Raw genomic sequence first — 1,009,099 nt, 5'->3', positions numbered from 1 at the left:
ATCCTATTCAACTTATTCATAAATGATCTGGAGAAAGGGTTAAACAGTGAGGTGGCAAAGTTTGCAGATGATACTAAACTGCTCAAGATAGTTAAGACCAAAGCAGACTGTGAAAAACTTTGAAAAGATCTCACAAAACTAAGTGATTGGGCAACAAAATGGCAAATGAAATTTAATGTGGATACATGTAAAGTAATGCACATTGGAAAAAATAACCCCAACTACACATACAATATGATGGGGGCTAATTTAGCTACAGCTAATCAGGAGAAACATGTTGGAGTCATCGTGGATAGTTCTCTGAAGACGTCCACGCAGTGTGCAGCGGCAGTCAAAAAAGCAAATGGGATGTTAGGAATCATTAAAAAAGGGATAGAGAATAAGACAGAGAATATCTTATTGCCCTTATATAAATCCATGGGATGCCCACATCTTGAATACTGCGTACAGCTGTGGTCCTCTCATCTCAAAAAAGATCTACCAGCATTAGAAAAGGTTCAGAAAAGGGCAACTAAAATGATTAGGGGTTTGGAACGGGTCCCATATGAGGAGAGATTAGAGAGACTAGGACTTTTCATCTTGGAAAAGAGGAGACTAAGGGGGGATATGATAAGAGGTATATACCATCATGAGTGGTGTGGAGAAAGTGAATAAGGAAAAGTTATTTACTTGTTCCCATAATATAAGAACTAGGGGCCACCAAATGAAATTAATGGGTAGCAGGTTTAAAACAAATAAAAGGAAGTTCTTCTTCACTCAGCGCACGGTCAACCTGTGGAACTCCTTGCCTGAGGAGGTTGTGAAAGCTAGGACTATAACAGGGTTTAAAAGAGAACTGGATAAATTCATGGAGGTTAAGTCCATCAATGGCTATTAGCCAGGATGGGTGAGGAATGGTGTCCCTAGCCTCTGTTTGTCAGAGGGTGGAGATGGATGGCAGGAGAGAGATCACTAGATCATTTTCTGTTAGGTTCACTCCCTCTGGGGCACCAGGCATTGGCCACTGTTGGTAGACAAGATACTGGACTGGATGGACCTTTGGTCTGACCCAGTATGGTCATTCTTATGGTCTTATGTTCTTAAGCATAGCACAAGTTTGAAATACAGACAGTATAGAGCCAATACTTATAACTTTAAACACAAAAATGATAAATGCATACAGATAGCATAATCATAACCAGCAAATGATAACCTTTTCATGGACACCTTACGTGACCTCCTTTGTACAAGATTTGGTGCCACTATAGAACCTTGGTTGCAACAATGGGCTATGTGGTCAAAGTTCATGTCAATAACGTCACAAGCACTTGCTAGGAAGGGAACATGGGTTCCAAAAACCCAGGACCTGGTGGTATGCGTTCTGCTTGAGGGTATCAGACATTATTTGACCCTTCCTTTCGCCACTGTGCAATAACAGCTAATTTAGATTCAATTGAGAGTCTTGTTACATGCTGCTGAAATCACTGATATCTAGGTTTAAGTATTAGACCTGCTTTGGGACAGCATCTCTGATGCAAGAGACTGCCCAGTGTGCACCCATAGCGAGGCTCTCCCACTAAAAGCTGAAATCACTGAGAACTGTGTTAAGTGGTGGGCCCTGAAGACATCTTGGTGAGTGGCCAGCAGGGTGGCTGATGGAGAGGGTCAGAGCAGAGCCCCACAAAGAGGGGCAGCAAATGACTGCCTGAGCAGTGGAGTGAGTAAGGTGCTTCCTTATCCAGGGTGGGAAGTGAACTCTACAAATGCACCTCTGAATTCTGGGTCTGTACTGTCCAAAGACAGCAACTATGAGTGGGGCACAGAGAAGGGACATGCACGTTAAAAGGACTTTGGGTTGCTGTACTTAAGAACCTGAGGGGAAAAGGACACTGCCCAACTTACTTGGGGGGTGGGTCTTTTGCTCATGGTTTATGTTTATGAACCCTGTTTGCAGTGTTCCCCCAAAATTAATGCCACAAGTTACTTCCCTCCTTTTATCAAATATTTTTGACTCCTCTCAGACTCTGTGCTTGCGAGAAGGGAAGCATTGCCTCTTAGAGGCACCCAGGGAGTGGTGTGTAATTGTCCCAGGTCACTGGATGTGGGCTCAAGCCAGTTTTGTGTTGTATTGTTGAAAAGGAACCCCTAGATACTGAACCTGGCCCTTGTTGTTGCCAACTCTGACTGGCAGAAGGGTTACATAAGCTACAATAGTCCATCTCATTGGCTGGAATTGCAGCCTATGAGAAGTTATGCTGCCACCACACAGCCCTTCCCAGTTTGAGGGGGGATCTACCACTCCATCCATTTCTTATACATTCAGAATGTGTGTGGGGACAGGGGGTTTAGCCATAGTTCATAAACCGCATTCACAGGTTAAAATATTACTGTGTTTTAGATCACAAAAGTAATCAAGTTCCACATCCTCTGCTAAAATGAGATGTCTATAAACTACAATAAGTTTTGATAATCTAAAGAAAACCTTATACAACCATTCAGTTGCCTATTAAACAAATTTCACATAGGTTTTCATGTAAATACAGCTTATTTTCTACAGTTTACTACAACTCTTATGAATCATACTGCTGATAATAGGACTGATCCTGCAGAACATTGTTAGACCATTGGTTTCAATGGGAACCAAGGACACTAACTATCTAGCAGGAGGTGCTAAGCACCTTGCAGGATCAGGGCCAAGGTTACCAAGAAGCTTGTTAATAAAGATGCTGAAGTATAAAGGTTCTGTATACAATCTACTTTGCAGAACACACTTAGCACCAGCTTGGCACATGTACAAAACTTGGCAACATGCAGTTAAGCAAAACTGCCTCTATATTCTCAGTCTGGGAGAAATTCACTTGTGTGTCTGTATGTTTTTATAAGTACTCTATGTATTATATTGCATCAGATCCATTGCTCTGAGTTTTAAATGGTCTGGGAACATTTTATTAATCAAGCCAGTACTGACAACCTATATGAAAAGGCTGCAAAACACCTCTGGACTGCACAACATGTAGAAAGCCTTATAAGCCAGTCACTGTCAAAGCCAATTTTAGAAGTACTTAATGAGGCTGTTAAGAATGGTGGAGACACAACTCAGTTTATGTGAATCCACATGGCTGTTGCATCATACTTTCTATTTAAGCAAGAGATACCACACACTACAAACTGGAGGCCAATGTTAAGTGCATTGTCATTTGTTAATCCTGAAGTTGGGCACTGGTTTCGAACAAGACTGGCAAATGCTTGCTATCTTTCTGAAAAAACTCAGCTGACTCTCTAGAAGCATGGGGTGCAACAGTGAAAGACCCAGCAGTTGAAAAAATGAAGAACTCTCTCACCATATTCAAAAAATGTGCATACATGGCTGATGAATGCACCAATGCAAACAGGCATCAAGTATTAAGTCATTGCATATGTTATCTTGATGTCCATGGTAGGCCAGTAGATCCATTCTAGATGTTCAGGTTATAGAAGACACATCAGCTGCGTCTGTGACATCTTAGAAGAGTTAAATGCTTGTAAATTGAACCCCAAATAGATGGCTGCTTGTATATTTGATGAAGCTACAAACTTCTCTGGAAGACATAGTGGAGTACAAGCTTTGCTCAGAGAAAAGTGTAACCCTAATCTCTCCTGTACACACTGCAGAGGCCATCTACTCCAGCTAGCGTTAGTGTAAGCTGCAGAATCTTCAAAAGACATTTAAAAACCATAAATGTAATGGCTTTTTCATACTTTTTTTTCAACAAAAGTCCAAAAGGACTGAACGTCTTGGAAACAAATAGCAGATATATTGGGATTGAAGTTCAAATTAGTCCAACCAGGGAAAACCTGCTGGCCTTCTCCATGAGCGATTCTTGGCTGTTGTCTTAAAATTACTGCAATCATTATTACTGGCTTTGGAAAGTATCCACTAAGATAGGAAAGATCTAAGTAGTGAGGCTGGTGGACTACTTTTATTACTGAGTTCAGAGAAGACTATCACCATTCTCTCTCTTGTAAGTCTACTGTTGAAATCACTTGGGTCATTAAACAATGTCATCCAGCCATTTGCTACAACAGTAGTGGATCTTTGTCCAGCAATAGAAGCTACCCTTGGATCAATCAGAGATATCCATTGAAAACGTACTGGAAGAAGCAAAGACTTCAGTCCAGAAGTTGACTAATGAAGGTACTTATATTGACACCTTAAGTGAAGAGGACAAGAAGTGTTTGTTAAGACCGCTGAAAAAGTACACAGACTTGATTCTTACAAATCTACAATAGTGATTTCTGGATTCTACTCAACCTCTACATAGCTTTTACAGATGCCTGTCTTATAAAACACCTACAGTTGAGGGGATTGAGGCACTACCAGCAATGGGGCTGCTATGTGATGAGGACAGAATAGAAAATTTTGAACACAGAGTGGAATATCGTACGACAAACAAATGAAGATTTAACTTCAACTTCTTTATCATCACTAGTGGTTCGACCCAATCTTTGTGCTATGTTTCTTGGGATGAAAGAAGTAGGAATTCATATCTTGATACTCCCAATCACAACAGCTACAGTTGAGCATTCTTTTTCCTCATTGAATAGAATTTTGTGTTCTGAAAGAAGTCATCTTCTGCCTGATCATGAGCATATCATGAAGGACTGGAAGTAACGGACACATAAGAAAGTACCAAAGAGGGCAAAATTACAACAAGAAATCAAGAAGGATGTAGATGTAGTGCTTCATAGTAGGCTTGAGTAGCCAATGTTAATGTTTGTGATGATTTTAAAACATGAGTTAAATCTAATAAAATGGTCATGAAACATTTTTCAGTTTTTACTATGGTGCCATACAGCTCACCTTCGCCCTCACGGTCTCAACCTTCATTGGCCCTCACCCCCCCTGAATATTCTAACACCCCCCAAATTTCAGTTCCTAGGGAAAACACTGGCTTCCTACTTTTAGCGTAGGGTGTACCTGCGTCCAGGGGTCATCCTCAGTCTCCCCAGGATATACCTCCAAGGGTAAGGGTAGCAGCTCCTCAGTGTCGGGAGTGGCAGGGCTCTCTAGAAGCTCGTACAGGCTCTCGGGGCAGCCACAGTTCTCCTCGGTGTCCTGCTCCAGCAGCAGGGAAGACGCGTCTGTCTCCCTCAGCAGCTCCTCCCAACAGAGGTGCTGGGTCAGCCTTTTATATTTCTTCTTCCTGTCCTGCCCCTCTGCTTCCGGCATATGGGGCATGGTCCTCCTGGCTCTGCCCACCAGGTGGCTTGTGGCATTCCCTCCGTGCCTGTGAGGGAGCCAAGCCTCCTGGATACATAGGATGCTCCTTAATAGCCTGTTTAATCTTGAGAGGCCTCCTTAATGGGCAATGGTGGGGGAACAATTTCTGTGCCTGGGTTCACAAGTTCAGAGCAAACGGTTTCAAAGTTTTCAAGCAAAGCTTATATAATTCCTTATAGCTAGGGCCCTACCAATTTCACAGCCATGAAAAATGCGACCCGGACCGTGAAATAAGCCCTTCCCCGTGAAATCCAATGTCCCCTTGTTCCTAGGAGTGCCCCAGCCAAGGAGGGTCCTTGCTCCAGCTGGGCTGGGGCAGGACAGGACTTCTCCATCTCCTGCACAGCTGCTCGGGGGGTGGGGGAGACCAGACCCACCTCTGGGTGCCTCCCCCTGCTGCAGGATGCCCAGAGGTTCCTGCAGCTGGAGAAGACTTATGGAGTTGTGTCTGATTTTTCCTGTGTTGCTGGGAGCACCCCAGCAGGGGGCTCCTACCTGCTAATCCAGGCGGGGCTGGGGCAGGACAGGAATTGCTCTTTCCCTGCAGGGCTACTCTTGCTTGGATTTCTTTCCCGGCTGCAAATAGCAGTGCAGCCCTTCTTCCCCACTCACTTCCTGTCCCCTTCCGTTTGCAGCTGCCTGGGGAAGGGACATTGTACAGGGAACTGCTCCTCACCCTTCCACATGCAATTATTAATTTATTTAAATTAAAAATGAAAAGAAAGGTGACACACTTGACAAAAATTTTTGATTGACACTTTACGTGGCAAATCACACTCAGGGCACTTGGTAGATATGGACATTGGGGAGGTTTTGTTGTGCTGTGATCTAAATTGACTGCCTACCAGAAGACACATGCAATTATTGTAAAATGAGTGTCCAAAGTAAATTAAAAACCTCAAAAATGGTTACAGCAGTGGATCATATGAAAGAATTTGGAAGCCAAACTTTACATGCTGATGGTGACAAAGCATTTTGTACAAACTACAATGTTTCATTGGCTCACACACGTCGGACAATGGTTCAGTGCCACTTAGACTTGGAAACCCATCAAAGCAGAGAGACGGCTGCAGATAGTGCACTGTTGGTAAATGAAAAGTTAAAAAAGCAAAAAACAATGTCTTCTCTTTTTAAGAAGACGACAGAGAGCTCTTGAGATCCGTCATTCAGCTAGAATGGAATTGTGGATGCATTTGCAAATGCTAATATGGAAAAACTTGTTCACCCAAAGCTCGATGAGTTGTGCAATGGAATGTGCAAAATGCCGGTTGCTTACCAAGTCCGAATAAGCTACGACAGGACTACCTTCCAAAGGTTTTTGCTACACATTTTGAGGTGATGAAATCTCAAATTAACCAGGGTGGATAAAAATCAATGATTTTTTCAAAAAAAAATTTAAAAATTGATTTTTTTATTTAAATCGGATGTTTTTGATTAAATGCTTTTTGAGGAAAAAACCTATCTAAAGATAGTTTTAATTAAGATACATTATAGCGCAAAGATATCTCATCATGGAATACAGATTATAAATTCTAATTCTACAGTATGAGACAATATAGTCATGTAATGTTTAAGAAAAGTTTTGTAAATGAGTTCAATAGTTCATGGATTAGGGACCCAATCTTATGGAGTTCCAGGGGCTTCTGTATAGATTATTTAGGTTAATCTTTCTATCTACCCAATGAGACTCAGTGCTCAGTCGAGAAGATACCATCAGAGATGCTTAGTTTTGCAGTTCTCAAACTGTGGATTTGTGTCTCCAGAGATGATATGCTTGTTAACAGCAAAAATGTTTTTAAATAAATAAATAATATAATATAGAGAGGTGAGAAATAATAGCCTCAACCCCACTGTCCCTCTGCAATTTGTATACACAGAGTCAATCCCTTACCTCTCTCTAAAAGTGCAAAGTTTCAAAAAGTTCAGAAGATTGTTGGTGGCGGAATAGATCTGGACAAGGAGAAGAAGGCTGGAGATAAATGTGAGAAGGAAGGGACAGGCAGTAGAAACAAAAGTGAAACGGTTTGAGCAGCATATTCCAGAAGTCTTGAGGTCTTTCTGAGTGTAGCCTTCATTGATTTGAGATCTACCATACCATTCTCTCACTAAAAGGGAAAATCTGTCATGGCAGCAGGGTGTAAAAGAGACCCAGTTTGGGAATATTTTAATGAAGTTCCTCAACCTGTGGGTAAGACAGGCATGCGTGCAAAATGCAAACAGTGCAACAAAGAAATGCAAGGCCTGGTTGCCTGAATGAAACAACATCATGAGAAGGAATGAAACAACATCATGAGAAGTGTTCTTCTCAGGAGGAAGCTGTGTTGAAAATGGTTAAAGGAACATGTCTGAACATGCAGGATCTTCAGGTTGGTAAACTTTTTTATTTCATACTTCTTTCTTAAGGACTGCCTGTCTTCCTTCTGGACTATTCTTGAATTCTCATGTTTGAGCAAAAAATATAGTTGTTACTCTATGGTACTATCATTTTAGATGCAGTTGTGATAAAAAATAAATAGCTGAAATAGGCAGATCTTCCTTTTACAATTTCACCTTTAAAGTAGTACTGAGTGTCTGTGAAGGCAATCAGTAATACTAAATGAGCTGTATGGTAATAATAATTAAATAACTGCATTGACTTATTTTGTTTAGGAGAATCCATCCTCAACATACAGGATTCTGAAGACTATCCACCTTCAAGATCACCATCATTTTCAATAGTTTCAGAATTATCTGCCAATGATAGTGTTTCAGTCACATCATGTACGTCACATAGTCACAATATATCACCTGTAGCAAAAAGAAAAAAAAATCTCCATCATCCAGAAACAACCATAGATAAATTTGTGATAAGAACCAGCAGATTACAAAAAAGGTAACTTATGAAAAAATTTCCCAGTTTGTTTATGCAACAAACTCTCCTTTCTGTAAGATTGAGAACCCACACTTCATTAACATGGTTTAGTCATTAAGACCAGGATACAGTCCACCCAACAGAGCAGATGTCGCAGGCAAATTGCTGGATAAAGTGTATGAAAGAGAAATTGAGCAGTGTGCAAAAGGTCTAGAGGGTGAAATTGTTAACCTGAGTCTTGATGGGGGAGCAATGTCCACAATGGTCCTGTTGTATGTGCTTGTGTGACAATAGAAGAAGGGAATGTCTTCCTTACAGAAACAACTGATACATGAGGAAATGCACACACAGCAGAATACTTGCAAGAAGTAGCAGTGAAAGTTTTAACAAACTGTGAAAAAAAATTCAAATGTCTAGTGCGCAGCTTGGTCACAGACAATGCTGCAAATGTATCCAAGATGAGAAGAAATTTAGAAGAGAGTGAAGAAAGTCCCAAGCTAACAACATACTGTTGCAGTGCTCATTTGATGCACCTCTGAGCCAAAGACTTCAGTGTTCCAGAAATAAAGGCTAATGTTGTTGAAATTACAAAATACTTCCGTAACAACCACTTTGCAGAAGCTGCTCTGAAAAAAGTGGGAGGAACCAAGCTAACTCTCCCACAAAACATGCAATGGAACTCAGTAGTGGACTGTTTTGAGCACTGTATCAAGAACTGGCCTAATCTGATGACAGTTTGTGAACAAAATCATGAAAAAATAGATGGCACTGTCACAGCCAAAATTCTCAACATTGGGCTTAAGAGAAATGTTGAACACATGCTGAGTACCCTGAAGCCTATTTCTGTAGCCTTGAACAAAATGCAGGGAAATAGCTGTTTTATTGCTGATGCTGTTGAAATTTGGAAGGAACTGAGTGAGATCTTAAAAAGAGAAATATGCAATGACAGAGTTAAATTACAAGCATTAAAAAAACAAATGGGACAAGCACTATCTCCAGCTCATTTTCTAAATACTTGGTACCAGGGTCATAGAATATCAGGCTTGGAAGGGACCTCAGGAGATTATCTAGTCCAAGCCCCTGCTCAATACAGGACTAATCCCCAATTTTGGCCCAGATGCCTAAATAGTCCCCTCAAGGATTGAGCTCACAACCATGGGTTTAGCAGGCCAATGCTCAAACCACTGAGCTATTCCTCCCTGAAGTCAAACCTTAACTGCTGAAGAGGAGGAGCTCGCTATGACATGGACATCCAGCAATCATCCTTCCATAATGCCTACTATAATAAATTTCAGAGCTAAGGGTGAACCATTCAAGAAATATATGTTTGCTGATGATGTTTTAAAGAAAGTCACACCACTGAACTGGTGGAAGTCACTTAAGCATTTGGATTCAGAGACTGTTGAAGTGATAATCTCACTTTTAACAGCAGTAGCCTCTTCTGCCGATGAAGAAAGAATATTTTCTTCCGTTGGACTAATTTATTCTAAATTGAGAAATCGTTTGGGACCTGAAAAAGCAGGAAAGCTTGTTTTTCTTTTCCAGATTATGAACAATCAGGAAAATGAAGCTGAAGACAACTGAGTTAGTTGCAGAAGCCAGTATTTTAAGTTTCTCATGTTGACTTGGTTGACATAGTAGATTTAATTTGGGTTTGTTTTTTTTAAATATTTAATTTAACTATTTTAGTTAAAAAGAATTTTAACAAAAACAAACCTGGTTTTAAAAAACTTGAATGTTTAACTAAATTCAAAAACTCATATGCTTGTTTTGTTAAAATATTATATGTTTGCTGTTGAATAAAAAAATCCAGAATACATAACGTTCTTTTAGTTAAATAAAACAATTTAAATGTCTGTCTGGTGATGTTCTCCTCCTAATACAGCATGGCAAGAAAATCCTCCAAATATTAATGATTAACCTGTTGAATTGGAGATAGTTCACCTCCCAATGACTTCATAAATATCTAGTTCAATTACCTTTGGTAAATGAAATAACCAAACAATCATTCATTTTCTGACAGAGCTGTAAAACTAATCTGAAAAGTTTTCAAAATAAATCGCTTAAAAATATATAGTGTGTACCTTCTAAAAATGAAACCTACATCTATCTCTGAGTTGTGAAGAATATATATTAAGGTTATAACAACCAACAAGAATGCACTTTTATGTAGAAATCCATGATTAAATCGAGTCTTCCCGACTAGTGATTAAAATCATGATTTAAATCAATTTGATTTAAATCAAATCCACCCTGAAATTAACTCATGTGAGTCTTTTGCAATTATTTTGGATGAGTCCACAGATGAGCAAGACAACTAGGTACTGCATGTTCTGTTTGATTTTATTTCTGGCAAGGCCGAAGATGTACAGACAGGAAAGCTAACAACAACGCTCGCTGACTGCATTTATTTGGATGCTGTTAACTATAGTACAGTTTCTCAAGGGATAATTAAAACTGTTTCAAAATACAGTGCGAACTTTGACAAAGTATCTGCTTTCTTGAGTGACAATGCAACTTACATGACGAAATCTTTCAAATTGGTTGTCTAAGGTCTAATGCCAAATGCTGTCCATATTACATGTAATGCACATATAATTTCTCTTGTCAGTGAGCTGTGGAGATGTGAGTTTGGTAAAGTTGATAAACTGGTCAGCTACATTAAAAAGATCTTTAAACACTGCCCTAGCCGCAAACTTCGAAACAGGCAGCACATTGCGAACACTACTAAAATGACTAAAATTGGGAAACAAAAAATTGCACTTTCCCCAGAGCCAGTCATTACTCATTGGAATTCCTGGTTTGGGGCTCTACAATACCATGCAGCCCAGCTGAAGTACTACTCTGAGTTTGTCTCAGAAGAGCAGACAATGACACCGAAAACGCAGGTTTTAACAGAACTGTCAACCCTTCTAAACCATGCTCAGCTGAATGAGGAAGTTCAGTTTGTTACCAAGAATGCCACAGGACTCAAGGACTTAATCACTTGGTTTGAATCTCAACATGTCACAATCCACCAAGCGTACAACGAAGTAATGGATGTACTGTTCTGGATGGAAGGACAGTCAAACAAAAATCATTCTGACAATGCTGAGTTAAATGCCAATGCTCAGCAGGTGTTTTCTTGCGTGGCAAAGAAGCTCAGACAATACTACTGCTAGGGGGAAGAGTCGAGCGATGTAGCAAAAACGGCTCAAACGTTTCAAAAACTTGCAGCAGTGTTCCTAAAAGCAGTGCATATTTTTGACCCTACACAAATGCCTGTTGATGGTGGATTTAACCTCGGTTAATGCAATTCCTGGCTTTGATAAGAATTGTAGGCTGAAGATGCCTGCTTACCAAAAGATTGCAAAAGAAGCAGATTGTAGTTTGCCTGTGCGACAGTTTTGGAACTCAGTGGAAGGCAGAATCCCGCATCTTGCAAGGCTAGCTCAACGCTGTCTGACAATGCCAACAAACTCCATGGATGCAGAGAGAGCAGTGTCTAAACAGGGACAGGTGTTTTCAGCACAGAGACAGGGAATGAAGAAATACATGGTTGCTGGATGCTCCATGCTGACATTCCAATTGAGATCATTACCCTACAAAACTCTCAGTTACCGGTATCTCCAATCGGGGAGTTGAGCCCTGAGTGTTATTTGCTGCTGTAAAGTGTCAAACAATAAATCCTCTCAAGTTCACATGACATTTATTTATTTTATTGAAACAAGCTAATAATTGCATCTGGAAGGGGGGCACACCCTGTACAGTGACCCCCTCCCCCTGCAGCTGCGGAGTAATGGGGGCAAGAAGTGAGTAGGGGGTAGGGGTGCGGAGCCTTGTGAAGCTGGGAGAGGTACCCAAGAGCAGCCGTGCAGAGGAAGAGCAAGTCTTGTCCCTCCCGAGCCGGTCAGGACTGGCAGCTAGAAGTGCCTGGCTGGGGCATTCCCAGCAGCACGGGGGAGATCAGACCCACCTCCACCTCCAGGAACCTCCTGCGGCTGCAGGAAGCCCTGCGGTTGCTGCCTTCAGAGTCTAGCTCTGAAGGCAACACAGAAGTGAGGGTGGCAATCCCATGACCCCCCTACAACAGGTTTCAACCCCACCCACCCCACAATCCCCTTTTGGGTTGGGACCCCCACAGTTATAACAGCGTGAAATTTCAGATTTAAACATCTGAAAATGTGAACTTTACCAATTTTCAAATCCTATGGCAGTGAAATTGACCATAATGGACCATGAATTTGGTAGGGCCCTATTTATAGCATGGAATACAGACATTACAAATAAGATTAATGCAGCAATGTACAAGCTGATAAAAACTAAATACACTCTGATAAGACTAATACCTATTTTTAACAAAACTAACTAACAGGTGAGCTGCCTTGGTTTCCAGCTTTGAGTTTGTTGGTTCTTAGCTTACAAACTTGTGCAGAGCTGGCATTTGGTTATGAGCATCACAATTTAAATCAAGGCTTCCTGCTTACTGATTTAAATCATGATTAAAATCTGTGATTTAAATTGCTTTAATTTACATCAATTCAGACTGTTTGAAAGTGTAGAGTTTTTCACCTTCTGCCAAAACCCTTGGCTTCCATCCAAGAACGCTTGAATTTTTAAATCCTGACCTCACCTGCTGTTCTAATGAGGTATCGCTTGTATTTTATAGACTTATTTAAAGCTTTTGGAGCTATACACACCCTTAACTTATTTGGTTTTATTAAGGTGACCACACTATTAAATCAGTCATTTTTTTGTGTGTATTTGTTCAGTAACACCTAATTTTACCAGCCTGTCAAGTTCTGCTTCTGCTTTTAAATGTAATTGTGATATGCCCCAGGATGCAAGCTGGATTGTTGAACTGCAATGTCCCCTTAACTCTCCAGCCCAGGGTGCCTCTTACACTGCTTTGGTAGTGAACAACGGACCTCCGCAGGCGTTGATTACTCAGCGCCACCAGCATGTAAAGTCACTCCCACCTGAGTACATGAATGCTACACCCAGTCATCCATGAATAGGAACAGAGTGACACCCGCATACCACTCAGTCCCAGCCTTGCCACCCAGAAATGTGTGTCTTGTACCATTCAGTAGCCCACTGGACTAGAGAAGATCATAAATTAGTTTGTCACACCAACAAAGAGTAATGGATATTCATCAGCCCTGTTGACATGAGTACAGATTTCCCAAACACTTCAATCAAACACACTGGTTTAGATAAAACAGTAAAACAAGTTTATTAACTAGAAATAAATAGAGTTGAAGTGATTTATGTTGTAGGAGCAGCAGTGATCTGTATGCTCTGTATGACTATGCTATGTGTAACCTGTATGCTCAAAAAGCCTGTTACACTTCCCCCCCGGCCTTTTGTCTCCTCTCCCTCTCCTCTCCTCTTTGAATACCTGTGAAGTGGCTTTCCCCCTCCCCCTCCCCCTCCCCCCCCCCTCCTGGAATGCTTGTGGGATGAATGGGCTGGTTGAACAGCTGGAAGATCAGAAGAGCTCCCAGGTAGACAAGGTGTCTGGGACTCTAATTAGGCAGCACTCACACACCCAATGCATGGACATTGCATGGACACTACCTGAGGTGGAGTGTGACCAACCAGATGTGGCCAAGTCATCTCTAGTCACAGGCCATGAGGAGCAGGTCCTTAAAAGGGGAAGGGGCCATGTGCTCGGGAGTGCACTCACAAGCTTGTAACTCCCCTGAAAGCCCTTCGCCCAGACCGCCTGGCCAGTGGTTCGCCGCATTGCATTCCATCGTGCCTCGGGAAGACTTACCTTCATCGAACCGTCCATCGCTGTGCTGTGGGACATTTACCTTGAAGGATCCTAACATCTCCAGAGCTGTGCCTGTCCTGGGAGCGTGAATATGCGAGTGTGAGTGTGACCTCCCCCCACTTCTTTTGAACTTAGCAATCAGTATAATAAACGTGCTGCTTTCTGCCAAACTCTGGTGCGTCATTAGTCCTCCCTAAGCTTACTAGCTGGCCCAATTCTGGGTAACAATTTACAATTGGTAAGACATAAAGATCAGAATTGGTTACAAAAGAAATAAAAGATAAACACACAATCTAATTCCTAAACTTTACCAAGCTAAGTAAGATTTGAACCACACAGTTTTCTCACCCCACCAGCTGCTGAAGGCAATTCACAGTTCTGATTTCACAGGCTGGATTTCCTTTCACTCTGGGACCACTTCCCTTAGTTCAGTGCTTCAGGTATTCACTGATGTTATGAGCAGAGAGATGTAAGGTGAAGAGTGGTAATTTGTATTGTATATTCTCCCTTCTTCTACTCCAAGCCCCTGTGCTGGAAAAGTCCTTGCTGGATCATAGTCTAAGTTCCCTCTAAGATGCATGGTCACACAGCAGGCTACCAAGAGCCACACAGGTGCGCAGCCCTAAAGGTGGTTGGGGAGCAAGTTGGGGCATGCAGGGCTGCGGTAGGGAAGGGCACCTCTCTCGCAGCCCCAGCCCCAGAGCTGCTGTGGTGGGGAGAGGCACCTTTCCCTGCCACAGCAGCTCCAGGCTGCAATGCATTTACTTCAACTAGTTTCATAGGAGGTAAGTCAGAGTAAAACTTGGCTCTTAAGACTATCCTGGGAAAGGGTGCTGGGGTTACCAATGGTTAAAAAATTAGAACCTATGTAAGATCACTAATTACAAAGGCAGACATCTCTGCTATTGACTAAAAAAGAACTGGGAGTGCAAAAGGGTGTACACAGTAAGGTTTATATGGTTTTGTACCACTAGCTGCAGTTTAATTGTAACTACTATTGCCATTTTTTACCAGCACAGAGCGTAGGTGTAATTTAAATGACAGATGCAAAGTTTTCAAATATAACAAACAATATCATCAAATAGTATGAGCACAAAAATCTGTGCTACCTTAAAATTGCTTGGGAATGCACTCTGTCTCAAAGATTTCTATTAAATAATTAAGCAAAATTCCATATACCAACACGGACCAAATGCATGCAAGCCTGGTATAAACACAAGCCAGTAAAAAACATGGGGTGGGGGAAGAAACTGAGAATTTCTGTACAATTTTATTCTTGTCAGTCAAAATTTCAAGGGGACAAGGCTTTCCAAGTTTTGAAGTGTGAACATTTTTTACCACCTGTAGTAAAATCCTATTGCCAGGTTTACACTACCCTGAAAAGTAATTTAGCTCCCTCTGCTGGTTTTACGCCAGCAATGCTCTGTCCCTGAGCACATCCTGACATCAAAAATACCAATGCCCAATCAAGCAAGCTGTTAACAGAGAACCGCTGATAAAATGTGGCTTCATTAGGAAGAGCAGGTGATAACACACAGCTGTGCTTTCAAACAGAATCATAAACGATTAAGGTTGGAAGAGACCTCAGGAGGTCATCTAGTCCAACCCCCTGCTCAAAGCACGACCAACACCAACTATATCATCCCAGCCAGGGCTTTGTCAAGCTGGGTCTTAAAAACCTCTAAGGATGGAGATTCCACCACCTCCCTAGGTAACCCATTCTAGTGCTTCACCACCCTCCTAGTGAAGTAGTGTTTCCTAATAGCCAACCTAGACCTCCCCCACTGAAACTTGAGACCATTGCTCCTTGTTCTGTCATCTGCCACCACTGAGAATAGCCGAGCTCCTTCCTCTTTTGAACCCCCCTTCAGGTAATTGAAGGCTGCTATCAAATCCCCCTCACTCTTCTCTTCTGCAGACTAAACAAGCCCAGTTCCCTCAGCCTCTCCTCATAAGTCATGTGCCCCAGCCCCCTGATCATTTTTGTTGCCCTCCGCTGGCAAGAAGAAAAATTTCGGAGGATTAGCTAGTTTAAAATAACAGCAAATATTATAAACTTCTATAAAGATATCTTTAAAGACTTAAAAGGCAAACACCAGTGTTGTTGTGTGGGTTATTATTATTTTTTAAATAATCAGCTTCAGTGTGGAAGATACGAAAAAGTTCTTTTAAAATTATAACTACTCCCATTTGTGTTAATAAACCTGCATTTGAGGAAGTAAGGATTAAAGTTTCTTGATGGGATTTCCAGAAGCACTGGTTGTTTGCTTACCCCTCCTTCACTGGAGTCAATGGGATAACTTCAGTGGGAGCAGAGTTAAGCCAATGCTGACTGCTTTTGAAAAATATCCCGCTCTACAAAACCAAGGTATGCCGACTCAGCATTTCACAAGCAAACCACTTGAATTCAAGTGGTAGGGCCCGCACCCCAACCCTCTGCCCCAGCCTGGAGCCCCTTCCCACACTCTGAACCCCTCGGCCCCACTACACATCACCTCCATATTGGTGCACATAACAAAATTAATTCCACACATGGATGTAAAAAATTAGAGGGAACATTGGTCATGGGGTTAGGCAGATCCATGGCATATGTGCTCTGCAGTCAGTCCTTCAAATGAATTATAAATTCTTTTGTTTATACCTTCCCCCCTTCCATTGAATGTCCGATTAAAAGGTAATGGCTCCAACACCTTGCTGATGAGCCAGTGTGCCTTTGTCTCTGAGAAATTGGCTAGGGGGTGTACCAAGAATTACAATACATTTCAGTAACGATCATACAGTAAAATCTTATAATTCCATGTACAATGTTGGTACACACATTATAACAGTACAACGATGTTCAGCAGATTATGAGTTTTCAAATGATATCTCAAGGCATACTTTACACAAAATACAACATAATCGAATAAAAGTGCTGAATATGGGTTACAGGGTGTTATGGGGGTACAATGTGTCACAGTAATGTCTTACATTCTTTATGTATCCCAATCCATTAACTACTCATCAAATTCTATATGAATAGCTTTTCTCTCCTGTCCAATAGATAAGGAATACACCTTTTTGATTATCTGCATTTGTAGACTGCTGTTCAACTCAAGCAGACATAGGACTTCCTGTTCCACTACTCCAAACTCTACTGAAAAGTATCTGTCTTTATAAACAAGTGGAGCTGTGCCACTTGGGCTCCTTATAATTCACTCTCTGAAACAAGAACCCTGTTTCTCATCATGAACTTGTGTAGTCCTCCAACTGAACATTCATGAATGGATTTTGCTTTTGTGCATCTTGTTTGTGTTTAGAGAATGCAATTACAAAATAGCTGTTTTATTACTTCCAAGACACTGTACCTCTTGTGCTGTTTTATTACTTTTATGACACCTTTGCATTCCCTTGCAAATAAATTTAGTCTCTGCCATTTGTTTATGCCTTGCCTGGCTCTTTAATTAGATGCTCTTCAGTTCTTTCACTGCTTGTTAACAAGCAATTTAGGAAGCACAGTGTTCACTTGCCCTGGAAATATCCATGGTTTTTTATAGCGTCAAGTCACTTTCTGGTAAGAACCTTACATGTTCTAATTATCAGTTACACCACAAATAATTCAACCTCTAATTAGTCCATCTATTAGCTGTTTAAATGCACAAGATTTAGCTTTAAGATATAGGTCTGTAACATAACAGTTGTTTCAACTGGCAGCTTGTTTAATGAGAAGAAAATGTATTCTTGAAATTTTTGAATGGCTTTGTCTAGCTGCAGTTTGCAGTCACCATCAGTCTCCTTCTGGAATGCATTGTAGTGCAGGATTTCACCTGAGTTCTCTGCCAGACAAATTGCTTCCAGAAAATACTGAAAATTCTGCAACTGTTTCCTCCAGTTCTCTGTCAAGTTACCTCCTACACTGGGGGATTTCAAAGATTAAATTTTCTTCTTATAACATACACCTCTACCCCGATATAACAGGGTCCTCGGGAGCCAAAAAATCTTACTGCATTATAGGTGAAAGCGCGTTATATCGAACATGCTTGCAGCCACGCGTCCCTGTCAGGGTCAGGGCTCACAGCCCGGCACTGGGTCAGGGCTCGCAGCCACGCGTCCCAGTCGGGATTGGGGCTCACAGGGTGGGGTAGGGCATTGGGGCTCACAGCCCGTCACTGGGGTCGGGGCTCACAGCCATGCACCGGGATCAGGGCTTGCAGCCACACGTCCCTATTGGGGTTGGGGCTCACAGCCCGGGGTCGGGGCTCGCAGCCACATGCCAGGGTAGGGGTTCATGGCCCGACGCAGGAGTTGGGGCTTACAGCCTGGCACTGGGGTCGGGGCTCACAGCTGCGCACCGGGGTCAGGGCTTGCAGCCACGTGTCCCTGTTGGAGTCGGGGCTCACAGCCCAGGGTCAGGGCTCACAGCCCAGCACCGGGGTCAGGGCTTGCAGCTACGCATCCCTGTCGGGGTCGGGGCTTACAGCCCGGGGTCGGGGCTCACAGCCCGGCACAGGGGTCGGGGCTCACAGCCCGGCACCAGGGTCACGGCTTGCAGCCACGCGTCCCTGTCAGGTTCGGGGCTCACAGCCAGGCGCAGCGTTCAGGGCTCGCAGCTGCGCACTGGGGTCGGGGCTCACAGCCACGCACCGGGGTTGGGGCTTGCAACCACACATCCCTGTCGGGGTCGGGGCTCACAGCCCAGCACAGGGATCGGGGTCTGGACTCACAGCCGTGCGCCGGGGTCGGGGCTGATAGTCTCACAGCTCCACACAGGGTCGGGGCTCGCAGCCATGCGTTGTGGTCGGGGCTCACAGCCTGGTGCAGGGGTTGGGGCTTGCAACTTGCAGCCGCGCACTGGGCTCGGGGCTCACAACCCCCCACATAACCGGGTTGCGACCCCCATTTTAAGAACCAATGTTGTAGACGAGATAGAAAACCATTTTTGCTTTACCGCATTATATCCGAATTTGTGTTATATCGGGGTAGAGGTGTATAAGAAAGAAAGGGGGAAAAAATCATAGGCAGGAGTTGTAGACCAAGCTGGATGAGCAAGCATCTCAGAGAGGTGATTAAGAAAAAGCAGAAAGCCTACAAGAAGTGGAAGATGGGAGGGATCAGCAAGGAAAGCTACCTTATTGAGGTCAGAACATGTAGGGATAAAGTGAGAAAGGCCAAAAGCCTTGTCGAGTTGGACCTCACAAAGGGAATTAAAACCAATAGTAAAAGGTTCTATAGCCATATAAATAAGAAGAAAACAAAGAAAGAAGAAGTGGGACCGCTAAATACTAAGGATGGAGTGGAGGTTAAGAATAATCTATGCATGACCCAATATCTAAATAAATACTTTGCCTCGGTCTTTAATGAGGCTAATGAGGAGCTTAGGGATAATGGTAGGATGACAAATGGGAATGAGGATATGGAGGTAGATATTACCATATCTGAGGCTGCTGCTCTGAGGTAGAAGACAAACTCGAACAGTTTAATGGGACTAAATTGGGGGGCCCAGATACTCTTCATCCAAGAATATTAAAGGAACTGGCACATGAAATTGCAAGCTCATTAGCAAGAATTTTTAATGAATCTGTAAACTCAGGGGTTGTACCGTATGCCTGGAGAATTGCTAACATAGTTCCTATTTTTAAGAAAGGAAAAAAAAGTGATCTGGGAAACTACAGGCCTGTTAGTTTGACATCTGTAGTATGCCAGGTCTTGGAAAAAATTTTGAAGGAGAAAGTAGTTAAGGACATTGAGGTCAATGGTAATTGGGACAAAATACAACATGATTTTACAAAGGGTAGATCGTGCCAAACCAACCTGATCTCCTTCTTTGAGAAGGTAACAGATTTTTTAGACAGAGGAAACGCAGTTGTTCTAATTTACGTCGATTTCAGTAAGGCATTTGATATGGTTCCACATGGGGAATTATTAGCTAAATTGGAAAAGATGGGGATCAACATGGAAATTGAAAGGTGGATAAGGAACTGGTTAAAGGGGAGACTACAACGGGTCACACTGAAAGGTGAACTGTCAGGCTGGAAGGAGGTTACTAGTGGAGTTTCTCAGGGATAGGTTTTGGGACCAATCTTATTTAATCTTTTTATTACTGACCTTGGCACAAAAAGTGGGAATGTGCTAATAAAGTTTGCGGATGACACAAAGCTGGGAGGTATTGCTAATACAGAGAAGGACTGGGATATCATACAGGAGGATCTGGATGACCTTGTAAACTGGAGTAATAGTAATAGGATGAAATTTAATTGTGAAAAGTGCAAGGTCATGCATTTAGGGATTAATAACAAGAATTTTGGTTATAAGCTGGGGACACATCACTTGGAAGTAACAGGGGAGGAGAAAGACCTCGGAGTATTGGTTGATCACAGGATGACTGTGAGCCACCAATGTGATATGGCTGTGAAAAAAGCTAATGTGGTCTTGGGATGCATCAGGTGAGGTATTTCCAGTAGAGATAAGGAGGTGCTAGTACCGGTATACAAGGCACTGGTGAGACCTCACCTGGAATACTGGGTGCAGTTCTGGTCTCCCATGTTTAAGAAGGATGAATTCAAACTGGAACAGGTACAGCAAAGGGCTACTAGGATGATCTGAGGAATGGAAAACCTGTCTTATGAAAGGAGACACAAAGAGCTTGGCTTGTATAACCTAACCAAAAGAAGGTTGAGGGGAGATATGATTGCTCTCTATAAATATATCAGAGAGATAAATACCATGGAGGGAGAGGAATTATTTAAGCTCAGTACCAATGCGGACACAAGAACAAATGGATATAAATTGGCCACCAGGAAGTTTAGACTTGATATTAGATGAAGGTTTCTAACCATCAGAGGAGTGAAGTTCTGGAACAGCCTTCCAAGGGGAGCAGTGGGGGCAAAAGACATATCTGACTTCAAGAATAAGCTTGATAAGTTTATGGAGCGGATGGTATGATGGGATAGCTTAATTTTGGCAATGAATTGATCTTTGACTATTAGCGGTACATATGCCCAATGGCCTGTGATGGGATGTTAGATGGGGTGGGTTCTGAGTTACTACAGAGAATTCTTTCCTGGGTATCTGGCTGGTGAGTCTTGCCCACATGCTCAGGGTTCAGCTGATCACCATATTTGAGGTCAGGAAGGAATTTTCCTCCATGGCAGATTGGCAGAGGCCTTGGGGGTTTTTCGCCTTCCTCTGCAGCGTGGGGCACGGGTCACTTGCTGGAGGATTCTCTGCACCTTGAAGTCTTTCAACCATGATTTGAGGACTTCAACAACTCAGACATAGTTGGTGTTTGTTACAGCAGTGGGTGGGTGGGATTCTGTGGCCTGCATTGTGCAGGAGGTCAGACTAGACCATCATAATGGTCCCTTCTGACCTTAAAATCTATGATTCTATGATAAAGTGTGACACATGAATGCTGCTAAGAGACTAACCCTTATTTCCTGGCTTCAGTCACCACTCACCAAACATGGGTGAGAGCTGCAAAAAATTAATACCCCTGCCACATGACAGGAGTATTAACCAAATCCAGCCTAGTACACCTTCCATTGAGCAGGAGGGTTAATGACAGTTGAGTAGTTCTGATTCCACCCAGAAAAACCAGTGATTCACATACTAAGTACTACACTTGATCTTAGCTTATGCTCAAATAAATTGGTTAGTCTCTAAGGTACCACAAGTCCTCCTTTTCTTTTTGCGAATACAGACTAACACGGCTGTTACTCTGAAACTCTGATCATCGGAGCCCTGGGAGCCTGGGACCCCGATAAGGAGCGAGTGTTGAGAATGCGGAATCGGTGAATGCTACGCTTGGCTGATGCAACACTTCATGGTGTCAGACACCATCAGGTGGTTGAGGGACATCTATCTAGAACACATCACTGAACATCGGCAATACCAGGGGAGATGAGCTGGAGTGCCAATGAGAAACAAAATCAGAAAGTAACAGAAATACTTCTCTGGTGGATTATATCTTCTAAGGGACAACCTATCCTAAATGCTCAATTGCTGAGGGACAATCTACATTCATTCCTATATTTGCTCACTACAACCGTCTGTATAACTTTTCCTGAGTGATGTACCTGAGTATTCAGAATCTCATATCTAAACTCTACTATTAAATGTATTCACCTAAATTTGGGTTATTGCAGATTATGTCCTAAAAGTATGTTCTGACTTTTAAACCAGATTTTGTACTTTTGGATAGTCGAAGCACTATACCCAGATGTACAAACACTCTTTCCTTAACCTATGTATTATATAATTTTAACATTATTATATACTGTTGAAAGCTACCATGTTTCACCCTAGATATGAGCAGTGATCGGTTAGTTAAGGGCTCACCTTCAGTGTCTTACCTACATCACATGGGTGCTAAAGCCTGCTGTTTGTAGAATACTTTGAGAACTTCTGACTGAAGGTGCTATAGAAATGCAAAGTATCCATCATTACATGTAACTAATGTTACATTAGTTTAGCTAATGTGATTCCGAGCTGTAATTCAAGCAAGCCTATAACAATGTGCGCACTTACAGGTGCTCAAATACTATAGGGAAAATTGTAGCTCTCATTTAGCACATACGGATTTGCATGGGACCAGGATTTCATTTTACTGTCTAGGTAGGTAAACAGATAAGACAAACATTATATGCACATGGGCAATATATCTATAATAATGAAAGACGGAGCTCTTGAGTTTTCTTCCTCACAATCCGTCCTGTTGTACATTCACTCTGAAAGCACAAAGGTCCTGCTCTAATCAGCTCTGCAATTAGGACTACCACTGAACGCATCCCATGAAGTGAGCTGTAGCTCAGAAAAGCTTATGCCCCACTAAATTGGTGAGTCTCTAAGGTGCCACAAGTCCTCCTTTTCTTTTTGCGAATACAGGCTAACAAGGCTGCTGCTCTGAAACCTGCCACTAGAGTGCACTCAAAGCACCCTGTCTGCACGCTACTGCCTTAGAGTCAACAGAGCAGGGCGGAGCCTCCCGCAGGCGCCGGGCGAAAGAGGTGGACAGATGCATGACGGGAGTCGTAGCCCGCCCTCTGTCACCCGGCCGCTAGGAGAGCAGGGTGGGCGAGGCAAGCTGAGGAGAGGTGCATCATGGGAGTTGTAGTCCTCCGCCTGCCCTCCTCCCAGAGTGCCCGAGCTGCCTTGCGGCAGAAAACTACCACTCCCAAAGGGCTCTGCTCCCCGGCCGGGCGCCCTTTAACGACGGTTTGATGCCAGGGCTTGGAGCGGCGGCGGCTGGCGGGGTAGGAAAATGGCGGCGGCGCGGCTGAGCGGTGGCTGCGGAGGCGGCGGCGAGAACCGTCTGGTGTCGCTGCCCCTCTCCCGGATCCGGGTGATCATGAAGAGCTCGCCGGAGGTCTCCAGCATCAACCAGGACGCGCTGTTCCTCACCGCCAAGGCCACGGTACCCAGCCCGGGCCTCCTGCCGTCCCTGCCCCGGCGCCTGGTGCGGGGGGGGGAGGGGGGGAAGCAGCCCAGGGCCGAGCGGCTGTCCGCACCGTGGGGCTGGGGCTGTTGCCGGGACGCCGATGGGCTGGGCCCGAGTTCGGGCGCGATTCGTGCTCTGTGTCCCTCCCTCCCCACACCCGCTCCTGCCCCCGGGGCACGAGCCACGCGCCGGGGGGGGGGGGGGAGGCTACCCTGCTTCAGACAAGGGTTTGCCAGCCCCTGGAGGGTGGGGGCAGGAGGAGGGCGTAAAGGAAGTAGTTCACACCGGTTTTCCAAAGCAAGGTGAATTGGCCTGACTCTAGATTTTTTTTTTTTTTTTTTTTTTTGGTATGTTGCAGCCTGTCATGTGGCAAAAATCCGCCTGTAGGGGGGCCTCTGCCATCCCCTCGCCTGCTCCCATTAAACACGCAAAAAGAAAAGGAGGACTTGTGGCACCTTAGAGACTAACCAATTTATCTGAGCATAAGCTTTTGTGAGCTACAGCTCACTTCATCGGATGCATACTGTGGAAAGTGTAGAAGATCTTCTTATACACACAAAGCATGAAAAATACCTTCCCCCACCCCACTGTCCTGCTGATAATAGCTTATCTAAAGTGATCACTCTCCTTACAATGTGTATGATAATCAAGTTGGGCCATTTCCAGCACAAATCCAGGGTTTAACAAGAACGTCTGGGGGGGGTTGGAAAACAAGGGGAAATAGGTTACCTTGCATAATGACTTAGCCACTCCCAGTCTCTATTCAAGCCTAAGTTAATTGTATCCAATTTGCAAAGGAATTCCCATTCAACAGTTTCTCGCTGGAGTCTGGATTTGAAGTTTTTTTGTTGTAATATCGCAACTTTCATGTCTGTAATCGCGTGACTAGAGAGATTGAAGTGTTCTCCGACTGGTTTATGAATGTTATAATTCTTGACATCTGATTTGTGTCCATTTACTCTTTTACGTAGAGACTGTCCAGTTTGACCAATGTACATGGCAGAGGGGCATTGCTGGCACATGGTGGCATATCACATTGGTAGATGTGCAGGTGAACGAGCCTCTGATAGTGTGACTGATGTGATTAGGCCCTGTGATGGTGTCCCCTGAATAGATATGTGGGCACAGTTGGCAACGGGCTTTGTTGCAAGGATAGGTTCCTGGGCTAGTGGTTCTGTTGTGTGGTATGTGGTTGTTGGTGAGTATTTGCTTCAGGTTGGGGGGGCTGTCTGTAGGCAAGGACTGGCCTGTCTCCCAAGATTTGTGAGAGTGTTGGGTCATCCTTCAGGATAGGTTGTAGATCCTTAATAATGCATTGGAGGGGTTTTAGTTGGGGGCTGAAGGTGACGGCTATTACCAGCAGGAGAGTGGGTTTGTGTGTGTGTGGGGGGGGGGGGGGGGGGGGGGGGGAGAGGGGGGGGGAGAAGGCCCAACTTGATTATCATACACATTGTAAGGAGAGTGATCGCTTTAGATAAGCTATTACCAGCAGGAGAGTGCGGTGGGGGAAGGTATTTTTCATGCTTTGTGTGTATAAAAAGATCTTCTACACTTTCCACAGTATGCATCCGATGAAGTAAGCTTTCGTGAGCTACAGCTCATGCTCAAATAAATTGGTTAGTCTCTAAGGTGCCACAAGTACTCCTTTTCTTTTTGCGAATACAGACTAACACAGCTGTAACCTGTAATTAAACACACAGTATCCTGTCGATACAGGCTTGAGGCCCGTCTGCACCCGTGGCTAGTGAGGAATCCCTGATGTGCTGAGATTAGATCACCAGCTCCTTCCCGAGTCCCTCAGATTTTGCGTCTTGCTCTGGACTTCCAGAAGCATCCCCCAGAGGGAGATTACCTGCACTTTTGGATGCTGCATGTGATGCTTTTCCAGCCCCTTCAGCAAAATAAAACTGACTAGGCACAGGAGTTTAGTTTAAAATCACTAGGCACCTGCTGTGAACACAGCCAGCGACAGCCACGTGTGTAGAAGCTGCACAAACGGAATTATCTGCTTAGTAACTGAACTGCAAGGAGCCTGCGTAACATATTAATGTCTGAATTTTGACATGGTTTCAGTTCTTGAAATTTGTTAGAAAATTGAAGCGCTCTAATACAGGAGTGGCCAACTTGAGTCTGAGAAGGAGCCAGAATTTACCACTATACAGTGCCAAAGAGCCACAGTAATATGGCAGCAGCCCCTTAGCACCTTCCCACTGCTTCTAGCACCGCCCACCCACCAGCAGCCCTGCCAATCTGTGGTTTTGTGGCATGCAGGAAGCTCTGGGGGGAGGGAAGGGGAGGAGCGAGGGCATGGCTAAGGGGAGGGGGTGAGAAGGGGTGGAGTGGGGGCAGAGCCAGGGGTTGAGCAGTGAGCACCCCCCAGGACACTAAAAGTTGGTGGCTGTAGCTCCATCCCTGGTGTTGGTACCTATACAAGGAGCCTCAAATTAACTTCTGAAGAGCTGCATGTGACTCTAGAGCCACAGATTGGCCACCCCTGCTCTAATAAAACTGGCACATGATCCGTAATGTTCCCAGCTGTAGCCATGGAATACAGCATTAAACTTTTCACTCCCACTAAGGCCTGGTCTACACTACAGTGTTAGATGGACATAAATTGCCTTACGTTGATCTAATTTATTTCAGTCTATACCGTACAGCCTTACTCTTGCCAATGGAAGTGTCCTACTACAGTGACATAACTATCTCTACAAGAGGCCTAGGGCTTATGTCCATGTAGTTAGAGTGGTGCAGTGTCCCTGTAGTGTAGGCACTGTTACTTAAATCTACTGGCTGTCATTCTTGTCAATTTCATGGCTCTGCTGGAGCCATGAAATTGACAAGAAAGCAGGCTTCCCAGCTGGGCAGCAACACCCGGCTTCCTGGGTCCCTGCTGGGAGCACAGCAGTGCACGGGGGGAAGCTCTGTCCCTCCAGAGTCTGGTTGGCGGCCCCATTCACAACAGGGAACTGCCCCGTTCACAGGGGAGGGCAGCTGGCAGGGAGCTACATGCAGAACTGAGAGCCCTGGCTCTCGGCCTCCCACACTGCCCCTCTTAGGTCGGTGGAAGTGCTCCTGGTGAGGACGCATACCACTGACAGAAGAAGGGCAGTGTGAATATGAATCATTATAGTAATTACTGTGGTGGTTCAAGTTGACTTAACATGGGTTGACTTGTTTATAGGGTAGACGTGCCCTAAGATAAAGCTCTGTGAATAGAGGTAGGGCTTTGATATTCAGTGGAAGTGGCCTCTCAGTGAATGGTGGACTTAAATTTAGCACAGATCAACCTGACTGTTTCCTTTAATGGGGGAGGAATGTTTTTATCATTATAAGTAGCAGAAAGCGGCAAGCTTTTTTTGCAATATTTAATCACATACCTGCAGAAATAATTTCTTGCTGTCTTCTGTTCCTGTAAAGCCTGCTGCAGTGATTAACTTGATAGAGTGGCACAAATTAAGGGTTCGTCTAAGACCCCAGTTTTGCAGTTGGCTACTCACAGAGGTACACATCTTCTGCTCTCACAGAGCCATATCGAAATTGGTGGGACTCTGTGTAGGTGCAGGGCAGTGGCTGCATGCAGTTAATGGCAGGATTGGGCCCTAAACAAGGGCTTGAAGAAGCATTGCAGTCAGCTGTACACACAGGAATTAATAATTTGACAGATTTCTTTTTGTTGGTTGTTTTTTATAGGAGCTCTTTGTCCAGTATTTAGCCACTTACTCCTACAAACATGGCCGTGGGAAAGAGAAGAGAGCCCTAACCTACAGTGACTTATCCCATACAGCAGAGGAATCTGAAACGTTTCAGTTCCTTGCTGGTAGGTATAGCAATTGTGGCAAATCGATATGGACAACTGGAAAATAAGATGCAGCTCTTACTGTAGCAGTCATTATTATTAAATTCTCTTTTTGGCTGTTAACCTCTGTTGCATTTAATTTACTCATGGTCCAAATAATTGACAAGCATTCTGTGTGAATGAATGAGCTGCTTTTTTCATTGATGCAAAGTACACAAAATCAAGGGACAAAATAATTGCACCTCCAATTATTATAACAGTCATACTTGACATTCCAATAACTTCAAGCTACTTTTTTCTAACACCTTTTAATAGTATCCCTGGGTGGTGGATAGTGTCCCTAATTTAAAAATGGGAAAGCTCAGGTTCAGATTGATTAAAGTGACTTTAAAGTCAGTTTTTAAGAGCTAGGAATAAAATCAGGGAGGTAAGTGACTTCCATCTTCTGCTTTAACCAATAGACAGCACTCCCTTAAATCTTTGTAGAGTTTGGGGAAGCAGAAGAAGGATTTTATGAAACATCATATGTGCCCAGAACTCTATATTGGTGAATTTTAAATTTACAAATGTCCTTTCAGACATTGGTTTATGCCACAATTCCTGTTGTCTTAAATCCTGTACATTGATTGGGCATTTAGAATAATGCTTGCCCTCTTCAAATAAATTCTTTGGTCTAAGGAGTGAGATCTCCTTGTTAATGATTTTACTAGCACATCAGCCCCACTTGTGGCACCTTTTAGCAATATTTCCTTACTGTTCTTGGGCTCATCACAATATCATTACCCTGAACAGGCAGCCTACACTGAGTATAGAGAAATAGCTTGTAAGGAGTATAAATAGAGTAGATATAATTAAGTAATACACTTGATCAGTGCAAGTAAAAAAGCAAAGCAAAAAAGCATAAGTGAGTAAGACTTAAGAAATTATTGTATCGGCATAAGAATCACTTAAACAAATTCCCTCATGGATTACTAATACCCTTAATCTGACAATCTCTCTAATATCACAATGGCTACATTCCTATTCCATGGATACCAGTTAGATTAGAATAACCTGACTATTCCATAGCCTAAAAAATTGCAGCCCATAGACTGTGAGGCTGTTAGTTGCTATGATCTTGATGGTACAGTAATAAATTATTCTAAATCTTTTTTTGTAACTGTCAAAAATGATTACAAAAGAAGGAATTGTGCCTTTCAGATATCTTACCAAAGAAGATCCTCGCTAGCAAATACCTGAAAATGCTTGAAAGAGAGAAGAGGGATGGAGAGGTGGAGGTGGAGGAGGAGGAGGAGGAGGATGATGATGATGACCAAGAGGAAGAGAGTGAGGAGGAAGATGCTGAATCTTAAGGGTGTCAAATAGCTAGTCTCTTTCCTGCAGTATAACATATTGGATTGGCTCCCTGATTTTTTCCAAGCTAACCCACACTGAGTTTTTTGCGGGGAGGGAGAAAGGGGTTGTAACTTGGGAATCCAGCTGCTGGATTCCCATCTGTTTGAGAGTTGCTGTCTTGTTTACTTTAAATTGAAACAACTGGATATTAGCCTGTTTGAAGGAAGGAATTCTGCCCTTGGAAATGGAAAGCCAGGGGAACTATACATGCAGATCTTGAGACAGAATCAGCTCAAAATATTTTAAAATAATATCTTCAGACAATCATTATCCAAATAGAAGCAGCCTTGTAGGCAACTTTCAGCATCAATTCCAAAGGCCCTGGCTCCATCTGGCTAGATGGGACTCCTCTTGTAGCTAATACTTCTGCTTAACCAGTAGGGCTGTGGCGCATACTTTATATACAGTTCTTACTCTGTGGCAGCCAATGAACCAAGCACCTGAGACAGAATCTCCACCTGTTTTCTAGCATTCTGTTGGAGTGATACCCATGGACCAACCCCACAAAAACTATATAATGTGGCTTCTGTTGTAATACAGTGTAAATAACCAAGTCTGCAAGGAATCTGGATACAGGGATAGACCTTTTGCAATCCCTGGTGTTGCTCTGCAGTTGAATTGGTGTTAAGAAGTAGAAGTGTTAGCTCATGATGTAAATATGTATATCTAGATTTTTTTTCACCCAGGGAGGATTCTACCTTTGTAGTTGATTGTCTATAGTACTCTACCTACCGACACTTGTTGTTTGAAGTTTATTAAATATAGATTGCTCTATGGCAAGAAAATGAACAGTTCTTTTACCATTTGAGTGGTAGAGCTGGCATATTTTTACTACTATAAAAATGGAAAATGTCCTGTGTATTTTTTAAAAAATACATTTTTTACAATAAATATTTTTTTAAAAATGTGGAAATTAATGCAGACCCTTGACAGCATTCTTTTTATAAAGGCTTTTAACTTATGCTTTGTACAGGGTTACCATATTGTTGGGTCAAATGTGCCCACTATATATTTATAAGTGTGGATCATCCTAGCTAGTAAATAGGGGATGAGTGGTGATCTGCCACCCACTAGAAATGTGACAGATCCCTAATCCCAATTTGCCCTGGGGGCCGACTTTAGTATGTTCAGGGGAGATTGAGCCTGTGTTAGTCACGATGTCTCTGCATGAACGTTAGCTGTAACATATATCTGAGAGACTGGAAGGCTACTTCACAACTGCTCTGAGAGCATCTTGAGAGATGTCTCTTCAGTTTACACAAGCTACTGCACAAGTAATAGATCAGATTGATTTAGATCTCTATTCAGGAAAAGAGATTAGGGTGTTAGGCCACTCATGACCCCCCATAGGCAACAAATGGAGGATCCTGATTGGTGACAGCTCCACCTGCAGAGATGAAAGGGTAACAGGAGAAAGAGAGAGAGATGGAGGAGACTGAGGGAGGGGGAACCAGCACATGTTAGAGGCCTGCCTAGCATCAGTTCAGAGGAATGAAGGAAAATGTGCAAGCAGAGGGTTAGTTCCAACCTGCTTTTTTAAAAAACTCAAAAGGGCATGTAGAAGACTGGGTGGATGAATGCTGCTTAATTCAGCACCTTTCTCTTTACTGTCATCAGTTTTTCAGTTCAGATATTTGGGTCCCCAACATTCTTGCCCTAGGTGCCCCTTTCTACTTTCCACAGTGATGCTTTAGTTTAATCTGTGATTTTCTCCTTTTACTGGAAATGTATTGCTGCATTTTAATTATAACAGCCATGAAAACTTTCTTTACTCATCTCCAAAAAGTAATTAACACCAGGTCTTATGATAAAGAAAGTATGTTTTGTAACAGATCAATAGTACAAATACACTAAGGGCATATCTACACTTCATAGTTAAGTTGACAGCTGGATGCCTCAGTAATTAAATTGGTCCAGAGTATCCACACCCCACTCATTGTGTTGGTGGAGTGCATCCTCACTAGAAGCACTTGCATGATGCATAGAGCAGTACACTGTGGGTAGCTATCACACAATGGAATTAACCCTGAGGGGTTTTTGGGACAGGCTTGCAATGCCTTGTAGGACCAGAACATTGTCATGGGGGGAATGGGAAGATAGCTTTGATCTCCCATGGTGCAGTTTCCTCCCTGCATCCTTCCCCAGATATCAAAGGCAAAGCCTGGCTTAGCAGCGTGTACACCATAGCCCAAGAAACATGGACCCCCCTCAACTGCATGCTTGTCGTGAACATTACAAACCGCTCATGCCTTATCCTGTAGTATTTCCAGACCCAAAACAGGGGCCGCCAGTGGATCATTGCAATATCATTCAAGCAGCCCTGCTGCAAGCCATAGAATGGAACAATTGCTGCTGTCTGACTGCTGGGATTGCATTGTATGGGATGACAAGCAGTGGCTGCAGACCTTTTGCATGTGGAAGGCCACTTTCCAGAACCTTTGTGCAGAGCTTCCCCCAGCCCTGAAGTGCAGCAACACTAAAATGAGACCTGCTCCGACAGGGGAGAAGCAAGTGGCGATCGCTCTGTGGAAGCTTGCACTGCCAGACTGCTACCTGTCTGGGAAATCAATTTGGAGTTGATAAAGCCACCATGGCAGCAGTTGTGAGCCAAGTGTGCAGCGCCATTAATCAATTCCTGCTTAGAAGGGTAGTGACTCTGGGCAATGTGCAGACATAGTAGATGGTTTTGCCACAATGGGGTTCCCTAACTGCAGTGGGATGATAGATGGCATGCATAATCCTATCTTGGCACCAGACCACCTTGCCAAAGAATACATAAATGTTGAGGGATACTTTTCAATGATGTTGCAAGCGCTGGTGGATCACCTGGGGTGTTTCACTGACATCAACGTGAGACAGTCAGGAAAGGTGCATGACACACGCATCTTTAAGAACACAGGTCTGTTCAGAAAGCTGCAAGCGGGGACTTTCTTTCCAGGTCGCAAAATAACCATTGATGATGTTGAAATGCCAATAGTGATTCTGTGAGACCCAGCCTACCCCTTGCTCCAATGGCTCATGAATCCATACACCAGCCACCTGGACAGCAGTAAGGCTCGGTTCAACAATAGGCTGAGCAAGTGCAACATGGTGGTGGAATGTGCCTTAGGATGGTTGCTGGTGCAGTTTGCTTATTTGGTTAGACCTCAGTGAAAGCAACATCCCCACTGTTATCGCTGTGTGCTCCATAATATCTGTGAGGCACAGGGAGAGAAGTTTCTGCAGGGTTCAGTTGCAGAGGTGAATAGGTTGCAGAGGTGAATAGGAGTTAGTTTTGCGCAGCCAGATACCAGGGCAATAAGAAGAGCCCAGTGAGGAGCTCTGCATCTCTGGGAGTCTTTGAAAACCCATTTCAGTAATGAGCCACACTAATATGCACTGCTGTCAAGGTTCCTTCCCCACTCTGAACTCTAGGGTACAGATGTGGGGACCTGCATGAAAACCTCCTAAGCTTACTTTTACCAGCTTAGGTTAAAACTTCCCCAAAGTACAAACTATTTTACCCTTTGGCCTTGGACTTCCACTGCCACCACCAAACATTTATCTGGGTTTATTTTTATTAGGAAAGCGTCGTTTGGAAATGTCTTTCCCCCCAAAATCCTCCCAACCCTTGCACCCCACTTCCTGGGGAAGGTTTGGTAAAAATCCTCACCAATTTGCATAGGTGACCACAGACCCAAACCCTTGGATCTTAAGAACAATGAAAAAGCATTCAGTTTCCTTATAAGAAGACTTTTAATAGAAGTTAAAAAAAAAGAATCACCTCTGTAAAATCAGGATGGTGAATACCTTACAGGGTAATTAGATTCAAAACATAGAGAATCCCTCTAGGCAAAACCTTAAGTTACAAAAAGACACACAGACAGGAATATTCATTCTATTCAGCACAGCTATTTTCTCAGCCATTTAAAGAAATCATAATCTAACACATACCTAGCTAGATTACTTACTAAGTTCTAAGACGCCATTCCTGTTCTGTCCCCGGCAAAAGCATCACACAGACAGACCCAGACCCTTTGTTTTTCTCCCTCCTCCTCCCAGCTTTTGAAAATAGCTTGTCACCTCATTGGTCATTTTGGTCAGGTGCCAGCGAGGTTACCTTTAGCTTCTTAACCCTTTACAGGTGAGAGAATTTTTCCTCTGGCCAGGAGGGATTTTAAAGGTGATTACCCTTCCCTTTATATTTATGACAACTGCTGATCTGCGTTGTGCCTCATATACCATCCCTGCCGTTGCATCAGTTTCCCTGTGCTGCTGCTCCTTCCCCCCCCACCACCAAATGTCCATGCTTGGAATAAATAAAGAGTATTTCATTCTTGAAACATTGACTTTTATTGCCCAAACATAAAGAAACTGAAAGAATAGGAAATAATTGAACTTTGGGCAAATGGTGTGATAAAATTGAGAGGGGGAGAAACCAGGTCAGGCTGTTTGTGAAAGCATGGAAAGATTGTCCATCAAAAGATTTTTGAATGGCTGCCTTTTGTTTTACTACCCTCCCTGGGTGTTGAGTGGATGGGATAATGCACCCCCACCCCCTGCCTCCTGGAGCCTTTGGGGTAGGGGGATTGGGAACAGTTTGATGTTTGTAGGCCATTGTGTAAGGGCTGCAGAGGGAGTCTAAGATCAAGCTGTTTTTCTTGAAGCTCAACCAGACACCTCAGGTCCTTCGTAATCTGCAGCATCTCATCCTGCATGGCACATTCATGCTCCTCAGATGCTCTCCATGTCCAATTTTTCAACTTATGAACGCCAGGCTCTGAGCTCTGTATCTGCTGTCACAGAGGCATTCATTATCTCACTGAACATGTCATCGCATGTTCTCATTTTCTGCTTTCTAATCTGCAAAAGCCTCTCCACCAGTGTGGAGGATGTGCTGGAGGCAAAGGCAAAGTGCTACAACTTGTGCTGAGGTCAATGTCCTCCTCACTGTTGCCTGAGGTGCCCCGGGACTCAGACTCCTGTGAGGTATCCCTGCTGTGTTTAGTGGTAGTGGTTGGGTTACCAATTAGAATCGCATGCAGTTGGATTGTAGAAGCAGCATATCTGTGCTGCAGAACCAGAGCAAGTGTTCGCCTCCCTTGTCTTCTGGTATGCTTGCCGAAGTTTCATGTGGCACTGCTGTGTGTCCCTGGGGTAGCCCTTGTCCCCATGCCCTAATGATCTTTTCGTAGATGTCTACGTTTCTTTGGCTGGATGAGAGCTGTGCCAGTGCAGACTCTTCTCCCCACAGACCAAGAAGATCCACCACTTCCTGTGTATTCCAGACTGGAGCCCGTTTGGGGCATTGAGGCGCCGTGATCAGCTGGTCTGGCAAACTTTCTATGCTGCTCAAACAGGAAATGAGAAGTCAAAAGTTCCCAGGACTTTAAGAGGGAAGGGGCTGTTTCCTGTATATCTCGCTGCTGTGCGGCAGAGTTGAAAACCATCTCCAGAGCAGTCGCAGCGGAGCATTGTGGGACACCTCCTGGAGGCCAATTCAGTCGACTTACACAATGCTGCGTCTACACTGCCTCTCTGTCCACCCAGCACCTTCAAATTAAGCGCGACGCCTCTCACAGAGGTGGAGTAATTAAGTCGATGTTACAGGCAAGTTTGGAAGGGACCCAGTAGTGTAGTCATAAGGCGGCTTTCATCAAACTAAGTTTGTATTGTAGACCACCCTAAATAATACAGTGGCATGTTTTATCTTTATTTTTCTGGTAACTATTTCTGACTTTTATGACTCATTACTTATACTCTCTGAAAATCTCTCTCTTTGCAGTTAATAAACTTGATTTACTGTTTTATCTAATCCAATATGTTTAAATTGAAGCGTCTTGAGAATAATCTGTCATATTATTCCTTTAATATACTTGTAATGTGCAGGAGAGGGCTAGGCAGTACCGGACATACATTTCTGGGGGAAGTTCCAGAACTAGGGATGTGTTGGTGTTACCCTAAGATTTTTAGATGCCATTTACATTACCTACATATTTGTCTGACAAAGGGTAAACAAGGCTGTAGTCGGCCCTGAAGGGTTTTCCCAGGGTTCTTGTCTCTGAGCTGCAGAGGGCTCCCTAGAGCAAGCTAGTCTTGCTGACCCCTGAAAGGACACAGATACCACCCTACGCTCAAGGATTGATGTTGGATCATATTAAAGAAGTTCTGTATTAAAATCACAAATGAGTTTGATTCCCCATAGTTTAAATTCCAGGGTATTACTAATTAAGAGGTCTCTTGGTTTTTGGTACTGTTTCTCTTCCTCTATGTGTTAAACTTGCAAGCTGCTAATTGCGTTAGTACATTCTAAGACAGAGTATGTTCTCAAAGCAATTCTTCGTAATAACAACTACTCACACAGAGAGAGACTCAATACTCTGTAACAACAGAAACAGCACCCAGAGACTCCCCGCCCTTTTGTTGTATTCATCTTGTTTTGTTAACAATTGTGATTAAAATAGAGATAGAGGATGTATGTGCATGGATGCTTGGTGTGGATTATAACTGAATGATCAGGGAGGTGCCAGCCTAAGAATCCAGTGTCCATCGGCTGAAGAAGGCATCAAGTGGAAATAACCCGAGGACCCCCAGCGGGCAGACTGGAATCCACCCAACAGCCTCAAGGATGGAACCAAAGAACAAGATAACATCTAGCAGCACGGAGCTGTCAGGAATGTGCCATCTGCTGATTGATTCAGCAACAGCATGATGAAGCAATTCCCATAGACTGGCATAGGAAGAAATTCCTATAAAAATGGACTCTAGAAAGTGAGAACTTTGGGGTCTGATGCTGCAAACCAACTTCCAGGAGCAACAGATGAGCATCTGACAAGGCCCTGCTCCCTCCTCATGTCCAGGCCAGTGGCTTGGCATGAGCAACCCTAAGGCTGGTAACTATGATAACAACCTTGCAGAACCTCGTTCGTGTGTGTGTGTGTGTGTGTGTGTGTGTGTGAATAAATATGAGATTGAATGGAATGGTATAGCTATAACTAACTGCTTACTATGATTCTTTCTGTATTCACAATAAATGTGGTATTTTGCCTTTTTCCCTTTAATAAGATCCTGCTGGTTTTTGTTTTTATTGGTATAACATTGACACACACAAGCAGCATTTCTTCGAAAACAGAAATAATCATTTATTAAAGGAGTTAAGTAGTTACAGAAACGCAAGAAGAAAAGAAGTCAAGTATGATAAAATATAATGGAGTTACAGTTTAAAATAAAACAGCACATCAAAAAAAGACACAGACTTTATAATGTACAACAATGTAATCATTCACAGAATACTAACAGTAACATTTAACATGTAACACTAACACTTATTGATCATTTAATACCTAACATTAACTGTTTACATTAATATTTGCAGCTGGCTTTCTTGACAGACACACCCATACATTCCTTAACAATAGGTGGAGATTTCCACACTTTATTTTTCTTCAGTATTTCTTGAACCCTCAAGGTCCTTCTGCTCGGTCTCACTGCTGTTCCTCTCAGCTGGTACACAACGCCAATGCTGGTTCTGGCGGGCAGCTGAGGTCCTTGGCTTGGTTGCTACAGCAACCGCCTCCAGGGCAACCTCAGGGTTCTCTTGCTGATGCTCCTTGAGGCTTCTTGCAGGCAGTGTCTTTCTGGAACCCCGAAGCAACCCCCTGCCAAAGCCTCACAAGCCTCCACCCCAAACATAGCTAGTCTTGCTTGCTGAGTCTTGTTGCCTCTTGTAGGCAGTGGCTCTTCAGAACCCCCAAAGCAACCCCCACCCAAAGCCTCACAAGACTCCACCCAAAGCTGCCTAGGAACCCTCTTCTTTCCAGGTGGGAGTCTTACAGCTTCTGTTCTTCTTGAAGGTCTTGAACCACTAGGAGTTCAACCTGCTGGCTGTCACCTTTCTATGCACTTTTCAGCCTACCCGACTCATCTCTGATTGGTCGCCTTTCAGTGGGGGGGGAGGGTGTCATGTTCTCAGTCTCTGATTGGTTTCTCTTTCAATGGGGGTGACATTCTCTCAGCCAATCAGCTGGCAGCTGATTGGCTAACTCTTGTGCACCTACATGTGACTGCCTCCCCCCCCCCCCCCCCCCATCTTGGGTTCTACGAGTTCCCAGAAAGGTCTAGGTGATCCTCCCCAATAGCCACCATTTTGGTCCACCATATTGGATTTTTAAAATTTAAACTATTATTAATTTTTACTTATTTAAGTCTCAATTTTAAAACTAATTACTGTTTTATGCACACTAAAGTGTCCTGATACTATCACCACTTTTTATGCATAATTAAAAAATATAATTTTAAAATTTGAAACCCCTTCTGAGGTTTTTCTGCAAACCTCTATTCAGAACATTCAAGGCAAAAATCCCTCACTACATAGGGGTCACCCTGCAGAATAACCAAGGTTGGTGAGAGCCAGGGTGTAGCTGGCAGGTTACAATTACACACAGACACTCAGGGTGTGGCTTGCATAGTGGAAGGCTGTTTGTGATTTTCCTAGCAGGGAGCTACTACAACAAGGCATTGTAAGGCATCCTGGGTTACAGGGCAGGGGTGACAGCCCCACCCCCACTAGTCTGGATTGTGCCCCGGTATGTCACACTCACTCAAGATACATTTAGCTGCAATTGTGACTTTTCACAATACCGATAGATGGTAAATCTATAGTCTTACATGATATTGTTAAGCGATTTCTGAAAGATTTACTAAATCGTTATCCCCCTGTGAGACAGCCTCTTCCCTCATAGAATTCAAACTTTGTATTATCACAGCATAGGTCTCCATTCTTCAACCCTTTTATCATGTTGTTCCTTATTCCATCTGTTAATTAAAACTGTATTTATTATAGCCATGTCAGCCAGGAGGATTAGTGAACTTCATGGCTTAATGGCTGCCTAGCCATTACAATTTTTAATTAAGATAAAGTAGTTCTTTGTCCTCTCAAAATTTATACCAAAAGTAATATATGATTTCCATGTCACTCAATCCATTATGCAACCAGTGTTTTTTCTCAGATCACATTCAAATAAGGCAGAGTCAAAATTACAATATTTTTTTAGCATACAGACTATATCTTTCTATTTAAATAGAACCACACAAATGTTATCTTGATGGCTCATACTATATAAAGTAGAAAGTTAGTTATAAAAATACCTTACACTCACTAGCATGATGGCTGCTTCTACAGCATGTTTAAAGCATGTTCCCCTAATTGAAATGTGTAACACAGCCACATGGAGCTCAATATATATATTTACTAAGCACTATGCATTAGCTATCACAGCTAAATTGGATGCCCAGTTTGGTAGATGGGTTCTGCAGTCCTTGTTTAATTAGAACTCATTACCTGCCCTCTATTTTTTTCATTTCATGTGGATGACTAAACTGTCCAAAGAGTGAAAATATGCAGATGACGCTCGAAGAAGAAACAGGTTATCTGCTTGTAATCAAAGTAATTTGAGATGGACTCTGTATATTCACACTCCCTGCCTTCCTTCCCCTTTTCTGCAGAGCCCTAACTACTCTGTATGCACCCAATGAAGTGAACTGTAGCTCACGAAAGCTTATGCTCAAATAAATTTGTTAGTCTCTAAGGTGCCACAAGTCCTCCTTTTCTTTGTGCAGATACAGACTACCACAGCTGCTACTCTGAAACCTAACTACTCATGGCTCTGCATTAGTGCAGAAGAAACGGGAGCAGCAACTGTTGCGATACTCCCATGTATAGACCCACCCTCATACTCCAATGTTGAGAAGAGGGGTGGGAAAGGGCATGTGAATGCTTTAATAGGCGCTACTAGCAGAAGACTGCACAGTTCAGCGGCACAAGTCAGTGCATATCCCCAGAGTGTGAATATGTAGAATCCATCCTGAAGAGCCTCAGTTAAAAATAAGTAACCTTCATTTTCATTCTTATGAAAAGATTTAAAGCACCAGCACTCAGTGCATGAGCAGGTCAGCTTTACTCTTTGAATTAAATCATGCTTCAGATTCAGGGTCTATTATAGTGCTCAAACAATAAAACATGACAGTTACAATGAATTTTCTTAATCTGACCCCAGCATGATTTAGGAACTTTCAACCATTAAATGAACCACACAGGCAGAATATTTCTTATAGGACTAATGTTAGTTTCATTCTCTAACCCTGATAATGAATAGTAGCCAATACACCCTACGACTAAAACAACAAAAGAGAGTGTGTCTATTTTTTCTGCCCTCTGCCCCCCCACAAACATCTGCATGAATATCTACAACCTGCTTGCCTCTGACACATTGGACTTGAGACTATGACTACGTGCCACAGATTTTGCTCTGTGAGCAAAATGTGCCTCAGGTGTGATAAAGCCAGGAAGCCGCCACTGTTAAACAATAAAAATAGAGTGGTTTTTCAGGTGGATATCCCTGCCAAAGCTAATGGTGCTCTTTGCAGCACTAGCTCCCTTTCAGAGACTTCTGACCGCCTCCAAGAGGCAACAAGCACCCAGTTATAGAGGATGACACAGCGGCAGCTTGGCTCCTGAGTGAACTATCTGTAGGCGGGAAGAAAGAGAGGAGAGAGACATGCTGCATAGTCTTAGACTCAACAGGATTGGCATAGTGTGTTCCACTGAATCCATGGGCTCTTAAGCTTAAAGTACACTCTCCTTTCAGGCCTCTCTGTCCACCCTACTAAGCTAACCTTGCAAATATTTCCTTCTAGTTTTCTTTTCCTTTGCCTATCTATTTCTAGTTTTCTCATCCAGCTGTTTCCCCCCGCATTTTTTTCCCTTCTTCACAGAATGTCACCCTGGCCTGCACTTCACTTTCCTTCATCCTTCAAAGGAGGTCTCTAGCCAGTTCACTCTCCTTTTTCTTCACTTTTAAAAAAACTCTCTCTCCTTTCCTTTCTTTTCTTCTTGCTCTGTTTTGCTCCCTCCCTTCCCTGGCTTACCCTCCTACCCACTTTCCCAAGTTTCCTTTCTATGCCTCTTTCCTGTTGTGACCGTACATGCCCAGAGCGGGGTACTTGGGGCCTGGTTCTCTGTCACTGGAATCAAGTAACTAAGTGTCCATTAATTGTGAATTAAATCCCAGTCCTGAGGTTTTACTAAGTTCAGACAGGGTCCCCATCTGCCCGGTTAAAGAAAAAATGTCATGCGGAAGGAGAAGCAGGTGGAGAAGAGATCCTGCTCAGTCGGCTCAAGAGGGATAGGAGGCAAGCCAACAGTTAAGAGTGTTGAGGGGGGAACAAACAGTTAATGATGGCACAATATTGTAGCACAGGCATGCGATTTTGGTATTCTTTTGGAGTGTGTTACCCTGAACAGCTGACTTCTCATACCGTACCTAGAGCTGACACTGGCTTTTAAGTTCTTTTTTCCAACAGGACCACTGCCTCATTCAGTGCATAAGATGGTCAGTGCTCATTTAATAAGCAGCTAGTCAGTATTTGATTTTATATTTTTATTATGCTTTATTTACTGCACACTATTCAGACTCTGACCATTATTAATCTCATGGGCTTTTCTATGGCATATCACTATAATATACCCCTGTGAGATGCGGGCTTATTATCCTCATTTTACAGATTGGGAACTGAGGCACAGAGCGATGAAAGTAAAAAGCATACAGTAATTTTGAGTGACCAATTTTAGGTGTCTAGGACTTGATTTTTCAGAGTACTTAGCAATATATAGTGCTTTACATGTCAAAGCACAGCTCCCATGGAATGTGTCTAACTAGAAGTACCCAAAGCCAGGGAAAAAGAGCTAAAGGCCTGACTGTGGTGGGAACAGGAGCCAGGAGGAGAAAAGGAAAACCTAGCAAATCAGCACTGGACTCCTGCCCCTGAGAGTAGCAGTTTAAGGTGATTACCTCCATCTGGACACAGTCCTCAAAACTGCTTTTTCTTCCTCCCACGAGGAGGAGACATGGAGAGATTAGGGCTATGTACACACTACAGTTTATGTCGGTATAAGTAATGTTGCTCAGGGGTGTGAATAAGCCCCCCCAGGGAACGTAAATTACACCAACCTAAGCGCCGGTGTGCACAGCGTGATGGCGGTGGGGGAGCTTCTCCTACCAACACAGCTACCGCTGCTCGCAGGAGCTGATATAATGAAGTCAAGAGGAGAGCGCTCTCCTGTCAGCCTAGAGCGTTTGCGCTAGCAGTGATGCAGCTGAGCTGCTGTGAGCTGTGTAGTGTAGCCATAGCCTGTGCTGTTCAGAAATAGCCTACAGCTCAGATCTGCGCCTGCATCTGCCAGAAGTTGCCTGGAGAGGGCACCTGGTGATTATGGGTACAGGGTCCATGACAGAAGCCAGCATAGTTTTGTTAGTGACTGGTTCCCTTCCCCAGCTTCTTTTCTATGATGCTGTACGTGAAGACAAGTCTATAATGCACTAAAGCTGACATCTCAGAGAGAGAAGGTGGCCTAATGGTAAAGCACAGGACTGGGCTGTCAATTATTCTGGGTTCTATTCTGAACTCTGACAATGAGAATAATATAGTACCTGTCCCACAAGATAAAATGGTTTAAGGTTTAATTAATTGGTATTTGTAAAGCACTTTGATTCCTTGATTGGATTTAATGACAAAGTATATTTTTGAAAGAAGGCAATCATAAGAACATAAGAACGGCCATACTGGGTCAGACCAAAGGTTCGGCTAGCCCAATATCCTGTCGTCTGACAGTGGCCAATGCCAGGTGCTTCAGGGGGAATGAACCAAACAGGTAGTCACCCATTCCCAGCTTCTGGCAAACAGAGGCTAGGGACACCATCCTTACCCATCCTGACTAATAGTCTTTGATGGACCTATCCTCCATGAATTTATCTAGTTCTTTTTTGAAACTTGTTATAGTCTTGGCCTTCATAACACCATCTGGCAAAGACTTCCACAGATTGACACTGCACTGTGTGAAGAAATACTTCCTTTTGTTTGTTTTAAACCTGCTGCCTATTAATTTTATTGGGTGAACTCCCCACTTCTTGTGTTATGAGGCGTAAACAACACTTCCATATTTACTTTCTCCACACCAGTCATGATTTTATAGACCTCAATCATATCCCTCCTTACTCGTCTCTTTTCCAAGCTGAAAAGTCCCACTGTTATTCATCTCTCATAACCTGAAACTCAAAACCCGAACCTCCTATTATGCTAATAAAGTGCAACAAATGTGTTTGTATTAAATAAGACTCTGAACAGACAATTGTAAAGATGAGGAATTTTATGTTTTTTTTTTTTTTTTTTTTTGCTGACATACTATGAGGCAAAACAAAATTGACACCATACAAAATAACTTTATAAAATATCATTCACATCATATTTTGTCAAGATTTACAGCATTTTGCGCTTGTTACAAGTCTTATGGAGGTGAAAAACACTATGCTAAGTCTTTAGTATTAGTTTATATATACACAGTAAGAAACCAAAACAGAAAATAACGGTTAGTTTTTCATGAGTTTATTGCAAAAGTAGTGCAAACTATTTTACCTAGCAAGCTACAAAACAAACTTGAGAAAGGACCCACCTAAGCTTAAAACATGACAATAAATGCTCAATTTCACAGCGTTAGAAGCTTCCTTCAACAGTTTCTTTTCTCAACAAAGATAATTCCCATCTGTGCACATTTTATATTTTAATTTACTTGGAAAAAGAACTAGAAAACTCATTAATCTGAATAATTAGACAGCCTACAATTTCAAGTCAGGATACATTTTGCTTTGAGTCACATGGGTGCAATTCCCTCTGAGATTTGCAATTGTGTGACAGAGTACAATTTGGCCCAGCCTTATTAATTAGGTAATACTGTTTATTCATTGGCCTGTATTTAAAGACCAAAAGGGCAGGGTTTTTTCCCCACTTAACAAGCTGCCCATCTTCTCATTCATGTTTGAGAAAAGAGTCAAGAAAGCAGCACGAGCAAAAAAAAAACCAAAAAATTAAAATATTAAAAAAAAGGATTAAGAACATATATTGTCTGTTTTAGAAACGTAGTATCTTTCCCCTGAAATATACTATGTAAAGCCTACTTCCCCACACCCTCTATTGTTGAATGCAGGGAAAACCTTACATCAACTACTGCATTAGACACAAGAAAGGATACTACATCCTACAAAATGAATACAGACCAACTTTCTAAACTCTATTGGGGTCCCAAAAAGCAAAACAGGTAGCTAGTAATAATACACAAAACAAATAATAAAAAGCAAACAAAATACTACATGAAAAAAGTTAAAGGAACAAAATGCAGCATATTCAGGCTTTTTTTTTTTCTTGAGGTACCTATATAAATCTTAGCTTCTGCCCAAAGTACTACTGTTTCGTTAAAAAACTGAAGTCTTTATCATGAGCCAATTGCAGGGCATACATTATTACTGAGAAAGTGCAACAATGCTGATAATTTATATGCAGCATATTAAAGGATGATTACGCTTTATAAAATATAGCTTAAGTGTAGACCTGACGGAGCAATTTTATAAAAAACATTTAACAGAGGCATTTTCTCATTGTTTGAGTCTCTCTGCAGCAAAAAGCCTTAGGAAACAGTTATGAAGTCCTGCCACTAAGGAATGTTGGTACTTTTACAACTTCCACATAGAACTTTCCCCCCCCCCCCCCCCCCCCCCCCCCAATATTAAAACTAAATACAATTTACAGTAAAGATTCCCACTCTGTATTGGTTACTGGTATTAAAGTTTAATTCTTCAAACTTCAAAAATGATAGTATCACAACTTAAAATTTCTCCAAAAAGGATTTTTCTTAAGTAAAAAAGGTTTACGTAATAGAAAAAATGTGTACATAATTGTAAACTGTTAAAATACAAAACTGCACGGAAAACTCACTTTGACATTTTAGTCCCTTACCTATCATACACACACACACACACACACACACACACACATCCCCTTTCATTTTCTATATATATATATTCACACACAGATATACACACACAGAATCTTGTGCACAGTATGTACATACATATATAGATGGAGGTGGATGCATAGAAGAGTTTGGGATGTATATATTTTGAAAAACATCAAGTTATTGGATTTTTATTTCTGTTCACATTACAAGAATTCTGCTGTGACACTGTACATTTTATGATTTGATACACTGAAAAATATATTTTCACTTTTTAAAAACTCTTTTCCATGTTTTTTTTTTTTTAATTTGCTGTTAAAATTATTTAATTTGCTATTTTTAGTTAGGAGTCTGATGTTTGATTGTTATGCATTGGGACTCAACACAAAAAGGCACAAAGAATAAAATCCAAATATTTGTTGTTTCTAAACAATAAACCACAAAGATTTGGTTTGCAGAGTATTGCCTCTTAAGAGGTTTGTCATCACTTAATGTTTGGTCACTTTTTACCCAATCTCATTGACAATTTGAGTAAATAGCACCCAACTGTTTAAATGAGGTAGATCCAAATTGTAAAGAAAGCTGGGTCCCCAACACTTTTTTTTGCCTCTAATTAAAAATGTTGTAAGGATTAAATGTCAGTCATAAGAAGTGAAAAATGATGGCATGCTCTGAAGAAACCACAGAACTTGAGAGCAGGTTTATAAACATAAATTTAAATATTGAATAATAATCCTCTTTCCGACATAAATAAATTTCAAATTGGGAAAAAAGATTATGGTCATATAAATCTTAGAAACAAAAAAGCCAAGATTTTAGGATACTTGCTTTCTGTATACTGCCATAGAAATGCACAATAACCCAGTTTCTGTAGCGCAACAGTGACAGCTAGTGCCTTGAAAGGTCAGTCACGGTATATATCAATCACTATAAGATTCCCTTTATTTCTTAGGTGAGAAACCTTTTTTCTTCTTTACCATCTCCTTTACAGAACAACCTATCCTGTTAAATTAATGTTTTTGCATACTCGGACAATCAACAAATTTAACAACTTGTTAAGGCTTAAAGTGGCATCACCACATAGCATCATGCAAGCATTTAATTAAGTATTCAAGATACATACAGTGTATTTAAACTAAACAATATCTACATGAAGCCTCAATTTATATATGAATGTGTAGAATGAAGTTTACATCAGTGTAGTAAATGGAAATTATACAATGCATCTAATGTGTATAAATACGTTTTTACAAGAAGTGCCAATTTTAACAAAACAGCACCAGATGGTTTATATATATTGCAAGCACAAGACTTCTTCACACAGATGCAATACACAGGTATAAACTGGTTAATAAACATTTAGTACCGCTTGAAACGAGGCCCTTAACTGCTCAACTTCTTAAAAAAATAGTAAACTTTAAATGGTCATAAAAACATTTTGATTCAAAATGTCATTTTTTTTTTTTTATAATCAAGAAATAAAAAGGGAGCATGTACAATCAAACTTTTGAGTTCTTTTTTGGTTCTTTTTCAGTTATTTTACAAAAATAATAAAAAAACGGTTTAAAATTAAGGGTTAAAACCCTCAGTAGGTGTCAGTTAAATCTGAAGTGTACCAAAGGTAGGAAATATCTGGATTTAAACAATACATTCTCTTTTCCATCCCACCTCCCTCATGATCAGTTAACCACTTTGTTGCACAGAAATTTGCAACTGGTCTCAGTTTGTGAACTTGACTTACTGTAAATTCTAAAGGCCAAATATTCTGCTTGTGTCAACTGATGAAACTCCACTGAAGTCAATAGAGCTGTGTCTATTTGCCCCAGCAGAAAATTTGTCCCTAAATCTCTTATATGGAGGCAGCCCCTTCTTTTAACCAAAAACAAAAACAAAAACCCCAAACAAAATAAAGTATATTTGGATCAGAATAAGATAGCAATTTGTCCAATATGAATGGTAACATTTTTCAGAACAGAACACAGGAGAAAGTTTCCAGGTATAGTGCTTCATTATAACTAGTTTACATTTTAACAATAAAGACCCTGATTTAGTAAAGGAAAAATATTTATTACAGATCCTTTTTAAAATGAGTTAAATATTTTCTTGCCTATATAAAAGTGTACACTATCTTCCCTACAACAACTAGTTTAAAACATGGAATCAGTATCTAAAAAAGCAAAAATCAAACATACATAAACTATTTGAAGTTGCCCAAGTTCTATCACACAAAAAGAAATGCAGAAGTTGGGCTAATTTAAATGAATCTGATTTTAATAGAGGCATTCCTGGGGTTAAACATTCCTGCCAAGACAATGTATGTTAGTTGGATCTATCAAAAGACTTAAGTTCGTCAAGTGGTTAGTGACATGTTATTTTACTTTATTGCAAATAAAAACAAAATAATAAAATATACCAAAAGGGCAAAAAAAAAAAAAAGAGCCCAATCTTTCAATGTACATGAGTAGTCCTAAATAGTTTAATGATTGTTTGAATGTAAATATGGGGTCTAAAAAATAGGGCCAATGTTTGCTTAAAAAAACAACAACAAAGTATTAAGGGCTTGACCCTGTGACAACTGAAGTAAATGTGAATATTATCATCAACTTCAATGGGAGCTGGACACAATTTTTAAAAATATCTTTATTGCGTGGTATGTTCTCACACTAGGGGCTTCATCCTGCCATTTTTGCACACCCCAAAACTCCCACTAAGTAAATGGGAATTTTGGGTGCACAAGAAGTGTAGGAACAGGCCCTCTGTAGTTAGACCTACTCACAAGTTATTAAGCCACTATAAGCCAGAATGAATGGAGGAGAAGACATGGCAGGCTTAAAAAAATGATAAAATAAATAAAAAAAGTCCCAAACCAATGATATTCAGACATGACCAGCATTAATGTGCAATTTTACACACAGCTGCAAGATTCAGGGACAGTGTGGGTGCCAGGCCAAAGTACAGTATAATATTTCAACTTTTAACTTTGGGAGAATAAAAGTTGTTAGGCACAGAATGAACCAAGTCCAAATAAACATTACATACACTTTTTGAGTGGCAGCATAGCCTAATGGAACAGATATGGGCCTGGGAACCAGGATCTCCTAAGTTCCTAATCTTACTCTGTGCCTCAAATCCTTCCTCTGTGTACCGAGCTGGGCTTTTGGGATGTTTAAGTAGTTAAAGCTTCAAAGCTCTCAGAAAAAATAAAGTGTGAGGTAAGTATATATTTAAAAAACAAACAAACGTAATGTCCTGATCGTCATGTTGATCAAGTGTGCAACTTACACTGATGACTTGGCCCCAAGTGTTTCAGCAGGGTTTAAGGAAAAGAAACAAGTTGGAGCCTAGTACAACAGAGTGCATGCAAGGAATGGGGAAAACTGTGGTAAGGAAAATCAAATGTTTTTAAACAAACAGACTTTCTTTTAAAACGTAAGCATACAAAGCATGCCACTTTGTTTTAATATGTCTAATTTAATTAGGCAAAACAAAAATTTAAAATACCTTTTTTTAAAAAAAAATATTAAATATAGCCATTCAATTTAAGATCCATTAATAAATACAATAAGCGGTCCAATTAAAGAGTAATCCCTCCTTTGAAGATATTAAGATGTATCCTGGGAACAGATATTAACAAAAGTCTGCATTTTGTGTCATGGATCCATTTTTTGGGGGAGGGGGATGGCAGGATTCTTGTATCCTTACAAATCTTCAAGTCCAGTTCTCCCCAAATCCCTATACTTAAGCCAGTGCCCATGCCAATGACCTTGCAATAGCAGCCATCCCAAGCCAATCAGAATAGTCTTTGGTAGTCTGGGAGGAAGCCAGATGGATAAAATTCTGACATTCTTGTGGAGTTGCCTGCCAAGCCTCCCCTTCTTGTGAAATTCATAGGGTCGATAACTTAGCAATCTGTGCCAGCAGGAGCAGTTTGAATGTTGATTTTTGCTTCCAGACTGATTTACTGCCCACCTACCCCAAGAGCTGTGCTGCTTTTGGGTTGGCACCTTGTAGCTGGTCAATAGAAGCCACAAAGAGAACCTAAAGGGAGCAACGTTAATTCTCATTTGAATAAAGGCAGGATAAGCAGTGCTCTGGAGAACAGTCTCCACAGCCAGTCTCTGCACCTATCGTCCTTGGCGAATGGGGCAGATAATGCAATAGAGGTTACATACGCTCTCTCCTACAGATCCGTCTGTAAAAGGCTCCCTCTTTCCACAGATTCCCAGGAGGATCTGGGCCTGGGTTTGGGATTGACAGCCAATTATCCAAAAGGTAACATATAATGCTATTGTTGTGTTATGAAGATGGGCTCATGGTGTGTTATGCTTAATAAATCTACACGGTGGATCACTCAGTGGCACTTCTAGAACCAGTATGGCATAGAGATGGCACAAGAATCCATAACACCAGATGTAGTGAACTGTCTTCTGAAAAGCAGCTATTGTACATGGGGCCAAATCCTGTGCTCCACACTCACTGGGCATTTTGCCTGAGTAAGGGCAGAGTAAAAACTGAGCAGTCTCAAGGATTCTGCCCTTGAATAGCTGCTACTTGGTAAGCCTTCTTTTTGGGATGTGAATCTATGAGCAGTCAGTCAATATACTAGACTATTTTTAATCTGTAGACAAATTTGTTAATTATAGGAACATCAATGAGTCTAGCTCTCCCATTCATAACACAATTTTCACTAGTGTCCATGGGTGCCATGCCCAAGCATTTCAGTGAGAAGAAACAGCAAAAAAATATAATGATTACTTCTCACTCGCCAACTTCTGTGGCTTAAAGAACCAAATGATTTTTAAACATTAAATTTAGAAAATTCCGATAATACTGAGCTAATGTACTGTGCATAAGTTGATAAAATTTCTGACAACAAAGTGGTTAAATACAAAATAAGGAAGCTTGTCTGGATTCATTGTAAACAAAATATGATGTATTAACAGAGTTTTCTACAGTTCAGTTTCAGATCATTCAAAGCACCTTTTGTGTATGTGCACTTATTTTAAGATCTGAGGTGTGGCCAAGGCCTTGCACGTTATTGAGAGAACATATTCACAATACAAACATATTCAAGACATTTTCTGTGTTTAAAATTTATATCCTTATCACTTGGAATATAGTATCTTCAAGGTTACAATCTCAAAATTACCTAAAAGGTATTTTAAAAAAATATTCTAATACATAATTTTTGTCTCAGCTTCAAAATATGTTTCAAGCACCTTCAAATGTCACCTTCAATTAAAACAGGATATATTTTTCAGCAAATCATAGAGCTAACACAAAAAAACAATTTTTGCCTGGAAACAGCAGCGTGAAAACACAACTACTACAAGAGCGGACTATTTTAAGGTGGTATCCCTATTAACAAAAGTAAACATGAATGAAAATGAACATGCCAGACATGTGAAATCAGTTGCCTCACTATTTCCAAAACTTTGACAGACAGCATTCCATTAACACCATCCCAACCTGCCCTACATAAAAATAATAAGTGGCAAGCAGATATCAAGAATCACAGTATGGCACATAAGTTCTCAAGCCAGAAGGAAACAATTCAGCTCATTTGGGAATATTTTGGCCGTTTACAACAAACGACAGTTGCATTTCAAAAGCAAATATTAATTTGTGGAAGAGTATAGGAGGTAGCTTTTAACTGCACCTGGTTGCAAACTAAAGAATGATAGGAAATCACCTTCTGTAGTGATTTGGCCAAGCCATTACATTTACTTTAACACTTCAGACAAAGAAACATGGGGGAAAAACAGCTGAAGAACTTTAAATGTTATATCATGGATTATACTTTACACCATTAAACACAAACTTTTGGATTAAAAATGACTCACTTTGAGACTTTCCAAGGTGCTATACACTACAGCCATTAAGCCTTAGAGCTGAGAGGAGAGATTTACCAACGTACTGTGTATAAAACAGTAGCAGTGCCGTAGTTTTGGTCTCTCCAGCCTCTAAGAAGCAAACAATCAATTAATGCAAATCATTAGACTGGTGGCTTTCTAATGTGGGTGACCAAGAAGGCAACTTGGTAGCCCTGTTTCCTAAGTCACAGCTCTAAAAAATACTATAGGGAACAATTCTGCATCAGCAGAGGAATAGCCTAGATGCTACATTAGGCTTTTCCATCTCTAATTTCTATGATTCTATTAACACTGCCTCACAGACTAGTCCTTTAGAATCTGATGCCAGAATCAAGTGCTGGAAGGAGCTAGGAAAAAAAAAATGCATTACAGAGCTATGGTTATTAGCACAGATATTAGCGCTATTAATTATCTACCAGTGATATTAAAGAGAGGCATTTAAATGCTTTACAATCTGAATTTTGGTAACTTCAAATGTTTTTTACATTTTGTGCAGTGTGGTGCGGAAAACATGGGTAGAAGGGAGACGGTTAGGGAAGAATTGTTATGTAAATAAAGACAAAAAAACCTGACTCCATTTTACAGAAAGCAAATGAGAAACTGTACCCTTTATGGATGTATCTACCACATGCAAAATGAGAAAGTGTAATAAAATTAAAAAAAAAAACATATACAGCTCATATCTTAATACTGTAAAGTGGGCAGTATCTCTAAAAATGCAAGTACAACAATGAATGGTATGTAGAACATTTCAATGTTTTGCTATTCATACTACTATTTACAGTATTTTCAACCAGCTACAGCAGATGCAAAAAAGTCTGTTACAGTAAAAGGGAAGTTTTCAAAAAATCAGTGCAATTATTTTCTGTTTAAATTGAAATTTTCCTTAGAAAAGATTGTAGGTATGCATTTAGAAGCAAGTTACTAAATAGAATATAAAAATCAAAAATATACTGTCCTGTGTTAGAAACTGAGAAAGTCACACTGGGTCTAACAACCACAGTGACGATTAAAGCAAAGGAGATGTTACTTTTGGAGAAATTTTCAAAATAGAAAAAACAATTAAGAAGACTATTTATAATCTGATTACAACTGGCATTGAGTGTGAAAACCTGGAGAGAGAACTTATTTACATTCCTTTTCTCATGTGTAAGAAATCTCTTACATTATAAAAAGTCTTATGGCTTATCTATGCCACCCAAAGTGTTCTCTGGATTACATCAAATGAACCAACATTTCCATCTACATCCCCCAGTAAAGGTCCCAATTCTACATTTATAATTTGTGCAGAACTGATGGACTTTAGTGTGAGCTTTGCATGAGTAAAAGCTGCAGGACTGGCCTATTGTAGTCTTAAAATGTCAGCATTCTTAGTCAGAAAGAAGGTAATCCATTAAACACGCACTGTAACCTACAGCATCTAACTGAAATTTTCAAGACAAAAAGGCAGATTCTAATGAAGGGCCTTTTCCTGCTCTCACGCTCATTGCAGTCAATGAGATGTTTGCTAATAACTTACTGTGAGAAGAATCGGGTCTCCAATAATGTGTGGTACACATTTAACTCGAGGAATTTACTGCTGCAATCCATAAGTGCAAAAGAAAATCTGAGTTATCCAGCAAAGTGCAATGCACTTGTGATTAAAATTTGATCCTGAGTCTGGCACATACAAACCAGACAATATTTGGATAAAATTTTCAAAAAAGCCGGAATGATGTCAGAGCTTAAGTTACATTTTCAGAAATGATGTAGGCACTTTGGAGCCTAACTGACTAGGGCCCTGATGTTTAAAGATATTTAGATGTTGCTGTGCTCAGCATCACAATGCCTAAATACCTTTAAAAATATGGGTTTCAGTGCCATTTTCAAAAGTGATTTAAACCTTTTTGAAAATTTCACCTTTAATCTTAATAATAAAAAAGTGATTTACTAATAAATATATCATTTTTTATCAAGCCTTGTTTGGATCGGACTACTCATTTAAATCTACACAAAGGCCACAACATTTACTGAAATAAGTTAATCAAACGTAAAAACTAAACATATGCTAGACAAATTTTGGGTTAAATAATTGTGAAAGATATGTTTGAGAGTACAAGAAAGAGGGAAATGGGGTCATGAACACCCCCCACCACACTTACACAATGGAAATTTCTTTCAGCATAATTACCTGTAAAATTTGCAAGCAGACTCTAGCAGATTATCACACAACACCTCCTTGTGACTTGGGCAATTGACAAAAGCCACCTGAAGGTTTTTCTCATGACAGTTCTAGAAATATGCAAGTCAATATGAAAAGATTTTGGAAAATAGATTACCAACTATTCCAATGATCTATGCAATAGTCAATAAAATATTTAATTACAGGCGTGAAAGTATTTTAGTCTGAATCAAGTCAAAACTATGCATACTAATGCAAACTGACAAATATGCACCTACACATGGGCTAGGGCAAAGCAGGAGGGGAAGGGAAGGTGCAAGGACTGCAAGGGCTACCTCAAACAGTTAACCCAAAGAGGGCAGAGGGGAGAACGCAGAAGCATAACTCCATCCCTCACCAGCAACTGCTAGCAGAGCACAACCTCTTAAAGGGTGATTCAACAGTTTTCCCAGGTGCTCCAGAAGGCTTTGTGACTCTGAGCAATCCCACTGGGTCAGTGTAACCCTCCATCAGCCCAAACACCAGAAGTACCTAAAAAGGCACAACAGAGCCCAATAGTAGTTTTGTATCTAGCTTTTTTAAAAAATGGCTTCCATTGAATATTTTATCTTTGCTGGTTTTGTTTTGCACCTTTGAATAGCAGCATTTCTATTAGCCTCTGAAGTCTCTCTCTATTTCAGTAGTGTTAATATTTAGTACAAATAAGGCAGGAAATTCAAAGTTATAGCTGACACTTAACTCAGAATTGTTTAACCCTTCATCTTCCAACACACACACACACACACACACACACACACACACAATGTAAAGCCTCACATACCTATTTCTAACATGTCCATCACTTATCAGCCTTTTTCATAAGGATCATTTTTATATAAATATAATGCTAATAAAAGATCTGAGATTGACAGTTGTAGAGCCTGGATCCCGTTTTTCCACAAAACGGTACACTGTGAACGCACAATTGTTCCACATTGCTCAATCCTGACCTGGTTTTGCTAACAAGAAGGCCAATTTGCACCAATCATGAGACCAAGATACAAAATACCATTGCTGCAATTGGTGCAAATGTAGCTCAGAGCAGAACCACTGTAACAGAAGAGGATCTGCTTCATGGTTCTCTAGCAACTGGAGTTAGATATCTTTTTGCACAGGCCAACGAATTGCAGATAGTAAGTACTTTTGGTTAGTGCTGACCTGAGTTGAATTTGAACCAGTGACTTAATGGTTAAAACTATCAGCCTTACGTATGAATTCAATAGCATCTGTGGGCATGTGTCACATTCCTAAACTTCGTATACACAATATTTTGCAACCACTTTTCCTTAGTTCTTAGAGAGAATATTTTGTGGGTAAATTTATACACGTTTACCCGAGATATTGCTGTCCTTGCAGGCTGGAGTAAACTGAAAAGGATAAAGGTGTATTGTTTATTTGATTGGAGCTGTTTTGGTCTATGCATGTTGTTTATATTAATCTTTATAAAAAGCAGTTATTATGCACACAGAGTGCCTACTTTTCAAAGTGCATTGCCCATTAAAAAACTTTTCCTAAAAATATTTAAATCAATTAAATTATATGATGGACTAATTCACTGTATATTTCATTAGGAAAAAATCAAAGCCATTTTAAAAATTAGAGTACTCTAGCTAATATATATATCTACAAACTGTAAACTCCCCAGTCCCACCGTACTGACAATCATTCCTCAGGGGTTTGCATCCTTCATTACATTTGAGGGAACTGCACACAATTCCCATTCGTGCTAACAGGACATAGGGGCAACAGACACTTTGGTGGAGTGTCTGCAGAGCCCCCACAGCAATCCTCTGCACCCATGCCTTTTGGATATCTTGGCTGCATGTTAGGGGTCTTTGGAGTGGGGGCTTCTGGATCTTTGCACAGAGCCAGTAGACCGGAACTCCCACATTGGAGAAGCACCTGGTATTCTAGCCCATAGACTAGAACAAAAGCCACAGGAGGAGGCACCATAGCCCTTTGATCTACCTTGAATTCAGGATGTGGGATTGAGGTGGATCCTTGCTGTATCTGGTTGCCCATATAAAGTAATTTACTCCAGGTTTGTGCAGCAGAGAAAGAGGAGAAGAAGATGAATATCATCCTGAGCACCTAACCATAACAAATAGCAAGAACCACCAATGGAATTTTAAAAATGGCTGACTAATTATTTTAACTTCTTAAAGAATAACTCACACAATTGTCTGATAATGTGCCAAAATTAAAGCCAGCAATGAATTTCTACACTGCTCAAAATACTGTAGAGAAAAGTGCAACACACTCATCATAGAAAAGCTACTGCAAATCAGCTAAATTTGTTTTAGTGGTGGCTTTTATAACCTGCTTAGTAATTACAAAGGGCTGAATTCTATTTTCAGTTACCAGTGTAATCAGGAGTAACTGTAGTTACACAACTATAACTGACAACAGATTCTGGCCCACTGATTTCAACAGCAAGACAGGAATAATAAACTAGCATGATGTACATATGACTGACTCATCCATTAACAGAATTTACTTTGTTGCTTCAGCCAAACAACACGAGCAACAACATGCTGTGCGACAAGGTGCAGACCTGAACTTGTACACAAAATTATGCACCTAAACCTTTTAGGCAGCAAAGATGGGCATTTTCTGGCTTACTCAACAGCAAACAGTTCTAGTCTATACAAAATATGGCACTGACACTAATTCTGGATGAGGCTGTTTGCCCACCTTGATGGCTAGAGGTAAATATGCTTGTCAGGGGGAAGGGAAAGAGAGAGAGAGAGCGCGCGCGCACGCGCTGAATGAAACAAAGGAAGAGAATGCAACTTTAAAAAAAATCTACATGCTTAATATGTACTTGATTTAGCATACGAGAACATTAAACAAAATCAAGTCAGCATAAACAACTTTTGCTTCCCCCCCCCATCCTCTTCTAAAATTGTTTATGGTGTCACAATTAGTGCAATGGTTTATACATGTATTATGATGTATATGAACCCAGTGTGCAAACTAACAGAAGCATATATGTCTAATAATTATCAGTTTCAATTAATGCTTCTCCTAAGAGAATGGCAAAAATCTCACTCACACTATTGACCTTATGTATAACAAAGAGTTTCACTTTCTTCCACAAGTAAACTTCAAAAGTTTCCTAAGAGTTATTTTTACTGCATAGATTCTATTAAATTTGGCTAGCTAAACTATAAAGAGTGAACCATTCTCCTCAATTTGAACTGCTGCTTCACCAATAATCAACAAATAAATAAAGTAGAATTGTTTTGTGCTTGAATGGATGGAGAATGTTGGTCTCACGGTGTGTCTCTCTGAATGCACAGGTGAAACTTGCCATGTTGTGTGCATGCTGAAAAAGTCTTTCCAGAAATTACAAGCTATACAATACACACTGTATACATCTCTGACTTCTGTCATATCCAACTCAATTGCATATTCCTGCATTTGAATAATAATGTCTCCATGATACGGTTTTAATGTCTAAAATCCAAAGCTTTCTTGATATGTTAACAGAAATATGATGAGCACTCCTTAGTAAATAAAATAAATAATAGCATCTAGTCTATCACATTAATACTGTGAAACATATAAAATTTCCAAAAATTCAAACATAACAGTGAAGGATTGTACTGTATTTATCACCACAGACCCGTATTCTTTTAGAAACTTTGGAAAGTAAGTGTCAGAGTCCTATAGGACAAATTCTATGATTAGCTGTCAGTATGATTTTAAAAAAAAAGTTTAAAAAAATTTGAATGGCACATTTTCTTTTTGCCAATCTCACTGGACTTATTAAAGGTTCAGATACAAGTTAATTTTTTTCTGAAATTATTTCATAAGTCTATGAAAAAATCTTTAAATGCAGCACAATAAAAGACATTCAAGAACAAATTTCAGAAAATACATTTGCTCTTAGACATACAGAATGATCCTGTAAGACAGTGGAGGACCAGAATTATTATCTTTTTGCACTTTGAAAATAAAACTTTTGTAAATGCATACAGAATGATCAAGGCTTCATAAATACTGAAGTAGTGCTTTTCCTTTTCTTTCTTTGTTTTAAAAGCAAGCTCACAGCATCTGAGCTCATCAAATTTGACGTGAATAAGGTATTTCCAAATTATTAACACACAAATAAATTGAATAGCAAACTACATGAAAAAGTTTTGTTTTGTTTTTAGCCCTGAGATCACAGCTTTTGATTTAACTACAAAATATGGGTTTGTTTTCTGACAAGCAGCTTAGAGATTTTGGCAAACCACATTTCCAACAACTGTGGGGTTTTGTACGGGTCTGCAGTTCATAATCAAGTCTGAAATTCCGGACGGAAGGCTTTCTTGCAAATGGAAAAACTAATAAAATAAAGATGCATCACTCATTGCTGGCTGTCACTGTAGCGTGGGCAACTGTTGGTCTAAGTGCAGCTGGTCTCACGTGAATCCAACTCTACTAAATCGCTAAACATTAAAACATGTCAAGCAAAGTACATGGTACGTAACGTGTCCTGATGAACTTGAACTGCTTTAGCAAGTGCTTGATGATCTCTGCCATTACTTTGACCAGAAGTGTGGCTTCCTTCAGCACTAAGACAGGGAAAAGAAAAGAGAAGTCCTATTTAATCTACCTCTCCTAAAATACATTATTTTATTTTCAAATAAAGCAACTCTTTTGAACATCACCTCGTCCTCTAAGCACCACAAATGGATCATCTGAGGAGCAAAATTGACTGGGAACTTGAAAAGGGGAATACAGTTTTGCTTTCCCTGATGGAGGTAAGGTGCTGCTGTTCAGAGCCACTGAATAAGAGAACCAATGTAAGGACCACTTTTGCAGCATTCCAGAGTTTAGGGTCAAAGAGAATCCACCACCAAAGGGGTACAAGATTCCTTCATTCCAGAAGTTGTTAACCCTTAAAGCATATTTTAATTTTTGAAAGACCATACAGGTAACACTATAAAAAAGGAAAAAAAAAAAGAAAAAAAGAAGCAGCATCTTCCTTCTATCTCACAGTTTTATTATAAACCTTCTTCTTCAGATGCTGTTATTCAGCAGAAACCAAGTTTACCCATGAACTGCTTAGAGAGAATGCCACAGAACCCAGATTTAAAAAGCCGCATACCTTCTTCCTGTTAAATTTTGTAGCACCTCATAACACTGTAACTCACCTATCATGTTCTTTATCCACCAGATGATACCTGGCTCTGAAGGCAACCAGGTGTGCATAGTATGCTGGTGCGGGGATTGAGACGGAACGAGTACAGCGTACATATGTATGACACAGCTGGTAGGTAAGAATTTGCAGTTCATCTGACGAGAAACGATTGTCATCCCAGAGGACATGGTAATGAGAAGGTCTGCTTGTTCCCTAAGGGCAGATCACAGAAGTCATTAAAAAGGCTTTTCAGAAGTTCTCAGTTTCCACATCTAGTAGAAAAAGAAAATGAAAACACTATATTTTAAGTATGTTACCTCTACTAAACCACATGCTATCAATCAAACTTGATTCTCTTACCCAACATCCTCCTGCTGGATGGACAGAGGACTATGCCCCACAGTCCAAGTTCTGGGGGGGCAGGTTCAAAATATAAATTAAGGACACTTAGGGGACTAAGCTATCCCTCCTGACATGTTTCATTTAGGTGTTATTCCCTTTAATGGAACATAAATCTGATGTATTTGCGTATGCATGCCCACCTGATAATGATAATGGTAATATGAAGTGCGAACTCTGTTCTGTCACACACTGAACACATGCATTTTTTGACAGGTGTAGAGAATGCGTGAAAGGTTGGCATGTGGCTGTTTGCATCTCCAACATTCACTGTGTGTTGCCACTCTCCCTTAAACGAAGGTTCTGGAGCACAGTAGTACCTATTTAATATCTTGCATTGGAAGAATCGCAAGGATAAAGAACTTGAAGGATCTTTCACATTAAGCCAGATATCCTTCCAGGTTTCTCTTGTGATAGGAAGGCTAAATTCTTTTCCCCATTTTATTTGAGACTGACATTGAGAGGGTAATGCAAAGCATTAAGCCACCTATAAATAATTCCTACCAAGTGACTTTTGTTTCCATATTTCTTAATACGTTGCTCTAGAGGTGAGAGAGTTGAAAAAGACCAATTGTCGCCTATCCTGCATGAAACCTTGAGCATAGCTGCTGAAAGAAAGAACTGTGAGACAGTGGTAGCTGATATTTGTTACACATGTAATTAAAGGAAGCCAGTCTATTATTCTGTATTATATCATTAATTTTTGTTAATCCTTTTTCTATGCAAATTGTCTTAAGCATGGAGTTAACCTGTGCCTCAGGATCAAGGCAATCTCACTGTAGCATGAGAAGACAATTAGTAAAATTGGATACTGTAATCATCTTAACGTGTTGGAGGATGCCCCATGCAGATGCAAAGACTGGATTTTTCTTAAGTGCATGGGTAACCTCTTAAGGTATATAAAAGGAAAGAGGGAACCAAATGGCATAGCTAAGCTTTTTTCAATTTCAAACCAGGCCGGTGTATATACAGAACTACTGGACAGGAACCACCTTACAATAGGATGCATTTGGAATGCTAGATAATATAGATACAAATCTGGCAACCCCCTACCTCCCATTGCCCAGGATTTTTAAAGTATCTTGTGTGACAAGCAAGGCTGTTTTTATCCCACATAAATTGCATGATAAGCCTATTTATTCAAGCAAGGAGCAACGGAGAGACCTTGAAAGGCAATAGGCTAATGATACAAGTCATTCTTCGGCAGATATTCATTCAGTCACCCACTACCTTGACTTAACTCCACCTCTGTGAGAGCTGTTGTACCTGGGCAACAGGGTTCCAGCCGTCAGTGCCCCACAATGCCTCACACAGTGAAGTCAGTGGAAGTGCTCCTGGTGAGGATGTGAACTACCGACAGAGTATAGCGTGGACATGAAACACCACTTTAATTACTGTGATGGCTGGACGTCGACTTAAGTAAACTTAATTTTGTAATGTAGACATGCCCCTAGTTTGTGTGTGCGTGCGCGTGTGTGTAAATAAAAGGATCTACAAAATTGTGGCTCTGATAAAAAAAAAAATCACTATCTGCTACATCTTGCAAGTGAATTCAACGCAAGAGAAATTTTTTCCCTTAAAATGTTTATTTGTACAGGTGTAAAAGTGAGATGCTTTTCAGACAAATAAGAGAACAAGGTACCTGCCCCCCAAAATTAACAATCTAAATAGATAACAAAACGTATGAAGCACAATAAGTGCATGACCTTTGAAATATAATATATGCCTTATTGGCCCCATTGAATTTAGGGTTGGGCATGGTTTGTTTTTTGGAGCTAATTTATTAACATTCTTCAGAGAAATGGAAAGGCATAATAGATAGCACCGACAAGAGTGAAAGGACATAATTAACACAATAAAAGCATACCTGAATACCAGCATGACTACAAAGGTAAAAGTCAAACTCTGATGGATGGGTGATTTTTGTGTCCACTGTAGTACCTGCTGGAATGTTTCCACTTTTTCCAACCTATGTAAACAAAATAAATCATAAAATACCATAAGGTATATGACAGTTTACTTAATTTTTTTCCTTCCATTGGACAATAAAAAGTATATTCAAGGAAACAAACACTAAAACTATAATATAAACAAGAATCCCAAAATATAAGTCTTTTTTTTTTAAAACAAAAAAAAAACCCCCAAAACCCCAAACACTAGGGACTAGAAAAAGTGACAATTTATTCAACCAGGAATCCTGAAGCGGGGCTGCCGCAATTCAGATACACCAGTAAAAAACATGAGTTACTCATTCCTTTCTTCGATCAGTCAAACTTCAATACTAATTGGTAAAATTTACAGAAAATTTCCTGCCATTGGCTGATCACCTCCCATTCTCATTTTAACATTCCAAGAGGGATTATTCCACTCTCTTGATGGAGCCTGAAGGAGAGAGAAAAGGAGGACTTGTGGCACCTTAGAGACTAACAAATTTATCTGAGCATAAGCTTTTGTGAGCGAAGTGAGCTGTAGCTCACAAAAGCTTATGCTCAAATAAATCTGTTAGTCTCTAAGGTGCCATAAGTCCTCCTTTTCTTTTTGCAGATACAGACTAACATGGCTGCTACTCTGAAACTTGAAGGAGAGAGGAAGATTGGAGGCAGGCCCCTTCCCTAAACTCAAGGTGTAATATTCAGATTTGTATGCAAACAACCCTTAATTTTTTGTCAATTCCCTAACTGGGATTGTGTCATCTATAAAGAAGTACACATATATATTAGTTCTGGGAGTCATTAATCTGATCCTACTACAGACTTCAAAGCAATGTAGTTCCAATAATGCATAAAAAGAGGCTGATATTAAGCCATAGAGAGGACTGATTCGGAGGCCTGAGTAGGGGTTTAGGAGCCAGGAAGTCCTAATTTCTAATACTGACTCCCTCTGTGACCTTGGGGAAATTTTGTTCTAATTTCTTCACTCTGAAAAGGACAACACAAGTTCTTACACAGAAATGAACTTCTATACGTATATAATAGGGGTGTAGACAGGGTTAGTTAAGATTTATAAAATATTTTGAAGATAAGAGATATTAACATGAACGCTGTGACGCTTTGAGTACGTGTAAATGAAATTCCATGTCTGTCATGTATAGACTTAAAAGAGGTGTCATTTCTCTGATGACAAGGGACTACGAAGGGAAATTTAGCTTCTTTATTACATGCAGACAACTACTTTGCTCTAGAAGCTCTATTTCGGCCTCCAAGCCATTTAAAGAAAAACACTAAGAAGTGATGAAAATAGCCATATTTAGGTTTTAAGCTAACACAAAGCTTGAAGGTAAGCTGCAAAGGTATTTTGAGTGTAGGGACTTTGGCTACACCTATACTACCACTTATGTCGGTATAACTTATGTCGCTCATGGGTGTGAACCCCCCCCCCCCCCGAGCTACATAAATTACACCGACAGCGCTATTTTGGCAGCAAAGCTTCTCCCGTTATGTAGCTACTGATGCTCGTTGGAGGTGGATTAATTATGTCGATGGGAGAGGTATTTCCTGTTGGCATTGAGGGGCTACACTAGAGATTTTACAGTGGCGCAGCTGCATGGGTACAGCTGCACTGCTATAAGCTGTCTAGTACAGACACAACCTTTACAAAGATGTGTAGACACATGGTTAATGGACACTTACCGCGGCAGTTTAATTTTTTTTCAAAAACCTCACACTTTTTTTTTTTTTTTTAAAATAAAAACAGAAATGAAGGTTTCTTTCTGAAGAAAAAGCCTGAGTGAGAGCCATTACCATCCCTCTGTGCCAAATCATGCACATGAACAACAGGGAGATCAGGAGAGGGAAAAGAACCATAGCCAATGCCAGCACAACTAGAAACTAGGGCTGTCGATTAATTGCAGTTAACTCAAAAATTTAACTGCGATTAAAAAAATGAATTGTGATTAACTGCACTGTTAAACAACGGAATACCAACTGAAATTTATTAACTACTTTTGGATGACAGGTTTCAGAGTAGCAGCTGTGTTAGTCTGTATTCGCGAAAAGAAAAGGAGTACTAGTGGCACCTTAGAGACTAACCAATTTATTTGAGCATAAGCTTTCGTGAGCTACAGCTCACTTCATCGGATGCATTCATTCATTCATCCGATGAAGTGAGCTGTAGCTCACGAAAGCTTATGCTCAAATAAATTGGTTAGTCTTTAAGGTGCCACTAGTACTCCTTTTCTTTTTGGATGTTTTCCTACATTTTCAAATATATTGATTTCTATTACAACACAGAATACAAAGTGTACAGTGCTTACTTTATATTATTTTTGATTGCAAATATTTGCACTGTAAAAATGATAAACAAAAGAAATAATATTTTTCAATTCACTTCATACAAGTACTGTGGTGCAATCTTTTTATTGTGAAAGTGTAACTTACAAATGTAGATTTTTTTTTGTTACATAACTGCACTCAAAAACTAAACAATGTAAAACTTTAGCGCCTACAAGTCCACTCAGTCCTACTTCTTGTTCAGCCAATTGCTAAGACAAACAAGTTTGCTTACATTTATGGGAGATACTGCTAACTGCTTCTTATTTACAATGTCACCTGAAAGTGAGAACAGGTGTTCGCATGGCACTTTTGTAGCTGGCGTTGCATGGTATTTACATGCCAGCTATGCAAAACATTCGTATGCCCCTTCATACTTCAGCCACCATTCCAGAGGACATGCTTCCATGCTGATGATGCTTGTTAAAAAAAAATGCGTTAATTAAATTTGTGCCTGAACTCCTTGGGGGAGAATTGTATGGCTCCTGTTCTGTTTTACCCACATTCTGCCATGTATTTCATATTTTAACAATCTCAGATGACGACCCAGCACATGTTCGTTTTAAGAACATTTTCACAGCAGATTTGACAAAACTCAAATAAGGTACCAATGTGAGATTTCTAAGGATAGATACAGCACTCGATCCAAGGTTTAAGAATCTGAAGTGCCTTCCAAAATCTCAGAAGGATGAGATGTGGAGAATGTCTTCAGATGTCTTAAAAGAGCAACACCGATGCGGAAACTACAGAACCTGAACCACCAAAAAAGAAAATCAACCTTCTGCTGGTGGGATCTGACTCAGATGATGAAAATGAACATGCATCGGTCCGCTCTGCTTTTGATCATTATTGAGCAGAACCTGTCAGCAGCATGGACACATCTTCTGGAATGGTGGCTGAAACATGAACAGACATATGACTCTGACACGTGCATCTGGCATGTAAATATCTTGCGATGCTGGCTACAACAGTGCCATGCAAATGCCTGTTCTCACTTTCAGGTGAGACTGTAAACAAGAAGCGGGCAGCATTAGCTCCTGCAAATTGTAACCAAACTTGTTTGTCTGAGCGATTGGCTGAAGTAGGACTGAGTGGACTTGTAGGTTCTAAAGTTTTACATTGTTTTATTTTTGAATGCAGTTATTTTTTTGTACATAATTCTACATTTGTAAGTTCAACTTTCATGATAAAGAGACTGCATTACAGTACTTGTATTAGGTTGTAATAAAAAATTAATATAAAATGAGCACTGTACTCTTTGTATTCTGCATTTTAATTGAAATCAGTATATTTGAAAATGTAGAAAACACCCAAAAATATTCAAATAAATGGTATTCTATTATTTTTTAAATATGCAATTAATCTTTTTAATCATGCAATTAATTGCTTGACAGCCCTACTAGAAACAGATAGTAAAAGACCAACACAAGCAAAGAAACAAAATATACAACTCAGTACGTTCCCAGCAACTGCAGTGTGATGGATAGGGCACGGAATTGGAACATGGGAAACCTGGGTTCTGTTCTCTGATCTGCCACTGACGTGCTGTGAGATTGTGGACAACTTACTTCTCTTGTAACCGTTTCTCCTCCCATCCTTTGTCTGTCTTCACTATTTTGATTGTAAGGTTTATGGGGAGGGACTGTCTCTTTCTAGGTGTTTATACAGTGACTTGTACAACAGGGCATCAATCTTGTTAGAGCCTCTAGGTACTACTGTAATATAAATAATAATAGGCATTTTTCTTTCCAATCTGCCTGGTTCAACAACTTATAAAATTTTCAATGGGATGCATGTCTATCCTGGTGCTGAATTTGTTGGTTTAGGGAGAAATGGTATATTCTATTGAGATGTTACGTGGGCTAATCTTGGGGTGACTGGATATTGGCGCTCCACAGTGCTTGTTATATTACATGAGCCCCACAGGCTTCTGACAATCTGAGGGAAGCTCAACCATGTCGATAGCGGACAGTGGTAAGGCAAGAGCTGGGAATGACAGTGATTGGGTTAGTTCCATGCTAAGATTTTGTTTACCTGAGCACGTCCTCAACATGTCTCATCTCCTCTCTTCACAGAATAAATGAGGAGACTCAGCAAGCTGCTGAGGGTAAAACCACTGTTTTTTCCTCTGGCACAACAGAGGCTCAGATTCCCAGCTTTAGGGTATTGGGGGGGGGGGGGGGGGGGGGCGCGTGTCTCTGTACCCTTTTCCTGAGAGCCCAAGAGAAGAGGTTGTGATCAAAAGGTGGCTCTAGCTGGGATGGTTTTCTACTTTTCTACCTTCTTTTACCCTCTAGTACCACTCCAGGAGGCAGGGAAGGAAGTTAAGGAAACTGCACTGGACAGCAGAAGCTCAGATTGCAGTTTAGGTAGGTCTATATACTAGTGATATTACTTTACCTTGCAAATGAAGGCTCCCAAGAAATTGAGAATAAAAGGCATGTCAGAAGTGTAAGTTTCAAGGGGCAGTCAAACAATTTAAAAAAAAATATCAGGAGGACAACAACACAGATGTTGCATTTGAAGGCTGTAATGAGAACTGTTTTTCTTTAAGTGACAAAGCCAAATAAAGGAAACACTGACCTCAGTCCAATTCAAGGGACAGATAAAACTTTAGCACAACAGCCTACAGACTGACATAGAAAGCTTTTCCCACCTTTACATATTTTTATGCAATTAATTGCTTGACAGCCCTACTAGAAACAGATAGTAAAAGACCAACACAAACAAAGAAACAAAATATACAACTCAGTATGTTCCCAGCAACTGTAGTGTGATGGATAGGGCACGGAACTTGAATGTGGGAAACCTGGGTTCTATTCCCTGATCTGCCATAGGGCCATTACCAATAGTGCTGTGCTACTGCCAAGCCCAGAAACGACAGCTTAGAGCACAAAGTAGCTATTTCGTCTTCCCTCCATGCTGGTAAAACAGCCTCAAGAAAGAGTTGAAAAAAAAAATTTTACTAAGGGGACTGGCCTTTTCACTGTTAAAAATTCATTGTTTGAAGAATAAAACCACCATCAGATCTCAATGGAGGAAAATGGAATAAGTAATGAGAAGTTCTTAAACACCAAAACCTATGTTTTAACACTTAAAACCTATGTTCCATGTTGGTGGCTCAGACCAGATTGTCTTTAAAAGGCTGCTGTTAGTACTTAAGAGCCCTTTTCAGTGCTCCTTATGCAGAAACAATTCCCACCAATATCAAATGGGAGTTTTGCCTCAGAAAGGAGTGCTGAATTGAGCCCAGAATAGTAAATTAGGACCAGATCTTGAAAACCCTTTCTGATATGAACAATTCTGATTAATACTGGTAATCTCACTGAAATGAATTAGGACTATTTGTGAATGGTTGCTCACTTGGGTAGGACTATGACCTTAATGCAGATCTCCCCCATTACAATGATCCCAAGTTTTACAAGAGGTAAGGTACATGTATAATCTAGGAATTTTGAGGAGCTGCACAACTAGGAATAGTGAAATTAAAGAAAAAAAAACGGAGTTGAGTATTAGGGAATCTTGACAATGATCTACTGGGCTGTAGAACAGTCTCCTAAGGAAAGGACATTGAGTGGGACATTTGAAACTCAGCTGGACAAAGCACCAAAAAAAAAAAAAAAAAAGGAACCAAAGGGAATAATTCTGCACTGATTGGGAAAGGAACTGACAGTTAACATACCTCTCTTCCATCTCTAATTCCATAATACTGAAATGTATTTATATATACAGTTGGAATAATGATTTTTCAGTATGCCACAGAAAATGTCTTTGAAATGTATTTGACAGTCCTTTCAACTGTGTTCCAATCTAAGAAAAAACTCCTTGCATTCTAATTTTTTTGTGTCAGGAATACATTGAGATGGGAATATCCACTGACATTGCGCAAAAATGAGTTTGCTGCTCTCCTCACCCCTACTATGTATCCCAAAGCAGACCAACTGTTAGACAAATGCAAATTTCTTCGAACACAAATATAATTTACTCATTAATCATAGATATTTTCAAAATTACCAATACTCAAATAGAAGGCAGTTTTAATACAGTTGTGTGGGGTATTCAGGCAATATGCCAAAACTTGAATGAATATTTAGAACATACCCGTTCATTTTTGTCTGTACAGAAGAGCCTGGTGTGATGCCTTTTCTGCACAACAATAAATGTAATTCCAGGCTGGTAGTCCTTTTCTAGTTTAATGCATGCTTCTCTGATAGCCAGCAGTTCATGGTGGAGAACCTAAGTCAGAAAGAAACACAACCGACAGAAAAATGTGATAAACAGGGTGCATTCAAAGTTAATAACATCCAGCAGATTATAAAAATAATTATACTGCTACTCATTAGCTATTTAGGGCTTGTGGAGAAAGACATGGAAGTTCATACAAAGTTGAGTATTAGAAAGAGGATTTGGCATATCCACAAAGACTGGGGAAAGAATGGGGTAAAGTCTAAGAACTGATTCAAATGAAGACAACAAGCATGGAGCTTACCAAATTTTATGAACTTTTTAATGCAATAAAGTGTGAAATTATTTTAAAAATACTCAGTAAATATTTTTAAAAAATTAAAGCAGAAAAACTATGTATATATCTGAAAAAATATACTAAAATACTTCATTAAAACATGAGGCTTCTGAGAAAGAAAAATAAATACAAAAAGATGTTTGCTAATTTTGTGTGGGGCAAGTGGAAAGACGTAATATATCAAAGTAGGATTTAGAAAAATGGGAGAAAATCAGAAATCTTATGTACTTTTTTTTTTTTTTAAAATTGTTATTAGACTGTGCACTCAAACTTCAATGTTAAACCCTTGATTTGGTCCCAGACATCAAATACACACCCAATTTTCAAAACTGAATGACATTAAAACATTTTCTTTTGTTGTGAAAGAATGTGCAATCCTTTTGTAAAAGGAGAAGTAGTAAGATCCTGAAAGCTGTGATGATACTTCTCCTACACTGCTTGGCCACTGCCTGAGACCTTTACAGAGGGGAAACCAGGTTTACTTCTTTTCATAATTCCAATTTAGCATACTGTATAATCAAAAGTCATGCAACAACTCATAAGTGTGAAGAATCTAACCTGTTGAAATTGCCCCTCAGAAACACCATCTCTGTAGAAAATAATGCGAGTTGGTTTAAATCTGGTTGATTTGTAGAACTGAATAAGCAGCTCCCTGACCATGGCAGCCAAGTCTTGGATGATTTCTTGACGATGCTGCTGGACACGCACAGTGGCGCAATATCGATTAGGGTGAGCATCCATGCTACCTACAACCTGTTTAAAAACAAACACACACACACACACACACACAACCCATGCTTAATACCAAGCCAATACAAAGGATCTTCTTTAAGGTTATTTTTTAAAAGAACACATTTAAAAACAAAGACTAATGATTCATTACCTCACTAAAAATGCTATAATCTATACAGTTCATAAAGAAAAGAGAAAATGCAGTCAAAATTATTGTGTGCATGGGAAAAGTTTTCAGTATTGAGCTTTGGGCTACCTGTGACTATATATAATGCTAAAACTGAAGAATTAATATTTTATTTGTGAAACAAATCTATGAACTTGTGTTCTGAAAAACTGAAGGAATTTTTAAAGCACAATCTTAACATAGACTTTAACTAGAAAAATATGTTTTCACAACTGGTTCAAAACATAGGTGTGCCCTGGATCCCCAACTAATCCTAGAGTCCCTGGTGGTCTTTGTGGCAAGGAATGCTGCCACCCCACCCCATCTGCACTTAGCTGGCCAATAACAATCATTCCTCTTGGATACAGACTTCACTGTTATCCACGTCTTTGTCACTTATAAACTGGATTAATCCAGTATATTAACCCTCCATAAAACCACTTGCAAGGTTCAGATAGCACTTAATGCAGCAGCTTGTCTGAATGCATCAGAATGATCATCGAGAGCTCACTACACCAACATTCTATAGACTTTATTCAGCATGGGACAACCAGTGCATTTCTGGGGGATTACTGCATAGTTTGTGTTCATTGTAAGACAATTCACCACAGCCTCGTAATGAACCACAAAAAGTACAAGGTCTCCAAAATACACTGTGTAGAGTGTCTCAGTACTATTATAATATACGTATTATATTATGTAGATATGGGGGGTTGCTACCCATGTTTTTTGACATTACAGTCAAAACTCCATTTTTGTGCAATGTTTGAGTTATTGTATAAATTAGTGTTACCTCACAAATATCTGAGTAATTATTACCACAAATAAACTCTCCAAAAGAAGTTTCATTAGACTATGTAGTAAAATACTATTTAATACCATAGTGTAGGATAACAGTATCCTTCACAACCTCTGTAAAAAACAAACAACTAAATTTAAACAGCAAAAGAAACCCCCTTTGAATGATTACCACTGTTTACTCACTGCAGCAATGGAAGGCTTTTTTCCGTCTCCAGCTGGTGGATGAGTTACATCTGCACCCAGGAATATGACAGGCTGCTGAAATACCGGAGGCCTAATGAAAAGAAAGTGAAAGTGATAGCTAGCATTTATAGAATGCTTTTCCAATATTAACTAATTAATCCTCAACACACCTGTGACATAGACAAGTACTATCCTCTTTCACACCTAATTGTTAAGTATTTGTATTGCAGCAGCAGCAAAGATCCTGATCAGAGTTCCATTGTGCTAGGTGAGGAACACACACATACTGAGAGGTTTCAGAGTACAGCCGTGTTAGTCTGTATTCGCAAAAAGAAAAAGGAGTACTTGTGGCACCTTAGAGACTAACCGATTTATTTGAGCATAAGCTTTCGTGAGCTACAGCTCACTTCACCGGATGCATACTGTGGAAAATATAGAAGATGTTTTTTATTCACACAAACCATGAAAAAATGGGTGTTTATCACTACAAAAGGTTTTCTCTCCCCCCACCCCACTCTCCTGCTGGTATAAGCTATTACCAGCAGGAGAGTGGGGTGGGGGGAGAGAAAACCTTTTGTAGTGATAAACACCCATTTTTTCATGGTTTGTGTGAATAAAAAACATCTTCTATATTTTCCACAGTATGCATCCGGTGAAGTGAGCTGTAGCTCTCGAAAGCTTATGCTCAAATAAATCGGTTAGTCTCTAAGGTGCCACAAGTACTCCTTTTCTTTTTATACATACTGAGGAAGACACAAAGAGCTTGCAATCTACTTTAATGGGGAAACACAGAAAGTTGTAAATTGTATTTCTCACAATGTATAGCATCTGAAAAAAACGTGCCCAATTCCACAATGCGTACCTTAAGTATACCAAAATATTTTTTAAAAAAAAATCTGAGTTTTCTGTCTGTTTTATAAAAAGACGACAAAGTCCCAGAGCTTTAGCTATTTCTCAGGGATGCTTCAAAGTAACTTTTATTGAAGTACCTCTCCATCAATTGTGTTGTGAGTTTTTGGCTAAATCTGGTCAGTCTGAAAGCTGACATTCTAAGAAGCGACAGAGGAAGTACACTGAAACACCAGGCTAGATGTTGTAAATTTCAACTCACCCTCTCCCAACAAGACACTTTATTTTAAAGGGAGTTTTTGTTTTTTTATCAGAAGGGTGGTGGGCGGGGGCACAGAGGAGAGTCACTGTGTAGACTTGGCAGCTAATTTTCAAAATTAAGTGTCTCAGTATTTCAAAGGCGAAGAGCACTTTGTGTCCCTCTTTCAGAAGAAATGCTTGGACAATGTCATTTTAAAACTAATAATTGAGAATAATTTTTTCTTTTACTGGCTGAAATAACAGTAAATGACAATCGATTAAAACAATTCTATGATCAACAAAAAAAAACCCACTTATTTAGAATGTCAATATCTAACACCAGACATGTTTTGGTGTGAATGTTTTTTTGTCTGTCTACTTAGTTCTATTTTCATGAGAGAACAGTTTATGGAATGAAAAGTAGGAATCGTATCTCTCTGAACGTCAATGTTTCAAGTTGGTGGGTTTGGATGCGAGGAAAGAGCATGTCACTTAGTGAAGTTAAAATGTTGCCAGTGCTAAAGCCCAACTTTTGAGGAGAAAATGGTTACTAATCCACTGTTGTACTTTGCACGTCCACTGCACTTCAGGTGTGCGTGCGCCCACTACACTAGTGTCAGAGATTTTTCTGTCAGCTGTACCCATTGGGATGGCATGCACATGTACTCTCTGCCACATGTACTGCTGCATGATGGCATAAAAGAGTGTAACCGCCCCAGTCCCCTGCAGTTCTTTCTGATCAGAGAGACTTTGATATAGAGGGGAGGGAGGGTGGGTTGTGGACTGGATATGTGCCACACATCTCAAAGAATTACCATTACAGAATGGGTTAACAACTGTTTCTTCTTTGAATGAGTGCAAATGTCCCTTCCACTTCGGGTGACTCACAGGCAGTTCAGCCCAGGGGTGGGACTGGAGGCAGGTAAATAATGGTTCAAAGACCACATGTCCAAATCTGGCATCATCTCTAGACTTCAGGAGATGGCACAGTGAAAAGCTTAAGTATGTACTCAAGACCAGCTGCAGCTCTACAAAAGTTCAGTATAGGCACCCAAACCAGAAAGGCTGCATGTGATCTTGTTGAATGTGCTGATCGGTGGAGTTTACAGGAGGAAATCCATAACGAGATTCCTTTCATCCTGTCTGCACCTGCCACGAACAGTTGGAAGGATGACCTAAATGGTTTCGTCCCATCCATTCCAGTGTCCATTGTGTGTAACCTCTCCTCATCTTTATGAGTATGAGGCTTAGGGCAGGTCTACACTACAGCTGGGATCAGTGCTCTGAGATCAATCCACCGGCAGTCGATTTAGCAGGTCTAGTGAAGACAACAAACCTCTCTCCAGTCGACCCTTGTACTCTACCCCCAATGAGAAGAGCAAGGTAAGTCAATGGGAGTTTCTCCTGTTGACCACCCGCGGTAACTCAACCTAAGATACATTGACTCCAGCTACGTTATTCAGAACTGGACATAATACTCCAGTTGAGGCCTAATCAGCATGGAGTAAAGTGGAAGAATTACTTCACATGTCTTGCTAGCAACACTCCTGCTAATACAGCCCAGAATGTTTGCTTTTTTTTTGGTGACAGTGTTACACTGTTGACTCATATTTAGCTTGTGATCCACTATGACCACCAGATCCCTTTCTCCAATACTCCTTCCTAGACAGTCATTTCCCATTTGTATGTGTGCAACCAATTGTTCCTTCCTAAGTGGAGCACATTGCATTTGTCCTTATTAAATTTCATCCTATTTTCTTCACACCATTTTTCCAGTTTGTCGAGATCATTTTGAATTTTAATCCTATCCTCCAAAGCACTTGAAACCCTCCCAGCTTGGTATTGTCTGCACACTTTATAAATGTACTCTCTATGCCACTACCTAAATCACTGATGAAGATGCTGAACAGAACCAGACCTGATTCCCGCGGGACCCCACTCGACATGCCCTTCCAGCTTGATTGTGAACCACTGAGAACTACTCTCTGGGAACAGTTTTCCAACCAGTTATGCACCCACCTTATAGTAGCTCTATCTAGCCTTACTAAAGTTAAGATATACCACATATACCACTTCCCCCCATCCACAAGGCTTGTTACTCTGTCAAAGAAAGCTATTAGGTTGGTTTGAAATGATTTGTTCTAGACAAATCCATGCTGACTGTTACTTACCACCTTATTATCTTCTAGGTGTTTGCAAATTGACTGCTTAATTATTTGCGTCATTATCTTTTTGGGTACTGAAGTTAAGCTACCTGGTCTGTAGGATGTATTTTATCAGGCCCTGGTCACTTGAAGACATCTAACTTGTCTAAGTAATTTTTAATTTGTTCTTTTCCTATTTTAGTCTCAGATCCTACCCCATTTTCACTGGCATTCACTTGTTAGATGTCCAATCGCTACTAACCTTTTTGACGAAAACTGAAACAAAAAAGTCATTTAGCACTACTGCCATTTCCACATTTTCTGCAAACCCCGATGTAGGAGGTGGACTGAGATTACAGCCCATTCCCAACTCCGGGGCTGGAGTAGCAGCCAAGAAGAAATTGCAATGTGAATTCCTCTCCCACAAATACCCCACCTGTCATTGAGTAACGGGTGTACTCTGTTCTAGCTCTTCCCTTCCCTTCTAGATTGGTCCTGGTGTCAAATCATAAAAAGAATGATAACAGTGGTACTGCAGTGGAAAGGACATCTTCGTCTTTGGGAGAGGAGAGTAAACATCCAACGACTAGAATCTTCAGGCTATGACATTTGTCATTGGTCTGCTGTGAAAAAACGTGTCGGTCCCTCAAAAGGAAGATCTTAAATGCTGTGCTGGACCTCGAGGATGCCCTGATGACTGGAACCATGAACATCTATGTATTGCAATGGATAATGCTGTGGCTCTGGCAGCATCCAGTGCAGCCTGAACCAAGGCCCTGGCTACCAACCTTCCTTTATCCAATTCTGTGAGAAACAATTGTCTCACCTCCTTTGGCAACTTGTCTGTAAATTGTAAAACACTGTCCCAGAGGGAGAAAAGAATGGTTGCTAACTTTACATAACTGTTGTTCTTCAAGATGTGTTGCACATGACCATTCTACTGTACGTGTGTCTGTGCCTCAAGCACAGTCGCCGGGAATTTTTCCCCTCAGTGGTACCTGTCAGGGTGGCTCAAGTGCTCATAACGCTGGTATAAAGCATCCAGATGATCCCACGCCCCCTCAGTTCCTTCTTTCTGGCCAGCTCCGACACAGAGAGGTAGGAGAAACAACAAGAAGTACCAGCGGCACCTTAGAGACTAACAAATTTATCTGGGCACAAGCTTTTGTGGACTAAAACCCACTTCATCAGATGCATGGAATGGAAAATACAGTAGGTATATATGCATATATATGAAAAAAAATATATATATATATATATATATATCTTCCTACTGTATTTTAGCAGTGGCATTCTCTCTCTTTCTCTCTCTCCAGAGTGTCCATTCCATGACCCGCGCGCTCTCTCTCTCTCTCGAGAGAGAGCGAGTGTGGGTCATGGAATGGACACGTGCAACACATCTCAAAAGAACAGCAGTTAAGGAAGGTCAGTAACCGTTTTCCCTTTGAGTGATTGCACATGTGCATTCCACTGTAGGTGACTCCCAAGCAGTTGCATAGGTGGTGGGATCGGAGATCATGGACACACTGACTGCAAAACAGCTTGACCAAATTTGGCATCATCCCTGGTCTGTTGCATTATGGCGTAAAGGGAAGCAAACATGTGCACCAAACATGTGCACCGAGTTGCTGCTCTGAAAATGTCCTGAATAGGGATCTGCACTAGGAATGCCACTACTAAAGGTTGTGACCTTGTGGAATGTGCAGTCAGGTTAGCTCGTGGCAGAACACCCACCTGACCATAACACGTGAATACATGATGTGATCCAGGACAAAATTCTCTGAGTAGAGATGGGGAGACCCTTCTGTGATGTTATCTGATTAAAATATGACCATGTAGATCATTGTTGCTACCACTGTTATATAATTGCAAAGAATCTTGTACAAAGTATGTCAAGTAAGGTGTCTATGGAAAGGTTAGGATTTGCTGAATCTGATTATGCTATTTGCATGCACTTACCATTTTTGTATCTGAAGTTATGAATATTAACTATGTATCTGTATTTCAAAAGTTTGCTCCTGTGGCACTTAGCCAGCACACTGTGAAGGAACTATTCTAATTAAATGGCCCATCAAATAACACTTAACTCACAGTGGAAGACTCCTATCTACACTTAATGGACTTCCCTGTGAACCTTCTAACTGGAGTATGGGTAATGGCTTCTGCTATGACTAAGTGAAATCATGCATGTAATCACATGTAGAGTCAGTGGGGGAGCAGGAAATAGAATCCAGATCCCTTGCCTCCCAAGCCTATGCCCTGAAAGAGATGTTCTAGTTCAAACAGGAATTAATTCAGGGAAGAGCTGTGGCCTACTTTATACAGGTCAGACTAGAGATAATTACAATGGATCCTTCTGGCTTTACAATCATGGTTGTTTACTCCATAGATTACAATCAGCCTGTCAATAAGGGAATATTAATTTTCAAGATGACGTCTATTTGTCATTAGATACAATAAGTAAACAGATCGGGTAAGGGTTATTTCAAGTGGAAACTCTGAAACAGTATTGCAAGCTCCAATTTTCAAATAAAGCAGCAATATTTTTTCTTTATAAACTGACAGATTCCAATGGGAATGATTTTTTTAAAAAATAAGTATTTCTTTGCAGTATCCAAATATTGCAGCAGAGTGCTAATTACATTAAAATCCAAAAGTGAAATGGACTAGAAACTGATTATAAAACCAGAGTGAAGCATCATAATTAACAAAAAGTAAATTCATTTTTAATAGTTTTAAGGTTATATTAGTAACAGGTTAAAAAAAGTAAACTATTTTAACCTGATTCATGTCTCCCTTAACATATGGAAATAAAACAAAAAAACTTCAAAATCAACTTACCTCCCTTGTGGCAGCAAAATGTTATTTACTCCTCCTAATTTGACATTGATCTTTAAACAAAGATTGGACAGAGTTTGTGGTGTTGTTCTTTGCACATTTTTCATCTGAACACACTGCGTAGCCATCCCCAGCACAGTGTCACCAACACGCTTTACTTCCGCTGCCAAGACACAAAGAAAAATAAAAACTATTCAGATATTCTTAAATAAGAAATAAGAAAAATGGCATTCATTTAGCTACGATCACTTTCTCCCAGAATGTTATTGGTTCATTTGTTTAAACTTTTATTTTCTCCTCACTGCTACTGAGTTTATACTACCATCCTTCTACTGAAAAGATACAAGTTTTATTGGAGTCTAAATGTACAATGATAATTGCAGATTTATCATTTCAATTGCTCCCCCCCCCCTTTTTTTAAATACCGTTACATACATTTTAAAACAGTTTACGGAGGCACTGGTTGCAACTCCCTGGCTAAGGCTGAGTTTTGAAATGGACTTAAGGGTATAAATTTCTATTTTGTTCCACATGTAGGTAACTCAATTTTCCAGTGAAATTTCAGAACATTAATTTATTAGACCTTTGAATTTTTTAGGCAGCCTTTTTATTTCACTCTGTCTAATAATTTACTATGAAGTGTTTGAAATTAAGCTCTGGCTGAAATCTTTCAGAGCTTTTAATATTTTATTATCAACATACCTTTAAAACAATGTTGTACATCTACACAGAAACTGATACAGGTGAATCCTGAGCAAATAAAGTACAAAAGATCGTTTAAGAGAAATTTTTAGGATCATTTTTAGGTTTTTTCCAGAGGTTGGTGGCTGGAGTAGATGGAGTTTTTTGGGGGAGTTGATTTTTGTCAGTTTTCTTTGTTACTTGTGACTTTCCGCTGATAGCAGGTGGACCCAGAGATTACGATGGTTGTACCTTTAATTAAATTTAAAAAAGTAGCGAAAACTTGGCCTTCAGAGGTGGCCATGAGCTCAAGTTTCCAGCTTATATTATGTGCCTCACTTGTAGCCCAGGAGAAAAAGGATAGGAGGAGAAGAGGGAATTAAAAATAAATAAAAAGAGCTGGTTGAGAATTAAGAAGTGGAGAAGGGGTCAGTTTCAAAGGCCTGGAGCACCCTTGAAAGAAGGAAAGAAAATGTAAGGCCCCTACTATTTTCTTTGTGGAATTTTATCTAATTGCTTTGAAATACGTTTTTGGTGATGGTATACTTCATACAACTTACATACTCGTGACTCAAACACCCTCCATCTCCCATATATGTGATCAATATGCACTGACCATAAACTGGAGTCTTCCCTGGCAGAATGACTACCACAAGCTGTAGCCCAGCATAGGTGTTCTTTAGATGTCTGAACATAGGTTCCACACTATCTGCACCCTGGGCATATTTACAGAAACATGGCTGCCCCTGGATTGGCATTCCTGCATCTCTTGATATCTTCCTCAGTTGTTCTGTGAAGGACCTAAAGAATGCAGATACATTAGATTACTATGAAGAGAGAATGAAACATTCTGTTCTCAGTTATACTGGTACAATGCTGTTGACTTTGACGAGGTTGCATTGACATAAGAACAGAATCGGACCCAGTATGTGTACATTTTTTCATATCAACCAAATATCATTCAGCTTTTAATGAAGGGACAAAGGGGAGAAGGAACAGGGAGAGAAACTCTGTCAATACTCCCTAATATCGGAAGCTTCAATATGCACCAGCACTCTCAATCACTACAACAATATACTAGGTATCAAGGTACATATATATAAATCACACCATAATGGCAGAAATTATTTCTTTTTAATTTCTTTGTAACAACAGTGTCTGGAGGGCATTTCCTATTGGACTGAGCTTAATTAATTAATTCTACACAGGTAAGCAAAGTCAATTGCAGTGTTGGTTTACTTATAGAACCCCTATTTTTAATCTTCTGACCTAAACCCAAAAGTCCTGGTGCAGTGGTCTAAGCACAAGTCTGAAAGCCTGGTTCTAATCCTAGTTCTGAAACTGGCTCCCCACTTTTGGCTTCTACCAAGTTACAACCTCTCTACTTCAATTTCCCCATCTGTAAAGTGGAAATAAGATACCCTTTGACTCCACAGTGGTTTTATGTGGACTTCAGTTATTATATGTAGTAGAATAGATAAATGCCAACTTATTTTTATTAATGCTATCATCCTCCAAAAAGCAAGTCTCCAGAACTAATGCTAAATTCCTAGCATCAAAGAGTTTCCCTTATCTTAAAGGAAAACTCTTCAATCAGATTTAGTTGAAATTAGTCAAGTTCAAGACCTTGAAGACTCCAGCCTAATGCTTGTTACACCCAAAAACTAGCTACACTTCTACCAGCCAGCCTCCCTCCTCAAAAGAAACAGTAGCACTGAGGGAACGCCATCCCTTCTCCCTGCACTCCCAACATCTGAATTCCAGAGAAAACCAACAGAGGATATTTGGGAGCGAAGAACCCCTTCCTTCTGCCCCCCAGCCCTGTGCAGGGGGTTGGGGAGTCTTAAAAAAAAATTTCACGATCATCCCTGACAACAGCTGCTCGCCAGCTCAGAACAGGGCCCCAAACAAAAGGAGATGTCTTCCTGACTCAAAAGTCAAAAACAGCAGCAGCTCTGCGGCTGCGCTGCTGGTAACTAACTTCTTACAGGATCTGCCAAAGAGCATTCCAGCAAGCTCCTCCAACAGAGCAGTACATGAGAGGGCTACACCTGCCCACCAGCTAAGGAAGGTGTATTGTCAGTTTCAGAGTTCTGTCAAAAGTACAAAGGAAGCAAAACTAAAGAGAATTTTTTTTTTAAATAATTTTTCTGGGCTAGTAATCTTAGGTAACAATTTTTCTTCCTAGTTGCTGTGCAAGACACATATATACAAAAAAGGAAACTGACTATATACATAGCACTCAAATGCACAAACTAACTAATGTTTTTCATTTGGTAACTTAAAATAGTAACATTAAAAGTTGATGTTCAAGTTTGTCATCTACTGTACAGCTTCCAGTGATGCAGAACGAATCAAGGCTGATCTCACAGAGAAGGATCTTAAGAGGGGGGCAGTTCACTGTATATTCCATTGTTTGGATGGCTTCTTCACATTCAGATATGGATTGTTCTTCATTTTCCAAGTGTGTAGGAGATAACTGCAACACCCATATGAGCTTCTGGTACAGTTCACTGTGATCCATCTTACGTGGGATACTGAAACCAGGTGGTTGGTCTGCAGGATCCATGTTCTGATTCATGACCCTTAGGTTTACTCACAGCCTTTGCCACTTGTCTTTTGATGACAGTCCCGAGGTTTTGAGAGCTTTGGCAGCTAACCAGAAGGGGTTCCTGGACTTAAGGCAGCATAGAATCATAGAATATCAGGGTTGGAAGGGACCTCAGGAGGTCATCTAGTCCAACCCCCTGCTCAAAGCAGGACCAATCCCCAACTAAATCATCTTGGGGTACACTGGAGATCTTTGTAGATGGGCAAGTCTGGATTCGTTATTGTGCAGTCATATTCACGTATTACTGCAGCTTCTCTTTGTGGGGATAGTGGTAAGATATGCATGAGGGCAGAGAGCCAGACAGCTGCTGTTGACTTCAGCACTCCTGTGACAATTCTCACAGTGTTCAACTGCACACTGACAAGTTTCATATGTACACTACCATACAGGCAGGCAATATTCAGCTGCTGAGAAGACAAGGGAAAAAGTGGCTGCCTACAAGATGCGAGCATTTGTGGATTATATTGTTCCTAGTCTTTATTTTGGCAGCATTCTCCGTCAGGTATAGTAGCCTCACACACCACGGATCCAGAACCACTCGGAAATCTTTTGGGAAATCCTCGTGCCAAAGTTTGTTTTGCAGGAGGTGACATTCAAGCTCTTCTTTGCAGTAAACTTTTCAGTAAACTAACTGAAAAAATATTTCCCTTAACCTTTCAACTACAGTAATTTTGGGTGTTGTAACAATAGTGGGTAGAAAGCTTTATGAATAAATTTGATTTGTAAGTTGACAATGTCCATTTAAATAGGTCCAATGCAGATATAGATTTCTTCAGATTAAAACAGTTTATAGAGACATAATATAGAGACACATGTACATTCGACATTTCAGTGATGAAAAGTGTTCAATAGTAGACATTTTTCTTTGCTTCGATTGCCTTCTTTCTTCCTTGCTCATCTCCATTTCTTGGAAACCCCTATCGATGGCAGGCACCTTGCCTTATCCAGTGCTGTGCACATTGCTTTTGATATTGAGGATTTTATGATACTAGCACACAGAAAAAACAAACAAGAGAGACATACTGGCTTGTACACCATTCAAAACACAGAATTCTATGTTTGTGACAGGGAAAATACAATCAATAGTTTACAGCTTCTAAAGCAGAGATATAACAAAGGGAAAAAATTATTTTTTTTAAATACAGCATTTAGAATATTACTGCAAAAAAGCACAAGGTACAGTAGTGCCACACAATCCACTTCTTTCAAAACCAGTAAGGAACCAAAAATCTTTCTAGGAAAAAAGAAAAAACATACTTACTTAAGATGAACTTCAGTGCACTGTCGCTGGGGAGCAAAGCAGGCAATTGCCCAGACCTTAATTTCAATTCCAGTGTGAAATTGTTTATTCCTCATATCCCAAACACCTTGAACTGGTGTAGCAATTGCTTTATTCTAGAAAAAGAAGGAAGTGGTAAGTGGGTAATACTTCCAAAAAAAATCCCCAAAACCCTGCTTCACTATAAGTATTGGTCTATTCTATAGTCTCAAGTCTGTGTCTAAATATTAATCCAGTTATTACACAGATCACTATCCTTCCTATCATTACAGCAACATATGTTCAAGTACGTGAATCTGATAATTTGTGAAATTTAGGAAGAGATAATACAGTTTATTCAATTTTTGAATGCTTTTTAAAAAAAATACAAATCCCTATATTTGTTACAATAAAAATCAGCAGAACATATATGGGTAGTAAATGGGAAGAGTAATGAATTAATACATACATACATACAAGCTTGCAGTTCTATAGCTACTTTCCAGGAGTTCAATACAGTTTGCAGGAATTAATTTAGCCTCACAACAGTCCAGTAAGATAGGTAAGCATCATTACCTACATTTTATAGATCAGTAAACTAAGGCACATAAAGGTCCAGGGATTCACACATGGTCACAGAGAAAAGATATGTGGAAGATCCGAGAACAGGATCCTGGTTTCTGAACTCACAGTCATATAGAACAAAGTCTTTCCCCTATCTAGTAGACACTACTGTGAGGAATTCGCTACAAGATCACGAGTTATATAGGCAACAGAAGATGAAGACTGAACTAAATCTCAGGATGGGAATTATCTTAATTGGTATGGATATCTAAAAGCGTGCAGCTTTTCCTCATATCTTTGACTGAAAATGCATTCTTCATGATGTTTTGTTTTAATTTTAAATTGTACTGCAAGGTTTCATGAAAATCCAGGATAAATTGGAAGATCAAGATATGTCCTTAAATTATGACCCTCACTAAAATTGTAGGGCAAACACTTCAACAACAAAGGTAGACACAGAGGCAGTAGCAGGAACAGTGTGAGCAAAGGAACAACCTATACATCCACTCCAGACCCCTCAAAGCCCCAAACTCTAGCTTTTACTCTGTTTTATTTAGGTTTTTATACTGCACCCACCAGCATGGTATTTGAGTATCTTCATTACCCTTTGTGACATTAGAGACCACCCTCTATAGCAGTCTTTCCCAAATTGTGGGTCCTGCCCACCAGTGGGTCGAAGGAAGGATCTAGCTTGGTCACCTGTCACTGCCCCCCCATATCACCCCTTGCCTTACACATACCCTCAAAGAATTTCACCATCAGGGCTGTCGGGCATTTAGGGGATGGGGGAAGAGTTAGGCATAAGGGGAAGTTTGCCCCAGATGCCCAAACCAAGTGATGTTGCAACATGGTACACAGAGTTGCAGTGCCACTCACTCAAATTTTGTTGTGTGGAGGGATTGCTGGGCCAAATCCAAGTGGTGCTGCGATTCAGTGTGCCAGGTTGCAATGCCCGAAATGGGGGGACAGGAGCTGCTGCTGTTGGGTGAATGTGGGGTGGGTTCGCTCTCCAACCCCTTTCTCCCCACCCCGGGCCCCTCCAGCTAGCTGCGGCTGAAGTAGTAGGGGGCAGGGCTGGAAGAACAAGATCAAAGGCCACAGATTACTGATTGGTACCTTTTTGGTGCTACTACAATATAATAAATTTCAGAGCTGTTGCACATTCACAACTCCAGATAGAGTTTTCCTCAAGTCAAATACAGCTTTGGATGTTTAGCACATCTGAAAATGGAGACCTTAGGTGTCCTAAGTTAGGTACCCAAGAACAGAGGAACCCAAAATTAGAGGCCACTTCTAAAAAAGTTGGGCCTTAACTTTCCTGTTTCAGTTTCCACATCTGTACTATGGGGATAATATTTCCACATCTACCTCACAGGAGTGTTATAAAGGATTAAATTAGTTCATGTATGTAAAGTGACTTGACAATGATAAAAGTTATGTAAGTGCTAAGTATTACGGGGGTTCCCAATGGAGTTACACCCAGGACTGAATTGAAGCACTCATATTAAAGAAGTTGTCTACTACTACAAAGGAATCATCTCAGACACTGCAGCATCTCTGTTTACATACTCTGCCTCCATACAGGATTGAGGGAGGTTGTAGGACTCTCCCAGTCACATCAGTCATTTCATCTTTGACCATTATTCCAAATTCACGAACATAAGGATCAGTATTAAAACTTGCACTTCGCATCTAAAAAGAGAAAACAAATTAATATTTCTAGTGGCAAAACAAAGTCCTTTTTGCATAAGTGACCCAAATTTTCAAAAGTATTTTCTAATTTTAGTGCCCACCTTGGTCACCTGGGACCTGAATTTTGGTGATGCCAAGAATTCACAGCTCCCATTATAACTCCACTTGTAGGTATGGTGCTCAGTACTACTTAAAATTTGGTCCTGGGTGTCTGAAACAGGGCACCTAAAATTAGATGACTCTTGAAAATTGAGGATGTTATAAACATTTTTAAGCGTCTCATTAACTGACGACATGAGAAAGTGTTTTACAGTTTATTACAAACTGTGTTTATTACCTGTAATAAGCACTAGATAGTAGTTCATTAACTTCAAGAGAAAAGCTTTGTTCCATACTGTACCTCTGTTCCCTCCAGAGGCAAACACAACACTCACCAATTTGCTAATCTCTTCTTGACGGTCAGGTGCTGATCTGGCAGTTGCCCGTATCATAGTGGAAGTTTGATTGTCAGTTAGCTTCTTTATACACCTCTGTCCTGCCACTATGTTGCACACCTAAGATAACCCCATACAAATTGAGTTAAAAATTCAGAAAATATCTGTTATACTTTTGTATATTTATTCATGCAACAATTCCCTAAGCAGTAAGATAGCTGTAAGAGAAAACCTAAACATTTTTAGCTTGTGCTTTTTTCCCCCCTTTCTTCTTTCCAAGAATACAGTATTTTGATGAGTTTACTTGCCTCAAGAGGAAGGTATGTATGTTTCTGCTCCTGTCCAACTTGTAAACATGGAAGGTGAGGATAACGTAGAACCAACTTGTGTCTGTCCTTAAAATATTGAGCTACAGTGCATTCAACTGTTTGTCCACTCTCCTGCTGAAGTGGGAATCTATAGGAAACCAAATGTGAAAACCAACCATTTTACCAACAATACTTTCCCAAACTTTCTCATAATGTATTTTAACACAATGAAAGACCCCATGAGAGAGAGAGAGAGAGAGAGAAAAATACATTATTCTCTGTAATGGAGTGGAGCGAGCCTTCCTACATTTTCACTTTTCAGGAGAGAGAAGTCTGCAGAGGGTTAAACACCTATCACAGGGGTTCTCAGACTTCATTGCACTGCGACCCTCTTCTGACAATAAAAGTTACTACACGATCCCAGGAGGGGGACTGAAGCCTGAGCCCGCCCGAATCCCACTGCCCCGGGTGTAGAGGGACCAGGGCCAAAGCCTGAGCCCCACCGCCCCGGGTGGGAAAGGGGTTGAAGCCAAAGCCCAAGGACTTCAGCCCCAGCCAGGGGGCCTGTAACCTGAGCCGCACTGCCCAGGGCTGAATCCCTCTGGCTTTGGTCCCAGGTGGTGGAGCTCGGGCTTCGGCCCTGAGCTCCAGCAAGTCTAAGCCAACTCCGGCAACCCCATTAAGTTGGGGTTGTGACCCACTTCGGATTTCGAACCCACAGTTTGAGAACCGCTGACCTATAAAAAAAAAACAGTGCATCTTAGGGAATGGTCTACATCTACAATCTTCATCCCCCTTTTCTTGGAACCAAAACAGAGTGTATTGTTTTTGCTGCCTGAATCCCTTAAGATCTAGAGCAAATATCCAGAAAATGGGCATCCAAACGGCCTGACTGACAATGACTGTAATGGTATGTATCTCCATTCCCATGCCATGGGAAATAACAGATCTGCTATAAGATGTAGTACTGGAGGAGTTAACGGCAAGTCAGTCAGAATAAACAGCTCTTCATAAACCTATATACTGTTAAACAAAATGGTGGTGTAAGTCTCTCACATCTGTTAAACGTTTCACATGTAACCTGCCCAACACCAAGAGATTGAACTACATCTCCTAAAAACAGTTTAAGTGAGGGTCTGTTAGAAGTAAAATATTACAGGCATTTTAGTGTTGAGATATAAATGTACCAAATGCAACTTAATTCTACTTCACTAATTTAAGATATTAATATAAATTAGTGGAATCCTGACAAAGCTTTAAGGCCATGTTGCTTTAAAATGAAAAAAGAAAGAAAAAAAAGTGTGTGAGTGTGTGTGTGTGTGTGTGTGTGTGTGTGTGTGTGTGTGTGTGTATATAAAAAAAAAAACTCATCACGTTTTATTACCACTGAAAAAATACAAAGAAGCCCAGCAACAGAACAGTTAACTACCAGTAGTTGCTGATATTGTTCAGGTGCCTTATAGTAAAAAAAAATATGCTGATTGCAGCCTCATTCTTTGCATTTCTTTTAATACCACTCAGCTGCAATATATATGCATATTTTGAAGTTATTCACAAGACTTTTAAATAAAGAATTCCAAAAATAAAAAAGGAGAAAATTGATAAACATTAGTGCCACGAGAAGCACCAAAGTTTAGAAGAACAGCTGGCAAAAGTTTTGGCTGTTAGAGACAATGGAGTGTAATACTCATTTTTAAGTATGTAAATCAGCTGTAATTATACCAGTGTAAATGAAAAGAGAATCGGGTCCAATGTTGCAGAGGTAACATTCAGCCTACCTAAAAGAGTATCACTGTCTTACTAGCCAATTATTAAAAAGGCCAATGTCATCAATGGGCTTTCTATTCCTGCAGCAAGTGGGGAAATCCAAAGGGGGGAAAAGAAAAAATTCAGGTGTGAACAGCTGATGGGGCCAGATTGAAGAGGGTAACTGAACTATCACAAAAGTCCATCTTATTAGTAAAAATATAATTAAAACATAGAAAAGGGAGAGATTAGTTTGATGTCTATTTTTAGTATAGTTTATTTTTAAGTGCTTGAGACGTGACAACTGAAAGTATCATTATACTGTGACAGCTTCCTATGTTGGTATACGTCAGTAAGGCAGGTTGATAGCTTTCCATGACAAGAACTGGACCGGATATCCACAAATTTGAAGATATTCACTGTACTACCATTTTAAAATACTATAGGAGCAAAAGGAAAAAAACAAACAAAAAAAAAAACAAACATATTTTACGTTTGGTGACTTGCTGGTCGTCTGGTGACATTGCACACTCGGTATTTTCTCTTCATTTGCCCACAGTGTGTTATCTCCACCTTTAGACCTAACAATATGAAAACATGTATCACTACTTCATTTCTTCAAAACCATTTTCAATCATTTAAATCTTTGGTTACTTTTGTTCTCCTATTACAGTCTTGTTATAATTTGTAAGTAATTAGGAATTCTTTATTTTTTGGACTATTCAAGTACTGTACTATGCATGCTCAATAAACACAAAAGTTAAAATCCTTCTTAAACCTTAAATAAAAAAAACAAAAAAGGTGGGTAATGCAGCAAGTTGTCCTTTTAACTTTCCTTTCCTCTTTTTACAGGTTCCCCCCACTTACGGTTACGCGCATTTGCTACTAGAGATTTGGGGGGGGGGAGGGGGGCGCGTCTTGGGTACAAAATGTACAAAACCAGTTGATATAAATGGCTTGACTGTTGCGCTGCAATTCTAGAATTAGCATCCATTCATTTTCTCTAATTTCTCACACACGGAAATAAAATTACTATAAAGGAGCAAAATATATTTTCAGTTCAACTGTTAATGAAACACTGAAGACCAGACTGGCTAAGGAAATGAGCTGTAAAATGTCAGCCACCTCAAGGATTTTAATGTCTTGTCAGTGTTCATGGAGATGTTGGAAAAAAGTGTTAGTTCTCATAGAGAAATTATTTAATATGTGCCACATGTCCAGGCTTACATACAATTTCACTCAAGTAATCAACATTTTTCCACATATAAATCAATATGTTAACCCACTCAACCAGTTACTAAACAGGATCAGTCAAACTTGCAGCAATAAAAAACTTACTAACTACTAAATAACAAAAATAACGAGTATTCCTTGTGGCACCTTAGAGACTAACAAATTTACTTGGGCACAAGAACCTACAAAAGCTTATGCCCAAATAAATTTGTTAGTCTCTAAGGTGCCACAAGGACTCCTTGTTATTTTTGCTGATACAGATTAACATGGCTACCACTCTAAAACCTGTTACTAAATAACACTGGTTAAAGATTCATAAAAGTTTTACTTGGTAAGAATCCTTTACGATATCCCAAACCAAAAAAACAGAACAAAACTTTGTTTGTCTAGAGTTAAAGAACAAGCATTACAAATCCAGGAAATTCAGAAGTAAGAAACTTAAAAGCCCAAACACTTGAATGTATGAAAATGCACAGTTAAGGCACTCAAACAACTGTAACTCTACCACCATGCAAGTGTCTAGGACACAGATGGAAGGCGGCTGAGGCAGACAACCTCATCATTCATAAAAGTTTTACGTCAACAATCACTACAAATACAAACATATGCTTTACAGGAGGTCAAACTAGATGATCACAATGGTCCCTTCTAGCCTGAGAATCTACAAATATACCCTTAATCAGACAGTGGCTGTGCAAACTCCAGCCTTTATACAGCCATACCCTGTGCACAGAAAGGAACACACATTTTTTATTTCAAATTATTTTTTAAAAATAATGTATCCCAGACTCTAGCACCCTTGGATACAAGGCAATTGGATTGTGTTTTTAATTAAGACAAAAATATCAGGAAAAAAAATAAATTCAAAAGCCTTCTACCACACGGAAGAAGACAGCTAATTAACCTGAACTTTCCCCATTTCACTACAAACTTGGGTCAATGGAAGCTGCCTTACATCGACCTAATAATGCATGCATCTACACTACTAGCTCCCTTCCACCAACCTAACTCACCTGTAATGTCAACTTAATTACTCCACCTCTGTGAGAGGTACAGTGCTTAACTCAATGCTGATGGGTCGTCAGAGAGGTAGTATAGACACACCATTGTATAAGTCAACTGAATTGGCCTCCTGGGAAATTCCCATTTTCTGTTTGACCAGTGTGGAGAGCTTCTGGTGACTCAACATCCCAAACACGCTCCAGCCTGGAGTACACAGGAGGTGGTGGATCTTATTGGTCGGTGGGGAGAAGAGTCTGTGCAGGCACAGCTCTGATCCAGCCAAAGAAACAGACATCTATGAAAAGATTGCACGGGGCAGAAGAGCTACACCAGGGACATGAAGCAGTGCCACGTGAAAATCAAAGAATGTCAGCAGGCAAACCAGAAGGGGCCCTGTTTACACACAAACTTGCATTGCATTAAACTGGTTTAGTCCAATTAGTTTAGTTGAACTGGAGTAAACCCCTGTGTTGATTCTCATTTGAATGTAGCTTTAATCTGTTCCTAATTAACTTTTGCTAAACCAAATAAGCCTGGTTTAAACCAAAAGAAGAGTGCCCATAAAGCCTTTTGCACTGGTTTAAGTAAATCAGTTTAAAAGCACACATTTTAGTTAAAAACTCATGCAATGCTGTCTGTAGACAAGTTCTCATTGACTTAACTAAAATTATATTCAGGATAAATATGGGCACACACTCCTACAGCAGGAGGAAAAACAGGATGGTTGAGGACTAAGTATAGACCTGACTGCTGCAATTCTTAAAGTCTTGTTAAATATTTTAGGTTATTGCTACACTAGAGCTTAAGTCAACATAAGTTATATCACTCAGGGTTGTGTGTGGCTAATTCACACTCCTGAGTGACAACTTATGCTGATTTAAGCGTTGGTGTGGACAGCACTGTCGGCTTCTTCTGCCGACATAGCTACCGCCGCTCGTAGGGGCTGGAGTAATTAAGCCGACGGGAGACCTCTCTCCTGTCGGTTTGGAACAGCTACAGTAGAGAGCTTGAAGTGGTGGAGCTGCACTGCTGTAAATTCTCTAGTGTAGCCATAGCTTTAGGCCTTATCTACACTACAGAATTTTATCGATGCAAGTTACGCATATAGCCACTGCTGTAATTAAACCACTGTTGCACGTCCACACTATGCTCGTGTCGGTGGAGTGCATCCACAATAGCAGTTCTTGCATTGACACAGACAGCAGAGTACTGTGGGTAGCTAGCCCACTGTGCAACTGGCCACAGAGTGCTTTGGGGAGGTTGCAATGGCTCACGGGGGCAGGTACAGCATCACAAGATGAAGGTTTCTCAATCCCATTGTTCCGTGGACATCCTACTAGATTCCCAGATGCTTTTCAACTGTCATGGTAACCTGCCACTCAAGCATCACTGTCAGCATGGATCCTGCACTGCTGTTCAGTATTGTGCTGTGCATTATGAACAGAAGGCTATAGAAGAGGAGCCCAAGGGGGGGAGAAGGGGGAGGGGACTATTCAGCTGGGGGATGCTTGAAGGAACATATTAACACTGAGCCACAGTACTGTGTGTTGCTGTAATGTGCTGAGCCTGGCATGGTTTTTTGCACCGTGCTATGAACCTTGTAATGATTGCTATGTGTGCCCGAAAAGTAACACATTTTAAATCAGCTCTCAGTAATATGACAAAACTGACACTGCTGAACACTAACACAAGAAGCCCACAGAAGTATGGGGGGGGGGGGGGGGGGGAGAGACAGACAGACAGACACACAGAGTGTTGGGGGAGAGTGAGTGTGTCAGCACGCTGTCTCTTCTCTACGTTAAGACAGCAGCCAGAAGCAACCAATCCTGAGGCAGACAGCTGGTGTCCCCTGGGCCCCCCCTCAGCTCAGTGGAGATTGGTACACCAGCAAGAGAAGGGGACACCCGAACATCAGCCTCAGCCTCCACCTCCCTCCCTGGCTCTGCACAGCACGAGTCTCTTTCCCCCCACCCTCCCGCCCCCAGCAGCATCCCACCTTGCCTGCCTGCCGCAGTGTGCCTAGTGCCGAGAAGAGCAGGATTCCATGTTAATGTTTTGATTCCATGATTCCCTCTGAGTTCTCCCACAGCCTCCTCTCCCCACAGACCAAAGAGATCTACCCCCTCCCCTGTAGTCCAGGCAGGAGTGCTTTTGCTGCTCGGAGCCAGCATGCTCAGCTGGGCAGTAGATCTCCACACTAAGGAATTTCAAAAACTTTTTGGGGATTTGAAAGGGGTGGGGTGAACGTCCGTTTAGCTGGATGCAAGGCAGCAGAGTTCAAAACATAGAGCAGAGCAGTTACAGTGGGCACTGTGGGATACCTTCGGTAGGCCAGTTACGGCAACGTAACAAACGCAGTGTCTACACTGACACTTTGTCGATCTAACTTTGCCACAAAAAGCTCTACACCTCCTGTTGAGGTGGTTTTATTTTGTCAGCAAAGCAGGAGAATTTAGTCAGTGGGAGGAGCATTGTAGTGTGTACACCTCCACTGTTTTGTTGACAAAAGCTGCCTTTTGCCAACAAAACTGTGTAGTGTAGACAAGGCCTGAGTTATAAGATGCTTCTGCTTAGAATAAGACACTTTTGTTATCCAATCTCTGTTCAAAAGCATACATATAGGATTCTATGTCTGTCAATTTCTATCCAAAATAAATCTCCCCCTGGCATCCAAACTTACCTTGGCACTTGGAAGTTCACATCACAAAGAATTAAGAAGTTTTGCTCCAATTATGTAATTCATACCTTTTATTTCTTTGGTAAACTTTACCCTTTGGGAATCTGTGAGAGGTTTCTGTTGCTCTTCAATACTCTTGAAATCCAAAACTTCACATACAAACTCAATTACTGGCTGTGCCTTATAAAATGCTGTTGCAGACACTGCAGACAAAGAGAAACACACCTGTGCAATTAATTACATTACTGGAGACTTTACAGCTCGGAAGAAATTCTTGAGAAGTCCAGCAAATGGGATTAATTTGAATCATTTCAAATGAACAGGATGGAACACAAATGGAGAAGCAGCACAGTACATACCATCAATATTAAGCATCATTTTCCAGAGTGAAGGTCTGACTGATTGATGGAACCCAAACCAAACTTCTCTGCCACCACCCAGAGGGTTTGAGCACCCTTCAGATGCAGTAAAAAAAGAACGGCCAACAGGAGTATACCTGCAATCAAGAAAATAAACCCATTAACTACTGAATCAGATCTTATAATTAAAAAAGGAAAAAAATCCTATATTAATAAAGCTGCAACAAATACAAAAATCATTTACATTCCTTTCAATGCTTCAAGTGTGTGTGTGTGTGTGTGTGTGTGTGTGTGTGTGTGTGTGTGTATACACACATCAAATAAAAACCCTATACACACACACACAATGTCAGGACTAAGTCTATGTATTTTTTAACTTTTAATGAATCATTTTAAGAGATTTGCTATTCTTCATGTTTTATATGTTATACTGATAACTGTTGACCTTACAGAAAATACAAGCCAAAGAACTTTAACATAGCTCAGTATGCCAGTGCAGCCACAATTCAGTAAGGGAAAAAACCTAAACAATTTTTATTTAAATCTTGCGGTATAACAATTGACCCCACTTAATATTTTCTAAATAATCATTATTTTTCATAGTATAAATGCATGACCACCATAAAAGAGAAACGATGGATTTATCACTTTGTTTCCTTTCTAAAATATGTATTTTTAATTTAAAGCCACAACTTTCAAACAAACTGAAAAGTATATTTGTTACTATTAATCTATTTCAAACTTACTCATATTATTTTCAAAATCTGTATATGAAAAACAAGAATATCACCAGAATATGTAGTAATGGGTCAAATCTTGAAGTCCTTGCTCAAGAAAACTTCCAGTGAAACCAATGGAAGCTTTGTCTGAGTGAGGTCCAGCTGAGATATTTTTAAGGTGTCTATCAGATTGGTATCTCAGCGCAATACGAAATCAGAGTCTAACAAAAATCAGGTTAATCTTCCCCATTATCCCATGAAAAGAGTTATGAATGTAATTATGCAAGGGAGGGAATTTTGCGTGTTGTGACAAACTAACAAAAGTGAGTTTTCCCCCTTAATGTCAGGATTTGGCAATGATACTTGTACTTTTAACATATAAAGCAACCTGTTACATTTTGGGGATCACACAGACCAGTAAGGGATTCTATCACTGCTTGCCTTGAATGGTGGAATGTCTTCATGCTGTGCTGATATGGCTGAGATCCTTGACACCAGTATCAAACCGACAAGCAGAATGTCTCACCCTGGTTCTCACCAGCCTAGTCACTCCTTGCAGGGTGACACCAACATCCCTTCCAGCCTTAAGTCTCCCCAAATCCATCCTCCCCAAGTTCTTAAGTACCAGACACTTGGATTGTTTCCCTCTGGTTCATCACCTCTTCAGGAGTGAAACCTGCTCCCACCCAGTTATCAGTTCACTTTGGCGCACACACACACTCCCCAAAGTTTGCACAACAGACACCTGCTTCATGTGAAAATAATCAAAATGTTTATTTAACAGAAAAACCACAGACACAAAGATGAAACAGTAAGGGGGAGCTAATATATAAACGTTACAGAAAGAAAGAGAAAGAGAAAGAGAAAGAAAGATGCAACCTCAGGCTTTACACTTCCATATTAGATAAAATCCCTTTTCTAATACAAAAAAAAAAAAAAAGGAGTACTTGTAGCACCTTAGAGACTAACCAATTTATTTGAGCATAAGCTTTTGCGAGCTACAGCTCACTTCATCGGACGCATCCGATGAAGCGAGCTGTAGCTCACGAAAGCTTATCCGATGAAGTGAGCTGTAGCTCACGAAAGCTTATGCTCAAATAAATTGGTTAGTCTCTAAGGTGCCACAAGTACTCCTTTTCTTTTTGCGAATACAGACTAACACGGCTGCTACTCTGAAACTTTTCTAATACAACTTACCCATTGCCTTTCAACAGTTTTCCTGCCTATCCCTAACTATAGCGGGGATTCCCCATTTCCTTAGCAGGTTTCTGCCCAGAGGCTGTTGCTCGGTTTCTGGATGCCTTTCACTTGAAAACACCTTCCACTTCAAAGGATTTGCAGTTTTTTTTCCCTTCAAATCACCATAGATTTTTAAAGTGAGACAACTGGGGATTTCCCCAAATGTGTTTCTATTAACTTTAACAGCCCATCTTTGTCTTTTCTTGGGTTGTACAATGGATTGTTACCTAAGTCTGGTTCTGTGTAAACACCTGCCTTGGGAGGTGTCTCTCCCTGTCTGATTGTTCATTGTCCTGCTGTAAGGTGGAGCTGAAGTTTATGAGCACAGTTCTCTATACACACAACTACATAATCTCATAATCATAGCTTGTATAGAAATCACACAATAATTAAGTTTGGAACATTCAAGCTTTCATAAAAGATCTTACTCAACATATTTTGATAGCACAATAACACTGTGTACGATCAGTTGATTCAACTACTTATTCTTTGGGGTTCAAACCCCCGTCCTCCCTTTGGGGTGTCTGGACCCTGATTATCACATGATTTACAGAGATTTAATTGGTTTCAGAGTAGCAGCCGTGTTAGTCTGTATTCGCAAAAAGAAAAGGAGTACTAGTGGCACCTTAGAGACTAACCAATTTATTTGAGCATAAGTTTTCGTGAGCTACAGCTCACTTCATCCGATGAAGTGAGCTGTAGCTCACGAAAGCTTATGCTCAGATGAAGTGAGCTGTAGCTCACGAAAGCTTATGCTCAAATAAATTTGTTAGTCTCTAAGGTGCCACTAGTACTCCTTTTCTTTTTTAGAGATTGAATTAATTCTCAACTTCTCAGAGATATTATTTCCATATTTACAGTTGGGGCAATTGAGGCAGAGAGATTAAATGACTTGCCCAAAGTCAAAGATAGTCCGGGCCAGAATGTAGGTTATATCTTGGGAATTCCTGATTCCAAATCCTATTTTGAAAAAATGCATGCGAGGTAAAATAATATTGTCTTAATCACTGTACACCTTTGCCTTGCTAATATTTAACTGTACACTACAGCATCCACAATTACATCCATCTTCCACTTCTTTGATGGGGCAGAGGGAGAGAAACAAGCGTTCTTAGCATCAGGAGATGGACAGTGTCAAATTCCTGTCTGCATATGTTCATGTTGTTATATTCCAATATCAAAATAGGATCTTCAGGCGGTTTTTAAATCTACATCTGATTGACTGCCAGGAGCCATTAGGGGGATGATGGCTGCATAGCTTTACAGCTCCTTTTCCTCCCTCCTAAAATCCCAACCATCAGCAATTTAACCATTCCCCCCCCCCCCAATCTAATTTTTATCAGATATTATTTTACAACTCTTGTCTTTCAATTTAATACCCTTGTGGATGCTGCTTCCTCTCCAGACTCTCCACAAAATCCCAAAAAGCAGAAGTTGTCAGACAACCCTCTTTCAGCCTGACCAGGGACAGGCTGCCCCTCTGAGACTAGATGAAGTTATGGACTGGTTAACACATATCTCAAGTGAATAGACATTCTTGAGAAAAATATCTGAAGATAACCAAGATCGAAAATACTATTAGTATATTTCAAACTATTTACAAGGTTTGGCATCTAAACTAGAGGAAACTGAGAACAGAATCGCCTCACTAGAGGACACAGTGATTATTATGAATATAACTGCAGACCAACAGGAAAGAACTATTAAAGCACTTCAGGTTTCAGAGTAGCAGCCGCATTAGTCTGTATCCATAAAAAGAAAAGGAGTACTCCTTTTCTTTTTATTAAAGCACTTCAGGAGATGGTTAATGATCTCAAGGGAAGATCAAGGAGAAACAATGTGAGAGATGTGGGACTCCCAGATACGGGCTGGAAAAAGGCAGGACTGTTGAATTTTATCCACCATGCTGACAGCACTTTTACCTCTGCCCCCTGATCAGAACTTCGATATTGAGAATCCATTACTCCCTTGCAGCAAACCCTCTCCAAACGCGAAGCCTTTGGACATAATTTTAAGATTTTAAAAATACAATATTAAGGAACTCATTCTTAGAAAAGCCCATGAACTTAAAAATCTAACACAGAAACAACACAGACTGATGATTTTCCTTGATTATACCAAGGACATTGTAGAAAAGAAGGCTAAAATCAATAGGTCAAGAGCTCTAGCCAAAGGGTAGGTGTGGACTACTTAATTTCCTTCCCTGATACTTTCAAAGTTAAAAAGGAAGGCAAGATGATTCGTTTCATGACAGCAGAAGAAGCTGAAAGGTATCCAAGCTCATAACAGCAAAAGACTTCTCAAAGATACAGACAGGATGCATTAAAACAACTCTACCAGATTTGTCACTGCAATGTGGGAATTCACTTCTCAGTCTAACAACAAACTGCACAGGGCAAATCCACCACTTCCTCTCCTCCCTTCCCTTTAGTTTTATTTCTCTGGACTTCCACAGTTTCACTAGCAGTGGGAGCAAACTGGGGAGCGAGTGGCTGGGGAGAAGGCTCTCATCTCTGACTGAATTTTGACTCGCCTGACCCTCCATCCAGACCCAGGAAGCTGCTATTGGCTCTGGCTGCTGCTGTTGGCAGGCAGTGTTACAACATGGACAGCCTGCTTTGCCGCATCTACCCCTGCCTACCTCATGATTCCAGTGCACAGGGAGCATACCCACCTTTGAAATCTTAACTCCAAGAAAATTGCTTCAGTGGACCTGGGGACTCCTTATATCTGTGGATCAGCAAGGCTCAACAGAGCAGTGTGATCGTTTTCTATATCTGCCGTGGTACCTTTTCTGACCCCTTCCCTCCTCTCTATTTTAAATCCTCTCCTTCTCCCCTGATGATTTTACTTTGTTTCATCCCCATCTCATTTCCTAGATTCTGGGTTTATAGTAAATCTGGAAATATTCAATCCATTTGCCTTAAATTTACACTTATAAGAGATACCAGATCTAAAGAATGTAATGAAGATTTCAGTTTAATGATGAATTGTTTAAATTTCCCCAACTGTCAAGAAATCTGATCTTCTAAAATCTTATCCAAGAACAATTATTTTGCTGGTTATGATTCACTTAAATTACTGAGAAAGTGTTAGTATGAGAAGGTCAGTTGTTTTTTCAGTAATATTAGTTTGTTCTTCTGTTTAGTTTTTATTTTTGTTAAATGAGCTGTAATAAGTATTGTGTTGATTTATATTGCTGATAACACTATTGGGCAATGACATTCCCCCTATATTCCAATGTAGACAAGGCTCTAGGGGGCAAAATTTAGGCAGAACTGTTCTGCTAATGAACCCTTATCTGCAGATGATCCAGTTATGTTAGAATAAGGTTATTTAAACAATTTGCATAACTTTCTAATATATTTACTATAGTCTTGTTCTTAAGTTTAGATCCTAGCCTTCTCCTCTGCGCCCCCCCAGCTTTGGATGATGATGAACAGTGCAGAAACCAGGACCTCCCTTGAGATGAGAATATTTCTTCTTTATAAGGCTAAAGGGAATCCTGTTAAACCCTAGTAGGGTGTTTTAGAGAGGCTGGGGAAGTGAGTGAAGAGGTCACCCCCTTGCAAACCTCCTGGACTTAGGCCCAATTTCTTTTGAATAAGAATTATGTATTTTTAAGTGATCCTTGGTCAACTTTGATCACTTAATTTATTTTTCTGTCTGTTTCCCATATTATACCTATCTTTTTACCTTTCCTGGTCTTCAGTTTACCCTTTTGCCTCCCCCTCATGTCCCCTTAGGGAACTCAGATATACTTTTCCTAGATATGAAACTAACAATGGCCCAAGCAATGACACTATTCAGGTGCCTGATAAAGAAATATTTGAGCTACACACTACTTATGGCTAATGTTATAAATTTTGTTTCTTGGAACATCAAAGGGATAAATCACCCAGTAAAAAGAAAAAGAATGATCATTCATCTAAAACACAAAGCAGTTATCTTCTCACAGTGAACCCACCTTAATGGCTTGGATGCAGAGAAATTTAGGAGGGACTGGGTGGGGAAGGAATGTTTAACTATTTCTCTGCAGCCCAAGGTGCAGCAATGTTGTTTCACAAAAAACTCAATTTACAAATTTTAGATGTAAGTAAATATGAGGAAGGTAGATTTTTGCTGGTGAAGGCTAAGATTTCTAACTCTCTATATATCCTAATTAATATATATGGACCTAATAAAGACGATCCAAGGTTGTATTAATTTTTGGGAAAAAAAAATCAAAAAACATAAGAAAGGCCATACTGCGTCAGACCAAAGGTCCATCTAGCCCAGTGTCCTGTCTTCCAACAGTGGCCAATGCCAGGTGCCCCAGAGGGAAGGAACAGAACAAGTAATCACCAAGTGATCCATCCTCTGTTGCCCATTCCCAGCTTTTGGAAAACATCCATGCCCATCCTGGCTAATAGCCATTGATGGACCTATCCTCCATGAACTTATCTAGTTCTTTTTTTAACTGTTACAGTCTTGGCCTTCACAACATCCTCTGGCAAAGAGTTCCACAGACTGACTGTGTGCTGTGTGAAAAAATACTTCCTTTTGTTTGTTTTAAACCTGTTGCCTATTAATTTCATTTGGTGACCCCTAGTTCTTGTGTTATGAGTAGGAGTAAATAACACTTCCTTATTTACTTTCTCCACACCAGTCATGATTTTATAGACCTCAGTCATATCCCCACTTAGCTGTTTCTTTTGCAAATTGAAAAGTCCCAGTCTTATTAATCTTTCCTCATACGGAAGCTGTTCCACACCCCTAATCATTTTTGTTGCCCTTTTCTGAAGCCTTTCCAATTCCAATATAAATTTTTTTATCCCAAAAGAATCAATCATCATTGCAGGATATTTTAAATGAGGCACTGGACCCTCTTTTAGATAAGTCAGGCTGGCCCAAGCATACACAATAACATGCTAGAAACATTATAAAAGACTTTGTGAAAGAATTGGGATTAAAAGATGTATGGCACTTGCACAGCTCTACAGTGAAGGATTTTACTTTTTTCTCCTCCCCACATATTCATGCACAGATTTCTTCCCGATTTCTACCAGTCTGGTGGAATCAGTACTTAATGAAATCGAGTCTATCATGATCTTTGATCATGGATCAGTGATACGACAATTTTTTCCTCCCGAGACAGTCTGGACTTTCAAAAGAGAGTCTCCATCTTTTATAAGATACAATTTTTCAGAACCATGTCAAAAAATAAATTTGATTTTTCTTCTATACTAATGAGACCAGAGACACCCCCATTGCACCCTGTGGGATACACTAAAAGCTATTATTAGGGGCATGATCATTTCCTACCCATCAGGTAGAAAGAGAGGTAGCCAGGCTGAACTCCTGAAATTAAGTGAATTTAAAGCTATGGATTTAGAATGCACAAATTACCCCTCCTAAGAAAATCTTTAAAAATTAATCCACCTTTGGTCTGAAGTAACTAGACTAACTTTAGCAAAAAACTGAATTTTCTCTTTTTAGACTCAAACTTACATACAGGGAGTCAGGGGAGAGAGCAGGGAAAATTACTGCATATAGATTAAAAGTGAGAGGTCCTGAATAGTATTACTCAAATCAGAACAAGGCAGGTTACTACTGATCAAAAAGAGATCAGTGATCATTTTTTGAAATGTTACCACGTTCTTTAAAATAATGATTCACCACCTGACCCAGAAGAACTGAATAATTTCATTAGAACTCTTAACCTCTCACAAATCTCAGCAGAGCAACAGGCCAGAGTAGCCTCTCCCTTGTAATCAGACGAAATAATCAAGGCCATGGAGGAAAGGAGTCCAGGAAAGACCCCCAGCCCCGATGGCCTATCGATAGAATTCAATCAAAGTTTCAAAGAAATTATGTTCCCTAAGCTATTATGCATTTACAAAGAAAGATGTCTTGAAGAAAGATAGCTTACCTCCTACTATGAGGTAAGCCCTAATTACTGTACTACTTAAACTGGGTAAGGATGTGCAAAACTCTAACAGTTATAGACCCATCTCTTTAATAAATACTGAATTAAAAATATTTTCAAAAATATTGGCTATGAGGCTTGAAAAAGTAATGAGTGATATGGTTCATCCTAATCAGGTGGGATTTTTTTTAAAAAGGCATGGTTCAGAAAACACAGCAGTTGATTAATGTTATGGCATTCCATCAACATTCTAGAAATTCCCATGGAATCATTTCACTCAATGCAGAGAAAGTCTATGACAGAGTGAACTAGCAATATTTGTTTGGTACCCTGGATAAATTTGCGTGGAGAAATCCTTTATTTCATGGATAAAGCTGTTATATTCCAATCCTAACTCTCATATCCTAACTAACAGCACAATATCCCCCTCCTTTGATCTGTTTTGAGGAATTAGACAGGGATGCCCCTCCTCCCCCCTCCTGTTCAATCTAGCATTAGAACAACTTGCAGTACTAATTAGGGAACACCAGGGTATTCAAGAGATTGAGTCAGGGACTCTGGAGACAAAAATTCTTGTATACACAGACGTCATCCTCCTATTTATTAAATCTGGATCAATCTATTCCAAATATCCTACAAACAATACATAACTTTGGTAAATCCTCTGGCTACAAAATAATTTGGGATAAACTGAAAGCAATAAAAATCTCATGGGATTTAGTAAGAAGTGGCTCTCCTATAGGGACATTTAGATGGCAACAAACTTCCAATATCTTGGCATCCTGTTCCTGAAGGAAATTAAAAACAGTCAAGGTTAACTCAGACCCATTAATCATGCTGTTAGGAAATGATTTAAATAAATGGCAAGCACTACCTTTCTTCCTCTGGGGAAAAATAAACAATTAAAATGAATGTCCTTCCCAGAATCTTTTTTATTCTGAATTTCCTCTCTGTCCAGATCCACTTTTATTTTACTAAAATTGCCAACATGTTCAGGTCATTCTTCTGACATTCTGGTAAAAAAACCCAGAATCTCCTTACAAAGATTACAGCTCCCTATCGAAACAAGTAGTTTTAGATCTCCCAACTTTAAACTTTATCAGCCAATAATTCTTAGCCAAGCAGCACTGTGGCTCATTCCCTTGTGCTTTAGAGCCCCAGATGGGCTTCAGCTGGACGCAGAATTGGTTGCCCCTTTACTAAAGCCCTGAAAATCTGCAGATATCCACTTCATATCCGCAGATCATGTTTGCAGATCACATAAGGTTTCGGATACAAATTTTAGGTTTAGAGCCCCACAAATCTGTGGATGAGGATATCCGTGGACTGTGTTCGCTGATCTTGGATTGGATTTTGTATCCACGCAGGGCTCTGCCCTTTACCCCTTTCCAATGCACTGCACTCGGATTACTACCAATTCCCTCCAGAACAACTACCAACTATTGTGGCAGCCACAAATACTTGGGACAGTAGGTCTACTAAATTTAAAAACCACCCTTTCTGCATACCAAGGCCTCTATCTGGGGTAACTCGAAACTCTGTATAGCAGGCAACTCCATCATTTAGCCAGACTGGATTAGAAAAAGGATTTTGACCATCAGTCAATTTATTGAAAACGATACTTTCCTTCCTTTTACAAAATTAAAATAAAGGTTCAATCTAGAGATTAAGAAGCAGTGGCAATAATTTTCTGCTAACCGATGGAAACAAATTTTAGCCAGTGCTCTCAACTGCTCTTTGGACCTCAATTTAAAATTAATCCAGCAGAAAATCATATGGAGGATGCAGTGGATCTCTCTCCGACTATTCAAAACAGGTGCCACTAAGTCAGTCAAATGCTGGCACTGTGATTCAGCAGGTACTAACTTAACCCATATGCTGTGGGAAGGCTCCTATACTCGTAGGTTTTGGGCAGAACTGAATTGCAGTTAATTTTTTCTTATCAAATAAAATTGTGTTACAAGCTAAATATGTAATTTAAAATCTAATGGATGTTAATGGGAAGCTCAATAAATCTGAAAAACTTGGGCTAAGCAGAGCACTAACTGAAAATCCAAAAAGCGACCAACAATTGAAGACCAGAGCATAGATATTGTAAGCTTCGCCACCATGGAAAGAATTGTATTCCATAACAGAAATACCCTTGAAAAATTCTCAGTGATATTGGATGCTTTTCTGGAAGTATCTGAAGGATCCTATTAAACACACTCCCCACCACCTCCTGCTCCTCTCAGCTCACTTCCTTCCCCTTCTGTCTCTATCCCCCTCCTCTGGATTTTGCTTCTATTACCTTATTTTAATAATTTTTCCTTAACTAGCTGATTTTTATATGCAAAATGTGTTTGTAAATTGTGTAATACAAGTAATTGATTTATATTGTAACCATTCATATTATATATAATTAAATGTTTCAACCATAGCTAAGATTAGGCAGCAAGTGGTTAATATATTATGAGAAGATTATGTTTATGTATATTTTGTTATTCTTTATATATATATATATATATATAGCTGAACTTTTCAGTTTTAAAGAGCTAAGTAATCAAATGTAGATTTTTTCTACATTTGATTACTTAGGGCTTTAAAACTGCAAAGTTCAGCCATTCTAATAAATGTTATTCCCTGCTTCCTAATCAGTTTTGGTTTCTATTCTAGTTTTGAGTAGCAGCCATAAAATATTCACACATATCAGTGTCCCAATTAGCATCTGTATTTTCGACTCTGATATTTTTACTAAATCAAGTAAATGTCATTGCTCAGAAAAATTAGTCTTTGGCATTTTAAAAAAAAGTCACATAGAATTTGGGTACAAGATTCCAATTTCCATATTTTCACTGACAGGATTATTTAGGTCCTTCTGGTTCCCTCCTGCAGGCCTATACTGAAGGGCTCAGGTCAGGAAAAACTGCTATTCTGCTGCTTTTGTAATTTAAGTATCTGTTTATTTGAGCACCTAAAGAATTCCTTCGGTCACATAAATTAAAGATAGTAGCTCACTCCTGATCTCTGTTTGCAATTTCCTTTTTGAAATCAAATAGCTTAGTCTGAATTTACACCAGTGTAACTGAGATCAGAATCTGGCCTTAGAGCTGCCACTTTATTCATTAGCAAATGTCAACACAAAGAAACAGGTTATTTAAATAAATCCTAGGTGATAAAAACATTTAAGTAAATTAGATTAATTAAAATTTGAAAAAGGCCCATGAAGATGACTAAAATAAACTGTCTGCTGATAGTCATCCATAAGTAGTCATCCTCTCTGATTTAGTCTCTTAACTCTCTTTCTCTCTTCCTGTCTTCACACTATCCCACACTCATCCTCAGTGACTTCATTTTCCAGGCTGATGACCCATCCAACCCCTTAGCTCTAGTTTCGTTGCCTTCACCTCTTCTTCAATTCTCCACTCACCAAAAGAGCCGTTCATTTCACTTGTCATGCTGTCTGAAGTGGCACATGAACATGAGTACCAGCCTCAGGGCAGACTGTTACAAACAACACCACAAACCCCAAACTGATGGTGAAATCTAAGTGTAGAATTCACAAATAAAGTATCAAGTGTGAACTCCTAAAGCACTTTAACTACCTTAACATGAAGTCATGGACAGTCCCCTAGGTCCTCTGATCTATCTTGCCACCCAAGCAAACCTGCCTTTGTGACAGATGGTCCCTTACACCAAAAAAAATCACAACAATGTTCAGGTTATCCCAAAGAACCAGTCATTTACTCCAGGTCAGTTATATCTGAGATCTCTCACCAAAAACAATGCTTGAAGCCAATCCTATAATAAATGATCTAAAGATTTATTGACTAAGAAAAGAAATGAGGAGTTATTTACAAGGTTAAAGCAGGTAAACATACAAACAAATGAGTTATCGTCTTAGGTTTCAAAAAGTAATAGCTGTTGTAATGTGCAAGTTCCATAGGTCCTTTAGAGCTAACCCAAGCTACACAGCTGGGGATCCCTCACTTATGCTTAGAAGTCTTGCCCCCTCCTTGAAGTCCACACAGCACAGGGATAACAATTTCTTCTTGATGGGGATTTTTATTCCCTTCCGCCAGAGCTCAAGCTGATGGGACAAATCTTTCTGCACATCTCCTCTACTTGGGTATGGAGGGAGCAAACAACAAATTGTCTGTCCACTGATATTCCACAATGGCTTGTCTGGTGTCTATCGGCCTTTTATTGGAAAGGAGACGACATCTCTTGGGGTAAACTAGTATTTCACACTTGGCAATGCTTCCCTCCTGACTGGGGGAGGGTCTACATTTTAGAGCAAACATTTTTATGTGGTTACAGAGCAAACAGCACCAAGGCTTAATGATTACAAGAAGTATGAACAGAGGACCAAGGTGCCACTCTACAGACATCTGCAACCGGCATATCCTTAAGTAATGCTATAGAAGTATATAGTGCTTGTGTGGAATGTGCGATCACTCAAAGGGGACTGAACATCAGATCTTAATACAACTGGAGATCCACTTAGATAAACTCTGTTTCAAATTTACTGAACCCTTCTTTCTGTCTGCAAGAGATACCAATGGTCTGGGAGATTTTCTAAATGGTTTGTTTCTATCTAGGTAAAAGGCTAATACCCTCCTGACATCTATGGAATATGGCTTCTTGACTAGCCCATTGTGGTTCTCAGGAAAAAAACCAGGAGATTAATGGTTTGATTAATATGAAATTCTGAGAGCGTTTTAGATAAAAATTTTGGACGAGCCTATAGCAAGACTTTCTCTCTGGTGAATACTGTAAAAGTGGGGGGTTTGCCATTAAAGCCCCCAATTCTCCAACCGTTTGAGCCTCTAGCTAGGTGTTCTTTATTGGCTTTATAAATGAGACAGCCTTTCTGGTAGCCATAACTTCTGCCCAAAGGGTTGGAGAATTTGGGGCTTTAATGGCAAACCCCCACTTTTATAGTATTCACCAGAAAGTGTTGCTATAGGCTAGTCCAAAATTTTTATCTAAAATGCTCTCCTTAGGGTACCTTAATTCTTGTGGTACCAATGGTATCAAAGATGGGAGCAAGTGAGAACCTGTGGAAGATGGCTTTGGTCCCAATGCAGTTAGTACCAAGCGCTTGGCATGAAAGTAAGTCGGCTCAGATTTCATCAGTACTGTAGGTAGCTGAGCAGTTTTGGTACTGTTGACTTGCATGTTACCGGTATCAAGTGTTGGTCCGCAGCAGGCTTAGAACTCTTCTCAACAGCATCTCTGCCATTCTGACAGGTTTCAGAGTAACAGCCGTGTTAGTTTGTATTCGCAAAAAGAAAAGGAGTACTTGTGGCACCTTAGAGACTAACTAATTTATTTGAGCATAAGCTTTCGTGAGCTACAGCTCACTTCATTGGATGCATACTGTGGAAAGTGGAGAAGATCTTTTTATACACACAAAGCATGAAAAAAATACCTCCTCCCCCACCCCACTCTCCTTCACTTTAGATAAGCTATTACCAGAAGGAGAGTGGGGTGGGGGGGGAGGTATTTTTTCATGCTTTGTGTGTATAAAAAGATCTTCTACACTTTCCACAGTATGCATCCAATGAAGTGAGCTGTAGCTCACAAAAGCTTATGCTCAAATAAATTGGTTAGTCTCTAAGGTGCCACAAGTACTCCTTTTCTTTTTGCGAATACAGACTAACATGGCTGTTACTCTGAAACCTGTCAGAATGGCAGAGATGCTGTTGAGAAGCATCTTTGGTAGCATAGATGTACTCGGTGCCGCAGTACCATCTACATCTCTAATGGTTTCTGGTGACAGAGATCTTGATTTTGATAGGGCACTAGTGGTACTGGGAGGTCTATGTACAGGCAGTATCGAAAGCTGGTCATAATCATTAGTTTAAACTTGATATCCCTATTTCCCACCCCCTCAGAGCTACCCTTGAAGGAAGTGCAGACCTTGCACTTACAGGGGATACGAGTAACACCCAAACAGTGGATGCACTGGGAATGTCTATCACTGATCAGAATAGTCTCATGGTAGGAGAGGCACCTTTTGAATCCCAGGGAGCCTGGCATTACCAAGTAAAATATTGAAAAGTAACTCCTAAAAGGGGAAACTATTAACTAACTAGATCTATGAAAAAAAAATTGTATTTTATGATTTTTTTAAAAGAAAAAAAACCACAAGGGAACAACCGTTTCAACAACAATAAATGCTATAAGGTAACTAAGGGTGGTTCACCCATGCAGCCCCGTATAGCCTTGGCACTGGGCATGAGGATGTGCGAGGTACATGCGCAAGCTGAATAGGCACCGCTACCAAAAATCTCCAATCAAAAGGCACAGACTTACCTCCAGTGCAGTACCCACAGGGACACTACTTGAAGAAGAAAAAAAGTTTCTCATCTGTTCTCATCCTCTAACCCATCCACTTGCCCCAATGGCTCCACCCCATCCCTGCCAGCTTCCACCCCACACTTGTTATATTTTCAAACAAGCACCTTTGTGCTTCCTTTCATACTGCTCTTCAAGCTGGGGTGGAGCACCTCGTAAATATCCACAAAGCTACCTCATTATCCTCCTTAAAACTCTCCTTTGCCATGATACCCATAAAAAAAATACTTGACAACAGTTGGGCTGCTGGTGCACTGATACCACTGCCTATCACACTGACCCCTATCATTTCACCGTACTCCCTCTGTCTGCATCCATTATCTCATCTGATACTTAGCTGTAAGCTGTTTAGGGAAGGGACCATCTTTTTGTTCTCTGTTTGTATAGCACCTAGCAGAATGGGACCCTGGTCTATGACTAGGGCTGCTAGGTGTTATGGTAATACAAAATAAATAAATAAAAAAACCCTGGCAACATACACATATAGGGAGACTGCCAAAAAAATCAGCAGTGCCATTGTGCTGGCAGACCTGGACCTCTCCTCATTCCACAATCCCTTTCCTGCCTCCTCCAGGCCAAGGACCTGTGATAGGGCAAGAACATTCACACAGTGGTGTGGTAAAAGACTTTATAGCACTGCTATGACTGCAAATGCTATGGGTTCAAAGCTTGCTGGGAGGGAAGTTTTAAATTTTGCACAAGCCAAAGCACCATATAAAAATGCAAGGAAAGCGGGGTGGATATTTCCTCAGTCCTGATATGTGCAAGGGGGGGAGGGGGAGATATAGTCTGTACAGAATATGGGGAAGCAGGCTTGTAGTCTTAGGCACTGGGGACTAGAAGATGACCAGGCCAGTCCAAAAGCAGCGCTACTGCTACTTTCACGCTTAGCTCCCTGCACATGAAGAGACCTGCTGCAACAGAAACAGAGTTGCTGCTGTCATGAAAATACACATTAAATTAGAATGACCATTTAAACAATTCAAATAATAAGATAATTTTATAAAGACCCTCACGGTGTTTCCCTCACCTCATGGAAGGCAAATGCCTCATCACTACATCCAGAGCCTGGATAGTTTCAAAAGGAACACTTGGCAGCCGACCAGAAAGAGCATCATGTAAAGCCTGCAGACTCACACAGGACATCCATTTTATAGCCACCTTAAATATTCTGTCCTTCCCTTCTCCTGGAAGCGTGACCTCCAACTCCACCTGCAACAATTGGAAAACAAAACAAGATGATTCTTTCCATTTAAAGACACAAAAAAGCAGGGGAGATAGAAGGGGCATAGAGTTGCTTTGCGTAGCAATCTAACACTTTGAAGAGAGCACAAAAAGAAAAAGATGTAAGGGGGAAGTGTGGAGAAACACCATCTATTAGTTTACATCTTCTTATTACAATTATTATTTCCATGAATGTGCTTTCCACCTCCCACCCCTTTAAGGCAATACTATAGGTTGGCAGTGCTCTTATATTAAGTGGACAGTCCCACTGGGAATATGATGGTCTGATTGCAGATATAAAGACACATATTGATGTAATACATGAAGGAGTCAGCTATTGTATAAGCAGAATTGAGCCTGGTCTGTTGTCATCGTCTGCTTAGGATTCATGACTCTCCGTTCAGACTTTCCCTTCCAACGTACTGCTTATATTGTTACTGCTAATCCATTGTAAATGATGTGAAAAAGAATTCAGAAACAGTCTTCTAGAACATTATTCTTAATAAGATTTGTAAATTAGTAAAGGATAAAGCCAACTTGAGTGCTAGGGAAATTAACATGTACAAAGAGGGGTAAAGGATATTTCTTTCACATATTATGATTAACTTTGGACTCATGAAGTGAGCTGTAGCTCACGAAAGCTTATGCTCAAATAAATGTGTTAGTCTCTAAGGTGCCACAAGTACTCCTTTTCTTTTTGCGAATACAGACTAACATGGCTGCTACTCTGAAACCTGTTTAGAGCCTGCCACTCCCAGGTCAAGTTTAAAAAAGGAATGTGAGGAAGTTTTGTAACACACAAAATTTTTTCCTAACTAAATTTAAGAGTCAGGATTGTTCTTTATTTTTCTATTCTTTATTATACATTGCAAAGACATCTGATGAGAGAGAGGTTCTTAAACTTTATAACTATAATTAGGGCTTCTTGAAAATATGCTTTTGTTTCCATTTTAGTAGCTCCCAGAAGTCCCAATTAAGTTCCCACTGTAGTGGGATGCTAAACAAAAAACACTAGAAGATGGACCCTGCCTTAAGGAGCTTACAATTTCAACATAAACAAAAGGCATCCAGTGGATGTAACAGGCAACTGGAAGGAATGGCAAAGAGAAGATAAGGTTAACAGTGATAGAACCAGATGGTTGCATAAATAAATTTGTTAGTCTCTAAGGTGCCACAAGACCTCTTTTTCTTTTTATATTAGCTGTGACGATTAGCTTGTTTCAGTCAAAAAATTGTAAGTAAAAATAAAGCAGAAAGGTCAGTAATTCTTACTGGACAGCTCCCTAGCCATTATCAGTTGGGAATGTACAACAGGCAATTTGAAACTATACTATCTACTGCCTCTGCACTCCTCCCAGAACAACATTATACATTAGATAATGTGTCTTGTGGAGCGAATTGTATTACTCAGAAGAGGACAATAGGAAATGGAGCCTTTCATCTTTAGGTCACCAGTTTGAATGAAACCCAGACTGGGAATTCTCTACTGATAAAATATGCACATAAAAATTTAAGGTTTCCAACAGCCATAGGCTGAGAGTTTTTTATGAGTTTTTTTTTTCACTTTAAACTTCCATCAGAATGTCTCCTCCTTACATGCAAAGTACAAAGGCTTAAAGGGGAAGAGAGTTAGAGTATGTCTACACTGCAAATTAAACACCTGCAGCTGGCCCACATCAGCTGACTCGAACTCACAGGACTCAGCTACAGGGTTGTTTAATTGCAGTGTAGGTGTTTGGACTTGGGCTAGACTCCAGGCTTTTGGAGCCCACAAGTGGTAAGGATCCCAGAACATGGGCTCCAGTCCAAGCCCGAACATCTACACCACACTTAAACAGCCCCACAGCCTGAGTCCCGCAAGCTCAAGTCATCTGACACTGGGCAGCTATGGGTGTTTAATTTGCAGTGTAGCATACCCCTAGTGTTGTGTAGCTGACCCTAACTATACATTTCCATACTTTTTTCACCCTTTTACTGTAACCTTGACTTAACGGATACCAGAAACAATGACAATGATAAACATAACAAATCTTCTGTTGAAAGAATAGTATAAAAATAATCCATGGTCAGATAAGTTATGTCCATTTCTTTTTATCAGGTTTCAATTTACAAAGCCCCTCATTTGTGATTGGTTCTTTTATCTTTTTACAAACTTGACTACTTGTCTGGCAGTAACTTTGCATCCTTGATGGAAATAAAAAGACACGTGATTCAAGTGTTTGTATTCCACTAACCACAAAGTGAACTTTTGCTTAACCCATTCCGTGATACTGCCTAATTTAGGTAGCTACCTTACTGCCTTTATTTCTTTAGGTCACGTATTTGATTCATTCTGTATATTATTAAAAAACATGAACCCCAAAATCCTAACGTGTACAGAAACAGCTATTTTAAAAGACTATTATAAAGGTAAGCCTTGTAAGAGAGGATGTGATGGATGAATAGAAGTTAAAGGGCCAAACTCATACCTAATATAAGTAAGCACAGGTGCAATGAGTTGCTGATTTAAACCAGATTTGGATCAAAGTTTTTACTACTGAATCCAGACCCATTTGAAAAAGATCAAAGCACAGTCATCCCTAAAATATGTAGGGTTTTAAATCCAACATTCTCAGGTTATTTTCTTCACAGATGGTCTTGTCTGAATCAGATGTTACAAAAAGTTTTATGTTTTACAGAGTTCTTTAATAAAAATGCACTTGGTCCAAAGGGTAGCCCATAATCCATGGCTGTAAGAAGCTCTTATAAACTTTTAAAGTAAGTGCTGCAAATCACAATTTAAATTTGGTAATAACCAACACGCATTATCCAAAATGATAAACATTTTTAAAGATCTTATTTACACATTCTAGTTTGATAGAATAAGCAGAATATGATGAAGTAAGAGATTTCAGTGAGACTTTTTCCATATGTTATACTAGCAGGAATAAGAGGAATACGGAGGGCCAAATTCATCCCTGGTATAACTCCACTGACTTCACTGGAATTGTACCAGGGATTAATTGGCCCAAAGAAAAAAGTTTAGTCTTGGCCAGTACCGTCTCTCTACTGATCCATCACCATAGTCTTAGCGCAATTATGCCCATTATACAGATAGTGAACTGAGGAACATAGGAATATTACGTGAGTTGCCGAAGGTTATACAGGAAGCCAATGGGAGAATTGGGAATTGAACTTTTTTCTTCTGAAACCCAGTCCAGCATATTAACCTCTATAACGTACTCCTGGGGGCATTCTGCGTGACCTCACACCCACAGAAAACGCCCCCCACAGAATTCCTGTTTCCCTGGAAAAAAAAAAAAAAAAAAAACAGCAGGGAAGCAAAGGGAAGCCGCACAGAGGGGAGGGGGAGCGGTGGGGGCAACCATGGGTGCAGTTTTTTTTTTTTTTTTTTTGGGGGGGGGGGGGGGACTGCCCTCCTCCAAACAGAGGTGAGGCATGGGGGCGCACACGGGATTACATGCCACTGCCCTCCCTCATTCTGCAAGCGCCCAGCTGAAGGAGGCTGTGTCTCGGCTCCACTGACTCTGCAGCCAAATGCCGCCTCCTGGATCCTAGTGCCACTCTTGCTCCCCCTCTGTGTGGTGGGAGCCTTCCTGTTTTCTATTCTGTGCAACAGTGAGTGCCCGCGGTGAGGCTGGGTAAGGAGAGTGTGGGGGAAATGAGGGAAGGGGGAGTGACAGGGTGGAGGGGAAGGGGGAGTGGAATAGGGTGGAGGAGGGGAATGTGGGAGTGAGGGGAAGGGTTAGAAAAGAAAAGGGAATAGGGGAATCACAGGGAGAAGCAGGAGCCCGGCATGCAGCATCTACCTGGCAGCAGCTGGGGCTCCCCCCGGTAAGCTGGCCCATCCAACTGTCAACCTGACAGACCCTACCCCCCTACACCTGGACCCCTCCAATGAGCCTCCCACATCCAGACCCCCACCCCAGTAATCCCCAACCAGCTTCACCTGCACCCCCACCCCATAAAGCCCCACTTCCCCAGCACCCAACCCCCCACTGAGCCCCCTCCCCCACCCACCTTCACCTGGATCCTCTGCAGAGTCCTATTGCCCCCGCATCTGGAACCACCCAATGAGCCTCTGTGCATCCAGATCCCCCACTGAGCTGCCCACACCCAGATTGCGCAACACAGAAACCTCTCACCCCACACCAAGCCCCTCCACACTGGGATCCTGCTGGGCTGAGCCTGCCCACTCATACCTGGTGTACCTGGTGCAGAGCCCCGGGGTGTTTCTGGGGCAGGCCCAGCCTTTGCACTGTGTCAGGGTCAGGTGCAGCCTCACTGCCGAGTCCCTGTACAGGGGGAGGAGGGGACTTCAGGGTGATCTCCCACCTCAATGCAGTCAGTGGCCTGTACTCCCCACTGCCATTGTGGAGCCACATTTATTTATTGACAAATTAAAATTTTCAGAATTTTAAAATATTGTGTGCATAATTTTTTTTTTTTTGCATAGAATTTTAAATTTTTTGGTGCAGAATTCCCTTTGGAGTAATAATGAAAGGCAGTATATCAAGTGTTAGAGAACAGTAGCTGGAGACAGGAACTCCTGACTTCTGATCCCAGCTCTACCAATGACTCAGTGTAAGATTCCAGGGAAGTTGCTTTCTCTGTGGCTCAGTTTCTCCATTTACAAAATACATATTAAATAAGAATGGAGTAATAAGAATAATTTGACCATATATAGGTCCTTTCATTCAAGAACCTAAAATGCTTCAGGTTGGATTTTCAAACAAGCCTTCGGGAGATAAGCACTCAAAGCTCAATGGAAGTAGAGCACCTAACTCCCTTAAGTTCCTTTGAAAATCACAACAGCAGGCCATGTCAACACTGTGGGGACTATAGCAGCATAGCTACAGCACCATAGCTGTGCTGGCATAATCCCTTAGTGTAGACACAGTCTGCAGCAACGAAAAGCGGTTTTTCCATCACTATACAAACACCACCTCCCTGAGCGATGGTAGCGAGGGCAACAGAAGCATTCTTCCATCTGCCTACCTATATTTCCATCAGGGGCTAGGTCAGCATACCTATGGTGCTCATGGGTGTGCACTGTTCACACCCCTGAGTGCCATAGCTATGCTGACAAATTTTAAGAGTAGGCCAGGCCTTAGACATTAATGAAATAAGCCTCATGGTGCCCCATTTTAGTCGGTATTGTTATTCTAATTTTTAGAGATGAAAAAAGTGAGGCAGAGAAAGGTTAAGTAACTTGGCATTTGTGGCATTAACAGAAGAGAAGGTTACTAACCATGTGCAGTAACTGAGGTTCTTCAAGATGTGTGTCCCTGTGGGTTTTCCACTGCGGGTGTGGTAGTGCCCCCTGCCCCTGGGATTGGAGATCTTTGGTAGCAGAGCCTATTGGACAGCGCATACGCACCTCTCCGTCTTGCGCCATGAGCAGCATCTATATATATATCGGTGTGTGGTTCAACGCCCACACAGTTCCTTCTCTGCTGAAGAGCTTATCTTTCAGCTCCAAAGCAGAGAAGATGAGGGCAGGTAGCGCACCCATAGGGGGACACATCTCAAAGAGCCTCAGTTACTGCACAGGGTGAGTAACCTCTTCTTCGAGTGAGGTGTCTATGGGTGCTTTACTGTAGGTGACTATAAAGCAGTGCCCCTAATTGGAGGGCTGTGGCTTAATTAATACAGATGATAGAACAGTGTGTCTTAGTAGGGCATCTGATGCTATGTCATGACTAATCACGCAGAGATGGCTAAAAGTGTCTGCAGACGCCCATGTGGCTGCTTTGAAAACGTTGAGAAAGGCAATCGACGTGGCAAGAGACCAAGTGGAATGTGCTTGAGTTCCAGGAGGAGGCTGTCTATTGTGTAGGTGGTGGGAGAGGTGTATACACTGCAACATCCACTTGGAAAGACATTGTTTACAAACAGCCGTGCCTTTCAATCTTTCCACCGTTGATAGGAATAAGAGTGGTGACTGTCTGAAAGGTTTAGTTCTGTCCTGATAAAATGCAATGCCACTTCCTGCTGGTTGCTGTTTGGTTTTGGAAAGAAGCAGGGAAGGTGGATTGGTTGATTTAGATGGAAAGAAGATGGTATTTTGGGTGTGGAAATAAGGTAACCTTATCTTTATTAAAAATCGTGTACAAGAGTTATGCCATGAGCACGCCAATTTCTCTTACCCATCGAGCAGAGGTAATAATGATGAGAAATGCTGTTTTCATGGATAAATGAATACCAGAGCACATTGCCATTTGAACCAATGGCAGTCTAGTAAGGGAGCGAAGTACCAGGCTGGGGTCCCAAGCTGGAGTGGGATCCTGTATGTGAGGGTAAAGATTTTAGAGGCCTTTCAGGAATCTTTTCATGAATGGGTGGGTGAAAACGGAGTGGCTGTCCATACAAGGGTGAAAGGCCATGATGGTGGCTAAGTGTACATGAAAGGAGCGGGTGGATACTCCCAATCCTTTAAGATGTAAAACAACCTAGGATGAGCGGTAAGCAGGCGTTCATTGCATTGACATGGTCGGTGGAAAATGCCCTATGAGAAGCTAAAACTAGAAAATTGTAACAAACCTCTGTCATACACGTCTTGCCATACTCCAGTAAAAGCCTCCAGTCCTTAACCTTTCTCTCTCTCTCTCACACACACAATCTAATTATCCTGAAGCAAACACTTAATATATACACCAACAGGTTTCAACTGAATTTGGATCAAATTAGCTTCATGTGATAATTTACTTCAGACTAAATCTGTTTAAGCACGATTTAAACTGGCGTACGTTTATATTAGATGTTTCTTCCAGGGTAATTAAATCAATTTATTAACCCCCGTGCAATTTTATTTTACAGACAAAATTTTACATATGTTACAAGAAACATTAAGGAAAAATGTCCCTAAACTCTGCCTTGGTCCACATCTTTGTTTTTATTGGGAAGAAGAGGAAAGTTAATTTAAGGTTTTTGTCTAATTGTGAGCCAATTATATATACATAAAATCTTTGCTCAGAACACACACACACGCTGCATGAGATTAAAACATTCTGCCATTAGCCTTTTGTAAACTATCAGTAAGGCTACGATTTGGTCACAGAGGTCGCAGAAGTCACGGAACCCGTGACTTCTGCAGACCTCCATGGACTTCAGTCCACAGCGGCTGGGAGCTTCAGGGTACCCCCATCTCCCCTGGTGGCCAGGAGCTGCAGGGTACTCCTGCCGCCAAGAGTGGCAGGGGTCCCCAGAGCTCTCCAGTCCCCATGGGTGGCAGGGGATCCCCAGCAGCTCCTCAGCTGCCACCGCTGTCCTGTAGTATCACACCCAGCCTCTAAGAGGCACTTACAAGAGGTGAGTGTCCCCCGTTATACCAGGGTTCTACCCAACAGCTAACTTATTTAAAAGTTTTGTTAGATAACACAGAGGGAGTTATTGCTGTAAATCAAACAGCTGGAGTTAGTTTAACCTCAGCAACTGATAGCTAAAGCTACGATTTTCTCATAGACATTTTTAGTAAAAGTCATGGACAGGTCACGGGCAATTATTAAAAATGTCCATGACAAAATGGGGAAGGAGGAGGGTTGAGCACCCTGCCCTACTGTGGCTGGGAGCTGTGGCTCCTGCCCCGTGGCTGGGAGGGACACCCTCCTGTGGTGGCTGGGGAGCTGCAGGGGATCCCCAGGAGCTCCTCAGCTCTTCAGTGTCTTTTCCCTCTAGCCAACTCACAGAGTCAAAATGAATGAACCCCTTCCGGTGTAGCCAAGAGTTCAACAAACTGTTGGTCCTCACCAGAGTCTTCAGCCCCATCTCTGGGCTCTTTAAATCCCACCCTTCACTCAGGCTTCTAAACAAGCTTTGTCCCCTTCTCAGGGCTTAGGTCACTTCCCCAGTGACTGGTGGAGGAACCCAGGCACACCCACTATTCCAGTTCCCAACCCTATAAACAGCAGCCATGTACAGTACTGCTTCCTTTAAGCCCATCAATTAGCTGCTGCTGCCTTCTTTGGGCCTCTTCCCATCTAGTCCCTTTAACCCTAAGGGAGGTAGAAATTTCAGGTCCTCTCTCTTTTAGGTCCAGTAAAGGCAGCCAGTCAAGCTCCTGCGGCCAGAGCAGCACACCCTTCCTCACCCTTCTTGTCCCAGCCAGGAACTGATCACCTCAGGCCCTGGAGCTCCTTTTATCTCAGCGTACTAGGCTCTGATTTTATGCTTCCGTGCAGCCTTTCTAGGTAGGCCTGGAGGACCCACCTTTGCTGCTCCTTCCTGGGGGGAAAGAGGAGGATATAGTAGGATTGATGGGCCTCCAATAGAGGACCACAAAGGGCCAGGTACACCCCTCACACCTGAATACTTCTTCCAAATTATAATTACAGTATTCACTTTGAAGCAAAACACTGGAATTACCGTTCCAAAACTATTTCCTCTATACCCCCCATTTTCATTCTCACAGCTTTTGAGGCATTTTTAATTTTTAACTAAAAACAAAGTTTTTGAGTGCAGGAATTTGAGGTCAGTTTTTGCAAACGTGTGCTCTGGGGAAAGGCAAAGCAAGAATTCTGAGGATCTGCCTGTTGTGTCTTTCCCTGCCAGCTGCAATTGAGGCTTTCCCCATTTTGAGAGGAATATCACCTCTACCCAGAATGCCAGGTCTGACCTCAACTCCATACAGTTGAACAGAAGGAAACCCATAGGAATGGCAAATCTAGATGAGAGATAAATATGTTTCCTGCTGAGAAACTGTTGCCACACTTAATTCCCTCCACATATCATTTAATACAGACAGACTTTTGAATTTAAAGCATCAAGAGTAGGGCTCCCTTTCACAAACATGTTTGATGACAGTCCCTGCCCTGAAGAGCTTACTCAAGATATAAAATGTAATTAGGACCATTTAAATGCTACCACTAAGGACAAGCAATTTCTCTAAAAAATAAATAAATAAATAAATAAAATAAAAAGCTAAATGCAACACATCTAGGTTAATTCAATACTGAGGTTACAGTAAAACAAAAAGTAAGGAATTCAGAGATTCAACACCAGCATTAGCTTATCCACCAGACATGTATATGGTATTTTCTATTTGTTTTTCTGGTTAAATGCATAGTTTAAAATATTTCTATTTGTCATAGAATGGACACTAGAAAATACACAAGCTGGGCAATACCGCTGTTGCCAATTAACTTTTGCAGTATGGGCTTCAATAGGACTTGCCAAACTCATGAAGACAGCTTTAGAAGTTAGAAGTACATTTGTTGAGAATACTTTAGATTAGAGATTCTTGCTTGAGTTAAATTCTGTAGCAACACAGAAGAAGAAATCTTCTAAGAAGTAAACAAGATATAAATTTTAAGCGAAGAATTTGATAAAGAGTCTTTTGGTCACTAAGAATCTTAAATCCTCAATTCATAGTTTTCTTAGATATTAGTTTGTGGTTAAGTAACAATTGTTCGATAAGATAGGGGCATAATCCAATCTTTTCTGTAGCACATCTATTTGATATCATAAAATAGTAGACATTTGTATAATCGTAATGACTAGAGGTCTGGTTGAGTTAGGTACTGTACAAACACATTGTAAGAGACAGTTGGAGACAGTGTGGTTTAGCGTATGGAACACTGGACTGGTGTTTAGGAAGCCCCAAGGTCTATTCCTAACTCTGCCACTGATCTGCTGTGTGACCTTGAGCAACTCACTTCATCTCTCCAAATCTCTGTTTCCCTTCTCACCCTTTGTCTATCTTGTCTATTTAAACTGTAAGCAACCTCTTCAGGGTCTCTCACTGAGAATTTGTACAGTATCTAGCACAATGAAGCCCTAATATTAGTTTGAGCCTCTGAGCACTCCCATAATGCAAGTCATTAATAATAAACTTGTTCCTACCCTGAAGAGCTTGCATTCTAAAGGGACAAGTATTATAATATGAACTCAGACCACAGACACAGTGTGAGTTATTTTATCTGGAATTTGTGTCAGAATGCCCTAATAAGACTGGTCTTTGTCTAGGGATTTACTCTAAGTATAAAATCACTTGGTACCTAAAAGGCTTGAAGTCACAATGTGAGAAGCCATTATATTAAAACCTCTGGCTAGAAATTTATTTTTAAAACTTACTTTATCCCTCCCAATAGGAAGTGGCATAGCTGTATAAAGGTTTTTTCTTCCATCAAATACTGGTTTACGATCCCCAAAGATCTGTGTTTTAAAGTGCTGGACCATATGCTCAACTATTTCTCTGAAAATATAAAGAAAATTAAGTTATCACATAATTTGAACAGAGTACCAAAAGAACCCCAATATGTTTATGTAATCAAGAGGAAACAAAAAACAATGGCTATTACATGAAGGGTTATCAACAGCTCAGCATGAAAGATCATATTCATTTTATTCATCTGAAGAGACAATGGAAGTTGATTTTATGCAAAGAAAATTTCATAGAACAAACTGTTTCTGTTTCTTGGGACTACTAAATTTGATCCTGATTTCTCATTGGAAAGTTTATAGCCCCAGTGTTTTACCTACTGTTTATTCTATGAGATAGAACACGTACGTAATATAAGCTGCTCTTCTCCATGGCTCCCATCTGCAGAACACAACTGATGGGCTAGGCAGCAGGACAGCATTGGGAAAGGAAGAATTTAGGAGAGGGAATGATTTGGGGCTGTGCACAATGCATACACCAAATTCCTCTGCATCACACTCAAATAACAATCTTGACTCTGACCTCTACTCCTGGGGGAATTCTGCACCACTGCGCATGCGGAGAATTTATGTCCTCCGCAGATTTCTTTGCTTCCCCACAGAAAAAATAACTTTCTGATGGAAAAGCAAAGGGAAGTCACAAAAGCGGTCATGCAGCCGTCCTCAGCAGTATATTTTGGGTGCCCAGGGCAGCCGGCAGAGAGGTAAATCACTGTGGGACAGAGGGCAGGACTGGGGAAGACCCAGCTGGTGGCTCCTAGCCTGTGCCGGGCTTAGCTGCTAGTCCCAGCTGGGCTGGGGACGACGGGACTTCCTCTTCCCCTGCACGGCATCTGGGGCTGTGTTAGACTCACCCCTAGATTTCTCCCCCAGCTGTAGGAAGCTCTGCAAACTCTTCCCCCTCCTTCCCTGCACCCAATCGCTCCTCAGCTCAGGGGGAGAGATCACTGTACAGGGAGCTGCTCTCCCATCCACCCAACCCCCAAGCATCCAGATTCCCTCATACCCAGACCCTCCCAATGAGCCTCCCCGCAACACCCAGACACCCCGCTCCCCCTGCTGAGCTCCAACCACCTTCACCTGGACCCCCCTGCAGAGTCCCATTACCAATGCACCCAGAACCCCTCCACCCCAACAAGCCCCTATGCATCCAGATCCCCCCCACACCTGGATCCCTCACTGAGCCACCCGCACCCAGACTGCCCCACACATAACCTTCTCAATCTACACCTGGATCCCCCCACACTAAGCCTCTCCACATTTGGATCCTGCCTTGCTGAGCCTGCCTGCCCATACCTGCTGCACTTGGCACAGAAGGGCATGGCTCTTGGGCAAGCTGGACCTTGTGTGGCGTCAGGGTTGGGTGCAGCATCACCGCTGGGTACACGTCCTGGGGGAAGCTGCACAGAGATCTCCCACCTCTGTGCAGTCAGTGGCCTGTGCTCCCCAATACCACGATGGAGCCTCCACATTTATTTGACAAATAAAATTTGCAGAATTTTAAAATATTTTGCACAGAATTTTCAATTTTTTGGCACAGAATGCCCTCAGGAGTAGGTGAGCTCGTACTTTTTCATGTAACAACAACAGCGTTTACCAGTACACATAACTATTAAGACTACAAATTAAAAAGTGTGATTGGAATTATAGGTTGTGCATTAGAGTATGATGCAGAGGAATTTGGAATGTGTATTGTAGCTGGTTATATGTCAGATATGCAAATGAGTTTGTAGTGGAATTTGTAGTCTATTGGAATTATTTTATTCCAGACATCTGGGTTTAAATCTCTTGAAGGACATCACTGAGACTATAAGTACATTTAAGTTGAAATCCATGAGGCACTTCATCTTGAAAATCTAGTTAACATGGGAGGTACACAGTAGAGTGGTATGTGCCAGTACAAAACCCTAAGACAGAAGTCTGAGTGCGTTTAAGTAGTGTGAAGAATGAATATTGCCTTAATTGGTGATTTCCTTGACACTTCATAAATTTAGATTTTTTTTAAGGCAAGAAGGGACCATTTTTATTATCAAGTCTGCCCTCCATAACATAGATAATAAAACCGCACTCAGTAATTTCAGCATCAAGCCTGTAACTTCTGATTTAGCTATGACATACTGTTTTAGAAAGATAACCACTTTGATTCCTCTTATCTCCTCCAAAGAGATCCTCTTAGATTTAAATACTTCAATAGAGAATCCACTACATTACTAGGTAAATTGTTCAGATGATTAATAACACTCACTATTACAATTTTATGCCTTATGAATTTCTCCAACTTTGTCTTCTAACCATCTTTCGTAGTGGTGTCCATGGGATTTGGGGTTGAGCAATATTAACTGTAAGCAAATTAAGTTTTCTGTTTGAGTCTGAAGCAAAAAATTCAGACTTCACTAGGTTTGTAAATAAACTCTTTTTCCCACGCTGCACTGGGAAAACAGACATAGCGTGGAATTATGAAAAGTGCAAATAGGATCTTAATTTCCAGTAAACGGTGTCTCTTCGTCCAGGTTCTTACAATGACCTTCATCACCGTATCATGATGGCTACTGATGAGTTAAGGCAGATCTGAGCAAACAGTTATATGTATTCAACATTATACTGGTAAGCAACTACCTGTTGTGAACATGATTTTCCCTGATCTGCACTGACGTGGTCACCATTACTTCAGTTGCCAAGACTCTTCATGATTTTTAAACAACCTCCACTTAGATTTTTTTCAAGTACTCTCTTACACTGATGCAACTCCACTGAAATCAATAGAGTTGCACGGGTGGAAGAAGAGAAATTGCTCCAATGGAGTTACTACAGTGTTGATCTTAGCCCATTATGTTTGTTTTTAAGTTAAATACAATTTTTAAACTGTTTTTAAAATATTACATTTAAAAATAATCCAACAGAGCAGGAAGGTGCAGTATAGAACAGCTATTTGTATTCCATGCATGTTAAATATTGTCTAATAAGAGTGCAGTTAGGTTAAAAAAAAATTCTACATTTGTAAGTTGCACTTTCATAATAAAGAGACTGCACTACAATACTTGTAACAGGTGAACTGAAAAATATATATTTTTTTTGCTTCCCTGGCCATCAGTAATTTGCAAAATTGATCCATACCTTTTTGGCCTCACTATCTGTATTCATTTGCATATCTTCCATTAATACAGAAGATGATGAAGGAGGGTAATTTCTTACCTGTTATAATTTAGTTTCTCCAAAGTCCTCTTATACCAGCACAGACAAATGGGTTTACTTCCCCCTGTCAGTAGGTGAAGACAGGAAAACAAGTTGTTGGTAATATCACCTCCCCTTTTAAGGGGCTTGCTAGCTGACTCCACTTAGTTATGAACTAAGCAGTAAACAACAATGGTCAAATTTACAGCTTGTATAAACTGGAATAACTCCACTCAAGCTAATGGAGTTGTGCCTGCCTATGCCACCAGTAATTTTGGATCAAAAGCTGAAAACTTCACTCAAAATAAGCTACAACCACCACAAAAGTCAGGTGGGATTTCTAGGTTGGTATAGGAAGACTTGGAGAAACCAAACTAACAGAAATAATGCTTGCTGATAGATATCACAAAGCAGGACGTATTCAAATGGGAAGATACTACCACATCTGATGAACAACAAGGATATCCATGTCCCCAGGTGACCTAAGTGAAAGCTTGTACAGGACCCTAGCTTCTAAAAGTTCCTCTTTTTTAAAAGTGTAAATGGAGGGAAAACATAAATAAAACTGGGGGAATGCAAAGTATAATGATATTACCGGTTAACTCTTCTTGGGCATTTCTCTGGCTTTATATCCAATTCATAATGGTAGATATCAATTTTAGGAATGTCCATTTCAAAGAAGTTGGCCTGTAGTTTGATTGTTCTTCCAGAAGTACCAAAATCTGGTCGAGGAGGAGGTTTAAAGGCATATCCCTGTATTGGTGGTGGCAATGGTGGAGGAGGTGCAAGCACTGAAAGGGGGGGGGGGGGGAGGAGGGGGAAAAAAAAAAGCACAAATTAAAATATCCATCACAAAAATTATCCACATTAGGTACATGCAGTGAGAAGAGTAAACACACACACACACGCTTCAATACCATTTTAAAAATGCATTTTTAAACCTAGTCTTCATCCCTTGCTTTTTTAAAAATATAGTGAATTAACAGATGAAAACCTGTATCCTGGGCTGGAAGCCAGCAAACCTGGACTCACCTGTTCCCCAACTGATGTTAACTACTCTGTATACTTCACAATCCTTTTTACTGAACAAGGCCACAGGAGGTAGGTTAGCTTTTACAGGTGAGTTAACGGAGCACCTGGGAAGCTAAACAAGAACTTGTTTAAGGGCTGGAACTAGGACCCAGTTGTCTAATATGGAGAACCTAAAGCTCATTACTTAGCCACAATGCTCCTCACAAAATTAGTATGCTAAATCTTTTGTGCTTGGCTTCAGTATTTGCTAAATGGAGCTACGCCCAAATACTCAAGCCAAGCACAAAGACCTCACATTCTAAACTACATTAAAAATAGTAGTTAATCTAGTCTCTGGAAACCAAAAGATTCACACCTATTAATGTCTAAAGTGCTGTAGTTTCTCTGGAAAAGGGAAGTGACAGACACTAGAATACTGTTAGCTACATGGCCCATTTAAAAAGTCATGGGAAACTTCAGATTACATTATTCCACAAAAAACTGCTATAATAAAATTGAACAGCACACAAATTACAATCAACATTTAGGAATTCTACTCTAACCCAAAAGACAGACTTTATGCAGATTTTTTTCCACCCCAATTAAAATGGAAATCCTGGTGCAACCTTAACTGTGGTGGCACTACCATTCCATCAGAATACTGTTGCACAACATTAGAGCCAGGAGTAGAGTTAGTGGAACACACTGGACTCATTTGTTGGCCAAGAGGTTCCCAGTATACAGTGCCCCATGACATGAGCTGCTTTTACATATTCAAAATGCTCTAAAATCCACATGTATACGGAGATTAGTACATCCTGACACAACAGTTTTCAGAGGTGTGAACTCATCCATTCATCTTATAAGGTGTTCTCCTCCCCATTCCAAAGTCTACCTTAGTCCCTGGTGTTGAATACTCATTTTCGAGATAATCTTGTACCTTAAATTTGTGTCTTTAAACCCAGGAAGTACAGAGTTATTTCACCTTAATTCGTTATTTCCTGGTTTCCAGATGTTTAAATACTGGTGCCTTCGAGGTTTGAGGAACTGCTGGTCAACCATAACTCTGCATTAAATGTGGTTTTTGGCAATAAATTACTCCAATTTCTGTGTTTAGACATGACCTTAGTTCAATTAGAAAGGTTCCAAACTAGTTATGCCTAAGGGCTTGTCTACACAATGAAATTTATCTGAATAGTTATTGTGTCAGATATGGCAATTTCCTCTAACATCCTGGGCAAATCTTATTGAATTAAGTTAAGCATTATTCTATTAATTATAAGTATTTTAGTTCAATATATTAAAAATGCAAATGCTGATGTATTATGGTGGAATCATATGCAACTTCTTTAAGGGGGAGGCAGGATTAATGTAAACCCTGGCAAGTGTTATGAGTTTCAGAGAACTCTCTTAAAGCAAGATCAAATTTTCAGTTGAGTAAGTTTACTAGGAAATACTTGGGAGGAAGGGAATGCAAATTACCCATCTCTGGACCCATCCTTTTGAAGCTGAAGGAAGTGCCCTGCGGAAAAACCCATTGTCTGCTAGCATCTGTTAGGTGAGAAAAGATCAAAGGCCTGATCTACATTAGGAAATTAGGTCAATATAACTATGTTGCTCAGGCATGTGAAAAATCCACACCCCTGAGCGATGCAGTTAAACCAGCCTAACCCCAGGTGTAGACAGTGCTAGGACGATGGGAGAATTCTCCTGTTGACCTAGCTGCCACCTCTTGGAGAGGTTGAGTACCTACACTGATGGGAGAAACCCTCCTGTCAACATAGATAATGTCTTCACTGTAGCGATGCGGCTGTGCTGCCGTAGCAGTTTATGTGCAGACAAGCCCCAAGACTTGAATGAGAAAAAGAAGGAAATCTCAGATTCATGGGCATACTTGTTCTGAGCCAACAGCTATTCCGAATTTGTGACAACAGAAAAACCCCTAGGTGGGGTCTGAAGGACTTTTCACCAGCCAGAGCCCTTATTGGAGTCAGGGAGTGATATCTGGTAACCTTATTAAAAGTGTGTGTAGATTCTTTTATTGTTTTTAATATGTTTTCTCTAATGCTTTTACCTTAAGAATATGTAATATAATTTGTGGAGAAGATGGTATGATGGGATAACATGATTTTGGCACTTAATTGATCTTTAACTATTCATGATAAATAGGTCCAATGGCCTGTGATGGGATGTCGGATGGGATGGGATCTGAGTTACTACAGAGAATTCTTTCCTGGGTGTCTGGCTGATGAGTCTTGCCCACATGCTCAGGGTTCAGCTGATCGCCATATTTGGGGTCAGGAAGGAATTTTCCTCCAGGGCAGATTGGAAGAGGCCCTGGGGTTTTTTTTTTTCCTTCCTCTGCAGCATGGGGCATGGGTCACTTGCTGGAGGATTCTCTGCACCTTGAAGTCTTTAAACCATGATTTGAGGACTTCAATAGCTCAGACATAGGTGAGAGGTTTATCGCAGGAGTGGGTGGGTGAGATTCTGTGGCCTGCATTGTGCAGCAAGTCAGACTAAACGATCATAATGGTCCCTTCTGACCTTCATGTCTATGAATCTATAAGAATGGCCATACTGGGTCAAAGATCCCTCTAGCCCAGTATCTAGTGCTCCAGAGAGAATGAACATAACAGGTCAATTATCAAGTGATCCATACCTTGTCATCCAGTCCCATCTTCTGGCAGTCAGAGGTTAAGGAACACCCAGAGCATAGGTGCATCGTGACCATCTTGATTGACCAGCCATTGATTGACCTATCCTCTGTGAACTTGTCTAATTAGTTTTTGAACCCACTCACACTTTTGGCCTTCACAACATACCCTGGCAACATGTTCCACAGGTTGACTCTCTGCGTTCTATTTGTTTTAAACCTGCTGCCTATTAATTTCATAGGGTGACCTCTGGTTCTTGTGTTATGTGAAGAGGCAAATAACACATCCTTATTCAGTTTCTCCACACTATTCATGATTGTATAGACCTCTATCATACCCCCTCTTAGTCATCTCTTTTCCAAGCTGAATATTCGCAGTCTTTTTAATCTCTCCTCATATGGAGGCTGTTCCACATCCCTAATCATTTTTGTTGCCATTCTCAGTACCTTTTCCAATTCTAATATATCTTTTTTAGATGGAATGACCAGAACTACATACAATATTCAGGGTGTGGACATATATAGTGGTATTATATTTTCTGTCTTATTATCTAGCCCCTTCCTAATGGTTCCTAACAGTGTTAGCTTTTTTGACTGCTGCTGCACATGGAGCAGATGTTTTTGGAAAGCCATCCATGACTCTAACCCCTCTTTCTTGAATGGTAACAGCTAATTTAGACCCCATCATTTTGTGTATATATAGTTGGGATTAAGTTTTCCAATGTGCATTACTTTGCCTTTATCAACACTAATTTTCATGTGCCATTTTTGATGCCCAGCCGCTCAGTTTTCTAAGATTCCTTTGTAACTTCGCAGGCAGCTTTGGACTAACTATCTTGGGTAATTTTGTATTGTCTGCGAACTTTGCCACTTCAATATTTATCCTTTTTCCAGATTATTCATGAATATGTTGAACAGCACTGGTCCCAGTACCAATCCTTGAGAGAGCCCACTATTTATCACTCTTCACTGTGACAACTGACCATTTTTTCCTACTCTTTTTTTCTATCTTTTAAGCAGTTACTGATCCATAAGAGGAACTTCCCTCTTATCCCAATTGCCTGCCTTCGATGAGGGACATTGTCAAAATCTTTCCTGAGTCCAGTACACTATCCACTGGATCACTCTTGTCTAAAGTTTGCTGACCTTCTTAAAGAATTCTCAGAGATTCGTAAAAGGAAGACATGCCTCAAAGCTGTGTTGACTCTTCCCCAACATATCATGTTCATCTATGAAGCTGATAATTCTTTACTATAGTTTCAGCCAATTAGCCTGGTACTGAAGGTAGGCTTAGCAGCCTGTAATTTGCCAGGTTTGCCTCTGAAGCCTTTTTTAAAAATTGGGATATTAGTTATCTGACAGTCATCTGGTAAAGACACTGATTTTAAGTGACAGGTTTCAGAGTAACAGCGGTGTTAGTCTGTATTCGCAAAAAGGAAAAAAAAAAAAAAAAAAAGAGTACTTGTGGCACCTTAGAGACTAACCAATTTATTTGAGCATAAGCTTTCGTGAGCTACAGCTCACTTCATCGGATGCATCCGATGAAGTGAGCTGTAGCTCACGAAAGCTTATGCTCAAATAAATTGATTTTAAGTGATAGGTCACATACCACACTTCTTTCAAAACTGATGGGTGAATACCATCTGGCCCTGGTGACTTATCATGGTTTAATTTATCAATTTGTTCCATCGGCTCCTCTATTGACAACTCAATCTGGGACAGTTCTTCATATTTGTCACCTAAAAAGAACGGCTCAGGTGTGGGAATCTCCCTCACATCCACTGCAGTGAAGACGCACGCAAAGAATTAATTTAGCTTCTTCACAACAGCCTTGTCTTCCTTGAGTATCTCAATTCACCAGTGACTGTTTCGCAGGTTCCTGCTTCTGATGTACTTTAAAAAAAACAAAAGCAGAAAAACAAAACAAAACAAAAAACCCACCCTGCTGGTAAATTAAGTCTTTTGCTAGCTGCTCTTCAAATTCTTTTGGGCCTGCTTAACTGCACTTTTACACTTGACTTGCCAGAATTTAAATTCCTTTCTATTTTCCCCACTAGGATTTAACTTCCAATTTTTAAAATGTCGTTTTGCCTTTAACTGCCTTTTACTTTGTTGTTTAGCCATGATGGCATTTTTTGGTTCTCATGCTGCGTTTATTTTGTTTATTGTATACATATAGCTTAAGGTTTAGCGGTATTAAAGTGGTTCCCAAACTGGAGTGAACCCCTGGGAGTTCGCGAAATGTTACAGGGGGTTCTCGGGAAAAAATTCCCTAATGGCGCACAGAGCTGTCCCTACAGGCCCCGGGCAGCATGGGGCCAGCAGCATGGAGCCCCTGGACTTCCAAGAGCTAAGCAGATCAAAGCAAGCATATCTATCACACTGAGGAGATTTAAACTTCAAGACTCCTTATAAGAAATGGAAAGGGAGGTGGATATTTTTTGCTGTTTTTAAAATTAAACAGGCAGCTAGTATTGTTTTTAAAATTATTATGAACAAGTTTAAGCTTTTTGAAATATGCGTTGTTTGCCTGGACTGCTCAAGACCTGAATGCTTGTGTAGGAGTAACTCTGAACTGGCTTCTTAAATACCTTCATGCTGTTTCACATCTGATACTCCTTGATGAAACCTAGGAGCCTTGTCTTATAACAGGCTTATTCAAAGTGAGATCTTGGAAGAGTGTTGCCGTTTTCATAATGTAATAAAAATACTATAATGATAAATAGTGTGTAATAAACCTGTCATAAAAACAAATTTTATAGTTCCAAGATCACTGTTTTTATAATTTATACTCAGGTAAAGGAGAAAATCCCTGTAAATATTCATTTTCAGGAGTGGGTTCGCGAGACTTGACATTTTAGCAAAAGGGGTTCACAGGTTGCTAAAAGTTTGGGAACCACTGCTCTATTAGGATTTTAAAAAGTTTCCATGCAACTTGCAGGCAGTTCACTCTTGTAACTGTTCCTTTTCATTTCCATTTAACTAGTCTTCTCATTTTTGTGTAGCTCCCCTTTTTTAAGTTAAATGCTCCTGAGGTGGATGTCCTTGGTGTTCCCCACACCCCAATAAGGATGTTAAATTTAATTACATTATGGTCACTATTACCGGCTCCTCCCCAGCACCTCACCCAAGTCTGTCTAGATGTCATGAGAGGTCTGCAAACTTCACACCCCGTAGCCAATTCACCATGTGGTTCTCCCGGTCATCACAAACCCAGCTATCTACATTTCTAATAATTGACTCTCACATTACTATTACTTGTCTTTTCCTAATAACAGGGGTCTCCTCCCCTGGATAGGTATCCTCAGTGTCAGAGGACACCATGACATCATCTGGAAGGAGGGTCCAACTATGTAATTGTTTCTCTCCATTGCAGCTTGATGCTCTCCTTCCTCGAGACTTCCATCCTCCTCAACAGCACAGAGGCTGTCAGACTGAGGATAGGACCGCTCTACTATGGAAAGTCTCGGTTATGTACCTCCCTGTCTCCGTTACATCCTCCAATTCAGCCACTCTCGTCTCAAGAGCCCGTACTTAGTCTCTGAGGGCCATGAGCTGCTTGCACCAAATGCACACATGCCACTGGCCCACAAGGCAGGCAATGACTCATGTGCTGGCTTAGAAAGAGTTGTGTGGTAACTTATAGCTGTGGCATTTACCCTTGAAGAGAAAGCAAAGCAGCGGAGCTGGCCTGTTTAGGCAGTCTGACTTTGCTGGGGAATTCACAGTGTAGACAGGGAACTGTGCAATCTGGGAATACCGGTCAGGAAGGAGAGAGGGTGCATGTCTCCACACAAGAGAGGTGATGGCTAGGGAGCCAGAAAATTAAGAGTGGGTGCCCTTGCCGCTGAGGGTGCCTTTCCCCTCAGGGGGAAAACACAGATGCAGTTGCCTTCAACTGTCAAAGTTTTACCAGGATAATTATGCCGGTAAATTTCCAAGTATAGACATGCCCTAACTTGTATTTAATAGTCAGATGTTTTCTCAGCGTGTAAAGGAAATTTTAGAGTTTGGTTAGCAAGATCCGGGTGAGTAGGCTGGGTTACTTAGTGACCTTGTTTTTAATATTTTAATGTCCAAATTTTCTATCAAGGGAAGAAAATTTTAGGAATCTTCAAAATAAACTTTCTTTATGCAGTGAGAGATCTTGATAGCTGGACTGTATTAATTCTCTCAGCCAATAGAGCAGAGACATCTCCTCTGGAGGAGCAGTGCAGATGTCTCCATATGCATGCAGCAATATCTGGGGTGTGGCAACTACCTTTAGTGTCATTTCAACAAAGGAGTCTTTTAAGCTGCTGCAGCTGCAAAATTTCTCTAGCAGTGTTCTTTTCATATTTAATTCTGCAGTTTAATTTTTGCTTATCTGAGATCATAAAAGTGAACTAAACAAGTTGCCTGTGTTGCTATAGGAGAACTTGCAGAAACCAAGCTAAGGGCATGTCCAGTCTAGAATAAGAAGATGTAGGTAACAAAGACAGGCCCAATTTCATTCCAGTAAGTGCATCTTTATCTCGCTAACCTTTCTAGAATATCTGAAACATAGATGTTTGCTTACTCCCAACTTGCTGCCAGATCAGACTCATAGTACATCCTCTCATTTGCTAATCAAGGCAGGATGACAGCCAACAAGAATCTTATTTTAGCACCTTCAGCCAGTGAGGTTCTCCCTTTTCTCTCTTCACAGTCTTCCTTCCTCCTTAGCTGTCTTCCCCTGCCTAGCAAAATTTCCTGTCCACTCCACTAGCGCAATCACCTCCTTCTGGACTAAAGTGGGAGGAGAGCAAGACTTAGAGGGCAAACTGTGCAAAGCAGTCAACTGGCCCATTCCAGCCACACCCTGAGCATACTATCTGGACAGAACTGCATAAGATAAGCTTTCAGATGGCAAGTGCTTAAGGGAGTTCTTTCTGTGCAGTCTTAGGTCTATTTTGTCTGAGCAGAAGGATGGAGAGAATTGTTCTACCTCTTTTATTGTTCAGATTGATCAGTTTTCTCCCCACCCATACCCACTCTCCTTCCTAACTGCCAATGCTGTCCAAACCTTATCAGCTCATTTGCTGTGTTGGGTTGGGTCACTGCTAGACGACCATTTCTGTGCAGTGGTGAGCCACACAACAAAAACAGTCCTCTTATCTATTAATTGTGCTCTGTGGTGTGATGAAACCTGGGCAGACACCCTGGATTGGTCACTACCTGCTTGAGTGACAGATGTGGACAACATACCAATGTTCTCCAGTGGTGAGAAACCAGTGATCACTTGAAGTAATATATGGAAAATGCACTCCAATTAAAACTGAACTAATTTGTCTGAAAACAGATGAGTCTAGCATAGCAGTTCTCTAGCTCTCATTCTGTGGAACGCTTCATAAGGGTCTGCGAGACTGCATGTTCATCTCTCCTCTCAGCACCTCACCGACTCGTTCTCAAAATGTTTCATTAACTAAAAGGAAAGGCTCCATGATGGACCTTTTTTAAGATTCATTGGCCAACTCAGTAACACCACCAGACATCTGACAGTGATTTTTGATATCAACACCTCCAAGACCATTAAAAAAACATAGTTGCTAAAAAGTCATCCTCCTGCTCATTTTTCTCACTGGTTTAATCTCTCCATTGGCTTCTCATTTTCCATTCATCAAGTTTAAGCTTAACCTCCCCTTTAAGACATCTTACAATTTTGGTCTTCTCTTGTTATCTGCTCTTGCGTCTTAAATTTCACCCCTTCACTGCACCAGTGATGCAAGCTACAACCATCACTTGTTCACATCTCCCACAAGAGTCTCTGTGCATTCTTCCACCTTGCCCTTCATGCATGGAACACCTTTCCCATAAAGCTACTATACTCTCCTCCTTCAAAAAACTTTCCTCATTTCTACCATGATGCCTATAGGAAATCATACAATAGACAAGGAACCAGTGGGAATTACTGACATTTATACAGAGATCGTTTAAATGTTAAATGATTCAGATCATCAAGTTATGAACATAGTGATTCTATGTAAAACAATTATTTTTAATGTGGTCTTTTTTTCTTTTACCCAGCACTTCTCTCCTATTGGTTTTCTTGCTGGATCTTGTTTCAAGCCCAATGGTAAACTCTTTTGGGACAGGGAGTGTCCCTTACTCTGCATAGTGCCTAGCCTAAAGGAGCATCAATTTTGATTGGGGCCTTTGAATGCTAATACAAAACAAAAACAAAACAAACGTGTCTGGGTAACTCCACAATCCCACAGAACGTGCATAAGTGAACACAAGATAAAGATGTATACGTTAAGACAGGTTCAAATTGATGTCTGTCTTACACAGCACTGCGAGTCTTAGTAGCTGCTGCTTAGCAGAGTTCTCCTTATCGTTAATAAAATGTTGCAGGTCTTTTTTCCTATCTTTCTCTAACAGTCCTTAACAGAAGACCAATGCTACAAAACACCAGGCTGTACTTTTTAGAGAACAGTTTTAAAATACCCAGGCTCATGAAGACTATTTCTAATAAAGAAAAGGGTTTTGTTAAATGCTATTTTCTTGTGAAAAATATTTGACTGACTTTTTATACAAGCAGTATTTGACTATCTAAGACGACTTACTATATTCCTGTTTTCAAAGTAGTTAAGAGAGAGCTTTCCACTGTTTTTCGTGTGAATTTCTCTTTCTGAAGTGAACTTTTACATTGTAAATCTTATAATTTCCCCTTAATGGAGCCAGAAAGATCAATCAACTCTTCACATCTACCTATGCTTGCATCCACCCGTGGGATAGAATTGAAAGAGGAAAATAAACCCTTTCAAGTTTCTCACTTTTGAGCTATCTTAATTTTTCCATCGCCATATGAGAAATTCATTACTTTGCAGGATTCCAGTATTTCACCCATTGCAACAGTGTTGTTTGGTAGCATATACCCAATTTTATAAACTGAAGTTAGATAAACTAAGCTCTCTTCTATCACTTGGTAAAAATTTCTCTAACATTTCATTAGCACACATCCTCATTCCTAAAAAAATGGAGTTTAGAGGAATGTTGAGAAGGCAGCTGTTGTTCTGACACCCGGAACATTCTGGGTAATTTTCAGTCTTCCTCTAGAGTCCAGAATGCATTGCACAGGGTAAAGAACATTCTGCTGTTTTTTAAATTTGCATCAGTTGGCCATTTTGGACCTCTCAGAAGTCTTTCATATAATAAACTGTAAATTGTTGCTTCATTAATCAATAGATTATTTTAATTTGGGAAACTGTTCCCTCCTGTAGTTCCAGTATATACAACAAAAGAGGTCTATAAAATCATGAAATATGGGGAGAAAGTTAATAAGGAAGTGATATTTACCCCTTCACATAACACAGGAACCAGAGGTCACCCAATGAAATTAATAGGCAGCAGGTTTAAAACAAAGTACTTCTTCACACAATACAGTCAACCTGTGGAACTCATTGCCAGGGGCTGCTGTGAAGGCCAAAAGTATAAATTGTTTTATAAAAGAATCAGATAAGTTCATGAAGGATAGTCTATTAGCCAAAATAGTCAGGGATGCAACATAGGCTATTAGCCAAAATAGTCAGGGATGCAAACCCATGCTCTGGATGTCCCTAAGCCTCTGACTTCCAGATGCTGGGACTGGACGACAGAGGATGGATCACTCAATTTAAAATTTTTATTAAAGCTAATGTTAAAAAGTATATAATACACAGGTTAAGAAAAGAGTGTCTGTACATCTGGGTGTAATGCTTAGATTATCCAAAATACAAAGTTTTAAGAAGTCATAAGATACATATAGTGCATAATCAGCAATAACCGAAATTCAGGTGAATAAATTTAACAATACAGTTTAGATATTAGAATCCGAATACTCGGGTACATCACTCATGAAAAGTTATTCAGAGAGTTGGTTGTAGAAAGCAAATATAGGAATGAGTGTAGATTGTCCCTCAGTAGACTGTCCATTTGGAAAATACAATCTATGAGAAAAGTATTTCAGTTACTTTCCAACTACCCTCTGATCATTCCAACTGAAGCATCTGGCATGGGCTACTGTCAAAAGAGAGGATACTGGGCAAGATGGACCTTGCCCCCAAAAATTATCACAGCAGGTCTCTTAAAATAATTTCCACTCTTGATGTAAAAATTGCCAGTGTGACAAAGTTCCTCCTCTACCTTGGTGGGTCTTGCGCTTATTGGCGGATCTGCTCGCCTCGCAGATTCACGGCAGCCCTCAGTTTGGCCGTTTTCATGAACCCACAGTCCAGGTCAACTCCTTCTGTGTCTGACCAGGAGTTGAGAAGTTTGGGGGGAACCCGGGCCTGCCCTCTACTCCGGGTTCCAGCCCAGGGCCCTGTGGAATGCAGCTGTCTAGAGTGCCTCCTGGAACAGCTGTGCGACAGCTACAACTCCCTGGGCTACTTCCCCATGGCCTCCTCCCAACACCTTCTTTATCCTCACCATAGGACCTTCCTCCTGGTGTCTGATAATGCTTGTACACCTCAGTCCTCCAACAGTCCGCGTTCTCACTCTCAGCTCCTAGTGCCTCTTGCTCCCAGCTCCTCACATGCATGCCACACACTGAAGTGAGGTCCTTTTTAAACTCAGATGCCCTGATTAGCCAGCCTTAATTGATTCTAGCATCTTCTTGATTGGCTTCAGGTGTTCTAATCTGCCTGTGTCTTAATTGTTTCCAGAAAGTTCTGGAACCTTCCCTGTTGCCTTACCCAGGGAAAGGGGACCTACTCAACCTGGGGCTAATATATCTGCCTTCTATCATTCTCCTGTAGCCATCTGGCCCAACCCTGTCACACCAGTGATGGAGAATCCACCCACTGGTAAATTGTTCCAATGGTTAATTATTCGCATGGTTAAAAATTATGCCTCATTTTGTTTGAATTTGTCTATTTTCAACTTCCAGCCATTCGATCACATTAATACCTTTCTCTGCTAGACTTAAGAGCCAATCATCAAATATTTGCTCCCCATGTAGTTAAGATCAAGTTACTCCTTAACCTTTTCTATGTTAAGCTAAATAGATTGAACTCCTTGATTCTATACTATATGGCAGGTTTTCTATCCTTTAATCATTCTTGTGGCTTTTCTCTGAACCATCTCCAATTTATCAACATCATTCTTGAATAGTGGACATCAGAACTGGACACAGTATTCCAGCAGAAGTCATGCCAGCGTGAAATACAGAGGTAAAATAACTTCTCTACTCCTACTCGAGATTGCCCTGTTTATAAAGCCCAATACTACATTAGCCCTTTTGGCTACAGCATCAAACTGGGAGTTCATGTTCAGCTGATTATCCAACATGACTTCCAAATCTGCTTTCCAGATGTGAGAAATGAAAGGGGGAGGGAGGCTCCCTTTTATGGGCACCCAGCCAGCCAGTTAGCTATAAAATCCTCTTAGTAGCTGTTCTCCACTTGCTTTACCTGTAAAGGGTTTAAAAAGTCCATAGGTAAAAGGAAGGGAGTGGGCACCTGACCAAAAGAGCCAATGGGAAGGCTAGAACTTTTTAAAATGGGGGGGGGGGGGGTAAAGAGAGATGACTTTCCCTTTGTCTGTTGTTGTTGTCCGGAGAGAGGGGACAGAGCAAAGTCAGGGCTGGAACTACGCTGTAAATGATTGGGCCAGGTATGAAAATCATCAGATGATACCTAGAAACTACTCATTTGAAACCCCAGATATGTAAGTAGATCAGGAAATGTCAAGGAAGACACGATTAGGTTTCTCTATTTTATTTCTTTACGGCTTGTGCCCTCCTCTGCGCTAACCCCAGGTGCTTTTGTTTTGACTGTAACCTTTAACCTGGATCTCAAGAAGCTATCTTGATACTAAATCCTTGTAATTGTTTTTTTAAAACCTAGCAAAAAGCCTGAATTCCAGATGTATTTTCTTTCTTTTTGTTCTTAATAAAATTTACCTTTTTTTAAGAACAGGACTGGATTTGTGTGTCCCTACAAGGTGTGTGCATATGTTGTTTAATTAGTTGGTGGCAACAGCTGGTTTTGTTTTCTTTCTAAGCTCTTCCCCAAAGGGGATGTGAAAGGGCTTGAGGGTACCCTACAGGAAGGGATTCCCAAGTGCGCCTTCCTGGGTTCCAAAAGTGGTTTTTGCACTTGGGTGGTGGCAGCATCTACCCATCCAAGGTCAGAGAAAAGCTGTACTCTTGGGAGTTTAATATAATCCTGAAGTGGCGAGTATTAGTTTTTAGAATCCTTGCAGGCCCCAACCTTCTGCACTCAAAGTGCCAGAGTGGGGAATCAGCCTTGAGACCAGAATAGAGTCTGCCATCTTGTATGTATAGCCTACACTCTTTATTCCTAGATGAACTCATTTATATGTAGCTGTATGACAATGCAGTTTGCTTGTGCCCAGCTTATCAAGTGATCCAGATTGTGCCGTAGTAGTGACCTGTTCTCTTCATGATTTACCACTGTCATAGTTTGTGCATCATTTCTATGGTCCCCTATTTACAATAATATTTTTAGACCTGTCAGTTTTTAATCCACGTAATGTGTACCATTTGTAACATTTTTGTTTCTTAATCAAAATGTCATGCAGTACTCAGTCAAATGCCTTCCAGAGCTGTAAATATAGAACATCAACACTACTACCTTTATCAACCAAACTTGTAGTCTCACCAAAAATGATAAAATTAGAAAAAGTTATTTTCCATAAATCCATGTTGATTGGCATTAATTACCATCCTTTAATTCCTTATTGAATAAGTCCTGTATCAGCAGTTCCATTATTTTATCCAGGATAGATTGATTGCAGGCTGACTAGCCTATAGTTATCCAGGTCATTTACTTGCCCTTCTTAAATATTAGCTTTGCAGGCAGGGAATGAAAAGCAGGATTTGATTGGCAATAGAGATCATGATGGATTGTAGCTGGAGGACATAAGGATGGCCAGAGAGGGGAACTGATGAGGAGGACGGGGCTAGGATCATAGTAGGGAGCAAGGAAGTATGATAGGCTGTAAGGAGAAGAGAAGGCCAGGCAGAGAGTCAAGGAGACAGATCAGTGTTTCAGGAGAAAGACGACGACAAATTAGCAATCCTTTGCCATTCCCAGCCTACAAATCTTTTGTAGCTTGTTAGAAGGTACGTCTACACTACAAGGGCTACAGTGGCACAGCTACAGCATTGCAGCTAAGCCGTTGTGGCATACACTCTCTACAGTGAGAGAAGGGTTTCTTCCATTGCTGTTGTAAATAAACCCCTTTGAGAGGTAGTAGCTAGGGCAAAATAAGAACTCTTCTGACAGCCTAGCTGCACGTACAATGGGGGTTAGGTTGACTTAACTACATTGCACAAAGCATGAAAATTTTCATGGGCCTGTAGCTAGATTGACCTATGTTTTAGGTGTAGACCAGACTTCAGAGCTATGGCAAGGGGAAAAATAGCAAGATACCAGTGCTTCCCCATGCCCTTCCCTCCCGAAAGTTTGATCTCTTCCTAAACACCCCACATGAACACTCTGCTCCCAGCACACTGATCCATTCACCCTGGGCAGGCATGTCACTTACGTGCTTATCTCCCTGCCAGTGCTGCTAAAGTGGGGTAGATTGGCTAAAGAATGGCACTGCGGTACAGGAAGAGGTGGTAGGGGGAAGAACTTATTTCCCTACTTTCAAAAGTTAGCTAAAGAAGGGGTTATTGTGTTAAAATATAGAGATTAATTCAATCATGGAAGTGAGAAATAAAAGGAATTTTAATCTTGTTTTAAATGCAATTCTCAATGCCACCTTAATTATGAAATTACTACATTGCTAGATTAAATTGAATCACTGATTAAAGTTCCAAACCTCACCAAAACAAGAGGTGGGTGCTTATTAGATCCCCCATACACTCTTTATTCATCTGCTACTTTGTTTGAGAAGGGGAAGAAAATGTTCTTTAGCTTATCTCTGGCCATGATACTTTTTTCTATATCTTAAAAATAATGCTTTTTGGGGGGTGAAGGCCCAGTTTTTTAAAGGTGTAAGTGTTGGTGCACTCAATGTAGCAATGCTTAGCTGACTTTGGAGCCTAAGTCACTTCTGAAAATGAGACTTAAGCACTGCAATGCTGAGTGCAGGAGTGCCCAAACACCTGAAACTAGGCCTAAAACAAGCAGCAAATTAGCCACCCATGACAGATTTGATTTTGTGGGAACCGATAAATAAATAAAATAAATAAAAATTAAAAAATCAAGATTAAAGCAGATTTTTCTACATCTAGAAGGACCAACTGTTTCCTTCTCTGTTCAGAATCTGCTACTCCACCATTCTATAAAAACAGAAGAATCAGGTATATTATGTTAGTTTTTCTAGAATAAAATCCAGATTTCTGCCTCCTCAAGACCTTTTTCCTCATCAATGGGAGGAACAGGGCCTCTGATGGGTTTGTTTTGTTTACTGAATTGCTGGCATTATGGCAGAAGAGAAAAATATTCCCACCAAAAAATCTTCACCTCTGCATTTGAGTTCTTAAAACTTCTATTCTTGGCACTGAGGACTAAACGCTCAACAACTATGGCAATAAGCACAATGTGAAAACCTAGAGAGGATTACATAGGTGTAACTTTTCTTAATCTTGTGAATCACTACTGAGAAATTCACACACGGCTGTTTACAGGATTGTTAACTTCCCCTTCAGGGCTTTTTGCTCCACTTCAGGAACATGATGAATAGTAAGGGGTTCTGGGGAGAACTATAGTCTATGTCATCATCGCTCCTAAGGAAGCCTTGGGCAAGGAGGAGGACACCCCCAATCTTGAGCTCAGTACAAAAGAGAAGGCCATTTCTGGCAATGGTCTAAGGGCATGGCTACACTGGAAACTTCAAAAAGCGCTGTCATGGGAGCACTCCCACGGCAGCACTTTGAAGTGCGAGTGTGGTCGCATGAGCACGCCGGGAGAGAGCTCTCCCAGCATTCCTGGTAATCTACCTCCACGAGGGGATTAGCTCCCAGCGCTGGGAACCTGTTTACACTAGTGCTTTAAAGTGCTCTGACTTGCTGTGCTCAGCGGGGTGACTTTTCACCCCCCTGAGCCAGCAAGTTAGAGTGCTATAAAATAAGTGTAGCCAAGCCCTAAGACTCCTCAAGGTGAGCTCTGTTTTTCTTATGCCCTCTCTATGTGAAAAGGGCCACTGACAACACTGAATTTCTATTCTGAGTTTATCATTAGTTAGTACTTATATGTCACTATAGTATCTGAGCCCTTACAGTCATTAAGAGATTTTACCCTAAACACTCCTCTGAGGTAAAAGTCTATCTTCATCTTACAGGTTATGAACCGAGACAGGATAAAGCAGTGGTTCTCAGCCAGGGGTACACGTACCCCTGGGGGTACACAGAGGCCTTCCAGGGGGAACATCAACTCATCTAGATATTTGCCTATTTTTACAACAGGCAACATAAAAAGTCAGTACAAACTAAATTTCATACAATGATTTGTTTATACTCGTCTATATACCATACACTGAAAAGTATGTACAATATTTATATATTCCAATTGATTTATTTTGTAATGATATGGCAAAATGAGAAAGTAAGCAATTTTTCAGTAATAGCATGCTGTGACACTTTTGCATTTTTATGTCTGATTTTATAAGCAAGTAGTTTTTAAAGTAAGGTGTAACATGGGGGTACGCAAGACAAATCAGACTCCTGAAAGGGGTACAGTTGTCTGGAAAGGTTGAGAACCTCTGGGATAGAGTAAGTGACTTGATCAAGGTTCTATAGGAGCGTCCCTGTATGGTGCCTTGTCCACTAGGACATCTTTCCTAACCTATAAACGCCAACCAAGATCAGAACCCTATTGTGCTAAGCACTGTACAAACACAATGATAAAGCCCCTGCCCCAAACAACAAATTATTACACCTTCCTGCAGGCTTTTCAGAGTTTTTAAGCTTAGTTTCCACTCTCTCTGTAATGCCTTTTCTACATTATAGAAGAATAGGGTCCAAAAGAATGTTGAGTTTCTAGGTCTTCCCCGCTCACATAATGTCAAACACTTAAAATTACTTTAGGTGGTGATTAAATCCACAAAAGGATCCCTTTATAAGAGATGCATCAAAAGTAATACCTGCCTTCCTAATTGAAAAAGCCTTGTGCAAGGGCAAGGTGACTTATAGCTAAAATATACTCAGTTTTTAACTCTGAATTTCCTAACTTCAAATAAAGCTCTACAATTTTAATATGTTGTATTTAATCTATTTAGATAGTGAAAGCAGATGTGGGCATGTCTTTAGTTTACAGGAAACCCACTCATGTGTAACCCTGTTTTCAAGAGATAATGTTGTGGTTTTCTACATCACTGTATAAAGGCAGTAAAAAAGAACCTTCTATAATAGAATATTTTCAGTACAGGATAAAACTGTATTCTTTATTGTGATAATTATTTTATAATAAATTTTCCCCTTTTTTCATTGTGATTTATTTTCTTGTTCTCTACCTCCTGAATTTCTCTGGGACCTAGCCAGAGCTCTAGGCACTACAATAATACTATTTGGTATCAAGTGAGCTCCAGTTCATGCATCGCCACTGATCTCAATTGTGACAATATAGCAAGAGGACTCAAGTGGCCAAATCATTTAGGGCTTTATGGGCTAAAGACCAGCACCTTGAAGTCCACCCTTAAACTTAACAGAAGTCAGCACAACTCTGAGCACTGGTAGTGTGAACTCCTTACAGGACACACTACTCAGCAAGCAAGCAGCTGCATTAGTCTGATCTTCTGAATTGTCCCAGTATGTAGCCCCCTCATACTACATATTACAGAAACCTAATCGAGATGAACACACGAAAGATTTAAATGGGCCACTCATCGAGCCAGACATAGGAGAACATGGCCAGATATGGTCACAGCTGCTATCTAATCTCCTAAAAAGTAGCCACGAGTCAAGCAAAACTCCAAGATTGTAAATCTGAGTCAAATGGTGGATGTGCTCCCTCAGCTACAGATTTTAAAAAAATTAAAGCTAATGTAAAAAAAATTATATAATACATAGGTTGAGAAAAGAGCGTCTGTACATCTGAGTATAGTGCTTAGATTATCCACAAATACAAAGTTTGTTTTTAAAAGTCATGATACACAGAGTACATAATCAGCAATAACCCAAATTTAGGTGAATAGATTTAACAATAGAGTTTATATATTAGAATCCAAATACTTGGGTACATCACTCATGAAAAGTTGTACAGCGATTTGGTTGTGGAAAGCAATGAATGGAGATTGTCTCTCAGTAATTGAGAATTAGGTTGGTTGTCCATTTGCTACACTTTCAAGCTCCTGCAGTTGGTGCCCCCGACATCACTTCAGTCTTATCTGGATTTAGCCTCAGACAGCTCACCATCATCCACACTCCAATTTCATAAAACACTGGAATACTTGTTCCTCTTTACCATCCAGGTCCGTTGTAACCCAAGTGTGGAGCTGGGTTTCATCAACATACTGAATACACCGCAGCCCAGGCGTGCAAGTCACTTCCTGTATAGCCCCAGGATACAGCACTTGAAAACTTCAGTATGCAGACATTGATGAGATTCCGCTCAAGATTCCATCACCAGTTTTACTATTACTTTTTTTTATATCAATGTAGCAACTGAAGGGCCCGATCAGGACTGGTCCCCATTATACTAGACAATGCACAGACTAAATAGGACAGTATTTTCTGCAATTTAATTTACCACAGGAAACAATGATGGCTAGAAGAAACCATAGGGAAAAGGGAAGGACAGGGTAGTAGCTTTAGGGACTAGTATGGGGAAGGCAACCCACATGTGAGTAGCAGCATGGAAGAAAGCATAAATTGCTTGCAGGAAAAGCAAGCAAACAAGAGATAAGCCCTGGCACCATCGGCAGAATAGAAGGGCAGCTGATGCAATAAGTTAAGAGAATAGATGGGTTGGGGATAGGGTGGAGAGGTTATGAATTCCCTTACCCAAAAAAAAAAAAAAAGAGAGAGAGAGAGAGACTGGACAAGGAGCTTGTATTCAGTGTAGCCAGTGGAGGGATTTCCAGGAGGGTGAAATGGTAAGAGCAATAGCCTACAAGATGATTGCTGCAGCATTCTGAATGGAAACTAGGGAAGCTAAGTGGTTGTTTACACTGCTAGAGAAGAAGTTGCAGTAATCAAAATGAGAGATCAGGGTCTGGATTACCTTTTAATTTTGTTGTCCAAGATAAAAAGGTATGATCTTAGAAGTGTTATGCCAGAGGAAGTGGCAAGACTTGAATATGGCCTGGATGTGAGTGTCTAGAAAGAGAGCAGAATCAAACAGAACACCGAGGTTGTGCATATTAACACTTTAGAAGATGGTGGTGCCATCAATGGTGAGGGAGAAGCTTGTGAAGGAAAAAGAAGAGCCCAGTCTTGACCATGTTAAGTTTAAGTTGAATGCAAACCATTTTAGCCATTCTGCCTCTCATTCAGTCACCACCCACCCGTAAACCATGGTAAACTATGAGAACAAAGCCAGCAGAGAGGCTGCTTCGAAGCCACTATAATCAGAGGAGATCAAAATAATGTTACACAATCCTCCCAAACCACTAATGGACTGTTCCAACAGCTCAACGGTCTTCCTCCGAGTTGTCTGGAAACTCACGTTTCATCAACCTCCAAGAGTTTAAACGTATATATAACAATAAGTCGTAAACATTAGCTTCTATATCCTGTCTCATGATAGAAGAACAAGCAGCAAATTCAGAATTGAGAAACAAAAATTTATTTTCACACAACACATAATGAGACTGTGGAATTCAATACCAGAGGATATCAGTGAGGCCAAAAATTTAGCAAGATTCATACAGAGACTGAGCATTTATACAGGTAATAAAAATACCCAGAGTTATAATAGGTTTCAGAGTAGCAGCCGTGTTAGTCTGTATTTGCAAAAAGAAAAGGAGTACTTGTGGCACCTTAGAGACTAACACATTTATTTGAGCATAAGCTTTCGTGAGCTACAGCTCACTTCATTGGATGCATTCAGTGGAAAATACAGGGGAGATTTATATACACAGAGAACATGAAACAATGGATGTTACCATACACACTGTAACCAGAGTGATCACTTAAGGTTATAATAGTAACTGCTAACACCAAAACAAGTTTTTGAAGGGATACAAGGACAAGTTATCCCACATCCACCTACAGCACAGTTTCAACCCTGAGTCTTCTGCTGCTGGTCATTGTTAGAGAGAGAATATTGATCCAGTATAGCAATTCCTACATTCTTAAGACCTCATTTATCTACATGATAAAGTTGCATCAGTTTAATTTAAATTGTTTTTTAAACTGATTTAGTTAAGACATCGAATCCTATGTAAACTCTTATTTCAGTTTAGCTTAATCAGATTCCTTCAAGTTTATGTTTGTTTTCTATTTGAACCCATGCTTGCTTGCGTGGCTAGAGGCACGGGTTAAAGCTCAAGCTGTGCCTTAGTTCAGGCTGCAACCCATTTGCGGCGAGGATGCAGGCAAGATCACTCAAGTGCTCATAGTATTCCAATGTCCTTTCCACAATTCGCTCTCCCTCCTCCGCTGCCCACCCCCCACAAGGGGCAGACAAGCTCTCCAGAAATTGACATAAATGACTGGGAAAAAAATCCCAGAGCATCTCAACACAAAGAACCGCACACACTGGTGAGGGTAGACAAAGTGAAGGCAAATAAATGGGGAAGGGCTTTGCTGCGGGAACACTCGTACTCAGGCTGGATGAATCCAAGTGCTCAGACCTAGGACTTAATCACCCAGTTAAGCGTAGACATACTCTTACTAATATCCTATCTGTGACATTACCAGCTATAATGGCACTTCTTGCTCTCACCTCACAACACTAAGCACTGCATCCTTATACACCAGTTTATAACACATGTGGCATTCTAGTTTGTGACTCTTGCTCTAGTCTAAGTACATGGCTTAGGCCTGGTCTACACTGGGGGGAGAAGAGGGGGGAAAAGAAATAGATTTAAGTTACGCAACTTCAGCTACGTGAATAACGTAGCTGAAGTTGATGTACTTAGATCTACTTACCCCAGTAAGTCGATGGCTGACACTCCCCCATTGACTCCGTCTGCGCCTCTCAACCCGGTGGAGTACCGGAGTCGACGGGAGAGCGCTCGGCGGTCGATTTATCGCATCTAGTCTAGATGCAATAAATCGACCCCCGCTGGATCGATCGCTGCCCATCCAGCCAGCAGGTAATTTAGACAAGCCCTCAGAGACAAATTTAAGATTCTGGCCCTGTCAAAATCAGGCAGCCAAAACAGTGTTCTACACCAATATAAAACTGTAGGAGTTTACACTGGTCTCATAGCCGTCTTCTCAAGTATAACACTTTTAAACATGGCTCTACCCGGCAACAGCAGGAACTACTAACTATTTCTGTTAAAAACAATATTGGTAGATACCACACATGTGTAGTTTCAGCTACGTGACACTGAAATTTGTAAATATAGAAGACAGGCACTTGTACTAATCCACCCCCACTGCATGAATGTACCTTTGGAATAATTTTACTTTCATTCTTCCTTCCAAACCCATCCCACCTATCACAATTTGGAGGACAGGACAAATTATCTACAAACTAAAACATTGTTTTATTCCTTTTATAGCATATCTAGCACACAAAAGCATATGTCCTTGTATCTGTTTTAGATGCATATTGAAAAGGCTCCTATTATTTCACCACTATGTTTGCAGAGATTACATGTCTGACATAAATTTAGTCAAAGAACTTCCTGCTGTACAAAGCAGATAAAAGTTATTGAAGCCAGAGACCAATCAAGTTTCTATTTACAATACTGTACTTTTGGCACAAAAATGTCCTCAGTTAATTACTAAATCAAAGCTCAATCACAAGTATTGGTCAACATCTGGCCCCCGTAGCGTTTCATGTATCACCCAGCCATTGCAGCCATGGGCTATTCGTGGGGCTGCAGGGCTCAGAGTGAACTGACCCTATAAGGGCAGCTCAGTGCTCGCAGAAATCTGGAGGGGTAGGGGCACGTGACTCCGCATTACCTCTGCTCAGGGTGTGGATTTTTCACACTCCTAAGAGAGACAACTACGCAGATGTAACTTTTCAGTGTAGACCAACCTATGTTTTGTTTTAAATCAAAGCTTAGACTCTGGAGCAAGGGGTGGATTCTATGGCAAAATTATGTACCTGCAAAAAAACCAAAAACCAAAAATCACAGGGCCTTCACAATGGTCAAAGTTAGAGGATAAAAAACAACCACCACCACCACATGTACTTATGATAAGTACATAAGTTATCATGTGTAAGAACCTGAGGAGCATATGCTTAACTGCTGTATGGAATTTGTAGGCTATTTAATAATGAGGGTCTGAACTAGGCTACACAGGTGAAAAGCTAATGTATTAAACTTACCCTCAAAAGATAAGAGGGTAAGTTTAACTAAGGGCAACCAAGTTGTTACCAGTATTACTGTCAAGAAAGTGAAACACCCGAGACCTAATTATGTACTATTCTGCATTTTGTATACTCATTTCACCTGTGAGAAGTGACGTACTCTACCATCTTTCTCATTCCCATCATCTAGGGACAGGGGCTGTTGGGCTCTTCCCCTGGAACCTGCTAACCATAGACCTCACTAGTAGGAGTCCCATCCATTTTTCATATCTGCCTCTAGCTAGGTTGAGTCATTTTAAATATTTCAAGTCATAGTTTAGTCAAGTCTACAAAAGACTGCGGAACTTCAAAAATAACTGAGCAGTGCTATGACAGATTAAATTTGATGTACCCAAGTGCAAGCGAATGCACATTAGAATCCATCATTATTTGCATACTTCAGGTTATTCTTTCTAAACTAATTATACTGACTCAGGAAAGAGACCTAGGCAGCACTGTGGACAGCTCAATGAAAAACAGCTGCTCAAAATGTAGCAGCAGTGAAAAAAGCAAAGATGTTGGACTGTATTAGGAGGACAGCACTTCTGATGTTATACTGATACTGTCTAAATCAATTGTTTACTTTCACCTTGATTACAGTGTTCAGATTTGATCACTCCATTTCAAAAGGGATACAGCAAAAATAGAAAAGAAAAATTAGAGGCATGAAACTACTTCCCTCTGAGGAAATACTAGAAAGACTGCCTGTTAGAAAGCATGTGTTTTTCTCACTGCCAAGTATATGGGGAGAAGGGAGAGGGCTGGTATTTGGGGCTGATAGGTGTTTTTTGTTTTGTTGATGTTCTGGTTAATTATTCTCTTTGGGCTATGGTGAAGAAAGGTAACTGGATAGGTTTAATACGAATGTCTAGTATTTCAGTTATGTCCAAGATGACTATTAGAAATATTGAGAGGTGACAACTAAAGAGACAAGATAGAGGTATATAAAATAATGAATGGTATAGAGAAGCTCAGTCTGATAATTTTACTGATTGAACAACTATCAAAGAGGAAAAATACAACAGATGTTAAATTCAAATGAAAAGTGTGTTTTACACAAAGAATAATCTGTGATGCTCACTAACAAAGATGTTGAGAGAAACAGACTACTGGGTTGAAAACAACAGCCATTTATATGAACATCAAAATTACACTAAGGAAGATTAAAACCACAGGCAGTATTATCCCTCTTGCTTCAGGATATAAGCCAACCATTACATGCCCTGGTTAGAGAAACTTATGGGAAATTTACATCTTCCTTTGAAGCACCAGTTAGTGGCCCCTACAGGAATCAGGATACCAGACTAGAGAGACCAGTATAGCAACTACAATATTCCTGTGATGAATCCAGAGTAAAAGCCGCAAAAAGGTTTCTAACTCCAACCCTTTTTGTTCCGAGGGGTTCATAACTTTCTAAAACTTTTCACTTTTCAGGCTGACATTTTCTAGGTCTGGCCTCTAGCCCAAGAAAATTAATTTGAAAATTTAAGCAGAAAATCTTCAGCTATTTTTGAATGAAGAGAAGAAGAAATGCTTCCTAGTATTAAAAAAGGAGAATGTGCTCAAGTTCTACAGTTTACTGGATAGAGGTTGAAACTTGGAATGCAGAGAGCTTTCATTGTCAGTTATCTTTGAGTGCTGTAGAAAACAAAAAATATTTATTTTGGACTAGTCATGAACTTTTGAAAAATCATTTACTGTACATGTTCAGGTCATCTGAACAAATTTTTCACCAAGCATAGGAAATGCACAGATAAGGAGGGCTGCATGTGTGCATGACTAATTTAAATGTACTGAACACACATATGGACTCAGTCCCTGAAAAACTTGTAAGGAGCAACAGGATTAGGAAGAGCTAGTATATACTTAAAGTGCCTGGGAGGGAGCTGTGCTCATATGCACCTGCAGAACCTGTGGAGGCAAGGGTTCCCTTCTGCAGTCCTAAGTTGTGTGGGACAAAGCTGTCTGTGATGTTCAACTAACTAGTTCTCTATAATGGAATTTATACACATTGTCAATTTTTTTGCAAGCCAGCAGAGCTTCAAAATCCTGAATAGTTACGTTTCTCTTGCTTTCCTTTTTTTCTATCCTCTTGCTCAAAAAGTCCTATGGAATTCCACATAAAAGCTGTTCTAAAAGAACATTAAGGTTGCACAGTTAAGCATTCACAAGTCAGGAAAGTTCAACCTTAACTCTTCCTTCCTTTATGTATACATTACAATAATCTGACTGTATATTAAGTGTACTGTGCGCCAGAAGCTACATGTCATTTATATGAAAAATGAAGTAGTAACATACTACCTTTGAAGTTTACAAGAATACAGTGTTTTTGCATATATAGGCCACCTTAATTTGCACTGCCGTAATTACCTCATCTCTTCAGGCTGTACAGCTGGTTGATAAGCCATACTATTAGTGCTGACAATTATGAAAATATACACCTTAAAAGTTTGAGAAATCTAAATCAAAGGTGTACTATTCATGATGGCAGTGAGCTTAGAGTATAAACAATTACAATGTGCTGTGCACGTAACTAAGACTGTAGAAAGAAATTTAAGTTGGAGAAACAACAGTGTATTCACACAAACGGACAGAGTAAAGTTAAGTTTAATGCACATTTTGTCATCTGTGCACTTAACCTTGCAATACTAAAGTTCTCAACACAGGTTTTGGGTTTTTTCTTTGTATTATTTTTGTTTTGTAGAATTAAACCAAGGAAAGCTTTGCAGTTGATATTAAAAGGACAAGACAGTTGAAGTCACTTAGTTTAAAGTACAATACTGATCCTCATAGCATGATCCAGTGCCAACTCAAGTACGTGTCCCTAATGGTCTTTCAGAACAGACAACAACCAGCATCTTCCCATAGTAGATCATCAAGACAAAAAACCCAAGTATAAAAAGTGTCACACAATGGCAAAATAGACATCCTAATCGCCTCAAATTCCAAAAACCAGGTAAAGCATTTGTACATTTCTACATACAATCTCCACCCCCCCCCCCAAAAAAAACCACTTAGTTTTAGAGGCTACAGAATCCATTAGTGGCAACTCCACCAAAACAGACACGAGCTCCTGATTTTTAAGCATATTTGGAGTCCTGTTACACTAAAACTGATAAGAAAAAAGAAAAAAAAAAAAATCAATGCATGCTATTTTCACTCAATTTCTCAACAAAATTATTTCAAACCTGTCAAGATTACATTTGCCAGCTTTTAAAATAAAACCTTCTGAATTAGAGTACAAGAATAGATTCTGACCAATGACACAAACAGACAAGCAGTTTTAAAAGCAATTTACATGAGTAGAAACCATACAAGAAAGATCTCAAAAGTTAATTTCGATGTTGACAGAGGAAAACAGAAACTTAAAGTGACACAACCCTCCGGAGTATTACTACAGCGGTGTTATTTATCAAATGAAAAGCCCCGTAACTTTGTCTTTGTTGATAGACTTAGAGAACCAATGACACATTAAAGAGAACTTAGAAAACTTGTTTCTCAAACTTTTAGAATGCATTTTCAAATATATCTGTTCTTTCTTATTCTAAATGTGAAGCAATACTCGTGTTTATGAAATCTACTCCAAACATCAGATTTAAGCAAAAGCAAGTGTCCTTTAAAAAAAAAAAAAAAAAAAAAAAGCGAGAGAGAAAATATATTTAAGATGTAAACTTTACAGAAATTGTTTCTGTACAGAATTTTCTTTGAAGTATTCTAGGAGGTATCAGGGCACCCTAAATATTGTAATTTAAAAGTTTAGAGATTAAATTTACTACTTCTTTTATTACTAGTTACTCAAAATATAAAGATTCATTAGTTTAATGAATAGTACTATATTCTCTTGACTTGCCCTGGCCTTCTAGAATGCAGAATTTAAAAATCATGCAATCAATCCCCCGCCCCCCCTCCTTTTTTTTTTTTTTTTTTTTTTTTTTTTTAATGACAGGGTTTTCCTATGGTGTTCTAGAAACTCATTTTTGAATAATGTTTTTGTGAGAAAACTAAGTAGTAAAGCACCAGGCTTTGTATCCTCAAATGAAGTGTCACAGCCAAGTTGTGAATCCAAAACAAACACTTTGGGAAAGAGGACAGAAGGAGAAGCCCCTCATCAAGACACCTTCTCTAATCCCCTTTTCAAAGAACATTTAGATGAAAGCTAGGATTGGTGCAAACAAATTTTCTCTCTCTTCCAAAATCCCTTTTAAGCACAATCCCCCTCACACAACAGCCTGTTAGAATTAAGTTGCCATATTTAGTACCAATAAAAGTAGCAGCAACACAGGAGTCAATTTTTTTTTTTTTTTAAATGCTCAGTCCAGGAGGGGACTGGAGATTTAACACCAAATGCTATGGCAAATGAATGACTTGATTGGCAAAAGGGACAAGAGACCCTAATGGCAAGATCTGAGTGGACTGTGGAGACCAGTCTGGTGATGGAATCTGAATAAAGAGATGGCTACTTGCGTGTGTATACTGCAGCAGCACTGTTTGATAACTCTGATGGCAGTGAGGTTTAAGTGCACAGTATTTAAGTGGTGACAGACATGTATACAGGCAGATCTACGGACACCTATCAACTCTGATCCAGCTATATGTGTAGTGAGTACTCAAACCATATACTAACTAACTCAAAGGGGTGAATGTAACACCAGCATACATTCATTTAAAAAAAATAGCAAGATAGCGTAGAGAACTGTGATGGAGGTGTGTCAAATAGGAAGTGGATAGCATAGTCCTGGCAGCAGTGGCAGATTCTGAGCCATGAATGAGCCTTTGAACGTTTATTGAGGGTGAATGAGATGAACCTGGCAGCAGTAGTGGGATGCACGCAGAGGCCCCAGTGTGTGTAAGTGGGAGGATGAAAATAATAGCACTAGTGTCTGCAGTAGCAGGGCACGAGCACAGGTGCATAGCAATAGCAGAATCTGAGTTTGATGCTGCTGCTACACGCAGCATAATCAGTTTCCCCAGTATGTCTAGCAGCAGGCCTGAGTTCCAGGGGTTAAAAGAAAGAAAAGCACAGCTCCCACTCCCTTGCTAAAAGAGAGCTTCTTTTCATCTCACTGATTGGGAAAGCCCTGCCCCCTAGATCTTCACTCTCCTCCTCTGCTATGAGATGAAATTTAGAGCTAGGTGCAATTTATTTTGCTAAACGTCCCCCCACCTCCCTACCACAAATGCAGATCTGAGTTGACTGAAACATTTAGTGAATTTATATCCATTCTGCCATACTGTTTGTCCAAAAAAAGGAAAAAAATGTTTCAGAAGTGTCACAACAGAACATTTTGCTTTTTTAGACGAGATTCATAAGGGAACTTAGGAGCCAGTCACAAAACCGAAGTGAAGGTGCCCCCCTTACACCCAATAGCCTAGTGCTTTGGGCATTCATCTAGGATGTGGGAGACCCAGGTTTGAATTCTCACCCTGGAACAGGGACATCAACTCAGGTCTCTCCCTTCCCAAGGGAGTGCCCCAACCACCAGGTTATTAGCTATTCTGAGGTGGATCTTTTTCAATCTCTCCTGCTGAAACTGTTCCATTCTGTATTAGTAACTAAATATTCACTGGCCCAGAGAGAGTGTGAGACTGACCTTATAGCCTGGTGGTGAGGGCACACATTTGGGAAGGAGAACACCTGGGCTCCAGTCCCTGCTCTGATCAATATTTACTCTTCATTGTTTTTATGATCCCGGTACACAAACTCACACTTTCACTTGCTAGTTACAAGCTTGTTTGGGGACATGAACTTGTTTTGGATAAATTTCTTCTCTAGTCCCTAAGTCTTCTCCTTGATGAGTTCCAGCTCCCCAGAAAGATTATTCGTCACCACATGATCTAGTATGACAACACCCACCAAAACAGGTGAATTCCTCCTCACTTTCACCACTCCAGAACAACAAACCCAACTGCCACAGCAGTGGTGGCAGGGCTTCACACTAATGTTATAAACCCAATCGGAGCTGCAAAACCCTGAATGGCAATACCAGCACGTCTAATGGTTGTGCCCTCAGTGGCGATCACAGCATGTCCAATATTGGCAGCGGTGCAGTGGTGGCAGGGCTTCACACTAATGTTATAAACCCAATCGGAGCTGCAAAACCCTGAATGGCAATACCAGCACGTCTAATGGTTGTGCCCTCAGTGGCGATCACAGCATGTCCAATATTGGCAGCGGTGCAGCCACAAGTAGTGAGTGTGTGCAGCAATGATCCTGATGGTCCACAGGACAGCCAGGGCATGCTCCTGGGCAGTGACCCCAGCACACATAGTACTGGCAGAAGCAGCAGCAGGGTATACTGGAATTAGCAGCAGGGTCCTGACTGGCGACACCAGTACACAGGGCGGGTAGCAACAGGCCATCCCAGTGCATGCAATGACGACCACGGTGGTTACAACGGCCCCGCTGCTGCCATGCACTGTGCCCCCAGCACGTCCAGTGGCCTCTCCGGCTGGCGTAAGAGGTCCTGAGCAGGGGCAGCAACGGGGCACTGCGCCAGTGTCTGCGTGCGAGGCTCTAGGGTGAAGGAGGCGAGCAGGCCCCCCGGGTTCCTGCGGCTGCTTTGCAGCCAGGCAGCCCCTCCCCGCGTCCGCAGGCTTCCCGCAGGGCCTACACCCGAAGCCTTCCCTACCTCCGGGGACAGCCCCCACCGCGGCAAAGAGAGGAAGGGACCCCTGCCCACAAAGAGGCCTCAGGATACGCACGCTCGCTCGATCCCTCCCTGAGGAGGAGGGGACAGCGGCGGCCTGACCCCTCCTTCCCCGCCCGCTTCTACAGCACACAGCCGGGCCGCGCGGCCATTCCGAGAGACTCCATAAGGCCCGGCCGGGGGTGGGGAGCCGACGCGCGCGCTGAGGCTCGCGAGTGCTTCACGCCCCCCTTCCCCCAGGGCTGGGCGGTTGGCACCTCGCGCACTCTCCCCAGACAGTCCCCCCCACCCCCAGCCCCGTCTCGCGGGGGACTCGCGCTGCGTCTCGCGCTGCCGGAGTGGCTCACGCACCAACGGTCCCACGCGTTCAAACCCAGCTCGAGCCGGGGAGCAGCGGGTGGCTGGGGACTCACCGGGTCCGGGGGAGGCGGCGGCGGCGGCAGCTCCCGGATACATGTCTCCGTGTGAGGAGGCGGCGGCGCCTCTCTCCAGGGCAGGCGGTTCCTACTTCAGCAGCGGCTCTGGGGAGCTAGCCCGAGCCCCGGCTGCACTGACGCTCAGGGAAGGGAGGAGGAGGGCCGACTCCGAGCCGGGAAACCAGGTTACTCAGCGGCACTGGGCGAGGAGGAGCCGGGTGGTCACGGGGGAGGCGGACGCTCCTCCCCCCGGCTTCCTTCTCGTCCCTCCCTCTACTGGCGGGAAGCGGGGACAGCCACCTCAGCGTCCCGGATCTGCCGCCCCCAGAGCTGAGCGACGGACCTTCCCCGCCTCCCCGAGGCGGCGGCCCACCCCATCCTTCCCTCTGTGCGGGCGGGCGGGACAGTGACACATCCCCGCTGACACTGGCATCCTCCTTCCCCACTGCCATAGCTGCCCGACCCAGGGGCGCTGGAATAATTTTGTAGTGGGGAAGCGGGATGCTGAGAGCCATTGAATCAAACTGTAAACCCTGTACAGGACTGAAACTCCTTCAGGCTAAGGGGTGCACTAGCACCAGCTGACCCAATGTCCTGCTATTTGGGGCTTTTTCTTATATAGGGGCCAATTAGCCCCACCCCCATCCCGATTTTTCACACATGCTATCTGGTCACCCTAACCCCACTCCCCTAGTTCCAGCACCCAAGCCCACCCCAACTGTTCCTACCCCAGGCATTCGCAATGCTGATCCTTCCAGTTTCCCCCCTGTCCCAAAATCCTGTTGCATCTGTTCTCACCATACCTGCAGCTCCTGTCCCACCTTTGCCCTAGCTCATGCTCTCATTTGCCCCCACTGGCTCCAGTTCTTCCCCCCCCCCCCCCTTCGTGTTTTCTAGGTGCAGACCATAGGGGCCTTTCCTGCCTTCCTAGCTACTAGTTTTGGGGGCAACAAGAAGCCCTCAGCCCATTTCATAGACTTTAACATCAAAGGGGCCCCATCAGATCATGTAGTCTGAGCCCAAAGATTTTCATTAGCGGAAAGTATTTCAGTCCTTAAGAAAATAAACCACTGTGTGCAAAAGGAAAAAGAACAGGAGAAGGGTCACAAAGGGTGGAGTATTGTCCTGCCTACTTGGCAGCTGTTCTTCAGGGGCCTCTGTCCTTACTTCTGCTAGGTCACTCTAAAATGGTTGACTGATACTCTTGCCTTTAGGGCAGGATTGGAGGAAGCTCCTTCCCCAGCTGAGTGGGAATTCCCTCTGCTGAGGTAAGCACAGTTGTAGGAAACCCATGGCCAATAGGGATAAGGCCAGGACACAGTTCACCCCCACCTATTTTGGGGATTCCTCAACAGAGGAAATCTCACCCCCTGGGGATTAGACTTCCTCAGACTCCACATATAAAGCAGGCAGACCCAATCCCCGTATTTGTTTACTGTGGAGAGGAAGAGGCGAGAAGAAGACAGAATAACAGTCTTCAAATACATAAAAAGTTATAAAAGAGGAGAGTGATACATTGTTTTTGGTAACATGAGAGAATTATAGTCATATTGCAGATTATCAGTATTAATCAATCATGTCAATCTTCCTAATGGTCACTTTCTGCAGTATATTTCTTTCTATATATAAACTTATATTATACATTTAATAAAGGAACAAAGTCCTAAAATAGAACATTAAGAAGAACAGGATACAATATATACTGCACAGAAGCAATAATTAAGTTCAAGCGGTTAACTACTCTGACATGTAATTGCATGTAGTTCTTAGCTTGGTGCATGACCTGGTTCTATGGAAGAATAGACTCACTGCTGGAGCACCTCTTTGTGACCAGCTGAGGTGTAGAACCTCCCTCCCCAACTGGCATGCCCTGCCAACAGCACTCTGGTTACCCATCTCTTCCTGTGACTCAGACCTCCATTCAGGTCACAATTTAAGTCCATCCCTTTTGGGTGTAACAGATTTCAATAAATAAGAGTCCAAATATCATCACAGAAGGTTAACTCTGGGCTCTGTCCTTATCCCCTTATATCAGGGAGGCTTCATGCCCACTTCTCTGGGTTCCAGTCCAGGGTCTCTATAGCTAGGAGGCAGTATCTGTCTGTATCAGACCCACCCCTGCTATATCCCTGGGCTTCTACATGAGCCTGTCAGCAGGGCCTCTCCATAGCCCCTCTATGATCCCCCTTCTTTCAGGATCTGGACTCATAGGATTCTGCCCTAGAATCCCACAACAAAATCCCAAACAGAAAGTACCAACTTAAGCCAACTTCTGCCCTCGCTAGGCTTGATTTTTTTAACCCCTCTTCTTCATTTTCCCTGCTTTGCTCCTTAAAAGAACACTTCCTGGAAGACCAGATCCTACTCCTTTGTCAGAGCTTCGCACCAGAGACAGCTTCACTCCAGGGGCTATTTCATGTCTCCTCTGGCCTCTTATCATAGAATATTAGAGTTGGAAGAGACCTCAGGAGATCATCTACTCCAATCCCCTCCTCAAAGCAGGACCAACCCCAACTAAATCATCCCACCAGGGCTTTGTCAAGCTGGGCCTTAAAAACCTCTAAGGATGGAGATTCCACCACCTCCCTAGGTAACGCATTCCAGTGCTTCAACACCCTCCTAGTGAAATAGTGTTTCCTAATATCCAACCTAGACTCCCGCACTCCAACTTGAGACCACTGCTTCTTGTTCTGTCATCTGCCACCCTTGAGAACAGCTGAGCTCCATCCTCTTTGAAACCCCCCACCTTCAGGTAGTTGAAGGCTGCTATCAAATCCCCCCTCACTCTTCTCTTCTGCAGACTAAATAAGCCCACTTCCCTCAGCCTCTCCTCATAAGTCATGTGCCCCAGCCCCCAATCATGTTCGTTGCCCTCCGCTGGACTCTCTCCAATTTGTCCACATCCCTTCTGTAGTGGGGGGACCAAAACTGGATGCAAAACTCCAGGTGTGGCCTCACCAGTGCTGAATAGAGGGGAATAATCACTTCCCTCGATCTGCTGGCAATGCTCCTACTAATACAGCACAATATGCCATTGGCCTTCTTGGCAACGAGGGCACACTGCTGACTCATATCCAGCCTCTCGTCCACTATAATTCCCAGGTCCTTTTCTGCAACTGCTGCTTAGCCAGTCGGTCCCCAGCCTGTAGCGATGCATGGGATTTTTCCTTCCTAAGTGCAGGACTCTGCACTTGTCCTTGTTGAACCTCATCAGATTTCTTTTGGCCCAATCCTCCAATTTGTCTAGGTCACTCTGGACCCTATCCTTACCCTCCATCATATCTACCTCTCCCCCACAGCTTAGTTTCATCTGCAAACTTGCTGAGGGTGCAGTTAATCCCATCATGCAGATCATTAATAAAGAGTTGAACAAAACCAGCCCCAGGACCGACCCCTGGGCCACTCCGCTTGATACCATACATCTCTACTCAGGAGAGGATCCCAGGGCTTCATCTTCAGGGAATTTTCCTTGACTATCTCCCCACAGGCTAATCCCAGAGAGTTATCCAGCCAGCGGACCAAATTCAGTGATGAATCCTGGTCATGTGCCACCTGAGGCATGTTGCACATACGCTAAGACAACGACTGCAAGCTTCCTCTCCTCCCTGCAGCCCCATCCATTCATTTTCCCTCTTTTTTAATAGCGAAGCAGACTTGACTGGATATTCTATAGCCACCACCAACTATAAAACTTCAGTAATTAGTGGTTTACATTACCTAAAAGATACATGACAGACCAAGACAATGTAAGAGTGTCTTTTTAATAATACTCCATTTTCCCAATGTTTTTACTAAATAACAATGTAACTTTTTTACCTTAATACATTTGAATTCCTCCAAAAAACTTTTTTTTTTTTTTTTTAAGATCAGAACCCTTACATATCTATAAAAGGTGAGTAAGTGCACATCCACCTAAGTGCACATCGTCCATCTGTGTCTAATTATTTGAAAAATATTTTTGTTTAAGCCACAGTGGCCAATTAGTACTCTAAACAAAAGCACTTCATTAATTCTATTCAGGCTCTGAAGTATGTCATAGTCCTCTACTCAAGGGCACAATTAAAAAAAACTTCCTCTTTTTCCAATTCATCCAAATCTTTTGCCATTTCTTTTATATTAATTCCTGTTTACTCAATGGTATTTCTGTGTCAATCTTTCCATTTCTTACAGCATTTTTAGCTGCTTTGTCTGCCATTTTGTTCCCTGTTTCTCCCCCCCCCCCCCCATATGTGATGGGATCCAAGGTAATGCTCCATGTATCCCCATCTGAACTAACTCAGTTAACAGAAATATAATTTCACTGATTAAGTCACTTCTACATACTGAAACACCCTTTAAAAAAAACAAAACAAAAACACACCACCATAAAGCCTGAGGTGGAATCAGAAAAAGGGACTGCTGCTGCTGGGGATACATCCCAGATCCAATTTAATATTAGCATTATTGCTACTACCTCAGCTGTCAGACATATACGCTATCTGATATTCTTTTAGGTTAGCTAATTCCAAGTTTTGGTATACAATGTGCTGCCCCTACTTTCTTGTTTTTTTCTTTTTTGGACCCATCTGTATATATATTTGAGGAAACCTACTGCACTTTTTATCTATATACTGATGCACTTCATTTTAAATATTTACTATCTTTTTTACCCTTAAGTTTATCAAATAAATCTAATACCACATTTGGACATGTGACTTGTCATCCATAACTAATTCTCCATTGACTAAAAGTTTTGACTTCATTCAGTTTTTCTTTGTTTCTCCTGCATCCACTCTTAAACTCAAACGGCATATGGAGTTCTAACATCATGTGCTATAGTTCATGTATTGAATTCTCAACAATCCTCATATGTTTGGTACTTTCATCATTGCAGATTCCATTAACTTTGGCCCAGAAAGTTAGGTCCAGTGGTTTCATTCATACTGTAACAGGCATTTCACTAGAAGCTATCTGTAGTGCTCATATAGTATTGTAATAAATCTAGAGCACACGATTCGTAGTGCCTGGGCTTGTATTAAATCTAATTTGTTAAATTCTGATGCTGACAGAAAGCCATAGTCAAAAGCTAGTCTGATTAAGACTCTGTATAGCATCAGCAGTGTTTTCTTATCCATCTCTCCCTCCCCCCCATTAGTCCCAGGCCCAGCAAGACTTTTAAGCAGATTAATCCTTCTTGTACATTTATCTTTAGCCTAGTTAATAAGATCTTTTCAACATAATTTAGTACTAATTACCCCTTAGAATTTGAACTCTTAATTATATCTATTTGTTCTCCATACAGATACAGTTTATGTTCTTTTGTAACTTTCCTTTTTGTAAAGATCAATCCTTTGGTGTTAGCAATGGAGATCTTGAAACCCCATGCATTTCCTCAGAGGTCTCTCATAATGCTTTGTTGATTCTCTTTTCTGCTACCTCAGTATTCCTGTTCCTAACCCACAGAGCACAATTATCTGCAAATATAGTGATACGTATTGCACTACTTGTTTTGGGAGATCATTTATCATATTAAATAAGGTTGGGCTGAACTTCAGTACCCAGAAAGATAATGGAGCAAATAATTAAGCAATCAATTTGCAAACACCTACAAGATAATAAGGTGATAAGTAACAGTCAGCTGGGCTTAAATTCAGCAGGAGCCCACCAGAGCAGAGCTCCAGTAAATATTTTCAAATCCGTGGGAGGTGCCAGGGCTCAAGGCTTCAGCCTCATGGGAGGGGTCCGGAGCAACAAAAATGATTAAAGGTCTCAAAATTACAGGACCTATGAGGGAAGATTGTAAAAAATTGGGTTTGTTCAGTCGGGAGAAGAGAAGACTGAGAAGGGACGTAACAGTTTAAGTACATAAAAGGTAGTTACAAAGAGGAGGGAGAAAATGGGTTCTCCTTAACCTCTGAAGATAGGACAAGAAGCAATGAGCTTAAATTGCAGCAAAGGTGGTTTAGGTTGGACATTAGGAAAAGCTTCCTAACTGTCAGGGTAGTTAAGTACTGGAATAAATTGCCTAGGGATGTTGTGGAATCTCCATCATTGGGGATTTTTAAGATTAGGTTAGACAAACAACTGCCAGGGATGGTCTAGATCAGTGGTTCTCAAACCGTGGGTTGAGACCCCAAAGTGGGTTGGGACCCCATTTGAACGGGATTGCCAGGGCTGGCTTAGACTTACTGGGGCCCAGGGCTGAAGCCTGAGCCCCACCGCCTGAGGCCAAAGGCGAAGCTTTGACCCTGGGTGGCAGGGCTCAGGTTACAGGCCCCCTGCCTGGGGCTGAAGCCCTGGAGCTTCGACCCCCCACCGAGGGTGGTGGGGCTTGGGCACCCCTGCCTGGGACGGTGGAACTTGGGCCCTACCACCTGGGATAGTGTGGCTCAGGCTTTGGTCTCCCCTCATAGGGTCGTGTAGTAATTTTTGTTGTCAGAAAAGGGTCGGGGTACAATCAAGTTTGAAAACCCCTGGTCTAGATACTTAGTCCTGCCATGAGTTCAGGTGACTAGATTAGGTGATCTCTCAAGGTTCCTTCCAGTCCTACAATTTTATGAACACTATCCTGTGGTGTACCATTTTTAATATTGTATATATTTGACATAACTTTCCCAACTTTGATCTGAATGATCCTTTTACTCAAATTCTGATCTACCCTACATTCTTCCCCTCTCTCTAGTGCACTTACTTTGTGCAATATGACTTCCCTCCACAGCATGTTATATACCTTTTCAATATCTAGAAAGACAGCTATCATGAAACCCTTGTGCCTCAAATTTTTGTATTTCAGTTTCTAATTTAGCAATGCAATCAATAGTACTTCTTCCTCTCCTAAAACCACTCTATACCTCATCTATAGTACCATTGTTTTCCAAATAGGAACCAATCTTTCAGTCACCATTCTCTCCATAGTTTTACCAAAGGCAATTGGGTTATAGGTATTGAGTTTTGGGGATAGTTTGCCTGTTTTTTGTATGGGAATTACTGCTGCATATTTCTACCTTACCAGTATCACTCCTTTTCTCCCATATAGTGTTAAATAATTTCAAGATAAATACCTCTCTGAAAGTAGTTTGAGGATTAAGCATTATGTTACATATATTATCTTTACCTGGGGATGTAATCTTGCTTATATCAACAGCTTTCTCAAGTTCTCACATACAAAGCTATTCATTCAGCATAGTATCTTCATGTTTACGCCAACTACATAATAGACTATGACTCTTTTCAATGAATTGTCTTTTAATCTGGAGGAAAACATCACTTTCATTTCCACCATTACTCACCCTTAGAAAGTTTCTGCTAAAACTTCTGTTTTCTCATTACCAGAACTTTTAACTATGTTGTCAATCCCAATAAGACCTGGCATATGGCTATTTTCAGTCTAAATTCCATTCAATCTTCTGATTTGCCTGTATATTTCTGATGTCTTGTCTTTGTTTATCGGCCCACAGTACTTCCTCCAACCCTCTTTCTTTGATTTTTTTTTTTTTATAATTCCTTGTCCTAATGACTGCTTTTATAGTTCATTAGATATTTGCTATTCATTGTATATTTAGCTTTTCTGTAGGCTTTGTTCTTTTCTTTAACTGCCATTTTGGACTCCTCATTTTACCACAGAAGTGAGTTTTTAGTTTTGGGATACTTCAATATCCTAGATATAGCTATAGTAACTGCTTCTATTAATCCCATTATTACATTATCATTGAAATTCTCTAGGTCATCAGTCACAAAATGATTATTCATAAATTCTGTACATTTACTTGTAAATGTCTCCCAGTTATCCTTCTTAAAATTCTTGGTGGATACCTTCAATCTTACCTTGCCCTTGAAAAGTAAGAAGTATAGGGAAATTATCACATCCCATTCCTTCTTCCTTATATAATTCCAAGTTGCATTTACTTGCAGTATCTGCTGTTATAATTCCCAGGTCTAAGCAGGAAAAACTACTATCTGCTGCATTAAATCTAGTTGGAGTATCATCATTTAAAACCACTGAATTGTTTTAATCAATTAACTTTTCTAAGCATGCACCATTTTTATCACTTGTTTTACTGATATCAACATCATCTGATTTTGCTTCTACTCTTTCCTCTCCCCTACTTTGTAGCCATTATCCCTCTCTAACAGACTCTTCTTCAGTTTCCTGAGTGACTTCATTTAGGATCAGAAAATCCACCATCTCCAATCAGTCTAGTTAGTCCTCTACCCTAAGTCCCCGCTCAACTTCCTCTGTTTATAGACCTCTCCCACCCACCCCGTCTCAACTAGGCTTCATCTCAGATTAAACCTCGCCCATCCTCCAGGTGCAGCCAGGTAGCCAAATGGCTTCTCAGGTCCGCATTAGCCCTTTTAGTGCCTGTGTAGGGTACACACCTCATCACAGGATTCCAAGTAAATCCAAGTCCTTTCATTTAGATTTGTAGCAGCTCTTATGGGTCAGTCCTTAGATAAGCAGTGTAATATCTAATGCCCATTACTGAGTATTTCTTTTCTTCTTTTTCTTTGTTCAGGACAATCATTGTTCCAAGTCAGAAAAATACACTTAATTGGGACCATCTGTAATACAAAAAGCACCCTGTAAGAAAACCATTTAAAAATTATTTAGAAAATGAATTACTTTGCTCCAATGTGGATAATGAGACTTATTCTCATTTGTAACTGTGATAGCCCTAAAGAACCAGGTACTTACCACCATGGAAAACAGAGACAGAATTCCACCTCTTTTCAACTAGTATAGGATTGTCTCTATGGGATATTCGTGTGTGTTTTGTCCACCAGTTCCTGGTCATAGTACAATTAAGTGGCAAACATTTCCCTTCAGCATGCCATCATTTATGCTTATTCCTCTTGGAACAGTACATTTTCTACACTGTGAGTCAAATGAGTGCTTAGAAGGATAGGTGTGTTTATCTACTCTATATCTACATCTATATAGATATACATATGTCTCCATCATAAATTGGTCCACTGGGGCAAGGAAGCAGAGATTTAATATTAACTCAGGTGTTGGGTTATGTCTATTTTGTATATTTGGCTTATGTCCCTTTTGCATGTTTTGTATAATTTCAGGATCCCATACTGATTTTCAAAATGGAGTTTGTGCCCATGTGATCCAGCTGATCACAGTTTTCCCACCTTTTATTTCTCCTCAGAAGTGGTAAACAACTTCTGGATAAAACTGGTTTTTACCACCCTTTCCACAGGGTTTCCCAGAAGGGGTTTTCTGCCCCTTCTGTGGGGTTTCCCGGGTCAGATTATATAAGTCTGCCCCAAGCACTGCTCAGCTGCTGTCCATCTGAGTGACAGTAAGGGTCTGACTTGTATTCACCTACCCATCCTAGTGGTAGAGGGGGCTAGGCTTTTCCTTCCACAACTCTGCTTCTACTTTGTCAGCACCTGCAAGGAGAAGAGAAGGACAGACAGCCACATTCCACTTACCATCAGCTGCTGTCCCCTAATGTACCTTCTACTCTTCTACAGACCCAGAGGAAAATCAAGGGACTCCCTGGAGTTCCTTTCCAATGGCTTTCAACTAGCTGGAGGATAGAGGTCCCAGGCAACAATAAACGCTTGATCTATAGAAGGAGGTTTCTATTAAGGGGTTTACTTACCTGTTTACAGGGTTCATTTTGGGAAAATCACTGTATTGCATAATTTTACTGTTTACTGCCTCCTTTTCTTTGACCCATTTGTTGAACACCAATCCCTCAATACACTTCATTTGTTTTTCACCTTATCACGACTGACTCCTCGTTATTCAAGGTGGCAGGGACCCTTTATGGGAAGATCAAACCTACCAGATGACAGATGCTGGATAGGGAGGGTCGAATCTAAGGAAACAGGAAGCGTAGGAATCTCTTGCCTCATCCCACATATATTTCTTTGCCTTCCACCCTTTCTACCCATTGGCGACCGCAGCAGGATCTCTCTTTAGGTTTTCTTTTCCCTGAGCAGTCCTGTGTTTTGTTTTAATTTGCAATACAGTGACTGATTAGCCCATTAGCTCAGGGTGGATATTGGAAAGGTCGGTCTGACCTTGGGTATGTCAGGTTCCCGCTACGAAAAAGGATTGTGTGGCCTGGACACAGTGTCCTTAATTTAGTTCTGGGTGGAGAACTGGCAGTGGGTCAGAATAACTGCTTTTCTCCAATTCCACTCGAAAGGCCTTTTAAAATCCTGCAGCAGCTATTGGGGCGACTGGACCTAACTTCTGTGGTACCCCAAACAGAGTGGTTAGTGACCAGCTGCTTGGTGGTCACAGAAAAGACACCTCCAGCCTTGTTTAAGGTTAGCTTTGGTATTTCTCCTTCATGGTTTTTTTTTTTATGGTAGGGAATGTTTTTATTGGAAGTGTGAGTCAGAAGGTTATTATTTTTACAGTAACCATAAGTGCCTGCTCTGGAACTCTAAAACACCCTTCCAGAGCCGTGCAGTGGCCATTTCATTTTTTTTTAGTGGGCTCCTGGAATGGCATAGTAGTGATCGCTTTGGTGGGACACAAAAGAAACCTTCATTTTCTAGAGGATTGGTAAGGTCCTTAGGTGTTCAAAGATGAGCAGAGTCTTCAGCCTTAAGGGATGGGAAGCTGAACATAATAAATTATCTGTGGACCATGGTATCGATTTCTTTGGAAAAGGGCACAACCCATGGAACCCAGGTTCCATTATCGGGCTGGAGGCTCTGGAAGTGTTCAACACGCTATGGGAATGTTACAATCTGAGTAAACCTGTCCCAAAGAAAAGTGAGCGACGTAGCGCCCTCATAAGAACATAAGAATGGCCATACTGGGTCAGACCAAAGGTCCATCCAGCCAAGTATCCTGTCTGCTGACAGTGGCCAATGCCAACTGCCCCAGAGGGAGTGAACCTAACAGGTAATCATAGAATCATAGAATATCAGGGTTGGAAGGGACCTCAGGAGGTCATCTAGTCCAACCCCCTGCTCAAAGCAGGACCAATCCCCAATCAAATCATCCCAGCCAAGGCTTTGTCAAGCCTGACCTTAAAAACTTCCAAGGAAGGAGATTCTACCACCTCCCTAGGTAACGCATTCCAGTGTTTCATCACCCTCTTAGTGAAAAAGTTTTTCCTAATATCCAACCTAAACCTCCCCCACTGCAACTTGAGACCATTACTCCTTGTCCTGTCCTCTTCTACCACTGAGAATAGTCTAGAACCATCCTCTCTGGAACCACCTCTCAGGTAGTTGAAAGCAGCTATCAAATCCCCCCTCATTCTTCTCTTCCGCAGACTAAACAATCCCAGTTCCCTCAGCCTCTCCTCATAAGTCATGTGTTCCAGACCCCTAATCATTTTTGTTGCCCTTCGCTGGACTCTCTCCAATTTATCCACGTCCTTCTTGTAGTGTGGGGCCCAAAACTGGACACAGTACTCCAGATGAGGCCTCACCAATGTCGAATAGAGGGGAACGATCACGTCCCTCGATCTGCTCGCTATGCCCCTACTTATACATCCCAAAATGCCATTGGCCTTCTTGGCAACAAGGGCACACTGCTGACTCATATCCAGCTTCTCGTCCACTGTAACCCCTAGGTCCTTTTCCGCAGAACTGCTGCCTAGCCATTCGGTCCCTAGTCTGTAGCTGTGCATTGGGTTCTTCCGTCCTAAGTGCAGGACCCTGCACTTATCCTTATTGAACCGCATCAGGTTTCTTTTGGCCCAATCCTCCAATTTGTCTAGGTCCCTCTGTATCCTATCCCTGCCCTCCAGTGTATCTACCACTCCTCCCAGTTTAGTATCATCCGCAAATTTGCTGAGAGTGCAATCCACACCATCCTCCAGATCATTAATGAAGATATTGAACAAAACCGGCCCCAGGACCGAGCCCTGGGGCACTCCACTTGACACCGGCTGCCAACTAGACATGGAGCCATTGATCACTACCCGTTGAGCCCGACAATCTAGCCAACTTTCTACCCACCTTATAGTGCATTCATCCAGCCCATACTTCTTTAACTTGCTGACAAGAATACTGTGGGAGACCATGTCAAAAGCTTTGCTAAAGTCAAGAAACAATACATCCACTGCTTTCCCTTCATCCACAGAACCAGTAATCTCATCATAGAAGGCTATTAGATTAGTCAGGCATGACCTACCCTTGGTGAATCCATGCTGACTGTTCCTGATCACTTTCCTCTCGTGTAAGTGCTTCAGGATTGATTCCTTGAGGACCTGCTCCATGATTTTTCCGGGGACTGAGGTGAGGCTGACTGGCCTGTAGTTCCCAGGATCCTCCTTCTTCCCTTTTTTAAAGATTGGCACTACATTAGCCTTTTTCCAGTCATCTGGGACTTCCCCCGTTCGCCACGAGTTTTCAAAGATAATGGCCAATGGCTCTGCAATCACATCCGCCAATTCCTTTAGCACTCTTGGATGCAACTCGTCCGGCCCCATAGACTTGTGCATGTCCAGCTTTTCTAAATAGTCCCTAACCACCTCTTTCTCCACAGAGGGCTGGCCATCTACTCCCCATGTTGCGATGCCCAGCGCAGCAATCTGGGAGCTGTCCTTGTTAGTGAAGACAGAGGCAAAAAAAGCATTGAGCACATTAGCTTTTTCCACATCCTCTGTCACTAGGTTGCCTCCCTCATTCAGTAAGGGGCCCACACTTTCCTTGGCTTTCTTCTTGTTGCCAACATACCTGAAGAAACCCTTCTTGTTACTCTTGACATCTCTTGCTAGCTGCAGCTCCAGGTGCGATTTGGCCCTCCTGATTTCCTTCCTACATGCCTGAGCAATATTTTTATACTCTTCCCTGGTCATATGTCCAACCTCCCACTTCTTGTAAGCTTCTTTTTTATGTTTAAGATCCGCTAGGATTTCACCGTTAAGCCAAGCTGGTCGCCTGCCATATTTACTATTCTTTCGACTCATCGGGATGGTTTGTCCCTGTAACCTCAACAGGGATTCCTTGAAATACAGCCAGCTCTCCTGGACTCCTTTCTCCTTCATGTTAGTCCCCCAGGGGATCCTACCCATCCGCTCCCTGAGGGAGTCGAAGTCTGCTTTCCTGAAGTCCAGGGTCCGTATCCTGCTGCTTACCTTTCTTCCCTGCGTCAGGATCCTGAACTCAACCAACTCATGGTCACTGCCTCCCAGATTCCCGTCCACTTTTGCTTCCCCCACTAATTCTTCCCTGTTTGTGAGCAGCAGGTCAAGAAAAGCTCCCCCCCTAGTTGGCTCGTCTAGCACTTGCACCAGGAAATTGTCCCCTACGCTTTCCAAAAGCTTCCTGGATTGTCTATGCACCGCTGTATTGCTCTCCCAGCAAATATCAGGAAAATTAAAGTCACCCATGAGAACCAGGGCGTGCGATCTAGTAGCTTCTGCGAGTTGCCGGAAGAAAGCCTCATCCACCTCATCCCCCTGGTCCGGTGGTCTATAGCAGACTCCCACCACTACATCACTCTTGTTGCTCACACTTCTAAACTTAATCCATAGACACTCAGGTTTTTCTGCAGTTTCATACCGGAGCTCTGAGCAGTCATACTGCTCCCTTACATACAGTGCTACTCCACCACCTTTTCTGCCCTGCCTGTCCTTCCTGAACAGTTTATAACCATCCATGACAGTACTCCAGTCATGTGAGTTATCCCACCAAGTCTCTGTTATTCCAATGACATCATAACTCCTTGACATCACCAGGACCTCCAGTTCTCCCTGCTTGTTTCCAAGGCTTTGTGCATTTGTATACAAGCACTTGAGATAACCTGCTGATCGCCCCTCCTTCTCAGTATGAGGCAGGAGCCCGCCCCTCACAGACGTTCCTGCCTGTGTTTCCTCCCGGTATCCCGCTTTCCCACTTACCTCAGGGCTTTGGTCTCCTTCCCCCGGTGAACCTAGTTTAGTAATGATCAACTGATCTAGTAATGATCAACTGATCTCTCTCCTGCCATCCAGCTCCACCCTCTGACAAACAGAGGCTAGGGACACCATTCCTTACCCATCCTGGCTAATACCCATTAATGGACTTAACCTCCATGAATTTATCTAGTTCTCTTTTAAACCATGTTATAGTCCTAGCCTTCACAACCTCCTCAGGCAAGGAGTTCCACAGGTTGACTGTGCGTTGTGTGAAGAACTTACTTTTATTTGTTTTAAACCTGCTGCCCATTAATTTCATTTGGTGGCCTCCTAGTTCTTATATTATGGGAACAAGTAAATAACTTTTCCTTAGTCACTTTCTCCACACCACTCCTTAGTCTCCTCTTTCCCAAGCCCTCCTATACTGCCTTGTCACTTTTAGCAAGGAATTTAACAAACAGACTCTCCTACTTAACCAGGAGATCACCCTCCTGAAAAGAAGAAGGGTGAACATTTAGAGAAGCAGCATTTAATAGACCTCAATGCTGAAAAAGCTAAAGTTGCCTCACTTACACATGAGGTCTCCCGGTCGGAACAACAAATAGGGAAAGCAAGTAGGCGAGCCTCTGCTGCTGAAAAGGCAGCAGAAGTAGGAGCAATTGAGCTCCAAGAGGCACAAGCAGCCATAAGGCAGCTTATGAGGGAGATGCAGGTTAATCAAAACTCCCATACAAGCCATGTAACCTGCCAACATAAAATTTCTAGACTGCAGAGGGAGCTACAATCATATAACGGCATAGCAGGTGCAAAGTGTAAGAATCCCCTTGCAGCATACCATCCAGGAGGGGAGAGTGACAGTGAAAATGACACAGAGGGTGAGGAAACTTCCTCCCCACCTTATACAAAAGCAGCTTTACCCACGGCCCTTGAAGGGTTGGTGGGAGAGACAAATTAGCTGTACCCTAAGCTGCCAGAGGAATATAAAACACCACCTATGGCTTGTAGCATTCATGCGGGGTTCATGCACTTGGCAACATTCAGGGCACACCCAGAGTGTTGTGTAGGAGCAGTGCACACACGGCTCCTCTCAAGGGCATGAACCTTGGAATCTCGCCCAGATGACATGAACCGTGGGAAGCCTCCCAGTACTGGGCTCAAGGCCCGAGAGCAAGGAATGCGGTAGACAGAAATTGGTAAATAAGAATATTAAACAAAGCCAGTGTATTCCTTTTATCTGTTGGAGTATGTAATGCGCAGGAGGAGGGAGAGAAATAAAAGAGAGGGTGGAAAGCTGACAGGAGACCAGCCCGTCAGCAGACCAGCCTGCTTGCTTGCTTAAAGCCTTGTTCTGTCTTGTATTTGAACCGCAACAATGGCTCCCATAGTAACTTCGGTTACACAATATGGGGGAGTAAATCCACCTCCTCCCCTAATAAAACATGAAAGTAAACCATTAACACCAGAGCAAGCCCATGCATTAAGTAAACAAGTTGGGCCTTGTGATAAAAGTAGTGTACTGGAATGGTTACCGCAAGGTTCCGTAACCCCAAACTTAATGCATGATGATTTTGTAACGCTCTTTATGTGAGTGTATGACACCAGAAGACTTTGTAAATGTACCATATGATGCTATTGCTAATACAAATAATGATCAAGCTGATGTATATAGACGTATTCTTAAGATGTTTTATCCAACACTAATATAACAGGCATGGCTTATGCTGACAAACAGAGAGTGAATGAAAAACCCGAGAGAGTGTCACCTGATGTGCTGGGATGCCATTGAGTCAGCCTATTCTGCCAGCCTGGGTCCCCTTTACCTGGCCTTGCTGGGCTAGGTTCACCAGCCTCTTTTAGTCAAGCACACAGGCAGGGCCATACCCAGCTGCACAGAGAGACAGAGATCTGCTCTGGAAAGATTCAGCCTTAGAGGCTTGCTCCAACACTCCTGTGTCCATTCCCTTTATGGGGTACAGACCCAAAGGTTTTATGACATTCGCCCCCTCCCTCAATGTGAAGGGAGAGATACACAACTTCTTGTCCCTCCAGTTAGAAATTACATAAACTGGGTTATATTATAAACAAGAAATGAGTTTATTAACTACAAAAGGTGAATTTTAAATGAATATAAGAGATAACAGACAGAACAAAGCAGATTACTGAGCAAATAAAACAAAGTACGCAAGTTAAGCTCAATATGCTTAAGAAACAGGTTACAAAACGTAATTTCTTACCCTAAATGTTATTTTAGGCAGGTTGCAAAGTTTCTGTGGTTCAGAGTTCCAGTTACATTTCTTTTCAGACTGGACCCCATCTCAGTCTGAACTCCTCCGCTGCCTTCCCTTCAGGTGGCTTTAGCAGTCTTTCTTCTTGGACAGACAGGCCATGGAGAGGAGGAGTTCCATTTGCCTTCCTCCCCTCCCTTAAATAGGATTTACATAAGGCGGGAATCCTTTGTTTCACAAACTTGACACCTCCCTCCCCTTCCAATGGAAAATTACAAGAAGTCCAAGGTAATGTCTAGTATCAGGTGACAAGACCACCTGACCTAGTAGTGTCACAGTTAGGTCCCCGGACGCCTCCCAGGAGGGAGAGAGATTAGTATCTTCATGGTCTTGTTCCTTCCTGATGGCCCATCAAGTCTGATGGCCTGTCATCTGGTGGGTGTCTTCCCAATACACATCCAGTTGTAATTCTTACATAGTCCATATTCCTCACTTTAGATACAGAAATGATACATGCATACAGATTGGATAATCACATTCAGTAAATCACAACCTTTCCAATGATACCTTACAAGACCCATCTTGCATGAAGTATATCTCAGTTATGTCATATCCATATCATAAGCATATTTTCATAAAGAATATGGAATGAAACATCACACCCCTATCCTGGAGATGTTTGACATATTAGGCTGGATTATCCACTGCCTTTCACCTTCTGGAGTCATTTGCCCTTGTGCAAAGTGAAAATAAATTGTTCTCAAATCAGATTGGTAGCATTTTATATCTATTTCCATTCGGTGTGCACAGAAGCAAATGACTATAGAAGGTGCAGGGCAGTGGAGAACTGGGCCTACCATACAGGTCTCTGGCAGAAACCTAATGTTCTGATGCTTTAACACTTTGGTGAAGGACACTCTGCTAATAAAGAAGTATAACTGAAATGAACTGATCTTTTATCTGTGTTCCAGATCTAGTATGAGGCAATACTCTTGTTTTTGAGTGTATCTCCCTAATGGTTGCAGTGAGATAACTCCAGCTGTGTGTGCATGGAAAGACCTGCTATGAAGCAGTACACTTTTGTGTGTGTACATCTAGTGGCTGGCAGGGGGTGAGTGGGGCGCAACTGAGTGTGTGTTTCTCCCTCAAAACCCGCCACATCCATGCTCCCTCATCTCTGCCACCCCCTTTCAAAAAATCCCTACTAATTCCAACTAGTTCCAGCGCTTTTTCTGTATCCTGTCTCCAGTCCCTCAATCTGTAGGCCTTGTGCAAATATCTGTCTGTTTGTGGGGAGGAGAGGTGAAGAGGGAAAACCAGGCTTTGCTGGAAAGACAGAGAAACAGGGGGAGCGAAGATGCAAGGACAATGAAGTGACTAACATTCAGCCAGTGCATGCTGTGGTAATTACTGCCAAGGAGCCAGGAGTGGAGGGGGAAAGCTGGGTTGTGATGGATGGGGGTGCTAAGAATTTTTTTAAAATTTCCCCCCAAAACAAGGAAAGTAAATGCAGCAAAATGTTAATGCAGAATTAAGATTACACAGTGATGTCTCTTGCCCTTTCACAGTGTGGAGAGTGGCTAAATTAAACCTCTGACAAGGAAATAAAGAACTAAAGTAATGCAAACGTAAACATCTGAAAACCAGGAAACACAAAGTTAAGGTACATCAGCCTCACAATGCAACCTTAACTATGCCCTCCTTGAGTGATCCCAGACATGTCAATAACACATAGATTAGTATTCTGTCCTCTCCAGTGGTACACAACATGTTGGGAACAGAGCACATGAGAACTGTAGGATAAAGTCTAACACCTTCTCCTTACCAAGACAAAACTTGAGCTGAGGTCAGGTGTAGCAAACAGGAACTACTTACACCTCCCCTACACGCACGTACTGAGCCTACCCCAAGCAAACCACCCCAGACTTGCAAAATGTTACAGCCCCTTCACCCTGGGCGTGAGGATTCCTTCTGAACATTGCCTTCACTCACTCCTCACTAAGCCCTAAAGACCACTGGCATGTATGCCACCCAGATTATGTGGAGAACTGTACTGTTCCACAGTTGGAACTGCACACCACATGGTACCAGGAGTGCAAAGAAATTAAGAAAATATCCTGAGCAGTAAAAAGCTCCACAAGGGCTGAAAATCTCTGGAAATGTGGACGATAAATGGAGGAAGTTCAAACAGTGCTTCCCTCTGTATCTGCAAACAATGGTTGCCATTAAAAAGGAAGACAGTCAGATATCTTATTTTTGACTGGTTCTGGAGCACTTGATGTGTTCAATAATTATCAGTTAATTCAGGCAGAGGAGGGTAACTAAGGGTATGTCTACACTATGAAATTAGGTCGATTTTATAGAAGTCGATTTTTAGAAATTGATTTTATACAGTCGATTGCGTATGTCCACACTAAGTGCATTAAGTCGGCGGAGTGCGTCCTCACTACCGTGGCTAGCATTGACTTACGGAGTGGTGCACTGTGGGTAGCTATCCCACAGTTCCCGCAGTCTCTGCTGCCCATTGGAATTCTGGGTTAAGCTCCCAATGCCTTATGGGGCAAAAACATTGTCACGGGTGGTTTTGGGTATGTCGTCAGTCACCCCTGCCTCCGTGAAAGCAACGGCAGACAATCATGTCGTGCCTTTTTTCCGTGCAGACGCCATACCATGGCAAGTATGGAGCCCGCTTAGCTCAGCTCAGCTCAGCGTCACTGCTGCTGTTGTGTCCTGGGTGCTGCTGTCAGCAGACGGTGCAGTACGACTGCTAACTGTCATCATCCATCTTGTCTACTGCAACTCTGCTCTCCTGCTCTTGTAAATGAGCTCAGTCTCAATAGCAAATTTCTCCATGTTGTCGTCATCCACCGCTTCTGCTGCAACTCTGCTCTCCTGGTGCCATGAATCCACTCACAGGTCCTCTCATCATTCTGTACAAATATCTAATCTTGTGGCATCCGTCATCATCCACTGCTTCTGCTGCAACTCTGCTCTCCTGCAGATGCCATACCACAGCAAGCATGGAGCCCGCTCAGCTCACTGCTGCTGTTGTGAGCACTGTAAACACCTCGCGCATTATCCTGGAGTATATGCAGAACCGGGCTAAGAGATGCCAGCACGAGGACAATTTTGATGAGGACATGGACACAGACGTTCCTGAAAGCACGGGCTGTGGCAATTGGGACATCATGGTGGCTGTGGGGCTGGTTGATATAGTGGAATGCCGATTCTGGGCCCGGCAAACAAGCACAGACTGGTGGCACCACATGTGATTCGTTGCATCCAACGAAGTGGGTATTCACCCACAAAAGCTTATGCTCCAATGGAAACGTTGGTTGCGCTGAGGTCTGACCTCGTCAGCAAACAGTGCCAGTGAGCTTTTAAACATCCAAAGGCACATTCTACCACCATTCTGCACTTGCTCAGCCTACAGTTGAACTGCTCCTTACTACTGTCCAGGATGCCAGTGTACGGCTTCATGAGCCCTGGGAGAAAGGGGTAGGCTGGATGACTATTGGCATTTCAACATCTCCAATGGTAATTTTCTGGTCTGGTAAGTAAGTCCCTTCTTGCAGCTACTCAAACAGCCCGGAGTTCCTAAAGATGCGAGCGTCGTGCACCTTTCCCGGCCATCCCACGCTGATGTCGGTGAAATGTCCCTTATGATCCACCAGTGCTTGCAGAACCATTGAGAAGCCCCAGAAGCTGCAGCCGGAGCCCCAGGGCCTTTAAATCTTTATTTAAAGGCCCCGCCTCTTCTGGTTGAGGCCACGCCCCTGCTCAGGACTTGGGTACCAGTGAGTCTTTTAAGTTACTTTCACCCCTGAGCATTACCCTTCATTTCTGTGGTGTTTAGATGCTGCTTGTAAATATTAGAACTGGAAGCACTGGCTGTTGGGAGTCTGAAAGGACAGGAAACAGGAAGGGGTGGGGCATTGAGGAAGCTGAGTGAGAGCTACCAAGGGTGCAGCAGCAGCTTGGTAAAGAGGTTTCCACTTTAAAAATAAAGTCCTGTTGAAGTTTGTTAGTACCTTGCCTGGTTGTTACAACAATTTCCTGGTTTTCAGAGGTTTAAATTTAGCTAATCTCCTCATTCTAGAAGGGTAGGAGGCACCATGGGCAATCTCAAGTCTGTGTTAACTACAGTGGCCAGGTGTCCAAAACCGAAAGGTCTGGTCGAAAAGGGAAACTGGCCGCGATTGGTCAGCACAGCTGACCAGACGCTAAAATTCCAGTTACCTGCAATAACCGGCCTCCGCCACCTGGGGTGGGAAGAGCAGCTGCTGCTGCTGGAGGGGCTTTGCTTAGCAGCTACTGCCCTTCCCGTCCCCCCAGCCTGACAGAGAGAACTGAACGCATCCGATAAAGTGAGCTGTAGCTCACAAAAGCTTATGCTCAAATAAATTTGTTAGTCCCTAAGGTGCCACAAGTCCTCCTGTTCTTTTTAGAGAGAACTGACTGGCTCCCGGCTCCAAAGTAGGTACCGGTGTAACCTGTCCGCCCCCTGTGCCCCGATTTCCCCTCCCTGGCCTCTCGCTCCGGAAAGCCCCGCTGTGCCCTGATTTCCCCACCCCAGTCCCTCGCCCCGGGAGTCCGGGGACTGACCCCTGCTGTGCCCAACTGGGCAGGTGGGAAGGCTCCACGTCAGCTCCTCCCAGCCCGGCTCTGCAGGAGGCAGGTGAGTCCTGGGGGATGGGAGAGGAAGTGATGGAGGGGAGGGGATGGCAGAGGGAAGGGCCTTGCAGGAAAAAATGGGGCGGGGCCTCAGGGAAGGGGTGGGGCCTCGGGGGGGGGGTTTGGTTTTCAGGGATTGCAAAATTGACAGCCCTTGTGCTCACACAATTTTGGGGCATTTAATAACGTAATAAATACGTGACTCACAGGAATGCTGGGAAAGAGATGACGCTATTTCCTAGCATTACGCCAGCAGCTGCTGTTTAGCACAGCGTGGCTAGAAAGAACAGGAGGACTTGTGGCACCTTAGAGACTAACCAATTTATTTTAGCGTGGATGTGATTTTTGTCCGGCGATTGTTCTCATTTGCCGGCAGGCTGCGTGTTCGCAAAGCTCGCTCCGCTGTGTTTTGACCTTTCTGTGGGGATGCGGGGATGCACTCCTCTGCCCCGGGTGCGGGGCGCGGGAAGCGGGGCGCGGGAAACGGCCCGAGGACTCCAGCGGGCCTGTGCCGCAGAGCGGGAGATCCTCTCTTGCAAGGCGCGCCGGGAAGAAATCCCTCCACTTCGCTCCTGCTCCCCCTAGCGACTGCGGCGGGGTCGCTCTGCACACACCTTTCCCTGCTCGGCTGTCCTCGGGTACTTCCGTGACTGCCCGTCACTCCCGCGAGAGGCGGGGCCGAGCACTGATTGGCTAGGACCATGCATTCTGTGATTGGGCAAGAGTATCCAGCTTTCGACTGACTGGCGGAGAGATCTGATTCTGGGCTGTGATTGGCTAAGGATGGCTATATAAACGCTTCCCCGAAGCGCCCCCATTCTCTCGTCTCTGTGGCGGCTTAAGGTGCTGTGTCCTTCAGCTGAAGCTAAGGCCGTTACATCCCGGCGACTAGCACCGCGCCCCACCGCCACCCGCCCGTTCAGCCATGGCCTCCAGCTCCGAGCTCGCCTGCATCTACGCCGCGCTCATCCTGCACGACGACGAGGTCACCGTCACGGTGAGCGAGGCCGGCCCCACGCGCCGCAAGATGGCGGCGGCGCGGGGATGGGGCAGCTCCTCTGCCTAGGTGGGGAGTCCTGCCACGTCCTCCCGGGGGGGGGGGGTCGGGGCCCCCTCAGCCTGACGGAGGGGGCGGGGCCCAGCGACGCGGCTCCTTCCTCGACCGCCCGGGGTCCGCGTTGTGCCGCGAGAGCGGGGCGGGCTTCGGTAGAAAGATGCCAGCCCGCGTGGCCGGGGGGGGCGGAGTTCCGCCGCGCGTCCCTCCCCCCATGGTCCCGATCCCGGAGGTACAGCCGGCCCCCATCGCTGTGCCAGCGCCACGGCGGGTCAGGAAGGCGGGGGTGGGGGAGAGGTCAGGGCCGCGGCCTGACCCCCGAGCCCAAACGGGCGGGGACCGGCCGGAACCGGACGTGGGTGTTCCTAAGGCTGGCGTTCGAGGCTCGAGCCGAACGGCCGTTACCTGTAGCGCCTGGCTCCTAGGTAGGGCTCTTCGGCAGCAGCCCTCAGAGGGGTGGGCAAAGGAGATCAGTGTCACAGTGCCCATTTTACAGATAGGGAAACTGCGGTGGTGTGGGTGGCTTTGGTCATGCTGGGGCAGCTTCTGTAATGCTGTCGACGCTCTTCAGTTTCTAGGCCTGAGCAGAATCTCTGCACTGGAGACTGGTCTCTGTCCACATTATTATATTCAAGGTATTTGATCATATTTGCAAAAGTTTTGAAGTGAGCTGTAGCTCACGAAAGCTCATGCTCAAATAAATTGGTTAGTCTCTAAGGTGCCACAAGTACTCCTTTTCTTTTTGCGAATACAGACTAACACCACTGCTACTCTGAAACCTGTCAAGTTTTGAGGAATTGACATTATTTGCAATCGTGAGACTCGGCTACAGTGACATGAAGTGTATGCATTGTGCATGACTCTTCAGTTTCTGTTCTAACATCATTCTTAATGAATTTTTTCAGGAGGACAAAATTAATGCGCTTATTAAAGCAGCTGGAGTAAATGTTGAACCTTTCTGGCCGGGCCTGTTTGCAAAGGTAAGAAATTACAGAAAGGTGGCTAAACAAAGTATAGCCTGATTCAAACATAGCATGTGCCACAGATGCCTGCAGCCTGGACACAGCTATAAAATGCCTTGTGAGTAGTCTGCTGATCACAAAACAAAAGCTAGGTGGTTCTGACATGGGTCACTAAGATGGATCTCAAGATAGCTTTAAAATTACTGTGAATAATTATTTAATTGGGGTCAATGTGTTGAGAATACTCTTCCTTTGATGAAATACCAAACTGGCAGCAAACAGATAACCCAATTAGCAAATTAAGCATTTATCGGCATTGAGTACTGTTGGTGGAGGCAAATATTAGCAAAATAGAGACATTGACTGCAGTGTACACCTCTAATAGAAAAAACTTCAATGTCCCTGGAGGTTAGGGTTGGTCATCTTATTTTCAGATCCAGTCTGAAAAGGAACTGACATGGAGTTTATGGAGAAACAAACTGACTTACCAATGTGTGTACTAGGCCTACAAGTGAAAGGATAACTTTTCTAAATACTACCCTGAAACTTAATCAAGGATCTGGGACTCAGGATGGTTTGTTCTTTCTCCTGCCTCTTCGCTTGTCAAAAGTACTTCAAGCCAAATTATGCATTCTGACGTGTGCAGCTTCATTCCTTTATTGTGCACTGAGTCTTTTTAGCCAAATTTTGATAAACTGATCAAGCTGGGAGAAGAAAATTGCTTAGAACAGTTAATGTTAAAGATGGCATGACAGATGTTCAGTTAACAACTTGGTTTGATCAAAATTCAGTAGCTGTCAAGTGTCTACTGAATTGTTTTGATAAACTTGTTATAGTTTTGTAAATTGACATGGAAGATAGAGCAACTGTAATTCAGTACCAGACTGATAGCATCCCATGCACATTAGTAAGTAAATGCCTGATTAAATCTAACTTGGGAACTGGTCAGGATAAGTGTTAAAGAGCTGAATTATGCCAATTTTAAATTTCCTTACAATAATGGAACAGCTGTAAATATTGTGCAACTTTTGTAAAATGTGGTACTAATGTTTAATATTCTTAGGCTCTAGCTAACATTGACATTGGAAGCCTGATCTGTAATGTAGGAGCTGGTGGTGCTCCAGCTGCTGCTGCTCCTGCAGGGGGTGCTGCTCCTGCTGGTGGTGCTGCCCCTGGTAAGTGAGCTCTTGGATTGGTGTGGAAGAAATGGGTGTATAAAATGCTGTTACTGTACAAACAGTGTCAAGTATCTCCCTGCTGTACCTTTTTTGAATACTTATAACTGCTTTGTGCTCTTAAGCATCTCGATGTGGGTGAACTTGTGAGAGGAAAGGAGTTTAACTTTAGGAAATACTGTTGATTGCAAATGGAAATTTGTGTGGCTTGCTACAGTAAACTTTTAAATTCTTTTGTCTCCAAGGTCTATGTATGGACTCAATCTGCAAAACTATACTGTTATATGACTAGGTTAAAGGGCAGAACTCTTTTTCATAATTGGAAAAGGAGAATATTTCTAGCTTGTAAACTTACAGCAATGACATCTGTTGGATTGAGGGGGGCTTGTTACTATAATGCTAATAGCAGTGCCTTAGCTCCCTTTCTTCCAGTGTTGGTGGTCAAAAGCACTGCATGGAGTAAGGGCATTGATGATGTGGATTAGATTATCTGTAGGTGGTGTACTAGCATGCTCCTGAATCACCACAATTGTAACTTTAGCTTTCCAATGTAATTTGATTCTTGTATCTCAAACTCTTTGTGGAGTTTAGTTATTTAGGTCTCCCTACATCACTTTTCAGTAATATCAAATTTTCAGGATGAGATGCTAACCATTTTCTTTTTTTTCAGCTGAGGAGAAGAAAGAGGAAGAAAAGAAAGAAGAATCTGAGGAATCTGATGATGACATGGGTTTTGGTCTCTTTGACTAAACTGACTTTTTGTACCATCTGTAATAATAAAAACACTCTTTAATCTGATCTTTAAAGAATGTGAGGAGGGGGTGTTTTTTTTGAACTCTTAAAAGTGGAGAGGGGATTAGGAAACAAGTCATCAAACTGGTTCTATATCCTCCCATGTCCCAAAAGTCGCTATTGTATTGTACACAACTATCAAAATCTTGGTTTTTCTCTGAAAACTTTTTACTCACATTTTAAGACCCACTGTAAGGACAGCATAAAACTTTTCTTGTATTAATTGCTGTAGCAGTTGAAAGACATTAGCTGAAGTTGCTACCACATTCAGGTCCAGCTTGGGTAGGAGAAGTTGTAGTGGTCACTGTCTTAGTAAAACAACACTTCAACCTGTCCAGCAGCATTACTCTTTAAAATATACATGATACTAGGGATGCTAAACTGATGGTTCTCATCTTTGCTCTAATCACCCCCTTTTTTCAGTAGAACTGCACTAGGATGTTTAATCATTCAGCCAAGGCATTTTCAAGGAGCAGGAAAAAAAATCTGGCTTTAATCTTGCTTTTTTGATAATAGTACTGCACCTGGCCTTGTGTAGAAATTTACTTTATGGTGATGAAAGGCTGCTGCCTCTTTTTTTGAAAGCGATTGAAACTAAGACTTTGGTTTTGGCCAACAGAGGGTGAATGATAAAATTGTTGCAGTTAGACAAAAAAAGTCAATCTCCTTATACCTTAATCAGGTCCTGGACAGAGCCCATGTGAACTTTCACCTTATGTATGAATGAAGAGAAGGGCTACTATATACATCACACCCACATACAAGGGCTATATTCAACTCACATCTACACCAATGTTTTTATTTTTCATCATAAATAGATGTCAAAGGCTGAAGCTTAGGACAAAACACTGAGGGCTTACTATCCCCTAAGAAGCTTCTGTTTTATTCAATGTTTTGTACAGCCTAGTTAAGTTAAACCCTAACTTTGAACTAATAAATGTGACCCACACTTCTCTGTTAAGATGAAGTTGTATTGTGCCTCCTTCCCCCTTTCATTAAAGCTGGCAAGTTGGTTAAATTCTCTGAAAAGGAATTTATCGGAGTTAGTATACAATACTTAAAGCTAAGAACATTTTTTAGACCAATTCAAATTTCTGTACAAAACTCTGCTTCCTCTTGCAGAGGGTCAGGTAGCTACAATGGTTTTCTGTATCACAGAGAGCAACTTGAACTTTTATACAAAGTTACTCTGTAATTAATGCAATTTTGTGAACATCCAAACCCCTTAAAATCTTCACCTGTTGAATGAGTGGGGAGAACCCCTGTTCAACTGACTTGAATTTCACTTTGCAACCTCAATTCTTTAAGAAATCTACAGATTAGATCAGTGGTTCTTAAACTTTTGTATTGATGACCCCTTTCACACAGAAAATTTGAGTGCAACCCCCGGTATAAATTTAAAACTTTAAAAAAATATTATAAATGCTGGAGGCAAAGCGGGGTTTGGGATGGAGAGCTCACAACCCCCCATGTAATAACCTCATAACCCCAGTTTGAGAATCCCTGGATTAGATCATCATGTAGGAAGAAAGCCAAAATCCTTCCTTAAACACCAAGCAAGTGCTCTGAATACAAGGAAAAGTTCAAATAAATGTCCACAAACTGAACCAAAACTTTGAAGTTGCAGTTCAATAATGAATCTTTGCAGGTTAACTTCCAGAAATCCTAAAGAGCTCTCTGTCATAGAGTCCCCCTTCTGTTTTTCTTCAGTATCTTTGTTTTTTTTTAAAACAAACAACTGAAAGTAGCTCAAAAAAACTGGCTCATTTTTCACAGGAGCCCATCCATAATTCCTAAATCTTTCACTCAGAAATTCAATTGTATGAAAAGCAAAAGGTATTTTTAAAATAAAGTAATTAACAAGGTAAAACAATAGTGCAACTTTTAAAATTGAGACACAGCTCATTTATCCACAGCACATCCCATGTCCTACTTGTGTAAGTAGATACATCTGTGACTACCCCCTGGGGGGTAACTTGGGCCAGGAAGTTACCTCATTTAAAAAACACTGAATTCTGAAATACCAATTTTAGGTGAGATTCTGTGTTTTTTTAATTTGTCTTATTGTCTGTGTCCAGGAGTTTCAGATGAAGTCAGAAACCACAATGTATCTCTGACTAGTCCTGAGTTGTCAGCCCATCTTTCAGTTTATGCTCTGCACTCAATCCCACCACTCTCACAGTACTGGATTTCAATTTGTCTTGGGTTAAGCGCTGAGCTGCCTGAGCATATTAGCCTGAAGCAGCAAAGAAGTTGGACAAAGATCAGAGGAGTCATGAAATGCTCCCGCACACCATCTGTCAATGAAATAAGCAGAGTAGTTAGAACAAACCTACATTTCCATGGTATTTTGGTGTTCAAAATCTGTTGCTTTTCTCAATGCAGGCTCAATTCTTTTTTTCTTGACTGAATTCATGTCTATATAGCAGGAGAATGGTAACTTCCATGGACTATGTTAAGCGACAGCCACAGTTATAAATAAGTTGACAACTGAAGAAAGTATATCCTATTTTAAAATGTATTTGAATGGAAAAGCAATCAACCCATCCCTAGTTAAGGAGGAAGCTGAAATTTTCAGAAATAGCCCAATTTTCAACTTTATCTTCCTGACATTTCAGTTCTGAGAAGTTTTGGTTACACAAAATTAGAAATGCATAGTATTTTGATAATTTACATTAAGTTCACTTGTTTTTAATGATTTTGTAGGGTTCAAGTCCTAAATGGGTTGGCCTAGAAACTCCGCATAATTTCACTTGCTGAGATGTGCCTTAGGATGGTTTTTTGTTTTTGTGGTGTTAGTGGGAAGATTTTAGCATATATAAAACAACTAGGGGTTCCTTAAAGCCAGCATATCAAAAGATGGGAATGCTGAGGAATGGGCTCTGAGGGGAGAAAATGGTTGCGCATCCATGCTACCAGGACAGGAACCTGTGAAGAACTGGGAAACTGAAGGATTATATATTGCTGGAAAACTTTATTTGCCTTAGTTTAAGCTATCTGTTGCCTTTTTTTGGGAACTAGGTTGTAGGAATGAATTTTTTCCTCCCTGAACATTAGGTTTGGGTGGAGAAATGCTCTGCAGAGTTGTGTGTACCTTAACATGGAAGGATTTATCATAAGGTCAATTTTTTGGCCTTCCTCTCAACAGTGCCCTTCTGTTTTTTTAAGTCTACATAAACTGCTGAAATTTAGGATTGATGAAAAAAGCAAGGTCAGAAAACTCCTCCAAAACGCTTTGTGCTCTGCAGCATAGGAAGAAATGTTACAGCCAGGACTTCACTGGTAACACCTTTTTAATAGGTCAAAGTAACTGTACAGTTCATTATATTCTTCCTGAGAATAATTTATAACCCCCATCAAACAAAAGGGAGCATGGTGGTTTTTATTTAACAGAACAGATGGTGTAACTGGAAAAAAAATCAAAGAAAACATTCACACTGCTCTGCTGTAACTCCTCCCAGGCAAGATAGACTCAAAGATGGGTTAGTTAACTACAGTGGGTTTAAAATATTCAACATGGCTTTAATCTTTCTGTATAAATTATATAAAAATGGGGAACACATATGGTTACAGAACTTCTCTTCTAAATGCGGCTCTGAGTTGCTCTGGTACAAAGCAGCTTTTTGCTTCCAAGGAAAATAACATTGCTACAAAAAACTGGCAAGTTATTCTGGTGAAAAGACATACAAGAGTTTTCAGTTGTGTTCTACAGCTAGTTTCCAAACAAATGTTTCACACATCCACATGAAAGTAAAAGGCAGAAAGATGAAGAGGGCTTTAGTTTCTTTTGAAATGACTGAAGTCTTGAAAATATAGCTTTTTTATTTTCTTTCTCTGTAAATCGTGATTAGCATATTGCGACGTAAGTGTTCTAATAAAAAATTCCAGTCTGGATAGCTCGCATACTGTGGGCAAGAATTCTCAGCCCTGAGGTTTCCCAGAATTCTTCACTTCACAATATTTTTCTCCAATCTGCAGCTCGGACAGTCCTGGCTCTGAGATTGTAACCCCTTGGAAATTTTAGGTAACACACATCCTATGTGATGATGTAAAATGTAATTGTCTTCCCCAGTCACAATTCCCAAGGGCTTCTGTACAAACTTCATTCTGCGATAATGCCACATTTTGAATCCCAGACCATCTTGGCTTTATGGTAAAAACTTGGTTAAACTTTTATAATGAGAGAGAGAGAAAACCAACAGCTGTCAATCAGGTCTGATGAAGCAGGAGTCACTGGAAATCCAGGACTATGCAGGTTAATCCTCACCGCTGGTGGAAGGCTAGATAACATCCTTACATGAGCAATATTCCTAAAAAGAACGACAAAAAATTCTTCCTCAGTGTTTAATGGGGTCTGGACTGACCAATCATTTTCAGTCTGGCTTGATCAATAACATCCAGCAAGTTTTTGGCATCCACAGCCAGAGCATGAGCAGCTGTGAGCATTTGCTTTTTGTATTCCTGCTGCAGGCTAGTCATGACGTATTGCTGTGCCAATTTCATCTTGTTAATCAGTTCAGCCAAGTCAGAGTTCAACAGCTTCTGTGCCATCTCAATCTGGAAAGATACAAGATTCAGTCAGGCCCTGCAGGCAGCATTTCAGAGGAGGCAAATAAATCTGGGGTATCACACTCACGATGAAGTGAGCTGTAGCTCACGAAAGCTTATGCTCAAATAAATTGGTTAGTCTCTAAGGTGCCACAAGTACTCCTTTTCTTTTTGCGAATACAGACTGACACGGCTGCTACTCTGGAACACTCAAGATGGAATTCCTAACCATGCAGCGTACTCCCCCTAAGGGAGTGCTCCTTCTTTGCTGGTGAAACCTATACTTTAGATACCATGTTGTGGCCTCCATCTCTGTAGCCAACACACTGGATGGGGCAGGGTAGTAGTAGTTGTGCGGACTCCAGCAGCTAATGGGCTTTGTCCACGACAAACTAGACCAAGAATTCGCTCTTCCAGGCCACTGGACAGCCATCTAGTGTTAATAACTAGAGGACACTATTCACCAGTGCTGAATTTGAACCTCTGTCCTAGACAGTGGTGCTGGAACAATTTTCATAGTGCTGGTGCTGAAGATGGAAACCACGTATTTGGGTCGTTATTACTACTTCAAGCCATGAGCTGCGGCAGCACCCCTAGTTCCAGCACCTATGGTCACAGACATCAGATTCCTAAATCTGTTTCCAGGTTCCTAAATCATCCTCTCAGGCCTTTTTCTTAAAATTATCTTAACACTGATTATCTAAGCAACAATAAAATACAATAAATACGAAGGTTTAAGCTACAGATATTTTAACAAACCACACAGCAGGTGAAGTAACCATTTGGAAGGGGAGAGTCACTCAGCATCTCTCATACTCTGAGAATCATATTCTTCTAGCATTCTCATTGACCCCCTGTTCATTCAGATTTTGCAGGCACAGACACAATGACCTGGGAAAAAATTTAATCCTGACTTACTTGTGCTCTTGTAGAATGAGCCCTCACTCCATGAGGGGGAGGAATGTTAGCTTATAGCAGAGTAAGATACAGCGCGAGATCTATTTAGAGATTCTCTGAGAAGATATATCTTGACTTTGAACTCTTTCCGCTACAGCTATAAACAGTCTGGGAGATTTTCTGATTGTTTTTGTCCTTTGCAGGCAAAAGGGTAAGGCTTGTCGCGTGTTGGGGGAATGACATCCACTTTCTTTTTCAGATGCATGTGGTTTTGGAAAAAAACACAGGTAAGTGAATTGACTGCTCGTGTGCAACTTTGAAACTACTTTGTGGATGAACTTAGGATGTAAATGCTATGACTTTGTTTCTATGGAATATGGTGTAAGGTGGATTGTCATCAGTACTCTGAGAGAGACACCTTCCAGGCTGAGGTGATGGCTACCAGGAACAGAACTTTCAAGGACAGAAGAGACATGGATTCTGCCTTTCTCCTGTGTCAGGAGATTGGAAAAGGACTGAATTTTGATCGGCGACTGAGAGGACATGTGTAGGGGACTCAGGAACTAGAACTGTCTGGGTAAGTTGGGGATGATGAGAATGACTCATTTAAGAAGGAGAGCATAATAGATTCATAGATATTAAGGTCAGAAGGGATCATTATGATCATCTAGTCCGATCTCCTGCACAACGCAGGCCACAGAATCTCACCCACCCACTCCTACGAAAAACCTCTCACCTATGTCTGAGCTACTGAAGTCCTCAAATCGTGGTTTAAAGACTTCAAGGAGCAGAGAATCCTCCAGCAAGTGACCCGTGCCCCATTCTACAGAGGAAGGTGAAAAACCTCCAGGGCCTCTTCCAATCTGCCCTGGAGGAAAATTCCTTCCCGACCCCAAATATGGCGATCAGCTAAACCCTGAGCATATGGGCAAGATTCACCAGCCAGATACCCAGGAAAGAATTTTCTGTAGTAACTCAGATCCCACCCCACCTAACATCCTATCATAGGCCATTGGGCCTATTTACCATGAATATTTAAAGATCAATTAATTGCCAAAATCATGTTATCCCATCATACCATCTCCTCCATAAATTTATCGAGTCTAATCTTAAAGCCAGATAGGTCTTTTGCCCCCACTGCTTCCCTTCGAAGGCTATTCCAAAACTTCACTCCTCTGATGGTTAGAAACCTTCATCTAATTTCAAGTCTAAACTTCCCGATGACCAGTTTATAGCCATTTGTTCTTGTGTCCACATTGGTACTGAGCTTAAATAATTCCTCTCCCTCCATGGTATTTATCCCTCTGATATATTTATAGAGAGCAATCATATCTTCCCTCAACCTTCTTTTGGTTAGGCTAAACAAGCCAAGCTCCTTGAGTCTCCTTTCATAAGACAGGTTTTCCATTCCTCGGATCATCCTAGTAGCCCTTCTCTGTACCTGTTCCAGTTTGAATTCATCCTTCTTAAACATGGGAGACCAGAACTGCACACAGTATTCCAGGTGAGGTCTCACCAGTGCCTTGTATAACGGAACTAACACCTCCTTATCTCTACTGGAAATACCTTGCCTGATGCATCCCAAGACTGCATTAGCTTTTTTCACAGCCATATCACATTGGCGGCTCATAGTCATCCTATGATCAACCAATACTCCAAGGTCCTCCTCCTCCTCCGTTACTTCTAATTGATGCGTCCCCAGCTTATAACTAAAATTCTTGTTATTAATCCCTAAATGCATAACCTTACACTTCTCACTATTAAATTTCATCCTATTACTATTACGCCAGTTTACAAGGTCATCCAAATCTTCCTGTATGATATTCCAGTCTCTCTCTAAATTGGCAATACTTCCCATCTTTGTATCATCCGCAAACTTTATTAGCACACTCCCACTTTTTGTGCCGAGGTCAGTAATAAAAAGATTAAATCAGATTGGTCCCAAAACTGATCCCTGAGGAATCCACTGGTAACCTCCCTCCAGCCTGACAGTTCACCTTTCAGTAGGACCCGCTGTAGTCTCCCTGTTAACCAATTCCTTATCCACCTTTCAATTTTCATATTGATCCCCATCTTTTCCAATTTAACTAATAATTCCCCATGTGGCACCGTATCAAATGCCTTACTGAAATCTAGGTAAATTAGATCCACTGCGTTTCCTTTGTCTAAAAAATCTGTTACTTTCTCAAAGAAGGAGATCAGGTTGGTTTGGCAGGATCTACCTTTTGTAAAACCATGTTGTATTTTGTCCCATTTACCATTGACCTCAATGTCCTTAACTACTTTCTCCTTCAAAATTTTTTCTAAGACCTTGCATACTACAGATGTCAAACTAACAGGCCTGTAGTTTCCCGGATCACTTTTTTTCCCTTTCTTAAAAATAGGAACTATGTTAGCAATTCTCCAATCATACGGTACAACCCCTGAGTTTACAGATTCATTAAAAATTCTTGCTAATAGGCTTGCAATTTCATGTGCCAATTCCTTTAATATTCTTGGATGAAGATTATCTGGGCCCCGCGATTTAGTCCCATTAAGCTGTTCAAGTTTCGCTTCTACCTCAGATATGGTAATATCTACCTCCATATCCTCATTCCCATTTGTCATGCTACCATTATCCCTAAGATCCTCTTTAGCCTTATTAAAGACTGAGGCAAAGTATTTGTTTAGATATTGGGCCATGCCTAGATTATCCTTGACCTCCATTCCAGCCTCAGTGTTTAGCGGTCCCACTTCTTCTTTCTTTGTTTTCTTCTTATTTTTATGGCTATAGAACCTTTTACTATTGGTTTTAATTCCCTTTGCAAGGTCCAACTCTACTTGACTTTTAGCTTTTCTCACTGTCTCCCTACATGTTCTGACCTCAATAAGGTAGCTTTCCTTGCTGTTCCCTCCCATCTTCCACTCCCTGTACGCTTTCTGGTTTTTCTTAATCACCTCTCTGAGATGCTTGCTCATCCAGCTTGGTCTACAACTCCTATGAATTTTTTCCCCTTTCTTGGGATGCAGGCTTCCGAGAGTGAAGACCTAGGGCTCTTTTGGAGCAGTATATGTTGCATTTTCTGTTTGTTTGAGAGGCGAACAGGTCCCTTGTATTAGTTCCCCTAGAGGAAAAATACTGTCTGCCATGGAGTTGTGTCACACCCACATGTGATCGATGGTGAAGTGTCTGCTGAGGGAGTCAACTAGCACATTCTGATCCCCTGGAAGGTAATTTGCAGACACAGTGATTTGATTGTTGATGCACCAATTCCATAGGGTGACACTGAGTTGATCTTTACACTAAGCCAGGGAGCTCCTCACTTGTAGAGGAACTGTCACCTGCCTGTCCAAGGTGTGTCTGACTGAAGAATAGGTTGTTCTGAGCCAACCTTGAATGCAGCGAAGGCATAGCGTTGTGTGGTCGGTCATCTAAGTGCAAGCTGCCGTGTGTCCCAGAAGCTGAAGACCATTCCTTATAGCAGTCCAAGGACTCCCCTGAATTGTCCATACCAATCTGACAAAGTTGCGAACATATCTAAGAGACGGAAGACCCTCAGTCAATGATTCTAAAGAAGCCCCTATAAACTGAATCTTCTTTAGGGGGTTAATATGGATTTCCTTATATTGAGCTGAAGACCCGACTCTTGGAAAAGAGCAAGGGCTGTCTGGGTAGAAGACAGAACTGCTTTGTAAGAATGGCCCTTGAGTAGCCAGTCGTCAAGGTACAGGAAGACTAGGATGTCCTCCTGTTGGAGGTAAGCAGCCGCTATTGCCAGGGCTTTGGAGAACAACCTTGGGGCACAGGATAAACTGAAATGAAATACTCTGTATTGGAAATGATCCTGACCTACAGTGAATTGTAGATATTTCCTGTGGGAAGGGCGCGTATTGTTATATGGAAATAGGCATCTTGTAGGTCGAGGGCCGAAAACCAATCCCCCTTCTCCAGTGAAGGAAATATAGCTGCCAGAGTCACCATACTGAACTTCTGAGGCTTTACAAACTTGTTTGGATGTCTTAGATTTAAGATCAGCTTCCACCCTCCATCCTTCTTTGGTCTGAGGAAATACTTCAAGTAAAACCTCTTGACCCTGTGAGGGGGAGGGACTGGCTCTATTGCTACTAACAGAAGAAGACAGTTCATCTCCTGTCTTAATATAAACCCCATGAGGAATTGAAGAGAGGCAGTGCTGTAAAATGGACAGTATAGCTTGATGTTATGACTTCTGTGACCCACTTATCTGTAGTAGCACATCTCCAGGAATGCTGGAAATAGGAAATGTGGTCCCTAAAGGGAGCGTGGTGGGCAAATTGGTGCAGCTGTAAAACCAGACGCATCTGAACCCTCGACTGGCCCATCAAAATTGCTGCTTCGAACTTTGTTGTGTGGTTGTGGAGGGTCAGTGGGCACCCCTCTTTCTCTGAAACTTATGTATTTTCCTGTGGAGTTTGGTGGATCTATGGAATCCAGAGAACTGAGCAGGATGCAGCCTCTGGGCAGTTCGTGACCTAAATGGTCCCATATTTGTAGGTGTATATATGCCCAAGGAACGTAAAGTGGCTCTAGCATCCTTCAGTGTATGGAAGGACTCATCTGTGGTCTCCAAGAAAAGCTTATGACCAATGAAGGGGAAGTCTTCAATGGTGTTCTGTACTTCTTCCTGAAATCCCAAAAGCTGGAGCCATGATGGCCTGTGCATAAGTACTGTTGTGGAGATGGATCTGGCAGCAGTGTCCAAAACATCCAGGTATGCTTGAACAAAGGTCCTGGCCAATAATTGGCCATCTGAAATGAAGGACTGGAATTGCTCTCTATGTGCCTATGTCAGGTGTTCAATAAAGACCATCAATCTATTCTACTCTGTGAAACTGTATTTGGCATCTGATAGTTTGCAATCCTGAATTGCAGAGTTGCTGATGAACAGGACTTCCGTCCAAATAAATCCAGTCTCTTTTGGTCCTTGTCATGTGGAGCAGACCTGGAGAAGCGTTGCCTGCCCTGCTTGTTTACTGCATCCACTACTAGAGAGTTAGGTGGAGGGTGGGAGAATAAGAAATCAGAGTCCTTAGGGGGAACATAATACTTATCTGCCCTTTTACACGTTGGTGGAATAGTAGCAGTTGTTTGCTACACAGCCTTTGCTGGATCCAAAAGAGCTTTGCTGATGGGTAATGCCGCCCTGGAGTGTGCTCCTGATTGTGGGATATCCAACAGCTTGAGTCGTGAATCCCTGACCTCTTCGAGTGGAATTTGAAGAATGTCAACTATCCTCTTTATAAGATCTTGAACTTGCTGAAAATCACCAGCCATGGAAGGTGGTGTAGGCACAACAGCTTCATCTGGAGACAAGGATGAGATCGGCATTTGATTGGTGGCCTCTTTATCCACCCTGGCCTCCTGTTCCTCAAATGTCTCCTCCTGTGTGGTTGGGGAGGAGAAGACTGAGCAACCCTAGTCTCCCTTTGAGACAGTACTGGTGGTCTGGAGAATTGTTGTTGGTAAGAAGTCCAGGGATCCCAGTATCGCCACCAGAGAGGGAGCCCATACAGGAGTGGGGGTGGCATGCAGAGTTGGTTCCATCACCTTTGATGGCAGTTGCGATCTTCCCTGTGACTGTCAAAGAATGAGTTCTTGATAGGATATGTTGGGGAACACTAGACTGAAAGAAGAGACCAACTGGAAGTCCCCTAAATGCTCCTCAACATCGTTCAGTGGAGGAGCCCACGTAGAAAGGGGTGGAGAGTCCTGCAGTTCTGAGGGATGGTATCAGTCTTGAGACTGTGGTCTTGGTACCAAAAGATGCTTGATACCCATGTGGAGTGGGGATTCTGGCACATCCATTATGGACAGGTCTCTCACATATCTACACTCTTGCAGTATTGAGTAGGGACTTGGTACTGACATGGTAGCCAAAGATGATGGTACCATGAATGGCAGGTGTACTGATGTAGGTGGCAATGGAGTTTGGCAGTGTTGCTTGCTCAGTACCGATGGTGCTGAATGGACAGGTGCCAACAGTGGGACTGAGTCTGACAGTACCAGATCACGGTGCTTATGCTTGCCCTCCTTGTCCCTGGATAGAGGGTACAGAAGCCCTTTTGGAGCCATGTCTCTCTCTCAAGCTCCAGGGCTTTCCAGCTCTGCTGGCCTCGGAGGAGGAGTTCTTCAAGTCAACAGTACCAAGCCAAGAGGTCGAAGCTTTGAAAGCTATAGATTTTACATGGGATTTGGGTTTTTTTGGAGTAGGCTCCTTCAGATGAGAGTCCATACGTCTCTTTTTGGAAGCCCTCTAAGAAGCCCCCAATGACCTCCTGTTCTTAGGAGAAGCCTGTGCCAAGGTCACTGGATCTGTGCAGAGACATATGTACATGGGGCAGGTCCCCTAACCTGATTCAGATGCTGATCAAAGTGAGTGCTCCATCAACAACAATCTGAGCTTAATCTCTCTGTTCTTCCTTGTCCTTGACTTGAGAGCTGGCAGAAATTGCACTTTTGGGAGACATGGGACTCCCCCAATCAACCATAGCTCACAGATATGGCCTCTCGGCATGAGAGGGACCGTCTGAAGCCTAGCAACCCAGTCATTCCCTGCCAAGATGACAAGGCTCTCCAAGGAAAAAAGAGAGGAGAAGAAAAACCAAAGTATCCTCTCACTACTAACACTTACTAAGTAATTATAACTACTATTAACAACCATATTAACAAAACTTAACGAACATCTATAAGAAGAATATGAAATAGCCGAGGCACGCTCAAGGTGAGCACGTTCGAGCTCTGTCTCAGGCCAAGGCAGCAGAGACAGAGCTGAGGGTGGTTTGCCCACACATCCCTATATAGCCTTGGTGTCCTGCATGAGGAGGCATAGGGCACAAGTGTAGGCCAAACAGGCACTGTTAGCAGAAAAATTTCCAATTTAGGGCTCAAGGCACATGTGCATCTGAAATGGAGCACTCATGAGAACACTACTTGAAGAAGAAATGTGTCAGTATGTGAATAAATTAAAAGGATCTAGTATTTTAATATTTATAAAAGCTCATGATACAATACATGTCCCGATAATTATCCTAGTTGAAAATGACTTGGCACTTAATATACTGAATCGTATATGAGCATATCCTTACATACCTCTCGGTGAGTGCTTGCAGGGAGCACTGGAATGGTCTCATCTACTGTTGCCAGTAAAGTTCGTAGTGCCAAACCAACTTCCTAATAAATTAAAAAAAAAAAAAAAAAAAAAAAATCAAAAAATCAAAGTGACATTATAACAGGACAGAGTGCAGCACAACAATATACCAATACTTTCCGATTCGATTATGCCCTTTCAGCACTATTTTATTTCTTTCATCTGAGGTATGTCATTTATGCCCATGGATACAATTACATCTCTTAACCAAACACCTACTACATCTTTAAAAATTATTGTGGATGTCAAAGGATTTCGGTTGAGAATTTCAAAAGCTCTCAGTATTGGCCTAACTGCTTTGACCACTGACCAAAATGAGAGCAGAGCAATGCTGCTAAGCAGTTTTGAAAATTCCACCCTGAATTTTTTGCTTTCATAAAATGGAAAAATGACTTAACCAGAGAAAACACATATACACGGCAAACTGACAGTGGCTGAAGTTTGTCAAAAGGTTGATTTAAAAAAAAATCCACATTTCTTTGTAAAAAGTAAAGAAATTGCTGCAGACCACATTCAATTCTTCATGATCATAGACAGTCTTGCGTCGACTACTGATGGTAATGATTTTTCAATATCCTTCAAAGCACCCCTGTCCTGATAATGAAAATAATACATGCACAGATTCAGACAGGTGTGTTTCTGCTCACAAGCTTTCCAGTGTTACGCAGTTGTTCTATTTTATGCACTGACAACTACGGTGCCAGTCAGGACAGAAATAAAAGAATGATTGAAGAAAATGGCATCTTCTTACCTTCACCATGGGCACATACTCCTCTGGAGGGGCAGGCTGGATTTTACTGGACATTTCTATTACAGCTTTCACCAGTCCAGTTACATTCTCATACACCTTGTCATTGGAACGATCCAAGTTGGCAGTGGGGGGAGGGCTGATTTCCTGTGGCTGAAGCTAAGAGCAAAAAAAGATGCTGTTTTTCCTCTCTTTCCCCAAGAGATGGTGCTAGATTACTTCACAAAGTCAACAGAACTCCAGGATGTAGTTTGCAGATTTAAGAAAGATTCTTCCCTCCACACCCCCTGAAAATGTACCCAAGGTTCTTTTTGATTAAGCATTGCTGTCAAATCTGAAGGTATTTAAGTCTAATTATTTTTCGACTGAGTTTGGTTAGTGAAATGAAGTTGAAGGAATTTTACACCATGAATTCTTTGAAGAGCTCCCCTTATGACTTGCTAAACAGAACAAGCAGCATTGAGAGAATCTGGGAATGAGAAGTACCGAAAAATATTTACAGCATGTTTAAAATTCCTTAGAGGTTCTCAACTGCAGAGATTGTTCCCTCTGAAATTTTGCAAGAATTCACCTTCAAGGCAGGAATGAATTTCATGGTGCAAGTTTTAGGGAGCAAATTGTTCAACCTGACCACTTGGTTTTCAGACCCCTCATTTTCTCAGCAAAAACTTAGATCATATTTATTTTGATATAGGAACTGGTAATTCACACATTTACCTGCATGGTCAAAAATACAGTTTTTCCTGAAAGATAAAGAACTTGACTCTTCACTGCCTTGCACCTCATGAAGTCATTTACACCTGTGCAAATAGATGGGGCACACTGCCAAATCATAATTCTTTGCTTTACACCCACTTTTTACTTAGTCTGCCTGGGTGCAAATAATAACACAAAGCTCAAGACAATGGAGTATCAGAGCCCAAATTTTCAGACAACTGTTTCGATCCCTATGTCAATGATAAGTTGTTAGCAACATATGCAGCAGCAAAGAGGAAGAGTACTGCAGTGTATATTACCAAACATTTTGTTAGTGGAATCCACATGGAACATTAAGGAAAATGAAAATTTATTTATTTTACATGCTCAGGATTAAAGCACTGCCAATGCAGCTAAGACTCAACCATTTTAAATATTTTCTCTCTGGTAGATCAGAGAAATACCAGGCTATATCCTGCAATCCTTAACTCAAGCAAAACTCCCATAGATCCCCAGCTAGGCTAAAGCAGAATCTAAGCAAGACTGAGGTGATCCTGATAGGAAGAAGAACAGACTTCGAAATACTTGGCTCCTCTGTAAAAACCCCCACTCTCAACAGCATCTGCCCTTAGATTGTAAAGCTACTGCACATCCTTGAAGTTTTTTTAGATACCTCAATGGTACTGGATGACCAGTGCCATTTTGTAGCAAAAAACGTCCACTTCCATCTGCAACTGAGTAGTATTCTGCTCTGTTGGACAGAGACCTGGTCACAGGGATCCAAGCATTTGAGCCTTCCAGGTTTGATTATGACAACCCACTATATCTAGGAATGAAGCCACAGACCCTGAAAAAGCTCTAACTGGTATAAAACAGAGCACTCCATCAAGTGTATCAACACAGCTCATTGTGGACACATTACCCCAGAGCTCTGCTCTCTACACAGGCTCTCCAGGGAATAGAGTCCCGTTCAATGGTTCTATCCTGCTATTCGAAGCCCTCCATGAAACTGACCCCAGCTACCTAGATTGCCACTCCTTCTGTAACCATGGCAGCTTGATTCCACAGGAAGCATGAGGCTCATGACAGTAGGAGGAGGAGGACCGTTCATAGGAGCTGGGCTCACACTAGGGACCTTAGTCCCTGAAAAGAAAAACAACTATGGCCCTCACCACTTCCAAAGTAAAATGCAAAACTCATTTCCTTGCTTAGCTTTCCCTCAATAAATTCTCATGCCCAATCACACATAAATGTAAAAAAGCAAACAAAAAGCTATTTAAGCTTAAGTCTACAGAGTGGAAAGAAAAAAAAACCAAACCCTAATTTGTATTTTTAAATACCTGGGAAGCACTCACATACTACAGTGATGAGGCCATAGAAATGCCTAGGCACTTTGCCTGAGTAAGGAATCCAGGATTTAGCACAGAGTAATCCAGTTTTGTTGCATTCCGCTACGTAGGTGCTGATAGAAAATACAAGGATAAAGCATCCATCTCTTACATTGATGGGAAAATGAATATTGTTATTGGTTATGCTGGTGGTGCAAGGTTGTGTGAATTCTAATACATTTCAGTGACACTGTAGTAGAAATTAAACACTTAAATCATCTCTATTGTCAAGTCACATGCAAAGCCATTTGTGAATAGCACGCACACGCCACGAACACATACACTCTGTGCTTACCCTCCATGGCTATTGTTGAGCAGAATATGTGGGAAGATTAAAGAAATTTACCAAAGGAAGGGAAAAAAAGAAAAACAATATTAATAAAATGCAGCAGGAAAAACCCCAACAAAACAAGTGCAGTAACTAGAGATCAGTTAAAAAAAAGCCTGCAACAAAAATGCATTCATAACAATTTTGGCTGGCTCATGTTAGCTATTGGTCCATTTGTTATGGAAGCATAATGTCTGAGCAATCTTCTTAGCACCCCAGCACAGGAAATGAAGTTATTTGCCATGCACTCATGCTTACATTTTACAAAATAAATGAGGAAGAGGACATGCAAAGCTTGACAGGAACAAACCAATCTGGCAAATAGCAAAGTGGTAAATGGAGTTAGGGGTCTTTTTCATAGTAGGAAAGCGTACCAGGTGAAGTGCTGGTATTTTTTAACATGGCTAATAATCCATTGCTTGATAGCTCAGGCAGAGGTTGCATAATTCTTGCTTGAAGATTTGTTTTTGAAGTCCTCATAGTGGGAAATATTTAGTCATCTAACTGTACTGCTCTTGTTCATGAAGATTCTTGGTTAAGACTGTGGTTACAAACTACTGAGAGACCATTTTGGACTGATTACACACAACCCATTTGATTCCTTTGGCTGGGTCTTGGAATCACAGAATAAGGGTATCTGTAATTCTTGATACTTAATTTTTTTCTCTTTGCTGTTTCTATAGCCAACACCAACACTGTTCCACCGCAAACTAAACAGCCAGGGTTATCTTCACATGGTTGGCTGACTTCCCCTGAACAAGTAACTGTATACTGTACATTTTTTTGATGCCTTTCTCTCCACAGGCTCCAAGGATTAAGAACCTCAAGTCTTGTCATTTTTACTTGTATTCTGGCATTATGGAAAAGGGAGTTAGGAATTTAAAAGTTCAACCAGCACAATTTGCAAGAGACTCACTTCTTTATCATATTTTTATGCACTAATGATCCCAGGAAAATCATCTTTTTAACTTGGAAGACTTTGACAAAGTCATGTTGTATTCAAATACAAGCCTCCCAAAAGAAGGTAAGAGAAACCAGTTTCAGGAAAAACAGACTCTCAATGCAGAAAATTAACACAAAACTATTTTTCTTTTGAAAAGAAACCAATAGCTCTAGCCACTGAGAGTCTCTGCATCTTTTATTAAATCTAACGTCGCCAATTACCTTTGCATTGTAGTTTTTGTCTGGCCCGGGTGTCAAAGGCATATTTTTTCTGCAAATGTTTTTGACGTGCATCAAGTGTTAGTATTTATAAGGGAATTTTAGACAGAAAAGCCGAATTTAGTAACACATCTGTTATTGCTTTTTACATTTTCTGAGGTTTGGCAACTTGAAAAGCACTGGCATCATTTTATAATAAACAATCTCGCTCTAAGTGGCCAGTTCTGTTCATTTATGCTGATTCTGAAGCATTCGGATAATCTCAGAACAAAAAACAGAGAGAAAGAACCTTGTGGAAATAGTCTATTTTTGCTAAGCGTACAACTTCGATGGTTTGTTTTGTATTTCCCAGCTGGGGACGAACTGGGTTTCCGTATTTTTTTTAAAACTATAAAACAGATATCACTAACCATACCAGCGATGTCTACCTCTGCAAGGGAATCCAGGTCTTCATTGCAGACTTGGGAAGGTTAGGATTGGATAACTGAGAGTTTCTCTTTTCCCTTGAGGCATGTTTGTAAAACTTCACTTCAGTTGTCCTTGCTTTATATCATCATTTATTTGTATTATGGCAGCACATAACTTATATGGCTTTGTGGGAGCTTATGTTGGACAGTGCAAGTTTAGCAGTGCTATAATATCTTCTTCACCTTTTTCCTCTCAGGATATTGCTGGAGCACAAAAAAATCACCTCTGTGGCCACTCTTGATGGCATCAGCTGAGAAAGTGGAGGCAGGGGAGGGAATGTTGTTGCCTGAGGATTCTGGGTCAGTAATATTACAACAGGAGAAATCAAATTTTCATGGTGCCATATTTTACTCCAGAGATGAAATGAAAGGATGTCAGGAATAAAACACCGCACTGCATAAAGTTTGTTTCACTGTTACAATATCACCGACCCAGAGTTCTCAGGCAGCATCATATATTGCCCCTGAAAAACTGCTCCCACTGAGAACAGCTCCAGCCTCTTCCACTTCAGGAGGCACAGAGGTCACTTGAGTTTCAACTTCCTGATCATTTTCAAGGCAAACAAATCCCCAAAAGCAGTGAACAGACATGTTTAAAGGTGACCTGTACGTTAAGAAACAAATCCCATTTACGTCAGCCCCTGGAAAAGGGGCACTTAGCACATGCAGCTTTCTTGTGCTTTAGGCCAAACTGCAGCATCCACTCCACTGGGATGCTCCAGAGCGCAGAGTTTTGCAGTGTCACAGCCACCATGGAATCCCGCTTGGGGGATGAAGGGATCAGGTGATTGTTTAGTATATGGAGCAGTTCTGTACAGTTTCATATGTTGCTATTTCATCTCTATTAGAGATGAAACAGTGAACAAGAAAATCTTTTAAAAACCACATAATATACTTAAATGCACCATTTACTGGGCCCCTCCCCACAGCCCCCTATCAGGGCTCTAGGGCAGTGGTTCTCAAAGCTGGTCTGCCGCTTTTTTCAGGGAAAGCCCCTGGCGGGCCAGGCCGGTTTGTTGACCTGCCGCGTCCGCAGGTTCGGTCGATCGCGGCTCCCACTGGTCACGGTTCGCCACCCCAGGGCAATGGGGGCTGCGGGAAGCAGTGTGGGCCGAGGGATGGGCTGTGGGAGCTGCGATCGGCCGAACCTGCGGACACGGCAGGTAAACAAACCGGCGTGGCCCACCAGGGGCTTTCCCTGAACAAGCGGCGGACCGGCTTTGAGAACCACTGCTCTAGGGCAGCTGTGACATTGCAGCAAGAAGCATGCTGGAACATCACAGCAGAGAGGGGGACAAGAAAAGAAGTTCAGTGTCCCACGCATCCTAATGAGCAGAGGCATGCACCTAAGTGCCTAGGACACCTAACCACTATGTAAATAATCATAACATTACTGAAATAAGTAGAATTGTGGTTATGCTATTTGCTTTCCACCAATTAACATCACTCTGATAAGCTGGGAGAATGGGCAGTGAGAATGGTCTCTCGTACCCCACATATCAGTTGTTCTTCAAGCTGGAAGTAACGGCCAAATGAAATTCCAACTAAGCACAATGGCAGGTGAAGGGAGATGGATGGGGGAGGGAGAGTATTATTTTCAGGAATTCTTGTTCCAAACAAGGTCCGACTGGAAAGAGATGCAAAACCACAGTAGCAAACAGCCAGTGTGAATATGTCCCATGACAACGTATTCAGTTACAAGCTTCAATTTTGTTTTCACTTTCAGCATCAGCTCACACATTAGTAACTGCTGATGGTTCTCTTTTTGGTGCATAATGAGCAATTAGCTAAAACATACTTCATTTGACACTGAGCAATGTACCTTCACTCCTTCATTGTAGCTGTCCACGGGGCTGTTGAGACTGGCAAGACTACCCAAATGGCTGGGGGCTCCAGGACGAGGTGGTTTCTTTGGCGGAGCTGCATGATCTAGTTAACAACATATTTTGCACACCTTACAAAAGGACTAAATTTATTATATTGACTTTATAACATTTTGGGAAGGTATTCAGCACATTGAATAAGCTTGTTCTATTTCCATTTATGAAAACTCCATCTGCCAAACTATGCTTCTTATCTTTATTTCAGCTAAAGGAAGTCAGAGACTAAAAGATCCCACAGTCTTTTTTCAAGCCTTGAAACAATGAAGATAACAACATGAACATTTTAATAAAGCCTCAAAAATCTCAGCCACAAATTTGAAAATTCTGTGGCCAAAAGTTTGGCATTTAAATAAAATCAGCCAGGACACCTCCCAAAACAATCAATAGATGTTGTGAGTGCTTACCACTTCTGAAAATTATGCCAAACTGTATTTAGATGCCTAACCTCAGGGTATCCAATACTGGCCTAGATTATTATTTACTACTGTGGCAACTAATGCAATTTCTGAGATTAGAAGAAATGCATCAAGGATCAGGAACTTGAGTGTTCATGCTGATTATATAGTAAATGTATGGCTTACCTGGTTTACCCACAGGCTGATATATGTGCTGGTTACCAGCCTGTAAAAGAAAATTTAAGTTTAGTATTCTAGTTATTACAATTACTGTGTTTATAACTCAGGATCCTCATCTGAAAGATTTGTTGTTGTAAGCTTAGCCATTAGAGTTATCCAATTTCTTTAAGATTTCCAGTCACAGACATTCCAAAAGTATTTCTCCTGCTCCCCCCGCATTACTTTAAGGTATCATGAGACACATATTGCTTCCAACTACAATTTCAGATAACATTACTTCGGATAAAAACGTTCATTCATCTTGTGTTCTGCTGCTCACAACCACATTGGCCTTTATCTGTATTACTAATAGTTTGTCCTTGCAAGGCTGATACTGGCATTAGTCAAATAGGATGGCACATTTACCACATATTTAGTTCTCTATCCAAAGATAATTTTTAAATAAGTTGTGGCTGTTAAGAGAAAAAATTGTAGCAGAACAATTAGAAGACTGCATGTCTAGGGTCTTTTCTATTGCTATAGTTTAAATCAGATTAAACGGACTTTTAGAAATTCACAGTAAAAACAGAATAAATAAAAGATACTCTACTTATTAATTTGGAAATTCTTTATATTGGATTGAAATGAGTTGCCTTGCTAATTATATTTACACAGCTTACTGTCAAGTCAGAGGGAAATCTGTTTAGTCAGAACAGAACAAATGCTTTATATGAGACTTGCAGTTGCCTTCTTGAAAAACAACAATCTAAATACACTCGTATGTTTTATGAAAGAGCTTCTGCAGATTGGGGTTTCTTTTGCAAATTAAAAATGTTGACATAGCTACAGTTCTCAGTTAAGCACAGCAATAAAACATCTCAACAGGACATTTATTTATTAAGTGAAAACCATTCTGAAACAGGTTGCATATCTATACGGTAAAAAGACTGGAAAGAGATTTAAAGTCTCAATTGCATTAAATCTAAGGGAGCTGCATTTTCAACACTTTAAAAAGAACTAATTCTGAGAACTGAGGGTTCACCTAAACTTGTGCAAAGACACATGAGTTCTTGCACGAACTCACCATTAGCTATGGATGAATCCAGTATAAATCACTGCATAGAGTGCTAATTAATTCACATGCCCAAATTAGCTGTTACTAGTGTAACCTCAGCAATCAAACTTGATTTTGGGGTGTGTTAGAGAACATCTGTGCTTGCAAATCTCTCTCTTAGGTACTCACATGGCCCACATTACTGTAGTAACTGAGCACCTCAGAATCTTTAAAGTATTTATACTTTCATCACCCTGGTGAGGTAGGGAACTATTACCCCCATTTTAGAGACGGGGACTGAGGAACAGAGACATTAAAGGACTTGCCTAAGGTTGCACAGGAAGTCTGTGGCAGAGCAGAGAATTGAACCTGGGATTCCCGAGTTCCAGGCTAGTGCCCCAGCGAATGGATCATCCTTCCATTAGCAAAGCTAACAGGATAAGCAGCACTAGAGACAGCAATGCAGTATTTATCCAAAAGAAGTTTTGTCAGGTCTGCCTTATACCAGCTGCCTTATAAAAGCTCGATTTAACCAAACCAGAGGTTGCAACATTCGCAGAAATGAATTTTATGGTATTAAAATTAAAGGCAGAGATGGCAGTGACAGCTATAGTTAAAGTTGTCTAACACTTTCCATTATAAGACCCTGTTTCCAGCTGCTTAAAACTTGGCCAAATTTTAACCATGTGGTCTGAAAATTTCCATGCTGGGTCTCTGCCTCATATTTGCAGAAGTACTGAACATTCATAACTGCAAGTGAAGCCCACTGGAGCTGCGTTCTAAGTATTCTGAAAAATCAAGCTCTAGCTGTCTCAAGCTGAGCACCAAAAATAAGTGGACACTTTTAGCTTTTATCATTTTGTGCTTCAGCTCCCCCTGCTGTAAAATGGGGATAATTTCCCCACCTCATCTCATCTGGGAATGCAGGGCTGAGTCGTTTGAGTTTTACATATAGTGCATTTCTCATTTAGGGCACAAGCAGACATCCTGGGATCAAGCAGCCATGGGAAGCAAAATTTATTAAAGGGGATAGGGGGAACGGAACTTCGGTGTCCACACATTGTGGGTGAGTGCTCTAACCACTAGGCTAAAAGTTACAAGGAACCATCTCTCCCACCGCCTCCCGTTGGGACTTAAGTGTGTGCTAGGTGACCTGGTGCCTAAACTGAGGCTGCTGTGCACATGGCAAGTGGCAGATCTTTAGATGCCATGGGCACTTTACCAGCAGAAATTTAGGTGCCTACAGAGATAGGCAGCAGCTGGGCAGGGGTTTTGAGGATCTAAATTTTGGATTTAGGTACCTGAAGTGGCAGTTAGGTGACTTAATCCCTTTGTGGATCTGTCTCAAAGTCCCTCTCCCCTATAATATTTAAGTGATGAATGAGCACAATAGAATCTCAGAGTTTTGAACCACACACTTCATTTGGAACTGGAATCAGGCAGCAGCAGACACACCAAAAAAAAAAAAAAAGCAAATACTGTACAGTAATTACATTACTGTGTTAAATGTAAACTAAAAAAAAATAAAGGGAAAGTTAAAATTTTTTTGACAAGGTAAGGAAACTGTTTCTGTGCTTGTTTCATTGAAATTAAAATGGTTAAAAGCAGCATTTTTTTTCCCTGCATAGTAAAGTTTCAAACCTGTATTAAGTCAATGTTCAAAAGTTATAAACTTTTGAAAGAACCACCGCAATATTTTGTTCAGTTATCAACCACCTCCATATCCAAGGTGTTCGTACCTCTGAGATTCTACTGTATTTAACAATTTGGATTTTACAAGAGCAGCTCAAACTAATGAGAAAGGCGAATTAAAAAAATATGAATTTAGAGAAACACTGATGAAGGCAATCACTAGAGAAAAGTTACGTCAACCAGTCCAATGAAACCATTACACACACACACACAGCACAACCCCCTACTTTCAATTACTGTGGTACAGAGACGACAAAGGAAGCGAAACTATTTGAGACCCTTTTTTTTTTTTTTTTTTTTAACACAACAGACATGACTTAAGTCAGTGAGTGAGAATATATCATAGCTGCAGCTGTTGTCTGGCAGTAAATGAATGAATACTGGATCTGCCCCATTTGATTTATAGTAGCTCATTTACCCCCAGAGAGATTGTTGTTCTTGCATTACTCAAGACTTATGTTACTTATGAGAAAGCTCTTCAGTTACTTAAACATCCGCATAGGTTATTTAATCTTGCTTCCTGTTGACAGAAATCTAAGCAAAACTATCCCTATTTTTAAATAAAAGCCCTGGGTAATCATCCCATGTACACTGTAAAATAATCAGAGTGTATTTGCTAAAACATTCAGGCATTTGTTTCAACAGCAGCACCAAGAAAAAGAACCCCAAACTGTTGTGTGAACAAATTTGCTGTTGCTGCCATTCCCGCAGAAGCTAAGCCTCTGGAAACTTTTAGACCCACGTAATAATAATGGAAACATTTAGCAAACTTTAACTCGCCTCCCATAATCAGGGCAATGTGCAGTGTGTTCTATAGAGACCTAGAGAAAGAGTTGATAGATGAAAAGATACCACACATACATACTTACCGGGCCCTGGAGGCTCCCGTCCTCTCGGTCTATGCTGCCTCTGGAGAGCCGCACATCAGGTTTCTAGAGGAATGAACAATGTGGTTTTGTATTTTGTTTATAAGAGCATTATAAATTCAAACAGCCTAGGATTAAATTCATCCTAAAGGCAAGAAAGTACCATCAAAAAATTTACACTTTGACTAATAGAGATGTGATTTCATTCCATTCCATTCTTCACATCCCCAGTTCCTGTAACATGCTCCTGCAAGTACAGATACTGAAACTATCAGTAGCTTCTAAAGAACTGTTTTTCAGCTACCCGTTTTCTGCTAGCACATAAAAATGCTTTATATAAATATTGATAGTACCATTTCCCCAACACAACATTGGAAAACCTGCATTTTAATTCTCTCAGAGGCAGCAAAGTCGTTTTTTATTGTATTTTCTTCCTAACAGCAAAAATTTCAACCACAGGATGAGAAATGCTGCGCATTAATTCCTGTTTCCTGCTTGAGAAAGGCTTATATGTACTTGGCTCCATCTCCAAGCCTGCAAATGGGGCCAATTACTGGAGCTCTTTAAACACTGCATTTAAGATACAGAAAGCTAATAAAGAAGACTAGTTTCGATACCCTTCTGCTGATAGAAGAAGCAATAAACAAATTTACCTTTTATTAGAGTTAAAAACAGTACATGGAGGGCTCTTTTTAAATGGTACAAATGAAAAGCTTTAGGGAAAAGTTTTTTTTTTTTAAACTTAATTTATCACTCCCTTCCTCACACACCCAGGTATTCACTGTACTTATACTTCTGAGACAAATAAACATTTAGAAAGACCAACAGATAGGCAGTCCTGAAACAATGGCTACGGTTGATCCCAAGACCACAAGGTCAGCTCCGTTAGGAAATTCCTCTGATGTCATGGATAGACCAACAAAGAATGAAAGAAGATCTGTCTTCTACCTCCCTCAGCTAGGAATGTGTATTGAGGAGTCCATTTTCCACTGCACATAATGCCTACTAACTCCAGTGAAAATTACATGGAAATACAGTGGAGGCTTTTCTTATTTAAATAAATGCAGACTACAAAACGCTGGATTTCCACAAAGTTATGTCATGAAGGGCTGTAAATTGTTTTGGGGTCAAACTTTTTGGAGGACAAAAATTCTGTGATTTTCATTTAAAACTACCCAGTCTCTATTCTCTGCTTATGAATGAAAATATTGGAGTGCTGTGCCCTGGATTACTCATGGTTAGGCATATCTTGCTAAATGTTCCAGAAAAAAATTGAAAAAATTGAAAAAAATGTGTGCTATACTACAAAAACACACCTAGTATCAGTCACCATTTGTTGGCAGCCAGTAAGAAGAGCCTGAGCTGTGGTACAGTCATACTGTCAGCATTCACTCAGGCTTTCACAGACTATTTACTATTTGTATTAAGGTTGTTAGGATATAGATATTCAGGCCTGTCTGTAAAGGCCTATACTCTAAGAATTTTGGTGTATTCTTATCACTTGGCTAGTTATAGAGGTATAAAAGAGAGAATCAAAATCACTGTCTGCTGGTGTAAGGGCCGTCTCTTACTGTGACAGTTTGAGGCCCTGTGCTTAGGCTAAGGCCTTTGGCTAAGCAGCAGAGGCAGCCATAAGCCAGGAAGCGAACAGTCACATCCTCACATTCCAAACTAGTCACATTGAAAGAAGGTGCTATTGGGCTCTTAGGAATACAATCCTGTCCTGATAATGCCTATCACCTCCAGAGAAAGGGAAGTGCCTAGAAAATGTAAAAGGAAACAGCATCCTGTCTGGCAAGAACTCACTTATCAATACTGGGATGTGAAATCCTCACTTCTGTATTGTTTTGTCATTATAGTTCCCACTTTGCTATTGTTTGTCTGTATAATCTCTGTCTGGTTCTGTGATTGTTCCTGTCTGCTGTATAATTAATTTTGCTGGGTGTAAACTAATTAAGGTGGTGGGATATAATTGGTTACATAATCATGTTACAATATGTTAGGATTGGTTAGTTAAATTTCAGGAAAATGATTGGTTAAGGTATAGCTAAGCAGAACTCAAGTTTTACTATATAATCTGTAGTCAATGAGGAAGTGAGGGGGCGTGGGTGGGAGGGAGGGGGCGTGGGTGGGAGATGGGAACAGGGAATGGGGGTAAGGAAATTGGAATCATGTTTTGCTAAAGGGGGAGATGGGAACAGGGAATGGGAGTGGGGAAACTGGAATCCTGTTTTGCTAAGGGCAGGAATGGGAACAGGGACACAGGTGTAAGGCTCTGTGGTGTCAGAGCTGGGAAGGAGGATACTAAGGAAGGAAACTGGAATCATGCTTGCTGGAAGTTCACCCCAATAAACATCGAATTGTTTGCACCTTTGGACTTCGGGTATTGTTGCTCTCTGTTCATGCGAGAAGGACCAGGGAAGTGAGTGGGTGAAGGAATAAGCCCCCTAACAAAGGTAGCGCTTAAAGGCCACAGCTGAGACCAAGACCCCTTTGTGCTAGGCACTGTATGACTACATAGAAAGAGACAGCCCCTGCCTCAGCGAGACCTTACATTTTAAATAGACAAGACAGACAAAAGGTGGGAGAAAGGCAGTATTATTATTCTTATTTTACAGATGGAAAACTGAGGCAGAGAGAGATTGTGTGACTTGCTCAAGGTCACCCTGGGAGTCTGTGGAAAAGCTTGCAACTGAACCTAGATCTCTTGAATCTCAACCCATTGCCTTAACCACAAGAGCACACATCCTTTCTGACAAAAGATTCTTTAATGCTAGCTATGTAGGTGTCCAGTATACATATAAATATGTATCTTACATAAACCATGTAATGTTTTTCATTATATTTTAAACTAAACTAAACAACACAAAAATTATCTTCTCTATCTTCGTAAATGAATGTAACCAAAGAGCTTTACATTACTATTGGATTTGGAGCTAGTGTTCAGAAATTGTCTTAGTTTCATATTTATTTATATTGCAAATGCTCTTGGGCAAAGCGAAAAAAAATCTCAGTCACTAAAACACTGGATTGGGCAAACTTTAATGATTTTTAAGTTTCAATGAATTTACTTATTCTTCCAGGAAAGTGCCTAATAGTAACATTCTCTCAGATAATGGTGAAATATTCTGTGTTTTTGAAGCAAAGGCAGAAGCATAATTACATACACTACACCTGATAGAATAAAATACAACTTTTGGTGGCATTAAATAGATACAGAGAAAGGGAAAACTGATGGAACGATAGTACTTCTATTTTCTCAGCTTCAAAATACAGGCAGGGAAAAAAATCACTCTTTTTTGATTAAAAAGAAAAGGAGGACTTGTGGCACCTTAGAGACTAACAAATTTATTTGAGCATAAGCTTTCATGAGCTATAGCTCACTTCATCGGATTCAGCTCACGAAAGCTTATGCTCAAATAAATTTGTTAGTCTCTAAGATGCCACATGTACTCCTTTTCTTTTTGCGAATACAGACTAACACGGCTGCTACTCTGAAAGCTGTCTTTTTTGATTGTGCCTTGTTTTTAATATTCTGTAACTTTGCCCTTTAAATGCCAGGATCACACAACAGTGCTGTCTGACTACTATATAAAGAACAGAAATCATTTAACACAGGTACTCTAGACAGTTAAAAAGAAACTGTAGAAAACTGCCTGAGGAAAAGAAAGTCTCCACATGTCCCAACATAAATCTAGACTTTTCACACATGCTCAATTGCTAATACTTGCTCCCTGTCTTATCTCTACAGGCTGGATTCAGTGCCCACTGAAATCAAAAGAAAGACTCCCATGACTGAATGGGCTTTGGATCAGACCCTCTAATGAGCAATTCACTTATGTTGTAAACACATTTCAATTTTAATCATCTTTAGGGATTCTCTTCCTTTTGGGCTTTGCCAAAATCCATATTGCTGCAGTTCCTTCTATATTTACTCCCTTCTCCACTTTTGCCTATCTTGGTGCATCTGTGGCCACCCCCATAACAGTAGTACCTTAGTGGCTAATGAAGACCAAAGAATTAATCCTTGCAACATCTATGTGGGATAGTGAAGTGTCACAGATCCACAAGACCAGTCCTATGGCCCCAGCTTTGGAAGAGTCTCTGGGAGGACCCCTGCAGGGTGCCAGACCCCTAGGGGGGTCTCACTCTTCCTCCAGGGAAAGCCACATGGATTCACTGGACCTCTGGGCCTTCAGCACCCCGCTTCACACTCAGAGCTCTGTTCAGCAAGCCCACCTGGCACAGACCCCCTGAGGGAGACTTGTACAATTTTAGGGAGCAATGCACCTCCTCTGTCAGGATTTGCAATGACACACAGCCAGTGTTGTAAAACAGAGGAGTTTATCAGTAGTCTGGAACACAGCATTGGAAGTCCTTGATTAGCACAGAGAAAAGCAAGTTACAGCAGAGTCCATCCTGGTCAGCACAGAATCCCAAAGCTCTGTCATGCTGACCTCTCTTTGTCCCAGCTCAGGAGTGCACCTCCACTGCTTCCTACAACCAACACTCAACTACTACCCTAGCACCTCCCCAGCTGGGCAAACTCTGCTGGGCTTTCTGCTGAGAGGTGGGCCATCCATGGTTGTTAACTGCTAGGTATCAAAGTCCTCGTGATTAGATTTGTCACTGTCTTCTCAGATGCTCCACCTAAGGTCCAGACAGCCATGAGCCATTCATACCTGTATCCCTGAGCCTCTGCAGAGAGCAAACAACCCTTTCTACCCTCTAGGGTGTGTTTGTGTGTATATATATTATATATAAACTTAAAAAAACAGGAAAATATTAAAATGCAACTCTACCCTGAAAAGTGACTATGTAAAAATAGCAACCTGCTCAACAGACTTGTCTCATGCAGCATCAACAGAATTGTTTACTAAGGTCCAGTTGGTTAGACCTATGCAAACTCATTGAAAGCAATGATGTTGCACAGGGAATCACTGAGGACATGATTTAAAGACAACGATGCCTACAGGTAACTACCAACTGATGATGGCTAGGTAGAGGGCCATTTAATATCCATTTAATTTATATGTATCTTATTAAAAATATAATGGACTTAACGCTGTGCACACAGCCAGCCTATGTACACACGTGTACTTACAATTGTTACCATTATTCTCCAATCCCTGGCTCTTTCTGGTTGTCTATTACATTCTTTTATTTTATCTGGTCTTAAATTAGCTCAAAAGTTTTTTTTTGACGCAGGGTCTGTCTTTTACTGTATGTTCTTACAATACCTACCACTATGGGATATCAGGGCCTTTAATACTTATCTATATAAAACCAACAATATGGATAGCCCTTTGCAAAGGAGCATATTTCCCAGGGGCTAGCTGGTACTGGCCTGCAGCACATGTGAGTACTTCAGAAACTTAAGTACATACATAACAATATAAACACTTTCAGCCTCAGTCTAAGAATACAGTGCTCAATGACTAATAACAGGCACCGGTATGGCTTTCTAAATCCCTTGAGATAATTCCAATTCTCAGTTATTCATGTGTATAGCTGTGGGTTATCAGTTCAGCAAAGCGAGAGTTCTAAAGGCAATCCTATTGCAGCTTTGGTCTTTCTAAGTGACAAGATTTCACCGACCCTTTTTAGCCCCTGGGTGCTAGCACTGGAACAATGATATGGTGCCAGAATTTTAACAAGGCGCAAAAAAACAAACAAAAAAAACCCCCCCACCTCAGTTAGCAACAATGCATGTGACACTCCCTGAATAAAATACTTGCCATCCATCACACACAAAAATCTACCAGTTTCATACTCTATCCATCATTCTGTACTGCCAAACCAAATCCCTCATCCTTTCCATTCCCTACCCCATTCCCAGTACCTTTTGACTCACCATGCTCCCCTTCCCTAGAACCTTATGGAGACTTCCCTACTTGACAGTGGCAGCTGACAGGCACTGTGTGGCTGGTTGGATGGGGGGCTGATCCCCTCTGATGATTAGTTGGTCTGTAAAATATGTCCCCTTTGGTTCTTGAGTGCGCAGTGGAGGGAGTTTTCCAGTGCTTATTGGGGAAGGAGTTGGGGGAGTTTCACGGCATATGGAGTTGGGAGGTAAAGGGGAGCAAAAGTTCCCAAGGAAACCAGTAGGTTGCTGAGCCCCATGAAATTAACCCATCCAGCCATGCTGGTGTGTCTTGCCGATCTGGTTAACACCACGGTAAGGGATAGAAACAATTTATAAAAAATGAATTCTGAAGATGTTGGAGAAATTCATGGTTTAGGATCCCACATTTACTGGGAAAGTTTATCACTTGCCACTGGCAAGTGGGTTTTTCAAGCCCTGATTCTCCTCATGACCCTTAATACTGACTGTAGCAATAAAACCGCCTTCAAATACATTTCATGAATTTCCATAATATGACGTCTCTCTCTTGACCTTTCAGACTGTGGGGCTGAGCAAAGGTTTATTTCAATGGCAGAATTCCTGAATGTACTAAGCAAAAATGGAAGTGTAAGGAAAATATTTTGTGCTTGCTATTTCTACAGATTTCTTTAGAGCAGGAAGAAATTATATTCTTCTGGTCATCAATTCAACAGTAAATCAAAACCCTCCAAAAGAAAGGGGATTTCTTGTCTACGTCTAATAAAGTGTGGTCTCACATATCTGAATTCTTTTGGAAATATCAACAGGAGTTTTCAGAATGGATGCATATGACGAAGAATTGGAATATAACCTACTGTACTTACATTACTGTTACTCATTAATAAAAACATATCGGTATTTTCAGGACATGCCAAGCTATAATATCTTGGTAGGATTTTCTCATGTTAAAAATTAAAACCCTATTTTAGTAGCAAGTCACATCAATTACTCTTGAGTTACTGTTCTCAGAGTCAAAGTTGGACAAGTATTAAACCATATGCATGTGGGAACTTTTATATACACAAAAACAACCAACAAGATAAGGAAACTATGCAAGTTATTTCATCCACAGCTATTGAGAGAAGGGAATATAAAGTTCTTAATGTAGCACTCTGTCTCTGATGCCACAAGTGCTGAGAAATTGCTAAACAGACTGCATATGTGCATAATGAACAATTAGGCACTATCAACACAAAACCAGAGAAGGATCCAAAGAAGGAATAGAATACAATTGGGTGAACAGATCATTAAAATGCTGTAAGAAAACATTTTACAAAAGACCAGCATTGCACATTTAGCCAACCAGAGGTTCAGAATCTTGAAAATGTGTCTGCAATTATTTGGAATTTAACTGGCAAAACTATGATGTTTAACCTGAAACACACATATCTATGCATATACAGTATATTTCCTCATCAGGGTTTTTGTATAGGGCACCCGTCACCATGATATTTACGCACTACTAAGGTAAATTATATCTACATGGTGAAGGTTTCTTTTGGACTTCATGGGGGCTTCTGTTTGTCTCCTTTCTTTAGTTGTAGAAGGCTCTCCTTTTGGGTTAAATTATACAATCACGCACACATACATTCTATAATCTAGAAATGTCAATATTCAATTTTCAAAAATCAGGAATATATTTGATAGTCAGATCCAAAATAATCAGAAATCAGCAATACAAGTCTTAAAAGAATGATTAAAAATTATTATAACAAATGAATTAACAGATTTACTTGAAAATTCATTCTGTACTCAGAGAGTAAATGATGTAAGTTTGGGTTATACACACACACACACTATGACTCTAATCCTATAATCCCATCCATGTAACAGACCTCTGCCAACATGGATTCCCTGTGAATCAACAGGGCTCCATAAGGGCACAAGTACCAACCTACACAGATCAGAGAGCAGAACTGTGGCCCACGTTCTTTTCGTCAGTGCTGTAGAGCTGAAATTGAGTGTGGCAGAAAGGGTGGTTTGGTGTGGTAAAGTATTGTGACAGTAGTGAGGTAATGCTTGGAAATTGGTATTGTGTTGATGTGAATGTTGCCTTAACTTTGGATTTCCTTGTTTTGTGCTTGTGTTGCTGAGAGAAAAATACACATGAACAAGCGTAACTAAGATTTTGTGTGTAAATAAATGCATGCAAACCAACACATGTGAAAAAGGTGAGGTAGGCTGCAGTTCAGAGTGAGATCTTAATTTATTTCTTGGACTATTTTAGGCATTGTCTTAATTTGGTTACTGAGTTAAGTTATAGCTATATAAACCAGCAGTAATCTGATTTAAGTGGGTCCACAAAGGGGTTTTAAATTAATCAAAAAACAAATTATATTTCCACTGGTGCAACTTTGATGTTTAGACATCACCATCATGATGTTCCTATTATGCCTCTGGCGTTTAGGGCAGTGACGAAGCCTCTCCACTCCTGTCTGTTTCTGGCAGGTCTTTCAATGGCTCCCCAGCTGTGCCCCACGTTTTTCAGCTCGGCTTCCGCAGCTCTTTGCTATGTTGTTTTCGGGTGGCCTTGTTTTCGCTTCCCTTCCGGTGTCCATCTTATTGCTCCTCTGGTGATGGAATCAGTTTCCATCCGAAGCACATGGCCAATCCATCTCCAATGCCTCCAAGCAATGATGGTGCTCAGATCCTCTTGGCTGCACTGTGCCAGTAGTTCTTGGTTTGAAATTGTTCTGGGCCAGAAGATATGGAGGATTTTTCTGAGGCAGGTTGTATGGAAGGAAGACAGTTTGGACATGTCATACTTTCTCATTCCCCAGCATTCTGCACTATAAAGTAGTGTTGAAAGTACACAGCTCTGATAAATCTTGAGTTTGGTTTTGGTGTTGTATTTTGATGATATCCAGACTGTATTTAAGCTCCTGAAAGTGTTCCTGGCTTTACTGATTTTGTTTCGGATGTCCTGGCTGATGGTGCTGCTACCCAAGTATGTTTAGACAAGACCTTGATAAGTAACGACTCTTCACTTTTATAATCATTTTAATTTGATGATCTCACGGGGCTTTACAAACATCAAGAAGGCCTCACAACCCCAATGAGAGTTAGGTCAATATCCTTTTATTAGAGATGGGGAAATTAAAGTTAAGTGATGTGGTAAAAATTGGGTGACCAGATAGCAATTGTGGAAAAATCGGGATGGGGGTGTTAGTGGCAGTTGTAAGTTGCCTATATAAGACAAAGCCCCTAATATTGGGACATCTGGTCACCCTAGGTAAAAATCACAATCAGTGAGAGACTAGAATCCAGAACTCCTACCTGGCAAACTCATGTTCTGTCCAATAGAACATCTGAAGGATTTAATAAGCAAATGATAGACTTCTGCTTGTTATGCATAACATGTTTAATACTATTATCCCATCTCTAGATTGTTAGCTGACAGGTTTAGAGACTCTTTTTTTACTTGTCTGTACTATACTTAATACAACAGCAAGCTGTTCCTTGATTGGCGCTCCACACAATTCTGTAATACAAAGGACTGTAGAGTAAATTTTTGTCCATTGTCTTTCAGTTCCACAGCACTGTGAGCCACTGATCTCCAAACATTTACATTTTACTCACTTTTGCCAAGACAATCTGAAAGAAAATGTCTTACTGCTAATTTAATTCCTCATAGTGCAATAAAGATGCCAGCCCAGACAGTGTGTAATATGATCTACCTACCAGCAGATGCAGACAGGAAAAAAAACCCTGATGTCAGGCCTGTACTAAGGAGGTGTCCTAGCCAAATACGTGACTTCCTAACTCACTTTCTGTCTCCCAGCAGGTAGAGTTTTCTGTGTCTCTGAGCTTGAAGTTTTTAATAGTTCTTTATCCTATCTAACCTTGCTTCTATACTGACTGAAGCAGTTTTAGCTGATGGCTTTCCTTGGGAGATTTGTTTATTATTTTCTTTTTTATAAGCAGGATTTCAGAATACTGAATTCAGTTAATACCAACCAGTTAATACTGACACACGCAAACAGAATTTCAGTCTGTCAGTATTAACTAGCTTTGCATAGTAAATCAGTTTTATGAAAGCTACTTTCACAGATAATTTCTTCTCTGCCCATGCAGTAACTTACATTTCGATGCCATTCCAATTTCATTCCTTGTTTGCACTGTTCTTGTTAACAATAATCATAGCATAATATATTCAGTGTTAACGATCTTTGTGCTGTTGTGTTTGGAGCTACAGTCTCCTGTTGCAGAAAGAACAGAAAATTCTGAGTCTATGAGCAAATCAGTGTTCTTCCTGGTAAGCAGTGGTTGCACCAGGGTCATCCTCAGTATGGCCTCTCTTCTTAATGCTCAATATATTATAATAGGCAACTGGTAAATTTCTGTTTTCCTGAGAAACTTGATTCTCTGTGGCAGAAGCAATGCATGTTTTAGGAGCCTAGGGTATGCTGACTGCCTCTGATTCTGACCTCACACCAGTGCAAATTGGGAATAACTTCATTAAAGTCAACTGAGTTACATTCGTTCAAAACCAGTCTAAGTGGAGACTGAAATCAGGCTCTGACACATCTATTCTCTACACACAGAATAATCCTCTGAAAGTTTCCTAATTTTAGGTGCATCATGCAGGAGGAGAATCATGTTTCTGTAGAGATTGTCTCCAAACTCATAGTCCTAATGTTTTCTCGATGGAAAAGTATTCTTACCAGAGCATATGTGGGACTCAGCAATAGATTTGAGAAAATAATGAACTCTGCTCTTCTCTATGAGAAGAAACAGGAGCACAGATGGGAAATGCTGGTGAAGAGACAAGTGATTTCTCACCAGACCATGAAGGATGTTCAGAACAAACCTCACATTGAATCTGATCTTGCATCCTTACACATGCAAGACTCTCACGACATCTTCAGGAAATATGCACCTGTAAGGTCTGCAGATTGGACCTATTGTGAGGACAGCTGAAGACATCATATAAGATGCACCAAAAGCAATCTTCTTGGCCAGCGAGACAGAATTCAAAGGAAAGGTGAGAGCATCTAAAAACAAATTTCTCCTGATGGATGTTAGGCAGTCTGGATTTAACAGAGAAGTTCATAAAAAAAATGTAGATACAAAGAAGATTTTAACCTTTTCATATCTATGACTATGGTCCATGAGAGACATGTGCTAGTAACCTGTCCTCCACCATAATTTCCCCAGGAATAAACCTGGAGAATGAAATCTCATTTTCAAGAAGTGCCTGGTTGTTAAGTAAACCATTTCCTTTGACAACATACTACGGATTTGAATACATTATGCTAATAAAATGTTAGCTTGTAATACCTAGCAATATATAAATCTCCATCAAATCTGTAACTGGCATCCAAAAATACCCCTTGAAGTCTCCGATCAGAATACATACAAAGAAAATATAAGCAGGAGGAGAGCCAAAGGTGAGGGAAGCATCCTTTCCCCCATCATTTGCTCAAGAAAAACAAAAATAATCATCCAAGATGAGATTTTGGAATTTTGTGTGTGACTCTCCATTTCCCCCCTTTGTATCCCTCAAAGAGTTCACATCAGGCCAATCCACCCTTCTGAGGAATGTACAACGTAGCTGCTCCCAGAGCCTGTCAACACGACTTCTAATTTTGCTGGAGTGTCACCTGAGTGCCAGTGGTGGAAAACAAAGGCTGACAAAGGCAGACTGAAAAATAACAATTTCCTCCAAGCTGATGCTGAAGCTATATTACAGGCTAAGAGAACCTTCCTATCAGTCTTCATTGATGCTGCCAAATCCCACCCCATGGAATTATCCAGAGTGGTACACTCTGAGTACCCAGTCTGAGTATCTACATCCTGTATTTGAATTGAGTATCTAGAGCTATAAAGAACTATCATCCTACTTCACTGAAAAGATCATGCACATTTGGGAAGGCTTCCCAAAAAACTCAATCTGCCCTGTCTGCAGCCCATAGTTTGCTTGAATTCCTCAAGTTCAGTACATTCACTCATCAAGAAGTTCTGAATACCCTAAAGAAGTCTTGACCCAAGACTTGTGAATCCTATCCAAACCCTTCCTGGCTTGAAAGAGAGAGTCATGAGCAACTGGTGCCACTCATGACCAAAACAGCCAACACCTCATTCAGGGAAGGACCCTTCTCTTCCTCCTTCAAACATGCAAAAGTCCAACCAACACTAAAGAAACCCACCCTGGATACATAAATTCTAGCCAAATACTTCAGTGTCAAACCTTCTTTTCCTAAGCAAGCTGGTAAGAGAAGTTAATCAAAAGCCATCTTCAAGCTTATCTAACCGAAACTAATATCCTGGGGCTGGCACAATCTGGATTCAGGCCAGGAGATGAAACTGTATTGATTTAGTGGCACTGATGGATGATCTGCTGCCAATAGACAGAAGGCAGACATCCATTCTTATTCTTCTGGACTTCTCTGCAGTATCTGATCCAGTTTACAATAAGACAGCTGTCTTGCCTGAAAGAGGTCGCAAGGGTCGAAGATAATACACTAAAATGATTTAAGTCCTTCTTGGAGAGATGAACCCAAAGAGTAGTAATGGGACACTGCACATCTACTGTGTTGCTTCACGAGGAGGCCCACAAGTTTCACTTGTCTCTCCAACCCTATTCAAAACCTGCATGCAGCCACTAGTTGAACTGGTCAGATGACATGGATTCAAGTGCCTGTAATATGAACATGACACACCGCTTTACCTGTTCTTCACCACATACAACCGTAGTGCTATCACCAGTAATTGGATGAGATCCGCTCATGGATGAAGAACAGCTGGTTGAAACTGAATCTAGGCAAGACAGAGGTGATGATGGTATGCAGAGGAAAGCATTCTGAAGTGTTTGCAGCCACTGTGCAATCTCCTTTGGTAGCGGGTCCAAACCTGCAATTGGTCCATCAGTCTGTAGCTAAATTCTCACATTCTTCCCTGATGCTAAACTCTCATATAGCAACATTGGTAAGCAATGCTTTCTACCATATCCAGTTGGCTAGGAGACTCCATGCCAGCTTGGCAAATGATGACCTGGCCTCAGTTATTCATACCTTTGTCAGTTCTGAGCTGCACTACAGCAAGGTGATACACCTGGTATGAGATGGTTGAGTTCAGGATTTCAAAAAAAGGAAGAAAGGAGAGTAGCAAAATACGGACCCTGGACTTCAGAAAAGCAGACAGACTCCCTTGAGGAACTGATGGGCAGGATCCCATGGGAGGCTAATATAAGGGGGCAAGGAGTCCAGGAGAGCTTACTGTATTTTAAAGAAGCCTTATTGAGGGTGCAGGAACAAACCATTCCGAAGTGCAGAAAGAATAGCAAACATGGCAGGCAACCAGCCTGGCTTAACAGTGAAAGCTTCGGTGAGTTTAAACTCAAAAAGGAAGCTTATAAGAAGTGGAAATTTGGACAGATGACTAGGGAGGAGTACAAAAATATTGCTAGAGCATGCAGGGGTGTAATCAAGAAGGCCAAGGGACAACTGGAGTTGCAGCTAGCAAGGGATGTGAAGGGTAACAAGAAGGGTTTCTACAGGTATGTTAGCAACAAGAAGGTGGTCAGAGAAAGTGTGGGACCCTTACTGAATCGGGGAGGCAACATAGTGACAGATGATGTGGAAAAAGATGAAGTACTCAATGCTTTTTTGCCTCGGTCTTCACAGACAAGGGCAGCTCCCAGACTGCTGCACTAGGCAACACAGCATGGGGAGTAGGTGAGCAGCCCTCAGTGGTGAAAGAACAGGTTAAGGACTATTTAGAAAAGCTGTTCATGGGTCCAGATCTAATGCATCCAAGGGTGCTGAGGGAGTTGGCTGATGTTATTGCAGAGCCATTGACCATTATCTCTGAAAATTCGTGGCGATCACGGGAGGTCCCGGATGATTGGAAAAAGGCAAATATAATGCCCATATTTAAAAAAGGGAAAAAAGAGAACCCGGGAACTACAGATCAGTCAGCTTCACTTCAGTCCCCAGCAAAATCATGGAGCAGATCCTCAAGGAATCCATTTTGAAGCACTTGGAGAGGAAGGTGATCAGGAACAGTCAACATGGATTCACCAAGGACAAGTCATGCCTGACCAACCTGATTGCCTTCTATGATGAGGTAACTGGCTCTGTGGATATGGGGAAAGCAGTGGATGTGATATATCTTGAGTTTACCAAAGCTTTTGATATGGTCTCCCACAGTATTCTTGCCAGTAAGTTAAAAAAGTATGGATTGGATGAATGGACTATAAGATGGATAGAAAACTGTCTAGATTGTTGGGCTCAACAGGTAGTGATCAATAGCTCGATGTCTACTTGGCAGCTGGTATCAAGCTGAGTGCCCCGGGGTCAGTCCTGCAGCCGGTTTTGTTCAACATCTTTATTAATGATCTGGATGATGGGATTAATTGCACCCTCAGCAAGTTCGCAGATGACACTAAGCTGGGGGGAGAGGTAGATATGATGGAGGGTAGGGATAGGGTCCAGAGTGACCTAGACAAATTGGAGGATTGGGCCAAAAGAAATCTGATGAGGTTCAACAAGGACAAGTGCAGAGTCCTGCACTTAGGAAGGAAGAATCCCATGCATCGCTACAGGCTGGGGACCGACTGGCTAAGCAGCAGTTGCAGAAAAGGACCTGGGGATTATAGTGGATGAGAGGCTGGATATGAGTCAACAGTGTGCCCTCATTGCCAAGAAGGCCAATGGCATATTGTGCTGTATTAGTAGGAGCATTGCCAGCAGATCAAGGGAAGTGATTATTCCCCTCTATTCGGCACTGGTGAGGCCACGCCTGGAGTACTGCGTCCAGTTTTTGTCCCCCCACTACAGAAGGGATGTGGACAAATTGGAAAGAGTCCAGCGGAGGGCAACGAACATGATTAGGGGGCTGGGGCACATGACTTATGAGGAGAGGCTGAGGGAACTGGGGTTATTTAGTCTGCAGAAGGGAAGAGCGAGGGGGGATTTGACAGCAGCCTTCAATTACCTGAAGGGGGGTTTCAAAGAGGATGGAGCTAGGCTGTTCTCAGTGGTGGCAGATGACAGAACAAGAAGCAGTGGTCTCAAGTTGGAGTGGGGGAGGTCTAGGTTGGAAACACTATTTCACTAGGAGGGTGTTGAAGCACTGGAATGGGTTACCTAGGGAGGTGATGGAATCTCCAGCCTTAGAGGTTTTTGAGGCCCAGCTTGACAAAGACTTGGCTGGGATGATTTAGTTGATGTTGGTCCTGCTTTGAGCAGGCAATTGGACTAGATGACCTCCTGAGGTCAAGCAAGAAAGCAAGACTCTTCCAACCCTAATATGCTATGATTCTAAATCTTCAGCAATTAGGAAACTAACTGGTACAGAATGCTGTACCATGTCTCCTCAGCAACACTGAACACATCAAACCTGTATTCCATTCCCCTATACTTGCTTCTCATAGAATACTGAGCCAAATTCAAGGTCTCAGTTGTTTTCTTCAAAGCACTCAGTGGCCTGGGCCCAGAGAACCTACAGGATCACCTAAAGCTCCACGAAGACAATTGTGGTCGATAAATTTGTCCCTTTGGCACAATGGAACTTTCTGCAATGAGGGTAAAGCTCATCTGTGCAAGGGCCAGTTTTCTTGAGGGCCAGTTCAGGACAGTAGAACAGACTCCCACAGGAACTAAGGACCATCATAAACCTCACTGCCTTCCACTCTAAGTGCAACATGCACTTCTTTGCCTTTGCCTTTTGTGACAAACATACAGCAACATGTGTACACTAAAAAAATTCTAAAACAAAACATTCCACTGTGCACACTTCTCCCCCTGGGGAAAGAATGAAAAAACACATGACTGATATTAGTCATGATGCTTAATGCACTAATGAAAGGTGATCATGGCAAGCGGTAAGCATGGCATAAAAACCTATATAGAACAGAACAGAGCACTGTTCCTCATCCTGTGGTCTGACTGTGCTGTCTTTGTAACACTCCCAGTAGCTGTTGGTCTGAAGAGTAAGCATCTGAACACAGAACTTGAACTCTGAGTCTGTGTTTTGCTGCTATATAGATGTCTGGGAAACTAGATTTTTGATTCTCCCTGAAGACCTGGGTTCCACCCCAGAAAGCAAGACTATGACCTTGGCAAGAAGAGAAAAGGGATGATTCATCTGCAGAGATTAGGAAATCAAAGAAATTACTCTCCCCAATTCCCTGCTTTTTTTTTTTTTTTAAATTACGCCCTCCCATCAATTTCTCTCACTGCTCCTCGAGCAGAAAATTGGACAATTCTTTCAAGGGACAGGGTTGCCTGATAAATGTGAGATTCTCTCTTTTCCTAGGGATTGGAAAAGATTTAGAAATCTCTCTGCTCTACCTGCTCAGAAGCAAATCTGGATGCCCACACAGTAGCATTTTGCACCAACCTTCATAATCTATAGAGGCCTGACTGTGGAAAACAAATGTGTGATGAAGATCCAGATATGGACCACAAGAAAAACAGCTGCTCAAGAAGTTTTAAAAACTGGATTTGTTTGCCTAGCAAAACTTTTCATTTCAGTTATCAGTTTAAAAAAGTCAATATTTCAGATGTCAATAACTGATGGTAATGAATCACATCATGTTTGTGTGGAACAGACAGAAGTTTGTATTTAAAAGAGACAGTTGAGAGGCATATATTGTGCTATTAATTGAGGACTAGGATGGCTCAAATAAATGCCAGTTAAGTTTCAGTAGTAACTTATCTGTTCAATTAATATTCCTGTTACACAGAAACTATTAATTTTAATAAGCTTTAATTGTTGACTGCTACTGAGATTAGTGGTACTCTGCAATGTATTACCAGGAATCTCTCCTCTTTTTCAAGCCAGCGCTGATCTTCCTCCATTTCTTGTTGCTGTCGTATCAATCTCTCCTCCATTAGATGTGTTGGTAGGACCTGTCCCATTCCTCGCATGTCCAAAGTGCCAGAATCCTAAGAGGGAAAGCTCAAGGGTTGCCATTTGCCTACCATGGCAGAATGTCATGGGACTCAATAGTTTTTATATACAGTTGTGAAAACTCTTGTATTATAAGAGAAGGGATTTAGAAAACCCAAAACCTATAGTCCGAGTCAAGCATGGTTCTCAGCTCTACTAAAGTATTAAAGTGGCACATCAAAAAGGAAACATTCCAGTTGTAAACATTTAGTTTGCCCTGCTTATTATTATTGGAACAGAATGAATTTTAGAAATCTATTTTACTTTTCAAGAATTTTGACGTGCTTTTTTTTTCTCTTTTCACTAAGCTTGGATGATGAAAACAGATTTGTCAGTATTACTGTCTGGGTCTTGGGCACTAGCACAATGTCTGGGTTGCTAGCACTGTAGGACAATGTTTCTATCCAAACAAACAAACCCTCCTCCTCATCTGTTTTTACTGACAATTTTTAAAAATATCATGGGAATATTTCTAATAGATTTTGTAAACTTCTTGTTCTACAGAATCTAAATTTTGGGCCTAACGTACCTGACGCTGTCCCCTTAAAGTGGTTCTTTAAAGCACTAACCACAAGAAACGTAGGGAGGGGTCTTCATAGGAGCCAAAGGGAGTTAGGTGCCCAACTCCAATTAAATTCAATGGGATTTGGTCACCTAACCCCCATACATTCCTGAGAAAAACTCAGCTGTAATGTATTAGTGATGAATATGCACAAAACACATCATGTTCTTATACTGCCTTCTCCTTCACCCCTACCTTAGCACATATAGGGCCAGATTCTATTGTTCTTATTGACTAGTTGGGGGATTTAGGGTATTACTCTACCTGTGTAAGAATGGAAGAAACATTTTCATCATTAACTAGCCATTCCAACCTCTTGGAGGAATCCTACAACACCAACTATCTATCGTGAAGGTAACAACCAGTACAGTATAGGCAGAACATATGATCAAGTCGACCTAGTGCTCTCTTGGGCAAAGAAAAGCACAAATATGGGTTTCTTTGCATGACACGTCTCTGCTGTCCTGCATTTAGCAGCATATCCCACTTCTCTGGTCTGCTCATGCATTACAGGTAGAGAGAGAAAAGCACCACCACAAGGAGCAAACAGACTTAGTAAGACGGGAGCTGCATGAGGATCACTACCTTGAAGAGATAGGGAAAAGAAGGAGAGATGAAGGGACTGCAGGGAGAAAAGAAGGGAAAAGGATGGAATGTTGGAAGGGGAATGAAAAAGAATTAAAAGGATGAAGGGGAGGGAAGGGTTGGGGAAAGAGTTTGCAATCTGTGTGGCACTTAGTGGCGTTGGGATGCTGAGAGGTATGCTGTGATCATGGAGAAACCTTGGATTCATAAAGTGCACTAGGTATCCCAGGCACTATATATTTTTTTAATGGATGATGAATTAATATGTATTTTATTTAGCGTGAACTTTTCTCCTTTAATAATAAGTAATAACAACTTTGCTCTTTTGCGGTGCATTTTGTCTGAGGAACTCAAAGAACTTTATAACCATTAATTTAGTCTCAACACCCCCAAAAAGGAGGGTAAGTACTAATACCCCCATTTTAACAATGGGTGAACTCAGGTATAAGTGCACCACAGCTTGTCTAAGCTCATGTAAGAAACCAGTGGTAGAACCATGAATAGACTCCAGTCACGATTCCCACTCCGCTGTTTTTATTGATAAATAACATTCCCTTCCTTCATTAATCAAACCATTTTAAAACTCCCAGGAAAATTGACTTAGTTTCCCTAGACTAAACTCCAGAGTTGTAGTTGCAATTTTTAAAAAAAGCTTTATAATGCAAGTACTGTACAATGTGCAATAAACTTTGTGAAAATTCACATTACCTCCATGGTGGGGGGCCACATTGATATTTCCTGAGGCCGATGGTTCCAGGAATCTGCTTGATCCAAAAGAGATGCCTGGCCAGGATAAATGCTGCCTGCCATGGCTGGTATCCCATGAGAACCAGGATAGCCAGAGACCTATAAAAAGAAAATGCTTGATGATCATATTAAGGCCCCCATTTAAGCTCCTCCATGTTTGATGATTCTCTCTCATGTATCCAAAACAGAGAGCATAATAAATGCCTCATGGCAGGATATTAAGTCAATGAAAAAAAAAAAAAAAAGAAAAAGAAAAAAAGAAAATGTAGAGAACCAGAAGAAAAGTCAGCAATTCAAGCTAAAATATGACGTACTCTCAAATACTGCTTTAACAAACCACGTTTATTGTGTTAGAACTACTGTCCATAACTAGTGTTAAAAGTTATGTTTTAACCCTAGTAGCAGAGGACATCAAAATCCCTTAATGAACAAAAACATATCCATCAGTACATTTTCAACATAAGGAATTACACACGCAGCTCTCATTAATGTTAACAGGAATCGTGCACATATCTCCCTATAAACTATGCTAAAAATGTACCCCCTAGTGTATGTTACAAGCTTAAATCCTGAGTGACAGCATGTAATTATCATAGCTGCAGGATGGCCTGACAAAATTCCTTCTCTATAGAAAAATCAAAGCAATTTTAATGAGATTGAAGTGTGCTCATTTTAAAAAATGCTGCTTCAGTCAGGGTGCTCTGCAGCTTTGAGCAAATCTAAAAATTCTGAAACAGCTCCATGGCAGAAGATGCTTTAAATTTACTTTGATGGTACAAGACCAAAGTTAAACAGGCAAGTATACTATGTGTTAACATTTGGAGAGGGCTATCAACTTGAGGGAACTTGAAATGCTTCTAAGAACTCACTGGAGAACACAGCATGAACAAGGCCAAGGTAATCAGACCACTTAATCCTATTTTGACACGAAGTGACTTTGTTAGCCAAGTGTAAATTGTCACATGCATGTTACATGAACACTGAACTTCCTTGATAAATATGAGAAAAAGTTTATTACTGTAGTTTTAATTGACTGGAGAGCCAGACAAACAGTTGACTTGCTTGCCATTTGGAATCAACCTACCAGACTCAATTCTGGTCTTACACTGGTGTAAATCAGAAGTGAGTCTATTGAACTCAATGAACTCAAACTGGTGCACACATGAGAAAGACACCCACTACATGCAAATGGATGATAAACTATTTTAAAACAGCAGGCACAAAGATAATATTTTACCTGGTAATGATTGGGCGGTACCATATGCTGTGGACTAGGATAAAACCCTTCACTGGATCTTGGACTGGGATAACCAGGTCTGCTGGGCTATAAATATAAAAGAGTGCACTTTTTAAAGAGAACAATCATATAAATAAAATACAACAATCAAAGTAAGTTATTTTCAGGAAAGGCAAATTTTCTCATACTGCTAAACTTACACGAGATGCTTCATGAAAACAAGCTTCAAAATGTAAGCAAAAAAGGATTGTAGGAAACATAACAGAGTTGAGTGAATAATTCATTCAATGAATTTTGCCTCTTTTTCTGTTTGCAAACAATTTAGGCTAGTCTCACATTTAATATTCAAAATTATTTGCTGAACAATTTCTATTAATAACTCTTGTTCTGTAGGTTCTTTGAGAGTAGCTGATTGTGAATATCCAATAACCCGAACGATGGGTTGAGAGGACACACTATTAAAGCATAATAATTAAAATCAGGTCTCAGGTGTGAATGCTCACGTTTCCAAGTTCATAATCGGCTTCCTGCCAGTATTTGCCAACACTTCCCATGTATTTTGGCGAATGCTCCTGACAGTTAACTCCTTTGCTAGAATAGTGGTCTAAAGTACAGGTAAAGCACAGTAAAGTCTAAACACAGGTAAAGCAAACTGAATTATTTATTGGAATGAATATTCACAGAAATTATCCTGAGAGACTCCCCGAGCTCTAATTGTTAATGTCCAATCCAGCGAAGCAGCTAGAAATGTCTCCCATTAGAACAGACAGCAGCATTAACTATAGGTGGCACCTAGCAAGTGGCCACAAAACTCCTTGGCTGGCTATTAGATAACTGATCCCTTTCCTCTTTAGGATTAGTTGCAACACTTCCTGTAACTGTACATCGTTTGGTCAATCATGAAAAAGTGAAAGATTTCAGAGGGTAATATTATACACTGTAATGTGAAAAGAAGCTTGCTATTCTGCATTGGCATCTAAGAGTGTATGATTTTGCTGGAATCTGTTTATCTGTGGCCACCAAATGGTGGAGATATTGCTAGAGCGACATATATAATGCCACATATATAAAGAGAATAACTTGAACAGGAACAAAAATGATCTAAACCCCTCAAATAGAAAATGATGCACAATACCGTGGGTATCAGATTTCAAAATCAGCATACTTGATCAGGTCCCAAAGCTCATAAAATCACTGTTCTCAAAGGCGTTAATGATGTGCTTTTCTAACAGTTGTAATTCTTCATTCATTACATTAAAAAAGCATTTAGTCCACTCAGATTAAGCCTTAGAAGGCAAAATTTAATCCCTTCATCAAACAATCTTTTAAATTATTAACCACCATTGTTATTATGGGTCATGCAATTTATTTCCTTTGCCAATGTATATATTACTGACTATTTAAGCACTAAATCATGACAGTTAGGCCAGGTCTACATTACAGACCTATGTCAGTATACCTATGTCACTCAGAGGGGTAAAAAATCCACACCCCTGACCGTAACCCCCTGTGTAGATAGCGGTACGTCAACGGCAGAGCTTCTACTGTCAACACAACTACCATCTTTTGGGGAGGTGGATTAACTATGCCGATGGGAGAGCTCTCGTAGGAACATCTTCACTTAAGAGCTGCAGCAGTGTTTTAACTGTAGACCTGCCCTCAATCTTAGTTGATTAAATAGGTCAGTGGGGTATTTTGAATTAATTTTAGAACAAAAAGTTCAAATCATTTTTCCATGGGCTATGTTTCTTGTCCTGTTGACCCTATTAAAGTGCAGAAGTGGGGCTCACAACTCTCTCAGCCAACAAGCTGAAGATGGTTTAAAAAAAAAAAAAAGACCCCATCTTTTGCTAGGACTGTTTATAGATGCATGTGGCAGAAACAGCAGCTGCTGGCTTCAGGTTTTCATGGTCAAGTAGCTGGTTAAGACACAGCCAATATTTGGCACTGGGATGATGATGAAAGTCTGAACTCAAGGAGAAGCTAGTCAAAATATTTGTGCTCAATGGCTCCAATGAGGAGACACGGACAACAGTGGACTTTGGGGCTACTCAGCACCTTGCAGGATTAGACTTCAAGACTGCACGGCAGTTGTGTCCAGATGGATAATAGACAGACAAACCAATGAAAATACAAAAAAAAAAAAAAAAATTTAAGGATCCTTTAAATTATAAAAGGGAAACCTTCAGAGAGGAATCGTAACAGTCTCTTCAGAATAAAGTAAAAATGTAATGAACTCATTTCTATCCACTCACTATTATGGTATAAACTTTACTTTATGATTGTCAGGGATCTTACTAGCTATTAATTTACAAGAAATAACACAGACAGAAAGAAAGGGGGAAAATGTTTAGCCCCAGGCAAAACAATTTAATGGCAAACCAGTCTAGTCTTTTTCAAGCTACATGACCATGAGAAAAGAGAGAAACAAGAGAAAGGTTTGTACAATATTGGCTAACAGTCTGACCCAACACCACAAAACTGCAATACAAATCAGCTGTACTAACTCAGCCTATGGAAGGCTGGGTCCTTAAAGTGAAATCCATCTGAAATAGCGTAAAATTAGTTAAAATTAGTGTCATCATTAGCAACAGATCACCAAACAGGGCATGAGAAGGGAGCCATCTGGCTTCTCTCATCATTGAACAATATTTAACAGGTTAATGGACTAAAATCATAATATTGTTGAATGTAAAGTATGTGTTAAAAAAAAGTTGGCTACCTTGGGAGGGGCTTCATCTGATCCTCCTGAATCCCAGGACACTGTGACTTGTCGCCTTGATTCCATTCTCATTCGTTCTTCTTGCTGCAGCTTCTCTTCCTCCAGTATTGTACTAAGGAGAAAATAAAAGTTACACTGAAGATAAGTAATATTCTGGTTCAGTGTCTAATAGATGCTATCTCCAAATTTCTTTCAAACCCCCAGATTAATAGATCCCAGCCCACAGACTGACAGGAATATACAAGACAAATAAGGCTGCTTTTAAATAGGGAGAGGGCTGGTTCGGTTTCATAAAACTAATACTAGGGGAAAATACCTTTGCAAAATTAGCAACTGAAACACAACAATCTTGATCTGCAAAGACATATGGTAACGAAAGACATTTTTAGAAAATTATGGGTGATCCTGTAGAAGAGTTTTTCACATGTGAACATTTCTTTTGATCTAGTGGCACAAGGCATAATTATACTGAGAAATCCCAAGAGGCAATTAATCAAGCACATACTTGCAAACATTTATTTTTCATATGGAAATATTCTATTGCATCTCTGCAAAGGTATAAAACAAACTGCAGATATAATCTTTATGGAAGCATGAAAATCTTTCAGTTCTATTAACAAATTAAAAAAAGAAAATCTTAAATACTATGACTTATTACATTTCAACGTAACTAGGAACACATTTAACAGACTAATTCAGCCAAACAGAAATGTGATGGCATTTACTCAGACTCTTACTATTCAGGCCAAAAGATACAATTTCATCAAAATACAAAACAGTTGTAAAACTAGCTTGCTACTTACCACTGTTCTGACTATCACAGACTATTTGAAGTTCAACATAATACTGCTGCCTCCACATAGCCTCCTCCCCGTTCTGCTATGTGGATTATTAATCTTGGATATTTGCCATTTTAAAAATACTTAGAATGCAGCTTTCATATAGGAGTTAAAAATTTGCTAGAGCTGCATGCTACATAGATTCTTCAGGGTTCTGAGTAGGTCTGACTGTTTTCGTATCAACCTCTCCAGAATGACAAACTAATCAATCTTGTAAAGGAGCAATTCCCCTGTGTTTACCACCATTCAGTTTTTAATAAGGAAGCTCATTCAAAGTTTTTAATCTCCTGGTTTAGTCCACTAAAAACCACTCAGAATTACACATGCAGAGGATGAGATCAGTTGCAGTAGTCCATTCTAATTTGGGAACTTTCTTGCTCATTTCAAAAATAAATTCTGCTTGACTGGACACTAAAACTCTGCCTTTTCTCTTTCAGCCAAAAACAAGAAAATACCTAATCTAGTCTAACAGCAACAGAAGTGGATTTAAAATATGCTGCTGCTATTTCAATCCATTGCTGCTGAAATAAAACACACAAATGTCAGAACAAAATATACTTTGGAAAATCTGATAAAGAACTTGTTAATAGCAATTCTGATACAACTGTTGCAGAAGGAAAACTCAAGCTAGGGTAGCCCAACAGATGGAATGTAGCCAGACAATCCTCCTATTCCCTTCTTCCTTCATGAAGCACAAGGACATCACAACGTAAAAAAAAAAAAAAAAAAAATCCTTTCCTGAAACTATCAAAAACCACCAGTAGCTTTGTGTTTAGGGCCAGGTTCATATTTCAGATGCTGGGTACACCGCTGAGCAGCTTGAGAAATCAGTCTCTATGCACCCATAACCATGAATAGCAGATGATGATTTTTCAAGACACGTGCCATGTTTCCAAGTTAAAAAAGTGAATGCTTTGTGTGTAATATACTTGGAGAGGTTTGTAACAGAGCCTTTGAGTCAGTGGGCTGATTCTCTAATACTAGCAAATGGAATGGAGACATATCAGACATTTAGACATGGATGATGTCAAAAATTTGTGCCACAGGTTTAATGTTGTGGAACACCCAGCTCCTAACCCCAAAAAGGGAATCTAACATTCTCATCTTGTCTGCCTGTCTAGCTATGTGTCACGTTCATCATCTTGCTATCTGAGTAACGGATATTTACTAAGTCCAAAAAGATGGAGTGGGAATGCCACACATAGACATAAATGACGTGTTTTTCATAACATAGGCTAAGCCTCTTGCCTCACGACCCCAACTCAGTCCAGTGAGATATTTCTTAGTCCTTGTCATAAAGAGGCGTCGACCCCCTTGCCAAAACATCCTGGGACCATTCTAGCTAAAGACTGATCACATGAAATAGAGCTCACACTTGGATGCCTGGACTCCCCACTAGAAAAAATGAATATAAAATGGAAATGCCACTGGGAAGTTTTAAATTGCTGAAAGCAGAGAGTATAAATAACTCACAAAAACGTCTTTGTTTTTACAATGGGAAGACCAACCCATAGATGGAGTAAATCAAGAGATATTTTTGACCTTCTCTCAGTACAGCTGCTTGAGTACTCTGAGCAGTTAGACAGACGTCAGAGAAGGTCAGGAAAGTCAGATCTAGGCATATTTTCCCAAACTACACATATTTTTAGCCACAGTAAGGACAGATGCATTTCATATAATTTCCCAGCCATTTCTTAAGGCAATGCCATCAAACTTAACATTTTTCTAGGAAGGTTTAGATGCTTGATTTACATTTATTAAATGGTTTACTTAGCTTGAGAAATAAATTTAACTTTACTTACAAAGAGCCCGTTTCTGGAACATCTCACTAAAAAGAAAACAGTTACCAATAGTTTCCACACAACAGTTATCTGAGATCCTGCACGGTTTTCTTTTACTTAAGAAAAAAAAGTAATTCTAGTATCTCAGATATCACTGTGTGGAAACTGATGATAAATGCTGACATTTTAATGGCAACTTCTCTCTTTCTAAGAAATTTGTCAGTGTAGCATCTAGATGACAAACTCAACAAATACAAGAAGCACTTTCTCGAATGTATGTCACCATATTCTCTACCCTGCCCTCATTTTATTCCTGTTTCCCAAGGGGATCATTCCTAATGGAGGTCTTTAAAGGAAAACACAGTTTAGCGGGGTAGATAAAAATCAATGATTTAAAAATTTTTTTTAAAACTCAGATTTGTATTTAAATCTGATTTTTGACATTTAAATTAAATACTTCAAAAACTAAACATTTCAAATTACATTTGAAATTATGAAAACCAATGCCCTAAAGTTATTATAATCTACTGAAATGATTTAAATTAAATAAAAATATTATTCAAAAAGTATATGTTTGCTGCCAAAGTTTTTAATAGAAGTCAAACCACTGACTTGCTAAGTACCTGGACCCATCGTTTTTTGAAGGGCTAATCCAGTTTTTGACAGCAGTAGCCTCCTCTGCAGGTCCAGAAAGACTATTTTCTTTAGTTTATTTAATTAGTTTGAGGATCCTGGCCACGGCGACCAGAAACAATGAATTAAATTCACTAACTACAGATAATACTTCCTTTGTTTAATAAGTCAGTTTTAAATGCAAATCATGTTTTCATAAAAAACATTTTTCTTATACATCCTTCATTTAAGGTAGTTTTAAACCATTTTAAAAAATGCTGCTCTTTGCATTCTAATTGAATTCCAATTTCTATCCAAATAGAGCATGACAGAAATCCGGAGTAACTAAATAATCCTCTCGTAAATAAGAAATACATCATTCACCAATTTCTGACATCATAAAAAATGGAAAAATTAAGAATCTGAATAAATGTATGGTAAAGTACATACTTTCTTAAATAAATGTGTACAAATATACTGTATCCTCCTGGTGTAATGAGCTCTTACCCCATATGGAGGATGTGGGGGGAGGTTCGAAAGCTGATAGAGTAGAATACAGCCAGAGAACCATTTGGAGATTCTCTGGGTGGAGATGGTGTGCCCTGACTCTTTCTGCTACGGTGACAAACAGCCTTGGGGATTTCCTGATTGGTTTTGTTCTCTGTAGGTAGAAAACCAAGGCCTGCCGAACATCGAGGGAGTGAAGTCTTGGTTCCTCTGTGGAAACGTGGGGTTTTGGGGAGAACATAGGTAAGCAATGGATTGGTTAAGGTGAAATTCTGAAACTACTTTAGGGGTGAATTTGGGGTGTAGATGTAAAGAAATCTTATCCTTACGGAATACAATGTACGGAGGATCTGCCACTATCACTCCAAGTTAACCGACCCTTCTCGCTGAGGTGATGGCTACAAGAAAAACAACCTTCATAGAAAGGAGGGACATGGAGCAAGTAGCTAAAGGCCTTGTGAGTATTGAGAGAACAAGGTTCAGGTCCCACTGGGGAGTAGGCTTCTGTGTAGGAGGGAAAGTTTGATTAGGCCTTTCCAGAATCTATCAGTCAGTGGATGTGTGAAGACTGAGTAGCCCTGAGAAGGTGGATGGTATGTGCTGATCACTGCCAAGTGGACTCTCAAGGAGCTGATGGACAAACCTGATGTCTTCAAAGATAGGATATAGTCCAAGATGAGAGGAATATCTGTAGTCTCAGGAAGAATGCCTCTTTGTTGTGCCCAAGAAGAGAAGTGCTTCCATTTAGCTAGATAACATTTTCTAATAGAGTCCTTTTTACTATTGGAGACAGTCGTGTAACATTGTCGGACATTGTAAGGACATGGTGAGAATGGATGAATTGAAGAAAGGACTCATATGCTTTCTGTACTGCTCACAACTCCATGATATTGATATGCATCCTGGCCTCTCAAGATGTCCAAACACCCTGTGCTGTGTGACTGTTCATGTGGGCTGCCCCACCTAATAGGGATGCATCCAGAATGATGGTCCTGTCCAGGGAGAAAGAGAAAGCCTATGTAATAACTGCAGATTGGAGGCCAGTCCTCACTATCAGTTTGCCCTCGTCTATCAGAGCTTCAAAATGTGCTCTGTCTTGTTGCGGAAGGCTGTCAGTAAACTCTGGAAACTTGGTATAGTTTAGGAAATGGTATTTAGACAGTAGCACCTGGTAACTGGCTATCCTGAACTGGAGGCTGGATGATGGAGAAGATCTCTCTTCCCAGTAGATCCAAGTGTTTGCCCTCTTTGTCAGCAGGAGAAGACCAGGGATGTCGTCGTCTAGCTCTTTCAGAAATGGCATGGACCACCAGTGAAGTGGGAGCGGAGTGAAAAAACAAAAATTCCATCCCCTTAGCCCGCATATAATAAAGCTTCCTCACCCCTTTGGGGGTAGGAGTGCAGGTGGCAATTGTCCTAGCTGGCTCCAGTGTGGCTTCATTAATGGGGAAAGCTATTCTGTTGGATCCGGAAGCGTGCAAGATGTCTACAAGTTTGTGCTAGGATCTCAAGCGGAATCTGAAGCTCTCCAACAACTCTGCAGAGACAGTTCTGGAACTACCTGAAGTCACTGGTAGAGCCCTGTGTGGATACCAAATTTATATCTGCAGATGTGGATATAAATTTTGTATCCATGCAGGGCTCTAGTCATTGGGAGGTTGGGGGGCGGGGGGAAGGGGATGTAGAAGTCACTGCTTCAGCTGGGGATGATGGCGGCAATCTTGCTGGTATGTACATGTTATAATTCTTGACGTCTGATTTGAGTCCATTTATTCTTTTACGTAGAGACTGTCCGGTTTGGCCAATGTACATGGCAGAGGGGCACTGCCGGCACATGATGGCATATATCACATTGGTAGATGTGCAGGTGAACAAGTCTCTGATAGTGTGGCTGATGTGATATATGCCATCATGTGCCAGCAATGCCCCTCTGCCCTGTACATTGGCCAAACCGGACAGTCTTTACGTAAAAGAATAAATGGACACAAATCAGACGTCAAGAATTATAACATTCAAAAACCAGTCGGAGAACACTTCAATCTCTCTGGTCACTAGATTACAGATCTAAAAGTCACAATATTACAACAAAAAAACTTCAAAAACAGACTCCAACGAGAGACTGCTGAATTGGAATTAATTTGCAAACTGGACACCATTAAATTAGGCTTGAATAAAGACTGGGAGTGGATGTGTCATTACACAAAGTAAAACTATTTCCCCATGTTTATTTCCCCCCCTACTGTTCCTCAAAGGTTCTTGTCAACTGCTGGAAATGGCCCATCTTGATTATCACTACAAAAGGTTTTTTTTCTCTCCTGCTGGTAATAGCTCACCTTAACTGATCACTCTCGTTATAGTGTGTATGGTAACACATATTGTTTCATGTTCTCTGTGCATATAACATCGTCCTACTGTATTTTCCACTGCATGCATCCGATGAAGTGAACTGTAGTCCACGAAAGCTTATGCTCAAATAAATCTGTTAGTCTCTAAGGTGCCACAAGTACTCCTGTTCTTTTTGCAGGAATATTATGTCCACTGGATTCCCGCTATCCAACAAATCAGCTACCCTGTCAAAGAAGGAATCAAGCTGGTTTAGTGTGATTTGGTCTTAGTAAATCCATGCTCGCTGCTAGTGATCACCCCTTCATCCTCCAGGTATTCTCCAATTGAATGTTTCATACATTGCTCTACTAGCTTCCCAGGTATTGAAGTCAGGCTGACTGGTCTATAATTCCTCGACTCCTCCTTTCCCCCCTTTTCAAAGACGGGCACTGCATTAGCCCTTCTCCAGTCTTCTAGGACCTCTCCTCTCATCCATAAGTTTGTAAATATTATTGCCAGTGGCTCTGAGATTTCTTCAGCTAATTCCTTCAGTACCGTCAGGTGAATAGCATCAGGGCCCGCTGATTTAATACATTCAAATTAGTCCAAAGATTTCTGAAGTGTTCTTTACTTATCTGCATCACTTCCCCTTTATTGTCTATGGTAACTTTGCTAGTCATCTGATCACATTATTTTTTCTGACAAGACTGAAGCAAAGTAGGTATTGAGCAGCTGTGCCTTCGTATCATCTTCGGTTACCAGCTCACCTTCTCTACTGAGCAGCGGACCCGTACCGTCCTTGATCCTTCCTTTTTGTCTGACACATTTGAAGAACCCCTTCTTGTTGTCTCTAACATTTCTTGCCAGCTGTAACTCATTCTTTGCCTTGGCCTTCCTGATTTGATCGGTACACGCTCATGCTATTCCCACGTATACTTCTTTGGTGACATGTCCCCCCTTCCACTTCCTGAATGTATCCCTTTTGGTTTTTAGATAGCTAAAAAGCAACTTGTGCAGCCACACTGGCCTCCTGTAGCTTTTCTCATCTTACCTCTGTGTCGGAATAGCTCTACTATTACATCTTTTAAGAACTGCCAGTTCCCTTTGACTCCTTTTCTTCCTCATTGGTCTTTCCATTGGACCTTGCCTACTATTTCTCTGAGTCCATTGACATCTACCTTTCTGAAGTCCAGTGTCCTGGTTTTGCTGTCCTCATGTTCTCCTTTCCAAAGGATCTTGAATTCTATCAGATCACGACCACTTCCTCCCAAGTTTCCAACCACCTTTACGTTCACAACTAATTCATCCAAAACCAGATCCAAAATGGAGGACCCGCTAGTTGTTGAAACAGAAAGCTCTCCCCTACACATGCTAAGAATTTACAGGACATATTATGTTTTGCTGCAACAGTCTTCCAGCAGATAACAGGGAAGTTAAAACCCCGCACTAATACTAGCTCACGCGTATTAACTAATCTTGTTACATGCTTGCAGAATGACTCATCCACTTCCTCTTTCTGCTTTCAGAGTAACAGCCGTGTTAGTCTGTATTCGTAAAAAGAAAAGGAGTACTTGTGGCACCATAGAGACTAACCAGTTTATTTGAGCATGAGCTTTCGTGAGCTACAGCTCACTTCATCGGATGCATAGCATATCATCGGATGCTATGCATCCGATGAAGTGAGCTGTAGCTCACGAAAGCTCATGCTCAAATAAACTGGTTAGTCTCTAAGGTGCCACAAGTACTCCTTTTCTTTCTGCTTTGGTGGTCTTTAGACCCCCCCATTGTAACATCTCTATAGTTTTTTTCCCTTGTTATTCTCCCTCAGAGACTCCCAGTAGGTCTGTCGCTCACTTCCCCTTGGACCTCGGAAAAAGTGTATACATTCTTGACGTACAGCGCAACACCTCCTCTTTTTTCCCCATACCTATCCTTTCGGAACAAGCTAGATCCTTCAATGCTGGTACGCCAATCATGGGAGTTGTCCTACCAAGTCTCTGTTATGCCAATTAAGTCATAATTTTCTTCATAATTTCACGACTGCCAGTTCATACTCCTTACAGTTGTATACAGGAATCGAAGATATTTTGCAGACTGCCCTGTTGCTTTTCTTTTTGCCTTTTTAATGCCATTGTGATTTCTAGATCCTTCTCCAGAAATTCGCTGCTTCCCCTTGTCTTCGGTACTTAAGCCTAGATACGCATTGGCTGGATTAGTTTGATTTCTCTGAAGTGGACTTTGAGGAACACTTAATCTCATGCTTATGAGAGTGCATCTTACCTTCCTGACAACACTCCACCATGAGGTTTGTGCGGGCAGATTCCCCACACCAGAGTCAGATGTTACAGCAGGAGGTACATTCCTTGCTGAATCAGGCCGACACACAGAGGGGTTCCCTGGCCTGGGTCTGACTGGGGCCTTATGGCCTTCTCCATTAAATATTTGCAGAGATGAAATTCCTGCCCTTCTTCAGTATGGCTGGGGAACGATGGGCAGATACTGCATCTTGCCACAATGTGAGATTCCCCAAGGCAGTACAGGCAGCGCTGGTGGTCATCATTGATTGAGAAGGATTGCAGGCAGGAAGCACAGAATTTGAAGCTCAAAGTCCAGGGTGTAGCTTGCTACCTAAACAGGGTATGGGGGGAAGAGAGGGTCCCCTCGGGAGAATAATCTAATGCAGTCGTTCTCAAAGCCGGTCCACCGCTTGTTCAGGGAAAGCCCCTGGCACATCAGACTGGTTTGTTTACCTGCCGCATCCGCAGGTTCGGCTGATTGCAGCTCCCACTGGCCGCGGTTGGCCGCTCCAGGCCAATGGGGGCTGCGGGAAGGGCAGCCAGTATGTCCCTTGGCCTGTGCCGCTTCCCGCAGCCCCCATTGGCCTGGAGCAGCGAACCGCGGCCAGTGGGAGCCGCAATCGGACGAACCTGCGGACACGGCAGGTAAACAAACCAGTCCGGGGTGCTGGGGCTTTCCCTGAACAAGCGGCGGATTGGCTTTGAGAACCACTGATCTAATGCTAAATGGTACAAACTATTAAAACTGTTAAATTATTTACAAACTAGATGATTCTTATTTTTTAGAATGAAGCCAAAGCTGCAGACACTGAAGGTTCCAACCCACATCATGTGGCGGTGAGAAGGAACTGGAGAGATTGTTGGTCCGCCCTGACTTTTACCTCCTTGGTTGAAGGCATGAGGTGAGCCAGGGTGCATGTGTGGACAGACAGACTACTTTCAAATTCTCTGGCTTCGGGTACGTGGTGTGCATGTGTAGCTTATAATCAGTGCTATTTCAGATGCAAGAGAAGAAAAGTATTTTCTTCACAAAGCAGTAGACTTCATCAAAATAAAGAGGAACACGGTGTCACTATAACATTGGCTCCAGAGTATAGAACTAACATGGCCCTCAGCTTCAAAAGCTAATCTGGAAGGTATCCAGAAGAGAGCAGCAACAGCACACACACAAAGAGCCAACAGGGAAATGGCTTGTTTTTGCAAGTTCATGGGAATGAGTTTTGAAACATGATCTTCTCTAATTGGCCGAGATTGTGTCACTGTAAGGAAATCAGTAACCTTAATGACTGGCATTGGCTGGCTGGCATTGTCTTTGTGGAGTGCAAAGCAGCTCTAGGGACCCTTGTGCAGCTGAAGGGCGACTCCTCAGTCAATTGCTGATCTGCCAGCAGCCAAAGGTTATCAATTCCGGAGCTGCAAGAGAGATCCTTCCCCCTACTGGCTGCTTCACATTGCTCAGCCCTGGCAGAGCAGCGGACTTCAACTCCACAACTCTCTCCTCTCAATTTAATCTCCATCATAGCTGCAGTTTATCCTCTGGCACCTTTCCTCTGCCCTGGTCCTTAATTTCTCCTCCTTTCCCCATGTTTTCATGAGCTCTACTGACTTCTCACTTCCTGTAGTTCAGTGTCACTTCCTAAATCCCCACTTTCACAGTTCCTCTTAGTCTTGGCCAGCTTCACTTCTCCCCTTACCCAAGGGATACTCTCTCAATTCTGGTCTACCAGACCATTGCCTTCTCTTTGTTCACATCATTTAAGACTCAGGTCTCATTCACATTGACAAGAAGTTGTCAACAATACAATTTAATACATATACCTAAACTGTGTAACCAGGTTATCTTCTTGTGTTATCTCCTTGCTGTAATTCTGGTTCATCAGTACTATCAGCACCACATCCCCTCCTTTCTCTACTGTGAATGCCCACTCATATAATATTATGACTGTAAGCTCCTTGGGGCAACGGCTATATTTGTCTACCACTTATATAAAACCAGTGGTGCACTTTTGTGCACTGTGGTAGTAACAACAGGAGTGCTACTGTAGTTAGTCCATTGGCTACCCCTGGGGGAATTCTGCACACAATATTTTAAAATTCTGCAAATTTTATTTGTCAAAATAACACTATATAATCACCCCAGTTTCAATTATTTTGGTAATTTATTTCCAAATATCTGTCAGCAAATATGTCTGTAACAATACAGACACACAAAATTCCCCCAGGAGTAGGGCATTAAAGAAACCCCTATGACAACCCAGTTCCTGTTTCTCCGCTGCCCCCACCCCCAGGAGCCCAGCTGGGGGGCCAGACACCCACAGCCCCTCCTCCAAGTCCAGATGCGAGGCCCCCGCAGCCAATACACTAGAAACCCCCTCCCCCCCTGAGCCCAGACGTGAGGGCCCCCTGCAGCCCAGATACCGCACCACCTCCCCCGCAGAGCCCACCGTGGCCCCCACATCCCAGACATGCTGCCACACACACCCCTCCCCGAGTAGGGTCGTGAGGTGTCTGGTTTTCGACCGGAACCCTTGGTTGAAAAGGGACCCTGGTGGCTTTAATGGTCGGGGGCCACTAAAAGTCCAGTTGGCTCCCTGTCTGCTCTACGTGTGTGTGGCTCCTGGAAGTGGCTGCCAGGTTCCTGCAACCCCTAGATGCATGGGAGGCCAGGGAGGCTGTGTGTGCTGCCCCCTTGTGCCAGCTCCGCAGCTCTCACTGACTGGGAACTGTGACCAATGGGAGCTGCGGGGGTGGCGCCTGCGGGTGTGAGGGCAGCACGTGGCTCCTCCCTTACTGCCCATGCATCTAGGGGCTGCAGGGACCTGGCAGCCACTTCCTGGGAGCCACGGTAAGTGCCACTGGGACCCCACACCTCAAACCCTCTCCCACACCACAACCTCACGTCCCCTCCCACATCCAAACTCCCTCCCGCACCCCACTCCCCAACAGCAACCCCCCTGCCTCAGGCCCCCTTCTGCACTCCAAATCTCTCATTTTCGGCCCCACCCAGAGTCCACACGCCCAGTCGAAGCCCTCACCCGCCCTGCACCCCAACCACCTGCCCCAGTCCAGAACCCCATCCTTCACCCCAAACCCCTCATCCCCAGCCCCACCCCAGAGTCCACACCCCCTCCCGCACGCCGAACCCCTCAGCCCCAGCCCAGACCCCACTCCTTCAACCCAAGCCCCTCATCACCAGCCCCACCCCAGAGCCTACCTCACCAGCTAGAGTACCCCCAGCACCCTGTCCCAGCCCGGAGCCCTCTCCCACACCCCAAACCCCTCATCGCTGGCCCCACCCCAGAGCCTGCACCCCCAGTCAGAGCCCTCAGCCACCTCCTGCACACCAACCCCCCCCCGCCAGCATGGCGAAAATGAGTGAGGGTGGGGGAGAGCAAGCAATGGAGGGAAAGGGGATGGAGCGAGCAGGGGCGGGGACTCAGAGAAGGGGCGGGGCCGAGGTGTTCGGTTTTGTGTGATTAGAAAGTTGGCAACCCTACCCCAGAGTCCAGCCGTGGCCCCCCAGAGACCAGATATCCACCTCCTCCCTCCCGGAACCCAGCCGTGGCCTCCCCCACCAGCCCAGATACCCGTCCCCCTACTGCCCAGGGATCCAGAAGGAGAAACAGCCTGCTTCTGGGTCCCAGGCTTATGTGGAGTTTCCTGCACGCCACCGTCTCCTTCCCTCAGGGCATGCAGGGAACTGCAGCTGCTAGGAACTCTTTCCTCCCCCCCGCAGTGTCTTCTGTGTGTGAGTTGGGCTCTGCCTGGTCCAGTGGCCCCCAGTGGCGGCAAGCAGCACTGCAGCCCATTTCTGTAGAGGAAAGGAAATTATGTGGAAAAAACATTAATTTCTGCAAAATTCTGCATTGCGCAGTGGCACAGAATTCCCCCAGGAGTAACTGGCAGCTGCTGGTATTTTTATTTGTCTTGATCTGCTGTAAGCAGGGTTTGACAATACAACGGTTCAAGCACTGGCAGCTAGTTTACACAGGTCTTCCACCAATGGAGCTGCACCAGCAGTAGGGCAATAGTGGGATATTTCAAGAAAAAAGTGGTTACTTAAACACAGACAATGTCTTTATACAAAAACAGAGTAGAAGAGAAACCCATACTATTCTGTGCTATTAAAATATTACAGAGATCAGGACAAAAGTTCTCCATTTAGCTAAGGGGAGGGATTCATAATTTATATTAGAATTCAGCATAGCTTATATTTTAATTGCTAATGTTTCACCCCAATCTATGCTTTCCTAACTTTTCATCCGATGAAGTGAGCTGTAGCTCACGAAAGCTTATGCTCAAATAAATTTGTTAGTCTCTAAGGTGCCACAAGTCCTCCTTTTCTTTTAACTTTTCAGTGCTTGCAAAAGCTGGATTATGAAAATAAAATACACCACAAAACAGAACTTGGAGTTGAGAAGAAAAGCAACACTAAATTATCCAGCATTGAATTATTCACCAGAAGTTCTCAGATTTGTAGAGCTAATTTGAATATATAAAGTTTTAGACAGGATGTTTTGGATCAATTTAATAGAATCTTTGCAAATATTTTGGCAAGATTTACATATATATAAGTATCACTCTGCCACATACTTATTCTTTTGCATGCAGTGGTATATTAGTGAAAGGTTTTAGAAGTAAAAATATCGTAAAGATAAATGAAATAAAGTTCTTGAAAAATCAAATTTGGTTTCCAAGCTTATCTTGACTCAGGAAAACAAAGCAGACTACACTGTAAATGGGTTCTCAGTATGTATCATAAATAGGATAATTAATTTTCTTATTATACAAATAAACACCCCTCTCATGATGCATCAGAGAATCACAAAGAGCTTTACAAACTTAAAATTTATCCTTACAAAATCCCAGTAATATACCAGAAGTATCATCCCCATTTGACAGATGGAGAAAGTGAAATACAGGGTGGTTAAGTGATTAGCCAAAGGCCAGAGACAGTTAACTTTGTAGCTGGAATTATAAGCACAGCTTGTATCTGAGGGAAAATAATTATTACGGCTTTATCAAACTCAAGAGAGTATATGTGACCCAAGCACCTGTTGGTGCCAATTGGCAGAGGGGATGCAGAGGATGTTACAGGGATCCCCTGGGTCAGATATATGCATAATAGTTCTCCAAAGGATGGCTTTAAGACTGCTACCTAAAGTCTGTCTCATGAAAGGAGGGCTACAGCCAAACGAGGCTGTAAAGTGCTGCAAGGATTTTGGGAGAGCCAAACTCTACAAGAGATGAGACTATCTAGTTAACTAAGTCTAGGCTCTAGAATACATACTATGATTTTATTTGTAACCATTTGTTTCCAATACTTCTACTTGCTGTCACTTAATTCTCTTTGCTTCATTAAATAAACGTATACTTGATTTCACTATAAACGTAACTAAGTGCTGTGCATTCAGCAGAGAGGTGATCTGAGGTGGAACTGGCAAGCTGAGGTTTAGTGTTTCTTTGGAAGCAGCGAATGTGTGAATACTGCAAGCATCCAGTGGACCAGGGGCTAGACACTCCAGGGAGGGAGGGGCTCGAGGATTGGAGTTTGCCTGTCACTAACCTCTAGAGAGACAGTGGGGCCTGCGAGGCCTAGAGGGGAGTACTTGTGTTTCCTGTGGCCAGTGGAGTTCATAAATTTAAATATTCCAAGGCCAGAAGGGACAACTGCAATCATTTAGTCCAACCTCTTGTGTAACACCGGCCAGAGAACTTCCCCAAAATAATTCCTAGAGCATATTTTAAAGAAAAACATCCATTCTTGATTTAAAAATTGTCAGTGATGGAGAATCCACTATGACCCTTCATAAATTGTTCTCATAGGCATGAAGGTCAGAAGGGACCATTATGATCATGTAGTCTGACCTCCTGCACAATGCAGGCCATAGAATCTCACCCACCCTCTCCTGCAATAAACCTCTCACCTATGTCTGAGCTATTGAAGTCCTCAAATCATGGTTTAAAGACTTCAAGGTGCAGAGAATCCTCCAGCAAGTGACCTCTGCCCCATGCTACAGAGGAAGGCAAAAAACCCCAGGGCCTCTTCCAATCTGCCCTGGAGGGAAATTCCTTCCCGACCCCAAATATGGCGATCAGCTGAACCCTGAGCATGTGGGCAAGATTCACCAGCCAGAAACGCAAGAAAGAATTCTCTGCAGTAACTCAGAACCCACCCCATCTAACATCCCATCACAGGCCATTGGGCCTATTGAACATAAATAGTTAAAGATCAATTAATTGACAAAATCATGTTATCCGATCATACCATCTCCTCCATAAACTTATCGAGCTTAATCTTGAAGCCAGACAGGTCTTTTGCCCCCACTGCTTCCCTTGGAAGGCTGTTTCAGAACTTCACTCCTCTGATCGTCAGAAACCTTCATCTAATTTCAAGTCTAAACTTCCTGATGGCCAGTTTATATCCATTTGTTCTTGTGTCCACATTGGTACTGAGCTTAAATAATTCCTCTCCCTCCATGGTATTTATCCCCTCTGATATATTTATAGAGAGCAATCATATCTCCCCTTAGCCTTCTTTTGGTTAGGCTAAACAAGCCAAGTTCTTTGAGTCTCCTTTCATAAGACAGGTTTTCCATTCCTCGGATCATCCTAGTAGCCCTTCTCTGTACCTGTTCCAGTTTGAATTCATCCTTCTTAAACATCGAGACCAGAACTGCACCCAGTATTCCAGATGAGGTCTCACCAGTGCCTTGTATAATGGTACTAACACCTCCTTATCTCTACTGGAAATACCTCACCTGATGCATCCCAAGACCGCATTAGCTTTTTTCATGGCGAGATCACATTGGTGGCTCATAGTCATCCTGTGGTCACCAATATTCCAAGGTCCTTCTCCTCCTCTGTTACTTCCAATTGATGCATCCCCAGCTTATAACTAAAATTCTTGTTATTAATCTCTAAATGCATGACCTTACATTTCTCACTATTAAATTTCATCCTATTACTATTACTCCAGATTACAAGGTCATCCAGATCCTCCTGTATGATATCCCGGTCCTTCTCTGAATTGGCAATGCCACACAGCTTCGTGTCATGTGCAAACACATCCACTTTTTGTGCCGAGGTCAGTAATAAAAAGATTAAATAAGATTGGTCCCAAAACCAATCCCTGAGGAACTCCACTGGTAATCTCCCTCCAGCCCGACAGTTCACCTTTCAGTATGACCCACTGTAGTCTCCCCTTTAACCAATTCCTTATCCACCTTTCAATTTTCATATTGATCCCCAGCTTTTCCAATTTAACCTTTCAATTTTCCAATTATTTTCCAATAATTCCCCATGTGGCACCGTATCAAACGCCTTACTGAAATCTAGGTAAATTAGATCCACTGCGTTTCCTTTGTCTAAAAAATCTGTTACTTTCTCAAAGGAGGAGATCAGGTTGGTTTGGCAGGATCTACCTTTTGTAAAACCATGTTGTATTTTGTCCCATTTACCATTGACCTCAATGTCCTTAACTACTTTCTCCTTCAAAATTTTTTCTAAGACCTTGCATACTACAGATGTCAAACTAACAGGCCTGTAGTTTCCCGGATCACTTTTTTTTCCTTTCTTAAAAATAGGAACTATGTTAGCAATTCTCCAATCATACGGTACAACCCCTGAGTTTACAGATTCATTAAAAATTCTTGCTAATAGGCTTGCAATTTCATGTGCCAATTCCTTTAATATTCTTGGATGAAGATTATCTGGGCCCCGCGATTTAGTCCCATTAAGCTGTTCGAGTTTCGCTTCTACCTCAGATATGGTAATATCTACCTCCATATCCTCATTCCCATTTGTCATGCTACCATTATCCCTAAGATCCTCTTTAGCCTTATTAAAGACTGAGGCAAAGTATTTGTTTAGATATTGGGCCATGCCTAGATTATCCTTAACCTCCACTCCATCCTCAGTGTTTAGCGGTCCCACTTCTTTTTTTTTCTTCTTCTTATTTATATGGCTATAGAACCTTTTACTATTGGTTTTAATGCCCTTTGCAAGGTCCAACTCTACTTGACTTTTATCCTTTCTCACTTTATCCCTACATGTTCTGACCTCAATAAGGTCCTTGCTTTCCTTGCTGATCCCTCCTATCTTCTACTCCTTGTAGGCTTTCTGCTTTTTCTTAACCACCTCTCTGCGATGCTTGCTCTTCCAGCTTGGTCTACAGCTCCTGCCTATGAATTTTTTCCCCTTTCTTGGGATGCAGGCTTCCGATAGCTTCTGCAGCTTTGACTTGAAGTAATCCCAGGCCTCCTCTGCCTTTAGATCCATAAATTCTTCAGTCCAATCCACTTCCCTAACTAATTTCCTTAATTTTTGAAAGTCAACCCTTTTGAAATCAGAAACCCTAGTCGCAGATTTATTTTTGTTTATCCTTCCATTCAGTTTGAACTGAATTAGCTCACGATCACTTGAACCAAGGTTGTCCCCTACAACCATTTTTTCTTTGAGGTCCTCACTATTCACCAAAACCAAAGCTAAAACGGCATCCCCTCTTGTTGGTTCAGCAACTACTTGGTGAAGGAATCCATCAGCTATCGCATCTAGGAAAATCTGAGCCCTATTATTATTACCAGCACTTGTCCCCCAGTCTGAGGGTTAATTACTCGCACCGCCAAAAATATACACCTTATTTCCAGTTTGAATTTGTCTAGCTTCAACTTCCAGCCACTGGATTGTTTTATTCCTTTCTATGCTAGATTGAAGGCCCTATTATTAAATATTTGTTCCCCATGTAGATATTTATAGACTGGAATCAAGTCACCCCTAACCTTCTCTGTTAAGCTAAATAGATTGAGCTCTTTAAGTCTATTGCTGTAAGGCATGTTTTCAAATCCTTTAATCATTCTCTTGGCGCTTCTCTGAACCTTCTCCAATTTATGAACATCGTTCTTGAACTGTGCACACCAGAATGGGACACAGTATTCCAGCAGTGGTCACACCAGCAGCAAACATAGAAGTGAAATAATTCCTCTCCTCCTACTAGAGTCTCCTATTTATACACCCCAGGATCACATTAGCTCTTTTGGCCACAGCATCACCTGGGGAGCTCATGTTCAGTTGATTATCAACCATGACCCCCAAATTTTTTTCAGAGTCATTGCTCTCCAGGACAGAGTCCTCCATTCTGTATGCATGGCCTATATTCTTTGTTCCTAGATGATACATTTACATTTAGCCATATTAACACACATACTGTTTGCCTCCCCCAATTTTTGTGTAATCTACAAAGGTTAATCAGTGATAATTTTATGTTTTCTTCCAGGTCACTGATAAAAATGTTAAGTAGTGTAAGGCCAAAAACCTGATCCCTAAGGGTTCTCACTGGAACACCTGCTTGCTGACAATTCCTTGTTTACAATTACATTTTGAGACCTACTAGTTAGCCAGTTTCTAATCCATTTAACATGGGCCATGTTAATTTTATACCATTTTAATTTTTTAAATCAAAATGTCATGTCGTATCAAATCAAACTGCATACAAAAATTTAAGTATATTACACATCCACATTATCACCTGTATCAACCCAATTAGTAATCTCATAAAAAAATATCAAGTTAGTTTGACAGGCTCTATTTTCCATAAACCCATGTTCATTTGCATTAATTGTAAATCCATACTGATTTGCAGTAATTAAGACATTGGACAGCTGACCCCCAGGAGGCACAGATCAGGCTTCCTCAGACTCAGGGCAGGTGGTAGCGAGGTGTCTCACAACTCCGGGTGCCCCCAACAAGCACCACATATACACCAAATAAAAATAAAGACAGAACTAAATGAGAATGTAAGGGATAAATGCTGGGATACAGCTGAGGATGTCTGCACAAGCCTCTTGGGAATGTCTTCCAGTCACTGCAAGACTTACATACTCAGGAAGGTATGTAATTGGCTGTTTACCCCCCTTTTCACCAGCTATTCCTTTTTGGATTCTTTTTTTTTTGGCCCCCATTTTTCATAAGGAATACCTGTTTTTCCTTGGTATTGTGCCTAATTTCTGTTTAACTCTGTGGAAGACCAAAGTGTCACCAACACTGGTGCATTCAGATCTGGATGCTTTATTGATAATAGAAGCATTAATAATGGATTGCTACCATGGTCTATCTTATGAGGAGATTCTAGGATTTCATATCAGAATTCTAGTCTACTTCTAATTTCAAGGATATTTTACTTACTGATGTTATGTAGCTGCAGATATCAATCTTTAATAAACTGGAGCCAAAATTTTCAAACTTGGGTGCCTTAAAATTAGGCATATAATTACATTTCCCCCCGGCAATTTCCTAAATAACAGATACCTATTTTCAGAGGTGTTGAGCACCAGCAGCTCCCATTGACTTCAACAGGTTGAACTGTGGGCCTTCTGTGCCTCTGACAATCAGGCCGCTTTTATTTAGGAGCCTACCTATGTATTGAGGTGGACACCTTCAAGGTCCTCAGGGTTTAGGAGCACAAATCCCAGTGACTTTCAGGGGAACTTGCGCTTCAAAATTCCTTAGGTAGTTTTGAAAATTTCCCCCCTAGATGCCAAACTCAAGGCACTCAAGTCTGAAAACTGTGAGCAGGGTAATTAAAAGAAACGTGAAATTTCTGTACTGCCTTAAGAGAGATGGATTATATGATCTAGCAAGTTCTTTCCACCTCTAACTCTGAGGACCCTTAACATACCTACCTATGCCTATAAACACACTCTTAATACAGTCTTTGGGGGGCCAGGTTTGGATCTCAATTACACTGGATTTAGTGTCAAGTGTAATTCCTCTGATTTAAGTGGAGACAGTCTAGATTTACAACATTGTAACAGCAACTCAGTCCTTTCAAGGCACTAGCCTAGCACACTACGCATTGTACTTTCCTTGGAAAGAAAACGATTGTATGAAAGACACAATCAAATCACATTTCTAATCAAAGAAATAATAATTAAAAAAAGCCACCCTACCTGAGCTGTGCTTTAAGTTCAGTAAACCTGGGTCGTCTGCTGGGGTCATATGCCCAGCACTTGGTCATAAGGCTGTAGAGAGTAGGAGGGCAGTTTGGAGGCATTGGTAACCGTTCACCATTCTCAATTCGACCAATCACATCATTGTTCTTCACTCCTTGGAAGGGCTTTACTCCATGCATTAAAATTTCCCACATACACACACCTGGAAACAAAAAGCAAGAAACTTCCTAAAGTGAGCGAACAGCCAAAATCTGTGTTCTTGAACAACAAACTCCACGTTAAAGCTTAAGACAATGGAGTTGCTACTGAAGTGCAGCGCTAGGGGGCAAAATGAACAGTCCTTTCTCCAGAATAGCCATGTACAGTAATTACCATGTATTAGAAGTTTAACGAAGTTTCCAATGCACTTTGTCCAGTACACACAACTACCAAACACAACCCACTCTTGGCTGAGAAATATAGCTGGCTAATCTATCTTTTTTATATAGGACCTATCATCACATTACCTACGTGCTGACCACAGAAAAGAATACTGAGCTATGTTAACTCTATCTCTAAGTAGGTAGTGTCTATAAAATTACATGCACTACTAATCAGGTCTAAGTATGAGGAAGTATGACTTGCATCTAGCTCATCGCAAGCAGACAACTTTGAAAGGCTTCAGATTTAACTACTTTTTATCTTTTCTAAGTCAGACTGGTTGCTCATATTCAAATCTACATTTTTTCATAATGCTTGTCCCAGTGTCTATTTTCCATTGCCTTGTTTTGACTTGTGTGTGGTATTTTTATACTTTGACAGTGTTTTATTATCGGCGTTTGTTCAACTTTTTTCTGTCGAAACTATGTATCAAAATGTAGTTTCTGCTGAAACTATGTTACATGTGTAATGAGAAAGAGATAGCCTGTGGGCCTATGAGCAGCTGGGGTACTCCACCTGCATTGCTGTTCTACGCCAGATGGAAAAGATACTTTCTTTTGCAATTAGAGATTCCTTTTTTCAACTAAACAGTCATTAATCTTGATAAATCACATACAGTTTTGCTTTATATTACTTAGAACTCTTTTGTTTTAAAGAGAACAAGCTGATTTTTCCCCCTGTAACTTTCTGCTATTCATACCCTGCTTGCCTTTTCTCTGCCTGTCACAGCTTGTCTGGTCTGCGGAGCTGAGTATTCAAGACTGGGAGATCAGACTACTGCAAAAACAGGAATGGTTTGCATAGTGAAGGGGACAGGATCATGGAAGATGGCACGCATTCCTATAATTCCTCTTTTCACTCAACCTCTTGTCTTTTCTAAGATGACAGGAGACAAAGGGATGAGGAGAGCTTATATGCACCAAAAGCGGTTGGACCCACGGTCGGAGTGAGTGAAGAGTGGGAGGGAAAGAAAGCCAGGACAGGATTTGGATCTCAGCCCAATCTTGTGAGGTGACTGGCCTTAATTCAATTTCAGGCTTTTTTTAAACATTCAAAAACACTTTAAATATCCTGCTAATTCCTCTTTCATAGTTAATGTTAAAGGGTAGAAACAGCGTAAGACAATAGAGGAAAAATACCCAGAGCAAGGGTGAACTGAACACTAGGAAAGGAAGGAGACAAAAGCAAGGACATTCACCGAGGGAGCCCACAGCACAGGAAAAAGTTGTGAAAATAGGAAAGCAGAAAGTGCAAATAACGGCTGGATAAAGGAACACCAGCACAATTATACTAGAAGACAAAAAAGAAACAAAATAAGATAAAAAAATTCCTGTTATGACTATGGGTCTCATTTTCATTTACCTTAAGAGCAGCTGTTAGGAGTGGTGAAAAGGGGCCTTACGATAAATGAGAATCAGGCGCATGGTGTACAGAATGAAAAAGCATGGAGAGATATAAAGTACCCAGTAAGAAGTCTGATTTTGGGATATGTTAAACAAACAATGGAGAGGAACTGGAAATTGTTCAGTTTCCATTAATAAAAATGGAACCATTAATTATCTTCTGCTCCAACAGTGCATCTGAGAAAACCACCATTCATATTCACTTACCAAACATCCACACATCACTAGCTGAGGTAAAACGTCGGAAGTTGATTGACTCTGGAGCCATCCATTTGATAGGTAATTTTCCTTTGGAAGCTATGGGGAGATGAGAGGAAAAGGCCATTATTTTAGCTAATAAGCTCTCAATGTAGATGTTCCTCGATAAAATAATTTAGGGCCAAGTCCTAGCTCCAGCAAACAACTCGGTCAGGCTTTGTGTAAGAAACCTCTGTGCTTGCCCTTTGGCTCCTGCACCTTCTTTCCTGTAAGAGTGAGTAGGTGAGGAAGAAATAATGGCTAGTAGACCTGCAGTGTTGTGAACAGACTCCTCCAGCACCATTTCAGAGGGTTCCTCACCCCGCCTACAGGGGTCATGGAAATCTGCAATCTCCCTTGCAACAGAACCACCGTAGTTTTACTGGAGGCAGGGCCGTCTGTTACTGAAAAGGAAGAGCAGGATTTGCTGCTAAGGCTACAGCTACACAGCGATCAACATCATAGTGCTAAAAATGGTGTAGATGTTGTGGCTTGGGCTTTGAAGCTTAGGGAGGGGTGGGCTTTAGAACCCAAGCTCCATCCCGAGCCACAATGTCTACATGGCTATTTTTAGAACTGTAGCACGAGCCTCAGAAGCCTGAGTCTGTCAACTTCGACTCAGACTCATTGCCACAGGCTACACAGATATACCCTAAATGTACATACATTGGATGAGCTTTTCCATTCCTGTTTCAAGTAATGCTTTTTATCTGAAGGTATTTAAACTCCTACAATTAGCAATTATTTGTACCAAGCTTGAAGCTGCCATACACAATCTCACATACGGAGCAACTGTTTTTTAACTGAACCAGGAAAAAGTTTGCTTGTTTGTTCAATTTAAAAGAATGCAACAAATATTTGATGGTTTCACGTAAATTTCTCCTTTCACCTTTGTAAGAAAGTAGATGAAGGTATTTTGTTCACATTATTATGGGACATCACAGACACCAGAAGCCCTACTGGAGAACGGGGGGAGGGGCCAGGTAAGGAGCTTTTAAAGTATGCTGCAAATTTAGAAACATTTAAAATATTTTTACATATTGAGAGAGAAAAAAAATTATAAACATTGTTCCTAAATGTGCACCCTATCACTAAAAATGCTACTTACTTGACCCTCTATAAACAAATTGTATTCTCCTGTCAGGGTCCCTACACATCAGCGGTTCTCAAACTGTGGATCGGGACCCCAAAGGACCCAGGGCTGGCTTAGACTTGCTGGGGCCTGGGGCTGAAGCCCGAGTCCCACTGCCCAGGGCTGAAGCCCGAGTCCGAGGGCTTCAGCCCTGGGTGGTGCGGCTCAGGTTACAGGCCCCCCGCCTGGGGCTGAAGCTCTTGAGCTTCAGCTTTAGCCCCCCTGCCCAGAGCGGTGGGGCTTGGGCTTTGGCTCCCTCCCCCACCCGGGGCAGCGTAGCTCAGGTGGGCTCAAGCTTCGGTCCCCCCTCCTGGGGTCATGAAGTAATTTTTGTTGTCATAAGTGGGTCGCGGTGCACTGAAGTTTGAAAACCCCTGCTATGTATCATGCATTGTGGGGCATCACATCAGAGTTCAAGCCAGTCATCTTCAGTCTTGGAAACCCCAAAGGGAAAAAAAATGTATGTTTCAAACCTTGTGTGTAATGAATGCCCCTATCTTAAACTCACTGAAAACAATTTGCAGGTCCCCATGAACTCACCCTCACGTACTTGGGCTGTGGCGTGAATATGGGTATTTGTTAAATGAGTTTCAAAACCATAGATAATATTTGATACTCTAAGGGCTTGTCTACATGAACATTTAGTTTGCTGCAAACTGGGGTGCGAATCTACCCTGCACTGGCTGCGCACTAACTGTCCCTGTGGACCCAACCATCTGGGTGGACTCTGCTGATGCACCCTAATAGCTCGTTAGTGGGCTTTCATCTACTCTGCTTTGAAATGGGAGCAGATTAAAGCACATTAACAAACTCTTAGTGTGCATCAGCAGGGTCCACATGGGCAGCTAGTGTTGGCAGGCTAGTGAGGGGTAGATTCACACTCCAGCTTGCTGTGAACTAAATGGTCATGCAGACAAGTCCTAAGAGTTGCAAAGAAAGCAGTATAATGCCGCCCCCAAACTGGAATTATACCCATAAATGAATTTCCTGTCTTTCACCTATTTAACTTAACCATGTGATTTTTTTTAAACAGCTCTGTGTGTGAATTTATTGGCATCTGTTAAACTGTTTTACTTTGTATTTTTATGTAATTAACCAGATTTCCTTAAACTAATTGTTTTGATCCTTTCAACTCCTTAGCACACACTCAATTCCTGTGACTGGCAAATCAGCTCACTGACCTGCCTCTGTAGTTTAGGTCCACTAAGTACAGTCTCCTTACCTTTATAGTAAGTACTGTCTTCCATATATCGGGACAAACCAAAGTCTCCTAATTTCACGCAGTCTGTGGAGGATACCAGCACATTTCTAGCAGCAATATCCCTGCCAAACAAACCAGAAATTTATCATTTGTAGTCACCTGTTTTTTAGATTCAGGTTTTCTTAAAAACACAGAACCTTTGTTACAGACCAGAGGTAGCAACTAACACGGTGGAGCGAACCAAACTAAATTTTTTATGATGGTGTTTGGGCCAAGAATATAAAGTTAGAGTTGTACACAACCAATGACACCCAACAGGATTGCCTACTGATGACAGTGGGAAGTTTACAGAAAGACTGAGGTCACAATATGGCCCTTATGAGTAATTACATTTTTATGTGATAAAGTTATTATTGCATTCACCATCACTCTGGGAAAAGGGGTGGAGACACTTTCAGGACCAGCATTATTTCTAGCTTTTGTTAACCAGCAATTTGCACAAGCAATTATCACATTACATGGGCACACTCTATTTGTTGAATAAATGCAGGTTTCAGAGTCCATGTATTTACAGTCACTGGATCAAAAATTTAGGTGGTAGGTCTTAGCAGCTAGAATAGAATTAGTTGGGGAAGCAGTGGGAAGGGAAAGTCTTTGATATCGCAGAGGTCGGGAATTGGGGTAATGTCGTTCGTGTAAAGCAGGCATCAACTCATGCTCTTTGCAGGAAGGGCTTGGATTTGCAGGGAGGCTATTGTTCTCATGGCAAGGCCTGGAGGTTTTCTCATGCAGTTACCTATATGGGACTGCAGGCCTTGGATTCAAGTGGGCTAGTTATGCCTGGGGCACGTTAGGAGCTTTGGCTTTCAGCACTGAAGCACGTGAGTGAAAACCAATGGCAGCTTGGGATAGCTGCTTTCTTCCATTAAAATCACTGCTTCCAGGACAGCTGCCTTGACATATTTTTTGCTGATAGAGATTTTAATAAAGTCACAGCCACTTGGTCAAAATTCTAGTGCCTATCTGTGTCCTCACTGGCCTCTGCCGTTTACAAGATAATATGCCACTTGAACATACACAATTTATACACTTATACAAATAAAACGCTTAAGTCCAAATTGGCATACATGGAATTTGCATGTAGAAAATTGTTGGCTGTATATAACAGTGCCAGAGATGAAGGACTTATGGCCTGTTTCTTGTCCTACACAACTAAGTTCAACTTACTTAAACTAAAATTCCCCTCTCTCGTATGTGTTTTTAAAATTCACTTGTTCGTTAAACATAGGTATTTCCATTACAGAAACATTTCTGTTTTCCCTGTTCTTTAATTCAGGATGAGCCTGTTGCTCTCTCAGATACGATTTTTCATATTTTGAAGATTACAGCTGACTTGCAGCTTTGAAAAATGTCGGCATTGCAAAGCAAAAGAGCAGCTGGTAACCCACAGTCTTCTTCCTAAAACCAGGCACTTACTTCAAGTCAATATAGCTGAGGCCCAGCAGGTGTCACCCTTGGTAGTCTATGTCAGAAATGTGGTTTTGTAGTGAATTCTCTAAAATTCATGAAGTTTAACATGAAGCTGATGTAAACACACATACAGGTGGCTTTTTAAAAGTCTCAAAATACTGTTCTACATGTGACACACTTTTCTTATTGGGGAAATCAAGAAAATAGTTGAAACCATTAGAGAACGTTGATCTGTGCTGTAAACATTTTCCTCTAGCGAACATATCTAATATCCAGCAACTCTGCCAGCCCAGATATTTGTCTAATAATCTGTGAACCCTTTTCCTTAAATTGAAAGTTTTCATATAGATATAATCTTACCTATGTACAAATCTTTTGCTCTCTAAGTAGGCAAGTGCTGTGCTAAGCTGATAAGCATATAGTATCAGAGAGGCCAGATCCAAACTGTATTTTCTTACTTGCAAAAATGATCTCAGCTTTTGGAAAAAAGAAGAAAAGAGAGAGATGTCATGACAAATTAAAAATGAATCCAAAGGAGAGAGAAATCTCTAATGAGGTTTACACATTTAACAGTAAACAATCCTCCCCTTTAAACTAGAATAGAAAAGAAAGGCAGTTGTCATACAGAACACACACCCTTTGGGCTAAATTCAGGCTGTCTTTAATGTATGACAAGAGGTAGTCAAGTGGGATACAATTTTTGCACCCCACTTCTGTCTCCTCTTGAATCCAAAGAGCTCAGACACTGCTGGGCCCACTTGGGTCAGGTGCTTCTGAACCTCTCCACATGTTCACTCCTTGGGAACTGCTCATATTGCTGGCATGAACCGTCTTAGCAGGTAACTGCATGGGGTCTGTACCCACACCTGGGGCAGCCTGAACACAGGGCAAATCAATATTTCTTGGGCAGCATTACTTTATGCCTATAATTGCACAGATTTTACTAGAGGCCTGGATTTAGCTCAGAGGAACTAAAACACGACATAAATTGTCTAGAAAAATAAGTCTAGTAAAAGGCAATTATATCACAACAGTGCAGCACTGGCTTTTGTTTAGAGGATTAAAATAAAGATTGAGAAGAAAGTTGTATGCTGAGAAGGAGGATTTGGGAACTAAAGGGAAGAAGTGGTATCTCTGAATAAAGGAATGGAAATAAATTGCGATACCCATTTTGGACAAATCTAACAAACTATAGTTTAATCTATTTTATTCAGGTATTTTCATATTGTATTATAAACCATGTAATTACTTCACCTCTGAAGTCTTTCAGAAATGTCTGATTCAGAGAAAATTAGTTAGAATTAAAAACAAAGGGACATTCAGAAAAAGAAATGTAGGTGCATCGACAATGTACTGTGAAAAGATCCCTACTCCTGAAGATGCTATCAACTGCATTACCGGAGGCGAAACAATTGCAGACAGAAACTGCTTACAGTAGGTGAAACTTCATGAAGTAGCAGAGATCACCCATAGTTGTGCTGTGTTAATGAAAATGCTGCATAGGTCTGAACCTGCTCAATGGCCTCATTTACAATAGCACCAAGCAAACCTCAACAAAGGCCATTCAGGATTAGCTAAGAAATGTGGATGATTCCACTGTGATATCTTTCTGCTATGGTTTTCCTCATGAGACACTCATATAATGCAAAAAGAAAAGGAGTACTAGTGGCACCTTAGAGACTAACCAATTTATTTGAGCTTAAGCTTTCGTGAGCTACAGCTCACTTCATCGGATTTGAGCTTATGCTCAAATAAATTGGTTAGTCTCTAAGGTGTCACTAGTACTCCTTTTCTTTTTGCGAATACAGACTAACACGGCTGCCACTCTGAAACCTGTCACATAATGCAAGCTACTCCAGCATTCTTTAGTGTCAAACAGCATGGTATACATATTTTTGCAAATGTTGTTTATAAAGCTTATTTAAAATGTCATCCTCCAGACACACTAACATATTAAGGCTTTACAGAACCTTGCTAAATAAATTCTAATATAATCACAAATTCAAAACTATGATTACTGCAATGACATTAACTGTGCACATAAGTACACATAAGGCTGCTACCAATGAGGGTCCTACCTAGGCAGTGCTAAATATTAATAAATCAGTTGAAAGGCAGGTGCCTTTAGCAATGACTATTAGTGCTGTAACTGCATGACAAGTCAAATGAACTCAGTTTTCTTGGAATAAAAAGCAAAAAGGGCATAATATGCTTTCCTGTATCTCTCAACAAAGGCGACAAAAAAGTGGATATTCTTAATCTTATTTTTTAAACTATACTCCATAATCATTTAAGGAAGTGGAGCTGTGAAACCTCTTCTACGCAATATTTTAAACTGAACCATTTGTGTCCAGATGTCACAGTCTGAAGCACATACATTTTAAATAATTCACAGTAACATTCTTTCTATTCTGTATCACCATGTGCACCTCTTACTTGACACAGACATTAGTTCTCACATTATAGAAGCAATTCAAAGTATCTCTGAGAACCATGGCCTAAATCAACCCTGATGTAAACAGGCTAATTCCCTTGACTTCAGTGGAGTTATGCCCAATTCCACCATGGCTGGATTTGATCCCGGACTTCACTTGTTTGATGAATTTGCCTTAGAGTGTAATATTTAGAACCCAATCCATTAGACTGAATAAGCAGTTCCCCAATCCCATATGAAAGTGTCTGTGGGATAAGAGGGAAGAAGAAAGAAGATACTTGGGAATTTATCATACCTCCCCTAGTGTACAGAGCTCCATGATTATCCAGACTGGGTTTTCCGTAATAACTCCAATCAACTTCACAATGTGGGGGTGATCAAACTGACGCATTGTTACTAGAAAGGAGGAAGCAGGTTTACTCATTAAATACAAAATCTGCCTGTTAAAGCAATAGCTGTTAAATGAAAAATGTTTTTGTAATAAAAGAGGATTCATTTAACTAGCTTTTACTGTAGGTCTGAACCAACTGTCATGTAAGGACATATAACCAGATTGTTTTGGGCGTGATTCTCCACTGCCTTGAATATTGTCTACTCTTTTGCACCTATGCAAAGTGAGTCTAAAACGCTATCTGATCAGAATACTCTCTTTACATTGATGTAAATAACTACAAGGTATAATGTATACCTTGACCAACTACAGAGTATTCGTTATTTTTAAATGGCGTATGATGATAGGTTACTCACCTTCTGCAGCAACTGGAGTTTTTCCAGATGTGTCTCCCTGTGGGTGCTCCACTTCAGGTGTGTATGTGCCCCTGCACCTCTGATCGGAGATTTTTGGTAGCAGTGCCCTTTCTGCCCAGGCATGAACCCTACACATCCTCGTGCCCTATACCTAGGCTGTATTGGGGTGTGCACACAAATCGTTCTCAGTTCCTTCTGTACGGCAAAGCCCACAGAGGCAGCTCTGAAGCAGAGGGGAGAAGGGTGGGTAGCGGAGCACCCACAGGGACCATATCTTGAAGAACTCCAGTGACCGCAAAGGTGAGTAATCTTTCCATCTTCTTCTTCAAGTAGTGTCCCTGGGGGTGCTCCAATTTAGGTGACTCCATAGCAGTAGCCCGTTAAGGAGATGGGAGTTTCAGAACAGAGTCCTTTACTGAATGTGCCTACTGCCCCATCTGATTTTGCAGAGTCAATTAGGATGAAATGGTCAGAAAATGCGTGCACCGAGGACCATGTTGCAGCCCTGCAGATTTCAGCAACCAGAATGTATTGAGTAGAGCTACGGATGTAGAGCGTGATCTAGTAGAGCATGCAGTCACTCTTAGGGGAGGTGTAACCTCAGCAAAATCATAATAGGCAATAATACATCCAGAGATCCATTTAAAAAGTCTCCAGGTGGAGATAGGGCTCCCTTAGATCTGCAGCAGAAACAAAGAGTCTAGGGAGGGGGTTCTCAACCTTTTTCCTTCTGAGCCCGCCCCTCCCAACATGCTATAAAAACTCCATGGCTCACCTGTGCCACAACAACTGTTTTCTATATATAAAAGCCAGGGCCGGCATTAAGGGGTAGCAACCAGGGCAGATGCCTGGGGCCCCAAGCCACAGGGACCCCCATGAAGCTAAGTTGCTCAGGCTTCTGCTTTTGCCCTGGGATTCAGTCCTGCATGGCAGGACTTAGGCTTTCTGCCCTGGGCCCCAGCAAGTCTGAAACTGCTCCTGCTCAGTGGACCCCTTGAAACTTGCTCATGGCCCCGTAGGGGGCCGTGGACCGCTGGTTGAGAACCACTGGTCTAGGGGTCTTCCGGAATGGCCTAATCCTGTCCAAGTAAAATGCTAATTTCCTCTTAACATCTAGTGTATGAAAATTAGACTCCTATGTAGGCTGATGAGGCTTAGGGTAGCGGGTGGGGGAAGGAAGGTGAATAGTTTGCTTGATATGAAATTCAAAGGACACCTCAGATAAGAACTTCGAATGAGGTCTTAAAGATACTTTGTTCTCCAAGGAGAAGGTAAAGGGAGGATCTGCCATTAGAGTTCCCATTTTCCCAAACCTTCAAGCAGAAGTGATGGGCACCAAGGTGGCTGTCTTCATAGACAGTTGTAGCAAAGAGCACATAGCTAATGGTTCAAAGGGCTGTCTCATAAGATGGTTAAGAATCAGGTTGAGATCCCAAAACAGTGTAGGGGTTTTACTCTGCAGGAAAAGATGTAGGAATCGCAATGTACTCAGATAAGCAAATACTTAGAAAACTTCTACTGGCACATGGAAAGCTGTTATTGCTGCTTAATGAACCTTGATGGAACTTACAGAAAGGCCTGAATTTTTCAATTCCAACAGGTAATCCAAGATCAAGAAAAGACAAGACTGGACAGGAGAAAGATGATGCCAGTTAAACCAAAGGCTATAGTAGATTCCTTTTTGTTATTTAATAGGGTATCTTTTGTACTTCCAATGAACATGTGGTCTCTAGTCCTGAGAACCACTGAGGAACCAAGCTTGTAGTTGCAGAACGTTCAAATTGGCATGAAGGGTCTGACCCACATCATGAGACAACAGTCAAGGTTTGATTAGGAGCCACAATGGAGGACAAGTTAAATTCCTTCTAAGCTGCGCAGCTGGGTGGCCGCCCAGCAGGCTATCAAGTGCCAGGGACTTCAGGTGTCCCTCCCTCCACTGCCGCGCTGCTCCTGCCCTTTGCCTTGGAGCCCCTGGCCAGCTGCTCCTGGGAGCCTCCTGCTTGCTGTGCAGAGCAGGGGGAGGGGGCGCTAATGTCAGTGTGTCCCCATCCTCCCTCCTCTGTACCCCATCTTCGCAGACCAGGGGGGACACACGACAGGGCTCAGGACGGAGGGAGCTTGCTGGCAGCTGTTGCTGTGTCTGAACAAGCAGGCTTCAGACTGCTAAGTGCCAATCTACTTAAAAGGGCAGCGTACTTAAAGGGGCAGTGCATGTCTCTCTCTGTCACTCACACACACACAGTTTTTCACACTCACCTCCCAACACATACTTGTATTATTATTGTTGTTGTTACCTGATACTTCTTTCAAAGTGTGTTTTAGTGTTTTGACTGGTCTATTCTTTTCATAATTTTTATTTTTCTCTTACGCTTAAATTTAATTCTTTGAGTAGTGAGTTCTAAAATGCCTAACCTGTCCTGGCTAGAGTAATTATCCCTATGACAAGTTTTAAAAAAATATATATATAGGTTTTTTGTTTCTACTATTGGCGCACATCCACACATTACCTAGATATGGTGCACATAATAAAATTCATTCTGCACATGGATGGAAAAAATTAGAGGGGACACAGAGGGCAAGAGGCGAGTTTGATCAGGTAAGGAAGCCAAACTTGTCTTGGCCAAGTTGGTGCAATGACAGTGACTTTGGCTTGGTGCAGTCTGATCTTGATAAGGACCTTCAAGAGCAATGGAGTTGAGGATACGCACAGAAAAGACCCTTTGTCCATGTAATGAGGAAAACATCTCCTAGAGATTGGGGATCGAGCCCCGACTCTGGAACAGAATTTCCTTCACTTTGTGTTGGCTGCTCTGGCAAAAAGGTTGATCTCTGGAAATCCCCAAGCTACAGATATATTTTTTGAGGACCTAAGAGTCCAACTCCCATTCGTAATTTAGGGAGAAACGTCTGCTCAGGTCATCCACCATGGGGTTTTGTAAATCTGGGAGATAAGAATCTGAGATGACTATCCAACTGGCTATGCACCAGTTCCAAAGCTTTACTGCTTCGGTGTAGAGTGAGGAGGAACATGCTCCGTCCTGACAATCAATATAATACATGCACACTGTGTTGCCTGTCATGATCTTGGTGGACTTGTTTTTGAGCTGGGGAAGAAAGTGGAGGCAAGCATTTCTGACTGCCCTTAACTTCAACAGATTGATGTGTAAGTGCTGTTCCTGTTGTGACCATCTGCCTTGGATTGTCTGAGCACCAAAATGTGCTCCTCATCCCAAAAGAGAAGCATCCGATGTTAATACAATTGTAGGGGGATTCTGGTTGAACAGGATTCCTGAACAAACTTTGGATGGATTCATCCACCAGGTGAGTGACTGTAGGACCTGTACCAATACCTGCTTGCTGTGAATGGGTTTTCTGGGTACAAAAATAGTCCTGAGCCATCCCTGGAGACACCCAACATGGCATTTTGCATCATAAAATCACAATCTGCCATATGTCCCAGCAATTGCAAACATGTCTTTGATGGATCTTGAGGGATGAGCTGCACTCTTTGGAGAAGGTTCTTCATGAGGGAGATAAGCTCTGCCCGTTATCAAATCCAGAATGTTCTGTCAGGGTGGTTCTCGAAGAGTCTTTTCTAACTTCAAGTACAGACCACACTCACTCCCGGCCACCTTCATGACCACTATGCTTTATTATACTGTTCCAGCAAGCCATTGCCTGTAGTGCTATTTATATATTTACAAGTCAAAGCCAGCTTCCCACCCTTGCTTCTGCGGGGAAAGGTATATACTCAGACAATTGAACAAGCATGTTAGACATCTGAAATTCAGGATAGCATCCCTAGCAGTTATAATTCTGTCCCTAGAATTAGGGGACTAGTTTGTAACCCTCAACTTCAGAGATGCCTACTTCCACGCAGCAATTCATCCTCGACCTCTTAGCTGCTGGTTCTGGTTGCCTATGGAAGACAGAAAATAGAGTAGGGTGGGATCTTTGTGCCAATTGAGGCCTGCTAAAATTTTTCTTTGTTTACAGGCATGTATATCCCTAAAGACCTAACTGTTGCCCTACAGTCCTTTAGGGTATGAAGCGAGTCATCCATGGAATCTGTGGAAAGCTTCTGGCCATAGAAAGGTAGATCTTCCATAGTTGATTGTACCTCCCACGGAAACCAAGATAACTGAAGCCAGGAAGTTTGCCTCTTCACTACCCCAGTGGAAACAGACCTGGCTGCAGTGCCCCCTGCACCGAGTGAAGCCTGCAGCAAAGCTTTTGCTAAAAGCTGACCCTCCTTTATTGTAGCACTGAACTGTTCTCGATGTTCCTGTGGTGAATGGTCAATAAAAGCATTAAACTTCTCATAGTTCAGGTAGTCCAATTTTGCATCAGAACCTGGGTGGTTAGCTGTCCTGAACTGAAGTTGCTGTTGAATAGTTCTACGAACAAACAGGTCCAGATATTCCTGGTCCTTGTTATAAGGGGTGATTTTTTTGGATATGCTGCTTGCCCCTTTCATAGTGGATGTGACTGCATCCACAACCAGAGAGTTTGGTGCTGGATGGGAAAATAAAAATTCAGAACCCCTGGGGGGAGGGGTGTGTGTGTGTGTGTGTGTGTGTGCGCGTGTGTGCCAACTTGCATGTAGGGCTGGGCCATTACTGGAGTTTGCTAGATGAAACTGGCAGGCTCAGCAGGGCTTCATTAATTGGGAGTGCCACCCATGCTGAGGCAGAGGTGTGTAAGATGTCCAGGAACTTGTGATGGGAATTCTGGACTCCTTCCAGGGATACTTGCAGGTTGTCAGCAATCCACTTCATCAGGTCCTGGAATTGCCAAAAGTCGTCAGCTAACGATGGCAGTGGTGGCATGACTGCCTCATCCAGTGATGACAAAGAGATGTTTGTGAGGGGGGTAATCTTTTTGTCCGCTCTTGTCCTCTTGCTCCTCAAAGGTCTTCTCAGGCTCAGAATGGGGAAGAGGGATGGATAGTAACGAGGAACAAGGTCTTCTATGTTTTCAGTGAGATTGAGTTGAGGTCCCTTGAAATTGCTGGCAATACATTGCCCATGGATCCTAGTCAGGCCGGTGAAGGAGATAAGACAAGACATGGGGAAGGAATCCAATGCTGGTCATCCCAATTGTTGGAATGTAGAGGTCTGATGCCTTGCATCTGCAACAGGGAATAACACCTCCTGGAATAAATTGGAGATCCCTGAACACAAAGTTCAGAGTCCGAGTCAGAATGCTCTTCCACATGTTGTATCAGAGGTGACAACCCATCCTCATGGATAGTTGAAGGTGGAGAAGAGGTAGGTCTCCCAGAAACATAAGCAGTCAGTGACCAAGCTGATCCCAGTATCAATAGGCATCCAGAAGTTGCAAGGAGCAGAGACTCAGGCTCATTTGGTTCATGGAGGATAGGCCCATCAATGGCTATTAGCCAGGATGGGCAGGGATGGTGTTCCTAGCCTGTTTGCCAGAAGCTGGGAATGGGTGACAGAGGATGGCTCACTTGATGATTACCTGTTCTGTTCATTCCCTCTTGGGCACCTGGCATTGGCCATTCTCAGAAGACAAGATACTGGGCTAGATGGACCTTTATTCTGACATTGTATGGCCGTTCTTATGTTCACGTCTTTTGGGTATTGGAATTCCTACAGGAGAGCGCTTGAGACCAGGATTTCGGTGCTGTCTTCCTCTTGGATGCTCTCGGTGGCCTTGATCTCGAAGACAATGGGGCACTGGCAGATGTGGAGGGTCTCTGTACATGGGGGTTCCCTGTACCCAGATCCGAAGCCAGTCTTTAGGCTTCTTTCATCCTTAATAGTCTATACTTAATTTCCTTATTTTTAAGTGGATATCCATTTAAAAGAAGAGCAGATTTTACACTTGCAGGGAATGTGAGTCTCCCAAGCAATGAATGCTGTGGGAGTGTCCATCACTAACAGAGACTGATTCTTGACAAGAAAGGCACCTTTTAAATCTCAAGGAGCCTGGCATCCCCAACAGAAGAAAAGTTGTTCAAGCCCCTCAATAGGGGAAACAGAAAAACAAAAATGTATTTCTTTTAATAAAAGGGGAACAAAGGTTCCAACTACGAAATACTAAACCTACGACTAATAAGAACTAACTATACAGTTAAACACTAATAAAATGGGGAAACAGGTACACAGCAAACAGGCACATGCTAGACTTCATCTCTGCCAAAGGTGGTTGAGAATGATGTGACGGTGGTTTGCCCATGCAGCCCTATATAGCCTTGCTATAGGGCACAAGGATGTGTAGGGCGCATGCATGGGCAGAACAGGCACTGCTATCAAAAATCTCTGATCAAAAGCGTAGGGGTGCATGTGCACCTAACATGAAGCACCGACAGGGACATTACTCATTGAAGAACATAATTTAGGAATAGTTCAATTGCACATTTTTTATTTGTTAGAAGGTAAAGGGAAAAGTAAAATGTGTAATTCAATAACCACACAAAAATGCATTTCAGTGCTATGATACCCATAGAAAATCTCATGTAATGATTTGGTTTACATCAGATTTTATTTGCTATGGGCATAATTAACTTATTTTTACTCCCAGCAGTGCAATAACGACACCTTTCATGTCATAGTTATACACCTTAGTTACTAATGCTATGGGGGAGATAATATTTGCTAGCTGAAGAAAAAACATCAGCCTTTTGATTAGGTTTGATCTCATGACACACAGCAAGTTTCCTAAAATATATCTTAAAATTATATTTCCTTTATCTTTGCAGCTCACACTGTTGTGGTGGCTCAACAGAAATGTATATTCTTCCCTCAAATTAAACGGTCTATTTTAGTTTACATAATATGTGCCAAAAATAAAAAAAACCTTCTATACTTTTGGCTGCTAAACAGCAGATTAATGCTGCAAAAATTAAGGATTTTTGTACCATAGTCTGGTTAGTCCAGGGGTGTCCTCTCAGCCTCCACACAGCTGTCACATAATCAACACATTTTACAATAATCATCCCTATTATATTAATAAGTATAGTCTAGTTAATAATTCAATATTGCACCCCTCTATGACAAAACTTATAGAACTTAGATATAACGAGGTGCCCTGTGATTATATTCCCTTTGAAGCTTTTAAAATACATTTATTAAACAATATAGGAAATTAACAGTATACATATAGCAGCATACTTCTCTCACAGAACAAAACAAAGGTGTAAGTAGAGGTAGGTTTAGTGGGGTAAGTTGAGTTGGGTGATAATGGATAACGGATTACATTACATTTGTGGCTGGATCCCGTCCCTTAACCATTCACTTCCAGGCTTTTTTGAAACAGACAATTTTTGCAAACTAAGTGTCTCTTTTGAAGGTTCAGAGGAGGGGGCAAAGCTACTTGGACTCCACTGAAATTCACTTCCAGTCTTAACTTTTTGTAAATACAACTTATTTCTTTGGGAACAGATTACACCATGATCTTGAAAGCTTCCGAGTGCTCTTGTGATAATCACACCCAAAGCAGTTTTTAAAAAAAATCAGATTTATTAATGTGGAATACATTGTACTGATTTGATTATGAAGCAGGAAAGCAGCTTAAACTGACCAGAGAGGTTTCCTTAAAACGAAGTTACTGCTAAAAATAATAATTCATTATTTTGTCTGATAGGGTCTTGGCAGTTTTCAATACTACAGCCTTTTTTTCTGGTGACAAATGTACTCTACGAATTAAATCAAATTGATTTTGCTTGCTTGAATCTCCCAGTTCCAGAGAAGCAAAGTTACTGTATCAGTGTACTACCTAGTTCTCACATTAGTATATCTTTTATCCAATTTTCTGTCCTGGGGATGATTTTCTAAAGACAAGATTCCCTCATCACTAGCATCTGAAAAGAATGAATATTTTGGAGGAAGAAGCTATTCATTATAGCAAGTGGAAGATGGAAAAAGCCCTCTGAAAAACTGGCAGCTGAAGTGGCAATATGCAATTTAATTATATACAGAGGTGTTAATGTTAACATGCAGCTTTGTGAAATAAAGAGATGAGTTTAAGACATCAACAAAAAAGCTATTGAAGACAGAGATGTAGATCTTAAAAAACATTTTCTCACTTCCAATAATTTTTCATTGGGTCATTTTTCATGTTAAAGGACCTGCACTATCACTTTTGTATCAGCATAAAAAACCCAAACAAGCCTCCCTCTCCCCTCAAAAAACAAAACCCAAACCCCCAGGTTATGAATCGAAATCACAAACATTTGAAGCAACATAAACCAGAGTCAGCTCTGTCACCTGTAAATTATTATTACTGTAAGTATTAAAATTATGGTAGTGTCCAGTGGGTCCAGTCGAGGTTGGGATCCACTGTGCTGGACACTGTAGTAATATGGAAAGGAGTCAATCCCTACCCCAGAGAGCTAACAATCTGAAGACACACACAAGTGAAAGGGCATGAATGGGGATACAAGCATACCCACAAACAAATTAGTATGGTGAGGAATTGGCCCAGCTTTGTTAGTTACATGGAGATTGTAAGTTGTTTTTTTTTTTTTTAAACTGGGGCAGAGTAGAGATAGGAAATAAGGAAACAGAAAAAGAAAGGAAGGGGAAGAGGAACAACAATAGCTTGTCACCAGCCCATCCATGATCAACAAATTGGGTTTATATGCATCACCTCACAGAAGAAGAGAGTCTTAAGAAGGGATCGGGGGAAGGATAAGGAAGAGTCTGTGTGGATATTTACCGAGAACATTTTCCTGTGCAGATGGGGTAGTATGTTTAAGGCTGGGAATGCTGGCAGAGAGACAGTGCAGGTCAACTTTGCAATGGGTTAACAGATAAGCCAGGTAAGGAGTGCCTACCCTGTGAAGGGCCTTAAAAGTAAAGATAAGAAGCTTGTATTTATGTGGAGGTGAAGGGGGAGCTGGTGAAGGGATTCAAGAGGGAGCTGATGTGGTCAGAGCAGTAAGCCAAGAAGATTATCTTGGCAGCAGTAATCTGAATAGATGTTTCAGGGCCAAGGTTGCAGAAGTCAAGGTCAGAAAGGAGGACATTACAGTAGCCAAGACATGAAACGATGAGGGCTTTGATGAGAATTTTGACTGTCTGGACAGAAAGGAAAAAGACTGGATTTTAGAGCTGTTGTGTAGGAAAAAGTGGAAAGATGTTGAAAGGGTCTGAATACGTGGGTCCAAACAGAGGACAGGGTCAAAGATGACATCCAAATTATGGTTCGTATTGTATGATTGGGAAGATATAATCAATGGTGAGGGAGAAAAGGGAAGAAGAAAAGGCTTGAGGGGAAAAAAAATCAAGAGCTCAGTTTTGGAAATGTTGAGTTTAAGATGACTGGACATCCACAATGAAAAGTCAGAAAGACAGGGTGAAATACTAGATTGAAAGGAGGGAGTAAGCTAGCTCATCAGTAGAAAGGTAGAATTATGAGTCATCAGCACAAAAACAGTAGTCAAAGCCACTGTACAGGGAGAAGAACAGAGGCAAAGAATGGAGCCTTGAAAGACACACACAGAAAAGGGGAGAGGGAAGGAGGATGACTCACCAAACAAGACACTAAAAGATGGTTCAGAGAGCTCAAAAGAGAATCATGAGAGGACAGAACTACAGAAGCCAACGGAGGACAAAATATCAAGATGTAGGAAACGACAACAATACAAAAAAGCTTCTGAAAGGTCACAGAGGATAAGGATAAAGTACAGGTCCAATATCTGACCAACAAGAAATTGTTAGAGACTTTAGGAAAAACAGTTTAGTGGGGTGCAGAAGATGGAAGCCAGATTGAAAAACGTCAAGAAGAGAATTGAAGGAAAGGAACTCCAAAGGTCTATTGTAGACAGCACGTTTAATGAATCTGGGGACAAGGCGGAGAAAGAAAGGAGATTGGGAGATAGTTTGAGCAGGAGATGGTGCCAAGGGTGTTTTTCTTTCTTTCTTTTTTTTAAATGATAGGGGAGACCCAAAGGATTCTTGTCATGGGAAAGGAAGTAACTATTAGCCAGGATGGGGAGGGATGGTGTCTCTAGCCTCTGTTTGCCAGAAGCTGGGAATGGGCTAGAGGGGATGGATCACTTGATGATTACCTGTTCTGTTCATTCCCTTGGGCACCTGGCATTGGCCACTGTCGGAAGACAGGATACTGGGATAGATGGACCTTTGGTCTGACCTAGTATGGCCATTCTTATATTATGTTCTTAACCTGATGAGAGTGAGAGGCTGAGAAGAAGGGACAGGGCAAGGAAAGTTAGAACATAAGAATAGAAAATGAAAGAAGGATGGGGTCACTGTGAAATAGTCAACTAGGGAAAGTGATGGAAAGCAAATCACTTAGAACTAGACTGTGTCAAGCATGTACTGTGGGAGCCATGCTGCATGGGCCTGGGGATGGACAAAATGACCTAACACAGGCTGATCTTCTCCTTCTTTCAGGAAAGAATCTTTTCTAGGTTTCTACTAAAAAAACAATGCTCATGTGTTTACTATTTGGCCTTTTCTGATTTGCCATGTTCAAGATGCAAACAGAAGCTCTCTCATATATAAATCATTCTTTTCTGTATTGTTAGGAAGCATCAACCTACCATGTTTCAACAACCTTCTCTTTGTTTGCTTAGTAAGTACTGTGAACAATACCTGAGTTTCCTACAGTGACTAAAAAGGAGCACACAGCTAGATACATACCATGTTTTTAATTAGAAAACCTTGCACTCAAAAAGGAATAAACCTTTAGCATTGAACATAGCAATTTTGTACAGAGAATTTTAAAAAGGTGACAGACATGGAATAGGAATGTCTTCTTACCTTTGGCCTTAATCAATATATTGATGCAATATAGTGATTTTACATGATCTCACAGGCGTACAACAGCAATGAACAAGAAGAACGTGAAATAAGACAGTTCTATGTCCTGTAATATCAATTTATTTTACAAAACAGGATGTTAAGGAAAGAAAATCTCTTAGGAATTCTTTTTGGAGGTTAACCACACCAGCCCCATCCCACCCAATTATGAATATTCAGTTGAACTTTTATGGATACATTTTCTAACACACTCACAAAGTTCTCCAAAGCTTTCCTCTGTATGCATAAATGCTGATTTTGTTAACATGGTGAGTTCAGGTTATGATGAAATCCTTGCTCCAAATATTCAAAATGTAGGCCCCTACGGTCTCCCAAACAATTTAACAAATCCCTTCTCATGGCATAAAGTCTTTGCAATCTTACTATCAAACAGGAAGACCTGTCCCTCTGGAGTTTGTTATGACGCATTGCAATAGGTTGGGTTTGTAATATCTAATGGGGAAAGGAGGATATGGGGTATTAAGTCTCACTTAACTTTCCAAGAAGGTCTCTTTCCTGAAGTCTTAAATGTGTCACGCAGCACCATTTAATTTGGAAAATCAGATAAGCAAAATGGCTGATTTTTAAGATTTAAGCAGAGCTGTATGCCACATATCAAAGGACAGGACCAAGCTCATGTGTATTAATAAAATGTTTAAAAATATATCAATAGTATGTGGCACAAAAAGCTAAACGGACCTCAAGAAAGAGAAACCTGCAAAGAAATAAAGTGTTTTAAAGGACTGTTTCCAAAAGTTAGACCAAAGGAAATGTTTTGTCACTTACAGGCTTCTTGTAAGAATTTCTCTCTCACGCTGTCTGAAGTGCAGTTTTTACATGTTTTGATTGCAACAGCCATAGCTGGATTTTCCTGCAAGAGTGAAATCTCAAATAATAAAAATGAAACCAATCACAAATACACTTCTTAAAGTACAGTATGTGTTTTAAGAGACAGTAACAGACGCTTAGCGAAGCACAATATTTAGTTAAAAAACCACTGGGAACATGAAAGTGTTCATGAATTAATAAAAATATTAAAGATGAAATATTTATAACCAACATATTTTACATTACGTTTACATCTAGAATATCAAGTTAAACTTGATCAGTCTGAAAGTATTACTCCAATTTACAATAATAGATAATTATAAAAACAGATGACCAGCTAATCTGAACCTTAGAATGCATTTTCTAACATTGCTGAAAAGGTGGCACACTATGGACACAATGTTAAGTGATGCAGAGGAAACAAATTGCTTCGAGCTTTAAAAATGTATTTGGCTTGTGCAACAAAGAAACCTATGAAAAGCCACACAAAGGATTTTCTCAGGGTTTCACACTCTTTTTAGGCTTCTGCACTGGGGAAGCTGAATGTAATTTTGACTGACTCAAGCCTTTAATAATAACCACATCATTAATAGGATGCACAGTAATTAAATGTTTCTATTTAACTCATAAGCTAAGAAAGAATGTTCAGTAAATATTTTATGAAATAGCCTGCCCACCAGTTAAAACAGGGATTTTAAAGATTTTTTTTGTACTTCATCTATATTCAAAATCAGAAATAAACAAAATATAGCAGCCAATCGTTTCTCCTCTGGGTGTAGAAAAATGAGAATATTGTTGATACAGCCTGAAGGAGGCCTCCTGGGCTAAGACATCATCTTTAATTTTCTTTTTCTATGGTATGTTTTATAAATACTTTTTTTTTTTTACAGGTTGCAGACAGCACACAGAAGCAGCATCAGTTTTTCTTTTGTAAAAAGCTTTAGGATGTTTAAGCTTCATTTCTAGCGAAAAATGTTATTTTGAAATATTCATTTAAATCCAAATTAACTGAATAGGTAATCTTCAAAACAAGATAGTAACATTCATTTACTTGTGGTTTTGCAGCATTCTCAAAACAACAGCTCTTTCAAGTCACCATAACAACTGCTCCAATGGAAGCATATCTTGATGATGATATCTGAGCCAATACAATTAATTTCGCATGTCCCAATACAAAAACCCCGGTCCTGCGAACATGCAACTCACATGAGTTGTCCCACTGAGTTCACTGACAACTGACATGCTTTAACTTTACTATATTAAGTGTGCAATGACCACTTAATGGGCCTAAATGACAGAACTATGCACTATTTGCAGAGATGAGATTAAAAATTCTTTTCTGCTCAAAAATGCTACTTAGATAGCCAGGGAACATCATCTTCTTGCTTATGGAATTGAGCTCCTTACCTCTCTCTGAGCTAAATTGAGTTGAGGACGCTGGGCACCTCACAGGATAATTAATCCTGGTGTGTGTTCATTCTGTTCCTATTATTATTTCTATTTTTACATACAAATGTTACTGGGATAAAGGAAAGATTATACTTCTTGGGTTTAAACAATTTTAATATCTATTTTCTGGGTCACTCACAGCATCTGTTTCTTAATCTTGCTCCCTTTCAATCCCAGTGATGAAACTATATCACAATTCTAAGAAGGACCCTGAGAGAGAAACAAATACATTTTAAACACAAAAATACCCCATGTCATTTTAAAGTTGATTTTGTGGATCTATTTTTCTCACACTCAAACAGTACTCTGAATAACTGAAGGCCTTATCTAAGTAACCTATAATATTTTAGGATATAATTGTAAATCTAGATGATTTTATTCTATTCTGACATAAGTATGCAGTATGGTTTCTACAGAGGGTATTTTGGAGATTTCTACTGTTGTACATTTTATAGTAATCAGTTTTATTGTTGAGTGAAATAGTTTAAGTCTTTGTAACTAGCAAGAATTTCCTGGCAATGTGCAAGATAAATGTAGAAGGGACAGTCATATGATGAAGTAAATTCAGAGAAAAAAATTAAATTGGTTAGGAAAAGATTTTGGGTGGAGTGGAGGGAGAGATAATATTAAGGATACGGATGACTGTGCTAAATCTGCCATTATAATACAAGGATAATGATCCTGAGTAATGAAAAACAAATAGCTTTTTATATATGATATGATAGGGATAGCTCAGTGGTTTGAGCAGTGGCCTGCTAAACCCAGGGTTGAGAGTTCAATCCTTGAGGGGGCCATTTAGGGATCTGGGGCAAAAATTGGGGATTGGTCCTGCTTTGAGCAGGTGGTTGGACTAGATGACCTCCTGAGGTCCCTTCCAACCCTATGATTCTATGATCTAAGTCCTTCAAGTTTGTTCTGATTGGCCTCAATTCCTACCCCTAAGATGTAAGGTCCTATACATGCATTTTCCATTCAGCCTTTAGCATCAAAGGCTGCTAGTGATTACCAACTGTTACCTATCTTATGAATGTTTAATGTAAAAGTGACATTCTGTAAGAGTGAATGGTGGGCTGGATTCTTTTATGACTTGTGCACAATTAACAGAGTTAAAGATTCTTTGAGTGCAATTTAGTAACTACTGGGAATAAATCAGCTTGTTTTTTAGATTCCAAGATACAGCACTTTAACAATATCACTTTTAACAGTAATTTTTCAGACTAATCTTTCATCGAATTTGTAGAAAACAAAACTTTCACTGACTTAAATGGGTGCAGAATCAGATCATAAGACATTTTAACCAGTTACAGGAGCTTTTCTATAAATTTTGTTATCAATCAGAAAAAAAGACTTTTTAGAAATCTCTCTCACTTACTTCCATTAAATTAATTTTTCACTTATTTTCAGATCCTCAAAAATGCGTCCTTTTAGTCTTGATGACCCTAAACTAGCAAAACACTTAAGCACATGCTTAACTTTAAGTACATTAGTCTCACTGACATCAACTGGACTACTCATATGCTTAAAAGTGCATTGCTGGATCTGGGACAAAATTACTATGTATCTTCTGAAAAGAAAGCGACAAGTAATAATTTGATTAAGGCATTCGTTTGTGCAAGTGTATGTTTAGTGCTGATCAAAGCCTGCAATTTACAATGTGTAGGCCAACTGCTTTGCCAATGCAGAGCCCCACTGACTTCAATGGAGCTCCATGTGGGCACAACAATCTGCCGATGCATTGTAAATTCCAGGATTGGGGCCTTAATCTTTAGCCTCTTTGCTGAGTTTCGGAAAGGGGTTGGGGGGAGAGGGGCAATTAAAACCAGCTATGAGAGTGGCTGCATATAGTGGATACTTGTTTACCAAGATTGAGGCAGACCACCAGCTTGTTTCACATAGGCAATTAGACAGTTAAAACTTGGGTGCGAGATCATCTAACATTATCACCAGAAAATCTCACTACGTAGTTAAGTATCTTCACTAGTAAAAGAGTAATATCACAGACTAGAGTCAGATATTTCAAGAGAGCTCAGCACCCACAACTGAAACTCCGTCTTCAAGAGAGCTCAGTTTCCATGAAGACACTGAACAAATGGCCAGACTAGATGATGAGCTCTTTTGAAAATCTGGCCCCCAGCAAGTGGGGCAAGTCACATTGTTCTGTTCCCAAGACAGATAACCTTAGCATGCTGAGATATTATCCAGATGAAGAAGAAATAGCACAAGGTGGAGTAAAAAATCATCAGTTCTAATCCTGGCTCAATCGATTTGTGTGTGGGCCTGGGCAAGTCTACTTTGCCTCAGTATTCCCCCCCATCCGTAAAATGGGAATAATAGTACCTAGAGTAGCTACTTCACAGGGGCACTATGGGGATTAATGTTTTACAGCAATTTTTTTAACATATTAAAGCACTATATAAGTGCTATACATTTTATAAATACTATTACATCAAGCCACTATCAATCAGCATTAGTTCACTCAGGTGGACCACAGATAAGACACATCAGGTTTCTAGTAGATTTTCTGAAAATATATGTTCATATTAAAAAAGATACTTACTGGACTCATGTAAACTCCTTGATGTACATCTCCAAACTGTCCTTCTCCGATACAGCGTCCCAGTTCAATTCTCTCTCTCTGAATCTCATAATCTCTGGCTGTAATAATACAATGGATTTAAACCTCAAACTACTGATGAAAAGCATTCAAATGAAATAATCCACAAGACGTCAAACTCAAAGTAACCCACTCCAATGCCTAACATATGAATAACTAAGATTTAAATTTGCTGAAAGCCAACCTAGACAAAAACTATATACACAGTGGAATCCTCTTAAACAATTGTTTGAATGAAAGCCCTGAATAAGACAGTGAAATCTGACTTACTAAATTAATTACTATGCAATATTAATTTCAATGCAATAAATATAATTAAATCCTTCTTAATTATGGCTTTTAAAGGAATAAGGAAAGGAACACAAATAGCCTAGGGTAATATGGAATTAATTAACTACAACCTAAAACCATATGGTTAAGAGGATTCCACTATATGATAGTTTAGATCTCTGAACCATCAAATGAGCCAAAAGTATTTTTAAAGAGGTGGCTGCAGGGGAAAAAAATGGAAGCAGAGGACTGTAAAAAGTAAAATGAAAAGTATAAAACTCTGACTGTATCACACTTTTCTAGTTGTGTATAACTGGTACAAAATTGACATAAAATGTTCGGTGATTTATACAGTTTTATTAGCTTTGTTCTTTAGTAGACTAGGTACACCCAAGACAAGAAATGGCTCACTAGTTCAGCAATCAGATTTATTCAGTTCCAGGTGAATTATTTAGTTGGCAATTTAATTTCTGGCAAGCACTGAAAAAAATACTATTTTGGGAACAGTGGAAACACATATAGTGTGAATTTCTACTGATGTCATCATCTCCAGGGGAAAAAAATTGATTCTGATCCAGCATAGGCCTCATGCCTGATAATTTTATGGCATTATTAGCGCTACAGAAATGACATCAGCTAGCTGGAAACTAAAGCAATAAATGCCTTTTTCATTTATTTTTAAAATATTGCATTTTCCTCTTTAAAATTCCAAAGCTAACCAAAGAATTGGTTTAACTATAGAAACACAATTAAACCAATTAACACAATGCTTATTAAATGAAAGTAAACAACTTTAAACTGAAAAACTCCACAACATTTCCAAAATTGCAAGCACACAGAGATGGTTAAAGGAGCTCCTGTTACCTTCATCTATTCCATAGCTTTCTGCAGTGCATTTAAGAGAAAAATCAAACACTCACTTAGAAATATCTTCTTAAAATTAACGAGACATTTGGACAAATATTTCATAATATTTAAAAAGATGAAAAATGTTAGCTTTGCCAAAACGATAACTTACCCAAGTGATTTTATGTTTGTACTAACACAAATCATGGGCCTGATCCTGCAATCTTTATTGAAGCAGGGCTCAAACTTGCAAGATGCATGTAAGCACATGACTTGAATTGGACTTCTCTCATGACTAGGGTTAAAGGCATGTTTTAGTGTTTTGCTTCATCAGATCAAAGTGCTTAGCACCTTGCAGGAGCCCACAGGTTAAAGTTCTCATCTAAGTAAGGACTGCATGATTATTCATATGCAATATCCATTTTTAGAATGAATAAAATATCCCATTTGTCATATTTCTCTGTGATCCTGGGTATTACTTTAAAGTAGATTAATGCAGTGATTTTCTGTACACTACTCAAAATGTATTATTCACTTTCAATAAACGTATGTTTTCTTGTTGCCAAACAAATTCCTCAGCAACAAACCGATGCTTTATTCTGAATGCTTAAGTGCTGAATGAAATGTCCCTCCGCTGTGACAAGAAACCAGGACTGCAGAAGTCTTAAGTAAATCATACCCTTGAACATTCCTGAGTTTAAAACATGGGTATGAATTTAACTATGTCACTGGGTTTTCCCCCCATCATCCCACTCCTTAGCTACAGGTATGATTGAAGTGAGAGTTTTCTGCAAATCCATGTACCTGTTACTATTCTATTACAGGTTAGCAATAAAAAATTACACAGCCAATCCCAACATAAATTGCTTCCAGAACTTTTAACACCAGATTTTCATTTTAGGGTAGTTAACACTAGCCTTCCAATTTCCGACAATGGCACAAAATAATTTCAGCAGATGGTGTATTAGCCTTTTGCCTTTGAAGACATCGATTCACAAGAGCTATGTGTTTTCCTCCATGTCATCAACACAATTGAAAATGCTGTGTTTTGGTATGAGATGGGATTTTACTGTAATACAATTGAGTACAGTAAAATATATCATAGAATTTGTTTACCTTTGCTTTAGAGACTGAGCTTGAAGGGCTGCAGAATTCCTGAGGCCTCAGAACATAATCTCACATAAAGAACATTTTCTTTGTGAGGCTTTGAAATGCAATTTAGTGCTTCCGCAATCTAAGAAGCTTTTCAGTCAAGTAAGAATATTCCAAAATTAACTAGTGTACTTACTTGAGGGCATTGTGTAAGTATCTTCTTCATCTATAATCTCCGCATAGTCATCTGTTTCTGTAAAGGAAGAATCGGAGAATTTCGGGAAAAAGACATGCTAACAATTTTAAAAAATCTTTATCCCACCTCCCACAAATAAAAGCTGCTATGTACTTAACAACCCACTTTATACCACTGCGGAAATGCATTTAAGATAGCATGACTAAAATCTGCACGTGCACAGAAATTACGATGACCTCACTGTCCACTATGTTTCAGTACACATCCTTGTTTCTGAGGGAATAAAAGGAGAATGCATTTTTTAATGTATTAACTCTATAATTCAGATCAACTAGTCTAAACTCATGACTTTTTAATAAATAATTCCTCTCAATATCATTTATAGAGATTTTCCTCAATAAAAAAACAATGTTAACAATGGACAGAGACTGCCCATATCAAGAGATTAAACTCCTTTCTCTTTGGTGAAGTGCAAATCAGATAGGCTTTTGCAGTTCTTGCTGTGTCACACAGGCAGAGCAGACTGTGTCCAAGGACAGCAAAATGCATACTGTTTACTATGTGATTGTCTGTAGGTCATGAGGTGTGTAGATTTCCCAGTTCGTATAGGGCAGAAAAATCCCTGGAGCTGGTACTCTCTCTGTGGAATGGTTATTTCCCTGTTAATCTAAGTTTACATAGTTTCCTGGAAATTCACTTCGACAACTAGCCAGATGTTATTCTCCAAGTTTGTTGGTGAGAAACAGTACCTCATGAATAAAAATTTCTAACGAAGTGTCAGTTCTTAGAAAGCTGACAGTTCAAGAAAATTGACAGTACTTTTCTTATCCTGTTTAAGCACTTGTTTATATACGGGCTTGGACGTATTAAATTTTTACAATAAATGTTGGTAAACACTGATTTCACCATACATTCTCCAACCAGGGTAAAATTATTTCCATTGATAATAACCAAAATTTACAGATAGGCAAAGTAAGAAAAATGCCACTTAAGAACTTATTAAAATTTGATTTAAGGATATTTATTTTGTATATTTTGACCTGTGAAGGCTGTGATATTGACAATTTTGTGTTTTAACATTTATAAAGCTTTAACTTTTTGAATGTCAGCATCTACTCTCATTAAATAATTATCGTCCTTCCAATTTCCTGCAACTCTGAAAATTTAAATCTATAAAAATAAAAAAATGCTTGAAACCCATAATTTTGTGCAATTGTGAAAATTTAAATCTATAAAAATAGAAAAAATATTTAAATAAACATTGATATTATCCGTTAAAATTATAAAAAATAAACATTTAATTCTGGTAAGCCTGTTTATGTAACAGTAACTCCCAAAATGTTCTAATCTAGGTGACAAAGTTATACAAGGAGATACATTCCCTGCCCCAAAGCACCTTCAGTGAAAAAGCAGCTACTCAAGTGCTCATTTCCCTAACAACCGGACACTTAATTCTCTCACGGAGCATAAATTTAACCCACAAAGGCAGGTCAAGTATGCTTGTAAGATTTCTAAAGCTCTGCCATAATGGCCCTTGCCTAAATATACACAAAAGGGTCCAGATTTTCGAAAGAAAGGAGTCTCAAGTTAGTCTCCTGAATTCTTATTTAGGCACCTAAATAAATGGCCTGATTTTCAAAGGTACTAAGCATCCAGCAACTTCTAATGATATTAATGGGAGCTGCTGCATGCTCAGCACCTTTGAAAATCAGGCCCACTTCCTTAGGTGCCCTAACCTTAGCTCAGGTATTACCAGATGAAGGCATTTGTAAGAGAGAGATTTTCTTCTTGAAATATATTGTGTTCTAGAAAAATAAAGCACATTGGCAGGGGAATTCCATTAATTTTTTTTTCTTGATGAGTCACTTCCACTCAGGACTCCACAAAACAGAATCATGTGTTGAATATTTGATGGATGGTAAAAGAGTTTGCTGAGTGTAAACTGAAAACATGCACCAGAGGAAAGAAAAATTAATTTATCCATTTTCTCTTGGCTCATTTACTTCTCTCTCGCTACCGATATGATGCTTCTCCAGGATACCAGCCTTGGTTTGAGAAATGCAAATCTAAAGAATTAGCATCCATTGGAAAAGAAACATTTAACTTCCTATAATGTTGATGTATTGAGATACGGCATTCTGTTTTCCTGCAATAACATGGCGAGATCATTTTAGCTTGTCAGGATAAATATTTCTGATTGATGACAGCTACTCTATCTGCTGTTACTTGAGGAGATACCATAGAATGGATAAGGGACAAGAAGAATGACTTGAGTTTACTGTGGTTTTAAAAATTTCTTCAAGAGGAATCAAATAAATCCTGTGTTTTGAGACCGGTGTCCCACTGATAGTTGGAAATGCATCACCGTATTAAAATACGGAGTGATACTTATAAAATGTGATAAAGCGTTCAAAAAGCAAGAATAGCTGCTTTCTTTTAATAGAATAAAAGACAACAATAGAAGTTGGGAGCAGTTGAGGATCCCAACTGTGCTCAACATCAGTTCCTTTCTTGCTACAGACTAACAATCAAGGTTCAATCAGGAAGTGTGTAATGAAGACATATTAGCCAGGATGCTGCGGAAGGTCACTTTACAGGATTCCGATACATTGTCCAAGTTGAACTGGAAATAAGAGTCTCAACGAGTCCAACGTGCACTAAATGTACGTAAATAGTTAAGCAAAATTAGTCTTCAGGAGTTTGACCAAATTTCTTGCTACACAACTGACAGAGTTTAGACGGTACAGAAAATACAGGTATAGTAAAAGGTTTGTCCAAGTCTTCAGCACTTCTTTTGGAAGTCAGTGGGAACCTCCACCATTCTTGTTAAAATCTGGTCCGGGGTATTGGTGGCCATCAGTCTTCAAATGGCTCAGACCAAGATATCACTTGCAGTCTTTAAGTCAAGACAGGACATCTTTGTAAAAGACAAGTTATAGCTCAAACAAAGCTATGGGCTTGCTGCAGAAGTTACTGGGTGGGGTTCCTTGCACTCTGTTATACAGGTGCTCAGACTATATGATTCTACTGCTCTCTTCAGCCCTTAAAATCTACGATAGTAACGTTGTCCCCATAGATAGAATTTCCTACCACACAATTTTTGATGCCCCTGACAATGTACAGAAATAAAGGATTAAACAGGGCTAGTGCCTCAAAAACAGCTCAACCTCAAAAACAGCTCTGCACTTTCTCACCTCTATAGAAGAAATACACACAGCCAACCCAGGAGTCATTCAGATTACATAATGCATACAAGTCTCTTTCAGAAAAATGTAAGGTAGTTAAAATAGGGATATCTATGTAGAGTTTTACTTGCTAATCCAGATTTTTTTTTTAAATTAGGCTCTAGAAAAACCCATCTCAGCAAACTGTGTTCATCACGGCTGTTCCATACACTAGATTCATGTTCTCTCTGAAATGTTCTGCGAGACTGTCTCCTTTCAGAGCATTTTCAAGTATTTATTATTGCCTTTAATGTATAACATGAAATGAAACATACATATAACCCACAGTAAAAGATTAGTAAGGTTAGCACATAAGGGAAGAACAGCTGTGTAACATCTGAATTTATAAGAGAAATATGACCAAATGTTGTTAGGTCAATAGCCCTCACTAAGCTAACAGATATCTAAGGGCAGACAGAAAACTTAAGTGGTGCTACCTTACTATGATTTATATCCAAAAGAACTAAGCAAAAGTTGGTTAACACTTCCTGAACATTTTAATGAGGGGACAGCGGAGCGTCATGAGGTCAGGGAGTTATTCATTTCCTAATTATGTTATAGGAACTATTGACTCAGTGATGGAAGTCTGATTTCTCAATAGTATTATGTAAGTGACCCTAGATTTTCAAAAATGAATAGTGATTTTGGATGTCCAATCCGAGACTGCTTAAAGGGGACTTATTTTCAGAGTGTGGCTGCTCAACACTTTATGGAAAATTAGGCTTCTTTAATAGTGTGTCAAAGGGGACATCCATACAGTGAGGCACCCAAAATCACTACTCATTTTTGAAAATACAGGACAAAGTGTATTTTAGGTATAAAGTTATTATTACAATTTCCACCATCTTAAGAATAACTGTAAAGATTCTGCCATTAACTTAGTGGTTTCACGCCTAAAACCTGCCCAACATTCCATATGCTGAATCTAAATTTCTCTGTGTTGCACAACTTCTCTTCACTTCAGGCATATGACCAATGGGCAGCAGAGGACTTTGATGTTACCATGCCTTTGGAGTGAAAGCATCACCTGATGGAATCATTTACCAGTTTGTGTCATGTCTATTGACGTTACTCATTGAAGAAAAGTTACTTAATTCATTTTGTCTACATTATGCCGGTTATCTTCATCAAAACGAACCAACACTCTTGAAAAGCCCACACTTCCTCTGCTCCATGCCAAAAGTCTCACTGCAAACACATGCAATTCATACTTGATAACATGATTGATAAAATGGTACAAAACCCACTGCATACAGTATTTGAGAATGTTTTCCTTATTCAGTCCCAGCCTAGCAGATAATACCAGTAGCGCTGTTTCATAAGGTGCAATATTTGACTATACCAGCTGATCTCTAATGCATGTTGGGGTTTTTTCATACTATGATCTGTATAAAAATTGATCACTGAAATGCATATTAGTTGTATGTGGATATAAAGGCCGCATATTGCATGTTAGTAAGACATAGACTAGAAAACACATATTACCGTCCCCACTAATTTCATCTGCAGATCCAGGTAGCATGCAAGGAGAGAGAAAAACAAAGGGGAGAGAGAAGGGACAGAGAGAGAAGGGGGTGGGGGGAGGATATACACTATTAAAATCATGAATAAACCAAGAATATAGCAAAACTGCAGTTATCTTATACACTTAGCTCAAGAGAAACCAGAAAGGTAGTGGAATTTAAGACATTTCCCCTAAAACTCAAGATACGGAGGAGTATTTAAACTTTTCAGTGCATACAATTAAATGTAGGCTAGTGACTGTTGCATGAAGTACAACAATCGAATTTAGGAGGGGAACCAGTTAATTCATTTTGTTACAAAGTGTCAATTTTTTATTTTATATGACGCTTCCATTACCAAGATAAAGCTCCTAGGCCAGATGAGCAAAACTGATTTACACCAGCTGAGGATCTGGCCACTAAAGCTTTGTACGTACAGTTATACCTTCAGATACTTAGAATTGGTGCTACCGCTTTCATATTGGATGTATTATTATGCTATTGCTTAGACATTGACAAGATACGGAACAACTTAATATTCATTTTATTGAACAAACTATAGTTATATGAAACTGTGTTTTAAATAATGACAAATGGAACAAGTCCATAGGGCACTTATTCAAATTAACACTGATATTCTGGATTTAGTCTATAGGCCTTATGCCATACCAAATATCCACACCAGAATGTGATGCATTTTAAGCGTTAATTACAAATAAAATTAAAAATGCACATTTCTATTGTAAAATTAATGCACATATTATTACATCCATTTTCCCTTTCCCCACACAGCCCAAACTGTCCAGACAACACTGGATGAGTACACAGCAGCCAGCATCACTGTGTTCACTCTTTAATTCAGTATGTAATCTTAAATTACATTTATTGCTGCTATCCTATTTCATTCATTTGCATGCTATATCAGGGGTCCAAGAATGCAATCCAAGTTTACCACTGAAAGAAGGAAGCTGAGGGATTTTGTGGCTGAGCAACTGTACAATTAAAATTACTAAATCATTTGCCACAGTCACATACGACAGAACAAACTCTCCTATAACAATAGTATCAAGTATATGACACATCTCACTGAAGATCCAATTATAGGGGACAGCAGAAATTTAACGTGATTATTCTTGGAACTCTGTTTACCTGAGGCTGGAGTAAAATTGTAAACAAACAGTAACAGAGTTAGTATATTCCATTTTGGGTTAATAAGGCAGCCTGTACAAAGAGCAGTGCAGTACCCTTAGGCGGTGGCTCATGGGAACAGAAGACGAAAGGGAGAAAGCGCCTAGCTTTCTTTACTTTATGCTGACAGTGACTGACTCCTTTACAAAGAGGCAAGAAAAGGAAAGAGAAAAACAGAAACAAATTATTTGGAAACAAAAGAAAACAAACTTGAGAGCACTTCTGCAAGAGTGAATGTAAAAGCAAAAGATTTATATTACAATTCTACATCTGCATGATGTATATTTGAATTTTCTAAAATGATAAACTATATTTACTATGTTACAGTGGATTCCTCACCTTAGAAATAAATTATTTTTCTTTTTGTTTCACTTTAGAAAAAGTGCTTTATGGCAGAATCTATTAAGAACTCAACATTTGCCAACCATTATCAAGCACATGAAGAACTGGTTCTCTGATATTTAATTAAATTTATTAAATCCCCTTCCTAAGCTCTGCTATTATGTGGTAACTGTTGGCAAATTCTATCTTTTTAATGGCAGCCACTCTTCTAATAAGGACACAATCAATTTCTTGGAATCTTACAAGATGATGATAAAACAAAAACAAACATTTCACACAATACAGGTAACATGAACATGAAAAACACTCACCACAAAACAACACTGGAACGTATTTTCCTGTGAAATCAGTTATTGGAGTGATCCCCCTCTATGAAGTCAGACCCAGCATATCTAGGGTCTTTGAAGAAACCCCCCTCCCTTATTGCCCCTACTCATTCTCCCATCTCCCTGGGAGGAGCAACCAATGAGACCTGCTGCATATGGCTAGAAGAGCTCTTTTCCTCTCCTCAGGAGTTGTTAGAAGTTTTGAGGGGCGGATGGGAAGAGGGAGGCGCCAATACCATTATCACAAAGGGGAACTCAAAAAAGGAGGAGGAATCCCAGCAGCTCGGGATTGCTCTGCTCCCTCTTCCCTCCTCTCTTCTTGTAATGAGTTGGTTCCTCTCATCTGCTCCCTCCACGCTTCCCCTTGCTTCTCCCTCAGCAACTCTAAGCCTGGGAAACAAGACGGGAAGATCAAGAACACGTGCTAGAGCTATATCCGCCAGACTTGGGGACGGAGGTGCAGTATCACCCCTGGAGCTGTGAGGAAAAAGAACCTAGGAGAGGTGGAGGAACATCAGAAGTGTGCCAGTCACAGGGCAGATAATGGGGGGCCAGAGGTACAAAAGTGATGTGGAGCTGAGGAGCACAGAATTAATTGATGAGGCAGATATGGGGCTAGGCTGAAATGGGAAGGCATAGAATTAATTAACTGGAGATTGTGGTTTTGTCAGCAAGCTCCCACACTATCAGAAACACTTTATGCAAATTTGTGCGATTTTATGCAAATTTTTGGTCACATGATGTTGGCAGGTATATAGGGTGCAAAATTATTTGTTGTATAATGTTCATCACTGGCATCTGGATGCCTCATGCTCGATTTTAAACCCACAAATTGAATGGGTGACTAAAAATTATACACAAACTGTTTTTTGCTGAGATGGTAATTAAAAAACGGAACAAGTGTGTAAGCCTTATACTGTACCCTGAAGAATAACAAAAATACCACTATAACAAGTCTGAAAGGGTAATTACAAACAAATGCAAATACTTTGTCATCTTCTCACATATACCTTTCAATAAAATCAGGCAAAACAATCATATTCAATATTTTTGACTCATGGAGATTCAAGGAAAGGGTAGATTATGGACTAAATTAGTATGACATCAGTATTATATATGGCATACAAGATATTAGAGATGAAGGGGAAATCACCTTTTTAAAAACATACAACACAATTTTCAGCTATTAGAAGAGTCTAGAGGAGTTTGCATCTAAGTCATCAATATGAACAATCAGAATTAACTAACATTCATTATAAAATATTAAATGTGCTAAACGAAAAGTAATCCTACTAGTATTCTTTTAAGTGAATCATAAAAAGGTAGAGGAATGCAAAGGCCTGTGGCTGAAACTGAAGAACAGATATGTAGTGGCCAGAGGCAATGCAAGATATGTAGGACGTGGAGAGAGAGTTCAATCCTTGGCCTCTCTGCTGAGATTGTAGACAATTCAGCTACTTGTGATGGTGGTTTTGTTACATGAACATCTGTTCCCTAGGACCCTGACTGAAACCATCATTCTATTTCACATAAACTATGAAACAGCAATCAGATGGAAAGGGCTTTCAATAACCACCACCCTGGTCTGGATTTAAACTGGTGATTTGGGAAGAAAAACTCAATCCATTACTTGTTGACTGTATATAAATTACTGCAATTTAAAACTTTGCTTTTATGATCAGGTATCAAATTAAAACTGGTGAAAGATTAAAGGTTTATTTTGTGGGTTTTCATTTGGTCATTTTGTTTTTTATGTTCTAACTACTTTCAGGAGCTTACACAACACCTGGAGCTATTCCAAGTATTCCACATCAACTTCCAGCCATTTAAACTGACACTCCTATGCATTCTTAGCTTTTAACTGAGTGCGCATAAAGCTTCTAAGTCTGGGTGAAAGCAGAGTTGAGTTTAGATAAGAGCAACTCACTAAAATTAAATGCCATATACTTTCAACAAATTATCATGGAATAAACCATTTTATTTATTTTTAAACTTTTTCAGCAATATGAAATCTATATAAGCAATGTATTTAATAAAGGTCTGCACCCTAAACGAAAAATCCAAACACTTCTAGGCATAAACTGCAACATTACTACAAGCAGTGCAAAAAGTGACCATTCAAATGAGTGATGTAAGCCCACTGCAACAAAGAGTGATGGAATAGGGAGAAGCAGAGGGGAGAGACAAGAGCAGGAAGAAAGGATTCCTTCAGAAGTAATTTGGATCACAAAATCTATGCAATACTATTTAAAAGTCAAATTTAGCATTAAAATGCTATAATTTCATCACAGGTTTCTGCAAATTACACAAACCACTGAAAGTTCACCACGACTTCAAGAAAATGTTATATTCCACAGCTAACTATTCCAAAGGACCCTAGAAAGAACAAGAAGGAAGAGGATATTCCTGATTTACAGGAGTATGGTACAACTTCACCTGTGATCAAGATGCTATCAGTCTTCTTGCCTATCTACTTTTCCTGTTTCTCTTCCTCTAGTTACTTCTCAGATCTCCCTGTTCTCTCTCTTGCTCGTGTCCTCCCTTCCTTCTCAATTCACCCTACTTGCCATTCTCCTCTTTGCCACTCCTACAGACAAACATGCACGCATGGTTCTTCAGGCAGTTACAATGTCTAGTGCTAACAGTGAGCCAGCTGGATTCGTATACAATGGAGAGCATTTAAAAATCAAGAATGATGCCTACTAGTAGACTTAGAGAATTCACTGCACTGCGACATAGTTTGTGTACAAGAAGGCTAATATAACCTTTTTAATATGAGGTAGTAAGATATTGCACATTAGCAGCAGACAGAAAATCTTAAAGTGTTGGTGTCTAAATCCTCTTGGCAAAAGATCCTAATGGAGACAAGCAACTGAAAATACCAGTAGTTAAGAATGTTTTTGTCTAACGTTTCCCTCTCAATTTGAGTAAGACCAGACTAAAGCTCTTAGTGTATTTTGTTCGAATTTCCTATCTGATCATTTCTCCTCTCATGTAGATGGGCAGATGTGTTTAACAATATACATGTTGAAACGCTGCTTGTGATTAAATAGTTATGCCTGTGCTAATGTTTCCGTTTGAATAGAAATCTATCATTTTTCCTTTCTAGAAAAAAAAGGATGGTGGGATATGTTTGTAAAGCTTCCAAATACAAAGTTGTTTCTTTTCAGTGTCCACCTATTATTCTTGTCTACATGAATGGTTGGAGCTAAGTTTTGGGGACAACCCATAAGGAGCTTTAGGGATTTTCTTCACTTTTTTATAAGACCCTTAGTTTTCAACATTTATATGGCATTCACTTGCAAAGACTTTTGTTATGTCTTTACTATTCAATAGTAATTACAGTTCTGTAGAGCCAGTATACTTCACATTACTTTACCTACAATTTAGTAAACATTGCCTGATATACACATACTACTAATGCATTTGTCTAGTCTATGTAACTTCTCTATTGCCATCATTCCAAAACCTTTGGATAAGCACTCTTTTTACTGTGAAATAAAGAATATTAAAAAACCTTTGTTTTCTAATAATGAAATTCCATGTAACATTAGCTGACAATGCATATGACTCCCATAGGGTTTTGGGGCAAAAGTAGTTTTAAAATTGAGTTATTTAATTTAGACGAATTACTGCTAGTTATGGGCGCCACATTAGACAGCAAAAATACATATATTCCAAAGCCAAAGGAACCACTGTGACCATCTAGTCTGACCTGTATAACAGAGGGCATAGAACTCCCCCCCCCTCCCCCCCCCCAAAATGCCTAGGGCATATAGAATCATAGAAATGTAGGGCTGGAAGGGACCTCAAGACATTAAATCCAGCCCCCTGTGCTGAGGCAAGATCAAGTAAACCTAGACCCTCCCCCCCCCCCCCCCCCAACAGGTGTGTTTGTCTAACCTGTTCTTAAAAACTTCCAACAACAGGGATTCCACATCCTCCCTTGGAAGCCTATTTCAGCGTTAGCTACCCTTATAGTGATAAAGTTTTTCCGAATATCTAACCAAAATCTCCCTTACTGAAGATTAAGCCTATTATTTCTCCTAACTCCAGTGGACATAGAGAACAAGTGATCACATGCCTCTTTGCAACAGCCCTTACCATACTTGAAGACTATCAGATTCCCTCCTCAGACTTCTTTTCTCAAGACTAAACATGCCCAGTTTTTTAACCTTTCCTCACAGGTCGGGTTTTCTAAACATTTTATTATTTTTGTTGCTCTCCTCTGGACTCCTTTCAATTTGTCTACATCTTTCCTAAAGTGTGCCACCCAGAACTCCAGCTGAGGCCTCACTGATGCCAAGTAGAGCAGCACAGTTACCTTCAACGTATAACAGGAAACTCCTGTTAATACAGTCCAGAATATTAGCCTTTTTTACAACTGCATCACATGGCTCATACTCAATTTGTGATCCACTATAACCCCTCATCCTTTTCAGCAATACTACCACCTAGCCAATTATTCCTCATTTTGTAGTTGTGCATATGATTTTTCTTTCTTAAGTGAAGTACTTCGCACCTGTGTTTATTGACTTTTATTGATTTCAAACCAATTCTCCAATTTGTGAATTCTAATCCTGTCCTCCAAAGTGCTTACAACTCCTCCCATCTTGGTGTCATCTACAAATTTTATAATCATACTCTCCATTTCACTATCTATGTCATTAATACAAATATTGACTAGTACTGGACCCACGACTGACCCTGCAAGACTCCACTAGATATGTCCTCCCAGTCTGATAGCAAACCACTGATAACTCCTCCTTGAGCACAGTATTTCTACCACTTGTGGACCTAATTTACAGTAATTTCATCTAGAGAACATTTCCCTAGTTTGCTTATGAGAATGTCATGTGGGACTGTGTCAAAAGCCTTTCTGAAATCAAGATATATCACACCTTCTCCTCTACCCACTAGGCTAATAACCGTGTCAAAGAAAGAAATTACGCTGGTGTGGTATGAATTTGTTTTGACAAATCCATGCTAGCTATTCCTTATAACCTTATTATCCTCTAGCTGCTTACAAATTGACTGAGTAATATTTTGTTCGAGTATCTTTCCAGATATCGAAGTTAGGCTGACTGATCTAATTCCCCAGGTCCTTTTTGTTCCCCTTTTAAAGATACTTACTATGTTTGCCCTTTTCCAGTCCTCTGGGACCTCACCTGTCCTCCACGAGTTGTCTAAGATAATAAATAATGTTTCCAAGATTGATTGTTGCTGATTCTTTAAGTACCTTAGGATGAATTTCATCAAGCCCTGCCAACTTGATTACATCTAACTTATCTAATTTTTTTCTTTAACTTGTTTTTTCCCCTATTTTGGCTTGCGCTCCTTCCCCCTTTTTGTTAATATTAATTATGTTAAGGATCTGGTCACAATTAATGCTTTTAGTGAAAACTGAAGCAAGAGAAGGATTAAAACACCTCATCATTCTTGCTGTAATCAGTTATTAGCTCTCCTTCCCCTCTAAGTAGAATACCTACATTTTCCTTTGTCTTTCTCTTGCTTCTACTGTATTTAAAGAATCTCTTATTATTGCCTTTTATGTCCCCTGCTAGGTGTAACTCATTTTGTGCATTAGCCTTTATAATAATTGAGCTCTTAAAGAATAGTTTGGTTAAATAACTTTCTGTTTTGGAAGGCAGACATAAATCTACAGAATCTAAAACAGTGTATAGGAAAATAACTGAGAAAAGAGGGAGGATTAACCTGTTACAAACTGGTAAGGCGGAACAAATATTTAGATATATTAAACAAAAATATTATGATACAGGCAATAAAGCTAGTAGGTTTTTAGCCAGAAAGTTACAAAAGAAAAAGGATTTGATTAGAAATAAATAGGGAGATTTAGTAACTGCCATCAAACAGATCTCTGAAATATTTGCTAACCTTTTCCTTACTTTGTATGCTTCAGAGCAACCAAATCCTGAACTTATAAATAGATTTTTAAGAAGAGTGAAACCACCTCAGTTCTCAGAGGATGATGTGGTAGCTCTTGATAGGCAAATTGCTGTAGAGGAAGTTAAAGTTATAATTAAGAATTTAAAATCTAATCAGGCTCCTGGTCCCAATGTGTTTTCTGGGAAGTATTATAGAGCTCTCAAGCAGGAGCTGGTCCCTACTTTAACTGACTTGTTTAATGGCATAAAGTAGGGAAACGAGACTCTGGATTCTTGTAAAGATTCAAAAGTTCTTTCCTAAAGAAGGAAAAGATCTTACCAATTGTACAAACCTATTTCTTTAATTACTAGTTTAGTGAATACTAAAATTTATGCCAAGGTGCTAACAAAACAGATTGAGTTTCATCTTGCCGAAATATATTCACCCTGATCAATATGGATTCGTTGGTGGCAGGCATCTAGCTGATAAATATCAGAAGAGGTGTGCATTTGTTCTAGGATATTAATTCTAGCAGTTCTTCCTGTGTGCTGCTTTGTTTGGATGCTGAGAAAGCTTTTAACAGGCTGAAGTTGGGAGTACCTCAGACAAATCTGGGTAAGGTTTGGTTTTTTAAATTAGTTTTCTATGGGCATATTGACTCTATACAATCATTTTTGAGATCTGCTTTAGTCATCAATCTCCTTCTTTTAATTTTTCTAGGGGTATGAGTTAGGGTTTGCTTTGGCAATGGTGCCATTTGCAATAAGCATGAGAAACAGCCCCTTGGTTATGGGCATCAAAACGTTTTCTGGGTTAGAACACAAAATACATTTGTACATTACATTGTTATATTTGCAGGATCAAGAGCCTCATTAAAAATTATAGAACAACTGACTTTGGAATCAGGAGAGGTATCGGGATTCAAAATAAATTACGATAAACCTGAAATTTTAAGAATTAACATTCCTGAAAGGATCAAACAGTTGTCAGCTACATACATTTAAATGGGTAAAGGAATCTTTAAAATATTTTGGAAAAAATATTGTGGAGAAAAATAAAACACTTGTTAAGGAAAATTACCCTCCACTGTGGAATAAAATAATAATACACTTTGAGGAATGGAACAAATATTAAATTTCTTGGCTAACACGTACAGCCTTTGTAAAGATGAATTTCCTCCCGAAGTTGTTTTTGTTTCAGTGTATCCCTATTGGTATCCCTGATATGACATTAAAAACATGGCAAGATGCGCTATTAAAATTCATTTGGAAACATAAAAGACAAAGGGTGAATTCTAATGTTCTGTATAAGCCTAAAAAATGGAGTGGACTAGCTTTCCATAATCTAGTTTATTATTTATTAATTATTATTACTATTATGCATCACAGTTAAAAGATGTGATCAGCTAAGTTCAGATTAGACCAAACACTGGGTAAACCTTGAACAAGAATGGAGCCAAAATACTGCTATTCATCATGATTGTTCGGTTAAAAATAAAGGTATGACACCAAAAATAAATAATAACCCATTCATCCAGATCACCAAGCAGCTTTGAAAATTCCTGTCGCCAAGGCCCTCTCTGTTAGTTACTTTCATTAATAATCAGAAATTTATCTCTAGCAAATACCAAAATGACTATTCATTGTGGGTAAGAGCTGACATTTATCAATTTGGTTGGACAGGTGTTCTTGGGTCCTGATTTTAAGTAATACCAAGAGCTATGTAACCATATAAATAATATAAACATCCCATATTTTAAACATGCATAAATAATATGTTTTATTGTGAAATCTGAGTACAAGGATGTCTATTTAGACACTAACCACATTTGAGAAGCTGATCCAGGAGCAAGTTGGAACAAAACGTTTAATTTCTAAGATACATATAATTTTAATTGAAAAAGATGATTATAAGAAAACAACCCAGATGAAAAGGTGGGAGAGGGATTTGGACAAAGAAATTGATCTGGATGAGTGGATCTCTACATGGGAAAGGGAATATATCTATATCTATATATATCTGCAATTTGCATATAAACCAGTAAAGAAAATTTTTATAAATTACTGATTTATTTTATGTCAGCTTCCAAGTGATCCCTTGACCTGCTTACTTAATGTGCCAGTATAGGATCTATATTTTAAACAGAATGACAATTTTTTTTTATTGTTAGCAGCAAAACTTTGTATTTCATATTAGGAAAATATGACTTCCTCTTATGGAATTATGGCATAGTAAAATATAGACTGTTCTTGTAACAAAAAAGCTTTCACATTCAGTATGTGCACAAGAGAATTGCCAAAAAGGATAGGTATTTAGAAAGTTGGTCACCCTTCTTAGTGTACTCAGAGGAGGAGGACTCCCCAGCCAGCATACCAGAATCTTTAACTCGGTTCTCTGAATATTAGCCTGATTCTGAATAAGTAATATACGTGTAGTATGCTGACTTTTTATTGTACCTTTGCATTAATAAAATGTTTTGAAAAACAATTACATTTTGAGAACTATCAGTTACCCAGCTTTTAATCCATTTAACGTGTGCCATGTTCATTTTATATTGTTATAGATTTTTAACTAAAATGTTGTGGGGTACCACAGCACAACAATGGTACCACAGCCTTACAGAAGTCTAGTACATCAGCACTATTATCTTCATCAACCAAACTTGTAATCTCATCAAAAAAAGATATCAATTTAGTTTGACAAAATCTATTATAAACCCATGTTGATACGCATTAATACCCTCCTTTAATTCTTTATTAACTGAATGGCACATCAGACACACTGTTATCTTGCCTGGGATCAAAGACAGACTGACAGGCCTATAATGACCCACATCATTCTGTTTACCTTTTTAAAATAAAAAATTTAAAATACCTTTTTAAATTAGCTTTCTTCCAGTCTTCTGAAAAACTTACCCAGTGTTCCAAGATTTATTGAAAAATGAACATTTAACAATCCTGCAAGCTCCGCAGACAGCCCTTTTAAAACTCTTGGATGCAAGTTATGTGCACCTGCTGTCTAACATTTAGTAGCTGCTGTTTAACATTCTACTGAGATACTAGTGGAACAGAAAGAATGTCGTCATCATCAATATGACTACATCATTGTCCGTCCCCCCAAATACAGAACAGACATATTTACTGAACTCTTCTGACTTTTCTGCATTATTATTGATAATTCTACCATTTCCATCTAGCAATGGACCAATACCACTATTATAATTCTTTCTGTTCCTAATATACTTAAATGTTCTTATTGTCCTTACCTCTGCTGACCATAGGTTTCTCTTCGTGCATCTCTACTTCTCTTATCAATTTTCTAAAATTCCTAGCTTCTGATTTATATAGATTACTATCTTCCCCTTTCTTCCAAATTGTTTTTTTTAACCAGTACAGCCTTCTTCCTTGATTGAAGGATTGTGGCTTTTTGGACATCTACTAAGTGGTTCTTAAATGATTCCCAATTATCATTCACATTTTTCTGATGAAACTCTTCTTTGCAGCCAATTTGGCTCATAATTGTTTCAGCTTTGTGATCCCTTTAAAGTTGATCCCTTTAAAGCTCCAAGTATATATATTACTGGTATGGACTTTACTCTACTTACACATTACAAATGCAATCAAGTCATGATCACTGCCTAAGTTACAATTAATTTTTAGTTCTGTGATCAATTCCTCTTTCTCTCTCAAGACTAGGTATAACACAGGATTCTCCCATGGTGCTGGATGCAGTGCTTTTTGAGTTAGGAAACCGTCATCTATAATAATAAATTCTGAGGATGTTTTAGTACTTGCAGCATGAGATATCCAACATATGTCACTCCAATTGAAGTCTCTCATAATCACAGTTTCCCCACCGTACAAATTATAGATAGGTGTGTAAGGAGCTGGTTATCCTGTTCCTTAGTGTGATTTAGTGGTCTGTAGCAGACACCAACTAATACCCCATCCTGTACTTTTTCTATTAGGGCATTGACCCATAAGCATCCAAAATCATTTTCTTCAGAGTTGTCAGTGACTTGGAAACAGGCAATGCCATTTTTGACAGAGTGCTACTCTCTCCCTCCCCTTTTGCCCATTTGGTCCTTCTTAAATAGGTTATAATAATTGATTTTAACATTCTACAAATGTGAACAGTACCACCACCTTTCAGTAAAACCAACTAGATCACATATATGTTCATAAATTCATAAAGTGTTGGTTTTTTTTTTAGTAAAACCCTCTTCCCCGCCCCCCAGCTTTGTAAACAGAGCAAGTTAACACCACAACAGATCATAATAATACAAACTGCAATCTATTGGGGCAATATACTGAATTTCAAGGTGCCTATAAATATTTATATATTTGTACTGAATGAATACCATACTTGTAAATCAACAGTAACTCCTCCGTGTGTGTGTATAAATACACCCATACACATGACATGTACACACGTACACACCCAAGTTGGACAGGTTTTTGGTAGAAAAAATATCAAAGCAGGAAAATAAAAGGACAGGCAACACAGGAAAAAGGATAGGAATCCCCAACACAATCTAATAATCAGTCTCATATACAAAAGTCCATCCTGGTCAAATCAAAGGAAATTATGTCCATGTACTTATGGGAAGAATTTGACCAACTGGAACAAACCTCTAATAATTCGCCACCACCTGGCTCCAGTTTTATGCTAGTGTAACTTCAATAGAATAACACAGTGGTAAATCAGGCCCTGGTTTTAAAATATAATATTAAGGTTATGACACAAATCAACAAAGCCAAGGAAGTTTGCTTTTCATAGTTGATGCCTATCTTTAACTCATCTCACACTTCTCAAGAGATATCAATTTCAAGCACAGAGACTAGTGACTTGTTGAAGGCCACAGAGGGAGCCAGCATCAGAACAAGGATTAGGTTCTTTTTTTAATCACAGGAGTGTTTCATTAGGTTATTAAGCATGGTATTTTCAGGTAATTCTGAAACTAAAAAAAAATAATATGAATTGTTTTACCAAATATAGCTACAAGTGCAAAGAAGAAACACTTAAGGCTTCAAAATTCTCCACTGAAATAATTCTGTTACCAAACAGCACATTCATTTTGAAGTGACCTGATAAAATGCATATATCAGAAAGTCAAGCTTTTTAAGCTGTGGGCAAAAACCACCTTTTTCCCCAATTACAGTTTAATAATTCTGTGGGAATGTAAGTTTTACACAAGAAAGTCTTTCAGACTTGAGCAGAAGACAGACTTTCATTTTGGGCACAGGGGTCACAAAACAGAGAATGCACTGTGCTTTGCCAGCAAACGTTAAATTTAAATAAAATCTTGTTTGCCCTTCACCCTGAGCTCTGAACATTGCTTGTAATTAGCCTGGTCTCCCCCTACTCCCACACTTTTGCAGACCATATCTACATCATTATTAAAAGCAGTTTTTTATTTTAGGTGCTATAATACTGAAATTAACTTAGCTTGTGACCTCTTTTCCTACACTATGTATCAAAATATGAACATTTGATTAGCTTCATTTTGATCTACAGTAAGCAACTGAAAACATCCATAGTTCGTTTCTTTTATACAAATTAAATCATATTTGTTTTAACACATGCTAAATCTTTTGAACTAAAATGATTCAACCCCCTCACATAAAGAGTGAATTTTCTTTCTACGTCCCTTCTTTCCTTAAGATGTAGAAAAGAAATTCAAAGTTCTGAATAACATTGCTGAAGTTTTAGGGGCAGATCCTCAGCTGGTGTGAACTATCATAGCTCCATGGACTTCATAATTTACACCAGCTGAGGCTCCACCCCTTAATTAGCACACTAGGACAGAACCGCAGTAACTTAGTATATACTGAGTTACTGAGAGTTCAGTCATAATGTGTACTTTAAGCGACTAAAATTATACTACTATAAATCTAACTATGACTTTACAGCAAAAATTAGTAAGTTATCTTGGGGGTCACTACAGCAGGTGATAAGCACCTTCAATTTCCATAGATCACAGTATATTTCTCAAAGAAAGCCACTCATCTCACCATTAAAGGGAAATGCCCTATGATTTCAGAAATTAAACTACTTTATACCAATATGGTTTAATCTGCTTGCGTTTTGTACTTCATTCTTGACTAAAACATAAAAACCTGGATTCGGTCACACTTCAATTCCACCTCTAAATAGGCACATACTAATACTAAAAGTTAGACTCTATGAATTATTTTGGGGAAGTTCTATGGCCTGTGTTATACAAGAGGTCAGACTAGATGATCACAATGGTTCCTTCTGGCCTTGGAATCTGTGAATCTATGAACGCTGCAAAAGCTGTATTTCATTACGGAAGAAGTTCACCACTACAGCATATGGCCAGCTGCTCAACCACTTAAATTTTACCACAGAGTCCTATTTTGAGGGTTTAAATGAGATCTTTAATTAATTTCCTCTTACAAGTCCACTTTCCAGCCAGTTACAGCTCCATGCAGCATTCCCTCCCTGCATACATATTTTTCTACCAAGGAATAGTGTGTGGGATGTGGGTGTGAGTGGCCATTCTTGATCAAGAAGTTTCCACACTAAAAAGCATGGACCATGCTCAATGGGCCCAAAGCACCAATCCGGGGATGCCATGGTCTCTAGCTCCACTTACACTGTGCCTGTGGAATAGTCCCTATGAGAGATTTGGACAACTAGGATTAGGAGAATCCCTGCCTATGGATTTCCCAGCATTAACAAGGCACAAAAAATGGCCAGAGGTTGACCACAAGGAGATAAAAGCATGGAAATTAATACTCCTAGTCATACTCATCTAAAGGGTGAATAAGATACATAAATTTAGAAGAAATATATTTAAAACAGGCATAAGTAAACTGAAGATGCATTAATTTAATTTCTGTGAAGGGAGTTATATAATAAGTATAACTGAGTGAATAAATTATTATTTTTGGAAGTAGTGTATGTCTTTTCTAAAGCTAATATTTGCTGTTCAGAAACAAATTGCTGGCCAAGACAAATTCCTGTAGACTAGACTAGACCATTTGCTAAGGAAGACTCCAAGCAGAACAGCCTGCAGTATAGTCAACAAGATTTTAGTGAACTCATGTGTTACTTCTTTTAAATTAGATGTATTTATCTTGATACCAAACATACAGTATCAGTTTGCCAGCAGCACAACATGAAACACACAAGGGGGATAAAAATTGGGATTATGATGCAGAGTCACTTCTGTGGCTCCATAATAACTAAAACCAAAACAACAACACGGTCACAACTAATCTGTAATCCGGTTGAAGAAAGTACATTAAGTAAAATATGCCTATGTATAGATAAATTTAGTGAGTTGTGACTGAAAAAGATTTAGTATTCATTATTTGTATTACAGTAATGCCTAGAGGCCCCAACTGAGCCTGGGCCCAATTGTGCTAGGCACTGTACAAACACACAGCGAGAGACAGTGCCTGCTGCAAAGAGCATTGGATCTAAACAGGCAAGACAGAGGGGAAACTGAAGCACAAAAATGTGAAGTGATGTGCCCAAGGTCACACATTTTTTGACTCCCAGCCCTGCCATCTACCAGACCATGCTGCTTCCAACTATGGGTGAGAGGTTTCTAGAACCAACCTGCTCATTCACCTTAGTATGAAAGGAACCTTGTTGCTTAAGGCTAGAAAAACATCAGGTAACTTTTCAGCTTGTTGTTTTTCATTTTCATGTACTCTATGCCTCTGAACACCTTGGAATGCCAAAATACCATGGAAAAGGTGGTGCTTGCTTTCACTTGGGCCAAACACACTTTAGGGAGTGTCAGATATTTCATGGAAAAAGCTAGAAATCTTGCAGAAACAGTTTAACATTGTATAGCCAATGGCTTAACACAGGGGTGGGCAAACTACGACCCGGGGGCCGCATCTGGCCCTACAGACATTTTAATCCAGCCCTCGAGCTCCCGCTGGGGAGCAACTTTCGGGGCTTGCCCCGCTCCAGCCGGGGAGTAGGATTGGGGCCTTGCCCCAATCCGCGCGGTTCCCAGAAGCAGCAGAAACATGTCCCCCCTCCTGCTCCTACACACGCTGCCCCCGCCTCAAGCGCTGCCCCCGCAGCTTCCATTGGCCGAGAACCACGGCCAATGGGAGCTGCAGGAGTGGTGCCTGTGGACAGGGCAGCACGCAGAGCCACCTGGCTGTGCCTTCACGTAGGACCCAGAGGGGGGACATGCCGCTGCTTGAGGTAAGTGCCCCACAGAACCTGCACCGCTGGCCCCCTCCCGTGCCCCAACCCCCTGCACCATCCCTGATCCCCCTTGGTCCCAGCCCAGAGCACTCTCTTGCACACCCAACCCCTCATCCTCACCCCAGAGCCTGCACCCCAGCCAGAGCCCTCACCCTCCCTCGCACCCCAACCCCCTGCCTGGAGCCCCCTCCTGCATCCTCAACTCCTCATTTCTGGCCCTACCCCAGAGCCCACACCCTCAGCCAGAGCCCTCACCCCTCCCACACCCCAACCCCCAATTTCGTGAGCATTCATGGCCAAGCATGAAATTTCCATATCCAGATGTGGCCCTTGGACCAAAAAGTTTGCCCACCCCTGGCTTAACATATGCATTTGAACATGTAATGCATCCCCAAACCAAATAATGGCAGTGTCTGGTCTTTAGCTATAATCAGTACCTCATTAGCTTTGTAGAGAAATCATTTTGAAACTGTTCTTCTCAGCTAAGAGTGTTAAAACTACAAATATGGCTGGTTGGCAAACTTTGATATAACTATTTTTTGTCGCATCTCCAGTTCAAATTTTGCTACTGAGGTTCTAATATTGGGGAAATACTAAACAAAGAATAGCAATGTCAATGAAAACAAGCAGCAAAGTTGTGAATTTATGCTTTCAAGCTATTAAGTGCATGAAGGAGGGTACAGCTGTCAGATAGCTATAAAGGCCTGTCTTATTTGAAACTTCTGGATGTAAGCATTAAAATGTCATCAGAGAAAAGCTCTTTTTCTGCAGCTCACTATGGCATCATCCACAGATGGTTCTGCACTGGATGCTGTCAGCTGTCAGCCTCTGCTGATCTGCAACTCTGGTGTTAACTGAGCATTATGCACATCTGTTGCTTTCATTGTTCAGTACCATATATCAGATACAGATTTCAACAAGAGTGCCACTTGTATGTGTCAACATGAAACATTACTTCATCTGAAACAAATTGATACATACAAACAAACTGAGCACAGGAGGCTCAAAGAGAACATCTCCTGAGGAAAAATATGTCCAAAATACCACATACTTACATGCTAACAATCTGTGTCTATGGTATAAATTCAGTGTTAAGATATCTGTGCCAAGCTTGACAGAGGACATGTAACATGACTTTATTTTGGGTAAACAAAGGTCAGAAAGTATTGGATAGTCTTTCATGTCACCTCACAGGAAAGAGTACCTCCCCCTCAACCTCCAAATCGGTAATAAGCAGGATTGCATGAATTATCTTTGTGCAGTGTCATTGTTTCGGGTGGTTTATAACTCAATATGAAACCCAAAGGCACAGTGTTTTAGTATGAGATGACCTGAAACACTATAAAATAAAAACAAAATAGTATAAAAATACAAAATTTGTTTGGCTTTCTTAGCGGGGTGGAGGGGAAGAGATCTGCTGGTTTAAATTGTTTTGTTTTCTACTAGTTAGGCCCACCATTGTTTCTTCAAGTTTACAGGCCAATCACTTAGAGAAGTGATTCCCAACAACAGGTCCACACACTACTTCTGTTTGTGTGTGCACAAGTGTGCAATGCTCTGCCGTTGGTCTCAGAGCACTGCTTGTCTGTCTCCCGTTCATATCTACATTTGACCTTAAACACCAGACTTATGGGGTTAGAAGACCATAACATCGTCATACCAAAACATCTGACCACATTACTACAACAACCTATTTATATAGTTCCGTAAGTGTGCATGGTGCTTTAGAGAACAAATCAAAGGCAAGTTTCTGCCCAGAGACATTCACACAAATTCAGATATAATGTAACTGGGGATGGAGAGGCATGTGAGTACAAGGGTTAGAACAACAGGTTATAAATGGGCTGGCACCTGCCTCTCACAAGCATCCCCCGGTCGAGTGTCTGCAGTCTCAGTTTGTGGAGCTGTATCAGAGTGGCACCCACCTCTTGTGAGCGCCCCCCCCTTGGTCGATGGTTTCTTTGGTGGGGCTTCAGTGACTCAGCCCTCCAACCGAGTCACACACTGTCTGCAGGTGGAACAGAATGAACTCCTTCTGGGGTATACAGTCTTTACCCTCTCCCGGCCCTGGAATGGGGCCATACACCCAGCAGTAGCACCGGAACTGGGAGAGGCCATGGGGGCTGTCTCCTTCCTCACTCCTCTTCCGCTTGAGGCCCCACCCCCTGGCCAGGCCAGTGTGGAGCCCCGTCTGTTGTGGGAGCTATGCAGACCCTCCACCTGCCCATGGTGTGGGAAGACTGACAGCAGCCCCCAACCCGAGTCCCGCCCAGCCCAGGGCAGGTGGAGGTGGAGGGTCCATGATGCTGCATCAGCTTACCACAGCTGCCCACATGGCTCTCCCTGACCCAGCTCTGTCCGGGAGGGGGTGAGGGTCCTCAGAGCCACAGCCTGGCCATGATAAGAGCCACACCCACAGCTGTGGGGAGCCTGGGTCCCTCCACCTGCCCTGCATGGGGCGCCCGGGGACATGGGCAGGGGGATGCTTTCAGCTCCCCTCTCCACAGGTGGGTGGGGATCCCTGGGCCTCCTCTGGCTTGGCCGGGCGCAGGGCCTCTGGCGGAAGAGGAGGGGCGAGGGTGGGCCCCTGGTGTGAAGGGGAGGGGTCTCCGGGGGAAGTAGGAAGGCAGGGGCCGGGCCCCCATGCCCACCACTTTTGGGAAGACTCCGAAGCCCTTCACCCCCAGGGCTTCCTCCCTGGAGACACTGTCTTCCTGGAGCCCTCCCTGGGCTCAGTCCTTGCTCAGTCTCTGCATCCAGAGGCAGGAGATCCTTCCTAGTTCCCCTGGTCCCTGCCCACACCGAGCTGTCCGTGGTCCTGCTGCTCTTCCAGCCAGCCAGGAACAGTTCTTGCTCTTCCAGCTCCAGGCAGCAACTGATTGACTCTTGTCTCTGTTGCTCCCTCTTATACGGCCCCCCTGACCCTGATTGGCTGCAGGGGAAGACAATCTAGGCCGCTTGGAGAACTTCTCTTCTGCTTCTATCTGGGATGGGGTATGGCAGGACCCTGACGTCACCCTGTCACACAGATCATGAGTAAGACTACGTTTAGTCACGGGTATTTTTAGTAAAAGTCATGGACAGGTCACGGGTTCACAATCCGTGACTTGTCCATGACTTTTAGTATATACCCCTAACTAAAACTTGGGTGGGGGGGTGCGAGTGCTCTGGGGAGGACGGTCCGTGTGGGTGGTGGGGAAGGGGGTCTGGGACCACACTGCTGCTGAGGGCAGGGGCAGCAGCACGTGGCCCAGGACCCCTGCTGGTGCTGGGGGGCGGGGTTTGACAGGGCTGGAAAGGGCTCCCTACCTGACTCCACGTGTTCCTGAAGCTCTTAGGCGGCAGAGGGGCCAGGGGGCTCTGTGCACTACTCCCAGTTCTGCCACAAGCGGCAGCTGCGCAGCTCCCATTGGCCGGGAACTGCAGCCAATGGGAGCTGCAAGAGTGAGGCCTGTGGGTGCAGGCAGCGCACAGTACCCCCTGGCCCCTCTTCCACCTATGAGCTGCAGGGCCATGCCAGTGGGAGCCAGGGAGCCCTTCACTCCAAGTTAAGTGCTCCCCCCCCGGCACTCCCCAGCCCCTAGCCCTGAGCCCCCTCCCACACACCCAAACTGCTGCAGCCCCTGAGCCAGCAATTTCCATGACCTCCATGACAGACTCGAAGGCTTCATCATGAGATATGTGCACTTGTTAATTTTATTTTTTTATATATATATATATATTGGGTTTTTCATGTGGCTGTGTTGAGGGAGTTTAGGTGGAGGAGTTACGTGGGGTGTCTCACTTTAGTTTAGAGGGTTGTTTAGTTGGTTGGGGAAGGGGCTGCAGGATACAGGCTTATATGGATCTAGTGCCACCAAACCCTGCTTAGTCGGCACTAAAGGATCAGATGCTGTTATTCAAGTGAATGGGCTGGAACAGTAGCCCTGGTGATGCTGTGTGGCAGCCTGCCATTTTGGTATGTGTATGAATTCCATCTCCTTTTCCATGCTTATTTCCCTGCACAAAAGTCTGTCTAACTGGGTTTTATGCAAAGAGGGGTGTATTTCACCTAGAAGGAGTAATATCAGGCAGAAGCAGAGTTAATATAATGTTCTTTAAAAAGGCTAAAGTCTCAAAAAAGCTTTAATCAGAGACACACTAACCTTTCTACATAGCATGATGGACCATCAACTAGAGCTACGAACTCCATAGCTTCTTCTGTGCATGCCACCAATTTGTGACAAGTTGAAAAATATTATGGCAAAGTTGTAGCCTCTCTATAATTAAGACTGCAGCTCAATGTCCATTGTAAACCCCACTTGGTCCCAAAATTGGTACCTAAGGCCTGTGGCCAACCAATATAGCTCTACAGTAGTGCAGCATAATAATCATATTCTCTTGTGTTGTAAAGCTTCTCTATACACGGGTATATAACCATTACTAGGCAATACACATCTAAATCCCTGTGCATCAAGAAGATGGTGTATCCTGCAGAGGGACTCTCAACTACTTTTACATTTTCCTCTGAGGAAATGTCCATCCCTTCAAAGAGAGCCAATGTCATCTTGAAAAGCTTTACATAAATACAGCAGCTCTATCCAACCGTGAAACTGCTACATGCTGAAGGAATTAGCAATCTATTATTTCCATACTACTATAAAATAGCGAATATGTATTTATGTTTTTCCTCATATCCTCTCATCCCCCAAAGCTCAGACTAACTTCAGTGACTTTTCAATATCTAAAATATAAATAGTGGTTTGCACAAAACAGCAGCAACAAAAAGCAAGCTAGTAATGATCTCCACTTCTCTCAGAAAACAAAAAAAAATGACTGTGGAGTTTTTATATTGCCTATTTTCCTTTCATTACAGCTATTACAAATTTCAATTATGAGTAGTAATTTGTAAATAAACACAATTAATTAAAAGCCATTACAATCTAGCACATTTCTAAGCCACTGCAAATTTTAGTACTTAAAATTAGCTTTGCTTTGAAGTTTTCTGACTTTATATTGTATACTTAAAAATAAGGATATAGTTACAACTGGTAGGTCTTATAAACAACAGTATGTAGGAAAGCTACAAAAAGTTGTTTTTCTTTAGAAACTCCACAAGGAAGGAAGCAAAGCTAAGGTCTTAGGAAAATTAGTAGCAATGCAATAAGAAGTGAGCTATATTTACACAAGTGTAAAACACCATCCAAATATCTGCTAGCTATATGAACAAATGTATACTTTTAATGGTCCTTACCTGATACAGAGACTGTATGCGACCTTACTCCTTGCTTCTCATTGTTGGCCAGCCTGTAAAATAAAGGTTTAAATCGGTGAATGCTGTACATTCTTCACGGTTGAATACACTGTGAATTCATTCTAACAGGGCACCTACTGTAATTAGTAGAGCCAGTCCATTTCCACAGAGACAAATTTTGAGGGGGAGAAAATTAAAAGAGGAATGTACCATTTTAAGTCCACCTGGGGGAGTAAGAGTGAAGGGAATGCTTTAAGAAGCCCATTTTAAAAAGCACAGAAATTCATTATGACATAAGCATAATTCAAGAAAAGCTTGTTTTTAACAAATTTGACCAAACAAATTTTAAAAATACATTTCTAAACAGCATCAGTTTATTTACCTAATTCAATAGTATGTCCACTTTTTAAATTACATATTGGAAACTTAAAATGAAAACAGGTTTCAGAGTAGCAGCCGTATTAGTCTGTATTCGCAAAAAGAAAAGGAGTACTTGTGGCACCTTAGAGACTAACAAATTTATTTGAGCATAAGCTTTCGTGAGCTACAGCTCACTTCATCGGATGCATCCGATGCATCCGATGCATCCGATGAAGTGAGCTGTAGCTCACGAAAGCTTATGCTCAAATAAATTTGTTAGTCTCTAAGGTGCCACAAGTACTCCTTTTCTTTTTGCGAATACAGACTAACACGGCTGCTACTCTGAAACCTAGGTAACTACTGGAGGCCAAAATATAATTTAAAGCAGAGTGATGGGTTACCTTGGTTTATTCTGCAATTTTTTGTGTATCCCTCTGGCAGAGTGAATTGGCTTTTTGTCTAAAATGTGATTTATTTATGTACATTGAATAAACAGTTTTCAATGATTTTCTATGTCAGGTAAATAACTGTGACTAACATTGCATTTATCAGTCTACTAAACATCAACAGTAAAAGAAACACTCTGGTTAGCTGTTTCAGTAAATTATTATATTTTCTTTTTACAACAGAAGAAAAGAATCACGCACTCTTCATTTATGAAACAGAAATCTGATCTGCCAAAGGAAAGCCTTTCCAGATGCAAGATGTGTTGCCTAAAACTTATGAATATTTGACCCAAGAACAGTCTGCTACCGTCACACGAAGAGCATATATAGTACCTGTAATTCAACAGTATGGAATGTGCAAAATTACATTTTAACTCACTGTTACCAATAGAAGCTCTTCTAGAAAACTGTTATTTCATCACAGAAAGCTTAGCAGCTGAAAAAACTTTCAGTACAAATCTAATGCATTTAAAAATTAATTATTTCCTACTTATCCCCTGTATCCATTTTATGTAAAAATATTTTTATTCTAGCATTTCATGCATTAGCCCCTCTGAATAACCACATAGTCCGATTGATTTTACCCTTGTCCTTCCTTTCCTGCAATCTTGTTGCCCCCTTTGCTGCGGCATGCCTAATATTAGGCAAGCTGCTCCTCAGAGGTGGCTCCCCTACTCTCATGTGGAGATCCAGTAAAACCAATGGGTCTTTACCATGAATAGATCATACCGATTAATTGCTGTGCTTCATTTTCATGCAGGAAGACACCTTCTTCTCTTATAGGAAAGCGATCACTTTATTTTGCCCATATGGTCAGCTTAATAAATTACAACTGAAACGTACAGACAAGAGCAATTTTTTCTGAAGGTATTACTTCATAGATACTCTGGTTCAGGAGAGCACTGAAGCATGTGCTTATGTGCTGTCATGAACAGGAATGCTTTTATAAACTGGTGCCTTAAACTGTAAATAACGTATGCAGCATTGCAGTGCTTAATTTGTAATGAAAGAGGAACCAGGGCTCAAGCAATTTTTTTTACTTTCATAACTGATGTGGCAAGCCCAGAGGTGCCGGGGCTCAGAATTGCTATGCCCAGAGGTGCCGGGGCTCAGAATTGCTAAGCCTAGAGGTACCGCGGCTCAGATTTGGCAGCTCAGGCACAAATTAAGCATTGCAGCATTGTTGTAGTTATGTTGGTCCCAGGATATTAGCAAGACAAGGTGGGTGAGATAATATCTTGTACTGGACCAACTTTGGTTGGTGAGAGAGACTCTAAAGCTTGTCTCTCTCACCAACAGAAATTAATCCAATAAAAAAAAACTGTAAATAATAGTATTTCTAGCCTACAGTCTGCTTTAAAATGTCAGGCTTGCTTTTGGAGAATCATTGATTTTCTCCTAGTGCTAGGGATCAGATATGCAACCACACACTTTATACATCTGTGGAAACTGATGTAATTTAGGTTGTGATTTTAAGTATTGTTAAAGAAAAAATGTTTTATGGAATCCAATAAGAACAGAAATGTAGCATGGGGCACGGGTCACTTGCTGGAGGATTCTCTGCTCCTTGAAGTCTTTAAACCACGATTTGAGGACTTCAATAGCGCAGACATAGGTGAGAGGTTTTTCGCAGGAGTGGATGGGTGAGATTCTGTGGCCTGCGTTGTGCAGGAGGTTAGACTAGATGATCATAATGGTCCCTTCTGACCTTAAGATCTATGAATCTAGGAACAGAATCCCTATGAAAATTATTTTTTGTTGGGATTTAAGTATTTGCTTGTGATGTTTGTACCCATATTCTGCAACACTATATTTATACCTGAGAATCAGAAACTGAAACTGACTTAAGGTATGTCTACACTTCACACTCCTTTCAGCAGTGGGTAGTGTATGGGTACTACATCCCACCTAGCACAGATATAAACAGCAATGTAGATGGTGAGGCACCGCTTACACAAGTAGCGTAAAGACATGCCTGAACCCTGTGGGTATGTACCCTACATGGCTCTCTGCTCGCCCAAGCCGTGCATCTTCCATTTGCACTGCTAAAAGGAAGCTGTTTCCCTGCTGCTGGAGGCTTTCCCCACCTCAGGGAGCTGACAGAACCTTTCCCCACTGCTTCCCCACACCAGAGCCTTTACTCACCACAGTGAAAGACTCCAGCAGCAGGAAACTGCAAGAGCCTTTCCCCTCTCCTGCCAGAGCCTTTCACTTACACATGTAGCTACATGCCTCCTACTTGCCGCCATTAGTGACGTGTAGTACCGATGTAGCCTTAGAGTAGTTTCACTCTCCAAGATGAGTGAAATGTTGACAGGATTTTTAATTATCAAAGGTAGTGTTAGAACACAGGCAAGGACAAAAATAGCTATTTTTATTCTAACGGGCTCCCTAGGTGAACAGTTATAGTTTGCTAAAAACATCATTTTTAGGTATCCTTTTTTTTTGGAAATTTCCAGATGCAAGAGCTGGTACCTGGTTCTGCCTACAATGGTCTGTGCTGTGCCTTGGCCAGAGACAACTTTCAATAGGTTCATTGGAGTGGGATGCTGACAACTGGATTTTTCCAGAATGAGCAGCCCAGCATGGTGTCCAACATCACAACATAGGGGTTGTGGAAGGTTTCCCAGTGAAGACATTAGGGCTTGATACAAAGCCTGTGAGTCTTTCTGCTGCGTTCAAAGGGCTTTGGATCAGTGCCTAAAATCCTATCTAACTGTGTCTGGGGCAGGACCAGAGTCCCTGCTCCTGCATGATGATGGATAGTTCCTTCACGTTTCAGTTTAATGCTGAAAAAAAGTGACTCTCTGGTTGTACATAACTCAATTCACTCTAAACTTGAGCTGTCCTAAAAGTGGATTTTGGTGCCTAAGCTTTTCATGCTTAAGACAGGTGACCAAACAATTCATATGTTAGAGTGGCTTAAGGATAAGGGTCAACAAGCATAAGGTTGGCAGGTGGTAATGGGGCTTTGCCCACTTTTTTCTTAATGTTTTTCCTTGTCTTGTGTAAATTGTAGCTCCCCTGCAAAGATGGGCAACCAAATTCAGGATGAGACTGCACACAGGCTTTGGGGTGGACCTTCCCCTCTCATTTTGGCACATAATTAGTGGCTTAACCTATTGCCAGCCTTGAGCCTGATGAGTGTGTGGCTAAAAATACCTCTGATCCTGGTTGCTAACCTGAGAGAGAATGACCCAGTGAATGGAGCGGGTTTGTCAGTACAGGTCAAGTGGGTCTTGAAGTTGCTATAGCAGAGTTTCCCCCATGCTATAATTGGTGTGTTATGAAATGCAGCCCCAAGGACAAAATAAGCATTCCAAGGTCAAGCGGTACTGGAAACAGGAGATGTTAAAACACTTGTCTGGCATTGGGTGGAAGTGGAAGGAAAGTGAGTCTCGACACCATTTCATTAAGAATTTCTAGGTTCTGGTGGCAGAGTGCCCCACCATGTCTTGGACACGGGATGGCTGCCTAGCATTGGTCGGAGATATTAGCATCTATTTGTCTGACACACATTGGCATTCTCTACAGCTCCACAGTCATGGCTGGAACAGTATTTAGCTACCCACTTAGGCATTTTTTTTTATTTTTTTTTGGTAATTTAACAGGCTACAAAATTAAGGTGCATTTTAATATCACTGATATTATTATTATTTGTCTTACAATAGTGCCTCAAGGACCCAGCTGAGAGTAAGCCCCATTGTGATAAGTACTGTACACACAGGAAGAGACAGTCCCAGTCCCAAAGAGCTTACAATCTAAATAGACAGGATGACCAATGGTTGGAGAATGGAAACATTACTTCCATTTCACAGATCCAGCATTGAGACAGAGAGAGATTAAGCCCCCAATTCAGCAAGGTACTCAAACACTTAACTACTCATGTGCTTAAATTTATGCACATGTTTAGAATACCTGATTTCCTGAATCCCATTCCAGTGCTTTAAACAAAGGATTGCCCTTTCTCCTAGTCAAATCTCATCCATGGTGGTTAACACTTTTTCCTCAGATCTTTTCTTGAATACCATTTGTATCCTTTACATCACCTGTCACTTATCTAAATTACGTGGTCTCATATGATTACACATTATTCTTGTATTTGCCTAAAGCAACAATAAAAATGAAATATATATTTTAAAAATCTAGGGTATTCATTTTCATATTCATTTACATGAATCTCAACAAAACTTTTTAGAACTCAAAACTGATGTTTCTTAATGACAAATTACAGGCAAAACTTACTTTGGTATTGATGGTAAAGCTCTTTCACCTTCTGCATAAAGAGAAAAAAACAAGGTTAATATTTTATTTACATGTTATTGATTAAATTCCCTGTACAATATTTACACACATAAAATCCTGTCTCATCACAATAGCCTCTCAGGGAAATCACCTATAGAATCGAAAGATCATTCTATATTCTTATTACAGCAGCATATCACACAATATTATAATCTTGTTAACAGGCTATACAGAACTTCTCATTGAATCTCATCCATATGGTTTTCAGTTTTTCCTCAGATCTTTAGCCTTTTTTCATTATTCAGAACAGAATTTAACTTAGTCAAATCACTGCAGAAAATGACAGTACTGTAATTCCTTCCTCTATTAATGAACATTTTATAAGATACACCTAATATACAACTATAGATGAAGAAGTTATTCAAAACTAATCTGAACCATCATAATCAGTACATAAGACACTGTATGAAGCATTACACTAGCTAATATAGCATTTTGTAATATGATTTATTATTTGGACTCTATAATAAAGGGACAACACCTGCTCAATAGCGAAAGATAAATTAGATTCTCATTATAAGTCCAATTTTCAAACTCTCCTCCCAACCTCTCCAAAAAGAAAATGTACTTCCTGAAAAGAATTCTGCTTCTTTTTTTTTTTTAGCTAATAATATCACTAAAATGCTTGGGCCTAGACAAACTCAATTTTTTTTTTTTTTGGCTGACTGTGATGAGAAGTGTCTTTTATCGCAGTATCTTTGTGGGAGGTTAGTAGGGAAGTTACAAAGAACAAAAACAATCTGTGATACTGCACCCTAAAGTAGGCAGGGAAGGAGATTATTAGTGGTTGTTAAAACAGAACTATAAAAAGGAGTCATTGGAATACTGAGGAAGTGGCCCTGAGGGGAAAAGGAAGAGGAAAGTGCCACAGGTTCAGGAAACAAGGAGGATGTGGGAACGGGCTATCTACTGTATATAAGAGACTCTGTAAGTTCAGGACTGTTTGTTTTTCCCTGGCTGAGCAAATGTAAGCTTTGACCAGATGAAAAAAAGCTCCAGTTTTGCCTCCAGGTACCTTAGGATGGGATGGAGAAACACTGCACACAGATATATGTGCTCTAAAATGTCAGGCTGAAATATTTTGTCTCTCCTTGGCCCTACACACAGTTATAATACCTGTAGCTATGGCTCTGGCTACACATGAAAACAGCTCTGTATTGGTGTATAAACAGGAAATTTTACATTATTTTTAATGTTTATAAACAGAAATATATCTTCTGCAACTGACTCCAGGCATAGATTAGATAGAGTAGAATATGGGAGGGAACACAAAGGGGCAGGAGTTTGGGAGGGGGCATGGTGTGGGGTCAGTGGTCTGAGAGGGCCAGAGATTGGGGCTTGAGGACTGGACGGCATGGAAGCTGTGCTGCCAGTCTTGGAATCGGGGCTGGGGAGTGGGATCTGGGAAAGGCAGTGTCTGGAGGCGCGACAGGACTTTGGCAGAGCACAATAAAAGTGCTGGGTTTTGAAGGTGGCTTGTATGAAGGTGCAAGGGAATGATGGTGAGAGACAGGGAAAGATAGAGATTCTTAGTCATGTTCAACTCAACATTTTATATATCTTTAAACTTGTAAACACTTAAAATTTTCATTGTGGATAAAAACCTGCCTATGCCCATCTTTTTCACTCCACTCTCCTCTACCCTCACATTGCACCCAAACCATAACCTTTTGCCCACTTGCCCCTCCTACATTTGCTAAAGTGTATAGGATGGATACCTTGCTTTGAGAGGCCTCATAAGATCAGTCAGAGTTGGACTCCTCTTTTGACCTCAATTCACCCCCCCTTTTTGTTTTGTTTTTTTAAACAAGGTTTCCATTTCCAAACTCTAAAGAGTAATGGTAATAAAACATAATAGTTTTAAGAACTCTCTTTAGTACCAGAGTAACACTGAACAGAACTTGTGCTCTTATCTCTGGGCTGGCTGGGGATGGAAGCGCAATGGAGACTGTATGCTCAACCTTGGGGAAAAAGAAGGAGCACACTGTACCTCTCTAAAGCAACCTCCTAATCTGTGCACAAATTAGCACTCCCTGTATGCACAGACCTTTGCTGCTGGAGGATCACCAACAAGAGGAGAGACAAACAGGGGAAAAAGAGGAGGATCTTGAATGATATGCCCCCGAATGTCTACACTGTCAAGTATCAGAGGCAACATCACTGTTTACAGTATAGAAAAGATTGAACTGCATTGCAATGCTGTTAAAATTGCATTTCTTTAAATATGAATTGATCACTTCAGGTAAGCCCAGGCAGGCTGGCCTTTACAATATGAGACAAAAGCATTCCTGTAACAACTGTAAGATCATAAGTACTTGTACAGCTCTGAGATCTGAAACATATCACTAAGACTGGTCCATTGCAGAGGCATTCATTTTTCATTTCAAGAGCTGAGATCCCCAGTCACCCATTCCCAGCTTCTGGCCAACAGACTCTAGGCTAGGGACACTTCAGAGCATGGTTTTGTATCCCTGCCCATCCTGACTAATAGACATTGAGAAGAATGAGGGGGGATTTGATAACTGCTTTCAACTCCCTGAAAGGGGGTTCCAAAGAGGATGGATCTAGACTGTTCTCAGTGGTAGCAGATGACAGAACCAGGAGTAATGGTCTCAAGTTGCAGTGGGGGAGGTTTAGATTGGATATTAGGAAAAACTTTTTCACTAGGAGGGTGGTGAAGCACTGGAATGGGTTACCTAGGAAGGTGGTGGAATCTCCTTCCTTCGAGGTTTTTAAGGTCAGGCTTGACAAAGCCCCGGCTGGGATGATTTAGTTGGTCCTGCTCTGAGCAGGGGTCTGGACTAGATGACCTCCTGAGGTCCCTTCCAACCCTGATATTCTATGATTCTATGACCTATCCTCCATGAACTTGTTTAGTTCTTTTTTTGAACCCTGTGATAGTCTTGGACTTTACAACATCCTCTGGCAAAAAGAGTTCAACAAGTTGACTATCCGTTATGTGAAGAAATATTTCCTTTTGTTTGTTTTAAACCTGCTGCCTATCAATTTCATTTGGTGACTCCTAGTTCTTGTGTTATAAGGAGTTAATAACACTTCCTTGTTTATTTCCTCCACACCAGTCATGATTTCATAGACCTCTGTCATATCTCCCCCTTAGTTTCCCTTTTCCAAACTGAAAAGTCCCAGTCTTATTAATCTCTCCTCATACAGAAGCTGTTCCATACCCCTAATAATTTTTTCTGCCCTTTTCTGTACCTTTTCCAATTCCAATATATCTTTTTTTGAGATGGGGCAACCACATCTGCACGCAGTATTCAAGATGTGGGTGTACCATGGATTTTATAGAGGCAATATGATATTTTCTGTCTTATTATCTATCCCTTTCCTAACGATTCCTAACATTCTGTTAGCTTTTTTGACCGCCACTGCACACGGAGTGGATGTTTTCAGAGAATTATCCACAATGACTCCAAGATCTCTTTCTTGAGTGGTAACGGCTTATTTAGACCCCATCACTTCATATATATAGTTGCAATTATGTTTTCCAAACAATTAGTGTGATACAATATCTAGTGAGAAGATATTTTGCTATTCTGACAGTAGGATGAAAAAATTCAATTAGTACTTGAAAATGAAACATTTCATATGACTGAATAATGAACACAATTATTTGGACAACTTTCCATCTTATTTAATTTTGATTTGAAGTATTTAAGATTGATTTTGATTTGATTATGATCTCATCAGAAAGGAGACAAAGAGGAAATAATGTTTGACTATAAAGATTGGTTTTGGTATATAGGCATAATCAGCTACATGCTTCATCTATTCATGTATTTCTCCATAGCATTTCAGAAAGAGTCTTTGAGCAGTTTGTTAATCAATGCAAAAATGCCAAACTGATATAGTAGCTCAAAAATTCAGTCACAAGATTTAGATTTCAGGAAGGGCACTGGACTGCTGTAACCATTTAGTGTACCAGATCATGAAGATGCTAACAACTTAGTTCCAGTCTTCAAGTCTTTATAAAAGTCATTTGATTAATACTCTTCTTCCATCAATTATTAGGTTAGCCTAATTTCACTTGATTTAGCAAAATATTTATGAAATAACAGGACAAATAAAAAGTAGAACTCTAAATTTTCAGGCTTTAAACAAAACTACTAATAGTGCTCTCTCAACAAATACAAATTTACAGCATCTCAATAATTTATGTATAGTGTTAATATCCCAAAGACATGACTTTCTTCAGTGATCCAGAGTGATAATTTGTAAGGACCCTTGCCATAATGAGCCAAAAGGAAAAAAATGTTCAAACAAGAGAAAAGACCTATTGAGTTTGGAGCCAGAGCTGCTATAAAGTTTTTTTTCTGGCATAGCTTATATAATCAAAGCTCATTTCAGGAGAAGGCTCTTGGAATTCTGGATCCGGGTTGGGGAAGAGCTTTCACTGTAGAAAATTTTAATTAGTATTTGATGAGGCTGAATATTGCCATGAGATTAAAAAAAAACCAACCAAACCTCAAAGAAAAAACATTGAAAAGACCCCAGTTGATCTTACATGACTAGGAAATGGTATAGGTCAGTTTGCATCAATGAAGCCAGGCCTTTTTGAAGAAACTTGCCAAATATATATTCTATTTGAGGTATTCTTCTTATGTTAGCGTATCGAGAACAAACTTACATACAGTAAGCGAAGTACAGTAAGGCATGTTGCTTTAAGAATAGACCCTTATCTGAATCATTCATTACTCATTTGTTTCAGCTAAGATATACTTACAAGTACATAAGTATACAGTACACAGATCAGTGCAAATCACTGTCACTCTTTCTAAAGTAAACTTTTATAGTTGAGTATGGTTTTAAAGCTACAGCAATTTGAGGAGGAAAACAAAGGGTCTGGAAAAAATCTTTCTTGCACAGACGGTAACAGCTAAGGTATTACATGGGGATTGCTGGCAGTTATACAGAAAAAGAGCGTATCAATAAATCCCACAAAGATTGTATCATTCTGATGGGATCAGACTAAACACAGCATTTTTTCCCTTAGAAAGTATATGGTTTTATTGCTTCCGAACTGGGGCTAAACCTAAATTAGATTATTTTGTGCTAGCATGTCATCGGGTTTAATCTCAAATGTAACCCAATGGGACTGTCAGTATTTGGATGACAAGACACCCAAGTAACACTCCAGGTGTTAGTGGTAACTTAGTAGGTAACACTCTCCCCTCTCAGCTGGTACTGACCCAGCACCGTATGGGGGTGTGAAAAGTGGTTATGTTGTTGGAGATAGTGAGTTTCATTTGAGAGGTAGAAATGAGGCCTTGGCCAGTAGCTGTCATTAAGGATCCACTGAACTTTTTGGCAAGTCTATTAATTTGTAAGGAAGCTTGCAAGAGAGGTATTATCCCCAGTTTCTTGGCCATATTTCTTTCCAGTAGCTATATTCTACCCATTGAAGTGTTCCCTGTTGTTTCAATTTAGTGAGGTTTTTTTCCTTCATTTCCTGTTCTAAGCTATTCTGTTGTGATGCCACATGTAATGTTCCACAACAGACATGGCTGCACTTGCACCACAGGTTATTATTTAACATTTCTACTGCAGTAGCACCTAGAAACCAACCACTGTAGGAAATGACAATCCTTGCCCTAAGGAGCTTACAATCTATAAGACAAGACGTAGCAAGTGACACATACAAGCAGGTTAGGATTGGGGGAGAAAAAGAAATGGGGGATATGGTGAAAAAAATACTCAGATGTGTGCAATTCTTAGCCAGCCAGGGGCAATAAATCACAACTCACCACCTGCCTAGCCACTATCAGGTTGCAGTTAACTGTCGGCATTTAGGAAGAGGTGAGTTTTGAGGACAGACCTTGAGAATACAGTGGCTGTTTTATGGACTTTGGCTGGGAGATTTTCTTCTTGTATGGGTGGCAACATGGGAGAATATACAGAGGGATTTGCGAGAGAAACAGAAAATCAGAATATCAAGGATGCATTATTGGTAGAGTCAAATCAGGAACTGATTACTTGAGAAGCCTGTAGATCAGATGAATAGGAACAAGGCTCAATGGTGAAGGGCCTTAAAGGTAATGACAAAGAGCTTATGTTTGATGTGCAGGAGAACAGGGAGTCAGAGCAATGAGCCAGAAAGATCCTGGCAGTTGTGATATGAATTGATTTAACAGGGAGCAATCTGGTTTGTGTCATGAGTTGATGGGAGCCTGAAAAAGAGCCTTGGCAGTCTGGAGAGATAGGAAAGGCCGAACCTTTGAAACAGTACTTAGGCAGATGTGGCAAAACTTGGACAGGGACTGGATGTGTGGCTCCAGAGAGAGGGCAGTGTTAAAGAGGACACCCAGATTATGGACCGCGTCATTGAGAGCATGGTGGTGATGTGGAGAAATTGGGGTTAGGTAAAAGGTTGGGTAGGGGAAAGATCAAAAGTTCAGTTTTGGCCATACTGATTTAAAGTTGACATGTGGACATCTGAAATAATGGTTGCATGGTCTGGAAAGGAAACTTTTGGGGCTGGGAAGTGGCAAAAAATCTGAAATTGTGGTGTTTGGGGGGCGGGGGGGAAGGATTGTGAATCCTGCTTGGGAAGAAGGCTGGAGGGCAGGAAAAAGAGAACCAGTCAGGGATGGCAAAAATTGGACCTTGATACGGATGGTGGGTGTGGAATTTATACTTTTGGGAATGGAGGGGTTGGGAACCTTTTCTGTGATTGGAAGAGAAGGAAGTAGAACTTGAGGGATTCAAAAGCAAGGAGCTGTTTGTCTTGAGATGAAGGCCAATTGCACAAGAAGTCAGAATATACAAAGCAGAAGCATTCACCTTTAAGAATAAAGTTATCAATGCACATGAATAAATTATATTTAATCTGCATAATAGCAATAAGTAATTGCTTAATAGTCACATCTCTCAAGATAGAACAATTAAATGCTGTTCCTTTAGGGAGTAGAAGGGAAGAGTGCATGGAGTTTTCATAACCATGTACAAGTACAATATTTCAACAAAGACCACTGAAGGACCTAGATTGTCTCAACAACCCTACATCATTGGAATAGAATTGACAGAAAAACAGTTGCAAACAAGAAGTGAAAGGGGACTCAGTCTGCAGGTTCTAGAAACACATCTTAGTAACAAAACACAGGAAAGCGTGTGGTTTCTTAAAATGTAATTTTCATCCTGACAGAATCCAAGCTGATCTGACAGACAAGATAACAAAGCTGTTTGGACAGGAGGAAGGGTTCAAGCGGGCAGATTCACTAATAAGGATGTCAACAAGTGCAAGTGTTTTTAGCATCTCAGTGCATGGTATACCTCACATTTGTAAATCTGCCTGGTATATTTACTCAGATGAAAGTAATTAAATTGAGCAAAAGTCTCCTTTATTTAATCCTTAAGAGACTTTCCCAGGATATTTGATAATAAATTCACACTTTCTGAAAAAAAATCAAGTTTCTGTCGAGGAGAAATGACTAAAATGACTAAAAGCCATACGCTTCCCTTGAATGCAGCTGTGACTGGTTACAGTCCCTCCCCACCCCCATTTTGTATTAAAACAACTGATTCAATTTGGTATCAAAATACTACAGAACAGTTGCTCTGGTTTAACTATATTTTGTGAGAAAGGACCACAATACACCAAGGCTAATAAATGAAAATGGAGCAGTTTAAGAGTATTTGGGAGGAACAGAATTTTTAGTTTCACCGTATCATAAGGAAGAAACCCATTCTAACTGGCCCGGATTGATTTTCAAGAAATAGTTCCTCATTAGATGTGCCTGTAATTACAATTTATAATTTACAATTTATAAATTACAATTTATTTTCTATCATTTGCAGCTACCTTTATAACAGCGTAAAGAAATTACTGGTGGAAACCTATCTACATTATCCATCATTAAGTGACCTTTCAGATGAAGATATCTACTAACAGTTTTTTTTAACAATAACAATCTCCCATATTTCCTGATAAAAAGAGAGCAGCCGCCCCCCGCGAGTAAGATTTTGTTGTTACCTTGCATCTACAGTTTAATTTTCAAGTAGTATATCACGAATTGGACTATCACAAAGTAAATTCTTTCCTGAATGAAACAACAACTTACCTTTCTGAGGCCTGATAATAAAAGACTGTGTGGCTCCATTCACCAGTCTGCAGTATCCGTCTATCAGGTCAGCCATATTCTCTGCAATGGTTAAGGATGGTGCTGTCACTGTCAGAGGCTAAGAAAAAAAAAAACACAAAAAAAAAACAAGGCACCAACAAGAGAGGCATTATTTTGGTCGCAAGCATTGAGCAGAACAGCTGTGCCACTGTATCAGAGATTTGTACATACTTGAAAACATTAAACAAAGATGTGGGCAAGAGTAAAATTAAATACAAAATTAAATTAAAAGATTATTAGCAGTGATTATTTGCACTCTGGTAGCACCAACAATATACTAAGTGCCATCCACATCCACAGGAGGACACGGTAATACAACATATATTAAAATATTTTTGCAGAGGAATATCAGTCCCAATTAATACCCCTAAAGAATAAGGTCTGAAAGGGCAGCAAATTAAAATTTTGTTCCTAAATGGAAAATTAACCTGGTCTTATTTAAGTGGTTTCTCAGGCTAGCCTCTAGTGGCCAATTGTCCACACCAAAAAAATCAACACTGAAGTCACAATCTTGACATATTTCAGAGTAGCAGCCGTGTTAGTCTGTATTCGCAAAAAGAAAAGGAGTACTTGTGGCACCTTAGAGGCTAACAAATTTATTTGAGCGTAAGCTTTCGTGAGCTACAGCTCACTTCATCGGATGCATTCCGATGAAGTGAGCTGCAGCTCACGAAAGCTTACGCTCAAATAAATTTGTTAGCCTCTAAGGTGCCACAAGTACTCCTTTTCCTTTAATCTTCACATAATTTTCTTCTTCTGTGGAAGCTGTTTAGTCCTCAGAACTCTTAAAGGTGATGATATCTCCACCATGCTTTCCTTTTCTACGCTCCTACAGCAACACATTCCCTGCCCTAACAGTAAGTCTCCTCCAACTTTAAAAAGTCCAAACTTAAAGACTGTTTTGGCATTAACTGTTCATTCCAACATTTTATTCTTTCTCCTCCATGTGGACACAGACAGCTTGTCCTCTCTCTTTTTCAAATCCTTAGAGGCTGCATTGTCCAGTGGATAGGACACAAGGACAGGAGATGTGATTTCTATTCCCAGCTCTGTCACTAGCTCACAATATGACCTTGGGGAAGCCACCTCTTGGTGCTTTGGTTTCCCCATCTATAAAATGGTGACAATACTACTTAATCACCATTTGGAGATCTATGAATGAAAAATGTGATGCACACTCCAATTCTTATTAATGCTAGAGCAGCAGGACACTTAGTTTATTTATTTGTGCTTCTTTAAGGCTTACATCTTTTTAATCTACACTCTTTTACAAAAATTAAAATAAACAAAACTGAAAATAAAATCACAGAGAATACGGTGAACTGCAAACACGATGTTAAAATAACTGGCAACAATAATCATAATAACCTGACCACTCTTTCTATTAACTCACCCTCTCCCCCAAAGACCCAAGAAAAAAAAGAAGAGTTTTGCAGAATGTCTGGCAAGTAATGAATGCAGCTGTTATAATTTATTTGTGTTATATAAGGCTTAGAGACTCCAACAGACACCGGGGGTCCCACTCTGCAATTAACTGTAAAAACACATTGTAAGGCAGTCCCCTGTCTCAAAGAACTTACCATCTAAATAGACAAGACAAAGGGAGGAGGAGAAGCAGAAGTACAGAAAGGTCAAATGACTTTCCCAGGTCATACAAATGGTCAATGGCATAGGCAGGAATAGACCCCACTAGACCACAGTAACCTCCAGCTCTCACAGATAAAGATCATCTTCTTCATTCATTATTCTTTAAAAAAGGGAAGGAGGAGGATCCTGGGAACTACAGGCCAGTCAGCCTCACCTCAGTCCCTGGAAAAATCATGGAGCAGGTCCTCAAGGAACCAATTCTGAAGCACTTAGAGGAGAGGAAAGTGATCAGGAACAGTCAGCATGGATTCACCAAGGGCAAGTCATGCCTGACTAATCTAATTGCCTTCTACGACGAGTAACTGGCTCTGTGGATGAGGGGAAAGCAGCGGACGTGTTGTTCCTTGACTTTAGCAAAGCTTTTGACACGGTCTCCCACAGTATTCTTGCCAGCAAGTTAAAGAAGTATGGGCTGGATGAATGGACAATAAGGTGGATAGAAAGCTGGCTAGATCGTCGGGTTCAACAGGTAGTGATCAATGGCTCCATGTCTAGTTGGCAGCCGGTATCAAGCGGAGTGCCCCAAGGGTCGGTCCTGGGGCCGGTTTTGTTCAATATCTTCATAAATGATCTGGAGGATAGTGTGGATTGCACCCTCAGCAAATTTGCGGATGATACTAAACTGGGAGGAGAGGTAGATACGCTGGAGGGTAGGGATAGGATACAGAGGGACCTAGACAAATTGGAGGATTGGACCAAAAGAAATCTGATGAGGTTCAACAAGGACAAGTGCAGAGTCCTGCACTTAGGATGGAAGAATCCAATGCACAGCTACAGACTAGGGACCGAATGGCTAGGCAGCAGTTCTGCAGAAAAGGACCTAGGGGTTACAGTGGACGAGAAGTTGGATATGAGTCAACAGTGTGCCCTTGTTGCCAAGAAGGCCAATGGCATTTTGGGATGTATATGTAGGGGCATTGCCAGCAGATCGAGGGACGTGATCGTTCCCCTCTATTCGACATTGGTGAGGCCTCATCTGGAGTACTATGTCTGGTTTTGGGCCCCACACTACAAGAAGGATGTGGAAAAATTGGAAAACATCCAGCGGAGGGAAACAAAAATGATTAGGGGACTGGAACACATGACTGATGAGGAGAGGCTGAGGGAACTGGGATTGTTTAGTCTGTGGAAGAGAAGAATGAGGGGGGATTTGATAGCTGCTTTCAACTACCTGAAAGGGGGTTCCAAATAGGATGGCTCTAGACTGTTCTCAGTGGTAGCTGATGACAGATCAAGGAGTAATGGTCTCAAGTTGCAGTGGGGGAGGTTTAGGTTGGATATTAGGAAAAACTTTTTCACTAGGACGGTGGTGAAATGCTGGAATGCGTTACCTAGGGAGGTTGTGGAATCTCCTTCCTTAGAAGTTTTTAAGGTCAGGCTTGACAAAGCCCTGGCTGGGATGATTTAGTTGGGGATTGGTCCTGGTTTGAGCAGGGGGTTGGACTAGATGACCTCCTGAGGTCCCTTCCAACCCGGATATTCTATGATTTTGACCACATTACACACACCCATCTTTAAATTCTTCCATTAGCCCCCTCTTCTCCATTACACCAAATTCAAAATTCTCTCTCTTCCATTGCTTTGCCTTACTGTACTCCAGATTATTTATCTGACCTAATCCCCTTATCACACTGCCTGCCTGTTCACCCCCCTAGTCTCCATCAATTCTGCCAGCCTCTATGCTCTGTTTGTATGTTTTTTCCACAATGGTCTCCGTGACTTTTTCCATGTTGCCGCCATGCATGGAATGTCCTCCATGACCAAGTTCACCAAGCTCTCTTTCCCCCTATTTCAAATCCTTCCTTGAGGCAAAAAAAGGTCCACCAAAACATTTTGTCTTATTTCACATATTTACTTACTTTACATATTTTTAATACAAAAAATCCCTAATAATATTTCCCCCATGCTGTGCACACATTTTTCTTGTGTAACCACAGAATTTTGTTACTGTGTCCACTGTCTCCCCTCCTTCAATACAACTGCACGGGGCCATGTCATTTAGATTGTAAGGGCTTTGGCGCAGGAAACCTGTCCTATTTATTTGTGGTAGCAAATTTTTGGCTGCTGTGAAATTATTATTCATAATAATCCTATCTACTTTATTCTCAACTTTTCATAAAATCTAGTACTGATTTCAGACAGCTCTTGCTAATCACTAACATTTGTGCTGAATAAGTGCATCATAATGTGCCTATAGAACAATATAAAACCAAGCCAAGTACTGAAATCCAAGAATTCCAGAAGGGAAAAGCCAGCGGAACAAACCCCAGGCCCTATATTTTTCTAAGTTAAAAATATACATATATTTAAAATTCAAAGTAACAAACCTATAACGTTCAATCCAGTATTATTACAAATTCTTGTAATGTATTTGGTACTCTGAACAATCAATTGTTAGGACTATTTTTCCTCCCTATAGAACATGAACTACTCTTCTCTGAGCTTTGGTTAATGTTGACATGGTGTAAAATTCTCTTTGCTCTAATTTAAATGTTCCAATCTATAATATTAACAGGTAAATAAAAATATCAGAGACTCAGCTTGGTGATAATTTAAGGGAAAAAAAGACCTCAAACAGGCAGCCACTTAAATATTTTCAGTAAACAAATTTATTTTGTTTTATTATAATTAGATTGCAAAAGAGAGACTTAAAAAGCATTACTACACACAGAATAATTTCCTCAAGCTCCATTATTGGTATTAGTATATATATAGACACACACCTGTGTAACTGTTGGAAACCATTTCAATGTAATTTTCTTATAGGGTAGAGAAACAAATTATACATAAATTTTATCAATAACTTTAAGGTTACCACAGCAGTCAATATCTTACCTCAGGTGCTCCTGCTATTTTGAGCTGTAACATCCCTTTTCTATCCTTGTCTTCACTGTTTGAATACTGAATAGTCTGCACTTGATTGAAATCTGCCAGGTGGGTAGGCTGCAGAAAAGCATATATAAAAAATGAGATATGCATAAGAATTGCATAATACCTTGACCCTCCTCTACATTCCCGGTATCTCACATATGTATAGCATTGAACTGCTACATTACATTGAGCAAGCTTGAATTCATATCTACCTGATATCAATTCCGGTCTCATCGTGTCATAACCCTCAATACTCCCTCCTCCAATTTCTATGGATTTTACACCCTCATCATGGTAATCATGTTTGTAACTGAGGAGGGGTGGACTGAAGCCAGTCAATACCACTCCTTATTTGCCTGAAGGGGTCACTGTTAAATAAGGATAGTTATCTTTTCACGCGTCAGTGCAAAACACACCACAATCAGTAGGTCAATCAGACTGTGTCCACATTCATAGCATACTCAAAGGAAAACATTCTTTGGAGTGCTCTAAGTGGAATGTTCTCAACTGAACACACCACTGATTTCCAAACCTTTCTGTAATCTCTGATTTAAATACAGTGAAAGTTAATACATAGGTTAACACAAAGCACAACAGTAAAAGCTGCCAGATGTATGGTGGTTATTCCTGTGTGTTTTCTCGAGGCAGGAGGGGATGGGTGTCTGGGTGCTATAACTTAGTCAAATGAATTTACTTCAGACAAAAGTAAAATGATGCAGTACAAAATAAATGAACTAAATATCAAAACAAAAACAGATATGCTACACTTTCTGGTATCGAGATACTACAGAAATTGTTGCACTACAACAGCTTTTAAATGATAGATAAAAGTGCTGAAGGATTTATTTAGCCAAGTAAATATTCTGCTTAAAAAAAGCGTTAAAGATGTGAAATACCTAAATTATTTATTTATTTTTTTTAAGATGTCACCACCAATATTTTACATTCCCTTAAATGTGTGCCTCAATGGGTATCAAAAGCAAGCAAATCCAGAGTTAAGGTCAGTCGTGGCTCTATTTCACACCATTGTGCTTTCTCCCCATCGCACAGCATGAGTTAATGCTCGAGTAACAGCTTTTATTTTGAATTTTCTGCCTTTTCTTAGTTTGGCTCAAAGATTAGACTTTTCATTCATCTTTGTCTAAAGTCCCATTCACAACAAGCTGTGCCTCACTCCATAGCCTTTAAGACAATAATTGAGACAGGAAAACAGAAGCAGACTTACATTAGAGCCCTTGTCTGTAAGGTAACTGATTCCTTCTTCTGGGCCAATTGCCAGCTCCACTGAAATAATCCAGCTTGACTTTTTATGTAGAAGGAGGTGGAGACGGTGACATTTAAAGGGAAAAAGAACAAAATTGTGGACAAAGGCTCTCCAGCATCATTCATTACACTCTTCAGTGAACAATCTTTACAAACTTTTAAACTCTTCAAAACAAATCAAACCAAACAGATTAATATATAACTTTATTCCTTTCAACGGCTTTCAGAAGTTAAGCACCAATGTATATTAAATACAATAAATTTTTACATCTACTGACATCTAACTACCACACTTATTCCAAACTCTCATGCGTCTGAGATACTCATTTAGAGAGATATGTATGTAATCAATATCTTTTGTGGTTAATGAAAACTTAAAAAGAGAATCCTTTTAATCAAAACGTGTACTATGCACAGGCAATTAATTGCAGATCTAAACAATGTCAATTATACCCATTATTCCATAATGGGATCTGAAGACTACTGTGCTCCCTATACTTACACCCAGAGCACATTTGAAGCATTCTTTGTCAAATCTGTATACTGGAGACAGGATCTCAAAGAATTTCAGAATACTTTCTTCTCTATTGAGGATGGCAAACTGTCGAAACGTTTGTTGAATCAGTTTTCTTAGTGTTTTGGCCTGTGTAATGAAATATTTAAAGATCACTTAGTGTCTGTGCATCTAAAGCTGTGTCAGTGATGGTGAATATTAAACACATCTATTATTCAATATCAGTTACTCAAATTACCACTGAAACATAAAAGATGTGATTCTTAATCAGAAAAGGATGTAGCCAAACATTAATAATGCACTGTTCTATCTTCCAATTTTACTGCACACAACAAAATCCCTCCATATTTACTGATAGATGCTTTCTGTGTAAAATCAAGCTAACAATTTTAATTAAAAACATAAGAATGGTATTACTGGGTCACATCAATTGTCCATCTAGCCCAGTATTCTGTTTTCCAACAGTGGCAGGTGCCAGATGCTTCAGAGGGAATGAACAGAACAGGGCAATTACTGAGTGATTCATCCTGTCATCCAGTCCCAGTTGCTGGCAGTCAGAGGTTTAGGGACACCCAGAGCATGGGGTTGCATCCCTGACCATGTTAGTTAATAGCCACTGATGGACCTCCCCTCCATGAACTTATCTAATTCTCGTTTGAATGCAGTTATACTTTTGGCCTTCACAACATCCTGTGGCAATGAGTTCCACAGGTTGACTCTGCATTGTGTCAAGAAGTACTTTCCTGTGTTTGCTTTAAACCTGGGTTGACCTCTGCTTCTTGTGTTATGCAATGGGGTAAATAACAGTTCCTTATTCACTTTCTCCACACCATTCATGGTTTTATAGATCTCTTATCATATCCCCCCCTCAGTCATCTCTTTTCTAAACAAAACAGGACAAGACAATACGATTATTATCCTCTGCATGAACTAATTTTTCTAAGTTCCTTGTTTACCGCTACTTTCTGAACCTCTTACCAGTGTAAAAAAATATCAGCAACCTATGCTTTCAATAAATTATGAAAAATTCTACTAAAACACTTCGTCTTCTAATTTGTACTTGCTCATTTATTTGTGCATATACTCTAGGCTAGGCACCTAACTGATCACCGGTGCACACAATTTGCATATAGCCCTTTTGCAGTTCACACATATCAGAAACACATGGTCAGTTTTGAAAATTTGTCCCAAAACCTCTTGCAACCTCCTACTGATAAGTAAATTTATATTTTTCAAAATAAAGTCCTCTCCACAGATCCTCTTTCATTCAGACACAATGTTAAAGTTGTTATTTTCAGCAATCTGTTGATTGCGTTCTCGTTTCTGATAAAGGAACACTGCCTGTGAGTCAAACAAACATCACAGCACCCACCTCTATTTGTGCTCTATTTCTATTTCTTGTGAGAAGAGTTTTCAGTTCAACCGTATAATTAGAGTGGGTATATCCTGAACTAATGCTCTTTCTTGTACTCTCTCCATTAGGCCACAGGATGAAGATACCACAACCACTCTTCTTGAAGGATTTAACTGACGAACTGTGAGTGTACACATCAATCTGTTTGCTTTGTAACCGATACTGTTGGATAGTCTATACGATCAAGTACTAAAAAAGCCCTGAATACAATTATTATTTTTACGGCAAAGTTTGACTAATTTGTACATAGAGAATTCTGTCCCCTTCTTATAAGTGCTGATCGAGCATGTGAGTAATCCCATTGAAATCAATGGGACTACGTGCATAAGTAAAATTAAACGTGTCCTCGTGTGGTAATTCATTGGTTCAAGGCCATATATCCTTCAACTTCGGGGTTATTAAAGTCTGAGAAGATGTACAATTTAGTGAAAATAAATGAATTTTATACCGTTTTACTAAAAGTCTCCCCTGCTAAAAATGAACAATGCACAAGTAGCAAAGGTCATCCTTCTGCCCAAACAGATAACGTCACTTCCAGTAGACACAGGAACCTGATTATGTATCCTTGAGACTTGAAATGTGTGTTTTGGTGAGTAAATGTTTAGGACTTGTGTAGGCGTCACTTTTTTATCATTAACTGTAGATATGTACTTTCATAAAAAAGTACTCATAGGATGAACTAAATATATATACCTATACTCATATATAAAGATACACACATCTGCACAAAATATTAAGCACAGTACCAATACCTGGCTGCATAGAGAGGAAATCCCTGGACTTTTTGCCTCCGTGTGTTATGATAAAGAGCAACAAACTCAGAAGCAACATCCCCAATATGCTCAACCAATCCCATAATCAGTAACCCCTTGGCAGTGGATCAAATGAAGGGACCTTATGCCATGATCTGGCCAACTGGACAGGGGAACAATTCTGAAACCAAGGACCCCCTAAAGAAAATGCTCTGCCCTCAGAATTTATCTGGACACCTTTAGTACTAGTTTCTCCCCACCTTCTGGGAGGATACATATGGAAAGATGGTTTCTCAGACAGGCAGGAAACAGACCTCACAGAGCTTTATAGAGTAATACCAAGACAATTAATTGTTTTTAGAATCTTTTAAAACAAAAGTCAATGTAGCACAAGTAGCATGGAATTTACTACTTTAGGACAGTACTTGCTACTTTAGGATATTAAGAAAAGAGAGCAGGCTTTTCAAAAGTTCAGTGTTGGCCTAATTCTTCTATCTTTGAAGTCAATAGGAGATATACCCACTCATAAGATACAGTATCCATAAATTAAGTAAGCCCTAGCCATTAGAGCAAGAAACATATACTGTGTGTGGGTGCTTTAGAGCCAGCTTGATTATTGTCTCTCTCAGTTGTTGGCATCAATGTCAAAATGTCAACAATATCTATATTTTGCTTCTATATTTTTTTCCACACAGATAGTAGATTTTAATCTAAAATAACCGTATGCTATTAGATACAACAACTACTTAATGTTAAAAAGTAGTTTCCTTTAATGCCAGCTAATTTTTATGAACTGGCAACAGGAATTGTGCAAGCGATACTACCAAATCCATTTTTCTGTTATGTCAAAGTTAAGATGAACAGGAATTACCAATGGCTCCCTCTTGGGATACCCCATTGTACTAACTACTACATCTGCCTTAAAAGCACTTCACTCTTCTACTTGACCAAGGAATAGGGCAAGACATTGCACACAAAAACAGAACTTCCTCTTTTGCTCTACTTCCTAGAAAATCTGGCTAACACTTTATGACGGGGTATGGACCCTACACAGGCTCTGAAGGGGTTAATGTGGGCCTGTGAGGCTAATTAACATAACTGGCAGCACCTGTGAGAGCAACAGGCTTCATTGATGATGGAGCCCAGCTGGGGAGGGCCTGGGTGGAGATTATAAAGTCAGGAAGTTTGTAGCTGAAAGAGGCTTAAATAGTGAGAATTAAATGAAATATAAAAAAAAAGTAAGGTAGTTGTACAAAGGGCTATAAAAAGGGCAAAAAGAGAAACCTGGAGGACAGAATGCGGGACAGTAAATAAAGATACCAAGACAGCAGATGTATATAAGCAAATTAGGAAAATGAATGGAATAAAGAGTTAGAGACATATAATAAATACCAAACCTTGAAGAGTAATAAGCTCAAACAAAGAAAAAGCAGAAATTCTGGCCAATATGTTTCAAAAAGGTCAGTAATGATGAGGATTAGAGGATATAAATTAGGGAAAGGAAAAATATTCATTAAGGATAATTATGAGATGAAGAAGAGGGGGAAGGAGGATGTGGATAGTATTTTAAATTAAAACATTAGCATGAGGGAATTCCAAAAAGCAATAAAAAGGAACAAAAGCATTGCACCAGGGAAGGACCAAATAAGCTGTGAAATGCTTAAACACCTAAGTGAAGGAAGCTTGAGGATGATACATCATAATATCATAACAAAATTATATAACAACATATGCCAAAAAAGTGAAATACCTAAGGACTGGAAATATTCAATTATTGTCCCAGTGAGAAAGCCAAGTAAGTTGCACTCAAGACCCGTGGCATCCAGACCAACTGCCCTCACAACATGTTTAGGTAAAACCATAGAAAGAATGGTAATGGAGAGATAACGAACACACCTAGAAAGAAATGGGTTCATAGATGGAACGCAAAATGGGTTCAGAAGAGGTAGGAGTGCTATTAACCATATTGTAAGGATAGACACAGAAGCACAAAAAAGCATGAGAACTAAAGAATTCATGATAGTAACCTTCCTGGACATAGACAAAACCTACGATGCATTATGGTAAGAGGGACAACTTTATGAAATGGTCTTCATGGGTAGTATAAGAAAAATGGACAGATGGGTAAGGTACTTCTTAAGCAAAAGAACTACACAAGTCCAAATAGGAAAAGCTTTTTCCAACATACATTCAACTGTGAATGGAATGCCACAGAGAAGTGTAATTAGCTCAACCCTCTTGAAAAATGACCTCTGTAAAGAGATGAGTTCAGGAACAGGGATCACATCATTTGCTTAAGACTGTGCCATATGGACCAAAAGCAGAACCCTTGAAAGCATCACCAAAAGAATCAATGATGCACTTAAGAGAAGTGCAGACTAGGTAACAAGTGGGGCTTCAAATTCTCCTTAGACAAAACTAAGGGAATGATCTTCACAGGGAAAGTCCAAAAAGATGTAAAGTTATACCTATATGACCAACAGATAAATATAGTGAAAAATTATAAATTCTTGGGCGTGATATTTGATAACAAGCTCACTTGGAGGGATCATATTGAAAATATTAAAGGTAAGTGCAAAGTTAGAATTAACTTTCTTAAAAGTATCTCTGGAACGTTCTGGGGAACAGATAAGAAAACAGTGGTAGTGCATCCGGAATGCGAATTAGACCAATTATTGAATACGGAGTCAGGCCCTTGGATCAGCACCGAACACAAATCTGAGAAAACCATACTATATCCAAACACAGGCAATGCGTACTGCATGTGGCGCCTTTATTACTATGCCTCTGTGTGTACTACAGATAGGCATTTCACCAGCTGCTATCACTCCTAGAATGAAGCTCCTGGATTTAATGTTTTGGGTCAAAACACTAGGTAATAGTGAAGATGACAACATGCAGCTAATATATAATGATTGCTGAGAATTAAGTGGAGGCTGGATAGGGCCAAAAAAAAAAAATCATCTCAATTCTCCATCTAAGTAGGGTACAGAAGTGGATAAAGGATCTCAGTGAAAAGAAAGGACTGAAAAGACCAAAATCTATAGCTATGGAAAAACCACTGAAAAACCATCCCTCCTGAGACAGACATGGAATTATGTAAATAAATAAAAAAAGAAGAAGACTGAAAAATATACAAGATATAGCAAATCAATATATTAGTGATAAGTGGGGACCCTATTGCCAAATATATACAGATGGCTCCAAACAGGAAGGAACAAGAAGAGTAGGAACAGTTTCCTGTGTGTCCTCCCTCAGATTCAAGAAAGCTGTAAGGCTAACTAACTTTGTATCCATCTTTACAGCTGAGCTAACAGAGATTATGCTAGCACTCAACTGGACTTTAGATGTGTGGCCAGCTGCCATGGCAATCCTGTCATAGAATCATAGAATATCAGGGTTGGAAGGGACGTCAGGAGGTCATCTAGTCCAACCCCCTGTTCAAACCAGGACTAATCCCTAACTAAATCATCCCAGCCAGGGCTTTGTCAAACCTGATCTTAAAAACTTCAAAGGAAGTAGATTCCACCACCTCCCTTGGTAATGCATTCCAGTGCTTCACCACCCTCCTAGTGAAAAAGTTTTTCCTAATATCCAACCTAAACCTCCCGCACTGCAACTTGAGACCATTACTCTTCCTTCTGTCATCTGCTACCACTGAGAACAGTCTAGATCCATCCTCTTTGGAACCCCCTTTCAGGTAGTTGAAAGCAGCTAACAGATCTCCCCTCATTCTTCTTTTCCGCAGACTAAACAATCCCAGTTCCCTCAGCCTCTCCTCGTAAGTTATGTGTTCCAGTCCCCTACTCATTTTTGCTGCCCTCCGCTGGACGCTTTCCAATTTTTTTTCACATCCTTCTTGTAGTGTGGGGCCCAAAACTGGATACAGTACTCCAGATGAGGCCTCACCAATGTCGAATAGAGGGGAACGATCAAGTCCCTCGATCTGCTGGCAATGCCCCTACTTATACAGCCCAAAATGCCATTGGCCTTCTTGGCAACAAGGGCACACTATTGACTCATATCCAGCTTCTCATCCACTGTAACCCCTAGGTCCTTTTCTGCAGAACCGTCTGACTCCTTAACAGGGCTGCAGGCAATTTACAGTGGTAAGTCTGAAAGCAGAAATGATATTCTATATTGAAAAGTTATGTTAACAACCAAACTGGCACTACTGGTTATAACCATAGTAAAATCTCAGCATACATGGGGATAGAAGGCAACAAACTGGCAGAAAATACTATTAATCATGAACGTGATGACCTAGGAATCCCTTTAAGCAAAATGGAATTTGAACACCTAATCAAAAATGAGCTAAGGGAGGAACAGGAAGAACTATGGGCAAACGAAACAAAAAGGGAAAAAATTCCGAGAAGTATGTCCAACAGCTGAGAACGCTGATACAATGCAAGGCCCTGAGAGGAAGAGTGAAGTGCCTCTAGTTAGAATTCTAACAGGGCAGTGTGGATTAAACAGTAATTTATTTATAATTAACAGCATAAAGATGGATTATCCATAACCTATAAATCCAGAAAATGCAAGATTATATCCTTTGTGATTGTAAAGACTGTACCAGTGAATGGAGGCGTTTATACAGAAAACTCAGGGGTCTTAAGGTAACAAAATTTTCCTTGCAACATCTATCAAGAATACAAGGAAAATGGGGCCCAATAAAAAAAAGCTATTCTACAGTTCTTTAAGAAAACCAGGAAAGGTGGAAGAATCTGAGTCATGAAAAAGATATAAAGTACAGTGCATGGCAGTCAGGAAACAAGTCTGTTAAACGCCAAAAAAACAAAGAAGAAAGGGGCTGCAGGAAGGGTGTCTGCAGTGATTCTCTGGGAACAGAGAGGTTGTGAGGAGGAAACTGGGTGGCAAGGGCGTGGAGCAGGAGGCGGCAGAATAACCCCTCGGATCCTAGCCCTGAAAGAAGACAAGTTGTGGGAAGAGAGACCACCGCAGCGACAGAGCAACCATTGGTGGGGGCAGCATACAGGGAAGACAGCCTCTATGCCATACCTGGACACAAAGAGGCAATCCTGGGGTGGGTGAACCCCTTTATATACTCCTTAGATCAATAAGTCTTTACAGAACATTTAGAATTATTCAAGATATTTAGAAAAGGGAGGATTACTCTGAGGGCAGTGAGTGACACCAGGGCATCAAGATATTAATACACAAATAAAGAGAACAATTAGTTTGGGGCACTTTGCTTCTAGCCCATTCCAACGACTACTGAGTTCTGTTTCTTTCACTGACTTTGGTTAGCAATTGAATCAAGCTTTAAGAGAGCTCGAAAGGCTCAAGCAGTGTCAAGAACTACAGTTTCTGTTGGGAAGAACTGGAGTCACATAGGAAGTGTGAATGCAGGAAGAACGGTAAGAGCAAACTGGAACAAGCAGCATCAGCTCAGCAGCCTGTCAAGATAAGTCAATGAATTGTAGTTTCAGTAATATTTTATGTTTAATGGGTTACTCGTTAAAGAGGCTTTGCCGATTTTTTATTTTGTAAACTGCTCTTTGTCTGGCTCAGTCTGATAGCACTCTTTACCAATCACCATACAGGTCATTATAACAGAGAACGGATAACCTGTTGTCTAAAGAAGAGGACTGAGGGTCAGACCTAGATATTATCCCCAGTGTTGTCATAGACTCCATGTATGACTTTGGGCCTCAGCTTCCTCACCTCTAAAATGGGGATAATTTCCTCCCTCACAGGATAAGGGGAGAAAGGGATGTTAGGCTTAACTCAACATCTATTAAAAGGTAGAAGGAGGATACTATGGAAATTTTAAAAAGTATTAAATTAAAAAAACCCTAGGTTAAATGGTCCTATGTGTCTTAAATTACCTCATTATCAGAGGATATTTTCTTGCTACTCTGTGCAAGTTGCATTCAGCAATACCAACTTGCCTCCTCTTTATACTGGAAAGCATTATTTGGCTCTTGTAGGTCCATCAATACATAGCTGATACATATTATTCAATTTCAGGTCAGCAATATAGAATCACAGTGCTGGAAGGGGCCTTAAGAGGTCATCTAGTCTAGTGCCCTGCACTCATGACAGTACTAAGTACTATCTAGACCAGGGGTGGGCAAACTTTTTGGCCCAAGGGACACATCGGGGTTGCGAAACTGTAAGGAGGGCCGGGTAGGGAACGCTGTGCCTCCCCAAACAGCCTGGCCCCTGCCCCCTATCCGCCCCTCCCACTTCCTGCACCCTCAGAGCCCCCCTCAAAACCCTTACCCATCCAACCCCCCCCGCTCCTTGTTCCCTGACCACCCCCTCCCCCTAACTGCCCCCTGGGACCCCACCCCCATCCAACCCCCCAGCTCCCTGTCCCCTGACTGCCCTGACCCCTAGCCACACCCCCACCCCGACAGGCCCCCCGGGACTCCCACGCCTATCCAACCCCCCCTTATCCCCGTCCCCTGACTGCACCCCCAAGAACCTCTGTCCCATCCAACTGCCCCCCACCCAGAACCTCCGCCTCATCCAACAGCCCCTGCTCCCTGACTGCCCCCCGGGACCTCCTGCCCCTTATCCAACGCCACCCCGCTCCCCACCCCCTTACCATTATTGGAAAAGCCTGGGAGGTAGGCAGGCGCAAGCTGCACGGTGGCGTAGCTGTGGGCGAAGGGCCAGGGGCTAGCCTCCCTGGCCTGGAGCTCAAGGGCAGGGCAGGATGGTCCCAGCCTTAGTTTGCCCACCTCTGATCTAGACCATCCCTGACAGGTGTTTGTCTAACCTGCTCTTAAAAATCTCCAATGATTGAGATTCCACAACCTTCATAGGAAATATATACCAGTACTTAACCACCCTGAATACTTAACCATCCTAATGTGCAACCTAAACTGCCCTTGCTGCAATTTAAGCCCATTGCTTCTTGTCCTATCCTCAGAGATTAAGGAGAACAATTTTTCTCCCTCCTCCTTGTAACAATCTTTTCTGTAAAGGTAAGCGTTCTCTTTAGATGCTTGCTATTCAAGACTAAATAGATCTTATTAGAGAGGATAAATATAAAATATTTCATTATTTTATTCATATATTATAATGATACACAGGAGAAGTGACACAGATATAGGTCCTTTAGTATTTTCATTATGATTCCTGATTCTGAGTTGTTCACAACAAACTGTCACGATTTGCATTCAGGTGGAATTTGGGATACACATCTACAATTTTAAATAAGTTCAATTCATTTTTGAAGTTCTTCTCTCTGTTCTACTGTATTTTTTTAGACAAACTAAAATGAGAATTAAGCCCTTTAAGCATTCTCTTCTTTTTCATAATGGGTAAGAGTTATTAACTGAAAATAGTATATTGTACACATGAAAATACACCTTTCAACACCATACGAGTTGCCCTCTATTGCCATACTACAATTTAGTCTCTAAATGTATGCATATAAACTACTGAATATGAACAGTATACATAGTCATCCCATTCATTTCAAGACTCCTATAAAACAATGTTGAGGATTGTAAATTACTTAGTGACAATTGTCTTATCCTCCCTCCAATACCAGCATTAGACCAAATCATGCAGCATTCCACTGACTTAATTGACAGTGAGGCTTAAGTAAAGACTGAGGGCTCAGTCCAGCTTCACTGAAGTCAATGGGAATCTTTTCTTTGATTGCAATGGGAGTTGGACAGGGCCTTCAGCAAGGAGTACAGAATTTGGTTTATCAGGAGTACATGCTTTTGGTGACTTCTTAATTATGTCTCTTCCTCTTTTCCTCTCTCCAAATTTCCCCTTCTGCTTCAGAAGTTACATTCTAAGCAACACCACAACAGAGAGATTACTTTGGGAGCAGTCTCTAGCACTACTATATTGGGTAAGGAAGACAGAAGTGTAACCCTATTAGCTAAATATTAAATCTCTAAGGTCATGTGAATCACCTCTGTGATGAGCTCAAACTTCATCAGTTCACATATGTGCTATTTAACTACATTGCATTACATAGGGTGACCACTTTTAAAGGGATTTAAGCCCTCCTGCAGGTGTCCCGACTTTTTCTTAAAAACAGACAAATTGTCGCATATTTTCCGTCTCCCCCCGCATCAGTACTGGCGGGTCCTGCTGCTGACTGGAACCCAGCTCACCAGCTGCCCGCCCACCAGCGGTAAGTGGAGGTTCAGTGGCCAACGATTGGGGTGGGTGTGCAAGGTTGGTGGCAGGGCGAAGATGCAGCGCATGGGGCCAGCCGCTTCCTCTGCTAGTCCGCCAGTGCAGCCCCCTCTACGTGCCGGCTTTCAGCCAGCAGGGCCCTGCCCCATTTCTGGACGGCACTGGCTGTGCGCTGCAGCAGCCAATGAATGCAGGCAGGTGCCAGGTGGCGGACGGTTACATGTTGCTTCTGCTGCCAACCATTGGCCCTTTATGTTCTCCCCTTCTCGCTGTCCTCTCCCTGCTTTGCCCCCCCGGTCCACTGGTCCTCCATATTCTCCCCCCGCCCCCAGCGGAGCGCATCCCACTCCCAGCGCTGGGCAGAGAACCAGCCCCTGGTCAGAGCTCTCAGTTCACCAACAGCCTGGCTGGCAGCCTCTTTCCTTCCCCCATTGCCTCTGACTGGGCTGGTGCCCTGGGAAAGCCCAAGACCCTCCATCCTGTGGCGCTTGCCAGGAGGAGCTGAGCCCTGCATGTGCCAAAGCCCTGCACAGCACTGGCATGGAGAATCCTCTCCTCCCAACAGCTAAGTGGCGGAGGGGGGGGGGGGGGGGGCTGTTCCATCCCCTAGGCACCCTCCCATGTGAAGTCACCCCTCTGGCTGGGTTCGCTGAAGTCCCTGCAATCAGGTTCCCTGGGCTTTGGTGCACAATGCATCCTTAGGGCTTAACTCCTTCCTGCCCACGCTGTAGCCGGAGGTGGCTGGGTTATGTCCGTGGCCTGCAACAGCCTGGAGGAGTTAGCTGCCTTTCGGCACTGTGTGGCCAGGAAAGGACAAGTAGGAGGCGGGGAGAGAGAGAAGAGATGACTGTGCAAAGACACGGGCCAGGTCATCTCTTCCACACCTCTTCCTCCCTTGTGGCTGGAAGCAGCTCCCATCCCTTCCCTCCCGCACAGTGCCAAAATGATGCTGCTGGCCACATTCTGGCATGAACCCTGGCAGAAATCGGGGGGGGGGGGGGGGCAGGTGACCCTGTGTGCCCCCCCACGAGTTGCCTCAGGGAGATGTGGTGCCAGGTACCAGAGGAGGCGGATCCATCCTGGGGAGCCAGCCAAGCATGGAGGGTGGAGAGCCCTGGGAAGGGAGGGACATGTCGGTCAGTCATCCTCCTCCTCCCCACTCCGCCGTGTGAGAGGGGTGTATGGGAGTGTCTGTGTTGGGGGGGCGGGGGGGGAGGGAGGTAGGTGTGTGTTTGTCACCCTCCCCCTGTGAACCATAAAGCCTTAAAAATAAGAGGGTAAATAAAAAGAATCCAACTAGCAGTATTTCTTTTTAACAGGGGCTCGGCCAACTTGATGTTAATTTGATGTTTGTACTGCATTGTTCTGATCGATTGCCTTTAAACTCACTTGAATACGAGTAAGTTTACTAGGTGTCCCATATTCAGTGTAGGGAAATATGGTCGCCCTAGCATTACATGCTACCAATGTGCGAGAACACCAGTGATTAATACTTTGCTCATCGAGAGAAAAATGTTTCCATAGCAGCCCAGTTACTACTCTAAAAGCAAAATCATCACCCAATTTTCAGTCTCTGAAGCAGACTAATGGAATCCAAAGCCATTTTCATTTTCTCCAATATTTGAAAAATATGCTGTTCATGGATTTGAGGCTCATGATCAAGGGAAAGTATAATTACCTTTACAGAATCCAGCAAACTCTTCGGAAAAAATCTCTTTAAGCCAACATCTTTCCTGAAATAAACAAACACACATATACTGTTGATAAGAAATCTTATGAGATACCATGGTGATGGGGGTCTTTAGAAATGCATGCAAATATACTAGAGAGACAAGGTGGTTGAGGTAATTAATATCTTTTATTGGACCAATTTCTGCTGGTGAGAAAGACAAGCATTCAAGCTTTTACACAACTCTTCTTCAGTTCACATCATCATATGGCTACAATAATACTGCATGCAAATATAATCCTCAGTAAAGTTCAATATTAGAATGCAAATTCAGTGTCATTAAAACGTTAACATTAGCCACTCCATAGCAATTGCTGTACTGTAAAATATTCTATTTTTAAATATAGAAAGATACCATCTTTATAATAGGCCCCTGGGATGGAGAGTGTATTGCGTTTAATGGTGTCCGCATGCAATCACAGAGAAGTGTTGCGAATGAATTGCTTGCAGTACATATTTTATTGTTTCAAGAAACACTAAAAACACACTTACTGCACAGTATACTGAGAAAGGACGGGCATGAATACTGGAACACCCAATCAGACTTTTGCACCTGCAACAGTCCTCTGACTTGTAGAATTTACCATAAATGAGGAGTTCGAAGGACCACTAAGTCTGTTACCAGACTGGATTTCTCCCTCTTATGGGCATCCAAATAAATTTGTATTGCTATGTTACTTCTAGCATTATAATTATTATAATTAAGTTCCTGGTATGGATTTCTACTATAATTTTTTTTCTTAAACTTAAAACTTTAGGATTAAAATATCTTCTTGGTTGAAACAAGATGTACCCAGTGTAAGCCTGACATGTTATCTATATCCCCAAAAACCTTTTTGACTTTGATTTAAGATTGCAAGACTACATATGCCACCAACACAAATTGTAAAAAAGCAATGAAATATGCACTGAATCATTCAACACTCAAGTGACAAGTTGCCCTCCTCAATCTCAACTACTTCCTTCCACCATACATAGCTACATTTCTAAGTGTCAGTGTTGGTACACAGGTGCAATTGCAAAAACATGTGATATATTTATCATGCACCCTTGACCACCTCACCTATCGTCTGCCCTCTAATTATTTTCATAGAATTTATTTTAATGTCCCAATCCCCTAGGCATCATACAGCCACTAGTTTTTTTTTTCTTAACTAGTCTACATCTCTGAAAAATGTGACCATCCCACACTAATGCTAACAAAATGTTACCATCACACCCATACACTCCATATTTCAGACACACACGCACACCCTAGAAGTACAGACAGAAAGGATTTAAAAACCCAAACATAAACGGTGGACTGTGACGGGGCAAGGCCAGATGACTACGGGAAAGTAGTGAGAAACAGGTATGTTAGCCCCAGGGTAAACAAATCCCTGTTAACATGGTAACTAAATGGCAGTTGCTCCAGGTTAATCAAGACCTGGGGCCAATTAAGATCTTTCTAGAAAGCAGTGGAGACAGCTAGGTTGACTGGGACACCTGAAGCCAATCAAGGGCTTGCTGGAACTAGTTAAAAGCCTCCCAGTTAGTGGCACATGTCAGGAGCTGTAGGAGGAAGCCGCGTTGCTGGAGAAACTGGACAGGACAAATCCTATCAGGCACAAGGAAGGAGGCCCTGAAGTAAGGGTGAAGTAGATGTTGAGGAAGTGGGGGCTGCTGTGTGGAAGTGGCCCAGGGAATTGTACTTGTCCTGTTTCAAAAAGTCAGCTACCAATAGCTGCTACTATTAGGGTCCCTGGGCTGGAGCCTGGAATAGAGTGCGGGCCCAGGCTCCCCCCCACCACACTCTTCCCAATTAATCACAGAGACTGTGTGAGGGAGGGTTGCTTCTTCCCATCTCCCTTGCTGGCTTATGATGAAAATGGCTCAGTAGGCTGTGATCCTTGCCTCTAGAGAGAGAAGGGCTACGTGGAAGGTCACAGTGAGCCTCCGAGGCTAGTGTAATCTGCCTGGAAGTGCGGGACCCACTGAGACAAGGCCGGAGATTTGTCACATGGACCCAATCTAAAAAGTTAGGATCCAGGTTCAGAATATCCCAACCTCTGTGTGTTGATCTGGAATTTTAGTTTGGCTCAATGTCTAATTTGGATGACTATATAGTATTCAAAATAGTGCTTAGCCTGGCTTATAAATATACCCTCAACTTTGAATTCTGTTGCTTTTATGGAGTAGTTGGCTGCCCCTATTTTCTCCCTAGCAGCCAATTTCTAGAGCAAGTAAGACTGAAAGGGAAGAGCTGGAGAATTTCCAGAGGTGTGTCAGAGCACGAAGATACCATCATGCTGGTGCATCTGAGCAGCATTTACCAGGCTGTGTCAAACACCACAGTCTGCACGAACATAAGAAAACAAGGTTCAAAACCGGAAAAAAAATCTGTATTGAAAAAGGATTTCTGCCCTAATCTTCTCAAGGGGTCATACAAACTATACTAAAAATAAAATAATAACAATAAAAAAAAATTAAATTTGAGTGAGTTTGTGAACTCTTCATAGAAGGGACCATTACCTCTTCAATGAACATTAAGGAAAGCCTTCCATACTGACATATTCTGAACGGGAGGAGAAGATAGTAATGTACCTCAAACATCTACATCAGGTATGGCCAAACTTACTGACCCTCTGAGCTGCATATGACAATCTTCAGATTTTCAAGAGTGGGGCCACCTGCCGGGGCTCGGGGCTTCTGCCCTGCAGAGAGGTGGGGAGCCTCGGGGCTTCTGACCTGCAAGGACAGGGTGGGCTTGGGGCTCCTGCCCCTTGGGGCACGCCTGCCAGGGCACGAGACTTCAGCCCTGCTTCTGCTGAAGTCCTCAGTCCCGGAAGGTGCCTCCCACAGGGCTGAAGCCCCAAGACCCCTCTCCCTGCTGGGCAGAAGCTCCTAGCCCCACCACCCCACCGCAGGGCAGAAGCCCCGAGCTCCCCCAAACAGTCTGGTAGGTGGAGAATGGTGGGGGCTCCGAGAGCTGTACTTTAACTATTGGCCACCCCAATCTATACATTAAGATACCAGGATTGTCACGGTGTGTGTCATCCTGAAGCCTAGAATGTCTGTTGAGTCAGAGTGAAGCAAAGGAAGCAGTTACAAACATGGATGAAAGCTTTTTTCGTTAGAATAGCACCAGGTTCAATCATCACTGGGACTGCCGGTCTGCTACAATCCCATTTTTAAATTCTAAGCCATTTTGACTTTACAAATTACACCTGTGCAGTATATGGCTACAGTAAAGCATGTATCTATGCCATAACAAGACTCCTAGACCTCAGATATCAGAGGTAACTCAATCACCACCTTACTCTGCAGCAAATTTGCATGCAAGTTTCATTTGTTGTCTGAGGGAGATTGCACAGATCTCCAGCCTACGTCAGAAAATTGCTGTTAGTCAACCTGTGAAGTATATACAACCAGCTGCCTTCCCATGGGCTAAGAGGGAAACAACATACACAGAACTGTAAGTCTTACTTATGGAATAAAAATAAAAAATGATCTTTTGAAGCACTTTCTCTGGGCACTCAGCATGTTATACAATAATTTCATAAAAGGCATTTAAAAACATTATAAATTAAAGTAGCAGAATACTCATTCACAGCAGTGAACCCTGGAGTCTGTGCAATGACACTAAGCTGGAAAAGATTATAAAATTTCATAAACATTAAGTACTTTGATGTATTTCATCTCAAATGCAAATTATGTACAGTTTTATCATTCTATGTAGAATTAGATAAACCTGACACACCATTACAGTCTAAATAATATGCAAAGACATTTTGACAAGGAATACATTAATTAACATTAAACATTTTAGCGAGCAGAAGAATTCTGCAAAAATTAAGTTCTCTAAATTAATGCAGCGTTGCCACCATCTTAACACTATTACAGCACATGGTTCCCACATTCTGCTACAATAATTTGTTTCTAAACTGAATCACATAACAGCTTTTGGTTACAGATCTGAGTTTGCTGCAAACGCCACACAAATCACCACGCAGAATTTAACAAATAGCAACTCTTAGTCACATTTGCTAATACAACATATCCTATTTTTAAAATTAGATGGTAAATCAAATTTTCTTAATTTAGCAGAATTTAACATAAAAGTATACAGAGTTCCAGCAGCGGTCTGCGACTGCAATATGCAAAGCTTTTATAAACGAGAACAAATAAGCATTATAAATTGAAATGTACCCATAGCCATAACATAAAATACCACATGCAAACTCCAGACAGCTGCATTTCATGGCTGTGGAGGGGAGAGATCAACCCACAATACCAGACTGAAACCTCACAGCCTTACTCTCATTGGCAGTTAGGAACAGTTAATAGCTGTTACTGGTTTATATTAGGGCTGTCAAGCGATTAAAAAAAATTAATTGCGATTAATCATGCAATTAAAAAAATTAATCATGACTAATAGCATGATTAATCGCATGGTTAAACAATAATAGAATACCATTTATTTTAATATTTTTTGATGTTTTCTACATTTTCAAATATATTGATTTCAATTACAACACAGAATACAAAGTGTACAGTGCTCACTATATATTAACGATCTGGAAAAAGGGGTAAACAGTGAGGTGGCAAAATTTTCAGATGATACAAAACTACTCAAGATAGTTAAGTCCCAGACAGACTGCGAAGCTTCAGTCTTAGCTACAAAAGGATCTCACAAAACTGGGTGACTGGGCAACAAAATGGCAGAAGAAATTTAATGTTGATAAATGCAAAGTAATGCCCATTGGAAAATATAATCCTAATCATATATACAATGATGGGGTCTAAATTAGCTGCTATTACTCAAGAAAGAGATCTTGGAGTCATTGTGAATAGTTCTCTGAAATCATCCACTCAATGTAAAGCGGCAGTCAAAAAAGCGAAAAGAATGTTAGGAATCATCAAGGAAGGGATAGATAATAAGACAGAAAATATATTGCCTCGATATAAATCCATGGTACAGCCACATCTTGAATACTGCGTGCAGATGTGGTTGCCCCATCTCAAAAAAAGATATATTGGAATTGGAAAAGGTACAGAAAAGGCAGAAAAAATTATTAGGGGTATAGAATGGCTTCCATATGAGGAGAGATTAATAAGACTGGGACTTTTCAGCTTGGAAAAGAGGCAACTAAGGGGGGATATGATAGAGGTCTATAAAATCATGAGTGATATAGAGAAAGTAAATAAGGAAGTGTTCTTTACTCCTTCTCATAATACAAGAACAAGGGGCCACCAAATGAAATTAATAGGTAGCAGGTTTAAAACAAACACAAATAAGTATTTTTTCAAGCAACGCACTGTCAATCTCTTGAACTCCCTGCCAGAGGGTGTTGTGAAGTCCAATACTATGATGGGATTCAAAAGGGAGCTAGTTAGATTCATGGAAGATAGGTCCATCAATGGCTATTAGCCAGGATGGGCAGGAATGGTGTCCCTAACCTCTGTTTGCCAGAAGCTGTGATTGGATGACAGGGCATGGATCACTTGATGATAACCTGTCTGTTCATTCCCTTTGGGGAACCTGCCACTGTCCACTGTCAGAGGACAGGATCTGGAGTGGATGGACCTTTGGTCTGACCCAGTATGGCCATTCTTATGATCTTATTTATTTTTGATTACAAATACTTGTGCTGTAAAAAACAAAAGAAATAGTATTTTTCAATTCACCTCATACAAGTACAGCAGTGCAATCTCTTTATCATGGAAGGTGAACTTACAAATGTAGAATAATGTATGAAAAAATAACTGCATTCAAAAATAAAACTATGTACATCTTGAGAGCCTACAAGTCCATGCAGTCCTCCTTTTTGTTCAGCCAGTCACTCAGACAAACAAGTTGTTTACATTTGCAGGAGATAATGCTGCCTGCTTCTTGTTTACAATGTCACCTGAAAGTGAGAACAGGCGTTCGCATGGCACTGTTATAGCGGGTGTCGCAAGATCATTATGTGCAAGATGCACTAAAGATTCAGATGTCCCTTCAGGCTTCAACCACCATTCCAGAGGACATGCGTCCACGCTGATGACGGGTTCTGCTTGATAATGATCCAAAGCAGTACAGACCAACGCATGTTCACTTTCATCATCTGAGTCAGATGCCACCAGCAGAAGGCTGATTTTCTTTTTTGGTGGTTCGGGTTCTGTAGTTTCCATATCAGAGCGTTGCTCTTTTAAGACTTCTAAAAGCATGCTCCACACCTCGACCCTCTCAGATTTTGGAAGGCAATTCAGTTTCTTAAACCTTGGGTTGAGTGCTATAGCTATTTTTAGAAATCTTACATTGGTACCTTCTTTGCGTTTTGTCAAAGCTGCAGTGGAAGTGTTCTTAAAACGAACAACATGTGCTGGGTCATCATCCGAGACTGCTATAATATGAAATACATGGCAGAATTCGGGTAAAACAGAGCAGGAGACACACTAGTCTCCCACAAGGAGTTCAGTCAAAATTTAATTAACGCATTATTTTTGTAACTAGCATCACCAGCACGGAAACACGTCCTCTGGAATGGTGGCCGAAGCACGAAGGGGCATACAAATGTTTAGCATATCTGACACAAAAATACCTTGCAATGCTGGCTACAAGTGTCATTGCAACGCCTGTTCTCACTTTCAGGTGACACTGTAACTAAGAAGCTGGCAGCATTATCTCCCATAAATGTAAACAAACGTGTCTGTCTTAGCGATTGGCTGAATTAGAAGTAGAACTGAATGGAACTGTAGGCTCTAAAGTTTTACATTGTTTTGTTTTGAGTGCAGTTATGTAACAAAAAAAATCTACATTTGTAAGTTGCACTTTCACGATAAAGAGATTGCATTATGGTACTTGTATGAGATGAACTGAAATATACTATTTCTTTTATTTATCATTTTTACAGTGCAAATATTTGTAATAAAAATAATAATATAAAGTGAGCACTGTACACTTTGTATTGTGTTGTAATTTAGATCAATATATTTGAAAATGTAGAAAAACATCCAAAAATATTTAATAAATTTCAACTGGTATTCTATTGTTTAACAGTGTGATTAAAACTGTGATGAATTGTGATTAATTTTTTAATCGCAATTAATTTTTTTGAGTTAATCGCGTGAGTTAACTGTGATTAATTGACACCCCTAGTTTATATGGTTATGCTAACAGCTTTATATTTACCATAATCCCACTCTACTAACCAGGGAATGATTTGGATATAAACACTGCATTTTCTTTTCAGTGTAAACTTCATTAGGATTAACCCATCCAATACCAACTGCAGCGAGCTCTCTGGGTTTGCTACCATGGTGCTTATTAGTTGTAGAAAATATATCTTTTTCTTCTGTTAGTTTTGTATTTCTATTTTTTTCCTGAACACTTCAATAAAAAAGTTGATACAAAAAAGAGAAAAGTAATATTAGGACAGCATGAAGGGGGATGTGCTTCTTAAAGTTTTTTTTAATGCAGTAGGTGCAGATGCTTCTTTCTATCTCGCAGTTTTGCGTCTGTGCAGCTTAATTCCTTCTCCTGGGTGTAGGAATGTTTATTTGTTAGGACCAAGTCTCCCTTCATTGCAGTCCCTACTACAAGTCACTCTGAAGTTTGACTCTGTCTGCCTCTTTGGTCTACCTCCCTCCAGCTTTGATTTCATTTGAAAATCTGATCAACAGCAAATTTACATTGAACACACCTGACAATGATAGGCAATAAGCAGCCATATCAGGTGCAGAGGGGTGTTTATGTTCATGTTCAGTCAGTCAAAAAAGTCTTCATGTACTACAAGTGCCTGAGTAGCAAAAAACAACTCTGCTTGAAAAGCGATGTTCACTGCTGTGATAAAAAACAGTTCCATAGTCCACCTGGAAGGGATGGTCCATGAAGCACAGCTTGAGAATAAAACAACTACTAATCTTTCCGTAACTGTTGTTGTTCAAGATATGTTTCTCATACCCATTCCACATTAGGTGTGCATGTGGTGTGTGCACAGACACCGAGATTTTACCCTCAGTGGAGGCCGTTGGGCAAGCTCTAGCTCCGTCTGGGGCCACGTACTCATGTGCCGGTATACGGGCCCCAGCTGGCCCCTCACCCTCTCAGTTCCTGCTCGCCAGCTAACTCCAACAGAGGAATGGCAGGGTGGGTTGTGGAATAGATACGAGCAACACATCTTGAACAACAACAGTTACAGGAAAGATAGTAACCGTTTTTTCTTCTTCGAGTGCTTGCTCACGTCCATTCCAAGTTAGGTGACTCACAAGCAGTACCTGAGGAGGTGGGCTCGGAGTTCATGGATATGTGGATTGTAACACTGCTCTGCCAAACTTGGCATCACCTTTTGCCTGCTAGGTGATGGCACAGTGGGAGGATAAAGTATTGTGACAGGATCGGGCCAGATGGCTACAGGAGAGTAACAGAAGGCAGATATATTAGCCCCAGGTTAAGTAGGTCCCTTTTCCCTGGGTAAGGTAACAGGGAAGGTTCCAGAACAATCAGGAACCTTTGGGAGACAATTAAGACAGACAGGCTGATTAGAACATCTGCAGCCAATCAAGAAGCTGTTAGACTCAATTAAGGCAGGCTAATCAGGGCACCTGGGTTTAAAAAGGAGCTCACTTCAGTTTGTGGTGTGCGTGTGAGGAGCTGGGAGCAAGAGGCACTAGAAGTTGAGAATGAGAACGCAGACTGTTGAAGGACTGAGGAGTACAAGCATTATCAAACACAAGGAGGAAGGTCCTATGGTGAGAATACAGGTGTTGGGAGGAGGCCATGGGGAAGTAGCCCAGGGAGTTGTAGCTGTCGCACAGCTGTTCCAGGAGGGACTCTAGACAGCTGCATTCCACAGGGCCCTGGGCTGGAACCCAGAGTAGAGGGTGGGCTCGGGTTCCCCCCAAACCTCCCAACTCCTGGTCAGACATAGGAGTCGTCGACCTGGACTGTGGGTTCAGAAAAACGGCCAAGCTGGGGGCTGCCATGAAGCTCCAAGGCGAGCAAATCCGCCAATAAGCGCAAGACCCACCAAGGTAGAGGAGGAACTTTGTCACAGTACGTACTCATGATCAGGTCGCTGCCTTGCCAATGTTCTGAATAGGGACCTGGGACAGAAATGGCGCTGATGAAGCCTGAACTCTCGTTGAATGGGCTGTCAAGATGGCAGGAGGTAGGGTGCCCGATTGCTCATAGCACATACGAATTCAGGAAGTGATTCAGGATGAAATTCTCTGGGCTAAAACCGGTAGGGCTTTCATCCTATCTGCTACTGCCACAAAGAGCTGTGTGGATTTATGGAACAGCTTGTTTTTTTCAGTGTAGAAAGCCAGGTCGCATCTAACATCCAGTGTGTGGAGACGCTGCTTCTCTGTTTTCTTGTTCAGTTTTGGGAAGAAAATGGGCAGGAAAATAGCCTGATTACTATGAAACTGCAAGATCACCTTTGGAAGGAACACTAGTTGGGGGTGGAGTCGAACCTTGTCCTTAAAGAATACCATATTATAGGAGTTCTGATGTAAAGGCCCTGATTTCTGAGACCCTCCTGGCCGAGGTAATCACTACCAGGAAGGCGACCATCCAGGAGAGATACGACATAGGGCATGATGCCAGGGGCTCAAAAGAACCCATGAGTCTCGACAGGACTAGGTTTAGGTCCAATGGAGGGACAGGTTCGCAAATTTGAGGGTAAAGCCTCTTTAGACCCAGAAGGAAGCAAATGGACATTTCATGTGAGAAGATCGACCTATCATCCACTAGAGGGTGGAAGGCTGAGATTGCTGCTAGATGCACTTTGATCAATGAAGTGGCTAGGCCGTGTTGTTTCAGATAAAGCAGGTATTCCAGCACGGACTGGAGAGGTGACTGAGTTGGTGAGAAGCCTCGTTGGGAAGACCACACCGAGAAACGCTTCTACTTGGCTAGGTAAATCGCTCTATTAAATGGTTTTCTATTAGCTAGCAGTCTTGTTCTGAACGGGCCAACTCCATTAGGTTAAACCATGGAGCTTCTACATGGTCAGCTGGAGGGCCTTGAGGTTTGGGTGGAGCAAATGGCTGTCATCTGGCGAGATCAGGTCCAGGAGAGGCAGGAGTGGCAGTGGAATTGCTATTGACAGATCTAGTAGCGTGCCAAACCAGTATTGGTTTTGCAGGGACTGTAAGAATCACCTTTGCTTTGTCTCACTTACTTTTCAGAAGGACCTTGTGTACCAGAGAAATGGGGGGGGAAATACATAGAACAGGAGCTTTGTCCATGGAAGTAGGAAGACATTTGAGAGCGAGCCTGGGTTGTTCCCACGCAGTGAACAGAACTGCTGACATTTCCTGTTCTGCTTGGTTAAAAACAAGTCTATATGGGGAAACTTCGACCTCTGTGGGATGGATCTGGTTACCGCTAGGTGAAGGGACCACTTCTGGTGAGAAGAAAAAGACCTGCCAGTGTTCCAGGCTCCCGGAAGGTGGGAAGCTTTGAGGTGAATGGAGTGTTTCAGCCAGAAGTCCCACAGGTGAATGGCCCTTGACACAGGGTAGATGAGCGTGCTTCTCCTTGTCTGTAGATTAAACCATGCCTACCATGTTGTCCATGTGCCCTTGTACAACTTTGCCTATGATCTGGGGTACGACTGGCACGCTAAGCAGATTGCTATGAGCTTGCTGATGTTTACGTGCAAAGAGAGCTCCTCCTGGGACCACAGGCACTGAGTCCTGATGTGCTTGAGGTGAGCCCCCCCCCCAACTTAGATCGGATGCGTTCAAAATTAGGGATGCTGATGGTTGAGGGGTGAGAAAGGGATCGCACGCATAAATCAAGGGAGGCGAGGACCAGGACAAGAACAGTGAGCACCGAGTTTAAGTGGTGACAGCTTGGCGAGCATACCGAGGCCAGCCAAGCTTGAAGGGGTCTGAGGTGCAGTCTTGCGTGTTGAACCACTAAGTGCAAATGGCCATGTGATCTAAAAGTGTGAGGAAAAAAATGGACTGTTGTTATGGGGTTAGCCTGGACCTTGGATATTAGAGCCAACATTGCCTGGAAGCAAGCCTCTGGCCCTGGTAGAATTGAGCACTGCACTGATAGATTCTGTCCTCTGGATGGAGATGAGAGTTGAATTTTGCTCATTTATCAATAGGCCCAGGGTACGGAAGGTAGTTTGGACCAGACTGATGCTGGCTTTGATCTGGGCTTGCACTGGCCCTTGATCAGCCAATAGTCGAGATAAAGGTAGACTTGAATGCCTCCTTGCCTTCTTAGGAAAGCTGCCACCACTACCATCCATTTACTGAAAACCCGGGGGGTTGCCAACAGGCCAAAAGGGGAGGACAGTGAATTGGTAGTGGGTCTGGTTTACGATAAATCTGAGGAATCTTCTTTGGCCCTGGAAGATGGAGATGTGGAAATAGGCATCTTTTAAGTCAAGGGCGGCATGCCAGTCCCCTGTATCCAGGGAGAGAATGGAAGCCAGGGAGAGCACGTGGAACGTCAGCTTCTTGAGATAACCGTTGAGGTGACGCAGGTCTAGGATGAGTCAAAGACCCCATTTGGCCTTCTGGATTAGGAAATAGCAGGAGTAAAATGCTTTCTCCTTCAAGTTCCGAGGCAACTCCTCTACAGCCCCTACCATCAGGAGGGTTTGCACCTTCTGGACTAGAAGTTGCTCAGAAGAAAGGATCCCTGAAGAGAGATGGGGGTGGGTGGGAGGGAGAGGTGGAAGAAAACTGAAGGATGCAACCTTCCTCCAACATGCTCAGCACCCAACAGTTGGATTTGATGAGGGACAGTGCTGGGCTGAAGTAGGACTGAAAACAAGGGGGGAGCAGGATCTGGTGGATATAATGCCCTCGGGAACCCCTTCAAAAATTCTGCTTTGGGCCTCCCGGACATTTGTGCATGCCTGGTAGCAAGGCTGAGGTGGAAGGGGGCAGTTGTCTGTGCTTATAACCCCTGCTCTGTTTTTTAAACAGGTCTTGGTGAGATGGTGGAGCAGAGAGACGGACAGGTTGCTGAGGTCTGAAATGCTTCCTTGAAGGTGCCAGGGAGTAGAGGCCCAGGGATCTGAGGGTAGCCCTGGAATCTTTCAGGCCATGGAGTTTTGTATCCGTCTGTTCAGAGACGAGTGAGATTCCCTGAAACAGAAGATCCTGAATGGACTGCTGAACCTCTGGTGGCAGCCAGGAGAGCTTTCCATGACCATAGCTGATGCCACTGTTCTGGCTGCCATGTCAGCTGTGTCTAGGGCTGCCTGGCTATGGTCTTTCCTTCCTCTATTAGAGCAGAGAACTCTTGCCTGGATTCCTGGAGCACCGAGTCTTTAAACTTTGCCATGGAGTCCCAAACATTATAGTCATACCTTCCAAATAAAGCCTAGTGGTTGGAGATGTGGAACTGTGACCCACCAGTTGGCAGGAACATAGTATTTCTTCTCTGTTCTTTTTGAAGTGGGGGGCAGAGAAGATGGGGTCTGCCAGAGGGACCTGACTGGACACATAACGGTCTCATTGAGGCGTAGGGCCACCTTTGCTGGGCCCACCACAGCCAAGATGTTGATCAGGCTGTGTGAGGACTCTAAGATTCAAAATCACCGTTTTCAATAGCTCCTGGTGAGCTCTAAAGTTGTCCTGTGGCGCCGAGCTGCTCGATCCTGACACAGCTTCGTCTGAGGAGGCAGTGGCAGCCTGCACTGGCAGGGGACCTTCCTCCTCTGCATCTGCACTGACCACATCACACAGGCCTAAGTCTTGAGTGTTGGTAGTGGGCTCGGTACCAGAGTCCAGGTTGGGTGCCGGATGGTGTGGTGGTGACGCCCTTCTCTCAGACACCATCGAGTACAAACAGCTGGAAGGCAATCCTGGTACTGGGAGAAAATCCCCTGGATTCCAAAATGGCCATTGGACCTGCACAGGCCACTGTTCTCTGGGCCAGGTGACCGGGGGGCACCTGCACTGGCATCTGGTGGAATGTATACTGGGTACTCGTAACGGCCCCTGGATTGGGTGCAGGACTCCACCTCCGACTACGAGTGTGCTTGGGGAGACCATGGGGGGGCAGTACCCCTCGCTTCTGCCAGCTGGTCCCGAGGTCCAGTGATCAGTGCCAGAGTGGGGAAGTCTTCGCCAACATCAGCAGGGCCAGTTGCCCTCTGGTTGGTACTGGAGAACCTGGTGCCAGACAGGAGCTCGGGGCTATCTGCTCCCTTCTGCTCAATGAACTCACTGGTGCTGGAAGTTGTCCTGCTGGGATCAGGAGTACCGGGAGGATTATCAGGTCTCTAGCTGCTGCAAAGGCCTCCGGGATAGATAGCACCGTGATCTCACTGGCACCAAGATGTCGCCCTGCTAGTTTTCAATCAAGGTTATTAACCTAAATACTAATGCTTATACTTTCAAGTATGTCCAATAACTGACTTTGGAACATCTTATTGATGGTCATGCTGAAATCTAAACAAACTGCACCCACTGCCTTTCCTTAGGTCTTTCTTGCTCACTTTCTCACAAATCTATCAAATTTGCCTTTCACTCTTCCTGCCGAACCCCCAGTAACTCATTTGTAGTCATTAATCTCACCATTTATCTTCCTTTTAAGAAAGTGACACTGTATCAGCCTTCCTCCAGGTCACCCATACAGTCACTTCCTTTATATTAACAACATTCTAAAATATTTTCTCTCTCTTAATATTTCCTACGGCTTCTCTCTATTCCTTCCTCTTTGTATGTATCCTAAATGGGATTTCTCCTGAGGATCACTGACCTTGAACCAACCCAACTGCCTCTTTGCTCTGCCCTGTTCTTTCCTTCACTTCCAACTTTCCACATGAAATGTTCTATTACTAGGGCTGTCAATTAATCGCAGTTAACTCACACGATTAACTCAAAACAAATTAACTCAATTAAAAACATTAATCGTGAGTAATCGCAGTTTTAATCACACTGTTAAACAATAATAGATTACCAATTTAAATTTATTATAAATATTTTTGGATATTTTTCTACATTTTCAAATATAATGATTTCAATTACAACACAGAATAAAAAGTGTACAGCGCTCATTTTATATGATTTTTCATTACAAATACTTTCACTGTAAAAAACAAACACAAACAGTATTTTTCAATTCATCTCAGACAAGTACTGTAGTGCAATCTCTTTATCATGAAAGTGCCACTTACAAATGTACTTTTTTGTTACATAACTGCACTCAAAAATAAAACAATGTAAAACTTCAGAGACTACAAGTCCACTCAGTCCCACTTCTTGTGCAGCCAAACACTAAGACAAACAAATTTGTTCACATTTACGGGAAATAATAATGCCCTTTTCTTATTTACAATGTCACCTGAAAGTGAGAACAGGCATTCACATGGCACTGTTGTAGCCAGTGTTGCAAGGTATTTACGTGCCAGATATGTTAAACATTTGTATGCCCTTCATGCTTCGACCACCACTCCAGAGGACATGCTTCCATGATGATGACACTTGTTACAAAAAATAATGCATTAATAAAATTTGTGACTGAACTCCTTGGGGGAGAATTGTATGCATCCTGCTCCATTGTTTTATCCACATTCTGCCGTGTTTTGGCAGTCTTGGGTGACGACCCAGCATATGTTTGATTTAAGAACACTTTCACTGAAGATTTGACAGACTCAAAAAGGTATGAGATGAGATGTCTAAAGATAGGCACAGCACTCGACACAAAAGAATCTGAAGTGCCTTCCAAAATCTGAGAGGGACGAGGTGAGGAACATGCTTTCAGAAGTCTTAAAGGAGCAACACTAATACAGAAACTTCAGAACCCAAACCACCAAAAAAGAAAATCCATCTTCTGCTGATGGCATCTGACAGATGATGAAAATGAACATGCATTAGTCCATACTATTTTGGATCGTTATCGAGCAGAATCTGTTATCAGCATGGAAGCATGTCCTCTGGAATCGTGGTCAAAGCATAAAGTGGCATACAAATGTTTAACATATACGGCACATAAATACCTTGCAATGCCAGCTACAACAGTGGTATGAGAACGCCTGTTCTCGCTTTCAGGTGACATTGTAAATAAGAAGCGGGAGTCATTATTTCCTGTAAATGTAAACAAACTACATTTGTAATCTGCACTTTCACGATTAAGAGATTGCACTACAGTACTTGTATGAGATAAATTGAAAAATACTGTTTCTTTTGTTTATCTTTTTTACAGTGCAAACATTTGTAATCAAAATAATAACATAAAGTGAGCACTGTATACTCTGTATTCTGTGTTGTAATTGAAATCAATATATTTGAAAATTTAAAAAACAAAAATATTTAAATAAGTGGTATTCTATTATTAACAGTGTAATTAAAACTGATTAATCACAATTTTTTTTAATCTTGCAACTTTTTAAATCTTCCAATTAATCATGTTTAATTTTTAATCATTTGACAGCCCTAGATATTACATTTAATAAGTACATACTGCACACATACTACTGTTATATATTTTTTAAAGTACGTTTGATATGTATTAGTATAACATTTTCTACACAAAAAGAACAAAGTCCTTGAAAATAATGAGACACATATTTTAATAATAAATTATCATAACATTCAGGCAGAGCTGAGATTGGAACCCAGGAATTCTTGACTCCAAACTATGTGCTCCGTACGGTTGATCTCTGCCACTGCATTATTGGAACTTGCAGTTGCTCTTGCTCACAGCATAGCCTGCTTTCCCTGGCATATGTGCTTTGAAAGAGGGTTACTTAACAGTGGAGCATCTATTCTCATATCAATTGGATATAATTGCTGGAAGTAATTTTTTAACCTGTTTAAAAACGAGCAAACAAAAAAAGTATCTTTCCTCATGAGTCCTAAACAACAATTTAATTGCCCTTAAAAGAATCTTCTACCCTACCTTCAAATGATCCAGTACCAAACCTTAATCTGAATTAGCTCACTTTCCGGTTTTTATTTTAAAATAAAAACCAGAAAGCTGAAACTTTTCTTGCTGCCCTGAGCTGTTAACCTAATTTTGTATTATGCCATACACCTTGTCTTCTCTATCCCACAAGGGTTTTAGCAGCAAAGCATAATAACTAGTTAGAACATTTGTTGATACATTATTCCACTGAAGCTAATGAAAACACGATTGACCTTTAACAGGGTTGTAACAAACATTAATTGTCTCCTTTGGAATTGAATGCAAAGCTTCTCAGGTTTCAGAGTAGCAGCCGTGTTAGTCTGTATCCGCAAAAAGAAAAGGAGTACTTGTGGCACCTTAGAGACTAACCAATTTATTAGAGCGAAAGCTTATGCTCTAATAAATTTGTTAGTCTCTAAGGTGCCACATGTACTCCTTTTCTTTTTGCAAAGCTTCTCAAGCACTCTGTTCAAATTTGGATTGAAGCCATCTCCTATACAGCATGATTAAGTCAACAAATTAGATTTGCTATCAGGATGCTTCTTGGATGTTTTCAGTTTTAGAATATGTGGAGGACACACTATATGTTTATTGACTGCAAGATCATAACAACATACTTAGCAGAAGCCAAGGGAAAATAAAACCTCAGATTTTAAATTTCAAGTAGTTGGTAAATAATTAAAGAACTCTGTGTAAATTAGTCCTGTGACTGATTAATTGTACACGGAAAATCCATTTTTGTACAAAGCATTGTTAAATTTGTAGGACTAGACTAGCTTATCCCACAAGCACTAACAGAATACAGATGACTCAAACCAATGGTACTGCATATCAGTAAGTTTAAACTGTTAACAACCCAATTTGTCTTAGTCATACAGTGGTAAATGAGCTCTCACCACCTCTATAGATTGAAAGGTCTGAAATTTATCAGGTTTTAAGATTTCACACTTTATTTTAGATAAAATGTTATGTTAATGTTAGATAAAAATAACAGTCCTACTGTCGTGACCTCACTACGAAAAATGGCAGCAGTGCTGCGTTCTCACTAAACTGGTCTTCATGTTCCTGTACAAGCAACCGCCCAAGCCTCAAACTGAAATGCAATACTTACTCTAAAACTTCATAGTTGGACTTCTTTTCTAGTGCATTGCCCCTCATCTCCCAGTAGGATCTCCTAAAGTCAGGGAAAAAATATTTGCAAGCAATAATTATTGGATGAACCAGCTTAAACCTACAATAAGTGCATTCAGAGCTTTCAGAGACCTACCACTAAAAGCCATTTGCAGACTGACTTCAAATATGTGTTCACTGACATACTATTACACTACTACAACCGAGTAGACTTTAGTTGATTAAAGTATTTTTCATGCACAAGACATCCCAGAATGATATACTAATAACATAATACTAGTAGCACCATGATGAGTAGGAAGACAAATCAGACAGCCACAATGTGCTTGGCAAAAATATTGGAGAGTAGAATCTGTATGAGAGAAAAGCGCCCAGGATAGTGGGTTGTTATATCCATTAAATTTTCTAAAAAAAGGTTAATTGAATTTTCACTTCTTCCAAGACTGCCACGAAGGCTAGAGAAAACACTTCAAGCCCTTACCCACAATACCCAAGTGCCACATCCTCGTTATTGGTATTCCTGTTCCTAGTGGTAGTCCTAATCCTGTTTTATCTCTGAAAATTACTGTTCAACCTGCACTTTTTTCCTTTGCTCTATATCACTTGATTTGCCATTCATTTCTTAATGATCTTGTTACTGTCCTAGTCTTGCTCTGCAAGACAATAGCAGAACTAAAGTAATTATCTCAGCCCTCAGATTCTCCATAAAATACGGTGATCAGATGTCCCGTTTTTATAGGGACAGTTCCGTTTTTTGGGACTTTTTTTTCCCCAATATAGGCACCTATTACCCCCCACCCCCTGTCCCATTTTTTCCACAGTTGCTATCTGGTCACCCTACCATAAAATAGCGAAAATACATTTCAAAAGGTTTAAAGGGGTGACTGTTTCAAGATTCTCAATGTGGTAAACATACACTGAGTATCTCAGGTGTTTATGTTTATCAGTTTGAAATGGAAAAGCTACACAAAATATCAGTGCAGCTCACAAGATCAGTTCATTTGCCCTTTCAGAAACTTTGTTCTGAAAAAATATTTTGCATTCTTAAATTAGCATGTTAAAAATCTTCAACACCAAGTGCAGAGAGAAAAAGCGGCAGTGTTTTATTTTTAATTAAATTCTTCATCTGTATTATTTATAGAAGAATGAGGACGTGACACTATCTGTTAGCAAATGCACTTCAGACTTATTTTCTTTTGAATATTCCAGTTTAGTCTTTAGGCCTTCGAACTGTTTAGTTGCTAATATGCACCAAATAAAATCAATATAAAAAGATAGTTAATTGATCTGTAAAATTAATCTGTAATTTACAAACCATTAGGAATTAGTTACAATATATTCTGATTATTTTTTCTTTGAAATGATAAATTAGTTTTCATAATTCCTAACAATATTTTACTAATTTATAGAGGTAAGAGAATCAGGAAAAATGAGAATTAAAAACAGCTTCAAAATTAATGTATACAGTATATCAGAAACAAAATATGCAGTTTTCAACTTACCGGATTTCAAGGCAACCTAGCTTCAAAGCAATTTCCTGGTCCACTTGATCTGCTATTTCTAACATATAATCATTTTTCACCTACGGTAAAATAAGTAGTTTTCTGTCATAGAAGGATAATGTCAATGCTACTTAAAGTTGTTTCATTTGTCCATCATATTAACTATACACTTGAATATTGTTCAAGCAATTTTGGATACGTGTACCTTAGGTGTAAATAATTTCAGGGGGGATCAGCCTATCATAGTGTATAAACAGAGAAAAAACTATTATGTTTCTCATCTGCATATATGGCTGAATGCCTGTAGGCAATCTCTTTCAAGAGCAATTTTGATGCAATTTGCCACATCTCTGTCTCTGTTACTTACATTAGACTTTACTAATTTGAATCTAAATAGTCACAGGGAGCCTGGATGTCATAGCTGTGACATTTGCACTCACAATTAATGTGACTTGTATGTTCAATTGTGATACATATGCATGCCTTGTAATTTTGCATGTGTAATCACAGTAACTATGCATATACACTAGATACATATGCCTGCTTATTATGGGCAATAAACATGTAGAGAGTTGTGAAAATTTGACCCACAACATCAATGTAAAGAAGCATTTGAAATAATAAGTAGAGTCAGTATGTGATCACTATACACTCAGCACACCTTCAGCCAAGTCTAATTTTTAAAGAATGCCTTTTATACTGGAATATACCAACTATAGACAAACACCATTCACACAATGAAATACACATTTTCCACAGAAAAGAATAGAACACAAAAAATTACTGCCCAAGATTTTTGTGTGTAACTGATGCTTTGGCTTATTCCAGTGTGAAAGGTATTCTTTAGAGAGACACATTTTAAATAAAAGTGAATATGAACTTTTATTTTCACAGCTTATTGTGTTTAATCTTGTAATGCGTTCGGAATCCTATTACTGTGATGCCGTGGTCTGTTGACATGCAAAAACTGTCATCTCACAAAATCAGTACCCACTGCAGATCAAACATGAAGACACTATGCAGTGTGAGGAGCCAAACCTTTCAAAAAGAACTGGGTAGTCACAAGGTATGGTGAGAAAAAAAGTACTTGAAAATTGTACTATGAAATTCTCTTTTTAAAAAATTCCAACAAGGAAAGAAGCAGCAACTTGATCACTGAAAGCAGCTCTGGAAAAACAGACATCTTTATGGACTTTGTAAGATAAGAATGTGAATTACTGTGATAGTTTCAGCAATGTCAGAGAAAAGCCTTTTAGGTCTGGACTGCTCAATATTTTGGCAAAACAAAAAACTCTTAATCCTTCTCAGTATAACGCTAACAAATATTAACCACATAATATCAGGAAGAGATTTTAACGTCAAAAGTGTAAATAGCTGTGTTACCCTGAAGGATGATTTGTCAATATAAACTTATTTATTTACTTGTGCGTGCACACACAATGAATTATAGCACAAACTGAGATGTTTATATGAAGGATGAATTATTAATTTTAGAATTGATAGTGCTTTACATCTTCAAAATGCTTACATTTTAGAGAGACAAAATCTTAGATTTGTAGAAAAATGTGAAGTCTATCGAGTTCTTCTGAACTATAATTTGTAAAAGTTTACCTGATTCCTGTAAAGAAATATGGACTTAAAAGTTATCTGGTCATTACAAAGGTTGTAAAAATGATACCATCTTTCAGTGATGCATTTCCCAGGAAGTCAGAATTTAATATGCTATTAATTAAAAAGCTCAAGAAAATCCATTAAGCTACTGTAAAACACATCATATTGCATTAACCAGATAAACATGTATTGCTCTAAGTGAAGAATATCCCATCTTTTACATGCTGGTGTTTCAATACAAAAATAATCATACATGAGTCAAGGATAATTGTCTGTTACAGTATTTTCTTCAAGATTAAATACTGTAATTTAACTCGTTTGAAGATGACAAATGGTGAAACTCATGGAGTTTGACATTCTACTCTTCTGTGAAAGCACATATCAGCTGAAGCAACATTATAAAATTAACATAATCTATACATTTGCCATAATTATACAATTATGTTTCCTTTTAAATACTTTATGGAATTCTCTCTCACTGTTTTATCCCCTTATTCAAAGCTACCAACTGTCTGTCACATCACTGATGTAATACAAGTTCTCTTCTGCAGTATGAAGTGGTGACATATTTGTACATATCATTAAGGTGTGGCAGACGTATTATTCCATTCATTTGCATGATAAAACTATTAATGTAACTGGAAAGCAGATTTCCCACAAAGAGGACTTCAACATCATGGACGTAATTATGAGAAAGAGAGCTCCTTAGAGGTTGAACCTTAAGAAATACTTATGTATAATTTTTGTTTGATTAAAAAGCACCCATTCAAAATTTATCAGTGGCTGAAATTCAACCTTAACAAGACAGAGTATGCTGGTAGGTAAAGAAAAATACTATAAAGAGATTGCTGCAACAGGGTGTTCTCCGCCAGTCAGAGACATAGAATCATAGAATATCAGGGTTGGAAGGGACGTCAGGAGGTCATCTAGTCTAACCCCCTGCTCAAAGCAGGACCGATCCCCAATTAAATCATCCCAGCCAGGGCTTTGTCAAGCCTGACCTTAAAAACTTCTAAGGAAGGAGATTCCACAACCTCCCTAGGTAACGCATTCCAGTGTTTCACCACCCTCCTAGTGAAAAAGTTTTTCCAAATATCCAACCTAAATCTCCCCCACTACAACTTGAGACCATTACTCCTTGTTCTGTCATCTGCTACCACTGAGAACAGTCTAGAGCCATCCTCTTTGGAACCCCCTTTCAGGTAGTTGAAAGCAGCTATCAAATCCCCCCTCATTCTTCTCTTCTGAAGACTAAACATCCCCAGTTCCCTCAGCCTCTCCTCATAAGTCATGTGTTCCAGTCCCCTAATCATTTTTGTTGCCCTTCGCTGGACTCTTTCCAATTTTTCCACATCCTTCTTGTAGTGTGGGGCCCAAAACTGGACACAGTAGTCCAGATGAGGCCTCACCAATGTTGAATAGAGGGAAACAATCACGTCCCTCGATCTGCTGGCAATGCCCCTACTTATACATCCCAAAATGCCATTGGCCTTCTTGGCAACAAGGGCACACTGTTGACTCATATCCAACTTCTCGTCCACTGTAACTCTTAGGTCCTTTTCTGCAGAACTGCTGCCTAGCCATTCGGTCCCTAGTCTGTAGCGGTGCATTGGATTCTTCCGTCCTAAGTGCAGGACTCTGCACTTGTCCTTGTTGAACCTCATCAGATTTCTTTTGGCCCAATCCTCCAATTTGTCTAGGGCCCTCTGTATCCTATCCCTACCCTCCAGCGTATCTACCTCTCCTCCCAGTTTAGTGTCATCTGCAAACTTGCTGAGGGTGCAATCCACACCATCCTCCAGATCATTTATGAAGATCTTGAACAAAACCGGCCCCAGGACCGACCCCTGGGGCACTCCACTTGATACCGGCTGCCAACTAGACATGGAGCCATTGATCACTACCCGTTGAGCCCGACAATCTAGCCAGCTTTCTATCTACCTTATAGTCCATTTATCCAGCCCATACTTCTTTAACTTGCTGGCAAGAATACTGTGGGAAACCGTGTCAAAAGCTTTGCTAAAGTCAAGGAACAACACGTCCACTGCTTTCCCTTCATCCACAGAGCCAGTTATCTCGTCATAGAAGGCAATTAGATTAGTCAGGCATGACTTGCTCTTGGTGAATCCATGCTGACTGTTCCTGATCACTTTCCTCTCCTCTAAGTGCTTCAGAATTGATTCCTTGAGGACCTGCTCCATGATTTTTCCAGGGACTGAGGTGAGGCTGACATACTCATGAATTACACTGTCTGAGTTCTGGGGTGCTTCTCATCTCAGTATCAGAAAGCTCTCACATAGCTGCATTCCTAGGAAACTTGACTGACCACCTCAGACAGGCTAAGTGTTATCCTCAGCAGGGACAGGATGCATAGACTTTGACAGAGCGCTGTCAGCTTATGTGGAGACCGTGGTACTGCAATTTGTTTAGGCTTGAAAGCATCAGCCCTGAAGATTTTGCAACTCCTGCTAAATGCGGCCACATGACTTCTCAGCAACACTGGTTACAAAACAGTACAGTTGTGCTCCCCTCACCTCACTGGCCGGCCCTCTGTAGAGCTCTGTGTCAAGTTTTGAAGTCTTGATCCTTGTTCAAGCCTCTAAGTCTGGGTCCAGATTAACTATAAAACTCCCTCACCTACCCTTAACAGCTCCAAAACAACTAAGGAAAAATGAAGCTGTCTACACCAAGAGACAAACATGTGTACAGGAGACACTTTTCTCAGGTGGGTGGTGGGAGTGAGGCTAGGGTTACCATATTTCAGGTTCACAAAAAAGAGGACACTGCCAGGGTGGGGGAGGAGGAGTTGGAGGGGGGACACAATTCTGCTGGAGGGGGTACCCTGTGGTGGGGGTACTCACTGGTCGCTCCCTGTTACGGTGGCAGGCGTAAGCCCAGGATGCAGTGACAGCTGTTAGTCAGTGCCTCCCTGCAGGACCCCCCCGGCCCAGGGTTGGGAACTGGTGCCTGGGTGGACAGGATCGGCCGCTGTGGCTGCAGGGGAATTGACTGATCAGCTGTGGAGGCAGGGGAGGGACCAGTCAGGAAGTGGACCAGTCAGGAAGTGGACCAATCAGGGCTCTTTCTGAGCTGTAATGTTTGCTCTTCAAAAATCCCGGACATTTCCTGTTATTTGAAAAATCTGTCAGGACAGAGGATGGAGTCTCAAAAAAAGAGGCAATGTCCGGTTAAATCCGGACCTATGGTAACCTCCAGGTTGGGCCTGGACTGTGGAATTCTCTCTCTCAGGCAATTCAAACAATAAACTTCACTATTTTCCAGTTCAAATGTGGCTCGTTCCTTCAATCTTGCTTTTCTACTAAGCAACATGGAGCACATTAGCTTTCAAATAGATAAGCACACACGCACACACACACACCTTCTACCTCTTTACCCTCTGGGGAGCAATGGAGAAGAAAACCGCACAACAGGTGCTAGTTTCACAGGCCGTGTATACACTAAGCATTTCCTGAAATGTTTCATACCACTGTAGTCCCACTAGCAGTAGCAATAGTGGGTGGACAAGACAGCTCTTGGAGTTAAACACTAAGTCATTTAGAACTGCTCACAGCTAGTCTATATGACATGGTGGTAACACACTGGCTGGCGGCCCTTTGTCTACACTAACACTTCCACTTTTTTTTTTTTTTTTTTTTTTTACTACAGGTGGAGCTGCCCCTGTATTAGCAGTGGTAGGATATTTTTCAGAAAGAAAGCCTAGCATAGATAAGGCCCTTGTTTATTTGTAAACCTGGAGTGTTACTGCATGCCATGGTGATGGGCACAGTAAAAGAACCTAAACAGAAAGTTAGATTTGGACTCCGGTAGACCAACAGGGATGTGAATGCTAAAGTTAAGCACCTATCACTGAAAACTTCAGCACCACCCCTGTTTCATTTAAACCAGGATCTTAAACTCAACTACCCACATTATTACCACAGGTGGTCTCTGCAGCATCTACAGATAAGAAAGGGACAGAACTGAATGATGCCTGCTGTTCTCTGAGGGCACGTCTACTTGGGGACACTCACGAAAGGTAAGCAAATTAACTGAAGGTGTGAAGTTAAAATGCATTAGTTAAAATGCATTAAACCCTTGTGTGAATGCTCTCATCAGGAAGTGAGTTAAGCTAAAGCAAACTAAGACCACTTTTAACCCTGTAGGGACATTTATTCAAAAGTAATGTGCTTTATCTAATGTACTTTAAAGTCAAACCTTGAGTTAATGTGGCTTAACTTTTTTGAGTGTCCCCATGTACAAATCTACCCTAATTGTGAGTTCAACCGTAAAAATTGAGAGGAAGTTCATGAAGTGTCACAATAACCTATAATAATAAATGCTGATGGAAAAAGTTATAAGAAGGAGACAAAAAGACTGAATTAATGCAAACAAAAAGGCCTACTGATATAATTTTCAAGGACTCTTAAGATCTTGCCTAGTAAACAAGACAGTGTGAGACTAAAAAATCAATGAATAAAAGTTGGTGTTTTGGAAATTAGGTATACAAAATAATGAGAGAATGGGGCTAGTCTGCCCAACATGCCCTTTTGGGGTTCTTAAACAGAAAAGAAAAAAAGAGAGACATTGGGGGAAAAATACAAACAGACGGAGGCTACCGCAGTACTGCCTCCTTGAAAGAAGAGAAAGGAGAGAGCTTCATCATTGTGGCTGACACCCCTACTGTCTCCTGGGACCCTGGCCTTTCTGCATCCTGATCTTAAGGATTGTCCTAACCAGACCATGCCAGAGAAAGGGACCCAGAAGACACCTCCACCTGCTAAGTATCAGCCTGCACATGGGACATGAAACTTTGTCACATACCCCTCTCTCCAACACACACACACACACACACACACGTGTGTTCTCTTCCTTCCCCACATTATTTCTTTTCTTTGCTATCCCTCTCCTTTTTCCTTCTATCTAATAAGAGTCTGGCTTAGTCAGCCAAGACTATATTTTGCTACATTGCTGTGACCAGAAAGAGGTAACTAAATGAAATGCCCTAAACAGCTTGATGCTGGTGCAAGTTTGCCAAGTTTCAGAGTGGCTGATAAGATTGTGCGTGGTGCCTGTGTTTTTGCAGCAGTGAGATTGCACATGAAAGTCAACAACAGAGACAGAAACTGCATTTTCTATCTTTGCTGTTCTTTTCTCTCCTATTTTGTGTGTTTGTCTTGTTTCGTCTTCTAAGAAACATGATCAGACTTTAACAGCAGCAATGACAGCTTTAGCCCACCTCAACTAACTTCGTCTCTTTTCCTCAAAAGGATGGTTATTACCATCTTTAATACCATCTAACAGAATGTCAAACAAGGGGGGGGTTTCTTTCTAAAAACTTTCTCTAGCTAACAGGAAAGAGAATGAGGAATGTTGTTAAAATGAAAGCCTTTCTTAATACTTCACCTTTCAAATGCTTTAGTGGATTTTTCCTTTGTTTTCTGCATCTTTAATAAATGGCTTAAATGATTTTTAACAGTGTTTGCCATGCTGCTCAGGTCTCTGTATATCAAACCTGGAGTCCTGTTTAATATTGGACAGTTATTGAGTTATGTTAATATCTTTGACTCGTTGGGCCCAGATAGTCCATCTAAATTAATATAAGACATGCCATGAGTTACTTCCTGAAAAGTTGACATACCAGTTCATGAAGTCTATTATCATGCCTTACTCTTAGCCAAATTAAATTTAATTGGCTACTTCATTTAGATCAAATGGATGTAAAGGTAGCAAATTGATATAAGGAATTTGTTTTAGCTTGCTTTTTCAGAAAAAAAAATACACAAGGTGAAGGAAATCTACCAACAGGTTTTGTGAAACGAACAAGGTAGTAAAACAGATATGTTTACTTACCTGTGTAGTAATATGAATTTTTCAAGTTGCATGATCCCTATCTGTATTCCACTGTGGGGTATGCTTGAGCTCCATGTGTCTGAGAGCACAATTTTTTTGCTAGTTATGTCCATTGGTCCACACCTGTCTCTTTTTCTCCTCATGCTCTGAGCCAAGTGTATAAGGGGCAGTGCAGACTGACGGGTAATGGAATACAGATAGCGACCACATACCTCGAAGAGTTCTGGTTACTATACAGGTAAGTAAGTCCTCTCTTTCTTCGAGTGCCTATGTGTCCCTATATGTATTCCACTGTGGGTGACTGATAAGCAGTACTCATTACGCAGGAGAGTACGAGGACCTACATGATATTAAACTGAAGTATCGCCAAGCCAAAGGATGTATCAGATGCAGAGGCTTACACCTAATGCCCCACTCTGGAACCTGTACCCATAAAAACAGCTATATCACATACTCCATGGGGATTCCATCCTGAAAGAAATCTTTCCTGAACCCCCACTTCTGCCCTTCAAATAACCCTCCAACCTTTCCAAACTCATCATCATCAGAAGCAAGCACCCCACAGACCAGAACAATACCAACTCAAAGCAGCACCAGACCTTGACAGAACAACAGATGGAAAATTTACAGACGTATATCCACTGCTACAATGATCAACACACTTTTCAAGATCCTTGAGTGCTACACATGCCTATCACAACATGTGGTATAGCTCATCCAGTGCACTAAATAGCCCACTAACTATGTTGTGAACCAGACAATCACTATGCTCTTGAATAAACTCACACAGGAAAACAATAAGAGACAAAAACACTCTATCACATGTGGGTGAACACTTTTCACGAATTGATCACTCTATAGTTGACCTGTCAGTCCTCATCCTCAAAGAAAACCTACCCGATACTTTCAAAAGAGGAGCCTAGGAGCTTAAATTCATTACTATGCTAGACACTAAAAATCATGGACTGAACAGAGACACTGGATTTATGGTTTATTACAACAATCTGTAACCCACTAACCCCCCCCCCTTTTGTCCTATGACTGCAGAGGTGTTAACGGGCCGCTCTATCTTGAACGGTCCCTTACAACATGTGCTAACAATTTATGTTAAACTATCTGTTTCACCTTGCATTTTGCTGTGATGCTAGAAGTACGTTTCCCAGACCTGAGGAAGAGCTCTGTGTGTTGTCATCAGACGTCACCAGTGTGGTGCTCTGCTCTGTTCAATGTTGATAACAGTCGGCTGTGTGCGTGTGTATTCTCCCTGTGTGCTGTCCCACAGATAGCTGGCACAGCAGATCTCAAGCGAACCGCCCAATGACCTCAGACTCCAATAAGCTAAGAAGGCACCCAGCCAGGTTTATTGTCAAACAAAACACAGCCTCTAGCTCCCCGGATCAGATGTCCATGGTTCTGTTAGTACATATATGCTCCCTGACAATGGACTGGCTCAGTCAGTGGTGGGATTCTCCACTGCCCCCTAGGCCAGAACAAGACAACTCCTCAGGGGTAAATTCTTATACACAGGTACAAACAAGTTACACATCACTCCTGACATACTGAGGTGCAACCCCTCTACGTAGTAAGGTGCCACCTCTCACCTTGTACATGTTGGTTCAAACAAAACAACAGGGTCAGCCTGTTCCTTGTTATCTGTGTGGAATGTGCAAGTATTGGAGTGTTCTGGTACCTTTTAGGTATGTGTATTTTTGCAACATCAGCCCTTTCCTTGCCAGCTTCTGTGAACAGGGCTTGCCTCTGGCTCACTGTTTAACTTTGCTTTATGTTAACAAATTCTTGACCGTTACTTTAGTTCAGGCCTTAGGTCTCATATCGGGCCTCTGATACAAGGGTTTATGTTTCAGGGCCTCATCTTACTACATGTGGCTTGAAAGCTTGTCTCTCTTACCAACAGAAATTGGTCCAATAAAAGATATTACCTCACCCACCTTGTTTCACTACACCATATTTGTGAAGGTGTGTATGGAGCTCAACGTTGCCACTTTACAGATGTCAATTAGTGGTATGTCATGAAGCAAGGCTACCAAAGCTGCCTTGGCTCTGGCAGAGTAGGCCCTCACACCTTGAGGAGAAGGGGTATCAGCTGCTTTGAAACAGAACAGGAGATAGCCTAAAATCCACCTAGAAAGTCTCTGAGAAGAGATTGCTTTCTCCTTCATTCATTCTACCAATGAAATGAACAATTTAGTTGAGTTTCTAAATAATTTTATTCTCTATAAGTAGAATGCCAATTCCTAGCATACATCCAAGGAATGGAGTCTCCTATTCTCTCTGGTGGCATTTGAACTTTGCAAAGAAGACAGGTAAGTGTATTGTCTGGTTTAGGTGGTCAGTAATTACTTTGGGGGTGAATTTAGGGTGTAGTGTCAGTGAAACCTAATCCTTATGGATTATTCTATATGGTGGATCTGCCATAAGTGTGCCTAGGTCTCCTACTCTTCCAACCAAAGACATGGCCATTAGAAAGGTAACCTTCATAGAAAAATTGGATAGTGAGCACGTCACCAACAGTTTCAAATGGTGACTCAGTTAATGTCAAGAGGATCAAATTAAGATCCCATGCTGGAGCAGGTTTAGTCACCAGAGGGAAGGTTCTAACTAGACCCTTCAGGGAACATACAATCACTGGATGGGTGAAAATGGAATGGTTGTCAATTGGAGGGTGGCAAATGTTAATTGCTGTCAAGTGTATTTGTAGGGAATTAGGAAAGACCTGAAGTCTTAAGGGTGAACAGACAGTCTAAAATAGTGGGAATGTCTGATTCTTCTGGGGACATCTGGCAATGTTGAGCCCAAATAGTAAATCTCTTCCTCTTAGCTAAGTAGCATTTTTTGGTGGATTCCTTCCTGCTATTGATAAAGATAGCTTGAATGGCTACCAAACATGTCTGCTCTAGATTGAATGCCCATCCAAATACGAAGGCATGAGATGGAGGGAATCCAGATGGGGATGTCTGATCTTGCCTTTGTCCTGTGTCAAGAGGTTTGGGAAAAATTGGATGCTGATGGGTACATGGGTTGACAGCTGATGAAAGCTGGGGAACCAGGATTGCCTGGGTCATCTAGGAGCAATAAGTATGATTATCGCCCAGTTCTGCTGAATCTTCCTGAGAACTCTAAGTAAAATGGGATGGGGAAAAGGCATACCTGAAGTGTCCTGCCCCTGAGATTAGAAGGGCCTCTCCCCTGGAATCCTGACCTTGCAATCCGCTGGAGCAGCGTATCTTGCATTTCATGTTTTCTTGTGACACAAACAGATCCCAGGACAGGGATCCCCATTATCCAAATGTGCTCTTTACCATGGAATCCTGTAGCTCCCATTCATGATCCATCGAGAAGTGTCTATTGAGGTCGTCCGCTAATATATTGTGTATTCCCTGGAGATGTATTGCTGATAGGGTAATGTGATGATGAATACACCAGATCCATCATCTCTATGCACAGGCAGGGTGGATCTTGCTCCCCCTTGTTTGTTGATGTAAAACACTGTTGTCATGTTGTCTGAACCAAGGGATTGTTTGAATAGTAAGAATTGTTTGCAGGCCTCTTGGACAACTTTTAGCTCCAGGAGGTTTATGTTCAACCTGGACTTGCAAGAAGTTCACGTTCCTCATGTTGTGTATTTATCCAGATGGGTACTCCATCCTAAGAGGGAGGCATCTGTAATCAAAGTTTTCGGTGGGGGGGGCGGCGCTAAGAGAAAGGAACTGACATGCATACATGTTCCCTGCTCTTCCATCAAGCTAGAGAGCCCCACATTCTGGGGTGGGGGTGAGAGCGTATTGTGTATGGTTGGTACTTATGCTGTCCGAAGCTCAACTGTAGACGGTGAAGCTGAACTCTCGTGAAAGGTGGGACATAGGTACAGGACGCCATGTGACCCAGGAGGATAAAGCATGAATGAACTGACACATGTGCGGTCTTTCAGAGTTGACTGAATAAACTGTTCATTTATTAGAATCTGTCCAGAGAGAGGTAAGAATTGCTCCAATAAATTCCAGAATGTCCAGAATTGCTCCAATAAATTCAATGCTCTTCTTTTGAGCTAAAATGGACTTCTCTGTGTTTGCACAGATTCCCAATGACACTAAAGACTGAGCAAAGATGAGGTTGAAGTCAGTCCCTCCTAACTAAATTTCCGTCAACAGCCATTTGTCTAGGTAATGAAAGACTGTTGAGCCATGGCATTGAAAGCGTGCTGCCACCAGAGGTACTGTTGCTACTCCAAAGAGGAGCCCCTGTATCGATAATGGTTTGGACTTATAGTGAACCTCAGAAATCTCCTGTGATGGGGTGGATGTCCATATGAAAACAGGCTTCTTTCATGTAGAGAGCCATGAACCAGTCATCTCTGTTTAGAGACAGAATTACGGACACTAGAGCGACCATCCTGAATCTCAATCTGTGGACATAGGTGGTCAGTTGCTGGAAGTCTAAGATGTGTCTCCATCCTGCCTTTGTATTGGGGATGAGGAAATATTTGGTATAGAATCTCTTTCTCTGCTCTATGGCTCCCCACAGAAGTAGGGATTCTATCTCCTGAACGAGTATCCTCTTTGTTAGCAACCATCACTGACCCTGAGGCTGTGTCAGCTGCATCTACTGCAGGGATGGTCTAGCCACCAATCTATCCTCCTCAATAAGGACCTGAAATTGTGCACTATCCTGAGGAAGCTTGTTTCTGAATCCTGAAAATTTAGAGTAGTTGATATAATCATACTTTGAAAGCAAGTTCTCATAATTGGCTATTTGGAATTGAGGCTGTTGATGTAAATACCTTCCTTCTGAGAAGGTCCAAACATTTAGCCTCCTTATCTGAAGATGTAGACCCTGTGTGCTGTTGCCTACTACCTTCGGTTATCAGCTTGAACTACTGAAGAGTTTGGGGCAGGATGCGTGAACAAAAATTCTGCTTTCTCGACTGGGACAAAATACCCTTTCTGCCCTCTTGGGAGTAAGCGCACAGGTTGCTTGAGTATGCTACATGACTTTGGCAGGCTTTAGGATGGCCTCATTTATGGGGCGTGCCACTCTAACTCTGTAAGACATCAAAGAGTCTATGAGGTGTCTCTTGGATTTCCTCCAGAAGAATCTGGAGGGTTTGCAACACTATTTAATAGTTCCTGAAACTTGTTTGTGGTCATTTGGCAGATACAGTGAGGATGAGGCAACTGCCTCATCAGAAGATGATGATACTCCTGTTGGCACCAGCAGTACTCCTGATTTGGCTCTTCTTCTTTCTCTCCAATGGGCTCCTTGGGAGAGCTCTGGCGGATCTCTGGGAGGGAAGGGATTATATGAGACCTCACTGATTCATGATATTGCATGTATGAGTCCCATGGTCACTAGTAAGGCCAGTGGGAGGAGGAGGCAGAGGAGGACCCAAGGCATAGGGTACCAACAGTCCTGAGGATGGTACACAATTTTATAAGGTCATGAGTTGGCCCAGGAGACTCTGGATCTGCTATCTGGGCTTACATCTCTGGGTGAAGGTGATGTCGCTCCCTTCCTGATGTCAGATTCCCAGAAAGAGTGGTCTCCAGTTCTAATGGTAGTGCTGTTGGTAATGTCGATGCTGAAGTACATCAATTTGTAGATGGCATGCGGGATTGATTTCTCTCATAGAGTTCAATGGTGTCAGAATCTCCCTTGTAAGGGCTGGGTCCAATAGAAATGGAGACTCTTCCCCTTATGTTGTTGGTTTGGCATACAAGCAAAGGAAGGGTGCAGGTGCACACCAATGGACGCTGCCAGCAAAAATAATCTGGTCTCAGATACATAGAGTGCATGCATAATCCAGTGGAATACACACAGGAACCAGCGTTCGAAGAAGAAATTTCAGCTAACAAGACAACCTGACAGAGATTGCAGGCACGATGGCACTGAGTTGTTCTACCTTAAATAGGAAGGGAAAGAAGGAACCAGAAAGGGACAAGTCTTCATTTATATTTGAACAGATGTTATGATTAAGACAGATTCAATTTTATACATTAGAACCAAAGAGGAAACCTGTGTATTTACCTATAAAAAACACACCAATCTGAATTTAACATAAAAACAAACTAGAGAGAGAACAAAAACAGAAAGGAAACAAAGATGCAAAATACCTGAAAAGAAAACATTGGGAAATGCAGGATATGTTTGGCAAATCTGAATATGATTAAACTTCTGAGGTAAAGGACACAACAGCCAATAATGAACACATTCTAGTGGGCTACTTAAAAATCATTTCTGTTGTGCTGCAAATTTACACAATGCTTCAAAAATACACATTAAGATGCTCCTTGTTCCAAAGAACTTAGAATCTAAGGTTCTGATCCAATGGGAATCTTACCACTGACTTTAATGTGACTTGGAGTGCATCTATATGCCCACCAGCTAGCAATAAACTACATATGAGGAGGATGATATACCTGATCTCTCTGCAGAGATGTTCACCTGTGGTGCCCCCTTCTCCAATATAGAAACAATCACCATTCTTCTCTTGCCCAGTAAAAATCCCACATTCAATCTCTCTGATGTCTATCCAACCCTATCCCTCCAAACTATCAGGAGACAGCTTTCTTTAAAATAAGAGAAATACAAAGGGAAAACATGACTATCTCCATTCTGTTTCCAATACCCCACATAAATAGAAGAAATTCTCTCATCTGACTGGATGTTTTTTGACTGATTCCTTTCTTTGGATGGTAGAAGACGAAGACAGGAAACACGCTCAAAGTCTAGAAAAAGCTCTAGCTAAGAACCTAACAAAAGATCTGCTGTGTATTGCACAATACAGTTTAACAAAGAAACAAAAGTTAAATGGAAGAGACTTATCAGGTCATTTAATGCAAACTCCAGGGGCCAGTGGAATACTTTTTCCTATAGTATATTTTCATGCTTTGTCCACTTATTATTGTTCATTATATTTTTAGTGTTGACAATGTGCTCAGTGCTACACAAGTCAAAGATGAAGACAGTCCCCTGCCCTGAAAAACTTGCAGGTTAAAAGACACGTATACATAAGTCAAGGTGCATTGGCAAATTTAGGAGGAGAAAACAACATAAGGATTTTTATACGATGGTTATCATTATTATGAAGAGACAGATTATGGGTGTCGTGATAGTTTTAGCTCTCAACGGTTTCCACCACTTCCTTTCAGAGACTATTCTACAGACTAAATCACCTGTCAATAACTTTCTTCCTCATATCTAGCATTTATTTGATTTCTCTTAATTTTACCCCCTTACTTTGATTTTTACCCTCAACCATTCCTCTCCTAGGTACTGACATTATTAAAAATGCCATTACACAAAGCCATGTGAAACTATAATTATCAGAGAATCCAAAGAAGCAGGTTAGGAGAGAAGGCAAATGTTGATTTGCAAAAAACATTATTAAGACCTCCTATTACAACCAAGTAACTTTCCTCACCACCCTCCACCCCAGTCAAGAATAGTCTCTTCAGACCCCCCTCCTCAGCTCTGGGATATCACCTAAGGTAACCAGCCCAGTGGAGGAAAGGCAGAAGAGTAACCCATTAAAATATAAAATGCTATCATTATGCTGTTTGTCTTTACTACATTTTCTGGTGTAATCTTTATAAAATTTAAGTGGTCCTATTTTCTTAAGGTACCAGAATCTTTCCACCTAACTCATGTAAATGCATGAAATACATCTAATTTTGTAAAAAAAAAAAACAAAACAGCAGCTCTAACACATTCCCATTGATTAAAAAGTAATCTTAAAAGAACTCCCACAAAACCCACATGACCTTAACTTATTTATACCATGCTTCTGAAACAGGATGCTCTGGCAAGGATAAGATTAATGAAATTTGCAGTCACCTTAAAAGCTCCAGAGCCTCTGGTCTTAGCAATCAAGCATATAAAGATCAACATCAACACATTCTGCATTTACTGAAGGACTTTGAAGTCAAAGTTTATAACAACACAAATCTATAATACAATTTTCTAGTAATAAATATGCACAGGAACTGTAAATATGTTACATCTTATTTGAATGAATCGAATTAATCTACTTCGCTAGTAAATTGTTCCTTTTTCTTCACATTTCTCTACCTGCATTCTACTGTACCAGCACATGCTTATCTGATCTTGCAGAGAAAAAAACATTGAAAAAAGATTAAAGACAGAAGTAAGCAAGAAATGACATTTCTATCTGCAAACAATGTTAAAACTAAGTATTCCTCCCTCAAAATTGTATTTGAACTGTGCTTATATTTTGTATTCAGTTTTATAATCTAAAAGATGTCAGCTCTTTGGGAAAGGGACAGTCACTTAGTATGTTTCTATAGTGCCTAGCACAATAGAGCCCCAAATTGGTTCAGTCTTCGAGGCATATAGTAACAGTATAAATTTAAACAATAACAACTGTAGTTCTGTTTGCTCACTGTCAGGGCGGCAAGCAAGAATACAGCTGAAGTTCATGGTTCAACAGCAGTTAACCCTCTAGTGCTGCAAGTCTATGTGTAGCCTACTGCCATTGAAGGGATACACGATGTGAAAAGCCAGATGCCTAGTATTAATGTGACTCCTTTTCAAGGACAGTAAATTAAAAAGAAAAACCTTTCACTTGCCTGGGAGGCAAAAAGATGGCCTGTCTATACCAAGGACGTGATAAAACGACTACTTTTTCTCTCTCTCTCTCAAACTAAATAAAACCTGCAAAATCCAATATTATCCTGTGCCACTAGTATTTCTAAAAGATTTACAATTGCTATGTCCTATTATTTGCTTAGAATTTCCTTCACTTGCCTCCTACTCTTACCAGCAGCAAGTTCCACTCATCTGCTCCTCTTATATCAACCAGAGGTCTCCTGCTGGTAGGAGAGAAGCTTTTTTGGGAAACATGATGCAACTTTGCTGAATGAAGGAGCCAGCTCCTACAAGGGCTTCTCTCTCTCCTTTGCCATTTCCCCTCCACCCGTTTCCCACTGCTAGAATACAACATACCACCCTAGACATCCATAACCCCTTGTCACTCACAGCCCTTCCAGCACCCGGGACTTGCAGCAACCTCACAGGTCAGCCATGGAACTTTACTGTCTCCCCAAACTAGATCTCTAAAAGAAGCCAAGAATGAGAAATATCTTCCCTGATGCACTGTCTCAGATTTGCAAATGTCTAACAATTACTCTATTTTATTGCTTCCCATCTTCTCTGTAGAATTACTCCCATCCCTGCTGCAAGCAGGATACAGAGGCAGAGGTGGATGAAAGAATATAGTAACTTGAAAATATTTACAAGATCACCTATCTGTAGTTTTACTGGAAGTCAAAGCAAGTAGTTGAAAAGCTGTACTGGGTGAGTTGGGGTAACATTATCCTTTAATGACAGGTTTCAGAGTAGCAGCTGTGTTAGTCTGTATTCGCAAAAAGAAAAGGAGGACTTGTGGCACCTTAGAGACTAACAAATTTAATTGAGCATAAGCTTTCATGAGCTACAGCTCACTTCATCGGATGCATTCTTTATCCTTTAAGACTTTAGAGCCTTTTTTGAGCAACAGAAGTGATCAAATATGCTCTTAAAGCAGAGAAGAATATAAGAGTGTGGACAAACTGGGATCCATGAGGTAGCATCTTTTCACATACTGCAGGCCAGCAGGAACCAGGTACATGCACAGAAAAGTTTTTTTTAGGACCACTCTTATTTTTGGTGACAGACACGTTCCAAGCATCTTTTCTTTACTTTCACAAATAAGTTGCTGACTCGGCACTTTTGAATCTTTAGTTATTATCAAATAATGGTCAAATTTTTCACACTATAACTGGTTAGCAAATTCCAAATGGCAAAACTTGTTATCATGATTGGAAGGCTGAGGCGTGTCTGTGTTCACGAACACTGAGAAATTAGTGAGTTGCCTCACTCTATGACACATGATCTAAGAAGAAGAAATCTAACACAGGCATTACATTTTACCTACCAGCTGCTACTCTGAAAAGCCATCTGCTTTATTCACCCACATACAATTTTTACATAGCTACACTATTTTGGGAAAATATTCACTCCAGGCAGACAGGCTACAAACATCATCTTCTTTACAAAATTGTTTGCAAGTGGAGTGAGAATTTCATAAAAGTGAAATAATTTTCACTTTAGGTAATGAACTTTTTCTCCATTCTATCTATGGATAAAAAAAATTTGAGAAAACAAATTCTTCCTATTCCACCATTATTATTCTGATTTCACTCTTGCATATATAATACAGAAAACAAATGTTTAATAAAAAGATCAAATATGTTTGACTGGATTTTATCTGTTTCCAAACTAAATTGCTATAGAAATTCTTTGATGGTGTCTAGAATTAAGTACTTTGTCTCAAACTGTGCTATAGACCAGTATCTAGATCAGCCTCTTACACTGGCTTTCCAACCACGTTTCAAGTCAGCAAGAAATTTCTCACAGGAAATATCCTCCATTTTTCCAGGGGGATGATTTAAAGATAAGAAGTGATCCATTTCTCACTTTACTTCTGTGTCTACAACCCACTTATACCAGACTGCTTTCTTACAAGCACGGTTTTGAGAAACTGCTTTTCGTGCAGTGGAATACCTGAGTGAGTATATAGAAAGTTTAAAATCCAGCTGTAATAGTCAACACTACAGCATTTAAAAAAACATACACAAATAACAATAGTATCTTTCTGCACCACAAATACAAGGCAATCTAGAAATCAGAACTAAATTAGTTTAAAGAAGCAGGGGTGAGAGGAGAAGATGGCTACACTTCGTCTTTATAAAATGTCTTTCATCCAAAGATGTCAAGGTACTTTACAAAGGTAGACTGCAGATTCCTGGCTAAAGTGAAATCAGTGTGAAAAATCACAGCTCTTTAGCAACTGTGATCCATTCCCAATAACGGTTGATACACATTATGACCACTAAAGCCCAGACAAAAACAGCTAAACTATTGCTGAGGCTGCCCAGCATTCTCTTGCATCCAGATCAAATGTACCGAAGTGGTCTATTCAGCTTCAGAGTATATCAGTAACAAACTAGCAAAATACAGGGTTTCTTTGATTATAGTTTTAGATCTTAATCTGGAATATAAACATATGGTAAGTAAATGGTGCAACTAATTCTGGCAAATTTAATATTTGTATAAAGGGACTAAGAGCATTAACTTTTTAATAGTGTATCTTGCCATGAAAGATTGGAAGCAAGTAAGGGAGTTTTGGGGTTGTATACTCTTTTGTTTTTAGAAAGTAATTTCCTTTATTTATATACATTATACTTTCCCACAACTCCGTAGATGCCATCTGTGACGCTGGCAGACCAGGTGCCAGCTTATGTCAAGATCCTTAGGCTTCACTGAACACTGACAAATGTATAATTGGAAACTAGTCTGGCTTGCCTGTGTGTTAGCGTTGTTAAAACAGATATCAGAGCTAAAAGAATGCATTTAGACTTTTTGGAATACTTGAAGAATGCTGCATGTATTAATCCTACTTATAATATCTGTATCCCATGTTATAAGGTAATGCTTAAATGTTTGCTCTGTAACCATAAAAATGTTTGCTAAGGCTGTAAACTCCTACAGTCAGGAGAGAAGCATTACCAAGTGTCAGAGTAACAGCCTGTTAGTCTGTATTCGCAAAAAGAAAAGGAGTACTTGTGGCACCTTAGAGACTAACCAATTTATTTGAGCATAAGCTTTCGTGAGCTACAGCTCACTTCATTGGATGCATACTGTGGAAAATACAGGAGATGTTTTTATACACACAAACCATGAAAAAATGGGTGTTTATCACTACAAAAGGTTCTCTCTCCCCCCACCCTACTCTCCTGCTGGCAATAGCTTATCTAAAGTGATCACTCTCCTTACAATGTGTATGATAATCAAGGTTGGGCCATTTCCAGCACAAATCCAGGTTGTCTCTCCTTTCATGTAGGAATGAAATCAGGAGGGCCAAATCGCACCTGGAGCTGCAGCTAGCAAGAGATGTTAAGAGTAACAAGAAGGGTTTCTTGAGGTATGTTGGCAACAAGAAGAAAGTCAAGGAAAGTGTGGGCCCCTTACTGAATGAGGGAGGCAACCTAGTGACAGAGGATGTGGAAAAAGCTAATGTACTCAATGCTTTTTTTGCCTCTGTCTTCACGAACAAGGTCAGCTCCCAGACTGCTGCACTGGGCAGCACAGCATGGGGAGGAGGTGATCAGCCCTCTGTGGAGAAAGAAGTGGTTCGGGACTATTTAGAAAAGCTGGACGAGCACAAGTCCATGGGGCCGGATGCGTTGCATCCGAGAGTGCTAAAGGAGTTGGCGGACGTGATTGCAGAGCCATTGGCCATTATCTTTGAAAACTCGTGGCGATCGGGGGGAGTCCCGGACGACTGGAAAAAGGCTAATGTAGGGCCCATCTTTAAAAAAGGGAAGAAGAAGGATCCTGGGAACTACAGGCCAGTCAGCCTCACCTCAGTCCCTGGAAAAATCATGGAGCAGGTCCTCAAGTAATCAATTCTGAAGCATTTAGACGAGAGGAAAGTGATCAGGAACAGTCAGCATGGATTCACCAAGGGCAAGTCATGCCTGACTAATCTAATTGCCTTCTATGACGAGATAACTGGCTCTGTGGATGAAGGGAAAGCAGTGGACATGTTGTTCCTTGAGTTTAGCAAAGCTTTTGACACGGTCTCCCACAGTATTCTTGCCAGCAAGTTAAAGAAGTATGGGCTGGATGAATGGACAATAAGGTGGACAGAAAGCTGGCTAGATTGTCGGGCTCAATGGGTAGTGATCAATGGCTCCATGTCTAGCTGGCAGCCGGTATCAAGTGGAGTGCCCCAAGGGTCGGTCCTCGGGCCGGTTTTGTTCAAGATCTTCATAAATGATCTGGAGGATGGTGTGGATTGCACCCTCAGCAAGTCTGCAGATGACACTAAACGGGGAGGAGAGGTAGATACACTGGAGGGTAGGGATAGGATACAGAGGGACCTAGACAAATTGGAGGATTGGACCAAAAGAAATCTGATGAGGTTCAACAAGGGCAAGTGCAGAGTCCTGCACTTAGGACGGAAGAATCCAATGCACAGCTACAGACTAGGGACTGAATGGCTAGGCAGCAGTTCTGCAGAAAAGGACCTAAGGGTTACAGTGGACAAGAAGCTGGATAGGAGTCAGCAGTGTGCCCTTGTTGCCAAGAAGGCCAATGGCATTTAGGGATGTATCAGTAGGGGCACTGCCAGCAGATGGAGGTACGTGATCGTTTCCCTCTATTCGACATTGGTGAGGCCTCATCTGGAGTACTGTGTCCAGTTTTGGACCCCACACTACAAGAAGGATGTGGAAAAATTGGAAAGCGTCCAGTGGAGGGCAACAAAAATGATTAGGGGACTGGAACACATGACTTATGAGGAGAGGCTGAGGGAACTGGGGATGTTTAGTCTACGGAAGAGAAGAATGAGGGGGGATTTGATAGCTGCTTTCAACTACCTGAAAGGGGGGTCCAAAGAGGATGGCTCTAGACTGTTCTCAGTGGTAGCAGATGACAGAACAAGGAGTAATGATCTCAAGTTGCAGTGGGGGAGATTTAGGTTGGATATTAGGAAAACTTTTTCACTAGGAGGGTGGTGAAACACTGGAATGCGTTACCTAGGGAGGTGGTGGAATCTCCTTCCTTAGAAGTTTTTAAGGTCAGGCTTGACAAAGCCCTGGCTGGGATGATTTAATTGGGGATTGGTCCTGCTTTGAGCAGGGGGTTGGACTGGATGACCTCCTGAGGTCCCTTCCAACCCTGATATTCTATGATTCTATGAATGACTCTGTCGATTGCTTCCCTCCCACATGAAGAGGCTTCGTGCACGAGTGCTTGTCCAATGATCCTTGATTCTGGGGTGACAGGGGATAAAATCCCTGACAAGGAGAAACTAGATCTTTTACGCCATCTGGACTCTGAGGTAAAAAGATTCCTAAACATAAGCAAGAGATCCCCATGCTGCTTGGCATGGGTCATTTCTAGATGACATAGAAAACTGATTATAAAAGCTTATATTACCTTTTTAAATCTAAGACTATAACTCATTTGTGTTTGTATATTTCCTGTTTTCACCTTGTAAATAACTCATTTCTTTTCCCTAGTTAATAAATCCTTAGTTTATTACAGGACTGGCTACAAGAGTTGTCTTTGATTTGAAATCTGAGTACAACTGACTTGGGATAAGTGACTGGTCCTTTGAGACTGGGAGTAACCTGAATATTGTGATTTTTGGTGTAAAGTTACCATCTATCACACAGTCCATCTTGCCTGGATGCCAAGATAGACTGGAATGTCCAAGGGGATGGTCTGTGACTCCATGGTAAGACTGCTATAGCACTCTAGGAGTTCACACTTTTTACTGGATGGGTGAAACCTAATTATAGAACATACAGCCAGTTTGGGGTTTTTGACCTGAGCTTGGCACTCATGGTCACGAGCCACTCCAGACAGCATGACATTCCTAAGAATCCCAGTGAATTTCCTTGTATGTTTGACTGATTCTTAAAATTTCTGATTTTATAGCAGGGGATTCCAGAGTATAATTACAGATACTTTAATATCAGTCTGAACAGCTGACTTCATTTTCACCTACTGTCTACACTATCATTTATGTAGGCAAAAATTATGTCACTCAGGGTGTGAAAAAAACCACCTCTGAGCGACATACGTTTTGCCAATGTAAGTGGTAGCATGCACAGCACTTTGTCACTGTGAGAGTGTTTAACACCATTATAAATACTGGATGCAAAGCGGGGTTTGGGGTGGAGGCTGACAGCTCATGACCCCCACATGTAATAACCTTGCGACCCCCTGAGGGGTCCCGAACCCCAGTTTGAGAACCCCTGCGCTAACAGAACAAGTTAACTGCAAGGAGACATCCAGCAGAACCTCACAGTTACGAAGACCAGAGAGTTACAAACTGACAGGTCAACCACACACCTCATTCAGGACTGGAAATATGCAATCAAGCAGCAGCAGAGACCCAAAAAAAAAAAAAAAAAAGATAATACAGTACATTACTGTGTTAAACGTAAACTATTAAAAATATAAAGGAAAGTTTAAAAAAAGATTTGACAAGGTAAGGAAACTGTTTCTGTTCTTGTTTCATTTACATTAAGATGGTTAAAAGCAGAATTTTCTTCTGCACAGTAAAGTTTCAAAGCTGCATTAAGTCAATGTTCAGTTGTAAACTTTTGAAAGAACCACCGTAATTTTTGTTCAGAGTTACGAACAGCCTCCATTCCCGTGGCGTTCATAACTCTGAGGTTCTACTGTAAGTACTTTTCCTCCTCTCCTCCCCATTTTACCCCAACGTAGGAAAGTTACACCCTGTGCCCTATAATTTTTGCTGTACTTTTGTTCTATATGGGTACAGGGCCTAGCACAACTGCGTCCTGATTCAAGACTAGGGCTCCCAGTACTACGGTAATACAAATAAATAACAATAGTAGTTTCAGTTGGAAAATGTGCTGTGCTTTCTGTCCTTATCTGTTGCGTAGTATTACTGGCAACTGTTGGACAGTTGCCACATTTCACAAAATGTTGAAAGCGCTAAATGAATGTATAGTAAGGCAGTCACCGCAATAGAATTATTTACATTTATACCACACAAATGTCACAGGCCAAAGGGTCATTACCTTTTCATGGCCACAGACGCCAATTCATCGGTAATCACTAGTGTAGCCCCTTGAGTTTTCCTCAGTAGCCTCCCATTCAAATCCTGCATGGCTGGTATCTCAAGATTCCAGCCTAACACATTTGGGCTGCAGAAACCTTAGGCAAAAATCTATGGTATTAGTCTTAATTTTGTCCATTCTTCTTAAAAAATAGATTGCTGCTAATGTCATGAATACTTTACTTTTCAGGAGCCACTTTAATGAGCTGTTTAAGTATTACACCAACAACTTCTAAAATGTGATGTCTTTACCGCTCCACTACATGTATGTGCCTCCTCCCACTGTGCCCATCTGATAATACAAGATGCATTACATGCGGCAAGTCTACATTAGGGAAAATTTAAGCCTCAGTCTTTTCTAGGAGAGTTAAAAGCCCAGATTCTGTATTAGGATAACATTCATCTGCCATCTGCCCTCAGCTGCTGCTGCTCCTCCTCCTCTAAGGTCGAAGTCTCTATATTAACAGGAGTTGATCTTTGACATCCCTCACTTATTTCACAAACCCCTATGTTAATAATAAGGACATTAGAGATTAGGAAAAAATCAACTCTTGACAAGGTATTGTTTGAGACAGAATGGCTAAAAATTATCCCTTCTGTCAGGGTGGGCAGATCTCCAGATGTCACTGTAATATATGCTGCTGCTTCTCAAATCTTTGATAAAGTAGGACTGTACACTTGGGAACCATATAGCACTGAACCTATGGGACATGCTCTGCTAACTGCTAATTTTATACTGTTCCCCTCCCCCATATTGAAGTTATCTTTTCTAGTTCAAATAAGCATCAAGACCAGTGTGACTCACTATCGCTCAATTTCTTGCCTGACACACCTTTCATATAGTTAATCTAGTATCCAGAATAACACAATACTCATCTTGCTGAAGATCTTTCATACAAATGAAAGATATTGTCTATACAACATGAATGTCCATACAGACACAATTATGTTTCCAAATATGTTGTATCTAGGACCTTTAAAAACATGAAATTGGGGAAAAAACAGGTAATCTTTAAAAGCTGATGCAAGCTAGACTTGACAAAGTCCCATATTAATTGGAATTAACATTGTGCTACTGTCATGTATATCTTTCTCAATCAGTGAAAAAGCCTAGTGTGATACACTTTGTGTAAATTCTGACAACTCAAGCCACTAGGCCAACTTCTGACCTGGTGTAAATAGGCAAAATTTAAAATCAAAGCATGCATTTGCCCCAGGATTGAATTTGGCTAGGAACCTAGTAAACAGCAGATAGATACACATTAGTCAGACTGCTAGTATATTGCACAAACACTGTGTTATTGGAAAGCAGAGATGTTTTATACAAGACGTAAAAGAGGTATAGAATAGCTTATATTATTATATAAATCAAACCTATTTTGGTGGGGGAAGGCAGATGGGGTTTTGAGATTGCTGAATTGCAAAATTCCTACCGTAATGTTTATTTTCCAAATATAATGATTAATTTATATGCTTTAACCTCTTCAAAAAGGTATTTCACTTATAATTATCCTTATAAGCTGTTAGCAGCAGAAAGGTGATGTTTAGTTTGATTTATCTTTTTCGTTTTTAAGCAGCTGCAAGCCTCATATTTACGAACACTTCCCTTTAGGACATACTTTGTGTGTCAGCCATCAGCCCTTTATGCACATCTCTTTTATGGGGTATCAGTGCTGGTCATAATATAGAGCCCTTCTGCAGATGTCTTTGATTGGCCTTGATTTTTCTCATAGCTTTTATTGTCATCAAAGTAAGTCATTTGGTCCAGGCCTTCTATTTTTATCATCACCAAAGTTAAGAGATGTTAATACTTAATTAGGTTAAGCAGTCCTATTCCCTGCCAGCGCTGCTATTTTTCAATAGCCTACAGCTTTTACAACTAAGCTTTATAAAAAGCTTTAACAAAGAAGTTAAGTAATGTTAAATCTAATCTGAAATTACTTTAACAAGCAGAAATAAATATTGTAAATGTTTACAAACTGTTTACTTTAGATGATACATTTCTACATCACAGTGAAAAAGATGATGATTTTCATTTCAGAAATAGAATTATAAATATTTTAAGAGCTTTAAAATTATATTGGTTCCTGATATAGACTGTTGTAACTGAACAGCTAAAAGTTCAAATGAGGCTCTGCAACTGTTAGAAACTTCACTGCTTCATACAGTTCCATAATGTTGTTTCCAAGAATTATTGGTTTTTAAAAAATCATCAAGATATGTATTTTTCAAATTAAACACAACTGCTCAATCTCAAAACCAAATCACATGTCACCATGCTGGATAGTATATTGCTTGATCCCTCAAAAGTCTACATTTGAAAGGTATGAGCAAGGACATATTTGGGAAAAAATGATCTGAAATACTAATTTAAACCCCAATGACTAGGACTAGACTAGGAATATTTTAAGAGGGAAATACATGGCCAACACTGTGATAAGGCATAACTGGTGAGTAATGAGGTGCATTACAAATTATCTTAAAAATGACAAATTATCCTCAAAGATCCACAATCCGACATTCCTCTACATGCATAGCTTTGACTATCATCGTTACAATGATAACTCCCAAATCTATGTCTCCCCCAGACCAAGCCTCCATCTCACTGTTTCCAACATCTAATGGACGTCTAGCCAACACCCTAAATTTAACATGACCAGAACAGAACTCTTGATATCAAAGGTGATGGGAGAAGTGGGAGGCTTGGGGAAAGAGCACTAACATCCCTCTCATCAGTCAGGCCCATACTTATGGGTTACCTTTCACTCATGCCTCTTTCTAGACATCACATCCAGGGAGCATCTGAATCCTGCCATTTTTTCCTATGTGACAGGATACAGATCCAGCCTCTCCTTTGTGTCCAAACTACTAAAACTTTTTCTGAGGGCCTTATCCCACATCTTGACTACTGCAACCTTTGGGTGCTACTCAACTATTATTTAATGGAGTTATCTTGCAGTATCACCTACAAGCCCCTGTCACGAACCAGGGCCCCACTGTGCTAGGGGCTGTACAAACACAGAACAAAAAGATGGTCCCAAATATCTAATACATTTTAAACATTAATAATTCAAAGAACTCCCTAGGAATTCAAAGCATTCTTCTCCATATGGAGCAAATATACCCAGGACTGACCATCATTAACAGACTTTTGTACAAAAGTATGGAACAAGGTAAAAATTTTCCACTGCACAAGACCCTTCCCTGAGTCAAGAGCAGTAGGAAGCAACATAAAGGTGATGAACAATGTAAGAACCTAAACAGAAAAGGCTCGTAATGCCTGCTGGGGAAAAGGGTGATATACAGCAGTTCCCTATTAGGGAGACACCTTGGAGGAAGGAAAGCTATAAAGGGATTACTTTTTCCTGCACACTGGAGGACAAAGCCCAAACCCCAGTTGAAAGAGATTTTAGACCCTTTTGCCAGCATAGGAAAGCCACAGGCCAGCAGGAAGTAAGTAAAGGTGGGGCAGAGCCACAGGAAGCCCAGCAGGCAGTCAGGGAAGCTAGACAGAGAGCCAGAAAGGTTGCTCTTAAGTTTTTATTTTGCCATTTCCTATGGGACAGTCGGTTCAAAATGGTTTTAACTGCTGCTTCAATGTGCTATAAAGGACATCTAGAAATAAACAGTGAGAGAGAACAAGTGGCACAATCAAATATTTCTATCTCCGCTCTGAGTTTTACTGAAAGATAACCATCAGCCCAGCTATAAGCAACTGTTGCTCAACCTTCCTTATGCCTATTGAACTGTAACCTCTTTGCTGATCTGTATTGGCTATAGAATAGAATGAGTGGATTTGGATATTCTTCAATACAGTTTATATGGAGAAAAATATTTTTCGGTTAAATTACTAACTTCAAGTAGGACACTAACCTAGATGGGTAATTTTAGTAAAATATAGTTTAAAATTGTAAGGATAGAAAGAGCAGGAAACCTAACTTTAGATCAAGACTGAAATGTAGTCATTCATTAAACTCCACAACTCATGTCAACATTTTACACAGCCAGAAAGCCAAGAAGTAGAAAGCAAGATTACGAAGAAATTTTTTTAGAGAGAAGCATGCAAAATAGCAGTGCTTACACTGTTACTCATCAGAGCACTTTGTGCTAGCATGTGTGTATTTGAATAACAAACTAAGTCACTCATGGGGTAAACAGTCAAACTGCACAGCATTTAAAGGCAGATGCTGAAACTGCTTCTAGGAGGTAAAGAAAAACTTTCTGACAATCAAATGCAGCTGTTTCAGTGTGCACTGTGAACCTGGTCTCATGCTTGGTATTATTTGAAAGCAGCCATGGATAGTGTTACACTGAACAGTAAATGGAACAGTGTTTGCTATTCTGAATCAGACCACTGGTTTGTCAAGTTCAGCCACTGGCCATGGCCAATAACCTGATGGTTCAAAGGCAACTCTCTATACCTTCATGAGCATAATGTACCTAAGCCAAACATGCAATGGTGAATAAGGGGGGTTGGGGGTGTCTTCCTGACCACTATAAGCAATATCTTACCATGAAAGACTGATATTTGATTATTCTCATCACAGCTAGTATAACTGCACAAACTGATTAAAATTCTTAGCACTAATGTAGAACTTTATAGGTTTGATTCAGTCTAGAGATACTTCAGTTTTCTCTACATATCCCAGGGCACTGAGCCACTGGCAGCAAACTATCTGCCTGGATTGATCCACGATGATTCAAAGACACCCACAACTCATACTCTGCCAGGACCTGGAGCCAAAAGGGGTGTACCAGCTGCTCTCTGAGAAGGCCTGAGAGATAAGCTGAATCATGCATGGTGTTTCAGCAATTAACTATTGCTACCTTCCCCTACAGAAAGACAGGGACAAAGCCCCTCTGGGATTCAGGTACAAATGTAACCCTACGTAACTAAAATATAGTGCAAAATAACCTACAGAAGGAAAGACAGGTAAGTAGTACAATCTCTATTATACAGATATAGAAACAGATGGATAGATTATTAAATTAGGCTTAAAAATCATCTGTGTCTTATCTATGTGTCTGTGTTTTATGCTAAGGCTGCTGTAGCTGGGCACCTCTCTGTGATCTCCACTCCAGCAGGGGGCTTTCAGCAGAGAGACTTCCTGCTGGGGCAGGCATTCAGCAGGAAGTCTTTCAGTTGAAAGATTCCTGCTGGAGCAGAGGGCAAAAAGAGGATCTCCCTGCTGGTAGATAAGGAAATGGGGCTGAGGGAGTGACAGGTGCATCTTATCTTTAGAATGGAATGATTTTTACCAAGGGCAAAGCCTACATGTAGCCAATATTTGGCTGAAAAAAACAATTTTAATGAAGTTAAACAGAAAAGGAAGAAAAGTAGAGAGTACAAGAATAGTTACATTATGTTTGGATTTTTTTTTTTTTTTGGTCTTGATATTACCATGGAAAGTCCCCAACCACAAGGTGTCATTTGTTTTCAAGTGTTAGTATATAAAAGTATGAGACCAGGAAAATTCAAGAGACAGTTAGAAAAGAAACATCTAGAATATTTAAAGGGGGGCTATAACTTTTTCCTTTGGAAACAAGAAGAATTAAAGCGGCAAAAAACATAATTTCTAAAGAAGTAACTGTCCCTCAAAAAATCTTAGAAACATCTTATGCTGTGGCTATGTGAATTGCAAAACACAAACAAGCACCTACCATTGGTGAGACCCTACTACTTCCAGCAGCAATAGATGTGTACAAAAGAACATGGGCACTGAAAAGCATTCCTATGCCAAACAATACCATCCATCAATGCATTGATGACCAGGCAGAAAACATCCAGGACCAGCTGACAGAACAAGTTAAAGAGTTAGTATTTTGCATTGCAGCTTAATGAATCCAGACACAGGCAACATGGCTCAGCTTCTGTGTTATGTGAGATTTGTCAAAGCAAGTACAATAGCTGAAAGACTTTTATTTTGCAAAGAAATCCCAACCCAAACAACTGGTAAGGAAATACTCAAGATCATCAATATATTCACAGTGGATGAACATTTTAACCAGGATGTGTGTGTGGGGCTGTGCAAAGTTGGGGCAGCACTCATGACCAAAAAGAACAGTAGCATTGAGCATGAGTAAATAAAGTGGTACCAGCACCAATCTGGACATGACAGCATGACTCATCGCCGAACACTGGTATCAAAAAAGTTGCAATCTGAACTACATGAAGCCCTCAACATTATTATTTAAATTGTTAATTTTATAAAATCCCAGACAATGAAGTCATTTGTTTTAGTATGCTGTGTGAAGAGATAGGCTCTTACCACACTCAGCTTCCATTTTACAGTGAAGACAGGTGGATGTCATGTGAGAAGTGTTACAATCAGTCTTTGAACTGCGTGATGAATGCAGAATTTTCCTCCTTGGGAAAACAGACCGTACAGATTACGTGTGTAATGTGGAGTTCTTGACTACGTTAGCCTACATGATAGATGTACTTGGCAAATTGACTGCACTGAATCTAACACTTCAAGGGAAGAATGCAAATATACTAGATATGAAAGAGAAAATCAGAAGATTCATGATGAAGCTTTGTCTGTGGAGACCCCACACTGAAAAGGGAGTTACCGAGCTGTTTCTAGGGTTATCAGACTTTTTAAAAGAACAGCATGCTATTGTTATTATCAAAACATTATTACAGACCAAATATTTGAATTTATTTGTCTGGATTGTATTCCCCTTTTGGTGAATATTTTTCTGAAGTTGAACATCAGTCACCACATACCAACTGGATTCAAAACCTGTTCTCAGAAACTATGGATTCCACTTTAACCTTAAGCATCTCAGATCAAGAAAACGCTGACGTTTTCAAACCTAACAAACAAGCAATTCTGGATCTCTGTTGAAGGAGAGGAAGAAATTCTCAGTGATGAAACTAAGAAAGTGTTGCTTCTATTCATTCCCAATTATCTCAGTGTCAGGGTTTTCAACAACAATTTCTGTGAAAACTAAATGCAGAAATCTTTTAAACTTGGAAAATGAAATGGGTCTGGTGTTATCAGAGATTCAACCAAACACTGCACAACTATGCAGTTTGAAACATACTCATTCTTCTCACTAAAATCTTAGGCATGTCCAAACATGTCAAAAATCCATATTTCCTGGCAAAGTATAGTTTTTAAAAATCCAGATCAGATTATATAAATCAATGATATGCAGCTGAATAAAGACGCAAAACCATCCAAACTCCAGTGCCCCTCTTGAATCTAGCATCCCGAACTCTTGAATCATAGGATCATTGCAATGTAGGGCTGGAAGGGACCTTGAGAGGGCATCCAGTCCAAATGCCCTCACTGACACAGGACCAAGTAAACCTAGACATCCAGTACAGGTCCTTTCCCAACCTGTTCTTAAAAACTTCCAATGATGGGGATTCCGCAACCTCCCTTGGAAGCCAGTTCCAGAGCTTACCTATCTTTAGAGTTAGAAAGTTTTTCCTAATATACAACCTAAATCTCCTTTGCTACAGATTAAGACATTACTTCTTATCCTACCTCCAGTGGACATGCAGAATAATCAGTCACGGTCCTTAACGTATTTGAAGACTTATCAGGTCTTCCCTGAGTCTTCTTTTCTCAAAACTAAAGGAAGCAGAGGGTGAGGCAGCTGTGTTGCAGGGTGGCTAAGTCATTACAGGCAAAATGCACCACCTTAAAGAACTGAATGCAGAAGTGAGTGAAGAGTTACAAGCAGGTTTTGCAGAAATTAATACTACAGAGTTTGGAGGGAGTTTGAAGGGAAGTAAACGGTTAAGAGTTGTGGAAATGTTAAAAGGTAACAGTTGTGAAGATGTTAAAGACTAACAGTTGTGGTGTTATAAGGAGGAAGATTTTGGTCTGATAATAAAACCCAGTTATGTAAATGTAATTATACGTGCAACTTGGTACAGTCACATTGGGTGGAATCCTTGTAGTTAAATAAATTATACAAGGGGGTCAGGTGGCTACTACCACCACTATATTTTTGTCCCCTTACAGCTATTCTGAAGGAAAATGGGCCCTTTTCCCACAGGAATTATTTGTAAATATGATTTAATCAAAATCACTAAAGAAATATAAGGGGGGTTTCTATTGGAACTTAACTTGACTGCCTCAGATTGTACAAGATGGGAATGTAATTTGGATACAGTTGTATAAAAATAATGAAAGTGGTGCAAGGGGTGTTGGGCAAAAAAAAAAAAAAAATGCGTGTGTGAGATTATGTAAGGTTTTAAGGACCTAAACCAACACTCACGGTTTGTAAAATCCTGTTTGTAGGTTTAAAATAAACTGGTTTTGTTTTGTTTCTTAAATTAAAAAAACCACAATGCCACTAAAACTCCATTTGAATCTCTCATTCAGACTTGCAACTCTGACAGACCCTTGTGCCAGACACGGGAAGCTAGTTTTGATGAAGCTAGATTGATTTAGTTGGGGATTGGTCCTGCTTTGAGCAGGGGGTTGACTAGATGACCTTCTGAGGTCCCTTCCAACCCTGATATTCTATGAGGCTTTGGTATTTAGCAGTTAACTCTTTGGGTACTTGCATGTTTTTATAAAGTTTACTATCTTTTTAAATAAGGATCAGAAAATGTGACCCTGGCTGGGGCAGCCAGAAATGGGAGAATGGGGAGAGATTCGGGATCCTTTTTTTAGTAATAAACAGCAGCTAAGAACTGCAGGAGGGGAACCAAACATTAAATGACCGTGTACATCTGAAGCAAAGGCAGGGGTGAAATGTACAAAAAAGCAATGTCAGAAACACTGAAGTGTTGAAGTGCTGTTTTGAGGTGGCTCTGAGTAATCAAACTGTCACATTGTTAAACCTTGGAATAAATGCAGTGAGTAACCCTGTAATAACGGGTTACTCACTGCTTGTAAACTTTGTCTGGTGTACAAGAGGGGAAACTGAGGTACACCACCTCATGAATTTCATGAATGAATAGTGGGATAATTCACTGCCTATAGAACAAAACAATGAAGTATACTCATCCTGCAACTGAAGGGTGTAATCCTGCGCCACCATACTGAGGACCCATCCGTCTGATGTTATAGATGCCCACTCAGGGAGGAAAGGAGAAAGAGGGTTGGCAAAAATAGGGGAGGGAGAATCCTTGGAACAGTCCGGTAGGTCGCCCTCGGGCGTAACCCTCAAAACGAGCGCTTACCCAAAGGACACTAAACTATCTAAACTACTACATGCCACAAGAGGCCACAGCAATGGTTCCCTTAACCCACCCCGCAATATTGTCAATCTATCCAACTATACTCTTAGCCCAGCAGAAGAATCTGTCCTATCTCGGGGCCTCTCCTTCTGTCCCTCCACCCCCACGAACATGATACAGTTCTGTGGTGACCTAGAATCTTATTTTCGACGTCTCCAACTCCAGGAGTATTTCCAACACACCTCTGAACAACATACTAATCCACAGAGACCTCCCTACCAACACTACAACAAGGATTCTAGGTGGACTCCTCCTGAAGGTCGAAACAACAGACTGGACTTCTACATAGAGTGCTTCCGCTGACGTGCACGGGCTGAAATTGTGGAAAAGCAGCATCACTTGCCCCATAACCTCAGCTGTGCAGAACACAATGCCATCCACAGCCTCAGAAACAACTCTGACATCATAATGAAAAAGGCTGACAAAGGAGGTGCTGTCGTCATAATGAACAGGTCGGAATATGAACAAGAGGCTGCTAGGCATCTCTCCAACACCACTTTCTACAAGCCATTACCCTCTGATCCCACCGAGGGTTACCAAAAGAAACTACACCATTTGCTCAAGAAAGTCCCTGAAAAAGCACAAGAACAAATCTGCACAGACACACCCCTGGAACCCTGACCAGGGGTATTCTATCTGCTACCCAAGGTCCATAAACCTGGAAATCCTGGATGCCCCATCATCTCAGGCATTGGCACCCTGACAGCAGGATTGTCTGGCTGTGTAGACTCCCTCCTCAGGCCCTACGCTACCAGCACTCCCAGCTACCTTCGAGACACCACTGACTTCCTGAGGAAACTACAATCCATCGGTGATCTTCCTGAAAACACCATCCTGGCCACTATGGATGTAGAAGCCCTCTACACCAACATTCCACACAAAGATGGACTACAAGCCGTCAGGAACAGTATCCCCAATAATGTCATGGCAAACCTGGTGGCTGAACTTTGTGACTTTGTCCTCACCCATAACTATTTCACATTTGAGGACAATGTATACCTTCAAATCAGCGGCACTGCTATGGGTACCCGCATGGCCCCACAGCATGCCAACATTTTTATGTCTGACTTAGAACAACGCTTCCTCAGCTCTCGTCCCCTAATGCCCCTACTCTACTTGTGCTACATTGATGACATCTTCATCATCTGGACCCATGGAAAAGAAGCCCTTGAGGAACTCCACCATGATTTCAACAATTTCCATCCCACCATCAATCTCAGCCTGGATCAGTCCATGCAAGAGATCCACTTCCTGGACACTACAGTGCTAAGAAGCGATGGTCACATAAACACCACACTATACCGGAAACCTACTGACCACTGTGGCTACCTACATGCCTCCAGCTTTCACCCAGACCACACCACACGATCCATCGTCTACAGCCAAGCTCTACGATACAACCGCATTTGCTCCAACCCCTCAGACAGAGACAAACACCTACAAGATCTCTATCAAGCATTCTTACAACTACAATACCCACCTGCTGAAGTGAAGAAACAAACTGACACAGCCAGAAGAGTACCCAAAAGTCACCTACTACAGGACAGGCCCAACGAAGAAAATAACAGAACGCCACTAACCATCACCTTGAGCCCCCAACTAAAACCTCTCCAACGCATCATCAAGGATCTACAACCTATCCTGAAGGACGACCCATCACTCTCACAGATCTTGGGAGACAGGCCAGTCCTTGCCTACAGACAGCCCCCCAACCTGAAGCAAATACTCACCAGCAACCACACACCACACTATAGAACCATTAACCCAGGAACCTATCCTTGCAACAAAGCCCGTTGCCAACTGTGTCCACATATCTATTCAGGGGACACCATCATAGGGCCTAATCACATCAGCCACAGTATCAGAGGCTCGTTCACCTGCACATCCACCAATGTGATATATGCCATCATGTGCCAGCAATGCCCCTCTGCCATGTACACTGGCCAAACTGGACAGTCTCTATGTAAAAGAATAAAGGGACACAAATCAGATGTCAAGAATTATAACATTCAAAAACCAGTCGGAGAACACTTCAATCGCTCTTGTCACTCGATTACAGACATGAAAGTCGCAATATTACAACAAAAAGACTTCAAAAACAGACTCCAACGAGACTGCTGAATTGGAATTAATTTTCAAACTGAACACCATTAAATTAGGCTTGAATAGAGACTGGGAGTGGATGGGTCATTACACAAAGTAAAACTATTTCCCCATGTTTCTTCCCCCACCATTCCTCAGACGTTCCTGTTAACTGCTGGAAATGGCCCACCTTGATTATCACTACAAAAGGTTTTTTCTCCCCCACTCTCCTGCTGGTAATAGCTCATCTTAAGTGATCACTCTCCTTACAATGGTAACACCCATTTTTTCATGTTCTGTGTGTATATAAATCTCCTCACCGTATTTTCCACTGAATGCATCCGATGAAGTGAGCTGTAGCTCACGAAAGCTTATGCTTAAATAAATTGGTTAGTCTCTAAGGTGCCACAAGTACTCCTTTTCTTTTTGCGAATACAGACTAACACGGCTGCTACTCAGAAACCCGCCTGCTTATTGCCAATCAAGCTTGGCTGAGAAGCCTGTTGGTTAGGATGTCACTTGTATCCTCTAGATTTCTTATGGGAAGGCTCCTGGCGAGGGTGGCTCCCCTGGCCCTGAGGCTGCTGTGGCTTGAACTGCTTGTGGGCAGGGCCAGGAACATACAGGCCCAACGTTTTCAGGGTTGTGTGGGAGTATGAGAGGCCATGAAGCTTACTGTCCGTCTGTTCCGCAAACAGGGATTGCCCGTCGAAGGGAAGGTCTTGCCTCAACTGCTGAGCCTCTGTGGACAAGCCAGAGAGGAGCAGCCAGGATGCCTGGTGCATGGCGACGGCTGAGGCCATGCTCTGGGCGGTAGTGTCCACCGTATCCGAAGACGCCCGGAGCATCGCCCTGCCGCAGTCATGCCCTCCGCTATAATAGCTCGGAATTCCTTCCTAGAAGCCTCAGGAAGGAAGCTCCTGAACTTGGCCATGGCCTGCCACATGTTAAATTCATAGCATCCCATGCGGGATTGATGGTTGGCCAACCTCAATTGGAGATTAGAGGACGAACAAACCTTATGCCCAAACAAGTCTAGTCTCTTGGAGTCTTTGTTCTTAGGGATAGCCCTGGGTTGACCCTGTCACTCCCTGCGGTTAACCGCTTCTACCACTAGGGAGTTGGGAGCAGGTTGGGTGTACAGGTACTCGTGGCCTTTGGATGGCACAAAGTACTTGCTCTCAGCCCTCTTGGAGATTTGTGATAGGGAGGAGGGAGTTTGCCACAGGGCATTAATGATCTTAGAGACCTCTTCGTGAAGGGGCAAAGCCACCCTGGCTAATGCTGTGGAGTAGAGGACATCGAAGAGAGAGTCTGAGGGCTCCTCTAACTCCTCTGCCAGAAGACTCAGGTTGGCAGCGACCCTCTTCAGTAGTTCCTGGGGCACTTTAGCATCATCCGGAGGAACCAGGGGAGGAGGCCCCATTATAGCCTCATCTGGCGACAACGAGGAAGATGCCAATGCCGTAGGGTCCTCCACAACCATTGGTGGCCCAGTGGTTTGCTCCTCTGCTCCCTCTTGGACCTGCAGGGTCCTCGCACCTTAGGAGGGAAGGAGAGAGAGGCAGCTGCTGTCTACAAGGCTCCGGACACTGAGCAGGCAGCCTGAGAGGGCTCGATGAACCCCCACGGATTCCATGTGTACCACGGTCCCGGCCACTGTGCCTGAGGCCACGGGGCCAGTTTCGTTGCCAACAGTGTAGCCGGTATCGCTGGTACCGGAGCTTGTTCCGCCATCAGGGAACCTCTCTCCAAACCAGGGCTGGATCCTCAGCGGTTGCTCCCAGGCAACCAGGACAGAGCAGAACGGTGGAGGGATAGCTCAGTGGTCTGTGCATTGGCCTGCTAAACCCAGGGTTGTGAGTTCAATCCTTGAGGGGATTTAGCATGAGCATTTAGGGATCTGGGGCAAAAAAATTGGAGATTGGTCCTGCTTCGAGCAGGGGGTTGGACTAGATGACCTCCTGAGGTCCCTTCCAACCCTGATATTCTATGATTCCTGACCAGTGCCGGTCACTCTGCCTGGAGTCCGATCTGGTGTGGAGTCTTAGGGACTGGTGGCGCTCAACGGATCCGCGACGACTTGGAGCCAGCGATCTATATCTCGTGCTTGACGAACAGTACCACGATGAGGAGTGAGACCGGGAGTCGGAACAGGTCCAGTGCCGGGAAGCACCCGCACACAGTGATGCCCTCCTAGAGGATCAGTGACGGTCTGAGGAAGGGTAACATCGATCCCTCTACGGGTCCCTGGAGCGGTACCGTGGTCTCCGAGATACCACATGCCAGGACCGGTACTCCTGCCGGGGGACACGTGCCTCCAAAGGTCTGCGCCCAGTAGCTGGTGAGCTGCATCTCGAGCCTCTCTGCCTGTGCCCAAGGTCCGGGGACCGAATGGGGCTATGCTGCATCTGCCTTTCGTGGTCAGATGCATGGTGGCTTTGAGGGGGGCAAGCAACAGGAAATGGTGCCGCTGAAGTGGGGACCAACGTGGTCTGAAAATGGGTTTACCCCATTACTGGGGGAAAAGCAGGAGCAGGTGTGGGTGGCACTGGGAGGGACATGATCTCCTGCACTGCCTGCATGGCCTCTGGCGTGGCCAGTACCTGGAGCTGATGGAGGCCTCTGCCACTATCTGGGGTAGGCAGCAGGGAGTGGGCTGGGCTCCACCGGAGCTTGGTCCCAAGATCCTGATGGGGGGTGAAGAGTTGGCCGGCATGGGACCTTGCTCTCATCATCTTCTTGAGCTTCTTGGTCGGAGCCACAGATGGGGACTGGTGCTAGATGGTGGACAGTCCCGGTGGGGCACTGTGTACCCGGTGCTCAGTGCCAAGTCGGAGTGTTGCTCTGGTGCCGGGGTGAGAGCCAACTCCATAAGGAGCGCTCTTAAACAAATATTGCACTCCTTCTTAGTCCCTGGCTTGAAGGACTTGCAAATTTTGCACTTTTCACTAATGTGCCCTTCGTCCAAGCAACACAGACAACTGCTGTGTGGATCACTAATGGGCATGGGCCTCTTGCAGCGATCACAGGGCTTAGAGCCTGGGGACCGGGGCATGCCCTGTCCCGAGGCAAAGTCCTGTTCAGGACCTACGAAGTCTCTAACTATAGCTAAAGGATTTACAAACACTAACAGAAAACTATAGTCACTATAATACAAGAATTAACTAGCTCGTACGAACGAGCAGCAGCAGCACTAGCTGAAGCAGCAACAGTTCCAGCACCGTCACTGGCGGCAAGAAGGAACTGAGGGTAGGGGGAGCCAGCAGCGCCCTATATACCACGGCATGTGCATGCCACTCCAGCCGGTCCCCTATGGATACTGCTGAGGGAAAAAACTTCCAGCACCGGTGCATGTGGCGAGCACACACACCTAAGCTGAATGGACATGAGCAAGCACTTGAAGAACCACCACGACTTTAGATTACATTAAAAAAAGTTTGATTGTAAAATTATGGTTTTCTTAAACCAGTTGGTTTCTGACTCCACATTTGGGACAGTGAACTCACCGTATGAACGCTAAACTGTCTGGGAATAATATTTCCTCTTATTATTGGTTCTCCACGGATTTTGCTGAGTGACCCTTTTTATTCTGACTGTGGGACAGGAGGGACAGATATATCAGTTATAACTTTGGATTCAATCACGTAGCCTCTATCCATAGCAGGATAAAGTAATGCACGGAAGCTGGGACTAGGAGTGAATAGGAGCCTGGGATGGAGAGTCTAAAGGTGTGAGACTGGGTTTGGGATGAGAAGCCTGAAAGGTGGAAACTGGGACAAGGGACCAAGAGTGGGTAAAGACTTGACTGGGATGTTTGGAGGGGCCGCAGCAGAAGGGGTCATGCTTGAGGTGAACGTGCAGAAGAGCCTGGGACAACAAAAGCCTGGAATGGCATTCAAGATTCCTGAATTTCCCCATTCCTCTATTGTTAGCAAAGGGAAAAGAGAACATGATGAGGAGATTCTCTCACTGAAGTCCCCTTAGTGTGCACCTTTATGGTCAGCAGAAAAGCAGTTTGTTTCAAAGTCAATAGCGACAGAACCTCCTTCATAAGTTTTTAAGTGGGAAGTCAGTGCAGTTCCGTCTGTACAGGTCAGATCTGACTCATCCGAAAATATGTCAGTGTAATTATGGGCAGAATCTGGTCTTCTGAATCTATACTACTTTATAATGCATGAGAGAAACACTACATCTTGACTTGCAGAGTCAAGTTGGCATTTGCAGAGCTGATAATTAATTTTTTTTCTTTTTTTTACTTCTAAACTGAGCAAATATGATATGCAGGTAAGGTAGATAAAATAAACATGGAGTCCCAGGAGGCCATCTTTGTAGAGTCAATTTTCTAAGTAGAACTGTACTGGAATGTCCACGGTGGGATTCATGAGTAGGGATCTCAAGATACATACATGCTGGCATGTGATTTATATTTCCCTGTTCTTGAAGATATACAGCATGTAGTGTATTTGAATGTTTGATGCTGCAGATAAATGCATCTGCTTGCATGTGTGTGAGCAAATTTCTGGAGGTCAGCAAGTTCCATCATGCCATCTTTAATCATTTGTAATCTGTTCCTCAACTTTCCCCTGAACTTAGCAGAGTATGCATTCATCAGAAAATGCTACATAAATGCCAACTGTGAAGTGTCACAAATCCCTCACTTGTATAGCTAAGAAATAACGCCATAGAGGGGTGCTCAGGCCCTTTGAGCTGTGTAGTACACATCCTCAGAAGCCAGTAGCAGCTTGCCAATTTCACAAACCAAAATAACCAAAACCTCACAGGTGTCAGAAATATAAGGCCACCAGAAGGGATTAAAAAGAAACAGCTGCTTCCTTCCCTTGACTCTAATTGTGGGATAAAAGAAGACAGCTGTGTTCTTATCAGGACTCTGTCTGTGAGAGCAGGTGGGACCATTATTCTCATAAAAGTGCTTCCCCCCCCCGATAAAGAAAGAAAAGGGAAGGGAAAGTTGCTGGGAAGAAAGTCTTCCCTGGGTATCTCCCAAAGACTGGTCAACTAGATGGCTGACTAGAGTTCATTTAGTATTTTGGAATTAGATATACACTTGATTGTCTAATGGGAAAAGGCAGCTTGGCATCTAAGACTTTTGTCTATGTATGGAATAAGTACAAAGAGTTTGAACACAAATATCTATGGAAGGACACTTTTTGCTGGAAACTAAAACGAAAGGGAACCCAGGTTTTATTGTCCCAGAAAGAATCCTACGCAGCAAAATCAAACCACAGTTGTCCAAATATGGTCACCTTCAGGCTGAGAATAAGCATGGAAAGATACAGCCAAAGAGTGCTTTTCTACCATCATAGATTCAAATACCAGGTTCATTCTGAGAAGAGAGATGTTTGAACTGCACTTTGGGAACTCAAGATCACTACTGATAAAACATGGCAATACATTCATTTCATTAAACTGCATTTTAAGAAAACGACGTCAAGAATTATAACATTCAAAAACCAGTCGGAGAACACTTCAATCTCTTTGGTCACTCGATTGCAGACCTAAAAGTGGCAATTCTTCAACAAAAAAAACTTCAAAAACAGACTCCAACGAGAGACTGCTGAATTGGAATTAATTTGCAAACTGGATACAATTAACTTAGGCTTGAATAAAGACTGGGAGTGGATGTGTCATTACAAGAAGTAAAACTATTTCCCCTTGTTTATTTCCCCCCCTACTGTTCTTGTCAACTGCTGGAAATTGCCCACCTTGATTATCACTACAAAAGGTCCCCCATCCCCCCCGCCGGTAATAGCTCACCTTTCCTGATCTCTCTTGTTACAGTCTGTATGGTAACACCCATTGTTTCATGTTCTCTGTGTATATAAAATCTCCCCACTATATTTTCCACTGTATGCATCCGATGAAGTGAGCTGTAACTCACGAAAGCTTATGCTCTAATAAATTTGTTCGTCTCTAAAGTGCCACAAGTACTCCTTTTCTTTTTACAATTCAGTTACTTAACAGAATTGCACCAGGAGAACACAAGGTTTGCCATCCTTAACATGGGAGCTGTAGTGACCAGGATTAGTATGTTTATTTCAAACCCTAATTTGAGGTGAAAGATGAAGGTGAAAGAGAATTCTCATTTTTTCTATTAAAAGGGCACTGATCTTATTAAATTTTCTTATATGTGATGTGACAGGGCTGGGCAAAGGGTTGCAGATTCAGCCCTCTGTCACATCCGCTCCTCGTTAGGGGAAAAAAATTAGAGCAGGCTGCAGGTAACCTGGCCCTAATTGGAGAGGCGGAGACAGCTGCTACCTAATTAGCCTGGGGCTGCATAAAAGCCTCAGGAGAAGGAAGCCGGGGGAGAGTAGGAGAAAAGGAAAAAGGCAGGGAACGGAAGCAGGAAGTTAGCTTTCCCCTCCCTCCTGCCTGCAGATGGTGAAGGGTAGCTTGTACATGGTGAAACAGTGGTGGGAACAAGCCTGAGAATAAAGTGCACCAGTGGTTACTAAACCTAGGGTCTCCGAGTGCCTTTGTGAACCTTGCAGAGGCAAAAGCCAAGGGGGCCCTGCCACACTCTGCTACAGTGAAATATAAAATTTTAGTAGGTTTACACCTTCCCATGAACGTAAAAGAGTAACTTGCTCTGCACGTGCCCAACAGTTACTCCCTAATTTTTATGGGGTGTACACTAGATTTTTGTAGCCCAGAAGAGCTGACTACAATAAGGATGTCTATAGTCCTGGCAGAAAAAGACAGACAGACAATGGTCCACAAGAACAGTTATACCTGCATTGTAAAAGGATCCTAAAACAAAAGTTTAGCTTCTGAAGAAATCAGTGGAGTCAGATTATTACTGGCACAGATGTAAGACAAAGTGCAGGCTGACCTCTGAGCTGTTCACAAGGGTGTCTTTTGGTACAACAAAACACATTCCTGTTGTCTCAACAAATCAAAACCAGTTCATGTACAGATTTAATTTTTTCCCCACTAACCATACTCCTGGAAGATGACTGGTGATAATTCCAAGAAAATACAGCTTGGTAAGCAAACAGGTGTGATGCTGGCAGACCAGGTGCCAGCTTATGCCAAGGACAATGGGCCTCACTAAACACTGACAAATGCATAGCTTGAAACCAGTCTGGCTCGCCTGTGTGTTAGCATTGTTAAAACAGATATTAAGAATGTGTTATTTTTATGGAATGCTTGTAGGATGCTGCATATATTAATCCTACTTATAATATCTGTATCCCAGGTTATAAGGCAATGCTTAAATGTTTGCTCTGTAACAATAAAAATGTTTGCTAAGACTGCAAACTCCCACAGTCAGGGGAGAAGCATTACCAAGTGTGAAATATTAGTTCACCACAAAAGGTGTTATCTCCACCCCAACAGAAAAAAAAGTTCTACAGACATCAAACAAGCCATTCTGGAACATCAGTGGACAAAAAACTTTGTTGATTGCACCCTCCACCCGTGAAGAGGAGACCTACACAAACACTTTGTCTCCAGTTTGAATGCTGGGGGAAAAGAATACAAATCCCCGTTAATAAAAAATTGTATTCCTAAGCTGCTTGAACTCTGAGCCTAAGATTTCTAAACATAAGCAAGGGGTCCCCAGCTGTTTAGCTTGGTTTAGCCTTAAAGGACATATAAAGCTTGCATATTATAGCAGCTACTATCATCTTTTGAAAACAAAGACTATACTCATTTGTGTGTGCATGTATGTTTACCTGTTTTAACCTTGTATATGACTCTCATTTCTCTTTCTTAGTTAATAAGCCTTTAGTGAGTTTACTATAGGATTCGCAAAAAGAAAAGGAGGACTTGTGGCACCTTAGAGACTAACCAATTTATTTGAGCATGAGCTTTCGTGAGCTACAGCTCACTTCATCGGATGCATACTGTGGAAATCGCAGAAGACATTATATACACAGACACCATGAAACAATACCTCCTCCCACCCCACTCTCCTGCTGGTAATAGCTTATCTAAAGTGATCATCAAGTTGGGCCATTTCCTGCACAAATCCAGGTTTTCTCACCCTCCGCCCTCCCACAAACAAACTCACTCTCTTGCTGGTAATAGCCCATCCAAAGTGACCACTGTCTTCACAATGCGTATGATAATCAAGGTGGGCCATTTCCTGCAGAAATCCAGGTTCTCTCATCCCCTCACTCCCCTCCAAAAACCACACACACAAACTCACTCTCCTGCTGGTAATAGCCTATCCAAAGTGACCACTCTCCTTACAACCTGCATGAAAATCAAAGTGGGCCATTTCCAGCACAAATCCAGGTTTTCTCACTCCCCCGCCCCCATACTCTCACAAACTCACTCTCCTGCTGGTAATAGCTCATCCGAAGTGACCACTCCCCCTACAATGTGCATGATAACCTTGATTATCATGCACATTGTAGGGGGAGTGGTCACTTCGGATGAGCTATTACCAGCAGGAGAGTGAGTTTGTGTGAGTATGGGGGCGGGGGAGTGAGAAAACCTGGATTTGTGCTGGAAATGGCCCACTTTGATTTTCATGCAGGTTGTAAGGAGAGTGGTCACTTTGGATAGGCTATTACCAGCAGGAGAGTGAGTTTGTTTGTGGGAGGGCGGAGGGTGAGAAAACCTGGATTTGTGCTGGAAATGGCCCAACTTGATGATCACTTTAGATAAGCTATTACCAGCAGGAGAGTGGGGTGGGAGGAGGTATTGTTTCATGGTGTCTGTGTATATAATGTCTTCTGCGATTTCCACAGTATGCATCCGATGAAGTGAGCTGTAGCTCACGAAAGCTCATGCTCAAATAAATTGGTTAGTCTCTAAGGTGCCACAAGTCCTCCTTTTCTTTTTGCGAATACAGACTAACACGGCTGTTACTCTGAATACTATAGGATTGCCTACAAGCATTGTCTTTAGTGCGAGACCTAGGATGCACTTGACCTGAGATAAGTAACTGGTCCTTTGGGACTGGGAGTAACCTGAATATTGATATGATTTTTGGTGCAAGGGACTATCTATCACAAAGGCAGGCAAACTTTTGTTTTATTTCTTTAAAGGGAGTGAGGTGGTGCTTTTTTTTGCTTTCTTATGTGGAAAAAAAGCCTGAGGCATTTTTTATGGGTTCTTTTATTGCCTTTTAGTAAATCTTGGAAATACAAGACATGTCAAATCTGGCCTTCCTGCTTTTGGCGGAGATTTGCTGGGGAGGGGGTCTCCAAGCAGGGTGTATTGTGAGCTTGTACCTTTGCTGGAGGAGTGGAAGTGTGGAATCTTTCCTCAACACATTTATTAGTCATTGGAGTTGGAAAAAAACCTTCTAAACACCATGGATAAAAATCTGTTCCCCTTTCAATGCTCCATAAAGATTCAAAAGGGGCACAAATGCATTTTCCCTTTTTACAGGTAACCTTTAAACTAATTACCTGAATTAAGTAGTTCTTTTTAGTGGTTGCAGCTACTGAAACACATGAAGAGGTGAGGAGCACTGTAACTTGTTACATGCATAATATAGGAATTTTGTGTAATACATAGCTGAGAAAAACAACGATCAGTATCAATTAAGTTATTTGTTAAACACTGACAGTACTTCAGTGATGTGCATTAACATCACAGCAATCAAACACATTGCAACAATCCTGTATGATAAGTAGACAGCATCAATATTTTTAGGGGCTGAGTTTTCATACATTGTTAGGGCCAGAAGGGAATATTATGATCTTTTAGTCTGAACTCCTGCAAAACACAGGCCAGAATTTCATCCACTAACTCCTGCAACTGGAGGAAACTATTCTTTCTACAATAGAGGGACATGTTTTCACTTAAATCTTGTCTGTCTAAAGTTAGGTACCTAAATCTGTACTTTGGCACTTAAATAACCATCTTAAGCAACTACCTGTTAATTCAGACATCAAAGTACAGAGTCAGATGCTTAATTTCAAACATTCATATCTGAAAATTGGGCTAGATAACAGATAGATAACACTGAGACAGACAACAGCCCAAATCTGAAAATAAACTTGAGCCCTTAAGGACTGTTGTGAGGCTTAGTCTTTCAGTGCACATTTTTGTGATCACTGCTAAATATTATCATCAGAGGTGGAGAGTCTAGCTGCAGAATGCCTGAAAATCCAGAAAATACCATTTTGTATTTAGGTTGAGCAATTAATACATGTTCATGAACACATTAATATACATAAAAACAGGTCATTTAGTTATACTTTCAAATATAATGGAAACAAATAATTTAATAAAATGAGCAACATGAATAACAAACAGCCAAGTGAATTGTAAATTGCATCCAAGTTGTGAAAACATCTGCCAAAACCCCGCCCCGGAGAAGGTATTTCTCATCACTTCCCAGTGAGAAAGAAGCGACTGTCTCTTCCATATCTGTTTTATACACACAATATGATTTTTGTAACATTCTGTTCCTGCAGCAATTTGTTCCTATATAAGCAAAACAAACTTTCAGGATTGCAGATGAGAAAATAAACAACAGTCAAAATAAATTTACCTGCTGATAGAAAAAATTTAGTGTTGGCTTGTCCTCAGTAAACTGATTCAGAAATCCTTTTGGTAAATATCGGATTCGCAGTTCATATCTAAAAAGAAGGAAAACAGGATTACATCCATAATGCAAGGAGAAAAAATCTTCATCACTGTAGCTTTTAAAGAACAGGTTCGACAAGGACCTGTCCTGGATGGTCTACGTATACTTGGTCCTGGCTCAGCACAGGCGTCTGGACTTGATGACCTCTCAAGGGCCCTTCCAGCCCTACATATGATTCTATGATTAGGATGTTTAAAAAAAAAACAAAAACAAAAAACAAAAAAACCCCACACATCCCAAACCTCTGTATAATTTGCAAGTACTTTTAAAATTTTATTAAAAAGCAATTACAGTTTAAATTTAATTAATTAAATGGGAAATCATCATTTTGACAGCCCAGTTATACTGAAGTTCAGAGGAAAAAGTATACCTGGTTCCCTTTGTTTACTGGGAACCCTCATCTCATTGGGGTGATTTCGAAGGACTGAGCTTTGGCAGGTCTTATGGGTAGGAAGCATGGGGAGGTGAGTAGTAGGTTTGAACCTGTTGCTGGAACAGATGATTATGTTTTCCTGATGGGCTTGCAGGTCTATACTAGTTCAAAGAGGCTGTTATAAGGACTGAGGCATTGGCTTCACAGACCTGGATGGGCTGCCAGGCCCCGCTGTAGGTGGTGGTAGCAGCTGAAGCTAAGATGATGGACTACTGGTCTGAGCAAGTAACAATTATTAGGTTTCTTGGTTAGCACAAGCATGAATGTTTAATGCACAGCTGGCAAAAGTGAGTACACAGGTGCTGTTCCAAGTGAAAATGGCAACTGGTATAGCCCATCAGGGAGCCACAACCTGTGCATTAGCCAAAGGCTCATTTTCAGCTGGAAAAGGCTCAATCTCTTATCAAATAAAGGTGCTGCAATATCTATTCCTGGGACTACCTCAATGGAATTGTTGGGATTTACCTATAGGAGGATTTCCTAACAGATAGGCGTATCCCATATTAGGGTACTGAGGTGCATTTAGTAACTCAAAAATCTAAAAAGAAAAGGAGTACTTGTGGCACCTTAGAGACTAACCAGTTTATTTGAGCATGAGCTTTCGTGAGCTACAGCTCACTTCATCGGATGCATAGCATATCGTGGAAACTGCAGAAGACATTATATACACACAGAGACCATGAAACAAAACTTCCTCCCACCCCACTCCCCCGCTGGCAACAGCTTATCTAAAGTGATCATCAAGTAGAGCCATTTCCAGCACAAATCCAGGTTTTCTCACCCTTCGCCCCCCCCCCCCCCCCCCACACACACATACAAACTCACTCTCCTGCTGGCAACAGCCCATCCCCCTTTGAAACCCCTCTTTATAATGCGCATGATAATCAAGGTGGGTCACCTCCAGCACTAATCCAGGTTTTCTCACCCCCCCCTCCAAAAACCACACACACAGACTCATTCTCCTGCTGGCAACAGCTCATCTTACAATGTGCACAGCAATAATCCAAGTTTAACCAGAACGTCTTGGGGGGGGGGTTTGCAGGAAAAAAACAAGGGGAGACAGGCTACCTTGCATAATGACTTAGCCACTCCCAGTCTCTATTCAAGCCCAAATTAATAGTATCCAATTTGCAAATGAATTCCAATTCAGCAGTTTCTCGCTGGAGTCTGGATTTGAAGTTTTTTTGCTTTAAGATAGCGACCCTCATGTCTGTGATTGCGTGACCAGAGAGATTGAAGTGTTCTCCGACTGGTTTATGAATGTTATAATTCTTGACATCTGATTTGTGTCCATTTATTCTTTTACGTAGAGACTGTCCAGTTTGACCAATGTACATGGCAGAGGGGCATTGCTGGCACATGATGGCATATATCACATTGGTGGATGTGCAGGTGAACGAGCCTCTGATACTGTGGCTGATGTGATTAGGCCCTGTGATGGTGTCCCCTGAATAGATATGTGGGCACAGTTGGCAACGGGCTTTGTTGCAAGGATAGGTTCCTGGGTTAGTGGTTCTGTTGTGTGGTATGTGGTTGCTGGTGAGTATTTGCTTCAGGTTGGGGGGCTGTCTGTAGGCAAGGACTGGCCTGTCTCCCAAGATTTGTGAGAGTGTTGGGTCATCCTTCAGGATAGGTTGTAGATCCTTAATAATGCGTTGGAGGGGTTTTAGTTGGGGGCTGAAGGTGACGGCTAGTGGCGTTCTGTTATTTTCTTTGTTAGGCCTGTCCTGTAGTAGGTGACTCCTGGGAACTCTTCTGGCTCTATCAATCTGTTTCTTCACTTCCGCAGGTGGGTACTGTAGTTGTAAGAATGCTTGATAGAGATCTTGTAGGTGTTTGTCTCTGTCTGAGGGGTTGGAGCAAATGCGGTTGTATCGCAGAACTTGGCTGTAGACGATGGATCGTGTGGTGTGGTCAGGGTGAAAGCTGGAGGCATGTAGGTAGGAATAGCGGTCAGTAGGTTTCCGGTATAGGGTGGTGTTTATGTGACCATCGATACAACCGCATTTGCTCCAACCCCTCAGACAGAGACAACCTATCCTGAAGGATGTCCCAACACTCTCACAAATCTTGGGAGACAGGCCAGTCCTTGCCTACAGACAGCCCCCCAACCTGAAGCAAATACTCACCAGCAACCACATACCACACAACAGGACCACTAACCCAGAAACCTATCCTTGCAACAAAGCCCGTTGCCAACTGTGCCCACATATCTATTCAGGGGACACCATCACAGGGCCTAATAACATCAGACACACTATCAGAGGCTCGTTCACCTGCACATCCACCAATGTGATATATGCCATCATGTGCCAGCAATGCCCCTCTGCCATGTACATTGGTCAAACTGGACAGTCTCTACGTAAAAGAATAAATGGACACAAATCAGATGTCAAGAATTATAACATTCATAAACCAGTCGGAGAACACTTCAATCTCTCTGGTCACGCAATCACAGACATGAGGGTCGCTATCTTAAAGCAAAAAAACTTCAAATCCAGACTCCAGCGAGAAACTGCTGAATTGGAATTCATTTGCAAATTGGATACTATTAATTTGGGCTTGAATAGAGACTGGGAGTGGCTAAGTCATTATGCAAGGTAGCCTGTCTCCCCTTGTTTTTTTCCTGCAAAACCCCCCCCAAGACATTCTGGTTAAACTTGGATTATTGCTGTGCACATTGTAAGATGAGCTGTTGCCAGCAGGAGAATGAGTCTGTGTGTGTGGTTTTTGGAGGGGGAGGTGTGTGGGGGGGGGGGGGTGAGAAAACCTGGATTAGTGCTGGAGGTGACCCACCTTGATTATCATGCGCATCATAAAGAGGGGTTTCAAAGGGGGATGGGCTGTTGCCAGCAGGAGAGTGAGTTTGTATGTGTGTGGGGGGGGGGGGGGGGGAAGGTGAGAAAACCTGGATTTGTGCTGGAAATGGCTCTACTTGATGATCACTTTAGATAAGCTGTTGCCAGCGGGGGAGTGGGGTGGGAGGAAGTTTTGTTTCATGGTCTCTGTGTGTATATAATGTCTTCTGCAGTTTCCACGATATGCTATGCATCCGATGAAGTGAGCTGTAGCTCACGAAAGCTCATGCTCAAATAAACTGGTTAGTCTCTAAGGTGCCACAAGTACTCCTTTTCTTTTTACGAATACAGACTAACACGGCTGTTACTCTGAAACCTGTCAAAAATCTAAATCCCACCATGACATTGCCACACCATTCAATTACAGCAGGAGGTCCAGAGAGGCAGGACTATGGGTCACTTTGATTTACTGGCTATGCCAGAGTTTTAGATCTCCCTAAAGTTTTTGTTTATAAATAGTAAAACTGTTTGGAAACTGATTGGATATTATTAATTATTGGTACTGCAGTGGCACCTAAAGACTCCTATCAGGTGGTTCCTACCCTGAAGATCTTAGAATCTAAGTAATAGTCTCATTCAGTGTAAAACTAGCATTATCACAAACACCATACCATTTTAGCAAGCTGGCCAGCTACATAATCTTTACTGTAATTAGAAACATTTTAAAACCATATATTTAATGGTTTTTGCACAGTGACAAGCTTTTGTTGTGAAATTTTATATTGCTGGTTTCAGCAGGATAGGACAGGCTGCTTAGCAATTTATAGAAAATAATGTTAAGGATTGCAAGTTAAGGCACACATACCTGACAAGACAAAGTTATTGATTAAAATCACATTAACTTGTTTGAACATGTAATGAATCCCAGCCCCACAAAAATGACGAACAGTTACAGAATTTTGATTTGCTGCGTTGCCTATTTCTACTGTTGAATACTCAATCTATGGTGAATAATATATATAAACATTTTATTATATATATAAAACTATGGATTTACAATACTCAGTTAATTTTTCTTGATATTTTGAGGTTCTCTTCAAAAACACAAAGTGCATGCTCAGTCTTTGGCTAAAATGAAACAAACATTTAAAAAAACCCAATGAATCTTCAGATTCAGAGATATAAAAAGACAGCTGCATGATGTACAGCAAAATATAAACAAAAATAGTCCTTTTTTTTTCCCCAACCAAAAACTTAGACCACCCTGTAGCATGTGTGGGCTCATGTCTGGAGAGGCAAGGTAGTGTCATCCATACCTTGTCCAAAACCAGAAAAATTGAAGGAAGTTTATTTCTCCACTGGAAAAAGCCAAATCACCACTAAGCTACACCGCGGAGTCAAATGTAGAACAAAGCAAATTTCCTGTTTAAAAAGCAACTATTTTCCCCCTTTTCTCTCTCCTTGTCTTATTTTTCCCTTCTATTGCTTGATGGATCTTCAGTCTTCATCCACATACTAGCTTTCTAGATTTTAAATTTTTTATAAGTTTTTGTTTCTCTAAAAACTGCTTTTTCCGCAATCTTTTATTACCCCCTCTTTTGTACAAGAAGGGAATTGTTATCCATCTCATGTGATTTCAGCATCCTAGTGATTAAATACAACCTTAAGGAGGAGGTTGAGGTTAAATCGAACCATAAAATATACCAAGAAGCATAATATAAAGGCAAAGGAGCATGTACTATAGTTTCTCATCATGTATGTCACCAACTGCATCAGAGAAAATTAAAACACTCATTATTTAACGTACAATTTAATTTTAAAAGTAACTCTAATGCAAAGCTAAAAGCTTCAGGTAGACTAGTACAATATTTAGTTTCCATTTTACTTTGCCTTTTATTACAACATGTAATATACTGTGGCTAAAACAGAATTATAAGGACAGATTTAAAAAAACAAAACAAAAAAAACCAAGATAACTTGAGCTACTGAACTCTACATATATCTGTATCTTGATATAGACTTAAGAAACCCATCTCCATCATACAACAGAAGATTAATTAGCCAAGACAGTACTGAATTACAGAAGCATAAGGTACAAACAGGAGATGAGACAGTCCTGTTGGGTGACAGTCTCTGTCCCTTTCAATGAGAATTGTTCCCTAACCATGCCCAACATACTAGTGTCAATGGCACTTCCAGCATTTCCCATGGTAGACTATTCTGCAGTATAATAATTACTCATGGTCCAGACGTCTGTGGTGATCTACATTTTACATGTTCTTTCTCTTAACTTCATACATGTCTTTGAACAATTGTACATAACACCTCTCCTTCCCTGACGCTACTACCCTTCACATGTTTGTAAACTGCTGTCACCCCATGAGCATTTACTAAGCAAGATACAGATATTTAGTTCTTTTAATCTTTCCTAATAAATCATTCTCTACAACCCCATAATAATTTTTATTGCTGTTCTCTCAACTCCCTTCAAGTATCTTTCTGCTAATGAGATGCTCAGAACTTCTTTAGAAATTCTCATCATTAATCTTGGGATGTCAGTTATAATGGGATTAATGGCTGCCTTTTTGCCTGGTTGAGTAATCCCACACATTGAGGAAAAAAACAGAACAGATTATTTCTTTTCCTTCAGACAAGGAAAGTTTTTCAATTTTAATCCCCATTTAACTCAAAACCCCACTATGGTAGCACAGAAACCCCACCTATTTACAACCAAAGCTGGTTTCTCCTTCCCTTGTTTGAATGGGAACTGAAAATTCAAGTGGGTTACACACTTCATATCTCTCTGTAAATCATACAATTTAATCTATTCTTTATTGTACTTTTGTAACCTTAGGAAACCATCACATATCTTCTTTAATGCCATCAATTTAATGTGAATAGTCCTCCAATAAAAAAAAATACCTCTTCTTCTTTCCACATCTCAACATAAGAGTAAACATTTACTGAATACAGTGAGATTCATTCTAAACCACCTCTAAGAATAAAATATGGTAGAGTCACTCACAAGACAATTAACTTAAAATATATTGGCTGGTTAACCATTCATCTTACATTTATACAGATTCTGTCATTCCAAAGTGTTTGACGTTTTAAGACACATGGCTGGTGAGACGAAGGCAGATGGGAGGCTAAGGGAGTCAGCGAGCTGAGCTTGCCAGCAAAGAAAGACAGGGAAGCATGGTTGTGTGTTCCCCACTCCCCTTCCTTAATTTGCAAGAATTCTACAAGGAAGAACCGTTAATGGAGGAAAACGGCATGTTGCCAACATCACTGATAGCTCTTCCTCTGCTTGCACCTGTGCCCCCACACTGCCAGCCAGTCATCCTGACCCTGGAGACTTCCACCCAGGCCCTAGTCTTGACTTGCTGGGAATGCAGTTTGTATGTTCCTGCTGATGAAAGCCAGGCAGGGGGAATAACCTGGGTGTAAGAGCTGTTGGTTGGTGGAGTCCCACAGGAAACAGGCTAGAAAGCTGCAGGAGGAGGTGGCTCAACTGTGTAGCATCCAGGAGTGTGAGGGACTTCATTGACAGGACACACCTGGAAACATCTGGGATGGAGGATATTAGGCAACCACAGAAGCACGAGAGAAGGAAGGCGAACCAGCTGCTCTATGGGGAGGACACTGGCTGCTGGCCATCTTCATCCATGTGAAGAACTGGTGTGCTATACCCGCAACAGGAGGTGACGGACAGATCCCAGTGGCTGAGGAGGAACCCCTTGCCCCCAAAGCTGGGAGGCTCATGGCCATCTCACCCAAGGGGGAATATAAGGTGGTAGTGTTTTAGTACTCCCCCCAGGTGGGTGGAGGCAACCATCTCCTGACCTGACCTGACGTCCCGGGGACGTGTGCTTCCTGCCTGGAGATGTTGCACATCGGAGAAGTTACAGAAAGGCTGCTGAGGCTCATCCATCCCTCTGACCACTACCCCAGAATGCTCATGCATGTGGGCACTAATGGTATTATCAGATATGACCCTGAGCAGATCAGCAGTGACTACAGGGCTCTGGGAGTGAGGTCAAGAAATCAGGGACATAGTTTGTATTCTTGTTCATCATCCCAGTTGAGGGTAAGGGCCCAGGTAGGGACATGTGCATCTTGAAGATGAATGCATGTCTGCAAAGATATGCCAAAGGGAGGGCTTCAGCTTCCTCAACCACAGGATGCTGTTCTGGAAAGAAGGTCTGCTGGGAAGACATGGGGGTCCACCTGACTAAGAAGGGGAAGAGCATCTTTGCACCCTAACATGGCAACCTAGTGAGGAGGACTTAAACTAGATTTAAAGGTGGCAGGTGACAAAAGCCCACAAATAATCTTAAAAAAGGCAACCTTAACACAGGGCTAGATGTTAGGGGGGACATGGAAAATTATAGAGTCATGGGAGAAACAGAGGGAAATCAGTGGAGGAATCTGCTCAATATCTTACATGCCTATAAACAAATGCAAGGAGTATGGGAAACAAACTGGAAGATCTGGAAGTATTAGTACATAAACTAAATTCTGACTTAATTAGCAGCAGAGACTTGGTGGGATGAGTCTCATGACTGGATTATGGTACAGATGGGGTATAGGTTGTTGAGGAAGGACAGATATGATAAAAAGGGAGGAGGTGCTGCATTATACATCAAGAATATATGCACTTATTGGGCAGTCCAGAAGGATGTGAGAAGCAGACAAATTGCAAGTCTCTAGGTAAAGACAGAAAGGGTAAAAAATAGGGGTGATGTCATGGTAAGAGTCTACTGTAGACCACCAAATCAGGAAGAGGAGATAGATGAGGCTTTTCTAAAACAAACAACAGAAGTTAGTCCTGTGGGAATTCTGTGCCAATGCACTATATAGAATGTGTACACAGAATTTCCTTTTCCGCCTCACAGAAACGGGCTGCAGAGCTGCTGGCCACCACTAGGGGACACAGGACCCAGCAGAGCCCAGCTCACAGAGGGACAAAGGGACAGAAATGGAGGGTTTGGGGCATCTGCAGTTCCCGGCACACCCTGAAAGAAGGAGGCGGCGTGCAGGAAACTCCACACAAGCCCAGGATCCAGTATCAAGCTGTTTCTCTCCCTGGGCTCTGGGGGGTCCCCCGTGGCTGGGCTATGGGGGAAGGTGGAGGAGGGGATGCAAGTGTCTGAGCTGGGGGGTGCCCCATAGCTGGGCTCTGAAAGAGGAAGTCTGAGTGTCTGCCCCCCCCGGCAGGGCTCTGGCAGGGTATGGGGCAGAGAAACAGGAACTGGGTTGTTGTAGGGGTTTCTTTAACTCTCTACTCCTGAGAGAATTTTTGTGTGTCTTTGAATTGTTACAGATATCCTGACAGGTATTTTGAAATAAATTACCAAAATAATTGAAACTGGTATGATTATATAGTCTCATTTTGACAAATAAAATATGCAGAATTTTAAAATACTGTGCAAGAAATTTTTATTTTTTTGAAATAAGAAATATCCAGAACACAGTACCTAGCAGTAACGGGCAATTTTAACTATCCAGACTGTTGGAAGACTAATATGGCAAAACACAAAATTTCCAATAAGTTATTAAAACAACTTTTTGTTTCAGAAAGCGGAGGGTGGACAGCCATTTTAGATTTGATTCTGATCATCGGGGTTGAGTCAGTAGCAAATCTGAAGGTGGAAGGCAATTTGGATTAAAGTGATCATGCTTCATGACAGATTTCATGATTCTAACAAAAGATGGCATGAGAGCAGCAGAAAAAGAACAATGGACTTTGAAACTTTAAACTCAGAGAACTGGTAGGTAAGGTCCCATAGGAAGAAAATCTAAAGGAAAAAGGAGTTCAGGAGAGCTGGCGGTTTCTCAAGACAACAATATTAAAAGCACAACTGTAAACTGTCCTTGTGTGAAGGAAAGATCGGAAGAATGATTAGAGGCCAATATGTTCTATCAGGAACTCTTTAATGATTTGGAAATCCAAATGGAATCCTATGAAAATGGAAACACGGACAAACTGATAAGAAGGTGTACAAAAAAACAGCACAAATGTGTAGAGACAAATACAGAAAGGCTAAGGTAAAAATGAGTTACACTTAGCAAATGACATAAAAGGCAGTCAGGGGAGGTTCGTTAAATGCGTTAGGAGCAAGAGAAAGATGAAGGAAAGTGTAAGTCTGCCACATAACAGGGAAAGAGAAATGTCATAAATATAAAGGGAAGGGTAACCACCTTTCTGTATACGGAACTATAAAATCCCTCCTGGCCAGGGGCAAAACCCTTTCACCTGTAAAGGGTTAAGAAGCTAAGATAACCTCGCTGCCACCTGACCAAAATGACCAATGAGGAGACAAGATACTTTCAAAGCTGATGGGACGGGGGGGAGGGGGGGGGCACAAAGGGTCAGTCTGTCTGTATGATGCTTTTGCCGGGACCAGACCAGGAATGCTCTTCAGAACTCCTGTAAAAAGTTAGTAAGCAATCTAGCTAGAAATGAGTTAGATTTTCTTTTGTTTAATGGTTGGTAAAAATAGTTGTGCTGAATGAAATGTATATTCCTGTTTTTGTGTCTTTTTGTAACTTAAGGTTTTGCCTAGAGGGATTCTCTATGTTTTGAATCTGATTACTCTGTAAGGTATTTACCATCCTGATTTTACAGAGATGATTCTTTTACTTTTTCTTTAATTAAAATTCTTCTTTTAAGAACCTGATTGCTTTTTCATTGTTCTTAAGATCCAAGGGTTTCGGTCTGTGTTCACCTATGCAAACTGGTAAGGATTTTTATCAAGCCTTCCCCAGGAAAGGGAGTGTAGGGCTTGGGGGAATATTTTTTTGGGGAGGGGAGGGGGGAGACGTTTCCAAGTGGGCTCTTTCCCTGTTCTTTGTTTAATACGCTTGGTGGTGGCAGCATAGGGTTCAAGGACAAGGCAAAGTTTGTACCTTGAGGAAGTTTTTAACCTAAGCTGGTAAGAATAAGCTTAGGGAGTCTTTCATGCAGATCTCCACATCTGTACCCTAGAGTTCAGAGTGGGGAAGGAACCTTGACAAGAACTAATAACTAACAACATCAGGTATGTTGAGGTGTTTAATGCCTATTTTGCTTCAGTCTTTACTAAAAAGGTTGATGATGACCAGATACTCGACACAATAGGTAATAACAAGGCAAAAGGAATGCAAGCCAAAATTGGGAAAGAACAGGTTAAAGAATATTTAAATAAGTTATATGAATTCAAGATGGTAGGGCTTGATGGAATTCATTCTAGGGTACTTGAGGAACTAGCTGAAGCCATCTCAGAACCATTAACAACTATCTTTGAGAACTCATGAAGGATGGATGGTCCCAGAGGACTGGAGAAGGGGAAGCATAATACTATCTTTAAAAAGTGGAACAAAGAGGACCTGGACAACTACAGACCAGTCACCCTAACCTGGAAAGGAACAAATTATTCAACAATTAGTCTGTAAGCACTTAGAGAATGACAGGGTTATAAGAAATAGCTAGCATGAACTTGTCAAGAAGAAATCAGGCCAAGCAAACCTAATTTCCTTCTCTGATAGGTTTACTGGCCTAGTGGATGGGGGGGAAGCAGTAGATGTGATATACCTTGATTTTAGAAAGACTTTTGACCGAGTCCCACATGACATTCCCGTAAACAAGTGAGGGAAATGCAATCTAGATGATATTACTATAAGGTGGGTGCAAAACTTTTTGGAAGAATATACTCAAACAGGAGTTATCAATAGTTCGCTAAGTGGGAGGACATATCTATAGGTGTCATGCAAGGGTCATCCTGGGTTCGGTATTATTCAATATTTTCATTAATGACTTGGATAATGGAATGGAGAGCATGCTTATAATATCTGCAGATGACACCAAGCTGGGAAGTGTTGCAAGCACTTTGGAGAATAGGATGAGAATTCAAAACAACGTTGACAAATTGGAGAATGGTCTGAATTCAACACAATGAAATTTAATAAAGACAAATGCAAAATACTTTATGTAGGAAGGAAAAATAAAATACACAACTACAAAATGGGGAATAACTGGCAAGGTGATGGCACTTATCCTTGTTGAACCTCATCAGATTTCTTTTGGCCCAATCCTCCAATTTGTCTAGGTCCCTCTGTATCCTATCCCTACCTGCCACCGTATCTACCACTCCTCCTAGTTTAGTATCATCCGCAAATTTGCTGAGAGTGCAATCCACACCACCCTCCAGATCATTTATGAAGATATTGAACAAAACCGGCCCCAGGACCAACCCTTGGGCACTCCACTTGATACCGGCTGCCAACTAGACATGGAGCCATTGATCACTACCTGTTGAGCCTGACAATCTAGCCAACTTTCTACCCACCTTATAGTGCATTCATCCAGCCCATATTTCTTTAACTTGCTGGCAAGAATACTGTGGGAGACCGTGTCAAAAGCTTTGCTAAACTCAAGGAACAATACATCCACTGCTTTCCCTTCATTCACAGAACCAGTAATCTCATCATAGAAGACGATTAGATTAGTCAGGCATGACCTTCCCTTGGTGAATCCGTACTGACTTTTCCTGATCACTTTCCTCTCCTCTAAGTGCTTCAGGATTGATTCCTTGAGGACCTGCTCCATGATTTTTCCAGGGACTGAGGTGAGGCTGACTGGCCTGTAGTTCCCAGGATCCTCCTTCTTCCCTTTTTTAAAGATTGGCACTACATTAGCCTTTTTCCAGTCACCCGGGACTCCCCCCGATCGCCATGAGTTTTCAAAGATAATGGCCAATGGCTCTGCAATCACAGCCGCCAACTCCTTTAGCACTCTCGGATGCAACACATCCGGCCCCATGGACTTGTGCTCGTCCAGCTTTTCTAAATAGTCCCGAACCACTTCTTTCTTCACAGAGGGCTGGCCACCTACTCCCCATGCTGTGTTGGCCAGCGCAGCAGTCTGGGAGCTGACCTTGTTCGTGAAGACAGAGGCAAAAAAAGCATTGAGTACATTAGCTTTTTCCACATCCTCTGTCACTAGGTTGCCTCCCTCATTCAGTAAGAGGCCCACACTTTCCTTGGCTTTCTTCTTGTTGCCAACATACCTGAAGAAACCCTTCTTGTTACTCTTAACATCTCATGCTAGCTGCAGCTCCAGGTGCGATTTGGCCCTCCTGATTTCATTCCTACATGCCCGAGCAATATTTTTATACTCTTCCCTGGTCATTTGTCCAATCTTCCACTTCTTGTAAGCTTCTTTTTTATGTTTAAGATCCGCAAGGATTTCACTGTTAAGCCAAGCTGGTCGCCTGCCATATTTACTATTCTTTTGACACATTGGGATGGTTTGTCCCTGTAACCTCAATAGGGATTCCTTGAAATACAGCCAGCTCTCCTGGACTCCTTTCCCCCTCATGTTATCCCCCCAGGGGATCCTACCCATCAGTTCCCTGAGGGAGTCGACATCTGCTTTCCTGAAGTCCAGGGTCCGTATTCTGCTGCTTACCTTTCTTCCCTGTGTCAGGATCCTGAACTCGACCAACTCATGGTCACTGCCTCCCAGATTCCCATCCACTTTTGCTTCCCCTACTAATTCTTCCCGGTTTGTGAGCAGCAGGTCAAGAAAAGCTCTCCCTCTAGTTGGCTCCTCCAGCACTTGCACCAGGAAATTGTCCCCTACATTTTCCAAAAACTTCCTGGATTGTCTATGCACCGCCGTAGTGCTCTCCCAGCAGATATCAGGATGATTAAAGTCGCCCATGAGAACCAGGGCGTGCGATCTAGTAGCTTCTGCGAGTTGCCGGAAGAAAGCCTCATCCACCTCATCCCCCTGGTCCAGCAGACTCCCACCACTACATCACTCTTGTTGCTCACACTTCTAAACTTAATCCAGAGACACTCAGGTTTTTCTGCAGTTTCATACCGGAGCTCTGAGCAGTCATACTGCTTGCTTACATACACTGCTACTCCCCCACCTTTTCTGCCCTGCCTGTCCTTCCTGAATAGTTTATAACCATCCATGACAGTACTCCAGTCGTGTGAGTTATCCCACCAAGTCTCTGTTATTCCAATCATGTCATAATTCCTTGACATCACCAGGACCTCCAGTTCTCCCTGCTTGTTACCAAGGCTTTGTGCATTTGAGAATCTACTGTACTAAATATAGGCACCAGTACAAAATAGCTTTTGATCTTTGCCTTCTGGACAAGTTGTCAAGTTTCTGAAATCTTGATCTTTTAAGTTGTATTTTTCCTTAACTGCACTAATCAGTTATTTCTATAAAGAATTTTTAACAAAGCAGATTCATCACCAATGTTAAAAAAACAATATACATAACAATGGGATGCATCTAATGGTAACTGTCTTATTACTGGATTAACAAATCTTCCAAATTAAATTGAGACTACGTGTTTTACAATAATTAAAAGTATAATCTGCACATAAATTTGGTATAACACACCTCTGTTTGCAATGCTTGATCTTGCATGTCGAGGAAATGAGAGAGAGCCAATGGTCATTGTAGTATACAATACAGCTGTGTTCCTCAACATTCGTTTCCTGAATAGAATGAATGTTATCAATGAACAAATAAGCACTTGGTTCCACTGATAAAGTCTCCAGTGCTCACTGACATCTTTTTGAACCTATCTGGGGGTCTGTGACAGTCGAAGACCTTGTCTACACTGCTAAAATAGGTGTGTGTGTTTTTACCTTCAGATAACTCGTGTGCATGACCTATCTCATGGTAAAAACATGGTGAAGACATGGCACTTTTGTTTTACCATCCGGTAAACTAGGCAAGATCAGCACTATCCCGCTGCCTTGAGATGACCTCACCTAGTTTACCTCACAGTAAAACTGAAGTGTCCTGTTTTCACTGTGTTTTTACCTTGGGATAGTTCGTGTGTGTGAGTTGCCAAAGAGTAAAAAATGTACCTTTTTCAGCAGTGAAGACAAGGCCATAGTGGTATCTTAAAGCAAGCTTAAAGCTTGGGCAATGGACTTCTGACAGCCAGCTACTTCTTGCTCCTTCACTCGCTACAGAATTGCATTCTGCTAATTTTCATTAGGATGGTTACCCATTGGCACTGCTGTAAAACTGGGCTATATATGCTCTTAAAGCTGAACTGAATGCCATGGGAAGACAGAAGAGATGTCTGGCTTAAACTGTGGCTGACCTTGTAGGTCTGAACTTATTACTTATCCTGAGCCTTAACCACAGCCATAGGAGTCTACTGCAGTGCGGTGTGAATACAGAGTCACCTCCCTTACTGTTATTCTGCTTTGCTAGGTTTTCTCCTCAGGACTGGAAATAGTATCCAATAGCATCACAAAAATCACTTATGTTAGGGACAGAATTTGTTCCAAGAATTATTATTATTTTCTATCTCCTCCTGCTGAGAGGAAGTATAATCTAAGCATCTGGACTGATCTAAAAGAACATTAGAGAATACATTTCCCGTGTATATTGAATACACAGTCTTAAAATCATTAAAAAATTCCCAGATGAGCAGCAGTTACTGGATTATTATTTTATAGGAAGATATATTAATTCAAGCACTATTCCAGGACATCTCTCCTACTCTACTAATCTAAATATTTTAACAAGTACTGTCATCTGATCCTAAATACTCTGTTTTATAGTATTACAAATATGACAGCAACATTTTGATTATTCAAAGCAAATCTCTATGGGTTTAAAAGGTATGTCAGGCTGCTTGCATTCGATAAAGCATAAAATGACACTCTGGAGATCTACTGAATAATTTATATCTTATCATGACACTTGTCTGAGGTTTTTGCACAATCTCTTTACCCAAACGTCAAAACAATTATCTAACTTTCCTTTTAAAACTGATTAACTTTGTTTTGTAATGTGTAACATATGGGTTGCATCACATAATACAAATGAAATTGACACTTTGACACTAGGTAAGAAATTTCCACTGCATAAATTATTCACATCTCATATTTGATTCTGGTCATATTATGTGAACAGAATATTCCCCCCCGCAAAAGATACTTCAAATTATTATTTATGATAAATTTGATTGAAAAAAAAAAATCAATCTGCATCATTAAAGCCTTCAGGAAGCCATGAAATGTCATGTACACAGAAGAAAATGTGCAATATTTCTGACACCAATGTTTTAAACTTTCTCATTTAGTGTGACAGGCTAATCCAGGCTACTCCCTAAAAGTTAATTAATAAACTCTCAGGATCAGATTTGCTAAATGTGGGAAGCATTTACTAGTAAATTATCTAGCAATTTAAGTTTCAAGAAATTACGTGCAGACTGTTAACTCTACTACAGTTCTTCAGAAGAACATATTTGTGGATTTTAAAATGACTAGTAATTCTGTGTAAAGTGTGTTACGGTCAGAAAACTGATTATAATCATAGATTATATGGCCAGAAGGGATCACTGTGATCATCCAGTTTGACCTCCTGCATAACACAGGCCATAGGATTTTCCTGAATTAACTATGAAAATTTCTTACTCAGTAGATCTGCTCCATGAATTTATTCAGACATCTCTTCACTTTTCTGACAAAGTTTTTCTACTGCTCTTTACTTCTATTAGCACTGCAGAAGCAAGCCATTTAAGACAGACTCTAAGACAGACTGAGCTACATTCTTCTGTGGTTTGTATATTAACAACAGATTTGGCAATTAAATCTCACCTGGAGAATCTTAACCCATTCTAAATCTGTACATTTCTAAACAGGAGTAATTAACATTTGTTGTAGTTAAACGATGGCTATATTATATGAAGCTTAGCAACACTTCCCTAATTTCTTTTAAAGAGAATATAAAATGCCTTTTTAGAAGTATTTTTAAATGCATCATAGCGTTTTTATGCTTAAAACAGGGATACAATTAAATGTTATGATTCACTGGACCTAACTACATATTTAGCAATTCTCATCCTACTCTTATCCCACTCCAAGGTTTGCAGGCTCAAGTTAGATTTATCAGCTCTTCACTGTTGGCAGAATTCCCTTCTAGCTAATGAGCCTTTCCTCTGGAATACCAGGGCGCGTTCTCATTTCTTCTAGCTTTTTGCTGGGTAATTATAGGCAGCTGTCTCCCTTTCTACGAGCCCTATTCTCAGGAGTTCTGCAATAGGATTTTCTTTATAAAATAGAAGATTATACAAAGTTTATGGCACATAGAACAAAATGATTTGATTTTGAAACTGAACAGGTTTATAATCTTACTTCCATTCCTCTGGAGGGTGGGCTAATTCAAACCTCTCCCTCACATTGGATACACCCATGTCCAGATGTAGCCAGTGGACCTCCTCAGATTGCAGGTGACTGAGCCGTAATCCATAACAGGCCACATTCTTTACTTTGTGACTGTCCACTATCTTCTGAATTATGCCCTAAAACACATAAAAATGCACATTTGTTATACATCTTTTTGTTCATGTCTGTAAAGGGTAATCATATCATACTTTATACATAAGGCTAATCAATGAATCCGACATAGCTACATTTATTAGGAATGCAAGAAAAGAAGTTACTCATTTTTAAACCATAATTTCAGTTCTGGATTTTTAGTTATATGATTTACATGAATCTGTACCAGTCATGTATCTTACCCAAACTGAGCCACCATATGCTCTACACAGGGAAAATGCTGGGGAGGAAAAAGGGCAGATTTTCAGATTAAAAAAAAAGAACATGTACTTGTTAAATATTTCTAACTCTTCTGCAAACCTTGACAGTCACTCCCCACCTATATTAGGAAATCAGTCATAAGCTTTCCTCTTTTTTTGTGCCTGAACAGACAGGATTTAGTAAAAGGTTAATTCACTCATGAACCTTGATTTTTCCATCTAACTTGTCCTTGAGGGTCAACATTAATCTCTACAAAGGCAGAAATATTCCCTACACAAGAGGCATCTACTCAGGTAGATTTTTCTAACAGAAGAATTTTACCCCTGGTTTGTCCTTTGATAAATTATAGTTTAGACTATCTCCAGGCAAGGAATAGTCAGAGTCCAAGAAAAGTCCACAGGTATCTGCCATAGAGTCCCACAAGAGTGGGAGCAGGACTACAGGGGCTACGTAAGTAACAGTTTGTGCAATGTAGGGCAGTTCTGCAAAGTTCATTATTTTATACCCCAAAGGGTTTAAATGGTTGAAAAACAACTTTTGAAACTGTGCAATACTATAAAAACCTGACCCTTATGGGCGTCTCTAGTCCAGCAGGATCTTTGGCTGATGAGCCATCACTAGTATAGTGTATGCTGAGGTGCAAGAGGGGTGAAGATGATGTGGGGCCTACAAATAGGAAAGGCAAGACAAATTAAATAATACGCTCATGTCCCACTTAGCTTTGCTATTGAGGTACTGACCACAAGGGTGCTAAAGCTGGTGAAGTTTGTTTTTTCACATTTAACAGAAGCCTGCTTTTTATGTACTGCTGTTTGTATACTTTACCAAATACTGCAGAGTACAGTTGCCCATATCCAGGATTACAAACAGCAGCGCTGTAGATGTACAAAGGCAAATATTAGATGCCTTTAGATGTACAAAGGCAAATATTTAACCCCCTCCTTACACTAAGGGCAATTTTTGCTTAAGTAAAGCCTGATATTTTGGCAAGCATACTTTTTTCTGAAGGTCATACGAAGTGCAAAACATGCAGAGCTCATTTCAGAAATCTGTCCATGAAGGACAGCGCCTCGTCAATAATGAAAATAGAGGTTAATGTTCTGAAAAGGCAGTTGTACTCAAACCGAAATAGGACAAAGATGAGTTTGGGAAATGGAGTAAAGGCAAAATTGTATATTTTCTACACCAACAAACAATTAAAAATATTGACAGATAAGCCACAGTCAGAAACTCCTACAGTAGATAATCAAGTATGTGTCCAGAAAAGAAATGAGGAGATTCAAGAGCTTCCTGAACTATCAGCCTGGTATTTTCTAATGGGGCCCAGGAAATCAAGTGCCTAATTCTCACTGAAAGCCAGTGGGAGCTGGGTACCTAAATCCCTTTGAAATCCCAGCCTCAATTTAAAAACACAAAATTTTTCTCCACCTTACTCCAGAAGAGTGCAATAGCTCTTCTGTTCACGTAACTAATCGCATCAAAATCAAGTAAATATCAAGACCGTATTCTTTTGAATTAAAAAAATGGTCAATACACACACAAATTGAGTACATAGATACCACAGTTGGCATACATGGTACTGCACTACACCGACATGCAGCAGGTTAGCTGTGTTAAATAACATGTCCCAGCCTGAGAGCTTAACCGCTAAATACATATTATGATTTTTTGCTTTTGTATTATCCTATAAAGCAAGAACAAATTTTATCTAGAATATTTCACAGAAAAGTAAACAAGCAGAGGTAGCCCATTCAGTGAGAAATTTAGAAAACATTTAGAGAACGGAGATGAAAGGTAAATACAACTTAATAGATGGATAAAGTAAAATGGATTCACCTCTCTTCTCAAGTTTAGTAAACCAATGAGAAGTACTTTTTACAATCTAATCAATTAACTTAAATACATTTATCAAAAATTAAATATGCTGAAGAATGAATTAAGACAACCTTTAATTTCATTACTATTTTACAAACTTGTACATTTATGCAGAGCGCAAGAACTGGTGCATACTACAAATCAAAATAAATATTGCATTTTGCTATCAGGCTTCCTTAGACTATTCCAATACTAAGCTTGACCCCAAAATGGAAAAATAAGAAAATAATGTGATTGAGACTTTCAAGCTTTTAATATAGAGAGTTCTTTCATTTTACACAAAAAACATTAAAGAAGCTTAATTTCAACTACGTGGGGCCAGATCCTCACCTTGAATAAATCAGGATAGCTCCATTGGGCAACAATTTACACTAAGTGAGGATCTGTCCGTGTGTGTGAAACAGCTACATACATATAATCTAGAAAATTCCCTCAGAGTAGAGCAGGGTTTTGTTTTAGCCTGCTAGTGTTACAAAGCAGCAAAAGATTAAATCTCCAAGAGCTTTACTGGCAGGGCAGCCATAATTTGGGCCAGTGTACTCAACTCTGACCCTTGTTAAATAATGCAGGGAAAGTCTCGGAGTTCTGGAAAGCCTCCCCAGACTGTCTAGGGACACTTCCAATACCAGACAAAGCAATTGCCATAACTTGTGCATGGATGACAGCTTCTCTGTCTTTCATGCTAACAAGAGACTTCACAAGTTGGGAAACCTTGCCACAAGCATGCCTGATGCTCCTTATAACAGTGACTAGAATGTTTTAATCAGAGGTTTTCAGACTAACAGTTTAACTGCTTAACAACTGTACAGTAGGAACTCAAACACCCTGAAGTAAGCCATGACTAAATGCTTGACGCTCTAACCACAGTGATATTTAAAAATTTCACAAGCTTAAGTATGACTAATCTTTTCTAGCTCATGGAATAGTACAGGGTGTTCTAGGACCAGGATTGTAGGGAAGGAACACCTGAGTTCCAATCCTGACTCTATCAATGACCATTGTGTGGCCTTGAGTACATTCCAACTTATCAGTTTCCCAGTTAAGGAATACATTTATCTCCCACACAGGTACATTATAAGAGTTAATGTTAATGCAGCACTTTACACACTCAAAGTGCTATAAGACTGCTAAAGTTTCAAGCAGGAAGTTATGAATTGAACTGTACTGGACTCCAAAGCTTCAAGTAAGTAGGATTTAAAATTTCCAAAGAAAAAACACAACTATGGAATACCCACATTCATGCTTACTGCAGTAGGATTTAGCCACACAACATCTATTCTTAAAATCCAAAGCCAAAAGGGACAATTATGATCATCTAGTTCAGGGGTTCTCAAACTTCGTTGCACCGCGACCCCCTTCTGACAACAAAAATTACTACACGGCCCCAGGATGGGGGACCGAAGCATGAGCCCCGCCACTCCAGGTGACGGGGGCCAAAGCTGAAGCCCAAGGGCTTCATCCCCAGTTGGGGGGCCTGTAACCTGAACCCTGTCATCCAGGGCTGAAGCCCTCAAGCTTCGCCTTCAGCCCTGGTCAGTGGGGCTTGGCCTCTTAACTTTGGCCCCAGCGCCCAGCAAGTCTATCATGAGCCCTGGGGACCCCCTTAAAATGGGGTCGTGACCCACTTTGCGGTCCTGATCCACAGTTTGAGAACCGCTGATCTAGTTTAGCCTCCCGTACAAGATACAGAACTTCCCCAAATTAATTCCTATAGCATATCTTTTAGAAAAACATCCAATCTTGATTAAAAAATTGTCAGTGATGGAGAACCACCATAACCCTTGGTAAACTGTTCCAATGGTTAAGCACCCTCAGTCAAAAATTTATGCCATATTTCCAGTCTGAATTTGTGTAGCTTCAAACTCCAAACATTAGATCATGTTATATCTTTCTTGGCTAGATTGAAGAGCCTATTAATAAATATTTGTTCCCCATGTAAGTGCTTATCAACTGTAATCAAGTCATCCCTTAAACTTCTCTTTGTTAAGCTAAATAGCTTGAGCTCTTTGAGTCTATCACTAATCATTTTTGTGGCTCTTCTCTGAACCATCTCCAATTTATCAACATCCTTCTTGAATTGTGGATACTAGAACTGGACACAGTATTCCTGCAGTGGTCGTACCAGTGCTAAATACACAGGTAAAATAACCTCACTACTCCTACTTGAGATTTCCCTGTTTATGGATCCAAGGATCACATTAGCCATTTTGGTTGCAGCGTCACACTGGGAGCTCAGGTTCAGCTGGTTATCCAACACAACTCCAAATCATTTTTTTGAGAGTCCCCGCTTCCTAAGAGAGAGTCTCCCACTGTGTAAGTATGGCCTACATTCTTTGTTCATAGACATTTAACTACATTAAAACATGTATCGTTTGCTTGCATGCAGTTTACCAAGCAATCCAGATCACTCAGGCTTACAGACCTCTCCCCTTCATTATTTATCACTCCCCCAATTTTGGGGTCATCTGCAAACTTTATCAGTAATGATTTTATGTTTTCTTCCAGGTCACTGATAAAAAATAAAAAATAGCTTCGGCCAAGAACTGATCCCTGCAAGATCGTGCTCGATGATTCCATATTTACAATTACATTTTGAGATCTCTCAGTTAGCCATCTTTCAATCCACTTAATGTGTGCCATGTTTATTTTATATCTTCCAGGTTTTTTAATCAAAATGACATGTGGAACCAAGAGAATGCTTATAGAAGTCTATTACATCAACACTATTACCTTTATCAACCAAACTTGTCATCTCATTAAAAAAGATATTAAGTTAGTTTGCCAGGATCTTTTTTCCATAAACCCATGTTGATTAGCATTAATTATACTACCCTCCTTTAATGCTTTATTAATTGAATCCCGTATCAACCACTCCATAATCTTGCCTGGAAATTATGTCAGACTGACAGACTATAAATACCTGGGGGTCATCCTTTCCACCCTTTTAAAATATTTGCACAACATTAACTTTCTTCTAGTCTTCTGGAACTTCCCCCCAGTGTTCCAGGACTTATTGAAACTTATTGACATTTTACTGAAAAATAATTATATTGTTTTAATCAATATATTTTACCTTTTGCCTGTCATCCAAGGATCTCAGAGTGCTTTCCATCAATGTAAGAAATGTAACAATATGCAATTTATACACCAAAGATATTTTTTTTCAGTAGTAGTAGTAGTAATTAGCCTCATTACTGTGGTACAAAAGGGGACCATTCATAGTTGCTTCTGGACACAGGACTATAGATTTATGTCCATCGTGCTATTTCTATAGATCTTTATCAGATAAGTGTATATTTCACTTGGAAGGAGCAGAGTTATGTCCTGTCACCTGGCTCAGGTACCCATCCATAATGTGGGCACGTACTAAATACAAAACAAGAAAAATGAGATACTTATGGAACAGCAGAGGGTACCTACTTTCTAGCTCATTTACCAATAATGCTCAAGAATGAGTCTCAGATTTCTTAATATGTAGTTAGTCTGACAAATTCTTCTGTCATTTGGGCTGTTCTTATCACTCAAACACAGCTCCACAGTTTCAACAGTAGACATGTCACTAGTAAAGTGCAGAAGCAATTTCCAGACAGATCTGTCCTGTGCAAGAGATGGACTGGTTCTCTCTATTGCCCAATAAAGCCACCTCAGGGTTGATTTTAAGTTTGGTCTGCATTTTGGCACTACCAAATGATGAAAGGCCCAAGTCCATGATATCTGAGCCATTCTCATCAGATGTGCAGGAAGTCTCCTCTGTGTCCAAGCCCTCTTCTAAGTACATTTTTGCCCAGATTCTTTCACAAAATGACAGGAAGACCACCAGTTTCTATGTATTATTGTATAGCGTATTAATCTTGCCCTACTGCCCCTTATAGTTGGCTCTCAATGCACTAAAGCCACCTTCCTTTCCTCCTCTGTAAATTGTGCCACCAGATCACATTCTCAGGTCTCTTGTTAACTGTTGCATTCACCCAAAACCACAAGCCATGGCATAGGAATTTCCAAAGAATGGTCCAAGGACCAAATGCAGAGGGAGACCTTGGGGCGCTAGGGAAGGACTAGATATTGTTAAGAAAGCCAGCCAAGACAGGAATGGACGAACACAGACTTTGTGGGAAAGAACCAAGCAATGGAAGTGGAGAGAGACTGGGAACTGCCATGGAAGGACAGAGTTTGGAGAATAGAAAGATCAGAGAGAGAAAGAGAAAAACACAAGGAAGAAAGAAAAAGCAATAGAAAGATTAAAATGAATTGTAGGAGGAGAAAAACAAGACAAGGCACAGCTTAGAAAACTGCCTTAATTATTTATGTCCCCACATTTTACTGTATTTCTTGGTCAAGGACTGGGGAGTTGAAAGGAAGGAGGAGGATCCACTTTAACTTGGACCATGGTAGCATGTGGAGGGAGGAAAAGATATTTCACGATGATTGTGGCTGAGCGCCAGGGACACAGCAACTCCTAAATTTTCTAATTTGCACATTGCCTCTCCCTGTAACTACAGGATGAGGACAATGCAAATCAACTATCAGTTTTATTGCAAGAAAGATACAAGAATATATGGCTACACCTATTTAATGGACAAAAACATTTATGTACACACATATGCAAATTACTTCAGGCTCCTGGCAAATTGCCACCACAGCCCTCTGTGTTGCAAGGTTTAGATACCTCTTCTGTAGCCTATATGTTTGTTTCTATGGGTTTGTTCTATAAATCTTTCTATCTCAGCAACACAAAGATCAGCTTATTTAGGAAGTGCACACATGACAGAGGCACAGAGCTAAAGGAACCCCAAATCAATTTTATAAACAATCTGAGCTGTTGCTGTAATTGCTTAAAAAAAACTGAAATCTTAGGGCCAGATCCTCAGCCAGTGTAATTCAAGTTAGTTCCATTCACTTCTGGCCCTTTTATTATAATCATCATCATTATTCATTATTTGTATTGTGGTAGTCTCTAGAGGCCCCCATCAGGGACCATGCCTCTTTATGCCAGTCATGGTAAACATATATAACAAAAAGATGGTCCCTGACTCAAAGTATTTACAGAAAGATATTCAATGAAATAGATTACTTCTTCCTCCCATCTGGCCTACATGGAAGACTTCCAATGACTCTAAAGTGTGGGGTCTTTTCCTCAACAGATCTTTTTTCTGTGTATTCAGTCTTATCTGTTGACTTGAGTAAAACATTATTTGATTCCTTCACCTTTTATCCCTGCACAGGCAACACATCTAATGGAAAGGGATCTGGATTCCTGACTTGCAGGTAGAGGCGCTCGACGCCCTTGAGGAACCTGGCAGTCATGTCCTGGGCAAAAAACAATCTACCCTTGAGCAGCGGATGGAAGGCCGAGATAGCAGCCAAGTGGACTTTGATAGATGAAAGGGACAGGCCTTGGAGCTTTAGAAGCAGAAGGCAGCCCAGGATTAACCACAGCGAGGCCTGCTTGGGCTGAATGCCTTTATCCGAGGTCCAACAAGCAAACCACTTCCATTTGGCCAGGGAGGTTGCTCTGGTGGAGGGCTTTCTGCTGCCCAACAGGACCTATTGGACACTGGCCGAGCATGCCCGCTCCTTCGCATTTAACCATGCAGCAGCCAAACCGTCAGGTGCAGTGCGTCCATGTTTGGAAGCAGAAGACTGTCGTGGTTTTGGGACAGGAGGTCTGGCCTGAGCAGCAGCTGTAACAGAGCAGGCACTGAGAGGTCCAGAAGTGTGCCGAACCAGTGCTGGTGCAGCCAAGCTGTGGCTATGAGGATCACGTTCACTCGGTACTGCTTGATCTTCATGAAGATCCCGTGAATTAACAGCACTAGGGGGAAGGTGTACAACAGATTCCTCCGACGACGGGAGTAGAAAATTATCTGACAGTGAGCCTCTATCAATCCCCCAAATCGAGCAAAAAATGGGCATTTCCTGTTCTGCCTGGATGCGAACAGGTCCACCTGGGGAGTCCCCAACCTCTGGAAGATGATGCTGACCACTTCCGGATGGAGGGACCACTCGTTGTGAGACGAGAAGGTCCCGCTGAAGCGATCTGCCAAAGCGCTCCTGGCCCAGGGAGATGTGCAGCTACGAGATGGATGCCATGCTGTACACAGAAGTCCCAGAGCCTGAGAGCTTTTTGGCAAAGGGCAGACGATCTGGCTCTGCCTTGCTTGTTGATATAGATCATGGCCACTGTATTGTCCATCAGGATCTGGACCACCCTGCTTTTTATGTGAATTAGGAAGGCTTGGCAGGTCAGGTGAATCGCTCTGAGCTCCCTTACGTTGATGTGTAGGGAGCAATCGTGACTCGACCAATGGCCTTGCGTGCTGAGATCACCCAAGTGGGCTCTCCACCCCAGGTCCAAGGCATCGGCGACGAGGGTCTCCAATGCAGGACTCTGCCATTAGGTGAGTGATGACCGTATGTGGTCCGGGACCCTGACAACCCAGTCATGCTGTGTCTGTTGGGGACATAGACTGACGCCAGCCATGCCTGCAGGGGCCTGAGCCATGTGTGTCTCAAATGCATCCTCAAAATGACTGCTTCTGGCCTCCTTCGTTTCTGGAAGGGCCAGGCTGAGCAGACGAACGGGAAGACGACAGGTGTTGCTGCTCAGACCCCTTGTCACTATCCTTTCTTCTGTAGGTGCCCAGCCAGGGAGTTCCCCAGGACCTAGACTGCGGTGGCAGAGGGCGAAACGGCTTCCTGGCCTGCTGAGGAGTATGGAGGCCCAAAAGAGTGGAGGGTGGCATGGGAGTCTTTAAGACCATGGAGTCTCAAGTCCGTGAGCTCAGAGAAGAACCCCGTCTCCTCAAACGGGAGGTCCTGTAGAGTGGCCTGCACTTCCTGGGATAACCAAGAGGACTACAACCAGGAGCTGCACCTCACGGCCACCACGGAGGCGACCAACCTGGCTGCTGAGTCAGTAGTGTCCCAGGCCATCTGAAGGCCCCCCCTTGCCACCACTGTGCCTTCGTCGACTAAAGTGGCGAATTCCTGGGCTTGGTCCTGCAGGAGGGCCTCCTTGAATTTGTTAAGGGAAGCCCACAGGTTAACATTGTACCTGCCTAACAGGGCCTGGTGATTAGACACTCAAAATTGCAGGCTTGCCGTCGAATAAATCTTTCCGCCAAATAAGTCCAGTCACGGAGTCTCCGTTTTTAACATGCCACTGACTTGGCCCTGCCCGTCCCTTTCATTAACAGCGGACACAACCAGTGATGCTGCTGGAGGGTGTGTATACAGATATTCGAACTGTTTTGCAGGGACATAATACTTCTTTTCTGCCTTCTTAGAAGCAGGCAGAATCGAAGAGGGGTCTGCCACAGCGATTTGCCAATCTGAAGGACCCTGGGGTGGATGGGCAGTGCAACCCGTTATATGGAGGAGGATATAATGTTAAAGAGGTTGTTGGACTCCTCCGCGACATCCTCAATTTTCAAGTTCTAGTTGGTAGTCACACTCTTAAGGAGGGCCTGTGGCTCCTTGAAGTTGTCGGGGGACAGAGGGCTGCCCATTTGGGAGGGACCCACCACCTGAAGCTCTGAAGCTGACGATGACAAGTGCACCGCCGGGGGAGGAGCGGGCTCCCCTTCCTTCTCTGGGGATGGCTCCTTAGTTGCTTGAGTCCGATGCGCTGCCCCCACATCAGATTCGGTACTGTGTTCTGACTCCAGTGCCGGAGGCGGTTTGTCCGAAGCAGCCAGGGAGGACTGGTGGGAATACAGGCCTGGCATTATGGGCATACCCTACGGGTTCCTGTACAGACATTGAGCAGGCCACTCTTGCTGCTGTCATGTCGTCACTGCAGGTGCCGTGCTGGGTTGGCGGAGAACCACCCCTCCTTTGCAAGGGGCTGAACTCCCAGTCCAAGTAAAACAAGTGCCCTTCCAGCGACCAGGGCGGAGCTGTCAAGGTCCGAGTCTGCCAACTGACCCTGGTCGGCGACCTGAGAGGCAAGGATTGGTGCCTGCCCGACGAGCAGTACTGGGAGGATGGAGACTGTTGCCGTGACTGGGAGCGATCCCACCCCGGTGAGGACCAACATCTGGGAGACTGTCTAGGCGAGGGTGACTTGCGCCATGGCAATCTTTGATGGGAAGCTCCACCTAGAATGGAATTGATATGCGCAAGCACTTGAAGAAGAAACTCTCTTTTGGGTCTAGAGCAATTACCTTTAAGAACACTTGCTCAAGAACACTCCTGGGGAAATAACCTCTCAAGTATAAGACTTTATTGAGTCCGACAGTTCTCAATCTCCCTGGGATACCACCTCAGGATCCAAGGGATGGACTTCTCTACCATTTGGGCAGTGCCTTTCCCCTCTGGTTTCCAAATATTTCATTAGTTTTAATTCAGAGAGATGATGAAAGGGAGGAGAAATCAGTATAGGACTCGCTCTCTTCTAATTCGAGCATGTTCCCCTCTTCTGACTAAAGAGGAGGGTCTAGTAACATCACCATCCTGTTCCATCATACATCCCATATAAGGAGTGGACCCCACGAAGAAACATAGCAGACTGACCTTCCAGGTCAGGTATATGGCAGGGGCTGTGATATTACCAAGGCTCCCTTTGAGACCAACTGCACTGGGTCTGTGCTGGTCTGAGGTGGAATACCAGTCTCGCCACTCATTGCCCAAAAAACACATCTTAACGACCTAGAGGGCTACTGCTGCAATCCTGAGTCAAGTGTAGGGAGTGGGCCTGAGAGAGTCTTACCAGTCCAGCATACTCTGTAGTGCCTGATTCTGCAGCTAGTATTCCCACAGCTGTCTGTTGAGACACAATCACTCCTGTCAAGAAGTGGAGAAATTCAGCTGCTGCCTTTGACTCTGTGGCAATAGCATTGGCAAGTGAGAGTCTTGTTGACAGTCTGGGCACATAAGAACATAAGAATGGCCCTATGGGGTCAGACCAAAGGTCCATCTAGCCCAGGACCCTGTCTTCCGACAGTGGCCAGTGCCAGGTGCCCCAGAGGGAATGAACAGAACAGGTAATCAACAAGTGATCCATCCCCTGTCACTCATTCCCAGCTTCTGGCAAACAGAGGCTAGGGACACCATTCCTTCCCATACTGGCTAATAGCCATTGATGGACCTATCCTCCATGAATTTATCTATTTCTTTTTTGAACCCTGTTATGGCCTTGGCCACCACAACATCCTCTGGCAAGGAGCGCCACAGGTTGACTGTGCGTTATGTGAAGAAATACTTCCTTTTGTTTGTTTTAAACCTGCTGCCTATTAATTTCATTTGGTGACCCCCTAGTTCTTGTGTTGTGAGAAGTAGTAAACAACAGTTCCTTATCTACTTTCTCTACACCAGTCATGATTTTATAGACCTCAATCATATCCGCACCGTAGTCATCTCTTTTCCAAGCTGAAAAATCCCAGTCTTATTAATCTCTTCTCATATGGAAGCCGTTCCATACTCCTAGTCATTTTTATTGCCCTTTTCTGAACCTTTTCCAATTCCAATCTATCTTTTTTGAGATGGGGAGACCACATCTGCACGCAGTATTGAAGATGTGGACGTACCATGGATTTATATAGAGGCAACATGATATTTTCTGTCCTATTATCTATCCCCTTTCTTAATTATTCCCAGCATTCTGTTCACTTTTTTGACTGCCGCTGCACATTGAGTGGATGTTTTCAGAGAACTATCCACCATGACTCCAAGATCTCTTTCTTGAGTGGTAACAGCTAATTTAGACCCCATCACTTTATATGTATAGTTGGGATTATACTTTCCAATGTGCATTACTTTGCATTCATCAACATTAAATTTCATCTGTCATTTTGTTGCCCAGTCACCCAGTTTTGAGAGATCCTTTTGTAGCTCTTCACAGTCTGCCTGGGTCCTAACTATCTTTAGTAATTTTGTATCATCTGTAAATTTTGCCACCTCACTTTTTACCCAGCGTGGTTTCTCCTTGCTGCTACAGGGCTTCCCTGCATATACTATGCTTCTTCTTGGGTTTCCTCCTCTTCACCCCAGTCCGCTAAAACAAAGGACCAGGAAAAGGCTTTTGTACAAAATCCTTAATGTTTACAGCAAACTGCAGGCCAATAATCTCAAAGTCCCCAAAACACCACTGGCAACCAAATGATTCAGGAAATGTCTCTGTTAAAATTAACTAATAAAACAGAAAAATTAAAACTATTTCGGTTCCAGGAGCATGCGCCTACAGGGTGGAATTCTGGAGCCCCCTGAATAACATTTCTCAACTGCCTTCAAACATACCCAGCAGGACAGATAGCACACTCATGAGTATTGCGGAACAACCTTCTTAACTGGCCCTGGAGATGCCCACTGTATGTCAGTAAGCAGTAGAAAGCCACAGGGAGAGAACAGGGAAGGACTAATGAAAGAGATTGAATTGTAGAAGTGTGAATGAAACTCCAAGCACCAGCCTTACAAATTTCAGCAACAGACACATTCCCGAGACAACCCTGTAAAGCAGCTACCCCTCTGTTGCAGAAGGAGCCCTTATCATGCTAGATGCTGAAGACAAAGTCTCTGAAGAGCTAACAGTCTAACAAGACAATTGAATTACCGAGTATGGAGTGAAAGGAATAGGAAATGGATACCATTTTTATACACATATATACATTGGCTTTTGATTATTATAATAAATTGATAAAGTAAGTGCCAATTATTTCCATTTGCTTGTTAGGTTGTCTTGTGGCAGGTCTTCAGCCTAGTCATTCTGGGCTAGGGCACTCAGCTTTGACCCACTCTGGCTGTCTTTGAACAGAAATAGCTTGGCATTTAATTTTTCTCCAAAAGGCACACATAACTGGAAGTCATCTGTGTCATGGTTTGGTTCTGTCCAAATAAATACTAATGGCTCATTTCACACCCGGCCTGTGCAACACAGCCAGTCCCATTAAGTAATCAGGCCTAGGAAAGATAATGGGGAATTAAACAGATAGTTTTTACTAGATATCCTTTTAATTTCAGTGAATCTATTAACCACACCACTGGTTTTAGGAGCAAGAACATTTTATCCTTGTGAAAAATAGTGTAGGGGTGTATGATTCTGAGAGCCTGAATCTCTATCTGATGTGATGGCTAGTAGAAAAGCCATCTTCAAAATCAGATTATGATAAGGACATACCTTAACCGGTTCGAAGAGATTGTTCCTGAGCGGGTAAAGACTGAATTAAAATCTAACAGGTTTACAAATCAGTGCAACAATTCCTTATGAAAAAGTATTAGAGGGTTGAGAGAAAACCAAAGTCCCCTCCAAGAATACACGAGGCTGCAGTAGTGTCAAAAAGAACAGGAGTACTTGTGGCACCTTAGAAACTAACAAATTTATTTGAGCATAAGCTTTCGTGGGTTACAGCCCACTTCATCGGATGCATGCAGTAGAAAATACAGTAGGATGATTTTATATACAGAGAGAACTGGAAACAATGGGTGTTACCATACACACTATAACACTTAACAAGTTAAGGTGAGCTATTACCAGCAGGAGAGGAAAAAAAACAAAAACCTTTTGTAGTGATAATCAAGATGGGCCATTTCCAGCAGTTGACAAGAACATGTAAGGAACAGTAGGGGGGAAAAATAAATATAGGGAAATAGTTTTACTTTGTGTAATGACACATCCACTCCCAGTCTTTATTCAAGCCTAATTTAATGGTGACCAGTTTGTAAATTAATTCCAATTCAGCAGTCTCTCGTTGGAGTCTGTTTTTGAAGTTTTTTTGTTGTAATATTGTGACTTTTAGGTCTGTAATCCAATGACCAGAGAGACTGAATGTTCTCTGACTGGTTTTTGAATGTTATAATTCTTGACGTCTGATTTGTGTCCGGTGTCAAATGCATCCTTACCATGGATAAAGGCAAACCTGATTTGGTTAAAAATAAAGGCAATCCAAAATGATTAGGGAATCGGACGTATCAGGAAGTGGGAAAGGAAATGCCATCACCTTGACATTAGTGCATGCCACAAACATCTACCACTTTAACTGCAGAAACACCTCTAATAGAAGGATTTGGGGTTTCCAGGAGAGCTCACAGACTTCCTTTGAAAATTGGAAAGTTCCCTGCTAAGATCCCATAAAATAGACTGACAGGTTAAAAGACTTGAAAACTTTTTTAAAAAAACATTGCACAACCATCTAAAAAAGCCTTGAAGCTTTGGATACGCTCAAGAAGTCATTCTGAAGCAAACAAAAAAGAACTTCTAATTGAGCCAAGTGGGCCCTATTGTGGGATCTACCTCCTTCATAACAAGGTGGGAAAATCTAGACAGCTGCTGTAGAAGCCTTAAAGGCATTATTTTTATTTTAAGTTATTCTGCTTGGTATAACAGCAGTAATGTTAATGGAATGTGAGCATGTGCTCTAATAATTGTTTACTGCTTCTAAAATAAACATCAAGGCATGGTAACAAGGTGGCACTACATTATTAGTGTAGATCATGTACTCCTTCCAAAAACACTATTGCTTAAAGAAAGTTTGTCCCAATTTTTGTAAAGATTCAAAATTTCATGTTCATCGTTCATTACAAGAATGAAGTGTTTCAGTAACCTGTCCTGTGTCCAAAAAACACTCTCCCGTCTTAGCTACAAAGAAGATAAACACAGGGGGAAATATTTGAACACTGTTCTCAGAAACAAGTGTGCAAAGAAATCAGTTACATCTGGTCATATGTAAAACCTGAAAATTAAAGTAGGCATAAGCATACAATTACAATTTTCTTTCTTTCTTTCTTTTTTTTTTTTTTTTTAAAACATACTTTTTGATTTGTTCAGCCTTTATAAAATTAAGACTTTGATTGTTGCACTTTAAATGGCCACATGTAACTCTGAATATGGGCTTACTCTTGAATTTACTACTATTAAAGTTAGTGCTTGGGACCCTACATATCCCACAACTAAAAGCACTTTTGATTTGGGGAATGATAAAGGTACACAAGAATGTTAGCTTTCATTTGGGGGGGAAAACAGTTTTTAGCCCCTCTCCCCATTCAAAAATAGCCTTGAAAAATTAAAGCATTGTAAACAGACTGCTGGTATCGAAAGGAATAAGCAGCTGGTAACCACTTCTGCAGTAGGAGGCACTTGCCTTCCCCTCCCCTTATGCCCCCACCACACACACATTTTATATAAAATGAGCTACTTTGGGGTTTAAACAAATAATTTCACTAACCAAACTCACACTTAGGTTGACCCTTAAGTGGGAAGATAATCATGGACAGGAATTGGTGACATTTTAAAGCGGGGAAGGGGTTCAAAAAATTGTTCCACGATTCACAATGCTGTTAATTCTTTCCATACACAGCAGTGCTAAGAGAAACAATGGGAAGAGGGGAGGGCATTCTAGACTCTTTACATTTTGATTGTTTTTTTTTAAAAAGAGTTTTCTCTTACAGAAATGTCAGTAGCAGTTACAAACAGAACCCAGGTCTTCTGAACCTTGTCTTCTGTTCTACGCGTTACCTGTCTTCAGCAGATCCTGATTATAGGTCACTCGAAGAGGGATTATTAAAAAAAAAAAAAAAAAAAAAAAAGGGGGGGGGGGGGAGAGGAGGCGCACGCAGAAAAATCTGAATTTTGGAGAAAACAAAGACACCAAGCAAGTAAAGAAATTGATCCTTGCATTTTCAGATGTTCTCTGGCTCCTTCCTTTAATTTAATAAACAGCACTAAGACCTCAAAGAGAGAATCCTCTTCCAGGAAATCTTAAAATAACGGTCTCTTAATATCCGATTGCTACTTGTGCCTTCCACATAGGCCTGCTTGTACTATTCTACCATCCACTCCAGAATAAATAATTTAAGGCTCTGCTTCTCACAGCTTTTTTCTGTTACTCACTTAAGTCACACATTCGCCTTTTTGGAAACGCACTGGTAAAATAATCTAAGCAGGTGTGATCAAGCTCAGCTGCTGTTCTTCCATATTGAAGTCTTTATGCCAGAGAAAATGAGAACGAAATTAATGTCAGTAGCCCTGTCAAGTTAAGGTACAATTTGCACGTCTGCCTTTTCTCTGAGAAAATTGTTAGAAATTAAAGCTTTGCCTGAAATGATTCACAGCATGTGTCAGATAAAGATTTAAAATAAACTGCAGAACATCTGTGTTCCTTAGCCTTTAGAGTTGCCTGTGCCACACTTTCTTAATATTAACATACACAAGCCTTTAGAGAATAAGAATTCTGGAAACAGACTTACCCGGACATCAGTAGCATCTCCGTGCCGGATAATACTGGCCCACGTTGTTGGCTCACTGCTACTTTCAAAGTAATGGAAGACCTTTAAGACTCGTTCCATGGCCCCTGGGGAACGCTCCACCCCAGTACTGAGGTGTGTCTTTGCACTTGAACTTGGTGTATGATTCAAGTTTGGATCAAGGTAAGCTGCTGCCATCGTTTTGCTAGATGCTAGGTATCTGTCATATTCTGGGAAAGGGGAAAAAGAGAAAATAAATTATTTTGGTTGTACCTCAGCCTGACACCGATTAATATATACATAAAAATCTTTATGGCAAATCCTAAAGAAAGGGGATGTTTTTCAGATCTTTAACTCGGACTCTTCAAGGATTAGTTATTTATTTTAATTTGCTGCTACCCAAAGCTGTAACCGTTATACATATTTTCTAAAACATGTTTACAAAAATCCAAGTGGATTAATATTCAGGAAAACTCTCTGACTCATCCCTAAACAAAATTATCTTCCTTCAAACCATTCAATATCCACAAAAGCTTTTCCTTCTGCCATTAACAAGATCATTTCCCCTCAACTTCCTCATCTCTCTCTCTCATACCTCATATCCCACCCCTCTTAAAGAGGTCTGTGAGACCAGACATTTTGTATCTAAATTATAAAGAATTAGCTCATGCTCTAGTTTTACTGTGATTGTAGACCTGTGGGAGGGCTGTAATGCCTGTCAAAACTGGAAGGCAAATTCTGAAGTGCCCTCTATATAAGCCTTGCACCACTCTGTGAAGGTCAACAATTTGGATATGTCCCACAACTGAATGCTTTGTACTGGAAGTGTCCAGTCACCAGGCCCTCCTGTTTAGACTAAGGCTCTATCAGATCAAAACTATGTGCTAACTGTGAGTGTTACATTATTGCATGAGGAAAAAATGAGATAGTCAGGACCCAAACCATTTAGAACTGTATAAGTCAAAACCAACACCATGTTCTTCATCCAGAAACCAAAGGAAGTCACTACTGACTATGGAGAAAAGGTATAATGTGCCCGCTACATGAAACACTGCATGGTAAGAGGCATGGAAGTGCACTTTGTAACAGCTGAAGTTTCCAAGGGGTCTTTAAGCACAGGCCCACATACAGCATGTGAGAATAACTCTGCCCGGTGGTGGAAGGCGCGGATCGTTGTGGCAAGGTCTGCTTCTGGAAAGGAAAAAGGTCGCTGCTGCTAATGAGTCAACCATGAGCAGATGCGGCTCAGACGTGATTTCCAGCTTGAAAACCAGCTGGAGGAACAAATGGTAGACATACGCCCTCCATCAAGAAAGCTGCTACAATTCCAACCACTTCTTCCTGTTTATCCAACCGCACACGAACATAGCTTGTTGAACTGTGTCTCCTGCAGACTGCAAAGAAATCTGAGGATACAAACCTCCAAATACTCTGTACCTCATCATTAAATGCTGATGAGTTTTCAGTCCCAGAGAACGGGAAATAATGATGGGCACCATAGCCACTACTGTTTCATACAAGGATGGGATTTAGGGAAATTCATGAGAGCTTTCAAAGCATTTCAGAACACTCTTCTGAAGGACAAGTGACTGAACTGTGGGCAAATATGCAAGATATTTTACTTGCTTGTCTTCTGGTTATATTGCACATATTTGTTTTGAGGAAGATCACTAGTAAAAGAAGGGATGAAAATCAAAAGAAAATATACCCTAGAAGACGCTGCTAAACTGGTATCTCAGGAAAACCTATATTCTTAAGTCTACTGGCCAAAAGGACAGAGAGTAAGGACAGCTGGGTTCTATTCTCAGCTGACAGACCTTGGTCAAGTAATGTAAAGCCAAATTCTGATACCTTTACTTACACTGAGCAGCCAGGTGCTACCAAATGTAAGAGAATCTGAATCTTGCCATTAACTTTGCCTTTCAAGTACATGGAATATCAAAAGCTCAGTATAAGCACAGTATAAGGCTATGTTTTGGAGAGTTAACCAAGACTAACAGAAAGTATTCCAAAAATAAGAAAAGGAGGTTTTTAATAACAATTCAATCATTTTATGATTCACTGTAATTTTGTTTAAAAACCTAAAAGTTCCTCTTTTATTAGGTCCCAGAAGGGCAATAATTCTGATAGGTTTTAAATTATAGCAACACATGTTACATTTCTTATTATGGGTCTATTAACATTTCCATTAAACCAGCCCCCTATTTTCAAGAGCTTATAATGTGGCTGTAAGACTTTGCTCTAAGCTGAAGTCTGGTAGTGTACTGTTGGATGTAACAAAAAACAGCTAAAATGTTTATAAAACATTTGTTTGGCTATTTTAAGTTATAAAGAAAGATAAGATTACCAGTGTTATATGCTTATTTGTACTCATATAAACTCAAAACAGCCTTGGTTTTTGCACTCCCCTGACAGATTTTTGCTTTACAGTGCGAATTCAGCCCTCTTTGTATTCAATAGAAAAACTACTAAGTTACTAAGGATGAGAAATTATCTGAAGCACATATGGAGATATATTTCCAAAGTATTTTATTAACAAATGTATCCATATTTTAGAATGGGATAATATCAAGGCTGATGCGGCTACAATTATGCTAGTCACTCTTGTTTGGATTTGAAGTTGTGTGTCTAGCTACCCTGTCCTCTTGTCCAATGTCTGCAATGTTTTAGGTAAAAGTCCTATTCTACAAATTCCAAGCTTTTTAGACAGCAACACTAATATTTCTCAATATCCTACCAACATGCTAGAACGGAGCAGAGAGAGTAGAAGAATGGATCCTCAAGAAGCAGAGTCCCTGGACTGTTGGCACCGATTTTTATCAAATCATGCAGCAGGTCATTGACAGGTGACTTATCCAACTCTGCCACAGTGCTCAAAGTGTGTGCATGGCTGGGGGGTGGAGGAGAGGGTGCGTGGGTGTCACATGGGTATGGAGGGGAATAGAGGATGACTAAATTCTATTATAGCTGTCTTCATATTTTCCAGAGTGCCCAGAATGTAGTATCTAAGCCCTTCCCAGGTAAATCAGGATACACTTAGGTGCCTAGAGGACTATCTGGATTCTTCTTTTCCTCTTACTTTCCCTGCTTATAGGATTAATAAAAACAGCAACAAAGCAAATCATCAGCAGCAGCATTCTGGTTACATTTGGAGGATATTTTCCAACAGGACATCTTTCTGCATGCCCTAAAAGCGATAAGACTGAATTAGTCTAATCCCTTCTGGAACCTCATTTCCCGAGACTGTTTCTGCCTCAACCAAGAATACAATCTCCCTCTTACGCACTTCATCCTAGCTTTTGTGAACTGCTTATTCCCAGAGGAGTGGGTCATGGACAGAGTCAGTGTTTGTGAATAATCATCACACAGTGCAGACATGATCAATAAAGCTCAGTGTTATGTAACTCACTATCAGTACTTAGTGCTTTGATTTAAGGATTTCCCAGCAATGTGGGTCACAGAGATAAGACAATTTTAAAAATTATTAAATCAATCATTTCAATTGATTTAAAAATGATTAGTACAAATAGAGTAGGTACAGTGGTCATTTAATGGGCTCTCTTTCAGAGAAATCTTTTCTTTTCCAATAACCATACTGATGAATTTGAGTCAATTCGATAATACTCAGAAGATGCATGAAACTGGGACTATTTTGGTTTAATATCTGTTGTACAAAGAAGGGCAGATGGCCAGAATGTCCTGTTTGTACGTTCAAATACTATTTGAACCACCTTTTTGTCATTCTTCACACTGCAACTGCATATTAACGCTTGAATGTCTCACAAAGATCTATACAGATTATAATAAAAATTATTTCTATCCTCTCATTCCCACCTCAGGCTTGAAGATGTTCAGATATATGAGTTTATACCCCTGCTAGGTCATATTTCAGATAAATGACTTAGCCATTTCACTTCAAAACTATGAAATTCATTTCTCCCTTAAAAATCTAATTACCTGCCTCTTCACAGCTACAATCAAGATTCAGACTTCATTTATTTATGTCGCCATGTTCAAAGTCTTTTACAAAGCTCTTTGAGTTACTTTTAGATGACAATTTTTTAAGTTACTGAGAGGAAACTAAACTTTAGATTATCTGTATTGTTAATGCAAGAGAGACAAATGAAGGTCTTGTAGAAATGTGTTGCTGCTGTACCAGCAACACAGTCTAAGATATTATATTCAAAATGAGAAAAAAATGAAATATTGACCAGAAATAATGTAGGACATCCTAAAAAACACAGTAGTTTCACTTCAGACAGATAATGTAAAGTTGTTTCACTCAACTTTATCAAGCTTCCTTTTGCACTGCTTCCCCTTAGGAGTACTGACATGAAAATGTATCAGGTTGCTTGTTACATACAATTTTAGTCATACCCTAAATTTCCCATACTGAGTACAGATCTTGGTTCCTCTAAGTGATCAAAAAATTGTGTTATGTGTCACCTGCATCTGAAAGAAAACGTGTAATTTCATGAAAAACAAAAGCTCTCCAATTTTTTCTTATGCAGCATTAAACCCTACACTAGTTTAGCCCAAATGTATGAAGTTGTGTGTCTAAGCCCTGAAGATGAGTGTGAAATCTTAATTGGAATTCAGAGACATATTTAATAATAATATTCTAGGCTAGAAAACCAAAACTCTGAACAGTCCGCATATGATTTCACCCACAGACGACTCCTTCCAGCACCCATTTATTTGAATGCAAGTTCTCCTTTGCCAGATTTGGGCCCAAGCTAAGAAGGTTCTTGAACAGTTTTAATGACCATTTAACAAGGAGTGTTACACAGAGGTACTATGAATTGCTTCTCTATAGACAGTCACTAACCATGCATTCATCTACCATTGGGGAAGTAAAGGTACAATTGCTTTTGTCAGTGTCCCTCTTTCTTCAATCACAAATCTTGCTACATCCACTTTCCTGTCAGAAATTCAAGACGTAGGATGGGAGAAAAAGTAATCAGTTGAAAACAAGCAATTACCTTCTGATAACTGCTTTTGTTATTCTTCTTCTTTTCCCTCATCCTCTCAAGAATGTGGCAGGTATCCTATATTTTTTGTTATGCTACATTACGCAAAGAATTTTACAGACAAACCAGAAAGGAGAGGCTGCTGCTTTTATTCTGGTTTTGCTTGCCTATTCCTTTTACCTCCTTGCCTCATTGGCTGGGAGTATAATGTTATCTGTGGATTTCTATTTCTAGACCCACGAAGAGTATATGTTTTAAACTGCTTCCACTATGAATGTTACTTGTCTGGAAAATGCCTTGCCTGGAAAATACAAATCCTGGATAGAGATCTGGGAGCCACTGAGGGCCCCAGTAGGATTCAGTAGGGCTGCCACCTTTCTAATTGCTGAAAACCAGACACCCTGCCCCACCTCTTCCCCCGGGGCCCTGCCCTGGCCCACATCTTCCCCTGAGGCCACACCCCCTGCTCGCTCCTTCTGTCCCACCCCCATCACTCGCTCCCCCGTCCCAGGAAGCTGGTGTGATTGAGCAAGATAGTGCTGATTCATGAGACGTGCATCTGATGAAGTGAGCTGTAGCTCAGATAAATTTGTTAGTCTCTAAGGTGCCACAAGTACTCCTTTTCTTTTAGCTCATCATGAGAGGTTTAAAAGAAATATTTGTTCTTTGCCTTTTGGAAAACTTTTTTCTCATACTTGATTACTTTCTACAACAAAATTCTCCACAGAAAAATTACGTAAAAAAACCCTCTAGCCTTAGGAGCGTTCATTAAATGTCTCACCTGTTCTATAGGTAGATTTTCCCCACATATCTTCTCGGAGACTTTGGTTTTTTTTAAAAGAGAAAACTGATTGCACACTCAAATGAAGCAAACCTAATGAGCAGATTCAGTGTGGTATTATACAAATACATATTGATATTTACCAATGTGCATCTATTTGCAATTGTATTCTAATACTTCGGGCTTGTCTATATAAGAAAAGTTATACAATCTTAACTAAATTAATTTGAAGTCTGTGTAGTTAAACAGATCATCCCTAATGTACATGCACTTAAACCCATTTAACCCTTGTTTAGCATGTACTAGTAAATTACTAAATTAAACTAAACTGATTTAAGTGAGGGCTAAACAGATTATGAGACGTACCACAGTCACTAATATTAAAAAAAAGTTTAACTCTAATTTGGTTAAAGGCCCATCCCCACTCTTTTCTATGTGTTATTATGTTCTCTATGTGTTATTAGATACCAAAAGAGACCCTGGCAGTTCTGGTCAGCACCACTGACCAGGCTGTTAAAAGTTCAGTTGGCCACCTGCAGTGGGGCTAAGGCAGACTCTGTGTGGCTATCAGAAGTGGCTATCCCTTTGGCTCCTACGCACAGGGATAGCCACGGGGAATCTGCATGCTGCCCCACCCTGAGCACCAGCCGGTGGGAGCTGCAGGGGTGGTGCCTGCAGGCGGGGGAGCCACCTGGCTGCCCCTGTGCCTAGGAACCAGAGAGACATGCCGGCCATATCTGGGAACCGCCTGAGGTAAGCACCACCCGGAGCCCGCACCCCGAACTCCTTCCCACACTCCAACCCTCTGCCCCAGCCCTGAGCCCCCTCCCACACTCCAAACCCCTCATCCCCAGCCCCACTCCAGAGCCCTCACCCCCTCCTGCACTCCCAGCCCAGTGAAAATGAGCGAGTGAGCGAGGGTGGGGGACAGTGAGTGACACAGGGAGGGGGGATGGAATGAGTGGGGGCGGGGCCTGGGGGAAGGGGCGGGGCAAGGGTGTTCGGTTTTCTGCAAATAGAAAGTTGGCAATCCTAGGCAGCAGTGCCAGTACCTACCTCTCTGCTGTAGAGGCTGCAGCCAGGTCTGGAAGCCAACCAGTTCTCTGCAAGCAGCTGCTGCTCTTCCCACCTCTTGGTAGGGAGGCTGATCATGGTTACTCCAGTGACTGGGCACTGCCAGGTCCCCTTTTCAACCGGACTTTCCAGTTGAAAACCAGACACCTGGCAACCCTAGGATTCAGTGATTGGCATCCATCAAGGGACAACGTCCCTGTAAGCTCAGCCATTTATAGCATTAAATAAATAGTAGCAAGTTGCACTTGTGTTGGGGTGTGTTATGTGCATTTTAGTACTGGTATGAAGTACCGAGGAATGAAAGATTCAGGCTGCCCATATAGGTAGTACAACAGAGGAAGACAATGCATACTTGAAAACTTCCCCACACTGCCCAGCCACGTTTCCTCAAATTTGCCCGAGAGGAAAAAATACTAGGATATAATTTGGTCTTGATGGACATTAAATTCTAAGCATCTCTGCTGCTACTATGGAAGATTTGTCACTCAGGAAGCTCTTAGAAGAGCTCTTTTTGGTACCGTGGCAGAGGCACAGACAGATTATCAGGAAGGTGTCCAGCTATTGTGTAGCCTGCAAGCAGGTCATCTGAAGGGAAGAAGTGAAGTTTTGTTTTGAAGCCTGGGCTCCAAATGGTGAATTTAATGGTCTAGGACTTGGGGGAGGGAGGGAGAGCGGGAGACAGGGAGCATTGATGGTCTTGAGGCAAGAGTGGAAGGGTGGTGTGGCTGGTTTTGGTCAGAGTGTGACTCTACTGTGGGCTTGGTTTAAGGTGTTTTGAGCCATTGGGCTGGACAGAGAAGGGAGTGAATCATAGAGGTAAGAGTTCACATACTTGGTGAAAGGGTAAGGGTTTCATTTTGAATGTATATTTAATATAGGACAAAGATGAGCAGTAAGCAGAAAAAAGTACAGAAGCAGACCTGATAGCATCAAGGCAATATAAAAAGTTTTCCCAATACCTTGGTCAAGACTTGAGGATGAGGCACTTCTAAAGGATCTGGTTTATTTAATTTTATTTATTTTTCTAAGTTAGGAATAAAGACAGGGAAAGACATAGAAAAATATGACTGTTCCTTCATGCTCACTTATTGCTCTCCGAGCAGTTACCATAAGCAGCGTATCAGCATGAGTTCAGTAACTTTACTTCAACACATCCCAGTCTGTGATAACAGACAACTTAGAATCATAGAATCGTAGGACTGGAAGGGACCTCAAGAGGTCTTCTAGTCCAGTCCCCTGCACTCAAGGCAGGACTAAGTATTATCTCGATCATTCCTGACCAGAGTTCGTCATTGGAGATTTTTAAGAGCAGATTAAGCAGAGATTCCACAACCTCCCTAGGGCAATTTATTTCAGTGCTTAACTACCCTGACAGCTGGGAAGTTTTTCCTAATGTCCAACCTAAACTGCCCTTGCTGCAATTTAAGCCCATTGCTTCTTGTCCTATCCTCAGATGTTAAGAACAACAAGTTTTTTCCCTCCTCCCTGTAACCACCTTTTATGTACTTGAAAACTCATGTCCCCATTATTCCTCAGTGGGCTTTTGAAAAAAAGTAATCTACCATATTTTTTCTGCAGCCAATGCTAGTAGCCAATGATTTTAAAAAACAGAGATATCTGTACCACAGCAAGGTATAATAGCACCTTTCATTCATATGTCTATCCAGAAATGCATAGCTTTCCCATCAGCACCACAACAAAAAAGAGTTTGCTTGCATTTTATAATTTCTTTAAAGTATTAATTTAAACTTCACCTGAATGACTCACTGAATGATTCACTGCATGGCATTTTTAAATGAATTAAAGAATAGCACAGTTAATCAGAATTCAGCTGCCCATTGTGTTCAGAGACTATTGCCTACATACAGAGTGTATCTTCAAATTCATTTTACGTGACAATGATTCAGACAAATGATTTACTCTCTTCACTTTTTCAGTTAAATATTTTGCAAATTTTAAGAAGCAGACTTGTACAGATACTACAAATAGTTAGTCACAGTATCAACAGAGATTTAGCAGTACAAGTTATCTACCAAAACCTCATGATAAAGATTTCTGCATTTCCTTTGTATGAATACTTTGGGTGATTTCATATTCTGGGGGACTACGAGACAGCTATTCAGAGTAGGCAGCTATGAAGCACTATGATCACTACACAATGAACATGTTAGTCATGCATTTGTCCTAAATTTAACAAGTCCATCGTGTCAAAAATCTATTCATAAGTTTGTACAACCCCTAAACTAATTTAAATCTTTATTAAACCAGACACATTCATTTATATATTTTTGTTGCTTAGCCAGGCTGTTTCAATGGATGGTATGCCACCTTTGCTAAGTGTTATGAAGGATTAGCTGTCACCGATTGATTATTCACTGAATATGCATTGTATTTTGGGACTAAAATAGATCTTGAGAAATGAATATTTAAATAGTGTTGACACAACTGGCCAAAAGGTTTTGTACTATGGATTAACATGTCAATATATTTACTAACAATTTTATGTAAAGAAGTAAGTGTTAAATATCTCCTGACTCTCAAAATGTCCCCCTCCCCTGGCAGAATAATCCCACAGGACTAACTACTGACATTTCCTAAACATTTAGTTTAACCCAGTTTTACTGTCCTCTGATTTCTTGCTCTATACTACTCGGCAACTCCCTCTGGAGTTGGCACCAATTTCCATTCTAAGTACCAGACTACGGAGTTGCACCAATGATTTAAGTAATCCACTGAGCAGAGAACACAAGGAAACCAATGTCAATTAACTTTAATTAGTACAAGGTACCCAGTTAGACTCAGATTTCATTTTCCTCTGCAAAAAAGGAAGGACCTGAATGGTTAATTCTCACTACTTAGTTTGCTTTCATATCTCCACGGAGTTTAGGCAACTATAATAACTTTGCCCATAGTCCCCTTGAAATTTCTCTTTAAAGAAAAATTTTTTAACCCAGTCAGATGAATCCTATTTTAATCAAATTATGACTTATCTGATCGTATCTGTTGAAGTAGCAGTGTGTCTGGCACTAGTTAGGCTACTGGCAAGCTGAAACTTCCATTTTCCTTCTAAACTCTGTACTATTTGTTATTTCATCCTCCAACCCACTCCCATCCTGTGTATTTTGTCTGGCTGTCACATCCTGTCGGACACCTAGACTGTAAATTCTCTGCGCCGGGGACTGTCTTTTTATCTGTCTGCACAGCAGCTGGCACTGTGAGGCCCTGAACCTTCACTGAGGTGCCCAGACACCACTGTAATAAAATACAAATAAACACCTCATTTTTGCATCTCTTGTTGTCTACTTTTACAGAATGCACAAGTCATTGAGAATAGTGAGAATATACATTTCTTAAATAAATCACAAGGAAATAAGCAGCAGAGGTTTAAATTTTCTACAGAATCTAGTTACACATAAATGTATTATATGCTTTCAAGTCACATCATATCCTGGCAACATCCCCAACCATGAAGGTGACAAAATAAGCTGGCAATCTAAACCATCTGAACCTGAAGTCAGTTTTCTCTACAACACGTATTGGCCTTGTTCTATAAATTCCCTAAGCAGCTCAGGATAGTCGTCTAAGCAGCACTATGTGGAACAAATTGAAGAACTCTGCTCTGAAAGTACCATAAACACTCAAAATATAAAGAGTAAATTAGTGCAAAATGGTGGCAGGTAATCCAAATCATCTTCACAGAGACAAGAGCAAGAACACTCCCTAGAGGAATCTGTAGAAAAAAGAAACCAGGTACCATAAAGATGCATTTCCATTTCTTAACATGTTTGGATCTCTTTTACATTTAACATCAACTCTGACTTTTCTAGATTTATAAGGCTTGGTTCTGAGATAATTATACCATCCCTGTTATGTGTTTTATTCTATATTATTGATGTTTGCCCTCAACTTTAACTCTTAACACACAGTTTTTGTCTATGATTTATGTTATTAACCTTAGTCAATTTTTCATAGAAATCAGTGGTCTCCTGAGAATTTTATAAACATGTACGCATGCAATATAAACACTGAGTAGTCTGTCCTAAAAATACACAATAGCAGCTATTATTCATGTAGAATGAAAACAGCCTATTATAAACTAATAACCTGTTATGTTTTCAGAGTTGATTCTATTTTAGTTCAAGCAAAAAAAAAAAGAAAGCTATTAAACCAAAATTATTTTTCCAGATCTCCTAATAAAACTTGGCTAAACTAAATTACACTAGGTTTTATAAAATTAAAAATTCTTTATGGCATTCAGAACTTGTACAGCATTCTAATTTTAAGCCTGATGCAAACTAACATCGCTGAGTTACTAGTTCTCCAAAGAGCACGAATTTCTAGTGTAAAAAAAATTATTATTTTTTTTACTACAGCAATAGTGTCACACACCACCATACATAGAACATTATTCTATTGGTAATCATTCCTTCCTTGTGCATCTAGCAGCTCATACTGAAAAAACTCGGGTTTCCTTGAAGTATTCAAATTAACAACACACATTCTTTTTTCTTTAAATGGAAAGGATGATCAACAGGTCTTTCTATATCCAGATTCTATGATACTTCAGTGGCAGCCCAGACGCTGAAAACTGGGTGTGCCATTTCCAAGTGAAAAACAGAACAGCATGTTTAACTCTTAGCTCCCCTTGGGCAACATGTTTAAAAGGCACTTCCGAGGCTCAGGTTATTAACAAGAGCAAGGTCCTAATGGCTGTCAAGTCAATCCGTTTGACATTTGCAGACACAGAATACAATAGGGGGCCCTTAGTCCATTGCTATCAACCCCTTAGTTAGCACAAGTCAAAGGAAATCAAAATACAAATTTCTAATGCATTTCTTTGTTAAGACTGTACGCTCTTCAGGACAGGGACTGTGCCTTCTTATATGTTTGCACAGTATGTAGCACACATAGGGCATTAATGGAAATAAATAATAATGTTAGACAAATGATCATTTTAATATTTAGCACTCATATAGCTCTTTTCAACCAAAGATTTCAAATTGCTTTTCAAAAATGGGTAAATATAATTAACCCTATTCTATAGATGAGGAAACCAGGCACAGAGCGGTGGCTAGCCCAACATCACACAGTGGCAGAGTTGAGAAACAACAATTACTTACCTTACAAAAATGTGGTTCTTCAAAATGTTGTCAGTACAGGTCCTACTGTAGATGCACATGTGCCTCGTGTGTGAGACTGGAGTCTTTTGAATAGCCATGTCTGTTGGGGCCACACATGTATCCTGTGTGTCCACATGCTCCCATATGAGGGCATAAAGGATTGGACAGTGTGACTATCTGTCAGTTCCCCAACGATTCAAAGGCTTTGAATCAAAGCCCATGTTGCTGAGGACTCCAAAATACAGGGATGGAGAGAATATCATGGTTTCCGCACTGACCACTATATCTTGAAGAACCACAGTTACTCTTAGTGTAAGCAACCATTCTTTCTTCTTTGAGTATGTGCCAGCATGGATCCCACGGTAAGGTACTGTCAAGCAGTACCCTCCCTGAACGATAGGAATAAGGTGCTTCAACTGTTTTATTCAAACAACAACTGCTGCACTGCTCTCCCAAACTTGGTATCTCATTTAGCTGTTAGGTCAAGGGCATAATGTTTGACAAAGATCAGCGGCCAATAAGAAACTATAAGGATCATTCCGGCCTTATCCTGTCTAACCTTGGATATCAGCCTGGAGATTGGTGGAAAAGCATATAGGAAGCCGTTAGTCCATTGTAGCAGGAAGGCATCTGACAATGAGCCTACACTCATTCCTTCTCTGAAGCAAAAGTTGGGGCATTTGCTGTTGTCTTTGGTAGAAAAAAGGTCTATTGTGGGAATCTCCCACTGATCAAATACTGGCTCTATGATGGACTTCTGCAGTGGGCCCAGATGGTTGCTTACGGCATGTCTGCTCAAGAAGTCTGCATTCCAGGAAGATGCTGAGCCAGTGGGATTATTTGTACTGATAATATGAAGCCCATAGCTTGATAGCTTCCTGGTAGAGGGATGATGACCAAACTCCTTGCTGCTTATTTATATAGTGCTTTGCAGATGTATTATCTGTCTAAATCTGCACTGTAGAGTTCTATAGGATGGGCAGGAATACTATACAGGCCAGTCTTATGGTTCTAAGCTCCAGGGTGTTTGCATGGAAATTCAAGTGGTCCTGGGGCCAGGTCTTCTGCATCTGCAGATGGTTTAGATGGGCTCACCAACCTGTTCCTGATGTGTCTGTGATGACTGTCATGGTCACAGAGGGGACAACCAAGGAAACCCCTTTTTGTGCATCCTTAGGGTCTAGCCACAGCTCCTGGAGGACTGAAAATGAGACTCTGATATTTGGATGGGAAGTACACAGACCTCAGCCAGAGGCAAAGTCTCTTAAACAGTGTCACATACTGACATGCCAACACGTGACATAAAAGGCCTAAACAAGTACACACCATTGTGGGACCTGACTTTAGGTAGTATATATTTGGAGAGATTGCAACCTGCCCTCTGGGAGGTAGGCTTTTGCTCACTGAGAGGCAATCCTACCCCCTATCAACTCTATCATCTGAGACGGGAAGAGAGAGGACTTCTCATAGTTCACAAGGAAGCTTATCTGAACAAACAATGAGAGGGTGTCTCCCACTGGGACCAGCCTTTATTGGAAGCGCAATTCTGCCTGGGCCCAAAATCATCAGTATATTGAACAAATTTATGAGATTTTTCCTTGGATAACTGATTTCTCTACCTCTAAAGTGTCTGCTATTATCATAAACAAAGTTTAGGCCATACTTACAGCATGGGGGGCTTTATTCTAGGCAGAAATGACTGAAAGAGATTTGGGGGCCATGGAGGATAATCAGCTGAACATCTGCTCCCAGTGTGATGATTAGGCCAAAAGTGCTAATGCAATCCTGGGATGCATAACCAGGGGAATATCAAATAGGAGTAGAGCTGTTATTTTACCTCTGTACTTGGCACTGAAGCAACTGCTGTTGGAATACTGTGTCGAATTCATGTGTCCACAATTCCAGAAGAATGTTGATAAACTGGAGACGGTTCAGGGAATAGACATGAGACTGATTAAAGGATTAGAAAACATGCCTGATAGTGATACACTGAAAGAGCTCAATCTATGTATCTTAACAAAGAAAAGGTTATGGGATGACTTAATTCCAGTCTATAAGTACCTACTTGGGAAACAACTGTTTAATAATGGGCTCTTCAATGTAGCAGAGAAAGGGATATTACGATCCAATGGCTGAAGCTGAAAGTACACAAATTCAGATGGGAAATAAGGCATACATTTTTTAATGGTGAGAGTAATTAACCATTGAAACACTTTAGCAATGGTTATGGTGGATTCTCCATCACTGACAATTTTTAAATCGAGATTGAATGTTTTTCTAAAAGATATGCTCTAGGAATTCTTTGGGGGAATTTCTATGGCCTGTGCTACACGGGAGGTCCGACTAGATGATCACAATGGTCCCTTCTGGCATTAGAATCTATAATCAGATCTTGAAATTTATTAAAATCCTCCAGTCCTGGTACTCGGTCTACCACTTTGCCTGGTGACAATGACAAAAAGTCTTTAGGAGGCAAAGTAGAAATGTTTTGCTCCTCTGGGCCCATATCCTGCCATAGTTCCTGACATTCCTCTTGGCCCAATGTCAGTGGCCTGCTCAACGATGCCACTGCGTAGTCTGATATCCTTTTTCTAGAATGGAACGGGGTCTGCTCCTTGAAGGACGACCATGGTAAATATTCCATTAGGATATGGCTAACTTGTCTGATGATGGCCAGTCAAAGCCACTCCTTCTGTTGGCGAGTCAAGATCCTATAAGGAGAAGTGCATGTTCGGTCCACAGTCAGAGAGAGGGTTCCATGCTTGAGGGAGTTGAGAAGTCATATCCTGGTGAGGGAGATGAGGAATAGATGTCATTTAAAGGAGGTACCGTAACATATGGTGCTTTCGGTACAGGGGTCCACACTGGTGCTGGAGGTAGTCTTGGTACCAAGGTTGCTTACAATATAGGACTGGAAATCTCCAAGAATATATATATATATATACTGGTACTGTGAAGGACTTTGCTGGAGTTCTTGGCTGCACAATCATCAGTTGCAATGGGGTCGGTCCCAATGTAGGTTTTGTCAATGCCATAATAGGTCAGCTCCTTGTCACTAGCCCTGGATTTGGTGTGGGGCTTAGTCATTTCTTTATGCAGTTTCTACAGGAGAACATTAAAATCCATCTAGAATCTTTGTCCTTACATTTGGAATGGCCTCACTTGGTGCTGGGCTTCAGTACTGGTAGACTTGGCTCTTACATTGGTGCCAATGGTATTGGCTTCCTTACTGACGAAGTTGTTTTTGGTGTTTGATCTCTTTTATGGTGCTGAGATTCTCTCCATGTCAGCCTTGATCATTGCATGGCTACTGGAAAGGGGGCATTCATGAACACTGTTTAAACTGGTATCTGACTCCTGCAGATCCAAACAGAGTTTCATTGACTACTCCAGTAAGTGGAGCTTCAATAGTGTCCCACGACTTGTGAGTCCTCAAAGAGAACAACTGGCATACTGAGCATCTATCTGACACCTGACTCTTGCCCAAGCACAAGAAGCATTTGCTATGCCTATTTGTTAGTGGGATTATCCTTTCACAGGAAGGGCTGGGCTTGAAGCCCAAAGACTCAGAGTCTACCATGAGACAAAACTGGTTGAGCTGCCCTGTATATGTGAATCTGTACTGGGGGAGGTATGTACAATGGTCCAAAATAAGAAATTAGTCCAGATGGGTGAAGTGTATTTAGTGTACTTTCCTACAGCGAGTGGTGAGAGTTCTGGAGAGTTTAGCTGGAGTTAAAGGATGGAGGGGTTGGAGACTTGCTAGGTTCCATCTTGCAGTCACGGATGGTAAGAAGAAACCAAGGGATGGTTGTGCCCCCCATCCTTTATGTCCTCCTACGGGAGCTCAAGGAGGCAGAGAGTATATTGCGCGGCCCTGACGGACATGGCAATTCAAAATACTTCAATCTCTCACACTTGAGGCACATGTGCACCTGCAGTGTGAACCATACTGACACATACTCAACAAACAGCATAATTTTTCATGAATCTGACTCTCTAGCTATTTCTTCCAGAAGAATTAGATAATGACAAGAAAGTATGTTTGACAAAGACAGATTTTCCCACTTCCACTACATAACACATTTTGCATTTTCTGCTTTGATGTCTACAGTTTGGATGTATCAAAGATACAGAAAATAGGATGGTGGCTAGATTATAGTTAAAACCACAACCAGGTTTCCGTCATAATCCATATTTCTTTATTTTCACAAAACCACTCTGGAGTAGGGACTGCACATTGCTATTGTACACTAACTCACTGACCTCTCGGCTCCAACAATGCCAGTCTCCATCCTCTGTCTGCCTGATTCTCCCACAAGCACATAAACTTGATTTATAAATATTTAAAAAAACAAAACAAACTTTATTTTCATTTCAAACATGCAAATTATTTTGTCATATTGAGGAATGTGCTGGAATTGCAAACTATTGCTTTAAGAGTGTGTGTGTGCACAGAGGAGATGGTTCTGGATCCTGCTTCCAGGTTAAGAGGTGCTGTGTAGAACTATGCAATCAGAGTCAGTATGGAGAAAGTCACCCTAGAGTAAAGTGAATTGTGCCTCAGTTTTAGGGAGAAGTCTGCTCTCGCTCTCTCTCTGGTTTTGGGTTCTTGTGTGTTATCACTCTGAACTCTAAGAAATAAAACAATGTAACACTGTAGCTTCGAGCAGGGACTACTTTATGTTTTTATTTAACTTCTCTGTGTGTATGGTGTGAACATAATTTTATAGCTAGTATATGCAATTCCTGTTCCTATCACTATTTCCTCAATCCTCATCTCCCATCTTCTCTATTACACCCACCTGGGACTTATTTTAGATTTGTGAATTCTTTGGAAGCAAATAAATATTAAGAAGAACTTAACATGTTGTAGGCAATACTGTAATCCTAATATAGTAATAGTTTCAAATTTCACTTTGAAAGACAGCAACAGCAATGGGTCAAGTATTTGTTTCTGTTTACCTTCTAGAGGTTTTACAACCCTAATTTTGCAGAGCAGTGAAAAATACTAAATCCATATCTAAATTAGGAAAACTTTCACTGAACTGACTCATAAGGGCATTACTTTGGAATATGTGCCTCATATGTGTGGTTGTGGGAGAGGGGAGAAGAAAGAAAAAGGGAATTAAAAGGAAAGATGAATCTCTCATAGCAGTCAATGTATTTTACTCAAACTATTTCATATTTGGTCTTGCCTGTATTTAATATGGTTTCATAAAACAAGCTGTAATATATTCAGTTAAAAATTTAACTGATTTCTGCACAGTGAGAAGAAAGAAGGGACGCATGACTGTGATAGGAAAGAGTTAAGACTTCTGAGCCAAAAAATATAACAAAATAAATCAAGATAACCTCAGACTTCTGACTGAATGAATAAACCATAAAACTAACCCTTAAGAAAAGACAAAAACTTTTAACCAATTTGTTAACTAACCAGTTTTTAAATTTAAATTTTAAAACCAGTTTATGGTTTTAATGCAAACCTCCAGAAAAGCAACCCAATATCAGAAACATTTATTAAGAGGCCAAGGATTGGTCTTGTGGTTAGAGATACTGGACTAGAACTCACAATACCTGGGTACAATACCCAACTCTGTGACAGACTTCATGTGACTTTGGGCAGATCACATGATCTCAGTTTCCCAGCATAAAATGAGGATAATACTTCCCTATCTCATAGGAATGCTGTCAGGATCACTTCAACAAGTATAAACAAGGCGGTGATATAATACCTAGACAGACAGATACACATGCTCACTTATAGTATCATCTATTTGTGTCAGGATGATCCCTACCAGCACCAGCCCTGATTGGAGCTGCATTGTGCTATGCACTATTATATACTCACAAATAAACTATGGTCTCTGCCCTGAAGAGTTTGCAACTTACACACACACGAGTTTTCAAGAAGATAAAGCTGCCACATTAAGCCTGCTATTTTTTCTATTTAATTCTCTCTACAGAAATAAAAACTAATTCTCCTTCCATGTCATGACAACGGACCACATAATTGCGCACTATCATCTACGCATTTGCAGAGGCAGCAGATGGTAATCAATTAAAAAGGCCTGATCTAAACAAAGCACCTCCATAAACTATTATAACTCATTTCTACCCACACCGGCCTATCCCATTTCCTTTCAATCCCTTTTAGAAAGTGCAGAAATAAACAACATTCTGTTTTTCCCCCCTTTAAAATGTAAAATCCCACTTTCAATGAAAACAAACAATCCTTGGAGCTTTATATCAGACTGCTACAACAAAGCCCAATAATCAAAGAGCAAAACACATGTATTTTAGTAAGCAACAAGAATTTTAACAGCTTCAAATTAGTACTTGTTAAAAGATGTTAATCTATTGTTAGCTAGAAGAAATCATACAGCTAAAGAGAACAGGGACACAGAGGATCTCTTCTTAATGAAGAGTATTTACTGAACCCAGTTTTAATGATGGGTTATGAGACTATTTTCTCTGCCCAAGAGTAGAACAGACTGCTAAGCTGGAGCATAGCACTCATGCTTCTTCCTGCCAAAGCCAAATCACATTTCTTAGAGAGATTCCTACTTCACAACTTGGACCTGTCTCTACTCTTACACAATCTTTCTTTCAATCCTGCATACAATTAGGGGACCACATCCTGAAATAAATCTTTCTTGAACCCCCTCTTCTGGCCTTCAAACAACCTGCCAACCTCTCCAAGCTCATAACCAGAAGAAAGCTCCACACATACCAGGTCACTCCAACTCAAAGCAGCACCAGACCCTGCCAGAATAACAGATGCAAAATCTGTAGACATACTCCCACTGCTACAATGATCAACACACCTTTCAAGATCCGCAGGTCATATGTGTGCCTATCACAACGTGTGGTATACCTCATGCACTAAATGCAGATGAAACCAGACAATCACTACACTCTCGAGCTCACACAGAAAAATGATAGAAGATAAAAAACACCATATCACCTGTATAGGTGAACAATTTTCACAAAGTGATCACTCTGTATCTGACCTCTCAGTCCTCATCCTGTGCAACACCTTCAAAAGACGAGTCTTGGAGCTTAAATTCATAACTTTGCTAGATACTAAAAATCATGAACTAAATAGAGATACTGGATTTATGGCTTATTACAACAATCTGTAGCTCACTTAACCCCCTGTGCTGAGGTGTCCACACAGGACTAAAGGCATTAAGGGGGCCAGGTGGGCCAATTAAGCCCACAGCAACACCTGGAGGAGGAGCCAGGGAGCAGGAATTGATTGGAAGCAGGCTCAGCTGGAGGGCCCTATATAAGCCAGAAAGCTGGCAACAGAAGGGGCTGTAGGGAAGTAGGCTGCAATCACTCCCTGAGAGAAGGGAGGTGTGTTAGGGTCTAGAGCAGGGATCGGCAACCTTTGGTATGCTGCCTGCCAGGGTAAGCCCCCTGGCGGGCTGGTTTGTTTACCTGCCGCATCCGCATGTTCGGCCGATTGCAGCTCGCACTGGCCGCGGTTCGCTGCTCCAGGCTAATGGGGGCTGCGGGAGTCAGCAGCCAGGACATCCCTCGACCTGGGCCACTTCCCGCAGCCCCCATTGGCCTGGTGCAGTGAACTGTGGATGCAGCAGGTAAACAAACAGGCCCGAACCGCCAGGGGGCTTACCCTGGCGGGCCGCGGGCCAAACGTTGCTGATCCCTGGGCTAGAGAGTAGTCCACAGTTACTTCCTGAGAGGAGGGAGGTAGGAGGCTGGCAAACCCAGAGGAGGGGGAAGCTAGGAAGGTCGGAAAAAGTACAGGGTGAAAGCAGCAAGGTGGGACAGTGCAGGGCTTGGCTCTGACCAGGGGGCCCCTGAGCTGCAACCCAGAGTACCTGGGCCTGGGTGGGCCTGGGTTCCCCTACCAGTACCAGGGGACATGGCACAGACCAGGCAGAGGATAGTGACTGCCTGGGATGATTTGTTCTGGGAAAGACTTTGTTACATACCACTGATCTGCAAACACACCAGAGAGCCTTCTATGTTGGCAGTGGAGACTGAACAGAATAAGCATTTTGCAAAGCATGCTGCTTCATGATCACAGGAACACAGCCTGATTTTGGTAAATCCCGCGTGCAAGTCCAGTAAAACTGTGGACTTTAGTAAGAGCACCAGGAATGACCATGCAACCTAGCAAACAGAAAAGAAGCTGGCAGCTTTGCAAATTTACCAGACCAGTGCAGGGTGTGGATTAAGCAGCTCAACAGTGAGTACTGGAAAACCAGGGACAAGAACCGCATCTTGGGCAACTGGCCAAAATCATGCCCGTTTTATGAGGAGCTTGACTGGGTGGTTGGCACGATGACCTGGTCAGCTGAGATGGCGCCCTGCTGGCCCCGGAATCCAACATGGGGATTGATGGGAGCCAGCAACAGGCACCAAGTAGGGACAATCAAGTCACTCTGTTACTGACACTAGTTCCAGAGTAGGCTTTGGAAAAGGAGCAGCAGCAACACCACATTCTGGGTCCAGACTCATTGTAGCTGATGCAACCCCTGACAAATAGCCTGCTGTGGACCCTGCAGCAGACACAGATGGGACAGAAGCCACTCCTAAGCCTGGTAAGTTTCTGGCTCCATTTTAAGGTTTATTAATACAGGAATGGGAGGGATTTCCACTCTATGAACCAATGCAAAAGTTAGGAGAAGCCCCAGCTAGCAGCATGTAGCTGCTAATGGCGGATTGTATGCCAGTGGCATGGCACTCCCCACTCCACCCCACCAGCACATGGAGTTCAAAAAGGCAACTGGGACATGCAAACAATAAACACCACATTTAAAGTGTATTTTTACTGGAAAGACACAGATTTTTGCTAAGGTCATTCATTCCTATTTCTTAAAAATAATAACCTTACATTGCCATGCCTGTAAGTATGCTGCTCTGAATACATTCTATATTCTATTGAGCTGCCTGGAAACAGTGTTCCATTCACAAATCTAGTACATTTCAGTTAGAGGTATCCATGCAATCCATAAGTGACAATCATATGTCCCCAACAAATATGACTGCGGTTTGAATTTTGTCCAGAAACATGTCGGGGTGGGGAGGAGAAAGGCTGTGGAAGTGTCAGTATTTGCATGCAGTCATAACAGGCTAAGCCATGTGGAAGCTAATGCAGCATCCTGTTGATTCCCTCATGAATTATGACCCAATCCTGGGTGCTAATAGCTGCAAACGTTTTGTGACACAGGAAATCCAGATAGAGTGTCAAATTCCAGGAAAGGGTGTATTTTCTAGCACTACCTGGAGGTGGTGGTGGAGGACAGAGCTCAGCAGAAAGAACTATCTGTGTGGCTCATATCACTAATGACAAGAGTAGCAGCTTCTGCTGTATTACTCACACCATGGCCTGAGTCCCCTGCATGGTACCCTGTGCTGCAGTTCAGAGGACTCCATGGCTGCATGGCTTGTGCAATTGGGCCCCATAAGCAGCTGGACAGGGCAATCCATATGGATGCTTCCACCTCCCTCCCACAGTGCTATCTGAATGGCAAATAGGAAACACCCCTCCCTCCCCCCACCACCACCATTGTCGCAGAGCCAGCAATTACTTCAGGAATATCTTTTACACCAGCCACTTTGTGGTAAACCATATGCCCGGAGTGCCTCAGAAATCTCTACCACCCCTTTACCCATTGTTGACTTTCCAACACCAAACTAGTTTGCAATGGACCTGTAGGTCTGGAGTAGCCAGCTTCCACACAGCTATAGCAAACCACTTCTGGACCGGCAGAGGTGGCTTCATGCACGTGTCTTTATGCTGCGGGGTCAGGACAAGTGGCTCACAAAGCTTCAGAAATGTAGCTTTCTTCATGTTAAAATTCTGGATCCACTGCTGGTTACCTCAGGACTGCATGATGATGTGATCCCACCAGTCTGTGCTTGTGACCCTGCTCCAGAAGCTACAGGGTCAACTACAACCACTATGACTACAAAAACAATGCATACATTAAACTACTGTGATTTTGCTCCTAGTATTAAATTGAAGTATAGTCAACTTTTCTTAGCCAAAAATTCAAATCAACTGACCATGCAATCTCCGGAAACCCTCTTATGCCTGGGGTTTTTTTTTTTTTTAATAACTTTATTGCGTAGTCAACTATTGCTAGAGGAAGCATAGAAATTCCAGGCTTCAATATGTGCAATGGAAAGATTCTGACTTCGTGTCAATGAGAGGAAAAGAACCAAAGGGCATACAAGATCTGATCTTAGATATATTGCATTTAATTAATTACATTCTTCCTATTTGCATGGAAATAATGCTGCCGAATTGGGGTAAGAAATTATCTTCTAATGGATACAAAAACCTTCTCAAATAATTGCATGTATTATATGGATACCTTGGAGTTAAATATTTTGGAAAAAAAAAATTCTACTTTTGATGTAGCATTCAACAGCTGATAAAACAGTCTGACCCAAAATTATGTTACGGTTAAAACTTTTAAAAAGTAGTTCCAAAACGTTTTAATTACAAGATTTACCCAACAACATTATTGTAATGAACAATGGAAAACATTCACATTTCTGTAAAGAGTTTTTTCAAAGCACAGTTACTCTCTTGAAAGCAGGGCACCTGACTTTCAATAATCGGACATTTTTCCTTATACTTTTACTATTCTCTAATTTCAAGATGGTTGACAACATATCTGCATGGAAAACAGGGTTCAAGCAAACAATGAACAATTTCTTCTTTGAAAACTGTTATGTATTATTACTATTAGGCTTCGCACATAGGAATACATTGGGTCTTCATTCAGGGAATGAAATAGGTTCTAGAAAGATTCCACTCTCCTGCCCTGAAAAATTCCAATCCCAGCATCCAAAGCAAGAACAGTTAACAGCCTTGGTAGCTTTCCCTGCAACTATAAACTCGAGAGGCTTAAGTAAAGATGCTAGAAAACACAGCCCCACTGATCGAAAGCATCAACAAAAATCTATATAAATGCAAATGTCTACATTAATACAACATCAAGGTTGAGAATTTAAACAAACATGACAAAATTCAAAAAAGTTGATGTCCCACTGCCTACATATAGAATTTTTTAAATTAAGTTTATGCAGTTAAATATTTACCTTAAATATAGTTTGAACTTGTGTTTTCAGACTTGCATTATTAAAAACAATTAAATTTGACCCAAAATTTGTATTTTCTAAAGGGTGAGCTGATACAAAACTAGAGAGAAAGAGATTTTCAAAGAAATAAAGGGTACTCACCTCCCATTGACACTGAATATGAATTGGGTGTCTAACTGCTCTTTGCAAGTCTGAAATCTCCCCCAAAAGACTAATAACGCTTGTGATTTCTTCTCTCTCTCTCTTTTTTTTTTTTTTTTTACAAGTCTCATGGAAACAGCAGCTAATTTCACAAAACAAATTTCATGTAGAATTTGCAACCCAAATAGTGCACCACTAAAAATCTGAAATTGACAAAAGTGGTTTTCCTTGGTTTTCAGCGCCCAAGCTAAGAGAAAGGGATAAAAGGGAAAAATAATGAAAAGTAACTGCTACTTTTTCAGGTTTAATAATGTAAGGTATTATTGGTAACAAAGAAATTGGTTTACAATATCAATTTTAACTTGCGTCCCCTTTTAAGTTTTCAACTATGTTACATTATTTTTAGATTTAATGTCCTTCCTTTAGACAAAATGAAATTAAAAACTAAAACTAAATCATAGTCTGTCATCAGAATCCAAGCAGTGCAAGTGAGATTTTGTACACATGTGAATTGGAATTAAATTGGTTATCAGCTAAGCTGAGAACAGAACCCACGAGTCCTGGCTCCAATACATTGCTACTAAAGGAGGGATATTTTACTTTGCCTAAAAGGTGTGTGGTATGTTCCCCCCACCAAAATTACACAACTGTTTAATGCAATCTATGATTTGAGTACAACCTACTGGGCCAGATTCATTACAGCCTCTGGGCTAGCTTCCACTGAACATGGCCTTTTGGCAACAGAAAGTCTACCTAGGATGGTTTTGAAACAGTGCAGTGTGCCTGTAGCATCCCCTCTGTCAGGGAGCATGTAGCCAGCCAACAGCCCACAGAAAGGACAGTGCTGATGAACAGACGGCAGTGCTGGGATTAACCTGACTGCTGCAGCCTTCAGTAGCAGGCTCAGAGCCTGCTTCCAGCCCTCTGGTGGAAACACTGCTTGATCTTCCCCTGGGTGTGATTCCACAACTATGGCACCGCAGCCCTTGCAGGTATATGAAGATGCCATTTACACTCCTCTGCATTCACAAGGGTGAGTGGCCCTTTATCTAATTGAAATCCGGTCTATTTCCACTACCACTGTTCCAATAGCTAAACATGGTAGGAGAGATGCTCACCATTCACTTTGGCCTCTTTACACCAACTAAAAAGGGACAGAGCAGCATTAAGGGCCCTACAAGCACTGGACCGAACTGGATGAGATTTCCTTTAATGCAGACACTGGAGAACACATATATGAGGCTACTTCAGAGGACCCTGTCACACTCTCTGGAGTGGTTCACTACCATGAGTGCCAACCTCAGGGCAGACTGTCAAAAAAGGCAGGGCAGAGATCTCAAAGGAGTGGTATGTTCTGTAATTAGATTTCACCAACCCAGTAACAAATGTGAACTCCGGCAGCACTACAACAGTCTTACCATGGAGTCACAAACAGTCCTCTTCGGCACTCCAGTCTACCCTGCCATCAAGGCAAGCTGGTCAGGAAGTCTACATTTAAATGCTGCAGCTGTGCTGGTGTAGCGCTTAAGTGAAGATGCTCTACACCGACAGGAGAACTTCTCCCATCGGTGTATTAATCCACCTCTCCAAGAGGTAGGTGTATCGACAGGAGGAGATCGTCAACATTCTGCTGTCTACATGAAAGGTTAGGTCAGTATAACGACGTCACTCAGGGGTGTGGATTTTTCACACCCCTGGATGACATAGTTATACCGATACAAACCTAGCCTTACTGATAGTTGGTTGCTATACACCAAAGATCATAAAAGATTCAGGTTGCTTCCAGTCCCAAGAGACTAATCAATCACTTACCCCAGCATCAATTAGTACCTCAGATCTCACACCTAAGAGAACACTTGTAGGCAATCCTATACTAAACTAACGAAGGATTTAATAACTAAGAAAATAAGAGAGTTATTTCCAGGTTAAAGAAGGCAAACCTATATAAACAAATGATTTACAGTCTATGGTTCCAAAAGGTGATAGAGTTGTAATAATCTGTCAGCACCAAATGTCTTTTAGGGCTAACCTAGGTTGACCGTGGGGATCTCTACTTCTGTTTGGCAGCTCTGGCCCTGTGAAAGTCCAAACAGCAAAAGAGATTAAAGATTTTCTAGTTCACTATCTTTATTTCTTTATTCCAGAATTCAAGCAGATGGGATAAGCCCTTTGCCACCTAGCCTCTTCATGGGTTTGAAGGGACAATTAACAGTATTTGTATTGTGATGTCCCACAATGGCCCATTTAGTTTTGATAGCCTTCTTAATGAGCAGGAGACAATCCCTTCTGACAGATTTGACAGTTTCAGTGGCAAACACTTTTTACTGTTATAGAGCAAAAACTTAAATATTATTTTATACCATATGATAAAGATATACACAGGGTGAGCTGGACTGGTTTCCAGCAATGAAATTGTCAGTGCTCAGCTGAGGCCTAAAGCTTCAACAAGAGCTGGCACCTGGTTTGCCAACATCACAGACCCCCTGGAAGGCCCTTGCACAGGTGGTGTACTGGGGGAAAGAGGGATGCATTGGGGTGGAGCTGCAGCACACAACACAAAAGAATTTCACTCAGTGCAACTATGTTCCTACAAAATGTATGATACAATACATCCTCTGAAAAGGCTCTTGATACATTACAAGGAAGACAATATAGATAGTGAGGGATCAGTTGTTGTGACCTGCACAGAATGTGCTATGTTTGTCTTTGTCCCAGAGGACAGAAGCAACTTTGTCTGTACCAAGTGCAAGCTAGTCTCCATACTGGAAGAAAAGTTTAAAGGACTGGAGGCCCAAGTATTGACTCTGCATTGCATCAGAAAATGAAGACTCCCGGGACAGTAGTCAGGATTTGGTACTGAGGGCACAGCATGCCAAAGAATCGGAAAGAGCAGTGCAGTGGGGGCTGTAGAACAGGGAAGAAAAATGGCAGTGTGTGACCTCCAGGAGGAGGAGGAGGAGGAGGACGACGACCAGTACATCCCCAACACCGATAGACGAAGCAACCGCTTTCAGGCTCTTGACACTGATACAGGAGGGATTCTCAGCATTTGTTTGAATCAGATCCTAAAGTAACAGCCACCCCATTGGATTGGATTTGAGTAAATAAGATGCAGATTTTTACACCACCAGAAGGAACTGAATTTTCCCAGGTGAAAAACAACAGAAGAGTGTTACAGTAGTATAAAAAAGAATACATATCACCATGTCGAGATCTTGAGTAAATATTCAGATCTTCTGGCCTGCTATATCCTCTGTGTGAAAAACAGCTCTTAAATAATCTTTCACTTACACAGTGCCTGTGCATTCAGAAGCTTTTGAGAAGAACCAGTAAACTCATACATCAATCTGTTCAACTGTAATTTCCCATCTAAGTTGGCAGATAATAAAAAACATAAGAATGGCCATAGTGGGTCCGACCCATGGTCCATCTAGCCCAGTATCCTGTCTTCTGACAGTGGCCAATACCAGGTGCTTTGGAGGAAATGAACAGAACAGGTAATCATCAAGTGATCCATTCCCTGTTGCTCAGTCCCAGGTTCTGGCAAACAGGCTAGGGACACCATCTCTGCCCATCCTGGCTAATAGCCATTGATGAACCTATCCTCCATGAATTTATCCAGTTCTTTTTTGAATCCTGTTATAATCTTGGCCTTCACAACATCCTCTGGCACAGAGTTTCACAGGTTGACTGAATGTTGGGTGAAGTAGTACTTCCTTTTGTTAGTTTTTAACCTGCTGCTTAATAATTTCATTTGGTGACCTCTAGTTCTTGTATTATGAGAAGGAGAAAACAACACTTCCTATTTACTTTCTCCACCCCAGTCGTGATTTTATAGACCTCTATCATACCCCCCACATTGTCTCTTTTCCAAGCTGAAAAAAAAAGACTGAACTCTTTCTTTAGTCCTCTTCTCTTGTAAACTTTTTAATAGCTGTAGCGAGGGAGAAAAGAATACTCAGTGCATGTATTTTAACAGCCTGCGTATTCTGCATATTCTGCAGCAGAAACAACAAGATCCACATGAAGAGGGTGTTGTTGGGAGAAACAGTAGCAATAGTTGCATAACTTAGATTGATTCCCTCCCACCCACCCCACCCCCGCCCAGTGTAGACCAGGGCTAAATAAATGATGATGCAGCTTAGAAGGCCAAACCAGACCAAATATTTACATTAGTATTACCTTTAGAGGTAGGAATAAAGAATAAGGAATGTGCTCAATGAACTATGCAATTGTTAACTAGAGCACAAGATGATTGCAGTTAGCCTAAACCTTGAACTCAAGACAGCAGAAAATAAAGTTCAGAAGCAGTATAACGGAAAATATTGGGTAACAGTTGCAAAAGTAAAACATGTTCGAAATTGGTGCATTTTATGTATATTATGTAGCGTATATACCAGTGGTGGGCAACCGCATGGGGCACATCAGGGTAATCTGACTACGGGGCCGCGAGACATTTTGCTGACCTTGATCGTTCACAGGCACGGCCCCTCACAGCATCCAGTGGCCCCGGTTTGCCGTTCCCGGCTAATTGGAGCTGCGGCCACAGGGACATGCTGGCTGCCGCTTCCCGCAGCTCCCTTTCGCCTGGAACAGAGAATCACAGCCACTGGGAGCTGTGGGGGGCCATGCCTGCAGACAGACAATGTCAGCAAAATGTCTCACAGCCCACAATCAGATTACCCTAATGGGCCGCATGCAGCCCACAGGCTGCCCACCACCGATATACACACACTACTGATGTATGGATGGATGAACGAACACATTTTTTCTTCCCGGGTAGAAAAAGAGTGGGTACTAACTGTTTAATATAACTCCACAAAAGCAAAGAGAAACAAAATCACAGCTCATCATTCCTAACTGTGGTCCTGTGGACAATGAGCTGAAAGTCTACAGCCATTGGTTATAGTCCTATCCATGCCACTGATTTGATGTCACGTCCTGGGCAAATTAACCACTCTATGCCTCAGTTTCCCGATGTGTAAAATGGGGCTAACACACTTACCCTCCTTTGTAAAGCATTTCACATTCCTCCTCCTCTGTCAATTTCTCTGAGTGTTAAATGGGGTGTAGCTGTCCCTCAGCTGTCCTGCCAACAGCTTATCTGTATCAATATTTCCAAAAGGCACTGCTCCTTTATGGAACTCTCTGCTTTGACTGAGAAATGGTATAACAATTTTCTACCAAAACTTTCGAGAAGGATTAACTTTTTGGCAGAGATCAAGTCTGCAGTGAGATCAGAATAGAAACGGTTATGTAACCTTAATCATAGTTGTTGGTGCTGCTATTATAGTATAGTTGTTTCACCAAAATATGATAAAGTATTTGACAAACTTTAAAAACACGTCAAAAGATTGTTATTTTCACACACACACACACACACACACACACACACCCCCCTCAAAGAAATGCAGAAACTAAGGGAGAACTACAGACTTCAAACATGCAACATCAACATCACATGAACACTCAGAACAAAAATATCTTCACCATTTAAATTCCTCCTGCATTTTCACGTAGATAGAGCATAATTATCTGAAGTGAAATTTACCCATGCAAACTTGACTCTTGTAAAATGAGCCATGGAATTTTTACTGACTATCGTGGATGATGATCTATATTTTAAGTGTCAGTGGAAATATGCTGGTGGTGCTCCCCAACACAATGATGGGTCACTGGTACTAAAGGGAACAGAACCACCTACTGAATCTCCAATATCACTTTATGTACCAGTTGTGCTTTTCTGTGGGTCTTCCATCCCAGCACAGATCATGCCCAACACTGCTTAGTTTAGATCTGATGAGATAAAATATCCGAGTCAGTTTGGCTAAAGGCACATTATTTTCACAAGAGTTGTCTTTTCAAGCGAGTCTTTGACTTAGAAAGGCAAAAAATGGAATTCCCCCTACAGCAGTAAAAGGAAACAATGAAGAAATACCTTTAATTAACCCCTGATTTTATCACTAAACATAAGTTTTGTTTTAAAACCAGAAACTACTGTTCAAATATTAAAAGGCAACTTTATATCACTAAGAATTAAAAGTCCAGTTCATAGAATCCTTCCTCACTTAGCAGAGCTTTAATTCTAGTGTTGCTAAGCTTATAATTTTTATTATGGGAAAAGGAACTCACGCGCACTGACAGTGCTAATGAAAGCAATACACAAGGCTATTCACAATATTATCCATGAAACTAATTAGAGGCACTGCCAGGGCTGTCTTTTCAGTGCATTGATGATAATTCAACAGTCCATTCTGATTTATGTATGAAATGGCCCAATACTTGCACAGGGGGAAAAAAATTTCTATGGTTGTATTAAGCTTTCAAAACTATCTTCTTGTGAAGTTCTTACCGGAGATCAGAACACCACAGATGCAGAATCTGCTGGTAAAGACACAGTGGCAAGGAAGTAAGGTAATGCTTTTATTTCCACCTTAACTTTTGTGGTGGGATACGGAAGGAGAGCACATGCGACGAGTCTAACTCTCTTTTAAGCACAGGAAAGTTGTGCCAGTTTGACTCAAGGAAGCTGTAACAAAAAAAGTTGAAAATGGACAAAAAGTTGCTGTTTCAGAGGGCACATTAAGGGGGCTGGTGGCACACCACTGTAACGTCTTAACCAGCGATTCCAACCAGAGGGAAAAAGCTGTGGCTGCAGTTTAAGTACATTTGATAAGTCTGTTACTTCTTATAAGAAGACCAAGCCAAGAGATATAGTCACGGATCTCATCCACTTTTGTTTAGTCAAGAGGTCTGATGTTATGGCATGGAATAGAACTTTGGTCCTTCAAATGGCATACTGTGTGTTGAACTTCAAGAGCAAGATTAGAATTATTTAGCCAAAAGTACCTTCTAATAACCACAAAGGCAGCAGACTGTTGCTGTGCCACAAACATCAAAGACTCCCTATAAAGAATAAATGTACCATATATTCCAAACCTCCTTGCCCTACACCTCTAAGAGCTTAAGTGTCAGAGAGTTTCTTAACCATCTGTAGTATAAACCAGTGGTTTCCAAACTGGGGTGCGCGAGATAATCCCAGGGGGTGCGTGGCACCAGAAGCGCTGCCAGACGGCTCTCCGCCGTTTTTTTCTTTGGCGGCAGCTCTGCACGTCCACGTCCTCCAGGGGCCCGCCTGTGTTAAGTCTTCCGGTCTTCTTCCGTCGGCGGCGCGCCTGCAGCTGGTCTTCCGGTCTTCACCCTTGGGGTGCGCGAGCCAAAAAGCTTGGAGACCACTGGTATAAACCATACCATGACTTTACATCACCCATATGTCAAGTTTTCAGCTGTAATAAATTCTCTGCCATCTTCATCATCTGGACCCATGGAAAAGAAGCCCTTCAGGAATTCCACCATGATTTCAACAATTTCCATCCCACCATCAACCTCAGCCTGGTCCAGTCCACACAAGAGATCCACTTCCTGGACACTACAGTGCTAATAAACAATGGTCACATAAACACCACCCTATACCAGAAACCTACTGACCGCTATGCCTACTTACATGCCTCCAGCTTTCACCCTGACCACACCACACGATCCATCGTCTACAGCCAAGCTCTGCGATACAACCGCATTTGCTCCAACCCCTCAGACAGAGACAAACACCTACAAGATCTCTATCAAACATTCTTACAACTACAATACCCACCTGCGGAAGTGAAGAAACAGATTGATAGAGCCAGAAGAGTTCCCAGAAGTCACCTACTACAGGACAGGTCTAACAAAGAAAATAACAGAACGCCACTAGCCGTCACCTTCAGCCCCCAACTAAAACCCCTCCAACGCATTATTAAGGATCTACAACCTATCCTGAAGGATGACCCAACACTCTCACAAATCTTGGGAGACAGGCCAGTCCTTGCCTACAGACAGCCCCCCAACCTGAAGCAAATACTCACCAGCAACCACACACCACACAACAGAACCACTAACCCAGGAACCTATCCTTGCAACAAAGCCCGTTGCCAACTGTGCCCACATATCTATTCAGGGGACACCATCACAGGGCCTAATCACATCAGCCACGCTATCAGAGGCTCGTTCACCTGCACATCCACCAATGTGATATATGCCATCATGTGCCAGCAATGCCCCTCTGCCATGTACATTGGTCAAACTGGACAGTCTCTACGTACAAGAATAAATGGACACAAATCAGATGTCAAGAATTATAACATTCATAAACCAGTCGGAGAACACTTCAATCTCTCTGGTCACGCGATTACAGACATGAAAGTTGCGATATTACAACAAAAAAACTTCAAATCCAGACTCCAGCAAGAAACTGTTGAATTGGAATTAATTTGCAAATTGGATACAATTAACTTAGGCTTGAATAGAGACTGGGAGCGGCTAAGTCATTATGCAAGGTAACCTATTTCCCCTTGTTTTTTCCTACCCCCCCCCCCCCAAGACGTTCTTGTTAAACCCTGGATTTGTGCTGGAAATGGCCCACCTTGATTATCATACACATTGTAAGGAGAGTGATCACTTTAGATAAGCTATTACCAGCAGGAGAGTGGGGTGGGAGGAGGTATTTTTTCATGCTTTGTGTGTATATAAAAAGATCTTCTACACTTTCCACAGTATGCATCCGATGAAGTGAGCTGTAGCTCACGAAAGCTTATGCTCAAATAAATTGGTTAGTCTCTAAGGTGCCACAAGTACTCCTTTTCTTTTTGCGAATACAGACTAACACGACTGCTACTCTGAAACTTCTCTACCATGATGATCTTGTTTCCTAGATAAATTATTTTAAGGATGATAATCAACAGACCTAGGAACGTATGATCTACTATTAACAGCAGAAAAACAACAACTGGGCTAGGTGTATAAAGAAGTAGCTCAAGTCCTGTTCATTTACATGGTACAGCCTGTCTGGCTCTCCTAACACCACTGTAAATAAAACCAACTGAGTGCAATTATTCCTCACAGAATCCAAAAAATCCAGATTGACAAGAAGGGCCTCATTCTTTAATCCATTGGCTGAAGGTACACAAAATAGCTTATCTTGCACGGAGTATGTAAAATCATGGTGGTAAATAAGCTCTGTCTGGGTAAGGAACCAAAAGTAGTCACCAATCATTTGGGACAGACTGAAACATATCCCTCAGTTTCCTCTTTTATTTCTGATCCTAAAAAGGAATTGCTCTAATACCTTGGGACATTTTTGGCTCATTCATGGAAAGTCAAGTGGAATAGGTGTGGGGCAGTTTTATGATGAGCAAGAATTCCCTTTGATTTAACTTGAAATCGTACTTCAGATCTGAAAGAAATAGTCTCTTCCTGTCAATGTTTATTATTCCAGTATGTCCAAAATGCTACAGCTGAACTGATTACCCTCTCCTTCTGTTCATGTCATGCCCTCCCCCAGACTCCTCTTTGCTAGCTTCTACCTGAAAATTTCAGGTTTCAGAGACTTACCTACATACCTCCAGCTTTCATCCAGACCACATCACACGATCCATTGTATACAGCCAAGCTCTACGATACAACTGCATTTACTCCAATCCCTCAGACAGAGACAAACACCTACAAGATCTCTATCAAGTAGTTCTTAAAACTACAGTACCCAACTGCTGAAGTGAAGAAACAGATTGACAGAGCCAGAAGAATACCCAGAAGTCATCTATTCCAGGAAAGGCCCAACAAAGAAAGTAACAGAATGCCACTAGCCATCACCTTCAGCCCCCAACTAAAACCTCTCCAGCGCATCATCGAAGATCTACAACCTATCCTGAAGGACGACCCATCACTCTCACAGATCTTGGGAGACAAGCCAGTCCTTGCTTACAGACAGCCCCACAACCTGAAGCAAATACTCACCAGCAACCACACACCATACAACAAAAACACGAACCCAGGAACCTATCCTTGCAACAAAGCCCGTTGCCAACTCTGTCCACATATCTATTCAAGGGACACCATCATAGGACCTAATCACATCAGCCACACCATCAGAGGCTCGTTCACCTGCGCATCTACCAATGTGATATATGCCATCATGTGCCAGCAATGCCCCTCTGCCATGTATATTGGCCAAATGGGACAGTCTCTACGTAAAAGAATAAATGGACACAAATCAGACGTCAAGAATTATAATTTTCAAAAACCAGTCAGAGAACACTTCAACCTCCCTGGTTACTCAATTACAGACCTAAAAGTTGCAATACTTCAACAAAAAGCTTCAAAAACTGACTCCAACAAAAAACTGCAGAATTGGAATTAATTTGCAAACTGGACACCATTAAATTAGGCTTAAATAAAGACTGGGAGTGGATGGGTCATTACACAAACTAAAAACTATTTCCCCATGCTAATTTTTCCCCTACTGTTACTCACACCTTCTTTTCAACTGCTGGAAATACGCCATCCTGATTATCACTACAAAAGTTTTTTTTCTCCTGCTAATAGCCCACCTTAATTGATTAGTCTCGTTATAGTTGGTATGGCAACACCCATTTTTTCATGTTCTCTATGTGTGTGTATATATATATCTATATATATCTATCTTCCTACTGTATTTTCCACTGCATGCATCCGATGAAGTGAGCTGTAGCTAACGAAAGCTTATGCCCAAATAAATTTGTTAGTCTCTAAGGTGTCACAAGTACTGAAAATTTCAGACTCCTGGGTAAAGTTAACCATGTGCATTGGTCTTTGATGTCTTTCTTAGACTCCAGTTCTGCAATCTTACCGTTATACAAAAGAATATGTGGAGACCTCATATGGATAAGATCCACTTTCCTTGAAACTTCCTGAAAGAGAGACTGTCAAATGTTTACAAAAATCCTGGGTCCAATTTTAAAAAGAACACTAAAGAGCTTTGTTTTAGATGTTAGTGAAGTCACAGCAGTAGAAGCCAACCTAAATTATCTTGGCAAGTAAAAAGCTTTTCAGAGTCCCATTACCATTGAATGAAACATTTTACCAATTTTTAAGCAGATTCTTAGTCATTTTATTTGTTTGCCAAATCGAATCTAGGATGAAGAAGACAAAACCTACACCCACATTTAGTACCAGGCGGCTTCTTTCTTTATAATCTAGTAAAGATAGCAAATGACCTCAAACGTTAGTTATATCGCAAATATTTCAGAACTTCACTCATCTCCATGCTTTGTAATCTGCTAAAAAAATTGGCACCCTTGCCTCACTTCTTACCAAGATTTAACAGCAGATGTTGGAGTGATGTCTCATTATGCTAAGATTTTGTTATTTTTATGAAATATTCTACAATACTTTTATTAGTATACTATGACCTACTATCATACGAAATAAAACTACAGTATAATTGCCATAATTAATGTACCAAACATTTTCAGATGCCCCCCCAGGTTTCTGCCAGGGTGGGAGTCAAGCTGAGCATAGCTAGGGATGTGCCTGGGAAAGACATGAGCAGAGACCATTCCCACTGAGCCCCACTAGGTGGCACCAAGAGCAGGGAAGCCAGAGCAGGATGGCTGTACAACTCTCTGCCAGAGGAGGCACGGGGAGGCCTGCTGAGTTGCATCCCTTTCTCATGACCCGTAGCCGCAGTTACCTGTTTGAGTATGTGTCTGGACTAGCCTGCCTAGAGCTCGGGGAGTCAACTGGTGCAATGGGGGGAAACCCGCGGGTCCTGGAGAGAGCTGGGAGTGGGGAGCCCAGTGAGGCAGCAGGGGTCAGGGACGATGGGGGTGGGGAGTTCGGAGCAGCAGTGTAGGGGCCAGAGGTGTGGGGGAGAGGCAGCAAGGGCCACAGGTGATGGGGAGGGGGTGGGGGTCTAGGGGAGGCATCAGAGACCGGGGGCAATAGGTGGGGGGCCAGGGAAGGCAAGGGGGCCAAAAAAAGTTTGCCCAGGGTGCCATTTTCCCTAAGGCCAACCCTGGAAGGGACAGCCTTAAGAGTGGTGACCACCCAAGATGTCGTGGTCAGGGGGCACTTTGGTCAAGAGAGTGTAGCTGGAGGATGCCTCGGCAGTCAGCAGGAAGTTGGCCGTAGCTGGGGGGGGCTGCCATTGTTCCCCCCGCCACTACCAGCAGTTACCAGTTGCTTATGCTTCAGAGGGAATGCACAGAACAGACAATGAACGAGTGATCCGTTCCCTGTTGTCCACTCCCACCTTCTGGTACTCAGAGGCTAGGGACACTTAGAGCCTGGGGGGGGTGCATCCCTATCCTCCATGAACATATCTGTTTGGTTTTTTTATCACATTATAATTTTGGCCTTCACAACATCCCCTGGCAATAAGTTCCACAGGTTGACTGTGTGCTGTGTGAAGAAATACTTCCCTCTGTTTAATTTTGTTGCCAATAAATTTCATTGGGTGACCCCTGGTTCTCATGTTATGTGAAGGAGTAAACAACACTTCCTTATTCACTTTCTCCATGCCAGTCATGATTTTATAGACCTCTATCATATCCCCTCTTAGTCATCAATTTTCCAAGCTGTTTTCAGTCCAAGTCTTTTTAATCTCTCCTCATATGGAAGCTGTTCAAGATCCTTAATCATTATGGTTGTCCTTCTCTGTACCATTTCCAATTCTAACGTATCTTTTTTTAGATGGGGTGACCAGAACTAAAAATAGTGTTCCAAGTGTGGATGTACCATGAATATATATAGAGGCAGTATGATATTTTCTCTATTATCTATTCCCTTTCCTAATGTTTGCTATCACTGTTAGCTTTTTTGACTGTTACTGCACATTGAGTGGATGTTTTCAGAGTACTAGCCACAATGACTCTAAGATCTTTTTCTTGAGCGGTAACAACTAATTTAGACCCCATTATTTTATATGTATAGTTGGGATTATGGTTTCCAATGTGCACTACTTTGCATTTATCAACATGGAATTTCATCTTTCATTTTGTTGCCCAGTCACCCAGTTTTTTTGAGATCCCTTTGTAATTCTTCACCAGTCTGCTGTAGACTTCTATCTTGAGTAATTCTGCATCATTTGCAATTTTTGCCACCTCACCATTTACCCCTTTTTCCAGATCATTTATGAATATGTTGAACAGGACTGCTCTCAGTACAGATCGCTGCGGGACACCACCATTTGCCTTCTCCATTCTGAAAACTGACCATTCATTCCTACCTGTGTTTTCTGTCTTTTAACCAGTTACTAATCCATGAGAGGACCTTCCTTCTAATTTATGACTGCTTACTTTGCTTAAGAGCCTTTGGTTAAAGATCTTGTCAAAGGCTTTCTGAAAGTCCAAGTACAGTGTATCCATGGGATCACCTTTGTCTACATGTTGACGACTCCTAAAAGAATTCTAATTAGGGCTGTCGATTAATTGCAGTTAAGTCACGCGATTAACTAAAATAAATTAACTCTGATTAAAAAAATTAATCGCGATTAATTGCACTGTTAAAGAACAGAATACCAATTGAAATTTATTAACTATTTTTGGATGTTTTTCTTCATTTTCAAATATATTGATTTCTATTACAACACAGAATACAAAGTGTACAGTGCTCACTTTATATTATTTTTGATTACAAATATTTGCACTGTAAAAATGATAAACAAAAGAAACCGTATTTTTCAATTCACCTCATACAAGCACCATAGTGCAATCTCCATCATGAAAGTATAACCTACAAATGTAGATTTTTTTGTTACATAACTGCACTCAAAAAGTAAACAATGTAAAACTTTAGAGCCTACAAGTCCATTCAGTCCTATTTCTTGTTCAGCCAATCACTAAGACAAACAAGTTTGTTTACATTTATGGGTAATACTGCTGCCTGCTTCTTATTTACAATGCCACTTGAAAGTGAGAACTGGCGTTCGCATGGCACTTTTGTAGCCGGCATTGCAAGGTATTTATGTGCCAGATATGCGAATCATTCGTATGCCCCTTCAATGCTTCAGCCACCATTCCAGAGGACACGCTTCCATGCCAATGATGTTTGTTAAAAAAATAGTGCGTTAATTAAATTTGTGACTGAACTCCTTGGGGGAGAATTGTATGTCCCCTGCTCTGTTTTACCCACATTCTGCCATATATTTCATGTTATAGCAGGCTTGGATGATAACCCAGCACATGTTGTTTGATTTACTAACACTGTCACTGCAGATCTGACAAAATCCAAAGGTACCAATGTGAGATTTCTAAAAATAGCTACTGCATTTGACCCAAGGTTTAAGAATCTGAAGTGCCATCCAAAATCTGAAAGGGACAAGGTGTGGAGCATGCTTTCAGAAGTCTTAAAAGAGTTTGTAAAGTTCAACTTTCATGATAAAGAGATTGCACTACAGAACTTATATTAGGTGAATTGAAAATATTATTTCTTTTGTTTTTTACGGTGCAAATATTGTTATAAAAGATAAATATAAAGTGAGCACTGTACACTTTGTATTTTGTGTTGTAATTGAAATCAATATATTTGAAAATGTAGAAAACCCAAAAATATTTAAATAAATGGTATTCTATTATTGTTTAACAGTGCAATTAATCGCGCAATTAATTTTTTTAATCCTTTGACAGCCCTACTTCTAACAGATTGATGAGGCATGATTTTCCTTTACCAAAGACAAATTGACTCTTCCCCAACACATTGCGTTCATCTATGCGTCTGATATTTCTGTTCTTTACTGTAGTTTCAATCAATCAGTTTGCCTGGTACTGAAGTTAGGCTTACTGGCCTCTAATTGCCAGGATCGCCTCTGGAGCCTTTTTTAAAAATTGGTGTCACATTAGCTATCCTCCAGACATCTAGTAGAGAAGCTGATTTAAGTGATAGGTTACATACCACACTTAGTCGTTCTGCAGTTTCATATTCTGAAGGAACTCAAACTCTTGGGTGAATACCATCTGGTCCTGATGACTTATTATTGTTTAATTTATCAATTTGTTCCAAAACCTCTTCTTCTTATCCCTCAATCTGGGACAGTTCCTCAGATTTGTCACCTAAAAAGAATGGCTCAGATGTGGGATTCTCCCACACATCCTCTAGAGTGAAGACTGATGCAAAGAATTAATTTAATTCCTCCATGATGGCCTTATCGTCCTTGAGTGCTCCTTTAGCACCTCAGTCATCCAGTGGCCCCACTCATTGTTGGCAAGCTTCCTGCGTCTGATGTACTTAAAAACGTTTGCTGTTAGTTTCTGAGTCTTTGGCTAGTTGCTCTTCACATTCTTTTCTGACCTCCCTAATTATATCTTTACACTTGACTTGCCAGAGTTTATGCTCCTTCCTATTTTCCTCAGTAGGATTTAACTACCAATTTTAAAAGGATGCCTTTTTGCCTCTAACTGCATCTTTTATTTCGTTCTTTAGCCATGGTAGCACTTTTTTTGGTCCTCTTACTATGTTTTTTAATTTGGTATATACATTTAATTTTGAGCCTCTATTATGGAGATTTTAAAAAGTTTCCATGCAGCTTGCTGGCATTTTACTGTTATGACTGTACCTTAATTTCCTTTTACCTAGTGTCCTCATTTTTGTGTAGTCCCTCTTTATATAATTTGGTCTTTCAAAGGCAGCTTTGAATTTGTTCAGCAGGTCTTCACTCGTTTAATCACTAAACACACAGAGTTTCAGTTTAAGGCCAGAAGGTACCATTAGAAGATCTAGTCTGACCTCCTATATATCACCAGACATTGTCCCCCAGACTCCTCTATGTTAAGTCCAAAGACTTTATTTAGACAAAAGAAGTTCAGTCCTCAGGAGACTAAGCTGTGTGCCAAGGTGCCACCAATGACCAAGGCCCCTGCAATGACAGGGAACTAACTAGGTCATGATTCCAGCAGGTGAACTATGGTCCATGCTGCAGAAGGTGGTAAAAGTCCCTAAGGTCCAAGCCAATCTGACATCGGGGAATAGTCCATCCTGACACCAAATCTGATGAGCAGTTTGACCCTCAGCATGTGAGCAAGACCCACTAGCTAAGCATCCAAGACAGAATTCTCTGGACCACTTCAGAGCATTTGGTCCACTCTTTCCGGTGTCCCTTCTCCAGTTGTGCCCAATCTGATGTTTCAGAGGAAGGTGAAAGAAAACAACAGCAAGAAACGAGACCCATACGAGGAGACCACCCAAATAGCTCATAGGTAAGGCTAAGATTTTGTCATGAATATTTTTAGTAAAAGTTATGGACAGGCAATAAAGAAAAATTCACAGAAGCCTGTTGTAACCTGTCTCTGACTTTTACTAAAAATATCCATGTTAAAATGGGACAGGACTGGGCAGCTGCAGGGTGGCTGGGAGCTCTGGGGCCCCCACCACCTGTGGGGACTCAGAGCTCCAGACTCCCCCTGCCCCCTCCCCTGCAGTGGGGAGCTGGGGGAATCCCCCTGCTGCCCCCACAGTAGGGAGCTGCCGGGGTCCCCCTGCCCCGCAGTGGTGGCAGCCGGGGAGCTCCCGGTGTCGTCCTATCCCACAGCTGTGGCAGCTTGGGGAGCTCCCGGGGAACCCCGGCCCCGCCCGCAGTGGGTAGCTGCAGGGGTACCCCTGCTGCTGCAGCTGGCAGATAGTTGTGGGGGTATCCCGTCCCACAGAGAGGCCAGGAGCTGCAGGGTACCCCCCCTGCCTGCAGCGGCTGGGAGCTTGGGGGCCCACTGCCTCCAGCGGTGGGATACTTTACAGCCTGCAGCTCCCGAACGCCGGGGTTCAAGTCATGGAGGTCTTTGGGGATTCTGTGACTTCTGCGACCTCCATGACAAAATTGCAGCCTTACTCATAGCTAACATTCAGTTCTCAGAGACTGCTCAAAATACTCATTTCTATTATTTGTACCTTATTTCAAATTCTGTTCTCTGCTCCGCTCCATTTCTTTCTGTGAATGAAACCGTCATCCTACTGGAAATGCATCAGCATTATCAAAGCCATATGCCTCCTTTGCAGAACATCAGACCTACCATATGATTTACCATATTACTGCATCAAAACACATCTATTCCAGCTAGTTTAAAAAAAACAACCCACATTCCAGCTCAAATTATTCTCTGTTTTGCACCATTTTTCCAACTGGTACTTATGTTTGGCTAGCTTTGCACACCTTCCTCTTGCAGTTTGTGAAACATTTCCAATAACAAACCAAGCTCAGATGCTCTAAGGTGACAGATGCTTTAACAGTTCGTAAATTTCTTCCCTTAAAAACAGTTACAAGTTTAGGTTAAATTATGGAGTGGGTGTGTGTGTGGTATGAGAGTGCCTTGTAGTCTGGTAAACGAGCAATTAACTATCATACATAGACTTCTCTTCCCCTGGTTCTCAGGCCCTCAGAAACTGAGGAAGAAATGTTCCACATCATTCTCTAGTTATCCCTCCTGCCAACTCAGGAGCAGCATTTGTTAATTTCATCAGATGCTACTTCCACTGAATCCCAATTGGAAGCTAAGCCAGTACAAAGTAGGGTTGAACTGGGAGAACATTTAGGGATCACAGTACTCCTAAGGGTACAGCTTCTTTTTTCTTAATTAACCCCATGTTGCTCAGGAGTAGACCAATTAGTTTACTTGAAGACTGAAACAAGTCTTGTGTCAAGGTTCTTCCTTAGCTGACCACTTTACAGAAGCATTCAGGTCCCTTTGGTGGGATTATTGAGTTCAAAAGATCCTGGTGACTGTCTTGTCAGTAAAAGATAGACTTCATTTAGGTTTCAGAGTAACAGCCGTGTTAGTCTGTATTCGCAAAAAGAAAAGGAGTACTTGTGGCACCTTAGAGACTAACCAATTTATTTGAGCATGAGCTTTCGTGAGCTACAGCTCACTTCATCGGATCATTTAAGTCACCTCCTTCCGAGATGCTGATAAACTGAGAATCATCAACTAGAAACAGCTGAGACACAATATATTTATAAGCTTTTATTTTGTGTACCTAACACTTGTGTTTCTATTTGCTAGGTGATCTTTAATTACTATTTGAACAACAACTCAAAAAGAGGACTTTGAAAAGAAGAATAACTAACTCTTTAAATCAACACACTTCCATTGTTTGGAGATTACTTTAAACCCCAGCAATGGTAACAGACTGCAGTAAGTAGGAGTGAAAATCCTTCCTGGAAAAAAAAAATCCTACCTCACATTATGTTTTTTGGTTAAGATTTCGGAAAGAGTGTTTGACTATGTGGGGATAAGAATGGAGTTTTCATTAATTAATTTAAAACAGTTATTAATGTTAACAGTTAACACCTTTACTAAAATAATCAGAGATGGTTAAATCAAGTCCAGTGATGAGAAGCCAATTTACAGATAGCAAGCTATTAAAATTATTAGGGAACAGTTTAAAATAAGTTTTATATATCAAATGTATTAATTCTATGCAAAAATAAATGTCCTCTTTATTTAATAATATTGAATTAGGGTCTCAAAAATAGTTCTGTTGTATAATAACTGTGTGTTTTATTTAGAATAAAATACCAAGAAACTTAAGAAATAAAGAATTGTTCATGGTAACAAGGGCCATGAGCTGTCATTTTTCTAAAATGCTATTGTTTCCTGAAGTGAACACTCACTTCTAGGTGTTAAAATTACATCAGATGTGCTAAAACTTTTTTTTGTAACCTTAAAATGGGTATATAATCCAAACTCAGAGTAAAAGGGTAGGGAGTGAAGGATGATGATACAAAAGTTCATAGTTCACACATCTCCGGATAAGTAGCCTCTAACAACTTTGCTAAGATTGACAGGTTTCAGAGTAGCAGTCGTGTTAGTCTGTATTCGCAAAAAGAAAAGGAGTACTTGTGGCACCTTAGAGACTAACAAATTTATTTGAGCATAAGCTTTCCTGAGCTACAGCTCACTTCATCGGATGCATTCAGTGGAATGCTTATGCTCAAATAAATTTGTTAGTCTTTAAGGTGCCACAAGTACTCCTTTTCTTTTTGCTAAGATTGTTAATTATCCTATAAAATGACTTGGTGCTTGAATTGTCAATCAGTTTTACTACCTAGACTACTGTTACAATTAAATCAAAAAGATGGTACCTATAGCAGCATCCCTTACACCAGGCTGGGACCTAGATTTAGTACGGATTCAGAAGGAAAAGCATTATCCACTGAATGACTAATATTATTCACCAAGTGTTCCTTTAAGGTCTTTCATCCAAGTACTAACCAAGCCTAAATCTGCTTAGTTTGCAAGATCAGAGATATAACGGCAACTGTAAGGGAAACAATTTCAAGCAAAAACAAAAACCTTCACTCCAAACAAAACAAAAAACAAACCTAATCAGTAAAGTAACTCAGATTAGCACTGTGAGATGACAGAGATTCCAGCTCTCACAAATATATGTTTTATGAATAGGGCCCTACCAAATTCAAGGCCATGAAAATCATGTCATGGACCGTGAAATCTGGTCTCCCCTCCCCCCCCGTGAAATCTGGTCTTTTGTGTGCTTTTAACCTATACTGTGCAGATTTCACTGAGGAGACCAGCATTTGTCAAATTGGGGGTCCTGACCCAAAAGGGAGTTGCAGGGCGGTTGCAAGGTTATTTTATGAAGGGGATTGCAGTATTGCCACCCTTTCTTCTGCACTGCCTTCAGAGCTGGGAGGCTGAAGAGTGATAGCTGTTGGCCGGGCGCCCAGCTCTGAAGGCAGCAACCAGCCAGCAGCAGTGCAGAAGTAAGGGTGACAATACCATACCATGCTAGCCTTACTTCTGCGCTGCTCCTGGCAGCAGCTCTGTCTTCAGAGCTGGGATCCCAGCCAGCAGCCACAGCACTCCAGCTGCCCAGCTCTGAAGGCAGCGCTGCTACCAGCAGCAGGGCAGAAGTAAGGGTGGCAGTACCACCACTCCCCCCTCAATAACCTTGGAACCCCACCACCACTACAACTCCTTTTTGTGTCAGGACCCCTACAATTACAACACCTTGAAATTTCAGGTTCAAATAGCTGAAATCATGAAATTAATGATTTTTTAAATCCTATGACCGTGAAATTTACCAAAATGAACTGTGAATTTGGTAGGGCCCTATTTATGAACCTGTCAATCAAAATGCTGCTCTGATTGGCATGAATCTGGAGAAACAATGAACAGCAGTTAAGCTCCTTGGAAATTACACTGCTGTAACACAGCAGAATTTGACAACAGTGCTATTCATCATGGATACTTTGTACAGAAAGTAAGTACTGAATAGCTAATTACAGGGAAAGGGCAACAGCTACATGAACTATAGAGCAGTGCCATATATCTGCCAGCAGAGAGAAGTAATTGCAATTAGGTCAGCACTCAGTATCAGTGAGTAGGTAGGAAGGAGATTTTAAAGTCTTAAAACAATAACGAAAGAGAAAGGAGCTACTGTTCTGAACTACCACACTGAATATGAATAGGGATTTAGAGAAACATTGTGAAGCATTTAAAGAATCAGTGCTTGCTACAGGTTATGTATAGTGCACTTAAAGCTTTATCAGTCAAATTCAAACAAATAATTACCAACAGAACTATTAGACAGTAGGGCAGTGGTGGGCAACCTGCAGCCCGTCAGGGTAATCCACTGGCGGGCCGCCAGACAGTTTGTTTACATTTGCACAGCCGCCCGCTCTGCTTCCCGCAGCTCCCATTTGCCGGGAACAGCAAACCGCAGCGACTGGGAGCTGCAGGCGGCCATGCAAATGTAAATAAACCGTCTGGCGGCCCTCTAGTGGATTACCCTGACAGGTCACAGGTTGTCAACCAATGAAGTAGGGACTTTTGGAGAAAATTAAGAACGTGAATTAAGACATTGGGGCACATTACCAAATATCTGATGAAATGTTAGATGTTAAATTACATAGTATTTATATTGGAGGTAGTGAAGGGAGCTATACAGTCAACGTAACAGATTAGTCAATGGTCCAAAATAAAGACATCCATCTAAATGTTTATTTCTTTAACAGATTACTTTTCCTTGACTATAGATATTTCACAGCTCTTATCAAAGTAGGCCAGATCTGTTTCATTTCCCTAAGGTTAGGCTGATGAACAGCACACGGAGTATTCGTCAGCTGAGAAATGGTCATCATCCAATTGCAAAAACAGTGCAAGCAATTTCTCTTCTGTCCTATTTTCTTTGGTACGGATGTGGTATAGTGTATTCTAGAAACGACTGATATTCCCAGATTCATATGTCATAACCTTTAATTCCCAAGTATATTGAATCAAAACAAAAAAGGGAATTGTGTAGGACTGTTCTTAATTTATTTCAGGGAAGAGAAGGCTGCATAAGGAAGTTTTTAAAGAAATTATATTGCAGGATCTCATTAGATACAGGAAGTGTGTTCAGCCATTGGAAAGTGTATGCGGGAGGGACAGCTTTTCATTTGTTTAGTAGCTCAATGAGCAACACTGACTTACTCCAGTGTGAGCTGCAACCAGCAATCCTCAGCTGGAAGGATAGGTTAGCCTGCTGTGGTGCCTTTAAGGTAGTAGAGCAAAAGGGGAAAAAAAAATCAAAACCAAACATGCCATGTCAACAAAATATTCTAATTCTAGTTCCACTAATAATTAACAAAATTAATTATTTGCTTTTGGAAAGTTTTCTCTGGACTTTTCCACTTGTATTCAAGAGCTTCAATTATAAAATAGTATAAGAAAAAGAGTTCTATTCTTTTAAAGTTGTACACATATTTGGTGCATCTTAGTGGCAAAAAAATCAATAGATAAAACTGACTACAGCCATTTCTAATATGGACAGGAGCTTTGAAAGTTATTCCTTGCAAAAGCATCTGAGCTTAGACCCCCAGGGTCACTGAACAGGGACTGCATCCTAATGCTGAATTGTGTCATAGCTATGTAGCTTTTGACGTATAAATAGAAGTCATCCTTATATCACCAATCATCAGTTTTCTAACAACAGTAAAGTACAGATTAACTGAAAACAAAAGCAATTAATTGCTTTTGTCAAATATTATTCCACAGTGAAATGGCATACTCTGTATATTCTCAGATACCATCAGCATGTGGTACTCAAGTTCTCACACAGGCTGTTTCTTGCTTATAGTTTTTTTTTTCTCTGATGCATATTGCAATAGTATTTTGAGCATTTAGCAAACAATGAATTTACCTACAACAGACCTATGATGCAGAGAAGTATTATTCCCGTTTCACAGGCAGGGAAACAGAGGCACAAAAGGGCAAAGGCGTATAGGTCACACATGAAGCCAGTGGCAGTGATGCAGTACGTCCATGTTCACGGATTTATTTTTTTAACATAAAAATAAATATATTTACCATGAATTTAATCTAGGCCAATGAACATGGTATTAGCTACTAGATATTCTGTAGGTTTTGCTTCTGAATTACCATCTGCTTATTTTACATATATTTATTTCCCCCTACAGCTTCTGAACTAAATGTATCACTCTGTGATCTAGCTAACAATACTGCAATATTTCATGTCCAGTTACTCTTTTAAATATCCACATTGAGATGAATGTGAATATGAAAATAAACCCCAAATCTATACTTACTGTCAGTTATGTTACATGCTTTACAGGCTGCTTCTTTTCCAAACAGAAGACTCAGTTTTCTTGCTATTAGCTATATTTTGCTAGCGTACAATTGTGTTTGACCCACCGTATTTACATACGTGGTGGTTTCTATTACCACCATCCATGTAGGAAGTACACAAATGTCTTCTGAACTACAGTGTAAATATTAATACCTTGACATTCAGTTGAAATACACCAACCATGTAAGTTTTGTCCTTATGCCTCATTATTGCTCAATTTTAAGTCAGCTCCTATCATTACATTAGTTATAAAGTACACATCTGTTATTTTTATTACAGCTAATAAATGCGGAAATCAACTTCTCAGCCACCAAGAAAACAAATAATAGGTGTCAGTCTTTTATCCCGTATGATTTGTTTAACTGAAATCGAGCACTTTTAAAGAAAATAAATTGAGAACTTCTCCCCAAAGAAAAGTGAAAGGCAGGAATATATTCATAAGGAGTTTTTATAAATTGCGCAAATATTAAAACAAAATAATCTCTAAATTAAGATCAGTGAAACTAAAAACAAAATAGCTAAAATAAAGGCCATTCACTGATTTCAAAACATTTTTAAGAAAAAGCATTACAGCTGTCAGGTGAAAGAGGATTCAGCTGATTGTTTCACCTTAGAATTGCATGACCAGAATACATCAATTTTACTCTGTATTTTGTGTTAATTTTTTTTCTTTCACTATTACTCACCAGTGGTAAAACATTAATTTGACACAGAAAAAAAACATAGTTAAGTCATGTGTACCTTTAGCCCAGCATATTGGGAATGGACTACAGCCGCTTTTCTCCATATAGATAGCACCTGCTTGTTTCCGGGCCTGTTGGCCTGCCAATTCCAACAACAACATACACACAATCGTATAGAGATCAAGCCAGGCTTCAGCATACAATGTCCCAATTCAGTGCTCCAGTAGTATTTGCTCCTGCAGGGGGGCTGGGAAGCCAGCCACTTGAATGTATTCAATCCACAAGCAAGGAGAAAACTATTAACCTTGCCTACATTTGGTCTCTTTTCATCTAGTTTGCAGGAGAGGTAGAAGCAAAATACTGTGGTATTCCTCTGGTAATATATTCCAGCAGCATGAAGAATGCCTTTCAGTTACAGAATCGTCTCATGCCTCAACAATTTCAAGCACAGACCATCCTTTTCCACGGTGAGCTACTGAACAGAATGCTACCAGCCAGTAATGTGACTGTGTGTGTGTGTGTCTGTATTCCTAGATTCATTCAGGAGGGAGGAGGGAGGGAAGGAGGAGCAGGAGGGAAGGCGATTAGCAAGCACCTTATTAATATGCTAATCTCACCCTTCTGTTCAATTCACACAGCAGACTCCTGTTTACAAAACTGACAGCAGATTCTAAAATTGACTAAGCTGCAAATCAAGCCTGACCCAGGTCATGTCTGTAGAGGTGCTCCCCCAATCATTTTTGTTTTAAATTCATGCCTCTGGTATTTTACCAACCTATCCTGACATTTGATTTTCAATAACTTCCCTAATAAGATAAGAACAATGAAAAACTGAACAATGAATAACTTGAAAATGTAGAGCATCCTGAAGTATCCAGCAGAACAAAAATGTTTTAGTAAAAACAAAACAATACAAAAAATAAAAATAAAATAGCTTACTCACGTGATATTTTCCATCAGATTTAGAGACTATTTTACAGTAAATTTAGCTTTATAAAACGTACAGCAAGAGCTGATTCAAATGTCCCTAAACTTCAATGGAAGCAGGACTGAACTCTAGATCAGGAACCTAACTTAATCGCTTTTTTTAGAATTAAACTAGAGGAGAAACAATGACAGATCAAAACACTGGTGAAAGGTTAACACTAAGGAAATAGGACACCACAGTGTCTACTGTAATCAGTACCATAGCTAGCTCCCCTCTAAAAATATGACCACTGCTTTATTCTCTTGCAGCTGAGAGAAGGCATAGGTCATCACATATACTTACCTATCCACACATATTACACTTCATGTATAAAACGTTAACTGAAGATAGATTTGATTTCCTTTCAATATCTGGGCACCAGGAATAAAAATGATATTTTACATTATGTTTAATATACATTTATGCACATGCAATATACCATATAGAATTCATTTCTGCCGAATCACCTGTTCATGTTATATATTGAAATGAAATGTTTATTAACCGTGTTGAAGAACCCTTTTTCTGTAACAAGCTGTGTGCACTACTGGGGGTGTGTGCCTGTGTACGTGTATAGCATGTATGTAGACAAACAAAAATTACAAAACTCCCATCTTCTCTCTTCTAGTAGAAGGTTCCACAGTACACATTATAAACATATGTTTCATTACAGAACATAACAAAAAAGTAGATTCAGCCTAAATAATTATTATAAACTCTTAGGAGTGGTGTATTTTGTCCCTATCATTAAACTATTCATAAATTCCATATTAGCCATCTCTAATGTACAGTCCTCAAGAGAGAGACAAGGTGAGTGAAGTAATATCTTTTATCGGACCAACTTCTTATGGTCAGAGAGACAAGCTCTGTGTTAGCTCATAAGCTGGTCTCTCTCACTGACAGAAATTGGTCCAATAAAAGGTATTACCTCACCCATCTGGTCTCTCTAGTATCCTGGCACCTGCATGGCTACACCACCACCACATCATCCTCTACAACCACTACACCACCACCATCCTCAACAGTAAGACATAGAGCTTAAATAACTAAGACTGTTACCAAAAGAGAGCTAGTTTTACGTTAACACAATTACTAAACTGACCCATTTGCCTAGGTGTAACAGCACAAACAATACTCTCCATTACATATTTCATTAAATTTGTGTGTCTACAGATTACATCCCTGCCATTTTGGTTTCTCAATGCAGTCTGATGCAGACAACCAGAAAGGTCCATTTAGAGTCTCTGGGTAACAAATACTGTTGCTTCCTTCCAAAAGTACAATTTTTTTTTTCAATTTAAAAGAAAAGTTATCCACTGCAAAAATAGAGATTAGAGCACAACCAAGCCACAGATGTTCTGCATCAGTGCCCAGGCACAATGACCAAAGATCTTTCTGGGGCTGAAGAGAGCCAAAGAGACTTAGGGATATGCAGGGTGTCTCCTCCCCTTAAAGTTTTTGAAACTACAGAATACTGCAGAAGCAGTCAAATCCTGTCAGCTGTGGGTTCTTATATGTTCACCTTTAAGGACATAACAGCACAAGCAATAGTACAGGTAACAGTTCTTATTCATTTCAACCATATATCTGGTACAAGGTAATTATTGTTATTGCTACTGTTACTTGTTCAGGGCTGATAATGTGCTTGGTTCTGTGCAATAGGCAAATGTAAGAGGCAGAAGGAGGGTCTTGTAATTAAGACTCTGGCCACGGCCTCAAGAAAACTGATTTTAATATCCAGTTCTGTTACCGACCTCCTTTATGACCATGAGGAAGTCACAGTCTTTTTTTACCTTAGCTCCCCATCTGTAAATTAAAGGACAATATTTCCTTTCTCCCACCCTTTTCCTGTTTGTCTATTTAGAGTGTAAGTTTCCCAGGACAGGAACTTTCTTACTATGTGTAGGTGCAGCCTCAAGCAAAACGGAGCTGTGATCTTGGTTCGGGCTTCTAGTTGCCACTGGAATACAAATAAATAATATCTCGCCTACCCTGAAGAGTTTACAATCCAAAAGAGACACATACAGAAGACAGCACTTAAAAGGATGTTCTAGTAAATCCAGGAGGTCAGATTGGTTTCGGACTTTTTATTTAATTCTTATTTTAATAGAATAAAAACTCCTATTGGGTAAGTTTGCGGAGAAGTGGGTTATCAAGAAAGATCTGAATTAAGAGAATGCACTGGATCATGTTTAACGCTTATATGGACGTTAATAAAGAAGCAGTGACACTCTGAACAAATGGATTTCAGAGGGTCCTGACCACCCTCTTCCCAGGACTTTTTCCTGTTTTATCATGTTACAGTACGGCGAAAGTTGAAAACCAAAGCTTTGCACCAAACCAGTAATACAATTTTTAATATCTGCTCAATTGCTCTATACATATTGATTATAAACATATTTTTTTAAAATCTGTAAATAGTAATTTACAAAATAGACCAAATGGTCCTACAGTGCAAAAATTTAAACTAACCAAACCTGCTTGTGTCTTTTCATCTGCCTTTGTAACAAAAACATTACTGTAGAACACAACTCAAGAAGAGGCCAGGGCAGCAGCATCCTACCTTAAAAATCACACCACTGTTTTCTCAGTATAGACCTGACTCAAATGCGTGACCCAGACAACGCTTTTAATACCTTAGAGGCAGGGAAAACCAGAAGAGAACCAGCAATAGCTACAGGGCCGCACATTTCCCACCCATTTCACACATGACTTTTCAGTACCACTAACTTTACCTGAAGCTCTTGACAGGGGGCACTGCATCAGGCAGCATTCATGTGTTTGCGTAGGTTCTCTGCATTCACATTTGGAGCCGTTCCTCAGATTCCAGTTGGCGGTATTGTTACCAGTCTTTGCCAACTCAGCTCTCGATCGAGTCAGAGTACACCAGTGCTTTCATTTAAGTTCAGTCCCTGAAGGGATTTGTTTTGAAGGAACGAGGTTCTCCAAGACCATCCACATTTCCTGTCATGTTGTTCTCTGTAAACAGTGGTATTTTGGGTTAAGGGATTTTCAGAGGCAAAGCTTTTTCTGGACTTCTGCAGCTTAGGTGGTAAAATGTATCCATGCAGCAGATGTCTTGGTTTATGCACCTGTTTTTTCTCCCCTTTTTACTGAAGGCATCCCACCCATTGATGGTGATGCAATCCCCACAGGACAGCATGGTAACAGAGTGAGGGTCGGTTTCAAAGTTCCTGTGTTTATCCTACATGACTGACTGAGTTCAATATCAATTTTATGCGCAATGGGCCGAGCAATACCATACTAGGCCATAGCACTCTGCAGTTGAGTAACACAAGTGCAAGACTGGTTGTTCAGAGCGTTTTGGGGTGAGTTCCCCATTTTTTGTGCTAGCCTGTTACTGAAGTACACAATTTCTGGAGTTTACTTTCTTTTTCAGCTTCTTGATGTGCTCTTTGAATGTGAGTGTTCAGTCTAATGTAACCCCTAGGTACATCAGATGTTCATAGTGCTCAAGGATTGTACCATCCCACGATATTTGCAGCTTTTGCTTGGCCTAATGGTGTTTCAGGTAGAAGGTGCATATGAGTTTTGTTACGGGATCAGCATTAACATGTGAGGAAGCATGTGCAATACTATTTTCCAGGTATACTCAGTGAACCCCTTAGAATGTGTTCATTGTCCTCAAATCTTTTTGACTGGGTAGCCATGCAAGGATCATCTGCATAAATGAATCTTTGCACATCAGGGAATTCTGGTTGGTAATTCATGAAGATATTAAATAGCAAGGGTGATGGCACCAAACTTTAGAGCAGTCCATTCTGTCAACTCTGCCATCAACATTTCTGACCATGGATCTTAAGAAAGAACCTGTCGAGTCTCAATCGGAGGGAGGGAGGGAGGGAGGGAGGGAGGAGGAGATGACCTGGTCCATTTTGGTATTTCTCAAAATTCTTGCCAATTTCAGTAGAAGTCATGATCATTCACAGTGACAAACAGCCAACAAAGCAACAAACACAGCCCCTATAATTTTACAGGTTTTGAAGCCATCTTCAATGTACTGAGTTAGGTTTACGACTTGGTCACAGCGTAAATGTTCTGGGAGGAAATCGGCTTAGTCAGTCAGTCACCCTTCCACTATCAGCGCTATTCTACCTATAATCATCCACTCATTTAACTTGTGGGTCTAGCAAAATAGGAATATTGGGTGATAAATATTTGCAGAATTAGTGTCTAGGTGGTTTGGGTAGAGCCAACACTTTGGCTTTTCTCCACAGCCTGAATACGTGCATTGTCTCCATGCAGGAATTAAAAAGAAGTCAAACAGCCACTTCTGTGGTCTCATCCAGAAGTGTAGCAATAATTCATCAGATATACCATCGAATCCACCTGCCTTTCCACATTGCAAGGGTTTCATGACTAGTGTTAGCGCCTCAGTTTTGAGTTGCTCACTGTGGATTTCACTGTCTCTGAGGACTAACTGAAGTTCCTGCTTGATTTGTTTCATTCTGCCCTTTGCTTTGAGGACTGGTTTATATTTAGGATGAGTTGGTGAGAAACTTGTTTGGAAGAGACTGTGGCAATGAGCTTTGATTCTTGTCCATCAGAGTTCAGCTTACAAATTGTGGCCATTCTACTATTATGGCACAGGTGTGTTGTTTTAATCATCCTCCTCCAGCAGCTGCACTGTGACATAGTTATAGCTCATTGCGGGGAAAGGTGGTGCAAGCTCCCACAAAAGCTACTGCTAAAGAAAACTTTCTAAAAGAAGGCTCCCAGTCCAGAGAATCTTCTGATGTCAAATGACACTGTGAGCAATATGCAGTGTAGCTGTAGACATGCGGGTCCCAGAATATTAGAGAGACAAGGTGGGTGAGGTAATATCTTTTAATGGACTAAATTCTACTGGTGAGAGAGACAAGCTTTTGAGCCACAAAGAGCTCTTCTTCAGGTCTGGGGAAGTTATTCCCAGCATCATAGCAAAATGCAAGGTGGAACAGAAGGTTTAGCATAAGTAATTAGTACATATTGTAAGGAACTAGTCAAGATAGAGCAGCCCATTAACACCTCTGCAGTCTTAGGATCAGACAAGGGAGTTAGAGGGTTACAGTTTAATGAATTTAAGCTCCTAGGCTCATCTCTTGAAATGTATGTTGTGGAGGGTGTTGATCAAGCCATACTCAATGGAGACCCCATCCTGAAGGAAATCTTTCCTGAACCCCCACTTCTGGCCTTCAAAAAACCTGCCAACCTCTCAATGCTCATCATCAGAAGACAGCTCCCCGCAGACCAGGAAACCCCAACTCAAAGCGGCACCAGACCCTGCCAGAACAACAAATGGAAAACCTACAGACATATCTTCACTGCTATGATGATCTACAACCCCCCACAACACACCTTTCAAGATTCATGGATCCTACACACGCCTATCACAACATGTGGTATACCTCATCCAGTGCATTACATGCACCAATAACAACTATGTGAGTGAAACCAGACAATCACTATCCTCCAAATGAACTCACACAGGAAAATGATAAAAGACAAAAGCACCCTACACCTGTTGGTGAACACTTTTCAGAAAGCGATCACTCTGTATCAGTCTTCATCCTCAAAGGAAACCTGCCCAACACTTTCCAAAGATGAGCCTGGGAGCTTAATTTCATTACTCAGCTAGACACTCAAAATCATGGACTGACCAGACACATTGGATAATGGTTTATTACAACAATCTGTAATCCACTAACCCCTTCTTTTTGCCCTATGACTGCAGAGGTATTAATGGGCCGCTCTATCTTGAATGGTCCCTTACAACATGTGCAAACAACTTATGCTAAACAATCTGTTCCACCTTGCATTTTGCTATGATGCTGGAAGTACCTTTCCCAGACATGAAGAGCAGCTCTTTGTAGCTAGAAAGCTGGTCTCTCTCACCAACAGAAGTTGGTTCAATAAAAGATATTACTGCGCCCACCTTGTCACAATGAGCAACAGGGAGTCTGACTATGCATGCGTGGCTCTAGCATAAGATGTGGAGGCAGCAGGCATATGAACAACTCCTGAGGTAGCTTCATTTTTATTGTATTATTCTTTAAATAAAGATTTGCTATTCCTTTAACCTGACATGAGGGCTGCATAAACTTTTGGTAATATAAATCGTTACAGATTTACTTGTGGGCAAACCAATTCCACTTCTCCTCACGTTTCCTTTATCAGGGACTCATCTGGAGAAATAAAGAGTCCACACAATACTCTCGAGAATGGTTTCCAATTCACCACACAAGCACAACAGAGCAGTTCACCTGCATTTCTTACTGCCCTACAATACCAACACAATGTGCCTTCAGGCATCCATTCCTGAGATAGTGACTCACTGCTGTGTTACAGGTATCAAAACCTATCTTCACCCGATCTAAACTGTCTCCATTCTATACAAAATCATCTTCATTAACAGCCCCTTTTTTTATGCTTACAATAAGAAAACAGAACACTTTAGTATTCTTTATGGGTTACACTTACCTATAAAATGTCTAGTGGTTGATATTTCAAGACTCACTATAACCAAGCCTATAATATTAAACCTTCTTAACAAAAATCTTACAGTATATGGAATATTAGTACTGTTAAAACCAAGTAAGAGACTGCCGAAAGGAAGTTTAGATAACCAACCTAAGAAACTGGATAAAAAGTTACCAATCAGTTATCAAATATCCCTAGTTTGAATTCTTTTGTAAAGTCCAGGTGGTATGAAAAGACCACCTTCTTCACTATAGCTATGATTCAGCAAAACACTAAGCATGTACTTAACTTTAAACTTTTACTTCAATGGGACGCAAATATGCGCTGACGTGCTTTGCTGAATCATAACCTGTGTGTCCAAGAATGCTGCCTAAGGGGACTGACATTAAACACCAGCAGCTGATATTTCAGAATGTGCATTAAAAATTTTAACTGCATGCCTCTTTGCTAACCACATCAACAGATTAAATTCTCAAACAACATAGATCAGCAGTGATGTAGTCAGCACGTTCACTGCCCTAAATTGCCAAAAGCTCAGTTATCCAATAAATACAAGCATCTTAGATTATACAGCCAACAATAATCAAACTAAATAGGTTTCAGAGTAGCAGCCGTGTTAGTCTGTATCCGCAAAAAGAAAAGGAGTATGTGTGGCACCTTAGAGACTAACCAATTTATTTGAGCATAAGCTTTCGTGAGCTACAGCTCCGATGCATCCGATGAAGTGAGCTGTAGCTCACAAAAGCTTATGCTCAAATAAATTGGTTAGTCTCTGAGGTGCCACAAGTCCTCCTTTTCTTTTTGCAAACTAAATAGGTACATGTCAAATGCCCATGGTCTACAAGTTCCACTGGTTTTTGAAACTGCTTTCAGTTTCCAAAGCTTTGTAACTATTATACATTTCACTTTTCTTCTTGGGGAATGGATGGTTGGAATCCAACTAGTATCACGGAGTGACAATTAGCAGTAACTTCAACACTAATTGATATTGCATTGTTCAGATGAGAATGTGAAAAAGCTCCGGCAAGATGCCTCCTAGATCAACTTGAGTGGATCTACTTGGACCCAGCAAACGGATGAACTAAGGATGATGGAAAAACAACCACAGCAAAGGCCTAACTAGCTTTTATAGATTGACTCCAAGTCATCAGATAAGCTTAAATCATAGTGAAAATTATATTTTAACAATGGAAACACAGCTGCAATATCTTCCCTATGATGAGTCTTACGTTAGTCCTATAACACAGGAGGAAGAGTTAGCTGAATGATGAAACCTCAGAAAAAGTACCAAAAGGAGCAATCCCTCATTTTCACAGAGATTAACTAGATGAGCTAATAAGTCTCTTCTATCTTTAAGAAGAACTACACAGTGTGGAACTAGTATCTGGAAAACACAGAACCATAGGACTGGAAGGGCTAGATGACTAGAGGTCATCTAGTCCAGTCCCCCGCACTCATGGCAGGACTAAGAATTATCTAGATCATCCTTTGTACCAGGATGTAACAGCTCCCAACAAAGCTGAATCAGGGTACAAGAAATTATTCTGCTTCTCCTTTGAGCTATATGGTATCTAGATTTTTATGCCAGAAGTACAGTACCTCCAGAATGGCTTACAACATGGACCCCTGAGAGCAGGCTTAAATGTTGTATATAGAAAACACTAAATGATTACCTGATAGTAATCTTTGCTTCCAAGGTCAACCTCAGTTGAAGATCTTGGATGTGGAGAGCAGGAAACAGGAACAAAGGTAGGGTCACTATTCCTCACATCTCTATTAAGCATGGTTCCCAAATGAGTTCACTGGGGGGGAAGAGCAGGCACCTTATGCCATTATACAGATGTTGTGGCCAGTCCTCAGGAGTCAGGTCCCGAGGAAAAAAATCTGTTCAGCAAGCAGTATCGTTAACAGATGGTATAGAATGCATTTGACTCTCCCTTATGAAATCTTCAAGAGCACCAGTTTCAGGCCTTGCAAAATAACTGTCCAAAGCATTTTAAATTCCGTAAACCTTTACGCCCCAAAAACAGTGGCAAGGACTGAAGCAAACTGAACGTGGGTCATAAACAAAGAGACTTGCCTTTAAACAAAGTATTCAGTGCTTTAATATATTTTTAACACTTGGACTTAAAGGGCCACTGTCAATGGGACAACCGACGCACTTAAAAAAATTAGTAGTTGCAGGTACTACATGCATCTTCAACTTCCCATGCCAACATTTATGATATTACAATCACTTTTTTTTAATTGACTCTCTTTTTCCTGCAGCTCTGTGAAAAATCTGCATGAATTAAAAAGGAAACTGGCTTGCTATGCTGGTAAAGCAGCGAAACTATCTATACACAAAGGACTGCCAAACGCATCACATACATGGACACTACCCGAAGAAATACGTATTTTTTCTCATCCAATCTTTCAGTTATAGTCATCTTACGTGCAACAGTAAGTTTGAAGAAAAAAAAAAAAAAACAGACATGCAGGTGATTTTTTTTTCTTTTGGTTGATGGTAGCCCATCAATTGTAGCTTATATTTTGGTAGGAAATTCCAAGCCACTCCTGATTCAAGCCCTGAGAACCACAAAACTCTCTACAAACTAACATTTTATGTAACTATACAAGATCTAATGTGATTTCAAAAGTCCTCCTTTCACTTTTCTTTCTTCCCACTCCCACCCTTCCTTTCTTTCATAGTTTCTGCAACCAAATCCTTTGCTACAATCATTTGCAGCCAGATATCTCTTATGGACTTATGCCACAGGGGTTCCAGGATTTCTCAAGTGTTCTAGGGAACGTACCCAATTTGTTAATCACTGTCCTTTGCACAAGTTAGTGAGTGTTGATAGTCCTAGAAACTGCAGTTCAATGTTTACACATACCGTATGTATAGAATAGACAGCAATTGTGTAAGCTTCTCCCCACATTGGTTCTATCAGCATGTTTTAATCCTGCAATGGAGAGTCCACTACAAGGTGTTAGAGATACACAGACAGATTCCAGTAACTAGGGCATATGTTTTTAGAGGAGATAAGAAATAATCCCAATTTTTTTTTTAAACTAACATATTTCTAAAACAATTCTTCTTCAAAATGTGGCATATTCAGAGTACATATCTGCATTAGAAAAATAAGTTATCTTATTACAGCACAAAACAACAACTATGCAGTTGGCACCTTTATTTGACTGTTGCTATAATATAGGTACTGATTTTAATAGCACTTATTTGGGAATTCATCATTCTCTGCCCTGGAGTAAACATATGTTGATAAAACCATTACACCACAATACAATGTATCTTATTATATACGCACAATTACTATTAGCAGTACAGTAGAACCCGGTTTATCCAAGCCTCCATTAGCTGTCTCTCCATATTAACCCACAACCTGAGCACCACCCATTCTCCTGATTATCTGAATTTTTCATTATCCCATCTGGTCCCAGTCCCTATTAAATCAGACAAACAGGGTTCCACTGTACTGTGATAACGCCTAAAAGGCCTCAATCAAAATCAGAGGCCACATTATGCTAGGCACTGTACAAACATGGGATCCTACCACCAAACACTTATAATCAAATTTGTACGCTCTGTTCACACACATGCTTCTTCATAGCTTCATCCCACACCCACCCACGTGATGCACTTCTGTCCAGTCAACCTCTTAACTGAAAACAAGCAGCAGGGTAAATGCAGTGCAGTACTTCGTAGAATAAATTTGAGTATTTTTACTGCTGCCACATTTCATAACATAGGAAGAAAACTGGTTACATCAGCAGTAAAGCTTTTCTCTCACTTGTTTGTTTCAAACCACCAGTGTATTTAATATTACGTCTTCTAAGCTAAAACATATTGAGTTATGATCTCATCAGATCTCAAACTAAGCAGGGTCAACCCTTGGTAGTATTTACACAGTAGTATTATAACTGGCACACTTGCCTCTAAACATCAGCATCAGACTAAATACCCCCAGTATGGTGCCAAGGATGAGACAAAAAACACTATGGACTTAACTATGTACTACTTATTGAAAATCCCATGAAACTTTTTGCAAACACAAGGTTGTAAATGACTGTGTCCTAGCACAAATTTCAACTTGGATAATTACATTTAACCTACCTGGTACCTCATTTGCAGAGTCCCAGAGCCTGAGCCTGAATGTCTACACTGCAATTTTATAGCCTTGCAGTCTGAGCTCTGGAAGCCCAAGTCAGCTGAAACAGGGTAGGTGGGGGAGTTTTATTTCAGTGAGGACATACCCTCAATCTCTCTTTGTGCCTCCTATCTTTTTATCTGTCTTGTTTATCTAGATTGCAAAGTCTTCGGGGCACAGATTGTCTCTTTCTCTGTTTGTATTGCACTTCTCACAACAGAGCCAAGAACTCAGTTGGAGCCTCTAGGCACTATTATAATTCAACCAACCAACAGCACTGAGTTAGAAAGGCTAGAAAACATCCTACAAATATTTGAGGTGTGTAAAAATACTAAGGTAGGAGAGAAATTTAGCATGATAAAGGGGTACTGCTAGGAGTAATGTGATGAAGTTTAGAATGGGAAAATCTAGCACAAACATCAAGGAAAGCTTTCTCACGGCAAAATCTACCAGCCTAAGGAACTTCCCACTGGAATTGGTGGAATCTCCATTACCTGACACTTTTAGAACTAGACAGACAAAAGTAATGGCAATAATCTTGTACTGACAGAAGAAGAGATGGCATGACATACTGGGCCTCTTCTGTCTCTAGACTCTGTCATTACTATCAGCTAATGAAAAGAAATGAAACTATAAAAACACATTCACATTACAGGGAAAATCCTCTGGAAACTTTTGAAGGGTGAAAGGTACACAGACTGTCACTCCAATCCGGTAACTTTAATCTTACTCATGCTGGGAAATCTTTAATCCGGTCCTCTCCCATTTATAGCCACTAAACACTGTTACTCAAAAATATGAGAAAAGCTCGTGGACTGAAGGTTGTAGAACTTTAGAATTACAATTAAAACAATAGTTTAAAAAATGGAAAAATGTTCTGTTTGCTGTTTTTACGAGCAACAGTTTACTATGTGCACTGGTCAGTACTTTTGGTAAAATTTTGAAAGGCACTTAAGTAATTTAGGACTCCAAGCACTTTTGAAAATTTTACCATGTGTGTGAAATCATCTTCCCTGGGCTGCCAGTTACCACACTGCATAGAGGGACCTTAGATACAGCAACAAAAGAGAGAAAGTAAATGTTTATATAGGAAAATGTGACTGGAAAACCAGAAGTGACGGAAGGACCCAGGGGCACGGGGAATACTTGAAATGTCTCGGTGTTTTTTTCCTTTTACATTTGGCTACATTTCATTTTGACTGTAGCACTTTAAACAGAGTGGTTAGCTAGGATACAGATTTCCAAATATACTACTGCGCTTAGTATAAATAGTATAAACCAGGTAATTTCATAAATATGAACAATCTTTACATTTCAGTGAAAAACTACAGAATGACCATAGTAAGGAACATATGAATTGTCATATTGGCTCAGACACAGGTTCATCTAGGCCAGTATCCAGTCACTGACAGGGGCCAATATGACTTGCTTCAAAGAGAAGTATAGGAACCATGCAGCAGGCAAATGTGGGATAATCTGCCCGTCCCACCCCACATTCCTTAGGTCTCATCCTGGTCTCGAGTTAGAGACTGGCCTAAGCCCTGAAGCATGAGGTTTAATATCACTTCCAAAATGTATATTATAGTTAATTATGACAACTCTGGATAACCACATAAAATGTTCAATATTTTTTTTTTGAAACTTACTAAATTCTTGGCCTCAACAACTTTCTGTGGCAATGAGTTTCACAGACTAATTAGGAGTTGTGTGAAAAAGTATTTCCTTTTAACAGTTTTGAATTTGTCAACTTTCAATTTCATTGAACATGCCCGTGTCTAGTCTAGAAACCTTTGGTCAGCAATCAGAAAACTTCATGTTCGTTATGCTACATTTAGGGTAATCAGGCAATGAGTTGCAGCTACGGGAGGGAAGATGTGGTTGCATCAATAACATTATGCAGCTTCTCAGTGAGCGCTAGCATATGGCATACTGTAGGTAAGACAGGGAGGGCTGTTTTTTGTGGAAGGGCACTAGTAGTTTTAAGTTAATGTATGTCTTCAGTTGTCTGATTTCCTGTAATTGTCAAGGCTGAAGTAGACCTTACAGGAGTACTGACTGAGGATGCATTTATAATGCAGGAAGCAAAACTTCCTCAGGCTGAGCTGAAGGTGTCACTTCTGATATTTTGGTTCTAATTAAGCCAAGAAAACCTGAACTAATTCCAAATTCTGTTTAATATTTCAAAAGCATTGAAAGAAAGGTTATAATAAGAATTCTAACCATGCTGTTTGGCTAACATATGTGCTGTACACTAACGGCTGCATCTCTTAAAATGTATTACGTTGTATTCCATCAAAACCAGGAGGGCGCATCCACATACACACAGAATAAATACTTATTTTCTATGGATTGTTTTTTTCATTTTCACACCAAGAGAAATACTACCCTACCAGTAAGAGCGCTTCTCCCCTTCATCATTGGTGGCTATCTTTAAGGTCTCATTCTGTTAGAGTGCTTGTATTTCTGGCTGAGGCCAGAATATACTAGGTTAAACGTTTCTCACATGCCTTTCCTTCCCTCTAGTTGTCCAGTTATTGCGTGTGCACACCTGACGCACACTTATTTTAAAATTTCTTCTTGATTTCAACATTTTATACTACAATATCAAGGGTCCTATTGTGTGAAGTGCTGTATAAAAAGTGGTTAACTACATGCAAAGAACTAATTTTTTTTTAACAAGTAAAGTTTGTTTTAAAGACAGGAGGAGGCAGGCAAGCCACACTCTTCATCCAGGAGGAATCATTTTTAATTCAGTTGTAACTTTGAATTCCAGTACAAAATTGAAGTGTATGCGCAACAAAAACAAGTCCTTCATTGCTTATATCATGCCTAGAGGAAACTCCTTTGCTAAAGCAATTTTACATATGGATACAGCCATTGGATGCTGTCTTCTATCCAGCTTTGAAATTATAAAAATTTAGCAAGTTGCTCTCAAAGCCTCCAATGATTTGCACTCCAAAATCTGCAATACTCATAGTCTTGGCCTCAATTAAAAGCAAGAGAAAAGTAAGCTGCACAGAGACTTCAAAGCAGTGATACAGATTAGAGAAATGTAGGATAACTCCCTTGTGTGATGGTTTAACAAAATACCTAATCAAATAATGCATTCAACATCGCACATTCATTCTTACAAAAAGGTTTTACTGTGAAATCAAAGTGAAAAGGAAATGTTCTGGATGACCTTTATATGCCACTGACTACAAGAGGAACCACAGAATCTATATTTAATCCAATCTTAAACTACACATTACAAGGAAGTCCACTGGAAATATCCCTGTTGCTACTGTGAAGTCTTCAGATCCTGCAGGAAGATAATGCATTGTGATGCAAATTTGCAGCACTGAGGGAAACATGCTGCAGAAGCCAGAGCATTTCCAGTGGCCATAGTGATCTATTGTTAAAAAGGGACATTTGTCAAGTTAAAAAAGATTTCTAAAAACCTTTCATTCGTTTGTTTTTGTACATTCCACCCTCCTTGCAAACCTAAAACTGAAATCTATTTTCAGATCAACGTCACCTGACTCCAGTTTTGCAGTATTTCTGAGGCTCAATTTACACTGAATTTTATGGAAATAGAGAATTTTAACTGAATTTTTTGTTTCTTGGTTTTCACCTGCACTAGCATGAGGGCATCATCCTACTCAGGAAGCCCATCGGAAATCTCTTTCATCCAGTCAGTGCAATACAGCAGAACTGCTGTTAAGTCATCAGAAATATAATTTCATACATCTTATTTGTTATGAAATGGATACAGTGCTTTTCTGACTTTTTCCACCAACCACAGACATTTGTTTGGTGTGGTTTGAATCCCCCGCCCTCCACAATTTTCAATGTTCCTTTTACCATAACCCCAGCTAGTAACTTCGGGACTTGTTTTACCCCCTCCCCCAACCCCTTACCAATGCCTCTAAAACAGCATAATTTACCCCAAACATCCACAATATCAAGTCCATCTTGTCACTATGCATTGGGTTTGACCACCGGTCCCCAAAAAGACCTGAACATAAAATTCACACAGCTCTGCAAACCAGGGGAATGGGTTCGAGGGCAGGGGAGATAGAGAAAAAGTATAAACAGACAAAAAACGCAATTGCTCTGGTCTCTAATGCATCTATAAAATCCCGCCATGCTTAGATGCTGCCAAATACATCCATCCCTCTTCTCAAGTTGCTAAAAATCCCCTTTCCATTTGAACTTCCATATACACAGCAAAAAATTGCTTTTCAGATAAAATCTAACTATGAGGCCTAAACCAGCCTGACAATGTCCCTTGAAGATGGAAGAACACTCACTAGTAAAGCCAGAAAGACGACTTGTCTAGAGATGCTCATCATGACTCATAGATGCATTGCAGTGGACATAAAACCTCAGAGCCCCAAATAGGAGGCTAGATGTTTTTTCATCTGTCCATATTACAACAGCTGCAGAAAAAAGGACACTATCTAGAATGGTTACTTTTTTTCATGTTTTGAATTAACTGTATGGTATTTATTTATTCATTTTTCAATTTTGTTATCTCCTTGTGTACCTGCCTTCTTGTCAGCATGTTTTTAAGCATCCTAAAAATCCAATATGTGAACTTCTTCCTTAAAAAAACCTTTACTTTTAAATTAAAGATGCCATGTGTTCGTTGCACTGTGTTTGAAGAAAACATGCATTTTCTCAGGACAGCTATTTTAAAACATCATGTACAAATGAGTAATTTGCAGTACACAATTTTTAAACTGAAACTGGCATTTGATTCTAGAGGGAACGGCAGCCATCTTTTAGTGTTATATCAGAAAACAGCAAAAGAGCCAAAGTGGGTCCCCTATCCATGCCAATGGTCCTGACATGAAACATCCAATCTGAAACCCCACTGAACTTACAGTAAATTCAGTGTGAGCTCATGACTTGAGTCCTTCCTTAGTATCAGAAATGCCAGTGTTGTTAATTGACAAAAAGAAAGTCACAGCTTATATAGAGTTACACATTATGCTCAGCGTATGGACTTTTAAAATGCTGCAAGAGCAAAAAGAGCGTAGCTTCATTTTGCACACATAGAGTAGCCATTACACCGTAGGCACATTCATGAAGTTTTATCGTAAAGTTTACTGACAATTGTTAATAAGATTAACACCAAAGTTTAGACGTAAAGGTTTCAAACAGGTTACAACCATAATCTAGGAACATAACAGAACACACTACTGTTTTTAAAAATAGGAATAATTTATAAGGCCCCTGGATGACAGGGGATGCTGGATTAAGAGTAAGGAGACGAGAGTTTTATTCTCAGCTGCCCCACTGATTCACCTTGTAATTTAGGACAAATTAACTTGTCTGCCCCTCACTTCCGGCATTCTCATCTGTGCAGACTCTTCACAGGTCTAACCTTCCATTATTTAACCACTTGTTTTGTTTCACACTGCCCCTCTACCTTGCCAGTGATGCTAGCCCTGACTGCCCACTAGTCCACTTCTCCACGGTTCTCTCTGTGTCTTTTTCTGTGTTGTTCTAACGCATCATTTTAAGAGAGTAAATAAAACATATGGATATATAAAAATTGTAAACAACTCATCTCAATTCCCCTACTCATTTGTCAAAATATCATTTATGAGGCTGTGAACTCCCTAAGTCTCCCTTGTGTTTGTTCAGTCCCTAGCACTGCTTTGGACTCCAATCCCAACTGAAACTTCTGGATTCTAACACAATACAAATAAAAAACTGATTATATATCAGAATACTATGGTATTGAAAGCAAACTATAAAAGCTACTCTATGTCACATTAAAAAATAAATGAGAGAATAGCGCTTACCTGTTGGAAAGGAAAGTCTTGAAATATCTGAAAGAAAAAGATTTATTAGCATAAATAAAATTCTTCAATATTACTTCAACAGTCAAATTAGCTTAACCACACGTTATCTAAAACAGCCCTCTAGCTGCCAGACATGCTGCATGCAAAGCAAAATCACCATCCTTTATTCCCCACAGTTCATTCACAAGATTATCCTTCAAATACGTGAGTGAAGAACAAAGATTATACCAACTAGTTTACAGTGAAGATGTTATGCTATTAGGTGACGAGCATAATTATTCCACCAGGGTGCTAGTCACAAAGCACTCTACTGATGCCATTAGAACCACTGTTTTTACTCACTCATTTTTCTCAACCATTCACCTTATCTGGGATGAAATTTTCAGGTTCGATCTTTAAAGAAAAGGGTTTTGTTTGATGGTTTGTTTTTAAAGCTTAGACACAAACTATTCAAAATTTTGTTTAAATATAACCAACTAAAAAAAGATGAAATGGGAGTAGAAATAAAATTATATTCAAAGACAGTGAAGAGCCTTGAACCTCAGTCAAAGGTAGAAAGAAGGTATATCTATTACTGTTACTATTACTAACAATGGTATGCTGGTTGCTTTACAGACCGCTAAGATCATAAAACCGTTATAGCATGCAAAACTGTATCTTGCTGTATTTCTGTCCCCAGCCTTTCATATATCACATGTAATCTTAATTTGTAAACTCGTCAGAACCCTGATCCTGACCGGGGCCTCAAGGATCAAGAGAGTTTTGAGGAGAGGAGAGGCAAGCAGAGAGATGGAAATGGGACACGAAAAGTAAGGATGGGAGAAGCAAGAGATATCAGGAGTGAGAGGAGATGGGACTGATGGCACAAGGGAATGGGTGATCAGAAGAGAACAGGAGACACTGCTAGTTGGGAAGTAGGTTGGAGGAGGAAAGTGCACTGTGGGGCAGTTATGGAGAAAGAGCAAAAAGAAAGAAAGAGGTGGTGGGTGGGCAGTGGTGGATTAGCCACTGGGCCAACGGGTCCTGTGCCCAGGGGCCCCAGCCAATTGGGCGCTCCTGCTCCCCGACCCACCCCGCCCGGCGCTCCTGCCGGGGAGCAGGGTTGGGGCGTGGGGGCTTCCCCCGCTCCCTGGCAGGTGCACCAGGCAGGCGGGGGAAGCCCCCACGTCCTGGAAGGAGTGCTGGGTGGGGAGGGGCGGGACAAGACAAGCCCCAGTACCCCAATCCCATTTCCCCGGCAAGAGGGCGGGGGCAGACTGCAAGCAGAAGTGGTGGGAAGGGGAGGGGCCCCCATTTGCTCTGGCCCAGGGCCCCACAAAAGCTTAATCTGTCTCTGGTGGTGGGGACTGAACAGACCTCAACCAAAGAGGAGAAGCAGAGTTAGTTAGCAAGGAAGATGGCAAAGATGAATGAAGTGTGAGCAAATTTATCATGGATGAAGTCCATGTGAACTTTGGACTTCCTCCAGAGTAGCAAGAACAGGAACAGACTGACAGAGCGCCAGAGCAGATATTTTTCTAATATGCAGCAAACCAATGAGACTATCTTAGGTTAATCAACATAGCACCAGTAAATACAGTGATATCAGTGAGTAATCCTAATATTCTGTTTATTTAGGCTTATTATAATCAATGCTGCTGCTGTGATAAAAACTGACAAAACTTTAATACTGGTGAAAAACATCTAAAACAAATACAGATCTCTAAAGCCAACTAACTTCATATTTCAAAACTGAACTTCAGAGCTGTCTCTGAAGACATGTTTATTGCTTTAGTGGCAAAACATGCCAAAACTAAAACACTCTTAAAATGCAAAATGAGAACAGTTACAGGACATTAATACTATTAGGGAAAACCCTGCACATTTTATTCTGGAAAAAGAACAGCAAGTTTTGAGAGGTAACAAAGTACATTTATAAAGATATGCTCACCAAGTCATTTGCTTACAAGCAACACTGGGCTGAGGTAATAAAATATCCCCTCAAACAGGAGAAAACAAAAAAACAAGCAGGAAGGAGCTACATAAACTTCAGGAAGGAAAAGCCTCAAGTTGCCTCCGGCAATAGTTTCCGCATGGAATATAGATCAGTATATATGGAATGAATCCTTATACTGGTTTTAAAAAAAAAAAAATAATAATAATCAAGTTTTAGTGAAGCTTCAGATTCCTGTTGAGTCATTTACGTTTAGGAAAACTGTTGCACTGTTTATTCAAAATACTATATTGTACCATTTACCCAAATTGTTTTTGCAAGGTCATTATCAGAAAGATCTCCTAGAAATAAGTGTATCCCCCATAATGGCTCAATCCACTTAGCTAAAATTACCAATTAAGTTTCAAGATTGAAATTTTATTTCAAAATTTAGCTAAGAGACAATAAGTGTATTATTATATTTCACCTGCCATGATGCAAATTAACCTCTAAATTGAATTTCTATTTCAACAAAAAAGTACTTAACTTGGAAGAATCTATAATTACAGTACAGACACAAGCAACAGTATATTATTCTTGAAATTCAGTAAACTATTCTTGATACAACGGAATAAATGTTTACACCTCAATGTTTTTCTCTTAAAAGGAGATTAAGTTTCACCCATCATGTCCAGGAGATACATTTTAAGAAAAAAATGTAGACAAACCCGAAGTCTGTATCTGGCAATCATTATAAGTATGCAGATGCTACGATAAAATTAAATCCTAAATTTCCCAATCCTGAACTTGGGATTCAGCCATATAATACCTATTAACATTTTAATATATATTGCATGGCTAAAATACATGCAACTTTGAAAACACAGAGTGGTGTTTACTTAAGGACAGCACAACCGTTGAAATAATAGAGCTTTTTTTTAGCACTTTGGGCCCTAATCCTGTAATGGGCTCCACACAAGCAGATCCTTGCATTCACACAGGCCTCAATGACGTAACTTGGATTTGCTCAGGTGGGGCCCATTGCAAGATCAGGGCCTTTGAATGAATACCTACTGAAACAATAATAGCAAGCAGTTAGATCCATGTCTACTCCCAACTAATTTCACAAATGGATAAACTGAAGAGGCACTACACGTGTGTGACAATTCCACTTAAGGCCGCAGTTCCCTGTGAGAACACATTTTTCCAAAACAATTAAATATTTACATGTAATGTATTTCTAAGATTTAAAACTAACAGTACAGGGAAATTAAAGCACACAGCATGAGGTTCAGATCTGGCTATTCAAAATGGTACCAAAAGCACTCAGAAAGTTGCTTGTGCAACATTTTTCAAAGGTTTTCAGTAAACACAAGCAGGTCTTTTAAAGGCCAATTCGTCTAGCTCCAGAAAATATAAACCATTGTGGGAATATGGGTTCATGACAGCATCAATGAAATGTGAAAATGCTGCATTATGATGTCAAAAAGAAAAAGCACAATCTGTTATGCATTTACAATCTGCTCACCACTGCTGTATCAGTACCACATAGGATCAATGTTCATTTGTTTCATGCAATTTATTAATTATGGCATTACAGCAGGGACTCCACTCCAAAGCTCAAAAGTGAAATAATTTTTCTGCCTTCTATCTTATTTTTGATCCCTTGTTAGTGTCCCCCCACCCCACCCCCAAAGCCTTATTTTGGCTTAAAAAATTGTATTCTTATTCTTAAATCAAATGATGTGTATTTTTTTAAAAGATCATCTGAAAGAAATCTAACAAAACAGGTGTTTTAAGGTGCACAGAAGAGTAAGCCTCTCAAGGCAGGTGTGTGGTCAGTCAAGTAATTCCAGTTCATCGAGTTCATTACACACAAACTTGCCAATATTTTGCAAACTAGCCAAGCTTCAAAATCCCAATGAGTGAAGTTGCTTGTGTTCCCCCCGCCCCGCATTTACCTCTCTCCATTCTGAAAACTGACCATTTAATTCCTACCCTTTGTTTCCTTTTAACCAATTACTGATCCATGAGAGGACCTTCTCTCTTACGCCATGACTGCTTATTTTGCTTAAGAGCCTTTGGTGAGGGACCTTTTCTGAAAATCCAAGTATACTATAGCCACTGGATCACCCTTGTCCACATATCTGTTGACTCCTCAAAGAATTCTAATAGATTTGGGACACATGATTTCCTTTTACAAGAGCCATGTTGACTCTTCCCCAACAAATCGTGTTCATCTATGTGTCTAATAATTCTGTTCTTTATTATAGTTTCAACCAATTTGCCTGGTACTGAAGTTAGGCTTACTGGCCTCTAATTGCCAGGATCGCCTCTGGAGCCTTTTTTAAAAATTGGTGTCACATTAGCTATCCTCCAGACATCTAGTAGAGAAGCTGATTTAAGTGATAGGTTACATACCACACTTAGTCGTTCTGCAATTTCATATTCTGAAGGAACTCAAACTCTTGGGTGAATACCATCTGGTCCTGATGACTTATTACTGTTTAATTTATCAATTTGTTCCAAAACCTCTTCTTCTGATCCTTCAACCTGGGACAGTTCCTCAGATTTGTCACCTAAAAAGAATGACTCAGGTGTGGGAATGTGAAGACCGATGCAAAGAATTCATTTAGCTTCTCTGCAACAGACTTTTTTTAATGCATAGTTTCACTCACACACAAGGATGGCTTGGGAAAGAACCTGCCACGGAAGTTCAGTAACTCCCTGGCAACATGAAGAGGCTGGAGAGACTTCCTTTTTTTCAGCCCACCTCTGCTTACGGGAGAGCCAGTGACTAGTTCAGTCCATGGTAGTGTGGCACTGGGGAGTATGATCCCAATCCAATCCTTAGCAATGAGGTAACAGTTTACCTCCCCAGTCTGTTCCTTGGCCACCTGGAAGAGTGGATGAAGATAGAGGGGAAAAAGTGCCTTATCTGCTCTCCTGCTCAGGTAGTGGTTCTCTAACCCACTGGAGGTCAGGAACTAGCTACTCCCCTACGAAAAGTTCCCTCATAATTCCTTTGTCATATAACGGACATATCTGCAGCCGAACAACTTTATAGCTGTTTAACCCATCTTTTAAATATTCTGACAACCTGATCCAAAGCTTCTGAACAGCGCCTCAGAAAAATGTCAAAAATTGCCAGTCTTGCTTTTCCATTTCAGGCACTTCTTGTTGTAACTGATGTAACCTTGAAGGAATCATACAGATTCCACACATAGATTCCAACACATTTTACTATCAGCTCCAAGCAATGACTGTTAAGGATGAGAGAGACTGTCAATTTCTAAACAGGACAAAAAGGAATAAGGTTCTTTGGCCACATTCCTTACAGTATTGTCAATCTTTCTAGTGGACACGTTCTCCTACTTTTCAGACATCATTGTTTTGATCTGACATATAAAGGACAGACAAGTTGTGAGTAAGAAAGAGATACGAAACAAAACAGAGCCAAAAAGACAACTGCCAACTGAAACACTGGAAATGACCAGTATAAATTAAGTTAAGAACAGAATGGACATCTTTTGGGGGAAAGAATAATATTTCCTCTTCTATACCTGCTGAGATACAGAATGTACTGCCAAAAAAGTAAGCAATGGACTTAGTAGACCTACAGTTCTTTCCATCCACGATATCTGTTTCTATGATGCGCAATACTTGAAGACAAAATCCATAACCCTTGATATTTTTACAAAATTATGCTTTTTTCATTGTACCTCTTTCTCAAATGTTATCTTGGAAATGGATCAGTGATTTCAGACACATTTCTTTACAAGGAAAATATTTATAACACCAAAATAGGAACATTATGTGAGTCTGATATTCATAACTGGAGGCAAGCAGAGAACAAGTCTACCCATGAAATCAGCACACAGGCACCTGGATCTTTAGACTGTTTGCAAGAGCGACTCCCTTCTAGAATAGGGGTAAGTCTCAGACTGCAAGAAATTTAGCTCACTTCTCTTGTGGTAGCAACTGAATGCCTCTAGCCTAATGATATTCTCTTGAACTGCATTTAGGTGAAACCTAGGTTCAGTTCCTGGTCTTGGTCTCACCTGGACTCATCCCAAAGGCAAGTCCACCCACAATAAGAGAGAAGCAATCATAGACCTCTTCACTCTAACCTTCCTGAACACATCCATTGTAATTCATCTAATTATGTTGGATCATATTAAAGAAGTTCTGTATTAAAATCACAAATGAGTTTGATTCCCCATAGTTTAAATTCCAGGGTATTACTAATTAAGAGGTCTCTTGGTTTTTGGTACTGTTTCTCTCCCTCTATGTGTGAAACTTGCAAGCTGCTAATTGCGTTAGTACATTCTAAGACAGAGTCTGTTCTCAAAGCAATTCACAGAGAGAGAGACTCAAAGCAATACTCTAACAACAAAAACAGCATCCAGAGACTCCCCGCCCTTTTGTTGTATTAACAATTGTGATTAAAATAGAGACAGAGGATATATGTGGATGGATGCTTGGTGTGGATAATAACTGAATGATCAGGGAGGTGCCAGCCTAAGAATCCAGTGTCCATCGGCTGAAGAAGGCGTCAAGTGGAAATAACCAGAGGACCCCCGGAGGGCAGACTGGAATCCACCCAACAGCCTCAAGAATAGGAGAACCAAAGAATAAGATAACATCTGGCAGCACGGAGCCGTCAGGAATGTGCTATCTGCTGATTGATTCAGCAACAGCATGATGAAGCAATTCCCATAGACTGGCCTAGGAAGAAATTCCTATAAAAATACACTCTAAAAAGTGAACTTTGGGGTCTGATTCTGCAAACCAACTTCCAGGAGCATCAGATGAGCATCTGACAAGGCCCTGCTCCCTCCTCATGTCCAGGCTACCTGGCCAGTGGCTTGGCATGAGCAACTCTAAGGCTGGTAACTATGATAACAACCTTGCAGATTGTGTGTGTGTGTGTGTGTGTGTGTGTGTGTGTTTATTTTATTGGTATAACAATTACTACTAGACAAATTGTAAGGGAAGCATTCTCACCAATGAAAGATGAAAAAGACAACAGATAGGAAGCTACCATGTGATTCATGGGGGTGAGAATGGGTACAGGAAACGTATTTAGAGGATACTGATTGAGGTATCAGAGTAACAGCCGTGTTAGTCTGTATTCGCAAAAAGAAAAGGAGTATGTGTGGCACCTTAGAGACTAACCAATTTATTTGAGCATAAGCTTTCGTGAGCTAAAGCTTATGCTCAAATAAATTGGTTAGTCTCTAAGGTGCCACAAAAGTACTCCTTTTCTAATTGAGTTATGTATATGGTCCCCAATATCATAGTATCTGAGCACCCCACAAGCATTAATGGATGTATCCTCAACAAATCCCAAAAGGTAGGAATGTATTACTTCTATTTAACAAATGGGAAACTGAAGCACGGAGAGATTAAGTGATTTGCTCAGGGTCACATACGAAGCACATGGCAAAGTGTGGAACCAAACCCAGATCTCCTCAGTCCCAATCCAGTGAATTAAACTATGCTGAGTTAAGGCCACTTGAATTCTGAATAAGAATGTTCACACAGAGATTTAACGAAGTTTAACTGATCCATTTTTAATTCATACCGTTAGTTAATTTGGATCAACTTTCCTGAGTGTCCCTGTGTCAACAAGCCCCAGTTCTGGTCAAGAAACCATTTTCCTGTCCAAATGTATTCCGATACGTAGCACACCACTCTTTCTGCCTTATGGGTCTTGAAGATGCATGAATGGATAGCCATGTAGCCTTTGTTCCTTACATGAAATCTCCCATGACTGCTATGTATTGGGTATCCTACCTCTGCAAGGATGTATGATTTTTTGAGACAATCCATGAAAGAGCTATTAAACTGATCAATGAGACAATCTGGAGTTTTTTAGCTAGGATTAACGGGAATGATCTTAATTTACAATGACGTGAGTAACGTACCAGTCAACCTCAGAGACAGGGGAAAAAAAAATGTGTAGATTGCGGATTTCTTTTTTTAAACTGAAGTCGTACATCATACACACTATTGCATTCAGTGACAAAAAAGGAATAAAGGCAACAGAGGTGAGATATGACGGGAATTCAAAATTAAGAACAAATTTTTTAAAAAAATCAAAATTTTGGTTTTGATGTAAAACCAGAAAATTAAAAAAAAAAGAAAAAAAAAAAACGAAACAAAACACCCTAAAAGCTTTCCATTAATTTTTTGGTTCAAAAAAATCTTTGGGGGGAAAAAAAGTTTCAACTACTTAATTCCTACCATCTCTGCTCATATACTTACCTATCTCACAAGGGGCTTGAGAGGCTTAGTTAGTAAAGCACTTGAAGTTCCTTTGATGAAAGATACTATGGGCCTGATCCAGCTCTCACAGAAGCAAATAGAAAGATTCCTCTTGATTTCAGTGGGAATTGGCGTGGGCAAAATGTAATGTGTTACACCAAGGGTCGGCAACCGATGGCATGTGTGGCACGCAAGCCAATTTTTAGTGGCACACTGCTGCCCCCCGGCCCCGCTCAGCCCACAGCTGAACCCAGGCCAGCAGCAGGCTGAGCAGGGCTGGCGACCGGGACCCCAGCAGGCAGCAGTGTGCCATTAAAATTCCTGCACGCTCTTCTCCGCCCCCCGCGGGGGCAGGGTGAAGAAGTTTGGTCCTGCCCGCTGCTGCTGCAGGGCAGGCAAGCTCCTGCCTCCCCCACCTCTTCCCCCAGCATACTGGGGTCCTGCCCCTCCCCTCCCTGCCGCCCAGCAGCTGATAGCCCTTGCGAGGGAGGGGGAGAAGCAGAGCCACAGCACGCTCGCTGCTCCAGGGAGGAGGCGGAAAAGAGGTGGGGACGGGGACGGGGACGGGGCATATCCCCTCCAGCCCTCTGCCGGGAGCCGCTCAGGGCAGGGGGCCAGGAGCATCCCCACGACCCTAGTCCACACCCCAGCCCTGACCCCTGTACCCTCTCACACACACCCAGCCCTCTGCCCTGACTCCTCCACCCTCCAGGCCTCTGCCCTGATTCCTGCTCCCCCCTCACATCTCCCCAGCCCTCTGCCCCGACCCCTGCACCCTCCCACACCCCTCCATGACCTCTGCCCTGACTCCTGAACCCCCCTCACACGCCCCCAGCCCCCTGCCCTGACCCCTGCAGCCCCCTCTCACACACCCAGCACTCTGCCCTGACCCCTGCACCCCCCACACACCCCAGCCTCCTGTCCTGACCCCTGAACCATCCCACGACCCAGCCCTGACTCCAGCCCCTCCCACATACCCAGCCCCCCCACACCCCATGCCCTGACTCCTGCGCACCCCACATTCCCACCCCCACTCTGAGCACCAAACAGAAGCTCCTGCACCCCCCCCCCACACACACACATTCCCACCTGCACCCCTCGCACCAAATGGGAGCTGCCCAGGTAAGCACTCCACACCCAAACCTCCTGCCCCAACCCTGAGCCCCCTCCCTCATTCTAGCTCCTGGCCAGACCCTGCACCCCAACCACCAGCCTGCTCCTTCACCCCCAGCCCTGTGCTCAGTGCACTCCCACCCTCAGCTCAGTGCAGAGAGAGAGAGGAAGAGAATGGTTTAGAACCAGGGAGAAATTAGGTACCCACTCTATGTGGGCAGGGCCGGGATCCCAGACCAGCAGCGGGCTGAGCAGGGCCAGCAGGCAGGACCCCGGCTGGCAGGAGCCGGTGGATGGAACCGCAGACCGGCAGCAGGCTGAGTGGCAGCGGGCTGAGCCGCTCAGCCCACTGCCAGTCTAGGGTCCCAGCCGCCAGCCCCGCTCAGCCCACTGCCGGTCTGGGGTTCTGGCTGCCAGCCCCTTGCCAGCCAGGGTCCCGGCCGCAGGCCCTGCTCAGCCTGCTGCCGGCCTAGGTGAACGGAACCCCAGGCTGCCAGCAGGCTGAGTGGGCTGGTGACGTAAGATTAGCATTTTAATTTAATTTTAAATGAAGCTTCTTAAACATTTTGAAAACCTTGTTTACTTTACATATGACAATAGTTTAGTTATATAATATATAGACTTATAGAGCGAGACCTTCTAAAAAAAGTTAAAATGTATTACTGGCATGCAAAACCTTTACATTAAAGTGAATAAATGAAGACTCGGCACACCACTTCTGAAAGGTTGCCGACCCTGTGCTACACGTTGTTAGCATTTTTTGCTAATTTTTGAGCCTACACTTCTTCACTACACAGAAGTCAGTAGGCAGTAAACACTCATGCACTAGAGATTTCTATTAGATTTTACTGAGTATGAATACATACAGGTAAATATTGGATGGATACACAGAAAGATATGGCTGCTGTTATAATTTATTTTCAGAACATGAAATCCCAGTGTAGTCAACAGGGAGTTTGCAGTGTTATGGGCATCTAACTTAAACCCGCAAAACCAAAACAAGGACAAAACGAGGACACAAAACACAGTGGAAGCTGACCAAGTCCTTAGATCACCCCACTGCAAACAGATTACAGTTCTGGATCCTCATGATAAGAGCTATAAGAGACACAACAAGTGAAGGACAGTCCAGTAGCCATAACTTTCAAAGTCTTTGCTTTTATAAATGTAAGTCAGACTCTAATACAATCTAGCATTTTAAGTACCTAAGGCCTTGGTAACAGGCACCACCTGCAGCATTCCCAAAGGAAAGGGTGGAGGAAGGAACGATTAAATAGCACATGTAGTCTCATCACTAAAACCCTTTTAAAAAAAAGTTGCTTAAGAATGTTCTAATTAGTACAGGTGATATACAGAGAAAAGAAGAAAATAGGAAAATGAGGGAGATAACAAAAGGAGAATATTGTTATGTATATTGCACCACAGGTGTATATGGCATTTTACAGCCAAAATACATGGATCCTACCTGCAGAACTTGAATGATAATTTAGATGTAATATAAGTTGTGACAAAGTTCCTCCTCTGCCTTGGTGGGTCCTGTGCTTATTGGCGGATTTGCTTGCCTCAAAGATTCATGGCAGCCCTCAGTTTGGCCACTTCTGCTAGTGGCTCAAACCTGCCGTTCACTCAGCTAACCTCATCGCTGGCCAGTATGGGAAAAAGGAAGGAGAACAATCCCCGCAGTCTATGCTGATCCACCATGTGGGTCGGGGAACAGTGCAGAGATCTTCCCCTCTGGTGGAACCCACAGTCCAGGTCAACTCCTCCTATGTCTGATCAGGAGTTGGGAGGTTTCGGGGGAACCCGGGCCTGCCATCTACTCCGGGTTCCAGCCCAGGGCCCTGTGGACTGCAGCTGTCTACAGTGCCTCCTGAAACAGCTGCGCAACAGCTACAACTCCCTGGGCTACTTCTCCATGGCCTCCTCCTCCCTACACCTTCTTTATCCTCATCACAGGATCTTCCTCCTGGTGTCTGATAATGCTTATACTCCTCAATCCTCCAGCAATACGCCTTCTCACTCTCAGCTCCTAGTGCGTCTTGCACCCAGCTCCTCGCACGCACACCACAAACTGAAGTGAGGTCCTTTTTAAACTCAGGTGCCCTGATTAGCCAGCCTGTCCTAATCGATTCCAGCAGCCTCTTAATTGGCTCCAGGTGTCCTAATTAGCCTGCCTGCCTGAATTTTTTCCAGCAAGTTCCTTCTTGTTCTGGAACTGCCCCTGTTACCTTACCCAGGGAAAATGGACCTGCTTAATCTGGGACTAATATATCTGCCTTCTAACACTCTTCCTGTCTTTCTCTTAGACTCCAGCGGGTGCATGTGCGGCCCTGCGAGCAATTTTTGTTTTTACCGCTGCCTTGTGCCAGGCCGCATTACCATGAGCTTGCCCCTGAACCCCAAGCCCTTCCTGAACGGGCTGACAGGGAAGCCGGTGATGGTGAAGCTGAAGTGGGGGATGGAGTACAAGGGCTACCTGGTGTCTGTTGACAGCTACATGAACATGCAGCTTGCAAACAGAGAAGAATACATAGATGGTGCATTGTCAGGACACCTTGGTGAAGTTTTGATAGATGTAACAATGTCCTGTACATCAGAGGAGTAGAAGAAGAAGAAGAAGATGGAGAAATGAGAGAATAAGTTTGTATATTTCTGGAAAATAAAGATCAGTTTTTCACAACTTAAAAAACAAACAAACAAATAAAACACAACACTCTCCTGTAGCCATCTGGCCCCACTCTGTCACAAAGTGAAGAAAACAGAAATTCGTGGACAGTAAGAGGGCTACAAGAAAAGATCATGTGATTGCTTTGATTAATTACATGTATCTTAACCGAGCGGTTTAATGTGTTTATTATTTGTATTTCAAGTTGCAGCATGTGGGATTATTTCCTAAGGGAAAGTTGATGGTTGATGGAGACATGGGGTGCTGTAGGGGGGAACAAGAAATGATTGCACAAGACGTGGTGATAGGGGAGCAAAATTGGAAAGAAAAGATTGAGGTGAGGGCAAGGAGGATGCTAGACACAGTGGGAAAGGGGAAAATTGTGATAGGACAGCAAAGCAGGCAAAGAGGCTGCAGATGAGAACTCCAGTAATGTAAAGCCAGTGACAAAAAACAACAAACTTAAAACCTAAGATAAGGGAAGTAAGAGGAGAGGAAATTAGAGGATGCAGAAAAAGAATTTTCAGTATGCAATACTAACATGGAAAATACTTTATTCTCCTAATTGGTGCTGTCATATATCTGCTGGCACCTTTCAACATGTACTCCTCTCTTTTCATATAAAAGAAGGAGTCCCCAAATTACTATTCTCTGAAAGTCTATGATCAAACAGAGGATCCAAGTGGCAGGTCAGAACGTATATGCAACTTGCATATTCCAAACATGTCCATCTTGCATGTTAGTGTAATATATATATAGTATCAGAAATTTCCTATACATAAATAATGGTTTCTCATGTCCATAGATCAAATACAAAATTTTGGTCTGACATCAAGACTATCAGTCTTAAAATGTTATTTAAGACAGTGTTTTTTCCTTAATCTGCTGTAGTGTTTAATCAATTTATACACAGTAAAAACTTAATTTGACAGATGTGAATTAATTATTTCTGTCTGCCTCTAGCATAAAACAGTTTAAGACCATGGCAAATACTTGCAGAAAGATTTATATAGGAAGATTTGTGCATTTTAGGTAACATCACATATATAATATGTATCTTCAATACAGAATTTACAAAAGTTGGTTGCTGTAAATTAACATTTGAATTGTACTTACCTGCCCAATTGCCTACACAAGATCTCTCTCTCGGTCACATGTATGTACCCCAGTATGTCCAGACTGATTTTTCTTTTTAATAAGAAAAGTTTCAGCTAATAATTTTTATTATATTATGACACAGAACACTAACAGATTTTATGAGCACTGGCAGAAGGGATGGGGAAAGCAAGACAAGGGATTGAATGGGTCAGGAGATTGTCAATAGGATATGCAAAATTTATACTTCTAGGTTGCAGGTCTGAAGTCAGCAAAAGGTAATGAACAAAAGTTGCCACCCAATGGCTGTCTGGTGGCCTATGTGAAACACGTTTGGTGATGTCAGTGCAGTTTCTGGAGGGCAGGTAAATATATCATGAAAGCCACTAACACCATAATTGATGCAAACTGGCAATTGCAGCATAGAGGCAGAGTTCTGAATAGCCCTGGAGCTCCCTTTTCACTGCAATCAGTGGGCCCCCTCCCCCACAGGGCTCTGGCACAGTGTTTGGGGGAAAACAAACTGCTGCTTCCTGTCCTGTACCTGTGTCATCGAGATAAATAGAAGATTTCAGCCTCCAGGGCTGTTACAAACGAGTTCACAAACAAAAACACAAACATTTTTCAGATCAGTGGTGATTTCTGAATAATACTGTCACCTGAGAAAAAGGGCCAGAGTTTTATCTGTTACACCACAGTAAATCCTTCAGTAATTCCACTGACTTCATGATTTACACCAATATAACAAAGATCAGAGTCTATTATATAGCCCATTTTTCCTAAATTAAATTTTTAAATTCTACTGTAATCTTGTGATGACACCAGATTTATGGTAAAAATAACTATCGATTTTACATACCACAATATCTCTCCACATTTCCTCATTTGAAAATTAAACTGAGATTTGTGCTATTTCTTCCCTGGTAATGTTTTAGAAACATATTCTGGATGAAGTATTATGTGGGAAACTTTGGAAAGTTAAGTATTTCAGGACTAGCGTTGTTTTACTCATCTTAGTGTCTAGATGGAAGTAACGTGTAAACATAGATTTTCCAAGTCTGTACAGTTGAATGTTGTTTGAATCAGCCCTATTGATATATAAAATGCTGTAGCAGAATACATGCCCAATATTACTATGTCCATATATTTACTCCATATTAGTTTCAAAACAGCCATAACAGCACAGGAATAAACAAGAAATAGCCCAGCCAGGACTATCATAATGATTAATATAGAAGAACCACAACAAAGGTTCTAATATTATCATATGTGATAGAACCATTTTAGTTTAAATGCAGGAAACAGATATATCTTTTGCACAAACATAAAGACTTGAAATACATTTAAATTAGTTTAAAATAAGAAAACAAATAATCTCCCACCCTCAGCAATGAACTGCTGAATGGCAATGTTACCATAAACCTTACTTACCACAGTATAAGCTTTCCATATAGATTCTCTAGCACTTAATTATTTCCTCTGGAATTTAATAAGGTTTTATAATCCTCAACATCCAAATGCTTAGTTGGTGTTGAATATTTTCCCCCGATTTATAAAGCAAATAGTGTGGTATCCTTTCCTCGTGAGCTCGTCATGATCTACACTTAAGCCAGGGGAGTCTCTTTTGTCTCCTTTCACTCAAAGTCAGACAGAGCAAACAAAAGGCATCCATCATTAAGTCTATTAGCTTCAGCTGACAAGACAACTCTAGGTTGCCAGATGGGCAAACGTATTTTGCTAAACCTGGCAGCAGCCACAATAAATCGTAAAAGAAGAACAGCCATAGTGATCTGCTTTTTGAATTGCTTACTCTAATGTTTTAGCCTGCAGGTTATCTCACCATCCTATTTGCTTGAAACACCAACTCCTTTCATTCACTATTTAATCAAGATAGAGTGTATAGCAAGTACCCCCAATGCAGCTTTTCCTTCCCTTTTCATTTTTGGGGCATGGGGGAAGGAAGTGACACATAAGAAATCTAATTTTCTTAAGAGAAAGGCAATCTCCATTCCTTATCCAACTAACTTAAATTAAGAAATTACTAAATCTCACAATGTGAAAAACAAAGCAAAACAAAAAAGAAAAATAAATGTGAGCCCCCTTGATAATGGACAACACCACCACACTAACAATTTAGAAGTGAAGTATACCAATGATAAGCCACTGACAATGAAGGTATGTAAAGCAACTTAAAAAAAGAAGCAATAAATACCCTGTTTTAAGATCCAATTATGATAAAATGTATATTGTGTTGATTGCACCAGAAGTTTTAATAGTTAGCACCATGCTAGAAATTGTGCACAAATATTACTATCTAGAATCAATTATATTGGCTACTTTATCTATAGTTTAACTCTCCCATTGGAAAGGCTGCCTCCACTTTCTGTCAACAGACTAACCAAATGTAGGATAAGACGAAACTGACATTGAACACCAAGATATGGGTCTACCAGATGTTCATTTTGAGCAGGCTGCTGTATATGGTGGCAAGATCTGGATCACCTACAGAAGGCATGAGACAAGACTAAACACCTTCTATGCCCTTTGTTGTATTTTTAGTATCAAGTGAGAAATCAAAATTCCTGAAACCAAAGTACTTGAGAAAGCAAAACTACAAAGTCTTATCACTGTTCTCAAACACAGACTGTTAGCTTGGTCATCTGCATCAGATTGGTGATGGAGGCATGCCAGAGAATCTCTGTATGGACAACCTGAAGATGCTTCAAAGTCACTGAGCCAACCTAGGCTCAAGGACGTTTGCAAGAGGGACATGAAAACTTTCAAAATTTTGACATTGCAAGCTGGGAAGATGCAGATAAGAAAAGGCTGCACTGCACCAGGAAGCTATGGAGACTAAAGAAGTGCTTGAGAGAGAGGAAAGCGAAGAGAGCGAAAAGGAAAGTGTTACAGGCCTCAAGCACTGGTAGTGTGTTGGCTTCATCTTCTGGCCCTGCGCCTTATGCCTGCATGATCTGTGGCAATGACTATCCCTCAAGAACTGGACTTTTTCGCATTCATGATACTGCAAGAATGACATGCAGTAACTGAACTGCTTTGGTGCTTACACAGTCATCTTTTGAGCTGGACGGTTACCATCTGAAAGACTAAATTACTCAAGACAGCGACATCTTCCTCCACTCTTTTTGACAACCAAAGTACATTGATAGTGCTCATTAAATAATGTGCCAGTAGTTTTTCAGGTTTTTTTACCCTTCTGTAGTTAGCGGTATCGTAATATCCTTTCCGAATTTACATCACTATACACCATGATAAAAATTCATTCAGATTAAGCTTAGTGTAAAGCATAAATTTGGGGTTGGGGACTTTTTTTAAAAAAAATTAAGTTAAACTGTAAAACAAAGTAATCTGAATCACATTTTAGCTTTAATTAGATTGGTTTTGAATTATTAATGCAAAAAGATTTTAAATACACACTTTTCAGTGCAAGGCGGTTCAAATATATTCAAAATTGTGTGTGAAGTTAAAAATACTTGAAACAGTTAAGATACTGAGGCATAAAATCTAGCTATTGCATAAGCACAGTAATACTTCAGGTGCTTTTCAGTATATACACTTACTGTTAATATGCAGCACAGGATATATATTGCACCGTTCTTTCATTTAAACTGTTTCTATACATATTCCATTGGTGCTGTTAAAATCTATTTTTCAGCCTGCAGGGTGAGTTCTCGACAGTATGAAGCCAATGCAATTTCAGACTGCATATGCTAAAGACATCACATCATGGAACTGGTGTTAAATAATAAAGTTAAGCAGTTCCTCTCTATACTGGTCTGCTCCAACACCACATGGGAAAATACACTGAATTTTAGCTACTTAGTCATTAGAAATATATACAAACGGGAGGAAGCTCAGGGAACAAACAATAAGTATGTACAGTTCTAAGAAAAAGAGTACTTGTGGCACCTTAGAGACTAACAAATTTATTTGACCATAAGCTTTCGTGAGCTACGGCTCAAGTGACTGTAGGTCACGAAAGCTTATGCTGAAATAAATTTGTTAGTCTCTAAGGTGCCACAAGTCCTCCTTTTCTGTTTGCGGATACAGACTAATATGGCTGCTATGCTGAAATACGTACAGTTCTGTAAGCGACAGTGACTTCCCTTTCCTATCCTTCTTCCCCAAAGAGCAAGCTTTTGCTAGGGTGCCAGTTCATCTCCTTTCCCTCAGCCTCTGAGTCATACCTCTGGTTGGGGCTCGCAATAGTCCATGAGACTAATGGGTATCTATGGCCTGGTTCTTTCTCCCCTCTCCAGAGCCATGAAAGGGGTTAATAAAGAAATCCTGTAGCTGCCCATGTTAGAGGGATAGGGAGGAAAAAGACAACTCATTACCAGATGCCAGGAGACACTTCTACCACTTTCCAGAATTGACTGCCTGCCAGACCATATCTCCCTCCTTGCATGGCCAAAGAGGCATGTCCTCTGGCAGTGTTCAGGAGATGCCCTTTGAGGTAAGGAACATATTCCCATTCTCACCCATTCTATTATATCACAGCAACTTCAGATCTCATACCACAGAATGATCAAAATAGATAATGTTACTCCTTTTAGATCCCAGATCTGGAATGAGACCTGAAAGTTCTGCAAGGGGCTGTGCAGTCACAGGACAGAGAGCAGGAGGAGGAGGAGGAGGTAGTTGTTAATGTATGTTGTCTACGTACATAACAGGTTTCAGGGGGCAGAGCGGAGGCAACACGTGCAGTGGTCATGTGCCCTCACAGAACCTTGTGCTCTCCCCCACTATCCATAGTTACATGTCACTTCTGAATATACGGCTCTGAAACTCTGAAGTCTGCACAGTAATTAAACAATGTTCAAAATTAATTACAAACTACAATTCTGAAATTATGCATATGGTACTCTCATGGCAATATGACTCATTCACTAAGGCACCTTTTCAAAAGAGTAATATGCCAGAACTCCTAAGTTTTAACTTTCTATAACCTGAACACCACCAAGCAGATCTATTTCTGAAATGCTTGTAGAAATATATTACCATTTTTCGCTTTTTAATGAAAGTGGTGCATAGTAAGACAGGTAAAAAACAAACAAAATATAAATGGCCTTTATGGTATCAATTCATTTCTCTTTGCTGTATTCAGGCTTTCAAGATTTAACCTCTGCAGGAGCTACTGCTCCCACCTACTCTGCTTCTAAAGAAAGTATGTGTATTATAGACCAACTACAAACAAAGCAAATATTATTTCATAAGTAAAAACTGGTTTCTGTGACTCAGATTCCATTTGGTACAGACTGATGGTGTACATCTTATCTGCTTATAACTTATTTGGTCAGGCAGAATGGAGCCAACAGACTATTTTGAAACCCTTAGGCCAACATGGCTCTTTCTCAGATGACATTTCCCAGATAAAAAGAGAACAGACAAGTAATCTCCATTCTACACTGCAGAGAACTTAAAGTCAACATAATGTGATCAGTGTGCCCAATCAGCTGATCTAAGTAAATGACAAAATTTCCAGCTAAGAAATAGTTCTTTCCAGATCAGACATGAACAGCAGTCCTCCACCAAATCAAGTTTATGGTATGTCTATAAATCTTACATCATGACAAGAGATCAGAGATTTTTTTTAAGACAACATTTGCCTAACACATCAAAACATAAGGTTTAAACTAAAAGCAAACAGCCATCCTATTAGCAAGGCTCATCCCAGGTTAAGAATAAAACAAGAACACTTAGCTCATAGACGGTTATTTTCATCTTCTAAACAATTTTAAAACGTTAACTAATTCAGCCTTAGAAAATTTCAGTAATGAAAATTTACGGTCTCAAGCATCAAAATCCTGACATCCATCCCTACAAGAAAATGGAATAATAAAATTCAACTCACCCATCAAAAAAGTTACTTGACCCAGATGAGAAAAATTATGCAAAACTGAACTAATTAATGCCTTTCAAGGAATTAAATAATAGTCTTACTTCTGAATGGACAACAGCACTGATTAACAGAGGTGCAGTGATGCTTTTGGTGAATTGCTTCAGTAAACTGAAGTCCAATCATTGGTGTCATTGGGAGAGTGCCACAGTTGTTGACAGACTCAGTGTAGAATTTCTTAATAACATTTTTAAATGTAAATGTGAACAAATTCATTCTCACTGCTCTCATGTCATCAACTTGTTCCCAGTGTTAGAGGCACCAGCTTGTTCTTATTTTCCCATCATATTAGCACAGAAAAAGTAATAGTAAAAGATAGTAAAAGTAAAAGATTTTAGGCATCTATGCTACAAGCTTGTTTTCAATTTGTGAAATTAGTTAACGTAGAGACCAGTATATATGGATAATTAAAACAAAAAAATAAAACATTAATTCAAAAAACAAACCTCATTCTCTGTCACTGAAACCAGTAGATTTTCAAGTTCAAACTAGGAAAGCAATTTACCTTGTAAATGTCTACATTAGCTTCAGACTTCAAAACAGCAAGTTTAAAAAAATCAGCAATACACAAATCAATATCTAATTTACAGTCAATATATAGTCTGCTAAACCTGGGGTGGAGGGTTATTAGAGATTTAATAGAAATATTTTGTAAAGTGAGCTACACTACAGCAAAACCACTGAGTCAAAGATTTATTGCCAGTTACACAAATGTATTCCCCCAGAAATCTTTTAGTATTCATGGGCTATGAACACACTTGTATTATAAAGGTATTTTTACATAAATCCATTTCATAGAATCATAGAATCACAGAATATCTGGGTTGGAAGGGACCTCAAGAGATCATCTAGTCCAACCCCCTGCTCAAAGCAGGACCAATCCCCAATTTTTGCCCCAGATCCCTCAATGGCCCCCTCAAGGATTGAACTCACAACCCTGGGTTTAGCAGGCCAATGCTCAAACCACTGAGCTATCCCTCCCCCTCCATATTTACATTTAATTAAATATGTAAAGAAGAAATATGTTCAATATACATACTAATACGTACCACTATTTGCACAATTCAAAAATCCAAAAACTTGCATTTTTGCACTGTGAAAAAAGGCAGCCCTGAAAGGAAAGTATGTTTGGGATGGTTTCCTTGTCCCTGGGCTGCTCACATCTGTCTCTGCCTCCTTCCCTCAATTCTCTGAACACTAGAGAGCTCTCAAATTTCTTACCACGCAAATCAAAACATGTCCTCACTCCAAAAAACATTTTACGCAACTTTAATGATAAGAGGCAATAGGATGATTTTTTTTTTTTTTAAGTTACTAACGGAACTGTTTTAAGCTTTCCTTAACAGGCTCCTTATTCTCAAGAGACCAAACCACCCATTCAGGTATTAGCTGCCCAGGAGTTTAAAAAAAAAAAAAAAAATTTAATTGAAAAGTTGAAGTTTGTTAGATTCCTGCATCACTGCATTTCAGACAAGGGTCACTCTGGTAAAAATGACAGGTTTCAGAGTAACAGCCGTGTTAGGTTTCAGAGTAACAGCCGTGTTAGGTTTCAGAGTAACAGCCGTGTTAGTCTGTATTCGCAAAAAGAAAAGGAGTACTTGTGGCACCTTAGAGACTAACCAATTTATTTGAGCATAAGCTTTCATGAACTACAGCTCACTTCATCGGATGCATACCTGAAGTGAGCTGTAGCTCACGAAAGCTTATGCTCAAATAAATTGGTTAGTCTCTAAGGTGCCACAAGTACTCCTTTTCTTTCTGGTAAAAATGAAGTTTTATATCATTTGTGGAAGCAACAAATGGGGTTAGGCAGAGGTCTTCCAGGGGGTACATCAACTCATCTAGATATTTGCCGAGATTTACAACAGGCTACATAAAAAGCACTAGCGAAGTCAGTACAAACTAAAATGTCATACAGACATTTTTAAAGTAATAGTGTGCTGTGACACTTTTGTTTACACCACGCAGCTTTTAGCGACAAGGCAGTGTCAACACAGCCTTGTTGCTAAAAGTCACCATGTAAACACTCTTTGTCGGCACTCTGTCAGCACTTTTGCCGACAAAATACTTCCAGCCCCGCGAGCGGCATTAGCTTTCTCGGCAGCAGAGCATTCCTGCCGACAAAGCCACATTCACACTGCCACTTGGGTCGGCAAAACTTTTCTCTTTTGTGGGTGGAGGGCTTTTTAAAATACCTGTGAAAGACAAAAGTTTTGTTGATAACTTTGCAGTGTAGACATACCCTTAGCTAGTCCTTACTCCTTACTAAAGGCATTCTCCTTGGCATTAATTGTAAAACTCAACCTAACTCTTCTGTATTTTCCCCATTATTTAAAAAAACACCACACATACAAAACTTGCATTAACAAAACATTAAGACTGGAAGTCAAGAAAAAAAAAAAACACACACTCACAGTAACTAAAACTTGGCCATTTTGCATATTTCCATTTCTGTGCTGCTTTTTGCATGTGTTGTGAGAGGATTTGGGGGTTTTTAAAATTGCATTTATTTATTTATTTATGGCCTGCTATGCTATGTTTGTTTGTTATTGAAAGCAAGGTCAAAGAATTGTGCTTTCCTTGTATTGGAATTGGAAAGTAGTGATATTTGAGTCATGAAATTCCATAGTATAGATTGTGTTCTAAAATGACCTTAAAGTGGAGTATAAATTCCTCTTTTTCCTCTAAAAGTAGGTGGTTAATTGGTGTGAAATTTCACAGCGAACATTTTTATGCCCTTTGAATTTGCTATGTAATTTTTGTTTCATTTCTCTTCATTAGTTAATAATAGGAAACCTCTGAACTTGAGCTCAGATTGAAATTTTCCTTGGCAGTCCTACTTTTCCATTATTGGCTGACATCTACATAAAACTTAATAGAGAGGTGGACCTAGAGGAGAAATGGTTGTGACCCAAGAACCAGATGCCAACTGGTGGAGCGCACTGAGGTATTTAAGAGTAGAGGAATCCCCTGGATTCAGCAAAAGAATGTAACGTAATTTATTATTGAATGAAAGCTTGTGTGTCACTGGTCATCATAACCATTCCAAAATGTACGTACGGGAAACGTGTGAGGAGCTATGTATACATACAAAAAAATTTGTTCTCTACGTCTGTAGTTAAAAACAGGTAATTCAAAGGCAGTGTGTCTTGAGAACAACTCCTCACGACAGGGATTGGGAGACACTTTTCTCTGAGGAAGATAATTGTGTATTTTATGTCACACAATAGGAGTCTATTAGCATTTTAAGCCTTATAAGCATTCTAAGCCAAGAGGTGGCAGAGACTTCAGAAGAAAATTAACAGGAAGAAGTAAACAGCAGGTAAGGGAAACCCTATCTTGACCATCAAAGATCTGTTCTGGTATATTTGGGGATGCCAAGAGACACCCTCTCTTCCTTCACGTAGGAAGTAAACTGACAGAGTTTCCTTCATGAAAAAAGGATCTCAGCCAGGCTTGGCTGAAAATCCTGACGAGAACTTTGGGTAAGGTAATCTTTAGACAGGAGGATAACTTGTTAGTTAAGTTTAGGCTTTAGAATGTGTGTTACAATGTTGTTTCATATGTTACCACTTGTTCCCATCTCTCACACTTCTTTTTTTATTTGAATCTCTATTCTTTCTTAAATAAATTTCCTTTTGTTTTGTAATGGAACTGAAATGCTGTGCACAACACTGTAGCAGTGGTCTAAGAAGCAACGGGTTAACTGAAGTACATTATTCCTCTGGGAACAGAGGATATGGGATCTCTGTAGGTATCCAGTGATTTGGGGCTAGATACCACAGGGGCCACTTTGAAGAGACTCGATGACAGGGTTGCATCTGTTGTCAACCTGCAAGGCAAAAACAGGACTACTGTAGCTCAGAGACGAGTGCTTGAGTGGATGACTTGCTGGCTGTGTTAGGGAGCTAGTACCCAGCTAGTAAAGACAAGGCTCCCTCACACTGGAGGCAGGTGGAAACAAGGTGACTCACAGCCCTGGATACCCCAAGAACTGTCACACTGGTGCAATGGGGAGTTCATAGAATCATAGACTTTAAGGTCAGAAGGGACCATTATGATCATCTAGTCTGACCTCCTGCACAACGCAGACCATAGAATCTCACCCACCCACTCCTGTAATAAACCCCTAACCTATGTCTGAGCTACTGAAGTCCTCAAATCATTCCAATTTAATTAATATTCCCCATGTAGAACCGTATCAAATGCCTTACTGAAATCAAGGTAAATTAGATCCACTGAGTTTCCTTTGTCTAAAAAAATCTGTTACTTTCTCAAAGAAGGAGATCAGGTTGGTTTGGCATGATCTTCCTTTTGTAAAACCATGTTGTATTTTGTCCCAGTTACCATTGACCTCAATGTCCTTAACTACTTTCTCCTTCAAAAATTTTTTCCAAGATCTTGCATACTACAGATGTCAAACTAACAGGCCTGTAGTTACTCGGATCACTTTTTTCCCTTTCTTAAAAACAGGAACTATTTTAGCAATTCTCCAGTCATATGGTACAACCCTTGAGTTTACAGATTAATTAAAAATTCTTGTTAATGGGCTTGCAATTTTATGTACCAGTTCCTTTAATATTCTTGGATGAAGATTATCTGGGACCCCCAATTTAGTCCCATTAAACTGTTCAAGTTTGGCTTCCTCCTCGGATGTGGTAATATCTACCTCCATATCCTCATTCCCATTTATCACCCTATCATTATCCCTAAGCTCCTCCTCAGCCTCATTAAAGACTGAGGCAAAGTATTTATTTAGATATTGGGTCATGCATAGATTATCCTTAACCTCCACTCCATCCTCAGTGTTTAGCGGTCCCACTTCTTCTTTCTTTGTTTTCTTCTTATTTATATGGCTCTAGAACCTTTTACTATTGATTTTAATTCCCTTTGCAAGGTCCAACTCTACCTGGCTTTTGGCCTTTCTCACTTTATCCCTACATGTTCTGACCTCAATAAGGTAGCTTTCCTTAATAATCCCTCCTATCTTCCACTCCTTGTAGGCTTTCTGCTTTTTCTTAATCACCTCTCTGAGACACTTGCTTATCCAGCTTGGTCTACAACTCCTGCCTAGGTTTAGGATCATTTCTGGTCATTATGCAAGATATAGCTGGAAATGTATGTGCTGTGCATACAAAATTGATTGATGGGAGCAGGGTACATACACGCCTGATTAGCTGTTTTGGTGTGAGGGTGGGACACAAAAGCCTAATTATGTTGATATTGGAGACCAGGGAGATTGAGAACACGCACAACTAAGCCCAATTGGTTGATACAGGCTGGATACACACAATCCTGATTGGTAGGGCAATGAGGAGGTGGTACACTCAAGCTGATTGGTGGGGCCAGGTTCACATAAAGTGTCACATTTTCTTCTGCCAGAGAAGGGTTTATGTGCAGCTACTGATGGATAAAATATTTCCCCATGGCACTTCTACCCCCAGTGCCACCCCCTCCATTGCCTGATCCCAAAAGGACATTACAGAAACCTAGGTAATTAATACGGGTTAGTTGTGAAGGAGTTTGGGTTGAGAGACACACACACGTGACACAAACCCACAAAAGGAAAGAAATGAAAACTTAAGCCACCCAGTGCATATCTTACTTTACTACATCTACTATATATCATACAGAGCAACACTAACTCTGCCCCCTTCTTTTCCCCCTAGGAATGCTAGCCTTCCATTACCCTCCTTAATAAAGGGTGTTGTGCAGCAGGATGGTTAAACTACCATCTCCTAACACACCCAACTACTACTGTTAGGGTTTGAGGGGGGAAAAGGTCTGCTGAGTGGGTGAAAATAAAACAGAATTAAGGTTGAAATGCATAGTCCGTATACAGTACTTACAGTAATGCTAAGATATATGCTTGTTAGTAGAGGAGCAGAGGGTGTGTATTGTGAGATGGCTTAACTTTTCATTTCCTTAATTTTTTGAGTTTGTATCAGGCATGTTGGTGTAGCAACCCGAACAGCTTCATAAAAAATCCTAATGTATTAATATAAAATATACCTGTGACTAAATTCAGTTTATGCAGTGATGTTGTAGTCATGTTGGGCCCAGGATATCAGAGAGACAAGGTGGATGAGGTAATATCTTTTTGGACTAACTAACCAAATTGGTGAGAGAGACAAACTTTCAAGACTACACAGAGTTTACCATTCATGATCTGAATAGACCTCTATCACAATCCCCTTCGGTCATCTCTTTTCTAAGATGAAAAGTCTTTTTAATCTCTCCTCATATGAAAGCTGTTCCATACCCCTAATCACTTTGCTGCCCTTCTCTGTACCTTTTCTAATTCTAATATAAGTTCTTCTGAAACAGGATGACCAGAATGGCACACAGTATTCAAGGTGTGGGAGTTCCATGGATTTATATAGTGGCATGAGATATTTTGTGTCTTACTATCTATCCATTTCGTAATGGTTCCTAACACTGTTAGCTTTTTTGACTGCCACGTATCATTGAACATATGTTTTCAGAGAACTATCCAAAATGACTCCAAGATCTCTTTCATGAGTGGTAGCAGCTAATTTGGACTCCATCATTTTTTATGTATAGTTGGGATTATGTTTTCTAATATACAGAACTTTGCATTTGTCAACACTGAATTTCATCTGCCATTTTGTTGTCCAGTCACCCAGTTTTGTGAGATTCCTTTGTAACTCTTCACAGTCAGCTTTGGACTTAACTACCTTGAGTAGATTTGTATTGTCTGAAAACTTTGCCACCTCACTGTTTACTCTTTTTTTAAGATCATTCATGAATATGCTGAACAACACTGGTCCCTGTACAGAGCCTTGGAGGACACCACTATTTACCTCTCTCCACTATGAAAACTGATCATTTATGCCTATCCTTTGTTTCCCATCTTTTAACCACTTACTGATCCACGAAAGGATCTCCCCACTTATCCCTTGACTGCGTACTTTAAGAGCCTTTGGTGAGGGACCTTGTCAAAGGCTTTCTGAAAGTCCAAGTACACTATATCCACTGGATTACCCATGTCTACATGTTTGATGACACCCTCAAACAATTCTAATAGATTGGTGAGGCATGATTTCCCTTTATAAAAGCCATGTTGACTCTTCCCCAACATATCCAGTTCTTCTGTGTCTGATACTTCTGTTCTTTACTATAGTTTCAACCACTTTGCCTGATTATGAAGTTAGGTTTACCAGCCTGTAATTGCCAGGATTATCACAAGAGGTTGGTTTGGGGGTTTTTTTGGTTGTTTTGTTTTGTTTTGTTTTTGTTTTTTTTTAAGATCGCCACATTAGCTATCCTCCAGTCATCTGGTACAGAGGCTGTAGCACAGAGCGCCTCTGCCACTACCCAGTACTTCACTGCCTGGCCAGTTCATTTGATTCCACAGTCACAAATACACACCAGGTTGTTACTTTCATCATGTGTGTATTTATTCTTTCATTACCAAGTTTATTGCAGGCTTACAGACAGAGGCGGTTTCCCCACAGCCTTCACTCTTCAGCCCCATCTTACCCTCTGAGATCCCCAGGCTTCCTGTTCATTCCACTTGTATCCTCCCAATTACATCATTAGCCCAGCAATTGCCATCCAGGTGCTCATCATCCTCCAATGGAGAGTAACTGCTTCCAGCTGGGCCTGCAGCCCTCTTCAGGCTGCAGTAATGTCATTGATCAGGGTGCTGCTCCAAGTTACCTGTCACAGGCTGACTGAAGTGGTAAGTTACATACCAAAGTTAGTAGTTCTGGAATTTCATATTTGAATTCCTTTAGAACTCTTGGGTGAATACTATCTGGTCCTGGTGACTTATTAATCTTTAATTGGTCAATTTGTTCCAAAACCTCCTCTGCTGACAGCTCAATCTGGGACAGATATTCAGATTTGTCCCCTAAAAAGAATGGCTCGGGTGTGGGAATCTCCTTCACACCTTCTGCAATGAAGACCAGTACAGAGAATCCATTTAGGTTTACAGCAACAGCCTGGTCTTCCTCGAGTGCTCCTTTAGTACCTCAAACGTCCAGTGGCCCACTGATTTTTTGGCAGATTTCCTGCTTCTGATGTACTTAAAAACAAATTACTGTTAGCTTGTGTCTTTTGCTAGTTGCTCTTCAAATTCTTTTTTGGCCTGCCTAATTATACTTTTACACTTGACTTGCCAGAGTTTATGCTCCTTTCTATTTTCCTCAGTGAGATCTGACATCCAATTTTTGAAGGATACCTTCTGCATCTAACCACCTCTTTTACTTTGTTGTTTAGTCATGGTGGCATTTTTTGGTTCGCTTGCTGGTTTTATATTTATTTGCGGTGTACATATTGCTTAAGCCTCTATTAGGATGATTTTTAAAAGTTTCCATGCAGCTTGCAGGCAGTTCACTCTTGGGACTTCCTTTTCATTTCCGTTTAACTAGCCTCCTCATTTTTGTATAGTTCCCCTTTTTTAAATTAAATGCTACTGTGGTGAGTTTCTTTGGTACTTCCCCCCTCTCCCCCCACAAGAATGTTAAATTTAACTACATTATGGTCTCTATTACTGAGTGGTTCAGCTCTATTCAACTCTTGGATCAGATCCTGTGCACCGTTTAGGACTAAATCCAGAATTGCCTCCCCCTTGTGGGGTCCAGGACTAGCTGCTCCAAGAAGCAGTCAGCAATGGTGTCTAGAAATTTTATCCCGCATCCCATCTTGGGTGACATGTACCCAGTCAATATGGGGATAGTTGAAATCCCCCATTATTATTGGGTTCTCTGTTTTTGTAGCCTCTCTAATTTCCCTGAGCATTTGACAATCACCATCACACCATCCTAGTCAGGTGGTGGGTAGTATACTCCTACTGCTTTACTCTTATTGTTCAAGCATGGAATTTCTAACTATCCATACATATTCTACAGTATGTTTTGATTCATTTAAGATTTTTACTATATTTGACACTATGTTTTCTTTCACATATAGTGCAACTCCCCACACCATTGCGACCTACTCTGTCATTTTGTAGCGTGGCAATACTGTGTCACATCATCATCATTCCACCAGGTTTCTATGATGCCTATTATATCAATAACCTCATTTAATACCAGGCACTCAAGTTCACCCATATTAGTATTTAGACTACTTGCATTTGTATAAAAGTACTTTCAAAATTCGTCAATATTCTTCTGCCTTCATGTGATGTAACTGAATGGGGCTCTTTCGTTGGGACTCTCTTCAGTTCCCACCTGTACTTTATCAACTTCAAATCTCTCCTCTTTCCTAAGATATTGAGTATCCCCTTTGATAACTCCTCCCCTAAGAGATGTGCCTGTCAAAACTGTGTGCTCCTTCACCCCTGTTGGCTTTCCTCCAGCCCTTAGTTTAAAAATTCCACTCCGACCTTTTTAATTTTATATGCCAGCAATCTGGTTCTGTTTTGGTTTAGGTGAACCCCATCCTTCCTATTCAGGCTCCTCCTTTCCCAAAAAATTCTCCAGTTCCTAATAAATCTAAATCCCTCCTCCAAACACCATCATCTCATCCACATATTGAGACCCTGAAGTTCTACCTAACTGGCCTTGTTCATGGAACGGGAAGCTTTTCAGAGAATGCGGCCATGGAGATATTAAACTTTAATCTCTTACCTTGCAGTCTGAATTTGGTCTCCTATCTTTCCCTATGTCATTGGTACCTACATATACCACGACCACCGGCTCCTTCCTAGCACTGCACATAAGTCTATCTAGATGTCACGAGTGGTCTGCAACTTTCGCACCTGACAAGCAATTCAACATGTGGTTCTCCTTATAATCAAAAACCCAACTATCTATATTTCTAATAATTGAATCCCCCATTACTACTACCTGTCTCTTCCTAACAACAGGGACACTGTTCTCTCAGTTCTGCCCACACAGTAAGTGTTTCCTTTCCACTCCTGCACCAGCTGGGGGAAAACCATCCAGTTTCCCCTTTGCTTTTTTAAAAAAAGCACTGTTCTCTGTCTCCTGGTGACCTGCCTCCATGTTAGATTCTTCCTTGTCAGGGCAGCCTGCAGAGGTGTACATAGAATATTAACCTATTCACTGCACCCACATAAAAAATGAAAAGAAGCCTCTATCCATCCACCTCCCAGCTCCAAACCAAATGTACTTTAAAAAAACATCTTACATGTCTGTAACCCCTACCCCCACACCTACCCATCTCCTAAATAAAATGCAAGGAGCCTGTAGTATGGGGAAGTAAGTTGGGAAACATCTTATCAACTCAAAGTGAACCACAGCGTAGGAAGAAGATGAGAATGAGATTCCAAAATTATGCGAAAAGAAACATTTTATCATTGTTATGACAAAGACTATGAGGAGTTTGACAGTAAGTTATTTTTTCTCTTATTTTCCTTAGCACCTGCAATGGCGCAAAGAGGGAAGAGTGGCTGCCGCCACAAAGGCTTTCAAATTTCAGGGAAAACAAAAACAAAAAACTCCAATCTGTTCCATTAAGTCCTCAATTCCCAACAACAGAGGCCCATGAAGACAGAGTTGTGGGGGGAAAGATTTCCTGAAGCATTCTCAAAAGGTTGAAATGGAGCATGTGACCACTGATAGGGAGCAAATGGCCATTGAGAGGGACATGATGCAGAGGCAAACAGCTGTGATGGAGCACTTTTTGCTGCAAAGGTCAAACACTGTGCCCCAGAATTCCAATGTCCTGCAAAATGTAGAAATACACCATACTGGGACCACTTTTTCAATCAAACGGTTTACATCTGCCTCTCACTACCTTTAGCCCCACGGAAGATGGTATGTGCATTATTTTCTGGAGTTCAGGATTGTAGCCATTCCTCAGTATAGCCATCCCTCAATACCACCATTCTTAACTTTGCACTACATTCCCTGTGGGGCATGGATCAGCATTCAAATTGCACTCTCCATCAGTACCAGGCCCAAGCCGGGGAAGCTAACAATCCAACTAGTGGACCAAATTTGGTGAGGAATCCTGGTCACGTGCCACCTGAGGCACGTTGCACATATGCTAAGATGATGACGACCACAGTCCCTGATCAATTGTTTACTTTTTATTGAAGCAGCATTGTCACTTTTTTCATACTCAATAAAAGCGATTTCTAAAAGCCAGTCTTGAAAACTTAATTCAGATACAACTCAAACTCTCATTGGCACCACACACACCACCCCCTGCCTTTAATTCATAATAAAAATCAAACCAAAAAACTTATTTCCTTGCTTACAAAGCATTTATTAGCACAACTACTCACTGGCCTCAAAGTAGAAACACAAGGTATCCTTCACGCTGTTCCCTTGACCACTTGGGCTATTCTGAAGGGGTACCCGCTCTGGATGACCATAATTTTGAAAAAATCTCTGCAGCTCCTGTTCCCATCCATCCTCCAGGATTTCTCCCTTGGTTTCATATATATTGTGCAAAATATAGTAGGTACTTATCACACGTGGCACAATGATGAGAAACACCCAGTCTTCTCATAAGGCACCACCATTTCCCTTTCAGCCATCTGAACACACTCTCCACTGACATTCTACAGCTCCTCAGGGCAAAGTTAAATCTCTCCTTTTCATGTCCAACTGTCCAGTGAAAGACTTCATAAGCTAGAGAAGCAGAGGGTAATATGGGTCTTCCAGACTGAGTGAAGGAATCATAACTCCATTAACATCCACAATGTGCTGAGGAGCAAAAGTTCCCTTGCTCATTCCAACAAACAGGCATGGATTTCTAACTGTCCTGGCATCCTGGACCCTACCAGACCACCCCACATTAATACTGATGAATCTTCCACTGTGATCAACCAGGCCTCACAGCAGGATGGGAAAAAAAACCTCTTTTCTGTTAATAACGTCTTTGAATCAGAGTGTGTGTGTGTGTGTGTGTGTGTATACACACACACACACACACACACACACAGAAAAGGCACAAGTGTCTCATCAATGGCCTCTATACAACTTGGCAACCCCATCCATGCAAAGCCATCAATAACATTCTGTGCACTGCCAAGCTGTATGACACAGCACAACAGCACTCTCCTGATTAACTACTGACTGGTAGCCACTGGGTGTGGCGAGTTTCCAGATGTCAATGATACCACACTTCTTCAAGCACAGGGGAAGTCTCATGTTAGTCTTCTCCCACTGCTGCTCCACAGATTTCTAGGAAAGTTGCCTTTGCCATTCTGCAGTTTTGCCGCCACTGCTGGTCATCCCAGGTCTTCATCGCTACCCTATCCCACTTGTCACTGCTAGCTGGCCAAGCCCAAAATCAGAACTCCACTATGCTCAGGTACTCCACGGACAGTCTCTGCAGAAATAACTACTTGATTTCATCCTCCTGCTCCTCATTTGCTAGCTGGATTGGTGCAGTATCAACAGGCCTACGAAACTGCAAGGCCAAATCCATCTGCCTGTGTGACTCAAAATGCACATGCGTATGAACAACTGCCATGCTCATAATGCTCAGCACAGGGTCCTCCATGCTGCCTGACATCAGTTTGAAAATGATGCAGACAAAATGAATGAATGCTAGGAGAGTTATCATAGGAAGTTGTTAGCTTGATCCCATGTCCCAGAATGGAGTGCGGGGTGGAAAGAAAAAAAAAAGGAGAGAGAGAGAGAGAGAGAGCGCGCGCAGAGCAGAGCAGAGCAGAGCAGCAAAACACTGCACCATGGGATATCTGCCCTAAATACTGAGAGGTCAGTTCAAACTAATACTGAGCTGTTTGAATGCAATGATTAACAATGAAAATACCATAATAAGGCATGAACGTACTACCATTTGCCACAGTTAAAAACCACTCATTTTAGAGCCAAACTACATCGCTGTTAACAGCACTGTGCAGACATGGCCTAAGAATGGTCTGGTTGTCTGAATTAAAGTATCCTGTCTGCCAAATCTTTTCTAAGCGACAATGCTAACTGCATTATTGGTAAGTTATATTCCGCAGTTAGTTCTCTTTTTAAATTTCAGCCAATTACAATCATTAAGCACTTTAACATATTAACCAAAACAAAGAACAATGGATAGGTAATTATAAATTGCTAACTATAAAGATAATAGTGTTCTCATGATAATATTGCACTGCCACCATCAACTTAGATTTATATGGCCCCTTGTATCCCAAAGAGCTTTTAAGACTGTGTATATAGAGATAACTGATCCACCAACGGAGGGAATACAATAGCCATTCTGCACAAGTTAATGCTACACTTTTTTTAAAAAGAACAGGGGTGGAAGTGAGCCTTCTGTTTCTCTATAGAGCCTATCACAATGATATAGATATAGGTAAGCATGTGCCTACATGTTTATAGGATTGGAGACAAAGAAGGAAAGAACTTCAGTTCAGCTACAATGGCAATATTTTCATCTTTTGGTGGGCAGACCATACTTTTCCAAGTTGGAATAAGGCCACAGAGCAGAGGTTAACATCATGACACTTGCAAAAATAATAAAGTGCCATGGAATATTTAATGAAGCCAACCCTATGATTTAAACTTATTCTGAAAGACAGCACCTCCAGAAGCAGGATGCCCCTAGCATTACGAGGATGCATTACTCCAGTTCCGTCACAATGAGCAGTGACATCTAATGAATCACCAACACCGCTTCCTGTAGTATCTCTTGTCCTGGGGTTTCTCTTTTCATACTCACCTGGGAGGGAAAGAGACAAGAGAAGTTCCCTACACCAAGGTATGCAGGTCTTTTGGCAACTCTGGAAGGAACCCTAAAACACTGCTGAATCCTGCTTTGGGCATGCATCCCTAGGAGGAAGCCCTGATGAGCCAAACTATAGCCTGGGGTCTTAGGGGTTACTTCCTAGCCACACCTCAGAGGCAGCTAAGGAAGGCATTATTAACTAGGCACTCCATAAGTTCAGCTGCAGAGGAGAGATACAAAGGGGTTATGTGGACCGGAAGCCAGGGCAGGAAGCTCTGGGGAACAAAGGAGCTATCTGGTATAGTTTATACTATTTGTATTTCAGGTTACTGGTTGCAAAATTACATAGAAAGAAGGCAGCTAGAGATTTCTGCCAAGCTAGTGTTGATTTGGGTTAAACCAGAAGCCCTGCCAAAAAAAACCACCCTAAGAATGAGATCTTGTCATAGAATCATAGAATATCAGGGTTGGAAGGGACCTCAGGAGGTTATCTAATCCAACCCCCTGCTCAAAGCAGGACCAAAGCCAACTAAATCATGCCAGCCATGGCTGTGTCAAGCCTGACCTTAAAAACCTCAAAGGAAGGAGATTCCACCACCTCCCTAGGTAACCCATTCCAGTGCTTCACCACCCTCCTAGTGAAAAAGTTTTTCCTAATATCCAACCTAAACCTCTCCCACTGCAACTTGAGACCATTACTCCTCCTTCTGTCATCTGCTACCACTGAGAACAGTCTAGATCCATCCTCTTTGGAACCTCCTTTCAGGTAGTTGAAAGCAGCTATCAAATCCCCCCTCACTCTTCTCTTCTGCAGACTAAACAATCCCAGTTCCCTCAGCTGTTCCTCATAAGTCATGTGTTCCAGTCCCCAAATCATTTTTGTTGCCCTCCCGCTGGACGCTTTCCAATTTTTCCACATCCTTCTTGCAGTGTGGGGCCCAAAACTGGACACAGTACTCCAGATGAGGCCTCACCAATGTTGAATAGAGGGGAACGATCACATCCCTCGATCTGCTGGCAATGCCCCTACTTATACAACCCAAAATGCCATTGGGCTTCTTGGCAACAAGGGCAACTGTTGACTCATATCCAGCTTCTCGTCCACTGTAACCCCTAGGTCCTTTTCTGCAGAATTTTTTTTTTTTTAAACCCATCTAGGAAGGACCCTTGATTAGGGTCTGCAGCCTCTTGAGTGAGGATACCTGTCCCTACCCCTTTTTGTTCAAACCTGAACCACTGGGGAACATATACTCCTTTATTTATCATAAACCTTTTCCTCCAACATAATACTGTCTTCTTTTGCCCTGAAAAACTCGAGATAGCCAACCAGATAAGAGGACCAGCAAGACACCACTTCCAGAAGTCAGGCAGAGCTGTAAGCACTTCTAGGCGATTACTGTTTTAAAGAGATAGTTTCACACTTTGTAGCTTCTGTAGGCTGAGCTTATTAAACACACCAGTGGCTCCTTGCATTCCTCCATTTCACCTCACAAATTCTGTGTACGCACTCCCATCCCCCTCTATTTCAGGGACTCACTGCAATTTCACTCTCTTACCAGCAATTCACATTCCCTTCTTCCCCCATACCAGGATATCCCATTTTTTCCCAATGCCAAGGGCTGTGTGCACACTCCCACGCCCTCCATCATTATTTTTCTTTCTGCCTGGGAGATAAACTCCATTGGGATGAGCAAAGAAGAGTACTGTTATGTGAAAGGCATTAATGGGTGACATCAACCACTTGTTTGATCTATAGACAATTGCAGAGCTGCTTGAGGCTGTGCCGAAAGGGGCTTCATGTGTCTCCCCTGATTTTTCCGCAGAAGTCAATAGGGTTCCGGCCACTGTTGCCTAGAACATTCCCTGAAATTATGGAATTGATCAGATGCAGCCTTCAAAAGTTACTGTGTTACAGATAAAGAAATGAAAAAATGCTGTTGAGTTGCATGCAAGGTCTTTGCAAGCTCAGCCAATAATATTACCTCCCCTCACTTTTGAAGCTATTAGGATATACAAGTCCACTGGTTTCCCAGCAATTTTTAAAACACATTGTACTGGTTGAGGCAAGGTTGCTTGACAAATAGTCATTACTATTTTTAAATCCTATACATCTAAATATCGATATAACATTCATCACAATAACATCAGAGCACCTTTGGGTGCCTTGCTTCTTATAGGTGGAGCTGATAGCACCACCTATTATTGAAGGTTGCCTGACATTTCCCTGTTTTCAGTTGCTTATTACATTGTCAAAATTTAACAACCTGGGCTGAAATTTTCCATGCCATTTCCCCCCCCCCCCCCGACCTCAGCCTTATTCAGTGCCCAGAATGTATGGTGCTCAGCTAACAAGCAGCTACTCAATATTTTGTTTTCTCTTCATTGTTAAATACATGGCTCCATGCTTTATTTACTGCACGCTATTCAAAGCGTGGTCTGAAAACAGAATTAAGTTCCTCATAAGCTTTTTTCTTGTCACTTGTCACTCTAGTATATGAGTGTTTCACAAAGCATAATTTATTTTCCTAACACCCCTGTGAAGTGAGAGGTGGTGATACCCCCCTTTTACAGATTGCAAACCAAGACAAAGAAAGTAAGGTCAAAAATATCCAATATGGGTACTCAATTTGAGATGCCTAGGGACCGGATTGTCAGCGTATTTAGCATTATATAGTGCTTTATATGTTCAAAGTACAGTTCCCATTGACAAAAGTTGCAGCTGTGAGTGTTCAGCACTTCTGTAAATAAGAAACAAAGGTCTCAAAGTCAGGCACTCAAAATGAGGAACACACGATTAGTGACCATCTGTGAGAAGTCTGGTTTAAATCAGGGTGCCCAACCTTCAGCCCACCAGAGCATTTCATAAGGTCCACAGCCGGCTTCAACACAGTAAGTGTGTAAATAGACAATACTATACAAACAACGTATCTAAATACATACTGAACTTAAAATATAAGTCAATACAGGAGACTTTAAATCTTATTAAAATATGTAGAATCTGTTTGGCCCACACAAGGTTATGCCTCGGTTTATGTGGCTCCCCTGTGTAATAAGGTTGGGTGCCACTTGTTTAAGTGACTTGCCTAGCATCATATAGGAACTCTGTGGCAGAGGAAGAGATGGAATCCAGTTCTCCAGGGAAGTATTCATCTCTCTTACCCCTGAGATCATCCATTCTCTTCCTATAATCCCCTGCCTTGTTCATTACACACCTTCCAACTTCTGCAACAAATGAAATAGGGGTCCTACAGACATGCTCATTCACGACACAATCCTGATTTATCCCCCAAGCAAGTCTGTCTGCCCTGTGCACAGAATTGACCGGGGTCCTGGGGAAAAAGATACCATGTGATCATGTAATTAAAGACTGTCTCATAATGCTTATGCACAAGGACGTAAATTAAGGCTGCAACAGGCAACCTTAATTCTGGCATTTCCTAACTTTTGAGAGCTTAATTTTGCAACCTTAATAATGTTCTTTTAATGTAGTTTTGTGTGTGTAATAAAGAAGTACAGCACATTAAATTCATAGCATATATTGTATCTGTCACATAGGTATCTGGGTACGTAACACAGATTAAAAAAGGGATGGTGCAAAAAAATGGCAAATAATTAAATTGAGCTAATCCCAGCCTCCTCCATTCCCCCAAACTGCTGACCAAACAAATCCCTCCCCATAAACATACCAGAAAAATGCTATGTTAAATGTAATGTGTCTTGCTAAGAATTATTTTGAGAAAGTTCTGGCCTGTTTTTTACAGGAAGTCAGACCAGATGACCACAATAGTCCCTTCTGGCCTAGGAATCTAAGAATCTATCTTTGCTTACTTGTCATGGAGCTGAGTGAAAACTTTATAACAAAGTCTTATCCAAGGAGGTGCACTCTACTGCAAGATATTTACCTAACAAACTAATAAATACAGGGTTGTCATGGTTTTACCAGGACATGACTCACTTCAATCTTTTACACACTGTGTATTCCAAAGTACAAATGGCTGCAGACCAAAAAGCACACTTGTACATGACATCATGACATTAACAGCTGTTCATTTTAAAAGGTCAACTGAAATGAAAGGAAACAATCATAAAAAGATTCTAAATCCGGATAGTTCCCATCTAGGCTTTTTACACATGATAAATACATTTTGAGATGAACTGGAAGTCTTTTTACCTGCAGACAGACAATTTCAGGCTCTGACTTTTCTGGGTTATTCATGCTACTGTTGAAGACACTGCTAATCCCTAAAACAAAGCAGGAATTGCATTGCCTTCATTATTGTAGATGTCAGGGATATCAACTGCTACATGAAACACATGGACTTGAACTCAGGTATTAGCAGGTAAGGGGCCCCATATTACCCTTTAATCGCTGGTGTTATAAACAGTGTAAAAAGTTTCAGAAAAATTGATCATGCCTCCACTGCCCGTTACCATAAGTCTCAATTACTGCCTCGAAACCAAAATTCGAACAATTCCCCATGCCTTACCAGCTGCCAATGGCCCAGCTATCTCTTATCCAGCTAACAAAATCTTTAATATACTCCCTCCCAACAATTTCTACTCACTGTCAATATAAAAATTTAAGACAGACTGAAAATCTGGGACATGGTAAAAAAAACTAAGTTTACTATAAAAAATGTAAACACGGTATGACCCTGGTCCATAATACAAATAATAATACTTAAACATTATATTGATTAGACCTGACCTAAGGAGAGAAGTAAGGACAGTAAAGGGGAAAGAGGATAGTGGAGGCCATCTCATGTAACCCTGAGGTCCAGGGCTGCCTAATCCAGGTCTCATATGCAGCATCCTGGCACTTTAGGGCTTTATTGTTTGATCTAACTACAAAGCTTCAGGTTTTTAAATGAAGTGATAAAACTGAAGACTACTAAAAACTTGAACTTCACTATCTTTAACTTGCATGGGAAAAAAACAGGAAAACCAACTTTAACCATACCAAGGCATTAATCTAATCATAGCTATGCAACAGTTTAGTACAAATAGACACGGCACTTTAGAAACAAGGGGAAGAGAAGTAATTATTCACCGAGAATTTTAAGAGCAAAAAAAGACTAATTAGCATCCATGAAATCCCTGAGCAAGAAACTCAAGAAAGTATTACTGTACAAGAGAAGACCGTCACACAGTGCAACACATTTGGGTAGCGATGAGACAAGCGAACCAGCATTAGGTGACCTTTACTGGTGACGGAAGGTGTACAGACCAACTATATCAGACAGAATTTGAAGGGCTTTAGCAGGTGAAAGAGGGTACCTTGAAGTTAATCTGAAAAGCAGTTTGCAGTGTATCAGAGCCAGGGATGCAGTTACATTATTGCTACATCCAGAATGCTAGCAGAAACATTTTGTACCTGCTGTCATGTATTAATCATGATTGCAGCAAGAAAGCCATTACAATAGTCTAAACGGGCAAAAATAATGGCATGAACTGCATCAGCAAGTGAGGTGAGGAGGTGCACTGGCATTCCTGAACTGTCGGCAGAAAGATTTTTGTTACAGTTCAAAACATGAGTGATGCAAATCTTGCTGGACTCTTGTCACCCACGCTGCTCACCACAAAAGAGAATGTAGCAACAAAAAGCATTAAGATGTGGACAAGAGTGAGTAACTAGTTTCCACAATTCTGCTTTTACTATAACCAATTGTACAAAACCCCCAGACATGGAAGTATAACATCATGTAGCCAATTATTTTAGTTTATTGCTCATTCATTGTGTGATGTTAGGACTAAAGCTAAGATTTTGTCAAGGATATTTTTAGTAAAAGTCATGGACAATAAAGAAAAATTCACGGATGTCTGTGACCTGTCCCAGACTTTCACTAAAAATATCCATGACAAAATGGGAAGCTGCTGGGCAACTGCGGGACAGGCTTGGAGCTTGAGGGGTCCCCCTCCACTCTGGCTTGGAGCTGCAGGGGTCCCTCTGCCGCTCACAGGGGCCCGAGGCTGCAGGGATCCCCCTGCCAACCACTGAGGCCGGAAGCTGCGTGGGTGCCCCGCAGCTCCCTGCCCCCATGGGGAAAAACAGGACCTGGCAGCTCCCAGCCACCGGAGGCTGAAGTCACTGAGGTCTTCAGAAGTCTCAGAATCAATGACCTCTGTGACAAATTCATAGCCTTAGTTATCATTAACTAACATGTTATGTCACAGATAATCATTGTATACTAAACAGAGTTAAGTTGTAGAATGATAGACGTATAAGATTGATCAGTAGTCAGAAGGGATAAGTATGCATTAGATATCTAAGTAGGGAGGGATGAAACGCAAGGCCTACAGGCTAAGGCCTGTAAGACTTTAGTTTAGCCATACTAGACTACAGGCTTAAGAAATGCTTGATGTAAGTAACTGTGCCACAAGATTACAGGAAAAGATTTACCAATGGATGATATTGTGAAAAATTAAGAGTAATTTTTTTTTTCCCTTTACAAGATACCCGGTAGTCACATTATTCTACGTGCCCTAACTGCAGGGTATGAGATATAGTCAGAATCACATTATAAAAAGAGGACGCCCAGAGTGGAAAAATTGAGCTCCTTATGTGAAACTCCAGCAGGAACCATCCCTCTACTGATAATCAATTGGCAAGGCAGCCATCAGACCTTAAGAATATCCTTAAGGATGTGAGTATAACTATATTTATAATTTGTGCATAGATCTTTATAGAATTTCCCTTTAATAAAACTTGTAAAACAGACTAGACCCTGTACTTGCATGTATAGTCACTATCCTTGGTCGTTATGAGTTCCTAGAGAGTCTAAATCTGAAGCAAGTAGCAGAGGTGACTTTCACTCTGTTGAGCTTGAAACTGTAGCTACAACAGCCAAACCCATGCTGGTGTAATATAACATCACTAAAATTAACTTTAAATAAAAATAAAGACTACAATCAGTAAGGGAAACAGAAGTCAGAAAAATATCAGTCTCAATGCAGATAAAATATAACCCTGCAATGATGGATTAAAGCACTTAGGGAAAGCACAGATGAATTAAAAAGGGGACCAAACAGGACTCATGGCATAAAGAACAGAAGTAAAAGGGTTGAACACCGCAGGCTACAGACATATTGAATGTTTGTGATTTGGCAGAGTGAATGTACAGCAAATACAGTTTCTACTTGAGACCATAGCCCATAACTATTTCACATTTGGGGAAAATGTATACCTTCAAATCAGTGGCACTGCTATGGGTACCCGCATGGCCCCATAGTATGCCAAAATTTTTATGGCTGACTTAGAACAATGCTTCCTCCGCTCTCGTCCCCTAATGCCCCTACTCTACTTGCGCTACATTGATGACATCTTCATCATCTGGACTCATGGAAAAGAAACCCTTGAGGAATTCCACCATGATTTCAAAAATTTCCATCCCACCATCAACCTCAGCCTCGACCAGTCCACACAAGAGATCCACTTCCTGGACACTACGGTGCTAAGAAGCGATGGTCACATAAACACCACCCTATACCGGAAACCTACTGATCCCTATGCCTGCCTACATGCTTCCAGCTTTCATCCAGACCAAACCACACAATCCATTGTCTACAGCCAAGCTCTACGATACAACTGCCTGTGCTCCAACCCCTCAGACAGAGACAAACACCTACAAGATCTCTATCAAGCATTCTTACAACTACAATAGCCACCTGCTGAAGTGAAGAAACAGATTGACACGGCCAGAAGAGGACCCAGAAGTTACCTACGACAGGACAGGCCCAACAAAGAAAATAACAGAACGCCACTAACCATCACCTTCAGCCCCCAACTAAAACCTCTCCAACGCACCATCAAGGATCTACTACCTATCCTGAAGGACGACCCATCACTCTCACAGATCTTGGGAGACAGGCCACTCCTTGCTTACAGACAGCCCCCAACCTGAAGCAAATACTCACCAGCAACCACACACCACACAACAGAACCACTAGCCCAGGAACCTATCCTTGCAACAAAGCCCGTTGTCAACTGTGTCCACATACCTATTCAGGGGACACCATCATAGGGCTTAATCACATCAGCCACAATATCAGAGGCTCGTTCACCTGCACATCTACCAAGGTGATATGTGCCAGCAATGCCCCTCTGCCATGTACATTGGCCAAACTGGACAGTCTCTACGTAAATGAATAAATGGACATAAATCAGACATCAAGAATTATAACGTTCAAAAACCAGTCGGAGAACACTTCAATCTCTCTGGTCACTCGATTACAGACCTAAAAGTGGCAATTCTTCAACAAAAAAACTTCAGAAACAGACTCCAACGAGAGACTGCTGAATTGGAATTAATTTGCAAACTGGATACAATTAACATAGGCTTGAATAAAGACTGGGAGTGGATGGGTCATTACACAAAGTAGAACTATTTCCCCATGTTTCTTCCCCCCCTCACTGTTCCTCAGATGTTCTTGTCAACTGCTGGAAATGGCCCACCTTGATTATCACTACAAAAGGTCCATCCCCCCTCACTCTCCTGCTAGTAATAGCTCACCTTACCTGATCACTCTCGTTACAGTGTGTATGGTAACACCCATTGTTTCATGTTCTCTGTGTATATAAATCTCCCCACTGTATTTTCCACTGAATGCATCCGATGAAGTGAGCTGTAGCTCATGAAAGCTCATGCTCAAATAAATTTGTTAGTCTCTAAGGTGCCACAAGTACTCCTTTTCTTAATATGGAACTAGAGGATTGTTAAAATTCTTCTCCATTACCATAGTGTCATCCTGATTCTACAGCGTTCAGCTGATCAGCTTTGGTATGAAGCAGCTCCAAAGCTTTTGTAGGTAAGATAGGGTCTTTCAAATGCCCCTCACACAAGCTGTCCACATGACATATTGAGCTTAGCAACCCCTGTGCCCATCAGACTGGCAGGAAGACTACAATAGTGATGTCACAAAGATGCTACATCTTTACAGGGTCCTGATAAAAAATAAACTTCAGCAGATATCATTTACAGCTTTAGGGCATAGTGTAAGCCAGTGCTTCTCAAGCTATCTGATGTGGGGGACCAGCAATTTTTTTTTTCCAATGTAGGCGCAGACCGGCAGCCAATGGCTAGCGGACCGGCACCGGTCCGCGGACCACCACTTTGAGTAGCACTGGTGTAAGCAACATACACAGACACGCCTCTGAAGAAAATAGCTTCAATGGACACTATTTCCATACCTGTTAAGAGCTCAGCAAGTGTGGCCAACTTCCCTATAGCGTCAGTACTACTACTAATTATTAAAACCTTTTAGCACTCATAGCACTTTTCGTCAGTAGATCTCAAAGAAGATCTCAAAGTGCTTTACAAAAGAGGCTAGCATCATTATCTCCATTTTAGAGATGGAGAAATATAGCCACCAAGAGGTGAAATGACTTTCCCAAGGTCACCCAGCAGACCAGTGACCGAGCCAGGAATAAAATCCAGGCCTTCTAAGTTCCAGTCCAGTGGCCTATCCACTAGGAAACACTGCATCCCTTATACTTAAGAGAAATATATTTTTGAGTGCTTTGCATAACTCAAAAACGGCTCAATGAATTTTTCTCAAGTTAAAAAAAAAAATTACTTTTCGACTAGGTTCGAACATGGAAAACAATCCAAAATAAGATTTCCCACCCACCACACTTTCAGAGAAGTGAGTGAATGAACAGAAGGGTCGTGAATTAGACAGTTAAATTTAGGAATCTGGGATGATTCCTGTTACAGTTTAACATCAATTGCTTACCAGTGGAATCTTCAAAAGCACCGAACAGAGTTAAGCAACGCAAGTCTGATTGAAAAATCAATGGGATTTGTGCTCTCTTAAGGTCCTTGGGTGCTTTAGAATATCTCAGCCTAAACAGTTTTACCCAACATTAATAAAACCCAGTGAAAAATTAGTTCACTGGAAATTCCACATGCCTTAAGTAGATTTTCCAGCTCTCAGTAGTAGGTACTTGCTATGACTGAGATAGAAGTCTGAAATGATAATTTAGACTTGATCAGGATTCTTTCTTGACATAGGAAAATTCAGATTAGTCACATACTTGACACACGTTGAATGCAAATAGTTTAACAGTGACCCCAGCAATATTAAGTCAAAATAATTTTCCAAATAAATGGACTATGTGGCAGTCAGTTGGGGTACATCTTCTGTTATGATATCTACTGGAGATGGAAGTGAATGCCTCATAGAGTGTTAGTGTGTGTAGTTGACAGTACTGTAGGTGATGTGAAGGTGGTAAAAAAAAAAAAAAAATGCTGGAGATTTTTCCCTTATTATTTTCATGATTTCAAGGTTTTGGATGGATGCATCCTGATGGAACCTTAACCGTCTAAATCAGGGGTTCTCAACCTTTTTCTTCCTGAGCCCTCCCCAGAATGCTATAGAAACTCCACGGCCCACCTGTGCCACAACAACTGTTTTTATGTATATAAAAGCCAAGGCCAGTGTTAGGGGGTAGCAAGCAGGGCAACTGCCCACAGTACAGGCAGCCCCACGAAGCTAAGTTGCTCAGGCTTCAGCTTCAGCCCCAGATGGCAGGACTCAGGGCCCCAGGATTTAGCCCCATATGATGGGGCTTTGGCTTTCTGCCCTGGGCCCCAGCGTATCTAATCCTGGCCCTGCTTGGCGGCCCCCCCGAAACCTGCTTGCGGCCCCCAGAAGGGGCCTCAGACCCCTGGTTGAGAACCACTGGTCTAAATGTATCTTGAAGTTAGTTTTGTGTGTGCGCGCGAAGTGCATACCACGAAAGAAGCCCCAATTCCTGAATGAGGATTCTAGGTGCTACAACACTACAAATAATAAAAATAAATAAATAAAGTCTCCCTGAAGAAAATCTGAAAACAGTATCTGGTGAGAACTGGTTACTCATCCTGTGCAGTAACTATAGTTCTTCGAGATGTGTGTCATTCTAGATGTGTTTGCCATCCCTGCACCTTTGAGCAGAGACTGACATAGCAGTGTCTGTTTGGCCTGTGCATATATGCTAGTCAGTCTCATGCCCCATATCATCATTATATAACATTGCGCAGGCGAACTGCTCTCCATTCCTTCTCGACCGCAAATCCCCATAGCAGAGAACTCCGAAGCAAAGGGGAAGGAGGGAAAATAGTGTAGCTCCCATAGATACAGACATCTCAAAGAACTACAGTGACTGCAAAGGGTGAGTAACCATTTCTTCTTCTTTGAATATAGTGTCCCTATAGGTGCTCCACTTTAGGTGACTACTGAGCAGTTCCCCATAAGACAAAGGGGGCTTCAGAGTTGAGTCCAGTGTGGAAGAAAATAAAGCCGAGCCGAACCCAGTATCAGAAGCAGAGTTGTGAGTAGCATTCAGTGAACATATTCATAGAAGCCCAGGTAGTGGCCTCACTTATTTCAATAATGGGCATATTTTCGAGAAATGCCGTAGAGGTAGAAATGGACCTCATATAGTGAGTTTGTATGTCCAAAGGTGCTTGAATATTACAAAATTCATAGCAAGAATTAATGCAATCAGATATCCACTGGGAAAGTCTTTGATTAGAGATTGCAGACCCTTTCAATCCATCTGTGAGCAAGACAAACAATTTGGGGGTCTTTCTGAAGAGTTTAGTCCTAATTCAGAGAGAAGTGCTCTCCTGATGTCAATGGTGTTCAGTAGTGCCTCTTGTTTATCTAGGTGAGGTTCAGGGTGGAAGACTGACAGGTAAATAGGTTGGTTAATATGGAACTTGGAGAACACTTTAGGGAAAAATTTGAGGTGAGGTTGCAATGTGACCTTGTCCTTAAAAAAAAATACTGTGAAAAGGGGGTCATGACATAGGGGCCCCTTTTTTCTCCAATCCATCACGCCGATGTGATGGCTATCGGGAATGCCATTTTCATGGATAAATGGAGCAGCAAGCAGGTAGCCATCAGTTCAAATAGTGGTCTTGTAAGGCAGTGGTTCTCAACCAGGGGTACATATACCCGTGGGGGTACGCAGAGGTTTTCCGGGGGTACGTCAACTCATCTAGATATCTGCCTAGTTTTACAACAGGCTACATAAAAAGCACTAGCGAACTCAGTATAAACAAAAATTTCATGCAGACAATGACTTGTTTATACTGCTCTATATACTATACACTGAAATGTAAGTACAATATTTATATGCCAATTAGGGCTGTCAAGTTATTAAAAAAATTAATTGTGGTTAATCGCCCTGTTAAACAATAACAGAATACCATTTATTTAAATATTTTTGGATGTTTTCTACATTTTCAAACATATTGATTTCAATTACAACACAGAATACAAAACGTACAGTGCTCACTTTATATTTATTTTTAATACAAATATTTGCACTGTAAAAAATAAATCGTATTTTTCAATTCATCTAATACAAGTACTGTAGTGAAATCTCTTTATAATGAAAGTTGAACTTAAAAATGTCGAAGTACAAAAAAACCTGCATTCAAAAATAAAACAAAGTAAAACTTTTAGAGCCGACAAATCCACTCAGTCCTACTTCAGCCAATCGCTCAGACAAACAATTGTGGTTACATTTCCAGGAGATACTGGTGCCTGCTTCTTGTTTAGAATGTCACCTGAAAGTGAGAACAGGCGTTCGTATGGCACTTTTGTAACCGATGTCGTAAGATATTTACGTGCCAGATACGATAAACATTCGTATGTCCCTTCATGCTTCAACCACCATTCCAGAGGATATGCATCCATGCTGATGATGGGTTCTGCTCAACAACAATCCAAAGCAAAGCGGATCAACGCATGTTCATTTTCATCATCATGAGTCAGATGCTACCAGCAGAAGGTTGATTTTCTTTTTTGGTGGTTTGGGTTCTGTAGTTTCCGCATCAGAGTGTTGCTCTTTTAAGATTTCTGAAAGCGTGCTCCACACCTCGTCCCTCTCAGATTTTGGACGGCACTTCAGATTATTAAACCTTAGGTCAAATGCTGTAGCTACTTTTAGAAATCTCACATCGGTACCTTCTTTGAGTTTCGTCAGATCTGCAGTGACAGTGTTCGCAAATCAAACAACGTGTGCTGGGTCATCATCCGAGACTGCTATAACATGAAATATATGGTAGAATGTGGGTAAAACAGAGCAGGGGACACACAATTCTCCCTCAAGGAGTTCAGTCAAAATTTAAATAACGCACTATTTTTTAAACGAATATCATCAGCATGGAAGCATGTCCTCCAGAATGATGGCTAAAGCATGAGGAGACATTTGAATGTTTAGCATATCTGACGCGTAAATACCTTGCAACGCCAGCTACAAAAGTGCCAAGCGAATGCCTGTTCTCACTTTCAGGTGACACTGTAATAAAGAAGAAGCAGGCAGCAGTATCTCCCATAAACGTAAACAAACTTGTCTTAACGATTGGCTGAACGAGAAGTAGGACTGAGCGGACTTGTAGGCTCTAAAGTTTTACATTGTTTTGTTTTTGAGTGCAGTTATGTAAACAAACAAACAAAAAAAGTATATGTTTAAGTTACACTTTTGATAGAGAAACATCAACAAAGCATTGTAAAGGATACCCCAGGTTAGAGGGCAGCAGTGACACAGCTACTCATTAGTCTGGATTGTACCCTCGTATGTCACACCCATAGGGACACGACTCAAAGAATAAGCGTTTGTTTCCTCAAGGTACATGTATAAGCAGAAGAGCCAGGCCACATTTAGCTAATTTTACAAACACGTACAAATAAAACTCAGAATAAGCATGAGAGATTTTAGTCCAAAGGATAGTTCTTTTTTCAGGAAATGACTGTAGCACTTTAAAATGTAAGTGCCTTATCATCCATAAGCCACATGGTAATTAGTGTGGCATGACTATACTTCACCTTTAAAAACAAACTGAAGATTTTTTTTCTGTGCTGCACCACATTGTCCACCATTGCTGAAGGTAGCACAACCCTGCATAACAAGTTAGTAAAACTCCATTTAGTAATACAGTGTTTTAGAATTTGATTCAGTACACAATTGTGGGAGTGAGAGCAAAAGAAATCATGAACTTTTCAAAACTGCCCAATGATCTTTTATTCACCTTAAGCAGGTCAGCCCTGAACAGCACAAACACTGCTTGACCCGTTTTACGCTGACTTCAGTTCTTTGGCCAGTCAGCTAACCTAATGCAAGGCTGTGAGAGTGAATGGCTTGAGACCACAAACGCCCATTCTCATTAGACCAAATCTGCTAATTTAATTATTATTCATGAAGCAGCACAGGAGTGAAGGTAAAAGGACTGTAATATGCTGAATAAGGAACACAGAGCCCAGCCTTGTTTAGTTCTTCAGAAGAGAGGCAGCCATGGCTAGGTAGTCCTCTTTGGTCACATGATATCAGCAGTGAACCACTCCTACCTCTTGGAATTCACACTGCTAAACTCGGTGTGCTCTTGTGTTCTACAGTATACTCTGTCAAGTGCTGTCTGTGGTTGCCAGGCAGTCCTACACAGAGAGTTTTGTCAGGTAGAAAGAAAAGGAGTACTACTGGCACCTTAGAGACTAACCAATTTATCTGAGCATAAGCTTTCGTGAGCTACAGCTCACTTCATCGGATGCATCCAATGAAGTGAGCTGTAGCTCACGAAAGCTTATGCTCAAATAAATTGGTTAGTCTCTAAGGTGCCACTAGTACTCCTTTTCTTTTTGCGAATACAGACTAACACGGCTGCTACTCTGAAACTTTGTCAGGTAGGGGGACAACAGTTAAGGCAAGGAGCTCGCACCAGAGCTTGCAGGGATAGCACTTAATCCTCAAGAGAATGTGTATGTGATGGTAAATATTTGAATGGGAAATACCCAAAAAAAAAAAAGGAGAAAGGAAACTAGTGGGAGAATTCACAAAAGGGCAGAAAAGAGAACAGCAGGAGAGAAAACCTGAGGAATGGAAGGGAAAGGAGATACATTTTCTTTCCTCTCCTGTTGTGTATGTCTACAGAAGAAAGGACAGTGAAAAAATGCAGAGACAAGATTTAAAAATAAAAAATGAGAAAATATCGTATGAACAACAGAGAACTACATTCTACTGCAAAGATTCATAAAAGCTATAAAAAGGATCAAAAGGGACAAAGAGAAAACCACACATATATTCACAGTCCGTACATGAAATGTCTACCAAAGCTAAACAGCTTGAAAATTCATCTTTGAGGTCATAAAAAAAATAATACATGTATGTCCTCTCTTCCCTTCATACCAAGATATAAGCATATTTGAAAAATATTCTGCACTGAGTACATGTCCTGAATTTTTAACTTAACAAAATACTACTCTCCTTTTAAAAACACTGTCACAAAAAGGAATGTTTCTCTCTGCATGACTACAGAGATCTCAGGAGTTCTTTGAGCATATCTCCGTGTTTCCCCCAATACGTATGTGGCAAGTCCTCCACAGAGTGTTGGACACCTACCATGCCTTCTGGTGGCTTTTACTGACACCTGCCTGTATGCACCATCAACAGTGAGTCATTAGCTAGCAGCTGCCAAAGTTGTATTCACAGTGAAGGCTGAGAAGGGAAACTGACTGGGTAACTGGGCAATGAATTGGCACATGAAATCCAATGCTGATAACCACAAAGTAATGTACATTGGAAAAAATAATCCCAACTATACATATCAAATGATTAGGTCTAAATTAGCTGTTCCCATTCAAGAAAGAGCTTGGCTTCATCATGGACAGTTCTCTGAAAACATCAGCTCACTGTTCAGCAGCAGTCAAAAAAGTTAACAGAACGTTAGGAACCATTAAGAAAGGGATAAATAATAAAACAGAAATATCATAATGCCACTATATAAATCAATGGTACCCCCACACACTGAAAACAGCTTCTTGTTGCGTTTACCTCATCTCAAAAAAGATATCTTACAACTGGAAAGGTGCAGAAAAGGGCAATGAAAATGATCAGGAGTATGGAACAGTTCCACATGAGGAGAGATTAAACAGACTGGAATTATTCATTTTAGAAAAGAAACTAAGAGGACACATGATAGAGGTCTATAAAATCATGAATGGTATGGAAAAAGTGAATAGGGAAGTATTATTTATCCCTTCACGTAACACCAGAACTAGGGGTCACCCAATGGAATTAATAGGCAGCAGGTTTAAAACAAACATAAGGAAATACTTTACACAAAAAACAGTCAACCTGTGGAACTCGTTGCCAGGGGAAGCTGTGAAGGCCAAAAGTATAACTGGGTTCAAACAAGAATTCATAGAGGATACGTCCATCAGTGGCTACTGTCCAAGATGGTCAGGAACACACCCCCATGCTGCAGGCATCCCTAAACCTCTAACTGCCAGAAGCTGGACCTGGACAACAAGGGATGGACTACTCAATAATTGCCCTGTTCTATTCATTCCCTCTGAAGCACTTGGCACTGGCCACTGTCAGACACAGAATACTGGGCTAGGTGGACCACTGATCTGACCCAGCATGGCCATTCTTATCAACTGCTTACAACTGGGATGAAGAATAGTCAGAGTGAGCACAGAGACAGAAAGAAGGATGGGAAGAAATAAAGAGAGTGACAATCACATATTATTCTTGGGAATTGGGAGACACCTAAGTTTAGAGCTGAACCATGAATATATATTTAATAGTTTTATTATGACAGTCTAGTGAACTATTCGTTTATCCTTACTAACTGATTTTAAAATTAAGACAAGACAACTCTTAAGGGAAATCCCTCACTTTATCCCTGTCCTAAATCTCCGATGCCTCCTATGGTGGTACACCATCAGAATGACAAAACCTGTCAAGGTCACTACTCCACACATCTTCAGCCTGGTTCTTGAAAACCCCTGCTGGCTCTATTTTATCACCCCACCTTGCCTACTGAGTGGCAATGGCAGCTTTCACCCGAGCTCTATCTACTCCAATTATTTCTAGAAAAACTATCAAGACTATAGTTAATTAATGAAAATAGGAACTTACACTTGGATTTGCATAACACAAAGATTTTTGTATCCTTTACAAAGAGAGATCCCTTAGCAGCTAGTCACTCAGACAGAGAAACATATGCATTAACTAGTTTGTGTTGGTAAAGCTCTTTGAAGATATAAAATGCTATAAAGTTCCGAATCTAAAAATGATGTGCTCTCACTCTGAGAAATTATGCCACTACTACATCTAAGCCTTCTGTAAAAAACATTCTGTGCAGACTCAACATGCAACTCAACATGTAACACCAGACAGAAAAATTTAAAACAATACTCCATTTAAATCAAATTGCTTAGGCCTCAAAACACTTAAGAGCATACGAACGGCCATACTGGGTCAGACCAAAGGCCATCTAGCCCAGTATCCTGTCTTCTGATGTTGCCAATGCCAGGTGCCCCAGAGGGAATGAAGAGAACAGGTAATCATCAAGTGATTCAGTCCCTGTCGCTCATTCCCAGGTTCTGGCAAACAGAGGCAAGGGACACCATCCCTGCCTATCCTGGCTAATTTGTGTCAAGCTCTAGCTGGACAGAAATTCAAATTCAATTTAAAATGCACAAAACCAGCATTTTTTAAAAAAATTAAATAAAACTGCCTTAAATGTGCTGGATACATTAAAAAAAGTTTATCAAAATCTGTTTTGCATTTAAAAAATGAACTGATTTATTAAACAAAGGAAGAATTCCGCAGTTAGTGAACTGAATGATTGTTTCTGGTCAATTTGTCCTTCAGGGTCTTAGAATAAGTAGATCTCATCCTCTCACACCTAGTTTTTAAATATTGATTAAAAGAGGAAAACGAGCTTTTCAACTCCCAACTGGTTTCTTAACTTTGAATTAACAAGTCATTGAACTGAACTAGCTGAATAAACTGAAACCACGAAAATATTTTCTCTGCACCTCTAAAAGCTGGTTTAACACTTCAACAAACTCTGGATCCAAGAGCTTAGCCAATGATTTCCACCAGTTCAACTGTGTAACTTTCTTTAAAACTTGTCATCAAACGTACTACTTACAATTATTTTTGTATTTAAATGTCAATAGATTATAAGTAGTTTAGGCCCTAACACAGGGTGTCAGTTTCAAATTTTTTTTAACGAGTTAAACGAGTATTTAAAGAAAAAAAATCCAATTTAAAATAAAAAAAATAATTTTCTTTCTATTTTTATCCACCTGGATTTGCAAGGACATTTAAATTGCCAGGAACTAGGCACCTCAGGAAAACTGGTGCACCAATACTAGCTCCTCCTTAACTCCACTCCAGAACTCAATCACCAGATGGACAGAGTCCATCAGATCTAATTTCAGAACAAGAGACCTATTGCACCTGAAATTGGATACCAAAAAAATACCCAAACACCTCTCCGCTATAATCCCCTGTTGGATCACCTCAACTGTATGCCTGTATGGAGTCAATTGTGTGAGCAATGGCTCTGAAGCAGCATCCAGCCAAGTCTTCGTTACACACGTAAATCCTTCATAGTCAAAACGTTGTATTAAACACCACAAAGCAAAGATTGATGTTCACCATCACCCTGAGCTCATGAGAGTTATGTGACAAAACCAGTGGATCAGATATAAATCCAAACTAATTTTTAATTTCTTAGAAACTTCTTAATCAAATTCTCATTCTTTGACCATAATCATATTTAAATTAAGTCTTTAAAAATGTAAGACTTAAACAGTAATACAAGTAACTGTTATTTTAAATGATTGTTCTGTAGATGGTATTCATACTATATGCACACATACACCACACTTTCCACTACGTCTCTCACTTTTATTGTGACAGTCCTCTAGTGCTGTCAAGCAAGTAAAAAAATTAATCGCACAATTAATCACACTGTTAAATAACAACAGAATACCATTTATTTAGATATTTTTAGATGCTTTCTTCATTTTCAAATGTATTAATTTCAATAACACAGAACAAAGTGTACAGAGCTCAATTTATATTTATTACAAATATTTGCACTGTAAAAAAGTAGTGTATTTCAATTCACCTAATACAAGTACTGTAGTGCAATCTCTTTATAATGAAAGTTGAACTTACACATGTAGAACTATGTACAAAAAATAACTGCATTCAAAAATAAAACAATGTAAAACTTTAGAACCTACAAGTTCATTCAGTCCTACTTCACCCTATTGCTCAGACAAACAAGTTTGGTTACAATTTGCAGGAGATAATGCTGCACATGTCTTGTTTACAATGTCACCTGAGAGTGAGAACAGGCGTTCACATGGCACTGTTGTAGCTGGCATCACAAGATATTTGCGTGCCAGATGTGCTAAAGATTCGTATGTCCCTTCAGGCTTCAACCACCATTCCAGAAGATATGCATCCATGCTGATGATGGGTTCTGCTCAAGAACAATCCAAAGCAAAGCAGACCGACGCATGTTCATTTTCATCATCTGAGTCAGATGCCTCCAGCAGAAGGCTGATTTTCTTTTTTGGTGGTTTGGGTTCTGTAGTTTCTGCATCAGAGTGTTGCTCTAAGACATCTGCATCAGAGTGTTGTTTAAGACATCTGAAAGCATTCTCCACACCTCGACTTTCTCAGATATTGGACGGCACTTCAGATTCTTAAACCAGGGCTGGAGTGCTGTATCTATCCTTAGAAATCTCACATTGGTATCTTCTTTGCGTTTTGTCTAATCTGCTGTGAAAGTATTCTTAAAATGAAAATATGCTGGGTCATCATCCGAAACTGCTATAACATGAAATATATGGCAGAATGTGGGTAAAACAGAACAGGAGACATACAATTCTCCCCCAAGGCGTTCAGTCACAACTTTAATTAAGACATTATTTTTCTAATGAGCATCATCAGCATGGAAGCATGTCCTCTGGAATGGTGCCCAAAGCATGAAGGGACACATGAATGTTTAGCATAGCTGGCACGTAAATACCTTGCAACACCGGCTACAAAAGTGCCATGAGAACGCCTGTACTCACTTTCGGGACATTGTAAAAAAGCAGCAGTCAGCAGTGCTGACCGTAAATGTAAACAAACTTGTTTGTCTTCGCGATTGGCTGAACAAGAAGTACGACTGAGTGAACATCTAGGCTCTAAAGTTTTACATTATTTTGTTTTTGAGTGCAGCTATGTAACAAAAAAAGTATATGCTTAAGTTACACTTTCACGATAAAGAGATTGCACTACAGTAATTGTATGAGCTGAACTGAAAAATACAATTTCTTTTATCATTTTTACAGTGCAAATATTTGTAAAAAATAATATAAAGTGAGTACTGTACATTTTATATTTTGTGTTGTAACAGAAATAAATATATTTGAAAATGTAGAAAAACATCCAAAAATATTTAATATATTTCAATTGGTATTCTATTGTTTAACAGTGTGATTAATCATGATTTTTTTTATCACAGTTAATTTTTTTGAGTTAATCGTGTGAGTTAACTGTGATTAATCAATGTCCTATCATCAGTGGAATGAGAGTGGTTATGTTAATAAATCCAGCCCCAGGGAGGGGTTGCTGAATTTAAGAGTTTAGTTTTGGTAATTTGATCAAGAGAGCCCTGAAAAGTGGGGAAACTGAGGCAGGGCCAGTGCAGCAGGATCTGATGCCAGAATGGGTGCTCAGGTGGCAGCCAGTTTATTTATATGTATGCTTGTGTGTACACACAAGTTTTAAAAATAGCATCAAGAAATATACTTAGTAATCAGCCTTCCTTTTTGCTTAATCAAATTACATTTAAAAAACTCAGAAATCATTAGTTAAAATTCAGAATTTCAAAGGTGCATAAAAAGAAAAGGAGTACTTGTGGCACCTTAGAGACTAACCAGTTTATTTGAGCATGAGCTTTCGTGAGCTCATGCTCAAATAAACTGGTTAGTCTCTAAGGTGCCACAAGTACTCCTTTTCTTTTTACGAATACAGACTAACACGGCTGTTACTCTGAAAGGTGCATAAGAAATAAATACAATACTGTATTTATTAATCACACTGAAATTTAAGATTTGCTAGCTAGTTTGAGAAGACATGTTTAGCATTGATTAAACAGAAGTTGCCAGATAAAACAAACCACATGGAAGATAAGTTGTGGGGATTTTTTTTTTAAAGCAATATGCAATTTCTCAGACCTTGAAAGCTTACATGAATTTCATAAACTTTCCTCATAGCTCAACCTTTTGGCTTGAAGGCAGCTCTGTATACCCTGCAGTTACTTTTAAATATCCCTCTTCTAAGTCTACAGCTGCTGGAACTGTGCTTCCTAGCATGGGTAGACAGATGCACTTTAGCTCTGCTCAAGCTACTGTGATAAAAATAATTCAGTGTGGCCATGATGGCATGAGCAGTGGCTCAGGATAGCCACCTGAATACAATCCTGCCCAACCCCATGGGCTTTGTACTCAGGCTGCTAGCCCAAGCACAGTCCATGTCACCACAGCCACACTGCTATTTTTACTGCGCTAGCTAGTGCATGTCTGCCTCTACCCACACTGGAAAGCGCCCTCCCAGCTGTTGTGTAGACATACCCAAGGACGTTAACTCAAGAGACTTCTGCCTCTATTGAGATTTAGGTTATGTCTACACGACATGTTATGTCAGCATAATTTATGTCGCTTGGGGGAGGGTAACATAACTGTAAACTCTCTAGTTCAATGGTGCCCTTAAAAGTTTGAAATTTGGTAAATCATAGGAATTAAAGAAAAGACCTATTAGATCAATGAGTCTGTTCCCCTGAAACTTCAGGAGGAATTCTCTCAAATAGAAGATGCATCATTATTAGTTTGCAGGAGAGGCCACAATGAGATAAACTTCACAAAAGTAAAAAAAGTCACAGTCCAGATTTTAAACTGGGTCTAGACTCATATTTACCAAGACACTGAAAAACTGAATTATGTAATCGCAGCAGGTTTCAGAGTAACAGCCGTGTTAGTCTGTATTCGCAAAAAGAAAAGGAGCACTTGTGGCACCTTAGAGACTAACCAATTTATTTGAGCATAAGCTTTCGTGAGCTACAGCTCACTTCATCGGATGCATACTTGCATAATGACTTAGCCACTCCCAGTCTCTATTCAAGCCTAAGTTAATTGTATCCAATTTGCAAATGAATTCCAATTCAACCGTTTCTCGCTGGAGTCTGGATTTGAAGTTTTTTTGTTGTAATATAGCAACTTTCATGTCTGTAATCGCGTGACCAGAGAGATCGAAGTGTTCTCCGACTGGTTTATGAATGTTATAATTCTTGACATCTGATTTGTGTCCATTTATTCTTTTACGTAGAGACTGTCCAGTTTGACCAATGTACATGGCAGAGGGGCATTGCTGGCACATGATGGCATATATCACATTGGTGGATGTGCAGGTGAACGAGCCTCTGATAGTGTGTCTGATGTGATTAGGCCCTGTGATGGTGTCCCCTGAATAGATATGTGGACACAGTTGGCAACGGGCTTTGTTGCAAGGATAGGTTCCTGGGTTAGTGGTTCTGTTGTGTGGTATGTGGTTGCTGGTGAGTATTTGCTTCAGGTTGGGGGGCTGTCTGTAGGCAAGGACTGGCCTGTCTCCCAAGATCTGTGAGAGTGATGGGTCATCCTTCAGGATAGGTTGTAGATCCTTAATAATGCATTGGAGCGGTTTTAGTTGGGGGCTGAAGGTGATGGCTAGTGGCCTACTGACCGCTATTCCTACCTACATGCCTCCAGCTTTCACCCTGACCACACCACACGATCCATCGTCTACAGCCAAGTTCTGCGATACAACCGCATTTGCTCCAACCCCTCAGACAGAGACAAACACCTACAAGATCTCTATCAAGCATTCTTACAACTACAATACCCACCTGCGGAAGTGAAGAAACAGATTGATAGAGCCAGAAGAGTTCCCAGGAGTCACCTACTACAGGACAGGCCTAACAAAGAAAATAACAGAACGCCACTAGCCGTCACCTTCAGCCCCCAACTAAAACCGCTCCAATGCGTTATTAAGGATCTACAACCTATCCTGAAGGATGACCCAACACTCTCACAAATCTTGGGAGACAGGCCAGTCCTTGCCTACAGACAGCCCCCCAACCTGAAGCAAATACTCACCAGCAACCACATACCACACAACAGAACCACTAACCCAGGAACCTATCCTTGCAACAAAGCCCGTTGCCAACTGTGTCCACATATCTATTCAGGGGACACCATCACAGGGCCTAATCACATCAGACACACTATCAGAGGCTCGTTCACCTGCACATCCACCAATGTGATATATGCCATCATGTGCCAGCAATGCCCCTCTGCCATGTACATTGGTCAAACTGGACAGTCTCTACGTAAAAGAATAAATGGACACAAATCAGATGTCAAGAATTATAACATTCATAAACCAGTCGGAGAACACTTCAATCTCTCTGGTCACGCGATTACAGACATGAAAGTTGCGATATTACAACAAAAAAACTTCAAATCCAGACTCCAGCGAGAAACGGTTGAATTGGAATTCATTTGCAAATTGGATACAATTAACTTAGGCTTGAATAGAGACTGGGAGTGGCTAAGTCATTATGCAAGTATGCATCCGATGAAGTGAGCTGTAGCTCACGAAAGCTTATGCTCAAATAAATTGGTTAGTCTCTAAGGTGCCACAAGTACTCCTTTTCTTTTTGTGTAATCTCAGCAGTGAGTTCAGTCCCTCAAATGACTTAATATTGGAACAGCAAGAAAATAGACTCACTTTCAAGTACATTTGAGAGGGAGCCTCCGACATTACATCAAAAGTGAGAGCTGGCATATTTTAAGAGTGAAAAGTAGTGGTAAAAATCAGTGCACATCAAGGAAGGACAATCTCATCAAGAGTTCCAACCAACCTGTTATTTTGAAAGCAGCAAAGCTAACAATTGCATAAAAAACAATATTCATGACATGAGAATTGCATCAGTAGGCAGTTGCTATCTTTCCTTCTTCATGGAGAGAAATGTATGAGACTACAAAATGGTGGCTAATCTAGTTGTTCGCAGAAATATGAGCATTAACGCCATCTTTAAAATCATGATATTAAGGGCTACAAACATTCAAATCCACAGAATACCTGCAGACAAAGAATATGATATAATTTGAGGAGAAATCCTCCCCTATTTGGTCTCTACAGCCACAAATGTGAATAAAAGATGTCCCTGCCTCAACGAGTGTAGAAATGATGTCAGACAACAGGTAACAGAGTTGGCTAGGCAACAGGGATGGGAAGACAAGTGCTAAGAGATATTATGCAGTTGCTGTTACTGATAACTGCATCATGAGTATTAACATGATTTTTAAAAGTGTACCTCATCTTCCTACAACATGCACGTGCATGGATGTGCATACCGCAGCTTACACATGAAGTTACTAAAAGGGTTTGTATGCCTTGCAGAAGCATATTTTGTGGAGAGACTTGAAAATGGCATGCGTAGAAGCATGGTAGGCAGGATCAGAAAAGGGGCTGCAGGGAAGAAGACACAGAAGTGCAAGTGAGAAGAGTGTGGTCAGCTCTACAGTTTGGGTGAAGCAGAAATTAAAAGACAAAGGCAAACAGTAGACAAGGTACATACTAAACTGGACAGGGTCTTGAAGCCTCAGATAAGGAGCTTAAATCTGATATGGAAGATGATGAAATGATCAAAATGTGCTAAGAAGCTACAGCATTTCCACAATGGCACTGTAAAGAGAGGAGCAGGAGCCATAGCTAACTCTTTCCAAAATCCACAGCGAAGAACCATAGAGCAAACAGGACAGAACCTTAAACTCTCAGACCAGCAAAATGTTACATTTCCCTGGATGGAGCTCACCAACTCAGGCCTATTGAAGTGAGGTGCAGAAATTAAACCATTGTTTATATAATAAAAAACAAAAGGCACAATTTTAGACCCCGACAAGTTGCATGTTACCCCAGAGGAATAGATTCATTTTCCGAGATGTAATTCACCTTATCTACTTTGATTTTATTTAGTACATTCAAATGTAAATCCTAAGTCAGACACTATGAAAGGTTAACAAGGACACTGGCAAGTGTGAATCATTTAAGACTGCTGCTGCAAGATGCATCGGAAGCACCTTGAGTGAGCAATTCTGACCCAACATGCCTTGGGGGATAAATAGTTTAACAGCAGTTTTTGTACCGTTCATTAGAGGATCTCAAAGTGCTTTAGACACTAGTGAATTAAGCCTGAGCTAGGTGTTATCCCCATCATTTTACAGATAGAAGAATTGAGGCAGAATGATTAAACTGACTTGCCCAAGATAATTCAAGTCTTCAGAAGAGGCAGAAATAGAACTCCAGTCTCCTGAATTCCTGTCCTTGGTTTAAGTCCATCATTCCTACCTTTATCTATAAGTGATTGGTAGTAAACCTATAGATCTTAGATGCAGGAAGTGTTATTAGATATTGGACACTAGTACCACTACTAGACTATCAGTAAATAAATGTAACAGCACTAGGGGTAAGGACTCATACCAAGGAATCTTTACTCTTTACAAAAAAATCCAAACCGAAGTAAATGAACTACCAAGGTACATACTACACTTCTTGTTGCTTTCATCACTTCTTGTTCACCCTCTAATTTGTATGCACCCTCAACTATTCAAAGTGCTCTAAAATCCAAACAGTTAATCAGATTGCTTTGAAATTTCGTGTGCCTCATGGAGGCATGGGATAGTGTTAGTGATCCAAATTTGAGATACTTTGACTGAGGGGTTCCCAAGGTGCAGGGCCCACCCTAAAAAGCACCGGTTTTCTTCTGCCACCTTGTAATGTTAAACAGAGGTATAATGTATCTTCCCCCCCTTTTTGTTCTTTACTAGTGTTAGATGGAATCCTGTAGGTGAGAGCAAATGGGTTGTAAAAAGGAGGTGAAGAGCTTGTATATTTCAGCAACTGTTGTGTTGTCAGAGTTAAGGTATATATGTTAAGAAGGCATATTGGGCATTACTGAAGAACAGCAAAGTTAAGGTAAGTTATTTTAAAGTAACTCATTACAGGTGTTCCTTGATCTTCCTCTAGAGCATCTGTAGGAAACAGGATATCATAGCACAAGGTTCTCAAACTGAGGGTTGGGAACCCTCAGGGAGTCAAGAGGTTATTACATAGGATTTCACAAGCTGTCAGCCTCAACCCCAAACCCCGCTTTGCCTCCAGCATTTATAATGGAATTAAATATATAAAAAAAGTGGTTTTAATTTATAAGAGGGGTCGCATTGAGGCTTGCTGTGTGAAAGGGGTCACTAGTACAAAAGTTTGAGAACCACTGTCATAATAGGTGAACCAGACGTCTTACCTGGTATGGCAAATCCTGTGCTCCTATTTTCAGCTGCTTGCACGTCATTTATTGCCCTTCACTGCATCAGAGAAAAGGGCTGGGAAAGGAGGAATGTGGAAGAACTGAGCATCCATGTCTCTGGGTTAAAACACTGCTGTACTCTTCCCCCTCACCCCCATATGCTCGGTTTCAGAAAACCAAGAAATATCCACTACTTAGTTAAAAAAATTAAAACACACCCAGCCCCAAAGATCTTGTCATTTAGTTTATTTGGAGGCTTGGCTAATTTAATTTTTTCCTTCCTTTTCGTAGTCCACATAGCTAAATACCCATTATCAGGCAAGGGGGAGGCAGCAGCAGCTCCTACTAAACACAGAAGAGGCTCCTGCCATTTCAAACTGTTCCAGGAGGGAGAGAAAGCATTTGGTAGCCTGATCTCCTCTGCTCCCCACAAAAAATAAATGGAAGGTGGGGTTGCATACAGGAATTGGCTTGGGGTAGGTGTGTGAGATAAACAAAAAGAAATTAGATATGGAGCGGGAAGTGCATATTACAGACAGTGAAGCCCACTCAGTTCTTTCCTGCTACCCCAGCCAGTATCAGCTGGCCTGGCAGTCACCCTTTATCTTCCCCCTGTAAGCCTCTGATTTGTTGCCACAAAGGATCACTTCTTCATCCACAGAGTGCAGGGACAAAACCATTTTCCTGATAGAGGACCATGGTAGTGCGAGGGGGTCAGAAAAAAGGTTGATGATCTCTTCTACCAGCAATTCAAAAAAAACTTTGGAAGAAAGCTTTAAGGCAACCTACTATAATCTCTGCAGGAGCAGCAGGACAGGGCTCAATGTTTGAGCAGGCAGCTTCATTGTCTATTCACTGACCCCAACCCAAGTGCCAAGTTGCTTCATCAACTTAATATTTAGGATGGTGGAAGTGGGAAAGCACATGTGCTTTCCTCCTGCTATACCCAGGGCACCAAATGCCTATAGGCTGCTGGTGCAGTCTGAAGCAAAAGGAAAAAAGTTAGCCTGGGGACAGGTCCCAAAATTAGAAGAATTACAGTTTAATTGTGTGTCTGTGTGTGTGGAACGGGGAGGGGTGGGGAAAGAGTTAAAACTTTAAATGGACTTACATCTGTATAAAAGCGGAGCCATGCTGCAAAAGGAAACTAGCTAGAGTACTACTCATTCCCCCCTTCTAGCCAAAGGATGAGGAAATAGTTTGATGTCAAAGGAAACTGAATAGTTTCTGTTCAGGTTCCCTCTGCAAGCTCTTTTAATGCCGAAACTGGTAAAAAGGAGAGGGGCATAGAAGGAAGATACAGGGGCAAAAGGAAAAAAGGGCAAATAAATAAAAACAGAATAAAACAGAATGAAGATAGGTATAGAAAAGACAGAAAAAATAATGAGGGACAGAGTGTGCTGGAAGTTCTGGGTCTGATAGAGCCTCCTCATTTCCACCCTTGGACTGCTGTTAGATTTGAGAAAATTCAGATATACACAATATTTAATGTTAACCTATAAGCAAAAAGAAAAAGTGATAATCACTTACTATACAGAGCCTTCAGCTCTAAGTTCTTTAATGCTCTATCTACAACATGGGCTCAAATTCCTCTCTTCCATCTCTATACTTGATTCCCACCCCACACACACATCTGGAATCTTTTCTCTGCACCCGACTGAAACTGCTCTTAGCAACCACTTATGACCAAATTTTAAGAGCCTATGTTCCATCCTCATCGTTCTCAATCTCTCAGCTGCCTTAGACTCCTCTGATCAATCCCTCCAACCAGAAGGCTTGTGAAAGCCAAGGGAGAACAATTCCTTCACTTGGCTCTGCTACTACTTCTCTGGTCACGCCTGAAGAATCTCTTTTGGTGGATCCTTCTTATTCTCTCTTTTGAAGGACCATGCGCACCTCTCTCTCTCTCTCAAGACAACATCCCCTCCATCCACATGATTCCAACTATGAGCTCTCTGACCTGTCTCCCTCCAGCCAATCCCCAGTCTCAGCCAGTCTCTTTGACATCACCTCCAGAATCTTATTGTTAAGGACCTACTTGAATCATGGGGTGATTGTCAAATAATTGCAGCTGAGTTCCAGACAAGACATGGAAAATTGCAGAAAAGTAATAATGGACCTTTATTAATTGCAGTAATTTGGAAAAGCCAGAGAAGACTTATTTGTTTAAGAAAAATTTGCTGGAACAAAACAAACACTCAAGTATTATGTTATGCCTGCTAATTTTTTTCTGATAACCAGACATTTTGCTGCAACTGTATTACAGTCATTAAAACCTGGAGCTGCCAGTGGGACTCCCGGCCACCAGTGGCCCAGGGCTGTCAGCCAGGGCTCATGCTGTCAGCACCGTGCACGGCAGGGCTCCCACTGGCAACCCCCGGGCTGACAAAACTGTGGTGGAAGCCTAATGCTGCAGAATCCGCAATATCGTGAATTAAGTAGCGCCTTACTCATTGTCAATTTAAATTGAATTTATACAGCTTCTAGTGCAAGGCGTGGGGGGGAATCCAGATCTTGGCCTTTTGGCCCTACCATAACACAAACAGGGAGCCAACTTCAGGAATACTTTAGAATTCAAATTGCCTGAGATCTGCACCACAGAAGATCAAAGAGAAATTTTACTGAATAGAGAGCCTGGTATTTTTGAGTATCTGCATCACCGTCCCAGTTGTGCTAGGTGCTGTACAAACAAAGACAGACTGTCCTATCCCAACAAGTTCACAATCTAGGAAGAAGAGAAACATACAAAGAATAGGAAAGGGAGAAAATCAAATAAATTTATATATACTGCGGTTTTTTTGAAGATATTTTTAGTTTCTTAAATAAGTACCTATGAACTTTCATCCCATTTGCTAGCTATTAAACATTGCCTGATTTCTTGGAGTACATGTGGCAGAAATGGTACTGGAATAAGTCATTTACACAACAGCTGTAACTTTAGTTGAATTTGACTGGAAAAACAACAAAAGCCTTCCGCCCTCAAAAAATAAAATGAAGTAAAATAAAACACCAACCTACACAACTCATCAGATAGGTTTTTCCACCCTATCAACTCCATTTCCCTTCCTCAACCCTCTAATGTCTGTACTTCTAATTAATAAATGGTAATCTGTGTTCTCTGAAAATTTCTGGAGTTTATCAAATCCACCATGCTATGCTAGCTTTCAACCATAGGTGCACCCAAAAACACTAACCAGAAGCCACCAGCATTTTTACAACATTTAGCGTTGCAGAACCCAGCTAAAATGTTTGAATCCACTCCTGTTTTCCAGTTCTATTCTTAAAAAAAGGATAACGTTCAGAATAAAACAGCTACTCGGTAGAAATCAATAATCAGGAAGTGTTGTATTTCAGTTCCTAAGTATCAGAATAGCAGTCGTGTTAGTCTGTAGCCGCAAAAAGAAAAGGAGTACTTGTGGCACCTTAGAGACTAACAAATTTATTTCAGCATAAGCTTTCGTGAGCTACAAGTAGTACTTAACAGTCATATCTGGCATTAAAAACTATTGGGTTGTTCTCATTTTAAAGTGTTTAGCAACCATTCCATAGAAGAACTGCCTGTCAGAATGATCACATTAAAACAAAATTATCACGTGTATGTTTTTGGTTTGCTGAGGTTTAAAAAACCTTAAAATTACTAAAACATTTTCACGAAATTAAGAGTCAGTATGAAACTGGCTTGATAGTATCCCCCTACAGCATTTGAATTGCAAACATCAACCTCATGCTAGTGCAAAATAACTAAAAAGTGATATGGACTAGAAACTGCCTACAGACAAAAGTGAAACTATTTGATTTTCATCGTCCTTGCTATGTGAAATGCAAAAAGTAAACAACCAGCTTAAATTATGAGAAAAATTCAAATGTTTAAGTTTTCACTTTTAATATTGAAGAGTGTTATTTGTAATAAAGATAAAGATTTTTTTAAGTGTGATTTCTAACCTGATGTTTGATATTTTTAAAGATTCTGCAATATCTTTTTCTTCTTTTCACATTCTGGGTATCTTTTGGAATATGATGATATGGAGCTTCTATAAGAAATACTCAATGTCTTTTTAAGGGTCAAAGTTTTCCTAAGTTTGAGACAAGAGATATTCTGACTGGAGAGTTACACATTTACAAGATTTGAATATTCAGTTTTGAGAGCAAAATATTAACCTATTTACAGCAAATAATACACTGTGAAATATTATCTGATAATTTTAATGTTTAAAGAGTAACTGCCAAGAGCTCTTAATGAAAATAAACAATGTACTTTTATAAATATTTGGAGGACATAGAATATTTGCAGTTATTGGGAAAAGGTGTTTCCACGATTCTAAAGGAATGTGAAAGGAGTTAGAACATCCTATACTGTATACTACACTATACCAAATATAGTCTGCAATGCAAAGCAGCAACTGGAAAACTAGGAAAAGGTATTGAGTTTTTTATGTTGTTTTTGCAACGATATAAAATATGTTTTATTCGTTTTGCCAAGATGCACAATTGCTGGAGATAGTCACAAAGAACAAAAAAAGCTTCAAATCAAATAGAAGCTATCCAACCCCAGTCCATTACTAGTTCCAGAAGTGTAATTTCTGCATAGTATCCAAAAACACTGTTGCCTCAACAAATCTCTTAGCGTGGTAGAAATTACAATACCAAGAAAGTCAACTGTTCGGGTATTAGTCATCAGATGTTGGAAATATAATGGTTTACCACAGAAAGAGGTTTTAATACTATTTGACAGATACGTTGAAACAGACTTATTACAACTACCTTAAACACTTATAGTATATATTAAAAATGTTATATTACTGCTTATAAGAATCTTTTATTCTGAAATAGTTATATTTCAGATACAGTTAGTTTACAGACTGATACAATCAACAACACATGTTCAGTACTTTTAAAGATACCTAGGGCTTAATAAAGCTCACAGCTTTTAAAAAGAAGTACTATGCTGTTTTATTCGCAATTCTTTGTGTGCATTTTATCTTTTCCAAAAAGTTTGAAGAAAGAATAACAATCCAAAGCCATGTTCTACCAAGACTAGATTTAAAATACATGTAAGATAAATCCTTAAATGAAAGCAAACTTATTTTAAAAAACACACCAGTTTTCCTAGCTCTTCACATTTTCACTCTTTAGATAACCGATACCATTTACAACCATGTAAATTAGAGAAAACAGTTTCTGTATTGTTGTATATTTGCCAGACACCTCACAATACAGAAAGTGATACTGGCCCCAATTCTGCAACTTCAGTGGGACTATTCACAAAGCATAAAGGAGTACTTGTGGCACCTTAGAGACTAACAAATTTATCTGAGCATAAGCTTTCGTCCGATGAAGTGAGCTGTAGCTCACAAAAGCTTATGCTCAAATAAACTGGTTAGTTTCTAAGGTGCCACAAGTACTCCTTTTCTTTTTGCAGATACAGACTAACATGGCTGCTACTCCAATACTTAGGAACTGAAATACAACACTTCCTGATTATTGATTTCTACCGAGTAGCTGTTTTATTCTGAATGTTATCTTTTTTTTAAGACTAGAACTGGAAAACAAGAGTGGAGGATCAGAGTCATAATCCTGGCTGCAAAAAGTTTAAAAGCTGTACACATAGTCCTGCACCTGGATCCATGAGGCGACAAGACTTCAACCCCACAGATCCAATGCAGAATCAGGGCTTAATTTCAGACATGAAGCAAAGGGTAGAGAGATAACAAAGACGTAAGAAGGGATATGGAGAAGGATGGACAGGGGCAAGCAACATCAATATGATTTAAGTTATTCATTAAACCATGTTAGGTTTAATACTTAAGAAACTGCTTCTACAAAATGATACACACAAGTGCACCTTGATCTCAATGAGGCTCCATGCAGTCACAGCACAGAGCCTCAAGGTGGTTCAGATTTGCTGGATCAAGAACTTTATTGTTTAGTATCCTATACACTGAGAACACTGTACAAGCAACACAAGGGTGAAAGAATGCAAATTAAGCGACACCATAGCGCAAGTTTACTTTTAAACTAAGTGAATATTGTAATTAAACATATTAGTCCCATTGATGAAAAATATGAAGCCCCAAACACTCTGCCTTCTGTTGAACTTTTTATTTCAACTCATTTACTACAGCACTGCCATTATCCTGGTCACACTGCCAAAAACCCAGCTACAGGCTGACTCTGCAAGCCTTTGACATTGGTGTTAAGGCCCACAGGACATATTCTGCTTTCAGAACATTTAAATAAGAAACACTGCAACTAGTTAAAGCATAAAGCTACACAGTTATGGAGCCACATAGTCTTTCAGTTAGGAGAGAACAGAAGAAGCTAAAAAAGGACTAAAGCAAAGAAAATTATGTAGTCCAATATTGCAAAGTTAGGAAAACAGAAAGGAGGCAAGCATCGGCTATGTACAAAGCATTGTGCTATAAAATGAGTCCCCTGGGGCTGGAAGAAAAAATGGGTATTGTTACAATTGTGTAATTGTGTATTTCTGACTATATCCTGACTTCAGGTCTGTATCAGATTTAAAAGCAAAAATCCTGGGAAGCTTAAGAGAACCCTTCATGGCAACTACTCCAATTGCTCTGGGTCTAGGTGGCTAAATAAAAAAAGGCGTCCTCATCGATGCACAATTCCCTTTCTTCACCCTTTGCTTAATAATCGACTAGTGTGAGCGCGAAACCAACGAGCCTCTCTTCTCCTTCCTCTCCGATCAAACGCCCGGCTCCGCAGCGAGCACCACACAAAAAAGAAATCTCAACCACTTCCCCGGGCCCCCAAGCTGGATGAGAAAACCGCAGATTTAAACCCATCGGCCCTGCGGAAGGGGCCGCCCTGCTCTAGCCACGGCCCCCCCATTTCCCTTTGTTTACTCTGCGGGCTAGTCACCCCCATGTGAACGCGCCAGCACCGAGCCCCGTCCCACCACATCCGGTGGGGTGACGAATCCCACCTCGCCGCCGCGCACGAACGGCCGCGGCTCGCAGGAGGGGGCGGGCGCGGTCTGCCCCTCTCCCCACGAAGGAGAGAGGGTGGGGGGGCGGCTAGGTAGGGATCTGAAAGGCAACCTCGCCTCCTCGTGCCCACCCGCAGCTGGGGGGGGGGCACCACCCGCTCGACGACCCGCCCCCCCCTCAGAAAAGGCCACTGACTGCCCCCTCAGGCCGCCCCCACCCAGCCCGCGTGCCCAGAGCTAGAGGCTCCCCCCACGGACACGCGGGGAAGGGGAGCCAGCCGCCGTAGGGCTTCTCCCCCTCCAGAGGGGCGGGGGTGTCTCACCTCCCCGGGGGCGGGGAAAGGAGGCGGACACGGCGGCGCCTGTCGCCAGGGGAGACACCCCCTTCCCCATTACATAAGTTGGGGCCATTCTGCCTCACTTTCCCTGCCTGCCCCCCCCCGCGCCCGGGCCAGCCCCGGCCGCTGGCACTCACCGGCCTGAGCTGAGCGGGTCTCCGCCCGGCGGAGCGCGAGCTCTCGCGGGGAGCTGGCGGGGGAGGTGAGGGAGAGACGCCGCGAAGTTGAATCGCCTCCGTCCGCCGCTTCTGCCGAGGGCCCCGACCGGCTCCCGTCCCTCCCCGCTGCGTGTGTCTGTCCCGGCCACTCCAGGCCGCTCCCCCTCCCTCCCGGCGCGCTGCACCATGGGATACGCCGCTGCCCCCTCTCCGTGCCAGCCTGCCTCGCTCCCCGCACGGCTGGCTGTGAGGGGAAGGGACCGGTGTGTGCCCGCCCGGCCTCGGGGGCGGAGTGTCCCCTCTGACCCACACGGGGACAGCCCCCCCACGCGGGGACCAGCCACAGCCGAGCCGCCCCCCTCAGATCCGCAGGGGGCCCAGCCACCCCCCTCAGATCCGCAGGGGGCCCAGCCACCCCCCGCCTCAGGGGGGCCACACTCCTCAGATCCGCAGGGGGCCCGCCCCCCCAGCCTCAGGGGGGCCACACTCCTCAGATCTGCAGGGGGCCCCGCCCCCCCAGCCTCAAGGGGCCACCCCCCTCAGATCCTCAGGGGGCCCAGCCCTCCCAGCCTCAGGGGGCCACACTCCTCAGATCCTCCTGATGGCCAGTCCTTCCAGCCTCAGGTGAACTGCCTTCTCAGATACCCCACGGGTCTGGGGATCAAACCAGGCAACCCCATTCTTAACCAAAAAGGGGTCTGGCCCGGGCTCAGAGAGCAAACCACTGCCAGCACCAACCCTCAGGTAGACTATACCCATTCCTAGCTCATTTGCTGAAGGGGAGTAGGCAGCCAACCTCCTCTTCCTCCCTCTCAAACTTCATTTGGAGCAACTAGTCTTCCTTCCCTCACTGAGAGGGAATCAGGGCTGGTAGAAGATGGAATTTATTAGGAGAAAAGGGAAATTTAACCCATTGTTCCCCAAACTCTGTCCTCCCCAAGAAAATCTCAACTGCAAGGAGTGTATTCCATCTCCACACATTCACAGCCTTTTCTCTCTTTCTGTTGGTCTGAGGGTTTCTGTAGTGGTCACTTAAATGTAGTACACACCACACATTTAACTCACTTTGCAGCTTTCCTGGGATTTCTTTCACCCCTGCACATCTCCAAGGTGGCACTCTTTACCTCTCTCTGCACTTTCAAGACTAGGATACCCACCTTAAAAAAATCTGTCTAACTTAGTTATTATATGGCCCCCAGTAGTACCAGTACCATAGTACCTGAGTGCCTCACACTGTTTAATGTACTTATTCTCACAACATCCCTGTGAAGTATGGAAGTACTATCATCCCCACTTTAGGTGTGGGGAACTGAAAGTCTGTGACAGAGCAGAGAATTTAACTCCCATTTCATGGATACCAGTCCAATGTCCTTTCTTTTGGATCGTTGTTCCTGTCCACACCAGCTAATGGACAGCTGTACAATAAGGTAAGGACAGGCCTTATGTATAAACAGCTGCACCTCACAAAATTTTATTTGTGGTACAAACTCCTCATACCTTTTGGTCAGGTACCATTGTGAGAGGATTGGTATAAAATCCTAGACAAATAGAGATGTTTTGCATGATTATTGAGAAACTGTAAGACACAATATAATCCATGTAGGCTTAACTGGATATGAAATAATTAGGCACCAAGTGTTATAATTTATTTGTGTCATTGTAGTACCTAGAAGTCCAAGTCATGGAGCAGGATCCTATTTTGCTAGGCAGTGTACAAACACAGAACAAAAACATGGTCTTTACCCCAAAAAGCCTGCAACCTAAGTATAAAACAAGAAATAGCAGATAGATACAGACAGATGGGGAGTACAAGGAAACAATGAGACAATATTGGTCAGCATAATAGGCAGTGGTTTCAGCATACCAGCAGCCTAACTATGGTTATGGTTTTTGTAGGCATCATGGCAAAGGGTTTTAAGGAGGGATTTGAAAGAGAAAAATTAAGGGGCTTTGTGAAAATTTACAGGGAACTCCTACCAAGCATGAGGGGCAGCACAGGAGAAAGCACAAAGGTGCTTGTTTGAAAATTTTTAATAAGTGGGTGATGGAGGCTGGCATCATGTGCCAATCAGAGGTAAGAGTCAACAGCTCAATAGTGATTAGAGATGGTAGGCGGGATGAGGATAAGCTTCAAAAGGCTTTGAAAATAAAGACAGGTAGCTTATGTTTGATGCAATAGAAAAGGGGGAGCCAGCAGATGGCTGCAAAGGGATGACACAATCAAAGTGATAGGTTAGGAGAATCTTCTCTGCAGCAGCATCTGGAATGGATTTGAGTGGGGCAAGATTATATTTCTCAAGGCCAAAGAAAAGGATGTTGTAGCAATCAAGGTGCTAAATAATGAGAACCTCAATGAGATACACATTGTAAGGAGAGTGATCACTTTAGATAAGCTATTACCAGCAGGAGAGTGGGGTGGGGGGAGAGAAAACCTTTTGTAGTGATAAACACCCATTTTTTTCATGGTCTGTGTGTATAAAAACATCTTCTGTATTTTCCACAGTATGCATCCGATGAAGTGAGCTGTAGCTCACAAAAGCTTATGCTCAGATAAATTGGTTAGTCTCTAAGGTGCCACAAGTACTCCTTTTCTTTTTGCAAATACAGACTAACACGGCTGTTACTCTGAAACCTGTCAATGAGATATGTAGCTGGATAGGAAAAGCCATATCTCACAGATGTTATCTAAAAAGAATCAGCAAGATTTAGAAATAGCTTGGATGTGTAGACCTAGAGAGAGGTCGGGGTTAAATTTGACACCTAGGTTATGGGCTTGAGTGACAAGCAGGATGGTGGTGTTGTCCACAGTTATCAAGAAATGAGGTTGTCTGGAGGGTTTTTGCAGGGACAATTAAGAGCTCTTAGTTTTAGCCAATTTGAGTCTGAGATGACAGAAAGACATCCACCAGAAGATGTCAGAGAAACTGGCTGAGATTTTCTGTTTGGACAGAAGGAGACAGTTCCAGGGTAGAGAGGCAGATCTGTGAGTTGTCAGTGTAGAGATAGCTGAATTTATGTTTGCAAATGAGATTATCCAGAGATAAGGTACACAGGGAGAAGAGAAGGGGACCAAGGACAGAGTCTTGAGGAACTCCCACAGAAAGTTGGAAGGGGGTGAGAAGGATTCTTTGAGGACACACTGAAAGAGCAATTTGAGTGGTAGGAGGAGAACCAGGAAAGGACAGAGTCATAGAAGCCAATGAGGGACAAGATTTCAGAAAGAAGAACATGGTAGATGGTGTTGAAGGTATGACTGCTCAGAGCTCCGGTATGAAACTGCAGAAAAACCTGAGAGTCTCTGAATTAAGTTTAGAAGTGTGAGCAACAAGGGTGATGTCGTGGTGGGAGTCTGCTCTAGACCAACAGATCAGGGGGATGAGGTGGATGAGGCTTTCTTCCGGCAACTAACGGAAGTTATTAGATCGCAGGTCCTAGTTCTCATGGGAGACTTCAATCACCCTGATACCTGCTGGGAGAGCAATACAGCGGTGCACAGACAATTCAAGAAGTTTTTGGAAAGGGTAGGGGACAATTTCCTGGTGCAAGTGCTGGAGGAACCAGCTAGGGGCAGAGCTCTTCTTGACCTGCTGCTCACAAACCGGGAAGAATTAGCAGTGGAAGCAAAAGTGGATGGGAACCTGGGAGGCAGTGACCATGAGTCAGGTCGAGTTCAGGATCCTGACACAAGAAAGAAAGGAGAGCAGCAGAATATGGGCACTGGACTTCAGAAAAGCAGACTTTGACTCCCTCAGGGAACTGATGGGCAGGATGCCCTGGGAGAATAACATGAGGGGGAAAGAAGTCCACAAGCAGTGGCTGTATTTTAAAGAATCTTTATTGATGTTACAGGAACAAACCATCCCAATGTGTAGAAAGAATAGTAAATATGGCAGGCGACCAGCATGGCTTAACAGTGAAATCCTTGCTGATCTTAAATACAAAAAAGAAGTTACAAGAAGTGGAAGATTGGACAAATGACCAGGGAGGAGTATAAGAATATTGCTCAGGAATGCAGGAGTGAAATCAGAAAGGCCAAATCACACTTGGAGTTGCAGCTAGCAAGAGATGTTAAGAGTAACAAGAAGGGTTTCTTGAGGTATGTTAGCAACAAGAAGAAAGTCAAGGAAAGTGTGGGCCCCTTACTGAATGAGGGAGGCAACCTAGTGACAGAGGATGTGGAAAAAGCTAATGTATTAAATGCTTTTTTTGCCTCTGTCTTCACGAACAAGGTCAACTCCCAGACTGCTGCACTGGGCAGCACAGCATGGGGAGGAGGTGACCAGCCCTCTGTGAAGAAAGAAGTGGTTCAGGACTAGCTGGACAAGCACAAGTCCATGGGGCTGGATGCACTGCATCCGAGAGTGCTAAAGGAGTTGGCAGATGTGATTGCAGAGCCATTGGCCATTATCTTTGAAAACTCATGAAGATCGGGGGAGGTCCCCGACGACTGGGAAAAGGCTAATGTAGTGCCCATCTTTAAAAAAGGGAAGAAGGAGGATCCAGGGAACTACAAGCCAGTGAGCCTCACCTCAGTCCCTGGAAAAATCATGGAGCAGGTCCTCAGGGAATCAATTCTGAAGCACTTAGAGGAGAGGAAAGTGATCAGGAACAGTCAGCATGGATTCACCAAGGACAAGTCATGCCTGACTAATCTAATTGTCTTCTATGACGAGATAACTGGCTCTGTGGATGAGGGGAAAGCAGTGGACATGTTATTCCTTGACTTTAGCAAAGCTTTTGATACAGTCTCCCACAGTATTCTTGCCATCAAGTTAAAGTATGGGCTGGATGAATGGACTATAAGGTGGATAGAAAGCTGGCTAGATCGTCGGGTTCAACAGGTAGTGATCAATGGCTCCATGTCTAGTTGGCAGCCGATATCAAGCCCAGTGCCCCAAAGGTCAGTCCTGGCGCCGATTTTGTTCAATATCTTCATTAATGATCTGGAGGATGGTGTGGATTGCACCCTCAGCAAGTTTGCAGAGGACACTAAACTGGGAGGAGTGGTAGATACGCTGGAGGGTAGGGATAGGATACAGAGGAACCTAGACAAATTAGAGGATTGGGCCAAAAAAAATCTGATGAGGTTCAACAAGGACAAGTGCAGAGTCCTGCACTTAGGACGGAAGAATCCCATGCACCGCTACAGACTAAGGACCAAATGCTTAGGCAGCAGTTCTGCAGAAAAGGACCTAGGGGTTACAGTGGATGAGAAGCTGGATAGGAGTCAACAGTGTGCCCTTGTTACCAAGAAGGCTAATGGCATTTTGGGGTGTATAAGTAGGGGCATTGCCAGCAGATCGAGGGACGTGATCGTTTCCCTCTATTTGACATTGGTGAGGCCTCATCTGGAGTACTGTGTCTGGTTTTGGGCCCCACACTACAAGAAGGATGTGGAAAAATTGGAAAGTGTCCAGCAGAGGGCAACAAAAATGATTTGGGGACTGGAACACATGACTTATGAGGGAACTGGGATTGTTTAGTCTGCAGAAGACCGATCAAATCCCCCCCTGCAGAAGAAGGGGGGATTTGATAGCTGCTTTCAACTACCTGAAAGGGGGTTGCAAAGAGGACGGCTCTAGACTGTTCTCAGTAGTAGCAGATGACAGAACGAGGAGTAATGGTCTCAAGTTGCAGTGCGGGAGGTTTAGGTTGGATATTAGGAAAAACTTTTTCACTAGGAGTGTGGTGAAGCACTGGAATGCGTTACCTAGGGAGGTGGTGGAATCTCCTTCCTTCGAGGTTTTTAAGGTCAGGCTTGACAAAGCCCTGGCTGGGATGATTTAGTTGGGGATTGGTCCTGCTTTGAGCAGGGGGTTGGACTAGATGACCTCCTGAGGTCCCTTCCAACCCTAATATTCTATGATTCTAAGGTGTCTGACAGGTCAAAGTCAAAAAGGGTATGACTAGAGTACTGGTTATAAGTGTTGTCTAGGAAGAGGTCGTTAAGAGACATTGGTGAGCGGTTTCAGTGGAGTGCAGGGGAAGGATACTAGATTGGAGATGGTCTAGAATGGAATTGGAGGAGAGAAATTCCAGACAGCAATAATAGACAATGTAGTCAGTGAGCTTAGAGATGAAACGGAGAAGGGAGATGGGGCAGTAATTGGAGTGGCAGTTGGAGTCAAGGGTGTTTTTTTGTAAAATGGGAGACATTCGCACAATACATACTTGTGTTGTGAGGAGGGAAAGCCAGAGAAGAATGAAAGGTTAGGAGAAGTTATGGAAGGGGAAGAGAGTGGACACAAGTGAGACCGGGAGATGGGATGGGGTTACTGTGGCAAATGGAAGTGTTTGAGGAAGAGAGTAGATAAGAAATTTCTGTGTCTGACAGAGGAGAAGGAGGAGAAAATAGTAGGGGAAAGGGGAAAGAAAGGAGAGGGGCAAGGTCACATCATATTTTGTCAATTTTCTCTCAGAAGAAATCAGTGAGATTCTGTGTGGAGGCAGGAGGAGTGAAGGGTTTGAGGAGTGAGTCAAAGGTGGCAAAAAGGTGGCTAGAATGTTCCTTAAAATATAGGACAGATCATCATCCTATATAAGATTGTTGCTGAGCTCTTCACACCTCCAAAACATCTTGCTCGCCAGCTTCTACAGTTTCATGTAGTTTCTTGGTCATATGCAATAATGTACCATTTACCTCAGTGAAGAGTTTTGAGAACTTCATAAAGGTTCTCTCACCACTACTTCCATCATGCTATGTATCTCTCTCTGCAGCTTAAAGTTAGCTATGTGTCTTATTCTTGGGAATTTTTACTAATAAATCACCGATGGGACAATTTGAACAATGGAGGGTTTTTAAAAAAGATGTAAGGGTGATTTCAAAACTCTCTCACACATAAAATCCTTTCTCTTAAGGAGAGACTTTTACAACTCTGTAATTTCTGTTATTCTGTAATTACAGTAGAATGCCTATGTGACAAACTAATTGGGGATTGAGGAGTTCATAACATTTAATATCTAGAAATTATAGTAGGTACAGTGCATAAGTTGCATTATGGTGCACTGTATTACTTTCTTCTTCTCCTTTAAACCACTCCAAAATAGTTTCCAATCCACTGAAGGTTTTGGAATGTGAAGGGATGTCAACTTGTTCTTCATCAATATCACTTTTGTTACATGATTTTTTTCCCATGAGGGAAAAATGGTTTGTATGACTGGTCATTCATAAGGTTAGTTTTCATAAAATTCCAGTTCTGCTGTATTGATATGTGCAACTATGTCTGACCTTTCAGCCAAGGATGTCAAAGCACTATTAATGAAGCCTGAAAACAGACTTGTGAGGTAGATATTGTTCACATTTTATAGGCAGCAAAGCTAAGGCCTAAAAGAACCTGTCCACAGTGGTACTTAGGCACCCAAGTCTGGAGTTTAGGTGCATAAACCTAGTTTTAGGGTCAACTGCTATCCACAAAACTCCCAGCAAACCCTGCAGGCACTTAAACTCACTCAGCGCTTAATTTTTCAGAGTAAAAGTCCCCTCTGTGCCTAAATTTCGCCTCTAGGCATGTGCACTGCAGCCTCAGTCTAGGCATCCAGATGCCTATGTCCTGACTTAGCCCCAGAGCAATCCACGAACTGGGGGAAGATTTATCCACCTAACTTGAACAGGGGCAGCCGCCAATCCAACAGGTGTGCTGAGAGGCTGCTTTGTGGCTTGGGTCCGAATTTAGGGTACCAGGTGTCCGGTTTACAGTTGGAACACCTGGTCGAAAAGGGACCCTGAGGGCTGCAGTCAGCAATGCTGACCGGGCCATTATAACTCTGGTTGGCAGCACAGTGGGGCAGGCAGACTCCCTGCCCAGCTCCACATAGCTCCAGGTAAGTGGCCAGCATGTTTCTCCATCTCCTAGAGAGAGGGGCAGCCACGGGGGCTCCGTGTGCTGCCCCCGCCCTGAGCACCGGCTCTACAGCTCCCATTGGTCAGGAACTGCAGCCAATGGAAGCTGCAGGGGTGGTGCCTGCAGGCAGGGGCAACGCACAGAGACCCCTGGCCGCCCCTCCGCCTAGACACCAGAAGGACATATCACTGCTTCCCGGGAGCTGCCTGAGGTAAGCACCACCTAGAGCCCCTCACCTCCTTCCACACCCAACCCCCTGCCCCAGCCCTGAGCCCCCTCCTGAACCCAAACTCCCTCCCAGAGGCCACACCTCAACTCCCTGCCCCTGCCTGGAGCCCCCTCCCACACCCTGAACCTCTCATCCCCAGCCCCATCCCAGAGCCCACACCCCCAGCTGGAGCCCTCAACCCTTCCCACACCCCAACGCCCTGCCCCAGCCTGGTGAAAATGAACGAGTGAGCAAGGGTAGGAGAGAGCTAGCGACAAAGGGAGCGCGGATGGAGTGAGCTGGGGCTGGGCCTCAGAGAAGGGGCAGAGGGTGGGGCAAGGATGTTCATTTTTCTGCAATTAGATAGTTGGCAACTCTAGGTCCCATTCAAAATCTGGCTTGGGGCAGTGGTGGTGGTAGAAGTACTGCTTAGCTTTTAGTCCAGTGGTTAGCGCACTCATCTGGGATGTGTTCAGTTCCTCCCTTAGGCAAGGTGGAGAAAGGATTTGAGCAGGGACCTCCCACAAAGGGGACTCTTTGTGGATCTGGGCCAAAGAGCTTAACTTAATTTGCCAGAATCACACGATTTGTCAGTGACAGAGCCAGGACTAGAAGTAATGGGTTCTCTCTGCCAATCCCCTGCTTTAACCATACAGTACCAATTCTTAATGTAAGGCTGTGCATACTATATACTATTTATTATTTTTATTATCTATAAATTCTTTTTATATACAATATCTATTTTCAGATACTCTGACTTGAGCAAATACAGGCAATTCACAAACATTTACAACTTTATCCTCCCTACATCCACTGGGATGTATCACAGCTAAGTGTGTATTATTAACTCAATTTTACAGATGGGGAAATGCTGACTGGATAATTAAGTGACTTACTCAAAGCTACACAGCAATGCCTCTTCTTGTGGCCCAATTATATTCTCCTTGAAGTCACTGGGAGTTTCCCCATTGATTCCAATGGGATCTGGATCAGGCCCGATATCCTTCTTTCAATCCCTGAGATTTTAATGTTAGTTTCAGACCCTGCATTCTTTTCCTATGCCATCTATGACGTTGGAGAAGGGATATGGTGCTCCAGTCTTCCCTTACGTTAGTAGGAGCAGGCCACAGGAATCCTTGTGCTGAGTGCAGCCACTGCAGTTCCATTCACCCTTCTAATGCTCTGTGCGCTTCCTTAGTATTTACTTCTCAAAGTGCTTGGCCTTTCTGAACCAGCTAAGCAGAGGGGGAGCCTGAGTCCTGCTAGGGCGGGAAAGATGCGATCTGTGGTGACAGGTCTCTTTCACATGGTTCAGAGAGGAGGGAAACTTGGAACTGAATTCCTGCCACCCCAGAAGTGGTGTGGAAACACAGGACACACTGCTCCCTAGAATTCAGCAAATACTGGAGTAACTCATTCAACTGAATATTAATATTATTTGTCTTATCCATGTTATCTAATTTAACTCTGTAGCAGTTATTAAGCCTGGGAAACATTGTGCTGCATTGTTATAAACAATAAAATAGCAAACTTCGTTATAGCATAGCCTTTGTTATTTTTTGGTTATTGAACGATAGGGCTGGAGGGAATAGCTTAAAAAAACTCTAGTTCTTTTCAGTGTTTTGGAGCTTAGCAGCAGTCAGGCATCTACAACTGTACTGCAGAATGGTAAATATTCATTAAAACAACCACAATGATCAGGCTTATGAGAGAGAGAGAGCTCTGAACTGCAGCGCTATTTCAAGCTGTGACAACTAAAATCAGAAGGATTTTTAAAATTCTTCATTACTACAGGGAAAGACATTTTAAAAACTGACTTAAATTAATCCCAAATGAAAGATTCTCCTTATCCGACTGGGGAGACTTGACAGATCTGATTCCGGGGGGGAAAGAGGCTGCATTTGCACTGTGATTCCAGGGATTGAAAAGTGGCTACTCATTTGATTACAGTGCCATAGGGGTGCATATTAATAAAATAACAGGGCCCTTCCCAAAAGAGGTGCTGTTATTAACTAAATCCTTTGAAGCATACGTTTCTTCATTGAACACAAAGAACACCAATTTTAGTGTACTGTGAGAGAGACCCAGTGTTGTACTGGGAGGACAACCACGCTTTCTCACAACTGGTTTTGAATACAGTTTCATTAGCTAGACAAATATTTTCAACAGTAGCTCATAGGAGAGCCAGGGGCAGTGGGACACCCACGTTTGACCTTCCCAGTGTCAAACATAGCAGTTTTCATGGTGCAAACACAGCCTTTTTGTCTCTTTCAGGGGTGCTCTGTGAAGTGTCTTTAGCACTCTGGCTGCCTAGTATTTCTGTAATAGCGCAGCAATAATGCTAATGTGCAGTGCTGTATTTGAACAGTCCTCTCAGCTGACCATCACAATACCACACTGCACCCTTTTACTTTACTGGAGAGCTGCTGCACTAGAGAAGGAAGGGAGAAAGCCTCTGTTTTACAATGACCTTGTCTTTGCTTTGGAGAACTAAATCAGTTGATGATGGTATATCTAGGAGATATTTACTTTAAAATAATCCCTGAGGAATAGACCTTTTAACGCATAACTTTACTTGCAATTACTTTAACAATCAGGTTGTCCAAAGCTTCAGCCTTTTGCATAATGAGCACTGCACAAGTCAAATGGTCCTCTAGGCACCTTTACTCCTCTTTTCTATTAAACTGTTGTTATGATAGAGGAATACTGCACACAGCTGTAGTTCATTATGCAGAAATTCTTGCTCTTTGTACAAGTCTAAAACCACTAAAACCACCATTAGGTGCAGCAGTGTGTATTTTACAGGAACAGTTATTGCAAAACTTTATATATAGACATGTAAGCTCCCACAAAATTTCATGATGATTAAAAATGAGAGACACTTGCAATACACTTCATTTTTATTGACTCCGTAAAAGAACTCATATGACTTTCCACCTTTATGATAACTATAGAACCATCTTATCTTATTAGGTCCTTGCTGCCTCCAAGATCAAAAGATCACAACTTGTTAAATTAAGGCTTTGTTCTTTACTTGAATGTGTGCTAACACATGTAACTTTTCTAATACTAAAGCATTTCCTTCTTATGAACATCTGTCTCCTTAGAAAGTTATGTAGCCATTTGGGTACCTGTTTAAGAAAAATAGCATTGTAAATCAGCTGTAGATTATTTCTTCTTGTTTGTAAGCATATTTTTTCATATCCCAGTTTAACTTTATTAGTGTATTATACATAAATAGCATGGATGTACATGATACTTTACTGGCAATTAATAGGACAGCAGCCAAACAGCTTACAACTGTGAGCCAAATTCTATTTTTAATTTCACCATTATAAATCTGGAGTAACTCCACTGACATCAGTGATAAAATTGGTCCGTTGACTTCAATGGAGTTGATCTAGATTTACACAAGTGTAATTGAGAGCAGAGTTTGGTCCCACCGTCTCTATCAATAGGTCAGATGTGTTGGGCCTTTGTTACTGTTGCTGACACTTCCTGGACCTCATCGAGATCTTCTAGAATGATCATTTCCCATCTGTGACTTACAAGAATTTTTTTAATTTTTAATTTTTTAAAGAATTTCCTCCATATGTCCTATTTCTCTTTCTCTATTCTTTCATCCCTCCTCTCCCCAACCCTCTTATCTATACTGTGATGAGGTGCCCACCCCACACGAGGCCTGGAGGGGTTAAAGTGGCAAGGCAGGCCAATTAACTGCTCAGGCTGCACCTGAAGAAGGAGAAAAGGATCAGGCCACTAACTGAAAATAGGCTCAGCTGGGCAGGATCCAGATGGGCCTGTATAAAGCCCTGGAGCTGTAAGCAGCAAGGGGACTGCAAGGAACTAGTCTATAGTCACTCCCTGTTAGGGTGACCACATAGCAAATGTGAAAAATTGGAACTTTTTGGTGGGGTTACTTGCATGTATAAGACAAAGTCCCTAATATCAGGATGTCTGGTCACGCTTTCCTCTGAGAGGAGGGAGCTTGGGCTGGCAAACCCAGAAAGAGGGGGAAGCCAGATAAGTGGGAAACAGTAGCAAGGAGTAGGACTGTACAGACCATGGCTGCTTTTATAGGGTCCCCAGGCAAGAACCCAGTGTAGAGAGCAGGCCTGGGAAATGGTGCAGGGCATTGGTGACACCAGCTGGACATCTGGTCTGGAAGGACTTTGATTTCCCCGGAAGGGGAGGACCTTCGTGACCTGGCTGGAGGGCCAAGCCACAAACAGGAAGCTGCAGCTCTGGGAGTGAGAGGGGCTGCAGGGGGAATGAGATGACTAGTAGAGACCCCGCCAAAGGAGGGCAGTGCCTGGCAAGAGCTAATCCCCAGAGCCACCAGGTGGAGGCACCACTAGTGCTGAGTGAAGCCAATAACATCTACCTTTTAAAAAAATCCCACTTTTTAAAAATGTCAAGTAACTTTTGGGCTTGTGCCAAGTAGGGTGGTGAATGATTCATTATTACTTTGTTCTGCCCCTACTAAATCAGCTTCTGCAGCACCTTTTATTTCTTATTGGTGTGTGTGAAGTCCATTCTCCTGGAAGGTGCCATTGCGGACTGAACTCCTTTGTTTACCAACAGAACTGGCATAGCATATGCAATGGCTGTTCAAGGTTCTCCCCACCAATGTCCTTTACTGTGACCTGAAAGAAGATCAGCAAGGACGAGATGTTGGTACAAACAAAACAGTACAAATAAAAGGTAATTAACATCAAGAATTATAAATAGTTTTATATTTAAGAGACAAATTCTGTCCCTGGAGGTACATGCAGTGCTCCCGTAGACTGTAGTGGGAGGAGACTGGCAAATTCATCTGAGAGCAGATGTCTACAGAGACTTATTTTGTGACTGAAAAAAAATCTACCCTTCTGTCTGGGTGGTAAATATAATCTGTAGGTTTGCTGAAAATACTGTTTTCAAGTTCATATTGAGCATCACATTACAATTTCACAGGAAATAAGCATAGGGATTTATTTGGAAATATTTAAATATTTCATCCATATTATGGGTTAATATGAAGAAAAATCGTATTCAACATAGCAAGGTCTGACTGCAGCCATCTCACAACCTCAAAGGCAGCTGCAGGGCCACCAGTTGAAATGTCTGCGTAGGTTAACAAAGCGCCATATGCTACTCCAGAAAACATCCTCCAGAAATTAGCATCTGGGCCAGTTGTAAACGGAAGGCTTTTGAATCCTTTATTTTTATTTTACTTATATGTTCTATAGAGTATCAATCTTAATCTTTGTAATGTTTCAAAAGTCTACATTACAAAATAATTTGATTCTGTCTAATTTGATTCTGTCTAGCATGTCTTTAAAATAATTCTTTATTAAAGGTGAGATTGTCCTTAGCCCATGCAAAAACAAATATATATATAAAATTACAATCACGTATATATATATACTATTGTAATTTTTTTTACCAAGATATTAGGAGGGAGGAAAACCATACTTGGTAGGTAGTACACTTGGGAAGAGGAGAGACAGCTTGCAAACTGGGGTATAATGTTTAATGCAGGATATTATTCTACTGAGCTTCAGCAACTTCATTGTTTTAAAATTCGTCAGCAACTGCATTGTTCTAATTCTACTATATTTTAAAGAAATTTTGAGTTTAAAAGATTTGCAAGATGCTAAAGAAAAGAGTTATTTGATAGATTTGTAAACATAAAACTCTAGTTTGCCTTTGGATGATAACCTGACGTATAAAAATAACCTTTCCAATTAATAACTGATAGGATCTTTAATGATAACCAGGGGCCAGGACCTCAATGTTACAACACATCTGAAACATGACACCTCCAACATAAAAGTGAATTGCAATATCATGATGGAAGACTGGTTCAGGACCAATCAGAGGTGAAAGTAAGCCAGTACTGTCTGGTACGGTGTACTGGTAAGAAAGTGGCTACCGGTACACAGCCGACCATACCGGCAGGGCCGCTGCTGTTGGGGGGAGAGGCAAAAGGGGAAGCTGCCCCAGAGCCCAGCGATTTAAAAGGACCTGGAGCTCCTGGCAGCGGCTGGAGCCCCGGGCCCTTTAAATTGCCACCGCTACCCCAGGGCTCCAGCAGCAATTTAAAGGGCCCAGAGCTCCCGGCTGCCGTTGCTGTACTGCACCAGCAGCAGGAGTCCCCGGCCCTTTAAATTGACACCAGAGCCCCGGGTGGGCAGGGGGAGCCTGGCCTCGGCCCAAGCCCCGCCCCTTCCGCCCGCCCAGAGCGCTTCCCCTCCTCCCCCTCCCTCGACCTTGCTCAGGACCCTGGCTGCCCTCCGTACTGGTAAGTCCTTTAAGTCACTTTCACCCCAGGGACCAATTCAATAGGAAGAGTTCTTTGGAGTTATTAACACCAAGATTTCATACAATACTTTGTGTTCTACATGCTTCAGAAACATTATTTAGGGACCTGTCCAATACCGACTGAAGTCAATGGAAAGACACCCACTGATTTCAGTGGCCTTTTGATCAGACCTTTAATCCTTAAAACCCCCTAAAACATACTGTAGGTAAGTATTATAATCCAAATTTTACAGAAAGGGAAACAGAAATAACTTACCAAAAGCCACTTAGGAGTTCCTGCTCTCAGTCCTTTCTCAGTCCACTAGACCACGTATGTATCTGAGGACAGAAACCACAGATTTTGTAGTGAAAATCTTGAACTACTTGTAAATTCTTTAATTGTATTAAAGTTGAACTATTTTACACTACACTTAATTCCATCTTAACTTGGATGTAGCATACTAGAATGTACCATCTTAAATTCTTACAAATACTCCAGGATCATGGTATATTACTCTTTGTTTAAAAACTTCATGTTGACTTTTAACAAGCCCATCTATTGGGTTTTTTTAAACTGTTGCTTTGATTTTGTCAGGTGTGTTCAGTCTTCTTACATTTTTAATTCTTTTAAGTTAAAATTTCACAATCCACTGTCTATTTAATTTCTCCTGAATTTAGTTTTGTGACAAAAAGAGCTAAATCCTGTATGCTACATGGAAGTATTAGATTTTTTTTTCTTAAGTGGTATCTGAGTGCCTTTAACCATAGACCAGCATTCTGGTGTATGAGATAAGGGGGAAAGTGCTCCAGTAGAGAGAAAATATTCTATAAGTTTTGCAAATGGCCTGTCTGGAATTTTGAGTGAATATATGATTTTATTGCAGTGATAGGTTGAGAGATTTTTACAAAAAATTCCCCCCTAGTTTTCCTGTTTGACTAGCTTATTTTTATTTGCATGTAGAGAAAAAGATGAGAGCAGGATTGGGGCCATGTCTGCCTCCAGTCCCCATATAACCTCAGGCTGCCTCTGTTTGCTCCACAGGAAACTAAAATAAAAAGGGGAAATCCAGTAGCAGTAATAGTGTTGTTTTCAAGCTACTGTACTTGACAGCGTTATTTCAATTAAAATATGGCAAGTACTATTCTACCTACTATAATAAATAAGGACTGAAGTGGAGTCCATTAGACTTCTAGTGTCTAGCTAACATTTGTCAGAGTAGCAGCCGTGTTAGTCTGTATCCGCAAAAAGAAAAGGAGTACTTGTGGCACCTTAGAGACTAACAAATTTATTTGAGCATAAGCTTTCGTGAGCTACAGCTCACTTCATTGGATGCATTCAGTGGAAAATACAGTGGGGAGATTTATATACACAGAGAACATGAAACAATGGGTGTTACCATACATACTGTAAGGTGAGCGATCAGGTAAGGTGAGCTATTACCAGCAGGAGAGCAGGGGGGAAGAACCTTTTGTAGTGATAATCAAGGTGGGCCATTTCCAGCAGTTGACAAGAACATCTGAGGAACAGGTTTCAGAGTAACAGCCGTGTTAGTCTGTATTCGCAAAAAGAAAAGGAGTACTTGTGGCACCTTAGAGACTAACCAATTTATCTGAGCATAAGCTTTCGTGAGCTACAGCTCACTTCATCGGATGCATGTGCTACAGCTCACTTCATCGGATCCGATGAAGTGAGCTGTAGCTCATGAAAGCTTATGCTCAAATAAATTGGTTAGTCTCTAAGGTGCCACAAGTACTCCTTTTCTTTTTATCTGAGGAACAGTGAGGGGGGTGGAATAAACATGGGGAAATAGTTTTACTTTGTGTAATGACCCATCCACTCCGAGTCTTTATTCAAGCCTAAGTTAATTGTATCCAGTTTGCAAATTAATTCCAATTCAGCAGTCTCTCGTTGGAGTCTGTTTCTGAAGTTTTTTTGTTGAAGAATTGCCCACTTTTAGGTCTGTATTCGAGTGACCAAAGAGATTGAAGTGTTCTCTGACTGGTTTTTGAATGTTATAATTCTTGACTTCTGATTTGTGTCCATTTATTTCTTTACATAGAGACTGTCCAGTTTGGCCAATGTACATGGCAGAGGGGTGTTGCTGGCACATGATGGTATATTCACATTGTTAGATGTACAGGTGAACGAGCCTCTGATACTGTGGCTGATGTGATTAGGCCCTGTGATGGTGTCCCCTGAATAGATATGTGGACACAGTTGGCAACGGGCTTTGTTGCAAGGATAGGTTCCTGGGCTAGTGGTTCTGTTGTGTGGTGTGTGGTTGCTGGTGAGTATTTGCTTCAGGTTGGGGGGCTGTCTGTAAGCAAGGAGTGGCCTGTCTCCCAAGATCTGTGAGAGTGATGGGTCGTCCTTCAGGATAGGTTGTAGATCCTTGATGATGCGTTGGAGAGGTTTTAGTTGGGGGCTGAAGGTGATGGCTAGTGGCGTTCTGTTATTTTCTTTGTTGGGCCTGTCCTGTCGTAGGTAACTTCTGGGTCCTCTTCTGGCTGTGTCAATCTGTTTCTTCACTTCAGCAGGTGGGTATTGTAGTTGTAAGAATGCTTGATAGAGATCTTGTAGGTGTTTGTCTCTGTCTGAGGGGTTGGAGCAAATGCGGTTGTATCGTAGAGCTTGGCTGTAGACAATGGATCATATGATGTGGTCTGAATGAAAGCTGGAGGCATGTAGGCATAGCGGTCAGTAGGTTTCCGGTATAGGGTGGTGTTTATGTGACCATCGCTTCTTAGCACCGTAGTGTCCAGGAAGTGGATCTCTTGTGTGGACTGGTCCAGGCTGAGGTTGATAGTGGGATGGAAATTTTTGAAATCATGGTGGAATTCCTCAAGGGCTTCTTTTCCATGGGTCCAGATGATGAAGATGTCATCAATGTAGCGCAAGTAGAGTAGACATTTGTGTCTCTTACACTCCAGCTTTAGAGTCAAATATTTGTAATCACTTGAAAGTCATTTTGTATTTTGTAAAATATCTGATGTACGACAATTTTTACCATTTTTGATATTTTTATTTAGGAATATAGCAAAAATGTCTCCTTATTTTGTCTCCTCATTCTAAATTCAAGTATTGGTTTCTTTAGTTACAAGGGACATAACTGGAGCTAAAGTAAACCAATGCAAGCCCCTAAAGGAAGAATAATAGAATCATATAAATTTGGGGCTGAAAGGGACCTTGAGAGGACATCTGGTTTAGCCCCCTGTGCTGAGGCAAGACCAGGTCTATCTAGACCAGTGGTTCTCAACCTGTGGCCCAATCAGCTCACAGCTGGAGGCCATGTGACATCCTCAGAGCTATACAGGTAGTATACATCAATCCACTATGTGGATGCAGCCCACATAACACAGAGCTGCATATGTGGCCCACAATGGTAAATAGGTTGAGAACCATTGATCTAGACCGTCTCTGACAGATGTTTGTCTAATCTGTTCTTAAAAACCTCCAGTGATGGGGCTTCCACAACCCCTTAGTACCTAATCCAGAATTAAACTATAAAGTTTTCCATAATATTTAACCTAAACCTTGCTGCAAACTAAACCCCTATTTTCAGTGGACATGGCGAACAATTGATCACCATCCTCTTTGTAGAAGCCCTTTGTGATGGGTTCCCCTGCACCCCGGGTGCCACCTGGAGCTGGGGTAACACTGAGCCCTCTGACCCACCAGCCTGGGCTTCCTTTCACACTGTGCTGCTCTGACAAGCTGCAAAACCCTCCAAGCTTGCACTTTCACTAGCATTCACACAGGTAGAGACACATCCAGCTGCAGTTACATTCAGGCTCTCTAACCACCAGTCTCCCAGCCTAGAACCCTGACAGTACCATCCAGCCCTGGTCAAATCTGGCCATTATATGGATTTAATACCTGGTCTGCCTGTCCCTCAATGTGAAGAGGACCATGCACACTTGTGACAACCCAGCTGAGATTTTTCCCAGGCACTATAGTCAAACGCACACTGGTTTGGATTAAAACATAAAATAAGTTTATTAACTACAAAAAGATAGATTTTAAGTGATAGCAAACAGATCAAAGCAGATTACCTAGTAAATAAACAAAAACACAAACTGAGCTTAACGTACTAGATAGGTAGGATATGAATTGGCAAATTCTCACCCCGAGTGATAAACAGCCTGGCAGATTCTTAAGGCACAAGCTGCCTTGGCTTTGCAGCTTGGGTTTCCCAGTTTTACATACATAGCCTTTAGCCTGGGACCATCACTTTCCCCAGTTCAGTCTTTGTTCCTCAGGTGTTTCCAGGTGTGTTGTAGGGAGAGTGAGATACCATCGTGATGTCATTTCCCCCTTTTATATCTTCTTCCCACTTGTTGGAAAGCTCTTTTGCTGTGACCTGGGTCAAACAGTTCCCATTATGTAGTGCTATCTCCTGAGAGGTTTCTGTTGTACACAGTTCCTGGGATAATCCTTGTGCTTGTGTGCATTTCCTCCATTAGTCATTAACCTTGTTTGGCCTTTTTACTGTTATACCTGAAAGGTTGCTTGTGGGTGTTTTCAACCTCACAAAATGTTTCAGTAACACATACGTAGCCAAACTTCGTAACTTCACATACGACAATAGCACATACAATCCAATGAGATATTAGTGTCTAGCAGATCAAGACTTTAGAATGAAACCTCACAAGGCACATTTTGTACAAAACATATCCTAATTACATGACAGTGGTGAATAAAAGGGTGCCAGGATGTCACACCCTAACCTATTTGAAGAGTGACTGTTATCAGGTCCCCACCTCCATCTTCTTTTCTCAAGACTAAATATGCCCAATTTTTTAACCTCATAGGTCAGGTTTTCTAAATCTTTTATCAGTTTTTTTGCTCTCCTCAGGATTCACATGGGGGTATAGTTTTACTTTGTATAATGACCCATCCACTCCCAATCTTTATTCAAGCCTAAGTTAATTGTATCCAGTTTGCAAATTAATTCCAATTCAGCAGTCTCTTGTTGGAGTCTGTTTTTGAAGTTTTTTTGTTGAAGAATTGCCACTTTTAGGTCTGTAATCGAGTGACCAAAGAGATTGAAGTGTTCTCCGACTGGTTTTTGAATGTTATAATTCTTGACGTCTGATTTGTGTCCATTTATTCTTTTACGTAGAGACTGTCCAGTTTGGCCAATGTACATGGCAGAGGGGCATTGCTGGCACACGATGGCATATATCACCTTGGTAGATGTGCAGGTGAACGAGCCTCTGATATTGTGGCTGATGTGATTAGGCCCTATGATGGGGTCCCCTGAATAGATATGTGGACACAGTTGGCAACGGGCTTTGTTGCAAGGATAGGTTCCCGGGTTAGCGGTTTTGTTATGTGGTTGCTGGTGAGTATTTGCTTCAGGTTGGGGAGCTGTCTGTAAGCAAGGACTGGCCTGTTTCTCAAGATCTGTGAGAGTGATGGATCCCGGATTCAGTACTTTACTGAATCGGGGCCTAAGATTTTGTAGTCTTATAAGTTGTCTATTGCACAACTTTATTATTCGTTATAACAATTAAAAAAAATCACTGTTGGCAAAAAGAAAAAATCCCAGGAAAACAAGTGAGGAGAAGAAAATCTGAGATATGTTTGCATTTGTTGAGAGACTCATTTAGACCTCATTAGTGACCTACAAATTCAAGCATTCACAATGTGGTGTGATTACTATTAATAACAATATTACAATAGTAGCCAGGGGCTTCAATCAAGACTGGAGCATTATTATGCTGGTTACTATACAAAACTCTAGGGCTGTCAATTAATCTCAGTTAATGCCTGCAATTAATACAAAACAAATTAACGAGATTAAAAAAAAGCCACGATTAATTGCAGTTTTAATTGCTCTGTTAAACAATAATAGAATGCCAACTTAAATTTATTATATATATTTTTGGATGTTTTCTACATCTTCAAATATATTGATTTCAATTACAACACAGTATACAAAGTGTACAGTGCTCACTTTATTTTTGATTACAAACATTTGCACAGTAAAAAAGAAACAAAAAAATAGCATTTTTCAATTCACCTCATACAAGTCCACTATGTCCTATTTCTTGTTCAGCCAATTGCTAAGAAAAAGAAGTTTGTTTACATTTACGGGAGGTAATGCTGCCCACTTCTTATTTATAATGTCACCTGAAAGTGAGAACAGGTGTTCGCATGGCACTGTTGTAGCCAGTGTTGCAAGGTATTTACGTGCCAGATGTGCTAAACATTCGTATGCCCTTTCATGCTTAGCTTGTAGGCTCTAAAGTTTTACATTTTTTGTTTTTGAGTGCAGTGATGTTAAAAAAAATTCTACATTTGTAAGTTTCCCTTGCATGATAAAGAGATTGTACTACAGTGCAGGCTCTCATCCTGTCATGAACGCACGTTGTGTCTTGTTTTTTTCTCTTAATCAAAGTGACCTGCCTGCAATACATACAAATGCCAATTTTCTAATTAAAAACATTTTAAAACTTTCCCATTATTGCATCTTTTACCTATGGTATGTTGGATCAGCAAAAACAGACATTTGTATCTAGTATATATCTAGGGCACATATTCTGTATTTAGGCTTGATTCTACACAGCATCCACATGTAGTTTACAGTAATATATGACCGTATGTGGTGTTTCATCTGAAGATTGCAAAGCACTTTAAAAACATTAACTCAGCTTCGCAGTACCTCTGGGAGATAAGAAATTATACCGATTTGCAGGTGACTGACGTAATACATAAAGAAGTGAAGTGTTTTGCTTGAGGTCACGCAGTGAGTCAGTATTAGAACCAGGAACAGAACTGCTCCTTCCTATATTACCACATGAGGTAAATTTTGACAGCAGCCAGCTGTCCAGCTGCAGCTGTGTTCTAGAAACATTGATCTTATGCTTGTTAATGCAAGTGAACTTCTCTAAATGTCACATACAACCAAACCATTTCTCAGTTAAGAGAAATGGACTCTATAATGTTAGGCAGTCACAACTGTAATGCAGGCAGTAATTACTAAGCAACAAAGTGGTGATGCTCTTCTTGGATCCTTGGTAAACACTCCCAGTAAAGCTTTGGTCACATACAGAGTTATTTGCCAATGCCTTATCTTAGTGCAGTGCATGTAGATGCAGGTCCCAGGAGACTTCTTTTGGAGGCATTCCCCACACCCATGCTTTATTTTGATTACATTGTGAGTGCCTATCTGGCTTTGGTATTCTAGGTACTTTGTAATAACACAAACACAGCTTAAAGCTCAATTCTAACAAGGAAAAAGAGGAAAAAATAGGCTTAACATTTAAAATAAAATCGCTGTGCCATGCTGAAGGCTACATGAAAACTATTTTGCATGCTAATTAAAATGGGAGAATTCAATGGCCTTTCCAAAAAGAAGGCCCAAGCTACACAGACAAAAATATGAACCAGCACAATAAGAATAGTGTTGAAAGTGTAAGAAGCTCAGTGAGGTATCTGAGACATTTCTAATGCATCTGTCATAAATATAAAGGGAAGGGTAAACCCCTTTAAAATCCCTCTTGGCCAGAGGAAAACTGCTCTCACCTGTAAAGGGTTAAGAAGCTAAAGGTAACCTCTCTGGCACCTGACCAAAATGACCAATGAGGAGACAAGATACTTTCAAAAGCTGGGAGGAGGGAGAGAAACAAAGGGTCTCTGTCTGTCTATGTGCTGCTTTTGTCGGGGATAGAACAGGAATGGAGTCTTAGAACTTTTAGTAAGTAATCTAGCTAGGTACGTGTTAGATTATGATTTCTTTAAATGGCTGAGAAAAGAATTGTGCTGAATAGAATAACTATTTCTGTCTGTGTATCTTTTTTGTAACTTAAGGTTTTGCCTAGAGGGATTCTCTATGTTTTGAATCTAATTACCCTGTAAGGTATCTACCATCCTGATTTTACAGAGGGGATTTCTTTACTTCTATTTACTCCTATTTCTATTAAAAGTCTTCTTGTAAGAAAACTGAATGCTTTTTCATTGTTCTCAGATCCAAGGGTTTGGGTCTGTGGTCACCTATGCAAATTGGTGAGGCTTTTTACCAAACCTTGTCCAAGAAGTGGGGTGCAAGGTTTTGGGAAGTATTTGGAGGGAAAGACGTTTCCAAACAGCTCTTCCCCAGTAACCAGTATTTGTTTGGTGGTGGTAGCGGCCAATCCAAGCACAAAGGGTGGAATATTTTGTACCTTGGGGAAGTTTTTGACCTAAGCTGGTAAAGATAAGCTTAGGAGGTTTTCATGCAGGTCCCCACATCTGTATCCTAGCGTTCAGAGTGGGGGAGGAACCTTGACAGCATCCATCACTGTGGTAGCTAGATGCCGATGACATCCAATATGTTAAAAACTTTACATATCTTAAAACCAAAATCTTACTCAGTTTCTGCCCCAGACATGTAGCGACTTTATTACCTACCAGTCTGGTGACATTTTAAAACCTACTCTCCTTACAGCTGACACCTGAATCTTATAGTTTGATCTTAAGATACCTTAAGTTTCTTGCCTCTTTTCCCAGAGGAGGTCAAATGGTTCTACCTACCCAGCAGAGACTCTTCAATATTAAAAGGACGCTCGGGTTAAAAGTAATCTAGTGTTTACATTTCCTTCCCTCTGTAATTAGTTACACCTTAGTTTATGAAAACTGGAAATTAAAAAAGAAATCTAATTTACTTATGCTGTTTAAGCTCTTTATTTTTTGCATTTCATTCATCTTGGAAATTTAAAAAGACTAGTCTGTCTCATTCTTGTTTACACTAAGTTGCCCTTATTGGTTCTGCCCTCCTAGCTGGAGTGTTTGGGTTGCAAAAACTGCAAAGAGATATTTAAATAGTAACTAAATCTGTAATCCTGCAGCTGCCTTAGCATGGGTGGGCCCCCTGTTTCCCACTGGAGCCCAATTGATTTTCTAGATATTTATTTAGGGTTTCAAGGATATCTGCATATCTTGTATGGTTCCTGTGTATATGCTGGAATGTGTGTGGGTGCCTCTGACAATGCTGGCATGCACTTGAGATTGCACGACATTTCTCTGCACATAGGTAAGTTCTCAACTATAGAAGCTTTTAAAAAATATATCTCTGCTATTTTATTATTTCAGTCACTATGTAAAAGGAAGCAAAGCACATGAGTATCTCACCAGGTTTTTGGCTTTACTGTGCTATAATAAAAACATGGTAACTACCACAGCTAAGATTTAGTGGGGGTGATCAGTTCCCTGCTCTTTCTATTTAACAGAAGCTCCGTTTGCTGAAATTAAGTGTCCCTATTGGTCCAGTATGACAGTTTCACTTCTCCTGTTAAGCATAGTTCTATTTCTGGAGCAGTTCTATACCATTTTTTAAGTTTTCCTATCTGAGAGAATGTTACCTTTTTTCTGCTTCATCTAGTTTTACATCTAAATTGGGCTCTGTATGGCATCATTGTTAATTTTTCTCTGGGACAGAAAGTTAGGCATGTGGCTGGAATCTTTATTAGAGGTGGAGTGTGTAGCCCAACAGATGTTAAAGTTGTCTACCTTCTCCTTGAGTTCCCTTTTTAAGAACTGCTTCTTCCGTGACAGACAAAAAATGAGTCAATAATTACATCTATATGTTCCATTGAAAATCTAGTGTGTATTACATTTTAAAAGTACTTTAAAAGTCAGTTGTTAAGGAAGCAAACTTCAGTATTCAAACATTAGAAAATGCCAAAATTAAGGGTTCCTTGAACTAGATTTTTAAAGTTTTTCACTTTAAATCTAAGGTGTTAGGAGTTTTGTTTAAAACACAGGCCTTCCACAGTAAAATGCATGGAAGGGGACTGAGGGTGCAAACAGCACCATAAGGATCCCCTCAGATTCCTTCTCCCATTATCCCTTCAGAGGGTGAGGTGGTTCTTCAGCCCCTGGAAAAGGCTGCAGGACACAGACCCTAAACCTGGTGGATCTATGAGGAACAAGAGCCATCTGCACAGTGGCCTTGTACCTCTACACTGGTGCTCTGGCCCCTACGAGATCCACAGCTCCCACGGAGTAGGGATCCATTGAATTCACATTACTAAGGACTCCTCCTGCCATGGCTGTCTGTCAGCCTGACAGTGATCCTGAGCAAGATAACAGAGCAGCTGATATGGGACTTGATTAACTATATTACCTTCCTCTAATTCTTTATTAATGCCAGTCAACATGGGTTTATGGAAAATAGATTCTGTCAAACTAACTTGATATCTTTTTTTTAATGAGATTACAAGTTTGGTTGATACAGGCAATAGTGTAGATGTAATGTACTTCAGTAAGGTGTTTCACTTGGTACCACACAACATTTTAATTAAAAAAAACTAGAATGATGTAAAATTAACATGACACACATTACATGCATTAAAAACTGACTAACTGATAGGTCTCAAATTATAAATGGGAAATTGTGATCAAGTGGCTGTGTTTCCAGTCCCACAGGGATGGGTTCTTGGCCCTATGCTATTTAACATTTTTATCAGAGAGCTGGAAGAAAATGCAAAATCATCACTGATAAAGTTTGCAGATGACACACATTGTGGGAGTGATAAATAATGAAGAGGACAGGTCACTGATTCAGAGCAATCTGGATTGTTTGGTAAACTGGATGCAAGCAAACAATGTATTTTTAGGTTTCAGAGTAACAGCCGTGTTACTCTGTATTCACAAAAAGAAAAGGAGTACTAGTGGCACCTTAGAGACTAACCAATTTATTTGAGCATAAGCTTTTGTGAGCTACAGCTCACTTCATCGGATGCATGGGGTGGGTGGGACTGGGAGGGAGAGGGAGGATTGGAGGCTCAACTGAAAAGATACTACCATCCCAGTTGGAGTTAGCTACCTTGTTCAGAGATTCCTCTTGGGCTGCACAGGGAGATGTGTGGCCCTGCCCATTCCTCCACTGCTGGCCTACTCAGCCTCCACAACCTCACCACATTCAGATCTCTGAAATTCTAGAGAGACCACTGCAACATCCAGTGGTTGAAGGGAAGGTGCCACGGAGACAACTGAGCCCCTTTTACCTTCAGGAGAGAAGAGGTCCATGCATGGAGGGGATCCTCCATGCACGGATCTAGGTGGCATGATAGGTCATGGTTTTGACGATACCACAGACCAAATTAAGTTGAAAGTAAGTAATTTGTCACATTACTTTAGAAACATGAAATATGTCTGACTGTAATATGGTTCAAACAACTACATTAATAAATCTGCACACTCACCTCAAAGATTTATTTTCTTTTAATTTGGACAATGTTGTATGTTGTGAGGGTGTCTGAAAATGTTAGCAGCTGCTGAAATTTAGATTGCCCATAATAAACACATGTAAATCCCTCTAACACTGAGGGGAGTTATACGTATGTATCAAGGGAAGAAGAAACCATTTGTGCTTAAGTGCTTGTAACTAATTAAAAATTCAGGAGAATATACAACATAGGTATTATATTGTGGGTTAATGCCCCTGAATAAAAAAATTCTGGATGAGATGAACTCCATGTACAAAAACTGGGACAAATTCTGGTTCCCTGTGTGAAAGGCTGGGGAGAAAGTGCTCCTGCCCTTTGCAGATCATCACCAGAATCCTGGTCTTTTCAGGTCTGTATACGCTGCAATAAAACCCCACAGCACCAAGTCTCAGAGCCTGGTCAGACTTGAGCAGACTTGAGCTCACAGGGCACGGGGCTATGAAACTGCAGTTAAGATGCTTAGGCTGGAGCCCAGGCTCTGAGACCCACCCTCCTCACAGGGTCTCAAAGCTTGGGCTCCAGCTCAAGCCTCAACAGGGTGATGTATGGCCCTGCAATTTTATAGCCCAAACCCTGTGAGCCCGAGTCTGCTGACCTAGTCTCTGAGACTTCGTGCTGTGGGGTTTTATTGAATGTAAGTTTTGCCACAGGTCTTTTATTGCAGACCCCAAGAGTATGTCCACACTACATACTAATCCTGGGTGTGTGGGACGTGGGTTTGTGGACTTGATGTTTTCCAAGCCCATGCTTGAGCATCCACACTGCATGGTAAATTTGGATTTACAATTGCCGGATCTGGTTCTCAGAGCCGTGTTAATGCATCCATTCTGCACTCTGCAGACCTTCTGACTTGGGTTTATAGCTTGACCTGCATCCACACTGCGCAATGACAGAGCTTGGACCCGAGTCATAGCGGGACTCTGGCTCTGACACATGCCCTGCAGGGTCGTAGGACCTGGTCCCGAGTGTTTGCTGACCCAAGTCAGACTGATCTGTGTGTGGATGGAGGAAAGGCTTGGGTTCAAACCTGAGTCAGAGCTCAGGCTTAGTGTGCAGTATAGACATACCCAACCACGTATCTGGGTGAGGTGGACACAATGCCAGAATCTTGCTATCTCAACTACTAGCTAGAAAACTGAGGCGGGCATTGAGGAAGACAAAAGTGCAAGCAGTGCCACATAAAACCAGGTGTAGGAGCCTCTCCTAAGCATTCATCCTCCAGTACCATCCACCAACGTTTTGCCTGCCTCAGCACTCTGCAGAAATGCTGTCAGTCGCCGTCTTCCACAGCACGCAGCAGCCTATCAAAACCATGACAGGGCCCTCAGTTTTAAGGCAGATCATTCTCCTGAGAAGAATTAGACACCTTTCTCTGAGGGATGATATTTAGGGATCTTGTTAGAAGTACAACAGGACTTCTATTCAGCAACTGATTGCAAAGAGAAACTTGAATGGAGCAATTATTGTTATGAATGGTAGTGAAAAGGGATCAATCCCTTCTTGATATTCCGCTCCATTATATGAGAACAAGGGAATATGAGATTAAATCAATGGCAGTTTCATAGAAATAGTCTGTCTGCCTGTTGAATTCACTGCTTTGGGAGGTCACTCAGATACTATAGCTGTATTCAGAGTAACAGCCGTGTTAGTCTGTATTCGTAAAAAGAAAAGGAGTACTTGTGGCACCTTAGAGACTAACCAGTTTATTTGAGCATGAGCTTTCGTGAGCTACAGCTCACTTCATCGGATGCATAGCATATCGTGGAAACTGCAGTTTCCACGATATGCTATGCATCCGATGAAGTGAGCTGTAGCTCACGAAAGCTCATGCTCAAATAAACTGGTTAGTCTCTAAGGTGCCACAAGTACTCCTTTTCTTTATAGCTGTATTATTCTTTATGCAGGTTTGAATAATTTTTTATGGCCAATAATTGTTGAAGTTATGTATGTTAAAAGTAAGGGTAATTAAATCTCATACCTCTAGGCCCTAATCTGATTGCCATAGGGATCATGGAGATATTCCCTGAATCTGACAGGATTCCACAATAGCTGAGAGCTAACTTTTTTGCATGGCCACTGATTTTAGGTACCCAAGGTGCCTTAAGTTGGGCATCCAGGACACTTTTGAAAATTTGGCCTTAGTGCTTTGTGTACATGATGGGGAGGGGATTCATCTTCCTCTGAAGCATAAGGTACCAGCCACGGTCAGATGTAGAATACCAGGCTCAATGGCTCTGATTTGTAAAACTAAAACCTATATCTCCATCTTCCCCAGCTTAGAAAGTTATGTTTTATCCCATTCAGCTGTTTTGTGGGTATAGTTAGAGGATGTTGTCAAGGTCCCTTCCCCACTCTGAATTCTAGGGTACAGATGTGGGGACCTGCATGAAAAACCCCCTAAGCTTATTTTTACCAGCTTAGGTTAAAACTTCCCTAAGGTACAAACTATTTTACCTTTTGTCCCTGGACCTTATTGCTGCCACCACCAAGCATCTAACAAATATAACAGAGAAAGAGCCCACTTGGAAACGTCTTTCCCCCCAAAATCCCCTCAAGCCCTACATCCCCTTTCCTGGGGAAGTCTTGATAAAAATCCTTACCAGTTTGCATAGGTGAACACAGACCCAAACCCTTGGATCTTAAGAACAATGAAAAAGCAATCAGGTTCTTAAAAGAAGAATTTTAATTAAAGAAAAAGTAAAAGAATCACCTCTGTAAAATCAGGATGGTAAATACCTTACAGGTAATCAGATTCAAAACATAGAGAATCCCTCTAGGCAAAACCTTAAGTTACAAAAAGACACAAAAACAGCAATATACATTCCATCCAGCACAACTTATTTTATCAGCCATTTAAACAAAACAGAATCTAACGCATATCTAACTAGATTGCTTATTAACTCTTTACAGGAGTTCTGACCTGCATTCCTGCTCTGGTCCCGGCAAAAGCAACACAGACAGAGAGAACCCTTTGTCCCCCCCAGCTTTGAAAGTATCTTGTCTCCTCATTGGTCATTTTGGTCAGGTGCCAGCAAGGTTGTCTTAGCTTCTTAACCCTTTACAGGTGAAAGGGTTTTTCCTCTGGCCAGAAGGGATTTAAAGGCGTTTACCCTTCCCTTTATATATATGACAGATGTCAGTCGAATCTTCCTGTAATTATATGTTCCCAACAATTAACACAGGTAAACTGATAGAGATGAGTTCCCATGCTTCATGGGCAGATGCCCCACTAACTCTTTTAGCACAGAATGTTAGGTTACTCCCATTTCCTTTCTCTCCACTGATATTTTAGAGAAGGCCTTGTAATGTATAAAGCTATCATGTGCTTGTTCTACTCTATGTGATGTACCACTGTTTTTAATTTCACATCCATTTTCAAAGAGGAAGTGGAGACTATACAAGATACAAGAGCAACCATAAAATTAATAGCTGGTTACTATTACGTATATTGGAGTAGGGTTTTGAATTTATGCCAAGAATCTCCTGTCATACGAACTGCCACCCACAAATGTTATAGTAAAAGGGAACAAAATGTGTGCATGGCTTAAAGTGCTATTAAAAGGAATACAACTACTTGTTTTACTATTGTAATGATGAATTAATTTCAGCAGGACTTTGAAGGTGAGTAAAGCCTTAGTTCTCTTAGAAGACAAAACAAACAGTACAGACTTTATTCAGATTTTGTCCCTTTATATTTTAAGGAATTTTGTAAAATTCAACCGTGCGGTATTTATAACTAACAAGGACACAAAGGTCATGGTCATATCTACCTCTTGGCCTCAAGAGATCAGTAGTAAAAAGTTCAAGTAGTTTCATTTACTAAATGTTAGGATGAACCTAAAGGTTTATACAAAATAGTACTTGTTTACTCGTCAGTATGTCATGTGACAAAGTTCCTGCTCTACTTTGGTGGGTCTTGCGCTTATTGGCGGATTTGCTCGCCTTGGAGCTTCAAGGAAGGCTCAGCTTGGCCGTTTTTCTGAATTCACAGTCCAGGTCGACTCCTCCTGTGTCTGACCAGGAGTTGGGGAGGATTTGGGGGGAACCCGGGCCCGCCCTCTACTCTGGGTTCCAGCCCAGGGCCCTGTGGAATGCAGCTGTCTAGAGTGTTTCCTGGAACAGCTGTGCAACAGCTACAACTCCCTGGGCTACTTCCCCATGGCCTCCTCCCAACACCTGCTTTATCCTCACCATAAGACCTTCCTCCTGGTGTCTGATAATGCTTGTACACCTCAGTCCTCCAACAGTCCACGTTCTCACTCTCAGCTCCTAGCACCTCTTGCTCCCAGCTCCTCACACGCACACCACAAACTGAAGTGAGCTCCTTTGTAAAACCCAGGTGCCCTGATTAGCCAGCCTTAATTGATTCTAGCAGCTTCTTGATTGGCTGCAGGTGTTCTAATCAGCCTGTCTTAATTGTCTCCCAAAGGTTCCTGATTGTTCTGGAACCTTCCCTGTTACCTTACCCAGGGAAAAGGGACCTCCTTAGCCTGGGGCTAATCTATCTGCTTTCTATTCCTCTCCTATAGCCCCCTGGCCTGGGCTTTTCTTACTTTTTGACCCTGCTTCAGCTCCCCGCCTGACCAGGCCAGACGCTTTTTCTTCGTTTTGTTTTTTTTTGCAGTTTTTCTGCTGCCGTTCAAGTGCTGGTTGGCTGCCAGCTAGCTGCCAGCCCCCCCATGCCTGCCCTCGGACGCTGCTACTGCTCCAGCTGAAACCCCCGGGGGGGGGACTGCCGACCCGCTCCCCGGAGGAGGGGAGTGGAAGCCCCCAGACCCAGCCAGTTGCTGTTCGTTTGTGGACCTGTAATTAACCGACAGGTTATTTTTTTCTTCTTATCTGCTTGGCATTTTTTGGAATGCTCCACAAAGCCCGGGAGAGAAGACAGCCGACAGAGGAATCGCCCAGGGAAGCTACAAATCATCGTGGAGGGGGCCGTAAGACTGAGTAACTTTTGAACTGTACTCTCGTGTGGGGGGAGTTTGACTGTGTCTTAACTGCGTTTGTAGGGGCACAGGGGGTGTGGCACGGAGCTGCCCCCCAATCCATCGGTGCCCCCCCAACACTACTACAACCGTCACGGCCTCCCCGCCATCCGTCCCTGCTGACAACTTGCCATCTGCCTCTGGATTCAGCTGTTTGCTCTGATTCCACCGTCCGGACCGGAAACGACAGCCGACCAAACGAGACTCTTTGGACAAACGTGCGTGGGTCTACGTCCCCCGTCCCCCCCACACCCGGACTGTCCACCCCACAGTTTGCCCCTGCTACCTGACCCCAACTCCTGTTTCCTCCCCCTGTCCAGTCCAACCCATTTGGCCCGCCCCCGCCTGCAGCCCAACAGGGAGAAGTGGTTAATCTGCTTCCCCCTCCCCCCTCCTCCTTCTGGTGTCTCCCCGTCTCTCCCTGCTCACGATGGCGGGGAATGAGAGGGGTGAAGCCCCTCTAACAACCTCAGCTGCCCCTCCCCCACCTACCCCCCTGCCCAACCCCCAAGCCTTCCCCCCACCACTGCTGCCAAAACACCTGCCACTGCCCCCGCTGGGGCATCGGCAGCCGGAGGCACCAGGGCGACTACTGCCACTGCTACGCCCACCGCCCCCCAAGATTCTAGGAGAGCCCCCCCGGTTAGCCGGAAAGGCGAGGGTGTGAAGAAGGGAAAGGGCCCTGCTACAACCACCAGGCCCTCCATGGTAGGGGCTGTCCCCACCACTGTGGCCTCGTCATTGACCATGGCGTCCCTCCCCGCTATTCCCTCCACCAGCTCTGCGAGCGTCCCTCCCCCGGTCCCCAGGGTGTATGCCCGGGCGGTGGCAGCCCCCCCCCCAGCCTGCCGCCTCGTCATCTCGCCCACCCACCGCCTCTGCTACCATCAATAGCAGCCGGGGCCCCTTTGCCACCATGACCAGGAAGCATAGTGTCCGTTGCCTCCTGGTGCCCGCCTTGCCCCACGTGGAGACATACGTGCAGGAGTTGGCGAGAGTGGTAGGACCCACGGCTATTGTGGCGGCCTCCAAAATGTATGGGAAGGTCGTCTTTTTCTTAGCATCAGAGGCTGCCGCCCAGGAGGCAGTGGAGAATGGCCTGGCGGTGGGGGGGGTGTTCGTCCCCCTGGAGCCACTAGAGGACCTGGGCGTCCGCCTAGTCCTGACCTCCGTCCCTCCTTTTCTACCCAATGCCGCCCTGTTACCCGCTCTCTCCACCCTGGGGAAACCCGTCTCTGTCATCAGCCCTCTCCTGTTGGGCTGCAAGGACCCCACCCTCCGTCATGTCCTCTCATTCCGCCGGCAAGTACAGTTTCTACCACCGCCGGCGGCGCGTGACGGAGAGGCGCTCGAGGGGTCCTTCCTAGTCCCCTACCAGGGAGCCCGCTATCGGGTCTACTACTCCACGGGAGAGGCCCGGTGCTACCTCTGCCGATCAGCGGGGCATGTCCGAAGAGACTGCCCCTTGGCCCGGTGGGGAGGGGCACCTGAGACCCCCGAGACCCAGCAGGACATCGGCTCCATTGTTGCCGACGCCCCTGGCCACCTGGCACCTGAAATCACCTCTCCTCCTGCTCGATCCACCGCTGCTCCTGCCCGGGCCGAAGAGACACCTCCCCTACAACGCCCAGACGAGCGAGGGAGCCTCGCCCTTGCTGTTAACAATCCAGCAGAGCCTATGGAGGAGGGTGCAGCAAAGATATTACCGGGCATAGGAGAGGCCCGCCCCAAGGAGAACCCCCCCCATGCTGCCTCACTGTTCCCCCCCCCCGAGTCCCTGAATTAGCGCCTCTGCCCCCCGACACAACCTCTGCTAACCAGCCCCCAGACGATGCTATGGAGGGCTGGACCCTAGTCCAGGGGAAGCGAGGCAAGTGGAAGGCTCAAGCTCCGCTGCACCCATCCGATGTGGAGGCCCCCCGGAAGACCAGGAAGGGAGGCACTGATACTGAGCCTTCTGCTATGCCCACGAGTGAGATCCATCCGCTGGTGTCGGGGGGGAAGACAAAATAGCACTGGAAGGTAGGATCTCCCCTCCACGGGAGACCCTCCCCTCCGAGACGCCTCAGGAAGCCCCTTCTGCCCGAATATCACCCGAACCCCCCGTGAACCCCAAAGCACCCGTCGAAGCGGGCGCCAGAGGGGAGACCCCCAGGGTGGGAGAAGACGACTTCTCCTCCATGTATGAGGAGATCGAGGCCCTAGGTTTGACCCCAGTCACCCAGGGAGAGGATGACCTACTGCCGGCTGGCCTCGATCTGGGCAACCTCACCCCAGCCCCCCTTTCCCCATGCTCCCTCCCTAACCGCCTTCCTGGGCGGGCACCCTACAGAAGGTGGTCCACCACCTGATGCCATGGCTGCCAAATCCATCTCAGAGCCTGCGCCTAGCATCACTGGGAGCCCCCCCCAACCCTCGAATCTGCTTGGGAGGCGCCACCTCTTAGCTGCTTGCCTCCCGAAGCCCAGAGCCTCGCTTCTGCCCCCACCCCCACCCCTGTCCCTGCCCAATCCACCTCCTGCTGCAATGCTATTGCCACCCCTGGGGTTATTTCTTTCCCGTTTTTTGCGGATTCCCCCCAAGGAGCAGCCTTTGCATTTTCCTGCCGCGACCCATTAGGAGCTGCAATTTTCCCTCCGCCATCCCCTTCTACCCCAAGGCTTGAGACGGACCTAATAACTTTAGCTTGTCAGACGCCCCGTCGGTGGTCTGCACCCTGCCTGTCCGTCTCAGCGGACCACGAGGCTGCACCAAGAGCCCCACCAGGGAATAACCGGGAAATCGCAACCCCACCACCCCATGAGCTGCGAAAAGCGTTGCGGGAGTTTTTTAGAAGACATCCGTGGCTCCCACAACAGGGTACAGCTAGCTCTCCAGCTATGGGGGGACTTTGATCAAATCCTCCAGGCCACAAGGGCCCTTATAAAGGAGGGTAGAGGGAAAGGAAGGCATGGTGCCACGGCCTACGGGTGGGCCCGCAGCTTCTGTGACGATTTACTCACTTACGGGATGGGTCACGGATTGTTGCGCGACCTGCCGGGGGCTGCGAACACCCCCGCCAACAAGGAACCCCCACCCCTCCAGCCCTCCGCATGATGCCTCTCATTATCGCAACTTTGAACACCAGGGGCTGTAGGATGGCTCTCCGCAGGTCCCAGGTGCTCTCTTACCTTCGGGAAGGGGGGGTACTCTGTGGTTTTCCTGCAGGAGACCCATACGGATCCGACCGCCAAGGACAGCTGGCGGTTGGAGTGGGGGGACAGGGTCTACTTTAGCCAGTTCACGATTTGACAAGCTGGCGTGGCGACCCTGTTTTCCCCCAACCTACGGCCCGAGGTGCTAGGGGTCAGTGAGGCCGTGCCGGGCCACCTGCTGCATCTCCGAGTCCGTATGGATGGGCTCGTGGTCAACCTCATTAACATCTATGCCCCGACAACGAGCCCGAAGTGCCGCAATTCTATCAGCGGGTGTCCGACTTCCTCAGCACCCTAGATTCTCACGAGTGCCTAGTCCTGGGAGGGGACTTTAACACCACCCTTGTCATAAATATAAAGGGAAGGGTAAACCCCTTTAAAATCCCTCCTGGCCAGAGGAAAACTCCTCTCACCTGTAAAGGGTTAAGAAGCTAAAGGTAACCTCGCTGGCACCTGACCAAAATGACCAATGAGGAGACAAGATACTTTCAAAAGCTGGGAGGAGGGAGAGAAACAAAGGGTCTCTGTCTGTCTGTGTGATGCCTTTGCCGGGGATAGACCAGGAATGGAGTCTTAGAACTTTTAGTAAGTAATCTAGCTAGGTACGTGTTAGATTATGATTTCTTTAAATGGCTGAGAAAAGAATTGTGCTGAATAGAATAACTATTTCTGTCTGTGTATCTTTTTTGTAACTTAAGGTTTTGCCTAGAGGGATTCTCTATGTTTTGAATCTAATTACCCTGTAAGGTATCTACTATCCTGATTTTACAGAGGGGATTTCTTTACTTCTATTTACTCCTATTTCTATTAAAAGTCTTTTTGTAAGAAAACTGAATGCTTTTTCATTGTTTTCAGATCCAAGGGTATGGGTCTGTGGTCACCTATGCAAATTGGTGAGGCTTTTTATCCAACATTTCCCAGGAAAGGGGGGGGGTGCAAGTGTTGGGAGGATTGTTCATTGTTCTTAAGATCCAAGGGTCTGGGTCTGTAGTCACCTAGGTAAATTGGTGAGCCTTTGTACCAAGCCTTGTCCAGGAAGTGGGGTGCAAGGTTTTGGGAAGTATTCTGGGGGGAAAGACGTTTCCAAACAGCTCTTCCCTAGTAACCAGTATTTGTTTGGTGGTGGTAGCGGCCAATCCAAGGACAAAGGGTGGAATATTTTGTACTTTGGGGAAGTTTTTGACCTAAGCTGGTAAAGATAAGCTTAGGAGGTTTTCATGCACGTCCCCACATCTGTACCCTAGCATTCAGAGTGGGGGAGGAACATTGACAACCCTCAAGAAGCAGGATCACTCAGGGGCCGAGCTGAGCCCGGCTGCCACTAACATTCTCCAAGGAATAGTCGAACATCACTCCCTAGTGGACATGTCGTTGACCACCACCCAGATGACACTTCCACGTTCACCTTTGTCCAGGTGGAGGCCCATCGGTCACACCACTCTCGGTTGGACCGTATTTATTTATCCCGTTTCCATCTTTCACGAGCCCACTCCTCCAATATTCGGCCGGCCCCTTTCTCCGACCACCATCTAGCTACCATAACAGCCTCCTTCCGTGCAGAGAGGCCGGGGCCGGCCTATTGGCACTTTAACAACAGCCTGTTGGAGGATGAGGGCTTCGTGACGTCCTTCCTGGAGTTCTGGCTGGCCTGGCAAGAGCAGCGGCATGCCTTTCCCTCGGCGCGGCGAAGGTGGGATCTAGGGAAGGTGCGCGCCAAGCTCTTCTGCCGTGACTACACCCGGGGCACCAGCCGACGGAGAAATGCAGCGATAGAGCAGTTGGAACGTTAGGTCTTAGAGATGGAGAGGTGTCTGGCCGCCAGCCCCGAGGACCCGTTCCTCTGCAGAGCATGCCGGGAGAAGCGGGAGGATCTCCGGGCCCTCGAGGACCATCAGGCCCGAGGTGCCTTTGTTCGATCCCACATCCGCCTCCTTCGGGAGATGGATTGCGGCTCCTGTTTCTTCTACGCCCTGGAGAAAACGAGGGGGGCCAAGAAACACGTCACCTGCCTTCTAGCAGAAGATGGCACCCCCCTCACGGATCCGGTGGAGATGTGTGGGAGGGACCGTGACTTCTACACAAGCCTTTTCTCCCCGGATCCGACCGATCCTGACGCTTGCGAGGTGCTCTGGGAAGAACTCCCCACGGTCAGCGTAGGCGACCGAGACCGGCTGGAGCTGCCTCTCACCCTGGCCGAGTTCTCGGAAGCTCTCCGCCGCATGCCCACCAATAAATCTCCGGGCATGGACGGGCTGACCGTGGAGTTCTACCGCGCGTTCTGGGACATCCTTGGCCCAGACCTAGCCACTGTCTGGGCCGAGTCTTTGCAGGGCGGGGTCCTCCCTCTTTCATGCAGGCGAGCGGTGCTCGCCTTGTTGCTGAAGAAGGGGGACCTCCGCGATTTACGAAACTGGCGTCCCGTCTCGCTCCTTTGCACGGACTACAAAATCGTAGCGAAAGCAATCTCGCTGCGGCTAGGGTCCGTGCTGGCGGATGTGATCCACCCAGACCAGACCTACACTGTCCCGGGCTGCAGCATTTTTGACAACCTATTTCTAGTCCGAGACCTTTTGGAACTTGGGCGTAGAGATGGTCTGTCGTTCGCCCTCCTGTCTCTTGATCAGGAGAAGGCGTTCGATAGAGTGGACCATGGGTACCTCCTGGGCACTCTGCAGGCGTTTGGATTCAGACCTCAGTTTGTGAGTTTTCTCCGGGTGCTGTACGCTTCCGCAGAGTGTCTGGTTAGCCTCAACTGGACCCTGACCGAACCGGTCAGCTTCGGGCGAGGAGTACGGCAGGGGTGCCCCCTCTCGGGCCAGCTGTACACTCTGGCGATCGAGCCCTTCCTCTGTCTCCTCCAAAGGAGGTTGACAGGGTTGGTGCTGCGGGAGCCGGAGCTGTGGCTGGTCCTGTCGGCGTACACCAATGACGTGCTCCTCGTGGTCCAGGACCCGGGCGACTTGGCGCGGGCGGAGGCTTGCCAGGCCGTCTATTCGGCAGCCTCCTCCGCCTGAATCAACTGGGTCAAGAGCTCTGGCCTGGCGGTGGGGGACTGGCGGCAGGTGAGCTCCCTCCCACCCGCACTTCAGGCCATCCGGTGGAGCGCGGGTCCACTGCTCTACCTAGGCGTTTACCTTTCTGCCACGCACCCTTCTCCGCCGGAGAACTGGCAAAATTTAGAAGGCAGGGTGATAGAGTGGCTCCGGAAATGGACGAGGCTACTCCGATGTCTCTCCGTCCGAAGGAGAGCACTGGTGCTTAACCAACTAGTCCTGTCCATGCTCTGGTACCGGCTCAACACCCTGGTCCCGGCCCCGGGTTTCCTGACCAACCTCCGGACATCGATTCTAGAGTTCTTTTGGTCAGGAATGCACTGGGCCCCTGTTGGGGTTCTTCATCTCCCCCTGAAGGAAGGAGGGCAGGGCCTGAAGTGTCTGCACACTCAGGTCCGTGTCTTCCGCCTCCAGGCCCTGCAGAGGCTCCTTTATAGTGCAGGTAGTTCGACGTGGAGCATACTGGTGCACGCCTTCCTGCGCCGCTTCCAAGGGCTCCGATACGACCGGCAGCTCTTTTATCTCTGTCCGAGAGGTTTTCTGCGAGACCTCTCCGGGCTGCCGGTCTTCTACCAGGACCTCCTCCGGACCTGAAAACTGTTTTCAACTACCAGGTCTGTGGCGGCCACCGCGGGAGCGGATCTCCTCGCGGAGCCCCTGCTACACAACCCCCAGCTCTGTGTGCAGGCGGCGGAGTCCCGCTCGGTGCGCCAGAGTTTGGTCCTGGCTGAAGTCACGAGAGTCGGAGACCTCCTGGACTACGACCGGGGAGACTGGCTGGATCCCCTGACGCTCGGTCAGTGCATGGGGCTCTCCAGACCTCGTACCCCCCGGCGCGTACTTCAGGAGGTGAAGGCCACCTTGACGCCTGCTGCTCGGGCTTATCTCAACCGAGCCCTGCATGAGGGCGCACCCCACCCACCCTCTACCCCAGGCGCGCCGGACCTTTCAATTGGGCCCCTACCCCATAGATCCCAACAAAACCCTCACCCTTTCACTGCGAGCCAGCTGCATGAACTGCAGCTGGTCAGCTTCCAAATTGCGCCACGGAAACATCTATACACACTCACGCTTCACACCCTTCGTGCCCACACCCTGGTGTCCCGCCCCGATACAAAGTGGCAGGACCTCCTGCCACCTTTGGAGGGTGAGCAGCCCCGCTGGGCCAGCCTGTATTCCACCTTGGTCCCGAGGCCCGTTGGGGACATCAGTTGGTGGCTCCTTCACGGAGCTGTGAGCACGGGCGTGTTTTTGATGCGGTTCACCCCCATCCCAGATACTTGCCCTTTTTGCAACGTGAGGGAAACCCTGGCACACGTATATTTAGAGTGTACCAGGCTGCAGCCCCTTTTCCGGCTCCTCACGAATATTTTATTACGCTTTTGGCTGCACTTTTCCCCTCACCTTTTTATTTACATACTCCCCATCCGTGGCCCCACAAAGTCATGGGATCTCCTGGATAACCTCCTCCTAGCCCTAGCTAAAACAGCCATGTATAAAACCAGAGAGAGGAGGTTGGCCGATGAAGCTTCCTGCGACTGTAGGGCCGTTTTCCGATCCTCAGTACATTCACGTATCCGGGTGGAGTTCCTCTGGGCGGCGTCCACCGACTCCCTTGACGCCTTCGAGAAGCAGTGGACGCTGTCCGAGGTTCTCTGCTCAGTGACCCTGTCCAGTTCCCTCTGTCTGATCCTTTGATTGAGGGGAAGAGTGAGAGACCCCAGCCATTGCCACTGTGGATACCATCATCACCACCACCTAGGAGGGGTCCTTTCACACATGGGTGCACGTCCCCCCGCCGCCCAAACTGCCCATCCCGCAGCCTTGCCCATCTTGTTGGGCACTCTCAGGAGAGGAATAGTTGCTGACACTGGGCGTGGCACTAGGTAACTTGAGGGGGTGGAAGACCATGAGTGTCGAGGAAGCCCCCCCCGCTCTAGGCCACCAGATAACTCAGGAGGGTGGAAGACCATGAGTGTCGAGGAAGCCCCCCCGCTCTGGGCCCAGGCAAGCGTGAACACTTCTCTCCCCTGAAGGCTGCTGTGTTATACACTGCGTTTGCTTTTGTTTTGTTGCATAGTTTTGTTTTATCTTTTTTGGTGATTTTTTGTAAGTGTGTTATGCAAATAAAATTTTCTCCTGCTTCAAAAAAAAAATTACTCTCCTATAGCCATCTGGCCCGACCCTGTCACAGTAGACATAAAAATGGGTCCCTCAATTATTTTCAACTGCAGCAGCTTTCATTTTCAGCAGCTCCCTTTTTGTTAATTTGCTGCAATCAGCAATACTCAACTAATGCCATTAAAATTAGAGAGCCAGAAAAATGTGTAACACCTTAATAAACCACCTACCAGCAGACCTAAAATGTGTGCCAAGCATTTAGCTGGTCCCACATCACACTTCTCCTGAGCAACTCATTACTTCTCTCATAGGTAGGGTGACCAGATGTCCCGATTTATAAGGACAGTCCCAATTTTGGGGGCTTTTCTTATATAGGCACCTATATCCCCCACCCCCTGTCCCGATTTTTTACACTTGCTATCTGGTCACCCTACTCATAAGGTATCTCTGCAAATTCAGGCTCTTCTCAACTACAGTAGAATCTCAGAGTTACAAACACCTTGGGAGTACAGGTTGTTCATAATTCTGAAATTTTTGTTTCTCTGAACAAAACATTATGGTTGGTCTTTCAAAAGCTTACAACTGAACATTGACTTAATACAGCTTTGAAACTTTACTATGCAGAAGAAGAATGCTACTTTCCCTTTATTTTTTTAAGTGGTTTATGTTTAAAATAGTACTGTAATGTATTTGATTTTTTTTTGTCTCTGCTGCTGCCTGATTGTGTACTTCTGGTTCCAAATGAGATGTGTGGTTGGCTGGTCCGTTCGTAATTCTGATGTTCGTAACTCTGAGGTTCTACTGTAGGGCCAAGATCATACATAGCTACTCCCTGTACATCACTTCCATGTATTACTTGTTCCTTACTCTTGGCAGGTAAGGTTAGTCTAATGTTTCTGCTTATATGCTGTCCATGCAGAACCCTGAATCCAAGAACAAATTGTTCCTTATGTTTATTCACCGTTCCACCCCCACCCCTGCTGTGTTTGCTTCCAACTCTCTTCCAGAAGATTCAGAAAACAAAACAAAGAAATAAGAGGGGTAGCATTAAATACTGTGTCTGAAGCCAAATATATTCATTTCAGTCTGTCAGCCAGCCATATTTGACCTTTGATTAACCATGATGTTTGGCCACTATCCGTCAAACGGAAGCGTCAAGAAGCTCCATAGAAACAAACACTAACTAGAATCAACTGGATTATAGGTAAATATTCATTTCTCATTACAGAGTCTCTGTCATAAGGCATTCCAAAGTGTGTCTATACCTAGCACACTTCAGTTCATTCAGTTCTCCCCTCACTCAAACTGGCCAATGCCAGGTTCCTATTGTTACCCTTTTTGCGGAAGGTCTCTGCAGTTCTCTTGCTTCTGACTGTTACCTCATCCCTTGATTCAGCCTCCTTTGAAGTCAGAGATCAGAGTCCTTCTCCTTTGGAGCTTTTGACAGTGCTAGTCCCAAACCAAACAGACTTATGCCACCAGTTTCAAGTATCTTAAAGCAACATTTATTTGGCATGGGGATCAAAATAAAGAGGAAATCTACAAAACAAAATTAAGCAAAATAAAACCATAGCTAGACAAGCCTGAATTCTTAGTCACAATCTGTTGCCAAAGCAAGGTGAAAACTTTGAACTGTAGAATAAATGCTCTTTGTGTTTTAACAGCTCCCTCTTTTTCTCGGAGTCTGTTATATGATCTACCAAGCTAAGTCCTGGAGCAGAGTCTCTTCCCCATGACTAGTATCACCCAGGGTAACCAGAGATTCCCTTCTTTATAATTCTCTGACGGCTTTATTGGCTTAAGGTGTTTTTAAAAGATCATTAGAATGCTGGACATAACCTCAGTCATCAATATACTTCAAAAGTCTGTCTGACTTCTCAGGTACTTGGAAGGAGAGGTGGGGTAGACTCATTCTTTGAGGCAGAAGGGAGGAAATGTGTATTCTGTTGATGTGTGAGGGATGGTGGGTCTCATACCAGTGCCCAGACCATGACCACCACCTGACAGCTCTCTGGAACCAGCAACCAGCAGGGAAGGATGTTAACAGAACTCTGGCCCATCAGAGGCTCTGCCCATGAAGCCCCTGATTGGAGCAGACTTCTGACCCTACCGATTGGCCTGGATGTACTACTTACGTCAGAGGGAGGAACAGCAAATTGTCTGAGCAACTGAGTGAATGCCTAATCTGCTGCTGTATTGGACTGACTCTGGTTTGACTCTTGATATTGCTATCTGACTCTGACTGACTCCAGCTTCACCCTGGCACTGATTGCTGACTCTAATTTGACCTTTGGCACTGCTGACTGTGGCTTGACTCCTGGCACTGTTTCCTGACTGTGGCTCAGCTGTGGGCATGGCTGCCTGATTTCTACTCCGTTCTCAACCATGTGACTTCTGATACTGATTCCAGCTCAATCTTTGGTGTGCCTCCAGCCCTGACATTTGGCACAATCCTGACTCTAGCTTTGTTTCCTGGCTTCTGACCCTGGATCTGACCACTCAAGCTCTGGTCCCTATGCCATGAGGTTGGGCTAACTGGACTGGCTTTCTGTTACATTAACTTTTTTATGATGTATTTTAAACAATTTATAGGTACCTAAATTTATTTCCAAGGACACTTTTTTTTGTCCTTGTGTAGAGATACATTGTATGTAAAGATAAGTACATTATAATTGTATTTGACTAAATGTAGTCTTACAGTCCAAATAAGTTCTCCTAATTTGCATGGTGCATGTGGGACATTTCAAAGAGCTGTTTATTTCAAACATCTGTTGAACTTGGAGAAGGGAATTGTTGAATGCACTAACCTGCATTAAAAAAAAAAGTTATGAAATCTGTAATAGTTACCTCAGAGATCTTGTCTCTTCCAAAGCTTAGGCACCCCACTAATTTTTCTAAGAAACTCACCTCCTACAGGAGCCTCTTTATTTCCAGGCTAATAAGGTAAAATATATTACCATCAGTTTAATTTTGTGTCTGTGCAACTTGGATTTGGATTCAGAAGTGGATAGGATGCTAATTAAGTAATGTTGTCTAAGGAGAATATGGGCCTGCTCCCTGGCATGAGAATATGTAATGAGATATTTTATACTTGTGTATTTTGGACTGTATGATCATTGAGTATATTTCTCTACTTTCCATGGTTGCTCATTTCCAAACGTTTAAAATGCTTAGATTGTTTTTAACTGTAACATTCCTTGGTGTACATAAATTTCAAGTGAATGCTAATGAGTAATTTCAACATAAAGGCAACTGAGAGAACCTGCCCTAACCCCAGTGTTTCTTGTTTAACTTATAGTGGCCAATGCTGTTACATGGGAAACTAGATCTACTGTCTAAACTGGGCCGGTCTGCTAAGCAGTCCAATGATGTTCTGAGGTTCAGTTTTGTTGCCAAAGAAGGGATTATTCAGCAGCAACAGCCAGAACAAAAACCATTAAAAGAACAAAATAGAAAGGCTAAGATCTCTGAAGCCAGGGTTTATTCATGCTAATATGCACTAGAATGAAATTATGGTAGCTATTTGATTTGCTGGACTGCATACTTGATTATATGCAAATTTCAGTCCAGCAGGGTCAGCCACTTTGCACATGCTAATTAACATTATTGTCATACAGGCTAACAGACTAAACTATGTGGGATGGAATTAGTGAGCACAAGTAAGAAAAAGAACATCTGTTTTAAAAGTAAGAGTGGGTAAGTCTATTACTAAGCACTAGTGCTCTCCTGTGAATCTTGGTAGGCAGCAGCAACTCCATCACTACCTGTGGGTTACCCTAGAGTTTGGCAACTTCAGATCTGCTGTAATCAGGAAGTATGAAAATTCTGTCTGCTCTGCAGTTTTTCATCCCTTGATCTGCAAAAGGGATAAAATGTGTTATTGCTGCTAATAGTTAATCAAACAGAGAGCAAAGTTGGCCTTGTGGAACTAATTGAGCAATCATAACATTAGGGAAATTAGAGATTGAAAGGATTTATTAAACTATTTAGCCCATCTTACTGCCATGCAGTATTGTTCTGCACAGTAGATTCTCCACTGCAATGTCCAGTCTGGTTTAAATGTCTCAAGTTTGGGGCTTCCAGCGCTTACTTTGGGAGATTATTTTAGTCTCCTAGATCTCACTGTTTGGAAGGTTTTTCTGACTTTCAGCCTGAGTGTTCCTTTACTTAATTTCATCCCATTACTTTTACTTATTTCTCTTAGACCACTTTAAACAATTTCCCTTCAGATGACTGTAATACAGATCTCATAGGTAAAGCTTCTGTACTTTAGGGGCTTCTTTTCCATTCATAGAGTCCAGACATTTTTCTCTGTGGTCACCTCTTTAAGTAGCATGACTATAATTTGTATAAACAGACCAAAACTTACAAACCTAGGAGCCTAGTGTTAGGATTCTAAATCCATATTCAGGCATCTAAATAGAAGTGATTTGGTAATTAGTGGTGTTGAACAACCCCAGCTCTCACTGAAGTCACACTTTGAGAGCCTATAGGACAGTTAACAATTTAATGTATTTGGAAGTATACCCTTTGAAAGCTTTACTACACATTTAATAAACAACAAGCCTGATTCTCATTTGCATTAAGGCAATTTGGCAGTACAATGTTGCCTTTAAATATAAACCTAATTTGTGATCACTTTATATTGCCTCAAATGTATATAGTGTGATGGATCTGCTAATCAGGGGACTACAAATCCCTGCTACACATCCCCTCTCCAGGTAAGGGGAAAGGTCCTGAACCAGGAGGTGGCTGGGCTCTGTTTGGGAGTGGGAGCAGCAGCCACATGGCTAGCCACTAGCCAGGAGCTACAAAAAAGCTGAATGCAGAAGCTGCATGGCAACCAAGGAGCTGAATAGAAGCTAGAAGCAGAAAGATTTCCCCAAGAAAAGAACTGTCTGCAGAGCTGCATGTGGAGTAGGCTGTGACCATCAGACATTACAGCTGGGTTCATGTCTGTGGGATTTATGGGGGAGCAGCAGTGGCTGGGCAAGGAGCCAGTGAGAGACACTAAGTGAGCCTGGCTTGGAAATCCACAAAGCTCCTATTTACTAGAATAGACTAGACTGGAGAAGGCACCTTAGGCCTGAAGAGCCCTGGCTCTTGAGTGGATTGTCTCAGGGACCCAAACATTTACTGATATTGCTCACTTTAAAGTGTAACTGTTAAGCCTCTGTACCTAGGGTGTTTGCAGCCTTCCCCTTCCCTGTCAGCCCTCGTAAAATACCCTTTCTGTTAGCCTTCTGTCTGAGTGATTATTGGGAGCCACCATGGCTAGCACCTATCTGCTGCAGCACCTATGGTTCTTGCCTCTTTAGTCTCAATACACCTTGCATGCTCCTGGCACTCTTAGGAGTTTGGTGTACTCCATTGTGAAGCAGCCTCAATACTTAGAGTAAAATGTCCTTGATGTATATGAGAATCAGACCCAAAATATGAAATCAACAGAATAAATCCAAAAGCACATTTCTATTATGGAACAAAACAAGGAGGCGAAGGTGAAGGTGGGTGGGATGGCCATGAGTGATGAGGGATTATATGGCAACAGGGAACTGGCTGGATCACTTAACAATATATTTTCAGACTTTTTAATGTGAATTTTTTAAACATTGTAGAAGTTTTGTATAGTAAGTCTCTGAGTATTAGCTCGACTTCCCTGAAACACACTTTCAGTCATAACTCTTGAATAATATTTTTGTTTGGGAATTGTTTAAAAATCAGTTTTATACACACATCTTGAAATCCTGAAACTCAAATTACTTTTGCTTCTGAACTTGTTTCTCTTTCCACGTTAACACTAGTTTGCTATTGCAAGATTGCTCATCCCAACTGCTAGGTGGCTAGTGTGGATTTATGTTTAGGAAACTAAGATGAAACACTTGTTTTCAGCTAAAGTAAACACACAAAGAATTACATAGACATTGCAAACACATGGAAGCACAATAAAAAGTGGGCGATCTCGGTGTCCATGGCCCCTTAAATATGATTGAACTACATTTGTTTTAATGTGGTCAACATATGAGCATCAAAGAATTTTCACCAAGGAGAAAGGTAATTGAATGATCTAAACTGCGGGTTTGAAATGCCTTGACTCTCTCAAACAAAATGTTCCAGTCCCAGTAGGATCTGCTCAGCCTTTTAACCTTTTGAGGTATGGAAGGTGTTGTTCCATGTACTTTATTGCATCTGGATTTTTTTCAGATGAAACCTTGAAGCTCAGAATTTTGTCTGCTCTGTGTGATGGGGTGGTATGTATTTATAGTTTGCACAGCACTTCATGATGAAAGGTGTTCTATAAATAAAACATTGTTATTCATAATTAACTGGGCCATTCCTTTAAAATATATATGCAGAAAGGCACTGCCATCCTAAATAGATATGCTTAACACCCAAATGAGAATGGGGTGCTGTTGTGCTAGTCACTGTACAAACATAGGTTTTACAATCTAATAGACTAGACAAGATGGACAAAGGGTGAGGGAGGGGAATATAGCATATAATATGAAGTGCCCTATTTCTTTTCTTCACCTCACCAGGGTTTTTCAAGCACAAGGATCGCCACATTTACTACTCCTTCCCTCAGACATGTGTCACAGCAAGCTGACCTGTGCTGAAGGACACCAGCTAGAGGGGTTTGATTTGGAGAAATGTGAGGTGTTCTCTGCTATTCCTGGGCTAAGTGTGCTGACTCTGTCCTTGCAACTGAGGAACAACTGGACTCCAACACCTTCCCTTCTTTTGCTTAAAAGGCAAAATCAACCAAAACAGTTTAATAGATTATATGTGGAAAGATAGTCCTTCCAACGGCCTGGCTGGGGAACACAGTTAATGATAACAGGCTAGATGCACTGTGCATGTAAATGGATGCAACCTGAGTGAAATCACTGGAAAGACTGGTGTTGAATTAAACCCAGTATTTCTGAAATGAGGACCATCAAAGCCAAGACAAAACATTTGTTCTAATAGGACCGCATTATATTTTGTGTGCTGTGAAGGAGACTATTCATTTTAATTTTAAACTAACTGAATTAAAAGTTCTATATGCAAAAATAACTCTCTACCCTGTTTGAGTGATTCACTTAAGAGAGTGTATGCTTGTTTGCTAAGAGGGCTCATTGAGGTTACAATTTCAGTTCCTTATTCTAAGGATTTTAAAAATAAGCGAGACCCCCAATAACTTCTGATATCTGTACCTACTGTGCCTAATTTCCAGAACTATTGCTATTACTAACAAAAGCACATCTTGCTTACTAGCAATTGCAGACCTTAACAGATTTGGTTCAGATGCTTAGCCAAATCAACCAAACTTCCTGAGTGTGCAATACGGGCCTGGAAATCATATGCAAACAGATTTCCTTGTGAGATTTCCACCACTTCCTGCCTCTTCCTGGCTCAGAAATACTCAAGCACAACTTTTCCCCTTATGGCTTTTGGCATTTTCACTTCTGGTCCTCTCTGGAACTTGTATATTTAGAGGTGTGTTTATAACCACACCCCAAAGAAATAACCCAAAAGAGCTAATTACTTTTCAAAAGTACAAACTAATTTTGGTTAGAATTTTGAGACCGTTTTTATTTTACCCAAACCATTTCACCTACCTCTGTTGCCCTTTCACCTGTGTTTCATACATGGGTAGTAATGGTTTGGCTTCAGTGATTTATAATTCCTGTGTACTTAAAAAGCTGTGACCAGCTTCTCTGGAGTTTGACCCACATCTATCTTGTCTGATTGGACGGGAATGGGTGCCATTGTGGTAGTTGCTATACAAACATAGGTTTTTATAATCTTAGTAGACTAGACAAGACAGACAAAGAGTGGGGGGGGGGGGAGAGAGATTCTTCCTATTTGTATCCAGGTACAGTTCAAGGGGTGGGTAATTGTGGTATGTGTTTTGAAGGTTTAGAGTGACCAGTAGGTATGTGGTATGTGTTTTGAAGGTTTAGAGTGACCAGTAGGGGGTATAGAACAGAGGTAAGAGTCTGTGTAAATGGGAAGTAAAGTCAGTTTTTCATTCACCTGCACCATGGTGCATTGGATACTTGTAATCTCTGCATGATGTCAGAATGGGATTAACAAGGATCCAACGGATCACAGAACATCCACAGGAAAAGGAAAGCAGACAAGACAGCCCTCTAGCCCAGCTGGTAGAGCTAGCTGAACAGCCAGAGAAGAGGCCTGAAAACACAGAGCCCAGAGAGATCCACTATGGTGAGTTCAGGCTGCAACAAAGTAGGAAAGAAACACTGGCTATGGCTGTACTAAAGAGATTATACTGGTGCAGCTGCACCTCTCTAAGATCTCTAGTGTAGCCACTCTAAGACAACAGGAGAGAGCTCTCCCACTGATTTAATTAATCTACACCTAACGAGTGATAGTAGCTATGTCGGCAGGAGAAACTCTCCTGCCGACATAGACTCATAGATATTAAGGTCAGAAGGGACCGTTATGATCATCTAGTCTGACCTCCTGCACAATGCAGGCCACAGAATCTCACGCACCCACTCCCACAATAAACCTCTCACCTATGTCTGAGCTATTGAAGTCCTCAAATCGTGGTTTAAAGACTTCAAGGTGCAGAGAATCCTCCAGCAAGTGACCCGTGCCCCATGCTACAGAGGAAGGCGAAAAACCCCAGGGCCTCTGCCAATCTGCCCTGGAGGAAAATTCCTTCCCGACCCCAAATATGGCGATCAGCTGAAACCCTGAGCATGTGGGCAAGATTCACCAGCCAGATACCCAGGAAAGAATTCTCTGTAGTAACTCAGATCCCACTCCATCTAACATCCCATCCCAGGCCATTGGGCCTATTTACCATGAATAGTTAAAGATCAATTAATTGCCAAAATCATGTTATCCCATCATACCATCTCCTCCATAAACTTATCGAGTTTAGTGCTGTCCATGCCCAGGCTTAAGCTGGTATAACATATGTCACTTGGGCGGTGACTTATTCACACCACTGAGTCCTGGTCTACACTGGGGGGGTGGTGGGGCGGGGATCGAACTAAGTTATGCAATAAACTGGGAGGAGTGGTAGATACGCTGGAGGGGAGGGATAGGATACAGAAGGACCTAGACAAATTGGAGGATTGGGCCAAAAGAAATCTGATGAGGTTCAATAAGGATAAGTGCAGGGTCCTGCACTTAGGATGGAAGAATCCAATGCACCGCTACAGACTAGGGACCGAATGGCTAGGCAGCAGTTCTGCGGAAAAGGACCTAGGGGTGACAGTAGACGAGAAGCTGGATATGAGTCAGCAGTGTGCCCTTGTTGCCAAGAAGGCCAATGGCATTTTGGGATGTATAAGTAGGGGCATAGCGAGCAGATCGAGGGACGTGATCGTTCCCCTCTATTCGACACTGGTGAGGCCTCATCTGGAGTACTGTGTCCAGTTTTGGGCCCCACACTACAAGAAGGATGTGGATAAATTGGAAAGAGTCCAGCGAAGGGCAACAAAAATGATTAGGGGTCTAGAGCACATGACTTATGAGGAGAGGCTGAGGGAGCTGGGATTGTTTAGTCTGCAGAAGAGAAGAATGAGGGGGGATTTGATAGCTGCTTTCAACTACCTGAAAGGGGGTTCCAAAGAGGATGGCTCTAGACTGTTCTCAATGGTAGCAGATGACAGAACGAGGAGTAATGGTCTCAAGTTGCAATGGGGGAGGTTTAGATTGGATATTAGGAAAAACTTTTTCACTAAGAGGGTGGTGAAACACTGGAATGCGTTACCTAGGGAGGTGGTAGAATCTCCTTCCTTACAGGTTTTTAAGGTCAGGCTTGACAAAGCCCTGGCTGGGATGATTTAACTGGGACTTGGTCCTGCTTTGAGCAGGGGGTTGGACTAGATGACCTTCTGGGGTCCCTTCCAACCCTGATATTCTATGATTCTATGAACTTCAGCTACATAAATAACGTAGTTGAAGTCAACATACTTAGATCTACTTGTTGTGAGGTCCACACTATGCTATATCGACGGGAGATGCTCAGTGATGAGCATCTGCGGTTGATTTAGTGGGTTTTAGACCCGCTAAATCGACCGCCAATGCATCAATCACCATGCATCAATCCCCCGGTCAGTATAGACAAGCCTATAGCTTCAGTGGCTATGGGTTTGTCTCCATAGAGACACTGCAGAGTGTTGATTTCAATTTACCAAAGGTGTGAAAAGGTGTGAATTAACAGTTGATTAGTTAAACTGCATTAAATCACTGTTTGGATGCTCTCATTCAGAATTAAACAGTGTTAATTTGGTTTAGTTTAATTCACTTTGAAAGTGAAATAAAGTGCAAGTGATTACCCAGATGAAGGAGCCTTAGTCATTGAAGTATGTTGATTCATGCCCATAGCGACACATGTGGGAAAATTCCTACCTCACCCGGTGGAGAAGTCAAAGCCATTACGAGCTTTCCTGAGCCCACAAAATTCCAGGCATTGGGGAATAAACAGAGTGAGGCATTCAGAGAACTAAAGTAAGACCTGAGCACTCCACCAGTTCTGGCCCTATATAAACCAAGCAAAACTACCATAGTTTCTGCTGATCCCCCATCCTACGTGATAGGAGCAGTTTTCCTCCAGGAACAATCACCTTCACTCGGGCATCCAGAGGCATGTGACCAACCCCCTGTCTGCCCACGTTGAACCATCATCATGTCCTCCAGATCCTCTCCATGTAAGGAGAGATCCATCTAGAGACAGGTTGCCTCCTGCATTCCTGGAAGATTACATGAGATCTTGAGAATTCAAGAAAGTCAGGATTAGTAGCTGGATGTATTAAAAGAACAGGATAAATCCCTGACACAAGACTGAAGGTTCAGGTAGTGTACTCTGTTCTTCACAGGGCTGCTTCTTCTTCTTCTTGTGTGGATATTTTATTCCTGTTATATGTTGTTGTTTTTGAAATTTGGCTAAAGGCTTTGTCACCCAGGGGGCATAGAGCAAGCAGGTGGGAGTCTGTGTTAACAGGAAATAAAGTCTTGCATTTACCCCAGCTAGGGCATGCTGGGTTTCTGTTTCTGTAATCTCTATAGGAATGACCTTTGAGGAGGTGAGGGCAGCCTTGCCTCCTGCTCCTCTCGCTTTCCTCAAGCTGGCCCTGCAGGAGAGTGCTCCCTTCCCACTCCTCACTCCAGGCCCCCCAGAACTCCTCATTAGGCCCCTACCCTGGGAGTGTCCCTAGCTGACCCCCGATATGCCAGCTGCATGACATCCAGCTGGTCAGCCTCCGAACTGCACCCAAAAACATCGGTAAGAGTTCATGCTTCATGCCATGCACTTCCTCACCTTTGTGTCCCACCCCCCCCCCCCCCCACTCTAAGTGGTGGGACCTGTTGCCGCCTGCAGAGAGCAAGGAACTACGGTGGGTCAGTCTGTGTTGTACACTGGTTCCACAGCTCACCAGGGATGTTAGTTGTGGCTCCTTCATGGGCATGTACCTGGCGTGGTTCACAAACTCCCCTAACACCTGTCCCTTTTGCAGCAAAAAGGAGACCCTGCTGCACATGTGTGAAGTGTGTCGGGCTGCAGCTCCACTTCACGGCTCCTCAAGAACTTCTTACTGAGGTTCTGGCTGCACTTTTCCTAATTCTTACACACCCCATCCATGGCCCCACAAAGTTGACCTACTTGTCAACCTCCTCCTGGCACTGGCCAAGATGGCCATCCATCACACCAGTAGGAGGAAGCTGGACTGGGAAGATACTCTGACTGTGGATGAGAGATCAAAAATAGGCCCCAATCATGTCCACTGACTCCTTTGATGCCTTTGAGAAACAGTGGGTGCTGCTGGGCCTTTCTGCTCGGTGTCCCCCCTCACTCCCTCACTTTTAACCTTTGACCTTGCTCCTATTCCTTTTTCTCTTTCATTGTCCCACATACTCACTAAGAGGCCTGGGCTTAGTGGTTCATCCCCCTTAGTTGAGGGGGCAGGCCTGGACTTGCCTGTCCCAGTCCCGCAAATAGTATAGTAATGAACTTGAAAGCCCAGAATGGACTGGGACCTGATTATCTGGAACTACTTTTGACTTACAGCCCACTTTGGCAATTGGAGAATGCTCCACTTGTCTACTACAGCTTGACTTTGGGAAGTTTTAGAGCTTGACACAAGAGAATTTATTTTATTTTGCACTTGGTTAAATGTTAGGGGTGAAATTCTAACACCAGCCCCCAGCCCCTTTATGCTGGGTAAAAGGTCCAGAGTGGTGAAAGGGCTCTAATAGCCCCGGATCTGCTCAATGGAGAATTCCACTGGTGCAGAAAATGTGGAAGACATCTGCAGAATCCCTTCCAAGACCCCTGTGCAAGCCTTGGTGTAAGGTGTGGGGCCCCAGCACACAGCACTTTGGTGATTTGGAGCAATGTTGCTGTCCATAGATCAGTCCAGAGAGAGTGCTGTGATATAGGTCTCCAAGGCTTTCTAAATTACGCTTGGGGCCTCTCTCTGTCTGGCCCTCAGAGCTGCCTCCAATCTGCAGGGAGAAGAGGTGGTTTAAAGCCATTTTAGCCATCCCTTTGTTGTAGAATCTGCACTGCGCCTGATCGAGGTGCATCACAGACTCTCATCCTTGCTCTACCTAAGGTATTAAGGTGTATGGAATCCTTGGTTCTAACATTTGGCTATGACTTATTTAATTTGTTTGAATTTTTTATTTGATACACCTGGATGCCTTAGTGATGATAAATAATAACACATCTTGTAGGAGCAAAAGTCAATTTTTACTCTGGTGCAATGAGTCTATACTAGGGTTTGGCACGGGTGTAAACAAATATCCCAGTATAAACATGCTCTCTGATTCAGAATCTGCAAGGTTCAATGTACTTAAAGAAAAGGAGTACTTGTGGCATCTTAGAGACTAACAAATTTATTTGAGCATAAGCTTTCGTTAGCTACAGCTCACTTCATCGGATGTATGCAGTGGAAATTACAGTGGGGAGATTTATATACACAGAGAACATGCAACAATGGGTGTGTCAAGGTTCCTTCCCCACTCTGAACTCTAGGGTACAGATGTGGGGACCTGCATGAAAAACCCCCTAAGCTTATTTTTACCAGCTTAGGTTAAAACTTCCCCAAGGTACAGACTATTTTACCTTTTGTCCCTGGACCTTATTGCTGCCACCACCAAGCGTCTAAGAAATATAACAGGGAAAGAGGCCACTTGGAAACGTCTTTCCCCCTAAAATCCCCCCAAGCCCTACACCCCCTTTCCTGGGGAAGGCTTGATAAAAATCCTCACCAATTTGCATAGGTGAACACAGACCCAAACCCTTGGATCTTAAGAACAATGAAAAAGCAATCAGGTTCTTAAAAGAAGAATTTTAATTAAAGAAAAAGTAAAAGAATCACCTCTGTAAAATCAGGATGGTAAATACCTTACAGGGTAATCAGATTCAAAACATAGAGAATCCCTCTAGGCAAAACCGTAAGTTACAAAAAGACACAAAACCAGCAATATACATTCCATCCAGCACGACTTATTTTATCAGCCATTTAAACAAAACAGAATCTAACGCATATCTAACTAGATTGCTTATTAACCCTTTACAGGAGTTCTGACCTGCATTCCTGGTCTGGTCCTGGCAAAAGACAACACACAGACAGAGAGAACCCTTTGTTTCCTGCCCCCTCCAGCTTTGAAAGTATCTTGTTTCCTCACTGGTCATTTTGGTCAGGTGCCAGCAAGGTTGTCTTAGCTTCTTAACTCTTTACAGGTAAAAGGGTTTTTCCTCTGGCGAGGAGGGATTTAAAGGTCTTTACCTTTCCCTTTATATTTATGACAGGGTGTTACCATACACACTGTAAAAAGAGTGATCAGGTAAGGTGAGCTATTACCAGCAGGAGAGCGGTGGGGGGAAAAACTTTTTGTAGTGATAATCAAGGTGGGCCATTTCCAACAGGTGACAAGAACGTGTGAGGAACAGTAGGGGGGTGGGAAATAAACATGGGAAAATAGTTTTAATTTGTGTAATGACACATCCACTCCCAGTCTTTATTCAAGCCTAAGTTAATTGTATCCAGTTTGCAAATTAATAACATTCAAAAACCAGTTGGAGAACACTTCAATCTCTTTGGTTACTCAATTACAGACCTAAAAGTGGCAATTCTTCAACAAAAAAACTTCAAAAACAGACTCCAACGAGAGACTGCTGAATTGGAATTAATTTGCAAACTGGATACAATTAATTTAGGCTTGAATAAAGATTGGGAGTGGATGTGTCATTACACAAATTAAAACTATTTCTCCATGTTTATCCCCCCCCACACACACTGTTCCTCAGATATTCTTGTCAACTGCTGGGAATGGCCCACCTTGATTATCACTACAAAATGTTCCCCGCCACCCACCCCGCTCTCCTGCTGGTAATAGGTCACCTTACCTGATCACTCTGATTACAGTGTGTATGGTAACACCCATTGTTTCATGTTCTCTGTGTATATAAATCTCCCCACTGTAATTTCCACTGCATGCATCCGCTGAAGTGAGCTGTAGCTCACGAAAGCTTATGCTCAAATAAATGTGTTAGTCTCTAAGGTGCCACAAGTACTCCTTTTCTTTTTGTGGATACAGACTAACACAGCTGCTACTCTGAAACCTGTTCTTAAAGAGAAAATCAAAAGCAATAAATATCCTGTCCTGTTTGGGGCCAGACAAAGACAAAAGGGCTTTCCTGAGTAAGAGTGCTTCAACCAACTTCCATAGAGGAAGCAAAAACCTACTGTTGTCTCAGCTCCAGCTCTCTTTCCCCTTATTGTGATGCCTCCTCAGATGGTCAGCTGGCAGTGACACTCATCAGCGTTCCTAAAGAAACACCAGCCTGGTTTACAGTGGATACGGGTGGTTGACTGTTAGCAAGATCATAACCCTACCCGTACCAAAGATAAGGGGAGAGTTTCTTTTACCCCATTAAGGCAGAGGACACTGAATTATGGTAAATAAAATGACTAAATTCCATTTCCATGACTTGAAATTCTGGGAGTGTTAAGAATCTGGATCTAGGAGTCTAGGTAATAAGCAAGAGGAATTGGAAATTCTCACCGGTGAAAAAGCAACTTGATGTAATTGGCGTTACTGAAACCTGTTGGAGACAATTTCCATAACAGGTGTTAAAATCATTGAATACAATCTGTTTATGAAGGATAGGTTGGCTAAAATAGATGGGGGTAAAGGGTAGCACTCTGCATTAAAGACACCATTACTTGTTTTAGACATTGATAACTGAGAACAGCAGGCTCTAGAATGTATATGGATTCAGGTGCTAGCTAACAATGTTCAGGAGGGGGTATTATGGGGGTCTGTTACAGACCACCAAATCACACCAGAGAGCAGGACAACCTGTTCCTTAAGCATCTATTTGTAATATGTGGAAAGAAAACTTGTGTTTATACTGGAGGACTTCAATCTAGAAGACATGCAGGAAGCCTCATGCAGCCAGGAGTAAAACCTCATTGGAGTTTTAAAAAATGACAGATAACTTTTTAACTCACAAGATATTGCAGCCAACATGAGGTTACTTTATTTTAGGTTTCTTTGTGATAAATAAATAATAATACCTGATTACATTCAATATAGGCAGACAGTGGACAGTTCCAAGTAGTAGTATATACATGTAATACTTTAAAAGGGATAGTCTCCTAAAGCTGAGGAAAATTATGAATGACATTCATTGAGCAGAAAAATTTAGACAGAACATCATGAATGGAAATTGGGAGATGTTTAAAAAGCATTTACTAGGTGGCCAAAAATGCCACAATTCTGAAAGAGGACAACTTTGTTCAAAGCCCATGCTCGTTAAAAGAGGAAATCAAGGCAGCAATTAGAAATTAAAATTCATGTATAACAAATGTAAAAAAAAGGTGAAAGAGAAAAATGTATAAATTAGAAGTAATTAAATGTAGAAAATTGATAAGGTAAGTGAAAGACAGCAGGGGAAAAAATCATGTCTGGCAGGGCCTAGGACACCAAGGAGGAGTTTTTAAAGTAAATCAGAAACAAAAGAAATCCTAACAGTAGTGTAGGTTCACTACTAGATGGAGAGGGTAAAATTCATCATCATAATTCAGAAAAGGCAGAAGTGTTTAATATTTCTGTTTTGTATTTGGAAAGAAACAGATTGATGCACTTATATCACACAAGGATGATGAACTACTTTCCAATACATTCATACTATGGAGGATATTTAACAGCATCTACTAAGGCTAACCATTTAAAAATCAGCAGGCCTGGATAACTTGCACCCAAGAGTCATAAAAGAGTTGACTGAGGAGAACTCCGGCCCACTGTTGTTAAGTTTTAATAAATCTTGGAATACGGGGGAAAGTCCAGAAGATTGGAAGTATACTAAAGTCAAGCTAACATTCAGAAAGGGCAAGGTGGGTGACCTAGGCAATTGTAGGTTGGTTAGTTTGACATCAATCCCAGACAAAATAATGGGAAAGCTAATATGGCATTCAAACAATAAAAAATTAAAGGACAGGAATAATGCCAGTCAACATAGTTTTATGGGAAATAGGTCTTTTAAAACAAACCTGATTTCATTTTTTGCTGAGATTACAAGACTGGTGGGTAAAGGAAACTGTATAGATGTAATATACTTAGACTTTTGTGAGATGTTTGACTTAGTGGTGCAAGACATTCCGATTAAAAGTTAGCACTATACAATATCAATAAAGCATGCTAAATGGAGTCTGAACTGGCTGACAGTTGTCGATGGAGAATTGTCTTTGAACAGAGGTGATCCTAGTAGAGTTCCATGGAGATTGGTACCATGCCTGACAATATGCAATATTTTGACCAAAGATATATGGAAGTACATATAAAATCATTGCTGATAATATCTGTGGATGACACAAAGATTGGTGGAGTGGTGCATAATGATGAGGACAGGGCAGCCATAAACTGCACTCCGGAGAGCTTGGTAAGCTGGGCCTATTCAAGCAAAATGCATTTTAATACAACCAAATACAAGGTCGTATATCTAGGAACACAACATGCTGGCTGTACGTACCAAATGAGGGACAGTATCCAGGAAACTAGTGACTCTGAAGAAAATTTAGGGATCATAGTGGAGAAACAACTGAATGTGAGCTTCCAGTGTAGTGCTGTGGCAAAATGTGCTATTGCAATCCTTGGATGTATGTATAGGGGAGTAGGGAGGTGATTTTTACTGATAGAAGAATACTGTGTATAGTTCTGGGGTTCACATTTTAAGAAGGGTATTGAAAATTTGGAGAGGGTGCAGAAAAGAGTCACAAAAATGATCTGAGGGCTGGGGAGAGGGAGAAGCTTTATAGTGAGAGACTTAAGAAGCTCAATCTGTTTAGTTGATCAAAAAGATTGACAGGTGACATGATTATGATGAGTGAGTACCTAAATAGTGAGAAAATAGCGGGTATGAAAGGGCGTTTTAATCAAGCAGAGAACATCATAAAAAACAAATGGCTGGAAGTTAAAACCTAACAAATTCACCTTAGAAATAAAGTACAACGTTTTAATGGTGAGGGTGATTAACCACGGGAACAAACTACCATGGTAAGTAGTGGATTGTGTATTTTTATGTCTTCAAATCAAATATGCCTTTATGGAAAATATGCTTTAGACAACCACAAATATTGGGCTCTGTCATAAATATAAAGGGAAGGGTAAACCCCTTTAAATCCCTCCTGGCCAGAAAAAAAAAAATCCTCTCACCTGTAAAGGGTTAAGAAGCTAAAGGTAACCTCACTGGCACCTGACCAAAATGACCAATGAGGAGACAAGATACTTTCAAAAGCTGGGAGGAGGGAGAGAAACAAAGGGTCTGTGTGTCTGTCTATATGCTGTCTTTACCGGGGATAGACCAGGAATGGAGTCTTAGAACTTTTCTTAAGTAATCTAGCTAGGTACGTGTTAGATTATGATTTCTTTAAATGGCTGAGAAAAGAATTGTGCTGAATAGAATAACTATTTCTGTCTGTGTATCTTTTTTGTAACTTAAGGTTTTGCCTAGAGGGGTTCTCTATGTTTTGAATCTAATTACCCTGTAAGGTATCTACCATCCTGATTTTACAGGGGGGATTTCTTTACTTCTATTTACTTCTATTTCTATTAAAAGTCTTCTTGTAAGAAAACTGAATGCTTTTTCATTGTTCTCAGATCCAAGGGTTTGGGTCTGTGGTCACCTATGCAAATTGGTGAGGCTTTTTATCCAACATTTCCCTGGAAGGGGGGGGTGCAAGTGTTGGGAAGATTGTTCATTGTTCTTAAGATCCAAGGGTCTGGGTCTGTAGTCACCTAGGCAAATTGGTGAGGCTTTTTACCAAACCTTGTCCAGAAAGTGGGGTGCAAGGTTTTGGGAAGTATTTTGGGGGGGAAGACGTTTCCAAACAGCTCTTCCCCAGTAACCAGTATTTGTTTGGTGGTGGTAGCGGCCAATCCAAGGACAAAGGGTGGAATATTTTGTACCTTGGGGAAGTTTTGACCTAAGCTGGTAAAGATAAGCTTAGGAGGTTTTTCATGCAGGTCCCCACATCTGTACCCTAGCGTTCAGAGTGGGGAAGGAACCTTGACAGGCTCAATACAGGGGTAATTGAGTGATATTCTTTAATCTGGGTTATACAGAAAGTCAGACTCGATAATCTAATGGTTGGTCCTGGCCTTAAAATCTATGAAAAGCTGCTGTTCAGGATGCCACTGGTGTTATAAGCCTACTGCTGGCCATGTGCAGTGTTTGTGGATGATAAAGCATTTTGTTTAGCAGGCAGCAAACTCAGCATAGTGGCACATACTGGTACGGGGGACTAACGCCAGCAAGGCAAGTACAGTGGGAACTATCACTTTGCTTTTTCACTGTAAAATGAATCTGTCAGGACACAGGTGGGAGCCAGCAGAGCGGTAATTAGCTCAGCATCGGGAGAATCCATTCTGAAGGCTTGGAATGGTGCTAGCAGAGGCATAGGGTTTTATTGAAGATGTTGGTTTCCAGGCATTATTTTAATTCTAGTACTTCTAGATAGATAGCTTTCAATGAAATTTCATCTAGATAGTCTGAGAGCTAGCCGGCGTTCTGTGTCTATCCAAAGAGGCTGTTGCAGATGTTAAATATGATAAGTGATCCAGAAAACTACAGACAGTGCGTGTCACCAGCTGTGCAAAACCTTGGTTAAAGGGACTGCATGGTGCAATCAAGATATCAGAGCATTTCCCTTGAACGTTCAAGGGATAAATCCATTGTTTCAATCCAAGTCCAGCAGAGGTTGAATGATTCTTTGTGAAACACATATTCCCAGACCTTGGCAGCAATGCTGAATGTATAGCACTAACAGGAGAACACAGGAGTATCCTGGCAGGAAGTGCAGTATCATTAAAAACAATGGCCAATTCTCAAGTCTTTCAAACTGAAGACAAAGCCTCAGAGCATGTTTAGACAAAGGGAGCATAGAACTGAGCTGCACCGAGCGTAGTATATGAGCAAAAGCTGAATATCCTGTGGTCAGAGGAAAGTTGGAATTGTCATGCTCTGCTGAAGAAGAAAGAGTGTGTCTGTTGACTTTATTTTAACCTCACAATATAGGGTTCAGGCAGCTGATGGCTTAATTACAAATCTGGGCTCTCCAATTTGATTCTTTCTTTAAAAAACCCTGTGAGTGTTTCTGGGATGGAGCCAAATTAATTTTTGTTACACCCATTACAACATCACTGGCAGCAACACCAGTGTACTTCCTCTATTGTTTAGCAAATCCTTTGGATGGCTGCTTCCCTCGTTCACATCTCACTTCGCTCAGCCTGAGCTGATGAAAATACTATGCATGACAGTGAAATAAGGGGAGCGATTTGTAGTGGAAGGGAAGCATGAGTCAAAATAACAGATGCTTTTTAATGTAAAAGGAAACAATTCAGAAAGGAGGTCAACTGGGAGAGTTAGTGGCTGAGAACGGTGACACCATTGCTGAAGTTCTAGCCTTGTCACTTGTTCTAAGAAATAGAGTATACTTAGGGAGGCAGTGTGACCTAGTGGCTAGAGCACGGGACTGGGACTTAGGAGACCTGGGTTCTATTGTCATATGGGTGACCTTGGGCAAGTCACTTCCCCCTGTGCAACTCAGTTTCCCCATCTGCAAAGTGGTATGATGCCACTGCCCTCCTTTGTAAAGGCACTTTGAGATCTACTGATAAAAAAGTGCTATGTTAGAGCCAGGTATTATGATAATATTAATGTTCCCTGGTGGAAGGGAATGACTCTCTAGACATTGAACAAGTACAAAAGTGAGGTTGATGGGGTCCAGAAAGTGAGCAGCAACCAATATGCTTACGTTGGCCAGAAAACCAGTCAAAAGCCTAGGGCGTCTTAGGGGAGCCAAATGACTTGATATTAAATTGTAAGGTGCTTTAGAAATGCTGAGAGAAAGTAAAGGGAGGAATCTGTGGGGTTTCAGCTAGTGATCAGAAGAGTTCCCTTCCTCACGCAACATAGGGAAGGAAAAGGAAATGATAAAAGCCACTGGTTATAGGAAAATCAAAGATGTCTCATGTTCTTTCATACTCTGACCCTATATTCATCCTCCCTACATTGTTCTCCTCAGATGGGATCCTGAATCCTTTGCTTCAGTTCTCACAGAGCTTTGTTAGGGCTGCCATAGAATTTGACAGATTAGAATGTGAGGTACTTCTGGCATTTCAGAAGGATCAGTTTCAAGTGGGTGAATAGATCCATTTCAGCAGAAGGCTGGAGACCAGGGGCCTGATTCTCACTTACACCATTTTCCATCAGAGTAGCTCCATTGACTTCAGAAGAATCAGACCCAAGGAATGGGATGGGAGCAAGCTCGTCATTTCCAAGACAAATGCTGGCAACCCAGAATGAGAGCTGTTCCTATAGTGTTATGAACATGAAATGCATGTTGCAGGTCATATTCATAATATATCCACCTGGAAGCATCTAAACAGACCAGAGCCTGAAAGACAGATGCCACCATAAAATGCAGTGTATAATAATTTCTTGCTCAAAGAATTTGAAAATAGTAGATAGGCTGTAAACAAAAGCCCTTCAGCATGATATAAAACCATGCATTATTATTCTAATGTTGAAAAGACACAGATGTACTTTATGTATGGTAATTATTGCAAGTAGTAGAAAAGAAAAAAAAAGCCTGCAGTGGCCCATAGCAAATCAGGCATTCACCTTGAATCAGTGCTAATGAACCCAGCACCAGATCAAAAGCCAGAGTAGACTCCAACAGAGAAGGATATTAAAAAGTATGAGATAAAATGAAACTAGCTTGTGTGACATTTTTCCTTCTACAAATTAAAGGTAAAATGTAATCCCTTCCCACCTCAGCACCTATTATTTGGTATCATTGATTAAAAAAAGACTCCATGGAAGTTTCCAATACTCTTTTCAGGGGATGATTAGTACACAACATAATGAATAACCTGACATTTCTCTTTCAGTTTTCACGGATGGAAGTTAAAAACTACACAAGTAGGGTCAGGAACACTGATACATTTGTTAAAATAATGGAAACCAAACACCTAGACTCCTTTAAAATACTAGAGCAGGAAATATGTCAACTGCATTGAACCATGGAATAGACTAAAAGAATCTAATTTCAAACCAGGTGGAAATATAGTAAATACAGTTTTGTTAAAGAGGCAATGCCAACAACCCTTAAGACTTCTGAAAATCACTTACCTCTAAATATTATTTTTGTACTACCCTGCTGTTCCATTTTCAGTCATGTCATTCAATGCGAGACCATATTAAAAAATCCAAACTCTCAATAATATTTTACAAACTGTGACTAGGGTGGATTATCTTCCCCTTGTAACAGTTCATTCTGCTGAACTGTCCACACAAGAGATCCACTTCCTGGACACTACTGTGCTAAGAACCGATGGTCACATAAACACCACCCTATACCGGAAACCTACTGACCGCTATGCCTACCTACATGCCTCCAGCTTTCATCCAGACCACACCACACGATCCATCGTCTACAGCCAAGCTCTACGATACAACTGCCTTTGCTCCAACCCCTCAGACAGAGACAAACACCTACAAGATCTCTATCAAGCATTCTTACAACTACAATACCCACCTGCTGAAGTGAAGAAACAGATTGACACAGCCAGAAGAGTTCCCAGAAGTTACCTACGACAGGACAGGCCCAACAAAGAAAATAACAGAACGCCACTAGCCATCACCTTCAGCCCCCAACTAAAACCTCTCCAACGCATCATCAAGGATCTACAACCTATCCTGAAGGACAACCCATCACTCTCACAGATCTTGGGAGACAGGCCACTCCTTGCTTACAGACAGCCCCCCAACCTGAAGCAAATACTCACCAGCAACCACACACCACACAACAGAACCACTAGCCCAGGAACCTATCCTTGCAACAAAGCCCGTTGCCAACTGTGTCCACATATCTATTCAGGGGACACCATCATAGGGCCTAATCACATCAGCCACACAATCAGAGGCTCATTCACCTGCACATCTACCAATGTGATATATGCCATCATGTGTCAGCAATGCCCCTCTGCCATGTACATTGGTCAAACTGGACAGTCTCTACGTAAAAGAATAAATGGACACAAATCAGATGTCAAGAATTATAACATTCAAAAACCAGTCGGAGAACACTTCAATCTCTCTGGTCACTCGATTACAGACCTAGAAGTGGCAATACTTCAACAAAAAAACTTCAGAAACAGACTCCAATGAGAGACTGCTGAATTGGAATTAATTTGCAAACTGGATACAATTAACTTAGGCTTGAATAGAGACTGGTAGTGGATGGGTCATTACACAAAGTAAAACTATTTCCCCATGTTTATCCCCACCTCCCACCCCCCACTGTTCCTCAGATGTTCTTGTCAACTGCTGGAAATGGCCCACCTTGATTATCACTACAAAAGGTTTCCCCCCCCTGCCTCCTCCGCTCTGCTGCTGGTAATACCTCACCTTAAGTGATCACTCTGGTTACAGTGTGTATGGTAACACCCATTGTTTCATGTTCTCTATGTATATAAATCTTCCCACTGTATTTTCCACTGAATGCATCCGATGAAGTGAGCTGTAGCTCACGAAAGCTTATGCTCAAATAAATTTGTTAGGCTCTGAGGTGCCACAAGTACTCCTTTTCTTATTTCAAAAAGCCTAACTTTAAAAATTTAAGAAAATTAGTTAGGGAATTTGATTGGACTGAAGAACTTGTGGATCTAAAGGCGGAGGAAGCCTGGAATTACTTCAAGTCAAAGTTGCAGAAACTATCAGAAGCCTGCATCCCAAGAAAGGGGAAAAAATTCATAGGCAGGAGTTGTAGACCAAGCTGGATGAGCAAGCATCTCACAGAGGTGATTAAGAAAAAGCAGAAAGCCTACAAGGAGTGGAAGATGGGAGGGATTAGCAAGGAAAGCTACCTTATTGAGGTCAGAACATGTACGGATAAAGTGAGAAAGGCCAAAAGCCATGTAGAGTTGGACCTTGCAAAGGAAATTAAACCAATAGTAAAAGGTTCTATAGCCATATAAATAAGAAGAAAACAAAGAAAGAAGAAGTGGGACTGCTAAACACTGAGGATGGAGTGGAGGTTAAGGATAATCTAGGCATGGCCCAATATCTAAACAAATACTTTGCCTCAGTCTTTAATGAGACTAATGCAGGGCTTAGGGATAATGGTAGGACGACAAAGGGGAATGAAGCTATGCGGGAGGGATAGCTCAGTGGTTTGAGCATTGGCCTGCTAAACCCAGGGTTGTAAGTTCAATCCTTGAGGGGGCCATTTGGGATCTGGGGCAAAAATTGGGGATTGGTCCTGCTTTGAGCAGGGGGTTGGACTAGATGACCTCCTGAGTTCCCTTCCAACCCTGATATTCTGAGGTAGATATTACCACGTCCAAGGTAGAAGCCAAACTTGAACAGCTTAAAGGGACTAAATCAGGGGGCCCAGATAATCTTCATCCAAGAATACTGAAGGAACTGGCACATGAAATTGCAAGCCCATTAGCAAAAATTTTTAATGAATCGGTAAACTCAGGGGTTGTACCGTATGTCTGGAGAATTGCTAACATAGTTCCTATTTTTAACAAAGGAAAAAAAAGTGATCTGGGTAACTACAGGCCTGTTAGTTTGACATCTGTAGTATGCAAGGTCTTGGAAAAAATTTTGAAGGAGAAAATAGTTAAGGACATTGAGGTCAGTGGTAAATGGGACAAAATACAACATGGTTTTACAAAAGGTAGATCCTGCCAAACCAACCTGATCTCCTTCTTTGAGAAGGTAACAGATTTTTTAGACAAAGGGAACGCAGTGGATCTAATTTACCTCAATTTCAGTAAGGCATTTGATACGGTGTCACATGGGGAATTATTAGCTAAATTGGAAAAGCTGGGGATCAATATAAAAATTGAAAGGTGGATAAGGAACAGGTTAAAGGGGAGACTACAATGGGTCACACTGAAAGGTGAACTGTCAGGCTGGAAGGAGGTTACTAGTGGAGTTCCTCAGGGACTGGTTTTGGGACCAATCTTATTTAATCTTTTTATTGCTGACCTTGGCACAAAAAGCGGGAATGTGCTAATAAAGTTTGCAGATGACACAAAGCTGGGATGTATTGCCAATTTAGAGAGAGACCGGGATATCATACAGGAAGATCTGGATGACCTTGTAAACTGGAGTAATAGTAATAGGATGAAATTTAATAGTGAAAAGTGCAAGGTCATGCATTTAGGGATTAATAACAAGAATTTTTGTTATAAACTTGGGACGCATCAGTTGGAAGTAACAGAGGAGGAGAAGGACCTCGGAGTATTGGTTGATCACAGGATGACTATGAGCCGCCAATGTGATATCGCCATGAAAAAAGCTAATGCGGTCTTGGGATGCATCAGGCAAGGTATTTCCAGTAGAGATAAGGAGGTTTTAGTACCGTTATACAAGGCACTGGTGAGACCTCACCTGGAATACTGTGTGCAGTTCTGGTCTCCCATGTTTAAGAAGGATGAATTCAAACTGGAACAGGTACAGAGAGGATGATCCGAGGAAAGGAAAACTTGTCTTATGAAAGGAGACTCAAGGAGCTTGGCTTGTTTAGCCTAACAAAAAGAAGGTTGAGGGGAGATATGATTGCTCTCTATAAATATATCAGAGGGATAAATACCAGGGAGGGAGAGGAATTATTTAAGCTCAGTACCAATGTGGACACAAGAACAAATGGATATAAACTGGCCATCAAGGAAGTTGAAATTAGACGAAGGTTTCTAACCATCAGAGGAGTCAAGTTCTGGAACAGCCTTCCAAGGGAAGCAGTGGGGCAGAAGACATATCTGGCTTCAAGACTAAGCTTGATAAGTTTATGGAAGGGATGATATGATGGGATAGCCTAATTTTGGCAATTAATTGATCTTCAACTATTAGTGGTAAATATGCCCAATGGCGTGTCATGGGATGTTAGATGGGGTGGGATCTGAGTTACTACAGAGAATTCTTTCCTGGGTGTCTGGCGGATGAGTCTTGCCCACATGCTCAGGGTTTAGCTGATTGCCATATTTGGGATTGGGAAGGAATTTTCCTCCAGGGCAGAGTGGCAGAGGCCCTGGGGGTTTTTTGTCTTCCTTTGCAGTGTGGGGCACGGGTCACTTGCTGGAGGATTCTCTGCACCTTGAAGTCTTTAAACCACGATTTGAGGACTTCAGTAGCTCAGACATAGGTTAGGGGTTTGTTACAGGGGTGGGTGGGTGAGATTCTTTGGCCTGCGTTGTGCTGGAGGTCAGACTAGACGATCATAACGGTCCCTTCTGACCTTAAAGTCTGTGATTCTATGATTCTGTGATCGCAGGTTTGCATCCTGACCTAATCTCACCACTCCATGCTCATAGTACAGGCCCAAAACCACGTCTCCATCCTCTACAGTTAGTCAGCAAATACCTGAAGGTATTCTAGTTGTTCATTCTCTCTCTTGCAGTCATCCTCAGTACTGTTGCTGACGTACAACAAATACAAAAGAATGCCTTGCCCCAAATGTAAAATGGACAAGACAGTTCAGCTGTGTTGGCATGGCATCCATGTTTCTGGATGGTGGTGAGAAAGAAAAACAGTATGAAAAGGAGTAGATTTGACCCCAAACTCCCATAGTTACCTGACAGCAGTGATGGTATCCCACAATACAAAGTGGCAACCCCACCATACACTACAAAAAATTCCCATAAGGTAGCACATTAGACAGTGGAATGGTACACACAATGGTCTTTTGCCACTACAACCTGTTGCTGTGAGGACACATGAGGATGGTGTTTCAAGAAGAAGGAGTGCTAGGCAGAGATGGGCTCCACCTAATGAAGAGAGGGAAGAGCATCTTCGTAACAGGCTGGCTAACCTAGTAAGGAGGGCTTTAAACTAGGTTCACCGGGGGAAGTAGACTAAAGCCCTGAGGTAAGTGGGGAAGTGGGATACCAGGAGGAAGCACGAACAGGAGAGCGCAAGAGGAGAGGACTCCTGCCTCATACTGAGAAAGCAGGATGATCAGCGAGTTATCTTAAGTGCCTATACACAAATGCAAGAAGCCTGGGAAACAAGCAGGGAGAACTGGAAGCCCTGGCACAGTCAAGGAATTATAATGAGATTGGAATAATAGAGACTTGGTGGGATAACTCACATGACTGGAGTACTGTCATGGATGGATATAAACTGTTCAGGAAAGACAGGCAGGGCAGCAAACGTGGGGGAGTTGCATTGTACATAAGAGAGCAGTATGACTGCTCAGAGCTCCAGTATGAAACTGCAGAAAAACCTGAGAGTCCCTGGATTAAGTTTAGAAGCATGAGCAACAAGGGTGATGTCGTGGTGGGAGTCTGCTATAGACCACTGGACCTGGGGGATGAGGCTTTTTTCAGGCAACTAATGGAAGTTACCAGATCACAGGCTCTGGTTCTCATGGGAGATTTCAATCACCCCAATATCTGCTGGGAGAGCAATACAGCGGTGCACAGACAATCCAGGAAGTTTTTGGAAAGTGTAGGGGACAATTTCCTGGTGCAAGTGCTGGAGGAACCAACTAGGGGCAGAGCTCTTCTTGACCTGCTGCTAACAAACCGGGAAGAATTAGTAGGGGAAGCAACAGTGAATGGGAACCTGGGAGGCAGTGACCATGAGATGGTCGAGTTCAGGATCCTGACACAGGGAAGGAAGGAGAGCAGCAGAATACGGACCCTGGACTTCAGAAAAGCAGACTTTGACTCCTTCAGGGAACTGATGGACAGGATGCCCTGGGAGAATAACATGAGGGGGAAAGGAGTCCACGAGCAGTGGCTGTATTTTAAGGAATCCTTATTGAGGTTGCAGGAACAAACCATCCCGATGTGTAGAAAGAATAGTAAATATGGCAGGCGACCAGCTTGGCTTAACAGTGAAATCCTTGCTGATCTAAAACACAAAAAAGAAGTTTACGAGAAGTGGAAGATTCGACAGATGGCCAGAGAGGAGTATAAAAATATTGCTCAGGCATGCAGGAGTGAAATCAGGAAGGTCAAATCACACTTGGAGTTGCAGCTAGCAAGGGATGTTAAGAATAACAAGAAGGGTTTCTATAGGTATGTTAGCAACAAGAAGAAGGTCAAGGAAAGTGTGTACTCAGTGTACTCAATGCTTTTTTTGCCTCTGTCTTCATGAACAAGGTCAGTTCCCAGACTAGTGCACTGGGCAGCACAGCATGGGGAGGAGGTGACCAGCCCTCTGTGGAGAAAGAAGTGGTTCAGGACTATTTAGAAAAGCTGGATGAGCACAAGTCCATGGTGCCGGATGCACTGCATCCGAGGGTGCTAAAGGAGTTGGTGGATGTGATTGCAGAGCCATTGGCCATTATCTTTGAAAACTCATGAAAATCGGGGGAGGTCCCAGATGACTGGAAAAAGGTTAATGTGATGCCCACCTTTAAAAAAGGGAAGAAGGAGGATCCGGGGAATTACAGGCCAGTCAGCCTCACCTCAGTCCCTGGAAAAATAATGGAGCAGGTCCTCAAGGAATCGATTTTGAAGCACTTAGAGGAGAGGAAAGTGATCAGGAACAGTCAGCATGGATTCACCAAGGGCAAGTCATGCTGACTAACCTAATTGCCTTCTATGACGGGATAAGTGGCTCTGTGGATGAGGGGAAAGCAGTGGATGTGTTATTCCTTGACTTTAGCAAAGCTTTTGACATGGTCTCACAAAGTATTCTTGTCAGCAAGTTAAAGAAGTATGGGCTGGATGAATGGACTATAAGGTGGATAGAAAGCTGGCTAGATTGTCGGGCTCAACAGGTAGTGATCAATGGCTCCATGTCTAGTTGGCAGCCGGTATCAAGTGGAGTGCCCCAAGGGTCGGTCCTGGGGCCGGTTTTGTTCGGTAGCTTCATTAATGATCTGGAGGATGGTGTGGATTGCATCCTCAGCAAGTTTGCAGAGGACGCTAAACTGGGAGGAGTGGTAGATATGCTGGAGGGTAGGGATAGGATACAGAGGGCCCTAGACAAATTAGGGGATTGGGCCAAAAGAAATCTGATGAGGTTCAACAAGGACAAGTGCAGAGTCCTGTACTTAGGACGGAAGAATCCCATGCACTGCTACAGACTCGGGACTGAGTGGGTAGGCAGCAGTTCTGCAGAAAAGGACAAAGCCCTGGCTGGGATGATTTAGTTGGGGATTGGTCCTGCTTTGAGCAGAGGGTTGGACTAGATGACCTCCTGAGGTCCCTTCCAACCCTTATATTCTATGATTCTATGATTCTAAGTTAGTTTGACAGGATCTATTTTCCATAACTGTATGTTGATTTGCATCAATCACATTACCCTTCTATAGTTCTTTATTCATTGAGTCCTTTATCGGCCACTCCATTATCTTGCCCAGGATCGATGTCAGGCTGAAAGGCTTATAATTACACAGGTCATCCCATTTACCCTTTTTAAAAATTGGCACAATATTCACTTTGTTCCAGTCTTCTGGAACTTCCACAGTCCTTCAAGGCTTATTGAAAATCAACATTAATGGCCCAGTAAGCTTCTCAGCCAGCTCTTTTAAAACTCTAGGATGAAAGTTATCTGGACCTGTTGATTTATATTTTTTGTGGTCTTTGTCTTCTGGTAAGCCTGTCACTTCTCTTTCCCCTTTGTCTGGCATTCCCTGCTGTATCTCCATGCCCTTTGAAATTTGCTGGTACAGTCTTTAGTCCTGTAGGAATTTTGCAGCTGAGCCTGCATGTGTTCCTTCCCCCACAGGTCAAGGAAATCTAGCGTTCTCTCATAGTTCGTGCAGCAGCACCAGGGCAAGGTTCAGTTGAAGCCATAACTATATGGGTGGGCTTGCAAATATGGGCTAGAAGGAAAAGAGGCATTTTCAGAACATGCTGGAGATTTTAAAGGGGGGGGGAGGCAGGTGAGGAAGACATCCGGTCACTGTGACCTCTAAGCAGAGTTCAAAAATTTGACCAGAGGTATAACTGCTACAGGAACCACTGCATCATGGGCTTGTTGCTGGAGGACTGGTTGTGCTGATACAAGAGCTTCTGCATCCACAATCATTGTCCCAGTAGAACTCTACCACTAGAGGGTAGGTACGTATGGACACTGCAACCGGAGCTTCACACAATGACATAAGTTCATTTCTGATAGCAAAATCTACACCATACTCTCTCCTTACTCCTTCAGGTTTGACATGCCAGGAAATGGTGGTGTCCTTCTCCCTTATGACGCCTGTGTCTGAGAGCTGCAATGTCAATTTTGAAACATGCAAGCCCATTACGCAACACAGCTGTTTTCCCTGAAATCTGCTGCTTGGATTCATAGCATTGCTAGTATGTGGGCGTGCCGTACCGGGGACGGGAGAGTCACTCGCACATCGGACTCAGCAGCCATCAAAGAACTCATCAGCACATACACCTTGCTCTGTAAAGAGTGATGGTGCCATTGACAGGATACAAGCAATACCACATCCAGGTAGGATGGCAATAGGAGGAATTTCGGGAGGCAGAATGTAATTACCCAAGATGAAATATAACCACAATACCAGCGTTAACACCCCAACGCTTGTGACAAGTCCTGGGCTCCATACCGGTCCGAATCTTAGTTTAACTTCTCATCTGAAAGATAAGGCACCTCTGACACTGTGCTGAGGCACTGCTTAAGTGTGAAGTCGGGGTATGTCTAGAGCGCAATCAGAGGTGTCTGTGCAGCACAGGTAGACATATATGAGCTAGCTTTGATCTAGCTAGGTTGAGTAAAAATAGCAGTGTAGCCACGACAACATGGGCAGCAGGATGGGCTGTAAAACCTCTTGGGGGACCCTGGGTATTTACTCAAGCAGCTAGCCCCTGCTGCCAGCTGTGTTGCTAGTCTGTTATGAGGGCTTTCGCTGCTGTTGTTGTTCGAGCTAGCTAGATCAAAACTAGTTCAGGTCTGTCTACATGCACTGCAATTAGCCCTACCCTCAGAGAAAAGAGTGTTAATGACTCAATCATTACCAAGGCTTCCTGTGACATCCTGGCTATTTCTTTGAAAGTCCAAGTACTGACTAAGCCCTGTCTTTAGTGTGTGAGAAATGATGTGATCACAGCCTTTAGGGGTCTGACTGCATTTACTGGTATGGACAGATACTTGCTATAAATGTCCGTGTAACATTTGATATTTCTATTATTTCAGAGCTAGCTGATAGTTAGCTATTTGTATCCCATACACAGAATCAATTCACTCTTTTTTTTTTTTTTTTGCAACATTCCATATTTTATTTCTAGCATATCTGTACTGGGCCCAGTCCTATTTAACATATTCATAAACGATCTGGAAAAAGGGGTAAAGAGTGAGGTGGCAAAATTTTCAGATGGTACAAAACTACTCAAGATAGTTAAGTCCCAGGCAGACTGTGAAGAGCTACAAAAGTTTCTTACAAAACTGGGTGACTGGGCAAGAAAATGGCAGATTAAATTTAATGTTGACAAATGCAAGGTAATGCACATTGGAAAACATAATCCTAACTATACATATACAGTGATGGGGTCTAAATTAGCTGTTACCACTCAAGAAAGAGATCTTGGAGTCATTGTGAATAGTTCTCTGAAAACTTCCACTCAATGTGCAGTGGCAGTCAAAAAAGCAAACAGAATGTTGGGAATCATCAAGAAATGATAATAAGACAGAAAATATCATATTGCCTCCATATAAATCCATGGTACGCCCACACCTTGAATACTGTGTACAGATGTGGTCGCCCCATCTCAAAAAAGATATATTGGAATTGGAAAAGGTTCAGAAAAGGGCAACAAAAATTAGAGGTATAGAACAGCTTCCGTATGAGGAGAGATTAATAAGACTGGGATTTTTCAGCTTGGAAAAGAGGTGACTAAGGGGGGATGTGATAGAGGTGTCTGTGCAGCACAGGTAGAGGTCTATAAAATCATGACTGGTGTGGAGAAAGTAAATAAGGAAGTGTTATTTACTCCTTCTCATAATACAAGAACAAGGGGCCCCCAAATGAAATTAATAGGTAGCAGGTTTAAAACAAACACAAGAAAGTATTTTTTTCATGCAATGCACTGTCAAGCTCTTAAACTCCTTGCCAGAGGTTGTTGTGAAGGTCAATACTATAATGGGGTTCAAAAGGGAGCTAGATAGATTCATGGAAGTTAGGTCCATCAATGGCTATTAGCCAGGATGGGCAGGGATGGTGTCCCTAACCTCTGTTTGCCAGAAGCTGTGATTGGGTGACGGGATAGATCACTTGATGATAACCTCTCTGTTTATTCCCTTTGGGGCACCTGCCATTGGCCACTGTCAGAGGACAGGATCCTGGGCTGGATGGACCTTTGGTCTGACCCAGTGTGGCTGTTCTTATTGGTTTTTTTAATGATACGGATTTTTCTTTTGTTTCTTTATTGAAGGATGGAGTCACATCCTCAAATCTATGTTCCTGTTTCTTAACACTGTAATAAATTAGAAATATATAACAGGTATGGAAATAATATCTTAATGAAGCAAGTATTATCACCCACCTCCACACCTAGAATATATTTGACCTCTGAAGTATGTCAGCTATCAGGAGGGATCAGCTTTGTGAGCAGAAGGTTGGGTTCCCAAATGCCATTTTATAGTAGCCTATAATATTAATTGTTTCTGCGCCATAAGGGTGTGTGTGTTTGTGTGTGTGTAAAAGGTGAAGGACTGGAGGCTTTTACTGGTGAACGGCAAGATGTATATGGCAGAGAAAGGTTTGTTACAATTGTCTAGTTTTAGCTTATCATAGGGCATTTTCCATGTGTAAAGCAGGTATTTAACCACCTAAACAAAGGCTGAGGTGCCTAACTATAGTCAATTTTTGCCTTGATACTTAATCTGAGCCTCAGTTTTCCCATCTGTACACTGGGGATAATAATACCTCCCTAACTCCCAAGGGTGTTGTGAGGCTCAGTTAATCAATGGGGAAATTCAGCCCTGTGTAGAGGACCAGCACAAGCCCTATACACTCATGTAAGGCCAACTTGAGACCAATTCTGATTACTTGATTGGGAGTTAACTGTTGCTTAGACTTTGTGTGGGCCCTCTGCACAGGGGTGAATTTGCTTTAATGTCTATAAAGCGGTTTGACTTTGGGTTGAAGGTGAGATTAGAATGCAAAATATTAATAATATTAATAGAGATTAAACTGAACCAAAAATCCAGCTCTGAATGACCCTGAACCTTAGGAAAATTCATCTAAAGACGTAGATAAGAGCTTTGCAGCTTGGGTCCATCACTAATTATTATTTATTACAGAGCTAAAAGCAAATCAGATGCCTTTTCCAGAATGGCCTTCGTGCTGCTTTCATATCAAGAGAGAATTAAATGCCATTTTTGCTGGTTTTAGATTACAGTGAAATTATCCTTTTCCTTCTACTAATTAGAAGGAATTGTACTCTCTATTAATTAGATACAATTTACCATGAAAAGATCTGAGTACTGTGCTAAGCTTAATAATCATCAGAACGTAGTGAGCACATTGCACAACACACTACTTCTGTGAATGCTTCCAAAGTTGGCATTTGAAATGAATTATATTAAAAAAAGAAGAAATATCCTTAGCGACTTATACATTTTCCCTCCTTGGAGCAATGCTTTTTAAGACCAGCACTGTCCGCCCTTATTTACAGGTACTGAGCCTGCTCACTGTGGTTGTTCTTATAGTGTTTTTAATCTAAATCAAGTTGCCAGCTCTATGGAATGGTACCCAATTATTTTATGTGTTTAGAATGTGGCTGGCACATTCTAGATGCCGGCTGAGTAATAATAGTTAACCTGTTCTCTGCCGGCACTTACAGATCCAAACAGAGGGGTAATGATTGGCTTATACAAAAATACTCTACTGATTCTGGAGAAGGGGATGGACAATGACAAGGTGTGTGGTTTGAAGCCTTCTATTTAACTGTCAGTGATTTGAATAAAGCCCCTAGTGATTGAAAGGGGTTTCTGAACTGGGGGAGGCCTGCAAGTGCTGAATTCGGCACAGACCACACCAGCACAATTACTGCCAAAAACTGAATGGACATGGGCCACAGCTTACCCTTCCAACCAGGTTTCGATCGAGGCATGTTGGCAGGCTTGTGCAGGGAAGCTTGCACTGCTGCTGTACCTTTTCTGCGGGTGAACAGAGGACTTCCATCTCTGCTGATGTTAGCTGGACAAATGTAGTCTGCACTCATCGACTTTAAAGCCAGAAACGATCATTCTGATCACAAGCGCCTACTTTCATTTCTCCATCCCCACTCCGCCCCGAGGCCCTGCCCCCACTCCACCCCTTCCCCCCAGACCCCACCTCGCTCAGCCTCTTCCCGCCTCCATTCCACCTCCTCCCCCAGTGCCCTGCCCGTGCTCCGCCTCTTCGTGTCCCTTGCACCGCTCTGGAAAAATAATTTGAAGCTCTGACTTTCAAATTTATTCCATTACAGATCAATGAACAGTGTTCTCTTGGACTGGGATAGTGTGAGTTGTGATATACCAGTGTAAGAAAGTGCACCAAGGCAGGTAGAGTACCCCCCACCATTTAGGTTTCATTAAAAAGAATTTTCAAAACCTAATACTAAAAGAAATGTTTCCATGATTTGACAATAGAAAATAAGATCACCTGTTTAGAAGGTAAATACAGCTGAACTGTTTTACTGCATCATAACCAGAAAAGGAAACTGACTAGAAATTACAGAGAGACGGGCCAGTCTAATTTCACTGTCCAAGCTGTATGAAATACAAAAAGTAAACCAGGAACGCAAATATTGACAAGTAAAGTAAAATTATTTCCTCTTTAATGATCAAAATTAAGTTTATATTTAAAAGCAAAATCTGACACCAAGACAACTACTGATTTTTGGCCTAAATTTTTTTAAGAAAAGAATAGTGCCTTCACTTCAGTGGGGCCTCAATTTTTGGGTACCCAGTCTAGAACTCCTTAAAGAGGCCTGAATTTCAGAAATTGCTGAGCGCCCATCTTCTGAAAATCAAGACCCTTCACTTCATCTACAGCTGGGCACCCAGAATAGCTGGACACTTTTGAAAATTTAGGCATTTATAGCTGGGATTTTTAAAGGAGCCTTAGGGAGTTGGGCACCCAGCTCCTATTGAATGTTGGGTTTGAGTGGTTAACTCCTTTAGGTGCCTTTGAAAAGCCCAGGCTGTTTATTAGCCATACATGATCTCTCGTTTCATTTTTACTGTAATGCATTGATCTTATCATTCATAGTCCCTAGTACTGCAAAACTAAACATGACTACAGACTCTCTCAGAGGCGGTTTCAGTATGCAGATATTCTGCAACCAATTTTTCAGCCACATTTAGTGGCCCTTGAAGAAGAGAATCCTTCCAAGGCAGATATTGCTATCACCTGGGGATGTCTTTTTCAGTCCGGGAACCATTTATGACTTCAGATTAGAAGCCTTCACTATATGACAATTTATTTTAAGACCAAAACACTGGCCACAGAATGGATCCCTACCAGAAACATTTACACCTGTAGGAAGCTGTTCAAACTAAGAGAGACAGTTACACTTAAGGCCGTTTATTCTGCTTGAAGCTGATTTCTGCTGTTAGAGAAGAGGAAACGTGGATAGTTTCTCTTGAAGTGCAGAATATGTAATAAGAATTTAAACTGGGCTTCAATTTCATCTAAAGAAATTACAGGGAACTCCATATTTTGTAGGATGGGTTAAATGTATGTATGTAAGAGAGCAGTATGACTGCTCAAAACTCCGGTATGAAACTGCAGAAAAACGTGAGTGTCTCTGGATTAAGTTTAGAAGTGTGAGCAACAAGGGTGATGTCGTGGTGGGAGTCTGCTACAGACCACCGGATCAGGGGGATGAGGTGGACGCGGCTTTCTTCCGGCAACTAATGGAAGTTACTAGATCACAGGCCCTGGTTCTCATGGGAGACATCAATCACCCTGATATCTGCTAGGAGAGCAATACAGTGGTGCACAGACAATCCAGGAAGTTTTTGGAAAGTGTAGGGGACAATTTCCTGGTGCAAGTGCTGGAGGAACCAACTAGGGGCAGAGCTCTTCTTGACCTGCTTCTCACAAACCGGGAAGAATTAGCAGTGGAAGCAAAAGTGGATGGGAACCTGGGAGGCAGTGACCATGAGATGGTCGAGTTCAGGTTCCTGACACAGGGAAGAAAGGAGAGCAGCAGAATACGGACCCTGGACTTCAGAAAAGCAGACTTTGACTCCTTCAGGGAACTGATGGGCAGGATCCCCTGGGAGAATAACATGAGCGGGAAAGGAGTCCAGGAGAGCTGGTTGTATTTTAAGGAATCCTTATTGAGGTTACAGGAACAAACCATCCCGATGTGTAGAAAGAATAGTAAATATGGCAGATGACCAGCTTGGCTTAACAGTGAAATCCTTGCTGATCTTAAACACAAAAAAGAAGCTGACAAGAAGTGGAAGATTGGACAAATGACCAGGGAAGAGTATAAAAATATTGCTCGGGCATGCAAGAGTGAAATCAGGAAGGCCAAATCACACTTGGAGTTGCAGCTAGCAAGAGGTGTAAAGAGTAACAAGAAGGGTTTCTTGAGGTATGTTAGCAAGAAGAAGAAAGTCAAGGAAAGTGTGGGCCCCTTACTGAATGAGGGAGGCAACCTAGTGACAGAGGATGTGGAAAAAGCTAATGTACTCAATGCTTTTTTTGCCTCTGTCTTCACAAACAAGGTCCCAGCCTACTGCACTGGGCAGCACAGCATGGAGAGGAGGTGACCAGCCCTCTGTGAAGAAAGAAGTGGTTCAGGACTATTTAGAAAAGCTGGACGAGCACAAGTCCATGGGGCCAGATGCGCTGCATCCGAGACTGCTAAAGGAGTTGGCGGATGTGATTGCAGAGCCATTGGCCATTATCTTTGAAAACTCATGGCGATCGGGAGAGGTCCCAGATGACTGGAAAAAGGCTAATGTAGTGCCCATCTTTTAAAAAGGGAAGAAGGAGGATCCAGGGAACTACAGGCCAGTCAGCCTCACCTCAGTCCCTGGAAAAATCATGGAGCAGGTCCTCAAGGAATCAATTCTGAAGCACTTAGAGGAGAGGAAAGTGATCAGGAACAGTCAGCATGGATTCACCAAGGGCAAGTCATGCCTAACTAATCTAATTGCCTTCTATGATGAGATAACTGGCTCTGTGGATGAGGGGAAAGCAGTGGACGTGTTGTTCCTTGACTTTAGGAAAGCTTTTGACACGGTCTCCCACAGTATTCTTGTCAGCAAGTTAAAGAAGTATGGGCTGGATGAATGGACAATAAGGTGGATAGAAAGCTGGCTAGATTGTCGGGCTCAACAGGTAGTGATCAATGGCTCCATGTCTAGTTGGCAGCCGGTATCAAGCGGAGTGCCCCAAGGGTCGGTCCTCGTCCGGTTTTGTTCAATATCTTCATTAATGATCTGGAGGATGGTGTGGATTGCACCCTCAGCAAGTTTGCAGATGACACTAAACTGGGAGGAAAGGTAGATACGCTGGAGGATAGGGATAGGATACTGAGGGCCCTAGACAAATTAGGGGATTGGGCCAAAAGAAATCTGATGAGGTTCAACAAGGACAAGTGCAGAGTCCTGCAGTTAGAATGGAAGAATCCCATGCACCGCTACAGACTAGGGACCGAATGGCTAGGCAGCAGTTCTGTAGAAAAGGACCTAGGGATTACAGTGGACGAGAAGCTGGGTAGGAGTCAACAGTGTGCCCTTGTTGCCAAGAAGGCTAACGGCATTTTGGGATGTATAAGTAGGGGCATTGCCAGCAGATCGAAGGACATGATCGTTTCCCTCTATTTGACATTGGTGAGGCCTCATCTGGAGTACTGTGTCTGCTTTTGGGCCCCACACTACAAGAAGGATGTGGAAAAATTGGTAAGAGTCCAGCGGAGGGCAACAAAAATGATTAGGGACTGTAACACGTGACTTATGAGGAGAGGCTGAGGGAACTGGGATTGTTTAGTCTGCGAAAGAGAAGAATGAGGGGGGATTTGATCGCTGCTTTCAACTACCTGAAAGGGGGTTCCAAAGAGGATGGATCTAGACTGTTCTCAGTGGTAGCAGATGACAGAATGAGGAGTAATGGTCTCAAGTTGCAGTGGGGGAGGTTTAGGTTGGGTATTAGGAAAAACATTTTCATTAGGAGTGTGGTGAAACACTGGAATGCGTTACCTAGGGAGGTGGTGGAATCTCCTTCCTTAGAAGTTTTTAAGGTCAGGCTTGACAAAGCCCTGGCTGGGATGATTTAGTTGGGGATTGGTCCTGCTTTGAGCAGGGGGTTAGACTAGATGACCTCCTGAGGTCCCTTCCAACCCTGATATTCTATGATTCTATGATTCTAAATGCAAATCTGTAGTGAATAATCTTTTACGTATACCTGCTTGATGTAGAATAAAACTTTAAGAGAGCCATTTGCCCCTTTAATAGGCTGGGGGTGGGGACAGGAAGCAGCTGATCCTGCCCAAAGAGAAGCCCAGCAGACAGGTGCTGGGAATCAGCTAATCAGCACCTTGTGATTGGCCCACACTTTCAGCTGGACAATACAGAGGAGAACTCAGCTCCATGAAGGTGGGGCAGATGGGAACCAGGAGAGAGGATACTCTCTGGGAACCAGAGCAGGAGGCTGCAAGCAGGCAGGCAGACCCTCAATATCGGAAATAGCCCTATCTGGTAGCTACCAGAGGAACCCAGCATGAACCCCTAACCAGATTGTATGTGTTGCTTTTTGTGCACTTTTCTTTCTGTCTTTCTTTGTAAAACTATAAACAGATGCCTGAACAAAGGGACAGACACCTAGCCTGCGTGTGGCTGGTGGTCTGTCTCCAGCTGGTGCCTAGTGCCAGCAGTGAACATGCATCATTGATCCTGCTACCCTAGGAGGCACAAATGGCAAATTAAAAAGAAATATAGCTGTTGTTAAACAAAGCAAAATAAAGAATACCTACAATAACTATACCTTGCAGTTATACCTTTATAACAGCCTAAACATGGAGTCACAGACATCCCCTGGGGTACTCTGATCTTTCTTGCCACTCTGGTGAGCATACGTTTGTGACAGATAGTCCCTTATGCCAAGAATCACAATATTCATGTTACTCCCAATCCCAAAGGACCAATCATTTTACACCAGGCCAAATGCACCTTAGATCTCACAGCAGAAATGACGTGTGTAGCCAATCTTATAGTAAACTATATGTAGATTTATTAAGTAGAAAAAGGAATCAAGAGAGTTATTTACAAGATTAAAGCAGGTAATCAAATATACACAAATGAGTTACAAACTTAAATTTCAAAAGGTAATAGCTTCTATAATAAACAAGCTCTATATGTCTTTTCGGGCTAACACAGGCTAAGAAGCTGGGAATCTCTTGCTTATACCTAGAAAACCCTTGCCCTCCAGAGTCCAAGCTGTGTAGAAATAACCAGTTCCTTCTTGCTAGAGGTTTTTATCACCTTCCTGCCATGTGCTCTGAGCTGCAAGCTCAACTAATGGGAGGAATCTACTTGCATAACTCATCTTTCATGGAGTGGGGGAGGAAGAGCAGAAGAACAAATGTCTTTTATCCTCTTTAACATCCCACAATAGCCCGTCTGGTGTCGATGGATCTTTGCTGTTGGGAAGGTCATAACACCTTCTGTTAGAGATCAGCACTTCACAGTAATGTCTCTCTTCTTTCTGGTGATTTACACAGTCTCAGAGGCTCACAATACAGCTGCTCAAATACCTTACAATATGGGATACAGATGTTATAAGCACCAGCTGGGCTGCCAGCATCATACCACCATTACCCTTATCTTCTGCCTCTCCTTTTCAGCCCTCCAAACCCCTGCTCCACCGTGCTCCAAGCCCCTGCTTCTTTCTCCCCAGCCTGGCCCAGCCCCCAAAACTCCCACCCTCCTTGCTCTTGTGCTCCTAGCCTCGCCCCAGCCAGTCCCTTTCTGCCTATGGTTGGGCTGTGATTACTAACAGGCTGCCCGTTCACTGGCTCCAGACACTTCCTCTGCACTGCTGCTAGCGCTGCTGCTGTTGCCCTGGAGAAGTGAGAACGCAGTGGAGGGCAGTACCGGATTTGCCATGGCGCCGGGCCCACAGTCCAAAGGGGCCCCAGCCTGGCCCGCTCCCCTCCGCCTCCCCGCTCCCTCCTGTGGGGGCAGAAGCTTGATGCTGCCGGCTCCTGGGGCTCCTGCTGCAGCAGAGCAGGCTCCGTCGGCAGCCAAGCTCCCCCCCTCCCCGGCCTCTTCCCCCAGGGTGCTACGTTCCCCCCCTCCCCCTCTCCCTGCCGCCAATCAGCTGTTTGCCGGCAGGAGGGAGGGGGAAGAGCGGAGCCTCAGCATGCTTGCTGCTCCGGGCAGGAGGAGGAGAAGAGGCAGGGGTGGGACCTTGGGGAAGGGGCTGGTATCAGGGCTACCCCCTCCAGTCCCATGCTGTGAACACCCCATGACCTCAGCCCACACCACCGGAACCATGCCCTGACCTCTGCACCCCCCTCACACCTCTCCAGCCCCCTGCCCTTCCCCCTGCACCCCCCCACACCTTCCCAGCCCCCTGCCAGACTCCTGAACCCCACACACACACACCCAGCCCCCTGCCCCGACTCCTGCACCCCCCACACACACACCCAGCCCCCTGCCCCAACCCCTGCACACACCCGCAGCCCTGACTCCTGCACCCCCACACATACCCAGCCCCCCCATCACACCCCATGCTCTGACTCCTGCACCCCCCCACACACATTCCCACCCCACCCTGAGCACCAAATGGGAGCCCCTGCACTCCTCCCCCCCATTCCTACATCACCTCTCGCACCACATAGGAGCTTCCCCACGTAAACGCTCCACACCCCAACCTCCTGCCCCAGCCCTGAGCCCCCTTCCTCACCCTAGCTCCTTGCCAGACCCCCACCCCAACGTGTTTTTACATTTTTTAAATAAAGCGCTCTTATCCAAAGCACTTTACAGTAGGTAGCTAACGGTACAAACAATATTTGGAAAGACCATTAAGCGGTCCGCCGAGACCCTCCGTGATTTTCAAGTGGTCTGTGGAAAAATAAGTTAGACTACAAGAACAATCAAGGTACCTCACTTTATTTTCATTTACTTACTATTACTTATAGGAGGAGGATGAAGAAAAAAAGAATGAAAAACGGGGGTGGGGGGAGATTAGAGAGAATGCTCTTTTTCTTGGGTGGGTCCCAAGGAGGGGCCCCAAAAATAAAGCTGAGCACAGGGCCGGGGGGCCCCACTAACTCTAAATCCACCACTGGCTGTCACGTCACCTGGGCTGGGGATACTGAGTCGACTGATCCCCTCAGTCTCCAACCTACCTGGGTAGCAGTACTGCAGACATGGCCCTGCCCACTAGCTCCTCTCCACTCCCTAGCCCACCCACCACTTGCTTTCCCCCCACCCCCCGCTTAAAAATGTTTGCTTGCCTCTCCCCCCTCAGGCATTTCTGGCAGCCCTGTTGCCAGGTATCCAGTTTTAGACTGGAAACTCCAGTGAGTGTCCGGTTAGCAGTGCTGACTGGAAACTGAAAGTTTGGTTATAGGAGTAACCACATTAGCCTCCGCTCCTCCCACTCCCAACACCCACTCCAGAGGGCTGGAAGAGACCCTGTCCTGCTGCAGCGGGAGGAGGAGCAGCTCAGTGCAGAGAGAGATGAAGAGAATGGGCTAGAACCAGGTAGGCACCCGCTCTATGTGGGCAGGGGCGGTGGGGGGGCATCCTGCTTACCCCATCCCCAGCCCTGCTGCACTTGCAGTTTACCCATGGCCCCTCCCTTGCTTCAGGGACCACCCTAGCTTCCGCCCCACTGTGCTTTTGCCCCTGGCCCCTTTTACAATCATTCCCCAGGGGGGCCCACAAATATGTTTGGTGCTGGGCCCACAAAAAGTTAGTCCAGCCCTGGTGGAGGGGAGCAGTTCTGGGGCACAGACTGGACAGGGACTGGCCCCTGATTGTCTGCTCGCTGGTGCCAGCTGCTTCCTCCACACTGCTGCCGCTGACCAGATCCTGCTCCCCATGCTGCTGCCATGTGGAAGTGAGAGTGCCCCTGGGGCATGTGCGACCTACCGAGAACCTTCCTGCAACCCACTGGTGGGTCAGGACCCACTGTTGGGAAACATTGTACTAGTTTGACACCATAAGTGGAAATAATAGGGTCCAATTCTCCTCTCATTTATATTAGTTTTACACTGGTGTAACTCCACTGACTTACTAGAATTAGTCCTGACTTCTACCTATGCTTAATGAGATGGGAAACGAGAATAAGGTCCATGTATTCTGTCCAATCCAGAGATTCTAAGGCCAGAAGGCACCTCCTGTAGTCTCACCTGAACTGAAACTGCAGGAATCACCTGAGGTAGGCAGAACATAATTATCCAAATTGCATACACACATAGCTAACACTCCATGCTTGTGAAAAGTCTGTGGGATCTTTCCTGACCACAAGTGGACGGCAGCAGTTTTCCATCTTATCCTAAAACCAGCGCCGTCAACAATGCTTTTCTCCTAAAACTATACCGGGGCATAGCATCAGTGCTGACTCAGATGGAAGAGTGCCACTCAGTGCAGCACCATTACCACTTCTTTCTGAACCCTCGGTTTTTCTTAATCTTCTCCCATCCTAGTATAGACCAACCCCAACTCCGCAGCATGGGTGCTCTGATAAGATCACACTCAGAGGTGGTCTGGCTGCAAGCAGCTTTTGAATCTTACGCTTTTGACTTAGCCTAATTTTAAATGATAATAGCAGGGCTCAATGCAGTCAGTGAAACAGAAACACTCTTCTGTTGTTACTGCTGTTGTCAAACTGTGGTCCACAGAGCACTTCCTTGGAGCCCAAGGAGAGCTAACGAGTCACATGGTGCTGACTCCTTCTTCCTACTGCACTGTAAAAGACAGACAAAAAACCATTGAATATCTAGCCAATTTTGCCTTCCCACGTATATGTAGACAGTTGCTGTAGTTACCACAGGGCAAATGTAAATGGGCATGAAAGGGAGAGCCATGCCATTGTGAATGACCCATGACAGTCCATCTGTCTGTTAAAATGTAGCCCATACTGTGAAATGTTTGAGAACCCTTGGCCTATGGTATTTACTCTAAAAATAATTAGTTGTGATTTTACAGCACCCAAAAGTGTGCTGTGTGACTTACAGTGCAGACGGAAAGAAGTGGTCTCTGACCAGAAGAGCATGTAATCTCATGTTTAGGACCCTACCAAATTCATGGTCCATTTTGGTCAATTTCATGATCAGAGGATTTTAAAAATCATAAATTCCATGATTTCAGCGATTTAAGTCTGCAATTTCACGGTGTTGTAATTTATGGGGTCCTGGTCCTGACCCAGAAAGGAGTTGTAGGGGGGGTCGCAAGGTTACTGTAGGGGAGGTTGCGGTACTGCTACCCTTACTCCTGTGCTGCTGCCTGCAGAGCTGGGCCCTCAGTCAGCAACCGCCGCTCTCCAGCTGCCCAGCTCTGAAGTCAGCAGCAAGAAGAGTGACATGCTATGGTATTGCCAAACTTACTTCTGCACTGCTACTGATGGGGTGCTGCCTTCAGGGCTGGGCGCCTGGCTGACAGGTGCCGCTCTCCAGCCGCCCAGCTGTGAAGGCAGCTCAGAAGTAAGGGTGGCAATACCATGACCCCCCACCCCGAAAAATAACCTTGCGATCCCCCCTGCAAATCCCTTTTGGATCAGGACCACCAATTTGAGAAATGCTGGTCTCCCCTCTGAAATTGGTATAGTATAGGGTAAAAGCACACAAACGACCAGATTTCACGGTTTGTGACGCGTTTTTCATGGCCGTGAATTTGGTAGGGCCCTAGTCATGTTAAATGTGTTATGACTGGAGGTAATCAGAAGTAGGAAGAGGATGGGGTAAACACCTCACTGCAAGAAGCAACAACATTGTTGTTCAGTTTAGTTATGGATACATCTTGGTGTTTCAATAAATGGGGACCAGATCCTTGGCTGATATAAATCTCCATAGCTCCATTAACATCAATGGAACCATGTTGATTTATGCCAGCTGAGTATTTGGCCCAAGGTCTTTTAAAAATAGTTAATATAATATATTATTGATCCACATATGGTGAGTAGTGGGGAAAAGGGGTGACTCTTAGGGAAGGACCTGAAAAGCAGGTGTAGTGGTTTGATGCCTCAGAGAAAGTGGGAGGCACTGAAGAAAGCACATTGATGCCTGTGAGAAAAATGGAAAAAAGGGTATCGATGCTGGAGTGGAAGCGGGGAAGATGGGGAGCAATGCAATAAGAGACCAGGGCTGGATAGATAGGGAAGGGTGTGTGCGGGGGAGGGATGAAGTGTGAGTGTACCATATAAGCATGTGAATAGGCATTCATATACCTTTCTGAGTGTGGTATAAATAACTAGATAGATAGATGTATTTCAGTGAAGGAAAAAAACAGTTATGTATAGAGGGGCTCCACAACTATTCTTAACACAGCAGGTAACATCAATAAGATGAATCTTAATGGAGAATTTTGCAACTTACAATAAACCTAACTCTCCTGGGCCCCCAGTAAGTACTCTATGGGCCACAGTTTGGGGACGACTGCCCTACAATATTGGTCCTAAAGTTGAGCAAAGACTTCTTTGCAGTTTATTTATTCAACCGATGTAGCCTATTTTCCTATCAGGAACTATCAGAGGAGCTGATCGTTTTCTCAACCTTATTCATTATTTGCCAAATCACTTCTGCCAATGGTTCATGGCCTGTAAATTGTTTGTCAGCTGGTCCTTGTGGATATTCAGAGTATATAATCTGAACTGTGTCGGTCAGTTTTGACAGGGCACATGGGTCACATGGTAAGTTTCAGTACCCTGAGTCGATGGGAATAACTCTAAGAATTACTTTTCCAGTTTTGATTTCAAAACTCATTTTCTTTTTCTGCAGATGTTCTCCAGTCGTTTCCATACAATTCATGAAATTGCTCCCAGTAAGCTCACTCACTAGCAAGCACAAGATGGATGTCAGTGAGTGTGATTCAGGTATGTGAGGGGGTATATACAACCATTGAGGTTTATGAGGGGATCCATACTGGGCTCATACCATCCTGTTCCAGGCTGGCCTATGAGAATCCCTATATGACTGGCAAAAGAGACACTATCTCTGAGGGAGAAGAAATGATCTTGGGGAAGCAGGATAGGGTTTATATAAGCCAACCTCTTTTGCTAGCCTTGGCTTTATGGATGGAGTGCCATTAGCAGGATGGGCTGAGAAGATTCCTCTTACCTCAGTGATGAAAGACAGTGCTGGCTACTGGGAACATCCAACCAGCCTTTGAGATTTAGAAGTCTGGAAACTGGTAGTCTTATGCAGGCATAGTTGTTATTCTAGCTTCCAGCAATGACTGCTGGGAAACAGGGAGTATATACCCAGTACCCTTCCCACCGACTCAGTGAGACTCCTGGAGGGAGTCAGGCTATCTGGGCAGTGTCTTCTGGAAGAAATGGGAAGTAAGCCATTTTTCTTATGTTTCATTTTATAATGGTTTTCTATGCAGTGACTTTGGGGCAGGTTAAAATAAAATTACCCAGACAAGGGGAAACTTCTGTTACGATTGTCCATGAAAATACTCCTTTGGCCAGCCTGGGACACACTATAGTGCACATTTAAAATGCATTCACTTTACACTCATTTTCTCTAGCAATCCGTCTGCGCTCATTCTGCGTTCTTGCTAGTATTTTACAGTATGGTCTATATCATGACACTTATGTGCTGAATCTAATTTTTAATGACTTTTCTCTTTCACTTTATTTTGAAATACCATGCAAGTGACTATTTCTCTTGCTTTATCTCCATTAGTATCTACACAAAACCAAGCTGGTCTTAGCTTTTTTTTTTAAAGGAACTAGGTTTACTTTATTATGTATTTTTCCTCAGTGTTTTATTCTCCCTTCATTTCCATTGACTTTAATGGGGAGTTGAATCCACAAAACGTTCAGGGTTTATTTTCAATGCTCCCTAAAGACTTTGAATACTTAAAATGTAATGTGATTTTATTACCTGGGGTTTTCAGAACACCCAACAGGGGCAACTTAACTATTTCACTCCAGGCAGTGTAAGAAATTAATCAACAGGAACACAGCACTTCCGTCTGATAAGATTCATGGAAGTAAGCGTGCTCTAACTAACACTGCAGTTTATTAGATGTAACTACACACAGACATAAGCAATAGCTTTAGAACATCCCAGATATTTACCTAACATCTGGGATGGTACTGAATAATTAACAGCGGGTTTGCAGTGGCCAGTTGCTCACCCATTAGGGAGAAAGGGTGTCAGGAAAAACGTCTCGCAAGACGTCGTCAGAGGATTGCTCCAAAGTATACTATATTAGCTAATCTTTTATACCTAACTTCTACAAAACACATACGTCATAAGGACCCCCACTGTAGCATCACTTTTCTAACTTTCCATAAACTTTTAATATCAGAGTCTCTAGATTCAAGGTTTTCCAACCACCAAGGTTTTCAGTCTCAGTTGTTTACTTGTCTGTCCCCTCCTCCCATTCTGATTAACAGAAACTGCCAGCTAGATATGACCTTGCTTCTAAAAGCCTGTCTCCAAATTAACCCTTCACTATGTGGTGTTCTATTTCATTACTTCAGGGTGGCAGAATGCACATAATATGGTTCCAATTAGCTTAACCAAATTTTGGGCTATACACACCCCTCAAATCCAGGGCAACAATTTAGGTGTCTGTATTCTGTAGGTGGCTCTGAAAAGCCCAACCTTAATTCATATTTCAACAAACCAAATAATGATGGGCTATGAACACACACACTAAGAGGAGTGGCATGAGCAGGTGCTTCAGAGTCAAGATCTCCTGAGTTCTAATCTTGACTCTACACTGACTCATTCTGAGGCCAGGCTAGGATTGGCCTACAGTGCAACTTTCTGGAGGCTTCAGGGCTTACGTCTAAACTACGAAATTAGGTCGAATTTATAGAAGTCGGTTTTGTAGAAAGCGTTTTTATACAGTCGATTGTGTGTGTCCCCACACAAATGCTCTAAGTGCATGTAGTCGGCGGAGTGTGTCCACAGTACGAGGCAACTGTCAACTTCCGGAGCATTGCACTGTGGGGAGCTATCCCACAGTTCCCGCAGTCTCCGCCGCCCATTTGAATTCTGGGTAGAAATCCCAGTGCCTGATGGGGCTAAAACATTGTCGCGAGTGGTTCTGGGTACATATTGTCAGGCCCCCGTTCCCTCCCTCCCTCCGTTAAAGCAAGGGCAGACAATCATTTTGCGCCTTTTTTCTTGAGTTACCTGTGCAGACGCCATACCACGGCAAGCATGGAGCCCGCTCAGCTAACCGTCACCGTATGTCTCCTGGGTGCTGGCAGACGTGGTACTGCATTGCTACACAGCAGCAGTTTATTGCCTTTTGGCAGCAGACAGTGCAGTATGACTGGTAGCCGTCATCGACGTAGTTCTGGGTGCTCTTTTAACGGGGCGCCTGGGCAAACATGGGAGTGACTCAGCCAGGCCATTTCACTTGTTTCATCTCATGGCGATTCAGTCCTACCAGTAGTGCACTGTCTTTTAATCTGCAGCTAGCAGAAGACGATGGCCAGTAGTCATACTGCACCGTCTTCTGCCGAGCACCCAGGAGATGACGATGGCTAGCGGTCGTACTGCACAGTCTGTTGCCAGCAAGATGTATAAAGATAGATGAAGTGGCTCAAAACAAGAAATAGACCAGATTTGTTTTGTATTCATTTTCTCCTCCCTCCATCGCTCTGTGAAATCAATGGCCTGCTAAACCCAGTTTTGAGTTCTATCCTCGAGGGAGCCATTCAGTTTCTCGCAAAGCCACCCCCTTTGTTGATTTTAATTCCCTGTAAGCCAACCCTGTAAGCCATGTCATCAGTCGCCCCTCCCTCCGTCAGGGCAACGGCAGACAATCGTTCCGCGCCTTTTTTCTGTGCAGATGCCATACCATGGCAAACATGGAGCCCGCTCAGATCACTTTGGCAATTAGGAGCACATTAAACACCACACGCATTATCCAGCAGTATATGCAGCACCAGAACCTGGCAAAGCGATACCAGGCGAGTAGGCGACGTCAGCGCGGTGACGAGAGTGATAAGGACATGGACACAGACTTCTCTCAAAGCACAGGCCCTGGCAATGTGGGCATCATGGTGCTAATGGGGCAGATTCATGCCGTGGAACGCCGATTCTGGGCCCGGGAAACAAGCACAGACTGGTGGGACCGCATAGTGTTGCGGGTCTGGGATGATTCCCAGTGGCTGCGAAACTTTCGCATGCATAAGGGCACTTTCATGGAACTTTGTGACTTGCTTTCCCCTGCCCTGAAGCGCAAGAATACCCAGATGAGAGTAGCCCTCACAGTTGAGAAGCGAGTGGCAATAGCCCTGTGGAAGCTTGCAACACCAGACAGCTACCGGTCAGTCGGGAATCAATTTGGAGTGGGCAAATCTACTGTGGGGGCTGCTGTGACGCAAGTAGCCAATGCAATCATAGATCTGCTGATATCAAGGGTAGTGACCCTGGGAAATGTGCAGGTCATAGTGGATGGCTTTGCTGCAGTGGGATTCCCTAACTGTGGTGGGGCCATAGACGGAACCCATATCCCTATCTTGGCACCGGAGCACCAAGCCGGCGAGTACATAAACTGCAAGGGGTACTTTTCAATAGTGCTGCAAGCACTGGTGGATCACAAGGGATGTTTCACCAACATCAACGGGGGATGGCCGGGAAAGGTACATGACGCTTGCATCTTCAAGAACTCTGGTCTGTTTCAAAAGCTGCAGGAAGGGACTTTATTCCCAGACCAGAAAATAACCGTTGGGGATGTTGAAATGCCTATAGTTGTCCTTGGGGACCCAGCCTACCCCTTAATGCCATGGCTCATGAAGCCATACACAGGCAGCCTAACAGTAGTCAGGAGCTGTTCAGCTACAGGCTGAGCAAGTGCAGAATGGTGGTAGAATGTGCATTTGGACATTTAAAAGCACGCCGGCGCAGTTTACTGACTCGGTTAGACCTCAGTGAAACCAATATTCCCACTGTTATTACTGCTTGCTGTGCACTCCACAATATCCGTGAGAGTAAGGGAGAGATGTTTATGATGGGGTGGGAGGTTGAGGCAAATCGCCTGGCTGCTGGTTACACACAGCCAGACACCAGGGCGGTTAGAAGAGCACAGGAGGGCGCGATGTGCATCAGAGAAGCTTTGAAAAGCAGTTTCATGACTGGCCAGGCTATGGTGTGAAAGTTATGTTTGTTTCTCCTTGATGAAACCCCCCGCCCCTTGGTTCACTCTACTTTCCTGTAAGCTAAGCACCCTCCCCTCCCCCCTTCGATCACCGCTTGCAGAGGCAATAAAGTCATTGTTGCTTCACATTTATGTATTCTTTATTAATTCATCGCACAAATAGGGGGATAACTACCAAGGTAGCCCAGGAGGGGTGTGGAGGAGAGAAGCACCAGGAGGGGTGGTGGAGGAGGGAAGGGCAAGGCCACACAGCACTTTAAAAGTTTAAAACTTTAAAACTTATTGAATGCCAGCCTTCTGTTGCTTGGGCAATCCTCTGGGGTGGAGTGGCTGGATGGCTGGAGGCCCCCCCACCGCGTTCTTGGGCGTCTGGGTAAGGAGGCTATGGAACTTGGGGAGGAGGGCGATTGGTTATACAGGGGCTGTAGTGGCGGTCTGTGCTCCTGCTGCCTTTCCTGCAGCTCAACCATACATTAGAGCATATTAGTTTGATCCTCCAGCAGCCTCAGCATTGAATCCTGCCTCCTCTCATCACGCTGCCGCCACCTTTCAGCTTCAGCCCTCTCTTCAGCCCGCCACCTCTCCTCCCGGTCATTTTGTGCTTTCCTGCACTCTGACATTGTCTGCCTCCATGCATTCGTCTGTGCTCTGTCAGTGTGGGCGGACAGCATGAGCTCAGAGAACATTTCATCACAAGTGCGTTTTTTTCGCCTTCTGATCTTCACTAGCTTCTGGGAAGGAGAAGATCCTGTGATCCTTGAAACACATGCAGCTGGTGGAGAAAAAAAAGGGACAGTGGTATTTAAAAAGACACATTTTATAGAACAATGGGTACACTCTTTCACGGTAAACCTTGCTGTTAACATTACATACATAGCACATGTGCTTTCATTCCAAGGTCGCATTTTGCCCCCCCCCCAGCGCGTGGCTAGCTCCTCCCTCCTCCCCCCTCCCTGTGGCTAACAGCGGGGAACACTTCTGTTCAGCCACAGGCAAACAGCTCAGCAGGAACGGGCCCCTTTGAATGTCCCCTTAAGAAAAGCACTGTATTTCAACCAGGTGACCATGAATGATATCACTCTCCTGAGGATAACACAGAGAGATAAAGAACAGATGTTGTTTGAACGCCAGCAAACATACACTGCAATGCTTTGTTCTACAATGATTCCCGAGTACGTGCTACTGGCCTGGAGTGGTAAAGTGTCCTACCATGGTGGGTGGAATAAGGCTGCCCTCCCCAGAAACCTTTTGCAAAGGCTTTGGGAGTATATCTAGGAGAGCCACAAATGCCAGGGCAAATTAATCATTAAACATGCTTGCTTTTAAACCATGTATAGTATTTTAAAAGGTACAGTCACCAGAGGTCCCTTCTCCATCTGGCGGGTCCAGGAGGCAGCCTTGGGTGGGTTTTCTGGTAGGCTTGCCTCAGCAACTTAAGTTTCACGCGGCACTGCTTCGGGTCCCTGTTATGGCCTCTGTCCTTCATGCCCTGGGAGATTTTGACAAATGTTTTGGCATTTCCAAACTGGAACGTAGTTCTGATAGCACGGATTCCTCTCCCCATACAGCGATCAGATCCCATACCTCCCGTTCGGTCCATGCTGGAGCTCTTTTGCGATTCTGGGACTCCATCATGGTCACCTCTGCTGATGAGCTCTGCCTGGTCACCTGCAGCTTGCCACGCTGGCCAAACAGGAAATTGAAATTCAAAAATTTGCGGGCCTTTTCCTGTCTACCTGGCCAGTGCATCTGAGTTGAGAGTGCTGTCCAGAGTGGTCACAATGGAGCACTCTGGGATAGCTCCCGGAGGCCAATATTGTCTAATTGCATCCACAGTACCCCAAATTCGACCCAACAAGGCTGATTTCAGCGCTAATCCCCGTGTCGGGGGTGGAGTAAGGAAATGGATTTTAAGAGCCCTTTAAGTCGAAAAAAAGGGCTTCGTTGTGTGGACGGGTGCAGGGTTAAATCGATTTAACGCTGCTAAATTCAACCTCAACTCCTAGCGTAGACCAGGGCTTAGACTGCCTCCCTCCTCCACTTACCCTGAACTATCCAAGCAGTGAGCGATACAACACAGATCCCATTGATCTATGGATCTAAGTCCTCGTTGACGGGAACCTAGGCCCAACAGAAATTAAAATTAGTATATCCTTCAAGGGCCGCACCTCTGGAGAATAGTGAGGTTAGGAGGCCCAGGAGCAGGGTGTTTTAGGAGGGGGGAGAGCGGGACCCCGCTGCTCACTGTTGCCTCTTGTGTTTGAGTTTAGCACGCTGCTGTGTTAATGGGTATGAGTAAGGCTAAGATTTTGTCACAGATATTTTTAGCAAAAGTCACGGACAGGTCATGGGCAAAAAAGAAAAATTCACGGAAGCCGTGACCTGTCCGTGACTTTTACTAAAAATATCTGTGACAAAATGGGGATCTGCGGGTCCCCACACCAGCTAGGAGCAACCTGAAACACCTGAGTGCTGCAGGGTATGCCTGCCGCCTGCAACTCTGGGGGTACCCCTGCTGCCCGTGGGAGCCAGGAGCTGTGGGGTGCCCCTGCCTCACATGTCAGCCGGGAGCTGCAGGGTACCCCCGCCACCCGCAGCTACAGGAGCCCATGGTGGTTGGGAGCTTGGGGTTTCCTCTGCAGCTGCGGTGGCTGGGAGCTGGGGGGTGCCCCTACCGCCCGCACAGCCAGGAACTTGGGGGTTCCCCCACCACTGCAGCTGTGGGGGTTCCCCTGACACCTGCAGAGGCTGGGAGCTGCGGAGTACCCCGCCACCTGTAGCGGCTTGGAGCGGGCTGCGGGGGACCCTGCAGCTCCCAACCACCACAGGCTGAAGTCATGGAGGTCACTGGAAGTCATGGATTCCGTGACTTCTGTGACCTCCATGACTAAATTATAGCCTTAGTTATGAGGCACAATCTCACCCCACCCCCCACAGCGTCATGCTAGATTCAAACACAGGAGACAACAGGGGGCAGGAGGGCTGTGCAGCTGGCAGGCTAAGCATTGAGACAGATGGGTCCAGCTGAGAATCACAGCATGGTATGATGGCAATGGTGCTCCCAACCCACAAAGGGAGAGGAGACAGAATACAATCTGCCTCCCTTGGGGTATAAAGGAGATGATGGTGGGTAGGAAGTAGGAGTCACCAATGCATAGACCACTATTGGAGGCTCCTCCTCTTTTCTTTCCCTGACCTTCCAAATCAGACACTATCTGTGGCCAGAAGTAAGGTGCATAACTATGCTGCAGCTTCCCCACCCAAGGACATAGGCACCGAGTTATATGGGCCCCGAGGGGCTTGGGCCCCAGCAATATTCTGGAAAGTGGCCCAGCCCCACCAATGTTTGAATGAGGGGTGCAACCAAAATTTGCTAAGGAAGGGGCCCAGGTTACCTGCCTGGCCACCCCAAAATTGAGTGGTATTGCAACCTGGCCGATGGGGTCGCAACATCACTCAAATTTGTCCCTGCCACCTCTCTGTCATGCTCAGAGTACATGCCTTCAGGTGATCGCTCAGGAATGCGCTCTGGACTGCAAAGAATTGGACTGTCTCTTATAAACAGATTCAGACAGATGTGTCCCTTATAGGGCAGTTCAGGGCTCTTCCAATAATTCCATGCAAATCAATAAGAAGCGCTCTGTGTAGCTTGAAAGCTTGTCTCTTTCACCAACATAAGTTGGTCCAATAAAACATATTACCTCACCCACCTGGTCTCTCTAATATATTTATTGTGAGACTAATAGATCCTTGTCTGTGTTTTGGTTTATTCAAAATAGGCATTAAGGACTGACTAGGAATTCAACAAACACGTATTTAAATAACGGAAACTTACGCCTAACAGGAAGCATTATTGTAGAGGAAATGGCCACAGGGCCCACTCCTGATAAGTGTAGCTGCTACTGTTTTTCCATTGTCTGTATTTTTTTTTTTAATTTTAGAAAATGTCACATCAGTAAGTCATTGATAGATCAGAACTATTTGCAACAAGAAGCTCATAGTACACATTGTCATCAGGCTCAACTTCTTGAAGCATTTCAGGTGAAAACTGTCACTAAAAAGACCAGGAAATAATTCACACTGTGCTAGTGAATAGGGCTAGATTTTGTGCTACACCGAGTTTCAACTTTAAGAGAGAAGAGGCAGGCTGGCAGGGAGCCATAACTGTCTGCCTGATTCCCTGTCCAGACTCTTTTCAACCTATGGGCTGCTCTGATCTGTGCCAGCTAGCCCCAGTCCCCAAGGGACTGTCGCCAGCTGAGGTAACCAGGACACAGAACGCTCAGCGATGCCCCAGGGGTTTTGGGGGAGTGTGGGGTAGGGGCAGACTGCCAGCTCCACGCTCTCTGGGGAATCAGATAGGAGATGGAATCTGGCCCTTTGTGCTGCCAGAGCAATGCAAATAGGACTGATGGATGCAGGGAATATTACCCATAATGCTTCATTGGTAGAGAAGAGTAGGACTGCTACAAATCAATCATGTTTCCTCCTGTATGTCATACATCTCCCAGCTGTAGCTGGTTTTTTTAAAAAAAAACAGAAAAAAACAAAGAGGAAACAATGACATGTTCAAGCTCCTGTCCTTCTAGTAGCCTGAATGTCCTGTTCAGGATCTGTGGAACTGGCTATAGCATCCTCACCCCAGCCAGTCAGGTTAACATCAGGCCTTGTCTATTTAAAAGTTATAAACAGCAAAGAAATTAAATGTAGATAAATGTTTCATCTCATTGTCATCTTTCACACCCACCAACCTGGACGGGCTCCCCTTGGTATAGGCTGAAGTCTGAATATAGGACAAGGTCTTCAGCTGCATGGCACCCTTTCTGTGCAATATTGCCAGTACACTTTGGGAGGAAGAGCTAAGTAAATGACTGAGGGAGAATCACCTCAGAGCTCAGGTGATCAGGTAGATGATTTAGGGGCTTATATGCCATGCTCCTGCTTTTGCCAGCATAGTGGGGAAAAGTTACCTGAAGGGGGTGGTGTTTGGGAAGCAACTCTGCTATGTTGATCATAGACAGTTATTTGGCCCCTTATGGCCATTATGGACCAGCCCTGAGACTGTTTTAACAGAGTATGGTGGGGGTATACACTGACCTGAACCAGGATCATGGCAGTGCAAGTGGAAGCTTTTACACCACCTTTGCACACTACCTCCAACATCTGCTGTGAATTTTAGAAGTACTCATGGATCATCTGGCCCAAGAAATGTAGACAGAAAGGTCGGTAAGCCCCTTCAGGCAGGTACTGCCTTTTTGTTCCGTTTGTATGTACAGAACCTAACATGGTGGGGTCCATGGCGCCTAGATCCTATAGTAAGACAAATAATAATATAATAATGGGTCTTCAGTATTTGATTGCTTTATTTGATTATCTTATTTTCTTGGGCCTGTGTTCTCCTGCTCTGGTCTTCAGCTTATTACTTCTAGTTTCTCTTTTTTTTACCATGATTCCATTGTTTCATGGAAAATACAGCTCTTGTAGTCTTCATCAGTATGAAGAATTTGCTTCTGTCCATTCTATAAAAAGGTAGGTTGGTCACACTCAAAACATGCCTTTCTGGTACATTATTTCAACGGCTGTATTTAACTAAATTATCACCCCTTTGTTTGTTGTTCCTCTGGTAATAGAATTCAGCATCCTGTTTGCCTTTATACATTGCAGCTGATGGCTTACTGAAATCCCTCATGGATTTTCCTGAAATAGCTTCTTAATTGAAACATCTCAGTACTGAATTAGCAGTCCAGGTTCTGGAACAATTCAAGATTTCCTGTATCAGAGTTTTGTAACTCATCATTTCACTCTGCTATTTCAGTACCAAACATAGATCTGCAAAATGTGGCTAGTCAATTTGGCCATAGCAGCTGTTTATAGTAAATGCAAAAACCCCTAGCAATACAACTTTATTGTTGCAAACTCAATGACTCAAAAATCATGAAATCCCCAGAAGGTGGGTTACTCCAGCAACCTTAACTCAGTTATGTTGCACATCCTATGTTAATAATCCATTGTCCACCACAGGAAATACGGATGCTGTTCACCAGTCATTATCTGATTACAGACAATGATCCCTAAATCTGCTGTTCTGAGTAATTTTGACCAGTTTCCCACACCTGCTTTTCATTTTCATTACCCACTATTTCATTATTAGAACTGTATACATATTATATATATATATATATATATATATATATATATATATATATTGTGCTGCGTTGAAAGTGTGCAAAGTTCTATCTTCTGATAGTACTTTGCATTCATGTTGTGCTTTACCTTCCATAAGGAGTAACTTCTAGTGATCTGAATAAGAGATTGGGTTCATAAAAACTAGAGATGGTCAAAAACAGGTTGTGTTGTGTTTTGCGAATCCAGAAGTGGTTTAAGTTCGGGCCCCATTCTATCTGCTTTGGTCCCTATCTAATAAAAATGGGTACCTCTGGAAAAGGTTTGGGTTCTATATTATTGCAGAAGAAGGAGGAGTTGAAAGAGAGACCTGTGGAAAAATTGCTTGTTCCTGACAGTAGCACACTGGGAGTTCCAGATGTCTAAAATATGAACAACTTTGTGAAAGTTTCACAAAAATGATGGCTAATGTGGTGTTCTAGATCAGCAATTCTCACACTGTGGGGCGGGACCCCAAAGTGGGTCGCGACCCCATTTTAATGGGGTTGCCAGGACTGCCATTAGCCTTGCTGGGGCTTGGGGCTGAAGCTAAACCCGAGGTCTTCAGCCCTGTGTGGCAGGGCTCAGGTTACAGGTCCCCCAGCTGGGACTGAAACCTTTGGGCTTCAGCTTTGCCCCCCTCGCTCTTTCCCAGGGCAATGGGGCTCAGAGTTTGGCCTCTGCTTCTGGGGTTTGTAGTAATTTTCATTGTCAGAAGAGGGTCACAATGCAATGAAGTTTGAGAACCCCTGTTGTGGATAAATTTGCATCCCCAGTACAGCACACAAAACTACAAGAGGGCCAATCCTGTGTTCCTTGCAAACCTGAAACTCCCACTGAAGTCAATGAGACTTTTGAGTGTCTGAGAAATATAAAATGAACTCCTAAGATTTTGTAGGTTCTCCCTACTTAAGCACATAAGAACGGCCATACTTGGTCAGACCAATGGTCTATCTAGCCCAATGTCCTGTCTTCTGACAGTGATTGGTGCCAGCTGCTTCAGAGGGAACGAACAGCAAAGGACAATTATTGTCTGATCCATCCACTGTTGTCCAGTCCAGCTTCTGGCAGTCAGAGGTTTAGGGACACCAAGAGCATGGGGTTGCACCCCAACCATCTTGGCTGATAGCCATTGATGGACCTACCCATGAACATATCTAATTCTTGTTTGAACCCAGTTATACTTTTGGCCTTATAACATCCCCTGGCAAAGAGTTCCACAGGTTGACTATGCGTTGTGTGAAAAAGTACTTCCTTTAGCTTTGTTTTAAACCTGCTGCCTGTTAATTTAATTTGGTGACCTCTGGTTTGTGCGTTGAAGGGGTAAATAACACTTCCTTATTCATTTTCCCCACACCATTCATGATTTTATAGATCTCTGTGATAGCCTCTCTTAGTTGTCTCTTGTGTAAGTTGAACAGTCTGAGTCTTTTTAATCTCTCCTCACATCAAAGCTATTCCTTATGCCTAATAATTTTTGTTGCCCTTCTTTGTCCTTTTTCCAATTCTAATATATATTTTTGAGATGAGGCAAAGAAAAATGCATGCAGTATTCAAGGTGCGGGCGTACCATGGATTTATATAGTGGCATTATGATATGTTCTCTCTTATTATCTATCCTTTTCCTGGTGGTTCCTAACATTCTGTGAGCTTTTTTGACTGCTGCTGCATATTGAGAACTAACCACGATCTTTCTTCAGGTTTCAGAGTAACAGCTGTGTTAGTCTGTATTCGTAAAAAGAAAAGGAGTACTTGTGGCACCTTAGAGACTAACCAGTTTATTTGAGCATGAGCTTTCGTGAGCTGTAGCTCACGAAAGCTCATGCTCAAATAAACTGGTTGATCTTTCTTCAGTGGTAACAGCTAATTTAGACCCCATTATTTTGTGTGTGTAGTTGGGATTATTTTTTCCAGTGTGCATTAATTTGTATTCATTAACATTGAACTTCATCTGTGTTTTTGTTGCCCAGTTATCCAGTGTGAGATTCCTTTGTAACTCTTCACAGTCAGCTTTGGACTTAACTGTGTTGAGTAATTTTGTATTGTCTGCAAACTTTGCCTTCTCACTGTTTACCCTTTTTTCCAGATAATTTATGAATATTTTGAACAGCACAGGTCCAAGTACAGATCCTTGGTGGTCCCTGCTATTTACCTCTTTCCACTGTGAAAACTGACCTTTTATTCCTACCCTTTGTTTCCTATCTTTTAAACATTTACTCATCCATGAGAAGACCTTCCCTCTTGTCCCATGACAGCTGACTTTGCTTAAGAGCCTTTGGAGAGGGACATTGTCAAAAGCTTTCTGAAAGTTCCAGTACATAATATCAACTGGATCACCCTTGTCCACATATTTGTTGATACTCTCAGATAATTCTCTTAGATTGGTCAGTCATGATATGCATGTACAAAAGCCAAGCTGACTCATCTGCAACATATTGTGTCCATCTGTGTGTCTGATAATTCTGTTCTTTACTACAGTTTCAGTCAATTTGTCTGGTACTGAAGTCAGGCTTATGGCCTGTAATTGCCTGGATCGCCTCTGGAGTCTTTGTTAAAAAATGGCATTACATTAAGTATCCTCCAGTCATCTTACAAAGAGGATTATTTAGGTGATAGGTTATGTATTACGGTTAATAGTTCAGAAAGTTCATATTTGAGTTCCTTCAGAATGAATACCATCCTGGATACTTATTACTGTTTAATTGATCAATTTGTTCCAAAACCTTCTCTAATGACACCTCCGTCTTGGACAAACCTTCAGATTTGTCACTTAAAAGAATGGCTCAGGTGTGGGAATGTACCTCACATCCTCATGCAGTGAAGGCCAATGCAAATAATTTATTTAGCTTCTCTGCAACAGCTTTGTCTTCCTTGAGTGCTCTTTTAGCACCGCAATTATCCAGTGGCCCCACTCATTGTTTGGCAGACATCTGCCTTCTGATGTACTTACAAAAACTAACAGCAAAATTTTGTTTATCTTTTGCTAGTTGCTCTTCAAATTCCGAGCTAGCGAACAGGAGCAGCATACAGGAGAGTTTTGCTAGGGAGTTCTCCAGGTGAAGAAGGAGCAACTACAGGACCCTTGGAGTGAGTTTGTTGTCTGCTAGTGTGCTTGCTTGCTTAGCCACGTGACTGTTTGATTGAAATGTCTAGTGTGATCTGTTGCAAGGGAGGCTGTTTGCTGAGCAGTAAACAAGGGCGGTTTGCTAGGGAGAGAGCATGAGAGCCAGATACACCTAACCAACATTTGCTAAACATCGTCCAATAACAACACCCAACCCACAAAAGAACCAAAAAACCAAAGAACAAATAAAAACTCCTTCAAGAGTAAAAATAATGCACACAGTGGTGTTGTAGCCATGCTGCTCCCAGGATATTAGCGAGACAAGGTGGGTGAGGTTATATCTTTTATTGGACCAACAATAAAAACTATTACCTCACCCATCTTGTCTCTCTAAAAATAATGCAGGCAGAAGTCCAGCAGCAGAGGGGGGCTATCCAGTTTATTGCATGGAATGCAGCATGTGTGATTACATACCTTGTGGGCAGATGGCATATGTGTGTGTTCGGTGCAAGGAGCTCATGTCCCTTCTGTGACCCTGTATGGGCTTTGGAGACCAGAGTGGCTGAACTGGAGGAGCTAAGGGAAACAGGTACATTGAGGAGAATTTCCAGGACACAGTCTGACAGCCCCTGTGCTGTTGAGGAGGATGAAAATCTTGGAGAAGAAGTGGAGGGAAACAATGCCATAGTTGGGACCCTCCTTCCAGATGATGTCATGGTATCCTCTCACACTGAGCGTAGCTGTCTGTTGTTAGGAAAAGACAGATAATAGTACTGAGGGATTTGATTATTAGAAATATGCTTCTAGTACTTCTTAGCTGTTAGATTCAGTGGCTATAGCTTTATAGATAGGGTCATAGAGCCTCTGAAAGGACTAAAACTATAGAAACTGCCCTCACACAGAGAGGGCATATCTTTATTTTAGTTGGCTTTCAGCACTCAAAGCTGTGCTGCTTAAATGTGCCAGGACATTACAATAGCCTCTGTGCAAAGGCTCAAAACTGAAGAAGGACTGAGAAGAATAAGAGTAACTTCAACTGCGCTCAGTCCAAAACTGAACGTAGATATAGTACCACTGGGTATGGACAACAAGAGAACCAATGAATCTTCATGCTGACAGCACTGTGCAAAATTAATGTGAGTGGCAATTTTATTTACTCCAGAAGAACAAGCTGATTTCATAGTAAGTGAAGCAGCCCTAATGAAGCTCCTTCTGCCAAACAGACAATCTTGCATATGGAATCCATTTGGCCACACATGGAACCATCCACAGATAGAGCTGATTACAGACAACACAGCTCTCCAGTAACTCTGCAGCTCCGCAGTAACTTGAACCACTCTGTAAGGACATATGGGTTTACATATAGTACATAAAGGCTTCATTACCCACACCCAGCAGATTAGAGGAGAAAGGATCATGGAGACAAAAGACCCTTAAATCCCCCCCCCGCCCCCTCCCAGGGGCAGCTAACAGCACAGAAGAGTCTCACTTAATTTTGCTAGCTGAGCAGACTTGTTGCTTGTTGCTACATCACTTACATGAACCTAGAGAGCAGAACAGGAAACAAAACTGTTACTCTCCCGCTGAACATTATAATTTCATATTTTATTAAGATTTTAATGTGGGAAGAAGAAACTTCCTAGCATTTTATCTTTATATAAACCTGGAATAAAAACACCATGTCAACATAAAACTTCAGACATGCATCAAGAGCAGAGTGTTAACACAAACCACCCAGAAGGCGCCCTTTCATGGTACCAGGTTTGGAATATGCAGCAGAAACAACCGTGTAAGTATCCAGCTAAAGAGCTCCTGGACCAGACGTGGGAAAGAAGGGAGAGAACATACACTGCTCGACACATGAGAACTGAACAAAATATATTCTTAAGAGGGAGCAAAGGAGATGATAGCGGTCAAATAGCATAGGGGTGGGTGTGTTATAATTGCCCAGGTGGAACAGACTAGGACAGTTTCAGGTGGTTGGGCCCAAAATTTAGGGTTTGTCTTAAAACATCTATTTTTTTTCCCATCCTCTATTATTAGACACTTTTATAAAATGGCACTTTTATTCTTAAATCTTCATATAAATAGTGTGTCTGGATTGAAATAGGGTTGGAACCCAGACTCAGCAAAATGCTGCAAGTATACGAGAGACACGGACAGTGAAGGTGACCAGTCTGTTTTTATTATCCAAATCAAGGGAAAAGCAATAAGTAGCTGAACTGCATAAATGGTGTCAAGGAAATCAAAGTTTAAAAAAAAAAATGCTTCCAGTCTTCATAAGCTATGGAGGTGTTAAAGGAGTGGGAGGGGTTAATGCACATTTAACCTGACAACACCTCTTGAAACAAAAATGTTCAGTGGCTTATCTCAAGGCAGTAAACCCAGACTAGGAACGCTCTTTCCCAGTTGCTCAATCGCCTGCACATGATGTGTGGAAAGCTGCCACAGCTGCAGCACCTCTCTCTCCCTCAAGTCCCTCCCCTGTGACTCTGTGCAAAAGAGGCTAGCCTAAGCTGGGCTGATGTCTCTGCCTTCCCTTCACCACTGCCTCCTGCTTGTGGCAGGAGTTGGGAGGGAAACAGGAGTAATGAGAGATGGGGAAGACAAGAAAAAAGGGTGAAAGTGATGAGGGGAAATGAAATTCTCCGAGAGGGGAGAGGAAAGGGGGAGAAGTTTGAAGAACAAGCAAAAGAGAAGGGAAAAGCACAGAAAATCTGAGTGAAGAGTGGAAAACCCCCTTTTCCCCCACCTTGGCCTTCAATTACCAAAGATCTCCTGTGTGCACCTTCCAGATCCTGCACCAAAACCATCTGCTGTGGTCCCCAGGAGATGTGTCCATTGGTAACCCTGCACTGGCTCCTGCCTCTGTGGACTGCGGAAAGAGTGGGTGTTCCTGACCCAATGATCTCCAGGTTCTGTGTGTTTAGGAGGCTCATCTCACTCCAAACTCTGAGTTCACCAATTTTTATCCCAATGAGGGGATAGTTCACAGGAAGCTGCAGGGCGAACCCCTGCACTTTCATGCCTCTTGACCTTCCCTTTCCTCAAAAGTCTGTCCATGGCAGGGAAGATCTGGCCCCTGCACTTTAGATCTCTTCAAGTTTTTTCTATATCTAGTGTGTTTTAAACACTGTCCAACTCTCGTAGATTGAATCTGGGCTTCAGTTCAAGGCAGTCCTCACTTTTTTGAGGGTAGATTCCTTGCTAGCTGGTTGGACCATTGCACCTTGAGAAGATGAGGCATGGTTCCTGGATTTGGAAGCCTGATGGCTATTAAGGAAGTATGCATTCCAGGTGAGACTGCAAACTAAAACCCACCACCATATGAGAGCTGTATGCTGACCTATGTGAAATGGCCTGGCAGAGTCTCCATCTAGTTCCCAATGGACAAGTGTCTCCTCACTAAAGCTACCATCACAACTAGCTAGATATGCTGGCAAACTCAGCAGAATAGACAAAGACTGAATAGTCATGGAAGCTGAATTCCTCTCTGATCTCTTGGGCTGGTCCCTCCAGGTCAGGGGTGAAGTACATTGGTAGGGCAAGGAGGAGCAAGCTTGTATTTCCACTGTCTATGTTTTACGTGTTTTGGTCACCTCACCACCTTCCATCAGAATCAAATTTAGTTTAGAAAGTGTGTGTGTGTGTGTACACAAGAGACCTTTGTTTTCGGCATTCCAGTGTGGTCTTCACTGCTGAGACCAGAGTTGGCCAGAAAGATAGCAACATTAAAAGCGAACTGACTAACGAAGATTAGAGTACTCCGAACAGTCTGGCAGAGATGCAACTCAAACCACACACGTCTGCTCAACAGCTCACGCAGTACACAAGGGCCACCCTCCTTCTACTGAACTTCGAATGAACTGAAAATTGGACACAGGGTTACCGGCAACTTATCACCAGCTTGAAATCCTGGAAATACAAAGACTGCAAGACACCAGTGAAAAGGCAGTAAAAGTGCTCCACTAAAATAGATCAAGAACAGTGACTTGTGGTTTCCAGGGTGACACTGTGGATAAGCCCAGGGGATTTGATTAACTGCAGCTCACATGAGGTGGCATAAATTATTCATTTCTGGCCTATGCAAACGTAACTGGTTTCTGTGTCAGCAAATATGCCAGGACTTGGTTCCAGTACACTTTGTGCTAAGTTGGAAATTCTCTTCCAACTGAGCCCTTGATTCACCCCCACTGGCATGTGGGACATGGAGGTGCAATTGCTACTCGATGCACTAGTGCAGGACTGGGCAAACGTTTTGGCCCGAGGGCCACATAGGGGTTGCGAATCTGTACGGAGGGCCGGGTAGGGAAGGCTGTGCCTCTGCAAACAGCCTGGCCCCCGCCCCCTATATACCCCCTCCCACTTCCTGCCCCTTGACTGCCCCCATCAGAACCCCCAACCCATCCAACCCCCCCCCCCCCGCTCCTTGTTCCCTGACTATCCCCTCCCGGGACCCCCTGCCCCTAACCACCCCCCCGGGACATATCCACCCCCTATCCAACCTCCCTGTTCCCTGTCCCTGGACTACCCCGACCCCTTTCCACACCCCTGCCCTTTGACAGGTCCTCTGGGACTCCCACGCCAATCCAACACCACCCCCCGAACTCCCACCCCATCCAACCGCCCCTTGCCTGTCCCCTGACTGCCCCCCAGGACTTCCATGCCTATCAAACCGCCCCCTGCTCCCTGACTGCCCCCCCGAACCTCCACCTCATCCAACCACCCCCTGCTCCCCATCCCCTGACTGCCCCCCAGGAGCTCCTGCCCCTTATCCAACCCCTGCTCCCCGCCCCCTTACCATGCCACTCAGAGCAGCAGGACTGGCTTATTGGAAAGCCTGAGAGGTGGGCGGGCGCAAGCTGTGCAGCCCATGTGGCAGTGTAACTGCAGGGGAGGGGAGACAGTGGGGAAGGGGCCAGGGGCTAGCCTCCCTGGCTGGGAGCTCAAGGGCCGGGCAGGACAATCCCGCGGGCCAGATGTGGCCTGCAGGCCGTAGTTTCCCCACCTCTGCACTAGTGGGAACTGTTTCCTTTAGGGGAATGCAGCTTTAACTTGCCATTGAGCCTCCAGAGGAGTCCCACTGACAGAGGTTGTCTGGCAGGATCGCGGAACTGGTGCATAACCTGAGAGGTGTTGGCCACGCCCCCAACTAGCACCATACATTTTGGGACTACATCAGTCAGTTCCTGGCCTCCCTATCAGAGCAGGACTTGTGGGCCCCATGCACTGCTGAGACCCCTAGTCTAGGCAAACTTTATCCTTCTGGTTGGAATGAATCAAGCCTGAGACCTGTTAAATAACCAGGCAGTAGCCAAGCTATTCCCTTGACAGGATGGGTATTCCTCCAGCAGGCTTTCATTATCTTGTGAAAAATGGTTTGGAACCCAGAAAGTGTACACAGTTAGGAGATCTGCTGTATTAACACCATTCAATTTTATCTGTATTGAACCTTTCAGTGCACAAGATTAAACAGACTTATTTCTTCTGTATCCAGGATTGATTTTGTCTGTACAAAGTGCAAGCTGGTCTCCATATTGGAAGAGAAGATTGAAGGTCTGGAGCAACAGATAACGACCCTGCGTTGCATACGAGAAACTGAGCATTTTCTGGACAAAACTCAGGATATGCTTCTAGGGGCACAAAGCTCTAAAGATATAGAGCAGGTTGCACAGAGGAGCCAAGAGGCCAGTGAAGAAGCTTAGCAACATGTGACCTCCAGAGGAAGAAAGCGGAATGTCCGGGTTCCAGTAACACAGACACAGGTAACTAACCACTTTCATGTTCTCTCCACAGGTACCATTGCGGAGAGTGGACCAGATGATATGTCTGGGGGGAGAAAGCAGAAGGAGACTCCGCTGGTTGGAAGGCATGAGATGCGATGTCCTGAGGTTGGGGGTTCCATGACCACCACTCCCAAGAGGAGGAGGCGGGTGGTGGTGGTCGGGGACTCTCTCCTCTGGGGGACTGAGTCATCTATCTGCCGCCCTGACCGGGAAAACTGAGAAGTCTGCTGCTTGCCAGGGGCTAAGATTCGCGATGTGACGGAGAGACTGCTGAGACTCATCAAGCCCTCGGATCGCTACCCCTTCCTGCTTCTCCACGTGGGCACCAATGATACTGCCAAGAATGACCTTGAGTGGATCACTGCGGACTACGTGGCTCTGGGAAGAAGGATAAAGGAGTTTGAGGCGCAAGTGGTGTTCTCGTCCATCCTCCCCGTGGAAGGAAAAGGCCTGGGTAGGGACCGTCGAATCGTGGAAGTCAATGAATGGCTACGCAGGTGGTGTCGAAGAGAAGGCTTTGGATTCTTTGACCATGGGATGGTGTTCCATGAAGGAGGAGTGCTGGGCAGAGACGGGCTCCACCTTACGAAGAGAGGGAAGAGCATCTTTGCCAGCAGGCTGGCTAACCTAGTGAGGAGGGCTTTAAACTAGGTTCACCGGGGGAAGGAGACCAAAGCCCTGAGGTAAGTGGGAAAGCGGGATACCGGGAGGAAGCACAGGCAGGAATGTCTGTGAGGGGAGGGCTCCTGCCTCATACTGGGAATGAGGGGCGATCAACAGGTTATCTCAAGTGCTTATATACGAATGCACAAAGCCTTGGAAACAAGCAGGGAGAACTGGAGGTCCTGGTGATGTCAAGGAACTATGACGTGATCGGAATAACAGAGACTTGGTGGGATAACTCACATGACTGGAGTACTGTCATGGATGGTTATAAACTGTTCAGGAAGGACAGGCAGGGCAGAAAAGGTGGGGGAGTAGCACTGTATGTAAGGGAGCAGTATGACTGCTCAGAGCTCCGGTACGAAACTGTAGAAAAACCTGAGTGTCTCTGGATTAAGTTTAGAAGTGTGAGCAACAAGAGTGATGTAGTGGTGGGAGTCTGCTATAGACCACCGGACCAGGGGGATGAGGTAGATGAGGCTTTCTTCCGGCAGCTCACGGAAGCTACTAGATCGCACGCCCTGATTCTCATGGGTGACTTTAATTTTCCTGATATCTGCTGGGAGAGCAATACAGCAGTGCATAGACAATCCAGGAAGTTTTTGGAAAGCGTAGGGGACAATTTCCTGGTGCAAGTGCTAGAGGAGCCAACTAGGGGGAGCGCTTTTCTTGACCTGCTGCTCACAAACCGGGTAGAATTAGTGGGGGAAGCAAAAGTGGATGGGAATCTGGGAGGCAGTGACCATGAGTTGGTTGAGTTCAGGATCCTGACGCAGGGAAGAAAGGTAAGCAGCAGGATACGGACCCTGGACTTCAGGAAAGCAGACTTCGACTCCCTCAGGGAACGGATGGGTAGGATCCCCTGGGGGACTAACATGAAGGGGAAAGGACTCCAGGAGAGCTGGCTGTATTTCAAGGAATCCCTGTTGAGGTTACAGGGACAAACCATCCCTATGTGTCGAAAGAATAGTAAATATGGCAGGCGACCAGCTTGGCTTAACGATGAAATCCTAGCGGATCTTAAACATAAAAAAGAAGCTTACAAGAAGTGGAAGGTTGGACATATGACCAGGGAAGAGTATAAAAATATTGCTCGGGCATGTAGGAATGATATCAGGAGGGCCAAATCGCACCTGGAGCTGCAGCTAGCAAGAGATGTCAAGAGTAACAAGAAGGGTTTCTTCAGGTATGTTGGCAACAAGAAGAAAGCCAAGGAAAGTGTGGGCCCCTTAATGAATGAGGGAGGCAACCTAGTGACAGAGGATGTGGAAAAAGCTAATGTACTCAATGCTTTTTTTGCCTCTGTCTTCACTAACAAGGTCAGCTCCCAGACTGCTGCGCTGGGCATCACAAAATGGGGAAGAGATGGCCAGCCCTCTGTGGAGATAGAGGTGGTTAGGGACTATTTAGAAAAGCTGGACGTGCACAAGTCCATGGGGCCGGACGAGTTGCATCCGAGAGTGCTGAAGGAATTGGCGGCTGTGATTGCAGAGCCATTGGCCATTATCTTTGAAAACTCGTGGCGAACGGGGGAAGTCCCAGATGACTGGAAAAAGGCTAATGTAGTGCCAATCTTTAAAAAAGGGAAGAAGGAGGATCCTGGGAACTACAGGCCAGTCAGCCTCACCTCAGTCCCTGGAAAAATCATGGAGCAGGTCCTCAAAGAATCAATCCTGAAGCACTTGCATGAGAGGAAAGTGATCAGGAACAGCCAGCATGGATTCACCAAGGGAAGGTCATGCCTGACTAATCTAATCGCCTTTTATGATGAGATTACTGGTTCTGTGGATGAAGGGAAAGCAGTGGATGTATTGTTTCTTGACTTTAGCAAAGCTTTTGACACGGTCTCCCACAGTATTCTTGTCAGCAAGTTAAGGAAGTATGGGCTGGATGAATGCACTATAAGGTGGGTAGAAAGTTGGCTAGATTGTCGGGCTCAACGGGTAGTGATCAATGGCTCCATGTCTAGTTGGCAGCCGGTGTCAAGTGGAGTGCCCCAGGGATCGGTCCTGGGGCCGGTTTTGTTCAAGATCTTCATAAATGATCTGGAGGATGGTGTGGATTGCACTCTCAGCAAATTTGCGGATGATACTAAACTGGGAGGAGTGGTAGATACGCTGGAGGGGAGGGATAGGATACAGAAGGACCTAGACAAATTGGAGGATTGGACCAAAAGAAATCTGATGAGGTTCAATAAGGATAAGTGCAGGGTCCTGCACTTAGGACGGAAGAATCCAATGCACCGCTACAGACTAGGGACCGAATGGCTAGGCAGCAGTTCTGCGGAAAAGGACCTAGGGGTGACAGTGGACGACAAGCTGGATATGAGTCAGCAGTGTGCCCTTGTTGCCAAAAAGGCCAATGGCATTTTGGGATGTATAAGTAGGGGCATAGCAAGCAGATCGAGGGACATGATCGTTCCCCTCTATTCGACATTGGTGAGGCCTCATCTGGAGTACTGTGTCCAGTTTTGGGCCCCACACTACAAGAAGGATGTGGATAAATTGGAGAGAGTCCAGCGAAGGGCAACAAAAATGATTAGGGGTCTAGAACACATGACTTATGAGGAGAGGCTGAGGGAGCTGGGATTGTTTAGTCTGCAGAAGAGAAGAATGAGGGGGGATTTGATAGCTGCTTTCAACTACCTGAAAGGGGGTTCCAAAGAGGATGGCTCTAGACTGTTCTCAATGGTAGCAGATGACAGAACGAGGAGTAATGGTCTCAAGTTGCAGTGGGGGAGGTTTAGGTTGGATATTAGGAAAAACTTTTTCACTAAGAGGGTGGTGAAACACTGGAATGCGTTACCTAGGGAGGTGGTAGAATCTCCTTCCTTAGAGGTTTTTAAGGTCAGGCTTGACAAAGCCCTGGCTGGGATGATTTAACTGGGACTTGGTCCTGCTTCGAGCAGGGGGTTGGACTAGATGACCTTCTGAGGTCCCTTCCAACCCTGATATTCTATGATTCTATGATTCTATGATTCTATGATTTATAGAGGGTTTCTTTGATTTTTTTGGGGGGTGGCAAGGGCCGGGTTGGTAAATAAAATTATTTGTTTTATCTCCAGCTCCACCAGTTTTATCCTTAACTCTGTTCTTAAAGCAATGGTGGTATCATCCTTGCCCATGAACTTCCTTTGTTCCCCGCATCTTTCTGGTCTAATTATGGATCTTGCCACTGATGGTCCTTCCCTTGACCTTGTTTCTGCTGAAATGTGTTTTCCCCATATTTACTTCCCATTTTGTCTCTCTCTATCCTTCTGAGATGGTGTCTGCAGTTTAAAAAGTATTCAGGGGGTTGATCCTCGCTCCACACTATAAGGCACTATAAGGTGGGTAGAAAGCTGGCTAGATTGTCGGGCTCAACGGGTAGTGATCAATGGCTCCATGTCTAGTTGGCAGCCGGTGTCAAGTGGAGTGCCCCAGGGGTCGGTCCTGGGGCCGGTTTTGTTCAATATCTTCATAAATGATCTGGAGGATGGTGTGGATTGCACTCTCAGCAAATTTGCAGATGTTACTAAACTGGGAGGAGTGGTAGATACGCTGGAGGGGAGGGATAGGATACAGAAGGACCTAGACAAATTGGAGGATTGGGCCAAAAGAAATCTGATGAGGTTCAATAAGGATAAGTGCAGGGTCCTGCACTTAGGATGGAAGAATCCAATGCACCGCTACAGACTAGGGACCGAATGGCTAGGCAGCAGTTCTGCGGAAAAGGACCTAGGGGTGACAGTGGACGACAAGCTGGATATGAGTCAGCAGTGTGCCCTTGTTGCCAAGAAGGCCAATGGCATTTTGGGATGTATAAGTAGGGGCATAGCGAGCAGATCGAGGGACGTGATCGTTCCCCTCTATTCGACACTGGTGAGGCCTCATCTGGAGTACTGTGTCCAGTTTTGGGCCCCACACTACAAGAAGGATGTGGATAAATTGGAGAGAGTCCAGCGAAGGGCAACAAAAATGATTAGGGGTCTAGAGCACATGACTTATGAGGAGAGGCTGAGGGAGCTGGGATTGTTTAGTCTGCAGAAGAGAAGAATGAGGGGGGATTTGATCGCTGCTTTCAACTACCTGAAAGGGGGTTCCAAAGAGGATGGCTCTAGACTGTTCTCAATGGTAGCAGATGACAGAACGAGGAGTAATGGTCTCAAGTTGCAATGGGGGAGGTTTAGATTGGATATTAGGAAAAACTTTTTCACTAAGAGGGTGGTGAAACACTGGAATGCGTTACCTCGGGAGGTGGTAGAATCTCCTTCCTTAGAGGTTTTTAAGGTCAGGCTTGACAAAGCCCTGGCTGGGATGACTTAACTGGGAATTGGTCCTGCTTCGAGCAGGGGGTTGGACTAGATGACCTTCTGGGGTCCCTTCCAACCCTGATATTCTATGATTCTATGATTCTATGATTCCACAACAAACTGGATTATTTTTTTATCAAGATAGGAGGCTTTAGACTCCCCTCCTCCCCATTTTCCTGTCCCTCCCCTGCCCATACCAATTATTCACATCTGGTACTTTCAGTCAGAAGTGAATTGTGTGAGTACAGCATATTCCACGCACTTTCTGGACTCAGTAACACCCAGGAGCCTAGTCAGATCTGTAGTTAGAGAGTTCACTGGCTACATGAGCTTTTGTACATCTTTCAGCTAACTCAGAGATCCAGACACACAATGTAGTGCTATGAGGAAACACATGGATTTGTGACCATCTGAGGGAAGTGGCTTTGGGTCCATAAAGAGGTGAATGGATTACGCTCATCTGAGTGTAGTTTCTTCAACAGATAGACTATGGATTATATACTCAATTTAGTAAGTAATCCATGCATAATTCACAGCCAGTGACTAATAAAAACTTAAAATGTTCTCTTACTCCAGCTGTCTTAGAGGATGAGAGCCTACAGCAGGCTGGAGACGGCTTAGACAAAATGTAAGGATGTTGAAACATTTTGTAGCATGTACAATACCGTGTCAGTGAAGTGGAAGGAGTATTCCACCCGAGTGTGTTCCACTTGAATGTGTACCACAGCCCCAGCGGCACATCACAACCCGACGGTTGGGGGAGACACAATTTCCATTTCATGGAGAGGTACACAACATTCTTTACAGCACTCTGTGACTATTGGCAAGACATGGCAAGTGAATACTATTGTTGGCATAATTAGCAGTCGTACTATTACAGTTGTGTTTAGAAATCTCAATCACAATCCCGGCCCTGTTGTTCCAGGTGCTGTAAAAACCCAGTAGAAGGTGGTCCCTGCCCTGAAAAGCTTACAGTGTAACTAATAAATACTTGCCATTTATATAAATACAAGGTGTTGTATAGTGCCTTGCATTGTAAGATCTCAATGCACTTTCCAGAAGGTGTAAACTTCACGAGTGTACGTTAGCATCGTCACTTAATGCAGGGGCAAAATGTGGTACTGAACTCGCGACTAAAGCCAAGAGAGAAATTAACAAAGTGTAGTTGCATACTCAGTAAACTTAGTTTATTTTTCTCTAAATAGTGGCTGGATGGCTGCGAGCAGATCATTGTTTCCTCATATTGCTTGGACAAACCTCTCTTCACAGTGTCTGTTCTAGGGATTGATTATGACTATTCAAAATTAGATCTAATTGGTCAGATAATTGCATGGTATTGTCCAGTCCCCTGACTGGAAGAGCACACTAAGGGTATGTCTACTCTGCAATTAGACACCCGTGGTTGGCCCATGCCAGCTGACTCGGGCTCACGGGTCTCAGACTAAGGGGCTGTTTAATTCACAGTGTAGACATTTGGGCTAAGGTCTCAGTCCAAGCTCTGGGACCCTCCCACCTCACAGTTGGATGGACCAGTCGCGGGTTTTTAATTGCAGTGTAGACGTTCTCTAAGACTTCAAGCGTAAAAGTTTAACACTTTTTGATTGTTCAGTTTGAATGTGAATCTTCTTTCTGCCAACATTTTCACCAGCAAAATTCAAATATTTTGCAGAAAACCTATGTGCTACTCTTTGTAAGATTAATTAAACATTGGAACAAATATTCATGGAACACTGTTCTGTTTTTCAAGTTAACTCAGCTGTAGGAGTGACTTGCTCATAGTTGCACATGGCAGAGCTAGGACTAGAACCCAGGTCTCCCAACTCACAGCCCCCTATGCTGATTACTGGAGAGTAGTGCCTCCCTCCTACTTCACTTGTAATAATCAGGAATATGGTATAAATGGAGATAGTCTCACATCTATTGTTTTCCCTAATTAGGTATACGTTGGCTAATCTCTTTGGTATCTATTTTAGTTTAAGGTTGTTTATCTCTTAATTACTATTTTGGTTTATGCTTTGGTTATTAAATAAATGACTAGGAAGCCCACTTTGGGTTGGATAGCTGGAACAAAGTATATTGTATATAAAAATAAATAAATACAATAAGTAGAAACCCATAAGTAGTCCCAGGTGTCATTTAGACACAGATCATATTGACCAGATACACAGAAGGGGAAACCCTGCCCACAGTCAGAGCTGCAGAGACGGACCTGCCCAAACAGAAAGCGCAAGCTGTGCTGCCTTTGAGCTGTGCGCAGAGATAGCCTGCTGGGAAGTAGTGTCATCTAACAGTTAGAGCAGAGGACTGGGAAATCCAGATTCCTGGTTTCTACTGCCAGTGCTTTCACGGACTCTCTGCATGACTTGGGGTGTGTCACTTACCCGCTCTGAGCCCTAGTTTCCTGTCTGTAAAATGTATCTAGGAACACTTACCTCACAGGGCTGTTGGGAGGATCAATTCGCTAATGCAATGGTAAAGCACGTTGAGAGACTTAGGTGCTAGGTGCTCCAGAAGTGCAAGCAATGACTGTTATTTACACCATTTTGAATTAGCTGCTTTCTTTTTCTTTTGTTTTTAAAGTACAGACTGCCGTGGCTGCATCCCGTGGCTCATGGCTTTTTCTGGCATAGACAGCCAAGGTTTCCCAGTGTTATTAGTACTTGGTAACTATTCAAGCATTGCTGCTCACTAGCCTGCAGGTAAGGTGGTGTCACTAGTTCCATGATAAATCCTATCTTGTGGGGACTTAAATCTTGGCTGCAAAATCACAGTTTTTACTAGAGTTTTATAAGACGCTGGGAGCGTGGGGGAGGGAGGGGAGGAAACGTAGCCACAAAACATCACACAGAACGACATGGGGCCCAGTCCCGAGAAGTACTGAGCACACACGACTTCCGAAACTTCTGAAGTGTCTCAGCACTTCTTAGGATCAGAGCCATGTAGCAAAGAAAGTGTTTGCGGGAAACAGTTAATAGATAATAATATTAGATCTAAATCCGTATTTATATGACGGTCAAAACCAGCTCCTTCTAGCCTTCTGTGTCACAGGTTGCAAGGCTGGGTTACTAACGGTCACAGCTTGGCCAGTGTCAGCCTTACCAGAGCATGTGTATGCACTGCCTGAGCGCCCCCTGGTGCTCCATCAGAGCAGTGGAGACTACCTTATGATACAGTCTTTTCATGAGCACACACCCTATATTTTTCCATAGGACCCTGCCTCATTCAGTGTACAGGATGGACACATAGGGCTTAAGCAACCATAAATCTGCCATTTCCTAACTTTTGTATGTGTAAAAATCAGATAAATACCAGCGATCCTTACTGGCTTTCTAGGTACTCTCCTTTAGCAGTATTGCACCATCCATAGGGAATGTGGTAGAAGCAGATTTTGAGGAGGTACTTGAAGGACTGAATAGTGGCTTTATGGATTTAGAGCTTGTCTAAATGGGGATGTTATACTGCTATAAGGTAGGTGTGAAAGTATAGCACTATAGTTATACTGGTATAACTCCCCCTGTAGACATGTTTACTCTAGTATAAGAAGGCCTTTATCTGGTTTAGCTTATGTCACTTTGGAAGCTAAGTCCAAAAAAGCCACTTTTATTTCTGAATCAAAAGTGTCCTAACAGGGGAGTCCTACCAGTAAAGGTCTCCCATATAGATATACCCCACTTCAGGGAAGGTGTTCCATACACATGGGGCAGCATGGAAGCAACCACGAAGGTGCATGCAAGAAAAGAGGACAAATGGATAATGGAGGCTCCCAGTGAAGCAAAGGGCACATGTGGATGACATGATAAGGTAGAGTAGATCAGCAGGAAGAGGCTACAATGTGGCTCCTGGTTCCTCCCATCTTTGATACAGAGCTGTAGCCTGGAGAGCTCACAGATAACTGTAAGTGATAGAGTCAGGCTGCTTGGGTCGATTCAGAGCTTTGGGGTCCATAGTCTTGGTGGGTTTCACCTGTGTAGTGAAGATAAGGGTGACTGCAATCTGTTCAGTTTCATATAGCCTTCAGGATCATGGCAAGTTGTTAAGGGGAAAAGTTTGGGAGCCTTGTATCTAGGTTCATATGGTGCATGAAACACCCGTGAAAGAGTTAAGCCCAACTGAGTGTGTTTAATGGGAGTGTGCTGATGTTGTACGCCTGGCGAGGCTGTCACTGGGAAGTTGTTCAGTTTCCTGCAGGGAGATAAGTGGGTGGGGTTCTTCCCTGAAGCCTTGGATAGTTGAGTGATTAGCAAACACATTGCTCATTTGCCCCGGACTTTAACGGTAGGTCTATGTTGCAATTGGGCGCGAGCCTCCCATTCTGGGCAGACAGACTTCTGCCAACATGCTAAAAATAGCTGTGCGGATGTTGTGGCACAAGCAGAGGCTGGGAATAGCCACCCACGCTGAAGCCCCCCAACCCTCTGGGTCTGAGCTTGAGTGGCTAGCCTGAGCCTCTGCCGGTGCTGTAATGCCCATACAGCTATTTTCAGTGTGCGAGCGTGAGCTCCACTCGCACAGCTCTGGCTGCCCAGGCTGGGGGGCTCGCTTCCAGCTGCGGAATAGATAGACCTGAAGAATTCTTACTGCCAGTGCTTCACTTCTCTAGCATTCAGCCTGGTGGTGGAGTAATTCCGTGGGTAGCTTTCCTTGCTGTGGGTTCTCATGAAGAGCAGTTATAAAGTACCCCATAAAAGTGCTCAGGGTGCTGAGCGACTATCATAGAAACAATTGCTCATTAACTAATAAAAAGATTTCCTCTCTTTAGTGCCCTGGCCTGTATGGAAATGGCCCAGGGGTAGGAAAAGGTGCAAGGGGCCCTTGCACAAGGCCAGGCACAGTTGCAGTCTCTGTGCTCAAGAAATGCATCTGGGTATGCTGACCATGCCAACGAGGGAGGGGAGGAGCAGACTGGGGAACATGCCGCTCCACATTGAAGGATGGGGGTAATGTCCACACCTCCCGCACATCCTGGAGCTCCTTCATGGGCTGTCCCTGGGGCAGCGGGATACTGCAACATTCCTGGGCTGGACCAGTATCTCCAAGGTACAATCTGGCACTAAAATAGCCCAAATCACACTGTTTTAACCTAGAATTTAGAGGTCTTATTCTAGAGCTGGCATTTCCTGTCCCTGTTACTATGACTTTTACGCACAACATTCGTATTCCAATATAATGTGAATGGACAGCAGGGAGGGAGAAGGGGGGCAGGGGAGGATCCCTGGGGAGAGGAAGAATTAGCCCCATTCATAAGGGAGGAAGTGAATCTTGCTTTTATGCAAAAGAGACTCACACAGACGACAATGAGGCTTAAAATCATAAGTGTGTCTGGGCTAGGGCTCTGATTCATTCATCACATACAGCCCCTTCCAAAGGAAGGGAGGAAAAACACAGTGGTCTGGCCTTTCAGAAAGGGCTTAGGAAAACAAAGGAAGGGGATCCAGTGTTGCCTTAAAAGGTCAGATGCAGGAGTGCACAGCCCATCTGACAGCTATTCATGTGCCTCTGGGCACTGAGTCTGTGTCATTTTCCTTCCAACCAATCCAAAGCAAAACAGCTGAGGCCTGCCTGATCGAAGGCCCTGGCTGGAGTCTGGGGACAAAATCCATGGGGCACTGGCACTGCAGAGAGTTCGCAGTGAAACGCTGCTGATGGGCCAACAGAAAACGCTGCCAAGGAGAGAACACCAAGTGGCAGTTCCAGGAGGGTTGAGGAGAAGGCCTCAGCTTGGACTCACTCCTGTGAGGAAAGAGCATCTAGTTCTAATTGCACTTTATGGTCTGGAAAATTCCCCTCTCTTGTCTTGCAACAAGATCTCTGCCAGTTTCTATGTCTTGGGTCTTTGTCTCCTCCCCGCCCGCCCACCCACCACAGCCTTTGGTGCAGTGTGACTCTGTCCAGCCACTGCATTCTCGCCTCCTGTTACTGTCTCTCTCTCTGCTTGTCTGTAAGGATCTGCTTAAATAACCCTAATGCTACTAGTTTTTAAATAAAAAGCCTCCGTCTCCAGGCTATTAGAGAGACAAGGTGGGTGAGATAATATCTTTTATTGGACCATCTTGTCTCTCTAATATCCTAGGCCTGTCACCACTACAATTACATTGCATTCACCTAAGCTATGGCACTTATTGCTTGCCAGCGCTCCAGACTGCAACATGTGCTGGAGGCTGCTGCCTCCCTTCTTGCGCATGTGTGGGAGTGTGATCGCCTCATTTCCACCTTCAACTTCACTGGCTTCCCCCACTCATTTCAGGAGTCAGTGCAGGAAATCGGAATCAGTCTATGGACTGTAGGGGCAAGAACAGGAGCGCAGAGTTATTTACACAGAAAAAGTTCCTAGAAGCCAGGAGATGAATTTCTGATGCAATGTCAATTCTCACAGCCAAAACATCACCCAGTCTGTTCTATGCAGGGTCCTATATCACATCAGTCACCTGGGTATCTGAGCATCTTCCTGTAGGGTAGTGTGGTGGGGTGGCTGCCTCACACAGGGAGAAGAAGGGGTTAAACGCAGCACCAGGGAGGCTGTGCAGAACCCACTAATCAGGAAAGGGCTTATTGAGCCCACCAGTAGGGAGCAGGCAATCAAGGCTGGCAAGGGCCATATATAAAGGGCTGCTCAGCAGCACAGCAGGGAGTTTCTCTCTGGAAGGCAAGGGTGGAGGACTGGCTGCCTGAAGAAGCGCCAATGGGGGGCAAGCTGAGCTGCTGGCTGACCACTGCCAAGCTGGTGCTTTGCTACCAGGGCTGAGAGAGTGCTAGGCCTATGAGGGAACTGGCCTAGGGAAAATAAGCAGCAGGTTGGAGGAAGGCAGTAGGTGGCTGGGGCTATAGGGTCCCTGGGTTGGGAACCAGGGTAGCGAGTGGGCCTGGGTGGTGCCTCCCCACCTTGCACCCCAGTTGACAATGAGGAGAGTGGCCAGTATCCAGACTGCAGTTTGCCCCTGTGGCAAGGGGCTGGATCTTGGACTGCAGTTGGCTGCTAAGGCAAGTGGTGGGACTAAGGACTGTCAGACCCCCTGGAAGGAGGGGAGAAAGCAGAGTGGGGCACAGCTGGAGGGCTGTGCCTGAAGATGCTGCAGTCTGGGGAGCGATGTGGGTCCAAAGAGTGGGAACAGCTGTGATGGCAGCTGTGACACCACTAGCTGAAAGTGGACTGGAAGGGCTGAGAGCTAATTCCCAAGATGGCCAGCAGGAGGTGCTGCAGGGGCGAGTCATGCCCTGTTGCAAGTAGTAAGCTGCCACGTAACATCTGTCCTGTGATTCTCTCTTCCTGTTACCAGGTGTAACTCTGCCTGGAGACTTTCAGAGAAAATGGAAATGTTTAGTTCTTCATGGTGTGGTTCTACATGGGGTACTATGGGTGTTTTTATTATTGAAGACAGATGAAGGAAGCGTACCTTGCACTTGGAATGGAAAGAGGTAAGGTTTATGGTGGCTCCTGGATTCTGTGGGAGTTTGTTCCACTATCTCTAGGGCTTTACCAAGTTCATGGTCCGATTTGCTCAATTTCATGGTCCTAGGATTTGAAAAATTTCATGATTTCAGCTATTTCAGTCTGAAATTTCATGGTGTTGTAACTGAAGTGGTCCTGATCCAAAAAGGAAGCGTGAGGGACTTGCAAGGTGCTTGCAGGAGGGCTTGCAGTACTGCTACCATTAGCTCTGCACGGCTGTTGATGGCAGCGCTACCTTCAGAGCTGGGCAGCTGGAAAGCCGCGGATGCTGGCCGGGAGCCCAGCTCTGAAGGCAGAGATGCTGCCAGCAGCTGCTTACCCTTACTTCTGTGCTGCTGCCTGCCTGTCTGTCCAACAGCTGCTGCTCTCTGGCCACCCAGCTCTGCAGGCAGCCCATAAATAAGGGGGGCAATACCAGGACCCCCATAAAATAACCTTGCAACTCCCTTTTGGGTCAGAATCCCTATTAGAGAAACACTGGTCTCTGCTGTGAAACCTGTATAGTATAGGGTAAAGCACACAAGACCAGATTTCACGGTCCTTTGTACATTTTTCATGGCTGTGAATTTGATAGGGTCCTAACTATCTCAGACCAATTGCTGCAAAGCTCTGCCTCCTGCACATACAGTCCTGAGAAAGGAAGGATGGTCCACTGGCTAGAGCATTTAACCTGTGATATGGGAGATCTGCATTTGAACAATTGCTCCAGCACAGACTTCCTTTGTGACCTTGGGTGATTCATTTAGCCTTGCTATGCCTCCGCTCCCATCTGTAAAATTGGGGTAATAGCAGTGCCCCACCATAAGACAGAAATTTCATTGGGCATGAGGAGGGGAGTGGTTGACTACAAATCTTTCCAAAGCTATAGGTGACTCTTCCTGGGCTAGATGTCGAAGTGCCCTGAAAGTCAGGACTGAGCTTCTGCACTTGACGCAATATACTAGCGGGAAGCCTCCTGGCTGCCTTCAGAGCATAGCTCTCAAAATCCATTGAGTGGGAGATGCAGGTGGTCTGCACCTCTGGAAAATCAGAGTTATAGCGTACTGGGGGATTTAATCCCTTGATACCTGTACTTAAGCTAAGGAGCTCTGGGTTCAAAGAAAGAAAATTAATTCTTTGCCAACCCTTAACTTGGGTCTGTCTCTACTACACTCGGAAGGCAAAAAAATCAAAACTCATGATGACTGTCACAGGGCCATAGCCCCTTCCTTTGCAGTCTGGGGGAATGTGACAGTAGTTTATCACATTTGCAGGTAGCCATTTTCCCAGGAGCCCTTGCTGCAGATGCAGTACACTAGAGTCTTGTCACAATTTAATACATAAATTTAATAAATTTAAAATAAATTTTTGAGACAGGGTAGCCAGCAAGGGGAAACTGTGCAATCATCAAGAGATGCTGCAGATTCCCTCTTCCTGGCCTCTAAAGCAATGTTTTTGTTTGTTTGTTTTTTTTTTTTCTTGGTTAAGAGCATTGTTTTCATGGTGGAAAATTCTGAGAAGCATCAGATCTTTCCTGCTGCTGCTTGCTTCTTGCCATCCTCATTAAGATTCATCCAACAAAGCATTGTTCCAGCATGCCCCACAAACAAGCAAAAGGCCCCCGCCTCCTGAGTGACCTCCATCTGCCTCTTCCCAGCAGGAATTCAGCCCATTCATCTCTTCCCACATGCTCCTCCTCCTGTAATGCTTTTGTGTGGGTTAGTCAATGGCCAATTATTAACCATAGAAAAGGCAATGTGCAGCTCTGTGATTTACCCACTGTCTCCTAAGACAATTATAAAATACATTTTCTACTCAGAATGTATTCTTTCCAGAGGATTTTTGCAGCTGAAATCAACACAAGCAAGTTATATTCACCAGCAGAAAGTTTCTTTAGAAAAGATTTAAGATTGCAAGTGTTGATAGTCTAGCCTCACAACAATATTGCACTGTTCACAAAAATTCTACATTTTGTATAAAATCTACGCTGTAAACTCTGGAAATGAATAGTTAAGATCCAGCCATTTCCCGATGGCTAAGGAACCCTCCTTTAGAGTGGAGGAGCAGGGAGGGAACCAGGGGTAGCTGAGGGTGGATGTACCAGTATTACCAATGCTTTGCAAAGTTGTAACCAGTCTCATGACATCTAGTATTTTTTCTTAAATCCGCAGCACCTGCTGGAGTCATGTGATTTGTGAGAATCTCCACTTTTGTATAAAAACAGACCCAGGAGTAAGTTTCTAGCCCTTATGGTTGTGGAGGGAAAAACTTAAACATGACCCCTAAACTCTCCAAGCCAGAAGGCAACTAAAGAACTCAAATTATTGAGGCTTCTAAAATTCAATTTGGAGGAGGCCTGACACTATTGTTTTTTTTAATGCTTGAGGATGGCAATGCTTGTGAGCTTGGGGCAATTGAATGGATGGCAGGGGTGTGTGAAGTGACCATCTTTGGCCATCCCCACCTTGTGTTGGAGCTGAGGCAGATTCCTCCATGTTCTCCTCTCTGCTCCTGTCTGTTGTTTTGCCCAGGCTTGTGGCCAGCAGGGGGAGCAGTGAGGGGAGGAAGAGAGGTGATCTGGCTACCTGTAGCCCTGATGCCTCCTCCAGTTGCTTAGGACATTTACTGGGACTAAAAGTCCCAGGGACAAACATTAAAATCCCAGGCTAATCTCAGCCAAACCATATAGCAACTATGCAATGTAAAAAATAAGTAGCACTTTAACTTCCAAGATCTCTTCTAAGCAATAAGTTTCTTTCTTTTGTCCAGTTCTAAAGTTGCCTTCCAATTCCAGCAGAGAAGAATCTCCGTTGACCCATGAGGATAGAAAGCCCCAGCTTTGCAATCCTTACAGCCTGCAGTGTGTACGCAAATACACTTTAAGGTAGGGCAGGCGATCACTGGGCTCCTTCCAGAGTTGAGTTCCTTTACTGCCCACCGCCCAGCCATAGGGAATTTCACATTCACATTCTTAGCAAGTGCAAATTTGGTATGGAAGAATCACAAGCTCTTTAATAGGGAGCCACAGGTCACAGCTTCTGAGAAACGGAGCAGTGCAGAACAAGCATACAGTGGCAAGGTAGGGGTGCATCCACCTAGCTTGCTCATAAGCAGAATGAGAAAAGTCCTCAGTATTGCAACTGAACTTTTCACTGGAGTGCCTGGATGATAGAGCTCAGAAAATAAGGCTCATGCTCCCAGCAGCCCTTTCTGCGATTGCTTCACTATGGAACACAGGTGCAATTCATGTAATTAGGCAGCAGGTGGCAGCTGTTCTCATGTTACCAGACAGCACCAGGTGCAATTAAATATACTTAATGATTCAACAACAATTAACAGATTTTATTAGTATTGCTCTCAGCGGAACCGACCTTTTAGCAGAGGCAAGGGGTTATCATGCTGGTGCATCATTCCACTGGCAGCAAGTCTGTGGGGCTGAACTGCCCACTTAAACTGAAGTTCATGGGCCTGCTTTTTGCTTTCACATCAGTGTAAACCTGAGGAACTCCTCTAATGTCAGCTCTGATTAGTTGGGCCTCAGATGGCTTCCTGAGTCATTAATTGCCTGTGGAAGAACATTAAAAAAGGCCTGCAAGAAACAGACACAGATACTGAGACACTCAAGTTCACCCCAATACTGCTAGCCCTGGAACCCAAAGTACATGGCGTGGTGTCTAGAAGGTTCATATAAATGTGGCAATTCTCCCTGCCCCTCTCTCCATAGTCAAACAGGGTGTAGGTGGCCACCTGGCCCATAAAGGGGGACTCCTGTAGCTAGGGCATTCCCTGATTCAGTTCCACCAAGAGGGAGTACCAATAAGCTGGAAAACAGGATAGGGTGGTTTCAGGGACCTGGGTATAGACTGAGGTCACTTACAGCTCCAAGGGAAGCTGAACAGAGTCAGCTGGTTTCCCAATGAAACATCGGTCCATTAGGGAGCTGAGCTTTCATTCCATCCTCAGGGGCTTGGAAAAGACTCACTCATTCCTCAGGGAGGGATTGGAAAGGTTGCAAAGAGGGAGGCTGTGGAGGATGTAGCTCCTCAGTCTAGTGGGAGCTCAAGAAGCACCCAGTTTATACACCCTAGACTACAGTCTGTCTTTTTTTTTTTTTAATCTAGTTTGTTTAGTGGCCCCAAAAGCTAAGGACTGCATAGTGATTCAGACACTGGTCCCTTGTGGGATGTTTTGCTGTTGGACTATAGCAATAAGTGTAAATTGCTCTCTGAAAAACAGATTTCTTCCCTTTGCTGCTGTCATAGGGTGGCCATCTCCATAGTGCGCCCTCACTGCTTAAGGCTGTGGCCCTGCAAATGACTCCCATCTCCATTCTGCTCTTCCCAGGGGCTGATCACTTGCCCACGTTCTCCATCACATGCAATAAGGCAGTCCCGCCTGGAGTGCCTTCCAGCGACAGGCTGCAGCACGACTGTGGCTGCCTCAGTTTCCCCTTTCTTCCAGAGTCCCTTGTAAGCCTATAGAAGCTTTCAGAGCATAAATAGCCTATTGTGGGCTTAATTTATAACAAAAGGTCCCACAACCATAATTCAGATTTCCCCAGCATGGTCCAAACAATAGTCACTCTTTCAAGCCTCCATAGTCCATCAACAAACCAAGTACAGCTCCAGCATCTCTCACCGCACCTACTTGAGCCCTTCTAGCTGGGGTGCTTCCCTGCCCTGTTTCCTTGCCAGGCACGGTTCAAGCTCCTGCCTAGAGACCTCAGGGGCTAACCCCTCCATCATTCCTCATCCTTCAGCCCTCTGGCTTCAGCTCTGTGGCTCAGAGAGCCAGCAGGCATCTCACTCTGCTGCTGTCAGCTTTCAGACCTCTCCAGGCATGGCTCTTTGGCCTAGGGAGGTTTGTAGGTGACCCGTGCTCCTACCCCAACAGCCTTTTGGTTTCACCAGCATATCTGGCTCCACTTCTCCCTAGGAAACTGTTCTGACTCCCTCTTTCAGGGGCATCCCCTCCCTGAAACGCTCAAGCCAGCTCAGCTCTCTTCAGCTCTCACCAAACTCTGAGTTCTGAGTTCTCCATTACCGTTGGGCTGTCTCCCATTTATATCTCCCAGGGCAGCCCCTCCCTCCTCTTTACACTAGATTAGGGGGCCCCTGGCCTGGAACAGTAGTGCTGGGCCTGATTTCATTTCAGGGGTCCGTTACCCTGTTACAACCTCCAAGTAACTCATGTGATTTTTTTTTTATGTTGGGGGTGGGGGGCAGATCTTGGCTCAGCCATACAGAGCAGTCCATTGTCATGGACAGCCTGACCCATGAGGAGTGGTAGGAAAGATCAGTCAGTCTCATGCTCTCACTTTACGGCGAGAGTGATGAATCATCTTGTTCCCAGGAGCTGGAAATCTTCAGGAATCCCAGATGTCATCTCAGAGCTCTGAGCATGCAGGGGAAATCCCCCCAGGCTAGTGAGGTTAGCTTCCTTCCTGATAGAACACCGTAGCTGCGATGGAATATTGTTTCTGGAGCTGTGTGGTATAGGCAATGAGAGGTGCAATCGCTCAGCATTTGTGCATTTCACTGTGAACTCAGTTGCATTTCTTCTCTGCTCATGTCCCCAAGAAGTGACTAAAACAAAACACCCCCAGCAACATTAATTCTTCCTTTAGGCTTCCTAATGCATCCCTCCTTTTCCACAGCATCTTTGGAGTTGGGGCTGCTTCATCCTGTGGCTTATACAGGGGGTGCACGCTGTTGGTGATGAACTATCAATAAGCATTCCAAAATAGGCTAATCCCAGAGCAAGACTCTTCAGTCTGAAAATGTGCATAGTTTTGATGCAGACATAACTTTGAGTTGAATTGTTTCAGGAAAGATTCGAATGGCACAAAAATGGCAGAAAATGGCCAGAATACTTGGCTTTTGCAGCATGAAAGCACTCCTGCTTTGAAGGCACTTGGAACAATGCCAGATTCTGGCTCTTAAAGTATAGCTATGAGTCAGATTTTTACTGTCTCGGTTCTTATACTGTGCTCACTGCAGTAGTAGCTGAGTGTCTCATTCATTCTAAATAACTTACATTGTCAAATGTGCCCAGTTCCAAAAGCAAAACAAGGTTTGTCTGGAGCATGACAAGTACCAGCTATAATTTGAGAATCTGAAAATGCCTTTTATGTTTGTATAATTGCCGGGGTTCTCACGCGACACTTGTGCAGGTACCAACATCTCCTTGCTATGAACCATGGGTACAAAAATAAATGTTGCCCTTAACCTCTCCCCACGGACGGCTTCAGGGGAGTCTCCCCTCACAAAGCTCTCTGAAACACATCTTTTGGAGGAGCAAGCAGCATCTGCTGCCCTCCACTAACTTGGTTATGTGGGAGTAGAAGTGAAGACTAGATTCAGAACCCAGCAGGCAGTTTTATTGGTAAAGCAGAGGGTAGGATATGATCCACCTCTTCCCAGGATTATTGACTCATGCCTGCTGATAGTGAGCGGTTTTTTTGTTGACCCCCCCGCCCCCCTTCAGTAAACTGCATCTTATAAAATGCATAGGGCCAAATTCTACTTTTTGTTGGGTTTTACCCTAAAACAGTCCTAAACCAATCATCCTAATGCAGTATTCTTTTGTGCTCCTGTTTTTCTGTCTGACTCCCCTTGGAAAGATTTGTTCCAATGAATTTGGGGCTGCCCAAACAAATTACTCTGACTATGAGCAGCAACAATCTGAGCAGAAGGTTCATGGTCGCAGATTCGAAGGCTCCATGCTAAATCACATGGTTCCTTTAACCAGGCACCAGACTGGCCCTCCACACATGTGAAAAAGCACGAGTGGCTGCAGAGCAGTAACTCAGTGCAACTGGAGACAATCCGGATTCAGATCAGCATTCACACCAGCTGTTCTTCAATCTCCTTTCCCACATCTTCATACACAGAAGGGCCAGCTGGAGTTTGGCCCATTGGCCCTGATTCAGCAAGTTATTGAAGAACATGCCTAACTTTAAGCATGTGAGTAGTTCCACTGAAGTCAATGAGGGCCATAGAGAGAAGTTATACATGCTGTTACCTGTGCTATTTGTACAGACTCGCATTTAATACTAGCAAAAATAACGAGCAGTCCTAAGGTGCCACAAGGACTCCTCATTATTTTTGCCGATACAGACTAACACGGCTGCCACTCTGAAACTTGTCACCTTTAATATGAACAGCCTGTTTTATTTTTAAGCAGAATATAGGGGCTAGTTGAGTAACTTTCATTTCCTGAAACCATGACAGATGTTCTTGACTTTTGCAAGAAGTTAATAAAAAAGACTGTGGCAATGCTTTTGTTTCAGGAGGAATGTAGCTCACAGGAAGTCTTCTTGCAGTCTCCAGAAAAATTTCTCTTTGTAAACAGTTAAGAGGATCTATTTTCTATGCAAGCGGGAGGGGGGAATGCAGATGTAGCAGAGTTACCTATTTTGTCTGGCTTTTTGTGATGTAGATCAGCTGAAAAAGACTTCAGAGCTTTGTGTGTACAGCACAAGTGCAGATGAAAATCAGCAAGCTGAGCAAAAAACAATCTAAATTAGGGCTGCAGTCCTTTTCTTTTCTGTGATGCTGGCTGGAATTAGGTCACTTGCAGTACAGTTATACGAAAATCAAGAAATGCTGTTTCATACAGCTGGGCAAAGCTGGCATGGTCCACAGCTGTGAAGCCAATTTCTTTCAAAAAGGGCTCCCACTGTATCATCGTCCATCATCAAGGAATTTTTCGTTCATCCCGGCACATGACAGATGCCAATGCTGACTCAGTTTTCTTGGATTTGTTCTCATTTTATTTTAATACTGCTTCTTGCTTCAGAAGCCCCTTTCCTCAGAAGATCTCAAATTGTTTTCATATTTTAGGGGAAAAAAGCCCCACGACCTTGTTGTGATGTAGGGAAGCATTATTATTCTCACTTTGTAGGTGGGGAAACTGAGGCTCAGAGAGGTGAAGTGGCTTGCCCAAGGTCACCCTGCACACTGAGGAAGGGGGTGCAGACCTGCAATGGTTAACTAGAGTGCTGTGTAAACACAGGGCTGTACTGACCCACTATGGATGCTCTGCACTGTTGCTGCTTGAACTAGTGCAATCCCACCCATGTAGTTCCCAATGATTCAGTTCTGTAATGTAGCAGTCGTCAGACCTTGGCCCATGGAGCACTTGGTGGTGGTCTGCAGAAAGCTTGCTGGTCACATAGTTGTGGCTCTTCCTCCTTGTTTCCAGCTGCTAAAATGCAGTAAATCCTTTCTATCCAGAGAAGCCATAGGGATTTGGGGTGATCAAGAATGGGACAGGGAGAATCCATGGGGCTCTTTTCACTGAGACACAATCCACACTATATAGAAGTTAGAGAACCCCCTATTCTAGTGTGGACACAGGGAGTAAGGAGAGCTGAACAGAACATCGTACAATACTCTTAAAATGTGCAAAAGTGAAATGTCTCAGCTAATTAATCCTCCCAATGCTCCTCTGCAATAGACATGAAGTATTAGAAAGATGGTCCCTGCCTCGGTGACATCTCCGTTACATGGAAAGTGTCTAGTACAATGGGGCTATGGAGAAAGAAATAAGAACGTCAGTGGGGCTGCTTATGTCTTTTTTTCAGGTTTGTTTGGCTCTTTTCATTTTACCAAAAAAAAAAAAAAAGATTAATAGAAGGTTTCTTTTCCAAGTGCAGTTCCTATAGTAAGAATTGTATTACAAACTTGAGACCTAGTCTTGCAAACACTTATGCACATGGGTAACACTGAACTCTGGGGACTTCTCAGAGGTTTAAGTGTGTAGAGTCAAGGTGTTGGTGGTATCCAGTTGAAGGCGTCACAGCTTCAGGGTAGTGAAAAGTTAACGAATGCTCACATCGAATCTGAGGGCGGGCCTTTTTCTCATTGTTGAAGACATGGATTTCAAAATGTCAATTCATTAATTGAGGCAGGAAAAAGAAATAGAAAAGAAATCTCTCTGCAGCTAGCCTTGTGTGCTTCTCTAAAACTATTCAAATAACTCAGCCATTTAATGAGGAATTTCACAGGAATGCAAAAATCTCCCTTGCATTTTATTTTTTATAAAGAAGGACACTAAAAGTATCCATCCTCAATTCTGGGCACCCTTTACAAGACCTAAAATTCATAGTACTCAAAACATTACATCAGACTCCAGCTGGTATGCTCACAAGCGCAATCAATCATGGACCCAAAACCTAATTAGCCTGTACTAGTAAACAACCCTAGCCAACCCTCATTCCATCTCCTCTCCTGTGTCTTCACTAGGAAAAAAGTGGTGTGATTAACTCAGGTTAATTAACTCAAGATAAAAGCCTAGTGAAGACACAGTAGTTTTCACATGAGTTAGCAAGTCAAGTTAAATAGACAGGAGGAGGGATCAGAGCAAGGATGCAATGGCCATTTCTTTGCACATGGCACATTCAGTAGGGGAGGAGGAAGCGTTCTAATCCCTCCTCTGGGAATGCTGTGTAGAAAGAAATGGCCACTCCATCCTTTCTCAGACCTCTCCCCTTGCCTCTTTAACTTGCCCTGATAACTCGTCTCAAAACAACCAACCTTCTTGAATTTTGATCACCAGTACATGGCAATTGATGTAGACTCTTCTTTAAATGCTGCATGCAAAACACCATCCTCTAGCATATTCAAGGTGCTCACTTTCTCAAATCTCCTGGATCCCTTCCAGTCAAGCATCTAGGCTGGATATGGCACCCAGACTGCACTGGTCTTTCAAAACTCTCAATATGAGTTTTCACTCTCAATATGATTAAGGACAGCAGAAAGAGAAACCATATTTGTCTGAAGGTATAGGAAGATGTAAGAGAAATCTGAGAAACTAGTGAGTTGGCAAAGGTACACAGCCCATCTGGGCCAGAATTGAGGAAAGGAACATGGGAGTCTTGGTAGACACTTTCTGAAGCTTCAGCAACTATATTTGAAAAGGTACCAGTCCTGGAGGGGGAGGGCGTAGCCGCAGCAGTCAGATAAAGGTCAGGGAGTACACCAAGACTGTACAGATCTTAGTTTGAGGAAGGATGGTCTTATGGATCAAATACAGGATGGGAGCAAGGAGATCTGGATTCTACAGCTGCTTCTATCTTTGTGTGAAACCTTGGACAAGCCCCTCTCCCTGCTCCCCCATTTGTAAATTGACAATAATACTGGCCTCCCTCATAGAGGAGGTGGGAAATTTAATCTGTGAACCCGTTAGGTGCTTTGGGTGCTATGGAAGGGCAGAGGATTCTAATTTGTTAACAATTGCGTTTCACTGACGGGGAACATCTTAGCATCTAGAGCTGGGAAATTGACAAATTAGAACTCGGTTGTAGACACCTGGCAGATTACTGAGCTAGCAGCTTCTTTGTTCTTCATCTCCTGCCATGTTCAGAGGATGTTGTGAGTGTGACAGTTGCCAAGGGGATTTTCCAGCTGGTGGCAGACTCTGCTGTCAGATTGTTGTTGTTGCAGGAGAAAAAAAGTCAAATATTGACTGCTGTAGTCCCAGCTTCCAACTCCAATGGGAGTTTCCCTCCAAAAACCATTTTGTTTTATGAAATGTTAGCAGACTGTTTGGGCCAAGGGAAAGAGAGCTCCTTGCTTGCCTTCTGGGATGGGGCTGATAAACTATATAGCAGCATCCCTAGTTGATTGGTGTTGCTATCAAAACCAGTGTATCGGGGTCATTAAAGTGAATAGGTTGTCCCTGGTCATCAGACAGATGTGTCTCAGTACCATATATCTGATTTTGAAGCCATATGGTTTGGAAAAGAGAAACATTTGCAAAAAATCTTCTAATTTTTAATCCCACTCAAACTCCCCAGAGCCTCTTTAGCAGAGCTTTATCCTCCTCCCGTGACCCTTGGACACTGAATATTTTTGGTCTGCTGTCTACAGTAATAGCTACTAGGATTTCTTTTATGCACAGGATTTGGTAGGAAATTACCGCTATTCATGCCATGCAGAAGAAGATAAAGCGCCGTTCTGGGAACACAGATCCATCTAGATTAATAATCTGTAAAAATTATTGCTTTTAGTTTTAAAAAAAATATGTGACAGAGATGCTTTTTCTCATTATTTTAACTTGTCTCTGAAAGCAGTCCTGACAAAATCACCTTTTTTTTTTTTTTTTTTTGTGACTTGAGTATGAGGATGCAGGGTTGAATCAATATGACCATTCTGTGTCCCATTTTTAACAAAGACAAAAGCAACTGCCTGCAGCTGTGTCTGCTACACAATTAAGTGATTTTTTTAAAAGCACCCCATGAAAAAAGTATGTGCATATAGAATAGTTTCCTTCATTATCGGTTGAAATAACTCATTGTTTTCTCCTTCACTCCCATAACTAGCACCAGGGCTTTCCTCCCTCGTGGGACTGTGTAACAGAATTGCTTGCCCCTATAAGGGCTAAAGGTTTGGGGCTAGGCAACTGGAGTTACGAAGTAGGCACGCCTCACTAGGGATCAGGTGACTTCCCCTATAAGTGCAGCAGGATGCTGTGGAGAGAAAGGAATGCTTGGTGAGAGACAACCAAAGGAAGCTGTGGCAGAGATGTTAGAAGAGCTAATCTGAGTAGGTGTTGTATGTGTCTCTTGGAAGATCCTTGACTGGGAGAAGGGCTTGGGCTTGAAAGCCAGAGGGCTGAAGAAGGATCCTCTTGCACCAGCAAGGAAGCCTTATGCATGGGTGATTTTAATTTGTACCTAAAGAGAGGCAGTGGATTGACATAGAACTTACTTAAGAACTCCTGAGTTCCTGTCTCAGCTCTGACACTGGCTTATTGCCTGGTCTTGAGCACAGGTGATGGGTTATATCCTGGCCTAGATCAAATCTTGGGAGCCTCCATAAAACCTGGACAGTCTAAATCTAAAGCGCATAACCCCATTTTTCTGCCATATGTGCAAGTATGGAACTGGAACGGAGAGAGGTTAAAATGGCTGGAGAACAGATGCAGCTGGGGCTCTTTAAACTACAAGACGCAGCTGCCATGCATAAAAAGGAAGAGGAAAGAAGGTTTGTGGTAGAGAGGAAGTCCTGATCTAATTTGGAGAGGACAGTGACCTGCTCTACATACATTCTGGAGAGAGAGGAATGTTGATTTCAGCTTGTTTACAAGCTGGAAAGGGACAAATAATTGTTTGTGTTCTTATCCCTGTTGGTGAGGAAAGCCTGTCCTTTGACGGGATGTTAGCTAATTCTGTGTCTGGGGAAGGGAGGGTAGAGTTAGTCAATATTCCAAAGAGGTATCTAATTTTGGGTGCCCTAATTGTGTCCCCTTGGGCTGATTTTTCAGGAATGCTGAGCACCTGCAGTTTTTATGGACTTCAGCTGGAGATTTGGGCAATCCACATCTCTGAAATTGTGGCTGGCAGTGTTTCTGACAGGGCATGCAAAACTGTAGACACTCAAACTGCGGCCACTTCTGAAATGTTTGACCTTAGCTTCTCTGTCTTTTCCCCATCAGATCCTTCCTCAGCTGCCTCCCTTGCAGGGATGTTATCACATGAAATGTTTGTACAGGGTTTTGAAGGAAGAAAGAACTCAGTGATTAAAAAGAATCAAAGTTCAAGGGTTGCATAAAACTGCGAGCAGAGATGGTTGAGTGCATTCAGCCCTGCCCATTGCCTGTCCTGTTCAGGATGTTGGTTTCCTTTAACAGATAAAATGAGATAAAGCAGGTAGAATAGCTACACTGGAGTTCATAATTAGTTCAAAACAGTTAAGAACTGGGGAACCCCAATCAATTTTAAGTGTAGACTAGAAGGCATCCTTTCTAACCATTTGGGTACATGGCTTGGTGTTACACACCCAGATAATATGCAGTATAGGCATTACATTCTTTCCTGTGCCGCAAACAAAATGATACAGAGCTGAGTGATCCTCCATCTGTGGCTGTTGAGTCACTTACAACTCTTAATTCTTTTATTGCTACTGTGGCTTATCTTTGTGCCTCTTGGCTCCATTAGGATATTAAGTGGCTCCTCAGCTGCTCAAGGCAGAGTAAGTGCTACTGGTGTAGATGCTTCTGGTAGCAATGGAACTCAACAGGCCCTTTGTGGGCCCCATCTGTAAACCTAATCCCTTACAGAGATTCTACTCTCCTAGCTTATGGGGATCATGTGGAGTCTGCTGGAGAGCACCTCCGTTCCTACGCTGCCTGTGCAACATCCTTGATGCGCACCAATCTTTGCAGTGTTGGTTACTGGGGCCAGTGCTGGAAACCAGGGAACATGTGATGACAGAGTCACAGTGGCTTATTTCCAGAAGGGGCGCCAAGTGCTCACCCAGGGTGCTTAGTCAAAGGCAGACCAGTTCTGAACCTTCACTTTTGATTCTCTGGCCGGCTTCCTGGGATTTAGGCTTGTATACAGCTAAGAGCCTTAAGGTAGAGACCATGTGTGGCTGTAGAGTGTCATGGACAACCATGGGGTTAAATAAATAATACTCTAGCTCTTGAGTTGTTATCTCTTCAAGAAAAAACTCTTATAACAAAAATGCGGAGTCGTTGTGGCACCTTGGAGACTAACAAATGTATTTGGGCATAAGCTTTTGTGGGCTATAACCCGCTTCGTCAGATGCATGGAGTGAAAAATGTGCTGTATATTTATACCTGCCTACTTTTTTTCCACTCCACGCATCTGATGAAGTGGGTTTTAGCCCACTTATGCCCAAATAAATTTGTTAGTCTCTAAGCTGCCACAAGGACTCCTCGTTGCTTTTGCTAATACAGACTACAACGGCTACCCCTCTGAAACTTCTTAAATAATTCCTCCCCCCACACCCAACAATAGCAAGAGGCTACCATAATGATTCATCATAATTCTTCCAAATCAGCATAGGTGCTGCTAAGGAATTGAAATTAGAGATGGAAAACGTTAATTAATTGAACCATCTGCCTGGCAGGGCAGGCCTGTTCTCTACAGGACACTTTCACATGTTTTCTCTAATCTAGTTTTAAAAGCCCTAAATAGATGGGCCTATCTCCGCTTCCCTTGGGAGACTGTTTCACAGCGCAACAGGGCTCTCTGCCAAGATGGTTTTCCTGAGATTGTTTAAATATTCCCTTTCTTAATCTCACCCCAATAGCAGTAGTTTCTCCACCTTTGGCCACCCCAAACAATTTGTCTCCATCCCCAGCCTTTGTATGCTTGTCACCCACTATCACGTCCCTACTTACTCAAGCTTTTAATACTTCTCTCTTTTAATCTTCTACTACCGTAGTGCTTGAAGGCCCCAACCAAGATCAGAGCCCCATTGTGCTTGGTGCTGTGTGAGTACGCACACAGCCTGCCCAGAGGAGCTTCCCAGACCAGACGAAGGGTGGGAGGGGAAGTGCAGGCATAGAGGGGGAGTAATTTGCCCAAGGCCACACAGCAGGGAAGTAAGTCTCAGTCTGGTGCGTTATCTATTGCACCACACTCTGTCTGCAATCTTTCCTCAGAAACCACTCTCCTAATTGTCATGTTTCTCTTTCCTGAACTCCCTCCACTTTGCCACTACCTTCTCTGTACTGAGGTACTCAGACTTGGGTCCAAGATTCCCACAGCTAATCACAGATCAGAGTTCCCAAGACCAGACAATTAAGCAATCGTGTTAAAACAATGTTTCAAAAAGAAATTGGGGAAGCAGCACACGTACGGGCTAGTTACACTCAGTCTGATAGTCCGTGTCAATCGCCATGTGCATCTTCAGACTGTCAAGTTTCATCTGCTGCTGTACAGGGGATATGGGGATGAATTCACATGCAGCAGCATCTCTTGTGTTGGGATGGAAGTGCTTGCAGCAAATACCAAGGTGTCTCAGTGTAATAAATGTGCATGGTTTATCTAGGAAAACTGTTACACCTCATGCTGGTATGTAGAATTTTTTTCTGTGTGTCCATTCATTTTACACCTTTGGATACAGTTCTGGCTTTGCATCTGAGGCTAAATTCTGCCCTCAGTGACACCTGTGCAACTCCATTGACTTGCCTTCAATGAGGATAAACAGCTATAACTGAGGACAGAATTTATTTCTTACCAGTTTGAGCCCTTAGCTTTTGTGAATGGACTCCATAAAGTTCACCTGGATAATCCACAGACCCTGAAGACAGTGGTGCTCTGGCTTTCTGATTGTTACCAAAATCAGTAGAGTTCTTCCCACTGATGCCTAGAAGATTCCCTGGAATTTTGGAATGTATTGGACCCAGTCTTCAAAAGTTACCATGTTACAGAAATGGCATGGAGTTGAATGTTAGGCCTCACTTTACTTGGCCAATGATAGTTCCTGTCCCAAATTTCTTGCAGCAGATCATGTGACTGATATAGTGTAAGTGCAAAATAGACCCACAGCCAGGAGCCCAGAGGATACATTGAGTCCTGCAAAATGAACAGAAAACTTTCAGGAAGACCAGTAAAGTAGATCAAGATGTCTCCAAAGAGATTTGTGTTCAGATTGTAGCCACAAATTTGTCCTATACTCAGATACCATGTTTAAGTTTCTTGGCCCTTTTAGCACAAAGAATCTTCTTATGCCTTTACTGTTTGCTTGAAAACTTCCTGGCTTTAGTGTCGTGGTAATAAAGCAGCTCTTTCAGTTTGTTTGAATAAGAAGGTGTGTAGAATAAACAGAACACTGTTTACTTATCTACCTGTTAGAAGTCTAAAGAATAATGGCTAGCAAGTGATGGCAACACAGAATGTAATACGTTTACCCATGTGACCCCTTTAGAAGTGTACCTTGGACAGTATTCCTCAAAGGCAGTGAAATAGGCACATTCTTTCTGAAAGTTTAGAAGTGAAGGCTGTATGTCATCTAAAGATCATCAGCATAATGGCCTTTATATATAACGTACTGTGACTACTGTTTATAGATCAGTTTTTCTCCCTTCCTAAAAAGATGATTGTCAGGGACTATATCTCACTGGCCGCTAGCCATAAAAAAAAAAAAAAAAAAAATAACCCTCCTATGCTCAGTAAATATTGTGATGACATTTCCTGTTTCAAGAAACTAACACAAAAGATTGTAAATTTTTGACTTGACTGAGCACAATGAATGTTTCTTGTGGGTCAGAAGGTGGCTTATCATACAGAAAATCTGGTGGTAGGAAATGCTAAATCTCCCCCCAGATTTTCCCCACTGAAGACTTATCTACACTAGAAATTTTGTCTGTATAACTGCAGTGATATAGCTATACTGGCAAACCCTACTAGTGGAGACACAGCTTCTGCCGACAAAAATGTGCTTTTGCTGATGTAATTTATAAGAGTTCCCAAATAAAATAAGCTATATCAGCAAAAGCACTTTTTTTGCTGGTATAACTGACTGCACTAGGGCTTTTGACCTAAATACACCTCATAGACATTATTATATTGGTAAAAGTTTCTAGTGCCTAAGTAACTGGGACACTTCCTGAAGTTTTTGCTTCCCTCATTCCAGTTTCTAAAACTGATCATTAGAGTTGGTCAGAAAATGAATTTTATGGTCCATGGGAAATTCTGATATCTTGACTCCTCCCCCCCACCTCAGATGAAATAGAAATTCTGAAAAATTTCAATTTGAGACCATTAAATAATTTCACCAAAATGTTCTGATTGTCAAAATGACACATTTTAACTTTATTTCAATTCATTTTGTTTAGACATGTGAATTGAAAAGAAAGTCAGAATGACATGGTTTACCTCGGGTGGCCAACCTGTGGCTCCGGAGCCACGTGCAGCTCTTCAGACGTTAATATTCGGCTCCTTGTATAGGCACTGACTCTGGGGCTGGAGCTACAGGTGCCAACTTTCCAATGTGCCGGGGGGGGGGGTGCTCACTGCTCATAATGATTCATAATGTCAGGGGAGGGGGCCTGGGCTAATAGTTTCTGTGCAACACCAAAAGAGCTTTGAGTCAAAGTAGCTATGGGATCACCCCACAGAGAACCACGACCACAGCCTTCTGCTTCCAAGAGATGTGTTTGGGCCCTCTATGAGAGAGTGGGACCCAAGCTGCTTAAGGACACGCTGGCTTGTTGCCAGCTGGAGACGCTGACTTCATGAGGAAACTAGGAACACTTTTGGGTGCTGGGTGGCAGTTCTGCCCCATGATGCTTGGAGATTTTCCAGTCACTCTTTGTTCTCACAGATAATAAACATGAGACATGATCCTTGACCAAAAAAACCAAAACAAAACACCACACTATCTCTACTACACCCCCCTCTTCAGGTTCCCTTTGGCTGAGCTCATTGCTTGTGAAAACTGAGCCCTAAATATCCACCGAACAAATGCAGCATGTGAAGCAGTGCAAGCTTCCCTCACACATGAACTTTCCTGATCTAAGGGGATCTTCTTTAAAGGAAAGTCAATAGTTCAGTCTTTATGGCCCTGTCGCCCCTTACCCTTTGTGCTGGGGTTGCTAACTGATGCCAAAGGTGATGAGTTTTTGTGATGTGGGTACCTATCCAAAGGCAACGTAACTGACATTACCAAACTCATTTCATGCAGGCTACCAAACAGTCATGAGATGGTAACAACTTGTAGTCACTATCAAACTAGGCTGGATTTGTACCCATTACACTGAAGTGAAAAGCTCTGTTTGGCACTACCAATCAATCCCTCAGCCATCATCTGGGCCCATAACTTTGTTTTTTAGTTCCCATCTTTCTGATATTCTGCATCAGATGAGTTCTTAAAACTTTGCTTGGATGTGTTCTGAAGCTAGCTCCAGTTACCATAATTTTCAAAAAAAAGTTTACACTGAAACACACAAGATGAAGTGGAACACATGCTAGTGCTAACTGTAGCATGCCACAATACTTAGTGGTAAAACTCTATGCTCCTTCCCTTCGCATATAAATGCCAGAGCTGAAGATTGTTTACTGCTTTAAACTCTCAGTGCTCCCCAAATGCAGCCAACACCCTTCTGGAGAAAGTGAAGCAAATTGGAACAGAGGATTAAAACCTCTAAAGAACATACATGCAATGGAGAGAGAGATGATTTTGCCAGCTGTTTTAAAACTGGCTCCTGCATACCTATAAATGTGAAACTTGATCAGTAATTCAGTCTGATGCAAATAGTGCTTTGGTTTGCCATCCCCTGGTATTGCTTGAAAACAGTTTTTTTTATGGTTTTTGCTTTGTTCTGTTCTGGCTGAGAGATTTGTCCGCGTTGTGATTATATAGCTGTGGTGTTCCCCTCTGGTGTTATCTGGTCTGGTGATCAGCTTTACATACAGATCCAACATTCCCTCAAAACTTGCCACCTCCTTACCCCTCACCCATTTTCCCAACAAATCTTTCATTTTGTTTACATATTCCCCATTACTCATACCAATATCCCTCTTAGGATTCCTTTAACTCTATATGTTTCAGGGGTAGTCTGAAAACTTCACAAAACCATATCTTTAAATTTACAATCATCTAAAGCACCTTCACTAGGCATTCCGTTGAATACATTTCAAGCTTTATCAGTTAATTTTGCAAACAGGGTAGGAAAATTCTTATCAGGGATTTCATGTATTACACACAGCCTGTCAAAGGTAGTCCGATATTCAGCAATATCATCCTCCTCACTGTATGCAGGACATAAGTGTTCCCACTTGCGGATTTTTGGAGTGATGGGAGTTGGTGGGATCAGGGGGTTCTGATTCTGCTTCTCTAGAAGGTCCAGTTGGTGTTTTTGCTTTCCCTTTTTTTTCCACCTTAGAGACTAACCAGTTTATTTGAGCATGAGCTTTCGTGAGCTACAGCTCACTTCATCCGATGAAGTGAGCTGTAGCTCACGAAAGCTCATGCTCAAATAAACTGGTTAGTCTCTAAGGTGCCACAAGTACTCCTTTTCTTTTTACGAATACAGACTAACACGGCTGTTACTCTGAAACCTTTTTTTTCCATGGCCCTTCTGTTTGCAGCTTCCTCTTCTTTGAGCCTCATTTCTGCCTGCCACATTTGGAACTCACGGTCCTTTGCCTTCTCTTCCACTTCCAGTCCAGCCAACTCTAGTTTTGTAGCTGCCTCACTGGTAGTCATTTTTCTGCTTTTCTGTTCCTACTTCCCTTTCCTGAAATAAGCAAACAGAAAATAACAAAACTGTGACCTCCTCCTGTCTGTTCTTAGCCACTGCACTTAACTCACTTAAAATCACAAATATCAGTGCTTACAGGGTGAACTTCACTTGGAGTAGCAAGCTGTACATACACCCTTGCTCACTGCGACGTTCCCCTCTGCTGTTATCTGCACTGTGATCTGCTAGGCCTCTCCAATCCTTGACTCTGGGAGCCAGCCTTACCCTGCTCTGCTGTGAGAACCCCCACTCCTGGGCCATTCATGCACAGCCTCTGGCATGTAAGCTGCTTCCAGCTACTTGCAATAGCGAATGACACTGGCCAATATCTCCGGTCCCAGAAACAACCCTAGGAACCTCCGTTTTGCAGTGTCCAGTTATGCCAACTGGATGTTGCAAGCTTATCTAAGTTTGTCAATTTAACAAAGAAATTGATATGTACCAGGCTTGTTCTCCCAAGTGGAGTTTGACACACTGCAAACCAAATGCACTGCTTCAGGTAGAATAAACAAACAGATTTGTTAACTATAAAGGTAGATTTAAGTGGTTATAAGTCAAAGCATAGCCAGTCAGATTTGGTCAATTGAAATAAAAGCAAAACGCGTTCTAAGCTGCTCTTAACACTTTCAATGTCCTTACAAACTTAAGAAGGAGTCCGGTGGCACCTTAAAGACTAACAGATTTATTTGGGCATAAGCTTTCGTGGTTTAAGAACCCACTTCTTCAGATGCATGGTGTTAGGATATAGATATTCAGGCCTGTCTGTAAAGGCCTGTACTTTAAGAATTTAGGGGTATTCTTATCACTTGGCTAGTTCTAGAGGTATAAAAGAAAGAATCAAAATCACTGTCTGCTGGTGTAAGGGCCTTCTCTTACTGTGACAGTTTGAGGCCCTGTGCTTAGGCTAAGGTCTTTGGCTAAGCAGCAGAGGCAGCCATAAGCCAGGAAGCGAACAGTCACATCCTCACATTCCAAACTAGTCACATTGAAAGAAGGTGCTATTGGGCTGTTAGGAATACACTCCTGTCCTGATAATTCCTATCACCTCCAGAGAAAGAGAAGTGCCTAGAAAATGTAAAAGGAAACTTAGTTTGATAGCATCCTATCTGGCAAGAACTCACTTATCAATAGCTGGGATGTGAAATCCTCACTTCTGTATTGTTTTGTCATTAGAGTTCCCACTTTGCTATTGTTTGTCTGTATAATCTCTGTCTGGTTCTGTGATTGTTTCTGTCTGCTGTATAATTAATTTTGCTGGGTGTAATCTAATTAAGGTGGTGGGATATAATTGGTTAGCTAATCATGTACCAATATGTTAGGATTGGTTAGTTAAATTTCAGTAGAATGACTGGTTAAGGTATAGCTAAGAATATTACTATATAAATTAGGGGCAAACAGGAAGTAAGTTGGGATTCGAAAATAAGGAAAAAGGAACTTGTATTTAAGCTTGCTGGAAGTTCACCCCAATAAACATCGAATTGTTTGCACCTTCGGACTTCGGGTATTGTTGCTCTCTGTTCATGCGAGAAGGACCAGGGAAGTGGGAGAGTGAAGGAATAAGCTCTCTAACACATGGAGTGAAAATTAAAGATGCAGGCATTATATACTGACACATGAAGAGAAGGGTGTTATCTCACAAGTGGAGAACCAGTGTTGACAGGGTCAATTCTATCAGGGTGGATGTAGTCCACTCCCAATAATCGATGAGGCGGTGTCAATTCCAGGAGAGGCACAGCTGCTTTTGCAGAGAGCCAGCCACTCCCAGTCCCTATTCAAGCCCAAATTAATGGAGATGATTTGCAAATGAATTTTAGTTCTGCAGTTTCTCTTTGAAGTCTGTTTCTGAAGTTTTTTTGTTCAACGACAGCTACTCTTAAATCTGTTATAGAATGTCCAGGAAGATCGAAGTGTTCTCCTACTGGCTTTTTTATGTTACCATTCCTGTTGTCCGATTTGTGTCCATTTATTCTTTTAAGTAGGGACTGTCCAGTTTGGCCAATGTACATGGCAGAGGGGCATTGCTGGCACATGATGGCATATATCACATTAGTAGACGTGCAGGTGAATGAGCCCCTGCTGGTGTGGCTGATGTGGTTGGGTCCTCTGATGGTGTCGCTAGAGTAGATATGGGGACAGAGTAGACAATGAGGTTTGCTACAGGGGTTGGTTCCTGGGTTAGTGTTTCTGTGGTGTGGTGTGTAGTTGCTGGTATTTGTTTCAGGTTGGGGGGCTGTCTGTAAGCAAGGACTGGCCTGCCTCCCAAGATCTGTGAGAGTGAGGGATCGTTTTCCAGGATAGGTTGTAGATCATTGATAATGTGCTGGAGAGGTTTTAGCTGGGGGCTGTATGTGATGGCCAGTGGTGTTCTGTTGTTTTCCTTGTTGGGACTGTCCTGTAGCAGGTGACTTCTAGGTACCTGTCTCGCTCTATCAATCTGTTTCCTCACTTCCCTAGGTGGGTAATGTAGTTTTAAGAATGCTTGATAAAGATCTTGTAGGTGTTTGTCTCTGTCTGAGGGATTGGAGCAAATTTGGTTGTATCTTAGGGCTTGGCTGTAGACAATAGATCATGTGATGTGTCCTGGATGGAAGCTGCATGCATGTAGGTAAGTATAGCGGTCAGTAGGTTTCCGGTATAGGGTGGTATTTATGTGACCATCACCATTAATTTGGGCTTGAATAGGGACGGGGAGTGGCTGGCTCACTACAAAAGCAGCTTTGCCTTTCCTGGAATTGACACCTCCTCATCTATTGTTGGGAGTGGACTACATCTACCCCGAGCGAATTGGCCCTGTCATGACTGGTTCTCCACTTGTGAGGTAACTCCCTTCTTTTCATGTGTCAGTATATAATGCTGCTGTTTTTTGTGGATACACACTAACATGGCTACCCCCCTGATACTTACAAACTTAGATGCTTCTCACCACAGGCTGGCTCTTCAGCCAGGATCTCTCCTTTGATCAGTGGTTCAGTTGCTTGGTGGTGGTGGTGTCTGTAGATGTAGGTGGAAGAGCAAGAGCATGGTAACATGTCTCTCCCTTTTATCATGTCCTTTCTTTCCTCTTGGCTTTGCGCACTTCCCCCACTCAGAGTCAGGTGAGCATTGCCTTATCACAGTCCCAAACTGCCCAAAGGAAGAAGGTGGCTCCCTCGAGGGTCTAACAGATTCTTTTGTTGCTGCTTAAGCCAGTGTCCATTGTTCCTGTGAGGCTAGGCTTGGTTTGTCCCATCCATGCCCCGTTGAGGTGTGAACTGCCTCTGTTCTTGGAGAGCTTTTGCATAGGCTTGCTTTAAGCCATGAGGATTCATTTTCAGCCTCATAACTATATACATAAAATTATAACCTTACTGTAACAATTACTATAACATCACAATAACAACCATGCTCGGTGCATTATGAGCCTTCTGAAGACAACCAACACGACAAACTTTGCACTGGATACCACACAATCATTTTATAAAGATGAACATGGGGGTGCTGGGTGTTCCCCTGAGGTACAGAGCATCAACATAGCACATCTGCATTTGTGCATTGAGACACCCCAGAAAAGAAGTCAGTGCTGAAAGCAAAGGCACCGAAGCATTGAAGTTTGCACACAAAAATTATGGTATTGTTTTATGATGACACCGGATGCATCCATGTTAAATAACTTTAAGCATGTTAATTAACTCATTATACATAGAAATCCTTATCCCAGAGCTGCTGCCAGATTTTCACTTATTTGCCACACTCCTTAATACTGTTGTCTATTAAATATACCAGGTCAGATTCTCAGCTGGTGTCACTCCCTTGGTTTTGATGGATTGACAGTGATTTATGCCATCTGAGAATATAGGCCATTCATATGGAGTGTTTCAGATTATGACTACAGGTGTTCAATACTCTTCCAGCTCTGGGAAGTACCGACTCAAAGGGCTTGCTGTTGGTTGAAGCACCTGACTGGTCACAAAGGACACGTCATGCTCCCCTTACTCATCCGAGTAGCTCCAGTGAATTCAATGAGCCGCTCATATGTCAGCTGAGCACAGTTTGGCCCTAATTACTTGCTAAATGCACCAAGAGCGCTCCACCCCTGGTTTTATTAATCAAAAGGGAAAAAAGACAGGATGAGTTGGTGACTGAAGGGGCTGGTAATAATGGAGAACAGAATTTAGGTTACCTGTCCAGACCTAGCTCTGGTCAGTAATGACAGAAAGTCATGAAGCCAGCTCTGTGGCCTAGGTGAAATGAGTGTGTGTGTCAGTCCAAGTGGCAGTGGAAAAATGGCCACATCACAGCAACCACCATCGCAGTTCGGTTAATTGCCAAAGGGAGAGGAGAAGCAATCTCAGATGAAAGACTAAGAATTTAGTGGCTATGGAGCGGGGATAATTTAGATTGATAGTTACCTGGGGCAAGCAGGTAGTATAGGGCCCTGATACTTATTGGGGGTTTTAGATACTAGTGGAATATAAATAATGACCTCTAGAGGTGTCATTTCCGCCCACCCGCCATAGGCAGGAATCATGCACATTGCGGGGGCGGGAGGGGAGATTGCACTGTTGTCCTGTGGATAAATAGACCACTTCAGCTTCCTGATGTCTCAGTCTCTTTCTTTTCACATAAACCATGTATGTTTATTGTTGTATGTGAGAATTTGACATAGAGCAAGGTAGAAAGAAAAAAAAAGTCACAAACAATTCTTCAGGTATTTGGACTGATACTTTAGACAGATGTTATGGCTATGGGTTAAGTGTAAAACAAACAAATATGCTAAGCAGTGAAAACCTGAGGAAATCTACAAACTACCAAGGCTTTCAGAAGTGAGATTAGTAGTGATGTAGAGGGGGAAAAATAGCATACGATGATATGGGAGCATGTAGCATACATGGATTTTAGGGAAAGCTGGATATACTGCATATTTGTGCAGTCAATATTTGGGAAGGTGTAGCCACATCATGCTTAAGCTCTGATTTGTTAACTAAGCACAGGTGAACCCAGTCCATACATAGAGGACAGACAGCCAAGGCAACTGCATGTTTAGCTTGTAAGCTCTTTGATGGAGGGGTTGTTTCATATATATATATATATATATATATATATATATATATATATATATATATATAAAATCTGTATTGTACTTAGCACAGTGGAGACCCAATCCTTTAGGTGGTACTGCACTATGACAAATAAATCATAAATACTAAAAGGTTGTACTCCTACATTCCTTTTCCCTATGAGTCACTACTGAACCAGTGCACTTTGTGGCTTTGGGCTGTTTGCTTTGTGAGTTGCCTTTCAGCTGAGCCATAAACCAAATGGCCCAACCAATGACCATAGCACTGAAGAATGAGATGTGTGGGGAGTGCTGTCTTGGCTGAATTTCAATGTAGAGGTTACTTTCTTTTTCCATAGAGTTTAAGGCTAGAAGGGCCCACCAGATCATCTAGTCTGACCTTCTGTATATCACAGGCCACCAGCACTACAGAACATCTGCACACTAAACCAAACGACCACAGTGACACAACAGTATTAATAGTCTAGTCTCTCCTGTGGACTGTATGTGCCACAGGGAGAGAACTGGAGGGACCGAGGTGCACCGGTGCCAGAGGCCTCTGCAAGGACAGGGCAATTATTAAGTGAGATATACCCCGATAATTCTGCCAAGGGACCTGCACCCACATGCTGCAGAGGAAAGAGAAACCCCCCCCCCCCAAGGTCCCTGCCAATCTGACCTAGGGGGAAATTCCTTCCTGACCCCAGGTATGGCAGTCAGTTAGACCCTGAGTGTGGGAGCAAGAACCAGCCAGCCAAGCCCCTGAGAGAGTGAGTGCTCAGTGCCACCTTATAGCATCGGCCCACCCTGTCTAGTGTCTCATCTACAGCCATGGTCCTCTCTGATGCTTCAGAGGAAGGAGACAAACAAAACACACCAAATATATTTTGGGGGGAGGAGTGGGGGAATCCTTCCCTGGTCCCTGTAGCATATATTTTTGGGAACATAAGACATAAACAAGAAGTGAGACCCAGGGCTGCTGAGCCCTGACCCCTACCCTGGGAAGCAACCTCCTCATACAATCTCATTCAAATGTGTTCAGCTCTCTCTGTCAGAACTAATTAAGTTGATTGCCCTGACCTCCTACTGGGAGGCTGTTCCAGAATCTCACCCTTCTGATGATTAGAAACCTTCTTCTAATTTCCTTCCTGAATTTGTTCATGGCCAGTTTATACCCATCTGTTCTTGTGCCAACATTGTCCTTTATCTTAAATAGCTCTTCACGCTCCCAAGTGTTTACCCCCCTGATGTATTTATAGAGAGCAATCATGTCCTCTCTGTCTTCCTTCTGCTAGGCTAAACAAGCAATTCTCTTCCAACTCTCTAATTGTGCAAACCCAGAGACCCTTGCCCCACCCCCTTCCCTGCTCCTTCCTTGAGGCCATGCCCATATCCCGCCCCTTCTCTGAGGCCCTGCCCCCTGATCACTCCATCCCCCCTCTCTCTGTTGCTCGCTCTCCACCAGCCTCACTCACTTTCACCAGGCTGGGGCAGGGGTTTGGGATGTGTGAGGGGGTGCAAGGTGCAGGCTCTGGGAGGGAGTTTGGGTGCGGGAGGGCATGCAGGCCCTAGGCTGGGGCAGGGGTGCAGGAGGGGTGAGGGGGTTGGCGCTTACCTCAGGCAGCTCCTGAAAGCGACCGGCCCCCCTCTGGCAGCTGCTCCTAGGTGGGGGGCCCAGGAGGTCTCTGAGCGCTGCTGCCTGCAGGCACTGCCCCTGCAGCTCCCACTGGCTACAGTTCCCAGCCAATGGGAGCTGTGGAGTCGGTGCTGGGGGCGGGGTCAGTGTGCAGAGATGCCGTTCTGGCTGCTTCCAGGAGCGGCATGGAGTGAGGGCGGGCAGGAAAGCGGCCTTAGCTCTGCTGCGCGGCCTGGCTGTGTCTGTCATCTCTCTGCAGGTACTGCCTTCCCTTTCCCTCCTCACCAGCCCATTTCCTACCTGTTTCTGCTCCTTGTTTCCCAGCACAGCCAACCTATCACTCAACTTGATTTCGCCACCACTAGCTGGTCTCTTCCTCTGCCTTGTCCTCATGGAGGAGAGAATGTTATGGAGGAGAGGAAATCGAGTGCCTCTAGGAGAGCCAAACTAAATTCTTCCTGTATTTTTTAAATGTTTACATTAATTTTTGAATAACCACAACATTTATGACCCATTGTAAATACTATAGTTCAACACTGTACATTTTTGAAAATATATAACAATTTTTCAGGCATTTTGTTATTAAACAGGCAGGAATGACCAAGGCTGTTAATTCAAATTCGTCTTGTTACAGCAACTCTAAGTATTTCCTTAATCCGATTTAGGTGTCTCTCCATGCCAAGAGGCTTCACGTTCCAGAACTGTAGGTAAATAAATTACAAGCCTGCCTTTGAAGCCTTTATCTTAATTATACAAGTCTAGGTGTAATCTTGCATGTAATTGGAGTTGACCATATCTTATCCAAGTCAGTTGATTATACTTTAGTTTTATATAATGATGTGCTGCCAATATTTTAACAAAGCCTAAGAGAAAAAAATCTCCTTAAATCCATGATAACCCCTCTTGGGGGCATATGTGACAGGAACAGACTGACAGGGGAATCTGTTTATAGAGTCGTATTAATCGGGGAATCTATGAGAGCCGTTTATTTTCTTTCTGATTTAAATATAACTGCTTTCTTATAACCATTACCCAGGAAGGGTGCACCCACTTTGTTCAGCCGGATTTTGCTGAAGAAGTATACTCTGTTCTCTCAAAAACGGGGAATCTATTGACAGTACAGCACGGTGATCAATTGGTACAGTCTGAAGAAGGAAGTTGAGGTGAAGGTCTTTATAAAGGGATTCACGGGCATCCTCTCCTAGGACACTTTAAAATGATTTCATTTGGTGCAATCTGGAGCATTCGTATGGCAAAACATTTGCTCTTCAGAGCTTTGTTTTTGTTTTTTGGGTTTTTTTTTATGTCACCTCTAGCAATATCTGGAGAGGGGGCTGAATGTCATTTAAGAAAGATGGAAATTACCAGGCCTTCCCCTTAAAATGCAAGCAGAATTTTAAAAAAGCAATCCCTGCAACGACCTAGTGTTCCCTTCTGCGGGTCAGGTACATTGTATTTATACCGCTGTTTGTATTGTGGTAGCATGCAAAGTCCTAAATCAAGATCAGGGACCCATTGTAGGAAGCGCTGTACAAATGCTTAGGAAGACACAGTTCCTGCCTTGAAACTCTTGGAATGAACGGCTCTGATCCTGCACAGAATTGTGTGAGGGCACCGGGCTATGCCCCTACGGATCAAAATGCTGGATCTGGGCTTAATCAGACAAGATGCATCAAGCGAGCGTAACAAACGCTGTGAGGAGTGAGTGGATGAGGGCACTGCTACTAAAAATACATGACAGCATAATCAGATTATTTGGAACAAGATTTGCTCAAGCAGGATAATGCAGTTAACAATAGAACTGTTTTCAAATCTAGTGTGACTCATGTGCATTTCAGTTCTTCATACAAACGTAATATGTGTATTTTGGAACTATGAGGGTTTGGAGTTTCTGTCATATTGGATGTTATAGATGTAATTTTCCTTCAATAGGTGAATAGTTGTAGTTGTAACCCTTCTGCCCGTCAGAGTTGGCAGCAACAGGGCCGGGTTCAGTATCTAGGGGTTCCATTCCAATAACACAATGCAAAACTGGCTCGAGCCCCACCCAGTGACCTGGGACAAATATATACCACCCCTGCTGGGCGCCTCTAAGAGGCAATACTTCCCCTCTCGCAAGCACAGAGTCTGAGTATAGCAAAAGCCTTTTAATAACAGAGAGAAACAAGGTGGCATTATGTTGGGGAAACACCACCAACAGGATTCATGAGACAACCCATCAGCAAAAACCCACCCCAAGCAAATTGGGCCATGTCCTTTCCCTTTGGTTCTTGAGTCCAGCAACCCAAAAGTCACCCAAAGTCCAACAACCCAAAAGTCTCTGTCCCTGGTCAGTGCAGCCCCAGAGTTTGAAAGTTTATCTGCAGAGTTTTACCTCCCAACCTGGATGGAAATGGGGGGGGGGGGTAAAGGACACCTTATGTGGTCCGAAGCCAACTGCCCCACCTCTCCGTGGGGCTCCACTCCGCTCTGCTCCACCAGCCGTCCCACGAATCACTCTGCTCTGCCAGCCACTCCACTCCACTAGCCATCCCGTGAGCCTCTCCGCCAGCCGCTCTGCTCCGCTCCACCAGCTGTCCCATGAGCTGCTCCAGCCGTCCCACAAACTGCTCCACTCTGCCAGCCGTCCTGCGAGCCGCTCCAGCTGTCCCGCAAACTGCTCCGCAATATATCTTCAAGCCCCCCCACTACTTAACACAACACTCAGTGAGTTCAGCTCTCAGTAATTTTAGTTCTTTAGTGATTTCAGCTTGTAGTAGGGGAGCCCCAGTGCTGGTACACCATTGACCTAAAGTGAATTCAGCTCAGTCTAGTTGTAACTAGACTCCTAGTAGAATCAAAACTAGCTCTGATATTCCACAGTGGAGGAGAAGATGCAATTGGCATGTAGTGCCCTTACCAGGAACCCATACCACCAAGCATTAATACCTGCCCACAGCCTCTTTCAATTCACTGGGTTTTGGAACCCATTACCCTTGCCTAACGAGTGCTGCTTAGTTGATGGTGAGTCCCTCCATCATAACAAAAGGCCAAGTACAGTTCCACTGTCCTTGATTCACATAATCAGGATAATAACCGTTTATTCCTCCTGCCCCAATAACAAAGAAACTGGAGCTCCTACAGCAGCCAAAGTGACCATGTAGGCAGGGTGGGTGTGCCTATGCAAATGAGATCAGCCCCTGAAGTTCTTTTCCACAACTCACCACAACTCGCTACTAGATGTCAGGGCAGAGCTCATCCTGACTCTGCTTACATAGTTAAACATAGTTGACCGCCACCTTTGTAGTGTTTTTATCTGAGCAAAATCTTATGAAGAAAGTGCTCCCAAATCCACAAGATGAATTTCCTTTATAGTCTTGGGTTCACATAATGACTCACTTTATATTTTGTTACACTTAACTAAAGAAATGATTTCATTAGTAGTTACTTAACATTTATATTACGGAAGCACATAGAGGCCATCAAAATGAGGCCATAAGTGCTAGGTGCTGTACAAATATATAGTAAACAACAATCCCTGTCCCAAATCGCTTACCGTCTAAAAGATGATACATAACAGACGGATGAGCCAAATAAGAAGCTCAGGGTGGGGAAGAGAAGGCAACAACCACCGAAAACAGGATGTGCACAATTCTTAGCCAGTCAGGAGCAATAATCACAAATCATGAGAAATAAGTGTCCCCTTTACATAATTGTTAGGGTCCATATTGACCAATTTCCATCATGGGCCTGTACTTTACTTACATACAGGAGACTGCTCTGGCCATTGAACATGTCATCTCACTGATGACTCATGTCATCTTAGGCTGATGACTAAAAACCTGGAGTATCTATACATTGCTGCCTCTAAACCTTACCGGTGGGGTTCCCTTGCTTGCCCCTCACTTCCATTTATATCTGGTTACATTACCTTGCAACGCTGTGTTTACACTGGCTTCCTCACTTCATATATATGAGGTATATTAACTGAAAAATTCTAAAAACACCACAGAAAAGATAAACCCAACTCAAGATTCAGCATTAGATTCCGTAGAAAAAAGCGGGCGAAGAATGAAAGCCTGAATTACTCTAAGAGTGATCTCTGAAAAAAGGCTTTGATGAATAATTCACCTTTGTAGAGGAAAAATTCACTTTGCTCTTCGAGGAACTGGATACCCTACAGAAAAGGGAGATTGTTATTGCTCTGGAATAAATGCGATCCTGAGAAAATAGACTGTCACTTCACTTTTCTTAGCCAAATTTTGGCAGTTCCAGGCTTCTTTTGAATACAGAAAAACACAAAGTAGGAAGACAACCATAGGATATTGGGCTGTTGGGGGTACTAATGTAATCGTTGTCTGACTATGGAGAAAATGGTCTATGGGGATGGTCTTGTGAAGGAATGTGGGAGGCCTCTCTCCTAAGTGCTATGATTCCCCATCCTCTCCCAAAAACCATGGCAGAGCAAAGGGCTTAAAGTTAATGCTGCTTTCCTCCGCTTTATAATTCATGACCCTCTCAACAGAGGAGTTGGTTGGTAGCTCACTTCTGCACCATGCAATCCCTCATAGGAAGGGGATTATACGAAGCAGGAACTATTGCTTTTTGAAGCTCTAGGTAACATGGTAACAGGCATACAGCTGTTCTCTGTTCTATGAGGTTAACACACTGCCATGAATGCAATATGTGAACTGGATCACATTTTATAATGTATTATACAAGATTATTATAATACAGGCAGTATATTTAGCTACATAAATGTTACATCTTTGCTTTCTGAATATTACTCTTTTAAATCTCTAAGAACTACTGCATTCAAAGAAAGGTGGCAATTTTGGGCCCGATTCACTGTTGCCCTGCACATTGCAGAGTCGTGTGTCTATGCAAAGTGAACATAACATGCTGCCAAATCAGAATGGTACCATTTTGCATCCACTCTGCGCTTATGCAAATGATTGCGGACAAGGTCCAAAGCAAATTATGACTCAGTCCTCTGGGCCAGATCCTTGGCTAGTATAGATTTAAATCAATGGAGTCACGTTGAGGATTTTGCCATTAGCATTTAGTTCAGAGAAGACTGTCACAGAGGGGAGACGCACACTGTGTACTCTCTTATGGAGAATTTACTTTTGTTCCTTCTTGTTTTGTTTTTCTTTTAAACCTAAAAGTCATTCAGACTGAAAATATCTGTGTGGTCACTCTTTATATATGGAAAACATAACAGTTTAGCATTTTGAGTGGTGAGGAGAAATCTGGAATAATGTTCTTGAATTACCTTGTAATGTGGATTTGAAAGTTAATTTATCAGTGTACGAGGATGTGAGTTGACAGAAGATTAGATTGTATTTAACATAACACATTCCATTTGTTCATGCTGACTTCTTATGGAGTGTGTGATGTAGAGGTTACTACATCATGTAGAGGATTGAGAGGTAGGTGGGGCCTGGTTTCTACTGTGTGTTGATTCACTGAATTAACTTTGTGACCTTGGGAAAGAAATTTGATTGTAATGTGCTTCAGTCAAAGTTAGTTACAAAACACTGATGTTTTCCAAACACACTTCAGCACTCTAAGCATTTCTTGGAACAGTAAAGCAAAACAGAGAAGGTTGTTTTCTTTATTTAAAAACAGTAATTTGTTGGCTAGCCCATGTTGTTATTGTGGAATCAGGGTGTGGAGCTTGTACCCATGCGTGGGCAGCAGAGGTATTTGAAGCATTAGTAAATTGTTGCATGGGTGAAGGAGGGCTGTTACACAGTGACTGCACACCCTGGTGTTTTTGTGTATTTATCCACATCTCTCACTGGGTTAATGCACTAACAGACTCTGGTACTTTCACACTTGAGCCCACATTTCTTTATAGCACTGTAATAAATCCACAAATGCTACAAAGACCAAAAAGTGCCATGCAGCATAAAAACAGCCATAAAACTATCAAAATCCCATCAGTGGCCTAAGCCTGGGTAGGATTTAGGGAACTTGAAGTACAAGTGTCATGTTGAGCAGGTCAGATTTGAGGGATGTGTCATATGCCCCAGGCAAACAAAATAATGTTGACATTGACCCTCTACGCAGTCTGAGGGAAGGCAGCTGTTCTGCTGTTATATCTGACAACCTTTCCTATGCCAGATGTTCGTAATATTCAAACTACGTGTATCAGTTTGGATCTTTGCAAGGACAGGGCAATTTAATGGTAGTTAATGCCTCCAGAGGGAGAGTGGTCGTAAAAAAACAGATCTTTCCCCCCTGAAATCTAAGCTGATTGGTACTGTTCAGAAACCCAAGGCCACTGGTTGCCTGTTTATTACAAGCATAGATAAGTTAGTGAAACACAACGCTGCATTGATGCTGATGCTCCGTGGTGGTGGTGTCATCATGTCTCTCATAATTAAGGCTACGTTTTAGTCACGGGTATTTTTAGTAAAAGTCATGGATGGGATGATTTAATTGGGGATTGGTCCTGCTTTGAGCAGGGGGTTGGACTAGATGACCTCCTGAGGTCCCTTCCAACCCTGATATTCTATGATTCTAAGTCATGGAAGTCACAGAAAGTTATGGAATCTGTGACTTCCGTGTCCTCTGTGACAAACTCTCAGCTTTACTCATAATTCATTTGGTTTAACAAAGGGTCACTGACTACACAGGTGGCCCAAGAACCTCTCTGCCTGGTTGGCCACATCTTTTTTACATAAGGACGGCCATACTGGATCAGACTAAAGGTCCATTTAGCCCAATATCCTGTCTTCTGACAGTGGCCAATGCCAGATGCTTCAAACGGAGATGAACAGAACAGGGAGAGATCCATCCCCTGTCATCCAGGTCTAGCATCTGGCAGTCAGAGGCCTAGGGACACCCAGAGCATCGGGTTGCATCCCTGACCATCTCAGCTAATAGCCATTGATGGACCTATCCTCTGTGAACTTATCTTACCCCTTTTTGAACCCAGTTATACCTTTGGTCTTCACCAATGTCCCTTGACAATGAGTTTCGCAGGTAGACTATGCATTGTGTGAAGAAGTACTTCCTTATGTTTGTTTTAAACATTCTGTCTATTAATTTCATCAGGTGACCCCTGATTCATGTGTTATGAGAAGGAGCCAATAACACTTCCTTATTCACTTTCTCCATTCATAATTTTATAGACCTCTACAATATCCCCCCTTAGTTTCTTTTCTAAGATGTCTCTTTTCTAAGATGATCAGTCCAGTCTTTTTAATCTCTCCTCATATGGAAGCTGTTCCATACCCCTAATAATTTTTGTTGGCTGTATCTATATCTTTTTCAATTCTAATATATCTGTTTTGAGCTGGGGCAACCAGAAGTGAGTGCAGTATTTCAGGTGTGGGCATACCGGGGATGTATATTGTGGCATTATGATATTTTCTCTATTATCTATCTCTTTCCTAATGATTCCCAACATTCTGTTAGTTTTTTTGACTACTGTTGCACATTGATGTTTTCAGAGAACTATCCACAATGACTTCAAAATCTCTTTCTTGAGTGTTAGTAGCTAATTTAGACCCCACCATTTTGTATGCATATTTGGTATTATGTTTCCCAATATGTTTTACTTTGCATTTATCAACATTGAATTTCACCTGCCATTTTGTTGTTTCATCTGCCAGTTTTTGCAGTCTTTCCAGTTTGGTTTGTATTTAACTATAATGAGAAAATTAATATCATCTTCAAACTTTGCCACCTCACTGTTTCCCCCTTTTTCTACATCATTTATCAATATGTTGAATGGCACTGTCACAGTACAGATCTGTGGGGACCCTGCTATTTATATCTCTCTGCTGTGAAAACTGACCACTTATTCCTACCCTTTGTTTTCTATCTTTTACCCAGTTACTGATCCATGAAAAGACCTTCTCTCCTATCCCCTGACTGCTTACTTTGCTTAAGAGCCTTTGGTGAGGGACCTTGTCAAAGGCTTTCTGAAAGTTAAAGTGCACTATATGTACTGGATCAACCTTGTCCACATTTGTTGACACCCTCTGTAATGATGCTGGTTCTGGCGGGACCCAACTGAGAGTGCCAATTCAGGACAAATTGCTTCAAGCAGGGCAGTTACAGCCCAAGGCTGGGGTTTTTTCCACCTCTAAGGCAAACCAAACCAGCCAAACAGCAGACTTTGGTCTTACCTCACTGGCTAACCACAAGTCACACAAGCAATTCCCTTAGACACTCCAGTTTCCCAGTATCTCCACCAGTGCCACTCGTTATAGGGATGAATGCTTATGAAAACCAATACCCCAGTAAAAGAAAAAAGGTTCTCTCGATCCCAAAGGACCAAGCCCCAGACCTAGGTCAATATACAAATCAGATCTTACCCACAAATCATGCTGTTGCCAATCCTTTAGAAGCTAAAATCTAAGGGTTTATTCATAAAAGGAAAAAGATAGAGATGAGTGCTAGAATTGGTTAAATGGAATCAATTACACACAGTAATGGCAAAGTTGTTGGTTCAGGCTTGTAGCAGTGATGGAATAAACTGCAGGTTCAAATCAAGTCTCTGGAGAACATCCACAGCTGGGATGGGTCTTTCAGTCCTTGGTTCAAAGCTTCAGTGTAGCAAAGTCCCTCCAGAGGTAAGAAGCAGGATTGAAGACCAGAGGGGGAGCTGCAGCAGCTTTTTATAGTCTCTTGCCATGTGGTCTCTGCTTTCTTTGTCTCAAGGACAAGCTGTCCTCACATGGCATGGAAAAACCTCAGAGTTCTGTCCATAGGCATGTCCCTGCATACCTTCTTGAGTCACAAGGTGTCTCTCAATGGGTCAGTTGTGTAGCTGATGGTCCTTAATGGGCCATCAAGCAGGCTAGGCAGAGCTGACACCAACTTGTCTGGGGTGTCACCCAGAAGCATAGCATAAGTTTGAAATACAGACAATATAGAGCCAATACTTATAACTTTAAATTCAAAAATGATACATGCATACAGATAGCATAATCATAACCAGCAAACCATAACCTTGTCTTAGACACCTTATTTGACCCCTTTTATACAAGATTTGGTGCTACTACAGGACTTTGGTTGCAACAATGTTCTATACAGTCCCAGATTATGTCAATAACATCAAACCCTCAAAGAATTCTAATAGATTGTTGGGGCATGATTTCCCTTTACAAAAGCCATGCTGACTCTTCCCCAACATATTGTGTTCATCTATATGTCTGATAATTCTGTTCTTTATGATAGTTTCAACCAATTTGCTTGTTACTGAAGTCAAGCTTAGCAGCCTGGAATTGGCAGGTTTGCCTCTGGAGCCTTTAAAAAAAAATCTTTGTTACATTAGCTATACTCCAGTCATCTGGTACTGTGATAGGTTACACTCTGTATTTAGTAGTTCTTCAATTTCATCTTTGAGTTTTCAGAACCCTTTGGTGAATACCATCTGGTCCTGGTGACTTATTACTCTTTAATTTATCAATTTGTTTCAAAATCTCTTCTATCGACACCTCAATCTGGGACAGTTCCTTCAGTTTTGTCACCTAAAAAGAATGATTCAGGTGTTGGAATTTTCTTCACGTCCTCTGCAGTGAAGACCAATGCAAAGAATTCATTTAGCTTCTCCACACTGGTGTTGTCTTCCTTGAATGCTCCTTTAGGACCTTGATCATCCAGTGAGCCTGCTGATTGTTTGGCAAACTTCCTGCTTCTTGCTTTTGTTGTTAGTTTTTGTCTCTTTTTTGCTAGTTGTTCTTCAGATTCTTTTTTGGCCTGCCTAACTATACTTTTACCCTTGACTTGCCAGAGTTTATGCTTCTTCCTGTTTTCCTAGGTATGATTTGATTTCCAATTTTTAAAGGGTGCCTTTTTGCCTCTGTGTCTTGCACTCTGTTATCTAGCCTTTTTCGACCCTCTTACTATTTTTTTATTTGCGGTATCCATTTAATTTGAGCCTCTATTACGGTGTTTTTTAAAAGTTTCCATGCAGCTTGCAGGCATTTCATCCGATGAAGTGAGCTGTAGCTCACAAAAGCTCATGCTCAAATAAATTGGTTAGTCTCTAAGGTGCCACTAGTACTCCTTTTCTTTTTGCGAATACAGACTAACACGGCTGTTACTCTGAAACTCTTGTGACTATTCCTTTTAACTTCCATGTAACTAGTTTCCTCCAGTTTATTTTATTTTCACAAGGGTTCTTAACTTTCGTTCTGTAGCTCCATACAGAGCCACTTGTAACTGTTTTTCCTCAGATTCAACCCCAAATCCTCTGCACAAGTTCCTATGGGGCTTCAAAGGCGATGCCAGTCCCTAAAGAGTTTTATAGAAGACATGATGGAAATTATTAAATATCATGTATATAGTATCATAAATTAACTGGGTGCTTCACAGATTAAGGTATGCAATGTAGTTGTAGCTGAGTTGGTCCTAGGATATTAGAGAGACAAGGTGGGTGAGGAAATGTCTTTCATTGCAGCAACTTCTGTTGGTGAGAGACAAGCTTTTGAGCCAAACAGAGTTCTTCTTCAGGTCTGGGAAAACTACTCCCAGCGTCACAGCAAAATGCAAGATGGAACAGATTGTTTAGCATAACACATTAGCACATTCAAAGTTGAGTGGGCCGTTAACACCTCTGCTGTCATGGAACAAAAAGAGGAGGTTAGTGGGCTACAGATTGTTGTCATAATCCATAAATCCAGTGTCTCTGGTCAGTCCATGATTTTGTGTGTCTAGCAGAGTAATGAATTTAAGCTCGCAGGCTCGTCTTTTGAAAGTGTTGTGCAGGTTTTCTTTGAGCATCAGGACTGATAGGCCACATATCGAGTGTGATCGCTTTGTTAAAAGTGTTCACCTACAGGTGATAGGCTGTTTTTGTCTTTTATCATTTTCCTCTGTGTGTTCATTTGAGAGCATAGTGAGTGTCTGGTTTCATCCACATAGTTGTTGTTCTGGCATTTAGTGCACTGGATGAGGTACTCCACATGCTGTAATAAACATGTATAGGAGCCATGAATCTTGAAAGGTGTGTTGTGGGGGGCGTTGATCATTGTAGCAGTGGAGATATGTCTGCAAGTCTTGCATCCGTAGTTGTCACCTGCCATCCCACACTGGAATCCATACAGGGTATCATCAAACAACTACAAGCCGTACTTCATGGGGACCCCATCCTGAAAGAAATCTTTCCTGAACCCCCATTTCTGGCTTTCAAACAACCCCCAACCTCTCCAATCTCATCATCAGTAGCAAGATACCCACAGACCAGGACACACCAACTCAAAGTGACACCAACACCCAGCCAGAACAATAGCTTGCTTGGTTGTAAATTTTAAAAGATGTACCCTTCTCCCCTGGAGGGAGTGTCAAAGCCTATTAACAAGAATTCCTCTCTTCTTACAAGTGTGGTGAATTTTCCTCCTCCGCGATCAATCCAGACTAAAGAATAGGAAACTGGGAACGAGCTCATGCAAGACTTCCAGATGCAGAAATGTCATTAAAGCCAGTGGGAGCTCAACAAGCCAAATGTTTGCAGAACTCCCCAAGCTTTGCTTAGAGATGATCATTCACAGTGATTAAGTAGAATTGCATTTAGATCCAAAGGGGTTCATAGATTCCAAGGCCTGAAGGGACCATTGTGATCATCTAGTCTGACCTCCTGTGTAACACAGGCCCTAGAATTTCCCCAATATAATGCGTAGAACTTCTCTTTTAGAAAAAACATCCATTCTTGATTTAAAATGGTCAGTGATGGAGGATCCACTATGACCCTTGGTAAATTGTTTCAATGGTTAATTACTCTCACCATTAAAAATTTCTGCCTTATTTCCAGTCTGAATTTGTCTAGCTTAAACTTTCAGCCACTGGATCATGTTATACCTTTCTGTGCTAGATTGAAGAGCCCATTATTAAATATTAGTTCCCCATGTAGGTACTTATAGACTGAAATCAAGTCACCTCTTAACCTTCTCTTTGTTAAGCTAAATAGATCAAGCTTCTTGAGTCCATCACTATGAGGTATGTTTTCTAAGGTCTGGAGATGCAGTGCTTCAGACAACAAATTTTGCTGCCAAGTGAATGAGATTGCAGTATAAACACAGGTTACTTCATACAGCCCAGACGAAATGGCTTCTATTTGGCTGACTGGGGTTTTTTTCAGCTGGAGTAAAGAGTTATTTTCTCTGTAACCTTGCACAGTTCAGAAAGCAAACAAGTCTTAGTACACAAGTGTGTATTTCTGTGACCAAGGTGAAGGAAGGAAGCCGTGGTTTTTGGTATCAATTCTAACCCTACACATTGCTGTGAAACAGCTTGTACCATAACAGGAGGAGAGAGGATGCAGAAGTGAGCAGCATACCAACCAGCCTACACTAGCATGGAAGGATTTTTTTTAAAAAGTCTCTACATTCAGTAAAACAAAAAGCAATGCACTATACATTTCCTGCAGTCCCGAAACACAATATGGGGAAACCTTCAGAGTCCATCTGAAAAGTCCTGTATTAACTAACTAACTAACTAAATATCCAAAGCAAGTGTGAGGAAAGCTGAAGCCAAAAAATAATAATTATTTCTTCACATTTATTTTTTTAAAAAGCCTGTCTGTAGGTCTAAATGCTTTTACAAATGTGCAAACCTACACACAACCATGGATAAAACTCCTTTCTATAAGGATAGCCCGCGCAGCAGTTCCATTTTACAGCACCCACAAGTGGGATAGGCACTTCACTGGCAATCCTGAGAAGGCAGGTCCCAAACCTACAATCAGATCTGACGACAGGAATTCCTGTGCTAGTGTAGAGCCCCACTCACCTCTATGGATAGGAGGGCCTGCCTATGTGGATCCATTTGCAGGTCTGGGCCCTAAACAATGAACATAATAGATGAGAGAGGCTATTCCACATATCAGGGAGGAGAGGGTATGAGGAAGGGAAGGATACCTTGCACAGATATGTGATTACTGTATGTCTAGGTGTTTGTTTGTTTTTTAAATTTATTTTAAATTGTTAAAAAGTGGACTTTTTTTGCAGGCAAAGTGACAGAAGTGAGATTTTAGCAGTGATTTGAAAAAGGTGGGGCTGGAGGTGTGTTAAATAGATTTTGGACGGGCGTTCCAATGTAAGAGGCAATATGGAAGAAGGTAAGGAGATTAAAGAGATTTTGGAGGGGGCATCATTAGCAGAGTGGCAAGGGTGAGAGAGGATGTGGAAGGAGATGAAAGCCGGGTCTCTATAGGGTAGGGCCTTGAAAGCAAGGACACATGTTATGCCCAGTACACAAACAGATCAGTAAAGTGATTCAAAGAGGGGAAGGAGGAAGTGACGTGGCTCAGATGAGAGCCGTAATTTTGGCAATAGTACTTTGGACATCCTGAAGGAGAACAGGGTTAGCATCACAGAGATCAGAGAAGATGAGACTGCAGTAGTCAATGCAGGTCAGGGATTGTCACATGGGTGTGGACCTGTGATTTGGCCATTGGGATAGACAGAAAAGGTGGAAAATATTTATATAATATAGGGACTTCCTCATGAAGTGGTCACCACTTGAATAGGTGGTTAGGAAGATGGGATCATCCCTGGCTTCTCCCACAAGTTGTATGCTTGAGTGATGAGGACATGTTGTTGGCAGCAATGGAAAATGTAACTAACAGATTCAGTTTGGTCATAATCACACACTACCACAAAATTGCCTAACAAAACAACAGTCATATTCATCTGACCATTATATCCCACAACCCACCACTCCCCCAGAACCTGGGACTATAGATCAATCTTGTAGCATAGAAACATAAAATTGTAGACTGGAAGAGACCTCAAGAGGTCATCTAGTCCAGTACCCTGCACTCATGACAGGACTAAGTATTATCTAGACCATCCCTGGCTGCTGTTTGTCTAACGTGCTCTTAAAAAACTCCAATGATGGAGATTCCACAACCTCCCTAGGCAATTTATTCCAGTGCTTAACCACCCTGACTGGAAGTTTTTCCTAATGTCCAACCTAAACCTCCCTGCTGCAATTTAAGCCCATTGCTTCTTGTCCTGTCCTCAGAGGTTAACAACAACAATTTATCTCTCTCCTTGTAACAACCTTTTATGTACTTGTGTCAGAAATATAAACAGAAGGGTAACAACCTTCCTGCATACAGTACTATAAAATCCCTCCTGGCCAGAGGCACAATATCGTTTTACCTGTAAAGGGTTAAGAAGCTCAGGTAACCTGGCTGGCATCTGACCAAAAGGACCAATAAGGGGACAAGATACTTTCAAATCTAGGGTGGGGGGGAAAGGCTTTGGTCTGTCTGTTCTTTGTGCTTGCCAGAGAGAGAACAAGAAAGCAAGCAATCCAACTCCATTGGAATTAGTAAGTACTAGCAAGGAAATGCGTTAGTTTACTTTTGTTTTGGCTTGTGATTTTCTCTGTGCTGAGAGGAAGGTTATTCCTGGTTTTCTTTTTGTAACTTTACAGTTTTTTCCCAGAGGGAAATCCTCTGTGTTTTAAATCTGATTGCCCTGTGAGATTAGCTTCCCTTCTAATTTTACAGAGGTGTTTCTATTACCTTTTTTTCTTTCTAATAAAGTTCTGTTTCTTTTAAGAGCCTGACTGATTTCTCTATTGTCCTAAGACCCAGGGGTTTGGGTGTGTGATCACTTTGTAACCAATTGGTTAGGATATTATTCTCTAGCCTCCCCAGGAAAGGGGGTGTAAGGGCTTGGGGGGATATTTTGGGGGAATAGGAACTGTAAGTGGTCCTTTCCCTGATTCTTTGTTAAATCACTTGGTGGTGGCAGCGTACCCTCCAAGGGCAAAGAGTTTGTGCCTTGGGGAAGTTTTACCTAAGCTGGTAAAAATAAGCTTAGGGGGTCTTTCATGCAGGTCCCCACATCTGTACCCTAGAGTTCAGAGTGGGGTGGGAACCCTGACAACTTGAAAACTGTTGTCATGTCTCTCTGTCTTCTCTTTTTTCCAGACTAAACAAACCCAAGTTTTTACAATCTTCCCTCATAGGTCACGTTTTCTAGACCTTTAAATCATTTTTGTTGCTCTTCTCTGGACTTTCTCCAGTTTGTCCAAATCTTTCCTGAAATGTGGTGTCCAGAACTGGACACAATACTCCAGTTGAGACCTACTAAGCACAGAGTAGAGCGGAAGAATTACTTCTCGTATCTTGTTTACAACACTCCTGCTAATATAGCCCAGAATGATTTTTGTTTTTTGCAAGAGTATTACACTGTTGACTCATATTTAGCTTGTGATCTGCTATGACGTCCAGATCTCTTTCCACAGTACTCCTTCCTGGGCAGTCATTTCCCATTTGTATGTGTGCAACTGATTGTTCCTTCCTAAGTGGAGTACTTTGCATTTGTCCTTATTGAAATTTCATCCTATTTACTTCAGACCATTTCTTCAGTTTGTCCAGATGATTTTGAATTTTAATCCTATTCTCCAAAGCACTTGCAACCCCTTCCAGCTTGGTATTGTCCACAAACTTTATAAGTGTACTCTTTATGCCATTATCTAAATCACTGATGAAGATACTACACAGAACCAGACCCAGAACTGATCCCTGAGGCCCCACTTGGTATGCCCTTCCAGTTTGACTGTGAACCATTAATAACAACTCTCTGGGAACGGTTTTCCAACCAATTATGCACCCACCTTATAGTAGCTCCATCTAGGGTGTATTTCTGAGCATGCTGCGATGAACTAGAGAAACTGCCCACCAGCATGGCAGGGTTTAAAGAGAGCCTTTGAGCCCAGCTAGCCTTGCCCCATTATACCTGCAGCCAGTGCTAGGCCGGGAGGGGGAGAAAAGGAGAGAGCCTGGCTTAATTGGGAGTTAACTGGCAGAGGCAGGAGCTAGCTCCCTGTCTACCTGAGGGGAAGTGTCACTAGCCTGACAGCTGAAGCAGCCACCAGGGAGTAAGGACTTTTTCCCTGGGTAAGGGAGGCTGTGGAGGAGACCGAGGAGCCTCTGGCAATTCAGGGAACTGGGTAACTGAAGCCCAGAGATATTGTGGGGTTCAGCCTCACCAAACCTATGGCTGCCCTGGCCGAAGGAGCCTGGGACAATGGCTGGACGCCGCCGAAGGTCCACAAGCAGGTGCTACTGGAGGCAAGGCACCCCAGTTACTTGAACTATAGGAGCCATGCTGCAAACTAAAGGGACAGTGGCAGGAAGTAGCGCAGGGCAGTGGTAGGGCCCTCTGTTCAGGGATTGACTCAGACAGGGCCCTGGGATGGGACCCGGTGGAGAGGGAGGGCCCAGGGCCCCCTACCTCACCGCCTAAAAGACTGATGCACCTCGACCAGGTAAACAAGGGTCCAGAGGTCAGGAGTGCCCACCATTAGGCTGCCTGGCCCTCCAAGCACCCTGTTACACATGCCTTGAAGGTAAATAAATTCAGGCTTTTGTGGATCAGAGAGAAATATGAACACATGGTAAAGACCCTGTTAATTTAGCTAAGGCACCTCTCTTAAACCAGAGGACTGTTAACTCAATCACCTATGCTGATTGCAGTTGTAGCAATATCTTGATTTTAAAATTTCCAGTGATGGAGAAATTGTTCAAGTTGTTAATTATCCTCACTTGTAAAATGTGCATCTTATTTCTAGTTTGCATCGTCTAGCTTCAACTCCAGCCATTGGATTTTGTTATACCTTTAACTGCTAGACTGAAGTTCCTATTATCAAAATTTGTTCCCTAAGAAGGTACTCTAGACTGTGATCAAGTCACCCCTTAACCTTTTCTTTGTTACACTAAATAGATTGAACTCTTTGAGTCTGTCACTATAAGGCTTGTTTTCTAATCCTTTGATCAGTCTCATGGCTCTTCTTGGAATGTTCTTGAAGTGTGGACACCAGAACTGGACATAGTATTCCAGCATCGGTTGCACCAGTGCCAAATACACAGATAAAATAATGTCTCTAGTCCTACTCCAGATTCCCTTGTTTATGCAGCCAAAAATCGCATTAGCCTTTTTGGCCACAGTATTGCACTAGGAGCTCCTGTTCAGCAAATTATCCACCATGATTCCCCAAATCTCTTTGAGTCACTGCTTCCCAGGATAGAGTCCCCCATCCTGTAAGTATGACCTACATTGTTTGTTCCCAGATGCATACATTTCCATTTGGCTGTATTAAAATGATGTTTGTTTGAAAGAATGTGACTTTCCCCCCTCTCATCTTGGATGACAGGTTACTCTGAACCCTGTCATCTTGGATTGTTATCTGTCGGGTCTGAAGGTGTTAACTTCTTTTCTTTATCAGGAACAAACATCACTTGCGGGTAATTACTGCAAGTCTCTAGACACATTAACAACACCCGGCAGAAGTTCCACCTCCTGGGGACAATTGCATATACTGGTTTTGACTGGGTTCAAGAGGCCCAGCAAACAAAGAACTCAGAATTGTATGAAGTGGCCAACCTGACATGGAGGAGGTATCACTCTCCTTGGATCCAAGAACAGACATGAGGCTGCAAACAAAAGGGACAGACCCTGCAGGAAGGGTTTGAAGGACTTCAAAACCTACAAGGGTCTCCATGTGGAAGACGGGTGACACGTTATAGGACAGGCATACGTATAAGCTGTTTATTGTTTTCAAGGTATGCTTTCTCCGTAATGCTTTTGTTCTAAATAAATACATTGCTTTATGAAAGCTGGCTGGGTACTGGTAAACTCTGTCATAGCCCCTGGAAGATAGCAGGATGGCATTTGCTAAACTAACCTCAGACTTACTAAGGTGATCACAGTGAATTTCAGGAAGAAATTGCAGCCTAAATCCCCAATCTGGAGGGCAAGGAATATGAGTTCCTGCCTTGACTAAGGATGTGTAGCGATACCCTTTGTTAGAAGGGCCCAGGGCATCTAGGAGGGTGTGTGTGTGGTAGTTCCTGAGCATGCTCAAAAGCTATCTCTGAAGCTTTACAGAGGATTTCCGTTAAGGACAAGTGGTCTAGTAGGTTCCACACACCCACAATCTGAGAGCTGAGCCAATCAGAGCTCAGTGCAGAAAGGGTTATAAATAGAAGAGTTGGAGACAAGTCTGGCCTGAGGACTCGGGGCTCGTCTTCATTTGAAACTCGGGGCTCGTCTTCACAGCTGCGCCACTGTAGTGCTTCAGTGTAGGCACGGCCTACACCGATGTTGGCGCAGGTAATCTGCTTCCCAAAGAGGTGGTAGCTAGGTCGACGGAAGAATTCTTCTGTCGACCTAGCACTGTCTAAACGGGGGGAGGTTAGGTAGAGGGCTTCTACATCCATAGTGGCCAGGATGGTGTTATCAGGAAGATCACCGATGGATTGTAGTTTCCTCAGGAAGTCAGTGGTGTCTCGAAGGTAGCTGAGAGTGCTGGTAGCGTAGGGCCTGAGGAGGGCGTCTACATAGCCAGACAATCCTGCTGTCAGGGTGCCAATGCCTGAGATGATGGGGCGCCCAGGATTTCCAGGTTTATGGATCTTGGGTAGTAGATAGAATATCCCAGGTCGGATTCCAGGGGTGTGTCTGTGCGGATTTGATCTTGTGCTTTTTCAGGAAGTTTCTTGAGCAAATGCTGTAGTTGCTTTTGGTAACTCTCAGTGGGATCATAGGGTAATGGCTTGTAGAAAGTGGTGTTGGAGAGCTGCCGAGCAGCCTCTTGTTCATATTCCGACCTATTCATGATGACAACAGCACCTCCTTTGTCAGCCTTTTTGATTATGATGTCAGAGTTGTTTCTGAGCCAACATTCCACACAAAGATGGACTACAAGCCGTCAAGAACACTATCCCCGATAATGTCACGGCTAACCTGGTGGCTGAACTTTGTGACTTTGTCCTTACCCATAACTATTTTACATTTGGGGACAATGTATACCTTCAGATCAGCGGCACTGCTATGGGTACCCGCTTGGCCCCGCAGTATGCCAACATTTTTATGGCTGATTTAGAACAACGCTTCCTCAGCTCTCGTCCCCTAACGCCCCTACTCTACTTGCGCTATATTGATGACATCTTCATCATCTGGACCCATGGAAAAAAAGCCCTTGAGGAATTCCACCATGATTTCAACAATTTCCATCCCACCATCAACCTCAGCCTGGTCCAGTCCACACAAGAGATCCACTTCCTGGACACTACAGTGCTAATAAACAATGGTCACATAAACACCACCCTATACCGGAAACCTACTGACCGCTATTCCTACCTACATGCCTCCAGCTTTCACCCTGACCACACCACACGATCCATCGTCTACAGCCAAGCTCTGCGATACAACCGCATTTGCTCCAACCCCTCAGACAGAGACAAACACCTACAAGATCTCTATCAAGCATTTTTACAACTACAATACCCACCTGCGGAAGTGAAGAAACAGATTGATAGAGCCAGAAGAGTTCCGAGAAGTCACCTACTACAGGACAGGCCTAACAAAGAAAATAACAGAACGCCACTAGCCGTCACCTTCAGCCCCCAACTAAAACCCCTCCAACGCATTATTAAGGATCTACAACCTATCCTGAAGGACGACCCAACACTCTCACAAATCTTGGGAGACAGGCCAGTCCTTGCCTACAGACAGCCCCCCAACCTGAAGCAAATACTCACCAACAACCACATACCACACAACAGAACCACTAACCCAGGAACCTATCCTTGCAACAAAGCCCGTTGCCAACTGTGCCCACATATCTATTCAGGGGACACCATCACAGGGCCTAATAACATCAGCCACACTATCAGAGGCTCGTTCACCTGCACATCCACCAATGTGATATATGCCATCATGTGCCAGCAATGCCCCTCTGCCATGTACATTGGTCATACTGGACAGTCTCTACGTAAAAGAATAAATGGACACAAATCAGATGTCAAGAATTATAACATTCAAAAACCAGTCGGAGAACACTTCAGTCTCTCTGGTCACGCAATTACAGACATGAAGGTCGCTATCTTACAACAAAAAAACTTCAAATCCAGACTCCAGCGAGAAACTGTTGAATTGGAATTCATTTGCAAATTGGATACTATTAATTTAGGCTTAAATAGAGACTGGGAGTGGCTAAGTCATTATGCAAGGTAGCCTATTTCCCCTTGTTTTTTCCTACCACCCCCTCCCCCCCAGACGTTCTGGTTAAACTTGGATTTATGCTGGAAATGGCCCACCTTGATTATCATACAGATTATAAGGAGAGTGGTCAGTTTGGATGAGCTATTACCAGCAGGAGAGTGAGTTTGTGTGTGTATGGTGGTGGTGGGGGGGTGTGAGAAAACCTGGATTTGTGCTGGAAATGGCCCACCTTGATTATCATGCACATTGTAGGGAGAGTGGTCACTTTGGATAAGCTATTACCAGCAGGAGAGTGAGTTTGTGTGTGTGGTTTCTGGAAAAGGGAGGGGGGTGAGAAAACCTGGATTTGTGCTGGAAGTGGCCCACCTTGATTATCATACACATTGTAAAGAGAGTGGTCACTTTGGATGGTCTATTACCAGCAGGAGAGTGAGTTTGGGGGGGGGGGGGGGGGGGGGGAGGGTGAGAAAACCTTGATTTGTGCTGGAAATGGCCCAACTTGATTATCATACACATTGTAAAGAGAGTGGTCACTTTGGATGGTCTATTACCAGCAGGAGAGTGAGTTTGGGGGGGGGGGGGGAGGGGAGGGTGAGAAAACCTTGATTTGTGCTGGAAATGGCCCAACTTGATTATCATACACATTGTAAGGAGAGTGATCACTTTAGATAAGCTATTACCAGCAGGAGAGTGGGGTGGGAGGAGGTATTGTTTCATGGTCTCTGTGTATATAATGTCTTCTGCAGTTTCCACAGTATGCATCCGATGAAGTGAGCTGTAGCTCACGAAAGCTTATGCTCAAATAAATTGGTTAGTCTCTAAGGTGAAAAGAAAAGTACTCCTTTTCTTTTTGCGAATACAGACTAACACGGCTGTTACTCTGAAACCAGTAATTAATCACTGGAACAGATTACCAAGGGAAGTGATGAATTCTCCAACACTTGAAGTCTTTAAATATAGATTGGCTGTCTCTCTAAAAAATATGCTTTAGCTCAACAAGAAACTATGGGGCTGGTGCAGGAATCACTTTGCAATTCCTATAGACTTTGTTATGTAAGAGGTCAGATTATCATTGTAATGCTGGGAGACCAGGTGCCAGCTCATGCAGAGGCCTCAGGCCTCACTGATCATTAACAAATGCATAGCTGAAAAGCAGACTGGCTTACTTGTGGCTTAGTATAGTTAAAATAGATATTAGTCTTATAAGAATCTGTTCAGTGTTTAGACTTTATGGAATGCTTGTAGGATGCTGCATGTATTAGTCCTGCTTATACTATTTGTATCCCATACTATAAGGTAATTTTAAGTGTTGGCTTTATAACTGAAACTCTGTAACTCACCAAACAGGGAAAAAACCTCACCTAATGCAGAACGCTGGATCCCTGTATTAGGTGTCATCTCCTGTCCTTGAGAGGGACTGTTTGATCGAAACAGACCATTGTGGAACAAAGACTTTGTTGATTGGTCCCCACACCCACCCATGGAGAGGTTATGTACAGAAGTGCTTGGACTCTAGGAAGGTGGAGATAAAAATTGCTGACCAGAAGGAACTGTGGGCTTTTTATGATGTTTCGACTCTAAACAGCAAAGATTCCTAAACATAAGCAAGGGTCCCCACAACTAACCTGGGTTTGCCCTAATGGAAGTACAGAGCTGGCATATTTCAGGAGCTCTATCACCATCTAATAACTAAAACTGCTTGTGTGCGTGAATGTTCATCTGTTTCAACTTTGTAAATAACTTATTTCTTTTTCCTTCTTAACAAACCTTTAGTTAGTTTATTACAGGATTGGCTACAAGCATTGTCTTTGGTGTGAGATTTAAGGTGCGAATTGACCTGGGGTAAGTGACTGGTCCTTTGGGACTGGGAGTAACCTGAATATTTTGAGATCTTTGGTGTAAAGTGACTGTTTATCCCAGAGTAAAGCTTGCCTGGGTGGCAAGATAGATCAGAATGCTCAAGGGGACTGTCTGTGACTCCAAGTTAAGGCTATATAGTGCCTGAGGAATTTACACACTACTTGGTTGGTGTAATCTAATTATAGAATTTACAACCAGTTTGGGGTTTGTGCCCAGCTTCTTAACAGTCCATCTTGAGGTTGGTATTCTAGCTCATGCGCTACTCCAGACAGTGTGACAGTCATAATTTTCCCTTATGGCTTTAAAATACACTCATATGAATCTATACCCCCTTTGAGAGAGGATCTTTGAACTTCCAGGTTTTCAACCATTTCCTTCTTGTTATTCTTCCACTATATACAAAAGTTTCGCACATTCAACCACTTGTGGCTTCCTCTAACTTTTTTCAAGAAGTTGTACTGCTGAACTAGGCTTTTTTTTAAAATCCAGAATTAAAATCCCATTAGAACAGTTCTTCATAACTCTGATGAACTGTTTATTCCAAAGGTTCCTTGTTTGCTCTTAACCCTGAATTGATAGTGTATAGCATATTCTTGAAAGCTGTGAGCCATCTAGGTCATATCTATATGGGGATTTTTACTGTGATTAAACTATGTATACATGGCTCTATTTAAAAGTTGCAAAGTTTGTCTGACCGGTGTGAATGGGCCTATCGTGAATGTATTTAATACTGCACCTTTAATTTCCAAGAGACTGCTGCCTGCAGTGTCAGGTGTTATTTTGTGTAATGGAGGAATGCAGCTCCTTCCAGAGGAAACAAACACTGCTCTTCCCTGAGACTTTAGTTTTGTCCTTTCTTGCTGATTTCTTTAAACTAAAATAAATTATTCAGGATGAAAGCATAGGGTTATTCTGTGTGTATTGAAAAGAGAGGCTAAATTTCACTGGAAACTCTCAGCTGGAAAAACCTTTAAATAGTTTCCTAATAAAGTAAAACCTTCATATAAAAGCAGGTTGAACAACACACTAGAAAATACATTGTAGAGAATGATCCAAGATTGTGTTTGTGTCTGTTTATTAATTTTTTGCATTTTGTCTAAATGCTAAATTGTGAGCTCTCTGGAATATAGGGTCTGTCTTTGTGGTCTTTATACAATATCTAATATAATTCCTGATCAGGTGCTACCCTAATGGAAATAAATAAGTTTAAAGGGGATGGACTAGATGATCTAATATAAAGGGATGAAATGTAATAACTTAGAATTAATAAAATCTTGTAAAGGAAAGCATGCAGATCCTATTCCCACAGAGATTCCTACTGTCTGTGTTTTATAATCATGGGGGGGAGGGAGGGGAAGACAACTCCAAACCTGAAAACAACTTTACTGTTCAGAGTTAGGACCTGACCCTGCACCCCTTACTCTTATTAACAGTCACGCTATCTTCAGTAGGACAACTTGTGTACATAAGGGCTGCAGGTTCAGTTCTTTGGATCCTTCCTCTGCTGTGTTATTGTGTGCGTGGACTTTGTCAGTGAATCATTACTTTCTGGGAGCAGCAGTGCCATGCATTCAGTAACTGGCTCTGCTTCTTGCAACTCGTAAAGTTACTTGGAATTATCCTGTGGCTTATACTAATGGGATGGCTCGCCTAGCTATGGCCTCCCTTAAGAAAGTGTGGAAAAACTGTGGCAGCTTGAAATGTAGCAAGGTGCAATTGGTGAAAACTCCAGTTTTCTCCATAGTGATTTATGGATGCGAATCATGGGGAAGTTAATGCTGCTGAGAAGAAGAAACTTGACGCTTTTGAAATGTGGTGTTGGGGAAGACTCTTGCGTATCTCCTGGATGGGAAAAAACGATGAAAGCTTGTGTTAAAAATATTATTGGTGAGATGAAGACTCTGATTTGGAAATCAACAGACGCAAACTTACGTACTTTGGTAACATTAGGCGTAGAGATGGAAATAACCTTGGGAAAGTTATTATGGAAGGAGTGGTGGAAGGTTATTGTTTTAGGGGATGACCAGCAAGGATATGGCTGGCTGGTGTGCTGCAGATTACTAGAAGGTCAGCTGCTGAATGGTCAAATTTAGCAGTGGATCATGAAGGCATCAGGAAATCCTGCTATAATGTCACTGCTATCCAGACATGAACAAATGGATTTGCTTATACTAGTAAAGAATACTGTGACATTATACACCCACAGGTACATGCCAAGTAGCACTGAGGGACTCTCCAAACAGAAGCTGAATCATTATGCAATCCGAATAATACAATAGGATAATATTTTTTTCAAATTATTCAAAAGTACAGGAGCATTCTAAGGACAAAGAGGCCATTTCCCAAGTTGGAAGCCACTTTAGCCACTTAAATCTTTATAGCCACTTTAAACTTCACTCAGAAGCCAGAAGACAGTCACTGTGTCAGGAATAGTCAATAGGCAGACTGCGGGCCAAATCCAGACTGTCAGACACTTTTGAATGGACCCTGAAATCTTTTTATTTACTTATTATTATCATCATTATTGTTGTTGTTTTTTAATTATTTTCTCTGGAGTCTAGACCTTGACAAAAAATAACTGTTCTTCCCCTGCGTGTAGATTCTGGAGCATTGGTGTCACATTCCCACTGAGAAACACAGCTTTATGTACCAACTTTAGTTCCAAATGGATTTAAGATGTAGCCTGAATAACAGCACTTTGCACCTGTCTAGTTTAGATGAAGAAGGTTTGATGGTAGCAGGGTCTACACAGCAGAGAAAAGGTTGTGATATCCTCGCCAGATTTCAACCAATAAAAAACTTCCCAATCACAGCCGCTGCCTAATCATTTAGCAGCAGCACTGGGTGTAACCATACCTACTGACTGGAAATATAGACCTCAAAGATCAGCCACACACCCTCAGTTAAAAAGACACATATAATCCTCACCATATCTACCTGTTACATTCCCTAATCTGCTAACATTACCTCAGGGTTAGCTGGATTGGGCACCAGCCAAGTTGTCCTCATCCAGGTCCAGATCTCTGCAAGACATTAGGTAAGACATTCAAATACCAAATGAAATGGAAACATAGAGCTGGCTGCTATCACCATGTTGAAGACACTTCAGTTCAGCTCATTAACTCTTCCACTAGCTCCCATACGTGCACTGGCCAGAAGGGGTCTATGGAAACAACATTTGAGCACTCTTGTAAAAGAAGAATAGTTGCCCAGAACCACACACTTGGGTCTTTTCCATCCCCTGCTGCAGGAACTGACCCCCATATTTTTTAAGGGTGTGTATATGTGGAAGAAAGAAATGGGAGGAGAGAAGTGCACATGGGTCTGGCACATGCTAAGGCATCTGGGGTTGGTGGTAACAGTGCTGCTGCTACTCTGGTGGGTTGCTGGCCCAGCACCGAGGCTGTCAAGAAGGGAGTGTTTGCTGTGTGGCCAGCCTGGTGCTTTCAAGAGGGGCACACTTCATCCAGGTTAGTTAGCTTGGTGCTGAGGAGGGTGCTTCCCGCCAGGTTGGCTGGCCTGGCCTGGCCTGGCCCAGAGTTTGTTGAAGGGGCATGGTCTACTCGAGTCAGCTGGCCTGGGGCAGTGTCTGTGAAAAGGGGGGTGCTCTCCAAAGTTGGCTGGCCTGGCACAGAGTCTCTGGATGGGCACACACACACCCCTAGGTCAACCAGTCCATCCTAGGGTTTGTGGAAGGTTGTGCGCTACCCTGGGTCAGGTAGCATGGTACAGTGTCTGCTGGAGGGCAGCGCTCCCTGTGTTGGTCTGCCTGGTGCAGCATCTGTAGGAAGGGGACGCGCTCCTGCTGGGTTGGCCAGGGGTGGTGTCTGTGAGTAGCGAGTGTGCTCCCACTGGGTCAGGCTGCCAAATATTTCCTGATGAAGACTCAAGGGCTGATAAATGTACATGGGTGCAGGGTGGAATGAGTTAGCTGCACAGGAGAGGTGTTGAGTGGGGGGAACAAGCTAGCTGGAGGAGAGGTGTGTGTGTGTGGTGGGGGGGTTTGAGCCAGCTGGGGCGAGGAAAGGGGAAGGTTATGTGTGGTGGGAATGAGACAGTGGGTAGAGGTGTGTGGGGATCAGCTAGCTGAGGAGAGGGGCATGTGGTTGGAGGGAAGGGGAAATGAGCCAGCTAGGGTGATGGGTGTGGGGGGTACGAGCAAGTTGAGAAGGAAGGGGTCAGTCGGGGGGGAGGGAAGGGGCATGTGTGTGGGGAATGAGTGGAGGGAGGAGTGTGTGTATATGAGTGAGGAATGAGCCAACTGGAGGGGAGGAGAGGGGCATGCATGTGGGGAATATGAGCCAACTGGAGGGGAGGGGAGGGGAGAGGAGTGTGTGTGTGTGTGTGTGGGGGGGGGGGGAATGGGCCAGCTAAGAGGAGAAAAGGGGAGGGATGTGTGGGGGGAACAAGCCAGCAGGAGGAGGGATGTGTATGGGGGAATGAGCCAATTAGAGGGGAGGGGCATGCATATGGGAAATATGGGGGGGGGGAATGAGACAGCTGGGGGACAAAAGGGGAGGGCTGTGAGAGGGAATGAACCAGCAGGAAGAAGGGAGTGTGCCTGGGAACAAACCAGCGGAAGGGAAGGGAAGGGAAAGGAAAGGAAAGGAAAGGAAAGGGTGGTGTGGTGTGGTGTGGTGTGTCTGTGGAGAAGAGTCAGCAGGGGTGTGTTAGGGTGAGACAGTGGGGGAGCAACATGTACATGGGGAACAAGCCAGCTAAGAGGGGGATGAGCCAGCTGGAGGCAGGGCTATGGGGGGACGACAAGCCAGCAGCAGAGAGGGGTGTGCATGTGGGGGAATGAACCAGATTGGGGGGGGGGGAGGTGTGTGTGTGGGAAACAAGCTAGCTGAGGGAAGAGAACGGGGGTGGGGTGGGGGGGAATGAGCCAGCTGAGGGGAGGGATAGGTCAAGGGGGATAAGCCAGCCCAGGGGAGGGAACTGGTGTGTGTGTGTGGGGGGGAATGAGCCAGCTGACGGGAGGGATAGGTCAAGGGGGATAAGCCAGCCCAGGGGAGGGAAGTGGTGTGTGTGTGTGTGTGGGGGGGGGGGGAATGAGCCAGCTGAGGGGAGGGAAGTGGAGGGGGGGATGAGCCAGCTGAGGGGAAGGGATGTGTGTATGGGGGGGGGGGGGGGGAACGAGCCAGCCGGGAGGAGGGATAGGTGGAGGGGATGAGCCAGCTGGGGGGGGGGGGGGGGGGGGAGGTGTGTATGAGTTTTGGTTGGAACCAGTCAGCTACAGGGAGGTTTGTAATTGTAAGTGTGTGTGTGGGGTGACTGAGTCCGTGGGGGAGGGGGGTGAGCTGGGGGGGAAGGATGTGTGGGGGGGAGGATGAGCGAACTGGGGGGGATGTGTGCATGCGGGGGGCTATGAGCTAGCTGGGGGAGAGGGGGGAATGAGCTAGTTGAGAGGAGGGAAGTGTCTCTGTGTGTGAATGAACCAGCTGGGGGGAGGGATGTGGGGGGAAGGGGGTGAACGAGGCGGGGGGGATGAGCCAGCAGGGGGGAAGGGGGTGTGGGAATGAGCCAGCAGGAGGCAGGGAGGGAGGATGTGTGTGGGAGGATGAGCGAGCTGGGGGGCGGGGGGGGGAAGGGTGTGTGTGGGAACAAGACAGCTGCGGGGGGTGGTGGTGGAGGGGAGATGAGCCAGCTGAGGGGGAGGTGTGTAGGAGTTTGGGAGGGAACCAGCAGAGCGGTGGGTGGGTGTGTGTGTGTGAAGGGAGGAGATGGTGGTGAAGGCTATGTGGTAGGGTTGCCAACACCGACTGAAACTATTCCCAGAGATTTTCTCCCCCAACATGAGGTAATGTCATTTTCTTAAGATATCCCGGATGGCTTTCAACCCTAATATGGGGGGGGGGGGCGGGAAGGGGAGGAGGTGGGTGTGTGTGTGTGAGCAGGGGAACGAGACAGCTGGCGCCAGGGGACGGGGGTGTGTGTAACTGGGTTACTGGTCCCTTTCGGCCCTCCTTGAATCCCCAGTCACGAACACCCCCCCCCCCCGCCGTTCGGGGAGGGGGCAGCAGCGGAGCGCCCCTCCCCTCCCGCTCTGTGCGCACAAGTGCTGCGGGAAGGACAGTCTGGCTGCCGCGGCTGAGGACGGAAGGAAGGAGCCCCGCGCCCTCAACCTGTGCAGGCGACTCCGATTGGCTACACGTCCCGCGGGGGCGCGCGGGCAATGGGGCAGACAGCCAATCAGGGGCTGACTGCGCCGTGGAGCGCCTCTCTCTCTCTCTCTCTCTCCTCCCGCCCCCAGGAGCGCGGTCGGGGGGCGCGGCTCGGGAGCAGGTGCCCGACCCCGCCCGGGGGAGGAGGGGAGTCTGAGGGCGGCTGCCGTGCCGGCGCCATGGAGGAGGTGCTGCCCTCAGGCTTGCTGGAGATCTGCGTGCTGGCGGGAGCCCCCAGGGAGAGGGTGGAGGACGCGTACCAGGTAACTCCCGGCCTGGCTTGCCCGGTGCTGCCCTCAGGCTTGCTGGGCTGGCAGCGACGGGCTGGGGAACCCTCTTGCCCTGCGCGCCGCCCCAGCCTCGCAGCCGGGCTGCCGCGGGGAAGCCGAATTGCTGCCCTGTGGGCAGTGGGTTGGACAGCGCCGGCTGGCCGGACAGACCGGCGTGCCTAGTCTAGCGGTGAGAACCGGCTTGCTTGGCCACGCAGCGGATGAGAGAAGTCTCAAAGCCGCCTGCTTTGCTGACTTCCTCTCCGGCCTCGGTTGGGACCGTGTGACCCCAGAGTGAACCTCCCAAAGAGTCAGCACCGTTAATCTTGCGTTAGTAAGGGAGAAATCCGACTCTCTTTTCTTGGCAGTTAACTGAATTTGAGCTATAGCTTGTCCTTGCGAAATACAAGGTTTTGCTAGCGTGATGGGCAGGAGAGATGTAGGGAGGGTGCTCTGCCCGAGTTTGGCTGTTCCTGACTCGGTGAGGTTGCACTGGTCTGTTTCGGTGCAATGGAATAACTTCAGCACGCGGCTTCAGAAAGGCTTTGTGCATCAGCACCCCGTCACAACTTGATGGGAGCCTACAAAGGGACGTGGGGAATCCAGACATGCCCCTGTCAGTGTTTGCGATGTAGAATCATAGGACTGGAAGGGACCTTGAGAGGTCCTCTCGTCTAGTTCCCCTGCACTCAAGGCAGGACTAAGTATTATCTGAACCAGGGGGTGGCAAACTTTTTGGCCCGAGGGCCACATCTGGGAATAGAAATTGTATGGCAGGCCATGAATACTCACAAAATTGGGGTTGGGGTTTGGGAGAGGGTTTGGGCTCTGGTTGGGGGTGTGGGATCCAGGGTGGGGCCAGAAATGAGGAGTTCGGGGGCTCTGGGCTGGGGCCAAGGGGTTCAGAGGGCAGGAGGGGATCAGGGCTGGAGCAGGTGGTTGGGGTGCAGGAAAGAGTGCTAGAGTACTAGCCTAGATTGGAAGACCCTGGGTTCAATTATTTAAACCCCCCCAGACTTTCCTATATGACCTTGGCAAGTTACTTGGTTGATCTGTGCCTCAGTTTTCCCCATTTGTAAAATGGAGTTTGGGAAGTATTGTGTAATATTTGTTGAGGATAAATACACAAGATTTGAGAGATGCTTAGATACTGTGGTAAAAGGAGTCATGTAAGTGTGACTGATGGCAATATCTTGGACAAACCTCACTGACTTGAGTTTAATATGTTTGGGGTCCAGTGTATTAAAATGCAGTTGCTTATGTGTTGTTGTGAGATTATATGTAGTTCCTGTAGGAGGATGGGGTATGTTAATGTAATTCCTCTGGTTATCAGCCCTTTGAAGACACCCCCTGTAGAGGTTTGCATATACTGCTTCAAACTGGATTCTCCAGGGACCATCAGACAAAGAAAAGATTTTTGAATTTTAAACAGGCTAAGGGCTTTCTGTTCTGATCCAGCAAATGGACAGGACCTCCAGTCCATGGAGGGCCCCAATCCTTGGGGAAGAGTTGGAAGGACTGACACTGACCAGAACACTTATGATCTCTGGTAAGCTAATTAGCATGCATGGAGGGTTTTTAAATTGTTTTTAATACATTTTTTCTGTAGTGCTTTTACCTTAAGAATAAAATATGTTTGCTTAGGAAGAACTGTGTGGTAGCTAATAACTAAGGGTAGTTACACTGTGTCTGAGAGGAGAAGCAAGCAGGCCTATTTATGTAGACTAACTTTTTTTTGCTGAGGATAACACACGGAAGAGAGGGAACTGTTCAGGCTGGAGATACCTGTGTCTCTCTCCCTTCTGACCAGGGTCTCCACCCAAGAAAGGCAACAGGTCAGAGCTGGAAGCCTGAGAATGGGTACCAATGCTGACCCAGTAAGGGAAAACATAGATGCAGTTGCCCTGTCCTGGTAAGTACTTAAGATAGAAGACATTTGTAGAGCAGTCAGTTACCTTGTGGCTGATACAGGAGCATCTGACTCCAGAGGGCGCTAGATCCAGGTTTCTTCAGTAGTGCGGTTATGGCAACATGAAGCTGGGGTTTGTTGCATGGATTAGATAAAACTTCTGGGATGTTATCACAAGTTACTCTATTTATTATATTTTTGAAAAACCCTTGATGGTCTGCCAGAGGGCATCAAATGTCATTGATAGGAGTAGTCACTTTCAAATGGTGGCGCTCACCTTTGGTTGTTAAAAATCTAAGCCTGTTTCTTCTAATGACAAAACATGATCAAAAGGGAAGAGAGAAAAGAATAGCAAAAGATAGGGGAATGTAGTGTCTCTCTCTGATGCTTACAGTTCTGTTGCTGGAAGATCATGTGGCATAACCCAGTTCTTCATTCTTGGAGCCTAGTTTTACTCCACTGGCCCTGAAAAATACTGTATTAGATTGTTCTTATTTTCCTTTTGCATGTCTGTGACTAGAATAACTAGCAGCCTGATCTGAAGTGAAAGGTATCACTTTTAGCTTGTCAAAAGGAATGCAGCAAAGCAGTTCAAAGATAGATTTCCCTCGGCTGGCTAAACTGACTCTCTCTAGACAGAAAGAGAAAGATAGATAGAAAAAGGTGGAAGAGGAAACGGACACACTCAGGAGTGAGTAATAGGAAATGTAGCTTCGTGTCTTAGAGTTATGCAGGGTATAGCAGTGTAGATGGTATTGTTAACTGATTCCTTTTCCCCATCTGGTCAGGTCAGATCATCTTCTCTAGTTTAAATATGAATTATTTTGGGGATGTTCTATAGCTTGTGTTAGGCAGGAGGTCAGACTAGATAGATGATCACAATGATTCTGTCTGACTTTTGTGGTTGGCTAAAAGAGCCCGAACTGTGGGATGGCAAATCCTGATGTCCTGGCATGTTGTGGTGTTGGTGACCACGATGGTTACTCCTTTGTGTTGCATGTAAGCAAGTTGCCAAGTACTCCTCAGAAAAACAGTACGTAAAGGGTGACATTGTTGTCTGATCAAAACTGATCAATCAAAACAACTGTCTAATGATCTTTTGCTAGGCAGGCGTTTAGTAGTGGATGTGTTTTACATTAACAAAAAAAAGCCTACTAGAAGCAAGGGGAAGTTAAGGATTTCATAAGCACAACCCTAGAGATATGATCGTGGAAGTCAAAATGATTGATGTGTTCCTGGTCTATGTAACCTCTCAAAAGCTGGTTTGGAAAATCCCTTTTGTTTCATAGACACTGTTTACATCATTTCTTCAACTTTATTCTGTGCTTTCTTTCAATAGCAATTTCATGTCACATATTTGTGGGTTCAAATGACTCTTTGCTGCTACTCACTCACTTTGAATGATATAAGATTTTAGCCAGCAGTAGAGTTCAGTACAAGAGCTTGAAGATTGTAGTAGGGGCCTTTCATTGCATTTTTGTAGGTTTGACATGAAGAGCTTTTTTTATGGTTGTAATGGTAAATGGATGAACCAGTTTTCCTTAGGGCTGATCTACACTACTGTACATAGTTTTACCATATCTGAACACGGTTGTGAAGAATCCATTTATCTCAGAGTGTGTTGACTGTGACTTTGCACAGTCCAGGATAAATTGCATCCAGCATTATATCAGCTAATTGTGATTAAACCCATAGGCCTTTAACTAATTTGAGTCTTCAAATGATATTAAAACATGGACAAATTTGTAATATTGATTCTTGCCAAATGAATCCATGGACTGCATGGGAGGCTGTTAGAACGCTGGAGCTCATCAGTGATGCTGCTGAGAAATAAAGGACCAGCCCAGTAAACTCTCAGCTATGACTTTAATTTCTTCCTCTTCAAGCCAGGGGAGGAACCCATTTTAAAAAAAAAAAAACAACTCTGAAGAATTAGGAGAAGCATAGTATTTGCAATAACATGAGAAAGTAAGTCCTGTTACTTGACTTTTTTAAAGATATGACTCTTGACTTTTGTATTTGTTTTTTGCTCCCCCCCCATGATGACACTGCATCAGTCCTTAAAATTGTGTACAGTTAAACTACAGTAAAACTACTCTAATAATTTATTAATTATTAGCAATGGTGTCTGGCAACTGAAATGAGGTAAAATGAAAACAATAAGGGAGAAATTCTGGTCCCTGTCATAGTATTATCATCATACAAATTCTGTGGCCAGGCCCCCTGGTTTCTGCAGCACAGTGGTTTGGCAGATTGGAAATTCTGGGTGAGCTCCATGTAAATGTTTAAGAATGGGAGGTTTTACTGAACTAAATACAAAATTACATAATTTATTTTGTGTTCTCTGTTTATTAGTGAGGGGCTGGCTGTGGCTCCATAGTTAAAGCTGAGTTGAGTCTTTTGTACTTAAAGCAGGGATTTAATCTCTGTTGTTTTAGCTATTAGTCTTCCCTCTCCTCTCCATGTATCCAAATTGTCAGCAATTCTTGCCACTTCTCCTTTTTTGTTTAAAAAACAAACCTTTCCTTTGTCTCAATTTCTACATATTTTGATCTTCTCCTGCCTTGCTTTCTGGCTGCCTGCCTGCATCATTCTCCTGTCCATACAAAGTGAGATGCTAAATTGATATCTCCCTTACTTGTTGATTAGGCTTCTTCATCCCTTACCATTTACCCACCATATAAAGTTTAAATTGCCTGTCTCCCTCAAAACTCCGCCCTGCACCAAGTTCAGCCTCTGCACATCTGCCTTTATGCCCTTTTCATTTCTTTTTCTCACTCCTATCTTCTTGCCTTCTCTGTGCTGTCTTCTCTGCATGGAAGGACTTCTCTGTCCCAGTAGGCATGTTCTAATCCTCTTCTTCAACTCCTCTTCTCTTCTGTCCCCCCCCCCCCCCCCCCCCCCCCCCGAGGCACTTCTTCTATGGCCTCCACAAATAAGCTCCATGAAACATTCTTTATTCTAATGTTAGATGAGAAGAGAATGAGATCAGGAAAACAAAACAAATGTATCTAAGATTACACTCTCCTCTGGATCCTCCAGTGCATTTTATCCTGTCTTCTCATTTTCTTCCCCTGGAATGGTAAGATGTTTGGAGCAGGGTCTGTCTTTGTCTGTCCCCTATACATGACCTAGCACATTATTGGGGGGGGGCGGGGGGTGTCATCTTTTCCATCACTGATTTCTAGGATATTATTGGATAACAGTGGAAGAGCATGATAAATATATAGAAGGTGAAAGTTGACATTCCCTCCCAATCACTGAACTGCATGGTTAAACTATATGACTTTGGCTAGAAAACTTAACGTCAGCTGACTTTGATCCTGACAATAAGGTCACTGTGTCAGAACTGACCATGCAGTAACGAGAGAGGTTGGATTTAATGCTGCTGCTGAAGACAGTTACATAAATGAACTACAACCCCCACAAGATGTCACAGCCCTCAGTACAAGTGAATTATTAGTTGACTGATAAGTGAATTTGGTAATTCTCTTGTAGAGGGTTTAATACAAATTAAGATTGCTGCCACCAAAGTAACTTCTTTTTTTTTTCTTATATAACAGTTTCAGGGCTAAGGGATAATTCCTTGTTTTCCCTCTAAAATGCTTAGTAGCATGTTTTGATCAGATTAGAAATGTCTTGTTTCTCGATTACTTCATTAGACATTAGAAAACTGCCAATTAAGAGAAAAATGAAGCTTCAGACTCTTACCATGTCAGTAATAAATCAGTCACCACCCCAATTTATTACATTAATATATTTTTAAGTTAATTGCCATCCTCTGGATCTCCCAGTGGATATGTATCTAGCCTTTGTCTTAGATTGTAAAGTGCTTGTGGCAGAGACCATGTCTTTAAATGTTTTGTAGAAGCGTGATTTTTTTCACCCTTATTTTCTTTGACATATACTATTGCAGTACACTTAGCAGAAGATACAGAAAAATTAGAAGGAATATATAATTTCAAAGATATTTTTTGTATGTACACTCCAGTCTGGAGGAACTTGCTGGTTTGACCCAACCATTACACAGAGTTCATAGAATCATAGAATATCGGGGTTGGAAGGGACCTCAGGAGGTCATCTAGTCCAACCCCGTGCTCAAAGAGTTAAGTCATTTAAAACTTTTTCTTAATTCCAAAACTTTTGATATAAAAAGGCCTGTTTTTAAATGAAGCAATGATTTATTGTTGAGCTGTTCAAAATAGTGGAAAAATGTACAGGAGGGAAAGGGCAGCATTGTGTCTTTGGGAATATTTTTCGTATACATACTATATTATGTTTGAAGTTGAAAGTAAATAGCCATAGGTCTGATTCATCCTTCCCTTAGCCTTGAAGCAAAAATTTGAAGATTGAGACACATACTCAGTCACAGTGAGGTCTAGCTTCCCAGTTTCCACATACCCTTAAGACGCACAAAATTTTCTCTTGCAATTTTGAGGCTGTAGAATTAATCTGTTCCTGCAGCCAAAGAGTTAGAGATGGAACTATTCAGATCTGGCCCCACCACTCAGTCACGAGCATGTAAGGGAGCACCCTCTTGCCCATCTTCTGCAATCTTCCAGGGTAAGTTGTTACAAAAAGAGAGAGCAAGAGTTTGTAGAGCTACAGGTTTTTTTTTTTTTACCAAGCTACTTACCAGAAAGCATTGCAATTTGCCGCATAATCTTATAGGGTCTGGCCATGTACCTATATAAGTCAGAAGGAAAACTCTTATTAAGGTCCGTAGGTACAGTATTACACCCTTAGTGCTTAAAATGCCTCTTACCGTGTGTGTGATAGTGTTGGTAGCATGTAGTTTTTGACCGTGGTATAAAATTATGTGGTAATGTAAAAGTATGGTCTCTCTTGAAAACTAGTATAAAAGAAATGTAATTTTTATGAAACCAAGGATACACTTGAGGGGATGTGGACATATTTTCCTTTTTGTTCTTGTTTATCTCTGAGAAAACTGTAAGACAAATAGAATTATTTGGGTCTACTCTTAACACATGAAAGGAGGAAAAAGTATCTTTTTGGTATGTGCTGATGTTAGTTTTGGAAGCGTTGCTTGCCAAAGAGAAATCTTTGATATAGTAAGGCTTGAATCATGAATAGATTAAGATAAGGGACCTAATGCTGTGACTGTTGAAGACAAATGGAGTCTTTCCATTGACTTCAATGGGCTTAGGATGAGATTGTGGAAGGGAAAACGAAGAAACTGGAAAGAAGAAAATAATATTCTTGTCACATTTACAATCACTAGGGCAGAATGGAAAATATGGCTAAATACATTAAAAAGAACAACAATAAATGTCTATTTATTTTGTTTTTAGCTTGCTCAGAAAGAAGAGAAAAACTTTCCTCCACTTGATCCAGAAGTTCTGTCAGTTTTTGTGCCTCCGTTTATCAGCAAAGAGGCGATTCAAGCGACAAATATAAATAGTAGTAACTTCAATAAAACAAAACGACGTTCTTTCCGAAAAAAGAAAGAGAGACCTAAACTTGAAAATTTGAAAAATCCAAATGGGGAACAGAAAGCATCTGATACTGAGGATATTAGTGTTCCAAAAGATATTGATCTTATTGGCTTGCCACAACTATGCTTTCCAGGTATGATGTGGTTTTCATTTAACTGTTAGTTAAGAGATGTTTATAAACACTTTATCTATTTGGTGGCCTATAATAATACCTCTTCCCTTATTGCTGCTGTTTATGGATATTGACAGGTTAATTTTTTTTATTTGTATTATCATAGTACCACGAAACCCCACTCATGGAGTAGGACTCCATTGTGCCAGGGCCTGTACAAGTACAGAACAGAGATGCTCCCTGCCCAAGAGAGCTTATAATCAAATTTTTCTACTTTCCTATATTTTATGGTATTTTTAAGGCTGTCATCTCGTCTCCCCTCTTCTCTGCCTTTAGGTTGAAGAAAATATCCTTTTAAATACGAATGAATACCCTTTCCCACTCCAATACTATATATATTAGGATGTCCCTAAAATAGAGACCATTTCCCAAAAGCCTCTTTAAAAAAAAACAAAAAACTAAACATAGGCAGAAGTCCATCAGCTTGACTTTGTGATATGTTTTTGGCATGTCACAAATACAAAATGAGCTGTGTAGTGTTTTCACTTGTCCAGTGAAATTTGTGTATGGCTTAAGATGTTGTATAACAATTTCAGATCAAGTGAATTATGTATGTAGGTGTGCTATAATCCCTTTAAAATGAAGCATTACAGTGGAAGTAAAGTTACAAGTCTCATAATACTTGCTGTAACTATAGCAATGCAAGCTGCGTGATTAAAACAAACTATTTTTCAGTAATGTATGTTTTGAAAAGTACTTGTCTTATTTGCAGGAGGACTTTACATAACTTCTGAATCAAAAGAGAATCACATTCATTTTCTGGTCTTCACAGATGTCTGTGGTAACAGAACCTATGGTGTTGTTGCACAGTATTACCAACCTATTCAAGTATGTTTTTTAATTTACACTTTTAATAAAACTTAAATATTAGGTAATACATTTTAATAATACGTACTTAATTGGATGCCTCACATAAGTTATTGGATATTTGTGTATTTTGATACCAATCTGGAACAACTCTTTAAGAGTAGTACTCCCCACTTAATACAATATTGTGCCCATATACTCAAGCACAGTTCCCATAGAATTTAGCGGAAATGGTGCTGGAGTATCTGAGAGCAAAATTTGGCCTTAAGAATATTTTTAGGTACATTAATGTTTGTGAGTAATATACTCAGTGTTTTTGGTAGATGTTCATAGTGCAAATAACTTGCTTTTAGTACGTGGATCTAATCTTTACAAACTGAGATTTTTAAAGGAGTCTAAGAGAGTTAGATGTCCAAATCTCAATGGGAGTTGGGTGTCTAACTTGCTTAGGTTCCCTCAAAAATACCAACCATAATTTCATGAGTAACATCACAATATTAATATGTAGCTTTCTTATAGGATGGTTATATCTCTTCAAATGGGCAAGCCCACAGGGAATCTGTGCAGACTACTAAAGCTTTTGGCTGGTTCGTACCATTTGCTATTTGTGTCATATCCAGATATCCATATTTTAATGCCCTTAAGGACTGTCTTTCTTGGTAAGTATTACTGTTCTATCATTTATGCCTCTGCTGCAAATACATTTACAGTCAGTCCTTTATGTATGAATTGTCAAATTTTGACAATGTAGTGGGAATGTTTGAGTGACAATAAAACTGGAGTTTGTTAAAAGTGATTACGGCATGAGGCAGGGGAAAAAACAAAATTAAAACAAAAGCCCCCTGAACAGTAACAAATAGAAATGCAGTTTCAAAGAAATTCCAATGTTGGTGTTCTTTGAGATTTTATCTGGCTGTGCAAAATTAATATCTGCAGGGAACTGATTTTTAATACAGATTTATCTAGATTCTCCCTGAAAGATCTCAAACTCTACAGGTCTCTCTATTTGGGGGAAATTTTAAAACAGTTCACTGTGAACAGAATAAGTTTCACAAAGAGGATAAGTAAACTTGTCTGTAATTGGTGAGGCACACTATGGAATAAGGTGACCTAGCCATTCCATGTGAAGGAATACATGATTACTTGGATTCTGATAGTCCAGAGGCAAATTAGGAGGATTTAGTTCCCAAATTACACTGTTTTGAAGGCCTAACAGTGAGACTAATAAGCTACTTTCTAAAACTTCTTAAAATACTTCAACTTTAGCGGTGGGCCAAGAGATGGGGTGGAACTTGGGAAACTGTTTTGTTGACTACTGTAGCCTTAGTTTATTGTGTAGGCTACCATCTCAAGTTTTCATATTTTCATCTTCAACCTGTTTAATATGTTATATGCTTGTGTCTGAAGTGGATTGTAAGCTCCCTAGGGCAGGTACTCTTTTTACATTTGTACAGTGCTGAATAACTTGCAGTTGTAGGCCTGCTGTAATAATCTAAACAAAAAAAACGAGTTTCTGCTGTTTTCAACGAATGCTAAGTCTCAGATTCCAAGAACCTATTCATGAATTTGCTGAATAGTTCTTATCTCTCTTCCCCCCCAAAAAAAAGGTTGTGGAGGAATCCCTTATAAGCTTTAGGCTAGTGGTTAGAAAACTCACCCAGGTTGTGGGTCACCAGGTTCAGTTAAACCCTCTGCCTTATGTGGAGAATGGGTCTGAACTTGAGTCTTCCACATTGCAAGCCAGTGCCCTAACCACTGGGTTATGTGGGATATTGTGGAACAGGGCTCTATCAGTCTCTCCTAGTGAAGCTGTTCCATTTATAAATAGTCATTGAAGGCGGGACTTGAACCTGTATCTTCCACACTCTAGGTGAGTACCCTAACCAAACACCAGGCTAAATAGTCAATCGCTCACTTTCCCTGGCCCAATGATTATTCATTGTCCATCATAATGCTAATTTATAGGTTTCAGAGTAGCAGCTGTGTTAGTCTATTCGCAAAAAGAAAAGGAGTACTTGTGGCACCTTAGAGACTAACAAATTTATTTGAGCATAAGCTTCCCTGAGCTACAGCTCACTTCATCGGATGCATTCAGTGGAAAATACTGAATGCATCCGATGAAGTGAGCTGTAGCTCAGGGAAGCTTATGCTCAAATAAATTTGTTAGTCTCTGAGGTGCCACAAGTACTCCTTTTCTTTTTGCTAATTTATAGTCATTCATAAAGACCGAATATAAGAATGGCCATACTGGATCAGACCAATAATCCATCTAGCCCAGTATCCTGTCTTCAGAGGAAATGAACAGATAATCATCAGGTGATCCATCCCTGTCTCCCATTCCCAGCTTCTGGCAGACAGAGGATAGGGATGCATCAGAGCATGGTTTTGCATGTTAATAATCTTAAACCTCTTACTGATGCTTCAGAATGCACAGAGCAGAGACTGGCTTCTCTAGTGGACAAACACCCATTATGATAAAACAAAACCTTTCAGAGACCTTGGATACAGTCAACAAAAGGCTATCACTGGCCCATCTGTGCAATGTAGCAGAAGTAAAGAAAGTTTCACCCAGCTCTAAATATGATCATGTCAGTTTCCTCATGAAACACTAGTTAGTAGGTAAGTTTAGATCTTGCATTCTCCTGGCTTTTAGCTCGCTGCATTATCCACAAGGAAAGAGAATATTTTGATGTGGGGAAAGCATTCACCTCTGTCCATTTTATCTGCTTTGAAACTGAAAGCTTAATTCTGTGTGGCGGGTTGAAGCAAAAAGCTGGGGAGCATGCTCAGTGTAGGTGGAATATTAGCAATCTCTAACTTCAGCCTTCAGTTTGATTTTTTTTTTTTTTTTTTTTTAAAGCAGTTGGGTACTCAGATTTGGCTATATTAAGTCTCATGCAGCAGCCTCTACTTCCCGTCATTTCCCTAATTCCTATCGCAGAGCGCGGTTTGGCTGATGGATCCATGTAGCTGCAGATCCATCAGCCAGGCTCTTCCCATTCCCCAAGAATGCTAGACCAGCAAAAATCCCCACAAAGCATCGGTTGCAGTATACAAAGAGTGCAGACTCCCTCTTTTGGGCCTTCTGTTGTTATAGAACAGTGATACTCAGACTGAGGCTCGGGAGCTGCAAGTGGCTCTTTAATGGGTCCCCTGTGGCTCTTTGCAGCATGTGATATTAAAATACTGTGTGATTTAATTATTAACCAATCAGGATGCTTATTACTATGTTCTTAACCAATTGTAGTTGATAAAAATAATAACACTTGGTCAGTCATTTTGCTGTGAGAATAATATATAAATAAAAATAGTAGATGAAACAATGAAACTCACGCTACGGTGGCTCTTTTGGGCAATGCTGGTCACTAATTTGGTTTCTGAACCACTTAGATCTCAGTATCATTGTTATGGAGGAACAGTATTATCCTCTATCTTAAGTCCGCTAACAATTTTTTCCAACTTATTCATTTTTTTTTTTTAGAAGAGCTCTAACACACTGACTTGAACAGGACTTTGCAAGTTGGAATGAAGATAGTTCTGGGGGCAGGAAGGTGTCTTTTGCTGCTACTTATTCCGCTCTGCAGCTTCGGGGGGGGGGAGGGGGCAAAAGATTCTAGTTCTCCCAGAACACTCCTGTACACAGTTCCCATGCTCCAGCACCTCCAGTGAACAGGATTTGGCCTGAAGTGGGATTGATATTTTTATTCATTCATGATACCTCCAAGGTATTTTTATCTTTTTTTTTGGCATTCAGCTCAAGTTCCTAACATAAGTCAAAGAGAAGCCAGTAGTAGAAGTTACAACTTGTTCTTGTCCCAGTTAATTTTTTTTAATCTGAGACGTGTTCATATTTTGTAATTGGATACATTAAATCCTGGTGTGTACCTTGCGTCACATTACTGATTTGCAAATTTCCATCAGAACAGTCAAGATCTTTATATTCTGTATGATTAATCTTAATGTTACAAATACTTGTTACATTACAAATGGGCAGTGCTGGTGATTCCAGTGCCAGAACAAACTGAAAGGGAGACTGGGAGTGTGTGATTCTGTCTCCAATGCAAACTGAGAGTCCAGACCGTTACAAAACATTGTTGCTGTTGGATTAATCTACAGGAGTATAGCTCTTTTCAAAAAGTTAAGGGTTTCAGGAGTATTGAACAGGTATTTCCATTCCAGTGTGTTTGTATGCTATCCATGTCCTGACACACATCAATAATAATACTTTTTATCAGTAGATCTCAAGGGCTTTACAAAGATCAGTATCCTCTCCATTTTACAGTTAGTGAAACCGAGGCACAGAAAGATGAAATGACTGGCCTAGGGTCACCTATAAGCAGGAATAGAACCCAGATTTCGTGAGGTCTAGTCTAGTACGCTCATCCCTAGGCCTCAAGTTCTACTACTCTCCAGCTAAACTGAAAAACATCTTTTAGTTGGTGGCAACCACCCATTTCTGGGTGAATCCCCATCTTGGATGGATGCACATTTTTTCTCTCTCTCTCACAACATGTCTCTAAGTCTGTTCTACATAAGGTTATGAGCTATTTGTGATCCAGCCCAAAGATGCTGTTAGAAGGCCTTCCTTTCTGAAAAATTTCTAAAGTAAATCATGCTTAGTTAATAGTGTTAGAGAACCTGTACACTCCTTTGTAATCTCTTTGCTTGAAGTATATTTTTTGTTCCCACAGCTCATTTCCGTCGGGCAGGCTTTTTTCCAAGGCGTCACTATCAGATACTATAATAGTATATTAATAGGCACAGTTCTGTTTAAAGTTGTCTGTCCCTTTCCTTTCGTACATTTTCCCTTCTTGATGCAAATGTCAGGATTTAATCAGACTAATTGTGACATATGATTTATTGGACGTGGTAAGGTACTGTTTATGCCTCAGACCACTCACTGGCCTTCTCACTGTGCTGGTAATGTTTGTTGCAGATACTAGTGAAAGACGCAAGGAGCTCAGTCTGTTCAGTTTAACAAAGAGCTAGTTAAGAGGTGACTTGATCATAGTCTATAAGTAGCTGTATCCTTCTCTTCCCTCGTGGATCACCTGGAAGCTGACAAGTGCTCATGTCTTGCTTGTGAGTCTGATATTCTTAAGGATCATGAAAATCCTGGGGAGGTCCTAGCAGCGGTGTTGGGTAGGTGGGAATATTCAGTCCACCTATCTGCAGCAGCTCTCTGCTTATAGAAAGGATGACAGTTGGCTGTGCCTCCATCTGAATAAGCACTATATAACTCTGGTAGGGTACCTTGGTAGCATCCAGGAACAACTCTCTGGCCTAAACGATGCAAAAGGCAAGTTGGATCCGTGAGCAGCTTTACTTAAAAGTAATATAGCAAAATACAATGACAGTGCAACAGAATAAAATAGGTACCTACCGTAGCAACGGTGACAAGGTAATAGTAGGTGGCAGCTAATGGTGGCGACTTATAAACATGAAAGTAAACTTAACCGCTACTCACTGCAACAGACTTACGTTAAAAAAAACCCCAAAACCTGTTAAACGTACAAAAGAACACTCACCATCAGCACCTTCAGGGTGCGTGCTCCCTTGTAGTTTTAAAACCCTGGACGCTTTTTGTGATTGTGGGTGTGATGAACAGGGGTTCAAAGGTGGCACTAGTTATCTCTGAATTAGCAGAGGCAGTCCAGATAATAGGAGTGAGACACTTTTATATAGAGCAGGTTAAAATTGATACAGTGGTAGCTGGTAATAATCCCAGTTATTAAACGACAGCCATCAACTATGAACAGGCAATTGCATTTTCGTACAAGCTCCCTGGTCGTCTCCTTGATTAGTCTGTGATGAGATGCTGTCTCTAGCATGAGGACTTTCATACCACACCACCCCGACCGACAAGGTCTCCCCAGATACAGAGGATAGTCTCCTGGTTATTCACACAATTCCACAACAGCTCAGGTTCTGCCAGTACAGCCAGCAATTCTGGATGCAACTTTCAGTAGCTGGCTGCTGAGAAAGAGTAAATGAGATAGAGCTCGCTGTTAGCAAGCCTGCAGGTGCAGTGTGTCCTTAATACCAGTCATGTGGTTTCAGCAGGGATTTCTGGGCAACTGAGTCTCCCAAATCTCTTCATCTAAATACAGGCAACTGCTACTAGTTCCTATTCCGCTGGATGCCTAAACCTGATAAGGTAGCACAGTTGGCTCCCCTCCCTTCTCATGAAATTCTGGACACACTTTTTCAGGCCATGATCCTTTAACGTGGCTTGTGTAGTCGTGGCAGAGCACTGGAAGAGAGCTCTCCCAGTGCTCTCAAATAAAAAAAAAAAACAAAAACAAAAAAACCCACCACAACAAAAAAACCTCCACGAGGGGCGCAGCTCCCAGCGCTTGTGCACTGTCTACACTGGTGCTTTACAGCGCTGAAACTTGCTGCGCTCAGGGGCGTGTTTTTTCACATCCCTGAGCGAGAAAGTTGCAGCGCTGTAAAGTGCCAGTGTAGACAAGCCCTTAGTCTTTCCTGGCCGAAGGGATGGGGCCAGAAAGTGGGGTTGGAGGTTGAGGTCAGGAGAAGAGATGGCAAAATCATGGGGGAAAAAATTGGATGGATCACTGTTGCTTTGATAGGGAAGAGTTGTCATCATCTGAAAGGAGGGGCCAAACTAGGAGTGACTTTTGAAGCTATTGGCCAGATAATTTATATAGATTTCTGTTCAGGAGAGAACATTGGTCTGACTTTTCAAAAGTGACTAGTAATTTTGGGTAACTTTTAAGTGGCAGACTTGAGATGCCTTGAAGAGGTATGAGTTTCAGAAAACATTGAACCCCCACCTTCTGGAAGTCAGGCCTCTCTGGTGTTTCAAGTTGGACAACCAAAAATGTACCCAAAATTACTAGTCACTTTTGAAAAATTAAATGGCTGTATGAGACTCCTGAATGGCTGGCTCAATGCTAAGAAAGGTAAAGTCTGATTATATCTTGTGTTTAGGAAATTTCCTTTGTCCCAATACTGGATCTTTCCTAGGTATCGTACCAAATATTTCAGAGAAATTTTAGACTGTCATTACATAGCCTTGTAGTTTGTCAGAAAGGACTTCCACCACTGAAAGTAGAACCTCTCTGTGATGTGACTCCTCCAGTTACTGGCTGGAATAAACTCTTACCTAGTTGTCTGTGTCTCCTAGTGGCTGATCAGGATCCACATTCTCTGATTGTGGGGCACAGTTGGTGGTCTCCAGTTCATTATTGTGCTCTGTGGAGCTCTGTCTGTTTCCTAGGCAGTGTGCAAACATAGGGAAAGAAATGATCACTTCCACATGGAGCTTAAATCCCAAGTTAGACACAATCACAACAACTATTGCACTGAAAATATGCAAAAAGAAAAGGAGTACTTGTGGCACCTTAGAGACTAACCAATTTATTTGAGCATGAGCTTTCGTGAAAGTGAGCTGTAGCTCACGAAAGCTTATGCTCAAATAAATTGGTTAGTCTCTAAGGTGCCACAAGTACTCCTTTTCTTTTTTGAATACAGACTAACACGGCTGTTACTCTGAAAACTGAAAATATGATAATGTTGTGGTATGAATTGGAGCTGACAACGGTGTCTGAACTTATTTTCACAGGCAAAACACAATAGCGCATTTACGTACAAAAAATGAACCAAAGCATTTTAAAAAAAAATCTGATGTAATTTAAAATTGACAATTTATATGAGCACAAAAGTCAGGAAATTCAAAGTTCTAACTTCTTATAGTTAGTTTTTTGCTACAATGCATGTACGTTGAAGCACACATTTTAATGGTCATTTATTGCACTACTTACATTCGTGCACTGATTTAGGAAATTAAACTTCTGAGTTTGACGTGCATTTAATTGCTCAGTTGTAATGCTGCAGTAGTAACGCTTTTTTTGGATTGTGTATTTTTAATTTATAACTGAATAGTTCATGTAAGCCTTCAAAAACGGGCTAATTTCCAGTAAGCTTTAGCCTTCTGTGGTTTTGGAGTGGCGAAGAAGTTCAACTCCTAAAATAGAAACATTTTGACAGACTTGCACACATGAAGAATAAATAAACTTGTGAGTGAAAGATATGAAGGAGCAGCTTCATACAGAGCAACATTGTTAAAATCAATTGGAGCCTCTAAATTATCTAATAAACCAGAGGTTAAATAGTTGCAATAATACTTTTATCCATCCCCCAAATTTTTTTTAGTCTTAAGGTATCAAGGAAGAGTTTATTTTTTAGCCTCTTTACATGTTACATTTTAAAAAAATATTTGACATACTTTAATTTCAGCTTACTGGTACATCTGACGCCTCGCAGGGATTTAGACGTTGATGATCGTATAAAAGAATTTGCAGCAAAATTATCTTTAATACCCAGTCCTCCACCAGGAACACTCCACTTGGTAATTAGTGAAGCTCAATTTCATAATTATTTTAACATTACCTACTATAAAATACTAAGTGTGCTGTTTGTGTAAAATGGGGCATATTCTGTAACACCGGTTTTAATGCCAGTGTGACGCCACTGAAGTCAGTACCTGTGCTCCTGGGGCACAGACTACTCTTACCCTGTTTTCTAATGGACACATGGTACACAGCAGATAGGGTAGTGAGGAGAGGAAGGGTTTTTGAGCGTTTAGAGTGCTAGTCTAGTACTTGGGAGATGTGGCAGAGCAGGGAATTGAAACCACAGATGTTTTGTGTGACCTTGGGCAAATCACTTAGCTTCAATTTCCCCATCTGCAAAATGAGGACAGTACTTCCCTATGTTACAGGGGTGTTGGAAGAATAAATACATTAAAGAGTGTGAGGCTCTCTGATACTACAGTAACGGGGTCCATATATAGATGCACTGTAAAAAGAGGTCAAGTATCGGGGTAAAAAAGGGTGTATTCTCCCTATGTGCACCTGGGAGCTTCAAGAGGCTGCTTTTGGAATGGTTCAGCTCTCCACAGTTCGTTCTGTGGGTGGTCTAAATGGCATGATTCAGCTGTTAATTATTAACCTTATTTATATCAAATCAATTATTATAAGCTGGTCTACACTTTAAGTTGTAATCAGCAAGCAGTGAAATTACAAATTATGTTTTGGTAAAGTTTCTCAGTTAGAATTGGAGAAAAAATATTAGATAATAAAGCAGGTGGATCCAGACAGATTGCTCTGATAAAGGCAGAGGTAGCCTAGAAAGACAGAATGCAGTTAGACTAAACTTACAATAGACATAAATGACAAGAGTCCATTAAAGATGATTATGATTAAATCAAAATACTTTTTATAATTTTGTGTAAAAAGGTATTTCATTTCCTCAATTTTAATATCTGTTTCAGTATCTAAAATCTCTTACTAGACTGAAAGGAAACACAAAGTGCTTTATAAATCTTTATGGAGATTGTTATTATTGAGTTTAATACTTCCAGTACTGCAATTATCTTTTGTACATAAAGCAAAATGTTAGGTTCTGTGCTTTTATTTATTTATATAATTTTCTGTCAGATAACCGTAATATTTTATTATTAGAATTGGGATTTAAAATTTCATGTTCTATGGGACCATTTCTTCATTTAAACATTAATTGAAAAACATGTGTTACTACAGATATTTAATATGAAACCACTACAGATAGTCTTTCCATCACGGGAGGATCCAGACAGCCCAATTATTGACTTGGATCTCCATCTTCCATTACTGTGTTTCAAACCAGAACAGGTGCTACAGGTAAAAACAAAACAAAAAACTTTAAAGAGGATTCTGTAAAGTGTCACCATTTTTTTTTTTTTGCTTGTGTTACCTTGATTCTTTTCTTCTTGTTCCCAGAAAAAAATCTGCAAGATGGAGTTTGGGTTGAGAATACATATCAGTAATTTAGGGTTAAATACATTACAGAGATGTAATTGTCCCCAAATCGTGCACTTGTAAACACAGGAAATTCAGAGCTAAGGTTAAAGTTAAAATAAATCCAAATACATGGAAATGCACATTTAGGGCACTCAAACAATTTAACTCTATGTAGTAACACCATGCAATAAATACGTTTCTGATTAAGGCATTTTTGTGTTTTGGGGTCCAGATTAGATTAAACTGATTTTAAAGATACATTAGCTTGATTGTTCTTTTTCCTTCATGGTCTAACACCAGGTGCTAAATTTCTTAAAGGACCAATTGTTAAAATTCCTAAACTAAATAACAGATTTACTTGTAAACTCTCATAAAATTCATTCCATACTAAAACAGTAAGTGCTATAATTTTGGGGAGTATACACTGTTTTTATCATACATAGCAGAGAATTCAATCTGTTTTACATGCAAAACTCAGCCAGCCATAACAATGGAGCCGCAACAGGTGCCAGCATTATATTTGTCTAATGTAATTAATGAAGAAAGGCAAGACAATGTCCTGCCAGCAGCCCCTCTTATTTTCTTAATACATCACCATTGTCCCCCTCAGCTGATTCCTCTTTTGAACTGAAGGGCTGATTGGATCCTTGTTTCATCTGTGCCTTTGGTTTGTTCCTAGTGTGCATCTCAGTTCTGAAAATAGGTAGTGTTGGCTTATTTATTTATTTTTTTTAGCGATGCCCACTATCTCGTGTATTTGTCTGCATGCATTTTGATGGACAGCCAGCCTTCCCATTTGAAAATGTTGTGCATGATCACCTCCTTCTAGAGCCCATACAAGCTTAACAATTTGTGGCCCTTTACTCTAAAAATTTATGTGGTACATTTGTGTGTTTCATCAGTGTCTGGTTTTGCTTCTTATCCCTTTAATTTGAGTGCTATAAAGGCCTCTTACATTGTAGTCTTGTGGCTAGAGCCAGTGGACTGATAGACAGGACTCCTGAGGAGAAATCCTGGTTCCACTGAAGTAATGGCATGTAACTTTCATTGACTTCAGTGGAGCCAGTATTTCACCCCAGTTTTTATTCCTAGCACTCTGGCTGTGTAAGAATCCTTTAACTTGTCTTTGTCTCAGTTTATCAATGTGTAAAATCTGTATTACTGTAACACTGATCCCCTGAAGGTGAACCTTAAATTGTAAAGTATTTGGAGATGCTTTTTATAGAACTTGCTCTATGTAACAAGTATTATTACTAATATTAATCATTTTCATCATTGTTTACAGATTATAACTTGCATCTTAACTGAGCAGAGGATTGTTTTCTTCTCTTCTGACTGGGCCCTGCTAACACTCATAGCTGAATGCTTCATGTTGTACCTTCATCCTATTCAATGGCAACACACTTTTGTACCTATTCTGTCTCGTCAGATGCTGGATTTTATAATGGCCCCAACGTCTTTTCTTATGGGATGTCACATTGATCATTTTGAAGAAGTTAGCCAGGTTTGTCATAGAACATTCCCACTCTTGCTGCTGCTTTTCCCTAGGTCTGTTTAGTAAGTCATCTCCCTTGCCTCAATTCAGTCCCTCTTTAAAACAAATTTTTCCAGATTTCCTACAAAATTTTTTTTAACTTCAGCAGAACCATCATTTAGTTATTGAGTGGATTTAAAAAAAATTTTTTTTTTGTTTGTATTCTTATAACTCTAGTCTGTCTTCTCCTTCCCCAGCGTAGTCTATGATCCTTGTTTGTTATGTGATGTCAGATTTGGGTCCCAATCCTGCAAGTGTATGCTCAGATGTAATTTATGCACATGAGTAGTCCCAGTGAAGCCAGTGGGAATTTTCCTGTCGATAACGTTTTGCATGTATGTATGTGATTGCAGTATCAGGCCCTCACACTGTCAGTTTTTCAGGGAAGGCACATATCTTTGCTTGTTTCTCTGCAGCACCAAGCACAGCTTTGAAAATGCTTCATATTTTTGTGCAGTACATGGGCCTCAAATTCCTAATTCTTTGTCATGATGGATTTCCAGATTGACATTAACACTTTGACTTTAGCAATATAAAAGTGAGTTTTTAGAATGGGATTTCAGAATTGGATTCATAGTTTTCTTCTTCTCTTTGAATTTTTATATTATTTTAACAGGTGTTTTGGAGGTTGATATATAAAGAGCATTTTCAGTGACAAATAAAACTTCAGTTGCTCAAAGTGACACTGTCAGATAGTTTGGGCCCCAAATTTAGAGTTTTACATTTGTTTGAGGGTGTGTGACTGTGTGGCCACGCTACGAGGCTTTGAGTGACGTGGCTGTGCCACTGCAGCTGTGCCGCTAAAAGGTGCGCAGTGTAACTGCTGTTCATTAGCAGGAGAGCACTCTCCTGCCAACAAAAATCTTCCGCCCCCCACAAGCGGCAGTGGCTTTGTTGGCAGGAGAGTGCTCCTGCCGACAAAGCACTGTTCACACCGGCGCTTTTTGTTGGTAAAACTTTTGTCATTTGGGGGTGCGTGGAGTGTGGGGATTTTTTTGTTTTTGTTTTTTTTTAACGCCCCTGAATGACACAAGTTTTGCCGATTAAGTGCCAGTGTAGACAAAGCCTGAGAGAGACATTCCTTTGCAGCGTTGGAAACCCAAACACAACAGCGTTGTGCTAGTAGACATGAGATTAATGAATATGACTATAAACCAAGTTAATCAGTCTAGTCTTGTCCAGGATCAGTAAAATGCAAAACCAAACATCTTAACCTGTGAAAGTAAATTGTAGTAAAAAATATTTTCAGTCTACATAATGTAGGTTGGTGCAACAAACACAGGTACAATTAAAAATATTATTCTTATCTCAGTGTCACTTTGAAGTTTTTTTTATGTACACTGCATTATAGTCTGAATTATGTAGTCTTTGACCTAGCAAATAGATTTATGAATTCAGAACTTTACACACATTCATTTATTTCTCCAGTTATTTTCAGTATGAAAACTGAATAAGGACTATTCTGAGGTGATTAAAAAAAAAAAAAAAAGGTACTTGTATCTTGTCTCACAGATCCTATTGTGTCCCTTCCTGGCCACCCACTAGGGTTTATTTGAGGGGAATCCAAAATTCTGCTGCTCTAGATTCCCAGGGAGTGGTAAGCTTCTGGAGTCTGAACAGAATCCAGCCACAGACCCAATCTCAGGGTCCCTATGCTCACTCACAGGGCACAGACCTAGTATTTGTCCCTATATCCCTTCCACATGAGTGGTACGCATGTGTCACAGTCTGGGAATTTTTACGTCCTAAAGGCAATGTCCCTCACTAGCTCACCATTCCCTTGGGAGTCCTTGGGGGGTGGGGGTGGGGTGGATTATCTGTGTTCAGTCAGGCAGGCAAGCAGGGTTTCTCACCCCCTTGCCTGTCCTGCCCATGTTGTAGCCTCCCTCATCTTATTCTGGTGCAAGATGTCACTTTCCCCTATTTCCCTACATGAGTCCCTTTATAGTGTCCTGCTGGGGTCACCTTCTTGTTCTGCCTTTTGGTAATTTTCCATTACTCCCAAATCCCCCTTCCTTCAAGAGAAGTTACATGCAATCTCACAATAACACATAAACAAATGCATTTTTAATACAATGAACCCCCAAAGGTGTTTAACTTAATTCAGAAAGGTTTGTCCCTGAGATGCAGGAAATTTCCACCTGTTACAGCTTGTACATATATGTTGATGTGTGGAGGATTTATGGACTTATTCATTAATACTACATGGAGAGAATATTAGATCTCCAAATCTGTGTGTTTTCTTTGAAATCCTAATAAATTAATGTGAGATTCATTTATATTGAAAATAATTGTGTAGTTGTCTCAGTCCTCCAAAAGACCAAGTTAAAACAGAACCATCCCTTTTTGGTTATAAATTACAATACATTCCTAACGAGTTAAGAGCAATCACTGTGCTGGGGTAACTCACTTTATATTTAAGTGTCTGCAGGCTACATCAAGAGGAAATAAATATTTTATCAACATTATTTATATTTAATCATTAACATGTTTTTTTTTACAAAGGAAGCTGAAGATTTAATTCTAATCAACATTGATAATGGAGACATTACACATTCAAAATCATCTGTAGATGAGGCTGTAATTCCAGATGTCCCTTCACAAGCAGCAGAAACATTTATAAAAAGGTAAAAGAAACCTGAGTGGTTCATGCCCTAAGTAGGATAAGTCCCATGGAAAGCTCTTTATAACAGATTTTGTTTACTTCATATAAATAAGAACACCAGACTGGGCAAGGGCAAATTGGACTTTTTGTACAGGTAGCTTTATACAGTTACGGTGCATATGTCATAAACACAACCACAGTATCCTTTCTTTATTATCTGATCAATGTAATGCTCCTTTCCTTACGGTTACTAATGTTGGTATTCCATAATCGTGATCCATCTATACTGGAAGAAGAATAGGAGACACTGGATATGGTTTAATTAGGCCACAAATTTATCACTACCCAGCACATAAAAGCTCGCAATGTAGGTAACTCCATAATTCTTTAAATATCTACCTGGGGGCTTTCATCAAACCCTTTCTACCCCTCTCCCCCCACCTTTTCCATTTTGGTCCCTAGCCAACGTGCTGCTGGGACCTTAACATCCTCTTCCCCCACACCCTCTCAAATGAGGGTTAAGGTGGGCTATAAAGGATGTGGGGGAGAGGGGTTTGGCTCCCTACTGAGCTGGTCATAGGCATCCTGAACCTCTCCTATTCTGTTCCTTTAACAAACACTTCTTCCTGGTGCAGGAAGGGCTTGTCCTTTATCAAGTCCCTGCCCTTCAGGTTCCTGGTGGATGAGTCAGTGTTGCCTTGCTGACCTGTTCTGCTTCTGCACCTCTCTTCTCCGCGCCCCCCCCCCCCGCCCTTAAAGTGGTATACCCCTTCCCCTGGCAAGCCAGATAATGGCCACCCCACTTAAGGTGTAATGCCGTCATTGCTGACTTATTAGAAGTCAAATATTGCCCATACCACACAAGAATGTTTCCAGGGAGTATGTACATTGAAGATGTCCAAAGTTCCATGTTTTATTACGAGTAGGCTTCACAAGAAATGTTACTGGCTTTATAGCAACACTTGCAATTAAAATCTTGTAATTTCTTTAGTTGAAAGTAGGGTAAGATGCAAGTTTCTCTTTATTTTTAAAAAACAAACAAAAACCCCTTGTTTTTAAGGGATAACTCATTAATTTTTTTCTTTTCTAGAGTTGAGAGCCTTCAGTTGCATTATGATCTAGAACTCTGTCACCTCAGCTCCAGTACAGACTTCATTGAACTACAAATGCGCAGGAGGGCTTGGCAGCAAAAACTGAACACTAAAGTTCAGCAGATTACTTTGCAGTTAATTGTCAACATCTTCAGGTGGGTGATGATATTGGTTGTATGCCATAAAACCCTAGTACCAGTTAACATCCACGCCTACTCTATCTCTGAGAATATTATGTTGCTATTTTTTTTTTTAAGATACTATGAAAAATCTCTAGATCTGTTGAAGGACACTGATAAGAATTTTTTTGCTAGCTTAGTACAGTGGCCAGTGGTAAAATTTCAGCAGTTCACATATTTGGGTATAGTTTCATTATGTTATCTATAACTTCAGATAAAGAGTTCATGGTATTTTGTTATATCCTGAGGAAATTAAAATTCTTGTTTTAAACTCCCTGCCATTTCATGTGAAAACACCAGGAAGAGAGATGTAGCCCAAATGCCTCAGATTTGAGAGTAGATTATGGTTCAGTATAAATAGCACTAATAGTCACAGAAGTAGTGCCAATGCCTTCTAGACCTGCAGACTCTGCAAGGGTCGTAAGGAAGAATAAAAATATGCTTAGGGAAAAGGGATTGTATAGACATAGCCAGTGGACACAATGCAGAACTGATTGTTCTTATTGTTTGTGACCCTTTAGCTCTGTATGACTCTGCCATCGTGCACGTGAGTTCGGATGCGGTGATTGATCTTTGCAGCCCCTTGACACTTACTATTGTCTGTTATGTGTCACGAGTCTGCTCTCCCAACCATGTGAAATTTAAAGCATAAGAACACAAACAGGAAATGAAAAGTTATTAAAGTGTTTTGTAGTGTGGTTACAGATGGCATGAGTCATATTGATGGCAATCAAAGTACCAATACGTTTGTTTCATTTTCTCGTAAGCGGATGAAAGAACGCAGTCAACTTGACCTTGATTTTTCTTGTTGGTTTCAGTCACTTTCATAAATCTTTGCCCCAGAAATCTATTGTAATTTGCCTTTACATTTCTGGAAAATCTCAAATTTCCCTTTAGTTCCTTCAGATCTTACTTTATTAATGCAAGGTTGTGTAGGTTTGAGCAGAAACAGATTATTTCAGAATTAGTAAAATGTACTTGTCAGGTTGTCTCCCAGATTTTCTGAGTATCTTAATCACTTGGACCAGAGTCACATTCTTCTTTTCCTCTCAGGTATTTGCCCAACTGCTCCAGCTCTACTGGTTCTGAGACCCTAACCCAATACACTAATATTCATATAGTACCTCAGCATGCTCAGAACATTTACTGAACATCCCATTCATGTGGGACGTCCATAGGTTTGTGTGTGTTTGAAGAGGTGTCACTTCTAGTGCCCAGGTCCTACAAGAAAATAGAGGACAGAACAGAGAAAGAACACAGATTCTGTAAATCTAGATTTACCAGTGGGAGAGCTCCATGGTTTACAGGTGGATTTATCATGATGATATTTTAGCTTAATACAAAGGAATAAAAATACTGAAGGTCTGATAATTCTGCAGGCTCCAGTGAGGGAGTTGGTTAAATTCAAATTATATATTTGTGATGGTTGCTAATGTAGCACATTGTGAGATAAATGGAACAATACACTAATGAGGAGAGTGTCAGCATATAGCTCCATCCCAGTAATAAATGTAAATTGACATGTTAAGACTATTTGAGCTCACCCCTACGGCATTTGTTCAATTCCAGGTAGCTGGCTTAGTAGATACTGACATAGTCTGGAGAAGGAAAAAATGGTTTTTCTAATGAGTCTGAGGAATCTGATATGCTGCCAGTGTGAGATTTGCTGAGCTTTTGCTATTGACTGTTATACACTCAAAATAAATATTAGGTGAAATATACTTTGCTATCTGACAAGTTTAACTCTTAAAATTACGTTAAATACTTGTCTACAAAAATGCTTTGTCTCTAAATAGATAACAGATTTTAATTCTAGATCATATTAGCATTCTGCAAATGGGGTTGCCATCTTTCTTCCTCTTTTCCTTCAAACTTTCTCTTTTTTTTGTTCTTTTTTCCAGCAATGTCTCTTCTGTCTTCTAATGCTCTATCTACCAGAGTCCAGGAATGAAGGAAAGTAAATCTTTGTTGATGAAATTTCTGTTTCCAACTCAAGCTGTCTGTTTTTATTCTCAATAAAGTATCTTGTATTTCTGTATGCAGAGGTTTTATCCTTTAAAAAAAAACAAAAAAAAAACCCCACACCCCTAAATAATGTAGGTTTATATCCTTTTATTAACCACCATTTTTCTAAATTCATATGAATATTTAAGCTGCAATAATACTATTAAGATAATACCATCAATCAGTGATTTATGACTCAATTGGAGGCAGTATGGTCCATTGGACCATACACAGAACTGGGCAGTTGAGTCTTGGGTTTTAATCGAGCTCTGCCAGTGATTAGGTGTGTGACATCAAGCAAGTCACTTCTTCCATCTGTGAAACGGGCTGATATCATCTACCCGTCCTTTAGATAGTACCTTGAGATCTATGACTGAACAGACCTAGGCATTTTTAGTCCTTATGAAAAATCATAAAGAGCAGCAAACATACTGATAACTCTTGCAAGATTCTGCAAACACTTCTAGACAGAATTGCCACACTCCATTTGCCATGTTTGTCTGCTTTTCCCACAACCACTAAGTTTATACATAGTGAGTGGAATTTACAGCTGTGCAGACGGCCAAACCAAAATCTAGGCACCATTTAAACCATATTTTAATCATACTTGAGTCTTGAGACTTGTGGTGCATAAGTCTTGTACTGGCTCTCTGCACAGGAGTGAACGTCATCTTTGGGTATGTTGTCCCAAATTTGGTTCACCATACCATTACCATCTTCATTCAAATCCTTCCTGAAAATTCAGTTCATCCTTGATACTCAATATGAATCAGTAATTATTATATAATAACAAAACAGGTCCCTTATTTCAGCCACCATGATATGCATATGTCTAGGGTAAGTAACCTCATGTTTTTTACCCATAGCCCTTGGTTCAGAGTGCAGCCCTCTCGCAGTCAATCTCTCCTTCCTGTTTCTAGAATGGCTTGCTTTTTTGGCCTCTTTCTGGAGCACATAAGTTGCTATTAACTCCTGGTTTGCAAGGGAAAGAGAAGAGCCTGTACTTCCTGCCATAATATATATGCTAAAATATAGATGCTTGCTTTTTTTTTGTTTAACCAGTTCTCCCTTTTTTCCTGTCTCCTCTTTTCTGAATTAAATTTCTTTTGCTTAACATGGTTATCAGTAAAGCTGGTTTTATGGCTAGACTTAGTGGACATTGCAGCTGGGTGTGCATGCAGAACATTACAAATGATCAAATACCTTGCAATGTAATGGCACCAAATAAGGCCCTAATCCTGCAGTTAGATCTGCACAGGCAGATCTTTTTGTCTGTATGGTGCCCCAAAGTGGGGTTCTTGATGGCTTCATGGGTCTGTCCACACACACACAGTTGCAGGATTGGGGCCTAAATTATTACATTAATAAGCAGATGGTACTGCATGGTAATCCAGATATTGAAGTTGACCCCAATGTGTCTCAATGGATTTGCTGATGGAAAATGTCAGTGATAGTAGGTAGCCTGCCTTACTTCTATTGATAAGATTCTACATTAATTTTCTTTAATTCAGTGATTAAAAATTGTTCAGAAAACAGAACCCGCTTTCTTGTACTACAGTGTGGTTCTGTTAGTACCAGTGGTTCACTGCAAAAATGCATTTCTTTACAAAGTTTCCAGACTTACAACATGCTCTTTATTAACAGGGAGGTCAAGGACCATCTAAATTATGAACACAGAGTGTTTAATAGTGAAGAGTTTCTGAAAACTAGGGCACATGGGGATCAGCCATTTTACAAAAAGGTAATTACATCCTTGGTTTATTCTAATCACCTGTTAACTTATTATTTTATTATTATTACAAAACACCCCAAATTAAATTATTGAAATTTGGACTATATTGTATAAGCTACTAGTTTTCATAACACATTGACTAGATTTTAATTAAAAATATACAGGCAAATATGGTAGCATATTGTTCTCTGAAATTATTTTTGTGTCTCTTCCTCAGGTGCAAATGAAACATTTTTTTCCAAAGTGAAATTTTCCTTTTGCAAATGGCCAGCATGAGACTGAAGTCACAGCTAAGGCTTCAAAATAGGACTCAAGTGGGCATAGATCTTTTGCTCAAAAGGGGTGAATTTTGCCCTAAGTAAGCCACAGTAATTTATAGTCCAGGAAAATTAATCCTTATATTTTTGAACTGGCTTCAAGGGTTTTACATGCAATGATTTATATTGATGGTAAAGTCAATTTTGCAGCTAAACCTCTGGAAGATGCATTTAAAAATTTTAGGGATTAGATTAAAAAACAAACAAAAAAAAACACTTCCCAAAGTTTGGAAGAAATATAAATCCTCATGTTTCACTGTGTAAATCAAACTCGAACTACTGAGGGTTGAAAAGATGGTTTCTCGATGGGCAGGTTATTCCATAACTGTCTACTTCAGAATTTTTTGCATGTTCCTCTGAAGGAGCTGGTTCTCACCACTGCTGGAGACAGGATTCTGGATTAGGTGGACCCCTGATCTGACCCACTATGGCAATTCCTATTTAAAATGACAAAAGCAAAGGAATACAGGGTTTACGTTTATTTTTAATCTACTCCTTTTTTACACTAATGTCACTTTAAGAAGTTTTGAATGCGTATGGGACCAAGTAGGAGAGTTTGTGGGACTGGGAGCATCCAAAATCCTATCTGCCATTTCAGATTCACTCCTCAGAAGGAGTAAGATCGCAAGTGCACTTACAAAATTTACAAAAGCTTCATTTATTATAATATTGCTACTTAGACAGTTGGTTCTTCAGAAGCTGCACTCTGCATCTTGCAAAGAAATCAGTTCACTACTGCTAATAGATTGTAATAATTAGTTTTCACCTCGACTAGATAATGAAGCTTTTTGAGTTCGCTACTCAAAACCACAAGTAGAATATTTTTGAATCTTCTATTTCTAGAAGATGCCCAAGGTTGAAGGAAATGGGTCAAAACACTAACTCATTTTACTTAAATCTATTCTGTAGACTATACTAATGTTGATGCAGATTTAATAGGACAAACTACCAAATCTATGGTAGGATAATTTTTTATTTTGGAAAGATTTTTATTGTGCAAAATATGCATAGCAAACAGAATAAGGAAAAAATGTACAAATCACAAAACAATCCACTAATATTTCTAATCAGGAATATTTCCTCAAGACAGCTTAAAATGTTTATTTTAAAATGTTTAAAGAAATTTCAAAGCCATAAAAAATGTTGCGTACAATGAATTATTTGTTTTTTAAAAAAAAAGTTTGTATAATTTCTAATACTAATATTTCATTTACAATGAAGTAAGTGAAGAACTCAAATTGATGGGGGTGTGTGTGTATATGCTTTACATCTTCAAGTTGCTTTGAGGATTTGTGCCATCTAAGTCCTCAATTTACCAAAATAAAATCAAATGACCTTATTTTCTTAAATGCTAAATAGCCTAATGATATCTTCATTTAGAACAAAATTAAAATTGGACCACCGTATTTAATAAAGTGGCCAGTAATACCAAGCATTATATTAAAAGGGCAATTGGTTCAGTTGCTGCTGCCTGTTATCTTAATAAACCCAATTGTCAATATAGCGTGCCATCTAGTGGGAAAATAAAGTTACAAATACATATAAATAAAATTCCCAGAATTGCTGCTTAGATGCCACTTTGACAAATGCATTAGAAATACTGTATATAGAGCAATGTATTTTGAATTGGAATCGACCACCTGGTAATTTTAGTCCCGCCCCTCTGCATTGTAGGAGAACTTATTATATATGCAGTTTTTTTCCTTATTTTTTAAATACATTAATATATTTAAATTAACTGAAGACCTGTGAGTATAATTCCCCCTGGCCCTTAGCCATTGATACCTCTTCCCAGACATGGAGTTTATGCCCCAGGCAAAGTAGTGGAGAATCTGTCTCTTTTCCCATTTAAAGAAAGCTCGTTTTCATAACTACAACCAAAGATGTAGATAGCACCTTGCATTAACCTTAGTAAATTTGTAAGGAGGTCAGGTATCACCGGTATAGGTATGGTATAAAAGCTTAGATGGATAGTAGGGAGACTACATCAATGAGACTTAAACATGTGCTTAAATGAGTAGTTTGGTGCATTGGTGAACAAGATTAAGAGCCCTGTGCTAGAAATGTTTATATTGTGTTTCTAGAAATGATACACATTATTGGTTACATATGGTGGTGGTCATTTTCTGTCATTTGAAGTGGTACGGGAAGAAGGGAGACCTTTTGGGAGAGTTTGGATGTGTGTTATTTTTGACTTTAATATCTGACACTTTTTTTTTTTTTTTTTTTTTTTTGCAGTCTTGTCCATTCTAAAGGGCAAAATTTGGGGCTTTAGATGTGTTTCTGGAAGTCTCAACAATAAATTAAATTACCTTAAGGAGGGATAATTTAATGGCTCTCCCAAGAGGGAATATTCAGTCAACGGCAGGGATATCATTCCAATTTTCTCTTCAGTTTGGCAGTGTAATTTTTTAACATGGAGCTGTGAGGAGCCTTTTTCTTCACATCATGAATGAAGTTTAAAGTTGCACGGTTACAATAAATATTAGAAAATATAAAATTTAGGTTTTTTTCTTGTTAAATTTGAAGTTTAATATATTACTGTCTGTCATTAAAATGTATACCATAAAATTATACAGGGTGTGTAAAGAGGTTTACCTGATGTTGCTGTTGGAATTTTTAAGTTTTTACTTTTCTTGACTTTGGTGATTTTTTTTTTTTTTCTTTAAATTGTGCAATGTTAACATTGCATTCCTATGGGCTCTTGCCTTTATTTTAGGCCAATAAAATGGATGAAGGCTAGTAATAAACGTATACTTGTATATGATCAACAATTAATATCAGTTTGCTGTTGTGTATTGCAGGTGTTAGAGACCCATATATTTCACTCGTTTCTTAAAGCTCGTCTGAACAGAAGGATGGATGCATTTGCCCGACTTGAGTTGAGCACTCAGTCTGAAGAAGATAGGTAAAATTTTCTCACTACAATTTATCACAGACTTGATTTTCCTTCCACTGAAATCAATGGAAAAATGTCTTACAATGTTAGTGATGTAGGATCATGTCCTGTATATATAAGTAAGTTCTTCAAGGAGTGTGTCTGTGGGTGCTCCACTTTAGGTGTGTTGGCGCCCTGCGCTTTTAACTGGAGATTTGTAGTAGCAGTGCCTGCTTGGGCTGCGCACGTGCAGTAGCTATCTCGTGCCACTCTGAGTGGTTAAATAGCAGTGCGCAGCCAACCGTCCCCCCAGTTCCTTCTCTACCACCTTTGGCTTGAGTTAGAGTGACAGTAGCACCCTCTCTTACTTTAGATAAGTTAATAGTTCATAGCTGTTCCCAATAGTGTTAGCTACCCTATCCCCTTGCCCTTTATATTTTGTTTTACTTTATTTTTCTTCTTAAAAAATATATATATTTATTTTCCCTTCCCTCTTTTATCCCTGCCTCCCCAGCAAGTACTCAGCTCTTGCCTTGGGGAAAAAAAGAAAAGCAAGAAAAACAGGGTTTATCCCTGTTCTTTCTCCAAAGGACTTTCTCTTTCAGGCATGCCTAGCTCACCAGGCTTTAAACGCTGTCCAACTTGCAGACTCTCCATACCAGGATCTGATGGCTACGCACAGTATGTCAACTGCCTTGGCAAGACACACATTACCCAAAAATGTCCACACTGTTGAAAACTGACAGGAGGACAAGGAAGGCCAGGGATCTCCAATTGAAGCTCCTTATGATGGAGAAATCCCTCAGTCCAGGAGGCCTCCTGGCCAACGAGTCCAGGACGCCTCCTGGCCAACGGATTCCAGCGGCAGCGTCTGACGGGATCTGCTTCAATAACAGCTGCTAAGGAGCCTGCTCCTAGAAAGGCTACCAAAAAGTGGCCCCACACTGAGAATCACCTGAAAGAAAGTGATCTCCAAATGAAAAATCTGCCCCGGTAGCAATGGCACGGACTGCGTCTGACCGCAAGGCACCGGGAACATCTGGTACTGAGACTTACCGAGAAGCTAAAGACCCTATGTGGGCAAGCTCTAATGCAGGTGCACGTAGCAAAGAAAGAAGAAAACCTCGGCACCGAGCAGTACAATGGCACCACCTGCTGAACTTATGTAGAACAGCTCTAAGTCATCGGCACCAACAGTTAAAACTCTAATTAGTGGTCAGTGCACGATGCCTTCCCGGCACCGAGCTTCATGGTCCCGCAGCAATTCATGAGGCATGTGGACCTGATAGAAGCCTCAACGCCTGAATCTCCTCTGCTCGGTACCAACAGTACCCCATCTAGACTGGGACCAAGCTTGGTAACCATTCCCTGTGGATCAGCCCCTCCTATCTCCAGTGATGAGGAAGAAGAGGATAAGGCAGTAATATACACTCCTTGCCTAAACCTGGATCTTCTCATCACCAGACATCTACAGACATGCGGGGCTGGTATGGTCAACCATGGGCACCGCCCCCTATACCATTCCCACCCAGCTGGCCATACTGGGATCCATGGGCAATGTATAGGGCCCAAAATCTCAGGCCCCCTAACCTGCTTAGGTCCAGAGCAACACTGTCCCCTTCACCAACAGTCCCAGCACCCTCAGAGACACAAGAGGAAGAGACCAAGGAGCCTGAGAACATAGCTGAAGGTGACACTCTACCGCCCACTCACATCTCATCTTTGTCACCGGATGAAATGACGATGCCACCTCCCCTACCCCCCCCCCCCCCCCCCCCCCCCCCCCCCCCCACACACACACACACTATGGAGGATGATTTCAAATCTTTTTATGAGCTCTTCAGAAGGGTAGCTGAATCCCTGGACATTTTGCTAGCACAACTACCAGAGATCAACACAAGCTCACGGACATACTCTAGGCATCCCCAGCGGCAAAGATAGCCCTGCCAATTAATGATGCTGTCATGGAGCCTGCAAAAATAATCGTGCAGACACCCACTACAGTTTCTCTCTCATGTAAGAGGTCTTACAAAAAGTATTATGTGCCAGGAAAAGGAGCTGTATTTTTATTCGTCCACCCCACACCAAACTCTGTTGTGGTGGATGCAATCAACCAAAGGGGAAAACACCAGTCCAGAATGACCCCATATGAAAAGGACTGGAAAAGGCTAGTCTTCTTTGGATGGAAAGCCTACTCCTTCACCACACTCCAGTTCCACATAGCCAGTTATGTGGCCCTACTGGCAAATTACGCACACAATCCGTTTGTGAAAATGTCAGAATTTGTTGAAAGTTTCCCTGATGACAAAAAAGAGCAATATAAGGCAAAAGTTTCTGAAGGGTGTCTCATTGTCAGGACGGCCCTACGGGCCTCTCTTGACTCTGCAGACATGGCAGCATGGTCCATCGCTACATCCATGGTCATGCGCCGTGCATCCTGGCTCCACCTTTCCAGACTCCCAAGGGAGATTCAAGCAACTGTTGAGGACTTATGCTTTGAAGGGTTAAAATTATTCGCAGACCAAACCGATGTGTCTCTACACACCTTAAAGGACTCAAGGGTGAGCTTAAAAACCCTGGGCATATACGTACCTGCAAATAAAAAGAAACAGAGCAGGTTTTATAACCAGAGATTCTGGTCTACACCATACTTCCAGCCACAAAGACAGTACAACCAACAGAGTAAACAAAAACAGAACAGACGTCGGCAGAACCAAGGTCAGTCTTCAACGTCTCAACCATGCACCTCCAGACAATCATTTTTAAAAGTGTGGTCAAGGGCACGAGACATTCACACTCTCTCTGGTCCCGGAACCAGATATGGTCCCCCACCCATTTGGAGACTGTCACTCTACTATCCAGTCTGGAACACCATCATGACAGACAAACGGGTTCTAGAGATTATCCAGAAGGGCTACTCCATCCCCTTTATTTCTATCTCACCTACCCAACCCCCTTCCCTTTCCCCGTCCCTCTTCAGGAACCCGTCTCATGAGCACCTGTTATAACAGGAAATAAACCCCCTTGTACAATTAGGTGCCTTGGAACCCATACTATCCCAACACAGGGGGAGAGGTTTTTATTTCCATTACTTTCTAACTCAGAAAGAGAGCGTGGCGGGTGGAGTCCCATTTTGGATTTACAAAAACTCAACAAATCCATGAGAACATGATGTTTCAAAATGGTGAGATTAACCATAATAATTCAGGCATTAGAGAAAGGAGATTGGTTCTTGGCCCTTGACCTCCAGGATGCTATTTTCATATTGCCATTCATCCGTCACACAGAAGATTCCTGAAATTCACCCTAGGGAATCAGCATTTCCAATACCGAGTACTACCTTCGGCCTGTCCACTGCCCTAAGAGACTTTTCCAAGGTTCTTGCTGTCGTTGCAGTTCACCTCCGCAGACAAGGAGTGATGATATTTCCATACTTAGACGACTGCCTGATAAGGGCACCAATGCAGTAAGGAGCAATAAATGCCACACAGACCATGATAACCCTGTTCATGGACCTAGGGTTGCAAATAAATGTACAAAGGTCCACATTAGTTCCTGTCCAAAAGTTGGAATTCATAGGGGCCTACCTCGATTGTCTCACAGCAACGTTACCCTGACAACGATGCTTCACTCTTGTCAACCTAATTTCAGTGGTGATGAACAGCCGGCAAACATCTGCCAGAACATGCTTACAGCTCTTGGTGCACATGTCTACGACAACCTTTGTTCTAAAATATGCCAGACTCCACATGAGGTGCTTACAGGCATGGCTTCGAACAGTGTATATACTGCACAGATACTCTCTCAACACGCCTCACAGTGCCATGCAGGGTAAAAGACTCGCTAACATGGTGGACACAAACACAAAATGTCTGCTCAGGAGTCCCTTTCCAGCAAAAGGCTCCAACCATGACCATCACGACAGACGCTTCCCCAGTTGGTTGGGGGGGCACGTCTACGTGACAATACAATCTAACGCTGCTGGTCCCCAGCGGAGTCCAGCCTTCACATAAACTTGTTGGAGCTAAGGGCAGTCCGAAATGCATATGAGCATTTTCTCCCTTTTAATCAAGAACAATACCATCAAGATCCTTACAGAAAATATAGCATGCATGTTCTATATAAATTGCCAAGGGGGAGTACGATCATACTCCCTATGTACGGAGGCGATACGCCTTTGGAATTGGTGCATCGCGAACAACATAGAGAGATCATCTTATGTGCCAGGATGTCAGAATACAACAGCAGATCAACTAAGCAGGGATTTTTCACAAACCCATGAGTGAGAGATGGATCCTGGAATTTTCAAAGCCATATTGAAACTATGGGGGTTCCCCACCATAGATTTATTTGCAACAGCTCAAAACGCCAAGTGCCCACAATACTGCTCCCGGGCCAGATTGGGACATCACTCCCTAAGCGACACTATCCTCCTAAACTGGGAAGTGCCACTGATGTATGCTTTCCCCTGACTCCACTCCTAAGCCAAGTCATTCACAAGATCAGGCAGGACAAATCCAGGATCATTCTCATTGTACCCACGTGGCCCAGACAGACGTGGTTCCCATACCTGTGTCAGATGGCAGTGAAACCACCTCATATCCTTCCCTTACTGCCTCACCTCCTATCACAAGATTCAGGATGCATCTGTCACAGTACTCCACTTCAAGACCTGGTTACTCCATGGCTGATGGGGGCGGGTCGGGGGGAGCGTCGATCAAGACTGTTCTGAGCAAGTGAAAGATATACTACTGAGCAGTCGGAGACTAAGCACAAGAAAGACCTATATCCAGAAGTGGAAACAATTCTGCACTTTGGTGCCAGGACAAACAGATCTGTCCACTGTCGGCCCCACTATCGAGAATTCTCGACTATACACTGGCCCTTAAAAAATCAGGGCTATCCACAAGCTCCATCAGAGTACATGTGGCTGCTATCACCTCCTTTCATGACAAAGTGGACGGAGTCACTATATTTGCTCACCTGATGATTAAACGCTTCCTTAAAGGCTTAGAAAACGCTTATCCCACACTAAGAAACCCTACACCCATGTGGGACTTCAACTTTGTTCTGTGCAGTCTCACAGGAAAACCTTTTGAGCACCTTGCAACTTGCTCCTTGTTGCACTTATCTATGAAGGTGGCTTTCCTCAGTCTCCCGCCCATCTTGCAGATGTGATAGCAATTAGGCGCACCTAATGGTGCATCCATCTTATACAACATTCTTTAAGGATAAAGTAATCCTACAACCGCACCCTAAATTCATACCCCAGGTCACCTCCCCTTTTCATTTAAATCAGCCCATTTACTTACCTGTATTTTTTCCCAAAGCCAGATGCTGACGGGAGCGAAACCTCACTCTACATGCTAGTTGTTCGCAGAGCATTAGCTTTCTACATAGAACAAAAACATTCAGAAAATCACCTGGACTATTCGTTTTCATAACAGAACGCTTGAGGGGCCAAACCATCTCAAAACAGAGATTATCCAAATGGATATCTGGATGTATCCATTTGTGCTACCAAAACAAAAATCTGTAACCCCCACCAGGAGTCCTCACACGCTCCACCAGAGCGTTAGCAGCATCTGTGGCCTTTCTAAATAACGTACCTATCATTGACTTTTGCAAAGCAGGTACCTGGACATCAGTCCATACTTCCACTAAACATTTTGTGTTAGAACAACAATCAGCAGCAGATGCTCAGTTGGGACTTAGTGTTATCCACCATCAATAAACCAACTCCGAAGCCCTTCCCCTCCACTGAGGAGAACTGCTCAATAGTCACCTAAAGTGGAGCACCCACGGGAACACTCCTCAAAGGAGAGGGTTACTCGCCTTGTGCAGGTTTCAGAGTAGCAGCCGTGTTAGTCTGCGGCCGCAAAAAGAACAGGAGGACTTGTGGCACCTTAGAGACTAACAAATTTATTTGAGCATAAGCTTTCGTGGGCTAAAACTCACGTCATCTGATGCATGCAGTGGAAAATACAGTAGGAAGATAGATATATACACACACAGAGAACATGAAACAATGGGTGTTATCATACACACTATAATGAGAGTGATAAGTTAAGGTGAGCTATTAGCAGCAGGAGAGAGAGAGAACTTTTTGTAGTGATAATCGAGATGGGCCATTTCCAGCAGTTGACAAGAATGTGTGTGAGTAACTGAAGGTTTTTGAGATGGTTGTCCCTCCACTACCCTCCTTCCTCCCCTCTACTTTGGAGTTTCTTGCCGATTCTCTGGGGTAGAGAAGGAATTGGGGGCGGTTGGCTGTGCACTGCTATGTAACCGCTCGGAGTGGTGTGAGACTGGTACAGCGGGTGTGCGACCCAACCGGGCACTGCTACTACAGATCTCCAATTTTAAGCGCAGGGTGCCAAGATACCTAAAGTGGGGCACCCACAGGGACAACCATCTCAAAGAACATAAGTTACTGCACAAGGTGAGTAACCTTGTCTTTCTAGGTAATTGATAAGCCATCTTTATGAAATTTACTTCAAAGGATGTGACAAAAATGTCCTGCAGTAAATTGGCCATAGAGTGCTGTGAGTTGGTAGGTGTTACTGTAATACAAAAAAGAGCAATAATAATAAATTACTATTTATCTTCATTTATGCTGATGCATAGTATAATATGTGTAAAATGTAATTAAAAATTGTTTTTTCTTCAGGTTAAATTCAATGCTTGATAGCCCAAGAAGACAGACTGTGGTGAAAATGGCTTCTAAAAGATTTAACCCTCAGTATATGATTAGTAAACGTATGGTAATAAGTATGCCTAATTTACAAGATATTAGGTCTCATGATAGTCCTGCTAGGACTTCATCACTCCGAAGATCAGAGACAGAGCGTGGTAAGGAAAAATGTGTCTAACAAGTACAGTACCTTGTGATATCATGGACCAGGTACTTGGGTGCTCACTGTCATGGTGCCTGGTGTGGCTCACAGTTGAGTGAGCCAATCTCTGGTCAGACTGTCAGAAAACAGGGCAAAAACACCCAAACTGGTGGTATATTCTATAATTTAGATTTCACAAGCCAGCAACGAATGTGGATTCCTGGAGCACTATACTAGTTTTACCATAGAGCCATAGACAGTCACCGTAGAGCAGGAGTGGGCAAACTACGGCCCAGGGGCTACATCTAGCGCTCAAGCCTCACACCGGGGAGCAGGGTCTGGGACTTGCCCTGCTCTGATGCTCCAGCTTGCCCCACTCCGCATGGCTCCTGGAACCAGCGGCATGTCCCTCCTCTGGCTCCTACGCATAGGGGCAGCCAGGGGGCTCCGCACCGCAGATGCCTTAGTTTGCAACTCCTTTGTTATTTCTAAAGAGCTAACCTGTGGGTGTTTCTCAGACCCACAACATGTTTAAGATACGAACACACAAATTTCATAACCCCACACACAGTGTCTTGTACTTAGTACAAGATTTATCACAGTTTTGCAACAGGACCATATTAATGTAGATGGTCACCTTCTTTTCTATACAGCATCACACTGACCACGTAAACACAGCAGAAGTCAGGAGGTGGTAACCAAACGTTACATGAAGTAGTGACTTGCATTATCCTGAACGTTTGGCTGCACTGTGCTCAGAATTGTGCTATCCTGCAACCACCACAAGGAACACCTACTCTAGTGTTGTCATTGTGGGGCTGCTTCCCGGACCAGTTACTGGACCGATTTTATCCTTTCCCACCTAAGGCTCAGTTCAGAAATACACTTAAGCAGATGCTTAAGCTCATCTCTGTTCAGCAAAGTCAATGGGATATAAACATGTACCAGAAGTAAAGCATGTGCTCAAGCGTGTTGCTGAGTAGGGATGGACTACCTAATCAGGGCCTGCTGGTATCCAGGAGTGTGTGGCGAACAATTTTATTTTTCTCACAAGCATAATACTGCATTACTGGGGGTGCAGGTCACAAAATTCCTTGTTTGAAGATACTTGTAGATACTTTACTTTCATTCTTCACTTTTATATCTAGCACTTTATTTCTCTTTTTTAGCTGTAAAATTGTCATCTAAATCAATTAGTACGTTCAAGATCCCAGAAATTCACTTTCCTCTGATGAGTCAGTGTGTTCACACCTACTATACAGATTTTATCAATCATCTCACCAGAGCTATAAATATTTTACAACATGATAACTCAGCACTGCTGGCAAGATATTTCTACCTTCGTGGACTTATTGGTTTGATGCAAGGAAAACTACTGGATGCGCTTTCAGACTTTCAAAATCTATATAAAACAGACATAAGAATTTTCCCTACTGATCTTGTGAGGAAGATGGTGGAAAATATGCCTCCTTCTGAACGTTCCCTAGCAGACCGCAGACCCGAGCTGAAGAGGTTGATTAGTCAAGTGATGGAAAAACAAAGAGAAGTCATAAAAGTAGATGACCATGTGAAAAATTTTAAATTACCAAAAACACACATGCAGTTGGACGATTTTGTGAAGCGAATCCAAGAATCTGGGATTATCAAAGATATAGACACAATACATCGGCTATTTGATGCCTTAACAGTAGGTAAGCAGAAAATGTTGTGTTAATGAACATCTATTTTGTTATGTAAATATTTTTTATACTTTTATTGATAAGTGATGTAAGTTGCTGTCTAGAGTCTATTTTTTTTTTTTTCCTCTGGCCTTCAGGAAAATATTTTCAAACGTTTCTCAGCGCAAGACGCTTGTGGTGGGTGGGGGTGGGGGTGTGTGTGTGTACTGAATCTGTATGTGTGTCCAGGTAGCATAGAACTTTAAAATTCACAGTAAAATGTTCTTGTAATTTTTGTAAACACACAAGCATTGTTACCACAGTCTGTCATTTCCGTTACATTTTATGGGAACACTGATAACTCAGTTATGCATGTAGACCCAAACTCCCCAGAGTAATAAATGGTGTTATTCATGTGCTTAAAGTTAAGTATGTGCTTAGGTATCTCACTGAATTGGGACCTTCGTGCTATATTCTCATCATTTTGGTTGTGAAATTTAACAGTTCCACAGAAACTGAAACTCCACCTTCTTGGCAATTTTTAATTGGGATAATTGCAGGAAATCTTATTTAGTGCAGTACATTTGACTCCTTCTACACCAGGTGCTAAATGGTATCTGCTGTTGTGTCTGCAAGCCTGTTTGTCGTAGTCAGTGGGTGCAGATTTCAGTCTTTTTTTTTTTCTTTTGTATTAGCATTTAATTGTCCAGTGATATGCCAGCTCTATCTTGATTTAGATTACAGATAAAATATAGTCCTATCCTAATCCCTAGCAGATAATGTGTCCGTATGTTAAAACTACTAAACAGTATAGCAAACTAGCAATCTGTTCAATAAAGGTCTGGAATTTGAATAGCAAGGGCTAAATTTTTCCTGAAGCTACCATTAGAGCTTGAATAAGTATCATAGATTGTAAAAGAAAAGTTCCAGATGATGTTTCCAGGATAATTTCTTTACCTCCTAAATTTGAAACATGAATTTTGTGTTCTGGTTCTCTAGGGTAATAAAGGCCACACCATTTGCAATTTGCTGTGCATAATAACTGGAACAGTTGTCATAATATGGTCACTGTATATTAAACATTGACCAAAATAGCAAGAATTTCTACATTTTAAAACAATAGGTGGCATCCAATTTATAATTTATCTGTTTGAGTTGGAATATCTGGAGTTCAAAAGCAGCCAGTTTTATAATTCTTGGGATGTATATGGTTTATAAGCTTTTGATCTGTAAACTAATTATTATTATAAGCAATTCTGTTCTTATCCACTGTCGAGTAAATATGATTTAATAATTGAGAATAAAGAGCTAGAAAATCCTAATAGAGTATCCGATTTAGCAGAGGAGTAAGAATTTCTTTGTGAGCTGCTTGGGTTTGTGGACGTAAGAGAGGCTGTGCAGCTGTTTACTTCCTCCCTGGAGCGGGTGGTGAGAGAACCAAATGGATGGATGGAGCCCATGGTATAAGCTAGCAGCAAAGTACTCCTTCCCCACAGGGACAAAGAAAAAGCAGGGGAGGAATTCTCACTTTGAAATGTCTCCTGGGGTTACTTTTGGCAGTTTATAAACTAACCCTTGCTCAGGGCTTAGACACAATCTAGCCCTTAGTATCCTCAAAATATATGAATTTAAAATAAAATGGCTTCAAATAATTAACTTTTAAAAACTTTTAAGGACACCAGAAACAAATTGACCCTGAAACATTCAAAGATTTCTACAACTACTGGAAGGAAACAGAAGCAGAGGCTCAAGAGGTTAACCTGCCACACAGTGTACTAGAGCATTTAGATACAAATGAATGTGTCTACAAGTTATCGTGCTCAGTTAAAACTAATTTTGGAGTAGGAAAAATAGCAATGACCCAGAAGCGCTTGTTCCTTTTGACTGAAGGAAGGCCTGGCTATGTTGAGATCACAACTTTCAGGAATATAGAGGTGAGCATGAAGTAATTAGTTGTTACGATCTGTTACATGATTGTGAGCAAGAATATGCCAGACTCCATCCTGGTAGCACAGCCTCTCTCTCTCAAGATAAGACATTTCATGAATGTTTTACAAGAGGAAGAACTATGATGGCAGGGAATATATCTTTAAAAAATCACTAATTCTATCCATGGCTACACCCAAAGTTTGAGGTATTTCTCAGTGCCAGTTGGCCTTGCTAATGGATCAGTGCTGAATAGGGTAGGTGCTATACAGACCTGTAGAAAAAACACAGTTGCCCAAAGAGCTTATAGTCTGGATTTATGAAAAGATACAAGTGTATGAAAAAACAAATTGGGGATAGGGAATGAGAATGGATGGAGGTAACAGTAAAATGAGCGCATTTTCTACAATTGGAAGTAGTCTTAGCTCACCCCCAGTTTAGCAATATACCTAAACATAAATTGTCCTTTGATCAGAGACCCTGCCTGGGTGTTTGTGGATGTGAACGCAAGAGAATTAGTTTTGGCTAGGAATATTGGAAGTTGTCATGCTTAATGAATACTGCACATTGTCTGTGACTGCTTTACTGGGTTCTTTGTTTCTCTGCATTTACAGGATGTTAAAAGTACTACTGTAGCTTTCCTTCTTCTGAGAATACCCACTCTGAGGATTAAGTCTGTGTCCAAAAAGGAAGTCTTTGAAGCTAACCTTAAGACAGAGTGTGATCTTTGGCACTTGATGGTGAAAGAGATGTGGGCTGGGAAGAAGATGGCAGATGATCACAAGGTATAAATATTACTTGAGCTATTTGTAATAATTTATAATTTTTTCCTGTTCCTCGTATACTTTGGAGTTCACATAAAAACCTGGAAATGTATTTTCCACTTTTCAGCAAAGAGTGAATAAAAGAGCATAGGGAGGTCTCATATGGCAAAAAAAAATAAAATGAAGATTTACTAAAACATGATTCTGTATGTTACTATAGTACAGCTTGAAGTACTATAATTTAAGAAGAAATCATTTAAAATATAGTTGTAAAAATAAATGTGCAAAGTAAGTTTTTGTCATATGTCAGCCTTTTGGTTTTTTGTTTGTGACCTTTCTCTTCACACCCCTTTTTAAAAAAAAAAAAAAGGTCAGGAAAGTTTGAAATGGAGGCCTTAATAGAAAATTTTTCTCATTTTGCTTGGCTCATAATGATGAAAGGTCACATGGCAAGAGGACTTTTACCATGCCTGGACATGTGGTCCTGAATCCTGTGAGTAGATGGGCTAACATGGATTCCTGCACCACAGAGACCCCACGGAGAACGTTTATACAAACAGAATATTCATCCAATCCAAAGACGTTGACAGTGATCCAGGAACAAATAGATTATTGATCTATGTTGGAGAAGTAGAGAACCTGCAGGACCGAGAATGATTACATGGCACATTTAATATTCTTTGTAGTCCCAAAGAAACTGGGCAGCTCAAGAACAGTCCTGTATCTTTATTTCTGAATATCTGTTCAGGGTTTTCATCCAGAATTGAAATAAATGTCAATTCCACAGTAGCTGTAAAGAGAGCTAAAAAGCCATGCAATGTAAGTTCATATAGCACTCTTCTAGAAAGATGTCCATATTCTGGGCAGAAAGAACTTGAATCTGTTATGAAGACATATGAAAAGTGGTCACTAGATCTAAACTGTATGTATTCACCATAGCACCTTGTGGCTTCAGCTGATGCTGCCTTCAGCAGAAGGATGTGGTATACTGTAGTACATGAGCCACACATACTAACATGCCAAAATTCATAAACACTTTTTTCCAAGTATTTACTCTGCCTATTTACTTGCTTTGTCTTACTGCTGACAGGCACAGTCCTGTGCACCATTTAGCATGCTGGGGGCTGAGAATGGTAAATGTTGTTTTACCATACCTATTAATTTTCCTTCCTTAGATGTCTTGGACACGGGTCCAATTCATGCCTAAAAAAATGTGATGGGGTGTCATGTACCTCTTGTGCATGGTGGGTTGAACGGCTGCCATTAGCAGGTCAGGCTCTTGTACTAGATATGGGCTGGCTGCAGATTTTCCTTTCTTGAAAGGGAGAGAGATGCAGGAAATGTCTTTCATAAGATCCTTTAATGCACTACTGGCTCTAGCTATTACTAGCTCAGGTAAAGTATGTTACACATGGCACCATCTACATTACAATACAACTTAGTATTCCGTTAAGTGGGGGATGGCACCAGAAAAGTGGGAAATGGTGTATCTGGCAAGGCTGGGTTAGATTTCAAAGTTGTTTTTATCTAATTTTAACAGTGGAAATCAGTGTCTGTACAGCTCTGGAATTGTGCTTCTGGGATGGGTTTATTCAAGACAAAATCGGTTCTTACACTGCACTCATTACTGTAGTGTATGAGCACTTTCCAATAGTGCCTAAAGCCACATCTGTGAACAACATCTGTCCTATATGTATGCGTGCGCATGCACGCACAACCCCCCCCCCCCCCTCCCCCCGTATGTTTGTTAGAGAAGGTTTGTGGGAGTTCATTCTACAGTCTTGGGCCAGCCCCTAAGAAAGCTCTGCTCTTTCACAGACAAGTTTGTAGAACATTACATTGTGCCAGAGGAATGAAGTTGTTGACCACGGATTCTGTCTTGGAACTGCAGTCGCTCTTTTAGCTATCCTGGCCCAGGCCACTGAAGCCCTGAATGCCTTGAACTTAGTCTAGGGGATACCAGTGTAGGGAGCAGAGGATGGGTGTGATGAGCTTGTGGTAGTCAGTGTTGCTGAAGAGATGTGTTGCAGCGTTTTGTACCAGTTAGTTTTCTAAGCTCTGAAGGCTTCAAGACCAGGTATATTGCTTTGCTTGTGGCTCTCCAGCTGAGAGGTGAAAAACTGAAGTATGGTCATTGTTCACCAGGATGGGGTCTCTTAACCAAGTGGAGATAGTAGAAAATGTTAGTTTCAGATGCTGGTACGAGAGCTTAGACTCAGTGAGGAATCCAGGAGTACTCCAAAATGATGGTGTAAACAGACCAATTGCAGGTATGTACCTTCAACCAAATGAGACTGTACGATGGCTGCCAACTCTTCAAAATGTTTTCTTCTATCCACCAGCAGGAAAGTATCTGTCTTGCTTGGGTACAGCTTCAGACAGCTGTTCTTGATCCGTGAGATGGTCTTGCCCAAGCACTGACCTATCATGATGGTAGTGGTTATGATCATATGTGGTGAAGGATTAATAGAGCTGTGTGTCATCTGCATATTGTTGCCATTTGAGTCCATGTCAGCTGACCAGCTCACCTAGTGGCTGCATGGAGATGTTGAATAGGACTGGAGAGAGAATTGATCCTTGTGGGACTCCACAAGTGAGGTGGCTAGTGGTGGAATTGCAGTCTCCTGTCACTGCTCTTGGGTGCATCCCTCCAGGAAGGATTCTCAAACCATTTTTGCACATTACCTTGGACCCCTGCAACCTCTCTCAGGTGAGACAGTAGTATCTTACGGTCAACAGTGTTGAAAGCTGCAGGGGAGCTCCCAAAGGATGAGTGGATGTCTGTCCTCTATCCACTGATAGCAGGTGACCATCCATCAGTGCCACTAAAACAGTTTTAGATCCATGTCCTTGCCTGAATCCAGATTGGGCCAGGTATAAAATAACAGCTGCAATTAAGAGTTTGAATTTGGCCTTTTGGGTAGCTTTTCTATGAGCTTGCTCAGGAACAGAATGGTTGACACTGGGCAGTAGTTTGCTAGAACCGACGTGGCTTAGACAGCAGATGCAGCTATAGGTGTAGGGATGCCTCTAATAATATTGAGAGATCCCTGTAGTGAGTACAGAGAATGGGACTGTGTAAGAAAAATTTATTAGATGAGCTAAGATCAGGTTTTTCATTTTTAGGATCCTCAATATATTCAACAAGCCCTGACCAATGTCCTCCTGATGGATGCTGTAGTTGGTGCACTGCAGTCCTCCAAAACCATTTATGCTGCGTCCAAACTATCTTACTTTGACAAGATGAAAAATGAAGGTCAGTTATATATGCTTCAGGGGTGCACTTGCCATTATAATTAAATCTGCTTCAACTTCTTCTAAATTCTTTGTTCAAAGGGTTGTGTCTAAGAAGCTGAAATCTGATATACTTGCAAGTTGTTGGCCCAGGTGCATTCTTTCATGTCATTTATAGAGTATTTTCTCACAAAGCATTGTTTTAAATTTAATTTTTTTTCACACTTTAATCTCCTAATCTGAATAAATGGTACAAGTTTATTCTCAAATTCATGAGTTTTATATTATTTGAGGTTTACGTTGTTACACTTTTTTGCAAATTGTACACTATCTTTGTGTTTCAGTGCCCATGATGGTCCCAAAAACTACATCAGAAACACTAAAGCACAAGATTAATCCCTCAGTTGGCGAGACTTTTCCACAAGCAGTAGACGTCTTGCTCTATACACCAGGTACCGTGATATAGTTCATTCTTGAAATTCATCCACTTTCATTTAAAATGCAAAGCATAAAATCACTTGCTGCTATAACTTGTGGAGGGAGTAGCCTGATGTTGCTGCTGTTATGGCATGTTTTGTGTGTCTATAAAATATTGCACACAAAAAACTATGTTAAAAGAATATTATTAAGCTTGGAAGATCAAGTACTCAAAAGTTAGCAAATGCCAAAATTAAGGTTGCCTGTGAAACCTTAATTTACCCCTGTTTTGCATATGCATAATGATATAGTCTTTAATTACATGATCACATACTTTTTCTATAGGTTTCCTGCCTGACTGAACGCACAGGGTGGTGCTCACTTAATTAGAGCTATTCAGTATTTTGTTTTATCCTCATTGTTCAGTGTATAACCTTATTTACTGCACTACTTAAAACCTGCTCTGAAGACAGAATTATTAATTTCCTCATTGGGCTTTTCTATGGTGCTCATCACTATACAATATGAATGTTTCACGGATATTAGTGATTTTACTTTCACGACATTCCTGTGAGATGAGAGGGTATTATTATCCCCATTTTACAGATGGTGAACTGACAGAGATATTAAGGATAAAAGTTTTCACTAATTTTGGGTGCCCAATTTGAGACACCTATAACCAGATTTTTCAGAGTAGTAACTGTTAGTCTAGTTTCAACTTCCAGTCATTGGAGCATGTTATACCGGTCTCTGCTAGATTGAAGAGCCCATTATTAAATATTTTTTAGTCATGCCAGTGCCAAATAGAGGTAAAATAACTTCTCTGCTTCTACTTGAGATCCCCCTGTTTCTGCATCGAAGGATTGCATTAGCCCTTTTGGCCACAGCATTGCTCTGGGAGCTCATGTTCAGTTAATTCCCACACATTTTTTCAGAGTCACTGCTTCCCAGGATAGTTTCCCTTCCTGTAAATATGACCTACATTCTTCATTCCTAGATGTATACATTTACATTTGGCCATGTTAAAATGTATGTTGTTTGTTTGGTAAACTGAGCGGAAACAATCCAGATCACTCTCTATCAGTGTCCTGTCCTCTTGCTTATTTCGCCCTCCCCCAATTTTTGTATCCTCTGCAAATTTTATTAGTGATGATTTTGTTTTGTTCCAGGTCATTGACAAAAATGTTAAATAGTGTAGGGCCAAGAAGTGATTCCTGCAGGACCCCACTAGACCCACACTTAGTCAATAAGGAGTCCCCGTTTACAATTACATTTTGAAACCTATCAGTTAACCAGTTTTTAATGCATTTCATGTGTGCCATGTTAATTATGTCGTTTTAGTTCTTTAATCAAACTGTCATACAGAACCAAGTAAAATGCCCTACAGAAATCTAAATATATTACATCACCACTATTATTTGTATTAACCAAAACGGTGATCTTAATTTTTAAAAAAAAGATATCAAGTTAATTTGACAGGATCTATTTTCCATAAACCCAGGCTGATTGGCATTATTTATATTACTCTCCTTTAATTCTATATTAACTGAGTCCTGTATTGGTTGCTTCAGTGTCTTGCATGTCAGACTGACAAGCTTATAATGACCCAGGTCATCCTATTTAACCTTTTTAAATATTGGCACAACATTTGCTTTTTTCCAGTCTTCTGGAATTTCCCCAGTGTTCCAAGACCCTTAAAATCAATGTTAATGGTTTAACGAGCTTCCCAGCTAGCTCTTTTAAAACTCTGGACCTGCAGATTTAGAAATGTCTAACTTAACTTCCTCCTGAGAGAGAGAGTTTTTTTTAATAGCGAGTTTCACTTTTACTCAAAGCCAGGTCGGTCTTTTTTTTTTTTTTTTTTTAAACCAGTAAGACCACCTTCCTCATTTGTGGGACTGGCTTTTTGGGTATCTAGTAAAGTGTTCTTAAACAATTCCCATGTATTGTGAGACAGCAGGGCCAGAGAGCAGCAGGAAAGTGGTCCTGTTGGGTTCTGGGAAGCAGGTGGGCACAAGCCCGCCCATTGCTAAAGGACCCTCTCCCAGGTCCAGGAACTCAACTAATTACGGGGGACAACCAAAAATGTAACAGGGGCAGGTGTGAAGGTCAAAGGGTCAAACAAAGGGAACCCGAAAGGGATACCAAGCTGAGAACCCTGGACAGCGCCCGCTGCTCCTCGAAGGTGTCAAGGGAGCCAGCAGACACCGCCCAGAGGAACTCCGCCTGGATGCATGAATGGAGGGAGGACTGAAAAGAGACTCACAGTCGCAAAGAATCTCCTCAGCCAACATCCTCTCCCTGGTGTTGTAGATGGCAGGAGAGTGGTAGATGGGAGGTATATAAGCCACAGGATGATCACGGCCTTGTTCCCTGTGGACTGGGGAAAGGTTACTACAGGTTAATTGGAGCACTTGGAGCCAATTGAGGCCCTGCTAGAGACCTAATAAAACTCCCCTACTTTAGTCAGACGGGGAGGAGGGGAAGGAGAGTTGACTAGAGATGGAGGAGCACTGCTGTTAACCAGAAGACCACAGTACCAGGGGAAGGGCACAGAGGACTGAGGGAAACGCTACCCAAGAAGAAAGAGGGTAAGCAGCCTGCAAAGCTGAAGGGGCTGGGACCCGGAGTAGGAGGCGGACCTGAGTCGCTTCCCTTCCCCACTCCTCTCCCTCCCACACTGGGGCACGAGCGGAGCCCACAACACCCAAGAATAGGGGCAGTGGGTGGCACCCTGACCCACCACACTAAGGAAAAGCGTGGGACCCACCACTGTAGCGTTGGCCATTTACCACAATATCATTCACTTTTTTTTCTGATTGTTAAATTTTTTCTCTCAGCTGATTTGGCGCATAATTGTTTTCAGTTTTGTGAAATTGGTCCTATTAAAGCTCCAAATATATATATATATATATATATATATATATATATATATATATATATAAAAATTTATTATTGGTCTGGATTTTATTCTGTTTGCAGATTATAAATGTGATCAAGTCATGATCACATACCTACATTACCACTGACTTTTTTTTTTTTTTTTTTTTTTTTTAGTTCTATATTTAGTTCCTCTTTATCTGCCATGACAAGTTTAATATAGAATTCCTCTGTTGGCACACTTTTTGAGTTAGGAAATTGTCACCTATAATATGTAGAAATTCCCGGGATATTTTCGTACTGGCAGCATGAGACCTCCAGTGTAAGCCACTCAAATTGGAGTCCACCATGATCATGCAGGTTTTTTTCCCTACACATTATAGACAAATGTGTACATATGGTATGATCTGGTGGAATGTAGCGGACACCAATTAATATCCCATCAGATCCCAGTGTCTCAAGTCAGGCCTGCAGAAAATGAGGAGAAGACAGTTCGTGAGCACCAATGAAAAGTTTGGTTTAACTGACTTGACTAGCATCACACGCAACTCTGTGGCTGAGGCAGGGAGAGAAACCCATACTCCAGTGCGCTATTCAGCTACCTTAAACATGAGGCCATCCCTTCTTTTCCTGCAATCCCCTTAACATTTTTAATATAGTTCTTTATATATAAATGTTCTAGCTTTTTGCTTTTAAAAAAAAAACTGAAATAAATGGAGATTCCATCATATGGTATCATATTGACACCTACATGGGTCATCAGCAGGGTTGGGACCTTTAGCTCCATCACCCAAATTTTTGCCACTTGAGCTAATAGAGTAACTGATAGCAGTAGTAGGTTGTCATATGGACCTGCACTGGGGGGGATGCAGCAACATTTTGCCAGTGGATTTCACAATTATTGGCTGACAGCAGAGGCATGGTGAGACTCGGGAATCTTGGGGTCCATTCCAGTCTCTGGAGCAGGGCGGTGTGTTTGAGGGCCCAGACTCTTCTGCCCCTTCCCTCTGAAGTGTGAACCGTTCTGCCATGTTTCCTCCAAATTGTCCCACTCCTCTCTCCTACCCCGGCACCTTGTCCCAGTCCCATTCTTCCCATGTAGCCAGTCCCAGTGTCTACTCCTCAGGCTTCTAATCCCAATCTCCTTCTCTCCCCAGTCCCAGTTCCCAGCTCCTCTTCCAGTTTGTCTCTCTCTTTTCTCTGCTGTGGCCCCCCAGTGGCCTCCCTTCCTGGAGTCATAATCCAATCTCAGTATCCCTCACCCACCTCCCCTTTGGCTCACTCTCCTAGTCTCTTTGCACAACTAGTCCCAAACTCCCCCAGCTCCTCATCCAATCTCAGGGCTTGTTTGCCCTTCCCTGCAGTGTGAATAGCAGTGCAAATCAAAGTTCTGTGCTGTAGCTCCTGTGTGGGTCGTATGAGTGTGAACTCAGTTTCCTAGTTCGTGTTAACATTGTCCTCTTCAAACAGGAATATGTTAACGTGAACTAGGAACCTTTTAGTTTGCATCCACACAGGGAGTTACATCACAGCACTTTGGTTTGCATTGCTATTCAGACACCCTTAGTCACATAGCCTCAGCCTTTCTCCCCACCTTCTGGCTCATAGTTCCAGGCTTGGGCACCCCCTCCACTCCCAATCCCAGTTTACCTCTCCCTAAGGTCTGCCTCTTGTCCTTTCTGTATTCAGATCAGGCATCTTCTTCCTCTAGGCTTCTTTGGCCCAGCAGAGGGGTCAGTGAGAACACAGGGGAGACTATCTTCTTTTCTTAGTTCTGGTGCTCAGACCTTCAGACAGCTGTAATTGCAGGAAGAGTCCTGCTCAGCCCCAGGCAGAGGCCTGCCCAGTCAGGACAGCATATTCATGGAATTTAACTGCTAAAATTTTAAGTCTCACTGAGCATATTTTATAACTTGGCCAAACTTGGATGAATTTTTACAGGGAAGCAAAAGGCACATCCCAGACAGAAAGGCCACCCCTTGCCAAATTTCAGGTTCCTGCTCCCAAGCATGGAGGCAGTAGAGCTTTTCAAAGAAAAAGTCACCAGAATTTTTAAACATGGATAAAACAGATTTTTCCTTAACGTCGTTCTTGGAACCTGCTGTATCATTTTGGCTGAAATTTTCCAGAAACATTCAGCATGCGGCAGGTACCCAGCATGGCAAATTTCAGCCCAAACAGTTCGGAAAAGTTACGAGCAACTGAAAGAGGGTCTTGTAATATGAAGGGTCAAGCAACCTTAATAATAGGTGATGCAACTAGCTGTGTATAATAAAAAAAGTACCTATCTCCCCCCCACCGCCCACCCCCACCCCACCCAACCTCTAAACACAGTTGCCATAAATTTAAAAATACAGTCCTCCTAAAAGACTAAATCAGCACCTTCTTTAAATCAGTAAAGAAACCCAGAAAATAACCCAAAGATGAATACATACCCAGGTTATATCCCACCTTTCCCACAAACCCTAGCCTTTGTGAAGTCCACAGCCCCTAAAGTCTGGTTAATGGGCCTTGCAGTGTGTCATGAAAGCAAACTCAGGCTATTTGAAACCAGAAGGGAGAATAAGTTCCAATGTTAAGGGCACACTCTGTTTTATACTGAGGTGGTTCCAGTTGGAGCTGCTTTTGCCTGCAGATGTGGCAGTCCGATGCAGGGAAAGAAACATTCTTGCAAGTAGGTGGCTCCCAGGCCTTTTAGAGGTTTCTAGGTCAAAACATAACCCCTTACATTTTACCCAAAAACCAATAGCCAGTGGATGTATTATCTGTTAAGTATATTGACTGGGGCATCTAGATGCTCCAGTCAGGGATCGGGGGTTTAGCATGCTAGGCATGTTACAAATATACAGCAAAAAGATGATCAATGCTCTGAAGAGCTTACAAGTATGAGATGCAAAACAGGTGGACTCAATAAACAGACATGGAGGAGCACAAGGTACAGTGGGATGATTATAATTAGCATGATATGAAGTGGTTGCAACTCAGTAGCTACCTAATGTAGGTTCTGGGGCACGGATATCATGTTCTACCAGGAAGATATACTGCTTAATAACATCTCCAAATGTAGCTGGGAGTACTGTTTGTTCCTCTTTTTTCCCCCCAATACTAGGGCACCTCGATGTAGGAGATAGAATTGAAGATGCCCGTCCAAAGTTATGGTGTGCTTTAAGTGAGGGGAAGGTGATTGTGTTTGATGCATCTACCTGGACTATTCAGCAACACTGTTTTAAAGTGGGCAGCTCTAAACTGGTGAGTGAGACTCGCGTTGTTGTTCTTATTAATTATTTGTATTACCATAGCGCTTAGGAGTCCTAGTCATGGATCAGGGACCCCACTGTGCCAGACATTGTACAGATACAGAGCAAAAATATGGTCCCTGCCCCAAAGAGCTTACAATCGAAGTATAAAACAAGCTACAACAGACAGATGGGGGGAGTTCAAGGAAACAATGGGACAATATTGGTCAGAGTGATAGGCAGTAGTCTCAGTACACCTGCAGCCTACCAGTTATGAAGGGTTTTTTAAAGGTATTATGGCAAAGGAGACTTTTAAGGAGGGTTTTGAAGGTGGATAACGAGGTAGCTTTGTGGATGTTTACAGGGAGCCCCTCCCAAGCGAGGGGCAGCACAAGCGAAAGCACAATTATGTTTGTTTGAATATTTAATAAGTGGATAACGAAGGCTGGTATCGTGGGCTGATTGGAAGTGGGAATTTGCCTCTCGATAGTGAATGAGAGGTGATGGGTAGGGATGGGCTGGAAGGGCCTTGAAAGAGAAGACAAACAGCTTATGTATGATGTGATAGAGAAGAGGGAGCCAGTGGAGTGAAGCAGTAAGAGGGATAACCTGGTCAAAGCAACAAGCTAGGAGAATGATTTTCACAGCAGCATTCTGAATGGGTCTGAGTGGGGCAAGATTGCATTGTCAAGTCCAGAGAGAAGGAAGCTGAAGTAATATAGATATGAGATATTGAGAGCCTGGATGAGAGTTTTAGCTGCGTGCATGGTCAGGAAAGGCTGCGTCTTAAAGATGTTATGCAGAAGGAGACATCAGGATTTAGACATAGCCTGGGTATGAGGACCTAGAGAGAAGTCAGAGTTGAAGAGGACACCCTGGCTACGAGCCTGCATGACAGGCAGGTTGGTGAGGGGAGAGGGGTGTTCGCTGTGAATGAGAAAGGGGTGGGGAGGACAAGATTAGGAACTCTGTTTTGAGTCACGTTGATCTTGAGCTGTTGGCTAGACGTCCATGAGGAGATGTCAGCGAGACAGGTCAAGATTTTAGTTTGGAAAGAAGGGAGACAGGTCTGGGGTAAAGAGGTAGATCTGTAAATCATCAGCATAAAGTCACTAGTTGAATTTGATGAGGTTACCCCAAGATAAGGTACAGAAGGAGAAGAGAAGGGGACCGAGGACGGAGCCCTGAGGAATCCCCACAGAGAGTTGGAGGGGTGATTAGGAGGTTCCTCAGAAGGACATGCTGAAGGAGCATTTTGAGAGGTGAGAGTACAAAGATAGACTGGAGGACAAGTGCTAGTATAATAATAGGGCTCAGATTTTCCTGGATGCGACAGGACAACCTTGGTTTAAGGGATCATGAGCTAATTCAGTTCAAACTAAATGGAAGGATAAACAAAAATAGATCTGTGACTAGGGTTTTTTATTTCAAAAGGGCTAACTTAAAAAAATTAAAGAAATTAGTTAGGGAAGTGGATTGGACTGAAGAACTTGTGGATCTAAAGGCAGAGGAAGCCTGGGATTACTTCAAGTCAAAGTTGCAGAAACTATCAGAAGCCTACATCCCAAGAAAGGGGAAAAAATTCATAGGCAGGAGTTGTAGACCAAGCTGGATGAGCAAGCATCTCAGAGAGGTGATTAAGAAAAAGCAGAAAGCATACAGGGAGTGGAAGATGGGAGGGATCAGCAAGGAAACCTACCTTATTGAGGTCAGAACATGTAGGGATAAAGTGAGAGAGGCCAAAAGCCATGTAGAGTTGGTTTTAATTCCCTTTGCAAGGTCCAATAGTAAAAGGTTGTATAGCCATATAAATAAGAAGAAAACAGAGAATAATAAAAGATAATCTCGGCATGACCCAATATCTAAAATACTTTGCCTCAGTCTTTAATGAGGGGCTTAGGGATAATGGCAGGATGACAAATGGGAATGACGATATGGAGGTAGATATTACCACATCTGAGGTAGAAGCGAAACTTGAACAGCTTAATGGGACTAAATTGGGAGGCCCAGATACTCTTCATCCAAGAATATTAAAGGAAAAATTGCAAGCCCATTAGCAAGAATTTTTAATGAATCGGTAAACTCAGAGGTTGTACCATATGACTGGAGAATTGCAAACATAGTTCCTATTTTTAAGAAAGGGGTGGGAAAGAAAGTGATCCAGGTAACTACAGGCCTGTTAGTTTGACAACTGTAATATACAAGGTCTTGGAAAAAATTTTGACAGAGAAAGTAGTTAAGGACATTGAGGTCAGTGGTAATTGGGACAAGATACAACATGGTTTTACAAAAGGTAGATCGTGTCAGACCAACCGGATCTCCTTCTTTGAGAAGGTACGGATTTTTTAGACAGAGGAAATGCAGTGGATCTAATTTACCTCAATTTCAGTAAGGCATTGAATACGATTCCACGTGGGGAATTATTAGTTAAATTGGAAAAGATGCGGATCAATATGAAAATTGAAAGATGGATAAGACACTGGTTAAAGGGGAGACTACAGCTCGTCATACTGAAAGGTGAACTGTCAGGCTGGAGGGAGGTTACTAGTGGAGTTCCTCAGGGATTGGTTTTGGGACCAATCTTATTTAATCTTTTTATTACTGACCTTGGCACAAAAAGTGGGAATGTGCTAATAAAGTTTGCGGATGACACAAAGCTGGGAGGTATTGCCAATACAAAGAAGGACTGGGATATCATACAGGAAGATCTGGATGACCTTGTAAACTGGAGTAATAGTAATAGGATGAAATTTAATAGTGAAAAGTGCAAGGTCATGCATTTAGGGATTAATAACAAGAATTTTTTTTTATAAACTGGGGACGCATCAGTTGGAAGTAACGGAGGAGGAGAAGGACCTCGGAGTATTGGTTGATCACAGGATGACTATGAGCCGCCAATGTGATATGGCCGTGAAAAAAACTAATGCGATGCATCAGGCGAGGTATTTCCAGTAGAGGTATAGTGGTACTAACACCTCCTTATAAGGCACTGGGGAGACCTCTTCTGGAATACTGTGTACAGTTCTGGTCTCCCATGTTTAAGAAGGATAAATTCAAACTGGAACAGGTACAGAGAAGGACTACTTGGATGATCCGAGGAACGGAAAACCTGTCTTATGAAAGGGGACTCAATGAGCTTGTCTTGTTTAGCCTAACCAAAAGAAGGCTGAGAGGAGATCTTGCTCTCTAAATATGTCAGAGAGAGAAATACCAGGGAGGGAGAGGAATTATTTAAGCTCAGTACCAATGTGGACACAAGAACAAATGGATATAAACTGGCCACCAGGAAGTTTAGACTTGAAGTTAGACGAAGGTTTCTAACCATCAGAGGAGTGAAGTTCTGGAACAGCCTTCCAAGGGGAGCAGTGGGGGCAAAAGACATATCTGACTTCAAGAATAAGCTTGAAAAGTTTATGGAGGGGATGTTATAATGGGATAGCCTAACTTTGGCAATTAATTGATCTTTGACTATTAGGGGTAAATATGCCCGATGGGATGTTAGATGGGGTGGGATCTGAGTTACTAAAGAGATTTCTTTCCTTGGTGTCTGGCTGGCGTGTCTTGCCATGTGCTCAGGGTTTTGCTGATTGCCATATTTGGGGTCAGGAAGGAATTTTCCTCCAAGGCAGATTGGCAGAGGCTCTGGGGGGTTTTCACCTTCCTCTGCAGTGTGGGGAATGGGTCAATTGCTGGAGGATTCTCTGCACCTTGAAGTCTTTAAACCATGATTTGAGGACTTCAGTAGCTCAGACATAGGTTAGGAGTTTATTACAGGAGTGGGTGGGTGAGATTGTGTGGCCTGCATTGTGCAGGAGGTCAGACAAGACTATCATAATGGTCCCTTCTGACCTTTTGCCTATGACTCTGTGGAACCAAGGAAAGACAAGATTTTAAGAAGAGGAGCATGGTCGATTGTGTCAAAGGTAGCTGACAGGTCAAGGGGAATGAGGATGGCATACTGGTTCTGAGCTTTGTCTTGGAAAAGATTATTAGAGACTTTTTGGCAAGCAGTTTCAGTGGCGTGCAAAGGGCAGAAACCTGATTGGAGAGGGTCTAAGATGGAATTGGAGGAGAGGAACTCCAGATTATAAACAGTGCATTCAGTGAGTTTACAGATGAAAGGAAGAAGGGAGATACAGTGGGCTCCAGGGTGGGCTTTTTAATATAGAAGAGACTAGATCATTGCTTGTATTGTGAGGGAAAAGAGCTGGAGGATAGCGAGAGGTTAAGGAGAAGAGTAAGGGAGGGGAAAAGAGTAGTTGCAAGGGGATCGGGGATGGGATGGATGGGAGGAGAGGGCAAGTGGAGGGGTTGAAGGAGAGCAAACAAGAAACTTCTGTGTCTGTAACAGAGGAGGAGGAGGAGTAACTTGTATGAACTAGGAAGATGGGAGAAGTGAAGGAGGAGAGAACAAATATATAGTTGAGGAAGGCAGCCTGCTCGTAGGATTTCCATCAGAGATGTTCTGCAGTGCGAGAGCCGGAGCAGAGGAAGCAGATGTTGAGGATAAGCGAGCACTAGGGTGTTGGCAGGGTGGGAGGTGGGAGAGAGGCAAAAGAGTTGAAACTGGAGGAGAGTGAAGCTTGGAGAGAGAGAGAGTAGTCAACTGTATCAACGGAACTAAAGGAAGAGAGGGCAGGGAGGACAGAGGGCTGAGAGCAGACAAGAAGTCATCAATGCTGATGGACTGCAAGACACAGAAAGGCTGCCTTGCAGGTCACTGTGGGGAGCTCATGGGTGAGGTGGAAAGAAACCAGACGATGGTCTGAGAGGGGGAACTCAACCGTAGATTAGAGCGAGGATTGCTTGGTGAAGACCAAGTCAAGTGAACAGCCCTCGTGACTGGGTGAGTTGATCCAGACCTGCAGATCAAAGATAGAGGTGAGGTACAGCTAAGAGGTCATATGAGTCATCAGCATGGGAGTTGAAGTCCCCAAGGATGAGTGGGAGATAGCAAGGAGAGGAAGAGAGAGCATCTGGAGACTAAATCAGAAAGGAAGGATGATGCGAGGAGTTGGGTGGATGGTAAAGGACAGCAGTGTGAAGCGGGCAGAGAAGGTGCAGATACGGTGCTGTTCAAAAAAAGGAAAGCCTGGGAAGGGGGAGCTGGGAGGGGCTGAAACCGGCAGGAATGGGAGAGGAGAAGCCCACCACAGTCTGACCAAGGGTGGTGTGTGTGAAAAGAGGAGAGGCCTCCCTCAAAAAGGACAGCTGCAGAGGCAGTGTCTGATGACAGGATCCAGGTATCTGAGAGCTAGGAGCTGGAGGGAGCGAGTTACGAAGAGGTGGTGGATGGCTGAGATCTGTTTAGAGATGGAGTGGGTATTAATGTGGGAAATAAGAAGTACATTATTTCAGAAATCCTGTGTTTAAAATACTACTGCTGCTATTTCTAGTTCAAAAATTAAATTAATGTTTCACTTCTAATTGAAGAGAGAAATACATTTGATACAAATGGAAGAGCATCTCTGTTATGTAGGAAAGAAATGTGTAATACTTTGAGCTTCTGTGGTGTTTTTCATCTGAAGGTCTCATAGAGTTTTACATTATATTCTAAGCCCCAAAACACGCCTTTTGAGTTAGAGGTATCAGTAAGTATTATTAAGCCTACTTTTTTGAAGGATAAACTGCACCATAGCGATAACATCGCTTACCTTCAATCATACAGCCTTTTAGTGACAGAGCCAAGAAAGAAGTGAGGAATTTTGATTCTTGCTCTGACTTCAGCCACTAGAAAAACTCTGTCCCTTTGTATAATACAGTGGTTTTCAACCAGGGGTACGCAGAGGTCTTCCAGGGGGTACATCAACTCATCTAGTATTTGCCTAGTTTTACAACAGGCTACGTAAGAAGCTCTAGCAAAGTCAGTACAAACTAAAATTTCATACGGACAATGGATTGTTTATATTGCTCTATATCCTGTACACTGAAATGTTAAGTACAATATTTATATTCCAATTAATTTATTTTATAATTATATGGTAAAAATGTGTCAGCAATTTTTCAGTAATAGTGTGCAGAGACACTTCTGTATTTTTATATCTGATCTTTTATAAGCAAGCGGGGGGGGGGGAATATACAAGACACAACAGACTCCTGAAAGGGGTACAGTAGTCTGGAAAGGTTGAGAACCACTGGTATAACGTGTTTGTGTGCTTCTTTCAAGAGTGATAGGCTTCTGTGCTGAACTTTTTAAAGAAATCTTGCACTTTTTTTCGTCTCTAGACTTGTATGGTAATGGTAGAGCAGAGCCAAGTATGGATTGGTTCTCAAGATACCATTATTTACATAATCAACACCCATAGTATGTCTTGCAATAAGCAACTAAATGACCACCGCTCTCATGTTATGGACATCATTGCAGAGAACAGGAACAGTGTATCCAGGTAAATTTGATTACAAAGTTCCATTTTTTTAAAAAATATACATACCAGCTAACGTGGGAGGCATTCTTGGTACTAGAGCTTCTGAAATTGGACAAATGTGTAATATTAGAGAGAATTTTAAACAAGATAATTTGTGTTTATTTCCTCTAATCGCTAATCAACATCTTGACTAAATTTAACCTTAAGAGAAAACATGTAGTTATATGTAAGGGTCCGTGTAAAACAGTCAGCCACAAGACACTATATTTAACCTTCTGTGTAGGTAGTCCAATTGATCTGATGTGATCAGATTCACAACACCTTATTTCCAAAATAGTCCTGCTTTCCTAAGACAGAGATGAGACTAAAGGGGAGTTGCAGGCATCCAGTGATAAATTGCACACCGAAGCCTCTTGAAGATCATTCCATTCAATCCTGGCTGTATTTTAAAGAATCCTTATTGAGGTTACAGGGACAGACCATCCCGATGTGTAGAAAGAATAGTAAATATGGCAGGCGACCAGCTTGGCTTAACAGTGAAATCCTTGCTGCTCTTAAATACAAAAAAGAAGCTTACAAGAAGTGGAAGATTGGACAAATGACCAGGGATGAGTATAAAAATATTGCTCGGGCTTGCAGGAGTGAAATCAGGAAGGCCAAATCACGCCTGGAGTTGCAGCTAGCAAGAGATGTTAAGAGTAACAAGAAGGGTTTCTTGAGGTATGTTAGCAACAAGAAGAAAGTCAAGGAAAGTGTGGGACCCTTACTGAATGAGGGAGGCAACCTCGTGACAGAGGATGTGGAAAAAGCTAATGTACTCAATGCTTTTTTTTGCCTCTGTCTTCACGAACAAGGTCAGCTCCCAGCCTACTGCACTGGGCAGCACAGCATGGGGAGGAGGTGACCAGCCCTCTGTGGAGAAAGAAGTGGTTCGGGACTATTTAGAAAAGCTGGACGAGCACAAGTCCATGGGGCCAGATGCGTTGCATCCGAGAGTGCTAAAGGAGTTGGCGGATGTGATTGCAGAGCCATTGGCCGTTATCTTTGAAAACTCATGGCGATCGGGGGAGGTCCCAGATGACTGGAAAAAGGCTAATGTAGTGCCCATCTTTAAAAAAGGGAAGAAGGAGGATTCTGGGAACTACAGGCCAGTCAGCCTTACCTCAGTCCCTGGAAAAATCATGGAGCAGGTCCTCAAGGAATCAGTTCTGAAGCACTTAGGGGAGAGGAAAGTGATCAGGAACAGTCAGCACGGATTCACCAAGGGCAAGTCATGCCTGACTAATCTAATTGCCTTCTATGATGAGATAACTGGCTCTGTGGATGAAGGGAAAGCAGTGGACGTGTTGTTCCTTGACTTTAGCAAAGCTTTTGACACGGTCTCCCACGGTATTCTTGCCAGCAAGTTAAAAGAAGTATGGGCTGGATGAATGGACTATAAGGTGGATAGAAAGCTGGCTAGATTGTCAGGCTCAACGGGTAGTGATCAATGGCTCCATGTCTAGTTGGCAGCTGGTATCAAGTGGACTACCCCAAGGGTTGGTCCTGGGGCCGGTTTTGTTCAATATCTTCATAAATGATCTGGAGGATGGTGTGGATTGCACCCTCAGCAAGTTTGCAGATGACACTAAACTGGGAGGAGTGGTAGATACACTGGAGGGTAGGGATAGGATACAGAGGGACCTAGACAAATTAGAGGATTGGGCCAAAAGAAATCTGATGAGGTTCAAGAAGGACAAGTGCAGAGTCCTGCACTCAGGACGGAAGAATCCAATGCACTGCTACAGACTAGGGACCGAATGGCTCGGCAGCAGATCTGCAGAAAAGGATCTGGGGATTACAGTGGACGAGAAGTTGGATATGAGTCAACAGTGTGCCCTTGTTGCCAAGAAGGTCAATGGCATTTTGGGATGTATAAGTAGGGGCATTGCCAGCAGATCGAGGGATGTGATCGTTCCTCTCTATTCGACATTGGTGAGGCCTCATCTGTAGTACTGTGTCCAGTTTTGGGCCCCACACTACAAGAAGGATGTGGAAAAATTGGAAAGCGTCCAGCGGAGGGCAACAAAAATTATTAGGGGACTTGAACACATGACTTATGAGGAGAGGCTGAGGGAACTGGGGATGTTTAGTCTTCAGAAGAGAAGAATGAGGGGGGATTTGATAGCTGCTTTCAACTACCTGAAAGGGGGATCCAAAGAGGATGGCTCTGGATTGTTCTCAGTGGTAGCAGATGACAGAACAAGGAGTAATGGTGTCAAGTTGCAGTGGGGGAGGTTTAGGTTGGATATTCGGAAAAACTTTTTCACTAGGAGGGTGGTGAAACACTGGAATGCGTTACCTAGGGAGGTGGTGGAATCTCCTTCCCTAGAAGTTTTTAAGGTCAGGCTTGACAAAGCCCTGGCTGGGATGATTTAGTCAGGTATCAGTCCTGCTTTGAGCAGGGGGTTGGACTAGATGACCTCCTGAAGTCCCTTCCAACCCTGATATTCTATGATTTTTGCGTTGTCCACAGAATAGATTCATCATACTTTTACAACCCTGTTCTGGATTTACTTTTCTTTATAAAAAAGTGAAGAACAAGAAAAATAAGTTAAAATACATCGTATGATACTTTTTAAAATGAACAATGCAGAAGTGCGTGTGCCAAACCTAATTTCTGCTGCCAAAGCCACCCTCTCCCTGACACCTGCTGTGATTCCCTTCCAGCATGCTGCCCTGGTGCTTTGGAACTATTCCTGTGCTACTGTCCTATAGACTTTAATGCACACTCTCTGTTGTGGCTCATTGCTGTATTTTAATCTAATATTTCTACTACTCTTGGCAGTAAAGATCTTTGCTTTGACTTGGCATTAATGTTTGTTGTGGTGGGAGACCTCTAACAACAGTCTGTCTTATATGAGATCTCAGTTCTGGATTTGATTGTACACCATGCTATTTTTAATTTTGTTTTTATGTCAACAGCGAAGCATATTCATGCAGTTTAGATGGGACAGTGATTGCTTGGAACATTAGCACTTTGAAAGTAAACCGTAGATTTCAGCTGCCCTGCAAAACTCTTATTTCTATCAAACTCCACGACAACCGTCTTTGGTGCTGTAAGTTCTTCATGCCTCAGATCTTGGAATTTTTTTTAAATAAGTTTTTGCATGTTATGTCACTTTAATGTAAAGAAAAGTGCAATTTCATGCCAGTTCTTTTATTTTTGTATGATTAACCAGTTCTCTTCATCCACCCATCTCCATTCAGGCTGTTTAAATAGCATAGAGTAGTCCTGTTGAGTTTATTGGGATTATTATTGTGCTTTAAATTAAGCATTTTGCCTGATCAGGGTCTTACAGATATCCTCTTGTGATAGCAAGAAGTCCCACATAGGACAAAATTGCTGGATTACTGCATGGGAGGATGAGAGTTGCCTCTGGATGGCCAGGTCTCATCTGGATTGAACATCTTTTCAGGGATGTTGCATTGACTGCAGGGTATGACATCTAGAAGCATCAGGCTTTGGTCTTGCCCGAAGGTGCCTGTAAATTGGCATGGAAACCCTTAAAAGAGAAGTTCTTTTACGTCTGTGGGGTCTAGCGATAATAGTATTGGCAGTTGTGGATCTGTGTTTGAGCCACCTGTTATGGCACAGGTCCAACTTGATAGTCTCGACAGTCACCTTTAACTACTTCTCAGTGTTCTGCCATCCTGTCTGTAGGAGCTGAGTAGGATATGCTAAGGCTTCAGTGCCAGAGTAAAAGGTCTTTGATAAGCCATCTTTTCCAAGCACAGGTTGGTTCAAGAAACCTAAGGCTTATCCACCCAACATTCCCTTAACACTCAATGCTACCATAGACCTATAGAGCTTGGATCCACAGTATATCAAGTATGCACACTGAGTGACAGAAAAGCTACTGAGACTATGGGTGAAATCCTGGCTGGATGTGCTGTCAGTGGTAACGCTCCCATTATTTTCATTGGGGCCAGGAATCCACCCTACAACTTCTGTAGTACAGAATCTCTGTCCTAGATCTATAGCAGCAAATACTTGTGCATGCTGAGAACCAAATAGTGATATGCAAATTTAAGCAAGTTCTCTTTTCGCCTTCTGTTGGCGCCTAGAGTACCAACAGGCATGCCTGTAATTGCAGAATAGACATAAGAACGTACACTGTGAGAAGTCAATTGGAAATAGAGAATAGCATGTATAGTTTTCATTGTGTGTTTTAGAAAGGAGTTCTGCGTGTACACATTTACTCCTTCCTAACTTTCCACGGTTTTGTTGGGAAATAAGAAGTCAGTACTTCAACTACTAACCTCATATTTTTACTATTGAAGGTACAGGAAGTTGTATACTTGTAGCGACAACTAATGGGTCTCCTCAGAAAGAAATGAAAATTGAAGAGAATCTGAAGGATGTGTGTTCGTATTTTCTCTGTTTCCAGCTGTTTCCTGAGGTATTAAATTTACACTGGTAATTTGTCTTATAGGAAGTCTCTGCTTTATAAACCGTGCTGTTGTACAATTATTTTTTAGGATATATTTGTGAGTACGCTGGTAAGATTGGTCGTATTCTTTCTGTGCTTTAGGGGGACCAAATATGGACGTCATGTTCGGGAAGTAGTGACCTGTATATTTGGAATGCAACAGATCTCTCCAGAACTCCTCAAAAGATTCATCTTCAAGACTGTTCTGAGATTACCTGTATGATAAAAGTAAAAAATCAGGTAGAATACATTCTGTTAATTTGATATTTTTATTTGTTGCCCATTTCCTAGATGTAACGCAGTTTGTGTTTACAGCACTGTCAAGTTTTCATCAGTTGAGTTCTTTTTTTGGGGGCTTGCCACGCCCATTGTTCTAAGACATGAGTAGCCCTGAGCTAACAGCAGCCCAACATAATTGACCATCTAGTACTCAAACATACAAGCAAGGCCAGAAGCCTCATCCATGATTAAATGCATGATGACTTTATTAGCCGCTGATCTTTTCACTGAACATAATGAATCAAACATTAGGTCCCCTGACATTTAATGCCTTATGCTCCAGTGATAAAGTCCAACAAAAGACTAGTGGAAAAATAATAAATGCTGATTAGCTGGCCTGTGTCTGAAGATAGCCTCTTCCTATCTAATCATGTGCTCACCATAACAGGGTTAAAGAAGCTGAGCAGTTCCCCATATCACCATGTTCTGGGAGTGTCACTCAGCTCTCTGTCACAATATACCAGTCACTTTCACAGGTCTGCAGCTGCTGCAAGTGAGTGCACCATTTGGTCAGGGGCAAAGGTCATTTCCATAAATAATACCAAAAATATTCCACAATGAAGTGGTGACAGTAACTCCAGACCCTTCCAGTCAGACTCCCCAGCCCTTCTCCCACAAAATGTACAGTCACTTCATAAAGCACCCTCTGGAGTTGGGAAGCTGCTCTATATATTTAGCTGCTCTGCCACTGGGGCTAGGCTGGGGAGCCAGGACTTAATGGGAAAACCAGAGAAAGGTGCTGTAGAGACAGAACCTCACAAGCTCTGGGATACCCAACCAGCCTGTAAATTAAAGGATTACTCAGAAACCCAGAGCCCTCTTCTGCTCCATCTGCAGTATCATCCCTCTTCCCCTCCACTCATTTCATAGCCCAGTAACACTATACATACATTATTGACTAACTCCCTTATACAAAAAAAGAAAAACCAGCGAATATTCCTGAGCTTTCCACCTCCCCGGTTTGAACATTCAATATTCCTGTCTTTAAGTCTACCAGTGATGCAACGATTTGGCTCTTTCTTTCCTAGGATAGGACAGAGCCAATGGTAAGAGCTATAAAACCCACATATCCCTGTTGTAAAAACGAAACAGCATTTACTGGGGTTGCCAGACTGGATCAGAATGGCTGCTTGGCAATGACAGAAGATTACAGTGTTACAGCTGTCTGTTACAGGCTTACTTCTAAATTCATTTAATTAAAATTAGACAATTTATTTTAGCAAGGAAGCAAAGACACAGAATTTTGCCCGTTTTGTCATTCTTAAATATGCTGCTTTTTAGCTGGCAACCCTTATTAAAAATGTAATAGTGAGTATACATCCTGCACAGAAACATACAAACCATTGGCTCCAACAAATAGCTTTGAGAGACTTTGGGTGTTACCGTTTTCAAAACTGACCGGAGTACCGCTGACTGTATCTTTGGGGGCACATAAACAACTCCTTTGCTGAAACAGCTTAGGCTGTGTCTTCGAACAGAGGTGAAATGTATTGTATTAAAAATCGATTCTGCTTTTCAGATGTGGATTGGCGGCAGAGGACTATCCCAGGGCAAAACCAGGGGAAAGATCTACGTGATAGATGCTGAAAAGAAAACTGTGGAGAAGGAGTTGGTGGGCCATGCTGATACGGTAAAGGCACTGTGCTCCGCAGAGGACAGATACGTTCTCAGTGGTTCTGGAAGGGAAGAAGGGAAGATTGCTATTTGGAAAGTTGAATAGATTTAACTTTTCCAAGTGTGTGTAAATACCACTGTTGGAAAACTTACCGGTTTGGATTTTGTTACCCCAACTTCAGCCTTCAAATGTTTTTAACAATGCATCAGTGTTATTTTTAATTTATTAGTATAATTATTTCAGTGGTAACTACATTATTGTAGTATATAGAAACAAAAGGGGATTTCTGTTTGCACCCTGCCATGATCAGCCACGACCTGCACACTCGGTAAGGTACTGGAACACTGAGTAGAGAAATCACTGGATTTTTAAACCTGAGAGATTATATTTTACAAACATTGTCATGAAAGGTCAAGGTTATGGGTCAAGTTCTTTGCTAAGGTAAATTGACTTCAGTGAAGCTGAATCGGCAGAGAGTATGGCCCAATAATTCAGCTTGATCTAGTTCTTAAAGATACATAAGTATCCTCCTACAAAATAATATTATTGATATCTTGACTACTTGACAGCTTGAAATGTTTGTTTGGAAAAATATTAAATTTGGGTGATAGGAGTACTGTAAATTCAAAGTATCTTTCTAAGCTGGCAGCCACATTAACACAAGGATGACTTTTCCTTCCTGCTGTATCTATATTTATGGTGCATTATTTAAAATGCTGACTTTCCCTGATAGCACTTATAGTCTGCTGGTGTGCCAAGATAGCTGGATATTTCCAGTTACGGCAACTTTAAGAAGTAAGCATTCCTTTAAAAAGCAAGTGCAGAATATCTGGGATCTGCCAGGTTCTTAGGAATGGAACCAGTGCTGTAGTAGCCCTATCTTTGGCAAATTTAATTTCAATATATTCTTGCTAGTGGCAGCAACATTTGTTGGAGCTATGCAAACGAACCCTACCCCAATACCACTCTGTTAACTGGGACTGCCCAGCTGCCTTAGCCTGTTTGGGCTTCTTGGCCCAAGAGACCCTCTGTAATTTAGATTGCCTGCACCAGACGTGGAACAAATCTTTGTTTCATGTCCTTGAACCCTAGCCAGTGGGGAAGTGCCTTGCAAATCATTAAAAATTCTACTGTTGATCTACAACTAAGGCTGATTTGGCAGAAAAAAATTGTTTTGTCCACACTTGTTTTCCAGCGCCCTAGTGGCTAACATGTTTTGGGACTGTCCCAGGATACAATCCTTTTGGCTAGAAGAAGGCCGGAGGATTAATATGTTTTGGATACCTCCATAAAAATTACTTCCAAGAGCTGTGTTTTGGGATATAGCTCATTATCTTGGAAACATCCCAGCTTCACAGAATGCTTGGCTCTCCAGAGCACTGCTTGTAGACAAATGACTGATACTGTTTAGCTGGAAGAGCAGACTGCCTCCAGGGGTAGCAGCTTGGCACACAGACTTTGCTGACCTGGCAGCTAAAGAGCGGGTAATGTTTTTTGGAGAGGAGGGACCTCAGCAAACTTTGAAAAGATTGGGTCTGACTTTTTAGAAACCCGATGGAAACTGAGATGTTGCTCTCCTTTCCAGTCCCTGCCCCCCTTCCTGTCTTTACTTTCCCTCCCTTTCCACTCCTTTACTCTTTTTTGTTCTCTTTGTCTTTTTGCTTTTGTTGCCCCCTTATTTTGGGGGGGGGAGGGGTGGACAATGACAATTTCAATGAAATATAAACAGAGAAATAAAACCTAAAAAGACTGCCGCCATTATTTAGCTCAAACATACCTAAGAAAATAATTCAACTTATTTTTAAGTTACATGAAGGCACCATATGCTATCACACAGATAATGCAAAATAATTGAAAGTAAATGCCATTGTACTGCGGTCTGGTGTTCCATTTGGCTTATGCTTCCTAGTCCTTTCCTTTCAGGAAATGTGTGAGTTGGAGAACTATATATATGTGCAGAGTAGTTGTGTCTATATCCATGCAGGATAAAGTGGGATATATAATTTCTATAAAATACTGTAAATAGATGGAAAAATCAGCTGCTACTTTCTTTGTTCATTATATATAACCTATAGTAGTGCAGGGCTAATAGAAATATTGTTATATAAACTAGTGATAGTCTCTGCGTTAAGTCTTTCAGTCTGGCTATTTGATGGTGATTGAAATTCTCTCGTCATTTGTTCAGTCACGGAAAAAACTAATATGAGAAACAGAATATTAAACACTATTGCAATTCTAGCCTCTTTGTAACTTGTTTTTATTTCCATGTAATTCAACACACCACAAGGACCTAAATTTAGAGTCGGGGCCAGCATCTGTTGGGTGTAGCAGAGATAAGGCTGCAAAGAAGATGGCTGTGGCTGTCTGATACTAGGACTGTCTCTGTACCAGGTTCTGCTCGGTTCTATTCCAGGCTGAAGGCTGCTTTACTCTATGCTGGCTGGCTGTGGTTCACTATAACTGCTAAGCTTCCCTTATCCCTGACATGCCTCCTATGCCAGGGACTAAAACAGGTTGTGAAGGAGCTGGCTATCCTGGATTTCTCTCATCTGGGGATTCTCCCATCCCATGGAAGTTCTAAGCTGGGGGCTCCCGCACCCTCCCCTAAGCCTGCTGTTTCCTCACTCCTCCTCCTCCTCCACCCCTCCCCCACCCTCCCAGAGCCTCCTGCAGTTGATTGGGAGGTGCAGGGAGGCACTGACAGGCGGAGCTGCTGGTGGGTGGGAGGCACTGGGAGCCGGAGGGTGGGGGAGGTGATGGGGGCTGCTGACATATTACTGTGGATCTTTGGCAATGTACATTGGTAAATTCTGGCTCCTTCTCTGGCTCAGATTGGCCACCCCAGCCTATGATGTCAGCAGAGACGTCTGGGCCATTTTCCCTTCTCCTAAAGGAAAGCAGTGGAGCCAACGCTCTCTCCTTCTGGAGCTTCTTTCCTCTCTGCAAATATTCCCTAATTCTTGTTCCTTGGTAAATATAACTTTCAGCTTTCTCAGGATTTGAGATGTATTAACAGGGAAAGTATATTATGAGAACGAGTCATTTTCTCCCCCAAAACATGGAAAGGAGCTCCTGGGCTGGTATTGGCAAATGAAATGACTTCTTTACTGCGTGAGTGGTTTCTCTACAGGGAGATATATGCAAGAGCTGGCAATGACAAAGTTAGCTACTGTACTACTCAACCCTGTTACTTCATCTGGTCATCCATTCATAACTGCCTTCGTTGTCACTCTCACAAAGCATTTTATAATTAGCTTGCCTCATCAGTGGGCTGTCAGTGCACCAGGAATGAGCTCTCATCCTGGCAGTGATGCCCCCTGTGATATTGGGCAAGTGTTTGCCTCTGTTCCCCAAGTATAAAAGGGGTAGAACAATACAGTTCCCTTTCTGACACCAGTGTGGCCCCACTACAGAGCAGCAGCAGATGTTCTGGGCCTTGCAGTTCTGCTTTCCAGGGAAGGAGACATTAGTGACAGAGTCTGGATATACTCTTAAGTGCAACTTGCTTTATTTGCGCGCGCACGCACACCACAGTCCTGAAATGAAATGGTCAAACAGCAGGCAGGGCAATCCTTCAGCCACAAATTTCAGCTCAGCACCAGTGTGGTTTCCTTGGAGCAACCCTGCCTCAAGAACTGACTCTAAGCAGAGCCTTAGGGAGACTGCAGACACTCCTGCTGCTTGCACAGTGCCCTGTCTCATAAAGCTGCCTCCACACACAACTTGTAGAACTCAAAACTAACCACAGCACACACAGCATATCTTCCCAAGAGTGAAAACCTGCTCACACATCACAAAAAAGAACTTTAACAGACAATGTAACAGTGCAGCCTAGTGCCACCTGCCATAATACTCAGGAATTCCTGGCTCCCAATCCTGTGCTCAGACATACTCCCTCTATAGTAGTATTAATAAGAGTGTTCTCTAAGCCAGTTAGAACACAGTATGGCAACACGATCACCTGCCCTCCATGACTAATACTGAGTTTATTGATCTAGTCCCCTTTATAAGATCTGTATCTCTGTGTATAGCCATGTCTCCCATCAATGTCCCCTGATAATGTTAATACCCAGTTCTCTTGATCCTGTTAGGCCTTTTTCCTCCAACCTTTCCTCAGTTTTGCTTGTCTGCCTTTGAGGTTACGCACTACTTTTTCCTCTTTTTAATAACATGGACCCAGATCCTCAGCTGATCTAAATCAAGATAGCACCAAAGGCAATCAGTGGAGAGAGGCTGATTTACATCAGGTGAGGATCTGGCCCATGCTGCTGAAAACTGAGTGCAGTGTTTCAGGGATCGAGAAACTAACCAGAGGCAAGTAGAGGTGGATAATTTCCTTGCTTGTTGGAGCACTCACGTTACTCTTAATATGATCCAATATAATATGCCTTTATTTTGCTATAGTATTGACTCTTACTCAGTATTATCATACTAATCCCCCAGGTCCTTCCCTGGGGTGCTGTTGTGCGGCCTATATTGTGTGTCATTTCAGTCCTTCCTGCATAGATGTCATGCTGGATCTACTTCAGAGGTGGGCAAACTACGGCTCGCGGGCCATGTCCGGTCTGTGGGACCATCCTGCCCAGCCCTTGAGCTCCTGGCCGGGGAGGCTAGTCCCCGGCCCATCCCCTGCTGTCCGCGCTCCCCTGCAGCCTCAGCTCGCTGTGCCGCCAGCGCTCTCTCCTGCTGGGTGGCCCGGCGGCGTGGCTGGCTCCGGACTGCAGGGCTGCGAGCTCCTGCCGCTCTGAGCAGTATGGTGGGGGGGGTTGGGATAAGGGGCAGGGGGTCCCAGGGGACAGAGGTGTGGATAGGGGTTGGGGCAATCAGGGGACAGGAACCATGGGGGGTTGGATGGGGTGGGGTCCTGAGGGCGGTTAGGGGCAGGGGTCCCGGGAGGGGGTGGTCAGGGGACAAGGAGCAGGGGGAGTTGGATGGGTTGGAGGTTCTGAGGGGGGCAGTAAAGGGGTGGGAAGTCGGAGTGGGTGGATAGGCGGCGGGGGTCAGGCTGTTTGTGGAGGCACTGTCTTCCCTACCTGGTCCTCCATACAGCTTTGCAACCCTGATGTGGCCCTTGGGCCAAGAAGTTTGCCCAACCCTGATCTACTTCAACAGATTTCAGCTCTCTTCTGTAACTTACCAGAGTGAATTGTATCTTAATCATGTGGTGTTTAAACCATTTACAATCTCTCTTAACTTCAGGACAGCCACAACCTGCATTATTATAGTTTCCTTTCAGCTTCCAGTGAGGATGAGGAATAGCACTGGTCCCAGGAACCAATCCCCCCTGGCCCCCTCCCTTCGATACCTCTACCCAACTTGTCACTAATCAGGAATATTTACTCTAGTCCAGCCTTGTGTTTCCATTCTACCACCTACATAGGTTGAGTGAGCAAATCAGAAACTACATCCTGCAATCACCTGTGCTGTCACTGAACATCTAACTGACTTCTGTGGCTACACGTATGGTAGATTCAACCCTGGTAGTACCCACTGGTACTGTTTGTGGAATGGTCTCGAATGCTTTTCTGAAGGCAACTGCATTGCCTCTTCGGTGCTGTTCTATTCCTTTGAAAAAAATAACTTGGTCCAGATCCTCAGCTGATATAAATTGGTGCAGGTCTATTGAGGGAAATACTAATATACGCCAGCCCAGGATCTGGCCCAGGATCTCTAGCTTCTATTGGGTGGTACCACCTTGGTGGTGGTTGCTCATTCTCCCATTGGCCTTCAGGTGCTCACAAGGTCACTGCTTTCTCAGCTCTTGCTTGTTTCCAGGAAAGGAGGTTAGACTGCATTTTAATTGCCCTTGCCCCCTTTTTCTTCCTACTGCCTCAAAAACTGGATGCTGAGAGGAGCACAGTCCTGTAGAAGTCAGTGGAAGCTGCAGGCACTCAACCCCCTTTAAGAATCAGGCTGTTTTTCCTTTTGTAATCTCACCATCCTTCATCAGGTGCTGCCAGCTAGCAAGGCCAGTGGTCTCACTACGGCTAGGTCTTTAGCAGTCTAACCTGAATTTCACAGGCTTAGCCTGAATATATTTATCTCAGTTTCTGGCCACTTTTCTTTGTTTTCTTGTTCCAGTGACATTCCGGTAGTATCTTGTGTTGTGCGCCTTGGGCAATGCAAGCCCAGTGCTGCCTCAAGCAGGCTCTGCAATGGGGATCTCTTACATACCTGTAGTTATTTAACATATGCAGTGTTACTGTGTCGGTCTCCGATATTAGTACAACAAGGTGGGGGAGGTAATAGCTTTTACTGGACCAACTTCTCTTGGTGAGAGAAACAAGCTTTTGAGCTTACACAGAGCTGCTCTTCAGGTCTGGGAAACTTAATCAGTGTCACAGCTAAATACAAGGCTCATCTTGGATTCAAACTGGTGTGGGTCTCAGATGCTTGGGATGAACTTCCTGTGAGCAGAGGATGTATGTAAATGTTGCTGGATCCCTCTGGACCTACTCTGCAGATGCCATGAGTCTGTTAAAGCCCACAGCGGCAGAGACCTGGTATTTTAGTGCAAGCTGTAACAGGTCACGCTCATAGCTCTGGAGAATCCCCTGTCAGTACCTGGTGTCAGCTAACAGGGAGGCCATCCCATAAGAACACAGAAACACTCTCTGGTGTGCTGGCTTCTGGGGCAGATCCATGCTGGGAATCAGGGAACTTGTTTGAGCTTCGTGTTCCCATTTCAAAAGTGAGTCTAAAAACCATTTCATTCGGACATCGAAATGCAAAGGGGAAAATATTGAGCTGCAGCTTAATGCAGCTGTTTTTAAGCAGTGGCTAGTTAAGCGTAAGTGCCACAGCCAGGGAAAATGAAATGTCTCATTTGGCTCTATTCTATGGGACTGGGACGGTTTTTGTGTGTCTAAAAAAAGAACTACGATTGTTTCTTGACACAGACAGTAGAGGGCACCGCTGACTTAACTAAATAAACTTAACTCTTGGAGAGAAAATTCAAAGCTTTTGGCGGGGACCCAATGCTCAATATCAGGTATTCTGCAAGCTATTTGATGGGAATATTTTTGCCTTCATTCTTCCACTGACTTGAACCTTTTGTTGCAGTTATTCTCACATGTGAACCGTAAGTGTAAACTGACCATTCTAATCTGGTAGCATCATTTGCACCATAAAAGATGGATTAATTTAGAGCAACACTTGCTAATGGACAGGGCTCTTTGAGTGTAGGCAGCTGTTTTAGGTAAACAGATGCATCACAGACCACATTTTAAAATGATTCACTCCTGGAAGTAGGAGCCAGCAGTAGCAGTTCCTGGCTGGGGAGGTGAATATAGGCCAAAGTAATTCATTTTCATTACTGGGGGACACACTGGGCAAGAAGATGCTCAAGTCAATCTTGAAGGATTGCAGATTCCCAGGCCGGGTATGGGTGAGGGCTTCTGGCATAGCCCAGGAGCAAACCCAATAAGTTGTAGGAGCGTCTGGGCTTTGCTGAAATACCATAGTCCCTGGGGCCTTGCTGCCTCGAGCCCCCCTCCCAGTGCCTTTACCACTTAGCAGGTCACAAGCTTGCTGGGAAATGCTAACGGGGTGAGGCATTAGTGGCAAATCCTGCCAGCTCTTTCTAGGGGACACGCCAGCATTACCAGCAGAGTGACAGAATTATGTGAGTGTTTTCCAGCCCTGTGTTCCTGAGTCTATGCAGGGAGGCGGCTGATTCATCAGGCTCCGGCCACCTTCCATGCTACAAACCTCATCTGCACTTGTGCGTCTTCCTGCCATTGTCCCTGCTGGGCTCAGTCACTGCTCGGCCGCCTTCCACCTCGGCCTAGAACCTTGCCTGTTTCTTGAGAGAGCAGCAGGACGGTGCGTCCCTCTCCCTGTAGCCCTCTCAGTGCCCTGACAGCATCTCCAGCCCCATGCTGGGGCTGTCCCTGTGCCTTCAACAAGCTGCTTTCCCCCTGCTCTGGCTCCAGCTCTGTGCCCCGTTCTCCGCCTGTCTCGCCACAGCCAGTGCTGGTGGCAGCCCTTACTGCACTGACCTGTCCCGCTATGCTTTTCTGAAGGCCTTTGGCACTAATCTGCTGGCACCCAGCCCACGTGCCCGTGGCCCCTTCCATTCGGTCTTGCAGCTGGTGGACGGCACAGACACCTTGGGTCACAGTAAGGGGGGGGGCACTGATTGGGGTGGTCCCTTTTCCTGCTCATCAGCTCCCTGCCCCCTTTAGCGGCTTTAGGTGAAGAAAAAGCAGCTCCCCGGGGCTCTTGGGTTGTGCTGCCCGGCAGCTGACCGCTGGGCTAAAGCCTTACACAGTGCGGCGGCCAAACCAAACGGGCTGGGAGTGCATGAGTGGCAGCGCCGTGGGGTAGCGTACCTGGGGCCAATCAGCGGGCGCATGAAATCCAAGCCTGACCGGGGATGAGGCAACGCTGCCATTATTGCTGGGTGTAAAGCGCTTGTGTAACCTGCACACCTCCTGGGTGTGGTGTTTTGTCCCAGCTCATGGCATGGAGACCAGTTAGAGAGAGAGAAAGCAATAAACGAGCCTGCTCTACACCAGCTGGCGTTTAGCTCATGCTGTAGAGGGTAGAGGCTCATGCACTAAGCTCCAGAGGTCCTCGGTTTGATCCCGCCTGCTGACGACGGGGGTCTGTGGGCATTACACGCGCTCTGCCAGCTCCCCGCACCCGACTGCCGACCTCATAGGCCCTCCCAGGGCTCGGAAGGGGGCAAGCAGGCGTGCATCACGGCCTAGGGCACGGTGCTCACTGCTACCAGGCCCGCCTGGAGACGTGCACAGCTGCTGCCTCCTTGGGCGGTGCCCGCCCTCCCCCCTCAGAGTGTCACGTGGGCCGGCCTGGCCTTTCCTTACAGGCAAACAGCTGTGCCTGCTTCGGCCACTCCTGGTGGGTGGGAGCGGGGGCTAACGGTCACTGCTGGCCTTTTTGGGTGGGGCGGAGCAAGGGGCCTTGCTGCTCTCCGGCCCTGAATTTCCCCAACATGAGTTACTCGGCCCTGTCCAGCCTGCTCCTGGGCCTTTCAGAGCCATGCTAAGGGTTGCTTCTTCCTTTAAAGCTACAAGACCCAGCACCGCACCCCCCCCCCCCCCCCCCCCCCCCTCAGCTTTGCAGCACCAGGGTGAGCCAGGAGTGTGCTCAGCAGCTCCCCCGCTGGCTGCCTGCTGTATTGCAGGAGAAGGAGGCACGTGCTGCTCCATTGCTCGCCAGGGTCGGCACTTTGGTAGGGACCGCGAGGGGGCATTGAGCTATGCTGAGGCAAGACCACATCAGCCCGGCCCAGCCCGGCGAGCCCACGGCTGTAACATGCCCAGTTCTGGCTGGGTGCATGCAGCCATGGCTCCCCCTCCTTTAATCATGCAGGGGTCCCTCTGGTTCTCTGCTCCAGGGGCTGGTCTGGCCCCTAGGGCCCATGCAAAGGTGAGCCAGCACTCAACGCTAGCCAGCCACTGCTCCACCTTTCCCCCCCCCCCCGACCTTCTCTGACCCAAGCACCTGTGGGGAGGGGGGTGGTGCAGCAGCTAGGTCTGTGTCTGCTGCGGGCCCCCCACTCACGCTGCATTTTACTCCCTTTGGCTGAGCAGAACAGAGCAGCTGCCCTAACGCACCGATTGCTCCTGTGGACCTTTCCGACGTTATACACCTGCCCAAAGGTCCAAGCGTTAGGGTGTTAGCCTCAGGCTCAGCCTACACGAGCTAATCAAGTCACTGCTCTGCTGTGACCATGGGCAGATCAGGTGCTCTGTGTTCCCAGGTGCACAGTGGGGACTAGAGCACAGCCCCAGCTCCCAGGGTGGTGCGAAGATAAAGGTTGGGAGGCTCTCAGCCCGTAGTAGGCCACAGAAATGATGGGGAGTTGCAGGGAGGTGCGGGGGGGGGGAGGAAGAAATAAATCAGGCTGCTGGCAGATGAGTCAAATAGGTGTTAGCTACTTGCCTGGGCATTGGGGCACCCTAAGGGTAGAGCTAGGTGATGCAAGGCTGCTAGCTGAAGAGCCCTTCTGTTGTGGCATCTGAAGTCAGACACCCCTGCCCCCTCCACCCAACAGGGTGTAAGCAGAGCAGGGGGAACAGGAGTGAGTGAGGGGTTATTGCAGGAAAGACTCATGCCTTTACCTCGCTAAAGGAGGCAGCCCCCCCCGGCTGAGGCCTGCAGCCAGTCGGTCCACTGTGCACAGGAGCTGATCAGCTGGGAGCAGGTTCTTCAGTTATGAACCAGGAGGGCTCTTCTGACCAAGACAGCAGCTGGCTTTGCCCTTCCAGAGGACAGATAAGGACAGCAGCTGTTCAGCTTTGCCTCTAGCAGAAAGGATTAAGTCTCTGATTGTATCTGGTCAGCTAAGGACTTCCACAGTAGCACAGCCCGCCAAGCCCATTAACTCGGTGAAGACCAGCCTGACCTTTCCCTCCAGCTGCCCCCCAGACAAAAGTGCATCACGCCGCAAGCAGATCCAGTGTAATTTTTGCCCTACAAATAGACCCTGGCCTCGAGGGATGTTTCTCATCAGTGTCAGAGAATTTCCTGGCAGTATTCGGGCAGGCCTCGCATGCAGAGCTCAGCCCTCCGAGCAGCGTGCCTGCCCAAAGCCTTGCTAGCCTTCCGTCAGTCCCCTCAAAGCACTCAGGCCATAGCAGTAGGGAGGAGCGGGCAGTTTCAGGCAGGGGCTCTCAGTGACCCGGGGGAACCAGATCATGTTTCAGTGTTTCCAAAACATTTTCAAGTTTTTAGCTTTTCATCTCAGGGTGGGATAATTTTTCTGGCAACTCAACTATTGGAATCCAATTTTCTGTTCCACCAGCCAGCCCTACTCATAAAATACTACACAGAGCGCAGTGAACAAAGCAGCACACTGTGAATTAGCATAGGCCGTACAAGCATGCAAAATATTATTGCTCTGTGTTTGTACACCACCTCCCATAATGGCACCGCCTGGGCCATGTCTCCTAAACAAATAAGTAATAATACTATTAAATGAAGTTCACAACCCAAGTCCCTCCCCAGGAGGAGTCAACAAGCCAGTAACAAACCAGAGGCAGAGAAAGACTGAAACTTTCCATAGATGGAGATTAAAGCAAACAGTTCAGCTCTTTTCAGACTGAGACACAGTGAATAAGGGGACATGATAAAAAGATATGCAAAATAATACATGGTATATACAAAGTAGAATGGGATCCCATCCCACTGTCTTGTACTGAATGTGTGAAAAGGACAATAAATCAATTAAATTAAAAGACAGCTGATTTAAAAAGGAAATACTTACACAATGCAAAATTTGCCAGTGGAACTCATTGCCAAAAGATACCACGGAGAGCTCATGAATCGCTGAGCAGGATTCATAAAAATGATTAGATATTTATTTAGATAAGAACATTCAGAGTTTAAAAAAAAAGTTTGGAAGAGATTGAAACCGTCATGCTTTGGGTCATAGATCAACCTATAATGGCTGGGCTTGGAAAGAAACGTTCCCTATTGGCAGGTTATTCCATAACTGCCTTTGCTGAAAGGCTTCTTGCACCATTGTGCAGTGACGGTTGGAGATATACCACCAGACCAGGAGTCATTTAGTTGTTCAGTTCTGTAACCAGATTCTGATAATTTACTTTCAAACTGTTGGACTATATTTATAAGCGCTTAGGGTGACCAGATAGCAAGGGTCAAAAATCAGGACGGGGCAGGGTAATAGGTGCCTATATAAGAAAAAGCCCCCAAAATGGGGACTGTCCCTATATAATCAGGATATAGGGTCACCCTATAAGTGCAGTTACAGTACAAAGCATAAAGAGGTAAGTCTTATTATTGCCAAGGTAAAAACCAGGTATTTTGTTCAGATCTAGACAGCAGTAAATGCTCATCAGCAGCTAAGGAGGAGAAGCAGCATTGCAGCGTGAGACAGTGCGTCCAGCACAAGTAGCAGTGAACATTCACTCCTCTCTGGTTTGAGGGAGCAAGAGCTTGGGCTTGGGCTTGTCACCTCATGGAACAGATTTTAATCTTGGAGTCAGTGTTGCTATCACTTTAGAATTCTATCAGAGAGGTTTTTAAGGTTACGGGGCTAGTCTATGGTTTGGCATCACAAACATTGAATGCAGACAACAGCTGGAGTGATGGAACCCTCCCTTTTCTCACGTCTTCAATGGCACTTTTCCACTGATGCCAAAACCACCCCATCCCTCCCCCGTAACCTCCTTACATCACTAGCTGTTCCCGATCCTCTGGTGAAAAACATTATGTACAAGAACACTGGGCGAGGCTGCTCTCACAAGGGGAACCGGGCTGATTCATTGGTGCTTTTTAAAATCCCCATTTGGGGAACCCTCTCCTTGGGGGAGATTTGTCATCCAACACACAGGGCAGAGCCCAACACATCAGAGAGCCAAGCTGTGAGCAGGAGCATTAGTCATTTTTCCTGAGCTAGACAATGGGCATTTTCTCCTCCCTTTGCAATATTCTCACAGGGTACTGGTTGTATCCCCTGATGCAGGGATTAGTAGAAGGGCTTGCAGTTCTTTCTAGATCCTGGTTAATTCAGGACACTTTCCTCTCTCCTAGGATTTAGTGCACACTGCAGCGTACCCCTCCCCTCTACTGTCATGAGTAAGGCAAGGCCCATCTTTCTTCTCCCCCTCAGAGGAACAACTTTCTGAAGTGGGTTCTCCCCTGCTCAGCCCCTTTCTTTCCAGAGGGAGAATCTCTCCCAGAGTCATTTCAAGCAGGACTCAGCAGCACAAAGGTTGACCAAGATGATCATCTCTACACGCCAGCAGCGTACCAGTGGCCAGCAGAATCTTTGTGGAGCCAGTTTAGATACATGTGTAACAGGGCCTTGTAAGAGGAATGAGAAGCGAAGCAGCTTGTTGGAAGCAGCTTGTTAGAAGTGAAGCAGCCCCATGGGCTTTGCCTCCCTTCTCTTGAAGCACAGAATGTGGGAAGACACTCAACTGAGGTAAACAGAGCCACTACGAGCTTGAGGGTCTTTAAGCAAGCTGCCTGAGCACTCTGCCATATCAGAGAGGAAGGCTACAATCTGTAGACTATACTCTTAATGGGTACATTCACAGGCACCACAGAGCAGACCAATTGCCGGAGGCTTAAGACTTCTTCCGTGCTAGGTTTTCCTTTTCTTTCACACTCCTTATCCCCTAGCACTTCAGTTTTATAGCTTGGCTGCTCTCAGATCTCTTCACCCTTTTACCATTAAGTCAGGCTGTGGTTTGGCATGGATGATGAAAATCCTATGCGACTGGGACAGGTTACTTCACTCAACTCCTGTGTCATGCAATTGCTCAGGGCAGACCATGAAAGGTCCTGTGAATGCCCACAGAACATTGCACACTTCTCTTCATTCCTGAATGATGGGGGGGGCGGGGGTTGACAGCGCTATGTTCATGGAAGAATTCTTCCGTTGACCTAAACGTAGCCTCTCAGGGAGCTGGAATAGGTACAGAGATGAACTGAACCCCTCCAGTCACTGTCGTGAGCATCTATAATCAAGCACTGCAGTGCTACAACAGTGCCACTGTACCATTTAGAGCGTAGACATAGCTTATTTTAAAACCAACACTAGGAACGACAGGTTATGTGGGTAGATCGGGATAAGACCGAAATGCATCCAGTCTCCACTAGACAGAGTGAGCTAAATGCTGAGCTGGTGTAACAAGTGCAACTCCATTGACTTCCATGAAATTGCACCTGCTTATACCGGTTGTGAGTTGTCCCCATGAGAAGGGGTTCAGAATAAAAACCTTCGAACAGACAAATAGCATCGGAGGTTACAAGTGAGACTCTATTGAGAGAGCTTCATGTTGCAAATTTGCAAATGTCAGCTGGTAGGGCTAGTCTGATTACTGATGTGTCTGCAGAAGCCTTCAAGACTTCTTCAGTCCTGCCAGTTTACCAATAAAACCGAAACTGATGGTCAATTTGAACTCATTTCTTTGGCCAAAGGCAGACAAACACTGGTTTCAAAGCCAAGCTGGGCTTTGTTTCCTCCAGATAAAAAGACAGATAGACTGTGGATTCAAACGTGCCTCCCAGCAACATGGATCCTAAGTAGGTCAGAAATATGGGTAAAGTTATTGCCTAGTGATATTGCCTAGATCGCTCTGTACCATCTTAGGTAACAAACTACGGATGCAGAACCACTGCCTCCTCACCTGAGCAAACCAGTTTCCAGAACATGAAGTCTGTAGAAGTCCTAGGAATCAAAGTCATCAATACCAGTCTCTCCAACATAAGGTACCTCAGCCAGTTCAGAGACTAAATGGGGGTTTGCAGTCAGGCAGAATCTACAAGGCTCAGACTACAAAGTCTGGTATGCAAAAATCAAGGTATAATAGTACAACCCAAGCCCAGTACTGCTTGTGTCAGATGTGGGTTTTATTATTTTATAGACCTGCTATTGAAAAAGATAAACAATCTCAAGTGCCTTTTAATGGTCTAGCTACAGACGTACGTTTTTGATAACTCAGTAAGTGACAGCTTTTCATTACACACAGGAATAGTTCAATCCAAAGGAGAAGACCCAAGCCACTCTGTGCTTATGTAGGTTTACTACATTCCAGGCTGGTTTTGGTGTTTGACAGATGGTATGTTCTAATATTTCTAACTGTGTCATGACAATGTCACAAGTGTTAGTCAAATATGTGAAGGGTGTAATGTGTTTGGACCACTGTCGAGGCCAGAACTGTAACACTTTGTATTTACATTGTGTTGTATAAACATTTAATTAAGACTCTCAAACCTTGAATTTTCCTCCAGGGCAGATTGGAAGAGGCCCTGGAGGTTTTTCGCCTTCCTCTGTAGCATGGGGCACGGGTCACTTGCTGGAGGATTCTCTGCTCCTTGAAGTCTTTAAACTACGATTTGAGGACTTCAATAGCACAGATATAGGTGAGAGGTTTTTTGCAGGAGTGGTGGGTGAAATTCTGTGGCCTGCGTTGTGCAGGAGGTCAGACTAGATGATCATAATGGTCCCTTCTGACCTAAATATCTATGAATCTATGAAAGGCTGAGGATTATTATTTTCATTTGACAGCTGAGGAATGTGAAGAAGAGAGTGGTTAAATGACTTGCCAGAGACTGCACAGAAAGTTAATATTAGAGGGCAAGAGTACTTGGCTCAGTCTTGAAACCAAGTCACGCTCGCAGACTCTCCAGAACACTTGGCTAAGATATGCACCATACGTGCGTTTTCAAGGACAGTACTGGCCCTTGTACTTAGGATTCAGACATCACACACAGGAACACATACAAACTCTTATTTAAATGTTTATTAAGTTTGAATTGTAGAACAACAGATTGGAACACAATGCAATGTGGAGTAGAGTATTTCTAAACCCATTTTTTTCTATGCATAAATGAAAAAATCAAGATTATACAAAAGAGAACAAAGTGCAGAACACAATAAAAGTTTCTCATGCAATAAAGTTTGACCTTAAAAACAGAAAATAAGCTTAACAGTGTAGAAATAAAAAAAGCATGCTGTCTACTCAAACACATTCATCTGTGACATTGCTTTTCTTTATCCCTTTTTCCTCATAAAACTTATTATGTGTTTAACACACGCTTATAAACATTGCTAAACTCAGCAAGAGCTATTATAGTGCCCCAACTTAATAAGTTGATAAAAAAATAGTTGTCATATGGCCAGTCCACAATGGAACCAAATTTTTTTTCATTAGGAGAAGCCTAGATGCAGCTTTCTATTCATAGGAGGCATTTTAAATAAGCTGGTCATTTGGCTACCAAAATGGTTTAGTGTCCATGTTACATCAGAAAGAAAAATTAGGAACCACCGATTTGTTCAGAGTTAATTCCATCTGGGGTTTGTTCGACTAAATACAACTTGGAAATAATCTGGCACTAGTGGGTATTAAATCAATAATACTAATAATAGTGTTTTAGGGGCACATTCCTAGATCTTTAAATGTGATTTTAAAATTTGAATAAAAGGAGCCAGAGTTCATGGAACGTGAACTCGTGCGGTGGGTTCTCTCTTACGGAAGTTTGCACTGGAGACCTGGTATGTTTATATTCGGGTGAAATATTTGCTGGGGAAAAGATTTGTTAGCAGTTGTGTTACACTGACAGCAGCTACAGCACTGCAAGTCGTCTGTTTACTGCTGGCATCAGAAGTGACAGCTCCTACTGCCATCGGGTTAATCAGGATGCTGTATGATGCAACAGGTTTTCAGTCCCCTCTGCATCAGACAAAGCTATTTGTTCCCCAGAGGGCCATAACAACAGGTTGCAGACTGGAAAGGCAAGGTTAAAAGCAAGACAAATTTGAAGGTTGTTCAGGTCTAGAAATTCAAATCACTCTTACAGGAAATTATCCTCAATTTAATCAGGGCAAAACCAAGCATCTTAATGGTGGTACCTTTCTGCCCTGACTGGCTGAAGTCATGCACAAGTGAGATCGTGAAAGTCCTGATACAATTTCCCCTTGCTGAAGTGAAAAATCCCTTAAAATAAAAACAGTTCAACATTTGAGTAAGTAGAAGATGCATTTGCAATATGCTTATTCTGGATGCAACATGAGAAATAGGAAACTTCGGGTAGCTTATCCTTTGAGAATGACCCTTTCCAATGCAAATTTACAAATTTGCAGTGCGGTGGCTTAAGCTCAAGGACTATCTATAGCCATAAAAATCACCTTAAGGAAAAATAAAATTTGGTATTTCTTACACAGTCATCAATACCATTCATGTGCAACATCTGGCGTGCATTACATTTATTTGGCCTATCAACAGAAAACAAGGACAGGACAGCTGCAAATAAAAACAATCGCTCTTCCACAACAGATACTTCAGGTGCTTGGAGTTTCATGCAAGTGTTCTTTAAACAGGATATATATTTTATAGCTTAGTTCATCTTGCAGCAGACTAAGAAGTGGGAAAAACGGGAAGAACTCAAGTGAAAACTCAACCTTACTTAGTACAATTCAGGAAGAGCGTACAATCACCAAGGATATTTTGACCCAAACTATATAGTTCAGTTCCGAGTTTTATCTCTAGTTTAGTCACTGAACGTTTTAAATTCTATATATAAACTAGAGGTAAAACTAGGAACTGAACCACAGGATGTCACGGAACCAAATCACATTAAATTGCAGTGAGGAAAAATATGGAAATGTTGAACAAAAATAATCTGGACTATCAAAATAGGTTTCAAGGAGGGAGCCCGCCAGCTGTGCTTCTGTTGTCTCCAGCAAAACTATTTAAACTTCCTCCTCCTCCTCCTGCCGTTTGTAAATTTAGTCTTAATCCAGAGAGCTGTTAATGGGTATTAAGGGCCTGATCCAAGGCCCAATGGAGTGAATGAAAGTCCTTGCATTGACTTCCCTGGGCTTTGGAGCAAGTCCTAGATCACCGAAACCCACGAGTAGGTATATGGATTCTAGCGAGACTATTTGCCTTCAACAATGTACCTCCCCATACAGCCACCTCTGACATGTAGTTATTGAACTGCTCTGGGACAAGAGGAATTCCTACGAGAGTGAGACTCCCCTGCTATAGTATCCATGCCCCTTAAAAAAAAAAAAAAAAAAAAGCTTTCTGGGGAACGTTTGGCATGTTTCACAACTGAATCTGTCAGCCAGAATTTCCATAGTGAAAGTCACTCATAAACCTGTGGCTAGTGATGGGGAAATTCTGATTCCCAGGAGCAGGAGTCTACGTTCAGAGTGTCCCTGCTAGTCAGACTTCTGAGGTGGGGAATGTTCCATATTTTATACAAAGGCCCATTTATGATAGGCCGAAAAAGGACACAAGATTCAGAGAGTTGTAATTTGCACTGGATTTGTTGTTTCTCCTCCAAATGCTTCTTTGCACCTTGTTGTGAAAGACATGTGTCTTTCCTTGCCAACAGTTCTCCTGAACTGACTGTTGACAGCGTGGATCAGAGATAAATCAGCTTAAAATTATTTAAAGGTTATTTAGGTAATAAATCTCCATGCAAATAATTTGAGTAATTGTACGAAAACATTCCTAAGAAATTATTGCTTCTATTTTTTGAAATCCTTACTGAGCTGCTTGGTTCAAATACGATTAGACTATGATAAATCAATGCAGCCAATTCAATTTTATAATTTCCAAAAATGGTTATGTTTAAGCCTCTCTGACTTTACGCAGCATAATGCTAAACTTGATGCCTAGCAACTGGATATCTCATGCAAAGAGATACTTTTAACTAATTTAACCTTTTAAGAACATGAACCTAAAGCTGTTAAGTGTTATCAAGAAACAGATTTTTAATCAGTGGATGTAACATATTATATGGTAAAGAGAAATACAGGAAGAATTAAACTACCAAAACTTAAACCTGCTACAGTATGTATCTTATCTGATACCATACACAAGACGAAGTGGACTAACTAGTAATAGTGGCAAACCTAAACACTATTTAGAGTCACCAAGAAGTTAAACAACTCCCTCAGCTTTTTCCTCCCTTCAATTCCACAATAAGAAATAAGGTGATTACACTTTGATGGGTTTGACTAGTGCAACCTTAAAGTAACAATCTCTTTGCAGCCGAAGATAAGGGATACGCTACCTACCCCACGGAAAAGCCTGGGTTACAAAGGGAATCTCTCAAAATCGAAGAGCTCTAGAATTAAAAACCTCCAACAGTCATCACTAAGCAGCAACCTGTCCACGTCCAAAGCTGAAAAGCATCTTTAATTTCGTCAGGCTCCATAACCTGGCTAGGCAATGGAACTAGCTACTATGGTTGCAAGTCTTTAAAGGCCTAGGCAGGGCTACCCAAACACGAAGTATTGCCAGCAGGACACAAACGTGTTTACACTGAATGATTGTTTCCCTGGGATCTTTACTTTGCTGCAGCGCAGTAAAACGTCGTGCTACAAAGCAGCATAGCGAGTTTACATTTTAATGTGATAATCTAAACAATGCTTTCCCAGCCCAAACTATGCACACTCTAGTCTCCAATTCTTAGGAAAGAGGCTTGGTAAAGGCTGGCCAGCACAAAATTCCATCTGACCTGATTGAAATCCTCTGGATCTGAAACACAGCTCCACCCCACAACCAAACCTTCACCTCCTTCTTTTAGAGGTCTGTGTGTGGGGGTGGGGGGCTGAAGTAAGTGTGCATGTGCCCAATTCCAAAAAGCAAAGTTTTATGATCCCCCTGTTCGCTATGTAGCAAGAGGCAGCCAACTGCTCTTTCCAAAGCTGAATCGTCACCAGCTGATGATGCCAGTGCACATTTTGGGTCAAGAAAGTGCTATGCTGGGTAATGCTAATTTAAACAACATCCAGTGGAACATTTGTCAAGAGGGAAAAGGACCAGATTGGTATGAAAGATTAAATTGATAGACATATCTCACACGCAATGGGAACTTTAAAACTTGTTTTATGTGTCAGTTACTAAGAACTACTGAGTGTGTCTGTTTAACAAAGAAGCAGAATCCTTAGAGTATTTTAAAATAAAATATTGATGCCAGACTTTAAAACTGTATAATTAGGTTTGTATTTCACAGGAATGCCAGTTTTATGGTGAAACAGCACTGCATTTCGGTTATATGTGAAGCCTACTAGACGATATACACAGAGATGATAAAACTCACTCCAAGAGTTCAGTGAGAAATATTTCTAGCAACTGATTTCTTCAATAAGTCTTAAATGCTTCAGTAGTATTATTCTCCTGTCTGAACACAAAATTCAGAAGTGTTCTAATAAAAATATTCACAGAGAAAAAAAACAAAAAACAAACAAACAAAAACAACAACACAAAAAACCAGATTTCTTTTCCTTAACACACTTCAAACAAGAGTCCTGTGCAATTCTGTATACTAGATGGAATTTCATAGCACTCAAATGTAAAAACAGTATATTCATGCCTGTCAGAGGGAGACATGAGTACTGCCTAAAATCCTTCAGCTAAGAAGAAAACATATGATGCCATCAGTAATTTATCAATGACATTGGCAAGACGGCCAGTTAGCCTCAACTCCACCAGAATATATATTGTCTCTTAAATACACTTACAATTCAAGTAATTAAAACGGCTTTTCATTTTGAAATATATATATAACTTTGCTTTCGAGTGACTATACTGCAGCATGATTCAGACGCACATTCTAAAGTACTGCGACTATTTAACGAGTTTGAGGCGGCAGAAATATTACAACAGTGGTCTGGATTTGCTTGACTAAACCTGTGAACTTGCTGAGGTCTCTTCTGTTCCACCTGGAAATGAGTAGATAGAGTTAGGAACACTTCTTATAAGGAAAGGACTGGAAGTTTGTTGGTTTTGTTTATAAAGACATTTTAAAAGGCTGCTGCGTCCGAGTTACAGCTACCCATGGTTTTGGGCATTGCTAAAAATTCAGTTAAGCGTTTAAGTTAAAAATAGTTATCTTTCCTATTGCTCTTCACAGGAAATTTCTTTGCACTGCAGCTATGTCCTGAATCCAGTATTATGCAGGAGGGTAAAGAGGTCAGACTGAAGGAATCAGGACAGCAGCTCAAAAGAGCTCCAGTATACAACTCCTGTGTAGGGACAGGAACAGCATTACATGCTCCTGGATTGGATTTTAAGGACCAAAGCTCTTTATGACACAGATTTTTATATAACCAGACTATGGCATAAAGTTACAGAGGTAGGCCTTCGGTTTACCTTGTTGTACTGACACTGACTATACTATTGTGATTCCCAGCCAGAAGGTTAAAGGATCATAGAAGTGCAATCAACAACCTCCTTCCTCTCTAAAGAGGATCCTCACATCAATTCCATGAAGCCAACTGAATGAAATTCCCTTCTCCATGGCAGTTTCATCAAAATGAGATGATCAGTTTTAAATGCCAAAAGAAAAATCAACCCTAGTAAGTTCAACACACACAACTCCCTGCTAAAATTGTCACAGCATGTTCCAGTGCTGCTCATTAAATTCTGCACTCACTGCAAATGCTTGCTGCAAGTGCTGATCACCTTCCCAGCTGCTGTTACTTCCATCAGCAGCTAAACCATACACCCAATACCATCAATTTCTGACAAGCAGCAGTACTTGGGAACAGATCTGTTGAACAGTTCGAATAAAAGAATTGACAGCAGTTCTCTTAAACTGTAGTAATTGCTTTTTTAAAACGTAAGTAATTGCAAAGAAAAATACTTGGTAGTAATTGCACTCACTAAAATAGGATGAAATCCAAACAAATGTTAAAAAATTGTAGCTGTCAAACCAAATATTGTGTCTACAGAAAAAAAAAAAAAAAAAAAAAAAAAGAGAAAGGCGTCTACGCATCTGATTCACCTATTACATTAGCAAGATCTGAAATGTTCAGACAAAAAAATTAGCGAAGCCTATGGTCAAAATAGCTTTTGTTTTCAATTACAGTCTAAAAATTGCAAGCAACCTTCATTTTTCTAAACTGCTAATTGTATACACTGTGACTCTGTCATGACATTTTAAAAAACATGCAAGAACGAACAATGTACCTGCAGATTTATATATTTGAAATCTAAGTGTGTTCTTAATTTAAAAAGTGTTCAGAAGTGACAATTTCTAAATTGTAGAGAAAGCAATCAGCGTAATAGCTATCTGTTCAAACCTATCCTAGGACTACAAAATTTCATCTACGTTTTGCATGAAAGAGCCATTTTTTGCTGCAGTTTAAGCAAAAAGTAACTATTGAAGAGAGTCAGAATTTTTTCCTTAAGAACGTCCTCATTCATGCACCTGCATTCATGCACCTGAACTGCTTGGAATGTGTATAAATAACAATGACCAGTTCAAACTATTGACTCGCTTTCCAATTCTGATGAGGCTGCCCCTTTACGCGAGAGCTTTATAGCAGTTGGTTTCTCTGCAACCACACCATTGCTTTCGGTGGTCTCTGGAGGGCTCAGTCCTTTCTGTTCTTCCTTTGGGTCCTCCGTGACATCAGGATAAATCACCAAGAATGTAGCTGTCAAAAAGCCCAGGAAGGATCCTACTGATGCCACCACTGGAATAACCTGGACTGTGCCCACTACATCCACCACTCCACCAAGTGCTGAGGCCACCAGGATCTGGGAGATGTAAACCTGGCATGACAGGATAGCACAGTCTATGCCAAATCCTCGCTTTGAGTTTCCAGGGCTGTGGTGAATATACTGAAAGACAAGGAATGTACATTAGAAGTCAGGCATCTAAGCATAAGCAATCTTCCCAGACTTCCTGAACCACATCCTCTCCTGGACACACCATCTCTCTACCCGAGACAGAGAGGAGGGAAAACGCTGAATAGTTAAACAGGCAACACTTTTACTTCTGCTTGAAGATTAAATGGTACAAGGAGGCAATAAAAATACTACTATCCACACAGGTCCTATTAAGGTCCATCAGCTAGCTGGAATCCCTTATTCTGGAGTGATAATTCCTGCTCATTTTGCACCAGACAGGCCACTGATCACTCCAGTTTAAGGGCCTTTGCCATCACAGTTGGCTCCAAATTAAGTTTTTATAAAGGTCATTTTTTAAAATGACTTGACCAGTAGAAACTTTGATGATTTTAAACAACGTAAATGAAAACAGATGTGTCCAAGAAGTATGCTTACAGGTTGGAACCCAAACACAGCAGTGCTAACAATATGAAAGTGAAGTTGACTGCACTTCTGTTGTCCTGACTGATTTCCAGCAGAATCTTTGCACTTACGATACCTGTGGTTGTATCTCCAGACTATTATCAGAGCCTCTAACATGTTTATAATACAGCAGATGGTGCTTAAATGGGACAGCTCTGTAGCCAGCCTATTCTCCCAATTAAGGAGACAGGTCCTTTGAACAAAAAGCTTCGCCAAGATTTAAGATATAGTAATGAATATGAGTGCAATGATTGCATTTATAGTGTCACTTTTTCCTTTTAATCATTATTTGACCACTCCTTTTTAATTAAAAGGTCTGCACGTGCATTTCATATGCATTTAACCCCTTTTACACCATCACTTATCAACTTGGCATCAAGCTAGTATGTCCCCACTGAGCAGAATTTATGCTAACTGTGGCCTGATTAAGTAGCAGTCATTACTGTTTGCTATCATAATCTTTTCACCGGGGGATGCCCCAACAAAGCATATATCCCAAGCAAGTGGATGTGGCAAATCTATTTTGAACTGCTGTGATTAAATATTTCACATACCTGTTTAATATCATGGTATTGTCCTAAAAGCGCGTAAGGACAGTAGGATATGCTCATAGAGACTATTCCCATAGTGCTGATCATTATCATAGCCACGTACACATTGGGGAACATAGCCATCACTGCAGTTCCAATAGCAAAACCCAGCGTGCCCAGAATGTAGATCACCTTTATACTAAGGTCGTAGTTGTCCAAGTATTTTTGTAGTAAAGCTGCAGAGAATTAAAAACCAAAAACCAAATACACATCATCAGTCTACTGAATTACGTTTTACAATACTCAGTCCTTCAGTCTGACATAACATTTAAGTGCTACATACTTTTTTTGTACAACACTCTGAACATGTACAGATTAATCTTCACCACCTACCTAGGAGGTAGGAACATGTTATCCCCATTTCAAAGAAGGGGGAACAGACACAGGTTAAGTGACTTGCCCAAGGCCACAATTCAAGCCTGTGGCAGAACTGAGACTAGAATTCAGGTGTTGCAGGATTCCAATTCAATGGACCATGATACCACTATATGTGATCAATGGTATTAACTAACATTTTCTGTTAAAGGAAAAAAAAGTGTCCAGCTTTTTTAAGCACAGGATAGATTCAGTTCCTAACTCAGAGATATTTACTAAATTACACGCTTTTGATAATTAAATAATCCAGGCCTAGAGCCAAACTTCCTTTTGTATTTTAGAATGAGACATCTGGCTGGACATGCCTGAATAATGAGATGGTCCCAAGGATATTAAATTGTAATTCACATGTGTGGGCTGCAAAAGGCAGAATTAAAGTATATCTAAAGCTCTATATTACAGTATATTTCAAGTGCAAATGGTAGCTCTAAAGTTTATAGGGTGCTTATCTGTCAGAGACTTAACACAGATTCATGTCTTAAAATAGTATATTTAAAGAACAGTCTTTATAAATGTTTTACATAAGATTAATATTTTTGATAGGCATAGTTTTAGTTTTCTGATGGCTGGCTGGCTAAAAGACACAAGTGTCCTCAGAAGTGGTTTTAGGTTTCAAACTATTAGAAAAGAGCTGTTCATATTTCTGCAGTTGAGGTACTTTACCATACAGCCCCTTGAGGAGCCAGACTTAAGACTCCCATTATAACATGTGAAATGCATTTTCAAGTTCTCATGCCCCTCCCTCAACCTTGCAAGAATTGATTGGAAGGTGCACTCTGGAGTCTAGACAAAATTATATTTTTACTTAGAAAAAAATATTTAACATACTGTCCCAGCAGCATCCCACCTCACATGATTAGTGAGAAATATTTCATTGCTTGTCTACATAGAGTCTCTTACCTGAGCAAACAGCAGCAGTCGCAGCATAAATGACCAAGCCCCTGCAGCCCATCTGAACTCCGGCATTGTAGGCATGCAGTTCAGTAGAATTAGAAGGGCCCTGCATGAAACAAAGATTTACCAGAGTATAATCAAAACAGAATAATTACCAGCAGTTCTGTATTGGCAACACAGGCTATTTGCTCACCTTGGGATCCCCTTTAAAGATGACCTGTCCCATGAAATCCGTATAAAACACCGCTTCAGCAATGATGGAAAACCAGGTTAAGAGGTGACAAAGGCAAAGCCTCAGGAGCTCATTGGGCATTTTTAGCATAGACAGCCACAGAAGTCGGACAGTGGTTTCCGTTTCCCCTTCTTCACTCTCAGTGTCTCCACTAGAATTCGTTGTGCCACTCTGATTCCTGTGTCTGTACCTCTGCCGCTGTCTCTTCTGCATGTCGTAGATGTCATTCATGCTGCGGGAGGACTTGATCAAGACAATGGCATTGGCCCGTCGGAAACGATAGCGGTGAGAACCTATTTTGCCATAGTAGGAGAAGGTGTAAGATGGCTGACGATAGAACATGTGCCTTCGTCTGCGCATGGAGTTTGAAGTACTAGATTGCTTCATGCCAATCCTAGCATGTCCATTGAGGAGATCTTTTGGTAGGGAGCCATTGTCATTTGGGACTTTGGCTTCATTCAAGTGATTATCAAGCAACATCTCCTCTTTTTCATTTTCCCTGAGGAAAGCAGAGAGGCGGTTAAATTTGCACTTCAGAAGTTCCTGGCTGGTGCTGAGGGGAGTATTTGGGTATGAAGGGTCTTGAAAAATGGAGGGCTCAATGTCATGTAGAAAAAGCAGCTCTGATTCGATTTCCAGAGTAGCATCTGGCATGTGCAGAACAGAATCGCTCTTACTCCTTACAATGTCCACCTCAAGGAAATCCATATTGAGGTCCTGCTCTGACTGAACCTCCTCTGGGTACACAGAGGTCCCATAGGGATCTTCCTCGCTAATTACATTCAGTCGATTCAGAGGTGGAAGGCTGCCACTGAGCTTAACACTAGAAAGTGTATCTGCTTCATCTTCAATTCTGTCTTGTTGAGGGTTATACTGCTCTTCGTCAATGCTAAAAAGGTGAAGAGCAACAGAGACAGAGAAAATAATGGCTGCAAAAAAGAAAAGTACTTGTTCTTGAGATTTAAAAAGGTCACCCAAGAAGGTCTGCATCCAGTCCAGCCCTCCTAACATATAGCCAATGGCTCCTCCAAGACCTAAGGAAGGGGGGAAAAAAAAGTTACTATTTTGCTGCATGAAAATAAAGAGGTTACATTTCAGTCTGACCCTCCACAGTCAGATCTCAAACTTAAGTTTCCCTTGAAATACCATCTCATCTAAAGCACCCAAAGGTGATCCAGAAATACACAGAATCAGAAAGTGAGCCATGTAGAAGTTTCCACTTTCAAGTTTAAGACATTTCTTGTTTCATGGGAAGTATGAGTCTCTGATTACAGGCAAAATATTTTTGAGACTGCCAGGAATTATTTTAAGTGGTGGTGCACTTTAATTCTGGATTTCCCAGCTTTAATTTAAAATATATTTCCAGGCTGGAGTCAACTCTCAGTCGGACAATGGGAAGAGGTTCAAGAAATAAAAAGCTGTCAGGCAAATTCTCACAAAATGGAAAATTCATTTTTTAAGTCTACGGCTTTAGATAAAACTCTGAGAACATATGTGATCCGTTAGTCCAATGTTATCACATGATAACAAGCTGATGCAATTGGCCAGAGGACATAATTTCAATATTGCCCTAAACCCACATATTTCTAATGATGTGGTTTCACTTACAACGATGGAAAAACCAGAGTTTTAATATTAATGTCTTTGAGGAAACTGAAACAGATATCCATTTGGTATGTTACCATATATTTTACATATACACAACACCCACTTTTCCTTTCGGTTACACTGGTGTACATCCAGATTACTCCAGATTTATTTTAGTGGAATAACTCACTGACACCACCATAACGGTGAAACTTGGCCCAGTTTATTATTGGTTTGTCTGTCTTTTCTATTTAGACTGGAAGTACTTCAGGGAAGAGAATGCCTTACTACTTGTTTGCAGAGTACCCAGTGCAACAGGGTCCTAATCTTGACTGGGTCCTCCTCTAAGTACTTTGGTAATACAAATACAGGCTGTCCTCAACTTTACGAAGTTTGACTTACGACAAACGGCACTTACGTTTCTGAATTGACACCCTGATGCGACTTACGATCATTGGTTTCGACTTTACGATGCTCAGTCTCACAATGGAGCGCATTGCGGTTCTGAGTTACGATGCAATTTACAGGAACCAATTATGTCGTAAGTCCGAGGACTGCCTGTAATCATATGATGCTTTATCCTATCTCCACTTGCAAGTATTATTTTGCGATAGCCAGGGTTCACATAGATGTTCTCTTCGTATAAAGTATCAAGACCCTCCAGATTGGGATGACTATGAGGCAGTACCGACACGAGGAGCAAGTTCAGTGAACATTGAGAGCTAATCTTTCAATGAAAGTCAGCTAAGTAATGACTTGTCAACTTCATGCAGATACAAAAACTGCAGGAGATATATAAGTGAACTGCATACCAGCTGAAAAGGCATGGATGTTGAGTGCCATGTCTTGTTCTTCGCTGTCCACCACATCCAGTAAATAGGCCCGAATTGGCCCCTCTGTTGCATCAGCACAAAAATCCAATACCACCACTCCAAGCACTGTGAGAACTATGCCAATGGGCTGCTTGTCTGGGACATCTCCAATGGCCAGACCTGTGAAAAAAAAGGGGGGGTGGGAGGGAAATCTTTAAAGCATTTTATCCAAAAGGAGCAAACTACTCAAAAGCAAGGTTAATCTCCTTAAGAGAAAGGCAGCCACCGCACTTACTGGAAACATTCCTTTACTCAATAAAATGGCCATTTCAGGTCTTTGGCACAGCTTCTTGCATAGTCTGGGACAGAAGATACGTTTTTACATTTATGAGAATGATACTTGTTTCTCAAGAGTTTATCTGTTTTAAGCACCTCAGAAAGTATCAGCTACTATTTTTCATTTCTCATACATGTTATCCTCCAAAATCCAAAAGCAGTTTTTGGTGAAAGGCAGCCAGGTTAGAGAGGTCAGCATCCACAAAATTACATAACTGGTCAAAATACTGGTTATAAATGCAGTTATACTAGTTTCAGTTTTCCCCATTCAATGTTGTAGATTGCACCCTTCAATATAGAGCACTCCTAGACAATCCCGCCGGTGTAAGCTACACTAATGGTACATTCCAAAAGTGGGAATGTGCAGAGCCCACTCAAACAATACTGCTTCTGTGTTTTAAAAAGAATCCTATGGAACATATTGAGCATGATGCTATTACATGTATCTCTGTTCCCTTGGCAATACTGCAACAGCCCCCCCATAGTGACAAAAGGGTAATAATTAGGGCTGTCAAGTGATTAAAAAAAATTAATCATGATTAATCGCACTGTTAAATAATAGAATACCATTTATTTAAATATTTTGGGATGTTTTCTACATTTTCAAATATATGGATTTCAATTCCAACACAATACAAAGTGTACAGTGCTCACTTTATATTTATTTCTGATTACAAATATCAGCACTGTAAAAAACAAAAGAAATAGTATTTTTCAAGTACTGTAGTGCAATCTCCATCACGCAAGTTGAATTTACAAATGTAGAATTATGTACAAAAAATAACTGCATTCAAAAATAATACAATGTAAAACTTTAGAGCCTACAAGTCCACTCAGTGCTACTTCTTGTTCAGCCAATCACTAAGACAAACAAGTTTGTTTACATTTGCAGGAGATGCTGCTGCCCGCTTCTTGTTCACAATGTCACCTGAAAGTGAGACCAGGCATTTGCATGGCACAGTTGTAGCTGGAATTGCAAGATATTTACATGCCAGGTGCGCTAAAGATTCATGTCCCTTCATGCTTCAACCCCCATTCCAGAGGACATGCGTCCATGCTGATGACAGGTTCTGCTCTATAACAACCCAAAGCAATGCGGACTGATGCGTGTTCACTTTCATCATCTGAGTCAGATGCCACCAGCAAAAGGTTGATTTTCTTTTTTGGTGGTTTGGGTTCTGTAGTTTCTGTATCGGAGTGTTCCTCTTTTAAGACTTCTGAAAGCATGCTCCACACCTTGTCCCCCTCAAATTTTGGAAGACACTTCAGATTCTTAAACCTTGGGTCAATTGCTGTAGCTATCTTTAGAAATCTCACATTGGTACCTTCTTTGCGTTTTGTCAAATCTGCATAAGTGTTCTTAAAATGAAGAACATGTGCCGAGTTATCATCCAAGACTACTACAACATGAAAGATATGGTAGAATGTGGGTAAAACAGAAGAGGAGACATACAATTCCCCCCCAAGGAGTTCAGTCACAAATTTAATTAACACTTTTTTTTTAAAACGCATGTCATCAGCATGGAAGCATGTCCTCTAGAATGGTGGCCAAAGCATGAAGGGGCATATGAATGTTTAGCACATCTGGCACGTAAATACCTTGCAATGCGGGCTACAAAAGTCCCATGCGAACGCCTGTTCTCACTTTCTGGTGACATTGTAAATAAGAAGTGGGCAGCATTATCTCCCATAAATGTAAACAAACTTGTTTGTCTTAGCGATTGGCTGAACAAGAAGTAGGACTGAGCGGACTTGTAGGCTCTAAAGTTTTGCATTGTTTTGTTTTTGAGTGCAGTTATGTAACAAAACAAAACGACATTTGTAAACTGCACTTTCATGACAAAGATTGCACTTGTATAAGGAGAACAGAAAAATACTATATTTTTTTACAGTGCAAATATTTGTAATAAAAATAATATAAAGCGAACAGTGTATACTTTGTATTCTGTGTTGTAATAAGAAAAGGAGTACTTGTGGCACCTTAGAGACTAACCAATTTATTTGACCATAAGCTTTCGTGAGCTACAGCTCTCATGAAAGCTTATGCTCAAATAAATTGGTTAGTCTCTAAGGTGCCACAAATACTCCTTTTCTTTTTGCGAATACAGACTAACACGGCTGTTACTCTGCAACGTGTTGTAATAGAAATAGATATATTTGAAAATGTAGAAAAACATCCAAAAATATTTAATACATTTCAATTGGTATTCCATTGTTTAACAGTGATTAAAACTGCGATTAATTTTTGTGAGTTAACTGCAATTAAGTAATAATTACTTTAAAAAAAAGTATTCTCGAAGTTTGAGAACACAGACCACTTTGATTGATTTAGTAAAAAATGTAATCACAAGAAGATTGCCAAGTAAAAGTTTTAGCTGATGCATTAAGCTATGTTTGCCAATATCAACAGATGCAGACCTAAACTAACATGCAGAGGTATCTTAAATCAGAATGAGCTTCCTCTCTATCTAGATAAATCTATTAGGCGGCCTGCAGTCAGATGGCTTTTACAAATTTGCAGGGGGAGAAGGAATAGCAGGAGCAGAGAGAGACAACTAGAGGACAAAGCAACAAGCACACCATATATTACCCATTCCTCCAGGCATTAACATTTTCTTGCAGGGACTAAGTCTAAGAAAACTGGTAGAGCAAAGCAATGGAAGCTGCTGATGTCTAATAAGTAGACATAATTTGTTTATGAACAGGAAGAGTTTTTATCCTGGGCAAGCTGTAGGAAGTTAAAAACATCACATGGTGGGTCAGTCAGGCTTTGGAAAGGTAAAATGCTGACCCAGTGTCAAATGCTCAGTTCACTTCCTACAATATTAAGACTTCTGTTAAAAATAGAGCTGTGTCTACCACACAAATAAGAGCAAAAGAGTTATGGCTCGGTTCCTTGCTATTGTATCAATCCAAAGGTGATGTAAATGTTTGCCCAAATTTTACTTGCTGCTGCCAGTCCCATACTAAATTTCACAAAGATTCTCAGATCCTAGATTAAATCTTGTAGTAAACTATGTTCTAAGCAAACAGTTTATTTTTAACAACTTTGATGGGGACTCAGAAAAAATTATTTTCCCACATACAGTTTCTGATAAACAAATATTAACAGTGTTCTGGACATTTTCAATACCAGGACTAAGAAAAGAACAAGAAAAAGTGAAAAGATAATTTTTGAAATAATGCTGGAAACAGGATGTGTTGCCAGATATGCATTAAAGGGAAAATGGATCACAACAGGAAACATTTCCCTGTGAACAGGTTGCTACAGTTTTCCCATGTCAAGAACTGGCTGAATTCATCTCAGCATCTGCAAATAGCTGGCAACCACGATTAATGACTAGGTATTAACAGTTACAGCTAGGCTTGCAACACATCTACTCTAGTATTTAGCACTGTGATTTTTTAAAGAGAAGAAACAACAAAGTTTGGGATAGTTCACATGTTAGAAATCTCAAGACTATATATTAATTTAGTACTAAACATCATATAAATCAATCAACCGCATATCATCTCAGTTTCTTATAGAAATGTCTTAGATCCAAGACTATAACAAAATAGGAAGGCAAGTGATTTCCCCATTATTTACCTATAACAGAGCCATTAAGGAAAAGTGCAACACCAAAGAGGACACCAATGCAGAGAGCAAGAATAAAAGGCCGCCGGCGGCCCCAGCTCAGTGTGCAGCGGTCACTAGCCGAACCTATGAGTGGAGTGAAGATCAGGCCCAGGATGGGGCTAAGGAACCAAGTGAGGCTGTAGTATTGTTCAGGAAGACCTAAAACAAAGACAAAGAGGGTTCACAGATTACATGCTGGGCAATGAACATTTTAGATCTAACAGGATTTCTAGGTTTATGAAAAGGTATAATACATGAACAATACATCTGTCTCCAATAATCACTCTCCCGAATGCACAACTGCATTAGATTCCCTAAAATTATGGAACTTTACCTTTAACTGGCAGAGAACTCACAGGAGTTAAAAAGGTATATTTTCAATGTAAAACCCACATGCAGCATGAAGACTACAGTTAACATATCCGAACTGCTGAAATAAAGGTTATAAAATGAGTAGCATTATTTAGGAGTCAGTGGGAAGATTTAATTAGTCAATGCCATCCAAAAGGCTATTCTGATTTTCGCATACATGGGAGATCTGACCCTGTAGGGAGAGCAAAATAGAGGAGTCCGTGTCAGCTGTGTAGGAGTTTAGCAATAGGATGTTTGGACTTTACTTGTACATGGACATACAAAAACCGCAGTGAGCCTTCTGACATTCTTGAAGAATTACCTGTAGGCCACTGCGTCCGGTATTTCCCCTTCTTGCAGAACTATTAATGCAAAACTATTGTGATAACCAACTGATGCAAGTCTGAGAAAAGCAACATGCAGGGCTACTAAAGCTTTAATGTCTCGAGACCTATACACAGTTTTACAGCCATGTAAGTGTTCCTTTTCCCATAGAACCCTCACCAAGCAGTATATATTCCCTGTGCTCAGTTTTTGAAAACTGGACTTATTTATAAATATCTTAAAGTGTTAAAATGAAACCAGTGCCCTACTCATTGCTGTGCTTATAATTTTGTACCAAATGGTTTATTCGGGATAAAATTGAACAATGGACAAAAAGCAATTATTTGCTAGCCATCAGAATGGATAAATAGGTTGCTCCTCTCTAAAACCAAAAGGGTTTTTTTGTATTGCTTTTTTTTTTAGGCTTCATAGTAGCAGCTGTGTTAGTCTGCATTTGCAAAAAGAAAAGGAGTACTTGTGGCACCTTAGAGACTAACAAATTTATTTGAGCATAAGCTTTCGTGAGCTACAGCTCACTTCATCGGATGCATTTAGTGGAAGTGAGCTGTAGCTCACGAAAGCTTATGCTCAAATAAATTTGTTAGTCTCTAAGGTGCCACAAGTACTCCTTTTCCTTTTTTTAAAAAATTTTTTCAAAAAAATTGAGTTCTGTATTCAGGACTGAGGGGGGGAAGTGAAATGGGTTTACCTGGGAAAAAGCTGGTGCAAGTGATTACATCTGGAGAAAGACAAGTGAACGGAAGGAAGGAGACAAAAAAAAACAAACAAACAAAAAAACCACAGCCCACACACCAAAGGAAAAAAAAGCCTGCTACCCACATTTAGTGTGAGTAATACTGTCCTGCAGCCTATAGATGGCTGGAGTGCTTCAGAGCAGTTGTTACATTCAGTCAGAGTATGTTCAGAAGTGTTTTCCCTCTTTAATACAGCACTACCTCATATACTCTTTTGACACAATTTATAACAAAGCAATATGGGCAACAGTCCATTGTTTATTGTCTAAGTAGCACGGAGCCTAAAAATACCAATATTCTAATGCTAAAGAAAAATACTCAATTCAAAACCATAGGTAGTGATCACAACTGTTTGATCTTTACCATTGAGATCAAGCTGCACTTCATGTTTTCATCCTGTGGGTATAAGTTATCAAGTGGGATTATGGCAATCATTCAGAAGAACCCATATGGTAGTTCAGGAAAGTCTAATCTCATTGCTATTTAAAGTACCATCGAATCTTGACTAACATGACGACTTGTTCTATGAGAAGCTGGTTTCCCAAGACAGCAGGAAAGAGTGTAGTGGTACAGTGAATAAGTTATATAGACAGAGAATTTAGTTGTTGCTTACTAAAGAAGGGTATTTCATCCTAAAGGCTCTCAGTGATGATCGGAAGCCAAGAACCTCTGTGATGGGACCAGCTTTTGCCCACTGTAACAAGTTCACAATCACAGCTGCTTGGTCCAATATTGGGCTATTAAGATCATCAGACTGCACTCTTCTGAGCTTTGTCACGACTTCTGCTACTAGTGGAAAGGCACATCAAAGCTTTCTTCCCAGTGGATGGAGCAGGCACTCTTTGATAATAGTATTTTCTTGGTTGGAGCTGAAGACCAGCAGCTTCCTGTTCAAGTGACTGGCAGAGATCCACCTCCAACATCCTCCACTAGAAGAGGATCTAGTCTCTCCTTGATGTAGATACCACTCATATGGCTTAAGTTAGCTTGCAGTTGCGTTCTCCTTCTGTGCTAGCTATGAGATAACTACCAATGGCCTATGGGACAAAGCTCAGAGAGACGTGCCAAGGGAACTACAAACAGAGGGGGCTGAGAGACCAAGTGTTCACACCATGGCTCATGCTGCCACCTGCCGGCTCTTGCTTAGCTTTTCTGACAGGCTGACGAGGTCTTGGATATTGGCCATGGGCAGGAAGGCTTTGAGCTGAGCTACACCTAGAAGGGAGCATCAAGATCTTCTGGGACATGTAAAGTCTACCTCCCAGTTTTCAGGGACAATTAGAAGTTAACAGCTCTGATCTGGACTCTCCCCAATCTCTGCTCGGACTACAGCTCTAGCTTGCATCTACACCCTTGCAGCTCCCTTTCTATTACTGGTAGAGAGCACTGCACAAAGTCAGCCAGCAGGGGTGCACTCACACAGAAGTAGGTCTTAGGATACAGTCCTGCCTGGGGGCCAGCCACTGCTTGCACACTGGTTTTATACCAGTGTTAATTCCTTTGGCTTCAATAGTTTACTCCAGTATGAGAGCAGAATCAGGCCCTGAATGTTTAACATGTACCAAACCAGACCATACAAAATGTTAACACTTATGCATGCCTGATCTATTGCACAGGCTGGGGCTAATTTAATGCAGAAACCAACGCACAGGAGGAGGAAATTTTTCAGCACAAGAATGTACAAAGCTCAAACCCAGACAGGTTTTTAAGTCTCTTATGGTTGGATGACTTTTTGCACCCACTACATACCTGCAAGACATAAGAAGAGAAGGAAACGCCCAGCACTGTTTTACTCACTAGAAATCCTCTTTCGTCAGGTTAGCCCTGCATCAGTGGTTCATGTCATGTAATGCTGCTTGTTATAACAAGTATTACCTTAAAAGACATCCAGTAATTACAGATTCATTAACATAACTGGTCTGTGCAGAAGTCACCATGACATGAAACAAGTCAAATGCCACAAGCCTTTTGAACGTGTGTATGCTGGGAAGAGTTTAAATTTTGAGCTTCAAAACTGGGTAATTTTTGTTTTGGGACATTAAGCCTTTCTGAGTTGAGCTCAGAGGTCAATAAATCTATTTAAAGCCAAAGAGAAGGTGTTGCATGCTAACCATAAAACTTCAAACAAACAAACGCAGCTGAAGACATCCAAAGCTAGCAAAGTTTCAATTACTTACATTGACAAATATCGACCTATTTGAAGTCAAAGAAATGTACCACATATGTAGGTACAACAGTACATAAAAATTCAGAGACTCTCTTAACTGAAGGATGGAATACCAGAGGAAAGGAACTTGATACGGCATTAACTTGTATACCAATCTTTAATCCGATCTGAACTGATCACCCAGGTACAAAATTAAAACCCACTTTTAAACCTTTTCCGTCAGCTGCAATAGAATTTGCACTTCTCTAAATTTTACAGACAGGGAACTTAATTTGCATGTTTTGAAACAAGGTTAATGAATTGCACAGAAAGGTTACTGAACTGTTGCACAAGTGTCACAAGATCCTTAAAAAACCAAAAACAAAAACAAACTGATTTTATTGCTAGCATTACTGCTTTCTGTTTACTACTTGCGAGGTCAGCTTGTTTCTGTACATTATATAAATCATGTAATAGTCAAAAGTCAGGCTAAGACAAATAGCTGTGATGGAAGTTTACAGTCTTAGTTGCCAAAAGCTAGGCTCCTAAATCCACATATAAGAAAAGGAGTACTTGTGGCACCTTAGAGACTAACCAATTTATTTGAGCATAAGCTTTCGTGAGCTACAGCTCACTTCATCGGAAGCTTATGCTCAAATAAATTGGTTAGTCTCTAAGGTGCCACAAGTACTCCTTTTCTTTTTGCGAATACAGACTAACACGGCTGTTACTCTGAAACCACATATAAGAGGCACTGAAAACCCTCATTTGCAAGAGTTTCAGAAGGGGCTCAGTACTTCTGGGGGGGAAAAAATAGGCCATTTAGACACCTAAAGTAAATATGGTTTTAGATGTCCAACTTTGAAATTTTTCAGGAAACTACTTTTTAGTAGCCAGAATATTCTTCTTTAGAAATATAAAGGCTTGTGCAAAACTTGAGCCACGAACAAGAGAAAAATTAAGAAGTACAACTCCTGTTTTTCTGCAGAGCTGTCAAGGCACCTAAAACTTGAATGGGTCAGAGGTAACTTTGTAGAAATTGCTTCAACAGTGATTTGACCATTGTACATTTATTTAGTGGTCAGAAGAAAGGAAACCTTTGACTGCCGCTGCACCTTATCTTGTCTGACTAATCACATTGCGGTGCCAACACTACCACGCTCTACCATTACAGTTCAGCTGCCACATGTGAACCTTGCATCCACCCTGCTGTTTGCAGGTCAGAAGTTTGCAACAGCACTTCTCTTCCTATGAAGATTCACAGTGGACAGAGAAAGGCATGTCTGAGTTCCCCAAACATTGAAAGTATGCCTACGCTGGGAGGAAGCCTCTCAGGCTGGCCTGACAGGGTGATGTTGGCAGGACTCACAGTAAAGCACTAAAAATAGCAACATGGACTTTGCAGCTTGGGCTCTCAAGCATGCAGAGGGAGGGGATGGGTTTGGGCGCCTGAGCTCCAACGTCACAGCAACTTCCAGACTATGATTTTTAGCATGCTAGGGCAAGTCCCACAGACACAAGACTGTTGCCCCAGGCTGTGAGGCTGACTCCCAGATGTAGTATAGACATAGCTTGCCAATTCAACAGTGCTCCTAATCTTAACAGGCCTCAGTGGTAAGACTCCTCAAGACATCCCTCCTAGATGTTCTTCATAAAGTCCAAACTATCTGCATGCCTAAGGGATTTTATTTTTTGAGGCACAGAGAGAGGGGAGCACGGTGGGGGCGGGGGACTTTCAAAAATAGCATCTTGGTCACTCCAGTAGCGCTAGGTTTTGTATAGCAAGGCATTTTATGTTACAGTGAAAAGACGAAAAGACACACTTTTGGAGCAGTTCCTGGCAAGAGTAACTCATATGTTAGGATAGAAGTAGAAACAATCTGTCACAGTATTTTTACGTGCGTGTGCATACACACATATATACCATTCGGAGAAAATAAACAGAGGGAATTTGAAAGGACGAAGCTGAAGTGCCGCAAAATGTTAGGTGCCTCTTAACAAGTATGGTCCCTGCTCAAGAGATGATATGTCACATTTAGACACGGCAAAGTGAGGATCAAACACACCACAGAGGAGGTAAGAAGGGGGAAAATGATATTACAGATACTTATGAAGGCACATGTGCATCCCGATAGTTCAATTTTTTGCATTCTTCTCTCCCCTTTACAGGCAAGATTTAAATAAGGTGAGTGAGATGGCATGTTGAACATGTCCAGCCGTAAGGAGAGAAGATGAAGGGAGTACCTTCTTAGAGTTTTTGGCACTGAAAAATCCCCTACTGTGTTGTGCTGGAGAATATTCATTACCACCATCTAGTGGTAAAAAAGGCAGCCACGTGGCATTTTAAGTGAATTTCGGATTATTAGCCCTATAGATTCCAGTTCTCTACAAGTACACAGAGGCAGACATTTTGACTGAACTTGGAATGAGTACCACACTGTACAAGATTAGTTCATCTATTCCTACCCAGTCACTGGTCCTTTCAGCTGAGTCTTGCTAAGTGAAAATTTCTGTCAATTGCTATATTCAGCAGGGAACTGGACTGTAATAAGTTCGTGATTGAGCTTATATGGGCCAAACGAGCTATCAGACAGTAAGCATTTTTAATCAGATGGGGCTTGAATTGGGGAACCTAGAGGTGAAAGCACCTGCATCCTGTTACCAATCCCATGAGCTGTCTGGTGCTGTTCCTTTATTATAATCCTTTTGCCTGGAATTTTCCACTATTGTGTTTGTCCTGTCAGGGAATAGGATCCAAACTTTATGCCTTGTGACCATTAACAGTCATGCACTGAGCTAGGCAACACTTGTAATTGTTTTTGATTTTTCTGTTGACCTCTTAGGGGGGAAAAAGGTAATTCAGGTACTGTTATTTAGCAGTCAGCGAAAACACACAAATACTGAAGAGGAAAAAATACCCTGGATAAACAAGCTCTAGCACTGGCCCCATGAGCTCACAGTGTGGAGAAGGTTAGAAGTCCTACACAACTCAATGAAAAAAAACAATTGCATTTCTATTAGCAGCTACCACTGCCACTGAGACGCTTGCAACATGGCATTTCCCAGCAAGCTATCAACAAACAGGACACTGGCTCCCAGTAAATAAGTTTTTGTTTTTTCCCCAGACAAAAAAAAAAGCCCAACAATAGTGGGACCAGCACTGCTCCTGGTTCACAGGAAATGCTTACTGTGTCACCACTAGTCTGAGGGCTGTATGAGGTCACAAGTTGCATGGAAGAAAGACTAAGTCACATGCAGCAGTTTCTATTCAAAGTCTCTTTCTGATAAAGTTCTATGGGGGAAAAATAGCTCCTTGTAAGTATAAAACAAAAGATCTGACATGGGAATAGGAATTTAGCTTCTATTTTCACCTGTCAAATTATCACCTAGAGATTTGCTTGTATTCTTGATATAACCAAAAATCAGAACCAAAGAGAAACAAACACCAGACAAGTATATGTGCACATACCATAAAAAGCCATTGTGTTTTGCAAATACTATGCATTCTGCACTATTGTCCCTTAATTAAAATACTGAATTTTGCTCAATATTGGCAATAATCCTTTACCTAGTTAAGTTTTCCAGACCAGTTGTTACAGACCTTGTATTTTGTTATTGTAACAACAAACAGTACTAGGACAAGATCAATAAATATTTGTCAATCTCAACACAAAAATAATTTTCAAAAGCCTGAAAATAAGTGTAAAAAACCCTCCATGTCTGCACATATTCTCATTAGAAGAGAATTTTATAGAGCAGTGTCAGCTTTGTTAATTTCTTCCTCTTTCAGAGGGTTTGTATAAAGCATGGGGCTTCTGAGAGAAGAATGCAATTTTAAATAAAGGTTTTTATATTCCTTCCCTTTGAATTAGGCAAATATTTTTAATGCTAAGTTGTAACTCATTCATTATTTCCCCAAAGACAGTGGGAACATGGAGGTTGCCAGAAGATTGCATGCTTACCCTGGTGAGCATTATTTTCACTATGAATCTTTATAAGAAACATTAAACAGACTATACCCCTCTACTCTTCATACGAAACCTCCTTGTAACATTCCTGCAAATCAGATGGTTCAATCTCAGAAGGTTTAGGGTTCAAAATAGACTCTGAACTACCTAGCAGGTTCCCTTTACCTGGAGTAGTCATCTCCTGTGATCTGCTATTCCTGATATGCTCAGGGGAGGGATGCAGGCCAGTTCCCACCTCTCCTGGAAACTTCAGAAGTTGTCTTCCCCATTATTCACCCCAGATTCCTATCCTCCCCATAAATGATTCTTTCCATTCCTCTCTAATTCTCCTATTGATTCTGTTCTCTTAATCCCCCACCCCCAATGACAGTCCCATTTATCTGATTCATTCTGTGTTACTCTACTGGCATGTCCCATAACTGATTCTCCCTTCTCGCCATGAAGGAAACTGCTCCATGTCTGAAAATCACTTGGGTCTGTGAACTTGACATCACTACTAGTGGCAAGAGGACTGGCTTGGAGCCAGGCAGAGGGCATAGCATTCTTCAATCAGCCTACCACCCGTTCGACTCTGAGATCACTACTGAGGTGAGGCTGACTGGTCTGTAGCTCCCTGGATTCTCCATTTTTTTTTAAAAAAATGGGGACTATATTTGCCTTTTTCCAATCGCCCTGGACCTTCCCCAAGCACCATGAGTTTTCAAAGATAATGGCCTATGCTCTGCAGTCACATCAGCCAACTCCCTCAGCACCCTCTGATGCATTAGATCTGGACCCATGGACTTGTCCATGTCCAGCCCCCCCCCCCCCAAAAAAAAAACACAAATCAGCAAAGGCTCTGAAATCTGTAGCTCTGACAGTAATAATCAGTTTGCATCCTGGTGCCTAATGAGCTGAAACAAACTAGAAATTAAATTTAATTCAACCCTCTAGCTTGTTAAACCGGCAGTGATTGACAAGTTCCTTTTGACCTTTCAGCAAGAGCAGCATGAGGATCTAAAGAAGAATATTAACTCCAGATACAAACACTTTAAACAAGAATCCCTGAAAGCTGACAGACCTCCCCACATCTGAGGGGTGTTGGTTGTATGCTCCATGACCTACAAGTTACACCTAACCAGCCCCTCAAGATTAAGTTCATAACCTAGGTCTAATTGTCCCTAGAAGGCACAGGAGACTGCCAGTTACTGGCAGTTCAGAAAAGCTACAGATACACAAGGACTTAAAGGTCACATACAGCAGTACAACGAGTATGCAGTGCACATTGGTTTATAGCTGCACATATGTTTATGTGAATGCAGCAGTCAGTAAATTACTTTTCTGCACTGTAATCTCTCTCTCTCACACACACACACACGGGATGGAATTAAAAGGCATAACCTGTGCATGATGCCCCACTTATACTCCACATGCGCCATATGCAAGACTGGAGTATTTAGCACCATTCTGTCTCACTGCAAGATTAGACAATTACCGTGATGTGTGTCGCCTGCAGATATGCAGCATCCCAGTTTACCCAAAGCTCAATCGTGGGTTTTTTGGTCACAATTTCACATTTAGAAACAGGAGCGTTCCAGTTAAGGATATAATTTAATAAGCTAGAGGAACACAAGGAAATCTTATTTATAATTTAAAAACTTGCAATACTGACCAATAATATGAACTCTTATTTACCGCATTGATTAACATATTATTGTCCCTGAATAGGATTATACACTTCTCATTGGAGAAACTTTTAAAGCCAAGTCATCTCTGCAATATAGCTACCTTTTTGCATCCAGGACTTTAAACTGCATACAACTAGAAATACTAAATTTACTTGAGAGGTCAAATTAGATCATCAGTGAAGAAGGGAAGCCAATGATTGTTCATCAAGTTAGAAGGTTTAGGAAACTAGTGCAGACCATTGAGGACGCTGCTTGCAGCTTTTAGGTTTGCCAAAGCCTCTCAATTGGATTCCGAATGGTCTTCCTTTAATAGGTGACCAGATGTCCTGTTTTTAAAGGGACAGTCCCATTTTTGGGGTTTTTTTTTTCTTATATAGGCACCTATTACCCCACATCCCCTGTCCCATTTTTCCCCCACAGTTGCTATCTGATCACCCTATCCTTTAAGAATATGAGTAGACAATACCTGGGATCTTCAGTTACATGAAGTATTCATTTTTCAGTTAGGTATAACAAGATTCTCTCTCACATTTAGAGTGTTTTCCTTTCCAAAGGATCCCCAAATTTGTAAACTGCACACGTAATGGAATAACTTTAACACGAACGCAGCCACTGTTTGAATGGATGGCAACAACTCAACATAGAAGGAAGTGGGGGTAGAGTGAAGGGGATATTTTGGCCAAGGACATCAGGGGAAAACTAATCCTACAAAGACATCTCACTGCAGGGCAATTATGAGCTTCTCTCCCCCTCCCTAGATCTCATCTGACAGACCCATGCACAGAGACAGGACAAATCTGACTGTTCTGGGAGGGTTAGGACAAACAAGATTCCAATCTCAACATGACATACAACTACTTAGTGCCTGCCAAGCAAGCTACTAGCCTGCACTTAGTCTTGGATACGCTGACCAAACAATATACATTCGCCAAGGCTGAGGAGGCAGAGCAAGCAGACGGAGGGCAGGTCTACACTTAAAAACCTGCAGTGGCACAGCTGCATCGGTGCTGCTGCACTGCTTTATTGAAGACGCTACTACGCAGATGGGAGAGCTTCTCCCGGCAGCATCGTCAGGTGGTAGCTGTGTTGATGGGAGACACTTTCCTGTCGACATAGTGCTACCTACACCAGGGGGTTAGGTCAGTATAATTACGTCGCTCGGGGTGTGAAAAATCCACACACCCCAAGTGACATAGTTACACTAGTATTTTGTAGCATAGACTCGGCCTGCGTGGAGCCTAAGGCAAGAGTTTAGTAAAGGCACAGGTAGGCATGTTATTTATTCCTTTTGTTACTTGATATTTACAAGGAAACAAAGACCAGTTTTTATTTTCAGTCTCGGGTTGTTTGCATTGGTGAGACTAGGCATCTAGGAAACAGAAATGCCAGATCACAGCAGCAGCCAGTCTTTGAAGGAGTGACATACAAGTAATGCACCCACACTTTTTTTGGAATTGGAAATTGTCATAAATATAAAGGGAAGGGTAACCACCTTTCTGAATACAGTGCTATAAAATCCCTCCTGGCCAGAGGCAAAATCCTTTCACCTGTAAAGGGTTAAGAAGCTAAGGTAACCCTGCTGGCCCCGACCCAAAATGGCCAATGAGGGGACAAGATTCTTTCAAATCTGGGGGGTGGGAACACAAAGGGTTTGGGCTGTCTGCGCGATGCTTTTGCCGGGAACAGATCAGGAATGCAAGCCTTACAACTCCTGTAAAGTGAGTAAGTAATCTAGCTAGAAAATGTGTTAAATTTTCTTTTGTTTAATGGCTTGTAAAATAAGCTGTGCTGGAGGGAATGTATATTCCTGTTTGTGTGTCTTTTTCTAACTTACGGTTTTGCCTAGAGGGATTCTCTATGTTTTGAATCTGATTACCCTGTAAGGTGTTTACCATCCTGATTTTACAGAGGTGATTCTTTTACCTTTTCTTTAAATTCTTTTAAGAACCTGATTGATTTTTCATTGTTCTTAAGAACAAAGGGTTTGGGTCTGTGTTCACCTGTACCAACTGGTGAGGATTATTATCAAGCCTTCCCCAGGAAAGGGGGTATAGGGCTTGGGGGGATATTTTGGGGAAAGACGTCTCCAAGTGGTCTCTTTCCCTGTTCTTTGTTTAAAACGCTTGGTGGTGACAGCATACTGATCAAAGACAAGGCAAAGTTTGTGCCTTGGGGAAGTTTTTAACATAAGCTGGTAAGAATAAGCTTAGGGGGTCTTTCATGCAGGTCCCCATCTCTGTAACCTAGAGTTCAGAGTGGGGAAGGAACCTTGACAGAAATCATATTTAGAATCCTGGTTGAACAATTGTAAAATGCCACTTTTTTACTGAATGTAATGTTGTAGCCATGTTGGTCCCAGGATATTAGAGAGAGACAAGGTGCGTGAGGTAATCTCTCTGGTTCTGTATAAACTCAAAAGCTTCTCTCTCTCATATATACAAACAGCAGCTGGTCCAATAAAAGATATTACCTCACCCAACTTTTCTCTGACCTTTTTACCGAGTATCGTTTTCCTCTGTGTATTTAGAGTACTATTTATTTTAGAGCCAACATAGCTAAGAGGGAGTGAGATGGGGTTTTTTCTTCTTAGGTAGCACCAGAATTGTTTACTAAATTCAAATTGGTCACACTTGTGCAATCTCACTGAAGGCCATGGCACTGCAAATTATTAAAGCCATTATGAGTTTCACAGGCATAGCTAAGGGCTTAATTTAGCATTTTTGTTATTGGTGAAGACACATGAGAAGAACCCAGTTGGAGACTCGGCCCAGAACAAATCTGAAAGGCTGGCAGCTAGAAAACATTTTCATGTGCAAGATGAGCAAGTTTGATATGGAATCAGAAATTCATGGGGAACTTGAGTGTCACAGTTCAGGGTTAGCTGCACCTTTGACCTGGTTTCCAGTTTCACCAAATAAACCCTTTCAGATGTCAGGCCCCTCATCTGCTCCTGTCTTGGAGTGATGAAGTGAGCTGTAGCTCACGAAAGCTTATGCTCAAATAAATTTGTTAGTCTCTAAGGTGCCACAAGTACTCCTTTTCTTTTTGCGAATACAGACTAACACAGATGCTACTCTGAAACCTGTCTTGGAGTGGGATCCCACAATTCTCCTACTCAAATCAAGTAGCACCTGAGATTATGTACCAGCTGTGTTGCTCAGCAGGCCCAACTGAAAAAATCTCTTTTGGGAACTGTGACCAGTAGGTGAACAGAATGAACCAAACCAGCCTTTTAAAACAAAGTACACTACACTTTCTATAGGAGGAACAAAGCAGAACAAAAGAAAAAAGCATTTTTTTTTTAAAAAAACAGTCTACACACGTCTTTACCTAAAGTTTAGATAAGTCTAGCTTCTCCTAGGCACCCCCACTTCTGAGAACTGGGGTTCAGTCTGCTCTCCACGCAGTCCCTGTCTATTCCCCCTTGTACTTCAAGGGCATCATTTTTAATCCATTCCAGAGATCTTAGACTAGAATCACCCCATCTTTTTTCCTAGCTTGATGCAAAGAGCGACCTTAGAAGGATTAAAGGCAGAGTTGATTCTGCGTGGATTCAAACCCTATCAAACAGCCATTGCTACTGTAATATACATTTATGAGGATTTTATTGTGAATTGTCATCATGCTGCAGCAACAACCTCCTGTCTTTTCTAAAGGCTTTAGGACTGATGATTGGGTTGTTTATAATAGGGATAAACACACTGCCATTGGCCCAATTATTTTCTGTCCCAGTTGTGCTATCGGGATGCTCTACTGACTAAAGTCCACCAAACAAAAAACTCATTCCTAAATTTATTTAATTTAATTTTTTTTTGGCTGGTTTAGACATTCCAGATGCATCAATCCTTTTAGCCCACTATTCAATGTGGATTTTTTTTTTTTTTAAAAAAGAGGAAATTCTAAAATAATGTATACTAAGCTCCTAAAAAAAGAAGTACCTCTTTCTATGCCATTGCCTTTATTGCAGTTAACACCCCATATAGCCACATCAAGAGGTGCACAAATCCTATTATTGCTTTTCCTATTATCTTAGACAAATGAACTGTGAGTTTTAGTTTGGATGCACGGTTTAACACTTAGACAATCGCTCCAGGAAAGTAGTACAGTACATTGGTTGTTAATTGAAATGTCATATGAATGGACTGCTATATACACTAATGGTGGTAAAAGCGCCATCATGTGTAGCATTTAAATTCAACAGATAAATAGCTTTTGTTTTGTCTGTCTTTTGCAAACAGTTCTCCCTCTCTAAAGCTATCAAGCATATTCAGCAACAGTCCCTTAGCTGCCTTCCTGCCCTTGGGAGGTAGAATCCATGTTAAAGCAAAGGAAGGAGGCTGATTAAAGAGGCAGAATTCAAACTAAAAAAATTAATGACTTGTAAGGCGGTTTTTTGGAAAGTTTGAAAGAGGATGTGACAGGCTATTAGAGAGCAACACTAAGCTAACTGAAATATATTCCAAGAATAGTCTTTCCGGAGAAGTTTAAATGGTTTAATAGTTTTTATAATAAATCACTACTTAATACAATCTAGGATATTAAAAGGAACTTCAACTACATATATTTTGAACCGAACGTTCTTTTAAAAAAAACAACAACACACACCAAAAACAAAACACACAACCAAAAAAAACAAACAAACAAAAAAAACAACCACATTTCAGTAGTAGTACAATTTACTGGAAAAAAAGTCAATTTTCCCATTAACCTGTTTTTGGTGGTCAGTGGAGAAAGTTAAGCAATATTTTGTGTTAGTTAACGTGTATATTTCTTCACTAAGAGAACATCCATCTTGAAAGTAACCTTTTTGGCCACATTCTGCCAATAATTAAGATCTACAATTTGGCAAAAGGCATAAATGTGGCAAAATGCCCAATTCTGCAACCCTTAAAGGAGTAATCCTTATATGCATGAGTCCCATCTTAGTCACTAAACCTACTCACCTAAGTAAGGAAATCAAGAGGGTAGCTAGTTTCCTAAACTTAGAAATGCATTAAAAAGTACTGCAGTTTTAAAAGTGTATTAAAACTCAGGACAGTCCCAGCCGAACTGGGGCTGTTAGCAGGTATGTTTATTGTACGCTATATGTCATTGAACAAATTTTTTTGCATTGATGTTTTAAACTGAACAGTAGCAGGGCACATAATCTGAAATTAGAGAGATTGACAGGAATGTTACCATCTGTTCCCAATTTTTGAAAGTCAGTATAAATCAAGCAAGCTATGCATACACTTCATGCTGGGAAGGCCTCAACACTAAGCCATCTATTCTCTGCTTTGTGGCAACAGAATTGCAGAAAACTTTGTTCAAACTGTTTTTTACTAAGTGTGCTTATTCTGATAAGCAAAAAAGGAAAGAACAGCCAACACTTGGGAGAATAAACTGACTCTGCAACTGAACTGTAGTGACCAAAGAAATCTTAAATGTTCAGCTACTGGATGGAGTAAAAGAAAAATAAGTACTGCAGTAATCAAGACAACTAAATGGTCTACCGGACCTAGTACAATTCTGTTATGTACCCAAGTTCAATGCAAAACAAAAGGAAATATGTATTTGAGACTCAGATTGAGGCACTTTAAATGGAGTATTCTTAAATTTTGTCTAATCTGCAGAGTGCAATAGAATTGTAATTATATTTTAGTCACACCATGAGACCTATGTAAGACAGAGCAGGTATGCTTGTCATTACTATTGATTGCCCAAAAATGTCTGGCTATGCATGACTGCTATGCATGACTTTGCAAATGAGGAACTGCTATGCATAACTTTCCAAATGAGGAAACAAAACAGAGCGAACTCCACAATCTATCCAGTGCAGCTAACTTTTGCCCATCATAAACTCTCTGATATCTGCATAGCAAAGGCATTTTGTACTGTTCATCTTAAAGCCTAGAGCAGTGTTATAAATAGAACTAGAACTCTAACGTAACAAAAAATGGGGGAAACTTTTCTGCACCTCCAATTAGTTAAGTGGAAGTACAATTTTATATTGTATTACATTTTACTGGCTCAGAAAAGGCTCAAACTGAAAAACACAGGAGCCAGTTAAGGGACACAGAAGAGAACAGGGTAAAAGGATATGCAGGTGAAAGTAACCTTGACAATTCTTCTCTAAATGAGCTTTTAAACATTAAAACAAATGAACAGTGCGGATCTGGCGTTTTGAAACCAGCCATGCTGCTGGTTTCAGAAACTGGATCACTGGGTTGCAGTCCCCAACCATATCAATCATCTGCAAGAAGATAGCCCTCAGGGAGCCTGAGACCTGTTCATTAAAGTGACCCCAAACCAGTTTCCTCAAAACAAACATTGTTTAGGATTCCAAAAGGTACATATGAAGCAGAAGAAAGGATTAATGCAATAGAAGTTTATATGCAGCTGGTCTCACCTAAACTTTACCCTTTCCTTGCAAGTTTTGGTAAGCTCCGCTTAGCCCAGCTTCCTCCATCTCTGGGCTGCGACAGAGACCACCCTCCTGCAGTTCTCTGTCCCACATGTCCAACCAGCTGCTGCCCTCTCACCCCATCCCTGCAGGCAGGGGTTAAAGATTTAGTGTTCTTTTGATATTTGGCTCTCGCCTTGGAAAAATAAGCCTGTTAAACTGACTGGAGACAGGCAGGTAGGCACGTTCCAATTAATAGATCACTCATTGTTCTCTTAAAGACCCGTGGTATTGCTCCTGGAGATATCTTCTCTTTGTCAGTGTTTCCTTTCCCGTTTGCTTCTCCCTACCAGCCTCCTTTGTTTTAACTCCAAGCAGTGGAGCAGAATATTTCATGCAAACAAAAAAAAAACAATCCCCCCAAACAGATCTTGGTATTTTTTCCACCTTCTAGTAACTAAGCATTACACAAAAGCTCACATGAGACACAGAGCAAATAGGTGCAACTCCAGAGTTCATCTGCAGCTTTCACGTGATAGGTGTGCACACTACTGTGGCATTGCACTGTGACATGGGCAGCTCTCTGTCTGGGTGAACCAGGACCCAGGATTGCGCCAAACATTTCCCTTTTCTTAGCTTCTGAAGCAAGGGAGGCCTAACAGGTGAGAGTAGAAGTTAATAGCCTTCCTCTGGATAGAGTCTGGGGTCTCCATCTCTCTGTGCTGGACGCTGCTTGTGGCTGGTAATTGCACGAGCCAGTGACTGGCTTCTCTCCCTGCCCAGTGTTTTCAATGCCCCTTACCGCCTGAGAGCTAGGCATTTTTGATTGGCTCAGCCATGTGGCAGAGGCAAAACGGAGTTCTTTCTCCTCTACCCCACAGAGATTAACCCAGTAGCTGTTCCTCTTTCTCCTGCTCCAAGCTCATACCCAGTAGCCAAACATCTCCCACAAACACACCATATCTGTCCAAGACCAATGCATATTTGGGCATGGGCATTACAGTTACCAACCTTGCAGGACTGTCTTGGAGTCTCCAGGAATTAAAGATGTCATGTAATGAAACCTCCAGGAATATGTCCAACCAAAACTGGCAACCCTAAATTGGGCAGGCTGTCCAAGCCTGCAGTGAGTCTCCCTACCATGTCTATGTCTACTTCTGAAAACTACACCTCTCTCTGACCCAGCCCCCACTGCTGGTCTGGGTTTCAAACACAGACTAGGCAAGCATTTTCCATTTCTCAGCCTCTACCTCTGTGCTGCTGGCTATGGGAGCTACAGTTCTGAAGTTCCCAAAATGGCTGAGGGGCTACATATGAGATTGGGTGGGGGATAAAAAGAAAAAAAAAAAGAGACTCTAGTAAGGAATTCTAAAGCCTGAACATATGGTTTCATACTACCAATGACAGAAGAACAGAAATCACCACGAAACAAAATGAAACTTGCTTGAAAGTCTTCCTCTTCATCCATAAAAGAGATGAAGAACAGTGGTTGGGCAATAATTTTTCTTAAGTCAGCATAACTGCTAACTAATTGCATTTGGCATAGACTCATAGATATTAAAGGTCAGAAGGGACCATTAGGATCATTTAGTCTGACCTGCACAATGCAGGCCACAGAATCTCACCCACCCACTCCTGCAATAAACCTCTCACCTATGTCTGAGTTATTGAAGTCCTCAAATCACGCTTTAAAGACTTCAAGGTGCAGAGAATCCTCCAGCAAATGACCCGTGCCCCATGCTTCAGAGGAAGGCGAAAAACCCCCAAGGCATAGAAGTGTGCCTGGAATAGACACGCTTTAGCTGTTTGCTCTTAAGATCTTGTGTACAAGTAAAAGGTCATGTCATATACATGTCCTAGATCTTTCCAGGCTTCTTGTATAGCCCATGAGATTTAGCTCTCCAGCTAGATTCTTCAACTCTCATTAGAGAGCAAGAGTGCATTCTCACGTGCAACTATACTGAAAAAATTAGAACAAGGGAAATAATTCACCTGTTTCCTGATTGAGATTTTCAAATCCATCTAGGAGATTCAGATAAGTTTCATTAATCAAAGTGGAAAATATGCCTATACCCCTGCACTGCTTGAAATTCAGCCTCCATTTTAAAAATATTTTAAAAGATTAATTCGAGGCTTATACAGGCTTCGAGAACATGACGCCAGCTCAAGTCCTCATACTACCTTGAGCTGAACGTCTGGCTACTTATCGCTGGCGTCTCTGAAGCCCAGGCTCAAAGTTGTTTATGAAAAAGCAGCATTTTATGCCGCCTGTGCAGCTATTTTCCTGTAAGTGATGTGGTTATCCCACAGCTGTCAACCTAAAGGCTTCCAAACGGAGTGGCACTAGCATTTTGCTTAGTATGAGGTAAAGTATGTGCTCTATTTCCTACAGGCACCTGTAGGATCAGAAATCCCATAGAATTATATTTTGTGACAAAGCTCTGTCCTTGTCTCCATGGGTCCCATGTTTCCTGGCGGATTTCGCTAGCCTCAGAGACTCCCTGTGACCCTCCATGTAGCCCTTCTCTCTCTCTAGAGGCAAGGGTCACAGCTTACTGAGCCATTTTCATCACAAGCCAGCAAGGGAGGTGAGGAGAAGCAACCCTCCCTCACACAGTCTCTGTTGTCTCCCAGTCTCGGTGATTAATTGGGAAGGGGGGGGGGGTAGCCTGGGTCTGCCCTCTACTCTGGGCTGCAGCCCAGGGACCCTAATAGTAGCAGGTATGGTAGCTGACTTTTTTGGAAATAGGACATGTACAATTCCCTGGGCCACTCCCCCACAGCAGCCCCTACTCAATATCTCCTTCACCATTACCTCAGGGCCTCCTTCCTTACGCCGGATATGGATTTGTATTACTTAGTTCCTCCAACAACATGGCTTCCTCCTACAGCTCCTGACACACGCACCTCACTAACTAACTGGGAGGCTTTTAACTAGTTCTAGCCAGCCCTTGATTGGCTTCAGGTGTCCCAATCAACCTAGCTATCTCCACCGTTTTCTAGAAAGATCTTAATTGGCCCCAGGTGTCTTGATTAACCTGAAGCAACTGCCATTTGGTTACCATGGTACCAGGGATTTGTTTAGCCTGGGGCTAAACATACCTGTTCCTCACTACTTTACTATAGCCATGTGGCCTTGCTCTGTCACAATTTGCATACCACTTCAGGATCCTTGGATGAAAAGGTGCTTTCAGAGAGATAATCTGATGCTTATAATGTTACACAGACCCCTCTCTAAGAAAATAAGACAAATCACAGATCATGTCCCAGGTACTGATTTTATGTCACAGTAAGTTATTTAATGATAAAAATTAGATTCACGGTACGAACACAACTAATTTGATCCTTGGCAGTATGCACAGCAACATCTATTAATTTTGAGACACCCCTCAGGGGCATAAATTACCAGTCGACTATTTTAAAAAAAAAGAAAAGTGATGGGTGGGGATGTTTCAAGATGTTTTTAACATTTGCCTCAGGTGCACTGTTCACAGTATTATACGTTCACCACCTGAGACATGTATTAATGGAATAAAACATCATATCCTTTAGGGTCTTGGACTATAGATAAAATTAATGGCTATATGCCTAAAATCTATTTTAGAGGTTTTATTCAGTTAGTAGTAGTCTTTCCATTCTGGACTCCCTGCCCCACATAGTGGAAGAACTAGAGAAGGAAACTGAAGAGCTTAAATTTTTTTCCTTGAGTTTCAAATACAAATATTTTTTTCCCCTAGCTCCCAAATCTCTATTTTGCATGAAGAATTTTTACTCAGGACAATAGTAAGAGCCTAATTCACCAGCTGTATTTGAAAAAAAAAAGGTAAGGAGCCCAGGTTACCATGAGCAACTTATAGACTGGGGAGGTGGGAAGCAGGCCATAGCCATAACTTGAAAACATCTTTCTGAAGTTTGTACACTTACTATCCAAAGCACACTAAAGGCAATAGAGAGATGCCCATCGATTTCAATGGGCTTTGGCTTAGGCCCAAGAACTTCAAATGGCTCTTAGTTTTCCCTTCATCCTTCCTTACTACTTTGTCATTATCATTTTGATTGTTTCAAAATTAGATGTGGGACAGGGATGGTCTTTTCATGCACGACGACTGCACGACTTCTCCAACCACAAACTTGTAATATTGCCCAACGCATCATTTTCATTTGAACAGTTTTGCCTGCACCTGGGCTATAAGATCTTTTGAGCAGGGATCACAGATCCTTAGGTTTGTGAAGTACCCAGCATGCTATTAGCACTGTCTCATTGTGCCTAAGTTGACAAAGGCAGACCAGAGGACAAAAAGGCTACTCTACATGTAAATCAGTGAAAAGTGAAGTGCTTTCTTGATTCTACAGTATATGAGAAAATTTTCAGACAAAAATAACCCATTGTATTCTGCTTGAGTTGGTTCCACCTCTTTATTAGAGCCTATTAATTAGAATCAAAGTATTCGTTTCCTGAAATACTATTGCTTAGCATCACTGACTGACTAAACATTATATTCAGAGGTAAGCCTGAAATAAAACGTGAATATTTAATGTGCAAATGGCGAATGTTTACAATAAGTGGCCATTTATTCCCACATTACAATGTAATATCAGACATCCACTTGAATATGAAATGATACATAAAAAAGTTAGAGGTACTGTTGTACTAAAGCATGAATTTCAAAACATGAAATATATCAAAGACCCATTGGGCAGCATCACCTGAAATGGGTACCCCTTATTCATCACCTTAGAGAAGGAGGGATTAGAGTTTGTCTCTCTTTTAGGGAAACTTTCTTACATTTCTAAGTCACACAAAGGGTAGATGGGATAGTGTTAAAAATGTTCACTTGAACCTTAAGTAAGAGTTCACTTATTTCCCTTTTCTAAAAGAAAGAGTAATACATTTAATAATTTATGCTGCTTTAGAAAGAGGGAGAGTGGAACATTTCTGTTGCTGACAATCGGTTCTGTGCTTATTAACTATTCATAGAATACTCAATGGCATGGGGAAAAGCCTTTGAAATACAATAAAAGCTTAGTGAGTCATTTACCATATTAACTATAAAAACTGTTACAGTGACTATTATAAACTTCAAATTTTATAGACACTGCTGAAACACCATCACTCAATTGCAATGTTATAAACTTCACATTAAAAATATGATACATTAACAGTTACAAGATAGATTTCTTACACTGGAAGGCCCTAAGAATCTTCCTGATTTCATGGGCATACAAATTTTACCTTTTAAGAAAATGGTGAATAGATTTACATGAATTAACAAACCCAGCAAGCATTTGTCTGTTGGCCACATTATGCATACATTTTCCTATTTTCTAAGGATGTGAAAAGTATTGGTAACAAAGGCCATGCACAAACAGTCTAATGAATTATCATTTTCTCTGGTATTATGAACCAATTACTTTCTAGTTTAAAAAAAAATCAAACTTAGTAAGTTTAGCAAAGCAGCATCAAAACTGCTCACCCGGTTTTGTTCTTTTCAAATCATTTCAGTGGTGTGGTAGACAGATACACTGTAGGAACTGTTTTGACTGAAGGAAAATTTATACCATATAGGGTTAAATTTTAGAAGAGCGTTAATAATGAAACAACATCGTTTGTCTGGATGGAGCATTTTGTCTGGACCAACTCATAGTTAGTATAGTTTGAAAATACTTATGTACACACACACAAAATTCATGGAAATCCACCAACTCTGCATTTATTGCGATTTCTGCAGTCTTTTGAAGTGTACTAAATTCAATACTAGTTTAGTTAGTGTGGTCTAATATTCTCATACATGCAATGCTGCCACGTGCTACTTTGGGATAGCAGTTGAAGGACTACCAAACTGCCTCGGGGGGCCTCTGTGGCCAAACTATCTGTTGACCTTTGTGCCCACCACTACTTGGAGTCAAGCTGATCGCCTCCCCTCTGTAAAATCTGGCACAGTGCCAGGATCAGCCCATTTGCTCCTGGATTCCAATATAATGGCATTACAGTGATATTACTCCAAGAGCCTTTACAACTTGCCTTGAGCAGCTATTTGGCACCACGTTAAGACCCAAGATCTCCTTGCCATATGGACAGAAGCATCAGTGCAGCAAGCTCTTGGGGCCAGCCACCATGATAAAGGGGTGTTTGTGGACATCACTATTCAGATTCCCATGATGGGGGTCACAACTGGAATACTGCCCAGTAATGGATAAAGAGAAAACTGCTTAGGAGAACTTGCATTAAAGCCAGGGAACAATCCAGCTGTGGAAATGTAACCTGTAAATTTTCTGAGGCACTGACAGGTTTAAGCATTTATACCACCACCACCCCTAAGCAAGCTGGGGACCCTGGGCACTCTACACAAGGACAAGCAGCAAAAACCATCACAGGAGGAACATGGAGAGCAGTGAAACGCTTCAGAAACCAACTGGGTAGGAAGCCAGCCCAACTGCCAGCCAGACACTCAGGAGGCAGATCCTAGGCATGTAAGTATCTATCTTTACAGTTTATTATTTTACCATACTACCATTCTAACTTCTGCTCCGGATGCTCCAGGGCTGCAGCCAGTTCTGGTGGATGTGAACTAGGACCCTTTGTCTCTAGCCCCTGCCTCCCCCAGCCCACACAGCATGATGCAGCCACGACTTATACTCCACCTCCCCTTGCACAACATTTAAATAATTCAATCATTTAGTTTTGCAAAATTCAACAATTTAACCGTCATTATGAGGAAAAAAAGGTTGGTTAGTATTCTCAGTTGACACGAGGCGGACAAGGTACTAAGACTACAGCTCCCTGCTGAGGTATGTATGCCCTGATGTGCACATTCACAACGGAAAAGTTTACCTTGGGATGGCACAGCCATACAACTCTTCCTGGCTTTGCACAAGTTTACATAGTGAAAGACTGGGATCAGTTAAGGGTTCAAACAATCAGTGCAGAACCTGATCTATTTTCCCTGCATGTCTACAGGGGTTAGATTCAGCTCTAACACTAAGGAATTGCTCTGTTTTGGTCATTATGTGGGATAGGAACAGTTATTGCCCTGGCATAGCTTGCAACTGCCTTCCACTCCTGCAGCACTTGGTTGGGGGAGGGGGGGGAAGGGGGAAGGAGACCATCTTGGTGAATAACTTCACAGAGCATTACCGTCCACCCTTTGCCTTTTTGAATAAGGCTATTCTCTACCTCCTAGTCCCCCACCTCACTGTAATGTCATCAAGAGTCAGGAAAGCCTAAAGCAGGGGTCTCAAACTCAATTTACCTTTGGGCCAGTGCCAGACCTCAAATCCTCCCAGCGGGCCAATAAGGTCACTGAAGATGGTGCTCAGAAAAGAAAACGTTTATATTGTATTTTTTATTTCGAATTTCTTAGAAATAATAAAAAGGTCATACAACTTGATACAATTCTTCGCCTGCCGGAGAGTTTTCAGTGTTTGCCAGACACCTGGCAATGCTTCAATTCTGTTAGTTTGTAGATGTTTGGCCTCAGTGACTGAGCAGTTGAAACCTTCAGGATTGCAGCAAGGTGGGCATCAGATAGTGGTGTTCGGTATTTTGACTTGTTTATATTCATTGTGGAAAAAAGTGGCACTGCCTCCATGGTTGACTCTGCCTAGCAACTAATGATGCTGCCTCCATGGCTGACCCTGCCTGGCAACTAGTGATGGTATCTCTGTCCCTCTGCCCCAGCCAATGGGAGCTGGGAGGGGGGTGGGGGGACGGCACCTGCAGCAGATATTGCTGGCAGCATAGGTCTCTCCTCTGCGGGCCTCAGTGGGGAGGTTCTCAGGCCGCAGATGGCCTGCGGGCCAGGACTTTGAGACCCCTGGCCTAAAGGAAACGGGGATTGCTATCCAGTTCACCCCCAGATGCTCCTGCTAATCCCTCTAACATCACAGAAGTGCCTCCAAGGCACAGCATAGACTGCAGTGTTGAAGGGGGAACAATGCTATCCCTCTCCTCTCCCCTGCCCCCGCTCCTCCCCCCGCAGCCTCCCAGGCATAACTGCAAACCCAAATGGAATAGACTGAACATCCAAAAATCCCCATCTAGCCCTCCTCATGCACCCCACTTTCCAACTGATGTTCCCCTCAAGAATGGGAAGAATCTCAGAGAGGGGTAAATACATATTTTAAAAAAAAAAATTGACAAAAACCCACAAGTGATTCCTACTTCCCCAACCACAGCACTTGCAGCTGCCTGACCCTCAAGGACAGGGCCTTTATCAATGGCTGGCTAACCTGAGAGGGAAGAAATGAAAAACTGGAGATGAAGTGTTAGAACTCACTGCAAATGCTCCAAAAAACTGAAAAATAAGGGAGAGCTGGTTGTTTGAGATCAGAGAGGAAAGACACAGGGAGCTATCAAGAATGCGAGCGAGAGATGAAGTGGCCAGAGACCGCACTGTCATGGCAAGAGACACTGTAGTGAGAGACAGGGACATGCAGAGGCAACGCATTGAGGCAATACAGAAGCAGGATGCTTTGCTACAGCATTTGCTGCTAGAGGATGTACATACAATTCAGTGTCCTCAACCAGGACATAGCCGTGTTCTCCTGCCACTGGACACAGGGTACTAGGAACATTGGCATATGTTACCTGCTATGCCCCTACAGCAGTGCTTCCAAATACTATTCCCTTCTGGGCCAAGGTCAGGGCAGGGAGAACAATTGTACCTGGGAGCCCAGCTCTTTCAAGTCATCATCCGAGAGTGCTAAAGGAGTTGGCGGATGTGATTGCAGAGCCATTGGCCATTATCTTTGAAAACTCATGGTGATCGGGGGAGGTCCCGGACGTCTGGAAAAAGGCTAACGTAGTACCCATCTTTAAAAACGGGAAGGAGGATCCGGGGAACTACAGGCCAGTCAGCCTCACCTCAGGCCCTGGAAAAATCATGGAGCAGGTCCTCAAGGAATCAATTCTGAAGCACTTAGAGGAGAAGAAAGTGATCAGGAACAGTCAGCATGGATTCACCAAGGGCAAGTCATGCCTGACTAATCTAATTGCCTTCTATGACGAGATAACTGGCTCTGTGGATGAGGGGAAAGTAGTGGACGCGTTATTCCTTGACTTTAGCAAAGCTTTTGATACAGTCTGCCAGCAAGTTAAAGAAGTATGGGCTGGATGGACTATAAGGTGGATAGAAAGCTGGCTAGATCGTCAGGCTCAACGGGTAGTGATCAATAGCTCCATGTCTAGTTGGCAGCCGGTATCAAGCGGAGTGCCCCAAGGGTTGGCCTGGGGTCGGTTTTGTTCAATATCTTCATTAATGATCTGGAGGATGGCGTGGACTGCACCCTCAGCAAGTTTGCAGATGACACTAAACTGGGAGGAGGGTAGATACGCTGGAGGGCAGGGATAGGATACAGAGGGCCCTAGACAAATTAGAGGATTGAGCCAAAAGAAATCTGATGTGGTTCAATAACAACAAGTGCAGAGTCCTGCACTTAGGACGGAAGACTCCCATGCACTGCTACAGACTAGGGACCGAATGGCTAGGCAGCAGTTCTGCAGAAAAGGACCTAGGGGTTACAGGGGACGAGAAGCTGGATAGGAGTCAACAGTGTGCCCTTGTTGCCAAGAAGGCTAACGGCATTTTGGGCTGTATAAGTAGGGGCATTGCTAACAGATCGAGGGACTTGATTGTTCCCCTCTATTCGATATTGGTGAGGCCTCATCTGTAGTACTGTGTCCAGTTTTGGGCCCCACACTACAAGAAGGATGTGGAAAAATTGGAAAGTGTCCAGGGGAGGGCAACACAAATGATTAGGGGACTTGAACACATGACTTATGAGGAGAGGCTGAGGGAACTGGGATTGTTTAGTCTGCGGAAGAGAAGAATGAAGGGGGATTTGATAGCTGCTTTCAACTACCTGAAAGGGGGTTCCAAAGAGGATGGATCTAGACTGTTCTGTCATTTGCTACCACTGAGAACAAGGAGTAATGGTCTCAAGTTGTAGTGGGGGAGGTTTGGGTTGGATATTAGGAAAAACTTTTTCACTAGGAGGGTGGTGAAGCACTGGAATGCGTTACCTAGGGAGGTGGTAGAATCTCCTATCTTTGAGGTTTTAAAGGTCAGGCTTGACAAAACCCTGGCTGGGATGATTAGTTGGGGATTGGTCCTGCTTTGAGCAGGGGGTTGGACTGGATGACCTCCTGAGGTCCCTTCCAACCCTGATATTCTAGGATTATCTAACATCCCTGATAACTTTGAGCCCTGACATTACTCACAGGAAGATAGAAGAACAAGAGGCAGCAGAGGAAACAGATGTACAGCTGTACATTTTCAGGCCTGAAATTCAATGTAACAGCAATAATATCCCTGACAGTACTAACCTGGCTCTTGCCATTTTCTAGTGGGTGCCTGGCTGGCTGCTCAAACTACTGAGCAAGTCTCTGTACCTCAGCTTCCCACCCACTGGCAAGGCTCTCTCTCCCTCTTGCCCTCACATTATTGTGCAAAATACAACATGCAGTTATCATCTCAGGCTTTTTTCCCCCTGCAGCTTCCAACCTAGCCCATTAACAGTGCCACCTTCCTTTCAGATAGCCAAACGCACACTCCGCTGTCATTCTACAACTAGTGATGTGACAGTTAAATAATTCCTTCCTTCCATCCAAGCAGTCTGTGAATGACTTCATTAGCCAGGGAAGCAGAGGATAAGCCAGGTCTCCTGGGACAATCTGAGCAATCTCCACACTGTTAAAGCCCATAGCGATCCTGGGGGCAAACGGTCCTTTATCCCTTAAGGTAAATAGGCCTGAATTCCAAAAGATCCTAGCATCCTGGCCTTTCCAGACCATCCTCCATTTGTGTATGTTAATCTACCATGGGTAGTCAACCAAATCATAAAGCACCATGGAGAAATATCCCTTTGTTTAGAAGCCGACCTCGTGCAGGGGGCAGACTGTAGGCACATGGGTTCCAACAGTTGCCCCAGTGCAGTTTGGGAACCCCATGTGTGCAAGCCATCAACAATCTCCTGAGCTCTCCAAGCTTTATAACCGACTGCAGCAGTACCTTATGGATGTCAAGTGCCTGCATGACAATAGCCCCAGCAGTTGATCTCCCTTCTGCTGAATTAGTTGGCTATGGACTGGTATCATTTAGAGGTGGCTAGCTTCCAGATGGCAGCGGTGAGTGGGGCACTGTGCTGGTATGCTGCTATTGCAGCTCTGGAGCTATTTCAGCACAGATATGAAAAAAAGGTTGCTTTCACCACCCTGAAATTCTCTCACCACTTACTTGGTCATCCCAGGTGTATAGAATGATCCTTTCCCACCAACAGATGCTGGCTTCCCAAGCCCTGAAACGGCAGCGCATGAAGCTGTTCCAGGAACAGCTTTGTTGTCGTCATCTTATTCCTCATCCCCCTTCCTGTCACTGCTGGAGGAGCTGCTACGGCTACGTCATCTGCTTGGTGGTGCAGCAGGCAAAGTCCAAACTAAAGCTACTCAGCTTAAAGAGGTCAAATAAAGCCCAAGCAGCCTCTGTAAATTTGTGGCTGCAAGCATAGCAATGCAGCCAACAATTAAAAAAACGTTACTAGCCTGCCCAGAAAAAGAGGAAGCATGGGATGGAGAGAACGGAATCACAGATTTTTTTTTGGTTTGGCCTCAAGTCCCAGAATTCCACAGGTTTCTGCTATGCATCCGACAATGTTTGAGGAAAAAAACCCAGAGTATACAATGCTCAGCAGTGACGCAAAGGATTGTGGAATACCTTCCCAGATAGTCATGCGCTTAGTATGCTGCATGTACATGATGCAAATTGAAAGAGGGCAGAGCTGTCCTGTGTGCATGCTATTGGTATGGCTTCTGTATAGTGCAGCAATTAGCAAGCGTCAACTGAAGACAAGCTACACCCTACTCCTCCCCTGCCCATTGAGACAAGGCCATGGTTCTCCTTCAGCAACGATTGTTTACTTTTGATATAACATAGTCACTCAGTTTCAGCATGTGCACATACCTTAATAGTTCAGTTGTATCTTTTAATCATAAAATGCTGAAATATATAAAGTTAATAACACATGAAAAAACACACTGAGTGTTACTGACTCACATCTTCTATTACTGTACAACCATTCAGCACTGTCAAGTTACCATATAGATTACCTGTTGGGGCAAGCCTAGGGGAAAAAAAATGGTTTGAAGTTGTGAGGGAGGGGGAATCTAATAAATTCATGCAGGACTGGAAAAACAACAGCAGCTAATGTGCCAATATTTAAAGAGGGTATATGGTATGATCCACAAAATTATAGCCTCATTAACCACTGATTCCACAAACCAATCTTCAGATTTCCAAACCACATAGGAAGGTCAAAGTAGGACTTGATCAAATGTGGCAGTGTCAGGTAATGAAGCAATACTGTTTTAAGCTGTATTTTAAACCATATCAATATTACATACAAATAATTTACAGGCACCACTAAGCCTGCTCAAATTCTGTCCTCTTCCCATTCACCACTTGCTACAGCAAGGGATACTGAAGTTTTTATTAATCTAAAACACTTAATACCTGGCCTTCATCTTTGGTTAGAAAGTCTGGAGACTCATGTCTTTTAATGAGACCAGCAATTATTTGTGAAACTGACACAAACACTTCCTTAATATGCAAGAAGCAGAACCGTCTACACTCATTTTAATCCTCATTTTATTTCTATTACACAATGCACTGTGGACTGCAGCAAGGATGGCCGAAGTCGTTCTGTCCATTAATGGACTTCTTGTTGGCCCTCTTGGCTGGTAACAGGAAATCCTATGGACCTCCTGTACCAACAACACTGACCTAATTAAGGGACAGAGTTGTTGGCAGCTAAATTGCAATCTAGTTTTAAAACATGCTAATAGTTTAAATCAGCAACTTTATTTGAGCAAACAAAAACTATTAGATGTTTAGTTAACATTAGCCATGGCATATTACTTCAGAGCTACACAACTTAATGACAGGTTACAGAGTAGCAGCCGTGTTAGTCTGTATTTGCAAAAAGAAAAGGAGTACTTGTGGCACCTTAGGAGCTAACAAATTTATTTGAGCATAAGCTTTCGTGAGCTACAGCTCACTTCATTGGATGCATTCACAACTTAATGTTGACCATGGAGCCATTCTGTCTTCATTTTGAGATTTTTCAGACTCAAGCATAAAAAGTTGAAATATAGTTTAACATTCGGAATGATATACAATGTAAGTGAGAGGTTGAACTTGGTATAAATACTCTCTCCTTTTCCTCATGTGCCAGTTGCCTATTGCATAATATGAGCAAGTTCTTGGCACAATATTGCTTTGTATCTTTAAACATAAAAAAAAGAAAGGTACCAAGCAAGAGCTTCACTGAATTACAGGTAAGATAAAAGGTTCACTAGAAGCTCAATATAGAACATACAATATTATATAGCTCAATAGTTACTGTCAAAGCCAATCCACACAATAGTCTCAGCATTTTCTTGGGCAAAGTAACCTGATTAAATTTCCCAGTTCTTGTGTCAAGACTACTGAAAACAAGTTTGTACCTAAAGTCCACTGGACTCAATATTTGTCCAATATGTTAAAATGGATATTTGGATATAATCTGACACGATTTGTTCTTAGTGTATTTTTAAAAACTTTACACATTTGAAAATACATAGGTTTTATATATTTGTACTGACAACTTACAATATTAGCAAAAAATACTTGGTACTTTTCCCTCAAATCTCCTATAAGATTAACCCTAAGAAATAACAAGAAAAACCATTATACAAATGGTATATGCAAGTTCAAGGTGTTTAACATTTTGTTAAAGGTTACCACTAGTCAGTAGCAGAGCCAAGAATGGAACTCAGATGTTCCAGTTTACAGCCTATTGCTCTAGCTGTAACAAAACCACTTCTTCCTATGGCATTAGCCAAAAAACATTAAGAACAAGCAATGGCTTGTTTAAAACAGTAGATTAGACATGAAAAAAATGTACTTACCAATTTGCAACAATACCGGGGTTACCAATGCTGTCTCCATGGCATAACAGAATTCCCTGCCAAACATCACTGCGCCATGCATCACCCACAGGCGTATTGGTATCCGGTTTATGGATCCTTCGCTAATAGTCTCCTCCCTACTCTCATTCTCTTTGTTTGCTGGTTTCTGAAGATCTGTCACAGGTAGCTCTTGAACTTGCATAGATTCTGAGTCAGCATTCTGGGGAGCCATTTTCATTACCATAAAAATATATATTTATTATAGCTCTATAAATAACACTATCATCTCTCTAAGATGTCTTCTCTTTCCACTTCTGTTGTGTTCCTGATGCAAGTAATGCTTATATTCCTCTTGTACAGATAGGTATTTTACAACTTCTCAGGTAGGTATGAAAGAAAGAACAGGAAGCTACTTAGTAGGAATTTCAACATATGGCTTGCTAGTTTACTGTGAATTAGAGTTAAAAATCCATAATTGCCATTCAGTTAATACCAGTTTCATAATTATTATTGACAAAGTGCTGAAGTTGTTATTCTTGCTATGCAGAGGTGGAAAGGCGACACAAAAAGGTGCTCCACTGTTAATCCCCATCGAGTGGCTGATTAATCTGCAACAAAAGTGAAGTGCAAACCATTAGATATCTAAGCAATAGGTGTCAAGATGCCACCACCCTTTGGAATGTATACACTAAACAAACGTTTTCTTCACTATCAGCACCCCTGTCCAATATAGGGCCTTTTATCCCAAAGCACTTTAAAAACAGCTAACAAGCTTCACATCACACATCATTAAAATGCAGCTGCTGTTTAACGGCACTGAAACATTACGCTGCAGTTTTGGGCATGAGCTGAAGGTTATTTAAGTTTGCTTAGATGACTTGCAGGAGAAAAATCTAAGTGTAATTACTATATTTAGGCTTTGGCCAGAATACTAGGTATAAGACTCAGTACACTAACTTCTCACTTAACGTCCTCCCGCTTAATGTTGCTTCAAAGTTAAGTCGCTGCTCAATTAGAGAACATGCTTGTTTAAAGTTGTGCAATGCTCCCTAGGAGTGGGGAAGCGCCGTGTCTCCGCTCCTCCACCGCCCCTCCCAGAAAGTCCTAAGCGCCGCCAAACAGCTGTTTGGTGGCGCTTAGGACTTTCCGGAGGGTGTATGTGGGGGGGGGAAGGAGCGGGGATGAGGCGTGCTCAGGAGAGGAGGTGGAATGTGGGTGAGGGTGGGAAGAGGTGGGCCTGGAGTGGAGTGGAGACGGGAAGAGGCGGGCCTGGAGCATCTCCCGGCAAAGTCGGCACCTGTTCTTCTCCGGGTAAGCTGCCACTGCTGCTGCAAAGGTGCTTTCTAGTGTGCTTGCCTGCAGCGGGCTGTGCCTGTATGGGGTAAACTAGGGGCACTTCCCAACCACAGTACCATACAGTACTGCACAGTATATAATGCCTTTTGTCTGCTCCAAAAAAATTTCCTTGGAACCTAACACTCCACATTTACATTAAATCTTATGGGAAAACTGGATTCGTTTTACAGTTTCACTAAAGTTGCATTTTTCAGGAACATAACTACAACGTTAAGTGAGGAGTTACTGTAATTCACAAATTCTTTTGTCAAGTCAGCTTTAGGTTCCATTTAAGAGATGTCACAGCATACTCCAACACCACTCTCCAGGACACAGGTTCAATGCTGACAGGTGGGACCACCTCGTACTGACTCACCAAATACCACTTCCTGAAACACCTACAATGGCCCTCCGAGATCTCAATGGAAGAAAGTACTATGCTTTAAATATTTGAGATCCACAATTGTCATTTACACTAAGCACACAGTAATATCCATTATCCCACAGTTTCCTCCCCAAATCTCCATAATACTTCGAATACATGATCTATTGTACAGGTTGGTAGACGTTGACTTCCATGGTTTACTTAACAAATCTGAATACCCAAGAGTTTAAAAAAAATAAAAAAAAAATAAAAAGAAAGTGGAGCATTCGGTTAGGAAAAACTTGATAGTCTTTCCTGTAACAAATTTAAGCAGAAATGTAAAAAAAGTCACTCAGCTGGGAAGAAACTTTTGAAGTTCAATATTTCAATATTGAACTTTGAATGTGTCATGTCCCTAATGCTTACCTCTTCCCCCCTGCAACACCAAGACATTCAATCACAGCTCTGTCCTGGCACCATAGACCACGCTGCGCCCCAGAAGCTGCCAGCAGGTCCGGCTTCTAGGTGCGGGGGCTCCCCATGTGGCTCCATGCGCTGCCCTCACCCCGAGCACTGGCTCTGCACTCCCACTGGCCAGGAACTGTGGCCAATGGGAGCTGGGGGGCGCGCGTGCCTGCAGGCGAGAGCAGCGCAGCACTGCCTGCCGCGCCTCTGCCTAGGACCTGAACCTGCTGGATGCTTCTGGGGCACAGCGTGGTCCACAGTGTCAGAACAGGCAGGAAGCCTGTCTTAGCCCCCCGGCTGTGCCGCTGACTGGGAGCTGCCGCAAGCCAGCCTGTGCCCTTGCCCCAGCCCAGAGTCCCCTCCTGCACCCCAAACCCCTCAGCCCCAGCCCAGAGCTCCCTCCCACACCCCTGCCCTTGGGGCTCCAAGATGCTCCCCCTCACTGGGTTTCAAAGCCCAGGCTCCAGCCCAAGGCCAGATGTCAACACTGCTCTTTTTAGCCCTGCAGCCCAAGCCCCATGAGTGCAAATCAATTGCTCTGGGTTCAGTCTCTGCACCATGGGTTTTTCTTTGCAGCAGAGACACACCTTTATAATATTCATGGAATTCTCTCTGAAGTAGAAGATATTTGGAAGGCAGCTGAAGGAAGCCCGAGTGGTACTTAGTTTATCAGATTAGAATGTTTTTCCATGCATAGGGGTAGGATCAACATGCAAGTGGGAGAAGGATGAGGGTGGGGGCTGGTATCACTGGCAGAGTGAAAGGGATAAGGAGATGATGAGATCAGGGAGTTAGGCCAGGATCCATTTGAGCAAGACCCTGAAGGTGAGACTAAGATGATTAAACTTGATATGGATGGCAAGGGGGAGTCAGATTCAAAGAGTGGAGTGACAGGCTGTGATAGACAAGGGATCCTGGTTTTCTGTGATAATCCTGTCCCCCCCCCAAAAATTATCCAATAAACCCCCAATAAATCCATGTTTTTCTGTGATTAAAATGAAATGCTGAACTTGAGTTTCCCTAGCACATGTGCTCTCTATATATCATCACTGGAACACAATGTTTTATTGAGATTGTTACAATTTTTAAGCAAGCTCAAAGCCTACCAGTGCCATCAATCATAGTAAAATAAAATTAATGGAATTGCAATTTGTATTTCTTACATATACCAAATACTTCTATGTTCTGGGCTCAGGCTGTCAGCACTGGGTCAGTTAATATGGAGAGCTGGATGAAAAACACAGTATAATCCAGTTTATTTTTTCACAAAACGTAAAAACTAAATGGTTTTCTGTTAAAATGTAAATTCCATGTTTTTCCACAGCAAATGTTAACAGCTACATTTTTCTTGTCTCTTTCCAGTACAATCTGGGTATCAGAGAAAGCAGTAACGATAATCAAGACAAGCGACCACGGCATGGTCAGGTTTTATCCACTGAGACAAGACAGGATGACTAAAAACCCAACACCACCTGCTTGATGGTTAAGGATTACAATGGGTTTCCCTCACTGCTGCAATTCAATTCCAAATGCAAATCTAGCACAAAAATACTATCTTGGAAGGGACTATCACATCTTCATAGTGAGGTCTTTTGCAAGACTTAAGTATAAACACAACTAGTTTATTTTAAAATAATCCTGCTTCCTCATCTCCCCAAAAGTTATCTTTGCAGTGACATGAAGATTAATACAACAATAAAGTTTGCCAGGACAAGAGGTTAATGCTCATTTACAGAACCATGGGGGTTCTTCCTTACAAAGATTCCAGGTTATAACAGGTCACTGGTTTAGCGATCACTGGTTTCATTTTACTGGATCTGAAGGCTGTAGGGAGAGATTAATTCCTCTGAATCACGCTCTGCTCTTCTCCCCGCCCCATGGCATGTGGAAATCAGAAAACAGGAATACCAAGTACATTAATTTCTTGCCTTTGGGGCTAGCTAGGGTTGCCAACTTTCTAATCAAAACAAAACTGAACACCCTTGCCACACACCCTGCCCTGAGGCCCCGCCCTTCACTCCCTCCCTCCCTCCCCACTCGCTCTCCCCCACCGTCACTCACTTTCGGGTTGGATCAGTGGATTGAGGTGCAGGAGGGAGTAAAGGCTCTGACTGGGGCCAGCAACGAGGGATTCAGGGTGTGGCAGGGGGCGAGGGCTCCGGCTGGGAGTGTGGACTGGGTGCAGGAGGGGACTCAGGGCTGGGGCCAAGGGAATTGGGGTGTGGGCTCCAGTGGGGCCAGGGAAGAGGGGTTTGGGGTGCAGGAGGGGGTTCCGACCGAGGGCAGGGGTGTGGGATGGGGTTCAGGGTGCGTGCTCTGGCCAGGCAGCGCTTACCTCAGGCAGCTCCCAGTCAGCAGCACAGCGGGGCTAAGGCAGGCTCCCAGAAGTGGATGGCACAGCCAGCTCATAGGTGTGGGGGCCAAAGGACTCTGCATGCTGCCCATGGTGGCAGGCGCCGTCCCGCAGCTCCCACTGGCCGCGGTTTCTGGACAATGGGAGCTGCAGAGCCAGCACTTGGGATGGGGGCACCGCACGGAGGCTCCCTAGCCCCTGCGCCTAGGAGCTGGACATGCCGGCCACTTCTGGGAACTGCGGGGAACCAGGGCAGTCAGGGAGCCTGCCTTAAAAGTCCAGTTGGCAGTGCAAAGGTGTTAACGGTCTGGTCAGCGTTGCTGATGGGAGCCACCATAGTCCCTTTCTGACTGGGCGTTCCCGTCGAAAACTGGATGCCTGGCAACTCTAGGGCCAGCAAACAATGGGGAAAGTCGCAAGTTTTCTAGAAACATCATAAAACTTAATAGCTGAGAAGAGTTACTATAGTGGTACCACTTCAGAAGTAATTATTTGAAAGACAGTGTTTGTGCCCATTTTTCAATACAGTAAAACCTCAGTTACACAATCCACCACACACACACACACACACACACACACACGCCCACGCCCACCCCCACCCCCACCCCCCCTTATTTGGCACCGGACGTATGCAATCAGGCAGCAGATACAAAAAAAAAAAAAGCAAATACAGTACTGTGTTTAATGTAAACTACTAAAAAAAAAGGGAAAGTTTAAAAAAAGATTTGACAAGATAAGTAAACTGTTTGTGCCTGTTTCATTTAAATTAAGATAGTTAAAGGTGGCATTTTCCTTCTGCATAGTAAAGTTTCAAAGCTATAGTAAGTCAGTGTTCAGTTGTAAACGTTTGAAACAACCATAACATTTTGTTCAGAGTTATGAACAACTTCCATTCCTGAGGTGTTCGTAACTGAGCTTCTACTGGATTATGAAAATCCTTTCCCTAGTGTCTAGGGCTCAAAAAAAAAAAAAAAAAATCTTACATTTCATGCAGCTTCCATTTAACAAAGCAGTCTATTCATTTTATTTTAAATATACCAATAAGTAGCACAGGCCAAATTTCAATGTTAGAATTACTTTGTTCCAGTTCTGTTCAATAATATTAAATCTCAGTTATACTTTTAGAAGCAATGCGTTTGGTTTACATTTTACCTGGCATTCCAGCAGTTTAGGCATTAAAACAGCTGGCTTCCCTTCCTTGAGCAGTGCAAGCAGAGAGGCATAGTAAATTGATGGCAGTGAAGGTCCCTGTGTAAAACTAGAATGTTATGAACAAGCCACATGGCATCTTAAATGTAAAGGAGGACAGAGGCAGCATATTATGCTAACTTTGTAAAACATTTGATTCAGGAAAACTAAACTATTCCTCCACCCTGCCATCTGAGTTCACCAAGCTTTTTATCATTGTTTTTGTATGATACCCAGCACCGTAGTATCTCTGCTTGTCCGATACGGCAAGAGAAAACAGTATGAATGATTCTACTACATTTATCTACTGCCTACCTAGAGGTAATCTTAATAAGCACTGTATAAAAGGTTGGGTAAAAAGCCACAAGACGCTTTAGATACGAACAATTCTAAAGTGGTAAGGTGTGTACTGGGGAGGATGGACTGCTAATATAATAGCTCTTCTCTAATTCTGATTTCTAGGCATACTAGTATTTTACCTTGACCTTTAGCCAAATAAAGACAGTAACAACTATAAGTTTAGTTAATATTTCAACAGGAATATTAAGTGAGCATTATTTTGTAATATATATATCTTCTAGTGCAAGTTCATCTGTGCTCAGTTTTTTCACAAATATCCTGAGAAACATGAGACTTCTAGAAGGGTGGTAATCTTATAATTTCGTGTCAAGGTTTTGGGTAGACTAAAAAAAGAGAACAGTTTTTTTCTATCTTTCACAGCTTTCTGGTCAAGCATCTACCACATCATCTGTTGTGTTGGGGGTGATGCTGCCCAATGAAGGATTATGGAGATGGTGAATGTCTGTCCACCCCTGGCTTATAATCTGTGGCTCCGGAGCCACATGTGGCTCTTCAGAAGTTAATATGCGGCTCCTTGTATAGGTACTGACTCTGGGGCTGGAGCTACAGGTATCAACTTTCCAATATGCCAGGGGGTGCTCACTGCTCAACCCCTGGCTCTGCCACAGGCCCTGCCCCCACTCTACCCCTTCCCGCCCCCTCCCCTGAGCCTCCTATGCCCTCGCTCCCTCCCCCTGCCCCCAGAACCTCCTGCACGCCACGAAACAGCTGATTGGGAGGTGCGGGGAGGGAGGGGGAGGCGCTGATGGGTGGGGCTGCCAATGAGCAGGATGCACTGGGAGCAGGGGGGGCTGCTGACGTATTACTATGGCTCTTTGGCAATGTATAGTGGTAAATTCTGGCTCCTTCTCCGGCTCAGGTTGGCCATCCCTGCTATAAGCAGTAGGAAAAATAACTGGAAGTTGAGGGAGGTGGCAAGGAAAAGAACTAGTTACACTGGATCAGACTCAAGGTCCATCCAATTCAGTGGATTTTCTCCAATGGCTGGTAGTAGATGCTAGAGAAGTGTAAAATGCTCAAACAATTACACACTAATATGTATCAGGCAATTGCCTATGAACCCTCATGCTTCACAGCATGTATTATGCTTTCTAAGAGAGGTAGGCAAATATTACACTTCTGCATCTGTGAAGCTCTCATTAAAGAGATCAGAGTGCAACACATCAATCCCAAACTGGTGGATTCAGGGGTGCATAAATAGTTACCACTGTTTTCCTCCAGAAAATTCTAATATTGAACATATTTTAAACATTTGTTCTCTGTAAGCAAAATAACACTGATGGGATGCAGAAAATGGATCGTTCGATGAACAGTCTCAGAGAATACTAACAATCATCCCGTGGTTAGGACTAATATTCATCCTCTGGATTTGGAGATTCCAACTTTTTTCTTTTTCTTTTCTTTTTTTTTTTAAATAAAGTAACCGGGCTTTGCAGATCCAGCTACAATCTGCTGAAGAACTGTCCTTTCCTTGTAATGCAGGACACTTTCTCCATTGATGCTTTGTATAGCTGGCTTTCAAAAAAGAGGCTAGACTTTAGCCTAGTCTAAAAATTTAGACTGCATTCTTTAATAAGCAGTTTTACAAAAACCTAATAAAAATGTACTTTCAGATTTTTCCAATGGAATTAAATATTTGCTTGGTGTGTTTACAGTCCAAACATTGCTGCAAGAGTGAAACCGCTAGTATATTTTCATTAGCCGAATTAAGTAAGAGGCTAAGTAAACTATTCAAACTGAGTATTTTAAAGATAAACTAACTTTGTAGATTATCACAAGTAAGGACATTTGATAGCCTTACAAGTGCCCCTTTGTAAAAGGAAGTCATAGAATATCTATTGCTTCTCTCCATTTAAGGGCGGGGGGGGGGGGGGGGGGGAAATGGAGATAATCTGGACTTCCTTCCACAATTCTGAGTATTTAAACTTCCAGACTATTTAATGAAGTACACAAGTGAACTGGTAAATGGTCTATCTAACTTAAAGTTCATTGCTTAAATACAATGCAGAAATTCTGTAGAAGTTTAATAAAAGGTTTAAAATAACCTCTCGTCCAATGGTACCCAAAATAACTTATTTTATAAAGTGACATGTTTGCTAAACTGCATGCCTGAACTCCTTAGCCAGAGAGGTGTGCTTTTGGGATATATTGCTGGGTGCTTCTGAACATTCAGGGACAATATTGTTATGATTTGCAAACACAAGGGGAGAAGCGAAATACAATTGTTGAAGTCAACAACTTCCTCTATTGTCCTGTTTGAAATTTAAGGGTAAGGGATGCCAAAACATGTGACTTTGCTAACTCAGTAAACCCCAGCTAATGAAAACATGTTTACCATATATTTGCTAAGCTCGAATTGTACTACAGATCAATGCTGTGGATACAATTATGAGGACTATCCAGGTGCTAATTCCTTCCTCTATTAGAGATTTGTTATTCTATATTTTAAAAGCAATACTTAAAGTTAAAAATATGGAAACTCACAAAAAGAATAGTAACAGATACCAGAGAATATAAACAAGTATACATAGTTGCAAGCAAGAGGCTCTCTGAAAGATACAAGTTCTAGCCATAGGAAAAATGGGATCACCCAAAAATATTCCTTGTGATCTAATTTGATGCTATAGTTAGCCCAGCAACTTTCCTAAAAAGGCTTTAAGCCCACTGGTCTGCTTGTGAGTTTCTCACCCACCCTGATTTCCAAAACCGAATATTAAATATAAACAGAAAAACAGGGCCATTATAATACAAGTGGAACAGCAGCATGACAGTTCTACAGTTGTGTTAGGGAGGGAAGATGGACAATGACTCCTCTGCAGCAATCATGATATTAAGAACTTCCTCGACTTCTCTCAGCTAGGCCTATTACTCTTGACCAGTTTAATTCTTTGGGTGGAGGGAAGAGATGAACTTCTGCTGGGATTGGGGAGGGGGGGAGAAGAGAAGAGAAGATGCCCTTTTCCATCAATCAATATTCTCTGTAGCCCAGAAAGGCAGATTTGAGCATTCTGGATTCATAGATAAGGCCAGAAGGAACCATTGTGACCATCAAGCCTGACCTCCTGTATAACACAGGCCATAGGACTTCCTTGAATTATTTGAACTAAAGCATCTTTTTTTTTTTTTGGGGGGGGGGGGGGAGGGGGGGGGAGTGGCGGCGGCAGGGAGAAGAATAAATAGTCTGGATTTAAAAAAAAAAAGTTTCCAGTGATGGATTACCAATCACAGCTGTTGGTAAATTGTTCCAATGGTTCATTATCCTAACCTGTTAAAAATTCACACCTTATTTCCCATCTGAATTTGTCTAGCTTCAGTTCCAGCCATTGGGTCTTGTTATACCTTTGTCACTGTAGAGCCCTGTTATCCAATTTCTATTCCCTGTGTAGGTATTCATGAACTGTGATCAAGTCACCCCTCAACCTTTGATAAACTAAATAGATAAACTCAAGGAGCTCAAATCACTATAAGGCAGGTTTTCCAACCCTATAATCATTTGTGTAGCTCTTCTCTGAACATTCTCCAATTTAGCAACATCCTTCTTTAATTCTTGACAGCAGAACCGGACACAGTATTCCAGCAGCGGTGGAACCAGCAACAAATACAGAGGTAATATAGCCTACTTACTTTGACTGAAAATTCCTCTCATTATACATCCAAGAACAGCTTCATGCTGGGAGTTCATATTCAGCTGATTATCTGCCAAGACCCTATGTCCTTTTCAGTCACTGATTTCCATCCTGTAAGCATGGCCTGCATTTTTAGTTTCTAGACGCATACTTTAGATTTGGTCATATTAAAGAACATTGTTTGTTTGCACCCAGTTTACCAAGCAATCCAGATCACTGTGCACCACTGACCTGTCCTCTTCATTATTTACCACTCTCTGATTGTTGAGTCATCTGCAAATATTAGCAGTGATGATTTTAGGATTTCTTCCGGGTCATTAACATTTTTATCAAATAGGAATTGATCCCTGGCCCTATGCTACAGGGACCACACTGGAAAACACCTGCTTGATGATGGTTCCCTGTTCAGTTACCTATAAAATGGCTTAAAAACTGGCTGACTGATACCAGGTCAGAGGAGCCAGCAAACAGAGCTGTAAACAGGGGACTTGGAGTGGGAGTTTGAATGGGGAGTTTGTATTGTGGTGCTTGCTTGGGGTTTGTTTTTGCTGTGGGTGGTGGTGCTTTGGTGTGGTTTGTGTTTCCCAGATTAACAGGATTGAGGTGGGAAGGCTGTGACAGATACAGAGGCAGCAGTGGGAGCGACTCATGTCGTGGAAGACACAATGAAGATGACTGGATGTGGAAGCTGCGGTATGTACATGATCCTGGAGGGGGTACCTGGTAAGAGTTTTGTCTGAATGAAATGCCATCTGATAGAGCTGATGGAGGAAAAGATCCGAGGTTTGGAGATGCAGGTGGAAAGTCTGGTTGAGTTTAGGAAGGGGTTTGAGCAGATTATGGAGCAAAGACATGAGGTATCTGAAGGGAAAAGCTCAGACTTGCAGATGGAAGCAGGACTGGGGAATTCTGAGGGGAGACTGGGTGAGGAAAGTGGTCAGTGGAAGCATGTGACAAAAAGAACTAGGCAGAGGAAAAGACGGGCTAGTGAAGGAGAAACAGAGCTCAAGAACAGGTTTGCAGAGTTGGAAAATGAAGAAGCGTCTCAGCAGGTTGTCACTGAAGGTGGAAGGGCAAGGAAGAAGAGAAGATCAGCTAGTCCTATAGGAAAAGGGGAAGAGTCAATGGAGACTACACCAAATATGAGCCCCAGGAGGATACAGGATGGGTTGAAGAGGATTACAAGGGAGAATAGGAATGGAAAGAACTTGCAGCCAGAGGGAACAGGCTGGAGAATAGCACCATCACCAGGAAAAGGCAGGTCTATGTGATCGGGGACTCTTTACTGAGAAGAATAGACAGGCCTGTAACCAGAGCTGATCCAGAGAATAGAAGGGTGTGCCGTCTTCCAGGTGCTAAGATACGGGATGTAGACCTGAGGTGGAAAAGGATCCTAAAGGGAGCGGGAAAGAATCCCCTAATTATCCTTCATGTGGGAACAAATGATATTGCTAGATTCTCCCTGGAAAGTATTAAGGGAGACTATGCCTGGCTGGGGAAGACGCTTAAGGAAATCGAGGCTTAGATGATCTTTAGTGGGATTCTGCCTGTTCCTAGAGAAGGGCAACAAAGGTGTGGCAAGGTTATGACTATCAACAGATGGCTTAGGCAGTAGTGCTATAAGGAGGGCTTTGGGATGTATGGCCACTGGGAGGCATTCATGGACAGAGGACAGTTCTCTCGGGATGGACTTCATCTGAGTAGGGAAGGAAATAGACTTTTAGGATGGAGGCTGGCACAACTGATTAAGAGAGCTTTAAACTAGGAATTCGGGGGAGATGTCCAAGTAATCTCCACGCCAGATTTTAGCATTGAGAGGGAAGAAAATGAAGTAAGAAAGGATACAGCCATGGGTAAGAGAATGTATATAAGGAGGAAGGGCAGTGTGGATTAATAACAAGAATTTTAGTTATAAGCTGGGGACGCATCAATTAGAAGTAACGGAGGAGGAGAAGGATCTTGGACTATTGGTTGATCATAGGATGACTATGAGCCGCCAATGTGATATGGCTGTGAAAAAAGCGAATGCTGTCTTGGGATGCATCAGGAGAGGTATTTCCAGTAGGGATAAGGAGGTTTTAGTACCGTTATACAAGGCACTGGTGAGACCTCACCTGGAATACTGTGTGCAGTTCTGGTCTCCCATGTTTACGAAGGATGAATTCAAACTGGAACAGGTACAGAGAAGGGCTACTAGGATAATCCGAGGAATGGAAAACTTGTCTTATGAAAGGAGACTCAAGGAGCTTGGCTTGTTTAACCTAACTAAAAGAAGGTTGAGGGGAGATATGATTGCTCTCTATAAATATATCAGAGGGATAAATACCAGAGAGGGAGAGGAATTATTTAAGCTCAGTACCAATGTGGACACAAGAACAAATGGATATAAACTGGCCATCGGGAAGTTTAGACTTGAAATTAGATGAAGGTTTCTAACCATCAGAGGAGTGAAGTTTTGGAATAGCCTTCCAAGGGAAGCAGTGCGGGCAAAAGATCTATCTGGCTTTAAGATGAAACTCGATAAGTTTATGGAGGAGATGGTATGATGGGATAACATGATTTTGGTAATTAAATATTCACGGTAAATAGGCCTAATGGCCTGTGATGGGATGTTAGATGGGGTGGGATGTGAGTTACCCAGGAAAGAATTTTCTGTAGTATCTCGCAGGTGAATCTTGCCCATATGCTCAGGGTTTAGCTGATCGCCATATCTGGGGTCGGGAAGGAATTTTCCTCCAGGGCAGATTGGAAGAGGCCCTGGAGGTTTTTCGCCTTCCTCTGTAGCATGGGGCACAGGTCACTTGCTGGAGGATTCTCTGCTCCTTGAAGTCTTTAAACCACGATTTGAGGACTTTCATAGCTCAGACATAGGTGAGAGGTTTTTCGCAGGAGTGGGTGGGTGAAATTCTGTGGCCTGCGTTGTGCAGGAGGTCAGACTACATGATCATAATGGTCCCTTCTGACCTTAGTATCTATGAATCTATGAAAAAAAAACATGGTACACTGAGACCATTCTAGTTTTTTGTTTTTTTTAAAAAATCAAAATATCGTGTTGTACTAAGTCAAATGCCTTAAAGGTAAACCACCTATATTACCTTCATCAGGCCTGTAATCTCAAAAAAAAAAAAGAAGAAGATAATTGCTAACCAATATGGGTTTATGGAAACTAGATCTTGTCAACTAACTTGACATATTACTCCCCTTTAATTCTATATTTGAGTACCATATCAATTGTTAGTCTTTTGCCCAGGACTGATGGGAGGTTCATAGTACCTAGGTTGTCCCATTTACCATTTTAAATACTCGCACAACATTAGCCTTCTTCCAGTGTTCCAAGTCCTGCTAAAAATCCCAACATTACTGGCCCCAGCAAGCACCTCTTCCATCTTTTAAAAAACTCTTGGAATGCAAGTTATCCAGACTTGCTGCTTTAATAATGTCTAGTTTTTGTAGCTACTGTTCAACATCCTCCTAAGTTATTATGGATGGAAAGTGTTTAATCAACATAGGATATAAATACCTCATCCAGCTTTTTCTCCCAAATATAGAACAAAGTATTTATTAAACACATCTGCCTTATTGCTAATCTTATCATTTTCATTCAGTAATGGACCAATGTTTTTTTAGGATTCCTTTTGCTCCTTAGAGTTAAAATACTCATTGTTCTTAGCACTGATTAAATCATGCCTGTAGCTTGCAAACGAGGTTGGTGCTTGAATATTAGGCAGAGGTGTGCTGTCTAAAAGTGAAGGGAGGTAGCCAACCGAGTAGGAACATAGAAATATCCTGCAATGTGAAGCATGATAGCTAGGACGAACAGACAGCCTCGAAAAGGAGGAGCTTGGATGTTCCCCATAAGGTAGATGAGGCAGCTTGAAGATTCTTGGCATGCACACATGGCGAGCTGGATCATTATGCTCTTCCTTCCTTCAACATCAGCAGACCTCTACTTTGATGTTCTGAGGCCACAACGTAAACACATCAGCTGCAGGGAGTCAGGTTTCAGAGTAGCAGCCGTGTTAGTCTGTATTCGCAAAAAGAAAAGGAGTACTTGTGGCACCTTAGAGACTAACCAATTTATTTGAGCATAAGCTTTCGTGAGCTACAGCTACAGCATCCGATGAAGTGAGCTGTAGCTCACGAAAGCTTATGCTCAAATAAATTGGTTAGTCTCTAAGGTGCCACAAGTACTCCTTTTCTTTTTGCAGGGAGTCAGGATCTCAGAAACTTCCCAACTAATCTCATCCTCAGTATTCTAGATTATACCATAACACAACTAGTTTTTAAACAGACCACTAGCAACAATTTAACTTTTATAGGCAACATAAAGTGGGGGTTAGTGTTATTAGGAGAACTTATGCATTTCCTGGAACTCAGTAAGCTATTAAAATAATAAGGTTGTAGATAAAAAGTAATAAATACCAGCAATACCTAACTCTTATCTAGGTGCTTTTCATCTGCCAATCTCAAAGTGCTTTAAAAAGGAGTTCAGGATCATTATCCCCATTTTACAATGCAGCAATAGCAGTATGGAGAGGTAAAAATAGATTAATTTCTTAGTGCACGCATTTTAGATTTGTTAAGTTTTGCGGCTCTCCACTCCATTGGACTTTTGAAGCAGCTCTTCAATTGTTAAGGTGGTGGAATGCCACTGCAGTGAACAAATCCACACTCATGCTTCAGTTTAATGAAGATTTTCAGATGATGTAATTATGACAAACACTTCTTTCTTCCCCCCCGCCACCCTTTGAAAAGCCTCAGATTAAGTGGCACAAACATTTCTTAAAAGATTTGACAGACAGAAAAGAGTAACAAAATGGCTATATCAGCACAGGAGTTCACATCCATTTTAAAGTTTAACAAACAGGAACTTCTCCTTAGGCATTAGTGACATCAGTTCTGCTGAGGGGCTGGCCTGTCTGTTTTGATTGTTCTAGCTGCACATAGAATGGACTGATTAGTGAAGAACCTTTCAAGGACTTTGTAATCATTTCACTGGGGACACATCTTTCATACTTTACCAAGGACTGTCTTTCTTTTGCATTCGTACGGCACCTGGCATAATAGGTTTTTGATCTATGACTAGGGCTCCTAAATGTACCAAATACATTTGTAATTCTGTACTGTCTACCCCCCACCCCCACCACGGGCAGAAAAAAAAAAAAAAAAAAAAAGCTAAAGTGTCTTTCAGGAGACACTTTGGGCTTATAGTTTAAGGCAAAAGTATGCACTTTCCAGCTAGCCATTCATAATCTTGGTTACATTTTGAATAATGAACTGAAAGTGCAAAGTTCCTCGTTGTGCAAGTTAACACAGACTGAATTGTGGTGCTAAAGAAGTTCATCTTTAAGCACTGATGTACTGTATGTCAGTGACACCTCAAAACTGAAGATCCATTTCAACCAATGGCATCACAGTGCCACAAAATCATTCCCTGAGGCGGACATTGTACTGCTTGTTGTAACAGACTATCTTCTTGACTTAATGTTTCCATGCATCATACAATGAAAATCCCAGTGAGAAGAAAGTAGTATGAGGACATCATGCTGCAGTTTTATGACTGAATTTATTCAACAGTATTTCTCTACTCTTTCCCATGCCCTCAGTGGGAGGTACTATGTTCCCTTCTTCAAAAAAAAAACAAAAAAACAAAAAAACAGACAACTATCCAAAAATCTCTATGCCAGGAGAAAGCCTAGGGACTCAAGTATTTTTGTTCAACACTCCCAAAGCCTAGCTGGAGTCTGCGAGCATGGGAAGCACTCTTGGGATCAAAGCTTTGCTCAGAGATCAGATCAGTAGACTTCTCAAGAGTCACAGAAGGAGGCCACCAGAAAATTATTACTGCATATAGAGCACTATTTGAAAGGACCTCCTCTTTCATGGCCTTTAATAAGGCCAAGAAGATACTTTTTTCAGAGCAGCCACTTCATTGTTCCTTATAATAAAAGGAAGGGAGAGGAGGTAGTGTTCGGTTCTTAACTCAGTCAAGACCAAACTCATAAAAGGATTTTAAAAAGAACTAGATAAGTTAATGGAGGATTGGTCCATCAATGGCTATGAGGCAGGATGGTCAGGGGTGCAACACCATGCTTTAAGTGACCCTGGTCACTGTTTGCCAGAAGCTGAGAGTGGATGACAGGGGATGGATTGATGATTGCCTGTTCGTGTTTGTTCCCTCTGAAGCACCTAGCACTGGCCAATGTCAGAAGATAGGATACGGGGCTAGATGGACCAGTATGGCTGTCTTATGTTAAATCCATCAAAAACTCAAAGTTCTTTCTTAGGCAGTGGTTCTCTAGGTATTTCATTGGGAAGACCACTTTATAAGAGAAAAATTTCACCAAGACTCCAGCACGTGATTCTCAAAAGTAAATTCAAGACACACATTAAACGGGAATTAATGGTGAGCACATATCAATAATCTAAAAAGGTAGAAATATTTTACACAGCCAGGTCATCCCAAAGCCTAGCACTACAAATTCAGGAAATTCAGAGCTAAGTTTAAACCTGAAAAACTCAAAACATGTTAAGATATGGAAATACAGTTAGGCACCCAAACAACCTTAATTCTGCACTGTAGCAATGCCATGCAATAAACCATAGAAAGAGCAAATTAGAATTTGTGTTCAAAATTACTGAAAACTGACTTTGAATGGTTCCCCCTGCCCCACACACATTCTCCCCCTGTGAGAACACTAGGTCAGAATTAAGGTGATTTCCGGGCCTTTCAACTACTTTCCCTAACATGTTGGTGGTTTGGGTGGCAGGGATCAGCATGGACCTCAGAATCTGCATACCCAAGGCGACTGCTACCAGCAGCATTAAGGGAAGGGGTGGGCTTCCTGTGTTCTTTCATGGCCGCAACATCACTCTCCCCCCCGAACTGCCAAAGACTGCAATCTGGGAGGCTTAATGCTGGTCTCTGGATGCTGCTTTGAGACCATGTTGCAGGGAGGTGAGGGGGGCCCCATTGTCCACCTGCTCACTTGTGCTCCTGATGCAGGTCTCCCACAAGTTGCAGCACAGGGCCCGTTGCCCATGTCTCTAGCCGATACTCACCATAGCTGGAACAGCAAACCAGTTTATTGAATAGCTAGGGATTCTGATTATGTTCTGGCTTGCACTTTAGTGTTAAATAGCAACCTTGCACTAGACCCAGGGTTTGTGCTTTGCATGTCTTACTGTGGAAAGCTTGGCCTTCAGCACATCCTCCACACCAGCAGAGAGGCTACAGCAGATTAGAACGCAGAAATAGAACACATGATGACATGTTCAGTGAGATAATGAATGCCTCTGGGACAGATGGTACTGAGCTCAGAGCCTGGAGGATTTCATGGTCAGAAAAACTGACCATGGGGATGCTCTCCTGCTCTCACAGGATGAGATGCTATGGATTATGACAGACCAGACACGTTGAAGCATCTGGCTGAACTTTAAGAAAAACAGCTTGAGACTAGACTCCCTCTGCAGTCCCTACACAATGGCCTGCAAGCATCACCCTGTTCCCAATCCCCCTTCCCCAAATGTTCCAGGAGGTGGGTACCAAGAACAAAAGGCAGCCATTCAAAAACCTTTGATGGGCAAGACTTCTACTCTTTCATAGACAAGCTGACTTTGTTTCTCCCTTCCCAGTTCTCTCACACTGTTTGCCCAAGGTTAAATTAATTTTTTTTATTACGCAAACAAAGAACAGGAAAAGTCAACATTGTGAGAATGAAATACTCTATTCCAAGCATGAGGGCTTGGGGGAAGGGGAGATACAGGGAAACCGAGGCAATGGTGTTGGATCATATTAAAGAAGTTCTGTATTAAAATCACAAATCAGTTTGATTCCCCATAGTTTAAATTCCAGGGTATTACTAATTAAGAGGTCTCTTGGTTTTTGGTACTGTTTCTCTCCCTCTATGTGTGAAACTTGCAAGCTGCTAATTGTGTTAGTACATTCTAAGACAGAGTCTGTTCTCAAAGCAATACTTTGTAACAACAACTACTCACACAGAGAGAGACTCAAAGCAATACTCTGTAACAACAGAAACAGCACCCAGAGACTCCCTGCCCTTTTGTTGTATTCATCTCACTTTGTTAACAATTGTGATTAAAATAGAGATAGAGGATGTATGTGGATGGATGCTTGATGTGGATAGGTTTCAGAGTAGCAGCTGTGTTAGTCTATATTTGCAAAAAGAAAAGGAGTACTTGTGGCACCTTAGAGACTAACAAATTTATTTGAGCATAAGCTTTCATGAGCTACAGCTCACTTCATCGGATGCATTCAGTGGAAAATACAGTGGGGAGATTTATATACACAGAGAACATGAAACAATGGGTGTTACCATATACACTGTAACCAGAGTGATCACTTAAGGTGAGCTATTACCAGCAGGAGAGCTGGGGGGGGCGGGGAAGGGACCTTTTATAATGATAATCAATGTGGGCTATTTCCAGCAGTTGACAAGAACGGCTGAGGAACAGTGCGGGAGGGGGGAGGGATACACATGGGGAAATAGTTTTAACTTTGTGTAATGACCCATCCACTCCCAGTCTCTATTCAAGCCTAAATCAGACATCAAGAATTATAACATTCAAAAACCAGTTCAATCTCTCTGGTCACTCGATTACACACCTAAAAGTGGCAATACTTCAACAAAAAAACCTTCAAAAACAGACTCCAATGAGAGACTGCTGAATTGGAATTAATTTGCAAACTGGATACAGTTAACTTAGGCTTGAAGTTAAGTGGTCTCTGGATGCTGCTCTCCTGCTGGTAATAGCTCACCTTAAGTGATCACTCTGGTTACAGTGTGTATGGTAACACCCATTGTTTCATGTTCTCTATGTATATAAATCTCCCCACTGTATTTTCCACTGAATATATCCGATGAAGTGAGCTGTAGCTCACGAAAGCTTATGCTCAGATAAATTTGTTAGTCTCTAAGGTGCCACAAGTACTCTTTCTTTTTGGTGTGGATAATAACTGAATGATCAGGGAGGTGACAGCCTAAGAATCCAGTGTCCATCGGCTGAAGAAGGCGTCAAGTGAAAATAACCAGAGGCCCCCCGGAGGGCAGACTGGAATCCACCCAACAGCCTCAAGAATGGGAGAACCAAAGAACAAGATAACATCTGGCAGCACGGAGCCGTCAGGAATGTGCCATCTGCTGATTGATTCAGCAACAGCATGATGAAGCAATTCCCATAGACTGGCATAGGAAGAAATTCCTATAAAAATGGACTCTAGAAAGTGAGAACTTTGGGGTCTGATTCTGAAAACCAACTTCCAGGAGCATCAGCTGAGCATCTGACAAGGCCCTGCTCCCTCCTCATGTCCAGGCCACCTGGCCAGTGGCTTGGCATGAGCAACTCTAAGGCTGGTAACTATGATAACAACCTTGCAGAATGTGTGTGTGTATAAATATGAAATTGAATGGAATGTTATAGCTATAACTAACTGCTTACTAGGATTCTTTCTGTATTCGCAATAAATGTGGCATTTTGCTTTTTCCCCTTTAATAAGATCCTGCTGGTTTTTATTTTATTGGTATAACAATGGAAGGGATGGTACGGGAAGGCACAATGCAGATAAGTGGCACACATTACTGTGGCTCATTACTGAAGCCTCCTGGAAATGCAGAGCTCCTTGCTGGGCTGCTCTTATTGCCCTGGTATCTGGCTGCTCAAAAAACTAACTGCCAAGCTATCTGCTTCCTTGCCCCACCACTGCAGAAACTTCTCTCCCTTTGTCTCGGATATTATGGTGCATGCAGGAGGCAACGAGAACAATGGGGATATTGCTTTCACTGAGGTCTAACCTAGTAAGCAACATGCACCAGCAACCCTTTAAATATCCAAAGGCACATTCCACCATCATTCTGCGCTTGCTCAGCCTATTGTTGAACTGCTCCTTACTGCTGTCCAGGTGGCTGGTGTACAGCTTCATGAGCCATGAGAGCCAAGGGTTGGCTGGGTCTCCCAGGATCATTACTGGCATATCATCAATGGTTCTTTCCAGGTTGTAAAATAAAGTCCCCAATTCAGCTTTCTGAATAGACCTGTGTTCCTAAAGATGTGCGCGTCATGCACCTGTCTTGACCATCCCATGCTGATGCCCTGTGATCTACCAGCTCTTGCAACAGCACTGAAAAGTATCCATCACTATTTATGTACTCTTTGGTTAGGAGGTCTGGTACCAAGATAGGGATATGCATGCCATCTATCGCTCCGTGGCAGTTAGTGGATGGTTTTGTCGCGCTGCGGTTCCCAACGTCCTGCATGTTGCCTGGAGTCACTACCCTTCTTAGGGGAAGTTGATTAATGGCCCTGCATACTTGGATCACAACAGCTCCTACAGTGCATTTACAAACTCCAGATTGATTCCCCACAGACCAGTAGCAGTCTGGCAGTGCAAGCTTCCACAGCGAGATTGCCACTTGCTTCTCCACTATCAGAGCAGGGCTCATTTTAGTGTTGCTGCACTTCAGGCCTGGGGAAAGCGCTGCACAAAGTTCCTGGAAATTGGCCTTCCACATGCAGAAGTTCTGCAGCCACTGCTTGTCATCCCATAGTTGCATAATGATGCGATCCTACCAGTCACTGCTGGTTTCCCAGGACCAGAAACAGGGCTCCACCATATTCAGCTGCTGCACAACTGCCAGCAGCAACTGGGAATGGTTTCATTCCATGGCTTGCAGTAGGACTGCTTGAATGACATTACAATGTTCTGTGTGGAGGCTCCTGTCTGGAGTCTGGAAATACAAACACCTCACGCCTTATCCTGCAGTAATAAGAACATAACAGCCATATTGGGTCAGACCAAAGGTCCATCTAGCCCAGTATCCTGTCCGACAGCGGCCAATGCCAGGTGCCCCAGAGGAAATGAACAGAACAGGTAATCAAGTGAACCATCCTCTGTCACCCATTCCCAGCTTCTGGCAAACAGAGGTCAGCAATGACATCCCCGCCCACCCCAGCTCACCAGAGTGGAACAGTTGAGCGGGGTCCATGCTTCTCGGGCTATGGCATATACACGGCTAAGCCAGGCTTTCAAAAAAAGTGCAAAAAGGGTCGTTTGCCATTGATAGAGGGAGGGAGGAATCTGCATCATTGGCAGTCGAAGCCATGCTCCCATCCCCTCTGTGATAATGCTTTGGTCCCATGAGTCATTGCAAGCCCATCTCAAAACCCCCTGCAGCTAGTTGCACTGTAGGCTAGCTATCCAGAGTGCACTTTTCTGTGTATCCATGCAAGCACTGTAGTCAGATCACACTCGCGCACTTAATCAATGCAGTGTCTGGATTTCAACTTAAATTGACAACTTTGCAGTGTAGACATGCCCTCAGTGTACAAAGGAGGCAAGACAGTCGTGCCACAGAGCCTGTGAAGCATTGATGCCCAGACTGTGACCATGGGACCTTTGAAGAGTAGTAAGAGCTGGGCCAAGAGGTCTCATAGGGCACATTACTACCAACAGAATTGCTGCATGCAAATTAGCTTTAAAAGGATGGTGATCCCTTGAGTTATTTTTGAAGTAGCAATGACCCCACTCAAGAGTAATCTGAGCTGTTTACTTGAGCCTGTCAGGAATGTTTAATCCTCAATTAGCTAAAACAGGTTATCTGCTACCTAATTTATTCAAATATAGCCAAACAAGATTTCAGTTAATGTTCTTTATAAGGAAAGTTTGAAAAGAGATTATTCTGCAACTAAAATCATTTGGTGCAAGGCTGACATGCTAAATTTATAAAAGGGATGCAGTTTTTAATTTTAGTTATAATTAATGGATTTACTTGTAAATTTTCAGAAAAGTCACTCAGTACTCAAAGTGTTGTAAATTTAAATACAGGGGTGGGGTCTAAAGAAGGATGTGGTAGGAAGTACAAAAGCAGAAGGATTACATACTATAGGATTATAGTATGTAATCCTATAGTATGTAATTATATTCAAGTCCTCTCCCTCACTATAAGTGATGATAGCAACTGTGTCCGGGCCTCCATTTCTTCCTATACCTCACCTGAGAATTTTGAGTTAGGTAGGTAAAGTCATTTTGTAGGAAACTTTTTAAAAATACACAGCCAACAATGCAGCACCATGTGCCGTTATGCCAATCTAATTTAAAAAGTGTACTTCAAAGTAATGCTGTTATACTAGATATTTGCATTTTCAAGTTATGTACTTTACCCTCCTAGTTCATCCAGGCTTGTGGGTTTTATTGGTTTATAACCATCAGAGTCAGGAGACTATCCTGCAGAAGGATGGGTTTCCTCTTCCATTTAAGAGGCCCAATCAGCTAAATATCTGATATCACAGGTCATTTTAGCTAAAGTAACTTGCAGTAATGAACAAAATGGACATGTATTGCTTCTCTGCCCCCCGCCCCCCCAGCAGATGGCTACATGCATTAGAGCAGCAGTTCTCAAACTTTAGCAAGCTGAGGATTTAAAAAGACCTCTGCTCAGCCCCCACTCCACCCCTCCTCTTTTTGCCCCCTCTCTGCTCCCCCCCCCCCCCCAGCTGTTCCCCGGCATGCAGGAAGTGCTAAGGAGTTGATCAGTGGGGCCCAGAGACACGCGTTTGAGAAACACTGCATTAGAGGACAGAAATTTCTAAGTAACAGTACAGAAGTCTCCATTGTAAGTAATTTTCATAGCCTAAGGGACATGTTAAACCCTTCAAGTTCTCGCAGAATTCACTGCGCCAAAACTTTCTAAAACAATCTGTTAGAGCTGCTGAATGTTCGTCTCCAGGATTTTCTGACTGCAGCACAATTTACCCCCTATCCACACAAATACTCCTAGTTGCATCCGCTTAAGTACCAAAACCACTTACCCTCTCAGCCTCTAGACTGAATTCAAAGTCAGTCTTACAGGTGTGAAGAGAAATTTATAGCTAGGGCCCTACCAAACTGATGGTCCATTTTGGTCAATTTCACTGCCACGGGATTTTTAAAAATCGTAAATTTGATGATTTCAGCTATTTAAATCTGAAATTTCATGGTGGTGTAATTGTAGGTGTTCTGACCCAAAGAGAAGCTGGGGGGTCTGCAAGGTTATTGTAGGAGGGGGTGTCGTGGCACTGCTACCCTTACTTCTGTGCTGCTGCTGGCAGCAGCGCTGCCTTGGGAGCAGGGCGGCTGGGGAGTGGCAGCTGCTGGCTGGGCGTCCATCTCTGAAGGCAGAGCTGCTGCCAGGAGCAGCACAGAAGTATTCTGCACTGCTGCTGGCAGAGCACTGCGTTCAGAGCTGGGTGGCCAGCCAACAGTCACTGCTCTCCAGCCCCCGCAACTCGGAGGGCAGTGCAGAAGTAAGGGTGGCAATACCATGACCCCCCTAAAATAACCTTCTGTGACCTCCTGCAACTCCCTTTTGGGTCAGGACCCCCAATTTGGGAAACACTGGTCTCCCCCATGAAATTTGCATAGTGTAAGGTAAAAGCACACAGGAGACCAGATTTCACGGTCCGTGACGTGTTTTTCATGGCAGTGAATTTGGTAGGGCCCTATTCATAGCCCAGGCACAAGTACTGCCTACTGTTTACTACAGTGATGAAATCAGCTTAAAAAAACAAACAAAAAACCCCCCATCCTTCATCTTTTACAAAACTAAAGCCCATGTCCCCATCCCCAGCCCATATTGCCCCAGTAGTATGAATAGAGAGCTTTTAGTTTGCTCTGATTTTTTCAAAACTATCTCCCCGAACACAAACACACCATATGAAGGGGGAAGCTATTGCTGGCCCAGAGTTTCTTAAGATGAGAGCTCATTCCCTCCTACCACCACTTAGTGAGGGTCTCAGATGCGTGGCACTGTTCCATATAATCTCAGAGAAAAGGAAATGGGAATATTTAGTTAGTGGTCCAGCTCTGCAATTTTTTTATTTATTTTTTAAAAAATCCAGTTACATTTAATCTGACTGCAGATAAAAAACAGGTTAAAATGCTGTCCCACTTATTTGTTAATGAGGCATATAAAGACATCACTGGTAAAAGGGTACAAGAACAACTGTATTTAATAAGCTTCCATAACAAGACTACGTACTAAAACATCAGGTCCTAACATTTAATCTGTAGTCCTCAGGTGATCAAAAATCAGAAATGTTTTGTTCTGAGTATAAGATGGCGTGAGGATCTGAAATCTTTGACACTAAGTCATAAATAACATTTCTACACAAGATGGTTTGTAGCCAATACTTGATATTTCTTTAAAGAAAAAAAAAAGTGTTCCAGCATCAATTTGATTTCACTGACAGTGTTTTTACGCACTGCAGTACCATGTAACTGACCCAATTTTAAAATAGCAGTCGATGTACAATGTCTAAGTAATGGAGTCCAAAGAAATAAGTGTAAAAGAACAAAATGCATAATTTTACAGTGCATTCAGAAGCTAGTTTTAAGCCTTTATGAAAATAGTTCTTCATCCACACACAAGACACTCACTTTTGCCAAGATGACTTATGTACTCATGTCAGTTTGTACAATGTTTAGTTGTTTCCTTCCTTTCCATGACCAAACAAATTGAAGACATCTGTCTCCAGGAGTCTTCATCCACTGATCTATGGGTGGCTTTTTATATTCTCTCCATCACATGCTCAATTCTTGTGGTCAGCAAGGTCTCTTGTAAAAGTCAGTCATCCACAATACTCCTTAAGGTCAGAGGAGTGGCTGTTAAATAACCCAAGTCCTGTTCTCCTACTACAGGAGGCAGACATGCTGTTTCTGCAACTTTCCAGACAGTGCAGGCTTGAAGTGAAAAATATGGAAAACCAGGATCCCTTCCAAAACAAAGTGGAGCACTACCACCAGATGACCAGGCTGGCCCAAAGTTTGGGTCATGTTCTCCTGAGGGTTTACCCCAGCAATAGCAGAAAGCTATGACGGAAACTCAGTGTGTCACCTTGAGGAATCTGCTCCAAACTCCATAGGAAAAGATATTAATTCAGCACAAGGTTTTAACTACATGAAATATAGGCTACTCAGTGGTGACTATCAGATCCTCTATGAGGTTTCCTGGCTGTGCTGTTGTGGGAAAGCAGTAGCCTCCCCATGAGCCATGCTGCCACTGTTCTCTCCCTCACCTTATTCTACTAGGCCCTGGTCTACACTAGGAGTTTAGGTCGAATTTAGCAGTGTTAAATCGATATGTAAACCTGCACCCGTCCACACGATGAAGCCTTTTTTTCGACTTAAAGGGCTCTTAAAATCGATTTCCTTAATCCACCTCTGACAAGTGGATTAGCGCTTAAATCGGCCTTGCTGGGTCGAATTTGGGGTACTGTGGACGCAATTAGATGGTATTGGCTTCCGGGAGCTATCCCAGAGTGCTCTATTGTGACTGCTCTGGACAGCACTCTCAACTCAGATGCACTGGCCAGGTAGACAGGAAAAGGCCCGCAAACTTTTGAATTTCAATTTCCTGTTTGCATCGTCACCTGGAGCTTGCCACGCTGGCCAGAGCTCATCAGCAGAGGTGACCATGAAGAGCTCATCAGCAGAGGTGACCATGATGGAGTCCCAGAATTGCAAAAGAGCTCCAGCATGGACTGAACGGGAGGTACGGGATCTGATGGCTATACCGGGAGAGGAATCCGTGCTATCAGAACTCCGTTTCAGTTTTCGAAATGCCAAAACATTTGTCAAAATCTCCCAGGACATGAAGGACAGAGGCCATAACAGGGACCCGAAGCAATGCCGCGTGAAACTTAAGGAGTGGAGGCAAGCCTACCAGAAAACCAGAGGGGCAAACGGTCGCTCCGGGTCAGAGCCCCAAACATGCCGCTTCTATGATGAGCTGCATGCCATTTTAGGGGGTTCAGCCACCACTACCCCAGCCGTGTTGTTTGACTCCTTCAATGGAGATGGAGGCAACACAGAAGCAGGTTTTGGGGACGAGGAAGATGATGATGATGAAGTTGTAGATAGCTCACAGCAAGCAAGTGGAGAAACCGGTTTTCCCGACAGCCAGGAACTGTTTCTCACTCTGGACCTGGACACAATCCCCCCCCGGACCCACCCAAGGCTGCCTCCCGGACCTGCCAGGCGGAGAAGGGACCTCTGGTGAGTGTACCTTTTAAAATACTATACATGGTTTAAAAGCAAGCATGTTTAATGATTAATTTGCCCTGGCATTTGCGGCTCTCCTGGATGTACTCCCAAAGCCTCTGCAAAAGGTTTCTGGGGAGGGCAGCCTTATTCCACCCACCATGGTAGGACACTTTACCACACCAGGCCAGTAGCACGTACTCGGGAATCATTGTAGAACAAAGCATTGCAGTGTATGTTTGCTGGCGTTCAAACAACATCTGTTCTTTATCTCTCTGTGTTATCCTCAGGAGAGTGATATCATTCATGGTCACCTGGTTGAAATGGGGTGCTTTTCTTAAGGGGACATTCAGAGGTGCCCGTTCCTGCTGGGCTGTTTGCCTGTGGCTGAACAGAAATGTTCCCCGCTGTTAGCCATGTGGTGGGGGGAGGCAAAATGCGACCTTGAAACGAAAGCACATGTGCTATGTATGTAATGTTAACAGCGAGGTTTACCGTGAAAGAGTGTAGCCGTTGTTCTAGAAAATGTGTCTTTTTAAATACCACTGTCCCTTTTTTTTCCTCCACCAGCTGCATGTGTTTCAATGATCAGAGGATCTTCTCCTTCCCAGAGGCTAGTGAAGATTAGAAGGCGAAAAAAACGCACTCGTGATGAAATGTTCTCTGAGCTCATGCTGTCCTCCCACACTGACAGAGCACAGATGAATGCGTGGAGGCAGACAATGTCAGAGTGCAGGAAAGCACAATATGACCGGGAGGAGAGGTGGCAGGCTGAAGAGAGGGCAGAAGCTCAAATGTGCTGGCAGCATGATGAGAGGAGGGAGGATTCAATGCTGAGGCTGCTGGAGGATCAAACCAATATGCTCCAGCGTATGGTTGAGCTGCAGGAAAGGCAGCAGGAGCACAGACCACCGCTACAGCCCCTCCTCCCCCAGATTCCCAAGAATGCGGTGGGGGGGGCCTCCGGCCACTCCACCCCAGAGGATTGCCCAAGCAACAGAAGGCTGGCATTCAATAAGTTTTAAACTTTTAAAGTGCTATGTGGCCTTGTCCTTCCCTCCTCCATCACCCCTCCTGGTGCTTCTCTCCTCCACCACCCCTCCTGGGCTACCTTGGTAGTTATCCCCCTATTTGTGTGATGAATTAATAAAGAATGCATGAATGTGAAGCAACAATGACTTTATTGCCTCTGCAAGCAGTGATCGAAGGGAGGAGGGGAGGGTGGTTAGCTTACAGGGAAGTAGAGTGAACCAAGGGGCGGTGGGTTTCATCATGGAGAAACAAACAGAACTTTCACACCGTAGCCTGTCCAGTCATGAAACTGGTTTTCAAAGCTTCTCTGATGCGTACCGTGCCCTCCTGTGCTCTTCTAACTGCCCTGGTGTCTGGCTGTGTGAAACCAGCAGCCAGGCGATTTGCCTCCACCTCCCACCCTGCCATAAACGTCTCCCCCTTACTCTCACAGATATTGTGGAGCGCACAGCAAGCAGTAATAACAGTGGGAATATTGGTTTTGCTGAGGTCTAAGCGAGTCAGTAAACTGCGCCAGCGCACTTTTAAATGCCCAAATGCACATTCTACCACCATTCTGCACTTGCTCAGCTTGTAGTTGAACAGCTCCTGACTACTTTCCAGGCTGCCTGTGTATGGCTTCATGAGCCATGGCATTAAGGGGTAGGCTGGGTCCCCAAAGATACATATAGGCATTTCAACGTCCCCAACGGTTATTTTCTGGTCTGGGAATAAAGTTCCTTCTTGCAGTTTTGAAACAGACCAGAGCTCCTGAAGATGCGAGAGTCATGTACCTTTCCTGGCCATCCCCCGTTGATGTTGGTGAAACGTCCCTTGTGATCCACCAGTGCTTGCAGAACTATTGAAAAGTACCCCTTGTGGTTTATGTACTCGCCGGCTTGGTGCTCCGGTGCCAAGATAGGGATATGGGTTCTGTCTATGGCCCCACCACCGTTCGGGAATCCCATTGCAGCAAAGCCATCCACTATGACCTGCACATTTCCCAGGGTCACTACCCTTGATATCAGCAGATCTTTGATTGCGTTGGCTACTTGCATCACAGCAGCCCCCACAGTAGATTTGCCCACTCCAAATTGATTCCTGACTGACCGGTAGCTGTCTGGCGTTGCAAGCTTCCACAGGGCTACTGCCACGTGCTTCTCAACTGTGAGAGCTGCTCTCATCTTGGTATTCTTGCGCCTCAGGGCAGGGGAAAGCAAGTCACAAAGTTCCATGAAAGTGCCCTTACGCATGCGAAAGTTTCGCAACCACTGGGAATCGTCCCAGACCTACAACACTATGCGGTCCCATCAGTCTGTGTTTGTTTCCCGAGCCCAGAGTCGGCGTTCCACCGCATGAGCCTGCCCCATTAGCACCATGATGCCCACATTGCCAGGGCCCCTGCTTTGAGAGAAGTCTGTGTCCATGTCCTCATCACTCACGTCACTGCACTGACATTGCCTACTTGCCCGGTATCGCTTGGCCAGGTTCTGGTGCTGCATATACTGCTGGATAATGCGCATGGTGTTTAATGTGCTCCTAATTGCCAAAGTGATCTGAGTGGGCTCCATGCTTGCCGTGGTATGGCGTCTGCACAGAAAAAAGGCGCGGAACGATTGTCTTCCGTTGCCCTGACGGAGGGAGGGGCGACTGACGACATGGCTTACAGGGTTGGCTTACAGGAAATTAAAATCAACAAAGGGGGTGGCTTTGCGAGAAATTGAATGGCTCCCTCAAAGACAGAACTCAAAACTGGGTTTAGCAGGCCAGATTTCACAGAGGGAAGGAGGAGAAAATGAATACAAAACAAATCTGGTCTATTTCTTGTTTTGAGCCACTTCATCTATCTTTATACATCTTGCTGGCAGCAGACCGTGCAGTACAACCGCTAGCCATCGTCATCTCCTGGGTGCTTGGCAGAAGACAGTGCAGTATGACGACTAGCCATCATCTTCTGCTGGCTGGAGGTTAAAAGACACTGCCGGTAAGACTGAATCGCAGCGCACTGCCTGTAGGACTGAATCGCCATGAGACGAAACAAGGGAAATGACCTGGCTGAGTCACTCCCATGTTTGCCCAGGTGCCCGATTAAAAGAACACCCGGGACTACGTCGATGACGGCTAGCAGTCATACTGCACTGTCTGCTGCCAAAAGGCAACAAACTGCTGCTGTGTAGCAATGCAGTACCAGGTCTGCCAGCACCCAGGAGACATAGGGTGACGGTTAGCTGAGCGGGCTCCATGCTTGCCGTGGTACGGCGTCTGCATAGGTAACTCAAGAAAAAAAGGCGCAAAATGATTGTCTGCCCTTGCTTTCACGGAGGGAGGGAGGGAGGGAACGGGGGCCTGACGATATGTACCCAGAACCACCCGCGAAAATGTTTTAGCCCCATCAGGCACTAGGATTTCTACCCAGGAGGCAGAGACTGTGGGAACTGTGGGATAGCCACCCACAGTGCAACGCTCCAGCAGTCGACGGTTGCCTCGGTACTGTGAACACACTCCGCCGACTACATGCACTTAGAGCACTTGTGTGGGGACACACACAATCAACTGTATAAAACTGCTTTCTACAAGACCGACTTCTATAAATTCGACCTAATTTCGTAGTGTAGACATACCTAGGAGAGGCAGGGAAGGACAGTTAATTAACTTACAATTGCTGATGCAAACAGTATTAATTATGCAGATTTACCAAAGGGAATCCTGCCGGTAACTGACAGTAGCCTGCCATGTACAGCAGCTGTTTCCCTGGTTGGCCCATTTTCTGGGCATGCATATATATTTCTTCATCTCCTAAAGATAGAACTCTAACTGTACACAACAGGCATGGAAGGCTTCCATGGTGTCACTGTCCAGAAGTGTCATTTAAGGAGCACTACTTCCTCACTCTCCTCTGCATGGCGGCCCATTAGGAGTGAATGGGTAGGGAAGTGGGTTCCTTTATCATCCTTACAGGTTTCAGAGTAGCAGCCGTGTTAGTCTGTATTCGCAAAAAGAAAAGGAGTACTTGTGGCACCTTAGAGACTAACAAATTTATTTGAGCACAAGCTTCCGTGAGCTACAGCTCACTTCATTGGATGTTCCACTGAATGCACCCGACGAAGTGAGCTGTAGCTCACGAAAGCTTGTGCTCAAATAAATGTTAGTCTCTAAGGTGCCACAAGTCCTCCTGTTCTTTTTATTATCCTTGATAGAGTTCTGAAACACTGCTGGGAAGACTTTAAAAAAAAAAAAAAAGATTCTACAATGTAAAAGACTCTTTGCAATGGCTGTTACTAACATTAGATTCGATCCTGCTGTTAAATCACTGCTGAAATCTTTCCCTCCCTTACTTCTTTTTTTAAAAAAGACTGAAGATCACAAAACCTAATTAAATTACTTTGGTTTATTGCTAAACAAATAACTTCACAAATCTGCTTTTAAGAAATGAGCTAAATACGCATAAGTATCAGATATATGACCACATATAGTTTGAAGCACAACGACTGCTTTGGAAATAAGTAATGTAAAAATCTGGCTGACCGATTAGCTACTTCCACCCACAGTGGCCTTCATTTTGACTACACTCCACAACACAATACTAGTTTGCACTGTATTAATCTTAATTAACAAAATCCCCAAAGATAGTGTACAAATACAACTTTAAATGTACCTGATTGATCGGGGGGCAGGAATGGGGAAGTGAAAAGGAGATTACAATAGAAATGACCACTGCTGGTCATAGCTAGACCAGTCCTTTGGAATAAAAAGTTTTTTTAAAAAGTATGAAGTGGAGAGGTACGAACATTCAGAGGGGAAAAAATTAATTCTCTCCAATAAACCAACAGAAAGGTATAAGCTCCTGTTGACTTATGGCACTGGGGTCCCCAAAGAGTAGGTGCTGTCCAATATCAGGATGAGGCTCAAGAGTGTCATTTTGCATAGCAAGGTATAAACTGTTAAGGGCTTTAAAAACAAAAAATACCCTGTTAGGATATAGATATTCAGGCCTGTCTGTAAAGGCCGATACTCTAAGAATTTAGGTGTATTCTTATCACTTGGCTAGTTATAGAGGTATAAAAGAAAGAAAAAATCAAAATCACTGTCTGCTGGTGTAAGGTCCTTCTCTTACTGTGACAGTCTGAGGCCCTGTGCCTAGGCTAAGGTCTTTGGCTAAGCAGCAGAGGCAGCCATAAGCTGGGAAGCGAATGGTCACATCCTCACATTCCAACCTAGCCACATTGAAATAAGGTGCTATTGGGCTGTTAGGAATACAATCCTGTCCTGATAATACCATATCACCTCCAGAGAAAGGGAAGTGCCTAGAAGATGTAAAAGGAAACTTAGTTTGATAGCATCCTGTCTGGCAAGAACTCACTTATCAATAGCTGGGATGTGAAATCCTCATTTCTGTGTTTGTTCTAGCACTGTAGTCCCCATTTCCCTATTGTTTTTCTGTATAATCTCTGTCTCGTTCTGTGATTGCTTCTCTCTGCTGTATAATTAATTTTGCTGGGTGTAAACTAATTAAGGTAGTGGGATATAATTGGTTACATAATCATGTTACAATATGTTAGGATTGGTTAGTGAAATTTCAGAAAAATGATTGGTTAAGCTATAGCTAAGCAGAACTCAAGTTTTACTATACAGTCTGCAGTCAATCAGGAAGGAAGTGTGTGGGGGGAAATGGGAACAGGGAATGGGGAAACTGGAATCATGTTTTGCTAAGGAGGGGAATGGGAAGAGGGACACAGGTAAGGCTCTGTGGTGTCAGAGCTGGGAAGGGGGACACTAAGGAAGGAAACTGGAATCATGCTTGCTGGAAGTTCACCCCAATAAACATTGAATTGTTTGCACCTTTGGACTTCGGGTATTGTTGCTCTCTGTTCATGTGAGAAGGACCAGGGAAGGAAGCGGGTGAAGGAATAAGCCCCCTAACACCCTGTAACAGTTTAAAACCCATCCACCACTTACAGGCAGCAACCTGAAAATTTAGAAAGTAATAGGACTGAAGATTGTCAAGTCAGTGAGCAAAACGGTGCTGCTGCATTGTGAGTAAGCTGCAAGTGACAAGATGTCTGCTGAAACGGAGTTCATCCAATCTAGGCATGGGTGTTCCTGAGAGTTCAGCATGTGATAAGGACACAGAGCAGGTAAACCATATTCCTTAAAAACTCGCAGTCTCTGAATGGGATCCTTCAATAAACAGGGACACAAAAGAAGAGAACCTTCATGATCACTTAAGGATATTGCCATCTGGATGCACTGGAGCAACCTCCTCGTCCTTGCTACTGGGAAGAGACAAAGAATAAGCCACCAAGCTCAATGGGCAAGAGCTATTGAACTGCAGCCATATAATCTGTGCTACTCTGGCTCAATATTTGCTAAAGTATTTCACTAAGAGCTTTCAAGGGGTTGCACAGTATGGGAGAGGAGTTTATACCAACATTGCAATAGTTGGTAAATTGCTCTCCAGTATGAGCTATGCTTTTGAGTTATGGAGAATTTTATGTTTTGCATATATTAAAATACATACCATAAAAAAAGGTTTATCAAGTCAAAGATTGACTAGTCAAGGATGCATAGCCTTAGTTGTTCCCTTGCATATAACACTTTAATGAATACATGCTATTTCTTAAATTGGATACTAATTTGCTCTTCAACTTTACATACAGGTATTTAAAAAGGTACTGTAATCAGTCTTACAAATAGTGATCTCTGCTTATATAATTAAAGTAGATTAGTCAGTTTCTCTTTGAGGCTGTTAGTATTGCCAATTTTTAAAGATTACTCATGTAAAATTTTCCCGTAACAATGCATCTCATCATAGTTTAAAACCTTGTAGGAAGCTATGGGGAACAGAATTATTTACAGTAGATGCAGATTTAAAAAAGTTAAAGATTTATAACTGTCAAAACATTGTATATTTTGACATGTGATGTTGACTCAGACATTAAGGTCAGAAGGGACCACGATCATCTACTCTGACCTCCTGCACAAATATCCTTAAATCAAACTGGCAACTTCTCAAGCAGCCTCTTATTTTATCTATAACTTTTAAATTACTGCAAATATTTGACTGTGTGCGCGCACACCCCCCCACCATGAAATTGGTGTTTTACTGATACTATAATTAGGCTTTGAAGATTGATTTAATGAAAACATTGCAAAGATTCTTACAATTTAATCCCAACTGTCTAACCTCAGCTATCCAAAACCAGATCAAGTCCATATTCTGCATAAATTTGGCTAAAGGGGGATTTTCAGTCATTGTGACATTTGGATAGAGATTGAACTGTTCCTAACTTCCTAATATAAAATGGAAATAAAGTTCTCTGGCTTGCCTTCCATAACAAACAAACAAACAAACAAACAAACGGTACATCAAGCTGCCATTATTATTCTCCACTGTCAAATAATTATGGACACACCTAGAGGTTTGTGGATGTGCAGAGAAATTTTAGGTTTCAGAGTAGCAGCTGTGTTAGTCTGTATTCGCAAAAAGAAAAGGAGTACTAGTGGCACCTTAGAGACTAACCAATTTATTTGAGCATAAGCTTTCGTGAGCTACAGCTCACTTCATCGGGTGCATCCGATGAAGTGAGCTGTAGCTCACGAAAGCTTATGCTCAAATAAATTGGTTAGTCTCTAAGGTGCCACTAGTACTCCTTTTCTTTTTTAGAGAAATTTTAGTCTCTTCTGTGGTGCAGTCATTTGTTATCAGTGACCCTAGCATGCCATGTGCAGGTACTGTACGTAGTACAAATGCCAACATTCATTTAAACGGCTTCAAGCTCAAGGTTTATCATTCCTAGCTTATATTTAGCTGCTTCTAGCCTGATGTATGATCTCTCAGACAACAGAAGAATGCTGACAGGTAAATCAGGTTTAGTCTCTTGTAAAGATTCTACATATATGCAAGCCTTAACTTTTTTTAAACTAACCACCCAGTGAACCAGAGTTTTAAATATGCTAAGGCTAAAGTGTCATATTGTTATTATGAGGTATTCAGTTTGCCATTCACATTGCAGGCACAATTGCTTCAGTGTTTTGCTCTGTAGTTAAGCTTCATAGGAAACCAGAATTCCTCCAGGAGTAACTACTGAACCTATGCCAGCATAGCCCACAGTGTAGATCCAGCATAAACTGACAGAAGGCAGAGTCCTGCTGCATAGGAACCTCACCTTCCCTGAGCTATGTTAGTTATGACACCATATGGCTCTTCTGATCCCATCATAGTTCTACCTGTCCAACAGCATTTTCAAAGTTTAAGAGTTCCTATTCTTTTCCTCTTCTGTGAGAGCAGACCTACAGGACTGGTGTCTCATTTTCATCAGTCTCCAGACAACGTCCTCAGCTCCAATAGTTTCTATAGTGTTTATGCTGCCTCATTACAGGTGTGTGTTCACTCCTGCCCCATCCCCTTTATGGGGTCTCAGGTTTTGAAATCAACACAGCCAGGACTATTTATTTACTCCCTCCCCCTGCTGTAGTGTCCTATTACCTCTTGTTTTTGAGAGCTCTCCCATTCTATTAATCTCTTAGGCTTGCAAGATCAATGTTATTTTACTACTGAACGCACATCCAGGCTGCTTGTAAGTTCTTGGTGTTTCTTTCACCCCAAGATTAAAATAAAAAAAAGTTAGATAACCTGATGGCTAGATTACTTGTCCATACTCTTGTTGCCCCTTGCCTTGGATTACTGCAACCTCTCATCTAGCCTCTCAATACCCACACCAATCCTTTCTAATCTAACCAAATCACCACAACCAAAGTGATCTTCTTTGCCTGCTCAGGCCACATCAGTCCCACTTTGAATTGTTCTGCTGGCTGCCACTTGTCTGCAGTATTGCCTTTGGTGCCCTGCACAATTTAGTGCAGACCTGAGCTCGCGCTACCTGTTATTCTCTATACCTTATTTGCATCATTTGCAATCAGCCTTACCACCCACTTTGTCCTTTCTCACACTCATTTCTTCCATTTTGCCCCTTATGCACCAAAATTTTCCTAGTTTGTCAGAACCTTAAGATCTTGTGATTAGTAGGCACTTGAATGAATAAGTTGAGAGTCTAAGGCAACTCCTTCCTCTCCCTACAATGCATCTTCTGAATTGTGAAATCCCTACGGTAGGGCTGCCTTGCTATATTGTCTTGTACTATACTCAGATACATATGTAAGCACCAGCAATGTATGCCTAAAGATGCTTGTAGCTTTACACTTTACTTTGTACCCATATAATTGAAAACATTGCTGAGGATATGGATTATAAGTGTTTCACTCTTAAGACTGAATTCCTAAACTATTAAAAAGTTTACAGTGGAAAAATGTTTGCAAGATTCCTTAACCCCAGATGAAATGTAAAAACTATGAATACTATAGCCACTGGGGAAGAGAAATGTGCATAAGAATTATGCATATTATAAACTTCAGTTTTGTTGTCATAAGCCAGAGAAAGAATGGGAGGAAACACTTATGAGACACGTTTTGACAGATGATGGAAAAGCTCATTTTTAATTTAAAAAATGACTATCCTTCTGGACTAAGTTTTATTTTGGCAAGTCTGTTCAGGAAGAACAGTCATCCTCACATTCATTTCAGTGACAGCGCTACTTTACTGTGATAAACATGTTATAGGACTTGCATAGCAACCGCCAAAATAGATGGCAATAAATGTAATCTGAACGGAGTGTGCATTCAAACATAACCATACGTGATGCAATATATGCTTACTTGTATACATTACACAGGCAGGAAGCCGGTGTAACACATGTACACAGGCACAAAATGTGTACATACTGCTGTAGCTATATTTTAAACCATTATTCCTTTTCTTTTGTCATAAACTCAAGTGGGGAGCACCAGGTCACTGTTTTTATTTTCTTCCACCACCCTCTCAATTTGTCTATTGAAGTAAGAGAGCTAAACAATGTTATTTCTCCCTCTTCATATCTTGTCGTAAATCATGTCATTGTTTTGCACCTGTTCACTTTCACCACAGATGTCTGAATTTCACTGGTGGCTGAAGCATTTCCTATATGTAATGTGTTTTGGCATAAATAAATACTACTTGATAAATATGCAAAGGTCATGTCGGAAGGCAATACTTTGACACACACCAAATCTTTTCTGGAAGGAGGGGTGGGAAGGTTAATGAAGCAGGGAAATAAGTGGGAAGGACTCACTTAGGGCAGGAACCATCTTTTTATTATTTGTTTGTACAGAACTGAGCACAACAAGATCCTGGCCCACGATTATCTGCATTATGTGGCACTTCACAGTTCAACCAATAAATATGATAAACTTGTAAAAAATTAAGGCATAAGAAATCACATTAACAATGATCTTGGCTCTTGAAGTAGAGACAGGAACACTAAGAGCAAAAATTTCAACTAGGCCATTCTGTACTTAAATATAAATAAACTACAATACCTGATCTGAACTGATTCTAGATCTTCCCTGACAACAGGCAAGGAAAAGTCAATCTTTGTCCTTGATGTTTCCCCTAATAGTAGTTATTAGTGGGATTAGGGAGTAGTGTATTTTTACATAGTCAAATGGTTGCAAGATGGATAATTAGCATAACTTAAGTCAGAATGAAGGTGACACTACCATGGAAACACCAAGTCTCTAATTACATTCTCCAAAATAGAAGCAAAGTGAGGCTAGATTTACTGGCTCACATCTTCTAGTGAAGAAGTTGCCTTTTGCAGCCACTGCAAAAAGGTGAGGTAGACGCTCCTACAGTTGAGGGACAGGCCACAGTGGGTTTTAGCAAGAGATGGATAAATTCATGGATTAAGCAAAAGTCTGTTCACCAGGAACTTGAACGAGCTTTAAGAAAAATCTATTTTAATATCCTTCCCCTTCCTCCACCTCCAATTTTATGTAGTATAAATAGTCTAGCTTTTATTTAAAAATTTAAGTTAGTCACTCAACTAATAAGCTGACTATTTTAGCTGGGTTTTAATGTCAGAGTACTTTGCTAATGTGTTCATACATCTACATCCGCTAACCAAGTAGATTACGCTTGTATGTATTTAATGAGCTACATATACAACATCTGCCTGGTCACCAGGACTCATTCTCACTTCGCTTTAAGATCCTGCCAACAAAACATGTGGATAAAATCTTTAGAAGGACCCAAACAATTGATCTGCTGACAAAAAAAGCTGAATGAAAGGTTGGAAGTTCAGAACACAATGCAACTATTGCTGTAAATAATATCCCGGTTTATCAGTGTAACAATGACTTTCATTCAAAAGATTAATAAACTGTTTGAATTAAGCCAGGACTGTAGATTAAGATATTTTACAAGATAAACATTTGTTTGGCAGTGTAACTAGTCAGGAAGTGAAGATTGCTAAAGCTGCAGTTTTTAAGTGGGAAATTAAGTGAATGGTGCAGTTGTCTCGATAACCTACAAACCCTTCCAGACTATTCTGATAAATATACATATTTCAAGATTTGCAATTTTGTATGACTGGTTTCATACCAAGAAAAAACAAGTATTAAGAACTCATGTGAACTACATTATATAGCAACCCTGTGCCCTCTGCTCCAACTCTATTGTAGTTAGCTTCAATAGCTGTGAAATAGCATATGCTGAGAACATGGGACATTTCCATATTTATGAAAATATGCATGAGCCCCACCCCCAATCACTTCTGTATTGCTATTTCTGTCCAGGGACAGGGGAATAATATTGGGGTGGTCTTGGGAAGCAGACTATGACAGAGAATGGCGCCTAGAGCCTGAAAACAGAACTTAGGTGTCAGGACACTGGAATAATAATAAACACCCTCTGCTGTCCTGTGCCAGTGGAAAAGATGGCATCTTGACTGTTTTGGACAGAGGAAGGTTATGCTGCTGGAATGGACATATAAGCTTCGCTTTTCCATTCTAAGCAAAGAACCCTGAAATACTGTATGCCAGTTGACTAATAAATGCTGGTTTGTTTAAAAAAAGGCTGTCCTGTGTTGCTACTAATATATGCCGGTTGCATAGACCCTAAAGGGGTAAAGTGTCCAGTGAGACCAAAAGAACTTGCATGCCTGTTGAAGGAGCAACAGCTAGAGACAGCAGTGAAGCACTCCCCTCGCCTTGCAGGAAGTCTAGCACTAAAAGACTTACTTTCTCTGGGAAATTGTACAAAAGTTGGTGACAGCATAGGATGGAAATCAAAATGTATGGATTATTTTAATATATTGAAAACTGGTGTATTAGAATCCTATTATCTAATGGAAGTTCTAAAACATCCAGCCCTACATTTTAAACAGAATGTCCATTTTATAAAGTCGTAAGTTTAACACCTTACATAAGTGCTATTGGAATAAGTGCATGTGTAGAACTAATATTGCTTTCCCAAGTAGGTGAACAGCAATATATATGTGATGCTCACACCACTTTCACAGTAGAAGTGCCTCAACACATCACTGTGTTACTGTCTGTCAATATCTGAACTACTTTCTCTTGGATGAGGCAAGTGTGCCTTGAAGGCATCTTCAGAAAGATAGGCCAGTATTGCCATGTTTACACTGGATTGTCAGACAAACAGTTGCCTTTCTCCCCAGTGCCTTTTACTTCAGAGGAGGCTGTAAGGAGGGGAGTGGATTTAGTTTGATTTTACATTTTAATCAAAGAAAGGGAATCTTTACTTGGTTTTGATTAGAGCCTTGCTCCTTCAATCAGTTCTTAAGAGAAAGGAGTACTGAAAGAGAGGTAGACTCTTACCTGGGCTTTTGTTCCGCAGATTGAAAGCATCCAAGTAGCAAAGACCTTTCCATAAATTCACAGACTTTAAGTAGTGACTCAGACCTCACCCTCTCATCCTTTTACGCTACTGAAAAGGGATTAACATTTTATTCTATTCACAGGTTGGTTGCCCCTACTTCATCATGTTTCCATTATGCCTCTGGCATTTAAGGTAGTAACTAAAATCCTCCACTACTGTCTATTTCTGGCAAGTCTTTCAATGGTTCCCCAGCTGTGCCCCAGCTCTTTGCCATGTTGTTTTTGGACGGCCTCGTTTTCGCTTGCCTTCAGGTTCCCCTACTTACTACCCTCAAAATTACATCTGTCCTCCCCTATCAAAAAGGGAGCATGCTGTTAAGACATTTGCAATGCTACCAAACAGTTACACCTGGAATCTAGAAGAAATACTTAGACATTCTTGCATTATGCTGAAAGCCAAGGCTTGGTCTACACCAGCTGTTCTCAAACTGTGGGTCACGACCCCAAAGTGGGTCACAATCCCCTTTTAACAGGGTCACCAGGGTTGGTTTAGACTTGCAGGGGCCCAGGGCCAAAGCCTGGGCTTCACCACCTGGGGCCAAAGTACTGAATGCTACAGTTATATGACTTAACTCCTACATTTAGACAGTACTATGTTGACAGGAAAAGCCCTCCTGTCAACATAGCTACTGCCTTGTGGAGGTGGAGTACCTACACCGATGGGAGAAGGTCTCCCATCGGTGTAGGTAGCATCTTCACTAAGCATTGCACTGGTGCAGCACTGTGTGGACAAGCCCTGAGTCACCTGAGGTGTAGTCAAAAGCATAAAAGTAGAAACAGTTCTCTAAAATATATCTGTCACTGGTGGGGGGAGCTGGGCATTAATCTCAGATTATTAATCTGAGATTAGTGATCACTATTCCCACCTCAATTGTCCTGCATTTTCCAGGACATGTGTGATAGGATGTGCACTAGATAAGAGTGCATGCTCTTCAGTATGATGTGAGCACTGAGGGTTTTCTATTTTTTGAACTCTTGGGAGTCAAAGCAGCAACAGTTCAGACTGCTGAATCACTCCTCTGGGACAATACTAGATGATTATCTGCACAGGCAGATATATTTGCACAGAGCTTCTTCTCTGCTGCCTGTCCCCCCCGGGAGCAATATTACACTAGAATTATATTTCCACAGGCTGTCTGAAAGAACATTCTGCAAAGGACAGGCAGACAACAGGACAGTGTGCTGCCTTCCTGGAGCCAAGGCTTTTGAAGTCCAAGGGAAATGATCCACTGGTGATGGTTCATATCAGCATTAATGACACTGCATTGTGGGATATCACGTTGATAGATTTCAGGGAAACTCAGAAGCATGCTGAAGAGCATCCAAGCAATCTCCTAAAACAGAAGGCAGGCTATTCTGGAATAGAACTGCTACCTAGCTAAATGGGGTAGGTTGGAAGGTTTTGTGGAACACTGGTTCACCTTCTATTAAAGTGGAGTCCATCCAAATTATACAGCCCCATCTCCCCATAGAAGGTGGGCCAATCTTCTGAGGGACAGGTTGGCTACAGTAGTCAAGGTGTTAATAAAAGCAGAGGGTAAAGAGAGGGAAGATATAAATCCAGCACAAGACTGAGATGTTGAGAACAAGATTAGTCAAGGAACCAAAGAAATTTTTTAACTGCCTATATATCAATGCTAGAAGCCTGGGTAACAAACATGAGGAGTTGGCATAAATTTGATCTAGCTGGTACTACTGAAGCCTGGTGGGATGACTCCCATGGTTGGAGAGTTAAAAGTCAATGTATTAGGAAGGATCAAGTGGGCAAAAAGGGAAAAGAGTAGCATTGTCAAGGTGGCACTACCTGTTTCCAAGTCACTGATCTCAGATGAAAATGATCTTGAAGGCTTATGGATCAATGTTCTGACATATGAAGCACAAGATGGTGTCTGCTATGCAAACTACGACAAGCCAGCATATCACACTAGGGAGCAGGATAACCAGCTCCTTACATACCAATCTATAATGCATAGGAAAAGAGCTGCAGGATTGTGGGGGACTACAGTTTGGGTGACATATGCTGGGGGTCTCATGCTACCAGCACTAACATATCCTTGCAACTTCTAAATATTCTAGAAGACAGTTTACTAACTCAAAAAAAAAAAAAAAAGTGTTGCATTCAACAACACAGGGAAATTATATTACAACTCATCTTGAGGAAGAGGAACTGATCACAGAACTAAAAGTTAAATGGTAGTTCAGGTACAAGTGTTCATGCAAACAAAATCCATATCCAAATCCATATACTGGCCTTTAAGACAATTGTTTTCAGCTTTGAAATTTGGAGTCAAATCATCAAGAGGAAGAATTAAAAAAAAAAATCAGAAAGTGAATGATAGTGGGAACTGTTTAAGAACACTACTTGATGCCCAAAAAGTCTCACTCAGTTGTGGAAGAAGGCCATATTGGTTAAAATAGCCACCTTCACTTCCCCCCAAACCTGGTTATCTATATTAATGGAAAAAAGGGAAAGTTGATAGTAATGAATATGAAGCAGAAGCTAGAAATTGTAGAAAACTGATAAGGGATACAATGGCCAGGGTCCATTAGGATCTAAAGAATCCTAACAATGGCACTGGGCCATTATTAGATGGAAATGGTACACTTAATGCAGAAAAGTTCAATAAGTTTGTTCTGCATTTAGAAAGAGATACATCATATGATAACTCTTTCCATTATCAGCCACTATCCGCCTGACATCAATCCAAGGCAAGATAGAGTGGCTAACATGATATTAGATTAATAAAGAATTAAAAGGAGGATAATATAATTAATGCCAATCAACATGGGCTTATGGAAAATAGATCCTGTATAACTTGATATCTTCTTTTGTAGAAGTTACAAGTTATTGCCTTCATCAGCTAAGTGTTGAGACTTAGACTTCTGTAAGTTTAAAAAACTAGAAAGATAAAATTAATCAGACTGGTGAACTGATGGGTCTCAAAATGTAATTGTAAATGGGGAATCATCATCATCAGAAGGGTGGGTTTCCAGCATAATCATGCAGGGATCAGTTCTTGGCCCTATGCCATTTCACATTTTCAATAATGATTTGTAGACTTCAGTAACTCAGCCAGAGATTAGGGGTTCTATTTCAGGAGTGGGTGAGGTTCTGTGGCCTGCAACGCCCAGGAGGTCAGACTAGAGGATCACAACGGTCCCTTCTGATCTTAAAATCAATTTTTTTTTGTCTTTCATATTTGCAGAGGACATGAACCGGAGGAATAGTAAATAATGAAGAGGACAAGTCACTAGTACAGAATAATCTGGATCACTCGATAAACTGGGCAGAAGCAAACAATGTGTTTTAATATGGCTAAATGCATACATCTAGGAACAAAGAATGCAGGCCTTACAGACAGTATAGAGGATTCTATCCTGGGAAGCAGTGACTGAAAGATCTGGGGGTTGTGGTGATAGTAGGTTGAACCTGAGCTCCCAGCGAGACATTGTGGCCAAAAGAGCTATACAATTCTTGGATACATAAAGAGGAGAATCTAGATAAGGAGTAGGGATTACTTTACCTCTGTATTTAGCACTAGTGCGATAGCTGCTGGAATAGTGTCTCCAGTTCTGGTGTCCATAATTCAAGAACGATGTTGATACAAATGATTAAAGGTCTAGAAAACATGAACTATGAGGAAAGATTGAAAAAATTGTGCTTGTTTAGTCTAGAGAAGACAAGACTGAAGGGGGATATGATAAGAGTTTTAAAGCACATAAAAGGTTGTTACAAGGAGGAAGGAAAAAAAATTGTTCTCAACCTCCGAGAAGATTAGCAGCAATGGGCTTTAATTGCAGCAATGGAGGTTTAGGTTGGACATTATTAATAAAGAGAAGGTTAAGGGTTGATTTGATTAGTCTATGAGTACTACATGGGGGAAAATATTTCATAAAGGGCACAACTTGACAAAGGTGGTTGTTGATTCTCCATCACGGATTATTTTAATGTCAAGATTGGATGGGTTTCCTAAGAGATGCTCTAGGAATTATTTTGGGGAAGTTGTATGACACAAGCCATACAAGAGGTCAGACTAGATCAGAATGATTCCTTCTGGCCTGAGAATCTACGAAGTCCATTATGGTCTGAAAATGAAGATCCAGCACTTTGAGACTATAAATTCCTTCTGTAAGTCACCAAGAAAAAAAAGGAGTCTTTAAACAGCCTTAAGGATGAAGTATTTTTCACAATAATGCTGCTTGTGTATAAAAATATTAGAAGGAATAGGAAGTTAACTGGCACAGAAGTCTGTTTTACTGTTCTGTAATAAGACATCAAGTGACCCAACCACTGCTTTCTGGATATGGTCCAGACAATCTGATCACCTATTCAAGGACAAAGAACAAGAAAAAATAACTCAAGTGTGAGCATAGCAGTAATGTTTTGTAAAACAAAAACAAAACAAAAAAAACAACCCAGCACACTGGGTTCAACCCCCAGCTAGGTCATTTATTTGGCACTCAAGGGTGATAATGGATTTGTTTTTGAGCTTCTCAAAATAAATGAGCTAGTACTGCATGCAGAAGTAACCCAGGCTGGCTAACGGAGGAGAAAGAAAATGCAGGGTCAGCAAAACACTGGTTTCATATTCAGCTACAAAAACAGAGCCCTTATTTAAAGCAAAATGAAGAAACTGAGTTAAGGAAGAAAACCCAGCTAAGGACTCCAGTCAATCTTCCAGCAACATTAGTTTATTAATTAAGCTTTTAAGTTATTAAAAGATTTATAAATAGCAAAAACTTAACACAATTAGCATTTATATACTTTTTTATAGTTCTGCTTAAAAAAAGCATTACTACCAATCCTTATTTGATCAGATGATCTTTCATTCTGTTTCTTCTTGGCTAAGAACTGCCCAAATCCTATTTTTGTTACCTGTTCTCCCCCCTTACCTCCCCATTCCACCCTAATGCGCGTTTGTCTCATCTACCTGTTTTGTCTTTTAGATTGCAAGCTTTTCAGAGCAGGGACTATCATTTTCCTATGTTGTACAGCACCTAGCACAATGGGACTCCAACCTGGTTGGCCTCTAGGCTCTACCACAATATAAAGTGTTAGTGTGCAGTGAAGGCTAGTAAATGTCAATGCAGCCATTTAACTTAATTCATACCACTTATGCAATTGACACTGCTGTGTTTAATGGCCAGTGCCCATTGACTAGACAAGGGGATAAGGTCCAGGAAAGTGAACCTACCCATCCTTACTTTAAGTGGTATTTAATTTTACATCACCTATCACAAGTGCACATAATAAAACAACATTTTAAGGGCCTAAGTTATTTATGTCACCCTAAATAAGTTAATAGTCTTAGTGCCACTACCATAAGAGAGCATCATTCCCTAGCAGGGCATGTTAATACAAAAAGTCAACCCACAAACGAAAACAAATAAATTGGAACTTCACATTAAGCTAAACCAGTTAAAACTAAAAGAGAGCCTTAAGTTATGCCCTAAAGCTCGACAAACTGGCAATACGCCAATACAACCTGTTTCAGATGCAGAGATCCTCTGACAACAAATCTCTGCAGCTGGTCCTGGAAGTGTTGTACACATATATTGTAATGTACATTGAAAGTTAGTTCCTCCCTAAGTCCCAGACAATTCATGATTTCAGAGACTCACCAACACCAGGAAAGAGTGTTACTGCAGAGACTTGAGTACTAGCATTAGTACTCAGAAGCCCGTTCTATATAGGAAGTAGGAAGCCATATCCTTCATCTCCTGAAGTTTCTGGGTGGTCCTTGTGCACACTCCTAACCACAGCACAATTCTAGCAGTACAACTTGAACCTACAGATGTGTGGTTAACTATTACAAGCTCTAAAGTGAAGAGGAGCAGCTTCAGCAGCTGTCCAGGGTTGATTTTAAAATCTAATTAGATCTCAGTGCAAAAACACTGCTTAGAGCAAAGTTTTATTATAGACAGAATGCACAGCAATATGAGTTTAAGTTATTTCAGTGTTTCACCATAGCAGGGTCAACTTTAGCAAACTTAGCTTTCAGACTAAAATTTGGCATGTTTGTCAGTGTGACTTGGAAGCGTTTGAGCAGAAGTGGGCGGGGGGGGGGGGGGGGGGGGAGAAAAATCACAAAGCTCTTTCCAAATTGACACAACTATGGTACCTCAGCATGATGTGTCAAATTGGAAGGTATATAGTTACTTAGAGATGTAACTCACTGGCCCAGTAAAGAATTTGATTTGACAGGGGGTCCCAAAAAAACCCCACAAACAAAACCAGATACTTCACACATGAAGTTATACCAAGAAATGAAACACTGGCAGATGCTTCAATGACACTGTCACTCAACTTACATGTGCACAACTTTTCAGCTTGGAAAAGAGAGCTAAGGAGAGATAATTGAGGTCTATAAAATCATGACTGGTGTAGCGAAAGTAGATGAGGAAGTGTTATTTACTACTTCTCATAACACAAGAACTAGGGGGTCACCAAATGAAATTAATAGGCAGCAGGTTTAATACAAATAAAAGGAAGTATTTCTTCACACACAGAGTCAATCTGTGGAACTCCTTGCCAGAGGACGTTGTGAAGGCCAAGACCATAACAGGGTTTAAAAAAGAACTACATAAATTCATGGAGGATAGGTCCATCAATGGTTATTAACCAGGATGGGCAGGAATGGTGTCCCTAGCCTGTTTGCCAGAAATTGAGAATGAGTGACAGGGGATGGATCACTTGATTACCTGTTCTGTTCATTCCCTCTGGAGCACCTGGTACTGGCCACTGTCGGAGGACAGGATACTGGGCTAGATGGACCTTTGGGGTCTGACCCGTAGGGCCATTCTTATGTTATGTTTATGTTCACAATCTCCACTAAATAAATTTAAGTATTCGCCTGAATTGCACTTTCATGCTTGAGCGTGGAGTGGAATTTCAGTTGCAATATGTAAGGACTTGCAGAATATGCTAGTTATTGAAGGATGGAGAACCCCACAGGAATGTCATCAAGTCAGTTCAGATTTGTTTGATCTTGTCTGCAAAATAAATGACAGTTTCACACAGCCAGGCACACTGGACTAACTAAGACAAAGTAGTATGGATTAATCAAACTGCCTATCATTTGGAATAGTTTTTACAGGCCTGGATTTTAAAGATGTTATGACCAAGAGGAAAAGTTCCATTCAGCAAGGCCACAAGCACAACACAGGCATGCAAAAATTCTTTGATGCAAACAAGCATGCTCAGACTAATTCTTCCTTGACCTTTTAAACTATTAGTCTCTACCTCTAAACCAACTGTTCTCAAACTTTGAAATGGGTCACCAGTATCACATAGCAAGCCTCTGAGTGCAACCCCCATATAAATTAAAAACACCATTATAAATGCTGGACGCAAAGCGGGCTTTGGAGTGGAGGTGGATAGCCCGTGACCCCCCATGTATTAACCTTGAGACCCCCTAAGGGGTCCCATCCCCCAGTTTGAGAACCCCTGCTCCAAACCATTGTTTGCAAGCATATTGCAGGGGGATGACTTCTAATTGCCTCGGCCTCAGTGATCATGGAAGACAAATGGTTGTGAAGTTTGCAACCATTTGGAGTAGTTGTTTACATCAATGTGACTGTTAAGATGTTTGCTAATACAGAATCAGGTACCATCATCTCTAAACTAAGATCTTAATTGCCTTTTTGGAACATGGAACAAAATCTTCTTCTTATACTGGCCACAGGTATTTATTCATACCGCAGATAATTGCCATTTAATTCAGAGAGTGATGCAAGTTTGTGAATGGCAGTGTTGAGTACAATACAGATGTTCCAAGTTGAAACACACCAAGTGGCTAAACAAATATTAAAAAGCCCGTACTAAGCCAGTAAGTCTCTTTAGAGTCATGGGAACTTGGACACTGAGGAAGTGGAAACTTGAGAAGTTTCCATCTTTTACTTTCTTAAAAAAAAAGTGTAGATTTGCATTAACCTTCAATGTACAATTCTGTATCAGAACTTTTTTGAAATATCTATTTATAGTCAATATTCAGAAGTACTCTGGCATCAAGGTTATATAAATTTTTACCTTTTGTAGTGTCTGCTGATCCATATGCATTTTCAGTAATAAATATTGAAGTTTATATTTAATGACACGGGAAAGATTCAACTTACAATAAGCGTTGGCAAGTTTAAGATTGTTAAGTCTACCCAAAAAGTAATTTCACATCTTTCAAGGTCACAACCAGTAAGTTAATAATCATTGCAATGTCATTAAGTCCAAGTCCATGTTCAAGCTTTTTTTAGTCTAATCTCTTAGAGAGGTCATGTAATTCCAATTATCTGGGGGCAAGCACCCAAAGAAAAAGTACAGACTGATTTATTTTTAAAGAGAGTCACAGCTAACATGTACTCAACAGCAACCCTACAACAAAACAATTCCCACTCCAGCACTTGGGTATGTGATATTTGCCTTTTGGAATAAGGGTATAAACAAAACACAGAAGGGCAAGCAAAACATGAAGATCAAAAATGTTAAAGAAAATTGTAAAATATGTAAGCCAGTAAGCTTGCATATTTTTTTCCTAGCCACACAAAAAGCCTCAAAATCAATAATGTCACCATAATTTACATAAATTCTAATGGGAAGTCAGTGTTCTTTCCCACTATTACTAACCCAAGTATTGCATCATTGTGTTTATACATGAGAACTAGGAAGTGGAAGTGAAACTGAGTGGTGTATTTTCATTAATTAAGGTAAGACAAATAAACCAAGGATCAGAAGCTACATAGACTTGGATTAAACATTTCTGTTTCAATCATTTATGGTGCTATAACACAAGGAAAACGGTCTTTAAAATATGCTATACTTGCATATTTATCCTTAAAGCCTGTTTCATGTGTTAGATTTTCTATCAAGCTAAAGCAATGCACAACAAAAAGCAGGTATATACAAGATAATCTAATTCAGTTATAAATCAGCCAACTGCTAATGAAAACAAATTTCAGCTTCAAAAGGTAAGCCATTAAGTTATTTTAATTATGATCAGTGTGACAGTTGAAGACTCATTTACCAAATAAACAAGAACAATTTGCAGACATAGCTCATATCGCCAGAGTTCAGTGTTTAAATAAATGTGAACACCTGCAAACATATGAAGTGTCCTCTGCCCTTCAGGGGTTCAACAGAAAACTAGAGAGTGCACATTTCACACAACTCAGAAAAAGGCTGTACACAAAACAGGAAACTCTTTTGCCTGACTTAAGGCCCCTCAGTTGTCTACATTCTGTCTTCCACCTATATGTAGACAAGAAAATTACAGCCTCTTCTTTATTCAAGGACACCTGAACTGACTTGAATGTAGATTCGCCTCCAATAATCTAAGTACCTAACTAAGAAATATAAATTACCAAATTAATGCAACTATCCATTAGGTCATGCAATTGCTCATTACTGTAATAAAGTCTCTCTTGAATACTTAAGTTAAAAAACAAACAACTTACTAAAACCTATACACCATAGATTAAAGCTATGGATGTGAGGTTCCAGTGTATTATTTCTAAGACAACAGCTGACAGTACCATTATAGTAATTTTCATATCTATTCCCTCATGTGCCTTTTGGCAGCCTACGTAATGTAAAGATCCCTGGATTTGCTTTAAGCCTGAACAAGGCAGGTTCCTTTGTTGTGAAGATTGATGAGTCAATCTTAAGATTATAAGCCAACAGTATATTTTTTCTGTAAAAGAAAACATTTGTTAAAAATTGTCTGTTATTAAAATATAAACATATTTAAACAAGTAGTTTCAAAACTTTCCATTTGTACTTTACTAGTGCAATTTAAAACAGATCCCAGGAGATAGCGTGTTCATTGATTTCTAGTACAATAATCAAACCAAAACAAGCAGACCTTGTCTTTTGTAGGTACTGCTTCCCTGCAAACACTGCACTATGCAGTACTACCTTAAGATCCACTGCAGATGTTAGAGAACACATACTACAGCTTAAAGTGATTCTTTCCCTCACATTTCAATCACGTATGTTTCCTTAAGAAATCTTGCAGGTTGCAAAGCAAAAAATAGGTAAATTATCCACCAACTCACGCTTTAAATGAAGCAATCACTACATTGTTTTAGTGGACTAACTTCTGTTGTAATAGACACGCTTTTGAGCTACACAGAGGTGACCTGAAGAGCTCTGTGTAGCTCAAAAGCTTGTCTCTTTCACCAAGAGAAGTTGGTCCAATAGAAGATATTACCTAACTCACCTTGTCTCTCATATACCAGGATCAATATGGCTACAACACTGCAAACATTAAATATTTTAGCAGCACTGTCTGAGCCAGGCAGTGAATGTGGAGCAGATAACATTTAGACAAGTTAATATAACAGCAGCATGTTATGCAAGTTACTGTGACCAAACACACTTGTAACAGTGAGCTCTCTTCAGCCACTACACTCCTAATGGATATTTGAAATTCTAGATCTTTTTCTACCCTACTCCCTATAATCCACTTCATTTCAGGTCCACTTCTGAGCTGGGCACACCCCCCTTCTTTGTGGCCAGAATCAGAACTATTCAATATTGCCTAACCTAGCATGACAGACAACTTGAAATATTTTTATTAAGCTTCTTTCCTGACCCCTCCTACTAGTCACTATCAGCAACATTAGACTTCCCCCCTCTGCCTCCAAACTTGAGTCACAGCCAAGTCTTCATTTCTCTACCCACTAATTAAAGACACTAGCTGAGACACTCTCCCAACACATAACATAGAAAGTTACAGGACTTATTGCATTGTTTCTATTGCAACAAAGAGCACACACTGCCTCTTCTGGGGCAATCTCAAGGTCAGCAGCATTTTTTTCACCTTCCATAAAGAAGTTTCTCCAACAGCACCACACCCATCATTAGCCACCTTAAGAACTTTTTATAATAGGTAGTTGTGTATTAACTTTTTCTTCAAGAGTTTAAATTGATGCAACTCAGTTCAAGTTTCAACCTATCAAAGATCATCAGGTTCTGGAAGTGAAGGGAAGTATTCTATTACTGTAACCTCTTACTGGATTCAGCAACTAGCATTTCCCTTTTCTCTCCACCAGGATGGTGATAAATTAAGCAGAAATCTGCTCTCATGAAAACAAAAGGATTAAATCTGGTTACAGTTAAAGCATACAAACATTTAACAGGAAAAAGAGACCAACTCCAGGTCTCTGATAGCCTGGCTGCTCAAGGACAAATCCACACGCTTAGAACCCTGCAAAACAACTCATCTCCCACACCAACCAAAACCAGCACTGGGGCCTCCTATCTACAGTACTTGTCTCTTCTGGCTTCTGTTCATCTTCCCTTTTCCATTCACCCACTCACTTTGTTTTATCTGTCTTACCACAGTAACAACCACTTGTTTCCTACTCCTCACCTACACTGTCATCCAGCCTAACTCGCTATTCTGTTATCTTCCTCCTCTCAGCCCCGTCTCACCACTCAGCCCCATGTCCATTTACCTCACCTTCCACCTCCCCATTTTACCCTTTACCATCCCCAAAACTATGTGCCTTACCCGCACAGGGGCCTAGTATAAGGTAAGACCTCCCCTTCCACCTGTCATTCCTCAGCCCTTTCCCCCTCCCTTGTTGTTCCTCTACCAAATGCCCCATGCCCCAGAGCCCCCCAGCACCTCACTCCCCATTTATCCCCTCCACCCAGCACCTCACTTGCTTGGCTGTCCTAATCCAGCAAAACAACTCCCTCACCTTCCTCCTAACCCCTCATCCAGCCACACCCCCGTCAGCCATCCCCCTCACCTCATCACCCACCTATTTACCTCCCTCCCCTCCACCTGTTCTGTCCACACTTCCTCAGCCACCTTCCCATCACCCTCCATCGCCCCTCCTGTCCATTTACACCCACCACCTATCCCAGTCCCTCAATCAGTTGCTCCCCCGCACCTGTCCCAGTCCCATGCCCTCACCCAGCCACCCCCCCATCTCACCCAGTCCCATTCCGTTCCCCCCTCACCTGTCACAGCCTGTCACTAAGTCACCTGTCCCAATGCCCCGGGTGCTCACCCAGTCTCATCCCAGCCCAATCCCCCCCAGTGCCTCACTCGGTCTCATCCCCCGCACCTCTCCCGGTCCTTCACCCAGCCACCCCGCTCCCCACCTGTCCCGTTCCCTCACCCAGCCACCTGTCCCAATGCCCCCGGTCCCTCACCCGTCCCGGTCCCTCACCCAGTCCCATCCCAGCCCTATCCCCGCTTCCAATCCCCACCAGCGCCTCACCCGGTCTCATCCCCCCCACCTGTCCCAGTCCTTCACCCAGCCACCCCCCTCCCCACCTGTCCTGGTCCCTCACCCAGCCACCTGTCCCAACGCCCCCAGCCCCTCACCCGGTCCCATCCCAGCCCAGTGCCCCCTCACCCGGTCCCATCCCCCCCACCTGTCCCGGCCCCTCACCCAGCCACCTGTCCCAATGCCCCTGGCCCCTCACCCGGTCCCATCCCCCCCACCTGTCCCGGCCCCTCACCCAGCCACCTGTCCCAATGCCTCCGGCCCCTCACCTGGTCCCATCCCATCCCAGCCCAATGCCCCCTCACCCAATGCCCCGGCCCCTCACCCGGTCCCATCCCCCCCCAGTGCTCCCTCATCCGGTCCCATCCCCCCCACCCCTCACCCAGCCACCTGTCCCGGCCCTCCCAGAGCCCCCTCACCCGGTCCCATCCCCCCCACCCAGCCACCTGTCCCAATGCCCCCCAGAGCCCCCTCACCCGGTCCCATCCCCCCCACCCCTCACCCAGCCACCTGTCCCGGTCCCATCCCCCCCCCCCACCCAGCCACCTGTCCCGGCCCCCCCAGAGCCCCCTCACCCGGCCCCATCCCCCCCACCCCTCACCCAGCCACCTGTCCCAATGCCCCACAGAGCCCCCTCACCCGGTCCCATCCCCCCCACCCCTCACCCAGCCACCTGTCCCGGCCCCCCCAGTGCCCCCTCACCCGGTCCCATCCCCCCCACCCCCTCACCCAGCCACCTGTCCCGGCCCCCCCAGTGCCCCCTCACCCGGTCCCCCACCCCTCACCCAGCCACCTGTCCCGGCCCCCCCAGTGCCCCCTCACCCGGTCCCCCACCCCTCACCCAGCCACCTGTCCCGGCCCCCCCAGTGCCCCCTCACCCGGTCCCCCACCCCTCACCCAGCCACCTGTCCCGGCCCCCCCAGTGCCCCCTCACCCGGTCCCCCACCCCTCACCCAGCCACCTGTCCCGGCCCCCCCAGTGCCCCCTCACCCGGTCCCCCACCCCTCACCCAGCCACCTGTCCCGGCCCCCTCAGTGCCCCCTCACCCGGTCCCCCACCCCTCACCCAGCCACCTGTCCCAATGCCCCCGGTCCCTCACCCGTCCCGGTCCCTCACCCAGTCCCATCCCAGCCCTATCCCCGCTTCCAATCCCCACCAGCGCCTCACCCGGTCTCATCCCCCCCACCTGTCCCAGTCCTTCACCCAGCCACCCCCCTCCCCACCTGTCCTGGTCCCTCACCCAGCCACCTGTCCCAACGCCCCCAGCCCCTCACCCGGTCCCATCCCAGCCCAGTGCCCCCTCACCCGGTCCCATCCCCCCCACCTGTCCCGGCCCCTCACCCAGCCACCTGTCCCAATGCCCCTGGCCCCTCACCCGGTCCCATCCCCCCCACCTGTCCCGGCCCCTCACCCAGCCACCTGTCCCAATGCCTCCGGCCCCTCACCTGGTCCCATCCCATCCCAGCCCAATGCCCCCTCACCCAATGCCCCGGCCCCTCACCCGGTCCCATCCCCCCCCAGTGCTCCCTCATCCGGTCCCATCCCCCCCACCCCTCACCCAGCCACCTGTCCCGGCCCTCCCAGAGCCCCCTCACCCGGTCCCATCCCCCCCACCCAGCCACCTGTCCCAATGCCCCCCAGAGCCCCCTCACCCGGTCCCATCCCCCCCACCCCTCACCCAGCCACCTGTCCCGGTCCCATCCCCCCCCCCCACCCAGCCACCTGTCCCGGCCCCCCCAGAGCCCCCTCACCCGGCCCCATCCCCCCCACCCCTCACCCAGCCACCTGTCCCAATGCCCCACAGAGCCCCCTCACCCGGTCCCATCCCCCCCACCCCTCACCCAGCCACCTGTCCCGGCCCCCCCAGTGCCCCCTCACCCGGTCCCATCCCCCCCACCCCTCACCCAGCCACCTGTCCCGGCCCCCCCAGTGCCCCCTCACCCGGTCCCCCACCCCTCACCCAGCCACCTGTCCCGGCCCCCCCAGTGCCCCCTCACCCGGTCCCCCACCCCTCACCCAGCCACCTGTCCCGGCCCCCCCAGTGCCCCCTCACCCGGTCCCCCACCCCTCACCCAGCCACCTGTCCCGGCCCCCCCAGTGCCCCCTCACCCGGTCCCCCACCCCTCACCCAGCCACCTGTCCCGGCCCCCCCAGTGCCCCCTCACCCGGTCCCCCACCCCTCACCCAGCCACCTGTCCCGGCCCCCCCAGTGCCCCCTCACCCGGTCCCCCACCCCTCACCCAGCCACCTGTCCCGGCCCCCTCAGTGCCCCCTCACCCGGTCCCCCACCCCTCACCCAGCCACCTGTCCCAATGCCCCACAGAGCCCCCTCACCCGGTCCCCCACCCCTCACCCAGCCACCTGTCCCAATGCCCCACAGAGCCCCCTCACCCGGTCCCATCCCCCACACCCCTCACCCAGCCACCTGTCCCGGCCCCCCCAGTGCCCCCTCACCCGGTCCCATCCTCCCCACCCCTCACCCAGCCACCCCCCCCCCCATATCACCTGTCCCGGTCCCTCACCCAGCCACCCCCCCCACCTGTCCCGGTCCCTCACCCAGCCACCTGTCCCATGCCCCCGGCCCCGGCGCCTCACCCCGCCACCTGTCCCATGCCCCCTGCGCCTCACCCGGTCCCAGCCCAGCTCCCCTGGTGCCTCCTTTACCTGCCGCCGGGTCTCCCCCTCTGCCCGGTACCTGGCCCCTGTGGCCGCGGAGGGGGTGGCTGGCTCCGGCAGGTGGGTCGGTCAGGGCGGGGCGGCTGGGGCCCGGCTGCTCCCCGGGGTCGGGTCGGGTCGGGCCGGCGCGGACGGGTGCGGGCAGCAGCCTCCGCTTTATACCGGGCTCCTCGGAAACCGTCTCCCTGCAACGCTTCCGCTTCCGCCCCCTCCTCGGGGCTCATGAATATGCAGGCAGGGGCGGGGCTTGAGGGCAGGCGCGCAGCCAATGCGGGAGGGGGCGCCCTGCGGGAGACCGCACGCCCCGTGGGCGACCCCGCCGGCTGCTGAGGCGGGGGCGCGCGCGCCAGCCAGCCAGGGCCCCCCTGAGGGACGCGAGGGAGGCCCAAGGCTGGGATGCTGGGAGGGGGCACCTGGGTACACCTAGCGAGTGGGGGTAGGGACAGGGGGGGCCCAGCTTGGCAAGCAGGAAGGGGCGGGAGGCGCTGCCATAGGGGGTGGCACAAAATGGAAGCGGGGTAGGGGTTGGAGGGGGTGTCCCAGCCCGGGTATCACTCCAGGGCGGAGGAGGAAGAAGAAGGGGAAAGGAGGAGGCCTCACAATAAAGGGGAGATAAAGCAAGAGGGAGGGGCACCAAGAAGGAGAAGGGGGTCCCACGGCAGGTCACGTGAATGGGCACGAGGACTGGTGGGAGAGTCAGATTAAACACTAGATGACATGGGATCCTAGCCTGGGTATTTGCGGGAAAGAGGATGTCCCAGACTGAGTGGGGGCAAATGGTGGCCCAGGCCCCGCATGCCAGTTCTGCCTCTAACAAAAACACAACAACTACAAACCCTAAAGGAACCAAATATTTTGTCATATAGCTCTCTCAAAACTGTGTACAATATTTTTAATACCTCACGCTAATTCATACAAGGGTATCAATAAGGGCACAGTTTAGTAATGATAGGAGCTATTTATAACAAGAACATCCCTAGAGTCCATTGAAAAACAAGGGCTGAGAAGCCAGAGTCAGATTCAGTGGCAGCGTTTCCACCTCTTGGTGAACAAACTCATCTGTCTCACACTGCAGCATCAGCACAGGGCAGTGCTGCCACTGAAGGTATTGCCTTAACAGAGATAACAAAAAGGAATATGGATACGACCATGGAGACTGCTGCCTTTGGGACAGCAGGGCATAGTTTTTCAGTTTTCAAACCCTGGGATGATCAGGAGAATCCCACAGAACTTGGGAAAAAGAACGAGGAGTCCCTGTGGCACCTTAGAGACTAACAAATTTATTTGAGCATAAGCTTTCATGGGCTAAAACCCACTTCATCGGATGCATGCAGTGGAAAATACAGTAGGAAGGGTGTGTGTGTGTATACACACACAGAGAACATGAAAAAATGGGTGTTGCCATACACACTATAACGAGAGCGATCAGTTAAGGTGAGCTATTACCAGCAGGAGAAAAAAATACCTTCCGTAGTTATAATCAGGATGGCCCATTTCCAGCAGTTGACAAGAAGGTGTGAGTAACAGTAGGGGGGGAAATAAGCATGGGGAAATAGTTTTACTTTATGTAATGACCCATCCACTCCTCTGTAGCTCTTGTGACCCTGTTCCATGTGGTCCATAGTACATTGATCTGTGCAACAGCAAATGCATTGATTCCACTGCTTACCTGTCTTGCCCCAAAAGAGCTTCTGCACAGCGAGCTGCAATGGAGTTGCATTCCTAATTGCACACTCCCTGTGCAGCCTCCTGAAATCCCTCTCCTCTACCCATCAAGCAATGGAATGAGTTTGGGAGGGCTCCTCCACATGCCCATGCAAGAAGGAAATAGGGAGGGGCAAAATTTGTTCCTAGCAGCACTGTGCAAGTTAAAGTAAATTGTAATCTAATTGGTCAAATCACCTCTTGCTCAGTAATTACCATCTTGAAATCAAACTAAGTGTAAACAAGTTCAAAGAGCTGCAGTCATGGAAAGCGCAGGAGACATATTAAACTCTGACCAAAAAAAAGCCACTGTGGTTTTATGCATTTCATGGATCACACAGTGTGGGAAAATGGCAAGTCTGTATGCACATCAGAAACCAGGAGATCTCTAGCCTGGTCCAGGACACTGTCAGCTGTCTATGTGACACCCTCCATCTAGAGACACAAAATGGAACTGCTGTCTCTTCCTTGTTCAGGGATGCTTTAATTAAGCTGAATGTAGGTTCGTTGTCAAACAGCCATCAGTTACCATGCTCCACTACTTGGGTTTTTCACTGTAATTTGTAAGACTGTTATGAAAATTTACCAGCCACGACCCAACATCTACTTGCCTACCCTTTCCCATGATTATTAGGAGGAAAAACAAAAAGCATAATACAATTTTACTTGCACATCAAAAGAAATAACTTGCCCCAGGCTAGTGGGTGACCGGGGTTTGCAAGGCTGCAATAACTTGCCCCAGGCTAGTGGGTGACCGAGGTTTGCAAGGCTGCTTATGAACCCCACCCCCAAACAGTTAAATAAATGTTGTACGAGGAAAGGGACAGAAAAGAGGAGACAGTTGGTTAGTAATTAATTAAAAGTTTTAACATTATCATGAGATAATGGATTATTTAGATGATTATTCTCCAGTGTTCAGATCTGGGGTGAATAGCTTGCATGAGATGCTGGCATGCCTAGATTATTTTAACCTTACTTGCCTCTACTGCTCAGTCCCTTAGAAGCCCTGGTTTTTAAAAGACTAATTAATAAACAGAATGGGCTAAATCGCATGGATTGTTTTGTCTGCAAACTCTGGGGAGGAAAGTATCGTGGCAGTTTTTTAAAGTATTGTCTTCTGACACAGATCACTTTTCAAAGCGGCTTGTAATTTAGATGACTCCATTTTTAAAACAACTGGAGCTTGATATTAAGAAGTTTAAGAGCTGAGCATCTACAACTCCAATTCAGGTGTCTCAGGTTAGGCACCCAGAAAATGGGAACATGCACAGTTAGTGGCCACTTTTGAAAATGTGGCCCTTCTTCCACAGGAATCTCTTGTAAAAAGCTTCAGATTCTTGTTATTGGAGGGAACACAATGTCCTGGGCTGGAGACTGAAAATGGTTTTTTTACTTTAGTGTTTTTGCTGCCAATATGCAGTCATTAGGTTAGCACTTTAATTACTCAACCTAAGGGTTACTGGTGTAAAAAGTCTTTATCTTACAGTATTTTTCCTAAAGAGCATTTGGGAAAATTCTAGATTTTTCTTATTTGAGATACAGGATATAGTCTCAGGGTAAACCAACAAAAGGTGTTTTGTTTAGACACAGAAAAGTCATAACAGGACCTCGTATAGCAGGAGAGAGCGAGAGTGAATGTGTGGGTCTCTCTCTCTGTTTCCTACTTTGGGGCCAAATTATGAGATGGAATTTATAAAGGATTCCCTCAAGAATCATCAAAGGCCAAGGGGCAAAATCCTTAGCTCCAACTGGCCAGGTCTGCCAGCTGCTGCTATCAACCATGAGGTAATGTAATGGACTTATGCTGCTGTCACCGCCACCCATGAGTTGTCTAGATCAGTTTATGCCCTGAAGAATGAGATTTGCCTATAATTATTTTTCCTGGTTTGCACTGTTAAAAATTATGTTTGTCATCATAAAATTATCCTGCCCTTTTAAATTACAGCCTCAGTATATGATTAACTTCACTATAAAACATCAAGGAATTAAGTTAATATGCAGTTTACAGTTAACAAGGGATGATTTGATAGGCCTCCAAGTAACATAATGAATAGCTATGTGCTAAGAGCAATTAAAATACTAGCACACACACTATGAGAACTGCAGTCAGTGCTTAATATAGTCATTCTTCTCTTCAAAGAACATTGTCAGGAGAGATCCGAATTTCTAAAAATTTACTTTCCCCTCCATTTATGCTGTTTGTTTACTTCTATTTCTCTCAGCCTGTACAATGCAACTAGATTAGCTGGTTTCACTTCCTGGTTGTCACATAGTTGCTCTTGGCTACTGTGTTTGCATTTGCAGTATTGAACAGGAGTATTTAAACTCTGATCTTTAAAGTTTATTGAAAGCAAAATAAAAATATTCTATTCATAGTGGGTTTTGCAAAACACTGAAAAAAAAATCTTTACATTTTAAGCCTAAACTACTACCCAGTGTCTAAGTACAACAATGCTAGCACTGATCTCATGCATTGAAGTTTTAAACTGGAATTACACCTGATTTACACTTGTGAAAGAGAGAAGACAATCAGGCCCCAGAACTTCTGAATATTAATTCTGTTCCCCCATGAAATCCTGAGTAGAGCTCAGTGAAATTTTTTTGACTATTTTTTCATTGAAAAATGTATTTTTCAGGACCTAAAATTACAGTATTTATTGAATTCAGATCAAATTAGACAAATAGTTCCAGCTGAAATTTTTTTCAAAAGAATTGAAGCATTTTGTTTCAATGGTTTGATTCAAAATGCCATTTCAATTCAAATTTGTCCAATAAAAAAAAAGGGTGAAAAACACCCAAAACTGCCAAACTGAAATGAAACACTTGAAAATATTTTTTGCTTTCAGTCAACTACTCAGAATGAAGCGTTTCTGAGTTTTCAATTCAATGAAAAATGTCACAGAAATGTATTTGTTTGAACTGAAACAGAATTTTTAAATTTTTTGGTTTGGCCCCCAAACCTAAAACTCCATTATTCACTCAGCCCTGCCCTGAATAGGTGTCGTAAGTGTAACCTCCTGGGTGTGGTGTTTTGACCCATCTAGTGGCACCGAGCCCACTTAGAGAGAGAGATTAATGAGTGTGCTCTACTACGTTAGCTAACAGCCACATAACCTTTAGCTCATGCAGTAGAGGCTCATGCATTTAGCTCCAGAGGTACCAGGTTCAATTCTGCCCGCCAATGATCTGTCGGTGTTACATAAGCACGCCCGAAAACTAGAGTTTTCATAAGAGTTTACTGAACTCTCAATTGTGTGCTGACTTGGATCCTTCTATGCTATCAGAAGGAAACAACTCTGCTTAAGCATGGATTACACTCTTCTGTAGCCAAACTAGGTCATAGAGCAGGTTTGGCTGGCCCAGCATGCATGGAAAGAAAAATGTATTTTTACCGGGATAAAACAAAAATCTGCTTTAGCCTATCTGATTAGAAATCAAAACATGTTTTTCAACTGGGTGATAGCAACACAGTATTTGGTCCTGCTCACACTAGCTGGTTATCTTGTAAACTGATCAGCCACAAGAGTTTAAACATTTAGTATTATTAGACATAGATGTTTTGATAATTTAGATAATTCTAATGTCTTTCTTGGAGGAAGTACTTTATTCTTTGTTCTGACGTTGTGTTACTACCATGCATCAAGCCTTATCTGATCTGTACCCCTTGACTTAACAGTGCCAAGTCTACAGTGTCTATAGATGTCTACAGTAGAAAATGGTCTGATTTCCATCAATGGTGTAGTTGCATCAGTACTAGTAACATTATGGGAGCTAAGACAGACAGGGCATTTTTAGCATGGTCATGAAATCTTGCAGCTGGAAAACAGATGTAATATTCTCTACTTTAGACAAGGCCTGGAAAACTGCTTGGTGTGTAGAGTTTGAAGCTGCATCTCAGCTAGTGGTAGTAGCTGTAATTTACCACCAGCGCTGCTCCACTGATGACAGTGTACCGGGGAGGGGTAAAAGGAAGAGGGGAGGAATTGGGGGTGGGGATCTCAGGCAATATGCTGTATAACTACTACACATTCCCCGTCCTTTTGCACCTCACCGTAACTCTTTGCGAAAGCATAGGCCAGAGTTCTGTCTTTTCAGGATGTTTCAGAAAACACTACACAGGGTTAAACATCAGGGCAATTGTATGTAAAACCCTCATAAAATGGATGGCAATAGTCCACAGTAAATTTTAAAGAGTGAGCACCTTTCACTTTCTGAGTAAAACAAACATTTAATGCAGGCAGAGCACATTGTAAGTAGTATAAATATTGTGAACAGTCTTTGGAATACTATGAATAACCTTTCAACAAAAGCTATTTGTGGCCCAGAGTCCTTTTGATGCCGACAAGCAGACGGTACAAGGATGCATACGAGTTACTAGGTCTACATACTGCTTTGCCAAAGGGTGTAATAATGTAACATCTTTACTGAAAGCCTGTGTCATGCTGGTCATCATAATCATTGCAAGATGTATGTACAGCTAATACATAAGGAGTTATGTATGTAACTCATGCCTGCTTGATGTAGAGCTCTGTCCCCCTCTAATGGCACTTAGCTCAGCTAGAGATTGATGAGTCTGCTACAACCTTGGCTAAGAGCCAGGTATAGGGCCCTACCAAATTCAGTCCATTTTGGTCAATTTCACGGTCATAGGATTTTAAAAATTGTAAATTTCATGATTTCAGCTATTTAAATCTGAAATTTATGGTGTTGTAATTTTAGGGGGTCCTGACCCAGAAAGGAGTTGGGGAGGGGGTTCGCAAGGTTATTATAGGGGAGGTTGTGGTACTGCGACCCTTACTTCTGCACTGCTGCTGGTGGTGGCTCTGCTGTCAGAGCTGGGCAGCTGGAGAGTGGCAGCTGCTGGCCGGGAGCCCAGCTCTGAAGGCAGAGCCACCACCAGCAGCAGTGCAGAAGTAAGGATGGCCTGGTACGGTATCGCCACCCTTACTTCTGCACTGCTGCTGGCAGAGCACTGCCTTCAGAGCTGGGTGCCTGGCTAACAGCCACCGCTCTCCTGCCACCCAGATCTGAAGGCAGTGCAGAAGTAAGGGTGGCAATACTGCGACCTCCCCCTTAAAATAACCTTGTGACTCCCCTGCAACTCCCTTTGGGGTTAGGACCCCCAATTTGAGAAACACTAGTTTCCCCTGTAAAATCTTTACAGTATAGGGGGTTCCAAAGAGGATGGATCTAGACTGTTCTCAGTGGTAGCTGATGACAGAACAAGGAGTAATGGTCTCAAGTTGCAGTGGGGGAGATTTAGGTTGGATATTAGGAAAAACTTTTTCACTAGGAGGGTGGTGAAACACTGGAATGCGTTACCTAGGGAGGTGGTAGAATCTCCTTCCTTCGATATTTTTAAGGTCAGGCTTGACAAAGCCCAGGCTGGGATGATTTAGTTGGGGATTGGTCCTGCTTTGAGTAGGGGGTTGGACTGGATGACCTCCTGAGGTCCCTTCCAACCCTGATAGTCTATGATTCTATAAAAGCACACAAAAGAGCAGATTTCATGGTCTGTGACATGTTTTTCATCGCCGTGAATTAGGTAGGGCCTTAACCATGTGGCATTTAGCTCATGCAGTAAAGACTCATACACTAAGCTTCAGAGGTCTCAAATTTGCTCTTACCTGCCGACATCCGGGATCTGTTGGTGCTACAAGTGGGGGCTCATTCAGGATATCAACTGGAAAGTCTCTGAAGCTTGGGATATGCTTCCTCAACTAGGGGAAGTATGTAACCCATGCCTGCTTGGCATGGTACTCTGTCCTCCTCTAGTGGCACCTAGTCAAACTACAGATTGCTGAGTCTGCTACAGCCTTGACTGAGAGCCATGTGGCCGTTAACTAATATACTAAGCTTCAGAAATCCCAGGTTCAATCCTGCCTGCTAACAACTGGAGTCTTTTGGCATTACACGTATACATACATTGCGTTCTTAAGGTCTGTGAGTTGGGACTAGTCACCAGAAGGTGATAAAGAAATCTCTTTCAGGCAAGAGTTGTTTTATCTATCTGGCTATATGTAAATTGAATATTATGTGCTTCACAATGGCTGCCTGTTTACAGGCCGAGCAAATGCTAATCAGAAGTTTGTAAAGGCTATAGGGGAGATTTTCTACAGAAAAAAACCCCAACAAGCAGCAGGGGGTGTCCTGTTTGTAAACAGACAATTGAATGTTAGAACTATATCTGGAGATAAAAAGATCTTTCCACTGAGGAGGCAAGAGGACAGTGTATCTTGCCTCATGAACGGAACATCACAGCTAAGCCTGGAAGGATTTTGGGTGACCTTTTGCTCTATTAAGAGAGGACAATAACCAGTTAAGCAAGGCTAGATTCTAGAAAACACGTTATGGTTTAATTTACAGGTATCCAGCTGTTTCTAATACTACTATCCATAGGTGCCGACTTCTACTGGCACCCCCAGCCGCACCCCGACTCCACCCCTGCCCCCTACCACTCCCCGTTTCAACCCCTTCCCCAAATCCCCACCCCGCCTCTTCCTCTGAGCGCGCCATGTTCCCACTCCTCTCCCCTCCCTCCCAGAGCTTGCTACTGCTCTGGGAGGCAGCAAGCGCTGGGAGGTAGGTGGAGGAGTGGGGATGCAGTACGCTCAGGGGAGGGGGCAGAGGTGAGGTGCGCTGGGGGGGGAGGGCAGGCGGGGAGCTTGGCTGCCGGTGGGTGCAGAGCACCCACTAATTTTCCCCCATGGATGCTCCAGCCCCGGAGCACCCACCGAGTCGGCGCCGCTGCTACTATCTACTTGCTATTACCTGATTCTCTGTTCTTTGTTAAATAAACTTATTCTTGTTTTCACTATAAACAAATCTAAGTGCTGTGTATTAAGCAGAGCGGTCTGTGTTCAAAGGAGTAGCTGGTAAGCTGAGGTGTACTGTTCCTTTGGGAACAGCTTATCTGTGAATACTGTGTGTGTCCAGCAGACCAGGGGCTGAACACTGAGAGAGCTTGGGGGTAGATGTGTTCACATCACTAACATGCAGACAGACAGGGGAGTCTGCATAGGCTGAGAGGGGAGGGCTTGTGTTGCCTATGGCTGGTGGAGCCAGGGAACTGACTACTGGAAGGCACACCCACGGACAGGTGGTAGTGAGGTGCCTCACAAACCTGGGTACCCCCAGGAAACATCACACTATTAGACAGTAAAGCTAGTAGTGTGCCTTATACAGCCTTTCCCCCCTTTTGTTTCTGTTACAGACATTCGGATAGAAGGTTTCAGCATAACATTACCTATACTTTAGTACACATACATGTAAACCAGGGGCAGGCACACTTTTTGGCCTGAGTGCCACACTGGGTTTCCAAAATTGTATGGAGGGCCGGTTAGGAGAGGCTATGTCTCCCCAAACAGCCGGGCATAGCCCAGCCCCCGCCTCCTATCCGACCCCACGACTTCTCGCCACCTGACGGCTCCCGGGGGACTCCTGCCCTGTCCAAGCCCCCCTGTCTCCTGACGGCCCCCCCCGGACTCCTACACCATCCACCACCCCTTGCTTTGTCCCCTGACCACCCCTGACTGTCCCGCACCACCCCATCCAACCCCTCCTCTAATTCCTCACTGCCCCCTGGGACCCCTGCCCCACCCAACTCCCCATCCTCTGACCACCCCAACCCCTATCCACACCCCTCACCCCCAACTCCCCAGCCTTCTATCCAACCCCCCGGCTCCCTGCCCCCTTACCGCGCTGCCTGGAGCGCCGGTGGCATTACAGCCACGCCGGCCAGAGCGCCAGGTCAGGCCGTGGCTCTGCAACTGCCCTGCGCTGCCCTGCCACCCAGAGCGCTGTGCCAGCGGCGCACTGAGGCTGCGTGGGAGGGGGAACAACAGGGGAGGGGCCGGGGACTAGCCCCCCGGGCCAGGAACTCAGGGGTCGGGCAGGAGGGGCCCACAGGCCGTAGTCTGCCCACCTCTGATCTAAACACATTGCCTCTGATCTTCTCGCCGAGATGACGTCTCACTCTTTATAGGGTGACCGTAGGATGTAACGTGGGTCATCTGGAGCTTGAGAAATGGCAGCACCTCAGTCCTTTCAAACACTTCAGAACCTGGTCAGGAAACTGTCCAGGGATCTCCACAGCTAGCTGCATTCCAGCCCTTTGGTTAATAGCGGACTGGTCCTCTCAGTTGCTGGTGATACAGGTCTGGAGCCTGTACAGAGTGGTAGAGGGACTGGGATCAGCTTATAAAATATTCATTTTCCAGCTCTCTCCAAGGTTCTTGCTCTATCAGGCACCATCTTCTCCCCATACACTCAGTGAAGTCAGGCAAGAATCCACAAATCCTCACCTCACTAAATGCTGCCCCATTTGCTCTCTTTAACTGAGCCAGAATCCCATCTAAAGCAGTTAGCTGATACCTCAGTGTAAATTACAGAGCCCCTGTAGCCTCCAGGGATAACAAAAGCTCCCCTGGTTCTCCCTATAGGTCCATAAAACACACTGTGGTGGACCAAACATCCTAATGGAGGGCTTCCCTGGTAAAAGTGGAATAGCACTGACCTGTATCCAAAGTAATACAGGGATTGGGACCTAGCACAAACATCTCTTGGCCTGAGCCCATCAGCCACTGAATCCACAAGTCTTTCTGTCATTCCTGTAATTATAACCTTTTCCCCTTGTGCTCTGATTGGCTCATTTCTCAGAGGGTGACTAGCGTCTGACCAGCCAGCTGGGTTGCTCACATAATGAAAACTTCTTATACAGCCTCAAACAGCTTCTGAGCATATGAGGTTACTACCACACCCTGTTCTGGAAGTTTCTGGGTCTTTCTAGCTGAGGTGCATTGCTTTCTGCATGTGTGCAGAAACACAGAATATCCAACTAACATCCCTGTCTCCTCTTCACTGTTCTCTCCCCAGCCCAGGGAAATGCAAAGTCAAATACTGCTGTAGAAAGCATGTGGGTTTACCATAGCAATGGTGGAAGCTGTTGTGTTGACAAGTTTCAGGTGTTTTTTATACTCCCCTGAGTAGATGAGGAACCCTCATCTGAGTAACTGAAAAGCAAGCTGGATTGACATTTATTGGCAAGAGAATGAAAAAATAGTATTTAAAGAATCCAGAGATTAAGATAATATAGTGATGTTAGAGTCATAAATTTGGCCAAGTTTTGCAGCCCTGGAGCTTCCAGTTATGAAATTCTTGGCTCCTGTCTCATCTCTGAAACTTAAATATATCTAACAACTTTGGTAACTCAAGACTCCAGAAAGCTCAGCCCTGCCAGTGTGTGGTTGTGATTTTGATCAAACCACTGAGTACTGGGTTTCTATTAACAGCTGTGCAGTCCCACTGGTTCAATTAGCTGGGTACAGTTTTCTAGTGCATACAGACCTTTCATAGCTGCCTGTCAAAGCTGCGTGAGCATGCAATTGTTTGTGCAGTTATTGCAATTGCATATGCAAATTAAGTATTGCCATATACACACAGGCAGGCCAGTGACTCGTTTAGATATGCAATTAACATGCACAATAGCACCAACTGCATGTGCACAGTTTTGAAAATCAGGCCCTTCGTGGCCCAATACTTCCTTTATAATACCAAAATTCTTCATAATTCTGATTTTGTTGCTGATAGTTAATGAACCAGAAATTAAAGCTAAAAGGATTGCATTCAGGGGCACTTCCTACTGGAAATTAAGGCCCCTTTCCCTGGTTGGCTTTGAGGCCATTATTTTCAGGCTTTTATATTATTTTCTTTGGATATAGCTTGCTGCTTATGAAAACAAGAAGCTTCTAGCACTACCCTGAATCATAGCACAGACAGACTATGAAAGCTCCCACACATGCAGCTGACTGCTCTCCCAGTTCCAGAGAGAAAATTTTGGGAGTAGCGATGAGGGAGGGACAGCAGAAGATGAAAAGGTAACAAATTTTAATGCAGGAAGGGAATTATTCACAGTCTCAGAAGCTTGTAAGACACTAATGGCCTCAAAACAGGAAGGGAAAGCTTAGGCTAGAGAAGGTTCTTATCAATAAGATTCTTTGGGAAATTTAATAAGTTCCCTGGGGAGGTGTTGGAAACACCGTCACTGTAAAGAGTCAACAACAGATTAGATGAATTGTTTTTAAGAGGTTTAAGGCTTTTTCTCCCTGATAATTACATAGTGTGTTGCAGGGGTGCAAAAACTGGGCCCATTCATGCAGGAATTTACCTGACAGAACACTCAATCTTTGTTTTTTTATGGTTAAAGAAAGTTTCATGCATTTTCCTCCCTCTTTTTCAGTTACTGGTTTTGGTCAGACCAGAAAAAGAAGTCACAAAAGCCTGCCAGAAACGTTATTTTCTCAATAGATATTTTCCTCAAGTGCTCTTGAAAATTTTCCAGTTGACAACTTTTATGTAGCAACTAGGGTTCTCAATTAATCTCAGTTAAGTCATGCGATTAACTCAAAAAAATTAATCGCAATTAAAAAAACTTATCGCGATTAATAGCACTGTTCAACAATAGAATACCAATTGAAATTTATTAAATATTTTTGCATGTTTTTCTACATTTTCAAATATATCAATAAAAATTACAACACAGAAAACAAAGTGCACAGTGCTCATGTTATATTATTTGTAATACAAATATTTGCACTGTAAAAATGATAAAAGAAATAGTATTTTTCAAGTAACCTCATACAAGTACTGTAGTGCAATCTCTTTATCATGAAAGTACAACTTACAAATGTAGATTTTTTGCATACAAAAACAAAACAAATGTAAAACTTTAGAGCCTACAAGTCCACTCAGTCTTACTTCTTGTTCAGCCAATCGCTCAGAGAAACAAGTTTGTTTACATTTACGGGAGATAATGCTGCCCACTTCTTATTTACAATGTCACCAGCAAGTGAGGACAGGCGTTTGCATGGCACAGTTGTAGCTGGCGTCACAAGATATTTATGTGCCAGATGCACTAAAGATTCATATGCCTCTTCATGCTTTGGCCACCATTCCAGAGGACATGCTTCCATGCTGAAGACGCACATTAAAAAAATAATGCGTTAATTAAATTTGCGACTGAACTCCTTGGGGGAGAATTTTATGTCGCCTGCTGTGTTTTACCCACATTCTGACAAATATTTCGTGTTATAGCAGTCTCGGATGATGATCCAGCACATGTTCGTTTTAAGAACACTTTCACTGCAGATTTGACAAAATGCAAAGAAGATACCAATGTGAAATTTCTAAAGATAGCTATAGCACTCAACCCAAGATTTAAAAATCTGAAGTGCCTTCCAAAATCTTAGAGGGATGAAGTGTGGAGTATGCTTTCAGAAGTCTTAAAAGAGCAACACTTTGCTGCGGAAACTATAGAACTAAAACCACCAAAAAAGAAAATCAACCTTCTGTTGGTAGCATCTGACTCAGATGATGAAAATGAACATGCGTCGGTCCGCTCTGCTTTGGATCGTTATCAATCAGAACCCGTCATCAGTATGGACGCATGTCCTCTGGAATGGTGGTTGAAGCCTCAAGCAACATATGAATCTTTAGTGCATCTGGCACGTAAATATCTTGCAACGCTGGCTACAACAGTGCCATGGAAACGCCTGTTCTCACTTTCAGGTGACATTGTCAAGAAGCAGCAGGCAGCATTATCTTCTGAAAATGTAAACAACCTTGCTTGTCTGAGCGATTGGCTGAACAAGAAGTAGGACTGATTGGACTTGTAGGCTCTAAAGTTTTACATTGTTTTATTTTTGAATGCAAGTTTTTTTTGTACATAATTCTACATTTGTAAGTTGCACTCTCACGACAAAGAGATTGCACTGCAGTACGTGTATGAGGTGACTTGAAAAATAATATTTCATTTGTTTATCATTTTTGCAGTGCAAATATTTTTAAGTATAAAGTGAACACTGCACACTTTGTATTCCATGCTGTAATTGTAACCAATATATTTGAAAATGTAGAAAACATCCAAAATATTTAAATAAATGGTATTCTATTATGGTTTAACAGCTCAATTAATCACGATTAATTATTTTAATCGCGCGATTAACCACAATTAATTTTTAATCACTTTATAGCCCTAGTAAAAACGTAACAGGTACATCATAGGCAATGACTACAGCAGTTTCCTCTAGGCTCTCCCCTCATGATTCAGACCTGAACTGGAGAAAGGGTAGTTCAGTCTCCATAGCTCATTTAGCCCTTGGGTACACTGCCAAGATTCCTAACAAGGGTGCAAATGTACAAGGTTGGCATTTGTGAATTTTTGTGGTATTGTCCATCTGATAAGAGAGCCTGTTCCTCACAAGATTCCCAGTTTGGAGTAGTTCAGAGGAGTAGTAAGCTTTGGGGTAGATAGTCCTGAGAATTACCAGAGTCAAACTGGCTAGCCCCAGGAGCTCTGTGACCAGTGTTTCTGTGAGTTGGAATGATCACCCTGGTGTTCATCTCCTGGGTCTTCTGACAGGGGTGACTGCATTTTGTGTTGGATGTGTGCTCTATGCAGAAGTGGGAACAAGGAGAAGATCAAACCCGTGTTCACTTTTGTCCTAAGTTGGTGTTTGAACTTCACTCTCCAGCACTAAGAAGCTAGTGTGCAAATCCATACCACTAAAAATAGAGATGGGTTCAATCCGGAGAATTTGGATATAGATTCCAATCTTCCCCAAAGTTTGCGGGGGGGAGGGGAAGTGTTTGGATTGCAGGTTTTGGTTTGCTCAAAGCCATTTGTGAATTCCAGATGACCCAGGTTCCGGAAAGTTTACAGTTGCTCAGATCTCTGGCTTTGCCTTAGATTTAGATCTAATAAAAAGCTTACAATGGACACTAGTCTGATAGATCCTTGACGACTGATGGTGCTGTTAATGAGAGGAAGTGCTCTTTAGTGGCTGGAGCACAAGGCAGTCAGGTGAGCCATACCTATTTCCAACTCTGCCACTGACTTACTGTGTGAACTTTGTCAAGTCACTTAACCTATGTATGTGTCGCTTTCCTAAATAAATATATCAGCACCTTCCTCACAGGGGCTTTATGGGATTTAATCTTTCTAGAAAGTATGGACATCCTGGGAAGAAAGGTGCTATGTAAATACAGAGTATTATTATGATGCAGAATTGGGAGCCTTGCATTATTTTTGGACTAGAACTAGGTGAGTTTTTTCACATTTCATTCATTAGCTTTGCTTACTCTTTAATGACCTATGTGTGTCTCTCTTGTCTCTTGGAATTGAGTGTTTGTGCTTGTTCACAGTTTCCTTTCCTTCCGCTATCCAGCAAGAAAGTCAGCTGAAGTGGTTTTTATGAACTCTTTCAAGATCCCTAGAAGGATGATACAGGAAATAGCAAGTTTCCTTTCAGTTAACTTTCTATACAAAATCCTAGGGTACTCCGACACTATTACAATTTCTCTGCATTCAGCTGATTGCAGTTGAAAAAAAAAAAAAAGAGGGATTTTTATTGCATTTGCAAGGGATAATACCAGATACAAGTAAAAACAACGAGGAGTCTGGTGGCACCAAATACGAGTAACATTTCAGAAAGGATAGCTCTCTTCATAAAATAATCTGACATTTGTACAGCACCTTTGGTCCCAAAGCGTTATACTGAGCTTGCCAAACACTGTCCCTTTATACCGTCATATTTCCAAGTGCTTACAGTTTGGCCAAATGTTAACCATTCAGGCTGTAATTTTCCATAATTGCTGTCTGCCGCAGGTTGAGTGACTACTTGTTTTGGAAAGTTACAGCAAAAACAGTGCAGCCATTTTTCAGAAGGAAAGAGAAGCAGCTTTGCCAATGTTAAAATTGTCTGACCACTTTCACTGGAAGAGCTCTAGAATCTCAGGAGTTTGGAACAGAAATGTTACATTTCGCAGAAGGTGCACAGGGAGGTGCATTTTGCTGTCCTGGTGAAAATCCATTTGGACCGGTCCAAATTATAAACCACTGCAAAACCACTCTTTGATTTGTTTTAGATGGTTGCTCTGTAATTTTTTGCACATGCCCACTGTGGTGCGCATGCTCTCCAGCCCCAGCAAAGCAGCCACACAGACCAGAATATCTGGACAGGACAGAGACAAGAAGGATCCTTTTCCTCCCACTGTGACAATGCATCGCTTGTGAGATCTGATAGAATCACAGTAGCAAGCAGGATGTCAGTACCTGTGCATAAAGCAAACAGGGTTGATCATTAAAAGGCAAAACCCAAACTAAATAAACCAGTTACTTGTGCATTAGCCATCCCCTCCAAAATCTATTTTGGACGGCTTATTCTGACACTCCATGAGTCAGAGAGTCTCCCACGAGATGAGAGCCACACTTCACCAGAAATAAACACAGATAAAGGTATTAGTGCTCAGCTAAATACAGTCTAAGAGAACACGCTCTCCTCTAGTTGGATACGGAATCTGCTTTCAAACATTTATTATCCTGCCCATCCCCTTGCCTTTCAAGTGGTCAGATCTGGGCAGGCTTTAAAACATTTAATATACTGTGGTTAACATGTCATTTCTTTAGGGAACAGGAAATTTTCTTGCCAACTCTTCTGGAGAGAGAGCGCGAGAGTGTGTGTGACATCCCCTACCCCCAGTATTAACCCAGCAATAAAAATCGATGCGATACTGCTCCTTCTAACACGCCTGTTAGCATTTCCACAGTGGTCCAGTTACAGAAGTCAAAGGACTACAAAGGGATAATGTAATATCGAGAACAAGGAGTCTGCCTCAAAGATTCAACTATCAGCTTTGCCTTATCCAATCTCTCCATTTTGTAAGGCCTGTTCTATTTTCTCAAGCAGTCTGTAGCAAAGAACAGCTTTTCTCTGAGAGAATAATTTGTATTTTAATAATATTTAGCAGTTAAACACTGCTTCTCATGTTCCTAAAATTATACAAGTATCTATTTTATCTTCAACAGCCCTGCAACATAAGTTTCTGTGTGTATATGCATGCACACGTACATATACATTAGAGGTGTTTGAAAAATAAATTTGAGAGAAATTTTGAATTTTTAAAAAATTTCCTGAGAAAATGTCAGGTTTTTTTAAATGAGAAATTGCAATTTTTTCATTAAAAAACTCCAAAAATTTGTATTGAACAATTATGGATTTATGATGTCAGAGAAAAGTTGGAATATTTTGACCAAAATGAATTTTTTTGTTTTGGTTGAAAAGCCATTTTTCCATCAAAAATGTTTCAGCAAAACATTCCAACCATATTTACTATATACCCATGTTACAGGTGGAGGGAATAAGGCAGAGAAGTTAAGTGTCTTGCTCAAGATCTCAGAGGAGAGTGTGTGTATATAGATACAGCTATGGTGAACTTACTACTGGAATAAGATCCAGTTCTGGTGTCCACACTTTGTGTGAAGAATACTGAAACGCTGGAGGAGGTTCAAAGAAGAGCTATAAGAATGATTCATGTTCTGGAAAATGCACCTTACAATGAGAGATGTAATGAGCTAAATACGTTTAACTTACTGAAGAGAAAGTTAAGAGGTGAGATGTTCATGGTGTATAAATACCTACACAGAGAGAAGATATTTGATACTAGAGCACTCTTTAACCTAGCGGACAAAGCATAGCAAGGTTCAGTGGCTAGAAGCTGAAGATAGAGAAGGTCATACTGGAAATAAGGGGCAGAAGGTAATTAATCATTGGAACAACTTATTCAGGGAGTCATCACTTGAAATCTTTTATTCAAGATTTGGTGTCTTTTTCAGAGATATGCACTAGTGGGTTTTTTCTCTCCATAGAGTTTAAGGCCAGAAGGGATGACCAGATACTCTAGTTTGATCTCCTGTGTCTCACAGGCCACCAACACCACCCAGCACCCACACACTTAACCCAAAGTATTGCAGCCCACAGGAGACTAAACTATTGTGTGCCACACATAGAGAATAGGAGGGACCAAGGTGCACCAATGCCTGTGGCCCCACAATGGCAGGGAAATGATTAAATAAGATACAGCAGATAATCCTGGCAAGTGACCCACACCCCATGCTGCAGAGGAAAGCAACCTCCCCCAATGTCATTGCTAATCTGACCTGACGGGAAACTCCTTTGACCCCACATATGAAGATCAGGTAGACCCTGAGCAGCATGTGAGCAAAAACCAGCCAACTAAGCATATGAGAGAGAGAATGGTCAGTGCCACCGTAGAGCACCAGTCCACCCACCTAGTGTCCGACCTCCAGTCATGGCCACCCCTGATGCTTCAAAGAAAGGAGACTAAAAACCAACCAACCAACCCAAACAAATAAACAAAACTGTCCCTTCCTGACCCCTGCAGGTGACAGGCTGAAGCCCTGAAGCATGAACTTTCAGGAACATAAGACTTAAACTGGAAGGGACCCTCATGGAGGCTGAGCCCTGCCCCCACCATCACAAGCAACACGTCATCCAATCTAATAAATTTGTCCAGCTCTCTTTTAAAACTAACTACATTGTTTGCCCCCACAATTCCTATTGAGAGGCTGTTCTAGAACATCACACCTCTGGTGGTTAGAAACCTTCTAGTTTCCAGCCTGAATTTATTCGTGGCCAGTTTACACCCATTGGCTCTTGTGCAAACATGGTCTTTTAGCTTAAATAGCTCTTCCCTCTCTTTGCTGTTTACCCCCCGATGTATTTATAGAGACCAATCACATCCCCTCTCAGCCTTTTTTCTGCTAGGCTAAGCAAGCGGAGCTCTTCCAGTCTCCTCTCATAAGAGGGTCCCTCCATTCCCCTTACCCTCCGAGTAGCTCTTTTCGGCACCATTTAAAGTTTGAATGAAACTTGCTTGAACATGGGTGACCAGAACTGTACACAGTATTCCAAATAAAGTTTTGTCAGTGCTTTGTACAATGGCATTAATACTTCTCTATGTCTATTGGAGATGCCTCACTTGATACATCCTAGGATTGCATTTGCTTGGCTCACCGTTATCCTGTGAATGACCCCCACACTCAAGTCTATGCCCCCTCTGTCTCTTCCACCTTTTACAGCCCCCAGCTTGTAGCAGAAATTCTTATTAGACTTTAAGTGAATGACCTGATATTTTGTCCTATTGAATTTCATCCCATTTCTGTCACTCCCATCTTCAAGGTCATCCAGATCTTCCTGTATAATATTCTGATCCTCCTCTGTAGTGACAATGCCTCCTAGCTTTGTATCATCAGCTAATTTCATTAGCACACTCCTAGTTTTTATGCCAAGGTCATTAATAAAAATACTGAATAAGAGTGTTCATGTTGTGATAATTGGGTCTACAAATTTACTCTAATATTGAGGTCAATTGTAAAAAGTTAATAAGATGCTACAATAATCTATAATCAAAAATGCTGATGGAAAATAGGTCAAGTTGCTTTCAATAATGAATGTTATAGATAGGTGTAAGAGAACCAGACAAAGAGACTAAATTAGTCCAGTTAAAAAAAAAAAAGCCACATTGCTATAATTCAAGGACAATGTTGAAATCATGCTTAGTGGTAAAAACGGAAGATGTGGAACTGGCAATTAATAAACCAAAATTGGGGGTGGGGGGTCAGATATTAGGCCTAATTGATGGCCAGAATAAGAAGGGGATGGGCTATTCGACTCATCGCTCCCTTTGTGGGTCCTTAAACAAAGAGACTTTTGGGGGAGAATATAGAAGAAGGGATGGAGGCTACTGAAGCAAGCTTCACCATCATAGCGGCCCCCCTGAGTCTCCTGGGACCTGGGACCTTCTTTGCCCTAATCGTAAGAGATGTCCTGACCAGATTCCAACCAAGATGGGGGCTTAGATAACATCGCTATCTCTGCTGGGTTCAGCTGAATCCCAAACACATCTGGGATGAAATGGGTTTGGATTTTTAACAACGACAGCAATAAGAGCTCCAGTCCATTTCAACTAACTTCTTTTCTTTTCCCTAAAAGAACCGTTACCGCCATCTTTGATCCAGCTAAGAGAGGGGTTTTTCCTTCTAAAAGCTCTCTCCAGCTAAAGGGAAAGGGAACAAGGGACACTGTTAAAATAGAAGCCTTACTTAATACTTTACATTTCAAATGCTGTAACTGTTTTCCTTTTTTCCCCCCCTGTATCTTTAATAAAAGGTTAAAATGATCAGCCATGGTGCTAAGCAGGCAGAGGTCTCTGTAAACCAAACCCTGAATCTTTAAGATTGTTTAATGTTGGATAGTGGCTGGGTCATGTGGGCCATTTATTCCATCTAAATTAATGCAACAGTCCCAACACAGATCCTTGAGGAACTGCACGAGTAACCTTTCTCTAGTCTGATAGTTCACCTTTCAGCACAATCTATGGCTCTCCCCCATTTAGCTAGTTGCTTATCCACTTTCAATTCTTGTACTGATCCCCGACTTCCATAATTTAACTAATAATTTCCCATGTGATGCTGTGTCACATGCTTTACTGAAGTCCAAGTATATTAGAACTACAGATTTCCCTTATCTAAAATAAGAGTTATTTTCTCAAAGAGGGAAATCAGGAGAGTCTGACACAACCTACCTTTGTAGTTGCATTACATCCCCTTTTCTACTTTCCTTCATGAATTTAATTTCTCTTTTCTTTACAATTGGTGCGAAAACCCTGCATACTACGGAGATCAGACTAGCAGTAAGTCTGTACTTGCCCAGATAACTTTTTTCCCTTTCTTAAATATTGGTACAATATTAACTATTCTCTAGTCATATAGTATTGCCCCCAAATAGATAGTTTATTAAAAATCCTTGCTACCAGACTAACAATCTCATGTGACAGTTCTTTCAGCATTCTAGGATGGAAATTATCTGATCCCACAGATTTGAGTACATTAAGTGCATAAAATTTTTGTTCCATCTCAGATGTGGAAACTTCCATTTCTATACACTAATTTCCCTCAGCTGGCCTGCCTTCATGCTGATGGTCCACATTATCATCCTCACTGAAAACCGAGGCAAATTATTCATTTAGTTTTGGGGCCATACCTATAGTATCTTTAATCTCCTCCCTTTCCACACTGTTCAACCTCATCCATCCTTATTCTCTTTTTATTTATATAACGAAGACATCTTATCCTTGCCGAGAGCTAATTCAGCATGCGTTTTAGCTATTCTCAATTTATTTCTACATTTCCTAACCTCTAAGATGCAGTGTTCTTTGCTTATCAGTCCCCTTTTCCATTCCTCGGAGGCTCTGTTTACTCCTAACAACATTTCTGAGGTGGTTCTTCATCCATTTGGGTCTAGAGCCTTTCCCTAGGAATTTTTTCCTCTTACTTGGGATGCAAATTGCAGATATTTCTTTAAAACAACTACACAAAAACTTCCAAGCCTCCTCCACATTTAAGTCTGTGAGCTCTTCAGTCCAGTTGATTTCTTTAACTAATATCTTTAATTTCCCAAAGACTGCCCTTTTACAGTAAACCATAGCTGATGACCTCATTTTGATTATCCTTTCATTTAATTTGAACTGAATCAACTCATGCATGATCACTCGATCCAAGGTAATTTCCTATGACCAGCTCTTCTATAATGTCCCCACAACTTAACACACACAAAAAAAGTCTAAACATTGCATCACCTCTTGTTGGTTCGGTGATGATTTGATGAAGAAAACGGTCATCTGGCACACATGAGAATAACTGGGCCCTACCAGTATTACTAGCATTCATTCCCCAGTCTGTATCTGAGAAGTTAGGACACAGTTCCCAGTAGGATTTATCGGAGCTGGCCCTGGGGACTCTATAAATGTACTCCTAACACTATTCCAATAGAACCTCTTTTACAATCCTTCCCCAAAGTGATTTTGACCTGAACAGATTCTGTTTTGACAATACTATCACTTCATATTTCTCTACAGTTTACCGCATCATGGATGCTACCCTACCACCTCTGGCCTTTATTTCTCTCTCAAACAGCATATACCCTTCAATACTTGTATTCCAGCCATGAATGCTATTCCATCATGTTTCTGTAATCCCTAAAATGTCTGCTTTGACTTCCTGCACCAGTAGTTCTAGTTTCTCCCTTTTATTGCGCAGACTCCTTGCATTTGTGTTCAGGTATCTCAGTTGTTTCCCTCAGACTCACCCAGTTTTCTAGCCAGATTGGGGATAGTCCTTTCACTAACTATAACATGCTACTCCAATCAATATTTGTACAGTACTTTCTTGCATCCGATGAAGTGATCTGTATCTCATGAAAGCTTATGCTCTAATAAATTTGTTAGTCTCTAGGGTGCCACAAGTACTCCTTTTCTTTTTGCGGATACAGACTAACACGGCTGCTACTCTGAAACCTGATTCTTGTACTTTGTACCTCTGCCCCTTACTACATCTTCATTTAGCTGATTTCCCTCCTCCTCTGTATTGAATCCGGCGTGGAAATTTCGTGAGTCTCTTCCAACCCAACATTTCCCAACATCCCCTAGTTTAAAGCCCTTATAAATCATGCCAGCTTTAATCCGAGAAAGTTAATACCCCAGGTACTCAAGTGGAGTCCACCAGTCATGATGTCTCTACTTTCTGTGAATGCCTCCCAATGGTCAATCATCCCTAAACCTTCCTTGTAACACCAATCCTTGAGCCACCCGTGGATCTTCATTATCTTGTCACACCTTCACCCTCCTTCTCTAGGGCCTGGGAGTATTCTGCTGAAGATCACCGGAGCTTCCACTTTAAGCATCTTACTCATCCATGTGTAGTTGCCTTTGCTCCATTCCAGTGGGAATCCAGCAGTGTCGTTTATCCTGATAGGCAGCACACTCAGTGGGTTTTTCCCTGTTCCGTTCAAAATCCTTCTCAGCCCCACATCCACATCTCATATCCTTGCTCTTGGCAGATAGCACACTGTTCTGTTCAGATGACAGGCCTGTTGATTCTTGCAAGTATGGAGTCCCTGATCACATAAACCTCTCTTCCTGGTATTGACATGAATCGGTCTTATGTTCTGTCATAGTCCCCTGTTTGCCAGCCTCATGTTTGCTTGGGCTCCGGTGCCTGGCTATCTCCATTGTCCTCCTCTCTTCTGCATGGGCTGTCTTCCCTGCTTTTCTTCCTCATCACTCCATCTTACATGTTTCTTTTCCTCATTCCCCAGTGTAGCAAACCTGTTACTCAACTCAATTTTACCACCACTAGCTAGTCTCTTCCTCTGCCTTGTCCTCATGGTCATGTTCTTCCATGGATCACCTTCCCCTTCTGGCAGTCTGCCCTCCAGGTCCTTTTGTTCAGCAGGTGTCTGCAAATCTTGAGTTGTCTATACCACCTCCTCTTTTATCTCCTCAATTATACCCTGAAATCCCCATCTGAATTCTAGCATCATCTCCAATCCTTGGATCCTCTCTGCCATGATCTCTATCAGGCAACATTTCATGCATAAGTAGCTTCCATCAGATACCCTCTCAAGGATGATGTACATCCCACAGCTTCTGCATCCAACCATCTTCTTGTCTCCTCTCCTCCTTGGGTCACTTCTTGTGCTGCCTCAGTAAACATCATTGTCTCCTCTTCCTAGTCCCTATTGCTAGAGAAAAAGAAAGTTCAACCAGAAGCTTTTGGATTTGATGTAGGAATTACTGCATTAAGTTCTGTAGCCTGGTTATGCAGGTGGTCAAACTAGATGGTCACACTGATACCTTCTGCCTTAAAATGTATGGCTCAGCACAGAATAGTCCATGCAAAAAAAAAAAAAAAAGTTTAACAGTATGGCCTATTTGTGGGCAGTGGGTATTCAGTGTTTTGAGACTCACAGCATATTTATATGTCAGCATTGCCTATCCACTTTCATGTGTCACCACAGTATAGGAGCATGCCACAGTTGAGGGGTGTCCTTGATGTTCCAAACACAGCACTGACTGTTACACAGGCTTTTCATCCTCACAAATTCAAGTTAATGCTGAGTGGTCTGTTAAAAGTCTCTTAATTGTTGATTCAGCCCTGTTGAGACTATTCTAATGCAAAAATATGAAATTATTTGTGCACAAAAATTGAAATTGAATGTGGTGGGACGTGGGCAGGCAGTACATTTAGTTCTGTCCCTAGGCAACTCAGTCTGACTAGCCAGAAAGTTACATGGATTTTCACATCCTTATGTAACTGCTCGATCAACATGTTACCATGACAATATTTGAATCTCACAATACAGGTGTAATTCCACACATTTGCATCAAAAGGAATATGTAAAGGACAAATCAGTCTTTCCTAACAAGCATTTTCCCTGTTTAGTCACCTTTTTGATCAGATATTTGTAGCCAGGCCCAACTATTACCATATTCATTAGGAAAAGGAAGGAGTGGATCACAGTAAGGGAACATCTGCACTGTGCTTTGAAACCCTCGGCAGCGAGTCTCAGAGTCCGGGCTGACAGAATCGGACTTGCACTACAGTGCTAAAACCAGCTCTGTAGATGTTCCCTTAGTGAGCCCCCCTCCTACACAGCTGGTTTTAGTGCTGAAACATGAGTGCCACAACCCCGAGTCTGTCAGCCTGGGATCTGAAACTCACTGCCATGCATAGGTGCCAACTTCTCCTGGCGCCGGTGGGTGCTCGCACCCCCCACCCTGACTCTAACCCTGCTCCACCCCCTCCCATTCCAATCCCTTCCCCAAAGTCCCCACCCCAACTCTGCCTCCTCACTGCCCCATTGGACCCCTTCCCCAAATCCTCACCCCGGCCCCACCTCTTCCCCGCCTCCTCCCCTGAGCACACTGCGTTCCTGCTCCTCCCCCCTCCCTCTGACAGCTTGTTACGCCATGAAACAGCTGTTTTGCGGTGGTAAGCCTGGGAGGAGAAGCGGGGACGTGGCGTGCTCAGGGGAGGAGGCGGAGGCGAGCTGGGATGGCGGGGTGGGGCGCTTTGCTGCCGGTGGGTGCAGAGCACCCACCAAGTTTTCCCTGTGGGTGCTCCAGCCCCGGAGCTCCCACAGATTCGGCGCCTATGCTGCCATGGGTTTTAAAATGTAGTGTAGACGTACCTTAAGCGTGTCTGCGGTCATAATACGTCAGAGGACGATTGGCCAGGTTGCACAACATGAGGGTAAAAATACCTGAGCTCAGCGGAGGCCTTGCCTACACTTCAGCTTCCACCAATACAGCAGCACCCTCTGGGAATTGGGGAGAGGTTTTCAAAAAGGCTCAATATGCAACAGCTCTCTTTGTCTCAGCAGAGGCTGCGGAGCTCTTTTGAAAATAGTTGTCCAAGAGATCCTAGTGCAAACAAGGCTTTAGCAACAGGAAGAACAGTGCAGGGAGAACATCGCCTCATATCGCTGGGAGGGTTACAGAATATCAGTGGTCTAGCAAAGGCCTGAATGCCCAATTCCTCACTCGTCTGACCCCTTTTGCCTTTGTCCCTCTTCCCAGCTAGTCTCTGTCCCAGTCCTGTCTCTTCCTCTTCTCTGGTTCCTTGTCCCTGTCTACCAGATTCCCTCCCCCTTTACTACTTCCAGTCCCATGGGCTTTTTATTCCAGTCTCCTTTTCCAGTCAGTCATAGTCTCCTTCATCTACCCACCACTTCCCAGTCCCAGGCTCTCCCACCCATAGTCACCTTGTCCCAGTGTGCCCCTTCTGCTACCCCCATCTCAGGTGCTTGTCCCCTGCATCCTAGTCAGGCGCCTTCTCCTCTATGCTGCCTGGATGCCAGCAGAGAGACACTGAGAGCACAGGAGATAGAGCTTCCTGATTCCCCGTGCCACACCAGCCCACAGTCGGGAAAGCCCTGCAGCCTGTGGCTGGAGCATGCTCAGTGTGGATGGAATCTTTGGAGAATTTAGCTTCCAAACTCTACACAAGTTTCTACTGAACATGTGTGAACTGAGATTTTTCCAAGGCTCATAATTTGGCTGTCTCTCCCGCCCCCCCGCAGGGAACAGCAGAAGGGACATCTCTGACACCGGGACTCGGTGGTTTCCCCAGGAATTGAAATTACAGGGGGTGTTTGAATTTACAGGAGGAGGGGGTGTCCGGGCTGATGAGGGGTGAGACTGAGGGTGAAGGTGGGCTGTATGGCACCATAGTAAAAACTGAAAAATGTTTCATGACCATTTTATTCGATTTAACTATGTTTTAAAATCATCACACAAATTAAAGTTGGCTACTCAAGCCTTCTACGAAGCACTAAGTCTACAGCCTTCTTGGTTTGTTATACTTTTGCACAACTCTGTTAATGAACTTCTTGAATGCAACGCATTCATCTTTGGTGGCTTCTCGTGTGTCCGGTACTTCCATTCCTTCAATTGATATGCTCATTAATCCATTCACATGATCAGGCAGAAGGCGACTTCTTTCAGAACACAAAATTCTATTCAATGATGAAAAAGAACGCTCAGCTGTAGCTGTTATGAATTCCTTCTTCTTTCATCCCAGGAAACATAGCACAGAGATTGGGTCGAGCCACTGGCGATGATAAAAAAGTTGAAGTCAAATCTTCATTCGTCGTATGGTATTCCACTCTGTGTTCAAATTCTCTATTCTGTCCTGAGCACATGGAAGCCCCATTGCTGGTAGTGCCGCGCTCCACTCAACTGTCGGTGTTTTATAGGACCGGCATCTGTAAGAGCTACGTAGAGGTTGAGTAGAATCTAGAAGTCACTGTTTAAGATTGAAGAATCAAGTCTCTGTACTTTTTCAGTTGTCTGAAACACTTCTTGTCCTCTTCACTTAAGGATTCAGTATAAACGCCTTCATTAGTCAACTTCTGGACTGAAGTCTTTGCTTCTTCCAGTACTTTTTCAATGGATAGCTAGCTCTCTGATTGATCCAAATGTAGCTTCTATTGCTGGACAAAGATCTACTACTGTTGTAGCAGACGCCTGGATAGCATTGTTTAATGACCTAAGTGGTTTCAACAGTAGACTTACGAGAGAGAGAGAATGGCAATAGTCTTCTCTGAATGTAGTAGCAAAAGTAATCCACCAGCCTCACTACTTAGATCCATCCCATCTTTGTAGAACTTTCCAAAGCCAGTAATAACGGCTGGAGTAATTTTAAGACAACAGCCAAGGATCGCTCATGAGAAAGCTAGACGGTTTTCCCAGGTTGGACTAATATGAACTTCAGTCCCAGTGTATCTTCTGTATTTTCCAAGATATTCAGTCTTTTCGGACTCTTGCTGAAAAAAGAATATAATGAAGACATTAAATATATAGCTTTTTAAATGTATTTTGAAGAATCTACAGCTCATACTAGCGCTAGCTGGAGTAGATGGCCTCTGCAGTGTGTATAGGCGAGATTAGGATTACACTTTTCTCTGAGCAAAGCTTGTACTCCACCATGTCTTCCTGAGAAGTTTGCAGCTCCATCAAATGCACAAGCAGCCATCTGTCTGGGATCCAGTTGACAAGTATTTAAGATGTGGGTTATCACAGATGCAGCCAGTGTGTCTTCTATAACTTGAACATCTAGAAATGCATCTACTGGCCTACCACTGACATCAAGATAAGACTTAATACTTGATGTCCATTTGCATCAGTGCATTCATCAGCCATGTATGCAAATTTTTTGCATGTGGTGAGAGTTCTTAACTTTTTCAGCTGTTGAGTCTTTCACTGTTGCACCGCATGCTTCTAGCCAGTCAGTTGAGTTTCTCGCAGAAAGATAGTGAGCATTTGCTGGTCTTGTTCAGAACCAGTGTTCAGCTACAGCATGAACAAATGACAATGCACTTAACATTGGCCTCCAGGTTGTAGTGTGTGGTATCCCTTGCTTAAATAGAAAGTATGATGCCATGGCCATGTTTGTTCACATGAATTGTGTTGTGTCTCCAGTATTCGTAACAGCCTCTTTTAATACTTCTAAAATTGGCTTTGAAAGGAGCTTATAAAGCTTTCTGCATGATGATGCAGCCCAGAGGCCTCGTGTTTTCCTGCCTTTTCACATAGTTTGTCAGCATTGGCTTTGCTGATCGATTTGACAAACCAAGCTCCTCTCCTTTTACCAGTTATAGCATTGGGAAGCTTTCCTTCTTCGTAAGCTTTTTTGCAAGAGGTGCACCAGTAGCCATCTTTTGTAACTTCAATAAATGGGAACACTTTGACTGACAAACATCGGGAACTGCCTTTAGGTTTTGGACACACTGTTTCTTCAGTAGGTAGGTGTATTTGCGCTTCGGTCTGGTCGGGTGTAGATACACGACTGGAACCTTCAGATGACATTGATATATTCTTGGTTGTTGATGTGTTCTTCACCTTGGTTAGTTTGAGGCCTTTGAGTGGAAAAACTGTTGTATTGTTTTTTCGTCTTTTCATTTTCACTTTGACCTGCAACATATAAAAGAGATATAAATAAATTAAATATTTTGTTAGTATAATGCAAATTTAACATAAGGATAATGCAAAATACACCAAAACATATAACAGGTCTAGATTTCTAAAAAAATATAAATAAAAAAATGTATTTAATTTAAATTGACTTTTGAAAAGTAAGCCATTATGGGATAAGAGGGAAGTCCTCTCATGGATCAGTAACTGGTTAAAAGATGGGAAACAAAGGGTAGGAATAAATTATCAGTTTTCAGAATGGAGAGAGATAAATAGTGGTATCCCTGAGGGGTCGGTACTGGGACCATTACTGTTCAACGTATTCATAAATGATCTGGAAAAAATGGGTAAACAGTGAGGTGGCAAAATTTGCAGAAGATACAAAACTATTCAAGATAGTTAAGTCCAAAGCAGACTGCGAAGAGTTACAAAGGGATCTCACAAAACAGGGTGACTGGGCAACAAAATGGCAGATGAAATTCAGTGTTGATAAATGCAAAGTAGTGCACATTGGAAAAACAATCTCAACTATACATACAAAATGATGGGGTCTAAAGTAGCTGTTAACACTCAAGAAAGAGATGTCGGAGTCATTGTGGATGGTTCTCTGAAAATATCCACTCAACGTGCAGTGGCAGTCAACAAAGCTAACAGAATGTTGGGAATCATTAAGAAAGGGATAGATAATAAGACAGAAAATATATTGCTTCTGTATAAATCCATGGTACATGCACACCTTTAATACTGTGTGCAGATCTGGTCACCCCATCCCAAAAAAGATGTACTGGAATTGGAAAAGGTACAGAGATGGGCAACTAAAATGATTAGGGGTATGAAACAGGAGGAGAGATTAAAATGACTGGGAATTTTCATCTTAGAAAAGAGATGACTAAGTGGGGGGGATAGTATAGAGGTCTATAAATTCTTGATTGGTGTGAAGAAAGTGAATAAGGAAATGTTATTTAATCCTTCACATAACACAAGAACTAGCAGTCACCCCATGAAATAGGCAGTAGGTTTTAAAAAATAGGCAGTAGGTTTTAAAAAAAAACAAAAGGAAGTACTTCACACAACATAAAGTCAAGCCATGGAACTCTTTGCCAGGGGATGCTGTGAAGACCAAAACTATAACAGGATTAAAAAAAGAACTAGATAAATTCCTGGAGAATAGGTCCATTGGCTATTAGCCAGGATGGGGAGGGATGCAACACCATGCTTTGAGTGTCCCTAGCCTGTTTGCCAGAAGCTGGGAATGGGCAACAAGGGATGGATCACTTGATGATTACCTGTTCTGTTCATTCTCTCTGAAGCACCTGGCCTTGACCTGTCGGAAGACAGGATCCTGGGATATATGGACCATTGGTCTGACCCAGTATGGCCATTCTTTATGTAAAAATTAATTAGAATAATAAAAATGTTTAGTACAGAAACTCCCCAACATAATGACCTCTCAAGATAGCAACAATTCGAGATAACAACCTTGGCAAATAATGCATTTTAGAAATCTTGGCCTACTACAAAACATTTATATAAGTTTCCATTCCCAGTCACAAATCTAGTATTCTGGAGCAAAATCACTAAAATATAGTCCAAACAAATAAATGTTCATTTAACGTGCCCCTCACTTTTCCCTCCACTGCACCCCACTCACCGGTGTTGTCCTTGGTCAGTGGAGACTCAGAGTTCAGAGGTGCTTTCACAGGAGTACACCTCCCAGGTGGGGGGCAAGAAGGCACCTTGCTTGTTCCTTCAGCTGCTCACTGTTCACTCTGTCCTCTGTTGTTCGTTGCGTCACCTTTCACTCCATTGCTCTGTTGCCAGTGGCCCTGCGCCATCACCTTCTGCTGCCACTTGCCACTGTGACCTCTGCGACCTGGTCTCTTGAGGTTCCACCCAGCTCTCAGTGATTTCAGCTCAGCTCTCAGCGGGGGAACCTCACTGCTAGTGCAGGCTGGGCCGTCTCCTCCACTGAAACACTGTCCCACAGCAGGTCTAAGCACTTAGCCCTGATTATCAGTGCTTTCAGCTGCAGTGATCACTTAACACAACAAAAGACTCTCTATGGAGCCTAATCAGCTCTGTCTTTAAACAGCGGAGAGGGGCAGGTCAAATAGTACTTGTGACTCAGGCAGACCATCAAAAAAACACCTGTCCCCATCCTCTCTCTAGATGCCTTCAATCAGCACAGGCTACTGCCCTTTACTCTTACAACAACAACATTTCATTACCCCTGCCTCCTGCATTCAAGTGATTTGTAACCCAACCCCAGCCAAAATCTATCAGTTGGGCAACACAGCTCTGTTTGCTGGATACCTAGGTAGATTAGGTGTGAATGTAAATACAACTGGTCCTGAAGCCTTTCCCCCCAGCCCATCACTAGCTGTCAGGGAGAGCTCATTTAGACTTGGCCAACCTAATAATTTCAAATTATGATTTGTAAGCAAACACCGAAATGAATGCTCCGACAGTCATAAAAAAACAGCTGTATAAGGAAGCTAGTCTATGTTCATACTTTTCAAATCTATGTGTATTTTATCATACAGTTTATAAGCTTTTAAAGTGTGTATTAATGTTTCAATTTCAGTTCAAATTTCCAAACAGTCACTAAATTGGCATGTAACTAGTTGGGGTGTTGGGGCAATTCAAGGGGGGTGTAGGGAAATCACTGCCGGGACTCTCCTTGCCAAATTTCAAGTCCTTGTTCCAAAGCATCACTTGAGGGTCTCCATGAAATGGCTGTGTTTGTTTTTGTTTTTCATTTTAAACAGGGGCAACATTCATTGCGATCTTGGAAATGGCTGATCCATTTTGGTTCAAACTTTCAAGAACAATTCATGCTGAGACAGACTCAGTGTGGAAAATTTCCACCTGAGTGGTTAAAAGTCAAGGGTCTTACAGCTCGAAGTGTTGGGCAACTTGAATTCTACGTGGTGCTACCAGATCTGCCTATAATATAGATATAAAGACTTTGCAAAGCTTCTTAATGTAGGGGATTAATTTTCTCTTTTACTTCACATATAAACTGCTTCCTGGGTGAAACCAAAAGTTTTAACACAGTTGAAAATTCTTCTGACCCTAGTACATTTCATAGACAGCTGCTAGTTTCCCCCCCTAGTTTGCTAGAGGCCAGCACAACCAGAATCACCACTTTCGTTGCAGCAGAGTTTGAAAATTAACCTAGATCAGCTCCAGAGATTACAAGGAGCTGCAGACAGTACTGGAGATGGAGGAGCCAAACATTCAGCTGGTGGAGTTTACTACATGGCCTATCTTAAACCATCCACAGATCCTCTGCCTGCCTGCCGTTGAGTTTCCTATGCTTGATATAGGAAAGAAGGGAACCCCTGGCAGGCAGAAAGCACAGGTGGCTAAAACCAGCCTAATCAAAAACCCAGGAGTTCCTTAAAAATCTTGGATGTTTTAAAATGTTCCAGACATCTTTACATGCTTTGGCTTCCCTCCAGGAGAGCTGATGTCTTTGTTGAGTCTCTATCAGGGAAGCACCAGATAACTGCTGAGCCTGCAGAGCTGCTGGAGTGGTCAGGAATAGTATTCTGGTACCTAACTGTATTGCAGAACCAGCACAAGGCCTGAACTGCTGGCTCCAGAGAGATCAATTTCCCTCCCCCCGTCCTCCAAATTAGCTGCTCCCTCCTGCCTGACCTAGCTCTAGACACCTGCTTGCCTTATGTTTCACTCAACTCAAGTAGAGGACCCCTCTGCATTTACCAATGCACTCCTGTGGCCTAGATCCTGTTCCCATACATTAAAAAGGAGAGATACGGAACTTAGCCCAACATTCCAAAGCCTCTAGTGCAGATCTGGTTTTGAGTTCATAAAGGGCAAAAATGGTTGGGGCTTGAGTTTATTTTTAACTGTGCCACGGTTTCCCTGCCCCCTTGCTTCTCATATAGGGAAATAAAACACTAGAGTGGAGAAGGGACAGCTAGTGAATCCTAGTTACTAAGGTGATGGGCTGCACTAGAAAAGAGGAAGTTAGGTAAATAGGATTTTTGTAATTAACTTTTGAAATCCAAAAGGATTGTGCCTTCTTTTTTAAGAGCCAAACAAACTTGTCCGAGAGCTTGCAAACTCATTGATGTAACAGAAGCTGCCTTAGATTAGTTCACTGTTTGAAGGTATCCATGATTACTAATGCTTTTTCGAGATGTGCCACGTGAGATGAGCTGTGCCTGCTAGAAGGAGACACAAACCTACCATACAAAGGCATGGTGTTCCATTATTTGTTTCAATCGATCAGTCATGTAGAAACAAGGAAAATTAAATTTCTGGTCTCTCAGACGAGGCAGAGAGAATCAGGTTGTGTGGAGAAGGACAGTCCCTTTTGGCTGATCCAGAACTGCAGATTCTCTCTCTCAGTGAAAGGTCTTTATGAAATAGCCATCTGGCTTTGCAAACAAAGGAAGAGGCTGCTGGGAAGAAATGACTATCAAGCAGTTTTCCCTCTTTTTTAAAGTATGTGGTACGGAATGGCCTAAAAATGACTTGGGAGAGAGCAAGGAAGTGGGGCACATTCGGCCCAGCTGCGGAGTTTTGGAAAAAGGGGAAACTCAAGGAGACATGGTTTGTTTTGTTTTAGTAAAGAGTTAGTCAGAGACAAATCCCACCTCTGTTAGCACACTAATACCCAGCAACAGCAACTCAAGCGTTGAGCGTAGGCTTCTATGGTAGGACCGTGGACATACATAGCTGGCTATGAGTGAAGCATATTATCGCTCATCCTGGCTGGTCTGAGCACTCCTGAGCTCCTCTCTCTGTTTCTGTTTGTCCAAGGGGAAGGGGAAGAGCAGGCAGCAGGGTGGGGAAATGCAGCTCCCTCTCTTCTGCTAAAAGCAGAGGGAGCTCCCACTCTTCTCTCCCTGGCATGGGTAAACAATGCACCCCCTTTCCCCCCCCCCGCCCCAGTCCTGTTTCAATCTACTTCAACCACTGCCCAGAACTATCCTGCTGGTCTCCACAGCTGCTGAGGAGCGGGACACCGGAACACTAAAAGTAAGAAAAGGAGTACTTGTTGCACCTTAGAGACTAACCAATTTATTTGAGCATATGCTTTTGTGGGCTACAGCCCACTTCATCGGATGCATAGAATGGAACATATAGTAAGATGATTATACACACACACACACATATATATACATACAGAGAATATGAAAAATAAGGGCAGTTATATGATAGGCCCCAAGCAGGGTTTCAGACTGCACTGTCTCAGTATTTGACAGCACTGCTCTTTGCCAATGACTGAGAAGATAACCTCTGCAGAGACATGGCTTCCACACTCACTCTGGAGTCAGAGTTACTTGTGGCCAGGTCCGAAGCACGCACCGGGGTGCAGGGGAGAGTTGCTGTCATAGTAGTAAGAAGAAAAGGAGGACTTGGGGCACCTTAGAGACTAACCAATTTATTTGAGCATAAGCTTTCGTGAGCTACAGCTCACTTCATCGGATGCATTCAGATGAAGTGAGCTGTAGCTCACGAAAGCTTATGCTCAAATAAATGTGTTAGTCTCTAAGGTGCCACAAGTCCTCCTTTTCTTTTTGCAGATACAGACTAACACGGCTGCTACTCTGAAACCTGTCATAGTAGTAAGAGTTGCTTCTGAATAAAGGCAGCTTTCGACTGGTGAACTGAAGAAAAAATAAATGCAGGCACCTGAATGTAGGCAGCATTAGCTAATCTGGATTTGTTTTCACAGACTTTATTCTGCCCTGGGTTGTGTGGGACAACATGCCCTGTCACTCCCTGTCCTTGCCACCTTTTTCTGCACCGCAAGGACTGATGCAGTTACACTGGGTGGGTTCCTGGAGTGGGGAGAGCCACATTTCTGTTTTGCCCAGCCCCAGTTAAGGGCATTGCCTACTCAGCTATCCTCAGCTAGGCTGGAGGTAGCACAGGACCCTATGAAGGACTACAGAATTATCCGCATGTGCGAAACCTGTCTAATGCCAGCAGCAGCCTGGCACTCAAAAGTGACTGCTTTCTAGAAACTATTAGGCTGGACATGGGGGAAAAGTCTGTAGAATAGTCTCCTATCAGGAAGATGTATTAGGCTTCTTAACGGAAAAGATGGAAACTCCATTGCTTGGGACATTTAAAACAAGACTGGATAAAATGCTAGCAATGCACTGCAGGGACCAATCCTGCCTGGCAAGGCAAAGACTATGCATTCCCCTAGAAGTTAGAGATGGAAAGTGACCATGAAACCTGTTCAGGTTGTGATTGTAAAATTAGGTATTTATGTTCATGTAAATCCCAAGGAGATCCTCAAATAACTGAGGCTCCAATCTCGGCAATAGGTGTAACTCCTGTGCTTAAAGTTAAGCACGTGCTTAAATCCCTTACTGAACCAAGGCCTGAAATAAGAGATGACAAAGACCTATTAGGCTACCTAGTCCGTCCCCAGCACTGAAGAATTGTTTTCCATACTATTGTATTGGAGAAATATTGTCCAGGACAGCTTTGCATGAACCACCATTTCTCTTCGAAGACTATACTCAATAATCTAGGAAGGCTTCACTATTAGGACATTTTTCCTATTGGTTTAAGTTTTCCCTTCTCATAGTTTCCACCTTAAATTACACTTCTGAGCATTATCTAGTGTTGCACATTGTAAATAAAATTACATCTTCACAGATACATTTTAGAGTTACTCTCAGGCTTTTAGATTAATTGGGACTGGCCAAAAGCCAAAGACTTAGTCATGGCCAAAGAAACTGAAGATCTAATACAGATAGTAAAGGACTCCCAGGCAAAGTAAGCTTCAAACAAAACAGCCCCTTTGGTCAGTTCGAAATTAAAGGAATCTTCAGAGCGATTGAATTAGATCTAAGGATAATTTGAATGTCACATTTCTAGCGAGTGAGACAACTCAAGGGAAGTTTCCTTGAGCTCCCATGTAAATAAATCACCCCAAATACCAGTCCTCTGTACTGCAGATCAGAACAATCTGCCAAGGATGAGAACAATGGAAGTGACATGGATTGCAGCCATCATATCCATAAATATCAGGCCTCCTTAATCATGAGCATTTAAAAAAAAAAAAAAAAAAAGACAGACATTGGCAAAGGTGGGCAGCTGAAAATGTGACTTCTTTGTTTAAGTGTGTTTCCAATTTCCATACAATCTTTATGTGGGTTTCTTGTCCGAGCCCAAATGTTTCCATGCAGTTAAAGATATTTTGCATAGGAGTGAGGCTGCTATGCAGGTCCTGGGAGGGGACATCATGGGCAGGCGTCTTCCCCTTCTTTGCAGCCTCCACAGCTTTGATCGTGGGTTTGCTACCCCTCCAGCAGACAGGAGAACCTGAGCCCACGTGATTTCAAACTGCACTCAAAGTGAAATGACTGCCTTGCTGGGGATACGTTACTGTTGAAATCTAGGCAGCACTTTCCTCTTATGAAATGTGAAGAAAAAGAATTAAACCATTACATTTACTTAATTAGCCACAACTGACGTGTCCATCACTGACAGTTAATCACAAATCACTGTATGCATTTAGGGTTCCTAATAGCTTTCCATGCTTAACACATCTTTGTAAAACAGTACCTGCCATGTGCTCAGACATCTGGCATGGCTTGAGTGACTTTGTTTTCACAATAGGTTCTTAGTTCTATTCTTCAAAGCACTTCAGACATTTATCCTTTCAACCCTCCTATGAGGTAGGCACATGTTCCCATTTTACAGACAGGGAAACTAAGACAGCAGGAACTACCAACCTCCCTTTCTTTCAACAACTACTACAGCCATAGGTTGCCCTCAGTTTGCACATGCAGTTCCCGCTGACAAGAATAGAAGTCACATGCACGGCTTGTGGGCACTGTATGACCCTTAGCTTCATATTAACATTTTAGTACCCTCTGCGGATCGCTATTGATCGGGAAGAAACCTAGCCATGAAAGATGTTTCTGCAGTGCTGGCTCCTGTATGAAAGCTGATGGTCACTCCTGCCAAAGGGCCAGCGTAATGCCTTGCGTGGTCGGAGTAGCCCTTGCAGTAAGGAGAGCGATGAAAAAGGAAGAACAAGTCGTGCCTGCAAGATTCAAGATCTGGGGCTGGACTGTGATTTCCCTTTGACTAGTGGGAGCTCTGTGGACTTCATTTGAATCACTCATGTTAAACATGGTCAGAATCAGGCCATGGATCCCACACTGCTCGGGCTCTGGATTTTGTGCCCAGAACAGCCCATGCTCTGGGAAATGAGTCACAGAGTCATAGCCAAGCAGGAGTTGCATTAGACTGTGATGAGGAAGCCACACCGTAGATTAAAGCCCTCCTGCCTCCCCCTTAAATATAAAATCAAATTAAATAAAACAACTCAAACCTCTGGCATGAGATGGCAAGCATTCCTGGTGTGGTGTTCAAGGGAAGCCTGTTTGTGTGGGAAGTACTGGAGAAATTGCTCAAGAACAGTTCATTCTCATAACAGTCTCTGGCTGGAATTCAGGTCACTGTTTTCATATTTTAGCTGTTGCGTACATGGCTGCTTTGATGTATATGTACAACCGGTGGGAACTTGTTTGTTTCATATGCAATACATGCCCCAGCTACCGCAGTGTCCTAGAGCTTATGAGATTCTTCCTTTATAGTCAGTCTCTGTCCCCTTTTGGAGTGGAGTGCTCACCCTACCTCAGTCCAGCATTGCACCATCCCCTCCATTCGAGTCATACATGGAGAGTGTCCTACTGGCAACCAGGTAATTCATATCATCTTGGTGGCCTGTGGTCTAAGTGCCATATTTTGAATGCCTGGACACTCAGAAAACCAGAGCTTCAAATTCTGGTAGCAACTCTTATGAAGAAGTTAAATGGAGTATCATGCACACTGCTTGTGAGTGGTGTGGAGAAAGGATGGTCTTGAGACAAAGGTGCTGGGGTGGGAATCAGGAGACCTGGGCTCTGTTCTCAGCTTTGCTGCAGACTTGCAGTGTGATCTTAGGCAAGTCACTGATGAGTCCCATGTTCTCAAAGGTATTTAGGGTCCTAACTCCCAGGAGTTAGGTGGCTAAATACTTTTGGGGATCTCGGCCTGAACCTTCATGGCTCAGTTTTTCATGAGGACAATGATCCTTCCCCCCCCCGGCCTTTTGACTGTCTTATCTCATTAGATTGCAAACTCTCCAGGGCAGGGACTGTCTCCTGCTATGTGTCTGCAGAGGACAATGGGACCCTGGGTTCAGCTGAGGCCTCTAGGTGCTGCATGAATAGTGGTGGTGGGGAGGTTTTCCCAGTGTTCAGGGCTAACGTGTCCCACCAGCCTCAGTGCCATGCAGCATGCTGCACATTGGTTCCTTCCTCCCACCTCTGGGCTACATTTTAGTGGTGCGTGAAATGATTCCTGTGAATCTAATCTGTGAATCTGTTAAGTGCTCCAGGAACCTCCTTGAGGAAAGGAATTGTAAGAATGTAAGATTGTTATCTAGCAGCCTCCCACTGCATCCAGGGCTTTCCAAACCACCACAAAGTTTGATGATTCCACGTGCCCCATGTATTATTTTCAAGCCCTGAATTTTTTTAAAGTGCCTTCATCCATTTCAAACGAAGCCCCAAGGTAAAAACTAACACCCCCTTTCAACAAAATAAAACAAAAAAATCCAGAACAAGTTAATAGCAAGCTTGTTGTCTGTAATTGTCTTCTGGCATGTGAAGTTCTTGTTCTCCTCCCCTCAAAGCTCAAAAGTTTTTGACAATAACAGCCTTGCCCTACATTGTATTCCTATAATCTTAAAGATTAGAAATATCAGAATCACTACTATGAAAAGCCTATAGTGTTCATTCTCCTAGGTTTTGTGGTGTTAGGTTTAATAACTATATTAAAGTGTAAACTCAGTTCACAGGGTCCTTTGTCCAGCACAGTAATGAAAAATAATCCAGCCCATAAATTTAGCAAGAAAAATCAAATGAGAAGGAATCTAAGTAAGAATATGGAGGAATAGTGTTACTGTTTCACTGGAGATGCAGTTAGAATGCTAGAGTAATGTTATGATACAATTTGTTAGTCTCTAAGGTGCCATAAGTACTCCTGTGCTTTTCACAATAGTTGACTAATCAGTCACCGGGAATTTGGAGGAGATTAAAATTCCTCAGGAGATCCAACCATGGAAAACTTGTTTTAAGTTTCTTGTGCTACTGTATTTACAGTAAGTTTGTTACAAGTTTTCCCTCCTAGAAGATAGACATGACAGAAAAGGCAGTTCTTGGGTTTTAAATAGACAAATAAGAACTATGCAAGGATCACGATTTGTGAATATATACTACACTAGGACATGCACCGGTCTGCAAGTATTCACTTAGCATTTCCAAGCACAAATTGACGAGATAACATGGGGAACAATTACCCAATAGGCACATGCATAGGAGTGTCAGCATGCATCATGTCCCTCTCGCCCCCACACATCCCAGACATGGCCAAATCCTCTTATTCCTTTGTCCACAACAGTAAAACAAAAATCTGCCTCTTCCTTTCCAGTCCAGATGGTCAAGTTGCTCCTGTACTCCCTAATCATCTTCTCTGGAGTCTCGCTGATCGTAACCTGCCTTTCCCTTCTCCAAGCCACCCAAAAATGCCATTCCCAAAATCATCTTTCCTGTCTGGCCCCTCCACCAGATCACCTTATTCCAAGCCACTTGCCTGGCTTCCCATTGCCCTGTGCATCAGCTTCAAATGTCTTGTCCTTGCCTACATGGCCGTAGCGAGCTGATGACTCACCAGTGCGGCACCTCCTGACAGTCATCCTGGGAATGAGCTCTGCTGCCCTGGAGCGCCCTCTGCAGGCCGGTGTCTCGCCTGCCACTGGCCCCCGTGTCCCTCCCAGGCCCCAGTGCCCCTCTACAGCAGGGTTCTGCCCCCTGCAGTAACCCCACAGCTCTGGGTCTCCCCTCCCCAGGGAACCCCCAACCCTCTATCCCCACCTCACCTCAGTCTGTGGCTACTGTCAGTCACCATCTAGCCCCCGCTCACTGGGGCAGACTGCAGTGTACAAGCCATTCATCATTGGCAAAGGGGGGTTTGGATCTGCTGCCTTTGCCTAGCCCCTGGGCTGCAGCCTCTGCAACCCCAGTAGCTGGTTTGGCCTTCGACAAGGCCTGCAGCCTGGGGACTTGCCAGGCGGGAGCTCCCCTGCTCCTCTCGCCTTTCCCCAGCCCTGCTCTGTTGCCTGCACCCTCAGCTCCCAGGCAGCTAGGTCCTTCTCCCTCTAAAGCTAGAGGGAGAGTCCTGATCCAGCTCCTCCCTGAGCCCTTATAACAGGGCCAGGTGTGGCCTGATTGGGGCATGACCCAGCTGTGGCTGCTTCCCCCAGTCAGCTTAGCCTTTGCTCCCAGCCCCAGCCCTCTCCCAGGGCTGGCTTTAACCTTTTCAGGGCTGGAGCGGGTGACCACCCCGCTACAATGGCCCTATATCATCCAGCACCTGCCTTCTTCTCTGACTTGCCCTCCTTTCACATCCTTCCTCCCTTCCAGCACCATCTCGGACACCAGTCTCAATATTCCCTTTGTCTCCTGTTCTCACAGGCATCTCTATATCTTCTTCCATGCTACACCTTGGGCGTGGGATAACCATACACAATCTATTTGGCAAGGCCTCTCCTTCACCTCATTCAGGCCAAACCTGAAAACTTCCCCCTGCAGCCTCACTTACCAAAACAGGGGATGTTTGCATGCAAGCAAAGAGAACCTGGACCACCAAGACATAAAAACATACGAACTGAGACAATATGCTCATGTATCCCTAACTGGAGCACGCCCTTGGCTTCCCCTTCCTGTTAGATGTAGTAACGTCACTTGTCATGTCCATTGGGTTAGGCTTCTCTGCACAACTGTGTAAGGGTATTGGGCCCTTTGACTGTAAGCTCTTTGGACACAGACCAGTCACTTTTATGAAGGGCGTAAAACACTGATGGTGCTAGAAAAAATCAGAAATCCGAATTAAAACCAGACGGGGCTGTGTTTTCAAAATACGGCCCTCTACGTTATCTGGATATTTTTACTGAAGACATAATGAAAAATGCTTTGTTAGACGGGCTACAGACTGAGACTCAATATCTTCATAGAATCATAGAATATCAGGGTTGGAAGGGACCTCTGGAGGTCACCTAGTCTACCCCCCTGCTCAAAGCAGGACCAACACCAATTAAACCTTCTGTCCACATTTCTCCCCCCCCCCATCCACACATGCACATGTGCAGAGCAAGAAAATTCCAGTGAATACACATTTTCTCCAAGAGGAAGCAGACTTGCATGGATGAGATCTTCCATATATGCACGCTGTTCCATCCTGTCCCTAAATATTTCAGAAGCACCCATCACTGTAGTATCTAGGCTTTACATAGAAGGGTTTATGTAAGTCTTTGTTTAACAAAACAGGACTAGCCCTTTAAAAAGAGGTCTCCGTCCTCCTAAGTATTTTACAAAGTAAGTCACACAGATATATGCTCCCCTGCTTTGGGAGAATTATATAATTTAAGGGCACCATTCAGCATCATCTAGTATTTTGCATCTCCTCTCCCCCCAAGACTTAGCTAATCACAGCAAATATCCTAACCCTAATTCAACCTGACCAAAATGAGATACAACTGCATCCACCCAATTGTTGTTTCCATTCAAAACAACAGACATTTAAAAAACTGGACAGCTTCTGCTGTACCAAAATCTGCAATATTCATGATATTTAGCCTGGGAAATGCTGTAACATCTTTAGCCCCAGAGGATGGGAGATGTGCAGATTTTAATAGCATCCACTGTATACAGGAGAGTGACAAAATGCCTTATTTACATTCCAGCCCATGCAAGCAATACAGGATAGTCCTGGCAGACAAGGGGTGTTTATCATCAGTTACCATCAGTTATCATCAGAAGGAATATCATCAGCTGGGGATGCTTTCTCCCCTTGAGGCATACATGCAACTTCCACTAGCATTAAAAGGAGCAGAGCACTCACTCTGGCAGCAGAATGCATCCCTTAGAATGGCTTAACTACGATGGGGTTTTAACCTCTTGCATGAGGATCAGAGAATTTTTCCACCTTGCTGAAATTGACATGCATCATGTATGGCAGAGGGTCTTCAGAGCCTGGCTTGCCAGCTGACATATCAAAGCTGCCTTTTATTTAGTAAGTAAATTGGGGGGGGGAAAGGCAAACAAACCTACACATCAGTGTAAACAGTCTTTCCCGCTGTGTGTGTGTGTAGGATCTCCGGAATATATGTAAGCCGATGATGCATCTCTCATTGCTATGTTTTATGCAGACAAATCACATGCTCCCTCATCTAATTCATTTCACTGTTGCTAGCCAGCGTTTTCTGTAGGTGTTATAAAAATATAATCAAGAATGTTCTCTGTTGATTTACCCAACAGTGTCAGCCAGGCAGAATAGCTGGATTTCCTGTAACCTGACTTGCTACGGTGTGTTAAAAGCATTTGCCTGCTTTCTCCTTACACATTTTTTTTTCTGGGAAAGAAAAAAAAAAGGGGGGCCCATGCAGATGTTTCCATCTCAGCTAAAAGCAGACTCAGAACTGAGCTAGTTCTGCTCTGCCCATGGCTGAAAGTCGAGAATGTTTACAACACATGAAGCTGATTTGCTGACTTACCTTTCATCTCTCTCAAGAATTCCAGGGGGAAAAGCCAGTCTCTTTCCTGTGAAATAAACCACAAAACCCAGACAGCAGCCACTGCAGAGCTCGCTCAGAAGTTCTCTCCGACTGTCACATTGTATGCAGCTTGTCAGGTATAAGCATGGATGAGAACACCCTGTGCTTTTCCCCAGATGAATGAGATCAGCACATATTAGGATAAAAATGGCCTGGAAATGTATGTGATGGTTTAGGACCAAAATGCAACGTATTAAACCACAGGTTATTCTGTTTTACAATCCTGTATTTTCTGTGGTCTTAATTAACACAGATTTCAAAGAGGAGATGATGCCTGTATCTCTCTGCTTTCCATGGTGTCCTGAATCATAGAATATCAGGGTTGGAAGGGACCTCAGGAGTTCATCTAGTCCAACCCCCTGCTCAAAAGCAGGACCAATCCCCAACTAAATCAACCCAGCCAGGACTTTGTCAAGCCTGACCTTAAAAACCTCTAGGGAAGGAGATTCCACCACCTCCCTAGGTAACCCATTCCAGTGCTTCACCACCCTCCTAGTGAAAAAGTTTTTTCTAATATCCAACCTAAAACTCCCCTACTGCAACTTGAGACCATTGCTCCTTGTTCTGTCATCTGCTACCACTGAGAACAGTCTAGATCCATCCTCTTTGGAACCCCCCTTCAGGTAGTTGAAAGCAGCTATCAAATCCTCCCTCATTTTTCTCTTCTGCAGACTAAATAATCCCAGTTCCCTCAGCCTCTCCTCATAAATCATGTGCTCCAGCCCCCTAATCATTTTTGTTACCCTCAGCTGTATGTTTTCCAATTTTTCCACATCCTTCTTGTCGTGTGGGGCCCAAAACTGGACACAGTACTCCAGATGAGGCCTCACCAATGCCGAATAGAGGGGAATGATCACGTCCCTCGATCTGCTGGCAATGCTCCTACTTATACAGCCCAAGATGCCATTAGCCTTCTTGGCAAAAAGGGCACACTGTTGACTCCTATCCAGCTTCTCGTCCAGATCGTGAAGATATTGAACAGAACCAGCCCCAGGACCAATCCTTAGGGCACTCCGCTTGATACCGGCTGCCAGCTAGACATGGAGCCATTGATCACTACCCGTTGAGCCCGACGATCTAGCCAGCGATCTCCTGGTGTGTATATTAAGAAGTAAAGCTAATGGTATATGCCTGAGAGGAAGCAGGAGCCCTGTCCTCAGGCGTATTAGGATGGAGGACAAGTGAAGGGCACCATAAGAGGTGACTGATATGTTTTTACAACTCGTAAGCTGATGTCTGGCACTGGAAGTGTGTGCCGGTGACTCAAACCAGTGCTTAGCTGCTGTTGACCCTGCATGGTTTACATGGAGGTGCTAGGACTCCGCTTTCCTGTGCGGGACGTTGCTCTGATTCGTTCTCTTGGACAGGATCCCTTTGCTGAGCCCTTGGGCTTGTGAGATACCCTTCTTTTGACTGCCACCTCCTTTCTGTAAAGTGCTCACAAGGCCATGTTGCCTGACTTTGCTCAGTCCTCCAGGATAACCATTACACCTAGGAGTACTGAAGCACTGGGTGACTAGTAAGCAGAGGAAGCATTACCTGCCCTAGGGGTCCTTATTTTGGCACCCAGATGTGGCAGCTGCATCCCTTTGATGACCAGTATATTTAAAGCCCAAAGATTGCCTTATCTGTCTTCTAGCGGGGGAAATTGTAAAAAACTTACTGTAAATACAGTAGCTCAGGGTAGCTAAGGGATCAAACAATATTGCTGCATTCTGTGAGGAACATCACAGAGGGCTGGGTCTCTCTGTCCCTGGTCACAGGCAAGCGGAGAAAAAGCAAGGAGGAATATGCCGTCACATACTGGTTGGTGCAACACAAACTAAGGTTGCAAAGTTTAATCTCTTCCTTGGGTTTCATCTTGTAGCAATTCTCAGGAGTGCACAGTGGCTGGGAACAAGGATCTGTTTTTTCTTCATGCTGTACAGTGCAAGGTCAGTGGCTAGTAAAGTTAATCCCCTCCATGACTTGAAAATAAAAGAGCAAACCCCTTTATGAAGGCACAGAGAGATTCGTCAATCAGAATCATAGAACTGGAAGGGACCTTGAGAGGTCTTCTAGTCCAGTCCTCTGCACTCAAGGCAGGATTAAGTATTATTTAGATCATCCCTGATAGGTGTTTGCCTAACCTGCTCTTAAAAATCCCCAATGACGGAGATTCCACAACCTCCCTAGGCAATTTGTTCCAGTGCTTAACCACCCTGACAGTGAGGACGTTGTTCCTCGTGGCCAACCTAAACCTCCCTTGCTGCAATTTAAGCCCATTGGTTCTTGTCCTGTCTTCAGTGGCCCACAATGGCAAAAGGTTGAGAACCACTGGACTAGGCTTTTCAAACAGATACACGAGCCTTTCTACAGGGCTATAGGTCTTATCAGGCCTGCCAGCAGTCTCTATTCTATCCCCAGAACTATGCAGCTTCCTAGTTTATCCTGGCCAATGATTTTGGTGCAGATTCCCCCTCTTGTGGAAATATCTGTAGGAGGGGACACTGGGGGATCCCTCACAGAGCATTCCCCAAATTGTTCCTTTTAGAGAGATCAGGTGGGGTTGCTCCTCTGTGAAATGGGCCAGGGTTCTGTCTCTAAACTCCATATGACACCAAAGCCACCAGCACAGAGTCCCCCCATGCCAGATCTAGGGTCCTCTGCTCCTGCCTTCTTGAGAGTAGAGCTCCCTTAGATTTGTAGCTTGGGCTTCATTAAATTCCTGTCAGCATTTTCCCTGGTATCTGAGTGGACAATGCAACTCACCCTCATCCCAACCTACACCCCAGTTCTCCCTTCCTGCTCTGGACCAGCCCTTCCAAACCCATGCTCTGTGCATCTCACATGCGGGTTCTCTGCAGGTCCGCTTGTGGGGAGGGATGGTGCCATACAGGTCCTCCATGCCGTGGGTCCCACATGGGCTCCTACAACTACTGTAAGGGGGAACAATCAGTCTCTTTAGAATTCTGGCTTTAGTCCCTTCTCTGGCACGGACTTTCAGTGTGGCCCTGGGTGAGTCTCTTAACCGTTTGCAAGATGGAGATAACGCTTACGTACCTCAGAGAGGTGTTGCATGGATTAATAAACTAATGTTTGTAAAGTGCTTTGAAGATTTAAGATGCTGTGTAATTGCTAATTTATATGACTGTCAGTTCACCAGCAGGCTGGGTGGGTTGTCTGGAGGCACACTAAGATGAATCAGCCTCTTACTGGCAGGTAGACAGATGAGAACGTAGGGCAGCAGATGGAGGGAAATTCCTGAGTTTGTGTGGAAAAAGGGATTGGTTTATTAGGAAATGCTAGCGATTATTCAGATCCACCACGTTACCTTATCTGAAGGGTTTGAACTATCTCACATAAGCCACTCTGAATAACTGAATAGGATTTCCGTGCTCTTGGGAGACCTGCTGCACACATATCATAATAGGAGGACCCATTTAACTGGTCCAGGAAAGCACGATTGGGGGTGGGTAGAAAGTAAGCTTTCAAATAAATAGTCAGAAGCTCAAGGGGTATTAATCTGGGATTTCCAAGAATGCCGGCAGGTTACCTGATTAATACCACTCTCTCATCTGGATTGTTGATCTTGGAACTAGCTCTGAGACTGAAAGCAAAACACCCCACAGCCCCTTAGGAAATGGGAGTCTTGTTGAGACTGGTGGTGTCTAGGGCTAGTTGCACTGGCGGCCTTTTACGTGGTGATACACGTTGTGGGTTGCACACAATTCAAGGCAGGGACCGTCTCTTTGTTATATGTTTGTACAGTGCCCACCACAGTGGAGCCCTGATCCATGACTGGGGCCTCGAGGCAGCACTGCAGTGCAAATAAATTATAACCACCATGAATAGGGCTCAAGTCAGATCTCCTGGACATGGGTTTTTCCATTCTTGGAACCCCACTGATGGCAGTGGAGTTACTCTGGGATGACCGTGAGGTCAGTGGGCTGAGGATCAGGTCCTTAGTATTTAAAGCCATAAATACAGGCCCTATTCCCATCATGGCAATTGATTGCAACTCAGTCCAAAGGACTGAATGCCCCGTTATAGTCCTAAGAGAGTGGGGCAGTGTCTTCTCCTATGCAGCCTGTGACAGTATAATCCTCTTTCCCACCACACACACCACATTAGGTCAGCAGTGGCATCCCTGGCAGCCAGGCACATGACTTTGTTTCTTTTGCAGTTGGTGCCAGTTGTTTTGTGGTTCTATAATTCAGAGGTTTTGTTTCCCCCTTTCCCTCCACCTCAACATCGTGCTCCGGGTGAGGTTTATCCAGGCACGTTGCCTATTCACTCTAAATCATGGGTGTTGTTTGTTTAGGCTCCCAGAGACCCTTGGGCAGGGACACCTGGAACTTAAAAGGCGTGGCTCTGCTCTGAAGAGTGACTGCATAGAAATGGCACTTTCTTAGCCAGCCGATCTGCTCTCTGTGCATATGCAGAATCAGATCTGTTCACTTAGGCGAGATTCTTCCTGCTAGGAGGATGTAAGTAGGACTCGAGGGTGCATTAGGCTGGTGTTGGCGTTCTGCACAGGGGTGAATTTCCCCCTTTTCTGACTACAGTTAGTTTTTACACCTCTTTTCCTTGCAGAGCCAACCACGGCTCTGGTGGAACAAGCTGGGAACTCAGCTACCTCGTGCATCACCAGCAGACTAGTTACCAGAATTCCACTGCCAGATCTGCATGGTTAGAGGCGCATAAGCCAGAAAGAACACAGCTTAAGTTTCAGATTCCAGGCTGAGTCGGCAAGGCTGGCAATTGCACAAAACCGTCTCTTTCTGCTGGTACACGTACGCAGGAGAGTTGAGATAAGGCTGGAACCCCACATTGCTATTGCAATAGAATTGCTCTGCAAGAAAGAACCTCACTTAAAAGACTGTGGTAATTACATCGGGAAAAAAATACACCTGCTTCTGTTCTGCCCTCTACTCATTCAGACCTTTCTCAGGGGTTCTCAAACTTCATTGCACTGCGACCTCCTTCTGACAACAAAAATACTACACGACCCCAGGAGAGGGGACCGAAGCCTGAGTCTGCCCGAGCCCCACCGCCCCAGGTGTGTGTGTGGGGGCGGGGAGGAAGCAAAGCCAAAGCCTGAGCCCCACCGCCCTGGGTGAGGAGGTCAAAGCTGAAGCCCAAGGGCTTCAGCCCCAGGCAGGGGGCCCGTAACCTGAACCTCGTTGCCCAGGGCTGAAGCCCTCAGGCTTCGGCTTTCGCCCTGGGCAGCAGCAAGTCTAAGCCAGCCTTGGCGATCCCATTGGGACCCGACCCACAGTTTGAGAACCACTGCTTTAGATTAATTCTTCCAGGCAAGGAACAGCTACTTGTCTTACACGTATCCATACGCATTATTGTCATGAACTGGCTGCTTATACATAGGACCACCATCTAGTGGATGGAATCAGAACTGCTCAACTGCATCATACACCCCATGCTGCTAACAATGAATGAAGATTTTCTCTCAGCTCAAGTGGGAGGGCCTGTGCTTTTGGACAACAGGATCGGTGTTCTAGCCTTGCTGTCCACAGGAAGTTCCATGTACCTATCACGTGAAGCGTAGAAGCAATGGAGAGATGCTCAGGCAGCCAGATTTGTTACCGGCGTTGGGATGATAAAACTACCTAGCACTGCCCTGTTTAAATACCTTTCCTGAGCTCCTAAGCCTGCCATGGGTTATCCTTTTTCTGCAGTGTTTAACAAAGAGGAGCATTGCAATGGTAAAAGCAGATGAAAGTGTTTTCTAGGTCACAGATTATGCCTGCCATAGCGTTAGCAAATTTAGCACTACAAACAAACGACCGATTGCTACTTAGCACCACCTACAGGACACAGCACAGATTATTAAGGCACCTCCTGACCTCAGCCATAAATAATCATGTCACTACCATGCTGCCCTAATCCTTTTAAAATGAAAACACAGGGCAATGTAAGGGTATCGTGAGGACGGGGGCGTCTCTGGGTATTTCTTTAGGGTGGATGTATGTGCCAGCCAGCTAGCGTGGTTACAGTGCTTCACTATAGAACTGGAGCACACCGAATGGCATGCTCACGAACAGTCGGTCAGTTAGCCAATCACTTAGTCTTTTTCAGTGCTGCCTCCTGTGCATGGAATGGCCTCCCAGTTCCAGTTTGCCAAGTTGTCTCTTTCTGTCTGCAGTCAGGTCTCTCCCACAGACTCATCTTCCAGGATGCCGACAAGAAAGGCATTTTAAAAAAAAAAGCAGCCATAACTGACATTTTCAAAGTCAATTTCTCGATCTGGATTTCCCACTGTGCCTCAGCCTCATTAAGTCTCTTAGGGTAGGGTTTTCAAAAGTGCCCAAGGGAGTTTGGCACCCAACTCCAATGGAAAGTCTTAAACTGTAAGTTCTCTGCGGGTAGGACTGCCTTTGTTTTGTGACATGTGCAGTGCTAACCGCAGTGTTGACAAATAATAAAACAGGTTAGCATGTTTCATTGGGTGAAGATAAAGGCAGGGCACTGTTACGTTCGAAAAATGACATTACGAGAATGTAATTAAGACTGCAAAGTCAAGCGAATCAGAAGATAACCTTAAATTCTAATATTTCCTACCCAGTGCAACCTTAATTCGGACCCTGTGTGTGTACACATTGTGAGACACTCTTTAATTACATGATCACACATTATTTCCCCCCTACAGAATGGATGGTGCTCAGAGAATTAACCAAGGTTATGTAATAAAGGAGGCTGCTGTCTGTAGGAAGATGCATAAATTGGAAGATGTGTAATGAGCGAGGCAGGGGATGGTTTTGTGGCAGATGACTATGAGCCCAGGGAACTGGCTCTATCTGATGTGTTCTGACACAGACCTTCCTATGCAATGATGGGCAAGTTAAGTTCAACACCTCTTTCCAAGATGATTACAATTTGCACACAGACTGGTCCATCGCTGAGCAAACACCTTGTAATTACATTGTAACTAAATCAGGAGACGACGGGATTCTTACCAGGTTCCTTGAATTGGCTGGAGTTTAGTGGCTTCTTCAATACAGAGTGAGTACGCTAATGCCCCAGATTATTGGAGTGTCTTCAGTAGAGACCCCCGGCTAGGGAAATGTGCCAATGTTTGCAGTACTCCCACATGGGAGAGTCACACCGGCAATCAAGCCCCAGTCTCTTGAAATTCTCTTCAGTCCACAGATAAAGAGTTTAGGCAAATACGAAGGGTCTGTATGAAACTGAACCAAGCACACTGCCAAAGAGGAGGGTGAACTTCTGCTCCTGCCAAGTATTTAACATGGTGGCAAACTGCCTCCTGTATATTATAGTGCAAGCCGTTTGCTGCTGCTACTGCTCTTCTTCTCAACTTGCCCTGACTGAGGCGCCCAAGAGCCGGCAAAGGGCCAAACACCCCTATACCTGGTGATCCCAATATGTGAGAAAGATCTAATGGCACTAACCCTGCTGCAAAAGGCTGATGTTACCATCTTTCCAGTCCACCCCAGGTCCAGTGATCTTTGTTATCTCCACCATGCAGTACATACAATTCCCCGGTGATGTGCCATACCGAGTGTCAGAGCAGGTGTCTGTATTCCTTGGATTCTCTAGAAGTACTGTGACGAGAGCTGCTCAACAGTTTGACAACCGAGGTTTCGTTGAAAATGACACCATGAAAAGGTTTCGTGTTGATGCAAATATTCAGGTTTCCACTGGAAAATAGAAAAGTGCTCAGGGTTTTGGATGCCAGAAAAAATTGGTTGCTCGCATTTTTTTTCCCCCTTCAATGAAAACAAAAATGTTGGTTTGAACACTAATCGCTTTGCCATGAAATGCCCAAACGCTTCACTTAGAAAATATTGAGACGCTGTTTTGACACGGTCAACTTTTTTTTTTTTTCGGGGGTTTTTTTGGGTGGAAACTATTTGCCAAATTCGACCTGAATTCGTGAATAGTTTTGGTGTGCCCAAAATGCTTTTTGGGGGGCCCAATTTACCATTCACCATAAAAATTTCACCCAGCTCTATTACACCAAAGTGAAAGAGCAGAATTACTCTCAATAAGGCCAGTATATCGGGAAATACAAAATACAGTGACAAAGATGGCTGTTCCCTGCAACTATCATTAGCTAGGAAACACAAAAGAGGGTTGAGGAGTGACTTGATTGTGGTCTACAAGTACCTTACACGGAGAAGAGATTTCTGGTAGAATATGGCTCTTTAAACTAGCAGAAAAAGGCATAACAAGATATAATGATTAGGAACAGAAGCCAGACAAATTCAGACTAGAAATCAAGCACAATATTTTAACAGTGAGAGTAATTAACCGTTGGAACAATTTCTCTCGGGGTCTGGTGGATTCTCCATCACCTGAAGTCTTTAAATCAAGACTAGATATCTAAAAGATATGCTACAGCTCAAACAGAAGTTATAAGTTTAATGCAGGAGTTACAGGGTGAGGTTTTCTGGCCTGTTTTATACAGGAGGTCAGATGAGACAATCACAGTGGTTCCTTCTGGCCTTAAAAATATATGAATCCGTGAAACTGCAGCTGGTTCTCTGCTTATCTGAGAGTCACTTGAGACGTCAGTGCTGATAATTCCATTATGATCCGGGTGCTGCCATGTATCACTTACAGAATCTGTGTTTCTAGCTTGAATAAATGTGCAGTGAATTTAAAACTGAAGATGACAGAGCTGTCCTTACCTCTGCAGAAAGCTGGCTTTGAGTCGCCCACAGACTGCTGAGTTAGTGAAGTGCGAGAATATTAGTTGGAGCAGGCATGGCTGCTTATATAACATACACACAGGGTCCTTCCTCCTCCCCCAACAAAAAGCTGTGTGTTTGGCCTGAAAGTGCAGTTCTGCTTGGAAACCTGACTGCAACGATGAAATTGTGGGATCTTATGTTTATTCTTCCTCTGTGTTTTCCAGATCAAATATGCTTAGTTTTACATTGCAAGCTGCTGGCCCTGCAAACTCAAGCAGTGATCCCAGAGAGAGTTAGACTGGATTATTTCCTTCTCACATCACTCTCACCAGCAATTCAGACTGCCAGCCACAGGTTCTCAGGAACACCTGTACAACCCCACAGTCAGAGTCAGAGTTTAGGAGCAGAAAGGACCACCTGATTATTTAGTCTGACCTCTTGTGTATCACAGGCCACCAGCACCACCCGACACCCACACACTAAACCCAACACTCAAAAGGAGACCAAAGTGTTACAGCCCACAGGAGACTAGATTATGATGTGCTACAGGCAGAAATTAGGAGGGATTTAGGTGCCAGAGGCCCCTGCAATGATTAAGTGAGATATACGCAGATAATCCTGGCAAGTGACTGACACCCACATGCTGCAGAGGAGGGTGAAAACCCCCCTCCCCACAAAGTAACTGCCAATCTGACCTAGGTGGGGGAAGTTCCTTCCCGACCCCACATATGGTAATCAGTTAGACCCTGAGCAGCATGTGAGCAAGAACCAGCCAGTCAAGCCCCTGAGAGAAAGTCATCAGATGATGCCCTCTGGGACATCCATGCAACCACCTTGCCTTCCGTGAGTTTGCAGAGGTGTAACTGGAATTTAGTAGACAGTTCTGTTCATGAATACACAGAAAGGAACAGAATCCCCCAATTTTTTGCCCGAATACAAACAAAACAAACAAATGCTGATTTGGAGATGCCACTTGCAGTGCCTCATGGGAGTTGCAGTTCAGGGGCTTAGGGCCCCTCAGCATTCACCTCTGCCCCAACACTGCATTTACACAGGGAGAGATTTTGCACTGAACAGCACAGACCTCTGTCAATTTGCAGGCTAGAACTAAATACACATGAGCTCAGACTGAGCAGATGGGAACCTTCAGAGACCTACAGAAAAAAATACCATCAGGGCATTCAGTGAGGTGAAGATCTATGGCTCTGGGGTGTACTCCTGTAGCCTCTGCATAACACAGAGGCCAGCAAAAATTCAAAGATTCCAAGGCCAGAGGGGACCATCATGATCATCTAGACTGGATTCCTGTATCACACAGGCCATAGAACTTCCCCAAAATAATTCCTAAATCAGATCTTTTAGCAAAAGATCCAGTCTTCATTTAAAAATTGCCAGTGATGGAGAATCCACCACGCTCTTTGGTAAATTGTTCCAGTGGTTAATTACTCTCACTGTTAAAAATTCATGCCTGATTTCCAGTCTGAATTTGTCTAGCTTCAACTTCCAGCCATTGGATCATCTTAAACCTTTATCAGCTAGATTGAAGAGCCAAGTATCAAATATTTGTTCCTCACGTAGATTCTCACAGACTGTAATCAAGTCACGCCGAACCTTCTCTTTGTTAAGCTAAATAGATTGAGCTCTTTGAGTCTGTCACTATAAGGTAGGTTTTCTAACCCTTTAATAGTTCTTGTGGCTCTTCTCTGAAACCTCTCCAACTTATCAACATCCTTCTTGAATTGTGGACACCAGAACTGGACACAGGATTCCAGCAGTGGTTGCACCAGTGCCAAATACAGAGATAAAATAATCTCTCTACTCCTCCTCAAGATTCCCCTATTTAGGCATCCCAGGATCACTTGAGCTATTTTGGCCACAGCATTACAGTGGGAGCTCATGTTCAGCTGATTATCCCCCACTACTCCCAAATCTTTGGCAGAGTCACTTCTCTGAAAGGGTCCTTCTCGCCTTAAAAATTGGTGAATCTATAAGGTAAGGGGTAGAGAGAGAGAGAGAGAGAGAGAAAAGAAAAAAAAAAGCGGCCAGGACATGATCCACCTTGCCAAAAGTGGCAGGTAAATAGGGAGGATGATAGAACAGGCCATTTTATTTGTCCAGGTGGAGATCACTAGTGATATAAGTGGGACTGGTTTCTAGAATGTCCTAAATACTAATAACTTCTGCCTATTTTTCTCTGGGTTTCCTGTCTGTTTCTCCTTGAGAGGCTCATCAGCAATGGCTGCCACTTTCAGTACTCGATACAGCAGCCATGCCCTGACCATTTCCTTTCTCCACTTCTCCAGAGAGCTCCCTGCCTGCTGCACAAACCCAGTCAGTGCAGATGGTGCCATGAAGCACAAATGAGTTACTCTTTAGGAAACAATGTTTAATCCTAATCATCTGGGGAATGTTCATAGTTTGTGCCACCATGGCAACCGCTTTCCAGCAAACAGCTCCAAACGCTGATTAACAATACTCATCTGTACACCGTGCTGCATTTCTAAAATTCTTTTCCTCCTAAAACCAGAACGTGAGCCGTAGCGAGTTTTTCTGAAGTGTCAATGTCACGCTGCTGTGAGTGGGGAATCATCTGAAACAATGAGCGGGGTCTCTTCTTCACGGCGGTTTCAAAGGAAAAAGGGAAGTGTGTTAGTAACATGTGCAAGTTTTGGAGGCATTTGGCCTGTTGCGTATATCCTCCTTGGAGTCCAACGCTAAAGTCCTTACTCACCGCCAGGCTCCCGCTGGTATCAGTAGTAACCTTGCCTGAGCAAAGAGTGCAGGGTCCAGCTTTTCACCACCCAGATTGTTTTATGAACCGCATGCTGGGTAACAACATGAGAGGAACCCATGCTTGTAGAGCGAATATGGTTCTTCATTCAGAGATTCTCAGAGATGAAGGGTAGCTGAAGTAGCAGTAAGCCATGTGCATATTGACGGGCCTCCTTGTGCCTTCTTCAAACTCTTCCCTCCTGCAACCTGTGCTCATCCCTCCAAGTTCCATGCAGATTGCTACACAGATCGTTTGCCCAGGACAGTAGAATCTCAATTTTTATGAACATCAATCTTATGAACAACCAATTACACAAACCATTTTCATTGACAGGGAAAGAAGCCAAAAAGCGTAATGAAAGTGATGTCGATGAAGAACAAGTCAACATCCCTTCACAGTCTGATGCCTTCAGTGCACTGGAAATCACTTCACAGTGATTTGAAGGACAAGAAGAAACTAATGCTATGCATCATACTGCAACTTAAACACCGTACCCACTGTCGTTTTTAAAGGGTCAATGGTATGAATTTTTTGCTGTTATTAATTTCTTAATTCCCAATAGTTCATGAAATAGGGATTCTAGTGAGATCTAATGCCTGAGAGTGGTTATGAACATTAGTCCCACTACCTTATGTTAGTTCTTTTCTTAACAAGGGAATGGAGTTCTTTTATACAGCTATAGGGTCCATAATAGCGGAATACTTTTGTTTTTGTTTTTTTAAAAGAATAAAATTTAAAAATGCTAAATGATTTGGGCCACCTGCTTGTGAAATTTCTCTAAATGTAAACAGAGGGATTCTTTTTAAAGGTGTATGTATTTTAAGACTAGCATTAAACCAAATATTGTGGATAGTGGTTAGCTGTCTGAGCTGGAAACAGGAGGGAACTTTTGACAGCTGACTTATTTTGGAGGTCTGCATTGTTGCGCTTTACATTCCCCCCCCCCCCCCCCCACACACACACTGTGGGTCTCATTAAAGACTCAGCATTTGCCATTCCAGCGATTGTGGAAAGGCAGAAAGATGTCACTGTTATTGTGGCTTTCTGGCATAACGAATGTCGAGTTTAATGGTGTGTAGTCTAACTAGGCAATGTGCTACAAAAAGAGTTTTAACAAGGAGAAATGCAGAAGTGGTTTATTTGGGGAGAAGAATCCACTCTATAAAATACAAGGAAGGAAGGAATACATGGAAATGTGATGAGCCTGCAATGTGATGGTCTATGCAAAGTCTATTGTTTAAGAATTGGGGAGTGGAGGGATAGCTCAGGGCTTTGAGCATTGGCCTGCTAAACCCAGGGTTGTGAGCTCAATCCTTGAGGGGGCCATTTAGGGATCTGGGGCAAAAATTGGGGATTGGTCCTGCTTTGAGCAGGGGGTTGGACTAGATGACCTCCTGAGGTCCCTTCCAATCCCGATATTCTGTGAAAGGGCACATGTATTGCAATCAAAGGTAGTGGAACTAGAGGTGCTGGGGTTAGGGTTTTCATCATATGCAGGGTTTACAGTTTGGTACAATGGGTCTCAGCACCTCCACTATACAAATTGATCCAGTGCCCCTGATTGCAATGTATACAGAGAGGCAATACATGTAGGCATGAATTTAGAATATTAGGAAATGAAGCACACTCATTTGTGGGGTTTGCATGGTGACAGCTATGTTTTATTGTCATGACCTTTGCTTTTGCAAGACATTCCCTAGGCCCCAAGCTAAAAGAAGCACTGTCCTCCCTGCTTTAACCCATGAGTGTAGCACCCGGGAAGTAATTCTTAGAGTTGCAGGAAACTTTCTTTACAGATCCAAATTCCAGGGCTGAGAATCAAGTCAGGCTAGGGACAAGTTGGAAGCAAGGTAGATTTTCAGTTTCTTTGAACTTAATCTGAAAGGTAAACTCCATGGGTGTGAACGCAAGGGGGCCAGAAATGGTAAGAGCCCATGTGAATCGAAATGATCAGTTTCCAGCCAGCTTCCTCTCTCTGCTGGGCTAGAGAAACCATATTTGATGGGTAGGCCTCAATTTCTCAGAAGTTGTATGGAATAAATCTGAGAGAATTCAAAGGAGAACAATGGAAATGCTAGAAGGTCTTGAAAACAAGTCTATGGAGAGAAGTGAATTTGTACAGGAAGGAGGATAGGCTAGTGTTAGGATTTTGCACGTCTTTAGCATCTGTCCTTTCAGGACCACTTCACACTGAGCAAACATCAGCTAATCTGCATGGCATGTCGATAAAGCAAGTAAGCATTATACTGCCATAGTGACAAGCGCTCTATAAAGCACTGCCACAGGGACAAGCAAGGCAGAAACCAGTCAGTCATACGAACTTGGCTGCCCAAGTCCAGGGATGCTAAAGGCAAAAAGCACTTTGCAGGATCAGGGCCAAAGTGAGTTGTCCAGAGCCCCTGAGAAAAGTCAGTGGCAGACTTAGGAATAGAAGCCAGGAGTCCTGGCTCACAGCCTCCTGTTCTTGCTGCTAGATAAATAAGAGGAAACCCTTTTCGCAGTGCATTCAAACAGACAATGGACCCACTTGCCAAAGGAGGTTGTGGGAGCAACGAAGTAATTAAAAATTGACACTGACAGCTGCTAGGGGGCAAGGAAAAAAAAAGATTTGCTTAATGACTTAACGGTTAATTTATCCCCCAAACCGCAGTACATCACTTGTTTATTTCCCCAAGTTTTGCTGCTAACCAGTTTTGCTTGGCAGATGTAGGACAGAGACAAGGGAATCTATTCATCTGGGCACAGGTAAGTAACCAATGAAATCAGAGCGGAACGGTGAACTTTTAGTTCACACCACAAATCCAAATATCTGTGACTGATTAAAACCACCACAAAACAAAACAGGGAGTTGTTGCCATTCGTGCAGGGAGACATCTGGCGGCCAGTGAAAGGAATTAGAAGGCCTTGTCTCAGAATAGATCTTGCTAGCAGAGAAGGATGGATGGACAGCAGGCTACCTATCACCACCAGCACCGGGGCTCTTCTCTGAGATCCCTTAGAATCCTGCATCACGGGAATGAATGGGAAATAGTGCTGCGCTGGAGACTGGGGCAAACATCTCCCAGAGCATCCCCATGACCGCGCCTTGTATGGTGTATTCTGAATTCAGGAGACATCAGTGAGAAGTGACAGACATTGGATGGGCTGGGGATCTGAGTGGCCAGGAGCATCACCTCAGGAGTTCTGCTTTCTAGACTCTGATGACCAATACAATGCCTTTCGATAGCACCTCCCCTCTGAGGAGAGCAGAGGGCTTTACAAAGATGGTTAAATAGCCTCCTTTCACAATGGGGACACAAGCACATATGTCTACACAGTGTTCTGGAGCAAGCCTCTCAGCTTGGGTCCACAGACTCGGGCTAGTGGGACTTGTGCCCGTGCTCTAAAAATAGTGGAAGAGCTATGAAGTTGCAGTTCAGGCCCCGAAGTGTAGGGAAGAGGGTGGGCTTCAGAGCCCGAGCTTCAACTTCAAAGTGCTGCCCTGGACAGCTATTTTTAGAGAGCTAGCACAAGCAAGAGGAAGACCAAGGGCAGGGTAGGCCTGTTAGTCAGTTTGGGGGGGGGGAAACATTAACAGAAAATGTGGAAATTGCAGAAGTGCTAAATGCCTTTTTTTGCTTCAGGTTTTCACCACAAAGTTTAGTAGCAATTGGATGTCTAACAGTGAATGCTACTGAAAAGGAGGTAGGATCAGAGGCTAAAACAGGAAAGAACAAGTTAAAAATTACTTAGACAAGTTAGATGTTTCCAAGTCACTGGAGCCTGATGAAATACAGCCTAGAATCAGAGCGTCCCATCCATAGGATGGACCGGGGCAACCACCCCTGACCCTGCGCTTTGGGGAGCCCCACACTTCGGGATGTTTGGTCCAGGGCAGCCTGGGGGTGGGGAGTCAGTGCGGGTTCCTTCCACTTAGGAAGGAACAATCAGTTGCACACGTACAAAGGGGAAATGACTGCATAGGAAGGAGTACTGCGGAAAGAAATCTGGGGGTCATAGTGGATCACAAGCTAAATATGAATCAACAGTGTAACGCTGTTGCAAAAAAAAAAAAAAAAAAAAAAAAAAAAAAGCAAACATTCTGGGATGTATTAGTAGTAATTCTTCCTCTCTACTCGACACTGATTGAGCCTCAGTTAGAGTATTGTGTCCAGTTCTGGGTGCTACCTTTCAGGAAAGATGTGGACAAATTGGAGAAAGTCCAGAGAAGAGCAGCAAAAATTATTAAAGGTCTAGAAAACATGACCTCTGAGAGAAGACTGAAAAAATTGGGTTTGTTTAGTCTGGAGAAGAGAAGACTGACAGGGGACATGATAACAGTTTTCAAGTACATAAAAGATTGTTACAAGGAGGAGGGAGAAAAATTGTTCTTGTTAACCTCTGAGGATGGGACAAGAAGCAATGGGCTTAAACTGCAGCAAGGACAGGTTAGGCTGGACATTAGGAAAAACTTCCTAATTGTCAGGGTGGTTAAGCAGTGGAATAAATTGCCTAGGGAGGTTGTAGAATCTCCATCATTTTTAAGAGCAGGTTAGACAAACACCTGCCAGGGCTGGTCTAGATAATACATAGGCCTGGTCTACACTCTGAGTTGAGGTCGAATTTAGCAGCGTTATCTCGATTTAACCCTGCACCCATCCACACGACAAAGCCCTTTTTTTCCACTTAAAGGGCTCTTAAAATCGATTTCTTTACTCCACCCCTGACGAGGAGATTAGCACTGATATCGGCCTTGCTGGGTCGAATTTGGGGTATTGTGGACGCAATTCAACAGTACTGGCCTCCGGGAGCTATCCCAGAGTGCTCAGTTGTGACCGCTCTGGACAGCACTTTCAACTCAGATGCAGTGGCCAGGTAGACAGGAAAAGGCCCGCGAACTTTTGAATCTCATTTCCTGTTTGGCCAGCATGGCAAGCTGCAGGTGAGTGCAGAGCTCATCAGCAGAGGTGACCATGCAGTCTCAGAATTGCCGAAGAACTCCAGCATGGACCAAATGGGAGGTATGGAATCTGATCGCTGTATGGGGAGATGAATATGTGCTGGCAGAACTCTGTTCGAAAAGATGAAATGCCAAAATATTTGAAAAAAGTCTCCAGTGGCATGAAGGACAGAGGCTATAACAGGGACCCTCAGCAGTGCCGTGTGAAAATTAAGGAGCTCAGGCAAGCCTACCAAAAAGCCAGTGAGGCAAATGGCCGCTCCGGTTCAGAGCCCCAGACATGCCGCTTCTATGATGAGTTGCATGCCATTCTAGGGGGTGCAGCCACCACTACCCCAACCCCATGCTTTGACTCCGTCCAAGGAGTGGGAGGCAACACGGAAGCGGGTTTTGGGGGCAAGGAAGGTGATGAGGAGGAGTAGGAAGTTGTAGATAGCTCACAGCAAGGAAACGGAGAAACTGGTTTCCCCAGCAGCCAGGATCTGTTTATCACCCTGGACCTGGACCCAGTATCCCCAGAACCCACCCAAGGCGGGCTCCTGGACCCTGAAGGCAGAGAAGGGACCTCTGGTGAGTGTACCTTTGTAAATATTATACATGGTTTAAAAGCAAGCATGTTTAATGATTAATTTGCCCTGGCATTTGCGGCCAGTACAGCTACTGGAAAAGCCTGTTAACGTGTCTGGGGATGGAGCGGAAATCCTCCAGGGACATCTCCATAAAGCTCTCCTGGACATACTCCCAAAGCCTTTGCAAAAGGTTTCTGGGGAGGGCAGCCTTATTCCGTCCTCCATGGTTGGACACTTTACCACGCCAGGCCAGTCGCACGTAGTCAGGAATCATTGCAGAACAAAGCATTGTAGCGTATGGTCCCTGTGTTTGCTGGCATTCAAACAACATCCGTTCTTTATCTCTGTGTTACCCTCAGGAGAGTGATATCATTCATGGTCACCTGGTTGAAATAGGGTGGTTTTAGTAAGCGGACATTCAGAGGTGCCTGTTCCTGCTGGGCTGTTTGCCTGTGGCTGAACCGAAATCTTCCCTGCTGTTAGCCATGCGGTGGGGGGAGGGGTGAAGCCATCAGCCCAGAGAATTGGGTGTGTGTGTGGCGGGGGGGTAGGGGGAGGTGTTAGTTGGGTTTCTGCTGCACGTGAACGTGGAAACCGCAGCCCTTCCTTTTAAATTGCCAACCCATTGTTAATGGCCAACCCAACGGCTACTTTGTATGGGAAATGAGGGCGCTGCTGTTTGAAGCCATTCCCACATGTCATGAAGGTTAAAGAAGCCAAAAGACTGTTGCTTACCATGGCACCTGCAAGCCGAATTCTGCTGCCCGGCCCTGAGCGAGTGATCTCTCATGCCAAACCAGCAGACCCTCAGTAAGAGGCAAAATGCGACCTTGGAAAGCACATATGCTATGGAATGTTAACAGCAAGGTTTACCGTGAAAGAGTGTACCCTTTGTTCTATAAAATGTGTCTTTTAACTACCACTCTCCCTTTTTTTTCCCCTCCACCAGCTGCATATGTTTCTCCTTCCCAGAGGCTAGCGAAGATTAGAAGGCGAAAAAAACGCACTCGTGATGAAATGTTCTCTGACCTCATGCTGTCCTCCCACACTGACAGAGCACAGCCAAATACATGGAGGCAGACAATCTCAGAGTGCAGGAAAACACAATATGACCTTGAGGAGAGGTGGCGGGCTGAAGATGGTAGGTGGCGTCAGCTTGCTGAAAGAAGGCAGGAGTCAATGCTCAGGCTGCTGGAGCGTATGACTGAGCTGCAGGAAAGGCAGCAGGAGCACAGACCACCACTACAGCCCCTGTGTAACCAACCGCCCTCCTCCCCAAGTTCCATAGCCTCCTCACCCAGACGCCCAAGAATGCGGTGGGGGGGGCCTCCGGCCACCCAGCCACTCCACCCCAGAGGATTGCCCAAGCAACAGAAGGCTGGCATTCAATAAGTTTTAAACTTTTAAAGTGCTGTGTGGCCTTGTCCTTCCCTCCTCCACCACCCCACCCAGTGCTTCCCTCCTCCACCACCCCTCCCGGGATATCTTGGCAGTTATCCCCCTATTTGTGTGATGAATAAATAAAGAATGCATGAACGTGAAGCAACAATGACTTTATTTCCTCTGCAAGCGGTGATCGAAGGGGGGAGGGCAGGGTGCTTAGCTTACAGGAAAGTAGAATGAAACTGGGGGGCGGGGCGGGTTTACATCAAGGAGAAACAAACAGAACTTTCACACCATAGCCTGGCCAGTCATGAAACTGGTTTTCAAAGCTTCTCTGATGCGCACCACGCCCTCCTGTACTCTTCTAACAGCCCTGGTGTCTGGCTGCACGTAATCAGTGGCCAGGCGATTTGCCTCAACCTCCCACCCCGCCATAAATGTCTCCCCCTTACTCTCACAGATATTGTGGAGCGCACAGCAAGCAGTAATAACAGTGGGAATATTGGTTTCACTGGAGGTCTAATTGAATCAGAAACTGCGCCAGCGTGCTTTTAAATGCCCAAATGCACATTCTACCACCATTCTGCATTTGCTCAGCCTATAGTTGAACAGCTCCAGAGTACTGTCCAGGGTGCCTGTGTACGGCTTCATGAGCCATGGCATTAAGGGGTAGGCTGGGTCCCCAAGGATAACTATAGGCATTTCAACATCCCCAATGGTTATTTTCTGGTCTGGAAAGTAATTCCCTTGCTGCGGCTGATGAAACAGACCAGAGTTCCTGAAGATGCAAGCGTCATATACTTTTCCCGGCCATCCCCCGTTGATGTTGGTGAAACGTCCCTTGTGATCCACCAGTGCTTGCAGCCCCACTGAAAAGTACCCCTTTCGGTTTATATACTCGCTGCCTTGGTGCTCCGGTGCCAAGATAGACGGAACCCATATCCCTCCACCACAGTTCGGGAATCCCATTGCAGCAAAGCCATCCACTATGACCTGCACATTTCCCAGGGTCACTACCCTTGATATCAGTAGATCTTTGATTGAGTTGGCTACTTGCATCACAGCAGCCCCCACAGTAGATTTGCCCACTCCAAATTGATTCCCGACTGACCGGTAGCTGACTGGCATTGCAAGCTTCCACAGGGCTATCACCACTCGCTTCTCAACTGTGAGGGCTGCTCTCATCTTGGTATTCTTGCGCTTCAGGGCAGGGGAAAGCAAGTCAAAGTTCCATGAAAATGCCCTTATGCATGTGAAAGTTTCGCAGCCACTGGGAATCGTCCCAGACTTGCAACACTATACGCTCCCACCACTCTGTGCTTGTTTCCGGGCCCAGAATCGGCGTTCCACGCCATGAACCTGCCCAGTTGACACCATGATGTGCACATTGCAGGGGCTGTACTTTGTGAGAAGTCTATGTCCATGTCCTCACTCTCGTCATCACGCTGCAGTCGCCTCCTCCTCACCTGGTTTCGCTTTTCTTGCAGGTTATGATTCTGCATATCCTGCTGGATAATGCGCGTGGTATTTATAGTGCTCATAATTGCCACGGTGATCGGAGCAGGCTCCATGTTCCCAGTGCTATGGCATCTGCACTGAAAAAAGGCACGGAACGATTGTCTGCCATTGCTCTGACGGAGAGAGGGGTGACTGACAACATGGTTTACAGGGTTGGCTTACAGGGAATTAAAATCAACAAAGGGGGTGGCTTTGCATCAAGGAGAAACTGAACGGCCGCCTCAAGGATAGAACTCAAAATGCTGGGTTTAGCAGGCTGTTGATTTCACGGAGGGAGGGGGGAAGGAGAAAATGAATACAAAACAAATCTGGTCTATTTCTTGTTTTCATCCACTTCATCTATCTTTATACATCTTGCTGGCAGCAGACAGTGCGGTACGACCGCTAGCCATCGTCATCTCCTGGGTGCTCGGCAGAAGACAGTGCAGTATGACTGCTGGCCATCGTTGTCTCCTGGCTGCTCATTAGAAGATGATGCAGTAGAACTGCCGGCAGAACTGAATCGCCAGGAGACGAAACTTAAAAGGGAAATGACCTGGCTGAGTCACTCCCATGTTTGCCCAGGCACCCCGACCAACCTCACCAAGGTCGGCTAAAAGAGCACCCAGGAGTACAGCGACGACGACTACCAGTCATGCTGCACTGTCTGCTGCCAAAAGGCAATGAGCTGCTGCTGTGTAGCAATGCAGTACCGCGTCTGCCAGCACCCAGGAGACATACGGCAACGGTGAGCTGAGCGGGCTCCATGCTTGCCGTGGTATGGCGTCTGCATGGAAAAAAGGCACGAAACGATTGTCTGCTGTTGCTTTCACGGAGGGAGGGAGGGAAGGGGGGCCTGACGATTTGTACCCAGAATCACCCGCGACAATGTTTTAACCTCCCTTCCCCCCATCAGGCATTGGGATTTCTACCCAGAATTCAAATGGGCAGCAGAGACTGCAGGAACTGTGGGATAGCTACCCACAGTGCAATGCTCTGGAAGTCAACAGTTGCCTCGATACTGTGGATGCCTTCACCGACTAAATGCACTTAGAGCATTTGTGTGGGGACACACACAATCGACTGTATAAAAACGCTTTTTACAAAACCAACTTCTATAAATTCGACCTAATTTCGTAGTGTAGACATAGCCTTAGTCCTGTCATGAGTGCAGGGGACTGGACTAGATGACCTTTTGAGGTCTCTTCCAGTCCTATGATTCTAAGTCCGGCTAGCCCTACTCTGGTGACCTGGGCTGGGAAGCTTGCTCCTGCTTGGTCCAAAATGCTGTGTAAATGTACCCAGAGAGGTCAAGCAATTTGCCCAAACTCACAGCTCATTGACACAATTGCAGGTAAGTCCTGCTTCCCAGTGCTATTCTCTAATCACTGAGCAATGCTCCCTCTTCGGATATTTCTCCTCCAGGACTGCCTGCTAAAGAGTAAGATGGGGAGGCTAGAAGCATAACAGTTAGAAATAGAAAGATCTTGGGACACCTAGTCTACCGCTTACTAACGTGAGATTCTTTTCTACAGGATGTTCACCCGTGGTTTGTCCAGGGCTCCCAGAATCCCTTCTGGCATTGACTGTGCTCATGTGCGTGGTGGGCAAGTGGGTTGCTCCCTAAAGGAGACTATTGCTCATCTCTTGATGATTTCTCCCACTCACCAGGCTCATTTTAGGGCACTGATCCTCAGCCTTGTCCATATTGGACCATCCCTGCAATTCAGCAATATGGGAAATGCAGTGCGGTCGTGAATCCCTGCTACCTCTTCATGACCCTGCAGGTCAAGAACCCATCTTAGGACATTTGTCATGATTCACCTTCTGCTTTCTCCGGAGCAAATGGGAAGCAGTTTCCTCAATGAGGTGGAAGACTTAATAGAACTGTAACAGGGACTCTGTCCTCCCGTCACAAATACACAGGGACCCTGCACGAAGCCCTCACGGCCCTCTGCTGTGTACTCGAGTCATCATCCTGTAGCAGAAGCTGCTGAGAATACTCTATAGGACGAATTCACAAGGCTTCTAGCTCAGATTCTAACGTGTTTGAAGCACACATTTGTTTTCAATGAACAATAATCCATCTGACTTTGAAATGTGCTTTCAATGAGCTTATTCTCCCGCGTTTGTACGAACGGTCAAAAAGAAATGAACATTTCAGCTAATCACAAGTGTATTTTCTTCAGCTTGTTCCCAGCTCTTCCAATAAGTAATAACTAGTACTGGCAGAAAGATTTTGAAAATTAAAAATTAAAGTGAAAAATTGGAAGCACTTTTTGCTCACCTCCAAGAATAACTAATGCATGGGATGGCTAACGGCTACATGTACCAGCAATTTTTTTTTAACTGAACTTCAGTGTAGGACTTCAAAGTGTTTGATGTATCTGATGCTAAATCTTCCTGATTTGGTGTCCGCTTTGTTTTCTGACCCCACATCCCTTAATCTGATAGCCCTGCCTGCAGTGAATCACCACACTGTGACATAGTGTGGGATCCCTCGATGAAACTCTATGGTCAGTGTTATGCAGGAGGTCAGAAGAGATGATCCAAATAGTCCCTTCTGGCCTTGAAGCCTACATAAATACCTCGGCACTAGTGATATCAACCCTCATTTCCAGAACTTACAACTGTTTTAGAGACAAGAGTTTACTTACTGGAGGAAAATAAAGAGGGTTGGGTTTTTTAATATTGAAACCTAAGGCTGGTCAGGCTTTGGGTGAAACCGGGCAGAGCCCTCAGTGTGGTAAGAGGTAACTCTGACTTCTCTATTTCTATCTCTGCCTCCTTTTCTCCTCTCAGGGGTCACCCAATGAAATGAATAGGCAGCAGATTTAAAAAGAAAAGGAAGTATTTCTTCACACAACACACAGTCAACCTGTGGAACTCATTGCCAGGGGATGTGGTGAAGGTGAAAACTATAACTGGATTAAAAAAAGAATTAGATCAGTTCATGGAGAACTTCCTCACAACAAATGGCTGTAACTAAGGGGGAGTGCTACAACAAATGGCTGTAACTAAGGGGGAGTGCTATGCAGTAGTTAGAGCAGAGGGTTGGTTCTGTTCTTTACTTACCGAGACCTCGTGCTATCCTATACCATTGACTGGCAGGGGTGAAATGCTGTGAGCTGCCTTGATTACTAAACAAATGAGATGTGAGCACACAAACCACATTTAGAGCCAGCCAGGCCGATAACTGGCTATGAAGTTGGATGGAAGTTGTAGCATGGGGAGGGCCCAAAGAAAACACTAAGGTCACAGGTCTGGTGTGTTGGGTGCATGCATTCTCTTGCCTTGTGTAGGATTCAGATGTTGCCTGGCTCTGACCTTCTTGATATGCCAAGCATTTCACCGGAAAGGCCTGTTCAGGCTTGTATGGGCTTGCTGGTTAGAGCTAAGCATTGAAGCAATCTGGTATTTCAAACAAAGTGCCAATGTAGGAGGTGTGAGGAGGGGCCAGTCAGTGTTAAACACATCACTATGTCAATGGAACACAACATAAAACTCTCCCTTAAGTTTCCATAAACTTTGGGAACCACTTGCTAGATTGTGTGGTTTTGACACATGGTCAGTATAACAAAGTGGCAGATGTGACATTCAGCATTGCTGAGTATTAGTTCTTACATTTTTTACGGATAGTGGACAGATAGGATGTTGTTCTTCTATCTACCACCATTGCCTAGGGATCTGCAGTGCTTTACAGACTTCATTGGCGTCCCGCCCCCTCAGCACTGAAATGCACAGGCAACAGCTTCTCTCTTCCCATGCACCAAGTACAATCCCTCCTCAAACCCCATTCTCCCAGGCCTGGGGCATTGGAGAGAGAGCAATGGGCCTTCAGGCAGGAGCATGAGGGTAGAGAGTGAGCAAATGTGCTCTGGGTTCTCTTCCCAGCTGTACCTTTCACCTTGGGAAAGTGACAAACAGGAGGATAATTTCTTTCTCCCATCCTTATTGGGTTTTGTCACTTTAGACTGTACCCTGCTGAGGGCAGGCATTGTCTCTTACTGTGTTCATACAGCACCTAGCGCAGCAGGCCCAGACCTCAGCTGGAGCTTCTAACTGCTGCCGCAATACCAGTAATAATAGGAATACTCAGTGTCCATCTTAGAGTTAAGAAACTGGCTTTCAAATGCTCCCTGTGTTTTTGCAGAGTTGCCTTTTATGCCATAACGGAGGTGCCAGATGAATGTGGAGTAGGAAAAAACCCAGTGCAAGTAACTAAACAGGGATCTTTGAATAGAATCATAGAATATCAGGGTTGGAAGGGACCCCAGAAGGTCATCTAGTCCAACCCCCTGCTCGAAGCAGGACCAATTCCCAGTTAAATCATCCCAGCCAGGGCTTTGTCAAGCCTGACCTTAAAAACCTCTAAGGAAGGAGATTCTACCACCTCCCTAGGTAACGCATTCCAGTGTTTCAGGCTCCACACATCTACTCTGCCCTTTGCTCGGGACGGAGCAAGATGGCTTGCTAGATTACGCACAAAATATCTGTTGGTGCCTGCAGCTACTTAGACGAATGGGGCATTTCAGTGCATGTCTTCTCTGAAGCACCTTTCATTAGTAGAACGTACACCCCAGCCCTGAGAAATGAAAACATTTCGAGCTAGTCGGCTCAATTTCTCCCTGAGAAGAATCAGACCCACTGAACAGCACAAGCTGCTAATCCAGATTCGCACAGCATGAGGGCAGCTGGCTTTGCAGAACACAGCATACCTTCCCGTACAGCCTTCTGGGGGAGACTTCCACCACACAGAGGTGTTGTGGAGAAGGAAACTTCCTGTGGAAAAGTCAGACTGCTTCTCCAAGTCTAATGAAATCCCACAGCCTCAGGAACTGGATGGCTCAGGGGACTTGTAAGTGTGCGCGAAAACCTTGCAACTGTTGCTCATCAAAATTCAGCCCTGCTCGGTTAAAGCTGTTACCATCAGGAGACCAGAGGGGAACCTACAGGAGATGAGTGTGGACTTTGTCTGGTTCCTAGCTGACAAATGCTGCATTGCAGTTATCATGAGCTGGTGCCCTTGTGCACACTTTCAGCTGAGAGGCCAAGCAATGAGAAGGCATTTGAAAGCCAATTCAGCCGTAGTATTGTCCTGGCTTCCAGGGCAGGCTGAGGGGATTGCCTGGGTGTGGCATAGGGTGAGATCACACAGTCTGTGTTGTGCAGAAGAAAAGACATTAGTTCGTCTGGTATCTTACGCCACCACTAAATTCATTAACTCCCACAACATCAAGCCCTGAAGCTTGTATCCAATGTAAGAGCTAATTTCCTGTTCTCTGGGGCTCAGAGAGGAGAAGGCTCCTCAGAATACTATTGGCTTTGAAGCCACACAACTGTTCTTGGATTTGATCCTGTAGCTTTTCCAGCAGACCAGATGAAACGTGATATAATTTGCTAGCAACAAACTCATCCCCACCCTGCTAAGGATTGTAGCACAGGAGACCAGGCAGGGAATTGCCACAGAAAAAGAAGATAATGACAGATTGATTCTTGTCTCTCAGAATTAGTTCAGCCCAGCTGGGATATGAACATTGTTGCAGGTGTGAGTGCTGACTCCAGCAACATAAACAACAGCTAATGATAAAGAACAAAGTGCTGTGCTGATGGGAGGAGTCTAGTGGGGAGTCTGCAGGGACCAGAGGCAGGTCAGATCAACAAGGGAATTGTAGTTTGCATTCAAACCAAGGTTGCAGCAACAATCTGTTCCATCTCATGCAGACCGTGTGCAGAAGTTGGGCTCCTGGCAGGCTGTCATAGAATCATAGAATATCAGGGTTGGAAGGGACCTCAGGAGGTCATCTAGTCCAACCCCCTGCTCAAAGCAGGACCAATCCCCAATTAAATCATCCCAGCCAGGGCTTTGTCAAGCCTGACCTTAAAAACTTCCAAGAAAGGAGATTCTACCACCTCCCTAGGTAACGCATTCCAGTGTTTCACCACCCTCCTGGTGAAAAAGTTTCCTAATATCCAACCTAAACCTCCCCCACTGCAACTTGAGACCATTACTCCTTGTCCTGTCCTCTTCTACCACTGAGAATAGTCTAGAACCATCCTCTCTGGAACTACCTCTCAGGTAGTTGAAAGCAGCTATCAAATCCCCCCTCATTCTTCTCTTCTGCAGACTAAACAATCCCAGTTCCCTCAGCCTCTCCTCATAAGTCATGTGTTCCAGACCCCTAATCATTTTTGTTGCTCTTCGCTGGACTCTCTCCAATTTATCCACATCCTTCTTGTAGTGTGGGGCTCAAAACTGGACACAGTACTCCAGATGAGGCCTCACCAATGTCGAATAGAGGGGAACGATCACGTCCCTCGATCTGCTCGCTATACCCCTACTTATACATCCCAAAATGCCATTGGCCTTCTTGGCAACAAGGGCACACTGCTGACTCCTATCCAGCTTCTCGTCCACTGTCACCCCTAGGTCCTTTTCTGCAGAACTGCTGCCTAGCCATTCGGTCCCTAGTCTGTAGCGGTGCATTGGGTTCTTCCGTCCTAAGTGCAGGACCCTGCACTTATCCTTATTGAACCTCATCAGATTTCTTTTGGCCCAATCCTCCAATTTGTCTAGGTCCCTCTGTATCCTATCCCTGCCCTCCAGCGTATCTACCACTCCTCCTAGTTTAGTATCATCCGCAAATTTGCTGAGAGTGCAATCCACACCATCCTCCAGATCATTTTTGAAGATATTGAACAAAACCGGTCCCAGGACCGACCCCTAGGGAACTCCACTTGACACCGGCTGCCAACTAGACATGGAGCCATTGATCACTACCCGTTGAGCCCGACAATCTAGCCAGCTTTCTACCCACCTTATAGTGCATTCATCCAGCCCATACTTCTTTAACTTGCTGACAAGAGTACTGTGGGAGACCGTGTCAAAAGCTTTGCTAAAGTAAAGAAACAATACATCCACCGCTTTCCCTTCATCCACAGAACCAGTAATCTCATCATAGAAGGCGATTAGATTAGTTAGGCATGACCTTCCCTTGGTGAATCCATGCTGACTGTTCCTGATCACTTTCCTCTCATGTAAGTGCTTCAGGATTGATTCTTTGAGGACCTGCTCCATGATTTTTCCGGGGACTGAGGTGAGGCTGACTGGCCTGTAGTTCCCAGGATCCTCCTTCTTCCCTTTTTTAAAGATTGGCACTACATTAGCCTTTTTCCAGTCATCTGGGACTTCCCCCGTTCGCCACGAGTTTTCAAAGATAATGGCCAATGGCTCTGCAATCACAGCCGCCAATTCCTTCAGCACTCTCGGATGCAACTTGTCCGGCCCCATGGACTTGTGCACGTCCAGCTTTTCTAAATAGTCCCTAACCACCTCTTTCTCCACAGAGGGCTGGCCATCTACTCCCCATGCTGTGATGCCCAGCGCAGCAGTCTGGGAGCTGACCTTGTTAGTGAAGACAGAGGCAAAAAAAGCATTGAGTACATTAGCTTTTTCCACATTCTCTGTCACTAGGTTGCCTCTCTCATTCAGTAAGGGGCCCACACTTTCCTTGGCTTTCTTCTTGTTGCCAACATACCTGAAGAAACCCTTCTTGTTACTCTTGACATCTCTTGCTAGCTGCAGCTCCAGGTGCTATTTGGCCCTCCTGATTTCATTCCTACATGCCCGAGCAATATTTTTATACTCTTCCCTGGTCATATGTCCAACCTTCCACTTCTTGTAAGCTTCTTTTTTATGTTTAAGATCCGCTAGGATTTCACTGTGAAGCCAAGCTGGTCGCCTGCCATATTTACTATTCTTTCGACTCATCGGGATGGTTTGTCCCTGTAACCTCAACAGGGATTCTTTGAAATACAGCCAGCTCTCCTGGACTCCTTTCCCCTTCATGTTAGTCCCCCAGGGGATCCTACCCATCCGTTCCCTGAGGGAGTCGAAGTCTGCTTTCCTGAAGTCCAGGGTCCGTATCCTGCTACTTACCTTTCTTCCCTGTGTCAGGATCCTGAACTCAACCAACTCATGGTCACTGCCTCCCAGATTCCCATCCACTTTTGCTTTCCCCACTAATTCTTCCCTGTTTGTGAGCAGCAGGTCAAGAAAAGCTCCCCCCCTAGTTGGCTCCTCTAGCACTTGCACCAGGAAATTGTCCCCTACGCTTTCCAAAAACTTCCTGGATTGTCTATGCACCGCTGTATTGCTCTCCCAGCAGATATCAGGATGATTGAAGTCACCCATGAGAACCAGGGCGTGCGATCTAGTAGCTTCTGCGAGTTGCCAGAAGAAAGCCTCATCCACCTCATCCCCCTGGTCCGGTGGTCTATAGCAGACTCCCACCACTACATCACACTTGTTGCTCACACTTCTAAACTTAATCCAGAGACACTCAGGTTTTTCTGCAGTTTCGTACCGGAGCTCTGAGCATTCATACTGCTGCCTTACATACAGTGCTACTCCCCCACCTTTTCTGCCCTGCCTGTCCTTCCTGAACAGTTTATAACCATCCATGACAGTACTCCAGTCATGTGAGTTATCCCACCAAGTCTCTGTTATTCCAATCACGTCATAATTCCTTGACGTCACCAGGACCTCCAGTTCTCCCTGCTTGTTACCAAGGCTTTGTGCATTCGTATATAAGAACTGAGATAACCTGCTGATCGCCCCTCATTCTCAGTATGAGGCAGGAGTCCTCCCCTCACAGACCTTCCTGCCTGTGCTTCCTCCCGGTATCCCGCTTACCTCAGGGCTTTGGTCTCCTTCCCCCGGTGAACCTAGTTTAAAGCCCTCCTCACTAGGTTAGCCAGCCTGCTTGCGAAGATGCTCTTCCCTCTCTTCGTAAGGTGGAGCCCGTCTCTGCCCAGCACTCCTCCTTCATGGAACACCATCTCATGGTCAAAGAATCCAAAGCCTTCTCTCCGACACCACCTGCGTAGCCATTCGTTGACTTCCACGATTCGACGGTCCCTACCCAGGCCTTTTCCTTCCACGGGGAGGATGGATGAGAACACCACTTGCGCCTCAAACTCCTTTATCCTTCTTCCCAGAGCCACATAGTCTGCAGTGATCCGCTCAAGATCATTCTTGGCAGTATCATTGGTGCCCACGTGGAGAAGCAGGAAGGGGTAGCGATCCGAGGGCTTGATGAGTCTCGGCAGTCTCTCCGTCACATCGCGAATATTAGCCCCTGGCTAAGAGCAGCAGACTTCTCGGTTCTGTCCATGTGATCTTAGCTGGGCAGAATTTAGGGACCCTTCTTTGAGTTGTTACATACCCCAGCTCACACCAATGGGACTGGTCTGGTACATATCTGTCTGCAGAGCTGCTTAAATTTTTCCTAGATTCCAAGGCCACAAGGCACCGTTGTCATAATCTAGTCTGATCTCCTGTGTAACACAGGCCAGAGATCCTCCCCACAATAATTCCTACAGCAGATCTTTTTTAATCAAGAGTGGATTTTTTCTAAAATTGTTATGGATGGAGAATCCACCATGACCCTTGGTAAATAGCTGCAATGGTTAATTACTCTTACAATTAAAGATTTATGCCTTATTTCCAGTCCACTGCAGACTGGGCTGTTGACTGTCTGGTTGGCGGCGCTGCGCATAGGGGCTGGCAGGCTCCCTGTTAGCCTCTGCGTCACATAGCTCCCAGGAAGCAGCCAGCATATCCCCCCTCCAGCTCTTACGGGTAGGGGCAGTCAGGGGGCTCCGCATATTGCCCCAAGCACCGCTCCCGCAGCTCCCATTGGCTGGGAACCACTGCTAATGGGAGCTGCGGGGATGGCACCTGTGGACAGGGCAGCGTGCAGAGCCGCCTGGCCACACCTCCACATAGGAGCTAGAGAGGGGACATGCTGCTGTTTCTGGGAGCTGCTTGAGGTAAGCGCCACCTGGAGCCTGCACTCCTGACCTCCTGCCCCAGCCCTGATCCACCTCCCGCCCTCTGAACCCCTCGGTCCCAGCCTGGAGCCCCCTCATACACCCTGAACCCCTCATTTCAGGCCCCAAATCCCTCATCCCTGGCCCCACATCAGAACCCACACCCCCCATCTGGAGCCCTCACCTCCCACACCCCAACCCCCTGCCCCAATCCAGAAACCCTCTCCCTTACCCTGAACCCCTCATTTCTGGCCCCACCCCAGAACCCCCCCCCCAGCCTAAAGCCCATACCTCCTCCCACACCCCAACCCCCTGCCTCAGCCTGGAGCCCCCTCCCACACTCTGAAGTCCTCACTTCTAGCCCCACCCCAGAGCCCACACCCCCTCCCAGTGAAAGTAAGCGAGTGTGGGGAGAGCGAGCAAGCAACAGAGGGACAGGGGGATGGAGTGAGCGGGGGGGGGGGCAGATCCTCGGAGAAGGGGCAGGGCCTCAGAGGAAGGGTGGGGCGGGGCAGGGCGGGGCAGGGCAGGGCAGGGCAAGGATGTTCAGTTTTGTGCAAGTAGAAAGATGGCAACCCTACTCTTCCCCCCTTACCTGGGCTGCACATCTGCCTCTCCTAGGCCTTTGCCCCACTCTCTAGCAAGCTGAGGGAAACTAGACAGATCTTCCTCACTCCCTCTGAAGCCTCCTCCTACTCTGGGCTTCCTCCCTTTATGCTCATAACCCAGCTCCTCTCCCAGCTGGGCTTCATCTTCAGTTGGGCCTGGCCCACCCTCCAGGTGCAACCAGAGCACTAATTTCTCTCTGTCTCCTGTTAACTCATTACCTGTGTGGAGCACATAAGCCCAGCACACCTACCTTGTGTTTTTTAGGTGTAAAATTTGTGTAAAATTAACCCCTGGCAAGCTTGGCTTCTCCGGATCACGAGTCCCTTGCACACACCCTCCAGCGATTTCACGCACCCAGATCTTTTCAAATTGCACCAGGTGAACTACACGCTATGCTACCCGTATGTGCAATAGCTCGCCCAAGAAAAAAATGTCAACATGCCCAGTCAGTGCGCTAAGGATGAGTTGGTTTGCCAGGTGGGCTGCCTGTCTCCTGGGTTATGAGAAGGCATTTTGTTTGAAAGGGAAAACAAAATGAATAGATTTGACTCCAGTGGAGTTACTATGGATTCCCACCAATGTGGCTGACAAATGCTGACTGGGCACCTCAGTGAGTACCTGTATTTTTCACGTGGCTGAAGCTCTGTAGCAGTGTAACCCACTGATTCAGTGTGTATCACCTCAAGTCAGTGGTGGATCAGCATAAGAGGATAAAAGCCTACTGCTGCCACCAGCTACGGGAGCTAGGTCCAGATCCTCAAAGGTATGCAGGCTCCTAACTATCACTGAAATCAGTGGATAAGAGGAACCTAAATAGCTTTGAGGTTCTGGGCCTTAATTCTCTAGCTGTAGTGGCAGAAGGCCAAAGTTCGCTCTCTGCTAATAGCCCGTGATCTGTCTGTGTGTGGGGGTGTTCTTTATACCAGCACTTTTCCTCCTGTCATTAAGAGTCTGTTGCAGCCCCATGGTGCATTCACACAAGAAGGCCACATTGCTAATACTGACAAATGCGTCATCACTTATGTCACAGGTGCCGACTTTCCAATGTGCCAGGGGGTGCTCGATCCCCAGCTCTGCCCCAGGCCCCGCCCCCACTCCACTTCTTTCCCCAAGTCCCCACCCCACCCTGCCTTTTCCTGCCCCTGCCCCACTCTTGCCCCGCCTCTTCCTGCCCCATTCCACCCCTCGCCCTAGCGCGCCGCGTCCTCGCTCCTCCCCTCTCCCGCCCAGAGCCCCCTGCACACTGCAAAACTCCTGACTGGGGTGGGCGGGAGGCACGGGGAGGGAGGGGGAGGCGCTGATCAGCGGAGCCCACCGCCGGGCAGGAGGTGCTGGTGGAGAGGGTGGGGTTGATAAGGGGGCTGCCGGTGGGTGCTCAGCACCCACCATTTTTTCCCCTTGGGTGCTCCAGCCCTGGGGCACCCCTGGAGTCGGTGCCTATGACTTATGTGTTTGTAGCTGAAAAGTGGTGCCGTGGAATGAAGTGTCTGTGGAACTGCAAGGATGCGAAACCCACAGAAATCCTTTGTAGGCGAGTGCCTCATTCATTTGCATTTGTGAGGCTCTCCTGTTTTGCTCCCTTAGCTGTGTGTAAAATGGCCTTTGAGTCGTTTGTGAAATTTCCTCTGCCGCGATGCTGTGCCCGTCAGATGTTATCATCCCAGAAATAGCAAGCAGCAGCAGCTGAGGCCCAAGGAATATGCTCTGGGGCTCAGGAAAATGGTAGATGAAATTTGCCCGAGTGAGGCAGAATTAATCAGGTTTGAAAAAGAACACAGCTCTTGAGCCCTGTGGGATCCTAGCTAAAAATTCCTGCCTACATAGATCATCTTGTCCTGCTCCTTGACATAACTTCTAACAGAAAGAGATTGGTTTATTTCCTCTATTGCACAAAGCCTTTCTCATGGAAATAGCGGGCTAAAGAGATTGAGACTTACATTTGACTTGGGAAAGAAGAGAGAGAAATATTAGCACGTGAAATGCTCCATAGTCACAAGGGCCGAAATCCAGCCTCCTGGGTTGCATCTATCTAGCTATGGCTTTTGTTTTATACCATGCTAATCCCTGTAGGAGCCTAGTGTATTTAGGAGCCTAGCTTTGGACTCTCAGTTTGATCAAATCTGGGCCACGAGGTTTGAACCCAAATTGAACCCAAATTCCACAGCGTGCCTGGGCGTCTGAGACAGAAGGCAGCCTTTGGACCTTTTCGATTTGCCACTCGAGGCTGCACTGAGCACTCGGCACAAAGTAGGCATAAACTCTGGCCACTTTCCTTTTAGAAACAAACCCCTCAGTCTTTGCATCCATTCGAAGCCGCTCTTGGAGACCCCTGTGTTTGTTTGCTCAACACAGATTTCAGAGTAACAGCCTGTTAGTCTGTATTCGCAAAAAGAAAAGGAGTCCTTGTGGCACCTTAGAGACTAACCAATTTATTTGAGCATGAGCTTTCGTGAGCCACAGCTCACTTCATCGGATGCATACTGTGGAAAGTGTAGAAGATCTTTTTATACACACAAAGCATGAAAAAATACCTCCCCCCACCCCACTCTCCTGCTGGTAATAGCTTATCTAAAGTGATCACTCTTCTTACAATGTGTATGATAATCAAGTTGGGCCATTTCCAGCACAAATCCATGTGCCAGCAATGCCCCTGTGCCATGTACATTGGTCAAACTGGACAGTCTCTATGTAAAAGAATAAATGGACACAAATCAGATGTCAAGAATTATAACATTCATAAACCAGTCGGAGAACACTTCAATCTCTCTGGTCACGCGATTACAGACATGAAAGTTGCGATATTACAACAGAAAAACTTCAAATCCAGACTCCAGCGAGAAACTGCTGAATTGGAATTCATTTGCAAATTGGATACAATTAACTTAGGCTTGAATAGAGACTGGGAGTGGCTAAGTCATTATGCAATTATGCAATAAGCTGTTACCAGCAGGAGAGTGGGGTGGGGGGAGGTATTTTTTCATGCTTTGTGTGTATAAGAAGATCTTCTACACTTTCCACAGTATGCATCCGATGAAGTGAGCTGTAGCTCACGAAAGCTTATGCTCAAATAAATTGGTTAGTCTCTAAGGTGCCACAAGTACTCCTTTTCTTTTTGCTCAACACATATCTGTATCAGCATGTAATTAAAGAGGACAAACTGCTGTGCTCCAGAGTGTGAAAGCAATGAGTGCTCAGCACCAAATATAAAGTCAAACACTGCAACCAGAGAGCTTCTGCCTTTCAGGCCAAGAGTGTTTGCCTGGAGTCAGTGCAGTTTCTGAGCCAGCTTCTCAGTGGCTGTACATCGGCATAGCTCCACTGAAGCCAATGGGGCCTACGCCCATTCACACTGGCTGAGAACCCTCTATGCCTATTGTACATGGGCCACAGAAGCCTTGTTCAGTCTAGAGATGCAGTGGTAATTTCTGCTCATTGCCGGCCCTTTGGTTTATTTCCCTCTCTCTGCCTTGGTGCCTGGAGCACAAGCCCAGGACAGTGGGAAGAAGCTGTTTGCTATCAGTACCTCTTCACCAGGAAGGGACTTTCCCCTTTGCCTGCTGTAAATAGCTTTGTGGCTCTGACCAGATCAAATGGCTATTAAAATACTCGACTAGTAGAACAGGGAAGTAAAGCAAGTCTGTGTAATGTTATTGGGAATAGATTGGCCTTGATGCTTTGCAGCATCAGTTTGTCACCAGCAAAACTTCTGACTTGCACTTGCCGGGGAATAGACAAGATCATGAAATAGGTCTAGCCTATTTCCAACTATTATCACTAGGGTTGCTGGCCTAGAGGATGGACAGGATGGAGTAGATGTGGTCGATCTTTTTTTAAGAAAGGCTTTTGACACAGTCTCACGTGACATTCTCATAAGCAAACTAGGGAAATGTGGTCTGGACGAAATTACTATAAGGTGGGAGCAAAGCTGGTTGAAAGACTGTACGCAAAGATTAGTCAATAGTTTGCTATGAAACTGGGAGGGTGTATTTAGTGGGGTCATATAGGGGTCAGTCCTGAGTCTGAGACTATTTGATATTTTCATTAATGACTTGGATAATGGAGCAGAAAGCAGGAAAACATGCTTACTAAATGTGCAGATTACATCAACCTGGGAGGGTTGCAAGCACTTTGAAGGACAGGATTAGAATTTAAATTGGCCTTTACAAGTTTGAGAATTGGTCTGAAATCAGCAAGATGAAATTCAATAAAGACAAGTGGAAAATACTTCACATAGGAAGGAAAAAATCAAAGCACACGTACCAAACAGGGAATAACTGGCTAGACGGTAGTAGTGCTGAAAAGGATCGGGGGGTTATATTGGATCACAAATTGAATATGAGCCAACAATGTGATGCAGTTGCAAAAAAGGCTAATATCATCTGAGGTGTATTAACCGGATGCCATATATAAGACAGGGGCAGTAGTTGTCCCGCTCTCCTTGGCACTGGTGAAGCCTCAGCTGGAGTACTGGGTCCAATTCTGGGTGCCACACTTGAAGAAAGATGTGGACAACTTGGAGATTCCAAATGAGAGCAACAAAAATGATAAAAGGTTTAGAAAACCTGACCTATGAGGAAAGGTTAAAAAAACGGTGCATGTTTAGTCCTGAGAAAAGAAGACTACGGGGGGGGGGGGGAGGAGGAGGGGGATCTGATAGTCTTCAAACAAGTTAAAGGCAAGAGGATGGTGATCAATTGTCCCACTGAAGGTAGGACAAGAAGTAATGGGTTAATCAGCAGCAAGGGAGATTTAGGTTAGATAGTAGCAAAAACTTTCTAACTATGAAGATAGTTCAGCTGTGGAAGTAGCTTCCAGGGGAGGTTGTGGAATCCCCATCACGGGAGGTTTTTAAGAACAGGTTGGATAAATACCTGTCAGGGATGGTCTAGGTTTAGTTGGTCCTGCGTCAGCACAGGGGGCTGGACTGGATGCCCTCTCAAGGTCCCTTCCAGCCCTACATTTATGATTATCATAGGGCCCATTTCCAGGTGCTATGCAGGCCCCTGTTCCCTCAGAGGGGGCCTGTGTGTGGGCCTTACCCATCTTGAGGGTGGTCAGGCTGGCGAGGTGGAAGGTGTGGAGTGGCTGCTGCGTTGGGATCTGCAAAGGCCCAGATGGGCTCCTCACCTTTCCCACCTGATACTTATGCTCTCTGTCCCCTATGGAACGGTGTCTTTTGAGGAGCTAGAGGGGGGGATCTGGTGGAGCTGGGGACTCAGTGGGAGTCCCCCGAAGAATAGGTGATTGGGGTGTGGGACTGGGTAGGCTGGGGGCAGATGGAAGGGGACATGTACGTCTCCCTCCTCACCTTCCATTTTCCGGGAGCAGTCAGCCTCCTCAGCTGTCACTAACCGGGGGAATCCCAGTCCTCCATGCTGGGTGACAGAAGGTTCCCCCTTGCCTCCCCCTGCCCATGGCTGGGAAGCAAGGAAGTGAAGTCAAAGGCAAGTGTGGGCTGCTGTGGGGTTCAGTCATTCAGCAGCTGCCCCCAGCTGAAGCTAGTCCTGCCTGTTAATGCCCCCACTTTCTTCAGGTAAGGGAGTAAAGGAACAACATGGAGAATGAAAGACACGTCTCTGCCGCTATTTTCCCCTTGGCAGGCTGCAAGTAGAAGCCCTTCTCGCTGGTGGTGTTAGGTGTATGGAATCGCCTTGTCTCCCCCATTTCATATACTTGATGCAAGAATAAATCTGCCTCATGAATTCACAGAACTGCCGAATGCCCACAGTTGCCATAGCAGGCAATGGGAGCTAGTGGTGCTCAGCACCTTTAAAATCAGACCATGTAAATGCACTGGGAGTGTCTGCCTGCCCCTGTAAATAGTGCTCGTGACCCAGGCCCCATGTTCTGCACAGCAATTTAGACATTAATTAGGCAGCCGAGACCTCACAATGATGTACTGAGGTATCCGTTCCACCTTCTCCCCCAGACCAATCAGGAAAGTGTAACTGACTTATTTTCAATATTAAAATCAGTTCATTTTCCCACTGTCCCCAATTTTAAATGTGCCACAGATGTGTCTGCTGACAAGGAGTCGCTGCCATTGGATGAGCAGGGAAAGTGGGTAATTATAGCAGCTGGGTAGGGGAAGCGTTGTGGCCTTTGCATTGAAGAACATGTGGAAGGTGAGTTTATTTTTTAGTATCCTGGGGGCTGCTGAGGCAGGGGATACATTGCCCCCTTTTGGACAGGGTCAGATTATACATTTCTGGGGAGAAGAACTTTGACTTCCTCAATCCCCACACCCATCACCCTTGAAGGCAACCAGCTGACATGCTTCACTTCACTCCGATATCTGCGACTGCATCCAGACAATGAGGATCTCAGCTTTGGTTTAAAAAATAAAAATCTCTAGCTCTCATGGCTGTAAAGAAAACTCTCAAAATTTGAATCACATATAAATGGCTGCAGTGATGTCTGTGCTTAAAGACCACTAGTTTAATGTTTCTGCTAAACAGATCTGCTGGGAAATAGTAACGTGACAGTTAAATTCTCATCAAGACTACAATGTTAACATCCCATTGAGATGAATGAAGCAGTTCACACCTCTCAGCAGAATTGTTTCAGGCTGTCTGGAGCTCAGGCAGACATTGCCACACAGGGGTACATTTGATTCACATTTTGAGGGTTTCTTCTCAGCCAGGAGGGCTCGAGGGTTTTGTCTTTAGTTAGGTGAAAGCTGAGATTCTGGAACACAATTGTGTAGGAATTTAAAAATAATCTGCAATTATGTGGCCGTATAATCGTGTTAGACACGCTGCCCTAGTTTGACTCAGGTCGGCGATGATACAAATCTGGCACCTTCTTCCTCCACGCAGCAGTTCCCTGTGGGTACCTGAGTCATGGTAATGTACTCTTCTGCAGCAAACACACTGTTTTGCCTCAGTCCAAGGCTTCCCCAACCCTCAAGCCTTCAACAGCTTTGAAGAATTTTAAATGGAATTTGTAGCATTTTTGAAATGTGCCAGATCAACTGTCCTGGAGACTGATGCCCTCAATGTAGTGATAGCAGGGGCAGTGGGGGCAAATTGAATTTTCCACTTGCCAAAGTCCTCAGAAGGATGTCAGGACGCATCATTGTGGCAACTGAGCGCCTTCTAGAGATTGAGTTGATGAGCATTTGTGCCACATGGTACAATCTTGTAAGAGCTAAAACTCTTGTAACATCTTCTCATTCCACTAATGTAAAAGTAAGCAAGAAACAACCCCTTAGGCTTTATGAGGTCGCCTATATTTATCTTAAAGGAGCAACAGAGGGCACAAACAACTTTGCAGTTCACCTTTAAGGGCATCCACAGAGGATTAGCTAGAGTTTATTCAGTTTAACCAGTATTAGCTGGAGTTTATGTAACAAGAAACTTAATCTGAGGATGGTGGAAAGAAAAAAGAAAGGGATGGGAGAATTATCAAGTTAAAGCAGAAATTATTCCATTGGGGAGAGATATCTCTTGACCTCCTAGGGAAGGGATCAGAGGCTACAGAGATGTTATTTTTGTAGGGTGCAAAAGAGGAATGAATTGGTAGGCTATTCCTGGTAGAGCAGTACTGGTTGGGAAGGAATACCCCCTTAAACCTAAGGAAAGAAGTCACCCATAATCCAGAGCCCGTTTGAAATGCAGTGCAATATTTTCCATGCCTTTCTGGGCAATCGGGATGTTATTTTTGGTCACTGCGGCACACCAAGTGTGGTTTGTAGCATGTGCAACAAGAAGGAAGTTCTCAGTTGCTCCTCATTGTTTTTGTTCCTATTGACCTAACCATTGATAGGTGCAGGATGTGAATATAGCTCCAAGGATGTAATTGGGGAGACTTGGAGACAGCTCGTCTGCTAGGGACAGTGAGTTGTCACAACAGAGTCTTTCATGTTACTCCTTTTCAAATGAAACATCAGGCGAAACAAACACTTTGTTTGCTGTCTCTGTTGACCTCAGTATAATTTGTGGGACTAACGGTTTAATCCTACCACATTTGTTTTTGGATGGGAGGGGTCTTCAAAATGTATTTTATGGGTAAAAAGCACAAAGAAAATCATATTGTTATTGTGTCATTAGTGAAATACATGAATATGCTGCACAACCATGCAGATAGGATAACAGCCTCATGCAGTTAGATATTATTATTACTGGATATCTTTTGTTAAGCTCTGACAATATGTACAAGACCCAAAAGGGCCAGATCTTGTTGGCTTTAAATCACACATAGCTTCATTGACATTGGTGGAACGATGCCAATTTACCCTAGCTGAGGCCCTGCCTGAGAGAGCTTACAGTGTAAATGGGATATAGCACCTTTCATTTGAGGACATCAGATTGCTTTACAAATACGAGTTGATTAAACTTCATCTAGGTATTATCATTCCAGTTTTACACATGGAAAGCTTGGCTAATAAATTGCTAGCATGCACCCATCCAAGGGCATGTCTGCATTTACCGTGGATCGATGCTGTGGCAATCGATCCATCCACCGGGGGTTGATTTAGCAGGTCTTGTGAAGACCCGCTAAATTGACCGCAGATCGCTTTCCCGCCGACTCCGGTACTCCACCGGAACGAGAAGCATAAGGTAAGTCGACAGGAGAGTTTCTCCCGTTGACCCAGCGTGTTGTAGACACTGCAATAAGGTGACCTAAGCTACGTTGACTCCAGCTACATTATTCACATAGCTGGAGTTGCGTAACTTAGGTCGACTTAACCCCATAGTAATATAGCTAAGTAATTGCACCAGAAAGCATCTAGATACAATGCCAACAAGGTTAGCTGAACAAATGAGGACTGGCTGCCATTAAGATAACCTCCTGAAGTAGGGAGACCCCAGAAGAGTGATGTCGTGGTTGCTCACCCAATATACACCAGATGTCTTATTCTCGTGCTACATGGTAGAGACCCAGTAATTATGATACATATAGATACATTCCAACACGATGACACTGAGGTTGGCGAGGTGGAGAAGTTTAAGAAAGGTTCTGAATGTCTTTATTTTGACAACCCAGATGCCTCTGCTTGGCTTGTATGAAGAAATTTGTGCTTAGCATTTTTGGAACAGGTATCCTGTCCAAACTGAGTCCCTAGTGCTCGGAGTTATGGGCTGGGAAGATTTTAGCTGCAGCATGTTTTAGTGACTTGAGGGGAGTGATGAGTGAGTGGGTGAGTCTAGAGAAGAAGTTTATACTAGTTAATTACCTTCCTTCAGGTCCGTCCTTAAAATTCTCCTCTTTTGGTGAATAATGGCCCCCTGAAAGTGGCTAGGCAGGTGGTGAGCTGTGGTTGCTGCTACAGATTGGCTAAGAACTGTACACACAGCCAGTGTGTGCTAGAACATCCTATTATTTCTGTTACCCTGTCATCCCCTCTGACTCTGCCTATTTGTTTCATCCGTCTGCTATGTCTCGTCTTTTAAACTGTGTCCTCTTTGAGGCAGGGGACTGTCATTTGCTATGTGTTTGTACAGCATCTAGGACAATGAGACCTGACTTGGTTGAGGCTTATCAGAGCTACCACAATATACGTATTATATAGTCACAAGTAAAATCAGAGATGTCTAGGGCACAGCCCCAGGGTTAGCAGCCGGGATGGATTTGGAAGTTGCTGTAGAGAAAGAAGTGGCAGGAACAGATGACGGGATGCGTGTGGGAGGGGAAGGAGACAGAGAACCATGTCAGCATCATGCAACCTTGTGAGACAGTGCAGATGGTGGAGTTATCCCATGGGAGGGAGAGGAAAATCCAAAAAACACGTGCCTGTAATTCCAGAGGGACATTGTGCATTGGTTAGTGATTAGAAAGTGGCATTTCTCTAGTGCCTTTTATCCAAAGACCCCAAAGCGTTTTAGAAAAGCATTAAGATCCTGGGGAGGAAGGTACTACCACCCCTGTTTTATAGAGGGAGACACTGACAAACAGAGCGGAGAGCCCCCTGGGCCAAAACCCTGGAGGATGTTTGCAATAGGGCTGTGAATAAACAGAACCACCCCTGTGCCGTAACCTGGAGGCCATCCTTCTGCTGTACATTCCACCCATCTTATATATTTGCCTAGTGTCACTTTTAAGGGAGTATTATCTCAAACTTGCCCAATTCAAGTGTCAGTTTAGATGAGTTATGCCTCTAAAGAGGGTAATTGGGACTAGTGTCACTTAGCGTAACGGGCCTTGTGGGTTTTGATTCTGCATTCAAATCATCCTGCTGGCCATAAAGCACAAGGACCTTAGTGTCATGTTGCTTTCACAGGTTTCATAACTTATCAGTGTTGGTGGAGGTGCCAGCGCAGCCCTTCTGCAAAGTTTCATAATAAGAAATAGCATCTTGCATTTTCTGGCATAGCTAATCTGGCTGAAAAGGATTAGGAGAAACTAGAAAACAAATTATTTCTTAGTTGCTTCCGCCAGGATACATTATTTGTTGTGATCACAGCCATTTGCTACTCACACAACAAGCGGGAGGTTAACCAATTAGCGCTCACACACGAAACACCCCCAGTCACGGGACATCATATTAGAGCTGTGTTTTTTGTTTGCTGATAAAATTAAGCTTTATCAAGATGGTTTATGGCTTGCTGTAGCCAGAGTGTTTAATGGTTTGAGAGAAAAAAAGTACGGCTTCTTAATATAGCCAGGTAGCAGGCACAAAGATTACCTGGTTGCAAGGTTTGGAGACAGGAAGGGATTTTCCCCAGGGCATATTGGTAGCAGCCGTGCCCATATAACAAACTGTGGCCACGTATATACAGGTAACATGGTAGTCATGCAGGGTTTGAACCCAGAAACTTCAGCAGCAGAAACACAGGTCTCTGCCCCTGGTGCTAAAGGGAGAGCTCCTTTAGCAGCTGATAGGCTGTGTAGCGACTGACAAATCATTAGAGGGTGCCCTGATCTCATGCCATTGGCCACTATATTTCAGGTGGCTCTCCTTCCTCTGCGGCACGGAGCAGGAATTGTTTATTCATAGCCCTTCCCACCTCTCTGTGGAACTGCGGTTTGTTCTCAATCAGCCATGAGCAGAGGGGAAAAAGCTCTCCAAAGGTGAAATCATAGAATATCAGGGTTGGAAGGGACCTCAGGAGGTCATCTAGTCCAACCCCCTCCTCAAAGCAGGACCAATCCCCAATTTTTGCCCCAGATCCCTAAATGGCCCCCTCAAGGATTGAACTCACAACCCTGGGTTTAGCAGGCCAATGCTCAAACCACTGAGCTATCCTTCCCCCCAAATGCTACTCCCTTTCTATGCTCAGCCCTGAACAGAACTGCCAGTCATTCTACATTATGTATAGCTGGAGCTGGTCTCTCCTAAAGCACTTTGAAGTTAACTTAGCAGAGGCCATCACACTGACATAATGTATTGCTATATAAGGAGAGATTCATGGAGGGAATAATGCTTGCCGATGAGGCGTAAGCATGGACGTCAGAAATAATGTGACCAGTGCAAGATGTAATGCAACAAAGTCTCTGCTGAAGACAAAACGTTTACAGGAATGTAGATTAGCCTTGAGCCTTTGGAGAATAAAAATCCATCTGACTTTCCAAGCATAGAGAAGTCTTATCTAAATGCCCAGATCATAATGTTTGCAAGTGCATAGTAACAGGGTAGTTTCCCTTTAAATAGTCTGTGAGCCCTCTACTGGAGCTCACAGTGTTCTATGCTTTGGAAGCTGCCAGACACAAGTTAAAGCAGAAGTAGGGGTATAGCTAGGCATTGTGTGTTTGTGTTGGCCAGGGTTCCCTCCCCACTCTGAACTCTAGGGTACAGATGTGGGGACCCGCATGAAAGACTCCCTAAGCTTCTTTTTACCAGCTTAGGTTAAAACTTTCCCAAAGTACAAATTTCGCCTTGTCTTTGAACAGTATGCTGCCACCACCACGTGATTTAGACAAAGAAGAGGGAAAGGACCACTTGGAGTTCCTATTTCCCCAAAATATCCCCCCAAGCCCTTACACCCCCTTTCCTGGGGAGGCATGAGAGTAAACAAGATGAGCACAAACCAGCCTTGGATTTTTAAGACCCAAAAAACCCAATCAGATTCTTAAAAAAACAGAACTTTATTAGAAGAACGAAATAAAGATAAGAGAACAACTCTGTGAGATCAGAATGGAAGATAATCTTACAGGCAGTCAGATTCAAAACATAGAGAATCCCTCGAGGCAAAACCTTAAGTTACAAAAAGACACAAAAACAGGAATACACATTTCCTCCAGCACAGCGAATGTCACAAGCCAAAACAAAGAAAACCTAACGCATTTTCTAGCTAGATTACTTACTAACTCTACAGGACCTGGAGGGCTTGTATCCTTGATCTGTTCCCGGCAAAGGTATCACCCAGGCAGACAAAAGTCTTCCCCCCCCGCCCCCCAGATTTGAAAGTATCTTGTCCCCTCATTGGTCATTTTGAGTCAGGTGCCAGCCAGGTTACCTGAGCTTCTTAACCCTTTACAGGTGAAAGGACTTTGCCTCTGGCCAGGAGGGATTTTATAGCACTGTATACAGAAAGGTGGTTACCCTTCCCTGTATATTTATGACAGTTGGTTACTAAACACAATCATTTGACACCCAGCTGTGCTAGTCTGGTTTCTTCACAGGGTGAACTGGTGTGTAAAGAGCAAAAGACACAGTAGAGACAGCCTTGGACACTCTTGCAGGTTAAACAACGATTGCTTTGGCTAGAGGGGGAACTAAAACAACCTTTGGCTCAGGTTCATCCTCTGGGCCGTAATATGGACTTTTGTTTTATCCTCCACATGCACAGGGTGAGGTAGAACTCATCAATAAAGGGACCCCTCACCCTGCCACTTCTATCTATGCAGGGGCATCACTGGCATGATGAGGGACCAGAAGAGGGTATAAGTTTGAGCAGGCTGTTTCCTACCTTAACACACCCTGACCGCATCCTGGTGCTTTTCTTACACTCCTTTTGGACACCGTGATTGCCACCAATTTACACTTGTTTAGGCATAGTGTGCCGAATGCAGGGTGATGTGCAAGAGGGGTTAGTAGATTACATGTTGGTAAATGCAGGTGAGATTAAGGATGCCTAGAAGGAGTCTAAATTTCCATAATGGACATGCTGAGGACCAGCTCTACTTAGCACCTTGATCGCACCGCACAGACATTAACCAATTAATCCTGCCCTCCCTGGATCTCCAAGCCCTGAATGAATTAAGCCCCCCAACAAGGTATGCAAATATTATCCCTCCTGTACAGACAGGGAAATAGACACACACTGGGCTTGTTTGCCCAAGGTCCCAAGGCGTGAGGGTCGGTGTTAGAGCCGGGATTAGAATTCAGAAGAATCTGTGCCCCAGGTCATGCTTAGTTCACTAGACCATCCATGGGGGTCTGAACTAAGCCTGTCTGAACAGGTTTAATTCTAAGGGAACAAGGGGCCTTCTGGAGTTGCCCAGATGCTGTTAACATGTTGCAAACTATAGGCTATCTCAGAACACACTTTTACTTCTAATCGACTTGTCCTGAAATGGATCAGCACCAAAACAGGCTTCAGACACGCCAAGGCAGAAAATCCCACCCCGCCCTGTAGACTGGGTTACAAAAGAGGCTGGCTATGTCAGAGGGTCAGTGGGTTTGCCCCATTTCGGGTTTGCATGAATCGCTATGGCACCATTTGCTCACATCTCCGTGTCTGGAAACGTGTTACCCAGATGCTGTTGCTGTCTCTGGAGGGAGGCAGCAGAAAGTCAGGACAGTCTAGTTTCAAAAGCTCTTCCTTGCGGGGGAGGATTTGTGGCAATTTGCTCTAGTAGATTCACAGACAGGCTACGTGTCCAGTACACGTGAATGTGAACTAGAGGGAAGGTTACAGGATTACTGTCAATTCTCTGGCTGAACTGCTTGCTGGATTGTATATTTCACAGGCTCAACGAGGCTCTCTGTGAGGGCCTTTTGCTCTTTCAGGTGCTAATTAAAGATGGGTGAGCCAGCTGGTGGTAAAACCTGTTAGGTTTGCCTGACCTGTCAAATTGTTAGAGTTCAAAAGGATTAGAAAAGGAATGTCAAAGAAGGCTCCCAGGAGACAGAGGCCCCAGGTCCTAGCAGCAAATCAAAGAAGTGGGAGGAGGCAAGGTCTTTGTGTAACCGGGATAGAGAGAGACCAGAAATATTTGAAGACAAATGATCTCTACATTGTTCCCTTGCTGAACTGAAGGCCATCCGAGTGCTGATATCTAAGTAAGTGAGCATCTGTTTGCTATTGATCTGGTAGTATCTTTTGCGGCTGACATGTCTTCCATGTGTTGGAAGACCAACTAATTCTAAAAGGTGTACACCAAGGAATACTGCTACACAGCCGGCGATCATGTGGGTGTCAGAAGCTTTGGGGGTGTGACAAGATCGCCAGGGATAGACAAAAACTGAAACTACAACCAGTTCACATTAAACACTTTGCCAGAGATCAATCCAGGTGGCACATGATCTGCAAAGAGGCCAAATCCATTTGGGATTTGCCATGGCCCAGATCCCTGATGCTTTCAATGGAAGTTAGGATCCTAAATACCTCTGAGGAATGGGGACTTTTTGTCTGAGAACTGGGGCGTGAGGAGGGGGAGGGGAAATTAGGCATACTCATTTTCTAAGGTTTGCTAGTAAAGGTGAAACATGATATGGAGCAGTACAAATAAAACATGCTTGTTCATTGCTACTGTACGTCAGCAAAAGAAAAGCCAAGAGAGACCTATGCAGTGCAGAGCTGCCCATGTGGTGGCATCACGGCATGGAGCAGAAAGGGAACAGTCTGTTCTGCTCTGGTGAACGCACGTTGGTGGTATTGTACTCAGCTGGGGTACAGGAATAAGAACACAGGAATTGCCAGCCTGGATCAGAATAGCATCCATCTAGTCCAGTGGCCCGTCTCTGCCATTGGCCAGCACCAGATGCTTCAGAAGAAGGTGCAAGGAGCCCTGCAGTAGGCAGTTATGGCCTAGCCTACTTTCAGACTCCCAGTCTCCTAACTCCCAATCTCTAGAGTTTACCAACCAGATTCTGACAAATTGGATGGAGTTCAGAGGAGAGCAACAGTGCTGACACTCCAGAGGAAAAATTCCAAGAGCTGACTCTACATAACTTGGCTAAGATCTGACTAAGGGGAGGACGTAGTCAGAGTCTGCCAGCATTTGGAGGGCACACATATCAAGGTTGGGGAGGAACTATTTAAGCTTGAACAAGGGAGCATAGCAAGTGGTAATTGGCCTCCCCAATCTTGATATGTATGCCCTCCAAATGCTGGCAGGCTCTGACTATGTCCTCAAGGCAAACTCTAGGTTGAGCGTCAGGCGGAATATGATGGGTTAGTCTGTGGAACAGTATTCCAAGGCAAGCGATGGAGTGCATGGAAATTGTAGAAAGGGTGCTAGATCATCTGATGACTATTGCCCAGACCCTAAAGGTATTTAGGTGCCTAACTTCTATGGGAGTTAGGCACCTAAATACCTTTGAGGATCTGAGCCTATGTCACCTAAGTATCTAGATGAATAGGCATCCTCCCCACAGGCCATTTTTCCAATGCACATTTATCAGAAAGGTTCAGGTGAGTGGGAAGTACTGGAGCAAGCTAAAGCAGCATCCTTTGCCCCTGTGCAGACCTGGTCAGCACGGGCAGGGTACGCCACCTTTTATGGTGCCCACTGGCCTCTGCTAACTTTGGGATCTAGGAGACAATTCTTCAGTACTCGTGACAGATGGACACACTGGGACAGATCTGTGGCTCTGGCTGAGCTATGCGCAAGGCAGGATGTGAGGAGGGTTGCAGAGAGGGCACTATGCTTCCCTTGTTTCCCCTCCAATGCTGGGGGCACCCAGGAGCTAGTTGGTGCAGCTTCAGAGTTGTTCTATGTGATGCCAACTGCTAGCAGTTTCCTAGAGGTCATTGCACTGGCCCAGATTGCCAGTGTGCAAAGAGCTTGGCCAGACCTGTTCCTGTTCTTCCAGGCCCCTATGCTTGGAGGGGGTCAGGAGTGTGTGGAATAATGCCAGCAATGCTGGCTTTGCAGAATCCAGCTGGCAGTTTCAGGGTATTTTCCCTCCCCTTTCTGCTATTGGAGTGACACTCAGGGGCCAAAGCTGGGCGGAGGATCTGGCCCATTGTCTTAGTTACATCAGAACTCATTTCCCAATGCACTCCACAACAATAACCGGTGCGTAACCATGTAGTCCCTGACATAAGGGTCTTATAAAACCAGCAGAGACACATGTCATGCCCCAAGCTGTTGGCTTTACTGTAATATGAGGAGAGTGCACAAAATTGATTAATTCGCCTTTCGGAATGCAGTCGTTGTGGCTTGCCGATGCTCTAATGCTTGAATTGTGCTGGTTAAGCTCAGTGGTAACGCTTTGGGGGAAGAGCATATTTAAGTGAATGGGTGTCACAGTGATTGAGTCATGCATCTGAGGAAGTGGGTATTCACCCACGAAAGCTTATGCTCCAATATGTCTGTTAGTCTATAAAGTGCCACACTACTCTTTGCCGCTTTAACAGATACAGACTAACACGGCTACCCCTCTGATAGAGTGATTGAGTGTAACACTGAGGGTTGCTGAAGCCCCGTGACAGTGCTCCAACCTTTTGTGTGAGCTCCATCTAGTGAACTCACGGAGGAAGTTACACTTGCAGCGAGCTGGAATGTTTCCCAGAAGGGTTCAGATGGCTACACTGTGCCAGTTTAGGGAGACAAGGTGGGTGAGGTCATATTCAAATTGGAACAGTACACAGTGTTGGTGTAGCCGTGTTGTTCCAACGATATTAGAGAGACAAGGTGGGTGAGGTCATATCTTTTATTGGACGAACTTCAGAAGAAGATTCTGTGTAAGCGCGAAAGCCTGTCTCTCTCATCAGCAAGCTGGTCCAATAATAACCGCTGTTGGTGAGAGAGACAAGCTTCTGTGCATTCGCACTTCTGAAGCTGGGCCAGTAAAAGAGCTGACCTCACCCTCCTTGTCTCTCTAATATCGTTGGACCAATATGTCTACCACAACACTGCATACCTGTTCCAATTTGAATTTCATCGACATTAGGCCTACATGCAATCCAGTCACCGGAGCTTTAGCCAATGCAGTTTTGAATGACTTGAGTTTTGGGGCCTTCCACTTGGAGACTATTCTACAGTCTAATAGATGTTACTACTAATTCTTTTAATCTCCTTTCATAACTCAGTCCTTTCAGGATCTTAGGCAACGGACTAATGCCCAGCCTTATGTCACCAGGGACTGGCTCAGTTGAAGAGTTTTTTAGACCCACTTATAAGGGAGGGATTGCATCTGTTGGGAGGCAGGAAAGTTGGGACCCTGGCATGGAAGGAGACCCAATTTCTTCCTGCCATGGCCTCCCCACTACACTCTCAGGGTTCCAAGGATTTCACAGGTGTTTTTAAAAGGCAGACGATGGCTGCTTGGGACCTCATGAAAGCAGCAGGGTTGGAATTCAGCTCTTCTTATTATTTGTATGTGGAGAGGCTTGTAGGGGCTTTGTGCTGGGAGAGAAGCTGAGCCCTGATTAGGGGGCAGGGCTTCTCTGACTAGGGGTCCCATAAAGGTAGCCTGCCAGTCAGGCAGCAGCACAGACAGCTGTAGTGGCATAGGAGCCAGCAAACAGAGCTGTAAACAGGGGAGTTTGAAAGGGGAGTTTGTATTGTGGTGCTTGTTTGGGGTTTGTTTTTGCTGTGGGTGGTGGTGCTTTGGTGTGGTTTGTGTTTCCCAGATTAACAGGATTTAGGTGGGAAGGCTGTGACAGGTACAGAGGCAGCAGTGGGAGTGACTCATGTCATGGAAGACACAATGAAGATGACTGGATGTGGAAGCTGCGGTATGTACATGATCCTGGAGGGGGCACCTGGTAAGAGTTTTGTCTGCATGAAATGCCATCTGATAGAGCTGATGGAGGAGAAGATCCGAGGTTTGGAGATGCAGGTGGAAAGTCTGGTTGAGTTTAGGAAGGGGTTTGAGCAGATTATGGAGCAAAGACATGAGGTATCTGAAGGGAAAAGCTCAGATTTGCAGATGGAAGCAGGACTGGGGAATTCTGAGGGGACGCTCGGTGAGGAAAGTGGTCAGTGGAAGCATGTGACTAAAAGAACCAGGCAGAGGAAAAGACGGGCTAGTGAAGGAGAAACAGAGCTCAAGAACAGGTTTGCAGAGTTGGAAAATGAAGAAGCGTCTCAGCAGGTTGTCACTGAAGGTGGAAGGGCAAGGAAGAAGAGAAGATCAGCTAGTCCTATAGGAAAAGGGGAAGAGTCAATGGAGACTACACAAATATGAGCCCCAGGAGGATACAGGATGGGTTGAAGAGGATTACAAGGGAGAATAGGAATGGAAAGAACTTGCAGCCAGAGGGAACAGGGGATAGACTGGAGAATAGCACCGTCACCAGGAAAAGGCAGGTTTACGTGATCGGGGACTCTTTACTGAGAAGAATAGACAGGCCTGTAACCATAGCTGATCCAGAGAATAGAAGGGTATGCTGTCTTCCAGGTGTTAAGATACGGGATGTAAACCTGAGGTTGAAAAGGATCCTAAAGGGAGCAGGAAAGAATCCCCTAATTATCGTTCATGTGGGAACAAATGATACGGCTAGATTCTCGCTGCAAAGTATTAAGGGAGACTATGCTAGGCTGGGGAAGACGCTTAAGGAAATCGAGACTCAGGTGATCTTTAGTGGGATTCTGCCTGTTCCTAGAGAAGGGCAACAAAGGTGTGACAAGATTATGACTATCAACAGATGGCTTAGGCAGTAGTGCTATAAGGAGGGCTTTGGGATGTATGGCCACTGGGAGGCATTCATGGACAGAGGACAGTTCTCTCGGGATGGACTTCATCTGAGTAGGGAAGGAAATAGACTTTTAGGATGGAGGCTGGCACAACTGATTAAGAGAGCTTTAAACTAGGAATCTGGGGGAGATGGTTGGGAGATGTCCAAGTAATCTCCACACCAGATTTTAGCATTGAGAGGGAAGAAAACAAAGTAAGAAAGGATCCAGCCTTGCGTAGGAGAATGTATATAAGGAGGAAGGGCAGTGTGGATACCAGTCTAATAGGTTACACTGGCTGTAGAATGACCGTGCCTAATAGGGTACAGAATGTGAGCGAGGCCAAACAGCAAAAATTAAGATGTTTGTACACCAATGCGAGGAGCCTAGGTAACAAAATGGAGCAACTAGAGCTACTAGTGCAGGAAGTAAAACCAGATATTATAGGGATAACAGAAACATGGTGAAATAGTAGTCATGACTGGACTACAGGTATTGAAGGGTATGAGCTGTTTAGGAAAGACAGAAATAAAGGTAAAGGTGGAGGAGTAGCATTGTATATCAATGAGGAGGTAGAATGTAAAGAAATAAGAAGCGATGGAATGGATAAGGCAGAGTCCGTCTGGGCAAAAATTACATTGGGGAAGAAAACTACTAGAGCCTCCCCTGGGATAGTGCTTGGGGTGTGCTATAGACTGCCGGGATCTAATTTGGATATGGATAGAGCCCTCTTTAATGTTTTTAATGAAGTAAATACTAATGGAAACTGCGTGATCATGGGAGACTTTAACTTCCCAGATATAGATTGGAGGACGAGTGCAGTAATAATAATAGGGCTCAGATTTTCCTAGATGCGATAGCTGATGGATTCCTTCATCAAGTAGTTGCTGAACCGACTAGAGGGGATGCCATTTTAGATTTGGTTTTGGTGAGTAGTGAGGACCTCATAGAAGAAATGGTTGTAGGGGACAACCTTGGTTCGAGTGATCATGAGCTAATTCAGTTCAAACTGAATGGAAGGATAAACAAAAATAAATCTGCAACTAGGGTTTTTGATTTCAAAAGGGTTGACTTTCAAAAATTAAGGAAATTAGTTAGGGAAGTGGATTGGACTGAAGAACTTATGGATCTAAAGGCAGCAGAGGCCTGGGATTACTTTAAATCAAAGTTGCAGAAGCTATCGGAAGCCTGCATCCCAAGAAAGGGGAAAAAATTCATAGGCAGGAGTTGTAGACCAAGCTGGATGAGCAAGCATCTCAGAGAGATGATTAAGAAAAAGCAGAAAGCATGCAGGGAGTGGAAGATGGGAGGGATCAGCAAGGAAAACTACCTTATTGAGGTCAGAACATGTAGGGATAAGGTGAGAAAAGCTAAAAGTCAAGTAGAGTTGGACCTTGCAAAGGGAATTAAAACCAATAGTAAAAGGTTCTATAGCCATATAAATAAGAAGAAAACAAAGAAAGAAGCAGTGGGACCGCTAAACACTGAGGATGGAGTGGAGGTCAAGGATAATCTAGGCATGGCCCAATATCTAAACAAATACTTTGCCTGAGTCTTTAATAAGACTAAAGAGGATCTTAGGGATAATGGTAGCATGACAAATGGGAATGAGGATATGGAGGTAGATATTACCATATCTGAGGTAGAAGCGAAACTCGAACAGCTTAATGGGACTAAATCGGGGGGCCCAGATAATCTTCATCCAAGAATATTAAAGGAATTGGCACATGAAATTGCAAGCCCATTAGCAAGAATTTTTAATGAATCTGTAAACTCAGGGGTTGTACCGTATGACTGGAGAATTGCTAACATAGTTCCTATTTTTAAGAAAGGAAAAAAAGTGATCCGGGTAACTACAGGCCTGTTAGTTTGACATCTGTAGTATGCAAGGTCTTGGAAAAAATTTTGAAGGAGAAAGTACTTAAGGACATTGAGGTCAATGGTAAATGGGACAAAATACAACATGGTTTTTCAAAAGGTAGATTCTGCCAAACCAACCTGATCTCCTTCTTTGAGAAAGTAACAGATTTTTTAGACAAAGGAAGTGCAGTGGATCTAATTTACCTAGATTTCAGTAAGGCGTTTGATACGGTGCCACATGGGGAATTATTAGTTAAATTGGAAAAGATGGGGATCAATAAGAAAATTGAAAGGTGGATAAGGAATTGGTTAACAGGGAGACTACAGTGGGTCCTACTGAAAGGTGAACTGTCAGGCTGGAGGGAGGTTACCAGTGGAGTTCCTCAGGGATCAGTTTTGGGACCAATCTTATTTAATCTTTTTATTACTGACCTCAGCACAAAAAGTGGGAGTGTGCTAATAAAGTTTGTGGATGATACAAAGATGGGAAGTATTGCCAATTTAGAGAGAGACCGAGAAATCATACAGGAAGATTTGGATGACCTTGTAAACTGGTGTAATAGTAATAGGATGAAATTTAATAGTGAGAAGTGTAAGGTTATGCATTTAGGGATTAATAACAAGAATTTTAGTTATAAGCTGGGGATGCATCAATTAGAAGTAACGGAGGAGGAGAAGGACCTTGGAGTATTGGTTGATCATAGGATGACTATGAGCTGCCAATGTAATATGGCCGTGAAAAAAAGCTAATGCGGTCTTGGGATGCATCAGGCGAGGTATTTCCAGTAGAGATAAGGAGGTTTCAGTACCATTATACAAGGCACTGGTGAGACCTCACCTGGAATACTGTGTGCAGTTCTGGTCTCCCATGTTTAAGAAGGATGAATTCAAACCTGTCTTATGAAAGGAGACTCGAGGAGCTTGGCTTTTTTAGCCTAACTAAAAGAAGGTTGAGGGGAGATATGATTGCTCTCTATAAATATATTAGAGGGATAAATATCAGAGAGGGAGAGGAATTATTTAAACTCAGTACCAATGTGGACACAAGAACAAATGGATATAAACTGGCCACCAAGAAGTTTAGACTTAAAATTATACGAAGGTTTCTAACCATCAGAGGAGTGAAGTTTTGGAATAGCCTTCCAAGGGAAGCAGTGGGGGCAAAAGATCTATCTGGCTTTAAGATTAAACTCGATAAGTTTATGGAGGAGGTGGTATGATGGGATAACATGATTTTGGTAATTAATTGATCTTTTAAATATTCATGGTAAGTAGGCCCAATGGCCTGTGATGGGATGTGAGATGGGGTGGAATCTGAGTTACTACAGAAAATTCTTTCCTGGGTATCTGGCTGGTGAATCTTCCCCACATGCTCAGGGTTTAGCTGATCGCCATATTTGGGGTCGGGAAGGAATTTTCTTCCAGGGCAGGTTGGAAGAGGCCCTGGAGGTTTTTCGCCTTCCTCTGTAGCATGGGGCACGGGTCACTTGCTGGAGGATTCTCTGCTCCTTGAAGTCTTTAAACCATGATTTGAGGACTTCAATAGCTCAGACATAGGTGAGAGGTTTTTCGCAGGAGTGGGTGGGTGAGATTCTGTGGCCTGCCTTGTGCAGGAGGTCGGACTAGATGATCACAATGGTCCCTTCTGACCTTAGTATCTATGAAAAGCAGAGCTTTCTACACCTTTTTAGCTACAGGAGAAGCACATTTAGCTACTGGCAGTTGCGGGGCCTATGACACAGAATTGAACAATTCTGACTCCATCCAGTAGAGGGCAATGGTGCACATGCACACTAGCCAGCTCATTACAACACTCACACATTTAATCTAAGGATTTTAACGCTTATAAATCACTGAAGCCTCACTGCACCTCTGTGAAACAGCTCTTATTGCTAAGGCTAAGATTTTTTCATGATTATTTTTAGTAAAAGTCACGGACAGGTCACGGGCAATAAACAAAAATTCACGGAAGCCGTGACCTGTTTGTGACGTTTGCTGCTGCGGCTTATGGTTTCCTGCCACCGTGGTGGCTGGGAGCTGTGGGGCTCCCCCTCTGCGCATCGCAGTTGGAAGCTGCAGGGGGGCCCCCCCTCAACCCACGGCGGCTGGGAACTGCGGGGTGACCATATTTCCCAAAGAGAAAACGGGACACCCCCAGTTGCTCGCCAGAGACATCCCCATCGCTCCCCGCTCGCGAGGCTGTCGCCCGTCACTGGAACCCTAAGGCGGGCCCCCTCGGGAGTCTGGCACCTGTCACTGGAACCTTGCAGGGGGCTGCCTTTTGCCTGTCGCTGGAACCATGCCAGGGCCCCACGGGCTGCCAGCTCCGGAGTCCCGCAGCCCCTGGGGCTGAAGTGGAGAATGTCACAGAGGTCTTTGGAGGTCACGGATTCTGTGACTTCCATGACCTCCGTGACATAAACGTAGCCTTACTTATTACCATCTTGCAACTGGGAAACCTGCAGCTCAGAGGCATTAAGTAACTCACACAAGGTTACACTGCACATGGGTGGCAGGGCTGGGAACAGAAATCAATTCACCAGGCACCTGGTCATGTGCTTTAACCACCAAATCACACTTCTAATGCGACATAATTATTTTTCATGCCCTTCAGCTTGTTGAAAGCCTTTGAATACTGACAGGTTTCAGAGTAACAGCCGTGTTAGTCTGTATTCGTAAAAAGAAAAGGAGTACTTGTGGCACCTTAGAGACTAACCAGTTTATTTGAGCATGAGCTTTCGTGAGCTACAGCTCACTTCATCGGATGCATGCCCGGGAGGAGGTGTAGTGAACTGTTAACTCCTTCACTGACTGCATCTTTTTTAATTTTTAAAATGTAAACGGAAAGAGCAGTTAGCTAAAAATGAGATACAAAAAGTGGTGTAAAAAAGTCTAGCATTAGTCAGGAGAGCTTGCAAATCCTGTTTTCTCGCTGCTTATCATTAATCTCACCACAGGTTTTGCAGATACAGTCTAGGATTTTCCTTTTATTATTGTCATTTTTGACTGCTGCTTTGTTCTGGGATGGAGGTCACAACAGCAGCAGAAAGTGTTTCTGCAGCCATACAGAAGGTGGCAGAATATTCACCCCTCTGCCAAAGAGGGGCCTGCCTGGGGAACAGATGTTAAAGACATTAGTCTTGCTATTTTGCAGAGGAATTGGGAGGCTCCCAGTCCGCGATGGGCTTCTCACCAGCGTCAAAGTCAAAAACAGGGGCCAGATCTTCAGCTGTTGTATATAAGTGCTGCTCTGTTCCAGCCAATGGGACTATGCCAATTGGGGATCCAATCCTGTGTGGCAAATTTGGGCCTGGCCTAAACAGGTCAGCTCCTGCTGACTCCAGTGGAAGCCCTACCCATTTAAACCAGGGCTGAATTTGGCCCTGTGTCTGAGCTATCTTGACTATATCTAATTCAATCCCATTCCAGAAAGGACAAAGCTAGCCCTCTCTTACGTGCAATATATGAGAGCCTTCACTTTGATTATATTTAATACATGCAGACAGGCCTGAACTCCAGTCCAATTTCTCTGGCATATCAAACCGCCCAGGAGGTGGTTTACGAGAAGCATCTCAGGCCGGAGCTCAGAACGTGTTGAAAGCTAACCATTGTAAGCGAGCCTGGCCACCCGCAAACTCTGCAGTTCAATTGCTCCTCTGCCTTGTTTTTTAGCTCGGCTCCAATGTTTCCTACAGCGACAATAAACCGCACACACGGAGGGTTGCCAGGCCTCTGGTTTTCGACTGAAACGCCCGGTCGAAAAGAGACCCTATTAGCTCTAGTCAGTACCACTGACCAGGCCGTTAAAAATCCGGTCGGCGGCGCAGCGGGGCTAAGGCTCCGCACAGCTCCCGGAAATGGCTGGCATGTCCCTATGGCCCCTAGGCGGAGGGGCAATTAGGGAAGCTCTGCGTGCTACCCCGCCCTCTCCAGCGCCGCTCCCGTTGGCCGGGAACTGCACCCAACGGGAGCTGCGGTGGCAGTGCCTGCAGGCGTGGGCAGAGCCCCCTGGCTGCTCCACCTAGGAGGAGCCGGACATGCCGTCTGCTTCCAGGAGCTGCAGGGAGCGAGCCTTAGGCCCGCTGTGCCGCTGACCGGGAACCACCTGAGGTAAGCACTGCCCGGCCAGAGCCCACACCCGAACCCCCTCCTGCACCCCAACACCCTACCCCAGCCCTGAGCCCCCCCCCACTCAAACCCCTCATCCCTGGCCCCAGAGGCCACACCCCCAGGCAGAGCCCACAACCCCTCACGCACCCCACCCCCCCTGCCCCAGCCTGGAGCCCCTTCCCGCACCCTGAACCCCTCTTTTCTGGCCCTACCCCAGACCACACACCCCCAGCTGGAGCCCTCACCCCCTCCCGCACCCCAACCCCCTGCCCCAGCCCAGTGAAAGTGAGTGAGGGTGGGAGAGAGCGAGCGATGGAGGGATGGAGTGAGTGCGGGCAGGGCCTTGGGGAAGGGGCAGGGCAGGGATGTTCGGGTTTGTGCAGTTAGAAAGTTGGCAACCCTATGCACGTCTCTGGCACTTTCCAGCTAGGGATTTCAGAGCACCACACACACATTACTGAATTAACCCTCCCATCAGCCTCATGCAGGTGGTGAGTGCTATTACAGAGACTGGAAAGGGAGACCTGGTCTGGGAAGAAGTGGCGGGTAAGGGACTCAGGCCAGTCTCACCATGAGTCACAGTGGAAGAGCTGGCAATAGAATTCAGGCACCCTAATGGCCACGCCTCTGCTCTAACCACTAGACTGAACTCCCTAAGCAACAGGTGGAGGGGAGGAGTTGTCTGTCTCTCCTCACAGTGGAATGGAATCAGTGCTCTTAGAACAAAACCAGCCCAGAGAAACAGGATGGTTGTACAGATAAGGAACTAGCCTAGAAGTGAGGTGCTCTAGGAGGAAGGATGGTCCAGTGGTTAACACAACTAATCTAGGACACAGCAGACTTGGCTTCAATTTCTAGCTCTGCACAGATTTCCTGGGCTGCCTGTTGCAAGTCACTTTGGCCCAGATACTCGAAGGCTCCGAATTCCTATTGAAATCAATGGGCATTAGAAGACTAGATACTTTTGAGGAGCTGGGCCTTAATTTCTCCATGCTTCAGTTTGCCATCTGTAAAATGGTGGATAATCTTTCCTTCCTCTTTGTCTAGACTGTGAATGCTTCATCATAGAATCATAGAATCATAGAATATCAGGGTTGGAAGGGACCCCAGAAGGTCATCTAGTCCAACCCCCTGCTCAAAGCAGGACCAAGTCCCAGTTAAATCATCCCAGCCAGGGCTTTGTCAAGCCTGACCTTAAAAACCTGTAAGGAAGGAGATTCTACCACCTCCCTAGGTAACGCATTCCAGTGTTTCACCACCCTCTTAGTGAAAAAGTTTTTCCTAATATCCAATCTAAACCTCCCCCATTGCAACTTGAGACCATTACTCCTCGTTCTGTCATCTGCTACCATTGAGAACAGTCTAGAGCCATCCTCTTTGGAACCCCCTTTCAGGTAGTTGAAAGCAGCTATCAAATCCCCCCTCATTCTTCTCTTCTGCAGACTAAACAATCCCAGCTCCCTCAGCCTCTCCTCATAAGTCATGTGCTCTAGACCCCTAATCATTTTTGTTGCCCTTCGCTGGACTCTTTCCAATTTATCCACATCCTTCTTGTAGTGAAGGATGCAGTCTTCAGGACTGGGACTGTCTCTTATTATGTCCAAGTACAGCGCCTAGCACAATGGGGCCTTGATTTCAGCTGGGGCCTCTGGATGCGACTTAATGCAAGTAACTATGGAAGTGCTGGTCATGGCTCCATGGTTAAGGCTGAGTTGGATTTTGCACTCAAAGCAGAGATTCAGTCTCTTTGTTTTACAGGAAGAATACACTGGATTCTCCCCAAGAGCAGGACAGCACTTACCCTTTCAAGGGTTTACTGGAGCTCACCCTGGGTCTCTCCAAAGAAGCAAATGGAAATTAACTCCATCCTTAAAAAGGAAGCATCAGCCCCGCAAGTAAAAACAAGGACTGTCAAGTGATTAAAAAAATTAATCACGATTAATCGCGTGATTGATAAAATTAATCGCAATTAATCACACTGCTAAACAATAATAGAATACCATTTATTTAAATATTTTGGATGTTTTCTACATTTTCAAATATATTGATTTCAATTACAACACAGAGTACAAAGACTACAGTGCTCACTTCCTATTTATTTTTTATTACAAATATTTGCACTGTAAAAAACAAAAGAAATAGTATTTTTCAATTCACTTAATACCAGTACTGTAGTGCAACCTCTTTATCATGAAAGTTGAACTTACAAATGTAGAATTATGTACAAAAAATGCCTGCATTCAAAAAAAAAACAATGTGAAACTTTAGAGCCTACGAGTCCACTCAGTCCTATTTCTCGTTCAGCCAATCACTCAGACAAACAAGTCTGGTTACAATTTGCAGGAGATAATGCTCCCGCTTCTTGTTTGCAATGTCACCTGAAAGTGAGAACAGGTGTTCGCATGGCACTATTGTAGCCGGCGTCATGAGATATTTACGTGCCGAATGCTCTAAAGATTCATATGTCCCTTCATAATTCAAGTTTCAGAGTAACAGCTGTGTTAGTCTGTATTTGCAAAAAGAAAAGGAGTACTTGTGGCACCTTAGAGACTAACCAATTTATTTGAGCATAAGCTTTCGTGAGCTACAAAGCTTATGCTCAAATAAACTGGTTAGTCTCTAAGGTGCCACAAGTACTCCTTTTCTTTCTGCATATTTCAACACCATTCTAGAAGACATACGTCCATGCTGATGACGGGTTCTGTTCAATAATGATCCAAAGCAGTTCAGACCAACACATGTTCATTTTCATCATCTGAGTCAGATGCCACGAGCAGAAGGTTGATTTTTCTTTTTTGGTGGTTCGGGTTCTGTAGTTTCCGCATCTGAGTGCTGCTCTTTTAAGACTTCTGAAACCATGCTCCACACCTCGTCCCTCTCAGATTTTGGAAGGCACTTCAGATTCTTAAACCTTGGGTTGAGTGCTGTAGCTATTTTTAGAAATCTCACATTGGTACCTTCTTTGCGTTTTGTCAAATCTGCAGTGAAAGTGTTCTTAAAACGAACATGTGCTGGATCATCATCCGAGACTGCTATAACACGAAATATATGTCAGAATGCGGGTAAAAACAGAGCAGGGGACATACAATTCTCCCCCAAGGAGTCACAAATTTAATTACAGGTTTCAGAGTAGCAGCTGTGTTAGTCTGTATCCACAAAAAGAAAAGGAGGACTTGTGGCACCTTAGAGACTCAATATAAATTTGTTAGTCTCTAAAGTGCCACAAGTCCTCCTTTTCTTTTTACAAATTTAATTAACGCATTATTTTTTTTAAGGAGTATCATCAGCATGGAAGCATGTCCTCTGGAATGGTGGTCGAAGCATGAAGGGGCATGTGAATGTTTAGCATAGCTGGCACATAAATATCTTGCAACGCTGGCTACAAAAGTTTCTGGCAGCCTTAGCAAAGAAATCCCGTGTTCTTTCCTGGGAATCTGTGAGTGTGTATGGGACCCCATCAAGGGCCACGGACTCCAGACCCTAGTGCTTGCAGTGCCTATAGTGCCTGCTCTTCTTTAGGCCTGGGAAACATACTCAGCGTGTCACAGCTAAATACGAGGTGGAACAGATCATTTAGCACAAGTAGTTAACACATATTTCAAAGGACCATTCGTTCACCTTGTCTCTCTAATATCCTGCAATTAACACTGCATACAAAAAAACCAGGAGTATTTGTGGCATTTCAGAGACTAACAAATTTATCTGAGCATAAGCTTAAGTACTCCTATTCTTTTCAGAGTAACAGCCGTGTTAGTCTGTATTCGTAAAAAGAAAAGGAGTACTTGTGGCACCTTAGAGACTAACCAGTTTATTTGAGCATGAGCTTTTGTGGATACAGACTAACACGGCTGCTACTCTGAAAACTGCATACAAAGATATCCAATCATTTAAAGACTTCAAGTGATGGAGAATCCACTGCTGCCTAGGAAGTTATTCCAATGGTTAATTCCCTTCATTGTTGAATATATGTGCCTTGGTCCAGCCTCCATCTCCTCTTCCGCTGGAATGTAGTAATAGGGGCATGTTTATTTGAATGCCATCTAAGGGTAGTTTGGATTATACTTTGTACAGGAAATTACCTTTTGTAGTATGGTAGCCAGAACCCCTAACAGAGATCGATGTGCAAGTGAATATAAAGCCTGGTTGGTTGTTAGCAGCAAGCCTCAAAGGCTGTCTCTCTCTTTGTTAAAAAATCCCTCTGGCCTATAATATAGTATAACATCCATCCCTCAGCAGGGCTAGAACTCAGAAACTCTTGCTCCAGGAACACAGGACACTAACGCTTACACTGAAGGGGAGAATTATCAGCGATATCACTCCACCTACTCAGAAATAACAAGTCTGAAAGTCTGGGGATGTTCCCCCCGACCCTGCAAGCACAGCTTAGCGTTCGCTGAAATTTTCTGACCGGCTTGTCCGGTGACACAAAGTTGGGCACTACTGATTCTAATTCTGTCCAGCAGAGGGAGATGGGAGATCAATATGCCTGACTCGAACCTACTGCACCTCCATTTTCTCCAAGCCAGTGAGCTATTTCCTTTCTCATAAAAATTTTGCCTTAAAGCTTTCCATTTATTTTTAGCATAGTCTGAAATCTCTACAGTGTGTTATGCTTTTGGGCGTTAGGAGGAGACAACACAAATCTCAATTATATTCTCATTCTCTGCAGTGGTTCAACACACTTGCTATGCTGGGGCAGCAAAGCCTCTAAAAAAATCCAACAAATGTTTCCCTAATGGCTTCTTAAATAAAAATTGCAAGCATCTGGAACAAATTACGATTGGCTGATATGGTGTAAAATGGGTGATTTACTGCTGAATTTTAATACTCCGGGTGTTTAGTTAACTGCAAGTGTTTAAATGAAGAGAAATTGAGAAACGTTAGCCATGTTTATAAAACTGCACCAAACAATATATTTAACAAACTCTGCCCGTGTGTGTAAGCAATACTGAAGGGCATTCCATCTTCTGGGCATCCCATTACCCGGGGAAGGGAAAAGATGCTGGAAAAAAGAACCTCTAAAGGGATACTGGCTAGTCATGTTCTCCCTGGCCTTGCATCCTGGCTGCTTTGTGCCATTCCATAAAGGTAGCATCATCAACCATACGAGGAGCACCCCAGAGTAAGGGGAGTTTGAGTTGGCAGAGAGCTGTCATGGCGGCTTCTCTGGCAATCTCCCCTCTGGCTACTGGAATTGGGAGTGTAGCCGTGAGAAGCAGGGCACGGCGGGGTCTTGCCTATGTCGAACCAGACCCTGGCTGCCATATTGGCCTCTTGGGCTGATGGCACTTGGCATAACTTCTAATTGCTTTAAGTTCAGCTAGGGCGTGGGCCCACCCAGAGCAGCCTGAGGACTTTGAGGGGAGACAAAGTCTTTTGCAGAGGCCAAGTCTGCAGCCTCCCTCCTGAGCTGTGCTCTCCCCCAGCCCGATACTCATCTTGGGGGACACCAAGAGAACTCCGCTGACTTGAGTGGAGGCCTGTGTAAAATCAGGAAACGAGGAGATGCTGGCCCTCCGAGGATCTGGGCCAGGGACTGCAAAACGGAGGAGCGGGGGAGAAGGTTGCTATTCAGGTGTGGTTGCCACTTACACTTAGTTTTCACCCATTTGGCCCATGTTTTAGGGCTGGATTAATATGCCCTTATTCAGCTCGCCAAGTAACCTCTCTGAAGTCAATGGGGCTACTCCTGAAGTAAGGCTCAACTCAGCATGAGTAACTTGACCTAAATGAGTACCTAGGGTGCAAGACAGTGGAGAATCAGGCCCTTCTACCTCTGAAATAGGACTGGTAATGGGAGCAAAAAAGCAGGGAAACACAGGAGCACAGTATAGGGGCCACGTGGAAGCAGAGGAGCTCCATCGTGCTGCACGGCAGGTTTGCGCTGGGGAGCAGAGCACAGTGGGAGATGGGACAGGAGAAGTCAGAGCAGCTCCTTAAATGTACCCTTGGCTCTCCTTTTCCTTCAACTTGCTAATTCATTCTCCTACGCTTTGTATAACATCCTCCAGTGCGAGCGAAAGAGCTTGGCTGTTTTTTGTTTCAGGGTTAACATGGCTTCCTCTGACCATGGCTTGAAACGTTATCGGCACCTCCAGCTGCAGCTTGTGAATCTGCAGTCACAGAAATCACCCCTTGTTGCCGAGTTGTTCAGCGGATCCTGAGCATTAGAGACATGGTTTCCAGCTACCATGGTTATGAAGAACACCTTCATATGTCACCGACACTGTCATCATGGCTGCCAGAGGCTGCAGAAGATCTGAAGCAATAGTGTTGAGAGAAAACACTTCAAGGGAGGCCTCTCAGAAGCCCAACAGTGAATATTTAAAAGTCAATGTTGTTAGCTACTGAAATGACTATCATTTTAGTAGAAACACGCAGCTAATGGCCTCAGGCGGTGATCAGAACTGCGGTAAATGGCGCTGGGAAAAGGGAAGGGTGGGTTGGCAGGTTGCTAGGATGTTCAAGCCCACCCCAAAGGTTTCTGAGTAAGAAATTCCCTCTTAGAAATGTGAAGAGAAGCTCAGTGTTTCTCAAACCGGGGGGTCCTGACCCAGAAGAGGGTCACAAGGCTATTGTAGGGGGGTTTTGAGAGCAGTCTCTGCTGGCAAGATGCCCAGCTCTGAAGGCAGTGTCACCGCCAGCAGCAGTACAGAAGTAAGGGTGGCCTGGTATGGGAGCGGGTGGGTCATCACAGCTTGAAATATTTTCAAAGGGGGTCCCAGCAAAAAAAAGTTTGAGGACCCCTAACCTACACTGAAAACAAAGCCATACGGGGCTGTGCACCCCGTGCAACTCTGCTCAGTTCTGCCAGTGCACCACAGCATGGATCTGTAGAAGCACAGCTTCCCTCCACACCTAGCCTCTGAGCACAGGCTGCCAATCATGCTAAGCTGTAGGGTGACCAGGTTTCTGGTTGTCGACCAGAACACCTGGTTGAAATGAGATCCTGGCAGCTTTGGTCAGCACCGCTGACTGGGTCATTGACTGTCCGGTTGGCAGCGCCGTGCAGCATGGCTGGCAGGCTCTCTGCTAGCCTCCAAGCTGCGTGGCTCCCAGGAAGCAGCCGGTATGTCCCCACTCTGGCTCCTACATGTAGGGGTAGCCGGGGGCTCCGTACACTGCCTCTGCCCCAAGTGCTGCCCCCGCAGCTCCCATTGGCCGGAAACAGCTGTCAATAGGAGCAGCAGGGGCAGCGTCTGTGAACAGGGCAACGTGCAGAGCAGCCTGGCTATGCCTCCGTACAGGAGCCGGACGGGAGACACGCCACTGCTTCTGGGAGCTGCTTGAGGTAAGCGCTGCCCAGAGCCTGCACCCCTGACCCCCTCCTGGGCCTCAACCCCCTGCCCCAGCCCTGATCCCCCTTCCACCCTCCGAAGCCCTCAGTCCCAGCCCGGAGCCCCCGCCTGCACCCCAAGCCTCTTAGCCCCACTCCAGAGTCCACCCCCCCCAGCCGGAGCCCTCACCCCCTCTTGAATCCCAACCCACTGCCTCAGCCTAGAGTCCCCTCCTGCACTCTGAACTCATTTCTGGCCCCACCCCAGAGCCTGCACCCCAACCCTCTGAGCCAGCTCGGTGAAAATGAGTGAGGGTGGGGAGAGTGAGCAACAGAGGGAAGGGGATGGAGTGAGTGGGAGGCGGGGCCTCAAGAAGGGGTGGGGCAGGGGATGGGGCAAGGGGGCGGTTTTGTGTGAGTAGAAAGATGGCAACCCTACTAAACTGTGGGGAGTCTGGGGCCATACAGGGGCATGCACTTTTTCGGCTTGTGACCCAAGGCATGATTTTACGCTTGGGTCCAAATCCAGACCTGGTGCAAGCTGAGTGCCACTGTACTCTTTGGAACTGGACCCATTCCTGGCCTGGAGAAGTCAGCCCTAGGGTCACAGAGCTGACAGGCTGATGCACTAAAATCACAGATAGCTCAGCTTAGTTTGGACTGACTGTGAGAGCCGAGCCATAAAACGACAATTGTTTGAGCTATTTCTGACTCGCACAGTCCTGCCACTTGCACCGACGTCGGGGGAACAAATGTGTCTGGGCTGACAAGCTGTGTCGACAACGCTTCGCTCGGGTTCAAGGGGAACCAGTGCTAGCGCTCTGCACACCGAGCCTGCTAGCCCACGGAAAGTGTCTGCCGTGGTGGGACACCATAAATCAGCAAGGGCTTGATTCCATAAGGTGCTGAGCCTTCTCAGCTCCCACTGCACTCAATGGGTGCGCAGCACTCGGCAGGATTGGGCCCTCTGTCTAAAAATAGCTGATAGGATACTTATGCTTTCTTTATACAAGCTTCATCTTCTCCATTTGCTCTTAGGCAGCCAGTTTTCCGTGAGTGTATGCTGTAGTGGCTGGGTGGAGAGGGTTCCCGAGAGGGTCATTAAAAACAGATTTCAGCCTTTCACTGTTCATGGAAGACAAATTGTGCCTTGCGATGGATGCGAGGGAAATCGCCCTGCTGAGGGTGCTTGCTAGAATGGGATGATTGTTTTCTTTTAAAGGCAGCAAACACTTGTGCCTTGCTTCTGATCAGCTTTGTAATTACTCTTTGCACCCAGCTGGCTTAAGCCTGTAACCACCAGCTGCCTCCTGAAGAAAGCAGACACCCCGTGGGACGCTTTGGGACAGAACCTAAATAGAGGCGTGGCATTTCTGTGCTCCTTCCCATAGGGAACAAGGGGCCAGATTCTGACCTACATCTAGAGAGAGTGTCCGCTCCTGCCTTCAGTTACATCCTGTAGCTACCTGCCATTGGGAATCAGACGTGTTGGCCTCCCATTACCATGATATCGCAGCACCCTACATGCCTCAGTGGATTTATCCTCTCCACCCCCTTGTGAGTACTATTATCCCCATTTTGCAGCTGGGGAAACTGAGGCACAGAGTGGCTAAGTGATTTAGCCATGGCCACACCAGAAGTCTGTGGCGGAGAGGACCCTGGATCTCCTGGTCCCATGTGAGTGCCCAAGCCCTGGGCCAGCCTTTTCCCAATTGTCATCCACACCCATGTAGAGTGAGTGCAAAGTGCATGTAAAGCAGAGAATTCTGGGTTTGCTATGCAATGTGCACAGGTGTTAAATGGTCACCCACAATGCGAGGGAGTAGAGACTCAACCCATGTGGTCTCAGTTACACCATGATAAATCCAGGGGAGGGGCCATATTCTGATCTCAGTTATACCTGGGTAAATCTAGAGCAGCCCTATTGCCATCAGTTCTCCATGGCATATGATCTTGGTTCCCGAGCGACAGCAAGCACAACGCTACCAGTGCGCCAGGAGTTTGCGACTGATGCACCAGTATGACCAAGCTATGCTGGGCCCAGGCAAAACTCCACATCCATTCAGAGATACCGATTGTAAGCCACGCAGAACAACTTGCAACCAGTTTGGCCCTTGGGAAATGGAGGTTCACAATAGTTCAAGCTAGAGGGCAGCGTAGAATGCCCACAGGTGCGTGGGTAAAGCTGAGGCCTGTGATAGTGTAGAGGGCAGAGATCAATTTGTACAGCTTTGTTCTTCCCTCCCCCTGAAATGTTTAAATGATTTTAACACTGTTTAGATTTGTGTTACTGCTCCCGGCTAATTTTTAAGCCCAGATTGTTTTGCGGGGATGGTAGCAGAGGAATGCCAGTTCAGAAACTGTGAATAGCATTACTTCAGGAGTCACCGGGGGACTTTTAAAAGAATGAGTTGGAGAGGACCATGCTTGGGAATGATCCTGGCTACCCTTGGGCAACACCAAGAGGCAGCACCACCTATGGGAAATTGTGTCACCCAGCCTGGCACTGGTGACCCACAAGAAAAGAATGAGAGGTCGACACAGGCAGCCCTGGAGCTGTGCGTAGGGTGCTGAAAATAATATCCGGTACGTGGCGCAAAACGTATCGGGTGCTGCCTCACGGGCCTGGTACTTCAGGCTGAAACACTAGGGAAACGTGGCCTGGTGCTTGGCACTCCAGCTGGGGAATCAGGAAACCTGGGTTCTATGCCTGGCTTTGCTGCTGGATAACCTTGGGCAAGTCACTTCACCTCTCTGCACCTCAGTTTCCTTCTCTCTAGGAAAATGCTTTGAGATCTACCGGTGAAAAGTGTTGCAGAAGAGCTAGGTATTCTTCTTCTTCTTCAATTTCCATAGAGAAACTCACAAGTAGCCCTCTTCCCTGGGCACACTGATGTATCAATTTTCTTCATGCAGATAGAGAAACTGAACTGACTCATCCTGGCCCCCCTCTGGAACCCAAGGATCAGCCTCTGAAGTTCTCCAGTGGTTTCTTCATCCTAGATATTAAAGGTTTCCAGTGAGGGAGACTATCCCCCAGAGTAGAGGATCCCATTGCTAGGAACTTCCTCCTGATACCCAGCTTGTGATGGGGTGCACTCACATCTCATGAGTGCCTCCTGTCAGCTGGGTGCAAACCTGCACCCTCTCTGCTCATGCTGCCTCTCGACGGCTATTGCCCTCATCAGGCAGGTCTTCAGGTGCTCAGCCCTCTGGCTGAGTCACACACACTGTCTAAACACGTGAAAGAACCCCTTCCGGGCTAAAAAGGTCCAACAAGGCCTGTCCCTGTGCCCTTGTTACTTGTTACTATCTATAGCCCTGTACCTTGGCTCAGTCCTGAGCCTCTTCTGGGCTAGCATTAAGTCTGTGTATGCCTTGGTATAGCGCAGTGCCCCCAAGGGCTTTCTCCCTGGAGACTCTTTACATTCTGCCTGTCACTTCGGCCTCTAAATAAGCCATATCCCCTTCTCGGAGCTTTGACCACACTGCCAATGGTGGGGCCCAGCCCACCCACTACTGCGGGTCCCAACCTAGGCACCCTACAAATAGCAGCCATGTGGTGCTTCCTGAAGTTGCTGCTCTGGCTGTTCCCTGGGCCACTTCCCATGTAGCCCCTTGCACTTCACCCTTCTCTCGGGACAGATGATCTCAACTTTCCTCCTTCCTCACCCTTCTGGTCCCAGCCAGCAACTGACCTGCTCAGGCCCTGCAGCTCCTTTTAACTAGCCCTGTTGCACTCTGATTGGCTGCTTCCTTTCAGCCCTTCTAGGCAGGCCGGGAAGACCCACCTTTGCTGCTCCTTTTCTGTGGCGGGGTGTGGTAGGACTGTGAGGCCTCCAGCAGGGGGCCTCAAAGGGCCTGGTACACCTCATCACACAGCTCAAATTTGCCTGTACACTTACTTTCATCCTATGTCTCCTAGAAACAAGAGTCACTCTAAGGGTACGTCTACACAGCAGCTGGGATATGGGATTCCCAGCTTGGATAGGTGTACACACGCTAGTTATGATTGAGCTAGCATGCTCGAAATGTAGTGCAGGCTGGCTCAGTCCTAGAGCCTTGGATGGGTTTGTACTCAGGTAGCTAAGCCTGAGCCACCATCCATGGTGCTGCAGCCACATGGCTAATTTTAGCATGCTAGCTCAATCAGGTGTAGTGTGTGTATGTCTGTTCAAGCTGGGAATCACACCTCCCCTCCCTCTTTGGTGTTTGCACCCCTAAGATAGTTGTGTGGGGTTGTCAGATCCGCCTCTCTGGCCATTGCTAAATCATGAATAAGGCACCCGCCCAGTTGTTTCTTTGGATTCTGATTACAATTTATCCCGGTGATTATACAAATGTTTCACTTCCTTGTTCTAAGTACGGCCATTTACGTCTTCATTGCTCTACAGGACGTGGCAGTGGCTTCCCTTTGAAGGGCTGATGTTCACACAACACTGGAATTTCTGAGGGACATACAGTATCCAGCATGGGCCTGATGCCAAGTCCTCAGTGGAAAGACTCCGATTCACTTAATGCCTTAGATGCAAGCGCACCCGATCTGCAATTTTCTCCATGTAGCAGGAAGTTCAACAACCCACACTCAGAGCAGGGCTTCCCAATGGTGATTTGATTTGTTCCCTGCTTGTGGCGACCGTTGCCAGGCTGGCTTACTTGATTTCCCATTACGCTTTAGTGGTACCAAAGCATGCCCAGGAGGTAGGGACAGTTCCCATCCCTGCCCATCTCCAGTTTAGCCTTTGACATGTCCTTGTGTATCTCCTGCATGCCTGCCGTGTACAGAGTCACAGCATAGTTCTCAGATTTCTGTCACAAAGCCTCCTCCACCAGGTGCCAGAACTGATCCCATTGATTTTTCACTGTCCTGTGCCTGAGGGAAGAGCAGCCCCCTGATTATTGATCCTAAACACAGACTTGCACTTGGCAGGTCTCTACTCCCTGCCCCCCAGCTGCTGCTGATCAGTTTTGCTCTGGTGACTGGATGGGCAGCTCTCTCATAAATCACCCCCCTCTCACCTTTGCAGAGCTAGAAGAGTGTGCTGGCGGTGTCCAATCTCTATGCAATGTGTGGACTATATGCCAAGTTGTGCAGCAGTTTTCTGCCATCGCAAAGCAAAGCTGACCAGGGAGGACAGCATGACAAAGACCTCCACTGAGGTCTGAAGGGAATCAGAAGACTCTTGTGTTGCCCATCAACCGTGGTAATTGAGTGCCTAATAACTAGAGACAATCTTTGAGATACATTGACTAAAGGGTCTATGCAGAGACACCAGACTCTCCTTCACTCAATCTGCAGATGTTCCCTACCTCTAATGTATTACAGGCCCAGATTGTTTTTGGCCTATGTAATATTGATCTACAGGACAGTTATACTACTGGTCACTTTAAAGAATGAAAGAAGTCAGAGTCAGAAAAAATAATTCTCTGCTCCCCCTGTGCCATACATTGTTTAAAGGGGGAATAGAGGGTCTTAGCTCCAGGACTTTGACTGATGTTAACAGGAATAGCTGGGAAGAACTTTATTATAAAAAAAAGTAAAAGAAGCACCTCTGTAAAAGGATGGAAGGTAATTTTACAGGGTAATAAAAAGATTTAAAATACAGAGGATTCCCCTTTAGGCTCAACTTTAAAGTTACAAAAACAGGAAAAATGCCTCCCTTTTGGCATAGGAAAAATTCACAAGCGAAAACAAAAGATAACCTAATGCATTTCCTTGCTATTACTTACAGTTCCTGTAATTTTAGATGCATCATTTCAGTAGGAGCTGAATTACCTGCTTGGTCTCTCTCTTTGTCTCAAGAAAGAACACAAAAAGAGCACAAACAAAACCTCCCCCCCCCACCCCGATTTGAAAGTATTTTCTTTCCCCATTGGTCCTTCTGGTCAGGTGCCAACTAGGTTAATGGAACTGATTAACCCCTTGCAGGTAAGTGATTCTGTACCTCTGGCCAGGAGGGATTTAATGTTACTGCATACATAAAGGTTGTTACCCTTCCCTTTATATTTATAACCGTGTGCCTTAGCTCCAGGACTTTGACTGACGTTAACAGGAAGAGCTGGGCACAAACAAGTAACAAGCTTTCTAATAAAGCCAAGTGCAAGGTCAGATATCTAGGAACAAAGAGCTTCAGTCATGCTGACAGGATGGGGACTGGATCCTGGAAAGCAGTGACTGCAAAGGACTCTAGGAGGTCATGGGACATAAACAGCCTGAACATGAGCTCCCAGCCCAGTGCTCTGGCTATAAGAGCCAATGTAACCCTTGGCCCTATAAACGAAGGCATAGCAAGCAGGAGCAGGGAGCTGGGATCACCTCTCTGTACTGCACTGGTGAGCCCATCTCGGGAATGCTGGTCTGGTTCTAGTGTCTACACTTCAAAAGGGGACATGGAAAAATTGAGGAGGGGTCAGAAAAAGAGCCACAAGAATGATTTCAGGTCTGGAAAACCCGCCTTAAAGTGAAAGACTCAAATTCAATGTGTTTAGCTTATCCACGGGAAGGCTAAGATTATGGTTTACAAGTACTCACACAGGGAGAAAATATCTGATGCCAGGTTTTTTTTTAAATCTAGCAGACAAAGGCACACAATCCAATGGCTAGAGTTTGAAACTAGACAAATTCAAACTGGAAATAAGGTGCAATTCTTTTGAGCAGTGAGCTTAGTTAACCATTGCAACCACTTATCAAGGGATACAGCAAACTCTCCAGCCACTTCATATCTTTGACTGGCTGTCTTCCTCTGGACATGCTGTCGCTCAACCAGGAGTTACAGGCTTGATGCAGGAATCACTGGGTGAGGTTCTGCGGCCTGGGTTATGCAGGAGGTCAGACTAGATGACTATAATGGTCCCTTCTGGCCTTAAAATCTATGGGGAAAAATATCCAGCAAGTTACAGGGGCTACAAAAGCTGCATGCCTTGGTTTTAAAGCTGTAGGGGTTAATATACACTAGGGTGGCTTGCAGAAGGCTTCTCGGCTGCATGAGCTTTGTATGGCTAAACTGATGATTCCCAGATATAGCAGTAGAATCAGTGCAGATGTTTAGATTGCATAGATATGTACCATCTTCAACCTCCAATAGTTTGCTTTAATGATGACATCATGGATTTGTTTGCTTTACTCAGTGTTTGTCATAGGATGAAACATGATTACCAAATTTATACCATAGGCTCCTCTGTATATAACGGCAGGCCAAGAGGTTAGAAGAGCAAAGGCTTCCTTGTTGTGTAGTAGGGATAAAGGAAAGTTGCCAGATAAACAGGACATAATTTCTGTCAAGAACCTATCAACAGATTCCCACTACACATGTGACCGGGCAGCTCCAGTGAGAAATTCATCTGAGTTGGCATGCTGGGTGCACTGTGGTATTTTCAGAGCAATGCTGGCAGGATGGCATTTCAGATTCTAAATAATATCAATCAGAGAAGGGCCTGACCTAGAAAGTTTGGAATCTGGTCAACTTCTGAGCTATCCCAAAGTTCAGGGGTTTTGGTTTAGACTCATCTCTGAAGCACTGTACAGAATGTACGCATAGGGATCATTTACTCACCAGGGAAATGCAGCTACCTCTGGGATCAAAGATAAGATGGTCCAATGCTTGTGGGGTATTAGGTTGCGACTTGGAGACATCAGTGTAACTCCTTGCTCTGCTACAGGCTTCTTGCATGACCTTGGGCAAGTCACTTTATTATTTGTCTTATCATAGCACCTGGGAGCCCCAGTGATGGGCCAGGACCCCATTGTGCTAGGTGCTGCATAGCCACAGAACAAATACAGTCCCTGCCCCAAAGACCTTTCAATCTAAGTATAAAACAAGAGACAACAGATAGCGGAGTCCAAGGAAACAATGAGGCAATAAGATACTTAGCACTTCCTTACCTCATGGGGTGGTGGTAAAGATTGTAAGTATCTAAGAGAGCCAGCAATATTACACAGTAGTGAAGAAGAGACAGAGGAGCAATCTTATGCCCTGAGATCTTTTAATAACCTTAAGAGGTCAAGGATTTGTTTAAAATACTGATCCAAAAATACCACCTCTCCAGGACTGAAGCCAGTATCTTCTGTTGAGTCATTCTGATGTCAAAAGAAAAGGAGTACTTACGGCACCTTAGAGACTAACAAATTTATTTGAGCATAAGCTTTCGTGAGCTACAGCTCACTTCATCGGATGCATTCAGTGGAAAATACAGTGGGGAGATTTATATACACAGAGAACATGAAACAACGGGTGTTACCATACACACTGTAATGACAGTGATCAGGTAAGGTGAGCTATTACCAGCAGGAGAGTGGGGGCGGGGGGGAAACTTTTGTAGTGATAATCAAGGTGGGCCATTTCCAGCAGTTGAGAAGAACGTCTGAGGAACAGTGGGGGCGGGGGGGAAAGAGAGGGAAATAAACATGGGGAAATAGTTTTACTTTGTGTAATGACCCATCCACTCCAGTCTTTATTCAAGCCTAAGTTAATTGTATCCAGTTTGCAAATTAATTCCAATTCAGCAGTCTCTCGTTGGAGTCTGTTTTTGAAGTTTTTTTGTTGAAGAATTGCCACTTTTAGGTCTGTAATCGAGTGACCAAAGAGATTGAAGTGTTCTCCGACTGGTTTTTGAATGTTATAATTCTTGACATCTGATTTGTGTCCATTTCTTCTTTTATGTAGAGACTGTCCAGTTTGGCCAATGTACATGGCAGGGGGACATTGCTGGCACATGATGGCATATATCACTTTGGTAGATGTGCAGGTGAACGAGCCTCTGATAGTGTGGCTGATGTGATTAGGCCCTATGATGGGGTCCCCTGAATAGATATGTGGACACAGTTGGCAACGGGCTTTGTTGCAAGGATAGGTTCCTGGGTTAGTGGTTCTGTTGTGTGGTGTGTGGTTGCTGGTGAGTGTTTGCTTCAGGTTGGGGGGCTGTCTGTAGGCAAGGACTGGCCTGTCTCCCAAGATTTGTGAGAGTGATGGGTCATCCTTCAGGGTAGGTTGTAGATCCTTGATGATGCATTGGAGAGGTTTTAGTTGGGGGCTGAAGGTGATGCTAGTGGCGTTCTGTTATTTTCTTTGTTGGGCCTGTTCTGTAGTAGGTAACTTCTGGGTCCTCTTCTGGCTCTGTCAATCTGTTTCTTCACTTCAGCAGGTGGGTATTGTAGTTGTAAGAACGCTTGATAGAGATCTTGTAGGTGTTTGTCTCTGTCTGAGGGGTTGGAGCAAATGCGGTTGTATCGTAGAGCTTGACTGTAGACAATGGATCGTGTGGTGTGGTCTGGATGAAAGCTGGAGGCATGTAGGTAGGCATAGCGGTCAGTAGGTTTCCGGTATAGGGTGGTGTTTATGTGACCATCACCTATTAGCATTGAAGTGTCCAGGAAGTGGATCTCTTGTGTGGACTGGTCCAGGCTGAGGTTGATGGTGGGATGGAAATTGTTGAAATCATGGTGGAATTCCTCAAGGGCTTCTTTTCCATGGGTCCAGATAATGAAGATGTCATCAATGTAGCACAAGTAGAGTAGGGGCATTAGGGGACGAGAGCTGAGGAAGCGTTGTTCTAAGTCAGCCATGTGGGTACCCATAACAGTGCCGCTGATTTGAAGGTATACATTGTCCCCAAATGTGAAATAGTTATGGGTGAGGACAAAGTCACAAAGTTCAGCCACCAGGTTTGCCGTGACATTATCGGGGATACTGTTCTGATAGCTTGTAGTCCATCTTTGTGTGGAATGTTGGTGTAGAGGGCTTCTACATCCATAGTGGCCAGGATGGTGTTTTCAGGAAGATCACAGATGGATTGTAGTTTCCTCAGGAAGACAGTGGTGTCCGAAGATAGCTGGGAGTGCTGGTAGCGTAGGGCCTGAGGAGGGAGTTGACATAGCCAGACAATCCTGCTGTCAGGGTGCCAATGCCTGAGATGATGGGGCATCCAGGATTTCCAGGTTTATGGATCTTCGGTGGCAGATAGAATACCCCTGGTCGGGGTTCTAGGGGTGTGTCTGTGCGGATTTGTTCTTGTGCTTTTTCAGGGAGTTTCTTGAGCAAATGCTGTAGTTTCTTTTGGTATATAAATCTCCCCACTGTGTTTTCCACTGAATGCATCGGATGAAGTGAGCTGTAGCTCACGAAAGCTTATGCTCAAATAAATTTGTTAGTCTCTAAGGTGCCACAAGTACTCCTTTTCTTTTTGCGGATACAGACTAACACGGCCACTACTCTGAAACCTGTCATTTTGAT

The 1,009,099-nt window shown here is 42.6% G+C and overlaps 6 protein-coding genes, 5 long non-coding RNA genes and 1 pseudogene across 30 annotated transcripts; 8 read left to right on the top strand and 4 right to left on the bottom strand.

Annotated features, from left to right (window-relative positions):
* The first annotated feature begins 23,012 nt into the window (after nucleotides 1-23,012).
* On the top strand, nucleotides 23,013-29,371 carry CHRAC1 (chromatin accessibility complex subunit 1). The gene is made up of 3 exons (XM_007053440.4): nucleotides 23,013-23,239; nucleotides 26,954-27,080; nucleotides 28,260-29,371. The coding sequence occupies exons 1-3, from the start codon at nucleotides 23,087-23,089 to the stop codon at nucleotides 28,409-28,411; spliced, it is 432 nt and encodes a 143-aa protein (XP_007053502.2). The 5' UTR covers nucleotides 23,013-23,086; the 3' UTR covers nucleotides 28,412-29,371.
* Nucleotides 29,372-41,622: 12,251 nt separating this feature from the next.
* On the bottom strand, nucleotides 41,623-155,228 carry AGO2 (argonaute RISC catalytic component 2). Of its 6 annotated transcripts, none has more exons than XM_043539042.1 (19): nucleotides 154,866-155,228; nucleotides 117,543-117,738; nucleotides 113,690-113,810; nucleotides 103,425-103,606; nucleotides 88,187-88,323; nucleotides 87,896-88,030; nucleotides 83,409-83,496; nucleotides 81,170-81,317; nucleotides 80,862-80,981; nucleotides 80,305-80,427; nucleotides 78,175-78,308; nucleotides 74,919-75,103; nucleotides 73,625-73,784; nucleotides 67,551-67,641; nucleotides 66,227-66,421; nucleotides 65,248-65,382; nucleotides 58,746-58,847; nucleotides 56,493-56,692; nucleotides 41,623-55,910 (listed from the first exon to the last, which is right to left on the bottom strand). In XM_043539042.1, exons 1-19 carry the CDS (start codon nucleotides 154,909-154,911, stop codon nucleotides 55,802-55,804), a joined length of 2,607 nt encoding a protein of 868 aa, XP_043394977.1. In that variant the 5' UTR covers nucleotides 154,912-155,228; the 3' UTR covers nucleotides 41,623-55,801. The 6 variants fall into 6 exon arrangements, with proteins under 6 accessions (XP_043394977.1, XP_043394976.1, XP_037747892.1 ...); XM_043539041.1 differs by having other exon boundaries at nucleotides 103,425-103,609; nucleotides 154,866-155,227; XM_037891964.2 differs by lacking the exon at nucleotides 154,866-155,228 and adding an exon at nucleotides 147,060-147,288.
* Nucleotides 132,777-139,080, bottom strand: LOC122464384. The gene is made up of 2 exons (XR_006288342.1): nucleotides 137,738-139,080; nucleotides 132,777-136,158 (listed from the first exon to the last, which is right to left on the bottom strand). It is a non-coding gene; the product is annotated as an uncharacterized LOC122464384 (long non-coding RNA).
* Nucleotides 155,229-168,611: 13,383 nt separating the features above from the next.
* RPLP1 (ribosomal protein lateral stalk subunit P1) lies at nucleotides 168,612-171,766 on the top strand. The gene is made up of 4 exons (XM_037891962.2): nucleotides 168,612-168,766; nucleotides 169,729-169,803; nucleotides 170,849-170,960; nucleotides 171,631-171,766. The coding sequence occupies exons 1-4, from the start codon at nucleotides 168,695-168,697 to the stop codon at nucleotides 171,708-171,710; spliced, it is 339 nt and encodes a 112-aa protein (XP_037747890.1). The 5' UTR covers nucleotides 168,612-168,694; the 3' UTR covers nucleotides 171,711-171,766.
* Nucleotides 171,767-175,027: 3,261 nt separating this feature from the next.
* Nucleotides 175,028-548,235, bottom strand: PTK2 (protein tyrosine kinase 2). 11 transcript variants are annotated; one of them, XM_043539038.1, is made up of 36 exons: nucleotides 547,973-548,161; nucleotides 481,756-481,782; nucleotides 418,087-418,313; nucleotides 401,629-401,795; nucleotides 385,135-385,222; nucleotides 340,228-340,307; nucleotides 338,706-338,768; nucleotides 321,694-321,748; nucleotides 309,705-309,845; nucleotides 309,165-309,242; nucleotides 307,904-308,011; nucleotides 303,362-303,479; nucleotides 295,227-295,257; nucleotides 290,176-290,228; nucleotides 270,246-270,329; nucleotides 268,985-269,002; nucleotides 264,276-264,332; nucleotides 263,006-263,026; nucleotides 261,815-261,912; nucleotides 257,767-257,851; nucleotides 245,736-245,836; nucleotides 243,367-243,482; nucleotides 241,558-241,658; nucleotides 239,174-239,263; nucleotides 237,141-237,345; nucleotides 217,834-217,945; nucleotides 215,112-215,198; nucleotides 213,836-213,973; nucleotides 211,845-211,976; nucleotides 195,204-195,266; nucleotides 191,616-191,655; nucleotides 190,974-191,080; nucleotides 187,491-187,499; nucleotides 185,115-185,270; nucleotides 184,306-184,386; nucleotides 175,028-176,309 (listed from the first exon to the last, which is right to left on the bottom strand). In XM_043539038.1, the coding sequence occupies exons 3-36, from the start codon at nucleotides 418,279-418,281 to the stop codon at nucleotides 176,097-176,099; spliced, it is 3,291 nt and encodes a 1,096-aa protein (XP_043394973.1). In that variant the 5' UTR covers nucleotides 418,282-418,313; nucleotides 481,756-481,782; nucleotides 547,973-548,161; the 3' UTR covers nucleotides 175,028-176,096. The 11 variants fall into 11 exon arrangements, with proteins under 11 accessions (XP_043394973.1, XP_043394964.1, XP_043394969.1 ...); XM_043539029.1 differs by lacking the exon at nucleotides 547,973-548,161 and adding an exon at nucleotides 482,098-482,148; XM_043539034.1 differs by lacking the exons at nucleotides 263,006-263,026; nucleotides 268,985-269,002; nucleotides 270,246-270,329 and having other exon boundaries at nucleotides 547,973-548,229.
* LOC122464382 lies at nucleotides 221,728-239,545 on the top strand. 2 transcript variants are annotated; one of them, XR_006288340.1, is made up of 4 exons: nucleotides 221,728-221,815; nucleotides 226,981-227,096; nucleotides 238,445-238,574; nucleotides 239,139-239,545. It is a non-coding gene; the product is annotated as an uncharacterized LOC122464382 (long non-coding RNA). The 2 variants fall into 2 exon arrangements; XR_006288339.1 differs by lacking the exon at nucleotides 239,139-239,545 and having other exon boundaries at nucleotides 238,445-239,035.
* Nucleotides 240,108-250,429, top strand: LOC122464383. Its single transcript, XR_006288341.1, has 3 exons — nucleotides 240,108-240,186; nucleotides 249,343-249,508; nucleotides 250,184-250,429. It is a non-coding gene; the product is annotated as an uncharacterized LOC122464383 (long non-coding RNA).
* On the top strand, nucleotides 493,342-493,730 carry LOC102943430 (annotated as a pseudogene).
* Nucleotides 548,236-627,997: 79,762 nt separating the features above from the next.
* Nucleotides 627,998-665,110, top strand: LOC119565488. The gene is made up of 5 exons (XR_005224161.2): nucleotides 627,998-628,058; nucleotides 631,295-631,389; nucleotides 644,798-644,897; nucleotides 662,889-663,027; nucleotides 664,529-665,110. It is a non-coding gene; the product is annotated as an uncharacterized LOC119565488 (long non-coding RNA).
* Nucleotides 665,111-702,937: 37,827 nt separating this feature from the next.
* LOC122464381 lies at nucleotides 702,938-706,005 on the top strand. The gene is made up of 2 exons (XR_006288338.1): nucleotides 702,938-702,990; nucleotides 705,898-706,005. It is a non-coding gene; the product is annotated as an uncharacterized LOC122464381 (long non-coding RNA).
* A 10,589-nt stretch (nucleotides 706,006-716,594) lies between these two features.
* DENND3 (DENN domain containing 3) lies at nucleotides 716,595-783,383 on the top strand. Of its 3 annotated transcripts, none has more exons than XM_037891935.2 (23): nucleotides 716,595-716,967; nucleotides 724,195-724,471; nucleotides 725,223-725,338; nucleotides 725,837-725,976; nucleotides 733,580-733,691; nucleotides 734,884-735,003; nucleotides 736,409-736,627; nucleotides 739,163-739,284; nucleotides 740,353-740,508; nucleotides 744,181-744,277; nucleotides 747,390-747,493; nucleotides 754,134-754,315; nucleotides 755,469-755,990; nucleotides 757,632-757,891; nucleotides 758,498-758,668; nucleotides 761,774-761,903; nucleotides 762,226-762,333; nucleotides 768,288-768,427; nucleotides 774,640-774,800; nucleotides 777,744-777,877; nucleotides 779,103-779,221; nucleotides 779,354-779,491; nucleotides 781,050-783,383. In XM_037891935.2, the coding sequence occupies exons 1-23, from the start codon at nucleotides 716,716-716,718 to the stop codon at nucleotides 781,248-781,250; spliced, it is 3,981 nt and encodes a 1,326-aa protein (XP_037747863.2). In that variant the 5' UTR covers nucleotides 716,595-716,715; the 3' UTR covers nucleotides 781,251-783,383. The 3 variants fall into 3 exon arrangements, with proteins under 3 accessions (XP_037747863.2, XP_037747865.1, XP_037747866.1); XM_037891937.2 differs by having other exon boundaries at nucleotides 716,736-716,967; nucleotides 736,553-736,627; XM_037891938.1 differs by lacking the exons at nucleotides 716,595-716,967; nucleotides 724,195-724,471; nucleotides 725,223-725,338; nucleotides 725,837-725,976 and adding an exon at nucleotides 729,014-729,042.
* Nucleotides 783,384-796,375: 12,992 nt separating this feature from the next.
* On the bottom strand, nucleotides 796,376-895,297 carry SLC45A4 (solute carrier family 45 member 4). Of its 2 annotated transcripts, XM_037891934.2 has the most exons (8): nucleotides 895,090-895,297; nucleotides 841,685-842,292; nucleotides 812,120-812,308; nucleotides 808,195-808,374; nucleotides 805,757-806,829; nucleotides 805,570-805,669; nucleotides 804,259-804,470; nucleotides 796,376-803,233 (listed from the first exon to the last, which is right to left on the bottom strand). In XM_037891934.2, exons 2-8 carry the CDS (start codon nucleotides 841,926-841,928, stop codon nucleotides 802,871-802,873), a joined length of 2,361 nt encoding a protein of 786 aa, XP_037747862.1. In that variant the 5' UTR covers nucleotides 841,929-842,292; nucleotides 895,090-895,297; the 3' UTR covers nucleotides 796,376-802,870. The 2 variants fall into 2 exon arrangements, with proteins under 2 accessions (XP_037747862.1, XP_043394963.1); XM_043539028.1 differs by lacking the exon at nucleotides 812,120-812,308 and having other exon boundaries at nucleotides 895,090-895,294.
* Nucleotides 895,298-1,009,099: the final 113,802 nt, after the last annotated feature.

This window comes from Chelonia mydas, chromosome 2 (genome assembly GCF_015237465.2).
Source record: "Chelonia mydas isolate rCheMyd1 chromosome 2, rCheMyd1.pri.v2, whole genome shotgun sequence".
Classification (NCBI taxonomy): Eukaryota; Metazoa; Chordata; order Testudines; family Cheloniidae; genus Chelonia; species Chelonia mydas.
The sequence above is the reverse complement of the archived record's forward strand: the minus strand, read 5'-3'. Positions and strand labels throughout refer to the sequence as shown.

What these genes read in the sequence shown, in the direction of transcription:
- RPLP1 (XM_037891962.2), top strand. Translation starts at nt 168,695, where the DNA reads ATGGCCTCCAGCTCCGAGCTCGCCTGCATCTACGCCGCGCTCATCCTG. An exon ending in ACGACGAGGTCACCGTCACG is followed by an intron (nt 168,767 to 169,728) that starts GTGAGCGAGGCC and finishes GAATTTTTTCAG; the next exon opens with GAGGACAAAATTAATGCGCT. An exon ending in GGCCGGGCCTGTTTGCAAAG is followed by an intron (nt 169,804 to 170,848) that starts GTAAGAAATTAC and finishes TAATATTCTTAG; the next exon opens with GCTCTAGCTAACATTGACAT.
- DENND3 (XM_037891935.2), top strand. Translation starts at nt 716,716, where the DNA reads ATGGGGCAGACAGCCAATCAGGGGCTGACTGCGCCGTGGAGCGCCTCT. An exon ending in AACAGGAACAGTGTATCCAG is followed by an intron (nt 774,801 to 777,743) that starts GTAAATTTGATT and finishes TTATGTCAACAG; the next exon opens with CGAAGCATATTCATGCAGTT. An exon ending in GTTTCCAGCTGTTTCCTGAG is followed by an intron (nt 779,222 to 779,353) that starts GTATTAAATTTA and finishes TCTGTGCTTTAG; the next exon opens with GGGGACCAAATATGGACGTC.
- SLC45A4 (XM_037891934.2), bottom strand. Translation starts at nt 841,928, where the DNA reads ATGGTAATGAAAATGGCTCCCCAGAATGCTGACTCAGAATCTATGCAA. An exon ending in CCTTAATGGCTCTGTTATAG is followed by an intron (nt 808,375 to 812,119) that starts GTAAATAATGGG and finishes TTTTTTTCACAG; the next exon opens with GTCTGGCCATTGGAGATGTC. An exon ending in AATACCATGATATTAAACAG is followed by an intron (nt 803,234 to 804,258) that starts GTATGTGAAATA and finishes CTTGTCTTTCAG; the next exon opens with TATATTCACCACAGCCCTGG.
- CHRAC1 (XM_007053440.4), top strand. Translation starts at nt 23,087, where the DNA reads ATGGCGGCGGCGCGGCTGAGCGGTGGCTGCGGAGGCGGCGGCGAGAAC. An exon ending in TCCTCACCGCCAAGGCCACG is followed by an intron (nt 23,240 to 26,953) that starts GTACCCAGCCCG and finishes TGTTTTTTATAG; the next exon opens with GAGCTCTTTGTCCAGTATTT. An exon ending in AACGTTTCAGTTCCTTGCTG is followed by an intron (nt 27,081 to 28,259) that starts GTAGGTATAGCA and finishes TGTGCCTTTCAG; the next exon opens with ATATCTTACCAAAGAAGATC.
- AGO2 (XM_043539041.1), bottom strand. Translation starts at nt 154,911, where the DNA reads ATGGGATGTGATAATTTCCCTATACTTCTTACTTTTCAAGGGCAAG. An exon ending in ATACATACCTTCCTCTTGAG is followed by an intron (nt 80,982 to 81,169) that starts GCAAGTAAACTC and finishes GGGTTATCTTAG; the next exon opens with GTGTGCAACATAGTGGCAGG. An exon ending in GTAGTCATGCTGGTATTCAG is followed by an intron (nt 56,693 to 58,745) that starts GTATGCTTTTAT and finishes ATCTGCCCTTAG; the next exon opens with GGAACAAGCAGACCTTCTCA.
- PTK2 (XM_043539029.1), bottom strand. An exon ending in AAATAGCAGGAGCACCTGAG is followed by an intron (nt 303,480 to 307,903) that starts GTAAGATATTGA and finishes TTTTTTTCTTAG; the next exon opens with CCTCTGACAGTGACAGCACC. An exon ending in GAAATTCTTACAAGAAGCCT is followed by an intron (nt 245,837 to 257,766) that starts GTAAGTGACAAA and finishes CCTCCTTTCTAG; the next exon opens with TAACAATGCGTCAGTTTGAT.